Source organism: Carcharhinus amblyrhynchos, chromosome 1, assembly GCF_965287045.1.
Source record: "Carcharhinus amblyrhynchos chromosome 1, sCarAmb.v2.hapA, whole genome shotgun sequence".
In the NCBI taxonomy this organism is placed as follows: Eukaryota; Metazoa; Chordata; class Chondrichthyes; order Carcharhiniformes; family Carcharhinidae; genus Carcharhinus; species Carcharhinus amblyrhynchos.
Genome location: NC_137324.1, coordinates 47,458,256 through 48,387,964, shown reverse-complemented (window position 1 = coordinate 48,387,964; position 929,709 = coordinate 47,458,256). Strand labels below are relative to the sequence as shown.

Below are 929,709 nucleotides of genomic sequence, written 5' to 3'. Positions count from 1 at the left end.
GCATTTTTGCTTCTTTTCCCAAATACAATCCACCCCCCAAACCCTCGAGGTGGCAACCCTCTCCTTTGTTATATTGATTTTTAGTATCACTCTTTAATCTTTTACTTGATTTTTAATTTGGACCTGGTCTTTTCACTCATGTATGATAGCTTATTTGTCAAGTCTAATGTTAACAGGATCCAAACTGCATTGGGAGATTGAAACTAAGACACAGAGCTTTACTTTATCAAGAGAGTTTATTGGCTTTATTCAGTCTCAACTGCCCTCTCTCTTTCCCAGTGTCACAGGGGTTCCATATTTATATGGAAGTACGTAATTAAAAAATGCACTTCATTTGTGTATCTTAACAATATAAATTAACATTCCATTAAAAGATTCCATTTTCTTTCTTTAAACAATAACCTTACAACGCGCCCAAATCATTTCAAAATAAATCAAAGAGAAAAAAATGATTTTCTACATTTTGAATCAGCCACTAAGATACAAGGCTCCCTCTTTTGGGACCTCCAACAATTTCTTCAACCAAGCGTTCCATGTTGTAAAAAAACCCCTGATAATTGGTGATTTGCATTGGCAATGCTAACTAGACCAGCATTTATTCTTCATCTTCAACTTCCCATGAAAAAGTGGGGTTTGCTGCTTTTTCAAATCACTGCAGTCCATATGGTGTAGAAACACACACAGTACTGTTAGAAAGGGGGTTCCATGACTTTGACCAAGTGACAGTGAATGAACAGTATTATATTTCCTAGTTAGCATGGTGTGAGACTTGAAGGAAACTTGTAGTTGGTGGTGTTCTCATGCATCTGTTGGCCTTGCCTGTCTAGGTGGGGAGGTCAGGAGTTTGAAAGGTGCTTTCAGAGGCAGCATGGTGAGTTTCTGCAGTGTATCTTGTAGATGGTACACTTGGCTGGTCCTGTGCATTAGTGGTGGAAGAAATAAATATTTATTGTGGTGGATGGGGTACCAATCAAACAGGTCACCTTGTCTTGGATGGTATTGAGCTTCTTGAGTGTGGTTGGAGTTGCACTCATCCAGGCAAGTGGAGTATTTCATCACACTCTTGTCTTTTGCCTTGTAGATGGTGGACAGGCTTTGGGGAGTCAGGAGGTGAGAGACTCTGTACAGAATTCCAGGCCTCTGACCTGCACTCGTAGCCAGTGTTTATATGGATGGTCCAGTTGACGTTTTCATCAAAATTAATGCCCAGAATGTTGATAGTGAGGATTCAGTGATGGTCATGACATTGAATGTCAAGGGGACATGGTTAGATTCTCTTTTGTATTAGATATGACTCAAACCAGTGGAGAATTTTCCTCTGATACCCATTGACTTCAGTTTTGCTTGGGCTCCTTGATGCCACACTCGGTCAAGGGCAGTCAGTCTCACCTCACCTCTTGAATTCAGCTCTTTTATCCCTGGAGAATGATTATCCATATAGATTTAATGAACAAACTTTTCTCAGAATGCCCATATTGGACTTCCCACATAATGTTTGATAAGTAAAATCCCAAATCTATCACTTCTACAGAAGCCACTGTCTCTTTTAGTTGAGGTGCTCTTAGCTACCATTTTTATTTTCTTCAATTTCCATGGACAACACCTGTGTTTTCCCCTGGTTGTGGTATCTGCAACCAGGGGATACAGATTCAAAATAGGAATCAAGTCATTTAAGTCTGAGGGAAGGAGGAATTCCTTTAATCAGAAGATGGTGGAGCTTTAGGAGGTTCTGCCTTAAAGTGCTGTAGAGCTTCAATCACTGATTACATTCAAGATTGAAATCAATAGGTTCTCACATACTGAAAACACCAAGGAATGTGTGGATAAAGCATGAAAATGGCATTGAATTAGATCAGCCATAGAACCATAGTATCATAGAAGCCATAGAATCATAGAAAGAGGCCATATGGCCCATTGAGTCTGCACTGGCTCTCTGAAAGAGCAACTCATCCAGGCCCACCCTCCACCTTTTCCCCAAACCCTGCAAATATACCATGTTCAATCCATCTAGCCTACACAACTTTGGACATGAAGGGGCAATTTATGATGGCAAATCCACCTAACATGCACATCTTTGGACGTGATCTCATTGAATGCTGGAACAGGTTCTAATGGGTGAATAGTCTCCTCCTTTCTGATTATTTTGTGGTCTGATGTTATTCTTTCTCATCAAGAAAATGATTAAAGTAATGAAGATTAGCATTGCTAAAACTGACTGACCTTTATCTTCCAGACCACCCAAAGCTGGCTACATGAGTGCACATTTCTTGGAATGTAATTTTGTCATCGGCAGTCATGTTTTTATTTACTTACAAAACTTCCTGAATCATAGTACTCAGTTCCAATATGTCAGACTGGCCTCAAGTCTATTCTGGGTGCACAACTTGTTTAACTTCCAATCAAACTCCTTAATTGGCTTATTTCTTCATTGCATGCAGAATCCTCTTTTAGTAATTCCTTTTCCAAATTATTCTAAATGAGGCTGTTGATTTAAATGAAGTTGCTTAATGTCTAAATCGATATACTTAAAGTCCCCCAAAGGCTAACTTCCAATCCTGTTCTCTTTTCTTACTTTATCTATCACCCATTGCTCAAATTTTACAGAACTTCCAAACAATAAATTGTCATGTGAATGTACGTTTAAGAAATTTTTTTTAAAAAATCATGCAACTTACAGCTTCAGTGATGTCATTGGGTGGAGCACTGGTGCGGTAGCCAGGTGATGGGCTTTCAGTTTAGTTTGTGGCATTCAGGCAGTTGGGATTTTTCCTTCGGGCTTTCAGTTTGGTTTTGAAGCAGCCCCTTTTTTTTTCTCACTTTTTTTTGTTCTCCTTAAAGAAGCTCTGCTTTGGGAGATATATTTGATTACAACCTCTTCTGAGTTTCTTCACAAAGGATTTTCAGCACTTAAACCAGGAGGCAAGATTCCTGCAACAAGTTACCATTAACCTAAGATATATTTGGAGGGTTTTGTGTATTGGATGCTGGCTTTGGTTGGAACACGTTAGAGATATTTCCTTAAGGGTTATATGTTATTGGGGTTATGTTTCTTGTTTGTAATTGTTAAAACTTCTTGTTAAGTGTCTTAGTCTACATGTCAATAATATACTTCATTAAATTTTGTTTTTGACAAAAGCTCCTTGTGGGTCAGTTGAAACACACCTGAAGTGAAACCTCTCATGTTCATCCTAGCCAAATTCAATGTAAAACATTACAGAGACAAGCTTCCTTGAACACCAGTGGCGTCACAGGTGGACAGAGTGGTGAAGAAGGCATTTGGTATGCTTGGTTTCATCAGTCAGAATGTTGAATATAGGCATTAGGACATCTTGAAGTTGTACAAGACATTGGTAAGGCCATATTTGGAATACTGTGTGCAATTCTGGTCACCCTGTTCTAAAAAGGATATTATTAAACTAGAAATAGTGCAGAAAAGATTTACTAGGATGCTACCAGGACTTGATGGATTGAGTTAAAGAGAGGCTGAATAGACTGGGACTGTTTTCTCTGGAGTACAGGAAGCTGAGGGGTGACCTTATAGAAGCCTATAAAATAATAAGGGGGACAGATCAGCTAGATCTTTTCTCAAAGGTAGGGGAGTCTAAAACTAGAGGGCATAGGTTTAAGGGGAGAGATACAAAAGTGTCAGAAGGGCATTTTTTTTTCAGAGAATGGTGAGCCTCTGGAATGAGGTGCCAGAGGTAGTAGTAGAAGTGGGTTTGATTTTATCTTTTAAAAAACATTTATATAGTTACATGGGTATAATGGGTATAGAGGGATATGGGCCAATTGTGGGCAATTGGGATTAGTTTAGGGCCCTTAAAAAAAAAGACAGCATGGACAAGTTGGGCTGAAGGGCCTGTTTCCATGCTGTAAACCTCTATGACTCAATGACCTTGAAGTATTGACCTGACTTGTAACAAAATCATCAACAGGCAGCAGAAGTTTCTCCTTCTGATACCTCCTGAACATTGCTCGGCCTGCTTTCAGCTGAATGACTTGTTTTCCACAACTCAGACTGAACTGGGATATACCACACCCTTGATGCATCATTCAACCCATAAACACACTGCTTTAATTTCCACAGTTTCCCTTCCATACTACTTTAGGTGGTTTCAGAAACATTTCCCTTTGAAGTTTCGCACCCTGTGAAAATGTAACACTTATATCAAGTGATTAACATTCTTAGGAATATGTTGCTTAAAAAGAGCAAAAAAGTGGATTCTCCCACTTGTCCTGCTGTGGGGAATCCACTCTGACATATTGATTAGCAATTCCCTCTTTGAAGCCCTGAACCATCTAGCCTTATAAGTGCCATCAAGAAGTACCTTTCTCGGTGCATCAATCTATGTGGTGAGGCTGGCTGCCCTCTGCCTGGTATTGTAGTGTATACACCAAATTCATTCCAACATTGCTTATAACTGTACTTGGGCCTTTCCAGTCTTTCTGCCCTTGTTTGCCTATTCATAGTCCTTGTGGCTTAAAATGTATTTCTGGTGTCCATATGTGGTGTCATAAGGCCCACCTAATTTTCACTGAAAACTCAGCCTCGACAAAAGGGTGGCATGTGGCACAATGGTTAACACTGCTGCCTCACAACACCAGGGAACTGGGTTCAATTCAATCCTCAAGTGACGGTCTGTGTGGAGTTTGTATGTTCTCCTGTGATGGTATGGATTTCCTCCAGGGGTTCTATTCCCTCCCACAATTGAAAGATGTGAGGTTGGGTGGATTGGCCATGCTAAATTGCTCTTTAGTGTCCAAGGATGTGTAGTCCAGAGGGATTAGGCATGTAAAATGTATGAGGATATAGAATAGGGTGGGGAGAAGGCACGGTTGGATACTCTGTCAGAGAGTCAGTGCAGATTTAATGGGCTCTTCTGCACTGTTGGGATTCTATCGAATGCCCTTTTTTCAGCATGCAGGGAAATTTGATTGTCTAGAAAATTGTCATGCTTTCTGAGTCCAGTGGATAATCCCACATCACCAATGATATTTTTGGATATCCCCTTTAAACTAATTAATGGGGACTGTAGTCTCCAGTCCTCAGCCCCTAGCCATTTGAAATAAATTCATGGATTGCCCCAGGATGGATATCAGTTTGTAGCTCAGCTGATCAGCTAAGATTTTGTGAAGCATCTCAATTGTGAATGATTTCTTCACAAACCCCATTAGTAAAGGGACTTTGCACTGCTGTGTTAATTACCACGAAGTATGCATTTCTCTCATTTAAATTCAATATTGGTAAATTCCCACCCCCTTACACCATCCACATTCAGTTAGGAATTTAGCCAGTATTCCCAGTCCAGTTGCTGTCCATTTTTTCATTATCTTGTCCGTAATTATCTTTTTGCCTTTTCAATATATTACTGCTGACTCAATCTTCATGTCTATAAAGTGCAAGAGAAAAATATTGTAGTCTTTATCACCTAGCTTTAAGTCAATTACTGTGATTTAATTAAAGTTTCTTGTTAATGGGATTCTCATGACAAGCTGTGATGGTATCCTTTTTAACTTATATCATACTGACATTTCTCACCGATCTCTTCTGTAAGTTTAGTACATTCATCGTCCATTACTCCTGCTACCTTTAGTTGGATTTTTAACCCATGATGAGGTGGATGAACAATCTGCCGGTGCAGTTTTAAAGCAATTGCTTTTGTTTCCTTTAAACTCCTATCTTTGATATCATGAACACTTAACATAATTAGAAATGTTAGGCTTTGCTAAGGGGATACTATAATATCCTGATTGTGTGAACTGTAAAACTACAGGTTTCTCCCAAACAATTGCCTTATTATTTTCCATATCTATTTTCCTTTGAGCCTTTTTCATAGATGGCTTACTCAACAGTAAGAGTATTCTGCTAAATCCCAGTATCTGTGCTACCAAAATGGTTTACACCAACTATTTATTGTGACTTTGAACACCCATTAAAGTTATCCCCAAATCTTATGTAATCAAAAATTTCCTATTCCTTAACCTTTGTGAGGTGATGCCTTTTCGTTGATCAAATTTAGGCATGAATTATACTAAAAATGGCAGAACCCTTAGGAACATTAACATTAACATACAGAGGGATCTGGACATGCAGGTCCATGTTTCCTTAAAAGTCACAACAATGTGGCCAAGGTGATTAAAACTAAAAAGACTCACAACAGCAGGTTAAAGTCCAACAGGTTTATTTGGACACAAGCTTTCAGAGTACTGTCCCTTCATCAGGTGAGTGTTTGCAGTGGTCGTGATGATGTGGAGATGCCTGCATTGGACTAGGGTAGGCACAGTAAGAAGTCTCTCAACACCAGGTTAAAGTCCAACAGGTTTATTTGGTGGCACGGGCTTTCAGAGCACTGCCCCTCCATCAGGTGATGGCCTCAAAAAAGAACAATGAAAAATTATACCTGATACGTTGCACTTGGTTTCAGCCACTCTCCTCCAAAATAACTCAAATTACAACATTCTGTTTGTAATGATGTTAGTTTCCAAACTTCATCTTTAGGCGAACCTTTTTTTTGCCGTCAATATTTAACACATCTGAGCCGATTAGTGAAGTCGAAATTAAGACACAGATTTTCTCTTTCTCAAGAGCAATTATTGACTTTATTCAATCTCAACACTCCTCTCTCCTGCAGTGTCCCAGCTGACACCTATTTATATATTCTCAAAGTACTTAATTAAGCAATGCCATTCATCCATGTGTTTTAACTATACAACTAAAATACTATTAAAATCTCATACTATTCACTCAGCTTCAAAAATGCTCTCATAGTTCCTGTTCTTGGCTGCCTTAAGTCCATAACCTTTGATAAGGTTATTGGTGAACAAATATCCCTTCATTACTTTAATGTATTTTTCTATCTAATTTGTTAACATTCCATAGTCAACTTACTTCAACACCCAAACATTAATTTATCACTCTCAAAAGCTATCTTTTATTTTTATTCTTTCTGTTTTTCCTCATTTAGTTTTATTATCTCAAGTGCTATTTTGAATTTTTTACTTGGTATTACTTTTAATTTTGATGATGGGTTTTAAAGCATTACATTTTTCTTTTAACCTGCTTCATGTTTGTTTTGTCACTATCACATAAAAAAGCATTCCCTCAAAGTAGTCTGTGAGCTAAGAATTTGTATTAGAAGAATTTTTTTATTTATCTGAACTGAAGATTTATGGGGTTCCGTTGCCTGCAATAACCACCGCCCTTCCTCCCCCATCATATGTCACATCTGTACTACATAGCAAGAAATAATACTTTAAATTATGAATTCAGAAAGTTTATTAAACATTGAAAAGGTAACAAGTCAGAGATAAAAACAATGTCCATTAAAACCAATCAGCAGTAAGTGAGAGTAGAAAGCTTAACTTTAACAATTGAATAGATGTCCTTCTCTAAAGTTAGCATAACTGGGTCTTCATCTGATTGGCCATCAGTGACTAATAGGGTTCCACAGGGATCTGTGCTAAGATTCCAACTGTTCACATTATATAGTAATGATTTGGAAGAGGAATTGAATGTATCATCTGCTAATTTGGAGATAATGCAAAGTTAGTGGAAGGATGAGTGTGAGAAGAATGCAAAAATGCTTCAACATGATTTGGACAGGCTGCATGGATAAATGTATGTTATTCACTTTGGTAGCAATAATAGGAAGGCAGATTATTACTTGAATGAGTGTAAATTGAGAGAGGTGGATACTTAACAAGACCTTGGAGCCTTGTTGCTGAAAGTAAGTGCATAGGTACAGCAGGCAGTAAAAAATGCAAACGGTATGTTGACCTTCATAGCGAGAAGATTTGAGTATAGGAATAGGGATGTTTTGTTGCAATTGTATAGGGCATTGGTGAGGCCACACCTGGAGTAACGTGTGCAGCTTTAGTGTCTTTATCTGAGGAAGGATGTCCTTGCTATAGAGGGAGTACAGCAAAGCTTTAACAGGCCAATTCCTGGGATGTCAGGCCTGTCATATGATGAAAGACTAAGTTGATTGGGATTATATTCATTGGAGTTTAGAAGGATGAGGGGGGATGTCATAAACTTATAAAAGTCTAAAACAATTAGACGGGATAGGTTCAGAAAGAATGTTTCCAATGGTGGGGGAGCCCAGAACTAGGGGTCATAGTTTGAGGATAAGGAGTAAACTTTTAGAACTGAGGTGAGGAGAAATTCCTTCACGCAGAGGGTGGTGAATGTATGAAATTCACTGCCACAGAACAGTTGAGGCACGAACATTGTCTGATTTTAAGAATAAATTAGATATAGCTATTGGGGCTGAAGGAATCAAGGGATATGTGGGGAAGGGGACTAGGATATTGAATTTGATGATCAGCCATAATCAAAATGAATAGTGGAGCAGGCTCAAAGGGCCAAATGGCCTACTCCTGCTTCTAGTTTCTGTTTCTCAGACCGAGCCGCAAAGTGACAACATCAGAAACAGCTCTCAGCACCTCTCCATAAATATCACATTCTGCACATCTCTTTTCTGCCTTTCCCTCCTGTAAACATCTCTCTCTCTCCCCCTTGTTGCGAACCAAGACAGTTGCAGGCAACATCAAAGCAGCTAAGTGCTCTCAGTTCCTCATTTGTATAAACATTGTGGTTAGGATAATGGGGAGGGTTCTCCAATGCATTCAACTGTGCAAGTCAGATGGCACTGTGTGCTGTGCAAAACCCATTCAGCTGTCAGCCAAAGGCTGCACTGTGAAATTGGATGAAAGCCAATATTTTCGAATGAAAGCAAAGGATTTCAAAAGATTTCCAAGAATTTGTGCTTTTGAGGAGGCTCAAAAACTAGGTCTAGATGCATTGTTAAATAGGCTGAATGAGCAGCTTTAGAGAAAGGAATTCTGCCTTCCCCAAGTGAAAGTGAATTCACGGTTAGGAAGGGGAAAGGTTATGTGCTAGAGAGCACCCCAGTGGCTGTGCCCCTTAGCAATAAGTAGTCCTGTTTGAGTACTATTGGGGGGGGACAGCCTACCTGGTGGAAGCAGCAGTGGCCATACCTCCAGCGTGGAGTCCGGCCCTGTAGCTCAGAAGGGTAAGGAAAGGCTGAGGAAAGCAGTAGTGGTAGGGGACTCTGCAGTGTGGGGGTTGGACAGGCGATTTTGTGGAGGCAGTCGCGAAACTCAGATGGTGGTTTGCCTCCCTGGTGCCGGATCCGGGGTGTTTCTGATCGCATCCAAGATATCCTGACTCGGGAGGGAGAGGAGCCAGATGTCGTGATACATACTGGTACTGCTGACATAGGTAGGAAAAGGGAAGGGGTCATAAAAAGAGAATATAGGGAGTTGGGTAGAGAGCTGAGAAGAAGGAACGCAAAGGTCGTAACCTCAGGATTGCTGCTTGTGCCACGAGACAGTGAGAGTCGGAATGGAAAGAGGTGAAGGATAAATGTGTGGCTGAGGAATTGGCACAGGGGACAGGGATTCAGATTCCTGGATCATTGGGACCTCTTTTGGGCCAGGTGTGACCTATACAAAAAGGACGGGTTGCACTTGGATTCCAAGGGGACCAATATCCTGGTGGGGAGGTTTGCTAAGGCTACTAGGAAGAGTTTAAACTAGAATGATTCCCACCCCCCAACTAAAGTGAAGTGACTGGGAGAGAGGAGGTTAGCTCACAAATAGAGAGAGCTTGTCGACAGTGTGAGAGGGAGGATAGGCAGGTGATGGAGGAGGGGAGCGCTCAGACCGAAGGTTTGAGATGTCTATTTTAACACAAGGAGTGTTGTGAACAAAGTGGATGAGCTTAGAGCATGGATCGCTACTTGCAAATGTGACGTGGTGGCCATTACAGAGACTTGGATGACTCAGGGACAGGACTAAATACTTCAAGTGCCAGGTTTCAAATGTTTCAGAAGGGACAGGGAGGGAGGAAAAAAAGGTGAGGGAATGGCACTGTTGATCAGAGATAGTGTCAAGGTTGTAGCAAAGGTGGACGCCATGGAGGGATTGTCTATGGAGTCTCTGTGGGTGGAGGTTCGGAACAGGAAGGGGTCATTAACTTTACTGGGTGTTTTCTATAGGCTGCACAGTAGTAACAGGGAGGTTGAGGAGCAGGTAAGGAAATAGATCCTGGAAAGATGTAATAATGAGTTGTCATGATGGGAGATTTTAATTTCCCAAATATCGATTGGAATCTCCCTCAGGCAAGAGGTTTAGATGGGGAGGAATTTGTTAGGTGTGTTGTAGTGGTGAATTTCTTGTTTTCCGAGCAGTGATAGTAAAACTTTGTTTAAATTTGCTTTGCAAAAACAACTAGCTTTTATTATCACAAACCTGCATGCAGTGTATGGCAGAGTCTTGGAGACAGAGAGCAGTCCCTACAAACTGCTGATTCTATACCAAGACTGCACGCTACAAGAATCAGTTCCTTAGTTATACCTTTTTCTTATCAGTGTACACGTTCAATTAGTAATACAAGCATCATCAATTGTATTAGCATCCGGTGACCTCCGAGACCCCTCTGTTTCGTCAATAATATCATTATCTTGTACTTTTGGTAGAACAGAAGAAGGCCGAAGACTTTGTCATTTCTGACCTTATCTCACCTCACTCATCCAGCCCTAAGTTATGTGGAGTCAGCCTTGACTTGACTTTCTCTGATGTTCGTCATGTCTTAGGTTATTCAGAGTCAGTTTTACAGGGGTCTGGCAATTTGGAATAGCTTGGTCAGCTCTCCTTTTATACCAATTACTTGACCATTTTTCCCATCATGCCACTGCTTCATTTGTACACTATCACAGGTGTGTTCAGGAAGATTTCCTGACACAATATGTGGATAAGCCTACAAGAGGAGAGGCTGTACTTGATTTGGTACTGGGAAATGAACCTGGGCAGGTGACTGATCTCTCAGTGGGACAGCATTCTGGGGATAGTGATCATAGCTCTATCTCCTTTACATTGGCATTGGAGAGAAATAGGATCAGACAAACTAGGAAAGTGTTTAATTGGAGTAAGGGGAATTATGAGGATATCAGGCAGGAAATTAGAGGCATAAATTGGAAAGAGGTTTTCTCAGGGAAATGTACAGAAGAAATGTGGCAAATTTTCAAGGAATATTTGTCTGGACTTCTGTACAGCAACATTCCAATGAGACAGGGAAGTTATGGTAGGCTAAAGGAGCCGTGGTGCATGAAAGCTGTAATGAATTTAGTCAAGATGAAAAGCTTACAAAAGGTTCAGAGAGCTAGGTAATGCTAGAAATCTAGAAGAGCATACGGCTTGTAGGAAGGAACTTGAGAAGGAAATTAGGAGAGCCAGAAGGGATTTTGAGAGGACCTTGGCACGTAGGATTAAGGAAAACCCCAAGGCTTTCTACTAGTACGTGAAGAGCAAGAAGATAAGACATAAAAGAATAGGACCTATCAAGTGTGATGGTGGGAAGGTTTGTATAGAACCAGTGGAAATTGCAGAGGTACTCAATGAATACTTTACTTCAGTGTTCACAGTGGAAAAGGATCTTGGTGGCTGTAGTGCAGACTTGCAGTGGACTGAAAAGCTTGAGTATGTTGACATTAAGAAAGAGGATGTGTTGGAGCTCTTGAAAAGCATCAAGTTAGATAAGTCGCCGGGACCAGATGGGATGTACCCCAGGTTACTGTGGGAGGCGAGGGAGGAGATTGCTGAGCAATAATCTTTGCACCATCAATGAAGATGGGAGAGTTTCCAGAGGATTGCAGATGTGGTTCCATTATTCAAGAAAGGGAGAAGGGGTAGCCCAGGAAATTATAAACCAGTGAGTCTAACCTCAGTAGTTGGTAAGCTGATAGAGAAGATCCTGAGAGACAGGGTTTATGAACAGTTGGAGAAGTATGGTATGATCAAGAATAGTCAGCATAGCTCTGTCAAAGGCAGATCATGCCTTACGAGCCTGATTGAATATTTTGAGAATGCGTCTAAACACATTGACGAAGGAAGAGCAGTAGTTATGATTTATTTTGACTTCAGCAAGGCTTTTGATGAGGTGTCCCATGCAAGGCTTATTGAGAAAGTGAGGGGGCATGGGATCCAAGGGGCCATTGCTCTGTGGATTCAGAACTGGCTTGCCCACAGAGGCAAAGTGTGGTAGTCGATGGGTTTTTTTCTGCATGGAGGTCGATCACCAGTGGAGTGCCCCAGGGATCTGTTCTGGGACCCTTACTCTTTGTGAATTTTATAAATGACCTGGATGAGGGATGGGTTGGTAAGTTTGCTGATGACACAAAGGTTGGAGGTGTTATGGAAAGTGTGGAGGGATGTCAGAAGTTGCAGCAAAACATAGATAGGATGCAAGACTGGGTGGAGAAGTGGCAGATGGACTTCAACCCAGATAAGTGTATAGTGATTCATTCTGGCAGGTCAAATATGATGACAGATTATAATATTAAGGGTAAGACTCTTGGCAGTGTGGAAGATCAGAAGGATCTTGGGGTCCGGGTTCATAGGACTCTCAAATCAGCTTCACAGGTAGAGGCTGTGGTTAAGAAGGCTTATGGTTACTGACATTCATTAATCGAGGAATTGAGTTTAGGAGTCGGGAAATAATGCTGCAGCTGTATAAGACCCTGGTTAGACCCCACTTGGAGTACTGTGCTCAGTTCTGGTTGCCTCATTACAGAAAGGATGTGAAAGCTATTGAAAGGGTGCAGAGGAGATTTACAAGGATGTTGCCTGGATTGGGTGGCGTGCCTTATGAGGATAGGTTGAGAGAGCTCGGTCTTTTCTCCTTGGAGAGACGAGGAATGAGGGATGACCTGATAGAGGTGTATAAGATGATGAGAGGTATTGATTGAGTGGATTCTCGGATGCTATATTCCACGGCTGAAATGGTTGCCACAAGAAGACACAGGTTTAGGGTGCTGGGGCGTAGGTACAGAGGAGATGTCAGGGGTAAGTTTTTCACTTAGAGGGTGGTGGGTGCGTGGAATCGGCTGCTAGCAGTGGTGGTGGAGGCGGATTTGACACGGTCTTTTAAGAGACTTCTGGATAAGTACATGGAACTTAGTAAGATAGAGGGTTATAGGTATGCCTAGTAGGTAGGGATATGTTTGGTGCAACTTGTGGGCCAAAGGGCCTGTTTGTGCTGTAGTTTTTCTTTGCTTCACCTGTCAGTCAGACGACTTGAAAGGTGTCTTCTCACACCTGCAGCTTCTGAGGGAGGGAAAAGTGACTCCCTCCTGCAGAATGCAGCACGGCTGTTATTTGGAAGCCTGCCAGATATCCAGAGTGCGGAGATGCCGGTGTCGGACTTGGGTAAACACAGTAAGAAGTCTCACAACACCAGGTTCAAGTCCAACAGGTTTATTTGGTAGCAAAAGCCACTAGCTTTTGGAGCGCTGCCCCTTCGTCAGGTGAATGGGAGTTCTATTCACAAACACTGTTTGTGAATAGAAACACAATTCCCTGTTTGTAAGTAGACATTTTCCTTTGAAATATTTTCTTTTGATATCGAATGTCGGTTTCTTCCTTCTAAACTACACGACTGTCAACTTCAGCGTGATACTGAATGTTGCATTCGCCTTTCAAGCATTTGGAAGTTGGCAACAGTGATCTTGCAGCAAAGCTCAGCAGAATTTTTACCAGGATGCGATGTAGGCCAAAGTGTGAAAACCCTGTAAAAAGTAAATGTAATATATAATCCGATTCAAAGAGCAAAAGATGTTGCCAAACACACTTTTTCAAACACCTTACAGAGCCTCTGAGCTTTAATTCTTCAGTGCGCTAAACCATTTCAGAGAATTCTTGTCCTTTTTTTTGCTGAAGCTACTGGGTTAAATTTTACCACATCACTCGGATTCCAATTACTTTACCCCAATGCCTATTTTCCATAATGTTCATTTTCTACTTTCTGCTGTTTATATTATTAATACCTTGGGAGTTGTTCTAGTATAGTATTACTGTCACAGTTCACAAATGTGAAATCTGTTTTCTTTGCGGGGGTGGGGTAGGGTGGATGATTGCCTTGAGGCTGGGGGGGTAAATGAAAATTATGGTCGAGGGCTCGTGGGTCAGAGACCTCTGAGCTACTGGATCGAGGGAAGGAGGTTGGGGTCTCAGGGTTGGAAGATTGGGATGAGGATTGTGTGAAGTTAGTCAGGAAATTTCAAGTTAAGAAATGGTGGGAGGGAGAAAGAGGCTGGGAGATGGGGACCTGGAGGCTTTCAAAGGGCTGGGAAGGGCACAGGGTGATCGGGAACAATGACAATCAAGAGCATTCTTTACTGTGCGGCCAGAGAAGCACTCCTACTCCTCCTGGCTCCATATTCAATTAAGTAATATATCTTTTTGGTTGCAGATTTCTGTAGGGAACTGATCTCCCTCAAAGCAGTCTGCAATATTGCTGGCTGCCTTAGATCAAACCATTCTCCTAACGCAGGTCTTTGACCTCCTATCTGCATAAACCTGCTTCAGGCACAGGTAAAGAAAGTCGTCCTGTACATCTTTAGCTGATAGGATGAGTGGCCCAACAGAAGTCCCACGTGCTTCCGGTCAACATTTGGGAATTTAGAAAGTCACCTAGTGCCTGGAAAAATGGCAGTAATTTCTATTCCTAAAGGTGCTAATCCCAGTTCTTTGTACCTTATCTTCTATCTTCACTGTTAATCATTGTAATTATAGCCCCATATTTCTGTATCTTGAAGGGCCCTTGTTGTCTCCTTCCTATATAGGCAGTGCCCACCTCTCCCAGTGGTGCTGACAGCCGTCCATAAACTCAGATACTGCAATTGGCTGCCCTGTCTGTGCAGCATACCCACTATCCCAAATTGGACTGAGTCCTGGAGCCGCTATGTTAATTGGTTCACACCATGTGACAGAAAAAGGATTAAGTACTCTATATTCCTGTAACTCCTTCCAAAGTGAATCACTTCACACCTTTCCACATTAAACTCCATTTGCCATCTCTCAGCCCAGCTTTGCAGCTTATTTACGTCCCTCTGTGATCTGTAACATCCTTCCGCACTCTCCACAACTCCACCGACTTTAGTGTCATCCGCAAATTTACTAACCCATCCTGCTACGCCCTCATCTGGGTCATTTATAAAAATGACAAACAGCAGTGACCCCAAAATAAATCCTTGTGGTACACCAGTAGTAACTGAACTCCAGGATGAACATTTCCCATCAACCACCACCCTCTGTCTTCTTTGTTGCAATTTCCCTTTAAGGGGGTGCCCCTTTAACTTGGTGAGTTGACCTTTTGCTTAGATGTTAATTTGTTCACTTCATACTTTGGTAATTCATTTTAAATTAAAACAATATAACATTTGCTCCAGATTTTCCCTCTTCTCTGCTGGCTAATATTAATATGTGTGATGAAAACCTTGTCACGCAATGCAACTCAGATTGGGAACCGAGTAAAGGAGAAGGTGCACCAGCCCTTACAGTGTAAAATCGAGCTTAGTCATTGCAGGCTTAGTACAAATTGTAGTGATCAAATAATCATAGCAGCTTAGCAAGACACTATCAGGCACAACATAAAATTATCATAATTTTCATTTCAGATGTAAGATGAGCAATGATTTATGTATTATTGATCATTAATTTTCTAATTTTCATTTGAGAATTTTAATTCAGATTATTTAATTCAGTGCAAGATTTTTAGCAGCAAACAACCTACCAGAGATGCCTGCTGAAGGAGTCATTTTTTTAACAGAAAGGTACCAATCAGTGCTCCAGCCATCAAGAACATGCCAGTTGCAATTGTAGTTGTGGAGCCCTATTACAAACATACAAAAACAGACAGTTATACAACTAAACATGGAAAAAATATTTTTAAGTGCTTAGATTGCATTTAGATAAAATATATCAATATGTGCCTGATTGATGATTTGAAATCTTTGTTGCTTTCCTAATCTTTCTTGTCCACAACACTCAAACCTGCTCCACACAAATTAATATTAGGATTTACTACACAAGACTAAGTTTTATCCCTTAGTTGCTGGTAATAAAAAGCTCATAATGGGGCAATTACAGAATTTTAATAGTACATTTAAACTCATTTAACGTTTCCTTCAGATTATCTTTCCAGTTTTGAATTTAGTTACTTCAAAGGCTTGAGGGTGTTGTACTCTATTTTTTGTTACGTCTATGTCCTTTTCCTTATCACTGCATTCTTCCCTTTCCATCTCTTGCCAGAGTGGTACAAATGTGGGGTTTTATAAGATGGGTATGCTAATAGCACAAAATTAAATACTACATTTCTCAAAATTCTCTTTGTTTTGGAAAGGGACAAGTGACCTCTCGCTTGTCCTGTCCAGCAATAAGCCAATTAAGTAATGAAGTCTAGTTATATAGGAGCAGGGGGTGAGGGGCCGCAGGACAATTGCTATTGAATTCCACACCCTAGTGTTAACGCATGGCCTACAACTCACTTACAACCGCTCAGGAATGTCCCAGGAGAGATAGGGTACAGACAGCACAAAAGCTGAGACCGAAGGCTGGGGATCTGACTTGGTGTTGTAAACAGCATCCAGAAGATCTGCAGAAGTGAATGATTAGCTTTAAAATATATTGAAACGGTGTGGGGTGGCAGGGAGAGGTGAGGGAATGAGGGAGATTTGGTGGCTAGAGTGAGGGGGTTCGGAAGGTCACTTTTTTAAGAGTTAATAGCACAAAATTAAATACTGTACATTTCTCAAAATTCTCTCTTGAAATTAACTAGCATAAAAGTAGCATTAGCGAAAGCAATTTTTATTATGCCCTAAAGTCAACACAATTCTGAGGCCATGCATGTTATGTTGACTGGGCCTCATCAAAATAAATGTAAGAAACCAATATTGACTAAATATTACCTGTTTTGTTACCCACGAATGATCTGTGAATTAAGTCTCTTACATCACAAGGAGATTGTTTAAAGAAAAATAATACAAAGCTCTGCTCCATCCTAGGTTCACCCTAGATAGTCTGTTGGCAAAACACAAGGGGCTTAATTTGGATGGCTCATTTAAAATGCCGAATGGTCTCATCAAACCATAGAATCCTTACAGTGCAGAAGGAAGCCATTTGACCTATCAAACCTGGACTAACAACAACCCCACCCAGGCCCTATCCCAGTAACCCCACATATTTATCGTGCTAATCTCCTTACACTAAGGGGCAATTTAGTACAGCCAGTCAACCTAACCCACACATTTTTAGATTGTGGGAGGAAACCAGAGCACCCGGATGAAACCCACGAGGGAACATGCAAATTCCACACAGTCAGTCACCTGAGGCCAGAATTGAACCTTGGTCCCTGGCGCTGTGAGGCATAGTGTTAACCACTGTACCACCATGCCACCCTTCTGTGCGAGATCATTCTATGATTCTTACCCCATGCAACTTTAAGACTTATGACATAAAGGCAAACCAAGTTAAAAATGCTATGTCCCTGTTTCACCTTTCAATCTCTCAGCCTTTGGTTTTATTTGTGGTGAAAGACAGGGAAGTCCCAAAAACTACTTTGGTGACAATTATCTCCTTAAAAGGAAACTGGACGCAGTTATGTCAATCTGCATTGCAATTAGAACCACAGAACCCTACAGTGCAGGAAGCCACTGGGTCTGCACCAACCACAATCCCACAAACCGTATCCCCACATCCCCATGCATTCACCTTAGCTAGTCCCCCTAATGCAAAGGGACAATCTAGCATGGCCAATCACATCTTTCCACTGTGGGAGGAAGCCACAGCACCTGGAGGAATCCCATGCAGACACAGGGAGAACATGCAAACCCCACACAGACAGTAACCTAAGCTGGGAATCGAACCCAGGTCCCTGGAGCTGTGATGCAGCAATGCTAACCACTGTGCCACCATGCTGCCCCAATTCTTCAATGACACTATGACAAGACCAAACAAAAATGACACACACACACACTCACACACACACTGTCCTTCTGCCTTGGCAAACCAGTTTTCACTCAGGCCACCTCACTGTTTGAGGAAAGCTTTCACTTACCCACTTGGGCTGGGGGTGGATGTGGGCACAGGACTGTCTGAGCTGAGTAAGGCAATCCGTCACGCAGTCACACAGCAAAGGCATTTCGCCTTGGAGAGGCTTCTCAGGAACAACCTGCTGCAGGACAATGACCAGCAGAGCCAGGAAAGAAAAGGCTCGCCCAGAGTTTGCTCGCCCCTCTCCCAGGAGCTGCCCACAGACGGTGGAGAGGAGCCTGGTCGCATCCCTCGTACTTGTTGGGTGGAGCTGAGCCACCAGGTCTGCGAGCTGACGCCGCTGTTCCTCTGGCAGCAGCTGCCCCTGGAAAGCCTCACCCTCCTGCTGGTCTCCAGTACTGGCCGCTCTGCTGGCTTCGACCAGCTCCTGGGCCAGGTGGCCGCACTCCAGCCGCAGGTCACCCTCGCTCCCCTGGACTGGGATCCGCAAGAGCTCCTTCAGTGTCTTTTCGGCCAGAGAGGACACATCCATTCCGCGGAATTAACCCAGGATCCGAGTGTGCAGAAAGGTGGTAGGGTTAACTGGCTTCCCTCTGGATTGGCAGCTCTCTCCTGACACTGCACCCAACCTGCCTTTGAAAACCAATTTCATCCAAACGAGCGGCAAGTGAAAAAAATGTTCTAAAAAAAATCCCCCTGAATTCAGAGATTGCAATTGGCAGGGAAGTTCATCTAAAATTCCATTTGATGGTACCGCCTCCTAGCAGATTACACATTGGACTAAAGTCTACCTCCAATAGTCACTGCCCAACGCATGCAGCAATTTTAGTTCAAATTCCATGATAATCAGTGGGTGGGTTGGTTGCTTCATGAAGGAGGATGCAGGATCCTTGGCAGAGCCAACCAGGAGATATCCTCAAACATCTTGGAAAGATGATATGGACACTCCCAACACCCCGGCCATATAGGCAGCAATATTATTATATCTGAAGAAAGTGGCTGAGGGAGCATTAATTGTGTTTCCAACATGGTTATGTGATAAACTTTTTTTTAAAACCCAAAACAGTAACTACCATGGCCACATGTTAGGAACGGGATTTCAAATCCAAAGTGGGGAGGAAAGATTTGCAAATTCATTCACAGAAGTGTGGGCACATTTGTGTGTGGGCTGCAGCCCCAGTTGCTGGGTTCCTGGGCCTCACACGGATGAGGAAGCTGTGGGTCTGCATTCAGAATAAACACCCTGAGGTTGGTTTCGTTTCTTCAATTCAGTGAATGGAACCTGGGTCATGACGGAATGCTGGGGATTTCCAGTAGTTAGCTCACCTAAACGATCGGTGCTGGTTAGAGCAGCCGTTCTTCATACAGGGGAGATATGTGAGCATTATAGAATGGATAATAACACGGAGTGAGGCCATTATGCTTAGTCTATGCCTGCTGGCTCTATGCCAATTCAGCTAGTCAGGCATAGCTGGCAAACAGCATTAAAAAAATCACTCTAACCTTAAAGGTACAAAGCCAGTGCTCAGGAGTGGACCCCATAAACCCAAATCCATTCCTTGTTGGCTCCAAAAACCAAATTTGAAATCCAGTTGAATCCAATTAAGGTCCCCACAAGAGGGACAAACATGATCCAAGCTGACAAGATGAGGCATTGCATCCTATCTCGGCTTGACCTGATGTTTGATCTCAGCCAAAAGGTAGGGAAGCAGCATTTGTTGCCTATCCCTAATTGCTTTAGAAGTGAGTGGAGTCACATTAATGAACTAAATGGGTCTTTTTGACAATTGATTCATAGCCACTGAGACTAGCTCAAGATTTATTAACTGAATTTGAATTTCACCAGAGGCTACAGTGGGACTTGAACATATAATCAGAGCATTAGTCTGGTTTTCTGGGTTACTAGAAAAATGACATTACCACTATGACACATTCTTCCCAATAAATTATTTATTTTTGGGTGCTTACCAATTGATATTCCTCTTGTGTTTCTGTTCTCCCTCCATAGATGGTGTCAGACCTATTGAATTTCTCCAGCATTTTCCATTAATTTTCCTCTATTTTGGGTAGAGGAATGAAGGGAATTAGGACACAAATAAATGTGTGAATTAGGAGCAGGAGTAGAGGAGTAGGCTACTCAGCTCCTTGAGCCTGCTCCATCATTCAATAGGATATGGCTGATCTGATTGTAATCTCAATCCTGCATTCCTGCTTCCCCCTCCCCGCTCCGTCCTCAACAACCCCGTTCCCAACTCCATGACATTTCACTTCCTTGCTAATCAGGAATCTATCTAACTCTGCCTTAAAAATATTCAGATGCTCCTTCCACTGCTTTTGAGGAAGAAAGTTCCAAAAACTCACAACCCTGAGAGAAACAAAATCTCTTCATCTCTGTCTCAAATGTGCAGCCCTTTATTTTTAAAGAGTGACCCTTAGTTTTAGATTCTCTGACAAAAGGAAACACCTTCTCCACATCCACCCTGCCCTGTCAGTACCCCTCAGGCTCTTGTAGGTTTTGTTTAAGTCATCTCTTACTCTTCTGAAATCTAATGGATACAAAACTAATCTCCCCAAGCTTTCTTCATAAGACTGCCTGCTCATTCCTGGTGTTAGTCCAGTAAACCTTCTCAGAACTGCTTCTAGCACATTTACACCTTCCCTTAAATAAAGAAATTAATACTGTTCATAATACTTGAGATGTGATTTCACCAATGCCCTGTATAACTGAAGTATAACTTCATATTTTTATCATCAATTCTTGTCACAATAAATAATTACATTCTATTAACTTTTCTAATTACTTGCTATACCTACACGTTCAATCACAGGAAGTTGTGCCTCAGGTTAGCAAGGCCATAAAGCCAACCAAGCTCTTGCCTTTATTTCTAAAGGGATAGAATTGAAAAGTAGGGAAGATGTGCTACAGCTGTATTGACACTTGATTAAACCACACTTAGAGCACAGCCTGCAGTTCCTGTCACCGCATTTGAAAAAAGGGTACAGAGACAATTAATTAAAAGAAGTGCAGAAAAGATATAGGTTTACAGCATGGAAACAGACCCTTTGGCCCAACTTGGCCATCTGCCAGTTTTTAACCACTAAGCTCGTCCCAAGTGCCCGCAATTGGCCCATATCCCTCTATACCATCTTACAGATATAACTTTCTAAATGCTTTCTAAAAGACAAAATTGTACCTGCCTCTACTACTGCCCCTGGCAGCTCATTCCAGACAGAGTGAAAAAATTGCCCCTCTGGGCCCTTTTGATCTCTCTCTCTCTCTCACCTTAAATCTATGCCCTCTAGTTTTAGAATTCCTACCTTTGGAAAAGATATTGACTATCCACCTCATCTATGCCCCTCATTATTTTAAAGACCTCTGTAAGATCATCCCAAAGCCTCCTAAGATCCAGGGAAAAAAAAGACCAGTCTACCTAGCCTCTCCTTACAACTCAAACCATCAACTCCCGGTAGCATCCTACTGAATCTTTCTGCACTCTTTATAATTTAATAATGTCCTTTCTATAATAAGATGACCATAACTATAACAGTATTCCAAATGCGGCCTTATTCAAATTTGTGATACATGATTTTCCACTCACAAATTCATGCTGACTAACCCTAATCGATCCTTGCCTCTCTAAATTCCTGCAGATTCTTTTTGGGCTAGAATTCTTCCCACAGTCCAAAGATGTGCAAGTTAGGTGGATTGGCCATGTTAAAGTGCCCCTTAGTTCAAGGCAAGCTTTTTTACACAAAGGGTGGTGGGTGTCTGGAACTCGCTGCCGAGGGAGGTAGTGGAAGCAGATACAATAGTGAATTGCCCCTTAGTGTCTGGGGGACTAGCTAGGGTAAATAGGTGGGGTTATGGGGATGGGGCCTGGGTAGGATTGTGGTGGTGCACACTTGATGGGTTGAATGGCCTCCTTCTGCACTGCAGGGATTCTATGGATTCCCTTAGAATATCTTCTAACAACTTAGACGCTAAAGATGTTAGACTCACTGGTCTGTAGTTCTCATGCTTTTCCGTGCAGTCCTTCTTAAACAAAGGCACAAAATTTGCTGTCCTCCAATCTTCAGACACCTCACCTGTGGCTGTCGATGATTCAACTATCTCTGCCAGGGGACTTACAATTTCCTCCCTAGCCTCTCACATCCTGAGATACACTTCATCAGGTCCCGGGGTTTCGTCTACATCAATGCACTTTAAGACTTCCAGCGCTTCCTTCTCTGTAATACGTACACTCCTCAGTACATATTTATTTCTCCAAATTCCCGAACATCCATGCCTTTCTTAACAGTAAATGCCGATGAGAAACATTCATTTAGGATCTTACCCATCTCTTGTGGATAGTTTCATAGAATCCCAACAGTGCGGAAGGAGGCCATTCAGTCCAACTCTCTGACAGTATCCTACCAGGTCCTCATCCTGACCCTATCCTTACACTTCACACATTTACCATAGTTATTCTATCTAACCAACACAGCTTGGGGCACTAAGGGGCAATGTAGTATGACAAATTCACTAACCTGCACATCTTTGGGCTCTGGGAGGAAACCAGAGCACTGGTGGAAACCCACGCAAACACAGGGAGAATGTGCAAAATCCACACAGTTATCCAAGACCGGAATCAAACCTGGGTTCCTTACGCTATGAGGCAGCAGTGCTAACCACTGTGCCACCATGCCACTCTTCAAAGATGATACAGAAAATGTATGGATATAGATATTGGACAAGTTGACAAACTGAGGGTTAACTGTCTTTAAAATCATGAAAGGCCTTGATACAGAGATTAAGTTCCCTTTTGTGGGGCAGAGCATAACTAGAGGCTATCAATGTAAGAAAATCACCAAAAAACCCAATAGGGGATTCAAAAGAAAGCTCTTCATCCAAAGAGCGGTGAGAGTGTGGAATCCGCTTTCACAGGGACTGTAGTTGAAGTGAATAGCATAGCTGTTTTTAAGGGAAAACAAGGAAGAATTTGAGAGAGAAGGAATACATTGTTACAGTGATAGATTTAGATGAGAAAAGTTAGGAGGATGCTCAAGTGTTGTGCTTGTGTTGAATGGCCTGTTTCTGTGCCATACATCCTGTGCAACCCTGTGTAATTCCCCTTTGAAAGCCACAACTGAATCTGCCTCCTCCACATTTCAGACAGTACATTCCACATCCTGACCACTATGTAAAAAGTTTTTCCTCATTCAGTGTAATTCTATGGAATCGGTCTCAACTCTTGACAAAGGAAACAGCTTTTCCCTGTAAATGCTGTCCAGACCCCTCATTTGAACATCTCTAACAAATCTCTTCTCAACTTCCTCTTCTGCCAGGAGAACAAACCATTGTCCTTCAATTCAATCAAGAACTGAAGTCTCTCAACCCTGAAATCATTCTTGTCAATGCTTCCTGTGCCAGCACTAAAGCCATCATATTCTCAAGTGTGGTGCCCCAGAATTGGACTCCAATAATATTCCACATATGGCCAAGCAAATGTTTTATAAATGTTCATCATAATTTCCTTATGCATACACTCTATGTCTTTGGAAAGCCCAGGATCCTGTATGGCTTTTGAACCATTTTCTCAGCCTGCCCCATGATCTGTGCACATATGTCCTGACTAGCTAGGGTAAATAGGTTCTTGCACACCTCTTTTAAAATTGTATCCTTTATTTTATTTGCTTCATCTGTTCTCCCTACCAAAATTTATCACTTCACATTTCACTGCATTTGATTTCATCTGCTCTGGCTGTACACCTCAGAACTGAGTGCTGCTTGGAGAGTAAGATGCACTGAGGGGGGTCCTGCACTACCTGTAAGATCCTTCTTGATTACCTTGTCATTACAGATTCCCTCTCTGCCTTCACACACTTATGCTGTGGAGTGACCGCATCCAGAGACATGTGATCCACATAGCGCTAGGCCTTGCAAATACACAGCAGTGACATAAGCTGCAGCTCATGGTTTGAAACACGGAGCATAAGCTCCTCCAGTTGATGACACTTGCTGCACATGTAGTGGTCTAGGTCACTAGAAGCCTTCTTGAAATTCCCACATGACACAGGATGTGCACCCCATCGTCTGTATATTTAACTAACTAAACTTAACAGAAATAAACTAAATATTTGTTAAATACTTACATTATAAAAAAATCAGCTTCTCATCTCTCTACACCTTCCTTTGTTTCAATTGTCTTCCCATTCCTAATGATGTGCTAAGGCAATGTTTACCTATTTCCATAGTTAATCATTCCCAGAACAGATTGCTAATCTGTCACCAAGGGCTTAGAGCTTGAGGAATGCCACTCCACATCAAGTGTGACTGACCAGGAATCTCTCCCACTCTTACTGCCAACTGTTGATGTGTTTGGAAGGAGTTGTAGGTTGTTGCTCAACCTGTTTGGCTATATTATGAATGCACTTTCCATGGCCATCAAGTCCTGGGTGGGACTGAAACCCAGAGCTTCTGATTCAAAGGCAGGGACACTGACCACCTTGCTACAAGACTGCCACATTGTTTTGTGCTGGCACTATTTTTACCTTTTTCCCTGACACTCATGCTCATTGTGCTCTGCTGCTCCACCCAAAACTCCTTCAGCTCTGCTGCCTTTACCTGTTGTTCTCCAGTGCTCTTTTCGTCAAGATTGCTTTAGCCGTTTCCTGACTTCCTGCAGTCACTTTTACCAGTAGGTCATGAACTGCTTTCCCCCAGACTCTCTCTTCACAGGTAAAGATCTCTCAGCCATTTTATTAGCAAAGAAAAACAGCTCACAAAAACTGAGAACTCATGAATACTTTAAATTTCATACATGGGAGATCAGCATCACTGGTTACTGTTTCTGTCCTTGAGAAGATGGTGGCAAGCTGCCTCTTGAAATGCTGAGTCCAGGTGCTATGGGTTGACCCACAGTGCCTTTGGGGGTTTGTTGAGACTTTGTAGAGATTGATATAACTAAGTGGCTTACTAGGCCACTTCAGAAGGCAGTTGAAAGTAACCACATTACTGTGGCCCTGAAGTCACACATCGGCTGGACCAGGTAAGGACAGCAGATTTCCTTCCCTAAAGGACATTAGTGAAACAGATGTTGTTTTTGCGACAATCAACAATGGTTTCAGGGTCATCAGTATATTCTTATTTCCAGAATTTTTGCTGTGGCAGGATTCAAACCTGGGCCCCCCAGAACATTAGCTGAGTTTCTGGATTAACAGTCTATTGATAATACCACTAGGCCATTACCTCCCAAGGAAAAGAATGTCACATATGACCCTAACCTGCCAAAAAGGTCATTCAATGGGAGTTTTAAATATATATGGGTAGTATGAGCAACATACTCTAAATGGTGAAATAAACACAGAAAAGCCTGAAGAGAATATCTGAATGGGATTGATAAGACATTTCAGGTAATTTCTGGGGAATACAGTTATGTTCCTATTTCCCTCGCAACTTGTTTGTTTCATAGAACATAGAACACTACAGCACAAACACGTCCTTCGGCCCACAAGTTGCGCCGATCACATCTACACCTACCAAGCCATAAAACTATCTATAACCCCCAATCCCATTAGATCCCATATCCTCATCCAGAAGTCTTTTAAAAGACCCCAGTAAGTTCGCCTCTACCACCACCGATGGCAGCCGATTCCACTCACTCACCACACTCTGAGTGAAAAACTTTCCCCTAACATCTCCTCTGTACTTGCTTCCCAGCACCTTAAACCTGTGTACTCTCGTAGCGACCATTTCAGCCCTGGGAAATAGCCTCCGAGAATCCACCCTATCTATTCCTCTCAACATTTTATAAACCTCTATCAGGTCGCCTCTCAACCTTCGTCTCTCCAGGGAGAAGAGACCTAGTTCCCTCAACCTATCTTCATAAGGCACGCCTCCCAATCCAGGCAACATCCTTGTAAATCTCCTCTGCACCCTCTCAATAGCTTCCACATCCTTCCTGTAGTGAGGCGACCAGAACTGCGCACAGTACTCCAAGTGGGGTCTGACAAGAGTCCTATAAAGTTTCAGCATTACCTCCCGACTCCGAAACTTAATCCCTCGATTAATGAAGGCCAGTACACCATACGCCTTCCCGACCACATCCTCCACCTACGAGGCCAATTTAAGAGTCCTATGGACCCGGACCCCAAGATCCTTCTGCTCTTCAACTCAGCTAAGACTCCTACCCTTGATATTGTACTCCTGCATCCTGTTGGTCATGCCAAAATGGACTACTACACATTTATCCATGTTGAAGTCCATCTGCCACTTCTCCGCCCAGTCTTGCATCCTATCTATGTCACGCTGCAACTTCTGACATCCCTCCAGACTATCCACAACACCACCAACCTTTGTATCATCGGCGAACTTACTAACCCATCCCTCCGCTTCCTCATCTAGGTCATTTATGAAAATGACAAAGGGTCATAGAACAGATCCCTGGGGCACTCCACTGGTGACCGACCTCCATGCAGAAAAAGACCCATCCACAACCACTCTCTGCCTTCTGCAGGCAAGCCAGTTCTGGATCCACAAGGCCAAAGCCCCTTGGATCCCATGCCCTCTCACCTTCTCAAGAAGTCTTGCATGTGGCAAGTTTCATTCCAAATGATGCATTCTGGTTAATTTTATATTTCACCACTAAGGGAGTTTTTTTATTTATAAAAAGAGGAACAAAGTGCTTATTGAATTTTCAGTGCAATGGCTAGTTGATCATGTACCCACAAGACAGGAGTGACTTTTGCACATCTGATCTTCTACTAGCCAGATTTACAGAGGCACTCTATTCCATCAGTTACTGTGGTGATAGATTTTTACCCTATCTAATTTTCCAACTTTTTACTGAGACAGTGGGTCCAGATTTTGTCTTTGTTATTATTTATTGTATTCATTCACAGGACATGAGCATCCCTGACAAAACTAGCCCTGATTGCAATTGCTATTTGCCCTTGAGAAGGTAATGGCAGAAAAGTTAATGTCCATTGCTGTGCCTCCTCTGAAATTGAGAGCTAGTTTCAAAAAATGCGGAAACCCCAGACTTGCTGGCCTTATGAGGAAAGGCTGAGGGACTTGAGGTTATTTTCATTAGAAAGAGGAAGGTTACAAGGTGACCTAATTGAGGCATACAAGATGATCAGAGGGTTAGATAGGGTGGACAGTGAGAGCCTTTTTCCTCGAATGGTGATGGCTAACACGAGGGGACATAGCTTTAAATAAGGGGTGGTAATTATAGGACGGATGTCAGCGTTAGGTTCTTTACTCAGAGGGTAGTAAGGGCGTGGAATGCCCTGCCTGCAGCAGTTGTGGACTCGCCAACTTTAAGGGCGTTCAAATGGTCAGTGTATAGGCATATGGATAACATTGGAATATTTTAGGTTAGAGGGTCATTAGATTGGTTCCACTGGTCGGCGCAACGTCGAGGGCCGAAGGGCCTGTACTGCGCTGTAATGTTCTATGTTCTTGCTATAGACAATTCTGTACTTCTCCATAGGGGTGCTGTTAACGCCTGCTTCTTCCCAAACCCCCAAATCCCCACACTACAAGCAAGTAGGAAGGACTGAATTGACAAGTCTTGCCATTTTATACAATTAATTTAGATGTAAATCTCCTCAATGGGATGTAACTGGGTATTTAAAGCTGTACTAAGTTTTGAACAGCTTCAAATTCATCAAAATCTAGTTTTGTATTTGCGAAATGTCAGATTTTCCATAGTGACAAAAAATAAACCTATCTAAAAAAAGTTAGGTTCCTTTATGATATTTCAGCTCCTACCTTTATTACCTGGTTTGCTGTCTGTGAGAATATTTCAATGTGATTGCTTATCCTGATGCTTATCATCTATGTTGCCAGATGCCTGCAAACTTACTTGATTTAGCACCAGATTCAAACTGGCATTGGATAAAGGGAAACCCAAATCACAGAGATCAGGAACTTGTGTTAAGAACTTTCTTCAAATTTAGTGGTAAAAACTTTTGCTTAACTGTTATTTGGATCCTGCTTAGCGGGATCATTTGTGGGAACACAGGGTAGCTTTGTCACCCCAAACTATCTTGTATACTGTTGATGGAGAGCCATGGTCATTGCCTAGCAGCGGTGAATGACACTTGTGACTTACCAGCCCAAGCCTGAATATTGTTCAAGTCTTGTTCCATGCGGGCACAGATTGTTTCAGTATCTGAGCAGTTGTGAATGGTACTGAACATTGAACATCAGTGAATATCCCTGCTTTTGATCTTGTCATGGAGGAAGGTCATTGATGAAGCAGTAAAGATGGTTCAACCTAGGACACTACTCTGAGTAACTCCTGCAATGAGATCCAAGAGTTGGCATACAATAATTGGCCTCCACCAATCACAGTTGTTCCTTATGCTAGATATGAATCCAACCAGTTTTCCCCAGGTTTACCTTAATTACAATTTTGCGAGGATTCCTTGATCACACAAATGTTACTTAAATGACCAGTACAGCCCCGCTCCCCTCACCTCTAGAATTAGACTCTTTTGTCAATGTTTGGCCTCCCTCTATGTTTTAAACTACTGTCGTTCACTATGAACCAAACTGGAACTAAAATGTGAAAACATTACTTAAAATGAAATGTGTTTATCAGTCTAAAATGATAATAGTGCGACTGCAGTTCCCACACTGCTCCTAGAAGGCGCTTCACCTGATGGTAAAGGTTTTGTAGTTTACCTCGTTTTTTTGTCATTTTTATTCCATCCAAAAAACAAATTCAAACTGAATTCAATTCATGGCCCTCACTAGGGAGACAACCAAGATCCAAGCTGACAAAATGAGGCATTGCACCCCATCTTGGGCTTGATTTGATGCTTCATCTTAGCTAAAAAGCTGAGCTGGTTTTGAAAAATTGCCGCAGGGATGCCACAGTTAAACGTCATTGAGTATCCTGCTCATTAACTCTCCCATAGCCAGGGAGATCAACCTGCCTGATCATTGACTCTCCCCTACCAGGTAAGTACGGTAGTGAATCTCGGCAGTGACCTTCCTCTAATTGGCCAATTAGTGACCAGAGGATGGGCTCTCCATCCAATTAAAGATGGTGGGCTGACTCTCAAAGTTGGTGGACCAATAGGAGGCCCTCCCCAACTGAGGAAACAGCCTTGGTAAAATAGAGAGAGAGAAAGTCCCTCCAATTTGAGGGGCATGCTCTTCATTTTTTTCAACTTTTAAATTTAGAGATGCTGGGTCATTATTGTGGAGGGGAAACAGGACAGCGTTTGATCCTGTTGTGGTAAAGCAGGCAGAGTGGGCTGCAAAGTCTGTCTGGAGTGCTAGTCTTCAAGATTCAGGGCCAGGAGGCCGTCTCCATGCAGCGTGGCTAAAGCTCTATAACTTGAGGGTCCCAAAGGCCACCTAAAAAAACTCCAGTCAGCCTCTGAAAATTTAATGAGCCATTTACGTTCTATAGTAGACTACCTGCAACTTGTAGGGCAAGGTAGATCTGCCAATTCCCATTCTACCTCTGGGAAAATAGTTCAGGAGTGGGATGGTGATAGTAAACTGGCATGCAAATTGGCGGCATGGATTCTCGCACTCGTCCACCTCCATATTTGCCTTCCTCTGAGATGGGGAGTTGGGGGGAGGGGGTTAAATCCTGGCCAACTGTATCACTTATCATGTGTGTCCTTTACCAGTGCTTATTTTCACAAAGAATGTCACATGGAAAGAATGAGGTACAATTGTCTGCAATTTTACCAGGTATTTACCTGTCATCATTTAGACCATTGAGGACATCTTTCCTGATCTTTCCATTGGCCATCCACCAAAATCAAGGCAAAAGATTGGGAAACACTTGCAGAATGTCCATTCCAACTTTTTTGTTGCAAACTAATTCAACTGAATCACATAAACTGTGGGACAAAATAAAAAGGGCAGGCCCTTAAAGGGGAACCACCTTACACAAAAACAAATCGCAAGTAAAACTGAAACCGTCAAAGCAAAAGAATGTCCATTCTAAAATGTTTCTGAAACTGGGTGACGTAAGGATCTAAGTTATTGATTTGACTTTGATTTGCAGAAAAGTCCTAAAGCTTTCATCTTCTCAATTCAAAGGCCTGAGATTTTCATTATTAGAAGTGACTGGGATTATTCCTGATTTACTGGAGTACCCTGGAACTTTCAAGTTTAAGCAGGAGTTTATATAAAATTGACAAGTTTGATGGACAAGTGTTCCTTTTCTATCTCCATATTTGAATTCATGGCCACGATTCTCCTCACAGTGCTGAGTTGGTGGGAGGACTGTTCTAATTCCCGACTGTTCTGTCAGTTCAGCTTCTTACCTGAATCTCTGCACCCTGTGCATTGAAGAGGTCCCAGTCGGGAATCTCATTAAAAACTCAGAGGGGCAGGGCCAATTCGCACTGGAGTTTGACAATTCTGGAACTCTGCGTGTGCACAGTGGCCCCAATCTGTCAGACTCCCCATTTGCTGGCCAGCCCAATCACTGGCCAGCCTGGGACCTTGCAGTGCTGCCCCTCCAGCCCCCCCATTGCCTGATCATGGCCCCCACAGCAATTCCTGGGCCACCCCCAACCACTCCCCCATTCCGGGGCATCCTGATGGCCAGCCCCCACCCCTCAGCAGTGGTGAACCCCACCACCCCCCCTCACCCCAGCAGACGCCCCCCCCCCCCCCGGGGGGTCAGACCCCAACAGAGGCAGGCCCCCTTCCACTTAGCCTGCCCCAATCGCTGCCCTTCCTCGATCCCAGACCGATCGCCATGCACAGCGGCAGCAGGCACCCCCCCACACCCCACCTATCACTCCTAGGCCCCGCCCGCGGTAGGCCCTGCTCGATTCCTGATGGGCAGGACCAAGGTGCCCCCTGGACATGGACACTTTGCCCCATGGGCAGAACCAGGGGGCACAGGCTGGCACTGCCAGGGTGCCCATGCCCAGGTAGCACAACCACCCTGCCGCCCGATTGCCCCCACTTCATTCCAACGGGGTCTCCCGCTACTTCCCTGAACACGTGGAGCTGGTCTGAACCCCGCCAGAATGAAGTAATCCTGGCGAGGTGGGAGATTCAATCGGGATCCAAAAGGTCCTGATAATGAACACAGTAATACATAAATACATATTTAAAATACACGCAGAAAGGATTTAAATGACTTACCTGCCTATCCACTGGTTTCCAGCGTGATCTGACCAGTGACTGTTCCCCAGCTCTGGGAGATGTGCATGCACTCCCGGCACATGCACAAACCCCTGTTCAAGGCTGTAGATGCACATCGCCCACTGCGACCCGACAGAAAATTCAGGCGGCCCACATGTATCTCTGAATATTCTCAATAGCATAGAGCCAAGCCATTGTTCACAGAACCTGTACTTTCATATGAACGTGGTGTTCATACTGCAGCCACTAGATGGTGGAATAACAATATGTGAACATGACCTTCACTTACTCAGAGGTTCTCAACTTTCCAGTTTCTGAGATTCCTGTGTAAAAAAAAAGCATCTACCTAAAACACAATTATATCTTCTGTACCGAATTAATTATGTGGTTGGATATATTTATGTATTTCTGTTTTACTTTAATGTGAGACTTGTTACTGACGCTGAGCAGCAATTTTCAACTCTCAGGCAAACATTCAAACCGAATGTCACATGGCAACGCTCCTCGATTAAAGATTTTCTTTGTGGAGTGTTGTTTCATGTCACTGTGAGGCAGAGGTGGTTCTAGGAAACTACGTCAGATAGGCAACACGGTGACGCAGTGGTCAGTTTTGCTGCCTTACCGCTCTGGGGGCCCAGGTTCGATTCCAGCCTCGCGTCACTGTCTGTGCAGAATCTGCATGTTCTCCCCATGTCTGTGTGGGTTTGCTCCGGTTTTTCTCCTACAGTCCAAAGATGTGCGGGTTAAGTTGATTAGCCATGCTAAGTTTAGCATGGGATAGGGAAATTAGCTGTGGTAAAATGTGTGGGAACGTGGGGATAGGGTGGGGGAGAGGGCCTGGGTAAGGGACTCTGTCAGAGAGTTGCTGCAGACTTGATGGGCTGAATAGCCTCCTTCTGCACTCTAGGGATTCTGTGTCAGTATCTTCATCTTCCTTTGTTATGGCTGATTGGTCCCAGGATTTTTGATTGAATTCGTGTCTAGACATCAATATCTTTAATGGCATAAAAGGCTTTTTCATGTAGTTTTGATGCTTCAAAGCGCTTCACAGACTGAACTATGTTTCAGAAATTCTTTTCAGCCTAACAAAGGATCATCAACCTGAATTGTTAACTGTATTTCTGTCTACCTCAGAATAGGTCTGCCTGACCTGCTGAAATTATGTCCAGCATTGGAGATTTTAAAGTTTTAAAGTTATAGTTTGTTTATTAGTGCCACAAGTAAGGCATACATTAACACTGCAATGAAGTTACTGTGAAAATCCCCTAGTCGCCACACTCTGGTGTCTGTTTAGGTACACCTAGGGAGACTTTAGGATGGTCAGCTCATCTAACCAGCACGTCTTTTGGACTATGGGAGGACACCAGAGCACCCAGAGGAAACCCACGCAGACACGGAGAGAACATGCACACAGGCAGTGACCCAAGCCGGGAATCGAACACAGGTCCCTGGCACTGTGAAGCAGCAGTGCTAATCACTTGCTATAGTGAAGAGTATTTTGCTCCTATATTTCAATAAGAAAATTTTGCAAAGCTCCATGACGAAGAGTTCAGGTCTTCATTCAGTTAATGATGAAGGCTAATATACTTCTTTTTATTGGATGTTACAGACCATGCAACCAAAAGTCAAATGTGACTTTTTATGGCAGAGATATGCCTCTATTTCAGAGCCTTAATTTGGCAAATCGGTTAACCTGTGACCAAAATATTAGCCAGGGGTTTCCACTCCTGCTTTTTTCCAGCAGGTTTGATGATGGATGTGGAAAATCTTAAGAGGTCCAGGTCACATGTCAACCCAATGTAAAAGTGTTCCGTGATAGCCCTCGAGTCCCCACCAGTGAGGTAATGGGATTCCCAATATTCAACATCATTTTCATACATTAACATCTCATTATCAGGCCTCTATGCCTGAATCCCTGTAAGCAAGTCCATTCACATCAGTGTGTGGGCAGCCTGGTCTGAATCAAGGTGTGTACCTGGCTGGCAGACATCCCAGAGGAGCTCAGGTGAGTGCTTTGCTCAACAAGGAGAGGGGCATGTCTGGGCACTCCCCTGTGGCACTGCCCTCTGACACTGCCCCACAGCACTACCCAGACCACACCTAGCCGCCAAAAAAATGTGCGTGTCAGGTTGGGAGAATCGCCCCCAAGATGCGCCAAGTTTATCAAGTGTCAGTGGGAGAATGTTTAGACAGTGATCATTGTATCATAAGGTTTAGGCTGATGCTAGAAATGGACAGTGGGCAATCCAGAGTTAAGAATAATTAACTGCTGAAGAGCCAACTTCAATGGAGCTGGGACAGATCGAGTTAATGAAAGGTTAGTGGAGAAAATTGTAGTTGAACAATGGGCTGACTTCAAAAAAGAAATTGCCTGGGCAGAATCGAGCTCTGTTCCCTTAAAAAGGAAAGGTTGGGTCAGCACGTCCAGAGCTTCCTGGATGATAAAGGGGAGGCGATGGCCTAGTGGTATTATCGCCAGACTAATAATCCAGCAACTCAGCCAAGGTCCTGGGAACCTGGGTTCAAATCCCACTATAGTAGGTGGTGGAATTTGAATTCAATAAAAAAAATCTGCAATTAAGAATCTACTGATGACCATGAAACTATTTGTTGATTGTCCTTTAAGAAGGAAGGAAATCTGTTGTCTTTACCTGGACATTATGGAAGTTGTTTCCACTGGCAGGTGAAATTAGAACTAGGGGGCATAGCCTCACAATAAGGGGGAGCAGAGTTAGGACTGAGTTGAGGAGGAACTTCTTCACACAAAGGGTTGTGAATCTGTGGAATTCCCTGCCCAGTGAAGCAGTTGAGGCTACCTCATTGAATGTTTTAAGGCAAGAATAGATACATTTTTGAACAATAAAGGAATTAAGAGTTATGGTGAGCGGGAGGGTACGTGGAGCTGAATCTACAAAAAGATCAGCCGTGATCTTATTGAATGGCAGAGCAGGCTTGAAGGGCCAGATGGTCTACTCCTGCTCTTAGTTTTTATGTTCTTATGATATGAACACGTTGGAAAAGAGTGCAAAAGAAGTTTACAAGAATTAGGTGAGAAATTTCAGTTACAAGGATAAAAGTTTTAAAAATTCATTCACGGGACATGGGCATCACTGGTTGGCCAGCATTTATTGCTCATCCCTAGTTGCCCTTGCGGAGATGATGGTGAGATGCCTTCTTGAATCGCTGCAGTCCATGTTCTGTGGGTTGACCCATAATGCCATTAGGGAGGGAATTCCAGGATTTTGATCTAGTGACTGCGAAGGAACGGCAATATATTTCCGAGTCAGGATGGTGAGTGCCTTGGAGGGGAACTTTGCAGGTGGTGGTGTTCCTATTTATCTGCTGTCTTTGCCATTCTAGATGGAAGCGGTCATGGTTTTGGAAGCTGCTGTCTAAGGATCTTTGATGAATTGCTGCAGTGCATCTTGTAGACAGTACACACTGAACGTCTGTAGTGAAGGGAGTGGATGTTTATGGATGTGGTGCCAGTCAAGCGGGTTTCTTTGTCCTGGATGGTGTCAAGCTTCTTGGGTGTTGTTGGAGCTACACCCATCTGGGCAAGTGGGGAGTGTTCCATCACACTGCTGGCTTGTGCCTTGTGGATGGTGAATAGGCTTTGGGGAATCAGGAGGCGAATTACCCACCACAGTATTCCTAGCCTCTGACCTGCTCTTGTAGCCACTGTGTTTATGCAGTGAGTCCAGTTCAGTTGAATATTGTGCAATCATTGGCGAACGTCCCCACTTCTGGCCTTTGGAGGAAAGTTATTGATGAAGCAGCTGAAGATTGTTGAGCCTAGAACACAACCCTGAGGCACTCCTACGGAGATGTCCTGGGCTTCAGATGACTGATCCTCCACAACCACAGCCATCTTCCTCTCTGCCATCCTATGTGCCATACTTCCTATTACTCCAACCAGTGGAGAGTTTGCCCCCAATACCCATTGATTCCCGTTTCTCTAGGGCTCCTTGATGCCACACTTAGTCGAATGCGGCCTTGATGTCAAGGACTGTCACTCTCACCTCATCTCTGGAGTTGACCTCTTTTGTCCATGTTTGAACCGAGGCTGTAATGAGGTCAGGTGCTGAGTGACCCTGGCAAAACCCAAACTGGACATCACTGAGCAGGTTGTTGCTGAGCAGGTGCTACTTGATAGTACTGTTGATAAACCCATCCATCATTTTATTGATGATCGAGAGTAGACCGATTGGGCGGTAATTGGCCCAGTTGGATTTGTCCTGTTTTTTGTCTACAGGATGTACCTGGGCAATTTTCCGCATTGTTAGGTAGATGCCACTGTTGTAACTGTACTGGAAGAGCATGGCTAGGGGAGCAGCAAGTTCTGGAGTACAAACCTTCAGTACTATTGCCAGAGTGTTATCAAGGCCCATTGCCTTTGGAGCATCCAGTGCCTCCAACCATTTCTTGATATCACATAGAGTGACTCACATTTACTGGAGACTGGCATCTGAGATGCTGGAGACCACTGGAGGAAGCCGAGTTCGATCATCCACTCGGCACTTCTGGCTGAGGATTGCTGCAAATACCTCAGCCTTATTTTTTGCACTGATGTGCTGGGCTCCTCCATCATTGAGGATGGGGATATTTGTGGAGCCTCCTCTTTCCGTGAGTTGTTTAATTGTCCACCACATTCTCAACTGAATGTGGAAGGACTGCAGAACTTAGGTCTGATCCGTTAGTTGTGGGATCGCTTGCTGTTTTTGCCGTTTGGCGTGCAAGTAATCCTATTTGGTAACTTTACCAGGTTGACACCTCATTTTTAGGTATGCCTGGTGCTGCCCCTGGCATGTCCTCCTGCACTATCCACTGAACCTAAGTTGGTCCCTTGGTTTGATGGTAATGGTTGAGTGGGGGAAATGCCGGGCCATGCAGTTGCAGATTGTGCTGGAGTACAATTGCACTGCTGTTGATGGCCCACAGCACCTCATGGATGCCCAGTCTTGAGTTGCTAGATTAGTTTGAAGTTTGTCCCATTTAGCACGATGATAGTGCCACACAACAGGGTGGAGCTTATTCTCAATGTGAAGGCAGGACTTTGTCTCCACAAGGACTCTGCAGCGGTCACTCTTGCCGATACTGTCATGGACAGATGCATCTGCGGCCGACAGGTTGGTAAGGATAAGATCAAGTCTGTTATTTCCTCTTGTTGGTTTCTTCACCACCTGCTGCAAACTCAGTCTAGCCGTTATATCCTTTAGCAGCTGACCAACTCAATCAGTAGTGCTGCTGCCGAGCCACTCTTGGTTGTAGACATTGAAATCCCCCACCCAGAGTACATTTTGCACCCTTACCACCCTCAGTGCCTCCTCCAAGTGTTGTTCAACATGGAGGCGTACTGATTAATCAGCCAAACGATGATAGTACGTGACAACCAATAAGAGGGATTTGAGAGATTCAAGGGATTCTATAATTCTATGAAATGGGCAGCGCTGGCTGGGCCCACATTTGTTGCCCAACCCTAGTTACCCCTGGAGGGCAGTTGAGAACCAAACACATTGCTGTGGCTCTGAAGTGACGTGCAGGACAGATGAGTATGGACAGCAGACTTTCTTCCCTAAAGGACATTAGTGAACCAGATGGGTTTTTTCCCTACAATCGATAATGATTTCACAGTGATCGATAGATTCTTAATTCCAGATATTTTTTATTGAATTCAATTTCCACTCTCTGCCATGGTGGGATTCGAACCTGTGTCTCAGAACATTAGCTGAGTTTCTGGATTAATAGCCTAGCAATAATACAACTAGGCCATGGCATCTGGACATGATGTTGGGCAGGCGACCTCCTGCCTCCTCTGCCACACTATATGACATGATCCTCATAGCTACATAATTAATCAGAGGAACAGCACATGATTCCGGGAGCTCACCCACTCTGCTCTCTGACAAAAGTCATTCCGACTTCCTGTTCCCGCCACCGGACTTAGTCCTGAGTGGAAAGTTCAGCCACAACTGAGGCGATCTCTTCTGATGCCTCTAAGTGCTTGGAAGAGTTGTCAGCACATCGCACATTCTCTACTACTGCTTGATGCTTTTCCTCTTCACTTTGCTGGCCTCTGGTCAGATGTTCTCTGACAGCATGGGAATATTAAGTTCTCACAGTTTCTGCCCAACTTTCCCATGGCCACCTGTTCTGAACTCTTATCCGGTTGAAGACTCTGCCTTATTCATTGAGCTATCTGGAACCACTAGGGGAGAGATTTCCTGTGGCTCTGCAAGCCTAAAAGGGTCTGCTTTATTCCACTGCGTTCAGACAATCTTCTGGGAACAGAATTACACAACAGAAACCAAGATTTTGACTCGGATTTGACTGAAGAGCAGCATGCATTCGTTGGCCCACTTCAGGCAATCATGCTTACGAAGAAGAATTACATTTACTTACCCCTTTCTCAGACTGTCAAAGCATTTCAAAGTGCTTTACACAATGAAGTACTTTTAGATGGAATCATTTCTTTCATAAATATAAATCTTGTGCAGATGCAATCTTCCTGAGGGGGCAAGGGATCAGCACTTGGAATGGGACTATGTGTCCATTGTGTCACAATAGTTTGTCAGCATGGTGCTATTGGCTTTGCATTGTTGTTGTGTTTTGTTGATGCTATTCTCTTTCTTTTCTTATTCTGTCATGATTTTCAACCTCATCGGTCACTCTGCCCCATTGAACATTGGAATAGATTGCTCCATTTTGCTGTTGCCGATTACATTCACACAAGTCGGCTCCCGCAGCAATGTGTTTGGGATTTCAAATTTTCTCTGGGAGCCTTGACATAGAAGATATATATGTATATATTCTACCCAAACAAAACCTTTCATTATAAGCAAAACATTTGTTTGCTTGTTTTGTGACTTTTTTCTAAAGCAAGAAATTTCACAGCAATTACATTCTCTCTTAGCAAATAGCTTGGGGATTGATTGTTCCTTCAGAACTTTTCTTGCAATCTTGGGATTGGTAAGTTTCTCCAAAACCTTCAGAGGCTGAGCTCTACTCAGTGGGCGTAGGGGATTTTTTCAGAGGCTAGGTATTGACCTGAACTTAAGCTAATACAAAGACTCATGACGCAGCATCCTGGTGAAAGATGTTTCTTTATCAACCAATGTACGCTGCGAGAGAAAGGGATGGGCAATCCAACCTTTCTCTGAAGTTACATCACAGTAGCAATACAATTATACAACTTGCAAAAGGCATTTTACCTGCCCGGCTCATCATAAGCCAATCATCATTAATACAGGTCTGTCGTCATCAGTAAATGTCACATACCTTGGCCAATTACAGATGTTCTCTGACAGCATGAGAACATTAAGTTCTCACAGTTTCTGCCCAACTTTCCCACGGCCACCTGTTCTGAACTCTTATCTGGTTGAAGATTCTGCCTATTCATTGAGCTTTCTGAAACCACTAGCTTGTCCTTCTCAATGAATGTCTCCTTCACTGACTTGACTGGTACCCATGCTGGTAAGAGCTATTGTTATAAATAATGTGGTTCACTTTACTAGCCTATTTTCCCATGTGCCATTAGCCAAACTGTAAATACTTTTCAGAAATGCATGTTTGAATTCTCTAACTGTGGTTTTATGTATTTCAATGCAGACAATACCTCTGTAAAATATGTAGAAGGCAGTCTGTGATTCTTATCCTAAGTTAATCCATTCTGTTCTCATGGTCTTTAATAGTGTTTTAAACACCAGAGTATTTTGAAGTGCTGTAACATAAGAACATAAGAAATAGGAGCAGGAGTAGGCCATCCAGCCCTTCGAGCCTGCCCCGCCATTCAATAAGATCATGGCTGATCTGTCGTGGCTCAGTTCCACTTTCCCGCCCTCTCCCCATAACCCTTAATCCCCTCTCTTATCAAGAACCCATCAACCCGCTTCTTAAAAATATTTAGCGAGGCAGCCTCCACCACTTCAACGGGCAGAGAATTCCAGAGATTCACCACCCTTTGAGTGAAGAAGTTCCTCCTCAACTCCGTTCTAAACCGCCTCCCCTTTATCTTGAGGCTGTGCCCCCTAGTCCTACTGTCTTTTTTGAGCGGGAAGAGTCTCTCCACCTCTATCCTATCCATCCCATTCATCATCTTATACGTCTCAATGAGATCTCCCCTCATTCTTCTAAACTCTAACGAGTACAAGCCTAGTTTATTCAGCCTCTCCTCATAGCTCAACCCCCTCAACTCCGGTATCAGCCTAGTAAACCTCCTCTGCACTCCCTCCAAGGCCAAAATATCCTTGCGCAGGTGCGGCGCCCAAAACTGCACACAGTACTCCAGCTGCGGCCTCACCAATGCCCTATACAGCTGCAGCAAGACCTCCCTACTTTTATATTCAATCCCCCTCGCTATGAAGGCCAGCATCCCATTCACCTTCCTGACCACCTGCTGCACCTGCAAGCTGGGTTTTTGCGACTCATGCACAAGGACCCCGAGGTCCCTCTGCACCGTCGCCTGCTGCAGTTTTTCGCCACGTAAGTAATAGTCCTTCCTACCATTATTCCTACCAAAGTGGACCACCTCACACTTGCCAACATTAAATTCCATTTGCCATTTCCTGGCCCATTCGCCCAGCCTATCTAGATCCTTCTGCAGACTCTCCACACCCTCCGCACAATTTGCCTTTCCCCCAATCTTGGTGTCATCAGCAAATTTCGACACCCTACACTCGGTTCCCTCCTCCAGATCATCTATATAAATGGTAAATAGCTGAGGCCCCAGCACCGACCCCTGGGGCACCCCACTAGTCACCAACCGCCAATCCGAATAGCACCCATTGACCCCCACTCTCTGCCTCCTATTTGACAACCAATCCTCTATCCACGCTAACACCCTACCCCCAACTCCATGTCCCTCGACCTTCTGCAATAACCTCTTGTGAGGTACCTTGTCAAACGCCTTCTGAAAATCCAGAAAGACCACATCCACCGGCTCTCCTCTATCCACTGCCCTAGACACATCCTCATAGAACTCCAGTAAATTTGTCAGACACGACTTCCCTTTAACGAAACCGTGTTGCATCTGCCCTATCAAGCAATTCCCTTCAAGATGCCTCGCAATTTCCTCCTTAATGACGGATTCTAACATTTTACCTACCACAGACGTTAAACTAACCGGCCTATAATTCCCCGCCTTTTGCCTGGCACCCTTCTTAAACAATGGCGTAACATTAGCCGTTTTCCAATCTTCCGGCACTTCCCCGGAATCCAGCAACATCTGGAAAATAACCACCAAGGCATCCACTATAACCTCCGCCATTTCTTTCAGAACCCTCGGATGCATTCCATCCGGTCCTGGGGACTTGTCCACAATCGGCCCCTCCAGTCTGTCGAGCACCGCCTCTCTAGTAACAGTAATGTCATTAAGACCCTCCAGTCCTACCACCTTTCCATCGCTAACACCCGGCAAATTATTCATGTCCTCCTCCGTGAAGACAGAAACAAAAAAGTTATTCAAGACCTTAGCCATATCCCCATCCCCTACCACTAGGTCCCCTTTCTCATCCTCTAAAGGACCAACGTTCACCCTAGCCAGCCTCTTCCTTTTTATGTATTTATAAAAACTCTTGCTATCCTTTTTTATATTAAGTGCTAGCCCAGCTTCATAGCTTCTCCTACCCTCCTTTATCAACTTCTTTGTCAATCTTTGTTGACATTTAAACCTTTCCCAATCCTCTTCTCGCCCACTGCTCTTAGCTACTCTAAATTCCTCCGCTTTTAATTTAACACTTTCCTTCACCTCCTTCGTTATCCACGGCTTATTACCTCTCCTCCTACGGTCCTTTTTGACCATCGGAATAAATTTCTGCTGAGCACCAAGAAAGATCTCCTTAAAGATCCTCCACTGCTCCTCAGCAGACCTACCTTCCAACGCGCTCCCCCAGTCCACATTCGCCAATTCTTCTCTCATCCTACCATACTCCCCTCTATTCAAACAAAGGACGCGTGTCCGGGAACCCACTTTCTCCTCCTCCATCTGCAACAGAAACTCCACCATACAATGATCACTCTCTCCAAGAGGATCCTTCACCGCAAGGTCCCTAATTCTACCCGCCTCATTACATAGCACCAGATCCAAGATAGCTCGCTCCCTCGTTGGCTCCAACACACACTGTTCAAGGAAATTATCCCGGCAGCATTCCAAGAACTCCTCCTCGAGCCCACCTCGTCCAACATGGGTCGACCGATCAATATGCAGATTGAAATCCCCCATAACTACTGCCGTCCCATTCCTGCACGCCGCACTTATTTGCGCATTAACAGCCCGCCCCACCTCCAGATCATTACTCGGGGGCCTATAGACGACACCCACCAGCGTCTTCCTCCCTTTGCTGTTCCTAATCTCCACCCACAACGATTCCACTTTCTGCTCTTTGGCTCCGATATCATCCCTTGCTACCACCTTGATACTATCCTTAATCAGCACAGCTACGCCACCCCCTCTTTCCTCCTGCCTATCCTTCCTAAACACTTGATAGCCCTGTACATTCATCTCCCAGTCCCTGTCACCTTGCAGCCACGTCGCTGTAATGGCCACCAGATCGTATCCATTTGTGTCGATCTGCGCCACCAGCTCATCCACTTTATTCCGAATGCTTCGTGCATTCAGATAAAGCGCTTTCATCCCAGCCTTCACCTGGACCCTATTTGCCGTAACGCCACCAATTGGGACATCCTTGGCCTCTTCCCTTACCTGTACCCTATCCTTAACTTTAGACCTCGTAACGTCACCTACCCTCGCACCCTCCCCCCCCTAATTAGTTTAAAGCCCTGTCTACAGTCCTCTTTACTCGATTCGCCAGCACTCTGGTCCCAGCACGGTTCAGACCAACCCCATCCCGCCCGAACAAGTCCCACCTACCCCAATACTGGTGCCAATGCCCCATAAATTCGAACCCATTCCTCCCACACCAATCCCTGAGCCACCCATTCACTTCCTTTATCCTGTCAACCCTACGCCCGTCTGCACTCAGTTCAGGCAGTAGCCCAGAGACGACCACCTTGTCGGTTCTACTTTTTAATTCCATTCCCAGCTTTTCATACTCCCTCCCCAGATCCTCAGTCCGCACTTTGCCTACGTCGCCGGCACCCACATGTACTACAACGACCGGGTTCTCACCCTCCCACTCCAGATTCCTCTGCAGCCCAGCTGCGACATCCTGTACCCGAGCACCAGGCAGACAACACACCCTTCTGTGCACTTTGTCATTGTGACAAAGGACAGTGTCAATACCCTTCACCCCACTATCCCCAATCACTACTACGTTCCTTTTCCCCTTCTCTTTGCCTATGTCCTGCTGCATCACTGTACCGTGTGCAGTTTGCTCACCAACCTCACCTGCCTTGTCCTCTTCCAGAGTGGAAGCAAGAACCTCAAACCTGTTATGCAGATTAAGAGGCTGAGGCCTCCGCTCCTCACCCCCCTTCCTCCTCCCAGCAGCCCCCTTTTGTCCCTGACCCTTAGATTTAGCCAGTCTAGGGGGGGTGGATGTCACTTGCACCCCATTGACAATGTCACCCTCTCTCCCCCTGATGAGCCTCAGTGTCTGTAGCTCAGAGGCCAGCTCATCCACCTTGAGCTGGAGCTCTTCCAGCAACCTGCACTTACTGCAGACATGGTCACTGGGAAGGACCCTGGGGTCCACCAGTTCCCACATCATACAGAAACCACACATCACATGCCCGTCCATTATTCACTGTAATTTTTTATGGGGAAAAATTTTTTTCCTTGTTTCTTGCTGTAGTAGTTTTGAAAAAATTTTTTTTTTCCTTGTTTTTTCAAACAAACTCACCTGGCCTTTTTTCCCTCCAGCCCTTTTTGATATTAAGCCCTATTAGCTCACTCTGCTTCCCACTCACTCCGCTGCCCGCTGTCTACACCAGGCCTCCTTTTAAACCTGGCGCTGATTTAAAGCAGGCTGGTCCACAAATGCCTTTTAACCACTCCCTCAGAATTCTTAAAGCAGTAAATACAATAAATAAATGCTTTAAACAGTTCTACAAAGAGTAAAGTGCTTTAAACTTATTTTAAACAGGTTTTTAACAGGTAAAATCTTAGCTCTCTCTCTGCTCCAGCAAACAATGGAAGGCTTCACCGTGTGGCCCCTTGATAATTAAAGCAGGCTGGTCCACAAATGCCTTTTAACCACTCCCTCAGAATTCTTAAAGCAGTAAATACAATAAATAAATGCTTTAAACAGTTCTACAAAGAGTAAAGTGCTTTAAACTTATTTTAAACAGGTTTTTAACAGGTAAAATCTTAGCTCTCTCTCTGCTCCAGCAAACAATGGAAGGCTTCACTGTGTGGCCCCTTGATAACAGTGGGCCTTTTCAAAGTTGCTAATCTTCTGAATTATTTTCACCAAAGTGAGCTTTCCAAATTGAAACTGCAAATAAATTGTATTTTCATTATCACAGAATTGTTACAGCACAGAAAGTGGTCGTTTGGCCCATTGTGTCTGCACTGATTATCCAAATAAGCATTAAGGTTGGCACAGTGGTTAGCACTGGTGCCTCTAAGTGCCAGGAACTAAGATTCAATTCTAGCCTTGGGTGAATGTCTGCGTGTGTGCACCAGTTTCCACAGTTCAAACATGTGTAGATAAGGAAGATTGGCCATAATAAATCACCCCTTAATGTCCACAGCTGTGTAGGTTAGAGGATTAGCCATGGTAAATGTGTAGGTTTGTGTAGAAATATGTAGAACCTGCAAACTCCACACAGACAGTGACCCAAGCCAGGAATCGAACCCAGGTCCCTGGCACCATTAGGAGCAGCGCTAACCATTGTGCCACTATGCCCCCCATGAATGAATTTTAAAATGCCACCCAGACAGCCATTGTGTCATGACCTTCACTCACCCAAAAACTGTAGAGTAGAAGGCAGCAGTCTCTGAGCCTTCAGCATTGTTTCAGCAATGCATCCTTGGAGCTTTTCCTCAAGGAAAGGTGAGAGGTCCTCTTTCTGAGGGCGGGGAACAGGTGGTTCTGCTATCTGACCACAGCAGCCTGGGAGGAGGTCGCCATGATAGTCAGTGCTTGTGGAGTCCAAGCGAGAACAACTGCATTTCAGCAGTGGCTAAGTGAGAGTTGGGTGGGGGGGGGGAGCGGTGAGTCACCAAAATCTTCCTTCAGATATCCTTTCCTCTCCAGGAGTCACAGAGAGGTCCTCTGGCATCCAAACGTTTTTCAAGTTTACTTTTTGGTGTCACAAGTAGGCTTACATTAACACTGCAATGAAGTTACTGTGAAAATTCCCTAGTTACCACACTCCAGCACCTATTTGGGAATACTGAGAGAGAATTTAGCATGGCCAATGCACCTAACCTGCACGTTACGTGCTGACTACCAGCAGGTATGTTATGACCATTCACACCAGCGGGATTTTCCCATCCCGCTGCAGTGAATGGTGATTTGCCTGGATACCAAATTCTCCGACCCCATTGAAGCAGGAGTGTGGTGTGAATGGCCGGAAAGATCGTACCCCCAATTTCTAGTTCATGATTTCCAGTCTCCTGCGATGCAGAGCCTGTTTCTTGAAGAAAGTTGATGCTTTAAAGTTGACGGGTCTTGTAAAACAAAAGATTCCTAGCAGGCTGTTTTCTGCAGTCGAAGTTCCATTAAAGTATTAGTCACAAGTAAGGCTTACAGTAACACTGCAATGAAGTTACTGTGAAATTCCCCTAGTCACCACACTCTGGCATCTGTTCGGGTCAGTGCACCTGACCAGCACCTCTTTCAGACTATGGAAGGAAACCGAAATACCTGGAGGAAACCCACGCAGACACAGGGAGAATGTGCAAACTCCACACAGCCAGTGACCCAAGTCAGGAATCAAACCCGGGTTCCTGGTGCTATGAGGCAGCGGTGCTAACCATTATGCCACCATGCCAACTCCAGGCGGCTGGTTCTGAAGTGATCTTAAAGTTGGAATAGATTCGGGGAATCTTTATCCATGTTGGCATCTCCAACATGTAAGATATTGCTGTTAATTATTATAGATGCATAAATTACTTGCAGCTAGTTTGATGGCTTTAGTGGAATTGCCTGCAGACAGCTTATGCTGACTTTTAAAAGGCAGATAGAAAATATGACTGTCCGATCAGGTGCCTTTCGATAAGCCACATAAAGATGATGTTCATGTTATTTCGAAGTCTTGTGTTGTGATTTAATACCTTGAGGGTTTGAGACAGTCAGTCAGTGTTTTGGTTTGTAAGTGACTCATTCAGTTTGATATTACCTTTTTGGATTGGTTTGAGGAAAGGGCATTGATGCACATTTTTGCCAAGATGGCGCTGGAGCGAGATGACTTCTTGCAGCGTACCTTCTAATTCTGTCTTTTAACCTCGTTCCATGCTTCACTCTCTCATTTCCTTCTCCATGAACGGTATGTTTTATCTGTAGAGCATGCAGGAAACAACACTTTTCACTGTATGGTGACAATAAGAACATAAGAAATAGGAGCAGGAGTAGGCCATCTAGCCCTTCGAGCCTGCCCCGCCATTCAATAAGATCATGGCTGATCTGTTGTGGCTCAGTTCCACTTTCCCGCCCTCTCCCCATAACCCTTAATCCCCTCTCTTATCAAAAACCCATCAACCCGCTTCTTAAAAATATTTAGCGAGGCAGCCTCCACCACTTCAACGGGCAGAGAATTCCAGAGATTCACCACCCTTTGAGTGAAGAAGTTCCTCCTCAACTCCGTTCTAAACCGCCTCCCCTTTATCTTGAGGCTGTGCCCCCTAGTCCTACTGTCTTTTTTGAGCGGGAAGAGTCTCTCCACCTCTATCCTATCCATCCCATTCATCATCTTATACGTCTCAATGAGATCTCCCCTCATTCTTCTAAACTCTAGCGAGTATAAGCCTAGTTTATTCAGCCTCTCCTCATAGCTCAACCCCCTCAACTCCGGTATCAGCCTAGTAAACCTCCTCTGCACTCCCTCCAGGGCCAAAATATCCTTGCGCAGGTGCGGCGCCCAAAACTGCACACAGTACTCCAGCTGTGGCCTCACCAATGCCCTATACAGCTGCAGCAAGACCTCCCTACTTTTATATTCAATCCCCCTCGCTATGAAGGCCAGCATCCCATTCGCCTTCCTGACCACCTGCTGCACCTGCAAGCTGGGTTTATAAATCAAATCAAATCAAATCAGTCTGGAATATCCTTATTGTTTTCTCTTGTGATAGTGAAGTGGTTTCAATTAATAAAAGAAGTCAAGTGACCCTCAGGCTGCCATCTGTTCAGGCATTTGTGTCCAGTTTTACAATATAAAGAATTAGTCTGGTGCTCTGAATAGGACCTACCAGCACTGAACGTGACATCCCCATTTTCTGTCGTAGTACTTTGCTTATGGGAAAATCAGTCAGTCAACTCATATTCGGATGGCGCTCAGGAGTAGAGGAAACTGTAATGTTCTAGGTCTTGGAAAGCTCCAGGTCACTGCCACGTACCAAATCAAAATCATGCTTGAGAAGGAATCTGGAAATCCTCGAATATGATAGGGAAACAGAACTTGATGGCGAGCAGAAAGTTCAAGAGCTGTACTCAGTGAGAGAAAGTGAAAACAACAAGTGGCAGACAAGCAAGATAGGGCTGAAGGCATAATTCCAACACCCACAGTAGAAAATAAAGTCTGAGTTTCATACTTAGCTTTCATAACTGAGACAGCTGCAGCAGTATCCATTATCTTGGAAGGAGTGTGCAAAAAATCCCTAAGTCACGCTTCCTTATGTAAAACTGGTGTAGAACTGACTGGTTATTTCAATAACAGTATTTCAGTGTTAGGTGATGTTAGTGAAATATTATGATTCATCCTAGTACTTGCTGTACGCAGTAGTTGGCATGAACAAATTCTCCCTAATGGGAAGGACGTAGCTTAAGAAAATATAATGATACTGGGCCAGTTATTTACAATCAGGATGGGCCTAAAGGTAGGTCTGACATTAAGGAACTGCCAGGCGAGCACAAAGCGGTATTTGTGCAAGAACCAAATGATAAAATTAAGCATGACAAGGCTGAAGTTAAGACAAAGAATAGAAAAAGCACAAAGAACAGTACAGCATTGGAACGGGCTCTTCAGCCCACCAAGTCTGTGTCAACAGATGTCTCTCCAATATTTTTTCGCCTCTACATGGTCCATATTAGTCTATTTCCTGCCTATTCATGTATCTATCCAGATGCCTCTTGAACTATGTTATAGAATCTGCCTTCATCACCTCCTCCGGCAGTGCGGTTCGAGACATTCACCACCCTCGGTGTGAAAACTTTGCCCCTTACATCTCTTTTAAATTTTCCCCCGCTCAGTCTCAATTTATGACGTGGGAAATTGACCCTTCAACCCTGGGGAAAAGACTCTGACTAGCTATTCTATCTAAACATGTCATAATTTTGTAAAATTCTATCAGGTCCCCCCTCATTCTCCAATGAAAACATTCCAAGTTTGTTCAACCTTTCTTCTTAGTCCAAATTAGACTATATCCTGGTAAATCTCTTTCCACTGCATCAACATCCTTCAGGTAGTGTGGCAACCACAATTGTACACAATATTCCAAATGCGGCCTAACCAAACCTGGAGGAAACCCACACAGACATCGGGGAGAATATACAAACTTCACACAGACGGTGATCCAAGCAGGAAACCAAACCCAGGTTACTGGCACTGTGAAGCAGCAGTGCCAACATGATGCCACCGTGCCGCTGCACCTTCTTGACCACCTTGCTCACCTTCAGGGATCTGCGGATCTGCACATCTAGATCCCTCTGTATGCTAATGTTTCTAAGCATCGACCATTTACTGTACAGATAATGTGTGGCTGATATTTTGCAAGGCTAGATCAGAGCTTTATGCATAGTTAGAAGCAGTAAGAACTGACCAAATTAAATACAATTTGGTTAAACACAAGGGAACTGTGGATTCAAGTGCGTATACCTTTTTGTGAAGTGGAAAGTAAAGATTGAGTGAGATTTTCTGGAATTTCCTACTGGTGGGATCTTCTGGTCCCGCTGAAGCTGACTCCCTATGGCAGATTCCCCGGTTGCAGGATGGGCCAGCCACTGAAAGCATGGTAGACATTAGCGGGATCAGTAGATCTTGCTGAGAATCAATGGAGAGCCGTTTCTGCCATTGGAAAACATGCTAGGGAGGGGGCAGGACTGGAAAATCCCACCCACAAATTTGTTTGGGTCTATAGCTATAGTAAGTGGCTAAATATTGGGTCTATACCCTGTATTACAAAAGGCAAAATTACTGAGCTTTGAGAAGTTGGTTTGCAATTTATGGGTCATCAAAAATACTGGTGTCAGTTTCCATCAGAAGAATCTGAGATATTTTGAAGTAATATTGGAGTAAAATGCATTCTAATCCCACCATATCATTCAGCATCATATAGCAGAAAGAAGCGTACAGACTGTATCTTTACAGAAGCATTTGATCAGTGACAAAATAGGCTATTATTTTCATGTTTCTCTTCAACACAGGTTTGACAAATTTCCCTTGCAGAATATGTCACAGTCTGTAATAAGTTGTTCGCCTTATTGAATTAGTGTTTAAACATGATCCTAGGACATGTTTTAGTTTGCTTAAGCTTGATGCCAACAACAAAGTAATAAAAAAAAGACAAAATAAAGGTATGTCATGATATATCAAGCAAAAAGCTCAGACAGCTTAGTGCTGGTCAGAAAGTTATGGTGAAAAACCACTAAGCTGATTGGAGTTATTGATGAAGAAACTAAGTGCATTTTAACTATATTTATTATCACATGTAGGCTTATGTTAACACTGCAATGAAGTTACCGTGAAAATCCCCTAGTCGTCACACTCCAGCGACTGTTTGGGTACACTGATGGAGAATTTATCATGGGCAATGCACCTAACCAGCACATTGTTCAGACTGTGTGAGGAAATCAGAGCACCTGGAGGAAACCCATGCAGACATGGGGAGAATGTGCAAATTCCGCACAGTGACCCGAGCCAGGTATCAAACCTGGGTTCCTGGCACAGTGAGGCAGCAGTGCTAACCACTGTGCCACCATGCCGCATTTACGTATCTCGTGAAGCTTGGGGAGAGATACCACTTGAATCATGTAGATCATTTGCATGGAAAAGGAAATTTGACAAAAGGAGAGCATTACAAATCTCCTATCGGCCAAATTCCCCTTACAGACCAAAGAGAAAGTCAAAAAGAAAGTGCAAGTCACAAAATAACTGAAGGTTTAATGATATCCCAGAGTCCACTGATAGAGCAGTGAGTCAGCAATTTTGATTAAGACAAATAAATTAATGTCATAGTCCCATCGATTGAGTGGAGTTGGCAGTCAAAGTCGAAATTCAGGTTTGACACAGTCAGAGATGTTGAAAGAGAGTCAAGTTAATGGAAATGAAGCTATCCAGACAAAATGTGAACGAGGCAGAAAGTTAATTGAAAATAAATTGGAAGGAAGAAGAAAGTTGTTCTTTTCATTAATTTTTTTTAGATATTTTTATTAAATATATACTGGTATTAAGGAAAAACAAGGTTTTTAACATGTAAATTACTCTGGTAAGATCAACCACAGATATGTTTTGATTGTGCTGATGGTAGAATAAAGTTTGCAAACAAACAGGTTCAATTTTAGTATCTTTAACATTGGTTTAATCAGGTATATTTGGATAATTATAAACATGTACAAATTTACATTTTAATGTATAAGTTGGTTTTTAATGTGTGGTGTATTGTAAAGCTGCCACCTCTGCTAGCTACCATCTCCATTCCGTTGGGGAGTTGCCCAATGGTTGCACATTGATGGACTGAAAGCTCTCGCAGTTTCTGGGTATTCCTTAGTGAATATGTGTGTGCCCTAATTTTTACATGTACTGTTGATGCCACCAGTACTATCGGAGACATGAAGCTGAGTGTCCAATTATTCTTGCATCATCACAGGCAAAGTTGACAGAATTGGCAGCCCTTGTGAACAAGCCATCCTCTCATATGCAGTTGTGGGCAGAGAGATCCTTAAAATGATTCCAGCAAAGTATTAGGGAGATTACAAAATTGTTACTGTGCAGGAGAAGGCCAATCAGCCCTTCATGTCTGCATTAGCTCTCCAATGGTCATTATGACTACATGCAATTTTCCTGCCCTTTCCCTGTAACTTTGTGCATTGTTTCTATTCACGTAGTCATCCAACTGTTTCTTGAATGCCTTGATTGAACTTGCATCCACTACGCTTCTAGACAGTGCACTCTAGATCCAATTATCCAGTGGCAAAAACGTCAAGTTCAGCGGGAAATTAGACAGCCACTGCAATGCCTGTCTTACCAGAAGGCAACAGGCCAGTGGGCTGCAGATGTCTGGCATGAAACCCAAACTTCCTAAAATACTGGTGAACTAACATGTTGAGGAATCAAATACAAAAGTAAAAAAATGACAGATGCTGGAAATCTGAGGTAAAGTCAGGTATTGCTGGAAATGTGCAATAGGACAAGTGACTGATGAAGGATCATCTTGACTCGTAACATTGGCTCTATTCTCTCTCCACAGAGGCTGTCAGACCTGCTGAGATCTTCCAGCATTTTTGTTTAGGTCAGGTGACTGTGTGGAGTTTGCACATTTTGTCTGTGTCTACGTGGGCTTCCTCCAGGTGTTTCAGTTTCCTCCCAGTATTCAAAGATGTACAGGTTAGGTGTATTGGCCATGCTAAATTACCCTTTAGTGTCCCAAGATACATAGACTGGGGAGGGATCAGGGGGGTTACAGGCATAGGACTTGGGTGAGATGTTTCATCAGAAACTCATTGCAGACTCGATGAGCCGAATGATCTCCCTCTGCACTATAGAGATGATTCTATGATCTCTGGAAGGAGAACCTCTGTTTCACTGTTTTCTTCTTTCATGTCAGATTTTAGACATTCACAATATTTTGCTTTTGACATATTTCACTAGTATCCCAAGTGTACAGGCAGTGAGCTCCACCAACCCCTCACCCCCACCTCTCACGCGCAGATGGGTGGGAAGAATCTGAAAATAATGAAAATGCATTGTCATTTCCTTACAGATAAAGAGTCTTTTTTCATTGTCAAATAGGAGGCAGAGAGTGGGGGTCAACGGGTGCTATTCGGATTGGCGGATGGTGACTGGTGGAGTGCCCCAGGGGTCGGTGCTGGGGCCTCAGCTATTTACCATTTATATAGATGATCTGGAGGAGGGAACCGAGTGTAGGGTGTCGAAATTTGCTGATGACACCAAGATTGGGGGAACGGCAAATTGTGCGGAGGGTGTGGAGAGTCTGCAGAAGGATCTAGATAGGCTGGGCGAATGGGCCAGGAAATGGCAAATGGAATTTAATGTTGGCAAGTGTGAGGTGGTCCACTTTGGTAGGAATAATGGTAGGAAGGATTATTACTTACGTGGCGAAAAACTGCAGCAGGCGACGGTGCAGAGGGACCTAGGGGTCCTTGTGCATGAGTCGCAAAAACCCAGCCTGCAGGTGCAGCAGGTGGTCAGGAAGGCGAATGGGATGCTGGCCTTCATAGCGAGGGGGATTGAATATAAAAGTAGGGAGGTCTTGCTGCAGCTGTATAGGGCATTGGTGAGGCCACAGCTGGAGTACTGTGTGCAGTTTTGGGCGCCGCACCTGCGCAAAGATATTTTGGCCTTGGAGGGAGTGCAGAGGAGGTTTACTAGGCTGATACCGGAGTTGAGGGGGTTGAGCTATGAGGAGAGGCTGAATAAACTAGGCTTGTACTCGTTAGAGTTTAGAAGAATGAGGGGAGATCTCACTGAGACGTATAAGATGATGAATGGGATGGATAGGATAGAGGTGGAGAGACTCTTCCCGCTCAGAAAGGACAGTAGGACTAGGGGGCACAGCCTCAAGATAAAGGGGGGGCAGTTTAGAACGGAGTTGAGGAGGAACTTCTTCACTCAAAGGGTGGTGAATCTCTGGAATTCTCTGCCCGTTGAAGTGGTGGAGGCTGCCTCGCTAAATATTTTTAAGACGCGGGTTGATGGGTTTTTGATAAGAAAGGGGATTAAGGGTTATGGGGAGAGGGCGGGAAAGTGGAACTGAGCCACGACAGATCAGCCATGATCTTATTGAATGGCGGGGCAGGCTCGAAGGGCTAGATGGCCTACTCCTGCTCCTATTTCTTATGTTCTTATGTTCTTAATACTCCACTGAATATTCCATCATCTAAGATGTCTGTCTCAGTGGGTATGGGAGAGACAGAAGGAGATGGGGAAGAGAAACAGGAAAGGACACTTGCTGGTGTGGTTCCCCTGCATGGTGGGCCACAAGACTCAGACAAGAAGAATTTCCCTTTCAGGAGTTGCATCTTCTCTAAATCCATCCTCACCCACCTTCTCTGGCTCTGCCTTTTCTTTTATTCATTCGTGGGACATGGGCATCGCTGGCTGGCCAACATTTATTGCCCATCCCTAGTTGCCTGAGGGCAGTCGAGCATCAACCACATTGCTGTAGCTCCAGGGTCACATGTAGGCTGGATCAGATAAGGGTGGCAGATTTCCTTCCCTAAAGGACATTCGGGTTTTTCCAACAATCGACAATGGTTTTATAGTCATTAATAAATTCTTAATTCCAGATATGCTTTTATTGAATTCAAATTCCACCATCTGCTGTGGCAGGATTCGAACCCAGGTCCCCAGAACATTAGATGAGTTTCTGGATTAATAATCTAGCGCTAATACTACTAAGCCATCGTCTCTCCTTGTCGATCCAATGCAGTCTGTTCATCAAAACCCTGAACCTCATACTTACCCTATTTGTCAACAGTGATTATGGATAAGATATAGGCAGAGGCGAGCGGAGGTGGTGATGCTCTGTGTCTGTGATTCACTAAATTGAGAGAGGGGGACAGTGCAGAGACAAGATGGAGAAAGGGACAAAGTAGGGTAAAGAAAGAAAGGGAGACAGGTGAAAAGAGGGGATGAAGGAAGGGAGAGTGGGGAGAGAGATGAAGAAAGGGAGGGGGGCAAATGGCAAAAAGATATGAAAAGAGTGAAGAAGAGGTGGGGAAGATAGAGATCAGGAGAGGGAGGGACAAGGGAAAAATGAGAGCAAGATTGTGAGGAGGTACAAAATTACAACACTAATTTTGTATCAGTTGCAAGTCTTGACTTCGTGATTTAAGATTCTTCCAAATTGTTTTTGGAGACTTATAAGCCCCTATTTTACCATTTTGATTCTAAGCTGAGGAGGACACTGGGTTGCAGGGGAGTAGAATAGACAGTATTACAGTTGATAAGGAGGATGTGCTGGATATTCTTGAGGGATTGAAAATAGATAAGTCCCCTGGTCCGGATGGGATTTACCCTAGGATTCTCTGGGAGGCAAGAGAAGTGATTGCAGAGCCTCTGGCTCTGATCTTCAGGTCGTCGTTGGCCTCTGGTATAGTACCGGAAGATTGGAGGTTAGCGAATGTTGTCCCATTGTTTAAGAAGGGGAACAGAGACTTCCCCGGGAATTATAGACCGGCGAGTCTCACTTCTGTTGTGGGCAAGGTTTTAGAAAAAATTATTAGGGATAGGATTTATAGTTATTGGAGAGTAATGAATTGATTGGAGATAGTCAGCATGGTTTTGTAGCGGGTAGGTCATGCCTTACTAACCTTATTGAGTTTTTTGAGAAAGTGACCAAAGAGGTGGATGGGGGTAAGGCAGTTGACGTGGTATATATGGATTTTAGTAAGGTGTTTGATAAGGTTCACCATGGTAGGCTTCTGCAGAAAATGCAGATGTATGGGATTGAGGGTAATCTAGGAAATTGGATCAGGAATTGGCTAGCAGATAGGAGACAGAGGGTGGTGGTTGATGGTAAATATTCGTCATGGAGTTCGGTTACGAGGGGTGTGCCTCAGGGATCTGTTTTGGGGCCACTGCTGTTTGTAATTTTTATTAATGATCTGGATGAGGGTATAGTTGGGTGGATTAGTAAATTTGCTGATGACACCAAAGTCGGAGGTGTGGTAGATTGTGAGGAAGGGTGTCATAGTTTGCAGGAAGACTTGGACAGGTTGCAGAGCTGGGCCGAGAGGTGGCGGATGGAGTTTAATGCGGAGAAGTGTGAGGTAATTCACTTTGGTAGGAATAACAGATGTGTAGAGTATAGGGCTAACGGGAGGACTTTGAATAGTGTGGATGAACAGAGGGATCTAGGTGTATGTGTACATAGATCCCTGAAAGTTGGGAATCAAGTAGATAGGGTTGTTAAGAAGGCATACGGTGTCTTGGCATTTATTGGTAGGGGGATTGAATTTAGGAGTCACAGCGTCATGTTGCAACTGTACACAACTCTGATGTGGCCGCACTTGGAGTACTGTGTGCAGTTCTGGTCCCCACATTACAGGAAGGATGTGGAGGCTTTGGAGAGGGTGCAGAGGAGGTTTACCAGGATGTTGCCTGGTATGGAGGGGAGGTCCTATGAGGAGAGACTGAGGGATTTGGGGTTGTTTTCGCTGGAAAGAAGGCGGCTAAGAGGGGATCTTATTGAAACATATAAGGTGATTAGAGGTTTAGATAGGGTGGACAGTGATAGCCTTTTTCCTCGGATGGAGAAAGCTAGCACGAGGGGGCATGGCTTTAAATTAAGGGGGGGTAGTTATAGGATGGATGTCAGGGGTAGTTTCTTTACCCAGAGGGTGGTGAGGGATTGGAATGCCCTGCCTGCTGCGGTTGTAAATGCGCCTAGTTTGGGGGCATTTAAGAGATCCGTGGATTGGTTCATAGATGGTAAGGGTTTGGTTTAGGTTAGTGCGTCATTGTTTTTTAACTGGTCGGCGCAACATCATGGGCCGAAGGGCCTGTTCTGCGCTGTAATGTTCTATGGTCTATGTTCTAAGTGTTGGGTGGACTTGAAACTGAAAGTGTTTCAGATCTGGCTTTTAGACTTGTTCTGAAACGCCCCCATATCCGCTCTGCCTGCAAAAATATTAGTGATTCCAAATCATGCTGCACAAATGGGTTGGGCTTAACACACCCAAAATCCTGCAGCTCTGATTGGTGGCTCCAACTGCACATGCGCAAAAAAAGATAGAATTCTGTTCCCCTGCCACAACTTTCCCAAGCTGGAAAATGCCTCTTCCTGGCCCCCAGAGGCATTGCCCTACCCCCACAACATGACTGACCCCCTTATCCCCCACCCCACCACCCAGGCCAATAGTGAACCCCTCCCCCCTCAAATCCCACCACCCATAATGATTCACAGGTCCCTCCTCTCTTCCCCCCCTCACCCCCGCCGCACTGATCACGGGCAGAGTGGCAGCAGACACCCCTTTCACCGCTCCCCACCCCCCTCCCCCCCCCACCCTCACTGGTCTCAAGCAAACAGCCGTTGGACACTCAGCACTTATCTCCTCGCTGGTGAGGTGCCCGAATCGGACTTATGTGGGGCATATCTGTTACGCGCCGATTCTGGATGGGCAAATGCGATGGTACAGGGGGAAATGCCAGTAAAGTTAATTAATGGCCGTCATGCCCGTTTTGGGTGTAATCCCGATCATGGAACTTTTGGACCTTGGTAAAGGGAGAACTGGCACGGAGGTGAGCACAGATCATGCTACTTGCCTCACACCTGACTTTACCAAGTTTTCGCGCCCAAAAAAGGGCGCAATGTGATGGTAAAATTGGGCTTTAATGTATCGATGATAATCTCGATTGGTAATCTCACTGAGAGAAGTTATGCGATAGGCTTTGGAATAAATCCACTGTATGATTTGCTTCCTGATGCCTGAACCATATCTTAAGTACACATCAAGCGGACCATTTTCCACCACTGAAGCCAATGGGAAGGAAAGTTGAGTTGGGGATGTGGTGTTGAGGTGGGGTGCAGACCCCAATATCACCCATTGGTTGAAGTTAACCTTCTTGTCTATCACATCATCATTTTGTTAAAACGTTTAGGAGACATCAGACATTCTCCATCCCACATGCATCTCCCCACCCCATAGTGAGGAATAGTTAAAGTAATAAAGTATCAATTATAATCTATTACACAGTGCAGCTGAACAGAGAGGACTTGATGAAACTAATCCTCAAAATATAAAGTGTTTGCTTTCCTAGCATTAAAACTTGACAAGTATTACACACAAGAAACATAATTACTGCAAAGAATGAACTTATCCAGCCTTGCAATGATTTGATTCACCAGGGTGGAAGATTATATTAGAATCTCAGAGCAGCAAATCAGCTGAATTTCCAGCTGAGAAACTAAGAAAAAAAAGCCATAAAGAAAAAATGCAGAAATCACTGAATTTTGCCAAAGACCTAATTATATAAATTTTATCTTTGGATAATCTCTCTCTCCCCCATACATAAATAAATATGTATTTTTGGTTTGCATTCTGACTGCTTGGCCTAGCTCCAGTAGAATCTGCAAGCATTATAGTCCTAGCATCCTTTCCCTCTTTGTCACCATGTCATGCGGGTTTCATTCACATTTGTTTCGCTTTGGGTTACAATAAAGCTCTGGCAACAGGGATTGTGGTTCTGGTTGTTTTGTTTTAACTCCAGCTCATTCACTCTGTTCATGTTCTGAACCGTGGAGGGATAGCCAGATGCAACATGACTTGTGGTAATGGCAAGTTGCTGTGGTATTTGACCAGCCACACTTGGAGCATGGTGACACAGCAGTTAGCGCTGCTGCCTCACAATGCCAGGGACCTGGTTTCAATTCTGGCCTCGGGTCACTGTCTATGTGGAGTTTGCACATTCTCCCAGTGTCGGTGTAGGTTTCCCCTAGGTACACTGGTTTCCCTCCACACTCCAAAGAGAACATGTACCAAATGACTCAAGAACAGCTTTTTCCTTGCCGCCATCAGACTTTTGAAAGGACCTACCTCGCATTAAGCTGATCTTTCTCTACACCTTAACTACGACTGTAACACTACATTTTGCACTCTCTCCTTTCCTTCTCTATGAATAGTATGCTTTGTATAGCGCACAAGAAACAATAATTTTCACTGTATACTAATACGTGACAATAATAAATCAAATATGTGTGGGTTAGATTGATTGGCCATGTTAAATTGTCGCTTAGTGTCAGGAGTATTAGCACGGTAAATGTATGAGGTTACAGGGTGAAGATTATTGTCACTGCAGGATCAATGGACTGAATGGCCTCCTTCTGCACTGTAGGGGTTCTACGATCCTATAATTCTATGATTCTAAGTGATTCAATTTGTCACAGTTATAGCAGCACTTATTAAATGTAAAGCAGTCACTTTTTTTTAGTGGGTGCTGGCCGCTGCAGTTTGGGCACTTGTGTTCTATTCCACTTTACTCCTAAATTCTTTGGTGCCCCTCTCGGACTGTTCAGGTAGAATGCAGGTACTAATGAGAGATTCTAACATGAATTTTTTTTTCATCAGGAGCCGAAGGGCCTGTTCTGCGCTGTAGTGTTCTATGTTCTATGTTCTAACTGCTTGCTCATAGCATTGCTGCGCAGTCCATACATTCTGTGGTCTCTTAGGAGTTCATCAACAAGAGTACCAAGTATTCACTTTCTTGCCAGAATTTTCGATGTTGAGGTCTATGATTGGATCAACTCATTGGGTTTCTGGTTAGGTCTGTTAAAAATGTGTCTGTGCGTGAGTTTTTTTTATGAATACATATATTTGTTCAATTTTTTTTTAGTAGTACCTCAGGATCTTCTAGGTCCTCCTCCCCTTGGAAGATAAAGGATTCAGACTTTTCAATGAGCTTCAGCCCACAAAGTTCAATAGTGTGTATGCTTGTACTTTCTTTCATTTATCAAAAAGAGCAACATAGCAGTATACACAACTTTCTTTTTTGAACCTTTTCCAATTGTCAGCGATATTCTCATTGAATCTGGATGGGTTGATGTGCCAAAGCCATTGTGCCATCTCCTTAATAGCCCCTGTTGCAATTTTACTCAGATCAGGGGAGGACCACTGCAAGTGGGTAATCTGTCAGTTTTACTTACATGGGCTGGTCCTGTACAAGATTTGAGGGGGGGCGGTGGTGTGGTGGTGGCTGTGGGGAGGGGGATAACATTTGTCCATTGGAAACATTCTTCTCCAAAATCTCACTTTCCCCTTTACCCGATCCCAAGATCACACTTCCCCCTTTATCCCATCCCAAGATCACACTTTCCCCTTTACCCGATCCCAAGTTCACACTTCTCCCTTTGGGTGAAGTGGCTGAATTTTCTATCTCCATGCAAGAGCATTGAGGCTTGCTGCATTGCTTCTACTTCATTTCCTCGAACAGGGATTAAATCTGGCTGCTTTTTAAATTGCTGGCTTGTTTGGCTTTTTCTCAAAACCAATATGGAAACATTAAGGTAATGGAATAGCTTTAGAAAATTATCTCCATTAGGACAATTAAAGAAACGAGTGTCAAGCTAAAATATTGGAATGCCATGACAAAGATATAGCCACCCTGAAGACTCCTTCAGTGCTCACCCGTTGTCAGGCATGGTACTATACTGGTTCTGTGACTAGACTGGTAATTGAGTGCCCTAGACTACTGATCAGAGACTTGTGTTCAATCGCACTACAGTAGCTGGGGAATTTACATTCCATTAGGTAAGTATAAATAAAAAGCTAGTTTCAGAAAGTTGACAATGAAATACTGAATTATAAAAAGCCGCCTATTTCATTTATATCCTTTAGGGAAAGAAATCTACCATCCTTACCTGTGTCCTCTACATATGACTCCAGACTCACAGAAATATGATTGACTCTTAACTGCCCTCCGAAAAGGCCAAACATTCAATCGTTTGAAAATTCTAACAAAAGGTCGAAGAAGACTGCCGATGTGCCTACACCCCATAGACTGCAGCAATTCAAGACGTACCTCACCTCTAGCTTCTCGAGGGCAATTAGGGATAGGGAATAAATGTTGGCCTCACCAAAGACACTCACATTCCACAAACAAAGAAAAATAAGACTACCCAATGAGTAGCAAAGAGATTCTCCATCCCTATTGTATGATGTCAGTTAATGGAAGTGTTCAGAAAATCAATTTTGATTGAGTAAATGAATGGATGTGTGGGTATTAAACTGTGAATGTCATTCATACTACTGCACTAAAAAGAGATTGCTACTCTATATTTAACTAGTCTGAACGAAATTAGTATTGCAAATATATTTTCTCACCCAAAAGGCTCGGTTCTAATTATAGGTCATGTCAGAAGGCAATATTCTAAGACACATAAAGCTTAGAATCATTCACATTTACAGTACAGTATGAAGTCTTTTGGTACACCTTGTCAGTGCCGATCATAAAAACATTTTCTAGTCCTTAGTCCATAGCCTTGTAGATATTGGCATATCAAGTGCCTATTTATATACTTTGTAGATGCATGTGGGTTTCTGCCTCTACTACCCTTTCATGTAGTGAGTTCCATCCCACACCACCCATTAAACATTTAATGCCCAGTTATAACTGGCAGTCAAGTCAAAGAAGAGTCACTGGGCATTTCAATGTATTTTTTATGGAACCTCCTGTAAGGTTGAAGGAGTGCTGCCTCTGGTTCCATTAAACTAGCACCCCGCTCCCTGCCAAACCTAGCTCAGATTTCTCCATCCTTACAAACTTGCATTCTTTTGATTCAGATGCAGGCCAGATAATTTGATAGTGCAGAGGCCTCGAGCCAATGGACAGTCCCAAAGCATGCATTCGCTACACACAGAATAGTGGCCATTGAGGCGCAGCCCTTAATATGGACAAGTTCCACCAACTGTCTGTCCAAAGTCTATCACAGGAGGATAGCTAACATTAGGAATTTATGTGCTGAGAAGATGAGCAGTTGGAGCTGTAATTGATCCAAAATGGCCTTGCCCGTGGGCCCCAAAGGATATTTTCCTGTTCCTCATTTTATATAAATTCTTAATTAAAGATTGAACTATTGACAACCATCATTCAAATGGTGTGTTTTGAATAATTGTAGTATTGGAGGAGACGGTCATGGTAATGCCATTGGACTAGTAATCCAAAGGTCCAGGCAAATGATATTGTGGATATGAGTTCAAATCTCACCACAGCAGCTGGTGGAATTTAAATTCAAAAATTAACATCTGGAATTTAAAGCTAGTCTCAGTCATAAACCATCATCCATTGTCGATAGCCTTCTGATGCTCCTTTGGGCTAATCTACTTATGGCTTCAGACCCACAGTACGGTTAACTTTTAATAGCTCTAAAGTGGCTGAGCAAGCCACTCAGTTCAAGGGCAATTATGAATGGGCAGCAAATGCTCACTTTGCCAGTGATGCCAAAGTGACCTATAGTGCAAGTGGTTTGAAGAAGTAGTGACAGGAAGAAATGAGGGCTCCCAGTTTTCAGTCCAGGGGGCCCACAGGTTGGATCTGCACTTGGTTAGTCATTGAGCACGAATGGGTTACAGACAGGCCAGGGGAAAGGAACAATTTATTTGTCAGTTTCTCAGGGGGCAAGGCTACATTCCAATTCTCAGGTGAGATTGTTCAATGCATTGGCATTGAGATGTGTTTCACTGTCAAGGAGAACAAAGGAACCAACTCCACATGGCACAGAGATTCACGAAGCCCACCTTTTCCAGCTTGGTAACTGAAGTCACAGCTTCCACTGAAAGCAGGCAGAAACCACTCTACATGCAGCCTTTGATTGCAGGTTTCTGTGCTTTATGGACAGTAGGCTCTCACAGTCCAACAACCTGACCTCCAACAAGCAATGAGGTTGGTTGAGATGCTGCCCTATTGGTGAGCCAGTAGTTCTTTGGTGCACAAGCCAGCTGCCAGGATGACTCATACTCCCACCTCAGCCATTCCTGCAAGGCACTTGTGTTGCCTCTCAGCCACCCAGCCCAGACTACTGCCACCTTTGCCAAGGTAGTGCATTCCTAAGCCAGGATCTCCTGACCCAGGACAACCTGAAAGCATCTGCAATGTCCTCCTGTGAAAGTTAGCAACCTTCCAGCAGTCATCTACCAGCCAGTGGCATAGCTTGAGCACTGGGACGGGCAAAGATACCCACAAGAAACGCATGAAGGTGAGTAGTTCAGTTTTGTATGTGGTACTGGATATGTTGTTGGATAAAGTTGTTTGGGAAGTTATTTTGTTAGTTGCTTTTATTGCAGGATTTAAGTCAAGAGGACGCAATGATATGATGTATACAAACAAAATTGGAGTTTAGAAGAACGAGGGAGGCTCCTATAGAAACATATAAAATTATGAAGTGAATAGGTAAGATAGAAGGAGGAAGGTTGTTCCCATTGGTAGGTGAAATTAGAACTAGGGGGCATTGTCTCAAAATAAGGGGGAACAGATTTAGGACTGAGTTGAAGAGGACCTTCTTCACCCAAAGGGTTGTGATCTGTGGAATTCCCTGCCCAGTGAAGCAGTTGAGGCTAGCTTGTTGAATGTTTTTAAGGCAAAGATAAATAAATTTTTGAACAGTAAAGGAATTAAGAGTTATGGTGAGTGGACAGGGAAGTGGAGCTGAGTCCACAAAAAGATCAGCCATGTTCTTATTGACTGGTGGAGCAAGCTCCAGGGGCCAAATGGCCAACTCCAACTCCTAGTTGTTACGTTTTTATGTTCTAAAAGTAAGTCAAATGTACCTGATCTACATGTTGGATGGTTGGTCTTTTAAGTAATGTTAACATGCTGATTATGTAGCTGAATGGATGTTCAGCTGAAAATGTTTTGACTGTGATACCTTCCCCACCCCGCACTGCCACCCCCCCCCGCTCCCCCAGTGTGTTCCCTAGTGACAGAGGTGGTTTACTATTGCCCATGGGCAGTATTTTCAGGTCCCACTGAGATCTATGGTGTTTTGTATGGCTTGCCCATCTCGCCGCTGGGGACTTGCTGCTAGAGTTATGCCTGTGAGACCAGACGATCCTACCGGTGGGAAGGATCCCATGATGTCAGCAACTCCTAAGTGCAGCCCTGTGGAAATAGAATAAGTTGATGACAGTAATGTTGAACAGTCATACTTTAAGGCTATCTTAGAACACTTGCAACAAAATTACGATCCGTACAATTGTTGCTCATGCAGTATTGATTATGATACAACTCTCTATTGGAAAGCTCAGTAATTTGCATCACTGGCTAGGCCAGCAACAATTGCCCCTCTCTAATTGCTGTTGAACTGAGTGCCTCGGCCATTGCAGAGGGTTTTTAAGAATCAATGTATCTGAAGATCACAGACCAGGTAAGGATGGCAAATCGTCTGCCCTAAAGGACGTCAGAGAACCCAATGGGTTTTTACAACAATGGTTTTATAGTCACCATTAGACTTCTAATTCCAGATTTTTATTGAATTCAAATTTCCCCAGGTGCCATTGTTGGATTTGAACCCAAGTCCCAGCGCATCACAAAACATATCTGGATTAGGAGTCCAGTGACAACACCACTACACAACTGCCTGCTCAACTTTGATATTGCAGGGAATAGATGATAGAGCCATAGAGGTTTACAGCTTGAAAACAGACCCTTCAGCCCAACTTATCCATGTCACCCCTTTTTTAACCCCAAAACTAGTCCCAGTTGCCCACGTTTGGCCCATATTGCTCTATACCATGTAACTATCAACGTTGATGACAGTAATGTTGGCTCATATCTTATCCATGTAACTGTCTAAACATTTTTTAAAAGACACTACTACCTCTAGCAGCTTGTTCCAGACACTCACCACTCTCTGTACGAAAAATTGCTCCTCTGAACACTTTTGTATCTCTCCCTCTCACCTTAAACCTATGCCCTCTAGTTTTAGATTCCAATATCTTTAGGAAATGATATTGACTATCTAGCTGATCTATGCCCCTCATTATTTTATAGACCTCCATAAGATCACCCCTAAGCTTCCTACACTCCAGAAAGAAAAATCCCAGTCTATCCAGCCTCTCCTTACAACTCAGACCATCAAGTCCCGGTGGCATCCTAGTAAATCTTTTCTGCATTCTTTCTAGTTTAATAATATTCTTTCTATAATAGGGTGACCAGAACTGCACACAGTATTCCCAGTATGACCTTACTAATGTCTTGTACAACTTCCACAATATGTCCCAACTCCTGTATTCAATGTTCTGACCAATGAAATCAAGCATGCTGAATGCCTTCTTCATCATTCTGTCCACCTGTGACTCCACCTTCAAGGAGCTATGAATCTGTACCCCTAGATCTCTTTGATGGAGCTGAGTACAAGGGTTGTACTACCAAAGAAAACCCAGATGTTTACCAAAACGATGTGGAGAAATTCACAGCTTATCACTCACCCAAAGCTGCTTTGCTCGCGCTCTGAGTGTTTCATGTCAATCAATGTTGATGAGTATTAATTGGATCATCAGCAGTGTATGGTCTGAGGCATAGAGGAAGGGAAAGGGGAAAAAAATTTTCTTATTAAAACATTGATAAATTAATAATGCCATAAAAGATACATAGTAACTGTTAGCCTTTCTCTTCCTTTGTTCCTTTCTTCGTGGGAGGTTGGTCCCTTTAAGGGCAACACAGCAGAGGAAGAATCACCTCATCAGGGTGACCAATCAAGACTCAAGAGTGGGGAATCATCCCAGAGGGAGGAGTTCTCCTAGTCTAGAGGTATTTTAGAACATGCCACCAATGAGCAACTGTTCTCCATGAGTTGTCAATAAGTCCCTTGGTCTTCCACTAATGAAGCCTCCGAAAGTGTATCATTACACTTTGTGTGAACAACATGTTAAAAAAAAGCTGTGATCACTTTACTTCAACATTAGAGGTCAGTCCAGAGCTGTGTTAGTTATGTTTCAGTCCATTAAAATATCATTCATTATATCAACTGAGTTTTGGTTCAAGGAGGTTGCTAAGAGCTACAGAAAACATTTAAAATTTATTTATTAGTGTCACAAGTAGACTTACATTAACACTGCAGTGAAGTTACTGTGAAAATCCCCTAGTTGCCACACTCCAGCATCTGTTCAGGTACATTGAGGGAGAAGTTAGCATGACCAATACACCAAACCAGCATGTCTTTCAGACTGCGGGAGGAAAGCAGAGCACCTGGAGGAAACCCACCCAGACACGGGGAGAATGTGCAGGTCTACACTGAGAGTGACCCAAGCCAGGAATCAAACCCAGGTCTCTAGTACTGTGAGGCAGCAGTGCTAACCACTGTGCCACTGTGCCTTACTTTTAACAATAATGTGATCGATTTCATAAAAGCATCACATTTGACTTTTAAAACAAAAATCTGGGTAAAGGAAGGCATTGGTTTCCCAGACCCCATGAGCAATTCCCTCCCATCCCCCACCCCACCCACTCCAGGGCCCTGTATGAGAGTTTCAGATCCCTTACCCACTATATAGATGTGGGCCCAGGTGCCAATGTGCATGTGGAGCTCAGGTAGGAGTCAGAGTAGTTTGCACCAGGGCATTATCATAATGATGCTTAACAAGTCGTCATCACCTCCTGCCTGCCAAAAAACTCCCTAACACAGAGTCCCCAGGCTCACCTCTCTGGTGTGACAATATGCAGAATATAGAAGGAATTTGCGGAGGATGGGGGAATGAAACCCACAGACACGAGCCCCTAGCGAGTGAACCATCTGGTTCTCAGTGTCTCCCTTGCCACCCTCACATGCCTCATTTGGGCTGCCAGCCCTTCAGTGCCTGGTTGATGTTCCTCAGCTTGCTCTTCCTCATCTTCCTCCTTGTCCTCTTCCTCTTCCTCCTGCTGGTCATTGTCCCCAGCCACGGCCAGCTGATCAGCCTGCACGTCCTCCTCCTCCTCCAAGAGGCCACTTCTCTGTGGAGCCAGATTGTGCAAAGCACAGCGTGCTACCTCTATATGGGAAGAGATCACTGGGCTGTCTTGGAGGACCCCGCCAGAGCAGTCCAGGCACCAGAATTACATTTTGAGCAGCTCAATGCACCTCTCCACTATCATGTGGGTGGCCACATGGGCCTCATTATAGTGGGACTCTGCCTCAGACACAGGCCTCCGCACAGGCACCATCAATATGCCCAGAACAAGTAACCCATATCACCCAGGAGCCAACCTCATAACCTGGGCTCCTCCTCAGATGCCTCTGGGATGTCCAAGATCCTGACAATGAAGCTGTCATGCGCTCTACCTGGATGTCTGGTGCAGACGTGCATGATGGTCGTATGATGGTCATACACTAGCTGAACATTCAGAGACAAATCCCTTTCTATTTCCAAATCTTTGTGGATTCTGGTGGCCTGAGGGCAAGGTGTGTACAGTCGATGGTCCCTTGCTCTTAGGTATCCCCGCAATGGCTGCGAACCCTGCAGCCCAGGCTTCCTGCTGTGCCTGGTCCAAGTTGAAGTTGATGTACTGTCTAGCCCGGGCATACAGAGCTTCAGTGACTTGCTTCATACGGGTGTGCACGGCAGATTGTGAAATACAACAGACATCTCCACTCAAGGTCTGGAAAGAATCAGTTGCACAGATATTTAGAGTGGCCATCAATTTGACGGAGAAAGGTTTTGTAATGGGGCTCCCCAGGGATCTTTGCTTGTCCTGATATTTATTAATGATCTAGATCTTTGTGTCTAGGGTACAAATTCAATGTTTGTGGAGGATACAAAACTTGGTAATATTATAAACTGTAAAGAGAACAGTGTAAAACTTTAAAAGGGCATAAACAATATTGTTGGAGTGAGTAGATGAAGTTCAATGCAGAGAAGCGGGAGGTGATGCATTTTTTCAGGAAGAACATGGAGAGACAATATGAAATAGAGGGCAAACTTATTAAGGGGATGCAGAGGGACCTGGGGATATATATGCATATGTCATTAAAGGTTGCAAGACAAGCATTGTGAATAAGCATATAGTATTCTGGACTTTATTAATAGGAACATGGAGTTGGGACATCTTGCTGAAGTTGTACAAGACATTGGTCACACTTGGAAAATTGTGTACAATTCTGGTCACCCTATTATGGAAAGGGTATTATTAAGCTAGAAAGAGAGCAGAAAAGATTTACTAGGATGCTACCGAGACGTGATGGATTGAGTTATAAGGAGAGGCTGAATGGACTGGGACTTTTTTCTCTGGAGCGTAGGAGGCTGAGGAGTGACTTTATAGAGGTCTATAAAATAATGAGGGGCATAGACAAGGTAGATAGTCAATATCTTTTCCCAAAGATAGGGGAGTCTAAAACTGGACGGCATCGGTTTAAGGTGAGAGGCGAGAGATACAAAAGTGTCCAGAGGGGCATTTTTTTCACATAGAGGGTAGTGAGTGTCTGGAACAAGCTGCCAGAGGTAGTAATAGAGGCGGGTACAATTTTATCTTTTAAAAAGCATTTAGATAGTTACATGGGTACGAAGGGTATATTGGGATATTGGCCAAATGCAGGCAATTGGGACTAGTTTAGGTGTCTTTTTCAAAAAAAAAGGACAGCACAGACAAGTTGGGCCAAAGGGCCCGTTTCCGTGTCGTAAACCTCTATGACTCTAAGAGGATGAAAGATATGTTATACTTATACAAGACACTATTTTGACCTCAGCTGGAATATTGTGCACATGAGGAAGAATGTAAACACTTTGGAGAGATTGCTGAAGAGGTTCACAAGAATGGTCCCACTGATGAGAAACTTCAGTTATGAGAATGGATGGAATGGTTGGGACTGTTCTCCTTGGAAAGAAGTAGGCTAAGTGGAAATTAGATAGAGGTGTTCAAAATCATGATGCAATTGGACAGAGAAGATTGGGAGAAACTGCTCCTAACTGTAAAGGGATCAAGTAAAAGAGGGCACAAATTTAAAGAGATTTGCAATAGAAGTAAATGTGATGTAAGGGAATGCTTTGACATGTAGCAAGTGTTTCAGCTGTGCAATGCACTATCTGGAAGTATGATGGAAGCAGGTTCAATTGAGGCGTTCAAAAGGCATTAGATGATTATTTGAATAGGAACAATGTACAGAGGTACAAAGTAAAGACAGGAATGGCACGAAGTCAATATGCTTATTTAAAGTGCTGGTGCAGATGTGTTGGGCCAAATGGCTTTTTTTTGTGCCATAACAATTCTAAATGTGCCACCTTCTCTCAAGGGTCCATTCTCACTTTTAACTTTCTCGTTTCGTGTGCATAGACTTTGCAGTATTATTCATGCCTATGTCAGCTCGTTGAAAGAGCTTTACAATTAGTCCCACTCGGTTTCTCGATCCCTATAGCCCTTTAATTTTTATCCCTTCAAGTATTTATCCATTTGCCTTTTGAAAATTACTATTGAATTGGCTTCGAGGAAGTTTCAGGAAACTTCCAGATCATAACAATTTTCTGTGTGAAGAAAGCCTCCTCGTGTTGCCTATGGGTCTTTTGACAATTTCCTTTAATTCTATGTCCTCTGGTTACCGACAAACCTACAAAATACTTTCAAGTTCCTTTTGATGTTCTGGATGCTTTTCTCTCTCATACGTGCTCTCAGCTTTCCTTATCCTGTCCTGAACCTGTTATTTTCTTATAATTCATCTTTGCCACAGGCCCTTTTCTCCAATTTTGATTGATTTCTAACCTTTCTATTTATCCATGACACCCTGGACTTGCTCGTAGTTTACTTCCACGTAATGGAATTTGCATACCAGAGTTTTAAAAACTGCCCACCTTCACTCCACAGGTCTATGTGACAATTTCTCTTTCCACTTCACTTCAGCGAGCAAAACCCCTCATCTCTCCAAAACCTTCCCTCAATTAATCTGCCTTTTCCCACTCTGCCATGAGGAGAGGACACAGTGGCAATGATGCTCCAGCCCTGCGCATTCATGCAAAGACCACCATGGGGTTGCACAGGGCCAGAGAACTGTGGGGGAGGAGCCATAGCCAGGGACAACTACCTTTTGGATTCTCCAATACCCCACACCCCATGTAATCTGATTGATGCCCAGCAAAGACATATTTAGATCCAATTTTAAACTGGATTCTCTCTCCTCCCAGGATTCTCTGGCTCCTGGTAGCAGCAGGAACCCGACATGAATCATTTCTGATCTCCACAAATGGAGACCAGTGGTGATGGCCATGCTGGAAGTCTTGGAGGCCATTGAAGCCCCCTAGTGGTCATGTCATAGCTAGGCAAAGCCCTAACATTGCCCCCGCCACCGCCAAATCGCTTTCAGATTGGCACAGCCAGAATGCCAGATTGGCACTGTTAGGGTGCCAGGTTTGCACAGTCAGGGTTCCAGGTTGGCATAGCAAGGGGTAAGATTTGCAAGAGTGCTTGAAGGGTGTGCCTGAAGGAGGTGGGAGTTTTAGCAACATCACAGTGGTGTTTTGTTCATTTGGGGAGCTTGATGATGATTTCCTGTTGAGGACAACACTTACAAATGTTTTGGGAGAATTGTGCTCATATATTAGGTATACAAAACATAACAGTTCATTTATAACAAAGAAATGGAGCAGCCAATGGAGTGGTTACAGGCTAAGTAAATATCATTCGATTCTACAATTTACTGCAATACCTAGCTGCTTTGAGATGTACTGCACTTTCTTAGAGCCTTTTGTACACTGACTGGATTTAATGATATAATTTTTATTCTGATAATAAGCTGCAATAACTTAATCTTGAAATAACATAAATGCGTGCTCACTTCATACTTGGGTTTTCACTGACTGAAAAGTACACCTCCACTCTCATTACCATTGCAATTTTCTCAAGTGATTTTGTTCATTTGTGATTATATCAATTTTAGCTTTTATTCCTATATAATTTGAACTAATGCCTTGAGATTTCATTCGTTGACGCTCTCCGTCTCTCTGTACATTTGTAAATCAGCAACCTCTTGAGCAGAATTGATTTCACTGTAGGTGTTACAGCAGCAGAATATTGATGAATGATTTTAACTTCTTACATTGTTCCATACTGCTATAATTCTCTGTTCAGTTAGAAATGTTAGAACACACAATGCAGGAGAAGGAGAATGCCATCGAGGCCCTTGAATCAGCACCATCACTGAATAATATCATGGCTCCATTTCTGCATCAACTCCACTCTCCCATCTGAACCTCATATTCTTTGATTCAATTGACACTCAAGAATCTTTCAATCTCAGTCCTAAATGCACACAAAAAACGAGTATCCCCAACCAGTAAAATGTGGAAATGAAGGGTAACATTAAAACTGGTCTGAACTGGTACTGGATGTGTTAAAATTGGAATTCTGATAATTCTGGTGCCTGTATTACCGGAATTTAATTTTTTTTTTCCCTTGGGAACTCTCAAGATTCACAGCCCTCCAAGTGAAAAAGAAATTCTCCCCATCCCTCTGCTAAATGGCAATGTCTTGTCCAGAGGTTATACCCTCTCATTAAAGACTTCACTCAGGGAAAGCCACCTCTCCATATCTACCCTGTCAAGCACTGTAAACATTTTTAAGATTTTAATTAGATCACCTCTTATTCTTCTAATCTCTGTAGCACAATAGTCCACTCTCCTGAATCTAAGATCCATTTTACTCAACCTGGGCTCAAGTTGGCTGAAGCTTCTATCTCTGGCACTTCCATTCCTTTACACATCTATTCCTGGAGATCAACTGTATTCACCATATTGACCACTGACTCCTACAGCTACCTCCACTATGCTTCCTACCACCCCACATCCCGTAAGGACTCCATTCCATTTACCCAGTTTTACGACTCCACTGTTCTGACAATGCCATTTTCCATAACAGGTACAGAATCACTTGAAAGTGATGAAAATGGAGGTGTACCTTTTAGTCAGAGAAACATTTCGAATCTGTTCATTTTCCAGATATAACTGGGCACAACGATTTAAATTTGTAGCCTGACTGAATGAGTTATGGTGTGTCACTGTGAATACTTTCCATGCAGCTGAGTTGACTTCTGTTAGAGAAATCTATTCTATAAACACTGGCAAGAATCCCACTTTGCGTTGTTTCCCCCAGTACTCACACTGATTACTTTCCACGCTGATTTAGTGGTACTAGGGAGGGGATAGAGCTGGGGGTGGGGTATGTGAGAAGCTGGAATGGTATTGGTGGCAGGCGGGGAGGGTCCGATAAATTTGGTACACAATAATGAAAGCAAATGTTTGAGAGAAAGAGGACTGCACTGAACATAAACAACTCACTGTAGATGCTGGAAATCTGAAGCAAAAGAGAAAACATTGGAAATATTCAGGCAGTACCTGTGAAGAGAGAAACAGTTATCATTTCAGTTTGGCAACCTTTCATCTGAATGGAAGAAAGTTAGTGACCTAGCAGATTTTAAACAAGTATAGAAGCAGGTAAAGAAGAAAGGTAGGGAAAGAACAAAAGGGAAGGTGGGGTGGCATGATGGCACAATGGTTAGCACTGCTACCTTATAGCACTAGGGACTTAGGTTTGATTCCCAGTGTTGGGTCGCTGTCTGTGTGGAGTTTGCACATTCTCCCTGTGTCTGCATGGAAATGTTCCATTTTCCTTCCAGTCTAAAAGACATGCTGGTTAGGTACATTGATCCGAACAGGCACTAGAGTGTGGTGACTAGGGGAATTTCACAGTAACTTCATTCTAATGTTCATGTAAGCTTTACTTGTGACTAATAAATAAACTTTTACTTTAACTTTAAGTGAAAGGCAGAACAGATTAAATAACAAAGGGATAATGGTACAAGGCTAAAGAGGAAAGTGAGACAAATTAAGAATCACAGGTTGGAAGTGGATGAGGTGTAAATAGGAATAGTCAAATTATCAATAATCCTGTTGTGTAAAAACAATAATTAAAACTATGGGGGCAGAGGTTATAATCTGAAATTGTCAATGTCATGTCTTGAAAACTTCAAAGTGTGTTAGTTGACAATGATGTGCTGTTCCTTGAACTTCTTTGGGATACAGCAGGAGTCTGAGGTCAGAATTGGAGCAAGGTGGATAATTAAAATGACAGCCAATTGGAAACGAGTGGTCTTGTTTGTTTTCTGCATTCAGTCCCTGCCTGAGTAAGGGACACTGCATTGTGAACAGAAAAGGTTGGAAACTAAGTAGAAAGAAGTGCATTGTTTCATCTCAACTCAATATTTGGAGCCTTGGATGATGAGAAGGGAGGAGGCAAAAAGGCAAATAGAGGGAAAGACAGGGGGTATTGGGGACAAGGGGTAGGTGGGGGGGGGGGGTGATGACTAAGGAGTGGTACTGCAAGGGTAATGCCAAAGAAGGAGGAAAAGGAAGATGTATTAGATGGTGATATCACACTGAGTGTGGCAGAAATAGAAAGGATGATCCACTGAATTTAGAAGCTGGGTACCATAGAATCTATTCTGGAAGGGAAGGGAAAGGGCCAGAGCTGAGTTGCGGAAATTGGAACAGGCACAATCAAGGGCTCTGCCAACCATAGTGGAGGGAAATCCATGCTTAGGAAAAAGGAATGGAGAAAAAATAGCTGTGGAAAGCAAAGGAGGTGTCAGAGATAGACCATGTGAAGGTGAGAGAGATATAGTCATTGTCATAAATTGATGAAATTTTCCAGTTCAGAGTAACAGCAAGAAATTGCTCCCATTCTGTCATCATTGTACCAAAAAAGGAGTTGAAGGAGGTGTAACGATGCACATTGCAGACTTCTTGAGAAACATAAAAGATATCGATTAATGAAACAAAACTCAGCAGCTTCATAGTTATGGCCAGCTCCTGAAAGATGTCTCCCTTTTCTGAGAAGCTTTCCTCCTCTAGGATGATTCCACATTCTTGAGCCTCAATTGGCCATGTAGGCCATGTGATCCTTACTCTACCCTTAAAGGGACAAGTGCCACAAATCACCCCAGGAGTAGGAGTTAAACAATGGCAGTTCCACGTGGTCCATGAAAAGAAAGAAATTGCTAAAGTTTACACATGTTCCAACAGCCACAACCTTTGTGTAGAAGAATTCAGTGGAGTCCACGCTGCTCAATTTGAGAACAAGTGCAGTCATGTGGAAGGGGATGGTGGTAGGTAGTGACTGGCTGGGCCTTCATTCAGTGAAGAAGCAGAGAGCCCTCAGGCTGTTCTGTTGCGATGTGGTTGTGTAATGAAATTGGAGCGCCTGTTGAAAAGAAGATATTTAAGCCAGGAACACTGTAAACATTACTCACTTTAAATTCATTCCTTCTGAACGTGCAGCACTCTTATCTCAATTCCAAACCTAACATTGTCACTAAATATATTGACGAGGGATATGTGGTTGATTTTGCTGAAACCACCCCTACCAAGGGAAGACTGAAAGTCCACTCTGACACCTTCTCCTGTCATTCTCGCATCATTATCAATGTTAAGCCACCAATGTCACTCAGCAATCCTCAAGTTCCCTTATATGCCAAAAATGAGTCAGCCCTTTTAAGTTAGCGTAGCTGCGTGCCTTCCCAAAACAAAGTGAACGAGTCCACATACTCAAATAAACAGGCCTTATACAAGAAAGAAAAGTTAGAGGGGTCAATGATCATGATGTCAGCATCTAACCGTCATTTCTAGGATTGGCACTGACTTCATCTTCTTTGGAATTCTTCTTTATATGACATCCAAGCCTATAGACCCTCAACACTGCGCAGACTATTTCTACTTCTTCTTATAGATTCATAAATGTTTACAGTACAGAAGGAGGCCATTCAGCCCATCATGTGGCAAACAAAGATTTGACTCTACTAATCCTATTTCCCATATTTGGCCCCAGAGAATGGTAGCACAAGTGAATATCTAAATATTTCTTAAATGTTGAATTTCCTACTCACCCACCCTTTCAGGCAGTGAGTTCCTACCTTCCACCACTCTCTGAGTAAAAATGTTTCTCCTCAATTCCCGTTTAAGCTTTCTCTTGCCTTAAATCTATGCTCCCTGATTATTGATCCCTGAACTATTAGAAAAACTGCCTTCCTATACACCCTATCTATGCCTCTCATAATGTTATACAGCTCTACCATGTCCCCTCTCAGCATTTGCTGCTCTAAGGAAAACAACCCCAGCCTATCCAACCTTTATTCAAATCTCAGATCTTCCAACCCAGACAACATGCTGGTAAATCTCCTAGAATCTGTACATTACAGAAAGAGGCCATTTGGCCCATTGTGTCTGCATCGACTCTCTGATAGAGCATTTTACCCCGACCTCATCCCTGCAACTCCATGTATTTACCCCACTAATCCCCTAACTTACACATCTTGGGACATTAAGGGGAAAGTTAGAATGGCCAATCCATCTAACTTACGCATCTTTGGCCTGTGGGAGGAAACACAGTAAAAAGTCTGACAACACCAGGTTTTAGTCCAACCGATTTATTTGATAATAGACTCACAAGCTTTCGGGGTTAGCCCCTTCGTCAGGTGAATGGAGAGTTCTGGCCTCAGACAGAGCATATAACAGCACAGACAGTTTAGAGATTACTGATTAGAATGCGAATCCAAGGATTTATATGCTCTGTCTGAGGCCAGAACTCTCCATTCACCTGACGAAGGGGCTAACCCCGAAAGTTTGTGAGTCTATTATCAAATAAATCGGTTGGACTAAAACCTGGTGTTGTCAGACTTTTTACTGTGTTTACGCCAGTCCAACGCCAGCATACCCACCTCATGACTTCTGTGGGAGGAAGCCAGAGCACCCGGAGGAATCCCATGTAGTCACGAGGAAAACATGCAAACTCTACACAGTCACCTAAGGTTAGAATTGAACCCAGGTCCTAGGTGCTGTGAGGTGGCAGTGCTAACCATTATGCCACTGTATGGCCCTCTGCACCCTATCCAGTGCAATCACATCTTTCCTATAATGTTGTGATTAAAACTGCACACAGTACTTCAGTTACAGCTTAATCAGCATTTTACACAGCTCCAGTATGACATCCTGCTCTTATATTTCATGCCTTAGCTGAAATAAGCAAATATTTCATATGCCTCCTTAATCATTGAGAATTTTTTTGATAAGATTGCTCCTGCTGTGTGATTTCAAGAAGAAATTTGATATACTTCTTGGGGCCAAAAGGATCAAGGGATGTTGGGAGAAGGCGAGATCAGGGTATTTTGAATTAATGATTAGTCTTGATCAAAATGAATGGCGAGCAGGCTCAGATGGCTGAATGGCCTACTCCTATTTCCTGTTTCTATTTCCTAGAATGCTTCCAACTTCAATGGATAAAAGCCTAATCTGTCTAATCTTATAAAACAATCTACCCATTCCTGATATTAATATAATAAATCTTCTCTGAACTGCTTCAATGCATTTACACCCTTCCTTAATTAAGGAACCCAATATTGTACTCAATATTCCTGATGTAGTCTCACCAAAGCCTTGTATAACTGAAGTGTAATCTCCTTACTTCTGTATTCGATTCCTCTCACAATAAATGATAGCATTCTCTTAGCTTTCCCAATTACTTGCTGTTTCTGTGTAACATTTTCAATATGTGCACTTAAGAGACCCAGATCCCTCGTCATCTCTGACCTTTGCGATCACTCACCATTTAGATAATATGCTTCTTGTTTATTTTTCCTACAAAGATGAACTATTGCACATTTTTCCACATTATACACCATTTTCCAAGTCATTTGTCACTCATTAACTTAGCTATATTTTCTTCTAACTTCCTTGTGTCTTCTTACATCTTATTGTTCTATCCTTATGTCATCAGCAAATTTAGTAAACATATCCTCAGTCCCTTCAGCCAAATCATTTATATAAATTATAAAAGGTTGAGGCCCTAGCATTGTTCCCTGTGGCACACCACTTGTTACACCTTGACAACCTGAAAAATTCCTTTTATGCCCACTTTCTATTTTCTGTTAGCTAGTCAATCTTCTATTCATGCCAATATGTTATCCATTACCTCATGAGCTTTATTTTTATGCAATAACTTTTGATGTAGCTCATTATTCAATTGTGGGTGATTGTCCCTTTCAGGTCAACTCAGCAGAAGAAGTTCACCTGGCTTGGAGAACCAATTGGGATTGAGAATGGGTAATCACTCCAAGGAGTGGAGTCCTCTCATAGGCAGAAGGCATGTAGGGAGTAGGGCATGTGGGCTGTTGGCTTCTTTACAGGTTTTCTTATTAATAAATGCCTCCTGTGTTTCTAATGAAGTCTGTGAATGTGCATCATTTCATCTGGAGATGAGGATAACATTATGACACTGCCTCTGGCTTGACATCTGTGAGTATCCTATTTTAATCATAGTCTGAAAAATACGCTCAGCTGAATGATTCTCTTTGAGTTAGTGGACCAATTTGAGATGGTATGATATTGTCAGACCATGAGTAATGTAGAATCCAAGAAAATAGTCAGTTCCAAGCTGTGTGAGCAATGGAGAGGACATGACAATATATCGGGTAAGAATCCATAAGAAAAGTAAGTAGATATGTCCATCCACTCACACTGTGGACTAGGAAGGGACATCCATTGGAAAGCTCTGTGAAGATGGACACAGAGCTGACCTAAAATGGCCGGTGCAGTCAAAAGTTTAGAAAGGTAGAGAGAAAAATATCCAAGGAAGATGATTTTGTGAAGCAAGGCTTTGAGTTAAAAAAAAGGAAAGATGGAACTTAAGTTTAGAGGCAACAGAATTGCTGCCAAGTTTGTTCTTGAAGAAGTAGCGTACAATTGTAATTGCTACATTGGTGAACTTCAAACACAGAAGTTCTGCAGCGATCATTGAAAGAGATTTCCATCAGGACAAGTGAAGTTTTAAAAGTTTTTTAGTAAGTTCACAAAGACTAGGCAGGTTCACGCCAAAACCTCAAAAGCACAGTAAATATGCAGAGAGAAAACTGGCAGCAGCTGTAAGCTAAATAAAATAAAAATGACAGTCTTGAAGTGATAATGCATTCGAACAGGTAATGCATTTCGAGTGGCTGTGCATTTAAAGCAGCACTTAAAGCAAGAATAAACAAACTGCAATGGACAGAAAAATTGGAGAAGACTCCAGATGGAGATAAAAGCATTGAAATTGACAGCAGAATCAGCAATTCAAACAGAGAAAGAAGCTGAGATTGCATGCCAGCCAACATTGCTGAAATAGGTGAATGGAAAAGTACAAGAACCCAAATGATACAGTGATTGATGAAAACGATGTTGAATTGAAGTACTGGAAAGGGAAGGAACTTTACCACACAACCAAAATCCCAGAAATAGATTACTATGATCATTCTTTCATGCGTGACTACTCAAAATTATGGAAGAACTGCCAAGACATAAGACTTTGTTGTATTGTGATGCTATGTACCTCCATACATTATAATGTAAGGTATCTAGCAGAACAAGGATCAACGTTGAACTGGAGTGTGGCACCACCCACTAAGTGATGAATGTAATCACATGGTCAGAGAACAGTTTAGGACAGAATTCGGTGATTTTTTTTTCCCCAAGTACCCTGTTATAACGTCTTTAATCATAGCTTTTAACATTTTCTCTCTGACAGACGTTAAGCTGACAGCAGTTGAAAATTCTTGATTTCACTAAAAACCCAATATTGGCCATTAAAAATAAATCAACATCTGATTCAAGAGGGATATGGGCTAAATGCAGGCAATCGGGACTAGCTTAATTGTTAAAAAAGGGGGTGGCGTGGGCAAGTTGGGCCTAAGGACCTGTTTCCATGAAGTAAACCTCTATGACTCTAAGAATGGTTGACGATCCCTTTAAATCCTACAAATAGTCCTCTCCTGCTACCACATACATGCTCAGCAATTCAAGGTTAAGAGATGCCATTAATTGAAGTATTGAGATTGAAAATGACTGCTGTCAAATCAGCCTTACACAATCTGCCTATGCTGCATGCTTTTGGTTCACACTCCAAACACCCAACATAACACCCTCAGCAAAATGCCATCCAATGCAGCCAGCACCAGAACTGTGCACACATGCTATGGCTGTCATTTTGAACATAAAAATGGCACCCAAAACACTGAAAAAAAAGGTGCTACGGCATCAACATTTGTGACCCAGGTCTCTTTAGGGTACACAATTCATCTGAATTTAGTTTTGGCTCCTCTACAACTGCACATCTGGGTTATACCGCTACATTTTTATGGAAGTGCATGTTACAATCGCTTTGCACTAAAGCAAAACAGAACATGTGCTGCGTTTACTTGAGAATAGAGAAAGATAAAAAGGGTCCAAACTGTACGTTGCCTAATATTTTGCACGAAGCAGATGCGAGTCCTTGAGAATTGCTGGATGCAACTAAGTATTTTAAAACGTTAATAGCGCTGCCTAAAAAGAAAAGTTTGGGAAAAGGTTGAAGACAGACTTGTGCTTCTAACAGAGCAGCTGCCAATATTTCACTCAGTGAAGCATCTTAATAATCTCAGAGTGTGGAACTGCGTATGACTGGAAAGTGACAAGTTGTTGATTGAGTTAGGATGCTGTCAGCAAGTAGAAAATTAAAGTTGACTACATAAAAGAAAAATACTTCACTTGAAATTCCTGTCTTTTTTTTTCAAATTTTTGATTTGAAGGTGCAGAAACAAGGTAGCACTTCCATCTGATAGCAAGGGACAGACATTCCAAAGTTTTATGAACTTTCCCCAAGTCTTCCCCAAATTCAAACAACAGATTCATTGGCATTGCATATTTTCACATATATTGTGGTAAAGAATACTGAGTAGTTAAAATCCAATTTAGAATAATGAGATCATGTTAGAAATACAAAAGTGACAATACAGGAATTCATTATGACTAATACACCATTATTAGAATCAGGTACATGAAATTCGAGATTCAAATGCCCTCTGATAGAACAGGCCAAGTTAATCCTCTATGGAGTACTTGTGAATATTGATCTGTTGGCTAATTTTTCTCTTCCTGTCATCTCCCCAGTACCTTGGCATAGCCTAACCCCTCAAAGCACAGGATGAACAATACTAATGAATTGAATGGTATGCTGGACTGTGAGATTGCGATCGCAGCCTCACGCCTGAGTGGTTTACATCTGTAATTGCTTGCATACCTGGCACCATGGAGCCACAAATTGTAATGTGCAATGCCATGTAATAATTCAAATGCAGAATTCACATCATGTTCCTGCCTAACACAATCTGCTTTCACTGGAGATAGCTGCCTGGTCTGATATATCACTTAAATTTGCTCTCTAGAGAAAAGCCATCATATAAACTGTCAACAAACACCATTTAAATGAAGCCAGTTGGAGATATTCTAGCTATTTATGTATGTGCTAGAATGATCAATTTATTTTGTGCTTTAAAAAAGCAGGCATTATAAGAAACATGCAGATATTAGCCTGGGCATTCAATAGGAAAAAAAAGAACCAGTCAATATGTGAAGGGTTAGTGCACTGTCCTTTCATCTGCACAACATGAGCTTGAATCTTACCTTAAACCAACATTTCTTTGCCAAGGATCCACTCTGGAACATTGTTTCCAACTTCTCTGAACTGCTTCCAGTGCATTTATATCCTTCCTTCAATAAGGTAGCTGTAATGAAAGCTACAGGCTGGTTAGCTTAATGTCAGGAAAATGCATTACAGAAGAAATAGCAGGACACCTGGAAAAGAATGCTTCGATCAAGCAGACGCAGCATGGATTCATGAGGGAAAGTTGTGTTTGACGAATTTACTGGATTTCTATGCGGATGCAACCAGTGCGGTTGACAGAGGGGAACTGGTGGATGTGGTATTTTTAGATTTCCAGAAGGCGTTCGATAAGGTGCCTCACAAAAGGTTGCTGCAGAAGGTTAGGGTACACGAAGTTGGGGGTAAAGTGTTAGCATAAATTGAGGATTGGCTATCTAACAGGAAGCAGAGAGTTGGAATCAATGGGTGTTATTCTAGTTGGCAATTGGTGACTAGTGGAGTGCCGCAGGGATCGATGCTGGGGCCTCAACTGTTTACCATATACATAGACAATCTGGAGGAGGGGACCGAGTGTAGGGTAACAAAGTTTGCTGATGACACAAAGATGAGTGGGAAAGCAAATTGCATGGAGGACACAGAAAGTCTGCAGAGAGATTTGGATAGGCTGAGTGAGTGGGCGAGGATCTGGCAGATGGAGCTGACAGCGGGGAACTGATGGAATGGCCTCTGCTAGAGTCTACCAGCCCACTGCACTACAAAAGCAGTGCAGCAGGCTGGGAGAGTACCCCTCCCCTCCTCCCCCTTTATATTCACACTAATGGCAAAATCAAATAAAGTTGGGGTCTAGGCTAATTTCAGAATATACCTTGGAGTTTCTGACCTGGTCCCTAACAGTGAACAGTAAAATTCCTCCAAATGTAGTCTCACTGCTGCCTTGTACAACTGAAACATATTCGATTCTCCCCACAATGAATGAACATATTCTATTAGCTTTCCTAATTGCTCACTGTTGTGTATTTTTGGTGATTTCTTACTAGCAATCTTGCCACTGAACTGTGGCACTTCAAAAGATTGCTTGCGTAATGTCATTGGAGATGAAGTCACCAGCCATATCTACAGGTAACTGTGTAGTGTAACATCACAGCCAGTAGTGTTAACATCTCTTGAATAAAGCTTTTGTTTTTTGTTAAACTACCCAGCCTTTCAATATCACATTTGCTGTACCTGTACCTTTTGATTCATGCACTAGGACCCCCAGATCCTGCTGCACCTCAGCACCAATTAAATAACATGCTTCACTTTTTATTCTTTATGTCAAAATAAATCATTTCACATGTCCCCACGTTTTAGAACATAGAAAAACAGCACAAACAGGCCCTTCGGCCCACAAGTTGTGCTCAACATATCTCTACCTACTAGGCTTACATATAACCCTCTATCTAAGTCCCAGGTACTCATCCAAAAGTCTCTTAAAAGACCCTATCGACTCCGCCTCCACCACCACTGCCGGCAGCTGATTCCACACACCCACCACCCTCTGAGTGAAAAACTTACCCCTGACATCTCCTCTGTACCTACTCCCCAGCACCCTAAACCTGTGTCCTCTTGTGGCAGCCATTTCAGCCTTGGGAAACAGCTTCTGAGAATCCACTCGATCAATACCTCTCAACATCTCATAAACCTTTATCAGGTCACCTCTCATCCTTCATCTCTCTAGGGAGAAAAGACCGAGCTCTCTCAACCTATCCTCATAAGGCATGCCACCCAATCCAGGCAACATCCTTGTAAATCTCCTCTGCACCTTTTCAATGGCTTTCACATCCTTCCTGTAATGAGGCGACCAGAACTGAGCACAGTACTCCAAATGGGGTCTGACCAGGGTCTTATACAGCTGCAACATTATCTCCTGATTCCTAAACTCAGTTCCTCGATTGATGAAGGCCAGTACACCATACGTTTTGCTTCATTTGCCAGATCTTTGCCAATCTATTTTTTTTTAGAATTGAATATGTTTCAGTTGTGTAGGGCAGCAGTGAGACCATATTTGGAGGACTTTAATTGTTCACTGTTAGGGACCAGGTCAGAAACTCCAAGGTATATTATGAAATTAGCCTAGAGCCCAACTTTATTTGTTTTTGCCATTAGTGTGAATATAAAGGGGGAGGGAGTCTGTGGGGAAGGGGGGCGAGGGGAGGGGTATTCTCCCAGCCTGCTGCACTGCTGTCAGCTCCATGCTGGAAATTGGCATGGTGTTGCATAAATTATGTAAATCCTAATTTGCATGCAATTTAGATAGTATTACAGGCCCGGGACCACTAGCCTCTCCCTTTTTCATAACTTACTTTCCTAATTATCTTTGTGTCATTAGCAAATTTTGATAACAAGCTCTTCAATCTCCTCACCAAGTCATTTATATAAATTGAAAATAGTTGACTTTCCAGCACTGATCCCTGTGGCACACCACTCATTATGTCTTGTGAACCTGAAAAATACCCATTTTTGCCTACTTTCTGCTTCCTTTTAGCTAGTCAATCTTCCACCCATTCTGATAATCACCAAACCAGCCTCCCAACCATTGACTCTGTTGCCTCTGAAAAGCAACCAGCCTAATCAAGGATTCCATGCTCCCCAGGTATACAGTGAAACCCCAATTTTACACACCCCGATTTAGCACGATTTTGGATATAATGTGATGAATTATTGGACTCTTTTTTTTGCTCTTTCCGGGGAACTGAAAAGCTTTTGGTTACTGAAATCTTTCTAAGGTGAAAATAATCTTGGACAAGTTGCAGAGTTGGGCCGAGAGGTGGAGGATGGAGTTTAATGCAGAAAAGTGTGAGGTAATTCACTTTGGCAGGAATAACAGATGTGTAGAGTATAGGGCTAACGGTAGGACTCTGAATAGTGTTGATGAACAGAGGGATCTAGGTGTATGTGTACATAGATCCCTGAAAGTTGGGAATCAAGTAGATAAGGTTGTTAGGAAGGCATACGGTGTCTTGGCGTTTATTGGTGGGGGATTGAATTTAGGAGCCGCAACGTCATGTTGCACCTGTACAAAACTCTGGTGCGTCCGCACTTGGAGTATTGTGTGCAGTTCTGGTCCCCACATTATAGGAAGGATGTGGAGGCTTTGGAGAGGGTGTAGAGGAGGTTTACCAGGATGTTGCCTGGTATGGAGGGGAGGTCATATGAGGAGAGACTGAGGGATTTGAGGTTGTTTTCGTTAGAAAGAAGGCGGCTAAGAGGGGACCTTATTGAAACATACAAGATGATTAGAGGTTTAGATAGGGTGGACAGTGATAGCCTTTTTCCTCGGATGGAGAAAGCTAGTACGAGGGGGCATAGCTTTAAATTAAGGGGTGGTAGTTATAGGACGGATGTCAGAGATAGGTTCTTTACCCAGAGGGTGGTGAGGGATTGGAATGCCCTGCCTGCTGCAGTTGTAAATGCGCCTAGTTTGGGGGCGTTTAAGAGATCCGTGGATAGGTTTATGGATGAAAAGGGATTGGTTTAGGTTGGAGGGTCATTGTTTTTTAACTGGTCGGCGCAACATCGTGGGCCGAAGGGCCTGTTCTGCGCTGTAATGTTCTATGTTCTATGTTCTAATCTGCCTTAGAAGGAAATTGTGGACAAAAAACTCTTGCATCCCCCCTCGCCCAGTTCAAATAGAGGCTTAGAAAAAAATTACATTAGACAGTTGTTCAAAAGAGGAAGTACTTCATAGTTAATGGACAGTGAAAGTGTTTGTGAAAATAACCATCCCCATTGCCTGTTTTAAACTAGCCTGGACCTGCCAATCAAAAGGTTTGTAAAAGTTAATGAAGCGTGTAGTGATTGTATAAACAAATGGAGCTCTGACAGATGCTAAGATCATCCATAACATAACTATAGCACCCCAATTTAGCGTGACCCTGCTTTTCTCGCGATTACATTTTATGGACCCCAACCATCATGTTATAATGGGGCTGCACTGTACCCTCTTCTACCTCCTTCTGTCAGAAAAGAATACGAAAGTCTGAGATCACGTACCAACCGACTCAAGAATAGCTTCTTCCCTGCTGTCATCAGACTATTGAATGAATTTTCCTCATATTAAGTTGATCTTTCTCTACACCCTAGCTATGACTGTAACATTACATTCTGCACTCTATCCTTTCTTTCTCTATATATGGCATACTTTGTCTGTATAGCGCACAAGAAATAATACTTTTCACTGTATACTAGCACATGTGACAATAATAAATCAAATAAGGTAGGGAACACAATCAAGTAAGTAGGGAACCCTGGCTGACTTGGGATATTGAGCCCTGGTCAAAAAAAAGTAGACGCATGACATGCATAGGCAGCTGGGATCTACTAGATCCCTTGAAGAGTATTGAGATTGTTGAAGTAGAGTTAAGAGAGAAATCAGAAGGGCAAAAAGGGGACATGAGTTTGCTTTGGAAAATAAGGCAAAGGAGCTGCTCTTGGACGTTGCTTCGGGAGTTGCCTATTGCTTCATGTCATTAGTGTGCTTAAACTGGACCATCTCGAGGGCAACATGACAGCTCAGAGACTATCTCTGTTGCTGTGCGGACACATGGATTTGGGCCTGTGTCTGTGGGAGTTTGCACGTTCTCCCCGTGGTTGCGTGGGTTTCCTCCGGGTGCTCCGGCTTCCTCCCACATCCCAAAGATGTGCTTTTAGGCTGATTGATTGGGTACTAAATTGTCCCTAAATTGGACCTCCCTGATCCTCGCACATTAGGCGTAGACTAAAATCATGAATAGGTCACTGAGACAGTGGGATGGCGGCGCGGGCTCGTTGGGCCGAAGGGCCTGTTCCCGTGCTGTGTTGTTCTTTGTTCTTTGTTCTTGAGAATCCAAAGAGCTTCTACAAATACATAAAGGGCAAAAGAATAACTAGGGAGAGAGTAGGGCCTCTTAAGGATCAACAAGATCATCTATGTGCGGAGCAACAAGAGATGGGTGAGATCATAAATGAATAGTTCCCATCATTATTTACTGTTGAGAAAGGCATGAATGTTAGGGAACTTGGGGAAATAAACAGTGATGGCTTGAGGAGTGTACATTTTACAGAGAAAAAGGTGCTGTTAATCTGAAAGCACATCTAGGTAGATAAATCCTCAGGACCTGATGAAGTATGTCCCATGATATTGTGGGAGGCCAGGGAGGAAATTGCAGGTCCCCAGCAGAGATATTTGAATCATTGACAGCCACAAGTAAGGTGCCTGAAGATTGAAGGGTAGCAAATAATGTGCCTTTGTTTAAGAAATATAGAAACTAGAAGCAAGAGTATGCAATTTGGCCATTTGAGCCTGCTCTGCTCTTCATTTTGATCATGACTGACCGTCAAATTCGCTATTCTGATCCCCCTTCCTCCCATATCCCCGTTAATCACTTTAGTCCCAAGAGCTATATCTAATTTCTTCTTGAAATCAGACAACATACTGGCCTCAACTACATTTTGTGGTAGTGAATTCCATACATTCACCACCCTCTGGATGAAGAAATTTCTTCTCACCTCAGTTCTAAAATGTTTACCCCTGATCCTCAAACTGTGGACTCCCCCACCATTGGGAACGTTCTTTCTGAATCTACCCTGTCTAACCATGTTAAAATTGTATATGTTTCTATGAGATTCCCTCTCACTCCTCTAAACCCCAGTGGGTGTAACTCTAACCAGCTTAGTCTCTCCTCATATGACAGATCAGCCATCCCAGGAATCAGCCTGGTAAACCTTCGCTCTCCTTTCTCCATAGCAAGGATACCCTTCCTCAGATAAGGACACCCAAACTGCACACAGTACTCCAGGTGTGGCCTCACCAATGCTCTATACAATCGCAACAGAACATCCCTATCGCTATTCTCAAATCGTCTTGCTATGAAGGCCAAGAAACCATTTGCCTTCTTTACTGCCTGCTATTTCTGCGTGCATACTTTCAGCGAGTGATACACGAGGACTCCAAGGTCTGGTTGAATATCCACCTCCCTCAATTTACACACATTCAAGTAATAATCTGTCTTCCTATTATTGCTATCAAACTGGATAGCTTCACATTTATCCACATTATATTGCATCTACCATACAGATGCCCACACAATCAGCCTGTCCCAATCACACTGAAGTATCTCTGCATCTTCCTCACAACTCACCCTCCCACCCAACTTTGTATCATCTGCAAGTTTGGAGATAATACATTCAGTTCCCTCTTCCAACTCATTAATATGTAATGTGAACAGTTGGGGTCCTAGCACAGATCCCTGAGGAACCCCACTAGTCACTGACAACCAATCAGAAAAAGACTAATTTATGCCAACTGTTTGCTTCCTATCTACTAACCAGCTTTCTATCAACCTCAAAACATTATCTGCAATCCCAGGTGCTTTAACTTTACATAGTAATCTGTTTAGTGAGACCTTGTCGAAAGCCCTCAGAAAGTCTAAATAAACCACTTTCACTGGCTCTCCTTGGTCATTCTACTAGTTACATCCTCAACAAATTCCAAAAATAGATTCATCAAGCATGATTTCCCTTTTGTAAATCCATGCTGATTTTGTCTGATTATACCACTGCCTTCCAAATGCCGAGTCACAGAATCCTTGATAATAGACTGTAACAACTTTCCTAGTACTGACATTAGTCTCACTGGTCTATAGTTCCCTGTTTTCACTCTACCTCCCTTTTTGAATAGCGGGCTTACTTTAGCTACCCTCCAATCTGTGGGAATTATTTCAGAGTCCAAAGAATTTTGGAAAATAACTACCAATTGATATAGAAGGGCTGCAAAGAAAAGCCTGGGAACTATAGACCGATGAATCCAACATCTGTAGTGGATAAGTTGTTAAAAGGTATTCTGAGAGACAGGATCTACAGGTATTTAGAGAGGCAAGGACTGTTTTGGGACAGTCAGCTTGGCTTTGTGAGTGGAAAATCAAGTTTTTTCAAGGGGTAATCAAGATGATAGAACATAGAACATAGAACACTACAGCACAAACAGGGCCTTCGGCCCACTAGTTGCGCCAATCACTTCTATACCTACTAAGCCATAGACCTATCTATAACCTCCAATCCCATTAGATCCCATATACTCACCCAGAAGTCTTTTAAAAGACCCCAACGAGTTCACCTCCACCACCACCGACGGCAGCCGATTCCATTCACTCACCACCCTCTGAGTGAAAAACTTACCCCTAACATCTCCTCTGTACTTGCTTCCCTGCACCTTAAATCTGTGTCCTCTCATAGCGACCATTTCAGCCCTGGGAAGTAGCCTCTGAGAATCCACCCTATCTATTCCTCTCAACATCTTATAAAATGATAGCTGAGAGCTGTGCAGTTGATGTTGTCTACATACAGTTTAGCAAGGCCTTTGACAAGGTACGCATGATAGGTTGTTCTATAAGGTTAAATCTCATGGGATCTAGGCTGAGATAGGCAATTGGAACAGAAAATAGCTTGATGACAGAAGATAGAGGGCGGTTATGAGAGTTGTTTTTCAAACTGGAAGCCTGCGACCAGCGGTGTGCCTCAGGGATCAGTGCTGTCTCCAATGTCGTTTGTTATCTATATTAATGATTTGACTGAGAATAAATGAGGCATGGTTAGTAAGTTTGCAGATGACACCAAGATTGGAAAATGAAGAGGGTTATTTAGGATTGCAATGGAATCTTGATCAATTGGCCCAGTGGGCTGACAAATGGCAGATGGAGTTTAATTTAGATAAATGTGAGGTGATGCACTTTGGTAGATTGAATCAGGGCAGGACCTATTCAGTTAATGATAGGACATTGGGGAGAGTTAGAGAGTGAAGAGATCCAGGAGTAGCAGTTCAGAACTCCTTGAAAGTGGTAAAAATTGGGCAACATGGGCAGGTTGGGCCGAAGGGCCTGTTTCCATTCTGTAAACCTCTATGTTGCTACATGTAACCCTTATAAAATGAACTTCTATTTTCTGTAATAACTTTTACTAATACACAATAAGCAAAAGCAAGAGCAAGAAAGGGCTGCCTATGTTGTCAGATGAAGTTAGGTTTTGAAATACTGCAATACTGGCTAAAGATCCTTGGGGATGATGCAAAAGATATGCCCAAGTAGATAGTAGCTTATAAAATAGGCTGTGAGATCATCCATAAGCCTCCAATGCACCAGGGCCACTTGTGCATATTGTCTACCAGTAAGACAATATTCACCAGTGACCATGAACATTACAATGACCTTCCCTGTGTATGTGTTTGAACTTTTTCAGGCTGGTATTGGAGATATTTTCAGTTTTAATCAAGAGATACAACTTGATAATTTCAGAGACATTATTCAACAGAATCAGCAACTAAATTACTTTGCCAAATGGCCACCGAGGAGCTTTTATATCCCAGTGTACACATCACAAAGAATCATCAGTCCTGAACAATATTGAGTAGTGCCTTTTTTTCCAGCTTTCATAACTTCATGTTCAGCCAATTATTTGTACCACGCTAAATTGAAGATTAATGGAAAATGAAGGGAGGCTTCTGAGAGAGCAAGACTATCCATGCAAAGTTACGGTTCATGACAGCTTTGTGCCAATCATGGATAAAAATGGAACAAATTTTGAACAAACTATAGTGGCAGTGAAGATTGTACAAGAACGATACCAGCAATGTAGGGTTGTACCTAAAGGAAGGATCCACAGCTTGGCTTTCTTTTCTTTTGAAAGAGCGGCTGAGGGAAAAGCTTTAATATTTTGAACAACTTTGATAGAAGAGAAACAAGCAAGGGGGCAATTTTATCATCGCATTGTGCCCATTTTTGGCCGAGATACATTGGTAAAGTGGGGCCTAAAGCGATTTGCCTGGTTTTTGCAGCCAGCGCCATTTTATAAGCACCAGATTTCAGAGAGGCAGGTTAATTTCTTTAAATTTAATTAAATTTAACATCTGCTTAGTGAAGCTGATTCTCAATTGTCCGCCCCCACTGCCCCCCCCACCCCTTTACGACCTCGCTGAGAAAGATTCTTATTGGCAAGGAAAAGACATGCTCCCCATGAATGGGGAGCAGTCGCCTTGGTCTTACTGGTGCAATCAGAGGTTATTGAGGACTCCTGGAGAGGCCAAGGACAAGGGGAGGTTGCCCCTTGGGCAGTGTCAGACTTGCAGTGTCTCCCTGGACATGGGCAATGCCCACTGAACATCTGGGCAATGCTGACTGGGCAGTGCCGGGGGTAAGGCTAATGGGGAGGAGCTAAGTTGGGATGTGACCAATGGGGAGGGGCTAATGCCCACTCCGTGAGGGGGCCCACTCCGACTCTGCAGTGATCAGTGAAGGGAGGGAGGGTGAGGGGGCTCACTGCCACTCAGCAGCTATCAGTGGAGGGAGGGCAGCGGGGCTGCGATCGGTGGTGGAAGGGGGGTGGGTTGGAGATTCGTCTGGCCGGTGGGTGGGTCAGTGGGGGCTGTATCTTGGGCCATAGGCCCCCACAGTTGCAGGGGGGAATGCTTCAGGCTGCCTGCACTCTCTTTTCTGTCAGACCCTGGCTACTGCTAATGCGCATGTGCAGAATCAGAGTACTGCACATGCGCACTACTTTCCTCTGCAGGGTTTTGGATGCTTTAAGCCCCACCCACAGACTTCTGCAGTGAGCAAGAGGTTCACTCAGAATTTTGCAGGCAGAGTGCCTTAAAACACACCCAAAAGATCTGAAACTCTCCCAGTTTCAAGTCTACCCAGCACTTAGATAAAAAATGGTAAAATCACCCCACAAGTGTTTCCTTGTGTGGGAAAGAGCAAAACTGAAAGAAATTTGTCTAATTTGATTTAATTTATTATTGTCACACATATTAGTATACTGTGAAAAGTATTGTTTCTTATGCACTATACAGACAAAGCATACCGTACATAGAGAAGGAACAATAAGTAGTCTTACAACACCAGGGTAAAGTCAACCAGGCTTTTTATGGTATCATGAGCTTTTGGAACACTGCTTCATCAGGTGAGTCACTGTGAGTACTATGCCCATGCTGGCATCTCTACATCATAGAGAAAGAAAGAGAGTGTAGAATGTAGCGTTACAGTCATGGCTACAGTGTAGAGAAAGAGCAACTTAATGCAAGGTGGGTCCATTCAAAATGCTGATGGCGGCAGGGTTGAACTGTTTTTGAGTCGATTGGTACATGGTCTCAGACTCTTGTATCTTTTTCTCGACAGAAGAAGGTGGAAGAGAGTATGTCTTGGGTGCGTGGTGTCCTTGATTATGCTGGCTCTTTTCTGAGACAAGAAGTGTTGACAGAGTCAATGGATAGGAGGTTGGTTTGCAAATGGACTGGGCTTCATTCACTACCCTTTGTAGTTTCTTGAGGTCTTGAACAAAGCAGAAGCCATACCAAGCTGTGAATGCTTTCTATGGTACATCTGTAGAAGTTGGTGAGAATTGTAACAGACATGCCAAATTTCCTTTACCTCCTGAGAAAGCAGTGGCATTGGTGGGCTTTCTTTACTATAGCTTCAGCATGGAGATATAGAATAGGGAACTTCTTTACCCAGAAAAGGGTAAAAATGTGGAACCATGCTGTGACAGGGATTATGTGATTGCAAAAGAGCTGAAGAAACAGGAGCAGGGGAAGACCAGAGGGCCCAATGAGCCTGTTCCCTAATTGACTACCATCATGGGGAATCTTACACTTCAACTCCTTTCTCGCTTGCTTCTGTGAAGGTGTACTGCTGCAGGATTCTTAAGTTGAACAAATAAACTTTATTTACAAAGGTTCCTCTTTAGTTGAATGCTTTGAGCTAGTCCATCATAAACTCTTTCTAACTAGGGAATTTCTCCTGTGAGGGAGTTCCCCATGCTAGGTGTTAATTATTTGTAATTTTGGTCTCCTTGTCTGAAGAAGGACCTTCTTGATATTGAGACAGTCCAGATTGATTCCTGGAATGGCAGGACTGACATATAAAGAGAGGCTGGATTGACTGGACTTGTACTCAATGGAATTTAGAGAATGAGAGGGGATCTCATAGAAATCAATAAAATCCTGATGGGACTAGACATACTCGATGTGGGAAGAATGTTCCCAACGTTGGGAAAGTCCAGAACTAGGGGTCACTGTCTAAGAATAATTAAGCCATTCAGGACTGAGATGAGGAAAAACATCTTCGATCAGAGTGTTGTGAACCTGTGGAATTCCCTACTGCAGAAAGGTGTTGGGCCGGTTTATTAGATATGTTCGAGTGGAAGCTGGATGTGGCCCTTGCGGCTAAAGGGATCAAGGGGTATGGAGAGAGACTGCAAGTGAGAGACTGAAAGTGCATGATCAGCCATGATCATAGTGAATGGCGGAGCAGGCTCAAAAGGCTGAGTGGCCTATTCCTGCACCTATTTTCTATGTTTCCATGTAATTGGCTTTTCAGACCACGTATCCCTTACACAGGAAGGATGGTTTTAAAGTGATAACTTCTAATTTCCTCTGAGGGGCTAAAGTTTTGTTATCTCAGCTTTAAATATAGTCAGTGATGAGGCATCTATAATATAGTAGCATAGTGAATTCCCAAGGTTCACCACCATTTCAACGAAGAAATTTCTCTTTATCCCTAAGACCATATGATCACTGGTCTAATTGCTCAACTCTTTATCTTGAGGCTGTTCTCCCACGTTCTGGATTTTCCATCTGGGGAAGAAACTTCACATTGTCCACCTTGTCAAGCCCTATCAGAATCTTTTATGTTCTAATGAGATTAACGCTTATTCTTCTAAACCCCAGGGAATATAAGATCAATTTACCCCGTCACTCATCAAATCTTAACTCTCTCATCCCAGGAATCAATTCAGTGAGCTTTCACTGTCCTTTCGGGGTTGGGGGAAAACGGAATAGAAGGTTATGGAGATAGAGTGGAAGAATGGGAAGAGGCTTGATTGGGGCATAAGTGTTGACTTTATACTGAATGGCATGTTTTGATGCTGTATTTTCTATGCAATTGTAAGAGCAATCCTGGCACATCCAGAAATGATAGGAGGCATGCCATTGATATTATGAAACAGCATTTTAGATGCCTCTTCAAACTCTCATATATCTGGCTACTGTGCACAGTTCTGGCTTCAACATTACAAAAAAGATCTCCAGGCATTGGTGAAGACAGAAGAAAGATTGAAAAGTATTCTATAAGAACTGAAAGCTTACAACTTTTAGAAAAGATTGACAGGAGGGGGTTGTTTTCACTTGAAATGAAAAGACTAAAATTTTCTAGAATTAGAATTAGAAAACTAGAATTTCACAGTAACTTCATTGCAGTGTTAATTTAAGCCTTACTTGTGATGAATAAATAAATTATAAAACTCTAAACTTTTAAAAATGGGATCTAATCTCATAGCATTCTCTGTAATGATGGAGGTGTTAGAATTTTTGGAGGAAAGATGCCTCTGTCACTCAATGCTGAAACCAGCACACCTCCATCAAAAAGGCTCCATCTGTTATGTCCACACTGAGTAAGAGAGTGCAGAACAACAGCAACCTGACTGAGAACACCAAGCCGTGAGTCCACTAGCACCTTGCTCTCATCCCCACATGTCCATCCTTAGCCTGCTGCAGTGTTCCAGTGAAGCTCGATGCAATCTGGAGGAGCAATATCTCATCTTTCATCTTCAGCCCTCACGGCTCAACATTGAGCTCAGCAACTTCAGATTTTAATCTTTCTCTTTCTTTAAAAAAAACTCATACATGTATTGTCTCATTGCAAGCCTTCCTCCCTACTCCCCACCCGCCCCAACCCTCACATCAGGCCATCTGTCTTTTGTTCTAAAGGGTTGTTGCAGTTTCTACAGCTCTAACACATTCTTCTTCCCTTCTGTTCTGATGAAGAGTCAAAGGACTCCAAACACTAATTCTGCTATCTCGCCCAAGAGATGCTGGCAGATCTGCTGAGCTTTTCCAGCATCCTGGGTTAATGTGGGTCAGTGCATTCCTTTACAGTGGTGAGGTGAACTTGGCAACCAATGCTAGGCAGAAGAAGAGGCTTAAAAGTTGCCAGCTTTGCAGTCTCAGATCTATCCTCAGCATCACTTGGCATGACAAGGTCACCAACTCAGAGCGTACTTAATTTCATCAGCACACACTCATAGTGAAGTTAATGACGTTTGTACCAGCTCGGCCACAATGAGTAGTTGTGATGTATAGAATGCATTTATTCTATGATTATATGATTGCTATTATAGAATGTAAGTATACATTCATACACACCTATACATGGTAGATGGGTACAAATTAAACATACTCTTATGTCTAGTGTTATATAAGTAAGGTATCTAAGGTACAAAATACTGAAAATCTGAAATGAAATCTAGATGATAGACTAAAAAGTGGAAGATTGTATTTTCCTTTCATGATATTGTTTGAATTCAATGAAAAGCAGAAAGTGCTGTAAAAACTCAGCTAGTCTGGCAGCAGCTGTGGAGAGTGAAACAGAATTGATGTTTTGAGCACAATATGACTCTGCTTCAGAACAGATGGAATTAGTCAGTGTAAATATCTGCAGTAAGTATAATCTGAATGGAAGCATTGCTACTATGAATGAACAGAGGAATTTGAAAGCTTCACAAAATATTAAATTTAATTTTTACTTCAAGCAGTCAGGCTGAAAAAGCCATCTCTGCTTTAGGCCCAAAGTTTGTAACAGTCACAATCTAAAGTTTAAAGTTTATTTTTTAGTGTCATAAGTAGGCTTACATTAACACTGCAATGAAGTTACTGTGAAAATCCGCTAGTTGCAACACTCCAGTGTCTGTTCGTGTATACTGAGGCAAAATTTAACATGGCCAATGCAGCTAACAAGCAGGTTTTTTGGAGAAAACCGGAGCAGAGCCATGCAGATACAAGAGATCATGCAGATTCTGTACAATGATCAAAGCCAGGAATTAAACCCTGGAACCTGGCACTATGGGGCAGCAGAGCTAACCAATGTGCCAACATTTTGCCCAGCTAACCATGAATTAGAATGCATAGTGGTTGGGATTTTATAGCCTCACTTGCTCCAAAACCATAAAATCTCACCTGAAGTCAACTAACCTTCCCACGGTCTGTCCCTCTCCTGCTCCGATTCCCATGACAGGATGATAAAATTCCAATAAGTGTGTCTGACCATGACTCAGATTATGCTGTCTAAAACCAATGACTTGTGACACATTCAGGTCACCTTAGTGGCCAAAGATCTCAAAAATAGTTTTGGCTAATGGAGTAAAGCCAATGGATTAGATTACGATTTGGTGGAGAAGTTTGTGTATTAATTGTGAAGCAGCTGATAACAGGAGAATAAATCATTCATAAAGCCATCTAATTAGACCTTCAGAATCACATTATTCATGGACAGCAGACAGTGAAATAGTTTAGCCCATTCCCTTTGGGGAACAGATCAAATCTAACCTTGGCTATAATGAAATGCAGTCAGAAATTGATGGAAATATTCATGGGGTTTCACAGCATCTGCGGAAACAGGAAAGAACAAGCGTTTTCAGGTCAAAGAGTGTTCATCTAACCTAATGGGATCAAAGCCTCTTTTGTCTTCTCTTCCTAATGGGTCCCATTGCAATAATCTGGTTTTGTGAGAAGAGGCATGAAGCAAAATCTTACCAGTCTCGCTCAGTAATAGCTGGCAGGGGAAATGTAAAATGACTGTACAGCTGCAATAAGGAGTAAATTTTGAGAGTTGTGGCTGAGATACACTGTTGGGGCAGGGGAAAGGGAACTTCCTGCTGAGCCCCTACTTAATGTTTGTACTGAAATCCCACCCTGTGGGGTGAGCTTCACCCATTTGGAATGTATACTGGATAACCCTGATGTGCCCCCAGCAATTTTCCATTAAAAAATAGAAATCAGCAGAGGCACTAGGCACAATTTCAAAATTTGCATATGTTACAAAACCTAGAAATATTATGAAATTCAAAATAGAGGAAGAAGTTTATTTATTGGTGTCACAAGCAAGCTTACATTCACACGGCAATGAAGTTACTGTGAAAATCCCCTAATCACCACACTCTGGCGCCTGTTCAAGTACACTGAGGGTGAATTTAGCATGGCTAATGCACATAACCAACACATTTTTTGGACTGTGGGAGGAAAATGTGCAGATTCTGCACGGTGACCCAAGCTGAGAGTCAAACCCAGGTCTCAGGCACTTTCCTTGGAGAAGAGAAGGTTGAAAGAAGATTTAATACAGGTGCTCAAAATCTTGATAGGCCAGGACAGAGTAGATAGGCAGAAACTGTTCCCACCTGGAGACGATCAAGAACGAGCAGACACTGATTTAGGGTAATCAATAAAATAATCAAAAGCGATATAAGGAAAATAAATTCACTCAGCGAATGGCTAAGGTCTACAATGTCTTGGCTAACAGCATAGTGGGGGCCGGTTTAACTGAACCATTCAAAACGGAATTAGACTGTTATCTGAATAGGAAAAAATGTGCAGGCTTATTGGGAGAAGGCGGAGGAATAACACTAAATAAACTGCTTACTTGGAGAACCAGTGCAGATAGAATGGGCCAAATGGCCTCCTTCCACCCTGTAACAATTCCATGATTCTGTAGCTCTGTGAATCCCATGGAAATTTCCAATATATGTCCCTGTTGTAAAATTGGCTCAGAATGGCAAATCTCCATAGCCATGCAATGCTTCTCTTCTTCAGCAGTCCCTTTGGATCAAGAATATTTTACTTCCATTCCGTTTCAATGAATGGCTGCTAAGTCCAATACACAAGTTGCAGATTCTGCCCAGCGCTAGATGCTTTAGGAGTTGGAAAGATGAGGAGGCCATCGGGGTGGGGAGGAAGTGGGGCAGTAGACCTGGTGGCATGTCAGGACCGGTGGGGGGGGGCCTTGGTGGTGGGTGGCCTGGGGCTCCCGGTGGGGTGGAGTGGGTGGAGAGGGCTGGGTGATCAGGACTGTCGGGAGGGGAGATCGAGATAGGCCGAAGGGATGGGGGAGGGCCAGCGAGGCAGGCCAGATATGTCCGGGGGCTAAAAGGCTATGGGGGGGCAGTACTGCAGGGTCATGGGGCTGTTCAGCAGTCAAGTTGGCCGATGATCGGGAAGCTGGTAGTGCAGGGCTACTATGCATGTGCCAACCTCGGCACAGACAGATCGATGCATGCTCATTGGCCTGCTCAGCGCTATACTGCTGGCCTCTCCAGCAGGAATAGGCCCTACCACAGCTTTTTCACATGGTTCACACTATTGCATTCTGCAGTTGGGGGATTTATTTTGAAAATCCTGTTGGAAATAGTGGAACTTTTTTGGGGGATTCCCATCTCAGATTTTTATTGAATTCTGATTTCACCTTCTGTCATGGTGGAATTTAAACACAGGTCCCCAGAGCATTCCCCTGGCACTCTGAATCATTAGTCCAGCGACACTACCACTGCGCCACTACCTCCGCTGTACCATAAGCAAAGGCTTTGCAAAGAGTCAAAGTCCTTTGTGAGCTCAGAAAAGGTCATGTACACCGGTTGGTGCTGTTCCTTGCTATCTTCACCTGGATTAGCAGAAATTCACAATCGACTGAAAACAAGATATTAATTAATGGAGAAAACCCTAAGAATGTAAGCAAATATTTCTCCTGTGTAACCACTACAATATAGTTGTTACCTCTGAGAATAGAGAGATAGACTCCAGGGAGGAAAGCCACAATACAAATCAAGGCACCATGGTTCAGAGGGCTGCCTGGGTTGGGAGCTTCAGGAAGTTGAAGATTGGGTGCTGGGGGAGAGCAGAGTAGAAATACGGTAGGAATTGGGAACCCTACAATTAGGGGGATACTGGGCCTCATCTGCAATGAAGAATAAGAATTTTGTATTGCCCACCTGATGCCAGGATAAGGGCAGTCTCATGATGGCTAGAGAGAACTTTAAAAAGAGAGGGGGTAAACCCAGTCGTCATGGCCCCTGTTCAAACAAAAGGCATAGGTAAGCGCAAGCTGGTGGTTTGCTGTCATTTATTGCTGAAGTTTGAGCTGCAGGACATCTTACAAGTTGCTACTTATTATTTATCTGCTCAATCTGGTATCAATCATTCATTGAGGCAGATTTCCTAAATGGAGAACAAACAAGGTCACTGAACAAATTCCAAATGTGGTCATCAAACAAACTAAAACGTTACCTTCCAGTAACATAAAGTCTTAATATGGAAACATTTATTCACTTCACCGGAAAACAAAAGCATGATTCTATCGCAAAAATACTAGTCATTTCATGAATGATTTAGGATCTTATAAATTAATGTCGGCTTTGAGACTATTGCCATCTCCTTCTTAAAATGTTCAACGAATTTTACGGGTTTTTAAATTATTAACATGACCTTCTTTGCAGAAATGATGACCATAACAGAATAGCTGTAAATGTTAAGAAAGTATCATTTAGAACTATAAACATTAATCATTATTTCATGGACCATTGTAACATCAAAGACATTGTGTGGTGGGTACTTTAACTGTAACATATTTAACAGCGCGAAACAACGGTGAAGAAGAAACGGATTGTATTTGTATACTGCTTTTCACAGCCTCAAGAGCGTCTCAAGATTGTTCTGCAGACAATGAAATACTTTCAAAGTGCATTCAGCAGTCAAATTATTGCATGAAGAGTTAGGTGCAAGACTGCCTCCGCTGTAGCTGGAGGATTTTATGATCCTCAGAGAACTAATTCCCTGCAGTAGTAGTTTTTACCTCTTTGATGCAGGATTTACCCTCCCCCCAAGAGCAATAGGCCAATCAGAGGGCTAGCAGATCTTTACTCCTAGAGGAGCTGCTGGAAGTGCAGCAGTTTCTAGACCAAGTCGCCATTGATGTCACTCAGAGTCCAGGCAAGTCACTGGGACAAATCAGGCAAGGAACAGCAAGGGAGATGTTGATCAGGAGGGCAGGCTGGCTCTTCCAATGGGGGTTGACTTTGCCGTTGCAGGAAAGAGGGGAAGGTGGGTTCACTGTGGGTCACTGTGGCCCTTAGGGGTGGCCCAATTGGCAGGAGTTCCTCTTCCTCTGCCAGATCTTACAGGGCAGCTTCGCCAGTTATTCCCATACCAGCAGACACTTAAGTAGCCCTTAACAGGCCACTTAAGGTGCTCAATTGACTAAAAACAGATGGGGCAACCATCACTTACTCTACCACCAGCAAAATGCCAGTGGCAGTGGGAAGGCGATAGGAATAGCACATCTTTCTATCCCATTTGATACCTGAGTGGCCATAAAATCAGAAAGGCATGAAGGGCCAAATATTTGACAAATGGTCATCTGGAGATTTTCCAGCATTTTCTCTTTTGGTTTCAGATTCCAGCATCCATAGTAATTTGCTTTTAACATACCATTTGCCTTCTTTACTACCTGCTATACCCACATGCTCACCTTCCATGACTGGTATACAAGGACACCCAGCTCTCATTGCACATTCCCTTCTTTTAATCTGTCACCATTCAGATAATAATCTGCTATCCTCTTCTTTCTCCCAAAGTGGATAATCTCTCATTTATCCACATTATATTGCATCTGCCATGCATTTACCCACTCATTCAGCTTGTCCAAATCATGCTGAGCATTTTTGCATCCTCCTCACAGCTCACCCTCCCACCCAGGTTTGTGTTATCTGCAAATTTGGAGACGTATATTTAGATCCCTCATTTAAATCATTAACATATATTGTGAACAGCTGGGGTCCTAACACCGACTAGTGATATCCCACTTGTCAATGTCTGCCATTTAGAAAAGACCAGCACTTATTACCTATCCCTAATTGCCCTTGAAAATGTGGTGGTGAACTTCCTCCTTGAACTGCTGAAATCACTGTAGTTTAAGTCCACTCACAGTAGTGTTAGGGAGAGAGCTCCAAGATTTTGACCCAGCGACAGTGAAGGACCAGCGCTATATTTCAAAGTCAAGATGGTGAGTGGCCTGGAGAGGATCTTGTTGGTGATAGTGCTGCCCTTATTCTCCTAGATGATAGCAGTCATTGGTTTGGAAGGTGCTGCCTAAGGAGCCTTGGTGAGTTCCTGTAGTGCATCTTGCAGATGGTATACACTACTGCCACTGTACGTTGGAGGACGGAGTGAATGTTTACGCACGCTACTTTGTCCTAAGTTTTAAACTTCTTTCATTTTGTTGGAGTTCTGCTGCTCAGGCAAATAAAGAGTATTCCACACTCCTGATTTGTGCCTCGTAAAGTTGGACAGGGTTTGAGGGGTTAGGAGATGAAATACACACCTCAAGATTGCTATCCTCTGATCTGTTCTTGTAGCCACAGTATTTCTATGGCTGGACCAGTTCTGCTTCTGATCAATGGGAAGCCACAGGATATTAATAGAGGGAGATTCAGTGATGGTAATGCCATTGGATGTCAAAGGACACTGATTATATCAGTTCTTATTGGAGATGGTCATTGCCTGGCACTTCTGTGGTGCAAATGTTACATACCACTTGTCAACTCAAACATGGATATTGTCCAGTTCTTGCTGCATTTGGACATGGATTTCTTCAGTATCTGAGGTTTCATGAACATGGCTGAACATTGTGCAATTATCATCAAATATCCCCACTTCTGACTTTCTGATGGAAGGAAGGTCATTGATGAAGCAGCTGAAGTTGGGTCTTGGGCACTATCCTAAGGAACTCATACAAGTTAGAGATGCGGGTAGAGTTGCCGGGAAGAGGAATTTAAGATGTTGGTTGGGCCTATAGGAAATGAAACAACGTTTTGTTTTACATTCTGAAGAAAGAAAAATTTGCATTTATGCAGCACCTTTCGCATGATATCTCAAGATTTTTGCAACCCATGAAGCACTTTTGAAATGTAGTCACTGTTGTAATGTTGGGAATGCAACAGCCAGTTTACACCCTGAAAACTCTGGCAAACAACAATATAATGTTGACTGATGGCTAAATATCAGCAAGGACACTGGAAATAACTGCTCTTCTTTAAAATATAATCATGGGATCTTGTATATCCAAAGGAGGAGTAAATGGGATATTGTTTTAATACTTCATCAGAAAAACAGTACCTCTGGCATGCCAGCATTCCCTCAGTGCTGCACTAGAATTCAGGCCTTGATTCCTATGCTTGATTGCAAAATGAACCCACAGTCGATTAACTTAGAAGCAAAATTCTATCAACTGAGCCTGAGTGGTCAACAGTTTCAGTAAGGAAGACCAGGGTCCAATTGTACTTGATACAATTTAGCCTGAACTGGCAACAAAGGACTCAACTTATAGCGTGACAAATCTTCAGAGCTCAAATAATGAAGCAGTCTACATGTATGCACAGCAATCCAAGACAACATTCAGGTTTGGGTTGACAAGTGGGAAGTACATTCATGTCACACAATTGTCAGGCAATCTCCAATGAGATAGGCTAACCACCTCCCCTTATCAACAACAGTGTCATCAATTCCCCCACTATCAACACCAGAAGCTTAATTGGAACAGTTGCAAAATTTCTGTGACAATAAGAACAGGTCAGAGGCTAGGTATTCAACAGCAAGTAACTCAGTCCTTGACCTCCCAAAGCCTGTTTACCAGGAGTTCCAGGAGGATAAACTCAACTCCAACAACATTCAAGAAGCTCAATACCATTATAGACAAACCAGATGGAAACTCCATCCGCCACCTTTAACATTCACTCCCTTAATCACCGGTGCACCATGGTTGCAAGTTATCACCTGTAAGATGTGTGGCTTTTCTTGCCCATCTTTGACCTGATGCCATGAGACTTCATGTGCTCCAGAGTCAATGTTGAGGACTCCCATGGTAACTATCCTCTATATCCCATGACTCTATACTATCATACCACACCTCTGTTGGGTTTGACTTGCCGATGGGACAAGCCATACCAGGCATGTTGTTGGTGGTTCCCAGATCCCAGATCTTAGTGGAGGAAGAATTTGTAGGATTGACAGGAATGATTTTTCCGTTGTTGTTTCCAGTGTCTAGCACAATACTGGGTCATCTGTCCGGTTTATTCCTTATCGACTTTTCTGTTTGATACAACCAAGTGACTTGCTGGCCATTTCAGAGGGAATTTATGGGTGGGACAGTGGCACGGGGCAGCAGGATGGCACAGTGGTTAGCAGTTCAGCCTCACAGTGCCAGGGACTGGGGTTTGATTCCCGGTTTGGACCATTGTCTGTGCATAGTTTGCATGTTCTCACCATTTGTGTGGGTTTCCTCTGGGTGCTCCGCGTGACATTAATAAATAAACTTTTAAACCTCATTGCTGTGGATCTGGAGTCACATGCAGGCCAGACCAATAAGGACAGCAGATTTCCTTCCTTAGAGGGCACTAATGAGACAGATGTGTTTTTACAACAATTGAAAATGGTTTCATGGTCACCAATACTGAGACTAGTTCGTTATTAAATTCCAGATTTAATTAATTGAAGTCAATTTCCTCTTAAAGTTAGAGTAAAATGTATTTATTAGTCACAAGTAGGTTTACATTCACACTGCAATGAAGTTACTGTGAAAATCCTCTACTCGCCACACTCGGGCGTCTGTTTGGGTGCACTGATAAAATTTAGCATGGCCAATGCACCTAACCTGCGCATCTTTGTACTGTGGGAGGAAACCAGAGCGCCCAAAGGAAACGCACACCCGTGCTACCCACCCTGGTGGATTTTGAACCTGTTTCCCCAGAATATTAGCCTGAGGCTCTGGATTAATTAATCCATTGACGTTAGCACTACTACACAACAGCCTCTCCCATTGATGCCACTGCCTTTCTTTTTAAGAAATTGTCACTAGTTTTCCGGGAAGAGACAATTATTTGGCACTGCTATTCCCTCTACTCCACCACAATTGGATTTCCCAGTGAAGTTCACAACAATGATGTACAAATGTTACCACTTTAAAATTTGTTTTACAGCAACTTTCCATCAGTAACCTCTGCTGCAGGAAAAGATGATGCAGCACAATCTTAGGCTGGGATTTGCAAGTACCTTCTCGAAGCTCGATGGGATAAATACTCTGAGTGATGATGTTGACTTGTTTGTATTAATGTGGCAAGAAGAGTAAATCTCTTTTCTGCCCAAGTTTATCTGGTGCAGTTGATATGGGATGTGCGGGATTTTGACATTCTTAGAATGGCTGATATTGAACTCAGGACAGAAGAACATAAGAACATAAGACATGTATTCTGCTAAGCTGGGGCCCAGACCAGGCTGAATAGTTTTTGTTTTTGTTTTAAAAGACAAGACATCTTGCGTTGGGAGATGAGCACTCTCATTGTTCGTTGGAGTGAGTGGAGAGAAGGTTAAAGAGAGTAAAGGTAAGTGATTGACTTTGTAAAGTTTTCGCGGGCTTTTTAACAGAAATCCAGTTTTAAAAGTTAAACAGGAAGTGGGCCGTGGTGTCTTCTGGGAAGGGATTTTTACCACGCAAAGTATAAAAGGAGCATTGCAGTAGACAGTGGGCAGCGGAGTGAGAAGGGAGCAGAGTGTGAGCTGTAAGAGTTTTGGTGGAAAGGGCAAGGCAAGGCAAGGCAAGGCAAGGCAAGGCAAGGCAAGGCTAGGCTAAACTAAACTCTTTACTGGGTCTAGAATACACTAGGTGACTGAGATGAAGGGACATGTGATGTGTTGTTTCTGCATAATGTGGGAGCTGGTGTACCCCAAGGTCATTCCCAGTGAGCATGTCTGCAGTAAGTGCTGGTTGCTTGAAGAGCTCCAGCTCAAAGTAGACGAGCTGAACTCCGAGCTTCAGACACTGAAACAAATCAGGGAAGGTGAGTGTAACTTGGATAATGTGTTACAAGAGAAAGTCACACCCCCTAAACTGACAAACTCTGAGGGTCAGGAACAAGAGGGTGTAGCTGAGGGGAGTTGGGGGGGAGGAAAGAGGGGAGTGGGGGGGAGGAAGGAGGGGAGTGGGGGGGAGGAAGGAGGGGAGTTGGGGTGAGGAAGGAGGGGAGTGGGGGGGAGGAAGGAGGGGAGTGGGGAGGAGGAAGGCTGCAGACCCAGTCTAGCAGTTATATCCTTTAGGACCTGAACAGCTCTATCAGTAATGCAGCTGCTGAGCCCTGCTCTTGGTGATAGACATTGGAAAAGCACATTTTGTGCCCTTGCCACCCTCAGTGCTTCCTCCAAGTGCTGTTGAACATGGAGAAATACTGATTCATTAGCTGAAATTGGACGGTACATGGTAACCAGTAAGATGTTTCCTTGCCCATGTTTAACTGAAGCCACGAAACTTCATGGGGCCCGGATTTGATGTTAAGGACTCCCAGAGCAACTCCGTCCCAATTGTATACCACTGTGCTGCCACCTCTGCTGTGACTGTCCTGCCTTTGAGACAGGCATATCCAGGGATGGTATTGGTGGTGTCTGGGATGTTATCTGTAAGATATGATTTCGTGACAATGACTGAGTTTGGCTGTTGCTCGACTAGTCTGTGAGACAACTCTCCCAATTTTGGGACTAACCCTCAGATGTTCATAAGGAGGACTTCGCAGGGTCAAGACGGCTGTTTGTTTTGCTGTTGTCTGTTCTGGTGCATTGGTTGATGCCAGGTGTCCATCTGGTTTCATTTCTTTGTTGAGACTTTGTAGAGATTGATACAACTGAGTGGCTTGCTTGGCCATTTCAGAGGGCATTTGAGAATCAACCACATTGCTGTGACTCTAGAGTCATATGTAGGCCAGACCGCGTAAGGACAAATTCCCTTCTCTAAAGGACGTTAGTGAGCCAGATGGATTTTTCTGACAATCAACAATGGTTACATAGTCAGCTGTAGACTCTTAATTCCAGATATTATTTATTGAATTCAAATTCCACCATCTGTTGTGGCAGGGTTTGAACCCAGTCCCCAGAACATTGACTGTATTTCTGGATTAATAGTTGAGCAATATTACCACCAGGCCATTCACCTCCCCAATATTCTAAGTACAGTCTCATTAATGTTTTGTATAGTAGCAGCAAAACTACTTTTATATTCTATTCCTTTAGCTGTTTCGTGCATGAGGACAGCCAAATCCCTTTGCACTGAAGCATTCCAAAGTTTCTCTCCATTGAGATAATATTTTGCCTTTGTATTTTTCCTATCAAAATGGATAACCTCACACTTATCCATGTTAAACTCCATCTGCCAAATTTTGCTCCATTCACTTAACCTATCTATATCCATTTGTAAATTTCTTATTTCATTATCACAACTTAGTCTTCCACCTACTTCAGTGTAATGTGCATATTTGACTATGGTACCTATTATCCAAGTCATTAATATAAATTGTAAATTGTTAGGGTCTCAGGACTGACTGTTGGCCCTTCACTAGCTGCATCTTGCCAACAAGAAAAAGACCCATTTATCCCAACTCTTATTTTTGGTTAGCTAATCTTCGATCCAAATAATACATTACTCCTAATCTCACGTGAATTAACCATTTGTGTGGCACCTTATCAAATTTCTCTGGAAGTGCAGATATATTGCATCTACAGGATCCCTATTGTCCACCTTGCTTGCTGCATCTTCAAAGAACACAAGCAAATTAGTCAAACATGATTTACCCTTCATAAAATCATGCTGATTCTGATAGTTTGCATTCTTTGTTATTTCCTCCAGTCCGACAAACCTCTAATATATCTGCACTCTCCCTTTTGAGAATCCCTGATTTTAATAATTTTGCTATTAGTTGCTGCACCTTCAACTGCCAAGGAGCTAAAGCATTGGAATTCCCTGCTTAAAACCCTCCATTGCTCTTTCCTGAAAACCTGTCCATTTCTCCAAACTCTCAGTCAAAAATCCAAGCATCTCTTTATGTGACTTGGGTGTCAAATTTTACCTGATAATACTTTGGTAAATTGCTTTGGAATGTTTATCACATTAAAGGTGACACACAGATACAAGTTGTAGTTGTTTTGAATGGACAAGGGTATAACTCACATTCTTGCATTTTTAACTGTTAGCAGTGGGTTAGGAACAGTGGGAAGTGGTACAATATGAGAACTTGATACTATTGCATGAGACAAATTTTTTAAACAAATTTAAAGGATCCCTCAGGTTTAAGTTATTAATATGGCAGTCTGCTTAAAATATGATCAATCGCGATGTGGATTGTGGAACATGATTCATCATGTTCTGTTTCAATTTCATAAGAAGACCCATTCCTAATTTGTGTGGAGCTGCCACTGAGCCTGTGAAGGTTCATTAATAGTACAGTTGCCCCAAATGACTAAGAAGCATATCCATAACTAACTAGACTCTGAAGCTTCACTGATCTCTTGATCATTATATTACACAAAGTACCAGAGGAATTATTCTTGGGGCATAAGCATGGCAAACACACTTCTAGCTCATTCAAAAAAAAAACCTGTTCCCAAGGTCTTGCTACAAAATCTTCAGGTGGTGCAGATTTGTAACCTTTGGCTCGTAGTCTTTCATCCAAATAATTCTGACTTGTCCATTTGTTCTTAAAAGGGGAAATTTGTAGACTCAGAAAACACATCATAATCAGGACTGGAGCAGTGCAGAAGCAAATTTTTCCAATGGCAAAGACACCATTAGCAATATTAACATCAGAACAGGCCACAGACCAGAGGAAAGACTGAAGTAAAGCAACAATTCTCGAGGTGCCAAGCACAGTGGTAACATTGGTCACTCAATATGCCATTTCCCAGCCAATCAGTCTTCTTCACAATGGCACCAAGAAATGCCAATTTTTTTTAGTTGAGTGCCAGCCACAGCAAATAGCCTCAGCATGAGCCATGGATTGGGCCCAAAGCCAACAGATCTTTGGCTGGTTGTCAAATTTTCTGTCTCACCTATAACAATTCCTGTTCTGGGCAGGACTGGAAAATCCCACTGAATGGTTGCATTAATTATGCCAATCTCTATCTCAGGATATAGATTAATGATAGTGGGAACAACTGAGTGACTAACATTGGAAGTCAAGAATGGACCTGCAGCAGATAGGAATAACAGGAAGCCACTTACTGAGCTGGAGAATGTTGATACTAATGGATGATACAATTACCAAGGCATAACTCATCCCACTCCTAAAAGATAGAGGGAAAAATTCAAAACAGTAAGAAATAGCATAGGTAGGTGGACTAAAGATTGGCAAATGAAAATTAAAATTGGGGCAGCACAGTAGCAGCGCTTTGTAAGCTCCTGCTACCAAATAAACATGTTGGACTTTAACCTGGTGTTGTGAGACTTCTTACTGTGCCCACCCCAGTCCAACACATCATGACTATCACCGAGCTTGAGATCCTTTGACCTTAATTTTAAGTTCACACTTGTCTTCCAATGTACTTAAAACTTTTATTCATTTCATCAGGCGCAGTCTGAAAAAAAAGTAGACTGGAAAATATGGCTTAAATTATTCCTGTGATAAGTTAAACTTTCAACAGCATTTCAGCTGAATTGGTGTATTATCCACTGAAGTCAAATTAGGAACAGAATAGATCTTATGAGCGCACCTAACAATAGTTCAACTGCTAAATGCCTGTGCATTTATCAATGCATTCTTTTAATGATACCTTCTGAGGAAATCAAATTACTTCAGTTGTTTTACTAATCAATAGGGGAATTTGGAAATGAAAGAATGCAAATTTTTATCCAAGAGTAAAGCACTTAACAAGCAAACAGAAAACATGGGTAACAGTAAGGTTCTCTGGGCAAAATAGTCTCAACTAAACCATAGTCAGTTATATTTGAACAGTAACTTGCGAAGTCCAGGGCAGTATAACAGAAGGGTACTTCAAAGCTGCGCTGGGGAACTACCCCCAATTTGAATGACAAATGCCTGGGCAGGGCAAACTTCCAATGGCAATTGCCCGGTACCAGGGACATCTGAAAATGCAATTTAAATTGCAGACTTTGGATGGTTTCGAATGTGTTACATCAATAGTTACCCAGAAAACATTGAAGGAGTTAAAACCACTTCTACCTCCAGTGGAACTATTGTATAAACTCACACTGAACCCACATCAGACTATTCCCACAGTATAAAACCATCAGGGGACTCTTCAAACACAATTATGTTGCTCCCAAGGGACTCCCCAACATCTTGCTACATACCACCTCACAGGATTCCCCCTCAACTAAGGGACACTTGCCCTCCCACCCTTGGGAACTGCCCTACCATGGGAACTCACCTAGGCCCAATCTGACCTAACTTTCATTGTCGCTGACTTTTTGACCACCCACCCCTGCCCCACACCCCCGCCTTCAAGAGCCCAACACCCCCTGGGTGCCTGCTCCCCATGCATCCCCCCAACAATGCTAAATATACAACTTCCCTAATTCTAAGCACTTAACTGACAAACTGGTCTTGTCCCGAATTTGAAAGTGGATGGATCTTGAAACTTATCTGATTTATGGTAATCCAATACTGACTGACTCTTCGTGGAAATTCAGGCCCAATGTGTGGCAAAGTCGAAGAGGAGATAAGAAACTGGCTGAGGGACAGGAAGCAGTGGATAAAGTTAAAGTTTTTAAAGTTTGTTTATTAGACATAAGTAAGGCTCATATTAACACTGCAATGAAGTTACTGTGAAATTCCCTTAGTCTCTACAATGCAGCACCTGTTTGGGTCAACGTCCATAACCAGCACATCTTTCAGACTGTGGAAGGAAACCAGAGCACCTGAAGGAAACCCACACAGACACAGGAAGAACGTGCAAACTCCACACAGACAGTGACCCAAGCTGGGTCCCTGGCACTGAGAAGCAGCAGTGCTAATCACTATGCTACCGTGCTGTTGGAAGAAGTCCAGTGCAGCAGGGATCAGTGCTCCATCTCCAGTTTACTTCAATGTAAAGCTTTCAGAAGTTCAATGCAAACTCATAAATGATATAAAGCCAAGAAAGGTAAGCTGAAAAGCAAAAAATGTGCTGAAAAGCAAAAAGGAAATTGGCAGATCATATGAAATGGAATTTGATGCAAATAAATGTAAAGTTATCTATGAAAGGAGTTGAAGTTGATTCAGTTGGGGCTGGCAGTTTTCTGAAGTGTTGGTCTACTAATGTTGAATCAGCTCTGCGAGTGGATTCTTGCAAAGCTGCAGAGTGAAAACTGACCAGACTGCCCCTGGTTCAAAACATATGCATTTGTTTACAGTTCCAGTATAGAACTAATCCACAGATCACATTACTAGAAACATAAGCAGATTTGCAGAAGGATGGGAAATTAGACAGTAATGAGGCAGAAAGGGAGAAAAACACAAACCAATGTGCAGAAGAAGAATGAAAAATGTAAAATTAGCACTGACTAGTGTTGAGATAGGTTGGGAGAAAGATGCAGGATTAGTGAATTTGAAAAGAATTACACCGTATTCATGAATGCACTTTTCTTTCTGATCTGTACATGGTAAGAGAATGGGCATGAATGGGGGCGGCACGGTAGCACAGTGGTTAGCACTGCTACCTCACAGCACCAGGGACCCAGGTTTGATCACCGGCTTGGGTAACTGTCTGTGTGGAGTTTGCACATTCTCTCTGAGGATTTCCTCTGGGTGCTCCAGTTTCCTCCCACAATCTGAAAGACATGCTGGTTTGGTGCTGGCGACCAGTGGAATTTCACAGTAACTTCACTGCAGTGTTAATATAAGCCTTTACTTGTGACTAATAAATAAACTTTTGTTTTTAAGATGCGGTCTCACCAATGTCCTGCACAACTGCAACATAACTTCATGAATGCACTTTCCTTCCTGATCTGTACATGGTAAGAGAATGGGCATGAATGCTCAAAGGGGTTTGCAGGGCCACACAATCTATCCTCTAACAGATTGTTCAGATTGTTGGGACATTGCCTTGAGGAAATGGCAATGACAGAGTGGAGCATGGACCTGTTGTCCTATCTTTCAGAATTATGGTATTCATTCTTCCACCAGCTTTGCCAAGCCTGGAAAATACCTACCTGGGTAGTGAAAACAGTGTTGGAGTCATTGCAGCTGGAAGTGCCAAGAATTCTAGCTTAAAGACATTAATCCAGTTGTGCCTCAGTTCCATTTCAAGTGCTATTTTTGGACACACACACAGAAAGACACTTGTTATACATGGCTTCTGTGCCAAATTCCTAATTTGCCAGGGCCACTGAGGCCTGGGAATTTCAGAACTAACAGCTCAAGATCTAAACTGAGTTAACAGGTGACAATAGTTGTTTTGACAGATTTTCAGGGCAGCATTTATTACAAGTTTGAATTACTTGTTCTAACCTATCTGAAGATCAAACACATCTTTAATCAAAAGATCAGATTGGGTCACTTGCTTCATTCAATTAACCGAATACTTCTTTGAAGCTAAAGGATATGCCCTGTATAATTTAAAAGATCACACAATCTTATGAAATATTCATACCAACCATGATATTTAGCATTTTTATTGATTCACTTTTGTAAATTATAACATGTATGGGCCAAGTCTTCATGCCGGCAGGGTCTTCCGGTCCAGCTGGTGGCGCACCTTCTCCATGGGTTTCCCATTGGCGAGGGAAGCATTCAGCAGGAAACCCTGTTGAAAATGCCAGGGCCAGAAGCCCAGCTTCTGACCATTGGCAGGTCACCACCGCCGTGGCGAAACGTGAAGTGGGTTGCGCAGAAAATACTGCCCATGACGTTAGCGTGAGAGCTTCTATTTGAAGTGTTGGTTTGATACGTACTCATAGAAACTAGAAGGAGGAGTAGGCCATTCGGCCCTTTGCGCCTGCTCCGCCATTCATTTTGATCATGGCTAATCATGAATTCAATGTCCCGATTCCCCCCTTCCCCCCCCCATTATCCCTTGATCCCTTTAGCCCCAAGATAGAGAATAAAAATAGAATTTAAGAAGTGCGTTTAAAGCATCAATTCCTGATGTTGATTCCTGGTAGAATTGGCTCCCCCTTTCTGGGTAGAATTTAATGGTCAGCATGTGCAAAAGTCGCTGCAAATCCCATTCCCATCCAACTCCAGTTAAAACTTGTGATATTAGACTACGTGGCAGCCAGCGTAAAATCACACCCACACTGGGTGAGCGGGCTTCGGGGAATCAGGAGCATGGTGGGCACCATGTCCAATTGCGGTCCACCACAAACTTTAAAAGCAGAATCCGCAAACTACTGAATAATCCTTGTCAGCAGAATGGCAACTGCAGGAGGCCACGGCCGATGGGAGGGGAGTTCCCGTCCCTCATTACACTGATGACTGACTCTGAGGTCTGGTGGAGGCAGTAATGGAAAAGAGAGATTTCTTGATGCTGAGAGATGTAAGGAAGAGGCCACCCCATCTCACCAAAGTGATACCAGAGATGAGCAGCCACGACATAGTGTGGTGAAATCATAAAAGGTCCAACGACCCTCTACATGCAACGTGGGTGAATGGTTGGTGGGCATTGAGCTAAATGGAGCACTGAGGAGGTTGGCCAACTCTGGTGGTGTATGAGTGTGTGGGTTTCTGGTAGCCTCAGAGTACATGTTCCGGTGCGTCCCAAGGTTGGAGAGATGGACCAGCAGCCTCTAGTTCATTAAAGATTCAAGTGTCCACAGGGATGGTAAAGTTTGCAAGAGAGTGTTCTGAGTTGAGGAGGGCAACATAGTATGGTGTTGAAGGTGAAGGTTTCAGTACATGCTGGAGCTCTGTTCTGATTGCAAGAGAAACAAAACCTCAACAATCGGAGTGATCTGCCACTTACGGTGAGGTGCCAAACCCAGTGAGTCTCACTGGCCTGGAGCTGGGATCTCTGGAGCTATGGATAGGGTGGGCAATATGGCAAAGCATTAGGTCACGGAGAGACTGTTGCCTCTGAGAAAGATAAGAGCCCATTGGGTTGAAATATGGCAAATTCAGGCTGAAATTGATGAATGAGGGTTTCATTCATCAGAACAAATTCATTTACTCCCAGATCATTGAGAATCCTCAATGACCACTCGCAATGGGCAGTGTGAGCTGAGATGTTCATCTGTGTGATATGACCCATAAATCTTACCCTTTGTTTCCAACCCTCAGGTGAACTGGCCACCAGAGCCAGCAAAGAAGCCAATGCTCCTCCCTTAACACCTGACATTGAGGGATGCCCGTGAAGCACACCATTTCTCAGCACCTGCCCAGATACTGGCACACTGGTGGCTGTGACACTGTCAGATGAGTTATTAGGGCACAGAGATGATGTCACATTACACTTGCTGGGGGAGATGTGTGCCCAGTGTCCAATAATTGGAGGAGTGCTGGAGTCCAGGACAATGCTGAGTCTGAGGAAGATGATGAACTCTGGATAAAAGCAAATTACTGTAGATGCTGGAATCTGAAACAAAAACAAAAAATGCTGGAAAATCTTAGCAGGTCTGACAGCTTCTGTGGAGAGAGAATAGAGACAACGTTTTGAGTCTGGATGAGCATTGGATAAGCTGAGGCTTACAGTTCATCAGAGCTAAGAGCAAAGAAAATCATCAGAGATTTATACTGTGAGAGTTGGGGGGAGAGGGAGACGCTGCAATTGGACAAAGGGAATGTAAATGATGAAGGAGGCTAAGAAAAGTGCTGAAAGTGTCCATTAATTAATGAAAATGTGTGAATGCAGAACAGAGGTACAGATGGTTAGGGGACTGCCTGAGGAATATGGCAGTTGTCCTGAAGCGGGTATGGGAAAGAGGCAGAATGGAAAACGGGAATGGAGAAATGGAGTTCTGGATAGAGAAGGTGAACTCTGGAGTGATTCATCAGATGAAAATGTTGGATGTACAATAGGATGTGTGGAAAGATCCAGCAGAAATCCCTAAGGATCTGGGTGAGGTCTGTCATGACGGAGTTCTTACAGAAACACAAGCACTGCAGTGACCCTGAGCACATTAAGAGGTTGACAAACCTCATGGAGACGCAGTTCCAGGAACGCAATGAGATGTTATTGAGGTTATGCTGGGACCTGCAAGCCCTCAGACAGGCACTGGCCTGTATAGGAGAAGAAGATGCAAACTCATGTCACCCATGCGTGCCCATGCTTCATTGGTGAGCAGGGAGGTGAGGACTCACCTCAGAATGGTAGATAAGATGGCTGTCACCTCTGTGGACTCCTCCTATGGAGACCCAGATCTGGGCATCAGCTCCTCTGTCTCTTTGAGGTTTGTCCATCAATGTTTCCATGCAAACCCACCTGGGTGGTGCTTGCTCGGCCCCACTGACCAGAAGATGACTGCCAATGTCATCTTTGCCAACAAGGCAATGAGAACAGCAATCTGCCTCAAATGCCATTATCAGTGTCCTAGGTGTAATACCCTCAAACAGAAGATCAAGGCACATTCTCTGGGTTCTATTGCTTTATTTTCATTTAAAGAACAATGTTCACGATTTGATAGATTTGTTTTCCTGATTTTCATTTTGAAATTATCACCATAAATACCGAACCACACTTAAGTCGGCAATGTCCTGTATGCTGCATTGGTGTCAGACTCACCATTGCCTAATCAGAAGCGTAGGTGGCAAACTTTATTTGGAAGTGACACATGGACTGACCGAGTGTTATGTGTTTGGGATGATAGCGATGCCCTTTGGTGATGTGGCAAGGCAAGACATGCCAGTCTATCTGAGGAACCGCTGAATCAGGCCGTCCCCGGTGTGGCTGCCCTCTGAAGATTGCAGATTCCATCCTCTTCATCCTCGCCCTCTGTCTAGTATCAGGATCTGAGTCCCCGTCAGTCTCCATATCTCAGGCAGGTACTGCGGTATCAGTGTCCTCCTGTTCCAGAAAATCATCTGCTGGAAAGAGCGAGATTGTGAATAACGCAGCAGATAGTGGCAATGAACAACCCTCACTCGGGCGGGTACAGCAACACATCCCCGGGTCGGTCGAGGCATCTGAACCTTATCTTCAGCAACCCAATGGTCCTCTCCACCACCACCCTTGTAGATACATGGCAGTGGTTGTCTCTCTCCTCAGTGTCTGTCCTTAGACACCTGGAAGATGCCATCAGCCAACTTTCCAGTGGGTATCCCTTGTCACCAATCAATCATCCATTAATATGAGCTGGATCAGTAAAGTGGAAGTGATGAAGAACATGTGCATCGTGTGAGCTGCCTGGGTATCTTGGGCATACCTGTAGAATCTGGATCTTGTGGTCGCACATAATCTAAATGTTCATCGAGTGAAAGCCTTCCCTGTTCATAAAGGCTCCTGGCTGGCTGGCACCTTGATGGACACATGGGTACAATCTATAACGTCCTGTATGCGGAGGAAGGGGAGGACACCATGTAGTCACTCTGAATCCTCTTGCCCACTTAGCTGGGCTGACCTGGTCTGCCCTGACATGAATTATCCTGTCTACACACCTGAACAGGGCATCATTGACCAGCTTAACTTAGCTGTGTGCTGTTGACTATGATACTCCACAGAGATCAACCACAGTGCCCTGGAATGATTCAGAGGCATAAACATTTAGTGCCACCATTGCCTTCAGAGCCATGGGCATTGGATGCCCCCCTGTCCCACACACAGGAGACTATCTCCAGCCCAATCACCCGGCAGATGGTAGTCATGGATTCCCTTGGCAGCCGGAGCCTCCTGCACATTGGATCTCGATCATGTCCAGGTAGTTAGACTGCTGCCTGTACAGTCTTGTCTGCAGCATGGTGACATGATCTGCAGGGGGTGGCCTCCTTGCCTTCTCTGCAGGCCCTGATCATCCTTTTGATTTGATTTGATTTATTATTGTCACATGTATTAACATACAGTGAAAAGTATTGTTTCTTGCATACCATGCAGACAAAACATAACATTCATAGAGAAGGAAATGAGAGGGTACAGAATGTAATGTTACAGTCTTGGCTAGGATGCAGAGAAAGAGCAACTTAATGCAAGGTAGGTCCATTCAAAATCTGATGGCAGCAGGGAAGAAGCTGTTCTTGAGCCAGTTGGTATGTGACCTTAGACTTTGATATCTTTTTCCTGATGGAAGAACAAACTTTTGTTTCTTGAAGAAGTTGATGCGAAGGTTAGTTAATCCATTCTGAACTGTCTCATTGTTTATCTCATTGCATATTAAAGCATAGGATAAGCTGAGCCTTACAGTTCAGAGGTGACAACAGAATATTAAAATGAACCACTATAATCATGAATATCCAGCATTCTGAAATACAGAATGTTTTGGAAATCAGAATCAATGATTTTGATTTTAAATTAAGAACATAAGAAATAGGAGCAGGAGTAGGCCATCTAGCCCTTCGAGCCTGCCCCGCCATTCAATAAGATCATGGCTGATCTGTCGTGGCTCAGTTCCACTTTCCCACCCTCTCCCCATAACCCTTAATCCCCTCTCTTATCAAGAACCCATCAACCCGCTTCTTAAAAATATTTAGCGAGGCAGCCTCCACCACTTCAACGGGCAGAGAATTCCAGAGATTCACCACCCTTTGAGTGAAGAAGTTCCTCCTCAACTCCGTTCTAAACCGCCTCCCCTTTATCTTGAGGCTGTGCCCCCTAGTCCTACTGTCTTTTTTGAGCGGGAAGAGTCTCTCCACCTCTATCCTATCCATCCCATTCATCATCTTATACGTCTCAATGAGATCTCCCCTCATTCTTCTAAACTCTAACGAGTACAAGCCCAGTTTATTCAGCCTCTCCTCATAGCTCAATCCCCTCAACTCCGGTATCAGCCTAGTAAACCTCCTCTGCACTCCCTCCAGGGCTAAAATATCCTTGCGCAGGTGCGGCACCCAAAACTGCACACAGTACTCCAGCTGCGGCCTCACCAATGCCCTATACAGCTGCAGCAAGACCTCCCTACTTTTATATTCAATCCCCCTCGCTATGAAGGCCAGCATCCCATTCGCCTTCCTGACCACCTGCTGCACCTACAAGCTGGGTTTTTGCGACTCATGCACAAGGACCCCGAGGTCCCTCTGCACCGTCGCCTGCTGCAGTTTTTCGCCCCGTAAGTAATAGTCCTTCCTACCATTCTTCCTACCAAAGTGGACCACCTCACACTTGCCAACATTAAATTCCATTTGCCATTTCCTGGCCCATTCGCCCAGCCTATCTAGATCCTTCTGCAGACTCTCCACACCCTCCGCACAATTTGCCTTTCCCCCAATCTTGGTGTCATCAGCAAATTTCGACACCCTGCACTAGGTTCCCTCCTCCAGATCATCTATATAAATGGTAAATAGCTGAGGCCCCAGCACCGACCCCTGGGGCACCCCACTAGTCACCAATTATCTTTAGCTGTATGTCATCTGCTAAATGGAACTGAGAATTTTAATAATGAATTATGAACATTGTGGAACATTAGTTTTCAAAACATATGCCTTGCTACAGAACTATATTTTGTCAGCCTGTAAGTGTTGGCACCAGATATATTTTTAACATGTTTAAACTTGTCTCTGCCAATCTAAAGCAGGCACCAATCTACCTGTTTTGAACAGGTGAACACTTCTGTTAAACCAGCAAAGCAAGGTGATGAATGTGTGCAGCATCATCTGCTATTATCTGTAACATAGGTTTAAAAGCTTTCCTCTCAAAGATGATAAATATTGATTTGATTTATTATTGTCACATGTATTAGCACACAGCGAAAAATATTGTTTCTTGCACTCTATACAGATAAAGCATACTATTCATAGAGATGTAGAGAATGCAGAATGTAATGTTATAGCCATAGCTAGGGTGTGGAGAAAGATCAACTTAATTCAAAGTATGTCCATTCAAAAGTCTGGCAACAGCAGGCAAGACTCTTGACTCGGTTGGTACGAGGCCTCAGACTTTTGTATCTTTTTCCAGAAGGAAGAAGATGGAAGAAAAAATGATTGTGGTGTGTGGGGTCTTTAATTATGCTGGCTGCTTTGCCAAGACAGCAGGAAGTGGAGACAGAGTCAATGGATGGGAGGCTGGTTTGCGTGATGGATTGGGCTACATTCACGACCTTTTTTAGTTTATTGCAGTCTTGGGCAGAGCAGGAGCCATACCAAGCTGTGATACAACCAGAGAATGCTTTCTATGGTGCATCCGTAAAAGTTGGTGAGAGTCGTAGCTGACATGTCAGATTTCCTTAGTCTTTTGAGAAAGTAGAGGTGTTGGTAAGCTTTCTCAGCTATAGTGTTGGAATGGGGGGACCAGGACAGGGTGTTGGTGATCTGGACACCCAAAAACTTGAAGCTCTCGACCCTTTCTACTTCATCCCCATTGATGTAGCCAGGGACATGTTCTCCTTTACACTTTCTTTACGAAGGACATTGATGACAATCTCCTTCATTTTGTTGACATTGAGGGAGAGATTATTGTTATTGCACCAGATCACCCAATTCTCTATCTCATTCCTGTAGTCTGTCTCATCATTGTTTGAGATCCAACCCACTATGGTGGTGTCATCAGCAAACTTGATAATCAAGTTGGAGGGGAATTTGGCCAAACAGTCATGTGTGTATAAGGAGTATAGTAGGGGGCTGAGAACACAGCCTTGTGGGGCACTGGTGTTGAGGATAATCATGGAGGAAGTAGTCTTGCCTATCCTTACTGATTGTGTTCTGTGCATTAGGAAGTTCAGGATCCAGTCACAGAGGAAGGGGGTGGGTGAGGGGCAGACATGGGAACTGGGGTGTCAACATTGACTTTTTGCAGGGAGGAGTGCCAGCATTGACTGTTTGATGTTCAGGATGGGAGATGGGGGGATGGTGTTGCCGGCATTGATTGTTTGGAGGAGGCGGCACAATCATGGGATTGGGGTGCGTTGTGAATGCCTGCTCTGATAGCAGTAAGGGGAGGCAGATGTTGTCTCTGATTTTGGTTGCGGCGCTGGTAAATGCCAATTTTGATCATGGTGGGGTGTTGGTGGCATTGTGGTGAATGTTGGTTCTGATCGGAAGTTAGTGACAGATGATTGCAGGAGTGGTTGGCTCAAATTACGGGAAGATTGCATGCTTCCTGGTAGCCTATAGAACCACCCAGTTCCAGTTGAGCTCCAGATGGGTCTGTGCTTGAGAAGCTGGTTAAGCCTGGTAGTTCCAAATTTGTCAGGGGAGGGTGGAAACAAGGCTGAATTGTCAGACAAAGAACCATGATTCGTCAAAAAGAGCCTTTGAGGTAGACGATCCAGTTTTTGTAAAAAATTTTGGGAGTGGACAACCCCAATACGGTTATTGGGCCAAGAAAAATCTTAGAGACACACAGTGCTTGCCTGATCCAATTGAATCACCAAATGGTGTTGTTTGCACAGTAAAAAGTCTGACAACACCAGGTTTTAGTCCAACCTATTTATTTGATAATATACTCGCAAGCTTTCGGGGTAAAGCAGCTGATCAGCTAGTAGCAAGCCAGAGTGCTGCTCCCATTGAAGCTGGGGAATAGTGGAAAGTGATGTACTGGCACCAGGAGATAGTCTGAATGAAACAAGTCCATCCAAAACCACCTTTACAGTAAAACCTCAACCAGTGGAACTACATTGCTCTCAGAGACAATCCCCAGGCAGACTGAGTTTCAGATAAACTGTGTTAAAAGTGTTCATTATTGTTAATATTTTAAAAGTAAAGTGAAAATAAAGTTTATTTATTAGTCACAAGTAAGGCTCACATTAATACTGCAATGAAATTATTGTGAAATTCCCATAGTCATCACTTTCCTGTGCCTGTTCAGGTCAATGCACCTAACCAGCATGCCTTTCAGATGTGGGAGGAAACCCACGCAGACACAGGGAGAAAGTGCAAACTCCACACAGACAGTAACCCAAGCCAGGAATCGAACCTGGGTCCTTGGCGCCATGAGGCAGCAGTGATAACCACTGTGCCACCATGCTGCTGTTGTGCACCGTGTCGCCCTTTTGAAAATTGTATAAATTATCAATGTACTGTGAAGTGAAGGACTGAAAGGGGCAGGGGTGCAGTAGTTGGCCCCTTTAAGGAGCATAGATCGGAATGGGTATGTGACCCAATCTCCCAATAGGGAATGAGTATGAATCTCTTGGTGTAAAGCGTGAGCTTCTGCAGTCAGATTAACTCTGGGGTTGAAAATAAAGACATTGATTGTAACACCCTGTATATCACTGTAAATAGTAATAAACTAGTTAGCTAACCAGTGATTGCCAATTATTTCATTTACTACAACTTTCAAAAGAGAATTGGGCAATTGTCCGAGGAGAAAAAGTATTTACAGGAAAGAAACAGACAGCTGGCAGTTAAAAATAGCTATCAGAGTATGAAGTGGACAACAGGATCAAAAGAGATGTCACAGCTCTGGATTCATTGCTGCCACTTCATTGAACTGCTTTGTCAGTGGATGTAATCCTTCTCCGCTGTTTTAGAAATCTTATATCGCTCCTGGAAAAGGAAGGCTGGAAATCTGAATGATAATTAGCTGCTAGCAAAGAATGTAACTGCGGGGTTTGGCTTTGATAAAATAATTGCAGATAGCAGGAGGCTTCTGATCTTTCCAGCACTGATGTCCTTTCATAAAATCCTTTAGTTTCTGTGTTTCTAAAGCTGGCAGCTAATGTCAAAATAAAAAAAATTGAAACATTTGAAGAAAGATGACAAGGAAAAACATAATGGGCCTGATTCTCCCATCGCGACGTGCTAATGTTTCGGTGCTCAGGTTGGGAGATGCATGTGTCGGCCATTTTGTGGGATCCCCATGAGCAACTACGATCTATGCGCATCTCTCAACCAGAAGAAAATGGTGCCATTGGGACCATGCTGAAAACTGGTGTATCACTGATTTGCGTTACTTATTGACACTGTAATCTCCACCCACGTTAGCATCTCCCAATCTTTGGTGTGATGTCACTTTGGTGCAAATCAGAATAGGTTTATAAAAGTTTCAACCTGGGGTGACAGCTATGCTTATGCTCACGCATGCTGGACACCAACCTGGCTGTCTGTCACCATTCAGGTCAACCTAACACCCCCTGCCAGCTCCATGGCACACTCTTCAACACTGGTCAGCTGCCACACGTCAGGCACACCACCACCAGTCTGTGCCATCTTGCACTGGTTATGTATGCTTTTCCCCTGTGGGAACATAACGTGGATAGCAAGCATTAATATATCGAAATGCATAGTGTGCAATGTATGCCTGTGTCCTCGGGCATTGTGCTGGCAGTTTTGAGGAAAAGGGTCACCACTGAAGGGTGCTCGTTGAGGTGTGAGGGGAAGAGGTTTGATGCTGTTCCTGGAGGAAGGGGGCCTTGTTGCATGCTCTTCAGGTGTCTAAGCATAGTTTGAGATCTGTGCCAACCATGTGCAGGTTTTCAAGGGGGATGCTCACTCAGCATCCCACTCAGAAGGTGGTACGGTTTCTTTTTGCACTGCTGGCCAGAGCGCGGTGTCAGGCTCCTGATATTTGGCTCATTTGGCACCTCCTCCCATAATGCCTTGGCGACTGCACCACTTGTGTGACGGCCCTGATTGGGGAACATCCATACACATCAAGCAGGTGGTCCTGATCAGCCTCGGTGAAATCTTGGGGCTGGTTTCTTTGAAGACACCTTTGTGGTGTGACTGGCTATTTGTCTATTCTTACAGCTTATATACAGCTCTGGCTCCCCGGAGCGGAGAAGCTACGACATCTTCTCCGGAGTCTTCAACTATCATTGATGAAGACGAACATCTCACCAGGGCTACCCCCACACCCCCACTTCTTGCCTTCAAACAACCGCACAACCTCAAACAGACCATTGTTCGCAGCAAACTACCCAGCCTTCAGGAGAACAGTGACCACAATACCACACAACCCTGCCACAGCAACCTCTGCAAGACATGTCGGATCATCGACATGGATACCATCATCACACGTGAGAATACCATCCACCAGGTACACGGTAAATACTCTTGCAACTCGGCCAACATTGTCTACCTGATACGTTGCAAGAAAGGATGTCCCGAAGCATGGTACATTGGGGAGACCATGCAGACGCAACGACAATGGATGAATGAACATCGCTCGACAATCACCAGGCAAGACTGTTCCCTCCCTGTTGGCGAACACTTCAGTGGTCACGGGCATTCAGCCTCTGACCTTCGGGTAAGCATTCTCCAAGGCGGCCTTCATGACACACGACAGCGCAGAGTCGCTGAACAGAGACTGATAGCCAAGTTCTGAACACATGAGGACGGTCTCAACAGGGATCTTGGGTTCATGTCGCACTATCTGTAACCCCCGTGACTTGCCTGGGTTTGCAAAACCTCACTTACTGTACTGTCTGGAGACAATACACATCTCTTTAACCTGTGATCAGTGCTCCTTCCACTCACATTGTCAGCCACTTCAGGTCTTGAACAGCAGGTTAGGTGTAAGGATTCGCATTCTAATCAGTAATCTCTAAACTGTCTGTGCTTTATATGCTCTGTCTGAGGCCAGAACTCTCCATTCACCTGACGAAGGGGCTAACCCCGAAAGCTTGTGAGTCTATTATCAAATAAATCGGTTGGACTAAAATCTGGTGTTGTCAGACTTTTTACTGTTCTTAGGGGAGTGCAGGCGCAGTGACTTTGGTCAGTCAAGGGCCAGATGGCGGCAATTCCTTGTAACAGATTTGAAGGCTGGCTTTAATTGAGTGCCATGCATTCCTCGGGGTGCTGATTGGCTGCCATTCAATAAGCTGCTGTATCCGGGAATGGGGAGATTACTCAGGGCTCCTAATCAATAAACTCCTGTGTCCGGGGTGAGGGAGATGGATGTAATAATCAGGGCTCCTATTCAATAGAGGGATTGTTCGTAATCTGGGGGTGTGCATGGCAGCACAGCACAAGTTCTTTGCAGGGCAGAAGTGAGGTCAGTATGTTCAAGGGATAGAGGGATTGGGGTACCCATTTTATCTGGATCTGTGGGGGCAAGGGTGAGCATGCAGCCATGTCTGTATGGGGGGCTTGGTGGCCAGTGATGCCTGTAGGGGGGAGGGCAGTAATGTCTATAGGAGGATTGTGGGGGGCCAGCAATGTGGCTAGTGATGAGGCCAGCAATATCTGTGGGAGGGGGGGGAGGGTTTGTAGGGGCCAGCATTGAGACCAGCAATGCCTCTGGTGGGGGAGGGGGGGGCAGCGTTTGTGGGGGCCAGGGATGAGGCCGGCGATGGCTGTGGGGGTTGGAGGACAGTGATCTGGATGCTGGGAGGTCTTTTCAACGATCCCCAGAGACGCGCACATGCGCAGGTTCTTATCTCTCCAATTTCAGGCTCTTTGGCGTGAATAGACTCCACCCCTTGGGTCTTTAATGATATTCCTGATTGTGACCTCTACAGGGCACAAAGTGTCGGAGATTCAAGTCTGAAGTTGCACTGAAAAAACAATCATGATTTACACCATTTTTCCCACCATTTCAGAACTTAGAATTTTTTTGGGACAATCGCCTCCAGTGAAACTAGGAATGTTTCTGCAGCATGTTAGACAGCTCTCACTATGAAACTGAATAGGAACGCAGGGACCTATGAAGATATTCTCAGGGCAGGCCACCAAAGGCTTGGTCAAGGAAGTCCGTTTTTTAATGGACATCTTGAAGGAGAAAGTAGAGAGTTTAGAGTAACAAAGCTTTCAAGTTAGGATAATAGGTTATTTGGAATGCAATTTGGTGGGCCATTCACATGGTATGCTGATCCCTTTTTGATGTGATTTGATTTGCTTTATTGTTGTCACATGTATTAACATACAGTGAAAAGTATTGTTTCTTGCACACTATACAGATAAATCATACGAATCATACAGAAGGAAGAGACAGAGTGCAGAGTGTACAGTCATAGCTAGGGCATAGAGAAAGATCAACTTAATGCAAGGTAGGTCCATTCAAAAGTCTGACAGCAGCTGGGAAGAATATGTTCTTGAGTCAGTTGGTATGTAACCTCAGACTTTTGTATTCTTTTCCCAAAGGAAGAAGATGGAAGGGAGAATGAGCGGGATGCATGTGGTCCTTAATTATGCTGGCTGCTTTTCTGAGGCAGTGGGAAGTGTAGAGAGAGTCAATGGATGGAGTTACAGGGGAGGGAAGTACGACTGAAATAATCCTGGTGAGTTGTTGCAGACACGCCACAGCAACATTGTGGCAATGCTGACAGGGTGGATACTGAGTCCAGTATACTGACTGGATAAACAAATTGCTTTATTCTGAAAGTTTGAGAGAGAAATGGCTTTTGCCATAAGCCTGAGAGCAGGGATGTTGTAAGGTTTTGCTCAAATCAATATGTAATTACTGTGAAATAAAAAATGCTAGCAATACTCAGCAGGTCTAGCAGCAAGTGAGAACAGAGGGCTTGAGTTGTTGGGCCATAACTTACTCAGAGTGACGATCAGCATCAGATTACCATTGTGTACAGACTAAAATCCTTAAGCGCCTGTCTCAGCCAACATTGCTGACTCAGACCAGGTGAAATTCAAGCAGCGCAGCGCACTCCCGGCTCCAGCAGCAAAGTGTAAAAGGTGGGGCCAGTGGAGGGCAGAGGCCGGGTCAACTTGGGGGGAACGGGTGGGCTGAGGAGGCGAGGTTTGGTGGTTGGGTAGGGGAGTCAGAGTGTTGGGGAAGTTGGCGGGGTGGGGGAACGGCCAGTGGAGGCCAGATGGAGTCTGGCTGGGGAGTGGGCCAGGGTTTGGTGTGGTTATGGAGGAAAGTCAGAGTAGTAGGGGTAGTCGGGGGGGTGGTGGAAGGACCAGTGGAAGCCAGGTCAAGTCTGGTTGGGGGGATATGGTGGGGGAGTGGGTGATGTTTAGTGGTGGAGGGGGCAGAGTGGTGGGAGTGTTGGCAGGGTGGGGGAAGGGTCAGCGGAGGCCTGAGCAAGTTTGGTTGGGAGGTGTGCTGTTTGGGGGTGGGGGGGGTGATTGAAGTGGTGGGGGGGTGGCGGGATGGTGGAAGGGCCAGTGGATGTCGGATCAAGTCCGGTTGGGGAAGCTTTGGGACTTGGGCGGGCCAGGTCTATTTGGGTCTGGAGCGGGGGTTGGGTGTGGGGGGGGGCGGGGGGGGGGGGGGGGGTAGTGGTGTGTGTGTTGGGGGAGGTGGTGGGGGGTGTCAGGTCAAGGCGGGGGGTGGAAAATTCCATTTAGGTGGGGAATTCTGCCATGGGTTGGGTGCTTATTTGGGGGGGATTGTTTGGGAGACCCCTGGGGATCAGGATGTGGGAGGTATTTCTTGAAGAGCTCTGTCCAAATCTTTAAAATAGTCACACTGAAGTTAAAAGTGGTTTTATCTTTTCCCACTTTTTCAGAGTGATGACTATTTCTGTCAATTGACAAAGACTTTACAGCTAACCTACAAAGGCTACAGATTATTCTTTAAGACATAGTGATCTGAAACCAATTTTTCCCAACAAAAAGAACCTCTTGAAAATTGGGTCAAGGTAACACGGTCCATTACATGTACAGCTAATGTAGACACTCCCCTCCCAGCTGGATGGTTTCTTTTCCCCTGTTTTTTTTTAATCATTTCTAGGATATGGACATTGCTGGCTAAGCCAGCTTTCATTTGCCATCCTTAATTCCTTGGGAAGACGGTGGTGAGTTGCTTTCCTGAACCGCTGCAGTCCCTCTGATGTAGGTACACCCACAGTGACGTTAGATAGGGAGTTCCAGGATTTTGACCCAAATGACAGTGAAGGCACAGTGATATATTTCCAAGTCTGGATAATGAATGGGACCTCCAGATGGCGGTGTTCCCATGTGTCTTCTGCTCTTATCCTTCTAGTGGTCATGGATTTGAAATATGATCTCTAGAACATAGAACATAACAGCGCAGAACAGGCCCTTCGGCCCACGATGTTGTGCCAACCAGTTAAAAAGCAATGACCCTCTAACCTAAACCAATCCCTTTCCATCCATAAACCTATCCACGGATCTCTTAAACGCCCCCAAACTAGGTGCATTTACAACTGCAGCAGGCAGGGCATTCCAATCCCTCACCACCCTCTGGGTAAAGAACCTACCCCTGACATCTGTCCTATAACTACCGCTCCTTAATTTAAAGCTATGCCCCCTCGTGCTAGCTTTCTCCATCCGAGGAAAAAGCCTATCACTGTCCACCCTATCTAAACCTCTAATCATCTTATATGTTTCAATAAGGTCCCCTCTTAGCCGCCTTCTTTCTAACGAAAACAACCTCAAATCCCTCAGTCTCTCCTCATAGGACCTCCCCTCCATACCAGGCAACATCCTGGTAAACCTCCTCTGCACCCTCTCCAATGCCTCCACATCCTTCCTATAATGTGGGGACCAGAACTGCACACAATACTCCAAGTGCGGCCGCACCAGAGTTTTGTACAGTAAAATCTAAGGACTGTACTATCATTGGAGACAGCACAGCAAAGGAACACACGATAGCACAGTGGTTAGCACTGCTGCTTCACAGCCCCAGGGACGTAGGTTCAATTCCCATCTTGAGTCACTCTCTGTGTGAAGTTTGTGCGCTCTCCCTGAGTCTGTGCGGGCTTTCTCCGGGCGCTCCTGCTTCCTCCCACAGTCTGAAAGACACGCTAGTTAGGTGCATTGACCCAAACAAGGGGTGACTAGGGGAATTTCAGTAACTTCATTGCAGTGTTAATGCAAGCCTTATTTGTGACTAATAAATAAACTTTAACTTTAAAGATTCTCTTGGTTCATTCCTGTGATGAGATGGTTGTCCTATGATGAAAAGTTGAGTATTTGTGCCTGTAATAACAGAGAACAAGAACAAAGAAAATTACAGCACAGGAACATGGTGGGAGATTCTTTACTCAGAGAGTGATTGGGGTGTGGAATGGACTGCCTACTGTGATAGTGGAGTCGGACACTTTAGGAACTTCCAAGCGGTTATTGGATAGGTAGTGGGATAGCTTGATCTTGGGTTCGGACGTAGCTCGGCACAATATCAAGGGCCGAAGGGCCTGTACTGTGCTGTACTATTCTATGAACTGACCCTTTGGCCCTCCAAGCCTGCACCGACCCTGCTGCCCAACTGAACAAAAACCTCTTACCCTTCTGGGGACTATATCCCTCTATTCCCATCCTATTCATATATTTGTCAAGACACCCCTTAAAAATCTAGTTTCTGGTGTTCAGTAGAGTCAGAGTAATCTTATTCAAATATAGACATTTCTGAAGCAACTTGACACTGTAGAAACTAAGAGGACCCTTCATCTGATTGGGCAATCTAAAACACAGGGGCACATTCTCAAGACAAAGGGCTAATCATTTTGGATTGAGATGAGGACAATATTTCTTTCATTAAAAAAATTGCGAATTTTTAGAATTCTTTCCCCATGAGGTTTGTGGATTCTCCATTGCTGAATATATCCCAGGCTGATAGACAGATTTCTGGTCTCTGATAGACAGATTTCTGGTCTCTCAGGTATTCAATGAATATTGGGGATTAGCAGGAAAGTAGGGGTAAGGCCGATGATCAGTGATCATATTGAATATTGAATGGTGATGCAGGCTCAAGCAGCTGTATGATCTACTCCGGCTCCTATTTCTTATGTTCTTAATTCCAATTTTCTTTTGCCACGAAAGCAAGCAGCCTAAATATCTGCATAAAAGGATTAAAGGGAAAATAACCTTAGTAAAATGGTCTCTGCTTTTGTCAGAAATAGTAAAAGCAATCCAGGAATTCAAACCCCAGGAAAGCAAAGTCTAATCATGTGAGTGGAACCGGGCCAGCGAATGGCATTAAATCTAAGAAAGTGCTTTCCTTCACAAAATGACTATTTGCCAACAGCTTAAAGCAAAATAGCACATTAGAACATCTGGTGCCAAACCATTAAAGGAAGAGTTTCAAACCTCATATTAGCTGTCTTATCAATCATGAAAAGTCACATTCATTCAGAAGGAAATGATACTTCACATTATCTAGCTTCAACTGTTGGATATAAATGAAAGGGTGAGCATCAGCAATTTTACACGTCCCGTTTGGCTTGGTGTAATTGTGAAAAATAATATTGGCACAGCAGCATCTTATTCAATCAGATAAGATAACTATTTCCTATTTGCCAATAAATATTCAAATAGTTGAAAATTTATTGTGTAGCAGCTCTTGCGCTGGAGTAGCAAATTTACATTCATATAATCCTGTGCTACTTTTCTCAGAAGCATCTTAAAGCAGTGGACACACAATAAAATAATTTGAAGTTTCTCTGCTTCTGGTCCTTCTACTTTTGCTTTGGTTGCATCAGTATCATGGGTTGTACTCTGCCAACAATTTATAGGAGTAGCAAGTAACCTGCAAAGGTTTATTTATTTAATTTAATTTATTTATTTTATTATTTATTTATTAGTTCCACAAGCAGGCTTACATCAATGCTGCAGTGAAGTTACTGTGAAAAATCCTCTAGTCGCCACATTCCGGCGCCTGTTTGGGTACATGACCAATGCACCTAATCAGCACGTCTTTGGGATTGTGGGAGAAAACCAAGCACCCAGAGGTAACCCACGCAGATATGGGAAAGACATGTAAACTCTGCACAGACAGTGACCAAAGCCAGGAATCGAACCCGCGTTCCTGGTGCTGTGAGGTAATTCTGAGAATAGAAATCTTCAAATGGAAAAAAGTCAAAAGATGAAACTTGAAGATTCCCAGTGAAAGGATTGTGACTATTTCCTTTATCAGCTTATTAGTTGGTTGAACAGCTGGTTTGTGATGCCGAGTGACGCCAACAGCATGGGTTCAATTCCTCGACCGGCTGAGGTTATTCATGAAGGCTCCATCTTCTCAACTTTGCCCCTTGCCTGAGGTGTGGTGACCTTTAGGTTAAATTTGATTTGGTTTGGTTTGATTTATTATTGCCACATGTATTAGTATACAGTGAAAAGTATCGTTTCTTGTGCGCTATACAGACAAAGCATACCGTTCATAGAGAAGGAAAAGAGAGAGTGAAGAATGTACTGTTACAGTCATAGCTTTGGTGTAGAGAAAGATCAACTTAATGCAAGGTAGGTCCATTCAAAAGTCTGATGGCAGCAGGGAAGAAGTTGTTCTTGAGTTGGTTGGTACGCCTCTTCAGACTTTTGTATCTTTGACCCCATGGAAGAAGGTGGAAGAGAGAATGTCTGGGGTATGTGGGGTCCTTAATTAAGCTGGCTGCTTTTCCAGGGCAGCAGGAAGTGTAGGCGGAGACAATGGGTGGGAGGCTGGTTTGAATATGGATTGGGCTTCATTCATGACCCTTTGTAGTTTCTCACTATCTTGGACAGAACAGGAGCCATACTAAACTGGGATGCAGCCAGATAGAATATTTTCTATGGCGCATCTGCAAAAGTTGGTGAGAGTCATAGTGGATGTGCCAAATTTTCTTAATCTCCTGAGAAGGTAGAGGCGTTGGTGAGCTTTCTTAACTACAGTATCAGCATGAAGGGACCAGGACAAGTTGATGGTGATCTGGACACTTAAAAACCCGAAGCTCTCGACCATTTCTACTTTGTCTCCATTGATGTAGACAGGTGTAGTTCCTCCACTATGCTTCCTGAAGTCGATGACCATCTCCTTTGTTTTGATGACACTGGGAGCAATGAGCACAGGAGGGTGGGGATGTTCTCAACGGGTAGTTGGAGGGGGGGGGGGGGGGGGGGGGGGGTTACCCGATGTGACCCATTGTCCTCCTGTCTGAGGCCTAAACACAATTCATTTTCGAGCTTCCCGCTGCCCCTGAACACATCCCACTAGCCTCAAAATTGAGGCAATGTGGGACATGACCCTTCAGTAGTTGATAATTGGCAATTTGAGGGCCTCAACTGGGGCAAGGATGGATGGGTGTGTCGGCCTTGGCCTCACACAACCGAATATTAAATCGTGTTGAGGTCCCTGGTGGGAAGGCTGTCAGAGAAATTTTGTGTTTATCTTATCACTCTGCTCCTTGGAAGGTCATTGAGATGGAGCGAAGCAGACAGCAGATTTCCATGATAAGATCAGGGCCAGCATTCTTGCTGGTGATAGCATCCCAACAGATTGGTTTTTAAGACAATTAAGGGGATTTTACTCGGGTCCCATGGTGGATCTTTACACTGACGTGCACAGGAATATTTGGGATTGCCAGAAAGACATTTGAAAATGGCTTTCAGGAACCTGCTAACCACAGAACCTAAAGGATCATTAATCTGTGATGTTCTGCCCCCTCCGACATTACGGTCCTTGTAAAACGTGAAACTGTCCGATAGGTATAGTGAGCCTGAGATGTCCTCCTGAAATATGGTTTTCAAAACACTGAGTTCCTGTACCCAGCGGACCTTTGAAAATACCAACCTATATGTCAGGAAAACAAAACTGGTCATGCAGTAGTACTTACAGATATTTTTGAAGAGACAAGTATCCTCTTCCCCATTAATTATGAGGGAACATGATTTATGCAATGTGGCTCTTGTAATTTAGTTCAAATTGAACTGAGGTTTGCTTGTTCATCCTTAAAATCATTTGAAGCACCAAAAGCATCAATTTATTCATTATACACAATGTCACGATGAATAATAACATTTCTCACAATTTGATGGTAGCCGTGGTTTCTTTTTCAAATGGATTCTCTGATTGAATTCATTACTGGACTCAGGATGGGGTAATTTGGTGAAAGAGTGGAATCAGGAACTAAGTGGGTCTATGCTAAGAAGACATGCCTGCTTAAAAGTCTGATTTTATCCATTTTAAATCTAATCGCTGACTGCCATCATTTGAACTTGCCTCGAAGTTTTAAAACAGACAAGTTCACTTTCAGCGTTCACACCATTTGTAGTGCAGCTGAATAACTGAAGACGTGGAGTGTGCTTGTTTACAAGCAACAGCAGGCGTCAAAATGGTTCAGGCACCCAGAGTGGGGATGCACAGGTTTATGGACAGGAAATTGGAGTTGAAGGAAGTCCATAGAAACTGGTTGTTAAACCGCTGGGCAAGGGGCATTGGGGAGGTAAGGTGCCCACTTTTCTCTCCTGTCCCTTCAGTACTCTGCTGCCTAGCTCCACCAAAAGTTCCTGCACTTATGCAGCACCTTTCAGTACCTCTGCAAATGAGGTTGGCTGCAAAGTAAAGCAAGCTCCCACAATTAATAATTTGTGTGGGTTAGCATCGAGAGAGGAGGTGTTAGCAGTTTTAGCAGCTTTAAAAGTGGAGAAATCCTCAGATGAGTTTATACAAGGCTGCTATGTGAGGCAACTGAGGAAATAGAATCATAGGATTTCTGTAATACAGAAGAAGCCATTCAGTCTATTGAGTATGCACTGACTCTGACAGATATCTTAGCCAAGCCCTTTCCCCACATATTTTTCATGGCTAATCCATCTAATCTACACATCTTTGTGCACTAAGAGGCAATTTAGCATGCCAATGCACCCAACCTGTGCATCTTTGGACTGTGGGAAGAATCCCATGCAGTCACAGGGAGAATGTGTAAGCTCCACACAGGCAGTCAACCAAGACCAGAACCGAAGTTGGATTGCTGGAGCTGTGAGGCAGCAATGCTAATCAATGTGCCACCATGCTGCCCTAGACTCCCGCTCGAGATTTGAGTGTGAAATTCTTGACTGATGCAGGACAGAGGTAGTACTGCAATGTCAGTGGTGTACTTCAAAAGACACTTTAATCAATGTCCTGCCTGATTTATTGGGTGGCCCTCATGTGTGTTTGAACTCATTTATGAAGATGCAATCTTACGCTGACCACAGGTCCCTATCTTGATCACCTCAGCATTTAATATCTTAAGGGAAAAAATTACCCCTTTTCTGCATGCCATACTAATTATAAGGTAACTGCAGTATAACTTTGACACTAATACAAAACATCATCATAGAATCACTGAAAAATACAGTAAAGACTGAGGCCATTTGACCCATGAAGTCTGTACTGGCTCTTTTGAAGAGAAATCCAGTTAGTACCACTTCCATGCTCTTCTGCCATTTCCTATCCTTTGTTTTCTCAGTTTCCCTTTGAAGATCACTAGCAAACTCTCAAGGGAAAACTAAAATCTTTGCAGGAAAGGCACGTGCCGGTCAAGAGGAAGGATGGGAAGGGTAGGATTAGAGAGCCATGGGTACCTAGGGATATTGAGGACCTGGTCAGGAGGAAGAGGGAGGCGTACATTAGATCTAGGCATTTGAGGACAGAGATAGCGTTAGAAGAATACAGAGAATGTAGGAGAGAACTTAAAAGGGGCATCAGAAAGGCAAAAAGGGGCCACGAAATGGCTTTGGCGGGTAGGATTAAAGAAAATCCTAAGGCATTTTACTCCTATGTTAGAAATAAAAGGATGGTTAGAGGGAAGATTGGTCCTCTCAGGGACAGAGGAGGGGAACTATGCTTGGAGCCTGGGGGAATGGGGGAGATCCTGAATGAATACTTTGCGTCGGTATTCACGCAGGAGAGGGGCCAGATGTCTGGTGCTGTGCTTGAGGAGTTTGAGGATCCGTTGAGGGAAATAGTCATCACGAGGAAAGAGGTGTTGGGACTTTTAGACAGTATAAAGACGGATAAATCTCCGGGGCCTGATGGCATCTATCCCAGGCTGTTAAGGGAGGTGAGGGATGAAATTGCTGGGCCTCTGACGCAAATCTTTGTCTCTTCTTTGGACACAGGTGAGGTCCCAGAGGATTGGCGGATTGCAAATGTAGTATCGTTGTTTGAGAAGGGTCAGAGGGATAACCCAGGGAATTATAGGCCGGTGAGCTTGACTTCAGTTATAGGCAAGCTAATGGAGAGGATCCTCAAGGATAGGATGTAGGAACATCTGGAGCGCTGCAATCTGATCAGGGATACGCAGCATGGCTTCGTTACAGGGAGGTCGTGCCTTACGAATCTAGTGGAATTTTTTGAAGAGGTGAAGAGGTTTATAAGATTATGAAGGGGATAGATAGAGTAAATGGTGGTAAGCTTTTTCCGCTATTAGAAATGGATAGAACGAGGGGTCACGGGCTTAGGGTGAGGGGGGCTAGGTATAAGACAAATATTAGAGGGCAGTTTTTCACGCAAAGGGTAGTGGGGGTGTGGAATGCACTGCCGAGTAAGGTGGTGGAAGCAGGCACGCTAGGGTTGTTTAAGAGTCACTTAGACAGCCACATGAGCGGGCTACATATAGGGGGATATAGTAGGCCTTACTAAACATTGTAGGCTTGGGAATACGTTTTGCCTCAGGGATGTTAGTCTTTGCCTGTTTAATAATGAATTTTTTTGTCTCCACAGGCATTTAAGTCCAGCAAGGGGCATGCATGCGGCAGGTTGTAGTGGGCTGCACTTGGACGTTGCTTCGGGAGTTGCCTATTACTTCATGTCGTTAGTGTGCTTAAACTGGACCATCTCGAGGGCAACATGACAGCTCAGAGACTATCTCTGTTGCTGTGCGGACACATGGATTTGGGCCTGTGTCTGTGGGAGTTTGCACGTTCTCCCCGTGGTTGCGTGGGTTTCCTCCGGGTGCTCCGGTTTCCTCCCACATCCCCAAAGATGTGCTTTTAGGCTGATTGATTGGGTACTAAATTGTCCCTAAATTGGACCTCCCTGATCCTCGCACATTAGGCGTAGACTAAAATCATGAATAGGTCACTGAGACAGTGGGACGGCGGCGCGGGCTCGTTGGGCCGAAGGGCCTGTTTCCCGTGCTGTGTTGTTCTTTGTTCTTTGTTCTTTGTTCAAACGCATATGTCTCTTAGGCCACCTCAGTAACCTTGTGTAACAGTGCATTGCAAACTGTAAGGTGTTATCAATAGCCCCAGAACCAGCCTCAACAGAGCCAAATGCATAAAATTCATGGCCATGGCCATCTTCACAGATACTGATAATGCAAAGCTTCCTCTGCCTTGTGGTTACAGGTGGATTTTATGACCTCGCTCTAGCAAAATCGGAAATTAGATTGGCAGATTTCAGTGTCGATTTCCATGGTGAAGCACAGACACCTTAATCATCAGTTGTCACTGAGTTTAATGAATTATTTTCTGAACATATGTGGATATGGCTTCCTGCTGAAGGACATTCACTTTCTGCATCTCTGACTCCATCCAGCATTCTGTTCTGCTCTGCGTGAATGTGAATTTTAGTCCTATTCATGCCAATTCCAATGGAAGACCTATTAGTACACTCATGTCTGGAAGCTCCAAACGTCACCCATGCACAATGCAACGCCATCCATGCTCTTAAGACGAACCACAACGTATTCATCAAACCAGCAGACAAAGGAGGAGCCACTGTCATAATGAACAGGATGGATTACTGCAAAGAAGTGTACCGACAACTGAATAACAAGCAACGCTACAGACAGTTACCCGCAGGTCCGACCAAAGAACACACCTGTCAACTCAGCAACTTGATCGGCGGGGGGGGTGGGGGTGGACAGAGGGTTGCGATCAATCTGGGTAGTGGAGGTTGGATGGATGAGGGGGACAGTTACGTTGTGGGGGTGGGGTGATGTCTGTGGGGCCATCGCTCCTGCTTTTCACTCGCAGGCCGCTTTCTCCGCTTTCTGTGGCCCGGGAGCGATGTGACACCAGCGCGCTTTTCCAAATTTCTTTCTAACTGTAGTTAGAAACTGCAGTTCAGACCTCCGATCATTTCGGGCGCACTAAGCCCCACCCACAGCACGATCCAGACGTGCGATTTTTTTCCAGGCTGAGTGCGTACGGGGATGCCTGAGAACAGATTTCCAAGCCGGATCTGAATTGCACCCAGATTCAGCACTTAGAATGAAAATGGTAAAATCAGGCCCAAAGTGTCAAAAGAAAGGTTTGACCAAGACCAATTTCACCATTGATTCTTCTGTTGATAAAGACCAGAATATTTTACGCTCTCTTAACAAGTATCAAAGTCATGTACGCAAATATGCCCAGGATCCCCCTCTTCTAACATCACTTAGAAATGGTAACAACTTTGCCATTTAACCAGAATTGGCCTCTCTCCATTCTTCATTCCAAAATGGGTACCACATTTCATTTTTTGGTGTTGAATTTCATCCATTGTCTCTTCTCATTCGACCAGCTATTTATGCCTCCTTCAAGTCTATTACTGCCTCCTTGGTGTTTGTTATATTTGTAAATTGTGGCATCAATAAACATTGAAACTATGCCCTGCACCTTGAAGTTCAAGCCACTGAGGTACATCATAAACAGCTGTGGTCTTAGTATCAAATACTGGAGAAGATCACTGTATACCTCCTTTTCGTTCCAAAAACAGCCATTCTGTGCCTTCTCTCCTTTCATTCAATTTTGTATCCTTGCTTTACTGCCTCATTTATTCCATGGTTGTCAATTTTACTAACTGGCCTAATATCTTTTTACAGTCCATCTGCATGACATGAACTGCACTCTACCCTCTTACAAACCTCATGATAAAGAACGAATTATTGATTTGTGAAGATTTTTTATGCTTTGTATTTTTCTTACAGAGCTGAAAGATTTTAGAACCCAAGCTAGTCTGAATTTGTCACTTAACATTGTTGGCACATAGGTTCAAAGAACTCACTCATGTGTCAGCACAGATATTGGACTAGCATTGTTTTATCTCTGAGATTCCAGGCAAGGAGCTCTGGGTGATTCTCAAAGGATGAATGCTGAACACCCATTAACTAAGATGTGCTCTTCTACAAGCAGTGTCATGAAGATTGATCACAAAGACACTGCCATCTTGCCCATAGTCTAACTCTTTGGCTGCTGTTGATCAAGCATCTTGATTTACTGTTCCTCATCGAAACTGTCTGCTATGAGGGTTAAGAATGGAGAGTTTTAGTTTCAGTTTAAGGCGAATTGGATGTTGTGGCTGGAATTTTCCAGCTATTCCTGCCACTGGGATCTTCCGGTCTTACTGATGGTGAACCTCCTCCGCAGTTTTCCCAGCAGCTGGGAGGGAATAGCAGAGGTGCATTCAACAGAAAACCCTGATTTTAGGCATGGCATGCTGTTTCTATTCCCTGCTGACAGTTTTACATGGTATCTACAGCACAATCATATGCAATTGGGCTTTCCTTAACTATGTCAGTGTTTATGTCCCCCACAAGCCTCCTCCCACCTTTCTTCATCAGACTATCAGAGCAACCTTCAACTTCTTTTATTCTCACTTGTTTGTCAATTTGATTGAATGTATCTACGCTAGAATGATAGACTGGTTAAAGCACATAAGGAGGCCATTCAGCACATTCACCAGAAATCTACTGCCCCATCTGTCAGGGAATCAGAGCGGGCGAGGGGCGGATAGCGGAAATGTCCGTTGACATTGGGGGAATTTCCGATTTAACTAGAGCCAGGTCATAAAATCCTACCCATTGTCTCTGCCAATTCTCTGCAACAGCAACTCAGCTAGTTCCTTTCCACCACATTTTCCCTGTAAAATCTTTTCTTTTCAGATAATTATTCAGTTCCCTTTTCAAAGCTGCAGTTGAATCTGCCTCCACCACAAACTCAGGCACAGTTCGAGAACCAAACCACTTTCTGCATAAAGAGGTTTTTCCCCATGTCACCTCTGACTTTTTTGTTAATCCCATCTTCTGCCAATGGGAACAGCTTGTTCCCATTCAGACTCTCCACACAGCTTATGATTTTGAGCGTGTCTGACAAATCTCCTCTCCACCTTGTCTTCTCCAAGGAGGACAGCCTCGGCTTCGCCAATCTATCCACATAACTGAAGTCTAAAGTTTTAAAGTTTAGGCTTACATTAACACTGCAATGAAGTACTGTGAAAATCCCCTAGTCACCACACTCCGGTGCCTGTTCGGGTACACTGAGGGTGAATTTATCACCTAACCAGTGCATCTTTCGCACTGTGGGAGGAAATTGGTGCACTTGGAGAAAACCCATGCAGACATGGGAAGAATATGCAAACTCCATACCAACAGTGACCCAAGTTAGGAATCAAACCCAAGTTCCTGGCATTATGAAGAAGGATTGACAACCACTGTGCCACTGTGCCATCTCTCATCCTCAGAACAACTTTTCCAAACCTTTTCTGTACCTTTCTAAAACCTTCATATCTGACGCATTAAGGCTGAACCAAAGTTTTATGAAGGTTCAGCCTTCAAAAAAGCCTTACTTGCTTTTTTATTCTGTGCTCCATGGCAAAAAATGCAGGATTCATTATAGTTTATTAACAGCTTTCTCAGCCTACTATGCCGTCTTCAATGATTGATGCAGATATACACCCACGTCCCTCTGAACCTGCCTTTTCTTTAGAATTCTATCCTTGACTTTGTGTCAACTCTCCTTGTTCATTTGACCAAAATATATCATTGACACACCTCTCGACTCGAAGTCTATCAATACCTTCCTCACAATTCACAATCATCTTCAAATTTAGAAATTGTGCCCTGTAAACCCGGGTCTTTATGATTTGGATTTGATTTGATTTGATTATTATTGTCATATGTATTAGTATGCAGTGAGTAGTATTGTTTCTTGTGCACTACACAGACAAAACATATCGTTCATAGAGAAGGAAAGGAGAGAGTGCAGTTCCTTATGAGAATGTAGTTACAGTCATAGCTAGGGTGTAGAGAAAGATCAACTTTATCTAGGTCTCAGTTATGAATATAAATCAAATAAAACAGTGACCCCCTCTATATACCTTCCCCTGGTCCAAAGTAGATAAAGCCCTCTGTAATCCATGTTTTGAATCTGATTGAATTAAAAAAGTAAACTATTGCTTAATTAAATTCTAGCTAAAATTACTATTTCAAAATACCACATGGTTCCAAATTAAATTGCCAATGGCATTAATATTTTTATTTAAAAAGCATAATTTTACTGACGTTTGGGGACTCAAATGATTAACATAAGAAAATGATGTAATATTAGATTTAGAATTAATAAGGCCAACACAGATCTTTGAAGAGCTCCCTCACCTCAAAATTTCCCCCAACACCACACCTGAGAGCGGAGCTATGCTCCAAAGACATGTTTTTAGAAAAAATAAATAAGAAAGGAACTGGCCTAGAAGCTTGTAGACATTCAGCCTATTGACTTTAACTGGAGAACCAAATAGTTCTTCATAGGATTCCTACAGTACAGAAGGAGGCCATTCAGCCCATCAATCCTGCACTGACAACAATTTCACCTAGGCATTATTCCCATTTATCTAACCTACTAATCCCCTGACACTAAGGTGCAATTTAGCATGGCCAATCAATATAACCTACACATTTTTGGACTGTGGGAGGAAACTGGAACACCCATAGGAATGACATGCAGACACAGGGAAAACATGGATACTCCTCACAGACAGTGACCCAGGGCCAGAATCGAACCCATGTCCCTAGTGCTGTGAGGCAGCAGTGCTAATCACTTTGCCACCATGCCGCCTGCTGTAATGAGGGGATACGTCCAGCTGTGGAATGGGTACCAAGAAAGGTTTCTACAGCTGTCTGGTGCAACTGACTGTCAGCAACACCTATGGCAGGATTCAACTGACCCACTAGGTAGACGATGGCCTAGTGGGCCTAATGGCCAGACTATTAATCCAGAAAGTCAGGTAATGTTCTGAAGATCAGGATTCAAATCCAGCCACGGCAAATGGTGGAATTTGAATTCAATTTTTTTTAAAATCTGGAATTAAGAATCTACTAGAGGAACCATTGCCGATTGTCAGTAAAAAGCATTTGATACATCAATGTCCTTTAGGGGAGGAAATCTGCTGTCCTTATCTGTGCCCACATGTGCCATCAGAGCCACAGCAATGTGGTTGACTCTCAACTGCCTCTGAAATGACCTAGCAAGCCATTCAGTTGTATCAATCGTTCAACTATAGATGGGCAATAAGTTCTGACCAGCCAGCGATGACCATGTCCCACGAATGAATAAAAAGAAAGAAAATTAGCAAGAACTTTCGTCAATTAGAAACAAGTAAAAAATAATCATGATATTGTATAAACATTGCTGTTCAATGTCCTGTTCCAACCGAACAAACCTTCTTACAAACATACACCCTGGTTTAGGTTTAGCATGAAAATACATATGCTCACGTGATGCTGAATTTTTTAGCTCTGCAACACCTGTTGTGAATTAAACCTTTGATAGAGAATTGTAATTATGACCTCCCAGCTCTGGAGCTCCCAACACCACTTGAGGTAGAGATAGAGACATTGCTTGTCTCGTACTATTACCATTTATGACTCCTCAGATACTGAAGCAGTCCATGTTCAAATGCAACAAGATCCGGACAATATCCAGGCTTGGGCTGACAAGTGTCAAGTAACATATGCGTCACACAATTGCCAGGTAATGAGCATCACCAATAAGAGACACTCCCCACTTGCCTGGATGGGTGCAGTTCCAACAACACTCAAGAAGTGACACCATCCAGGACAAAGCAGCCCACTTGAGTGGCACCATATCGATAAATATTCACCCCTCCCACCACCGACACTCAGTGGCAGCAGTGCGTATCATCTACAAGACACATTGCAGCAATTCACCAAAGATCCTTAGACAGCATTTTCCAAACCCACGGTGTGAGAAGTAATGTAATTTTTAAGGCTGCAAGAGCTAACAGTAACGAGTTCAGCAACATACAGAAAGGGGGAGGCACATGACAGACAGTTGACTGAGTTCGGGACAGTGATGAGATTAAGCGCAGAATGGGAGATTGAGAGAGTGTTAATTGAAGGAATGACACAGTACAAGCCATTTACAGTGTTTAAAGCCAGATAAGGGGGAATAACACAATACAAGCCATTACAGTGTTTAAAGTTAACAAGGTTAACAGCCAAATAAGGGGGAATAACACAATGCAAGCCATTACAGTGATTAAAGTTAACAAGGTTAACTGCCAAATAAGGGGGAATAACACAATATGAGCCATCACAATGTGTAAAAAAAAACAGTATAAAATGTGCTGTAAATCTATGTAAGGTGTGCGCACCAGCCCACCCGATCTTGCAAGATTGTATTGTATAATAAACTGTGATCGAACGAGACAGCCCGTGGTCGTCTAAGTCTACAATCGGGATCGGGAGAAAAGGGGAATATATCGGGAGGGCTACCGGCTGGGGAATTTGCCCCTGGCGCTCCGAACTCGACTGGTGGAAACCTAACGGTGTCAACGAAACCAAGAGTTGTCTGGTGGCTGCCACGCTAGCGGGTATCTGGCGGAAACGGCCGGTAACGAAACTAACAATTTGGGGGCTCGTCCGGGATAGCTTATATACCCGGCCCTCTCGCTTGGACTAGGGAATTGATCTCAGTAATAACCAGACGCGTCACCGTGTATATTTACACAGAATTACTGAGTTCAGAACCCGACCACGAGCGAGACACAAAAAAAAACTTCTAATTGGGCTTAAACTAAAGATAAAGTAAGAACCACTGGCTGCTCTCGGGGTCTGATTCAGTGCCCCGGGTTTTTCAGCTCAAATTGTGTTTAGGTTTAACGGACGAAGGGACGTACAGGAATAAAGGTCAGACAACTCCGTGCACGGGGCAAGGTAAGAGAATTACACTCCAAGGACAAAATTACGGTTAGAGGTTGAGAGTGGTTTCTTCCTTGTTTGACCACATAATAGGACAGTTCTGTTTGAGGGTTTGGAAGCAACCCAAGAGGACGAGGTGACCTATTATGGGAGGAAAACCGTCTAAGACGAGAGACGGAAGGAGAAGTAAGGTAAAGGGGTCAAACGGCATACCGCCGGATAGTCCGTTGGGAATAAAATTAAGTAATTGGGAAGATTCTGAGAAAACCCGGGGCCTCAATCGGAAAGTAATGATTAAGTATTGTTGTTTTATTTGGACTAAGGAACCAATCCGACCACCGACCGTGTTCTGGCCAAAATACGGTTCGGACGAAGATTGGGTATGTCAACTGTTAAACTTGTGTGTAAATGGAAGGTCAAAGCCAAACCCTGAAGAGATAAAATATGCAGCTTGTTGGGAGGGATCCGGTCCCCTGAATACCTCTCCGCCGTTAAACGTGTTTGTCATGTCCCCCCATCAGGGTAGTCAGTCCCGTCGTGGTCAGTCCCGTCCGTGGGAAGTATTGGACGTTTTGCCACCCCCGCCGGCCCCTAGACCCCACTCGCCCCCACCCTACGACGGGTCCCGCGACAAACCCAAGGGAGCCACCACAGATGGACAAAGAGACACCCCCGACCCTTCCAGGGAAGACCCCGGGCCATCAGCATCTAAGACTTCCTCACTGTCGGAGTCAGAGTCCTCGGGACCGAGTACTAGAAGTAAAACTAGGGAACAAAAAGAGGCCAGGCAGCAGGTTGAGAACAAAAAACCCCAAGAAGTGGTTAAAATGAAACCCCTTCGAGAGGTCCCCTTTGGGGGGGGAGATACGGGATATGTGATAGTCCCTTTAAATACCGGGGATATCAGGCAATTCAGAAAAGAGCTGCCACTTTTATTAGAGGACCCCGAGGCGGTGGCAGCTCAACTTGACCAATTCCTGGGTCCTAACTTGTATTCATGGCAGGAGTTGGAGGCCATGATGAGAGTATTATTTAATTATGATGAGAGGAGTATGATCAGGAAGAAGGCTATGGAAATTTGGGACCGCGAACACCAACAGGGGGTCCAGGGCGAGGAGAAATATCCCCTCCAAGACCCAGATTGGGACCATAATACCCAGATTGGGAGAACTCATATGTCCGATCTCCGGAATTTGATAATTAGGGGAATACAGACCTGTGTCCCCAAACAACAGAATCTAAGTAAAGCTTTCGAGGTTTCCCAAGGTAAAGATGAGTCACCCAGTGCGTTCCTGGATAGACTTAGGGAATCGGTCCGGAAATACTCCAGCCTCGATCCAGATGGGGAAATAGGGCGAGGAATGTTGAAAGTCCACTTTGTCACCAAATCCTGGCCAGACATACAAAAGAAACTGCAGAAAATTGAGGACTGGAGTGGGAAAGATATTGGGGATCTGTTGCATGAAGCGCAGAGAGTGTTTGTTCAGAGGGACGTGGTAAGAGAGAAACAAAAAGCCAAGATGATGGTAGCCGCTGTAAGGGAAGTTTGCAAATCCACAGGAATGGTAGAAGAAGGACGAACGGAAGGTAGAGGACGGTCTAGAGGGGGTTGGCATAACGGAGGGAGGGAAAACCGCGGCCGGGGCCGTGGACGACCCTATGGAAACGGACGACTGCGACCGGCCGGGTGTTACCATTGCGGCCGATTGGGACATTTTAAAAGGGAATGCCCAGACTTAAGGGAGGAGCGAGAGGGGATCTATGAGATGGAGTACTCGGTAGACTAGGGAGACCGGGGGGCACTCGAAATAAGGGCCTACCAAGAACCCCTGGTAAACTTGAGGGTGGGCCAGAAAAGGGAGGAGGTAACGTTTTTAGTAGATACAGGCGCCGGGAGGTCTGCAATTCCCATTCATCCCGAAGGGAGTAATTACCAAACTCGTTCGCTTAACATTTCAGGGGTAAAAGGAGGGGTTTTCCGGGCCCGGCTTTTCACTCCTTTAGAAATTGAATGGGAGGGCGAGAGGGTCACGGCAGAACTCCTTCACCTGCCCCATCTATCTTACGGACTGATGGGCCGAGACTTAATAGTAAAATTTGGGATTCAAATTAGTGTGGGAGAGAATGAAGAATTGCTGATCTCTATGGCTTACCTAGATGAACAGCAAATGGAACAAATAAACCCCAAAGTGTGGACGGCCAAGGGTAATCGTGGAAAACTATCGGTGACCCCCATAAAAGTTACCCTAAAGGCAGGAAGCCCGGAGGTACGAGTCCGACAGTACCCGATCTCCTGGGAGGGGCGCCGGGGACTTAGCGGGGTGGTACGGGAGTTAATTTCAGATGGGTTGATAGAGCCCTGTATGTCCCAGTATAATTCCCCCATTCTGCCTGTCCGGAAACCTGATGGTAACTACAGGATGGTCCAGGACTTAAGAGAAATAAATAAAATTGTACAAGTCCGTCACCCGGTAGTCCCTAACCCCTACACCATCCTAGGGCGGATTCCGCCAGACCACAGCTGGTTCAGTGTGGTGGACTTAAAGGACGCCTTCTGGGCATGTCCCCTTGACCCAGATAGCCGAGACCTGTTCGCCTTTGAATGGGAAGACCCGGACACGGGAAGAAAACAACAATACCGGTGGACGGTTCTTCCACAAGGCTTTACGGAATCTCCGAACCTATTCGGGCAGATTTTGGAACAGGTCTTAGAGAGCCTAGTTTTACCCCCAGACTTAAAATTGATACAGTATGTAGATGATCTTTTACTTTCGGGGCCCTCCGACCGACAAGTTCAAACTGGGACCAATGCCCTGCTTAACTTTCTCGCGGAACAGGGGCTAAGAGTGAGTCAGAAAAAGTTACAGTATGCAGAACGGGAAGTTCGATATCTGGGGCATCTAATTAGCTGTGGCCAGCGTAAAATAAGTCCTGAAAGAATCAGGGGAATTGTAGGATTAGGACTCCCTAGAACGAAACGAGAACTCAGGAAATTTCTGGGTTTACTCGGATATTGCAGACTCTGGATAGATAATTATGCCCCCCTGACGAAGGATCTGTATTTACGCCTGGTTGAAGGGGCCCCGGATAAAATCTGGTGGGATAGGGAAGGGGAAGATTTGATTACCAGCCTGAAACAAAAACTAGTGACTGCCCCAGTCCTGAGTTTACCGGATTATAATAAGACCTTTTTATTGTTCACCAATGCAAAACAGGGCACAGCCTTCGGGGTACTGACCCAGGAATGGGGAGGACACAGGAAACCGGTGGCCTTCCTGTCAAAGATTCTGGATCCCGTATCCCGAGGGTGGCCCGAATGTGTCCAGGCGGTAGCAGCCACGGCAAAATTGGTAGAGGAGAGCAGAAAGCTGACCTTTGGGGCGCCACTCACGGTAGTTACCCCACACCAGGTGAGGACAATTTTAAACCAAAAAGCGGGCCGCTGGTTAACAGACTCGAGGATCTTGAAATATGAAGCGATATTACTAGATCGAGATGACCTGAAACTAGAACTTAGCACGTGTCAGAATCCAGCGGAATTCCTGGGAGGGGAGGCGGAGGGGACCCTTGAACATCTGTGTGTGGACATAGTAGAATTACAAAGTAAGGTGCGGGAGGATCTACGAGATCAACCCTTGCACACGGGACAGAGGTGGTACATTGATGGGTCCTCTAGGATGGTGGAGGGCAAGAGGCATAACGGGTATGCCATAGTTAACGAAGAGGGATGGAAGGTAGAGGAACGGGGGCGGTTGCCCCCTTCGTGGTCGGCACAGACCTGCGAGTTGTATGCTCTCCACCGCGCCCTGACCAGCCTGGAAGGATCAGTAGGGACTATATACACAGATTCAAAATACGCTTATGGGGTGGTACATACCTTTGGAAAGATCTGGAAAGAGCGAGGCATGATTAACAGCCGCGGCAAGGAGTTGGTACATGAGGAACTAGTTGTTAAGATTTTGGAAGATCTGTTAAAACCACGGGAGATAGCAGTAGTCCACATTAGAGGGCATCAAAAAGGGGTTGGCCCAGAAGCCACGGGGAATCGCTTAGCAGATGAACAGGCTAGAATAGCAGGGATGGAGGGGGACCTGGTCGACTGTTTGGCGTGGATACCACAGGTATCGGAGATACAAGAAGTGCCAGTGTTCACAGAAAAAGAGGAGGAAGAGCTCAGGGTGATCGGAGGGGAAAAGGGAGAGGAAGGGAGGTGGCTGCTACCAGATGGACGTCAGTTATTGAACCGATCCCTAACCAGGGAAGTTCTGACCCAGCTACACCAGGGGAGCCATTGGGGAACCCAGGCGTTGTGCGATGCCTTCCTGCGGCAATATGCCCACCCAGGGGTCCATACGGTGGCCCAACAGGTCACGCAGGACTGCCTGATATGCCGGAAGGTGAACAAAAGGGGGTTACGACAGACTAGGGGAGGGGGCCGGGCCCCTGCATACCGGCCCTTCGAGTATATCCAGATTGACTATACTGAACTTCCCCCGATCGGACGACTGAAATATCTCCTGGTAATGGTGGATCACTTAACGGGATGGGTGGAAGCCTTCCCCACCGCCACTGCGGTCGCGAGTCAGGTATCCAAGATCCTACTAGAACAGATTGTTCCGAGGTTTGGGATCCCCCGAGCGGTAGATTCCGACCAGGGAAGCCACTTTACTTCGACAGTGCTGCAGGGTGTAATGCGTGCGGTGGGGATAGACTGGGACTTCCACACTCCTTGGCATCCCCCTTCCTCAGGGAAAGTAGAGAGAATGAACCAGACCCTCAAAACACAACTCACAAAATTGACAGTGGAAACCGGCTTACCCTGGACAAAATGCTTGCCCCTTGCTCTACTCCGAATACGAACGCAACCACGTAGAGATTTAGGGATTTCCCCATATGAGATGATGTTCGGTCTTCCCTTTGTGGGACCTCGAGGTGAGCTGCCTATTTTTGAAACCAGGGATGTCTTTGTAAAAAAATATGTTGAAGCATTGGTATCTGCTCTCTCTCATTTGCGCCAACAGGGACTCATAGCCCAGACACCGCCCTTGGCTTTCGCGGTTCACTCGATCAAGCCCGGACACTGGGTTCTCATCAAGACCTGGAAACCGAAGACCCTAGACCCGGTCTGGGACGGCCCTTTCCTGGTGTTACTAACAACTGAAACAGCTGTCCGAACAGCAGAACGAGGCTGGACTCACTACACCCGAGCAAAGGGGCCCGTACCGGCACCGGACGAGAACATCCTCTCAACCCCGGACAGAAGCAATCCAGCAGAAGACAACTGAACGGACACTTTGGCCGGCACGAGAACTCAAAAATGTGGCTTGTACTCTTGCTGGTGTACACTGTAACTTTGGTGGGAGGGGGATGGAAAGGGGACGCGGTAGATAGGTGGTACGCTGAGGAAGGGAAAAATACTGGTCAGCAATACAGTCTTACTGTACAAAAAGCAACCCAGACACAGGTATTAGAGATAGATTTATGCCAGATGGTACCATGTGGGACAGCGGGGGAACTAAATGACCCTAAAAACAGCCTGGCGAGACAAAAGAAATATCAGGGAAAATCGATGGAGCTACTATTTCTGGGGACGGGATTGGGAGAGGATCAAGCTCTTGGGGTACGGGAAAGAATAACATTGGTGCCGAAAGCGATCTACCCGAGAGACTGTGGAATAGATCAGTGCAACCCCCTTTATCTGACCATAAAACAAACCAACTGGGTGGTCAAGAAAAATCTGCACACTGGGCTAGAGGGTCAGGTACTTGGAGTACGGGTTCAGGAGGAGCGGCTGTGCTGTGTAAGAATTACCCTCCAGGAGGCAACAGCCACAAACTCGTCCATACTCCGTGTAACTGCCCTGACTCCTGGAAACTCCGAAAAGGTTAAAGTGATACAGATAAAAGATTTAAGGGAGACCGTAGAGATAGAGACAGGGTTCAGGGAAATTAACGCATGGTTGGAGTGGGTTCGGTATACTGTCCAGAGTCTTGGAAAAGACAACTGTTATGCGTGTGCGGGTAGTAGACCGAGTCCGCAGGTGGTTCCACTCCCTAAACTAAAAGAAGGTGGAATTGAGTGTTTGGTGAAACTGTACCAACACCGAACCGCCTGGGAAGATCCCACATGTCAGTCTCTGGGCTTAACGTTCCCACCGGTCCAGCACAACCGGTATTCCCAGGCGCCCTCCTTTTCCGGGGCATCGGGTGTCCATCAAACCTGCATACAGAGGACGGGGAAAGAGTGGGATCAGAACGTTGGGAGCCTGACTCTGTGTCAGCAGGTCATCCAAGTAGACACTACTAAGGATGGTGGAAATTATTCCCAGATACAGGTCCCCCGGGCCGACCTTTGGTGGTACTGCGGGGGTGCAGAACTACGAGCCACCTTACCCCGGAAATGGACTGGGACGTGTGCCATAGTACAACTAGCCATACCATTCACCCTAGCCTTTGAACGAAAGGGAACAAAGGTTACTCCCCGGACAACCCGGAAGCGCCGCAATATCCCCACTTCGTTTGATGACAGGATTTACCTAGATTCCATCGGGGTACCCAGAGGGGTCCCGGACGAATATAAAGCCAGGAATCAAATAGCGGCAGGGTTCGAATCTCTGTTCTGGTGGGTCACTATCAACAAAAATGTAGATTGGATAAACTACATATATTATAACCAACAGAGGTTCATAAACTATACCCGGGATGCTATAAAAGGGATAACGGAACAGTTAGATGCTACGTCCCGAATGGCTTGGGAGAACCGACTAGCTCTGGATATGATTCTGGCCGAGAAAGGGGGAGTCTGTGTTATGATCGGGACTCAATGCTGTACTTTCATCCCCAACAATACCGCTCCCGACGGATCAATCACCCGGGCTCTGAGGGGCTTGACAACTCTAGCCGACGAGTTGGCAGAGCATTCGGGGGCAAACACCGACTGGACCGGGTGGCTGGACGAATGGTTCGGGAGATGGAAAGGGGTGGTAGTATCAATGTTAGTATCCTTCATGGTGGTATCAGGGATCCTGGCGGCCTTAGGATGCTGCGTTATTCCCTGCATTCGGGGATTAACGCAGAGACTGATAGAAACGGCTCTTATGAAACGGGATGTCACTGATGGAAGGGTGGTGGGAATCCACTTGGAAAGGGAGGAAAGAGAGACCCTCCTAGATAGGTCTCCCGATGATGAAGATTGGGACGAGCAAGTGGATAGTATGTTAGCCAAACTGGAACAACCTACTCGTACATATCTGAACTAGATCTGGAAAAAGGGATGCTAGTTTAAAAAAAAAATATATAAATAAAAAATTACAGACAGTAAAAAGAAAAGGGGGGATTGTGAGAAGTAATGTAATTTTTAAGGCTGCAAGAGCTAACAGTAACGAGTTCAGCAACATACAGAAAGGGGGAGGCACATGACAGACAGTTGACTGAGTTCGGGACAGTGATGAGATTAAGCGCAGAATGGGAGATTGAGAGAGTGTTAATTGAAGGAATGACACAGTACAAGCCATTTACAGTGTTTAAAGCCAGATAAGGGGGAATAACACAATACAAGCCATTACAGTGTTTAAAGTTAACAAGGTTAACAGCCAAATAAGGGGGAATAACACAATGCAAGCCATTACAGTGATTAAAGTTAACAAGGTTAACTGCCAAATAAGGGGGAATAACACAATATGAGCCATCACAATGTGTAAAAAAAAACAGTATAAAATGTGCTGTAAATCTATGTAAGGTGTGCGCACCAGCCCACCCGATCTTGCAAGATTGTATTGTATAATAAACTGTGATCGAACGAGACAGCCCGTGGTCGTCTAAGTCTACAATCGGGATCGGGAGAAAAGGGGAATATATCGGGAGGGCTACCGGCTGGGGAATTTGCCCCTGGCGCTCCGAACTCGACTGGTGGAAACCTAACGGTGTCAACGAAACCAAGAGTTGTCTGGTGGCTGCCACGCTAGCGGGTATCTGGCGGAAACGGCCGGTAACGAAACTAACAACGGCCATTTTGATTTGATTTGATTTATTATTGTCACGTGTATTAACATACAGTGAAAAGTATTATTTCTTGCACACTATACAGACAAAGCGCACCATTCATAGAGAAGGAAACGAGAGAGTGCAGAATGTAATGTTACAATCATAGCTAGGATGTAGAGAAAGATCAACTTAATGCAAGTTAAGTCCATTCAAAAGTCTGTTCTTGAATTGGTACATGACCTCAGACTTCTGTATCTTTTTCCCGACAGAAGAAGGTGGAAGAGAGAACGTTCGGTTGCCTGGGGACCTTAATTATGTTGGCTGCTTTGCCAAGGAAGCAGGAAGTGTAGACAGAGTCAGTGGATGGGAGGCTGGTTTGCATGATGGATTGGGTTACATTCACGACCTTTTGTAGTTCCTTGCAGTCTTGGCAGAGCAGGAGACATACTAAGCTGTGATACAATCGGAAAGAATGTTTTCTTTAGTGCATCTGTAAAAGTTGGTGAGAGTTGTAGCTGACATGCCAAATTTCCTTAGTCTTCTGAGAAAGTAGAGGCATTGGTGGGCTTTCTTAACTAGAGTGTTGGCATAGGGGGACTAGGACAGGTAGTTGGTGACCTGGACACCTAAAAATTTGAAGCTCTCAACCCTTTCTACTATTCCCATCAAGAAGGACAAGGGCAGAGATACATGGGCCAGAACTTTCCCATCCCACCCGCCATGGGAATTGCAGTGGGTAGGACACAGACTATGTAAAGGTCCATTGACTTTGGGTGGGATTTTCCACCTTTGGTGTGAGAGAGACAGAAAAATCATGCCCAAGGGAACACCATTACCTGTAAGTTGCCCTCCAAGCCACTCACCATTCTGGCTTGGAAAGATATCACTTTACTGGGAGATTCTTTACTCAGAGAGTGGTTGGGGTGTGGAATGGACTGCCTACTGTGATAGTGGAGTCAGACACTTTAGGAACTTCCAAGTGGTTATTGGATAGGTAGTGGGATAGCTTGATCTTGGGTTCGGACGTAGCTCGGCACAATATCAAGGGCCGAAGGGCCTGTACTGTGCTGTACTATTCTATGAACTGACCCTTTGGCCTTCCAAGCCTGCACCGACCCTGCTGCCCAACTGAACAAAAACCTCTTACCCTTCCGGGGACTATATCCCTCTATTCCCATCCTATTCATATATTTGTCAAGACACCCCCCCAACACTGCTGCACCCCAGGGAACTCCCACACCACCAATCCCTCACTAAGAACCACACCCCCAGGTATTCCCCAACCTTTATCCACTACCTGCATGGAACTTCCCCACCTCACCTCGATCTGACACCCCCCCATGTGACCTGTCACCAATTCCCCAAACCGACCCAACTCCATACTCCGACCCAAGCTAATCTGACCCTCCCACACCATCCCTCAGTGTCCAACCCCCCCAGTCCCCCAAATGCTATCCATTTACCTTCTCCCTGGTCTATTTTTTTCAATAGGATCTTCGAGATCAGCTACTTTAACTAGTGCAGTAGAAAAAGGGACCGTGTCTTCCTTCACTTCCTTTCTTTTGGATTCCGAAGCTGGGCCAAGGGGAGTACTGTGCAGTGTGGATCTCACTGAGTTTTAATGCCATATAATGGTTATGAATTTTTTTAAGGTACTTTGGCTCAAGTGCTTTATGAATCATTTAAAATGACACAGCGTGAAAATGCTCTAGTACATCCAAACAAACATTCTGATGGCACAATCAAAATAACTGCTAATATTGCGAGACTTGGCTTTTAGCACACGGAGAGCGTCAGAGAAAATAATCACACCAGATTACCAATGAGAAGGTCAATAAAGCATAAAAGTTTTGGATAGTGAAACAAGGCTAAAACCTCACACTGTATTTTTATTAGAAACGAAGAACAAAGAAAATTACAGCAGAAGAACAGGCCCTTCAGCCCGCCAAGCCTGCACCAGCCATGCTGCCCAACTGAAGTAAAACCCCCTACACTTCCTCTATTCCCATTCTATTCATGTATTTGTCAAGACGGTCCAGAAAAGTCACTATTGTAGTCACTTCCACAATCTCCCCCGGCAGTGAGTTCCAGGCACCCATCACCCTCTATGTAAAAAATTTGCCTCCTACATTTCCTTTAAGCCTTGCCCCTCACATCTTGAACCTGTGCCCCCTAGTAATTGACTCTTCCACCCTGGGAAAAAGCCTCTGACTCTCCACTCTGTCCATGCCCCTCAAAATCTTGTAGACTTTTATCAGATCTCCCTCAACTTCCGTCGTTCCATTGAGAATAAATTAAGTTTTTCTAACCTCTCCTCATAACTAATGCCCCCCATACAAGGCAACATCCTGGTAAATCTTTTCTGTACCCTCTCCAAAGCCTCCACATCCTTCTGGTAGTGTGGCGCACAGAATTGAACACTACATTCCAAGTGTGGCCGAACTAACGTCCTATGAAGCTGCAACATGACTTGCCAATTTTTAAACTCAATATCCAGGCCGATGAAGGCAAGCATACCGCATGCCCCCTTTGACTACCTTCTCCACCTGCATTGCCACTTTCAGTGACTTGTGTACCTATCCAATCAGATCCCTCTGCCTATCAATAATCTTGAGAGTTCTGCCATTTACAGTATATTTCCTATCTGTATTAGACCTTCCAAAATGCATTACCTCACATTTGTCCAGATTAAACTTCATCTGCCATCTCTCCGCCCAAATCTCCAACTGATCTATATCTTGCTGCATCCTCTGATGGTCCTCATCGCTATCTGCAAATCCACCAACCTTTGTGTTGTCTGCAAACTTACTAATCAAATCGATTACATTTTCCTCCAAATCATTTATGTATATTACAAACAGCAAAGGTCCCAGCACTGATCCCTGAGGAACACCACTTGTCACAGCCCTCCATTCAGAAATGCACCCTTCCACTGCTACCCTCTGTCTTCTATGACTGAGCCAGTTCTGTATCCATCTTGCCAGCTTACCTCTGATCCCATGCGACTTCATCTTCTGCACCCATCTGCCATGAGGGACCTTGTCAAAGGCTTCACTGAAGTCCATGTAGACAACATTAACTGCCCGACCCTCATCAATCATTGTCACTTCCTTGGAAAACTTGATCAAGTTAGTGAGACACGACCCTCATTCACAAAATCATATTGTCACTTGCTAATACATCCATTTATTTCCAAGTGGGAGTAAGTCCTGTCTTGAAGAATCCTCTCCACTGACATAAGGCTCAGGGGCCTGTAATTACCTGGATTATTCTTGCTACTCTTCTTAAACAAAGGAACAACATTGGTTATTCTCCAATCCTCTGGGACCTCCCCTGTAGCCAGTGAGGATACAAAGATTTCTCTCAAGGCCCCAACGATTTCCTCCCTTGCCTCTCTCAGTATTCAGTATATCCCATCAGGCCTGGGGACATGTCTACCTTAATGCTTTGCAAGAACCCCAATACTTCTCTTTTTTGATCTCAACATGACTCACACTATCTACACATCCTTTCCCAGACTCATCATCCACCAAGTTCTTCTCTTTGGTAAATAGTGACACGAAGTACTCATTTAATACTTTGCCCATTTCCATTGGCTCCACACATAGATTCCCTCCCCTGTCCTTGAATGGGCCAACCCTCTCCGTGGCTACCTTCTTGCTCTTTATATGTGTATAAAAAGCCTTGGGATTTTCCTTAATCCTGCTGGCCAATGATTTTTCGTGATCCCTTTTAGCCCCTCTTACTCCTTGCTTAAGTTCCTTCCTACTTTCCTTATATTCCACACTTGCTTTGTGTGTTCCCAGCCTCCTAGCTTTGACAAATGTTTCCCTTTTTCCTTTGGCAATTCTCTTACAATATTTTTTGTTATCCAAGGTTTCCAAAACTTGCCATACTTATCCTTCATCCTTATAGGAAGGAATATGTTGGTCCTGAATCCCTATCAACTTACACTTGAAAGCTTCCCACATGCTAGACGTTGATTTTTCCTCAACCATCTGCCCCCAATCTACCTTCTTCAGTTCCTGCCTGATATTGTTATAATTAGCTTTTCCCCAATTTAGCACCTTAACTTGCAGACTACACTTATCTTTATCTATTAGTGCCTTAAAGCTGACTGAATTGTGGTCACTGTTCCTGAACTGCTCCCCCTATTGAAACATAATCCACCGACAATGCAAAACACCTTAATTGTTAGGAATTGGTTCTGTAGACAAAAGTGTTTTTAACCTATTTTGAATGAAGAATAGTTTTTGATTATTTGATTAACATCCTGGGGTTACCACTGGCCAGAAACAGAACTGGAGTAGCCATCTAATTACAACAGCAAGTCAGAAGCTGGGAATCCAGCAGTGAGTGACTCTTAATTCCTGTCTCCCCAAAGCCTGCCCACCATTTACAAGACAAAACTAAGGAGTGTGATGGAACACTTCCACTTATTTGGTTGAGTGCAGTTCCAACAACCCTCAAGAAGCTCAACACCCATCCAGGACAAAGCAATGATTTGATCAATACAGCTTCCACAAACATTCAATCCAGCACCATTGACTCATATTGACAGCATTGTGCACATCTACAAGATGCATTGCAGAAACTCACCGATACTCCTACACAACCTTCCAAATCCATGCCCCCTAAGTCCTGTTCCAAGTCTTATGTCAATCAATCTGTCCTGTCTTTCCCCCTCCCACACATGGGTGGCATGGTAGCACAGTGGTTAGCACTGCTGCTTCACAGCTCCAGGGTCCTGGGTTCAATCCTTGGCTCAGGTCACTGTCTGTGTGGGTTTCCTCCCACAGTCCAAGGATGTACAGGTTAGGTTGATTAGCCATGCTTAAATTGCCCCTTAGTGTCCAGGGTAGTGGAGGTTAGAGGGATTGGTAGGTATAATTTGCAGGGATATGGGGTTAGGGCCTGGGTGGGATTGTGTTTGGAGCAGACTTGATGGTCCAAAGGGCCTCTTTCTGCACTGTATGATTCAAGACCTTCCTTTGTCCACTCATTGCTCAAAATGTAGTACATCTCTAACTTTTCCCAGAACTGATGAAATGTCATCAACTTTGTTAACTCTATTTCCCTTTCCACAGATACTGGCTCAACTCTTTAGCATTCGTTGTATAACTCAATGGCTTGTTAGGTTACTTCAAGTGGGTGGCTAAGAATCAAACACATTGGTGTGGGATTGGTTTCACGTGCAGCCCGGCCTGGTTTAGGACAGCAGATTTCCTTCCCTAAAAGTCCTTTGTGAACCAGTTAGGTTTTTATGATAATCCCAGAGGTTCACTGTCATTTTTAATAATGTAAAAAGTCTGACAACACCAGGTTTTAGTCCAACCTATTTATTTGATAATATTCTCACTAGCTTTCGAGGGGACAGCCTCTTCGTCAGGTGAACTCTCCATTCACCTGACGAAGAGGCTGTCCCCTCGAAAGCTAGTGAGAATATTATCAAATAAATAGGTTGGACTAAAACCTGGTGTTGTCAGACTTTTTACTGTGTTTACGCCAGTCCAACGCCGGCATACCCACATCATTTTTAATAATGCCAGCCTTGATTTTGTTTTACTTCTTCAGACTTTTAGAATTGAATTTGAAAGATCACTTTGTAATCCAGGCATCCAGATTATCAGGACAGGAATTTGGGAGAACATTTACCCTGGGACGTACAAAAAAATCCTTTTCACAGAAAAACACACCAGAGCTCCCTGAGCTTCCTTGTTAATTAAAGCAAAAACTTTAAAAAGTACTTTTTGAAGGTAAATTCCTGAAACCAAACATCACTTCAAACAAAGTTTCAGACTTTCTTCCTTTTTGATCTTCATCTTGAAAATCTGAACACATTATCAAATAGGAATTGGGAAACCCTTGGAGAGAAAGATTTTAATGCAAAAATAAAAGGCTGCAAATCTTTATAACAGTGAAGTCTTTGAAGTAAGGAAGAAAATACAAAAAAAACAGGAAGCAGTCATTCAATTTAATCTTCAGTTGGTTTTGATACATTATATATTGCTGTACCAAAAATGTATCAGTATTCCATATTCCAAGAGGAATATAATTCGTATTAACATCAGTTCTAGTATGCTTGAATTTGATTGGTGAACTGTTTCATGAATTATGTATTAAAACAACTGCTAATGATTGACTGATTCCCCAGTGAATCTTTGTTCACTGTGATTCTTGTCCCTCTTTCATTTGTAGCAATAGTTTGCTTTTCCACGCACATGAAAGGACAGATTTGTGCTCCTATAATATTTCTCACAGGCTCCATACTGGATCCAGCTGGCCATTCTTTTTGCATGAGGTTAGATTTTCACATCATGGCGAAGTTAAACTCCAGAGTGCCTAGCAACGAGAGCAAGAGCTGATTGGAGGAATAAGGGTTCAGCAAGATGAAAAGCAGATGATGATGAATCCTATTTCACAGATTACCTGGTTTCCGAAGTGTGGAAAAGAAAATCGGAGCTGGCGTAACATGGCTGCTGAGCTGATATGTTTGTGTGGCATGGATGTACGTTAGATATGTACAAATGTATGAAGCTTTGTATGCATTAAATATTCAGTTTTTACCTAATAACTGTATGGTCATACGTTTTACTGGAGATGATGCCAAAGACAAATTTGACTTTTGTTTGGACAATAATTTTTTATTCTATTCTATTCTCACTATTACCTCGGAATATCAAGGGTGGGGTGACAGCTGGGGTAGAGAAGGCAAGAGAGGGAGATCAGAATACCTGGGAGGAAGGGAAGAGTGTAGGGTGTGAGATAGTGGTGGGGGATGGGAAAGTCAAAGGGATTGACAGGCGGTTCTGTGGGCAAAAGCGGGACTCCAGGATGGTAGTCTGCCTCCCTGGAGCAGGGGTACAGGATGTTTCAGAAAGGGTAGAGGGAATTTTGAAGGGTGGAGGGACTGAGTCTGATGTGATAGTGCACGTAGGAGAGAAGGATGTAGGAACAAAGTGCAGGGGGGACATACGTAGGCAGTTCAGGGAGTTGGGGGCTAGGCTGAAATGTAGGGCCTCCAGGGTGGCGTTCTCTGGGCTGCTGCCGGTGCCTGGGGCTAGCAGGGCTAGAAATAATGAGATACTCCAACTAAATGCGTGGTTGAAGGATTGGTGTAGGGCAGAGGGTTTTAGATTCGTAGACCACTGGGAAGTCTTTATGAAAGAGGGGCAAATATACAAGAGGGATGGGGTACAGTTAACTGGGAAGGGCGTGCATATCTTAGCTGGAAGGTTAGCTGGAGTGTTTCGGCAGGGTTTAAACTAATATGGAGGGGGGGTGGGGAGGTGGACGGAACTGGGATTGGGGATAGGGTAAGCCCGGAGGGTAGGAAGAAGGATCGGATTGTTTCTGAGGGTCTTCGGTGCATGTGTTTCAATGCTAGGAGTGTGACTGGCAAAACAGATGAACTGAAGGCATTAATGTTCGAAAGGAAGTTGGAAGTGGTGGCGGTGACAGAGACTTGGTTAAAGGAAGGGCAGGACTGGCAGTTGAATGTTCCTGGGTATATGTGCTTCAGGCGTGATAGGGGTGGGTCGCTGAGAGGTGGGGGAGTGGCGTTGTTAGTTAAGGATTGCATCATAGCAGTGCAGAGGGAGGGAGGTATAGAGGATATAGGAATCGAGTCGCTATGGGTGGAGTTGAGGAATAGGAAGGGAGCTGTTACTATGTTGGGTGTGTACTACAGACCGCCCAACAGCCCGAGGGCTGTGGAAGAAGGGATAAGCAGGGACATTCTAGATAAGTGCAGGAAGAATAGGGTGGTGGTAGTGGGAGATTTTAATCTCCCCGGGGTAGATTGGAAGGTGCCGAGATCAGAGGGTGCTGACGGGGAGGAATTTGTACAGTGTGTAATGGAAGGATCCCTGGAGCAGTATGTGGATAGCCCGACCAGAGAGGGGGCTATACTGGACTTGGTTCTGGGGAATGAGCCTGGGCAGGTGGTTGACGTTGAAGTAGGAGAGCATGTGGCTAACAGTGACCACAACTCTGTCTGGTTTAAGATATTAATGGATAAAGATGAAGCCTGTCCTAAGGGGAGGGTGTTAAACTGGGGGAGGGCTAGATACAACCGGATTAGGCAGGATCTTAAAGATACGGACTGGGGTAAGCTGTTTGATGGCAGGTCGACGCTGGGTATGTGGGAGTCTCTCAAGGGAAAACTAAAATCTTTGCAGGAAAGACAGGTGCCAGTCAAGAGGAAGGATGGGAAGGGTCGGATTAGAGAGCCGTGGGTAACTAGGGATATTGAGGACCTGGTCAGGAGGAAGAGGGAGGCGTACATTAGATCTAGGCATTTGAGGACAGAGATAGCGTTAGAAGAATACAAAGAATGTAGGAGAGAACTTAAAAGGGGCATCAGAAAGGCAAAAAGGGGCCACGAAATGGCTTTGGCGGGTAGGATTAAGGAAAATCCTAAGGCATTTTTCTCCTATGTTAGAAACAAAAGGATGGTTAGAGGGGAGATTGGTCCTCTCAGGGACAGAGGAGGGGAACTATGCTTGGAGCCTGGGGGAATGGGGGAGATCTTGAATGAATACTTTGCGTCGGTATTCACGCAGGAGAGGGGCCTGATGTCTGGTGCTGTGCTTGAGGAGTTTGAGGATCCGTTGAGGGAAATGTCATCACAAGGGAAGAGGTGTTGGGACTTTTAGACAGTATAAAGACGGATAAATCTCCGGGGCCTGATGGCATCTATCCCAGGCTGCTAAGGGAGGTGAGGGATGAAATTGCTGGGCCTCTGACGCAAATCTTTGTCTCTTCTTTAGACACAGGTGAGGTCCCAGAGGATTGGCGGATTGCAAATGTAGTACCGTTGTTTAAAAAGGGTCAGAGGGATAACCCAGGGAATTATAGGCCGGTGAGCTTGACTTCAGTTATAGGCAAGCTAATGGAGAGGATCCTCAAGGATAGGATGTATGAACACCTGGAGCGCTGCAATCTGATCAGGGATACGCAGCATGGCTTCGTTACAGGGAGGTCATGCCTTACGAATCTAGTGGAATTTTTTGAAGAGGTGACAAAAACGGTTGACGAAGGACAAGCCGTTGATGTCGTCTATATGGATTTCAGTAAGGCGTTTGACAAGGTCCCTCATGGTAGGCTGATAGAAAAGGTGAAGGCTCATGGGATACAAGGCCAGGTATGTAGATGGGTGGAGAACTGGCTTGGGAGGAGGAGACAGCAGGTAGTAGTGGAAGGCTCCTTTCCCAATTGGAGGTCTGTCACCAGTGGTGTGCCGCAGGGCTCGGTACTAGGACCTCTTCTATTTGTAGTATATATTAATGACTTGGAAGAGGGGGTAGGTGGTGTGATCAGCAAATTTGCTGATGACACTAAGATGGTTGGATTGGCGGGTACTGAGGAGCAGTGCCTGGCAATGCAACAGGACATAGACAGGCTGGTAGATTGGGCAGATAGATGGCAAATGGAATTTAATCTGGAGAAATGCGAGGTGATGCACTTTGGCCAGAATAATGTGGAGGGGAGTTATACGATAAAAGGTAGAACTATCCGGAGTATAGATACGCAGAGAGACCTGGGGGTGCAAGTGCACAAGTCCCTGAAGGTGTCGGTGCAGGTGCAGAACGTGATGAGGAAAGCGTATGGTATGTTAGCCTTCATAGGAAGGGGTATAGAATATAAGAGTAGGAGTCTGATGTTGCAGTTGTATAGAACGTCGGTTAGGCCTCACTTGGAGTACTGCGTCCAGTTCTGGTCGCCGTACTACCGGAAGGATGTAGAGATCCTGGAGAGAGTGCAGAGGAGATTTACCAGGATGCTGCCTGGTATGGAAGGGCTGTCTTACGAGGAAAGATTGAACGAACTTGGGCTGTTTTCCCTTGAGAGACGTCGGCTGAGGGGGGATCTAATAGAGATTTATAAGATTATGAAGGGGATAGATAGAGTAAATGGTGGTAAGCTTTTTCCGCTATTAGAAATGGATAGAACGAGGGGTCACGGGCTTAGGGTGAGGGGGGCTAGGTATAAGACAAATATTAGAGGGCAGTTTTTCACGCAAAGGGTAGTGGGGGTGTGGAATGCACTGCCGAGTAAGGTGGTGGAAGCAGGCACACTAGGGTTGTTTAAGAGTCACTTAGACAGCCACATGAGCGGTCTACATATAGGGGGATATAGCAGGCCTTACTAAACATTGTAGGCTTGGGATTCCGTTTTTGCCTCAGGGATGTTACAGTCTTTGCCTGTTTAATAATGAATTTTTTGTCTCCACAGGCATTTAAGTCCACCTTGTTGACCAGCAAGGGGCATGCATGCGGCAGGTTGTAGTCGGCTGCTCTTGGATGTTGCTTCGGGAGTTGCCTATTGCTTCATGTCGTTAGTGTGCTTAAACTGGACCATCTCGAGGGCAACATGACAGCTCAGAGAGTATCTCTGTTGCTGTGCGGACACATGGATTTGGGCCTGTGTCTGTGGGAGTTTGCGCGTTCTCCCCGTGGTTGCGTGGGTTTCCTCCGGGTGCTCTGGTTTCCTCCCACATCCCAAAGATGCGCTTTTAGGCTGATTGATTGGATAACAAATTGTCCCTATATTGGACCTCCCTGATCCTCACACATTAGGCGTAGACTAAAATCATGAATGGGTCACTGAGACAATGGGACGGCGGCGCGGGCTCGTTGGGCCGAAGGGCCTGTTTCCCGTGCTGTGTTGTTCTTTGTTCTTTGTTCTTTGTTCTTTATTCTGTTCTATTCCATTCCAATCTTTTCTATTCTGTTCTATTTTATTCTATTCTAGTCTATTCCCACTTTCTTCTCATTGTCAAGACTGATTTTACCATGGTAATTTACTGATTACATACAATTTTCTGTGATCATTTCATTTATAGGGATGTTGCGCTTTAAACTATTCTTAAGACCTGAATTAACCCCTATCCCCAATGAGAAGGGGTTGTGCAGACAGTTCAAGTAGGAGCTGAGTGCTTACCTCCTCAATCCTTTTGCACTTCCCCCCAATATGAATTTAATTCCGACCTTTGGGAAGCATCTAAAGAGCTCCCAATGACAGGTGAGCCCTCGATAAAATCCAGCATTTGGATTTAATGAGATAAACAATAAAGAAAATTACAGCACAGGAACAGGCCTTTCAGCCCTCCAAGCCTGCATTGACCATGTTGCCCGACTAAACTAAAACCCCTACCCTTGCGGGGACCATAACGCTCAATTCCCATCCTATTCATGTACTTGTCAAGATGCCCCTTAAAAGTCACTATCATGTCTGCTTCTACTACCCCCCGGCAACGAGTTCCAGACACCCACTACTCTCGGTGTAAAACATCTGTCTCGTACAGCTCCTTTATACCTTGCCCCTCGCACCTTAAACCTGCACCCCCTAGTAATTGACTATTCCACTCTGGGAAAAAGCTTTTGACTATCCACTCTGTCCATGCCTGTCATAATCTTGTTGACTTCTATCAGATCACCCCTCAACATCCATCTTTCCAGTGAGAACAAATCAAGTTTCTCCAATCTCTCCTCATAGCTAATGCCCTCCATACCAGGCAACATCCTGGTAAATTTTTTCTGTACCCTCTCCAAAGCCTTCGCCATCCTCCTGGTAATGTGGCGACCAGAATTGAATATTATATTCCAAGTGTGGCCTAACTAAGGTTCTACAAATAATTCAGACTTCAATTTGGTTTTCATTCTGTGCCACAGTTTAGAAAGATATAATGACATAAAGGTGTCGGTGGTGGAGTTGGATCAGAAAAGAGGCCAAGAATGATGAATTTTTCAATAGAGTTAATGATTTTGTGTGAGCCACAATAAACCAAGTTTCCCCTCTCGACTTGCCTCAGATTTCCCCCAACATGTCCTGACCATGACCAGCTTTTGATTCTTCCACCCAATCATTTACCTTGGTGTCAGGGATTGCCATTATCACTGCTTTTGTGCAGTTGTGCCTTTGGGCCTCCGCTGGTGCAGAGTTTGCTGAGCCAGGTCCTGAAAATCACTGGTAGCTAAGTATGTTGGGGCTTGCAGGTATGCTTGGCTGCACAAGTCAAAGTTCCTCTTGCTCTCCAGCAAGTCTCACAGGAAAGAATGTGTCTGAAAATGAAATACTCCAATGTTGTGGTGATGTGGAAAGTTTCTGTGAGTGGGTGCCTCAGACTTAAGTGCTAGGGCTCCTGAATCTTGTTGCATTCATTTATGATCTAGAGATTGGCATAGGCAGCAGAGCAATTAGGGTAAACTTCAATTTGCCAACAGGGCATAGAACTGGCATTGCAGACTAGTCACCATTCTAGAAACTGTCCAATTTTCACATCCGCAATTTCAATGGAATTGAAGATCAAGCAGTTTCCAAAAGACCATAAGATATAAGAACAGAATTAGGCCATTCGGCCCATCGGGTCTGCTCTGCCACTCAATCTTGGCTGATATGATTCTCATCCCCATTCTCCTGCTTTATCCCCGTATCCCTTGATCCCCTTATTGATCGAGAATCTATCTATCTCTGTCTGAAAGACACTCAATGGCCTGGCCTCCACAGCCTTCTGTGACAATGAGTTCCATAGTTTCACCACCCTCTGGCTGAAGAAATTCCTCCCCATCTTAGTTTTATAGGAACGCCCCTTCACTCTGAGGTTGTGCCCTCGAGTTCTCATCTCTCCCACTAGTGGAAATGTCCTCTCCACTTCCACCCTATCCAGGCCTCTAAGTATCCTTAAGTTTCAATTAGATCCGCCCTCATCCTTCTAAACTCAATTGAGTTTGACCCAGCCTCCTCATCAATTACAGATGATCAGTCACGTTGCCAATTTTACCCTTCTGACTTTAATATAGACAAATGTAGTTAGAGACAACGTAAGTGCACATAACATGGTAAATAAGTTTGTTATCGGTGTAGGCTCAATGGGCCGAATAGACTGCACTGTAGGGATTCTATGATTCTATGAAAATTGTGGTGGTATAAGTAATTGGACGGGAGAAAGACTTAAGAGTGAATGTTGATCCATCCCTCAAGACTCAACCCTTGTTCCAAAGGCTGTATCCAAAGCAAGCATTCATTACAACAGTCAGGAACCATAATAGCAGAATCATCTGGGGTTCTTTTTGTCTCATCCACTTTAGAGTACACACTACAGTTTTGGCATCCCTGGATTAAGTGCAGGAAAAGACACAGTAAGGGTGAAGTGGCAAATAAATGCCAGAACAGACTGGGCTGAATTGCTGTCCTGTATATTTTACCAACTCCTGGTCTGAGATCATTGAGATATGGTGTGAAATGCTGGCTCGGTGCTCAGGGGAGAAATTGCAGCTTAGAATGGCTCGGGCCTAGTGTATTAAGTGTTAAGTACGTTGCCCCATTCACCACAAGCTCCACATCATCAGCTCTCCTCAGTTTGAAGTCCTTTTGGACCCGGGATCTTAACCTTCAACATATGTGACTGCAGCCATCATGAAATTCAAAAAGCCAAATGGAAGTCAGACACAGACTCCAGTAAAAACCCAATACAGAAAATTCATGGCTTTCATTTTCAGACAATCTTAAATTACACATACACAAACTAATGGCAGATGTGGATACTTTGTGCACAAATGTAACATCGAAAAGACTCCATTGTGTGAAGCCAGAGCAGACCACGAGATAAAAGAACAGCTCAATGTCTGATTCGCAAATTGGAAAGAGGCATTACAGTGCTGCGCTCCATTTAATATTTTTCTTCTTTCATTGGATGTGAGATCGCTGACAAAACTGGAAATGTTGCCTATCCCTAATTACTGATGAGAAGATAATGCCAAGCAAATGTCCATCTGGTATAGGTACACTCACAGTACCAATAGAATGGGAATTCCAGGATTTTCATCTAGAAACAATGAAGGTATGGCAGTTATAAGTTCCAAGCCAGGATGGAGTATGGCTTCAGGTGGAGCAATGTTCCCATATGTCTGCTGCCTTTGTCCATAAAGCTGGTAGAGTTTGCAGCTTTGGGAGGTGCTGTCAAAGAAAGATTCATGAAGGAAGTTCCACAGTGCTTTCTTTGGAATAGGCATCGCCTATATTATTTTTCAGGTCAGATACCACCTGCATATTCATCAAAAATGCATTTCTTTTCTTCATGTAGATTTTGCATTGATGTGAGCAACAGTAATGCCTAGGTGGGTGCTACCTGCCACAACCTTGTCTTTTTGGGAGCCCTGCTGCCTGGTGAAAGTTATGTGCCCACCCTGCTCAGGCCTCCAGAGGAACAGTGAAATATATGTTGCCCTTCGCAAATGGCAATTGCATGATAAATCTATTGGCTGTAAGCTTGGGCAGGGGAGGGTATCCAATCTTGGATTTGTGTGGGGTTGTGGTTTAATGGTGGGGAGGCTGCAGGAGATGGAGGGTAGCACTCCTGGTCTTCCTGGCTCATCGCAGTGAAATCACTTGCCTACTCCACAAGAATATACTTGTCTTGCTGCAGCTGTTGAATTGCCTAACCCAGTGAGCCATGATGAAACCTGCAAAGTTAATTAAATCTGAGGTTTCTACCCTCATTAACAGATTTCAAATGCTAACTCATTTCTTGGAAATGGATTGGCTATCCACTCTTTCTCCAACCTCAATAAATCCTGTGGCAGGTTTCCTGGTTTGCTCAGAAATTTCCCCATTTAAAACTTCTCTCCAATCCCATCCACTCACGCATCTTAAAATTTCTCTTTTAACGCCTATCTGAAAATGATTGTCTTCATTCTAAGCTGCAATTTTCTGACTATTGCTGAAATAAATCAATTCTGTTCCCATTCTCACTGGTATCACACTGCTGAGGTAAAAATCAACTAGAACAGTTGAACCTTTTTAAAAATTAATTTGCATGGAAAACTATTCAAAATGTGAATGGGTTTTGAACTAGTGCTTAGGAGTCTGCATTTCAACATTAACAAGGTGAATCATCTTCTGTGCCTAATGTCAAAGTATTGTGTATGCAAATGACCAGTCCAGATGTAGTCATTTTATGGGAAGGTACCTCAAACAAAGAGAAATCCGTGGCATTTCCTTCCCTTTCAACTGGCTTTCTGTTATTATCAAATAAAAAACATCACACAACTAAATTCCCTGAAGCGGGTGAAGTAGAACATTTAAATTGTGCTGGAATTTTTGAAAGTCAATAGGAAAAGATCCCAACAGTGAGCATTATTTAAATACTTACTCTCTCTGTTTCATGATAGTGAATCTCACTCAGCTTCCTTTATGCTTGAACACAAGGGGGCCAATAATGAGCCCTCAATGCAGCAGCACCATATATGAGTTATCCAGCAGATCCATGCAACCATTACATCTCCATTCCAATTAGTTGATCTCAAACCACTCTGTCAGCTTATTTAGATATATTTTAGTCTTACCAGGATACGTAATGTAGTGTGGAGCACCATGGGGGTCAGGAATTAGAATGCTCAGAGGCCAAAATTAATGAAGGGTGACTAGCTGCCTGCCCAGCAAGAATTGGTAAATTGCTCTGTCACATTTGTCTGGTGGTCATTTTGACTCTGCAGCTTCTCATTTGCTAATCGACAATAAAGGCTGTATTGAATCCCATTATCATTTGACACTCTCCCTCTTTATTATGGCTGATGTAGATTTAAAGCAACAAGAATAATTTTACAATTAGGTGGTTTAGCCAGATTTTTGTGTAAGGGTCGATGCAATAGTGGCAATATTACTGGCCTAGTGTCTCAGAGGTCCAGGCTAATGCTGTTTGGACACACATTCAAATCCCATCATGACAATGGATGGAACATTAATTGAATTGACTAAGCAACCTGGAATAAAAATCTGGTCTCAGTAATAAGGATCATGAAACTACTGGATTGTGGTGGAAACACATCTAGTTCACTAATGTCCGTTAGCAAAGGAAATCTGCCATTCTTATCTGGACTTGCCTACATATGATTCTGGGCACACAACAATGTGGTTGGCTTTCTTGCTTAATCATGCAAGCAGTTGAAAATGAAAAAATAAGAAGAGAACACCTGGCATCAACCTAGGCACCAGAAACAATAACAACATGCCTTGCCAGTTGATGCTGCAATGTTCTCCATATTACCATCGCGGGACACCAAATTGTGCCACAGATTAATCATGGTTAACCATTGTCATACTCACCAAATCACACCTTACAATCGGTAGCCCTCAGCTTTAACTCCAGACCCCATGGAATCTCGTGACCAACTTGGTCAAGAAACACTTGTGCTGATTCCTTCTCTCAGCTGGTGAATCAGTGCTCCTTCATATTGAACACTGCTTGCAAGACAATATAATGTAATCTCAGTAGGGGACTTCAGCAACTCTCACCAAAAGTCGATACTGAAAATTGTATCTGACAGACTGCACCTGTGGCAGGTGGTGAAAAATACAACAAAAGATTTTCTTTTTCAATTCATTCATGGGATGTGGGCATCGCTGGCTGGGCCAGCATTCGTTGCCCATCCTTATTGGCTTCGAACTGAGTAGCTTGCTAAGCTATTTTAGACAGCATTTAAGAGTTAACCACATTGCTCTGGATCTGGAGTCACTGATAGACCTCATCAGGTAAGATTGCAGGCTTCATTCCCCAAATGAGATTAGTGAATTAGATAAATTCATATGGCAATTGACAACAGCTTCATGGTCATCATTAGACTTTTAATTCCAGATTTTCATTTTTAATTGAATTAAATTTCACCATCAGCCATAGTGGGACTCAAATCCAGGACCCCAGAATACTATCCTAGGTCTCTGGATTACCTGGCCAGTGACAATACCACCATACTACCATATAGAAAAGAAAAGCCTATGCGACCTGGCCCTCATCAGTCTACCAATCAAAGTTGCATCTGTCCATGATAATATTGGTAGGAATGACCACTACACAATTTGGAGATAAAGCCCATTTTGACATTGAGGATACTGTCCATCTGTTGTGTGGCACTATCACCATGCTAAAAGGGATTGAGTCAGAACAGATATTGCAGGTCAAATTCAGCACCAATGAGCTGCAGAATTATATTGTAACCCCTGCTATATTCCTGACTTTGCCATTCAAGTCAGGGACCAACCAGACTTTCAGTGAGAAGTACAAGACAGCATGCAGTGAGTCACAATAAGCATACCTAAAAATGAAGTGCCAATCAGATGAAGTTAAAACACATAGAACAAAGAAAGAACAAAGAAAAGTACAGCACAGGAACGGGCCCTTCAGCCCTCCAAGCCTGTGTTGATGATGATGCCCCAGTTGAAAAAAAACCTTCTGCCCTTATTTGGTATGTATCCTCTATTTCCTCCTGATTCATATATCCATCCAGATGCCTCTTAAGTGTTGCTAATGGGCCTATTCTACCATATCCTCTGGCATGTTAATCAACAGAAGCCCCATGCCAAAGACACAATTCTTTGGTCCTACAACCAACAGATCACATTCAGGCTGTGCAGTCTGGTGAGTGGTGATGGACAATTAAATAGCTAACTAAAGGATTAGGTTTCATTAATTTCCCCATCCTCAATGTAAACAGTACAAAAGTGTAAAAAGGCAAGATTGAAGCATTTGCAACCATCCTCAGCCAGAAGTGTCAAATGAATGATTCATCTCTTCCTGAGGCCTCCAACGTCATAGAGACTAATGTTCAAGCAATTTGATTCACTCTGTGTCATATCAGCAAATGCTGTAGGTCATAGTATATTGAGAATTGCGTTGTTCTCTTTGTCCACATAAGACTCTCTTAATATACCGGCAGAGTCTAGAAGGAGAATAAAAGAATCTATACTTTAACATGGGCTGTTTTTCCTTTAATGATTATACTGTTTCTTGCATTTTGCAATGGCAATGAAGATGGTGAGAAATAGGTAACATTGTTTCAAGTATGAAACTTTTTGAAGGTGTTACCTAATTTCTGCAGATAATATTTTAAGTTAGAGATTTAAGAGTTAACAGGAAGTTGTTGCCCAGTGACAGGCAAACTAGGCTATTAAATGGGCTGCAAAATTGAAATCAAGTTCTGTACTAACTATGACCCCATGAATCAGACCAAATACATTTACTACCCACCAACTATTTTATCACGAGTTATAGAAATACTTAATAATTTATATATTAATAGAACTATCATCAACAACAAATGGTAAAAATAAAAGAAAAATCTACACTTTGGATGCAGAGGACGCACACGGCTCTCACAGTCAATGTCGTGTGCACCTCACTACACTTGCCCTTGCATTACATGCACATCCATATCAGTCGGAAGAAAATTGGAACTCAGTGGAATATGGCAACCTGCACATGGGCAACAGTCAACAAAATATCTCGCGACCACACTCAGAACCCAGATGGGTCATATGTGACCCCTGGTCTGCAAGTTGCCTCCCATTTCTGTAGCCTGTTAGACCCACAAGAGGCACTCCAGCTCAGGATTAGAAGAAGAAGGTTTATACTGTAGACACACCCATGAATCCTGCTAAAAAAACTATCCAAATGGGGAAAACAAATCTCAGATTATTACAGAGAGGCCTTTTCTATATAAGGAACCCGATCCTGGATCCATGAGTATGCAATGTGACTGCATTGCTAATCAAGATGATCTTGATTATGCCCAACATTTTTGAATGTGATTTGCAGTCATCATCTGTACGTCCACCATGGTGAAATGATTGCAGAATTTCGAAAGGACAAGGGCAAGTTTTGTAATCAAATTAACAAAGAAGAAAAGGTCTCACTCCTCCGCTCTGGAGGTGGTGAATTGGAAAGTATTATCGAGCAATTTACACCTACACAAATTGTAGAATCATCGAATGTTGCGCCACAGAAAGAGGGCAATTGGCTCTTTGTGCCTATGCTGGTAAAAAAACCAGCTACTTAGCCTAATCCCACTTTGCAGCATTTAGCCCATAGCTCTGCAGATTACAGCATGCTAGGTGCACATCCAGGTATCTTTTAAATGTGTTGGAGGTCTCTTCTCCTACTACCTTTTCAGATAGTGTTCTCCAGACCCTCACAACTCGGAATGAAAAAATATTTCCCTCATCTCCCTTCTAATCTTTCGATTAATCACTTTAAATCCATGTCCCTGACTTCTCTGCTTAAGTAAATAGGCTCTTCCTATCCATTCCATTCAGGCCTCAAAGCCCCTAGATTAAAACACAGCAAAAAATATATTAACAAGAACAAAATGAAACAATTGTTTTCTGATGCCCAAGGCTAATGAAGCAATTGATCAATATTGTACACAGCTGAGGCAACTAATAACCAAATGTGACTTCTATGATGTTAAATATGTTGAATGGGAAATCAAAATATAAATAATTGAAGGTTTTTTCATTAGTCAACTACCCTGCAAAGCACACTAGAAGGACAGAAAGCTGTCAGAGCTGCTGGAGGTAGAAAGCTTGCTATCAATTTCACAGTCCTTGTCGACTGCAATGAGGCATTGAACAGTAATTACCACACTTCAGATCCCACACCCGTGAACAGTGTTCATTGCTCACTGCACAGGAGCAGCAGTCTCAACTTCTGCTTCCATAGTGGTGTTGCTTACCCAAGCAAACAGAAGCCCAGATTTTCACTGCAGGGTCAGAAAGTGAAAGGTTGGGGCAATTCCTGGCTTCACAAACCCAATCCAGGAAAAAAATGCCCCAGAACTGATTTTCACTCTAGAAGGGGAGGTTTTGATAGGAATTATAGTTGACGATCCAGAAACTGTGTGGAGGCAGGTTGGATGAAAGCCCTGCCTCGGTTGTCAAAGCAATGAAAATAAGCAAAAAAAAAAGCAGCCCTCAAACTTCACCCCTCATCCACACACATACCCATCCATGCCAACCCAACTCATGCCTTTACCCTCTAACTTATGACTATCATACCCTCCATCCCAATATATTATCCTATTCCCACCAACTGTGGCCCCTCACCATTTATGCAAACTCATACCCCTCTTGTCACACAGCATGGCCCTTCATTGGTGTTAACAAATTGTTCCTAAATTAGACCTCTCTTAATCTGGCACACTTATAATTCTCTAAATTTGCACACCTTTATTGTGGAGTCCGAGAGGCGTAGGCAAAAGTCATAGGTAGAAGAAGGATTGGAATGAGGCACTCACTGAATGTTAAAATGGTGGCACAGGCTTGTTGGGCCAAAGGGACTGTTTCCTGTGCAGTGTTGTTCTTTGTTTTTTGTTCATATTCCCTATGCACATTAAGTGCTAACTCATTTCACTACATGCCACCACTCACTGAATCAGCATGGGAAGACTGCAGGACCCATGCTGAGGGTGAAACAAATTCCTTCAGTGTTTACAATATTGATGATTAGAAAAAGCACTGATTGATAAGAACCCTTTCTCTATATTTAACTTCCTTCAATTCCTTATTAAAAACAAGCATTGGAACTTAGAGTTCCATTTCAAATTCCAAGATGGCATGGCACTCTAAACTCAGTTTAGAGGTTCAGTTGTTGCATAGTGGAAGACATGCCCCAGTCTATATCAATGGGGATGAAGTAGAAATAGTTGAGAGCGTCAGGTTTTTAGGTGTCCAGATCACCAACAACCTGCCCTGGTCTCCCCATGCCAACACTATAGTTAAGAAAGCCCACTAACGATTCTACTTTCTCAGGAAACTGAGGAAATTTGGCATGTCTGCTAAACTTTCACCAACATCTACAGATGCACCATAGAAAGCATTCTTTTGGTTATATCACAGCTTGGTTTGGTTCCTGCTCTGTGCAAGACCGCAAGAAATTACAAAGAGTCATGAATGAAGCCCAGTTGATCACTCAATCCAACCTCTCATCCATTGACACTGTCTACATTTCCCACTGCCTTGGAAAAGCAGCCAGCATAATCAAGGACCCCACGCACCCTAGACATACACTCTTTCACCTTCTTATGTCGGGAAAAAGTCTGAGATCACGTACCAACTAACTCAAAAACAGCTTCTTCTCTGCTGCCATCAGACTTTTGAATGGAGCTATGCCATTGATTTTTCTCTACACCCTAGCTATGACTGTAACACTATATTCTGCACTGTCTTCTTTCCTTCCCCATGCAAGGTATGTTTTGTCTGTATAGTGCGCAAGAATCAATATTTTTCATTGTACACTAATACATTAGTAAAAATAAATTAAAATCATAATCAAAATAAAATAATCTCTCTAACAACACCACACTAAATGATGAAGCTGGCATCACTTAGTAAAAGTAAGTTCAGCATTTAGCAGGTCCACCCACTTAAGTTTATTTATTAGTCACAAGTAAGGCTTACATTAACACTGCAATGAAGTTATTGTGAAATTCCCCTAGTCAACACACTCCAGCACCTGTTTGGGTCAATGCACCTAACCAGCACGTCTTTCAGACTATGGAAGGAAACTGGAGCATCCTGAGGAAGCTCACGCAGATATAGGGAGAACGCGCAAACTCCACACAGACAGTGAACCAAGCCAGGAATCAAACCCGTGTCCCTGGTGTTGTGAGGCAGCAGTGCCAACCACTGTGACACCGTGCCACTCCTTTGAAAAGAGTGTGGTGTTACTGTCAAAAAAAAATTCAAGCTCTACCAGGCAATAGCTCTCACATCACTTCTCTATGGTTGGCCTTCACATAAAATAACAAAATGTACTCCAAATTTGCTGATTTCATATCAATCAACAACATCAAGTGGCATGACAAAATCCTTAAAACCTAGTTTTTTGCGAAATGCTGCAAGCCTGGTATTGAGAGCATACCATTAGAGATAAGCTTCTCTGAGTCCACCAGGTGATTTGCACGGAAGTTTCCCACTTAACAAAGGTGGTATGAGAACCCGTACCATAAAACTCAGAGACAAAGTATTTGCCCAATCATGAACAGAATTTATGTATTCCTTTTTACTGCCTGTGATCAACAAGGTAGTTATCGGGGTGCAGAATGGGGAGGCATTAGTGGAGAGGGGTGTTTTATTACCCTAAGGGTGAGATTTACAGCAAGTTTTGGGTGAGTTTAACACTAAAGATGGTTATTTATTTGCATACGCTTGTCTTGGAATTTAACAATGTGACATCACTTGCTTCCACACATCCTCACAGGCACAAAGATTTGGTGCAGACGGATTTAAAAACAATACAATTGCAACTTATCATCATTTCAGTCTCTTCTGTGCAGGCTGATAATTTCTGACATGGAGGTCATGTCTTAAAGTTGAAGTGAAAGTCTGGTAAAGTGAAACATCCTTAGTAAGCTGAGAGGTTTCTTGTAGTTAAGTGTCCAGGAGTTTGGTTCTCAGGTGAGCTTGAAGTTGGATGGTGTTGAAGAAGTCCTTTGAACACTTTCATGGTATTGCAGTTTACTACGTTGGCCAAAGGCAAAATACTGTGGATGCTGGAATCTGAAACAAAAATAGAAAACGTTGGAGAATCTCAGCAGGTCTGACAGAAGAGAATAGAGGGGATGCTTTGCGTCAGGATGACTTTTCATGAGAGTTGAGGAATTCTCTATCAGCAACCTCTTGCTGGTTTAAAAGCAGATGGAAAACACAGCTGTCTCATTCTGTGACCTTCTACAGTTTCAAAGTCCTTTTTCTAAACAAAGAGCCATATGCTGATTACGCATCCTATGTTGTGAATTTCACACCTTCGAGCCTGCTAAGGGCGAAATGTTTACCCCTAATCCTTATGTGATGTTAATTTGCAGATCCAATTGTAAATACTACAAATAAAGTCATTGTTGTGGGGTGAGTGAAGACATAGGCTTTGCATCATGCTTGGTTGTCCTGCAGTGACTTGACTCTGTCCTCAAATGTTGAGGGCTCTTGGATTTGGATCTCTCCAGGGTTGTTGTTATTTTCCAAGTAGTGGGGTCCAACTTACCGGCTCTGACATTTGCTTTCAGAACGTCCTTGCCATTTTTCAGTATGTTGTGGCTTTCAGCCAATACTTTATGTATCAATAAAAAGCTGAACAAAGGCAAGAAGGTATTCACCTGAGGGTCTTTTGACTTCTTTTCTAGATTGAAATCATTCCCTGTCTGAAGAGGAAACAGAAGTAAAACCATTCAGACTGATGAAAAAATATAGTTGAATCTATGCTTTTTATTGAGACTAATTCGAAAGGCTTTTATTTAGCATGTCCATTTCTGCCCGATTCCGGATTGGCGAATGCGGTGTTAAAGGGGGAAATGCTGGTAAAGTTGAGCGGGTAGTTCATTAATTCAATTTAAATGTATGCAAATACATTTAAATCGCCATTGCGTCCGTTTCGGGTGCAAATCAGATCGCGGCCATTCCCGGGCCTCAGTAAAGTGGCCATTTGCGCAGACATGGGCGCGGATCGTGTTAATGGCCTCATGCCAACTTTATCACGTTTTTGCACCCGTTTCGGGCCCATAGAGTCCCAAATCGTTCATCCTGATTGGAAAAAACTCTATCATAGTCAAGATAGTTAATAAGCTGAGTATCCTACCCATGGCGGTGAGGAGGCATGCATTGATTGTCTAAAAGATATCATAAAGTATTAATGATTAGCTGAAATATCAGGACAGTCAAGGATGTGGATAGGCTATATTGATGGAGGAGCTACAGACTAGCAAATAAGTTGTTGATGCTGAATTTATTAATAGAAAATGAAAAGCATAACTAAATGATGGATAGCAAAGATTCAAAAGGGTAAGGACAAGTTATAAATTGAAATGATTGATTATGATTCACAGGAAGATCAGTTTGAAAGTAGTGCAAAACTTTAGAAGACTGATGAATTTTTAACTTCTGGAGATTGGAGTCAGAAGATTCAGTGTAGCCAAATGCCAGCAACAAAGACGTCACAGCAAACCTAACATCAGGCACTTCCATTGGATTTTGATTTGGATTTGGGATAAAAGATACAATTGGTAAATTTGAACTGAGATGAATCATGGAGTTGAATTCAACTTCAATGGCGAACATTCCATCCCCTGCTTGTATCCCTCTCAAAGCTTTAGAGGGAGATCAAACATTTTATTTCAGTGAGAAACGATAAGATGAAGCCAAAGGAACTGGGGTTTCAAAGGAACAGGGTATTTATGTGATGTATGTTGTAGATGTATTCAGTTAAATTGAAAATGATATGTGACACATTGTCGTTGCTTCACTTCCAAGTAAGTTTCGTTCTCTGTAGCACATTCTATTGACGGTCTCTGTGTATTGTAAGTTCTTGAATCAAATTGATTTCATACATTGACAATGTTAATTTTATGTAAAATGATGCAGGGTTCAGCTTGTTACATCATGAACTTCTAATGTCCTTAAAAAGTAACCTGATTAATACTATGTATTACCCACATAACTTACAAATTATATAGAATCCATAGGCAGCCTGCAGTGCAGAATGAGGCCATTCGGCCCATCAAGTCTGCACCGATTCTCTTTGACAGAGTATCCTACCCAGCCCCTTTCCTCCAACCTATCCCCCAGCCATGGCTTATCCATCTAACCCATCTTGGGACACTAAGGGACAATTTAGCATGACCAATCCATCTAACCCACACAACTTTGGACAGTGGGAGGAAATCAGAACCTCCAGCAGAAACCCATGCAGACATGCAAATTCCGCACAGTCACCCAAGGTGGGAATTGAACCAGGGTCTCTGACACTGAGAGGCAGCAATGCTAACCACCACCATGCTGCCCATATGTTTTGATTTTGAATTATTTATCCTCATACAAAAGATCCAAAATTTAACAGAGTATACAAGAATTGACATTTGGTAAGTACACTTTTGAAAAGGGATATTGCTGCTGTAAAGGACATTTCATTAAATCATATTTTCTTTATTTGCTTATACATAAGTTATGTAGAAACCATAATACTGTTACTGTCTTTCACACTATGGTTGAAAACTCTCACTAAGACAATGCTGAGGACATCCCGGGGATTCATCTGCTTTGATGCACTTTAAGACTTCCATCACCTCCTTCTCTGTAATATATATACTCCTCAACACATCACTATTTATTTCCCCAAGTTCCCTAACACCCACGCTTTTCTCAACAGTAAACACTGATGAGAAATATTCATTTAGGATATCACCCATCTCTTGTGGATCCACACATTGATGACCTTTTGATCCTTAAGAGGCCCTACTCTCTCCCTTGTTACTCTTTTGCCCTTTATTTGTAGAAGGTCTTTGAATTCTCCTTTGCCTTTTCTGCCAAAACAATTTCATGTCCCCTTTTTGCCCTCCTAATTTCTCTCTTAGCTCTACTCCTACTTGGTGTAGGACTCTTATAATTTTGGTTTGCCCCATGCTGTAGCAGATAGCTTCTTGAATTATTTTAAGAGCTCATCCAACACATCAGGTTAATTGCTGGTTTCTTCTTTGCGGCTAATGTTTAACCATAGGATATTTTTAACTTATGTTCCCAATTGGAAAACCTAAGTCTTACTTCTGACAAGAAGTATTTGTGAGTGGCACTCTGCTTTTTAACTGTCTTGTTTGGTTATAATTATGAGTGGTCATGAGCTTGCATTTGAGCCTGGAGGAGAAGGAGCAGTAAAGGAGAGCAAGAGAAGAAAGATGACACTGAATAGGCTATATGTACAGCACTGATGAAGAGGCTGTATTGCAGGATCTGACACTTGCAGTACACATTCCTTAAAGGTCAGAACAGAGATGCGACTCCATGCGGTGAATCACCAGACAGTGGTAGGCTGCAATCTAGCTGAAAGGATAGTTTGTGTGCCACCTCAAAGGAACAGGCGGTCTCAGCTGAGTTCTACTACAAAGGATTCACATAAATATTTTAAGTAGGCAGCATGCAGCAGAATGCTGATGGGCCTCCACAGCAAGATGCTAGTACATTAGGTAGCTGCCATGCAGTGCCCTTAGAAAGCAAGGAGCATGGAGGAGCCTGGCTTCAGCTTGGGCAAAGGTATTACACAGAGCTTAACCCATCTACAGCTTGTGTGCCAACTCCCTGTTATGTTTCACACTGTAAAAAGTCTGACAACACCAGGTTTTAGTCCAACCTATTTATTTGATAATATACTCACAAGCTTTCGAGGGGACTGCCTCTTCGTCAGGTGAATGGAGAGTTCTGGCCTCAGACAGAGCATATAAAGCACAGACAGTTTAGAGATTACTGATTAGAATGCGAATCCTTACACCTAACCTGCTGTTCAAGACCTGAAGTGGCTGATAATGTGAGTGGAAGGAGCACTGATCACAGTTTAAGGAGATGTGTATGTTCCTTCCACTCACATTATCAGCCACTTCAGGTCTTGAACAGCAGGTTAGGTGTGTAAGGATTCGCATTCTAATCAGTAATCTCTAAACTGTCTGTACTTTATATGCTCTGTCTGAGGCCAGAACTCTCCATTCACCTGACGAAGAGGCAGTCCCCTCGAAAGCTTGTGAGTATATTATCAAATAAATAGGTTGGACTAAAACCTGGTGTTGTCAGACTTTTTACTGTGTTTACGCCAGTCCAACGCCGGCATACCCACATCATGTTTCACACCCAGAGACACTGCAGCTGCACTGAGTGGATACCAGATTGTTTATCCTCTCACTCCTGATGGAGGAAAGCTCCCTATCAAGAGCCTCACATTCATCACAAGACCACCAAAAACACACTATTATTTCCAGGCAGTTTTCTAAAGGCATTATTCTAAATGATTCTTAACAACAAGCTAGGTGCTGAGATCTTTAATTTACACTTTTGTTAGAGCTCCATTGTTCAAATTTGTGTGACATTTCTAGAGCATTATAGCAGATATAGAGGGCCCTATTTTACCATTTTGATTCTAAGTGCTGGGTGGACTTGAAACTGGGAGTGTTTCAGATCTGGCTTTTAGACCCGTTCTCAGGCACCCCCATATGCACGCTACCTGCAAAAATATAAGCAAGTCCGAATTGCACTGCACAAGCCTGTGGCTGGGGCTTAATGCGCCTGAAACTCTGCAGCTCCGATCAATGCCTCCAACAGCTCATGCGCAGAGAAAAATGACGGAATACGGTTCCCCTGCCATTATCCTCCCAGAGAATAATGCCTCCCCCAGCTCCCACAGACATTGCCCCACCCTCACAACATTACTTACCCCCTTATCCCCCACACACCCTACCATGCAGACCAATAGTGGGCCTCTCTCCCCCCACTGATCTCAGGCAGAGTGGCAGCAGAACTCCCTCCCTCCCCCTCCCTGATCTCAGACAGAGTGCAGTGAACCTCCCCCCTCACTGATTGCAGATAGAGTGGCAGCAGACCCCCCTTTCCCCCCCTTTGATCACAGGCAGAGTGGCAGTGGACCCTCCCCTTTCACTGATCACAGATCGAGTGGCAGCGGACCCCCCCTTTCCCCCCCACTGATCACAGACAGAGTGGCAGCAGACCCCCCTTTCCTCCCATTGATAAAAGGCAGAGTAGCAGCAGACACCCTTTCCCCGCAATGATCACAGGCAGAGTGGCAGCGGACCCCCCCTTTTCCCCCACCGATCACAGGCAAAGTGGCAGTGGACCCCCACTTTTCCCCCACTGATCACAGACAGAGTGGCAGTGGACCCCCCCTTTTCCCCCACTGATCACAGGCAGAGTGGCAGTGGAGCCCCCCCTTTTCCCCCATTGATCACAGGCAGAGTGGCAGTGGAGCCCCCCATTCCCCCACTGATCACAGGCAGAGTAGCAGTGGACCCCCACTTTTCCCCCACTGATCACAGGCAGAGTGGCAGTGGAGCCCCCCTTTTCCCCCACTGATTTCAGGCAAAGTGGCACTCCCCTTCCCCCACCAGTCTCAAACAGAGAACCATTGGACCCTCGACACTTACCTTCTCACTAACCCTCACTGATAAAGCACTGAAGTTGAACTTTTACAGAGCATGTCTGCTTTGTGCTGACTCCGAATGGGCAAATGTGGTGGTTAAAGGGAAAATGCTGGTAAAATTGGGCGTGCAGCCCATTAAATCAATTTAAATGCCTGTAAATGTATTTAAATAGCCATTGCACCTGTTTTGAGCGCATTCCCAATCATGGACATTTTTGGACCTTGGTAAAGGGGGAATCGGCTCAGAGGTGGGTGCGGGTCATACTTCTTGCCTCCCGCCTGACTTTACCAAGTTTTCACACCTGAAAACAGGCGCAACGCGATGGTAAAAATCAGACCCAGTCTGAGCTGAGGACACCCACATGAGCCTGGTACACTGTACCATGTCAGCTGTGGCTATAGGCTCAGCATGTCCCATTAGGATGGGGTTTGGCATCTGTGTTATGAATGGAGATGGTGATAAAGGTCTAAATTTTGCACTTTGTGCCTTCCTGCTCTTCCATGGACAGACACATTCCCAAATAACTAGATTTCAACAGTGAACAACATTATGTCTGGAATTTTTCAACCATTCTAACCGGCGGGATATTCCGGTCGTGCCAATGGCAAACTCCTGTCGCAGTTGTGGGGTGAGTGTATCGAATATGAAACCCTATTGACAGCAGTGGGAGCAGATGAATCCGCTACCAGCCAATAGCGGGTCACTTCTGATGCCATGAAACACACTACACAGCACGCAGAAAATCCTACCATATGTGTTTTAAAAACATCCCATGTTACTTCACAAAGGTAAATTGAAATTTGAATGCCAAGCCAGCTATGAGGAAACATGTCTCAGGTCTCGACTACCAACGATATTGCCTGGTATGGAGGACAATAGCTATGAGGAGAGGTTGGAGGAACTTGGTTTGTTCTCACTGGAGCGACGGAGGTTGAGGAGAGACCTGATAGAAGTCTACAAGAGGCATGGACAGAGTGGATAGTCAGAAGCTTTTTCCCAGGCTGGAAGAGTCAATTGCCTGGGGGGCAAGGTTTAAGGTGCAAGGGGCAAGGTTTAAAGGAGAAGTACGAGGCAGATTTTTTACACAGTGAGTAGTGGGTGCCGGGGGAAATAGTGGAAGTGGATACGGTAGTGACTTTTAAGAGGCATCTTGACAAGTACATGAATAGGATGGGAATGGAGGGATACGGTCCCTGGAAGGGTAGGGAGTTCTAGTCAAGTCAGACAGCATTGTCGGTGCAGGCTTGGAAGGGCCTGTTCCTGTGCTGTAATTTTCTGTAGTCTTTGTTCTTTGATGTTCACATAAAGTCTTGACTGATATACTCACCTAAGTTTGTGATATAAATATACATGGGTAAGTTGGGTATAGAGGGATATGGGCCAGATGCAGACAATTGCAACTAGCTTAGTGATAAAAATTGGGTGCCATGGACAGGTTTTTTTTCTTCTTTGTTCTAAACCTGGGTCCCTGGCACTGTGAAGTAGCAGTGCTAACTACTGTGCCACCGTAATACTGGTGAACTGGGGTACTATTCATGGCTCCAAATTCAGATGGCTTAGTGGTCAGGCAGATTAGCAATCTCAGATCTCAGTTTAGGATCTGAGGAGATTTTGGGAAGGGGTTGGATTTCCAATATTTGGGGAGCGTGAGGGAGAAAATGTGTTGGTGGGGACAAAGGTTAGTTTCAATATGGAGCCAACAGGATTACACTTGCTCTTCCTGTCTCGAAAATAAGGTAACTGGGTGGCAGTGGGTGTGGTGGTGAGTAGTGGATCTTTAAGAACTGCAAGTATAACTGCAGGCACAGGCTCAGAATAAATGGACAACGCTTTGGAACCGGGATGAGGAGGAATTCCTTTATCCAGAGAATGATAAATTTCTGGAGTTCATTGCCACAGAAGCTGTAAAGGCCAGGTCGTTGAGTGTAATTAAGACAGAGAAAGATAGGTTCTTGATTGGTAAGCGGATCAAAGGTTACAGAGAAAAGATTGTCCAGTTCAGTGTCTTAAGAACAAAGAACAAAAACAGCCCGGGAAACAGGCCCTTCGGCCCAACGAGCCCACGCCGCCATCTTAACACCAGTCCCCCCCTCCACCCATGACCCTTATCGAATGTTTTATGGCCATCCACATTGAGGGAAACTAATTTAGGGACGACTTATTACTGCCAATCAGCCTAATAGCACATCTTTGGGGTGTGGGAGGAAACCGGAGCACCCAGAGAAAACCCACGCAAGCACGGGGAGAATGCGTAAACTCCCACAGACACCGGCCCAAATCCATGTGTCTGCACAGCAATCAGCGATAGTCACTGCGCTGTCATCTTGCCCAGTATCTGGTCCAGTTTAAGCACACACTAACAACATGAAGCACTAGGCCAATCTCGATACAACCAAGAGCAGCCCAAGTACGACCCATCGTGTGTATGCCCCTCATTGGACAACAAGGCGGACCGACTTAAAACCTGTGAATGAAAAGAGAAAAAAACATTATTATTGTACCATATACATTTAGCTTACCAGGGACGCCCCAATGCTAATGACCCTTATTTAAAGGAGAGAATGGGATTGAGAAACTATCAGCCATGATTGAATGGTGGAAGAGACTCGATGGGCCAAATGGCCGAATTATGTTCCAATATTTTATTGTCCTATGCTGGATGGAAAAGAAAACTATCCATTGGATGCATGGTATTTTCATTCAGAGCTTAATTTCAAAGACATTTAGAACATGTATTAGACCTGTCATTTCATATGCACTGAGCCAACTGTTAGTTTTCATAATATGCCTCGAAGCCTACTGTGCAGTCCTAAACAATATGGCAGGCAGCACACTGATGGCACAGAATGAGCGCATGCATTCACTCTCAGTTTTGGTTCTTGGGCATCTATCTTATACCTAGAAAATGGATGCTGCCCCATCAGGCAAGACTCCTAGGCTCAGTTTGAACTTTGATGGAAACAGGTGTTTATAGGTGGAGGATCTTTCAGGAAGACTTGCAGTGCTTTTAAGCATGCATGAGGGAGACAATGAAAAACAACCTCATGCATTTTTTTCACAGTCATATTGCTTGTTTCTCTTTGAAATTGAAAATGTGGGGGTCCTACAAGTAACTAAAGAAGAAAGCACTAGATTATGAAGCATGGAGAAATAAGTAAGGGACCTATCCTTCGACAGATCTTCACTGCAATGCAGTGAGAATCAGCTTCTGCAATACGTGAGCTTGGAAGATTGTTGCACCCGATGTTAATGAAAACAAACTTAGCTAAAGGCTTATTCTTTTCAGAAATCATCCAGTCCATGTTCACTGAATAAACAAACTGAAATAGCTTCAGCATTACTGCTATCACAGTATATGGGATACACTGGCAAGGCTAGACTAATTTCCCAACCCCAATTGCTCCTGAAAATGTAATATTGGTGGGTCTTCTGTTTTAGAAATGTTCAATTCTTAATAGAAAAGGCTAGCTAGTGAAATAGGTCAGATTTTACTGTAATCCAACAACATCAATGTTCATTTCTATTACTGATGCCATGAATTCAATTCACACTACGCTATGATAGGAATGAAACTCATGATACTAGGTTGCTAGTACTGCACTTGCTTCCTCCATTAATAATAGCCATCATTTGTTGTGCTGCTGACTTCTGCACTTGGCCCCATAGAATGGGTACATTGAGTATATAGAATTGAATGAACAGATACTTGAATGGTGTCAGATTGAATCATTTTCCTCTGAACATGTTCTCAGAGTTGCCTGATCAAAATGCACATCAGAAATTCAAGTAGGTGCTTTGCACAATCCTCTGAACATTAAAGTTTAAATGTTTGAAAAATTGTGCTCAGCATGCACTAGAATTTCTGGCAACGCTGTTAACAGTCTGCTGGGTGTTTCATAGAGGCAGTGGTTGGCAGAGGAATGGTCGGGTGTCCTATAAATTGTGAGCCAGCTCTCCATGACCACTTGCAATCTGATTTTTCATTTTTGATCTGATTTATTTTTGTCACATGTATTAGCATACAAAATTCACCTCTAAACTCTAAACTCTGTTGACTGGGACTCAGTACCCAAATAGGCGCCAGAGTGTGGCGACTAGTGGATTTTCACAGTGACTTCATTGCAGTGTTAATACTACTTGTGACTAATAAAATAAACTTATAAAACAACCCCATAATAAAGTCTGTCTTGCTGATCATAAAACGGTTCCTTTTACTGCAAAAACAAGGAAGAAATAATAGCGAAGCCTCAAGGTCATGGAAATCAAGAAGCACTTTCAAAATTTAAAAAGTTTAAAGATTTATTAATAAAAAGCATACAAAATGAAAGTTATACAATTAAAGCAGCCTTACAGAGCAACCCCAAAAAATGCTTTGTCAAAAATACACAATTTGGCAACAGCCTCTTGTAGATTTATACCATAAAAATCCAGTAAACATCAACCAAACTGAGCAATCGTTAACATTTTAACAAAGGTACAACTTACAGGTTCTCAGACATTTCCAGTCTGGATGTTCCAAAGAAACAAATAGTTCCCTAAAGCAAAGGGTGAAATTTTCCCCAGTATCAGCAAAGGCCAATAGCAGGTAGGAAAAGCAACTTTGAAGCCATTGACACCCATAGTGGCTTTGTGGACTGTACCGTTTGGCACATGGTGCAAAAAAATGTGAAGGGGCAGGTCCCACAACATCATGCGGGCCGAGCGGTCTCAGTACGAAGCAGGCAGCAGAGAGAGCAGTTCTACACTATACTAACCTGTTTCCTCCACACTTAGAAAAAATAACTTGTATATTAAAATATAAAGTTGTACATGTAAAAATATTCCAGAAATAAAATGACTAACACTAACATCAATGATACATAACATTTAACATGTTGGATTATATATTTGTTTTTACTGTAACCACAACCAAAACACATATGACCGATACTTTGTATAAAAAAAATCCTTTACACAGTAGGTAACAACAACTTCATCATCATTTAACAATAATGAATGAAGAGGATAACTTGCTTTTTCTTTCAGTGACAAGTATCATTTTCATGGTTCGTGTTAACGTTTTAAAGGTATTCTTGTTCGTGGAAGATTAAAGTTTCACAATATAAAAAAAGGATGAAAGTAATTAATGCAGCTTGGAGTCAATTACACTTCACAAATTGGGGTCATGTTGATTTAAGCAGTAAAAGGTTAGGGGTAAAAACAACATGTGGGCATATTCAGTTGGAGAGCTGGAAACATGGTGATTGCACATTGTCTGAAAAGAAGTGCAGTCACAGAAATGTTTTATTTTGGGAGTTAGAACTAAATTCATTTAAAAGCATTCAGTAAACACTGAAAGGCTGCATTATCATGGAGATGAGTGAAGCTTAAGAGGTTTCTCTGGTTTCAATTTGCCTAACTGTTCTGTAGCAAGGAATTATACTGAAAGGAACTGCCTTGGCCACATCTGCCATTTAATTTGCATTGCACTGTGTTTGACAACAGTATGCCTGTTAATTTATACTTACCCTGTGTTAATTCTGAATGTTAGTATATACGTAGATTGCTTTAATTTTCTGACTTCATGAAGTTTGTTATGTTTGTTGGAAATGTTGCAATCCTGTGACTTTATTCTCCTATGGGTAACTGAGGTTTCAAGCTCTGGCTAATTTGAAAAAAAAATTCCTAACTGGATCATAACCATGATGTAGAATTGCTGGCATTGAACTGGAGTGGGCACAGTAAGAAATCTAAAGTTAAAATCCAACAGGTTTGTTTGGTAGCACGAGCTTTCAGAGTGTTGCCCGACTAAACCTGATGAAGGAGCAGCGCTCCAAAAGCTTGTGCTACCAAATAAACCTGTTGGACTTTAACCTGGCGTTGTGAGACTACTTACTGGATCATAACACTCCTTACATACTTTCAATTAGCTTATCTGGCTTCTTTCCCTTTTCTGTCTGGCTATCTCCTTCCATTTCCATTAGATAGACTTTCTGAATGCATCAAAACAAAACTTTGACTGTTACTACCAACTTGACTTAATGGTTGGAACTCTGTCATTGATTGCACTGCCTAAATCAAAGTTGCTGACTACCAGCAGGCTTTCAGTTTCTTTTTGACTTTCACTTTCTTCCCCTGGCTTACACTGCATCATACTGCTGACTTATGCCTTGCAGGTGGTGGACAGGCTTTTGAGAGTCAGGAGGTGGGTTACATACCATAGGATCCCAATCTTTGATCTGTTCTGGTAGCCACAGTATTTATTGACTTATCCAGTTCAGTTTGTGGTTAATGGGAACCTCCAGGATAATGGCGGAATTCAGCGATGGTATTGCCATTGCATGTCAAGATGTAAATTATCTGGCACTTGTGTGCCAGGAATGTTACTTCCACTTGTCAGCCCAAGCTGTCCAGGTCTTGTTGCATTTGGGCATGGGCTGTTTCAATATGTGAGGAGTCGCAAATGATACTGAGCATTATACAGTCATCAGCGAAGATCCCTACTTCTGATCTTATGATGAAAGGAAAATTATTGATGAAGCAACTACAGATGATTGGCCTAGCACAGTACCCTGACGGACTCCTGCAGCGATATCCTGGAGCTGAGATGATTGACCTCCAACCACCACAACCACCTTTCTTTGTGCCAGGTATGACTCCAACCAGCGGAAGCTTCTCCCCGATTCCTATTGATATCAGTGTTGCTAGGGCTCTTTGATGCCATATTCTGTCAAATGTCAAGAGCAAGCACTCTCACCTCACCTCTGGCATTCAACTCTTTTGTCCATGTTTGAACTAAGGCTGTAATGAGATCAGGAGCTAAGCAACCCTGGTGAAACCCAAACTGAGCATATATGAGCAGGTTATTGCTGAGTAGTACTGTTTAGGACCCCTTCCATCACTTTATAGATTGATGGGGAGGTAAGTAGCCAGATTAGATTTGTCATGTATGTTGGGTACAGGACATAGCTGGCCAATTTTCCACTTGGAGGGTAGATGCCAGTGTTGTAGCTGTACTGGAACAGCTTGGCTAAGGGAGTGGCAAGTTCTGGAGTACAAGTCTTCAGTACAGTTGAAAGAATATTGTCAGGGCCCATTTCTTTTGCAGTAGCAAGTGTCTTCAGATGTTTCATGATATCACACAGACTGAATCGGCTTGGTTGAAGACTGACATCTCTGATTCTGGGGACCTCTGGAGAAGTTCAAGATGAATCATCCACCTAGCATTTCTGGCTGAAGATTGTTGCAAACCTTCAGCCTTATCTTTTGCACTGATATGCTGGGCTCCTCCATCATTGAGGATAGGGATATTTGTGGAGTCTCCCCCAGTAAATTGTTTAATTGTCCACAATCATTCATGGCCGAATGTAGCAGAACTGCAGAGCTTAGATCTGATCCGTTGGTTGTGTGCTTGCTTAGGTCTGTTAATTACTTGCTGGTAATGTTGTTTGGCATGCAAGCAGTCTTATGTTGTAGCTTCATCAGGTTGACATCTCATTTTTAGGTATTCCAGGTGTTGCTCCTTGCATGCCCTACTGCGCCCTTCATTGAACCAGGCTTGATTTGCTGGTTTGGTGGTAATGGCAGAGTGAGGGATATGCAGGGCCATGAGGCTATAAATTGTGGTTGAGTACAATTCTGCTGCTACTGATGGCCCACAGTGCCTCTTGGATGCCCAGTTGTGAACTGCCAGATCTGTTTGAAGTCTATCCCATTTAACACGGTGTAGTGCCACACAACATAATAGAGGGTATCCTCAATGTAAGGATGGGACTTTGTCTCCACAAGGACTGTGAAATGGTCAGTCCTTCCGTACTATCATGGACAGATGCATCTGTGATAGGCGTACTGGTGAGGATAAGGTTTTTCCTTCTTGTTAGTTCCTTCACTACCTGCCGCAGTCCAAGTCTAGCGTTTATGTCCTTTATGGTGGCACTACTGAGCCACTTTTGGTGATGAACATTAAAGTCTCCTGCCCCAGAGCACATTCTGCACCCTTGCCACCTTCAGTGCTTTCTCCAGAAAGACAAGGGAATTAAGGGTTATGGGGAGAAAGCAGGAAAGTGGAACTGATCGACTTCAGATCAGCCATGATCTTATTGAATGGCGGGGCAGGCTCGAAGGGCTAGATGGCCTATTCCTGCTCCTATTTCTTATGTTCTTATGTCCAGTGGTGTTCAACATAGAGATGTACTAATTCAACAGCTGAGGGAGGAAGCACATGGTAATCAGCACAGCTTTCCTTGTCCATGTTTGCCCTGGTGCCATGAAATGTCCCAAGTGAGTGTGTGGGAGTATGAGTCTGCCTTCAGTTCAGTCTCAAGTTTCTCACCCACTTACCTCCACAAACTGTTGAATGCATCTTACCAGCAACAATTATCAGCTTGGTACAAACAGAAGAATCAGGTTTATCTCAATTAATAATTCACTTGATTATCATTGTTAGGCAGTGTACATAGAAATCATACATCTGGTTAGAAAATAAACATGCAGTTCATATCAAAACTAGGAAGACTACACACATTCAGTGGGTTTCCATGACATTCCCTGAGTAATCATAGAAGGCAAAATTTATAATTAAACTTTAAAGTTTGTTTATTAATGTACAAGTACATTAACACTGCAGTGAAGTTATTGTGAAAATCCCCTAGTCGTCACACTCCAGGTACACCGAAGGGGAATTTAGCATGGCCAATGCACCTAACCAGCACATCTTTCGGACTGTGGGAGGAAACCGATGCAGGCACAAGGAGAATGTGCAGACACTGCACAATAGCGACTCGAGCCAAAAATCAAACCTGGGTGCCGGGTACTGTGAGGCAGCAGTGCTAACCACTGTGTCATTGTGCCACCCAGAATGAGATAATACCTGAGAAAGGAGTGCAGAAGCTGACAGCACTTTCATCATCCCTCTCAATGCCGTCTCCATGTTCTTGATGTAAGGTGTTCACTTCTGTGTTGTTAATCTCTGGAGTTTCACTGCCCCTTGTTCAGGAATCTCCATTCTTATCCTGTTCCTTGTCTTTTTTGAGCTCTGCTGCCTCTTTCTTGTTGGTCTAACTGGCTTACTTATTTTGTGTCTTCCCCTCATTTGCCCCAGTCCAAGGTCCTAGATAGGATTATCTCATTGCTCCCTTGGTTAAATAACAGTTCATGCTTTACAAAATTTCCTTTTGTTTTACAGAACTAAGTAAGCTTAACCAGTTCCAACCAGTTTCAGGTTTCAGGTTACTCCAACTCCTGGTAGCCCTTTTTAGCCCCTGGCCAACAAAACCATGATGTAGAGATGCCGGCGTTGGACTGGGGTAAACACAGTGAGAAGTCTTACAACACCAGGTTACAGTCCAACAGGTTTATTTGGTAGTAAACCAAACCATTAACATACACACACTCATCCACCCATATATACTGATCCTCTCACACACTGGTCAGTTTTATTACTTACACTTTCTTTAACTTAACCATTTATTGCTCTTGCATTGCCTTGCTCCGAAATCATTTATTTTCTTAAAACCCAAACTTTTGTTTTTGAAATTCAGTTTTATTGTTCAGCCTCTCCAAAATATTCTCACCCGCTCCTTGATTGAGGATAATATGTAGCCTTGTGAAAAGGTTAAATAAGGTCTAGGCTACGTTGAACAGAAGCATGGAAATTACTGCCCATCTGGGAAATACTTCTGAGAAGACCTCCTTATACTCTGTACATTTCTTTCTGCAGTTTTATTCAATTTTAGGTGACATGGTGTTCGAGCGCATTTGCCTCTATTCTTATTCAGAAATACTTCAAACACTTCTGACATCGACCATCAGCTGATGCCAACATGTCTTTTCTCTATGTATTTATGAACGTCGCTGACAGGCCAGCATTTATTGCCCAACCCTAGTTGCGCTTGAACTGAGTGGCTTGCGAGGCCATTTCAGTGGGCAGTTAAGAAGGTGTTGTGGCTCTGGAGTCACATGTAGGCCAGAACACGTAAGGACGGCAGATTTCCTTCCCTAAAAGACATTAGTGAACCAGATGGGTTTTTCCTACAATCGATAATGGTTTCATGGTCTTCAGTAGATTCTTAATTCCAGATTTTTTTATTGAATTCAAATTCCACTACCTGCCCTGGTGGGATTCAAACCTGGGTTCCCCAGAACAATAGCTGAGTTTCTGGATTAATAGCCTAGTGGTAATACCACCAAGCCATTGAAGAGCAATTTCTCAAAACTCTAAAAGTTTTGATACAAATGGAATTAAGCATAGACTCAACATTTATCCAAACAGATCAATCTGCTTTTTGACTAACCTCAATAAAAGTACTCTTCATCATCTTAAATGCCCCTATTCTTTCAAATCTATTCAGCTCTCTCTCTCCTTCTACCTATGAATAAGGCACTGGTTTAGCCATGCAAAATGGCAAAATGATGTAGAGATATTGTCCAGTCTAGAGACAACACACATCTCTTTAACCTATGCTATTGCTATCTCCACTCACATTGTCTGCTTCTTTAAGACTCGAATAGCAGGTTAGCTGTAAAGACTGGCATTCTAATCAGTATTCTGTAAACTGTGTGTGACTTTATATACCCTTCTCTGATCAGAACCTTCCACACACCTGGCATAGGAACACCGTTTTCGAGAGCTTGTGGGATTACTATCAAATAAACTGGTTGGACTTTAACCTGGCATTGTGAGGCATCTTACTAAATGGCAAAATGTCAGCTGTACATTCCCCTTTATCTTGACTTGAGTCTTGCGATGCCTAATTTTCAGAATAACTTCAATGTAGTGCTAATGTAAGCCTAGTTGTGACTAATAGGTAAACTTTAATTTTATCATTTGGTTCTCCTTGCTCAAAATGCTCCATGAGCATTTCTTCAATATCAGACTTATTCTTGCTGATCCTTCCTGTAAATAGTTTGACCCAGTTATCAGCACTTTGACTGGAAATGGAGGTGGCTACCATTGGAACTCCAGCTTCTACCTTTCTGACTTTGAGACTGTGAAACTGACTGCTGTGGCCTGGATCCTTCAGGAATCCAGTGGACTTCCCCTACTGGCTCAGGAAAAATAACTCCCTTGTAATTAGCAACCATCTCTTTCCGGTATTTCCATATCAATTTACTGCCATTGCTCAAAAGCTTGCCTCAATGTTATTGTTCTTTAAGCCTCTTATGAACGTATCTCTTAAGGTAATTCCTAAGCTCACTCCATACCTACAGCCAAGAGAGATTCTTTAATGTGAGATTATAATCTGCAATAATCTCACTTGATATCTGTTGCCTTCCACAGAGTGCAAATCTCAGTGTATTCACATTCTTAGTCCTGCCAAGAGACTTCCAGGTATCTTGAGTGACTGTGAGGGGGTATGAGTCTGCCTTAGACTCAGTCTCAGTCTCTCTCATCACCATGAACCAACTCATACACATGCACAGGCTCACACTCACCCACCCACACATATTGATCTTCTCACACACTGGTCAATTGAATCTCATTACTTTCAGGAGTGTTCAAAGTACTGGGATCTCATTGGTTAGGCATCACTCAAAAGCACTTAGCCCCATCATTAGTGAGAAAAACACTGACTTCATCCTCAACTTCTATTTTATTCATTTTAATACAAATGTGCATTTTTATTCATAATTATAGCTACTACTTTGTTGGAGCTGAATTCTTCTATTGTCCCCAATTGGCCTTCAGTGCCTTTTTTCAGTTATATATTTTACTGACTCACTGCGCACCTGAATACAATTTGTATGCTGTTTTATTGTCTCCTTCTCGACTAATAGAAAAAAGCTGAAGTTCCAGCACGGAGATTGAACACAGAATCTTTCTTGCTGCTGCCTATTGTGCAGGCTAAATGAAATGGCTGCTGTCTGTGACACTGCATCATTTCCTGTGATAACATAAATATTTACATCAACTTACAGTTAAATGAGCATACTTTACATATGAGCCAGTACACTTACACAAAACATACAGAACAACCTTTCAAATTGTTCATGCTTCCTCATAATTCCCTTTAGGAGTTTCATATTTCTCAACAAGAGATATAATTCCTGTGGCGGGCGGGAAGGGAAAATTGCACCCTTCATCACCATCTGTTGTGCATTTCATTGGGTAAGACTGGCACCAGCTCAATGGCAGGCAGCCACTACTGAACTAACTTTATTCACAACTTCTCAACGAAATGGACAGCTCAACAATACTGTGACCTAGTTTCTTCTTAAATACAACAATGTTTTTTTTATTTACTCCAGATGATAGAGAGTACCATGTCCTCTGTACTTCCAAATATTTTTTTCCCTGAATCCCATAATGCATTTATTTAGCACCAGTCTTATATTTGTGGCTCCTGGTTTGGTCTCCCACTTGAGTGAATCCTTTTTTCCAGTCAACTCTGTCAAATCTTTTCATAATTTTAGAGGCCCCTAATAAGTCACTGCTTAGCTATCTATCTTCTAGAGAAAAGAGCCCAATCCATTCACTATCTATTGCTGTAAGGCTATGCTTTGTGGTGAAAACTTGATGCATTTATTGTGCTGAAACAACTGGTTGTGTTTTTAAAGATCAAGAACAGCATTTCAATCACTTAAAACGGTATTTAAAGATGACCAAACGTTAACATAGCTGTACCTACAAATTACAAAGCCATTTCAATAGAACCAGACTATTTAGAAGAACCCATCAGAGACAATCGCCTGAGAGAAAGGTAAAAGACTCATTTCCAGACCCAATCACAAGCATCCAGACAACCTGTATATTAAACTGTGTGTGGAACAGTCCATTATATGCAATCACATTGAGCAATGAACACTGGTTGAGAAGGAAACTCTTCTAACCATCTTCTAATGATGTCTAAACCATAAACCTGGAATCATCTTGCTATGATCATGTTTGGGTAATGGGCCTGCTGGCAAGAGGGGATCATGCACTGAACCAACTGATTCTCTTTTATGTTTTGAGAAACTGTTTTCCTCAAGGCCACAGTACAGAAGAAGAAAGATGCATGAGAAGCAGGGCACTGTGTGAATATTCTCTTTTATTCCCTCTCCATCTATCCTGCAAGCTTGAGCCTTGCCTGTTGCCTGACCAGCTATATATCCCAGGCAGCATTTAAAACCAATCCAGCAGCAACTGCTTCAGGATATCAATTCTTGATATTGTTCCATTATTCTGAATTTGGAAAGACATCTGAATTCAGCAAGTGTGTGTGTGTGTGTGTGTGTGTATTTGTGTATGTTGTTATGGTTCAGGTCAGAAACCCCAAAGTGTTGTATGGAACCTGCTGGATCATAAGTTTTGCATCTTGAATTTGGTTAGGATAAGCATGATATGTTTCACTTCAGATATGATTCAAATGTCCCACTAGGGAGCTTTTATCAAACAAAGCTTATTTAAGAATATAGTTAACATGTGTAGTAAGAATATTAGCAATAACTGTTATCAATTACAAACAAAACAACCATAATGATGTATAACACTTAACAAACATATCTAAGATGTTCCAATCATAAGAACATAAGAACATAAGAAATAGGAGCAGGAGTAGGCCATCTGGCCCTTCGAGCCTGCCCCGCCATTCAATAAGATCATGGCTGATCTGTCGTGGCTCAGTTCCACTTTCCGGCCCTCTCCCCATAACCCTTAATCCCCTCTCTTATCAAAAACCCATCAACCCGCTTCTTAAAAATATTTAGCGAGGCAGCCTCCACCACTTCAACGGGCAGAGAATTCCAGAGATTCACCACCCTTTGAGTGAAGAAGTTCCTCCTCAACTCCGTTCTAAACCGCCTCCCCTTTATCTTGAGGCTGTGCCCCCTAGTCCTACTGTCTTTTTTGAGCGGGAAGAGTCTCTCCACCTCTATCCTATCCATCCCATTCATCATCTTATACGTCTCAATGAGATCTCCCCTCATTCTTCTAAACTCTAATGAGTACAAGCCTAGTTTATTCAGCCTCTCCTCATAGCTCAACCCCCTCAACTCCGGTATCAGCCTAGTAAACCTCCTCTGCACTCCCTCCAAGGCCAAAATATCCTTGCGCAGGTGCGGCGCCCAAAACTGCACACAGTACTCCAGCTGCGGCCTCACCAATGCCCTATACAGCTGCAGCAAGACCTCCCTACTTTTATATTCAATCCCCCTCGCTATGAAGGCCAGCATCCCATTCGCCTTCCTGACCACCTGCTGCACCTGCAAGCTGGGTTTTTGCGACTCATGCACAAGGACCCCAAGGTCCCTCTGCACCGTCGCCTGCTGCAGTTTTTCGCCACGTAAGTAATAGTCCTTCCTACCATTCTTCCTACCAAAGTGGACCACCTCACACTTGCCAACATTAAATTCCATTTGCCATTTCCTGGCCCATTCGCCCAGCCTATCCAATCTAACCAATCCCATAAACGAAACACTTTGACAGGTTTAATGCAGCAAAGACTAATGCTTACATGAACTGTGTTCTCCTTATACACTCAGAATAGTTGAAGTCAGAATATCTTCCCAGAACATAGAAAATAGAAACCCTACAATGCAGAAAGAGTCTGCACCGACCACAATCCCACCCAGGCCCTATCCCATACCCCTACATATTTACCTGCTAATCCCCCTAACCTATGCATCTCAGGACACTAAGGGGCAATTTTTAGCATGGCTAATTAACCTAACCTGCACATCCTTGGACTGTGGGAGGAAACCAGAGCACCTGGAAGAAACTCACACAGACACGAGGAGAATGCGCAAACTCCACACGGACAGGGGTGAGACTGGGGTGAGACTCTGGTCAAGGCACCAACAGCAGACTTTCTACTCCAGGAATGCTTTCAGCTAACTAGCAGAACTTCCAAAACTCAGGGAGAGAGAGAAAGTCACTGCTTTCAGCCTGATGTCCACTCCCTTTTAAACTGAACATTGCTGCCAGCCAAAACAGAAAATGAAACGTAGAATTCTCTGGAAAGGAAAAAAAGTGACCAGAACGCATGACCTACTTCCTAAAACACAGGCCCATAAAACCAATTCCAGAGTAAAAATATACAAACCCCATTAAAACCACTGAAGGAACAATAAAAGGGCTTCTTTCGACAACTCAGCAGCAATGAGAGCTGAGAGCTACGGAGAACATAATTTTAAAAACTCTGAAAGGTACATTTATGTCACTGTGTGTGTATGTGTGTGTGTGTGTTATACAGTCACAGCACTGAAACAGGTAAACATTCACTGATTGGCAAGTGTACAATGTAATTAAACAAAAAAACCTGTTGTGGTCAAATGTGGAGTGGGAAAAGCGGGGAGCCATTCTACTCCCTTCCCACCTGCATGCTCCCTAGTAGCTTGTTGTGAAGACTCTGCAGTATGCTAAAAGTTTTCATTCATGTCATTGACCAAATGGGGAAAACAAAATGCTAATGGAAAATGTCAAACCTACCCATTCAGTACTGTAAAAAAAAGCAACTCAAAGTCAACTGCAAAAAAAAGCAAGAATCTGCAGGTGGCAGACCAGTGTAGAAAGCAAAGCTGCTAATCAATCAATATGTATGGGGGGAAGCAGAATGGTTAACATTGCAGATTTCAAAATGCAGTCAGCCATAGCCACTAACACGCAAAACTCAAATTCATTCTAGGATTAGTTGCAATTGGTGCATAACTTTTCAAAAGGTTTGTCACAAGGCTTTGCTTCTTAAAGGTTCTTTAAAGTAGTGGCTGAATTTATGAGCCATTTAACGTATTTACATAAATTCACCCACTGTCATAAGTAAGGAAACAGATAAAAGCAAAGTAGAAATTGTTGCAAACTCCATTCAACAAGGTACATTGTAGAATTATGTTCTTCTGAATAATTTAGTGCTGATTTACATATGCTCAGCAGGGGTTATCCTGATCAAGTGTAGAATACTGACAGCTGTTTAATAAAGACTAAGGGGATAGAAAGGCATAGGCAGCAGCAGACACCTACTGACCAGACATTAATTCTTGCAGTTCTAGGATCTTGCTTTAGGTACTTTCTTGAATAAAGCAGTATTGGTCACTGATGTAAAGAGCCAAAGGAGCTTACAACCAGGACTCTGCATTTACTGACCAATAGCTAAATATACTGAAACGTATAAGTTAAGAAGGGCTAAAAGAGGACATGAGAAGACTTTGGCTGATAGGATTAAGGAGAATCCTAAGGCGTTCTATAGGTATGTCAGGAACAGAAGGTTGGTCAGGGCAAGATTAGGGCCAGTTACAGACAGCAGAGGGAAGTTGTGTGTGGAACCGAAGGAGATTGGAGAAGCATTGAACCAATATTTCTCTTCGGTGTTCACGCAGGGGGACATGAATATAGCTGAGGAGGACACTGGGTTGCAGGGGTGTAAAATAGACAGTATTATGGTTGATAAGGGGGATGTGCTGGATATTCTTGAGGGGCTGAAAATAGATAAGTCCCCTGGTCCGGATGGGATCTACCCTAGGATTCTCTGGGAGGCTAGAGAGGTGATTGCAGAGCCTCTGGCTCTGATCTTCAGGTCGTCATTGGTCTCTGGTGTAGTCCCGGAGGATTGGAGGATAGCGAATGTTGTCCCATTGTTTAAGAAGGGGAACAGAGACTTTGCCGGGAATTATAGACCGGTGAGTCTTACTTCTGTTGTGGGCAAGGTTTTAGAAAAAATTATTAGGGATAGGATTTATAGTTATTTGGAGTGTAATGAATTGATTAGAAATAGTCAGCATGGTTTTGTAGCGGGTAGGTCGTGCTTTACTAACCTTATTGAGTTTTTTGAGAAGGTGACCAAAGAGGTGGATGGGGGCAAGGCAGTTGACGTGGTATATATGGATTTTAGTAAGGCGTTCGATAAGGTTCACCATGGTAGGCTTCTGCAGAAAATGCAGATGTATGGGATTGTGGGTAGTCTAAGAAGTTGGATCAGGAATTGGCTATCAGATAGGAGACAGAGGGTGGTGGTTGATGGTAAATATTCATCATGGAGTTCGGTTACGAGTGGTGTGCCTCAGGGATCTGTTTTGGGGCCACTGTTGTTTGTAATCTTTATTAATGATCTGGATGAGGGTATAGTTGGGTGGATTAGTAAATTTGCTGATGACACCAAAGTCGGAGGTGTGGTAGATTGTGAGGAAGGGTGTCATAGTCTGCAGGGAGACTTAGATAGGTTGCAGAGCTGGGCCGAGAGGTGGCGGATGGAATTTAATGCGGAGAAGTGTGAGGTAATTCACTTTGGTAGGAGCAACAGATGTGTCGAGTATAGGGCTAACGGGAGGACTTTGAATAGTGTGGATGAACAGAGGGATCTAGGTGTATGTGTACATAGATCCCTGAAAGTTGGGAATCAAGTAGATAAGGTTGTTAAGAAGGCGTATGGTGTCTTGGCGTTTATTGGTAGGGGGATTGAATTTAGGAGTCGCAGCGTCATGTTGCAACTGTACACTACTCTGGTGCGGCCGCACTTGGAGTACTGCGTGCAGTTCTGGTCCCCACATTACAAGAAGGATGTGGAGGCTTTGGAGAGGGTGCAGAGGAGGTTTACTAGGATGTTGCCTGGTATGGTGGGGAGGTCCTATGAGGAGAGACTGAAGGATTTAGGGTTGTTTTCGTTGGAAAGAAGGTGGCTAAGAGGGGATCTTATTGAAACATATGAGATGATTAGAGGTTTAGATAGGGTGGATAGTGATAGCCTTTTTCCTCGGATGGAGAAAGCTAGCACGAGGGGGCATGGCTTTAAATTAAGGGGGGGTAGCTACAGGACGGATGTCAGGGGAAGGTTCTTTACCCAGCGGGTGGTGAGGGATTGGAATGCCCTGCCTGCTGCAGTTGTAAATGCGCCTAGTTTGGGGGCGTTTAAGAGATATTTGGATAGGTTTATGGACGAAAAGGGATTGGTTTAGGTTAGTGGGTCATTGTTTTTGTAACTGGTCGGCACAACATCGTGGGCCGAAGGGCCTGTTCTGCGCTGTAATGTTCTATGTTCTATGTTCTATGTATCACAGCAGTCTAAGAAGAACAACATGCAAAGAACAAATTAGGGGGCAGGAGGTTTAGAGGGGGTGTTGAGGAAAAACCGTTTTACCCGAGTCTTGTGGGAGTTTGGAACACATTGCCTGAAAGGGTGGTGGAGGCAGAGACCCTCACAACATTTAAGAAGTATTTAGATGTGGATTTGTGATGTCAAGGCACACAAAGCTATGGACAAAGTGCTGGCAAATGAGATTAGAATATTTAGATGGTTTGTCTTTAACCAGTGCAGACACAAAGGGTCAAAGGATCTTTTTCTGTGCTGTAGACCTTTTATTTCATAGAACCCTTACAGTGCAGAAGGAGGCCATTCAGCCCATCGAGTCTGCACCGACCACAATCCCACCAGGACCTTTCCCCATAACCCCATGCATTTACCCCAGCTAGTTCCCCTGATACTAAGGGCAATTTAGCATGGCCAATCCACTTAACCAGCACATCTTTGGACCGTGGAAGGAAACTGGAGCATCTGGAGGAAACCAACGCAGACATGGGGCGAACTTGCAAACTCCATACATACAATGACCCAAACCGAGAATTGAACTCGGGTTCTTGGTGCTGTGAGGCAGCAGTGCAAACCACTATGCCATCGTGCCATCCATCTCTAATACTCTGTGCATTTAAAGAGCATCTTTGGTGGAATCAAATGTCTTAGAAGGAATCATTTACAAAAATATTATCAAACAAACCTTTGACACCAAGCTACATGAAGGGAAATTCAACTGATGACCAAAATCTTGAGCAAAGAGATTTCCTTATTGGATTATCTTAAAGGTGGAATGAATGAGAGAGAAGCTGAAAGATTTTGGGAGGGAATTTGAGAGTTTAGAATTGAAGCAGCTGAAGACATGGCTATCAGCAGTGGAATGGTTAAAATCAGATGGGCAAAGGCTCAAAATTGAAACAGCACAGGCATCTCACGAGATTGTGTGCCATGGGGACTACAGAGTTCAGAGGGGTAAGGCAGTGGTGGGATTTGAAAATAACAATGAGAATTTTTAAATCATGTTGCTGCTTGAACTGGAACCAAAGTAGGCCACAGTGTGAGCATAGAGTCATTTGATAAACAAATCAATATGAGATAAGATAAGGGCAGCAGAGTTTAGATCACTTCACTTTCATGGCAGAGGGAATGCCAGCCTGGAGTCCGTTGCAATAGACAAGTCTAGGAGTATCAAAATCACTGGGGGAATGTTATCATTTTTAACTAAGGCAGAAATAACAGGCATAGCCCATTAACACGTGTAGCCTCTTTTCTCACCATATTTTTATGCTTAGTTAAAAAAATGTTGGAGGCGGGTCTCACAACATCACACTGGTAGGGCTGGCTATGAATGAAACCACCCCACTACGAACTTCGGCCTTAAATGGATTGAGATATTTTAAAAATATAAAAGAAAAGGATCCCCACCATGGCACTGGTTAGCACTGCTGTCCCACAGCGCCAGGGACCTGGGTTCGATTCCTGCCTTAATTTGATTTGATTTATTATTATTGTTACATGCATTAGCATACAGTGAAAAGTATTGTTTCTTGTGCTACACAGGCAGAGATTACCATTCAAAGAAGGAAATGAGAGAGTGCAGAAAGTAGTGTTACAGTCATAGCTAGGGTGTAGAGAAAGATCAACTTAATGTAAGGTAGGTCCATTCAAAAGTCTGATGGCAGCAGGGAAGAAGCTGTTCTTGAACCGGTTGGTACATGACCTCAGACTTTGTATCTTTTTCACAATAAAGAAGGTGGAAGAGAGAATATCCGGGGTACATGGGGGTCTTTAATTATGCTGGCTGCTTTGCTGAGGCAGTGGGAAGCGTAAACAGAGTCAGTGGATTGGAGGCTGGTTTGAGAAATGGATTGGGCTACATTTACCACCTTCTGTAGTTTCCTGCAGTCTTGGGCAGAGTAGGAGCCATATCAAGCTGTGATACAGCCAGAAAGAATGCTTTCAATGGTCCATCTGTAAAAATTGGTGAGAGTCGTAGCTGCCATGCTAAATTTCCTTCATCTTCTGAGAAAGTAGAGGCATTGGTAGGCTTTTTAAGTATAATGTCGGTATGGGGGACCACCAGGACAGGTTTTTGGTGATCTGGGCACTTAAAAACTTGAAGCTTTTGACCCTTTCCACTTTGTCCCCATTGATATAGACAGGGGCATGTTCTCCCCTACATGTCTTGAAGCCAATGATAATCTCCTTTGTTTTGTTGATATTGAGGGAGAGATTATTGTCACTGCACCAGTTCACCAGATTCTCTACCTCATTCCCTGTTTGTGTGGAGTTTGCACATTCTCCCCGTGTCTGTGTGGATTTCCTCTGGGTGCTCTGGTTTCCTCCCACAGTCCAAAGATGTGCGGATTAGGTTGATTGGCCATGCTAATTTGCTCCTATTGTCAGGGGATGAGCTGGGGTAAATGCATGGGGTTATTGGAATAGGGCCTGGGTGGGATTGTGGTTGGTGCAGACTTGAAGGGCCATATGGCCTCCTTCTGCACTGCAGGAACTCTATGATTCAAGCATCCCCGCCTCCTACCACACCCCCATTTCCCACCCCACCCCCCTCCTATCCCCACCAAGTACATGTTCCTTCCACATGGACACAGGGAGCAGAAATGAATAAACTGAATGGATTGCAAAAACAGAGAAATGGACTAAGTTAAACTTGCACATACCAAGAATGAGGATCAGAAACCAAGCAACGCAGCTAAATCACCGGATACAGAGAAATTGGCTCTCTGTTGAATAAGAGGTTGGAAAAGCAATAGGTTAGAAATAAAGCTAAGTTGGAATAAATTCAGAAATATGTTGAAAACAGCATTTACTGCAGGGAATCCTTAACAAAAAGGGGCTACTTAAAAGTGTCAGCTCATCTAAGGGTATTTCAGATGAATATCAAGATAAAGGAGATGAGTTATTCAAAAAATGCTGTAGGAGATGGAGCTGGAAATGGCTCAGACCAAATTGCAACTGGTAGAGTCTGAAGGGGGAGGAGAAAGCAGATTCATTAAAGCATTGCTCAGGTCCAAGCAGAAGTTTGGTTGGTGCAGAAGCTGAGAGGAAAAGATTGGAAATGAAGCCATTCAGTTGAAGGAGCTGTGCTGGACAGAACGAGACGAAGCAACAATTCAGGCAGAGGAACAACCTGAGATTACATGCAGAAGAAGATAGCTGAATTGGTCACAATGATAGAAATGTTCAAGCATGATAGATAGATAACATACTAAATAGAAAAGGGAATTTATCGCATGACCTAGGTGTCAGAAACATTTGTATCATATATCTATCATACATATCACATGAGATGACATATATACCAAATAGCTTGGTGGTCCAAAACTTCTCGTTTTGCTTTCCATCCCTTAGGTAATTTTGTATCCATGCTGCCGTTGGCTGAAATTCTCTGGCCATTCGTTGCATTGTGAGCAGGGAATGCCAGCCTCATGCAAGGCTGGAGAATCCAGCCCACTGTTTCTTTATTCCATGGACTTTACTTTTGCAAGCAAGACTATTATGCAATAGTTTGGCAAACAAGTGTTGAAGGCCATTGGTTTATGAAAGAAATCCCTGCAGGTGGAATCGTAGTTCCTGTTCTTAAATTTTGTGTTAAATTATTCCATTATTTGTTCCCCCATGTCACACGTGGATGGCTGCTGCATTCAGAGGAACCGTAGATCTGGCAACATTCCCCTCCTTTGCACTCGCTCTAGCACAATTATGTCCTCCCTGTAATATGGTGACCAGAACTGCACAAAATATTCCAGTTGTAGCCTCACTAGCATTTTATACAATTCCAACATCTAGATCCTTACTTTTATATTCTATGCCTCTGCCAATGAAGGAGAGCATTCCATACGCCTTCTTTACAACATTGCTGCCTTTCAGAACTTGAGTACTTGTATACCAAGATCTCTCACTTCATCTACCCTTCTTAGTATATTCCCATTTATTATGTATTTCCTATTACTGTTTATCGCCCTGCATGCATTTCCTCACATTTCCCTATGCTTAAATCCATCTGCCACTTTACCGCCCATTCCACCATTCCATCCTCTACACTATTCACTATTCGGCAAATCTTTGTGTCATCAGCAAATTTATCAATCATGCCCACTACGTTCATGTCCAAATCATTAATATACAACACCTATGAGTATTTCCACAATAGTCAGAAGCATTGTCAGATATAGATCTCTTTAACCTGTTTCTTTTATTTAATAAACATTAATGAGAAACTCCAAAAATATCTGGAAAAAGCTCAATTGTATTTAAACGTTGAACAATTTGTTCCTGGAGGATACATAGACCCTCTGAAACAACTTAATTACAAAATGGAATTTTCTGGAAATTTTCTTTCCAACAATATAACATATAATAAACAATATTCAACACCACAAAATATTGAAAACCTAAGTCAAAGTTATAACTTTAATTATTGTCAAGACTTTGGCATGTTTTTATGAACTGAACTGAATATTTTTTCTTTGAGCCAGGAAGTTGTTACTTAGGAGAATCTAATATAAGCAGCTGTAATACTTTTGACTGACTTAATTGTGCTTTTGATGGAAATTTGTGGTTGCATTTTGTGGAAGCTATTCAATCTCAGGTGGGGGAACATCACAAGCTACTTTTTTTTAACAGATAAGCTCAGCCACTTGCAGACTAATGGGTGTTTAGCAAAAGAGGCTGAAGTTATCAAATGTGGATGTAAACAATAAACAGATGTACTGAAGGGCATCATGTCACCTTGATGCCAGATAGAAGTTTAGAAAAGTTTTAAGTATGCAAAAACATGGAGCCATGTCTGAAGTGCAAAGATAAGGGATGGGCACACAGGAAATGTTTGAAAAATGTTAATTCAGCTGGCCAAAATAGTCTAAAGTGTTTTGAAAACTGCAAAAATGGGACACAAAGCTGACATTGACATCAGAGTTCCCAAAAGAGAAAATGATGGGAAATCTAAGCAGGTCTGGTAGCATCTGTAAGGAGAGACATGAATCCATGATGACCCTTTGTCAAAGGTAAAAGGCATAGAAAGTGGGAGATATTTATACTCTAGGGTGAGGGAATGAAAATGAGTCATAGCCACAAAAACAAGGTTGAAAGGCTGCTAATGGCAGTTCATAGAGAGAATAAAAGGTGTGAATGGTCAAATGACAGAATCGCTGAAATCAGAGGGTAAACTGTGACAGATGAAGATGTGGGAGGGAGGGGGGTGGAAGAGAGATTAAATTGAGAAAAAGGGGGAAGGGGGAAGCAAAGGGGGAGCAGAGGTAAGAAAAGGGGGATAAAATAGGGGAAAAGAGTGGGGGGAAGAAATATAAAGAAAGACATAAAGAAATAAAAGGTAGAGAACAGTTAAAAATGAAATAAAATGAAAACAAAGGGGTTGAGGTGGGGTAGAGCTAATCATCTGAAATTGTTGAATTCGAAGTTGAGACAGGAAGGCTGTACCAGAAGATGAGATGCTGTTCCCCCAGTTTGCGTTGAGCTTCACTGGACCATTGAAGCAGGCCAAGGATGGACAAGCTGGCTTGGGATCAGGATTGTGTATTAAAATGGCAAGCAACAGGAAGGTCAGGGTCCTCATTGCGCATAGACCGGAGGTGCTCAGCAAAGCACCCAAACTACATTTGGTTTCTCTGATATAGAGGAGACCACATTGGGAACAGCAAATGCAATAGATCAAATTGAAAGAGGTGCAAGTGAAACACTGTTTAACCTGGAATGGTCAGTTGGTTTCAGATTCCATCATCTGCAGTAATTTGTTTTCATATATTGACGCCAGAGTTGCCTCCTTTCAAAAGAAAAACTAGGACAATGTTTAGTTTATATACTTTATTAGATAACCATTGGGTGGAGTTTTACCAGCCTACCCGCCACAGGAATCAGAACGGGCGAGGAGAGAAGCATGGTAAGGTTTATTGACTTTATGGTTTCAGGACGAACAAGGCCCTAAATTCCCACCCATTGTCTTTAATTCTCTAACCAACAGTTTGTAAGAAGTTAGTAATTTAAGAGACTTGGGTTTTTCAATTGCCTTGTAGTCATAAATGTACTTGAGAGCAGGAAAACAGGCTGCAGTGATGTTCACTGATAAAGATCTTGAAAGCATACGCAACATCCATTTGGGGTGGAAAACTACTGAAGGAGGATTAATCAGATAAAGATTGTCAAGGAGTCATGAATATCACAAATTGACCAAAGAATTGGATGTTCCGTTGGATAATTCTAACTTATGGTGGATTTTGATAGGATAGCATGATCTTGTCAATGACAAACCAACATTGCAAAGAAGGGTATAAACATTATTTTATAAATATGATTCAATGCTTAAGTTGGATAACTTGATCAGCTAATGAAGAATATGATTAGCAGGGTGATTGATCATTCACTGAACGATTAATCGTATGTATAATTTATTTTAATATAAGTGGACGAATGTGCATATTGTAACAGGTGTATTATAGAGTCATAGAGGTTTACAACATGGAAACAGGCCCTTCAGCCCAACTTTTCCATGTTGCTCCTTTTTTTTAAAACCCCTAAACTAATCCCAATTGCCTGCATTTGGCCCGTATCTCTCTATACCCATCATACCCATATAACTATCTAAATGCTTTTCAAAAGATAAAATTGTACCCACCTCAACTACTATCTCTGGCAGCTTGTTGCAGACACTCACCACCCTCTGTGTGAAAAAATTGCCCCTCGGGACCTTTTTGTATGTCTCCCCTCTCACCTTAAACCTATGCCCACTAGTTTTAGACACCCCTACCTTCGGGAAAAGATATTGACTATCTACCTTGTGTATGCCCCTCATTATTTTATAGACCTCTATAAGGTCACCTCTCAGCCTCCTATGCTCCAGAGGAAAATAGCCCCAATCTATTCAGCCTCTCCTTATAACTCAATCCATCAAGTCTCGGTAGCATTCTCGTAAATCTTTTCTGCACTCCTTCAAGTTTAATAATATCCTTTTTATAATAGGGTGACCAGAATTGCACACAATATTCCAAGTGTGGCCTTACCAATGTCTTGTACAACTTTAACAGGACGTCCCAACTCCTGTATTCAGTGTTCTGACCGATGAAACCAAGCATGCTGATGCCTTCTTCACCACTCTGCCCACCTGTGACTTCACTTTCAAGGAGCTATGAACACGTACCCTTAGATCTCTTTGTCCTGTAACTCTCCCCAGTGCCCTACCATTAACTGAGTAAGTCCTGCCCTGGTGCGATCTACTAAAATGCATTACCTCGCTTTTATCTAAATTAAACTCCATCTGCCATTCATCAGCCCACTAGCCCAATTGATCAAGATCCCGCTGCAATTGCAGATAACCTTCCTCATTGTGCACCATGCCACCATTATATTATTCAGGCATAGTATCACAAAATTGTTACAATGCAGAAAGCCAGTTGGCCCATCGTGTCTGCACCCGGTCTACAAATGAGCATCATGACTTAGCGGCATTCCCCTGTCATTTCCATGTACTCCTGCACATTGTTTCTATTCAAAGCATTTATGCTTAATCTGAGTGTTGTCTTGTTAGTTCTCGTAATTCTCATGTCCCAACAGTGGAGTGGCCTGTCAAGATGGTTATGCTTACATAAGTAGCCACAAAATAAATGGGTCATGACTGTGATGGTCCCAATTTTCCAGACAGGTAGTTTATCACTTCAACAAATGTAGCATCATAGAGACTATGAAAGCTGAATTTCTCTTTGTTCCTTCCAGGCACCATGCTTGACTACCATATCTAAATGAGTCCCTCGGCTAGCTGCTCCCCCGGGCCACTTCCCAATAAACTCAGGACTAGGGCATGATGGAAAGATACCAAGCTGATTAGATGTTTGCCTGGGTTCAGTCCATGCCAATAATCACATATTTCTGAACCAGGATATGATCTGCTCCTGAATGGCCCCACAGCCTGTTGTGTCCAATTGACACCATGCCTACTGTTGGAAAACCAGATATTGGGCTGGAGCTGCCACCAATGAATTCCAGACTTAACATACAGATCCTGTCTTCAGCCTTAAAGCTTGCACGGTGGTAACAGACTGATCGCAAAAAGTTTTGGTTGCAGACTGGAAGCTATCATTCCTGTGCGGTAATGGAAACCTCAAGGAAGATTTGCCTACTTGTAAAGCATTTTTCACAAGCATTTGATGACTCAAAGCACCTTTCAATGTTATGGTCAGGGGGAGGGATGATAACACTGAAAGGTGCTTTGAGTCATCAAAATGACTCAAAATGTCTTCTGCCTCACATTTCAGCTGTGAGGCAGAAGACATTTTTTTAATGCCCCAAAGTGCCGTTTATCTCAAGAACAGACCAATGACAGGATAAGTATTTTTTACTTAACACTCAAAATGCAAGGCAACAGTTTCAATTCACAGTCACACACATACAAGAAAAAGTGATTACAAAAAATGTTTTCATACGCTTACATACTAAAAGTCCAAAAACCTATTACGATACTTGTTCCATTCAATTCAAAAACTTCAAACAACCCAGGCCTGTGACTTTCTTTCAGATATTCTGAAGAAGTAAGGCTTTATAAAGGTGGATTTGTAGCATTTCTCTGTCTTCATTCCAGTCAAGATACAGTCGAATCCTTTCACTCTTTGACTGAAAGGAGTGAGAAGCAGGTCTACTTATGCACTGAAGTGAGAGATCGAGAGAAAAGAATCAAGCTGTAACATCACTGGAAAGCCACAAGTTGATTGGTTGGTGAGTATTGCTGCTACTTTCCCATTGTTTAAAGTTGCTCTTGAGAAGCAGCAGGAGTGGAATGGTGCTAAACAGCACAGACAGTCAGACTTCACTGAGTAACGGAACGCACTGATAACCAAGTGCGGCACAGGACTTTAAACAGCGGGGAGAATGAGAATACTTTTGATGGGTGGTAGGAAACAGTCAGATGAGAACAGAGTTTAAAACAGCATGGAGTAAGTGAAGTTTCATTTGGTGAGCTGTGGGAAACAGTGACAACTGAGCTGGGCTTAATACAACCTTCAGCATCCTGTTCTGAATACTGATGGAATTGATCGTTCATCTAGGGAGTGCACACACAGCCAAATCCATGGCAATAGATCTGGCTCAGCAGCATGAGAGTAGGGGGCAGGGATGAGGTGGTACAAGGAAAACTGGTGGGATGAAAGTATTGGACAGAAAGAATATCCTAGAGGGTTTAAGGACAGAATCTATATGGCTGGAGGTCAGGGTCAAAAAAGGTGCAATTACTTTATTCAATGTGGTTTATTGGCCGCCACATAATGGAAAAGATGTAGAGGATTAAATCTGCGAGGACATTGCAACAATTATAGTTTAATTATAATGGAGGACTTCAATTATCTGTTTATAGGAGTGAGTTTTCTCATTCTGCTTGTCATGGGAATCGTAGCAGGCGAGCGGTAGACGATAGAAAGGTCCATGAACCTTGGGCGGGATTTTCTGACTTTGGAGTGATCATGGCTGGAAAATCCTGCATATAGACTGGGGTGGAAGTAGTGTAAGTGTAAATGCTGGGGAGGGACAAGAGTTCCTAGGGTTTACTCATGAATTCGGAGACAGTGCTGAAAAGATTCATGAGAAACGGTTCCAGGGATGAGGAACTTCATTTATGAAGATAGATTGGAAAAGTTTTGACTGTTTTTCTTTGAGAATAGAAGCCTGAGGGAAGATTTGATAGAAGAATTCAAAATCATGAGGGGTTTGGAGAGAAACCATTCCCACTTGTGAAAGGATTGAGAACGAGAGGAGGCAGATTTAAAGTAATTAGTAAAAGAAGCAAAAGCAATTTGAGGAATACATTTTTTTATATAATGGTGGTGAAGCCTGAGCATGTAGTGGAGGTAGGTTCAATTGAGGCATTCTAAGGGAATTAGACTGTGATGTGTGAAGAAAGAGCATGAAGGATTATGTGGAGGAGAAGGTGAGGGAATGGCACTAAGTGAATTGCTTATTCGGAGAGTTGGCACAGACACAATGGACTGAATGCCCTCCTTATGCACTATAACAATTATGTGACTCTGTGAAAACCTGATCTGGCTTGTCAGCGATATAAATGAAAGCTAGTCTGAACTTCTAGTCTCCCAATAGATTTTAGGTAGGGCCCTATTCCTTTGTTTCCCTGGAACTCTTCTTCTTTCTTTCCATCTGCTGCTCCCCAAATCTGTTCTTTATCAGCAATGTGGGTGGGATTTTATGGCCTCGCTTATCCCGAAACCATAAAACCCAGCATGTGGTCAATGGACCTTCCTGTTGTATACCCCTCGCCTGCTCCAATTCCCACTGCAGATGGGGCGGTAAAATTCCAGCCTTCATTGCAGTTGGACAATCATTGTGTCAGCTCTCCATTGTCTTCCCGAATGGTCCCTGACAGTTTGGCCATTGATGCACGATGCTATTCAATGTTCATCCATTTACATATCTTTGTGACATATTGAGATTCTTCCCACAGCCACTATTTGAAATTTCACTCTGAAGCCAAGATGTCTGCATGTTCACTGTAAACAAGTTTCTGTAACTACTTGGAAAATGGCAGTCATTAAGCTACAGGAAAGGTTTGTTGTATTTTAATGTCTTCTCACTGAGAAGGTTGTTTGCATTTTATGAACTGCTGGATATCTTTCTGTGTCTTCTGTAATGCCACAGATATTAACAGAAAAGGAAAAAAAAGTCATGTGACCTTTCAACTCCATTTTGTTTCAATAACAGGGTGCCCATTCTCCATTTCGTTTTCAAACTAAAGTTTCAATTTTAAACAAGTCTCTGAGTCCATACTGTGAATGTGACTCATTGTGTTAACTACATAAAACTACACTAGAAGGATATGACAAGAACTTCTCTGCTTAAGCAAATTCTGGGCATAGATTTCTTCCCTCAGATGATATTCGAGCAGCACGATTTTGAAGTGTAGTTTTGTGTAGTTAACACAACGCCCAATTTCATACACAGTAAGCGCCAACAAATAGCAACGTAACCCAAATAATTTGATTTGCAATGTTGATTGATGGATAACTGGGGATAACTGTTCTTTTTCAGAATAATGCCATGGAATTCTTTACATACAGTGACACAAAAGGGGGCTCATTTAACAATTCATCCAAAACATGGTACCTCCTGCAGGTCCTCAAGCAGAGATAGTTAAATCACTGACGGCCATAAGTGAGGTGCCTGAAGATTGAAGGGTGGCAAATGTTGTGCCTTTGTTTAGGAAGGGTTGCTGTGAAAAGCCTGGGAACTACAGACTGGTGAGCCTAATGTCTGTAGTGGATGAGTTGTTAGATGGTATTTTGAGAGATCAGAACAAAAGGCATTTAGAGAGGCAAAGACTGATTAAGGATATTTAGCATGGCTTTGTGAGTGGAAAATCATGTCTCACAAATTTGATTGAGTTTTCTGAAGGGATGACCAAGAAGGTAGATGAGGGCAGTGCAGTCAACGTTGTCTGCATGAACGTTAGCAAGGCCATTGACAGGATAGTGCATCGTAGGTTTTTGCATATGGTTAAATCTCAGGGGATCCAGGGTGAAGTAGCCAATTGGATACAAAATTGGCTTGACTTGGTGATTTAACTGTTACGGTGGTTGTAGCTGTTTCTAGGAGGCATAACTATAAGGTTCATGGTGGGAGATATAGGAGGGATGTCCGAGGTAGATTCTTTACTCAGAGAGTGGTTGAGGTATGGAATACACTGCCTGCTGTGATAGTGGAGTCGGACACTTTAGGAACTTTCAAGCGGTTATTGGACAGACACATGGAGCACTCCAGAATGATAGGGAGTGGGATAGCTTGATCTTGGGTTTGGACATAGGTCGGCACAGCATTGAGGGCAGAAGGGCCTGTACTGTGCTGTGCTGTTCTATGTTCTATGACAGAAGATAGAGGTTGTAGAGAGTTGTTTTTCAAATTGGAGGCCTGTGACTAGTAGTGTGCCTCAGGGATCAATGCTGGGTCCACTGTTATTTGTCATTTATATTAATGATTTGGGTGAGAATTTAGGAGGCATGGTTGGTAAGTTTACAAATGATACAAGATTGGTGACATAGTGGATAGTGAAGATGGTGATCTAGGATTGCAATAGGGTTTTGATCAAGGGGAGATGGTGGCCTAGTGGTATTATCACTAGACTTTTAATCCAGAACATCAGCTAATGTTTTGGGGACCTGGGTTCAAACCCTGCCATGGCAGGTAGTGGAATGTGAATTCCATAAAAAATATCTGGAATTAAGAATCTACTAATGACCATGAAACCATTGTTGATTGTCAGGAAAACCCCATCTGGTTCAATAATGTCCTTTAGGGAAGGAAATCTGCTGTCCTTACCCAGTCTGGCCTACATGTGACTCCACAGCCACAGCAATGTGGTTGACTCTCAAGTGCCCTCAGCCAGCTTGGGGTGGGCAATAAATGCTGGCCAGCTAGCATTGCCCACGTTCCACTAATGAATAAAAAAATTAAAAACTGGGCCAGCAGGTCATGAATAGCAGATGAAGTTTAATTTAGATAAATGTGAGATGAATCATTTTGGTAGATTGAATCAGGGAATGAATCACTCAGTTAATGGTAGGGCATTGGGGAGAATTATAGAACAAAGATATCGAGTGGTACAGGTTCATAGCTCCTTGAAAGTGGAGTCACAGGTGACAGGGTGGTGAAAAAGGCATTTGGCATGTTTGGTTTCATCGGTCAGAAAATTGAATACAGGAGTTGGGAAGCCTTGTTGAAGTTGTATAAGACATTGGTAAGTCCACATTTGGAATACTGGTGTATAGTTCTGGTCAACCTATTATAGAAAGGATACTATTAAACAAGGAAGAGTGCAAAAAAAAATTACTAGGATGCTATCGGGACTTGACAGTTTGAGCCTTAAGGAGAGGCTGGATACACTTTTTTCTCTGGAGCATAGGAGGCTTAGGGGTGATCTTGTAGAGGCCTATAAAATAATGAGGGACATAGAGAAGGTATACATTCAACATCTTTTCCCAAAGGTATGGGAATCTAAAGCTTGAAGGGTAAGGTTTAAGATGAGAGGGGAGAAATACGAAAGGGTCTGGAAGGACAATTATTTCACACAAAAAGTGGTGTGTCTCTGGAAGAAGCGACCAGAGGTAGTATTAGAGCCAGGTACAATTTTGTCTTTTAAAAAGCATTTAGACTGTTATATGGGTAAGGAGGGTATAGAGAGATATAATCAAAATGTGGGCAATTGGGAATAGCCTAGTGATAAAAACTGGGCAGCATGGACAAGTTAGGCCAAAGGACCTGTTTCCATGTTGTAAACCTCAATGATTATGACTCTAGAGGGCCGTGGTCCCTCTACCCTTCTCTAGATTAACAGCTTTGATTTCTGTGCTCAAATTCTAGAGTGAGACTTGAACCCAGGTACCATTAACTCAGAATTGAGAAAGCATACAACTACACAGGGCAGAAGGCAGAGCTTCTATCAAGTTAACAGCCTAGACTGATTCCTCAATGCCCCCTGATGGAAGAGCTGATGTATGTCCCAGTATAGCTATCACCTGCTGCTTTGCTTTCTCTTCCCATGTATCCTGCTATCCCTTGATCCTATTTTACTTGTATGTTCTTAACTAATGGCCTCCTGGCATTCCCAATAGGCAAATTGGCAATGCCCAAGGGGCACTTTGGTACTGCCCGATGGGCATCGGACAGTGCCAAGGAGGGATCTACGAGGGAGAGTGGTCTAATGGGGTGTAGGGCCTATGGTGAGGAGATTGGTGGGGGTGGGGGGTGTCCTGCAGCCACTCTGCACTTAGGATCAGTGACAGAGGGAAAGTGGACAGTGATCAGACGGGCCATCGGGTTGGGAGGGCAGTCGGCTGGCTGGTGGCGTGGGGTGGGGGGGGGGGGGGGGGGTGAGTTCAGGGCTGTGGCTGGAGCAGGTCGGTCAGGGCTGCCAGTGGGAGGGAGGGGTTCATGAGATCGGGCCTACTGGTGGTTGAGGGCTGGGGCTGGCCAGTGATCGGAAGTCCGGCAATGCAGGGCTACTACACATATGTCAGTCTCAGCGCTGACAGATCGGTGCATGCGTAGTGGCCCACTCAGCAGTATGTTGCCAGCCTGTCCAACAGGAATAGGCTCTAGTCACTGATTTTTATCATGATTCATGTTAGTGCGCTCTAAAGGAGTGGGGAATTCATTTTGAAACTCCCACACAACAAAAGTGGGATTTATTCCAGTTTTATCAAATTTAGCACTATGAATTTTTTTTGGAGAATCCTGGCCAAAGACTTTGCATGGGATTTTATGGCTGTGCTCGCCCCAGGACTGGAAAATCCAACTGTTTGTTATTCACACTGGAAGTTAGACAATAGTTAAAGGAATAATACAGTGCTAGATTTATTGTCACCAAGGCAGAAGGATTAACAATCACTCCAGATTATGAAAGCCTGGTTCAGATAAACAAGTTTCCCAAAGCAGAAGCCAAAATTGGGAACAATTATTGCACATTTACTGGCTAAAAAATAACGGCCAGGGTATAACAATCACGTAATCAGATGGTTGGGTACTTTAGCAACAGATCTAAAAGCCACCACAAAGAGGGAAAAGATAATCAATGTGTTGGCAAGTTATCTTTCCGAGAAAGATCTTCAGTTGATACTGCTGAGTGGGCCACTGTGCATGCACCAATCTGTCAGCGCCGAGATTGATATATGTGTAGTAGTACTGCATTGCTGGCCAGCCCCAACTCTCAACCACCAGTAGGCCCGATCTCACGAACCCCTCCCTCCCACTGGCAGCCCTGACCCACCTGCTCCAGCCACAGCCCTGACCCCTGCATGTGTTATCAATGCCAAGGATTCCGAATGCTTCTCAGGTACTGTTTGTCCAAATGAATCTTTCGAACAAAGCTTTGAAAGCAGTTCTGTGTTTTGCTTCTACTTAGACTAACAACAATAAACTTGCACACAAAAGCCATTTGGAACCATGAGCAAAGATGCACACAGCAGTATATTTCAGAACTTTACATTTGATCAACACATCACAGCGCACAGCTAGCACTTCAAAGGACAGTGAACAGTAATGATAACAGTTTTATGGATGCAAAAGAGGATGGCACATAAATGCCACGGCTTTATATTTGATCGGCATACATTCACTGGATTATCTTGCTGCCTTGGTGATTAGTGCCGCAGCTTTGTAATCCCTTTCCAGCAGTTTATTTTATCACCTTGGTTTGTTTTTGTACGACAAGAATGCCACCCCTAATGGTTCATAGAGAGAAAATTGAGGGCTTATATCCATCTCACTGGCCTGAAAAAGAGATCCAATTTATGTGGCCTGAAACCTTCTTCAGATAAGTCACTGCCCAATCATCAGTTAAATAAAAATTGAGGTTAAAAATATATCCATTATTCTTAATGACAATTTTACAGTTCCTTATTTTAGGATCACATAATTCAAATTTGACCATGCCTGATCTAGTATCAGCTCTACATTGAAACACACCTGACATTGTTCAGCTTTATAGGAACTCACAACTCATCTTAAAGGGTGAAAAAACAATAAAACTCAAATGCACTGACACAAAGTAATAGAAGTAATCCATTCAGCCCTTTGTGTCTGTCCAACCATTCAATTGGAACATGACTAATCTTACCTCAAATCCATTATCCTTGGCTTCATAACACTGGATGCCCTTATCGAACAAAAATATATCAATCGCAGACTTGAATGCTCCAGCACCCACATTGTTTGAAGCAAAGAGTTCCAGATTTCTATGCTCTTTGCATGAGGAAAGTGCTTACTAATTTTGCTTCTAAACGACAATACTGGGGTCGGCACGGTGGCACAGTGGTTAGCGCTGCTGCCTCACAGCACCAGGGACCTGAGTTCGATTCGCAACTTGGGTCAATGTCTGCGCGGAGTCTGCATGTTCTCCCTGTGCCCACGTGAGTTTCCTCCAGATGCTCTGATTTCCTTCCACAGTCCGAAAGATGTGCTGGTTAGGTGCATTGGCCATGCTAAATTATCCCTCAGTGTAACCGAACAAATACCGGAGTGTGGCGACTAGGGAATTATCACAGTAAAATCACAGTAGTGTTACTGAAAGCCTACTTGGAGCTAATAAAAATACTTTAACTTCCAATGTTCAAATGATGACAACTTTGCCTTATAGCTAAAAAAAATAAGGTTAATGGAATGCTATAGAAACATAAGAACAAAAGAACTAGGAGCAGGAGTAGGCCTCGAGCCTGCTCCACCATTTAACAAAATCATGGCTGATCTTTATATGGACTCAGATCCACTTACCCACCCGCTCACCATAATCTTTAATTCCTTTACTGTTCAAAAAGGTATCTATCCTTGCCTTAAAAACATTCAGTGAAGTAGTCTCAATTGATTTGGTTTGATTTATATCGTCACATTATTAGTATACAGTGAAAACTATTGCTTCTTACAGACAAAGCATACCGTACATAGTGAAGGAAAGGAGAGAGTGCAGGGTGATGTTATAGCCTGAGCTATGGTGTAAAGAAACATAAACTTAATATGTAGGTCCATTCAAAATTCTGTTGGCAGCAAGGAAGAAGCTGTTCTTGACTGCTTCACTGGGCAGGGAATTCCAAATTCACAACTCTTTGGGTGAAGAAGGTCCTCCTCAACTCAATCCTACATCTGTTCCCCCTTACTTTGAGGCTATGCCCCCTAGTTCTGCTTTCACCCACCAATCCTTTAATATGAAAGGGCTGAAACAAAAAGTAAGGATGTTATACTTAAGTTATATAGGGCATTTGTGAGGTTGCATCCTGAATACAAAGTGCAGTTTTGGTCATCTTTTAAGGAAGGATTTAAATGCATTAGAGGCAGTTCAGTTGAAGTTTATCAGGTTGATAGCCGAAAGGAGCCGGTTGTCTTAAGAGGAGAGGTTGGACAAGCTGGACTTGTTTCTGTTGGAGTTTGACGTGTGACTTGATTGATGGATATAAGATCCTGGTCGCTCTAGACAATTTGGACATAGAAAGAATGTTTCTTCTTGTGGATGAGTCCAGAGTTAGGGCACATTATTTTAAAATTAGAGGTCACCCTTTTAGGACAGAGATGAGAAGCAATTTTTTTTTCTCAAAGGGTCATGCAACATTGGAATCATCTGCCCCTGAACAGCATGCAGGTGGAGTATTGAATATTATTATTAAGGAGGAGGTACATAGATTCTTATAGGCAAGGAAATTAAATGCTGTTGGGGGTAGATGGGAATGTGAAATTTGAAACATAAACGGATGAACTATGATCTTATTGAATAGCAGAGAACACTCAAGGGGCCAGAAGGCCTACTTCTGCTCCATTTCCCTTTGTACCCCAAGGCTCAACAGCTCATTACAGAATCATTGTAAAGCAAGGTCTGACACCAAATCACTTAAGGAAATATTGGGTCACGTGACTGAAAGCTTGGTGCAGGAGATAGATCTTATGGTGTATCTTAAAGATGGAACAGAAGGTAGCAAGGTGGAGAGCTATTACAAAGGAATTCCAGAGCTCAGGCTAAGCAAATGAAGGTTACAACAGTAGTGCAATTAAAATTAGCAATGCACAAGAGGCTAGAGTAGTAGTGTTAATACCTTGGAGGGTTATGGGACTGGTCAAGAGTGCAAAGCTGGGAGGAGTGAGACCATGGAGGGAGTCAAGGCTGAGAATTTTAAAATCATGATGTTACTTCTCAGGAGCCAATATGATTCAACAATTCCTCATTGTTGTGGAATAGCAAAAGTGAACATGTGAGTAAAGACACTAACAGCAGAGTTTACAGTGGGCAGTGTGTGGGAGATAGACCAGGAATGCATTGGAATAGTCAAATCTGAGGTAAGGACAGCATGAGTAAAAGATCCAGCAGCAGAGGAGCGGTGACAGGGGCAAAGCTGGTAATAGTGGTGACATGAAATAGGGTCAGAAATAATGGCGTCAGTCTTTCCAATATTTAAATGGAGGAAAATTCTGCTCCTCTATTACAGCATGAGTGATGGGAAATCTGATTCTGATTGCTTTTCACTGGCGTCTGCCAGAGGAGCGGGCTGGCTCAGATGGATTTCTGGTTGGGGAGGGGGGGGAGGCGGAGCATGGACTTAGAATAATCTCCACCACCACCCTGCTCCCCCACCCCCGACCCCACCTCCAACCGAGATCCATCTAAGCCCACCCCCTCCTCCGGCAGATGCCAGTGGAAGACCAAGAATGTGCTGCAGGCTGTCCAATGACTGCAGGTCAGAAGGATGATGGAGGGAGAGCAGCAATGGAGGTAAGTTGGGGGCGTGCTCTGCTGAGGGGGTCCTGCCTCCTGGGGAGGGGCCTGATTGCAGGGGGAGGAGGGGCTGCCTCCTGGGGAGGGGTCTGATTGCGGGGGGGCGGGGGCGGGCGACTGCCTCCCATGGCGGGGTCTGATCCGGGAGGGGGGGTGGTTTGCCGGGGTGACCTGCCTCCCAAGGGGGTCTGAGCTGGGGGGGGGGGGGGGGCGCTGCCTCCCAGGGGGGTCCGATCGTGGCTCATCCCCCTCCCCGACCCCTGTTTTCTCTTTTGCGCCCGGGTGCGTTGTTTCAGATCTTTTTCAAACTGTGCATGCGCAGTTCAGAGCTCCAATCGTTCTGGCAATGCTAAGCCCCACCCACAGCATGGACCGGATCTGAGCCAGCGAAAAGTGTATGGGCGTGGTGGAACGAGGATTCCGGGCTCGGATCCATTTTACATCCGGATCTGGCCCTTAGGCTCCGATTGGTAAAATCGGGCCCTTGAGTCTTCATGCAAAGGGAAGTAAATTTTCCAAATCAAAGATTTGATTATGTCATTTCTGTATGGCATCAACCAAACAAGCAGTGAGAATTGGGGTCATTATTTACTGCCTTTGTATAATTTTTCCACTGAGGCATTCTCTGAACACTTCCAAATGATGATGAATGTTCGCTCTCAGCCTTTGTCTGAAAGGATATGAAAAGCAATAAAGATACATTGTATGACAAGGATTTTATTGGAACTGTTTAACTATGTCAAAAGCTTTGTTTTTGATGATATGATTCAATTTCTCAGTTTGAATTTTGAGAGCTGGTACTGTGCTGAATAAGCCCCTTACTCATTGTCCTTTTCATTTCTGAGTCAAACATAATTCTATTTAACTTGTTGCCCTCCTCTCAAATAGGATATCAAAACTCCCAGAGTAATTAAACACACGAGAGTCCAGTAAAAATGTTAAACATTTCCAAGTCAAGAACTGCTTTGGAAGATTGCTTTTCCACTGCCAGTGCGACATAATAACACAATTTTTTTTAAATTTCAAAAATATACTTCATTCATAAAAAAAACTATCAAATAAACTATTGCAAAATAACATATCCAATAATTACAAACAGTGCAAAAATACTATACAACGCTTATTTTACACGACATTATATTCATTACATTTCAAATCTTAAAACTATATACATACATCAGATGTTACTGTATGCTGTTGTTTTTCAGTTTAGCACAGAGTTTAGCACACAGTACACAGGCCAAGGGTGTTCTACAGTTAGCGGGCTCTTGGTCTGCCTCGGCTGAAAGGCTTTACACTGTGGCCTTTCCTCATTGTGCCTTTGCGGCAGCTGCCCCAAGCTTGAGCACATCCCTCAGCACTAATCCTGGACCTTGAAATGTGCTGGTCTACAGCACTCGGTCGAGGACAAATCTTTCAACTGGAAGATCAGCAAGTTTCAGGTGGACCAAAGCGCATTCTTCATCGAGTTGATGACCCTCCAGCAGCAGTTGATATTGACATTACAACACAAATTGTGGAGAGTAAATGTAAAAAGACACCACTCAGCAGGCTGCCAGTGGAACAGATGAAGCACTCAATTTCTGAAGCTTCTTTATCTCTGTAGTTGGCAATTTTGTTCCGTGTCTACTAGTTGACTGCTGAGAATGCTTCATTGTCACATCCTTAAGAGATTTATGTAAAGATGCCAGTGTGCAGCCTCTTCAACTATACATTTGGGGCTGAACAGAAAAGCTTAAGGAATTGATCAGAGGAAGAAAATAAAGAACTGAACTAAAAATTCAATGTCAAGATACAAATAAACAACCAGAATTGATTTATTTTTCCCATTTATTTCCTTCCTTTTTTTTGAGAGACAGCAGTGCACAGTTTCTCAAACAATAAATCAAATTAAAACAATTCCCGTGGAAGAATGAATTGGTGTTGAACTGTTGTTCTTAGTAAAATCTGCAAAACACTTTGGGTGAGATTTTGCCGGAAATGGGAAAAGGCAGGTGGCGAACGGGGAAAGTGGCATTTAACCCGCCAACGACAGTGCCAGCCTTTCGCACTGTATTGTAAGCCACCAAGAGGAAAAGTGTGGAGGCCACGGGATTCATGTCAGATCGCTGGCGAGTGGCCTCTGACTCACCTGAGCGTGTTAATGATGAGGGTGCTACATTTTAGGACCACCTCAGTGTTCTTGAGACTTGGTTGATGTCAAGTAATGGCTGCAAGGCAAGCTTTCCCCATGTTCTCCAAGGCTTCTCTCACCAGACTGCTGCTGCACCGTGTGATTTTCTGTATCTGCCCACCAAGAAGGCGAGCAGCTTGCAGGGACATCGACGCAGCATGGGAGGTGATATCAAGGGCGGTCAGTGCAAACACATTGCTGAGGAGGACAGGCATCCATTGCTGGAAAAGGATGGATGAACTCTTCATTCTGTCTGAGTAAGTCATTTTCATCATCATCACAACTCACAGGAATCTCACTCTCTGCCAGCTCAGGGGACCCCATCACTCGTTCTCCCAAACACATCTTCATCTCCACCATCTGCCTTCATTACCCCGCTGGTGCCACTCACACATTCACACATGCCAGGCATCCTTTACATTTGCCTTGGCTTGCGTCCTGCCTACACTCTCTCCAACTGCCTCTACACAGGACAAGTTGACACACTACAATATTGAGAGGTCGCAGACACACAAATAAAATGAGGAGCAGTGGAGGAGTCTGGGTCTATACTCGATGGAGTCTAGAAGGATGAGTGGGGATCTAATTGACATTTACAGAACACTGAGAAGCCTAGATAGGGTGGATGTGGCGAGGATGTTTCCACGAGAGGGAGAGACTAAAACTCAAGGGCACAGCCTCAGAGTGAAGGGATGCTCCTTTAAAACTGAGACAAGGAGGAATTTCTTCAGCCAGGGGCTGGTGAACCTGTAGAACTCATTGTTACAGAAGGCTGTGGAGGCCAGGTCATTGAGTGTCTTTAAGCCAGAGGTAGATAGGTTCTTGATCAATAACGGAATCAAGGGTTACAGAGAGGAGGCAGGAGAATGGGGATGAGAATCACATCATAGATCATTATAGAACACTACAGTGCAGAAAGAGGCCCTTCGGCCCATCGAGTCTGCACCGAACACAATCCCACCCAGGCCCAACCCCCATATCATTACACATTATACCCACTAATCCCTCTAACCTATGCAACACTGGACACTAAGGGGCAATTTCTTAGCATGGCCAATCAACCTAACCTGCCCATCTTTGGACTGTGGGAGGAAACCAGGGTCCGCAAAGGAAACCCACGCAGACACAAGGAGAATGTGCAAACTCCACACAGACAGTGACCTGAGCCGGGAAATCGAACCCAGGACCCTGGAGCTGTGAAGCAGCAGTGCGAACCACTGTGCCACCGTGCCACCCGCATGCAGGCAGTTCCATGATGTTATCATGAAAAAATGGCCCATGGTGTCAAAAGAGCTGTGTGAGAGGAGTTAACTGTGCAAGATGGCATGGCCAGAAGTTTATCATCCCAGCTCTCTGCAGAAGTATTATATCCAGCAACTCCACCTGGGACACCTGGGGTGGAAGAAACAATGTAGGGCAAAGTAACTGGTCCTCAATGTACGGGGACGTAGAGAGGAAAGTGGCCATACGACACTCTCAAGCCTCATTAAACCAAAGAATCACTGCACTGCTGTGAGGTCGTAGACCTTTCATGGCCACACATGATGTGGAGATGCTGGCTTTGGACTGAAGTGGACACAGTAAGGAGTCTCACAACACCAGGTTAAAGTCCAACAGGTTTATTTGGAATCACGAGTGTCGTTAACATGTGAGTTCTCAACAGTGTGACTACAGGAATGGTGTATAAAAGCTGTTGAAGATTTTACAGTAAACCATTTAAGTGCAATTAGTACTTTCCAGGACCTCCAAGTTTGTGACCTTGTCCAGTAAAGAAATGTTGATGACATACCTGAGTGTACTGGTCACTTGAAGAACAAGTGCTCTGAAAGTTTGTGATTCTAAATAAACGTGTTGGACTTTAACCTGATGCTGTGAGACTTCTTACTACGGTCACACACTGCAGCAGACATATTTGAGTGGAATGGGAGCCAACATCTGGTCCTTGCTGATACACTCTCAGGGTGGTATGAAGTTGATTACTTGCCCAACATGAAGAGCACCACAAGAATTGGAAAGTTGTAGAAACATTTTGCTGCATATTTCATTCCACAAAGGCTAATGATGGACAACACCCGACAGTTTGTCTCCAGAGAGTTCAAGGATTTTGCTCTCTGCAATTTAGATATTAAGTGTCCTGTTTCAACATTGTTCTTTGCACGTGAGTATGGATTATCCCAACTAAATGGGGAAGTTGTAGAATGTGTTTTCATGGTGATATTGCGATGAGTGACCTGGAAATGATGTGTCATTAACATGTGAGTTCTCAACAGTGTGGCTACAGGCATGTTGTGTAAAAACTGCTGAAGATTTTACAGTAAACTGTTTAAAGGACCTTGGTCCTTTGTCATCATTCCTACACACCCCAGCAATTTGACATTGTTCATACGATGAACGTGGCTGAGCACAGATATCTTTGGCTTAGCAACAAATGTACACTGATGCAATTAGTACTTTCCAGGCTCGTGACCTTGTCCAGAAAAGAAATGCTGATGACATATCTGAGGTTGCGATGGTGGAAAGGATTCAGGTTTTCCTTTCTACCGACTGTATGTTGTTCCAGCCTCACAACTGTATAGGACTGTGTTGCCCTTGACAGACCTCATATATGGCTGAACACATCTCCCCAAATCTCAGAGTAGTTTCAGAGTTGGCAGATTTACAATGGACATGATCTTCTCAGTCCGTCAGCTGCAAGATAAATCATTGATCTCAGCAAAGCATTCGATGTTTAAGCAGCTGAAGAAAATTGGCTGCCCTCCGAAGCTGTTTAATGTGATCTCTTCTTTCCATGACAACCTAACGGGTAAGGTCAGCTATGACAATTATCATTGAACACTTTTTAGCTGAGGAGTATGTGGCATTCCTATTGTTTTTGTGCAAATGTACCACCTCACACTTATTTATATTGAAGTTAGTTTGCCAATTACACGCCCATTCTGCAAGTTTATTGATACCTTTCTGAATTGTGCCTTAAGCCTACTCTGTCTTAGTTTGGATGTCTTTTTGTTGTGGAGTCTGCCTGGGTTTATCTCATTGAAATGAATGTAATTCATTTGATATTTGATGAATGTCCATGTGGATAAGTTGAACATATGTTTTAGGAAACTGAAGACAGACTGAGTTCTCGTAGAAAATAAAGAAAGCAACAAAAAAACATAAACAAGGAGTTAGGAGGGCTAAAAGGGCTATGAAAAGTCCTTGACCAACAGAATTAAGGAAAATCCCAAAGCATTTTATATGAATATAAGGAGCAAGAGGGTAACTAGGGAAAAAGTAGGTTTATTCAAGAATAAAGGAGGGGATTTATATGTGGAACGGAAGGAACTGAGTGAGTTTCTTAATGAATATTTTGCATCATTATTCACAAAAGAGGTCATGGTGGATGGTGAAAATAGAGAGGGATGTGTTGATATAATAGGGCACGCTGATATAAAGAAGGAGGTGCTGAGTGTTTTGAAAAGCATGAAGGTAGACAAGTCCCTGGGACCTGATGGGATCCATCCCAGAATACTGAGGGAGGTGAGGCAGTGAACTGTTGGGGTCTTGTACAAAATCTTTGTATTCTCTTTGGTCGCAGGACAGGACCCAGAGGATTGGAGAATAGTTAATGTTTTTCCTTTGTTTAAGAAGGGCAATAGGGATAATCCAGGGAATTACAGACCAGTGGACCTTTTGTCAGTGAAATTATTGGAGAGGATTCTTTTGGACAGGATTAACTCACATTCGGAAAATGTGGACTTTTTCACGATAGGCAGCATGGCTTTGTGCTTGGGAGGTCGTGTACAAGTATGTGTACAAGTGTACACAGAACACTGAGAGATCTGTCAGTCTCCTGTCTGCCCGCCCCCACCCCCACCCTGGAAATCACCCCCCTACCCTCATTCTCGATTGCTGGCCTCCCCAGTCAATTGCCACTCCAATTGTAGAGAACACCGCCCACCCCTGCACCACCCCCCCCCCCCCCCCACCTCCCCTTACTACCAGTAGGTAGTGCCAGGATGCCAGACTGACACTGTCAGGATCCCAGGCTGGCACAGCCAGGCTGTCACTCCCTCCCCTGCACCCAACCACCCAGAATGGTAGTTGATGGTATTTGCAGTAAACCACCCTATTATGGTTGCCCCTATCTTCCAGACTCCCATAATTCCAAGCCAATCATTACAAGGATGGGAAAATACAGTTCCATATGCTTTTTCTCTGTTTTCTTTCTAATTTGCAGCAAATGCGCTAGAGGTCTCCAAAATTGTTAGCATTATTTAAAACAAAAATGGCTCTGCTCCAAAACAGTTCAAATCTAGTTCAAAGAGCAATCTCAGTGTCCTTTGCTCATTAATGCAGTGTTTCAAATATTTAAAATAATGGAACCTCTTGCCCTAAACAAGCTTCATTCTCTGTCTCACAGCCATTGCTTTGAACAGAACATTGAATATTATACAAACCTTGCACTCTGTTTATTATTTTAAAATATGGAAGAAGGTCATATGTTGTTCTTTGTGTTTATGGATGCAAGTAACACATGTCATAACAGCTCAAATTGTAGAGGGCTGTGGATTATGTTTAATTATGTTTTCTGCATTTCATTGCTAATTATGCAAATAACATATTATAAATTCTAACATGCCTCTATTCCTATTGTTGAGTAATTACCCTTGGAGAATTGCTGGTGAATTTAAAACACAGATTTTTCAGGATTCCTCTGGCCAAACATGATTTTTATGTTGCAGCGAAGCAGCACATTGGAAACGCATTGCAATTAGTTCAGCTACCTGAAGAACTTACTTCAAACAGAATGATGCCTCCTTAAATCTGACCTGTTAAAATTACATCTGCCTATCTCATTCAATTCTTTCCATGGCAATAATAAAGAAAGTCCATTAGAAGTGAATTTAATAAACAGTTACCATATGTCAAAATGCTCTATAATAGGAAAGATTCAAGTGCCTCATGTCTTTGAATGATATATAATTGGTAAGCTTATTCATGTATTTTGTCAGATTAACTTTCTGTTCTTCATCTGCTGCAATGTTCCAGCGATGCCCATTGTAAACTGGAAAAACAACACCTCATCTTCTGATTAGGCACGTGAGAGCCTTCTGAACTCAACACTGAATTCAACACCTGTAGACTGTGACCTTTCCCTCCCATCTTCATCCTCCCCCCCATCCTTTTGTCTTCTGTTAATCAGTTCCCCGGCTTGTCCCAACAAAACCCACCCCTCCCCCACATGGCCACTGTCCCATGCTGTTCAGTTTTGCTCCCATGGAGAACACTGACCTCTATATTCCAAATAATACATTCTGCCAGCCTACCTTTGCCACTATCAGCATTCTTCCATCCCTAAAGGCACCATTAACAGCCCCTTTGCCTCATGTCCATGACATCTTTGGCAATCTCTCCTTATTCAATCTATTACAGTCTTTCTATTCTGTCCACCCTCCTCTCCAAGGAAATAATTCAGTACTGGGTAACCTAGGCTAGTGATTGGGCTGCATGAGTGGCCCTCCTTCACCTCAGTGGGCTGCATGATTGAAATGAAGTTTGGTTACTAACCATGACCCCGTGAATAAGTTCAAATGCATTTAACATGCACTGAATATTTGACAACAAGTTGTAGAAAATGTTTAATTATTCATATATTAATAGAACTATCATCAACTTCAAATGGGAAAAAAATAGTTACGCTTTGATTAGACACAGTGGGAGCACATGGCTCTGATAGTCAATGCTGTGTGCAATCAGCCCACACCTTGCTTAGAATCATAGAATCCCTACAGTGCAGAAGAAGGCCATTCGATCCATTAAATCTCCACCAACCATCTGACAGAGCATCATACCCAGGCCCACATCCTTATCCATGTAACCCCACATATTTACCCACTAATCCTCTGATCTATTCATTTTGGGACAAAGAACAAAGAACAACACAGCACGGGAAACAGGCCCTTCGGCCCAACGAGCCCGCGCCGCCATTTTAACATTATGAGTGCTCTCCTCTACCTATGACCTTTGTCTACGCCTATTGGGAAAGAAGGGATAATTTGTTACACCAATCAGTCTAAGAGCACATTTTTGGGGTGTGGGACATTAAGGGGCAATTTAGCCTGGCCAATCCATCTAACTGCACATCCTAACTGCATACCCAGAGGAAGTCTACACAGAGGGAGAATATGTAAACTCCAGAATGTCACCCAAGGCTGGAATGAAACCCGGGTCCTTGGGGCTGTGAGGCAGCAATGCTAACACAATGCATTGTGCCACCTTGGCTTTACATGCATATCACTTCAGTCATACGGGCAAGAAAAAACTGCCCAGATGGAAATCAGCGGAAAGTACCCTGCGTGTGGTCAATGATCAACAAAATGTCTTGTGGGCTACACTCAGAATGCAAATGGACCACATGTGGCTCCCCAGCCGCAGATTGCCCACCACTTTTATAATTCCACATTTCTAACCTTTTTCAGATCTGGAGAAGGGTTATATAGACTTGAAACAGAAAATGTGTTTAGAACATAGAACACAGAACACTACAGCACAAACAGGCCCTTCGGCCCACGAGTTGCGCCAATCACATCAACACCTACCAATCTATAAACCTATCTATAACCCCCGATCCCATTAAACCCCATATACTCGTCCAGAAGTCTTTTAAAAGACCCCAGCAAGTTTGCCTCCACCACCACTGACGGCAGCCGATTCCATTCACTCACCACCCTCTGAGTGAAAAGCTTACCCCTAACATCACTTCTGTACTTTCCTCCCCGCACCTTAAATCTGTGTCCTCTCGTAGCGACCATTTCAACCCGGGGAAATAGCCTCTTTTCACAGGATTTCTCTTTCCACAGATGCTGCTGAGTTTATTTCAGCCAGTAAAGGCTCCATGAAATATGAATAAGAGAAAACTATGTTTAGTTATTTTTTTCACAAAGGATGTTTTTTTCGATGTACCATTCTCACATTATGTTGACATCAGCCAAGAAATTGTTGTCGGCTCAATGCTTTTACACCAGTGAGAGCAATGTCATAATAACCAGCAACTTTAGAATTTTGTATTTCCCATGAGATCCCTGGAGCTAACAAAATGGTAAAATCAATATTTTGATGATTGAGAGTTGATGCTGTGAACTTCTGTGTCAATTCATATTGAAGACAGAATAATTGCAACAAGGACACATTGCGGGTACATAAAAAGAACAGAAATAGGAACAAGACTAAATCATACCATCCCTCGATTCTGAACATCAATTACACTTTGCCACACTATCCTATTTCCCTTGATTCAACTAGTGCCTAATAAATGTGTCAACTTTTAGTTTTTAAGGGCTGGACTGACTGCAAATTACACAGCTCTCTGGGCAGAACATCAACGGTGCCCACCACACTGGGTGAAGACATTTCTTCTTATTTTAGTCCCTCATAGCAAACATCTTGGTTTGAATTTTTCCCAAATCCCGGTCTGCCACTGGGACTGAGAGTGGACATTAGGTTGTCTGGACTACAATGGGATTCTTGGGTAGGATATTAGTACCTGACTGGCTGCTGCCAGGGCCGCTGGCCAACCAAGGATATTGGCCTGCTTCCCAGAGTTGAGAGGACCAGCAGCTCTGCAAATTTGATAGCATCGTTAATAGAGGTCACCACTTCCGAGGCTGCAGGAAGAAGAGGGCACCTCTATTTTGAGTTGTTTCAGGATGTCAGGTAAGTTGTTTTATTTAATGTGCCAGGCAGGCCCTATAGATCCGAAGGTGAACTCTCCAGGGCAAAGTCATAGCCACAGGCCCATTGCCTCAGAAGGCCGCTCTGTGAACCAAGGTGCATTCATTAAGGAAGGCCCCCTCCCCACTCGCGCAGCCTCAGGAACTTGCTGAGAGGTCAAATGATTTACTTGGAAGTCACCGCATATGGAAACTAGACATTAACTGGGAAATAAATTAGGTCAATTGGTCATCTGCCTTTGGTCAGTGGGCAGATACGTCACTGCCTTTGTCACCAGTCAGAATATCCTGTGGAAGAGGTAAGACATTGGGGTCCTCTCATAGCACCTTCCACTCTCAATCTATGAGGCCTTCCAACAACTAGCCTTCTACAGAAGGGTGGTAAGATCTCGTCCCTAGTCTTGAGATCATGGGTGGAATTTGATAACCTTATGGAGGTCACTTTGGAGAGAAGAAGAGGGAGCTGTGTTATCATGCAGGAAGTTGTGTATGATGGACTCGTGCCACATCCTCACCCCTGTTCCAATTAATTCTAGGACAGGAAGGTTTTTTTAAATTAATTAGTGGGATGTGGGCATTGCTGGTTGGCCAGCGTTTATTACCCATCCCTAGTTGCCTTTGAGAAGGTGGTGGTGGGCTGCCTTCTTGAATCGCTGCAGTCCATGTTCTGTGGGTTGACTCACAATGCCATTAGGAGGGAATTCAAGGATTTTGACCCAGTGACTGTGAAGGAATGGCGATACATTTCCAAGTCAGGACGGTGAGTGGCTTGGAGGGGGACTTGCAGATGGTGTTGTTCCCATTTATCTGCTGTTCTTGTCCTTAGAGATGGAAGTGGTCATGGGTTTGGAAGGGGCTGTCCAAGGATCTTTGGTGAATTGCTGCAGTGCATCTTGTAGATAAGATACACTGCTGCTTCTGAGCGTTGGTGGTGGAGGGATTGAATGTTTGTCAATGTGGTGCTAACCAAGCAGGTTGCTTTGTCCTGGATGGTGTCAAGCTCCTTGAGTGTTGTTGAAGCTGTACCCATCCAGGCAAAGGGGGAGTATTCCATCAGACTCCTGACTTTGTGCCTTGTAGATGATGGATAGGCTTGGGGAGTCAGGAAGTGAGTTACTTGCTGCAACCTCCAACCTGCTATTGCACATGGCCATCCCCTGGTGTGAACTGAAGCTTTTAAGTGGCCAATTAATGCCTATGTAACAGCCTTATTCTGCCACTGCTGATATTCAACTCATGGTGAGCTTGTTGGGGACTTGCCATGCAAGGAGGTATACAAGCAAGTCTGATCTATGGGGAGGGTGGGGGAGGGGACATCAAGAAGGACTACCCCCCTGAGAGCCACTCATCCAGCCCTTTTCACCAGATCTATTTCCCCTCAGCAGCAACCTCTCCCCAGGTTCTGAAGCCCACTGTCACTTACCTTGGGATCCCATGATAAAGTCTGAAGGCCCAGATGTATTATTGGCAGCAGCCATTGCTCCTTTTAGCAGTGTCAGGAATGGAAAAAAAAACTACTATTCTCCAGTTGCCTGTCAGCTCTTTGGCTCTGGATTTCCACAAGACTGGGGAGGTGCAGCCATTAACATCCTTTCACTGGGCGTATAACTTGTGATCATTTTATGATTCGGTATTTTTGCATTTGTCCTCACCTAACAAAGGAGCAGCACTCTGAAAGCTTGTGATTCCAAATAAATCTGTTGGACTTTAATTTAGTGAAAAGGGCTGGGTGGGTGGCTCTCAGGGGGGGCCAATACTTTCTGATGCTCCCCACCCCACCCCGCCTCCCCATAGATCAAACTTGCTTGTATACCTCCTTGCATGGCAAGTCCCCAACAAGCTCACCACTAGTTGAATATCAGCAATGGTAGAACTACTCCCTTACTGTGTCCACCCCAGTCCAACGCTGGCATTTCCACATAATGGCATTTGTCCTGATCAGTGTAAGACAAAAGCTTCAGAAACATGCCTCCCTTTTCAGCAATGTTCAAGTTCTGTATGAATGAACTTGAGATGCAAGTTCATAATGTCGCCATGGCAATTTGGGATATGGTCCCAATAAATTAAGGCTATGAAGCTATTAGGTTGTTTCAAAATCCAAATGTTCACAAATGTCCTCTTAAGAAAGGAACCTGATGTCTTTACACAGTCTATAAAAGCAAATTACTGCGGATGCTGGAATCTGAAACCAAAAGAAAAATGCTGTAAAATCTCAGCAGGTCTGGCAGCATCTGTAAGGAGAGAAAAGAGCTGACATTTTGAGTCCAGGCAACCCTTTGTCAAACATTTTCCAGCATTTTCTCTTTTAGTTTCTTTACGCAGTGTGATCTGTATTTGCGAACAATGTTGTTGATCCTTAACTGCCCTCTACAATGGTCTAGCAAGTAGTTGTATGAAAGTGCTAGAAAAAAGTTCAATAAGACAATTGAACCCAACAAGATTTGTACTATAGTGGTGCACAGGCAGGAAGGAATGGCCTTAACATTAACTCCTGACCCCATGAAGAATCTGCTCCTCTGTCTAATTTAGTGACAACAGATTAGGGATATCATCTCCAGTTCATCCTTGCTCCTGGGCATTGTGACTCTTTTTTCCTAGAGGGCCACAGCACTTTCACGAGTCCCCCCTTTACGTAGCAGAACATTCCATCCACCCTGCCAACGTCATTGCCACCCCTTCCCCCACCAAAGTCACAGGTTTAGGTATCCATTACATTGCAGGATTTACCCCTTCAATACATGCCAGCCTCCAATCTTTAAGGGGTTAGGAAGATTTACCAGCAGTGATGATATTGTGTTATTAATATACCTTGTCCTAGTGTAGATTCCTTTAATGAGGCAGCTTGCCTGATTCTCCCAAAAATGCTGAATTGGTGAGAAGAGTGGTGTAAACCACGATTGTTTCTTCAACGGGAGTTCAGACTCCAATTTTTCCACTCTGTGCAATGCAGAAGTCACATTCATGAATATCATTAGAAGATTGCATGGGGGAGACAGGGGGTATTCATGCCAGAGTTTGACAGTTCAGGAACTCTGAGCATGTGCAGTGGTCCTGAACTGCCAGACTCCCGTTTGCTGGCCAGTTCAATTGCCATACTTTCCTGAACATTATCTCACCATATTTGTCTGTGCCTGGAAAATATTACCATTGTAATTAATCTCCAATGAAAGGCCAACATCCAAGCGGCTTAATTCTTTGATCTGCAATTTTAACTGCACCAGGCTGTGTGTTACTTTAAAGACAGTCCTTAAAACTGATGGTGTTCTTTTAGATTCTTCCAGTGTAATCTCTTCTGAACTTTTCCACATTCTCCTATGTTGTTTCTCTCAGCAGCACTTTCTTGTCATTCTTTTCAGTCTGAGCTCCATGTTCATGATCCAGAAGCTGCTGGGAATAATGTATTACTACAGCAGGGGTAAACTTATCTTTGTACAAGAGCGTTCACATATCTAACAGCAACCTGCATCTTAAATAGCCTTCATGACATGTTAAAATTACCTAAGATGCTTCTCTAACATACTAAACAGCGGAAATTTGGATTTTGCAGAAATTGGGTATTTCTGATATTTTAAATTTAATTCCAGGCAGAAATGATAGAACCTCTGGCAATAACAGAAATAATAAGTACACTATCAGTTATGCATAGCAACTGTGGACATTTTTTGCAGCACTATAATTGCTGTAATTCTGTAATTACTGTAATTATTAATTTTTAAATCACAGTTGGCTTCCCATTGCGATTTCTTTAGAGCCAGATAAAGCATGTAATACAGATAGAAACAAATGGAATTATTCAATGAATAAAATGATAAGACAAAATCTAAGTAATTGTTTTTGAGGTCATAGAATCATAAAAACCCTACAGTGCAGCCCATCAAGTCTGCACCGACCACAATTCCACACAGGCTATCCCCCCATATCCCCACATATTTTAGCCACTAATCCCTCTACCTATACATCTCAGGACACTAAGGGGCAATTTTAGCATGGCCAATCAACCTAACCCGCACATCTTTGGACTGTGGGAGGAAAGTGGAGCACCTGGAGGAAACCCAAGTAGACACAAGGAGAATGTGCAAACTCCACACAGATAGTGACCCAAGCCAGGAATCGAAACTAGGTCCATGGAGCTGTGAAGCAGCAGTGCTAACCAGAGTTCCCACAAAAGGCCACAGAATTGAAATGTAAACCTCTCCCTCCACGGGATGTCCGACCTGCCAAATTATCCAGCATTTTCGGTTGGTATGTTAAATTTCCAACACCTGCAGTATTTTGCTCTGATTATTTATTTAACAGTTTTGCACATCAAAAGCGATCACAAAGTCAGTATAACAATGGATTTGCTAATGATTATTGTACAGCATATAAATGATACATTATAACAAAAGTACAGAAGGTATTGTTTGAAATGAGCATTATTAATATTTTGTAGGGACATGATGTAAACACATTTTTCCATAAAATATTTGATTTCTTTTGCATTGGATTCATGTCCATGCTGTTCTGAAGGAAAAACTATCACAGCAGTGTGGTCGCAGACTAATGTACTGATAATACACTGTATGGATACTCAATAGAAAATCTGCACTTAAACGTACACATTTTGATCTTGTGTGCTACTACAGTCACCTCGTCAAATTGCTTGTGATAGAAGTGACATCTGCAACTGCTTTTTTCACCCCAGTGTCGTGCAGGTTACGTCTTCCAATCAGAACTTTAGTTCAGAAGTGTGAAAAAAACTGAATTGTACCGATTTTTAAAAAAATTCAAGTAGATGCGATTGAATCCATTGAATGACATTCCGTAATGGATGGAAAATTGTAGAAAATGCATGATTAAACTCCCTGCAAATGCTCTCAGCAGGGTGACTCTCCTTTGAGAATGCACGTTTTTGTAAAATCAATGATTTCAATGGAAGTTTAGACACATGAACTGATATGTTTTTTTTAAAGTTCTAGTGGCATCACTGTTAGCACCCACTATGCATTTAATGCACGGATTTGTGAGCCCTGTGTGGATATTGCATGGCAAGCTTATGGGACACCTTGATAAGCTGGCATCATGGTGATATCAATATGTTAAATGCAAGAGTAAATAGCCTTTAAAAGTCTTTTGCTATTTATTTTTATAGTAGGGTTTGTTCATTTTTACCAGCAAGCAAAATACACTCAAATCTAATATGCTGACCAGCAACACATTCATAAAAGTCAGATAAGCTAAGTTGTTTACAAATGTAGCACCATCATTCAACAGCACCACTTTGCACCTAGGTGACGGTGACTGCTTTTCCCAGAGACCAGTACAGACAACTAGTGACAGTCATTTTGTAGTGATGGTGAGTAAAGATGTAATTTATCAGATGCTCTCAGCATGCTCTGCTGATGGACAGGCACTGTGCAAGGGCAAACCCTCCAAAATTACCCACTAATGGTTGTTAAAATGACGTGCACCTTAAGGTATGAAATATTCTATACGCTAGTGATGTTTCCTGATTTCCTTTGCCAAATTTCTCAACGCCATATCTGAAAATTTATGTTGGATTGTTATTTGTGAGGCATCTTCCATTCTTGAGTAACCCCCTCACCTGAGTGAATTATTTGCATAGTGAGTGTCCTTTGGAACAAACATTCACCTTTTTAGTTGGCAGCTGGAGAGGGGAAGGCTGATTTCTTTCTCCGTCCTGAACTGAGAGCTAATTGCAACATGCCATCCTCTGCCCACAGCTGTCTGCTCAGTTAAATCCCCCTGTTTCCAAACATAACACAAAAAAGAGGGAAGTAGGAATAGCTGTAAAACTGCTGAGAGGCCCACAGGCAATAACCACAGAAAACTTAACTGGCCTTCCTTTTTTAAGAAAATGGATCATTATAACATTTCCAACTATCATTTAATCGTGCACAATATTCAGAACACAGCCAGTCTAGAACTAAACTGGATAACAATTGAGGGACAGTCTCTCTATATAATGAACATAAAAATTGCAGCACTTGTAATGTTGTTCCAAAGGACAGCGTGCTAAATGTTAATCAACCCTGTACTGCACCCCACCCCCGAAAGCTGGTGGGAACCAAATGGTTGTGGTATGGCAACCATTGCTAGGATTCTACTCTGAAGATCTGGATTCACTTCTAGAAAGTTTCACTGGCCTTGCATGCAGGGTCAAGGTCGGTGCAAGTATTTCAAAATGCCATATCCCACTAGTTTCACATGCTGCTCAGGGTACAACATCACCATCACTCACTTGCTAATTTTTGTTACATTTAATTATCTTAGCCTCCCCAAACCCTCTCAGCACTGCTGCAGACCTCACACCAACATCTTACAGCATGCACATACTTCCATCTATTCAACTACGACAACCACATTACACAAACACATTTCACAACACTCACTAATGCACTTCCCTCTGTCTAGAAAGACGAGGTGTCATAAAATCAGAAGCAGCAATGCCTCACCCTGTGGTGACAGGTATGACTGTTTGTCCTTTAAGCCCCAGAGAGGGGACAATACCTTCCAGTATTGCAAACTCTATTGCTATGGTTGTGATCAGTGATGGTGCTCGAACTACTGAACATGCCTGTACTCACCTAGCTGACACTTCTTCTCACATCCCCCTCCTCCCACTCTCTGCTGATTTGCAAGCGGCAGATGATGTGTGCATGCAGCTCTTGATTTCCCTCCCTCCCTCCTCTCACCTTTCTGCCTTTTTCCTTTCAGATACTTTAAGACGTGCCACCTGGCAGTGATAGAAGAGCAACAAATGGAAAAGCAAGAAGGTGCCCATCCCTGAGGGCATTTAAGAGTTAACCACGTTACTGTGGGGCTGGAGTCACATGTTGGCCAGACCAGGTAAGGGTGGCAGATTTCCTTCCCTAAAAGACATTAGTGAACCGGATGGGTTTTTACAACAGTTGAAAATGGTCATCATTAGACTTTTAATTCCAGATTTTTTTATTGAATTCAAATTTCACGATCTCCAATGATGGGATTTGAACCCAGGACTCCAGAACATTACTCTGGGTTGCTGGATTACTGGTTCAGCAACAATACCACTATGACAATACCATGATAGTGGACAGTAAGCTGGGAGATGTTGCAAAAATCTCCTGCTCCAGCCTTTATGGAGTGAAGTGCACAAAGTTCATGGACACGATCACCCTCACACTCAATTGCAATAGAGTTTTTGCCCTGCTCAGAGGCTTACATCCTGAGGGAAACACAGATGTCAAACGCATGGTGCCTCACTGAGGTCCAAGTAAGAGAGGCACTCCTTGAACAACTTGGGCAGATATAAGTTTTTGCTGAGAACCTTTTTTTCCTTTTGCCTCCTCCCTTTTCTGACTTCTCCTGCTCTGTGTGGCCTCCGTTTATTCTTCCTATCTTGTTACAGTCCAATGGGAATGGAAACAATGGCACTGGCATTTGGGATTTACTGGTTTGCGCAGAATTCCTAATATCAGGACAGGTAATTCAGCGCATGTCAAACAATTCCCTACTTCAGCAGCTTTGAAAAAACTCTAAGAAGACACTTCTATAATTTCAGCAGCAACCAGTGGAGAACAAACAGGAACTAACCTGAGAGTGGTTGATATCCGTATTCGATAGCACTGGTGAGGAGGCTGGGACCTTTCCCTGCTGTTGAATACACGCTCAGCCATATGTGACTACGGCAGGCCATTGGTTGGAGTACTGAGTTCCAAAATAGCAGCACTGGCTTCAAATTAGTGTTATTACCCAATTAACATCTCAGACTGCCAACACAGTTACTTCCCAGGTGAGATCATCTCAAGGCCTTGGAGAACAATGCAGGGTCAATACTAATTAGCAAGGCTCCACTGAGTCTAAAGAAGCCATTGTTCCTAGAAACTGGGAGATGGGACGGTAATCACACCACCGAAACCTATTTATTACACACATCGCTTTTGTATCACAAAACAGATAGACAAGGATAATCAGACGCAACCGATTAACCAGGACAATAGACCTGCCTAATGTGATCAAGTATTATCAATTTGAGCTATTCGTATCAATGATATCCTGTATTACAATACTCCGAGAACAGCGTAAGTAATGTGTACAGCCTTAGTATCTTCAGAATCAACCTAAATACAGTGGGTCTGGGCTGATTCTCCCTCATGGATGTAGAAATAAAACTGTTTTACTGAAGCCTGACACGGACTCAAAGACTCCTCGATAATTCCCTCCTACATGTATGTTGATTGATGTTATGATCCACTTACTCTGTATCCCTGTGGTTGATATTTATTACCTTTACATTTAACCTCACCAAAGTGGTACCCAGTCGAATTACAGAAGTATGTGTGAGTGCCACAGCCGCCATTCTGAACCACTAAGGCCAAACTTGGCATCATTAAAACGGTCACCACTCATCTGAAGTTTACGATGAAAGTGTCTTTAGTTTCAATAAATGTTGTATTTCCTATCTATTTCCTATCTACCTCTGTGTCTTGTGATGTGGAGGGTTTTATGATTGGCAACCAATTACTTAGATTGGCAAAGCAAAGCAAAGTGAAGCATGCAGGCAGTGCTCCCCATGCCTGACCTTGAGGGCTTGGACTCAGTAAATGATAGACATGCAAATTCAAATTGTACCTTAATTAAGTGCAGCAGCTGGAGAAGTGTTAACTGGGGAAATGTTATGGCTGCCAGATGTCTAGATGTGTATATGGCCACTTTAGATGTCTGCCACAGGGAGAAAGGTTAATTCTTGATTGAAGTGCAGCAATCGCGCCAGATGTCTGTGTGTTATCACTAGAAGGTGCTATTAAGAAAAATGAAGCAATCTGGGAGATTGTTTTCGTATCAAGTGCAGTGGTTTCAATGTGTAACTTCCAGTGCCCTAGTTTTTAAGGTTAAACCTGCCTATCTGAAAAGTAGCTTTCCTGCATGCTGACATTTCTGTAATTAAGATAATAGTCTCTTATAGGTGTTGAAGTGAAAAAGTTGTTTCCTTTGATGCAAATTAATAGAGCTTGCAACGATTAAAGAACTGACTAAATTGGAAAAGCAATGTGCATTCAGACTCCTTTTCTGATGAAACAAAATTGCACCTGGCAGTTCTGTCTGCATTAGTAATTATTTCCTTTTGTGAACCAAGCAATGACTTACTGCATTGATCAATGCAGGTTTAAATAGCACCTTATTGGAGGTAAGAGAATCATTCGAAATCTTGCTTGAAGGACGGTGGGAATCCTTCATTTGTAATACGAACTCCAATCTCGTTCATGAATCTGGAGCAGCTCTTTGGCTCAAACCTCGCCTAGTTCCTCTCCTCCACGTGGCGATGTTAATTTTCTGGCATGTATGGCAACACTGGACCCGTATGGTCGGCATTGAGCATCGACCCAGTTTCCTCAAAGTGAGGCAGAATTTTTTTGACATTCTGTCCTTATTACAGATGTTATCTGAAAAAAAAATTAGCAGTGTTACACCAAAATATCATGTCAACTCTGTCCCACTGCTCACCAGCCTGCAAGGACATGTATTTGGAAGGCTCGTTTTACATCAGCAGACCAAAATCAGACGCAGTATCTCTTTTGTACAGAAGCACAATTCTGACCAATATCTTATTCCAGGTCTGTTCGTAGGTTCATAGAATCATAGAATCCCTACAGTGCAGATGGAGGCCATTAGGTCTTTGAGCTTGCACCGACCACAATCCCATCCAGGCCCTATCCCCATAACCCTATGTATTTGCCCTAGCTCGTCCCCATGACACTAAGGGCAATTTAGCATGGCCAATCCACCAAACTCCCACATCTTTGAGCAGTGGGAATAAACCAAAACACCCGGAGGAATGACTTAATGACTGTATAATACTAAACCAAAGGTGGAACATGAAGCTGTCTCTGTGATTCCTGAAAAAGTGAGTTCATCATTTAAATTACATGACTCATGGCACTGTGAGCATTTGGATCAAGCACCAACACCTGCACTGGAAAGACAATGGGCGAGATTATCCGGTGCTGAAGTGAAAAAGTTGTTTCCTTTGATGCAAATTAATGGAGCTTGCAATGATTAAAGAACTGACTAAATTGGAAAAGCAATGTGCATTCATACTCTTTATCTGATGAAACAAAATTGCTCGCCCTGAAACCGGAAAATCCCGCCTGAGGTCAATGGACAGTTCCAAAGTTCACCCCTCGTATGCTCCAATTCCCATAGTGGGCAGGATGGTAAAATTCTGGCCAGTAACTATAACTAGTGGTTCTATTCTGTTATCTGGTGCTTTACCCTGAGGCCTGTTTTTTTTAATCATTCAGAATAACTGCGGGATTAATCATCAGTAGGATAGAGAAGGCAGAAGCATATGTTTCAATTTTATCTACTTGGCACTTAATTTGGGAGCTCCTGAGGGGCAAAAGTAAAGCTATTGAGCCCCGGCACATCCAGTAATAGTAATTACTGCCTTCCAGTTGAATGTCTGTTATGTTGATTAGTCATGATGTGGACTAGTAACATCAAAGACTTTTAAATCGAGGAAAGCACAGGTTTCAATTGCATTAGGACAATTCCTGACATCCCTTGTGCAATATTTTCTTCCTGGAAAGAAACCTTAGCCCTGTAAACATGAGGGTTGGGGGAGCTTCTACCTTGACATGTTAGTCCTTGTTGGGCTCTTCAAATCATCCATCAAACACAAGATACATTAACACAGTGGCTTGAGTTTTACACAGTGTTTGCAGGTACACGCCAGATCTGGAAGAGCGTAAAACTGCGCGAGATGTTGAGCAGTCTTGGATATTTCAGTAGGCAGGTGCACGCAAGAGACAGAAGTGCACCCGCCTACAATTAATAAACATGCTAAGGCAACTAAAAGTGCCTTTGATTAGGATTTTAGATAGCCTAATTCCATGGTCAGCACATAGGTAACACAGGCAGGTGGCCATCCCATCTTTTCATCTGTTTCATCCAAGGTCAGGATTATGGCAAGCTGGCACATTGGCTGTGTGAGTTCACAGAATCATAGAAACCTTACAGTACAGAAAGAGGCCATTTGGCCCATTGAGTCTGCACCAATCATAATCCCAGCCAGGCCCTACCCCCATATCACTACACATTTACCCGCTAATCCCTCTAACCTACGCGTCTCAGGATACTAAGGGGCAATTTTAGCATTACCAGTCAACCTAACCTGCACATCTTTGGACTGTGGGAGGAAACCGGAGCACCCGGAGGAAACCCACACAGACACGAGGAGAATGTGCAAACTCCACACAGACAGTGACCCAAGCAGGGAATCAAGCCCAGGTCTCTGGAGCTGTGAAGCAGCAATGCTAACCACTGTGCTACCATGCCGCCCATTGTGACGAGTTTAGGTGAGAGTTTGTTGTTGCTTTAGACTTGAGATTTTACACCTTCTCCTTTGTTAGCATTTTTGATGACTCTTTTCCTTGTTACTCTGTTGGAGCATTTCTGCCCCTTCCAGTCCTCAGTGCACGGGGCAGTGTCATCTGCATTTCCGCACTTAATTGAGGACTTGATTGAGGGCACCTCCTTCTCTGAGGAAGAGGGGGGCCAAATGGATAGGAGGCCAGGTGTTCACAGGCAGTGTCACAGAGAGAAACCCATGAGTGATGAGGCATGGGCACCGGGGGTACTGGGCCTGCAGGGAGAGCAAGGTAGATAGCACAGCAGAAGACGCCACTATCCTGCTGCCAGAATCTATAGACGATCAACAATCTCAACCTGAGATCCAGTACCTCAGGAAGCTTGACTCTTGAAGGACACCATGACTGTCCTAAATGATTGGGTTAGAGATTACCTCCAACTATGTGGGTGGGCACTCAATGCCAGTAGTTTCCAAGGTCACATGGCCTCAGTTTTTATGCATCCGGATCTTTCCAATGGTCAGTGGGGGGACCTTTGTGGAATCTCCCAATCAGTTGCCCATACTGCTTCAAGCCTGTAACAGATATTCTCTTCAGACAGGTTTTTTTTAATTCATTCATGGGACATGGGCATTGCTGGCTGGCCAGCATTCATTGCCCATCCCTTGTTAACCTTGGAGGGCAGTTGAGAATCAACCACATTGTTATGGCACTAGAGTCACATGTAGGCCTGACCAGGTAAGGACAGCAGATTTCTTTCCCTAAGGGACATTAGTGAATCAGATTTTTCTGAGAATTGACAATGGTTTCATGGTCATCAGTAGATTCTTAATTCCAGATTTTTAAAAAATTAAATTCAAATTCTAACATCTGCCAAGGCAGGATTTGAACCTGAGTCCTTAGAACATTAGCTGAGTTTCTGGATTAACAGTCCAGTAAAAATACCACTCGACCATTGCTTCCCCTGGTTTGCTCATTCATTCATTACAGGATGGACCAAGTCAGCTAGGCTGAACAAGCCAGAGGCTCCACAGCTATTGTAGGCTTCCCTTGCATCCTGGGTGCCATTGGCTGCGCTCATGTGGCTAGCAAGACTCCTAGAAGCACACCAGGTGTTTTTGTTAATAGGAAGGGTTGCCAGTCCATGAACATCCAAATTATATGCAGCCACAGCGCATGATATTTTCATGTCTGCGCAGGGTGCCAGGTAGCTCCCATGATGCATACATTCTGCGACTCTTCCAGGTGCCAAGAATGTCCATGGCTCTGGCTCAGCTGTAAGACTGGTTGTTGGGTGTCAAACAGTATCCATTGAACTCATGATATCACTCTGGCAGAGTGGACAGAGTTGGAAGAGAATTACAACCAGTGTCGTGCCTCTACAAGGTGACTGAGAGGAAATAGGGTTACTGAAGATGAGGTTCCACTGTCTGGAATGCTCCAGGAGAGCCCTGCAAAACCCTCCAGAGTGCGTGCCACTTATCATTGTTGTCTGCAGTGCTCTGCACAACCTGACACTGGCAAGAGGCAACCTCGCTCAAGGATGACAATACCAAGGCAAATCCAAACGCCTTAGACAAAGACTCTGCAAGTAGATCTGATATGGAGCCTGGGCCGGAACAAGGTGCAGTTGAGGAGCCAGATATGAGGAACCTTTAGGGAGGCTGGAACACCAGAAAGTCTTGATTCAACTCATCTGCCTGGGCTTGGTTTCCTTCAGAACCCAAGAGCACCACCACTTTCAAGACAATACAATGTCCCAATGTCACCTCACAAGTTCTGTAATAAAGTTTGCTGTCCCTGTCACCCTTCATAATGCATTGATGGGGCTTGTACTGATGGAAAACATGAAGAACAGTCACGGCATTGAACTAAGTGTTACAGCTGTTCACTCCGGTAGGATTTTTCCATCCCTCTACAATGAAAGTCTAAAGTGAAATTGTGCCAAATTCTCCAACTTTGCTGCAGCAGAAACATGGCATGAATGGCCGGTAAGATCATGCTCTAAGTCTTGAATTATCTTGAAACAGAGATGCAATCAAACAAAAAACAAGACATACAATTCAAAAGAGAAAATGCTAGAAAATCTCAGCAGGTCTGGCAGCATCTGTAAGGAGAGAAAAGAGCTGATGTTTCAAATCCAGATGACCCTTTGTCAAAACATATAATGGTTTACTTAAATAGTTTTTTTTAAATTGCTTTGCGGAAAACAACTAAAGTCATCTTTAAAAACCCCTTCCCTGTTCCCACTGCCTTAAACTTACACTTGTGAGTGATAAATCTTTGTACTCACAACCCTATCCACATTGTTGGCAGCAGCATTGGGGTCAGATTGCTGTCTCTGCTGTCGTGTCAGCCCTGATGACCTTGCTAATTGTTCTCTGGATGCCTGGGAAGGAGAATCCAGCACTTCCCAGTTGTCGCAGAAGATGGAACGGTGACTGACAGAGGGGCAGGGGAGCTACTGCCACTCATCCGGAGCCCCATGAGAGGGCAGGCAGCTCATTCGCCAACATGAGATCTATCTATACCTCCCTGATCAAAATTGATGGATGGATACCTGGCAAAGGGACTGGGTGCCACATCCATTTCTCATACTGGCACTAACCTCCCAATGTCGTTACCTGTGTGTGGGTTTGTAGGTCCAAGTGCAACCCCAGGAACCTTGATTCTGCTCCTGGAGCTACCTCTCCGTGAGATTTGCCAGTCTTTCAATGGAGAAGGCTTGGTGCTCAGTGATCATCCTCTACATGGACTCCATGACAAAGACCATGGCACACAGACATGCAAGGATCTTTGCCAGATCTCCCCGCACATCCTGCTGGACATCTAGCATCTACTGTCTGATGGAGGACTAGGGAGGCTGGTCATCTGTCTGAGACATGGTCTGGTCACCAGTATTTCTCTGAATGTTAGTGCCCTGGGCACTTGCCGTCTCCATCAGTTGCTCATGAGACTGTGATGTACCCTCACCACTGTGGACTACCAACTGAGCCTATGTGCTACTGCGCAGCAATGTACCAGTATCTGCACGGGTACTTGCTGCAGTGAGAGAGTGTGATACGGTGCATCTGTCATCAACTCCTGTTCTGGTATTAATGAAGGATCCTGGAGGTCTTGGCTGGCTCATCTGAGGGAGGAAAACAATTGATCAGTATTATCACACAGTCACTGCCCCTGTGAGACAGCTGGGTCTGAATGATATCAATGGCATCAAGGTGATTGCTGAATCACTGGGAACTCTTAGTCAAAAGTCCTTATGAGGGAGGTGATGACCCTTCATTCTTTTCAATTTCTGCCTGTCCTTCTTCTTTCCACTGGCCTTCCTCTGAAACATCGGCCTCTCTATGACCTGAGGACATTCCTCTGTGCGCACACTCGAGTTCTAGGGCACCTACTTCATTGCTGGTGAGAATTACAAGGGTCGCCATCCCACCACCAGTTAACGGAGCTCTCAGCATCATTGTGACTTTTCTTCTCCTGTAAGTGCAAAGGTCCATTCATGACTCAATTCTTCACCTGGAACATCATACCATACTCTCCCACCACCCACCTTTCCCCCTCCACCAACGTGAACCATATTCCTGATTTTTCCACACATCTGACCCTTGGACGAACGCAGGGTTTCTGATCTTATCTTTAACACTCACAGGCAGATATACTTTCTGTAACTCTGATTCCTATACCCCTGAGCACTGTTAAGGATGGGCTTCTCCACACTGGAACATGCCAACCTGGTACTCACCCCTTCCAAGTGCAGATCATTGAACCTTTTCCAGCACTGTATTCATATGCAGTGTGCAATGTCATGCCTGTTGACCGTGGAAGCAACCTCTGCCCAGGCCTTCTTGGTCTGGTAGGATGGCCACCCTGTGGCTTCAATAAGTCCCACCTGGCACTCACTGTCTCCAGGAGTGCATTAAGGCAGTCATAAAAAACAGGGAGCTGAGTGCCCATCTGAAATGTCTTCCCATCTGGCGTGGCCCCTGGGTGCTGCTGATACTATAGAATCCCTGCAGTGCAGAGAGAGGCCACCTGGCCCACCAAATCTGCACTGACAACAATCGCATCCAGGCCCCACCCCCATGACTCCATGTATTTACCCTGCAAATCCCTCTAAGAGACAATTCGGCATTGCCAATGCCCACACAATGGAGTGTGGGAGGAAACTGGAACACTCGGAGGAAACGCACTCATACATGGGGAGCGTGTGCAAATCCCACACTAGGCAGTCACCTGAGGCCGGAATTGAACCTGGGTCTATGGCACTGTGAGGCAGCAGAGCTAACCACTGTGCCGCCAGATTCCCTGTGCTTCCTCCAATGTTTTCTACAGTATGATGCGGTCAACTTTAAACTTCCTGCCGGGTTTACAGTGGACCCGGCACCCACCACGGTCCCGGCCCCACCGGCTTTACTGCACCAATCTGACTGTGTTTCATGTTGGCTGGTGCTTAACTGGCCAGCCAGTGTGGTATGTATTTTATCAGTCCTGGACAGAAATGGAAAACACAAACACTTCTGGTCACATCCGCCATGCGCACATGATGGGGGCGATTCTCCTATCATGACCCACAAATCTTCCGGCAGGTCAGGTCGGGAGATGCGTGTGTTGGCCATTTTGCGGGATTTGTTCATGTGCTCCTGACGCATGTGTGTCTACCACAGCCGGCGAACAGTTGCAGTCGGCACCGCTCTGGGAACCAGCGGGAAGAGAATAATTGATTTTAATCTGTTTTGAATGTATTTTAAATGCATTTTAAATGTGATTATCGGGCCCGGCACGGAATTTGTGCTGTATAAACAGTATTTCACTCCGGCAGGGTTTAAACTAGCTCCCAACGTTCGGGGAGCTAGCAGGAGACCTCGCCAGAGTGAAGGCGGAGTCAATCAGGGTCCCCCAGTTTGTTGGCCGATGGGGGAACGCAGTACCCCTGGGATGGGCACGCTGGCAGTGCCAGCCTGTGCCATTTGGCACTGCCCACCAGGCAGTGCCAAGGAGGCAGGGCCTGTTGTGGGTGGGGCCTAGGGGTGATCGGAGGGGGTGGGGGGGGTTTCCTGCTGCCACTCTGCAGACAGGATCGGTTGGGGTTGGAGGAAGGCCTGCGATCAGGGCGGGCTGGGTGGATAGGGAGGGGTGGTCTGCTCTGGAGGCGCGGCGGTGAGTGTCTGCCTCCCTTCAGGAGTGGTCTGCCTCCGGGGGGGTTTGGTCCGTGAGAGGAGGGTCAGCGGCCAGGGGTTTGCTGTGGTTGTGGAGGGGGGGGGGGAAGAGGTTATCTGCTGTTGGGGGGGATGAGTGGGCTGATTATCAGGGTGCTCCTGGATGAAGGGTGGTCAGTGCTGGCCCGTGAATTGTCGTGGGGCGGTGATCGGGCCATGGGAGGTGGCTGTGGGGGGCCTGGGCTGGCCAGCGATTGAACTGGTCAGCAAATGGGGAGTCTGACAGATCAGGGGCACTGTGCATGAGCAGAGTTTCAGAACTGTCAAGAGGCTAGCGCCAAAAGGCCCCAGCCCCCTAAGTTTTTAATAATAATCATGACTGTGAGCTCTGCAGTGCACAGAGTGGGCAGATTCAGGTCCGAAGTTGCATTGAATAAACAGTTGGGATCTAGAACAGTTTTCTTGCCAATTCAGCACTTTCAGGAGAATTGTCCCCGACGTGTGAAATTCAGGCCAGTGTCAACTACTTTCTTCCTTCCTCTGAGTTTTACATTGTTCACAAGTTTTCTCTTCACTGTTGACCCATTTTGAAAAGAATGAGCTAGAATTGTGTTGTTTGTGGTATTATCCTCATCCCTGTGTACAATAGAATTTCTTTTAGCTACAATCATATTTGGAGAGGCTTTTTTCTACCTTGACTAAACCATACGTTGCACAAAATTATGAGTCAGCTTTTAATAATAAACCACTGAGCCAGAATAAATCTGAATAAAAACAAAGTGTCCAGCATGTGTCATATTTCATTTGCATGATAAACGTGTGTGTAAAAAAAATGTTTAATGTTTCATGTTAGATTAAGGAAAAAAAATTGCATTTATCATATCCGCTGGCCATTCTAAAGCATTTCACCATTCATTAATTATTTTTTAAGAGTTATTTTTGGAAAATGCAGCAGCCATTTTGGCTATATCCAGGTTTCAAGGATGGGAAAGGAGATGAACGACCAGTTAATTATCCTGACAAGGGTTAGGTGGATTGGCCATGCTAAATTGCCCTGAAATAAGTGTCAGGGGGACTAGCTAGAGTAAATGCCTGGGGTTATGGGAATAGGGGCTGGGTGGGATTGTGGTTGGTGCAGACTCAATAGGCTGAATGGCCTCCTTCTGTACTGTCAGTTCTATGATTCCAAATTTTCAGCAGGATACAGGTCTTTTTCTTGTGAATAATGTCATGAAATCGTGTGCCTTGGCTTGAAAGGCAGGTTTGCTTTATACCTTACCTAAAGCATGGTACTTCAGAAACCATAGCACTGCTTTTAGGACTGCATTAAACTGTCAGCCGAGATGTTTAATCTGTCAAATTTCAGAGAGAGGCTTGAAGTCCTGGCCTTTGACAGATTAAACAGAAGAGGGGCTTTTTCCACATCCAGTTGTGGCCGATGCCTGCAAGCAAGATTGGCTAAACCTAAAAAAGTTTCGAGATATCGTGAGTATGTGCTGTATTTTTCTTCCCAGTTAGAAAATTCCTATAAATGGCCACATGCAACTCAGATTGGAGAAGACCCCTGCTGTTGGTATCTAAAGTCTACAGTCTCATTAGTGGTAGCCAGTCAGGCCTCCTGACTGCAGGATGTAGCCCCACTTGAAACTAAAATCTTATCTATTTGGAGGTGGGATGAATGTTGTTAACAGTCTTTTTTTTCCACTTAAGTAATAATAAATTTAAGCAAAATGTTCTTCTGACAATGTGGTGATCAGAACTGCATGCAATACTCCAAAGTGGCTTAACCAAGGCTTTATATAGCTGCAGTATGAGTTCCCAACTCCCGTACTCAATAACCCCGCTGAGGGAGGCATACATGCCATATTCTTTCTTAAATAACTTGCTCCCCTGTGTTGTCACTTTTAGGAAACTGCGGACCTGCATGCTCAGATCACTGTGTGTGTTAATGCTTCTAAGATATCTGCCATTTACAGTATAATTTATACCTAAATTTGGTCCTCTAAAATGCATCACCTTGCGTTTGACCAGATTAAACTGCATCTACCACATGTGGGACCTTGTCAAACGTCTTACTAAAATCCATACAAACTACATCCACAGCCTGTCCTTCATCAATTTTCCACAATAGCCACTGATGTGGCATTCTATCAAATGTCTTCTCGAAATCTAAGCACAGTACATTGACTGGTTTCCCTTTAGCCACAGCTTATGTTATGTCGTCAAAGAATTCCAATAAGTTGATTAAACATGATTTTCCTTACATAGAGCCATGTTGACACTGCCTGATTACCCTATTTTTTCTAAATGCTATGATATCTTTAATAATGGCTTCTAACATTTTCTATATAGCAGACGTTAAGCTAACTGGTCTAGAGTTTACTGTTTTTGGTCTCCTTCCTTTTTTGAATAAAAGTTACATTTGCATTTTTCAATCTTAACAGCACTTTCCCTAAATCTAGGGATTCCTAGAAAATTAAAACCAACAAAAAAAACTAGCCACTTCCATGACCTTAGGATGAAGTCCAGCAGGCCTTCAGGGCTTCTTAGTCTGCAGTTGCAACAATTTGCTCAGTACCACTTCCCTGATGATTGTGATTTTCCTGACTTCCTCCTTCCCTTCCATTTCCTGATTTATAGTGTTGCTGGTATCTTCTGCAGTAAAGACCAATGTAAAACACCAGTTCAATTCATCTGCCATCTCTTTATTTTCCAACATTAATTCCCCAGACTCACTTTCCGCAGGAACAATGTTTTGTTAATTCTTTTCTTTTATAAATGCCTATACTAAAAGCTTGATGTGTTTTAAATTCTGTCCAATTTTCTAACCTGCCAACAATCTTTTCACAATCAAACGCTTTTTTTTTAAAGTCTGATACTATGTTCAATGGATGATGAGTCCTCTGCTTGGAAATTTTCTTTTTTGTTGGAATGTATCTATTCTGTGCATTATGGAATTTCTTCCAAGATGTCTGCCAATGCATCTCCATTGAATTATCTCTTAACCTAATTTGTCAGTTTACTTAAGTTATTTTGGCTTTCATGCACTCGCAATTGCTTGTATTTAAGATTAAAATATTAGTTTGGACCTACTCTTTTCTCCACAAACTGAATATAAAATTAGATTATATTATGATCACTGTTTCCTTGGTGTGTCTTCATTATGAGGTAATCAATTAATCTCATCTCTCTGCATTTTCATTGGTTGTGGGCTCACTTAGCTCTGTCAATGCTGTCCTCCGGGTTTGACATGGAAGTAATCCTTCACCAGTTTGACATCATATTTTTGGGTAGGCCTGGTGCTGCTCCTGGCATGCCGTCCTGCAATCATTGAATCAGGGTTGATTCCTGCTTTAATGATAATGGTAGAATGGGGGCTATGCCAGGCCAGAAGGTTACAAATTGCTTCTTTAAATTTTATTTATTAGTGTCACAAGTAGGCTTACATTAACGCTGCAGTGAAGTTAATGTGAAAATCCCCTGGTCTCCACACTCTGGCACCTGTTTGGGTACACTGAGGGAGAATTTAGTATGACCAATGCTCCTAACCAACATGTCTTTCGGACTGTGGGAGGAAACCAGAGCACCCACAGGAAACGCATGCAAACACAGGCGGAACATGCAGACTCTGCACAGACAGTGACCCAAGCTGGGAATTGAAGTGGGGTCCTTGTTGCTGTCTGGCAGCAGGGCTAAGCACTCTGCCACTGTGCCGTCCATGTGCCACCGTGCTGCCCATGTGACCAATACGACTTAAAAAGAAATCCAAAACTTTATTCTTTTGCTATTTTTAAAAATAGATTTTCTGTTGAACCAGAAAAGGTAATTGCTACAAGTCAGATGACCAACAGCATTTACAAGGAACAAAGAAGTCTCCTCTCCTCATTGTGGAATTTCACAACCAGTTGTAATTACATTATAATCATAAAACGGGGAACACACAGGTCAAAATGCATTATGCATGCAGAGCAGTTAACAGACTCATCTCACATCTGGGGTTGTTCAGGTCCATTTAGAAGGGTGCCAGGCAAAAGGCGGGGAATTACAGGCCGGTTAGTTTAACGTCTGTGGTAGGTAAAATGTTAGAATCCGTCATTAAGGAGGAAATTGCGAGGCATCTTGAAGGGAATTGCTTGATAGGGCAGACGCAACACGGTTTCATTAAAGGGAAGTCGTGTCTGACAAATTTACTGGAGTTCTATGAGGATGTGTCTAGGGCGGTGGATAGAGGAGAGCCGGTGGATGTGGTCTTTCTGGATTTTCAGAAGGCGTTTGATAAGGTACCTCACAAGAGGTTACTGCAGAAGGTCAGAGGACATGGAGTTGGGGGTAGGGTGTTAGCGTGGATAGAGGATTGGTTGTCAAATAGGAGGCAGAGAGTGGGGGTCAATGGGTGCTATTCGGATTGGCGGTTGGTGACTAGTGGGGTGCCCCAGGGGTCGGTGCTGGGGCCTCAGCTATTTACCATTTATATAGATGATCTGGAGGAGGGAACCGAGTGTAGGGTGTCGAAATTTGCTGATGACACCAAGATTGGGGGAAAGGCAAATTGTGCGGAGGGTGTGGAGAGTCTGCAGAAGGATCTAGATAGGCTGGGCGAATGGGCCAGGAAATGGCAAATGGAATTTAATGTTGGCAAGTGTGAGGTGGTCCACTTTGGTAGGAAGAATGGTAGGAAGGACTATTACTTACGTGGCGAAAAACTGCAGCAGGCGACGGTGCAGAGGGACCTCGGGGTCCTTGTGCATGAGTCGCAAAAACCCAGCGTGCAGGTGCAGCAGGTGGTCAGGAAGGCGAATGGGATGCTGGCCTTCATAGCGAGGGGGATTGAATATAAAAGTAGGGAGGTCTTGCTGCAGCTGTATAGGGCATTGGTGAGGCCGCAGCTGGAGTACTGTGTGCAGTTTTGGGCGCCGCACCTGCGCAAGGATATTTTGGCCTTGGAGGGAGTGCAGAGGAGGTTTACTAGGCTGATACCGGAGTTGAGGGGGTTGAGCTATGAGGAGAGGCTGAATAAACTAGGCTTGTACTCGTTAGAGTTTAGAAGAATGAGGGGAGATCTCATTGAGACGTATAAGATGATGAATGGGATGGATAGGATAGAGGTGGAAAGACTCTTCCCGCTCAAAAAAGACAGTAGGACTAGGGGGCACAGCCTCAAGATAAAGGGGGGGCGGTTCAGAACGGAGTTGAGGAGGAACTTCTTCACTCAAAGGGTGGTGAATCTCTGGAATTCTCTGCCCGTTGAAGTGGTGGAGGCTGCCTCGCTAAATATTTTTAAGAAGCGGGTTGATGGGTTTTTGATAAGAGAAGGGATTAAGGGTTATGGGGAGAGGGCGGGAAAGTGGAACTGAGCCACGACAGATCAGCCATGATCTTATTGAATGGCGGGGCAGGCTCGAAGGGCCAGATGGCCTACTTCTGCTCCTATTTCTTATGTTCTTATGTTCTTATTTCAAAAGGGGACCCTTGAGGGGACATTGGCCATCATTTGCATCTTGATAAGTTACTTCTCTAGCACAGTCAAAGGGTCTGCCTCATGGAGGAGTACAGGTTATTCATCAGCTGAGAGAATGGTAGATCGTAATCAGGCAGAGGTTTACTTGCCCATTTTTGGTCTGAGGCCATGAAATTTCACGTGGTCTCCAGCGGATGTTGACAACTCCCAGGGAAATTCTCTCCTAACTGTATACCACTGTGCCACATCTGGCTGGTCAGTGGGACAGGACATGCTCAGGGGTGGCGACGGTGGTGTCTGGGACATGATTCCATGGGGATAATTATGTCAGGCAGTCGCTTGACTAGTCTGAGAGACAGCTCTGCTAATTTTGGCAAAATTCCCAGATGTTCATAAGGGGGGCTTTGCAGTGTCGACAAAGCTGGGTTTGACATTGTCGTTTCTGGTCCCTGGGTTGATGCTATGTCTTCCATCTGATTTCATTCCTTTTAGACTGTATAATGGTTTGATACAAGCGAGTGGCTTGTTTGGCCATTTTAGATGGCATTTAAGAATCACTGAGGGACAAGGGGTTCAAAGATTGTCGGAAATAGATGTGAATGTAGAACTTGAAACACAAACAGATCAGTCATGATCTTATCGAGTGGTTGAACAGATTCCAGGGGCCAAAAGTGGCATCCTTCTGCTTCTATTTTTCATATTCAAGTCACACATAGGCCACACAGGTAAGAACAAGAATAGAGAACATAAGAACATAAGAAATAGGAGCAGGAGTAGGCCATCTAGCCCTTCGAGCCTGCCCCGCCATTCAATAAGATAATGGCTGATCTGTCGTGGCTCAGTTCCACATTCCCGCCCTCTCCCCATAACCCTTAATCCCCTCTCTTATCAAAAACCCATCAACCCACGTCTTAAAAATATTTAGTGAGGTAGCCTCCACCACTTCAATGGGCAGAGAATTCCAGAGATTCCTTTGAGTGAAGAAGTTCTTCCTCAACTCCGTTCTAAACCGCCCCCCCCCCCTTTATCTTGAGGCTGTGCCCCCTAGTCCTACTATCCTTTCTGTGCGGGAAGAGTCTCTCCACCTCTATCCTATCCATCCCATTCATCATCTTATACGTCTCAATGAGATCTCCCCTCATTCTTCTAAACTCTAACGAGTACAAGCCTAGTTTATTCAGCCTCTCCTCATAGCTCAACCCCCTCAACTCCGGCATCAGCCTAGTAAACCTCCTCTGCACTCCCTCCAAGGCCAAAATATCCTTGCGTAAGTACGGCGCCAAAACTGCACACAGTACTCCAGCTGTGGCCTCACCAATGCCCTATACAGCCGCAGCAAGACCTCCCTACTTTTATGTTCAATCCCCCTCGCTATGAAGGCCAGCATCCCATTTGCCTTCCTGACCACCTGCTGCACCTGCAGGCTGGGTTTTTGCGACTCATGCACAAGGACCCCGAGGTCCCTCTGCACCGTCGCCTGCTGCAGTTTTTCACCACGTAAGTAATATTCCTTCCTGCCATTATTCCTACCAAAGTGGACCACCTCGCACTTGCCAACATTAAATTCCATTTACCAGTTCCTGGCCCATTCGCCCAGCCTATCTAGATCCTTCTGCAGACTCTCCACACCCTCTGCGCAATTTGCCGTTCCACCAATCTTGGTGTCATCAGCAAATTTCGACACCCTACACTCGGTTCCCTCCTCCAGATCATCTATATAAATGGTAAATAGCTTATAGTATCATAGTATCATTGGCTGGCTAGCATTTATTTCCTATTCCTAGTTGCCTCTGTTGGGCAATTGAGAGTCATCCACATTGCTGTGGCTCTGCAGTCACATGTACTATCATACGTAGGCTAGACCGAGTAAGGATGGCAGATTTCCTTCCCTAAAGAACAACAGTGAACCAGGTGGCTTTTCTCGACCATTGACCATCATTTTGTGATCATCAGTAAATTCTTAATTCCAGTTTTTTTTATAATTTAAATTCCACTATCTGCTGTGGCAGGATTTGAAACATGTGTTCCTCAAGCATTAGCTAAATTTCTAGATTAATAATCTAGTAATAAAAGCACTAGGCCAATGCCTCCCCTGAAAGGTTGACTGTTGCTAAGACTAGGGTTGGAGCTGTGTGGGGTCAGAGAATCATGGGGGGGCAGGGGTGGCCACGTATATTTAGGGCCAGCAAGATACCCTTTTTGAGATTCTCCCCTCCACCCTTCACCCGGATGTAATATGGTTCCCACCCTCTCATAAGAACATAAGAAATAGGAGCAGGAGTAGGCCATCTAGCCCTTTGAGCCTGCCCCACCATTCAATAAGATCATGGCTGATCTGAAGTGGCTCAGTTCCACTTTCCCGCCTTCACCCCATAACCCTTAATCCCCTCTCCTACTTAGTCAATTTAAAACTGGTTACCCCTGCTCCCAGTAGACTTTGACTCTTGGGGGCAGTAGGAACCTGGCATGAATCACCATTGGTCTTCATAAATAGACACCAGCTGTGATGACCACTCCAGGGGCTCGGAGTGAAGCCACCCTGCCCCTCCACATCCTGGTAGTTGGGGAAGTGAGTGAATGATGCCTCTTGGCACTGCCAACCTGACATTGCCAGGGTGCCAATGCCTGGGTGCCAGGATGGCAGTGGCAAAAGGGCCTGAAGGGGCTTCTGAAGGGAGGGGTCCATGGAGACGACTTTTGGCCACGCCACAGAAGGATGTTGCTCACTTGAGGGAAAGAGCTGCTGGTACCAGCAAGTAAGACGGGGCAGGGGTAGCCTAATGCCAGAGAGTGTGGGTGGGAGGGTCTTAGCTGGCCAGTGAGGAGGGGCTGATGCCAGAGAGTGGCGGGGGTAGTGGGCGGGATGGGCGGTGGGATAGCATTGTGGGATTGACTGGAGAACAGGGGCTCCATTTAGAAATGGCACCCCAATCTCCAAAACAATTCTAAGTGTGGGAGAATCCAGTGAGAATGGATTTTTGTGATTCCTCTACCAAAGTTACAGTTGACAAGTGGGAGACCATTAATCCCCACCCCCCACACACTCCAATCCCACCCCCCACCCCGCAACCTTGTCTCCCCCCAACAATGCTCTGTGACATAAACTTTTCTGGTAAATTTCTACTTTGAATTGGAATAATCTGTAAACTCTTATATTTTACTGATGCTGCATTTATTATTCAACATTGAAATTTACCAAAGGGAGAAATCAATTTTGCTGGAAGAATTATGTATATAAATTGAAATTTAAGTCAACATCTCTTGGGCCACTTATATTCAAAACATTTCCTGTTATATAAATTAGCCAGAAATTTACAAGACAGTAATTGGTTGTTATCTCTTTCAGATTAGCAGGAAGAGAAATGGTGTAAACTCTCCCATCATTCAAATCCAGTGAGGTGACAGCAACAATGTGCAGCTGGGGAACTCACTCAGTGCGTTATCAAAATGAACACATTTGCAAAATGTCACCCACATTCAGTTCAAAGAATAATCAAACCAATATACTTGCCTGTTACCCATTAGAGTGTGCGACGACACAAAACACAGCAGCAATAAATAACACATGCTGTTACCACGGTTCCCATTAAAGGCAGCTCAGATAAACAGCACTTAATTTCAATGTTCTCATGGGAATAACTTAAATCATTTTTTTCTTTAACAAGGAAGTAACTCCATGGAAAAAATACCATTAGCAACATTCATTGAGGCCCACTGTACTATCACTGATAGGTAATTATCCATAGTGCTTCTCTGAATAGGTTTCCCAAATGGCTAAGCTAATTATTCAATGAATAGCTGAAGCATTTCTTTGGGTTTCTGCGCTCCTTCCCCTGTCTTAAAGCAGCCCACCGCAAGGTCAAGTTGGCTCTGTTCCAGTCACAAATTAATGATTTTTGTTTACCTGATTGTGCAATTTCATGAGAAATTTTTTGCTGAAACTTTAGCCGACTTTAACTTTGGCAAAACTGGTGCAGTGATGGGTGCATTATGGGTGCATTTGTCAATAGTGCCACCCGGTGGAAACTCAAGATCCTGACTGTTTACAGGAGAAACCAGACACAATATACTCAAGAGGGTATCAAGAGCAGACCTGAAATTTGTACAGCCCTACAGCACTTAGAACCCCCACCCCCTCACTCTCAGTTACAGCTTTAGAAGTTGGTGCTGGAAACTACCAACCTCGTCCGCGGCTGGGATTCTCCGATGCCGCTGCAGTGAATGGAGTTTTGGCTGAGCCGCCGAATTCTCCGTTCTTGCTGGCAGTGGAGGGTGGGGGGAAGGTGGGGGGGGTGGGTGCGCGGTGGTGGTTAGTGAGTGAGATTGGAGAATCCCACCCTGAGGTTTAGAGATAAATTAATCACTTTCCCGGGGCCTACTGCTCTATCTATTAATCAATGTATTCGGAGGATTCTGGAGTAGGAGCAGGTCATCCAGTCTATTGAGGCTGCTTTGCCATTCAATGCAATCAAAACTCATCACTGATCACCAAAAATCTGTCTCTCTCAGCTTTAATGATATTTGCTGATTAGCCCAATCTTAAGTTTCCGTGATACGCAACAAGCAATGAAAGGATTGGGTTAGTCATTAGCCTGGAGGATAGTTGGGATGTGCCCTTTTTTGGCATCAAACTTGCATGATCAGCAAATGGTGCGGACCCTGTTTATAAAGTTGCCAATAAGGCCAATCTTATAGTCCATGGACCGTGGGAATCCCAATGCTTATAGGGAAGTTTGGGTTAGGTTGATTGCCCATGATAAGTTGACCCTAGGGGGATTAGCAGGGTAAATGTGTGAGGTTATGGGAATAGGACCTGGATGGGATTGTGGTCAGTACAGACTCGATGAACCAAGTGGCCTCCTTCTCTAGTGTAGGGATTCTAAACTGCTCTATCAAGGTAGGTTTGCAGTATAGAGTAGGGAAGAATTCATTGGCAAATTTATCAACTAGCACGTCCAGGAAAGAGCTCATTAAGACTACTCCATTTCAAAGTTGAATTTGAGTATGAGGTGAAGCCCATTAAGGCGTGCAAGGAATTTCTTACATGCAGCTGCAGATTTATCATCTATGTTTCAGAAATACGCTATGGGTAGGAAGTTGGTCTTTTTTTTATTCCTACGTGGGACATGGGCATTGTTGGCTGGTCAGCATTTATTGCCCATCCTGATTGCCCTTGGAGAGTCAATCACATTGCTGTAGCTCTGGAGTCACATGTAGGCCAGGTTAGGCAAGGATGGTAGACTTCCTTCCCTAAAGGACATTAGTGAACCACATGGATTTTTCTGACAATTGACAATGGTTTCACGTTCATTAGTACATTCTTAATTCCAGATTTTTTTTTATTGAACTCAAATTCCACCAGCTACCATGGCAGGATTTGAACCCGGGTCCCCAGAACATTAGCTGACTTTCTGGATTAATAGTTAAGTGATAAGAGCACTTGGCCATCGCTTCCTCCATTGAACCCGGCAGTTCAAAGACACAGTCCGGAATTGTACCACCTTGCCCAAGTGAGGTCATAAAATCCTACCTACAGAGTCAAATAATTCTTAGGTGATCTCTCTTCATGATGTGTGTGAAGTAAAGATTTCTGCTTAACTCATTTCAACAATGAGTCATTTCAACAATAGTTGGTACATTGCCCACTGCAGCTGGAAACATTTTTCACACTGTGTTGCTCATTTTCTTACTTACGTTTAAAAAGACGCAAACCACTGTGTCCTTGCTATTCATGTACATGTGTTGGAGATAATGTGTGCTGTTCAGTAGTAAGATTTGCTCCCATTACTCATGTTGCTGTTTTCATTCTACATCTTGGGCCAACCAGTGAAAAACTATGCAGCAAAAATCCCTGAGTTCGCCTGTCAGATAGTTCAATAGCTGATTTAAAACTGGGAAAAGAAAGTCAACAGTAGAAATCGATCTTACAGAATGAAGTAACCTAGTAATCAGTCAGAGAATTAACTGTCCTTCTGCTTTGAAGAGAAAGCACTATAATAAATGGACTGGTGGCCACTTTGTTCCCCAGACATATCTGTTGCAGCAGCATTGGGAGGGTCAGTGTTAGGGAAGCAACATCAACTAGCCAGCAAGAATTGTGGATAATCCAAATCAGAAAATACTAGAAATACTCAACAGGTCAGGCAGCATTTGTGGAGGGATGCAAAGTTAATGGGTGGAATTTTATGGCCATCTCATGGCAGGAGTGGGGCCAGAAGAAGTGGCAACCTATTCAACAGCCCACTGACTTCAGGAAGATCCCTTTGGTGGTAAAGGCTATAAAATTTCACGCAACATTTCAGCTCGATGACTGTTCATCAGAACTAAATCTTGAATATGGCTGAATCACATACAGATGTGACTCAGATGTGATGTATACCTCAATAGAACTTCAGACCAGCGGGACATCAGCAAGTTCTTAAGTCAAGCAATACTCCTGGGAATCACTTAAAAGTAGTAAATTAGGTGCCATGTCAACATCAAAGCACAAGCACCAAATGGCAATGATCAGACATCAATTACGAGTAAGTCAATTTATTAACTAAAGCCATGAAATTACGGATGGTACACTAACTATTCAAGATCAAGGTGTAATGATATTACTGCAGGTTTTGAGAGTGTTTTGTTGGTCATTCATGCATGATTATTACTGATTGGATTTAGTCCTGTTTACCCATCATCACAGTGCTCTCTGACCTACACTGGTTCCCTATTAATCAATGGTTTGATTTTAAAATTTTCATCCTTGTTTTCAAATCCCTCCCTGGCCTCATCCTTCCCTCCCTGGCTCTGTAATCTCCTCCAGCCCCACAACCCTCGAAGATAGTTTAAGTTATCACTTACAAACATAAGAACATAAGAACATAAGAAATAGGAGCAGGAGTAGGCCATCTAGCCCTTCGAGCCTGCCCCGCCATTCAATAAGATCATGGCTGATCTGTCGTGGCTCAGTTCCACATTCCCGCCCTCTCCCCATAACCCTTAATCCCCTCGCTTATCAAAAACCCATCAACCCGTGTCTTAAAAATATTTAGCGAGGCAGCCTCCACCACTTCAACGGGCAGAGAATTCCAGAGATTCACCACCCTTTGAGTGAAGAAGTTCCTCCTCAACTCCGTTCTAAACCGCCCCCCCTTTATCTTGAGGCTGTGCCCCCTAGTCCTACTATCCTTTCTGAGCGGGAAGAACCTCTCCACCTCTATCCTATCCATCCCATTCATCATCTTATATGTCTCAATGAGATCTCCCCTCATTCTTCTAAACTCTAACGAGTACAAGCCTAGTTTATTCAGCCTCTCCTCATAGCTCAACCCCCTCAACTCTGGCATCAGCCTAGTAAACCTCCTCTGCACTCCCTCCAAGGCCAAAATATCCTTGCGTAAGTACGGCGCCCAAAACTGCACACGGTACTCCAGCTGCGGCCTCACCAATGCCCTATACAGCTGCAGCAAGACCTCCCTACTTTTATATTCAATCCCCCTCGCTATGAAGGCCAGCATCCCATTTGCCTTCCTGACCACCTGCTGCACCTGCAAGCTGGGTTTTTGCGACATGGTTAATTAATGATAGTCACTATAAATTGTGAAGGGAAGTTCAATTCTGACTAATTTGAGTTATTTTTTCAGGAAGCAATCAGGGAGATTGAGGAACGCCGCACTTTGACGTAGGCTATAAACATGGATCTGAGAATATTAGTGATGAACGAAACAGGAAGATATCAATGAACTGGTCAGGTGGACAGAAAGAGCAGGATACTCTGATCTCATCCTTTCCCAGCCTGTTGCCAGTGAGAATGAAGAATTTGGCGCTCAGCCAAAACTCCATTTACTGCAGAGGCACCCAGAGAATCCCTGCCATGGATAAGATTGGAGGTGTTTTGGCGTAAGTGGCAAATAGAATTCAATCTGGAGAAATGTGAGGGTGACAAGACATGGAAATAGACTATAAATGGTAGCTTCTTTTTACATTAATTTATATGAGATGTGGGCGTCACTGGCTAAGCCAGCATTTATTGCCCATCCCTAACTGTCCTCCATTTCAGAGAGCATTTGAAAGTCATCCACATTACTATGGTTCTGGAGTCACATGTAGGCCAGACCAGATCTGGACAGCAGGTTTCATTCCCTAAAGGACATTAGTGAACCAAATGGGTTTTTACAACAATTGAGAATGGTTTCATGGTCATCATAAGACTTTCAATGCCAGACTTGTTTTTACTGTATTGCCTTGATTTGATTCAAACCCAGATCTCATGGAATGAATGAGGTGATATTACCCCTGGCCTCTGGATTACTCATCCAGTGATAATTCCACTGGATCACTGCCTGCCCTCAGAAAGTCAACAGCGGAAATGGATCTTACAGAATGAAGTTTGATTTTATTTGTTATTGTCACATGTATTAGCATACAGTGAAAAGTATTGTTTCTTGCGCACTATTCAGATAAAGCATACCGTTCGTAGAGAAGGAAACAAGAGAGTGCTGTTTGTACTGTTTACAGTCATAGCTAGGATGTAGAGAAAGATCAACTTAATGCAAAGTAGGTCCATTCAGAAGTCTGATGGCAGCAGGGAAGAAGCTGTGGTGGAGTCAGTTGGTACGAGACCTCAGACTTTTGCATCATTTTCCTGACGGAAGAAGGCGGAAGAGAGAATGTCCGGGGTATAAGAACATAAGAAATAGGAGCAGGAGTAGGCCATCTAGCCCCTCGAGCCTGCCCCGCCATTCAATAAGATCATGGCTGATCTGTCGTGGCTCAGTTCCACATTCCCGCCCTCTCCCCATAACCCTTAATCCCCTCGCTTATCAAAAACACATCAACCCATGTCTTAAAAATATTTAGCGAGGCAGCCTCCACCACTTCAACGGGCAGAGAATTCCAGAGATTCACCACCCTTTGAGTGAAGAAGTTCTTCCTCAACTCCGTTCTAAACCGCCCCCGCTTTATCTTGAGACTGTGCCTCCTAGTCCTACTGTCCTTTCTGAGTGGGAAGAGTCTCTCCGCCTCTATCCTATCCATCCCATTCATCATCTTATATGTCTCAATGAGATCTCCCCTCATTCTTCTAAACTCAAGTACAAGCCTAGTTTATTCAGCCTCTCCTCATAGCTCAACCCCCTCAACTCTGGCATCAGCCTAGTAAACCTCCTCTGCACTCCCTCCAAGGCCAAAATATCCTTGCGTAAGTACGGCGCCCAAAACTGCACACAGTACTCCAGCTGCGGCCTCACCAATGCCCTATACAGCCGCAGCAAGACTTCCCTACTTTTATATTCAATCCCCCTCGCTATGAAGGCCAGCATCCCATTCGCCTTCCTGACCACCTGCTGCACCTGCAAGCTGGGTTTTTGCAACTCATGCACAAGGACCCCGAGGTCCCTCTGCACCGTCGCCTGCTGCAGTTTTTCGCCACGTAAGTAATAATCCTTCCTACCATTATTCCTACCAAAGTGGACCACCTCGCACTTGCCAACATTAAATTCCATTTGCCAGTTCCTGGCCCATTCGCCCAGCCTATCTAGATCCTTCTGTAGACTCTCCACACCCTCCACACAATTTGCCGTTCCACCAATCTTGGTGCCATCAGCAAATTTCGACACCCTACACTCGGTTCCCTCCTCCAGATCATCTATATAAATGGTAAATAGCTGAGGCCCCAGCACCGACCCCTGGGGCACTCCACTAGTCACCAACCGCCAATCCGAATAGCACCCATTGACCCCCACTCTCTGCCTCCTATTTGACAACCAGTCCTCTATCCACACTAACACCCTACCCCCAACTCCATGCCCCCTTACCTTCTGCAATAACCTCTTGTGAGGTACCTTGTCAAACGCCCTGTGAAAATCAAGGAAGACCACATCCACCGGCTCTCCTTTATCCACCGCCCTAGACACATCCTCATAGAACTCCAGTAAATTTGTCAGACACGACTTCCCTTTAATGAAACCGTGCTGCGTCTGCTCTATCAAGCAATTCCCCTCAAGATGCCTCGCTATTTCCTCCTTGATGACGGATTCTAACATTTAACTACAACAGACGTTAAACTAACCGGCCTATAATTCCCTGCCTTTTGCCTGCCACCCTTCTTAAACAACGGCATAACATTAGCTGTTTTCCAATCTTCCGGCACTTCCCCGGAATCCAGCGACATCTGGAAAATAACCACCAAGGCATCCACTGTCACCTCCGCCATTTCTTTCAGAACCCTCGGATGTATTCCATCCGGTCCTGGGGACTTGTCCACAATCAGCCCCTCCAGTCTGTCGAGCACCGCCTCTCTAGTAACAGTAATGTCATTGAGACCCTCCAGTCCTACCGCCTTTCCATCTCTAACACCCGGCAAATTATTCACGTCCTCCTCCGTGAAGACCGAAACAAAAAAGTTATTCAAGACCTCAGCCATATCCCCATCCCCTTCCACTAAATCCCCCTTCTCATCCTCTAAGGGTCCAACATTCACCCGAGCCAGCCTCTTCCTTTTTATATATTTATAAAAACTCTCGCTATCCTTTTTTATATTAAGCGCTAGCCCAGCTTCATAGTTTCTCCTACCCTTCTTTATCAACTTCTTTGTCAATCTTTGTTGACATTTAAACCTCTCCCAATCCTCTTCTTGCCCACTACTCTTAGCTACTCTAAACGCCTCCGCTTTTAATTTAACACTTTCCTTCACCTCCTTCATTATCCATGGCTTATTACCTCTCCTCCTACGGTCCTTTTTGACCATCGGAATAAATTTCTGCTGAGCACCAAGAAAGATCTCCTTAAAGATCCTCCACTGCTCCTCAGCAGACCTACCTTCCAACGTGCTCCCCCAGTCCACATTCGCCAATTCTTCTCTCATCCTACCGTACTCCCCTCTGTTCAAACAAAGGACGCGTGTCCGGGAACCCACTTTCTCCTCCTCCATCTGCACCAGAAACTCCACCATATAATGATCACTCTCCCCAAGAGGATCCTTCACCGCAAGGTCCCTAATTCTACCTGCCTCATTACACAACACCAGATCCAAGATAGCTCGCTCCCTCATCGGCTCCAACACACACTGTTCAAGGAAACTATCCTGGCAGCATTCCAAGAACTCCTTCTTGAGCCCACCGCGTCCAACATGGGTCGACCAATCAATATGCAGATTGAAATCCCCCATAATTACGGCCGTCCCATTCCTGCACGCCGCACTTATTTGCGCGTTAACAGCCCGCCCCACCTCCAGATCATTATTCGGGGGCCTATAGACGACACCCACCAGCGTCTTCCTCCCTTTGCTGTTCCTAATCTCCACCCACAACGATTCCACTTTCTGCTCTTTGGCTCCAATATCATCCCTTGCTACCACCCTGATGCTACCCTTAATCAGCAGAGCTACGCCCCCCCTCCTTTTTCCTCCTGCCTATCCTTCCTAAACACTTGATACCCCTGGACATTCAGCTCCCAGTCCCTGTCACCTTGCAGCCACGTCTCTGTAATGGCCACCGGATCATATCCATTCGTGCTGATCTGCGCCACCAGCTCATTCACTTTATTCCAAATGCTTCGTGCATTCAGATAAAGCGCCTTCATCCCAGCCTTCACCTGGACCCTATTTGCCGGAACGCCACCTACAATACTCACGCCCCCTACTCCCTTTATTATTGGGACATCCTCGGCCTCTACCCTTACCTGTACCCTCTCCTTAACTTTAGGCCTCATAATGTCACCTACCCTTGCACCATCCCCCCCCTAATTAGTTTAAAGCCCTGTCCACAGTCCTCTTTACACGATTCGCCAGGACTCTGGTCCCAGCATGGTTCAGACCAACCCCATCCCGCCCGAACAGGTCCCACCTACCCCAATACTGATGCCAGTGCCCCATAATGTGGGATCCTTAATTATGCTGGCTGCTTTGCCGAGGTAGCAGGAAGTGTAGACATGGTAAGTAACCCGGTTTGTAATTGGAGAATTAACAGAGAGATTCTGGAGTGCATAGAATCCTGGAAGTTATAGGACAGGTGGTTAAGAAAGCATACTTGATACTGTCATTTATTTGCTAAGCCACAGAATATAAAAACAGGGGTTTATATTGCTGCTGCTTGTAGCTACTGTTACCAGGAAATGTGCTGGCATAGTATATCACACTTGTCTGTCTTCGTTCATCCTCAGACATCCACTCTGTGATGTCTGTCATCCAATACACCTAACAACCTCCCTTCCTGCGGCTCTTTGCTTTTCCCTCAAAAATTTCAAACTGCTGAAGTGCTGATTTTCTTTTCTCAATGTCACTTCTTAAGAGTTCTTTTTGCTCTTGCAATTTCAAGCATTTGTGTTATGGTTTCCACGTGGAACTTTTAGCATCTGAGCATCCACATTTCAAAGTAATTTAATCTGTTCATGGATCTTCACTTATTGTCCATGGGTAGAATTTTCTATTTTGGTACTGAGTTCCGTGGCAGGGCTGAGATGGACAGAATTTCCCACAGCAGAAAGTGAAAATACACATCTTGGGACACGAAGGGGCAATTGAGCATAACCAATCAACCTAACCCACACCCTTTGGACTGTGGGAGGAAACCGGAGTACCCGGAGGAAACCCACACAGACACAAGGAGAATGTGCAAACTCCACACAGACAGTGACCCGAACCGGGAATCGAACCCAAGTCTCTGGAGCTGTGAAGCAGCAGTGCTAACCACTGTGCTACTGTGCCGCAGGGTTAAGTTGTGGGGATGTTGGGGGACGGTGGGGTGGGTGGTTGGGGGGGGGGGGGCAGGGGGGAGGTTGGGGGGTAGAGTTTCCCACAGCAGAGACCACTAAGAATACACATCTTGCAACACAAAGGGGCAATTGAGCATGACCTATCAACCTAACCCGCATACCTTTGGACTGTGGAAGCACCCTGAGGAAACTCATGCAGACATAGGAGAATGTGCAAACTCCACACAGTTAGTCATTCAAGACTGGAATTGAACCTGGGTCCCTGGTGCTGTGAGGCATAGAGTGCTGAGCACCATGCCGCAACTGCAGTTGAAGATGATTGGGTCTTGGACACCATGTTATTCCTATACTGTTTCCCTGCTCCCTCTTTATCTTCCCATAAATAACAGGGCCCTGCTGCTAGCTTTTTCTAAAACTGTCAACAAAGTTTGCTATTTAAACAAAATGTTGCCCATACTCCTTGAAGAATTTTGTACAACTTATTTGACCTTGCATGTTTTAAAAATATGCTACTGGAAAAACAGAGGGCTTGAAAAGTAAAAGCGCATATTTTGATTTGTGCACTCTCCCAGATCACTCAATGGGAACAATTTTGAATGCCCTCATCTGACATTAATTGGGTAGTAATTGCCTCATATGGGGCCAGGAGACTTCCCTTCCCCAGGATCTGATGGGTTCCATTTTAAAAGGGCCAAATCACTTGCGTAAAAAGCACGCACTTTTCGTAACTAGCTGGCTTCAATATAGAATCAGGAAGTAGGATATCAATTGCCATTTTGATAGGATTTGTTCAGAGCCTGTGCTAGTCTGAGACTGCAGACAATTCCACAGGAAGAGAAGGAGATAAATGCTTATTATCCTTATGGGCCTGTGAGGATTCGGAAACCACCTGCGGGGCCCACAAAATATAATGCGGGGTGCAAACTGTCTTGAGAACTCCATGTCCGTTTCTCTAAATTTCCATACACCACGAGTAAGGAGAGTGTTCAAGTGGATTAGTTTGGTGTGGAATAGCTCTCTGTATTTCGCAGTGTGCCAAATTTCTGTACAAACCTCTCCAGCGTTGTTGACTATTTTACAACTACATTTCTGGACCATTTAATAAACACAGTTCCTTGCAGAGCTTTCATAATTAATATGAAGTCTGTTGATAACTTCTTAATTTACAAACAAAACTGATACAAAAAAGTACTCCGCTTAACAGCTATTTAAAGAAATGAAATAAGTGGAACAAACAGAATCACCATTGAGCTTGTCTTTGAAAATGTTCCACTATAGTCAAAAACAGCAACACAATTATGTGGAATGCATCATGCATCCTTAGGACAATACTGTAATTAACTGAACACAACTGTACACATAATCACTCAATTTTACATTGAAAATTAACCTTTGTTTTCAGGAGTATGTTTGCTCAAAATCCTAATTCCTTATCTTCCTGAAGAATGAGTGGAAGATGAAATCAATGCACTTGTAAAATAAATTGGTAATTGCATTAATTTAAATATAACTATTTACTGTTTTGCATTCATTTCAGCTTTGAGAGTGTTAATATAGATCTTTGGGTAATACCAATGTTCATTTCTTGAGTTTGACTTTCTTGTCACTATATTATTGTGGATAATTAAAATAAAACATTTTTCTCACTCATTTTCCTCCCTTTCTCTCCAGGAGGTGAAAACTCAAGAAGGACAATGGATTCATGGACACAGCTCGCACACCAGCTATTCAATGAAGTCACTGGAAAAAAATTCAGGCTAATTAAAATTACCGGTCTATCACGAAGACAAAATCACAAATCACTTGGAGAAACACATTAATCAAACACAATCAGCACAAGATTCTGAAAGGCATACCATCCTTCACCAACCTCCTTGGATTCTTTAAAGAACTGATCCACACAACAGATCAAAGAATTACAGCGCCTGGGGTTCATATAGTTTAGTAAAAGTTTTTTGATTAGGGAACCACAGAAGAGAGTTATGGCGTAGACTATGGCCTCACTGAATTTGAATGAGGCCAAATGACTGGGAGGATGTTTGCAGAGCAGGAAACAGGGACAGCAGTAACAGGAGGTTTTCCACACTGGTGAGATGTTTCATAATATTATTTGTATTCATTCAATGTACATGTAAATATTATGTACTTGACATAGTACTTCTGGTATACTACCTCTTGGTATACGACCTTACATAGTACTTCTGGCTTAATACAGCAGCAAAACACGATATGTAATGTTTCTGCTCAGGAAACTGCCTTTTGCAGACATGTTGTACAGTGTGTCAGGAGATGTCCCAAATTATGACAGTTCGTCTGCCCAATATTTCACCAGAGGCATTGATCCAGCTAAAAAAAGAAATTCTGCCCACTATAACCCCTTTCGTTTTGGTGAACTTCTAATTCCCTCCCATATTGACCGACTTTGGTGCAATAGTTTATGGCTGAGAAGTTCAGATTCTAACCACAAAGAGAACCTACTTAGTACATTTTATCATGAATCTGTGCCCTCTTGTATGCACCTTCGTATTGCAAACAAGTCTGCTAATATCATGTGTCATGTCCTATAAGGGTGTGCCATTGTTTGCTGGAGCGGGCGGAGTGAAGGAGCACTGAGTAAGGTAAGCGATTACCTTTTAAAATCATTTTCGCAGGCTTTTTCGCGTTTACTGCTTTAAAACTACAAAGGAAATGGCTCGCGGGGATTTGTGGGTAAGGAGTTTTTCAAACCGCGCTAGGTTTAAAAGGAGGCCTGCTGTAGACAGCGGGCTGCGTTGGAGCGGGAAGCGCAGTGAGAGGGAAGCTGAGTGAGCTGTTAGGGTTTAGGATCAAAGGGCTGGGCAGAAAAGGGCCAGGTAAGTTTGACTTGTAAACTGTGTTCAGTAGTACTAAAGGGGAATAATGGAGGGGCATGTGATGTGCTGTTTCTGTATGATGTGGGAGCTGGTGAACCCCAGGGTTCCTCTCAGTGACCATGTCTGCAGTAAGTGCTGGTTGCTGGAGGAGCTCCAGCTCAAAGTAGATGAGCTGGCCTCTGAGTTTCAGACACTGAAGCTCATCAGGGGGAGGGAGGGTGCTATTGATAATGGGGTGCAAGAGACATCCACCCCCCCTGGACTGGCTCACTCTAAGGGTCAGGAACAAGAGGGGGCTGCTGGGGGGAGGAAGGAGGGTGGGGACCGGAGGAAGGAGGGTGGGGAGAGGAGGAAGGGGGGTGGGGACAGGAGGAAGGGGGGTGGGGAGAGGAGGAAGGAGGGTGGGGCCCAAATGCCTCAGCCTCTCAATCTGCATAACAGGTTTGAGGTTCTTGCTTCCAGTGTGGACAAGAACAAGGGCTGTGAGGTTGATGAGCAAACTGCACACAATACAGTGACGCAGACACAGGACATAGACAAAGAGAAGGTAAAAAGGAATGTAGTGGTAATTGGAGATAGTGTGGTTAAGGGAATAGACATTGTCTTTTGTCACAATGATAAAGAGCACAGAAGGGTGTGTTGTCTGCCTGGTGCTCGGGTCCAGGATGTCGCATCTGGGCTGCAGAGGAACCTGGAGTGGAAGGGTGAGAATCCGGTCGTTGTGGTACATGTGGGTGCCAACGACATAGGCAAAATGCGAACTGAGGATCTGGAGAGGGAGTATGAAAAGATGGGAATGGAATTAAAAAGCAGAACCGACAAGGTGGTTATCTCTGGATTACCACCTGAACCGTGTGCAGATGGGCGTAGGGTAGATAGGATTAAAGAGGTGAATGGGTGGCTCAGGGATTGGTGTGGGAGGAATGGGTTTGAATTTATGGGGCATTGGCACCAGTATTGGAGTAGGTGGGACCTGTTCAGGTGGGATGGTGTTGGTCTGAACCGTGCTGGGACCAGAGTCCTGGCGAATCGCGTAAATAGGACTGTAGATAGGGCTTTAAACTAATTAGGGAGGGGGGGCGGTGAGGGTGCAAGGGTAGGTGAAATTTGCTGATGACACCAAAGTTGGAGGTGTGGTAATTAGTGAGGAAAGGTGTCTTAGTTTACAGGGGGACTTGGACAAGTTACAGAGCTGGGCCGAGAGGTGGTGGATGGAGTTTAATGTGGAAAAGTGTGAGGTAATTCACTTTGGCAGGAATAACAGATGTGTGGAGTATAGGGCTAACGGTAGGACTCTGAATAGTGTGGATGAACAGAGGGATCTAGGTGTATGTGTACATAGATCCCTGAAAGTTGGGAATCAAGTAGATAGGGTTGTTAGGAAGGCATACGGTGTCTTGGCATTTATTGGTAGGGGGATTGAATTTAGGAGCCACAGCATCATGTTGCAACTGTACAAGACTCTGGTGCGGCCGCACTTGGAGTATTGTGTGCAGTTCTGGTCCCCACATTATAGGAAGGATGTGGAGGCTTTGGAGAGGGTGCAGAGGAGGTTTACCAGGATGTTGCCTGGTATGGAGGGGAGGTCCTATGAGGAGAGACTGAGGGATTTGAGGTTGTTTTCGTTAGAAAGAAGGTGGCTAAGAGGGGACCTTATTGAAACATATAAGATGATTAGAGGTTTAGATAGGGTGGACAGTGATAGCCTTTTTCCTCGGATGGAGAAAGCTAGCATGAGGGGGCATGGCTTTAAATTAAGGGGTGGTAGTTATAGGATGGATGTCAGGGGTAGGTTCTTTACCCAGAGGGTGGTGAGGGATTGGAATGCCCTGCCTGCTGCAGTTGTAAATGCGCCTAGTTTGGGGGCGTTTAAGAGATCTGTGGATAGGTTTATGGATGGAAAGGGATTGGTTTAGGTTAGAGGGTCATTGCTTTTTAACTGGTTGGCACAACATCGTGGGCCGAAGGGCCTGTTCTGCGCTGTAATGTTCTATGTTCTATGTTCTTAAGTAAAGCAGAGGGTACAGGTACGGGAAGAGGCCAAGGATGTCCCAATAATAAAGGGAATAGGGGGCGTGAGTAAGGTTGGTAGCGTTCCGGCAAATAGGGTACAGGTGAAGGCTGGGATGAAGACACCTTATCTGAATGCACGAAGCACTCGGAACAAAGTGAATGAGCTGGTGGCGCAGATCAGCACAAATGGATATGATCTGGTGGCCATTACAGAGATGTGGTTACAAGGTGACAAGAACTGGGAGCTGAATGTCCAGGGGTATCAAAGGTTTAGGAAGGATAGACAGGAGGAAAAGGGGGGGGTGGTAGCTCTGCTGATTAAGGATAGTATCAGGGTGGTAATAAGGGAAGATATAGAAGCCAAAGAGCAGAACGTGGAATCGTTGTGGGTGGAGATTAGGAACAGCAAGGGGAGGAAGATGCTGGTGGGTGTCGTCTATAGGCCCCCAAATAATGATCTGGAGGTGGGGCGGGCTATTAACACGCAAATAAATGCGGCGTGCAGGAATGGAGCGGCGATAATTATGGGGGATTTCAATCTACATATTGATTGGTCGACCCATGTTGGAAGCGGTGGGCTTGAGGAAGAGTTCTTGGAATGCTGCCGGGATAGTTTCCTTGAACAGTGCGTGTTGGAGCCAACGAGGGAGTGAGCTATCTTAGATCTGGTGTTATGTAATGAGGCAGGTAGAATTAGGGACCTTGTGGTGAAGGATCCTCTTGGGAAGAGTGATCATTGTATGGTGGAGTTTCTGATGCAGATGGAGGAGGAGAAAGTGGGTTCCCGGACCTGAGTCCTTTGTTTGAACAGAGGGGAGTACGATAAGATGAGAGAGGAATTGGCAAATGTTGACTGGGGGAGCAGATTGGAACGTAGGTCTGCTGAGGAACAGTAGAACATAGAACATTACAGCGCAGAACAGGCCCTTCGGCCCACGATGTTGCGCCGACCAGTTTTTTTAAAAAAAACACTGACCCACAAATCTAAACCAATCCCTTTTCGTCCATAAACCTATCCATAGATCTCTTAAACGCCCCCAAACTAGGCGCATTTACAACCGCAGCAGGCAGGGCATTCCAATCCCTCACCACCCTCTGGGTAAAGAACCTACCCCTGACATCCGTCCTATAACTACCACCCCTTAATTTAAAGCCATGCCCCCTCGTGCTAGCTTTCTCCATCCGAGGAGGATGGAGGATCTTTAAGGAGATCTTTCTTGGAGCTCAGCAGAAATTTATTCCGATGGTTAAAAAGGATCGTAGGAGGAGAGATAATCAGTCGTGGATAATGAAGGAGGTAAAGGAGAGTATTAAATTAAAAGCTGATGCGTTTAGAGTGGCTAAGAGTAGTGGGCGAGAAGAGGATTGGGAGAGTTTTAAATATCAACAAAGAATGACAAAGAAGTTGATAAAGAAAGGAAGGATAAACTATGAAGCTGGGCTAGTGCTCAATATAAAAAAGGACGGTAAGAGTTTTTATAAATATATAAAAAGGAGAAGGCTGGCTGGGATGAATGTTGGACCCTTAGAGGATGGGAGGGGGGATTTAGTGGTGGGGGATGAGGAAATGGCTGAGGCCTCGAATAACTTTTTTGCTTCGGTCTTCACGGAGGAGGGCATGAATAGTTTGCCGGGTGTTAACGATGGAAAGATGGTAGGCGTGGAGGGCCTGAATGACATTATTGTTGCTAGAGAGGCAGTGCTCGACAGACTGGAGGGACTGACTGTGGACAAGTCCCCAGGACCGGATGGAATGCATCCAACGGTTCTGAAAGAAGTGGCGGAGGTGATAGTGGATGCCTTGGTGATTATTTTCCAAACATCGCTGGATTCTGGGGAAGTGCCGGAAGATTGGAAAACGGCTAATGTTATGCCGTTATTTAAAAAGGGTAGCAGGCAAAAGGCAGGGAATTATAGCCGGTTAGTTTAACGTCTGTTGTAGGAAAAATGCTTGAATCCGTAATTAAGGAGAAAATAGCGAGGCATCTTGAGGAGAATTGTTTGATAGAGCAGATGCAGCACGGTTTCGTTAAGGGGAAGTCGTTTCTGATGAATTTATTGGAATCCTATGAGGATGTGTTTAGTGCGGTGGATAGAGGGGAACCGGTGGATGTGGTGTTTCTCGATTTTCAGAAGGAGCTTGATAAGGTGCCGCACAAGGAGTTGTTACAGAAGGTTAGGGGGCATGGAGTTGGGGGTAGGGTGTTAGCGTGGATAGGGGATTGGCTGTCAAATAGGAGGCAGAGAGTGGGGGTCAATGGGTGCTATTCGGATTGGTGGTTGGTGACTAGTGGAGTGCCCCAGGGATTGGTGCTGGGGCCTCAGCTATTTACCATTTATATAGATGATCTGGAGGAGGGAACCGAGTGTAAGGTGTCGAAATTTGCGGATGACACCAAGATTGGTGGAACGGCAAATTGTGCGGAGGGTGTGGAAAGTCTGCAGAGGGATCTAGATAGGCTGAGCGAATGGGCGAGGAACTGGCAGATGGAATATAATGTTGGCAAGTGTGAGGTTGTCCACTTTGGTAGGAATAATGATAGGAAGGACTACTACTTACATGGCGAAAAGCTGCAGCATGCTACGGTGCAGAGGGACCGGGGGGTCCTTGTGCATGAGTCGCAAAAACCCAGCCTGCAGGTGCAGCAGGTGGTCAGGAAGGCGAATGGGATGCTGGCCTTCATAGCGAGGGGGATTGAATATAAAAGTAGGGAGGTCTTGCTGCAACTGTACAGGGCACTGGTGAGGCCGCAGCTGGAGTACTGTGTGCAGTTTTGGTCGCCGCACTTGCGCAAGAATATTTTGGCCTTGGAGGGAGTGCAGAGGAGGTTCACTAGGCTGATACCAGAGATGAGGGGGTTGAGCTATGAGGAGAGGCTGAATAAACTAGGCTTGTACTCATTAGAGTTTAGAAGAATGAGGGGAGATCTCATTGAGACGTACAAGATGATGAAAGGGATGGATAGGATAGAGGTGGAGAGGTTCTTCCCGCTCAGAAAAGACAGCAGGACTAGAAGGCACAGCCTCAAGATAAAGGGGGGGCAGTTTAGAACGGAGTTGAGGAGGAACTTCTTCATTCAAGGGGTGGTGAATCTCTGGAATTCTCTGCCCGTTGAAGTGGTGGAGGCTGCCTCACTAAATATTTTTAAGACGCGGGTAGATAGGTTTTTGGTAGGCTAGGGGATTAAGAGTTATGGGGAGAAGGCGGGAAAGTGGAACTGAGCCACTTCAGATCAGCCATGATCTTATTGAATGGCGGGGCAGTAGATGGCCTACTCCTGCTCCTATTTCTTATGTTCTTATGTCCGATTATAAACTATCAGTCAATATTATTAAACAGGTTAATATGGCTGCCACAAATCATGAGACTTTTGACATTTGTATTACAGGCAGTACGAAGTCTCCAGTAAAAATCTAATTAAAAATGGACATGGGGAGGATACCTCGTGACCATATGTGGAATTTACACAGCTGTTTGTTTAAAGATGGGCCAACACCTAAAGACTATGGAGTTTCCAGACTGTCTTTCTCCATGTTTTATACTGGATAAAAGGGAAAATGGACACTCAACGGCCGCTATCAACTTCCAATTGTATCACATTGGCGTCCTCCATCCAAACTAGACAATTTTGGCCTCAGATGTGTGAACCTGCAGTCACGTAATCAAAGCTAGTTTCATAGAATGCATCTTTATTCCCCCATGACCCAGCAGATCCAACAGAACTACCAATCACCAGGCACTATGAGAACCCAATTCTGAAACCAGCTACCAGTCCTCAAGCAGTCAAAATACTTAACCTGTTCCAATTTATCATTCACTTGAGAACCAACCACCTGGATATTTGACGACAAAAAAACCTCACAACTTGTTGCGAACCCTTTGCTTTACAAGATCTACATGTCAACTTTAAAATTTAAAAATCCATTTAAGAAACCACGGGTGTGCCATGTGGGAGACAGGAAGTCGTAAATCAGGGACTGCAGTAACTAATCTGTAAAAGTGAATTATCTCTATCTTATTTATGAGTCACAAGTAGACTTACATTCACAGTGCAATGAGGTTACTGTGAAATTCCCCCAGTCGCCATACATTCCAGTGCCTGTTCGGCTACACTGATGGAGAATTTAGCATGGCCAAAGCACCTAACCAGCATGTCTTTCGGACTGTAGGAGGAAACCGGAGCACCTGGAGGAAACACACGCAAACACAGGTGGAATGTGCATACTCTGCACAGACAGTGACCCAAGTCGGGAATCGAACCGGGGTCCCTGTTGCTGTGAGGCGGCAGTGCTAACCAATCTGCCACTGTGCCTCCCATTCTTCAAACGTATTTCCTATAAAGGCAGTCAGAATTAAAAGTTCAAGCAGTTAGTAAATAGTAAATATGGGAGATAGATAGATAGTCTACAATGCAGAAAGAAGCCATTTGGCCTATCGAGTCTGCACCGACCACAATCCCACCCAGCTCCTACCCCTATATCCCTACACATTTACCTGCTAATCCCTCTAACCAATGCATCACAGGACTCAGGTCCTGAGAATTGAACCCAGGTCCCTGGAGCTGTGAAGCAGCAGTGCTAACCATTGTGCTACCGTGCTGCAGGGTTAAGTTGTGGGGTTGTTGAAGGACTTGGGGCGGGGGGTGGAGGTTGGGGGTTAGAGCTTCCCACAGCAGAGACCACTAAAAATACACATCTTGGGACACAAAGGGGCAATTAAGCATGACCAATCAACCTCACCCGCACACCTTTGGGCTATGGGAACACCCTGAGGAAATTCACGCAGACATGGGCAGAATGCGCAAACTCCACATAGCCAGTCACCCAAGGCTGGAATTGAACTTAGGTCCCTGGCGCTGTGAGGCATTGAGTGCTGAGCACCATGCCGCCACTACAGTTGAAGATGATTGGGCCTTGGACACCATGTTACTCCTACACCGTCTCCCTGCTCCCTCTTTACCTTCCCAGAAATAACAGCGCCCTGCTGCTAGTTTTTGTAAGCTCCCCAGTTAATTTTTTTTTACAAAAGTGTCATCAAAGTTTGCTATTTAAACAAAATGTTGCCCATACTTCTTGAAGAATTTTGTACAACTTATTTGACCTTGCACGATTTAAAAATACTGGAAAAACAAAGGGCTTGAAAAGTAAAAGCACATATTTTGATTTGTGCACTCTCCCAGATCACTCAATGGGGTCAATTCTGAATGCCCTCATCTGACATTAATTGGGTAGTAATTGCCTCATATGGGGCCAGAAGACTTCCCTTCCCCAGGATCTGATGGGTTCCATTTTAAAAGGGCCAAATCACTTGTGTAAAAAGCACGCACTTTTAGTAACTAGCTGGCTTCAATATAGAAATCAGGAAGTAGGATATCAATTGCCATTTTGATAGGATTTGTTCAGAGCCTGTGCTAGTCTGAGACTGCAGACAATTCCACGGGAAGAGAAGGAGATAAATGCTTATTATCCTTATGGGCCTGTGAGGATTCGGAAACCACTTGCGGGGCCCATAAAATATAATGTGGGGTGCAAACTGTCTTGAGAACTCCATGTCCGTTTCTCTAAATTTCCATACACCACAAGTAAGGAGAGTGTTCAAGTGGATTAGTTTGGTGTGGAATAGCTCTCTGTATTTCGCAGTGTGCCAAATTTCCACACAAACCACCCCAGCATTGTTGACTATTTTACAACTACATTTCTGGACCATTTAATAAACATAGTTCCTTGCAGAGCTTTCATAATTAATATGAAGTCTGTTGATAACTTCTTAATTTACAAACAAAACTGATACAAAAAAGTACTCTGCTTAACAGCTATTTGAAGAAACAAAATAAGTGGAACAAACAGAATCACCATTGAGCTTGTCTTTAAAAATGTTCCACAATAATCAAAAACAGCAACACAATTATGTGGAATGCATCATGCGTCCTTAGGACAATACTGTAATTAACTGAACACAACTGTACACATAATCACTCAATTTTACATAGAAAATTAACCTTTGTTTTCAGGAGTATGTTTGCTCAAAATCCTAATTCCTTATCTTCCTGAAGAATGAGTGGAAGATGAATCGATGCACTTGTAAAATAAATTGGTAATTGCATTAATTTAAATATAATTATTACTGTTTTGCATTCATTTCAGCTTTGAGAGTGTTAATGCAGATCTTTGGGTAATATCGGCGTTCATTTTATTGAATTTGACTTTCTTGTCACTATATTATTGTGGATAATTAAAATAAAACATTTTTCTCACTCATTTTCCTCCCTTTCTCTCCAGGAGGTGAAAACTCAAGAAGGACAATGGATTCATGGACACAGCTCGCACAGCAGCTATTCAGTGAAGTCATTGGAAAAAAATTCAGGCTAATTAAAATTACTGGTCTATCACTAAGACAAAATCACAAATCACTTGGAGAAACACATTAATCAAGCATAATCAGCACAAGATTCTGAAAGGCATACCATCCTTCACCAACCTCCTTGGATTCTTTAAAGAAGTGACCCACAACAGACCAAAGAATTACAGCGCCTGGAGTTTATATAGATTTGTAAAAGTTTTTTGATTAGGGAATCACAGAAGAGAGTTATGGCGTAGACTATGGCCTCACTGAATTTGAATGCGGCCAAGTGGCTGGGAGGATGTTTGCAGAGCAGGAAACAAGGACAGCAGTAACAGGAGGTTTTCCACACTGGTGAGATGTTTCATAATATTATTTGTATTCATTCAATGTACATGTAAATATTGTGAGCTTGATATAGCACTTCTGGTATACTACCTCACACACTACTTCTGGCTTAATACAGCAGCAAAACACGATATGTAATATAATGAATTAATTAATAATTAATACAATAAATTATTGAGAAAGTAAGGGTGTATTGAGAAAGTAAAGGGGCATGGGATCCAAGGGGATATTGCTTTGTGGATCCAGAACTGGCTTGCCCACAGAAGGCAAAGAGTGGTTGTAGATGGGCCTTTTTCTGCATGGAGGTCAGTCACCAGTGGAGTGCCCCAGGGATCTGTTCTGGGACCCTTACTCTTTGTGATTTTTATAAATGACCTGGATGAGGGAGTGGAGGGATGGGATGGTAACTTTGCTGATGACACAAAGGTTGGAGGTGTTGTGGATTGTGTGGAGAGATGTTAGAAGTTGCAACGAGACATTGACAGGATGCAAGACTGGGCAGAGAAGTTGCAGGTGGACTTCAACCTAGATACGTGTGTGGTGATTCATTTTGGCAGGTCAAATAGGATGACAGATTATAATATGAAGGGTAAGACACTTGGCAGTGTGGAAGATCAGAAGGATCTTGGGGCCCGGGTTCATAGGATGCTCAAAGCAGCTTCGCAGGTAGAGGCTGTGGTTAAGAAGGCGTATGGTGTATTGGCATTCATCAATCGAGGAATTGAGTTTAGGAGTCGGGAGATAATGCTGCAGCTGTATAAGACCCTGGTTAGACCCCACTTGGAGTACTGTGCTCAGTTCTGGTCGCCTCATTATAGGAAGGATGTGGAAGCCATAGAAAGGGTGCAGAGGAGATTTACAAGGATGTTGCCTGGATTGGGTGGCTTGCTGTATGAGGATAGGTTGAAAGAGCTCGGTCTTTTCTCCTTGGAGAGACGAAGGATGAGGGGTGACTTGATAGAGGTGTATGAGATGATGAGAGGTATTGATCGAGTGGCTTCTCAGAGGCTTTTTCCCAGGGCTGAAATGGTTGCCACAAGAGGGCACAGGTTTATGGTGCTGGGGAGTAGGTACAGAGGCGATGTCAGGGGTAAGTTTTTCACTCAGAGGGTGATGGGTGCGTGGAATTGGCTGCCGGCAGTGGTGGTGGAGGCAGATTCGATAGGGTTTTTTAAGAGACTTTTGGATAAGTACATAGAACTTCGTAAGATAGAGGGTTATAGGTAAGCCTTGTAGGTAGGGGCATGTGTGGCGCAACTTGTGGGCCAAAGGCCCTGTTTGTGCTGTAGTTTCTCTATGCTTCTATTTCTGTTCAGGAAACTGCCATTTGCAGAATGTTGTACAGTCTGTCAGGAGATGTCCCAAATTATGATAGTTTGTCTGGCTAATATTTCACCAGAGGCATTGATACACTTAAAAAAAAAATTCTGCCCTCTATAACTCCTTTCGTTTTGGTGAATTCCCTCTCAAATTGACAGACTTTGGCGCAATAGTTTATGGGTGAGAATTTCAGATTCTAACCACAAAGAGAACCTACTTAGTACATTTTACCATGAATCTGTGCCCTCTTGTATGCATCTCATTTCTTATTGCAAAGACGTCTGCTAATATCATCTTCGTGTCCTGTAAGGGTGTGTCCTATTATAAACTATAGGTCAATATTATTAAACAGGTTAATATGGCTGCCACTAATCATGAGACTTTTGACATTTGTATGACAAATAGTACCAAGTCTCCAGTAAATAACTAATTACAAATGGACATGGGGAGGATACCTCATGACCATATATGGAATTCACACATTTGTTTGTTTAAAGACGGGCCAACACCTAAAGACTATGGAGTTTCCAGACTGTCTTTCTCCATGTTTTATACTGGATAAAAGGGAAAATGGACACTCAACGGCCGCTATCAACTTCCAATTGTATCACTTTGGACTCCCCCATCCAAACTAGACAATGTTGGCCTCAGATGTGTGAACCTAGTGGTCATGTAATCAAAGCTGGTTTCATAGAATGCATCTTTATTCCCCCATGACCCAGCAGATCCAACAGAACTACCAATCACCAGGCACTATGAGAACCCAATTCTGAAACCAGCTACCTGTCCTCAAGCAGTCAAAATACTTAACCTGTTCCAATTTATCATTCACTTGAGAACCAACCACCTGGATATTTGACTACAAAAAAAACCTCACAACTTGTTGCGAACCCTTTGCTTTACAAGATCTACACGTCAACTTTAAAATTTTAAAATCCATTCAAGAAACCACGGGTGTGCCATGTGGGAGACAGGAAATCGTAACTCAGAGACTGCAGTAACTAATCTGTAAAAGTGAATTATCTCTATCTTATTTATTAGTCACAAGTAGACTTACATTACAATGCAATGAAGTTACTGTGAAAATCCCCCAGTCGTCATACTCTGCTACCTGTTCGGTACACTGAGGAAGAATTTAGCATGGCCAATGCACCTAACCAACATGTCTTTCGGACTGTGGAAGGAAACCCATGCAAACACAGGTGGAATGTGCAGACTCTGCACAGACAATGACCCAATCCGGGAATCAAACCGGGATCCCTGTCGCTGTGAGGCAACAATGCTAACCCACTCTGTCACTGTGCTGCCCATTCTCCAAATGTTTTTCCTATAAAGGCAGTCAGAATTAAAAGTTCCAGCAATTAATAAATATGGGTGCAGAGTTAAGTTGTGGGTTTGTTGGGGTACAGGGTGGGGGGGGCAGGTGGCGGGGGGTAGTGGTGGGTAGTGGTTCTCTTTTGCTTTTGACAGACTTGGACATGTGTGGAGGTTGGGGAAAGTAGTGGTTGGAAACCTGGAAGTCACATTTTCCCAGCAATGCGTGTAGTTTGAACTCTGCCATGTATATGTGATGTCAATAACGGGTTTTCAACCCAGAGCTCAGCCTTGGCTTTGTTTCCAACATTGGATGAAGATTGTTGGAGCCTTAGTAGTGGGGTTCTTACTAACCCTGGGAGGAGTACGTTATCTGGCCCCTCGAGTCTGCTCTGTCGTTCAGTTAGATCTGGTTGACCTTTTCATGGACTCAGCTCCACCTACCCGCCCACTCACCATAACCTGTAATTCCTTTACTGTTCAAAAATTTATCTATCAATGTCTATAGTGCGGGGTGAGGGAGCAGCATTGCAGGTTTTAGGGGATGAAGATTGATTAATGGGTTTTGGAGGAGATTAGGAGATGGTTTAGAATGATTGGGGTGAGTCTGATCATGGGCAGTTATCATCTCCCTCCTGAATTCTATAATCCTTGCATGAAGGAAGGCAGTATCTAAAATGCTGCATAAAAAATGAGGCACATGGCTTCATTCTTATATTTAGATTTTCAACCTGACTGCTGTGAGCAGATTGGCTGGCCACCCCCATGCCAGCCCTCGTTTGCTAATAAGGGAAGTGGGTGGGTTGTAGTGTTGGTGGGGTCACACTGCAGATTTCTTTCCACATCTTAATCTTCCACTTGATCCAAACTGAAAGTGGCAATGCAAGTGGAGAAGGTAGTCAAGAAAGCGTACAGCATGCTTGCCTTTATTGGTTCGGACACTGAGTATAAAAATTGGGAAGTCATGTTGCAGCTATCCAGAACCTTAGTTAGGCCTCATTTAAAATATTTTGCACAATTCTGGTCACCGCACAACCAGAAGGATGTGGATACTTTGGAGCGGGTACAGAAGAAGTTTACCAGGATGTTGCCTGGTCTGGATGGTATGAGCTATGAAGAGAGGTTGAATAAATTTGGTTTGTTCTCACTGGAACGATGGTGGTTCAGGGGTGACCCTGATAGGGGTCTACAAGATTATGAGTGGCATGGACAGAATGGATAAACAAATGCTCTTTCCCAGGGTAGAAAAGTCAAGTATTAGGGGACGTAGGTTTAAGGTGTGTGTGGAAAAGTTTAGAGGACATATGCGAGACAAGTTTTTTACACAGAGGGCGGTGAATGTCTAGAACGCGTTGCCAGGGGAGGTAGTGAGAGCAGGTATGATAGTGGCATTTAAAGGACAACTAGATGAATACATGAATAGGATGGGAATAGAAAGATATGGACTCTGTAAACACATACAGTTTTAGTTTAGGCAGGCATCATGATCGGCGCAGGCTTGGAGGGCCAAAGGGCCTGTTCCTCTGCTGTACTTTTCTTTGTTCTTTGTCCTTTGTTCAAACCCACCATTTTGAGGTGGGCAAAAACCTTTCCATATATCTAGTGTGTTCCGACTAAACATTTAGCTTTGAAATGGGATTGGATAACTAAGCATTTGCCAGTGTAGCTTTTGGAAATCTCTAACGTGTCACAAAGTTTGGTCAAGCTACTCTTAATTGGCACTGCTGAAATATCTTTAATGTCATGTCAACTGATTCAGTCTGAAACATGAATTGTGCTTGATCAATAATGCATTAATAGTGAAATGTATGAGTTCAAATTAAAATCCTAAAGAGGTTTTTACTGATGGTGGCTTATATGTTGCTTTCAGCATCTGAACATGAATGAAATTCTGAGCTTGATCAAAGCTGTTGCAGTCCAATGAAAAACTAATGAGAATATACATAACCATAGGATGATGTCTGTGATGGGAAATCTTGAAAAGCAGCAGAACAGGAAAACTTAGTTTCAGATGCACAAGTGGATAAACAAGAGCAAGCTCAAACATCTTCAATTGCTTCATCCATGACCTTCCCTCCAACATAAGGGGATGTTCATGGATGATTGTGCTGGCATATGTCTTTAAGGGATCCCAATATACCATCACTAGAAGGGAAATATGTTGTGTAATCCAGTCTCAGTATCACTTTTACTTTGAGCACACACACACACACACACACACACACACACACACACACACACACACACACACACACACACACACACACACACCTCTGTTGTCTTCAAGCTTTATACCTAAGTATAACTGCTCCCATGTGCCTTGTCTCTATAAATGAACCACATAATGTATGATACAAATACTGTATGAGTGATTGGTGCCTTGTGGCTTGTACAGTAAATAAGCCCAAGATATTATATCGTTATAATAACACAGTAGATTGCACAATATTCAGCACCATTCATGACTCCTCAGATACTAAGAGTCCGTGTCCATATGCAGTAAGACCTGGACAATATGCAGGCTTGGGCTGAGAAGTGGCAGGTAACACTGGCATTACATAAGTGAAAGGCAATAACTATCTCCAACAAAACAGAATCTAACTGTGATATTCGGTGGCATTACCATTGCTGAATCCCCCACTAGGGATTCTCATAGAGCAGAAATTGAAGTCAGCTAGCCATCTGAATACTGTGGCTATAAGAGCAGGTCAGAGGTTTGGAATTCTGTGGAGAATAATGCACGGTTTCCTCCCATGGTCTGAAAGACGTGCTGGTTAGGTGCATTGACCATGCTAAATTTTCCTTCGATGCACCTGAACCAGCACTGGAGTATTTTTCACAGTAAGTTCATTGCAGTGTTAATGTAAGCCCACTTGTGACACTAATAAATAAACTTAAAGAAGAACAAGTCAGAGGTGTGATGGAATGTTTTGCACATGCCAGGATGAGTCCAGCTCCAACAACTCGTAACAAAGCAACCCTCCCCAACACCCTACTCAGTTAGTTAGAGCATTGCGGAGAGTTATAGAACAAAATTATCTAAGGGTGCAGGCACATAGCTCCTTGAAAGTGGAGTCACAGGTGGATAGGGTAATGAAGAAGGCATTCAGCATACTTGGTTTCTTTGGTCAGAACAATGAATACAAGAATTGGGATGTCTTGTTGATATTGTACAAGACATTGGTAAGGCCACACTTGGAATACTGTGTCCAGTTCTGGTCACTCTATTATAGAAAGGATGTTATTAAACTAGAAAGAGTGCAGAAAAGATTTACTAGGATGCTACTGGGACTTGATGGGTTTGAGTTATAAGAAGAGGCTGGATAGACTGCGACTTTTTTTTCTGGAGCATAGGAGGCTGAGGGATGATCTTATAGAGGTCTATAAAATAATGAGGGGCATAGATCAGCGAGATAGTCAATATCTTTTCCCAAAGATAGGGAGTCTAAAACTAGAGGGCATAGGTTTAAGGTCAGAGGGGAGAGATATAAAAGGGTCCACAGGAGCAATTTTTTCAAGCAGAGGAAAAGTGCTGGCAGAGGTAGTAGTAGAGGCAGTTACAATTTTATCTTTTAAAAAGCATTTAGGTAGTTACATGGGTAAGATGGTATAGAGAGATATGGGTCAAATGTGGGCAATTGGGACTAGCTAAGCGGTAAATAAAAGGGTGGCATGGACAAATTGGGCCAAAGGGCCTGTTTCCGTGCTGTAAATCTCAACGATTCTATCCACAAACATTATCTCCCACTCCCACCCCCACTGATCATAGTGACAGCTGTGCGTATCTTCCACAAGATACACTGCAGGAGTTCACCAAGGCTCCTTAGGCAGTAACTCCCAAATCTCATGACCATCTAGAAGGTCAAAAGCATAGACACATGGGAACATTCCCACCTGCAGATTCCCCTCCAAATCACTCACCATTCTGACTTAGAAATATGTTGCCAGTCTTTCATTGTCACTGGATCAAAATCCTGGAATTCTCTGCCTAACAACACTGTGAGCGTACCCGCACCGCAGGGATTGCAGTGATTCAAGAAAGCAGCTCACCAGCATCAGGCAAATTAGAGGGTGATTTTCCCAAAAATATGGAATTGGCGAGAAAACTGGTGTAAATCATGACTGTGCGCAATGACAGCAGATCCACACAGTCTATGTCTGAACCTCGGCACCCCAGCCTGGGGCAGCCTCCCCCACCCCGGAACACCGGCACTCAGTGCATCCCTGACCACACTCTGTGGCAAGACAATGCCACTGCATAGTGCCTTGAAGGAGAAGGCTGAGCAGGACTTCTTCAAGGACCCTCACCCAGAGAGCTCTGAGAATATAGAAGCCCCCACTCCCCATCCACTCCCCCCTCCACCCTATATATCACAGGTCCACGGGCCAGCACCAGAAGATGTCTGTAGCATCCTCTGCTCACAGTACTTACCTCCTCAAGCTTCAAGGCTGCCACACCAGATTGAGACTTTCATATACCTACTCTGATTCATACCATGACATCACATCAAAGAGGTGGGAGATGCTGACATGGACTGAAATTGCTGTGTCGATCCCGATAATGGCATGCTAAATTATGGTAAGTGATGCAAATCAGCAGCATCCCGGTTTACAGCGCGGTCCCAAAGGTGCCATTTTCTCCGATTGGGAGATGCGGACGGATCGTAAATGCTCGTGGGGAACCTGTGAAATGGCTGACACACGCATCTCTCGATCCGACCTGTTAAAAAACGTGTGCGTGGCTATGGGAGAAACGCCCCCTAGGAATGGGCAATAAATGCCAGTGATGCCTACATCACATGAATAAATCATATGAGTCACAAAAATATGAATTATCAAGAAGACAGTCCATCATCTGTGATTAACCTGATTTCAAATAAAAATAATTTTGAACCATTTCGCACCAGTTTCTCAATAAATTCGGATATTTTAATACAACTGATAAATTCTTATAATTTGTGCTATTGTCACTGTGACAACAGAAAAACAAATTTAATTTGAGGGGTGCACATGGATGGTCACAAGCAGTGGAAATATTTCATGCTCTTTAGTTTAATCTGGGTCCTGGCCAATTTTGTGGAGGGCAAGTGATTACAATGCTTTGTAAACCAACAATAAAAATCACAGAAATGGAATTTGTGCTCGCTATAACCTGTGTTCAAGTTGCCTTAATTTGTTTTAAGATGGTTTGGCCAATTTCCAGAAAATTGGGCTGGTAAAAACCATTGCAAGCAAATTGAAATTCAAAGCCATGAAGTGGTGCACTTATATATCAGGGCATCCATTTTCTGGTGACCTTATGCTCTTCAATGCTGTCAGCTTTAAATGAGAGCAATGGCTTGGAATGTGAATTCAGATGCGTTAAAACTGTAGTTTGTTGATAAGATGTGACAATTGACGAAAGAGCTATTTCAATCCAACAGCAGATTTAATTACAGGTGCATTTTTGCTCCAACATGGTGAGTGCTGCATTCTTAGACAGTTTGATGGAAATTAAAGACTCCAATGCTCACCCTACAGAAAATCATTTTTCTGAAAACAACAAGTCTGCTAGTAGATACAATTCTCAAGTCAGAGTGTCAAATTATAAAATTTAAAATATAACAATTTTGTTAAAATATAACAATTATGTTCTTATGTTCTTATTTATTTTGTGCTCAAAGTTTAAAACTGTGGAATCAGCCAGCAAACTCATCCATGTCCCATTTCTCCAGCTCCTTTACTCCTTGTTAATCATCCATTGCCATACCGTCACTAATACTATGTAATTCCTCTCGAATGAAAGATTTGAGCTGGCATACAGAGTGTAGCAGAAAGTGATTGAGGTGATTATCGTGAATGAGGTGTCTGTCTCTTTCAGACAGTAGGGCAGAAGTGGATCAGCTGACTTGAGCATTCAATGGAAATTGAGAGTGAGTGATGACTTTTCTTGAAGAAAATTTGAATCATAGAATCCCTACAGTGCTTCCTTCTGGAAGCCATTCGGCCCATCGAGTCTGCACTGACCACAATCACATCCAGGTCCCATTCCCGTAACTGCACATATTCACCTTACCAAACCCCTGACACTAGGGTCAATTTAGCATGGCCAATCAACCTAATCCACACAGCTTTGTACCGCAGGTCAGGACTTGAAGATCACACTCTGTGAAACTGTGGCATCTTCTTCAGACCATGGCTCATGGCTCAGTCTTCTGGCTGCATCTGTCAGCTGCTCCTGTATTTGACATTTTTGGCAGGCAGCAGAAAAAGATTCACGGGGACATGCAGTCATGTTAACTGATAGTCAACTGAGTGAACCGAGAACTGCTCTTTATCTAATTCGTGCCCCTCAACATGTGGCTGCAGTCTTGAACAATATTTGACAATATTTTTAAAAATTGAACCTGAGTAGATGTTCTGAATTTATACAGGTTTTAGGTCCATTATGGTTCCAATGGAATTGTAAATGAACTCAACTTGAAAACTCTTGTGTAAATAGATCTCCAGACCACCAGTGGGTGCAAATCTTTTAGTGCAAATGTAGTGCAGCTCACTACAAAGTAAAACTCCTGATATCCAAAGAATCACAGGATTCCTACAGTGCAGATTAAGGCTCCCCCCCCACACCGGCTGGTGGCATGATCAGATCCATGCCCAGAAAAGACACTGAATATGATATCCATACTTTTAAATAAATAATAGCATCATTAAAGTGCTTGACACTGTCGCGTCCACCCTTGAAGCATCCCTCCTCTCTCCCCCACCCCGAAAATCACAACTAGATTTTGCAAATAAAAACCAATCGTGATTATCATGTCGAGGGTGCAGATATGTCTGTAGCCCCTGGGGATTGAGAGACATGCCAGGGCATCGTTCCTGGAAGGAAATACCAAGGGGCATTACCAGAGGGCACTTCCAGGGGGCTCCAGGGGTGGGAGGGTACCCTGCTCCATTGGGAGTGTTCCCTTCTGTGGAGAGGAGGGGGATGTATAGATTGGAGGTGGGTCCCTATGTCCACATCGGTGGTGGAGGGGGTTCAGCTTATTCACCAATGGGTCCTGCTGTCCGTGTGGGGGATGGGGGAGGGGGGATGCCATTTAATTGAGTTTTAAGAAGTCCAGGGGTGAGATTTTTTGACCTCTCTCGCCCCAAACCGGAAAATCCTGTCTAAGGTCAATGGACTTTTCTATGGTCCGCTGCCCTGCCCGCTCCAATTCCCGTGGCAGGTGGAATGGAAAATGTCACTCCCAATCTCAGCTGTTTTAGGCTCCACCCCTCCAGCTGGCTGTGGGAACTGTGCCATCCTTTTGAAATTGAACACAGTATGGTTAGATCTGGCGAGAAAAACTGACTGTTAATCCTGTGATGTTCACACAGGTTTTCTTGCCTGTTCCAGCCCCCTGCCAACTTTGGGAAGATTGCACCCATCTCTTCATTTAGAATTCATAATGTAGGGTTTTGCATATGAAGAAATTAAAGCCATCACATTTCATGTGAATGGTCTTAATGCACTTGCTCAACGTTCCAATATATAAATAAAGAAACCAAGAGTAGGCTATTGGCGCTTTAAGCCTGCTTCGCCATTTAATAAGATCATGTCTGATTTAATTGTGGCTTTGGCTCTACTTTCCTGTCCGTCACCTTTAACTGCCTTGCCGATCAAGATGTTATCCAATTCATGTTTAGAAATATTCAGTGACTGCCTCCTCTCCTCAGGAAGAGAATTCCAAGGACTAATGAGCTGCTGAGAATAAAAAAATCTTCTGATCTCTTTCTTAAATGGGAAACCAGTTATTTTAGTTTCGCCCATGAGGGGAAACATGCTCACAGCATCCACCTTATCAATTTCCTTCAGAAAGCCCAACAAGTTTGCTCTCAACAAATCAGTGCTCAATTTCCATTTTCCCAAGGGACTGTTAATTTTGGCTCAAATGGTCATTTCTGGAAGTTTCCCACTACTGAGGTTAAACTGACTTACCTTTACACTCTTTTTTCAACAAGAGTGTGTTTGCATTTCTCCAGTCCTCTGGCACCACCCCGAACAAAGACTGGAAAATTATGGCCAGTGCCTCTGCAATTTCTATTCTCACTTCCCTCAGTATCCTTGGATGGATCTCATCTGGTTCTGGCTTCTTTGGAAAAAGAATCAGGCCTCACTGAGGCCATTTCCACGATAAAAACAAATGTAAGGATTTAAAGGAGCCTTGCAGCTGTTACCACTCAGTCAGAGCTCCAATGCTGCTACTACAATATTGTTTCATTACCCCACTGGGGGTCCTGACCTACAGTTTGGAAGGTCTTGTTCTATATTCACTTCGGCTTTCAGTTGTAGTGTCATCATAGAAACCTAGAAATCATAGAAACCCTAGAGTACAGAAAGAGGCCATTCGGCCCATCGAGTCTGCATCAACCACAATCCTACCTGGACCCTATCCCCATATCCCTACATATTTACCCACTAATCCCTCTAACCTACACATCTCAGGACACTAAGGGGCAATTTTAGCATGGTCAATCAACCTAACCCGCACATCTTTGGACTGTGGGAGGAAACCGGAGTACCCAGAGGAAACCCACGCAGACACGAGGAGAATGTGCAAACTCCACAAAGACAGTGACCCAAGCCAGGAATCTAATCCAGGTCCCTGGAGCTGTGAAGCAGCAGTGCTAACCACTGTGCTACCGTGCCACTCACCAGATATTTGTTCTAAAGACACTTTTTCTTCTTCTTCTTAGTTTCTATCTCTTTTGTCAGCCATGAAACTTTGGATATATTATTTATATGATAGAATACTATTCCATAAATGGTTCCCTACTGATCTATTTGGCCCCATCTCCTTCCCAGAAACAGGTCTAGCACTACCTTTCTCAATGGTCTAGAAAAATAATGATGTAGAATTTTTTCCTGAATGCACTTTAGGGTCCCTGGTCTCTCTTTGTTCTTTATATGATTTCTTTCTCGATCTATATTCAGATAATGGAAGTTTCTCATAACTACTCAATAATTCTTAGAACTCTCTGTAATGTGCTTGTAAATAGAACAAAAGAAAAAAGAAGTACAGCACAGGACCAGGCCCTTTGTGCTGACCATGCTGTCCTAATTAAACTACAAACAAGAATCTTCTGGCCCTTATTCTGTCCATTTCCCTCTATTCCTACCTATTCATGCACCATCCAGATGCCTCTTAAATGTTGCCAATGTGCCTGCTTCCACCACCTCCTCTGGCAGCATGTTCCAGGCACCCACCACTCTTTATGTGAAAAACCTCTCCCCCACATCTCCCTTAAATTTTCCCCCTCTTACCTTGAACTTGTGGCCCCTTGTAATTGACATTTTCACCCTGAGAAAAAGCCTCTAACTATATGTTCCTTTATATTCTTCCCACAAGTTAATGATCTATAGGCTATGAGCAATGTGATTGCAAGTTTTTTGTGCCTGAGGTTCAAGCAAATTGATGCTGTCCTTAAATTCTCTAGAACATTCTTTCTGTCCAGCACTGCAATGTTATCCTTAACACTGCTAAGCATCCTTTTTATTCTTCCTTTCCTATCTTCTCTGAATTCCTTATATTCAGCTCTATTTCATGCCCAGACCTGCTAGTCTATGCGCCACGTCTCTGTTCTTGCCACAGCATCATAATGTGCCCATGGCAATCTGCCAACACACAATGCCAGTTAGCCAGCTTACCAGAAAGCATGTCTTTCACTGACTGAAGCATTTTCTTACCGTTATTGTTCATGCACCTCTGGAAGTTACACCTCTGTATCACATCTGGGGATAGGTCATGTTCACAAATGCTGCTGTCTTCCTCAGTCTTATTTGTTTCCAAGTTCATACATTGTACCACTCGCTGTTGTAAACCTCCTCCGCAGGATACAGAGCACTAAATGATTACAATAAACATATTTTTATATAGAACAGTGTCAGCAAAACTTCCATCTTCATTAATATAACTGCAAGTAAACAACAGAGGCTAATAATCTTAAGACTTATGTCACAAATCCCTGTTGCAATGGAACATATCAACAATATAATCACTTGTTGCAGGTTCAAATCGGTTACAAGGTTGAAAAAGTGCATGAAGCCTTGTTGTTTTCAAATAATAATGCTTTTGGATTTAAGATTTGGATTTTGTCCTCCAAAATTCTTTCACACCATCCAAGCACCCAATGTAGGCAGTAATGCCAAGTTAACGGGAACAAGTATATGTCTCTTTTTGCTGCATATCTGCAATGGAACTTCAGTGTCAACAGCCAATGACTGTTATTACAACATCAGATATCAACTCATGCCTCTGGACTTGGGCCCAATGCTAATGACCTGCACTATAAATTCAGGAGGCTTCAAAAATGTGTTGGGGGGGGCATACTTTATGTGCCAGCAAATTTGTTTCATTGCAAGGGACTTAAAAGTTTTTATTTGATGTTTTCAAAATTAATATTCCCATTGAAGACCAATTTGTTTGTTTTATTAAGAGTGTTTCGCCACATACTTATTCCCTCGGATTACAGGATTTTCCCAAAGTTTCTACCACTAGGGGATTATTTTCCCCAATTCCTTTTCTGCAAATCCTTTTCTGCCTCGAGCATAAGCCTGTGGTTTGACAGCTATAATAAACATTCAAATGAATTCAAACTGTGGACTCAGACTGAATTTTAAATCCCAGAAGCGACAGATCTTGAAAATCTAAAGTTTCAATGCAAATTAGAAGTGATGTTTGTTTACAGGCGACACAAATATCTTGCCCATTGATGTTTTACCAGGGAATTTGCTCTCCAAATGAAGGTACATTGCACGTTTTTATGACAATTGATGAAAAATGTATATTCAGTGGTAATTACTGACTGTTTTACAAAATAGTGGCACGGATATCAGGAGAAATTTTACCAGGAATTAACTGAATGGATTTGATTTGAACTAGGCTTGTGACATTAATTTTCTTGTCAAAATAACTTAATTTGTTTGTTCCTGGGAATTTACTGTTTACAGTCACGCAAAAGCTGAATTTTCAAGACCAATCTTTAGGCTGAAAGTCTTGGAGTGACTTTTACAGGTGATTGACTTCTACATGAGTGTATACTTCAGATATCCCAGACAGTTGAAGAGGATCAAGTAATATGCACAGTTAAATTAGTAGGGTTGCAGAAACTGGCGGTTAAACTAATAAACAGGCCAATTATACACCACAGTGGCACAGTGGTTAGCACTGTTGCCTCACAGTGCCAGGGAACCTGGTTTGATCCCCAGCTTAGGTGACAGTGTGGTTTGCACATTCTCTCCATGGCAACATGGGTCTCCACCGGTTGCTCCAGTTTCCTCCCACAACCCAAAAGACCTGCTGGTTAGGTGCATTGGTTGTGCCAAATTCTCCCTCAGTCTACCCAAACTGGCACCGGAGTGTGGCGACTCAGGGATTTTCACAGTGACTTCATTGCAGTGTTAACGTAAGCCTACTTGTGACACCAATAAATAGAAAACAATATACCTATAGTTTATCTGACCTTGCAAAGTCCATTATCAATATGCATCCAACTGGGACAAAACATTTTAAAAATGCAAACAGAAAGATGATAAAATGTGTCACTGTGCTTTTAACTATTCAATTACTGAGATTCCCTCTTCAATTCTGATGTTGAATTAATAGTGTTGCCTTAAGTTGCTACAGAAATTCAGGTTCTAGATTTGACTTGCCTCACTCCAGGTACCAGCTACCCATTGAGTACACGGCTGAACATTGCAAGGCATGGTGAAATGAGGCTGAACCTTCACGTTGCACTGCTTGTCTTCCATACAGCGGACCAGTCGTTTCTGAATCCCATCGCCACACGTTTGTGAACACTAAAGGAAAATGCAAGCAAGAGATATTCAAGAAAACAAGATCAAATTACGTCATTTTATTAGTGTTTCTTTTCAAGTGCAATAATTTGATCAAAGGTGAGCACCGCACCCCCCCCAGCCCACCCCCCCACCACTCTTCAATCACCTCACTCCAAGCAGACAAATGCCAGTCGGCGCAGGCCTTTTGATTGCAGTGAAGGTTCGTGATTGGTTTGGCTCCAAGGAACTGGCAGTGGAAAGGCCGTAATGGTCTTTTTTCACGGCTGTCCATACAGTAAATGTCGCGGATTTTAACACCCCCGCCACAGTTTTCTGAGCACTGTGAACAGAGGGGAAAGAATAATCAGTAGATATCGTTCATCAGTCTTGAAGACAAAGATGGATTCACTTTCCTTATTTGTGCTACAAGAAACCAGTCACATCTAAGGACCAAGATGATACTGACTTTTAATTCAGTGGCAGCAATTGGTATATAAGGATGGATGTGTTTTATTGCTTTTTGACTTGAATGTGAATCTCAAGGGCATACAGGGGATGGGCAACAAATACTGACCTTTCAATGCTCAGCCCATGAATGATTAAAAAAAAACTTCCTCCATTTTGTTGATTATCAGTACCTTTTTATATTTCTTTATTTGGTCTCATATTTCCACAGTGGGTTGAATTGCAAGAGGTTGATTAAGTAATATTTCTTAGATTGAGCTGCTTAATGCCACTTTTACAACAATTGAACGCGATGTATGTGGGAAGCTATGTGTTGTGCAAATCTACATCATCACCTCTAATTGGTAATTCTGAAGCCTTTAACAGGCTGAAAGAAAACACATTAACTCAAGGAGGGGGTACTGTCCCAGCCCATTGTGCTGCCCGAGCTGTTGGGCATACAATGAAGATTCGAATGAAGGCCTTGTAGAGGATTTTGTTTTATTCATTCGTGGGCCATGGGCATCGCTGGCTGGCCAGCATTTATTGCCCATCCCTACCTGGCTGAGGGAAGTTAAGAATCCACCCTCTTGCTGGGCCTCTGAATTCACAGTAGGCCAGACCAGGTAAGGATGGCAGATTTCCTTTTCTAAAGGACATTACTGAATGAGATAGGTTTTTCTGACAATTGACAATGACTTTATGGTCATCAGGAGATTCTTAATTTCAGATATTTTTTATTGAATTTGAATTCCATCATTTGCTGTGGCAGGATTCAAATGGGTTGGGGTGGAGGTGGTGGACATTGAAAACTGCTGCCTTTACAATTGGCACTTGCTGCTTACCTTGCTCCAGTTGCCTATTTTCCAGATGGCACATGGGCGTACAAAACATCTCCGAGCAGGGGCTGGTTTCTTCATTGTTTCACAGTCTGAGTCTTCTTTAGTGCTACACTCGATTTGTCTCCACATAGCACCAACTCCACATGTGGTGGAACACTGCATTGGACAAAGTTAGGGGAAAAAAATGAAGCACACAAAGTCATCACAACTGAAAACAGACACAGCAATCTGCTAATGTGCCATTAGCAGCAACACATGTAATTAATATGTTTGATATATCCAAACATGTAAAATTAATCTGCAGATACTCAAGGAATAAATATTCCTGTCTGTGCTCCAGGCACATTCCAGGATTCTATATCACATTTCCAGGAAGCAATGTTAATGGAAACATTGGCTGGAATTCACCGAACTTGCCCACATCTCGGGTTCTCACTACAGTAAGTGGAGTTTTGGCTGAATGCCAAGTTTTCCATTCTCGCTGGCAGTGGTGGTACGACGAATGAGATCAGAGAATCCCGCCTTTAATTGCAGATTTACAATGCACGGTTTTGCAAAATGCACCTCAGCTTTTCACTCAAACGATTACCCCTTAATTTTAAGCTTTCTAGATGACTCGGAGGCTCTGGAAGTGATTAGTTAATTCATACAATAACAGGCCAGAGGCTGGGAATTCTGCAGCAAGTAACTCATCTCCTAACTTCCCAAAGCCTGTTCACTATCTACAAAGCACAAGTCAGCAGTATAATGGAACGCTCTCCACTTGCCTGAATGAATGCAGCTCCAACAACACTCAGCCAACTTGACTGGCACCTTATCCACCACCTTCAACGTTCACTATCTCTGCCACCAATGCACAGTATCATCAGCGTGTACCATCTACAAGATGCATTGCAACAACTTTCCAATTCTCCTTCACTGACCTTGGATCCCTGTCACCTAGAAGGGCGAGGGCAACAGATGCATGGGAACACCACCACCAACAAGTTCCTCTCCAAATCACAAACCATCCTGATTTGTAAATATCTTAATATTCCTTCACTGTTTCTGGGTCAACATCCTGGAATTCCCTTGAGTGTTATGGGTTTATCTGCATCAGATGGACTGCAACAGTTCAAGGAGACAATTTGTCTCTATCTTCTCAAGGGTAATTGGGAATGGGTAATAGTTACTTGTTTTGCCAGCAACCCTCACATGTCATGAAAGAATGAAAAAAATACAGACCCAGAGTAGTAACTGAATTGGCGGTCTGTGATGGGTTTGCTGATAGCAGATGTGTTTCTTGTTTAGGAAATAAAAAGACTCACTGTGATCCCTACTGCTGATTGCTCTCCAGTGATAGCCAAGTTTTAGCTAGTGGCACTCTCACTCTTGAGTTAGAAGGTTATGGTTTCAATTCCACTCTGGGAACGTCACACAAAATCTGCATTGACACTCAAATGCAGGACTGAGAGAGCTGCATTATCGTAGGTGCAGTATTTTGGATGTGATGTTAACTCAAGGTCCTGTCTTCCCTCTCAAATTAATGTAAAGGACACCCTGATGCTACTTTGTAAAGCAGGTGAGATATCATTGGTGACTTACTAAATATTTATTCCTCAACCCTCTGTGGTGAAACATTATCTGATCAATATATAAATTGGCTGCCTTGTTTTGTAAATTACAACAATGGTTGCACTTTAAAATAAAGCACTTCTTTAGCTATAACGTGCTTTGAGATATCCTGAATGACTCCCTTCACTAACCTGTGGGGAAGAGAAGAGTTATTGTGTTTGAATCTGATCCTGTCATTGCCATCATCCACACATTCATCGGCGCTGACCTCTGAAAGAAGACTGACATGCATTTTTATATTGCCTATAAACAGGACATCCCAAAGCGTTTTATAGTTAAACCTTAGGTGTAGGGTTCAGAGATGAGAGTGTGACTAGATTGAAGGCACCATGAAACTACCAGAGTGGAAAGGTAGGCCAGAGAGACTCTGTTAAGAGTCATCAACAAACCATTACAAAAAATACCAACGTTCCTAAATCTTAATAGTAATTCCTGTCCTCACTCCAATGAGAGAGCAAAGTAAGTCGACTTTCTTCAGTATTGCCACCATTTGTCTTCATCTTCATTTATTAACATTAAATGATATTTCTGAGTGTAGTTCTGCTGGCACTATCTAAATTTTTGTATGTTTTGTACTTCTATTCCCTAATACTTAACTCATACTCTCCTTATGTTCTTAGGTTCCTTCTGCAAGCATCCTCACATTTAAAAATGTATCTGCAAAATCATTTAACACGTGATCAGAGGATCTGAAATGAGCCCTCAGACACTCTGCTAATCGACTCCATGAACCTTTTAGATTGAGATTGACTTCTGAGACTCTGCAAAGGCTCTCACTATTGGGACATTTACCTTTAATTTTTCCCATCTCCTAAAATGTTAGTATTCATACAATTTTCTCTCGCATTATTGGTTTGTTGTGGATATATACCAGAAGTTATGACAGCTAGCTGGGAGAGTAAAAATGATCCAAGTGGCCCACTTTTTAATTGTTCTCTGCTGAACATGCAAAACAATTCTGGTGTTTCCCTGACTCAGGCAGCACAGTTCAGGGTGACATCCAGCTGTGCCAATGGGGGACTCCAAGTACCTTGCCTTGCAACATAACGGTAACAAATTCTACAGTTGTTGGATTGACCAGCTCAGTCTTTGACTATTTAGGCCTTCAATTAGGCTTTCTAGAATTTCATGAAGGATCTGGTAATATTGGGAAATTGAGGGAATTGGCTTTTTTTTCTTTTTCGAATGTTGTGAGTTGATTTATTTAGAATAATTATTTTAGAACACTATGGACTGTCTCAGCTGCTGTGTGGAATTTGTCACAGCTGTCAAGATGTGAGCAGAGTTTTCAGAGCAGGTTTTTGGATGTGGCTAGGTCTGACACCTCTCCAGAAGCTGTAAATGAATAATGTCACAGAGAATTATTTATGGTTATTTTCTTTTGGTGGACTTGGCTGTAATGGGTCTAGGTGGCAAGTAAAACCATTCCTGGAGAAACTCCAGCTACAAATAGATGGAGAAAAGTGGAACATGTTTCAGAACCTTCACACGGGTTAATGCTAAAACTTCTAACAGTAATAATCTATTCTAACAGTAATAATGTATACATTAACTGTAACCAGATCCAGATAAAGGAATTTTGTTACTTATGTGAAAACATACCTCACTCCAGTTTCCAGCCTTCCAGAAACCATTGTCCAAACTATCTTCAGATTCAAAATCATCATAGTCTGTAGCGTTGACGAAAGTATTTGGGCTATTTGTAGTTGGAGCTCTCTTCCAAGGTACTTTGGTGGTAAATTGTGTTTGGGAGAATGACAAAGTACTTCCAATTGTTTTTGAGAATTTCACCCATTGCGAGCGTGTGATACCAACTAAGTGAGAAGTAGTGAGCTCAGGATTGTCCTGCGGGCTGTTTTCATCATTAAAATCTAGATCAGGTGCTACGATGTCACTGCTGTTAGGAAAACGCTGTGGATGCAGCATCCTGAGAAGTTTCATTCTTAGCCGCTCCATTGTTGCTTTGACTTTTGGATCGATTTTTAACCTTGGGGGACCAGGCTTTCTACTTCCAGAACCTGGAAAAGGTGTTTTGACATTTGGCTTAACTATTTGCGTACTACCAGGCTTCACTGTAGTCACACGGGTTGCTTGTGGATTATCATGCAAAGTTGATTCTTCAGCATTGATGGGGGCTGCAGTAGTCTTTGCATCCTCATATTCATCTGTTATGAGAGTAAGTTGAGGTGTTTTTGTAAATGGAAAATGATCAGCAACGTCTAGTGTGCTAAGAGGATCATATTCTGAGATATTGTCAGTTTCACCAGTGGTACTATGTGTCCAATTTATACTTTGACTTGCAGGTGTAATGTTTTCAGCTTCAAGGACCCTCTTCCCGTCAGTGGTATCATTTTCATCAGTCAGATTCCGGTGAATAGCAATAAGGTTGGAATCATCATGTCCATCATGTGACTCATTGCTTTGCTGTTTTGGGACTGGCTTGTCTTGCAAATGGGTCTGTTCGTTTGTAGTGGTACCCATTGTAGTTACAGGGCTTGCGCTAATGGTTGGCTGCACCGTGGTGTTGACAGGAGGAGGCTGCTCAGTCGTCACAGGAAGTTGTTTGGGTTTAGGTTTAACTTTTGCACCCGAGTGGTTCGGGCCGTACTTGGGCCCCAGCTTACTTGGGAGATCTTTGGTATAAGTCTTGCCACCTTTGGGCTTTCGAGGGGGGAACAGGATTTTCTTTTTGAGAGGACAGTTCCGTAAGCCACACAAACTTTTTGTGTTTGGCTTTTTGGACACATTGCAGAGCTGTTTATTATTCTTGGTGCACATCACTGTCCTTGTGCGGAAGCCGCCTCCACATGTAACTGAGCACTGAAAAATAAATAGCAAAGATCAGAAGGGATCACACGGTGCAGTTTAAATGTATCTCAACAACGGATTTGCTTCCATTGAGAATAAATAATCACTTCATGAACGTTTTTAACACTAAGATTTGAATGAAAGGAAAATTATCTTCTTTGCTATGTTATTATCACGGACCCTTTTCTTCATTCTTTCACTCAGTTCTTGACTGTGGACAGTTTTGTTTTGTCACCAATGTTTCTCAGAATTCCTAAATTGATAAAACTAGATTGTTTGCAAGTAACAGAATATAAAGAAAGCATGGCTTTTAAGCGCATTACAATGGAAGCTAAAATAGCTTCTATGTCTCAATGTGCAGTATAGGTAAGAGTTCTTTAAGGTCACATTTCCCTTACTAAGTAAGGTATCATTGAATTGAATCGTCTGCAGCCACAGGTGAGGAGCCTGAAGACTGGACGTTAGCAAATGTTGTGTCTTTGTTTAAGTAGGGCTGCAGGGAAAAGCTTGGGAACTATAGGCTGGTGAGTCTAACATCTGTACTGGGTAGGTTGCTAGAAGCTATTCTGAGAGAAACAGCACGGTGGCAAAGTGGTTAGCACTGCTGCCTCACTGGTTTGGGTCACTGTCTGTGTGGAGTTTGCACGTTCTCCCTGTGTCTGCATAGGTTTCTTCTGGGTATTCTGGTTTTCTCCCACAGTCCCAAATGTGCAGGCTAGGTGACTTGGCCAGGCTAAATTCTCCGTCAGTGTACCCAAACAGGTGCTAGAGTGTGGTGACTCGGGGATTTTCACAGAAACTTCATTGCAGTGTGAATGTGAGCCTACTTATGACTAATAAATAAACTTAACAGACATTTAGAGAGACAAGGACTGATTAGGGACAGTCAACAAGGCTTTGTGAGTGGAAAATCATGTCTTATGAATTTGATTGAGGTTTTTGAAGGGGTAACCAAGAAGGTAGATGACGACCAAAGCAGTTGATGTTGTCTAAATGGACTTTAGCAAGGCCTTTGATAAGGTACGGTTTGCAGAAGGTTAAATCTCACGAGATCCAGGGTAAGGTAGCCAATTGGATAAAAAATTGGTGGTTGTAGAGAGTTGTTTTCCAATACAGTTCGCCTAATGCCACAACAGGTCCATGCCATCTCCCTGGCTCTGCATTCAACCTTGGAACACCTAGATAATAAAGACACCTATGTCAGACTTCTTTTTACTGACTACCGTTCAGCCTTCAACGCCATTATTCCCATGAAATTCATCTCCCAACTCCATAGCCTGGGCCTTGGCTCCTCCCTCTGCAACTGGATCCTGAATTTCCTAACCCACAGACCACAATCAGTAAGGACAGGCAACAACACCTCCTCCACGATCATCCTCAACACCGGTGCCCCACAAGGCTGTGTTCTCAGCCCCCTACTATACTCCTTATACACCTACAACTGTGTGGCCAAATTCCCCTCCAATATGATTTTCAAGTTTGTTGCTGACACCACGATAGTGGATCAGATCTCAAACAATGATGAGACAGATTACAGGAATGAGAGAGAATCTGATGAACTGGTGCGGCGACAATAATCTCTCCCTCAATATGAACAAAACAAAGGAGATTATCATCGACTTCAGGAAGCATAGAGCAGAACATGCCCCTATTTATGTCAATGGGGCTAAAGTAGAAAAGGTCAAGAGCTTCAAGTTTTCAGGTGTCCAGATCACAAACAATCTCTCCTGGTCCCCCCATTCCGACACTATAGTTATGAAAGCCCACCAAAGCCTCTATTTTCTCAGAGGACTAAGAAATCAGGTATGACTCTCATCAATATTTACAGATGCACCATAGAAAGCATTCTTTCTGGTTGTATCACAGCTTGGTATGGCTCCTGCTCTGTCCAAGACTGCAAGAAACTACAAAAGGTCATGAATGAAGCTCAATCCATCATGCAAACCAGCCTCCCATCCACTGACTCTGTCTATACTTGCCGCTGCCTTGACAAAGCAACCAGCAAAACTAAGGACCCTACACAACCCAGACCTTCTCTCTTCACCTTCTTCCATCGGTAAAAAGAACTAACTGACTCAAGAACAGCTTTTTCCCTGTTGCCATCAAACGTCTGAATGGATCTGCCTCCCATTAAGTTGATCTTTCTCTATACCCTATCTATAGCTGTAATATTACATTCTACACTCTCTTGTTTCCTTCTCTATGAAAGCTATGCTTTATCCTTATAGTGCGCAAGAAAAAATATGAGAAAGCTAGTTCACAATAAGGCTTACGTTAACATTGCAATGAAGTTACTGTAAAATTCTCCTCGTTGCCACACTCCGATGCCTGTTAGGGTCAATGCACCTAACCAGCACATCTTTCAGAATGTGGGACGAAATCGGAGTACCCGGAGGAAACCCACGCAGTCATGGGGGGAACGTGCAAACTCCACACAGTGACCCAAACTGGGTCGCTGGCACTGTGAGGCAGCATTGCTAGCCACTGTGCCACCATGCCACCCTGGAAGAGAAAAGACTTGTAAAACTACAGAGAAATGGCAAGGAGCAAGACTGGCTAAGTAGCTCCAACATTAGTGGCCTCCTTCTGTAATTCCATGTTTAGCCTCACACTCCTGCTTTTTCATCTATAATCCTGCAAGTTCCTCACCCTCAAACAACGGCTCATCTTTACAAAAATAATTCGCAAGCAGTGCACACTCTGACTACTCTCTGAATGATAAACATTTCTCCTCACCTTTCTTCTACTTTCTTTGATAATGATTTTAAATCTATGCCCTCTTGTTATCGATCCACTTGGAGCAATATACTTCGCTTGTCAAAACAGATTCCCTGCTGAGCTAATGCTTTATTGGTCTGGGCTCTCAGCCAAGAATGTGTAACGAGGACAGGTGAAAACCCAGAAGGCTAGACATTCCAGCATTTACACTGAAGACTTGTGCCCCAGAACTAGCCAGGGTGTTCCAGTTCAGATACAACAGCGGACTCTACAGACAACATGGAAAATTGCCCAGATATGTCCTGTCCACTCAAAGCAAGACATATGCAACTCAACTAAACAAAAATAACAATTTTGAGGTGGGGTGGGCTATAAACAAGCAAATAACTAATGCGTGCAGAAACGGAATGGCGATAATTATGGGGGATTTTAATCTGCATATTGATTGGATGACCCAAGTCGGACGCGCTGTGCTTGAGGAAGACTTCTTGGAACGCTGTCGGGATAGTTTCCTTGAACAGTGTGTAACGGAACCTACGAGGGAGCGAGTTATCTTAGATCTGGTACTGTGTAACGAGGCAGGTAGAATTAGGGATATTCTTGTGAGGGATCCTCTTGGGATGAGTGATCATAGTATGGTTGAATTTCTGATGCAGAAGGAGAGTGAGAAAGTAGGGCCCCAAGCCAGTGTCCGCTGTTTGAACAGAGGGGAGTATGATAAGATGAGGGCGGAATTGGCGAATGTAGACTGGGGGCACAGATTGGTTGTTAGGACAGCTGAGGAACAGTGGAGGATTTTTAAGGAGATCTTTTTCAGCAGAATTATATTCTGGTGATAAAGAAGGGCTGTAAGAAAAGGGATAACCAGCCGTGGTCATCGAAGGAAATAAAGGAGAGTATTAAATTAAAAGCTGAGGTGTACACAGCAGCTAAAAATAATGGGGAATTAGAAGATTGGGAAAGATTTAAAAAACAACAAAGAATGACTAAGAAAGCGATAAAGGAAAGATAGACTATGAAGCTAAATTAGCTCTAAATATAAAAAAATTATAGTAAAAGTTTTTACAAATATATAAAGAAGAAGAGACTGGCTAGAGTGAATTGGAGGACAAGAGGAGGAATTTAGGGGTGGGTAATGAGGAAATGGTTGAGACTTTAAATAAGGTTTTTGTGTCAGTCTTCACGGAGAAGGACACAAACAGCTTACTGAATATTAAAGATAGAGGGATGGTAGGAGATGAGGTCCTTAACGCAATTACTGTCACTGGAGAGGCAGCGCTTGGTAGACTAACGGGACTGAAGGTAGACAAGTCCCCAGGACCAGTTGGAATGCATCCCAGGGTTCTGAAAGAAATGGCAGAAGTAATAGCAGATGCCTTAGTAATTATTTATCAAAATTCGCTGGACTCTGGGGAAGTGCCGGAAGATTAGAAAACAGCTAATGTTACTCCACTGTTTAAAAAAGATAGCAGACAAAAGGCAGGGAATTATAGGCCGGTTAGTTTAATGTCCATAGTTGGAAAAATGCTAGAATCCATCATTAAAGAAGAAATAGCAAGACACCTGGAAAAGAACGGTTCGATCAAACAGATGCAGCACGGATTCGTGAAGGGGAAGTCGTGGTTCAACGCATTTACTGGATTTCTATGAAGATGTGACTAGTGCGGTAGACAGAGGGGAACCGGTGGATGTGGTGTTTTTAGATTTCCACAAGGTGTTCGATAAGATGCCTCACAAAAGGTTGCTGCAGAAGGTTAGGGTACACAGAGTTGGGGGTTAAGTGTTGGCGTGGATTGAGGATTGGTTATCTAACATGAAGCAGAGAGTTGGAATCAATGGATGCTTTTCTGGTTGGCAGTTGGTGACTAGTGGCGTGCCGCAGGGATCGGTGCTGGGGCCTCAACTGTTTACCATTTACATAGACGATCTGGAGGAGGGGGCTGAGTGTAGGATAACAAAATTTGCTGATAACACGAAAATGAGTGGAAAAGCAAATTGCGTGGAGGGCGCAGAAAGTCTGCAGAGAGATCTGGATAGGCTGAGTGAATGGGCGAGGACCTGGCAGATGGAGTATAATGTGAGCAAATGTGAGGTTATCCACTTTGATAGAAATAACAGTAGGAGGGATTAGTATTTCAAGGGTGAAAAGCTGCAACATGCTACAGTGCAGAGGGACCTGGGGGTCCTTGTGCACGAATCGCAAAAACACAGTCTGCAGGTGCAGCAGGTGATCAAGAAGGTAAATGGAATGTTGGCCTTTATAGCGAGGGGGATAGAATATAAAAGTAGGGAGGTCTTGCTGCAACTGTACAAGGCACTGGTGAGGCCACAACTGGAGTACTGTGTGCAGTTTTGGTCCCCTTATTTGTGAAATGATATATTGGCCTTGGAGGGAGTACAGAGAAGGTTCACCAGGCTGATACCGGAGATGAGGGGGTTAGCTTATGAAGAGAGATTGACTAGACTGGGCCTGTACTCGTTAGAGTTTAGAAGGCTGAGGGGGGATCTTATGGAGACTTACAAGATAATGAAGGGGCTAGATAGGGTAGGGGTAGAGAGATTCTTTCCGCTTAGAAAGGAAAACAGGACTAGAGGGCACAGCCTCAAAATAAGGCGAGGGGGCGGGGGTGCAGTTTAAAACGGAGTTGAGGAGGAGCTTCTTCACTCAAAGGGTGGTGAATCTCTGGAATTCTCTGCCCGTTGAAGTGGTGGAGGCTACCTCATTGAATATATTTAAGTCACGGATAGATAGGTTTCTGATAGATAAGGGAATTAAAGGTTATGGGGAGAAAGCGGGAAAGTGGAACTGATCCACTTCAGATCAGCCATGATCTTATTGAATGGCGGGGCAGGCTCGAAGGGCTAGATGGCCTACTCCTGCTCCTATTTCTTATGTTCTTACGTTCTTATCTAATTACCACCTCATCAGCCTACTGTGGATCGTCAGTAAAGTGATGGAAGATGTAGCTGTCAGAGCTATCAGGTGGAATTTATTCACTCATGACTTGCTCACTGACGCTCAGTTTGTATTCTGCCAGGGCCACTCAGCTCCTGATCCTATTACAGTCTTGTTCTAACATGGTTAAAAGAACTGAATTCGAAAGCTCAGGTGGTGCAAGAGTCTCTATCCTTAACGTTAAAGCAGCATTACACCAAGTACGGCATCAAGGAGCCCTAGCAGAACAAAAGTTAATGAGGATTGGAGATCCACTGATCGAGTCATTCCTAAGATAATGGAAGATGTTTGTGGTTGTTGGAGGTCTCAGTCCTAGTACGTTCCTCGGGGTGGTGTCATCATCTTTGGCTGCTTCATCAATGACCTTCCCTCTAACCAAAGTCAGAAGTGGGGATGCACAATCTTCTGTACCATTTATAACTCCTCAGGTATAGTAACAGTCCATGTCCAGTACAGCAAGACTTGGACAACTTTCAGGCTTGGGCTGATAAGTGCTAAGTAACATTGCCGCTCAGGTATCCAGGAATGATCATTCTCAACAAATGAATCTAACCATCCCCCCTTGATATTCAACTGCATTGTCATCACTGAACACTCCACCATCAATATCCTCGTGGTTACCACTGACCAGAAACTTAATTGGATCAGCCATTTAAATATTATGGCAACAAGTGTCAAGAATGTAAAGTATGTTTGGGTGAGGGTCCAGAATTCCATTATAGCATTGTAACTTCTGTGCCCCAAGAAAAACATTAATTGATAGTTTTGACTCTCTGATCTTTTGTGTCAATTGCACAATATTTATTTACATAGATTAAAGTGATTTTAAATGCTTACAGTTTTTGCTGATGGCACTTTAAAGAGTCTGCATGATTGATCCTTGTATTGGGCAGTACTAAAGGAGTTTTGTTTAATTAGTGGAAGGATATCAGTGAAAGAAAAATTTCAAGCTTTCTTTATAATGCATTCACATTTACACAGAGGTAGCATGGTGCCACAGTGAATAGCATTGCTCCCTCACCATGCCAGCGACCCAGATCTGTGTGGACTTTACACATTTTCCACATGTATGCATAGGTTTCCCATGTGCAAACTAGGTGAATTAGTCATAATAAATTTTACCTCATTGTCTAACAATGTGTAGCTTAGGCGGATTAGCCATGGTAAATGTGTAGGGTTACAGTGATAGGGTGGGGCAGTAGGCCTGGGTAAATGGTCATTTGGAACATTGGTGTAGATTCAATGAACTGAGTGGCCTCCTTCCGAACTGCAGGGATTCCATAGATTCTGTTGTCACTGTAGGATTCATTGGTTCCATGCAGTGCGTAGTGGGTGAATTGACATGGAAATGCCATAACTTACATGGAGGGCATGGATGGAGCATGGGGATTGAGGGTGAGAAGATGTAAGGGATAAGGGCTGTGGAACTTCACTTTTTTTATGACTTGGATGGCGTCTTACAGCACTGAGGTAGGCAATTTACAGAATACACCTCAGTACCCAGCAGCTCTTATGGCTGTCCCCAAACTTTTCCCAGGCTGGGTTGGTTACAAGTCACTGTCTGTGAGGCGTTTGCGTTTTCTCTCTGTGTCTGTGTGGGATTTCTCTGGGTGCTCTGGTCTCCTCTCACAGTCCAAAGATGTGTGGGTTAGGTTGATCGGCCATGCTAAATTGCCCCTTAATATCAGGGGGAGGGGTTGTGGGAATGGGGCCTGGGTGGAATTGTCATAGGTGCAGATTCAATGGACTGAATGGTCTCCTTCATTTCCATTATTTCAAAGGGATCGATTCCATCCACACACCTTGGAAGGAAGTGTTAGCAAAGATAGAATTTTCATTCCATAGGGATGGGTAGCTAGGGATAAAGATGTGGTCGAATCCATCCCTTTGAAACAGTGGAAATGAAGGAGGCCATTTGGTCCATCAAATCTGCACCTATGACAATTCTATCCAAAGTAGGGTACTGGCTTGCTAATTCAATGCTGCGACTGCTACAGTCCATTTCAATGAAGAGCAGAAGAATCCCTGTGTTGGTTTGATATTTCTCTGGAAGGCTCCATTACTGAGCAAGAAGCATTCCTGGTACATCAGGGCACTGCTAATGCAACTGCCTTGACCAGGCAGGAATCCCCTCACAGTGCAAGTCAACATTTTCAACTGGTTTTGAAGAAACTCAGTGCAAGAGAACAGGCAGCTTGGGGAGCTGAGGAAGTTAAATGGATTTCCCAGCTTTTAAGTTTATTATTGTCACAAGTGAGGCTTACATTTGCACTGCAATGAAGTTACTGTGAAAATCCCCTAGTCACCACACTCCAGCACCTGTTCAGGTACACTGAGGGAGAGTTTAGCATGGCCAATACACCTAACCAGTACGTCTTTTGGACTGTGGGAGGAAACTGAAGCAGCCAGAAGAAACCCCACAGAGACACAGGGAGAACATACAGACTCCAGAAAGGCAGTGACCCAAGCTGAGAGTCAAACGTGAGTCACTGGCGCTGTGGCTTTGTACATTGTAAAGCCAAAGGGCTGTATAATCTGCCCACTGTCCACAATTGTTATTCCAACACAAGAGGAATCCCCCATAAATTTACAATTTAAAAAAAGTCATTACATGATTTTGATGTTTATTGGTTGCAATAAAAAGAGAGATGTTTCCTCAAAAGGCAACAACCCAAACTTTAAATTAAAAGCAGCTGACTGTTAACTCTTCCAATCAAGCTACCTTGTAATTTATAAACTAAAAACTGCGGCCTAACAGTAGGATTTTCAAAGGGGTGCTCTCAATCTCACTGTTGCCACGGCAGAAATACCAGAGAAAAGATGTTAGCTTGCCATTTCAAAACTTCTATTATCTTGCCTTCTCAAAATAGCTTGCAGTGTTCAAAGTTAATCCGTCTTCTAGCTCATAGCTGCATTAACAATTGTACACAAAAAATGTATGCATACTGTGTAATTGCTTAATTATATATTATGTATACCAATGCAATACATCTGCGTATGGTGTAATACTTTTTCTTCTGCGTCAGAATTACCGATTCAAGACCCTGCGTGTGGGTTGAGCTTATAAGCTATATTGATATTCCCCAGGCAACAAACTCTTGCATCACAGTATCACATCAAAAGGTCTCTGAGTTCTACATTCTTAGAAGTTCTGTCAGTAAGATGGAATACATAATCAAGACTTAAGGTGCTTTTTTGGTTGGTTTAAGTGGACACTGAAGATCCCACATTGAAGACTAACTGACAGTTGTCTTCACTGACTACTTCTCTGTCAGTTCCACTATTTATGGAACATTCCTGATGCATAATGACTGCTTCATTATTCAGCACAACAGCTGTATGCTAACGGCAACTCCTTGAGTGAAACACTTTGAGATATTATTTAAAAGTCTATATCAAGAAAGAAAACAATTCCACTGCCATTTGACTCAATTCTATATTGAAGAGAAGGTACATACAATGGGCTGAATTTTCTGGCCCATCCCACTGACAGGATCTTCCAGTTCTGCCGAAGACAGCCCTCTGATGGGACAGATGAGCCACACAAAACACCATCGACATCGGCGGTTCCGGAAAATCCCGCCAGTGGCCAACAGTGAGTCGCCTCTGCATTGCACGCAAGAAACAATCCTTTTTACTGTATCCCAATACATTAACTACAATATTAAATCAAATCAAAAACAGGAAAAATTCCGCAAGGCGGCTTGGAAATTCCCACCCATGGAATATATATCAGAAATGGTGTGCCTTACTTCACTCCAATTACCCACGGTCCAGTTTGAGGGACAAGGCGTATCTCTTTTGCAAGTCATTTGGGTCCTTGGCTTGAGAAGTTGATTGCACTCTGAACTAGGAAGGGCTTGCTCATCTGTTCCCACCGTTCGAACACAGAGAACTGTACGTTTCTTAATACCAGTGTCACCACATGTTGTTGAACATTTCTGCCATTCACCAGTCCACCACCTGGAAAGGAAAAAAGGTATCAAAGCCAGAATTTGATGGAACAAATCTTTATGAGACAATCGTACATCTATTTCATCAGTGCTAAGAGAAAGCTTATTCTTTATTAATTCTGTATGGATTCAGAATTTGTAAAATTTACAAGAGCTTGAAACATCACTTTTTGTTCACGGCCTGTTCATTCAGATTCTTCCAACCAGATAAAACAATTTAAAATATATTTATTTAGCAGGGGAAATGCTTGGAACATTTAACTTTTTACTGCAATTGTGTGTTAAGAACTTGGTTGATGTTAGACATGAGGGTATTTCAAAACACAGAAAGGTAACTTGGAATGCAGGTTCTTAAGAGTGTGTTTCTTTCAATTTGATATAATGCAAGGAAAGATATGCAAACCAGTGAGGGAAAAACAGTGCTTTGTTATAGCCATTCAGAGAAAAGAATGATTATTAACATGTAAAAACACACAAGAAAGGTCACAATACAAAATTAAGGTGCACTTAACTACAATAATGGCCACGCACACACATATGAATTGACTCTGATGCCATCTATTTAAGTCCCTGAATTCTGAGAAATGTCCCTATCCCAAAACAGTCATCCCAAACAGTATAACACCAAATCCAGCAAACTGTTACCATCCACAAATGATCTTGAAGTTTCGGAAAACCTTTCTTCAGTTCAGTGTAGTTTTTCTCAGAGGTTTTCCAATCATCAGCTTCTAGTCTAGAGTTCTGCTATCTGAGAGAGTTTCTCTTTACAGCTGGGTGTGACTCACCAACTGCTTCCATTTTTCTCTCCTTTCTATCCCTCTGCCAGTACAAAGCCACCTGGCTACTGATGTATCATATTTCCTTTTTGATCTCTTTCTATCTAAATGATTCACCTCAGAGAGGTTGGACTTAAACCTGGTGTTGTGAGACTTCTTACTGTGTTCACCTCAGAAGCCACGTTTTTAGCACATGGGTGTGAACTGTATTCTAATGTTTCTACTATGAATTCATCTCTTCTGCAGTTTTAACATATATGTTTCTGTACACTATTAGTCCCCATTTCAGTTAAATAAATATTTGCTTCCTCTGCTATTTCACATGTCCAAAACCACTGCAGACAGCTGCAGTCTAATAAATTCTTCTTTCATCCCCTCCTTCAAACATTATTTTATTCATACTTCTTTCAATCTTCATATTATGCAATTCTTAAATCTTTACTTTATTCAAGGTTCTTGACATGTAGCAGGATAATATCGATCAGAAATGATCAGACACACAAGGATGGGTTTAATCTTGCCTCTTGACTTGAAGGCAAGGGGGTCATTAAATCCAGAGGGGTAACCACTTTATTCCCTCAGCCTTTCTCCCATCATCATTAAAGCAGTGGACTAATTGAGGCCCTCAAGTGGACAATTAATTAAAGGCTTCATCCAGCCACTGCTGGATATTAACCGACAGTGAGAGAGGCCCATGCCAGGCCCACAGGCTGGAGTGAAAGGGGAGGTTTGTCTATGTTGGGAGGTGTTGGGGATGGTTGTGGGGTGAGTGTTGGGATTTAGATGGATTTTGGGGGATGGCGGGTTCCTCCTTCATATTTCTATCAACTTATATCTAATCTTGTAACCATGCCACGGTTCAGGATGAGAGACTTCCTATTTAAATGCAGTTTCACGTAACAACTAATCTCTGTCATGCTGTATATTTTCACAGCTAAAGTTCTCAGGCAGGAAGCTTCGTTCAGTATAATAATTGAGACCTGATCCAAATGTAAATGTCTCCTGAATACTTTTGCATACGATTAGCTCCAACCTTTGATTTAATGCTTTAATTATTTCTCATTCAATCCATGACCCATTTGCAAACGCCTGCAGCTGACCTTTTTAATTTAATCTCCTCCTCCCTTTTTCCCCATTACAACCTCTATGGTTTCTACTCTTATCATTTGATTAAGCCAAATGAATAATGTAAATGTATATGGCATGTTCTGCAGATATGGTCAGAGAGCTCTATGGTACAGTCCAGGCATCAGGGTATGTATAATGAATTGATGCTGCTGTGGAGCCTCATGGATCGGGAAGCACACATTAGCTTTTTGGCCTTTAGTAGGCCCGTGTAGAATGTTCAGCCTTAGAAAATGAATAACTTGAGGCATTTCTCCAGGAGCTGCTGTTTGTCTTTGCTGGAGTTACAGCCAGAGACCAGGAGGCCCACTGCAAAATTCCAGAGACGTTTTAATCAATTTCCTGCATTGACTTTATGCTGTTGTTAACTCTTCTAATGAACCACATTTGTGGTTTGCAATCCCTAGTCTCACAGTGGGATAGAATTTATACAGCGGTCCACTCAATCTCAGTCGAAGTACCAGAGGAGTTAGCTTTTTATTAATGGCTGTTACCATCCCTCCTAAAAGACCCATTCTCATTCCCTCTGCCCTAAAAAAACACCACAACCCCATCTCCAGCTTCCCTTTCCTCTTCAGAGTGTTTAAAAGTTTCTCCGCCACCTAATTTCCCTATTGGTCTTTCACGTAATCCCATCTGTTAGTGGGTCTTTCAAAGCTATGAGTCACCTCCTGTCTTACATTAACCACTATACCCTGATCCCTTTCATTTTTCAGAACTCCCTGCTGTCTTTCACACTGCCAATTACACCACCCTTCCCTTATGCTGCTCCTCCATTGTTCTACTCAGTGAATTTATCCTTGTTTGCGTCAACTGTTACCTATCCATATTCCTGGACCTCTGAAGTCAACTAACTAAGTTTAGACCCCAGCCTCACCCTCCTATTCTCATAGGCAGAATGTTCATAGGTGGCATCTCCAACCAAGGGAAAAAAACAGTTCTGGCCAGAATTCTTATTTCCCAGTTTTACTAGAGTTCCAATTTAAAGTATACAAGACCAGTCCAAACCAGCGTTCTTATTTCCCCATTTTACTGCTTTTCCTTCTGGCAGGGCAATATTTGATGCTTGACTGAAAAGCGCAGTGTCAGCTATTTACAGGAAGTCCTGCTGATTAAGTGCCAATCAAACAAATAACTAGAAAACAGTGGACCTTCCCCAGGAAAAGGCCGCCATGCAAGAGTTACCAGCCCCAATAAAAGGGTTGCAGGTCTTCACTGCTCAGTGGCGGCACCGGTGGTAGTAGCTGCTACCAGTACTACATCCAGCCGAGGTTCTGGATTGAGAATGGATCCAGGCACAGGTGAATGATGGTGGGAGGTGGGCCATGGGGTGGAAGCCATACGGTCGGGATCACAAGGGAGGGTTGTCACAGCAAGGAAAGGCGTGTGGCTCTCAGTGGGTCTCCTTCTAAATGTAGGATTGCATAATTGAGTAACAAGTGTCCTCGGATGAGGGTACCCCTCTCAGAAATCCACAAGCAATCCAGCAAGGCTTTGATTTGTGGGCTTCCCACAAGGTGAGTTCCATAGAACATAGAACATTACAGCACAGTACAGGCCCTTCGGCCCTCGATTTTGCGCCGACCAGTGGAAGCAATCCAATGACCCTCTAACCTAAACTATTCCAATGTTATCCATATGCCTATCCACAGACCATTTGAACGCCCTTAAAGTTGGCGAGTCCATAACTGCTGCAGGCAGGGCATTCCACGCCCTTACTACCCTCTGAGTAAAGAACCTACCTTTGACATCCGTCCTATAATTACCACCCCTTAATTTAAAGCTTTGTCCCCTTGTGTTAGCCATCACCATCCAAGGTAAAAGGCTCTCACTGTCCACCCTATCCAATCCTTTGATCATCTTGTATGCCTCAATCAGGTCACCTCGTAACCTTCTTCTCTCCAATGAAAATAACCTCAAGTCCCTCAGCCTTTCCTCATAAGACCTTCCCACCATACCAGGCAACATCCTGGTAAACCTCCTCTGCACCCTTTCCAATGCCTCCACATCCTTCTTATAATGCGGCAACCAGAACTGTACACAATACTCCAAGTGCGGCCGCACCAGAGTTTTATACAGTTGTAACATGACCTCACGGCTCCGAAATTCAATCCCTCTACCAATAAAAGCTAAGACACTGTACGCCTTCTTAACAACCTTCCATGGGTGCCACTTGGTGATTACCAGCAGCAGTGCAATGCGGCCTTTAAGTGGCCATTGCCAACTGAAGGATCTCAATTTGTGTTGTCATGAAAAGGCTCTGTCCTGCCACTCACTCGCCCACTCTACCAAACCTGCCATCAGGAAAGACATCAAAATTTGCCCATAGGATTAGTATCCATGGCCACCTGAAGAGTCAGCAAGGAACACATCCTCAACGACACTGCCTGCCCCATGGCTATTTAACACTTCATTGAGAGACAGCAGCTCTCAAATCTGTGTAGCGCCAGAAGTTGCAGTGGTCAGGACCGGGACGGCAATCAGTCCCTGCAGCCTAAGTCCCATGATTCCAGGAAAAGGTATGTTTTGAGAGTTTTAAGGTAGGTTAGAGTAGGGGAGGCACTGGAGGTTAGGCAGAAGGGGACTGGTGAAGCTTTGTTACACTCCCTCAAGAGCAAGACCATCCTTCCTCAGAAAAGGAGACCAAAACTGCACACAGTGATCTAGGTGTGTCCTCACCAAGGCCATGTATAATTGCAGTGTTGGGGTGTTGGCAGAGAGGGTGGAGGGTAAAAGGTGGGAAGGTTCATTGACCAAGGCCTCAACTGTCCAACAATAAAGTTGAGGAGAGGCTCGGGACAGTGGGAATCCAGCAGGAAGCTAATCCAACAAACTTTAGGCTCACTGTGCCCTTCCACCACTGCATCCCACTGCAACCCCCCTCCTCATCCAAGCCCTGTGCCTAGAAACCCACCAACTGGGGAGCCTAATAATCTGCCCCATATCTATGCTGATGCCCTGATCACCACCTCTCTCAATTTAGTGTTCCCAGAACCTGCCCATTTTTCTGCTCTCCCTGTGCTCTTTACCCTAGTCAATGTTTGAACAGCCATATTTGCCACATAAAATGTTATGTACTGATAAACTTTTGATAAAGCAAAATACCAATATATGTATCCATGAATTTTGTTACTGTTTTAATTCAATTAATTTAAATTGATTCAAGGTTGGATTAGAAGTTTTCTGTTCGACAAGCGAGTCAAGCATTAATAGGGAGGGCAGACAGGAAAGTGGAGAGGCCGTAACCACATCCGCCATGATCTTTTGGAGGAGGCTCTAATGTCCAAATGGCCTATTCCTGCTCCGCTGTTCCTATATTCCCAAAAGTTAACTCAAATTTCTCCCTCCTCAGATGTTGCCAGACTTGCTGAGTATTTCCAGAATTTTCTGCTTTTATTTCTTCTGATTTTGGTTCAACTGTCCGATGTACTGATTTGTAGTTGAAGATAGCCAAGCAAGGAAAGGCAAGATTATTTAAAATCAGTAAATGGAAAAGTTTTCAATTAAATAACATAGCAATAAAGAAACTGAGTGCCATATTTAGGAGCAACTGTTAACAAGAATTTGTTAGCTAAACTGAAAAGCAAAAATCAGAAATTAAATATATTTGTTAACACCTGTTGACACAAGAAAGAATTTTAGTCAGGAACATAAAGGGTATTATTGGCACTGGAGGGGATGCAGAGGAGATTCACCAGATTGATTCTGCACTTGAGAGGATTAGCATATGAGGAGGGACTATACTCATTGGAATTTAGAAGAATGAGGAGGATATTTTATAGAAACATATAAAATTATGAAGGGAATAGACAAGATAGAAGCAGGGGAAATTGTTTCCACTGGCGGGTGAAATAAGAAGGAGCAGATTTAGGACTGAGTTGAGGAGGAACTTCTTCACCGAAAGGGTTGTGAATCTATGAAAGTCTATGTCCAGTGAAGCAGTTGAGGCTACCTTTTTGAATGTTTTTAAGGCAAAGATAAACAGATTTTTGAACAGTAAAGGAATTTAGGGTTATGGTGAGCAGGCAGATAAGTGGAGCTGAGTCCACAAAAAAGATCAACCACGATGAATGGGATGGATAGGATAGAGGTGGAGAGACTCTTCCCGCTCAAAAAAGACAGTAGGACTAGGGGGCACAGCCTCAAGATAAAGGGGAGGCGGTTTAGAACGGAGTTGAGGAGGAACTTCTTCACTCAAAGGGTGGTGAATCTCTGGAATTCTCTGCCCGTTGAAGTGGTGGAGGCTGCCTCGCTAAATATTTTTAAGAAGCAGGTTGATGGGTTCTTGATAAGAGAGGGGATTAAGGGTTATGGGGAGAGGGCGGGAAAGTGGAACTGAGCCACGACAGATCAGCCATGATCTTATTGAATGGCGGGGCAGGCTCGAAGGGCTAGATGGCCTACTCCTGCTCCTATTTCTTATGTTCTTATGTTCTTATGATCTTACTGAATGGTGGAGCAGACTCGAAGAGCCAGATGCCTACACCTTCTCCTAGTTCTTATGCTCTTTTTAGTTGGAATTTTTCTCCCTGTGCCAGAAAGGATGGGAATTGGAGGCTCCCCGACTTTCCAGCTATAATTACTGTCGGGTTTCTCAGGGGCAGGTTAATTTGAATATTTAACAAGCTCCAAAATTGTTGCTGCGTATATTGGAGAACCTGCTGTTTGGGATGGGCAAGGTCCTAAATTGTTCATTGCTGCAGGAGCTTTTAGAGGGACACTGAAAAGAAAACCTGCAATCATGTGCACATTGCGCTGTCTGTACATCCAGCAGTTTAACAATGGTGGTACTATCAATACAATGGATGACATTAATTCTATTGTTAAAGCCGCATCAAAATACGAGGAGATACTTTTGGCATTTGATGGATGCAAGGTTGAAAGATGGAAATCAGCACAAAAACAATTTGTTAGCCAAATCAGGGTTCCTGATGATTATTTTGCCTTAAATTCACCACTAAACCATTGAATACACAGCGGAAAATTATAGTATTTCATGTTTGTGGTACATTTTAAGGCTTAACAAATGAGTCTTGTATATTTGTATAAATGTGAGGTTATTCACTTTGAAAGCAAAAACAAGAAAGCAGATCACTACCTGAATGGCTGTAAATTGGGAGGGGGGAATGTGCAGCAGGACCTGGGTGTCCTTGTGCACCAGTCACTGAAGGTAAGCATGCAGGTGCACCGGGTGGTAAAGAAGGCAAGTGGCATGTTGGCCTTTATTGCGAGAGGTTTCGAGTACAGGACGAGGGATGTGCTACTGCAATTATACAGGACCTTGGTGAGGCCACACCTAGAGTGCTGTGTGCAGTTTTGGTCTCCTTTTCTGAGGAAGGATGGTCTTGCTCTTGAGACAGTGCAGCGAAGCTTTACCAGGCTCATTCAAGGGATGGTGGGACAGACATATGAGGAGAGATTGACTAGGTTAAGATGGTCTTCACTGGAGTTCAGACAAATAATGGGGGGATCTCATAAAGACTTATAAAATTCTAACAGGACTAGACAGGGTAGATGCAGGGAGGATGTTCCCAATGGTGGGGGAGTCCAGAACCAGAGGTCACAGTCTGAGAATTCAGGGTACACCATTTAGGATGGAGGTGAGGAGACATTTCCTCCCCCAAAAAGTGGTGAGCCTGTGGAATTCATTACCACAGGAAGTAGTTGATGCCAAAACATTGAATGTATTCAAGAGGTGGCTGGATATAGCACTTGGGATGAATGATTTCAAAGATTATGGGGATAAAGCAGGGTTAAGCCATTGAGTTGAATGATCAGCCATGATTTTAATGAATGGAGGAGCAGGGTCGAAGGGCCAAATGATGCCATTTTTTATGTTTTTATGTCTGTGGAGGGTATACAGTTAGATGTTCTGCATGTTCTGCACGTATAAGATGATGAATGGGATGGATAGGATAGAGGTGGAGAGACTCTTCCCGCTCAGAAAGGATAATAGGACTAGGGGGCACAGCCTCAAGATAAAGGGGGGGCGGTTTAGAACAGAGTTGAGGAGGAACTTCTTCACTCAAAGGGTGGTGAATCTCTGGAATTCTCTGCCCGTTGAAGTGGTGGAGGCTGCCTCGCTAAATATTTTTAAGACGCGGGTTGATGGGTTTTTGATAAGAGAGGGGATTAAGGGTTATGGGGAGAGGGCGGGAATGTGGAACTGAGCCATGACAGATCAGCCATGATCTTATTGAATGGCAGGGCAGGCTCGAAGGGCTAGATGGCCTACTCCTGCTCCTATTTCTTATGTTCTTATGTTCTTATGTGCAATTAGCAAGGAAATATAATATTACCTGGCAGGGCAATCCTGTTCATTGCATTTCTGTTGCCTGTCATCAGGTCGTGTTCTTGCATCACAAAACCTGTCTTCAACTACTCTGGGGGTTTTCTCCACACATCGAACGATCTGGCGCTGAACTCCTGAGGTAGCAATAATAAAATTGGTATTAAAAGCAGTATGTATCAGCTGCATGATGCACTGCAGCAACTCAACAATGCTCCTTTGACAGCACCTTTCAAACACACAGCCTCTTCCGGCCAAAAGGACAGGGGAAGCAGACTCATGGGAACACCACCGCCTGCAAGTTCCCCTCCAAGCCACACAGCATCTTAACTTGGAACTATATTGCTGTTCCTCCACCCTCTCTGTCAATTTTCCTTGATATCAACACTGTTGATGTATGTGCACTCCATGGACTGCATGGTTCAAGTAGGTGGCTCATCCTCCTCTCAAGGGTTATCTTTATACCAATTTTTGAAGAAGGGTGTGAGATTTGCAATTCTCCAGTCCTCTGGCAACATATCTGAGTTTAAGGAAGACTGAAAGATTATGGCCACTCGCACTTCTCTCAATATCCTTGGATGTATCTCATCTAGTCCCTTGTCAGTTTAAGTATAGATGACATATCCAATACTTCCTCCTTTTACGTTTTAAATCTATTGGCAACTGAATTTTTTTCCAAGGCCTGAGGATAGTATCTTCTTCCTCTGCAAAGACTAAAAAGTATGTATTTCGTACATACGCTCTGACCTCTGCCTTCCTGTGCAAATCCACTTATTGCTACCTTAGAGGTCCTACTCTTCCTTTCATTGAAAGGTACATCTCCAGGAATTGATCATGACTGTATCCCTCACTCTAGTCTGACAAAATTGCAGTGTAACAACAGAATATGAAAAATAAATTCTTAATATTTGGGTGACACGGTGGCATAGTGATGAGCGCTGCTGCCTCACAGTGTCAGGGACTTCAATTCCGGCCTCGAGTGACTGTCTGTGTGGAGTCTGCATATTCTCCCCATACCTGTGTGGGTTTCCTCTGGATGCTCCGGTTTCCCCCCACAGTCCAAAAACGTGCAGGTTAAGTTGACTGGGCATGTTAAATTGTCCCTTGGTTCTAGCAGGGTAAACATGTGGGATTACTGGAATATGGCCAGGTGGGATTGTTGTTGGTGCAGGTTTGATGGGCTGAATGGCCTCCTTTTGCACTGTTGGGATTCTATGGATTCTAAAATGTATTTCAAAGATCAGAAGGATAGAACAAATAGTGAGTTTTGCATTCCACTAATCTGCCCACGCTTGGATGAAAGACATGAAAATGGCTTTATTTATTGATGAGATGTAGATGTCAGTAATATTTATTGCCTATCCCTCATTTCTCTTGAGAAGGCAATAGTGCATCAATTACTGGGGAGATGAAAGTTTAGTGGTAACAATGCTGGATTAATAATTTAGAGATTCAGGCTGATGCTTTGGGGATGAGTTCAAATCCCGCAATGATAACTGGCAAAATTTGAATTCAGTTAATAAAATATGGAACTGAAAGATTGCTTTGGTAATTGTGACCATAGAACTATCATCAATCGTCACTAAACCCATCTGATTCACTAATGTGTTTTCGGTAAGGAAATCTGCCATCCTTACCCACAGGTAACCTACAAGTGACTGCAGACCCACAGCAATGTGGTTGACACTTAACTGTCCTTTGAGCCTAACTAGATCATTTTGTTCTATAACTCTCCCTAATGCCCAACCATTAACTGAGTTGGGTGTTGGGGAGGGTTGCTTTGTTACGAATTGTTGGAGCTAGACTCATCCTGGCATGTGCAGAGTATTCGATCACACCCCTGACTTGTGCCTTCTTTAAGATTAAGTTTATTTATGAATGTCACAAGTAGGTTTACCTTAACACTATAATGAAGTTACTACGAAAATCCCCTAGTCACCACACTTCAGTGCCTGTTTGGGTACATTGAGGAAGAATTTAGCATGGCCAATGCACCTATTTCAAACAGTGGGAGGAAACCAGAGCATCCGGAGGAAACCCATGCAGACACGGGGAGAACGTGCAAACAGCATACAAACAGTGACCCAAATTGCGAATCAAACCCCGATCCCTGGCGCTGGGGCAGCAGTGCTAATCACTGTGCCACAGGTGCTTTAAAGTCCTACATTCACCTGTTTCACAGACTCTGCCTCCACTTTTTAAATGCTGGTGGGCCTCTGATAGCAACCACCTCCCACTGCCCCCTCAACGTCAGGGGCCTATCCTCTATCCTGCTGATGCATAAGAACATAAGAAATAGGAGCAGGGGTAGACCATCTAGCCCCTCGAGCCTGCCCCGCCATTCAATAAGATCATGGCTGATTCTGAAATGATCTGCAGGTGAGGGACGAAGAAAGTGCTTCAAGATAGAGGCACCCACTCAGGACTTCTAAAGCCTTTGAGAATATAATAGCCACAGCTGCCAGAACGTCAACGTTGAGGAGGAAGACTTGGGTGACCCAGAATATTTTAAGTCAGGAATGTGAGTGCTGTCTGGGCATTGATTGGCCAAACCTGCAAAATTCTATTGAGTGTGTCACGTCCATACCATGTGGGGCCGAGACCTGGACATAGAAATGATCCCGATATCCGGAACCCAACTTCAAAACTCAAATCCTGCCTGTTTCTCACACAGATATTACTAGACCTACTGAGTATTTCCAGTATTTTGGGCTGGGATTTTTCCAGACCTGGTTAACATGGGTGTAGATCTCGTGAGGGGACCGTAACAAGATTTGCGGCAGGGAGATCTCAGAATGAGATCTTTCCCGTAACCTGCTGTCAATGTGATCAGTCTCATGTCCCGCGAGGGTGTGATTCAGATTACCATCAATTTAAATACATTTAAATATGCCTAAACAGCTTAACGTCGTACCTTTTGGGGACATCAGACATTGCCCTCCTCTGTCGGAATCACCACTACTCTGCAGCAGGCAAGGTGACCATGCCAGTGGTTCAGAGGCCAGTGTAGCCCCCGGGTGGTCAGGAACATGGCGAGCCAGTGTCCTGCACCCCCCCCCCCCCCCCCACCCTCCCACCCTCCCACCCCGGCAATGCCAGTCTAGCAGGTTAGAACAAAGAACAAAGAACAAAAACAGCCCGGGAAACAGGCCCTTCGGCCCAAAGAGCCCGCGCTGCCATTTTAACACCACCAGTCCCCCCCTCCACCCATGACCCTTATCTATTGTTTTATAGCCATCCACATTGAGGGAAACTAAATTAGGGACAATTTATTACTGCCAATCAGCCTAATAGCACATCTTTGGGGTGTGGGAGGAAACCGGAGTACCTGGAGAAAACCCACGCAAGCACGGGGAGAATGCGCAAACTCCCACAGACACTGGCCCAAATCCATGTGTCTGCACAGCAATCAGTGATAGTCACTGAGCTGTAGTCTTGCCCAGCATCTGGTCTAGTTTAAGCACACACTAACGACATGAAGCACTAGGCCAATCTCGAACAACTAAGAGCAGCCCTAGTACGACCCATCGCGTGTATGCCCTCGTTGGACAACAAGACGGACCGACTTAAAACCTGTGAATGGAAAGAGGAAAAACATTAGCACTGCAGGGAGCAGTCCAAGTTGACATCACAAAGGGGATAAGGCTAAAAGGCAGGGCCAATGCATAGTGCCAAGGGGCTGGGTGATGATTGGGGGATGGGGGGGGAGATTGCCGGCAATAACAGATGGGACAGGGAGGGGGGTTCTGATGTCCATTGGTGGTGGCGGTGGGGGGGGAGGTGGTGATATATTATAATGTTGAGATCGGGGCACTTTTATAAACAGCATCCTGATCCCTGTGGAGCTCGCCTTGCCAGTGTCTTTGGGCCCCGTCCCTCAAGAATGACGCACAAAACACTCCCCTCTAATTTTTCTTTAGACCAAGTGTCGGAAGATCTGGACAGAAAACCTGGCTGTTGTTTTCAGGAGAAACACGCTGGTTCACAGTTGAAACCTAACACTTTGGGACAGATTTTCCGGCCCTGTCGCTGCAAGAATTGTAGTGAACCGGATAGAAAATTTGATGGATCATTTCAAGGTTTGTTGACCTTGGGGGAATTTCTGATCTTGAGGTGCGCGTGGCTGGGAAATCCCACCTTCTGTCACTTTAGGAAAATTCCACCATCAGTTTCTGTTCCAATTTACAAAAGTAAAAAAAAAGTTTATTTATTAGTCACAAATAGTTTACATTAACACTGCAATGAAGTTCCTGTGAAAATCCCTTAGTTGCCACATTCAGAGAGAATTTAGCATGGCCAGTGCAACTAACCTGCACATCTTTGGCCTGTGGGAGGAAACCGGAGCACCCGGAGGAAATCCATGCAGACATGGGGAGGATGTGCAAACTCCATACAGATAGTGACGCAAGCTGGAAATTGAACCCGGGTCCCTGGCGCTGTGTGGTAGTGTAGCATGGCAGCTAACCTTCCGACCCACCTTCAAACCTGAAAATTCAAACTCTCACAAAGAAAAAGATTTATTCTAAGGACTGTCCACAAATCACAGAATACTACAGTGCAGAAGAGTTCCTTCGGCCCATTGAGTGTACATTGATGCATGAAAGGTCATGACCTGCCCACCTAATCCCACTAACCAGCACTTGGCCCATAGCCTGGCACGTCCATAGAAGGTATTTCAGAGAGTCAGAGCCATTATGACCTAGAAGAAAGCCATTGGTCAACGTTATCACATTTTTGTTAAGATACTCAGAGACTGACATGTGGGTTGAAATGTGCATTGTCAACTTAAAAGCACTTAGTTTGACATATGAGCACCAAATGATTCAGAATGATATATACTGTGATAGAATTGGAAACACCAAGTCTAATAGTGATCTTATTATCCACTCAGAGCTTAGTGAAAAGTAGCTTCCAAACATCGTATTTCTATCAGATCTTGCAATGAATGCTCATTTTACTTGTTGAGTTGTGAGCCAAAGAATATTAATGTGGCATCTCCCACACTCCTTCATATGCCTTTTTAGTCCAGAAGTGCAAAATTTGAGCTCAGTGTATCAGAAACTACCACAGTAAAAAGATGAAAAGGGATTTGGCTGATATGAGTCATTGGCATGATTTGTGACTATCCAAACATGGAATGTTTAAGCTAAACTGGGAGTGGTGTGGATGCAAGCATATGGAAATAGCAAAAAGGTGCTGGATTGTATTAAGGAAGTCACATTCTATGTGACCTAGAACTTGCTGCCTGTGAGGGTGCCAGAAGCTGAGATGTTTGATGATTTGAAAAGGAAATTGGGAGTAATAAACTTACAGGGCTTCGAGGATTGAGTAGGAAAATGTTACTGACTGGATTGCCCTGCAGAGAGCCAGCGCAGGCTCAGTGGGCTGAATAGCCTTCCTCCAAGTCATAATGCCTTTGACTCTCTGAAATACCTTCTATGGACATGCCAGGCTATGGGCCGAGCGCTGGTTAGTGGGATTAGGTGGGCAGGTCACGACCTTTCATGCGTCAGTGCACACTCAATGGGCTGAAGGATCTCTTCTGCACTGTAATATTCTGTGATTCTGCGGACAGTCCTTGGAATAAATCTTTTTCTTTGCGAGAGTTTGAATCTTCAGGTTTAAGAGTGAGTCAGAAAGTTAGCTGCCATGCTACAATACCATTGCATGTTATACAAGCTTCAACTGATTTATAAATGCCATAATTCAAATTATATATTTGCAAAATAGAGAACGCCAAGTCCCACAATGTTTAATAATGTAATTAAACTCCAAGTTTAAAGTTACTCTGGAAACTACAGCGTACTGCCAATAATTATATTAAATCATGCCAAATAAGGGAATGGATTAAGTCAGGCCATGGGAAGGGAAGTGAAGCCAAGATGTGTGTTCTGAAATCACAGAACATTAACACTATCATAAATGCACCCACAGCATGCTATGAAGCAGACTACCTTTTCCAGTCTACATGGTTTCTAAACTGATTGAGTTTCTGAACACATAAAACAAAGTTTAATAATAATCTTCTATCGTATGTAGGATAAGTGGTGAATAAAATAAATTGGTCAAGTGGTTAAACTGATATGGCCAATCTGGTTTGATGATGCTGAAAATTGCGTGTCCAACTCAAGTCTTTGATATGAAAAATGGCTGAAATCTGGGGAAGATCATGTCTATCGATCTATTTATGGGAACATACATGCAGGAGTAGGCCTTTTAGCCCATTGATCCTACTCTGCCATTCAATATGTTCATGACTGATTGTCCAATTCAATGCCTTTCCCCCACACAATCCTTGTTTATGTCATTGGCATTTAGAAATTTGTCAATCTCTGCTTCACTCATTGAGCTTCCAAAGCTCTTTTGGGTAGAGAATTCCAAAGATTTGCAACCCCCTGAGTAAAAAGTGTTCTCCTCATCTTGGTCCTGCACATTGAACCGCCTATGCTGTCACAGAATTACCTGTTCTTTACTTTAAATCTGCTGTACAAGTTGGGTGTTCCTCCTTATCAGTACCTGCAGTACCTGTTAATCCTGTGATCTGTGGTTGAAATGTATGTCACCAGCTTTGGCTCAGCTGTCCCGTTCATATATTTGAGTGAGAGGATTGTGTGTATAAGCCCCACTTTAACATCTAAGCACCTCACTGCAGCTCCAAGGGAATGATTTGCTGTTTGGCATGTCGGCATGTGGTGATGCTGGCATTGGACTCGGGTAAGCACAGTAAGAAGTCTCACAACATCAGGTTAAAGTCCAACAGGTTTATTTGTAAGCACAAAATTTCAGAGCACTGCCCCTTCATCCGATGAGTGGGAGTTGTGTTTACAAACAGGGCATATATAGACACAAACTCAATTTACAAGATAACTCAATTTACAAGATATCTTGTAAATTGAGTTTGTCTATATATGCCATGTTTGTGAACACAACTGCCACTCACCTGATGAAGGGGCAGTGCTCCGAAAACTTGTGCCACCAAATAAACCTGTTGGACTTTAACCTGGTTTGGGGTGTCCCCAGGACAAAATTCCAAACTTCTGTAGCACTTCTTCCTGAGTTGGGTTTGCGGAGTCAAAAATTCTCCTGACACAGCACTTCCAGTACGGGAATGAAAATTCTGGCCTAAAAGTCTAATGAAATGATGGCCTTCATTTCCAGAGGGAGAGGGGGTGGTGAAATTCAAAAATGAGGATCCAATGTTTCAGTTTTTCAAAGTCTTGTTCAGAGTCAAACTGGAAACCAATGTTGAATATTATGCATTGAACCTTTTAAAGTTATACTGGTGTGGGAAAGGAATTGCCAGAATCGGGTCTTAATGGAATTCACTGCCAATTCACGTTAGACTTGCTTTGTATTTCTTTGAGCTCAGAAGAATGTCTAAACTTATAAAGGGATTTGAAAAGATGCATACAGAGAAATTATTCTTGCTGGTAGAGCACAGAGCAAGAGGCATCATTTCAAAAGCAGAGCTGGGCCATTTTGAATCAAATTTTAGGATCATAGAAACATAGGAAATAGGAGTAGTAAGCAGGCCATTTGGTCCCTCAAGCCATTTAACTAGATCATGGCTGATCTTCTACCTTAATGCCATTTCCATGCACTATCCCCATTATGTTGATAACTTTAATACTTAGAAATCTACCATCTGCCTTCTTGAAAAATCAATGACTGAGCTCCACAGCTCCCTGGGTACAGAATTCCAAATATTTGCTAGCCTCCGAGTGATTCCCACTCCAAGCTACAAACTATCCTGATATTAAACTATGTACGGCTGTTCCTTCATTGCTGCTGGGGCAAAATCCTGGAACTCCCTCCAAATAGCACTGTGGGTATTCCTGTACAACACAGACTGCAGTAGCTCAAGAAGGCAGCTACCAGTATCACCTTCTCAAAGGACAATTAGGGATGGGCATTGTGCCCTAGCCAATGACACCCACGTTGCATGACTAAATAAATAAAATGAAGGATGGTGTGAGGGAAATACAATTGTTACAACAAGCTTCATAAGCTTCATAACATTCATAACAAGCTTCATAACATTCAGAGAAATAATGTGTTGAAGAGTGCTCGGTTATGTAAGGAAGAAATACTGTTTTCCAATTCATACCAAGGCACCATTTGTAGCTACATTACCTGTTCCACATGGAGCACTACAATCAGTCCAAGCTCCAAATTTCCAGAAGAACTCTGGCTGCCCTATTGTGTTCTCTTTCTCTGTGTCTTTCTTGATGGTATACTCATATCGTATTCCAGGGTTTGTTTCTTGGAACAACAGCTGTAAGTTACAGATTTATTGTTAAAAGAATTGTAAGCCAAGCATTTCGGAAAGAAAGCAATCATCCCTATCAACAGCTAGTCTGCTGGTGTATGGATATGCTCCAGAATCATTTCTGAACTAGACCGGACTCAGTTCTATTCAGGATTATCTGAAGTAGAAAATTCAGTTTGACTGAGACGTAGAGTCATCGAGATATACAGCATGGAAACAAGCCCTTCGCCTCAACTCGTTCATGCTGACCGGGTTTCCTAAACTGAACTTGTCCCATTTGCCTCCATTTTGCCTGTTAAACCTTTCCTGTCCATGTATCTATCCAAATGTCTTTTAAATGTTGTAACTGTACCCACCTTTACACCTCCTCTGGCATCTCATTCCATACACGCACCACCCTCTGTGTGAAAAAATTGCCTCTCAGATCCCTTTTAAATCTTTCCCTCATCAGGGCATAAACCTATGCCCTCTAGTTTTGGACTCCCCTACCCTAGGGAAAAGACCTTGGCTATTCACCTAGTCTACGCCCCTTGTGATTTTATAAATCTCTATCAGGCCATCCTGCACTCTCCTACGCTTCAGAGAAAAATGTCCCAGCCTATCCAGCTTCTCTTTGTAATTCAAAACTTCTAGTCCCGATATAACATCCTTCTTATAGCAGGGTGACCAGAATTGTCAAAGTACTCCAAGTGTAGCTTTACCAATATCTTGTACTGCTCCTTAATATTCAAATTTCCATGAAACATAATGCAAATTCAAAGCTAAATTCTGATTCTATTCCCTCTCCCCTCTAATTACTGCACTGATTTTCATTACTTGCTTTTTCTCACTGAAGACGGCTATGCATACTGCAGTGTAGAGCCAGTTGACAACTGCTCCATAGTACCTTGTATTTGTATAGTACTACAAATGTGCAACAGTGCAAGCCTGGCTGACAATCTTAAATTGTTTGTCAGCATAATTCTGAGTGCACTAAGGATTATTTAACGAATGTTGTCTAACTGCAGAATCACATTTAATGTTGGACAATGTGTTTTGAGTTTTGCATGCACAGTCTGGTTGGGGATGGTGTGTACCTTGCCCATTGTGAACAGCGACTGGAACGTGCTGTTTAATCCAATCCTCCAATCTTTGGGACATACGTCATGCATACCTAGCATTTCACAGCCTCTGAAATTCCTATATCACATTACTCATTTGTGTGATAGACAGAATGTCTTTTGGCTTGAGGCAGCATCCTGTTAGTGGTGAATAACATTCGTGGTGCTATTGCATAGGCACGGTGTGAAACAGTTACCTTCACCTGTTGCCCCAAGTTTTGGGATACCTTACCCTTCCAGAGTGATTTAAGATAGTAAAATAGGGCCCATAGAGCTTTAAAATTATACAGAGCAGTAGGAGGCCATTTGGCCCATTTTGATTCTAAGTGCTGGGTGGACTTGAAACTGAGAATGTTTCAGATCCGACTTTTAGGTCTGTTCTCAGGTGACCCCCCATGCGCACTCTGCCTGCAGAAATATCAGCGAGTCCAAATTGTGCTTCAGAAGCCAGGGCGGGGCTTAATACATCTAAAATCCTGCAGCTCCGATTGGTGCCTCCAATTGCACATGCGCAGAAAATAAAGATAGAATGCTGCCCCCCTGCCACATCCCTCCGAGGCCAAATAATGCCTCCCCGTGGCCCCCACAGAGTTTGTACCAACTACAATCCCAGCTAGTCACTACCCCCATAACCTTATACATTTACCGCAGCTAGTCCCCCTGACACTAAAGGGCAATTTAGCATGGTCCACCTAACCTGCACATCTTTGGACTGTGGGAGGAAACCCAATATACACAGGGAGAATGTGCAAACACCACGCAGTCACTCAAGCTGGGTTTTGAACCTAGAGTCTCCGGCATTGTGAGGCAGCACTGCTAACCACTGTGCCATCCAAAATATTGAATTCAATATTTTTTAATCTGCCATGACTGGATTTGAACCTGGGCCCCGGAACATTAACTGATTTTCTGGATTAATAATCTAGCGATAATACCACTAGGCCATCACCTCCCCATTTAAGGGCAATTGCCCTCAGAAGAAGTTAAAAGCCAACCACGTTGCTATGGGTCTGGAGTCACATGGAGACCAGATCAGGTAATGGTAACAGATTTACTTCCCTGAACGACATTAGTGAACCAAATGAATTTAATGACATTTGATGACAGTTTCCTGATCATTGTTACTGAGATTACATAAGAACATAAGAACATAAGAAATAGGAGCAGGAGTAGGCCATCTAGCCCTTCGAGCCTGCCCCGCCATTCAATAAGATCATGGCTGATCTGTCGTGGCTCAGTTCCACATTCCCACCCTCTCCCCATAACCCTTAATCCCCTCTCTTATCAAAAACCCATCAACCTGCGTCTTAAAAATATTTAGTGAGGTAGCCTCCACCACTTCAACGGGCAGAGAATTCCAGAGATTCACCACCCTTTGAGCGAAGAAGTTCCTCCTCAACTCCGTTCTAAACCGTCCCCCCTTTATCTTGAGGCTGTGCCCCCTAGTCCTACTATCCTTTCTGAGCGGGAAGAGTCTCTCCACCTCTATCCTATCCATCCCATTCATCATCTTATACGTCTCAATGAGATCTCCCCTCATTCTTCTAAACTCTAACGAGTACAAGCCTAGTTTATTCAGCCTCTCCTCATAGCTCAACCCCCTCAACTCCGGTATCAGCCTAGTAAACCTCCTCTGCACTCCCTCCAAGGCCAAAATATCCTTGCGTAAGTACAGCACCCAAAACTGCACACAGTACTCCAGCTGCGGCCTCACCACTGCCCTATACAGCCGCAGCAAGACCTCCCTACTTTTATATTCAATCCCCCTCGCTATGAAGGCCAGCATCCCATTTGCCTTCCTGACCACCTGCTGTACCTGCAAGCTGGGTTTTTGCGACTCATGCACAAGGACCCCAAGGTCCCTCTGCACCGTCGCCTGCTGCAGTTTTTCGCCACGTAAGTAATAATCCTTCCTACCAGCTTTGCATTCCAAAATTATTGATTAATTGAATTTAAATTCCACCAGCTTCCACAGTGGGATTTAAACAGAGTACTAGCCCAGGCCTCCAGATTACTCATCCAGTGAATATAACAGCTCTGTCACCATTTCCTACTACATGTGCGGGTTAGGTGGATTGGCCATGCTAAATTGCCCCTTTGTGTCAGGGAGCTAGTTAGGGTAAAAGCACAGAGTTATAGGGATAGGGCCTGGGCAGGATTTTGATCAGTGCAGACTCGATGGGCCAAATGGCATTCTTCTGCACTGTAGGATTCTACATCTGGAGTTAAGAATCTACTGATGACCATGAAACCACTGTCAATTTTTTGAAAAACTCATCTGGTTCAGTAATGTCTTTCAGGGAAGAAAATCCACCATCCTTGCTGGGCTGGCCTACATGTGAATCCAGAGCCACAACAATGTAGTTGACTTTCAACTGCCCTCGGGCAACTACGGATGGGCAATAAATGCTGGCCAGCCAGCGATGCCCCATGGTCCACAAATGGATAAAAAAAACTAATTGGCCACTTAGTGCTTCAATTGGTTCACAGGTGTGCAGGCAGGTATGGTTGCTGCAGGGACAGGCATGAGTAGTTGAGTTGGCTCAACTACTCCTTCCTGCCTCTGAACCTGCTGGCAGGACAGTGTTAAATCCAGCCCAGTATGTTATTTCCATCTGCAATGCCAATTCACTTTGCAATATTTATGGACCAAAAATATAAACTCTTCTGAAGAAATAGCTTACGAATGCTAAATTCTCCCTCACTGTACCCAAACAGATGTGGCGACAAGACGATTTTCACAGTAACTTTATTGCAGTGTTAATGTAAGCCTACTTGAGGCATTAATAAATAAACTTTAGACTTAAGATTCAAAATTTGTTTAAAAAGATGCCTTACTTCTGAACTTTTAGGATTATCTGTCGATTAAAACGTTTCCAATCATTGTGACACTTTTACAACAACTTTCGGTAGTCATGAGAGTGATCCGGGAAATGAAAGGCTTGACCTATGAGGAATGGTTGAGGTCTCTGGACCTGTACTTGAAGGAGTTGAGAAGGATGAAGGGGCATCTCATTAAAACTTACAAGATACTGAAAGGCCTGGATGTGGGGAAGGCAAACGTGGGGAAGATGTTTCCATCAGTAAGAGGTACTAGGATCCGAGGGCACAGCCTCAGTGTATAGGGGTGACCCCTTAGAACCGAGATGAGAAGGAATTCCTTCAGCCAGAGGGTGGTAAATCTATGGAATTCATTGCCACAGAAGGCTGTGGAGGCCAGGCCATTGAGCGTCTTTAAGAAAGAGATAGATAGGTTCCTGAATGGGAAAGGGATCAAAGGTTACAGGGAAAAGATGGGAGAATGGGGTTGAGAAACATATTAGCCATGATTGAATGGCAGAGCAGACTCAATGGGCTGAATAGCTTAATTCTCTTCGCATATCTTATGGTAAGTAAATCTACTGAAACTCACAAACTTTAAGAAATACATGCCAAAAATATTTTCTGGTTTCAATGGCAAGACAATTCTAGAGACAAATTCACTTCAGTGAGTTTTAACTGAAACCTCAGGGTACATTTTTAAACATAAAGAGTGACATTTCAGCAGAGGTGCTAAATGGCTGAAATGGATTGGCTGTCTGCCTGTTGCACACTCTGCCTGATTATCCATCCTGCTCTGTGAAAAGGAAAATCTAGCAGAGCATGTAATAGATGTCTGCTGATTTATACCCCTGCAAAATTCAACACTCAGTGTGCTATACATATCACCCAATTAGGGCTGTGAATTACACTAATATTTTGGATGAATTTTACTAGCCAGAAAACACACACAAGCAATGTTTAGAAACTGACACGGTGGGGGGGAAATTAACATTTTTTTTGTGATATGATAATCATCACAGTCCCAGTGACCATAGGCCTCTGTCCCCTTTGAGACAGAGAGAAAGCATTGACTGTGGTGATTTAAGCAGATGACCCCCACACCTCAGCCAAAGTCTAAGATTGAGAAGGATAATTTCAGCTGGTAAGAGATTTGAACACAAGCTGTAGGTGTCAGTCTGCATCATATATCAGTCATGCAGCAGACTGAGCTAATCGTCCTCTTCAATTGTTTACATATATGAAGGACATAAGGTTGCGGCTGCCATTGAGAGCTTGGTAAAACGAGTTTTGCCAGATTTGAGCTCAGCCCTGGATTCCGTGGCCATGCGCACGGACAAGAAAGGGTTACCTGTCTCCAGGTGCCCCTTCTCCTCAAGGGGTTAAGGAAGGGCCCTCAAGAACCCACAGGGAGATGAGCATCAGCCGTACATCGGGGGGGCCTCAACTCAGCACACTCCAATACTCTGAAGGCTGTCCATCCATTCAGAATCCCCTCTGTCTGTGGCGTCCATCCACTCCAGCTAAGCAGGCTCTGCTGCAAATATCAGGGCTACACCAGGACATAGCTCTGTGGCTCTGGAGTCACATGTAGGCCAGACCAGGTAAGTTTGGCAAATTTTCTTCCCTGAAGGACATTAGTAATCTCAATAAGTTTTTCCGGCAATCGACAATGGTTTCACGATCATCAGCAGATTCTTGATTCCGGATATCTTTTTCTATTGAATTCAAATTCCACCATCTGCAGTGGCAGGATTCGAACGTGGGATCTCCCAGAAGATTTTGAGTTTCTGGATTAATTGCCCAGCGATAATACCAGTGAGCCATCGCCTCGCCTGATATTGACATCTTAGACATGGAACTGTTCTCTATCTCATAGATGTGAGTGGTGAGAGCTGACTGACGCACACCATTGTCTTTTAGATGAGATTCAGCCTGATATGATTTCCCGCTGGCATGAGGCAAGATTGGAAGACCACATATGATGCTGGTGGAAACCTAATTTAGTGAGCTTTATGAGATGGTAATGAATGCAAATGGCATTCACACCACAGTCAGCAGGACACACTGACCTGCCATGAACTTGCTACTGGTTGACTTAGGCTTGGGTGGCATGGTAGCACAATGGTTAGCATTGCTGCTTCAGCAGTTTAACCCGGGTTTGATTCCCAGCTTGGGTCACTATCTGTGTGGAGTTTGCACACTCTCGCCACGTCTGCGTGGGTTTCCTTCAGGTGCTCCAGTTTCCTCCCACAGTCTGAAATTTCCCTAGTCACCACAGTACAGCGCTTGTGAACAGGTGTTGGACTGTGGCGACTAGGGAAATTTCACAGTGACTTCATTGCAGTGTTAATGTAAGCCTTACTTATGACTAATAAGTAAACTTTAAAACAAAGGTTTCTGATTTTTTGGCTCTTGCTAGATTCTCCACTCCTGCCCACATGAAACCAACTGCGCACAGGATGGGAAAATTCCACCCATTGTATCTTGTCCACCTTAAATCGAGACTTTGTGCTTATTATGAAGCATTGCATTTCATTACAGGGTCCCACGAATCTTCCCATGACCTTTAAAAGTACTTATATTCTCCCTTTAAAAGTACTTATATTCTCCCTCCAAACATATCTGCTGCAGATAATACTAATTTTACCTTTTGAATAATAACAAAGAAACTGAACAATTTTGGTTTCTGAAACATGAATTACCTGAATCCAGACAGGTTCTTTCGTAGGTCCTGGAGCTGTCAGATTTTCCAAGTTTCCATTTCGTTCATACTTAAATGTTGTTCCTGCTGCTTTGTAGTCTCCATTCCACTGGATAATAAACCCACCATTGAGGAAGTATTTCTCAGGGTCTTCACTTCGCAAAGCCAAGAAGTTCCCTGCTTCAGCTATCTCTTCCACCCGGATATCTCGAGCTCCTTTGGGAATCAGGCCCACATCTACATAGCCTGTAAGCAGAATAGAATCAATAGTTTGTTAGCCTTCATGCACATTGGTAACAGAGTCCTCCAGTCAACTGCTGCATTTATGAGCAGCTCAGACCAATTAATTTCTCATAACAATTTGCTCCAACATGGCGGACTTGCTTTCAGCCATTTATAGCCCTGAGATCTGAAATACCTTTGCTAAACATCTTTGCCTCTCTCTCCTCCTTTGGGAAGCTCCTTAAACTCACAGCTCCTGATCATAAGATTTGAGTGTAAAAATCCAGGCTAACACTCTAGTGCAATACTGAGGGAGTGCTACACCATCAGATGAGATGCTGAAAGGAAGTCATGTCTTCTCTCTTAGGTGGATGTAGCAGATCTCATGATCCCATTTCAAGGGAAGACATTGCTATCCTGGCCAATATTTATCCTGTTGTAGAAGGACCTGGTACCTAAAGAATTAACTTCAGTTTGACAGTACTACCTACTCGATGATGTGAGAAAGCAGATGACCCATAGCTGAGGCAGTCCAGAGATAGGTAGCAACGTGTAAGGAGTCCATACCTTTATCCTCCATTGTAAATTCTTACCTAGTACTATTAAGAAATACTTCATTGTAACTTCAACAAGACTGCTTCACTGTTTCCAAACAGTGCATCATCACTGGCAGTGACAGAACAAATCACAATCAACATCATGAAAACAGATTATCTGGTTCTTTACATGTTCCTTTTGAGGGAGTTTGCTATGTGCAAATTGGCAGTTGTATTTCACACATTATAACAATGATTTCACTTCAAAGGCATTTAATTGGCTGTAAAATACTCTGGGACACCCTGAGGTCATAAAATGTATCGTATAGTAAGTCATGCATTTTAATATCTCCTTCTTTAGTTTGGTGTAGGGTTTTGTCTGATTACGCCGCATCTTGAGATACCTCACTACAGTAAAGGTGGTGAGTAAGTGTTGTACATGTACACATTTTAGCATATGGCGTCTGACAACTATACAAATGGGATTCACATATATTAAAAAAAAATCATACTTTTAGTGCATTTGAGAATACAGGCTGATTTCAGGTTGCCTGCTCTCATCCACAAACTTCACAGTATCGCTACTTCATCTGCATCTAAGTTTGTCTCCAATGGTTACCAGAGAATAGAATCTCTACAGTGCATAAGAGGCCCTTTGGCCCATCGGGTCTGCACCAACACATGAAAGGCCCTGACCAGCCTACTTAATCCCACTTACCAGCACCTGGCTGATAGCCTTGAATGTTATGACGTGCCAAGTACTCATCCAGGTACTTTTTAAAGGATGTGAGGCATCCTGCATCCACTCTCCCAGGCAGTGCATTCCAGATTGTCACCACCTTCTGAATAAACATGTTTTCCCTCAAATCCCCCCTAAACCTCCCATCTCTCACTTTTAACTTGTGTCCCCCTGTAACTGACTTTTCAACTAAGGGGACAGCTGCTCCCTATCTACCTGTCCATGCCCCTCATAACCTTGAACACCACAATCGGTCACCCCTCAGTCTTCACTGCTCCAATGAAAACAGCCCAAGCCTGTCTAACTCTCTTCATAATTTAAATGTTCATTCCCAGGCAGCATCCTGGTAAGTCTCCTCTGCACCCACTCCAGTGCGTTCATGTCTTTTTTATAATATGGCGACCAGTACTGCACACAGTACTCCAGCTGTGGCCTCACCAAAGTTCTATACAACTCCATCATGACCCCTCTCTGCTTTTGATATCTATACCCCGATTGACAAAGGCGAGTGTGCCTTTTTCATCACCCTATTAACCTGCCTTTCTGCCTTCAGGGATCTACGGACAAACATGCTAAGCTCCCTTTCTTCTTCAGGATTTTCCAATGTCAGATTTTTCATAGTATACTTCCTTGTCAAATTACTTCGAGAGTGCATCACCTCACACTTTTCAGGGTTGAATTCCATCTGCCACTCATCCGTCCATTTGATCCTACCCCCCCATATATTCTGTGTCATTTATATAAATGAAAATAGTAGCATGGATCCCTGTGAAACACCACTGATCACTGGCCTCCCGAAACTAAAGCAGCCACCTGTCACCACCCTCTGTCTCCTACCGCTAAGCCAATTATGTATCTACCCTGTCAGATCACCCTGAATCCCAGGTGCATTAGCCTTCTTAATAAGTCTCTCATGTGGGACTTTGTCAAGGGCTTTGCTGAAATCCATGTAAGCTACATCAACTGCACTACTCTTGTCCACACACTTGGTTACATCCTTAAAAGATTCAATCAAATTTGTTAGGCATGACCTCCCTCTGACAAAACCATGTTGATTATCTCTGACCAAACTTTGCCTCCTCAAATGGAGGTAGATTCTCTCCTTCAGAGTTCCCAACCACAGACGTGAGACTCACTGGTCTATAGTTCCCTGGCTTGTCTCTAAAACCTTTCTTAAATAGTGGGACCACATTAGCTGTTCTCCAAACCTCTGGCACTTTCTTGGTGGCCGGGGAGAAATTAAAAACTTGGGTCAGAGTTCCTGCAATTTCCTCCCTTGCCTCCCACAACAGCCTGAGACACAATTCATCCGGACCTGGAGATGTGCCCACTTATAAGCCCGCCAATACTTGTCGCACCTTAGCTGCTGGCCAATCTGATTGGCTGGAAATTCATCCGTTCCTTCAGCAACAGCACTGAAGTGGGCACAAATGGAAGTTCAGGAGGATGTCAGAGCCCAAGTCCAGGCACCAGAGGCCCAAGTAAGTTCAAGGGCACTCTGGGAGGGAAGGGAAGAAATGGGCTGCGGGGATGGGAGCATGACTGGGAATTCAGGTGACAGGTTGGGGGCAGGGACAGGGTGGTAATGAGGGGAGAGATAGGGAGGTGTGGAGGCCCCCCCAGACCGTGAGTGGTGGGTCCCCAATTTCAGAAGGGGGTTTCAGCTGGAAGCACCCCATCCTCACCTTCCTGCTCAAGATGTAACTCTGATCTTTTCTGAGCTTCACTCATGGAAGTTCATTCCTCCCGCCAGCCAAAAAATTGAGACTGGGCAAGGAACGCCCCGTTCGCCACTTAAAGGCTTCAATTGGGGCAAATACAGACTTTCCGCCCGAGGCTTTGCCCACCCCAGGGAAAATCACTGTGGGGTCGCAGCGGACAGGAGCCTGGAGGGAATACCATTCCTTCAATTTCACACTGTTCCATGCCCAACCATCCCGCCACTCCTCGCACTCCAACCCTACCTAAAAACCCACTGATGGTGGAGCATAAAGTTCTGGCCAACTACTTCACTCCTCTGCAAAGCACCATGCAACATTGCTGTTCCCAACCAACAGTGAATTAGAAACATTTAATCCAAGTCAATGGTCTGTCAGTGCGTTATTTGTCCCTTTGAATCAGTGGAAGTCTAGAACTACGAGGCATAGGGATTGTTGCCACTTAAAGCAGAGGTGAGAAGGAACCTCTTCTTCGAGGGAGTCATGAATCTTTAAAGTTCTCTACCCCAGAGAGTTCTGGCTGTGGAAGCTGGGTCACTGAATGTACTCAAAGATTATGGAATTATAAGGAGCCAAGGGTTATGAACAAGACAGGGAAGTGTAGTGGAGGTAATGCTGAGATCAGCCATGATCTGAATAGCAGAGCAGACTTGTGGGGTTATATGGCCTCGAAACTTTCCTCGAAACTCACCTCCCTCCCCTTCTCTGTCTGATCTTTGATCACCTGCCTGTACACCATGCCCTGATGTCTTAAGTTCTTTTTTTTCCTTTAAGTCAAGATCATGAGTATACAGCAGTATCCTCTTCACTTTCAAATGAGTATTTGAATAGAGAAAGCCTTAGTTTATGAGCTGGGATATACTAGAAACCTGCAGTGCTAATTGTACAACTACCCCTTTTCAAATATCTTGAACAATAAGATGTGGGGTGAATTTTCCTGTTCCGTCTGTCACAGGAATTGTAGCAGACGAGGATGGACCATTGAAAGGTTCATTGACCTTGGGTGGGATTTTCTGGTTTTGGGACTAGCCTGGCTGGAAGATCCCACCCTTTATTTTTCGAAGCGGGTGGGCAAAGCCTCTGATGCACTTGCCCCAATTGAAACCTTTAAGTGGCCAATGGGGCGAGTTCTTGCCCAGCCTCAATTTTTTGGCTGGCAGGAGGAACAAAGTTCCATGACTGAAATTAAAAATCTTTGCGGGTTCAAGCCAATATTACTGGTTTTCACTTGGAATCTGTTTCAACTGAGAGATGTTTACCTGCATTTGCATTATTTCTGTTCTTTTTTTGTTTCTTGTCAAATATTTAGGACATTGCTGTTTTTCGTTTAGTCATGAAATGTGTAATTTTGAAAACTTTGCTTACATTTTATCTATCAGTAGACAGATCAAGCTAGGTGGATGGGCCATGCTAAATTGCCCCTCAGTGTCCCAAGACGAGTAGGTTAGAGGGGTAAATATGTGAGATTACAGAGATAAGGATCTGTCAGAGAATCAGTGCATATCTGATGATCCAAATGGCCTCTGTCTGCACTGTAGGGATTGTATGATTAATTTGGGTGTCTTTATGTGCGGACACATGTTGATTCTCACCACAGGAAACTGATTAGTTCTAACGGACTGGAAACTGGATCGTTGCTTCCTGTTAAAAAAAGGATCAGGAAAACAAAGGAAAGATGTAATGGGAATGTGAAAGCATGTCTGATGGCACCAGAGGATCTTAGAAACACTCTGGACAGCTTGACAGGTACACTGAGTAGCTAGAAGATGAGTGTGGAAGCTGGGCAGCATGCTGGGTACTAAGGTTGGACACAGATGCATATGCAGCAGCACGAAGCAATATCAGGGCATGGTGTACAGGCAGGTGATCAAAGATCAGACAGAGAAGGGGAGGGAGGTGAGTTTCGAGGAAAGTTAATTAGAGGCATGAGTCAAGAAAAGGAAAAATAATCATGGGACTATCAATATCTACTTTACTTCCCAGGGATTAAATCAGTGTTGAAATTTCCTTTCTGTTAAAGTGGAACTAGGTCCATGCTTCAAAGTCTGGCTTTCTTTGTGCACGAGCCAGTCTTTTAGCCATCCCAAGGTACTGAACATGGTGAAATGGATCACCAAGACTTTGGGTGGACATCACAGACACATTGGGTGAGAATTTACAGCTGCCCACCCCAAAATTGGAAAATCCTGCCCAAGATCAATGGACATTTGCATCGTGTCCCCCCTCCTCCCCCGCCCCGTCCCTACGATTCCCGTAGTGGGCGGGATGGGAAAATTCCTCATTGTTGTGCTAAGATCTCAACTGCTGTCAAAACTGGACAAGTCAGATCCCAGTGAAACTTAGCTTGATAGATCCTAACTCCTTTTAAGAGATCTGAACAGATCCACAGGAGTCTGCTAATGGACACCCTAACAGAAGGAGTAAAATATTTATTAAAATGAAAATGCAAGTGCTTACTTTGATGAGTTTTGCATTTTACAACTGTTTGTTTACAATTCTGTTTTACAGTTTGCTTGTTTTTTTCAATCATGGCTGTGGGTCGCTGACTAGATGTTGAACAGTCTTCTTGGCCCGCTGCAGTCCATGTGGTGTAGGTATACCCAGAGTGCTATTTGGGAGGACTTTGACTCAGCGACAGTGAAGCAATGGTATATAGCTCTAAATCAGGATAATCTGTGGCTTGGAGGGGAGCTTGCAAGTGGTGGCATTCCCATTTATCTGCTGCTCTTGTCCTTCTAGGTGGTAGAGGTTGCAAGTTTGGAAGGTGCAGTCAAAACAGGTTTGCTGAGTGCCTGCAGTTCATCTTGTAGTGAGCGTGGTGGAGGCGGGTTGCCTTTAAGAAGTACCTGGATGAGCATTTGGCATGTCATAACATTTGGCTATGGGCCAAATGCTGGCAGATGGGATTAGACGGGAGTTCCTAATGTGTTGATGCAAACGCGATGGACCAAAGGGCCTCTTCTGCACTCTATGATTCTATGATAAATACTGCTGCCATTGTGTATTCATGGTGGAGGGAGTGACTGTTGAAGGTGGTGGATGGGATTCCAATCAAGCAGATTGTTTTGTCCTGGATGTTCTTGGAGCTGCACTCATCCAGGCAAGTGGAGAGTATTCATCACACTTATCACTTGAAGGTTGGGCCTAGTACATTGCCCTGAGGTATCCTTGCAGTGATCATAGAATAATAGAATCCCCACAGTACAGAAGGAGACTAATTGGCCCATCGAGTCTTCACTGACTGCAATCCCACCCAGGCTCTATCACCATAATTCCACATATTTACCCTGCTAATCCCATGACACTAACGGCAATTTAGCATGGCCAATTAACCTAACCTGCACATCTTTGGACTGTGGGAGGAAACCCACGCAGACACGGAGAGAATGTGCAAATTCCACGCAGGCAGTGACCCAAGGGTGGAAGTGAACCCTGGTCCCTGGTGCTACGAGGCAGCAGTACTCATCACTGTGCCACCATGCTGCCTGTGATGTTCTGGGACTGAGATGATTGACCTGCAACAACCACAACCATCTTCATTCACGCCAACCAGTGGGAGGTTTTCCCTTGATTCCCATTATGGAACGTAAAGGAAACATTCCTGTTCCTCCTGGCCCACAAGCAATGCTGAAAAGGCTCTTAATGGAGGATCCAACTCTTCTTGCTTCTTTTATCTGTTTCAGGTTGAGAAATCTGGCTAGCTTTGGGTAAAAATAGAAATTCTGTTAAATTGGAGATATGCAGCCTCATAAAAAGATTTCAATGATTGGCCTCTGTCCTGAGGGAGATTGGTCACTCACTTCTGTTTGTGGCTGGGTCAAAGTGGGCTTGCATAGCTGTTTCTGATTTTCGACCCAACCCACCAGTTCTGGGAGTTTTAAATTATCGCTGAATGCTTTGCTCCTCATACGAACACTAAAAGATAAATGTTATGACAGCCCAGACCACCGTGCATTAAGACAGTATGTACACTACCTATATTTTCCAATATCCATTCGCTATATTTAAGGCCCTTGCAGAAGCAGGAGATTGCACACATTTGCTCTCTCAAGTCAAAAAATTAACTGATCATTTTCAACTGTACGAAATATTGACTAAAGGATAAAATATGTGAGTCATGGAGAAACAAATGGTTGATCCTGAAATGTCAATATCCACTGATTCCTTTTAGAACATAGAACATAGAACATTACAGCGCAGAACAGGCCCTTCGGCCCACGATGTTGCACCGACCAGTTAAAAAACAATGACCCACTAACCTAAACCAATCCCTTTTTGTCCATAAACCTATCCATGGATCTCTTAAACGCCCCCAAACTAGGCGCATTTACAACTGCAGCAGGCAGGGCATTCCAATCCCTCACCACCCTCTGCGTAAAGAACCTACTCCTGACATCCGTCCTATAACTACCCCCCCTTAATTTAAAGCCATGCCCCCTCGTGCTAGCTTTCTCCATCCGAGGAAAAAGGCTATCACTATCCACCCTATCTAAACCTCTAATCATCTTATATGTTTCAATAAGATCCCCTCTTAGCCGCCTTCTTTCTAGCGAAAACAACCCCAAATCCCTCAGTCTCTCCTCATAGGACCTCCCCTCCATACCAGGCAACATCCTGGTAAACCTCCTCTGCACCCTCTCCAAAGCCTCCACATCCTTCCTGTAATGTGGGGACCAGAACTGCACACAGTACTCCAAGTGCGGCCGCACCAGAGTTGTGTACAGTCGCAACATGACGCTGCGACTCCTAAATTCAATCCCCCTACCAATAAACGCCAAGACACCGTATGCCTTCTTAACAACCTTATCTACTTGATTCCCAACTTTCAGGGATCTATGTACACATACACCTAGATCCCTCTGTTCATCCACACTATTCAGAGTCCTCCCGTTAGCCCTATACTCGACACATCTGTTATTCCTACCAAAGTGAATTACCTCACACTTCTCCGCATTAAACTCCATCCGCCACCTCTCGGCCCAGCTCTGCAACCTGTCTAAGTCTCCCTGCAAACTATAACACCCTTCCTCACTATCTACCACACCTCCGACTTTGGTGTCATCAGCAAATTTACTAATCCACCCAACTATACCCTCATCCAGATCATTAATAAAAATTACAAACAGCAGTGGCCCCAAAACAGATCCCTGAGGCACACCACTCGTAACCAAACTCCATGACGAATATTTACCATCAACCACCACCCTCTGTCTCCTATCTGCTAGCCAATTCCTGATCCAATTTCCTAGATTACCCTCAATCCCATACATCTGCATTTTCTGCAGAAACCTACCATGGTGAACCTTATCAAACGCCTTACTAAAATCCATATATACGTCAACTGCCTTACCCCCATCCACCTCTTTGGTCACTTTCTCAAAAAACTCAATAAGGTTAGTAAGGCACGACCTACCCGCTACAAAACCATGCTGACTATCTCCAATCAATTCATTACTCTCCAAATAACTATAAATCCTATCCCTAATAATTTTTTCTAAAACCTATCTCTAATAATTTTTTAAGTGGAAACATATCAGATAGTGTATACCTTTCCAGCAGATCCATGTCAATTATTTTCAGCTTCATAATGAGTTCAAGATGTACTGCTATATCCATTATTAGAGCTAATGTTAGGAATGGCCAATGTTTAGAGAGACCCTAGTCATTGACTGCATGTACCTATGGAAAGCAGTAAAAATGCTCACTGCCATTCTTATATATTAAAAGTGTCTCAATAAAAGAAAACCTTCTAGAGCTGGGTGAAGGTTATAACATAGTGAGGATCAGTTAAAGTTTCACTGCTATTTTTTATTATTATAGTATTACATGATTTAATTGACGAGGGAACCAAAATCACAAGACATCAAAATTCTCCCATTTCCACTTTATCACGAAGGCATCCAAGTATCAATGATTTTGATACCAAACACTGGGTAGGACACTGTTCTTGTGAGAGTATCTTCACAACCTGTTTTTCTTTTTCCCTTTGGGAAATAGTGGACGGAGTGGTGGAAGGACTTCTGAGCTGATTATCAGCCCGTTGAACCAGACTGAATGCGACTTCTGTGGCCAACAAGTTTTGGCATTGGACTCAAACCCGGGGCTTTTGATTCAGTGGTAGCGTGTTACTACTACGTCACAAGGCCTCCAAGTCAGGGCACCGGTGACAGCTTTCCAATCAGCCAGTTAGCGCTATCGATGTCCCAGCATGTTCAGGGACAGCAGACAAGTACATAGTTCAAGTTTAAAAGTCACAATTAATGTGGTACAAAACATTAATGCAAAGGAGATATAATACAAAAGAAGTAAAAAAGAATGTCTGAAAGCTTACAGAGTGCGATGTGAATATAAATATTGGTGTAATAAGGTAGGAAACAATTATTAATTCATTCTAACGGCAATTGTTACTGCCTAATGAGATGACTGTGAAATACAGTGGCTTTGTCATTTCAAAGACATGCTTGTAATTTTGGAAGATATTCAATGATCTGACACGGGCCGCAGGGACAAATAACACTTCAGCTAAAGACCAGGTGAGAACCTCAGGAATAAATCGCTTCTTCCTGTCCTGAATAATGGATTAATGTAGAGCATATATTGTTCCAAAGTCCAGTCTGTAACCTAGGGGGTTGCCCAGTAATTTAAAATTTGGGTTTGCCCTCTTAGGACAGAGATGAGGAGAATTTATTTTCTCAGAAAGTTGTCCAACTTTGGGACTCTCTGCCTCAGAAAATGGTGAAGGTGGGTCATTTAACATTTTTAAGACTGAGGTAGGTAGATTCTTGTTAAGCAGGAGAATCAAATGTAATCAGCGTTGAATGGAATTGTGGAATTCGAAACATATGATCTTGATGAATGACAGAGCAAGCTCGAGGGACCACAGGGCCTACGTCTGCTCCAATGTCATATGCTTGCATGTTCCTCGTATGGACATCACCATCTCATCATCCCACACCTCTCCAATCATGTAAACAAAAGAGGGCAACATAAAAGCTGACTGTAAAAGTTTCTATAGATATGCAAGGAGAAAAAGATGAACAAAAACAAACGTAAGCACCTTACGGTCAGAAATGGGAGAATTCATAACAGGGAATAAAGAAATGGCTGAGGAATTAAATTTATATTTTGCTTCAGTCTTCACAAAGGAGTACATGAATAATGTACCAGGAGTGCTGAGAGAAACATGTTTTAGTGAGGACCTGAAGAAATCAACATTAATAGAGAAATGATTTTGGCAAAATTGATGGGATTGAAGATGGATAAATTTCCAGGTCCTGATAATCTTCATCCCAGAGTACTTTTAGTGGAGAAGTGGCCCTGTAAATAGTAAATCCATTGGTGGTTATTTTCCAAAATTCTTTGGACTCTGGAATAGTTCCAACTGATTGGAGGGTAGCTAAAGTAAGCCTGCTATTCAAAAAGGGAGATATAGAGAAAACAGGGAATTATTGAACAGTGAGCCTAATGTCAGTACTGGGGAAGTTATTACAGTTTATTATCAAGGATTTCATAACTCAGCATTTGGAAGGCAGTGGTTCAATCAGACAAAGTCAGCATGGATTTACAAAAGGGAATTCATGCTTCACGAACCTCTTGGAATTTTTTCAGGATGTAAGAGTTGACCAGGGAGAAACAGTGGGTGTGGGTTATTTAGACTTTCAGATGGCCTTCAACAAGGTCTCACATAACAGACTACTATGTAAAGTTAAATCACATGAGATTGCAGGTAATGTCTTGAGATAGACAGAAAGCTGGTTAGCAGAAAGGAAGCAAAGAGTTGGCATAAATGGGTGTTTTTCTGATTGGCAGGAAGTGACTAATGGGTGTTCCTCAGAGATCTGTGCTAAGACCCCAAATGTTGACATTATATATTGTTGATTTGGAAGAGGGAACTGAATGTATTATCTCCAAATTTGCAGATGATACAAAGTTGGTGGGAGGGTGAATTGTGAGGAAGATGCAGAGATGCTTCAATGTGATTTGGACAGGCTGAGTGTGTGGCCGTCTGCGTGGTAGATGCAACATAATATGGATAAGTGTGAGGTTATCCATTTTAGTAGCAATAATAGGAAGATAGATTATTACTTGAATGTATTTAAATTAAGAAAGGTGGATATTCAACAGGTCCTTGTAGACCTTGTGCATCAGTTGCTGAAGGTAAGGTATAGCAGGCAGTGAGGAAGGCAAATGGTATGTTAGCCTCCATAGTGAAAACATTAAGTAGAGGGATAGGGATGTTTTGATGTAATTATTTAGTGCAGGTTTGATATCCTTATTTGAGGAAGGATGTGTTGCTATAGAGGGAGTACAGTGTAAATTTATCAGGCTGATTCCTGGAATGGCAGGTCTGTCACATAGGAGAGACTAAGTCTGTTAGGATTATATTAATTGCAGTTCAGAAGAATGTGAGGCGATCTCATAGAAACTATGTGTGGTGTCATGGTTGTTGTTCCCTCATCTTCGACATCAACCACATCTTCTTTGGAGCCTTCAACATGTCGTCGATGAAGACGAACATCTCGTCAGGGCCATCCCCACACCGCCACTACTTGCTTTCAAACAACCGTGCAACCTCAAACAGACCATTATCCGCAGCAAACTACCCAGCCTTCAGAAGAAGTGACCATGACACCACATAATCCTGCCATTGCAACCTCTGTAAGATGAGCTGGATCATCCACACGGATGCCATCATCACACATGAGAACACCATCCATCAGGTACATAATACATACTCATGCAACTCGGCCAACGTTGTCTCCTTGATATGCTACAGGAAAGGATGTCCCAAGGCATGGTACATTGGTGAGATCATGCAGACACTACGACAACGGAAAAACAGACACCGCTCGACAATCACCAGACACGGGGTTGTCCTTCTAGTCGGGGAACACTTGAGCAGTCAAGGGCATTCAGCCTCCGGTCTTCGGGTAAGCGTTCTCCAATATGGCCTTCAAGGCACACAGCAACGCAAAATCGCTGAGCAGAAACTGATAGCCAAGATCCACACACGAGGATGGCCTCAACTGGGATTCTTGGTTCATGTCACACTATGTGTAACCCCCACCATTTGGTCTCGGCTTGCAAAATCTCATTAACTGTCCTGGCTGGAGACAATTCACACCTCTTTAACCTGTGATTAACCCTCTCTCCACTCATATTGTCTGTACCTGTAAAGACTTGATTACCTGTAAAGACTCGCATTCCAACCATTATCTTACAACTGAGTCTTTGTCTATATATGCCTTGTTGGGAACCCAACTCTCCACTCACCTGATGAAGGAGCAGTTCTTCGAAAGCTTGTGATACCAAATAAACCTGTTGGACTTTAACCTGGTGTTGTGAGACTTCTTACTGTGCCCACCCCAGTCTAACGCCACATCATGACTCCTTTCCCTATCACGTACATTGAAAGTAATTGTACCCAGCTGGAAGCCTCATTTTACCATCTTCCAAGGTCATATGCCATGTCATACCAACTGACAACTCTCTTCAGATGAACCTGAATTTGAAGATAAAGGCCAAAATTCTTCCATTTTGCCTGCAGCAAGGTTGTAGCGGGTGAGACAGAAAATCTGGTGGACGATTCAATGGTGTGTTGAGCTCAAGCAGGAGTTTCTGGTCTTAGGTCATGCATGGCTGGAGAATACCAACCAAGAAATCCAGATCTTTTTCTTTATATATCGAAATTGGAGGTAAAGCAAGGTTCTAGGCAAACACAGGGTGAAATTCTCTGCCGGTGGAATATTTTAAGTGATTGGAGCAATTTCAATTGGGTGGTGATGGGGCTATTTCAAGGTCAAACCCCTGCAATCAATCGGAAGGCCATCTGCTGTGGAATGTCACCAGAATCAATGGGAGTGGCAATGTTGTTAAGGTGTGAGACTTAGGGTTCCTCAAAATGGAGGTGCCCTCAAAAGTATGCAAAGGATTCCCAAAATAAACAGGCCTGAAGTCAGTAAGGCCATCAAGTTGGAGGTGCACTATTTCACCCAAACAGCCCCGTCACTGGGACATGGAACCTCCAGCTCCATTGACCCTCAGACCCATTGTGTGGAAGCAAATTCTACGGAGTTGCTGGACTTTGCCCTCTGCGGGGATCCACTCTGATGCTGGCAATATCCTGATGGCACAGTAACTCCCACCATCACCACCCACCTTAACCCCACCACCACATGACTGCCTATCTGCCACCAATGGGGCAAGTTGCTGCTGCGCTGTTTCTGTACAGGACTCCACCATCTCTTCCCTCATTTAGCCTGAACCTGGGAGGTACTACTTTGGAGAGCAAAGTCCTGGACAGAAATCATGGAATTTGGGGTATATAATATTGTTCCTGTTTCAATGTGTCATTTGCATGCCTGCACTTCTTACTGGCCAAGTTCCTTGATTTCTCACATCTGAGCTCATTTTTGATATAGTTCACACAAGGTGAAAAGTTAGTGCACACTTGAGCCATTCTGAGTTTTTATACCCTTTTCACAGCCACTGGCCACCACCAATGCACCAAGTAGCATATTTAACAGATAAACTGCTCACACCAATCTATACTGCCTTAAAGGCATTAGCGTATCAACAAATGTTATGCTGAAAACTGCTGATTGCTGCTAAGGGAGAGAGATTTAACTTATTGAGTGAAGCAGCTAAGAGCAGGAGAAATCCATTAAATTCCGTTTAAACCACAAACACAAATGAATTCTAATTGCTTGTACGCTATCTTATAATCTTCCTCTCTGTGACACTTAGCAGCACAATCTGTGGCTGAATTGCAAGTTTCCGTTGAATAATATTAAATTAACATAACCTAACTAAAATCTGAAGATAAAGAAAACAAAATTTCTTGTTTCATCTGATCCTTCCAGAATTGGTGATTATAAAAGTAAAATTAATTCTCTCCACATGCTTCATTCTGATAGCACGCTCTACCACATCTTTAATCTAAAATCATTCAAATATGAAATGGTTTCAGTGAGTAGATTTTGAAATAAAGTCGCAGCTAAACCAATAAATTACACAACAAAATACATTCCCAAATTTAACGAGAGGTCAATTTAGAAGAATGAGGCATAATAAAATTGAGGTAGGCAAGATGATAAATGGTATGGATAAAATAGACGTGGAACGGATGCTTGTTCTTGTGGGGCATTCTAGAATGAGCGGTCATAGTCTTAGGATAAGGGGAAGCAAATTTAAAATGGAGGTGAGGATGAACTATTTCTCCCAAAGGATTGTGAATCTGGGGAATTCGCTACCCCAATGTGCAGTGGATGCTGGGAGAGCGAATAAATTTAAGGAGGAGTGAAACAGATTTTTAAATTGGTAATGAATTGAAGGGTTACAGGTGAAGGCAGGAAAATGGGGATGAGGAGCACATCAGGCATGATTGAATGGCAGAGCAGACTCGGTGGGCCAAATGGCCTAATTCTGCTCCTATGTCTTATGAGCTTATGAAGGTAAAGTGAGAAGGCGAATCCATCAGGTCTGCAAGATCCTCAGGCGGAGGAAAATGATAACTAACTCTTCAATTTCTGCTTCAAAAACTTGTGGGGTGAGAAGGTGATGATGGAAATGAGTGGGGGTGTGTGGGTTGAAGTTTCTAATGGGGAACCTGGAAAGCTGAGTTTTCCCATATGCTTATTCATTCATGGGATGTGGGCGGTGCTGGCTGGGCAAGCATTTGATGCCCATCCCTGAGGGCATTTGAGAGTCAACCACATTGCTATGGATCTTACCTGGCCAGACCAGGTAAGAACATTACTGAACCAGATGGATACTTACAACAATCAACAATGGCTTTTGATTTGAGTTGATTTGATTTATTATTGTCACATGTATTAGTATAAAGTGAAAAGTATTGTTTCCTGTGCGCTATAAAACATAGAACATAGAACAGTAATGCACAGTACAGGCCCTTCGGCCCTCAATGTTGCGCCAAGCTATGTCCAATCCCAAGATCAAGCTATCCCTTCCATGTGCCTATCCAATAACCGCTTGAAAGTTCCTATAGTATCCGACTCCACGATCACAGCAGGCAGTCTATTCCACACCCCAACCGCTCTCTGAGTAAAGAATCTACCCCGAACATAGCTCCTATATCTCCCACCATGAACCTTATAGTTATGCCCTCTAGCAACAGCTACATCCACCCGAAGAAATAGTCTCTGCATGTCCACTCTATCAATCCCTCTCATCATCTTATAAACCTCTATTAAGTCGCCTCTCATCCTCCTCCGCTCCAAAGAGAAAAGCCCCAGCTCCCTCAGCCTTTCCTCATATGACCTACCCTCCAAACCAGGCAGCATCCTGGTAAATCTCCTCTGCACACTCTCCAATGTTTCCACATCCTTCTTATAATGAGGTGACCAGAACTGAACACAATATTCCAAATGTGGCCTCATTAACGTCTGGTATGGTTGCAATGTAACCCCACAGCTCTTAAACTCAAACCCCCTGTTAATAAACGCTAACACACCATAAGCCTTCTTTACAGCTCTATCCACCTGAGTGACAACCTTCAGAGGTCTGTAGATATGAACCCCAAGATCTGTCTGCTCCTCCACATTCCTTAGAACCCTGCTGTTGACTCTGTAATCTGCATTCAAGTTTGTCCTACCAAAATGAATCACCTTGCACTATATAGACAAAGCATTCTGTTCATACAGAAGGAAACAAGACAGTGCAGAATGTAGTGTTACATTCATAGCTAGGGTGTAGAGAAAGATCAACTTCATGCAAAGTAAGACCATTCAAAAGTCTGTTGAAGGCAGGGAAGAAGCTCTTTTTAAGTCGGCTGATGCTCTGACTTTTGTGGTTTGCACGGATTGGGCTACAATCATGACATTTTGTAGTTTCTTGCAATCTTGTGCAGAGCAGGAGCCATACCAAGTTGTGATACAACTAGAAAGAATGCTTTCTATGGTGCATCTGGAAAAGTTGTTGAGAGTCATAGATGACATGACGAATTTCTTTAGTCTTCTGAGTAAATAGAGGTGTTGGTGGGCTTTCTCAACTATAATGTCGGCAGGGGGTACCAGGCCACGTTGCTGGTGACCTGAACACCTAAAAGCTTGAAGCTCTCAACCATCTCTACTTCATCCCTGTTGATGTACACAGAGGCATGTTCTCATAACACTTCCTAAAGTTGATGACAATCTCCTTAGTTTTGTTGACAATGAGGGAGAGATTATTGTTGCTGTATGAGTTCACCAGATTCTCTATTTCATTCTTGTCCTTTGTGGTCATCATTAGACTTTTAATTCCAGGTTTTTACTGAGTTCAAATTTCATCAATTGCCACAATGGGATTCAAACTCAGGTTCCCACAGCACTACCCTGGCCCTCTGGATTGCTAGTCCAGTGACAGTACCAATGCGCCACAGCCTCCCCTCGATCCCCATATGCTGTGGAATTTTAACCCATAACGCATGTCTTTTCTCCTTGATTTATTCCATTGCAGGAACTCAGCATGATTGATGTAGGCACAGATTCCATTAGGGCTCGCTGGAGCCTGCAACAGGCTGCAAGTGCAACCGGGTAAGAACCTGACCCCAGCTGGGGATTTGAGTTGAAGGGCAGGATCTGATGTCAGGCAGCAGAGTGGTTTAAGGAGAAACACTGCTTGTCTGTAAACAATGGCAAAAGGCAGAACAGGCAATGTTGCTCCTGTTCCAATCTGTCATTTGCACACTTGTGCTTGTTAATGGGCAGGTGTATCTTCTGTCTTTCCTCACATCCGGGCCAGTTTATGATACAGTTCACACAGTTACAGGTGAGCCATTCCTCATTCCTGCAGTTCTTTTAAAATGGAGAGGCCATTACCAATGCACCATCCTAAAATTCAGCAATTGGGAACCAATATTGTGCACCTGACCTGCTCTTGTAAAAAGAATGTTGAATGGACTTAATTATTTCCTTAACAGTTAAGGTACTCAGATCTACATTGTATTAAGATATATCAACAAATGTTACAGTGAAAAAGCTGGAATTATTTCGGGCTGCTGATGGAGGCAGCAGGGGGCAGGGGTGGAGCTTTAATTTGTTTTGAGTGAACCAACTAAAAGGAGGACAAAATGGTATTTTTCTTCAAACTACAAACACAAGTGTAATCTTATTGCCCCCAGGCTTTCTTTTGCTTAAGGCACATACTTTCTCCCCAGTTCCTTCCAGCTTGCTCAGTTTCCTGAGGCCAGGGAACCCAGCTGGCCATTCTTAAACTCATCTCATTAGAAGATTTAAGTTGTCAGTTTGCCTCTTGGGCAAGGGTTGACTGCCTATCTATTCCCCTCCCCCCCCCCAACCAATATTTTCCCTGACTGTGAGGTGACCCGGTCAAAGGAAACTGAAATGGTACTGCAGACAGAAGATCTGGTTATCTGAAACCTCTTTCAGAAGTCTAGAAGGCCCAGAGGAGATAATAAACAGACATTCCTATCTTCCTTGGCAGCGTCCTAGAAAGCTGACCCACCATTAGAAACATGGGCTCAGTCTATCCCACACAAGCTGACGCAGAGTAGTCTCTGAATGCTTCTACATTAAAAATGAGATGCTGATGAAGAAATGGAGAGCCCCCTCACAGGCTGGCAATGAGGAATGGACAGTGATCCACCAGGTATTGGTGCTACCGAAGTACCATGGGAAAATCTAGCGGCCAGCCCACTAAATTTTGATGTTGGGCATGTTGGTCTCCGCAAAACCAAGCCCTCACCACCCAGAATTTCTACTGGCCACGCCCCATAGGGATGAAGTAAGGTTATGCAGAACCTGCCTCAAGTGCTAGCTTGTGGAAAAATGTGACCTGCACCTATGATTCCTGTGCTGGCTTTAGGGGAACTAGTCAGTGAGGTGATAGTGAACTGTGTGGAGCCCCTGTCCAAAGCAAAAGGGGACACAGGTATATCTTGATCATACTGGTTTTGGGTCATACCCTTTGGACTCTGAAATGCTCCGACTGCCTTCCAAAACCTGTTGAACGAGGTAGTGGCGGCCTTGTCCAATTGCGCAATATACATAGACGACCTCCTCGTGTACTATGACACCTGGGAAAGCCACATTGAACAACTGGAAGCCCACTTCTGGGGAGCTGACCTTGTGATCAATCTCCCAGAGTGAGCTTGCTAAAGATTAAGTGACCTGCCTTGGACTTGTAGTGGGCCAAGGACAGTTATTGTCGAGGGCTGCCAAGATCCAAGCTGTAGCCCAGTTCCCCATTCTCATCACAAAACAGAATCTTGAGGTTCTTTGGAATATGTGGGTTGTACTGAAGTTTGTCTTCAACTTTAACATAATGCGTGTGTGTGTGTGTACACGCCCATGGTTTTAGAAGTTTTTCCTTCCTTTTTATAGTGAAATGAGAACAAATCTCATTTCATTCCACCAGAAAGGGAAGTATTGTGATGATGGAGAAAAAAACGTGGAATTATGCACAGCAACAAAATGCTCACAAACCCCGAAGATGGTTGAGAATGTAGTTTGCCACTGGCATAAATGTCTCTGAAGGACAATGGGACTCCTCCCTCTGCTTCCAGGCAAGGTACTCCGAAACTATAAAATCCCTTAATGTTGAAGGAAGCTATTCAGCCCATTGAATCTGCACCAATTCTCTGAAAGACCATCTTAGACAACCCAACCTCCTCACCACCATCCCCCTGCAACCTTTCCCCTCCCAACTTCACCATCCCTACAATCCCAAGCATTTACAATGGCAAATCCACTTAATCTGCACATCTTTGGACACTAAGGGGAAATTTAGCATAGCCAATCCACCTAATCTGCACACCTTTGGATACTAAGCAGCAATTTACCATGGCAAATCCACTTAACCTGCACACCTTTAGAACATAGAACATTACAGCGCAGAACAGGCTCTTCGGCCCACGATGTTGCGCCGACCAATTAAAAAGCAATGACCCTCTAACCTAAACCAATCCCTTTCCATCCATAAACCTATCCACGGATCTCTTAAATGCCCCCAAACTAGGCGCATTTACAACTGCAGCAGGTAGGGCATTCCAATCCCTCACCACCCTCTGGGTAAAGAACCTACCTCTGACATCCATCCTATAACTACCACCCCTTAATTTAAAGCTATGCCCCCTCGTGCTAGCTTTCTCCATCCAAGGAAAAAGGCTATCACTGTCCACCCTATCTAAACCTCTAATCATCTTATATGTTTCACCTTCAGACACTAAAGGGCACTTTAGCATGGCCAATCCACCTAACCCGTACAAAAGCATCCAAAGACTAATTACCATCCCCAGTAAAGAGTAGGAAACATAATGGCTATCTCATTTAAAACACCCTGGGTCTAATTAACCAACTAGTGGATTCCAGGTTCAGTGGGACACACAAGAAGAGGGTAAAAATGGCTTGCCTAGCTGCCTGCCTGTGTGTCCCTGTGCTGTAAGAAAAAACAACAGGACATTTTCCACACTGAAGGTGCATGATACAATACCAGAAACAGTGCCCCTGTGAAAGAAAATAGTGATCCATTACAGGAAAATCTAAGAACTCTCTCTCTGACTGTGGAAGTCAAACAGCCAGTAGGAAAAAAGGATCACAGCTAGGGAAAAATGAACTGAAAAATCTTGACCAAATCACAATACACCTGAATCGAAGCATCAACTATTCGATGCAGAAAACAATGATAATGGAATCAATTCGTAATGGCTGCAGCAAGTCAAAGACTGTTCTGTATACTTTTATTTATATATAATTACTACTGGACTCAATTCTCACTTCTAATCTGTATGAATGCATATGTCTTTTCATTTCTCCTGACCTTCTTAATAGTTAGTATCTTGACTCAAGAAAGCCTGGACAAATTGACTATTAGGTCTGGAAAAGGTATCTAAGGGAAAGGAAACCTTGTTGCCACCAGCAAAGGATGGATTGAATAAAAACACAGAGCCAGTCATTTCTCCTCATCCAAGTTTGTAACAATTTGGGGATCCCAGTCAGATAGTGGCCAATCAAGGGGTCTTGTCCAGATTAACAACTTTTGGGGAACTCATCTGGGACTGGTCATAACAAAAGCCTAATTAATGTTATTGAGGGTTATAGGTAAGCCTAGTAGGTAGGGATATCATCAGCGCAACTTGTGGGCCGAAGGGCCTCTTTGTGCTGTAGTTTTTCTGTGATCTATGTTCTATGTTATGCCAGGAATCTCATGTCAGCTCCTTCTCACTTCAATTTAAACTCCCAGTTCCAGGAGACTGATGTGGTGCCTCTTCTGCGAATAAGTGGGCCAGGCCACTAGCTTCCACCATGCCAAGCTGCATTAGATCCAGCCCGATGTGACTTGTGACGTTCATCAAGCATCAGTACTTGGGCACGATCTTGCCTGCCATTAATGCCCTGGTGCCACTTCCAGTGAGGACAGAGAATTTGGTGCTCAGCCAAAACTCCGTTCACTGCAGCGGGACCAGAAAATCCCATTGGCGTGAACAGATAGAAAATTCTGCCCCTTGTGTCTCAGCTTCACACTGGGTTTATCAAATGAATTGGACAAAGAAATAGAAGCCAGGTATGGAAGCATTTTGGTGACATTAAGCAAGGTGGCAGAGTGAATTGTGATAATAGAGATGGGAACAGAAAGCTGTAAAGGGATAATAATAGATTAAGCGGTGGGCAAATGGAGTTCAAGTGGACTGGTCCCATAACAAATTTTGATTAAAAAAAACTAATGCAATATTGACGTTTGAGAATACAACTGGGTGAAATGATGTTACTGCTGGACAAAACTCTGGTGTATTAAAGTCTGGGCACTACTTCTCAGGAAGGATTCAGTGACCTCAGAGGATGTACCACACAAATTCACCAGAATGAAATGGGAACCAAAAGGGTTAAATCAACAAGGCAACATAGACTAGGTTTGTATAGATGATTAACGGGGTGACCTAATTGAAGAGTTCAAAATGAGGAAAGGATTTGATAGGATATAATAGGAAGAAACTATTTCCACTGGTCAAAGAGTCCAAAACAAGGTTATTATAACCATAGCCACTAGAATAAGTTAATATGGGGATACTATCACAAAGGACTTCTTCACACAAAGCGAAGTGAAAACCTGAATCTATCTTTCCGTTAAAAAGTTGTTGAGGCTACTAATTCAAAACTGTATTCTGTAATTTTTAGATTTTTGTAAGGCAAGGATCTTAAAGGTCACCGAATCAAAACAAGTAGATGCAATTAGGACAGAGATCAGTCAGCAGTAGGTGAAAAGGCTTGGAGGGGGACAGTTGCACACATTAAGCGTATTTCTCTATTGCCATGTTTTTTTAAAATGTTGCTATGTCTGTAGGGAAAAGGGAACCAGCACTCAGTAGGATTTGGAGTATTGCCTAGAGGAACAGTCAGTCGGAAATATTCATCAAAAAGAATTGCTTGACTGGATGAAGTAACCATACTGGGAATAAAAAATTCTCAGTACAGATATTTAGATATATTCTGCCAACACATACATGAGAAGAAAATTTAAGCACATTCATGAAACATTTGCAGTTCTTTTAAAGCCACTGTAGTTGACACAATAGCTCAAAATTCACTGAAGAAGGGCCTCTCATGGAATGGCCTATTTGACTTTTATCTTCATCCTTCAGCTCAAAAGTCTTTTGTATTATAAAAAAGCAAGCTGGTAGCAAGGCATATAGGACCTCAACAAATGTGTTTTAAGCTTTAAGAAAGATACTGAGGAACAACTGAGAAGGAAATAGGAATCTCTGGTGAAACATGCCATACTATACCAATCCTGAGAAATGGGTGCACTCTTAAAGGGCAAGGTCTTTAATTTCCCTGAGAAGGTGTGAAATGAATGGTTTGCTAGGTTACTTCAGAGTACAATTAAGAGTTAGTACAAAGAGTACAAAGGGGCGGCAAGGTGGCACAGTACTGAGCGTTGCTGCTTCAGAGCACCTGGGACCCAGATTCAGTTTCCAGCTTGGGTCATTGTCTGTGTGGAGTTTGCACGTTCTCCCTGCGTCTGCGTGGGTTTCCTTCAAGTCCTCCGGTTTCCTCTCACATTCTGAAAGATGCGCTGGTTAGGTGCATTGTCTTGAACAGGTGCCAGAGTGTGGCGACCAGGGGAATTTCACAGTAACTTCATTGCAGTGTGGATGTCAGCCTTGGTTGTGACTAATAAATAAACTTTAACAGTATAGCAAAGGAACAGGTGCTTCAGCCTATCAAGTCTGTGCCAATCCAGATGCTTCTCTAATCTAATATTTTCTTGCTTCTATGTGGTCCATCTCCCTTTATTCCCTGCTCTATTCGCTGCCTTTTCATGTATCAATCCGGATGCATCTTCAACGCTGTTATACAATCTGCTTCCACCCCCTCTAGCAGTGTGTTCCAGGCTGTCACCACCCTTTGTGTGAAAAACTTGCCCCTAACATCTCTGTTAAACTTTCCCCCTCTCCTTTTCAACCTATGCCCCCGAGTAATTGGCCCTTCAACCCTAGGAAAAAGACGCTGACGATTCACTCAATCCAAGCCTTTCATAATCCTGTAAACTTCTATCAGGTCCCCCATCATCCTCTGACGTTCCAGTGAAAACAATCCAAGTTATAAGAACATAAGAAACAGGAGCAGGAGTAGGCCATCTAGCCCCTCGAGCCTGCCCCTCCATTCAATAAGATCATGGCTGACCTGATAGTGGTTCAGTTCCACTTACCTGCCTGCTCCCCATAACCCTTAATTCCCTTATTGGTTAGAAATCTATCTACGTGTGACTTAAATATATTTAATGAGGTAGCCTCCACTGCTTCAATGGGCAGAGAATTCCAAAGATTCACCACCCTCTGGGAGAAGAAGCTCCTCCTCAACTCTGTTCTAAATTGACTCCCTCTTATTTTGAGGCCCTCTAGTTCTTGTTTCCTTTCTAAGTGGAAAGAATCTCTCTGCCTCTACCCTGTCTAGCCTCTTCATTATCTTATATGTCTCTATAAGATCTCCCCTCAGCCTTGGAAACTCCAAGTACAGGCCCAATTTACTCAATCTCTCCTCATAAGCTAACCCCCTCATCTCCTGAATCAACCTGGTGAACCTTCTCTGTACTCCCTCCAAGGCCAACATATCCTTTTGCAAATAAGGGGACCAAAATTGCACACAGTACTCTAGTTGCGGTCTCACCAGTACCTTGTACAATTGCAGCAAGACCTCGCTGCTTTTATATTCCATCCCCCTCGCGATAAAGGCCAACATTCCATTTGCCTTCTTGATTACCTGTGCAACTGCAAACTGAGTTTTTGAGATTATGCACAAGGACCCCCCAGATCCCTCTGCACAGTAGCATGTTGTAATTTTTCACCATTTAAATAATAGTCCATTTTACTATTATTCCTTCCAAAGTGGATAACCTCACACTTGCTAAAGTTATACTCCATTTGCCAGATCCTTGCCCACTCACTCAGCCTATCCAAATCTCTCTGCAGACTTTCCACATCCTCCATGCAGTTTGCTTTCCCACTCATCTTTGTGTCATCTGCAAACTCTGTTACCCTACACTCGGTCCCCTCCTCCAGATCATCTATGTATATGGTAAACAGTTGAGGCCCCAGCACCGATCCCTGCGGCACGCCACTAGTCACCAACTGCCAACTGGAAAAGCACCCATTTATTCCAACTCTCTGCTTCCTGTTAGATAGCCAATCCCCAATCCACGCTAACACTTTACCCCCAATTCCGTGTACCTTAATCTTACGCAGCAACCTTTTGTGAGGCACCTTGTGAGGCAAAAGGCGGGGAATTACAGGCCGGTTAGTTTAACGTCTGTGGTAGGTAAAATGTTAGAATCCGTCATTAAGGAGGAAATTGCGAGGCATCTTGAAGGGAATTGCTTGATAGGGCAGACGCAACACGGTTTCATTAAAGGGAAGTCGTGTCTGACAAATTTACTGGAGTTCTATGAGGATGTGTCTAGGGCGGTGGATAGAGGAGAGCCGGTGGATGTGGTCTTTCTGGATTTTCAGAAGGCGTTTGATAAGGTACCTCACAAGAGGTTACTGCAGAAGGTCAGAGGACATGGAGTTGGGGGTAGGGTGTTAGCGTGGATAGAGGATTGGTTGTCAAATAGGAGGCAGAGAGTGGGGGTCAATGGGTGCTATTTGGATTGGCGGTTGGTGACTAGTGGGGTGCCCCAGGGGTCGGTGCTGGGGCCTCAGCTATTTACCATTTATATAGATGATCTGGAGGAGGGAACCGAGTGTAGGGTGTCGAAATTTGCTGATGACACCAAGATTGGGGGAAAGGCAAATTGTGCGGAGGGTGTGGAGAGTCTGCAGAAGGATCTAGATAGGCTGGGCGAATGGGCCAGGAAATGGCAAATGGAATTTAATGTTGGCAAGTGTGAGGTGGTCCACTTTGGTAGGAAGAATGGTAGGAAGGACTATTACTTACGTGGCGAAAAACTGCAGCAGGCGACGGTGCAGAGGGACCTCGGGGTCCTTGTGCATGAGTCGCAAAAACCCAGCCTGCAGGTGCAGCAGGTGGTCAGGAAGGCGAATGGGATGCTGGCCTTCATAGCGAGGGGGATTGAATATAAAAGTAGGGAGGTCTTGCTGCAGCTGTATAGGGCATTGGTGAGGCCGCAGCTGGAGTACTGTGTGCAGTTTTGGGCGCCGCACCTGCGCAAGGATATTTTGGCCTTGGAGGGAGTGCAGAGGAGGTTTACTAGGCTGATACCGGAGTTGAGGGGGTTGAGCTATGAGGAGAGGCTGAATAAACTAGGCTTGTACTCGTTAGAGTTTAGAAGAATGAGGGGAGATCTCATTGAGACGTATAAGATGATGAATGGGATGGATAGGATAGAGGTGGAAAGACTCTTCCCGCTCAAAAAAGACAGTAGGACTAGGGGGCACAGCCTCAAGATAAAGGGGGGGCGGTTCAGAACGGAGTTGAGGAGGAACTTCTTCACTCAAAGGGTGGTGAATCTCTGGAATTCTCTGCCCGTTGAAGTGGTGGAGGCTGCCTCGCTAAATATTTTTAAGAAGCGGGTTGATGGGTTTTTGATAAGAGAGGGGATTAAGGGTTATGGGGAGAGGGCGGGAAAGTGGAACTGAGCCACGACAGATCAGCCATGATCTTATTGAATGGCGGGGCAGGCTCGAAGGGCCAGATGGCCTACTCCTGCTCCTATTTCTTATGTTCTTATGTTCTTATGTTATCGAACACCTTTTGGAAATCTAAAAACACCACATCCACCGGTTCCCCTCTGTCAACCGCACTCATTACATCTTCATAAAAATCTAGTAAATTTGTCAAACACGACTTTCCCTTCACGAATCCATGCTGCGTCTGCTTGATCAAACCATTCTTTTCCAGGTATCCTGCCATTTCTTCTTTAGTGATGGATTCCAGCATTTTCCCAACTACGGACGTTAAGCTAACCGGCCTGTAGTTACCCACCTTTTGTCTACCTCCTTTCTTACATTAGCTGTTTTCCAATCAGCTGGCACCTCTCCAGAGTCCAGTGAATTTTGATGAATTACAACTAATGGATCTGCTGTTAATTCTGCCGTTTCTTTTAGTACCCTGGGATGCATTCCATCTGTCCCATTAGCCTACCAAGCACTACCTCTTTAGTAATAGTAATCGTTTTAAGGTCCTCACCCCCTACAGTCCCATGACCGTCAATTATCGGTAAGCTATGTGTGTCCTTTACCTTGAAGACCGACACAAAAACTTGTTTAAGGCCTCAGCCATTTCCTCGTTAAGGTTTCCAAGTTTGTTCAACCTTTCTTCATAGTCTATATCTTCCAAACCAGGCAACGTCCTGGTAGATCTTCTGCACCCTTTCCAATGCATCAACATCTTTCCGTGATGTGTCGACCAGAATTGTACACAATACTCCAAGTGTGACCTAACCAGAATCTTATATACAGCTGCAACATGATTTTCCAATTTCTATACTCAGTGCCCCAACTAATGAAGGCCAGCATGCATTATGCCTTCCTGACCATCTTGTCCACTTGAGTTGTCATCTTCAGGGAACTGTGGATCTGCACACCCAGATCTCTTTATATGCTAATATTTCTCAGGGCTCTACCATTTACTGTACAGCTTCCTTCTGCAGTAGAACTTCTGAATTGCATCACCTCACATTTGTTTGGGTTAAATTCCATCTGCCATCCTTCGGCCTAGGTCTCCAGCTGATTTATATCCTGCTGTATCCTCTGACAATCCTCCTCACTATCCGCTACTGCCCCAATTTCTGTATCATCTGAAAATTTACTAATCGGACTACCTACATTTTCCTCCAAATCATTTATATATATTACAAACAATGAGTGTGTGCGCGTGTGGACACAAGTGTGTGTGTGTGTGTGTGGACACGAGTGTGCATGTGTGTGTGTGTGGACACGAGTGTGCGTGTGTGTGTGGACACGAGTGTGCGTGTGTGTGTGGACACGAGTGTGCGTGTGTATGGATGCGCACGTGTGTATATGGGTGGCTGGATGCAAGTGCACATGTGTGGACCCAGTACTGATGCACCAGTACTGATCCTTGTGGAACACTGCATGTTACTACACACCCCTGTTAGAAAAGTATTCTCGCACTGGTTCTCCCCGCTTTCTATGCCCAAGTCAGTTTTGTATCCATCTTACCAGTTCACCTCAGGTCCCATACGCATTTACCTTCTGTATCAACTTGCCATGAGGAATCTTAGTAAAGGCTTTACTAAAGTCCACGTATGCAACATCCACTGCCCCACCCTGGTCAATTTTTCTTGTCACTTGCTCAAAAAACTCAAGCATGTTTGTAAGACATGACCTCTCTTTCACAACACCATCTGCCTATCACGAAGAAGCATATTTTCTTCCAGTTGTGAGTAAACCCTGTCCTGAAGAATCTTCTCCAATAATTTCCCCATCACTGATGGAAGGCTCACAAGCTTGTAATTTCCCAGATTGTCTCTTCTGCCCTTCTTAACCAGAGAAACAATGTTAGCTACTCTCCAATCCTCTGGTACCTCGCCCGTGGCTAAAGAGGATGCAAAGATTTTGGCCAAGGTCTCCTTTCTTCCCTCACTTCTCTCAGAATTGTGGGATAGACCTACCTGGCCCCGGGGACTTGTCCACCTTAATGCTTTTGAAAACTTAAAATATTTCCTTCCTTCTTAGCTCAACATGCTCTAGAATGTTAACATCCTCCTTTCTACAGTCACCATCCACCACATTCTTCTCCTTTGTGAAAACTGATGCAAAGTACTTGTTAAGGACCTCACCCACTTTATCTAGTTCCACACACACATTCCCTCCACTGTCACTGAGTGGACCCACCCTTTCCTTAGCTACTCTCTTCCACCTCTTCCACATAAAAAGCCCTGGGATTCTCCTTAATTCTGCCTGCCAAGGACATCTCATGGCCCCTTTTTGCCCTCTTAAGTCCCTGTTTAAGCTCTTTCCTGCTATCTTTGTATTCCTCAAGTGTCAGTAATAGAGGTTTACAGCATGGAAACAGGCCCTTTGACCCAACTTGTCCATGCCGCCCTTCTTTTTAAACCCCTAAACTAGTCCCAATTGCCTGTATTTGGCCCATATCCCTCTATACCCATCTTTCCCATGGAACCGTCTAAACACTTTTTAAAAGAAAAAATTGTGCCCCCCTCTACTACTACCTCTGGCAGCTTCTTCCAGACATTCACCACCCTCTATATGAAAAAATTGCTCCTCTGGACACTTTTGCATATCTCCCCTCCCACCTTAAGCCTATGCCCTTTAGTTTTAGATTCTCCTATCTTTGGGAAAAGATATTGACTATCTAGCTGATCTATGCCCCCCATTATTTTATAGATCTCTGTAAGATCACCCTTCAACCTCCTACGCTCCAGAGAAAAAAGTCCCAGTCTATCCAGCCTCTCCTTATAACTCAAACCATCAAGTCCCCGTAGCATCCTAGTAAATCTTTTCTGCACTCTTTCTAGTTTAATAATATCCTTTCTATAATTCAGTGACCAGAATAGTATTCCAAGAACGGCCTTAGCAATGTTTTGTACAACTTCAACAAGACGTCCCAACTCCTGTATTCAATGTTCTGACCAAGTGTTTTATCAGTTTTCAATTTCCTGATAAATATGGATACCTCCTTCTTGTTTATCATTAAACTCACAATCTCTCTTGTCATCCAAGGTTCTCAAATCTTGCCATTTTTATCCCTCATTTTTACAGGGACACACTTGTCCTGAATTGTGGATTTACCCTCAAACAGCCTTCCCTGGCTTTTATACTGTTTTAGTTAGCCTTCCCCCAGTTTAGTACTTTCTTGGACTACTTCTATCCTTCTCTACAAATATCTTGACATTTATACAATTAAGACCCAAAATGGTCCCCCGCTGAGACATCAATCACCTATCCGGGCTCGTTTCTCAGAACCAGGTCTTAGATAAGCCCTTCCTAAATTGAACTATCTACAGATTACCTCAAGAAGCACTCTTGGATACGCTGAACAAACCTGTGCCCCGTCTAAGCCCCCAGCACTAAAGCAATCACAGTCTATGTTCAGGAACTAAAAATTGCCCATTAAAACAATCCTGTTGTTTTTACATCTTCCCATAATCTGGTGACATATCAGTTCCTCCACTTCACACTGGTTGTTGGGAGATCTGTAGTACAACCCCAACGGTGTGATTGCACCATACCTGTTCCTGAGTTCTACCTACAATGCCTCACTGCATGATCCCACCAAGGTGTCCTCCCTCTGAAGAGCTATGACAATCTCCTCATCAGTAAAGGAACACTTCCACCTCTTTTGTCACCCTCCCTATCTTGCCTGAAACATTTAAATCCTGCCCCTCTTTCATCCAAGTCTCCATAATTGCTACAGCATCATAATTTCATGTGGTAATCTATGCTCTAAGTTCATCTGTTTTACCAGTCATACTCCTTGCATTAAATCAAACTCACCTCAGATGATCTGTCCTGTCACGTTTTGTACACTCTTCTCGTGTTATTTCTCTTAGTCTTACTGAAGCCATTCATTGAATTCTCCACAGTCTCCGTACTGTGGCCCTTTATGATTTTTGTCTTTGGTTTCTCTGCCTTCCACTTTTCCCCTTACTGCCTTTTGTTTCTGTCTCCACTTTACTTCTGACTTCCTGCATTGGTTTCCATGCCCCGCTACATCAATTTAAAAATTTAAATCCTCCCGAACAGCATTCCCCTAGGACATTGGTTCCAGTCCTGCCCAGGTGCCCTGATTCATATAGGTTCCACCTCTCCCAGAACCATTTCCAATACCCCATCAATTTGAATCCCTCCCTCTTGCGCCATTCCTCAAGCCACATATTCATCTTAATTATCCTGACATTTTTATTCTGACTAGCACGTAGCACTGGTAGCAATCTTGAGATTAGTACCTTTGAGGTCCTAATTTTTAGTTTAACTCCTAACTCCTAAATTCTGCTTGAAGGACCTCATCTCATTTTTTAAAATCTGTATTGTTGGTGCCTATATGTACCACAATACTTGGCTATACACCCTCCCCCTCCAGATGCCCTGCAGCTGCTCCGAGACATCCTTGACCTTTGCATCAGGGAGGCAATATACCATCCTGGAGTCTCATTTCCGTCTGCAGAAATGCCTGTCTATTTTCCTTACAACTGAATCCCATATCACTATAGCTCTGCTACTCTTTTTCCTGCCCTCCTGTGCATCAGAGCCAGCCATGGTGTCGTGAGTCTGGCCACTATAATCTTCCCCTGGCGAGCCATCTCCTAAGTGCCCAAAATGGTATATCCAATTTGGAGGGACGTGATCACAGGGGATCCCTGCACTGCCTTCCTACTTTTCCTCTGTCTGGTGGTCACCCATTCCCTATCTCCCTCAGTAATCTCCCTCAGCTAATCACCTTAGTGTAGGGTAGAGTCATTAATAGGGCAGACTGAACAAGGGTGGCCAGATTCTTTCCCTAAAGGACATCAGTAAACTCGTTGAACTTTTATTAGTTGGCTGCTTCAAGCTCATTTTTACCAATTCCAGACATTTATTTGTGGATATGTAATTTGAATTAATGTTTAGGTCTGAGCTCATTTTTATCTGGATTTATTGCTGAAACTTTTAAATAACTAATCCAGTAACATAATCTCTACATGACTGTACTTATGTAACTACATCATTGCTTCGCCTAATTGCTTTAACCTATATCTCAGCAATACTTAGGGCATCAATTTTCCATTTCATCCATTTTGAGTACCAGTTATCATTTGTTTCTTGCTTTTAGCTGTTGCACTGTTCCTTCACCTTCCAATTAAATGTTTGCCCCTTGCTTTCATTCTGAAAGGCTTGCCAATCAAATGACTTCTTGCTCAGTTTCAATCTCCTGTGGCTGCAAGGATCTCTCTCTCAGTTTATTAATTCACTTTTTCCACAGCGCTTCTAACCTTGACAAGGTTAGAGGAGCATTTTACTGGCAGCAGATGAACCAATAATGAAGATAAAAGCTACAGCACTTCAAAAGCAATTAATTACTGAGTTAAATACTTTAGGATACTTCAAGGTCATTAAGTGCAATGTAAAGAAAGAAGTAGCACGACCTCAAGAAAATGCTAATTTTCTTTAAGCAGGCCAATCTTTCTTCTGCTGAAATCATTGTTGTTGGGAACTTCACTGTTAATTTTCAAATTGACTTCTTGCCCTGCTTGCCACAGGAATCGGAGTGGGCAAGGGGTGAAGCATCAAAGTCCAAAGTCAAAGTATATTTATTAGTCATAAGTAGGCTTACATTCACACTGTGATGAAGTTACTGTAAAAATCCTCTAGTCGCCACACTCCGGCACCTGTTTGGGCACACTGAGGGAGAGTTTAACATGCCCAATTCACCTAACCTGCATTTCTTTGGATTGTGGGAAGAAACTGGAGTGCCTAAAGGAAACCCACATTCACACAGCGAAAATGTGCAAACTCCACACAGACAGCGACCCAAGCCGGGAATCAAACCCAGATCCCTGGCACAGTGAGGCAGCAGGGCTAATCACTGTGCCACCCCCATGGAAAGCTCCACTGACCTCGGATGGGGTTTTACGATTTCAGAATGAGCGAGGCCATAAAATTCCACCCCTCTTCTTCTTTATTCACCAACCTAGTACTAATGACAAGGTCTTTGTTATACCAAATGATAAATTAGTATTTGTCAGTCAGACTGTGAACTGGCTATTCTAGTAATTTACGAATTATTAAACATTTTTCCTATGTCTCACCCTGGAGGACTGACTACATAGACAGCTTAACTAATCATTGGAGCATCCAATGATTTTAGAAGGTTGCTTTGAAACTGTTGTGTGGCCTGTTTAAGGGAATGTTCATACGATTCTGCCGTGACCTTACAGGAGTCTCCAGAGGCTGCCGGCAGTTCTAATCTCGACCCTGCAGTGTGCACATCAGATAAATAAACCTGTCTGCTAAAACCCTGCTGTGCATCCTCAATATATTGCTTATTTCACACCCAGCCTCAGCACGATATGAGTAAGTGAGCACATGCGTGGCAGATGCAGTATAATGTGGATAAATGTGAGGTTATCCACTTCAGTAACAAAAATAAAAAGACGGATTATTACTTGATTGTAAATTGAGAGAGGCAGATACTCAGCAAGCGAGATCCTGGAGTCCTCGTGTATCAGTCGCTGAAAATAAGCATGCAAGTACAGCAGGCAGTAAAAAAAGGGAAATGGTACGTTGGCTTTCAAAGTCACAGATTTTGAATAGAGGAATAAAAATATTTTCCTGCAGTTGTATTGGGCTTTGATGAAGCCTTTATATGCAGCAAAGGTTTACCAGGTTGATTCCTGGGTTGGCAGGACTGTCAAATGAAGAGATGCTAGATTGGTTAGGATTATACTCATTGTAGTTTAGAAGCATTCGAGGGGATCTCATAGAAACATAAAGTTCCAACATGATTAAACAGGGTAGATTCATAAATAATGTTCCTGATGGTGGGGGTGTGCAGAACTAGGGGTCATGGTTTGAGGATAAGGGATAAACCTTTTAGAACTGATGTGAGAAGAGTTTATTCACACAGAGAGTGGTGAATGTGTGGCATCCACTAGAAGAGAAAGTAATTGAGGTCAAAATGTGTGATTTCAAGAAATTAGATATAGCTCTTCGGGCTAAAGGGATCAATTCTGAAGTGACTTTGGAGATTTCATTGTGTGAAGGGTATTATATACTCATTGTGGTTCATGTTGTTGTTGATTTCTGTTATATCCTGCTGGAGGTACAATAACCAGCATGATTGAGGAGGGAACTTGTGGAAGAGACGGTGGGGGGGATTGGGGTATTGTATTTAATGATCAATCATGATCATAATGAATGGAGAAGGTTTGAAGGGCTGAGTTGCCGACTCCAGTTTCTATTTTCTATGTATGTTAATATATTTGGCAAACTGGAATAAATTGTCAGTGACAACTAGCCATAGTTTGCGTTGCACAAATTTGAAGATTACCTCAGAAGGGAGTGGAATCTAACATATCAAATCAGTGCTCTATGAGCCAGCTGCAATGGGTTAGTGGAACAATTTGTGCTATCCCTAAAACACTCAATGAAAGCTTCTTGAGACCAAGGTTTGTTAATCCTACATCACAGTAGCTTCTTGGCATTCTACAGGAATACTAAACATAAGACCACACAGAGTTCACCCGCACTGTTACTCACGAGGAGGAAGCTGAGAATGACATTTGATCTTTAAACATTCCATGAGACATCGGTGATAGCAAATTTATGAGTGCCCAGGAGACAAGTGAGTGCCAAATGATGCTTGTTTCACCAAGGGGAATGCATGTTGGCACATAGCAATACTACCCAGGAGAACTGGATCCCTACAATTGTCTTGGCTCGGACTGGTCCTGTATTGTACATGGTCCAAACTGAGGATGAACTGGTTATAAGACGCCATGCTGACCAGTTGTTGGCTGCCCACAATGGCTTGCCAGAACCTCGAGATGAACCATCCTCTCTAGCCCTGGATGCAGGGCTTGCTAATACTGGTACAATCATCAAGTCAGAAATGACTGGCAGCTCTTATCACTGTGGCCACTTTCCCTACTGTGACAGTAACAAGACCACTCCAGGGAAACAAAATTTACATGCTTAAGAACCTGTGTAGGGTTAGACACCTTTCCGTGCCTGAGTGACGAATAGAACGAGCAAGGGCTTGACAGCCTCCTGATTGCCTCTCCTATTGAGTGCTGCCTAGCTTAATATGTACAGGGTAATAATGATGCTATATTTACAAACATCCATAATTTGTCATTGGACTCTAGAAGTAAAGGTGGAGGTAGATTGTGTATTTAGCAAATTACTGTGTTGTGGCACGGCCCCTTTAAGGGAACAATTAAGCGATTATGCTGTGACCTCATCAGGGTCACCACAGGCTGTTGGCAGTTCTGATCTCAACCCTGTAGGGTGCACATCAAATAAATAAACAATAAATGCTGGAATGTGAAACATAAATAAATCTGTCTGCTAAAACCCCAGTGTGTACCTCCTCAATCGTACTGGTTATTGTACCTCCAGCTCCAGCAGAGTATAACAGAAATCAACAACAACATGAACCACAATGAGTATATAATATCCTTCACACAATGAAATCTCCAAAGGCATTTCACAAGAGCAATGTAAAACAAAATATGACATTGAGCCACATGAGGATATGTTGGTTGGAAGATCAAAAGCTGTTGTTATGTATCTATATTTATTTCTACTGGTTCATTGGAGCAATGTTATATTAAAGTGTGCATCAGAAATGACGTAACAGACCCAGTCCGGGGGAGAGGTGGAGCCCAAAAAAGCAGCCATGGAAGAGGTCACACACCATTAGAAAGCTCCATTTGTTTCTAACCCAAGTTGGTCCCTTATATCATGTCTCCAATACACAACAGCTTGATCAATGCAATAGCTTTGAAAGAGTGTCTTAAAAGCGGAAATTGAGGCGGAGGTGCAGAGAGGCATAGAGAACCTATACCAAAGCTGAGGCCTAGGCAACCGAAGGCACAGTCACCAATGATGTTGCAATTAAAATTGGGGGAGTACAAGAGGTAAGATTTAGGAGAGCACAGTTATCTCAGGAAGCAGTGCAGAGGGAGGCGTGTGAAGATGGAGAGATTTGGAGGGAGATAAGCTGGGAGGGATGTGGGGAAGCCAGGGAAGGATTTGAAAATAAAGCTTGGAATTATGAACTCAGGATGTTGCTTGTTTGAGAACCGTGAAGCAGAAGGGTGATAAGGGAGCAGAAACTGATGCAAATTAAGACATGGACAGCTCAGCTTTGGATTACCTCAAGTTATGGAGAGAAGAATATGGCAGACCAGCCTGGATTAAAGGTAATGAAAACATGAGGGAGGATTTCAGCAGCAGATCAGCTGAGAAAGAGAGGAAGACCAGCTATTTTAAGGAGGTAGAAATGAGCAGCCTCAGTGATGTGCAAATATAAAGTCTAAAGCGCAAATATGAGATCAAGATTGTGAATGGTCCGGTTTAATTTCAGACAGTTGCCAGGGAGAAAGGAGGAATCAGTGATGAGGAGAGTAGTTTAGAACAGGGGACAAAAATAATGGTTTCAATTTTTTGAATAATTAGTTGGAGGAAATTCCTGTTCATCCAGTACTAAGTGTCAGATAAACAAACAGATAATTTAAAACAGTCGAACACAGTAGCTGGGATTTTTTGACCTTGCCCACCTTTGAAATCTTTAGTCCCACTGATTTAATCAACAGACCTCTGATTGGTGGGCCCTGCTGTAAATCCCATCCCACTTCCTCAGGTTTCCCAATACTTAATTGCAGGAAAGTAGGAATTTTTTTTTGTTTATATCCAATTCAATCCAAAATCCAATTCAAAGTCTCAGCAAGTGTAACATTCTAGATCCAAGCTGACAAGACAGGCATTTCACTTCCTGTCTTGGGTTTGATCGACATGATCCAAGCTGATTGGAGCAGGCATTGCACTTCTTCCAAGGCTTGATCTCATTTACATCTCAGCCAAAAGGCTTAGATGCTGCTTTAAAAAATTGCTTCAAATGAAGCCTCAGTGTAACCTCGTGACTTCAACTAAGTGCAGGACAGCAAAACTACACTTGATTTTAGAAAGTAGGAAAATTATGCTACATGAAAAGAGCAGAAGCATGAATTGACTGTTTACTGTTAGTTCCAGCACACAGCCCTTCCCCTTCCAGCATCACATTCTACCCCACCGACATCTTGTCTCTGTAGACTCTCACTGATTTAGCACCAAAGAATGAGCCAAGTTACTAGATTTACCACCATCCCCCAATCAGCAAGCAACACTAATCCAAATGCAACTCCAAATGTGAAAGCAGGTCTCTAATAGCATGCTAATGAGGCCCGACCAGGGATATCGCCAATTAGCATTCTTCCCCAACTGTTCATCTGATATCAACAAATATGAAAATCAATGTCATTATATCCCCTCCCAATAAAATCTTTTGAACATGCCTGCTTCATGCTGAATACTCAAGTTAAAACAGTCTGTAAACCAGTCAAATCAGCAATAAAATTTTATGGGCAATAAAAGTTAGGCAACCAGGATGATGATCAAAATTCTTTGCTGCCTATATTCACGCCTTCTATCTGCCTCAGCTATATTCTTAAAACTGAAAAGGGAGGTTTCTTGTCTCATTTTTTCCTCCACTTAGTCAGTATTGATGTTGGTCTGATTCAATCATGGTGGCCTGAATTTCTATGGAAAGGTTGTGTAGTTGGATGAATCGGGTTTTGGAGACTCTGGTTCTGCGCTCGGAGTTTAGAAGTATGAGGTGCAATCTCATTGAAACTTATAGAATACTAAAAGGATTGGAGAGAATGGACTATAGAATGGACTTGGGGATGATGTTTCCATTAGTAGGAAAGACTAGAATCCAAGGGCACAGCCTCAGAGTAAAGGGATGACCCTTTAGAACTGAGATAAGGAAGAATTTTTTCAGCCAGAGGGTGAATTTATGGAATTCATTGCCACGGAGGACTGCAGAGGCCAAGTTACTGAATGTATTTAAGACAGAGAAAAATAAGTTCTTGATTGGTAAGGAGATCAAAGGTTACAGGAAAAAGGCAGGAGAATAAGATTCAGAAACGGATCAGCCATGATTGAACATAAGAACATAAGAAATAGGAGCAGGAGTAGGCCATCTAGCCCTTCGAGCCTGCCCCGCCATTCAATAAGATCATGGCTGATCTGAAGTGGCTCAGTTCCACTTTCCCGCCCTCTCCCCATAACCCTTAATCCCCTTGCCTACCAAAAACCTATCTACCCGCGTCTTAAATATATTTAGCGAGGCAGCCTCCACCACTTCAATGGGCAGAGAATTCCAGAGATTCACCACCCTTTGAGTGAAGAAGTTCCTCCTCAACTCCGTTCTAAACCACCCCCCCCTTTATCTTGAGGCTGTGCCCCCTAGTCCTACTGTCCTTTCTGAGCGGGAAGAGCCTCTCCACCTCTATCCTATCCATCCCATTCATCATCTTATATGTCTCAATGAGATCTCCCCTCATTCTTCTAAACTCTAACGAGTACAAGCCTAGTTTATTCAGCCTCTCCTCATAGCTCAGCCCCCTCAACTCCGTTATCAGCCTATTTAACCTCCTCTGCACTCCCTCCAAGGCCAAAATATCCTTGCGTAAGTGCGGCGACCAAAACTGCACACAGTACTCCAGCTGCGGCCTCACCAATGCCCTATACAGCTGCAGCAAGACCTCCCTACTTTTATATTCAATCCCCCTCGCTATGAAGGCCAGCATCCCATTCGCCTTCCTGACCACCTGCTGCACCTGCAGGCTGGGTTTTTGCGACTTATGCACAAGGACCCCGAGGTCCCTCTGCACCGTCGCCTGCTGCAGTTTTTCGCCCTGTAAGTAATAGTCCTTCCTACCATTATTCATTCAGGCCCTCCACTCCTACCATCTTTCCATCGTTAACACCCGGCAAACTATTCGCGTCCTCCTCCGTGAAGACCGAAGCAAAAAAATTATTCAAGGCCTCAGCCATTTCCCCATCCCCCACCACTAAATCCCCCCTCTCATCCTCTAAGGGTCCAACATTCACCCTAGCCAGCCTCCTCCTTTTTATATATTTATAAAAACTCTTACTATCCTTTTTTATATTTAGCGCTAGCCTAGATTCATAGTCTATCCTTACTTTCTTTATTAACTTCTTCGTCATCCTTTGTTGATATTTAAACCTCTCCCAATCCTCTTCTTGCCCACTACTTTTAGCCACTCTAAACGCATCAGCTTTTAATTTAATACTCTCCTTTATCTCCTTCGTTATCCACGGCTGATTATCTCTTCTCCTATGATCCTTCTTTACCATCGGAATAAATTCCTGCTGAGCACCGAGAAAGATCTCCTTAAAGATCCTCCACTGTTCCTCAGCAGACCTACCAACCAATCTGTGCCCCCAATCTACATTCGCCAATTCCTCTCTCATCCTATCATACTCCCCTCTGTTCAAACAAAGGACACACTTGACCTCTTCCCGTACCTGTACCCTATGCTTTACTTTAGACCCTGTAATTTCACCTACCCTTGCACCCTCTCCCCCCCAATTAGTTTAAAGCCCTATCTACAGTCCTAGTTTTACGATTTGCCAGGACTCTGGTTCCAGCACGGTTCAGACCAACACCATCCCACCTGCCCCAATACTGGTGCCAATGCCCCATAAATTCAAGCCCATTCCTCCCACACCAATCCCTGAGCCACCCATTCACCTCTTTAATCCTATCTACCCTATGCCCATCTGCACGCGGTTCAGGTAGAAATCCAGAGATAACCACCTTGTCAGTTCTGCTTTTTAATTCCATTCCCATCTTTTCATACTCCCTCTCCAGACCCTCAGTTCGCATTTTGCCTATGTCGTTGGCACCAACATGCATCACAACAACCGGGTTCTCACCCTCCCACTCCAGGTTCCTCTGCAGCCCAGATGCGACATCCTGGACCCGAGCACCAGGCAGACAACAAATCCTTCTGTGCTCTTTATCATTGTGACAAAAGACAATGTCTGTACCCTTAACCACACTATCCCCAATTACCACTACATTCCTTTTTACCTTCTCTTTGTCTATGTCCTGTGTCTGCATCACTGTATTGTGTGCAGTTTGCTCATCAACCTCACAGCCCTTGTTCTTGTCCACACTGGAAGCAACAACCTCAAACCTGTTATGCAGGTTGAGAGGCTGAGGCATTTGGGCCCCACCCTCCTTCCTCCTCTCCCCACCCCCCTTCCTCCTCTCCCCTCCCTCCTTCCTCCTCTCCCCACCCTCCTTCCTCCCCCCAGCAGCCCCCTCTTGTTCCTGACCCTTAGAGTGAACCAGTCCAGGGGGTGTGGATGTCTCTTGCACCCCATTATCAATGGCATCCTCCCTCCCCCTGATGAGCCTCAGTGTCTGAAGCTCAGAGGCCAGCTCATCTACTTTGAGCTGGAGCTCCTCCAGCAACTAGCACTTACTGCAGACATGGTCACTGGGAAGGACCCTGGGGTCCACCAGCTCCCACATCATACAGAAACAGCACATCACATGCCCCTCCATTATTGCCCCTTAGTAATTACTAAACATAGTTTACAAGTCAAACTTACCTGGCCCTTTTCTGCCCAGCCCTTTGATCCTAAGCCCTTGCAGCTCACTCAGCTTCCCTCTCACTCCGCTGCCTGCTCCGACGCTGCCCGCTGTCTAAGCAAACTCGATGGGCTGAATGGCCTAATTCTACTCAATATCTTATGGCCTATGGAATTCCCCCACATGAAGTTGACTCCAGAGGGTGAATCGTTCGTTATTGATTGGCTCCTGCCCCGAAGTCAGTCTGATTGCCAGAGTTCACTTCCAGTGAGGCAGGGAGGACCCTGGAGCAGGCTGCAGGTGGGATTCACAGTCCTCCTCCCACAATGCCCCAAGGAAATGAATACTGATTTCAGAAGAGGAATGTTTGTGCTCCCAGTGGGTTCCATTCCCTTATCCCAGTGAGTGATTTGACTCACTCACTGGGATAAGTTTGGAGGAATTGTGCGTTCCCAATCCAGGGATTTATTATATGGGGAGGACAATCTCTGATGAGAAGGAGCTTTGGGATCGGGTTGGAGGAAGTGCTCCTGATAACACACATGAAGCTGAAAAGGTACTTAGCTTCTTCCCAAAGTGGCTTTCATCTCACGTCAGCAGGCCAAATTCCCCAGGCTTATGAATATGGCTGCCCACTGCAAAACCTGTGAAGCAGATTAAATCAAAGGCTGCCAGCCTCATTGGGATATATAAATTGCCAATCCACCTCCCCATTGACTGCCCTGTTTCTGTAAATCCTGGAAGTGATGGGTTGGTGTTCAGTTGGGATCGGAATTCAGATTTTCAACATTTTCACATCTGGCCTGAACCCAACCCACCTGCTTGTGTGCTAAGATTCAGCCCAATGAGACTCATTTAAAAAATCTGCCTGTCACTGGCTTCTTAGTCATTCTGAGCCAAGTCTATCTCTGCTCAGACCTCTTGGAAATCCAAACAGAGCTTACTAAAGAGAACATATTGACGAGGAACACCAGCTGCAGTCGCCCTTCCCTTAAAGCAGCTGCTACTTTTTGACTCCTTATCAAAAATGTCTCTGGTAATTTCTGTGAATCTTTCTTTCCACCTTCTTCTGTGCCTCACAATGCAATTTGATTGTTTCTTTGCCTTTTGGCTAAATTCATAGAAACATAGAAGATAGAAGCAGGAGGAGGCCAATTGGCCCTTCGAGTTTGCTCCGCCATTCATTACGATCATGACCGATCATCCAACTCAATAGCATAATCCTGCTTTCTCTGCATAACCATTAATCCCATTCACCCCAACTGCCACATCCATTCACCTCTTAAATACATTCAATGTTTTGGCATCAACTACTTCCTGTGGTAATGAATTCCACAGACCACCACTCTTTGGGTGAAGAAATGTCTCCTCACCTCCGTCCTAAATGGTCTGCTCTAAATCCTCAGACTATGACCCCTGATTCCCCCATCATTGGGAACATCGTCCCTGCATGTACCCTATCTAGTCCTGCTGGAATTTCATAAGTTTCTATGAGATCCTCCCTTCATTCATCTGAACTCCAGATCAAGCACCACATCAAGCCCAAGATGCAATGCCTTCTATTGTCAGCTTGGATCTTGTTTGTCTCTTTTGTGGGGATCTTGAATTGGATTCAACAAGATTTTGAAGTTGGTTTTTGGAGCAAGCAAGGAATGGATTCAGATCCATCTGTCCATTCTGACCATTGACGCTATAACTTTAAGGATGGAGTAAAACATTTAAAAGAGAAGTGTGCAATGGGATCTATGTGAAAAACCTGAACATGACTGCACTTTGTCTGACAGCCATTATGAAATGTTTGCAATGTTTTTTCAGATATTTTACGAATATATTTTTGCAAACAAATGTTGGTACAGTACCAGCTTTTCTAGGCTGTTGCAAAAGTTGTCTCATAATTTCTGTGTATTGTCTTTGACACCACACTTCCATACGAATGAGTTTTCCATGTGAAAAGATTATTTACAACTTTATTTCACCCCCAGATCTTCATTCTAGCAACATTGCTAAGATGCATTGGTAAGAAAGCTGTATTTCAAATGGTCCCTTCACTGCAGCAGGGTGGCAAGATTCCACTAAGTGTGCCTGTGCCTGATCTTTGAATGAGTTAATCAATTCCCTTTACATGTAACATGTTAAATGTTTCATTTTTAAAATCCATAATCAATTCTCACTTTCCATTGGAGATGCTTTCACCAAACATTTAGGCAGTGTAATTCCAGATCAATTGCAACTTGCGCCATGGAACAAATTCTCACCTAATTTCTGTTTTCTTTTGCCAATTATTTTAAATCTGTTTCCTGCTGACGCTTCCATCAGTGGGTAAGGTTTCTCCTTACGTGCTCAATCTTCCCTAATTGCCTTTGAATTACTTACTTGACTATTTCAAAGGGCAGTTAAGAGTCAACCACATTGCTGTGGGTCTGCTGTCACATGGAGGTAAGGAACATGAGTGAAGTAATTGTTTCTTTACACTGTCTCTTGCCAATGCAAGGTGGCCAAATAAGATGGCCGCTGATAACATCTGCACATGTGCACTGCAATCCAATAATGTCATTCACCTGGAAAGCGTTTTTGTAGCAATATTTTTTCAATAACCCTATCATGTTCCTGAGATGTATATTGGTAGAATACTTATTAAAATATAGTTAGAAGCTGCAAATTGAGAATTGTTTTCTTTCTGAATGTTACAACTTTATTGTTACAGAATCCCTATAGTGCAGAAGGAGGCTATTCAGCCCATTGAGTCTGCACTGACCACAATATGCTAATACATGTGACAATAATAAATCAGATCAAATCACACCCAGGCCCTACTCCCGTAACCTCACATATTTACCCTGCTAAGCCCCCTGACACTAAGGAACATTTTAGCATGGCCAGTCAACCTAAACCACACATCATTGGATGGTGGGAGGAAATCAGAGGAAACCCACACAGACATGGGAGAATGTGTAAACTCCACACAGACAGTGACCCGAGGCCAGAATTGAACCCAGGTCCCTGGTGCTGTGAGGCAGCAGTGCTAACCACTGTACCACCGTGCCGCCCTAAGGCCTTTTTGAGGCCCTGATAATTAATGACTCACGAACTTTGCAGGCATAGTTCAACATCTGAAATCCTCATTATGGATTATCATAAGCAACTCATTAAATGTTTACTGCACTGGTTATAAGAATCTTTTAGATGCCCAAAGATATGAGTGTTGTTAACCAGGCAAAAATTTTTTTTGTTAAAGTGCATTAAAAATCTTCATTTTGTCAGAGAACAGACTTCCACCAAGATTGGGGGAAAGGCAAATTGTGCGGAGGGTGTGGAGAGTCTGCAGAAGGATCTAGATAGGCTGGGCGAATGGGCCAGGAAATGGCAAATGGAATTTAATGTTGGCAAGTGTGAGGTGATCCACTTTGGTAGGAAGAATGGTAGGAAGGACTATTACTTACGTGGCGAAAAACTGCAGCAGGCGACGGTGCAGAGGGACCTCGGGGTCCTTGTGCAGGAGTCGCAAAAACCCAGCTTGCAGGTGCAGCAGGTGGTCAGGAAGGCGAATGGGATGCTGGCCTTCATAGCGAGGGGGATTGAATATAAAAGTAGGGAGGTCTTGCTGCAGCTGTATAGGGCATTGGTGAGGCCGCAGCTGGAGTACTGTGTGCAGTTTTGGGCGCCGCACCTGCGCAAGGATATTTTAGCCCTGGAGGGAGTGCAGAGGAGGTTTACTAGGCTGATACCGGAGTTGAGGGGATTGAGCTATGAGGAGAGGCTGAATAAACTGGGCTTGTACTCGTTAGAGTTTAGAAGAATGAGGGGAGATCTCATTGAGACGTATAAGATGATGAATGGGATGGATAGGATAGAGGTGGAGAGACTCTTCCCGCTCAAAAAAGACAGTAGGACTAGGGGGCACAGCCTCAAGATAAAGGGGAGGCGGTTTAGAACGGAGTTGAGGAGGAACTTCTTCACTCAAAGGGTGGTGAATCTCTGGAATTCTCTGCCCGTTGAAGTGGTGGAGGCTGCCTCGCTAAATATTTTTAAGAAGCGGGTTGATGGGTTCTTGATAAGAGAGGGGATTAAGGGTTATGGGGAGAGGGCGGGAAAGTGGAACTGAGCCACGACAGATCAGCCATGATCTTATTGAATGGCGGGGCAGGCTCGAAGGGCTAGATGGCCTACTCCTGCTCCTATTTCTTATGTTCTTATGTTCTTATGTTCCTTGACTTTTTTTGGTGAGATTCTTTTCCTATTTTGTAAAACAGTGCCCTGCTGCTCCAATAGCTACTTGATAAGCACGTCTGCTCCTGGCTGCTGTCACTCGCAATGACAAAATGGGGTCAAAACACTAGTGCTGCGCTTGCACGATGTTGGCACCGAAGGTAGCTGAGCTTTTACAATGGATTCCTGGCTGCCATTACTAAGATTAGCACTAGTTATTCATATCAGATTTATTTCATTGAACGTAAGCTGTCCCAGTTACTATCATAGAGTCAAAGGGCAGGATTTTACAACCTCGCTAGGGCAAAATCGCAAAATCCCATCCCATGGAGGCCAGGATTCTGGGGCAAGTGAGATGGTAGGTTTTTGGCTGTGGAGTCATAGAAAGCAGAAAAGGCACAGCTTGGTATGGCTCCTGCTCTGGCCAAAACCACAAGAAACTACAAAGGATCATGAACAAAGCCCAGTCCATCACGCAAACCAGCCTCCCCTCCATTGATTCTGTCTACACTTCCTGTTGCCTCGGAAAAGCCGCCAGCAAGATCAAGGACCCCGTGGACCCCTGGCATTCTCTCTTCCACCTCCTTCCATTGGGAAAAAGGTACAAAAGTCTGAGGTCACGTACCAACTGACTCAAGAACAGCTTCTTCCCTGCTGCTGTCAGACTTTTGAATGGATCTACCTCACAGTAAGTTGATCTTTCTCTACACCCCAGGTACGATTGTAACACTACTTTTTGCAGTCTCTCTTCTCCTTCTCCCTTAAATGTTCTATGAATGGTATGCTTGGTCTGTATAGCGCGCAATAAACACTACTTTTCACTGTATACCAATACATGTGACAATAATAAATAAAACTAGATCAAAAAAGGCCCTTTGGTCTATCAAGTTTGCACCAACTATAACTAGCACTAAAGGTGTGCTAATCCCATTTTTCAGCATTTGCCCCATATCCTTGAGTGTTATGACATTTCAAGAGCTCATCCAAATACCTTTTAATGGTTGTAAACTTTCCAGCCTCCATTACCTTCCTAGGCAGTGCATTCCAGATTCCCACCAACCTCTGAATAAAAACGGTTTTTTCCAAATCCCTTCTGAATCTCCTGTTCCTTACCCTCCAACTATGCTCCCTTCTAATTGACCTCCTTCCAACCAAGGGGACTAGTTGCTTCCTATTCACCCTGCTCATACCCCTCATAACTTTATACACCTAAATCATGACCCCCTCATGGGTTCAAATACCCCACAATAGGATTCAAACCCATGATCCTGAATTTTAGTTTGGGCTTGCTGGCTAACTAGTTCAATGGCATTACCACTACATCAAAATCTTGATCAGGTGGAAAAAGAATCTAAACACGCTGAAGCACAGTTTTCTTTTGACAATAGCGGACATAGAATTGCTGAAAAGGAAAATTTGCGTTAACGGTACAAGGTTTATTTTGTAGAAGGAACGTGGAATAATTCCCCATCCACAATTTAGACTACTCTCACCTCTTTCTAGACAAAACATTATTGAAAGTGTGCATGTATTTTAAGTTATGAAAATGATACTTTTTAGTAGCAGAGTCAGTAGAACTTTAGGTTAAACCACAAAAACAGTGTATTGATATTCTACATTGAAATAGTTGATAGAGGAATGTCAAATGAATGTGTCAAACAGGCCTTTGCTATTATCATCAAAGGTAATATTGTGCTTCTACTGATCTTCTGTACTGAAATAAAAAGAATAAAATGAAATGGGCCAGGAAATGGCAAATGGAATTTAATGTTGGCAAGTGTGAGGTGGTCCACTTTGGTAGGAAGAATGGTAGGAAGGACTATTACTTACGGGGCGAAAAACTGCAGCAGGCGACGGTGCAGAGGGACCTCGGGGTCCTTGTGCATGAGTCGCAAAAACCCAGCTTGCAGGTGCAGCAGGTGGTCAGGAAGGCGAATGGGATGCTGGCCTTCATAGCGAGGGGGACTGAATATAAAAGTAGGGAGGTCTTGCTGCAGCTGTATAGGGCATTGGTGAGGCCGCAGCTGGAGTACTGTGTGCAGTTTTGGGCGCCGCACCTGCGCAAGGATATTTTGGCCTTGGAGGGAGTGCAGAGGAGGTTTACTAGGCTGATACCGGAGTTGAGGGGGTTGAGCTATGAGGAGAGGCTGAATAAACTAGGCTTGTACTCGTTAGAGTTTAGAAGAATGAGGGGAGATCTCATTGAGACGTATAAGATGATGAATGGGATGGATAGGATAGAGGTGGAGAGACTCTTCCCACTCAAAAAAGACAGTAGGACTAGGGGGCACAGCCTCAAGATAAAGGGGAGGCGGTTTAGAACGGAGTTGAGGAGGAACTTCTTCACTCAAAGGGTGGTGAATCTCTGGAATTCTCTGCCCGTTGAAGTGGTGGAGGCTGCCTCGCTAAATATTTTTAAGAAGCTGGTTGATGGGTTCTTGATAAGAGAGGGGATTAAGGGTTATGGGGAGAGGGCGGGAAAGTGGAACTGAGCCACGACAGATCAGCCATGATCTTATTGAATGGCGGGGCAGGCTTGAAGGGCTGGATGGCCTACTCCTGCTCCTATTTCTTATGTTCTTATGTTCTTAAAGTGCATAAAGAAGTGATTTGTAGAGCTGACATCCTGCGTTCAGAGCTTTGCAATCTATTATGATTATTAAGGCCATCAGGAGCCAACGTTCTCAGTCGTGGAACGTGGCTGGTGTTGCAATTCATCTATTAACAAGTCAACATTCTCCAACATATAACAGAATTGGTCCTGACTTTGTGCAATGGTATAGGAGTGATGAGAGCAGCCGTTTAACATCTCTTTCAAATGAAGCCAAACAATGAATAATTGGGACAGATGTTTAATAGGCTGCCACTCTTTTTTTAAATCTAGGTTCCAGCAATTCGCAACCGCAACAATAGAAGTGCTCAAGTAAAAGCAGTTGATGCACTGACACCAGAAAACAACAGCCGATTTCCAGAAAGCAATTAAATGAATAATTATCTCAATTAAAGTAAACCACTGCATTGAACAGCAACAAGGGTTTACTCTTCCTGGAAAAAGGAGAGTTTTTAAAAACTTCGTTTTACTATTGTCCGTGCATAACACTTTTAGGAAAAAGTGAACAATACTGGAAGTATGCAGGTATTTTAAATTATGAAAATGATACTTTTTAGTAAAAGTAATTTGAACTTGTACTCCTCAGAAACCATCAACTTAGATTAAAATGTTTTTGATTCACATTTGTGAGTACCCAACTGTAGGAGAAAGTTCTGACGAACTTCAGTCCTGTCCCACAAGCTCTGCCAAATGGGTGACATGGTAGCAAAGTGGTTAGCACTGTTGCCTCACAGGGGCAGAGACCTGTGTTGAATTCCAGCCTCAGACAACTGTCAGTGTAGAGTTTGCATGTTCTCCCCGTGTCTGCGTTGGTTTCCTTCGGGCACTCCGGTTTCCTCCCACACTCCAAAGGTGTTAAGGTTAGGTGGATTGGCCATGCTAACTTGCCCCTTAGTGTCTCAAGATGTGTAGGTTGATGGGGTAAATATGTAGGATTACAGGGAAACGGCCTACATAAGAACCAGGAGCAGGAGAAGGCCATCTGGCCCGTCAAGCCTGCTTCACCATTCAATAGGGTCATGGTTGATCTTTTTGTGATTCAACTCCACTTACCTGCCCGCTCACCATAACCCTTAATTCCTACCGTTCAAAAATTTATCTATCCTTGGCTTAAAAACATTCAATGAGGTAGCCTCAACTCCTTCACTGAGCAGGGAATTTCACAGATTCACAACCCTTCGTGTGAAGAAGTTCCTCCTCAACTCAGTCCTAAATCTGTTCCCCTTATTTTGAGGCTATGCCCCCTAGTTCTAGTTTCACTTGCCAGTGGAAACAACTTCCCTGCTTCTATCTTATCTATTCCCTTCATAATCTTATATGTTTCAATAACATCTCCCCTCATTCTTCTGAATTCCAATGAGTATAGCCCCACTCAGTCTCTCCTCATAAGCCAACTCTCTTAACTCCACAATCAACCGAATGAATCTCCTCTCACCCTCACCAGTGCCAGTATATCCTTTCTCAAGTGAGGAGACCAAAACCGTAAACAGTACTCCAGGTTGGCCTCACCAGCACCTTATACAGCTGCAACACTGTCTCACTGTTTTTAAACTTCATCCCTCTAGCAATAAAGGACAAAATTCCATTTGCCTTCTTAATTACCTGCTGAACCTGCAAACCAACCCCTTGAGTTTCCTGCACAAGGACACCTAGGTCCCTCTGTATAGCAGCATGCTGCAATTTTTTACCATTTAAATAATAGTCCATTTTGTTGTTATTCCTACCAAAATGGATGACCTCACATTTACCAACACTGTACTCCATCTGCTAAACCCTCACCCACTCTCTTAGACTATCTATATCCCTTTGCAGACTTTCAGCATCCGCTGCACACTTTGCTGTAACGCTCATCTTAGTGTCACCTGCGAATTTTGACACACTACACTTGGTCCCCAACTCCAAATCATCTATGTAAATCGTAAACAATTGCGGTCCCAACATTGATCCACGGGGTACACCACTAGTCACTGATTGCCAACCTGAAAAACACCCATTTACCCCCACTCTTTGCTTTCTCTTAGTTAACCAATCTTCCATTCATGCTAATAAATTGCCCGTAACACTGTGTACCTTTACCTTATGTAGCAGTCTTTGGTGCAGCATCTTGTCAAAAGCCTTCTGGAAATCCAGATACAACACATCCACAGGTTCCCCACTGTCTACTGCACATGTAATGTTCTCAAAGAATTCTACCAAATTAGTCAAACATGACTTTCCCTTCATGAACCCATGCTGCGTCTTACCAATGGGACAATTTATATCCAGATGTCTCACTATTTCTTCCTTGATGATAGATACAAGCATTTTCCCTACTACAGAAGTTAAGCTAACTGGCCTATAGTTACCCGCCTTTTGTCTACCTCCTTTTTTAAACAGTGGCATCACATTTGCTATTTTCCAATCTGTGGGAACCACCCTAGAGTCCACCAAATTTTGGTAAATTATCACTAGTGCATTTGCTTTTTCTCCCACTGTCTCTTTTTGTACCCTGGGATGCATTCCATCAGGGCCAGGAGACTTGTCTACCTTTAGCCGCATTAACTTTCCCAATATGCTTCTTTCATGCTAATGATAGTTTCTAGGTTCTCACCTGCCATAGCCTTCCTGTCATCAATTTTTGGCATGTTATTTGCGTCTCCCACTGTGAAGACTAACACAAAATACCTGTTCACTGCCTCAGGCATTTTCTCATTTCCAGTTATTACATCCCCCTTCTCATCCCCTAAAGGAGCTACTCTTCGCCACTCTTTTTCGTTTTATATATTTGTAGAAACCTTTGCTATCTGTTTTTATATTCTGAGTGAGTTTACTCTCATAATCCATTCAACTTTCCTTTATAGCTTTTGTTGTGGCTTTCTGCTGACGTTTAAATATTTCCCAATCCTCTAGGTTCCCACTAATCTTTGCCACTTTGAATGTATTTTCTTTCAATTTGATCCACTTCTTTATTTCCTTAGATATCTATGGCTGATTATCTCTTCTCCTACAGTCCTTCCTTATCACTGGTCTATACTTTTGCAGAGCACTGTGAAAGATCGCACTGGAAGTCCTTCTCTGTTCCCCAATTATCCCACCATAAAGTTTTTGCTCCCAGTCAACCTGGTTAAGAGACAGTTGGTGCAAGCTCAATGGGCTGAATGGCCTCCTTCTGCACTGTAGGGATTCTAAGTCACCTGCAGTCCAACTTTGCAATTGGTCTGATTTGTGCATATCAATCACCAATTCAAGTGAACGTCTTCACACACACACACACACACACACACACACACACACACACACACACACACACACACACACACACACACCCTCCCCAACAAATCCTCCTGCTTTCCCCTGTGAACTGTTGTTAAACTAACCGGCCACCAGCTTTAAAATTTGACATTTGACATATTATTCTGACAGAATACAGCTGTGATGCACCCTGTTTATTGCAGAGCAGTAACAACTGATTGAGCAGCCTGCTCAAGCAAGATAACTGGGATGTAGCTGCACTCTACATGATTATCTGTCCCTTTGAGGACAAAAGCATATTACTGCAACTTTTGGAAATCTGAAACAAAGACAAAAAATGCTAAAAACACACAGCAACCTCTGACAGAATAGATCAGATGAAAGGTCACAGACCTGAAAAGTTAACTTTGTTTTGGTCTGCATAGCAGCAACCAGACTTCATAGAATCATAGAATCCCTACAATGTAGGAGAGCCCATTCAGCCCATCGAGTCTTCACCGACTTTCTGATAGAGTACCTTACCCAGGCCCTATCCTTGTAACCCACACATTTTACCGAGGCTCAACCATCTAACCGACACATCTTGGAACACTATAGGGCAATTTAGCATGGCCAACCCATACATCTTTAGACTGTGGGAGGAAACTGGAGCACTTGGAGGAAACCCAAGCAGACACCAGGAGAATGTGAAAATTCCACAGTCACCCAAGGCTGGAATTGAATGCAGGTGCCTGGAACTGTGAGGCAGTGGTGCTAACCACTGTACATTTTCTGGGTTTTTTTTCCCATCGTTTGGAAGTGCTGATAAATTTTCAGAAAGCATCATCTGATTTGGAAACATTAGGATCGTAATGAGGGTGGCAATAATGATGGTTGGTGGTGTTACTGCAGGACATCCAATGAAAGCAAATTGCCTTTTCTATAATGAAGGGCATCCATCAACAAATTTTTATAAATATATAAAAAGGAAGAGGCTGGCTAGGGTGAACGTTGGTCCCTTAGAGGATGAGAAGGGGGACTTAGTGGTAGGGGATGGGGATATGGCTGAGTCTTGAATAACTTTTTTGTTTCTGTCTTCACGGAGGAGGACGTGAATAATTTGCTGGATGTTAGAGATAGAAAGGTGGTAGGACTGGAGGGTCTCGATGACATTACTGTTACTAGAGAGGCGGTGCTCGACAGACTGGAGGGACTGATTGTGGACAAGTCCCCAGGACCGGATGGAATGCATCCGAGGGTTCTGAAAGAAATGACGGAGGTGATAGTGGATGCCTTGGTGGTTATTCTCCAGCCGTCGCTGGATTCCGGGGAAGTGCCGGAAGATTGGAAAATGGCTAATGTTACGCCATTGTTTAAGAAGGGTGGCAGGCAAAAGGCAGGGAATTATAGGCCGGTTAGTTTAACGTCTGTTGTTGTTAAAATGTTAGAATCCGTCATCAAGGAGGAAATAGCGAGGCATCTTGAGGGGAATTGCTTGATAGAGCAGACGCAGCACGGTTTCGTTAAAGGGAAGTCGTGTCTGACAAATTTACTGGAGTTCTATGAGGATGTGTCTAGGGCGGTGGATAGAGGAGAGCCGGTGGATGTGGTGTTTTTTGATTTTCGGAAGGCGTTTGACAAGGTACCTCACAAGAGGTTATTGCAGAAGGTCAGGGGACATGGAGTTGGGGGTAGGGTGTTAGCGTGGATAGAGGATTGGTTGTCAAATAGGAGGCAGAAAGTGGGGGTCAATGGGTGCTATTCAGATTGGCGGTTGGTGACCAGTGGAGTGCCCCAGGGGTCGGTGCTGGGGCCTCAGCTATTTACCATTTATATAGATGATCTGGAGGAGGGAACCGAGTGTATGGTGTCGAAATTTGCTGATGACACCAAGATTGGTGGAACGGCAAATTGTGCAGAGGGTGCGGAGAGTCTACAGAAGGATCTAGATAGGCTGGGCGAATGGGCCAGGAACTGGCAAATGGAATTTAATGTTGGCAAGTGCGAGGTGGTCCGCTTTGGTAGGAATAATGGTAGGAAGGATTACTTACGTGGCGAAAAACTGCAGCAGGCGACGGTGCAGAGGGGCCTTGGGGTCCTTGTGCATGAGTCGCAAAAACCCAGCTTGCAGGTACAGCAGGTGGTCAGGAAGGCGAATGGGATGCTGGCCTTCATAGCGAGGGAGATTGAATATAAAACTAGGGAGGTCTTGCTGCGGCTGTATAGAGCATTGGTGAGGCCGCAGCTGGAGTACTGTGTGCAGTTTTGGGCGCCGTACTTACGCAAGGATATTTTGGCCTTGGAGGGAGTGCAGAGGAGGTTTACTAGGCTGATGCCGGAGTTGAGGGGGTTGAGCTGTGAGGAGAGGCTGAATAAACTAGGCTTGTAATTGTTAGAGTTTAGAAGAATGAGGGGAGATCTCATTGAGACGTATAAGATGATGAATGGGATGGATAGGATAGAGGTGGAAAGACTCTTCTCGCTCAGAAAGGACAGTAGGACTAGGGGGCACAGCCTCAAGATAAAGGGGGGATGGTTTAGAACGGAGTTGAGGAAGAACTTCTTCACTCAAAGGGTGGTGAATCTCTGGAATTCTCTGCCCGTTGAAGTGGTGGAGGCTGCCTCGCTAAATATTTTTAAGACGCGGGTTGATGGGTTTTTGATAAGAGAGGGGATTAAGGGTTATGGGGAGAGGGCAGGAATGTGGAACTGAGCCATGACAGATCAGCCATGATGTTACTGAATGGCGGGGCAGGCTCGAAGGGCTAGATGGCCTACTCCTGCTCCTACTTCTTGTGTTCTTATGTTCTAAATGCAGGGTGCATGGAGGAAGATTGCTAAGTGAGTGAACATAATCGTGCAGGTTTGCTATACCTGTAAACAGCCGAGGAAAAGGTTAGTGGCATCAGAGTCGGTGCCAAGATTTCAAACCATAGACAAGGGCTCAACGTTGATATATAGATCCTGCACCATCATGAATATCAGTCACAAATTATGTAAAGACCAGGCAGAAGCAGCATGGCAGATTTGCAGTGGATGATGATAATGACAACCTCAGGACCTCCTAAACTGCTTGACAGCCCATGAAACACTTTTGAAGTGTAGTCACTGTGGTGAAGTAGGCAATAATGTCATGGGCATATTACAGTTTTGCCACCAGTAACAAGTGCTGACAGGCCAAGCATCATCTAAGTTAATGTGTAAAGATCAGGCACACAGTAAGTTGTCAGGACACAGATGACTCAGGAACTTGTCAAAATTCTCATAGTTGTTTTTTGCTATGAAACCAAGACTTGGTTTGCGGATAAAAATCTTACCTAATCCTTCACTCTCTTCAAACATCTTCTTAACCGTCTGACAGGAAGAGCCATTTCCATGGCACACCCCACACTGATCTTCAACTGCATTGGATTCTATCTCATAATCACACCCAACAGTCTGGAAGAAATACAAACAATTTAATAAATTTCCTTCTGTTTCCACATCAAATCGTTGATCAAACTGCCTCATATATCCCAATATTATTACTCATTCTCTCAGAAAAATTTGAGGCTTTTTCTAAACATTACACAATAAACCCTTAAGATTATCTATTGAAGGTAAATCCATAAGTATATTGAGTTTATTATTTTACTTTTTGCTATCTGCAAGGTTATATTAAAATACATTCTGGGGTTTAATTCTTAATAAGTGCAATTAGAAAATTATTGACAATTACCACAGATTACAACTTTCCAGCTCCCAGGTCGGGTGTGCAGAGAGGTCCATGAACCCAACCTTTAAAAATGGTGCTAGATGTTGGATTTTTTTCCCCTGTTTATTTTTGCTGCCATTTGGAAATGTGGATAAGTGTGAAGTTACGCTCTTGGTAGGAGGACTGGAGGCATAGACTATTTTCTAAATGGGAAAATACTTAGGAAATAAGAAACACAAAGGGACTTAAGTCATTGTTCAAGATTCTCTTCAGGTTCACGTGCAGGTTCAGTTGGCAGTTAGGAAGGTAAATGTAATGTTAGCATTCATGTCGAGAGAACTAGAATACAAGAGCAGGAATGTACTTCTGAGGCTGTGTAAGGCTCTGGTCAACCCCATTTGGAGTATTGTGAGCAGTTTTGAGCCCCATTCTAACGAAGGATGTGCTGGCCTTGGAAAAAGTGCAGAGGAGATTCACAAGAATGATCCCTGGAATGAAAAGCTTGTCATATGAGGAATGGTTGAGGACTCTGGGTCAGTACTCAATGGAGTTTAGAAGGATAAAGGGGATCTAATTAAAACTTACAGGATACTGCGAGGCCTGGATAGAGTGGATGTGGAGAGGATGTTTCCACTAGTAGGAAAAGCTCGAACCAGAGGGCACAAAATCAGGCTAAAGGGATGATCCTTCAAAATACAGATGAGGAGGAATTTCTTCAGCAAGCGAGTGATGAATCTGTGGAACTCTTTGCTGCTCAAGGCTGTGGAGGCCAAGTCATTGAGTCAGGTCTTTAAGACAGGGATAGATAGGTTCTTAATTAATAAGGGGATCAGGGGTTATGGGGAAAAGGCAGGCGAATGGGGATGAGAAAAATATCAGCCATGATTGAATGGCAGAGCAGACTCGATTGGTTGAGTGGCCTAATTCTGCTCCTATGCCTTATGGTCTTATTTCTTCTTGTTTGTTGTGCACTATCTGATTATAAAGATAGCAGAAACATTTACTATTGACAAAATGGGCTAAATTATAGGTGCACAAATGGGTGGCACTTCAGCTGGTACCACAGGTGGTTGTGGAATTTAACAGATGCAGATGTTTGTTTAAAGAGGATTACTGCTATTTGAGTGGTGCAGAGACCAGTGTGGTGGGTGGTATGAGTGATACTTAGTTTCTGCTCATTTTCATATCCATGCATTTGTTCTGTTACTGAAGGGCTGATTTCGTTCTGAGACCGAGGCCCAGAGTCCCAGGTTTCCCCCTATGCTAACTTATGCCCCCCATCCACCCTTATGGCCTCACACGTGCCCTATGTCAACCCAATCCATCACTCGTTGATCTTACCTCTGCATGTCAACTCACCTAGCATCCTGTGACAGTTCCTTCAAAGCTGGCCAATTCTTCGACAACTTGACAGTTCCCATGGATTTGTGCATAAAAAGTGAATAATCTTAATCACTTTTCACAATCACACAGGGCACTGCACGTGTTGCAAATGAACACCAGGGCCACATTCAAAGTGGACCTTACCTCTCCCTGTTTATCCAAGCAAAGCCATCAAGTTCAGTCCTCCTCTTACCTGGTCTAATCTCCACACCCCCAAGTTTCAAACTCTTGGTCATAGAGGTTTACAGCATGGAAACAGACCCTTCGGTCCAACTTGTCCATGCCACTCTTTTTTTTAAAATCCTAGTTGCCTGCATTTGGCTCATATCCCTCTATACTTACCTTATCCATGTGACTATCTAAATGCTTTCTAAAAGACAAAATTGTACCTGCCTCTACTACTACCTCTGGCAGCTTGTTCCAGACACTCACCACCCTGTGTGTGAAAAAATTGCTCCTCTGGACACTTTTTTATCTCTCCCCTCTCACCTTAAACTTATGCCCTCCAGTTATCCCCTACGTTTGGGAAAAGATATTCACTATCCAGCTGATCTGTGCCCCTCATTATTTTATAGACCTTAATAAGATCACCTCTCAGCCTCCTACGCTCCAGAGAAAAAAGTCCCAGTCTATCCAGCCTCTCCTTATAACTCAAACCATCAAGTCCTGGTAGTATCCTAGTAAATCTTTTCTGCACTCGTTCTAGTTTAATAATATCCTTTCTATAATAGGGTAACCAGAACTGCACACAGTATTCCAAGTGTGGCCTTAGCAATGTCTTGTACAACTTCAAGAAGACATTTCAACTCCTGCATTCAATGTTCTGACCAATGAGACATCTGAACTCCTGTATTCAATGTTCTGACCAGTGGTCTACCAAGGTTCCACTTCAGTGGATACAGCTGGTAATTTTAAATGGCCAGCTGTCTCCGTAAACCATGCATGTGCAAACCCCAGCCTGACTCCAGTCAGGCCCAGGCTGAGAATTTCTGGCCAATTCCTAGATTTTTGCCATGATCCTCGCTGTCCTGCAAAAAAAATTGGGCTTGAATTTTTATCTCTTTGCACATTGAGGTCTGAATAGACTAGCAATTCCTGTAATTTTACCTACAGTGCCTTAAAATCACTTAGAGCGGTATTTTTCTGCTGTTCCGACACTTCTTTCTCCCAAACTACTTACTGGAGATACTTAATGCCACCAGCATGTTGGCATGTTCACTAATGCACTCACCATTACTGAACTATCTCCTGCTGTGTGCATGGCAAAAAAAAACACTGGCCTATTCTCTCAGTTTGTTTCATGCCATATGGGAATTAAGTTAAGCCTGAATAATTTACATGTTCCCCATTAGTTGCTGGTTGAAAAGCAGAAAGCAAGACTTTTTTTAAAAAATCTACTTGGATCCATGCATCAAAACGTATTAGAAAGCCTTCAGTTTGATTTCACTCTGCAATGTGCCCAGGGGGACCCTCAGTTCCTGGAAGGGAAGCAAGGGAAAAAGAGGTCTGGCATCCATCTTGCTGGGTGTGCATCTATTTTACGTTAATCACAGATGCCCTCAGGAAATGCAATATGTTTATACCAGCACCAAACATAAGCAGACATAAAAAGCTCACCCACATCCTGCTACTACATTTGAAATGAGAGTAAGTGCCTATGTGAAGGAACAGAGAAAAAGAATGAACCTCAGGCTTCACGTCAAGCCCTGCTCGTATTGGAGATTTGAATGCAGGCCATGCGTAACATGAGCACATTATTTTGCCAATGTAGGAATATACACGTGGCAGCACGGTGCTGCAGTGGTTAACACTGCTATCTCACAGCGCCAGGCACCTGGGTTCTGTTTCTGGCTTGGGTCACTGTACGGAGTCTGCACTTTCTCCCTGTGTTTGCATGGGTTTCCTGCAGCTGCTCTGGTTTTTGCCCTCATGGTTAGATGCATTGTCCATGCTAAATTCTCATTCAGTGTACCCAAACAGATGTTTCAGTGTGGCAGCTAGGGGATTTTCACAGTAACTTCACTGCAGTGTCAATATAAGCCTTCTTGTGACACATAAATAAATAGAATTAATTCAGGACTGGAGGGATTAAGTTTTTTTAAGTATTTCTTTCGCTTTTTGTTTCTTTCGTATTTTGTTCTTGTTGCAATGTTTCGATAGTAGCCAGAATGCCAAGCAAACAATAGGCATTCTCCAATCTTGGTCCCTCCAACAGTTAATTATGCTGTTGTTTAATTGCTATTATTATGTAGGCAGACCTGGAAACAATTTTATATGGAAAGATCGCATAATAACTATGAGGTGAATAAACAGCTGACATTTATTTTACAACTATGTATTAATGTTAGAGAAATAAATCTAAATCAAGGGCCTGATTTTACTATTTTCATTCTAAATGCTGAATCTGGGTGTAATGCGGATCCAATTGAAAATCTGCTTTCAGGCACCCCCATATGCACTTAGCCTGAAAAAAAAATTGCCAGTCCCATTCACGCTATGGGAGGGGCTTAGCATGGCTGAAACGATTGGAGCTCGGAACTGCGCGTGCACAGTTAGAAAAGAACTTGAAAAAGCGTGCCCATGTCAGATCGCTCCCGGGCTGCAGAAAGTAAAGAAAGCGGCCCGGGAGTGAAGAGCGGGAGCGATAGCCTCCATAGACATCACTGTCCTCCTTATCCATGCAACACCCTCCGCTACCCAGACTGATTGTTACCCTTGTCCCCCGTCCCTACTGACCGCCTGCAGAGTGGCTGCGGACCCCCCATCAGAGATCAATCTGAACCCCCCTCCCCACCAATCAGCTATTGTGTCTCCCCTCCCACTAGAGATACATTTTACCTGCCTTCCTCCCCCCTCCCCCCCTCCAAGACAATGATCTGGCCTCAATCATCTCCCCACCCCCTCCCCCCCAGAGAATGGTCTGAACTCACTCACCCCCTCCCCAGAGGAACATCTGACCCACCTCCTCCTCCCTCTCCTCCAAACAACGATCAGCCCTCCCCCCTCAACACCAGACAACGATCGGCCCTCCCATCCCCAGACAACGATTCACCCTGCCCCACCTACCAGAGATACATCTGACCCACCTCCCTCTCCACCCCCACCACTGATCTGAGTCAGGGAGCTGTTGGAAGCTCTGAACGCACTCTTCAGCAGCTGGAGCGCCTGATTCAGACTTTTATTCAGCAGGTTCATTTTGGCGTGATGCTGGATCGGCGAACGCGGAGGTAACGGGGGAAATGCTGATAAAGTTGGGCAGGCAGTTCATTAAATCAATTGGAATGCATGCAAATGCATTTAAATCGCAGTTGCGCCCATTTCAGGCGTGAATCGGATCGCCGCCATTTCCGGGTTTCGATAAAGTGGCCATCCTCGGGCATAGATTGCGTTAATGGCCTCACACCTGACTTTTTGTGCCCGAAAGTGGGCATGACGCAATGATAAAATAGGGCCCCAAGAATCAGAATGATATTATCATTGCGAGATGAGCAGTTTGTTTCTACATCATTTGCATGAGCTGAAAACACAAAAACTAGCTAGTCAAGAGGTTTAGTCTCAGGGGCAATTTTGCTAAAATCCATAATCAAGCTGACCTTTCAATTAATGGCATAATACTGAGCGCAAGCTAGGTTTAAAACAGGATTACAGAGGTTTGTTCATATTCAGCCTGTCTCAATGGGTGGATAATTCAAACAGATGACATTTTGTTGGCTGCACCAGCCAATAAAACAAAACAAACACTAAATCAATAAAAAGAAAGAGCGATTTGCATATATATGGCACATTTCAGGACCATCAGATGTCTCTAAGTACTTGCCAACCACTGAAGCACTTTTGGAGTGGCATCATCTCTATAATGTAGGGGATACAGCAGCCAATTTGCACAAAGCAAACTCCCACACACGGCAATGTGAAAATGACCAGATGATCTGTATTTTGAGGCATATCAAACAGGCCCTGATAGAGACTTGCATTGGATTACATTATCTACTACAAGATAACCCATCAAGAAAAGAAAACAAGCTTCAAGTATAAGTCTAAAAACTCAACCCTCCCCACAGACTAATGGAATAGATTTGGCAAAATCATTTAACATGTTGTTGATCACATCCTTGAGTTACGTGGGAATGGAGTCCTTTCAATTGTATTCTTTGGTGAATTTTTGACTTGCCAATTTTGGCAATTGGATCTGGTTTCGCCCTCTAACATGTCAGAAGTTTTTGTATTAAAAACATATCCAAGGTCTCAAAAAAGAAATAAATAAGTTTACTTTAACAGCATTTACAGGGCTAATGTAATGTGTCCATGCTGTCTGAGCAATTAATGTGCCCAGCATAAAACTGGACACATTAAATTAATATATATATATCTAAACAGCTTCTACAAGCAAAGCCTGATGGAATGCGGACAAGGTCACCACAAGTCCAAAGCCAACAGGTATCAACCCACACCTGTCTTGCATATTGATGCTTAAACTTAACAATGGGGGAGCCATTATGACCTGAAACCATCAAGAGATACTCAGCCATAACAATTGTAAAAAAAAAGTTTGTATATTTCTCAGTTTCAGCCGACTCCCTGCTATTAACTATATCTTGGAAGGAGATATGTTTATCTAGTGTTAACTGGCCTAACCTCACTAGGTGCTGTTACCGCTCCCCTTTGACCTCATTGGTCGAAAGCCAGAGAACATTTCAGAAGGGCTCAGAGAGGGCGATAAAAATGGACATCTTTTAAACTTTATTTGTTATTGTCACAAGTAGGCTTACATTAACACTGTAATGAAGTTGCTGTGAAAATCTCCCAGTCGCCACACTCTGGTGCCTGTTTGGGTATACTGAGGAAGAATCTAGCATGACCAATCCACCTAACCAGCATGTCTTTCTCACTGTGGGACGAAACCAAAACATCGGAAGAAACCCATGTAGAAATGGGGAAAACGTTTCCACAGCCTCTGCACAGACAGCTGGGAATTGAACACGGATCCCTGGTGCTGTGACACAGCAGTGCTAACCAATGTGCCACCGTGCCACCCAGCCAAAACTCAACCAGCCTATTGCAATCCGTGGTGATGCAAGAGGGTGTGTGAGATCCACCTTCGAACTGAGAAAACCCTGAGTTCATCTGTCAGTGAATTGAGTCCAACAGCTCAGTCAATTTCACCAGAATGGGTAGTAAATGTGCTTTTCAGGCAGTCAGCTAAGCTTGGGGAAAAGTTAACTTAACCTTAATGAGTAAGAGTTGTTTCTTTAACTTGCAAGTGTTTTAATAAAGCTAAGTTCGAGCCGTGATCCTTTGTCACAAATAAGAGCGTCAGGGCAAACTGGTCCAAGTGTCTGAATACAGCATCTGACAGACAACAGTAATGAAGGTTGAAGTTGACAAGGGAATGGATGATGATTTTAGCAGCAAATGGGCCGGGGTGGGCTTTAATGTGATCTTTTTATGTAAAGAGGATATGGAATCTTTTTGTACAAAGAGGATACGGGGTCAAATATGTCACTGAAATTGTTCACAGTCTGATTCAGTAGGGAGGCGGGGAGTGAAATTGTTGCTGAATGTACAGAGTTTGCAGGGACGGCCACTTTAAACAAAGTTAATTTTCAATTCACCATGTTCACAAAATGAAAAGCTTGTGCTACATTCATATGTATCATCAATGATTTGTAGTATAAGTGCAATGCTGATACATTATAACTGGATTTCAGCTGTGATGTGGAGATGCTGGCATTGGACTCACAATACCTGCAGGTTTTATTTGGATTCATGAGTTTTCAGAGCACTGCTCCTTCATCAAGTGAATGGATTTTAACTTCAGGTGGGAATGGGGGAGGCAAGGGTTAAGGCTGGCAACAAAGATATTAAGAGGACAGCTAGCATAGGGGGGGAAGAAACAATTCCACAGTTTTGGAATTCGAGGATTATGGAGACATCGTCAAAAGTTTAGAGCCAGACATTTCAGGATTGAGATGAGGAAACACTTCTGCACGCAAAGGGTGGTAGGTGTTTAGAACTCTCTTCCACAGATGGCAATTGACATCAGATAAATTGTCCATTTATCTGATTAATTGAGGTTTATAGATTCTTGTTAACCAAAGCTTTTGAGGAATACGGGACAAAGGCAGCTATTTGTTCACAGATCAGTACTGGGCGGCACAGTGATTAGCACTGTTGCTTCACAGCTCCAGGAACCTGGGTTTGATTCCTGGCTTGGGTCACTGTCTGTATGGAGTTTGCATATTCTCCTCATGTCTGCGTGGGTTTCCTCTGGGTGCTCTGGTTTCCTCCCACAGTCCAAAGATGTGTGGATTAGGTTGATTGGCCATGCTAAAATTGCCCACTTGTGTCCTGAGGTGTGTAGGTTAGAGGGATTAGCAGGGATATGGGGGTAGGGCCTGGGTGGGATTGTGGTCGGTGCAGACTTGATGGGCTGAATGGCCTCTTTCTGTATTGTAGGGTTTCTATGATTCTTTCTATGATTCTATGAATGGTGGCAGGACGGGCTTAAGGGACTAAATTACACACTCTGATTCTATACGTTTCACACAAACCTCAGTAGCCAGATAGTCATCAAGGTTCAGAAACCTAGTTGATTTTACTTTAAGGCCAGGAATATTTGACAAATTTCAGCATATCTACCACCACTCTAGTTGCAATGAGCCAACACATTATGTAGCACACATTTCTATTTTTCTCCAATTCTGATGAAGGATCACCACTGAACTAAATTTCACTGTTTTTCTCCAGAAATGCACCTTGATGTTCTGATTATTTCCACCAACCTCTGGCTTTAATACAGCATGGATTGAACGCTAGATCTTCCCAGTTTGTAAGCATAGCACCTGTCCTGGCCTCATGCCAATCCAAAGTGATTGATGAAAAATGTATACTTTTTTCCAGTGTAATCACTGTTACGTATGTGGCTCATTTTCACACAGTGTGTACTTCGTGTATTTACCCACTGAACCATGAAGAGTATGACATACTCCCGAACAGGCGCTGGAGTGTGGCGACTGGGGAATTTTCACAGTAACTTCATTGCAGTGTGAACGTAAGCTGACTTGTAACTAATAAATAAACTTTATATGACTTTTTTTACCTTCAGCAGGGCTGCAGTCAAAAAAAAAAATTGTCTCGTCTTTATTAACACAAGCTCCTTCAGTTTTACAGGCACAAATTAAATCAGTATGTTTGGGTCTATGATTTATCCATAATAAGCTCCAGAGACATAATACGTGTTTAACAATACTTTGGAAAGTACATTCCAGCTGTGGTACAGATTGCATCTCTTCAGTTTTATTATTTGTCACGTCACAATATTGCAAAAATATTCCAGTTCTTTAAATCACATACTTCGGGGCTGGATTTTACATAGGCGGCAGAGTCCCACTACTGAAGGCTGGGGGCAGGAGGTTTCTTTAAGAAACAGGTCCTGTCATTAGCAGCTGCTGGCTATCCTATGAAGGATAGTATCTGGACATCCTGAGCTACCAGTGTACGAGACGGCAAGCAGGTCAGCAGCCTCAGCAGAAGACTGTCCAAAAAGGAGGCCCTCCACGCCATCCTGACATCCGCTGGAATGCTTCCCTATTTCACTGGGCCATTTCTCCACATTGTAGGAGGCTTCCCAGCAGCTGGCAAGATGCAGTTTGGAGAATTAATCATAGAACCATAGAAAGCTTACACTGCAGAAGGCCCACAGTGGTTGACTGACTCTCTGAAAGAACATCTTGCCCAGGCCCACCCACAGCATCATAACCTTGTGCACTTGCACATTTTGGAATGTGGGAGGAAATCCATGCAGACATGGAGAATTTGCAAACTCCACACACACAGTCACCCACGGCCAGAATTGAACCCAGGTCCCTGTGAGGCAGCAGTGCTTTAAATTCGAGTTGTTCTCCTCAGAGGAAAGGAAGCTAAATCATAGAATCCCTACAGTGCAGAAGGAGACCAGTCAGCTCATCGAATCTACACCGACCACAATCCCGCCCAGGCACTATCTCCAAACCCCATGTATTTACCCCATGAATCTCCCTAACATTAAGGGGCAATTTTAGAATCAACCTAACCTGCACATCTTTGGAGTATGGGAGGAAACCGAAGCACCCCAAGGAAACTCACGCAGACATGGGGAGAATGTTCAAACTCCATACAATCACCTGAGGCTGGAATTGAACCTGGGTCCCTGGTGCTCTGAGGCAGCAGTGCTCACCACTGTGCCATCATGCTGCCCTATTGGGAGAAAATATTTGATCGAGTTGTTCAAAATCATAAACAGTCAGGACAGAGTGGATTGAGGAAATTTAATCCTGGCTCAAAATTTACTTTACTTTTAGGAAACACGGAAAAACGGATTCACAGGATCACTAATTAGTTTTAACAAGAAGAAAAAATATTTATTAAACATGAGAAATTTGATTATGATACAGCATGCCTTTAATCTTTTCCCCTTACCTTCACAAATATACAGCGGTTTTAAGGTTAACACAGGTTATAAATTATACATAAGGCTATAATGGTCTCAGTAACATACAGTCCCTTTAAGCACATAGACTGACGGTAAGACACGTATGCCACTCTAAGCCCAAGTAAATGTCTGTGGATTTCTCCTTAAAATCCTCCCAGTCCAAAAGACGTACTGGATAGGTGCATTGGCCATGCTAAATTCTCTCTCAGCGTACCCAAACAGGTGCCGGAGTGTGGTGACTAGGGGATTTTCACTGTAGCTTCATTGCAGTGTTAATGTAAGTCTACTTGTGACAATAATAAAAAGAAAATGACACCTATTCTTCGAGCTACCTTGTCTTACTGAACTTAGGCTTCCACATGAGTAATTCAAATACAGCTTTCAAAGACACTTTCAAGTTTTCTTTTAAACATTGCTTCCTCTATCAAAGTTTCACTTTCAGGTTTTACACCTCCCTGTTCAAGATTGATTTTGCCTTAAAGTCTTTTACACAAACTTCAAGATTTGGCTACCGATTTTTATGATGATTCCAAATAATGTCTCCCAAAATGTATTACATTTTCCCAAACATAAAAATCACTTTACATATCTTTCTGGTGTCTCAGCCCTCTTCTCAGCTGTGCCTGTCTTCACTGAACAGTTCCCTGTCCTAGTACCTTTAACCTCAGGCTTTTTGGAAACTTCCCTCCATTACTCTAGTTTCCTTATCAAGTTGGACTTTAATTCCTTGCAATTATTTTCTTAACTTTTACTCATAGTATGACTTTTCTTACAGCAAAGCTTAGAGTCATGTTTTCTCTCTCTAGCCTTCTAAACTAACTGCCAATGAATACAGCTAAAACTAAATTCAAGAAAGTTCTACTTTAAAAGCAACAACCTCATGCTTCTGCCGTCTTTTATTTACTCTTCATTCTGCAACCTCTCTGGCATAATAGAAACACAATTTGAATTGAAACCAAAACTCCCACATAGTTACAATCACCTTTGTCCAGAATGATTTCAAATACAGGGTTACCCTTTCTTACACAAAATTAAGCCCACTTAACTATTTAACTTTACAAATATAAATCGCTTAAAATGACCTTTGTTTACCTGACAGGAGAAACTGTTCCTGTTAACAGAAGAGACAAATAAAAAGAGGATACTGAGATTTGGCAAAGAACTGTTTTATTATGATAAATTACTAGTGTTAGGAATGTACTGTCTGAGGAACAGTGGTGGAGGCAGATTCAATTATTGCTTTCAAAATAAAATTAAACAGTAGGTTGAAGGGCTACATGGAAAGGGCGAACAAGAGATACTAGCTATGTTGCTCTTGCAGACAGGTGTCATGGACACAATGGGCTGAATGGATTCTTCCAGTGTTGTAACCTTATACCATTTCTGATTAGTTCTGTTGTGAGAAATTGGAGCTGAGTATGGGGGTGGATTCTTCTTCTTCTTTCACATCTCTGACTGGAAGCTGTCTGCATATGTCCCCCAGCTAATTTGGGATGTGCCTCAAAGAGGACTAACAACAATGAAATTCTCTGGATTTGTGATGGGGGCACAGCATTAAGTTATACCCTCTGGTCAGTTCGTTGAAGGTTATGTGGTAGTGATCCCCAATGAAACAATGATGCTGCCAGAATCTCTTTGTCTAAATGCACATCGGCCAGTTGCTAAGTTGGTGCCAGAATTGCAGGATGCGTGTGTGTGTGTATGTGTGTGGGGCAGAAGGGTTGTGGGTAGCTTCACTGTGCAGTGCGATGAGAATAAAAAGTAAGACTGTTAACGGCTGATCTCATGCAGTTCAGCATTCATAAAATTCAGTCTTCGTTTATACATTAGCCCATCTCCTACTAGCATGCCCTTGCTTTTCCAAAGCTGTGTAGCAAAGGGAGGAAAGTCTTAGTACCACTTCATTAGATGATTTAAAGCTAACAACATAATCTTTCAGCTTAAAACAAAAAGACGTCTGCTCATGTGAAAGGAGATCATGAACACTCGTACCAGTCACTGGGCAGCTGCTTCATTACTGCATGAAAAACTGGAAGGCTATTTGCAAAGTGTGGAAGGAAACTTCAATTGTGGCTGTAAGACAAATATTTGCCCAAATAAAATACATAACTTATATTAAGAGTGCTCCATTGTTTTATTATTAATATTTGTTTTTTGTTCATCAGTACAAACTTGCTAAAATAAATTGATTTCCTCTTATCTGTTTATCTACCTATCCATCCTTTATTGATTATCATCTGCCAATATGACAACACAATTGAGCAATATCTCATTTAATCAGTTCCTGTCACACGCAACAGAATAAAACCCAATACTCCAGATGCATTTCACAATAGCACTTATGATAGAATTATGAGAATTGGTTGCAGCAAGCTGTTATACATCACTGTACACCCGACTTGTGATGCCAAGTATCTCAAGGGCAATTGAACAGAGTGATTTCCATAAACCATAGTTGTACATTTTGTGAGTAAATAAGAGAGTTTAATGTAATAACAAATTGACAAGTTCAAACAACAGTCAGACGTAAATGATCGCTACATCATGTTCAAAGCTTGTATCGATTGTCAAACTCTCTCAACGTAACATTTTTATGGATCATCAGATTGTAAGGTCCATTTGGCCCATTAAGTCTGTGCCAGCTCTTTGGAAGAACAATGCATTTCATCCCACTAACCTGCACTTTCCCCCTTCTAGCTGCAAATTTTCTCTATCAAGCATTTATCCAGTTCTTGGACCTTTGGAGGTTACTACAGAATCCATGATCACCAGCCTACCAGACAGTGCATTCCAAATTAAAACAAAATACAGCAGGTGCTGGAAATCTGAAATAAGAACAGAAAATACTGGAAAAGCTCAGCAGGTTTGGCAGCATCTGTGAAGAGAGAAGCGTATGACACTCCTTCTGGACAGTGCTGAAGAAGTGTCATATGAGAGTCATTTTTATCCCCAAATTTGCAGGTGACACTAAGCTAGGTGGCAGTGTGTGCTGTGAGGAGGATGATCAGAGGCTGCAGGGTGGCTTGGACAGGGTTTGATTTGATTTAATTTGATTTGATTTATTATTGTCACATGTATGAGTACACAGTGAAAAGTATTGTTTCTTGTGCGTTATATAGACAAGGCATACTGTTCATCGAGAAGGAAACGAGAGAGTGTTGTATGTAGTGTTACAGTCATAGCTAGGTGTAGAGAAAGATCAACTTAATGGAAAGTAAATCCATTCAAAAGTCTGATGGCAGCAGGGAAGAAGCTGTTCGCCAGTCAGTTGGCACATGTCCTCAGACTTTTGTATCTTTTACCCGATGGAAGAAGGTGGAAGAGAGAATATCTGGGGTGTATCAGGTGAATGGGCAAATAATTGTCAAATGCATTAGAATCAAGATAAATGTAAGCTTTTTCCACTTTGGTGGAAGGAAAATTACTATCTGAATGGTGGCAGTTTTGGAAAAGAGAAAGTGCAATGTGACATGAGGGTCATGGTGGGCCAGTCATTGAAGGTTGGCATGCAGATACAGCAAGTGTTGAAGAAAGTCAATGGCAAGCTGGCCTTCATAGCAAGAGGATTTGAGTGTAGGAGTAAGGATATCTTGCTGCAAATATACAGGGCTTTGGTGAGGCCACACCTTGAATATTGTGTGCAGTTTCGGTCTCCTAGTCTGAGGAAGGACATTCTTGCTACTGAGGGAGTCCAGCGAAGATTCACCAGACAGATTTCTGGAATGACAGGACTGACGTACGAAGAGAGACTGGATTTGTACTCACTGGAATTCAGAAGAATGAGAGGGGATTTCATAGAAATATATAAAATCCTGATGGGACTGGACATGCTAGAAGTGGGAAGAATGTTCCTGATGTTGGGAAAGTCCAGAACTAGGGGTCACAGTCTAAGAATAAGGGTCAGCCATTGAGGACTGAAATGAGGAAGAACTTCTCATTCAGAAAGTTGTGAACCTCTCTCTCACTGTGTCTCTCTCTCTCGGTGTAGCTCTCACTCTCTTGGTGTGTGTATCTCTCTCAGTTGGCTCTCACTTTCCTCGGTGTGCGTCTCTCCCTCTCTCTCTATGTGTCTCTCTCAGGGATCAGTGCTGGGTCCACTGTTATTTGTCATTTATATGAATGATTTGGATGAGAATTTAGGAGGCATGGTTAGTAAGTTTGCAGATCACACCAAGTTTGATGGCATAGGGGACAATGAAGAAGGTTATCTAGAATTGCAACGGGATCTTGAACAATTGGGCCAGTGGGTTAATGAATGGCAGATGGAGTTTAATTTAGATATATGCGAGGTGGTGCATTTTGGTAGATTGAATCGGGGCAGGACTAACTCAGTTAATGGTAGGTTGTTGAGGAATGTTATAGAACAAAGAGATCTAGGAGTATAGGTTCATAGCACCTTGAAAATAGAGTCACAGGTGGACAGGGTGGTGAAGAAGGCAGTTGACATTCTTGGTTTCAGAACATTGGATTCAGGAGTTGGGACATCTTGTTGAAATTGTACAAGACGTTGGTAAGGCCACACTTGGACTACTGTGTACAGTTCTGGTCACTGTATTATGGAAAGGATATTATTAAACTAGAAAGACTGCAGAAAAGATTTACTAGGATGCTCGGGGGACTTTTTGGTTTGAGTTATAAGGAATTGGGACCTTTTTCCCTGCAGCATAGGAGGCTTAGGGGCCTATAAAATAATGAGGGGCGTAGGCCTATAAAATAAAGAGGGGCATAGGTCAACTAAATTGTCAATATCTTTTCCCAAAGGTAGGGGAGTCTAAAAATAGAGGGCATAGGTTTAAGGTGAAAGGGGGGAGATACAAAAGGATCGAGAGGGGCAAATTTTTCACAGGGTGGTGAGTCTTTGGAACAAGCTGCCAGAAGTTGTGGTAAACATGGGTACAATTGTGTGTTTTAAAGAGCATTTAGACAGTTACATGGATGAGATGGGTATAGAGGGATATGGGTCAAACGTGGGCAATTGGGAATAGCATAGTAGTAAAACTGAACAGCATGGACGCATTGGGCCGAAGGACCTGCTTCCATGCTGTAAACTTCTTTGACTCTAAACAGAAGTCTGTCTGCTCAGCCTGACTGCACATTGAGAGAAATAAACATATTTTACATTGTGGGTGGTGGCAGTCTCCAGTGATCTGCAGAAATAAAACGATGGTTTGAATGCTGAGAAGCATAGACACACACACACACAAATGACATACATGTACACACACATAGAAGACACACATACACACACAGATAGAAGACACAGAGAGGGAAGCTGACACACATGCTTGCATACACACAAACAGACGACATACACATATAAGGAAACACGTGAGCATAGCCAAGCCCTCAACCTAGGTCCTCCTCAAAGTAATTGCGATTTTGCGAAAAATGCTGGGATGAGAGAGGCAGGGGAAGGCTGATGTGGTGATCTGAGGGCAGGTTGGAGGGGGAATAGTGACTGCATTTACTCTTAGGGTGTGGTGGATGTGTGATGGTTGCAGCCCCCTCACTGCACCAGCAGGGTGAAGCGGGCTTCAATCAAGGCATCCCTCACTGCCCTTCCCTGCCAGACACCTGCCATCGCCATCCACTCTCCTTCCTTTGGCTCCTCATACGGTGGGACATACACCTCACCCCCTTGCCCTCCTCCTCCTGCTCTAGCTAGTCTCCCCGCTGCTGGGCGATGTTGTGCAGAATGTAACAAACTATGATTATGCATGAAGCGTGCTCAGGGTCATACTAGAGGGCCTCCCCAGTGCGGTCCAAGCAGCGGATCTCGAGCCTTCGCACAGATGTCATCAGCCATGATCTTAGCAGGTAACCCTTGTTGCCCAGTAACCATCCTGGGAGCCCACTTGTAGGTGCTGGCAAGATCACACGTTCCATGGTGCCATGTGTTTGACCCAATTAGGGTTGTGTGAGATTCCCATCATGACAAATGCTGGCACAGATTATGCAGGTCAGTGTGCAGCCGTGGGCACCGCGTACCCTTGAACCATTGCCATGTGTGCAACTGCAGCACCCGTTAGAGGCCTGTGTTGCTGGTTTGTGTCACATGGCAGGACAGGCTATAAATCATCACCAGAAGTGTGTCCAGTGACAGCAGATTCCCTGCAGTCCATGTCTGACCTTCAGCAGCTGCTTCATCTGGTTAGGCTTCAATCAGCACATGGTGGTCTGCTCCTCCCCCCCCAACCTACCTCGGCAAGACAACGGCATTGCAAAATGCTCTGGAGGGGAAGGCTGAGCAGGACTCTTCAGGGACCCTCCTCCACAGAGCTCTGAAGAAACAGTTACCCCCTGCTCCCATCCAGATATCACTGGTCCACAGGATAGCACCGGAAGACAGCCAGGATGAAGCCCACCAAGCATCTCCATGGCCTGCCTGCAATATCCCCACACTCCGCTCGCGTCAGGTCCACAGCATTTACCTCCTCACACCAGTTCAAGGCTGCCACACCAGGTTGAGACCTTTATAAATCTATTCTGATTCACGCCAAAGACGTGGGAGTCACTAATGTGGGTGGAGATTGCTGCGCCGATCCCAGTAATGGCTAAAGTATGGTAACTGATGCAGATCAGCGGTAGGCCGGTTTTTCAGCGCAGTCCCAATGGCACCATTTTTTTTCCGGTTGGCAGATGCCTGTAGGTTGCAGATGCTTGGGGATCCGGCAAAATCACCGACATGCACTTCCCAAACCGACGCGCCAAGAAGTTAGCAATGAGAGTATCGCCCCCAGAATATACTTACTTAGGGAAACACACGCACATACACGGGGAAGTGGATACACAAACAACAGGGAAACACACACACAAACACAGAGGGAAACACACACACATATACGGAAATGGACGCACGAACACATAGTGAAGCACATACACAAACACACAGAGAAAGACTTGATGTGGAGATACCAGCTTGGACTGGGGTGGGCACAGCAAGAAGTCTTACAACACCAGCTTAAGCTCCAACAGGCTTATTTGGTATTATGAGCTTTCAGAGAGCTGCTTTTTCATGAGGTGAGTGGAGCGCTGCTCCTTCATCCACTCACCTGAATTGTGAGACTTCTTACAGGGAAAGACAGACACAGAAACATGTTAATGCTGAGGTCAGTTACAAGCCCATTTCGGAAAGAGATCTCTTAACAGTTGTTAGGTCTCTCACTTGAATAGACAATGCGCTTGGCACATTCTAGCTGCGTTGAATCATTACACGCATAACATATGCCATATTTGAGCCCCCAGCTCCTGCTGATAGTCAAATAAGCAATAGTCAAACAAGTTTCTGGATGGAGATCTCCTTTGAATAAAACCCAATGATTTTCAACTTTCTCAGGCAATAATTCTTCCTGGAGTATGATTCTACAATTATTCAAATAGCCATTTTAATGTGTTGTCCTGTACAATATGTGTTAGGAAATCACTTAACCATGAAACCCTACACAAATGCCACACAGTTAGTCTTTACAACAGGAGTTAACAGAGAATTAAGCAGGGATAGAAATTATCATAGACTCATCCCTGGAGCATAAACTCTGATGTCAATTTGTAGAACCTCTCCTGCAGATGAGAGCACATGTGAGACCTTTTGATTAGTTTGAGTCAGTTGTTCTCCACATCTGCTCAAGCATGAAGGGAAGGTTAAATAAAGTGTTGATTCTGTGAAAGGAAATTGAAAATGTGCAGACCTTGATAGTATATTTGCAAAGAAGCCAGACAATACATTCCTTGTCCCATCAAAATGAAACAAACAAAAATTAAGTTATTCAGGAATGAAGAATTTAAACAGTCGTGACTGCCATTGAAAAAGATTCCAATCAATGATGAATGAAAGCTATTGTGACCTAATTAAGATGGGCACAGAATGCTTATTCATTTTTGGACACAAGACCATTGGGTTTTTTCAAAAATATTGGACAAAGGTAAAGCATTCAAATTGAGATTAACCTCAAAATTTTTTTTTTTGAACGCGTCTTCTCCAGAGACTTGTCATCTGTTGTGCTATTTAAATTGTAATGTGCCCAAGTGCATGAATACTTTATTCAACAATCCTACCAGTTATTGTCATTAACTATCCATCTCCCAATCACCAATTTAAAAATGACACCCAATTTTAAATTATTAACTATCCATAGAAGGCAGTCAGCTTTATATTAGTGCAATGTTTGACTGATCTGTTTTTTTCATCCAGATTGGTATTTTATTCTATGGAATGTTGCTAGACTTCATTACACAGCTTACTGAAATAGAAAACCAGTGTTATGCAGTTATACAGAAAGTTTGACCTATAAATTGGTTTGTGCAAACAGGAATTGCAACACTCATGGCATATCGAACAGGCTTGGGGTGCATCCCAATGTTGAGACTCAGGCCATGTTCACACACAACATACTGCTGTAGAATTTCAATTTTGTTTCCATGTGTTCCTGGCAACAGCTCTCAGGTGGGGTGCAGGAAAAGCAATTTTTAACTAAATTTAATTAGGGAAGCTGGGCTTTGCAGGTTAAGCCAGTATTTATTGCCGATCACAAATTGCCCTTGAGCAGGTGGTGGGGAGCTGCCTTCTTGAACTGCTGAAGTCCCAAGGTGTAGATTGACCCACAGAGCTGTTCAGGTCAGAGTTCCAGAATTTTGACCCAGTGGCAGTAAAGGAATGGTGATAAATTTCCAATCCAAGACAGTGAGTGACTTGGAGCACAACTTTCGGGTGAAGGTATTCACAGGCATCTGCCCCCTTATACACCTAGACATGGCTGTCGTAGGTTTCGAAGATGCTGCCTAAGGAGCCTTGATGAGTTCCTGCAGTGCATCTTGCAGATGGTACACACAGCTGCCAATGTGCACTGACAGTGGGGGGAGTGAATGTTTGTGGACGGGTAAACAACTCAGAAGAGAAGGAAGCTCCACAAATATCCCCATCCTCAATGAAAAAGGAGCCCAGCATGTCCGATAAGACTGAAGCATTCGCAAAACGGGCTGCTTTGTCCTGAATGGATATGTAAGATGTAATATGTATGGACATATAAGATGATTAGAGGTTTAGATAGGGTGGACAGTGATAGTCTTTTTCCTCGGATGGAGAAAGCTAGCATGAGGGGGCATAGCTTTAAATTAAGGGGTGGTAGTTATAGGACGGATGTCAGAGGTAGGTTCTTCACCCAGAGGGTGGTGAGGGATTGGAATGCCCTGCCTGCTGCAGTTGTAAATGCGCCTAGTTTGGGGGTGTTTAAGAGATCCGTGGATAGGTTTATGGATAGAAAGGGATTGGTTTAGGTTAGAGGGTCATTGCTTTTTAATTGGTCGGCGCAACATCGTGGGCCGAAGGGCCTGTTCTGCGCTGTAATGTTCTATGTTCTATGTCATGAGGCCACAGTGTTTATATGGTTAATCAAGTTAAGTTTCTGGGTAATGATAACTGCCCAGGATATTGATAGTGGAGGTAATATAATTGAATGTTTAGGGGCAATGGTTAGATTCTCTCTTGTTGGAAGTGGTAATTGCCTGACATTTGTGTTGTGTGATGTTACTTGCAACTTCTCAGTACAATCCTGGATATTGTCGAGATCTTGCTGCTTTTGGGAATGGACTGCTTCAGCATGTGAAGAGTTGCGAATGGTGTTGAACATTGTGCAGTCATCAGCAAACATCCCCCCTTCTGACTCGATGATATGAGGAAGGTTATTGATGAAGCAGCTGATGATTGTTAGGCCTCAGACACTATCCTGTGGAACTCCTACGGTGATACCCTGGAGGTGAGATGATTGACCCTCTGCAATCACAACCATTCTTCTTTGTGCAGAGAGTTTTTCCCTGATCCCTGAGTTTTGCTAAGGCTCCATCATGCCATGATGCTGACTGCCTTGATATCAAGGGCAGTCATTCTGTGGTTCAGCTCTTTTGCCCATGTTTGAACCAAGGCTGTAATGAGGTCAGGAACTGGGCATCTCTGAGCAGGCTGTTGCTGAGCAAGTGCTGCTGATAGCACAATTGATGACCCCTTCCATCACTTTATTGATGATCAAGAGTAGACTGATGGGGCAATAATTAGCCTGGTTGGATTTGTCATTTTTTTGTGTGTACAGGGCATATCTGGCAATTTTCCACATTATCGGATAAATGCCAGTGTTGTAGCTGTACGTGAGCAACTTGGCTTGAGATGTGGCTAGTTTCAGTACTAATTTCAGAAGATTTTTAGTCTTTGCAGTACATTGTCCTCAGCCATTTCTTGATATCAGGTGGAGTGACTCAAATTGGCTGAAGACTGACATCTATACTGGGGACCACTGGAGGAGGCCAAGATGGATCACCCACTCGGCATTTTTGGCTGAAGATTGTTGCGAATGCTTCAGCCTTATCGGCCGTTCTGGGCTTCTTTTTCATTGAGGATGGGGATATTTGTGGAGCTTCCTTCTCTTCTGAGTTGTTTACTTGTCCATCATCATTCACAGCTGGATGTGGCAGGTTCTCAGCGCTTACATTTGATCTGTTTGTTTGGAATTGTTTAGTTTTCTCTCTTATTTGCTGCTTATGCTATTTGGCAGGCAAGTAGTCCTATGTTGTGAGATCAAAAGGAGAAAGTATTGGGGTTCTTGAGACATTAAGGTAGACAAGTCCCCAGAGCCTGATGGGATATACCCCAAAATACAGAGGGAGGCAAAGGAGGAAATTGCTGTGGCCTTGAGAGAAATCTTTGTATCCTCATTGGTGACAGTGGAGGTCCCAGAGGATTGGAGAATAGCCAACGTTGTTCCTTTGTTTAAGAAGGGTAGCAAGAATGATCCAGGTAATTACAGGCCGGTGAGCCTTACATCAGTGGTAGGGAAATTATTGGAGAGGATTCTTTGAGGCAGGATTTACTCCCACTTGGAAATAAGTGGACGTATTAGTGAGAGGCAATATGGTTTTGTAAAGGGGAGGTCATGTCTCACGAACTTGATTGAGTTTTTCGAGGAAGTGATGAAGATGATTGATGAGGGTGGTGCAGTAGATGTTGTCTACATGAATTTCAGTAAGGCCTTTGAGAAGGATCCTTATGGCAGACTGATGCAGAAGGTGAAGTCGCATGGGATCAGAAGTGAGCTGGCAAGGTTGATACAAAACTGGCTTAGTCAAAGAAGACACAGGGTAGCAGTGGAAGGGTGCATTTCTGAATGGAGAGCTGTGACAAATGGCATTCCTCAAATATCAGTTCTGGGACCATTGCTGTTCTTAATATATATAAATGATTTGGAGGAAAATGTAACTGGTTTGATTAGTGAGTTTGCAGATGACACAAAGATTGGTGGATTTGTGGATAGTGACGAGGCCCATCAGAGGATACAGCAGATATAGGTCAGTTTGGAAGGTCTAACACAGATAGGAAATATACAGTAAATGGCAGAACCCTTAAGAGTATTGATAGGCAGAGGGATCAGTTCAAAATGGTAGTGCCACACAACACAATGGAGGTATGCTCAATGGGACTTTGTCTCCACAAGTTCTGTGTGGTTGTCACTCCTACCGATATTGTCATGGACAGATGCATTGCAGCAGGCAGGTTGGTGAAGATGAGGTCAAGTATGTTTTTTTCACTTGTAGGTTCCCTCACCACCTGCTGCAGACTCAGTCTAGTAGCTTTGTCCTTTAGGACCTGACCAACTCAGTCTGTGCTGGTATTTTTTTTAACCATTTGTTGGGCATGGGCATCACTAGTTGGCCAGCATTTATTACCTATCTCCAGTTGCCCAGGAGAAGGTGCTTGAATTATTGCAATCCATGTGATTGTCCTTGGAGGGGTCTCACCGATCACCCAGGTGGCTGCAAAGGAGGAATACCCACCTGGAACCCAAGGAGCAATATCTTGCTGGATTCAAACGTGTCCACGGCCTCCGCCCACCACAGGAAGAATTGCAGTGGGGCAGGAAGAGGTCTTTAAGTGGCTATTCATTGGCTTGTGGTTGGATGGGCTTCTCCCAAAACACAAAGAACCACACTGATGTCAGACACAGACAGAGAACTTTCCTAATTTTGTTACCAGTCTCTATGTACCAGTTAAGTGCTGTTATTCTTCATATTGTTCTTTGAGCAATGCCTGGCAGCCAGTAATTGGAGTTGCCTAGGCAATGGCCTAGATTTCTGTCATCCATTCAACTTTGTACTGCTTTAGCTATTTTATCACCCTGCATTTCTTCTGATTTCACAGCTTGCAGCAAAATCTTTTCACTGTTGTCTGTTGGATTGTTGAAATATTCTTTCCATCCCATCCTGTTTTCTTATGGTAATTCCTTAAATTTCCATCTGTCTTAACTCTCCAACCATCATTCTGTAATTTCCTATGTCTCCTGCAAATGATTACTAAGTGACTTACATTTGTACTAATAACTGAAGTAATTCCAATGGGCTAATGATTTTTGGCAACATTAATTTGTGATCCAGTTTTCATCTCATTTCACTTATTAGTGAATGGTAAAAGGTCATGTCAAGTTAAAATAAGAAACCAGGAGGATTTAGAATATCTCCCATATTAATGAAGAAACCTTCAATGTCACACTGCAAGAAAGGAATTACACAAGTGAGGCTAACTGAAGATGAATTAGCCAATGAAAAGGTTCAATTAATATCTCAATACCAGGAATAGATGAATGTTTTCAATTTATTTACAAAGACAAAGAACAGATTCTTCGACCCTCCAAACGTGCACTGACCACGCTGTCCAACTGAAATAAAACCCCCTACCCTTCCAGAAACCATATCCCTCTATTCCCATTCTATTCATGTATTTGTCAAGATGTCCCTTAAAACTCACTATTGTATCTCCTTCCACTACCTCCCCCGACAACGAGTTCCAGGCACCCACCACCCTCTGTGTAAAACACTTGCCTCATATTTCCTTTAAACTGTGCCCCGTAGTATTTGACATTTCCACCCTGGGAAAAAGCTTCTGACTATCCGCTCTGTCCATGCCTCTCATAATCTTGCAGACATCTTTCAGATCACCCCTCAGCCTCCAATGCTCCAGTGAGGACAAACCAAGTTTCTCCAACCCCTCATAGCTAATGCCCTCCTTACCAGGCAACATCCTGGTAAATCTTATCTGTACCCTCTCCAAAGTCTCCATATTCTTCTGGTAGAATGGCAACCAAATTGAACACTATATTCCAAATACAGCCTACCTAAGGTTCTATAAAGCTGCAGTATGACTTGCCAATTTTTAAACTCAGTGCTCTGGCCAATGAAGGCAAGCATGCCATATGCCTTCTTGACTACCTTCTCCACCTGCATTGCCACTTCCAACAACCTGTGTACCTGTACACCCAGATCCCTCTGCCTATCAATACTCTTAGGGGTCTGCCATTTACTGTATATTTCCCATCTGTATTAGACCTTCCAAAATACATTACCTCACATTTGTCTGGATTAAACTCCATCTGCCATCTCTCCACCGAAGTCTCCAGCCGATCCATATCCTGCTGTATCCTCTGATCATCCTCATCGCTATCCGCAAATCCACCAAGCTTTGTGTCATCTGCAAACTTACTAATCAAACCAGTTACATTTTCTTCCAAACCATTTATATATATTACAAAAAGCAAAGGATCCAGCACTGATGCCCGAAGAACACCACTTGTCACAGCCTTCCATTCAGACACGCACTTTCTCACCGCTACCCTCTGTCTTCTAAGGCCGAGCCAGTTCAATATCCATCTTGCCAGCTCACCTCTGATCCCATGTGACTTCACCTTCTGCACCAGTTGCCATGAGGGACCTTGTCAAAGGTCTTACCGAAATCCATGTAGACAACATCCACTGCCCTACCCTCATCAATCATCTTTGTCACTTCTTCGAAAAACTTGATCAAGTTAGTGAGACATGGCCTTCCCTACACAAAACCATGTTGGCTTATTTCCAAGTGAGAGTAAAGACTGTCTTGAAGAATCCTCTCCAATAATTTTCCTACACTGATGTAAAGCTCACTGGCCTGTAGTTACCTGTAGTATCCTTGCTACCCTTCTTAAACAAATGAATACTCTGGGACTTCCCCTGTAGCCAACGAGGATATAAAGATTTCTCTCGAGCCCTAGAAATTTCCTCCCTTGCCTCTCTCAGTATTCTGAGATTTATCCCCTCAGGCTCTCGGGACTTGTTATCTTTCTCAAAAATCCCAATACCTCCTCCCTTTTGATCTCAACATGATCCAAACTATCTATAACGCCCTTCCCCAAACTCATCATCCACCAAATCCATCTCTTTGGTGAATACTGATGCAAAGTACTCATTTAATACCTCACCCTTTCCTCTGGCTCCATGCATAGATTCCCTCTGTCCTTGAGTGGGCCAACCCTCTCCCTGGCTACCCTCATGCTCTTTATACATACATAAAAAGCCTTGGGATTTTCCTTAATCCTGATGGCCAATGACTTTTCATGATTGCTTTTAGCCCTCTTTACCCCTTGCTTAAATTTCTTGCTACTTTCCTTATGTTCCACACTTGTTTTGTGTGTTCCCAGCCTCCTAGTCTTGATAAATGCTTCTTTCTTCTCTTTGACTAGGCTCACAACATCTCTAGTTATCCAAGGTTCCTGAAACTTGCTGTCCTTATCCTTCATCCTTACAGGAATATGCTTGTCCTGAATTCCTATCAGCTTGAAAGCCTCCACATGCCAGATGTTGATTTGCCCTCACACATCTGCCCCCAATCTACATTCTTCAGTTCCTGCTTAATATTGTTGTAATTTGCCTTCCCCCAGTTTAGCACATTCACTTGAGGACTACACTTATCTTCGTCCATTAGGGCTTTAAAACTTACCGAATTGTGGTCACTGTTCATGAACTGCTCCGCTACTGAAATGTCAACCACCTGGCCAGGATCATTCCCCAATACTAGATCCAGTATGGCCTCTTCCCCAGTTGGACTATCTACGTACTGCTTCAAGAAGCCCTCCTGGATGCTCCTTACAAACTCTGCCCCATCCATGCCCTTAGCACTAAATGAATCCCAGTCAATACAAGGGAAGTTGAAATCTCCCACCACAACAACTTTTACAGTTTGCCAATATCTGCCTACATTTCTGTTCCTTTATCTCCCATTGGCTGTTGGCAGGCATATAGTAAACTCCCAACATTGAGACTACACCATTCCTATTCCTGAGCTCTACATATTGCCTCCCGCTGTATGAACCCTCCAAGATGTCCTCCTGCAATACTGCTGTGATATTCTTAACCAGTAGTGCAATTCCACCACCCCTTTTACATCCCTCTCTATCCCACCTGAAACATCTGTATCCTGGAAAGTTAAGCTGCCAATCTTGTCCTTCCCTTAGCCAAGTTTCTGTAATAACAACAACAACAACAACAACATCATCGCTACAAGTACTAATCCAGGCTCTAAGTTCATTTCCCTTACCTGTTACACTTCTTGCATTGAAACAAATGCACTTCAGTCCACCAGACCATCTTTTAATCAGCAACCTCACTCTGCCTGCTGTTTGAGTTTTACTGACCCTACTCTCTGGTTCCCCTTCAGTTAATTCACCTTTGCTTTGGTTCCCACCCCGCCCCGCCAAACTAGTTTAAATCCTCCCATGTGACACTAGCAAACCTCCCAGCCAGAATATTTATGCCCCTTGAGTTTAGATGCAATCTGTTCTTCTTGTACAGGTCCCACCTGCCTCGGAAGAAATCCCAATGGTCCAGATATCTGAAATCCTCTCTGCCACACCAGCTGTTTAGCCACATGTTGAGCTGTACTATCTTCCTATTTCTAGTTGCACTGGCACATGGCACAGGGAGTAATCCAGAGAGTAACTCTAGCGGTCCCGTTTTTTAACTTTCTACCTAATTTCCTAAACTACTGTTGCAGGACCTCATTACACTTGCTACTTATGTCATTAGTATCATTATGTACCACGACCTCTGGCTGTTCACCCTCTCCCTTCAGAATGCTTTCTGCCCGTTGAGAGACATCCTGGACCCTGGCACCAGGGAGGCAACATAACATCCTGGAGTCTCTTTCATGTTCACAGAAGCACCTAACTATAGAGCCCCCTATAACTATTGCTCTCAGTCCCTTCTTGCTTAACAACAGAGCCAGCCATGGTGCCACTGCTTCGGCTGCTGCTGCTGTTATCCCCTGATGGGCCAGTCCCCTCAACAGTATCCAAAACGGTCTACTTGTTAGAGAGGGAGATGATTACAGGGGATTCCTGCACTGACTGCCTGCCCCCTCTAGCAGTTATCCATCTATCTGCCTGCACCTTAGGTGTGACCACATCTCTAAAGCTCCTATCTATGACGCTTTATGCCACCTTCATGCTCTTAACTGCATCCAACTGCTGCTTCAACCTATCCATGTGGTCTGTAAGGAGCTGCAGTTGGGTGCATTTCCTGCAGATGCAGTCTTTGATTTGATTTATTACTGTCACATGTATTAACGTACAGTGAAAAGTATTGTTTCTTGTGTGCTATACAGACAATACGTACCGTTCATAGAAAAGAAAACGTGAGGGTGCGGAATGTAGTGTTACAGTCATAGCTAGACTGTAGAGAAAGATCGACTTAATGCAAGTTAAGTCCATTCAAAAGTCTGACAGCAGCACGGAAGAAGCTGTTCTTGAGTCGATTGGTATGTGACCTCAGACTTTTGTATCTTTTTCCCGAAGGAAGGAGGTGGAAGAGAGAATGTCCGGGTGCATGGCGTCCTTAATTATGCTGCCTGCTTTGCCAATACAGCGGGAAGTGTAGACAGACTCAACAGATGGTTTGCGTGATGGATTGGGCTACATTCATGACCTTTTGTAGTTCCTAGCAGTCTTGGACAGAACAGGAGCCATACCAAGCTGTGATACAACTGGAAGAATGCTTTCTATGGTGCATCTGTAAAAGTTGGTGAGAATCAATTAAGTTATTCAAGAAAATTGATTAAACTCTTACCTTCACTTTTACCTCCTCACAGTGCTCTTTTTTTGGTTTACATCTAATAGTTACAGTTATGATACATCAATACTGAATTTGTACTTTTTGCTTTGAATGTTGCAGTAATGCTGTCTTTTCCTGAGTCACTTTCTGATTTGACATGAAGATAAAAAGGATATTAAGAGAGGACTGTGCAGACAGTGAAGCCTGCTTGTCCTGTATGCAAGTACAGTTTACATCCTGATTGACTTAACCGCCTTAGGGAAGTGAATAAGAGACAGAGCATCCAAAGAAAGTGATGTTTCATAGTTTAGTAGGCATTATTAGCAATTTAATCTAATTCTACAATTTATTTTAACTGACAGCCATGCATTGATCTCGCTAGCCATGGGAGAATGCAAAGATCATCATGACCTTCCAGCCAACCTGCGTATTAATGTATGTAGCTTCCAGTATACACAAATACTTCACATGATGAACTCGACTGATAACATTAAATTGTCAGCATAATTTTTAGAGCACTAAGGATTATCGAGCAAATGTCATCCAATCACAGAATCACATTGCATGTTAGACATTGTGTTTTGAGTTTTGTAAGTATGGACTGGTTGGGTACAGTCTGTACCTTGCTCAATTGAACAGTGGAAGGAATATGGTACTTGATACCTGTCTCTAGGACGTGCAGCCTACATACCTAACATCACACTGGTTCACTCGTCAGGGTAACACTTTGAATAATCAGAGTCAAACTATCTGGCTTAAATTTCAAACAATGCTTGGATATTAACCGACAATCACCATCAACTGGAGCGTTCACCATGACAACACCTCTACCAAACAGAGTCCACTTGTCAACAAATCTGCTCCATCTTCTCATACATTTAATTTATTGATTTTTTTTTATATTGTGTTTTGATGAATATCCTGATGAACGCAAGACAAAAAGCTTTGATAAAAAAAGTCTTTTTTTCAAACAATACATCTAATTCCTTTTGAAAGTTACTAGTGAATCTGCTTCCACCACACTTTCAGGCAATGAACTCCAAATCATAACAACTTGCTCCAAGAAAAAAAGCTCTTCTCATTTTCCCTCCTGGATTTTTGGCCAACTATCTTAATTCAGTGTTTTTGTATTCAGTCGTGGGATATGGGTGTCACTGGCTGGCTAGCATTTATTGCCCATTCCTAGTTGTCATTGGAGGGCAATTGAGAATGAACCACATTGCTGTGGCTCTGGAGTCATTGTAGGCCAGACCAGGTTAGGATGACAGATTTCCTTCGCTAAAGGATATTAGTGAACTAGATGGGTTTTTCCAACAATCAACAATGGCTTCATGGGCATCAATAGATTCCTAATTCCAGATATTTTTTATTGAATTCAAATTCCACCATCTGCCATGTTGGGATTCAAACTCAGGTCCCCAGAACATTAGCTGAGTTTTTGGATTAATAGTCAATACTACTAGGCCATTGCCTTCCTGCAGTGTCCCCTTGTTACAGGCCTTCTTAGCAGGCAAACGGTTTATTCTTAGTTAATCAACCAAAACCTTTCATAATTTTGAAAGCAAAATCTTAAACTTGTTAAGTTGCAAGTTATTTGGTCACTAAACTCATCCTTAGTGAGATTAAAGCAGCAGGTGAGGCAAAATTTCCCCCATCCATTGGGGACAGCCTATTATCTCACTGCTGCCCAGTGCTCCTGGGACTATTGAGCATCAGATTAGTTGGCAACTCTTTTGAAAATGGACATTCTGTCCCTGAGGGTAGAAATCCTGCTTCCAGAGTATCAACAGCCAACTGACAGTTAGAATTTAGAATTTCTACAGTGAAGAAGGTGGTTATTCAGCCCACCGACCACAATCCCAGCCAGGCCCTATCCCCATAACCCCACATATTAACCCCACTAATCCCCTGATACCAGGGTCAATTTAGCATGGCCAATGGACCTAACATTTTTGGATCATGAAAGGAAACTGGAGCACTTGGAGGCAATCCATGCAGACACAGCGAGAATGTGCAAACTCCACGCAGACAGTGACCCATACTGGAAATCGAACCCAGGTCCCTGGTGCTGTGAGGCAGCAGTACTAACCACTGTGCCACATGTCACCCCTTAAATGACAGAAGGGTAGCTGTTCATCCATGGGCAGACTCTCCAGATGTTTTTTACCCCTGGGACAAAGGTGTAAAATTTGTGTCACCCAGCTGCAAAAAGCTAACACTGAACCAAACTTCAAAGTGACATCTGACTGGTTCACTGCAGTTCAAAAGAAACCTAAATCATCAGTTTGACAAAATATTCTTACATGGGAAAGGAATGTGTTTGACTCAGTAGCACAAAATATTTAATATTTTAAATTATTAGTATTTTGATTGACATCATGCTGGTGAAGTAAATGATTTTAAAGTTTACTAAAACCATAAATATATTTTGGTTTCAATGATTTTGCAGAGACAATAGCAAGACCCAGTATTCAGTATTATACTACTTAGCCGTGGCTTCACTCTGTTCAAGGTCCTGCCATTGATATGCTTTTTTTTAAACCAAATGACTATTTGTCCTTGAAATCTTTTCAAACGCCAGCTTGTCACATCTAGAATTTTGTGCTGGATGGTACATCAAAGTCTTGGAAGAAGCTTGCTTGCAGTCATTACCCTCAAAACCATATTAGTTAATCAACCAAAACCTTTCATAATTTTGAAAGCAAAATCTTAAACTTGTTAAGTTGCAAGTTATTTGGTCACTAAACTCATCCTAAACACAAATGTAATTTTTAAAAGTGTGCCTAGTGAAATCAATACAAAGGTAAAACTCCTTAATTACATGAGGTTTAGGAAATGTAGCCCCAGTAGATAGGAAGAAGTGCTAAATAGCAAAGGACACCTCAGTTCCTTATTTCAAGAGTATAGACAAATTTTGAAGACTGTTAGCACACACAGGATAGAGTGATATAGAATACCTTTGGGAGTTACCTCCAGCAAACAATGCGCCACCTCCTTCCAGTGTGAAACACATGATTGGGAAGCTGGAGACTCAGCAATTGGCTACATTTACTCCACACCATGAAGTACATAGCAGCACAGAAAGACACAGCAGAAAGAGGTCTGAAAACTGCCCAACTAGTAGTTTATATATGTTTATATGCAAATATTTATGCAACCGCTTTTGTGATCAACATTACAATCAACCACGGGTTGTAAGTGCTTTTCTTCACGAGATATATCTTATGGAGTTAAATATTGTTTGTGGAATGGTCAACAAAGTAATGCCATTGAGTTTCTTGTTCCAATTCAAACTCAACCCAATCTATGAAATGTCAAATGAATAAACAGGTTGACCAGACGTCATGAACCATGATGTGGCAATTAATTTTATTTCTATGAAAATCAATGTTCCAACATTTATATAGTAGATTTTGCTGGAAACCTAAGCAGCAAGCAGGTTTCAAGAGTTTCTAAACTCACCACAGTCAAAAATCCATGCAGTAAAGTTAAAAATCACAAGTTTTTGCAAGCCATTCGTCAGTTACACACAATAATTGGTTTCCTGGGGACTATTAAACCATATTTATCTGTTTTTGTTCATGTGCTTTGCTGGGCATGTTAATACCTTTGGCAATCAAAAGCAAGTCTAAGGACCTTCCTCTGATCTTTCAGTCCCACATGACTTTAATAACAAGTTTTCAGCCCTTTCAAAAAAAAGCAAATGGAGAGATCCAAGATTGCTTCATTTTCTAAAGTAGAAATAAGATAAAATATATCAAGAAGTAGAGACTGCTGCATTCTTTTTAACAGAATATCAAATCTTAGAATCGTGCAACACAGAAAGAGGCCACTTGCCCCACTGGGACAAGTCCCACTCCCCTCAGCCGATGCATATCTTTCATTTTTAGCTGTTGATGCAATTCCCATTTGAATGTACAAATAAAAGAGGCAAATATGTATGATGTTGTACATTTACAGCAAGATCCCATTATTGAGAACATGTTGTATAAAAGAGATGAAGTTTATCAACATTTCATTTCTTAGAGTCAAAGCAATTTCTGTCCTTTTTAAACAGAAAACAGAGAAATCAAAGTGAAAATTGAAGACTGCATTGAATCCACATAATGTGAGCATCGTTGTCTGGGTCAACGTATATTGCTCATCCCTAATTGCACTCCATTTCAGAAGACACTTCAGTCAACCAGAGTGCTATGGGTCACATGTAGGCCTGACCAGGTAAGGACGGCAGATTTCCTTTCCTAAAGACATTAGTGAACCTGAAACATCTTTTAAAGCAATCAACAATGGTTCCATGGCCATAACTTGACCTTTATTTCCAGATTTTTATTGAATTCAAATTTCACCATCTGCCTTGGCGGGATTTGAACCTGAGACCCTAGACCTTGTGCTGGGTCTCTGGACTACTAATCCAGTGACAATACCATTGCACCATTGCTTCCCCATACTCCACAATACACCAAGGAGTGGAGATTGATACTAAACTTTAAATCCTGAAGACAGAAGAAACTGGAAAAGGACTGAGGAAGGATGACACTCCCATGGTTTTGAGCTGGGATAGAACAAGAGAATGTATCCAGATCTTCCATTTCCTGCCCACCGATCAATCAAATGTGTAGCAGAGAGGATAAATCAATGACATCTAAAATCCCTTTGTGAATGCTCCCTAGCAAATGGAACGGGGTCATAGTGACTTGGATGAGAAGAAATTGATAACAGGGCATGAGAGAGAGAGGACATTGTGGAAAGGGGCAGATCATGCATTCAGGCCCAAGTGAGAAAAAGGTACACATGGCTTAAAAAGTAGAGGTCAGATAAAGAGAAACTGTGATTAGCAGGGGAGGCCAAAGATTTCCTTGAGGGGCTGCTGGAAGTGGCATCTTGTGGGAGAGAGTGGAGTCAAAGTGTAGGAGCTGCCAACTTCCTTTTGCTGCCGTTTTTCCAGCCCCTGGCAAACCTGTGAGTCGCACTGAATTTCAAATCAGGCTCGCAATTGCATGTGATTTAAATGTATTCACGAATGGGTCATTTCCACAGGTAGGTGCACATATTCACTGCTGTAAAACAGGTGGCGGCCCCTTGTGTAGTGTTGGGGACATGTGCTCCTTGTTCCACCCCACATACCTGAGCCTGTTCAATTCAATTGTGTAGGTTTCATATTGAGAACATCGTTTCTCCAGGCTACAATATGCAAATTTGTGTCTCACCCAGTTCTTCACATACATTGATCCAAGCTCGACTTAATGTCAAAGCCTAACTCTGAATTCAGATAACAAAGTATCAACTCAAACCTAGACAGCAGAATGCTTTTTTTTATACAGAGCACAGAATGAGATAATTATACAACACAGAAAGAGGCTATGTGTCTCATCATGTCTATTCCAGCTCTCTGAACAGTTACCAATGAATTCCACTCACACAACAAAACCAGAAAGTGCCAGAAAATCTCAGCAGTTTTGACAACATCTGTGGAGAGAGTATAGAGCCAACATTTCAAGTATGGATGCCCCTCTGTTAAGCCTCTCAGTGGCAGTCCAGTAATAAAAGATGATGCAAAATCAGCTTCTTTGCAAACTTACTTTATTCCCTTTCGCAACTGCACATACATACACCCAACACCAAGTGTCACCTATAACCCCTTTATATATTCCGGTGAGTACTAATAAACAATTAACATACAAATTAGGTCTAAAGCGGAAGGCTGCAGTTAACACATTCCTAAGCTTTCCATACCCAAAACATTAACTTTGTTTTCTCTCCACAGATGCTGTCAGACCTGCTGAGATTTTCCAGCATTTATTATTTTTGTTTTTGATTCCAGCATGTGCAATAATTTGCATTGATCTTAAAGAATTCTACTCCCAACTTTAGCTCCAGAGTCCTACATTTTTCTGTTTTATGTGTAGATTCAATTCCCATTTGAAAGTCAGCATAAGCACTCTGAGAGGAACTTATATTCACTGTTATGTGTCCTATTACTTGCAATACATTGCATACATGAGGGGAGGTTTACAAAAACTGCATGTGCTAGTGTAAGAAATGAATGTGGAATATGTTACCATTTTTGCTGTATCTGGACTTTGTGTCGAAGTGATTCATCCATTGACTTCAATAACACAATAATCTAATGCCCAAGGTCAAAATTGCTCTTAAAGGGACTGCTCATTTTCAGATATTTAACTCATTTTCAACTTTAAACCTCAAGCATGGACTTTTCCAATTGTTCATTGTCAAATGTTGTAACTACGATAAGTGCAAAGGGAACAGTGCAGTGTACCCGAACCCATCTCTAAAGTATAGCTAGATTAAAAAAACCTGAACGTGTAACCATTTTTATAGATGCCTTATATTCCTGTGACATCTACATTTTTAGCAGAAAATGCAGTGATGCATCATGCTTTGAAATGTGCAGCTGACATGGAAAGGGTTAATTACCATGAGTTTATCACTTCACGCTGCTGAGGAGGTAGATAAAAGCTTGACTTTATACAAAGGGAACATACCCAACTCTACCTTACATATGCCATTGATGCAGATATCCCTGCTGTTTGCAGCCTCAGTGCATGATGTTCCGTCAATCACTGCGTCAAGCATCTTCTCAGAGAACTGTCCATCAATGGGTCGGCAGTGCAGTTCACAGGGATTCGCTTAAAGAATGACAGCGAGTTAGAACACTTGGGTTATAATTCAGCTCAAAACATGCAATTCAATTCCTGACCAAAACTTTTGCAAACAACAAATGACAAGCGAGTAAAGTATTGACATAATTGATTTCCCTCTCGTTACCCTCAATGTCTGACAATATTCATCTTTTCTAGTTTTGCTTCCATCAAACTGAGATTACATTCTACTTGGCTGATGGTACGGATAATCACTACACTTCAAATCCTTTGACGGTATCACTGTGTAAGGAAATGCTTAAAATTAATGATGAAAAATTGTTTTCAACCAGTGAAATTTGTGCCTTAATTCCTGATGTATATTTGGAATGGTGAGACGTGATGCTGTAGCCATGGACTCATGGCATGGCTTGTCCACAATTTCCCACTGTAGTTTGTAACAGTAACCTGAGCAGAAATGGTAAGAACAATCATGAGTAGTTTTGGGGGTGGAATTCTCCTGTCCCACCTGCCACGGAAATCATAGTGAGCGGGACAGGACCACGCAAAGGTCCATTGATTTCGGGCAGGATTTTCTGGTCTTGGGGTGAGCATGGCCAGAAAATCCCAATCCCAGAGTTTCCATCAGTTTCCCACAAAGTTACAGTGGGTGACCATGCAAGTTCCTTGACAGATAGTGACAACAAAATCTAATTGTCCATATTTATCTCATAGTGGAACAACATATCTGTCCACCAAGCACCAAGCAAATCTAAAAGGCAACTTTTATAAAAGTCCCACATGGATTGGGTATTAATTTTCAAATTTTTGTTTCAGTTTTGCTCATTCTGCACAATAATATCCACAGTATGATCTGAAAAAGAGCAACATTTAACAATTTAATAAACATAAAGTAACATATATACTCATGTAAAAATCAAATTTTGAGATGAATATTTAGACAACAAGTTAAGGGATCGACTTTTTAAAGAGGTAATGTTTGAGGGGCTTATTCTCTAGTAATACACATCCATTCGGCACACGTAACAGGATTCTCATAAGAATGTGTAAGGTCACTGGAGAACCAGTAACCAGAACAGCTTCTTATTGTCTCTCCCATTCACCACATGCTGGAAGAGAAAATGGCAGCATTGACAGAGCCTGCGGGTTCAATGCTGCTCAAGGGGCCTGTGGAAGGAAGAAAATAGAAGGGTTGTGCAACTGGGGAACATAACACCAATGATTTCCAGCCGTTGATTTGTTTTTTCACTTGTCAGAATTGGGCGCTGGCTACCTCAACATTTATCGGCCATCCCTAATTGCCCTTCAGGAGGGAGTGCTGAGCTGCCTTCTTGAATCACCACAGTTTGAGTTGTAGGTGCACCCACAGTGCTGTTAGGGAGGGGTTCCAGAATTTTGACCCTGTGACAGTGAAGAAATAGCGATATATTCCCAAGTCAGGATGGTGAGATACTTGGGGAAGGGACATTCTCCCAAAAGTGCTGAATTGGCACGAAAACCAGTGTAAATGACGACTGTTTTTTTCAGTGCAACTTCAGACCCGAATCTCCCCACTCTGTGCAATGCAGAGGTCACAATCGTAAATATCATTAAACACTTGAGGGGAGAGGGGGCAGGGCCTATTCACACTAAACAGCCTGAAATCAACAAGATGAGAGAGGGAACCCACTCATGCGCACATTTCTGGGGGATTGTTGAAAAGACCCCCTGGAATCCAGATCACTGCCCTTCAACCACCATAAACATCGCTGGCCTCATTGCTGCCCCCTTCCCCCATACAAACATCACTGCCTCCTCCCATACAGACATCGCTGGCCCCCGCTCTCCTCTCACACACAGACATGGCTGCCTGTTCACCCCATGCCCCCATGGATCTGGAAACTGTGGGCACGCCTCCTTGGTCACAGCAGCTTATTGAATGGCAGCCAATCAGCACCCCAAGAGATGCATGACACTCATTTGAAAGTAGTCTTCAAAATTTCTCACAAGGAATTGTTGCCAATGGGCCCTTGACTGGCCAAAGTCACCACACCTGCACTCCCCTAATAAGAAATCTCACAACACCAGGTTAAAGTATGACAGGTTTATTTGGTATCAAAAGCCACTAGCTTTCAGAGCGCTGCTCCTTTGTCAGGTAAGTGGAAGCTCTGTTCATAATCAGGGCATATAAAGACACAATCTCAATTTACAAAATAATGGTTGGAATGCAAGTCTTTATAGGTAATCAAGTCTTAAAAAGGTAGAGACAACATGTATGGAGAAAGCATTAAGCACAGGTTAAAGGGATGTGTATTGTCTCCAGACAGGACAATTAGTGAGATTTTGCAAGCCCAGGCAAGTCATGGGGTTTACAGATAGTGTGACATGAACCCAAGATCCTTGTTGAGGCTGTCCTCATGCGTGCGGAACTTGGCTATCAGTCTCTGATCAGCAACTCTGCGTTGTTATGTGTCGTGAAGGCCGTCTTGGAGAATGCTTAACTGAAGATCAGAAACAGACTGCTGAAGTGTTCACCAACAGGAAGAGAACACTCTTTCCTGGTGATTGTCGAGCAGTGTTCATTCATCTGTTGTTGTAGTGTCTGCATGATCTCCCCAATGTATCATGCCTCGGGACATCCTTTCCTGCAGTGTCTCAGGTAGACAATGCTGGCCGAGTTGCAAGTGTATGTACCGTGTACCTGGTTGATGGTGTTCTCACATGTGATGATGGCATCTGTGTCGATGATCTGGCACATCTTGCAGAGGTTGCTGTGGTAGGGTTGTGTGGTGTCGTGGTCACTGTTCTCCTGATGGCTGGGTAGTTTGCTGCAGAGAATGGTCTGCTTGAGGTTGTGTGGTTGTTTGAAGATTTGAATCTCAGTAATTGTCCTGTCTGGTGACAGTCTGACAAATTTACTGGAGTTCTATGAGGATGTGTCTAGGGCAGTGGATAGAGGAGAGCCGGTGGATGTGGTCTTTCTGGATTTTCAGAAGGCGTTTGACAAGGTACCTCACAAGAGGTTATTGCAGAAGGTCAGGGGACATGGAGTTGGGGGTAGGGTGTTAGCGTGGATAGAGGATTGGTTGTCAAATAGGAGGCAGAGAGTGGGGGTCAATGGGTGCTATTCGGATTGGCGGTTGGTGACTAGTGGGGTGCCCCAGGGGTCGGTGCTGGGGCCTCAGCTATTTACCATTTATATGGATGATCTGGAGGAGGGAACCGAGTGCAGGGTGTCGAAATTTGCTGATGACACCAAGATTGGGGGAAAGGCAAATTGTGCGGAGGGTGTGGAGAGTCTGCAGAAGGATCTAGATAGGCTGGGCGAATGGGCCAGGAAATGGCAAATGGAATTTAATGTGGGCAAGTGTGAGGTGGTCCACTTTGGTAGGAAGAATGGTAGGAAGGACTATTACTTACGTGGCGAAAAACTGCAGCAGGCGACGGTGCAGAGGGACCTCGGGGTCCTTGTGCATGAGTCGCAAAAACCCAGCTTGCAGGTGCAGCAGGTGGTCAGGAAGGCAAATGGGATGCTGGCCTTCATAGCGAGGGGGATTGAATATAAAAGTAGGGAGGTCTTGCTGCAGCTGTATAGGGCATTGGTGAGGCCGCAGCTGGAGTACTGTGTGCAGTTTTGGGCGCTGCACCTGCGCAAGGATATTTTGGTCCTGGAGGGAGTGCAGAGGAGGTTTACTAGGCTGATACCGGAGTTGAGGGGATTGAGCTATGAGGAGAGGCTGAATAAACTAGGCTTGTACTCGTTAGAGTTTAGAAGAATGAGGGGAGATCTCATTGAGACGTATAAGATGATGAATGGGATGGATAGGATAGAGGTGGAGAGACTCTTCCCGCTCAAAAAAGACAGTAGGACTAGGGGGCACAGCCTCAAGATAAAGGGGAGGCGGTTTAGAACGGAGTTGAGGAGGAACTTCTTCACTCAAAGGGTGGTGAATCTCTGGAATTCTCTGCCCGTTGAAGTGGTGGAGGCCGCCTCGCTAAATATTTTTAAGAAGCGGGTTGATGGGTTCTTGATAAGAGAGGGGATTAAGGGTTATGGGGAGAGGGCGGGAAAGTGGAACTGAGCCACAACAGATCAGCCATGATCTTATTGAATGGCGGGGCAGGCTCGAAGGGCTAGATGGCCTACTCCTGCTCCTATTTCTTATGTTCTTATGTTCTTATATACATCTCTTTAACGTGCTTAACGCTCTCTCCGCTCACATTGTAGCTTTAAGACTTGATTACCTGTAAAGACTCGTATTCCAACCATTATTTTGTAAATTGAGATTGTGTCTTTATATGCCCTGTTTGTGAAAAGAACTCCCACTTACCTGATGAAGGGGCAGCACTCCAAAAGCTAGTGGCTTTTGCTACCAAATAAATCTGTTGGACTTTAACCTGGTGTTGTGAGACTTCTTACTATTTTTATCCCAGTCCAAAGCCGGCATCTCCACATCATGACTCCCCTAATAAGCCACAGCTGTATATAAGCTGCAGGAATGGACACATAGCAAGTCACGCTACAAAAATACCTTCGAAGAAAGCAACACTGGGATTCACTGAGGCCGACCAGGAGTGTCTGCTTGATGCCGTGGATGAGAGGCGTGAGCGGATCTTTCCAGCCAGGGCCCTAGCCCAAGGGGTGCAATCGCCACAGCACTGTGGGAGGAGGTGGCAGAAGCTGTGAATGCCAAGAGCCTGACACCGCGCTCTGGACAGCATTGTCGGAAAAAACTGAACGATCTTCTTTCATCAGCAAGGTTCAGTAAGCATCACACTTGGAACCTCACAAATGTTTGGCATGGATCTGAAACCCTACTTAGATGTCTGATGGGCATGCAACAAGGTGACCTTCCACCAGGAACAAAATCCAACCCATCCCCTCACCCCTCAACAAGCACCCTTTTCCCTGAAACCACCAGTACAACGCCCAAGACGCAGTGGGTGGTGTTCCCAGGAATCTGCTGCTTTTGTCCTTCTAGATGATAATGATCATGGGGTTGGAAGGTGCTGCAGAAGGAACCTTGTGGAGTTCCAGCAGTATAACTTGTAGATGATCCACATTGCTGACACTGTCCATCAGTGGCAGAGGGAGTGAAAGTTATGGAAGTATTCCATCACACTCCTGACTTCTGCCTTATGGGTGGTGGACAGGCTTTGGAGGGGTCAGGAGATGAGTTACTTGTCACAAGATTCCTAGCCTCTGACCTGCTCTGATAGTCACAGTATTTAGAATAAAATCACAGAATCCCTACAGTGCAGAATGAGGTCATTCAGCCCATCAAATCTGCACTGACAACAATCATTTAACCCCACATATTTTACCCTGCTTGTCCCCTGACACTAAAGAGCAATTTAGCATGGCCAATTAATCTAGCTCACATATCTTTGGAGTGTGAGTGTAAACGGAGCACCTGGAGAAAACCCATGGAGACAGGGGAGAATGATATTTATATAGCTAGTCCAGTTCAATTTCTGTCAATGGTAACCCCAGGACATTGACAGTGGAAAAGTAAGCGATGGTAATGCCATTGAATGTCATGGGGCAATTGTCAGATCCTGTCTTTTGGAGATTGTCATTGTCTCCACTTGTATGGTATGAATGTTACTTGCCACTTGTCAGCCCAAGCCTGGATATTATCTAAGTCTGGCTGGCATTTGGACATAAACTGTTTCAGTATCTGAGGAGTTGCGAATGATACTGAAAACTGCGCAGTCATCAGCAAAGATTCCCACTTCTGACCTTACAATGGAGGGAAAATTGATGAAGCAGCTAAAGATGGTTGTGCCGAGAACACTGGAAGAAAATTGCACCGATTCTCAATAAAATTGGTAAGCTGAGGGCAACAACTAAGGGCCTGGCCTACTTTATTTATTTAGATAAAAACGAATTATTGCGGATGCTGGAATCTGAAACAAAACCAGAAAATGCTGAAAAGTCTCAGCAAGTCCGACAGCATCTGTGGAGAGAGAATACGACCAACGTTTCCAGTTTGGATAACCTTTGGTCAGAGTTGATGAAAGGCCATCCAGGCTCAAAATGTTGGCTCTAATCTCTCTTCACAGATGTTGTCAGACCTGCTGACATTTTCCAGTTTTGTTTAATTTATTTGAAGTTCAGTCTGGAAGTAGCTCCCTGTATCCTCTTTCTATGTGCACTGTTTATTATTCAACACAAATCTGTCAGTTGCTTTCCCTGGTGTATGTCACCAGGGTGTTTCAGAGCAATTTACAATTAATTGTGTGTCTTTTGAAACATAGGTACTGTTGTCGTACAGGCAAATGTGGCAACTAATTTGTACACAGTATGACCCTGCAAACAGCAGAAAGATCAGTGATCAGATAATCTGTTTTGATGGCTTTGGCTGAGGGTTAAATGTTAACTGGGAAATCAAGAGAATTCCCCGCTTCTCTTGGGAAATTCAACTCAGATTCAATTTGATCATTTTACACTCTAAAATCAGAGGTAGTGCAGAAGTGCAGCAGACATGCAGCAGGAGCAATCATTGGAAGTGTGGTGTACCCTAGAACCATGTGTTCCACTGAAAAAAAAGGACTGCTTGGTATGCAGGCTATCCTACAAACCAGCGGGCTCCAAACTTTTCAGTACGAGGGCCACATCGTACATCTTACACATTTCCACAGGCCAAAGAAATGAATTCATTTTATAAATGAATGAATAAAATTTAAATGCTGCAGGCCGGATGTGGCCTGCAGGCTGTAATTTGGAGACCCCTGCTACAGACGATGGCTCGGTGAGCCGTAGAGGAATTGGTGATCATTACTGGGGATATCTGCTGCCTGTAGATAGGGAAGATATGATATAGTTTTGGGCATATGAAGCTCTCATGATGGGGAGGGGTGGTGAGCAGAGAATTGCGGGGAGCTTCATCTCTGTTTGTTACTGTGCACACAGTCTCCAGATGGGGTGGGTAGAGATCCAAGTGGAGTATGGATGCTTTGCAGGTGAGGGGTCATGGGGGAAACTCTGAATGTCCACCATGGCATTGACGGGATCCCAGTATTAGTGGGGGAGGCTGGACAATTGCGGGATAATTCTACCTGCACATTGTGAGGATCCAGCTAAATCGGAGGCATGTGGACAGTGAGGTGGAGCAGCACCATCCTGAAGTTCCAGAACAAAGGTGTCATGCAAAGGCAAAAGTAAAATTGGTTCTGTTTGGGAGGGGTCAGCTGGACTATGGAGCTCCTTCCAATGACACAAATTCACTTGTTGGTGCTGCTACAGTCGCAGGATCCAGGTCAGTTACAAAGGAGAGGTACATCATGGACCAAGGAGAAACTAAAATCTTATCATTTCCTTCAGTGCTATTAAGCACACAGATAGCACTCAATAGCCTCACCTCAAAGCCTTAATACTGGCAGAGTACAATATAGGAATGCAGCCTTGGAGAGTAAAGGCAATAGTGAAGGGAGCACAGGTACATTTTGTCTGGTATCTGATCAATAGAAGGCAGGCATGGGCAAACAATGAATGCCATTCATCACTGGACAAATAGATTCCACTTATTGCTAACAAAAAGCCACAAATCGTGGTATTCCACTTCAAAGAATGGAGAGCTGCCTTGGTTTGGTCATTTCTTTCACATCTCATCACCTTCCTCCCCTGCCCAGAGGGCTCAAGATGTCACAACTCTGGAGTGGACTTCTGCTCATGTCTCTATGTGTGTCAGAACCTCAGGGGTAAGGCTGCATCAGGCACAGTGCAATGAAGACATTTACAGCTGTGGAACCACACACCTCACATAGATCTCACAATCACAGGCCAATCATTAATTCCTGATCTCACATCACTGTCCTTCTCCTATGGACTTTAAATTGACAGAATAAGTGCATTAGCAGGCCACCACTTCCATTACCCTAGGATTGCCATGACCCCAAATCGTCAGGCACTCCCAGATGCCAGGAATCCTTGCAGGACCAAAACATCTGCAGGGACGGTTGCTAGGGGATAAGTGCTAAACACACAAAACGGCGGCTGATGATTCTGGTACATCACCCTCAAACTCGTGCTGCTCATAATTCCACACATTCCTTCACAGGACTTCTAAAGATGTGCTTCTGGTGCCTGGACCACTCAGGTGGCTGCAATATACTTTTCAAATCAAGGTGTCAAGGTCCTGGTGGTTGAAGGAAGGTGCCTTTGGCTTGTGGCTGAATGCCATATTGTTAAGTCTCCTGGCCACAGGGGGGCTGGAGAGAATGATAGGAGTGGGCCGGACTGGCCTATATGGACTGGGTCCTTCGAATCTGGGTGGAAAATTCAACCCACCAGGTAATTTAGGGCAATACATATTCGTACGAAATGAATGAGGTTCCAAGTGCAAAATTCACGCAAGTTCACGCCATTCCAGACATCAGGTATAGCGCCACCGGAACTGCCCCCCACCACAATTGGACCAAAAAAAATGGAGAATTCTACCCAAGATTCCTAATTTCCCTTATAATCACTTCCATTCAGTGCAATTTGATTAACATTATACGCAACAGCAAATTGGGTGGGTGGCAATGGGAAGAAATAAAAAGGAAATTCAGAAACTCCTGAATAATTTAAATGAATGGTATGAGTGGGCTGAGCGATGGTTTATAGTAGTTGTTATGATGGTACACTCTGAGAATTGCTGACGAGACGTGCAATGAATGAATGAAAAGCTTGATATTCAAGGGGTGTCTGAGGGCTCTCGGTCTGTATGCGATGGAGTTTAGAAGGATGAGGGGGGATCTCCCTGAAACTTACAGAGCAATGAAAGGCCTGGATTGAGTGGATGTGGGGAAGATGTTTCCATTAGTAGGAGAGACCAGAACTTGAGGGCACAGCCGCAGAATAAATGGGCGACCCTTTAGAACCGAGGAGAAGCAGAATTTCTTCAGCCAGAGGGTGGTGAATCTTTGGATTTCATTGCCACAGAAGGCTGTGGACGCCAGGTCATTGAATGCATTTAAGACAGAGATAAATAGTTCCTTAATTGACAAAGGGATCAAGGGTTACTAGGGAGAAGCAGGTAAACAGGGTTGACAATCATATTAGCCATGATTGAATGGCAGAGCAGATTTGATGGGCTGAATGGCTTAATTCTGCTCCTATGTCTTATGGTCTTGTGCAGAAAAAGTTTGTTGTCTCGCATTGATCAGGACACACGCAGTCCTATTGTTCAGACTCCAGGCTTTAGTCCTTCAGAAAGGGTTTGAAGGGAGAAATAATTTATACCGCATGAGAAAAGAGCGATAACTAGTTGGCAAGTGGACTCTGATTGGTTGAGGTATTATCATGGGGGATGCACCTGGGAACTGTTTTCCCCCATGTTTTTGTTTACTTCAGAAATGCTGTAATTGCTGGACATGTTCCTTTTGCCTGCAGAGGACAGGCCGTAGAATATGAATAAAACTACCCATCTGCAAGTATAAGTGAGTCACAGTGCAAGTCCAATTTACAACCGTAACATGGTGTACTACAATTTAAGATTATCAGCCATTCAAGGGAGTGCCATCCAAATTTGGAGAAAGTGCTAAAATAGGAGGCATAGTAAATAATTGTATTTGTTGATCTCACCCAGTAGGACATAGTCATAAAGAGCTAAAAGGGTCAGATTCCACCACAGGCTGTGAATTCCAGGCAAGGACGATGGCAGAGTCACTAAATTGGCATCAACCTGCCTGAATTAAAGCTTAGAAAAATCAGCCACATTTCCTGATTTCTCATCATTATCCCTTATCTAGCTGATGCTATCTCCCTGGTCCCACACTCAACCCTGGAACTCCCAGATAACAATGTCACCTATGTCAGACTCCTATTTAGCAGTTACAGCTCAGCCTTCAACACCATTATTTCTATGAAACTCATCTCCAAGCTCTGTGGCCTGGGCCTCGGCTTCTCCTGCTACAACTGGTTCCTGAATTTCTAACCCACAGTCCACAATCAGTAAGGATAGGCAACAACACCTCCTCCATGATCATCCTCAACATCGGTGCCCCACTAGGCTGTGTTCTCAGCTTCCTACTGTACTCTTTACACATCTATGATTGTAAGGCTAAATTTCCCTTCAACTCGATTTTCAAATTTGCTGATGACACCACCGTACTGGATCGGATCTCAAACAATGACAAGACAGAGTACAGGAAGGAGATAGAGAATCTGGTGAACTGGTGCAGCAACAATAATCTCTCCCTCAATGTCAACAAAGCAAAGGAGATAGTCATCGACTTCAGGAAGCATGGAGGAGAACATACTCTTGTCTACATGATCGGGAACGAAGTAGAAATGGTCGAGAACTTCAAGTTTTTAGGTGTCCAGATCACCTACAAACTATCCTGGTCCCCCCATGCCAACACTATAATTAAGAAAGCCCATGAATGCCTCTACTTTCTCAGAACACTAAGGGAATTTGGCATGTCAGCTATGACTCTTGCCAACTTTTACAGATGCACCATTGAAAGCATTTTTTCTGGTTGTATCACTTGTTGTACTCCTTCTACCTCCTGCAACATTGTCACACCAGAGTGATGGACCTGGGTACTCCGTGTTAGGGAGTCTTTTTTGGCAGGCAGAAGAGTGATGATGACTTGCTAAGCACCATTAGGATGATGCCCTAGTGCAAACTAGTCTGACTCCTACCTGAGCCCCATGTACGCGCTGGCAGAATAAGGGATCTGAAACCCCCATACGGGGCCCTGGGGTGAGTGAGGTGGAGTGGAGTACAGGAGAGAATCACTGGTAGGGTCTGGGCAAATGGCTTTCTTTTCTCAGTGACAAGGCATTGAAAGACCTCCCCAACTGACATCAGCATGAAGCACCCCTCCCGCGATCATCAATGGAAGGGGATTCCGATTCGAGACAAACCTGAGACAAATTAGTTACAGGTCGGTGGTGAAAAAACATTTCATTGCAATAATGGTGTTTAAATGAGACATTCTAACATAAAAACATGTGAACAACGTTCAGGTGCTTAAATGTCTTTCTAAGTAGTGCAGCCCTTCACCCGTGCCATCGCAGTGCAACTTCCTAACATTACATGGCCTTCCACTTCATTAAGTAACTCCCCAGAATGTACATCGGAGGTGGAGGGGGCCAGCTGATTACCGTGCCCCGCGATCTGTGATGCGCGTGGAGGGTGTTCTCTGGAGGCCCTGGACCTTGAGGGCCCTGGCCTGCTTTCGGGTATCTGGGATGTTTCCATGACACCCTCTTCAACCCACTGCTCCTGAGATGCCCTGGTGTCAGGAAAGGGAGGGTCACAAGGTGTAGCCACAGCCACAGTCTCTTGGCTGTAAGGCCCTGGCATGGGCTTGAGCCTTTCTTCCTCCATTGGAATTTCTCTGGGCCCCAGGATCACTCCAGGGATGGCAGTGCTTCTGCTGTGAGCTCCAGAAGCTCTGGCATCACCTGGCACTGCCAATGGTGGACCACTTGCATCCTACCCATGATGGTCGAGCCCTCTGCGATTGCCACTTGACTTGGGGGCCACTTCTCATTGGCTGCAGAAGTACCTCTGAGACTGGGCCATGCTCTGCAGCCCCACAGCAATGACTTGGCCATGTTCTCAAGGGCTGCTGCAGTAGCCTGCTGAATCTCAGCACTGTCACGCTGGGTCTCCTGCAAGCTCTCCAGCCTCTCAGCCTTGGGCCACAGAACCTCAAGAATCCTGTTCAGTCCCTCAGCTGTGCCCTCTGGGACTCTGCTGTGGCCTGCTGTGACTCAGCCGCTGCTTGGAGCCTGCCAGTCATGGTGAGGTTCCCCTGCCCCAGACTTTCCACTGCAGACACCACCCTTGCAGTGTTGGCCTGGGAAGCATGCAATAGCTGGTCCGCCTGAAAGTTTTGGGATTCCTCCCAACAGCCTTGCAGTTGGTCCAGTGTGGCTGTCAGCCCCTCCTGCATTCCCTGCTTCTGTCACTGCATCTCCAGCAGCTGAGGGTGAAGTGATCTCAGAAGACCAGCATGCAGCCTGGGGCCAGTTGAGTCCTCGCCTCCAGCAGGCCCCCGCTTGCCAGAGGCCTTGGGCATTCCCTCCTCCATCCGATGTACATTATCAGATGTGTTGTGCTCATCAGAGAGTGACCCAGAAGCCTCACCACTAACTGGACCCACTGATGTGTCAGTATCTGGGATGGTGAGTTGTAAGGTGCCAAAACGGTGCCACCCTCGCAGGTCCTTTCACCATATCCTCCCAGGACTCATCCGAAATGTCTGGACCAGGATGGGTGGGAGCTGCAGTATAGGCCTAGAGTCCAGAAAGCCCCCAGGATGGGGAGGGGGGTATCTACATCTGTCCCTGCAACACAGGACACAAGGTTAAGTGCAAAGGAGGGAGAATAACCTGGAATGCCAAACACCCGATTCACATTTTTCCACTGAACACAAGACAAAGCACCAAAAAAAATTATATCACAGCAACAGACCCTTCGGCCCTCCAAGCCTGTAGTGACCATGTTGCTCATCTGAATTATTACCCCCTACCCTTCCAGGGGCCATATGCCTCTATACCCATCCCATTCACATCGCTGTAAAGGTTATTATCATATCTGCATCCACGAACTCTCCCTGGCAGCGAGTTCCAGGCTCTACATTCTCTGTGCAAATAAACATGCCTCGTACATCTCCTTTAAACCTTGCCCCTCACACCTAAACCTTGTGCCCCTGAGGAGTTGCCTCAGAGTGAGTGGAGGATGACAGATGCTCAGTCTTGATGGCAGCCCGACCATGCTGTCGCTGACAGCCCGCATCTCCCCTTCCCTTGACAGCTCCAGCGACCGCTCCTCGAAGGGTGTGAGGGCCTACAGGTCTGGCTCACCACCTCCTGTCTCCACCCTGTCATGGGTGTTATGGTCAGTCTTCTCCTATGCAGACAGAAGGAGCCATGGCTCCTACAGGTATCAGGTGGTAGCCCTCAGGTGGCAAGCACAGTGGGGCTCTGGGGGGGATAGGAAGGAGGTGCTTGGGGATGGAAGGATCTGGGAGAGATGCAAGATGGGATTCAGCACTCACCCTTGCTGCCTGCGTGAGGGCGTTGACTTTTTTCCAGTTCGGGGGCCAATGCCCTGGCACTGACTGAGGCAGCGACTGCCTCCCAGGCCGCATTTCCAAAAATACCCCGGGTCTGTGTCCTCCTGGGGGGAAGAGGGTGTCCCACTTGCCTCTGCTGCATCCAGTAGCCTTCCCTGGTTGCCCTCAGAAAATTGGGGGGGCTGATGGTGTGCACATTTTATGCAGGAACGCCTGCCTGCCTGTCCATTCTTGAGTTTTTAATGGAGCTGCCCCTCGTTAGGGCAGAACAGCTGCAGGCAGTTTGACAGAACATTCCAGCAAGTTCCATTCAATTTGCTTGTCAGCAGTGGGGAAAGGCACGTGAGCACTTGCAGGTGTGCTGATTGGGGCAGGGGGCGGGGCTGCCACTCTGCCTGAGATCATTCAGGGGGAAGGGGGAGGGGCTCGTGATCGGTCTGGGTGACGGGGGAAGAGGGAAGGAAACAAGGGGGTCAGAAAAATAACACTTTATGAAGTTGTAACAAATTGACAGCACGTTCACCCTTTGTCAGGCTGGAATGCTTTTAGCCAGTTGAGCAACCAAGTCTAAACAACCTTTTCCAACCTTGTGCACTACACAGTTTCTCTTTTTATAAAGGGTATCTTATTTTAGCTTCCACATTTACTGAAGAATGATGGGGCGATTCTCCCATTGCGACCTGCCAATTATCTGGCAGAATGGGTCAGAAGAATCGCGTGTCAGCCTTTTCGTGGGATTGCTGCATGAGTTCCTGATGCATGCACGTCTCCCAGAGCCAGAGAACAGGAGCAATCGGGATCGTGCTGGAAACTGGCAGGAAGAGAGACAAGTGATTTTAATCTGTTATAAATGTATTTTAACTGTATTTTAAATGTCATTATCAGGCCCGGCATGGAATTCGCCGAACCCGATAGCATCTCCCACCCCGCCAGGAGTATTTCACTTTGGCGTTGTTTAGACTAGCTCCCTACTTTTGGGGAAGTAGTGGGAGACCCCACCGGAGTGAAAAGGAGGTAACTGGGGCCCCCACAGGGGATTAGACGGCAGGGTGTGGTGCTCCCTGGGCATGGGCACCCTGGCAGTGCCAGCCTGTGTCCCCAGCATTGCCCAAAGGGCAAAGTGTCCATGCCCGGGGGCACCTTGACACTGCCCAGCTAAAAATGGAGGTTGCAGGAGGTTTTTAAAAATTCTTTGATGGGATGTGAGCATCACTGCCAAGGCCAGCATTTGTTGCCCATTCAAATCGCCCTTGAACTGAATGGCTTATTGGCCATTTCAGAGGGCAGCTGTGAGTCAAACACATTGTTGTGGCTTTGGAGTCACATGTACATACAAGCAGCTAAGGACAGCAATGTCCTTATTAAAAGACAAATGGCTTCCAACATCAATCAATGATAGTTTCGTTGGTGACACTAGTATCCAGATTGTCACAGACATGGAAACGTGTTGGAGCTTCCTAAATAGCAGCATGACCCAGAGCCAGAGGTCCTGCCCCATTTCTAATCCATCTAATCTTTGCTATTGTGAAAGGGATCAGGGCATGATTCACACATCAGGGCAACCCAACTCAGCATGTCATTTGAACTTAATGCTGAATTCAGACAGGTCCTATTTTGGCTGTTGCAAGGGCCGTAACCCATAGGTTTGGAATAGACATAAACACTCCTGAAGGGCAGATAAGTTTGTATATAATGTGAAGTTATTTAAATACCAGGCTCTTTAAAAATGAAAAAGAGGCTTCAAGTGCCCAGGGTTAACAAAAACTTGGTTCCAGCAGTTTCAATAGCTGTTTGTTGTCATTTCCTAAACAGCTCATTCTGAGTCCATGGCTGATTTTCATAAGATGAAATTATTTCAGCAGAGAATTCTAAATTTACAATTCCATTGACATCTTAAGGAGGCCATGAGAGGATTAGTTGTCTTTTGATGTGGGATGTGAATAAAACTTTTGTTGTTTTTATAAGAGATTACCTACTTGAGAATGAAAATGTTTGAATGCGCTTTCAATAATGAAAGCTATTTTTAATATAGTGAAAGTGATATTGGATTTTTAAAATTTCATCTCAACATGGCTCCTGAGGTCTGCCGATTGTGGATACTGCATACATTGGCGAGGAGGATATAAGGGACCACGGTGTGTGGGTGTGTGTTAGGTGGAGTTTCTCTCTAGAGAATGTTGTCTCTCTCATAAGCTTATTTACAACTATAGCAATAAGATGTTTGGAAGAATTGTGATGGACTCTTGTCTATGATGGGTAATTACTCAAAATAATTATTTCTATTGTTTGTAAAATATTTTCTTGCACATGGATGTCACTGGCAAAGGTGCTTTTGATAATTTTTGGTGGTGGCTAATCCAAGGTGGAATAAATCCGACCCTTTTAACCAGTCTGGCCGAGCTCTCAGCCACTTCCGTGGCCATATTCTGGGGCAAAGGGACCAGGATCCATCTTACACCCCCACTAGAGCAAAAATAACGCAATGGGGTCCATAAAGGTAGGGCTGACAAGTCAGAAAATTTCTCAACTTGAGCTACCAGCCTTCATAGCAAACATCCAAGACTTTCTTTCAGTTCCAATTTTACTAATTGAATTCAAATTTCACCAGTTGCCATAATGGGATTTGATCCAAAATCCCTAGATCATTAGCCAGGTTCTCTGGGTCACCACTCCAATAACATTATCACTACAATATCATATCACCTTAACTGGGATCTTCATCAAGGTTCTTTTACCCCAAGAGGGTATTATGACAAAGTAAAATACTACAGATGTTGGAATTCTGAAATAAAATCAGAAAATCCTGGAAATAATCAGCAAGTTACACATTGACCCTGCTTCTCTCTCCACTGATGCTGCCTGACCTGCTAATTATTTTTCATAGAATCATAGAATCCCTTCAGCTCAGAAAAAGGCCATTCACCCATCGGGCCTGCATCAATAACAATCCCACCCATGCCCTATCCCTGCAATCTCACATTAATTCCTCTGACACTGTGGGGCAATTTAGCATGGCCAATACACCTAATCTTCACATTTTTGGACTGTGAGAGGAAACTAGAGCATCCAAAGAAAATCCATGCAGATAGGGGCAGAATGTGCAAACTCCACATAGACAGTGATCCAAGGCTGGAATGGTCCTTGGCGTGGGATGCAGCAGTGCTAATCATTGTGCTGCCTCAGCTGTACATCAGTGAATATTAGGAATGTGGTAACAGAGATCAGTGCACACTGCAGCAAATGTCATCTATAATGTAACAAATACACAGTCATTCTAACACTTGGACCTTTACACCTAAATTCTTGATATGTGTTATAGCATTCAAAGTTCTATCATAAGAGCGAGAATTCAAATAGTACAGCCTTTAGTCTCCACCAGGTTTGGACTACTTGGCAAAATATTTTATCCAAATGAACTACATACCAATTGGGTGGACCGGAATCCAAGAGTAGAGCTCATTTTTGTAAAGAACTGTATCAAACTCGCTGCACTGCATCTGACGGAATGTAGGTATCTCCTGCGGACATGGTTTGACACTACAAATACGATATCGCTTACGTTTTCCAGTACAGTACGTTCCGCCAAACCTAGGACTAGGCAAAAGAAAATGGCAATAGTACAACAGAAACATTTCCAATAGCAGTTCGATGGACAATGAAATGCAAAATTACATTCCACAATTCTATCATTTGACTTCTAACATTATCTCGCTGTCACCGTAGAAAGTGCACTGGGTTGAAAATCACTCTTCAAAGTAGCTAACCAGAAATATGAAGACACGCTTATCAACTTTCTAACTTCCATCAGCCCACACATGAAGTATTCACACCAACTCTCTGCTCATTAAAATTAAAATTGCATTGCAGACCATGTTATCCACTGCCTTTAATGAAGAAAGAATTGACAGTTACGCAGCATCTTTAACATTCTCATGATGTCCCAAGTGTTTAATAGCCAAAGGAATATCATGTCTGGAGTTGAGATTCTATCATAATGTTAATAATTAAGGGCTGCTAGTTTACACGTTATGTGGAGATGCCGGCATTGGACTGGAGTAAACACAGTCAGAAGTCTCACAACACCAGATTAAAGTCCAAAAGCCAAGTGGCTTTTGCTACCAAATAAACCTGCTGGATTTTAACCTGGTGTTATAAGAGTTCTTACTAAATCTACACATTAAACTGGAACATGTAAATGATCTGCCAGTCCCGGTTGAGGGGTAAAGAGCACACTCTTTCCTCTTCTTCAAAGACTGCGGGGCTGGGGGTGGGTGTTTATATTTAACTGATCAACAAAGAGGTTCTCAGTTTCTTTTTATTCCTTCATAGGATGTGGCATTGCTGGCAAACTATCTGTAATGATCTCAATGAGGCCCATGAGGTGGGCGTCTTGGAGCATGAGCGCCCAGATTCAGATAATGATTGCCTGCTCACATTTTGATTTGATGCCTTAAGTTTCCTTTCTACTTTTTCCTTTGTTTCAGGCAGTTCCCCTCCTTTTGGGAGCTGCCCATTTTAATTTGTCCCTTCGTTAATTTGGTTTATTCGGTTGACCAAAAAGTTTGTAAATAAAAGGGAACCCTGGTGAAGGGACACTGGCCTCTGATGAGTCATTTAATTATTCACCCCCATCTGCCCTTAAAAAGACGGTGATGAACTGTCTTCTAGAACTGCTGAAGTCCATGTGCGGATCATGCTGGGCTGTGAGGTTACAAATAGTGACTGAATAAATTCGGCTCCTGCTGCAAGGCCACTCTGTCCTAACAAAATCATCATTACCTTGCCCTCTATGGTGCGATTGTGCCGCTGGTGCGGGATGATGGTAGAGTCAGGGACATTGATTGTAAGGCAGCTCTTGGTGATTATGGCTGTGTCAGACTGGCTGGAACAATGTGTAAGACAATTTTCCCAATCTTCGCTTAAACTGATCCCACAGTCTGAGCGAAGAGCTATATTTGAGATGAGGGAGACAGAGTGGGAGGATGGAATAACTTGCATTTATATAGCAGTTCAGGCCAATGCAAGATGCTTTACAGCCAATGAAGTACCTCTGATGTAACTTTAACCTTTTTTTGGTGGAAGGAAAGAAAGAAAGAATTTCAGACCTGCACTGCTTCAAAAAATAGTGTGCTGCTGGGATCACCAGATCAAAAAATTTACATTTACATCTCCGATCCAATTTAGGGGGACTCATCTCCCAAATTTTCACCTGTTAATGAAATGCTGTTTGTAAAATTGCAGTGAAATCATAATCTCCTTCGGAACTACACTCATCAAAAGGCAGCTGCTGGCTAACCAACATGAGCTGTTAAAATATTAAGAACATTTATCTACACAATGTCAGCTCTGATGTTTAACACTCTGTGCATCCATGAATATTTATTGAAAATTAACAGAAGTCCTGTGCTGATGATCACAAGCATGGAGAGAGCAATTCAACATATTCTGCAGTGCAGTATTGTCATTATAAATACATACATAAATAACTATGCTCACTGACCCCCTATAGAGTGGCTCATAAGGAGTTAGATGACATGCTGTTTAAGTTTTTTTCACATCCAAAGTAGTAACTGCATCAGGGAGTTACACTGATTTATTAATCAAATTGGGCTTTTATTCCAGACGATTGTAAATGTGTACATAATATCTCCAGATTAGGATTCTATTAAATTTACATTGAATCATAAGAACATAAGAAGTAGGAGCAGGAGTAGGCCATCTAGCCCTTCGAGCCTGCCCCGCCATTAAACAAGATCATGGCTGATCTGAAGTGGATCAGTTCCACTTCCCCGCTTTCTCCCCATAACCCTTAATTCCCTGGTCTACCAGAAACCTATCCACCCGTGACTTAAATATATTCAGCGAGGTAGCCTCCACCACTTCAATGGGCAGAGAATTCCAGAGACTCACCACCCTTTGAGTGAAGAAGTTCCTCCTCAACTCCGATCTAAACTGCCCCTCCCCTTTATTTCAAGGCTGTGCCCTCTAGTTCTGCTATCCTTTCTAAGTGGGAAGAATCTCTCTACCTCTACCATATCTAACCCCTTCATTATCTTATATGTCTCTATAAGATCCCCCTTCAGTCTTCTAAACTCCAACGAGTACAGACCCAGTCTATTCGATCTCTCCTCATAGGCTAACCCCCTCATCTCTGGTATCAGCCTGGTGAACCTTCTCTGCACTCCCTCCAAGGCCAATATATCCTTTCACAAATGCGGCGACCAAAACTGCACACAGTACTCCAGTTGCGGCCTCACCAGTGCCTTGTACAGTTGCAGCAAGACCTCCCTGCTTTTATATTCTATCTTCCTTGCTATAAAGGCCAACATTCCATTCGCCTTCTTGATCACCTCCTGCACCTGCAGACTGGGTTTTTGCGATTTGTGCACAAGGACCCCCAGGCACCTCTGCACCGTAGCATGCTGCAGCTTTTCACCCTTTAAATAATAATCCCTCCTACTATTATTTCTACCAAAGTGAATAACCTCACATTTGCTAACATTATAATCCATCTGCCAGGTCCTCACCTACTCACTCAGCCTATCTAGATCTCTCTGCAGATTTTCTGCGCCTTCCATGCAATTTGCTTTTCCACTCATCTTCGTGTCATCAGCAAATTTCGTTACACTACACTCAGCCCCCCCTCCAGATCGTCTGTGTATATGGTAAACAGTTGAGGCCCCAGTACCTATCCCTGCGGCACTCCACTAGTCACCAACTGCTAACCAGAATAGCACCCATTGATTCCAACTCTCTGCTTCCTATTAGACAACCAATCCTCTATCCACGCTAACACCTTACCCCCAGGATGTTGTTAATCAGTGATGATAATGCCATTGAATTCCAAGGGAGGGATGGTTAAACCTCTCTTGCTGGGTATGGTCATTGCTTGGCAAATGTGTAGCACAAATGTTCCTTTGCCATTTATCAGCCCAAGCTTAGTACTGTCTAGAACTTGATCGAGATGGGCATGGACTGCTTCAATATCTGAGGGGGCAGATGGCTACATTATTGGCAGGGTTCTCCTCACCCACATCAATCGCATTCCACCCCCCAACCCACCCCCACCCACCCCCCCCCACCCTTGCTCCCATGCCTCACCATTGCAACCTCAGCCCCAGTAACACTGATAAGTGCTGAACAATGAATAGTTGGTGGCCTCTGATTGGCAACCAGCTCTGGTTAGGTGGGGCTCCTGTTCCCTGGGAATGCCATCCGCTGCCCAGTTAAATGCCTGATTGGCACTTCATGCAGCAAACCTTCCCAAAAAGAGGCATTATGGATTGTCGTGAGACCCCTCACCTATATTAAATTCTGCTCATTGTTCTGCGCCCCCTAGTAGGAGACTTGATCACTGGACACTGGAGGTGGGTTTGGCCTTTTGATGTCACCTCTTGTCCCCTTCCTCTTCCTCCCTCTTCCAGAAGATTCTCCTCTGCAGTTCATTCTCCCTTTCATTTTTTAGCCCAAGGGGTGTGAACATGTGCAGAGGAAGTGCAGAAGTTAGGGCAAAGCCTTTCAGCTTGTGGCATATCATTCCCTGTGGACCATAGCAACGTCAAACAACTCAACAAAGCATCAAATACTCCTACAGTCACAAGAGCCAACAGAAATCAATCAGCATCTTAGCTGCATTGTGTATATCATTACAGCTCGTCACCAAGGCAACTGTTCTGAAAAACAAGGGCAGTTGGCCCCTGGAAGCACCAGGGGGAAGCTTTTGGCTTCTTTCATGGCGTGTTTGCTGTTCAGGGAGGTTTAATCAAACAGGAGGATGGCATGTAAGCATTCTGCTTCTGTCTGAATTAAGTCTGCGATGGGAAGGCCCCATGGTTGGGCTTCCTGACCTCTCATTAACTGAGGCCCTTAAGTGGCCAATTAATGGTCAGTTATGCGCCTCATCTCACTGCCGCTGGCTTTAATCCTTGTTCAAAGACATTCAGTGCCTGATCGAGGGACTCGGCATTAGTGGTGGAGTCTTGGTGGAGAACTACTCTCCCTGCCTTTGCTGTCAACCCCCTCTCACGTGACCCTCAGGGTGTGAAGCCCCTTCCACCAAGGCTAATCTTTGGCTTGTATCGCTCCTTATCCTGGACTGCTGGTGGTTGTTGCAATAATGCCTTGGTGACCCTGGTGGATAAAAAAGCTGCCCGCCTTCTTTTGCCAGACTTTCCTCCCCTCTGGTACTTGATGTCAGACTAATGTCTTTTCCCCGTTGCACATAGCGACAGGGTGGGGCTACTATTTACAAATTTTACAGTTAAAGCTTGTTTCGATATTTTATGTTCAGCATCTGCAACATGCCAATGAGACCTGAAGCCTAATTTCTGGTGAGCCTCAGGCTTCCGGCTTCTGAGGCTCACCCCCAGCTGACCTTCAGGTCAAGAAATAGGCTAAAACAAATTTACAGCCCTTTGTATATTTTTTCTTTTTTTTAATTTAAACTTTATTTTTTATTCTCAGAAACTGATCAAGTGAAATACTCACACTGGATTGCTGCAATGCCTCTCCGCTGCTTGAACTCCTGCTCCACATGTGCGCGTACAATGTGACCAGGAACTCCAGGTGTTCCACCCTCCATTCACAGCTTCTGGACGGTTACCAACTGTCACACACTCGCCATTAAAACACCACTGAAACAAAAAGCAATTTGCACTGTTAGCACAAAGACAGGCAAATAATTGTGTTGCATTAACTCACAGAACTGGAGAGAGCACTGAACTAGATCCTGACATTGGGTTGTTGGAAACTGTATCTTGATATAAATCTAGTTAAGAATGGGGAGTAGATTTAGGTATATATGACACTGATTTGGCAGATTCCAATGGAAATAAAAATTGGGAGAGATATAAAACAGGTCAATGACTTGCTATCATTACTACCTAACCCAATTTTTTACAATCACACCAACTGAAGATTTTGCCCCTAAATTGAAATGTTTCCAAGACGAAAGGATTTTATATCCAACATAACGGTTTTGATAGATTGTTGTTAAATTCAAATGAAGATGTTATGGTCCATGTCGGTGCGAGAGACATGTTCAAACAGAGTCTGCCTCAAAATATGTCGACTGTGATGTGTTTTTTGGTTGTGTGCTTGTCTGTGCAACAGGAACTGTGAAGGATCACCAGACATGAAAGCAAACGATGCAAGTCCTGCGGTTTCACATTTTTCGATTCCTTTCAAGTCGTTGTGTGGAAGTGTGCACAAGATAGTTTCCTTTAACTAAGTCAATAACTCTTATGTAAGTCATTGACAATGAATTTGCATATAGGCTAGGAAAATCAGACGACAAAGGTTGCGTAGATGAAAAATTCATAGAACACTTTTAGGATAGTTTTTGACAACACCACATTCTGGCATCAACCAGAGAGCTGGCTATACCATACCTGGTATTGTTCAATGAGATCAGATTAATTAATAACCTCACTGTGAAACTCCCCTAGGCACTGTGGTCATAATACGATTGAATTTTATATTCAGTTTGAGTGGGAGAAGAGTGGGTCCAACATTAGTATTTTAAACTTAAATAAGGGCATATTATCTAATGGTGAGAGATTGCAGAGCTCTGAGATGCAGAAGGATCCACAGCGTGAATTGTACACATGGTGTGGGCACACGGAGGGCAGGACCCAAAGCTGCCCCATTTCCCAGTACCACCAGAGATTGACTGATGAGCGCTATACTATATTGCTGGCCATTTAAGAGACAGCTAGTGTTACATCCAGAGGGCAGTGAACTGGGAGTGTGGTGGACACCTGATACAATGGTGGCCCACAGCAAAATTCAGAAGTGGCTGCCAGAAGCCGCTGCAGACAAAGGAGGCAGAGGGAGGTCTGCATCATTTTTTAAAAATTTATTCATGGGATGTGAGCATCATTGGCTGGCCAGCATTTATTACCATCTCTAGTGCCTGAGGGCAGTTGAGAGTCAATCACATGTTCTGGAGTCACATGTTGGCCAGACCAGTTAAGGACGGCAGATTTCCTTCCCTAAAGGATGGACACTAGACAATGCTCACTCACTCTTACCAAGTGCAGAAGATAAAGAACAAAGAACAGTGCAGCACAGGAACAGGACTTTCGGCTTTCCAATCCCACGCCAATCATGTTGTCTTACCTAGACCAATCGCTTATATCCTTCCATTCCCCATCTATTCAGGTATCTATCCAGTTAAGTCTTAAATGTTGTCACCATATTTGCCTCAACCACCTCACTTGGCAGTGCATTCCAGGCCTCCACCACCCTTTGTGTAAAAAATCTTCCCCTGCACATCTCCACTGAATCTTTCCCCGCTTATCTTGAACTTGTGCCCCTTTGTAATTGTCATTTCTGCCCTGGGAAAAATCTTCTGGCTGTTCATCCTATCAGTACTCCTCATAATTTTATAACTTCTATCAGGTTGCCCCTTAGCCTCTGTCTTTCCAGGGAGAATAATCCCAGTTTATTCAATCTCTCCTCATGTCTAATACCCTCCATATCAGGCAACAACCTGGCAAACTTTCTCTGCGCTCTCGCCAAAGCCTCCACATCCTTCTGGTAGGGTGGTGACCAGAATTAGACACAGCATTCCAAATGTGGCCTAACCAACATTTTATACAGCTGTAACATAATTTGCCAACTTTTATACACGATGCCCGTCTGATGAAGGCAAGTGTGCCATATGCTTTCTTCACCACCTTCTCCACTGTGCTGCCACTTTTAAGGATCTGAGGACCTGTACTCCCAGATCTCTCTGTGTGTCTATGCTCTTGATGGTTCTCCCATTTATTTTATAGCTCCCACGGGAATTGGGTCTACCAAAATGCATCACTCCAGCTGTGTTGACCTCATTGCTTCCACAAAGGTGCGCAGACACTCGTCCAGGAAACAGGGTCTTGCCAGATGGGTTATTTCCAACAATGGATAATGGTTTTATGGTCATCAGCAGATTCTTAATTCCAGATTTTTTTCTTAATTCAAATTCCACCAACTACCAAGGTGGGATTCGAACCCGAGTTCCCGGAACGTTAGCTGAGTTTCTGGATTAATAATTTAGTATAATACCAATTGGCCACCAGCTCCCCTATCATGGTCTTGACAGGAAGACACAGCAGGTGGGAAGGAACTTCAGGTTGGCTGCAAGACTCTGTTTCTGGGACGAGTGTCTGCACACCTTTGTGGAGACAATGAGGTGAGTGCAACTGAGCTCGGTGGGCATGACCTAATGCGATGCACATGGATTCAGTGCAGGAAAATGTTCAATGATCTTCGGCATCTGGTAAGAGTGAGTGGGCATTGTCCAGTATGGGGGAACTGAGGAAGGGTGCCCATCAATTGTTGTAATCAAACATGTGGGAATCAAGGAGTCTCAGAGCACAACTCTACCCGTGTGTGTTAAGGCTGGAGAGAAGATCTGCAGTCCTGGATCCATCAAAGGAATAGGTGTGCAAAGAGGTTGGAAATGTCCACAAGCCTTGTAGGGGTGAAATGGGATGGGGACAGCATGGCAAAGTGCTAGAGGTGTAGGGTTGAGTACTCGTTGGAGCTCTGCACTTACTTCCAGGCACTTATTTGCCATCAAACAACAGCACAACCTCAAACAAACCACTGTCCACAGCAAACCGCCCAGCCTTCAGGAGAACAGTGGTCACAACACCACATCAACCTGCGTGACAACTTCTGCAAGGTGTGCTGGATCATTGACATGGATCTCACCATCACATGTCAGAACACCATCGACCAGGTACACTGTATATATTCATTCTCTACCTGATACGCTGCAGGAAAGGTTGGCTTGAGGCATGGTACATCAGCGAGACCATGCAGACGCTATGACAACAGGTGAATGGACACCGTGTGACAATCGCCAGGCAAGAGTGCTCCCTTGCAGACGGGAACACTTCAGCAGTCAAGGGCATTCAGCCTCTAATCTTCGGGTAAGCGTTCTCCAAAGGAGCCTTCAAGATACGTGACACCGCAGAATCTCCGAGCAGAAACATGTGCACGGCCTCAACCAGGATCTTGGGTTCATGTCACATTATCTGTAACCTCCCACCATTTGGCCTGGGCTTGCAAAATCTTACCAACTGTCCTGGCTTGAGACAATTCACACACATCTTTTTAACCTGTAATTATCCTCTCTCCACTCACATTGTCTGTATCTGTAAAGACTCGCATTGCAACCATTATCTTGCAACTGTGTCTTTGCCTATATAAGCCGTGTTTGTGAACCCAATTCTCTACTCACGTGATAAAGGAACAGCACTCCAAAAGCTTGTGATTCCAAATCAACCGGTTTCATACTGTATTTACAGGAGAAACATAGCCATAACAACGGCCAGAGGTAGTGAACTTGGCAATCTTTACCAGCTATGGGGGAGCACGGAGAGCCTCAGATCGTGGGGAAGCTGGAGTCTTGAGGGAAGGTAAGAGCCCAGTGGGCTGAAGTGAGACAGGCTGAAATGAAAAGAATGTATGGGTGTCTCATTCCCCATAAGGAGTTCAGTGATGCATCAATCACTCAGCCACTTGCACTGGGCAGTATATCATGGTCATTGACCCTCTGTGATATGACTAATAGTTCTGACCTGATAGTTTCCATCCCTCAGATTAGCCATCCACTAGAGCCAGCCAGGAGGCTGACGACCCTCCCTTGACACATGAGCAAGTGATAATGGAGGAAGATGCACCCATGGCACATCCTCTTTCAGCACTACGGACCAGCACGGATGCAGGCACATCGGTGGGCAATAGTGCGTCAGTTCAGTTGGCTGTGCCTTCACTGATAAGAGCACATCATACTCGCTTGAGCAGATGGCGGAGGTTGGGAAGTGCCAGGGATGCTGGCAGTCAGAGGAGTGCTGGAGACCAGGACCATGCTGAGTCCAAGGCAGCTGATGAGCAGCTGGGATTGTCAATCAGGCAACGGTTGCTTGCCCAGTTTGTGAGACAGCTCTCCCAGTTGTGGCACAATCCCTCAGATGTTAATCCGGGGAGTTTGTGAGGTCAACAGAGTTTGCTGATGTCATTTCCAGTGCTTTAGTCCATACTGGGTGATTCACCTGGTTTCATCCTTATTTTAGACTCTGGAGCGGTTTGATACAACTGAGTAGTCTGCTGGGTCATTTCCAAGGGCTTTTAAGAGTCAACCACATTGCTGCTGATCTGGAGTCACATGTAGGCCAGGTTCAGGTAAGGACGGCAGATTTACTTCCCAAAAGGACATCAGTGAACCAGATAAGTTTTTATTACAATCAACAATGATTATGTGGTCAACTTTTGACCAACCTTTAATTTCAGGTTTATAAATTGAATTTAAATTCTAAAGCTACAATGGTGGGATTTGAACTCCTGTCCTCATTAGACTGGGCCTCTGGATCATTGGTCCCGATGTAAAGGATTGGCAAAAAGGTTCCAGAATGTGTTCCTAAGATAGCTGAAGGATCAGAAATTGCGCAAAGGAAATTAGAGTTAAAAGCGTGTCAGGACACAGAAGACTTTACAAAGTTGAGAGGTGATTTGTAAATAAAGTTAAGGATCTTGATTTCAAACTGTTCAGAGATAGCAAGCAAACAGAGATTGAGTGACAAAAGGAATGATGGGGCAAAGGTACATAACGCAGGTTAAAATGGGTGAGGTAAGATGAGCTAGAGTTTATAAGAGCTGGAACTCTGAAAGACCACACTTAAAAGACAAGCTCCAAATTTATTCATTCATGGGACATGTTTGTCACTGGCTGGCCAGCATTTATTGCCCAACCCTAGCTGCCCTTGAGAAGGCGGTGGTGAGTCGCCTTCTTGAATCACTGCAGTCCATGTTCTGTGGGTTGACCCACAATGCTGTTAGGGAGGGAATTTCAGGATTTTGACCTAGCAACTGCAAAGAAACGGTGATATATTTTCAAGCCAGGATGGCGTGGAGGGGAACTTGCTGCCCTTGTCCCTCGAGATGGAAGTAGTCATGGGTTTGAAAGGTGTTGTTTAAGGATCTTTGGTGAATTGCTGCAGTGCATCTTGTAGATAGCACACACTGCTGCTACTGGGCGCTGTTGGTAGAGGAAGTGGATGTTTGTGGATGTGATGCCAATCAAGCAGGCTGCTTTCCAAATAGAAAGTGGAAACTCAAAGCAAGAAAAAAAGCAGGTAATTAAACTAGGTCTTTAAATTGAATCATTAAACTATGCTTTAAAGCATTTCTAAGATAGGATTAGGAAATATTCAGTAGATATAGAGTAAAAAGTTAAATATATAATGTAAAATGTATTAAAAATGAGAGTGTGAGAATTAAAAGGAAAAAGAATAAATCTAAGAGTGATCAGAAGAAAAGCATTGTAACTTTAAGTTAAATTATGTTTCCGGTACGTTTTAGTTATTGCTGTAATTTTGGATTATTACTGCAATATCTGCTTCCGGTATTTGGCAATTTCATTGCCGTGATCTGTGAAATGAAAACACAGAGGGAGTAAGCCGAGGTAGACAGGAGGTCCCCTGGACCTATCCACAGTCTAAGGGTCTGCACGCAGAAATTTATCTTATTTTATTTTAAATCAAATTGAGTGATTGTTGCAACTGAGTGTTTGGTCTGTGACTTTCCATTACACTGCAATGAATTTCAGAAAGGGCAAGTACAAAGAAATTCTTCACTTGGATCCAGATTTAATAAGAACAGACTGAGGAGAAATAAAAGTTATGTGGAGCTGCTGCTTTAACAGCAACCTTACGCTCATTCTAACTTCACCCCCAAGTGAGTTGGGGGTGACATCAAGTCAGAATTTGAGCACAGATGGCATTTAGCAGCAATAGGAACAATGAAGTCATTGGGAAGCAGGGGAAAAGAATCGCCATTGGATGAAGTTACACCCAGCACAAAAAAAGATGGTCATGGTTGTTGGAGATGAATCATCTCAGATCCAAGACATCACTGCAGGGATTCATCAAGGTAGTGACCTAGGCCCAACCATATTCAGCTGCTTCATCAATGAGCTTCCCTCCATCATATATTAATTTGAAGTTCCTCAGATAATGAAGAAGACCCTACCTAAATATTTGAAGATCTGGGCAACACTCAGGCTTGAGCTGATAAATGGCAAGTAACATTTGTAGGATAGAATCATAGAAAATAGGAGCAGAAGACCATTTGGTCCTTTGAGCCTATTTCAAAGAACGAAGAAAATGACAGCACAGGAACAGGCCCTTCAGCCCTCCAAGCTACACCGACCATGCTGCCCGACTTAATTAAAACCTCCTACCCTTCCGTGAAACATACCCCTCTATTCCCATCCTATTCATGTATTTGGCAAGATGCGCCTTAAAAGTCACCATCATATCCGCTTCCACTACCTCCCCGGCAACGAGTTCCAGGCATCCATCACCCTCTTGAATTTCATCATTCATTACAATTATGGCTGATGATCCAACTCAATAAATTGATTGTGCCTTTCCTCCAAAGCCTTTGATCCCTTTTGCCCCAAGAGCAATACATAACTCCTTCTTGAAAACATACAATATTTTGGCCCTGCTTCCTGGGTAGCAAATTCCACAGGCTTAAACTCTCTGGGTGAAAACCTCATCTCAGTCATAGAAACATAGAAGATCGGAGGGGAGGAGGACATTCGGCCCTTTGAGCCTGCTCCATCATTCACCACATTCATGGCTGATCATGCAATTCAATAACCTCATCCTGCTTTCTCCCCATAACCTCTGATTCCATTTGCCCCAAGCGCTATATCTAGCCACCTCTTGAATACATTCAATGTTTTGGCCACAACTATTCCCTGTGATAGGCAATACATTCCAGAGGCTCAACACTTTTTGAGTGAAGAAATGACTCCTCATCTCCATCCTAAATTGTCTATCCCGAATCCTCAGACTGTGACCCCGAGTTCTGGACATCCTCATTATCGGGAACATCCTTCCTGCATCTACCATATTTGGCCTTGTTAGAATTTTATATGTTTCCAAGAGATCTCCCTTCACTCTTCTGACCTCCACTGAACATCCTCTCAACCAGCTCAATCTCTCTTTGTACATCAGTCCCACCATCCCAGGAATCAGTCTGGTAAACCTTTGCTGCACTCCCTCAAGAGCAAGAACATCCTTCCTCAGGTAAGGAGAAGAAAACTGCCCACAATATTCCAAGTGTGGCCTCAGGATGTTGGTTTTACATGCTGTTTTACTTAACTGAAAACTAATGACTTATTCATAGGTTCATACATAGCACATCGGTGGTATGGACACTTCACAAGTTCATGTACCAAGTTATGTTTATTTCAAAATATTTAAAATCTAATTTAAGACATGACTAGAAATTTGTAAAGATTACTTTTTGGGTAATACAAGTTAGAAAAGAACTGCCCAGTTAGTATTGATTTTTCAGCAGAAATATTTTCTGGAGCTCTTGAAAGTATTGAAGGCCTTGTAGCAATCGGTGGTGTTTTAAAGCAGTCAGCAGCCAAACCCAGGCATTATTTTTTTATTGCATCCAACATCTTGAAGTATTTAAGACTGAGTAGGGAGTTGTCAAGAGTATAATTTAGAAGCTTATATATAACTGATATTGCAGAGCTTGTACTAAATGTTTTCTCAACTGTAATGGCATCTTTCCAAAGCTAAATTGAAACATCCGCTGAGTTTTAATATCTGAAGAGCAGCCAAAACAATTCAAACCACAGTATAGACATATAAGGGCCAATTTTCCAAGCTCACAATCCCAGTCCTGCTTCCCTCATTGGCTCATTAATTTTAAATGGAGGAGAAATCACAGGAAATGCATCCATAATTTCTCAAAATGCACAGATTCAATCGTACTGGCTGTGACAACCTCTTTGGGAATAACATGAGGAAAATAGAGCATGATTACTCTGATTCTTTGCTACAATATGTTCTGGACCCAGGCTACCTTGCCAGTGCAAGGGCAGCATTGAAAGATGTCGTGAGAACTTTCAACACCGTGGAATTCTAAATCCTGAGCACCACCTAGTAATTCATGCTAGAATTGGACGTGCAAGGATAAAGGTTGGGTGAAGATAGTTCCACTGTATACTGTTCTCCATCATTGGCCCTCTGCTATAGAGGGCTTATTTGTAGATGATAGGTGGGATTAGCTCTCATTTCCCCCACCCCCCTCACACAGTCTAATATCATTTCACAAATGAAAAATGGCTTCTCGAATGAGGAACCAGAGTGTGGCTGGTATCTCGGTTTTCTACCTCAACATGGGTCAGTGGCTTCAAGAGAAGAAGGGATAATGATGAGAAAGGGGATATTTTTGAGCTACGGAGGAAGAAGCCCGTATGTGATCATATGGCAGCAAGGGGCTTGGATTATAATATCATAAGAAATAGGAGGAGGTGTAGGCCACTCAGCCCTTCGTGCCTTCCCCGCCAACCAATAAAATAATAGTTAATCGCTTTGTAGCCTTAACACCACATTCCTGTCCGCCACTTTCATGAGCCGGATTCCCTTGTAGATCAATGATCAAGACAGTCCGGTGGTACAGTGGTTAGCACTGCTGCCTCACAGTGCCAGGGATCCAGGTTCAGTTCCCAGCTTTAGTCACTGTCAGTGCAGCGTCTGCACTTCCTGTGTCTGAGTGGGTTTACTCCGAATGTTCCAGTTTCTCCCACAGTCTGAAAGACGTGCTGGTTAGATGCATTGGCCATGCTAAATTCTCCCTCAGTGTACCCAAACAGGCACTTGAGTGTGACGACTAGGGGATTTTCACAGTAACTTCATCGCAGCGTTAATGTAAGCCTACTTGTGACACTGATAATTAAACTTTAAACTCAAAGCAGGTTGTGCCATGAGGGGTCAAACATGTAGCAGCCAGGTATTGCTTTTTTATAAGACCCTTACAAATGTGAGCCTGGTGTAATTGTTGTTGGCATGTACAGATGGAGCTATGTCTTTCATTGTACACCACGGTCCCATAATAAAAAGCTATAGGCTGCAATGAGATTTGTATGTGATGATTTTATTGAGCTACAGGGCTTCTTACGCACATATTCTAAAGCACGTGTATATTTTCACTCTGGAGCTCTGGGCCTGATAAAATCAAGAAAATAAGAGATTCATTCTGAGGAACTGACAGCGATAAGAATGTGACATGTGGTGCACGTGTTGTCAATTTCCATACGCGAGTGTGTGTGTGTGTGTGTGTGTGTGTGTGTGTGTGTGTGTGTGTGTGTGTGTGTGTGTGTGTGTGTGTAAACTCAAAAGGAAATTAATAAAGCAAGAGAATGAAAGGATTGCTCCACAGAGGGTCGGCAAGAATTTGATGGGCCGAATAGCCATGTAGGTTCAAGAACATGTGCTTCGTGTGGCTTCTGAACTCTGCAGTCAACACCTGCGTGACTTTGGCTGGGACTGTTTGCTTTTTCACAGGGTTCAGGTTTGTATTGCAGTTGATGGAGTTCAGTGTGAAGTATGGGTTCAGAGGTGGGCTGGTTAAAAAGGTTGCCTACATTTTCCAACACAGCAACCCAGCTCTCAACATTATTAAAAGCTCCCCCCACCCATTATCTCCTCAAATCCCCCATGCCACTTTCATGTCTCCACGTATATCCAGTACACAAATGTGCAGTCCTCAGGACACATAGAACATAGAACCCTACAGTGCAGAAACAGGCCCTTTGGCCCATCGAGTCTGCAACAACCACAATCCCACCCAGGCCCTATCCCCATATCCCTACACATTTACCCGCTAATCCCTCTAACCTACACTTCCCAGGACACTAAGGGGCAATTTTTAGCATGGCCAATCAATCTAACCTGCACATCTTTGGACTGTGGGAGGAAACCGGAGCACCCGGAGGAAACCCACACAGACACGAGGAGAATGTGCATACTCCACACAGACAGTGACCTGTGCCAGGAATCGAACCCAGGTCCCTGGAGGTATGAAGCAGTAGTGCTAACCACTGTGCTACCGTGCTGCCCGAGGGTGGTAACACATGAATAGCAACGGGAATTATTTTAAATATCAGTGTAAGAAAACATGTGACAACGTAACAAAACTCTCATTCGAAGGTATATCACTGACAGACTGGGAAAAAGCTTTTCAAGAAAAAAATGAATCTTTAGTGACCTTAAGTTGTGTAAACAAACAAACGTACTCGGAAACCACATCAAAAACTGAGTATGTTATTTTCTATGATCCATTATGTATTATCTATATTACAATCTATGAAAATCACGATAAGAGCTTGAAATAAGAGCTTCCATCCATTGATTCTGACTACACTTCCTGCTACCTCAGCACAGCGGCCAGCATAATTCAGGACCCCATGCACTCCAGCCACTCTCTTTTCCACCTTCTTCAGTCGGGAAAAAGATACAAAAGTCTGAGGTCATGTACCAACCGACTCCAGAACAGCTTCTTCCCTGCTGCTGTCAGACTTCTGAATGGATCTACCTTGCATTAAGTTGATTTTTCTCTACACCCTAGCTATGACTGTAACACTACATTCAGCACTCTCTCATTTCTTCTCTATGAACAGTATGCTCTGTCTGTACTGCACACAAGAAACAATGCTTTTCACTGTCTGTTAATACGTGACAATAATAAATCAAATCGAAATTGTAATAATTGCAATGAATCCTCACCATTTCAAAGCAGATTTTCCTGTCAACCATCAGCTGGGGGGAAGGGTTCTCTCCCAACACCACCCCCAACCCCCAGATCTATATTTAGAGACCTTGCCAGAATCTGGACAGCGGATGAGAAATTTCTTCACCCAAGGGTGGTGAATGTGTGGAATTCACTACCACAGGATGTAGCTGAGGCCAAAACATTGTCTGATTTCAAGAAGAAATTAGATATAGCTCTAGGGGCTAAAGAGATCAAGTGATATAGAGGAAAGGAGGATCAGGATATTGAATTCCATGATCAATTGTGATCCAAAAGAAAGGTGGAGTAGGTTTGAAGGGCCAAATAGGCTAGTCCTGCTTTTAGTTTCTATAATGAAGGAAACCAGAGCAAGGACATTAGGACACTTACGGTGAAAGTTAATGAAAGACAATTAAAGAGGAAAAGTAATTGATCTGTGCGTTCAAAACATATTTTAAGATAACGACGCCTATGTCTAGACTTAATGATTCCAATGTACTCTTACTTTTCATGCCCTGATAATCTGTCAACGGAAGCTTTGTTGTTCATGTCTTAACTCACACTATGTTCATTCAAACATGTCTCCTGTGCTGACTGGCTTACATTGGCTTCCAGTTGAGCAACACCTTGATTTTAAATTTGACAACCCTCACTTTCAAATGTTTTCATTGACTTTCTCCTCCCTATCTCGCTAATCCCACCCAGTTGAACAAGTTGCTGAGATATCTGCACTCCTCCAATCAGATGCTCGGCACTTATCTCCTCCCTAACTGGAGTGCCAGAATCAGACTTACATGGAGCATGTCTGTTTCGCACCGATTCTGGATGGGCGAACGCGGTGGTAAAGGGAGAAGTGCCGGAATGTTGGGCGTGCAGCCCATTAAGTCAATTTAAATGCTTCGTGTTTCAGGCACGGTCCAGATCACGGCCAGTTTCGGGCCTTGGTAAAGGGGGAACCGGTGCGGAAGCGGGCACAGATCGTGCTATTCACATCATGCCTGACTTTATCAAGTTTTTGCACCCGAAAACAGACGCAACCTGCTTGAGCAGCGCTGATTTTGGTCACTACTAATGGCAGGGTGCTTCTTCCTTGCTGCCATCAGGTTTTGAATGAATTTACCATATATTAAGCTGATCTTTCTCTCTACCTGAGCTATGTCTGTAGCACTATATTATGTATCCACTCCTTTTTCTTACCCTTACATAGTCTATGAATGATATGTTGCGTCTGAATAGCTAGCAAGAAACAATACTTTTCACTGTGTACCAATACATGTGACAATATTAAATTAAACCAAATCCAGTAACCAAAGACGTTGCTCTTTATTTCCTCTTTAAACTTCTCACCCTGTCTTTCCTTTTCTAAGATGTTTCTTCAAACCCAACTCTTTGACCAAGCTTTGACCAACTGTCCTAATAATTCTTTATGGAGCTCGATATCAAATCATGCTTGATAACTGCCTAGGGATACTTAACTAAGGTAAAGACACTATGTAAATCTAGAGTGTCATTGTCCTTACAGACTAAAGATGAGATATTTGAATGATATTCAAACACAAAATGATTAAGCAAAGTAATTACAGGAATATACATTGTTATGGATTTTAACGTGGGTTTTTGTACTGCTTGCCAAAAAGTAACTTTAAACAATGACATCCACTTATGTGAATCAGAAAGATCTTTCAATATTTAGTCTGGATTTCTATTAATCTTGAAGTTACAACAGGCTGTGTAATTTAGTGATTGTTTCAACAGCCAAGGAAAATCTTTGAAGTTGTTGGCAGGCTCAGTATTAAATATAAACACAAAATTCAATTCCTATTTCACCAAAGAGCCATTGCCAACTCCTTTACCCTCATCAGTGCTGCAGTGATTCTTCTTCTGCTTAGGAAAACCCTCAGAGTGGGGGATGACTTGCTTCCACACTAAAAACGAGTTATCAAAGAGATCACTGTGGATATGCACCTACTACAAACTGGGTTATGGTTGCCACTAATGTTTTTTTTTAACCATAGCTAACAGTGAAAATAAATAGAAAGCATTTTCCAAATCATTTTTCTGATTAGTGAGCGTGCCCACCAAAAAATTCATCCTACTAATTTAAGGTTAAATTCAAGTAAATTCAGTGGCCATATTTCACAAGATCAGACAATCTTCATTGTGCGGAAGGAAGCCATTCAGCCCATCAATTCTGCACTGGCTCCCTGAAAGAGCACTCTATCTCATCCCATTCCCCTGCCTTATCTTGATTTGATTTGGATTATTATTGTCACATGTATTGGAAAACATTGTTTCTCGCACGATACAGACAAAACAGACCATTCATAGAGTACATAGGGGAGAAGGAAAGGATAGGGTGCAGAATGCATTGTTAGGGAGTTGAGAAGAGTTTAAGTTATAAAAGCAAAGAATGAGAGTAAATGATGGAATTAGAGGGTACTCTGATGACAGCCTGCAAGAAGTTGCCACACTCTGGCGCCATCTTGAATGTCTGCATAACCTTGCTTATTCTGTCTTTTGGGATAGAGTCCAATTCATTTTCAAACACCTCAATCTACCTGCCTCCACCATCCTCTCAAGAAGCTCATTCTAGACTCCAACCACCCTCAGATGAAAATGTTTTCCTCACATCAATTTACTCCTTTTGTCAACTGTTTTGAATTTGTGCTCATTCTTGATGTTCTTGGGTGGGAACACTTCTCTACTTACACTGTTCATGCACCTCAAGATCTATCAAATCTCCTCACGGCCTTTGTTTCTTCAAGGAAAAACAGACCCAACCTCTCTAATCTATCCACATAGCTACAGTTCTTCATCTCTGAAATTATTCTTGCGAATCCTCTCTGTACTATCTCCAATGTCTTCACAACCTCCTTTAAGTATAGATGATTTTTCTGGGTGAGGTCAAACTAGACCGTTATGCAATTTTAAGATGGTTGCCTCACTCCTGTACTAAATGCACCCTATTTTACCATTTTGAATCTATGTGCTGGGTGGACTTGAAACTGAGAATGTTTCAGATCTGACTTTTAGACCCACTCTCCAGTGCCCCCATACCCACTCTGCCTGAAAAAGTATCAACAATTCCGAATCACGCTACACAAGCCTATGGGTGGGGCTTAATGTGCCCGAACTCCCGCAGCTCTGATTGGCACCTCCAAATAAACCTGCATAGAGAGAAAAAAATGATAGAATGCGGCTCCCCTGCCACATCATGCCTGGGCCGGATAATGCCTCTCCCTGACCCCCACAGTTACTGCCCCACCCCCACAACATTACTGACTCCTTTATCCTCCCCCCACCAGACCCAGACCCATCGTGGGCCCCTCTCCCCCAGCGATCACAAGCAGGGAGCCGTTGGACCCACCTCCCCCACCTACCGATCTCAAGCAGAGAGCTGTCGGATGCTCGGCACTTACCTCCCCACTAACTGGAGCCCCAGAATCAGACTTATATGGAGCATGTCTGTTTCGTGCCAATTCTGGATGGGCAAACGCGTTGGTAAAGGGAGAAGGGCCAGTAATGTTGGGCATGCAGCCCACTAAGTCGATTTAAATGCATGCAAATACATTTAAATGGCCATCGTACCTCTTTCGGGCGTGGTCCCAATCGTGGCCAGTTTCGGGCTTTGGTACAGGGGGAACCGGTGCGGAGGCGGGCACAGATTGTGCTATTTGCCTCATGCCTGGCTTTATCACGTTTTTGCACCCAAAAACGGGGGTATCCTGACAGTTAAATTGGGCCCAATGTCTATTAATAAAACCTAAGGTATTATATACGTTATTAACTGTTCCCTCAACCTGCCCTGCCATCTTCGATGACTTATGTACATATATACTGAGGCTCTTCTGTTCCTGCACTCCTTTAGAGTTTCTCCATTTATTTTGTACTGTTTCTCCATATTCTTCTTGCCAAATGAAATACTTCTTCACTTGTCTGCCCAATTCATCAACATGTCCCTTTGAAGTTCAAGACTATCCTGATCACAGTTGACAGAGTTTTCAATCTTGGCATCATTTACAGAGTTTGAAACCATGTCTCTAACACCACAGTCTAGGACAGTGATATATTTCAGGAAGAACAACACTGACTCCTGTGGGAATCCACCACAAGCCTTCCTCTAATCTGAATAACATCCGTTTATCACTGCTCTCTGTTTCTTGTCATTTAGCCAATTTCTTATCCAAGTACCTACTTTACCTTTCATTCCATGAGGTAGAATTTTGTGTGGCATTTTATCAAACGCCTTCTGAAAATTCAGAAAAGCCACAGCAACAGTATTGTCCTTATCAAACTTCTTTGTTACCTCCTCAAAAACTCCAGCAAGTTAGTTAAACATGATTTTTCCTTAATGAATCCATGCTGACTTTCCATAATTATCTTGTACTTTTCTTAGTGACTATTGATTTAGTCCTGAACTATAGTTTCCAGAAGTAAACCCACCAATGAAATCAAACTGGTCTGTAATTGAAACCACAACTTAAATTGCACTCTATGAATTCAATTTTAATAATAGTGCTAACAACACAAGCACAATAATAAGCTGGGCAATACACTATGTTGTGTATAGCTGCAGTTCATTCTTTGCTTTTATACAATTCCAACAGTCCAAAAGGCCTTTATAAATGCTCTGTAGATTTTCTTTTGGAGAAGCATCTGTAGCCTCAATTCCCCTCAACCTGCCTGCCTGCCCCCCACCCCCCACCCTCCCCCCTCCAGTGAACGGTGGACCAGCCCCAAATCAGGGGTGACTTGTAATGAGACAAGCTTGTGGAAGTGTGTGCGTGGGATGGCTAGACTACAAGTGGGCGAACACTATTTCTTCAATACCTTCAGCACCCACTTTGATGGCTACTGTTAGGTTTACAATGCCAGGAAGGTGTAAGAGAAATAAACGCTTAAAAATGTGTTTGCCTTTCATATTCTCTCACTTAAACTTTGTTTATTTTTACAGATAGCCAGTATGGCTGGAGTGATAAAATGGCTGCATCTTACACATGGTAACAGTTCTGAAAATCTTTGGACGTTTTAACAATGGACAAAGGCTAACTCACCAAACTCCTGGAATGGGATACTCCTTTCATTTTTAGAATTTCATAGAAACCCTAAAGTACAGAAAGAGGCCATTTGGCCTATCAAGTCTGTACCGACCACAATCCCACCCAGGCCCTACCCCTTTTACCCTACATGTTACCCACTCATCCCTCTAACCTACACGTCTCAGGACAGTAAGGGGCAATTTTAAGCATGGCCAATCAACGTAACCCGCATATCTTTGGACTGTAGGAGGAAACCAGAGCACCCAGAGGAAACCCACACAGACATGAGGAGAATGTGCAAACTCCACACAGACAGTGACCCAAGCAGGGAATTGAACCCAGGTCCCTGGAGCTGTGAAGCAGCAGTGCAACCTGGGGACATTTCACAACATTAACATATAAATGCAAATTGTTGTCGTGTTATGGTGACTTTATTACTTATTGATCGCTGAATTACTGTAATTTTATATATAGTTCTATATATTGAATGTTGAATCACAGAAACTTACCAACAGCTTCTAGAAGAGCAGGGGCACTTGGACAGCAACTTCCTGATTTCCATATTCAACTAAATGTGGTTGCAGGAGTTGGCACTGATCTACTCTTTAATAATGATTGATTGGTGATAGACTCACTATCTTTAAACCACAAAATCCTTATTGCAAGAGCTGGGTTGTGCGAGGACAATGCATCAGTAACTCAGCATACTCTAATCTAACAATTGTTTCCAACCCCCTTATCAATTTTTTTACAGATTCATTTGGCATGCATCTTGCTCTTTTACCCTGTTACATCCCACAATGCCCTATAGCAATCTAAAGTCATTGAATCCTTTTCTCTCTTTGCATACAAATTGGAAGCGGGTAGGAAGTTGGAGTCAATAAGGGGAAAGGAAAGGAGTGGGCAAAGGCACTTATGCTGGGAGGGAGAATAGTCTAAAAGCAAAATACTTCAGATGCTGGAAGTCTGAAATAAAAATAGAAAATGGAAAAGTCAACAGGTCTTGTATTTCTGGAGAAACAGAGTTAACATTTTAAGTTTGTATGACTCAGAGCTGAAGAGGTAGAAAAGAGAATGGGTGGAGCAGGTGGAATAAAATAGATCGAGCATAGGTGGGAGCTTGGCAGAGATTTGACAAAGATTTCATGGGCTCATGGCAAAGAGAGTGGTAGTGACAGTGTTAAAGACTAAGGCAGATACTAACAGCGGCAAAACTAAAATAATACCAAAAGAGAAAAAGCTGGAAAATCTCAGTAGGTCTGGCAGCATCTGTAAGGAGAGGAAAGAGCAGAAGTTTTGAGTCCAGATGCCCCTTTGTCAAAGCTGGTAGTGGCATATAGGTCAGATAGCAAAATGCATTAATTGCAGAACAAGAGTTAGCAACCTCTAAAAGGAAAATGTAAGAAAAAGTTCCAGACTAACCCCGTGGGGAGGGGGGAATAATGGAGGGTAAGTTCATAATCTGAAGTTGTTAAACTCAATGTCACATCCAGAAGGCTGCAAAATGCCTGATCCAAAGATGAGGTGCTGTTCCTCCAGTTTGTGTTGGGTTTCACCACAAGGAGAATGGTTTGTTAGTCAGGTCCTGAGGCTGGAAGTGAGTAGGGATCTTAGGCATTGACCAACAAAATGGTACAAAATGAATTGGTGAGCAATTCTTGTTGCGAGACAAGAGAGAAACACAAGTGAACTTCATTGACACGTCCCCAAGGATCACATTAACTTCAGACTTTGAAAGTTTCACTCGTTTTGCTTTTAAACAACAGCATTTCATTCTATAAACATTCCAGCCAAGCCAACACAAAGGACTAACAGACAAGATTGTCTGCACCAGCCAGCTTTGCACAAAGGCAGAAATATTTGTGACCCCTCATCTCTAATATTGTGCTAATGGTTCCACAGTTACCTGCTCCAAATACAAGGGCCCTTAAAGTCATTAGCTGACTAGCTCGACCCAAAACCACATGACTGAGAGTTGAAGGCCGGTGTTTTACTGGCCCGCTCACCACAGGACTCGGAGAGGGCAAAGGGCGGAACATGGAAAGGTCTGTTGATCTCCGGCAGAATTTTACGGTTTCGGGATGAGAGAGGCTGTAAAATTCCACCTGACATGGTTGAATTATTTTAGTTACTCAGCTTTAAATTCTCTCTTCAGTTGCAATTTAACCTCAGAAGAGAAAACTGGACTCCAGGCTCAAGAACAGCTTCTTCCCTACTGCCGCCAGACTTTTGAAATGACCTACCTTGCATTAAGTTGATCTTTCTCTACACCCCAGCTATGACTGTAACACTATATTCTGCACTCTCTCGTGTCCTTCTCTATAAATGGTAAGCTTTGTCTATATAGCACATAAGAAACAATATTTTTCACTATGCTAATGCACACGACAATAATAATAAATCAAATCAAAATCAGACATGCGCACATTACCACCATCCCATCTACCATATCACTGGATGATTAACACACATTCATAGTCATGAACATACAAGGTAGAAAGTAAGAGAAAGATAGTAAAGCTTTTTTTAAAGTTTATTTATTAGTCACAAGTAGGTTACATTAATACTGCAATTAAGTTGTTGTGAAAATCCCCAAGTCGCCAGACTCTAATGCCAGTTCAGGTACACTGAGGGAGAATTTAGCATGGCCAATCCACCTAACCAGCATGTCTTTTGGACTGTGGGAGGAAACTGGAGCACACGGAAGAAACCTACGCTGACACGGGGAAAATGTGCAGACTCCGCACAGACAGTGACCCAAGCCGGGAATCGAACCCGGGTCTCTGGCACTGTGAGGCAGCAGTGCTAACCACTGTGCCATCCAAAACATTGGGTGGGGCTCATCTGGGAAAGAAAGGGGAGGAATGTACAAATTCTGAGTTACTTTTAAAAAAAATCAAAACAGAATTGTCATTAATTCACATGAGTTTAGTAAGTCAGTGCCAAATGACAGTTTTCTCAAGGGGCTTTGTCTGTCAGAATTCCTGGTCTTGGTTCGAGAAATTTGGTTCAGAAGGTTGAGGATGCAGCAAAGTATTTCTGTATTCTGGGAATTAGTTCACTCCATGGGTGAAGCATCGGTTTCTTTCTGGAGATGTGACTTTGAGAGAGTTGGAGGTCAGAGACAGGCTGATTTGATTTGAATTATTATTGTCATGTGCATTGGTATACAATGATCTCAAAGGCCTGAATTGCCTACTCCCTCTCCTAAATCCTATGTTCCTATATACATGATGCCATGATGAGAAATTGATATTGGAGGGACCTGAGAGAGGATTTATTCTGCAGAATGGTTGAGACCATTCATCCATTTCCTGTACATTGTGACTGGTGTGGCTGCCAACTGTACTGACCTCCTGGGCACCAACCTCATAGTCCAGAGAAGTGAGGTGAAATCAATTCAATTCATGAAGCCATCCCTTGAGTAGAGAATATGTCAATGTGCTTGGACTCCTCAAATCAAGGCCTTGGAAGCATGGTGATTGAGTCGGGGTGCAGAGGTCATCTTGAGCCTGCTAACCTTTTGCTGCTGGGTTCTGGATATCCTGCACAGTCTCCTGTCAGCAATTGGGCTGGAGGGAATGATATGACTGTGCTGGCCTGGAGTTTCAATATGGCGCCAGGACCTTCGAAACCGCCAGCTGGGGGTGGGTGGATGAATCAACTTCCGACCCGCCAGGAGATTTGGGGGAGATACTCACTCATGCATAATTAATGAGGTTTCGAGTGTGGAATCAGGTGCGAGTTCCCTCCATTCTGGTCAGCAGGAATGGCGCCATAAGACTGTTCCCCACCACATTTAGGACAAAAAGGTGGAGAATTTTGCCCAATATGTCTGCAAGTGGAGATCATTGCAAAATATATTCTGTCATGCCTAGCTAGATGGAAGTGTGCTAGCCAACTTCGTTTCACTGCTAGAATATTGCAGGACAATAGATACAATAAATTCAGTGTTTACATCTATTCCTAAATTCAAAAGTATTAGAAATACTTAAAAGTAGAAAAAAGAAAACTATTTTCTGTTATAATTGAATTCTCTAAATATATTCCGTCAACATAAAACTGTGATTGGTAAAGCCACTCTTACGTGAAAGGCACCTCAAGAAAATTAAAATGCAAGTCAAAACACAGAGAAGATGTATTTGGGACTGTACATCAGAAAAATCACTGTAACAATTAGACTTAACCTGATCTGTGCTCCCTACTGGGAACATGCAGTTTCTTCTGATACTGTTTCAAAGGGCACATATGTTGAAAATAGTGAGGGTAAGGGCCAGTAATCATGACCACAAATAATGAAACAGAATCAGGCTATTGTTTAAGCCAGCAGCTCCATCAGACCTGGCAGTGGCAAGAACACATTAGCACTATCACGACTGCAACCAGGAAGCAGAAGAAGGGAATCCCAGAAACAGGTAAAGTCGGGGGTCTTTGGCAGGGAAGGTTTAGCTATTGTATTATCGACACAAATAAGCTGGGTAACAAACTGCACTGTTCTTGTGTATTGATTTAAATATGGTGGGGGCTGCCGACTTTGGCGCCCACCAATCCCCTTGTATTATGTAGATGAGCCTGGGGTGGGCTTGGGTGGGCTTTCCTTTTCTCTTCTTCCCCCTACCCTACCAAGTTTCTTGGCTGAAAGAAATGTGTTCATTTCATGTTGAATCTGTTATGATGAACACGACATTGAAGTACATTGTTGTAGCCAATTAGAATTGAGACTCTTTACACACCTTCTTTTCTCCACATTTGGTCCCATCTGCTGCAGCATCCAGCTTAGAGCGGCACGAGCCATTCACTGAGCACCAGAGAGTCTGGCAAACATTCTGTCAATAGCAAATAGACAAAGGAATCAGTCATTGCATTCAGTAAATGTCACACCTTACATGGACCACATCGAGTGCAAAAGGACATTGGGCTCATTTTTCAAAGGACACAGATGTAAAAAAATACTAAAAGCAACACTGGATATTTTTCAGCACAGTAAGTTGTTCATGATCTGGAATGCACTTCCAGGAAGGATACTGAAGCAGATTTAATAGTAAACTTCAAAGGGGAATTGGGTAAATATTTGAGGTGAAAAGATTACAAGGCTATGGGGCCACAGCAATGGCATGGGATTGATTGGAAAGCTCTTTCAAAGAGCTGGCAGGGGGCAAAGGAGCAAATAGATTCCTTCTATTCTTTATCATTCTATGATTCTATGTACCTGAAAGTGAATTGTTGGTTGTGTCATGCCACAGGCTATATTGAACTCTGTCAATACTTTCATAAACTGGGCACAAATGGGCTAGAAGTGGATGCTGCAAATCATGAGACATTTGGCCTTTGAGCTGCAGACAGTACCATGTCACAAGCAAATAGCTAATTAAATATGGTCATTTACAACCATTCGGGAGATCCACACTTCTCTTTGTTTAAGGATGGACCAGCATAAGGGCACCTTCCAGACTTATGTAATTCAATGTCCTTCACTGTAAACCACTCAAAATGGGTATTATCAGTTTGAATGGGGCATTCAGGAACAAAGACAATGACTGCTTCAAATCATCAGTGGTGTTAAATCCACCACAAATTGTGGAATCAACATAAGCGCCATCCCTAATTTGGAAAAGGACTTAAGGTTGTGAAAAGTCATACAATGAAGCAGTTGTGTTTTTGTCTACTTTTAAAAATCAGCTAAGAGCTATTTACAAACAGTTCCACCAAAGCCAGTGATTCAATAGTTCAGTGATCAGAAAGCCAGATCACAAACAAATGGTGTATCGCCAAACAGCCAAGCTAATTAAAAGCAAGACCTTGGAAGTGGGAGATCCCAATAGAGAGAAGGACCTTCCAAACCGTCAAGTTCATCTGAAAAGCAACCTCCTAGAAATTTGACTACAAAAAACCTCACAGCTTGCTGAGAAACCTTCACTTTATATGACCCTTGCTTCAACCTCAAAGAACTAAAACAGCTGAGAGAGTACAGTCCTGCCTTGTGGAAGACCAGAGATATTGGCGGGAATTCTCCAGCCATTCACACCAGTGACATTCTCCGGTCCTGCCGATGGCACACCCCATCGTGGGTTTCCTGGCTGTGTGAGGTGGCTTTAGTTGTGGTGACAGTGGTGGGACCAGAGGAGCCCGTTGCCAGCGAATGGCCCGCTGCCTCCCGCCAACAAGTAAAATGCTGATGGGACGCCGGAGAATCTTGCCCCGTAAATCATTGATGAATAAGCTGTAGAAATAAATTATCTTCAATTGTATCTGATTTTTGTTTGTGTGATTAAATGTGTGAGAACGAGTGTGTCTGATGTTGGATTTAATTTGTGGTAAATGCGTGAGAATACATAATCTTGTTTATTTTAAAACTCATAAAAGTTTGCTGTTGAATTATTTAATTGGAACATGTTGTCAAAGGGATAAGTAAACACGTACATCCTTTCAATTAAAGAAAAAATATACCTTGCCAAAAGAACAGATTGGAGTAAAGCAATAGAAATGTTGGAAGCGATACAGAAATGGAATGTGGCACGTTGAGTTACCTCACATCAGGCTTGTTATATGGATGATAAAAACAAACTCCTATCTTGGCTTGAAATTTAAAATGTACTAAGTGCCTTTAATGTAGCAACATTTTGTAAGGTGATTCGTAGAAGTGTGAAAAAAATAAAGCTACCCAGTCAAAGTCTGAGACATTTGGATTATAAAGAAAAAGCTTAGTCAATGACGCTGCTTTTAGGAACAATTTGGAGGAGGAGAAAGAGGTAGAAAAACTGAATTCTAAAATTAAAGGTAGAAATGTCATTGTAATCCTGAAAAGTAAACTGTATTTACTTAAGTATGGTGCTCATCTTCACACTTTATGTGTTATGTCAATATAAATAATGTTAATGAGGTTATAATTTATTCATTGCCTACTGCCTCACAGGTTAACAATAAAAGCTATAAAGGGCATGGAATAACTCTTCATCTCTCAATTCAAGATATCAGCATGTAGTTTTACTTCAATTCTTTTCAAAGCAAAAGGGAATTACCGCAGCAAAACTCAATTATGTAAACAAGTAGCCAACCTTTAAAAATTTAAAAACAAAATAAATATTAAAGAAGTGTTGTTGAAGGAAAGAAGAACTGATTAACATCTTTGAGTTTGCAGCTATTTGGTATACAGGAAGATTGATGGATTACTGTCATCAAAATTATGTTGTGCAACATTGATACGATGATGATATTGCAACATGAATTTCAACATCATTACTGCATTTTTAAACTAAAGTGATTTGACAGGAGTCCTTTGAGAAGATCCACTGATTTTACTTCAGGCTTGTGGACAATTTTCCTCAGCCTGTTTGCAAATAGTGTCCCAAAAGCAGGTGTGACAAAGAGAATTTAGCAGCATAAACCCTTTCACCCAGTCTGCTCCCAAACATCATTGCACCTAAACGTCTGGTCTGGTTTGTCTGGCAGCTGCAACTGATTACGCCTAAAGAGGGTGCAACAATACAATTCCATGCAAAGGACTATCACAAGCCTTTGCACACAGACTTCCAAATTTCCTCTCATGCTTTGGAGCATATTGCCCCCACATGACCTCGTACTATTGAATTCTGAGCTCCGGTAACACACACTTTAAAGAACAGGCTGGCATTATCAAGATCTTCATTTTTTTTTGTCATTTTGAATGTAAAGTGGATATGCTGTTTCCTAATTTGTTATTGTTACTCTTTTACCCCTAGTGTTGGAGCCCATCTCAGTACTGGGTCACTTCCTCTTCCATTCACAGCATCCCTCACACCAACTCTTCGTGATGCATAGGACTGGATTTTACAAACCCCCTCCACCCACCACCACCGTCAGCCCTCCCCCCCCCACCCCTCCCCCCACCACCTCCATCCCCCCAGCCTTAATCCACAGGCCTTTCTCCAACTAAAAGGTCACAGAATCAAAGAAAACTACAGAGCAGAAAAGATCCTTCAGCCCATCGAGTCCGCACCAACACATGGAATGTCCTGACCTGCTCACCTAACCCACTTGCCAGCACTTGGCCCACAGCTCGAATGTTATAGTGTGCAAAGTACTCATCCAGGTACTTTTAAAGGATGTGAGGCGTCCCGCCTCCACCACCCTCCCAGGCAGTGCATTCCAGACTGTCCCCACACTCTCAGTAAAAATATTTTTCCTCAAATCCCCCAAGCCTTCCATCCCTCACTTATAACTTAGACCCCCTCATAACTGACCCTTCAACTAAGGGAAACAGCTGCTCCCTATCCACCCTGTCCATGCCTCTCATGTTCTCGAACACCTCAATCAGTTCGTCCCTTAGTCTTCTCTAACAACCCAAGCCTATCCAATTTCTCTTCATAAATTAAATGTTCATTCTCAAACAGCATCCTGGTAAATTTCCTTTCCACTCCCTCCTGTGCATTCACATCCTTCCTATAATGTGGCATCAGAACTGCAGACAGTATTCCAGCTGTGGCTGCACCAAAGTTTTATATAACTCCATCACGACCTTTGTGCTTTTATAATCTATACCCTGATTGATAAAGGCGAGTGTGCCATATGCCTCTTTCACCACCCTATTAACCTGCCTTTCCACCTTCAGTGATCTATGGGTAAACACACCAAGGCCCCTTCGTTCTTCAGAACTTCCCAGTGTCACTCCTTTCCTAGTACGTTTCCTTGTCAAATTACTCTTTCCAAGATGCATCACCTCACACTTTTCAGGGTTAAATTCCATCTGCCACTTATCCACCCATCTGACCATCTCACTTATATCTTCCTGTAACCCAAGACACTCAACCTCACTGTTAGCCACCCGGCCAATCTTTGCGATATCAGCAAACTTACTGATCTTAACCCCCATAGTCATCTATGACATTTATATAAATGACGAACAATAGGGGCCAACAAGAATCCCTGTGGCACAGTACTGGTCACTGGCTTCCAGTCACTAAAGCAGCCATCTGTCGCCACCCTCTGTCTCCTACCGCTAATTATGAATTCACCTTATGAGATCACCCCATATCCCATGTGCATTAGTTTCCTTAAAAAAATCAACTGCACTACCCTCATCCACACACTTGGTTACATGCCCAAAAAATTCAATCAAATTTGTTAGGCATGACCTCCCTCTGATAAAATCATGCTGACTATCCCTGATCAAATCTTATCTCTCCATTTGGAGATAGATTCTTTCTTTCAGAATCTTCTCCAGTAGTTTCCCAACCACAGACATGAGACTCACTAGTCTGTAGCTCCCCGACTTGTCTCGACAAACTTTCTTAAATATTGGGATTACATGAGCTGTTCTCCATCCTCTGGCACCTCTCTGATGGCCAAGGAGAAATTAAAAATTTGGGTCAGAGCCACTGCAATTTCCTCCCTTGCCTCCCATAACAGCCTGGGACACAATTCATCCAGACCTGGAGGTCTTTCCGCTTTTAAGCCCACCAATACCTTGTCGCTCCCGATGATAATTTTCTCTCGAGCCTCACAATCTCTCTCTCTCTTCCTGAGTTCCATAACTACCCCCTCATTGTCATGGGTGAAGACAGATGTAAAATATTCATTTAACATCGCACCAATGTCATCTGCCTCCACACATGGATTTTTTGCCTTGATCCCGAATGGGCCCTACTCTCTCCCTGGTTATTCTCTTCCCATTGATATACTTATAGAATATCTTAGGATTTGCCCTACTTATACCTACTTATAATGGAACTCTCCATTCACCTAGCTTTCGAGGTTTCCCTCTTCTTCAGGTGAATGGAACTCTCCATTCACCTGAAGAAGAGGGAAACCTCGAAAGCTAGTGAGTTTACTATCAAATAAATCGTTTGGACTTAAACCTGGTGTTGTCAGACTTTTTATTGTGTTTACCCCAGTCCAACACTGGCAATATCCACATCATGACTACTTTTACCAGCCAGAGCTTTCTCATATCCCCTCTTTGCTCTCTGAATTAATTTCTTAAGCTCCATCATGCACTTTCTGTTCTCCACTAATGTCTCTGAAGATTTACTCCCCTTATACTTGTCAAAAGCCTCTCATTTCCTTCTTGTTGTATCCTGAATGTCTGTAGTCATCCATGGCTCTCCCGGTTTGTTACACCTTCCTATTACCCTAGAGAGAACATGTTGAACCTGTACTCTCCCCATTTTATTTTTGAACACCGCCCCCCCCACTGCACTTCAGTAGATTTCCCCACAAGTAACTCATTCTAGTCTACCTTGGCCAGATCCTGCCTCATTTTGTTAAAATCTACTCTCCTTCAATCCAAAACCTTTTTCTGCAACTTGTCAATTTCATTGTCCATAACAAATTTAAACTGAACCATGGAACCATGCTTCAGTCCAGGGTATCAATGGGCAGGGTGACAGACAGCAGTCAGGGGCCAGGATTGAGAGATTGATTTGGTTTGATTTATTATTGTCACATGTATTAACATACAGTGAAAAATATTGTTTCTTGCATGCTATTCAGACCATACCGTTCATAGAGAAGGGAAGGACACAGCACAGAATGTAGTGTTACAGTCATAGAACAAAGAACAAAAAAAATTACAGCATGCGAACTGACCCTTCGGCTCTCCAAGTCTGCACCAACCATGCTGCCCGACTTAACAAAAACCCCCTACACTTCGGGGACCATATCCCTCCATTCCCATCCTATTCATGTACATGTCAAGGTGTCCCTTAAAAGTCATTACTGTATCCGCTTCCACTACCTCCCCAGGCAGCGAGTTCCTGGCAGCCATTACTCTCTGTGTAAAAAATCTGCCTTGTGCATCTCCTTTCAACGTTGTCCCTCGTGCCTTGAACCTATGCCCCCTTGTGATTGATTCTTCTACCCTGGGGATAAACTTCTGACTATCCACTCTGTCCATGCCTCTCATAATCTTGTAAACTTCTATCAGGTCGCCCCTCAACCTCTGTCACTCCAGTGAGAACAAACCAAGTTTCTCCAACCTCTCCACATAGCTAATGCCCTCCATACCCAGCAACATCCAGTTAAATCTTTTCTGTCCCCTCTCCAAAGCCTCCACATCCTTCTGGTAGTGTGGCAACCAGAACTGAACACTATATTCCAAGTATGGCCTAACTAAGGTCCTATAAAGCTGCAACGTGACTTGCCAATTTTTAAACTCAATACCCCAGCTGATGAAGGCAAGCATGCCGTATGCCTTCTTGACTACCTTCTCCACCTGCATTGCCACTTTCAATGATTTGTGTACCTGTACACCCAGACCCCTTTGCTTATCAATACCCTTAAGGGTTTTGCCATTTATTGTATTAGACCTTCCAAAATGCATTACCTCACATTTGTCCAGATTAAACTCCATCTGCCATCTCTCCTTCCAAGTCTCCAACTGATCTATACCCTGCTGTATCCTCTGATGGTCAACATCATTACCCGCAAATCCACCAACCTTTGTGTCGTCCGCAAACTTAATAATCAATCCAATTACATTTTCCTCCAAATCATTTATATCTATTACAAACAGCAAAGGTCCCAGCACTGATCCCTGAGGAACACCATTTGTCACAACCCTCCATTCAGGAATGCACCCTTCCACTGTTATCCTCTGTCTTCTTTGACCGAGCCAGTTTTGTATCTATCTTGCCAGCTCATCTCTGATCCCATGCAACTTCACCTTGCGCACCAGTCTGCCATGAGGGACCTTGTCAAAGACTTTACTGAAGACCATGTAGACAAGATCCAATGCCCTACCCTCATCAATCATCTTCATCACTTCCTCGAAAAACTCAATCAAGATTGTGAGACACGACCTCCCTTTCACAAAACCATATTGTCTCTCACTAATGTGTCCACTTATTTCCAAGTGGGAATAAATCTTGTCTCGAAGAATCCTCTCCAATAATTTTCCTACCACTGATGTAAGGCTCACTGGCCTGTAATTACCTGAATTATCCTTGCTACCCTTCTTAAACAAAGGAACAACATTGGCTTTTCTCCAATCCTCTGGGACCTCCCAGTAGCCAGTGAGGATACAAAGATTTCCCTCAAGGCCCCAGCAATTTCTCCCTTGCCTCTCTCAGAATTCATTGGTATATCCCATCAGGCCCTGGGGACTTAGCTACCTTAATGTTTCTCAAGGACCCCAATACCTCTTACTTTTTTATCTCAACATGACTCAAACCATCTACACATCCTTTCCCAAACTCATCATCCACCAAGTCCTTCTCTTTGGTGAATACTGGCACAAAGTACTCATTTAATACCTCACCTTATAGCTAGAATGTAGAGAAAGATCAACTTAATGCAAGGTAGGTCCATTCAAAAGTCTGATGCAGCAGGGAAGAAGCTGTTCTTGAGTTGGTTGGTACGTGACTTTGGACTTTTGTATCTTTTTCCCAAAGGAAGAAAGTAGAAGAGAGAATGTCTGGGTATGTGGGGTCCTTCAAGAGAGAAGAGTAAAAGGGGTACGACTTGGGGAGTAGGTGCTTCTGGTGAGAGCATGTGAGAAATACGTGGTCACAAGGACTTAAACTAGCAAGTTGAGGGGAAGGGAAGAGTAAAACTATAGGAAGTATAATGGATAATGGAAAGCAAAGCAGCAGGTTAGCACGTGGGGAGAAGGTTTCAGCTACATTGAAAATTAGGAAAAAAGTTAAAAGGAAGAACTCAGGAAATGTTATTAATGGAGGTATTAGAATTCAAAAAGAAGGTACAAAAACTAGCATAACGGTTCTTTGTCTGAATGCTCACAGCATTCAAAACGAGATAAATGAATTGATGGCACAAATCATCATGAATGAGTATGATCTGGTGGCCATTTCTGAGACATGGTTGCAGGATGGTCACGACTGGGAGTTAAATATTCAGGGGTGTCAGACTGTTCAGAAGTTCAGACAGGAGGTATGGGAGGTGGTATAGCTCTGATATTTAGGGATGATATCAGGGCGGCAGTGAGAGATGATACAGGTTCTATGGAGAAAAAGGTTGAACCCTTTTGGGTACAAATTAGAAATAGTAAGACGAAAAAGTCAAGGATAGACAGAGCTGTAGGCCACCAAATAACATCATGGTGGGGGCAAGAAATAAATAAAGAAATAACTCTTGCATGCAAAACTGGTACAACAATTATTATGGGGGATTTAAATCTACATATCAATTGGTCAAACCAAGTCAGTCAAGGTAGTCTTGAGAAGGAGTTTATAGAATGTATCCACAACAGTTTCCTTGAACGGTATGTAAAGCAACCTACGAGGAAGCAAGCTATCCTAGACCTGGTCCTGTACAGGCTAGTCAGACTTTTTACAGACTAGGAGTAGCCAGGAATGTACTGGGAGTGCTGCATTTTGCTCTTTGAAATCCAGTGAATTGTGTATTTGGAGGCAAACATGGCAAAAACAATCAAAGGTCCCCTATCAGTTTTGTCAATTAAAAAGCTTCACCTAACCTGCTCCTGCGCAAACTAACAATAGTTTCCTGATCACCGTAAATAGATCTGTCCGACTGTCCCACTGCATTCTCCCTACCACCATCTCACACTACCATGCCTCCCTCCAACAACACCTTCCAGGACTGCTCACTTGCAATAGAAAGAAAAGCTCATTCGAAAATTAGCAACATCATTTTCTCAGATCCAAGCTTGTTTTACTGCCCCCTCCACTTAATCCTTGACACCACACACCACACCTTATTATCCCCAGTTCCCTTCATGGCAGACAGCACACGCACCCAGGTTCTTGTTTGTGGTGCTGCTATCATCCCAGTCATGAGATTGTGTAAGTGGGACCCCTAATGGGGTGGTAAGACTTTTAAACCATTAGACACTGAGGCACTGACAGAACTAGCAGCATTCAATTATATGACTTTTAAAATGAGTTTTCGAATTAACAAGGAGCAATTTGAGATGCAGTAATTACTTCAAATGAGTGATTATGATTCAGCATATGCTGAATGTATTACTATTGATTTTAAGCAACATTGTTCGCTTTGGTCAAAAGCAATTTACTGCCAGGCCTCACAATAAAAAGACATTAGGATGAAGCCATATTTCGAGAGAATAATTGAATTTTGGAAATATGCAAGATTCATCAGTTAAAGTTACGGATGGAAGAATATTTGGAACACCTAATCATAATTCATGAACATGGTTTATTAACTGTCTGGACAAAATGGACTGGTGTCCTGGTGTGGTGTCACGCATCTGGTTAGTCAGTGACCTTTAAGGGAACCTGTGAGAATATTCATTTGAACTCTGGGCTGAGCATCTTAGACTTAGGTAACCAGGGAGTGAGGTTAACCAAGACAGGAGTTTCCAGATTTCACAGACTAATAAAGCACTGTTATGCTGAAGAATGGAGTGTGACTGGCTAAAGTATTCAAAAGGTATTATTATTGATTTGTATATCCTCAAAATGATTGATCTAAGATTACAGAAAGGCGGGAACGATTGATAAGAAAAAAACTATAATTGATCTGTTTTCATTGTATATGTTGGAGAGATTTTGCTGCTCTATGTCAGAGCTACTTGACCCTTTGATGAATGCCTGGTGGCTGCTGGTTTAAATAAAGTTACGTGTTTATACAGAGATACTTGCCTCATGAGTCTTGTATTGTCTAAACTCTAGGTAGCACCAGTCATCTTGGTTACCCCACCAACAGATAGCAATATAAAGACATAGAAGGGATTATCTCATTTCACTACAGCAAAGCACAGCAATGAAAGTCACTGGCCAAAACTTTCCGGCTGTTCAGACCAGCAGGATCTTCCGGGCCCACTCTGGCCATGAGTTTCCTGGTGTTGATGAATTCAAGGGGGGCCTTGACAACGAAGGGACCTGAGGATCTCCCAGCTGGAAAATAGCGGGCTACCCCCACTGCTGCAAAACACATGGAGGGTTGTGTGGAATATCCTGTCCAACATTTTTGATAACAATAATTCAACAATTACTGATATTTTTGGTGCTATAAATATATAGTGTTCCTTACCTCAGAAAATTCAGACAAATTGCTCTTACTTTGAGTAATTTCCATTGCAAGAGCAGAAATATATCTTTAAAGCCAGGCCTCAACATGGATCCAAGTCTCCCTGACTTCATGGTTGCTTTCAACATGTCCGTGTGCATCATGTGCATGCTGGCATGCACTACCTTCTTCATTTTAAGTAGGTCTAAGAGGAGGTTCAGGCACAGAGCTCTGGATCCTGGACAATTCTGACCATCGCCAGAAATTTTAAAGACTGGGAAACATTGCAATAGTGTATTATTTTCTTCCAATATTTCATGCAGATAATATGGGCAAGAAAACATTAATGCTTAAAAGTTGTTTCTTGGATGATTCGCTTCCTCACCACAAACCTCAATTTTGGCTTGCTTTGCGGAGGCAAATATAATTGCTTCTTCAATTCCTTCCTACTGTTGCATCAATGTACTTCCCTAGTCACTTATTTCACGACTCACCATTATTCATGGATGAAGAGGTTCTGCATGACTGATTTTCAGTTTCCTACCTTGCTAGTTTTTAACTTAAACATGCCTTGGCATTAGACCCTTCAACGTAGTCAATTTTATCAAAACCTTCCAGAATTTTGAACACCAAATAAGATTATTTCACATCTTGTTTTTTTTTCTCAAAAGTAAGCCAAACATTCTTGAATATTCCCCTTCAATTTTTGATGCCCATATGATTTCATTGCGACAAAGAAGTTTGCTGGATTCAATACTGAATTTAACAACTTCCCACTGTAACCTCTGCCTCCATTTTGTTTCCATCATTTTGAATGTTTCAGTATTATCTTTGTCTTTCTTTCGTTTGTGTGCTCCAGACATAGCCTTCATTGGTCTGGGTGGGATTTTCCAATCTGCTGCAATTCTACCTGAAATCAACTGACATTTTGCAGGTCCATCAAATTTTTCAGTTCTGCCCATGAGCAGTAAACCTCATGCGTTATTTCTTTCCTTAACCCTTTGGCCCTGTACAACTAATTCTTTTTGTCATTTGGTCTCTCCTGTTGCAGATTTTCCCTTTTGTTCATTGCCCAGCCCCTTCCCATTCACCTGCTTAAAATCTATTAAATTTGTATCTTTTCCTACATCTGATAAAAGGTCAACAAGTTGACATGTTAATTCTGTTTTCCAGCATTACTCTTCTTTATTTCACATTTCCAGCGTAACAGTATTCTTATCGTTAGATCTCATACAAAGATGAGACGGAGTATAGGGAAGACAGAGAATTTGGTGAACTGGTGCGATGATAGTAATCTCTCTCTCAATGTCAATAAAATGAAGGAGATAGTCATCGACTTCAGGAAGCAGCGGAGGACATGCCCCTATCTACACCAATGGGGGAATGAAATGGAAATGGCCAATAGCTTCCAGTTTCTAGATGTCCAGATCACCAACACCTGTCCTAGGGTCTCTATGCCAACGCTATTGTTAAGAAAGCCCACGAATGCCTCTACTTTCCCAAGAGACTGAGGAAAATTGGCATTTCCGCTTCGGTTCTTAACAACCTTTACAGGTGCACCACAGAAAGCATTCTTTCTGGTTGTGTCACATGCTCTGTCTGAGACCACAAGAAACTACAAAGGGTTGTGAACAAAGCCCAGTCCATCATGCAAACAAGCATCCCATCACTGACTCTGTCTGCACTTCCCACTGCATCAGAAAAGAGTCAAGAACCCCATGCACCCCGAACATACGCTCTTCCACCATCTTCCATCAGGAAAAAGATACAGAAGTCTGAGGTCACGTACCAACTGACGTCTTCTCTGCTGTCGTCAAGATTTAGAATGGACCTACCTTATATTGAGTTAATCTTTCTCTACACCCTAGTATGACTGCATCACTCTATTCTGCACCCTCTACTTTCTTTCTCTATATATGATATGTTTTGTCTGCACACAAGAAACAATACTTTTCATTGTATACTAATACATGTGACAATAATAGATCAAATCAAATCAAAGATTTGAGAATTCTGTCGTACTGTTATACTGTTATGCTGCCCTGTGTTGGATTTATGTAAATAAAGTTAGTTGATAATTGCAAACTGCATTTGAACAATCATAGGAATTGTTACATACTTTAAGTTCATCCCCAACTTAGCTAATAGACCAAAGCAAATGTATCTACAGCTCAAAGATGTGACAAACTGATAAATAGTCTCTGGAATGTAAGAAAACATCTGAAGAGATGCAAAGTACTGGCTCTAGCTAGTAATACTACCCTGACCCCTCTTATACCAGGACACGATTGCTACATAGGTTTGGAGTGGTTATATCTCACATAATGGGCAGCATAGTGGCACAGTGGTTAGCACTGCTACCTCACAGCGCTAGAGACCCAAGTTCAATTCTGGCCTTGGGTCACTGTCTGTGTGGAGTTTGTGCATTCTCCCCGTGTCTGCGCGGGTTTCCTCCGGGTGCTCCAGTTTCTTCCCACAGTCCAAAGATGTGTGGGTTCGGTTGATTGACCCTAGGCTAAATTGTCCCTTAGTGTCAGGGGAATAGTGGGATAAATACATGGGATAATGGGGATAGGGCTGATTGGGATTGTTGCTGGTGCAGACTTGATGGGCTGAATGGCCTCGTTCTGCACCGTAGGGATTTTATGATTCTATATGGGAAACATATGCCTTTTGTGTAAAAGTTAGTTACCCATACAAAGTCAGAGCAAAATCACTCACAAAATGAGAAAGAGGTATTAGAAAAGACAAAGTATTGGGATGGTCAAAGATGCATTTTGAAAAGCGAAAAAGTATTTATCATCATTCAAAATTAACCATGAAAATAAAGCTGAGGACCCTGGAATGCTGCATCTCACCAATTTTGACATACAGAAATGCCAAGAAATAGATATACAAAGGAAATCTCTGACCTCATCCGCGGCTGGGATTCTCTGATGTCGCTGCAGTGAATGGAGTTTTAGCAAATTCTTCTTTCTCACTGGCAGCAGGGCCAGGGCAGGAGGTAAGAAAATCCTGTCCATAATTTTAAGTCATTTATATTTCTGCTCATATGCTTTAGGAATAATGTATAGATTTAGCTTTAAGCAAAATTTAAACTGCTGCAGTTGTGTGTTAAGCAGATTACAATTTTAGTTGCATTTTACAATATGCTTGCATTTTAACAAGTGTTTTACAAACAATTCTAAAGCAAAAACGGGGAATAAAAATTGAGTTGTTGTCTCGTAACAAAGGGTACAAAGTGACTGCAAAAACAGGTTGAGTTCAGTTAAAAGAAATTAACCTAGAAGTAATCCACTAAAACAGGGATATGAAGAGATAGACTGCAAACTAAACAGAAAGGTCCTAAAACAATGGAGAGGGACAGAAGCAAGTTTCAAGAAGAGCTCCTAGTCAAAGGAATAAGAAATCCGGGAAAAAAAATTCTGTAAATTGAAGTTACGAGTAAGGAACAGAGAGAGACTCCAAAAGGGCAAATCGGCAGAAAGCAGGCAGGGAGTGAAATAGGTTTGTGGGAAGCCAGAGATCCAAGATTTGAGAAGGTTGGTGAGTCCTTATTACAGGTCTGTGAAGCAGTGATGTTCTGTTGGTAGCTGGGTATCTGACAGATTGCATGGAAGCTTGAATGCACATGGTAATCTGTCAGAAAAACCTGAAGGTGAGTTTGGAACCCTGGAGGTGGATTCTTGATGAAGCATTGTTTTGTGAAGGAGAAGCTGCGCCTCACTAACTTGATCAAGTTTTTTGAGGAAGTGATGAATAGAAGAGGGAGCAGCAGTGGATGTTGTATGTATGAGCTTTAGTAAAGCTTTTGACAAGGTACCTCATGGTAGACTGGTATAAAAGGTGCAGTCACACGGGATCAGAAGAGATAGAAAGATGGATATAGAGCTGGTCTGGGCATAGAAGACAGAAGAAGCAGGAGAGGGATGCATACCTGAATGGTAGACGAGGGGTGTTCCACAGGGATCAGTTCAGGGACTTTTGTTGTTCGTGGTATATATACATGATTTGAAGGAAAATGTAGCTGGTCTGATTAGTAAGTTGGCAGATGACACAAAAATCAGTGGAGTTGCGGATAATGAAGCAGATTGTCAGAGGATACAGAAAGAGATAGATCGGTTAGAGACTTGGGAGAAATGGCAGATGGAGTTTAATCTAGACAAATGTGAGGTAATGTATTTTGGAAGGTCCAATGCATGTAGGAATTATGTAGTAATTGATAAAACCCTTAGGCGCATTGACAGGCAGAGAGATCTGGGCATACATGTCCACCAATCACTGAAATTGGCAATGTAGGTGGATAAGGTAGTCAAGAAGGCACACAGCATACTTGCCTTCATCAGTCGAGACACAGTATAAAAATTGGTAGGTCATGCTGCAGATATACAGAACCTTAGTTAGGCCTCATTCGGAATACTGTGTTCAATTCTAGTTCCCATACAACCAGAAGGATGTGGTCGCTTTGCAGAGGGTACAGAATAGATTTACCAGGGTGCTGCCTGGTCTGGAGGGTATTAGCTATGAGGAAAGGTTGGATAAACTCAGTTTGTTCTCACTGGAATGACAGAGTTTGAGAGGCAACCTGATAGAGGTTTACAAAATTATGAGTGCGTGGACAGAGTAGATATTCAGATACTCTAACCTAGGGTAGAGAAGTCAAGTTCTGGAGGACATAGATTTAAGCTGCAAGGGGAAAAGTTTAGAGGAGATGTGTGAGGCAAATCTTTTTACACAGAGAGTGGTGAATGTCTGGAATGCACTGCCCGGAGAGGTGGTGGGAACAGGTGCGATAGCGGCATTTAAGGGACAACTAGCTGAATACATGAATAGGACGGTAAATGCACACAGTTTTAGTTTAAGCAGGCATCGTGATTGGCACAGGCCTGAAGGACCAAACGGCCTATTCCTGTGCTGTACTATTCTTTATTTGACTCTGTTCAGTCATCACCTTCCACGTATCTAAACAAAAAAAATGACAGTTAGGATGTATTAAGTATCAAGTTCCACCATGCAATCTGACCTGTCTTGTAGTAACATCGGCTGGGATCATAACAGAAGTGAGTACTGAATTATCAGGGAAGCAATGTGGAGAAGGAAGAATTACGATGCAGAATTGTCATTTTTAAAGTAAATAATAAAGAACTCACCACCAATGAAGAGGTGCCAGTAAAAACTGAGAGCAAATTAACTTTGCTGACAAGGACCAAGAAAAGACAGTTGGAATTTCTTGGGCATGTAAGAAGAAACCATGACTTAGAAAGTCTAAATTAACGTCGCCATAGTCCAGGATGACCACTGGTTCCCCCTTGACAGGAAGAGCTGACTGGTTGTGATTCGACTTAAGAGTCACAACACCTGAGGTGAGGAGCAATGTTCATGAATAATCTCAGCTGGAAGTGGAATTGAATCTGTGCTGCTGGCATCACAAACCAGCCTTCCAGACAACTGAGCTAAACAATTGACACTGTTGGGAAAGATCGATGGTAGAAGGGATTGAAGTCAATAAAGAATTATTTTTTTTAAAGAGCCTCACAAACTGGATGAATGTGTCACCAACAAAGTTGATCTTCACCTCCAGGAAAAGATTAACACAGAGGTCTATGGATGCCAATGACCTCCCAAGGCATGGTGCCTGGAGATAGAGAAATTCCATAAATAGTTGTACGATAGAAGTTCACTTTGCTAACTGACCATCAAGTGCTTAGGATCATATCTGGTTCAAAGAAGGGAGCACCATTAGTGCAACACAGATTCAAAGATGGGTGTTGACTTTGATTGTTCATCAGTAAAATGTTAAATATTGTAAGTCAATAGATCATGGAAATGAAGATTTCTCACGAAGAATGATTCATTTCTAGTCACTGAGGTACCTGTGAATTACTTTACATGCACGAATGACAAATGTCTGCCAGAGGAAATACTGAAGAAACACTGAGTGCTCAGTGAAGTGCTCAATGAATGAATGGCCTGAAGAATGTGATGATGAGAAATGGCAGCAATATTTCACATGTAGACTCACAGAGTCATAGAGATTCACGGCATGGAAACAGGCTCTTCGGTCCAACTTGTCCATGCCACCCTTTTTTTAAACCCTAAAGTTAGTCCCAATTGCCCGCCTTTAGCCCATATCCCTGTCTACCCTTCTTACCCATGGAACTGTCTAAATGCGTTTTAAAAGACAAAAGTGTACCCGCAGCTACTACTACCTCTGGCAGCTTGTTCCAGACACTCACCACCCTCTGTGTGAAAAAATTGCCTCTCTGGACACTTTTGTACCTCTCCCCTCTCACTTTAACCTACCCGCTCTGGTTTTAGACTCCCCTACCTTTGGGAAAAAATATTGACTACCTAGCTGATCTATGCCCCTCATTATTTTATAGATCTCTGCAAGATCACCTGTCACCCCATGCTCCAGAGGAAAAAATCCCAGTCTATCCAGTCTTTCCTTATACCTCAAACCATCAAGTCATGGTGGTATCCTAATAAACTTTTTCTGCACTCTTCCTAGTTTAATAATATCCTTTCTATAATAGGGTGACCAGGACTGTACACGGTATTCCAAATGTGGCCTTACCAATGTCTTGTACGATTTCAACAACATGTCCCAACTCCAGTATTCAATGTTCTGACCAGTGAAACCAAGCATGCTGAATGCCTGCTTCACCACTCTGTCCACCTGTGACTTCACTTTCAAGGAGCTATGCACACGTACCCCTAGATCTCTTTGTTCTGTAGCTCTCCTCAATGCCCTATCATTAACTGAGTAGGTCCTGCCTTGGCTCAACCTACCAAAATGCATTAAACTCCAGAAAATAAACTGTCGAAATTAACTGAGTGTAAATCAAAGCTGTCTCCTATGGAGTTTAATAATAAGTTTATTCTGCCAAGAATTAGAGAGAGATTGTCATAGGAAAGCAGTAGCAAGAAGCTATTTTTGGCATCTGAAGGTAGACAGAGATATGGAAGAGTTGACAAAAGGTTGTGAAGTGTGTCTCAGAATGAGGAATGATCTAAACACGGATCCTTTCATAGTCAAACACAAGAAAATAGTGTGGATAAGTAAATGTCAATATCTTTGAAGTGGAACAGAAAAACTAGTTTGTTTTGCTAAATAACAAGTGGCTAACTGTTTGACTCTATACCCAATACCAGAAGTGTCAAAACTTGTGAGGTTGTGTGGTTCACAATTTGTGTGTTGCCAGATATATTGCAGTTCCATATTGTTGATGTCAGATGAGTTTGAAATATTTCTGAGCAGAAATGGAGTCAAACACACTCTGGTGCCACCATAACAACCAAGACTGAATAATGCTGCAGAACGCAGTTTGCAGAAGTATTTGCTAGGCAGTGATGTCCATGGTCCTCTTTGACGCAGGCCGGACAATTTTCTTTTCTCTTACAATCCAGCAGATTATTCGTCTTATAAGTTAGTGTTCAAACAAACTCATAGGATAAGGTTTCCTTGGCTTAGGCCCAAAGCAGAAGAAAAGCAAGACAAAGTGAAGGTGAGTCACAATACACAAAATTTACATCTGTGCTGATCCAAAGGTCATTGTGAAATATCACTGACTTAGTAAGGAGAAGAATGTGATTGCAGTTGTGAAGTGACTAGGTGCATTTAGATTGGACAAGAGAGTTCATTAGCATTGTTTCGATTATTTGTTTGAAATGGTACATCTGACAAAGTGAGGGTAGAAGAAGCTTCCTGCAGTTCTATAGGAAGGCCAGAAAGACAGTGTCACAAGGAGTCTGAAAGTTTGTCAGTATCACAGAATGTATCACTCGAGTAAAGTGAGCCAGGGTCTTTCATTATGACAAATAAAATCAATGTCATAGTTCAATTATTAAACGAGGATAGTAATTAAAGTTCAGGTCTGACAGGTTAGAGGTGTTGAGAGTGTAGAGTTAAGCTCATGAAATGTAAAGAGACACTCAGACAGAAAGTCAGATATGTTAATTGGAAGGAAGAAAAAAATAAGTTCCTCTTTTCTTTACTTACTGTCAAATTATGATACTTTTGTTAAACACATACTGTTAAAGAAAACAACTTTATTTTACATTCTTGAAGTGCTAGTCGTATGATTTTTCATTGTGATTATAGTAATTTCTGTTCCTGCAACAGCATTGAAATCATCCAAATCAAAGTTATAAAGGGCATTCCCTATGTTTCATGTTTAAGGACGGCAGCCTTCATCAGTGTCTCCCGATCTCTGCTGTCCACCTCCCTCATGAACACCTCTATCAAATCTCCTCTTAGAATTCTTCTCTTCAATGAGAACAGTCCCAATCTCTCCAATCTATCGTCATGACTAAAGTTTCTCTATGCTAGATTTGCTCGATTTCTTGACCAGTCCTTTGGTGATTCCCACTACAGCATCAGCCTTGCCATTTGACTGACGATAGTGCAGAGATGATGGATGATGATAAATTTCTCAATCCTTTATGAATAAGTTAAATTCTTCACTTATGAACCAAGGGCTGTTGTCACTCATCACAACATCTGGAACGCAATACTGACAGAAATGTGCTCTCAATCGCTATGCAACTTCGATCGCAGGCAGTTGGTCCAACTCCCAGCAGTCAGAATAGTGTCTACAGGGGCAAGATAGTTAGTTCTTGCTGCTTGTCTCTCAGCATAATGTACCTCCTGGTCTTCTCTGCTACACATATGGTCTCGCTAATGTTTCAGAACTTCTGCATTTTGATATAAGTCTATCAACTTCATTAACATAATTTCCTCATCCTTCAGTGGATTTGCTGTCACTGATGGTTCTTGCACATTTAAGACTAATTTACCTTTAATCAGATCATCTTTTATATGCCAAATTCATTGACTTTCCATTCTGGTATGTAATTCATCACAATTCTATCCCTTTTCAGTTTTGTAGAAGGGTCAATGGACTTGAAACATTAACTGTGTTTTTCTCTCTCCACAGATGCTGTCAAACCTGCTGAGTTTATCCAACATTTCAGCTTTACAACATCCACAGAATTTTATCATATTTGATTATAATACTAACAACATGGGGGTGTTTTAAAAGTGTTTAAATTGTCATAATAATGACCATTGATGCTTACTCTACGAGAAAAAGGACTGTCTGGTCACCTAGATGGTTTCTATATGGTCTAGATGGTCAGTATATATCTGTTATATGCAATAAGCTGTGCATGATGAAGTATTCCCTTGCAGTTACTAGACATGTATCTCTGTTTCAACATCACTAAACATTGGCTTTTTGATGTCCATATTACCTTCATGAAATACTTAAACAAAATAATACACTATTACAATAGCCTGAAAAATAGAAAGCTGTGTTTTCAGGAAGCAATGTAGGTACCTCAAGCTAAAAACAATTTAAGTGCATTTCATTTTGCAAACATGATAAGATTTGGAACAAAGAGTCAGTTATATATGAGCAAAATAGCTAGGTCATAAAATGAGACTGTAAACCACATATTAAAGTGAGAATGAAGTCCATGAGACTTAATGCTGCACATTCCCATCTCAGTGAGGCTCCATATTAAATCAAATGCACAGACACAGTAACCAGTGTATGCTCCCAGACTAGGAAATAGGATTTCATTACAAAATGAATGATAGTTTTTGAAAATCATAACAAGATGACCTGCTGAAGAAGCACGATGCAACTGTAAGTAACCTGTCTAAACAGAGTTGATGAATGTTATGTCTTCAGCTTCCCATAAGGTCAAAATAATCAGTACTTTTAGACTCAAAATGTTGGCGTTTCATGGACTGTATTTTTTTTTTACAGCTCTCCATGTGACAGGCAGATACATTGTCGCTTGGCACTGGACTGCAGTACAACAGTAAATGTGGCACCGTGGGTGCTTATTGGCATCATCATTAATCCCTAACACTTTACAAATAATAAAAACATAATCTCCCTCTACTGAAAAAAAGACTGTACATCATTATTCCAATCATTAAACTTTTTATATTATATGTAACATAGAACTGCAAAAGGTCATAAATGTAGCCCAATCCATCAAGCACATCAGCCTACCATCTTTGACTCTGTCTACACTTCCCGCTGCCTCGGCAAAGCAGCCAGCATAATTAGGGACCTTACGCACCCCAGACATTCTCTCTTCCACCTTCTTCCATCAGGAAAATGTTTGAGGTCATGTACCAACTGACTCAAGAACAGCTTTTTCCCTGCTGCAGTCAAACTTTTGAATGGACCTACCTTGCATTAAATTGATCTTTCTCTATACCTTACCTATGACTTACTTTATAAGCAATTACCTCCGAGTATCGGCCTCATTGTTCCTGTGGAGCAGCACTGAGAGGCAGCGATTTTTGGGCATGTGTGGAGGTCGCGAGAGAGGTAAATTTTCCTGTTTAAATTTTTAACTTTTTATTTCTAGTTAAAGTCACGAGTAGCGGTGGTTTTTATTTCTTTTTTTTAAATTAGTTAGAAACCAGAAGTCGTCACTAGGACGCTTACCGGTATTTGTAGTTTTTTTTCCGGGTCTCTGACCCTATAAATTGGCACAGAGAGGATACCCGATCCTCTACACTGGTAGAGAATCCCACCCTCCCCCCTCCTCTAACCTAATTATAAGTGTGTGGGAAGTTTTTTTTTCTGCTGGAAATTGTTTCAGGGATGGCAGTTCAGGCAGTAAGCTGCACCTCCTGCGGTATGTATGTGGTGAGGGACACCAGTAGTGTTTCTGCTGATTTTACCTGCAGGAGGTGTGTACAATTGCAGCTTCTGGAGGAGCGTGTTAAGGAGCTGGAGTTGGAATTGGAGGAACTCCGGATAATTCAGGAGGCTGAGGCGGACATCGATAGGAGTTACAAGGAGATAGTCACTCCTAGAAATGAGTCTTGGGTAACTGCTAGGAAGAGGGGGAAGAAGCAATTGGGGGGGCAATCCCCTGGGGCTGTTCCCCTCCAAAATAGGTTTTCTGTCCTGGAGGTTACAGTTGAGGAGGAATCAACTGGAGATAGCCAAAGGGAGCAGGTCTCTGGAGGTGAGCCTGTTGTGAAGGCTCAGGTGGTTAGGGGATGTAAAAGATTGGGCCTGGTGATTGGGGACTCCACAGTTAGTGGGACGGATAGGAGAGTCAGAAGTAATGGTAGGGACTCAGGGCTGGTGTGTTGCCTCCCAGGGGCTGGGGTCCGGGATGTTTCAGAGAGGGTGCTCAGGATTCTTAAGGGAGAGTCATAGTTCATGTGGGGACGCATGACATAGGGAGGTTAAGGGAACGGGATATTAAGCAGAAATTTACGGAGTTGGGGTGGAAACTTAAGGCCAAGTCAGACAGAGTGGTTATCTCGGGACTCTTGCCTGTGCCACGGGATAGTTTAGAGCGTAACAGAGAGAGGGAAAGTTTGAACTCATGGCTGAGGGGATGGTGCAGGAGGGAGGGGTTCAGGTTCTTGAGCAATTGGGGCTCATTCTGGGGAAGGTGGGACCTCTACAGGAGTGATGGTCTACACCTGAATTAGAGGGGAACCAATATCTTGGGGGGAAAATTTGCAAAGGCTATGCAGGGAGGTTTAAACTGATTCAGAGGGGGGGTGGGATCCTGAGTAGCAGGGATGAAAGTGAGGGGGGCATAGATGGGGACTGCATTGCACGGCATCGTGGGGGTGGAGCGGGGCAGGGTTTGAAATGCGTATACTTTAATGCGAGGAGTATTCGCAATAAAGTGGATGAACTTGCAGCGTGGATCAGTACCTGGAACTTTGATGTTGTGGCCATTTCAAAGACATGGATAGAGCAGGGACAGGAATGGTTGATGCAGGTTCCGGGGTTCAAATGCTTTAGTCGGAGTAGAGAAGGAGGTAGAAGGGGGGGAGGGGTAGCATTATTAGTCAAGGATTGTATCACAGTGACAGAGAGGAAGTTTGATGAGGACTTGTCTGTTGAGGTAGTATGGGCTGAGATTAGAAATAGGAGAGGAGAGGTCACCCTGTTGGGAGTCTTTTATAGACCTCCTAAAAGTTCTAGAGAGGTTGAGGAAAGGATTGCGGAGACGATCCTGGATAGGAGTGAAAGTAATAGGGTAATTGTTATGGGGGACTTTAACTTTACTAATATTGATTGGAATAGCTATAGCTCTTGCTCATTAGAGGGGTCAGTTTTTGCACAAAGTGTGCAGGAAGGATTTTTGACTCAGTATGTAGATAGGCCAACTAGAGGTGAGGCTACATTGGATTTGGTGCTGGGAAATGAGCCAGACCAGGTGTTAGACTTGGAAGTTGGTGTGCATTTTGGTGATAGTTACCACAATTCGGTTACGTTCACCTTAGTGATGGAAAGGGATAGGCATGAACCTCAGGTCAGTAGTTTTAGCTGGGGGAAGGGTAATTATGAGGCTATTAGGAGAGAATTAGGAAGCATTGGTTGGACTAGGAGACTACAGGGTCTGGGAACGTCCGAAATGTGGAGTTTTTTTCAAGGAGCAGCTACTGCGAGTCCTTAATTTGTATGTCCCTGTCAGGCAAGGAGGAAATGGGCAAGCAAGGGAACCGTGGTGCACTAAAAAAGTTGATTCGCTGGTTAAAAGGAAAAAGGAGGCTTATGTCCGGATGAGACTTGAGGGCTCAGGTAGTGCACTAGAAAGCTTTAGATTGGCTAGGAGGGAGCTAAAGAGTGAGTTAAGAAGGGCTAAAAGATGACATGAGAAGACTTTGGCTGATAGGATTAAGGAGAATCCTAAGGCGTTCTATAGGTATGTTAAGAACAGAAGATTGGTTAGGGCAAGATTAGGGCCAGTTAGAGACAGCAGTGGGAAGTTATGTGTGGAACCGGAAGAGACTGGGGAGGCATTGAACCAATATTTCTCTTCGGTATTCACGCAGGGGGACATAAATGTAGCTGTGGAGAACACTGGGTTACAGGGTTGTAAACTGGACAGTATTGCAGTTGATAAGGAGGATGTGCTAGATATTCTTGAGGGTTTGAAAATAGATAAGTCCCCTGGGCCAGTCGGGATTTACCCTAGGATTCTCTGGGAGGCAAGAGAGGCGATTGTAGAGCCTCTGGCTCTGATCTTCAGGCCGTCGTTGGTCACAGGTATAGTGCCAGAAGATTGGAGGATAGCGAATGTTATCCCATTGTTTAAGAAGGGGAACAGAGACTTCCCTGGGAATTATAGACCGGTGAGTCTTACTTCTGTTGTGGGCAAGGTTTTAGAAAAAATTATTAGGGATAGGATTTATAGTTATTTAGAGAGTAATGAATTGATTGGAGATAGTCAGCATGGTTTTGTGGCGGGTAGGTCGTGCCTTACTAACCTTATTGAGTTTTTTGAGAAAGTGACCAAAGAGGTGGATGGGGGTAAGGCAGTTGACGTGGTATATATGGACTTTAGTAAGGCGTTTGATAAGGTTCACCATGGAAGGCTTCTGCAGAAATTGCAGATGTATGGGATTGAGGGTGATTTAGGTAATTGGATCAGGAATTGGCTAGCAGATAGGAGACAGAGGGTGGTGGTCGATGGTAAGTATTCGTCATGGAGTTCGGTTACAAGTGGTGTGCCTCAGGGATCTGGTTTGGGGCCACTGCTGTTTGTAATTTTTATAAATGATCTGGATGAGGGTATAGTTGGGTGGATTAGTAAATTTGCTGATGACACCAAAGTCGGAGGTGTGGTAGATAGTGAGGAAGGGTGTCATAGTTTACAGAGAGACTTGGACAAGTTGCAGAACTGGGCCGAGAGGTGGCGGATGGAGTTTAATGCGGAAAAGTGTGAGGTAATTCACTTTGGCAGGAATAACAGATGTGTAGAGCATAGGGCTAACGGTAGGACTCTGAATAGTGTGGATGAACAGAGGGATCTAGGTGTATGTGTACATAGATCCCTGAAAGTTGGGAATCATGTAGATAAGGTTGTTAGGAAGGCATACGGTGTCTTGGCGTTTATTGGTAGGGGGATTGAATTTAGGAGCCACAGCGTCATGTTGTAACTGTACAAAACTCTGGTGCGGCCGCACTTGGAGTATTGTGTGCAGTTCTGGTCCCCACATTATAGGAAGGATGTGGAGGCTTTGGAGAGGGTGCAGAGGAGGTTTACCAGGATGTTGCCTGGTATGGAGGGGAGGTCCTATGAGGAGAGACTGAGGGATTTGGGGTTGTTTTCGTTAGAAAGAAGGCGGCTAAGAGGGGACCTTATTGAAACATATAAGATGATTAGAGGTTTAGATAGGGTGGACAGTGATAGCCTTTTTCCTCGGATGGAGAAAGCTAGCACGAGGGGGCATAGCTTTAAATTAAGGGGTGGTAGTTATAGGACGGATGTCAGAGGTAGGTTCTTTACCCAGAGGGTGGTGAGGGATTGGAATTCCCTGCCTGCTGCAGTTGTAAATGCGCCTAGTTTGGGGGCGTTTAAGAGATCCGTGGATAGGTTTATGGATGGAAAGGGATTGGTTTAGGTTAGAGGGTCATTGCTTTTTAATTGGTCGGCGCAACATCGTGGGCCGAAGGGCCTGTTCTGCGCTGTAGTGTTCTATGTTCTATGACTGTAACACTATATTCTGCACTCTCTCCTTTCCTTCTCTATGAAGCTTTGTCTGTATATTGCACAAGAAACAATACTTTTCACAATATACTTATACATGTGTCAATAGTAAATCAAATCAAATTAAAAACACGAAAAATTAACTTTTATAATTAAACCTTTAAACCCTGTTTTAGTTTGCTTTCTTTTCTTGACATATTAAACACGGTATCACTTATGCAGTAGGATATTGTACCTCCATTCACCGCTCTCAGTACTGATTTGGCATGGTGCTGAGATGGTATGTGTGTTGTTCCTTGGCTTTGAAGGAGTCCTGCTTGGTGTTCCTAATGTTGCTATTTGCTGGTGATGTTGTTGACATTGCTCCATTTATGTCTCATTGGTTAGTGGTGTTGCTAATGATCTTTCCTACTTTTCCAACTCAGGTGTATGTCAAACATGGACTCTGTTTAGTACAGGAATAGAATCATAGAAACCCTACAGTACAGAAAGAGGCCATTTGGCGCATCGAGTCTGCACCAACCACAATCCCACCTAGGCCCTACCCCCATATTCCTACACACTTTACACCCATTACTCCCTCTAACCTACGCATCTCAGGACACTAAGGGCAATTTTTTTAGCATGGCCAATCAAACTAACCCGCACATCTTTGGACTGTGGGAGGAAACCGGAGCACCCGGAGGAAACCCAGGCAGACATGAGGAGAATGTACAAATTCCATGCAGACGGTGACCCAAGCCGGGAATTGAACCCAGGTCCCTGGAGCTGTGACACGTCAGTGCTAACCATTGTGCTACTGTGCCGCTCCAACTATGGGATCATAATTCAAGGCTAAAAGATAAATCTTTCAGAACAGAGATGAGGAGAAATTTCTTCACCCAGAGGGTGGTGAAAACAGGCAATACATTAACACAGAATGTAGTTAAGGCAAAATATTGTCTGATTTCAAGAATAAATTAGAAATAGCTCTTGGGGCTAAAGGGATCAAAGGATATGGAGGGAAGGCGGGGGGATCAGGCTATTGATTTTGACGGTCAGCCATGATCAAAATAAATGGTGGAGCAGAACGGAATTCTCCGTTGGCCTCAGGCGGGATCTTATGAGCCTTGCCCCAGTGAGGTCGTAAAAACAGGCCAAAATGCAGGAGCATCATCGTGGATATTTCTGATAGCTCTCCTTGTGACTGGTGAATTGATACGGTTATTTGGAACCAAATTGCATTGGAGCAGTAAATGCGGCACACTGGATGTACATTTACATAACAATTAGTTCCTAAAGAATAATATAACAATATTATGGTGAGACTTTTTGTGCCTGTTTGTGGGGTGCTTGGGGTGTGTCCTTGGAGTTTCAAAATGGTATCCAGCCATCCCTACCTCCCTCCAGCCATCGGGTATCCCAAGCCCTGGGAAGCCAAGCCGACAAAAGTTAAATCTAAAAGTCTTAAAATTTAAAGCACGTGACTTGTCACTGAGCTTTGAGGGACGCAGAGATGCTTTGGCGTGATTTCGACAGGCTGTGTGTGTGGGCATGTGCATGGCAGATGCAGTATAATGTAGATAAATGTGAGGTTATCCACTTTGGTGGCAATAACAGGAAGACAGATTAGTACTTGAATGGGTGTTAATTGAGAGAGGGGGATACTCATCGAGACCTTGTAGTCCTCATGCACCAGTTGTTGGAAGTAAGTATGCAGACACAGCAGGCAGTAAAGAAGGCAAATGATATGTTGGCCTTCATAGCGACAGGATTTGAGTGTTGGGATAGGGATGTTTTGCTGTGATTGTATAGGGTGTTGGTGAGGCCATACCTAGAATATTGTGTGCAGTCTTGGTGTCCTTATCTGAGGAACGATATCCTTGCTATAGTGGGAGCACAGCAATGGTTTACCAGGCTGATTCCTGGGATGGCAGGTCTGCCATATGAGGAGAGACTAAAGCAGTTAGCATTATATTCACTGGAGTTTAGAAGAGTGAGAGGGAATCTCATTGAAACTTATGAAATTCTAACAGGGTTAGACAGGTAGATTCAGAAAGAATGTTCTCAGTGGTGAGGGAGTCCAGAACTAGGGGTCATAGTTTGAGGATGAGGGGTGAACCTTTTAGAACTGAGGTGAGGAGAAATTTCTTCACCCAGAGGATGGTGAATGTGTGGAATTCACTATCACAGAATGTAGTTGAGGCCAAAACGTTGCCTGATTTCGAGAATCACAGGATGTACAGTGCAGAAGAGGCCCTTCAGCCCATCAGGTCTGCACTGATGAATGAAAGGCCCTGAATTGTCCATCTAATCCCAGTTGCCAGCACTTGGCCCATAGCCTTGAATGTTAAAATCAATGTCAGAAGAGAGATTTGAACCCACACCTCCAGCAGATACTGTGACCTGAATGTAGTGCCTTAGACCTCTCGGCCATCCTGATTCCCTTTAGAAGAATAAATTATATATAACTCTTAGGGCTAAAGGGATCAAGGGGAATGGGGAAAGAGGGGGGGGGGGGGCGTGGAATCAGGATATTGAATTCAATGATCAACCATGATCAAGATGAATGGCGGAGCAGGGGCTGAGTGGCCTACTCCTGCTTCTAGCTTCTATGTTTCCATCACAACTCTCCCCAAATTCTTGCACCCTGAACATTCCCAAATTTAATTGCTCCAACATTGGTAGATGTGCCTTCAACTTTTGTTTTAAACTCCCATGGGATGTCGGCATCAGTGGCTGGGCCAACATTTCTTTTGCACGTCCCACATTACCCTTGAAGGTGGTGGTGAGCTGCTTTCTTGAACCTATGCAGTCCCAGTGGTTTCTGCATACCCACAGTGCTGTTAGGGAGGGAGTTCCAGGATTTTGATCCAGTGACGATGAAGGAATGGTGATACACTTCCAAGTCGAGATGGTGTCTGACTTGAAAGGAAACTTGCCAAGGCCCTAATCTCTGGAATTCCCTCCTTATACTTCTCCCCCTGTCTACCTTGCTTTCCTCTCTTAAGGCGTTCCATAAAATCCACCCCTTTGAGCAAACCTTTGGCCATCTGCGTGGTTCAGTGTCATGTAAAAATAATTTTCATTGCACTTCCAGCGAAGGACCAGAGTAACCACTAAGGATTACCCACCTTGTGCTCTACCACTGGTCAACACAATTGGAGAACAGCTTGGTATTATCTGAGAACAGAAAACCTTTTTAAATGAGAGACTTTAATCAACCCAGATTTTGTCAGAATTGGGACGTGTAATGCATGACTGGTTCATGACTCACTGTATATGGGAAAAGCAGCAGAGCTCATCTTGACATGACATTCAAAGTTGCAGCTGTCTGGAAGATAACAATGTGCCTGGAGGACAATGAGCATAGAATGCACAAATTTCACAATGAATAGGATTCAATTGTTGCCAAAAACTACTGGCAGCATTTCACAAAATGACAGATGAAGCACCTTGGAAAGAACATGAATAATAGCTGCATACCCAAGATCAGGAAGCACAAAAGTGGCTCGGAATTGACTGATAAAGAAATTAAGTGGGGAAATAACCAGGAAAAAATAATAAGTGGAAATCTTGCAGGGTTGAAAGAGAAAGGGCTCGCCAAGACGAATATAGGATTGTGCAGAAACAAATTACATAGAAACATAGAACAGTACAGCACAGTACAGGCCCTTCAGCCCTCAATGTTGTGCCGAGCCATTTCCAAACCCAAGATCAAGCCATCCCACTCCCCATCACTCCATGTGCCTATCCAATAACCGCTTGAAAGTTCCTAAAGTGTCCGACTCCACTATCACAGCAGGCAGTCCATTCCACACCCCAACCATTCTCTGAATAAAGAATCTACCTCGGCCATCCCTCCTATATCTCCGACCATGAACCTTATAGTTATGCCCTCTAGTAACAGTTACATTCACCCAAAGAAATACTCTCTGCAGGTCCACTCTATCTATCCCCCTCATCATCTTACAAACCTACATTAAGTCGCCTCTCATCTTCCTCCACTCTAAAGAGAAAAGCCCCAGCTCCCTCAACCTTTTCTCATAAGACCTACCCTCCAAACCAGGCAGCATCCTGGTTAATCTCCTCTGCACTCTCTCCAATGCTTCCACATCCTTCTTATAGTGAGGTGACCAGAACAGAACACAATATTCCAAATGTGGTCTCACCAATGTTCAGTACATTTGCAGCATAACCCCATGGCTCTTAAACTCAAGCCCCCTGTAAATAAACACTAACACACTATAAGACTTCTTCACGGCTCTATCCACTTGAGTAGCAACCTTCAGAGATCTGTGGATATGAACCCCAAGATCTCTCTGTTCCTCCACGTTCCTCAGAACCCTGCCGTTGACCCTGTAATCTGCATTCAAATTTGTCCTACCAAAATGAATCACCTCTCACTTATCAGGGTTAAACTCCATCTGCCACTTTTCAGTTCAGCTATGCATCCTATCAATGTCTCTTTGCAGCCTGCAAGAGCCCTTCAACTTATCCACTACTTCACCAATCTTGGTGTCATCAGCAAAATTACTAACCCAACCTACAACCCTTCTTCCAAGTCACTGATAAAAATCAAGGTCATTGATTAAAATTAAAAGGTGATCAGTGTGAATAAGAGAAACCTAGACTATGCACCCCAGCAACTCAACACCCTCTGAAGGGAAAACTGAGGAGAAAACAAAAAGAAATTGTAAAATTGAGAGATTGGTACATCTTAGTAAAAATATCTCTGTAGCATTCACTTGTCACTTTTTCAATTTTTATGACATGATAAAATAATTTGAGCTTTGCTTTCTTGGTCTGTGGCATTTTTCAAATCCTCAACTAGTGTAGATCAAGGGTGGTTCTCTCACAACCACAACCCAGTAAGAATGCTTGTTTCGATGCCTCTGCTGGTTTAATGTGTGCATGAAGGCAATTGGTTCCCAATTCTCCTGCAAAGTTTGTCAGTCATCTGGCAAATGTACTTTAGAAGAAAGAACAAAGAAAATTACAGCACAGGAACAGGCCCTTTGGCCCTCCAAACCTGCACCGACCATGCTGCCCAACTGAACTAAAACCCCTTACCTTCCAGGGACTGCATCCTTCTATTCCCATCCTATTCATGTATTTGTCCAGACGTCCCCTCCTAAAAGTCACTATTGTATCTGCTTCCATTACCATCCCTGGCAGAGGGTGGGCACCCACCATCCTCTGTGTAAAAAACTTGCCTCGTACATCATTTAGGCAGGAATTTGTGGTTTTTAAGTGTGGATATGCTCTGAGGTTGCTTATCTCACTGGGATTATAGTCTTAGGGCTGCTACTTTTCAGTAATTATATAAATTGCATGGATGTAGCATTGTGGAACTGGTGTGCAAGTTTGCTGATGACATTAAGCTTAATGCAAGTGTCAGGATAGCTCTGGAGAAAGAGATTTTACAAGTGGATCCAGCTGCTCCAGAGGAATTGACCAAAATCAGACTATAAACATAAATTCAGTGCAATGCACCTGGAAAGGGCCAATATCTAATGTGCTTATGCATTACGTAATACCGAACTAAAATCAATTGCATGTGAAAGGGATGTTGCTGCCATTGTTTCAGAGCTTTCTAATTCAGGAAGTGGTGGCTCAAATAAGCAGAGTTATTCAATTATATAGAGAATAGAATAGAATTATAGAATGCCTACAGTGCAGAATTAGGCCATTCAGCCCATTAAGTCTGCATCAACAACAATCCCACCTAGGCCCGATCCCTATAACCCTACATATTTACACTACTAATCCTCCTGACATCGTCTTGCACTAAGGAATAGTGTTGGACTTTAACCTGGTGTTGGGAGACTTCTTATTGTGTCCACCCCAGTTCAATACTGGCATCTCCACATCATGGCGATCACTGACACCCCAAACTGCTGGCTCAAAATGGAGAGGACCTCCAATAAGATTGCGCATATCCCCACAGGCATCAAAGTCGTGATTCTCCCATTGCAACCTGTAACTATTCTGGCGAGTCATGGTGGGAGGTGCGCATCTACTGCCTTGAACAGAGATTTGCGCATGTGCCGGGAATGCATGTGCATCTCCCAGAGCAGGCAAATATTGCCAGTCAGACCACGCTGCAAACCAGTGGGAAGGCAGGTAAGCAATTTAAATCTTTCTTGCATGTATTTAAAATATGTGTTCATTATCAGGAACTGATTGAATCTCCCACACCACCAGGAGTAGTTCATTCTGGCAGTGTTCAGACTTGCTTCCCACTGTCGGGGAACAAGCGGGAGACTCACTGAAATGAAGGGGGGGGCAATCGGGACTCCCCAGGGGGTCGGGCAGTGGGGAGGGTGGTACCCCCTAGTGTGGGTACCCTGGCACTGCCAGTCTGTGCCCTGGCACTGCCCAGGTGGCAAAGTGCCCTTGCCCAGGCAGCGCCTTGGCACTGCCCATAAGCATCGGGTAGTGCCGAGGAGGTGGGGCCTAGGGACGGTTGGTGGGGATGGGGGTCCCGCTGCTACTGTGCATGGGGATCAGTCCAGGATGGAGGGAGGGCAGTGACTGGGGTGGGGTGGGGGAGTGGGGCTGGGGGGGGATCACCACTGCTGGGAAGGGTGGGCTGTACATCGGGGTGCTCTGGGACCGGTTTGTCAGGGCTGGCCCGGGAATTGCGGTGATCAAGCCGTGGGGTGGGCTGAAGCGGCAGCACTGTGGGGGTACCAGGCTGGCTAGCAATTGAGCTGGCCAGCAAACGGAGAATCTGACAGACTGGGGCCACTGCGCATGAGCAGAGTTCCAGAACTGTCAGACACCAGCGTAAATAGGCCCTGCCTGCTCTCCCCCCACCACCACCCCCCACAACACCGCCCCCCCCCGGATTTTTACATGAGATTCTGAACTGGGACCTCTGCAGTGCACAGGTACGGAGATTCAGGTGAGAAGCTGAACTGACAGAATAGTCGGGATTTAGAACAATTCTCCCACCAATTCAGCACTTTTGGGAGAATTGTGGCCCAAGTTGCTACAAAGATGCAAAAAAGCAGACAAGATCCGCAAAGGTCTACTTGCATTCCAACCATTACCTTGTAATTGAGTCTGTGTCTACACATGCTGTGTTTGTGAACCCAACTCTGCACTCACCCGATGAAGGAGCAGTGCTCCGAAAGCTTGGGCTACCAAACAAACCTGTTGGACTTTAACCTGGTGTTGTGAGACTTCTTACTAAGGAGTAATTTAGCATGGCCAAACAACCTAACTCGCACATTTTTGGGAGGAAACTGGAGCACCCAGAGGAAACCCATGCAGATACAAGGAGAAGTCGTGCAAACTCCATACAATCACCCAAGCCGGGAACTGAACCTGTGTCTCTGGCGCTGTGAGACAGCAGCGCTAACCACTGCACCAGAACAGAACATTAAAAAAAATTGTCAATTATGTACGTTATGTTTCTAGTCCAATGAGGAAGGAGGAATTACTGGATCAGTTGCTGTGGAATGAGATAGGTCAAGTGGATCAACTGTCATTTGAGAAACATTTAGGGAACAGTGTCTATCGTAACATGACGTTTAGATCAGCTGTGGAAAAGAACAAGAAGTAACCAATAGTTAAAATACTTAATGGAGGAGGGACAATTTCAGTAGATTGAGAATGGATCTGTCCCATACATACAAATTAACATAAAAATTAGGAGCAAAAGTCAGTCAACCAGTACTTCAAGCCTCTTCTGCCACTGGATAAGGCCACGGCTGATCTGACAGTGGCCTCAACTCCACTTTCTTGTCTACCTCCTATAACCTTTGACTCACCTGTCAGTCAAGAATCCATCTAACTCAGTCTTAAAAATATGATTCATCCCATCTTCATCACTCACTGGGAAAGATATTTTCTCAGACTGACAGCCTTCTGAGAGCAAAACATTCCTAATCTCCATCTTAAATCTGAGATCCTTGATTTTTAAACTGTATCCCCTCATTCTAGTTTCTCTTATAAGGGGAAACATCACCTCAGCATGCACTCTGTCAGGTCCCCTCAGGGTCTTATATGTTTAAGAAGATCATCTCTCAAACTCCAGTGGATAACAAGCTGTTCGAGCTTTCCTCATGAGATAACTCCTTCATTCCAGGAATCAATCGAACAAATCTGTCTCTGAATTGCTTCAAGTGCAAGAAAATCCTTTCTAAAGTCAGGGAATCAAAATTGCAAAGGATTGTCTGTCCCATATACATGACAATCAATAATTGGCAGGCAAATGTTTAAAGGAACAATGAGTTGTCATGAAAGAGATGGTTTGGGTACAACCCCACATGAGGACAGATAGAGAAATCAAGGCCAGAATTCACTGAATCACAAGGGATGGAGCACTAAAAACAGTGTTTATAATAGATATCAGTTTGATAACACCATTGAGAACCAAGCTGAACAGAAAATGTTAGAAGGGAAGCAAAACAAAAATAAGGCAGACAAAGAGACAATATGAGAAGAGACTGGCAATTCACATAAAAAGGAATCCAAAGGTCTTCTGTAGTCATATAAATAGTAAAACTGTATTAACATGAGGGTTAGGGCAGGCTAGAGACAGAAAAGGAGATCTGTATGTGGAGGCAGAGTGCATGATTGCCATAACAAATAGATTAATTTGCACAAGTCACAAGGGAGGTAAGTGTAGAAATTATGGAGGTGCTGCAATAATCTTCCAATTCTCCAGAATTAAAGGGTGGTGCTGGAGGGCAGGAATGCAAATATTTCACTCTTGTCCAAAAATATTAGGATAAACGTGGCAACTCCAGGCCAGTCAGTTTAACCTCTGTAATGGGAAAGCTATTAGAAATTATAATCTAGGACAAAATAAGCACTTAATTACATGAGTGTGCAATAATTATGGAAAGCCAGGGTGTTTGGTTAAAAGCAAAGTGCGTTTAATTGCAACAAAAACAGAAAATGCTGGAAAATCTCAGCAGGTCTGACAGCATCTGTGGAGAGAGAGTAGAACCAATGTTTTGAATCTAGATGACCCTTCATCAGAGCTCTTATTCAGGAAGGCGAATGGGATGCTGGCCTTCATAGCGAGGGGGATTGAATATAAAAGTAGGGAGGTCTTGCTGCAGCTGTATAGGGCATTGGTGAGGCCGCAGCTGGAGTACTGTGTGCAGTTTTGGGCGCCGCACCTGCGCAAGGATATTTTGGCCTTGGAGGGAGTGCAGAGGAGGTTTACTAGGCTGATACCGGAGTTGAGGGGGTTGAGCTATGAGGAGAGGCTGAATAAACTAGGCTTGTACTCGTTAGAGTTTAGAAGAATGAGGGGAGATCTCATTGAGACGTATAAGATGATGAATGGGATGGATAGGATAGAGGTGGAAAGACTCTTCCCGCTCAAAAAAGACAGTAGGACTAGGGGGCACAGCCTCAAGATAAAGGGGGGGCGGTTCAGAACGGAGTTGAGGAGGAACTTCTTCACTCAAAGGGTGGTGAATCTCTGGAATTCTCTGCCCGTTGAAGTGGTGGAGGCTGCCTCGCTAAATATTTTTAAGAAGCGGGTTGATGGGTTTTTGATAAGAGAGGGGATTAAGGGTTATGGGGAGAGGGCGGGAAAGTGGAACTGAGCCACGACAGATCAGCCATGATCTTATTGAATGGCGGGGCAGGCTCGAAGGGCCAGATGGCCTACTTCTGCTCCTATTTCTTATGTTCTTATGTTCTTAAAAAGGGTTGATGAGGGTAGTGTGATCAACATGCTGTCCACTGAGAAGTGAAAATATAAACAATGGGGATGGTTTTGAGCCTGAATTCTGTCTGTGGGAATGGCAGCACACGCTCAGATATGGAATGCACGATCCACACTGGCGATTTCCCAAGTTCCGGTCTTGGTTTGGAAGTTCCGTTGGCTGATGGCAGGATCATCTGCTCCTATCATTGTCAACAGAATTTCCCACTGAATGCACCCTATAACTAGTATATGCCCTTACTAGCAGTGTAGTGTGAGACATGCCGCTGGACCCCGAGAAGTTAATTTTAGTATAGTAGCACGTCATTAGTGAGGAATCTCTCCAGATCTTCACAACCCCCTCCCCCTCACCACCCCCCCAACAATATTTAGTAGGCACTTTGGAGAGAAACACATGGTTTTCTCACCGAAAACAATGCTCTGCCACTCTTTGGTAAGATTCTTCCCAAAAGGTTCAATTCTAAAGTGGGTGAAGGAACTGAGAGTTGGTGGTGAATGTGCAAAAATCATTGAATGTGTTAGGCCACATTGAACAAGTGGCTAAAAGAACAAGTGGGACTTTTAAATACAGACGCAGGGCACAATTTTCCATGCCGCCTGGCACAACGGCCCGCCATTGGCTGGCGGCAGGATCTTCTGCCCCTATCGTTGTCATCAGAGCTCCCCACTGAATGCACCCTGTAAGAACATAAGAAATAGGAGCAGGAGTAGGCCATCTAGCCCTTCGAGCCTGCCCCGCCATTCAATAAGATCATGGCTGATCTGAAGTGGATCAGTTCCACTTTCCCGCTTTCTCCCCATAACCCTTAATTCCCCTGTCAATCAGAAACCTATCTACCCGTGACTTAAATATATTTAGCGAGGTAGCCTCCGCCACTTCAATGGGTAGAGAATTCCAGAGATTCACCACCCTTTGAGTGAAGAAGTTCCTCCTCAACTCCGATCTAAATTGCCCCCCTCTTATCTTGAGGCTGTGCCCTCTAGTCCTGCTATCCTTTCTAAGCGGGAAGAATCTCTCTACCTCTACCCTATCCATCCCCTTCATTATCTTATACGTCTCTATAAGATCTCCCCTCATCCTTCTAAACTCCAACGAGTACAGACCCAGTCTATTCAGTCTCTCTTCATAGTCCAACCCCCTCATCTCCGGTATCAGCCTAGTGAACCTCCTCTGTACTCCCTCCAAGACCAATATATCCTTCTGCAAGCGTGGCGACCAAAACTGCACACAGTACTCCAGCTGCAGCCTCACCAGTACCCCGTACAGTTGCAGCGAGACCTCCCTGCTTTTATATTCTATCCCCCTCACTATAAAGGCCAACATTCTATTCGCCTTGCGATTCGTGCACAAGGACCCCCAGGTCCCTCTGCACTGTAGCATGCTGCAGCCTTTCGCTGGTACGTGCCATCGGCAGGACCAGGAGATCCCACTGGCATTAACAGCGGAAGATTCCAGCCGTACAGTACAAAATCAAACAAGCTATGATTAAATATTCAGCATCATCTGGAGCATTTTGTCCAATTCTGGACACCACATTTTGGGAAAGAAATAAAGGCTTTTGAGAGGGTGCAGAAAAGATTTACAAGAAAATGCATCCTAGAATAAGGAACATTGGTTAAGGTGATTGATAGAAAAAAATGAATGTGCTGGAGGCAGATTCAATCACTGTATTCAACTGGAAATTGAATATCTGAAAAACATGCAGGGCTCCAGGGAAAAGGCAGGGGAGTGGGACTAGCTGAATTGCTCTTGTGGAGTGCTGATCCCATCTCTTTCCATGCGGTATCCATTCAGTGATTCCATATAAGACTCTGGTTAGGCTGTAAATATTCAAAATGTGATTCATTGCCCTTGAACTGAGTGGCTTGCTGAGCCATTTCAGAGGGCATTTAAGAGTCAAACCACATTGCTGTGAATATGAAATCACATGTAGGCCAGACCAGGTAAGAACGGCACATTTCCTTCCTTAAAGGGTATAAGTAAACCAGATGAGTTTTTATGACAATCGACAATTGTTTCATGGTCACCATTAGGCATCAGGCCCACTGGCATTCAGTTAATGAATTATGAGGGGTGGGGGGAATAATGGTTTTGAACAGTGGTACCAAACAGCTGTGATTTCCTTGTACTATTCCTTAAATTATGCTTTGATTCCGAAGAGCATTTCCCTGATATAATGCTTGACGAACCTGTGCTGCTTCCTTTGTTTGATGCTGACTACTCTTAGGTTTTACTATGCCTTTCTCCCGAGACTAGATCATCTGACACAGTTAAACTATACATCACCGTTTTCCTGTAAAGTACACTGACTGTCTTCAGAAATTAAAAATAGCAATTTATTTAAGGCTGGTTGATTGATCTCTTCAATCAGCCAGCCTCTCTTCAGCTTTTTTCAATCCATTCTTGATGCAGTATTGAATAACTACTGAGCAAGTTAATGGTGATTTGCTCTTAAAATGCACCTCATTTATATTTAAGCACATTTCAATTTAACCATAGATAAAACCGCTTTGCATTTAATCAACAGCAGTGAAAATTCAAGATGCTCACTGTGAATGTGATTTCCCTTTGAGAGACAATTCAAGCTCCCACCTACCTCCTCCAATGCTCACATAGTTTTGTCACTCTGGGTGGGTTAAATTCACCCCCAGAAATAGACAAAGGGATTGCAATGCCCAAATAGGCCAATACACACTGAATGCAAAACAGACAGCACAGAACCTATTTTAAATTATTTCAGCTTCCGGCCACTGCTAACTGTGCTGTGGCTAATACCAGTTAAAGTTAAAATGCATGTTTTAAAGAAAAGAAAATCAAAATACTACATATTGTGGACACCTGAAAAATATTCAGCAAGCAGGAAGTGCCTGTGCAAAGAAACAAGGGTTAACTTTTCCAGTGTTGGGAAAACAAAGGTAGTTTTAAGTCAATTTTATTTGTTTTGGTAAACATTAGAAATGAAGTATAGCTTTATGCGGGTTTATGTAATGTTTCAGTGCCTGGAAAGGTAAACCTACTGTTAGATTCTTGCTGGATAAAGGTGCTTGTATGTGTAAGGGTTGGCCATTTCCATCTGCGCTTCCAGTGTGCTTAGAGAGGGTCTTGACCTGAATATTAAACAAAACACAGAAATTTGTGACCGTTGTTTAGCAACTGGGGGCCTTTTAAGGTAGGAAGTTTTTGTTGAATTTGGTTTTAGCTGGATAGGTTGTAGTTGAAGGTCAAGATTGAGGAATGAACATCCCTCAACTCTGCCTGGAGAAACTAAACAGAACAAGGGAGCTGCAAAGAGGCAGACTTCCTAAAGAACCAGATAAATTACAAATAACCAAGGAATGGGGACAGAAAGAATGTTATAAGACTGAAGTTAACTGAATAGAGGCCAAAGTATTGTTCAGGAGAGTTCAAGCAAGAAACAGACAAACTGTTGCAAGTGAAAGACAATTAAGTGGAAAAGCAGACTTCAGATGTAAATCAGATGTTTGATGCCATCTTCATAGAGCGTGGGAACCCAATTTTATCATCGCATTGCGCCCATTTTCAGATGTGAAAATTTGGTAAAGTCGGATATGAGGCGAGTAGCGCGATCCATGCCGGTTTCCCCTTTACCAAGGCCCGAGAATGGCCGGAATTGGGACCATGCCCATTTGAACACATTTAAATTGACTTAATGGGCTGCATCCCAACCTTACCAGCACTTCTCCCTTTACCCCAACATTCACCCATCCAGATTCAGCACTTAACAGGCATGCTCTACAAAAGTCCGATTCATGCGCTCCAGCTTCTGAGGAATAAAGTGCTGAATGTCTGACGACTCTCTGCTGTCACTCTGCCTCTGATCAGTGAGGGGGAAGGGGGTGGTGGGTCCGCTGCCACTCTGCCTGTGATCGGTGGGTGGGGGAGGGGAGGGCCGCGATCGGTCGGGGGGGTGGGAGGGTGGGGGAAATTAGGGGGTCAGTAATGGTGTGAGGGTGGGGCAATGTCTGTGGGGGCCAAGGGGGGGCATTATCCAGCCCAGGAAAGTGGTAGCAGGGGAGCCGCATTCAATCCTTTTTTTCTGCGCATGCGCAGTTGGAGGCGCTGATCGGAACTGCAGTGTTTTGAGTGCGTTAAGCCCCGCCCACAGGCTTCTGCAGCGCAATTCTGAATCGCTGATATTTTTAAACGTGGACAAACCGAAGGTGTTAGAAACACAGAAAAACTACAGTACAATACAGGCCCTTCGGCCTACAAAGTTGTGCCGAACATGTCCCTGCCTTGTGCGTACGGGGGTGACTGAGTACGGCTCTAAAAATCGGATCCAAAACACTCCCAGTTTCAAGTCTGCCCAGCACTTTGAATCAAAATGGTAAAATGGGACCCTGGAAACCAGTGGTTACAGCAATTGTGAACAATTTGTGCAACAATCAAAAAAAGGAAATCCTGAAGGGAAAATGGAAAAACCTAGATGCTGGATTCTGCACTAAAAGTGGAATGGAAGCATTGTTTACAAAAGTCATTTGCAAAACATGGTCTGGGTTTTAGAATGCAAACCATTGGTGGAAAGCATTGTTCTGAAAGAAGGTTTTAAAGTGTGTTTTTATTTTGGAGTGGAGTTTTCAAATGTTCATGTGACAATCATCTAGGAGGATTCATCCGGCCCAGGAAAGTGGTAGCAGGGGAGCTGCATTCAATCCTTTTTTTCTGCACATGTGCATTTGGAGGCGCCGATCGGAGCTGCAGTATTTTGGATGAAACATCCACAAAAACCCTAATGGCGGGGTGATGGGAATCTGAACAGGGAGACAGAGGAGAGAAAAATGAGGATAAAAAGAAACGACAGAAAAGTAAGAAGCACACAAGTGGAAGGCAGATCAATCAAGGACAAGAAAGCAATGGGGCCAGAATGCAAGATAAAGCAAAGATGACAAAGTTAAACAAAAATGTAAGTGCCTTGTGTCTTGATGCACAGAGCATTCACAATAAGATGCATTAACAGAGCAAATAGATATAAACTGTTCTGACATAGTTGCAGTTACAGAGAACTGGCTGTAGGGTTAGCAAGGATGGGTGTGAATTGGAAAGAATCAATTGATGATAGGCAATCATTCATATTTAAACAAGTGCATGAACTACAACAATTGATCGTTCCTCTCTGGTGCAAAAATAAAAGAGGAAAGGTGGTTCAACACTGGCTTGTAAAATAAACTACGAACAATGGTAAACCCAAAGAGAAGGTATATGACATTGAAAAGAGAAAGCAGCATGAGGATTGGGAATGTTTTAGAATTTAGCAAAAGATGAAAAAATTGATTGTCAGGGGAGAACAGAATGAGAGTAAAATTACAGGCAAGATAGAACCTGAGCGTCTATAAAGATGTGAAGAGAAAAAGATTAGCGAAGACAAATGTCCCTTACAGTCAGAAGCCCAGGGAAATAATGACAGGTTACAAAGAAATGATAGAAGAATTGAACACATACTTTGATTCTGTCTTCACAAAGGAGGGCACAAAGAACCTTGTTGAAATGTTAAGGAACCAAAGGTTTAATGAAAAAGAAATCAGCATTTAGAAGAACATGGTGCTGGGGAGATTAATGGGATTAAAGCTGACAAATCACCAGGGCCTGGTAATCCGGATCCCAGAATACTAAAGGAAGTGGCCCTGGAAATATTGGTGGTCACCTTTCAAAATGCTATAGAGTCTGAAGTGGTTCCTGCAGATTGAATGGTGGCAAATGTAACTCCATTATTTAAAAAGGAAGGAGAGAATAAAGGAGAATTACAGATTAGTTAGCCTGATCAGTAGCGGGGGTGCGCTAGTCTATTAAAAAAGACATGATGACAGAACATAAAAGCAAAATACTGTGGATGCTGGAATCTGGAACAAAAACAGAAAATGTTGGAGAGTCTCAGCAGGTCTGACAGCATCTGTGGGGAGAGAGTAGAGACAATGTTTCGAATCAGGCTGATCCTTCATCAGAACTAAGACCATTCGTGCTGGGAAACTCAGGTTCACTATCCCTCACACGCAACACCTCACCCCCGACCTACAGCACTTTCCCATGCAATCATAGAAGGTGCAACACCTACCCCTTCTCTTCCTCCCAGCTCACCATCCCAAGTCCTAAACATCCCTTCCAGGTGAAGCACTGCCTCACATACACCTCCTTTACTCTGGTCTATTGCAGTCACTGCTCCCAATGCGGTCTACTCCACACCAGAGAAACCAAATGCTGGGTGAACTCTTTGCTGAACACATCTTTGAGGATGTGACTAAACACATTGATGAAGGAAGAGCAGTAGATGTAGTATATATAGACTTCAGCAAGGCATTTGATAAGGTGCCCCATATGCAAGGCTTATTGAGAAAGTGAGGGGCCATGGGATCCAAGGGGACATAGCTCTGTGGATCCAGAACTGGCTTGCCCACAGAAGGCAAAGAGTGGTTATAGATGGGCCATATTCTGCATGGAGGTCGGTCATGGAGGTTCTGCAGTGGAGTGCTCCAGGAATCTGTTCTGGGACCCTTTATCTTTGTGATTTTTATAAATGACCTGGATGAGGAAGTGGAGGGATGGGTTGGTGAATTTGCTGATGACACAAAGGTTGGAGGTGTAAACAGTGTGGAGGGATGTCAAAAGTTGCAGCGAGATATTGATAAGATGCAAGACCGGATGGAGAAGCAGCAGATGGAGTTCAACCCAGATAAGTGTGAAGTGGTTCATTTTGGCAGGTCAAATAGGATGGCAGAATATAATATTAATGGTAGGACTCTTGGCAGCGTGGAAGATCAGAAGGGTCTTGGTGTCCGAGTTCATAGAACGCTCAAAGCAACTGCGCAGGTTGAAGCTGTGGTTAAGAAGGTGTATGGTGTACTGGCCTTCATCAATTGAGGAACTGAGTTCAGGAGTCAGGAGATAATGCTGCAGCTATATAAGACCCTGGTCAGACCCCACTTGGAGTACTGTGCTCAGTTCTGGTCGCCTAATTACAGGAAGGATGTGAAAGCCATTGAAAGGGTGCAGAGGAGATTTACAAGGATGTTGCCTGGATTGGGTGGCGTGCCTTATGAGGATATTTTGAGAGAGCTCGGTCTTTTCTCCCTGGAGAGACGAAGGATGAGAGGTGACCTGATAGAGGTGTATAAAACGTTGAGAGGTATTGATCGAGTGGATAGTCAGAGGCTTTTTCCCAGGGCTGAAATGGTTGCCACAAGAGGACACAAGTTTAAGGTGCTGGGGGGTAAGTACAGAGCAGATGTCAGGGGTAAGTTTTTCACTCAAAGAGTGGTGGGTGCATGAAATGGGCTGCCGGCAACGGTGGTGCAGGAGGATTTGATAGGGTCTTTTAACAGTCTTTTAGATAAGTGCATGGAACTTAATAAGATAGAGAGTTATAAGTAAGTCTTGTAATCTCTAAAGTAGGGACATGTTCGGCACAACTTTGTAGGCCAAAGGGCCTGTATTGTACTGTAGTTTTTCTATATTTCTATGTTTCTAACACCTTCAGTTTGTCCACAAGCAGGACAAAGCCTTTCTGACGCTTCCCACTTCAACACACCACCCTACTCTCAAAGAACAAAGAACAAAGAAATTATAGCACAGGAACAGGCCCTTCAGCCCTCCAAGCCTGCATGGACCATGCTGCCTGAATTAACTAAAACCCCTTACCCTTCCAGGGACCATATCCCTCCATTCCCATCCTACTTATGTATTTGTCAAGAAGTCACTACAGTGTCCGCTTCCATACCTCCCCTGGCAACAAGTTCCAGACATCCACTACTCTGTGTAAAAAACCTGCCTTGTACATCTCCTTTAAACCTTGCACCTCGCACCTTAAACTGATGTCCCCTAGTAACTGACTCTTCCACCCTGGGGAAAAGCTTCTGACTATCCACTCTGTCCATGCCTCTAATAATCTTGTTGACTTCAATGAGGTTTCCTCTCAACCTCCATTGCTCCAGTGAGAACAAACCAAGTTTCTCCAACCTCTCCCCATAGCTAGTGCCCTCCATGCCAGACAACATCCTGGTAAATCTTTTCTATACCCTCTCCAAAGCCTCCGCATCATTCTAGTTGTATGGCGACCAGAATTGAACTCTATAATCCAAGCACAGCTTAACTAAGGTTCTATAAAGCTGAAACATGACTTGCTAATTTTTAAACTCAATACCCCGGCCGATGAAGGCAAGCACGCCATATACCTTCTTGATTACCTTCTCCACCTGCATTGCCACTTTCAGTGACTTGTCTACCTATACACCCAGATCCCTTTGCCTATCAATACTCCTAAGGGTTCTGCCATTTACTGTATATTTCCTATCTGTATTAGACCTTCCAAAATGCATTAGCTCACATTAATCCGGATTAAACTCCATCTGCCATCTCTCCGCCCAAGTCTCCAACTTATCTATATCTTGCTCTATCCTCTGACGGTCCTCATTGCCATCCGCAAATCCACCAACCTTTGTGTCGTCCGCAAACTTATTAATCAATCCAGTTACATTTCCCCCAAGTCATTTATATATATTACAAACAGCAAAGATCCCAGCACTGATCCCTGAGGAACACCACTGGTCACAGCCCTCCATTCAGAAACGCAACCTTCCACTGCTACCCCTTTTTCTTTGGCCAAGCCAGTTTTGTATGCACCTTGCCATCTCACCTCTGATCCCACGCGACTTCACTTTCTGCACCAGTCTGCCATGAGGGATGTTGTCAAAGGCCTTATTGAAGTCCATGTAGACAACATCCACTGCCCTCCCCGCATCAATCATCTTCTTCACTTCCTCAAAAAACTCAATCAAGTTTGAGAGACACGACCTCCCCTTCACGAATATTGCCTCGCACTAATACGTCCACTTATTTCCAAGTGGGAGTCAATCCTGTCTCGAAGAATCCTCTCCAATAACTTTCCTACCACTGATGCAAGGCTCACTGGCCTGTAATTACCTGGATCATTCTTGCTACCCTTCTTAAACAAAGGAACAATATTGGTTATTCTCCAATCCTCTGGGACCTCCACTGTCACCAATGAGGATACAAAGATTTCTCTCAAGGCCCCAGCAATTTCCTCCCTTGCCTCTCTCAGTATTCTGGGGTATATCCTATCAGGCCCTGGGGATTTGTCTACCTTAACGTTTCTCAAGAACCTCAATACCTCCTCCTTTTTGATCTCAACATGACTCAAACTATCTACAGATCCTTTCCCAAACTCATCACCCACCAAGTCCTTCTCTTTGGTGAATACTAACGCAAAGTATTCATTTAATTCCTTGCTCATTTCCTCTCGCTTCACGCATAGTTTCCCTCCCTTGTCCTTGAGTGGGCTAATCCTTTCCCTAGCTTTCCTCTTGCTCTTTGCGTATGTATAAAAAGCCTTGGGATTTTCTTTAATCCTGCTGGCCAATGCTTTTTCATGACCCCTTTTAGCTCTCCTTACTCCTTGCTTAAGCTTCTTTCTACTTTCCTTGTATTCCACACTTGCTTCGTGTGTTCCAAGCCTCCTAGCTTTGACAAATGCTTCCTTTTTGTCTTTGACTAGGCTCACAATATCTCTCACTATCCAAGGTTCCCAAAACTTCCCACACTTCATCCTTACAGGAATGTGCCGATCCTGAATCCCTATCAACTTACATTTGAAAGCCTCCAACATGCCAGATGTTGATTTGCCCTCAACCATCTGCCTCCAAACTACATTCTTCAGTTCCTGCTTAATATTGTTGTAATTAGCCTTCCCCCAGTCTCCTACCCACAGTCCATCCTTGGCCTCCTGCAATGTTCTAGTGAACCCCAACACAAACTGGAGGAACAGCACTTCATCGTCTGATTGGGCACTTTACAGCCTTCTGGACTGAACATTGAGTTCAACAACTTCAGAGCACTATCTCTTTCCTCCACCTTCACCCCATTTCCATTTATTTTATTTCATTTCTTCTTTTCATCTCATTCATCCATTTTTATCATCCTTGAGGGCAGCATGGTGGCACAGTGGTTAGCTGTTCGATTCCCAACTTGGGTCACTGTCTGTGTGGAGTTTGCGTATTTTCCCTGTGTTTGTGTGGGTTTCCTCCGGGTGCTCCAGTTTCCTCCCACAGCCTGAAAGATGTGCTGGTTAGGTGCAATGACCCAGTCAGGTGCTGGAGTGTAGTGGCAAGGGGAATTTCACAGTAACTTCACTGCAGTATTATTGTAAGTCTTACTTGTGACTAGTGAGTAAACTTTAACTTCTCTCTCGCTTCCATTGCTCTACTTCTCCATTCCATTGTTCCGTCTTGCCTCCTCCGCAACCACCCCCCCCCCCAATCCCTTCTCTTCAGGGCAACTGCCACATTATTCAGGCAGTTTCTGTATCATTTGTCCCTCTGTTCTGCCATTCAGACATTCTGATCACTTAATAGACACTTTTAGCACCTTTCTGAGCCTTCTTGTCATTTACATTCCCTTTGTCCAATTATAGCTCCCCCCCATAGTATAAACGCTTTTCTGACTTTCTTTGCTCTTAGTTCTGACAAAGGGTCATCCAGAATCAAAGCATTGGTTCTATTCTCTCTTCACAGATGCTGTTAGACCTGCTGAGATTTTCCAGCATTTTCTATAATAACAGAACATTTGGAAAGTGTTAACGGGATTGGAGAAAGACAGCATGTGTTTATGAAAGACAAATCCTGCTTACCTAATCTATTGGAGTTTTTGAGGATCTAAGTCACAGAATAGGTAAGGGAGAACCAGTGGATGTTGTATATTTGGACTTCAGAAGCCTTTTAATAAAGTCCCTCATAAGACATAAGACATTAAAAAATTAAAGCACATGAAGTCGGGGGTAGTATATTGGCATGGATAGAGAACTGGTTGACATACAGGAAATAGAGAATGGGAATAAATGGGCCTTTTTTCAAGTGGCAGGTAGTGACTAGTGTGGTACCATAGGGATCAGTGCTTGGCCTCTAACCGTTCATAATATAAATGACTTAGATGAGGGAACCAAAAGTAACATTTCCAACTTTACGGAAGACACAAAAGTTGGTGGTATTGTGAGCTGCGAGGAGGATGCAGAGAACCTTCAAAGTGATTTAGACAAGTTGGGTGAGTGGGCAAACACATGGCAGATGCAGTACAACCTGTCTTAATATGGAGTTATACACTTTGCTGTGAAATCAGAGATTGTAACAATGACTGAAGAGACAGGAATGAGTAGAGCTTGAAGGTGTGTTGATCTGAGGGGTGCTGGGCAGGAGAATGCTGGGAAAGTCAGAGCATGGAGCTTCATTCTTGAGTGTGTATGTCACTCACTTTCTGGATTCTCTCAATGCACCGTTTCCATATTGGAGGGCGCTAACTCCTCATTTTTGCTTTCTTCAGTCACGTCCATCCATACCATTTTGAGGTGTCAGGAAGTTGCCTTTTTCCTCTCACCTCTAGTCTCTCAGATACCACCACAGGAGCTCTTGTTGATTGAGAGACCCAGGGCGCAGACTTCCTAGGTCACCTCTCCAGCTATATGGTTACTACAGCCTCAAAAAGTCGCATCGAGTTGACCGGTGTCTTCTTCTGACCAATATTACCATCTCAGGTTGGTCAGGAAACCAGAAGATGGGATACTGAATTCACAGTTCACTTACGGGGTCAGAACAAAGCCCATTGAGGAATTCAACAGGTTCCTGAGCTGCTACAAGTTCAGCTGTATTAGCAGGGACTGGAATTTTAGAATTTGGTCGAGATGGGCTCAAGGATATTAGTGAAAATTTAGGTTTTTCGGTAATTAGCCCCATAATCCATGAAGGACCTCAAGCATCTCCCTCCATTAGAGAGGCAATTGGTTATTTATACTTAAGAGGCATCACTCTGAAAGCATGGGGCAAGATAAGGAGCTAGGCCTCCTTGAACTACCACAAACAGTGCGGAGATTGAATTTGTGTTGCTTGTATCATTCTGTGTCAGGATTTGACCGACTGAGCTAACCAGCTCTCATACTGAATACAATTAGCAATTCATTGCTCATTCCCTTTTCACAGCCACAGTTTACTGATACTCAGAGGATGTGTGTGGTTTTCAGATAAGATCCAACATCAAAAATATAAGTCAAGAATCTCGAAGAGTACAGCCACTTTTTAAACACTGGCCTTTCCTGCTGACAGACTATCCAGGAATCACAGTGCTTCAGCTCATTGTTAAACTAATGAAAATGAATCACATCCAAGTAAAATCATTAGGCTCTCTACAATGAGAGCACACTGAGGCTCCAATTACTGCAAGAGGGGATACATTTGTGATACGTTACACAAGTCTTGATTTCAAATTTGACATTTTGGGAATGTCCCAAAGGAAAGAAGCAATCTGAACTCACCCATACTTGCTATCCTGGCCTGAAGTTTGTTGATTGGCAGCAGATGGGACTTCCATCCATCACCAGAAGGAAGCCCTACCTTAGAGAGAGGCCAGACAATCAGACTGGCAGGCAGCTTTCCGGGCCCTCCAGGAACAGCGCTGGAGTGGCCAGAAAAGGCATAGCAGCATAGCGTCTCGAATAAGGTGCCAGGAAATGGGGGTTCAGATAGGGGGTCCTGGAGAGGGGAGGGCACATAGGAAGGAGGTACCTGGAGGATGGGGGTCGGACAGGTCCAGAAAGGGGGGTTCACAAAGAGAAGAGGGGAGAGGGAGGTTCAGAGTTGACCGGGCCTCATGGCAGCATGTCAACCATCAGAGATGGCATCTGATAGAGGTGACCACCCTCCCCCCCACCCGTCCCCCCACCCCAAAGGTTTTCAAATTTCAGCCCCCAATCTTTCGCCTTCCTGCTAGCCTAAGAATTGAAGCTGGACAGTAATAGGCCCTTAAGAGGCCATTTAGTGGTGGCTTCAGGGCCCTAATTAGGACAAGGATGGGTTCCCCCTCCCAACGGTCTCTGCCCCATTGTAATATTCCTTCCAAGTCAGAGTGGGCGGGATCTTGGATGAAATCTCATTCATCCAATTTCCTTCTCCCAGCTCCCCTCTCCTTGCCTTCCCCCAACACCTCCACAACTGTTGAGGCTGGGAGTGAAGGGCGGTGGTGAGGAATGTAAAATTCTGGCCCCGATATCTTGGGAGGCAATGCTATCCTTTCCTTTGTTATTTGACATAATAAGACTTAATAAGAAATAATAAGGATGTAAGGACTTCAACAAGATCCATGAATTTAGTCCCATGGAGTATAAGCTTCCCATATTCGCAGCCAGGTGGCCGTGGACAGGAAGCATGCAGTGACCGAGAATACTGTTAACACCTTCCATGTCCGCTGGGCACCACAGGGACTGCAGTGCATTATAAATCCCTTTAATCAATTTTGATTTGATGTTTTAAGTTTCCTTTTCACTTTGTCTTTTGTTCCCCTCCTTTTGGGGGCTGCTCTTTTGATTTGTCCCCTTGTTAATTTGAGTTAATTTATTTGGTTGGAATGAAAAGAGATCCCCACATCGCAGCCAGTGGCCCTGGAAAGGGAGCATGCAGTGTCCATGGGACAGTTGACATCTTCCACGCCTGCTGGGCACCGCAGGGGCTGGGGTGCATTACTGACCCTGCTAACCACATTATGATTTGATGTTTTAAGTTTTCTTTGTGATTTGATCTTGGTTCGAGCTGTTCCCCCTCCTTTTGGGGGACTGCCCCTTTTAACTTGTCCCTCAGTTAATTTGAGTTAGTTTATTTGTTTTGTGTTCAAAAGTGATACTTGAAGCACTCTTAGGAGTGGAGATAACTTTGTAAATAAAGGGAATCTGATGAAGGGACATTGGCCTCTGAGAGTTATTCAAAGGGACGAAGTGGAGAATGCTTAAAATTGACCTCAACATTGATTCTGCTCAACATGAGCAGTGCTTCTTCAAGCAACTGCTTCTTTTCCAGGTGGAAACATATAAGGATAAATGTATTTATTACTGGAGACTGTGTCACTGTGGATGTGGCATGGCATTGCAGCCATGTGTAAGTTGTCTTAATGGACCTGTTGGTCTTTTGCTGCCTGCCTTGCAGTATGTTATTGAAATTTTTGTCAATTACTTGGCTTGGGGCTTGTTTTCTTGGGTATCCCTTACTCTGGAACTAAATATTTGTTTCAGGAAAAGTTTAGTCAGAAGACCAGAGCGATTCCATTCCTTTCAGTAGGTCACACAGACATGGGGAAGAGTGTAAGCTCACTTGGAAATACCTGGTTCCAGAAAAATATTGTCGTTATCAATTTATAGCTGTAGACAATTTTCTGATTAACAAAATGATCTCCACCTTCATACCAATTGTTTTGGTTTCCCTCACACCAACAAGAACTATTAAAATTTCTACATATCAATGCATGTGAAGGTATTGCGGTGTGAGATTTCGCAAAGGTGTAATTAATTGTCTATCTTAGTTCATTAATGGGAGGAGACAGAACTTCTAGTTCCCTAAAATGCACTATTTTGAGTCACTATCAAGTGAAATAAATTATTGAAAGGGTTAATAATCACTCAAGTTTAAGCTGCTATGGAAAAAAGCTTTTCTCATAAAAAATCTTCACAAATAAGCACCAATATCATCGGTCTGAGAAAATTCATTAAAGCAGACATCTGTAACTGAAAAAAGGAATGATATACAGACACAAGCTGGAACAATGATAACTTGTAACAATGATGTATTAGGACTTCACGCTGTTTGGATAATATGATGAAGCAAGCATAAGATGACTGTGATTCGTTTTAATATCTGAATCATGTAACCTTATTCATAGAATATGACTGGTAATATGCTAAGTACTTGTAATTTAATTTGAAACTATAATTGCTTGTGTATTTCTGAGTCCTGCATTCTGGCTAGTTAGAGACCGTGACCTGTGACTTTTCAGGGTCCGAGCTATGTAGCTTGATTAAAATTGCTGTTTAAGAGACCTCCATGACCTGGTCTGGTTACTTGAAGGGGAAAGTTGTCATCAATTAAAAGGTTGATATCAAAGCCCGCAATAATTATCTTCAGACCTGGATTCAGAATTTGTACATTGATGATAGGTTTCAGTATAAAGCAATAAAAATGTCCACTTAAAATGTTCTACTCTTATTTTACTTACAAACAACCTAGATAGTAACTTACATCCATTTCCTCACAGAAGGTTGAGTTGGGCCCATACTGAAGCTGACACTGATGATGGACATCATACAGTACACCTGGAGCAATGGTGGGAACCACTAATTCCTGTTTAGTTGGCGGATCATTGAGACAGAATCCCCAGCCTCGACTGTAGGTAGAAAAACAAAACAAAGCTTATACATATAAATGTATGAATGAGGAGCAGGAGTAGGCCACTGGCCCCTTAAGCCTGCTCTGCCAATAAATAAGATCATGGCTAATCTAATGGTAACCTCAACTCCACATTTCCACCTACCCCCGATAACCATTCACTCCCTTGCTTATCAAGAAGCTTTCGAACTCTGCCTTAAAAATATTCAAAGACTCTGCCTCCACCATCACCTTTTGAGGAAAAGAATTACAAAGAGTCACGACTCTGCGAAAAAGATTTTCCTCGTCTGGACCTTATATGGGTGACCCTCTAGTTTCAAATTCTCCCACAAGACTATATACCAAGGGTCATCTTAATAGGTAGAAAATCATATTGTCACATGCTTGAATTCCCAACATGTATTCCCAGCAAAACAGCTCTTAGCCAAGGGTGCAGATTAATCGAATTCTCCCTCTAACATTTACCACTGTCGATTCTTACTGTCTCACATCCATTCTATAGTAGTAGTAGATCACAATTCAGTTCCAGTGAATTTAATAAATTGCACTATTATTCTTTCTAACCCAAGCACAAAACTTAAAGGAAGATGATAAAAGAAATTGAATGGTTACTAGATATCCTATTTAGATGGATAGTGTCAATTGTTCATCCCAAGCTACTATTCTGTCAGATAGGTTTATTGAATGCTGTAATAAATGATGGTGCTCTGCTCTCAGATGATTTTGGTGAAGTTCTTTTAGGAAAACATGACAGTCTGATTTATTAACTCTTATTTACTTTAGTAGATTTGATTGAATATCACTAATACTTATCCACATTATATATTTCTGAGGCTGTCAAAATCTTGGTGGCAATTTTGACTTTTTGCAATGGTGTAAAATAGGTGACGGGTGATCTCAAAAATATGAATCCCCTAACTACGTGTCCGTTTTTTCTGCACTTTAATTTTGTTAATGTCTTGTACTTTGAGCACTGGCCATACAGTAATTCACACAGAGGTGAAGATTGTTTTAAGTTTTAAAGTTTATTAGTCACAAGTAGGTTTACCTTAACACTGCAATGCAGTTACTAGTTGCCACACTCTGGTGCCTGTTTGGGTACATGGAGGGGGAATTTTCAATGACCAATGCTAACCAGCATGTCTTTCAGACTGTGGAAGGAAATCAAAACACCTGAAGGAAACCCACGCAGACACTGGGAGAAAGTGCAGACCCTGCACAGACAATGACCCAAGCTGGGAATCAAACTCTGGTCCCTGACACTGCGAGGCAGCAGTGCTAGCCACCGTGCCATCCTTCTTTAGAAGTGACCTTCTTTACGCTGTCTCAACAATGATCCTAAGTGGAAACCTTCGAGTAGCACCCCTTACTTTGCCCAATGTGGCACAACTTCTACATTGCACAGCAACTGTCTAATGGCAGCATTAAGTCAGATTGCCAAATGAATGCGAAATTTAGCAATGATTATGAGGTGAAGATTTGTGTCTAAAGCACTGAAATTTTGGGTTTGCCATCTTTTCCTTTTTATTGTTAGTCTAATTCTGAATCCAGCTAAATTACTATGCAATTTGTGCACTTTTAAGTTTTTTTTAAACCTTTAGATGTGGAATTATACCAAAGCCTTCTCAAAGCCATTGAGAATGTAACACTCATTCACTAATTTAATTATCACTTCAAAGAGCTCTGATATGTGACACTTGAGCTATTTTCTTCACTTCACCTTATCAATGATTTTCAAAAGAATGAATAAATCAAGGTTAAACCAACTGATTGATCATTTATTGACTCCAGTCTCAAGGTTTGCTTATGTTATCATTGCATTCATTGATCTATTTCTTCATCTAGTTCTGCGAGGATTCAACAGTGCAACTCATAAAATTCTGACTTCCTATGGATAATTGAATACCTTGAATTTCTATGAAGCATATATACAAGTCCAGTACAGGCACTGTGAGTGACCAAATACGTAATCTTCACACACAGAAACTGGTACAAAAATATCATTTGCCATAACTCTCACTTCCTGATTTCTCAATTTATTGTGATGTTTGTATCCAATTATTCATCAAAGTTGAAGCCAATCTTTAACACCGTCTGCATCCTAGAAAAGTTAATCTCCCTTGAGGCTATTAAATATTTCTCACCAATACACACAGACCCCAGCCTTTGCTCTGGTTAATCCAACAGTGTAAGATTCTGTTCAGCACAATCTTGTCTACAATCTTACAAAAACAGAGGGTCATCAGAGTTTATTTCAACATTTTCACTGCAATTTGAGATTTCATTGCACACATGAGTGTATTTAAGGAAACTTCAATTTAGTGGAAATGAGGACCATGGTGTTCAATAGGCTTTCAACTTTTTAAAAAAATCAGTCATGGGATGTGAGTGTCTATTGTTGATCCCTAATTGCCCTTGAGAAGATGGTCTTGAACCATTGCAGTCCTATGTGGATCATAGTTTTCACCACAGTTTCTCTGTGACAACTCAGTGATTTGGCTTATTTCAGAGGTCTCACCCTCCGCAGTGACTGTTCCAGTCCTTGATTGGCACTCTGGAGGTCACCAGCTGGGGCCCACTCCACATATCTCTGTACAGTGCAGCAACATGCTATGCATCACAAGTGGGCAGTTCCTGCAACCACTCTCTACTTCCCAGAAGGTTGGCTACTCTCTCAATGGACAAAACTCATGAATTCAAAGTCCTGAGCCATGCTGGTGCAGATGAACTGGATGGATGCTTCATTCTCAGCCCACGACTCCACCGTATCTCAGGGAACTCTGATATGTGGGTACCCATCTCACATTGCTGCTCAATGTAGAGCAGAAATGCTTATGACTCTTGAGGCTTTGAATCTGTGCCCAGCTGAGTAAGACTATCACAGCTGATGTATTCTTCAATGACTGCCACCCTATTTAAATGCTCACAAAGACCCAAAGTGAGTGTATCTGAGCAACTGGAGGGTGCACTTGTAAGATGTGATTGTGCTTGCTGTCATGTCTTTGCAGGTATAGGAATCTGTCTTCCTCCTTGACATCTGAACCTGTGAAAGATACAATAGGAGGTCACGAGAACTAGCTTGAGAGATTAGAAATCTCTGTACTGCTGGGGCTTCCCAATGCAGCTGAGTCTTCGGGACACTGTTAGATATGATGGGATGCACTGCAATCCCTTCATCACACATCTCTTTAATGGTGATGCTTTCCTTGGCTTGCTATTCAGCTATGTCCCAATTGTCATTAGACTTACTTCACATTAGGTTGACCTTTCTCTACATCCTAGCTATGACTGCAACACTGCATTCTGCACACTCTCATTTCCTTCTTGATGAACAGTATGCGTTGTCAGTATAGTACGAGAGCAATACTTTTCACTGTATGTTAATATATGTGACAATAATAAATCAAATCAAATCCAAATCAAATCAAAGCTATTCGATCCACCTACTCCACCATTCAATGAGATCATGACTGATCCGATACGATGATACTCAACTCCACTTTCCTGCCTAATCCCCATATTTCCTGATTTCCTTCTGAATTAAAAATCTGTCTATTTAATGACCCAGCCTCGACACAGCCCTCTTTGGGAAGAAATTCCTCCCCATTTTTGTCTTACATAGGCACCCCCTTACTCAGAGGTCATGCCCTCTGGTCCTAGGCTTTTACAGAAGAGGTAACCGCTCAGCTTCTACCCTGTCAAGCCTCCTGAGAATTCTATCTGTCCAATAAGGTCGCATCTCATTCTTCTAAACTGCATTGAACACAGGCCCAACATACTCAACATCTCCTCAGAAGAAAATCCGCCCATACCTGGGGCCAACTGAGTGAATGTTTTCTTTGAATTGCCTCCAATGTCAATATATCTTTCCTTAGGTAAGGGAATCAAAACTGTTCACAGTATTCCAGATGTAGTCTTACTAGCGCCTTGTATATATTTAGCAAGGCTTCCTTTTTTTATACTTTATTCCCTCTGAAATAAAGGCAAACACTCCATTTGCCTTCCCCTTTATTACCTGTTGAACTTGCATGCTAGCTTTTGTGAATTATACTGGAGGACACTCAAATCTCTCTGTCCTGCTGCTTTCTGCAGTCTTTCTCCATTTAAAAAATATTCAGCTCCTTCATTTTTCCTACCAAAGTACATAACTTCACATTTTCATTATATTCCATCAAAGTAGTAGGTTACATTGTTCAGAATGGTGTCAGGCATTTGAGTGTTGTTGGAGCTGCAGCAAACAAGTGGAGAATATTCCACCACACTCCCAACTTGTGCCACACAGATGCTGGACAGTCCCATCTTCACACTGAGGATACCTTCCATCGTGTTGTGTGGCACTACCACCTTGCTAGCAGGGATAGATTTTGAACAGATCTGGCAATTCAAAATTGGGCATTCATGATGTGCTGTGGGCTATCAGTAGCAGCAGAAATATATACTACCATAACCGATAATCCGATGGTCTGGTTTACAATACAAAGATTGCCTGGGTGGTTAACAGTGAGGTGGAGTGTCATGGGCTACAAGAAGATATAGATGGAATGGTCAAATGGGTAGATAAGTTGCAAATGGAATTTAACCCTGAAAGGTATGAGGTAACGCACTTTGGAAGGAGTAATTTGACATGGGAGTATTCAGTGAATGTTAGGACACTAGAAAGTTCTGCGGAAGAAAGATACCTTGGCATGTTTGTCCACAAATCTCTGAAGGCAGAAGGGCATGTTGGTAGGGTGGTGAAAAAAAGTATATGGGACACTTGCCTTTATCTATCGAGGCATAGATCCAAAAGCAGTGAAGTCATATCAGAATTGCATAGAACTTTGATGAGGCCACAGCTAGACTGCTGTTTGCAGTTCTGGTCACCTCATTATCGGAAGGATATGATTGCACTGGAGAGGGTGCAGAGGAGATTTACCAGGATGCTGCCTGGGGAGGAACATTTAAGTTATGAAGAGAGGTTAGATAGGCTTGGGTTGTTTTTGCTGGAGCAGAGAAGACTGCGGGGCAACCTGGTCGAGGTGTACAAGTTTATGAGGGATATGGACAGAATGGATAAGAGCAGCTGTTCCTCTTAGTTGAAGGATCAGTCTTGACGGACACAGATTCAAGGTGAGGTGCAGGAGGTTTAGGGCAGATGTGAAGAAAAATATTTTTACCCAGGGGGTGCTGACAGTCTGGAATGCACTGCCTGGGAGGGTGGTAGAGGCGAATTGCCTAACATCCTTTAAAAAGTAACTGGATGAACATTTGGCACATTAAAATATTTAGGGCTATGGACCAAATATTGGTCGGTAGGATTCGACAGGAATTCAGGTGTTTCTAATGCATCGGTCAGACTCAATGGGCCGAAAGGCCTCTTCTGCATTGTATGATTCTATGGTTCTGGTTTATCCCCCATTTCATTATTACCATCAAGCTGGGGGACCAACCCTGCTCAATGAAAGGTGAAGGAGGAGCAACACCAGGCATACCTAAAACCTGATGGAGCGATCACACAGGACTACTTCCATGCCAAACAGTGGAAGACGCATGTGATAGACAGAGCTAAGCAATTCTACAACCAACTGATCAATAACTGAATAATCACTGAATTCCCCCCACTATCAACATCCTGGAGGTTACCATTGACCAGAAACTGAACTGGACCAGCCATATAAATGTGGTTACATCAGCGGGTCAGAGACTGGAAATTCTGCAGAGAGTAACTCACCTCCTGACTGCCACCAATCCCCCCCCAACTACCTCTTGCCCCTGAAAGCCTATCAACCATCTACAAGGCACAATACTCTCTATTTGACTGGATGAGTGCAACCACAAAACAATCAAAAAGCTTGACAGACATCATCCAGGGTTAAGCAGCCCACTTGATTGACATGAATGCACAGTAGAAGCAAGTTGCATCATCTGCAAGATGCATTGCAGCAACTCACCAAGACTCATTCAACAGTGTCCCCCAAACCCACGACTTCTACCACCTAGACAGACAAGTGCAACAGATGCACGGGAACACTCCAGGCCCGATTTTACCATTTTCATTCTAAATGCCGAATCTGGGCGTAATGCAGATTTGACTTGGAAATCTGCTTTCAGGTGCTCCCATACGCACTCAGTCATCTCCTATCCCATTCGCAGTTAGAAAAACATTTGAAAAGCACACTCATGTCAGATCGCTCCCAAGCCGCAGAAAGCTGAGAAAGTGGCCTGGGAGCGAAAAGTGGGAGTGATAGCCCCTACAGACATCACTGTTCCCCCTATCCACCCCACCCCCCCAACTACCCACATACATAATTGCCTTCCTTATCCCCCCCCACTATCCACACACATCACTGTCCCCCTTATCCAACCTCTCCCCCACTACCCAGACCAATCACCACCTCTCACTCCCTCTCCCCACCGATCGCCTGCAGAGTGGCAGCGGACCCTCCAGCCCCCCCCCACCAGAGATCCATCTACCCCGCCCCTCAACAGTGATCCATCTGCCCCCCCCCGAGCAGAGATCCATCTGTGCTTCCCCCCCCCACCAAAGATCCATCTGTCCCCCCCACCAGAGATCCATCTGCCCCCCTCACCAGTGCGCGATGAGCAATCGGGCCTCCCCCGTGCCCACCTGCCCCCATCCCCCACCGAGATACATCCTACCTGCCTCCCTCCCCTCCCCCCACCAGACAACAACTTGGTCTCACCCCCTGCCCCCCAGCCAACCCAGACAATGATGTGGCCTCAGTCCCTCCCCCCCAGAAAATGATCTGGCCTCACTCCCCCCCCACACCCTCAGACAATGATCTAGCTGCACCCCCCCCCACCCCCAAAGACAACGATCTGGCCTCACCCCCCCAGACAAGGATCTGGCCTCACCCCGCCCCCCCGACAATGAACTGACGTACTCCCCCCACCTCCCTGCCGCAGGGAATGCACTGGCCTCACTCCCCCTCCCCTCCAGAGGAACATCTGACCCACCTCCTCCTCCCTCCCCCCAAACCTGACAACGATCTGGCCTCTCTCCACTCCTCCCCCTCAACCAGAGAATGATCTGACCTGTCTCCACCCTCACCCCCACCACTGATCTGAGTCAGAGAGCTGTTGGAAACTCTGAAAGCACTCTTCGGAAGCTGGAGCGTCTGATTCAGACCTTTATTTAGCAGATCCATTTTGGCGCAGTACCGGATTGGCGAACGCAGTGTTAAAGGGAGAAATGCTGATAAAGTTGGGCGGGCAGTTCATTAATTCAATTTAAACGCGTGCAAATGCATTTAAATTGCCGTTGCGCCCATTTTTGGGCGTGAAGTGGATCGCTACCATTCCTGGGATGCGGTAAACTGGCAATCTGCATGGGCGTGGGCACAGATTGCGATTATGGCCTCTCACCCCACTTTACCCACGTTTTCACGCTGGGAGGCAATGGTATAATAAGGTCCTCCAAGTTCCCTTCCAATCAACTCACCATCCTGATATGGGACTAAATCACCGTTCCTTCACTGCTGCTGGATTAAAATCCTGGAACACCTTTTCTAATAGCACAGTAGGTCTTCCAATAACACATGGACTGCAGCAGTTCATGAAGGCACCTTACCACCACCTTCTCAAGGGGCATTAAGAATAGCCAATAAATGCTGACCCAGACAGCAACGTCCACAAGCCATGAACAAATTTGAAAGAAGCCTGCTCAGGTCCATCAGTTGTCTCCTTTCTGTTTATTAGTCACCCTTCACCAAGGCCTCACACCCCCAAGGCTGTGAGAGATCCTGGTACAGAGAAACTCATTTAGTTTTGTTTGCCAAACTGCTTTTGTCAAAGCTTGTTAGAGATTGTAAAAAGGGTGCAGGTTACTTTAAGAGTTGGTCACATGATTTGGCAGTGATGTCATTAGGGTGTGATCAGTCTGTTGTTGTACTTTGTATTCTGCAGTACAGCAAGAGCTCTTCAATAAAACTTGCTTTGTGTTTATTTGAATCCACATGTGCAAACTATGTTCTTTTCTTTGTGTTAAAACTCACAAGCCCTAACATTGTTAGAAAATTACAAAGATGAAACATTTCTTTAAAATATTTATACTTATTGTGATGGCTGTAACAATATCTTGTTCCCTGTAGACAGCCAGTTGCCTTTAAAATGTCAGGCCTGTAAATAAATGCTAGTCACAGTATTCCGTCTGACGATTTTCCACAACTACCATCTCCATGGAACAGTGCTCACCACTAACTATTCAATTGGCTTGGCACCGTTCTGAGAAGTCGGCAATCATTAAGAGCTTTGCACTCTGGTCCTACCACTTTAAAACCAGAAGTGAAAATAATATTCTTATTTATTCCACACAATTTGAGGAAACTCTGAACGTTTGCACTGTTTCATCAGCAATTATTTCTTTCTCTCATTTGTGCTCCATGCAATCTTCTAATGTCACAACCCACCAGAACAATTTTCTTCATGAAAGATGAGGCAATTTGCAAACTCAAGTGAAAATGAAAATTACTCTGTTCAAATTATAAAATGAACCTACCTCGTATTAAGCTGAGCTTTCTTTACATCCCCACTATGACTGTAACACTACACTCTGCACCCTCTCCTTTCCTTCCCTAAGTACAGTACGTCCTGTCTCTATAGCATGCAAGAAACAATACTTTTCACTGCATACAAATATGTGACAATAATAAATCAAATCAAATAAAATGGCATATGTTAAATAAATTACTCACTCCAAAAAACGGGTGATGTAGTCTTTGCTACAGCGAGACCATATGAGAGGAGATTGATCGTACTGCAACTGGCGAGACATGATGAAGTGATGCTTCTCCATGGGTTCACAGTCATTACCCTGTCCATCATGCTGGATGCCAAAGCTGCAGAAATGATAATAATCACGGTATTTCATCAGCAACATCACCAGTAAGTAGTGCACTTATTTCTGCAACACTGGAAAGTTTATGTAACATTTTAAGAATAAATACTACAGAGTTAAATTCCTGTGAATTTTCCAGAGATCATAAGCTGTGACCTCTGGACACGAGACAGTTTCACAGTTAGAAAGTCTCAATTAAAATGCAATTGCGAAACATGTCCGGTATGTTCGAGGAGTTGAGCAGACAGTTCTGGAGCAGCCACAGAGTTTACTGCTCGTGTAGGGGAGCAAACAAGGAATGTTATGGTAATAGAGAACACAATAGTGTTATAGAGGTTTACAGCATGGAAACAGGCCCTTCAGCCCAACTTTTTCATGCCACCCTTCTTTTTAACCCCTAAGCTAGTCCCAGTTGCCTGCATTTGGTCCATATCCTTCTATACCTATCATATTCACGTAACTGTCTAAACACTTTTTAAAAGACAAAATTGTACCAGCCTTTACTACTACCTCTGGCAATTCGTTCCAGACACTCACCACCCTCTGTGTGAAAAAATTGTCCCTCTGGACACTTTTGCATCTCTCCCTTCTCACCTTAAACCTGTGCCCTCTAGTTTTAGACTCCCCTACCTTTGGGAAAAGATATAGATTATCTAGCTGATCTATGCCCCTCATTATTTTATAGACCTCTATAAGTTCACCCCTCAGCCTTCTACGTTCCAGAGAAAAAAGTCCCAGTCTATCCAGCCTCTCTTCATAACTCAAACCATCAGGTAGCATCCTCTGCGCTCTTTCTAGTTTAATAAATCCTTTCTATAAAAGGGTGACCAGAACTGAACACAGTATTCCAAGTGTGGCCTTACCAATGTCTTGTCCAACTTCAACAAGATGTCCCAACTCTCCTGGAGAGGGATTGACACTGGTCTTTGCAGCAAAGAGCGTGAGTCCTAGAGGCCATATTGCCCTCCTAGTCCTAAGATTCAGGACATCTGCTCGGGACTGGAAAAGAACTTACTGTGGGAGAGAGTGGATCCAGTTGCCGTGACCCACACAGGCACCAAATGACAGAGGCAGGTCAAGGAACGAGGTTCTGCACAGTAAGTAAGAGGAACTAGGCTCCAAATAAGAAGCAGAAACTCTATCCTAGCCACAAGCAAATTGTAATTGTAAAAGTCAGGGTTGGGTATTCAATGCATGGCTCTGATGCAAGAGAAGTGGGTTCCAGTTCCTGAGGCACTGGAGAAAGTGGGAACTGTACCATTGGAATGGTCTACAACTGAACCATGCTATCCAGCACAATCAAGGACATGTTCTATTCCACCTTCTTCTGTTGGGAAAAAGATACATGATCTGAGGTTATGTACCAACCGGCTCAAGAACAGCTTCTTCCCTGCTGCCATCATACTTTTGAATGGACCAACGTTAAATTAGGTTGATCTTTCTCCACACCTTAGCTATGTCTGTAACACTACCTTCTGCACTCTTTCGTTTCCTTTACTATGAACAATATGCTTTGTCTATATAGCCACATAAGAAACAATGCTTTTCACTGAATACCAATACATGTGGCAACAAATCAAATCAAATCAAAAAACAATGTTCTGGTGAGCCATGTCACAAAGAGAATAGAGAGGGATTGAAACTAAACAATGTGGGGTGAGGGATTAAGTTTGGGGAGATGTAACAAAACAAGTGGTAGAATCAAGGCAGGAAAGCGTAATATGGGAAATGAGGGTCAGAGAACAGCAGGAATGGACAGAGAGAAAAAAAGCCTAAGCACCCTCAACAGTCAAGACTAGATATTATCACAAGAACCCTTCTGTTCAAGAAGGGAGAGTGGCAGAAAACAATTAGTTGAACATTTGTCATGGGGGCAATTTTAGAAGGTTTTGGAATTGATCATCAAGGAGTTAAAGCTCAACACTTTGAAAAACTCAAGCTAATCAAGCAGAGTCAGCATGGTCTTGTGAAAGGGAAATCATGTTTAACCAATTTACTGAAGTTCTTTGAAGGGCAACATGTGCCATGGATAAAGGGGAATCTGTAGATATTCTGTACTTCAATTTCCAAAAGCTATTTGACAAGGTTACAGTGGAGCATAAAGGCTCATGGTGTAGTGGGTAACATGTCAGCATAGATAGAAGATTGGCTGGCTGGCAAAAATGATTTTCCTGATTGGCAGGATGTGATAAGTAGAGCCCACAGGCAACTGTGCTGGGGTCTCAACCTTTTATAACTTATATCAATGACTTAGATGAGGGGAGAGAAATCATGGTGGCAAATTTTGCATCTGACACTAAGATAGTAGGAAAGTATGTTGTGAAGAAGACATAAGGAGATTGCAAATGGATATAGATAGGTTGAGTGAGTGAGAAAAAAATCTGACAGATGAAGTATAATGTGGGAAAATAGAACGTTATTGGATGGAATTCTCCCAAAAAAATTTGAAGTGTTGAATTCACAGGAAAATTGGAGTAATTCACGTCGGCTTTTTCAGTGGGAGTTCACACTAGAATCTCCCACACCCCGTGCATTGCAGAGGCCACCAGTGAGAATATCACTAGATTTCAGGGAGTGGGGCCTATTTCCACCCAGGAGGCTGAAACCAGTGAGTCTCTACGCATGCGCAGTGGCCCTGAATGGTCAACTTCCCATTTGTTGGCCAGCTCAATTGCTGTTAACAGGGAGGGATTCAATGATGGTTACACCACTGAATGTCAAGGGACAGTGGTTATAGTGTCTCTTATTGGTCATGGTCAGAGTCTGGCATTTGTGTGGCAGGAACGTTACTTGTCACTTATCAGCCCAAGCCTGCATACTGTCCAGATCTTGTTGCATTTGAACATGGGCTGCCTCAGTATCCATCGCAAATGGTGCTGAACACTGTGCAATCATTGGCGAACATCCCCACTTATGATGGAGGGAAGATCATTGATGAAGCAGCTAAAGATTGCTGGGCCGAGGACACTATCCTGAGGGTAAAGCTATCCTTTATTACTAGAACTGAAGATAAACATAAGGATATTGTGCTTCAGTTATACAGGTTTGAAACCACATCTGGAGTTTAGTCTCCTTATCTTAAGGAAGGACGTAAATGTGTTGGAGGCAGTTCAGAGAGTGTTTACTAGATTGATACCTAAAATGAACAGGTTGTTTTACGAGGAAAGACTGGATAGACTGGGCTTGTTTCCACTGAAGTTAAGAAGAGTAAGGAGTGATGGGATTTCGATATATAAGATACTGCACGGTCTTGACAAGGTGGATGTGGAAAAGATGCTTCCCCTTGTGGGTATGGCTCTTGTTCTACCCAAGATGGCAAGAAATTACAAAGAGCTGTGAATGAAGCCCAATCCATCACACAAACCAACCTCCCTTTCATTGACTCTGACTACACTTCGCGCTGCCTTGGCAAAGCAACCAGCATAATTAAGGACCTGAGGCACCCCGAACATATTCTCTTCCAACTTCCATCAGGAAAAAGATACAAAAGTTTGAGGTCATGTACCAAAAATTCAAGAATAGCTTCTTCCCTGCTGCCATCAGACTTTTGGATGGACCTACCTCACACTAAGTTGTTCTTTCTCTACATCTTATCTGTGACTGTAGCACTATGTTCTGCACTCTCTCCTTTCCTTCTCTGTGAACAGTATGCCTTGTCTGTGTAGTGCGCAAGACACAGCACTTTTCATTGTATACTAATATATGTGACAGTAATAAATCAAATCAAATCAAATCAAGAATTCAGGGGCACTATTTTACAATTGAGAATCATCCTTTTGGGACAGAGATGAGGAAACTTTTTTGTCTCACAGGGTTGTGTGACTTTGGAACACTCTGCCTCAGAAGACTGTGGAGGAGGGGTGACTGAAAATCATTAAGGTGGAGGTAGACAGTTTAATCAAATGATACTCGGGGTAAATGAGAATGTGGAATTTGAATACAAACAGAACAGCCAGGATCTTATTGAATGATGGAGCAGGCTCAAGGGGCCAAATGACCTACTTCTACTCTTATTTCATACGATTGTATGTCAAAGGAATTTAAAATATGTGTGATTTGACTACATAATGATGAATTTGTTTGCCTGTATTAATTCAGATTAAGAGAGGGATGTTGAACAGCAGGAGAACAGATTACTTGCCCACCCCAGCTCAGGGGGGTATCTTTCGGGGCCCACCCCAGCTCAAGGAGTAGTATAAAGACCTGACAGAACCTAAGAAATAACTAGAAAATATTGTAAGGTAAGCCGCAGGAAGAGAAGGAATAAATGCAGAATTAGTGTTTTCTTGGACAAGTGAGCAGACTGCCCAAGGTGACAGAATCCACACAGTAATGGATTGTATGTAAGTGCTCAATAATCATTTCAGAACTCTTTACTATTGAAAGGTGTATACACTATAATCTTCACACAGGTTTCAAAAAAAAATTGTGAATATGTAAGATACAGCCAGCAACGCCCATGTGCTGCCTGAGAAGTCATTTGATTTGATCATTAATTTTTAGTTTAGTGGGTCAAGTTTACTTAAAATTAAAATTATCTATTAAAATCTGTTTTCCAATTAAACACTTGCAAAGCCCAAACAACAATCCAACTAATGTTAACCCACAAAAGGGGAACATAGTTAACAGGGTTTCTGTACTTTTCAAATGCTTTTCTCCACTCCTGTAAATGCTGTCTCTCACTGGAGCACAGTTTCAAAGGTACAGATTGATATGCTTCATGTGTGACTGTTGTAAAATTATTTATACATTGAAATAATTTCAGTCGCGTATGTTTCTGTCCTCAATTTGCAATAGTGAATTACCTGCCAATCTCATTGATTTTAATCCTTCCCAACCTAGGACCACCGAGGTCAAATAGAGTATCCCAGACACTGCAGCAATAGAGAACAGCTAACGCAAAACACAGGCCCAGCTTTCTGTCCCCAGCTCAGCTGCGCAGTCACATTTCCTGGACTGGCAAGCCTAATTGGATTTTTAGTTCAGTTGGTGGGTTGAAATCGGAGTCAGGATGTGTAGTTTGGAACTAATGTGTTGACTGCCAAGTGCGAGGTGGGCTGGGTGGAAGTCCTGCCTCTGTGCAGTGGGATTGCGTTTATATATAATCAAAATAAATTTCAAAAAGCCCTCCAGCCCTCAACGCACCTCTCCATCACAACCCCCCGACACTTTTTATGCCCTACCCATGAGAACCTGTGCTAACCCATGCACTCTACCCGCCCCCATGGCCGCTCATACCCCCTATGCCAACCCATGCCCTGCACGCACCCCATGGCCCAACATGCCCCCCAATGCCAATTCTTATTCCTCTACCCATCCCCACGGCCTCTCATTCAATCTGTGCTGACTAATTCCAATTCATCACAACTCATGCGAAGTTTACTCCTTTCATGCCAACATCCCTAGTATCATTGTATGCTTTAATGGCAACTTTGACAGCTGAACAGTTCCAATGAGTGTGTGCGTAGAAAGTGCAGAATCATATTCACTTTTAACAATCCAAAAGGGTAATTAACCTCTCTCAAAGGTGTCCCAAGACCCTATCCAAAGGGGAGGGTTACCTTACCCCTACAAAGGAGTCTCAAGCTAGCCAAAGGAATCCCCCAAGTTCAGACATGCTTTCATCTGGTCTAAGCTGCACTCACTGGATTCTACACTCCTGACCTCCCACTTGAGTGGAGGCATTTGGTGATTTAATGCCTCTATAAACTGTACATACATGAACCCTGCCCAATTCCAGGCCCACCCTGCAAAAATGGGAAATATTAGGCTCAAGTCAGCACCTTAATGTTTCAACCATTTCCAGTACATGGTTTTCCCAAGCTGTGTGTTTGAAATGAATGACTCTGCTTATAAAAGATGATATGAGATACCTGTGACCAATCTCATGGGCGATGGTAAATGCCACTGGCAAGCCAGAATCCTCATTGATGTTGCAACTTCGAAGTGGTTGACACATTCCTGAAACATGAGACAGGCCTAATGTCTCACAGGGGCGATTCATTCCAGCACAAAGATCGATCCTGTGATTGAAAGGCACTTAGATCATTTAGAAATGATGATACATGCTGTCCAGAGTCTCCTGGATTGGCATATATTGAAATATATGCCATTACTTATGCCACTTTCTACACCAAAATTGCATAAAAATTTCATGCCAATTAATAAAATCAAAACAATGCAATCTAGCTTAAATCACCTCAGATAGTAACCGAAGGAAGGATCTATGCCGTATTCATCTTTAAATCCCTCTTCGGCAATGAAAATTCATGTTAAATCCTCCAAACCATTATTGACAAACAGAAGGCAGAACAATTTCAATAAATTGCAAAAGCATTTCAATCTTAACGTAATACTTCCTGCTGCTACAAAAAGCATTCAAAGCATACAAAGTATAATGCATTGGTCACTGAAGAAAAACATGTCTGCAAAAAATTTACTGTAAAACCCTTTAAGGAGGGGGTTTCTGTTCTACCTCAATTGCATACATTTCTTTCTGAAAGAGTAACTCACATTTAAGTAAAGCATAGTGTGGCTGGTTGGGGGGTGGTGGGGGGATGCTTTTTAACATCGAGATACGCTGAGAACTGAGGCCCTGATAAGACACAGGAAACACCAAAGTCTGCAGTGAAGTGGAATTTTACTATCTTTTGTTACTAATAGTTCCCTTGCCCATAGTGAGCCTGATTGAAAAGCTATGGTCAGACAGGCCACGGGAGTCAGCCCTGAGCAAAAGATGGTTGAGTCCCAAAGGGTGTGAAGGGGGAGGGGGGAGGTGCATCCCAAAGAGAGGAGGTTGAGAGGGGGAAGGGGGATAGGAGGGAGCACTCCTGCTCCTCCTGACCCACACAGAGGGCAGTGAAGACACTTATCCCCTCCTCGCCTCGCTGCAGCTGCCAGGTGGTCAGAAGCCTGGAAACTCTGGCCAGACATTGCAAAGACTGCAATCCATATTAGCTTATCGAAAATGCCAATCATGGGAACATGATGGCTGCTCACTCCTTGCTCTGTCTGAATAAAACCCAGAAATGGATGGACTGGAGTCAGCTTCTATGGTTTGCCCTTTTAAACACCACCCACACCCAATACCACTCCTCAGGATATTAACTGTTTGGGGTGTAGTGGTATTGTCACTGGACTAGTAATCCAGAGACCAGGGTAATGCTCTGGTTGTCCAGGTTTGAATCCCACCATGGCAGATGGTGAAACTTGAATTAAATAAAAATCCAAAATTAAAAGTCTAATGATAATGATGGATCAAGGGTGAACTAGCTAGATGGAATCAGAAAAACTGCAGCAGGCGACGGTGCAGAGGGACCTCGGGGTCCTTGTGCATGAGTCGCAAAAACCCAGCTTGCAGGTGCAGCAGGTGGTCAGGAAGGCGAATGGGATGCTGGCCTTCATAGCGAGGGGGATTGAATATAAAAGTAGGGAGGTCTTGCTGCAGCTGTATAGGGCATTGGTGAAGCCGCAGCTGGAGTACTGTGTGCATTTTTGGGCGCCGTACCTGCGCAAGGATATTTTGGCCCTGGAGGGAGTGCAGAGGAGGTTTACTAGGCTGATACCGGAGTTGAGGGGATTGAGCTATGAGGAGAGGCTGAATAAACTAGGCTTGTACTCGTTAGAGTTTAGAAGAATGAGGGGAGATCTCATTGAGACGTATAAGATGATGAATGGGATGGATAGGATAGAGGTGGAGAGACTCTTCCCGCTCAAAAAAGACAGTAGGACTAGGGGGCACAGCCTCAAGATAAAGGGGAGGCGGTTTAGAACGGAGTTGAGGAGGAACTTCTTCACTCAAAGGGTGGTGAATCTCTGGAATTCTCTGCCCGTTGAAGTGGTGGAGGCTGCCTCGCTAAATATTTTTAAGAAGCGGGTTGATGGGTTCTTGATAAGAGAGGGGATTAAGGGTTATGGGGAGAGGGCGGGAAAGTGGAACTGAGCCACAACAGATCAGCCATGATCTTATTGAATGGCGGGGCAGGCTCGAAGGGCTAGATGGCCTACTCCTGCTCCTATTTCTTATGTTCTTATGTAGAACTGGCTTGGCCATAGAAGTCATGATGTGGAGATGCCGGCGTTGGACTGGAGTAAACACAGTAAGAAGTTTGATAACACTAGGTTTAAGTCCAACTGATTTATTTTTGGACTTAAACCTGGTGTTGTCAGACTTCTTACTGTATTGGCCATAGAAGATAGAGGGTAGTGGTGCAAGGATTTTTTTCTGAATGGAGGTCTCTAACTACTGGTGTTCCACAGGGATCAGTGCTGGGGCCTCTGCTGATTGAAATATCTATAAATGACTGATAATCAAGTTTGCAGATGATACAAAGATTGCTAGAGTTGTGGAGTGATGAAGATTGTCAGAGAATACAGCAGGATATAGGGAGGCTGGAAAATTGGGCAGTGAAATGGCAGATGGAATTTAATCCGGACAAATGCAGGGCGATGCATTTTGGGAGAGCCAATTCCATCTATAAAATGGAAGCTATAAATGGAGCTATAAATAAATGTCAGAGCCATCAGGCACACAGACACATAGAGAAGTCTGGGAATACTGGTCCATTGATCCTTAAAAGTGGCAGCAAAGGTAGAAAAGGTAGTGAAGAAAGCATATGGCCTCCTTGCCTTCATCAGCCAAGTCATCGAGTATAAGAGTTGGCAAATTATATTACAATTATCTAAAACACTGATTAGGCCACATTTGGAATACTATGCCCAATTGTGGTCGCCATTCTCCCAGAAGGATGTGGAGCCTTTGCAGGGAGTACAGAAAAGGTTTACCAGGATGGTGACTGGTATGGAGAGTATTAGCCATGAGGAGAGACTGAATAAACTGTGATTGTTCTCCCTGGAAGGACGGAGGCTGAGGGGCAACCTGATAGAAGTTCATAAAATTATGAGGGGAATAGATAAGATGAACAGTTGGAAGTTTTTTCCCTTGGCAGAAAAGACAAATGACAAAGGGACACAAGTTCAAGAAAATAGAGGAAAGGTTCAGTAAAGATGTGTGGAGGAAGTTTTTTTACACAGGGGGTAGTGGGGGCCTGGAAGGCACTACCAAGTGAGCTGGTTTAGGCAGATATGTTAGCGACATTTAAGACTTACCTAGATAGACACATGAATAGTCGGGTACAGTGGGATACAGGCGGTTGGTCTAGATAGGACGTGATCGGCGCAGGTTTAGTGGGCCGTAGGGCCTGTTCCTGTGCTGTTCTGTCTTTGTTCTTTGATAGCTATGTAACTATTATTGATTGTCATGAAAACCATCTGGTTCATTCTTGTGCTTTAGGGGAGGAAATCTGCTGCCTATTCCTGGTCTGGCCTACATGTGACTCCAGACCTACAGCAATATGCCTGACTGTTAAGTACTCTCAGGGATGGACAATAAATGTTGGCCTAGCCAGCAACACCCACATCCCATGAATAAATGAAACAAAACCCCCCACAGTGATCTGTTCTGTACATAAACTGTTTTACCAGCAGAAGTGAAATATAAGCCTGACAACAGTAAAGATTGCAGCTCTTCAATGTATTATGCGTTACTGTCAAATGTGCTTCAAATAAGAAATCAGTGATCCTTCTGGTATGAGCATCAATGTTAACAGCATCAGACTTCAGTCTTCCAAATTTCATACTGTTGGATTTTTTTTCACAGTCTTATTGCTTTACTATTAATTAATATTAAAATCATTTGAAATCATGTTCATATCCTAGCCAATGACCTGAGTGCGCCATTCATCATTGTGTAAGTCTTTGCAGCTTTTTACAATGTGTTTACAGAGTATTAAACACACAGGCTCTGAATTTCCTTGGTGATTATGCTAGACCACTACTCTAGCTCCAGAGGGTGGATGGTTAAGCTTGCCAGAAAGCAACAGATTTTGCAATCTCCTTTATTGGGGGCCAAGCCTTAGATCATGCCTTCCATTGGCATGGGCATCTGCGGCACAGAGTGGCAGCTCTCGGGAGTGGGAGCGCTCTATACAAATTCATCCAGTACTTGACATAGTGCTGAGGACATTATACCCTGAAAGAGGAGAAGCAGGAGTCTCCTGCTGGATGTAAATGAGCCACATCACATCAAGGAAGTTCAGGCCAGGACAGTTCTTTGGATGCCAAAGAATGGACTTAGAGGACTAAAGGGATGGACTTCTTAGGCAGCTGCAGGATGGGGTCACCCTCAGCATCCATCCATTTACCAGCAGTCAGATGCTGGAGATTTCCGATGTCCACGCTGTGCCTCCCACCACGGCACATGCTGAAATTAGGAAAGGCGATGGCAAAGACAATGTGGAGTGGTGGGTCTCATGTGACAGGGCACTCCAGCTTATGGGAAGGCAAAGACCTAATGGCATTATCACTGGCACATTAATCCAGAAATTCAGCTCATGTTCTGGGAACCTGGCTTCGAAACCCGCCACAGCAGTTGGTGGAATTTGAGTTCAATAAAAAAAAATCTGGAATTTAAGAATTTACTGGTGACCATGAAACCATTGTCGATTGTTGGGAAAAAAAAACATCTGGTTCACTAATGTCCTTACCTGGTCTGGTCTACATGTGACTCAAGACCCACAGCAATGTGGTTGACTCTCAATTGCCCTCGGGCAACTAGGGACGGGCAACAAATGCTGGCCAGCCAGCAACGCCCATGTCCCAAACAAATCTTAAAAAAAATTGAATTCAACAAAAATCTGGAATTAAAAGTCTAATGATAACCTTGACAATATTGTTGATTGTCATAAAAACTCATCTGGTTCATTAATGTCCTTCAGGGAAGGAAATCTGCCATCTTTACCTGGTCTGGTCTATATATGACTCCAGGCCCAGTGCAAGGTGGTTGACTCTGAAATGCCCTCAGGGAATAAGCCATCTGGCTCCTTGAACCTGCTCCGCCACTCAATAAGATCATGGCTGATCTTACTGTGGAATCAATTCCACTTACCCACCTGCTCACCACAAATTGTAATTCCTTTACTGTTTAAAAATGTATCTGTCCTTGCCTTAAAAACATTCAATGAGGTAGCCTCAACTGCTTCACTGGGCAGGGAATTTCATAGATTCACAACCCTTTGGATGAAGAAGTCCATTTTCAACTCAGTCCTAAATCTGCTTCCCCTTATTTTGAGGCTATGTCCCCTTGTTCCAGTTTCACTCGCCAGTGGAAACATCCTCCCTGCTTCTATCTTGTCTATTCTCTTCATAATTTTATAAGTTTCTAAGATCTCCCCTCATTCTTCTAAATTCCAATGAGTATAGTACCAGTCTACTCAATCTCTCCTCATACCCAACCTTCTCAACTCTGGAATCAATCTACTGAATCTCCTCTGCGGCCCTTCTAGTGCCAGTATATCCTTTCTCAAGTAAGGAGACCAAAACTGTACACAGTACTCCAGGTATGGCCTCACGAGTACCTTATACAGCTGCAACATAACCTCACCATTTTTAAACACTTTCCCTCTAGTAATGAAGAACATAATTCCATTGGCCTTCTGAATTACCCGCTGCACTTGCAAACCAACTCCTTGTATTTATGCACAAGGACACCTTCTGCTCAGCAGCATTCTATAATTTTTAACCATTTAAATAATCGTCCATTTTGCTGTTATTCCTATGAAAATGGATGACCTCACATTTATCAACATTACATTCCATCTGTTAGGTCCTTGCCCATTTAGTTAAACTATTTGAAATACTCATCCCAGATATATTCGGGTGAAGACCATCCTAACATCCTGTTCCAATACTGATACCAATGCCTCATGAAATGGAAGGTCTCTTTCCGCACCACTCCTTTAGCCACACGTTTACTTCCCTAATTTTCTCATCCAATTTGGCTCCTAGTGCCTGAAAATCCCCACATAAGTCCTCTTTCCAATTGTTATTTGTTGCAACATGGACCACAACAACTGAATCCTCTCCCTCCCACTTTCATATCCATTCAAGCCGGTCAGAGATATCTCTCACCCTGGCACTGGGCAGGCAACATACTGTACAGGACTCTCGATCCTGCTTACAAAGGATGCTATTAACCCCCTTAATTATGGAATCCCCTCCAACTACTATTTGTCTTTTTGCTTGCCTTCTTGAATGGCCACCTGTACCACAGTGCAGGGCAGCATGACAGCACAGCGGTTAGCACAGCTCCAGGGACCTGGGTTCAATTCCCGGCTTGGGTCACTGTCTGTGTGCAGTTTGCACATTCTCCTTGTGTCTGTGTGGGTTTTCTCCATGTGCCCCGGTTTCCTCCCACAGTCCAAAGAGGTGCAGGTTAAGTTGATTGGCCATACTAAAATTGCCCTTTAGTGTCCTGAGATGCGTAGGTTAGACAGATTAGCGGGTAAATATGTAGGGATATGGGGGTAGAGCCTGGGTGGGATTGTGGTCGGTGCAGACTCGAGGGGCCAAATGGCCTCTTTCTGCACTGTAGGGTTTCTATGATTTTCTATGATTCTAAATGTAAATAGCCCAGCCAGTAACGCCTACATCCCATGAACGAATAAAAAAAACTTCCACAGTTATCAGGTCAATATAAACTGTTTTACCAGCAAGAATGAAATATAAAACTGACAACAATAAAGATTGCAGCCCATCAGGTCTTACATGTATTCATATAATGTGCTTCAAATCCTGTTGTTATCAATGGTGGAGAGAACGCCACAGGTAAATTCCCACTGTTGTGCCAGGATCCTGATCTATGGAATGTTTAGGACTATTAACTGTCTCAGTCTGAAAGTAGTTAACATGATGGAATCTGTTTTGAAGGCTGTGTCTTTGAAGGCAATGTTCTGGCCACCTGGTACATCATTCGAGTCATGATACCACCAAAATAAAGCTATTGTTCCTTGAAAAACGCCCTTGCTGTGCTTCCCATGATTTTCTAAAAATTCAGCCAATTGCTTCTGGTTCTCAATTTTCACTGAAATGAAACTTACCGAGTCAATAAGACAGCTACATCATGATGATTTGGAGTGGAGTCACTTTTAGGGTTCACATTCTTTTGCCACTTGCAGAAACTGGAAAGGGTGTGGTCAGCATGATGAATGATTTTTAGTTCTTTCTGTAAAGGGTTGGAACAAAATTGTTCAAACAAAGCACTGGTAAAAACACCACTGAACATCAAAGATGTGCTGTTTAGGTGGATTGGGCATGCTAAATTTTCCCTCAGTGTACCTGAACAGGTGCTGGCGTGTGGCAACCAGGGGATTTTCACAGTAGCTTCACTGCAGGTTTAATGTAAGTCTACTTGTGACTAATAAATAAACCTTTTAAATTTTTGATTTACTGCATACTAAAATACATGAAATGAACACATTCAGACTGGACCGTACCCATATTTCAGTATAATCCGCCTACTTGTGGGCTGCATTTCCTGACATCCAAAATTTGGAACATTATTATAATACTCTAGATTGGCGTTATCAGGCTCACACATCAGAATCATACTCCCACAGTGTATTAATATTATATTGGGTGGCACGGTAGCACAGTGATTAACACTGCTGCTTCACAGCTCCAGGGACCTGGGTTCGATTCCCAGCTTGGGTCACTTTCTGTGTGGAGTTTGCACATTCTTCTCGTGTCTGCGTGGGTTTCCTCCGGGTGCTCCGGTTTCGTCCCACAGTCCAAAGATGGGCGGGTTAGGTTGATTGGCCATGCTTAAATTGTCCCTTAGTGTCCTGAGATGCGTCGGTTAGAGGGATTAGCAGGTAAATATGTAGGGATATGGGGGTAGGGCCTGGGTGGGATTGTGGTCAGTGCAGACTCGATGGGCCAAATGGCCTCCTTCTGCACTGTAGGGTTTCTATGTTTCAATTTCTATGATTAAACTTCCACACCATTGTGAAATCGTAACAGCTCAAAGTATGACTGATTTCAAAAGGCATGCACCTGGTGAGGGGATCTCTGAGGTCAGCTCGGAGATGAGTGCATTTAATCTGGCAGGATACACATGGGGCGGATACGTGTCTTCTGCCGGGAGGCGGGCACTATCACAGACAAGTTTGCAAAGCAGCTTTCTCGAGCTGCCTTGTGGAGGTGGGGGTTGGACAGACGAAAGTGAGAGAGAGGGAAGCCTGGGCATGGGCTTCTTGGGAGAGCTGCAGAGAGGGAAAGGCAGCTTGGGGCACAGGATTCAATGCAATTAGCGTGTGGGTGTGGGGTGCGGCAAATCAGCACAGACTGAAGCTTCCACACCATCACAAAGAGACTGGTGCACATGGAGGCAGAGTGAAGACAAGGGAAAGGCAAATGGAAAAAAAGTCAAAAATGCAGCTGAGGCCATTCAGCTTGAGCTCAATTGACATGCTTGTAGTTAGACTAGTCACACAGTGCCCATTCAAGTAGCACTTGCTTGTGAGAGTGCCAATGACAGCTGTTCAGCATTTTATCCTTGGTGCACGGATTTCCAAATTCAGTGACTGCTATGACAGTACCATTGCCACATTAGGCTGGACGAGTTACAATAACCCTTCAGGGCCATGGCACATGTCCTGAGTATAATGCTCCTAATCTTCACTCTTCGCTGACAACTGCGCCACGTGAGCCAAGCTGAGTGTAAGGCCTTGGAGTGATGCTTTGGACTGAGGTGAGAGCTTAGGTTGCAGAGGAGTGGCCAAAGCTGTCACCACTCACCGGTGCTGAGCAAGGGTGACATAGGGTCTTGCCTGACCAGCGTGCTACCTGAAGACTGAGCATCAGCATTGTGGCCAGAACATGAGTCATGGGTTTCGAGAGGTAGCTGCAGATGATGAATGGACAAACAGTGGTTCTTAGCAGACACATGCTAACCGTCAAGTCTCTCTCTCTTTGATGCTGCAGTGAGGAGACCATCAGGAGCATGAAGCAAGGTGATCCTGTTGTCTGTCTTCTTGTCTCACAGGCAGGAGTAAAGAAGCTGTCAATGGCAGTGCTTGGTTCACCAAAGGCAGGAGCAAAACCATCAAGTAGAAGGGGTGGCAGAGCCTGCTCCACACGAAGAGCATGAACTCCAGAGACCTGTCGCTTACAGGTGCCTCACTGGACCCAGGGTCTACAGATGGCACTTGTCATACCTGCAAATGTCTGAGAACCAGTGTTGTCAATGAGTGTGCATATCCAGGGAATGAGTTGGTTACATCTGCCACCTACTGCAGGATTCAGCCCAAGGGGGCTTGGAGGACATCCCCTGATGGTGTTGCTGAAAGTTACTTGCCAGTGGCTCCTTCCAGGCTCCAAGGGTGACTTCTGCAGCAATCTTAGGTACAGTTAGTTGACTCTTAACACAACAGCACCTGACACCATGCATCCAATGCAACGTCTTTAATTACTTGCACACAAGGAGAACTTTCCCCCTCCCTCCATCAAAATGGCTGCAGTAGTTCAGCCATTACAGAGAAACAACTCAGCAGTTATAGTCAATTACAGCAAATCAGGATCAAGAGATTTTTCACATCTTTTATTGACATACATATTTGCCAATTAAATCCTGGGTTTTCGCCTTTTCTCATTCGATGAACAACTGACTTCTGCTAATCCTTCATTTGCATAGCATATCCCCATATCTCGCCTTTGGGATTTGTTATGGAAAAAATCTGGTCTTGTTCACCCTCTGGTAAAGGTCAAAAAGCAGAATGTTTTGAGGCCTAGTAAAGGAAAAGATTAAAGCAAAGTAGACTGGCTCCCTTGAAGGTCTGCAAATAGTAACATTCTCACAAGCTGTTACAGAAAAGGCATGCTTTTTTTTCTAATATGAGCATTTTAACTTCCACAGAACATTGAACAAAGAACAAAGAACAAAGAACAACCCAGCACGGGAAACAGGCCCTTCGGCCCAACAAGCCCGCGCCGCCGCATCACCCTACACCTATTCTACCCTGCGTGTCTACGAATAGAACCCCTGACTTAGCCAGATTCCTTTCCCATCTGACTGATGGCAGTGCATAGTCTCTGTGATGAGGGCCCTGTCATGGGGGCACAGCTTCTGTCCACAGTCCCTACATTACAGGAGGATGATGATGACTTTTAGTGGGGGCAATACATAGATCCTCACAGAGCTTCAGTGAATGTCTGACTCCTGTCTAGCTGATAGCAGCCTCCTTGCTCTCAATGATCAGGATCATGCCATGATGATGCAACGGGGCAAGGTTAACCTCTCCCAATTCTATGATATCCTTTGTGAGCCGAACCCTGGAGGACCACAGTGTCCCCAGAGACAGAAGTTGATGGGATGGAGGACAAGCTACAACTTAAAGTTGCTGAGAGCAATATGGGGAGAATGACCAAACTCTATGATGCCAGGACGCTCTGACAGAAATTAATTCCCATCGAGATGCAGGCATGACTGATGTACTCAAGGAACTCTACCCGTGTGCTGGGAAATTATAACAAAGCACAGGGAAGAAGCCCTGGACTGAGAACCCTGCCTTCTTCTTGTTGATTTACAGAAGTGAACATTATGTACAAGTGATGTAACACCTGTGCCCACACTGTGCAGCTATAACTTTTTAATCTTCCTTATCCTGTCGCTACATCCCCAATATCCACAGCAGAGGGGAAGGCAGTCTGCTGACTGCTGTACCCTGATGTCTGTGACGAATTTGGCAGCATCTTCTGGAGGGCTGAGACCTGGGGGATCCTGGCTGCTTTTGGGTCCTGGCCTGTGGAGCAGAAGCTGGGATTCGGATGGTCAGGACACGGTGAATGACCCTGGACTGAGCCTCCATGTGGATGCCCGAGGGCCCCTGGCTGTCTCCCTGAGAGAAGTGCAGTTGTTGTGAGGTTGAGAAACCTTGGTCTCTCTGCCATTGATGCTAGCAAGTAACCCTACCTGCGAACGCAGCTCCTGAAGCTGTGCAGGAAAGACGGACCAAGGTTTCCATGGTGATGCCACACTACCAGTGTAGGCCCATTGCATTAATATTGAAGCAGTCACCTCAATCTGAAGACAGACACATTCCATCATCGAGCCTTGCGCTCAGAGGAGCATACCAGATACACTTTCTGATTTTTCCAATCTTGCCTTTGGAGGTTCAGTAACTTGGGCATTATTGAGTTCAGAGGCACGTCATCTGACTCAAACTCAAATTCCTGACCTCCAACAATCCTCTTGGGTACTCCTGTCTCCAACTGCTATGGATCAGACAGTACAATGTGCTCACCATATTGTGACCCCAAGGCTGCTCTAGAACCAGGTCCCACCAAGGTCCGTGTGTCTGCACTCATGGAGAGTGTGGCTGAGTGCTGTGACTGTTCTTCTATTTTGCAGTCTGTGAGTTCATGGTCTGTGTTGCTCACAGTTCTGCGGACACCCTTCTTGTTTCCCAGATGTGCCTGCGAAAGGAGAGGTCATTAGTGCATGACTTGGGCCTGAGAAACAGGAGACATGATTCTTGGCATGGATATCTGATGGATATTGCAGTGCTGGATCCTTACTGTTTGAGCACAGCCAACCTTGCCACCAGCACAGGAACGGCCAGTTGAATAACCTTCACCTCAAAGTCCATGAGGACCTTCAGTTCTGACATCCACCCACCTGTCTGGGATTAATCCTCTTGTTGTATGCCAGCTTATTTTACATGAAGACAGATAGGGAGCCTGTAAGCAGGACGCATGCCAGAGTAGAAGGTAAGGATGCCTCGCAGGTGTCAACAGTGAGTGGGACCAGAGAGGTGATGAATACACAACCCACAGGGAGATGAAGATGCAAGTGGCAGAGTGATGGGTGATGTTCCTTCAGCTGGAACTGGATGAGATCCCTGTAGATGTGTGATGAATCTCTGAGTGTGCAAGTTGTGAGTGATGAGAAGAGTGACTTATCCCAGCAGAACAGAGGAGATCATTTATCCTTTTGCAAAAGAGAATGGTGTCCTCATCTGCAGGGTCTTGCTTGATGGTCTTCACCCAGGGGGTGGGTACAGGACATCACAGGTGACCTCCGCTGGATCCATTAGTATGAGAAATTCTCTTCCCACAGAAAGATAGAGGCTGGGTCATTGAACTTGTTCAAGGCAGAGTGAAGCAGGTTTCGGATGGATATTGGAGTCAAGGTCATGGGGACAGGTGGGAAAGTGGAGTTGAGATCATAACCAGATCAGCCATGATTTCACTGACTCACAGAGTAGGCTTGAAAGGCTGAATGGCCAACTCCTGTTCCTAATTCCTAAGTCCATATGTTCCTCAAATGGTGAATGTCTTGACAACATTCAAAACGCTCCAGCAGCTCAACTGAATTGAATGAAATGTTTTCTTGTCCTGTTGACAACATCTGGCAGGCACTACATTTATTTCGCTCAATATATGCTCAGGATCACAAGCGGGATCAATGTTCCACGCTCAGTCTCGAATTCCTGATTGCAAGAAGCTGATGGGAATGTATTTTCTGTACAAATATACATGGGCAAGAGCACTGAAATGTATTAGCCCTAAAACTTACAAATATTATCAATCTGAAAATCAATCAAATAATTCCAAACACAGGAAGTCCATCCACATCCGAAAAAGAGGAAAAAAAAATTCAACAATTCAGGCAGAAATTCTTTGCCTGAACTGGGTTTGACACACAAAAAAACTGGCAGTCTGGTGGCAAAAGTCATTACACCATAAAGTGAGTCTAGATTTTTTTTCTTTCAGATCAGGTGTATTCTTTCTGTTTGAATAGACAATTTCATTTCAGCTATTTCTGCCACCAGCTGATTGTCACTTATTTCAATAGTGATTTTTAACAATTGGATGTGGTTATCTGAGGGCTGCTGCAGCCATGGGACTAGAGAGATGTGGAGGATAAGAGAGATGGATTTTCAAAATGCAGTAAAAGTGCATTCAGTTGGAGTTCAGAGGTTTCCATAGTCAAGAAATTTGCTTCAAGGCTGGAACATTTAAAAGCTTTAACCACCGAATAAGTTCCAGTACAGAAACCTGTCTCCATCTTGATATTTGTTACATGACTCTTTCACCTCGAGTTAATCAAGTAATCAGACCTGAAGATTTGAACTGAATTCATTCATTTACTACTCTTGTAAGGAGTAAACTTTACTAATGAAGTAATAACTTCTAATAGATTAGTTTTTCTCCAACCGAAATAAATATTTAATATGGCTCTCTGAGCTAGAATTGCACTATATATGGGCATATCATTTTAATTGGAAATGCTCAATGACTAAAGCATAGCAAATATGAACATGTTAATGAAGTGGAAGCAATGACTTAGACTAAAAAACTATGCAGACACTATTTCATCATTGCTGTATTTACATTACCACTGATTTACCATTGATAGCTAATAATCTTCCTCTTGGCTTCAGATCACAAAAAACTGATTTTGACTGGAGAAACAGCTGGAAGTTAACTTGTAGTCTGTGTTAATTTAATTCAAGCCGTACTCGTGGAGGTATAAATGTATTTGCTGTGTCAATCTATTGCTACGTTTTCCAAACTTGGGTTGGTCCAAACATTGGGCTGAGTTCTCCACTTCCAAGGTCAAATGCTGTGGTGGGCAGCTCCGATGGCATCTTTCCCGATTGTGGGCAAACGGGCATTTTATGAGTGACTTAGTTCGGAGATCCTACAAGATGGTGGATGAATCTCTGCAAATTAGATCGGGGGTGGTATGGTGCGGTTCAGAGTTCTTCACTGATGCTGTGGAGATATGGGTTCTGATCTGGTTGATCTTAAATTCAATTGATTATTTTTTCCAAAAATTCTGGAAATGAAACTAACAATTCTCAATTATTATTAAAAACTCACCTGGTTCATTAATGTCCTTCAAGGAAGGAAATCTGCTGTCCTTACTGAGTCTGGCCAACATGTGACTCCAGAACTATAGCAATGTGGTCGAAACTTGCTTTGTTGTCTTATTCTGCATTAAGTCACTCCACCCTCATTATATAAAGGCTAAAGTCAACATAGGCCCACGTGACCATATACTGCTCTCCCCTTTGAGGGAGAGGGCTTACTGGTGGTGATTTAACCTGAGAGTCACCACACTTCAGGCAAGGGGCAAGGTTGAGAAGGTCCATAAATAACCTCAGCCCGTATGGAAATTGAACCCACGCTGTTGGCAAGGCTCTGCATAGTCTCACACATATTGGAGTACTTACTATGCTTTCCATAAATACTTATGACTCACACAAAGTCCAAGATCAGAACCTAACCCTGCGAAATGACCTAGGAAGCAATTCAGATCAAGGGTAATTAGGGATGTGTAACAAATATTGGCCTTGCCAGAATTGTCTATATCAAATGAAAATAATATTAAAAATGTAGCTGATCAGAACAAAAATATGAGTTGATTTGGCTGTTGTTAAAATGACTGCAGTGTTACTTTTGTCCTAGAAAGTGCAAAAACCTGCTAAGTACTGATTTTCAATACATTGCTGCTTAAATTAATTTATTTCAAAGGAAGGTACTCATGAATAATTGTTTTGTTTAATGCTTGCTTTTATCATGTACTGACAGCAATAACAATAGATTGCATTATTCAGTTTCTTTACTTTGCCATATTTGCATCCTATTTTGTGAATTGCATTTTGCTGATGGGTTATCCAGTTAATTATGGGCAATTATACCAACTACAGCACCATTCATAATATAGTCCAGGATTACTCGTTGATACATGTCTTGGTTGCCTGTCTATTTCATGTATTTCTGAGGCTTAATTTAAGTCCTGCCAGGTTATGCAATGTTGTCTCAACTAGATTTCAGTGTTATTTCATCTCCTTTGCTTGTTCTGAAGCAGAAGGAGTCCAGGGAGTACTTTTAAGAGGCATTAAAATTGAATTATTTAATAGAATTATTGATCCACTTTTCCCTCTCCCTTACAAAAGCATTTGGTTTCACCTGATTCATAGCTAAGATCAGGAGTTCACTGTATAGAGACTCCATGGTGTTACATGCTCCAGCATTACAAAGGGCAGCATCTCAGCTAGATATTGATTGAAATTGTACCTTCAATAAAACATCCTGAATCAAATATCTTGACAAAGATGGCTTAAAATTAAAGAAGGGTATTTCACATTCAGATTTTTGAGTTTAGTAGCTGCCTGCCTATGCTATACAAATACTGTGATGTGGAGATGCCAGCATTGGACTGGGGTGACCACTGTCTCACCTGAGGAAGGAGAAGTGCTCTGAAAGCTCATGATCCAAATAAACCTGTTGGACTTTAACCTGGTGTTGTGAGACTTCTTACTATATATTGATTATGTAGAGAAACCTGACAATGTTGATAAAGAAATGCCTGGTGATGTTCAAAATTGTAATAGAAATTGCATTAATTTTGCTTTAATACACAATTTGATGCCTCATGTAAAAAATTAACATGGAGACATTTAGAAAAATGTTAATAATACCTCTTCTTCCTCAAGTAAAATGAGCCGCACCAATACGATGTGGATTGCGTTGCCAATACTGGGGTCATGGAATAAGCTTGCAACCTGTGCCAATATCAGAAGGGAGAAATTAATTGGTCCTTCAAACCAGAAAACTTTTTATCATAGATTGAAACAAATTTGACATTGGAAAACCATTATTCAATCATGGTTTTTCGTGAATTAACTCTACTGAATGCGTAAATGAAGCATCTCTGCAATGCAAAGGCAGAGGTTTGTAAAAATGTCACACATTGAGATCTGTAAAATCTTATTAAAGATGAATATACCGCAACAGCACCAATTTGATTTATAGAAGACAATTAATAAAGTATAGCATCACAAGGGGCTTCACAGAAGCATTATCAAAAAAACACACAGAAAGAGACTTGGAGTGAAAATTAAAATCTTTGTTAAAGAAGTAGGCATTAGGAAAAATATTGAAGGAGGAAAGAGAAGCAGGAAGCAGTGAGTTTTTGAGGATCCGCTTCAAAATGGAGGCATTGTGTAAAAGGGATCCAAAAATGTCAGCAAGTACATCAGTGATCAGTAGCTGAAAATTAGGATATGGGCAGCAGATTTTTGGATACCGTCGCGTTTACAGAACGTAGAAGTGGAAGAGCAGGCAGAAGTGCATTGGGATAATCAGGTCTGGGGGTAAGAAAGACATGGACAAGGGTTTCAGTAATAGGATGAGTTGTGACTAGGAGCATGTTGCAAAGGTAAAAATGGACAGTGATGGCATCACTTTGTGGTCAGAAAGTCACCTCAGGATCAAATACAATGAAAAGACTGCAAATCTCATTTCAACCTCAGATGGTTGCCAGAGCTATCTTAGCAAAGCATTTAACTTTTGCAAGATATAACTGTAGGCAAATTAAGTTGCATGCAAAACATTTTATATTTTATTGAGGGGCAGCACAGTGGCACAGTGGTTCGCACTGCTGCCTCATGGCAAGAGGTTCCTGGGTTCAATTCCGGCCTTGGTTGACTGTGTGGAGTTTAAATATTCTCCCAGCGTCAGCATAGGTTTCCTCTGGGTGGTCTGGTTTCTTTCCACAGTCCAAAATTGTCCCTTCATGTCCCAAAATTTGTAGGTTAGGGGATTAGCAGAGTAAATACTTGGAGTTACAGGGATGGGGTGTGTGTGGGATTGTTTTCGGTGCAGACTCGATAGGCCAAATGGCCTCCTGCTGCACTGTAGAAATTCTTTGATTTCACACATATCAATTAGATTGAAACTTAAGTCACAGTATGGAATTGGTTGTTATCATGTATGTCATAGGCTCCCATTAATACTGAATATTATCTGTTCCCATGAAGGTACCTCACTATGTCAGATGATGTCTTTTTGGGTTGTACTGCTGCAATGCAAATGAATAATGTAATAAAGTAAAACACGGTCTATCTTGTAGGATTCCAATTTGAGTGAGAAATGTGGCTACACATTCCAAATGAGTTGTGTATGTTCTTGACACTAGTTGATTCCTGGGATGAGAGATTACATTATGAAGAGCGATTTAGGAGAAAGGAACAATACTTTCTCAAATTTGGCAGAATGAGAAGGTGATGTCATTGAAACATGTTAGATTCTTAGGGGGCTTGACAGGGTAGTGGCTGTTTCTCCTGGCTGGTGAGTCTAGAACTCAGAGACAAATCTCAGAATAAAGGCTCAGCCATTTAGCACGAAGAAGAAGTTTTGTTACTGAATCGTTGGAGTTCTCAGTACCAGAGGACAGTTGTTCACAGTTGTTCAAGACTCAGGTTGTTTTCTTTTAATATATTGTAAACAAATCAAGGAATATAGGAATAAGATTAAGGTTGGAACTAAGGTTGAAAGTCAGCCATGATCATGCTGTATGACAAAACAGCCCCAAATGGCCAAAGGGCCGTATTTCTACTTCTTATGTTCTTTCAAATGTTCTTGTTTATGTTCTTTGAATTCTGTGGGAGCTGAATAGTTGTACAAGTGAATTCTAATCCAATTGCCTCTAGTTTATCAATGATGACGGTATCCTGGATTAAGTAATGTCTTTATAATGTGGCTTCGGAAGACATATGAGGTACCATTTTACTATGGTTACCAGATGATTCTCCAGTGTTCAGCCAACATAATATCACCAGAAGATCAGACATTGTAAATAAAGATCATCTAGGGCTGAGTAATGGGATCATGCATTTATAGCCTCCATTACATCAATAATATTAAACACACAATGCAGGAGGGCAAAAAGAGACTCATCGTTAGAACGAGGGATACAGGAATCTATACTCACCCATTCTGACACAGTTAACAGAATTTACTGAAAAATAGCGTGAAAGGCTAAGTATCGAAAGTCTTTTGAAAGTTGAAGAGGTGCAGAGGCAATGAGATCTGGGGTTTTCTGTGCAAGAGAGACAAGGTATCCTCTGGCTGTTTGTCACCAGTGGTGAATGGCAGAATGGAAGGATGAAAGGAGACCAGGTCAAAAGATCAACTGAGGGGAGTACAGAGGGAGGTGGGGTATGTGGGGATTAGGGTGGGGTGAATTTGGGTGCTCACACTGGAACTGCCTTCAGAGATGAGCAGAAAAAAGGCAAAGGGAGCAATTCAAAATAAAGATGATGATTTTAAGTTCAAGCATTTGGAGGACAAAGGCCAATTTTGGTTAGTACAGTCAAGGTAATGGCTGCGTTGGTTGAATATTTGGCTGGCCTTATGCAAATTAAGTTTCTAAAGTGCAGAACAAAGAACAAAGAAAAGTACAACACAGGAATTGGCCCTTTGGCCCTCCAAGTCTGCGCTGAGCATGATGCCTGCCTAAACTAAAAGAGTATGAACTTACGGAGTCTGTATCTTTCCAGTCCCATCCTATTCTTGTATTCGTTTAGATGCCCCTTACATGCCACTCTTGTACCTGCTCCCACCACCTCCCCAGGCAGCATGTTCCAGACATTCACCATCCTCGCACATCTCCTCTAAACTTTTCCCAATGCAACTTAAGCCTATGTTCCCTCATATTTGACTTTTCTCCCCTAGGAAAGAGCATCTGACTATCCACACTGTCCATGCCATTCATAATCTTGTAAACCTCTATCAGGTCGCCCATCAATCTTTGTCATTCCAGTAAGAACAAAATGAATTCATCCAACCTCTCCTCATAGCTAATACTCTCCAGGCCAAGAAACATCCTGATAAACCTCTACTGTACCCTCTCCAAAGCATCCACTTCCTTCTGGTACTGTGGCGACCAGTTTTGTATACAATATCCTAAATGAAGTCTAACTAAGGCTCTGTACAGCTGCAGCATGATCTGCCAATTTTTATACTCAGTGCCAAGGACTGAAGGTAAGCATGCCAAATGCCTTCTTGACCACTTTATCCACTTGTGTTGCCACTTTCAGTGATCGGTGGACATGACCATCCAGATCTCGCTGCCTGTCAATATTCCTGTGGGTCCTACCACTTACTGTATAATTCCTACATGCACTGGACCTTCCAAAATGCATTATCCTCTGACAATCCTCTTTATTATCTGCAACTCCACCAATTTTTGTGTCATCTGTCTCCTCTAGCTCCTGAGAGGTTGCCACCAGTAGGGCTTACAACTGCTCCCCACCAATGGGACAGAGACAAATGAGGGCCTCCCTCCCAGGGGGTGGAGGTTGGGTTGCCCCTTGAGATGTGCCAGGCTGGTACTAATCATCAGGCACACTGGCAATGCAGAATGGGGACCCTGGCACTGCCCAGCAGAGACCGGACCATTGGACAGGGTTGGGACTGGCCATTGCGAGGGGCCGGTGTGAGTTGGTGATCAGGAGGGTGGGGTGGAGGGAGTGCAGCTGTGTGTGCTTGTGGAGCATCTCCATGTATTTCGGGGGAGATGAGCTGCTGAAGTTTGATTCAGGATCACCAGGCTGATTGATCTCTGAGGATACCAGGTTTGAACCGGGGGACACTAGGCTTGATTTGGAGACACTGGGGTTCCACTCGCTGAATATTCAGCTGGTTTGCGATCATACCGAATTCTGTGGGCGTGTGCTCAATTCCCAGGGCGTGCACACAACTCCTACACTCTGAGCCACTCTCAGATCCCAGACATGTTTCAAGGTCCACCAAGGCTGCAGGTTTGGCTCCTCAGAGACAAGGGCTACCCAATGAGGAGGTGGCTAATCACCTCTGTGCAGAAGGCCACAGAGTGTAGCTGACACAAGATACAACGAGACTCATGCTGCATCTCACATCTTGGCATGGGTTTTCTCTGGGTGCTCCGGTTTCCTCCCACATTCTGAAAGACATGCTGGCTGGTTAGGTGCATTGACCTGAACAGGCACCAGAGTGTGGGGACTAGGGGAATTCCACAGTAACTTCATTGCAGTGTTAATTTAAGTCTACTTCTGACTAATAAATAAAATAAATAAATAAACTTTAAACTTAGTGGAGCAGACCATAGGGATGCTGAAGCTGAGTTTCCGGTGTCTGGACTAGTCTGCTCGAGCCCTGTGATACAATTCACAGAGGGTGACACTTCACTGTCATCTGCTACACCCTGCACAATCTGATGCTGCACAGGGGGCAGGAACTGTCTGAGGAGGACATGGAGGAGTGGCACATTTCCTCTGATGATGAGGATGTCGATAGGGAGGAGGCTGAGAAGGTCATTGAGAAAGAGGATGTCGGCAATGGCGGTGTCCAGACAAGACAGATGTGCTCAGGATGCTCTCATTGATGCTAGATTAACGGAGGCTGATGGGGAGATTTAGTGAGAACATCTCATTTTCTTCACATGGCTCTGTGAGCATTGCTTTCCCATCTGACTGATGGCAGTGCACAGTCTCTGTGATGAGGCTGCTGTCATGGAGACACAGCAAATGCCATAGTCCTACGTAGCAGGAGATTGAATTTGACTTACAGTGGGGACAGTGCATAGATCCTCGCAGAGCTTCTGTGAATGTCTGACTCCTGTCTGGCTGATGGCAGCTAGCTTGCTCTCAATGACTCTCAATGATAGCACGGTGACACAGCGGTTAGCGCTGCTGCCTCACAGCACCAGGAACTTGGGCTCGATTCCTGGCTTAAGTCACTGTCTGTATGGAGTTTGCACATTATCTCCACGTTTGCATGGTTTCCTCCAGATGCTGCGGTTTCCTCCCACAACCCAAAGATTAGGTGGATTGGCCCTTAGTGTCTGGGAGAATAGCTAGGATAAATGCACGGGGTTATGGGGAGAGGACCTGGTGGGATTGTGGTCAGTGCAGACTCAATGGGCCGAAAGGGCTCCTTCTGCACTGTAGGATTCTATGATTCTATGACTAGGGTCATATCATGGTGAGGCAGCAGAGAAAGTTTCACTTCTCTGGGTCTTATAGCATCCTTCATAAGCAATACCCTTGTTGTTGTGTCACCAGAGGCTGAGGCAGGTGGGATGGGCAGGCAGCCACAGCTCAAAAGCTGTTGTGAGCACACGTGGACAATGACTGGAATGAGGGATGCTTGCCCTGTACATTATGAGAGACATCCTCATTCCCAATAAGATACAGGCATGACTGATGTGTTTGGTCACTATAAAGGGACACCACCAATGTGCTGGGGACATTGAATAAAGCATTTGGAGAAAACTCTGGACTGAGGATCCTGCCTTTATCATGTGCATTGATCAGGTTTTGAGGTTGGAATTTCAGGAATGCAGCTCATTAGAACAAGGAGTCATATAAAGGGTGCAATGAGTGGGAGTTTATTTACAGGTGTAAACATTACATACAAACGCTTAGCACGCTGTGCAACTAAAGTTTCTTAACATTTCTAGCCTTTATGTTTTGGTGCATTTTGAACATCCATAGCGGAGGTGAAGGCAGCCTACTGACTGCTGCACCCTGATGTTTGTGATGACTTTGGCAGGCATCATCTAGAGGTCTGAGACCTGGGAGGGGAGGGGTGGGGTGTGGTTTGGTGGTGGTGCAGCTTGACATTGGCATTGCCACACAACAGGATCCCCAAAGTCAAACTGGGGCCCCCCAAGTCTGTGGAACTGGAGTTGAAGCTGTGGAACTGGAGTTGAAGTGGTCACAGGAAGAGGAGATTCGGATGGGCTGGACACACTCCGGGAGCCAACAGGCCCTCGGTTTTGCACCAACTGAATCTTATTCCAACGGGTGCCCAAGGGTTCCTGGCTTCTTGCTTGGGAAGAAGGGACAACTGGAGTGAGCTCAAGAAGCCCTGTTGTCCTCTGGCATTACCAGCAAGTTCCTTCCAAATGTCGAGCATGTCCTGCAGTAGTACAGGATAAAAATCTTGCACCGAGGTCTCCATGTTGACTGCACCCTAGCTGTGTAGGCCTTGTTGCATTGCAGTGTCAGCGCAACCACCACAGATTCCTCAATGCAGCCTTTCAGTCTGAGAAGTGTACCAGACATACCTTCCTAATTTTCCCAAATGAGCTTCTGGAGCTCCAGAAACTGAGGCATGATTGAGTCCAGATGTTGGGTCATCTGACTGGGACTCAGCAGATTTCTGGCCTCCAGCAATCTTCCGAGTGCTGACACCCTGGGGCATCCCTGCCTCCACCTGCTGAGGATCTGAGAGTGTGATATGCTCTGTGCTGGTGGAGGGTGTTGGTGAGCGCTGTAACGGTTTTTCAGTGTCGGGCTATATTATTCCTCCACTGCTACCAGGGCTGGAGTCATGGACCTGACTGCTGGACTCCCTTGGCCACATCCCAGATGTGCCTGCGAAAGTGCATGGCAGGGGCCTGAGAAACAGTGTGTTGTCTGAAGGTGTTACAGTTCTGGATCCTCACTTGGGGTGGGATTTTTTCAACCTGTTTTGTGGCAGTGGAGGCAGCTCACCATTGGCCAACAGTGGGATCTTTTAGTCCCGCCCCTATCAAAGGGGTTTCCCGTTGTTTGCACCCTCTGCCATCCTGCTGGCGGGAACATCTGGAAAACCCAGTCCTCAGTTCATTGCCCTTACCTCACCATCAGTCTAGAAGCCATCAATGTCCTCCTCAAACAGTTGGATGGCTCTCTTCCCAAAATCTGTGAGGACCTTCAGCTCACTCACCCTCCACCTGCCTGGCATCTATCCTTCTTGTTGTGTGCCAGCTTGCCCTACACAAAGACAGATGGGGAGAGTTTGAGCAGGTGGTGTGCCAGGGCAGGTAATAAGGATGCATGGCATGTGTGGATGGTGAGTGGGACCAGTGAGATGTTGAAGACACGAACCACACAGGAGATGTACGTCCTCTTCTGAACACCACTGCCACCACCTCCCATACTGGATTGGTGATCTTGCTGGCAGGCCTTCACCAATAGCATTGGTATATCGCATCACCATGGGCTTCCACTGTGTCCAGCAAGTACTCCATTGCTTTTTAGTTTTTGTGGCCATGACTTCCCATCGGCAAGTATGCTAGCTGGGTGCGGGAGCAGCCCTACAATGTGTTACCCTAATCATTAAAGCACTGAGGTGACCGGGGGGGGAGATGACGAAGGGCATTATCTGGCGTGGAAGTCCATCATTGCCATTAGGGGCAAAATGCTGCTTTTCACTGCTCCCGCGCCACACCCCCCACCCCACCCTCCATCAGTCATTGCCAATTTCTGAGAAAATCCAGTCCCTCATCTCTTTTTCACAACTTATACTCTTCTACCCATCTTTCTCCTAACAGCACGTTTAGCAATCATGCATTCAGTCCCTTCATACATGTCATCAATATTGATAATTAAGTTATCAACTGAGACAACTGCGAACTCAAACAGGCTATACATGGATAGGCATAATTCTTTTATAACAGTAGATAGAGTGTGAAAAAAAAATTATCATCTCAAATAATAATGAAAATGAAATAAAGCAGCAAATTTGTCAGAGCTCTTGTAAAATATCCAATTTTTGACAAACTTTCATCCCATCAATCTTTCCAGCATGTAACATTAATTCACAAATAATTATCATTAATTGTTTTAAAATCTGGTTCACTAATATCCTTGATCCACTAATATTCTATGTGCTTACTTAGTCTGGCCTACATGTGGTTTTGATTCGTACCTGCCCTCTGAACTGACACAGCAAACCACTTCATCCAAAGGAAATTAGAGATGGACAACAAATGTTGGCCTTGCAATGATGCCCATACCTCATGAAAGAATAAAGGGGGATAAAAAAAAACTACTTTACTCTCCAATCCAGTTCCCTTTCTCACTTAATCATCTTTGGGTTAGAATTTCAAACCCATTACATGTGTGTCTTTAGAATGTGGGCGGTGTTGAAAGGGCTGCAACTATTGCACGCAAACCATCACCCACCATGTCCCCAGACTGATTCAGTTGCAATACGTCAGAATTTTCCATCTATTGTTATTGCATGAGCAACTTTGCAAAGACTGTAGTGGTTGTACGAGGTGACGCAATATCATTCAGGCAGGATGTGGACAGATAAACAATAACTTTAACCTTCGACAATAAACACAACCAAGTGACAAGAGCACGTTTTTAAAGATAGGAACATTGAGTTTGAATAAGTTGAATATCGAGCCAAAGAGGCTGAAGGACCTTCACCTTCCAACCTCATTTGTTTTGAGAGGCAGCTTTAGCAATAGTGGAAGGGAAAGTAACTCCATTTATGATCAATGAAGCGAAAGAGATCAATAGATGAAATAGGATTAAATCATCAACAAAAGAGAGCTTGGTTTGTTTGATATGTGGAATACATCATAAGGAAGGAACAGAGTGACAAATGTGTATAGGGACTCTGTGAGTTAATATAAAAGTGGTAAGATGGGTCATCAATAACAGAGTAGAACTGGAAAGTATAAGCATGTTTTAGACAGTGAAAAAATGCTGAAAGTATAAAACAGATCAGTATCTTTACATTGATCCAGAACAGCCAGAAGTTTCCCACTGAATGTTGGGATAGACAGAAATGCTGTTTAGCCCATCAAGGGGCTATTATATCAGGTGAAGATGGGACTACTGAAATAATCATAAATCCTGCTACCCAGCTCTGAATATCCCAACAGATTTGGCCTTTTAATAATGGGAGAGCCAACTGCCAACACTTTGAAAATGTTTTTTGAGGAGGGTTGGCCAACTTATACCTGAATGGCTTGCCAGCTTTCTTCTTTCTCTTCACTTCGACTGATGTGAGCACCAGAAATATTGAAATATAAGTTGTGTAACAAGGTTAGGTGCCTGGAGAGCATCAGGATGGTTCTGAGCATTTTCCGATTGATGGATCATTGCCTGTGTTGAGATCAGTATGTCGACATATTTGGTTTTTGTCAGAAAAGGATATAAAATGTAACGACTCTTACCATATTTATTATGGTAAAGATGTATGACTGCACATTTTCACTGCCGTGATATTCTATCATTTTGGTGTCAGCAACTACTAAAGTTTCAACCCATCGTTCTTTGCTGATCGATCGCTGGGAGATTCTGCGGCCTTTTCTATGAGTCTCCTCCCATCTCTCTCTTTGTCTTTCTTGCTGCAGGATACTATTCACAGAATCTGTACCAGAAAAAGCAACACATGCATTAGCAATATGCTGCTCCTTTCACACATTTATATTAATGATTTGGAACAATGACTGCACTTCAAAACTAATTTAGTGGATCTAATGAACTTTACAACACTCTGCGATTGCGTGAGGTACTGTATAAGATTTTGTTTCCCCTCCTTCCTTTCTTACTTTAACTCAATTCCCAACAGAAAGCAAAGAAGGAGAAATGTTCCCTCTTACCCCTGTTAAAAACTATTGAATAAGTACTTGTCATTTGCTCATCACATGGAAGAAGAAATGTCAGAGCCCTCTTTAAAATGCTGCTGTGGATTGGAAAATGGGGATAATCAGAATACTTCTAAGTCAGAAGAATAAAACTTACCTTGCAATTTCATTGGGTTGAAGAATCAACCCTGCATTCTTTTCTCTGAAACATTATCTTTCCTCCAATCCTAGTGGAACTAATTGACATTCTCAGGAGACAATGGCACTGAGGAGTTTAAGGGTTATTTACAGGCTGACAAGAATCTCCCTGTGTTTGCCATTATTGGTTTACAGAACTTTGTATCCAGTTTCTGGGTGAATAGAGTTTATTAATTTATTAGTCGCAAGTAAGGCTTACATTAACACTGCAATGAAGTTACTGTGAAATTCCCCGAGTCGCCACATTCCAGCAACTGTTCAGATCAAAGCACCAAACCAACACATCTTTCAGACTGTGGGAGGAAACCGGAGCACCCAGAGGAAACCCACATAAACACGGGGAGAATGTGCAAACTCCACACAGTGACCCAAGCCGGGATTCAAACCTGGGTCCCTGGCGCTGTGAAGGAGCAGCGCCAACCACTGTGCTACCGCCAGTCTCTGGGTGGCCCTAATTCTAGTATTCATATCAGCTTCTTCTGCATCATCACTTTATATTATTGACTCAGGTCTGATTTTAAAGCATTGCATATAAGGCAGAAAAAGTATTTGATGTATGTGAGGTTCAATTTCTGTGGGAGTTCTCTAGATTCATCCTTGACAGAAGAGCCATGAATATTTTGGAACAAACAGTATCAGCAAGTTTAGTAACACTCCTAACTTAGTTGCAACTTCAACTGTAACTGTTTCAACACCATTCATGAAAGACATGTCACCCATTTTTCTCTTCTATGTTAGTTACAATATAGAGTTAACTTTTCCAGTCCCACCCACTGTGGGACTGGTTGTGCGTGGGACAGACAATTTGACGGACGACGTAAAGGTCCATCGATCTCAGGCAGAAACTTCTGGTCTCTGGTGGGCACAACCAGAAAATCCCGTTCATTTTTACTGACTTTCAATGCTATCTGCTATTGTTCTGTACAGTCCTTCATATTTTGTCCAACTCATTCTGTAATTTTTTGATACTGTTTCCTCTTCGCCAAGGGGAAACTGATGAAAGCTTTTAACCCAAGCATGAGAGGTTTCTGGTATTTGTGTTCAGCAGTAGATAGAGGAGTGGCTGAATTAGTCAATGCTGTCACTGGTAGCTTGAAAGTTTTGTGTTTGAGAAAAATGAATCAAAATTTCCCTCATCTTAATATCAGGAAGACTGCAATTATTATTCTCAGCTGTGGTTGTTATTCTGTTTCCTTACCACTGACCCTGTTTCCTTCTCTGGTCTGCTCAGATAGAAGCAATGGTGTAAAAACTGTTTAACCAAACATGAAGCTTGACATCTTACATCCTGTCACTAACATTACATATTTCCAGCTCCAAAATCTCTTTCTCTCATCTCAGGCTCTCTGCCAAATGCCTTATCCATCTTTTATTAGTTTAAAATTTGAACTATTGGGCAACACATTGGCACAGTGATTAGCACTGCTGCTTCACAGCGCCAGGAACCCGGGTTCAATCCCAGCCTTGGAGCCTCGTGTCTCCATGAATTTCCTCCCAGGTACTCTAGTTTAAGAACATAAGAAATAGGAGCAGGAGTAGGCCGTCTAGCCCCTCGACCCTGCCCCACCATTCAATAAGATCATGGCTGATCTGAAGTGGATCAATTCCACTTACCCGCCTGCTCCCCATAACCTTTAATTCCCTTGTCTATCAGAAATCTATCTACCCGTGACTTAAACATATTCAGTGAGGTAGCCTCCATTGCTTCAATGAGCAGAGAATTCCAGAGATTCACTACCCTCTGAGAGGAGTTCCTCCTCAACTCTGTTCTAAACTGACTCCCCCTTATTTTGAGGCTGTGTCCTCTAGTTCTTGTTTCCTTTCTAAGTGGAAAGAATCTCTCTACCTCTACCCTATCTAGCCCCTTCATTATCTTATATGTCTCTATAAGATCACCCCTCAGCCTTCCAAACTCCAACGAGTACAGGCCCAGTCTATTTAATCTCTACTCATAAGCTAACCCCCTCAACTCCGGTATCAGCCTGGTGAACCTTCTCTGCACTCCCTCCAAGGCCAATATATCCTTTCGCAAATAAGGGGACCAAAATTGCGCACAGTACTCTAGTTGCGGCCTCACCAGTACCTTGTAAAACCGCAGCAAGACCTCCCTGCTTTTATATTCTATCTCCCTCGCTATAAAGGCCAACATTCCATTCGCCTTCTTGATCACCTACTGCACCTGCTAACTGAGTTTTTGCGATTCATGCACAAGGACCCCCAGGTCCCTCTGCACAGTAGCATGTTGCAATTTTTCACCATTTAAAAGCAGTCATTTTACTATTATTCCTTCCAAAGTGGATAACCTCACATTTACCAACGTTATACTCCATCTGCCAGATCCTCACCCACTCACTCAGCCTATCCAAATCTTTCTACAGGCTTTCCACATCTTCCATGCAATTTGCTTTCCCACTCATCTTTGTGTCATCAGCACTCGGTCCCCTCCCACAGTCCAAAGATGTGCGGATTAGGTTAATTGGCTATGCTAAGATGCCCTTTAGTGTCAGGGGGACTAACTGGGTAAATACATGGCGTTATGGGGATAGGGCCACAGTAGGATTGTGGTTGATCTGGCTATAAGGGCCAAATAGCCTCCTTCTGCACTTAAGAATTCTATGATTCTATGATTTCCCCAATGAACATCAAACTGGTCTTCGATCTTCCACAAATCTCCAACTTGCCCAGAACTCCTTTGCCTATATTTGGTCGCACATCAAGTCCTATTAGCCCCTCCTTGTGCCCTCAATGACCACCATTATGTTCCTCAATGTATCATATTTAAAATCCTTATCTTCCTCATCATCAAAGTTTCCCACAGTCTCATTTTATCCTATCTTTGAACCTGGTCCCCAACTTCTGCCGCAGCTCCTCCCACTTATTTTGGTTGAGGTTGTTAACATCACCACCATATAGATAGAAGTATTCCAGATTAAGCTCAAGATGGAGGCATAACCCCAGCCAGCAAGAGTGCTGTAAGATAAGGTAAAATGGTTCAAATGTGCAAAAACAGCTGCAAATACCATTGGTGAATACTGTGGTTAGAATTACTGCAAACAAAAAACTGAACCTTGAATGAAGCACTAAAGTTTCAATCTCACATTTAAGAATCAAACTCTTACAGACCAGAGCAGAAAGCAACAACCTGTGTTGTTACCAATAACCAACACTTAAAGAGTTAACTGGGGCACAAAAGTATGGTTGCATTACTGGATGGGCAATCCATGGATTTTGACTTACAATTCAAAGAATGTTAGTTCAAGTTCCACCAAAATTCTGGACATAGAAGCTGGTATCAGTAAAAGTGACCATGAATCTGTCAGATCATCAGAAAAATCCAATTGGTTCACTAATATCTTTTTGGAAAGACAATTTGTCATCCTTAATCTGTGTGGATGTGACTCCAGCCCCACATCAAAAGTTTAAAGTTTCTTTTTTAGTGTCACAAGTAGGCTTACATTAACACTGTAATGAAGTTACTGTGAAAAGTCTCCTAGTCACCACACTCTGGCACTTGTTTGGGTACACTGAGGGGAATTTAGCATGGTCAATGCACCCAACCAGCATATTTTACACTGTGGGGGGAAACCGGAGCACCTGGAGGAAACCCATGCAGACACAGGGAGAATGTGCAGACCGTGACCTAAGCCAGAAATTGAACCTGGGTTCCTGGCACTGTGAGGCGGCAGTGCTAATCACTGTCCCACTGTGCCGCCCCCAAATGGCTCTCTGAAGGTGTCTAGCAAACTGTTCAGTTACATAGAACTGCTCAATTGGACAACTAATGATGGGGAATAAACGTCAACCTTGCCAATCACATTCACATCTCAAGAATACATTACAAAAACACATTGGTGAGAAAGATAATTGATTTTGGTATGAGTCCAATTTAAACAGGTTTTCTTTTGGGATCTTTCCAAGCATGCCTATAGCATGATTCAGCAAGCAATGCTCCCAGGATTCAAGATTATGCTCTGCGGGTACCATCACTGAATTAGCTCCAGTAGCTAGGAGATGACGATCACCTCAAGAAACAACTGCTCTTGGCTACATACTTGGAAGCTTAATTTGCATAAGGGAGCTGCAGACAATCTTTAGGCCTCTGTTTCATAAGTGAAGGGTGTATTGCCCATTTCAGACATAGGCCTTTTTTCTGTTTTCGCCAATACGGTGCACAGCCTTTTCTGATGTGTAACGAGTGCAGTTCTCTCCTTTGTCATTTTAGAACATAAAACATTACAACGCAGTACAGGCCCTTCGGCCCTCGATGTTGTGCCAACCAGTGGAACCAATCTAATGACCCTCTAACCTAAACTATTCCAATGTTATCCATATGCCTATCCACTGACCATTTGAATGCCCTTAAAGTTGGCAAGTCTACAAATGCTGCAGGCAGGGCATTCCGCGCCCTTACTACCCTCTGAGTAAAGAACTTACCTCTGACATCCGTCCTATAATTACCACCCCTTAATTTAAAGCTATGTCCCCTCATGTTAGCTGTCACCATGCAAGGAAAAAGGCTCTCACTATCCACCCTATCTAACCCTCTGATCATCTTGTATGCCTCAATTAGGTCACCTCTCAACCTTCTTCTCTCTAACGAAAACAACCTCAAGTCCCTCAGCCTTTCCTCATAAGACCTTCCCACCATACCAGGCAACATCCTGGTAAACCTCCTCTACACCCTTTCCAATGCCTCCACATCCTTATAATGTGGCGACCAGAACTGTACGCAATACTCCAAGTGCGGCTGCACCAGAGTTTTGTACAGTTGCAACATAACCCCACGGCTCCGAAATTCAATCCCTCTACCAATAAAAGCTAACACACCGTATGCCTTCTTAACAACCTTATCAACCTGGGTGCCAACTTTCGGGGATTTTAGAAGATTAGGCACCTGTTTTTGGTTGATATAAACAATCACATTTCTCAACCCAAATATACTGATAGATTTCTGTTGCACTTCCATTGAAGTCATGCTAGCAGTAAGTGGAAGCCATGGTGTTTCTATTTTACCATAAATAATAACAATCCAGGAAGGTCACAAGTGAATCCATCTCCATGTTGGAGGTATCAGAGGCTGGACTCTGTGTGAACGTTTGATGTTTGTTGTTATACAAAAAAATGTAATTTCCTCTATCCATTCCTCTGCTAGTCATAGTGCACAAAAGTTTCCATCTCCTTATATTGACATAATGCTGTGAAAATTGTTTCATTATGATTTGATTGCTAATGAGTTTCATTTCCTCTTGCTGGAAAAAGCTAATGTCTGAAGATTTCATCGTAAAAGACAGAGAAATAAAGTTCAAATTTTAAATAATATCAAATATAGTATTAAGAATGCTAGAACAGTCAAGGATAATAAAAAGTCATGCAGCTGGTCAAAATTCATCCCACAGGCTAGAATCAAATGTGTTTTAAATGACCTTAATGCCTTAATGTATTTATCTCTACATGTCTGCAGATTATTGCCAGCATTCATTATACTTTGGAGAATAATATTTTTATATTTTCCATTCACACTTCAATATTTATGGTCTGTAGTCCCAGCAGTCTGATTTCTTCAAAGTAATAGTTACTTTATGTATATTAGTGCTTTTTTGTTGCACATGGGATTCCTTGAACGCAAGAAGACTATCTTTCCCTCTGCTTTCATAATTACAAAATAGTAGGATGCACAATAAGCTCACATTGTGTCAGGAAACAGAGGTAATTTTAAACATTTGTGGATGTTAGAAATAAGGCTCAGCTTCAAGTCAGTTTAACTTTGTGTTTCTGGTTTGGAAAGGGTTAATGACTTCAATTTGGTTTAGAGGCATACATGGTAATAAGGGTTTACAATGTGAAAGCAAACAGGGCTTAAAGGGAAACTAGGTAGTTGCTTTGTAACAAGGGGACACCCTGGAACGGAAAGAACCTTCAAGCTAGTTGTAAGCTGTTACCAGGAGAAGCCAAACGTGACCAGGAAGTTGCAAAAAGTAGGCTTCCCAAAAGAATAAAAGAGAGTCCTGAAACCCAGGGAACCGATACAAAAATACACCTTAGGAAGACAGTGAAGTTAAAGGAACAATCTGTTCAGGAGAATCCAAATAAAAAGCAGAGAACGTGTTCTGAGTTAAAGAGACAGCTACAAGAACCAGATTTAATGTTGGCTAAGTGAGAAGTCAGGCAGCGGAGGTAAATCAAAAGACTGGTGACCCCTAAGTTCAGCCCGCAAAGCAGTAGTGTTTTATTGACATAGCTGGGTATATGGGAGACTGTGTGGAGTATCGAATGCATATAGCGAGCTAAGAAGAATACTAAAAGGAGAGATTGAAATTCAGGAAGAGGATCCTTGGTGATGAGAGAACGTATTGTTTGGGATAAGATTCCAAGTTTTTTTTGGGAGCAAAGTTCAGAAACACTCATGTGGAAGTCAGTGTTCCAGTGAGACCAGTTGGCTCACAGCGTAACAAGCATCTGGGGGGAGTTAATGAGAAATCCGCAAACTGCAACTTGGCTTCAGAAAGTGGTGGGTCGGACTATAATTGGCCTGTTGGTTTACATGGACTGAGTACTTGCGGAGAACATTAGAATATAAGATCTGTTTTATAACTTGTTGTCCTTACAAATCTGTGTACATTTATAAAGATATAGATAGGGTGAAGGAGTAATAGCTAATTTCATTTTGTTTTTAAAGAAAGGTTTTGTTTTTTGGTTAAAAGTTAATCAGCAGTCAATGCAACTCTGTTCATCAAGGTCCCTAAACAAAAAGTTACAATCCGTCAAGCTGGGGTTCTACTCTGGGATCTAAATGTCCAGTTGTAACATTAGCTGGCATTGTAATAATTGTCACATATAAGGCATTCCTCAGTTTTCATTAGAAATTTACATTGCATTGTAATGGATTTACACACAAACTACAAGGATAACGGTTTAGTTGCTCATCAAAATGCAAACACTAGCATAATTAGTTCATTTTCTTTCAGGAGTTATCAGTACATTACTGACAAAATCCAGACTGAAATGGAACCTGTTCAACTGAAGCAGGGGTGGCACAGTGGTGAGCATCGCTGCCTCAAAGCACCAGGGACCCAGGTTCAATTCTGGCCTTGGGTGACTCTGTGTGTGGAGAGTATACATTCTCCCCGAGTCTGTGTGGGTTTCTTCTGGGTGCTCCAGTTTCCTCCCACAGTCCAAAGATGCGCAGGTTTAGTTGGCTGGCCATGCTAAATTAACCCTAGTGTCAAGGGGACTAGCAGGGTAAATATGTGGGATTACGGGGATAGCACCTAGCTGGGATTGTGGTCGATGCAGACTTGATGGGCTGAATGGCCTCCTTCTGCACTGTTGGGATTCTACGAGGTAATCCACATTCTGGAACCACTGTGCGATAAGCTTTCAGTTTTCTCATTGATTTTGTTCCCTCATATGATATAAAAACTAAACATTGTGTGTGCTGGAAATCCAATAAAAACAAAGAAATGCTCGGAGTGCTCAGCAAGTCAATGGAGAAAAACAAAGTTAATGTTTCAGATCAATAACCATTCATTGCACCAGAAGGAAGATGGAAATGTGGGGAGAGAAATTCTTCCTGCAATTCAGTCCATCCCTTTCCCCCGCTCTATCACGTGGTCCTGCAAGTTGATTTCCTTCAGCTATTCAAAGTGGACAAGATTCCCTTCTCTCGGCATTTTCTCAGTGGGGGGAGGTGGTGTGCCGTTCGCTGGCGGTGGAATCTTCTTATCCTGCCTCTGCCAACGGGAATTCCCACTGAAGCCACTACCGAGAAGCTCCACTATCTCGCAACGTCCAGTCAGAAACCAACAGTTCACCACAACTCGCTGTCCTCGGTCCTTAATTTAAATATTTATTCAAGTTGACCTTGAGCTACAGTTTTGTTACCTAGCATTTTCAGAATCGCAAGTGCAGGAGAGGTCCTTGGAATGAATGATTTCAAGTGGAGTGGAAGGAGCACTAAGCACAGGTTAAAGAGATGTGTATTGTACCCAAGTTCACTATCTGTAACCCCCATGACTTCCCTGGGTTTGCAAAATCTCACTTGCTGTACTGTCTGGAGACAATACACATCTCTTTAACCTGTGCTCAGTGCTCCTTCCACTCACATTGTTGGCCACTTGAAGACTTGAATAGCAGGTTAGGTGTAAAGATTCGCATTCTAATCAGTAATCTGTAAACTGTCTGTGCTGTTGTATGCACTGTCTGAGGCCAGAACTCTCCATTCACCTGACAAAGAGGGGAACCTCGAAAGCTTGTGAGTTTACTATCAAATAAATCGGTTGGACTTAAACCTGGTGTTATCAGGCTTCTTACTGTGGAAGGAAACCAGAGCACCGGAGAAAACCCACATACACATGGGAAGAAAGTGCAAACTCCACATAGACAGTGACTCAAGGCTGGAATTGAACCTGGATCCCTGGCACTGTGAGGCAGCAATGCTAACCACTGTGCCACCGAATTTTCCTTCCATTAGTCTGTTTACGAGCTAATTGGGTTATTTTACCGGCATGCTAAACAGAATACTTAAAACCACGAGTTACATAAGAACATAAGAACATAAGAAATAAGAGCAGGAGTAGGCCATCCATCCCTTCGAGCCTGCCCCACCATTCAATAAGATCATGGCTGACTTGTTGTGGCTCAGTTCCACATTCCCGCCCTCTCCCCATAATCCTTAATCCCCTCGCTTATCAAAAACCCATCAACCCGCGTCTTAAAAATATTTAGCGAGGCAGCTTCCACCACTTCAACGGGCAGAGAATTCCAGAGATTCACCACCCTTTGAGTGAAGTAGTTCCTCCTCAACTCCGTTCTAAACCGCCCCCCCTTTATCTTGAGGCTGTGCCCCCTAGTCCTACTGTCCTTTCTGAGTGGGAAGAGTCTCTCCACCTCTATCCTATCCATCCCATTCATCATCTTATATGTCTCAATGAGATCTCCCCTCATTCTTCTAAACTCTAACGAGTACAAGCCTAGTTTATTCAGCCTCTCCTCATAGGTCAACCCCCTCAACTCCGGCATCAGCCTAGTAAACCTCCTCTGTACTCCCTCCAACGCCAAAATATCCTTGCGTAAGTACGGCGACCAAAGCTGCACACAGTACTCCAGCTGCGGCCTCACCAATGCCCTATACAGCCGCAGCAAGACCTCCCTACTTTTATATTCAATCCTCCTCGCTATGAAGTTGCTGGAAACTCACCCTTGATTCTGCCCCACAAAGATCCAAATGTTAAGTATGATAATGGACCCTTTCACAATGAGTGAATGAATGAATGGAGGTGACCCCTCCCTCCCCTCACCCCGGAAATGATCCGGCTGCCCAATCAGCAGGCAGTGTGCACGCTCTGGGTGGTTTGAACTGGTCTGAGGGAGAACTAATGGCTGCGGGTTGTGTGGGGAGGAGGGAGGCGCTGCTTGACAACCTGGCCCACTTCATTGAGGTGCTGGCCGTGGCGCGGAGCCTGTGGAATGGCCACTGGGACGAGGCACAGGCTTTCCAGTGGGCCCGGTGCCTGGAGCAGCTGAACTGGTGCCTGGAAGGGGCGGAGGCAGGCACACAGCAAACCTTCTGGCCGCATCTGCTGAGCCCAGCCCCCGACTCTGGCTCCCACCCGTTATCGCAGTACCACCTCCTGCATTTCGAAGAACAGTGTTTGGCCCATCATCCCTCTTACTCGTGGAACTGACTCAATGCTTTATAAAAGACAAAATTGTACCTGCCTCAACTACTACCTTCCAGACACTCACCATCCTCTGTGTAATTTACCAGCACTTGGCACAAAGCCTTAGAAACATTGAAACTAGAAGCAGGAGTAGGCCGTTTGGCCTTCGAGCTTGCTCCACCATTCATGTTGATTATGGCTGATCATCGAATTCAATCTCCTGATCCCCCTCCCTCCCTCCCATATTCCTTAATCCCTTTAGCCCCAAGAGTTACATCTAATTTAAGTATTATGATGTGCCTGGTGCTCATCCAGGTACTTTTGAAAGGATGTGAGTCAGCACGCCTCCACCACCCTTCCAGGCAGTGCATTCCAAGCCGTCACCACCCTCCAAGTAAAAAAAGGATTTTCCTCATATTCCCCCCCAAAAACTCCTACCCATCACATTAAACTTGCGTCCCCTTGTGACTGATCCTCAACTGAAGGTGTCCATGCCCTTCATAATCTTGTGCATCTCAAACCAATCACCCCTCAGTATTCTCTGCTCCAATGAAAACAACCCAAGCCTATCCAATCTCCCCTCATAATGTAAATGTTCCACCCCAGGCACCATCTCCTCTGTACCATTCCCCCCCACCCACACCCACCCTCTCCCCACCTCCTGCACCCCGCACAGTTCAATCACATCGTTCCTGGAATATGACAATCAGAACTGCCCACAGTACTCCAGCTGTGGACTCACCAATGTTCCTTACAACACTAACATGACCCCCCAGTCTTTTTTTAATTTTTGGGTGGCAAAGTGATTAGCACTGCTGCCTCACAGCACCAGGGATCCGGTTCAAATCCCGTCTTGGGTCACTCTCTGTGTGTCTGTTCACTTTCCCCGTGTCGGCATGGGTTTTCTCCGGGTGCTGCGGTTTCCTCCCACAGTCCGAAAGATGAGCTGATTAGGTGCATTGCCATCATCATCTGTCTCCTACAACTGAGCCAATTTTGAATCCACTTCATCAAATTACCCTGCATCCCATGTGCAGTTACCTTCTTTACAAGTCTCCCATGTGGGACCTTGTCAAAGGCTTTGCTGAAATCCACATTAACTACAATGACTGCACATCAACCCAGTTAGTCACCTCCTCAAAGAATTCAGTGTACCTGAACAGGCATCCAAGTGTGGCGACTAGAGGATTTTCACAGTAATTTCATTGCAGTGTTAATGTAAGCCTATTTATAACACTAATAAATAAATAAACTATGATGACATTGAAATAGTGTAAGTTAGATGGGCTTTAGATTGTTTTTTCACAGGTCGGTGCAACATCGAGGACCGAAGGGCCTGTACTGCATTGTAATGTTCTATGTTCTATGCCTTGATTGATAAGGGCAAGTGTCACATATGTCTTTTTCACCACCATACTAACATGCCCTTTCGTCTTCAGTAATCAATGGACAAACACATCAAGCTCTCATTGTTCCACAGAGCCTCCTCATGATTAATGAATGTTTCTTTGTCAGGATTAAATTCCGTCTAACAGTTATCTGCCCTTTTGACCATCCTATCTATATCTTCTTGTAGTCCAGAACACTCAACCTGGCTGTTAACCACTCGGCCTATCTTTGTGTCATCCTACCCTCCCCACTCCCTCTTCCCACCCACCCCATCTTCTCCGCCCCCCTCCTCACAACACCCCCACATAGACATCTATATAGTTTATATACATGACAAATAAAAGGGGACCCAGATCCCTGTGGTACACAACTGAACCTCCACTTTGAGCAAGAAGTCAGCAAAAGCATGCCCTCCACCCTGCTAGCCATGGATGAACCTCTATCTGAGGTCGCCACTGGAGACACCAGAGCAGCTTTCTCAAAGGTCAACCCATGGACAGTGACTGGCCCAGATGGAGCACCTGGACAAGCACTCAAATCCTGTGCAGATCAGCTGGCGGGGGTATTCGCAGACATCTCCAACCTCCCTTTACAACAATCTGAGGTCCCTATCTACTTCACAAAGACAACCATCATCCCGATATCAAATAAATGCCAGGCAGTGTGCCTAATGACTACCATCCAGTGGTTCTGACATCCATATTATGAAGTGCTTCGAAAGGTTAGTCATGCCACAAATCAATTCCGGCCTCCCGGATTGCCTGAATCCACGACAGTTCACCTGCCACCGCAACACGTCCACAACAGACGCCATCGTCCTGGCCTTGCACTAAACCATGGAACACGTAGAAAACAAAGACACCTATGTATTGACTACAGCTAAAACTTCCGATGAAACTCATCCCCAAACCCATGACCTGGGGCTTGGCTCCTCCCTCTGCAATTGGATTTCCTAACCCACAGACCACAATCAGTAAGAACAGGCAACAACACCTCCCCTACGATTATCCTTAACACCGTCTGTGCCCTCAGCTCCCTACAATACTCTTCATACACCTATAACTGTGAGATCAAATTTCCCTCCAACTCAATTTTCAAGTTAGCTGATGATAGTGCCATAGTGGGATGGATCTCAAACAATGATGAGACAAAGTACAGGAATGAGATAGAGAATCTGGTGAACTGGTGCTGCGACAATAATCTCCCTCAATGTTAACAAAATGAAGGAGATTGTCATCAACTTCAGGAAAAATAATGGAGGATATGCACCTGTCTACATCAATGGAGATGAAGTAGAAATGATTGAGAGCTTCAAGTTTTTTATGTGCCTAGGTTACCAACCTGTCCTGGTACCTCCATGCAGACACTATAGTCAAGAAAGCCCATCAATGCCTCTACTTTCTCAGAAGTCTAAGGAAATGTGGCATGTCCACTTCGACTCTCACCAACCTTTACAGGTGCACCATAGAAAGCATTCTTCCTGGTTGTATCACAGCTTGGTGTGGCTCCTGCTCTGCCCAAGGCAGAAAAAACCTACAAAGAGTTGTGACCGAAGCCCATTCCACTCAAAGCAGCCTCCCACCCACTGACACTGTCTATACTTCTTGCTGCCTCGGAAAAGCAGCCAGCATAATTAAGGGCCTATTGGTATTGGTACACAGTGAATACTTTCGCCTGTAAACCAGTAGGTGACAATAATAAATCAAATCAAATCAAACATCCTGTCTATATGTATCTTGTCTCACCCTGTTAAAACTTCATGTTTCTTTTGATTTGATTTAAAGAAGTGTCTCAAACCAGGACAGTTAGTAAGATTTGGCAAGCGTAGGCCAAATGAAAGAGATAGACATCAACTTCAAGCCTCCTTCTCCACTCACTTGATGAAGAAGCAGGGCTCCGAAACTTTGTGATTACAAATAAATATGTTGTACTTGAACCTGGTGTGGTGAAACTTATTACTCAATCTGTAGCCATTCAGATAATAGTCTGCCATCCAGTTTTTGCTACCAAAGTGGATAACCTCACACTCATCCACATTATACTGTATCTACCATGCATTTGCCCACTCATTCAGCTTGGATAAATCACACCGAAGGATCTTCGCATCCTCCTCAAAGCTCTACCTCCCACACAGCTTTGTGTCATCTGCAATTTTGGAGATATTACATTCAGTTCCCTCATCTAAATTATTAATATGTATTGTGAATAGCGAGGGTTCCAGCAACAATCCCTGGTCCCTGCCTGCTATTTGGGAAAAAAGAACTATTCCTACTCTTTGCTTCTTGTCTGTCAACCAGTTTTCTATCCATCTCAATACACTGCTTTTGCCAATCCCTAGTTGCCCTTGAGCAATGATGAGTTGCCTTCTTGAACCACAGCAGTCCCTGAGCTGTAGATACACCCACAGTGCAGAAATGAGGGGGAGGCAGGTTCAAATATGACTTTCAAAAGGATGCTGGAATAACAATTGCAGGACCATAGGAGTGAGATGAGCTGAATTGCTCCTGTAGAAAGCTGGTACAGCCATTATAGTCTGAACGGCTTCCTTCTGTGCAGTCAGCATTCTATGATTTGTCCAAATTGATCAAAGTATTTTTGAATAACATTGAGTACTTTATCAAACTGTGGTTCAGGTATGCAATGCACTGCCTGGACGTGTGATAGAGGTAGATTGAATCGAGGCATTCAAGGGGACATGAGAAACAATGTGCAGGGGTCCGGGGACAAGGTAGGGTAATGGCACGATGACATGATGCTCATTTGGAGAGCAGACACAATGGGCAGAATGGCCTCCTTCTGCACCGTAACAATTCTGTGATCCTCTATAGCTTCTGCTAGCTCAAATTAATGAGATATATTTTCAACTGAAATACTGGGACAAATTGCTTGATCTCAGGCTCCCAATGGGGAGCCATACCCAAATTTAATTGGGGTTAAATTTAGGATTGCAATACTTAAGTGCTAAATCTTTGATTTAATTTTGATCTTTGCTTCCTGCTGGCAACATAGAATTGGTCAATTTACTTCTAAGAGAAAGGAATTTAATGTAAAAGACAAGGGATTTTAGAAAGATGGACAGCAGCAGCCACTCCCATATGTACCTACTCTTTCAATAGCCAGGCTACTCTAGAAGAATGGAAATTTAGTCAGGATGGGTTGTATCCAATTCTGCCCTCCTAGTTGTTTATGTATGACGATTGCTTGACAATTTGTTGGGACAGCTCTCCTCACTTGGGCATCAGTACAGATGTTGATGAGAATGTTTTTTGGGTGACTAGGTCACATCTGACTCATTGCTTGTGATGGTTCAGCAATAATTGTTTAGTAGACCATTTCAGAGGGCACTCAGAGACAACCGAACGTGTAAGAGCAAGAGGTCTCTTCACTAAACAACATTGGTGAACCACTGAATATGATTATTTCTAATGATGACTGCCCATAATTTTTGATCTGGTTTGATTTATTATTGCCACATGTATTGGCATACAGTGAAAAATATTGTTTTTTGCATGCTATACAGACTGTATTCCGTTCATAGAGAAGGAAATGAGAGAGTGCAGAATGTAGTGTTACAGTCATGGCTAGGGTGTAGGGAAAGATCAACTTAATGCAAAGTAAATTCATTCAAAAGTCTGATGGCAGCAGGGAAAAAGCTGTTCTTGTGTTGGTTGGTACGTGATTTCAGACTGTTTTATCTTTTACCTGAAGGAAGAAGGCAGCAGAGAGTATGTCCAGGACATGTGTGGTTCTTAATTATGCAGGCTGCTTTGCTGAGGCAGCAGGAAGTGTAGACAGAGTCAATGGATGGGAGGCTGGTTTGTGTGATGAATAGGGCTACATTCACGACCTCTTGTAGTTTCTGCTGGTTTTGGGCAGAGCAGGAGCCATACCAAGCTGTGATACAATGAGAAAGAATGCTTTCTATCGTACATCTGTAAAAGTTGGTGAGTCATAGCTGATGTACCATATTTCCTTAGTCTTCTGAAAAAGTAAAGACATTGGTGGGCTTTCTTAACTATAATTTAACAGATGTACTGAAATCAGTACACATGAATTTGCCTGATCAGTATCCTTGCTGCAGTACTCAATATTTGCCACTGATATCTAGGGTTTGTAAGATTAACAGGATGCACAGAAGCAACACACCAAGTTGTACACTCCACTCATACAGCCTCTGCAATTTCTACCAGCAAGAAAAGCAAGAGCAGGAAAGCCATGGGAATAACATTGCTTCCAAGTCACACACCATTTTGACTTGGATACTCAAAGAACAAAGAAAAGTACAGGACAGAAACAGGCCCTTTGGCCCTCCAAGCCTGCGCCGAGCATAATGCCTGGCTAAAATAAAACCATATGCACTTCCATATCCTTTCATTCCCACTGTATTCCTGTATTCATCTAGTTGCCCCTTAAATGCCGCTCTCGTACCTTCTCCCACCACCTCCCCGGGCAGTGTGTTCCAGACATTTGCAACCGTCTGTGTAAAAAACTTGCCTCACACATACCCTCTGAACTTTCCCCGTACACCTTAAACTTACGTTCCCGAGTACTTGACTTTTCTACTTTAGGAAAGTGCATCTGACTCGCCACTCTGTCCATGCCATTCATAATCCTGGTCACCCCTCAACCTCTGTCGTTCCAGTGAGAACAAACTGAGTTTATCCAACCTTTCCTCATAGCTGATGCCCTCCAGACTAGGCAACATTCTGTTAAACCTCCTCTGTACTCTCTCCAAAGCATCCACAATGTTCTGGTAGTGTGGCAACCAGAATTGTACACAATGTTCGAAATCAAACCTAACTAAGGCTCTGTACAGCTGCAGCATGACCTGCCAATTTTTTATACTCATCACCACTCTTCACTTCTTGTCCATTGGATCCATTTTCTAACCTAATGCGAATGTGCAAACATCTTGTTGCAAGGACTGCAGCAGATAAGGCAGAAATTGGGTTTCAAACTCTGGTTGAAAATAATGGGCAGAATTCTCTGCCCTGTGAGGTCCCTGCCAGCGTGGAGTTGCATCAATGGGAATTCCCATTCACAGCAGCGGGAATAAAGAATCCCGCTGCTAGGAAACAACACGCCATCTTGTGATAGATGCAGGCTTGATGGACAGAAGGGCCTTTTCCTGTGCTGTACTGTTCTTTGTTCTTTCTCTGTTCAAGAATTGTTCCATGCAGACGAGGACAAATGATCACTCAGTACAATAGACAACCACAGATAGATACCACAACAGACATCCCACCTTGGGCGGTTAACTCAAACTTCCTTGACACACAAGATTTTAAATCAGGATGTGGCTGATGCATTCCAGGTATCATTCCTTTCAATACAATATTTATCAATTAACTCAATTGGTCAAGAACACTGAATACAGGTGTTGAAGTTGTACAAGATATTAGTACGGCCACACTTGGAATACTGTGTATAGTTCTGGTCCATCTATTGTAGATATTATTAAACTAGAAAGAGTGCAGCAAAGATTTACTAGGATACACCCGGGGCTTGATGTTTTGAATTATAAAGAGTGTTTGGATAAACTGGGGCTTTTTTCTCTGGAGCATAAAAGGCTGAGGTGATCTTATAGAGGCATTTAAAATAATTAGGGGCCTAGACCAGTAGATAATCAATATTTTTTCCCAAAGTTAGGGGAGTCTAAACTAGAGGGCATAGGTTTAAGGTGAGAGGGAAGAGATACGAAATGTCCAGAGGGGCAATTGTTTCACACAGAGGGTGGTGAGTATCTGGAACAAACTGCCCAAGGCAGTAGTAGAGGCGGGTACAATTTTGTCTTTTCAAAAGCAATTAAACAGTTATGTGGGTAAGATGAGTATAGAGGGCTGTGGGCCAAATACAGGCAATTGGGATGAGCTTAGGGGTTTAAAAAAAAGAGGGCAGCATGGACAAGTTGGGCCGAAGGGCCTGTTTCCATAGATGCATTGACCCAAACAGGCGCTGGACTGTGGTGGCTAGGGGAGTTTCACAGGACCTTCACTGCAGTGTTAACGTAAGCCTTGCTTGTGACTCATTAATAAACTTTAAATTTTGATTTTAAACCTCTGTGACTGTATGACCTCCCGCCGGTGGAAATACGTGGCTGGTAAGCCAGAGAATCTCACTCAATATTTTTTGGCTCTATCACAAAAGGCTGGCACATAGGTGCAGCCAGTAATTAGGAAAGCTAATAGAATTTTGTCATTTACCGTGAAGGGAGGGTATGCTTCAGCGGTATAGCGATGAGGAATTTCCTCAGCAGCTGCTCATGTTCCGCCACCTTAACTATTGGAACACGATTCCCATTGTACTGCTGAAATAGTTGTAACAGCAGAGTGGGAGCAACTACAAGGAAATCGCCACCCAACATATCCTTTGCAGCCTTGATAAAAATCCATGCCTTTGCCTACAGAGATTGTAAAGATAATTTTGTTTCTGACCGATCATCTCTGTCTGACACGTGGGTTTCTGGAATAAATGGCTGTCGTTGAAAAGTATTCCGAGTGCTAAAATAAAAAAAACATATTTCTTGTATTGACAGCTCTGTCTGTTTTGTACTGGCTCATGTAAATAAAGTAACTGGCCCTTGTAATTGCATAAGCTTGAAATCTATTTCTACTTGGGAACACAATTCCTTACTTACTTTTTGAGACAATTTTTATCATAATGTCTGCAAAAATAATTTAAAGTGTATGCTTCTGAATGGTTTGTTTTGATTAAGCCTTCAGTTCTGAATCCAGGCTCCTGGTACTGTATCTGGACAGTTATATAATTCATCGCTACTCCTGATAATCGCAGCTGTTCTGCTTGTTTTTCTGAAATGTAGTGGGCAGCAAGGTGACACAGTGGTTAACATTGCTGCCTCGCAGCGTCAGGGACACGGGTTCAATTCCAGCCTCGGATAACTGTCTGTGCGGAGTTTGCACGTTCTCCTTGTCCGCATAGGTTTCCTCCCACAGTCCACAGATGTGCAGGCGAGATGGTAATTGGAAATAAGCTGATAAAGTTTAAGCGCTGCACTTTCTGCTGCGCTGGACAAAAGGTTAATATAGTCTATGCTGGCAACGCAGAAATGTCCCACGAGTATAAACAATACACATTGACATTTCTCAATCTCAGCAGCTGAATTTGTTTTCTTGGAATTGATGTATGTCCCAACATTAATTAAACTGAAGCCTCATCTGTTCTATAAAAGAGGTCCAAAAACCAAACTGAAATTCAAAAAAAAGTGAAGGGGAATCCTCCTTAGCATCCAAACCAATCTTCAGTTTCCATTCCTGAAGGCTGGCCCTTGGTAATTATTCAGCTAACCACAGCAAATTGTTGTGATTTTATTATTGTAAGGGCAGAAGGGTGAGCATCAAGTCTATCTCAGCTGAAATGGGGACTGAACCCTGTGCAGTGGACATTAATTTGATGCACACACTAGCCACCTAGCCAATTGAGCTAACTGTACACCATCCATTCCCCCACCGCAATCAATATTTATCCCTTAATCAACATGATTAAAACAGATATCGGTTCTTTTGAGAATCACAGAAACTTGCACCAAAGTAGGACATTCAGTCTGCCACAGCTATGCTGGCTGTTTGAAACATCAGTCATACTTCAGCCCACATCCTTGCTTTATGTCCTGAATTGTGAAGTTTCCCACCCTCAAATACATATCCAACTCCCTTTTAAAATGATTTATGGAATGAGCTCCCACCACTTCTGCAGGTAGACCATGCCCCACCCTGACACCTTGACGATGAAAAATGTTCTCCCACAACTTTCTTCCAGATCTTTTGCTAATGAAATTAAGTTACGAACATTTTTTCCCCATCTTCATTCACAGGGATGTTGGGCATCACTGGCAAAGGTCAGTATTTCCTATTCATTCACAATTTCTCTTGAGAAGATGGTGCTAAGCTGACTTCTTAAACAACTTCAGCCCATGGGCTGCAGCCACACCAGTGCTGCTGTGGAGGGTTTTCCAAGTTTTTGACAGTGGTGGTGGAGAGTTTGAATGTTTAAAATTGCGGAAGGAGTGACCATCAAGCAACGCGATGCATGGTGCAGAGCTCCATGACTGTAGTTGGAGCTGAATGCATGGAGGCACATGGGAATGGGGTGGGTATTAGATCACAACTCCTGATTTGTGATATGTCAATGACAGGCATGTTTTGAGGAGTCAGGAGTTACTCTGACCTGTCCTTAAGAACATATGAAATAGGAGCAGGAGTAGGCCATTCCACCCTTCAAGGCTGCCCAGCCGTTCAATGAGATCATGGCTAATCTTCTACTTCAACACAAACAAGATCAGAAAATGCTGGAAAATCTCAGCAGATCTGATAGCATCTGTGGAGAGAGAATAGAGCCAACGTTTCAAGTCTAGATGACCCTTTGTCAGAGCTGAAATCAAAGAAAATGAAATGAGATTTATATTTTGGGTGGGGGGAAGGGGGTGCTTTGACATGACAAAGGAGGGGGGAGGGCTGTAACATGACAACGGAAATGTAAATGCTGATGATGGAGGCTGAGAAAGCTGCTAAAAGTGTCCATTAGGTGATCAGAACATGAGTGGCAGAACAGAGGTTCAGATGTTTATGGACTACCTAAGGAATGTGGCAACTGCCCTGATGTGGAGATGGGGGTTTTGGATGGAGAGCAAGATTGGAGAAGTGGAAAAACGGAAGTAAGAATGAAAGGTGATAGAAATGGATGAATGAGATGAAAAGAAGAAATGAAATAAATAGAGATGGACTGAAGGTGGAGGGGAGAGTTCATACTCTAAAGCTGTTGAACTCAAGGCTCAATCCAGAAGCTACAAAGTGCCCAATCGGAAGATGAGGTGCTGTTCCTCCTTTTGCATTGGGGTTCACTAGAACATTGCAAAAGCCCAAGGATGGACATGTGGGTAGGAGAGAGCAGGATGGTGTGTTGAAGTGACAAACAACAGGAAGGTCTGAGTTCTGCTTGTAGACAGACCGAAGGTGTTCTGCAAAGCAATCACCCGATCTGGGTGATTGGTCTCTCTGATGTAGAGTGCATTGCGAGCAGTGAATGCAATAGACCAGCGCTGCTTCACCTGAAAGGGCTGCTTAGGACTTGGGAGGGTGAGCAGGGAGGAAGTAAAGGGGCAGGTGTTGCACTTTCTACAATTGCATGGGAAGGTGCCATGGGCAGTGGGTGAACTCTGGGTGTAATGGAGGAATGGACCAGGGTGTCATGGAGAGAACAGTCCCTGCGGAATGCTGACAAGGGGAAATGAGGGGAAGATGTGTTGATTAGTGGCATCATGCTGGAGTTGGCGCAAATGGCAGAGAATGATCCTTTGAACATGGAACTTGGAAGGATGAAAAGCAGGACCCTATTCTGGTTCTGGAAGGGAGGGAAGGGGGTATGAGCAGTGGCTGGGAGATAGGTCGGACACGACTGAGAGCCCTATCAGTGGAGAACCAGCAATGCCCCCCCCCCCCCCCCACCACCCCATCACGGAGCTCTCAGGGGCTCCCCTTGAGTGATTAAAGCTGGCATCCCACTGCTGCGATCGGATCCAGCATCTCTCCCAGTATCTCCAAACAGTCATCGCTGGCATCCCTGCATCCCACTGCGGTCAGAGCTGGCATCTCCCCGCCATACCCCCCACCCCCCAAACATCACTGGCACTGGGCCCAACCCGCCACCTCCCCAAACAGCCACTGCCAGCATCACCAGCATCCATGTTCACTCTCCCCCCCACCACAAATAAATGAGTTCACCCACCTCCCTCCCTCTAGGGTCTGCCCCAGCTCTGCCCCGGCACAGGCTGGCACTGCTAGGTTGGCACTTTCAGATTTGCATTGTGCCAACATGTGTGGGGGCAGAGCCAAGGTGCTGCCTGCCATGGCCCTCTCCCCCAGGGGAGATGCTCATCATTCCCCCCTTGGGGGATCCCCATGACAGATTCACACCGGGGTGAACCTATTATAAACTTCCCCTACATGACATCACATTGCCAATGTACGAAAATACACTTGGGGGAATATGTGGCGAGGTGGTCTTTAATCATATTAAAATTTACTACAATGTATTTCACCGGCTAGTGGTGGGGAAAATCAGAAATCACAAACTCGTTGGCCAGATTCCTGATTTGATCTGACTTATTATTGTCATGTGTATTAATATACAGTGAAAAGTATTGTTTCTTGCGTGCTATACATAGCATTCCGCTCATAGGGATGGAAACGAGACAATGCAGAATGTAGTGTAGTTACAGCTAGGATTCAGAGAAAGAGCAAGTTAATGTGAGAGAGGTCCATTCAAAAGTCTGGTGGCAGCAGGGAAGAAGCTGTTCTTCAGACGATTGGTGTGTGATCTCAGAGTTCTGTATCTTTTTCGTGATGGGAGAAGGTGGAAAAGAGTGTGTGCGGGGTACAAGGGGTCCTTGATTATGTTGGCTGCTTTTCCGAGGCAGCGGAAAGTGTAGACAGGTTCAGTGGTTGGGAGGCTGGTTTGAGTGATGAACTGGGCTTCGTTCACGACCCTTTTGTATTTTGGTGCAGTCTTGGACAGAACAGGAGCCATACAAAGCTGTGATACAGAAAGAATGCTTTCTATAGTGCATCTGTAGAAGCTGGTGATTTCCTGCTTTCCACAGATATTGAGCCCTGCCACATTCCCATGGACGGAGAGCGTAGGCTTAAGATCATTCCCACTATTTTCCACTCAACCCCATGTGTTCCAATTTTACCTGGGACTTTATCAAAACAATTCAGGAACCTAAATATATCACATCCTCTGGGTTGCTTCTTATCTATTCTGCTGGTTATAGCATCAAAAAACTCTTACAGGTTTGTTAAATGTGATTTCCCTTTCAAAAGTTCATGTTGATTTTGCTGAATCCCATCATTATTTTCTCTGTCATGCTATCATAACCTTGATTTTGGATTCCAGATTTTCTCTACCTCTGATGTTAGGCTAATAGGTGTCTCTTCTATGTTTTATCTCTCCCTCCTTTCTTACATATTGGGGGCACATTTGCTATCTTCCAATTAGCAAGAACTATTTCAGACACTATAGCATTTTGAAAGATGACTAGCAATGCATCTACTGTCTCCACAGTCATCTGTTGAAATGTAGATGATCATGTCCAGGGTATTTATCTACTTTAAATATCACTAATTTCTCTCGTACTTTTTATTTACTGATATTAAAACCCTGCACTTCCTCATTTACATTAGTCCTTTGGTTCTCCATTATTTCTGGGAGTATTTTCCTCTGTGAATACAGGCAAAAGACTAGAGCTTTCTGGCCGTACATGCCGGCAGGACCTTCCAAGCCTACCAACGGTATACCCCTGCCACATGTTTGGCAGCAGCTAGGGGTGCATTCAGCGGGAAACCCCGTTGACAATGGCAGGACCAGTTGATCCTGCCATCAGCAAATGGTGAGTCGCCTCAGCTGCTGCAAAACACGTGGCAAGTTACGTGCAGAATCCCATCCAAAGTATTTGTTTAGTTTCTCTGCAATTTCCTTTTTCCCTCTTATAAGTTCTCATGATTCCACTTGTAATGGACCCACATTCGTTTTCCCAGTGTTTTCATTTTTACATACCTATAAATAAACGAGGGGCAAGCACACGGTGGGTCGTGCGTGGGCTGCTCTTGGAGGTTTTGAGAGTGGCCTAGTACTTCGTGTCGCTGTGTGTGCTTAATCCTGGACCAGCAGATGGGCACCACAACAGCTCAGTGACTATCACTGCTAGCTGTGCAGATACATGGATTTGGGTCTGTGTCTGTGGGAGTTTGCGCATTCTCCCTGTGGTTGCGTGGGTTTCCTCCGCATGCTCCAGTTTCCTCCCACACCCCAAAGATGTGCTCTTAGGCTGATTGGTGTACCAAACTGACCCTACACTATTCTCCCCTGGATCTGGCTACATTAGGGGTACCATTCACATACACATGGGGCAGGGTAGGTGTAGGAAAATGCTTTGTTGAAAAGGTGGCGCGGGCTCGTTGGGCCGAAGGGCCTGTTTCCCGTGCTGGGTTGTTCTTTGTTCTTTGTATAAGCTTTTATATTCTGCCATCGTTTCTGACAAGCTTGCATTTACAGTCTCTTTTCCCTTTCTTAATCATTTCCTTAGTCCTCCTTTGCAGAGTTCTAAAATGCTGCCAACCTCAGGCTTACTATTCTTCTGGCTATTGGTTAATCTTTTCTGTACCCTCTCCAAAGCCTCCACATCCTTCTGGTAGTGTGGCGACCAGAATTGAATACTATATTCTAAGTGTGACCTAACTAAGGTTCTATAAAGCTACAACGTGACTTGCCAATTTTTAAACTCAATGCCCCAGCCAATGAAGGCAAGCATGCCGTATGCCTTCTTGACTACCTTCTCCACCTGCATTGCCACTTTCAGTGACCTGTGTATCTGTACACACAGATCCCTTTGCCTATCAATACTCTTAAGGGTTCTGCCATTTACTGTATATTTCCTAACTGTATTAGACCTTCCAAAATGCATTACCTCACATTTGTCCAGATCAAACTCCATTTGCCATCTCTCCACCCAAGTCTCCAATTGATCTATATCCTGCTGTATCTCCTGATGGTCCTCATCGCTATCCGCAAATCCATCAACCTTTGTGTCATCCACAAACTTACTAATCAAACCAGTTACATTTTCCTCCAAATCATTTATATATATTACAAACAGTAAAGGTCTCTGCACTGATCCCTGAGGAACACCACTTGTCACAGCCCTCCATTCAGAAATGCACCCTTCCACTGCTACCCTCTGTCTTCTTCAACCAAACCAGTTTTGTATCCACCTTGCCAGCTCACCTCTGATCCCATGAACAAATACAAGTCTTGATTTACTTTGTTAGCTACAATTGGAACACTTTCCTGGCTGTGATTTTGTACATTGAAATAATGTATTTTTGTTGTAAACAATATATTAGTTCTCTGCTGTCTACTTTCATACCTGTTAATGTAGTTTCCTAATCCACCATTGCCAATTTGCCCCTCATATTTTCATTTTTTTTACATAGGCTGAAGAACATAGTTTCTGATTGAATTACATCACTTTCCAATTTAACATGAAATGTTTTCATATTATGGTCATTCTTCCCTTGATTTGATTTGATTTATTATTGTTGCATGTATTAGCATGTAGTGAAAAGTATTGTTTCTTGCGCACTCTACAGGCAAAACATACCGTTAATAGAGAAGGAAATGAGAGAGTGCAGAATGTAGTGTAGTCCTTTACAACAAGATTATTAATTAATCCTTTTTCATTGCACTATACTAGATCTGAAATAGCCCATTCCTTAATTCCCTCAGTGTACTGCTCTAGAAATCCATCTTTCATGCATCCCAAGAATTTGTCCTCCACAACATTCTATATGTCGGTTGAAACCCGCCATGATTACTCCTTATTACATGTTGTAGATGGGTAAATGGGAACCCCTGTTTTATAAGACTATTAAGACAAGGTAGATTAGGGACCACAGTGAGCATTAGACAAAGAAGGTATCACAATATGCCTCACTCATGTGTTACTTGTCTGTATAAGCACATATATAATAATTTTTTGAACTATTATGTATTTAAACTGTTTTTGTATTTTCTGGTGAACTTTAGCCAATAAGCAGTTTACCCATTGGCATAATGGGAAATAGGTTTAAGCAGACAGACTGTATTCTTTTGAAATAAAGAAGTATAAAGTATACACCCTGTTATCAGAGTTGTTATCAAGTACCAAGGTGTCTGAAATGAATGGAAGGATTCAGTTTCTAATTGTAGTGAATAGCTTCAATGTAGCCTTTTCTGATAAAAGGGCAGGGAAACAGACAGGGAAGATAACTCCCTTATTTTTCTCAGGACTGCCGGTGTTAGGAACAACCCTGCGACCGACCAGATTTGTGTAGGTGAAGATACCAGGCAATTGTTGGAGGGGGGAGATTATGGGTTTGGTTGACCAATGACTTCCTAATTCTACTAGGGGATAGAATGCTAAAGGCCAAAGTAAATGAAGTGTATTCATGTAGTTGGATCATCCAGTTTGGATGACAGGTGGGGAGGGAGAATCATATCTTCAGAAATGTATAACTGTCGTGTTCATGTAATGTAACGCCAGAGGCTAGAATCCTCTGACCATCATCCTCCCAATACATGTCGGTTAAATTAAACGTCCTTCACTGCATACTGTCTTTCACAAGCCTTTGTGTTTGCTGCGTTGGGCTGGATACAAGACTTCCTGGGGGGGGGGGGGGGGGGTTACCCTGAGAAATTCCCCTTCCAGATGTGTCAAATCTTATTTACCCAACACCAGTGTGCACAGGGCTCAGGTAATGATTCAGACATCATTACTATTATGATGGCCACAGAGGAATTATCAATTGATCTCCCCATGGGTCTCATAGAACATGATCACCCCAACTAGACGAGTGGAGGTTCGCTCAATATGGGAGCAGTGGCAGGGGGTTTAAAACAAGCTGGCTCCAATCAGACTGGCAGTCGAAAGACTTTGGGTTGAACTGTGCACTGTAGCTGCTGAGAGGCACTTTAGAGTACATTGTAAATAAAGGGCGATGGTGATGGAAGATTGGCCTCAGTAAGACTATGGCAAGAGCAGAAAATCTGGTGACATTTTGATTCCCCGAAAGCAGTTTGAGATGCAAAGATTAAGTCAGCCGTGTGTTTGTCACATGAATTTGAAAAAATACATTTATGTTATCTCTCCTCTCTCAATAAGTCTAATGCCAATGGAAATGGAGTTGGGCAGGGAAGTTTTAGCCGAGATGAAGACCAGGAGAACATAAGAACATAAGAAATAGGAGCAGGAGTAGGCCATCTAGCCCTTCGAGCCTGCCCCGCCATTCAATAAGATCATGGCTGATCTGAAGTGGCTCAGTTCCACTTTCCCGCCCTCTCCCCATAACCCTAAATCCCCTTGCCTACCAAAAACCTATCTACCCGCGTCTTAAATATATTTAGCGAGGCAGCCTCCACCACTTCAACGGGCAGAGAATTCCAGAGATTCACCACCCTTTGAGTGAAGAAGTTCCTCCTCAACTCCGTTCTAAACCGCCCCCCCTTTATCTTGAGGCTGTGCCCCCTAGTCCTACTGTCCTTTCTGAGCGGGAAGAGTCTCTCCACCTCTATCCTATCCATCCCATTCATCATCTTATACGTCTCAATGAGATCTTCCCTCATTCTTCTAAACTCTAACGAGTACAAGCCTAGTTTATTCAGCCTCTCCTCATAGCTCAACCCCCTCAGCTCAGTATCAGCCTAGTAAACCTCCTCTGCACTCCCTCCAAGGCCAAAATATCCTTGCGTAAGTACGGCGCCCAAAACTGCACACAGTACTCCAGCTGCGGCCTCACCAATGCCCTATACAGCTGCAGCAAGACCTCCCTACTTTTATATTCAATCCCCCTCGCTGTGAAGGCCAGCATCCCATTCGCCTTCCTGATCACCTGCTGCACCTGCAAGCTGGGTTTTTGCAACTCATGCACAAGGACCCCCAGGTCCCTCTGCACCGTCGCCTGCTGCAAGCCCATCTATAGCTGAAACATTGTCAGCTGAGAGTGCGATTCACCACTGAAAGCCTTCCTCTGCCGTGGAATTGAATGTGTCTCTTGGTGCACTGCCAGCACTTTCAATTTCAATTCTAATCGTATGGGGAAAAAGGAAAAAAATTAAGTGATGCACACTTCTGGTTTCACCTTCAGGAATGGTGCGCCACTGCTAAGATTGAGCCAATAATCTTGGTTTCTCTTCATACATGCTTCCTGAACTGCTGTGTATTCCCTGCATTTTCCTTTTTTATTTCAGATTTCCAACATGTGTAACATTTTTGCTGGTAGAACCCTGGTCTCGAGAGTCAGAAGGTTTTTGGGCTCAAGTCCCATCGCAGAGACTTGAGCATAAAGTAGTAGGTTGAAACCCCTGACACTCCAGTGCTGCACCGAGGAAGTGCTGCACTTTTGGTGAAACTATCTTTGAGGACGACACATAAATCTGAAGCCCCTTCTGCTCTCTCAGGTAATTGTACATCCTAACGTATTAATTAGGCCACACAACCCTTCCAGGTTGTTCTGCCATTCTGTAAAATCATGGCTGATCTGATTGTAACTTTGGCTTCAAATTTCCGCCTTCCCTCGATAACATTTCATCCCCTTAGTAACAAATAATCTATCTCGCTCTGCCTCAAAAATACTCAAACACTCCGCTTCCACTGTCTTCTAAGGAAGAGAGTGACAGAGAGTCATAAGCCTTTGAGAGAATTCTCCTCAAATAAGCAATACCTTAGTTTTAACGAGTTACAAAACAGGCCATAATATTGTTTTGATGAAGAGCAGGAGAGTTATTCCCAATGTCCTGGATAATATTTATCCTTCAATCAAATCACACAAAAATACTGTGGTCATTATCTGCTTTGGGAGTTAGCTATATGCAAATTAGCTGTTGCAATTCCTAAACCATGACAGTGACTACAGTTCAAAAAGTATTTCATTCACTATAAAGCACTTTTGGATATTCTGAGGTTGTGAAAGGCATTATATAAATCTAAGTCTGGCTTTCTTGCTATCTTTCTGTCATAAACATACAAGGCAGAATCTTATCAGCGAGGCAGAGCAGCTTTGGAGGTGGGGATGTAGTTTTAGAAAATGTCCCACCTCGGTGGCTCCAAGCAATGTTGACGTAGGTGGGGTCTGACCTGCAAAAGGCAACCACCCAATAACCGCAAGTCGTGAGTTATCAGCAATTAGGGTCCCACTGAGGGCAAATGGCTGATGCCATCGAGATCACACTCGCCATGGAAGGGCCTCCCACTCAGGTTTAGCAAGTGACTGGCTGCAGCCTCCAAGCAGCAGTCCAAAGGTCCAATGAAACCTCTAACCCCTCCCACATTGGAGCCATTAGTGCCACAGGGTCACAACTATGGTTGCATGGTACCCTGTGGACAGTGGAGGACACACAGCTATGGTCACAACTTATTTTAACAGCATTTTATTGCAATCTTTATAAGGCATCTCTACATTGAGGTGTCCTCTCAGTCTCCAACTTCAAGTGGTGCCCACATTCCCCAGTGGGACTGCCACAAAAATAACCTTTGCCATCCCATTGGCCCCCTGTACTAACTGGTCCAGATTGCCAACAGTGGCTTCTTAATTGACCTTCTTGGGTAAGATCGCTTTGGTGGACAAACTGCAAAAACCCATGGGTTTGGGATCCAAGAATGTTCCCAAGCTGAGAAACTACCTTTGATCATCCCATCTCTCCAGCATTCACATTTTCACACCCTCCAAATCTAACTCTGACAGTAAGAAGTCACAACAAGCACACTTTAACTTCCAACTGAAACGGCTACAAAGTTTACAGAGCAATCCCATAACACGGCGAAAGATGGAGTGTGGACGTCCCTCACTTTTTTCAGCCTAGGTTTCCAAGGAAATTCTGAAAACATCCCAAATGATATTACACTGTAATTGCCATTTTGGATGAGGTGGAACATTGATTAGTCCCCATACTAAAGTGGCACGGGGTTTGTATCTGAAAGGAGTGCAGGTGATTGTGAGGAGGAAGGGCCTCGGGTATGCTGTTAAAGACTATTGTGGACCAGGACAATCACTCCTGTTGAACATTAGTTGAGCTATGTAACACGTTGTACAAATGAGCAGAGTCTGCATGCTACATGCTTCAGTATTCGCTCAAAGCTTGCAATCGGGATTCTACAATTGAAGTAGGAGTTCACAATGCATCCAAAGCTCACCTAATCTATTCCCAGCACAGCTTGCAATTTATTTCTAAATCATTCGACAAATCTCTCTGCAAGTCTTATGTGCACAATGCTTATTAATTGCACCCAAAAGTGAAACTAGGCCTTCAAATTCCACTCCCACAGCTTAATTTAAAATAATTACCTAGCTTAACTGGGGATTTGCACCGAGTCCTGACTGATGTTCTGAAAATTTCTTCTCTGCTAACTGCATTGCTCCACTACAAAGCCAGTACTATAGCAAGTTCATGGGAAAGGATTTATTTGAATATTTTTGTGATTACTTAAATGCAATATGAAGCAATTATCACTGTGCTTAGACCTACTTACTGGTATAACTGTTACCCGTTCATTTTTCTTACTGTTAGAACTCTGGGATTAACTCATTTTAATGAAAATATTAAAATGGTAATGTAGGCACAAGAAAAAAAAGTGTAAATTAGCCTGTGTGCAATAAGCTCCACATGTAAAGTGATGTGTTATATCCGAAATGTGTTTGCAGGTTTGTTATTAAGTTGCCCGGGCATCAACTTGATAATGCCACTTTCTTCGAACATGTCCTTCAAAAAATGGTATTTGGAGGTAGAAAACTACATGAGAGGAAGTGTTCTTTTTGCTAAACCATAAAGAATAATGTTTTGTGATTGACATAATAATATTTAGTTTTCAAATGCTGCCAGAAAAGACTGCCAAATTCCAGTTGTAAGTGAAATTATCCTTCCATCACATGTGAGATGAGAATCTTAAGCATGGAAAAAGTACTCTAAAAGAAAGAAAAATAACAATGGATCACCTCGATACCAGTCTACCCTGAAACTTTGATAGGACAGTCATGCATTGTAGCAGGAACAGAACACGACCTTGTTGGAACTTGGAATCAGGGTATTTAATTAAAATAGGCAGATTCTTACTTCAGTTTGGGCATATCTTAGATGCCATCCTCAAAAGATGGTTGAAACAAACTGTGAGATCTGGTAACCACAAACAAGTATAAGTGTGAGACTTCTAAAAATTAGCTCTCTCCATGCTGATTAACTCTAATCTTCTGCAGTATCTCATGGGGAGTCATAGGCTGGAATCATTTGCATTGTTCCATGGATTGTTCTGTTTCCTTAACATCAGCCACTGATAAAACAGATCAAAATTGTGTGCACTCCTAGCCTTAGCAAGACATTGACTATTGACTCATTTTTAGGCAAATCCCATTAGTTACTAAACCCATTTAACTACTTGCACTTTTAAAAAATTCATTCGCAGGATGTGGATGTCTCTGGCTAAATCAGACTTCATTGTCCATCCCCTATTGTCTTTGAGAAGGTGGTGATGAGTTGACTTAAACCGCTGCAGTCTATGTGTTGTAGATACACACACAGTGCTGTTAGGAAGCGATTTCCAGAATTTCAGCCAGCAACAATGAAGGAATGATGATACAGTCCAAAGTTATGATGGTGTGTGGATGAAAGGGAAGCTGGTGGTGTTACTTGACATCCACTGTCTTGGTTGATCCACAGTAAGAAGTCTCACAATACCAGGTTAAAATCCAACAGGTTTATTTGGAGCAAATGCCACGAGTTTCCAGAACTGGCTGTTCCTTCGGCAGGTGGGTGAGAGTTCTGATCACAAACAGGGCTATAAAGACACAGACTCAATTTACATGAATAATGATTGGAATGTGAATCTTTACAGCTAATCAAGTCTTAAAGATACAGACAATACGAGTGGAGAGAACATTAAGCACAGGTTAAAAAGATGTGTATTGTTCCCAGACAGGAAAGTTAGTGAGATTTTGCAAGTCCAGGTTTGTGGGGGTCACAAATAGTGTGACATGAACCCAAGTTGAGGCATGTGTGCGGAACTTAGTTATCAGTCTCTGCTCAGTGACTGCACTATCGTGTGTCGTGAAGGCCGCCTTGGAAGACGCTTATCCGAAAATCAGAAGCCGAATGCCCACGACCGTTGAAGTGTTCCTCAACAGGAAGAAAACAGTCTTGCCTGGTGATTGTCAGGCGGTGTTCGTTCATCCATTGTTGTAGCGTCTGCATGGACTCCCCAACGTACTATGCCTTGGGACGTCCTTTCCGGCAGTGTTCCTGTTCATCCTGTTCATCCAGGCAGCAGAGGGTTTGGAATATCAATATGAGATGGTCACCAAGCAAATGGTTAATGGAATGGAGCAGAGCAGACTCAATGGGCCAAGTGGCCTAATTCTGCTCCAATGTTTTATGGTCTTGTGGAGTGCTATTAACTGAGCCAGAATCAATGTAACATGTTAAATTAACAAAGAACCTCTTCCAGTTTGATAATTTAACAGTTGAATGATTCCTTATCATTTTGAGGCTTACTTTTGGAAATATCCTGAAAATAATTAACCTATTAATCAGTGAAAAGGTAATGTCACCATAGTTTAAGATGGCCATAGGGTACTCTCCCGTTTGAGGGGGACAGCTGACTGGAGGTGATTTAACCAAAGGATTATCACACCTCAGGTGTGGTAATATTCTCCGGGCATCTTCCTTGCCTTTAGAAATCTGCACTGGTCACGCTGGCGATTGATTTATCAATACTGAACAGCTCCAATATCTTTAATACTATTTGGCACAGTGCACATCCAAATAAATTAATCATTATAGGTCTGTGCATCTGAGTTCTATTGATAGTGAAGTAGTTTACTGTCAGGTGAGAGGCAAGTTTGAGAAGGCAGGTTTTCATGAATAATCTCAGCCTGTAATAGCAATTGAACCCATGCTGTTGCATCGTTCTGCTTTTTAAACCAGCCAACTATGCTAACCAACTCCCTAATTAACTAGCACAGAATACAGAGCATGCATTACTCTAAATTTCTGCATGATAGATTTGATTCTTATTGCAATGATGCAGTGAAAATATTTCAGTAAAATTCAGGCACCCCATATTTCCTACCATTTCTTCAACCTCTCCAGTTCTTTTCCACTTTTGACTTGGAAATTCGATTGAGTTCAACCAATTTCTTAGCAGACATGATGTTTCAATTCTTTCAATTAATGTTCGTATGTGCGCACTTCAATAGTTTCAGGGAGTATTGTGAATGCACTGCGACCCATCATCAAGCGATAGCTTGGCTCAGTTGTAGCATTCCTACCTTTCAGTCAGAAGGTAATGGGTTCAAGCTGCAGGATATGACAGGGCTTGTATCCACAAGCTGATCTGACGATTTATTGCGACACTGAGGGAGTTATTAAATTAAATGAGGTGTATCCTTCCGATGAAACATTAAACTCCAGCTTCATCTAACTGTGCAGATGGATAGGCCAGATCCTAGTTGACCTCATCTCATTACTATTTATGGGACATATGTGTAGCTTATTGATGTGTTTGTTAATTAGCAATGAAACGCTTTGATATGAGAAATGCATCATTTGAAATTAAACTGTTTTGTAGAGTTACTTCATTGCTTTTGAGAAGAATATTCTACAGGTGACTTCCTTGCCTCTAGAAATCTGCACTAGTTACGCCGGTGATTGATTTATCAATACTGAACAGCTCCAAAATCTTTAATACTGTGCACGTCCAAATAAATTAATCATTGTAGGTCTATGCATCTGAGTTCTATTAATAGTTAAGTAGTTTACTGTCAGTTACTCTATCTATGCGAGAAGCTTAGATTTATATCTCATCCATTCAGAAGAAGATCAGAACTAAGAGCAGCTTGTAGCTTCTGGATTTTGTTGCACCATTCAGTATGACTATGGCTAATCTTTGCTTTCTGGCCCACTATTGCATCTGCTCCCCTGATCCCTCAGTTCCTGAGAGACCAGGGTATGAATTCCTTCACTGTTACTGTGTCAAAATCCTGGAAGCACCTTCACTGTATGTATGCCATCTGTATTTCAGCAGTTTAGAAAAGTGGCCCATTATCATTTTCTCAAGGATAAGCAGGGATGGATGCAATAAATGTTCATGATGACCTTGCCAGTGATGCTCACATCCCAAGGGTATATTTTTAAAAGCTTGAACCCTTTCCACATCGACTTTCTACAATATGCAATTCTTATTACTCCTGCAGTTCATAGAAATTACAGCATGGAAGAAGCCTACTTGACTAACCACACCTGTATTAATGCTAGTTTTTCTACTGGCATTGTTCACCCTAGTGTCATGTCCTGGTTCTTTCTTACACAATTTGCTTACTTCAAGTCCTCAATGACTGGCACTAAAAATCATGCATCTTCACATTCTTTAAATAAAGAACCTGCTTTTCTCTTGCATTGGTACAATTGTAGCAGATTTTCATAGAACAGTACAGCACAGAAACAGGCCCTTCAGCTAATGATGTTGTGCCAAACACAACACTAAATTAAACTAATCCTTTCCACCTGACCTTAGTCCATATCTATTTCTTGCATATTCATGTGCTTATCTAAAAGCTCCTTAAACTCCCCTGCTGTATCTGCCTCCACCACCATTCCTGGCAGTGTTTTCCAGACATTTACCGCCCTCTGTGTAAAAAATTGCCGCTCATATCTCCTTAAGTACATGCCCCCTAGTATGAGACATTTCAACTTTGGGGAAAGATTCTGACTGTCAATGTATATGCCTCTCATAATGTTATAGACTTCCATCAAGGCTCTCCGTAGTCTTGGCTGCTCCTGACAAAATAACCTTAGTATGTCCATCTCTCTTTATAGCTCATACCTCCTAATCCAGGCAGCATCCCGGCAAACCTCCTCTGCACGCTTTCCAAAACCTCCACATCCTTCCTGTAATGTGGTGACCAGAACCGAACGTAATACTCCAAGTGCGGCCTAACCAAAGTTTTTTAAAGCTGCAACATGACAGCTTGACTCTTGTACTCACTGTCCTGACCAAAAAATGCAAGCATGCCATACGCCTTCTTTGCCATCCTATCTACTTGTGTGGCTACTTTCAGGGAGTTGTGGACATGAACCCCAAGATCCCTCTATACATCAATGCTGTTCAGGACTCTGCTATTAACTATATTATTACCCTTAACCTTTTCTCCGACGGGGTGAATCTGCTGTATTGCTGCCAGTGCACAAGAGTGTAGAGAAAGCCAGGTTTTTTTGAAAGAACGTAATGAAGCCTGATTTTCAATTGCCTGTGATTGGCAAATTTCCCTTGGCCAGATAATCTGCATATACATTAGCAGCCAACTGCTGGGCAGCTGCCAATAATTGGATTTAAAGCTACCATTAAAGGCCCATTGCACCACAAAGCTATGATCGTATTATAAATGCCCGAAGTATGCTTAAGGGGCCATATGGTCTAGTCCTAATCCTATTCCTATCTTCTTATGTTCTTAAAAGGGAAAATAGCAGCAATCACAACATTGGAGAGAAGCTGAAGAGCCATGGCAACCAGAAGACTCGCATGAAAGAGAGCTTCTAATTTAAGTGAAACAGAGATGGATATATTACAGAAAGCTTCAAGGGATAAATGTTTCTTCATGCTGCTGCGAACCAGCATGTTTAAGCACTTAGAGATGCATCTTGCAGCTTGTTCCTCCGAGAATAGTAGCTGTCAGAGACATCAACTGTCTTCAATCTGTTCCAACCTCTGCCTATGTCCTCAGGCACTCAAGTCGTACCTACAAGAATTTCACATTTAAGAAAGGCAAGAACTCTGAAAGAGAGTTGCCAGTCGCATCTGTAAAGCTGCAATCTATTTATTTCATTCAAATCATCAAATCTGGACAGTGCAGGAGGCCATACAACCCACTAAATCCTCACCATCTCACCAAAAGACCATCTTACCAAGGCCAACCCCCACCCTATCTCCGTAACCGCATATATTTAACTCACTAATCCCTTTAACCTACGCACTTGGGCCACTGAGAAATGATTTAGCATGGTCAATCCACCTAACCTCCACATCTTTGAGGACTATGAGAGGAAACCAGAGTAAACCCATGAAGAGACAGGGAGAACATGCAAACTGGAATAGAACCCAGATCCCTGGCACTGTGAGGTTGCAGTGTTAACCATTGTGCTACTGTGCCACCCCTCTGATCTTCAAAAAAATGAGTTAGCTTAAAGGACTGCTTTGTAATGAAGGCTTCATGGAAATTTTCAGCTGAGCTAGAATTAATACGTAGATTCCGTTTCCTATCTTCAAGAATCTGCAGTTTGCTGAGAGTGTAGAATTATTTTCTGTTAATATATGCAACATAGTGTCACCTCCATTGTTAATGAATTCTAATCCACAGCCTTGTGCACTTTTGAGAAGTCTCCCATTCTTGAAGAAGCCCAAAGCCCACTCATGATGACAGCCTGTGTCCATTCAGGGCAACCAGCAGCTTCTGCTCTGGAGGGTCAAGTACTTTCTCCAGTTCAACTCCATGAACTTTCAAGCTGAAACCAATTGCAAGATCTAGAGCACTACAACACTATAATAGGGCACATTCATAGTCATAGTCATAGAGTCCATACAGTACAGAAGGAGGCCATTCGGAGTATCGAGTCTGTATCAACCACAATCCCACCCAATCCCTATTCCTATAGCCCCACACATTTATCCTGCTAATCCTTCTGACACTAATGGTCAATTTATCATGGCCAATCAACCTAACCTGCACATTTTGGGCTGTGGGAGGAAACCAGAGTACCTGGAGGAAACCCACGCAAACACGGGGAGAATGTGCAAACTCCACACAGACAGTGATCCGAGGCCGGAATTGAACCTGGGTCCCTGGCGCTGTGGGCCAGCCGTGCTAACCACTGTGCCATCGTGCCACTATTCCGCCTCATATTCTGATGTTTCATTCAACCTTTTGAATTGTGGAGCACAAATCTCTTCATGACAAGATTGGCTGACTGAGATTGCTGTGCCTGTGAGGAGAGATTTTGCAAATGTTTATCAAAATGAAAAAGAGCAAGGTTGATGCTGAAAATCAGAAATTCTTAAAATGCACTGGGATCAAGAGATTAGATCGCAACAGAGAATTATCACATGAATGAGTACTTTGGAGTGGGTTCAATTAGGAAATTAAATTTGGAAAAACTCCTGCCAGGAAGCTAGCTCAAGCTTGCCATTTCCAGGTTTTATACAGGTGGAATAGGCAGTGGAACAGTTAACCCTTCTCAGGTGACCGGTTCACAGTCTCAATACTTCCATGAGAGTGTAAGCCCCTCATTTAACCTGCTCTGCAGCAATAATCTCAAGCTCTATGGTTCAGTTCTTAGTACTATTTTATCAATGGACATTTTTTAATATCATGATCCTCTGGCAGCAGTTTTGCCAAAAGCAGTCTGCTAATTGACCACTCAGAGATTTCTCAATATGGAAGCACCCTCAAAGAGGTGAGTAAAAAAATTAAAACTCAGAAGAACCAATCAGACGGTCCATTAGGAATTGATGGGTAGAGGCAACGTGCCACAGGCTCCAGAGCGGCATGGTGGCACAGTGGTTAGGACTGCTGCCTGACAGTGCCAGGGACCTGGGTTCAATTCTAATGTTGGGGAATTGTCTGTGTGGACTTTGCACATTCTGCCAGTGCTCCCATTGTCCAAAAATGTGCAGGTTAGGTGGATTGGCCATGCTAAATTCCTCCTTAGTGTTCCAAGATGTGTTGGTTAGGGGAATTAGTGGGGTAAATATGCAGGGTTACAGAAAGGGCCGAGTGGGATCCTCTGTCAGAGGTTCGGTGCAGACTTGATGGGCCAAATGGCCTCTTTCTGCATGTAGGAATTTTATGGTTCCGACTGCTGAAAGGCCATCTCTATAAAACTGGTGGCCTCCCATGTGATGGTGAGGCCTTTTTGCTGTGGCAGAGATTCAACCCTAATATGGTCCTTAAATATTCAAATTCGCTGCCCGCTATTTGTCGGCCTCTACCCACCTCCCAGCCCACCTTAGGGTGATGAAAATCTGTCCTAAATATGAGCATCATGAATTTTATTTCCAGTTGGACAGAATCTTCTGAAATACCGTACTTATCCTTTTATGAGACTGCCATAATAGATCTGCATGACTACAAATCCCAAAACTGAAAGCTAAAAAATATAGATATTTTGAAATACATAATTCTATTTCCTCTGACATTGCAGCAATTTGTTTTGAGAGTTACACCCAAGGTATGAATAGATAAACAGGTTTATGAATACAGTTAGTCCTCAATTCACAGTCAATCATCGCATGAGAAAGTGGAAACATCAATCAACAATGTCTCATTGTAATTTATTCTCAGAGTGATGCTTTTGAAATGTGACTGTGAGCAGACCTGGGCAGCACGGTAGCACAGTGGTTAACACTGCTGCTTCACAGCTCTTGGGAGCCAGGTTCAATTCCGGCCTTGGGTGACTGTGCGTGTGGAATTTGCATTCTTGCCATATCTGCATGGTTTTCCTCTGAGTGCTCTGGTTTCCATTTTTACCCTACTAATCCCCCTAACCTACACATCTTGGGACACATAGGGACAATTTAGCCCCTTAGTATCTCAAATTATGTAGGTTAGATGGATTAGTCATGGTAAATATGTCGGGTTACAGGGATAAGGTGGTGCGAGGGCCTGGGTAACACACTTTGATTCAGAGGGGCAGTGCAGACTCAATGGGTCAAATGGCCTCTTCTGCACTGTCAGGATTCTATGATCAGCTGGTCTTTTCCTGCCAGTTTATACACTTGCATGATATGGGAATGACTAACAAGGCTGATTACTGCCTATCTCTGGCTGCAAATCAGGTGGTGACGGTGAACCCTCCTCTTGGACCTGTTTACCTATTCATACCTTGGTAATCATAACTCACCAAACAAACTGCTTCAATGTTGGAGGAATTAGAATTACGTATTTCAAAACATCTAGTTATATTTTTTTAACTTTTCAACTTTGGATTTTTGTGCTGAAGACTCATCAGGAATTTATTTTTATTTTCATTCATGGGATGTGGTTGGGCCAGCATTTGTTGTCCATCCCTAACTGCCCTTGAACTGAATGGTTTCTTTGACCATTTCGGAAGACTTTAAGTGTCAACTACATTGTTGTGGATCCGCAGTCATGTGTGGGACAGACCAGGTAATATCCCTAAAGGGCTTCAGTGAGCCACCTGGGTTTTTATGACAGTTGACAATTTTTTAATACTAGATTTTTATTCAATTCAATTCAAACTTCACCATTTGGCATGCTGGGATTTGAACCCAGGTCCCCTAAGCATCATGAGCCAAGAGCTATCATCCACAGGTGAATAATGGCAGAAGGGAGGGGTGGCAGTTCTCAGTGATTTGATCCGGTTTGATTTATTATTGTCATAGGTATTAGTATACAGTGAAAAGTATTGTTTCTTGCTGGCTTTACAGACAGAGCATTCCATTCATTGAGAAGGAAAGGAGAGAGTGCAGAATGTTGTGCTACAGTCTTGGCTAAGATGCAAAGAAAGATCAACTTAATGCGAGGTGGTCCATTGTTAGAGAGTTTAAAAGATTTAGAATGAAGTTTTAGTAGCATAGAACGAGAGTAAAATATAGGATTAGAAGGTATGCTGGGCACAGCTTGCAAGAAGTCGACTCACAAAAACCACCCTTCCTGATGCCAACTCCCTCAATAAGACACTAATGAGCCTTTGAATGGGGACGCCCCTCTCAGAAGCCGCAAAGCATTCCTACATGGATTTACTTGTCACGCTTCCCAAATGGCAATATTCCCACCTGTCAATGGGTTAATATTAGCAGCAGCAGGTGGGGTCCTTAAGTAGGGATGACTTTGGCCTTGCAACCATAGATCATGTGGAGGAGGGAAGATGACAGTCGTCCACCCACCACCCACCTAATTAAATGTCTCCCACTGCCAGTCATGGAACCCTTAATGGAACAGCATTAAATTCAACCCATTGTTGAAGATTTTTGAGGTCTTTCTGAGATGGCAATAAAACATTGTCTTTTTTTCAGATTTGATGATAATCATTCTCACTGACATTGGAATATAAACTTAATGCAAGGTTCTGTTGTGACTGAGTACATTGCCTAAATTGAGAAATGTGCCGTTTATATCCAATGACTAGAAATTTGTTTTACTTTTTTAAAAACTTTTTTTAAGAGTTAAAAGGTGCAATTTATATCGAATTGTGTCAAGGAAAGCTTGTCATTCTATTTACAGATCCAGGTTCAGATTCTGCCAATGGCCAGAAGCCTAATGGGAATGTAAAAAACAGTGAAAGCAAAATTAAAGGCATGTATCATAACAAGAGGAGATTTTGCTGAGGCAGTGGGCAGCACCCCTGCCTCTGAATCAGAAGCTCTGCATTCAAGTTCCACTCAAAACGCAGCCAAACAGATTGAGTGCCAAATTGTAAATCTTTCCTTTAACACACACCAAAGGCATGTCGTAAAGGTCAGCCATATGATGAAAAGAAATCCAGCCTCTATTATCCACAGCTTCAAGCTGCAGCATGCATTTAAAAATGTACATTGTGTCATAAAGGGAAGGCGATGGCTTAGTGATATTATTGCTGGACTCTTAATCCAGAAACTCAGCGAATGTTCTGGGGACCCAGGTTTGAATTACATAAGAACATAAGAAATAGGAGCAGGAGTAGGCCATCTAGCCGCCACAGCAGTTGATGGAATTTGAATTTAATAAAAATATCTGGAATTAAGAATTTACTAATGACCATGAAACCATTGTCGATTGCCAGAAAAACCTATTTAGTTCACTACTGTCCTTTAGGGCAGGAAATCTGCCATCCTCACCTTGTCTGGCCTACATGTAACTCCAGAGCCACAGCAATGTGGTGGACTCTCAACTGCCCTCCAAGGAAACAAGGAATGGGCAATAAATGCTGGTCAGCCAGCAACACCCATGGATGAATAAAAAAAAATGTGGCAGTCGGTCAAAAGCCACCAGCTATTTCAAAAGGTATTTCACAGCATGTGTATCCCAGTAATGAGATAAGCAGTTGTAGACAGGCCAGAAGATTACATCACCTTGCTAATAGGAAACACTTTGGATGGGTAATTGCAACATTCATGGAAGACGTTGATGTTAATCTTTTAGAACTACAGAAGTGGAGGGGACAGAGAGCAAATACACAGAGAGAACCATCAAGGGGAAACAATAGCGAAACAACTGGCAACCATTTTCATCCTATAGAATCCTATAAAACAGTGCAGAAGGAGACCATTTGGTCCATATCAACTGCAATCCCACCCAGGCCCTATCCCCAAAACTCCACACATTTACCCTAGCTAGGTCCCTTACACTAAGGGGCAAGTTAGCATGGCTAATCCACCTACCCTGCAGATCTTTTGGACATATAATTTTGTGGAAGCAGGGGGGCAGTTTCCATCTAGCAGCTGTGAGGCCATTTCCAGCTAGGAGCCTCTAAGCCAGCACTAGCCAGTAGATCAGAAGCAAGAGCATAGAAAACTTTGTGAAGGCAACTTAAACCATGAGGAGAATTTTCCCATCCCACCCACCACGGGAATTGTAGCGGGTAGCTGGGGGGGGGCGGGGTGGGGAGCGTGGAGCAGACCGCCCGAAGGTCTGTTGACCTTGGTTGGGATTTTCCGGTTTTGAGATGAGTGCAGCCAGAAAACCCTGCCCCACATCTTCGCTGAATTAAGAACAGATGCTTCCCGGAAATAACTACTTAATTGTGTGCAGTGTCCTAACACTAAGCTGGCCTTTACTTATCAATCTATTGAACTGGATGTTGTTTGGGAAGAGGGAAGTCCTGACAGAGTTCAGATCTCATAAATGTACTTTGGATCAAAGTGTAATTTCTGCAAAACTGTGTGGGTATGTTCAGTAGTTCCTATATGCGACTGCCTTAGATCAGTATAGTCCTGTTTGTGTATGTGTGTCTTTTTCTAAAGTAATAAATAATCTTTAATAAGTTTTATACTACAACTGGACTGATTATTGCTCCCACTGGGTCTTGCACGTGGCTCCTCACACTATTCCCGCAAACAAAACTATACATCACTCCAAACTGGTGTGCCAGATTGGAACACCCTTGCAGATAACTTTAGCTGTGTTCATGCCACAGCAACTCAAGCTCTTTGGGGAGATGGTTGGTTGAGCTGGCCTGATGGTTGGTGTGGGTAAGGTTGGCACATACAGCAGGGACTTGAATCACTATTCCCACTTCAATGGATCTGGGACCACAACATGCTGGAAAATCTCAGCCGGTCTGACAATATCGGTAGAGAGACAATAAAGCCAACCTTTCAAGTCTGGGTGACCCTTGGTCAGAGAGAAAGTTAGATGTGCACGCATACACCATTAATGTTTTTTTTGACCATCTTACAAAAACTAAATCTTTTACATCTTCCTGCATGGCAGGCAAAAACGTTGTTAGGTTGGCAAGAAAGCAACCAGGTAACACATCAAATAAGTCAGCACAGTAGCACGGTGGTTAGCATCGCTGCTTCACAGCTCCAGGGACTTGGGTTCGACTCCCAGCTTGGGTCACTGTCTGTGTGTGGAGTTTGCAAATTCTCCCTGAATTTGCATAGGTTTCCTCCAGGTGCTCCGGTTTCCTCCCACAGTCCAAAGAAGTGCAGGTTAGGTTGATTGGCCGTGCTAAAATTGCCCCTTAATGTTCTGAGATGTGTAGGTTAGAGGGATTAGCAGGTAAGTATGTAGGGATATGGGGTAGGGAATGGGTGGGATTGTGGTCGGTGCAGACTTGATGAGCCAAATGGCCTATTTCTGCACTGTAGGGTTTCTATTTCTATTTCCAAAGATGTGCGGGTTTGGCTGACTGCCCATGCTAAATTGCCCCTTAGTGTCAGAGGGATTAGCAGGGAAAATATATGGGGTTTTGGGGATAGGGCCTGGGTGGGACTGTTGTCAATGCAGGTTCAATGGATCGAATGGCCTCCTTCTGCACTGCAGGGATTCTATAGTTCTATGAAGTCTGGTATCACACAGGATAGTGAGGGGCACAGGGAGTGGAAATTAGTCATCAGTGGGTCTGGGATCTGTCTCCCTACCCTACCCATGGTGGAGCTCATGATGCGTGGGTGCTGCCTGCCTTCGCACAAAGAACTGAAGATGATCACAATAAGGCAACAAAATTTTTTTAACGAGGTATACAAACTCAATAGCAGTGTTGTGCCAGCGCTAAGAAAATAAGTTGGAAAACGACAGGGAAAGTAAATCCAAGGGGCAGGTTAAAAGGTGGAATAAGTCCGCAATTGATTCATTGTTTGAAGGCTGCTGAAATCAATGTGCTTTGAGCATGAGGCAGGCACAAGGAGAGTTACCTGTTGTCCCTAAGGTACTCTGTATGAACTGCTGCAAGGAAGTACGCTGACCTGTGGCAAATGTCATTGATACAAAGTCAGTCACCCACAGGAACACTATGAATCTAAATCCTCCAAAGTTTTTCTGCCTACTCCAAAGTGCCTAGCAACCTTGGCACTGGACCTACGTGGGCAGGAGCAGCAAATCATGCAAATGAGGCAGAAGTGTCATAAAATGGACCACGTGCCAAAATGCATGCTCAGCTGTCAGGCGAGCTCGATCGGAAAATCTCAGCTCATGCCAGTGTTTTTGTATGCATGCACTAACATTTCTGGCACGAAGGACAACGCTACAGATTGAAAAATACAGGCGTTGGACTTTTCTTTGAAGATCAGTCAGAAAGTTACTGAGGGGTGAACCAGGCAATAGTTTGTTCCACCTTTCCATGCATCACTGAAGCAGCCAAACTACCCAATCCCCTGGGCCAGCTCCGACAGTACTTATCTCACTTCCTCGCAGACTCTCAAAGCAGGAGACCGTCCCTGGATTATCACAAGATAATGCAACCTTCTACTTTTTATTCAAATTCTACAACCAACTGAACGTAGCAGTGCTCAATTAAAATCGCTCAGAAGCATTTCTTTTCCAGTTGTTAATTTTTTGAACATGCATTTAACATCCACCTATAAATAATAGGCAGGCAACTGCACACTACACTGTCACTAATTTGTGACATTAACATTTATTTTATGTGGGCCTGCTAGATGTCAGATTGCAAAGATCCATTCGAATTATGAGGGGTGGAGGCAAGAACTGTTTCTACTGACAGGACAGTTGGTAACTGGCAAAATGAGATTAAAGATAATTGGTATAAAAAAAAGGAGGGAGGATGAGAATTATTTTCCCACAGTGAGTTGATATGATCTGCAATGAACTGCCTTAAAGGGTGGTGGAAACTGGTTGATTGCACTGACATGAGTAGGAAATGGTTAGAAGGTAGGAGACAGAGAGTATGACTGGTGGGTATGTATTGAAATTTGCAGGACAAGTGGTGTCCCGCAGAAAGCTGAACTGAGGCACTGAAGATGTTCAAAACACCCATCAGGTCAGGCAGCATCTGTGGAGAGAGGTTCTAAATCAATAACTTAATTTCTTTCCACAGATCATGGAATCATAGAATCCCTACAATGCAGAAGAAGGCCATTCGGCTCATTAGTTCTGCACCGACTCTCCAAAGAGCATTTTGCCAAGTCCACTCCCCACCCTATCCCTGTAACCCCATGCATTTCCCATAGTTAATCCCCCTAATCTACACATCTTTGGATATAAGAACATAAGAAATAGGAGCAGGAGTAGGCCATCTAGCCCTTCGAGCCTGCCCCGCCATTCAATAAGATCATGGCTGATCTGAAGTGGCTCAGTTCCACATTCCCGCTTTCTCCCCATAACCCTTAATCCCCTTGTCTGTCAGAAACCTATCTACCCATGACTTAAATATATTCAGCAAGGTAGCCTCCACCACTTCAACGGGCAGAGAATTCCAGGGATTCACCACCCTTTAAGTGAAGAAGTTCCTTCTCAACTCCGTTCTAAACTGCTCCCCCCTTATCTTGAGGCTGTGCCCTCTAGTCCTACTATCCTTTCTAAGCGGGAAGAATCTCTCTACCTCTACCCTATCTATCCCCTTCATTATCTTATACGTCTCTATAAGACCCCCCCCTCATCCTTCTAAACTCCAACGAGTACAGACCCAGTCTACTCATTCTGTCTTCATAGGCTAACCCCCTCATCTCCGGTATCAGCCTAGTGAACCGTCTCTGCACTCCCTCCAAGGCCAATATATCCTTCCTCAAGTGCGGCGACCAAAGCTGCACACAGTACTCCAGCTGCAGCCTCACCAGTGCCCTGCACAGTTGCAGCAAGACTTCCCTACTTTCACATTCTATGAAGGGGCAATTTAGCTTGGCCAATCCACCTAACCTGTGCACCTTTAGAATGTGGGAGAAAACTGGAGGAAACCCATGGAAAATGTGCAAACTCCACACAGACTGTCATGCAAGGCTGGAAATGGACCTGAGTCCCTGCGCTAACCACTGTACCACCATACTGCCTGACCTGCTGAGTAGTTTATTACCTATTTCCAGCATCTGCAATGTTTTTTTTTTACCTGTACTGAGGTTCTCAGCTTTCCTGTTTGGTAACTAAAATTTGACAGGAGATATACCTGCTGTGTTTTTAATGTTATCGTAGTTTCATTTCATAAAGCTGTTGGATATACATCAGGTGCTAGGAGCACTTACATTCTCAGTGATGGCACCTTGGCCCCGCTAATCGGTAGTGGGGAAAATTCTCAAATCCATTATCAAGGACTTTATTTTGAAAGCAATGGCAGGATAAGACAGAGTCAGCATGGATTTATGAAGGGGAAATCATACTTGATGAATCTGTTGGAAATCTTTGAAGATGTAACCAGTAGAGTTGACAAGGGGAAGCTAGTCAATGTGGTACATTTGGACTCAGAAAACATTTGACAAAGTCCCACAAAAGATGATTGCGCAAGATTAAAGCACATGGGATTGGAGGAAGTGTATTGAGATGGATCGAAAACTGGTCGGCAGAGAGGAAACAAAGAGTAGGAATTAATGGGTCCTTTTCAAATTGGCAGGCAGTAACTAATGGGGTGCCACAGGGATCGGTGTTGGGGCCCCAGCTATTCGCAATGTATTTCAATGATTTGGACAAAGGGACAAAATGTAACATCTCAAAGTTTGCAGATGATACCAAGTTGGGTATGAGGGTGAACTGTGACGAGGATGCAGAGATCATCCAACATGATTTGGACAGGTTAGATGAGTGGCCAACTCAATGGCAGATGCAGTATAGTTTGGATAAATGTGAGGTTATTCACTTTGGAAGCAAAAACAAGAAGGTAAATTACTACCTGAATGGCTGTAAATCGGGAGAGGAGAGTATGCAGCAGAACCTGGGTGTCCTTGTGCACCAGTCACTGAAGGTAAGCATGCAGGTGCAGCAGGCGGTAAAGAAGGCAAATGGCATGTTGGCCTTCATTGCGAGAGGTTTCGAGTACAGGAGCAAGGATGTATTGTTGCAATTATACAGGGCATTAGTGAGGACACAGCTAGAGCACTGTGTGCAGTTTTGGTCTCCTTTTCTGAGGAAGGATGTTCTTGCTGTCAAGAGAGCACAGCAAATGTTTACCAGGCTGATTTTGGGAATGACAGGACTGGTGTATGAGGAGAGATTGACTAGTTCAGGATTGTTTTCGCTGGAGTTCAAACGAATGAGGGGGGTGTGGGGGTGGTGTCTCATAGAGGCTTTTAATTCTAATGGGGTTAGACAGGGTGGATGCAAGGAGGATGTTCCTGATGATGGGGGAGTCCAGAACCATTTTTGGGCGGAGGTGAGGAGCCTGTGGAATTCATTACCACCGGAAGTAGTTGATGCAAAAACTTGAATGTATTGAAGAGGTGGCCGGATATAATACTTGAGGCAAATGGGATCAAAGGTTATGGGGAGAAGGCAGGATTAGGCTATTCGGTTAGACGATCAGCCATGATCCTAATGAATGGCAGCGCAGACTTTAAGGGCCAAATAAGAACATAAGAAATAGGAGCAGGAGTAGGCCATCTAGCCCTTCGAGCCTGCCCCGCCATTCAATAAGATCATGGCTGATCTGTCGTGGCTCAGTTCCACTTTCCCGCTTTCTCCATATAACCCTTAATCCCCTCGCTTATCAAAAACCTATCCACCCGCGTCTTAAATATATTTAACGAGGCAGCCTCCACCAATCCAACGGGCAGAGAATTCCAGAGATTCACCACCCTTTGAGTGAAGAAGTTCCTCCTCAACTCCGTTCTAAACTGCACCCCCCTTATCTTGAGGCTGTGCCCTCTAGTCCTACTGTCCTTTCTGAGCGGGAAGAGCCTCTCCACTTCTATCCTATCCATCCCATTCATCATCTTACATGTCTCAATGAGATCTCCCCTCATTCTTCTAAATTCTAACGAGTACAAACCTAGTTTATTCAGCCTCTCCTCATAGCTCAACCCCCTCAACTCTGGTACCAGCCTAATAAACCTCCTCTGCACTCCCTCCAAGGCCAAAATATCCTTGCGTAAGTGCGGCGACCAAAACTGCACACAGTACTCCAGCTGCGGCCTCACCAGTGCCCTGTACAGTTGCAGCAAGACCTCTCTACTTTTATATTCAATCCCCCTCGCTATGAAGGCCAGCATCCCATTCGCCTTCCTGACCACCTGCTGCACCTGCAGGCTGGGTTTTTGCGACTCATGCACAAGGACCCCGAGGTCCCAAGGATGGACTCCTCATGCCCCTGCCTTCTATGTGTCTATGTTCAATGTTTCTATAATCACTGGAAGCTAGGAGAGAGCGCACGGGGAAGGATTTCAGTGACTGGTCCAATTCCTACAAGCAGGCTAGTTGCACAACCTGAGAACTAACAAGTTTTCTTTGAGGTTTTGGATGCCAAGCATGGCTTTGGTGTCAGCTGTGACTCATTTGATAGATCTCTTCGCTCCAAGTCACATAGTTGTGGGTTCAAGTCCCACTTCGGAAACTGAGCAGAACAATGTGAGCGCCTAGTCAAGCTATAGGGGAAGCAGTGGCGACGTGGTATTGTCATTAGACTGGTAATTCAGATACCCAGGGTAATGCGCGGGGGACCCGGGTTTAAATCCTACCATGGCAGACAGTGACACGTGAACTCAGTAAAAACCTGGAATTAAAAGTCTAATGGAACAAAGGGAGAAGAAACAACTGTACAGCACAGGAACAGACCCTTCAGCCATCAAGCCCACGCCAACACATAATGCCTTTCTCAACTGAAGGCCTTTTGTCTCTCTGTTGTTCATATCCTTCTATTCCCTGCCTATTCATGTGTCCGACAAGATGCCTTTGAAACACTGCTATTGTATCTGCTTCTACCACTCGTCTGGCACCGCATTCCAGGCACTTACCACCCTCTCTGTAAAAAAAACTTGCCACTCACATCCACTTTAAACTTTCCTCCTTTTTCCTTAAACCTATGTCCCCTCGTAATCGACATTTCTACCCTGCGATAAATACTCTGACTATCCATTCGATCCATGCTTCTCATAATTTTGTAAACTTCCATTAGGTTGCCCCTCAACCTCTGATGTTCAAGTAAGAACAAACCAAATTCGTCTATTTGCTCATCATAGCTAATACTCTCTATACCAGGCAACATCCTGGTAAACCTTTTCTGTACCCTCTCCAAAGTCTCCACATCTCTCTGATAGTGTGGCAACCAAAACTGTACACAATATTCCAAAGGTGGCCTAACTAAACTTTTATACATCTGCGACATGACTTGCCAATTTTTATACCCCAAGCCCTGTCTGATGAATGCAGGCATGTCACATGCCTTCTTCACCACCTCATCCACTTGTGTTGCCACTTTCAGGGAACTGTGTACTATACACCTGGATTCCTTTTCATGTTAATGCTTCTCAGGCTATTTACAGTATACTTCCCTCTTGCATTAGACCTGATGGTAACCATGAAACCATTGTCAATTGTCATAAAGATCTACCGGATGAGTCACAGCTGACACAAGAGCCATCTAGTTTCCTTCAAGGAAGGAAATCTGCCATTCTTACCTGAGCTGGCCTAAGAGTGACTCCAGATCCACAGCAATGTGGTCGATACTAAAAGGTCTACACGGATAAGCAATAAATGCTGGCCCAGCCAGTGACGCCCACATCCCATGAATGAATAAAAAAAAGTACTGAGGGTACACTATCCTGTCAGAGATGCCATCTTCTAAATGTCCTAACAGGTGAATTTTGTTATATTATTTTGCAACTTCATAGGGACGGTATCGCCCCAATTGCTCGGCACAATTTGCAAATCCTTCTGTGAAAATGGTTTCCCTTCTCTCTGCTCCCAAAACTGCTGTCCTTGAGGATACATTCAGAAATGTTGGGGTGATATTTGCTGACAATGGAAACACAAAGGGTGGGACTCTCTGGCTGCATTCACCCCAAAACCAAGAAGGGCTAAAAGAGGACATGAGAAGACTTTGGCTGATAGGATTAAGGAGAATCCTAAGGCGTTCTATAGGTATGTTAAGAACAGAAGATTGGTTAGGGCAAGATTAGGGCCAGTTAGAGACAGCAGTGGGAAGTTATGTGTGGAACCGGAAGAGATTGGAGAGGCATTGAACCAATATTTCTCTTCGGTATTCACGCAGGGGGACATAAATGTAGCTGTGGAGAACACTGGGTTACAGGGTTGTAAACTGGACAGTATTGCAGTTGATAAGGAGGATGTGCTAGATATTCTTGAGGGTTTGAAAATAGATAAGTCCCCTGGGCCAGACGGGATTTACCCTAGGATTCTCTGGGAGGCAAGAGAGGCGATTGCAGAGCCTCTGGCTCTGATCTTCAGGCCGTCGTTGGTCACAGGTATAGTGCCAGAAGATTGGAGGATAGCGAATGTTGTCCCATTGTTTAAGAAGGGGAACAGAGACTTCCCCGGGAATTATAGACCGGTGAGTCTTACTTCTGTTGTGGGCAAGGTTTTAGAAAAAATTATTAGGGATAGGATTTATAGTTATTTAGAGAGTAATGAATTGATTGGAGAGAGTCAGCATGGTTTTGTAGCGGGTAGGTCGTGCCTTACTAACCTTATTGAGTTTTTTGAGAAAGTGACCAAAGAGGTGGATGGGGGTAAGGCAGTTGACGTGGTATATATGGACTTTAGTAAGGCGTTTGATAAGGTTCACCATGGAAGGCTTCTGCAGAAATTGCAGATGTATGGGATTGAGGATGATTTAGGTAATTGGATCAGGAATTGGCTAGCAGATAGGAGACAGAGGGTGGTGGTTGATGGTAAGTATCCGTCATGGAGTTCAGTTACAAGTGGTGTGCCTCAGGGGTCTGTTTTGGGGCCACTGCTGTTTGTAATTTTTATAAATGATCTGGATGAGGGTATAGTTGGGTGGATTAGTAAATTTGTTGATGACACCAAAGTCGGAGGTGTGGTAGATAGTGAGGAAGGGTGTCATAGTTTACAGAGAGACTTAGACAAGTTGCAGAGCTGGGCCGAGAGGTGGCGGATGGAGTTTAATGCGGAAAGTGTGAGGTAATTCACTTTGGCAGGAATAACAGATGTGTAGAGTATAGGGCTAACGGGAGGACTCTGAATAGTGTGGATGAACAGAGGGATCTAGGTGTATGTGTACATAGATCCCTGAAAGTTGGGAATCAAGTAGATAAGGTTGTTAAGAAGGCATACGGTGTCTTGGCGTTTATTGGTAGGGGGATTGAATTTAGGAGCCGCAGCGTCATGTTGCAACTGTACAAGACTCTGGTGCGGCCGCACTTGGAGTATTGTGTGCAGTTCTGGTCCCCACATTATAAGAAGGATGTGGAGGCTTTGGAGAGGGTGCAGAGGAGGTTTACCAGGATGTTGCCTGGTATGGAGGGGAGGTCTTATGAGGAGAGACTGAGGGATTTGAGGTTGTTTTCGTTAGAAAGAAGGCGGCTAAGAGGGGACCTTATTGAAACATATAAGATGATTAGAGGTTTAGATAGGGTGGACAGTGATAGCCTTTTTCCTCGGATGGAGAAAGCTAGCATGAGGGGGCATAGCTTTAAATTAAGGGGTGGTAGTTATAGGACGGATGTCAGAGGTAGGTTCTTTACCCGGGGGTGGTGAGGGATTGGAATGCCCTGCCTGCTGCAGTTGTAAATGCACCTAGTTTGGGGGCGTTTAAGAGATCCGTGGATAGGTTTATGGATGGAAAGGGATTGGTTTAGATTAGAGGGTCATTGCTTTTCAATTGGTCGGCGCAACATCGTGGGCCGAAGGGCCTGTTCTGCGCTGTAATGTTCTACGTCCTAAAACCAGAAATTTCTGCTCATGACTATCGGATCTTTCCATGGGCCGGTTTCTCCCACCCCCCCACCACAAGTCCCGTGCTGGGGGAATGTGAAAATTCTCCTCAAAGTCTGCAGGCAGTTTCGGATGCATCATTCAATGCACCCCAAAATGAAAGTTCAGTAGCAACGTTCAAAGACTTTTCAAACCTTCAGAGTCAGCAAAAGAAAACCGTGCCTCCATTAAGTATTCAGGTTCATGTGCATTCCAGCTGAGATCTAGACAAATGATAACGCCAAAGGCAGTGAAAGCAGAGTCTTTGCACATTTTTAAGACAGAGCTGGATAGATTCTTGGTCAATAAGAAGCTGAAAGGTTATCGGGGGTAGGCAGGAATGTGGGGTTGAGATTACAATCAGATCAGCTGTGATCTTATTGAAGGATGGAGCGGGCAGGAGAGGCCAAGTGGCCTACTCCTGCTCCGACTGGTTGCTGCCTGCCCAGAATGATAAATTCAAACTTTCACTCAGATTAAAATACTCTGGCCCTTGGTCTCCTTGTAAAAGACACGTCAGCTCATTGTCAATTTAAGCACTTGAACACATCCAATGGGATTTCATTCCCTTTGTCTTCATTTTTGTTCACTTACATTCCAAGGAAAATTCACTTTGGCCAAGACAGTGAATAAAAATTCTTTTAAAAATTTACTTCAAATATAAATTCCACAGAAGATTTACTTCAGCCTCACATCTTCAGAAAAGAATTGGTCCCCGGAAGGGTAGGGGGTTTTAGTTAAGTCAGTGCAAGCTTGGAGGGCCAAAGGATCTGTTCCTGTGCTGTAATGTTCTTTGTTCTTTGAAACAGTATGTGGCATCTCAGAAAATTTCAGAACTTAAGTTTATTTTATTAGTGTCACAAATAGGCTTACCATTAACAACGCAATGAAGTTACTGTGAGAATCCCCTAGTTTCCACATTTTGGTGCCTGTTCAGGTACATTGAGGGAGAATATAGCATGGCCAATGCACCTAACCAGCATGTCTTTCAGGCTGTGGGAGGAAACCAGAATACCTAGAGAAAACCCACGCAGACATGGGGAGAACATGCAGAGTGTGCATAGACAGTGACCCGCACCGGGAATCCAACCTGGCGCTGTGAGGCAGCAGTGCTAACCGCTGTTTGATATGCCCACATTTGGCGTATCCTATTTGGGATATTGGCCGGAATTTGCCCACCGCTACCAGCAAGATGGAAGAATTTGGTGGTCAGCCAATCCTCTGTTCACTGCAGTGGGACTGAAGAACTCCAGCTGCGAGGAGGTCAGAGAACCCAGCCCTTTGTGCCTGAAATTCACAATCCATCATCAGCTACAAGTATTTTTTTCCCAAAGGAACATCATTGCGATCTTGACATGTACCAAGCTCTCCAGGTTTTGCCCAACATTTTCTTTGCCTCTGTGTTCTTCATGTCACTTCTCTGTCAATGTCAGTCCCCAGTAATCACACTGCTTCCTGCTCTTCAGAAAATCCTAGGTGGATTTTAAACTCCTGGTCTCACACTAGTACTGCCTCTAAAGTAATGGAATCAGTTTCAGTAATGCTCATTCAATTTAACTGGAAATGCAGGGGCACGAGTCTTCCAAAAAAATATTCTAAGAGCAGAATTGGCAGGAAAACTGGTGTAATTCATGACTGTTTCTTCACTGGGAGTTCAGACTCGAATCTCCCACACTCTGTGCAATGCAGAGGTCACAATCTTGAATATCATGAAAACTTTGGGGTGTGGAGCCTATTCGCGCCAGAATCTGATGGTTCTGGAATTCGGCACATGCGCAGTGGCACTGACCTGTCAGCCTGCACTTTGCTGGCAGGCTGAACCCTCCTCCCATCCTGGAGCACTGCAATCTCCAGCCCCGCACTGCCCCAGCAGTGATGATCCCACCCACCTCCTCTACCCCGGCAGACACTCCCTTGACAGGAGGCAGAACACCAACCCCCCCTCAACGAGAGGCAGACCCCCTCCCCCCCACACCCCCAGCACGGAAAGCAGACTGCTCCCCCCACGGGAGGCAGACCGCCCCCCACAAGAGGCAGACACCCCCAGCCAACCGCCTACCACAGGAGGCAGACTCCATACCCACAGGAAGTAGTTCCACCCCCCACAGAACACCAACCCCGTCAGACCGCCCCAACTACTGGTCTCCCTCCTGCTCTAGCCAATCCCAATGAAGAGTGGCAACAGGACCCCTCTACCCCCATCGATTGCCCCTACGCTCTGCCCCATTGGCTTGGCCCCAACTGACCCTGCTCCTGGGCACCACTCCATAATCCCTGCCCCCTTGGCGCTGCCCGATGCCTGGTAAAATGACTTATCTGGTCTTCCAGCCAGTTTCCAATATGGTCCTGACTACATCTGCTTTCTGGTGGTGGGAGACGCACATGTGTCAGGAACACAAGTGCAAATCCTGCGAATTGGCACATGCATACATCTCCCATTCCGACACACCAAAATATTAGCGGGTGGGAATCGGAAAATTGCCCCCATAGCTTCTACAGAATAGACTGATGTGGCTATCAATTTGATAACAGATAACAGGAGCAAACTGTACTTAATATAACACCTTCAACTTAATAAAACATCACAAATTGCCTCACAACAGCATTACTGAACATAATAGAAACATAGAGAAACTACAGCATAAAACAGGCCCTTCGGCCCACAAGTTGCGCCAATCACAACACTACCTACTAGGCTTACCTATAACCCTCAATCCTATTAAGTCCTATGTACTCATCCAGAAGTCTCTTAAAAGACCCTATCAAATCCACCTCCACCACCACTGCCGGCAGCTGATTCCACGCACCCAACACCCTCTGCGTGAAAAACTTACCCCTGACATCTCCTCTGTACCTACTCCCCAGCACCCTAAACCTGTGTCCTCTTGTGGCAACCATTTCAGCCCTGGGAAAAAGCCTCTGAGAAGCCACTTGATCAATAGCTCTCATCATCTTATACACCTCTATCAAGTCACCCCTCATCCTTCGTCTCTCCAAGGAGAAAAGATCGAGCTCACTCAGCCTATTCTCATAAGGCATGCCACCCAATCCAGGCAACATCCTTGTAAATCTCCTCTGCACCCTTTCTATGGCTTCCACATGCTTTCTGTAATGAGGCGGCCAGAACTGAGCACAGTACTCCAAGTGGGGTCTGACCAGGATCCTATATAGCTGCAACATTATCTCCCGACTCCTAAGCTCAGTTCCTCAATTGATGAATGTCAGTACACCATACGCCGTCTTAACCACAGCCTCTACCTGCAAAGCTGCTTTGAGCATCCTGTGAACCCGGACTCCAAGATCCTTCTGATCTTCCACACTGCCAAGAGTCTTACCCTTAATATTATAATCTGTCATCCTATTTGACTTGCCAAACTGAATCACCACATATTTATCTGGGTTGAACTCCATCTGCCACTTCTCTGCCCAGTCTTGCATCCTATCAACGTCTCGCTGCAGCTTCTGACATCCCTCCACACTATCCACAACACCACCAATCTTCGTGTCATCAGCAAACTTACCAACCCATCCCTCATCCAGGTCATTTATAAAAATCACAAAGAGGAAGGGTCCCAGAACAGATCCCTGGGGCACTCCACTGGTGACCAACCTCCATGCAGAAAAAAACCCATCTACAACCACTCTGTCTTCTGTGGGCAAGCCAATTCTGGATCCACAAAGCAATGTCCCCTTGGATCCCATGCCCCCTCACTTTCTCAATAAGCCTTGCATGGGGCATCTTTTCAAACACCTTGGTGAAGTCCATATATACTACATCTACTCCTCTTCCTTTACCAATGTGTTTAGACACATCCTCAAAAAATTCAATCAGGCTCATAAGGCATGATCTGCCTCTGGCAAAGCCTTGCTAACTATTCTTGATCATACTATGTCTCTCCAAATGTTCACAAATCCTGCCTCTCAGGATCTTCTCCATCAACGGACCAACCACTGAGGTTAGACTCACTGGTCTATAATTTCCAGCGCTCTCTCTACTCCCTTTCTTGAATAAAGGAACCACAGCTGCAATCCTCCAATCCTCCGGAAACTCTCCCACCTCCATTGATCATGCAAAGATCAGCAATCTCCTCCCTCGCCTCCCACAGTAGTCTGGAGTACATCCCATCCAGTCCCCGCGGCTTATCTAACTTGATGCTTTTCAATGCTCCAACACATCCCCTTTCTTAATAACTACATGCTCAAGCTTTTCACTCTGCTGCAAGCCTGCACTACAACCACCAAGATCCTTTTCCACTGTGAATACTGAAGTAAAGTATTCATTGAGTACCTCTGCAATTTCTACTGGTTCCATACAAACTTTCCCACCGTCAATAGGTCCTATTCCTTCACGTCTTATCCTCTTGCTCTTCACATACTTGTAGAATGCCTTGGGGTCTTCCTTAATCTTGCCTGAAAGGCCTTCTCATGACCCCTTCTGGCTCTCCTAATTTCCTTCTTAAGTTCCTTCCTACTAGCCGTATACTCTTCTGAGTATGACACCAAACCACATAAGGACACATTGACATAGATGATCTAAAGCTTGGCCAAAAATTTAATTTTTATGAAGTGTCTTAAAGGACGAAAGAGGGGCAGAAAGATTTAGGAAGGGATTTCTACAGCTTAGACCTCGACAGCTGAAGATATGGCTATCACTGACGGAACAATGAGACTTACGAAGCCATATTACAGTCAAAGCTCAAGAGCAACACAGCACAGCAGAAGAGCCAGCTGTGCTCACAAGCCACATTTTGGCCACTGATCCACCAAAGTAGTTACTTGAAGCCCATTGACATGTTTGTATTACTGATCCTTCTTTTGTTTTAATTGCAGCCTGGAACATTTGTTCAATGAAACAGAGCTAACATGAGGTGAAGCAGCCAAGACAGCACTGGATTCATGCCATCATTACCGCAAACTAATGGCTGGAATGCTCCAGCAGTTTGCTGGTGGCGGATTCTCCGGTCTTGCTGGCAGCGCATCCCCGGCACGGGTTTCCCGGCAGTGTGGGGTGGTTACAATAGGGAATCCCATTGACAGCGGCGGGCTCTTCACATCATGGCATGCTGTCTCTCGCTGCTAAGTAACCCAACTTGGGAGAGGCCGGAGAATTCTGGCCAATGACAATCCCAATATTTATTTCAAATCCCATTTAAAAAACATTTTTTAATGGTAGTGGTGCAGGAAAATAGTGAATCCTTTTCGTCAAGGAATTGATTGTCATTACAAACAGAAAAGTAGAAAGAAGGAAAGTAGCTGCTGAAGTGACAGGTGAAACATGAAGACGGACAACAACTACAGACCAATTAGATTTAAAAGCCTATTAATGCCAAGACCCACTGCTGTTATCAGGTCTCATCACTTTAATTTGTCTGGATGTATTAATGGAGCTATCTTGTCTGGATAAAACTTGGATAAAGCTTCAAACCTCAAACTTTGACAATATCATTTGTGAATGTGACTGTAGGTGAGTAAAACATAGGTAAAGTTAAAGCTTATTTATTAGTCATCAAGTAAAGCTTAAATTAACAATGCAATGAAGGTACGGTGAAATTGCCTCAGTCGCCATGCCCTGGCACCTGTTCGGGTCAATGCATCTAACCAGAACGTCTTTCAGATTGTGGGAGGAAACTGGAGCATCTGGCGGAAACCTACACAGGCACGGGGGAGAACGTGCAAACACCACATGGCAGTGACCAACCAGGAATTGAACCTGGGTCCTTGGCACCGTGAGGCAGCAGTGCTAACCACTGTGCCACTATGCCGCCCCAAAGTCCTAGATGGCCACTGGATGTTCTCCCCTTTGAGAGACAGAGAGAGAAAGCTGACTAGTGCTGATTTAACCTGAGGATCACCACATCTCAGGCAAGGGCTAAGGTTGAGAATGAATAACCTCAGCCAGTATGGGAACTGATCCCGCGTTGTTGGTCACTCTGCATCACGAACCAGCTGTCTGGCCAACTGAGCTATATCAACCCCCACTCCATCCATGTAACGCATCTGTGTGCACACAAAGTTCCAGAAATTCGGAAGCACCTAAGGGCCCAAAGATACAATCCTTGGATGGATGGAGGGGGCCTGAGAGGACTGGAGACTTTGATTTCATTAACATGAAATCGATGTAACAGGACAGCACTGCCAACCAAGAACTATGGATGAATGAGTCGCAGTTGGTATCATATCATTAACACTACAATGAAGTGATTGTGAAAATCCCCTAGTTGCCACACTCCGGACCCTGGTAGTATGATAGGGGTGTGAGTGAGGTAGCAGGAAAGAGAAGGGGGTACTGGGGTACAGTACAGGTATAACAGCCATCGGTCTTGTTTAAGCTGAAGTAGGAGTAGCAGCAAACCCAGCTTCACTTTCAGGCAAGTTACTTAATGTTCTGGCTGAGTTCCCTGAGCACAGTCTGTATTGGTGCTGACTAGGGTAAACCAGTACTGCAGCAGGAACTTCAAGCAAGTGTCAAGCCCCCTTTTTTGCAGATGCAAAGGGGCCTTGAGTCAGCTTCAGACAGGGGTAAAGAAAGCCTCTGTTCTCAGTGAATATAGCAGACAGCACACCTCAATTATCGATCGTTTGCCTGTTTCCTGCCATTTAGAATTGGCCAAAGCAATCAAAAAGAAATGCTTCTATATCTGCTCACAGAGGCAGCATTTGGCCAGAGTACAAATGGAGAGGCCCTCAGGGGAATGCAGGCGATAGGAAAAGGAATAATATTGCTGTTGTTCCATGGGGACTCGGGTCAAATAACTGAATGCATCTAACTCACCACAAAAGGAATGTGGGCATTTATATAGCACCTTTCCTTTTCACTGGACACCCCAAAGTGTCACCCCATAGCCAATTAAGTACTTTTGAAGTGCAGTCAAATGTGACTGCCTATTTGTGCACAAACAACAATGCAATAATAAATACCAGATGGTCAATTTTTATCATGTTGGCTGAGGGATGAATATTGATCTGGGCACCTTGGATTACTCCTCTGCTCTTCCTCAAAATAGTGCCATGGAATATTCCCACGAGAGGGCAGACAGTGCCTCAATTTAACATCACATCCAAAAGACAGCACCACAGTAACAGAGCTGGGCAGGGAAATCACAGGCAATGGTGCGTCTCCTATTTCGAAGCACAGTAACTCCACCACCCCCACCTCCCCCCTCCCCCTGTCCCACATTCCCTATATGCTCCCCTTCCCTACACCCACGAATCCTTCAGGCGCCCAGCATTGGAAACCATAGTAACCGTGGGTTGGTTTCATATAGCTTCAGAAAACTTTCTTGGCTTTTGTGCTTTTTGCATCAAGTTATAAAGCCCATTGACAGCTAAGATTTCAATACAATGCATTTTACAATTACGGCTTTGTCGAGGCAATTATACTCAATTTGGTCATTCACATTATGCAACCAGCTCCATTCTTTGAACCTGGCCCAATAAAATATCCAGCTAGCAACATCCAAAATTCCTTAACTTCAGAAGTGCCGTCCCACGCACATCCTGTTGGCACACGACTTTTAATTTCACTTCCAAATTTAAAACTCTTCCAGTCAATTAGCACCAACCAAATGACCTGCAATAATGTGATATTCTTATCCATGCAAGTAAATTTAGTTCACATAAAAATTACAGTTTACTTTCAGTGATAAGTATTTTCTCATATTACATTAAAACTAACTACACTTACAAATGCCCAGCATGCAGCATATGGTAGGAAAGCAAAGCAATGAGGCGCTGAAAATCAGAAATGTCAACAGAAAATGCTACAGATCCTCAGCGGGCCAGGCAGAATCTATGGAATGAGAGATGGGGCAGAATCTTCCTGTCCACCTGTTACGGGAATCGTAGCGGGCGGGGGAGGGGAGGCAGGAGCAGAAACATGCAAAGGGCCGGTGACCTCGGGCGGGACTTTCCGGTGTTGGAGGGAATACGGCCGGAAAATCCTGCCCATAGAGCGAGCGCTTCAGATCCACCATCTGTACTATTTCTGATGGAGGGTCACTGACCACTGTTTCTCTCTACACAGACGCCAGTCGATGTACTGATGCATTCCTAACACTTCATGTTTCTAATGGATCAAAATTAAAGAACCCCTTTTGTCAGCAACCAAACTCTCATGAGCCTCTCATTCACCTTTAGCAAGAAGCCCAGCAGCAGCAGCCTGAGATCTGCTTTGGTACAACATTAAACATTCATTTGGAAAGAAATTAAAGTAAGAAAACAAAAACAACTTGCTAAGCAAAACAAAATTGATAATTTTAAAAAAGAATAATGAATAAAATCGACAATTTACAAAACTGTCAAGCCGCAGAATTAACTAATAAAACTGCCTTTTCACTTGAGAAGCAGAGTTAAACATCACCAGGGAAGGAGGAAGGAACCTGAACCAAGCTAAGAAGTTTGGTTTGATGAACGCCGACCTCATGCTTGCCTCAGGTAACGCACACTCCAAGCCGGCCTTGAAGGAGTTCATACAAAAGTAGGAGTCAAAAGCCTTTTAGTTATGATCAAATAATCAGGACCAGGTCAGAAACATCCATGTCAGTGCAGACTCAATGGGCCAAAGGGCCTTTTCTACACTGTAAGATTCTATGATTCTATAAAGTTTATTTATTAGTCACAAGTAGGCTTACATTCATACTGCAATGAAGTTACTGTGAAAATCCATTGGTTGTCACAGTCCTGAGCCCGTTCGGGTATACTAAGGGAGAATTTTAGCATAGCCAATTCAACTTTTGGACTGTGGGAGGAAACCTGAACACCTAGAGGAAACCCACACTGATATAGAGAGAATGTACAAACTCCACACAGACAGTGACCCAAGCCAGGAATCGAACCTGAGTCCCTGAAACTGTGAGGCAGTAGTGCTAACCGCTGTGCCACCATGCCACCCCAGTGCCAACATGCTGCCACTTGAGGGAAGTGGAGATAAAAATTGTGGAGGCACTGCCCATAATCTTCCAATCCTTCTGAGATACAGGGTGGTGCCAGAGGACTGGAGAATTGTAAATGTTACATCCTACCCCAATATAATCTGGAGCAACCTCATCTTCCAATAAGTCACTTTATAGCTTTCTGGATTTAACACTAAATTCAACAACTCCAGAGTGTGAACTCTCTCTCCTCCACCATCAGTCCATTCCCAACATTTTTTTTCATTTCTTCCATTGATTAATTTTTCAATCCTCCCCCTTCTTTAAAATCCTGCTTTCCATCTTTTTTTCCTTACTATCATCTGCCCTTCCCCAGACCACTAGGGCCATTTGTTACCTGTCTCAGGTTGTCTTTTGACATCGCTTACCTTTGTTCTGCCATTTACACATTCTGATCACTTAACATGCCACTATACTATCAGCACCTTTCTTAGCCATGATCACCACCATTTACATTCCCTTTGCCAGTTGTCTATGCCATCTTTGTCAATCTTTCCTCTGCCTTTGCCTGTTGCAGCCCTCTGTCCAGTGTCCCACAACAGTATAAATCTCATCCTATTTCCAACTGCCTTCAACTCTGATGAAGAGTCATCCAGACTCGAAACATTTACTTTGTTCTTTCTCTACAGATGCTGTAAGACCTGTTAAGATTTTTCAGCATTTTCTATTTTTGTTCATTCAGATCCAGCACATGCAGTAACTTGCCTTTGTTTTATTATAGCAGATAGCCACGTGATTAATAACAAAGAAGAAAGCCTTAGACCCCAAAAAGGTATCAATGGAATAATCAATTATTGGTAAATGGAGGTCCATGCAGATTTTATTTATTTAGTTTTTCACAAATACATTTACACTGCAATTAAGTTACCGTGAAAATTCCCTAGTCGCCACACTCCAGCCACACTCACGTTCACTGAGGAAGAATTTAGTATGGCCAATGCATCTAGTCAGCATGTCTTTCAGACTGTGGGAGGAAATCCATGCAGACACGGGGAGAAGGTGTGGACTCCCCACGGACAGTGACCCAAGCCAGGCATCAAACCCGGGTACCTGGTGCTGTGAGGCAGCAGAGCTAACCACTGTGCCATCATGCCACCCCAAGATAGATGAGATGCAATGCATTTGATGAAGGCTTACAGCACTACTGCCTCACGGCGCCAAGGACTTGAGTTCAATTCCTGGCTTGGGTCAATGTCTGTGTGGAGTTAGCACGTTCTTTCCATGTCTCCAGGTGATCCAGTTTCCTCCCACAGTCTGAAAGACGTGCTGATTAGCTGCATTGATCCGAACAGGTGCCAGGGCACGGCAACTAAGAGAATTTCACAGTAACTTTATAGCAATGTTAACGTAAGCCTTACTTGTGACTAATAAATAAACTTCAGCAAGATGAGGAAATACAAAATGAATGCTGAATGTGTAGGAGAACCAAAGGAATTTGGAGTAAATGTCCATAGGTAGATATGGTGGTCAAGAAAGCATACAGAATACTTACATTCACTGCCCGAGAAAGGAAGTATAAAAGTGAGGAAGATATCCAAGAACTGTAAAAAAAACTGGTTAGGCCACAGCTGGAATGTTGTTTTCAGTTCTGGTCCTGCATGAGAAAAAGATGTGATTGCAAGAGTGAAGGCGCAGAGGAGATTTATGGACACCTAGCCTGAATTGGAGAATTTTACTTGTGAGGAAATACTGGAAAGGCTAGGATTCCCTTTTTTTGAAAAAAAGGAGGCTGAAGAGATATCTAATAGAAGTGTAAAAAGGTATGCTGGGTCTAGATAGAGTGATTAGAAAGACCGTATTTTGGAGGCCTTGTGTAATGGTGTCCCTCAAGCTATATATAACCAAATGTCACTCCATAATGGAGGGAGATGCCTATAGTCTCTTGAGGACTGTGGCTAATTACCTTATTCCCCGAGGTTGAAGGGTCCACAACCAGGAGCATGGATTTAGGGTGAGAGGCAAGAGGTTCAAAGAGAATTTAAGAGGTTAAACCTTTTAGGACTGAGGAGAAATTTCTTCACCCAGAGAGTGGTGAATCTGTGGAATTCACTACAACAGAAAGTACCTGAGGCCAAAACATTGTGTGATTTCAAGAAGAAATTACATATTGCTTTTGGGGTTATAGAGATCACGGATATGATGGAATATTGAATTTGATGGTCAACATGATCAGAATAAATGTTGGAACAGGTTCGAAGGGATGAGTGGCTACTCCTGTTTCTAATTTCAATGTTTCTCACTGAGAGGGTGTTAGTGGTCTGGAATTCATTATCTGTAGGAATAGTAGAGGCAAAAATCCTCATAACATTGAAAGAGGATTTGGATGTGCAACTGAACTGCCATAACCTACAGGACTAAAGACCAAGAGCCAGAATATGGTATTCAGCTGGATGATCCTTGCTGGCCAGCTTCCACATGATGGACCAAATAGCTTCCTTGTATGACTTCAATTTCTATTTTTAGGATTCTATGATTCAACGGCATGACTCCCATGCAGATCAGGCTTCGTCTTCTGTTCTGCTAAATTACACCTTTGTGGTACCCCTATTTTGCCAATAAAATGGACACAAGAATATTGAATTTGCATCCATAAAACAGCTGAGGTCATATGCGGAAACGTTTCTGTTATTTCAAAAGGCTTTATGAGTAAAATCACTTACCCTCTTCAATATTGAATGAGTGCTTTCAAGATATAGCCATCATTGAAAGTAAAAAGTCCTTGACTTCTTCTCTCATCGAAATTGAAAACGGTCAGTAAATAATTGGAATAGGCAACATTGAAGCTTTCAGTGTACTCTAGAAAATTAAACTGTTGAGTTCAATTCTTTCAAATCTAATTCTTCAAATCATTTCCACCTATTATTAAATGTTCTCAATGTCAGCCTTGGCGCAGTATTTTGCTGTTTCTTCAGTAGGTTATATGTTCAAGCAGTACTCCAGGCGATGAACACAATCTTTGGTCTAGGAATGCGAGGGTGATGCGAGGTTAATGCACTGAAGTGGAGGTAGATAGGAACCCAACCTACCCAATTTTACAGCTCTCTGCCTTCCTGCCCACTCCCGTAGACTTAAAACTGCAGTATAAACATTGCATAAACTCAGATTTCATTACATTAATCCAAGCATAAATCTATGAGAAAATGGGGCAGGAAACTGACAAAACTGGGTGCAATATTCATTTTATACCTGGCTAATTTATGCTCTCTACTGAAGGCAAATAATATTGGGCATGGTGTAAAAATCAGCATTTCACCTTATTCCGCAGCAAATTTGGTTTAAGTTGCCCCCAAAGACTTATGTTTGCGCTTTGACTCAGGGCTAGTACCTCAGAAATAGTATCCTTCTCTGTGCATTTTGTTTCTCCTAATCTCCACACCAGAAAATGTAGAATCACAGTAATGAATCTCTGCTGGAGTTAGACCAACACACCATTACTTCTCCCATTTCTCAAATTAACTGCAGCACATCCAGTTTTATCTACTGTTAATTGGGCAACAAGATTAAATATCACGTGGATACAGCTGGGAAAAGTTAAACTCATGCTCTGATTTGTGTTCTGCTAAATAGACTTGCAGCTTTTGCCTGTTGGCTGATAAGCAGAGAGATACAGCAGATTCCACTATCTTGCCTTTCTCAAACCCAGCTAAATAAAAAATCGTGAAAGTTAAACATGATGTAGGAGGGGAACATTTACAGGAATCTATCATCAGAGCCAAAAGACTGAGTACTTAGACATATCAGGAAAATCATGTCTAACTAAGCTGGTCCAATTTTTTTGAAGAGGCCACAGGTATGACAGATAGAGAAATGTATTTGGATGCTGTCTGCATGACCTTTTGGATGAAAATAAATAAGGTTCCGTACAGGGGATTATCAAAAAATGAAAATACACTGATTTGGAGATAACCATATGTCATGGATTGGTAATTGGTGAGGAGTTAGGAAGCAGAGAGGGAGGATAAAAGCTACATTATCTGATTTGCCAATGTGACAAGCAGAAATCCTTCAGAGTTTTCCTCAGAGCCTTCAATTTTCATCATCCACGGAGGAGCAAAATGATTTGTTTCCAGGTACACCTATCTTTAACAACAAGTCTACAGATACAAAAATCTTGAAAAGGGAAATGAAATATTGGCCTTTATCTCAATAGGAATTGAAATACAAAAGTGAAAATGTTTTGGCATCAATTATACAGAGTCTCATCCAGAATCCATCTCAAGCAATTTTGATACCAAACCTCAGGCAATATATAAGCTTTGGGATGAAAGGTTCAGTGTAGCTTCATTATGAATGATACCAGTGCTTAAAGGATTAAAGTATGAGGCCAGGTTGCAGTAACTTGGATTGAACTCACTCGTATTGAGAACATGACAAAATAATCTAAACATTTAAATGGGTGGAACTTTCAGGCTTTATGAGGGATATACAGGTAAATTATTTCCTTGGTTGGGAATTCAGAAAAGGGGGCATAATCTTTAAATTGGGGCCAGGTTACTTAGGAATTAAATAAGGAAGCACTTTAAAATAAATGTCTAGATTTTCACGTTCGTCTCCTGGAAATACGATTCAGGCTATTGCCTGACTTTGGAAACCTGAACTCATCACCTCAGTCCATACATGTCATATTTGCATCTTGTGGAGATATGTACAGGCAAAATTTGGGTTTCTCAATTCGAGGCAACATCAGATGAGTGCAGGTGGCAAAGTGGACTGGTTAGAAGGCCTGCTCAGTATCAGTCCAACTCTTGCCATGGCTCTTATGCCTCGCTCGTCTATTGTCCATTCATAACTCTCCTGCCCCCTAACTTTCTTCTGCTTCTTCACAACCCCTGTGCCACTCATCCAATATCCACCATGTACAAGAATCAGGAGCCCTGCATCTGCAAAGGGAAGTCTTTGAAGTGAAAATAAAATAAGCAAACCTTTAACAATCTAATTGAGCTGCCATTCTAAATCCCCCTCAAGTGGTCATTCAGTTGTAAGAACCAATTCATTAACCTAATCAAATACAGATAATCCTTTAACAGCTTCTTAAAACTATCAATAAACTATAACAATAAAACAAAGGGTTTAGCTGTCAAAACAAAACATTACAACAAAATCAAACAATGGAGCCTATGAAACTGGAAAATCAGGTGGTTAAGGTTTTTTTTCTCTAAGCTGCACCAGATGCCTGTCAACTAAGCAGTTCATAAACTGATAACTGTCTTTTTCCTTTAAGTGAAAGCTCTCTTGGCTACAAAGAAGAATGATTCTTATTGGCTGTATCTTAATGACAATAACAATGTCAAAAAACAGGTTACACGGAAGCCATTGAAAAATCATAGAGATTTTGTTTAGCATAATGGGACAGCATTTGTACAGTGCCAGCCTTTGATAAATTGTGGTAATTTGAACATTTTAATTATGTGGATCAAAAGCTGTGATTTGTATGTAACGGGCAGCTCTGTATGAATGGCCTTGTGCAGCTGTACCATGCCTGGTTCGGCAGTAGCACGTCACACTGCAGCCTGGGCACAGCCAGAACTGGCTAGACCACAGAAAGCACTATGGTGACCTTGCTCTCATCTGTTAGAACTGCTCAGTATTCCAGCATCATCCTAGGGAGTAACAGCAATGTGCATCATCTACAAGATGCACTGCAGGATCTCACCAAGGCTCTTCAGGCAGCATCCTCCAAATCCCTGACTGCTACTCTCTTGAAGTGCAAGGGCAGCAGGTACATGGGAACACCTGCACCTGCAAGTTTCCTTCCAAGCTCTACATCATCCTGACTTGGAAATCTATCACCTGTCGTTCCTTCACTGTTGATAAGTCAAAGTTCTGGAACTCCCTCCCTAACAACACTGTAGATGTAGCTATATAACAGCGGCTGCAGAGGTTCAAGAAGACAGCTCACCAACTCCTTCTGAAGGGCAAATAGGGATGGGCAATAAATTCTAGTCTAGCCAGCAATGCCCGCATCCCATGAGCAAGTCTCTCAACACGTAAATAACATATTGTTTTCTATTTTTCCTGCAGCATGGGCAATCTTACATTTTCTCACAATTCACTCCATTTGCCAAATTTCTGACCATCACCTCTGCGTTTGCTGAGCGATATTGGTTCTTAATGAAGCAATGCTGCGTTTTAAACATTCTAATCCTTATCTTCAATTCCCTCCATGGCTCAACCTTGTTATCTTTGGTAATGTTCTCCAGCCCCAAAATCCTCTTGAGATATTTGTGCTGATGTATTTCATCATCCATGGTTTTAACCATGCCTCCTGAATCCTCAGCTCTGGAGTTCCTCTCCATCTCTCTTTCCTTCTTTAAGCTGTCCCTTAGAATCCACCTCGAGGGGGCATGGCTTTAAACTAAGGGGGGGTAGTTATAGGACAGATGTCAGGGGTAGGTTCTTTACCCAGAGGGTGGTGAGGGATTGGAATGCCCTGCCTGCTGCAGTTGTAAATGCGCCTAGTTTGGGGGCGTTTAAGAGGTCTGTGGATAGGTTTATGGACGAAAAGGGATTGGTTTAGGTTAGTGGGTCATTGTTGTTGTTTTTTTTTAACTGGTCGGCGCAACATCGTGGGCCGAAGGGCCTGTTCTGCGCTGTAATGTTCTATGTTCTATGTTCTTTTACTGACCTTTGCCACCTGCCCTCATATCTCCTCATGTGAATCAGAATCCATTTTCTTTTTGCTTTATAGAATCATAGATTCTCTACAGCGCTGAAGGAGGCCATTCGGCCCTCGATTCTGCACCAACAACAATTCTACCTCAGCCCTATTGCTGTAACCCCACATATTTAACCCACTAATCCCTCTAACCTACTCATCCCGTGACACTAAGGGCCCTATTTTACCATTTTGATTCTAAGTGCTGGGCAGACTTGAAATTGGGAAGTTTCAGATCTGACTTTTAGACCCATTTTCAGGCGCCTCCATACATACTTTGCCTGAAAAAATATCAGCAATTTCAAATCGCGCTGCACAAGCCTATGGTAGGGCTTAAAGCACCCAAAATCCTGCAGCTCTGAACAGTGCCACCAACTGCACATGCGCAGAAAAAAAAGATAGAACGCTGCTCCCCTGCCACATCACTCCTGGCCCGGATAATACCTCTCCCTGACCCCCCCAGACACTGCCCCACCCCCACAACATTGGTGACCCCCTTCTCCCCCCACCACTTCCGCCACCCAAACCAATCGCGGGCCCCCTCCCCCATTCCGCCTCACTGATCTCAGACAAAGCGGCAGTGGATCCCCCTCCCATCAATCTCAAACAGAGAGCTGTCAGATGCTCGGCACTTAACACCGCACTAACTGCAGCATCCAAATTGGACTTTTGTAGAGCATGTCTGTTTCGCACCGATTCTGGATGGGCGAATGTGGTGGTAAAGGGGAAGTGCTGGTAAAGTTGGATGTGCAGCAAATTAAGTCAATTCAAATGCACGCGTGGAGATGGGCGCAGATGGCGCTACTCGCCTCACGCTCGGCTTTGCCAAGTTTTCACGCCCGAAAACAGGCACAATACAATGGTAAAACCAGGCCCGAAGGGACAATTTAGCATGGCCAATGCACCTGCCCTGCACAGCTTTGCACTGTATGATGTTTCTGTGAAGTGCCTTGGGTCATTTATTGCATTAAAGGTATGATACAAATATACAAGTTATCATTGTTGCTGGAACAACAGGTGTCACCATGAAGAACAATAGAGCAGATAAAGGAGAAAGTTGTTCTGAGATACCTCCAGGGGACATGGAACAATTCCTCCGCGAAGGATAAGCATCATGTTGAAGATGAACAATTGTTTCTGGTTAAGGAGACAACAGGAGGGATGGTTTCAACAGTTGCAGCTGTCAGGTGGATATGTGACTATTACCTCCAACTGCTCATAAACTCGCTGTACCTCATTTGGAAGTAGGAAGCACAGTATCAAATACAAAACTGTCAATGTTCTGCAACTGCCGGGGCCACAAAGCAAATTTTTTAATTCAAAAAGTTAAAACTAAAGAACTTTATTGGCTGACAAGTGGAAGCCACATTTCCACTTTGTAATCTGGCCAAGTATATGTTAGCATTTCAAAAATATTAACTTAATTCATTTGTTTCCGCTGTGCAGTCCAATGCTCTGTTTAATAGATGTATGAAGATGAAATTTTTAATGCATTTGTGGGTGACGTACTAAAGGAACCTGCACCTGGTGTGGCTGCAGCCCTCAGAAAGAAGACAGCGAGGTAAACCTCGAAGGAAGAGAATGAATAATCTTGGAATTCTAAGTGGTAACAGTTTGAGCGAGTCGAGCTGCCTAAGTGAGGTATCAATGGACTATAAGGAAAGGACTGATGAAGACAGCACTGTTCGATGTACGAAGGTGTTAAAATCTGTGCCAAAGGTAAGTTCATGTATTTAAGCTACATCATAAAAAGAATTAAAGAGGGTTGAATTTTTGTGAAGTGTCTTCAGATTGCCCAGTGTTCCTTCGATGGAAGATCTGCAGAAGCAGTTGCAAAATGGCAGGAGTTTTTTTCCAATTCATTTATGGAATTATGTGCATCGCTTACTGGGCCAGCATTTATTGGCCATCCCACACTGTCTTGCTAGGCCATTTCAGAGGGTTATTTAAGAGTCAATTATGTTGCTGTGGGTCTGGAGTCACACGTAAGCCAGACCAGGTAAGGACAACAGATTTCCTTTCCTAACGGACATTAGTGAATCAGATGGGTTTTTATGACAATTGATAATAGTTTCATGGTCATCATTAGATCTTTAATTCCAGATTTTTATTGAATTCAAATTTCACCATCCATTGTTGTAAAATTCAAACCTGGGACCCCAGAGAATTACTCTGGATCACTGGATTAATAGTCCAGTGACAATACCACTACACCATTGCCTCCCATGTGCATGCAAATACAACCCAATTGTACATAGTTTCCTATTATCCATCACCACTGACAAACCTGCTTAGATACACAATCAGCAGGGCAGCAGATCTTGGTTATCTCTCCCAAATAAGCATTTGAAACCTCAAAACACACTCATAGACTATTCCATCAAGACAGGATCACAATTCTGACTCTATCCTTGCATGATGTTCACAACAATTCAACTTCAAGCAAGGAATCAGTGGATTGCAATCAACACCATTCATCTGAAACTGAACCAGACTAGCCATATAAATATTATGGCTACAAGAGTAGGTCAGAGGCTGGGAATTCTGCAGTGAGTAACTCAACTCCTGACTCTCCATATCTGTCCACCGTCTTAAAGACACAAGTCAGGAATATGATGGAATACTCTGAACTTACCTGGATCAGTGCAGCTCCAACAACACTCAAGTAGCTCAACACCAGCCAGGACAAACCAACTTGTTTGACTGGGTATACATGCAACACATGGACTTCAGGGGTTTGGGAAGGCAACTCCCTGCCACTTTGTCAAAGATAATTAGGGAAGTGAACTAACTACTGGCCTGTCCAGCAGCATCCACATCCCACAAACAAATAAAAAAGAAAGCTGGTACATTTCTCTGGAGGAGAGATAGTCAATTGTAATATCCCTATCCAGGTGATAAAATGAATGCAGAATGGCTCTGTGCCACTCTTAAAGTATACTATTCAGTAAAGTCACTGACAGCACATACCTGAAGCAGAATCTCCCCAGAGAACAGTATGATTTGCCAATCCACCCTCCCATCACGCAAGGCCCCACTTTGGAAGTGTAGACTCACTGCATTTGCCATCAGTATACACTCAATGGAAAAGCAATGGACGTTATGGTGACCAGATATGGAACAACAAAAGCAAATAAACTGTAACAACACTGTGACCTGTTTGTCATTTCCCAAGCTCTGTAGAGTTCAGCTCATAGTCTCATGCATAGAAACATATATAAAAAACAGAAGTAGGAGTAGGCCATTTGCTCTTCGAGCCTGTTTCGCCATTCATTATGATCATAACTGATCATCAAATTCAATATCCTGAGCCTGCCTTCCTTTCATAATCCCTTGATCCCTTTAGCCACAAGTCAGTGAACACTCACCAGGAAATGGGGATTCACAAAAAATAAATGAGCCAGTGATTAGTTCACATAATTGTCAATTGTAATTCCCCATTGGCGTAAAACTATTACAGGCACTTTGATGATGACATTATTTTGAAAACTACCCATTGTTTGATGCAGCCGCAGTTTACATAAAAAGCTTTGTCTCGAAAAAAGCCATTCTTTAAGAATTTCAATTGCAATTTTCACCACTTTCATACAGATTTCCTGGTAATATTGCGAGGGCTGGAACAGAAAGCACATCATATACAGCCGCACAAAATCAATAAAAATAAATAAACTGCTTTATTTTATTGCACAGCCTTTCCTTGAGGCCTGTGGGCAAACTGGACTGCAATATTGCTGAGCAACCGCTGAACAGAGCAATCATGAAACAATACTAAAAGATAAATGTCAGCTTAAATGGAAAATACAACAGTTCATCTCTTCTTACCAAGGTAACAGAATTATCTTCTTAATCTGCTACAATCCAGGAGATATGTTTCAATTCGCATTCGTTGGGGCAGTGCAGTGGCACAGTGGTTAGCACTGCTGCCTCACAACAACAGGGACCAGGGTTAAGTTCCCGGCTTAGGTCTGTATGGAGTCTGCACATTCTCCACATGCCTGCTTGGATTTCCTCCAGTTGCTCTGGTTTCCTCCTACAGTCCAAAAGAGTGCTGGTTCGGTGCATTAGCCATGCTGAATTCTCCCTCTGTGTACCCAAACAGGCATGATGTGGAGATTCCGGCGTTAGACTGGGGCAAACACAGTAAAAAGTTTGACAATGCCAGGTTTAAGTCCAACCAATTTATTTGATAGTAAACTCACAAGCTTTCGAGGTTTCCCTCTTCATCAGGTGTAGAACTCTCCATCCACCTGATGAAGAGGGAAACCTCAAAAGCTTGTAAGTTTACTATCAAATAAATCGGTGGGACTTAAACCTGATGTTGTCAGACTTCTTACTGTGTTTACCCAAACAGGCACCAGAGTGTGGTGACAAGGGGATTTTCACAGTAATTTCATTCCAGCGTTGATATAAGCCTACGTGTGACTTAATAAATGAACTTTGTTGCTGGCGGGGATTACAGAAAAGATCCACAAGAGTGGTTCCAAGGGTGGCACAGTGGCATAGTTATTAGCACTGCTACCTCACAGCTGCACGGACCTGGGTTCGATTCCCGGCTTGGGTCACCGTCTGTGTGGAGATTGCACATTCTCCGCATGTTTGCTTGGGTTTCCTCATGTGCTCCGGTTTCCTTCCACAGTCCAAAGATGTGTGGGTTAAGTTGATTGGACATGCTAAATTAACTCTTAGTGTCCCGGAATGTGATAGGTTACAGGGATTAGCAGGGTAGCTAATGCAGGGATAGGACCTGGGTGGGATTGGTGTCAGTGCAGACTCAATGGGCCAAATGGCCTTCTTGTGCACTGTAGGGATTCTATGATGAGGAATTACCATTACAGAGGTTGACTGAAGGAGTTAAAATTGTTTTTCTTGAACAGAAGATTGAGAGGAGATTTGACTGCATTATTCAACATCATGAGGGACTGGCCAGAGTAGATTGGGGAAACTATTCCCACTGGCGAAGGATGTGAATGACATTTCAGTTATTTGGCAAAAGAAACAACAGCAAGAACCTTTTCACGTAGGGAGTGGTTGAATGCACTGCCTGAGAGTATGGTCAAAGCAAGTTCAATAGAGACATTCAGGAAGGGTAAGGCCATTAGGCCATAAGATACAGGAGCAGAATTATGTCACTTGGCCCATCGAGTCTGCTCCGCCATTCAATCATGGCTGATATTTTCCTCATCCCCATTCCTCTACCTCTTCTCCATAACCCCTGACCCCCTTATTAATCAAGAGTCTATCTATCTCTGTCTTAAAGACATTCAATGATCTGGCCTCCACAGCTTTCTGCGGCAAAGAGTTTCACAGCTTCACCACTCTTGTCCCTTTAGTCTGAGGTTGTGCCCTCTGGTTCTAATTTTTCATTCTAATAGAAACATCCTCTCCACATCCACTCTATCCAGGTCTCGCAGTATCCTGTAAGTTTCAATAAGATCCCCCCTCATCCTTCTAAACTTCAACGAGTACAAACACAGAGTCCTCGATCGTTCCTCAAACAATAAGCTTTTCACTCCAGGGATCATTCTTGTGGATCTCCTCTGGATCCTTTCCAAGGCCTATCATTTGGAAAGGGAGAATGTGCAGGGTGAAGGAGAGAAGGCAGGGAAGTTGTAATTTGTGAATATCTCTTTCAGACAGTCAGCACAGCCTCTTTTTATGCTGTAACTATTCTGTGATTCAGTGGAGCAACCAAATGGTGTTTAACTTTTCTTTCCTTGCTGTTTACCTCATTATGTTTAATTAGATGGTGAGGTGGAGGAGCTTTATCAGGGTTAATAGGAATGTGTTGACCACAACTTGGCCAGAATTTTCCAGCTGTGTATGCTGGCAAGATCTTCTGGTCCTGCCCATGCCGTGGCCCTGTCATAAATTTTCCAGCAGCATTGGGTGGATTCAACCAATGGGAAATCTCATTAGCAGCGGCAGGATCAGGAGATCCCACCTCCAGTGGATAACGCGCTGCCTTCTGCCGGGAAAAAGACACAAGGAGGCCAGAAAGTCCCACCCATTTATAATTTGATGCTTTAAATGTTGGACTTGATTTGATTTATTATTGTCACATGTATTAACAAACAGTGAGAAGTATTCTTTCTTGCATGCTATACAGACAAAGCATACCATTCATGGAGAAGGAAAGGAGAGAGTGCAAAATGTAGTGTTACAGTCATTGCTAGGGTGTAGAGAAAGGTCAACTGAATGTGAGATAGATCCTTTCAAGAGTCTGATGGCACCAGGTAAAAAGCTGTTGTTTAGTCGGTTGGTACATGCCCTCAGACCTTTGCATCTTTTTCCTGACGGACTGGAAGCTCGTGTATGTTTGCATTATTAAATATTTTTTTTGGACCTTCTGGTGCATCATAATTTAAAAATAGATAATGGTAAAATAATTCAAATATTCAATAATATTTTCCAGAAGTGTGCAAAGATGATTGCAGCAATGTGAAATGCCAGGCCAGGCACACCTGACGATTTAGAAATTAGTCTGGCTTAGCTGCCTTGCAAGTTGAAGGGATTTAACATTAAGAAATCACCTGAGCCAAATAATGCATAACCTGTAGCTCTGAAGGAGACTGAGGAGAAAATGTGTAGAACACTGGCTATCATTCACAAAGAAGTCATTAAGGATAGGTAACAACACCTCCTCCATGATCACCCTCAACACCGGTGTCCCACCGGGCTGTGTCCTCAGACAGCAACTATACTCCTTATACATCTACGACTGTGTTGCCAAATTCCCCTCCAATTCGATTTTCAAGTTTGTTGATGACACCACCTAGTGATAGGCTGGTAACATGTTTCAGGAAGAAATAATTGCCATGGGAACAGATAGATATGTTCCTCATCTAAAAAAAAATTCTGAAATGTGATCTCAAGAGGTATTATAGTGAAAATAAATGGAGTGACGCGATGGTACAGTGGTTAACAGTGCTGCCTCGCAGCTCCAGGCCCAGCTTTTCAATTCAATTCCCGGTTTACTGTCTGTGTGGAGTTTGCACTTTCTCCCTGTACCTATGTGGGTTTCCTCCAGATGCTTCAGTTTCCTCCCACAGTCTGAAAAATGTGCTGGTTGGGTGGATTGGCCAAGCTAAATTCTCCCTCGGTGTACCAGAAGAGGTGCCGGAATGTGGCGACGAGGGGCTTTTCACAGCAACTTCACTGCAGTGTGAATGTCGCTTACTTGTGACTAATAAATAAACTTTAACTTTACTTTTAAAATTCCATATTGTTTTCAATTACCAAATAGATAATATATATTTCTCAGTATTCATTAATGATTTCCGGTACTGAATACAAGTAGATTAGGATCTGATTGCAAATACATCAGAGATTTACGTAATTCATTTTCATAAGTAGCAAAATATTACAATCTAATACCTATGATATCAACGTTGCTTCATCATTAAACAGTTGCACTGTTAACTTAACCGGCAATAATGCAGGCAATAATCTGATAGGAATTGAGCTGTAGCAGGAACAGATGCAGCTAGAAATGCTTGGCTAATCAGAAAGAAGAATAGAGTAACATTTCAGGTGGCACTCTTCATTAACAAGCACAAAACGCAAAAGAATTAATACATTTCTGTTATGGTCAAACGATTCCACCTGAAGAGATAAAATTTGGATTATAAGATAAAACCGGTTGAAACAGTTTGAAAAACTGCAACATCTTATCGCGAAATAAATTGGAATCAGTGATCAGACTGCAAAAATGTTGACATTTATTTCAGAATGTGATCTCCAAGGTGCACCAATCTGACTGCACCAAATAAAAAGACAGCAATGAGAAATTAACTAACACGAATGCCAGAGGATGTACATCAACACACTCCACGGACGACTGGTTGAGAAACCTTGGCAAGATCATTCATTAATGGGCCTGACACCTGCTCTGCTCAGAGAAGTCAAATTTGCCAGAGGATTTCTGAGACAGATCCTTGGCTCGAAATTGGATTACAAAAGGGACAACATCTATTTTTGGCAGCTGGTCAGGAGTGTGAGCAAGCAGCTCGCCCCTCTCCTGAGATGGATTTTTTTTCAGGCATCCTCAGTGCCACAAGACATTGGACCCCAAAATTGTGTCTCATTGTGCCCACTTATGTTCCTGAGATGTGCCCAACAATTCCCAATTTCTAACCCAGTTTTGACTAAACTTAACACACAATGAGAAAAAAGTACTTTTGATGGACTTTGGCTAAGAATGAAAAATTGCATAGAAGTGTAGCACTTCTTATTCAAAAAGATTATTTTGAACTGATAATTTTAATACATTCTCCAGTGCTACTGATTATCAGGTCACACTGACGGGGTGAGAAGACTTCAATCACAGCTCTGGAAGTTGACCTATTTTAACTCCCAGGCTTTGTTTACTACTCTTGAGTTGGCCAAAAAACCATTCTGCCCAAAGGCAATCAGGACAGTTGCCCCGAGGATTGGATTACTCTTTTGCACCCAAGAAGAGGACAGGGTTCTCTGAAACAGGAGAAGCTAAAATGTCAAAACTAAAGTAAAGTTCCACAGAGACTTGAAATCTAAATTTTATAAAGTGCTGAAAATACTCAGCAGGTCAGTGAGCATCCGTGGAAAGACAAGCACTTGACATTTTGAGTCAAAATTGACTTCTTCAGAACTGCCCAAGTCCTATGTATTTCTAAAGGGGAAGCACACTAACCTTCTTGCCCTCTCAAAGAAAATAGCACTTATTTTTCATGATCTCTTACCACACACTGCCACCAGGTGCTCCAGTTTCCTCCCACAGTCCAAAGATATTCAGGTAAGATGGATTGGCCATGCTCAATTGCCCCTTAGCATCCTCAGATACATAGGTTAGGTGGAATAACCATGGGAAAAACGTGAGATAGGGCTGGGAAGAGGGCCTAGGTAACACGCCTGTCAGAGAGTCGGTGTAGATTCGATGGGTCAAATTATTTCTTTTGCACTGCAGGGATTCTATGGTTTGCATTCTGTCAAAGGAAAATAGTCATGAAACTACTTCATCTTAACCTTTTCCCAAGATATTAAAGTCTGATAAGAAATTATATTGAAGAAAATGAATAATTGCTCGTGATTTTAAGACTTAAATCTAACATTAAGTTCCAAACAGCAGCTATAAAATGCTCAAGATGTATTCTCTGAACTGCATGATTAAATTACCACCATGTATTTGTTCCAAACTAACCACTACTCACAATAGAGGGCCCTATTTTACCATTTTGATTCTAAATGCTGGGCAGACTTGAAACTGGGAGTGTTTCAGATCCGACTTTTAGACCCGCTCTCAGGTGCCTCCATACGCACTCTGCCTGCAAAAGTATCAGTGATTCCAAATTGTGCTGCACAAGCCTGTGGGTAGGGCTTAATGTACCCTAAATCCTGCAGCTCTGATCGGTGCCTCCAAACACACATGCGCAGACAAACAATGATAGAATACTGCTCCCCTGTCACATTGCTCCCAGGCTGGAAACTGCCTCTCCCTGGCCCCCACAGATATTGCCCCACCCTCACAACATTACTGATGGCCATATCCCCCCACCACCCAGCCCAATCGCAGGTCCCTCCCCACAACCCCCACCCCCCCCCTCTCCCCACACTACTTCCCCCCTACCAATCTCAGACAGAGTGACAGTAGACACCCCCTTCCCCTCACTGATCTCAGGCAAAGTGGCGGTAGACCTCCCCCCCCCCACCTCCACCCTCCACCAATCTCAAGCACAGAGCCATCAGATGGGCACTTACCTCCTCACTAACTGGAGCACCCAAATCAGACTTCTATGAAGCATGTCTATTTTGCGCCGAATCTGGATCGGCAACTGCAGTGGTAAAGAGGGAAGTGCCAGTAAAGTTGAATGGGCAACCTATTAAGTCCATTTAAATGCATTTAAATGGCCATTGCACCCGTTTTGGGTATGGTCTTGATTGCGGCCATTTTTAGGTCTCGATAAAGAGGGAACCGGCGCGGAGGCAGGTACAGATCGCGCTATTCACCTCACACCCAAGTTTTCGCACCCGAAAACAGATGAAATGTGATGGTAAAATTGGGCCTATAATCTACAAAGAAGGATTAATAAATATTGCTTAAATCGGTTATCTGAACATTGAGATTAAATTTGAATATTGTCGTCACTGCTTGATCTGTTATTGTTTATAACCTTCAATTTTGGGTGGTGGTTTTATTTTATTTTTAGCCTGTTTTTATCCCATCAGCAACTGTCATTCAACATTTGGCAAATTTCAGTTTTTTTTTGTTTTCCTGCTGTTCTCACTTCTCTCCTAAAGGCTATGAATCACTGTGTTTGGTATCATGCCCAACTCGCCATTTATTTATATGTGATACTTAGAAACAAAGAAAAACATAGAAGATAGCAGCAGGAGGAGGCCATTTGGCCCTTTGAGCCTGCTCCACCATTCATTACGATCATGGCTGATCACCCAACTCAATAGCCTAATCCTGCTTTTCCCCGTAACCTTTGATCCCATTCGCCCCAAATGCTATATCCAGCCGCCTCTTGAATACATTCACTGTTTTGGCATCAACTACTTCCTGTGGTAATGAATTCCACAGGTTCATCACTCATTGGGTGAAGAAATGTCTTCCTACCTCTGTCCTGAATGGTCTATCCTGAATCCTCAGACTGTGACCCCTGGTTCTGGCCTCCCCCACCATCAGGAACATCCTCCCTGCATCTGTCCAGTCTAAACCTGTTAGAATTTTATAAGTGTCTACGAGATCCCCCCCCTCATTCGCCTAAACTCCAGCGAAAACAATCCTAACATAGTAAATCTCTCCTCATACATCAGTCCCGCCATCCTGGAATCAGCCTGGTAAACCTTTGTTACACTCCCTCAAGAACAAGACCATCCTTCCTCAGAAAAGGAGACCAAAACTGCACACAGTATTCTAGGTGTGCCCTCACCAAGGCCCTGTATAATTGCAACAACATTTTCCTGCTCCTGTACTCAAAACCTCTCACAATGAAGGCCAACATGCCATTTACCTTCTTTACTGCCTGCTGCACCTGCATGCTTACCTTCAGTGACTGATGCACAAGGACACCCAGGTCCTGCTGCACATTCCCCTCTCCCAATTTACAGCCATTCAGGTAGTAATCTGCCTTCTTGTTTTTGCTTCCAAAGCGAATAACCTCACATTTATCCAAATTATGCTGCATCTGCCATTGATTAGCCCATACACGCAACCTGTCCAGGTCATTCTGAAAGATTTCTGCATCTTCATCAAGTTCACCCTCCCACCCAACTTGGTATCATTTGCAAACTTTTAGATGTTACATTTTGTTCCCTCATCCAAATCACGAATTTGTATAGTGAATAACTGGAGTCCCAGCACCGATCCCTGTGGTACTCCATTAGTTATTGACTGCATATTTGAAAAGCACCCATTAATTCCTACTCTTTGTTTCCTCTCTGCCATCCAATTTTCTATCCATCTCAATACACTTCCCCCAATCCCACACGCTTTAATCTTTCATGATAATTTCTTGTGCAAGATTTTGTCAAATGCTTTCTGAATGTTCTCCCTTGTCAATTCTACTATTTACATCTTCAAAGAATTCCAACAGATTTATCAAACATGACTTTCCCCTTCATAAATCCACGCTGACTCTGTCTGATCCTGCCACTGCTTTCTAAATGGTCTGCCATAAAGTCTTTTATAATGGATTCGAGAATTTTCCCCACTATCGATATTAACCTTACTGGTCTATAATTCCCTGTTTTCTCTCTACCTCTTTTTTTGAATATTGGAGTGACATTCGCTACCCTCCAATTTGCAGGAACTGTTCCAGAGTATATAGAATCCTGGAAGGTGACCACCAATGCATCCACTGTTTCCACAGCCACTTCTTTGGGATGTAGATTATCAGGCCCTAGGGATTTATCCACCTTCAATCCCATCACTTTTCCTAGTACAATTTCTCTACTAATATTGATCTTCCTCAGTTCTTTCCTCTCACTAAATCTTGCAGTCTCCAACATCCCTGGCATTTGATTTGTGTCGTCTTTTCTGAAGACGGAACTGAAGTATATATTCAGTTGCTCAGCCATTTCTTCGTCCCATATTCTACATTCCCCCATTTCTATCTGAAGGCTACGTTTGTCTTCACCAACCGCTTTCCCTTCGTGTAACTATAGAAACTCTAAGTGTCAGTCTTTATGTTCCCTGCAAGCTGACTTTTGTACTGTATTTTCCCCTTCTGAATCAATCCCTTGGTCCTTCTTTGCTCCCAATCCTAAAACCTATTATTTTTCTTGGCCAAATTGATTGGTCGACCCATGTTGGACGAGGTGGGCTCGAGGAGGAGTTCTTGGAATGCTGCCGGGATAATTTCCTTGAACAGTGTGTGTTGGAGCCGACGAGGGAGCGAGCTATCTTGGATCTGGTGCTATGTAATGAGGCGGGTAGAATTAGGGACCTTGCGGTGAAGGATCCTCTTGGAGAGAGTGATCATTGTATGGTGGAGTTTCTGGTGCAGATGGAGGAGGAGAAAGTGGGTTCCCGGACACGCGTCCTTTGTTTGAATAGAGGGGAGTATGGTAGGATGAGAGAAGAATTGGCAAATGTGGACTGGGGGAGTGCGTTGGAAGGTAGGTCTGCTGAGGAGCAGTGGAGGATCTTTAAGGAGATCTTTCTTGGTGCTCAGCAGAAATTTATTCCGATGGTCAAAAAGGACAGTAGGAAGAGAGGTAATAAGCCGTGGATAACGAAGGAGGTGAAGGAAAGTGTTAAATTAAAAGCGGAGGAATTTAGAGTAGCTAAGAGCAGTGGGCGAGAAGAGGATTGGGAAAGGTTTAAATGTCAACAAAGATTGACAAAGAAGTTGATAAAGGAGGGTAGGAGAAGCTATGAGGCTGGGCTAGCACTTAATATAAAAAAGGATAGCAAGAGTTTTTATAAATATATAAAAAGGAAGAGGCTGGCTAGGGTGAACGTTGGTCCTTTAGAGGATGAGAAAGGGGAGCTAGTGGTAGGGGATGGGGATATGGCTAAGGTATTGAATAACTTTTTTGTTTCTGTCTTCACGGAGGAGGACGTGAATAATTTGCCGGGTGTTAGCGATGGAAAGGTGGTAGGAATGGAGGGTCTTAATGACATTACTGTTACTAGAGAGGTGGTGCTCGACAGACTGGAGGGGCTGATTGTGGACAAGTCCCCAGGACCGGATGGAATGCATCCGAGGGTTCTGAAAGAAATGGCGGAGGCTATAGTGGATGCCTTGGTGGTTATTTTCCAGACGTCGCTGGATTCCGGGGAAGTGCCGGAAGATTGGAAAACGGCTAATGTTACGCCGTTGTTTAAGAAGGGTGCCAGGCAAAAGGCGGGGAATTATAGGCCGGTTAGTTTAACGTCTGTGGTAGGTAAAATGTTAGAATCCGTCATTAAGGAGGAAATTGCGAGGCATCTTGAAGGGAATTGCTTGATAGGGCGGACACAACACGGTTTCATTAAAGGGAAGTCGTGTCTGACAAATTTACTGGAGTTCTATGAGGATGTGTCTAGGGCAGTGGATAGAGGAGAGCCGGTGGATGTGGTCTTTCTGGATTTTCAGAAGGCGTTTGACAAGGTACCTCACAAGAGGTTATTGCAGAAGGTCAGGGGACATGGAGTTGGGGGTAGGGTGTTAGCGTGGATAGAGGATTGGTTGTCAAATAGGAGGCAGAGAGTGGGGGTCAATGGGTGCTATTCAGATTGGCGGTTGGTGACTAGTGGGGTGCCCCAGGGGTCGGTGCTGGGGCCTCAGCTATTTACCATTTATATAGATGATCTGGAGGAGGGAACCGAGTGCAGGGTGTCGAAATTTGCTGATGACACCAAGATTGGGGGAAAGGCAAATTGTGCGAAGGGTGTGGAGAGTCTGCAGAAGGATCTAGATAGGCTGGGCGAATGGGCCAGGAAATGGCAAATGGAATTTAATGTTGGCAAGTGTGAGGTGGTCCACTTTGGTAGGAAGAATGGTAGGAAGGACTATTACTTACGTGGCGAAAAACTGCAGCAGGCGACGGTGCAGAGGGACCTCGGGGTCCTTGTGCAGGAGTCGCAAAAACCCAGCTTGCAGGTGCAGCAGGTGGTCAGGAAGGCGAATGGGATGCTGGCCTTCATAGCGAGGGGGATTGAATATAAAAGTAGGGAGGTCTTGCTGCAGCTGTATAGGGCATTGGTGAGGCCGCAGCTGGAGTACTGTGTGCAGTTTTGGGCGCCGCACCTGCGCAAGGATATTTTGGCCCTGGAGGGAGTGCAGAGGAGGTTTACTAGGCTGATACCGGAGTTGAGGGGATTGAGCTATGAGGAGAGGCTGAATAAACTAGGCTTGTACTCGCTAGAGTTTAGAAGAATGAGGGGAGATCTCATTGAGACGTATAAGATGATGAATGGGATGGATAGGATAGAGGTGGAGAGACTCTTCCCGCTCAAAAAAGACAGTAGGACTAGGGGGCACAGCCTCAAGATAAAGGGGAGGCGGTTTAGAACGGAGTTGAGGAGGAACTTCTTCACTCAAAGGGTGGTGAATCTCTGGAATTCTCTGCCCGTTGAAGTGGTGGAGGCTGCCTCGCTAAATATTTTTAAGAAGCGGGTTGATGGGTTCTTGATAAGAGAGGGGATTAAGGGTTATGGGGAGAGGGCGGGAAAGTGGAACTGAGCCACAACAGATCAGCCATGATCTTATTGAATGGCGGGGCAGGCTCGAAGGGCTAGATGGCCTACTCCTGCTCCTATTTCTTATGTTCTTATGTTCTTATGTTCAATCTGTATGCTTCTTCCTTGGATCAGACAGTCTCTCTAATTTCCTTTGTAAGCTGTGGATTGACCCTCTTACCCATTTTGCTTTTATGCCACCGTCTTCACAGTATCTGTTTAACTATGGGGATGGTATTGTTTGGAGCAGTGTGTATTGTACCTAATGTTGTTTGGATCTATTTCTCCTTGGCCTCTTATTTCACATCCAAAGCACGCCCTATGTTGACATCAACTGAGTTACATTGCACACCAAGCTCTACCACCATTCTCAACTCCTCCACCATGGCTAAATTAACAGATTGCTTGCTGACATTCAATAATAGATGCACAAAAATTCGCCCTACAAACTCCAATACCTTGCTGCTGATTATGTCCATCTCCCTAGAATCTGTCTGAGGCATAACTTTGGTGTTATAACTGATGAGAAGATGAGTTTCTAACCACATTTCCTCACCAACACTCGGACTGTCAATTTCCACCTCCATAACATTAAAGAACAAAGAACAGTACAGCACAGGAACAGGCCCTCTGGCCCTCCAAGCCTGCGCCTGACTTTAATTCTGTTTCAGCTTGTCTATTGCTGAATACCTTGTCCATGCCTTTGTTACCTCTAAATGTGCCTATTCCAGCCCACTCCTGCTTGGTCTCCCACATTCTGCCTTCTGTAAGCTTGAAGTCATCCTCACAAAGAATACAATCAAATTTGTTTGGCATGTCCTCCCTGTGACAAAACAATGCTGACTATCCCTGATCAAACCTTGCCTCTCCAAACGGAGATAGCTTCTCTACTTCAGAAACTTCTCCAAAAGTTTCCCAACCACAGACATGAGACTCACTCGTCTGTATTTTCCTAGCTTGTCTCTACAACCTTTCTTAAATAGTGGGATCACATTAGCTGTTCTCCATTCTCTGGCACTCCCCAGTGACCAAGGAGGAATTAAAAATTTGGGTCAGGGCCTCTGCAATTTCCTCTCTTGCCTCCCACAGCAGCCTGGGACACAATTAATCCGGACCTGGAGATCTGTGCACTTTTAAGCCCACCAATACTATGTCACTCCCTATGATAATTTTCTCTAGAGCCTCACAGTATCTCTCTCCTGAGTTCCATAACTACCTCCTCATTTTCATTGGTGAGAACGCAGTATGAATATACATAAAAGAGTGATGTTACGAGCTCAACTGATAATCTTAAATTGGTTATTAGTGTAGCTATTGGCACACTCAGAATTGTTCACCAAGTGTTTCCTGCGCTTGGAAAACCCAAAACAATCTCTCAAAATTATCACGGCACAAAGGGAGGCCACTTGGCCCAGCGTTTTGCACTGGCTCTCCAAATGAACTTCATAAATTAATACCATTCCCCTGCCTTTTCCCCGGTCCCAAACACATTGTTTGTATTCAAGTAATCTTCTAAAGTCCTCTTGAATTCTTTGATTGAACCTGTCTCAATCAATGTCAGTAAAACAAAAGAGATAATCTTCTATAACAGGAAGCATTATGGAGACATGCCCCGTCTATATCAACTGGGATGAAGTGGCTATGGTCGAGAGTTTCAAGTTTCTAGGTATCCAGATCACCAACAACTTGTCCTGGTCTCTCTATGTGGACACTATAGTGAAGAAAGCCTACCAAAGCCGCTAGTTCCTCAGAATGCTAAGGAAACTCAGCATACCGGCTACAACTCTCACAAATGTTTACAGATGCATCATATCCTTTCCAGAGATATTACAGTTTTGTGAGGATCTTATTCTAACCAAGACTGCAAAAAACTACAAAGGGTTGTGCATATAGTCCAGTCCCTTATACAAACCATCTTGGGAATAGAGGGATACAAACGGATGGTCTAGTTAGGAACACATGATCAGGGCAGGCTTGGAGGGCCGAAGGGCCTGTTCCTGTACTGTACTGTTCTTTGCTCTTTGTTCATCTCCCCATCCATTGACATTGTCTACATTTCCCACTGCCTTGGAAAAGGAGCCAGCATAATCAAGGACCCCCCACACCCGGACAGTCTCTCTTCCACCTTCTTCAATCAACAAAAATATACAAAATTCTGAGATCACGTAACAACCAATTCAAGAACGGATTCTTCCCTGCTGCCATCAGACTTTGAATGGACGTACCTTCTATTAAGTTGATCTTTCTCTGCACCCTAGCTATGACTTCTGCACTTTCTCCTTTCCTTCTCCCCTATGTACACTCTAAACGATATCCTTTCTATGCGTAGTGCACAAGCAACAATACTTTTTACTGTATACCTATTACATCTGACAATAATAAATCAAATCAAATCAAAACAGCTTTTTGTCTACAGGAAATACCTGAGCAATTTCCAAATTACTGTTTAGATGCCAGAGTTGTCACTGTACTGTAATAGTTTGACTAGGAGTGCAGCCAGTTCTGGACTAAAGTCTTCACTAATGTTGTTGGAATCAAGATCCACACCCTTTACAGCATCTAGTACCTTCAGCCATTTCTTGACATCGTGCGGACTGAATTGAACTGGCTGAAAATCGGCATCTACGATTATGATGGACCATCCACTCATTAGTTCGGGCTGAAAATAGCTGCAAATCCTTCAGCCTTGTCTTCTGCACTCATGAAGCCCCTTCCTCCCTCTGTTAGTTGTTTAATTCTCCACCACTGTGCGACTGGATGTGGCAAGACTGCAGAGTTTAGATGGGATCTGATGGTTGTGGAGTCACTTAACTCAATTTATCACATGCTGCTTCCTTCATTTGGCATTCAAGTGGTCCTGTGTTGTACCACCACCAGTTTGGCATCTCATTTTTAGCTGCGCCAGGTGTTGCTCCTGGGATGCCCTCTTGCACTTTTTGTTAAACTGGGATTGATCCCTGGCTTTGTAATAATAATGTTCATGAAGTTACAGTGGTTGAATAAAATTCTTCTGCTGCAGATGGCTTAGAGCATTTCATGGATTCCCAGTGTTGACTTGCTGGATATATTTGAAATGTAACTTATACAGTTAAATTAGATATCAAATGCAAACTTGACTAGATTTTATAAAGGGATCAACACCATAAACTTCCTCAATTAACAAATTCCTGGTATTAAGCACTCACTTCGATCATCTCCAGCTGCTATCTTTGAGCACCTTGCCAAGATGCCACATCGGGCTAAATGTTTCAACACTTAATGAGTTTTCTGAAGGGGTTTGCAGAATTCAGCAGTGAAATTATATTCTGGGATGAACATTTTATTTTACCATGCAAGGACCTCAGCCCCCTGCAGCCTCGGGAGTGAATGGGCACGAGTGTAATGTTTCTGTCAAAAGCTTGATGCAATGGACTTCCATTCCAGTTTATTCAACTCAAGCTAACAGCTGAATAATGAGCATGAGACCAGGCAAAGCTCACTTTCAACTGTTTCAAAATGTATAACAGCTGTATGAAATTAGACACTGCTGTACATAACACTAAAACAGAATAATCTTCACAGGCCGAGGGAGTGTGAAGCAGGACAGGCAAAACTGTGACTATTTTTTCCCGATGGGAAAGAAACGATCTGGACTAGTATTTTTACTTCCCAGTTTTAAGTGGTGTCCCATTTTAAGGTACACACGTCCAGTTGGGGCCCATATTCTTATTTTCTCAATTAGACTGTTTTTTCCTTCTGGGTAGTCATGTTAACATAAAGAAAACTGAAATAAAAATAGAAAATGCTGGATAAATTCAGCAGACCTAAAAGCATCTACGGAGAAACAAAGTTTCAAATCCATAAGATCCCTCTACAGAACCGAAGAGGGATAGAAATGTGATGAATTATATGGTTGGAGAGGTGATGTGGTGGTGGCGGGGGGGGGATTTCTTTGGTTTGGTCAGGGGGGTTGCTAAATATAAGGTCAGAGATAAGTCGGAGCTAAGTAGAGATTGACAAAGATGTCATGGAGACAAGACAAAGGGAATGTTTATGGTGGCCTCAGAAAGTGAAGAAAACTTAACTGACCAACTCACTGCTACAGGGTAAATAGTCTGAAAATAGTATTGCTGGTGTGTTATACAATAAAATTACCCCATTGAATTTTTGCAGAGGAACCGTTCTTATTCACTTGGGAATTGTGAAGGCAGAAATCCACTTTAGGAGCCAAGAGAAACAACACTCAGTGTGCTGGCTAATCAAAAGAAATCATTAAATGAGAGTAGTATTTATAAGTTTCCAAAATTAGCTAGGAGAATCCTAATGAGTTATTTTTCTCACACGCTTGAGCTTAGTGTAATGTCCAATTGTTTCATAAGAACATAAGAAATAGGAGCAGGAGTGGGCCATCTAGCCCTTCGAGCCTGCCCCGCCATTCAATAAGATCATGGCTGATCTGTCGTGGCTCAGTTCCACTTTCCCGCTCTCTCCCCATAACCCTTAATCCCCTTTCTTATCAAAAACCCATCAACCCGCGTCTTAAAAATATTTAGCGAGGCAGCCTCCACCACTTCAACGGGCAGAGAATTCCAGAGATTCACCACCCTTTGAGTGAAGAAGTTCCTCCTCAACTCCGTTCTAAACCGCCCCCCCTTTATCTTGAGGCTGTGCCCCCTAGTCCTACTGTCTTTTTTGAGCGGGAAGAGTCTCTCCACCTCTATCCTATCCATCCCATTCATCATCTTATACGTCTCAATGAGATCTCCCCTCATTCTTCTAAACTCTAACGAGTACAAGCCTAGTTTATTCAGCCTCTCCTCATAGCTCAACCCCCTCAACTCCGGTATCAGCCTAGTAAACCTCCTCTGCACTCCCTCCAAGGCCAAAATATCTTTGCGCAGGTGCAGCGCCCAAAACTGCACACAGTACTCCAGCTGCGGCCTCACCAATGCCCTATACAGCTGCAGCAAGACCTCCCTACTTTTATATTCAATCCCCCTCGCTATGAAGGCCAGCATCCCATTCGCCTTCCTGACCACCTGCTGCACCTGCAAGCTGGGTTTTTGCGACTCATGCACAAGGACCCCGAGGTCCCTCTGCACAGTCGCCTGCTGCAGTTTTTCGCCACGTAAGTAATAGTCCTTCCTACCATTATTCCTACCAAAGTGGACCACCTCACACTTGCCAACATTAAATTCCATTTGCCAGTTCCTGGCCCATTCGCCCAGCCTATCTAGATCCTTCTGCAGACTCTCCACACCCTCCGCACAATTTGCCGTTCCCCCAATCTTGGTGTCATCAGCAAATTTCGACACCCTACACTCGGTTCCCTCCTCCAGATCATCTATATAAATGGTAAAAAGCTGAGGCCCCAGCACCAACCCCTGGGGCACTCCACTAGTCACCATCCGCCAATCCGAATAGCACCCGTTGACCCCCACTCTCTGCCTCCTATTTGACAACCAATCCTCTATCCACGCTAACACCCTACCCCCAACTCCATGTCCCTCGACCTTCTGCAATAACCTCTTGTGAGGTACTTTGTCAAACGCCTTCTGAAAATCCAGAAAGACCACATCCACCGGCTCTCCTCTATCCACTGCCCTAGACACATCCTCATAGAACTCCAGTAAATTTGTCAGACACGACTTCCCTTTAATGAAACCGTGCTGCGTCTGCTCTATCAAGCAATTCCCTTCAAGATGCCTCACAACTTCCTCCTTAATGACGGATTCTAACATTTTACCTACCACAGACGTTAAACTAACCGGCCTATAATTCCCCGCCTAGGTCAGTTGGTTGTCTGGAATGGTGAAGCTGCCAGTGCCATTAAAAGCTGACTTGGTGAGAAGCGAGGTGGAGGCAAATACAGTTTTAACAATGCAAACATGCTGCTCCATCATTTCCCTAAGCTTGAAGATTCTTGCCATCAATAATAACACAAAGCTACAGTTATTCAGTGGTTATAGCCGTGAGCGACACTGCTGCCTCACAGCGCCAGGGTCCCAGGTTCAATTCTGGCCTCAGGTCACTGTCTGTGTGGAGTTTGCACATTCTCCCCTTGTCGACGTGGGTTTCCTCTGGGTGCTCCGGTTTCCTCCCACAGTCTAAAGGTGTGCGGGTTAGGTTGAACGGCCATGCTAAATTGACCCTAGTGTCCAGGGGATTAGCAGGGTAAATGTGTGGGGTTGCAGTAATAGAGCCTGGGTGGGATACAGACTTGACGGGTTGAATGGCCTCCTTCTGTACTATACAGATTCTATGATTCTAAACTACCGTTATGTTTGCTTCATTAATTTCTGCCAAGATTCTTTTTGTCCACAACAGGGCTTTTATAAAATTACTATTCTTTAATTCATATGGGTGTCAATGGGATGGCCAGAATTTATTGCCCAATTCTTCATGCCCTTAATCTACTGACTTGATAGGTCATCGCAAAGACTAATTATGAGGTAAATACTTGGCTGTGGATCTGGAGTCACAGACAGACCAGATCAGGTAAAGATGGAAAATTTCCTGATCTAGTCAGTAGAGAAAGCAAAGGTACAGCATTGGCAAAGTGGCCCAGTCACTTGCTCTGAAATTCCCAGTCACCTATTGCATGTATCTTCGAGGCAAATGTAGAGTTAGGGTCTGCACATGGTGAGTCACCAAGTGTATTTCAGCAGTAAGTCAAAACAAAAGGAAAATTCATGTATCAGCTACTTTGAGGGCCAAGTCATAGACAGATTCTGCTACAGAGGACTCAGACGAGGACCGTGATCAGCCAGTATTCAGGAGAACACAACAAGGATTGACACTGAAATATTGGCCAACCTTCCAATCTCCTGTTGCTTTCAAGGACCACGGTGATATCTGACTCCAAGGTCAGTTTGGCACAGTGGCACAATGGCACAATGGTTAGTACTGCTGCCTCACAGCACCAGGGACCCGGGTTCTTTCCAGCCTTGGGTAACTGACTTTGTGTGGAGTTTCTCCCCATGTCTGTGTGGGTTTCCTCCGGGTGCTGTGTTTCCTCCCACCATCCAAAGAACTGCAGGATTGGCCATGCTAAATTGTCCCTTCGTGTCCCAAGATGTGTCAGTTAGGTTGATTAGCCATGGTAAATGTGCAGGGTTAAGAGGATGGGTGGGCCTGGGTAAGATGTTCTATTGCAGACTCAATTGGCTTCCTTCTACACTGTCAGGGCTCTATGGTTCTATGACAGACAGCATTATCCAGAACTTTCTCTCCATAGTCGTGCCGTGGTGCAGATCCCTAGACACTGCAACTGCTGCCCCATACCTGATATGGCCTGCGTATGGATAGGTCACCTGACAGGTGCCCATCACCCTGCCAAATCCAGCAACTCACCGCAATATGTTCAGAAACACCCCACAGCAACACCAGAGATTTTGCAGCAACTGAAATTAAGCTAAATTACCTTGTTCCATTTCAACATGATAGCAGCACCATTTCTGTCACACAGGGAATGACCCTGCAAACACACTTTTCAGCATGGGTGGTTTGGGGGCGTGGGGGACTGTGCCGGAGGCAGCTGGAGATGATGCACGCCCCACTCAGAAGGACTCCAGCTTCCATAATGCTGCCTCCCGTGGTGCTGTGGATCCAAATTTCATGCCCAAGGTCACCTTTGCTGATAATAACTACTTAACTCCAGATTTATCAATGGAATTGAAATTGCTTCGCTGGGGGAATGGGAACTCATATCGCGGAATCATTATTCCAGCAGCATAACAATTGCAGTAATATATTTCCTATGAGATTGCCGCTGACATCAGGAATACCAGCTGCTAACAAAAACTGAGCTTGAGTTACCGCTAAAAAGGATACATCAAAATCTAGGGACTGTTTAGCATCAAAGCGAATATGTACATACCACCTATAATAGTTACAAAACTCAGCAACTGCCAAACCCCTCTCGAAATTGCAGCATTAATCTTTGGAAATCAAATAATGAGCCTGGAACTTCCGAGTGTCTGCAAGAGTGGTGGAGCAAAATTGGTCTGTCATTAGCCCTGTCCTGAATCCCAGGAAGACAGGGAGAAAGTCATTTCAGTGTTCAGGACTGATGACATGCCTCAGTTGGTGCACCACTGGTGCCACCACGACTGAGGAAATGGAAGCCACAACAGCCACACAGTGTCCAGTACAGGCTGAAGTTAAGCAAGGAGATTTTTTTAGTCCCTTTGGAAACAGAATGAGAGTATTATATACTCCCTCCAGGGCCAAGTCACTTTTGATTGTTCTGTTTCTCAGAGCTTTCTTAAAGAATAAAACAGTCAAGGTGGGATTCCATTCCCCTCGCACCCCCTCCCCCCACCCACTTCAACGGTGGAAGTGGCTCACCATTGGCTGCTGGCAGAATATTCAGGTCCTGCCAACGTCCATGGCATTTTGCAAAGCCTACCTATTCCATCACCAGCCTGTGGGTACGTGCGGTATGAGAGGAGCCTGTGGGTGTGTGCAGTGTAACAGGAGGCCTATGGGTGTGAGGAGTGTGAGAGGGGGCCTGTGGGTACGTGCAGTATGAGAGGAGGCCTGTGGGTATACGCAGTGTGACAAGAGACCTGTGGGTATATGCAGTACGAGAGGAGGCCTGTAGTGGTATGAGTGGAGGTCTGTGGGTATGTCTGCATCAGGGCACAAACTTTCTTCAATATTTCTTCACTGAAGAATAGTATTCTTGAACACAATTCTGATAAAATATCTCAACGCTGATGAAGTCATACACCATGACATAATCTTTTAACCTAGGGCATGGAAAAGCCAGCTGGATTGTGCTAAATGAACAAAGAGATCCTTTGCACAGACTGAATGAAAATGAATCAGCCAGTAGTAAAATAAACACATGTGTGCAGGAAAGTTGGATCTCAATGATCCAGACTCCAAAATGCCAGAGTGCAAGGACCAATGGCAAGACATGTCCTGCCCCACCATTCCATTTCAGCACACCCATGCTGCAGTGGATTGAACACTTTTCCTCCTTCACCCTTCAGCAGACATGGGACACTACACGGAGTGGGAGGGGGTAGACCCAGCAAAGAGCCAAAGGGAATGAGCAGCCTCCGCATTACATACATGCATGAGCTTTCCCCTTGCATGTGGATGTGCTCTGCACTCTGAAGCAAGCCGGTCCACAACCTCTGCCCAATTCACACCAGTGATGACAAGGCACACAGCAGTGAGCTACCTTACATGGGGGTGAATAGGAAATGAACCAAACTCCAATGCTCCATCCTCAGCCTCATTCCCGGCACCAGCCTAGATAAGAGCAGGGAGGGAGAGGCAGAGAAAAGCTTCACAGCGTTCACTTTTGCTCTCCGTCTGCTCAGGTGGATACACCTCAGTGGATATTATTGATAGTTCAGGAGAGGGTCACAGATTATGGTGGTCACTGCATGGACATGTGACGACAGGTGAGGGGTGCAATATCAGAGCTCCTGGCTTCCTTGGTAAGAGGCATCCATGAGGTCCCAGTCCAATGCTGAGCCTTTGTAATTGTACCAGCCTCTACCACCTCCTCTGGCTTCTCTTTCCACATACACACCACCCTCTGAGTGAAGAAGTTGCCCTTCAGGTCCCTTTTAAATCTTTCCCCTCTCACCTTAAAACTATGCCCTTTCGTTTTGGATGACTCTACCCTGGGGAAAAGACTTTGGCTATTCACCTTATCCATGCCTCCCATGATTTTATAAACTTCTATAAGGTCACTCCACATCCTCCTACTCTCCACTAGGGAGCTAGTCACCTTGCACTGCTGGCCTGTATGACCTTTCTCAGCTAACACAGAAGCTGGGCACCCAATTAAAACAAAAGTCAAAATTGTGGCACTGCTGGCAATGCTGGGGATTTTGCTTCATAATGTAAATAATCGAAAGTCCACAGCACTGAAAATTTGAGCACGCTGAAGGGCGGCTTCAATACATAATACATAATTCAATAATGCTGCCTCACAGCGTCAGGGACCTGGGTTCGATTCCCAGCTTGGGTCACTGTCTGTGTGGAGTTTGCACATTCTCCCCGTGTGTACATCTACGTGGTTTCCTCCAGGTACTCCGGTTTCCTCCAGCAGTCCACAGATGTGCTGGTTAGGTGAATCGCCCGTGATAAATTCTCCCTCAAAGTACCCAAACAGGCACAGGAGTGTGGGAGCTTGGGGATTTTCACAGTAACTTCATTACAGTGCTATTGTAAGCCTGCTTGTGACTAATAAGTAAACTTTATTTTTTTTACTTTTTACATTCTGCATCATAAATGGAGGACAGCAGGTGCTAACTGCACATTCCCAGCACCTCATACTTTTTTTATTGAATTCAAAGGTTGCCAACTTTCTTTCCAAACAGCACATTTAATCATCACTCATCAGAGGTGGATGAAACCAAAAGAGGATTAGGCATCAGGCAGGCAATGATTCACTTTGTAAGCAAGAGTATGAAGAACAACATGTCAGAACATTGCATACTCATTCCTTAAATTATTTTTTTCCAAAGGAGCTAGTCAGTTGTTTTTAACTTCAGTAAGCCTCTTGAATTAAAGCTGATGGCATGTTGTGAAAAGCAATGTCCTGCTGAAAAATTATTACTAAGATTTACTGTTTCATATTTTCAATGCAATCTATTTTTGTTACTCTGCAGACAGTCAAACACTAAAGTTAGTACAATTTATCAGACTAACGTAGTTAACCCTTGCAATTGATGTTACTGCATACTGCTCCACTGCACCATATGGAATGATGGGTTAGACCAAGACAATGAGGTCACTTTGCATGATGCTGATATTTTCATGTTTGTTAAACTATATATTTTTTGTTTGAATGCAAGGTGAATTGTATTTGAAAGAAAAACATGCATTTTTAGAAACAGAACAAACCCTTAAGTTCCACTAAACAAATCTTTTGTACTCTACTGCGGATGAGGTAGGATCCCTGGGACAGCACGATAACACAGTAAAAAGTCTGACAACACCAGGTTTTAGTCCAACCTATTTATTTGCCTAGGTTTATCCAACCTATTCACCTGACGAAGAGGGTGTCCCTCGAAAGCTTGTGAGTATATTATCAAATAAATAGGTTGGACTAAAACCTGGTGTTGTCAGACTTTTTACTGTGTTTACGCCAGTCCAACGCCGGCATACCCACATCACAGCACGATAACACAGTGGTTAGCACTGCTGTTTCACAGTGCCAGAAACCTGAGTTCGATTCCTGGCTTGGGTCACTGTCTGTGTGGAGTTTGCATGTTCTCCTCGTGTCTGAGTGGGTTTCCTCTGGGTGCTCCAGTTTCCTCCCACATTCTGAAAGACGTGCTGGTTAGGTGCATTGACCCAAAGAGGCACCAGACTGTGGTGACTAGGAAAATTTCACAGTAACTTCATTGCAGTGTTCATGTAAGCCTTACTTGTGACTAATAAATTAACTTTATTTTACTTTTTTGCAATGGAGCCGGCTAGGTCAGGAGTGCCAGGTGCACACTTCAGGCCCGAACCAACCCGCACCTTTGAGAGGCACTCCTGAAAAGCAAAAAAGCCTGAGAATGGGGTCAAGAATCTCAGAATCACAAACCACCTGTCATTTCGAAAGTGCCCTCAGTCTTCTCGATTTGGCAAAAGCCTGGGCCAGAATCTTACAGTTGCTGTCCAGATCTGGATCAGTTTGTGACCAAGTTATATCTGAAATGTCAGGTGCAGTGAGCTTTGTGGTCACATTCAGGCTCAGCACAGAAGGAAGGGGGCAGACTGATCTGTTTATATTGGTGGGCACTTATATTACTTCTTTTTCAAATACATTTTTTCATGGTGTTAGTTTATCTGAAGTAAGACAGTGAGCAGTATGGAAAAGTATACAGTTCGCCAACCAGGAAAGGCTCTAAACACAAGTGCAATGATCAGCATTGCTGAAATATTATATTTAAACACAAGCATAATGGTGAAATTTATTTGCAGAATTGGGTAGAATTATTCGGGCTGCCTTTGTTCTCTCTGACCCCAGGGGGGTTGGTACACAGGGCTTTTTATCTTCAACCATTTTCCTGGGTAAGGGACCACTTTATATGCAGAGCATGTCCTTGTCAGCAAGCAGGAGCCTGTAGCCATTGCAAAGATGCATCCTTTAACCTGGCCTCTGCTTCTTCTAAAAGCTCTGCGGATAGAAGCTACTTTCATCTGCCACATTTCTTTGAAGAAAGAAAGTGGATCAACGTTATCAAACAAAATTGCAATCCAAAAATGTGTTTTCACTTCAGAGCTATCCATAGGAATTATCAGGCAGTCTCGAAACCTAGTTTTAACACATGCTTGAGTCTGACCTTGCATAATTCTGAAATATGATAGCAGAGATAAATAAGATCAGAAAAAAATGTAATTTCAGATGGCGATGTAGCAAAAGCATTATATTCTAATTGCCAAGCTTTGGCGAGTGGCATCTCAAAGAGACCTGTGTTAGGGGTCTCAAACATTCATTGCATTTATTAGGGATTCAAATGATGTCTCCACCTAAACTTGTTGATTACACAAAGGTAGGCAATATTGTAAACAATGTATAAAGGAGCATAGCAGATGAACATGCGTTTGCAAGCAAGGATCCACTCTGCATACACAGTGGCTCCATACCCAGGGAAGTGGTCCACAATCAAGACCCTTGGTACCCTCTCTCCTGGGGTCAGAGAGAGAAAAGACAGCCATAGAATTCTACCAAGCTCTGCCAATAAATTTCATCCATTATGCTAGCTTTTTACATGAGAGAATCAAGTAGGCCATGCAGCCCCTCGAGCTTGCTCCCCCATTTCAATAGGATCATAGCTGATCCGATTGAGGCCTCAATTTTACTTTCCTCTCTATTCTCTACATTCCTTGACTTCCTTGCCAATCAAGAATCTATCTAATTCAGTCTTAAAAATATGCAAATAGCCTTCCTCAACCACACTCTCAAGAAGAGGGGCAGCTCAGTGACCTGTGTAGTTAGCACTGCCAGGGATCTGGGTTTGATTCCTGGCTTGGGTCACTGTCTGCGTGGAGTTTGCACAGTCTCCCCATGTCTGCACAGGTTTCCTTCCACATTCTGAAAGGCATGCTGGTTAGGTGCATTGACCGGAACAGGTGCCGGAATGTGGCGACTAGGGGAACCAAATCCAGGTCCCTGGCGCTGTGAGGCAGCAGTGCTAATGATTGTGCCACCATGCCACCCACATGTTATATACCATCTGCCAAATTTTTGCTTACTTACTTAACCTATCTATGTGCCTTTGCAGATTCCTAATGCACTCTTTATAATTTACTTTCCTGACTAACGTAAGCAAATTTAGTAATTATATATTTGGTCTCTTCATTCAAATCATTGATATGGATATAGTTGCAGCCCCAGCACTGATCATTATAGTACTTTAATCGTTTCATCTTGCCAACCCAAAAATGACTAATTTTTCCCTGCTCTCTACTTCCTGTTGACTAATCAAAAATTTATCCATGCAATTCTACTATGAGCTCTTATCATCCAACTTAGGGAAAATGTTGGAATCTTTCTGGGCACCTTGTCAAAGTGACACTACATCCATAGGTTCCCCTTTATCCATATTGCTAGTTAATTCCTTAAAAGAATTCTCATATGCTATTATATTCATATTCAAACATAATTTCCCTTTCATAAAACTATGTTGAGTCTGTCCGATTACATTAAGATTTTCAAAGTGCCCTGCTCTAACCTTTTTAGTAATAGATTCCAACATTTTCCTTAAGTCAGATGATAAGCTAACTGGTATGTGGTTGCTTTCTGATCTCTCTCCTTGCTTAAATTCTTAAACTCTCTTTGTTCATTTCCAATCTGATTCTTCCTTCCAGAATTTGAGGAATTTTGGCAAATTAAAACCAATGTAACTAATATCTCAACAACCACTTCTTTAAAGAGCCCAGGATGAAGTCCATCAGGACAGGGGCTTGACAGCTTTTAGTTTCAATAATTTTCTCAGTACCCTTTTTCTGGAGATTTTAATTGTTTCAACTTTCTCTCTCCTTTTTACAGCTTCATTCACTAATATTTTTGAGATGTTATTTGTGTCTTCTAAAGCGAAGACAGACACAGTGGGCCCGACATTACCATCCTGATTCTAAGTGCTGTACAGACTTGAAACTGAGAGTGTTTCAGATCAAACTTTTACACTTGTTCTCAGGCGCCTCCATACGCACTCTGCCTGAGAAAATATCAGCAATTCTGAATTGTGCTGCAGAAGACTGTGGGTTAGGGGAACGGGGATTTTGAATGCGGATTACAGGGTCAACTACAGGGTTCTAAGGAATGAGGAACAGAGAGATCTTGGGGTTCATATCCACAGATCTCTGAAGGTTGCCACTCAAGTGGATAGAGGCATGAAGAAGGCTCATAGTGTGTTAACGTTTATTAACAGGGGGTTTGAGTTTAAGTGCCGTGGGATAATGCTGCAACTATACTGGACATTGGTGAGACCACATTTGGAATATTGTGTGCAGTTCTGGTCACCTCACTATAAGGAGGATGTGGAAGCATTGGAGTGAATGCAGAAGAGATTTACCAGGATGCTGCCTGGTTTGGAGGGTAGGTGTTATGAGGAAAGGTTGAGGGAGCTGAGGCTTTTTTCTTTGGAGAGGAGGAGGATGAGAGGCGACTTAATAGACATTTATAAGATGAGAGGGGGATAGATAGAGTGGGCCTGCAGAGACTATTTTCTCGGGTGGATGTAGCTTTTACTAGGGGGCATAACTATAAGGTTCATGGTGGCAGATATAGGAGAGATGATTCTTTACTCAGAGAGTGGTTGGGGTGAGGAATGCACTGCCTGCTGTGATAGTGGAGTCGGACACTTTAGGAACTTTCAAGCGGTTATTGGATAGACACGTGGAACACACCAGAACGATAGGGAGTGGGATAGCTTGATCTTGGGTTTGACATAGCTCGGCACAACATTGAGGGCCGAAGGGCCTGTACTGTGCTGTACTTTTCTATGTTTCTATGTTTAATGCACCTGAAACCCTGCAGCTCCAACGGGCGCCTCCAACTGCGCATGCGCAAAGAAAATTGATAGAATGCTGCTCCCCTGCCACATTCCTCCCGGGCTGGATAATGCCTCCCCTTGGCCCCCCCCACCGCAGACATTGCCCCACCACAACAACATTACTGACCCCTTATCCCCCCAGCCCCCTGCCACCCAGACAGATCACGGACCCCTCCCCCTATTCCCCCCAACCAATTTTAGGCAGTGTAGCAATGGGCTCCCCCCCACACCCCTTGCTCCCCACTGATCACAGGCAGAGTGGAAGCAGACCTCTGTTCCCCACCACCGATCTCAAGCAGAGAGCCATCAGACACTCGGCACTTACTTCCTCACTAACAGTCACTAACTGCAGCGCCCGAATCATACTTACGTGGAGCATGCCCGTTTTGCACCAATTCCAGATGGGCGTATCCGGTGCTAAACGGGTGCCAGGAAAGTTGGGCGTGCAGCCCATTAAGTCAATTTAAATGCATGCAAATGTATTTAAATGGCCATCTTGTCTGGTCCCAATCATGGCCATTTGTGGGCCTTGGTAAAGGGGGAAACCAGGATGGATGTGGGTGCGGATCGCGCTACTCGCCTCATGCCCAAATTCCTCACGTTTTTGTGCCCAAAAATGATAAAATAGGGCCCAAAGGATGGGATTTTCTGACCCGCTCGCTCCAAGGCTGGAAAATCCCACCAGAGGTCAATGGACCTCTGCATGCACTGTGTCCCACCGATGACAGTCCCTGTGGCAGGTAGGGTGGGAAAATTCTGCCCTAAAGGTCCTTAATGGGCCTGTTGGCTGCAGACGCAAAACCCGGACTGGTTGCTAAATATCATGGGTGCCCAAAAATGGGATTTGTTTCAGTAATCTTTCTGGACTTTGACTGATCACATGATCAGGTTCATGCCCAGGAAGGGCACAAACCTGATTAACATGAATTTGAATCCATTAGTATCTAATTTGCAGGGTCAACATCACATCTTCAGCCCTCATTGAACCTCTCCATCCACCAGGCATGATGCCACCCCAGTGCAAGTCATGATTGGTTTTCAGAAACAAAAGAACGGTCGTGATGACCACGCTGGAGGTGTACAGGTAAGTATAGCCCCCAGACTGTGAGGGACATGGCCAGCAGTGCCAGTCTGACAGCACCAACTTAATTTCTAATTTCAGAGGGCCAACCACATTGGTATTGATCTGGAATCACATATAGACCAGACCAGTTAAGAAACGCAGATATCCTAACCTAGAGGACATTAACAAACTAGCTGCTTCTTCTTTTTCATGACAATCGGCCATAGTTTCATGGTCACCATTAGACTTTAATTCCAGATTTTTACTGAATTCAAATTTCACCATTTGCCATGGTGGGATTCAAACTGGACCCCCACAGGGTATCGCTCTGGGTCTCTGGATTACTAGTCCACTTCGTGGATTACAATACCACCGCATCACTACCTGTCCATGAGGTCATCCACTTGGGATCTAAAAAGGATGAATCAGAGGACTGTCTAAACACTGAGAAGTTTAGAGTAAACGGAGGAGATTTTCAGCCTGTATTCACCATCAGAGAGAACAACGACATAAGCTGAAAATTCAGAGGGAATAGGGCAACATAAATTTTAATGTAATGAACAGGCCCCACTCCCCCTCCATATATTCCCCCTTTGCCATATTTCCAAACCTTGCTGATGTGATGTCACATCAGCGAGGTTTACAACAAGTTCATCCAACCTGGCAATGCCAAACTGTGCCAGGGGACAGACCCAAGGGAGAGCCTTAATGGGGGAGGGGGCGTTGGTGCATGTAACGGGGAGGGAAGGAGAGAGGGAGATGCTAGAAATGAATGTTGGCGGGGGGGGCAATGCCATTCTTCTGGTTGTTGACCCCTCCGTTACTACAAAGTGGCACTGTGGTGCAATGGTTCGCACTGCTGCCTGACAGCACCAGGGATTCGGGTTCAATTGTTGGCTGGGGTCACTGTGCGGAGTCTGCACGTTCTCCCCAAGTCTGCATGCGTTTCCTCCGGGTGCTCCAGCTTCCTCCCACAATCTGAAAGACACGCTGACTAGGTGCATTTTCCATGCTAAGTTTTGAAGATACAAAAGGGAATCATATTGGATAGGTAGAGAGAAACTTTTTCTATTAACTGGGGAATCTTGGACAGGCTTAAAATTTAGAGACAAGCCTGTCAGGAGAGCAAAGGGCATACAAATTTGTCAATCTCCTCCACATGGCAGTTGATATGCAGTCAACTTTAAAACTGACATTTCTGTGAACCAAAGGAAATGAAGGGATACAGGGTAAAAGCAGGTAATACAGAGTTAGGTCACATATTTACCATTAGTTCAATCGGAACAGGCTCAAGGGATAAATTATTTATTCCTGTTTCAATCCTCCTTTGAAATCTATCTACACGCCTTTTACTTTGTCATGTATCTCGAGTTACACTAAATTATGGAGGCAGTAAGTAGTACCAAGTGCTCCCCTGAGAAAACAGCGGTATGATGGCACGGTTAGGCAGGGGTATATCTACTTGCTGCCTTGGCTACAGTTAGTGCTACAGTCTGGGCAAATAAAACGAGCAAATGTGCACCTTCGGTCCAATGTTTAAACCTCAGGCCAAAAAAGAAAACACCGGAAAATCTTAGCTGATCTGGCAGCATCTGTAAGGAGAGAAAACAGCTGACGTTTCGAGTCTAGATGACCCTTTGTCAAAGCTAAAAGGCATAGAAAGTGGGAGATACTTATATTGCAGGGGGAGGGAATGAAAGATGAGTCACAGAAACCAGGAGAAAAAACTGCTAATAGCTGTCCACAGAGAGAACAAAAAGTATGAATGGCCAAACGGCAGAGGATTTGTAAACTGTGACAGATGAAGGCGTTGGGGGGAGTGGGGGAGGGGGAAATGGGACAGAGGTGTAGAGAATGTAGAAAAGGGGAAGCGGGGGGGGGGAGAAAAGGTCAGGGAAGTGGGATGGAGTAGGGGGAAGGAAAGAGTGGGGAGGGGGGTAAGAAAAATGAAGAAAGGCCATAAAGGAAAAGGTAGAGAACAGTAAAAAATTAAACAAAATAGAATGAAAACAAAGCAGTCGAAGTGGGGTAGACCAAATCATCTGAAGTTGTTGAATTCAATGTTGAGACTAGAAGGCTGTAAGGTGCCTAACCGGAAGATGAGATGCTGTTCCTTTAATTTGCGTTGAGCTTCACTGGAACATTGCAACAAGCCAAGGACAAACATGTGGGCATGGGACCTCAGCTCCTCTTTCAGGCAACTTAATAACAGGGGTACTCAGCAGGTTCCCTACACCTTCAACTATAATTATGGAATTTTAGTTTACTTCCTGGAGTTGTTAACTTGATGAAACCATGGACATGAGTTATTAATCATACCTTGTATTCCACAAGACCCTCCTCCCATAGGAGTCAAATCAATTGGCTTCCTCTGAGAGTGCTGGACAGCATGCCTCTTATATATGATGTGTGATTCTTCTTCTTCTTTCCTTGGGTAGCCATGAACAGGTTCGATAAAGTAATCTTCGCTGTGCAACCGGAACAAACCATGCTGCAGAAAGGGAGAGATAGAATTTAAATTTAAGTTATTGCGTTTCTGTGATTTCACGATGCAAAATCCCCTATACAGCTCCACCAACTCACGAAATATTAGAGGGAGAAAGTTGTATTGTCATATTATCCCAATGTGATATAGAAACCATATTTTGTGCACATATAAAGTTTATGTATTAGTCACAAGGCTTACGTCAATACTGCAATGAAGTTACTGTGAAATTCCCCATATGTATAGTTACATATTCAGAGTGTCACTCACTACTACACCACTTCTTGTGCATCAAACTAACAATGTATCGGTCCGTAAAGCCTGGTGCATTCTATGAAATGCACACAAAGAAATCAGAGTCTAAAAGTGGGATTATTTTGAACTCCTAGGAACCACGAGATATAACATGGTGGCAGCAGGAAAAACTAAAACCTATACATTTTAAACGAATTCACTGCTGAACTCGAAAAATCAATGCCACAGAGAGAAAAACCGAGAGAATCATATGAAAATGAAGTGGAGCCAGTAAGGGGAAATGATGGCCTTGTGGTATTGTCACTAGACAATTAATCCAGAAACTCAGCTAATAGTCTGGAGACTCAGGTTCGAATCCCGCCATGACAGATGGTGGAATTTGAAATCAATAAAAAATATCTGCAATTAAGAATCTGATGATGACTGCGAAACCATTGTCAATTATCGGAAAACCCATCTGGTTCACGGATGTCCTTTAGGGAAGGAAATTTTCTGTCCTTACCTAGTCTGGTCTACATGTGACTCCAAAGCCACAGCAGTCTGATCAACTCTCAACTGCCTTCCAAGGGCAACTAGGGATGGGCAATAAATGCTGGCCAGCCAGTGATGCCCATGTCTCAAAAATTAATTCAAAAAAGTGTAAATTTAAGAAACAGATCTCAAGCAGGTCAACCAGCACGTTTGGGACTCTGTACACCTTGATGTACCAAAAGATCTGATTAGAAAAGACAAGCTCACCATGTCGCAGGCTTTATGGAGCCAAGAGTAGACAGACGAAAACATTGACTACCCAAAATTTCAAGTTTAAGTTTTAATTTTAAGTTAAAGTTTATTTATGAGTCACAAGCAAGGCTTACATTAACACTATAATGAAGTTACTGTGAAAATCCCCCAGCCACCACACTCCACTGCCTGGTCGGGTACACTGAGGGAGGATTTAGCATGGCCAATGCACCCAACCAGCACATCTTTCCGACTGTGGGAGGAAACTGGAGTATGCGGAGAAAACCCGCAGGGAGAACGTGCAGGCTCCACACAGACAGTGACAAACCTGGGTCCCTGGCACTGTGAGACAGCACTGCCAAAGTACAGGAGCACAGAGTAACATTATCATGCTCAAACTATAGGACCACAGAATTCCCACAGTGCTGAAGAGGCTGTGGGAACAACAGCCCCACCACAATCCCACACCACACATTTACCCTGCTAATCCCTGACATTAAGGACAATGCCAATCCACCTAACTCAAACATCTTTGGACTGTGGGAGGAAACTGCTGCATCCAGAAGAAACCCACGCAGATGTGGGAAGAATATGCAAACTCCACACAGACAGTGACAAAAAGCTGGAATTGAATCCAGATCCCTGGTGTTGCAGTGCTAACCACCGTGCCACCCACGAAGATAGTGAAAGTCTTTCCTGGAAATGTGAAGGAAAATGATTACTCAAGGAAAGATGCTCTGAAACCGAGCCACACTATTCTAATGACATCTGGGAGAACTGAGAATTGACAGCTATGATGGCCCAAATCTGAGGGACACATGAAGGAAGAGACATTAACTACACGTTCATTCTCATGAAAACAGAAAATTCTGCTATTCTGGGGCTAAAGTTGTGAAGAACTGCAGCTGAACTCAGTAAAGCAGGAGATGAAGAAGGCATCACAGAGGGTTGAATATAATATGTCCATTGGAAAACACCCTCCATTCAGGAGAAATAAAGTGGTTGTTAGAGACACAGAGTCTAGTTTGAATAAGTTCCATCCTAATGAGGGTATGCAGAGGCAAATGTTGTGGTCTGATACTGAAATTCTCAAGAGGTCATGAAGAGCTCTTGATTAAAAAGAGAAGAGAGCTAATTCAGCAACTTCAGATAAAGAAGTTTTCCTGCAACTTACAGCACTCCAAGGCGAAATGTTAGAGCTAGAGCATAAAGTCGCTGATCTGAAGGCACAAAATGGTGAGCAGGACGTAACATGGCAAGCTGTAAAGCAGCATACGAGAGAGAAAACTGCATGTGGTATAGTTAGCCAGGGTGACATTCCAGAAGCAGATTCTGAACCTCAGGTTAAATTTCACCAGTACATGCTTCAAATAGACAGGCACCAAAAGAGTGAACCGCAGACACAGCGGAACACTCCATCACAGTCACAGAATGATTTACTGGAGCAGAGAAGAAGTACTGCCAAGTTAAAGACCGCCTGCAGTGTCCTGCTTTAGCCCAGAGGAAGAGGCACAACATTTCACGACAAAAGCAATACCATGAATAAAATTCTGGTGAAAAATGAACAAATTTTCCATATCTCTCAAGATATTCAATTTAGTTATAAAAATAGATTGTTAATTATTGTGGTCTATACATGGGCTAGGATTTTTCGGCCCCTGCCGCCTGTGGATTCTCCCAGTTCTGCCAAAGGCAACCCTTCCCCCACCCCCTCCTGTGGCAGGCTCTGCAGGGGCTCAGCTGGCCATTGAGTTCAGATGGACCAAGAGATCCCACCAGCAACCAACGGCAAGCTACCTCCGCTACCGAATTCCCTCCGTGGGATGTGTGTGTGTGTGTGTGTGTGTGCACGCGGGGAGGGGGGGGGGAGCCTGGAGAAGCCTGGCCATAATATATGTAAAAATATTTATGGTTGGAACAATCATGTAGTGGAGGAATACATTTTTAAAAGAACGAGGAATGTCAATTCTTATATTATTCTAACGTGACCCTGGACCCTGGACCCTAAGTGGATTCACTGTCCCCCTAATTTCACTGTGGCATGTTTTGCAGTGGTGGAGGCAGACCGGCAATGGCCAGTAGGATATCCCATTGCCCACATCCTCCACCATCAGGGAACATGGTTGGGGGTGGGGGGGTTTGGGGGAGGGGGGGGTGGCGTCGGTGGGACAGGAAGATCCCATCTTCAGGAACAGCCAGAAAAGCCCACTGTATATGTTAATGCATATGGACACCTAAGTATCCAGAGAACCACAATACGCACTGCTGCACTACAGTCTGCACACACAGTACGTAGTGAGATTTGTGAAAGATATTCAAAGAAAGCTTCAGCATTTGTATCTAACATGGTGATCATGTCCAACCTTTGGGAACCACTGTACACGCCAAATGATAAAAGATAGCAGCATTGTGTACAAGAAACAGCAAAGCTCCTGGGTAGCCAAACAGATAGGGTATTGTCTGAAACTGCACATACCTGAAGGACCCTAATTCTATCCTTGGTGTGTACAGAATTACCAATTTGAACATGAGAACTGATCTGAACAAGAGAAAGGTCAGCCAATCCTGATGTATGGTTTATCTGAGTAGACATGGATTGAAGGCAGGAATAAACTCAGCTCTGACATGCTGTAATTAAATAACTTGCTAAATCATCTTAGATGCAAAATGTCAACATTCAACCCATATTTTATTTGCTAGCATTTCACAAAAAAATAAACATTTTCGGGGGGCGGGGGGTGAGAGGTTGTCAAAAATGAGTTAATCGGATCTATTAGCAGGTAGGATTTGAGGCTGGTTGAAGCAATGCTTTCTCTCATTGTTCCTTCTGCAGAAACGTTAACAGAAAAAGCTTGACGTGAGCTGATTGTTTCTGACAAAGACAGAGACATGTGTTTCAGTTACTGTCTGTCTCAAAGCAGTTGTACGGAACAAATAAACTGGCAAAACATTTCCCCTCTAGTGAACTTTCTGGTACATTCCCAACTGTTGCTCTCTATGTAGGTTTAAATTCATCAAAACCAAAATAGAATCACAAAATAGTTGCAGCAAAGATGGAGGCCATTCGGCTCATTGTGTCTGTGCTGACTCTCTGCAACGCAACTAATCCCACTACTCCACCCTTTCCCACAATTCTTTTCTTCAGCTGCTTACTCAATTCCCTCTTGGAAGCCATGACTGAATCTATCTCCAACACATTCTGAGGCAGTGCGTTCCAGATCTTAAAAGGTGCCCGGACATGGACCTTAAATAAGGGTGAAGGCAGGCTGTGGGAGAGAGAGATCAGGGGGGTGGGGTGGACTGGAGCGTAGTGTAGTCATAGGGATAATGAGACCCATTGGGGACTGGGGTGGGAGAAGGGGTGGGTGGGGAAGGTCCAATAGGGGAATCATCAGTCTGGTTTTCCTTATTAATCCATATTTACCCAGGTGTCAATTTTCTCCCAGTTTATAGTTTCCAAAGGATTCATCACTGCCACCACGTGGCCTATAGATGTCAGGAATATCCTTTCACCTTTTCTGAACTTAAGTTTAATATTTGCAATTCTCCAGTCCTCCCCATCCCCCTATCTAAGGAGGGTTTGAAATTGTGGCCTGCGCCTCCTCAACATTTACCCTTAATTCCCTCAGCATCCTAGCGTGCATCTCATCCGGTCTGGGTGACATATCAATCTTCAACACAGCCAGCTTTCTTACCACTCTACCAATTTTTAATCAATGCACTTTCTCAACTGCCTCTGCGTTCACTCTGATTTTGACAGTATTTTTTCCCTTGTCAAAAGAGAGATGCGAAATGTGCCCCTGCCCCAGCCATGCCCCTCTCTCCAAATGTAAATCTTCATTTGATTTGATTTTGATTTGATTTATTATTGTTAGATATATTAGCATACAATGAAAAGGATTGTCTTTTGCACACCATACAAAGCAAACAGTTCATAGAGAAGGAAACGAGAGAGTGCAGAATGTAGTGTTATATTCAGAGCTAGGGTGTAGAGAAAGATCAACTTAATGCAAGATAGGTCCATTCAAAAGTTGATGGCAACAGGGAAGGAGCATCAGTTGGTACGTGACCTCAGACTTTTGTATTTTTTTCCCAATGGAAGAATGTGGAAGAGAGTATGTCTGATGTGCATGGGGTCCTTAACTATGTTGGCTGCTTTGCTGAGGCAGCAGGAAACGTAGACAGAGTCAATGGATGGGAGGCTGGTTTGCGTGATGGATTGGGCTACATTCACAGTCTTTTGTAGTTCCCTGCAGTCTTGGGCAGAGCAGGAGCCACACCGAGCTGTGAAACAACCACAAAGAATGCACAACCAGGTGCATCTATAAAAGTGCATTTTCTTCCCCCAGTAGTTCCACTCCTCTTTTTACTACCTTTTATATGCTTATATGCCTATAGAAGAGTTGAGGATTTCCTTTCCCAGCCTCTTTTCATACCCACCACTTCTTTCATTACTTTCTTCACTTCCTCACTCAGCTTTCTACAATCAGCACAGTTCTCGCTTATATTGTTAATTTTGACCTGTGTTACATTCACCTTTTTATCGTCTTCATATCACTCTCCCACTTTTGTCAGCTAGATGTTTCTAGCACTGCTTACCCTAGCTTTCTTGAGTGAATGCACCTCAACTATACATGAACCTCAAGCCAGCCTTTTGTTGTGCTATAGTTTTGCTTGCTAACATTTGATTCCAGTTTACCTGGGTCAGATCCTTTCTCACCTGGCTGAAACTGGCCCATCCTCAATTGATTATTGGATTTCACCTTTCCCATAGTTAAACCTAAACCTTGTGATGTTATTAAACCCTGTCCTCTAGCTATTCCCCCATTTGACAACTGATCCACAAGGTCATTCCCCAGATTCCAGCGCGAGAGAGTGTGTGCGCGAGAGTGTGTGTGCGATTTTCTAATAATCTGATGCTGCCGTCTACCAATCAAGTGGTAACACTAGGGCACAGCTGATGCTCCAGTAATGCCAAAAATGCCATGGGCATCTGCCCACATTATGTGATTGAGCCCATCCAACGATAATGGCTGGGTGCAAGTTTTGCCCCGCTGCATTTCAGGCAGATGATCAGAGATCCCCAAATGTCTGCCCTATACTTTTTAAAGTGAGAAAAGAGCCTTCTTGGATAAATAGCCAGGATAAGATCACGGATCCTGTATTTTAAAAATATTAACTTGTTATAAAGCGCATCATTTACAGGCTCTTTCCTCTTGTGGAGCAATCTCAAACAGGAGTTCACAGGTATGGATTGAAAGGTGACAGATTTAAAACTGTGATGAGGAGGGACTACTTCTCGCAGAGAGCGGTGAATTTATGGAACTCAATGGTTTTAAGAGGGAGATAGACATATTTCTAATAAAAACAGGGATAAGGGGAACAGGTAAGGAGGTGGATTTGAGATCAGAGCGAGATCAGCCAAGATCTGATTAAATGGTGGAATAGGCTCGAAGAGCTGAATTTGCCAGCTTCTGCTCCTAATTCCTATGTTCTTATGTAGGCTATGAGCGGATTTTCAGAGTAACATTTAGAAAGTCCAACTGAAGAGAAATTTTGTATGGCAGTGAAGGAAAAGTTGATTATGACCTCCTACATGTTGCATCATCAACACTTTGTGACAAGTGCCATTTTGTAGCTTTCCCGTGGCTAGACATTGGAAGAAAATAACAGGAACCTCACGAGGTGAGAATGTTAATACAACAAGGTCAGAGCTGGTGGATAAAGCGCTTTTGTCATAGATTTACTATTCCCTTGTCAAATCACCCCACATATCCTTAAGGTATTGACTCTTGCTGGATTGCTGTTCCTGGCTGCCTGCCTAATACTTCACAGTGTAGCCATTTGTCACAAAAATGAGTATCAAGAGGCTATTTGATCATCACGATGAAAACCTAATCCTAATCTCAAACGACATTCAAAAAGTGTTCAGCAGAAATCTTCTGATAGCGATCATGAGTGAGAACTTGAGCTGGATTTCCTCTCCCTAACCCCCTGGGCAATTTACGACTTCTTGTTCCTATATCATGTAGCCAGCCTCTGCAGAAGAAAACATTCTTAATTTATTGGCACAGCGAGAAGGCATTACAACAAAAGCTCTTTTCAGAACATCAGCATGATATTTCAGTTTTACTTTTTATTTCTATACAAAACAAAATATTTGAAACAGCCACTGTCATCAGCAATATAACACCAGCATGGCATGGCCCATCAGTTCAAATTCTTTTCAAAGAGGCAAGATAATAGCCCTGTGTAAATGCATTACTAAGTGTGTGCGACTGAGCTACACAGAAGGGAGCAGTCAAATACCTCACTTCAGAACATGAAACAAAATCAAGGCTAGCATTATAGGCATACTGCATTTTCAAATGATGCCATTTTTCCGCTCAATGTTAAAATAGGCTCTTTCCTGGCTGTTCCAATGGATGATAAAGATCCCATGATATTGCTCAAAGAACATGAAATTCTCCTAGAGTCTTGGTCAACGAACCTTTGTCAAACACCAGCAACAACAAGCCAGTTAGGCTTTGGTCTTGTTAGGGCTGAAAGAGGTACCTGCTGACTAATTCCACCACCCCCCCCCACCTCACCACTTCCCTCTGTCTCTCTCACCGCCTCCCACCCTTCTCCAATCCTAGCATTTTTAGGCTCACATGAAATTGAAATATATTGTGAATTAAAAAATAATCAGGGATGGTTACAATGGAAAGATCCATGATGCAATACTTGATACCATTTCTCTCCAAAGTCTCCCATGAGAGAATTTTCAAGGAGTTGCACAATAAGCGCAGGCCATGGTCAGGGAACATGATGGCCTTGTGGCATTATTACTAGACCACTAATCCAGAAACTCAGCAAATGCTCTGAGGGTCTGGGTTCAAATCCTGCCATAGAAAATGGTGGAATTTGAATTCAATAAAAAAAATCTGGAATTAAGATTCTACTGATGACCATTGTCAATTGCCAGAAAAATCCATCTGGTTCACTAATGTCCTTTAGGGAAATAAATCTGCCATCTTTACCTGGTCTGGCCTACATGTGACTCCAGAACCACAGCAACGTGGTTGACTCTCAGCTGCCTTAGGGCAACTAGGGTTTAGGCAACAAATGTTGGCCAGCCAGCCAGCAATGCCCATTTCCAACGAATTAATTTTTTTTAAAATTTGAATGCAAGTAGGTAACAAACTTTTTGGGTAATATATTTTTATTTAGTTCCATCTAAGCTTACAAGCTCTCTTCCAATATAATAGATGGCATTGAAAAGTAGATTTGGCTTGTACAAAGTAACTTCCGTGACATACCTTACAATCTGCTCTTTAACATCCAATGAAAGATTCCCTTCTCCCACCCCTTCTGCTCCTCCTATCGTAAATTTTGGCTGGAGATTTTCAGCTGTTTACATTGGCGGGATCTTCTGGTCCCACTGATGGCATGCTCCCACCCTGGAATTCCTGGCAAAGTTGGGTGTGGTCCATGTGAAGGCCCATCAGAAGATCCCATCACTGGCAAACGGCATGCTGGTTCTCACTGTGAGAAGCAGATCACAGGGAAGCCAGGAATTCCCTCACTGGTCTCCGGAGGAGCAACAGAAGTGGGAGAGAGGGAGTGAATCTCTCAGTCGAGGAGCTGGAGCAGGGAGCATCAGAGGGGCAGAATCTATGATTGGAGGGGTAACTCCTCACAGATTCTAATGCTCACTCTTCTTCTAGTCAAAATACATAGGAGCAGGGAGGATAGGGGAGATCTTTCTTGCAATATTTTAAATTTTCAACCCATGTGTTTGGTTCTATGCCAGCTAATTACGAGCTAATTCGTACACTGCCCTATACATTTTGAACCCTGGTTGATAGAGAGGGTGAAAACAAGCTTTAGATGCACAAATGAAATAAACCGGTTTGAAAGCCCAGTTTTTGTTACCCAATTTTTGTTCTAACGGCTGATGGCTATAGTATAAAATTGTCTGAAGTTGCTAAAACACACAGTTGCAAGTTTAACACAGGCGTTTACTAGGAGCAATCTTTGTACAGCAGAACACGAGACCACTGGCAGGATAGAGTGATCACAGAGTATGGAAACATAGACTTTAGAGCAGAAATAGACCACTCGGCCCCTCAAACCTGCTCCGTCAATCAATAAATTCATGATTGATCTGGTGTGGTTTCAACGCCACTTTCCTGTCTGCAGTGCATAACCCTTGACTCTGTGGCTATCAAAAAAGTCTATCTAGCTCTGCACTGAATAAATTCAATAACTCAGCCTCCACTGATCTCTGGGGAAGAGAAGTCTATATACTGAAAACCACCAGAGGGAAAAAAAATCTTCTCGTTTCAATCTTAAAAATGAGATCTCTTATTCCTAAACCATGTCCCCCAATTCTGGTCTTCCCATATAGAGGGAACATGGTCTCCGTATCAACCCTGTCAAGTCTCTCAAGGATCTTGTGTGTTTCAATTAGGGCCAGAATTCTGTAACCTTGCCACTGGCTTTGATTCTCTGTCCCACTGCAGGGACTGGAGATTTGATTGAGCGTCAAATTCTCTGTTCTCTCATTCTTCAGAACATCAATGGGCACAGGCCCAACCTGTCCCACCTTTCCCAAATCACTTTAGCCAGACCTATCTGCATCTAATCTTCGTGGAACTGTACAGTTTTCTCTTCAGTTTAATACTTCCTTAGCTAGGTGGCAGATTTTGTTCCCGAAAGGACATTAATTAGTGAATGAGATGAGTGTTGATAACAATTGGCAATGGTTTAATGGTCACCATTAGACTTCCAATTCCAGATTTCTATTGGATTCAAATCCCACCATTTGCAGTGGTGGATTTCAAACCCAACTCCCCAGAGCATTACCCTGGCTCTCTGGATTGCTAGTTCAATGACAATACCTCTACGCCACCACCTGACAACACAGGGCATCTCGCACAGGAAAAAACATAAAAGAAATGAGGTAAGCCTAACTGCAAGCACAGGGGGGAGAAAATGAAAACTTAATTGCAAGTGATTCAGTGCTGCAATTTATGAATAGTTTATTTTCTGGTATAAATAAAGTGAGTAAAGCAGTGATTAGTCTTCTGGAGGCCAAGGTGGTACTGTGATTATGGACTTTCAAAAGACATTTGATTGAGTACCACTAATAGACTTGTGAGTAAAATTGACTAAAGGGATAGGGACAATTTAAATACAGAATTGGCTGCTCGACAGAAAGAAGTCTCACAACACCAGGTTAAAGTCCAACAGGTTTATTTGGCAGCACTAGCTTTCAGAGCCTCAAGCTCCTTCTTCAGGTGAGTGAGGACTTGTGTTCACAAACAGGGCATATAAAGACACAAACTCAATTTACAAGATAATGGTTGGAATGCGAGTCATTACAGATAATCAAGTCTCAAAGGTACAGACAATGTGAGTGAAGAGGGTCAAGCACAGGTTAAAGAGCTGTATATTGTCTCCAGCCAGGACAGTTAATGAGATTTTGCAAGCCCGGGCAAGTTGTGGGGGTTACAGTTAGTGTGACATGAATCAATGATCCTGGTTGAGGCCGTCCTCATGTGTGAGGAAGTTAGCTATCAGTTTCTGCTCAGCGACTCTGCGTTGTGTGTCATGAAGGCCTTCTTGGAGAACACTTACCCGAAGATCAGAGGCTGAATGCCCGTGACTGCTGAAGTGTTCCCTGACTGGAAGGGAACACTCCTGCCTGGTGATTGTTGAGCGGTGTTCGGTCATTCGTTGTCGTAGCGTCTGCATAGTGTCCCCAATATACCATACCTCGGGACATCTTTTCCTGCAGTGATAGACAACGTTACTGAGTTGCAAGAGTATGTACTGTGTACTTGGTGGATGGTGTTCTCATGTGAGATGATGGCATCCGTGTCAATGAATCCCCAGCACGTCTTGCAGAGGTTGTTGTGGCAGGGTTGTATGATGTTGTGGTCACTGTTCTGCTGAAGAATGGGTAATTTGCTGTGGACAATGGTCTGTTTGAGGTTGTGCAGTTGTCTGAAGGCAAGAAGTTTGAGGTTGTGCAATTGTTTGAAGGCAAGAAGTGGTGGTCTTGGCAAGATGTTCATCTTCATCAATGACATGGTGAAGGCTCCGGAGAAGATGTCATAGCTTCTCCGCTCCGGGGAAGCACTAGATGATGAAGGGTATTCTTTCCACCATGTCCCGTGTTTGTCTTCTGAGGAGTTTGGTGCGGTTTTTCGCTGTGGCACGTCGAGACTGTCGATCGATGAGCTGAACACCATTTCCTATTCTTATGTGGGCATCTTTCAGCATCTGTAGGTATCTGTTGTGATCCTCCTCGTCTGAGCAGATCCTGTGTATATGGAGGGCTTATTAGTAGGAGATGGCTTCTTTAACGTGTTAGGGCGGAAGCTGGAGAAGTGGAGCATCATGAGGTTATCCATGGGCTTGCAGTACAATGAAGTGCTGAGGTGACCGTCCTTGATGGAGATGCATGTGTCCAAGAATGCAACCAATTCTGGAGAGTAGTCCAGGGTGAATCTGATGGTAGGATGGAACTTGTTGATGTCATCATATAGTTGTTTCAATGATGGTTCGCCATGAGTCCAAAGGAAGAAAATGTCATCAATGTATCTAATGTATAGTATCGGTTGAAGGTCCTGTGTGGTGAAGAGATCTTACAAGACCTCTTGTAAGAAATGAGACTTCTTACTGTGCTTACCCCAGTCCAACGCCAGCATCTCCACATCATGCTAGACAGAAAGCAGACAGTAATGCTGAATAGTTGGCAGGACCAGTTAAGAGTCAACAACATAAACTAGACCAGGCAAGGATGGCAGACTTCCCTCCCTAAAGTTCATTAGTGAACCAAATATGTTTTTACAATGGTTCCATGGTCATTGTTAACTTTTAACTCCAGATTTTTATTGAACTCAAATTTCACCATCTGCATGGTGGGATGTGAACCGAGGACCCCAGAGCGATACCCTGGGTCTCTGGATTACCATTCCAGTGTAATATTACTATTCCACCATCTCCCACATCAACAGACCAATGGGATGGACAGACACATGGTAGATGAAATGTAACACAGTAATGTGTAAAGTACAAATGAGACAAAATAGAAATTAAATGGTCTAATTTTTAAAGGAACAGAGAGATGTACTTCACATATACAAATCTTTGACGTTTGTCAAGTTGACAAAATTAAAACAGCAGAAAGGATTATTAACTTTATTAACAGAGACATAAAAGTACAAGACAAATAAGTTATGGTAAACCTTGATAAATCATTGGTACGGCACCAGCTAGTAGACAGTCATCGGCTTCAGAAAGCGTCCTGGAGGATATGCCCCATCCACATTAATGGGGACAAAGTGGAAATAGTTGAGTGCTTCAAGTTTTTAGGTGTTCTGATGATCCACAACCTGCTCTGGTCCCTCCACGCTGACGCTATAGTTAAGAAACCCGACCCCGTCTCTATTTTTTCAGGAGCTTAAGGAGATTTGGCATGTCCACTACTTTCTCACCAACTTTTACAAATGCACCATGGAAAGCAATCATTGTGGGTTGTATCACAGCTTGGTATGACTGCTGCTCTATCCAAAACCACAAGAAACTGCAAAGGGTTGTGAAAGAAGCCCAGTCCATCACTCAGGACAGCCTCCCACTGACACTGTTTGCACCGGCACGATCAAGGGCCCTACCCATCCTGAACTCTCTTCCAACTTCTTCCATCGGGAAAAAGATATAAAAGTCTGAGGTCACGTACCAACAGACTCAAAAACAGCTTTTTCCCTGCTGCCATCAGATTTTTAAATGGATCTACCTCATAATAAGCTGATCTTTCTCTACACCCTAGCTATGTCTGTAACACTACTATAATTTATAATTTAATACCGTAATACAGATAGAGCATACCGTACATAGAAAAGGAAATGAGAATTCTCATTTCCTTCTCTATGTACAGTATGCTCTATCTGTATAGCACACAAGAAACAATGCTTTTCACTGTATATTCATACATGTGACAATATTATATCAAATCAAATTAACAAGCTTCTTGATTGACAGCTTGAGGCAGGAGCTTTGTTTTTGTTTCTCTTCATGGTTGAACACATCTCAAGTATTTGTTTTTGTTCTTATCCACAATACTGATGTGTTCCTTTTCCTTACTGAATTCAAATTGGGGTTTCCTTGCCATTGAGATACTGCAGCCAGAAATTAAATTATAGACCATAACATTCAAGAGAATGTACCTGCAAAAACTTGTATATCATCTGGTGGGGAAACACAAATGCTCAAATGGAACATGTTCATCTCTGAGATAGGAACGTTCCTGCTCTTCTTTGAAGAGGATTTAAAACAGTTAAATTTATCAAGAAAGACTTCACACCTTGTGTGGAAGTGCCAATCTGTACTCCATCTGCAAGGTTTGGTGTGGGGCCAACACACAAGTCTGAGTACTATCACAAGAAAAAGTCTGACAACACCAGGTTTTAGTCCAACCTATTTATTTGATAGTATACTCACTAGCTTTCGGGGTTACCCCCTTCGTCAGGTGAATTTATCACAAGTGCATCCTAACGCTCAGGACAAATTCTCATCATTTTTACAATATGTTATTGGAATGACAAAAGACAGCACCTAGTGGAGATTCTAAAGTCTAGCCCCACTGCAATTTTTTTTGTTAAAACAGCTATTTGTGCCAGTCTTTTGCCGCACTCACAAAGTGACCCCTGACCTCACTCCAGCCTGCCCACACCAACCTGACCTGGCCCGACCTATAAACTGGGGAAGAAGAGATGGTTGGGGGATGGTGGTGGGCCTAAAGACAATCTGCCCCTTGGCCTCTGTCAATCATTCACTACCAGAAAGTACACACCGAGGGTCCTGGAATGTCTCACTTGCTGATTGTCTTATCTCTCGACCTGAAGAGAAACTGACTGGCTTTGTTTTTGCGACCGTTCTGCTGATAACATAACTGGAACAGAACACAATGTGAGGCTGACTTCTGGATTACCAATAACTTTCGTCACCGCCTGGCTTCCAGTTGTGCTTTGACTTTTAAACTAATTTGTTAATGACATTCTGATAAAGCAGCTAACCCCTGAAATGAGAGGTAATTCAAAGTGCCAGCTATCATCTACATCAAGCAATTTAGTTCATTAGCTTTCAAACTCACTCCTGAGGTAATTAAAGTGATTAGAGATGTAACACTACAAGAATATCAGTTTAGAACATCAGCCAGGGTTTTCCAGCCTCTTTGTATGTATACTTAATCTTTTAGCCTCTAAAAAGGATTCAAAGATAGGTTTAGTCCTCATTGTGGTAGTTTACAGCCCTAGCTGTTTACAGCCAATTGCGCCTGCCTGTGTAATTCTCTATATTCAATTTCCTCTGCAGTATTATGTTACGGCTCTAAATTCTATCCTGTCCATCGCATCATTTTGCTATTAAAAGAAAGAGATTAAGATGTTATACATTTTAACAGGTTGCCTTTCATCACATTGACCCCAATTCGGTGACTAAGCTGCCCGAACACCTACAAGGATTAAGAAAATGGAGCTTGTTGGGATTTGGTTCACATAGTTTCAAAACTAATCCCACCATGAAAATTGGCACAAGATAACCTATCATCAATCCATTAACCTCACTGACGTATCATGGACTTCACCACACTGCACACCTGCATCCCAAAAAGCAAGTGGTCCAATTTAGCTGCAATGCGTTGCTGCAATGCATCTGGTAGAGAGCACACAATATAGCCAAGATACATCAGTGGGATTGGGTCTCGTAACAGCCGGCAGACTAGGGAATGTGTCTATGTTTACAGCAGGACTTCACTCTTCTTCTCTGATTCAAACCTAGCAGCCATTGAATGGCTGTTGAACAGGAAGGCCTGTGCTAGAAGACTACAGCTGGGATCAAGAGAAAATGGAGGGATGCATCATTACAAGGAAAGGAAGCCATTTATGGTGGGCCAGCTTGGAGGGGCCTGGGTAGTAGGGATAGATATCTGCTCTCTGACCCACAAGAGGTGCTAGAAAAGCATTTCCCTGCCGGAACCGGAAGTTTTTGCCTCCCTTTGACAATAGGATTTCCCAGACTATAAGAAATCCCTGACTGCAGCTGTTGAATGTAAAAGGCTTGCATTAACGCAATGTGGAGTATCCAGAAACCTAGTGGTTACCACTAGATAAGCAGCCCAACTCCCAAGCTGAAATCCTGTTTGTGAAATTAAATCTGGAAACACATGGGTTAACACTAGGAAAAATAATACTGGAAGCTGTTGAACATTTAATTAACTCACTGGCAAGATTGCAATTATGTCAGCCCTGGATCAGTAACAGCACTCTCACCTGGAAGTTCTATGGTTATGCATTCAAATCCCATTTCAGAATTCTGAGCACATGGTCTAGGCTGACACTCCACTGCAGTACAGAAGGAGTGCTGTACTGTTGGAGGTGTCATCTTTCAGGTGAGAGATAAAAGGTCCCACAGCACTGAAGGCGGCTGGGGGCCAAATAAATGTGACCAAAATTTATCCCTCCACCAACATGAGCTGTACAGATTAGCTGGTTATATTCAAATTGCTTTATCTGGATTTTTGTTGTGCTTAGTTTTGACGGCCACATTTCCAACATGACAACCCTCACAAATACTTCACTAGCTGTAAAGCACTTCAGGAAATGCTGACATTGTGTCAGGTGCTAAACAAATTCAAGTTTCTCTTTCTTAATCTTTTCATCTCAAAAGACAGGTGGTGTTTCGCTTACATTTTAATTTGCTGCAATCTGTGTGGTGAAGGTGTTCCTAAAATGTCATGCTCCACAATTTTGATCCAATGACATAAAAGTCAAATTAATATATGTGCAAGTCAGGATTGGGGGTATGACTTGAAGTGGGACTTGGAGGCAATGTTTTTTTTGTATCTGCTTCCCAGGAGCCTCGAGGTGGGGAGGGTTGTGGTGTTTGAAAGGTACCAGCGAAACAGCTAGGCGCATTTCTGTACTGCATTCTGTAGATAGTGCAGTCCACAACCAGCTGGTAGAGTAGCCTGTGCAAATACTCATTACCAAGTGCTTAAAAAAAACTTCCGAATTTAACTGCATTTCATGGGTTCCATGATGAGAGGAGTGGGGATTGGCAGGGCTGAATAAATGGAAGGGAAGAAATGTACTTGTCTCACTGAGAATAAAGGCTGTTGATCATAGGGCATGTTCTGAGAGTGAGTTTTCACTGCTTTGGAGATCATTCCAATATTTTGGAGATCAAGTCTATTATTTTGGACACTACTGCAGTTGATGGACTTACCTTCAACTTGTGGGTTCAGGTAGGTGGGGTCACTGTGCAATAGTAAGTTAGAAGGGGTTTTAATTTCACTAACCTTTTCTGCGTAACTACTTACATAACCCAGTCATAACAACATGACTTTTATGATATAAATCACATTTCCAAACGGTTCCCAGTGTAGGGCAATTACCCAGGGAAAGTTTGATCTTCCAGGCAATTGCCAAACTGTGAGCCTCTGAGAGGGGTTCCCCAGCACATTTTGGGGGTAACCACAAATAAGAACATACGAATTTGGAATAGTATAGATAATTCAACCCCTCGAGTCTGCTGTGCCATTCAATATGATCATGTCTGATCTCATGTGAACTTCATCTCCACCTTCCTGACCCTTCCCATAACCCTTCACTTGGCTACTAATTTAAAACTTATCTATCTTCTCCTTAAATTTGTTTAGTGTTCCAGTGTCCATGCAATGTGACATCCTAGAACTTGGAAGTTACTGTCCATTGTCTCAAAGGTTTTGCACCAGGTATTCATTGATATTGGCAACTTCCTGAGTATAGACCTCTTGCTAATTGGATCAGATCGAAATGCATTGCCAGACTATCAAAGTCAACACAGCTCCTAACTTCTTTGTCTCTGGCTCCTTCCAAAGATCTGCCAGTGATATCTGTAGAACTATAACTGCATGAGAAACATAGAAGAGCAGGAGGAAGACATTTGGCCCTTCGAGCCTGGTCCACCATTATCACAATCATGGCTGATCATCGTTCTCAACAGCCTGCTTTTTCCTCCATAACCTTTGATCCCATTCCTGCCAAGTACTATACCCAGCTGCTCCTTGAATACATTCAATGTTTTGGCATCAACTACTTCCTGTGGTAATGAATTCCACAGGCTCACCACTATGAGTGCAGAAATATCTCCTCACCTCCATCCTAGATGGTCTACCCTGAATTCTCAGACTGTCACCCCGGTTCTGGACTCCCCCCAATATCGGGAATACCGTTCCTGCATCTATCCTATCTATTCCTGTTAGAATTTTATAAGTCTCAACGAGATCCCCCCTTATTCATCTCACTCCAGCAAAAACAATCCTAACCCAGTCAATCTCTCCTCAGACATCAGTCCCGCCATCCCTGGAATCAGCCTGGTAAACCTTTGCTGCACTCCCTCAAGGGTAAGAATATCCTTCCTCAGAAAAGGAGGCCAAAACTGTACACAATACTCTAGGTGTGGCATCACCAAGGCCCTGTATAATTGTAACAATGCATCCCTGCTCCTGTACTCAAAACTTCTCGCAATGAAGGCCAACATGCTATTTGCCTTCTTTTTCGCCTACTGCACCTGCATGTTTATTCCTCAGATTACCAATGCCATTTTTGGCACGGACATGACTTAAGTACTGTTCCTCAGCTAATGAGTCAGGTTTTATCGCTCTAGCCCAAAGATAAATAACCGTTCAATGCTGATTTCTTCCCCATAATAATTAAGAGGATTTCAAGTTGAAAACTGCTGCAAAACAGATTAACATTCCATCACTTTCCAACAAGCCCTTACCAAAGAGAAACAGCTTGTTGCCACAAGTTTGTGTCCATCAACAAAGCTGGGTTTGTGGGTGTCAAAATTCCACAGGAGGAATTTTGTGGATGGGTCTGGGCTAAGACACAACTTCTGGCTGCTCCATGGATGAAGTCTAACCCCATCACAATTGCCAATAATCCCAATTGGGATTATTGCATTTTGAATCAGGGACCAATACCATTAATGGCTCCAGCCAGCCTGCCAAGAAATCATTTTGATCGTAGACAAAAGCTACAGAATTTCTCAGTGATATTCATTATCGTATCTTCCCACATTTTCTCACCTTAATTTCTGAAGGCAACTTGTTTGACATGCCTCCAGACTGTCCATTCCTCCTGTCTAAGACCTGTAGGTGGAGAAAACTCTCCCGCTATCGAGGGTGTCAGAACCACACCTGATACTCTTTTTGCACATCACATACTTTTCTCTGAGGGTCAATGTGAAGTTGTGAGAAATTAACTTTGACTTGCCCCTTTCTCCCTAGCTCTGCAAAACTGCAATCTGTTATAATAGTGGTTGACGTTGGATCAAGAATTGAACTTTGGGATATGGTACCACATCAGACTATTGCATTTCTCTTCTTGTCTTCCCAAGTTCTCTGCCTGAAGGCACAACCTTGGCAATTATTTGCCAAACCACAAAATGCCATGATTTTTATTATTGGTAAGGCAAGGAGGCAGACCCTGAATTTACCTCCCTCAGAATGGGTTCTAACTCCGTGCTTTTAGCACTAATCTGTTCCTGTGTTAGTCGTCACACCAGCTGAGCTAACTGTCATGCCCCTAACCCCATGGTGCATTTATGTGATAATAATATGTAACACTGTTACTTTCCTTCTGCCATACATTCTAAAGGACTACATAATATCTAAAATATCATTGATCTATTTCAAGTCATTTAAAAGTGTTTTAATAATGGAAATCACGAACTTGCACTCACGTCTATTCTCCATCATAAAACAATGCCATCTCTTCACACGTTCCTACATAGATTTGTGTCTGTTCTGTGAAACAGTGATCTGTAGGCTATATCGAACATGCAGTTTAAAATTTAACACTTAGCGAGTTATATTCCAAGATGGTTAAATACAGATCTGAGTGAATTCTTTAATGCAGATCTTCCTCCTAGTAAGGAAATCCAGAACATTGGGACATAATCTTATTACCCCAATTAAACCACTTAGAAGTAAATCTAGGAACACTTTCTCCACGTGAAGTATCATAGCACAGCTTCAAGAAGGTTACAGATGCAGAATCAATTAACTAATAATCAGATATTAAGGGATCTGAAGAGTGGACAGGGAAGGGATTAAAGCATTAGAAATGCCTTGGTTAAGAAAATGGCAGAGAAGACTGAATGGGTCAAATTGCCTGATCTGTGTAACATGCAGATTTTCACCAATACTGTGCTCCAAGACTTCATTCTTCCACATCTTTACAGCTGAATCAAGGGCAGGGACATACTTTTCCAAGTGCTTCTAAAAGCTTTTCAGTAAAGGTGAACAGATTACTATGGGGGCTATAATTTAGAGAACAGTTTTAGATATCTGGTCATTGTACAGCCAGCTGAGAATCTTTGTCAAAAAATAAGAAGGGGTGAAATTCAAGTTCCAGAGCTCTTACTAGACCACATCTGGAGTACTGCATTCAGTATCAGGCACTGCACCTCAGGAAGGAAATATCGGTCTTAGCTATTTTGATTTGATTTATTATTGTCACATATATTAGTATACAGTGAAAAGTATTACTTCTTGCATGCTATACAGACAAAACATAACTGTTCATAGAGAAGGAAAGGAGAGATTGCAGAATGTAGCGTTACAGTCATAGCTAGGGTGTAAAGAAAGATCAACTTAGTGCGAGGTAGGTCCATTCAAAAGTCTGATGGCAGCCGGGAAGAAGCTGTTCTTCAGTCTTCTGCATGGGTTTCCTCCGGGTACTCTGGTTTCCTCCCACAGTCTGAAAGACATGCTGGTTGGGTGCATTGACCCAAACAAGCACCAGAGTGGGGGGACTAGGGGAATTTCACAGTAATTTCACTGCAGTTTTAATGTAAGCCTTACTTGTGACTAATAAATAAATTTTAAAAGTATGCTGTTCAAAATGTTTAAAGATGTTAATTATGGTGGATAGAAGTTTTTTCCTCTGGCGGGTCTATATTTTACAGAGTTTGGTAGGAGGTGGTAATCTCATTGAAAAACACAAGGTTCTCATAGAGTCATAGAGGTTTACAGCATGGAAACAGGCCCTTTGGCTTGTCCATGCCGCCCTTTTTTTTGGAAACCCCTAAGTTAGTCCCAATTGCCCACCTTTGGCCCATATCCCTCTAAACCCATCATACCCATTTAACATGATCTGGAGGACCTCGACAGGTCATTGTGTGTTTGTTTCCTCTGGCAGAATCTAGAACATGAGGGCACAACCTCAGGATAAGGGGACAGATTTAGTACAGGGATCGGGAGAGATTTGTTCACTCAAAGAATTATGAATCTTTGGAAATCTCTATCCTGGAAGATGTGGATGTTCCATCATTGAATAAGGTTAAGGCTGAGAAAGACATGTTTTGATCCAGTGCACTTTCATACATGTAGGCTCCAGCATAAAAATATTATGGCCCTGATAATCTTCAACTTGATGCCCAATGAAAAACTTCAGTTTGTCTAGATTTGGTAGCATGAGTCATTTATAGGGATCAACCATAAAAGCCTAGAGCAGATGCAAATAATACCCATCTATCACTTCTCAGCCTTTTGGCGAAGATCAGGTGTTGGTCGGGTCAAGCCCAAAATGGGGCGCGATGCCTTATTTGTCAGTTTGGGGTCTTGCTTGTGTTTCTTGTGGGGACCGTGAATTGGATTCAATTTGAATTTGGTTTTTGGAGATGGACTGAAGTCCGCCTGGTCCACTGTGCATTAACTTTGTAACTTTAAGAATGGAGTAAAACATTTAAAACAAAACATCCATTAGCAAATGCTAATGTTCACCTAACTACTTACAATTTGCTAATCCTCTTGACTGCCTAAACAGCAGTGGAAAAAACAACTGTGCTGTTGTTTTGTGAACCTGAGGGAGATTACATAATGGCTGAAAAAAGATCTTTTAGCGAATTTCTAAGCTGACTACAACTTATTTAGATAACAGATAGGCAAAGGAACATTCTCACTGTGAGAATGCGCATATCTCCAGGTGGTGATTCTAAAGTTGGGAAAAATTACCTCGATTAAGTGCAAAAATAATTAAATATTTTGATATGAAAGGTATTCAAAAGAAGATTTGACACTTTGAACTGTCACTAAACATTCTAACCTTTGTTTGCTGTTTGGCTGAAGTTGCACTGTTTTAAATTCAAAATGGTCTCAACTTTCAAGTAATGTAAGAATGTAGATTTCCTAAAGGCCAAAACTGAGGCAGGTTTGAATAAGCAGATTGGGCTAAGTTGCAGCCAAAGCTCTGACTAGGTCCTGTTTCAACTTTCCAATTATAAAAAGGTTTGCATGTGTTTTAACCAAAACTGAAGCTAGATTTCCGAGATTTTCACACAGAAGTTGTTGAAGTAGCTATGCGAGAATTAAGACAGAATGAGTGGGTTTTAAACCTGAGTCCAATAGTTAATGAGACCATCTCTCGTCAAAAGGTTGACTTTCTAAACTGCACTTGCTTTCTGCAGTGATCACCAAAGCAAACACACTTTTAGTAATAGCCTTAAAATTCAGATGAGAAGTTAGTTAAAAATCTGCCAAGAAAGTGTTAAACAAACTTGAATAGTGCATGAAAATTAATTGTAATAGGCCCACTTAGTTACTTTAGCATTAGTATTTCAGTGGCATTTACTAAGTACAGAAGTGTTGAACATACAATACTTTGTCCACAAAGTAACGTGCAACTGGCAATGACTGATGATATTGCCGAGTGGCACAAACCTGCAATGTAGTGTTGGCATTTTTTTTAAACCACTGTCACAGTATACTGATCAGATAGCAAGAAGTTACCAGGCTCTGTCCCTAGCCTGCAAAAGTAGACATTAGCAACAGTGGCATTAAAATAGACCATGGGACCTCGAGATGAGGGAAGTTCATTTTCACACAAGCGAAGTTCATCCTCACTATGATATCTGCCCCCATTTCAAATAAATTGCTAACAGTCTGACTTTGCTAATGTAAAAATTATGGGCGCAATTCTCCTGAAAAATTTCTAAGTGCTGTCCCCAGCAGGAAAACTGGTGAGATTCCCACTGAGAGGGTCAGTACGATTCGCTTCACAACCACACTTAGAAAGTTTTTTGGAGCCTGGGGAGATTCTCACTGAATTCTTCAAAATTTTGTTTGGAGTGGAGACCTAAAGACTCTGGGAAGACTGGCTCCTCGGAGATTGAGGCGCCATTTTTAAAGGGTTGGCATTACCCAAACATTTCCTTGGGAACTTCCATGGCCTCTGAGCCTCCCAGCATAGCCATTACAACTGGTTTTCCATTTTTGGAAATCAATAATGTGTGATGCCGAATTCCTGTTGCCCCCAAGAGTTGGAGGATTCCAGGAGCAGGGAGAATCCGGCTTAAAGAAGATGTAGCAACTCGAATTCCCCATTCTCACTGGCAGTGGTCGCAGGTCTGCGAGACAGCTCAGCCAGAATTGGTGCTTAACTAACTCTCTGTTTAGTGCAGCAGGACTGGAGAATCCCAGATGCAGGCGAAGTTGGAGAATTCCAGCCAGCATATTTAAATGATGACTTAAATCTGCTAATCCAGTCCCTGCCCAGGAACTCGATTATGTCAATGCTCAGAGGTTGAAGAAAATCCCAAAAAGGGCTCTACATCTCGCTAAACATGCCATGGCCCCTCTCCCATGATTCCCCAGCCCCACATGGCCTTTGCGCGATCTGCACATGAGCACACAGGGAGGAAAACTGTCCCCAAAGACTAATAGTCACTTGGCAAAATACCACAGTCCTGTAAAGTTGCATCGGAACTGGAATCAACATATTTAACAAAATATGTGTAGGAAATTGTGGAATCTAATAATACGCAGCAGCAACTACAGGAAATAAACTATTACATTTTTTTGCGTCTAACATTCCCTTCTTAAAATTTCGTATTAATACAAAAATGCTCACCTGAAACTTCAGACGCATTCAGAATTTATAAGCATGAACTCATTTGGTGAAGAGAAATCAAGGTGGCTAAAAATTAGAAACATGGATTTTGTATTATTCTGTACATAATTAGCATTACTATGTTACCACCATGAGATGATATATAGCTAAACGAACATCACGAAAGGTCGTGCAGAACATCTTCCATGTAAGTATAAGCAGAGGTTTCAAAATCCCTTTGTAGGCTACATAGAGCTTATTTATATTTCCTTTTCAGCAAACATTTGTAAACTGAAAGCACGCCAGGTACAGCCTTTCTCAGTGATGAGTTTGGTGTTTGTGGGAGGACATTTAATCAGGTGGGAGTGTGGTTTGTGGGGATCCTGCTACCTTCTCCCATGGTCACCAATTGAAGCCTTTATATATGTCATTAATGCCCACTTAAGGCCTCATCCCGTCGCTGTTGATATTAATCCAGCGGCAGGCAGGGGCTCGTCAGAGGAGGTGCAAGATAAGCGAACCCTGGCGTGTTTCCATCTGAGTTCTCAGGGAGTCTATAAGCACTGAGAGCCCTTTCTCCCGTGACCCCCCACTCCTGCCGAAACTCACCTCTGGTCTGGGATACAGCATAGATCCTAGGCCTTGATTGGATGTCATATCAAAAGCAGCGACCACCTCACTGGATGCACTGCTGTTCAGTAGAGCTAATAGAGCTGCCAGTCCCTGATTAGCCAATGGCTTTGACAGATGGGATCTCATTTCCCTGGTCCTTAACCTTGGCAGAAGGCCCAGTGTTGGCCGAATAGGTGCCTGAGTGGAACAAGTTACTGCAGGTCTTCCATAAAAGGCACTCTCAACGGTTCTCCATTCGACAGGTATTTTATCTCCACATGAATTAATTGTGTCAGGTAATTGAATGATCAGTTTCTAGTGATCAGAGACAAACTATGAGCTTATCCATACAAACTATGAGCTTATCCATATTTCTAATGTTGAAAAGACTGCAATGTGCAATAGTTTGATTTGATTTCCATCAGTGCACAGTGATGATTTGATTTTATTTCACAAAAAAATTGTAATATTCACAAAGTGAATTCTATTTCTCAAGAACATAAGAAACAGAAGCAGGAGTGGGCAACCAGGCCCTTCAAGCTAGCCCTGCCATTCAACATGATCATGGCTGAACTATACCTAGCCTCAGTTACTTTTGTGTGCCATTTGCCGATTACGCTCTATTCCTTGATCTATCAAATATTTATCCACCTCCGCCTTATATACTTCCAATGTGGGATAGAGAATTAAGAACATAAGAAATAGGAGCAGGAGTAGGCCATCTAGCCCTTCGAGCCTGCCCCGCCATTCAAGAAGATCATGGCTGATCTGAAGTGGATCAGTTCCACTTTCCCGCTTTCTCCCCATAACCCTTAATTCCCTTGTCTGTCAAAAACCTATCTACCCGTGACTTAAATATATTCAGCGAGGTAGCCTCCACCACTTCAATGGGTGGAGAATTCCAGAGATTCACCACCCTTTGAGTGAAGAAGTTCCTCCTCAACTCCGTTCCAAACTGCTCCCCCCTTATCTTGAGGCTGTGCCCTCTAGTCCTGCTGTCCTTTCTAGGCGGGAAGAATCTCTCTACCTCTGCCCTATCCATCCCTTTCATTATCTTATACGTCTCTATAAGATCCCCCCTCATCCTTCTAAACTCCAATGAGTACAGACCCAGTCTATTTAGTCTCTCTTCATAGTCCAACCCCCTCATCTCCGGTATCAGCCTAGTGAACCTCCTCTGCACTCCCTCCAAGGCCAAAATATCCTTGCGCAAGTGCGGCGACCAAAACTGCACACAGTACTCCAGCTGTGGCCTCACCAGTGCCCTATACAGTTGCAGCAAGACCTCCCTGCTTTTATATTCTATCCCCCTTGCTATAAAGGCCAGCATTCGATTCGCCTTCTTGGTCACCTGCTGCACCTGCAGACTGGGTTTTTGCGACTCATGCACAAGGACCCCCAGGTCCCTCTGCACCGTAGCATGCTGCAGCTTTTCGCCCTTTAAATAGTAATCCCTCCTACTATTATTTCTGCCAAAGTAGATAACCTCACACTTGCTAACATTGTACTCCATCTGCCAGTTCCTCGCCCACTCGCTCAGCCTATCCAGATCCTTCTGCAGACTTTCCACACCCTCCGCACAATTTGCTTTTCCACTCATCTTTGTGTCATCAGCAAAGTTCGTCACCCTACACTCAGCCCCCTCCTCCAGATCATCTATATAACTGGTAAATAGCTGAGGCCCCAGCACCGATCCCTGCGGCACTCCACCAGTCACCAACCGCCAACCAGAATAGCACCCATTGATACCAACTCTCTGCCTCCTATTAGACAACCAATCCTCTATCCACGCTAACACCTTACCCCCAACTCCATGCACCCTAACCTTCTGAAGCAACCTTTTATGAGGCACCTTATCAAACGCCTTTTGAAAATCAAGAAACACCACATCCACTGGTTCTTCTCTGTCTACCGCACTAGTCACATCCTCATAGAAATCCAATAAATTCATTAAACACGACTTCCCCTTAACGAATCCATGCTGTGTCTGCTCTATCAAACCATTCTTTTCTAGGTGCCTCGCTATTTCTTCTTTGATAACGGATTCAAGCACTTTTTCCAACTACAGACGTTAAACTAACCAGCCTATAATTCCCTGCCTTTTGCCTGCTACCTTTTTTAAACAGCGGCGTAACATTTGCCGTTTTCCAATCTTTCGGCACTTCCCCGGAATCCAGCGAAGTTTGGTAAATAATCACTAAGGCATCCACCATCACCTCTGCCATTTCCTTCAGAACCCTGGGATGCATTCCATCTGGTCCTGGGGACTTGTCCACCATCAGTCCCGTTAGTCTATCAAGCACTACCTCTCTAGTAACAGTAATTGCATTCAGGCCCTCAACTCCTACCATCCTTCTTTCTTTAATATCCGGCAAACTATTTGCGTCCTCCTCCGTGAAGACCGAGGCAAAAAACTTATTTAAGGCCTCCGCCATTTCCTCATCTCCCACCACTAAATCCCCCCTCTCATCCTCTAAGGGTCCAACATTCACTCTAGCCAGCCTCCTCCTCTTTATATAAAACTCTTACTGTCCTTTTTTATATTTAGTGCTAGTTTAGCTTCATAGTCTATCCTTCCTTTCTTTATCAATTTCTTAATCATTCTTTGTTGATTTTTAAACCTCTCCCAATCTTCTACTCGCCACTCTGAACGCATCAGCTTTTAATTTAATACTCTCCTTTATTTCCTTCGATAACCACAGCTGGTTCCAGAGATTCATCTCCACCTCAGTTTAAATGACTGTTCCTCTTTCTTGTAGTTATATCCCGTTGTTCAAGATTCTCCCACTATTGAAACTATCTCACTATCTTCCCTGTCAAGCCCTCACAGGATTTTAAATGTTTAAATAAGGTCACCCCTCACTCTTCGAAACTCCAAGGAATACAGATCATTTCAGTTCATGTATGAGGATGGAATCCCAAAAAGGAACAACCATTCTTAGCTCCCTAGTATTATGCGAACAGTAACATATCTGTCTTGTAATGGGGACTCTGGAGAAATTGTAGTGCAATTTAATTTCATTCCTTCTACTGTAAAAACTTTATTATCCAACACACACACACACACACACACACACACACACACACACACACACACACACACACACACACACACACACACACACACACAGGGAATAGGTGGTGCAGGTTAATCAAAAATGTCAGTTAACAGAGTTCTTTTTACCAGTGGGGTACAGGGCAGTTCTTATAGCATGAAAGAATATGTAAGTACTGAGGAAGAGTACATAGCTACAAGATAAAGGAAAAGTCATTTAAAGTGAGGTGGAGATGAATCTCTGGAACAGTAATCTTGCTACTTCTAATTTTCAGCAGTATATTACACATTAAAATATTTTATTGCATTGAATGGTGGATCAGGCTTGAGGGGCCAAACAGCCTACTCTTGTCACAGCACAGTGGTTAGCACTGCAGCCTCACAGCGCCACAGACCCATTTTCAATTCCCGGCTCAGGTCATTGCCTGTGTGGAGTTTGCACATGTCCCCTGTATCTGTGTGGGTTTCCTCCAAGTGCTCTGCTTTCCTCTCACAATCCAAAGGTGCTCTGCTTGGGTGCATTGGTCATACTAATTTCTCCCTTATTGTATCCAAACAGGCGCTGGAGTTTGGCGACCAGGGGATTGTCATAGTAACCCTTCATTGTAGTGTCAGAGAAAGCCTATTTGTGGCTAATAAATCAACTTTAAAACTTCACTAATTATTTTTCATGGTCTTATGGTATTAAAGTACAAAAAATTAAAGCACATAAATAAAAGTACATAATAATACAGCATACTGGTTCCGAATATCTTCATAATTGCTTCCAGTTAGTGAAGTGATGTTTCATATTAGGGGAACATCAGGAATTCCAGTTGGTAGAATGTCAGATAACACAAATTGTGCTCTATTTCTATTCCAAAAGACATCACACAGTGACTGATTCTGCCTGTGACAAGTCAGACAGGCCTTAATGGATAAGTAACATTGAGCAAATCCTATCTGTTCAATCACTGCTCTACTTAAATTTCCTTCTGAAGTATTTTATTAAGATCTTCCAATCTATTCTAATTAATTTACCATTTAATCACATCACAACATGTGGAGACACTCAGAGTTTGAAACATATTCATCATTTCCGTCGGGTACTCCCGGGGATTTCAGGATATCAGCAGGGACCAGTACATCAAAGCAATCTGCACTTGTCAACAGCCAAGTAAATTGAATATCCCCAAGGTCTGATATCAATAGTTGATCTATCATACTTTACTGATCATTTTTATTCCCCCATTCTATGACGCAGTCTAACAAAAGCACAAATGTAGGGAGCTTATATAATGCTTAATGTGTCCTCCAATCTGGTTAGGATGCGGAGAATTTACTGGAACACATTGATACTACACCACTCTGACTGGCCCAGCTGCAGCAGTAACGCTGCAATGTAAATATTAAGCATGAGAAACTATCAGCTGATTTTCACAAGAGAACAAGAAGCCAGCGTAGTGGCAAAATGATTAACACTGCCGCCTCATAGCAACAGGGACCCGGGTTCAATTCCAGCCGCGGGTCACTATCTGCATGGAGTTTGCACATCCTTCGTGCGTCTGCATGGGTTTTTCTTTGCGTGCTCCAGTTTCCTCCCACAGTCCAAAGATGTGCGGCTTAGGTTGATGGAGAATTTATCATGACCATTCAGTGTTAGGGGGAATAGGAGGCTAAATATATCGGGTTATGGGCCTGGGTAGGATTGTTGTCAGTGCAGACTCAATGGGCCAAATGGCCTCTTTCTGCATTGTAGATTCTATGATTCTATGAACTAGCAAAAAAACATAAATGACGACAACAGAGAACCACAGAATGTTGCAATAAAATTAGAAAATGCTGGAAATACGCAACAAGTTTCATAGCATCTGTGGAGAGAGAGAGAGAGAAAGAGCTAATACTTCAGAACTGTTAGAACTGATGAAAAGTCATTAAGCTCAAATGTTAACTCTATTTCACTCTCCACGGATACTGTCGGACCTGCTGAGTATTGCTGCCGTTTTCTGATTTTATTTCAGTTTTCCAGCATCCACAGTACTTTGCTTTTGAAAACTAAAGAATTTTGCATTGCAGAAAGAGGCTAGTAATGTCTGCACTGACAATTTGCAACACTAAGCAACAGGAAACAAACATCAGCACCATTCTTTCTCCTCACGGCCTCATCCACCTGCTGACGCTTCAAATCAACCACGAGAAGGAGGAGACTCCGGGCAGGACTGGGAGGGGACTCTGAGGAGACTGGGTGAAGATTCGAGTTAGGATTGGGAGAAGATTTGAAGCAGGATTTGGAGTGGGATTGAGAGCGGGATTGGGAGGAGGTTCTAAACGGGGTATTGCCACTGTTGCTTGATTCACAGCAAATTGATCATTGATTTGCCAGTGAGCTTAGGAACCGAGTGTGAACAACTGGAATAAAAGCAATAAAAATACAAAATAATAATGGGGAACATTTGGGTCGTTGATGAGCATTATCTTATTTTGTATTCTCTAAATAAGGTTCCCACGTCCAGGTTAAGCATTTGTGTAGGAAGCGGCATCAGTTGTAGAAGCTGATTCTCTGGGTTCACCTGCTGACATCAGTGTGGTGCATCCATAAGGCTGAGAGCTACATGGATTGGTGCCCGGTTACTTAACTGTCTGCAGGGAGAGAGGAAAGGGGTGACTCCTAGACAGGGAGAAAGAACAAGGCAGGTAGTGCAGGAGTCCCCTGAGTGCACTCCACTCTCCAACCTGTATCCAGTTCTGAATACTGATAAGAATGGTCATAGAAGTATAGAATCCTTACAGTGTGGAAGGAGGCCATTCGGCCCATCGAGTCTGCACTGACCACAAGCCCACCCAGGCCCTATCCTCAATGTATTTACCCTGCTAGTCCCCCTGATATTAAGGGCAATTTAGCATGGCTAATCAACCTAACTCGCTCATTTTTGGACTGTGGGAGGAAACAGGAGCACCCAGAGGAAACCCATGCAAATGTGGAGAGAAGTGCAAACACCACCCAGACAGTGACCCAATCTGGGAATCAAACCCAGGTCCCTGGGGCTGTGAAGCAGCAGTGCTAACCACTGTGCCATAATGCCATGGTCATCTGGGGAATGCAGCCAAAGAGCCAAGTCCATGGCAACGTGAGTGATTCACCTTTACTGTCTGGAGCACCACTGGGACACATGATCTGATGGTTAGCACAACGTATAGACATGGCATGTTGCCTTCCAGGTGCCAATGTCAAAGATGTCACTGAAAGAGCCCGAGGAGGGAGTGTGAGCAGCCAGTTGTGGTCCACATCTGTACCGGTGACACCAGTGGAAACAGGGTTGTGATCCTGCCATCCGAATTTCAAGAGCTAGGTAGAAACCTAACAAGCAAGACCTCAAAAGTATTAATCGCCACATTACAAACCGTGCCACGTCCAATTGAATACAAAACTCAGAAGAAAAGACAGATGAATGCATGATTTGAAAGATAGTGCAGGATGGAGGGCTTTAGATTCTTGTAACATTGGGACTGGCTCTGGGGGAGATGGAAACTGTGCAGGCTGGAAGGATTGCATCTGAACAGAGCCGGGACAGAGCTGCTTGCTAAAGGGGAGGCTTTAACCTAACTCAGCAGGACTGTTGGAATGAGGAGATAATATCGGAATGGAATATAAAGGTGCTGGGAGAGATAAGTAGCACCAGAGTGGTGAATAGTAAGTTAATAGTTGGTCAATAAAGGAGAAAGTAATAGGGTCTCAAATAGGTTATCGGGCATGAATGTGAATACACAGAGTATGATAAACAAGATTGGGGAGTTACAGGCACAGAGTGTAATGTGGAAATATGGTGTCTGACGATAAGAGAGATCTGACTCAAAGAATGGCAGGACTCAGCATTAGATGTTCTGGATTTAAGGTGTTCAAGGAAGATAGGAAAGGAAGTAAAAGGGGGAGGAGTGGCAGTATCGGTTAAGGACAGCATTGCAGTGCTGGAGAAAAAGAATGTCCCAGAGGGTTCAAGGACAGAATCAATTTGGCTAGGGCAAAGGAAAAAAAATGTGCAATTCCATTACTCGGTGTAATCTATGGACCAGCAACTAGTGGGAAGAGTATGGAGGAATAAACTTGCAAAAAAAAATTACAGAGCAGTGCTGTATTAATTCCACTAAAGACCCTTCAATAATAATACACGAAAGAGCAGCTTACAGCAGGCAAATCAATGCCGGGGGAACTGCAGGATCCTGGTCCTGGTTGATTTTAACCTCTCACTGCCTACTTTGCAATGGGTGAGTTTCCGCTTGACCAATAAGGGAGGTTGTACTCCACAAAGCCCATGGGGAGTCCTACTGATGATTTCCCCTTGCCTTCCACGGCCATCATGACAGGTACAAAAAGTACTTACAATGGGGAACGCTGATTATTCAAATATCATTTGGGATAGTAGTAATGTAAAGGGCAGCAAGGAGTAAATGTTCCTAGGGTGCTTTCAGGGAAATTTTCTGCAACAACATGTTTCCAGCCCAACAAAGGAGGAGGAATTGCTCAAACCGAATCTTGGAAATGAGATGGTCCAAGAAGATCATGTGTCAGTAACAGAGCATTCAGGGGACAGTGATCATTGTGTCATAAAGTTCAGCTGACTATGGAAGAGGACAAAGAACAATCCAGAGTGAGGAAAATTAACTCAACCATGAGAGGTGTTACAGTTCTTGGCTTGGGTCACTGTCTATGCGGAGTCTGCAGGTTCTCCCCATGTCTGCGTGGGTTTCCTCTGGGTGCTCCAGCTTCCTCCCACAATCCGAAAGAAGTGCTGGTTGGGTGCATTGGCTAAATTCTCCCTCGGTGTACCCAAACAGGCACCTGAGTGTGGCAACTAGGGCATTTTCACAGTAACTTCATTGCAGCGTTAATGTAAGCCTACTTGTGACACTCATAAATAAATAAATAAAAATGTTTATTCTCTGCACGTTATTCGAATCATTTTGCTTTTACTAACTCATGGCACGAACTCTCTTTCATGTTTTCCCACCAGTCCTGAATCATGGAGAAGTCATGGTTTGCCCTCACCAAATCAGGATCAAAATTATCCCAATTTACATTTCAATTGACTGAGATCTCCAACTAAAATAATCATTGCTTTTTCACCTAACTTTATTTTAATCTTTTCACCCAGCAAAACAGACAGAACGCTTGTCTTGATTTGTAATAATTTTTGATCTTCACAAAGATGTCAAACAAGAATAAACTACTGTGTAAACTTTCTGTGTCTCACAATCTGCTGCTGTAATCTCTCAGTTGTCTGACACTTAAGGCTGCACCATCTCATTTCTTGTCTACCATTGATTCAAAACTCTCTCTATCCAAATCAATTGTATTCATTACCTTCTTCTCAGTTATACTTTGATACTACTGTAAAATGTCACACTTTGCAGTTATGTGTATTTTCTGTAGTATTTTATTTGATTGTCAAGTGCAATAATACGCCTATGTGCACTTCACACCGCAGTGCATTTAACCAGCATATCACTGTTTGTCTTCTAGCACCAGTGTGTGAATATTACCTACCCAAAAGAAGCAGTGGTTGTTAACCTTAACTGTGCTGTCAAATCATGGCTCCCACTAGACTAAAGCAAAAGATCCTCTGTATTGATCCCATGCCCAGCTCCATGCATGTAGTGACTGAAGATGTGACCCTTTACCAGGTGGGTTCAAGTTACAAGCTGTGATAACCTTGCCTCCTTTGACTGAGCTTCATTCAAATTTAAAACCAGTCTTTAAACCAGATTAAAATCAAAAGCTGTGGGAAAGAAAGACCTCAGTAAAAGAAATTCCCAAATGAGTTAAGCAGTTCTGTTAAGTGTTCTAAAATGTTGTTGCTTTACCTTCATTGTGCCAGCAAGGAACTGCAAATTGTGTACAGTAGTCATCTAAATTCATGCAGGGTGGCACAGTGATTAGCACTGCTGCCTGACAGCTCTAGGGACCTGGGTTCAATTCCCAGCTTGAGTCACTGTCTGTGTGGAGTTTGCATGTTCTCTCAGTGTCTGTGTGGGTTTCTTCCAGGTGCTCCAGTTTCCTCCTCCAGTCCAAAGATATGCATGTTAAATTAAGGGGCAATTCAGCATTGCCAATCAGTGTCCTGGGATGTGTAGGTTAGAGGGATTAACAGGGTAAATATGTGGGCTTTCAAGGATAGGGTGGGATTGATGTCAGTGCAGATTCAATGGGCCAAATGGCCTCCTTCTGCACCGTAGGGATTCTATGATGATCAATGAATAAAGGTTTTTTTTCTGTTATTCACATATGAGATGTGGGCATGACTGACAAAGCCAGCATCTATCGATTATCCCCAAATGCCCTTGAAAAGAGATATTTTTAAAGCAATGCAGTCTGTGTGAAGAAGGTAGGAAGTTCCAGGATTTGGATCAGCAACAATGCTTCAGAATGCTTCATGACTTGGAGAGAAAACTAAACGTGGTGATTCCCATGCCTTTCTAACTGGTGACGTTTGCGGGTTTGAGAGGTGCTGTTGAAAAAGCCTTGGAAATTTGATGCAGGCAATCTTGTACATGGTACAAAACGCAACACTGGTGACAGAGGAAATTAATGCTTCAGGTGGTGGATGGCGTGCCAATCAAGCGAGCTACTTGATGCTGAATAAGTAGAATTGAATATGATTGATGAGACTAACAGGTTTATGAATTGATTGAATTTAAATTCTCCCAGCTGTGATGAGTATTAAGCCAGGCCTCTGGATTATTGATCCAGTAACAAGATCACTATTCCTTTGTCTTGGTAGGAGGTTGTGTTTAGGTTTGAGACAGTATCACAGAAAGAGAATACACAGTAGTCTGACAATAAGCTTATCAAATGTACATGCATATTTCACAGAGCGCTGCATGTTGCTGTCATAGTCTATTCAACAGTTGAGGAAAAAGGATGCCCTGATGCAGAGGATTCAGTCATTTGAATCGTTTTGAGGGGGAAACAGAGAAACTGGGAGAATGGAATGTAGATCTTACAGGAAGCAGGATATGAGGAAGCGTAGTCAAGGTAACTACTGGTGCCAGCGGCCTTCTAATGAATTTTATCTGACAGACTATCTCAGAAGTGGAGATGGAGAAGTCAAAGGAGGGACGGGAAGGGTCAGAGATGGGCCAGCTGAATGAGAGAGGAGGTGAAAACTGGAAGCAAAGTTGACAAAGATTTTGAGTTCTGGAAAGAGCAGGAAACAGCACCGATACAATCATCAATGTACTGGGAAAAGAGTAAGCAGGACCAGAAGTAACGTTCCACATTTCCAACAAAGACAGGCATAGCTTGGAGCCAGAAGGATACTCACAGCCAGGTTTATACTATAGACATTACCACTTTCTAGCCTTTGATGCCACGAAATTGAGGGAGGCTATGAATCCAGAAACCCAGCTAATGGTCTGTGGACCCAGGTTCAAATCCCGCCGTGGTAGATGGTGGAATTTGAATTCAATGAAAGATATCTGGAATTAAGAATCTAATGATGACCACGAAACCATTGCCCGATTGTGAGAAAAACCCATTTGGTTCACTAATGTCCTTTACAGAAGGAAATCTGGCCTCTGGCCATCGAACAGATAGGTGTGGCTGGGTCACTGACATTCCTGGCTGGGTCACTGACAGGTGAAGTTTGCACGTTCTCCACATGTCTGCGTGGGTTTCCTCCAGGTGCTCCAGTTTCCTCCCGCCCATTTGAAAAACATGCTGGTTAGGTGCATTGACCCAAACAGGCACCAAGGTATCACAAGTAGGGGATTTTCACAATAACTTTATTGCAGTGTTAAGTAAGCCTTACTTATGATAAATAAATAAACTCTTAACTTTATAGAAAGGATGTGATTGCACTGGAGGGGGTGCAGAGTAGGTTCACCAAGATGCTGCCTGGGATGGAACATTTAAGTTATGATGAAAGGTTGGGTAGGCTTGGATTGTTTTCGTTGAAGAGAGAAGACTAAGACCAACATGATCGAGGTGACAAGGTTATGAGGGACATGGACAGAATGGAAAAGGAGCAGACATTCCCCTTAGTCGAATGGTCAGTCATGAGGATAAATAGGTTTAAGGTGAGGGGCAGGAGGTTTGCGGGGGATGAGGGGAAAAACTTTTTTACCCAGAGGGAGGTGATAGTCTGGAATGCGTTGCCTGGGAGAGTGCTAGAGGTGAGTTGCCTCACATCCTTTAAAAACTACCTGGATGAGCACTTGGCATGCCATAGCATTAAGACTATGGGCTAAGTGCTAGCAGATGGGATGAGATGGGGGTTCAGGTGTTTTTCATGTGTCAGTGCGATCTCGTTGGGCCAAAGGGCCTCTTCTGTGCTTTTTGATTCTATTACCTTTTTTCCGCTGAGCTCTGGGGATTTGTGCTGTCACAACAATAAGGAAGGTTGTCAAGGGGTGGGTAGATCTTCAATTGGAATTTTCTGTTCCCAGCCTCAGGCTCATGGCAATTATCAGCTTCTCGGTTTTGCATTCTATCACCTTACTCACACACACACTGACTTCAGTGCTGCAACATAACATAATAATATTACCCTGGTATAAGTTCCACCTCAAAGGGCGGCTTATGGCTATTAAGCTAAAATATGAGCTGATAATGTGTCAGGTATCCTATCCTCCTCCACATCATCACACTAATATGACAATGGCATTCTGACAATGCAATCTATGATATTTTTAACATCAATCTGTGACAGCAAGACCTGCAACATACTACAGCTTCATAGGGCAAATGGCTGCTGAGGGGGAAAGTAGCATCAACACCTTGGCCGGAATTTTACCAGCATGCCAGCCCCGATTCCGGAGGCAGGCTCGGCTTGAAGAACGGCATTCTCCATTGGCCTTGGGCGGGATCATGTGAAACTTGTGCAGACGTGCCGGTAAAATTCTGCCCTTTGTATAGACAAAATATGATAAATGAGGATTGTTTCCTTCCTAGAGAACATAAAACACAGAGCCTGCAATTACAAACGCATTCAAAACAATGAACTTGGTATATTTTGTTCAGTATGCCTGGATGAAAATCAGGATTTTAAATGGTGTGCCTCTTCAGTTTTTCTTTTCTCTTTTATTCCCCTCTTCCACCAGAGGAGACAACTCAGCGAGTCCCACCCCACTCCTGCCTGATGTGAATTTGAATTGTAGCAGCAGTGGACCCATTTTATCTTTCTAGGCCAAGAACATGGAACCCCATCATAGCAACACGCTGACTGAAATCAGAGAAGCCCTAGCTTGGCTCCCCAGCTCATTCTGAATTCTCTGATTTCATAAACTGTACGGTTGAGTTCCATATTGGGTAGTGCATTTAACTTGCCGGGGAAGAGGAACGCGTGTTCCCTTATTATTATACCTGCAGGTTTGTTTTAAGAACATATTTCTCTGCAATGCGTGCAGGATGAATATTGAAAATGTGATTTTGACACCGTATTTTGTTATCCCATTTAAAACGAACATCTAATTTAGTAAATTGTTTGGAATGAAAAGAGATTATGCAATTCGGGCAATTAACAAACATGAATGCTATGCTGAGCCAGCTAATCCTGCATGGACAATTCCCCTATACATGTTTCTGTCTCAACAAGCACACACTCTGCTGAAATGTGTGAGCTAAGCTATGGTACGTGCTCTTCTGCAGTTGAGATCCACTACAATGAAATGCAAAAGCAGTGGTAGGTATTTCTCATACTCGGTCAACCCACATTCATTACTGGGTTTAGAACCTGACTAGAGTCCTGAAAATGTCAGATACACTTGTCTTCTTCATTATGAAACATTTGCCAAAGTGTCCCAAATAACAGGTGGCAACATGAGACCAGACATATGCTCACATGAAGTGGCCCATTCCAAATATTGCCTAATATCAGATTTATGGGGAAGCGGTGGCGTAGTGGCATTGTCACTGGACTGGCAGTCCAGACAAGGTAATGCTCCGATAATCCAGGTTCAAATCCCACCATGGCAGATGGTGAAATCTGAATTCAATAAAAATCGGAGGGGAGGGGGTAATTTTCCACCGCAGGGATCGTAGCGGGTGGGGGCAGACCATACAAAGGTTCATTGATCTCGGATGGGATTCTCCGGTTTTGGGGCGAGCACGGCCAGAGATTCTCGCCCCTGGAATTAAAAGTCTAATGATGACCATGAAACCATTCCCGATTATCATAAAAGCTCAACTGGTTCATTAGTCCCCTTTTAGGGAAGATAATATTTCACCCTTGCCTGATCTAGTCTACACGTGATTCCAGACCCAAGACAATGGGATTGTTGATAAATGTCGGCCCAGCCACTGATGCCCATATCCCGTGAATGGATAGAAAAAAAAATAAGTAAATTGGGAGAAGAAGCAAACCAGCTCCCGTTCACAGTACAAATGCTGGGATTTTTGAAAGAAAGAATCATCTTTTAATCCACCTCCATCTCCAGCACAGATTTATTTATACTAAAAGCAAAATACTGCAGACGCTAAAAATTTGAACTTAGAACAGATAATGCTGGAAAAGCTCAGCAGGACTGGCAGCATCTGTGGAGAGAAGAGATTAACGTTGAGTCCATGGATGGAACTTTCCAGCTCTCCACACCAGCAGAATCTTCTGGTCTGCTGAAGGTGCACACCAGCCACTTGCATTCAGTGAGAAATCTCATTGACAACAATGGGACCAGAAGAAACACAAGGCATGGTGTGCGGGGAATCCTGCCCTGTATGATTCCTCTTAAGAGTATAAGAGTTACAGAAACATGATGTATTAGTTTCTGGATAAGAAGGGAAACAGTACTTTTTTTGTCCCATTGCAAAACATCCCACCCCATCCTCCCTCCCACTGGGCCATCTGTCACTTGTTCTTTAGTTTTGATTTTACTGAGACTTCACCTTTTGTTCTCCTATTGATACATCTGCTATCCTACCTTTATGCCCACAGCACCTTCCATACCCTTCACACCACCATTACCATTTCCTGTTTCCCCTCTTATCCAATATACATCACGTTTCTGCAACTCTTTTGCTCTTACCCATCTTTGACCTTCTATTTTGCTTCAGCTACTCCACCTGCTCTGATACAGTATATTATCCATCACATTTCACAATCTCTTTAACTCTGAAGATTCACATGGTCTCAGAATGTTAATTCTGCTTCTGTCTCCACAGATGCTGCCAGAGCTGCTGAGATTTTGCAGCATTTTTATTATGGATTTGTTTATCCCCATCTCCCTATCAGTGAAATTCATGCCAGTAGAGATTCATGCAACATGCTGTCAAGGGCAAAGATTTTAACTGATTTGCTTAAGCTCTCTGACACATGGCAGCCAAGTAAATGAAAGACTGATTCACTTTAAACGAGAATTGATGCACTCAATGTTCAAACGGTCTACAAATACTGACTGACTGTAAATGCTTATTGCTGATAAGAGGCAACTTTGGCACTTTGGCAAGGTACCGAAACACTGAATTATTTTAAGGAGTGTACACCAACAAGGATACAATGCCTCAGTTGTTTAGTTGGACCTAACTGCACATGAAGGGAGTTTTACCTTCGCCTGCTGTCTGTCCTGAGCAAGGGTTGGAATTCTGGGGTATTATCCAGCTTTAAATCCATCTAGCTTTACAGTGGCATTGCTGCCTCGCAGCACCAAGGACCTGGGTTCGATTCCAGCCTCGGATGACTGTGTGTGTGGGTTTTGCACATTGTCCCCATGTCTGCATGGGTTTCCTCCGGGTGCACCAGCTTCCACCCAGACTCCAAAGATGTGTAGATTAGATGGATTGGCCGTGGTAAAATGTGAGGCTTACAGGGTATGGCAGGGGAAAGTCCTGGGTAAGACGCTTAGAGAGTCAACGGAGACCCGATGGGCTGAATGGCCATTTCTGCTCTGTATTTATTCTACGATTCTATGAAATCGTGGTTCTCCTCAGTTCTGAAGAAGTCACATTAGGATCAAATCATTTAACTTTTGCTCCCTCACACTTGCTGAGTATTTTTGCCACTTTCTGTTTTAATCACGGGTCTTCTTAATTTATGTTTACATTTACAAGTCTGTAACAGACTTGTTTTGTCTTTAGATCATATCTGTAACAAATGTGGATATAATTAGCTGATTCACATCCGCTACCAAGGAAAGTTGATGGATTCCTTTAGTCCAGCTACCAGTCTGGCTTCTACCTTTTGACTTATGGGTGGTCCTAACAAAAGTTATACTCTGGCCTGCATGACAGAATGTGCAGACAAAATATCTCAAATGCTTCATAGGAGCATCAAACAAATTTTGACACCAAGAAACAAAACAGGAGAATGGTTAAAGAAGCCATTTTTAAGGAGCACTTAGAAAGGAAAAAGAGATAAATGAACAGAAAGACACCAGGAGAAAACTTTAAGGCTTACAGCTCAAGCACCTGAAGGTACGGCCACCAATGATGGAGCAATTAAAATCAGGAATCAACAGGAAAATGATGGTAGATATCTTGCAACATTGTGGGGCTGGAGGAGGTTATAGAGCAAGGGAGAAGCAAGGCCATGGAGGGAATTGGAAAGAAAAATGAGGACTTTAAAATAAAGGTGTTGCTAGGCCAGCAGAGATGATAGATTTACAGAACTTGATGTGAGTTAGGATATAGGCGGCAATGTTTCTGATGACCTCACGTTTATGGATACTGGAAGATGGGAGGGCTAATCAGTGGTCATCAGTAACACAGAAACAGAGAAGATAGAGGCAGGAGTAAGCCTCCCAGCCCTCTGAGCCAGCTCACCATTCAGTTTGATCATAGCTCATCATCGAACTCAATAGCCTGATCTCGTCTTCCCCCAAAACCCTTTGATCCCTTTCTCCTCAAGAACTCATGTCTAACTCATTGAAATCATCTCGGCCGGAATTCGCCAGCATTTCAGGCCAGCAAGATTCTCTGGTTGCTCCGGCTGCACATCCCTGCCGGGTTTCCCGTCTCCGCGGGGTGACTGTCAATGGGAATTCCCATCAACAGCGGCTGGACCAGAGCATCCTGCCACTGGCAAACAACGCACCACCTCCCACCAGCGGGAAACAAGTGACTGGGCTGCCCGACAATCTCACCCACAGCTGTGGTGGGTAAATTGTTGGAAGGTATTTTGAAAGACAGGATCTGCAGGCATTCAGCGATGCAAGTACGATTAGGGACAGTCAGCTTTGTGAGTGGAAAATCACGTCTCACAAATTTGATTGAGTTTTTTGAAGGGTAACCAAGAAGGTAGAAGAGGGAAGTGCAGTTGATGTTGTCTACATGGAATTTAGCAAGGCCTTTGACAAGGTATCTGATGGTAGGTTGTTGCATAAGGTTAAATCTCACAGGATCCGGGGTGAGGTATCTAAATGGATACAAAATTGGCTTCTGTGGGTGGTTGGAGAGGGTTGTTTTTCAAACTGGAGGCCTCTGACCAGCGGTGTACCTCAGGGATCAGTAGTGGATCAATGTTATTTGTCATTTAGATTAATGATTTGGATGTGAATATAGGAGGCATGGTTAGTAAGTTTGCAGATGACACTAAGATTGGTGGCACAGTGAACAGAGAAGAAAGCTATCTCCAATTGCAATGGGAAATTGCTCAATTGGGCCACTGGGCTGATGAATGGCAGATAGAGTTTAATTTAGACAAATGCGAGGTGATGCATTTTGGTAGACTGAACCAGGGCAGGACTTAATATTAATCAGGGCATTGGGGAGAGTTACAGAACAAAGAGATCTAGGGGTACGTGTTCATAGCTCCTTGAAAGCAGAGTTACAGGTGGACAGAGTGGTGAAGAAGGCATTCGGCATGCTTGGTTTCATTGGTCAGAACACTGAATACAGGAGGTGGAATGTCTTATTGAAGTTGTACAAGACATTGGTAAGGCCACACTTCAAATACTGTGTACAGTTCTGGGGGTCACCCTATTATAGAAAGGATATGATTAAACTAAAAAGAGTGCAGAAAAGATTTACTAGGATGCTACAGGGACTTAATGGATTGAGTTATAAGGAGAAGCTGGATGGACTGGGACTTTTTTCTCTGGAGTGTAGGAGACTGAGGGGTGATCTTATAGAGGTCTATAAAATAATGAGGGGCAGAGATCAGCTAGATAGTCAATATCTTTTCTCAAAAGGTAGGGGAGTCTAAAACTAGAGGGCATAGGTTTAAGGTGAGAGGGGATAGTTACAAAAGGGTCCAGAGGCGCAATTTTTTCACACAGAGGGTGGCGAGTGTCTGGAACAAGCTGCCAGAAGGTGGTAGTAGAGGCGGATACAATTTTATCTTTTAAAAAGCATTTAGTTAGTTACATGGGTACGATTGGTATAGAGGGATATGGGCCAAATGCGAGCAATTGGGGTTAGCTTAGGGTTTCAAAAAAAAAGGACGGCATGGACAAGTTGGGCCGAAGGGCCTGTTTCCATGCTGTAAACCTCTATTACTCTACAATGTTTTAGGCTCAACTATTTCCTGTAGTGGTGAATTCCACAGGCTTACCATTTTCTGGGTGAATAAATTTCTCCTCATCTCAATCCTAAAAGGTTTTGGACTCCCCCGCCATTGGGAACATTCTTTCTGCAACCACCCTGTCTCATCCGGTTAGAATTTTATAGGTATCTATGAGATCCCCCTCACTCTTCTGAACTTCACTGAATATAATCCTAACCGACTCAGTCTTTTCTCATACATCAGTCCCACCATCCCAGAAATCAGTCTGGTGAATCTTTGCTGCATTCCCTCGAGAGCAAGAAGGCCTGAGGCCACATCTGGAATATTATGTGGTGTGTTGGTCTCCTCGTCTGAGGAGGAATGTTCTTTATCTCGAGGGAATGCAGCAAAGATTCACCAGACTGATTTCTGGGATGGTGGGACTGACGTATGAGAAAAGATTGAGTCGGTTAGGATTATATTCAGTGAAGTTCAGAAGAGTGAGGGGGATCTCACAGATACCTATAAAATTCTAACCGGATGAGACAGGGTGGTTGCAGAAAGGATGTTCCCAATGGCGGGGGAGTCCAAAACCTTTTAGGATTGAGATGAGGAGAAATTTATTCACCCAGAAAATGGTAAGCCTGTGGAATTCACCACTACAGGAAATAGTTGAGCCTAAAACATTGTAGAGTAATAGAGGTTTACAGCATGGAAACAGGCCCTTCGGCCCAACTTGTCCATGCCGTCCTTTTTTGAAACCCTAAGCTAATCCCAATTGCTGGCATTTGGCCTATATCCCTCTATACCAATCGTACCCATGTAACTAACTAAATGCTTTTTAAAAGATAAAATTGTACCTGCCTCTACTACCACCTTCTGGCAGCTTGTTCCAGACACTCGCCACCCTCTGTGTGAAAAAATTGCACCTCTGGACCCTTTTGTAACTATCCCCTCTCACCTTAAACCTGTGCCCTCTAGTTTTAGACTCCCCTACCTTTGAGAAAAGATATTGACTATCTAGCTGATCTCTGCCCCTCATTATTTTATAGACCTCTATAAGATCACCCCTCAGTCTCCTACACTCCAGAGAAAAAAGTCCCAGTCCATCCAGCCTCTCCTTATAACTCAATCCATTAAGTCCCCGTAGCATCCTAATAAATCTTTTCTGCAATCTTTTTAGTTTAATCATATCCTTTCTATAATCCCATCTCACCTTAGGGATGCAGCAAGACATCCCTATTCCTGTACTAGAATCTTCACATTATGAAGGCCAATGTACAATTTGCCTTCCTTACCACCTGTTGCACTTGCATGTTTACCTTCAGCGACTGGTGTACGAGGAGACCTAGACCTCATTGCATATTCCCTTCTCTCAATTTATAGCCATTCAGATAATAATCAGCCTTCCTGTTTTTGCTATGAAACTGGATAACCTCACATTTATCCACATCATATTGCATCTGCCATGCATTTCCCACTCACTCAGCTTGTCCAAATCACACTGAAGCATCTCTGCGGAATAATGGTAGGAAGGACTGTTACTTACATGACGAAAAACTGCAGCATGCGACGGTGCAGAGGGACCTCGGGGTCCTTGTGCATGAGTCGCAAAAACCCAGCTTGCAGGTGCAGCAGGTGGTCAGGAAGGCAAATGGGATGCTGGCCTTCATAGCGAGGGGGATTGAATATAAAAGTAGGGAGGTCTTGCTGCAGCTGTATAGGGCATTGGTGAGGCCGCAGCTGGAGTACTGTGTGCAGTTTTGGTCGCCGCACTTACGCAAGGATATAATGGCCTTGGAGGGAGTGCAGAGGAGGTTTACTAGGCTGATTCCGGAGTTCAGGGGGTTGAACTATGAGGAGAGGCTGAATAAACTAGGCTTGTACTCGTTAGAGTTTAGAAGAATGAGGGGAGATCTCATTGAGACGTATAAGATGATGAATGGGATGGATAGGATAGAGGTGGAGAGGCTCTTCCCGCTCAGAAAGGACGGTAGGACTAGAGGGCACAGCCTCAAGATAAAGGTGGGGCGGTTTAGAACGGAGTTGAGGAGGAACTTCTTCACTCAAAGGGTGGTGAATCTCTGGAATTCTCTGCCCGTTGAGGTGGTGGAGGCTGCCTCGCTCAATATTTTTATGACGCGGGTTGATGGGTTTTTGATAGGCAAGGGGATTAAGGGTTATGGGGAGAGGGCGGGAAAGTGGAACTGAGCCACGACAGATCAGCCATGATCTTATTGAATGGCGGGGCAGGCTCGAAGGGCTAGATGGCCTACTCCTGCTCCTATTTCTTATGTTCTTATGTTCTTACATTTCACCACACCCTCCTACCCAGCTTTGACTCATCTGTAAATTTGGAAATATTGTATTTAGTTCCCTCATAAGGATGGCAAAGCACCAGGGGCCTGGGTTCGATTCCTGGTTTGGGTCATTGTCTGTGTGGAGTCTGCATGTTCTCCCTGTGTCTGCACGGGTTTCCTCTGGATGCTCCGGTTTTCTCCCACAGTCTGAAAGGCATGCTGGTCAGGTGCATTGGCTATGCTAAATTCTCCCTCAGTGTACCTGAACAGGTGCCAGAGTGTGGCAACTAGGGAATTTTCACAATAACTTCATTGTAGTGTTAATATAAGCCGACTTGTGACACTAATAAATAAACTTTAAACTCATCTAAATCATTAATATACATTGTGAATAGCTGGGGTCACAGCACTGATCCCTGTGGTACCCCAGTAGTCACGGTCTGCCATTCGGGAAAAAGACCTGTTTATTCCTACTCTTTCTTTCCTGTCTGCCAACCAGTTTCCTCCCATCTCAATACATTACCCCCACTACCATATGCTTTAATTACATTCTTATATGGGACTTTGTCAAAAGCCTTCTGAAAGTCCAAATAACCACAACCACTAGGTCTCATTCATCAACTCTAATAGTTACATCCTCGAAGAATCCCAATCAATTTGAATGTTTGTCATTGCCTATGTAGCATTATCCTTTTAAGCAACATTTCCCAATCTGGGATAGCCAACTCGTGCCTCATATCATCATAGTTTACAGGACCCTAGTCTCAGTCTCAACTATGTCACTCTCCACCATGATGAAATATTTTATCATATTATGATTTCTCATCCCCAAAGTTTCTTCCACATCTAGGTTGCCAACAATTCCTTTCTCAATACCCAGTCTAAGATAGCCTGTTCTCTAGTTGGTTCCTCAAAGTATTCATCCAGAAAACCATCCTGTGTGTACTCCAGGAATTCCTCTTCTACGGCATTGTAACTCGTTTGATTTGCCCAATCTATATGAATATTAAAATTACCCATAATTACAAATGATCCTCTGTCGCACACATCGCTGTTTTTCAGTTTGTCATTCCCAATATCAGTACAACAGTTTGAGGTTCTCTATACAAGTCTCATTAACTTATTTGGCCTTTAGTACTTCTCAGCTCTACCCATACAGATTCCATTGGGTGGATTTTTCTGCCATCACTTTTTCCTTATTTCACTTTCTCTCTTATGTTCTTGTTTTTGATCCCTTCCCATCCTCTGATTCCTTGCATAGTTCCCCATCCCCCTGCCAAGCTAGCTTAAATCCTCCCAAACCACTATAGCACATGCACCCCTGGGACAGGTTACGTGGATTGGCCATGCTAAATTTTCTAGGATGTGTAGATTAAGGGGATAAATGCATGAGATTACAGGGATGGGATGGATAAGGTGCTCTGTTGAAGAGTCGGTGCAGACCTGATGGGCTGAATGGTTTATTTCTACAATGCCGTGACTCTATGATTCTAAGACATCAGTCCCGGTCCTGCCCAGATGTAATCTAATTTGTACCGATTTGTCTAATTTGTACCGATGCCATCTCCCCCAGAATGGGTTTCAGTGTCCTAGGAATCTGAAACTTTTCCCCTCACATCATCTCTTCAGCCAAGTACGCATCCGATATATCCGGCTATTTCTACTCTGACTAGCAAGGGGCACTGGTAGTAATCCTGAGATCACTGCCTCTGAGGTCCTACATTTCAAGTTACTTCCTAACTCCCTATATTCTGCTTTTAATAGCACATCCCTATTTTTATAGAGTCACAGAATCCCTACATTCAGCCCACTGAGTCTGCACCAACTCTGGGAACAGCAAATTAGTCAGAGCCCCAGCAGCGCCCAATCCCACATTTACAATGGCTAATCCACTGAACATCCAAATCTTTTATACTAGTTGGCACTGAATTTCCAGAAAAGCACCTTACCCAGACTGACCCCCTCACCCTTGCCCTGCCCATCTGGCATGGCTAACCCAAGTAATCTTTGGACAGTGGGGGGAAAACCTGGAGTAAACCACACAGGTAGAGAGTATGCGAACTCCATACAGGCAAGACTGGAATCGAACCTAAGTCCCTAGCGCTGTGAGGCAACAGTGCTAACCACTTTGCTATCGTGCCAGCCTATGTCATTTGTACCAAAGTGTACCACATCTGCTGGCTTTCACCCTCCTCCTTCAGAATGTTTTGCAGCTGCTCCAAGACATCCCTGGTCCTTGCATCAAGAAGGCAACATATCATCCTGGAGTCTTGTTTGTGACCACAGAAACGGCTATCTATTCCTCTTACAATTAAATCTCCTATAATTATTGCATTCCCACACTTAAACTCCTCCCTTGTGCAACAGAGCCAATTGTTCCAATTCAATGCAGCTTTGCTTTGAAAATGTAAATACCCATTAAATAATGCAGTTGTAAGCTTTTACTTTACACAATTGCCAAATTGTCAACAAAAAGAACATCACTGTGTGAGTGGAAATGACTTCTGATTCAATAGAGTACAATATGTAATGGATAAAGGGATTTCCACTATGAATGTTTGGCTGACTTCCAGCCGACTAATAGGTTCTGATCGGCACAGATTATCACAGCTGCTAACATTATGGGTAATGTATTAGAAGGGGAAGAGGATTGGTTAACAAAAAGCAAAGAGTGGGGGTAAATGGATGTTTTCTGGTTGGTGAACAATGACTAGAGGTGAGCCTCAGGGATCAGTGTTGGGACCGCAATTGTTTATGATTTACATAGGTAATTTAGTGTTGGGGATCAAATGTAGTGTTTCAAAATTCGCAGATCACACAAAGATGAGTGGCAGAGCAAAGTGTGCAGAAGATATTGAAAATCTGCAATGGGATATAGATAGTTTAAGTGAGTGGGCGAGGGTCTGGCAGATGGAGTACAATGTTGGTAAATGTGAGGTCATACAATTTGGTAGGAATAACAGCAAAATGGAGTGTTACTTAAATGGTAAAAAATTGCAGCATGCTGCTGTGAAGAGGGATCTGCGTGTCCTTGTGCATGAATCACAAAAAGTTGGTTTGCAGGTGCTGCAGGCAATTAAGAAGGCCAATGGAAATTTGTCCTTCATTGCTCGAGGGATGGAGTTTACAAACAGCAAAGATATGTTGCAGCTGTATAAAATGCTGGTGAGGCCACACCTAGAGTACTGTGTACTGTTTTGGTCTCCTTACTCAAGAAAGGATACACTGGCACTGGAGGAAGCGCATATGAGATTCACTAGGTTGATTCCAGAGTTGAGAGGGCTGGCTTATGAGGAGAGATTGAGTAGACTGGGATGATACTCATTGGAATTCAGAAGAATGAGGGGAGATCTTATAGAAACATATAAGATTATGAAGGGAATAGATAAGATAGAAACAGGGAGGCTGTTTCCACTGGCAGGTGAAACTAGAACAAGGGGGCATGACCTCTAAATAAGGGGGAGCAGATTTAGGACTGAGTAGAGGAGGAACTTCTTCACACAAAGGGTTGTGAATCTGTGGAATTCCCTGCCCAGTGAAGCAGTTGAAGCTACCTCATTTAATGTTTTTAAGGCAAGGATAGATAAATTTTTGAACAGTGAAGGAATTAAGGGTTATGGTGGAGGTGTTCATTGCCTGGCAGCTGTGTGGCATGAATGTCACTTGTCAAATATCAGCCCAAGGCTGAATATTGTCCAGGTCTTGTAGCACTTGCAAATGGACTGCAGTCTCTGAGCATTTGCAATTGGTGCTGAACATTGTATAATCAGAAGAAAATATCACTACTTTCGATTTAAAACGCAGAATTCTTCCGGAAAAATTGTTAGTGGTAGTACAGCCCTGCAAAAGTGGGATGATCTGTGTGATTCCTTAACAGTGACTGAGCATAAAGCCCTTTTTTCATCCTATGCCATAATGATTTATGCAAGTGCTAACAGAACCTCATCGGTCACATCCAGGGATAGAAATGATGGACCCTGGTGGTTGTCCTTTTTCAGACCCCTTACCCCTTCCCACCATCCCCATTTTAACCCTCCTCCTCAATCATGCACGTTTTTTTTTCCTCCCTTTCAAGGTTTACCAATTAATTGACAAAATAATCACAGAAAGGCCCTAGCAAAATGACAATGTACATAATTTGGCATTTATATGGGATATGGGAGGAAGGGGGAAATCAGGATATTGAATTCGATGATTAGCCATGATCAAGTTGAATGGCGGAGCTGGCTCGAAGGGCTAAATGGCCTACTCCTGCTTCTAGTTTCTATGTTTCTACCTGGTTACAAAAATTGTCCGATATATATGTAGCATGGCTCATTAATATTAAGAGCAGTATTTGATAATATTGCCTATATTATACCAGTGACTACAACTAGTGGAAAAATGTCATTATTAAATCAGAAACTCCTGTAGTCAAAAAGAACTATGACCACGATATCCTGAGAGAAATCATTTCTAGAAGCACATGTAGAACTTTGGGTTTCTATAGAGGTCTGCTATGGTACAAGCCCTTTGATGCTATTTCTCTGGGGGTTCAATAGATTTTTTTTACCAGTTTCAATGGACAATTGGCATAATCCTGCCTCCGGTGAAGTTTTAGTCCCACAGCATGAACACCTTCTGCTGGATTTTCAGCAGGATGGTGCAGAATAGAGTGAACCCAGGATGGAGCAGAGACTTTTTAAAACTTTTATCAAGCACTTTCCTTGCGACATAAGAGATTCTATTCCCAGACTTTGAAAGAGTGATAAAATGAGTGGTAGTTTTACGCCCAGCTTTTAGGTTCTTGCATTCATTTTGATGAGGCCCAAAATTCTCAAGCCTCTGGTACAGTAAGACAGCATGTCATCAGGATTGTGCATACTTCATGCAAATGAAAAGTTAGGCTACTTTTGAAAAGTTGGTTTTGATCAAAAGAGAATTTTGAGAAGAGTAACAGTATTTCATTTTGTGGTACTAAACTTTAAAAGATTCCCCCTTTGCCCTTCCCAAACCCATCCCCTTACAGCTTCTAATTGGTTGCAAAACTATTCCAAAGCTTTCGCTTACCATTTTCCGACCAGATTTTCAACAGAAAGCAAAAAGTTACTGATTTGATTTGATTTATTCTATTATTGTCACATATATTAGCATACAGTGAAAAGTATTGGTTCTTGTGTGCTATATAAACAAAACATACAATTCATAGAGAAGGAAATGACAGAATGCAGAATGTAATTATACAGTTATAGGTAGGGTGCACAGAAAGATCAACTTAACGCAAGGTAAGTCCGATCAAAAGTCTGACAGCATCAGGGAAGAAGCTGTTCTTGAATCGGTGACCTTGGACTTTTGTACCTTTTTCCCAAAGGAAGAAGGCGGAAGAGGGAATGTCTGGGCTGCGTGGGGTCCTTAATTATGCTGGCTGCTTTACCAAGGCAGCAGGAAGTGTAGACTGAGTCAATTGATGGGAGGCTGATTTGAGTGAAGGATTGGGCTACATTCACGACCTTTTGTAGTTCCTTGCGGTCTTGAACAGTGCAGGAGCCATATCAAGCTGTGACACAACAAGAAAGAATGCTTTCTATGGTACACATATAAAAGTTGGTGAGAGTCGTAGCTGACATGCCAAATTTTCTTAGTCTTCTGAGAAAGTCGAGGCATTAGTGAGCTAGCTTAATGATAATATCGGCATGAGGGGGACCAGGACAGATTGCTGGTGATCTGGACACCTAAAAGCTTGAAGCTCGTGACCCTTTCTACTTCATCCCCATTGATGTTGACAGGGGCATATTCTCCTTTACACTTCCTGAAGTTGATGACAATTTCCTTTGTTTTATTGACATTGAGGGAGAGATTAATGTTGCTGTACCAGTTCACCAGATTCTCGCTTTCACCCCTGTACTCTGTCTCATCATTGTTCGGGAACCAACCCACTTCGGTGGTATCGTCGCAAACTTGACAATCGAATTGGAGGGGAATTTGGCCACACAGTCATTGATGTATAAGGATTATAGTAGGGGGCTGAGAACACAACCTTGTAGGGCATCAGTGTTGAGGATGTTTGTGGGGGAGCTGTTGGTGCCTATCCTTACTGATTGTCATCTGTGTGTTAGGAAGTTCAGGATCCAGTTGCAGAGGGAGGTGTCAAGGCCCAGGTCACAGAGTGGGGAGATGAGCTTTGTGGGAATAATAGCGTTGAAGGCTGAGCTTTAGTCAATAAATCGGAGTCTGGCATATCTAGATGTTATCTAAGCGCTCCAGGATTGAGTGCAGGGCCAGGGAGATGGCGTCTGCTGTGGACCTGTTGCAGTGATAAGGAAGCTGTAGTGGATCCAGATAGTCTGGGAGGCTGGAACTGATTCGTGCCATTACTAATCTTTCGAAGCACTTCATAGTAATGGATGTCAGAGCCACCAGCAGATAGGCATTAAGGCATGCTGTTTGGTTTTTCTTAGGTACCAGGTTGATGGTTGTCTTCTTGAAGCAGATAGGGAGTTCAGTTTGTTGTAAAGAGAGATTGAAGATGTCTGCGAATACGCCCACCAGCTGATCTGTGCAGGATCTGAGTGCTCATCCGGGTGCCCCATCCAGGCCAGTCGCTTTCCATGAGTTGGCCCTCAAGAAAGCTACTCTGCAATGGTGACCCTAGATATAGGTTCATCAGGGCTTCCAGGGTACGCTCTCGTTGGCCTCTTGCCCCAAACGTAGAATGCATTGAATTCGTGAGGAGGAATTGCTGCAACTAACCTTTAGGCAACTTCACAGTTTTTTGGCAGACTTTTTTTAAAAAAAAAATCGGAACCACAAAGCTGCCCAAAGGTTTGCAAGCAACAGCAATTCTTAGTGAAAGTAAAATGAAAAACGGGCTTAAAAAAAATTTGGAATGTTCTTTTAAAGCCAGTTTCTCAGGTTCGAAGCTCAGGTTGCTCAGTCCATGCAAGGGCGAGAACGCAGTTTAGCACAAGCCCAGGCTTACCTCGCCCCACCCTCCCCATCCCCTGCACCAGTACCTTGGAGCTTGTGCACTCCCTTCTTCAGGGTCATGGTCACATCTCACTTTTTAAGAATAAAATTACAGTACCTGGTGAGCTTTAACCTCAAATGTTGTTGTTCTTCAGAATGATGAAAATCAAAAGAACAGCAGCGGAATGCATTTGCTAGTGCACTAACTCTAGATGCTAGCAAGATCAATGAAACAAACATCATCCCTTTGATTCTCTTCCCAATTTTGCATGTTAAAAGAATACATTTGGACAGGTGCCTGACTTAATGCATTTGAATATTTCAGAATCAGCAACTTTTAAGTTACGCAACTTTTTTTCACTTTAAGAGTTTTGGAGTTTGGTGTAAGCTTTTAAAGCACTTTGGAAGGCATAATGATTCTAATTCACAAATCCAATCATCATTTGAATTGACGACTACATGCACATTGAATTTATTATACCACCGTGTTCAGCATTAAATAAGCTCCATATGCCACAGATAATTAGAAAAAGTTAATTACAACAGAAAATGTGAAAACCTTTTGACCCAGATGCCACTAAAACTGCAATTATCAGGATTTAAGGATCACAAGGGTTTTCTTTTGCCAATGTCACTCACTATCTAATTGGTGGGGGGTGTAAGAAAAATCAAACAACACCCTTTAAACATAGCACCATCTAAACTTGCTGAACCTGTCTCATTGTCTAAGACACATGCTACAATATTTTCTTTTACTCATTCACAGTGAAGGCTGCACTTACTGTCCATCACTTACTCCCCCGAGTAGGTGGCAATGAGCTGTCACCTTGACGAACGAGGACAACCGCATTGCAGTGGATTTGGACTCACATGTTGGCCAACTCAGATCAGGACAGCAGGCTTCTTTTCCTGAAGGACATTTGTGGAACAGATGGGTTTTAACAACTACCCAATGGTTATACGGTCCCACTAATGACACTAACTCTTTATTCCAGATGTATTTAATTAACTGAATTACCCAGCTGTTGTGGTGGGATTTGAACCTGGGTCTCTGGATCATTAATTCTGGCTTATGGATTACAAGATCTCCATAGTAACTTCTGAGCTACTATGTACAGAAGCCCATGCCTAAATTTCACAGGCACCGGAGCTATGTTTAAGGCAGTACGTGTGGCCACCCAAGAGAACTGCAGGCAATATCAAAACAAGCTCTCTGCTCATTTCCGAATGGGATGAGTAAATGCATTGTTTAAGCTCCAAATTCATCCTTAAGCCTCATTTTAATTTTGCCATGAATCAGGAGTATTTCCAGATCTTGAGCAGTTTCTTAAAAATTCCCCAAGACTTTCAAAAGGTTGGATTATATTACGGAATCTGGCATAAGACTGCTTTGCTGGGTTTAACAAAACAACTGTGGCTATTGCCAGCCTGCCCCCAATGCATGACAAAATTGCTAAAGACCTGCCAGGTGAGCTACATGGGAGTGCCTGGTGCTTGCATCATTTATTAAAATGAGGCCCAAGGGTGAATGAGGAGGCACAATCACTGGACTGTTAACTGGAGTATTGTGTGCAGTTTTGGTCCCCTTATTAGCGAAAGGATATATTGGCCTTGGAGGGAGTACACAGAAGGTTCACCAGGCTGATACCGGAGATGAGGGGGTTAGCTTATGAGGAGAGGTTAAATAGACTGGGTCTGTACTCATTGGAGTTTAGAAGGCTGAGGGGGGATCTTATAGAGACTTACAAGATAATGAAGGGGCTAGATTGTGTAGAGGTAGGGAGATTCTTTCCGCTTAGAAAGGAAAACAGAACTAGAGGGCATAGCCTCAAAATAAGGGGGAGGGCAGTTTAGAACAGAGTTGAGGAGGAACTTCTTCACTCAAAGGGTGGTGAATCTCTGGAATTCTCTGCCCATTGAAGTGGTGGAAGCTACCTCATTGAATGTATTTAAGTCACGGGTAGATAGATTTCTGATAGACAAGGGAGTTAAAGGTTATGGGGAGAAAGTGCGAAAGTGGAACTGATCCACTTCAGATCAGCCATGATCTTATTGAATGGCAGGGCAGGCTTGAAGGGCTAGATGGCGTACTCCTGCTCCTATTTCTTATGTTCTTACGTTCTTATATTCTATCTGTACAGGACATTGAAGCAGCCAAAGCAAAGATGGTCCAAACCATCTCAGCTTCTATAGGCCAATGTTCCTCAAGCTGGTACCCATCATGCTGAGCAGATGAGCACCCTCCCACATATCTTAGAGTCATTGTAAACATCTCATTTCACAAAAGTGGCAAGGATCGCAGGCGAGCCTACCACTGAACTCAATGTTGGGTACAAAATAACAATCAAAATCCTAGCCAACAACATAGACGCTATGGGGGGGGGGGGGGGCAGGGAGAGGAGAGGGAATTTCCCTGTCTCAGGGGTGAGCCAATGCAAAAGTCTGTTGACCTCGGGCTGGATTTTCCAGTTTTGGGACGAGCATAGCCAGAACATCCTGCCCAACTGTCTACCCCTGACACAGAGGCTGGAGAAGTTACACATGAATGATCAAAGCTGATGCCACAGTTCAAAAATCAACAAGTTTGGCCAGCTTTCAGAATACATTCCAGAACTGAGAATGTACCTCAGTATCCCAAGATATATCCAGTCTCTCACATAGGATATTCCAACACGCGTTTGCATGATTAGCAATTATTTTCAAATACTGTGTGATAAGAATGACTCCTTCACTCACCTGTCAATAAAAAATTAAAAAAAGTTTCCCACCAGCCCCATGCCCAGGGAGTCAAAACAATATTTCATCTTGTGGAAAGCAAGCATAATAAAAGTGAAAACACTTCCACAGTCCTTAATCTACGTTTAGATGTTGCCATTTGAGGTGCCTGTCCAGGACTGCTGGTAGATTCCCATAAGTAGACAAGGAATCATGAACTAACACTGGCAGAAATGTATTCAACCACAATCATGGCCCAGCATGACCTCTACTCTACCATTATTAAGCCAGGACATCAATCCTGGTTCAATGCTTCTACCAAAAACTGAAGTGAAAATCCGGTAAAGCAACACCATAGGATTTCATGCCAAACAGTAGAAACATTAGCGTGCTATCGATAGAGCTTAGCAATCCAACAACCAACAGATCCAATCTAACCTCTGCAGTGCTGCTACATTCTGTTATGAGCAGTGATGGACAATTAAACAACCAACAGGAGGCTCCACAAATATCCCCATTCTCAATGATAGAGGAGACCAGTGCAAAAGACAAGGCTGAAGCATTTGCAACCATCAGAGGCGTCAGTATTACAGCTGCCAGTTGTCACTCACTCGGCATGTTATGAACAAAGAGCTGATGACACTGGTTACTGAAAAAGCTATGGCCCAGGCAATAGTGCTAAAAGTTTGTGTCCAGAAATAGCTGCAGCCCTAGCCAAGCTGTTCCAGTATAACTCCAACACTGGCATCTACTGGGAAAGTAGAAAGTTGCCCAGGTATGTCCTGTACACAGAAAGCAGGAAAAATCCAGCTCACCCAATTATCCACCCCTTTACAAGCATACAAACATTCAAATTAGGAGCAGTAGGCCACTTGACCCGTCGAGCCTGTCCCAGCATTCAATAAGATCACGGTTGATCTGATTGCAAGGGGTCGGTGCTGGGGCCTCAGCTTTTTACCATTTATATAGATGATCTGGAGGAGGGAACCGAGTGTAGGGTGTCGAAATTTGCTGATGACACCAAGATTGGAGGAACGGCAAATTGTGCGGAGGGTGTGGAGTGTCTGCAGAAGGATCTAGATAGGCTGGGCGAATGGGCCAGGAAATGGCAAATGGAATTTAATGTTGGCAAGTGTGAGGTGGTCCACTTTGGTAGGAAGAATGGTAGGAAGGACTATTACTTACGGGGCGAAAAACTGCAGCAGGCGGCGGTGCAGAGGGACCTCGGGGTCCTTGTGCATGAGTCGCAAAAACCCAGCTTGCAGGTGCAGCAGGTGGTCAGGAAGGCGAATGGGATGCTGGCCTTCATAGCGAGGGGGATTGAATATAAAAGTAGGGAGGTCTTGCTGCAACTGTATAGGGCATTGGTGAGGCCGCAGCTGGAGTACTGTGTGCAGTTTTGGGCGCCGCACCTGCGCAAAGATATTTTGGCCTTGGAGGGAGTGCAGAGGAGGTTTACTAGGCTGATACCGGAGTTGAGGGGGTTGAGCTATGAGAAGAGGCTGAATAAACTAGGCTTGTACTCGTTAGAGTTTAGAAGAATGAGGGGAGATCTCATTGAGACGTATAAGATGATGAATGGGATGGATAGGATAGAGGTGGAGAGACTCTTCCCGCTCAAAAAAGACAGTAGGACTAGGGGGCACAGCCTCAAGATAAAGGGGGGGTGGTTTAGAACGGAGTTGAGGAGGAACTTCTTCACTCAAAGGGTGGTGAATCTCTGGAATTCTCTGCCCGTTGAAGTGGTGGAGGCTGCCTCGCTAAATATTTTTAAGACGCGGGTTGATGGGTTTTTGATAAGAGAGGGGATTAAGGGTTATGGGGAGAGGGCGGGAAGGTGGAACAGAGCCGCGACAGATCAGCCATGATCTTATTGAATGGTGGGGCAGGCTCGAAGGGCTAGATGGCCTACTCCTGCTCCTATTTCTTATGTTCTTATGTTCTTATGTTCAACCCCACATTTCCGCCTATCTCTGATAACCTATCAGCCCTTGTTAATCAAGAATCTATCTAGCTCTGCCTTAAAAATATTCAGAGACGCTGCTTTCACTGTCTTTTGAGGAAGAGTGTTCCAGATACTCACAACCCTCTGAAAGGAAACATTTCTCCTAACCTCTGTCTTAAATGAGCAATCCCTTTTTCCTGTTATTTTGCAGGCTTCCCAGGAGTGAAAGAACAGAATAAAAATGTGGCAATCGCCCTTTACAGCCAAGAAAAGGAATCACAAATGACTTATTTTGTTGCCCACTCAATGCCAAGATCAGAGATATCTTATGGCAGCTGAAGGGAAGGTGGAATGCAAGGGGATCAATCTAATTGTCATTGTCCATACTGGACCAAGCAGCAATAGGTACAAACATAGGAGGTTCAAAACCAAAAGCAGATTCTCAAGATTAATAATCTCTGAACAATTGTCCTAGCACATGCAACTTGTCATAAGGGCAGACAGGGTCAGAAGAATTAACACATGGCTAAAGGGCTGGTGTGGGAAAGAGGGGTTCCTTTCCACAGCACCAGTGCTAGAAGAGGAAAGAGCTACATTGATGGGAAGGATTCCACCTGAACCATGGAACCTGTGTCCTGACAGAAATGATAAAAAGAGATGTGGTAAACAAATAAGTTGGGTTGAAGGGATTCACAATACACGCAAGCAGCCTGAATATAAACTGAACAGGGCAAGCATATATAGGAAAGAATAAATTACAAGATATTGATCATAGAGTCTTACAGTGCAGAAGGAAGCCAAATGACCCATTGAAACTGCACCGGCCTCAAACCTCCCCAGGCCCTATCCTCACACATTTACGCGAGCTAAGCCCCCTGACATTAAGGGGCAATTTAGCAGGGCCAATCCACCTAACCTGCATATCTTTCAGACAGTGGGAGGAAACCAGAGCACCCAGAGGAAACCCATGCAGACATCATGCAGATACAGGGAGAACATGCAGACTCCGCACAGACAGTCAGTGACCCAAGCCAGGAATTGAACTCCGGTCCATGGGGCTGTGAGGCAGCACTGCTAACCACTGTGCCATTGTGCCACCTCAGACAGTAATGGAATAGTAAGGAGTTTAAAAGATTTGTTAGCCATGAAGTGAGAGAAAGTCCTATTAAATACGAGTTAGAATATCTGAATAGCAATGCACATACTATCCAAGATAAGGACAGGGAGGATATAGAGAGGTTTACAAAGATGATGCCTAAGAAGCATGGTTATACCTATCAGGAAAGGATTTGGGGAGGTCGAATAGAGGTCTTCAAAATAGGTATTGTTAGTGTGGCTAGAGAGAGAATGTTTTCTCTTGGAGAACAGCGTAATTAGAGGCCATTGGAATAATTATCAGGAAATCCAATCAGAAAGTCAGGAAAAAAAATTGTTACCCAAAGAGTGGCTAGAATGGGGAATTCGCTCCTACAGGGAGTGGCTGAAACAAATAGAAGAAAAGCATTTAAAGAGAAGCTAGACAAGCTTGTTAATGGGGAGAAGGATACAGGGTTACAATTGCAGCAACAGAGGTGACCTAGTATTGGCCAGCGGCTGAATCTCCTGGTTTGAAAGACATGCTGGTTAGGCACATTGACCTGAACAGGCACCGGAATGTGGTAATCAGGGGAATTTCACAGTAACTTCACTGCAGTGTTACTGTAAGCCTTCCGTGTGACGAATAAATGAACTTTTACTTTTTTCCTGCCACTGTCATTGCTTTTCCCACTGTTGATTTGATTTGACTTATTATTGCCACATGTTTAGTATGCAGTGAAAAGTATTCTTTCTTGCGCACTATACAGGCAGAGCATACCGTTCATAGAGAAGAAAACAAGAGAGTGCAGAATGTAGTGTTACAGTTATAGCTGGGCTGTAGAAAAAGATCAACTTCACGTGAGGTAGGTCCATTCAAAAATCTGATGGCAACAGAGAAGAAGCTGTTCCTGAGTAGGTTGGTACATGACCTCAGGCTTTTGTATCTTTTTCCCCAACAGAAGGAGGTGGAAGAGAGAATGTCTGGGGTGTATGGGGTCCTTAATTATGCTGGCTGGTTTGCCGAGGCAGCGGGAAGTGTAGACAGAGTCGATGGACGGGTGGTTGGTTTGTGTGATGGATTGGACTACATTCACGACCTTTTGTAGTTTCTTGCGGTCACGGGTCGAGCAGGAACCATACCAAGCTGTAATACAATGAGAAAGAATGCTTTCTATGGTGCATCTGTAAAAGTTGGTGAGAGTCATAGCTGACACGCCAAATTTCCTTAGTCTTCTGAGAAAGTGGAGGCGTTGTGGGCTTTCTTAACTGTAGTGGGGTGGGGGGGGTGACCAGGACAGGTTATTAGTGATCTCAACACCTAGAAACTTGAAGATCTTGACCATTTCTACTTCATCCCCCTTGATGTAGACAGGGGCATGTTCTCTGCAATACATACTGACGTCAATGACAATCTCCTTTTTTTTTGATATTGAGGAAGAGATTACTGTCGTCGCACCAGTTCACCAGATTCTCTATCTCACTCCTGTACTCTGTCTCATCATTGCAACCCAACCAACACCGGTATCTTCAGCAATCTTGAAAATCAAGTTGAAGGGGAATTTGGCCACACAATCATAGGTGTATAAGGAGTACAGTAGGGGGCTGAGAACACAGCGGTGGGGCACCGGTGTTGAGGATGATCGTGGAGGAGGTGTTGTTGTCTGTCCTTACTGATTGTGGTCTGTGGGTAGGAAGTTCAGGATCCAGTCACACAGAGAGGAGACTGGCCCAGGCCACAGAGTTTGGAGGTGAGTTTTGTGGGAATAGTGATATTGCAGGCTGAACTGTAGTCAATAAATTGGAGTCTAACGTAGGTGTCCTTGTTACCTAGGTGTTCCAGGTTTGAGTGCAGGGCCAGGGAGGTGACATCTGCTGTGGACCTGTTGTGGCAGTAGACAAACTGTAGTGGATCCAGGCAATCCAGGATTCATGCCATAACTAACCTTCTGCCACTGGAGAATCAACATCAAAAGGTTGGTGTTTGCGGGATTGGAAGATCCAGCTGGTGGGAACATCCAGAAAACTTCAGCCTATGATTTGAAAAGGGAAAGGTAGGAGACTCAAGTGGTGCATAATGGGAACACTACTCATTACCTTCATAGCGAGGGGGATTGAATATAAAAGTAGGGAGGTCTTGCTGCAACTGTATAGGGCATTGGTGAGGCCGCAGCTGGAGTACTGTGTGCATTTTTGGGCGCCGCACCTGCGCAAAGATATTTTGGCCTTGGAGGGAGTGCAGAGGAGGTTTACTAGGCTGATACCGGAGTTGAGGGGGTTGAGCTATGAGGAGAGGCTGAATAAACTAGGCTTGTACTCGTTAGAGTTCAGAAGAATGAGGGGAGATCTCATTGAGACATATAAGATGATGAATGGGATGGACAGGATAGAGGTGGAGAGACTCTTCCCGCTCAGAAAGGATAGTAGGACTAGGGGGCATAGCCTCAAGATAAAGGGGGGGTGGTTTAGAACAGAGTTGAGGAGGAACTTCTTCACTCAAAGGGTGGTGAATCTCTGGAATTCTCTGCCCGTTGAAGTGGTGGAGGCTACCTCGCTAAATACTTTTAAGACGCGGGTTGATGGGTTTTTGATAAGAGAGGGGATTAAGGGTTATGGGGAGAGGGCGGGAAAGTGGAACTGAGCCACGACAGATCAGCCATGATCTTATTGAATGGCGGGGCAGGCTCGAAGGGCTAGATGGCCTACTCCTGCTCCTATTTCTTATGTTCTTATGTACTTCACTTGAGTTTTAAAAAGAACTCATTCTGTCTTGTAGTTTCAGGAGGTTTTAAATCTCCATGACAACAAAGTTCAGTTGTGAAACTACTATACTGAAACAAAATCAGACAAAGTTCTCAAGTTTCATGAAAACTACAGCAACAAACAAATTTAGCAACAAACAGAGCTAGCGATTTACTGTTTAATGCAGGTTAGATTACCCACAGGTCAGCATGGAAGAGCATGTATCTTCTCTTTCAGCGTCGATCTTTGATCATCAGAACTCCTTTCTGTTGATTAAAGGCAGCCACACAATCCAGGTTTAGATTAAATGTACCCTACATAATCCAGATATTAAGTGTACCGTGCACAATCCAGATATTGATTAAGGACATCCTGCACATTCCAGCAATTGATTAGGTGTACCTTGCGATTATCTACCCTTCTCCTTCTTAACCCCATTTCCCACCATCACATAATTTCTTCCAATATCTCACCTTCTTCTTTGAGCAAGATATAGACCAGTTGGTGACTTGGGGTGAAAAACAGCAAATGGAATTTAATCAGGACAAGTGTGAGATAATGCATTTTGGAAGGTCCAATACACATAGGAGTTGTACAGTAAATGGTAGAACCCTTAGGAGATAGCATTCATGTCAAGAGGGCTAGAACACAAGAGCAGGGATGTACTTCTTAGATTGTATAAGGCTCTGGTCAGACCCCATTTGGAATATTGTGAACAGTTTTGGGCCCCATATCTAAGGAAGGATGTGCTGACCTTGGAAAGGGTTCAGTGGAGGTTCACAAGAATGATCCCTGGAATGAAGAGCTTGTCGTGAGGAACGGTTGAGGGCTCTGAGTCTGTACTTGTTGGAGTTTAGAAGGGTGAGGGAGGATCTTATTGAAACTTAAAGGATATTGCAAGGCCTGGATAGAGCGGACATGGAAAGGATGTTTTTCTTGTAGAACAAACTAGAACCAGAGGGCACAACCACAGGCTAAAGGGACCATCCTTTAGAACAGAGATGAGGAGGAATTTCTTCAGCCAGAGAGTGGTGAATCTATGGAATTCTTTGCTGCAGAAGGCTGTGGTGGCCAGGTCATTGAGTGTCTTTAAGACAGAGGTAGATAGGTTATTGATTAATAAGGGGGTCAGGGGTTATGGGGAAAAGGCAGGAGAATGGGAATGAGAAAAATATCATGATTGAATGGCAGAGCACACTCGATGGGCCGAGTGGCCGAATTCTGTCCTATGTCTTATGGTCTTGTAGTATTGATAGGCAGAAAGATCTGGGCATACATGCCCACCAATCACTGAAAATGGCAACGCAGGTGGATAAGGTAGTCAAGAAAGCATATGGCATGCTTGTATTCATCGGTCAAGGTACTGAATATAAAAATTGGCAGGTCATGCTGCAGCTGTACAGAATCTCTGTTAGGCTTCATTTATACTATTGTGTACAATTCTTGTTGCCACACTACCAAAAGAACGTGGATGCTCTGGAGAAGAAACAGAAGAGACCAGAATGTTGGTCTGGAGGGTATTAGCTATGAGGAGAGGTTGGATAAACTCAGTTTGTTTTCACTGGAATGACAGAGGTTGAGAGGTGACCTGATAGAGGTCTGCAAGATTATGAGAGGCATGGGAATATCCATTAAACTGCCATCTCTCCAATTCACACCTTCCACTTTGAGCCTTTCCATTTTGTAGCAGTTTGCATGTACATGCCAAGCCAACTCTAGTCCATTAGTGCTCTCCTTCCTCCTTGCATCTTTACTGTGATAAAATCAGGATGCAGCATAAAATACCCCATCCTGCCTCACTCTTCCCGAGCTAATGTCACTTTTGTAACATCCACATAACCTATGAAATGAACACCATTGTTTGAAGGATTTGAAAAGCCTTACCCAACATGTTAATTCTCTAGTTTTACTGGACTCTGGTTCAGGCAGCTTGGTTAGAATACAAAGGGACAGTTGCGGTTTCAATCTCATATATGTTGACACGAAAGTTTGTTAAGTGATTATGAATAGGGACTCACATCTGTAAAAGATGATTACTTTCATAACTTTGCTGTTACAAATGGATGCCCTTCATTGAATTTCTTATTAGCAGTGTAAAATAATACACCTCAGATGGTGCCGTACATTCGATTCTCACCCTCGAGTGAAGTGAAGCTGAAAAAAATCATAAGCCACTCCATCTGCTGTTCTACATAAATGTCCAAATGTAAAAGGTGAAACAGCAAATCTCCAGGCAGCTTCCTATTTACTGACAAGCTGGTCAGCCAGTACCTTGTATTATATTTCACAATTTTCACATATTTTAGCTGGCTGATGTTAATTCCGGATTACTTAATGGAAATAAGCTACCTTCTATCACCTAGCAATACAAGTCAACTGGGAAGTGAAATTCTGTCATGTTTGTTCCTTTTAGTCAAGTTGTTGTGCAGGGTAGAAGCAGAATCTAAGCAGAACTTTATCTGGGCACACAAAACACCTTCAATAAGATAGCTGAAGTCATGGCACAAATAGAGAATAATGGGGTGGCATGATGGTACAGTGGTTGGCACTGCTGCCCTACCGTGCCAGAGACCCGGGATCAATTCCCAGCTTAGATCACTGTCTGTATGGAGTTTGCACATTCTCCTCCGGGTGTTCTGTGGGTTTCCTCCGGGTGCTCCGGTTTCCTCCCACAGTCCAAAGGTGTGCAGGTTAAATGGATTGGCCATGCTAAATTCTCCCTCAATGAACCGAATAGGCACCAGAATGTGGGGATTCTCACAGTAACTTTATTGCAGCGTTAACGTAAGCCTACTTGTGTCACTCATAAATAGACTTAAAAATATAGACATGGTTACAAGATGATCAAGATTATGACAAAAATATTCCAGAGTGCATCATAATTCAAAAAGACAGACAAAATGGCAAACAAGATGCTTTAGCCCTGATGGTAAAGGATGACTGGGCATGGTGACAAAGCCTCACAGCACCAGGGACCTGGTTCGATTTCTGGCTTGGGTCACTGTCTGTGTGAAGTCTGCACGTTCTCTCAGTGTCTGTGTTGATTTCCTCCGGGTGCTCTCGTTTCCTCCCCCAGTCCGAAGATGTGCATGTTAGATTGACTGGCAATGCTAAATTGCCCCTTAGTGTCCAAAGATAGAGTCATAGAGATGAGCAAGTTAGGTTGATTGGCCATGCTGAATTGCCCCTTAGTGTTCCAGGATGTGTAGGTTAGAGGGATTAACAGGATACAAGGATAGGATGGGATTGTTGTCGGCACAGACTCGATGGGCCAAATGGCCTCCTTCTGTGCCGTAGGGATTCTAGGGCAATCTATGAAAAAATGTTTTTTTCTGTTATTCACATGTGGGATGTGAGCATCGATGGCAAGGCCAGTATCTATTGGTTATCGCTAAGTGCCCTTGAAAAGAGGTATTTTTAAAGCAATGCAGTCTGTGTGAAGAAGGTAGGAAGTCCCAGGATTTGGATCAGCAACAATGAAGTAGCCTGGCTCCAAATCAGAATGCTTTGTGACTTGGTGGTGATTCCCATACCTTTCTAACTGGTGACGTTTGCGGGTTTGGGAGGTGCTGTTGAAAAAGCCTTGGAAATTTGATGCAGGCAATCTTGTACATGGTACAAAACACAACACTGGTGACAGAGGAAATTAATGCTTCAGGTGGTGGATGGCGTGCCAATCAAGCGAGCTACTTGATGCTGAATAAGTAGAATTGAACATGATTGATGAGACTAACAGGTTTATGAATTGATTGAATTTAAATTCTCCCAGCTGTGATGAGTATTAAGCCAGGCCTCTGGATTATTGATCCAGTAACAAGATCACTATTCCTTTGTCTTGGTAGGAGGTTGTGTTTAGGTTTGAGACAGTATCACAGAAAGAGAATACACAGTACTCTGACAATAAGCTTATCAAATGTACATGCATATTTCACAGAGCGCTGCATGTTGCTGTCATAGTCTATTCAACAGTTGAGGAAAAAGGATGCCCTGATGCAGAGGATTCAGTCATCTGAATCGTTTTGAGGGGGAAACAGAGAAACTGGGAGAATGGAATGTAGATCTTACAGGAAGCAGGATATGAGGAAGTGTAGTCAAGGTAACTACTGGTGCCAGCGGCCTTCTAATGAATTTTATCTGACAGACTATCTCAGAAGTGGAGATGGAGAAGTCAAAGGAGGGACAGGAAGGGTCAGAGATGGGCCAGCTGAATGAGAGAGGAGGTGAAAACTGGAAGCAAAGTTGACAAAGATTTTAAGTTCTGGAAAGAGCAGGAAACAGCACCGATACAATCATCAATGTACTAGGAAAAGAGTAAGCAGGACCAGAAGTAACGTTCCACATTTCCAACAAAGACCGGCATAGCTCGAACCCTGACAGCTCACAGCCAGGTTTATACTACAGCCACTACCACTTTGTGGCCTTTGGTGCCATGAAATTGAGGGAGGCTATGAATCCAGAAACTGAGCTAATGTTCTTTGGACCTCGGTTCAAATCCCGCCACGGTAGGTGGTGGAATTTGAATTCAATAAAAAACATCTGGAATTAAGAATCTAATGAGCGGCACGGTAGCACAGTGGTTAGCGCTGCTGCTTCACAGCTCCAGGGGCCTGGGTTCAATTCCCGGCTTGGGTCGCTGTCTGTGTAGAGTTTGCACATTCTCCTCATGTCTGCATGGGTTTCCTCCAGGTGCTCCAGTTTCCTCCCACAGTCCAAAGATGTATGGGTTAGGTTGATTGGCCATGCTTAAATTGCCCCTTCGTGTCCTGAGTTGTGTAGGTTAGAGGGATTAGTGGGTAAAGTATGTAGGGATATGGGGGTAGGGCTTGGGTGGGATTGTGGTCAGTGATGACTCGATGGGCTGAATGGCCTCTTTCTGTACTGTAAGGATTCTATGGATAATGATGACCACGAAATCATTGCCGATTGTTGGATAGTATTAGATTAAAAGAAGAGGCTTCGAATATTGCAATAAAAGTCTGAGAATTGGAAGTGTTTTAGAAACCAGTAAAGGGTAACCAAAAATTTCTGAAAAGTAAGATTTTTAAGTGTATACAATCAACTCATGTCATTCGCCTGGGTTCTGTTCTAGTGAAATCTTGCAATGGGTGAAATCATGAATAAACTTCTACATGAGCAGAAATAGTGCAGTTGCAGTGTCTTATGTGACAAAGACGTGGAAAAGGTGACAGTTTAACAATGTAACATGAGAGCTTAAATCCCGGATGAGTGAAGTTCTGGAGTGGTGGACATACACATTCAATAGGACGGCATGGGTGGTTAGCACTGCTGCCTCACAGTACCAGGGGCTAGGATTCGATTTAGCCTTGGCTGACCGTCTGTGTGGTCTTTGCATGTTCTCCAAGTATATGCGTGGGGTTTCCTCTGGGCTCTCTCATTCCCTTCCCCAATCCAAAAATGTGCAAATTAGGCGGCTTGGCCACACTAAATTTCCCCTTGGTGTCCAAAGTTGTTTCGATTAGATGGGTTAGCTATAGTAAATATGTGGAGTTATGGGGACAGGGCCGAGGGTGGGCCTGCGCGGGATGTACTTTCGGAAAGTTGATGCAGACCTGATGGGCCGAATGGCCTCCTTCCACATTGTAGGGATTCTATGATTCACACAGGTAAATAAATTTGCAATAAAGGGGTTGCAAATGATGGGAGTTGACTGTAAAAGGGAAGAGAATAGCTGAAGTAAATAAAAACAGAAAACTATAGCTGCTGCAAATCTATAATGAAAACTCAAAATCCTAAACAAACTCAGCAGCATCTGGCTCTGAAGAGGAGCCAGACGCATCTGAAACATTAACTCTGTTAACTCCACAGATATTGCAAGACCTGCTGAGTTGATTCAGCATTTTCTGTTTTTATTATAGCTAATGTCAATGTTGGTTCCTTGGAAGCAGAGACAGGAGAAATTATGTAAGGAAATGGCAGAGGTGTTGAACAAATATAAAAAACTCTGTCATCAGAGCAGAAGACACAAGTTCCTTACTAGAAATAGATGACAATCTGGGGTTAAAAGGAGTGAGAAAATTAATATCAGTAGAGATAATGAACTAGAAAAGCTTAAAAGACAAAAATCTGACATATCCCCAGGACCCCAGGCCTGCACCCTAGGGTTCTAAACAGGATAGCTGCAGAGAGGGGTGGATGAGCTATGGTTTTCACTCCTGCAAAATCTAGCCGCGAACGGCACCACACAATTAAACAATTAACAGGAAGAGGAGGCTGCATGAACATCCCCACCATAGCTGGGCATGGATTTCCTGACACCCAGTACACCTGTCTGATTCTCTTGTCCCTCCACCATCATGTCTACTCCAGTGGGTTTAAATAAGTTCCGCCCTGGTTTGATAAGCATGGCAGAATGATGAGGAAAGCCCACACTTACAGAGAGAAGAAAAAGTGTAACTATTTTGTGATGACAGGTAGATATACATATATAAGGTGGGGCAGCACGGTGGCACATTGGTTAGCACTGATGCCTCACAGCGCCAGGGACTCGGGTTCGATTCCCCGTTTGGGTCACTGTGTGGAGTTTGCACATTCTCCCCACGTCTGTTGGGTTTCTACCGGGTGCTCCGGTTTCCTCCCACAGTCCGGAAGATGTGCTGCCGAGGTGGATTGACCCGAACAGGTGCCGGAGTGTGGCGACTAGGGGAATTTCACAGTAACTTCATTGCAGCTTTACTTCTGGCAGAACCAAGTGATTTAATGAGCTGAAATGCTCCTTGCAGCAGAAGGATGATGAAGACCAGATGGCAGAGAGAAGTCAACTGGCCAGTGACATCAAAAGGCTAAACAACATTATGTGGAGGCCCAAAAAGAAAAGAGTGTGTGTGTGCAAACAGCACAATGGTGTTGCCTCTAGTCTGGCCTGATAGATGACAAAGAGACATCACGCTACTTGCATTCCATACAGGCCTGCTCATCTCTCTAAGAACCGATCCAAAGCACCAGCTATAGCAGGAGGTTGTGGTCATGCCTAACACTATTTACAATATCTGCAGCATCTTAAAACAAGCACAAGAAATTGCATGTACCATGAATCATGAACAGAGTACCAGTGAGATTACTCATGCCACAATGGGCCCGATTTTACCATTTTGATTCTGAGTGCCAAATCTGGATGTGGTACAGATCCGACCTTGAAATCTGCTTTGCAGCACGCCCAAACGCTTTTTGCGGCTCCAGTCCGATCCGCGCTGTGGGTGGGGCTTAGCGCTGTCCAAATTGTCGGAGCGCTGAACCGCGCGTGCGCAGTTCAAAAAACATTTGAAAAGGTGCGCCTGGGCAGGAAAGGGAAAAAAGAAGAGAGAGCGACTGTCTGACACAGATCATCCTCTGGGAGGGGGAGGGGAGTGACGGGTCAAAGCATCCTGGGGGGGGGAGTTGCGAGAGGGCTGGCTGATCGTTGTCTGGTGGTGAAGGGGAGGCCCGATCACTCACTGATTGGGGTGGGGGGGCGGTCTGTGGGGTTGGGGGGGGGGACAGGGGGGTCCTCTGCCACTCTGTGGGTGACCCCTCCTCCCCACCGGAGGAATGAATCCCTCCTCCCGAAGTGGACGTGCCCCGCCGCCCCCCCCCCCCCCCCCCCCCCCAACCCCCACCAATCAGAGGATGATCCGGGTCTGAGAGCCATTGCAGGCTCTGAAACCGCTTCGGCAGTTCCACTGCAAAATAAAAATCGACTTTGGATATTTATTTTGCAGGTCACTTACACTGCGGATCTGGAATGGACCAGAAGAAGGTAAAATGGGATTTGGTGGGAGAGTTGGTCACGTGGTTCATTAAATCCATTTAAATACATGCTAATACATTTAAATCGTCGGGCCGCCCAATTCAGTGTCGGTAAAGTCACAATTTGCTCGGATTCAGGTGCAGATCGCATTAAAGGGCTGACGCCCAAATTTACCACGATTTCGCACCCGAAAATGGGCGCAAATTGTTGGTAAAATCAGGCTCAATGTAGAGCTTGTCAGCCTATTCTTTGTTTACTGCTCACCTTTTCAAGCATTTGCAAATCCTTGCGGTTCTTTTGCTGCATCTCATGCATTCTCACGTCTCAGCAGAAAACTGTCCAAGTGCGTCAAGTACACCACTCAATGAAAGTATTTCCCACATTCACAGAATCCCTGCAGTGCAGAAGGAGGCCATTTGGTCCATCGAGGCTGTGTTGAATTTCTGATGTAGAGACACCAGCGTTGGAATGAGGTAAACACAGTAAGAAGTCTCACAATACCGGGTTTAAGTCCAAATAAACTGGTTGGACTTAAACCTGTGTTGTGAGGCTTCTTATTGGATTTCTGATACAGCATCTTAATCAGGCCCTCTTCCCTGTCCTATCCCGGTAACACCATATATTTACTATGGCTAATCTATCTGGCCTACACATCATGGGACATTATGGGGCAATTTTACTATGGCCAATCCACCTTATCTGTGCATTTTTGGACTTCCCATCAAAGGAGAGTAGCAAACAAAATTGACCCACATCTAATTGGAGGTTAAGATACTGGTGTGGATTGTTAATTGACAGACAACAAAGAATAGGAATATGTTCATTTTCAGGTTGGCAGGCTGAAGCTAGTGAAATGCCACAAGGATTAGCGCCTGGGCCCCAGCTATTTACAATCCATATTAATGATGTTGACGTGGGAATGAAATGTAATACTTCCAAGTTTTCTGATGACACATAACCAGATGGGAATGTGAATTGTAAGGAGATTGCAGAGAAGCTTCAAGGGGATTTAGGCAGGCTAAATGAATGGGCAAGAACATGACAGATGGAATATAATGTTGAAAAATGTGAACTTATCTACATTGGTAGGAAAAATAGAAATGCAGAATATTTCTTCAATGGTGTGAGATTGGAAAGTTTTCGTGCCCAGAGGGATTTGGATGTCCTGGGTGTCTTTGTTCATATGTCAGTGAATGTCAGCATGTAAGTGCAGCAAACAATTAGGAAGTCAAATGGCATGTGTAGAGTAATGGTGTAACATGCTGAGCATGTGCAAAAATAGCTATGTCACAGTGATATCATACAGACAGAGTAGCACGTCTGAGGGAACAGAAGAAAGAAGTTGGAAAAGCTTCAAATTGTACACAGCAATGGTTCAACTCACCAGATAAAACATGTTGAATCCAATCCAAGCCACACCAGACATCACTGAGTAACGACAGCAACCCAGTGACTGGTAGGACAAGCAGCACAGGAAATGAGAGCCCCAGATAGGCTGAACAATGGAAAAATGAGCTAAAACATTTCATCCGCTACCACAAAGCCTCAGGTCTTGCAACAAAAAGAGAACAAAGATCAAGTTAGCACTGTATTATGTGTTGTTGGGAGTGTAGCAGATGAAGTACTCACCCGACTGCCTTCTATGAACTATGTCATCTCGCCTTTTGACTAAGATCAAGTGCGGTATCAACATGCTGTGCTTGGTTAAAGTCATTAGGTTACATTTTAGCTTCATTTGAAGCAATTTTTTAAAGCAGCATGTCAGCCTTTTGGCTAAGATGCAAATAAGGTCAAGCCTTGGAAGAGGAGCTATGCCTACTCCAATCAGCTTGGATCATGTAGATCAAGTCCAAGACAGGAGGTGAGAGCCCTGTCTTGTCAGCTTGGATCGGGAATGTCCCAACTTGTTGAGACTCTGAATTGGACTTGATTTGATTGAATTGGATTAAAAACAAAAAAAAGAACTATGTCATCAGAGACTTTGCATATAGCACAGTCTTTGTAATAATATTGTTATTGAGGGGGTGATTTGATTTGTTTCTTCAATTGAGGTTGTAGAGTAAATATTGATCATACGATATGCCTCATTTTATTTTGTTGCAGTTCAGTCATGAAATATCGACCCAAGTTTTCTCAGACTTTCTACTGCTGTGCCACAGTAACATTGCTGGAGGTACACAGAAAAGCTTATGGCAGTGCAGCAGCAGGAAGCCCAAGAAAATTCAGGGTGACAACATATAAAGATGCTATAGAAATAAACTGACCTTAAGTGAAAAATTGGCGGCCAATTCTTTATCCAAAATAATTTCAGAAATTCAGGAAAACTAAAGTTTATTTAAAATTTTTAAAGCTTATTTATTACTGTCACAAGTTGGCTCACATTAATATTGCGATGAAGTTACTGTGAATATCCCGAGGCGCCACACTCCAGCACCTTTTCAGGCACACTGAGGGAGAATGGTCAATGCACCAAACCAACACGTCATTCGGACTGTGGGAGGAAACCCATGCAGACACAGTGAGAATGTACAGACTCCACGCAGACCGTTGCCCAAGCCGGGAATCAAACCTGGGGCCCTGGCGCTGTGTGGTAGCAGTGCTAATCACTGTGCCACCATGCCACCCACTACATAAACGGAATAACAAAAAATAAATACAATTTTTAAAAAACTGGAAATACTTTCAAAATACCTTCCAATTGGTGTTTATCATAGAATCTAGAATCCTGCATTGCAGAGGCAGCCATTGGGCCCATCGAGTCTTTACTGACCACAATCCCACCCAGGCACTATTCCCATAACGGCATGCATTTACCCTAGCTAATCCCCTAACACTAAGGGACAATTGAGTGTGGCCAATCCACCATACCTGCACATCTTTGGACTGTGGGAGGGAACTGCACCATCCAGAAGAAACCCACGCAGACAAGGGGAGAACGTGCAAACTCCACACAGACAGTGACCTGAGGCCCGAAGCAAACTCTCTCACGAGCCAGCTGTACAGCAGACACTGATGGGCTTTGCATGCCTCAACCCAATTGCTTTTCTACCTTGAAACCTGGAAGAAATTGGCTGTCGAGGCATACATTTTCGTGTCATTTTTAATTTCTCCAACTTTGATCACCCTCCTAAAAATACTAGCAATTGCAGTCAGACACAACTTGCAAGTTGCACCATTGAAAGCATCCTTTCTGAATGTATCACAGCTTGGTATGGCTCCTGCTCCACAAAACTACAAAGGGCGTGAATGAAGCCCGGTCCGTCACGCAAACACGCCACACATCTGTTGACTTTCTACACTTCCTGCTGCCTTGGAAAAGCAGCCAGCATAATCAAGGACCTCACACACCCTGAAAATACTCTCTTCCACCTTCTTCCGTGATGGTCCCTGGCGCTGTGAAGCAGCAGTGCTAACCACTGTGCCACCGTGCTGCCCGGTTTAACACCTTTTGCACTCAAAGGGCAGCCTTGCATTTGTGTGACGCCTCCCATGGCCATTGCATGTCTCAAAGTGCTTCACCACCAATGAAGTACTTTTAAAGAAGAGTCACCGTTGTATTGTTGGATGGTTCCACTGTACCCATTCCCAAATGAGCAAACAAAATGAGCAAAGTTGGCACAAATTGAGCAGAGTTAGGCTTAATCTTCATTTAAATATTGTTACATTAAATCCAATTTGTGCAGAAAATTGGCACCAGCAATTCAGCCCAGTAGTAATTGCAAATCAGAAATAAATTGGTGCAGCACTCCCTATTTGTACAATTGTGTTCCCAACGCACAGGCTTAACAAGCCACAGTCCTGCGTGTTACAGCAAGGCAGTTTAGCCTGTGTGAAAATTCACATTTGGAATGTTAAAAGCACAGTAGAATTCCACTCACATTTGCAAAGTTACAGCTAGTTATCAGCACAGAAGACAGTTGCTTTTGAACCACATCATTCTATTAATATTAGAAGAGTACTTACATGTGTGGTTTTCTCTTTTTTCCCTTCACTTATATATTCTATCCCACAAAACATTTGAAAAAGATGACAATTATTTCACATGCTGTAGGTATAAAAAATTCAAAATAACCCGTGGCAGACAAGGATTATTGCATGGATTGAAATAATCCATGTAAAAGCTAATTGCTTTGCAGTTTAATACCTTTCTTCAGATCAGTCTTTACACGAGATTACTTTTGACAATACAGCAATAGTTGTTTTTCTTCTTGTCCTTCTCAGTGGTGTGAATTATCTACTCTATTTTATCTCACAAGCCAGTTGTACAGCAGACACTGATGGGTTTTGATTACCTCAACCAAATTTCTTTTCTACCTTGAAGCATGGAAGAAACTGGCTGTCGAGGCATACATTTTCATGTCATTTTTAGTTTCTCCAACTTTGATCACCCTCTTAAAAATACAAGCAATTGCTGTCAGACACAACTTGCAAGTTGCACTATCGAAAGCATCCTTTCTGAATGTATCACAGTTTGGCATGGCTCCTGCTCTACAAAACTACAAAGAGTCGTGAATGAAGCCCAGTCCATCACATCTGTTGACACTGTCTACACTTCCCCCTGCCTTGGAAAAGCAGCCAGCATAATCAAGCACCTCACACACCTCGACATACTCTCTTCCATTTTCTTTAGTCGGGGAAAAAATACAAAAAACTGAAGTCACGTACCAACCAACTCCAGAACAGCTCCTCGCATTAAGTTGATCTTTCTCTACACCCTAACTATGATGTAACACTACATTCTGCACTCTCTTGTTTCCTTCTCTATGAACGGTATGCTTTGTCTGTATAGCACGCAAGAAACAATGCTTTTCACTGTATACTAATAGATATGACAATAATAAATCAAATCAAAATCAAAAGCTTGTATACTTGTGAGGATTGCATATTTGGTAGCCAATTCCCAACAAGGACTGATTTTCAAGCTGATGACAAAATTAAGCAATGACAAAAAAAAGTTGCATTTAGGTGTCTTTGTAATAACTCATCTGTTTTATAGGTATATTTTGCATACATCCATTTGTGATGTAATGTGATCCTAAACACCTTTCAGAGACATTTTTCTGGATCTGGCACATCTCCCAATCAGCTCCTCTCGCCCTCAGATAGAGAAAGTCTGAAGTCAAAGACACGTAACTGGGTCTACTTAGTCTGATCAGTCTCCACGCAAAGTTAAAAAGCCAGTGAAGATTATTACCTCCTTCCTTTACTGTTAATTAGCTTTTAGCCAGATTGTAATTTTCCCCGATAACATTAAAGGTTTGGGAGAAGCTCTTTAGTTATTCCACCACCAGAGTTCTTGATACAGAAGACTAAGTGAGACAATTTAAAAGATAAAATGCACAAAACTCATTGTTGAGCAAATATGCAATTCAGTATTGATATGAAAAGTGGAAAACTTGAAATGATTTAAATCCCCAAAAATAAAAGAAAGGTATTTCTTATTTCTAACAGAGAATTTGGGTTTTAAACTACAAGTCTCAAAGCAATGATATTTCAAAATATCCATCAAATATTAAAGCAAGGTTAGCCAGTTTAATCTTAGAGTGGGTGAGACCCATTGGGTGGGACTGATGAGTGGGGTGGTCTGCATGTTTTCTATGGCTGGCAAGATGGCTTCACATGCCCTATTGTTGCCCTGAATTCATTGCCATAGAAGGCTGTGGAGGCCATTGAGTATATTTAAGACAGAGATGGATAGGTTCTTGATTGGTGAGGGGATCAAAGGTCTAAAGAAAAGGTAGAAGAATGGGGTTGAGAAACTTATCAGCCATGATTGATTGGCAGAGCAGATCAATGGTCCGAATGGCCTAATTCTGCTCCTGCATCTTATGGTCTTCTGGTTTAATCAAAATCTGATTAATCATGCCTCAGCGAGCTGCTTACTAAATCAATCGGAAAGACAGGCACGGATTCATCCACCTGCCACTACTTCACTGGTTTGAAGTTCCTGATGCAATTTTGTAGCAGCACCCAAACACACCTTCACTTTCTGCAGGCCTGCTCTACGGCGATAAGGAAATGTCCTCTCAAAGAAACAAGCCCCATGCCCCAAAGTTCAGCCACTACTCCCTCATGATTCTCCTTCCAGACCATCTGAGAACACCAACATGTCCTCTTCCCGAGGACTAACAGCATGAGGACGAACAAGCCAACCTCAGCAGCCAAGGAGGGAGTTGCCGGTGAGGTCAGTGTTCATACCACTCAGGAAAGAAACACCCTGCAGTGCAGAAAGGGCATGAATGGTCTCATCCACTCCACCAGGGCAAGTTGACCTTCTACCAACTCTAGTCTCACATGAGTATCAGGCAATCCAAGGGCTATAGTCCATAGTCCACAGGGATCTCATACATCATTGACAGAATGGACATCTGCACTGAATGTCTCACATACACACTAAAACCATCACCATCTCACATATCATCTTGCACAACAATATCTTCTGGCCTTATTGAGTAGGGCACAGTACACACCAAGCCATGTATGCTTTCCAACTTCTCTTCTATCCATTCTCATCACATCTCATTCCATCTTTCGTCATGCAGGCAAAACCTGCCCATGACAAGAGGATGGACCCTTGTGTTTCTAGAGCTGATCTCCTTCAAGGAGTCATAGATAGATATTTCCATAAGTCATAAGAGACCACACCTGTTTTTATTGTGCATATTTGGTGAAAGGATCACCTACTATAAATCTTTTAGCATATTTTCACATACATGCATGTTTTCTCCTTTGGGAAAATGGTGGAAAGTTTCCCAAGCTGATTATGAGCCTGTTAAACTGGAGTATGAATGCTCCTTCCATGGCCAACACTCCTGGCACTGGACTTGAACTCATAACCTCTGGGTACAGAGGTAGGGACACCACCTACTACAATGAAGGTACCTAATCAGTTAAATGAACTGCTGCTTTGACCTGTTCTTGGAAAATTGAACGTTAGGTAACACAAGATTGTTTTGGCAGGTAAGGCAAAGGAGAATCCAAGGAGCATCTACAAATACATAAAGGCCAAAAGAGTAACTAGGGAGAGTGTAGGGCCCTTTAAGGATCACCAAGATCAGCTATGTGCAGATCCACAAGAGATGGGTGAGATCCTAATATTTCTTATCAGTATTTACTGTTGAGAAAAACATAGATGTTAGGGAACTTGGGGAAATAAACACAGATGTCTTGAGGAGTGTACATATTACAGAAAATGAGGTGCTGAAAGTCTTAAAACGCATCGAGGTAGATTAAATCCCCAGGACTTGATGAAGTGTATCCCAGGACATTGTGGGAGACTAGGGGGGGAAATTGCAGGTCCCCTAACAGAGATATCTGAATCATCAATAGTCACAGGTAAGGTGCCTGAAGATTGGAGGGTGGCAAATGTTGTGCCTTTATTCACAAAGGGCTGCAGGGAAAAGCCTGGAACTACAGGCTGGTAAGCCTCACATCTGTGGTGGGTAAGCTGTTGGAAGGTATTTTGAGAGAAACAATCTACAGGCATTTAGAGACACAAGGACTGATTAGGGACAGTCAGCATGGCTTTCTGAGTGGAAAGTCATGTCTCACAAATTTGATTGAGTTTTTTGAAGGGGTAACCAAGAAGGTAGATGAGGGCAGTGCAGTTGATGTTGTCTACGTGGACTTTAGCAAGGCCTTTGACAAGGTACCACATGATAGGTTGTTACATAAGGTTAAATCTTACGGGATCCAGGGTGAGGTAGTTAAAAGGATACAAAATTGGCTTGATGACAGAAGACAGAGGTAGTTGTAGAAGGTTGTTTTTCAAACTGGAGGCCTGTGACCAGCGGTATACATCAAGGATCAGTGCTGGGTCCATGGTTATTTGTCATTTATATTAATGATTTGGGTGAGAAAATAGGAGTCTTGGTTAGTAAGTTTGCAACTGACACCAAGATTGGTGGCATAGTAGACAGTGAAGAATGTTATCTTGGATTGCAACAAGATCTTGATTGACTGGGCCAGTAGGCTGACGAATGGCAGATAGAGTTTAATTTAGATAAATGCAAGATGATGCATTTTGGTAGACTGAACCAGGCAGGACTTAATGGTAGGGTGTTGGGGAGATTACAGAACAAAGAGATCTAGGGGCACAAGTTCCTTGAAAGCAGAGTCACAAATAGACAGAGTGGTGAAGAAGGCATTCGGCATGCTTGGTTTCATTGGTCAGAACACTGAATACAGGAATTGGGATGTCTAGTTGGAATTGTACAAAACATTAGTAAGGTCACACTTGGAAAACTGTGTACAGTTCTGGTCACCCTATTGTAGAAAGGATAGTATTAAACTGGAAAGTGCAGAAGAGATTTACTAGGATGCTACTGGAACTTATAGGGTTTGAGTTACAAGGAAAAGCTGGATAGACTGGGACTTTTTTCTCTGGAGCTGAGGAGTGATCTTATCAAGGTCTGTAAAATAATGGGGTGCATAGATCAGCTAGATAATCAACATCTTTTCCCAAAGGAAGGGGAGTCTAAAACTTGAGGGCATAGGTTTAAGGTGAGAGGGGAGAGATACAAAAGTGTCCAGAGGCGCAATTTTTTCACACAGAGGATGGTGAGTGGCTGGAACAAGCTACCAGAAGCTGTAATAGAGATGGGTACAATTTTGTCTTTTAAAAAGCATTTTGACAGTTAAATGGGTAAGATGGGTGTAGAGAGATATGGGCCAAATGTGGGAAACTGGGATGAGCTTAGGGGTTAAAAAAAGGGTGGCATGGACAAGTTGGGCTGAAGGGCCTGCTTCCATGCTGTAAACCTCCATGTTGGCCAATTTTTGCTCAGTCAAAGTTCACTTCAAGAGAGATGATATGAGTTGGAGCCTAATATTCTTCTATCTAACTGTGGTTTTACCCATCAGGGCTTGCATTATCTCTTTCCCTGATACTGTCAAAGAGAGCCACAGAATACCATTCTTCAGGTGTGTGTCTATTTTCTTATTAGGGAATTCACATAGTTGTGAAGGGAGTCAATCATATTAGGTTTGCAAGCTAGTTCTGACTCTTGTTAAAAATGTTTCTCTGCGAGTGATTTTTTAACCAAATATCACTGTATTTACCATATTGTTTAATCCTTATTTCTTCACACAATGAGTGAGATTTTACAACTTCACTTGACCCAAGATCAGAAAATCCCACCCGAGGTCAACCAACATTTCCATTGTTCGCCCCTTGGCCTCTCCGATTCCGTGGTGAAAGAATTCCGGTGATTGAGCCCAATGCCTCCTGGACAGTGCCAAGGTGTCCCTTGGGCTGTGCCAGCCTGACACCCTGGCACTGCCCAAGGGGCATGAACCTCCTTACCCCTGACAGCCCAGGGGCCTCAATGGCCTCTCTTCTCTCCAGTGGGGTCGGGCCGCCTGTTCCCTGTTCGTGGGGAGCAAGAGTAAATCCAGCTGGAGTGACCTACATGAGCAGCTCAGCAGGCTGGGAGAATAAATACAAAGGTCTGAGGTCACATACCAACTGACACAAGAACAACTTCTCCCCTGTATTACGTTGATCTTTCTCTAGCTATAACTGTAAAACTACGTTCTGCACTCTCTTGTTTCCTTCTCTATGAACAGTATGCTTTGTCTGTATAGTGCACACAAAACAATACTTTTCACTGTATGCTAATACATTTGACAATAATAAATCAAATCAACTCTAATTTCTTCTTAAATCAGGTAACATTTTGGCCTCAACTACTTCTGTAGTAGTGAATTCCACATATTCACTACTCGATGGGTAAAGAAATTTCTCCTTACCTGTCCTAAAAGGTTCACCCCTTATCCTCAAACTATGATCCCTAGTTCTTGACTCCCCCACCATTGGGAACATTCTTTCTGAACCTAGCCTATATAACCCTGTTATATAAGTTTTTATGAAATCCCCTCTCGCTCTTCTAAACTCCAGTGAACATAATGTTAACCGATTTAGTCTCTCCTCATCTGACGGACCTGCCTTCACTGTACTCTCTCTATAGCAAAGACGTCCTTCCTCAGATAAGGACACCAAAACTGCACACAATACCCCAGGTGTGGCCACAGCAAGGCCCTATACATTTTGCAGCAAAACATCCCTATCCCTGTACTCAAACTCTCTCACTATGAAGGCCAACATACCACTTGCCCTCTTTACCTGTGCACTTACTTTCAGCAACTGATGCATGACGACACCAAAGTCTCGCTGAGTATGCACCTCTTTCAATTTACACCCATTCAAGTAATAATCTGTCTTCCTATTATTGCTACCAAAGTGAATAACAGGAAAAGGAATCTAAGGACAGGTCAAGGAGAATGATGTGCAATCAGTAAGATTGTTCAAGAAGAACGACTGGAAGATATTGAAGTGTTTAGTTCAAAGAAGTTAATGGAGTTACCGCAAATAGCTGTAAAGGTAAAGCAAATATATCCAACAGCTTATTCAGAAGCAGAATCACAGTATATTCCAGAATGTTATTATCTCAAGAATAATGTATTGAGGTGAAAGTGGAGACTTCCTCCTGTTTAAGCAGATATGTGGATAGAAGTATATCAAGTCCTTTACCACTTGGGTATAGCAAGGAACTTCTGTGAGTAGCTCATGAGGTTCCATTAGGGGAAAGTCAGGCTAATATACAGAAACAGTTTTACTGGCCATCGGACATCTCACACATGACAAGTGATAGGAAAAAAGCAAGCTGTAATAAAACCTGCACCTTTAATTCCTGTTCCAGTATTTGAAGTATCTTTTGCTGGAGTTTTACTAGATTGTGTGAGATCCCTTCCTTAGACAAGGAGTGGACATTAGTTTTTGCTGATAACCATGGATGTGCCTACCAGATTCCCAGAGCCACACCATTAAGAAATATTACAGCAAAAAGCATTGTAGAGGAATTGACAAAATGAAGAAGTACGATCAGATAAGGGGTCAAATTTTTTGTCAAGGTTGTTTAGGAAATGGCCTAGAGATATAGCTCTTTAATTTGTCAGCATATCACCTAGAATCAGGAGGGGGCATTAGACAGATGACATCAGATTCTGAAGACAATGATGAGAACTTATAGCCAAAATCACCCACAAGACTGGGATATAGGAATTCCTTTCTTATCGTTTGCCATTAGAGATGCATGTCATGACTCAACAAAGTTCAGTCCTTTTGAATTGCTACATGATGACAAGATGGGACAAATTCAGGAGAGGTTAATAAGTAAGAATTCAGAAAACACACTCTTGGACTAAGTATCAAAATTCAGGGGAAGATTAAAGAACATGCGAATTGGTGAAAGAGTAAGTAAAATGATCACAACAGGTGAAGACAGAAACAGACAGGAAAGCAAAGGCTTGTAGTTCTGGAGCTGAGGAGGACGTATTTCTTTTGTTGCCAGTATTATATGCATCGTTAAAAGCTAGGTTTATCCAACCATTTCAAATTGAGAACAAACTCAGTGGAGTAAATTATCTAGTAAAAACTTCAGATAGGAAAAAAAAACCACAACAGTATGTCACATAAATATGCTCAAGAGGTATTTCAATAGGACCGATAACCAAACACAAGAAATAATGTTAGTAATAAATCAGGAAAAGGAAGACAAGTTAAAAGATTCTGAAAGTGGTTTTCCTCAAATTCAACTGGGTAATGAGAAAGTACTTAAAATTTTAAATGTACTTCTAAATTACCTTCCAGATACAAAATGAAGTGAATTAAGAACTCTATTGCAGTCGTATAAATGTACTGTGAGGCAAATTAGAACCGTAGAACCCCTACAGCGCAAAAGGATGCCATTCAGCCCATTGAGTCTGCACCAAATCTCCAAAAGAGTACCTTACTCAGACCGACCCCCTCACTCTGCCTCAAACCTTGCACTTTGAACTGTGAGGGGAAACCAGAGAAAACCCATGGAAACATGTTTCTGTGTAACATGGGGGAAATATGCAAACTTCACACAGTCACAGTCATCCAAGGCCAGAATTGAACCCAGGGCCTTGGCAGTGTGAGGCAGCAGTATTAACCACTGTGTCATCATGTCACAACAAATGTAGCCATGCACTATGTGAGAAATTTTGTTCCAATAACGCAACATCCTTATTAGGTTGAATCCAGTAAGGTTATCACAGTGCAAAAATAAATTGAATTTATGCTCTAAAATTATACTATTGAATTGAGTTCCAGTGCTTGGAGTTCACCTGCTGCGGTGCTACCAAAGCCAAATGGAACCCAGAGAAGCTAATTTGATAACGAAACTCGGCAATAATGTGTTTGCTAAAATACAAGTTACACATTTAAGCCATACTGCGGAACATGATCAGATGGCACACGAGATGCAAAAATAATGCCATTATAAAGTTCCCAGAGCCTGCGATAAAACAGAAGGTTCTACGATTTCTAGACACAAGTGGTTTCTACAGGAAGTTTTTGCCAAACTTAACAGCATGGTTGCACCATTAGTTGATCTCTTAAAAAAGGACAAGAAGTTTAACTAAACAGTGGAATGCTAAGATGCATTCAGAAATCTAAAACTGTGTTGGCAATAACGACAGATTTAACAACACCAAATTATGCCATGCTGATATTGGCATTGATGTTGTGTTATTACATGACCATGAGACAAGTATTGAAAATCCTGTCAGGTATTTTTCAAGAACATTAAGCAATCATCGACAGAAATACTCTACTGTCGAGAAGCAGACATGAGTTTGCTTTTGGCACTGTCACATTTTGAAGTTTGTGTTGCCAACAATGTATCGGAGACAATGGTCTATAGCGACCACAATCCACCGTGATTTTGTGAAAAGTCTGAGATCAAAATACTAGGCTTTTGATGGAGTCTGTCACTCCAATCATTTAACTTGAAAACTATCCATGTGGCTGGAAGAGAAGACATCATTGTTGACTTGTTATCAAGGATTTAATTTGTGAAGAAGATTGGACATTTGAAATTGGTGAGAAATGTCTGATATGGATGTTATTTCAGCTAAGCTGTGGGTATATATCTTCATTTTAATACATGCATTTTGCATTGTAATTCTATGGAAGAGCTATGGGCTGGGTGCAGGAAGGTGAGATTAGAAAGGGCATCTGGGTATCTTTGGGCTGGCATGGACAAGATGGACCAAAGTTAGAAATAGTAGGAAATGGTTAGTCTTTTTTAATTATGATGCTTCATTTCTAAAATGAGGGAGGTGTCAGGAAAATTGGTGATGGTGTGAAGATGAGGAAAGTCCATAAACTGGAATATTTTCTGCTGGTTATATGTTTTCAAAGCTACATTGAAAAATGTCAGCTGCTTAAGACAAGCATAGTTTAGTTATTGCTTAAGATATATTTATTTAAAGTCATCACAAAATGATTGGGACATCATTTTCTGTATTTTAAATCTTCCCTTGAGTTATGTCAAATTGCAAAATACAGTTGAGGGAGATTGTTTCAATTTCTGGGACGTGAAGTAACGCAGCATTTACCATCAGCTATTTTCTTAGCAGCATTTAAAGAAGGCTGGTATATTCACCTAGCTTTTGTTAAAGGGAGGGATCTTGGAAGCCAGTTCAGAGATTAAAAGTAATCTGGCTGGAAAACGAAAAAGCAGCCAAGTGTCACTTTGGACTGTTTCAAGGAAAATTATATCACCACTTTAGGGGAAAAGTAGATAATAGCCACTGGGAGATTATTCAGTTAGTTGGACTATTAACTATAGTTAACTCCAGATAACTAATAAAAGATACCAGGATCTTTTCTGCAGTTTTGAGTACAGGTTGACTACTGAGATAGTGTTTAGTCCATTAAAGTAAAATACTTTGGATGCTGGAAATCTGAAATACAAAGAGAAAATGTTGGGTAAACTTAGCAGGTCTGGCAGTATTTGCGGAGATAGGAATAGAGTTAACTTTGTCTCCATATGACCCTTCAACAGAACTACTCAGACTTCTATTCTGTGGAAGAGTCCTATTGATTCGAAACTTTAAATCCATTTCTCTGTCCACAAATGTTGTCAAACCTGTTATTTTCTGTTTTTATATTAGTGCTTAGTCCATGTTTATGTGTTACAGTAAAAGTCTTTAAACTTCAATAGCTTAGGCCATGAGCTTAGGGCCTAAGCTATGGTAGATATCACAGAGAGTGAAGGGACAAAAAAATTGAGGAGGTGCAATAGGACAGAACTGTGAACACTGTAGAGATTTGACAGTCGGAACACTGCTGGGTCAGCAGTCATAGTTGGGTCAGCTAGACGGGTGAATGGAACTTGGTGCAAGGCAATGAGTTTTGAGTGAGCTGAAGTGTACAAACAGGCAATGGGGATAGGAAGGTTGTCTAGGATAGCACTGAAGTCGTTGAGTTGGAGGTAAGAATTTCAGCAGCAAGAGAGTCAGGACAGGGAGCTGAGATGGGCAATACTGTGTTGATGAAAGTGAGCGGTTTCACTGGTGGCGCTGATGTGTCAAGGAAGCAAAGCAAGATCCCAGACATCTCAAAAGATAATTGGCCAAATGCTTTACAGTGCTGTTGATTAAAGAATAAATGTTGGACTGGATGCGTTGATAATTCCTCTGCTCTTCTGCAGTTAGTGTCTTGGAATTCTCTCTGGCCATCAAACGAACGTGGGCACGATTTTCCCACTCTACCTCCCCCTTTCACGCGCACCGCTTCCCCCCCCCCCCCCCCCCCCCACACCAACTATGCTAGTTGAGTAGCGTAGCAGGGCAGGAAATATCAGCGGGGAAGGGGAGGCAGGTGGTCAGGGCTGCCAATGTTGCTTTCACAAAATAAATAATTCAGCTTACAGACTTGCTCCAGTGGATCGCAGATTACTGACCAGTTGGCAACATTTCAGGGTATTTAAACTGCGCTGTTCTGAAGTACATGGGAACACTTTTTTATTGAGAACCATTCCCACCAAATCCATTAACAAATAATGATGGCAACCTCACCTTTAATACGACTAATCTAAAGATAAACCGTAAGATTTAAATTTCTGCCACCAACAACCAACCCATCTCCCCAACTCATTCTTGGGATGAAGGGGTTCCTTATGAAGAAAATTTGAACAGGTTATGCCTATATCCATTGGAGTTTAGAAGAATGCAAGTCAATCCTATTGACTTACATAAGATCCTGAGGGGACAGAATAGAATGGATATCGTGAGGTTGTCTCCTCCAGTGGGAGAAAGTAGAACTTGGGTACAGAGTTTAAGAATAAGCCATAAGGATGGGCTGGACAAACGAGGGATGTTTTCTCTGGATCAGTGAAGACTGAGGGGAACCTGATAGAAGCCTATAAAATTATGAGAGGCATAGATAGGGCTGACAGTCAAAATCTTTTTCCCAGAGTTGAAATGTCTAACACTTTGAGGGCATGCACTTAATGTGAGAGGGAGAAAGTTCAAAGGAGATGTGAAGGGCAGATTTTTTTTACACAGAGAATGGTAAGTGTCTGGAACACATTGCCAGGAGTGGTGGTGCAGGTAGATACAATAGGGATGTTTAAAGGACTTTTAGATAAGCACATGAATATGCAAGGAATATAGGGATATGGACCAAGGGCAGACAGAAGAGGTTGGTTAGTGGTTGGCATTGCTGCTAGACAGCAGCAAGGAGCTAGGTTCAATTCCCCACTTGGGTCAGTGTCTGTGCGGAATCTGCACATTCTTCCCATGTCTGCAGGGGTTTCCTCCAGAAGCTCCATTTTCCTCCCACGGTCTGAAAGACGTGCTGGTTCAGTGTATTGGCCATGCTGAATCCTCCCTAAATTCTCCCTTGGTGTGCCCAAACAGGTGCCAGACTATGGCGACTAGGCGATTTTCACACTGACTTCATTTCAGTGTTAATATAAGCCTACTTGAAATATCACACTACACTAAAGCCTACACTAATAAATAAACTTAAACTTTTAGTTTAACTTGGCGTCATGTATGACACAACATCATGGGCCGAAGGGCCTGTTCCTGTGCTGTACTGTTCTATTTTCTAATAAGACATCTGCTTTTTAAGACAGAGATGAAGAGAAAGGTTTCCTCCAAGAGGATAACGAGCATGTGGAATCCTTTTCCCAGGAAAGTAGCACACACAGGTCTTTAAATTTATTTAAGGCTGAGTTAGAGAAGCTTTTGTTAGACAATAGAGTCAAGGGTTACGAGGAGCTGACAGGAAAGTGCAGCTGAGACCACAACCAGATCAGCCATGATCTCATTGAACGATGGAGCAGGCTCAAAGAGCAGCAGGCCTACTCCTGCTTTCACATCCTACATTCCCACACACCTCTTCTTCCCTCTAAAACTTCATGGCCTGGAATTTAACTCACTATCTATGCTCCCGTCACAGTGAGTACCTGGGAACATCATATCAAATTCTCATCAGTTTGTGATGCCACTTTGGGTATGTGTCTATGTGTCCAAAGAGCTGATGTAATGAAATTATTTATAAGGAATAGAAGTTAAAGTCTATAGATTTAATTTCTAAACATTAGGCATGAAAAATAAATGATAAAGTCCAAAACAATTTCTAACTACAAGTTTCCTGATGAAAGCCTCAGCAATGCTATGAAACCATTTGGTAGCTGTCCAATCTTGGCTGTGGTTCAAAATGAATAAATGTAAACGCAAGTACAAGAACTTTCTTTTCTTTTAATTCACATGATTGGAAATAGGCTAACTGGAGGGTCCAAATAGAAAAGATCAAAGGTATCTTGCAATACAGATTAACAAATCATTTAAAGTAGCAACACAAGTTAACAAGATTGTGGAAAAAGCAATTAAATAACTGGATTCATAGAAGGATTGAATTGTAAAACAGAAATGTTAAGCAACATCAATAGAATATTGGATAAACTGTGCAGAGTTCTGGTCCATTGCAAAAAGGATATAACCATATGGGTAATGTGCAAAAAAATTTACAAGAATGACACCAGAATTGAGAGGTAATAATAATCAAAATGAGGGGTGATTGAATAGAGGTTTCTGAAAAAATCTGAAGGGTTTGATAGGGTAGATGTAAAGAAGATGTGTCTAGTTGTGAGGGAGTACAAAACCAGGAACCATAAATATAAGGTGGGTCCAATATTTTGTTTTATTCATTTGTGGGACATGGGCGTCACTGGCTGGCCAGCATTTACTGCCCATCCCTAGTTCCCCAAGGGCAGTTGGGAGTCAACCACATTGCTGTGGCTCTGGAGGCCAGACCAGGTTAGGACATCGAATTTCCTTCCCTGAAGGACATTGGTGAAACAGATGGGCTTTTCCGACAATCGACAATGGCTTCATGGTCATCATTAGATTCTTAATTCCAAATATTTTTTATTGAATTCAAATTCCACCATCTGCCATGGCAGGATTTGAACCCGGGTCCCCAGAACATTAGCTGACTTTCTGAATTAATAATCAAGCGTTAATAATCTGGTGATAATACCACTAGGCCATCACCTTCCCATGATAATAATAAAATACGGTGGGAAGATGCATGTGTGGAGGATTAACATGAGCACAGGTCAACTGGGCTAAATGACTTGTTCCTGTTTTATAAAGTCTTTGTAATCCTAAATAATAAAGTTGGTCATTTACTTATGTTTTATTTCCCTTGTTATTCTCAGACTCCTTCCTTTTCACCAGTTTCCAGTGCACTGCTTGCTGCTTGTATTAAGTTGACCTTTTGACACAGTACTCCAAAGTATTCCATGTCAAAATATTGCCTCTAGCTACACAGGATAGCACATAGCATGCTCTTGGATGCAGTGGTTCCATAGGCTCCCAGTAGAACTCAGCAATACAACTGTCCTTCTGTCGACTTGCATGGGAATTGCCCTGGCACAGGTCAAAAATACGAATTTTCCGCACAGATGCACAATATGTTGGTCACTTGTTAACACCAGTGCTTATAAAATCTCTCTTAGATCTCACAGCATCAGATTCCAAGTTACAGTGGAAGTGCTGGGCCTTACTGATCCTGGGTTAAAACAGACAATGCAATTACGACACTGCCCAGTAGGTGAGGGAGAGGTGCAGAATTCTCCATATGATTGTTCCACATGCACTCACACGCATGCATGCACAGCAGGGTAGATGTTGAGAGCCTAAAGCAGGTCACGGTCTCAGGATAAGGAGTCAGCCGTTTAGAACTGACATGAGGAGACAGGTCTTCACAGAGAGCTTGGTGAATCTTTGGAATTCTCTACCTCAAATGTACCATAGATGCTCAATCATTGAGTATAGTCAAGACTGGCAATGATCATTTTTTGGGTGTGAGGGGAATCAAAGAATACAGGAATACGGTTGGAAAGTTGAGCCATGATCTTATTGAACGGTGAAGCATGCTCAATGGGCCATATGGTCTACAGCTACTCCTATTTCTTCTCTGTCAACTTACATCCGTGGTCAGAGAGTTGACTACAACAATGATTACAACAACAATAATGGCAATATTATGTGTAAGAGCAATTGTGACAGAAAGTTAAGCATGCTGGGAATATATGTCAACTTATAATCAAAAGCAGATGCAGTCATAAAGCTGCTGCAGTGAGTTGTGACCTGGCCTGTGAGTTGTGACCTGACACTTTCTATGTTGACCAACTAAGGATAGTTGTTTAGGCAATGATAGACTTGTCAGAGCAATACCCATATATGGGTTAAGGCTATGTGACCTACACGCAATTTGAACTAGGCATTATGGAATTGTTTGCAAGTAACTCCTTTGGCCTGATTTAGTCTCTAGTTATACCATTGGCTGAGTGCCGGAGAATTCGCTGGAAGAATGTGAGAAGTTTAGGATAAAGAGATGTGCTTGAGCATTTGTCTTCAGTGAGAACTCAGAAACCAACCATTGCAAGTGTGCCCTGAAAGAACATCTTCAAAGACAAAGAACCACACAAAATAATCTACATCGGGAATGAACCTGGCCAGTTTGCTCAAGAAACCGGATAGCATTCATTTGAGTTACAGAATTAAAGTTCAGTTAAATAATTAACATTAAGAATTGAAGTATAAGAGAAATTAAGTAATTACAACAGTTGTGATGCTTTAAGTGTTAAATAAATAAAAGTTTATTTCAGAGAATTTGAGTCCAGCCCGTCAGAGTCATAAAGATGCGAAGCATGGAAACAGGCCCTTCAGCCCAACTTCTCCATGCCGCCTGGTTTTTACCATCAAGTTAGAATCATAGAATCCTACAGTGCAGAAAGAGGCCCTTCAGCCCATCGAGTCTGCACCAAACACAACCCCACCCAGGCCCTACCCCCATATCCTACATATTATACCCACTAATCCCTCTAACCTACTAAGGGGCAATTTTCTTAGCATGGCCAATCAACCTGACACGCACATCTTTGGACTGTGGGAGGAATCTGGAGTACCCGGAGGAAACCCACGTAGACACAAGGAGAATGTGCAAACTCCACACAGACAGTGACCCGAGCCGGGAATCGAACCCAGGACCCTGGAGCTGTGAAGCAGCAGTGCCAACCACTATGCTACCGTGCCACCCTTTTCTAATGTATTGTCCCTCCATTACTATGTCGTTAGTCCCAACTGCCCATGTTTTGCCCATATCTCTCTATAGTCATCTTACCCATGTAACTGTCTAAATGCTTTTTGAAAGACAAAATTGTAACCGCCTTTACTAATACTTCTGGCAGCTCATTCCAGACACTCACCACACTCTGTGTGAAAGTATTTCCTTCTGGACCCTTTTGTATCTCTCCCCTCTCACCTTAAACCTATGACCTCTAGTTTTAGACTTCCCTACCTTTGAGAAAAGATGTTGACTATCTATCTATCTATGCCCCTTATTATTTTACAGACATCTATAAGATCACATCTAAACCTCCTACTCTCCAGGGAAAAAAATTCCAGTCTATCCAGCCCCTCCTTACAACTCCAACCACCAAGTCCCTGTAGCATCCTAGTAAATCTCTTCTGCGCTCTTCCTTGTTTAATAATATCTTTTCTAGAATAGGGTGACCAGAACTGCACACAGTATTCCAACTGTGGTCTTACCAATGTCTTATACATCTTTAACAAGACGTCCAAACTCCTGTATTCAATGTTCTGACCAATGAAATCAAACATGCCAAATGCCTTCTTCACCACCCTGTCCACTCCATTCTCAAGGAGCTATGAACTCATCCCCTAAGATCTCTTTGTTCTGTAATTCTCCCCAGTGTCCTATTAACTGAGTAAGTTCTGCCCTGGTACGATCTAGCAAAATGCACCACCTCGCATTTATCTAATTAGGTTTTAATTGCATCCTTAGATTTGTAATACTAATTTCAAAGCCAAATAACACAATCCTTCCCATTAGTGTATCACCAAACACTATGAAATCTGTTGAATTAGATGCACAGACCTTAATTGCCTAAATAAATGTTAAAACTGCAAGACACACAGTATTCCAGAATGTTGAAATTGTGCAAAGCATAATTTAACTCCAAATTAACACTTTTTCTCCTTTTAGGCAAACTGGATTGATCTTCTAATACTTGACTGTACAAGTACATCTTTTGGAAATGTTTTCCAATTAAACACACCTACACAGCCCTGAATTATACATTTCAGTTCAGACGTAGGAATATCATTAAAACCTAACACTTACTGTTGAGGTGAAGGGTTTGTGTGGGGTGAGCTAGGGAGCACAATAAGTAAACTTAAGAGTGAAGGTCATCTTCGGTTCCTCAATAAGATGGACACAAAACATTGCAGTTTTGCCATAGAAAACTTTGACTTATGGCAAGCATGATACTTTTTGTTTAGCACTGTTGCCTCACAATGCCAGTGATCCAAGTTCAATTTTGGCCTCGGGTCTGTGTGGAGTTTGCAAATTCTCCCCGTGTCTGTGTAGGTTTCCTTTGGGTGCTCCGGTTTCCTCCCACAGTCCAAAGATGTGCAGGTTAGGTTGATTGACCATGCTAAATTAACCTTAGCGTCAGACGGGTTAGTAGGTAAATATGTGGGGTTATGGGAATAGGGCCTGGGTGGGACTGCGGTCGGTGCAGATTCGATGGGCCGAATGGCCTCCTTCTGCACCGTAGAGATTCTACGGATTCTATGTCATACAATCATCTAGTTTCTCCCATCCCCTCCAAAAGGAAGAGAAAAGCCAACATTTACAAATAGAGACTATGATTTGAAAGGAAGTTGGTTGCCCTGCATAATATCAATAAATACTTAAAGCCATTAAGAAAAAGCAACGAAATGCAACATGATATTACTTAAGTGGCAATCTGAATGGGGTGGTGGCGGGGCGGCGGTGCAGGGTGTGGTAGTTGGGGATGCAGATCACTCATTTTTAAATCAGTCACTCTTCATGGAATCCACCTCATTTTCATTTTCACTGATATGATTGAGATGAAAGTAGCTGCGACCCAGTGGCACTAAGTATGTCTGATTCAGAAACTCAGATTCAAAGTCCCATTTAGAAGCTTGAGCACAAAATCTATGCTGACATTCTAGTACAATACTAAGGGAGTGTTACACTGCCTGAGGTTTGATCATTCAGATAAGACTTTCAGCCAAGGCCCAATCTGTGCTCTTGGGTGGATGTGAAAGATATCAAGACACTAACTTGAAGATGAGCAGAAACTTGTCCCTAGTATCCTGGTCAATATTTATCACATAACAAATATTTCAACAATGAAACAACCTGGTCATTCTCACAATGCTATAGGAGCTTGCTGTGTGAAAACTGGTTACCATATTTCGACATGACAATAGCACTTCTTTGACTGTAAAGCATTTTGGGATACCCTAACTTTTTGCAAGAATCAATGTAAATACAAATATTTCTTTTACCTTTTCTATGAATGCCAATTGGGCTTTACAATGGATGGGTGACCCTTTCTTCCAGCTTGCTTTCCAGGCAGTGAAAGGGAAATTACTCCTGCAAAATCTCCACCCATTGTCCTAACCAGCCTAGATAGATTTGCAGTGTCTCAAGCATTCTCAATAATGTTGAAAATTTACAAATAACAGATGACATAAATGTTTGTTCTCAGTATGTAAATCATGCAGACACAATTGCATTTATTGCGCATTTCCAGTTGCCTTCTTTTTGTACCAATGGTATTATTGCGGTTATGCTTCTTCAATAATAGTGTTAGCAAGAAATCCCAGGATATTAGAGAACAGGAAAATTCGATGGCGAAATGAAGGAAATATTAACTGATGAATAATGGTCATACATAAGAACATAAGAAATAGGAGCAGGAGTAGGCCATCTAGCCCTTCGAGCCTGCCCCGCCATTCAATAAGATCATGGCTGATCTGTCGTGGCTCAGTTCCACATTCCCGCCCTCTCCCCATAACCCTTAATCCCTTCTCTTATCAAAAACCCATCAACCCGCGTCTTAAAAATATTTAGCGAGGTAGCCTCCACCACTTCAACGGGCAGAGAATTCCAGAGAATCACCACCCTTTGAGTGAAGAAGTTCCTCCTCAACTCCGTTCTAAACCGCACCCCCTTTATCTTGAGGCTGTGCCCCCTAGTCCTACTGTCCTTTCTGAGCGGGAAGAGTCTCTCCACCTCTATCCTATCCATCCCATTCATCATCTTATACGTCTCAATGAGATCTCCCCTCATTCTTCTAAACTCTAACGAGTACAAGCCTAGTTTATTCAGCCTCTCCTCATAGCTCAACCCCCTCAACTCCAGCATCAGCCTAGTAAACCTCCTCTGCACTCCCTCCAAGGCCAAAATATCCTTGTGTAAGTACGGCGCCCAAAACTGCACACGGTACTCCAGCTGCGGCCTCACCAATGCCCTATACAGCCGCAGCAAGACCTCCCTACAATCTGATGGTTAATAGCACCAACTGATTTGTATCCCATTCATGTCTTCAAAAGTAGGGAAAACATTTGAGCTATATATTTGCTGTCACTGTTTTGTCTTTATGTCTCTATTTTATGTACTTTTCTCAGTTTCATTGACTACCCAAGTAATTTGTAGTGAAGTCAAGAATAAAACAGAAAAGAGAAGTTAACTGCAAATCTCCAAAACTTGCTCATCGATTTACACCATTCTGCTATTTGTCTCAGGCACAGCATCTCAACCTTGACTTCCCCGTTATTTTAGAGAAGTTGCTTGGATTTGCACATTAATTGCCCATTAAATTCATTGCAGAATATGAGGATTAAGAATTAACATATGTATCCTGTTCACAATTCACCGATCTTTCAGTCCTCAAGGGAATGTTTCCTGCACAATCTCAATTATTCTTAAGACATATAAAAACATTGAAATTTTAAATATTTTTTCTTACATGTCTCTTTTTTTCACTCTTTGGGTAGCATGGTGACACTGTGGTTAGCACTGCTGCCTCATAGCGCCAGGGACCCAGGTTCAATTCTGACTTCAGGTCACAGTCTGTGTGGAGTTTGCAAATTCTCCCCATGTAAGTGTAAATTCCCACCCACACTCCAAAGATGCTAAATTGGCCAATCAAGGGGACAAGCTGGGTAAATATATGGAGTTAGAAGGATAGGGGGGACTATTGTCAGTGCAGAGTCAGTGGGCTGAATAGCCTCTCCCTGTACTGCAGAGATTCTATGATTCTGAAACCAATCTTTCTTCCCTATTCTGTACCTGATTTGACTTCAATTTACTCTTCTCTTTGCCATTAAGTCATTTAAGTCAGACTGTCACCATCCTACGAGTTTTTCCTCACATCTCCACTAAACCTCCTGCCCCTCAATTTGAACTTTGTCCCCTCATGACTGACCCTTCAACTAAGGAGAACATCTGCTACTTATCCACCCTGGCCATCCCGCTTATAATTCTGCTCCAACAAAAACAACCCATGCCCATTCAATCTCTCTCCTCAATCCTTGAATTTTATGAAGGAAATGCCCTCAGCATGCCATCGTCAGCTTAGATGTGCAACAAATTATGACATAAATTATCTTCAAACTGAATGATACAGGGAAAAATCCAACTAGTCTTGCATGCTGCAAAATGACCCACGGCAGCAAGATTTGGTCCAATACACGTCTCAGAACTCCTGTGAATCAAAATAAATTGAGGCATTGTGTGTGAGTGACTTGGGACATGTATTCACAGAAGCATACAGGTCAGGAGAGGCCTTCAGCTCATCAAATCTTCACCGACACATCAGAAACACCTATCTACCTAATCCCAATTACCAGTGCATGGCTCACAGCCCTGAATGTTATGATGTGCCAGGTACTTCTTAAAGGATGTGAGGCAACCCACCTCTACCACCCTCCCAGTCAATGTATTCCAGACCGTCACCACCCTCTGATTAAGACATTTTTCCTCACGTCTCCCCTAAACCTTCTGATCCTCACTTTGAACTTGTCCCTCTTGACTGACCCTTCAACTAAGGAGAACATCTGCTACTTATCCATCCTGTCCATCCCGCTTATAATTCTGCTCCAACAAAAACAATCCATGCCCATTCAATCTCTCTTCATAACTTCCATTCTAGGCGTTACCCTGGTAAACTTCCTGTGCGCCCCCTCCAGCGCAATCACATCCTTCCCAATAATGAGGGAACCAGAACTGCACAGTGTACTCCAGCTGTAGCCTCACAAAAGTTCTGTACAACTCCAACATGACTACGCTGCTTTTGTAATCTATGCCTTGTTTGATAAAGGCAAGTGTCCCATATGCCTTTTTTGCCATCCCACTAACATGTCCTTCTACCTGCAGAGCTTAATGGAAAAACACACCAGGGTTCCTTTGTTCCTAAGAACTTTCTAGTGTCATGGCGTTAATTTGACAAGGAAGTATTCAATGAAAGTTAAGTTTATTTCTTAGTCACAAGTAGTCACACGGCAATCAAGTTACTCCTTCCAAAGTTTACCGCCTCACGCTTTTCAGGGTTAAATTCCAATTACCACTTGTCTGCCCATTTGACTATCCCATCTATATCTTCCTGAGGACCAAGGCATTCAAACTTACTATTAGCTACCCAGTCAATCTGTGTGTCATCTGAAAAATTACTAATGCTACCCCCCCGCCCCCCACCAAACATAGTCATCATTGAGGACCCAGCACAGATCCCCGTGGATATGCTACTGGACACTGGCTTCCAGTCACTAAGAAGTCTCACAACACCAGGTTAAAGTCCAACAGGTTTATTTGGTAGCACAAGCCACGAGCTTTCAGAATCTCAGGCTCCTTCATCAGGTGAGTGTTCACAAACAGGTCATATACAGACACAAACTCAATTTACAAGACAAATGGTTGGAATGCGAGTCTTTTCAGATAATCAAGTCTTAAAGGTACAATGTGAGTGGAGAGAGGGCCAAACACAGGTTAAAGAGGTGTTTATTGTCTCCAACCAGTGAGATTTTGCAAGCCCAGGCAAGTGGTAGGGGTTACAAATAGTGAATTGATAATGTATTGTGAAGGCTGCCTTGGAGAATGCTTACTCGAAGATCAGAGGCTGAACGCCCGTGACTGCTGAAGTGTTCCCTGACTGGAAAGGAACATTCCTGCCTGGTGATTATCGAGCAGTGTTCATTCATTTGCTGTTGTAGCGGCTGCGTGGTCTCCCCAATGTACCATGCCTCGGCCTCTGATCTTCGGGTAATCATTCTCCAAGACGGCCTTCATGACATGCGACAATGCAGAATCGCTGAGCAGAAACTGAAAGCCAAGTTCCGCACACAAGGATGGCCTCAATCGGGATCTTGGGGTCATGTCACGCTGTCTGTAACCCCCACAACTTGCCTGGGCTTGCAAAATCTCACTAACTGCACTGTCGTGTGTCATAAAGGCTACTTTGGAGAACGCCTACCCGAAGATCAGAGGGCAAATGCCTGTGACTGCTTGAGTATTCCCCAACAGGAAGGGAACAGTCTTGCCTGGTGATTGTCAAGCGGTATTCATTCGTCCATTGTCATTGCGTCTGCATGGTCTCCCCAATGCATCAGTCCAAAGATGTGCAGGTTAGGCTTATTGGCCATGCTAAATTGACCCTCATGCCAGGGGGATTAGCAGGGTAAATATGTGAGGTTAAAGGAATAGGGTGGGATTGTGGCCTGTGCAGACTTGCTCAGTCGAATGGCATCCTTCCACATTGTGGGAATTCTATGGATTCCATGAAGATTTGTCCACTGTTAAGCCTGTCATCACCTCCAATATTTTGTCACTTTCTGTGCCAATTTTCTCAAGAACCTTGCAGTCTCTCTCCCTGAGTTCCATATCTTCATTCTCATTCTCTTGGGTAAAGACAGATTGTGCAAAGAGTCAACAGATGACAGACACATCATAGTCAATAATGCATCAATTTACAAAGCTCACAGTAAACAGCTGCAGTCGATTTGACCAGCACCACTGATATCAGTCCCAAGACAGACCAAACTAAATCCTAATCCAAACATGTTAAACATTGGAAAACTGTACACATTGTATATCTTATGAACTACTTGTGGTCTTGTTTTCCCCCACACCATCTGTCCCTTTGCAGACTGGCTGCTCCATCTGCTTTCACTTATGATCTGCCTGACTGTCGGTTCTTGTCAGAGCTAAGATGAAATGCTATTCCTCCCTTTATCTTGCTTACCAGTAGGGAAATGCTTTCGGAAGCAGGGCTATCCCAGCATCCACCAAGCAAGTGAAAGGTTTGCATCAAAACTACAACGCGGTGCAGTATGTTGGCACAATAGTGACAGCAATTGTCAAAAAGACAGCACTTGTGACTGCAGGCGTGGACAATCAGTAATGAATAAGAGCGATATGAAGCAGTAGGTGGGTAGGTATGTGGCATGATTTATACACACACACACACACACACACACACACACACACACACACACACACACACACACACACACACACACACACACACACACACACACAATTTTGAGATGGCCACTTACCTGTAAATGTGCTAACAAGCATTTTCTTTCCAATTTAAGTAAATGATTTGTATATTTCAATAAACCATAAAACGGTTATCCTATCATCACTGGAAATTTGAAAAAAATGAATTGATCAAAGATTCATTGTGTACCACATTCCAGCATTTAGCTAGGAAATTCATAAACAGAGTCAATGTAAGCTGCTAGGTCACTGCACTCAATATTTGTGTCTCCTTTCAGGCAGACATGTGTCACCTACTTGTTGTGATATAAAATGTCATTCTACTGTGATTCAATGAATGAGTTTCCAGTTCTTGCTGCCAGCTTTGTGGATACAATAGTACCAGCAAGAAGTGACACACTGAAACGTCTTGTTCTGTAAGCCCACTGAATGTTATTACGAGATGATATGATTATGTTTTATAGAAAAGTTTTTATACAATGAGTGTACCACCTACATCTTGAGCACCCAACTCCTTGCCAGGTCTTCTGGTACACAGAAAAAGATAAAAATACTTATTGTCAGAAACTAAATGCAGCTTAACATAATATTGAAACATTAAATTTATGGTCCTATTTTGCTTAAAACATGAATAGTATTTCAATTGGAAAGCTTGCATTATCCGGCAGAAGTCTGGCAGAGGTTTGTATTTGGAAGAACTGATTTTGTGAACAGCAGAACTTTAAGTGATAGTTTTCTTCTCGTATCTGAAAACCCAGTACTGTGCTCAAGATGTAATGTAACAACTGGAAAGGATTTGTATTTTCACAACTTTCCTCCATGATTAGAATTAGCTGTTGACCTTGCATTTCTGATTCCAAGCCAAAAAACCAGAGGCCCATTAAAAAGATGGCCAATCTCTGTTTGGTTATTAGATAATAAATGACAGCAATTTGGCTCAAGAGCATGAGATTGGCCTGGATTCGGCTGAAATGGTGGAACAATGAGACTATTATATATTTATTTCCTCCCAACATGACTCCACTTTCCAAGTAAAATCAATGAGGGTTGGTTATTGATGAACAACAGAAATATGCATGCAGTGCATATATTGTCAAAGCCATGAATGCCAAAGTTTTGTTAGGATCGCAATTATATTACATCTACTGATTTGACACAAATACATTTTTAAGCAATGCAATGGGCAACATCAAGTTAATTCATAGAATCCCTACAGTGTAGAAGGAAGCCATTTGGCTCATCAAGTCAGCACCAACTCACTGAGAGCATCTTACCCAAGCCCATCTCCCCTCGCCTTATTCCCATAACTCCACCATGCATTTACCCTGCAAATCCCCCAACCTTCATATTTTAAGAGACTCAGGAGAAATTTAGCATGACTAATCCACCTAACCTGCGTATCTTTGGACTGAGGAAGGAAACCGGAGTACCCAGAGGAAACCCACAAAGACAATCACCCAAGGCTGGAATCAAACCTTGGTCCCTATCGTGAGGCAGCGGTGCCCACATTCTCCACTTTGATTTTCATCATCCCTGTGTCTGCATGGGTTTCCTCCAGGTGCTCCAGTTTCCTACCACAGTCCAAAGATGTGCAGGTTAGGTTGATTAGGCATGTTAAATTACCCCTTAGTGTCAGGGCAATTAGCAAGGTAAACACGTGGGGTTACAGGGATAGGGCCTATTGTTGTCAGTGCAGGCTCGATGGGCTCCTTCTGCACTTTAGGAATTCTATGATTGTACCCAATGTGCCACTGTACTGCCCTCTTCCACACATTTTAAAGAGAAAGTGAAGCCTTAAGTATTTAAATACATAATACAAATACACTCCCCAGTGTTGTTGAGATGTCTAATATAGTACTAACTAATGGTTTGTTTTATTTTAAAATAAAACAAACTAGTTATCCCAGTCCCCTCTTTTCAAAGTGCTGATCACAGTCCCACGGACACCTCTGGAACTTAATCATCATGAAGCAGTTATGTGGCTATCTGCAGGACAGGTTTTAACTTTGTCCTCCCATCTCACAGGAAGCCCATGCATTCACATACCCAGCAGGAACTGAAAGATGCCAATTAGGAATGTCGGCTACAATGTACTAAAACTAACCAGGCTGAGATTAGCTCAGCACAGACCAGCATTAAACCTACCTGGCCTAAGTTACTCCTCATCACAATACTTTTCAAACAACAGAGGAATAGACTGGTTTGGTTTCAAAATATCAAAATGCTGTTGTTCAAAGAAATGACACTACTTTCTTTTCTTGCACTTCTGTGCATGGAAGTCACATTGCCAGGAAGCCAAATGTGCAGTAAAGCTCATATGAACACAAGCAGCCCTATTTTACCATTTTGATTCTAAGTGCTGGGCAAACTTGAAACTAGGAGTGTTTCAGACCCGACTTTTAGACCCGTTGTGAGGTGTCCCCATACGCACTCTGACTGCAAAAATATCAGTGAATCTGAATCACGCTGCACAAGCCTATGGGCGGGACTTAACACGCTCGACATTCTGCAGCTCCGATCGCGCCTCCAATTGTGCATGCACAGAAAAAAAATGATACATTACTGCTCTCCCGCCACATTCCTCCAGGGCTGGATTGTGCCTCCCGTGGCACCCATAGACACAGCCCCACCCTCGCAACATTACTGACCCCCTTAACCCCCCACTCCATGCGCCACCCAGACCGATCGCGGGTCCCTTCCCCCCTCAACTGATCTCAGGCAGCATCACAGCGGACCTCCCTTCCCCCCCCACCTCACTGATCTCAGGCAGAATGGCAGCAGACCCACCCCCCTTCCCCCTCAGTGTTCTCAGGCAGTGTAGCAGCAGACTCCCCCTCTCCCCTCACTGATCTCAGGCGGATTTTCAGTGGACACCCCTTCCCCGTCAATGACCTCAGGCAGAGTGGCAGCTGACCCCCCCCCCCTTCACCCCACTGATCTCAGGCAGAGTGGCAGCAGACCCCCCCTTCACCCCACTGATCTCAGGCAGAGTGGTAGCAGACCCACCTCCCTCCCACTCCCCCAACTGATCTCAAGCAGAGTGGCAGTGGACCCACCTTCCCCTCGTCACCGATCTCAAGCAGAGTGGCAGCAGACCGTCCCTCTCTCACCCTCCCAATCGATCTCAGGCAGAGCGGCAGCGAACTTCCCCCCCCCGCCTCCCCTCCCCAACTGGTCAAGCAGAGAACTGCCAGATACTTGGCACTTACCTCCTCACTAACTGAAATGCCTGAATCAGTTATATGGAGCATGCCTGTTTTGTGCTGATTGTGGATGGGCGAACATGGTGGTAAAGGGGGAAAGTGCCAATAAAGTTGGGCGTGCAGCCCCTTAAGTCAATTTAAATGCATGCAAACGCATTTAAATGGTCATCACACCCGTTTTGGGTGCGGTCCCAATTACGGCCATTTTCGGGCCGTGGCAAAGGGGGAACCAACGCGGAGACGGGCACAGATCACACTACTTGTCTCACGCCTGACTTTACGGAAACGGGCGCAACGTGATGGTAAAATCGGGCTCAAGGAGTCCATCAAATCAGAGTTCTACGCCATGGAAAGAGGACCTGCACTGGCGAAGATTGCAATCGTTCAGATAGAACAATGCTGGGAATCTGAAGCCAAAATCAGAAAATGTTGGAAACACTCTAATCCAAACGCAATTTTTTCTGTGGAGGGAGACGAGCAAGCCAATGTCTCAGGCATAACCCTTTGTTGGTCCAACTGGCTACTTCTCTCCACAACCGCTTTTCCTCCACATTTTCTGGTTATGTGGCAATCGTACATTGTGATATATACCATGCCTCAAAAGTATGAGGTAATACATTTTGGGAGGACTAACAAGGCAAGGGAATATAGAATGAATCATCTGTGCCAGCCGTCAAATATCTATCTATTCTAATCCCATTCTCAAGTACTTGGTCCACAGCCTTGTATACTAAGGGCATTTCAAGTATTCATCCAAATACTTCTTATATGTTGTGAGGGTTCCCACCTCTACCACTCTTTCAGGCAGTGAGTTCCAGTTTCTCAACACCCTCTGGGTGAGAAAGCTTTTCCTCACATCTCCTAGAAACTTCCTCCCTCTTAAATCTATGCCCCCTAATTATTCACCCCTCTGCTATGGGGAAAAGTTCTTTCCTATCCACTCTATCTATGCCACTTACAATTTCTCTCCTGGTAACTGAAATACTCCAGTCCCGGCAACATCATGTTACATCTTCGCCAGTGCATCACATCCTTCCTATAGTGTGGCAACCAGAACTGCACACAATACTCCCACTGTGGCCTAACCAATGTTTTATACAGTTTCATCATAACCTCCCTACTCTTATATTCAATGCCACAATTAATAAAGGCAAGAATCATACATCTTCTTAACTACCTTTTCTACCTGTCCTGCTGTCTCCAGAGGTCTATGGACATACACTCTAAAATCCCTCTGATCCTCTGTACTAACTAGGGTCCAATATTCATTCTATATTCCCTTGCCTTGTTAGTCCTCCCAAAATGTATTACCTCATACTTTTGAGGCATGGTATATATCACAATGTACGATTGCCACATAACCAGAAAATGCGGAGGAAAAGCGGCTGTGGAGAGAAGTAGCCAGTTGGGCCAGCGAAGGGTTATGCCTGAGACATTGGCTTGCTCATCTCCCTCCACAGAAAAAACTGAGTTTGGATTGCTGAGTGTTTCCAACATTTTCTGATTCTGGCTTCAGATTCCCAGCATTGTTCTGTCTGAATGATTGCAATCTCCAACGGCAAACTTTGACAGGTCTGCTCATTTCTGATGATGTGCAAGTTCATGTGACCGGGCAAACCTATAAATTGCTGGGAGGAGAGCTAATCAGCCTGCCACCAATAAGATTACAATCAGCTCAGTCCTCGCGTAATCTCAGCGTTGCTGCAGCATCCCCTCTGCAAGGTATCACTTACCAGTCCTCTGCAGGCACTGATGGCTGCAATGCCACTGCCCAGATCTTGATGCATTACTCTGCCTATGAAATGACACGTGTTCTCTGCGGGGGTCTGGATGATGGTGCCAGTTACATTTCCGTACCTTTTCTCCAGCACATAGCCCGGGGAAAGGAAGGGCTGGTTGACGGTCAGGTTGAAGAGCAATCGGTGCCCCTGGTAAATGATTTGGTAATACACGTGCTCCTCTCTTTTTCCGAGGTCCCTCCTTCCGACGTGGTTGACATGATGGGTGACATCCGGGGAGAGGAAGACTCCTCTTTCGTCCACTTTGACGGGATGAACTATTTCGTAACTTTGCAAACTCTTAACAAACTTCTCTGCAAAGGGAGGGGAGACAAATACACAAGGAATGAGCACAACACAGCTCTTTTGCAAGGACGCCGCTGAGTTACTCAGCTGGCCGGCAGTGTAGCGCGAACATTGAATTAGATGCAAATCACTTAAAGCAATCGGGGGTGGGGGGACCATTTACTAACCTTGTTTCTCGTCTGCAAAATGCAAAACCTCCGGCTGACCGCTTGCCAGGGAACTGAAGATCTTGAGCAGAAAAGGGACGGCCGGGATAAAACGCACTCCCCCTGCACGGAGCATAGTTCAATTAAAAGTTGCATCGACTTAAAGAAGGTGCTGGGAGCAGGCTGGGGGAGTGCGGGCTCAATGCACGGGCCCCGTCCATGGGGTCGACAACACAACCCAAAAGTGCAGACACAAGAGAGTGGAGATAGAGAGAGAGAGGGAGGGAGGGAGAAAGCAGGCGATGGCTAGAGGAGGAGTGATCGAAAACTTCAGCGTAATATTTCTTAAGGAAAAGAGGGAGGGTTCGATAACTGCCCATGGCAGTTTGCAACTTTCCAAAAAAAAAATCCTTGACTTCCCTCCTGTTCGCTTGAAAAAAAAGTGTGTGCAATTCTATACAGAAATGTGCAAGTTATCGCACGCAGTGTATGTATGGCAGCACAGAAATTCACCAAAGCCTGCCCCTTCCAACCCCCCACTTTCTGGCTGACAGCATTGAATGGGAATTCTGGTTTACAAAGTTACCCTGTTCATATATGTGTTTGACTCATTCAGAAAACAGACAGCCTAGATAATGAATGAACCCTCATAACATTGCTTTCCAGCGGTGCAACCAGAGAGGGGAGGGAGGGAAAAATGTGGGAATATTTGAAGGAATCGACACTTCCCCACAGAACGAAAATATCAGCTTTTACATGAACAGTTCTTTACCAAATGTTTAGACACCTAGCGTCAAGCGATCTGTCTCTAAGACATTAGCGATTAAGTTTTTATAAATGAAATAGCCGCCCTCCCCACCGTGCACCAACTAAAAGTCGATTGCAATCTCCTGTCAGAGGTGATTGATGCTGATTTAACAGCGGCAGCGCAAGTTTCAACGCACACTGCCCCAGACCGTGTAGCTCTTCCCCGTGGCTTCAACTGAGCGGGAGTCTGACCTCCAGGCGTACCTCAGGCAGCTGGAGAAATACTGTTTATGTCGGGGAATCAATTTTAGCCGCATGGTCACATCAGCTTTTTTTTCCCCCTGCGTGCTTATATTTGAGGGGGAATAGACAACAAGTAGGTCTGGCCTGGCTTTTGGCATTGCTGTGTGGGATTAGAAAGTATCACCCTGAGAATGTTCCCCAGGCGCAAACACTAAAGCAATATCAATGAATAAAGCATATATTGCCACTTCAACTCAAGCTCCTTTTCCATAACATCCTGACCCGTTTCTTATTACAAATTGAACTGCAATTTGTAAGGCGTTGAAACCTTTCCCCCCCAATTTGACCTTATGGTTATTTATTGTTCTGAGGGAGTCAATAGTTGTATCTGACTACGCACTGAACCATTCCAGTAAAATATAACCATGGCAGATACTGGGGGTAACTTCGGGATAGCCATTGTAACCCCCAAAATTGCCTTAAGGTGGCAAACTGGGGCAAATATTTAATTATGAAACTGCTGAAACATGGAGTTAAATGCGCACAGGCACACACATTGTCCTCCAAAGACTGATTGATGTCTTTGTTGCGGTTTTATGTTGGTATGGAAATCAGATGTGCACTTCAAAAGGGTCAATAATCATCTTAGCTTCCTTTAAAAGATGTCAGTGCTCCACAGTGCAAAGTGGAGTGGTCTGATAGTATTTTTTTGTGTGTGCCTCTAGTGTGTTAAATCCCATTCAAAACACGTCTGAGGCGCCACATTCATTGAATATCTTCGATAACTGTCAAAAGAAGAAGCGAGTCTGCACCCAGGATAGAACAATGTCGCAACGTGATATTAGACTTTCAAGTGATTGAACAAAGGTCCTTCAGAGGAGGTTGTACCGATAAGAAAAAAAAGGTTTAAAAGCCATTTAACACAAAACATTTGTAGGATATTGTTGGCCAGTGAATTGGTAAGAGGGTAATGTTAATCTGATTGGAAGATATCTATCCACTTTCCGTTGTTACAATAGAAATTGGTCATTAGAGTCGCCTAGCGGCAAGTGTGAGGAAGGCATTTAATTCGCGAGAGAAACTGTAGTCAGGACGTGGCAAAGCAAGCAAGGCAGCATCTCCTCAACTGCACGCCGGCACCGGGGACCTTCCACCCCCTGGAATATGAGACTCCTAAAGGAGAGCAGTGTAGATGGAGGAGTTTGAAAGATGTGTGGTTTTCCTTCTCCCTCACCCCCTTCCCCCGCCTATCTACTTGAGTCATTGGTGCTGAATGTTCCATAAACATTGCACTATATTACTGTGTCTCCTCAGTGAGAGGTTCTCAAGCTGTTTTAACATGCCAAAATTAATGCAACCCAGATGCCAGCAAAAACTAAACAGCAAGAAATCAGCTGAGTAACATTTAGTCCTAAATTGCCAAAGTTTGCATGTTATGGATCAACCCATCATTGAAATGTGAAAAATTGCTTTAAAGTACATTGTAAGAATTATTGTACGTCCTCAGCACTTCATCTGAGCTACTCCACCTCGCGGACCCCGGGCAGGAAACAGCGCATGCGCAGATTAAGAGGACAGAGATGGCTGATGGTGGAGCCCCGGTTGTTTTGCAGCACTAAAGTGATCGGGTTGGGCTCAGACAGGCGGCTGCTCAGCAGCAGAGGCATTACCACTGGGTTCATGGGTTGCAGCAGGGGTTTTTTGAAGGAGGTGGAGTGCTTCTGAACAAACAGTGAACATAATGTGTGACAATTACTAACTACTGATGTCTTAATGGGAATCAGTTAGCTCGGTTGGTTGGAAGGCTGGTTTGTGATGCAGATTGATGACAATAGCATGAGTCCAATTCCCATACTAGCTGAGGTCCTTCATGAAGACATTGCCTGAATGTGGTGATCCTCAGGTTAAAATTACCATAGTCATCTAGGACTATGGCAACTTCACCTAAACTTAACTGAGCTTTTAGCCAAGATCCATGTATTTCCAGATGGTGGAATTTGAATTCAACAAAAAAATCTGGAATTAAGAATCTATTGATGACCATAAAACATTTGTTGATTGTTGCAATTATGCAGGACTTTGGTGAGCCTATACTGGAGTATTGTATGCAGTTTTGGTCTCCTTTTCTGAGAAAGGATGTTCTGGCTCTCAAGGGAGTGCAGCAAAGGTTTACCAGACTAATTCCAGGATCGTTGCTATATGAGGAGAGATTGACTAGGTTAGGATTGTTTTTGCTGGAGTTCAGACAAGTGGGGGGGGTGTGAAATTTTATGGAGACTTATAAAATTCTAACAGGACTAGACAGAGTAGAAGCAGGGAGGATATTCCCAATGATGGGAGAGTCCAGAACCAGGGGTCACAGTCTGGGGATTCAAGGTTGACTATTTAGGACAGAGGTGAGGAGACATTTCTTCACCCAAAGAATGGTGAGTCTGTGGAATTCATTACCACAGTAAGTAGTTGATGCCAAAACATTGAATGTATTTAAGAGGTGACTAGATGTAGCACGTGGGGTGAATGAGATTAATGGTTATGTAGAGAAAGCAGGATTAGGCAATTGAGTTGGATGATCAGCTATGATCATAATGAATGGCGGAGCAGGCTCGAAGGGCAAAATGGCTTCCTCCTGCTCCTATCTTCTATGTTTCTATGATTCTATGTTGTAAAATCCATCTGGTTCACTAAATTCCTTTATGAATGAAAATCTGCCAACCTTACCTCATCTGGCCTACATATCATTCCAGAAGCACATCAAAGTAGTTGACTCTCAGCTGCCCTCTGAGGGCAACCAGGAAGGGGCAATAAATGCTGGCCTGCCAGTGACACCCATGTCCCATGGATAAACAAAATAAATGTTGGAATACAGAATAAAATTTCAATAATTGCTAACAAGATCGAACTTGGGGAAGTGTAAACTCTGAGAACGATACTACTCGACTGCAACATGGCATAGATAGGGTGGCAGAAAGGGCAGGCAAATGGCAGATGGAATTTACTACAGAGAACTGTGAAGTGATGCATTTTGGTAGCATGAAAGGTGATATAGCCAGACCTTTTAGCACAATTCTAAAGAGTATGCAGGGACAAAAGGACATGGGTGTGCATGGGCGCTGATGTTTGAAGATGGCAGGATACAGTCAAAGAGTTGTTAGTAAAGCATATGTGGAATTTGGGCATCATAAGTAAGTGTATTGATTTTAAAAATAAATTCATTCATGGGACATGGACGTCACTGGCTGGCCAGCATTTGTTGCCCATCTCTAGTTGCCCTTGAAAAGGTGCTAGTGAGCTGCCTTCTTGAATTGCTGTAGTCCATGTTCTGTGGGTTGACCCACAATGCTGTTAGGGAGGGAATTCCAGGATTTTGACCCAGCGACTATGAAAGAATGATGATATATTTCCAAGTCAGGATGATGACTTGGAGGGGACTTGCAAGTGGTGGTGTTCCCATTTATCTGCTACCCTTGTTCTTGATTACAAGAAAGGGAAACAATGCAGAACCTACGGCTCTGGTTAATTCATATTATGTCCAGTAATGCTGTGAAGCAGCAGTGCTAACCACTGTGCTACTGTGCTGCCCATCTTTGATTTACCTCTGGAGTCTGCTTCCCACTTTGAATCTAGTTGCTGCAGCTGCTACTTTAACTCAGAACACTTTGTCTATTTTTCCCTTCAATTCACTTCAACAGTACCTTGTTCAGCTTCTTACTTTCTGTTCTCTTAACTTCAGTCATCCTAAGACATTCCTTCTGTCACAATATCCCAATTAATATTGGGGAAGTTGAAACCTCCTACTATTATTGCCCTATTAATTTTAAATTACTCTGAAATTTGTCTACATTTGCCTTGAGGTGGCACAACAGCACAGTAGCTAGCACTGCACTGAATAAATCGGTTGGACTAAAACCTGGTGTTGTCAGACTTTTTACTGTGTTTACGCCAGTCCAACGCAGGCATTCCCACATCATGACTACTATCGTTTCACAGCACCAGGGATTGGGTTTGATTTCTGGTTGGACCACTGTCTGTGTAGAGTTCTCCCTGTGTCTGTGTGGGTTTCCTCCCACATTCTGAAAGATGTGCTGGTTAGGTGCATTGACCCGAACAGGTGCCAGACCGTGGCAGCTAGGGGAATTTCATAGTAACTTTATTGCATTGGTAATGTAAGCCTTGTGACTAATAAATAAACTTTAACATACCTGCTTTTCTATTTCTCCCTGACTGATTGGGGGCTGATAGTACACTCCCTGCAAAGTGATTGCCCCCTTTTTGATTTTAAGTTCTACCCATATCACAATTGAGGAGGCTGCTCAGATATCATCCCTCCTCATTGCAGTAATTGACTCCTCATCACTAATGTGGCACACTCATTTTTCTCAGCTGAATTGACTGGGTTTCTCTTCTATATTTGGCTGTGCATCACTCCACACTGTGACCCACCCTCCTGCCAAATTAAATCCCCCCATCAGCACTAGAAAACCTTACTGCAAGAACGATGGTTTCGTTCCCAGGTGGCAGATGCAACTTGTACAGGTTCCACCTTCGTCAGAAAAAGACCCAGCAATCCAGGAAACAAAAGCCTTCCCTCCTGCACTATCTCTTCAGCCATTCATCTGCTCTATCCTCCCATTCCTATATTCACTAGCACATGGCACTGGGAGCAATCCAGAGTTTACAGATTTTCAATCTGCTACCTATCACCCTGAATTCTTGCTGCAGAACCTCATCTCTCTTTCTCCCTATCTATTTGTATTTGAACTACGACCTCTGACCGTTCACCTTTGTAGCCAAACAAGCCACCTAAGATGGCGATGTACAGACCGTGGTGGGATAATTGCACAAGCACTGGAACAGACAGACTGAAGCCTCAAAAGAAATTGGATAGAGATAAACAGACTGTAGCTGCAGACATTGGAATACACAGAATATAGGCCATCTCAAGGACAAAGGACATTTTCTGGTCAAACTAGGTTGTTTACCAGACACAGGCATATTAACCCATTATTTGGGAAGGAGGTATGTAACCTACATGCCTCCAGCATATCTCCAAGCATGACTATTGGGTGCACACCCAGAGATCGTTATGGTAGCACCTGATTGGACTTCGTCGACCAGGGTGATCAAGCCCTGATCGATTGATTGACAATGGCCAAAAAGGATGCAAAACCAACGAGGTATAAAGGGTCCTGTACAACAGAAGAATCTCTCTCTCTCTCTCTCACCTCAACGAATGAACCACATGGTGACCATTATCAGCAACAACCAGCACGAGGACAGCCACCACACCAAACGAGGAAGGAAGGCCAGAGCCAGAGTGTCAGACCAGACTGAAGGACCAGAGTACACAGAAGAGACCAACATGCAGATAAAGGCCTATAGCTGCCTGGGTACTTGCCAGTCACGCAAAAGTTAAGTCAAGGTCTAGTATTGGACTTGAACTTTAGTATTCTGTCAGATAACTTAGTATTGATTGGATGGGTGATTAATAATTGTGTGTAAATAAATATTATTGTTTTAACAAGAAGTTTACTCGCAATTCTTTGTCCACTGTATAAGGTTTAAAACAGACTATGCGCAGGCACAGCACCCTCCACCTTCGGAATGCCCTGCAGCTGTTCAGTGACATGCTTGACCCTGATACAAGGGAGGCAACACACCATCTGGGAGTCACGTAGTGGCTGCAGAAATACCTATCTGCACTCTACCACATTTGCTTCTCCACTCTCAATTTCTCCCCCGCCCCACCCCTCTCTTGTGTTGCCGAGCAACCAACAGTGCCATGAGGAACCGTGACTCTCACCATTTCCTACGCGCATAAACAATTCTTGAGTGAGATGCACTCTGAGGCTTTCCTGACTACCTGCCTTCTCCCCCTTCTTCTGGCTGATGGCCACCCATTCCTTCTCTGACTGCACTTCATTAAGCTACGGGGTGACCACATCTAAGAATGTGCTTTCCACAAATCTCTCAGCCTTGCAGAGGCACTGCTGTGCCTCCAGCTGATGGTCAAGTTCTGAAAGCTGGCTCTCAAGCTGGCACTTCCTGCACATGTGGTCATCCAGACTGCAAAGAAGGTGTAAGAATTCCCATATACTACAGTCATGTAAAACATGGGAGTGAACTCCCCAATCATTCCATTAGCTTAAAAGACTCTTTCAAGACATTTATGCCAAGCCAAAAATTATTTAAATTATTTTTTAATAAAACCATAGAACAGTACAGCACAGTACAGGCCCTTCAGCCCTCAATGTAGTGCCGAGCTATGTCCAATCCCAAGATCAAGCTATCCCCTCCCTATAATTCTGGAGTGCTCCATGTGCCTATCCAATAACCACTTGAAAGTTCCTAAAGTGTCCAACTCCACTATCACAGCAGGCAGTCTATTCCACTCTCTTGAGTAAAGAATCTACCTCGGACATCGGTCCTATATCTCCCACCATGAACCTTATAGTTATGCCCCCTAGTAACAGCTACATCCACCCAAGGAATACTCACTGCACATCCACACTATCAACCCCTCTCATCATCTTATAAACCTCTATTAAGTCGCCTGTTATCCTCTTCTGCTCCAAAGAGAAAAGCCCCAGCTCCTTCAACCTTCCCTCATAAGACCTAAGCTCCAAACCAGGCAGCATCCTAGTAAATCTCCTCCGCACTCTCTCCAATGCTTCCACATCCTTCTTATAGTGAGGTGACCAGAAGTGAAGACAATATTCCAAATGTGGCCTCACCAACGTCCAATATACTTGCAGCATGACCCCAAGGCTCTTAAACTCAAACCCCCTGTTAATAAATGCAAACACACTATAAGCCTTCTTCACGGCTCTATCCACTTGAGCAGCAACCTTCGGAGATCTGTGGATATAAACCCCAAGATCTCTCTTTCCTCTACATTCCTTAGAACCCTGCCATTGACCCTGTAGTCTGCATTCAAGTTTGTCCTACCAAAATGAATCACCTCACACTTATCAGGGTTAAACTCCATCTGCCACTTTTCGGCTCAGGTCTGCATCCTATCAATGTCAATCATATCAAAACCAAAACACTTACCTTTGCTTAATGTAGTTTTAAAATGCAGAAAACAACTTATTCACTACCTAACAATCAGCTCTCACCTTTGTGTTAATGTCACTTTTCAAAAATTGATATCAGGCTTTTAAATTCTGGTGTTGCCAATTGTGTGATATCCAGAGCGCTCTATTCCACCCCACTACTCCCTCATAGTTCAGCTCTTGAGTGGTGCTTCCTCACAACGGCTAAAATATTCACCAAATCACTAACCTCTGCTCCTACAGCATGGCAAGACCACTTTCTGAAGATTAAAAAAATTTGAAAGCATAAAAAGTAAATGAGCAACTCTTCCCCTGTGCACCAAATTCCCACTTTGCTTCAAATTCCCAAATGTACTAACTCAGACTACGTATCTCTCCCAACTGCTTGTGTGCCTCTTACTGCTCATGCACTTGAAACAGCCCCTTATTAATAGTAACCTGAGAAGGGTCACTGTCTAATCAAGCTAGTACAGTAGTCAACACCTATTGAGACTCAACTGAGGCTTCAGGTGATTGACAGTTAACTGCTACTCAGCCAGCTGAGTCAGTTACAATTTTAATGAGGCTGCTTAACATAATTTCTTTTTAAAGATTTACCAGTTCAATTGCCACTTCGCTCCAAATTCACAAATGTACTCACTCAGACTGTGTTTCAGTCAGGATGTGCTCTCTCCCAACTGCTCATGTGCCTTTTAAAGATAAGCAAAACCAGCTCTAAAATACATCTCTCCATTTGTTTCTTTTTACATCATCTTCAAGCGTATCATATTTCCATGTGAGTTAGCAATATATGGGTACTATTTTCTAATCTGATGTATATTAGCCTTTGTCGTTAAGCTGGGGTAACAATACAAATTGAGTAGCTGTTCAATCTGCGCGCCTGCAAGTGCAGCTCTGAGCCCCGAGTGCTTTGCCACTTCAACTTGCTCTTGCACATCCAAAACCAACTTTTTGGCAGATTGGCATTGGCAGATAATCCACTCAGATGATCAACACAAATATTACCTGCAATAACTCATTTTACGCTCCGGAATTCAAAAACTTTCTGGATATGGTTCAATAATGTGGAGGCAGAGCAGTTGTTTCCATTTATGGGGAGGCTAAAGCCAGGGTTACAGCCAGGCAAAATATAAAGAGAAGAAAGTCATTCATAAATCAACAAGGAATTCAAGAAGTAGAGACATTTTTTTACTCAAAAAGGAAGGTTTGAATGTGCAGTGGTTGAGGTTCATAGCATAAATGTGTTAAAGCACATGCCAAATGCATATAACAAAAAGCAAGGGACTGTTGAAAATCATGACATGAAAAGGTAGCTCTGTTTCTCTTTCTACAGATGTTGCCTGACCTGCTGAGTATTTTCAGTATTTTGTTTTTCCTTCAGATTTCCAGTATCAGCTGTATTTTGCTTTATGAGTAGAAGGATATACTGACAATCTTGATGAAGTTGGGTGCGAGAATCAGCAAGGAGCTTAACACCAACAAATTTTATTTTTCTATATTATTTTTTCATTTAATTTATTATTGTCACATGTATTGGGATACAGTGAAAAATATTGCTTCTTGCATCTATACAGACAAAGCATACCATTCATAGAGTACATAGGGAAAAAGGAAAAGAGAGGATGCAGAACATAGTGTTACAGTCATAGATAGGATGTAGAGAAAGATCAGCTTAATATAAGATAGGTTTTTTCACTTCTATAAATTCTGTGTAATTCTATGAAGATAGCAATATGAATCTTGGAATCCTTCTCTCTGTGTAAACAATCTATTTCTTGCTGAATACCCCAATATTTGGTATTCATTTTATCCTTTTGTTTCTTTTGACTGAATTTACACATTCAATGGATGAGCTCTGTTTATAATCACACATTTTAAAAATTTGCTTTCAGTTAGAGTCATAGAGGTTTACAACATGGAAACAGGTCCTTTGGCCCAACTTGTCTATGTTGTCCTTTTCCTTTAACCACTAAGCTAATACCAATTGCCCGCATTTGGCCCATATTCTGCTATACCCGTCTTACCCATGCAACTGTATAAACGCTTTTTAAAAGATAAAATTGTACCTGCCTCTACTACTACCTCTGGCAGCTCGTTCCAGACACTCACCAGCCTCAGTTGTCACAATGAATGGGCTTGGTGGGGGCGGAATTGGGAAGGGACCAAAACGCCCAGGGTAGCAGCAGTCTGTACATTCTTTGTGGAGTCCAAAGTAGGACTCCTGCTCCACTTGTACGCCCAGCCCTAAGGAAAGTTTCAAACAAAGCAATCTTAAATTGGTCTCTACTGATCTCTCATCCCACTTTCACTGTGTCCAACTAGTAGGAAAGCTCCCAGGTTGCGTGCTCAGGCTAAAGGTAAAATTGAAGTCAGGATGATGTAATTGGACCCACCAATTTAAAGAAACACCAACTCGCTTGAGGATAAGGTTTGCCTTTGCGACCTGATCAGAAAAGTGGAGTGAAATGTAAGATGGTGGGAGCCAGGTGGTACATCACATAGTAAGTTACCCAATCAATTTCAACTTCTATAAAAAAATTCATTCACAGGGTGCATTCATCAGGATGCAGAGCCAGCATTTATTGTCCATCCCTAATTGCTCTTCAGTTGAATGGCTTGCTAACTATTTTAGAGGTCATTTAAGAGTCAGCACATAGGCCAGAGCAGATAAGGATGGCAGATTTCCCTCCCTAAAGAACATTAGTGAACCAGGTGGGTTTTTACAACAACTGGTTCCTTCATTTCAGATTTTTATTGAATTCAAATGTCACCAGCTGCCGTGGTGGGATTTGAATCCCATTACGATAGGTCTCTGGATTACTATTCAAGAGACAATACCTCTATGCCGCTGCTTTCCCAAGAGCCTCCCCAACCACAGGCAGGGATAAAAATTCTCTCTGATGTTATCTGCAAATAGCTGTAGCACAGTTCCTTCAGAAATACCTAAAACACTGTTTAATGCATCATTATTGAAAACATCAAAAATTATACTGCTTCATTCCTCTATTAAATGAATCTTCATCAATCTTAAGGTTAAAGATATTGTTCTGGTCTTCCTGCATTTGGACTTGGACTGCTTTAGAATCTAAGGAGTCATGAAAGGCGCTGATCATTGTGCAATCATCAGTGCGTGCAATCATCAGCGTGTGCAATCATCTGTGTGCAATCATCAGTGTGCAATCATCAGTGAACGTTCCTACTTCTGATCTTATGCTGGAAAGAAGATCATTGATGAAGCAGGTCAGGTGCTGAATGAGCCTGGCAGAACTCAAACTGAGCATCATTGAGCACATATTGCTTGATAGCACTGTTAACACCAAGGTGTTTTATAAAATCTGAAGGTATTTTATAAATATATTAAGGGCAAGTAGATAACCAGAGAAAAATCAATTCGGAACCAAAGTGACAATCTGTGTGCGGACCCAAAAGACATAGGTGAGATATTAAATGAGTATTTTACATCTGTGTTCACTATGGAGAAGCACAATGTGGGTATAGAAAGCAGGGAGGTGGATTATGATATAATTGAACAGATTAGCTTTGAGAGGGAGGAGGCTCTGACACTAATTTTCAAATCCTTTCTGGCTGTAGGAGAGGTGCCAGAGGTCTGGAGGACAGCTAATGTGGTACCATTATTCAAAAAGGGAAGTAAGTTAGAACTAGGTAATTACAGGCCAGTGAGTCTAGCATCAGCGTTAAGGGAATTATTGGAAACAATTCTGAGGGACAGGATTAATCTCAATTTGGAGAGGCAAGGGTTAATCAAGGATAGTCAGCTTGACTTTGTAAGGGGGAGGTCATGTCTAAAAAAATTGATTGAATTTTTCAAGAAGGTGACTAGGTGTGTAGATGAAGACTGTGCAGTTGACATCGTCTACATGAACTTCAGTAGGCTTTTGGCAAGGTGAGGGGGATTGAATATAAAAGTAGGGAGGTCTTGCTGCAGCTGTATAGGGCATTGGTGAGGCCGCAGCTGGAGTACTGTGTGCAGTTTTGGGCGCCGCACCTGCGCAAGGATATTTTGGCCTTGGAGGGAGTGCAGAGGAGGTTTACTAGGCTGATACCGGAGTTGAGGGGGTTGAGCTATGAGGAGAGGCTGAATAAACTAGGCTTGTACTCGTTAGAGTTTAGAAGAATGAGGGGAGATCTCATTGAGACGTATAAGATGATGAATGGGATGGATAGGATAGAGGTGGAAAGACTCTTCCCGCTCAAAAAAGACAGTAGGACTAGGGGGCACAGCCTCAAGATAAAGGGGGGGCGGTTCAGAACGGAGTTGAGGAGGAACTTCTTCACTCAAAGGGTGGTGAATCTCTGGAATTCTCTGCCCGTTGAAGTGGTGGAGGCTGCCTCGCTAAATATTTTTAAGAAGCGGGTTGATGGGTTTTTGATAAGAGAGGGGATTAAGGGTTATGGGGAGAGGGCGGGAAAGTGGAACTGAGCCACGACAGATCAGCCATGATCTTATTGAATGGCGGGGCAGGCTCGAAGGGCCAGATGGCCTACTCCTGCTCCTATTTCTTATGTTCTTATGTTCTTATGTTCTTAAGGTCCTACATGGGGGACTGATCAAGAAGGTAAGAGCCCATGGGATCCAGGGCAATTTGGCAAATTGGGTCCAAAATTGGCTTAGTAGCAGGAGGCAGAGGGTGATGGCCAAAGGTTGTTTTTATGACAGGAAGCCTGTGTCTAAAGGCTTGCTGATAGAAGCAGGGAAGTTGTTTCCACTGGCAGGTGAAACTAAAGCTAGAGGGCATGGCCTCAAAATAAGGGAGAGCAGGTTTAGGACTGAGTTGAGGAGGAACTTCTTTACCCAAAATGTTGTGAATCTGTGGAAGTCCTTGCCCAGGAAACAGTTGAAGCTACCCCGGTGAATGTTTTCAAGGCAAGGAAAGGTAAATTTTTGAATTGTAAAGAAATTAAGGGTTATAGTGAGAGGGCAGGTAAGTGGAGTTGAGTCCATGAAAAGATCAGCCATGAATGGCAGAGCAGGCAAGAGGAGCCAGATGACCTACTCTGGATCCTAGTTCTTATATTCTTATGTTCTTATGTCCACTGGTGTATCACAGGAAGTATCAAGGAAGGCTGGGTCCCTTGCTGTTGTATTGTACATTAATGATACCAGTGTGAAATTAGAAGATATGATCATTAAGTTTGGACAGGACACGAAAATTGGTGGTGTGGTAAATAGCAAGGAGGAAAGCTTTAGATTACAGGGCAATATAGACAGACTGGTAAGATGGACAGAATAGTGGCAAATGGAATCTAACCCTGAAAACTGTGAGATGATGCATTTTGTAGGGACTAACCAAGCAAAGGAATATACAATGAATGGTAGGATGCTAGGAAGTACAGGGGACCAGAGAGATCTTGCAGTGCATGTCTACAGATCCTGAAGACAGCAGGACAGATGGGTAATGTGATTTAGAAGGCATATGGGACACTTGCCTTTCTTAGTTGAGGCATAGAATATAAGAGCAGGGTGGTTATGATGGAGCTGTATAAAAAGTACGTTAAGGCACAGTTACTGTGACTAGTTCTGGTCATCCTATGGGAAGGATGTGATTCCAGTAGAGACCGTGCAGATGAGATTCACCTGGATATTGCCTGGGCTGGAATGTTCTAGTTATGAAGAGAGGCTGGTTCAGCTAGTGTTATTTTCCTTAGAGGAGAAAAAGCTGATGGGAGTGGGAGGGTAGAGAACAGGACTGAGGTGTACAAAATTATGAGGCACATAGATAGAGTAGATAGGAGAAAACTTTTTCTATAGTAGAGGGGTCAATAACAGGGGGCATTGACTTAGGATAAAGGATGGGAGATTTTCAAGAGATTTGAGGAAAAACTTTTTCTCTGAGAGGGTGATGGGAATCTGGAATGCACTGCCTGAAAGGGTGATAGTGGTGAGAACGCTCAACATTAAAAAAAATATAGATTTGCACTTGAAATGGCATAGCATACAAGGCTACAGACCAATTGCTGGATTATAGGATTAGAATAGATAGGTGTTCAATGGCCAGCACAGACACAATGGACCGAAGGGCCTCTTTCTGTGCTGTAAATCACTATGAATCTGGAACCCCTTCCATCACTTCACTGTTGATCAAGAATTGACTGATGGAGCAATAATTGTTGGATTTGTCCTGTTTCTTGTGTACAGGAAATATCTGGGCAATTTCCCATATTACCAGGTAAATGTCAGTTGTACTGAAACAGCTTGGCTAAATACTTGGACAGCCATGGAACACAGGTCTTCAGTATGATTGCTAGAATATTAACAGGGTCCATGGCCTTTGCAGTATCCAGCGCATTTTGGTAGATTGAACCAGGGCAGGACTTACTCAGTTAATGGTAGGGCGTTGGGGAGAGTTACAGACCAAAGAGATTGAGGGGTACAGGTTCAGAGCTCTTTCAAATTGGAGTCACAGTAGGACAGGGTAGGGAAGAAGACATTCAGCATACTTGGTTTCATTGGTCAGAGCATTAAATACAGGAGTTGGAACATCTAGTTGAAGTTGTACAAGACATTGGTAAGGCCACACCTGGAATACTATGTACAGTTCTGGTCGCCCTATTATAGAAAGCATACCATTAAACTAGAAAGAGTGCAGAAAAGATTTACTAGGATGCTACCGAGACTTGATGGTTTGAGTTATAAGGAGAGACTGGGATTTTTTCTCTGGAGTGTAGGGGGCTGAGGGGGCGATCTTATACAGGTCTATAAACTAATGAGGGCGTAGATCATCAAGATAGTCAATATCTTTTCCCAAAGGTAGGGGAGTGTAAAACTAGAGGGCATTGGTTAAGGTGAGAGGGGAGAGATATAAAAGTGTCCGGGGGGCAATTTTTTCACACAGAGGATGGTGACTGTCTGGAACAAGCTGCCAGAGGTAGTTGTAGAGGCGGGTACAATTTTGTGTTTTAAAAAGCATTTAGACAGTTATGCGGATAAGATGGGTTTCGAGGGATATGGGCCAAATTGGGACTAGTTTATGGGTTTAAAAAAGGGCGGCATGGACAAGTTGGGCCAAAGGGCCTCTTTCCATGCTGTAAACCTCTATGACTCTATGTCCAAAAAAAACATTCTTTCTGGTTATATCACAGCTTGGGATGGTTCCTGCTCTGTCCAAGACTCGAAAAAGTACAAAGGATCATGAACAAAGCCCAGTCCATCACGCAAACCAGCCTCCCATTCGTTGACTCTGTCTATATTTCCTGCTGCTTTGGAAAAGCAGCCAACATAAATCAAGGACCCGACGCACCCTGGACACTCTCTTCCACCTTTTTCAGTCAGGAAAAAAGATCCAAAAGCCTGTGGACACGTACCAACCAACTCAAGAACAGCTTCTTCCCTGCTGCCATCAGACTTTTGAATGGGCTTACCTTGTACTGAATTGATCTTTCTCTACACCCTAGCTATGACTGTGACACTACATTCTGCACTCTCTCATTTCCTTCTCTATGTATGGTATGCTTTGTCTGTATAGTGTGCAAGAAACAATATCTTTCACTGTATGTTAATACATGTGACTATAATAAATTAAATCAAATCAAATAAGCGATGTAAAAAGAATCTTAATGGAGGAGAGAGAGATGGAGACATTTAGGGAGCAAATTATAGAGCTTTGGACTTTCATCCAACTAATAGTCATGTTGTCCTGATGACTCACTGTAGCAGAATACACTTTGGAAAACATTTTTATCACACTGATAAGGCTTCAGGTACCTCTTTAATTCTCTAGTGTCTTTTTCCTTGCAGCTCTCCTTCCCAGAGTAGTTATTTTATTAGTTATGCCAAATAATTCAAACAAGCCAGCTTGGACATTTTTAATGAAATCATTTGTTATATCATTTGTCATGAAGCCCCTTTCTATTAGCAGTCAAACACCCACATGCACACTTTGCTAAAATTCATGGTCAATTTTCTTTGTGTCACCAAGCACCTTGACTAATTACTCATATCTCAGATGTGGTCATCAACTTCATACTGCCGTCATTTTAACAGGACAGAGTCTGTACCAAAACAGCAATGATCTGCCCTCTAATTACAGGTGGCCAAATTTCTAAAGAAATTAGGCTTCCTTTTACAAAAACTCACAAGCATCCTAGTCATTTCAAATATGGTGGCATAGTGGTTAGAACTGCTGCCTCACAGTGGCAGGGACCCAGGTTCAATTCCCAGCTTGGATAACTGTGTCTGCGTGGGGTTTACACATTCTCCCTGTGTCTGTGTATGTTTCCTCTGGATGCTCCAGTTTCCTCCCATCACCCCGAAAAACTGCAGGTTAGGTGGATTGGCTGCGCTAAATTGCCCCTTAGTGTCCCAAGATGTGTATATTGGGGGGGCTAGCTAGGTAAATGCACGGGGTTATGGGATGGGCCTGGGTAAGGTGCTCTTTTGGAGAGTCAGTGCAGACTCAATGGGCCAAATGGCTTCCTTTTGTACTGTAAGGATTCTATGATGATGCTTGGTCTATTTTTTGATATTACACCAACTATTAAACTTTCTCGTTGTTATTACAATTCACCTTTCTGGCTCCTGGCTTTTCTCAGTTAGATCCTCTTTTTGGTCAGTTCCATAAAGGAGATTTCCAGTCTAATTTCTCCATTTCTGGTGCAGCGTCTCCTCCAGTTGTTCCCTACAGCAGTCTGGCAGACAATGGAATGATGGTTTAAAAACTAATTTGCAGTGAAGGATCTGCCCTCACTTTGTATTCTGAAGTTATCCTTTTGGCTGATTCCTTCCTTCCCAGGTAAACCTTCATCCATACAGTCTTTCCTGTCAATATTACACAATTTAATTTCTGCCCTTGTTTGAATTCAATACTAACCTGCCTCCCCGATGAGATTTAACACAGTCAGTAGTTTTATTCCTGAAAATGTGCTGTCCACACTTCCTCCATTACTTCTAACAGAAGGCTGCATTTCTAAGTTTAGGAGATTAGAATGGCCCACTCAGATAAATTTGATGGTATATTGATTTTTCTATTAACTCTGAAATAATGCTGCAGCTCCAACATAATCTTTAAACACCATTATTGCATTACACAGGTTTAGGTATTTAGTGAAAGAAAATATATCAGGGTTATGGAAAATATGCAATGTAGATCTACCAGATTAATACCAATGCATAAGATCTTCCTCTACTACTATCCAGCCCAGGAAAATGTTGGTAAAGGGGTAAAACAAACTCAGGGATTAAAGCATTAAAGCTGTGCCTCCCAAACTTTTTCCAACCAAGTGTCCATTTCAAGACGTTAAAAAAATGCCGTGACCGCCAATCCCCTCTCCCCCTGCAGGAGGAGCTGTGAGAGAGAGCAGTGGGTGGTGGGCCAGGGGCTGGGGGTGTGAGGGAGGAAGACCTTTGAGGGTTTGTGTTGGGGAAGGAGAAAGACTTGTGGGGTAGCAGAGTGTTTATGATCCATGAGTTTTTTTAAAAAAACCTCAGTGGGTTTCTTGGAGTCAAAATCAGGCTTCAAGCATTGGTAAAAAGTACAGTAAGGATTTAAAAGGGCCTCAGTGCTGCTAATATTCCATTGGAGCTCCACAGCAGAGCTTGTGACCCAGAATCGTTTCTCATAACCCCACTGGGGGAAGCCCTGGATTAAAGGACACCATAACTTCACTACCATGTTCTCAAATTCAGTCACCCACCTTTTCTGAGCTTGCCACTGGTTACTGCTTTTGCACCCATTGGATGCATACAGGGGCCAGAAACTAAAAGCCATTAATTCATGGAATTGAGGCATCACTGGTAAGGCCAGAATTCATCATCTATCTCAACTGTCTTTGAGAAAGTGGCGGTGAGCTGTCCGCTTAATGCAACTGAATAAATTGCTAAGTCATTTCAGCAGCAGTTAAGAGTTGTGAACATTGCTATGGGTCTGGAGTCACATGTAGGCTAGGCTGGGAGTGCAGATTTCCTTCCGTAGGACATCAATGAATGAGATGGGTTTCTATGAAAATCTGGCCACCATTACTGATACTAGCTTTTCATTCCAAATTTATTTTGTTTATTAAATTTAAATTTGCATTTTATGAATGAGATTGAACACTTGTCTTCATATCATTTCTTTTATATCCAGTTACAGGATATGGGCATTGCTGGCTAGGTCATCATTTAATGTCTATCCCTAATTGTCCTTGAGAAAGTGGTGGTGAGCCACTTTCTCGAACTTCTGTAGTCCATGTAAGGTAGGAACACCCACAGCATTATAAGTTCAGGCCAGTAGAGTACTAGTTCAGTTACTGTACCGCTATGCTGCCAGACCTAATAGAAGAATAAAGTCATTCCTCTCTGGCATTCACTAAACTATATTTATAGACATCAGTCTATGCTGAAGTCCACCAATTTCCTGCTCATCAGGACTTTACAGATATATTCAATGCCCAGACACCTCTTCTGCTGCTGAACAGTGACCCCTACTGAAATACTGCCACATTTTTTATGGTTTCCTCTGAAATAATCCAGCAATAACAGTGCAAGTAATTGGGTTAGGGTCACTGCAGTGCAGTGGCCAGAAATACCAGTCCACTGGGAGGAGAAGAAGGTAGAGTAACCTAGCCATTATGGCACCGGACTTGCAACTTCATGAGTTCAAAACCATGCATGGTGAATTGTGTAATTGAATTTGATAAATTTGTCTAGCCTTCGAAGCTACTGAATTCCTATCCTTCAGGATAGGAACTCACTAATTCCTGCTAGTTGGGTTTAACCTATACAAAAGCAAAATATTATAGAAAATGGGAATCCAAAATAAAAATACAAAATGCTGGAAAAATTCAGGTCAGGCAACATCTGTGAAACTCCAATTCTTTCCAAATAGAGAAAACGCTGGAAAATCTCAGCAGGTCTGGCAGCATAGAGTCATAGTCATAGAGGTTTACAGCATGGAAACAGGCCCTTTGGCCCAATTTCTCCATGCTGCCTTTTTCTTTTAAAACCCCTAAGCTAGTCCCAATTGCCCGCATTTGGCCCATATCCCTCTATACCCATGTAACTATCGAAATGCTTTTTAAAAGACAAAATTGAACCCACCTCTACTACTACTTCTGACAGCTCATTTCAGACACTCACCAGTCTCTGTGCAAAAAAATTGCCTGTCTGGACACTTTTGTATCTCTCTCCTCTCACCTTAAACCTATGCCCTCTAGTTTTAGACTCCCCTTCTCTTGGGAAAAGATATTGACTGTCTAGCTGATCTATGCCCCTCATTATTTTATAGGCCTCTATAAGATCACCCCTCAGTCTCCTACGGTCCAATGAAAATCCAGTCCCTCCTTATAACTCAAACCATCAAGTCCCAGTGTCACCCTAGTAAGTCTTTTCTGCATCTTTCTAGTTTAATAATATCCTTATCTGAAACTAAAAGAGAAAACGCTGGAAAATATCAGCACTCTGGCAGCATCTGTAAGGAGAGAAAAAAGCTGATGTTTCGTCTCCAAGCTTTGACAAAGAGTTATCTGGACTCGAAACATTGGCTCTTTGGTCACCTTACAGATGCTGCCAGACCTGCTGAGATTTTCCAGCATTTTCCTTTTGGTTTCAGATTCCAACAATTTGTTTTTATCTTTCCAGACAGGTTGCCTGACCTGCTGAGTTTTCCCAACCTCTCTTGTTATTATTTTGGGTTTACATCAGTTCATAGAATCATAGAATCCCTACAGTACAGAGAGAGGTCATACATCCCTTTGAGTCTGTACCAAACACAATCCCACTCAGGCCCTCTTACTTTAACCCCTTCCATTTATCCTGTTAATCCCCGTGTCTAGCATCAATTTACCATGGCCAAGCAACTTAACCAGCACACCTTTGGATTGTGGGAGGAAACTGGAGCACAGAGAGAACCCATGCAGACACAGGGAGAAAGTGCAAACTCCACACAGACAGTGACCTGAGGAATTGAACCTTGGTCCCTGGTGCTGTGAGACAGCAGGGCTAACCACTGTGCCACCCAAATTGTCGTCTACATCCACATCATGTGGTTTTCTGCTGTCATCTGTCTCAAGAGCATTTTTATTTTGATTTGAGAAGACAGCGTTATGATTAAGAAGTACTGCAGTCTTCATTTAAAGCACTGTGTGCAAATGGAAGTAAAATAACTGTACAAATTTATAGAAGTGCTTGTTAGGGTCAACAGCAAAGGAATGTTTCTGCTGGTCACTGAATCAGAAGAGGCACCACAGAAGTCATAAGTGTGCTAGACAGAATATGCCATTTTAAATGGTTAATAATGAACTGGAAGATATTATGTTTTAATAGACCTAGCAATTAAAATACCCCGTCAATGTAGAGCAGCAATGAATAGAGCCAGAACCCTGGAATAGAAGAGTGTAGAAATAGCTTTCAAACTGTACAATGTTCTGGATCAGACTACGCACCAATAATACATTGAATTCTAAACACAGTAGAGATACTCAAGAATTTGAGAGGCACAAAGAAGAATGACAAGGCTGATCACAGTTGTATAACTATTGTTTATGGGGAAATCGGTGTTCAATTCCGGCTTCCGGTGACTGTGTGGTATTTGCCATCATCAACTGACCTCCTTCTACACTGTAGGGGTTCTATGAGTCCATAAAACAGTGGAGAAAAATGGCCTTTCCTGCTTTGAAATGAAAGATTCAGGAGGTCATCATACAGGGCACCGAAAATTGAAAATCGTATGAGGAAGGGAGAATTACTTTGAAACGGGAGAGAAATTCTTCAGTTAGGATCATTTAATTTTTATCATAGGAGCAAAGCAGGAGGTAGAAAATTAAGAACCCTGTTTTGCATCCCATCGATTTTCTCCTCCTTCAGGGAAAAGACAGGCATGGTGTTGAATGTATTAACAATTTGCCATTACCAGTTTTTAATCCAGCAATAAAAGTTCAAATTAACCCCAAAGGATTATCAACACATGAAACAGACTCCCAGTGGTGGAGAAGAAAAACTTGAAACACATTTAAGATCTAGCCAAAGACACAGAAGTTATGAAGGAGCATTCTGAATTAATGAACTGAATGCCCTCCCTTGTCCATAAGGACCTTGTATCATGTGATGAGAGGTATCAATATAAGAACAGTACTGAAAGCATTATTGGATCAGTGGTTTAGAAGGAATGTCTTTTTGCCTATGTTTATTGGGATGTGGACTGCTTTACAACAAATATTGCTAGCAAACTAATCACAAATTTTAAAGACTGAATTAGAAAAGTAAGTAGGATTTCAGGTCTATGAATGGGGTGGTGTGGGGAGGAAATGGGAGAGAGAGAAAGGGAGGGTGGGAGAGAAGGAAAAAAAGGAGCATCTTAATTTCTGTGTCAAAATGCATTAGCCCATGAGTTCCCCCAAAGATCAACTCCACCTCCAGTCTGGCACCAATGTTTCTGTAGGTAAATCCTGAGACCCCACAGACTGCAAAGTGCAGTGCAAAAGTGACGTTGTGGGGCGAGTCACAAATTCTCCCTTTCCCCATCCCTGCTTCTTCAGTGTCCTATGTAAGGAAATTGAAATCTGTTCAAAGCTTTGGTCAATGTGTAGCCTTCACTCCATGAGAATGTACAGCAGCTGTGTATATCTGGTCCTCACTTGTCTCCTGTATCCCGGTGAGTAATCATGTGGAGGATCTTCTCCCAAGCAAAGAGCCAGTTGCAACACTTCTCTTAAGCTGTCTAAGAGCTACAACAATGGTTTTTCAGTATGCAAGTATGTCGCGGCTGTGCCCATGGCCAGACTCCAAGCCCTGACTTTATTTTTTTTCTGTGAAAAGGCAGATTGCACAAAACTCTTTCCAACGAGACCTTCAGCACCTTCTCTTCACCACTCCTCCTGGACGAACCCCCTTCCTCCCTCCACAGAGTTTTAAGCTCACCATACAGGGTCAAATTATTGTTCCAACAGGTTGTTGCTATCAGAGTACCTGTTGTGCGAACTGCATTTCCCACCAGGCTAATGAGGGCGATTCTCCCAAAACAAAGCTACATGTCAAATTTGTGGGAAAACTGGAGTAAATCCTACTTTTTTTTCCCAGTGGGAGTTTCAAGATGAATCCCCCACATTCTGTGCACTACAGAATGAACTGCAGGAATCACTCTAAAAATCAGTGGACAGAGCCTACCCACCCCTAGACTCATCTCGCAGTTCCCAACCCCTCCCCAACCAGCAGCCGTCCGCCGCAGTATCAACCCCCATCCCTGCAATCCTGACCATCCCTCTGTGAACCCACCCCCCCACCCCCCACAGCAGACTGCTCCACCTCTCCCAACCCGATGGCCAGCCCCGATCGCTGGCCTCCCTCCCTTCCCTACTGATCCTTACTGTAGAGTGGTAGCGGGATTGCCCCTTCACTAATCCAACCAATCACCCTCCCAGGGGCCATACCCTCATCAAGCCCTGCCCCCATTAGGCCCCTCTCCCATTGGGCATTGGCACTTCTCTGGGCATTGGCACTCTGGGTACCTTGATTGGTCCTCTCCATTCAGCGGGGTTAAGTTGCTAGCTCCAAGTAAGTGGGGAGCTATAGTAAACCATGCTGGAGTGAAACACTCCTGGTGGGGGGAGATTCTGGCAGGCCGAGAGATTACATAATCCTGAGCCAGCTAATAGTATCTAAATAGCATTTAAATTAGAGGCTGCATTCAATAGGCAGCTCCGTGCCAACTCCTGGCATGGTGCTGATGGTGCTGGAAATCCGGCGCTGGGAGATGTGCTCAGGCTGAGACGCCCAGCATGGATCATGTGAATTGGGTGCTGCTAGAATTTTCTGGCCCACTACACTAAAAAATCAGCACTGTGGAATGGGAGAATCATCCCAAACATATCTTGATGTCCTAGAGGAGCCCAATTTGCATGAATGTATGCTTGACTCAACTGACCAACAGCAGTACTTGAACGTTCTGGTTAAGTCTGGAGCTGGAACAGAGTTTATCCACTCCATTTTAACTGCTTCACCATCTGAGTTCCAATAGGTGGATATTTCTCACTGTCAACCATGATTATACATTTACTAGTAATTCAGATTTTTAGTTTGTTTCTAATAAGAAAGACGAGCAAAATTAGGCCATTTGGTCCATCAAGTCCATATGTTCCCCACCTTCTGGCTGAAGAAATTCCTCCTCATCTCAGTTCTAAAGGGTTATCCCTTTACACTGAGGAGGTGCCATTGGATCCTAGTTTTGCCTACTACTGGAAACATTTTCTGCAAGTCCACGCTTTCCAGGCCTTTTAGTATTCTGTAAGTTTCAATGAGATCCCCCTTCATGCTTCTAAACTCCATTGAGGTGTAGACTATGTTGTAACTGTTTAACATAGAAACATAGAAGAGAGGAGCAGGAGAAGGCCATTTATTACAGCTATGACTATAACACTACATTCTGCAGTCTCTCCTTTCCTTCTCTGTGAACAGTATGCTTTGTCTATATAGCGCGCAAGAAACAATACTTTTCACTGAATACTAATACATGTGACAATGATAAATCAAATCAAAATTTGGCCCTTTGAGCCTGCTCCGCCATTCATTACGATCATGTCTGATTGTCCAACTCAATACCTAATCCTGCTTTTTCCTCGTAACCTTTGATCCCATTCACCCCAAGTGCAATATCCAAACATCTCTTAAATACATTCAATGTTTTGGCATCAACAACTTCCTGTGGTAATGAATGCCACAGACCCACCACTCTTTGGGTGAAGAAATGTCTCCTCACTCCCATCCTAAATGGTCTACCCTGATTCCCCAGACTGTGACCCCTGGTTCTGGACTCGCCACCATCGGGAATATCCTCCCTGCATCTACCCAATCTAGTGCTGTTAGAATTTTATAAGTCTCTATGAGATCACCCCTCATTCGTCTGAACTCAACCAAAAACAATCCTAAACTAGTCAACCTCTTCTCATACATCAGTCCTGCCATCCCCGGAATCAACCTGGTAAACCTTTGCTGTACTCCCTCCAGAACAAGAATATCCTCAGGAAAGGAGACCAAAGTAGGAATAATGGTAGGAAGGACTATTACTTACATGGCGAAAAACTGCAGCATGCGACGGTGCAGAGGGACCTTGGGGTCCTTGTGCATGAGTCGCAAAAACCCAGCCTGCAGGTGCAGCAGGTGGTTAGGAAGGCGAATGGGATGCTGGCCTTCATAGCGAGGGGGAATTAATATAAAAGTAGGGAGGTCTTGCTGCAACTGTACAGGGCACTGGAGAGGCCGCAGCTGGAGTACCGTATGCAGTTTTGGTCACCGCACTTATGCAAGGATATTTTGGCCTTGGAGGGAGTGCAGAGGAGGTTTACTAGGCTGATACCGGAGTTGAGGGGGTTGAACTATGAGGAAAAGCTGAATGAACTAGGCTTGTACTTGTTAGAGTTTAGAAGAATGAGGGGAGATCTCATTGAGACGTATAAGATGATGAATGGGATGGTTAGGATAGAGGTGGAGAGACCCTTCCCGCTCAGAAAGGACAGTAGGACTAGGGGGCACAGCCTCAAGATAAAGGGGGGGGGGGGCGGTTTAGAACGGAGTTGAGGAGGAATTTCTTCACTCAAAGGGTGGTGAATCTCTGGAATTCTCTGCCCGTTGAAGTGGTGGAGGCTGCCTCGCTAAATATTTTTAAGACGCGGGTTGATAGGTTTTTGATAGGCAAGGGGATTAAGGGTTATGGGGAGAGGGCAGGAAAGTGGAACTGAGCCACGACAGATCAGCCATGATCTTATTGAATGGCGGGGCAGGCTCAAAGGGCTGGATGGCTTACTCCTGCTCCTATTTCTTATGTTCTTATGTTCAAAACTGCACACAATACGCTAGGTGTGGCCTCACCAAGACTCCTGTATAATTGCAACAACGCATTCCTGCTCTTATGCTGTAATGTATGCTTTGATTTGCTGTACTCACGATGCACAAACTAATGCTTGGAGGAAAAGCCGTTGTTCATAGGCTAGTTTATGCAAGCTAGAATACTGTTTATTGGAGTCCCATTGACTCTGAAGAATGAATTTAGCTGCACTAATAATGGCAAGGCTGCTAGCATTCTTTTGTTTTGAATGGCCTGTGATAGCAAGTGTACATGCGGAACCTGCCAAAAATATAGCAGAAACCAATGTTCCATCTCCATGGCCCACTCCTTATATATTATTGGCCACTGTCAGTTTACTATGACATTGTGGGATGGTTGATTCAGCTGAGGTAAATGGGTGTGTTGCAGAATTGTTTGTCTCATTAAATTCATACAATCCTACAATGCAGATGGAAGCCATTCAGCCCCTCAAGTCTGTACCAAACACAATCCCACCCATGCTCGATCCTCATTTACCCTAGCTAGTCCCCCTGACACTAAGGGGCAACTCAGCATGGCCATGTTACTGGGACTCTTTGATTATTTATTAGTGTCTCAAGTAGGCTTATATAACACTGAAATGTGAAAATCCCCTCGTCGCCACACACCAGCACCTGTTCGGGTGCACTGAGGGAGGCCAATGCATCTTAACCAGCACGTCTTTCGCACTGTGGGAGGAAAATGGAGCACCTGGGGGGGAACCCACACAGGCATGGGGAGAATGTGCAGATTCCACACAGACAGTGATCCGAGCCCCGAGAATTGAACCCGGGAGTCTGGTGCTGTGAAGCAGCCCACTGTGCCCCCTACAGTGATGTAGAACAACACTGCCCCCTCTCCTGACACAAAGCTACAATTGAATTACACCATGCCCCTACCCGTGTTCTTTTCTAGATCTTCCCACCACTCTTCACTTCATTGATTTGCTTAATTCTTTTTCATGCAGGAAGACAAGTGAACCATTGCCCTCACTGAAGTTAATCTACGGCAACTATGATCATGTGCAAATCAGTCCCACTGGTCTGGGTACAAGCCAGATATTGGGCTTGCTGAACAGATTCCCTTTTCACAACTTAAGGATGAAGGCTAATCTCAAGGAGAATGCAGAGAGAGAAAGAAAATGTTTTAAGGACCTTCCTCATTGAAAAAGTGATGAATTGACAATTGGGAAGAAGCTTCCACAAGCAGTAAAGGGACTGACAGCAAAAACTCTTACAACAGAGAAATGACCAAAGTTGAAGGAGGAAGAGAGCATGAGAGTAGAACGCTGCCTTCATTAAGAACCCCTTTCCTCTGGGTAACTCATGCTCTCTCTACCTCAAAGATCTGTGTCTCCAGGATTGGCCAACTGGGTTAGCTGAAGACCTTCAAGTCATGATGCCTGGCAGATCTGATCCTCAGCTGCAGAGACTGCTGGCCACAAAACAATCATTTATGTCCAATCTCTCACCTTTCTTCCTGCCTGGCACTTTATGTTTGATTTTCATGTTCCAGGTTCAGTTAGAGGGTGGCACAGTGGTTAGCATTGCTGTCTCAGAGCAGCAAGGATCCTGGGCTCGATTCCGGCCTTGGGTCACTGTCTGTGTGCAGTTTGCACATTCTCCCCGTGTGTTTCCTCCAGGTGCTCCGGTTTCCCCCCACAGTCCAAAGATGTGCAGGTTAAGTGGATTGGCCACGCTAAATTGTCCCTTAGTGTCCAAAGGATTAGGAAGGGTAAATAGCCAGGGTGAGATATTCTTTCAGAGTCGGTGCAGACTCGATGGGCCAAATAGCCTGCACTATGGGGATTCTGTGGCTCCTTTTTGTCTTCCCGTGAAAGAGTGTCCCTTGTTTCAGCAAGTAAAAAGCTTAATTGACCTCAATTTAATCCAATGTGCTGCAGCGTGCGATTTTACAAAACGAGCAACTCCGCCACAGAAACCAGTTTCCAAAAGGAAAATCTTTCCAGAATTCTATAGAAAGCAACGTGTCCCACATCAAATAATAAAAGCTGATTTGAAAATACTTTAGAAAGCGATTATCCTGATCCTTGCCCACACAAAACAGACCCTAAATGAAAACAGCACCACAAATCCAGCAGAAAAGTCAATAATGACGAAGAGCCCAAAACAAACGCAGTAAAGCAAGGGGCTGAATTAAGAGGTTTAAAGAGGAATGAAATAGCTCTGATGAAAGGTCAGCGCAATTCGCCTCTCGGCAGATATTGCCGAATCGATTGAGTTTTCCAAGTTCATTTCATCTGCCCGGCGCTCACAATATCCTGCTTTTGCTCTCTGCTAATTAATTGTGTCCGTGAAGCCGGATTCCACAACAGACTCTGTAGAAAGTAAAGCAGCAACTGGCAGCATGGGCGGTGAAAACTTGAGGTTGAAATGATATCCATGTGTGTCGCTCTCACTATCGCCACATGTTAATCCACTCTAGTGACAAATTGTCATCCTGGATTTAGTGATGTCAGTTAAATAACCCACTCTCACTTTCAACCTATCTGTCCTTTCTCCAGCCATCCCCTGGACAGCTTGCTGTTCCAGTTTGCCGGCTTCTCTCACTGCCTTTTTCCCTCTGGGTGTCTCCCCACCACATTCCAGACCAGAGAATCTCTCCCAAGTTTCTCATCAATGGGAGGGGGGGGGGTGCGGGGAGGAGGGCTGGAAAGAGGCCGTGCATTTTATTGATGGAATCGAATGAATCATGTATAATCATGAATGAAACATGTATAGTACGATTTGAAAGTCCGCACCGTGGGGCTAATGCTGGCCACTTTTTAACGGCTAAACGGGAGTCAGTGTACACGCCTCAAAACAGCATCAGTATTGACACAGTCATAGCAGGAATCATTAGTTGGGACAAGGTCGACAAGATTTTAGGGAAAGCAAAGAAGAATCAGTACGAAACAGTGTGTGATTGTCATCAGGAAAGCGATTCTAAGGAATGTTTCCAGCGCGATATATTGTCTCGGACCCGGCCAGTTTTATGTGTCAGACTTCAGAATCGGGCGAGTCAATCTATCCCGGCGCATTCCCGCTTCCCTGTCCTTTGCAGGGATGCAAACGACATTTCAAATCGGGAACATCGGAGGGCAGTTTCACTCCTGGTCCTTCTTAAGTTAAGACAGCCCAGAATATAGAGACAGAGGAGCCACGGATGATGGTGTGAGTGTGAGTGATCGACTTGTCCATCCCTCGGCTAATTGAGGCCACTGGTAGCAAAGTGATGTTTGAGTTGGAGAGACGGTGTGACTATGGATCAGTCCCTCTGCACACACACACACACACACACTGGCTACAGCTTCAGCAAGGGAAGACTGAAGTTGTAAGGATGGATTTATTTTCCTCCTATTCATATAATAACGTGTAACCACTCACCCCTCCTCCCCCCCCAACGTGAGGAGGAGTAACCCAATCAGAGCTTGCAGCTCAGAGGAAGGGAGGGTGTACGCCAGCCCTGGAGCCCAGCCCCTCCTGTGCCTTGCCGGGGCAATGTGAGTAGGGGCTGAGATATAAAAGTGCCCCCTCGCTGCCTGCTTGGGGACTCTCCGTCCGGAGCCGGTTTCAATGGGAAGGGTGGAAAGGCGAGGCAAGTAGCGGCTCCTGATCGCCGGGGACGTGGAACATGGGATGGATGTCAGATTCCAGGCGGCCAACCACTCGGCTGCTCTGCAAGGAGCCATGGTAGACAGGGACAGGAAGGACACCCCACTGGAGAAACTTTCCATGTCCAACAGGACTAACCAGTCGCTGAAGTATTTGGAAGTGGATGAGCAGGGCATCATTGGAGACGGCTCTGCCGCTGTCCGGATCAGCATCTCCATTGTGTACTCGGTGGTGTGTGCTCTGGGGCTGCTCAGCAATGTGCTGGTGCTCTATCTCATGAAGAGCAGGCAAGGCTGGAAGAAATCCTCCATTAACCTGTTCGTCACCAGCTTGGCAGCCACGGATTTCCAGTTTGTCTTGACCCTGCCCTTCTGGGCGGTGGACACTGCTCTGGACTTTAGCTGGCCCTTCGGGAAGGTGATGTGCAAGATAGTCTCCTCGGTGACAGTGATGAACATGTACGCCAGCGTCTTCTTCCTGACAGCCATGAGCATTGCCAGGTACTGGTCAGTGGCCTCCGCGCTGAAGCCCAGGAAGAAATTTTCCGGTTGCTCCGCCAAGTGGATGAGCGTGTTGATCTGGCTCTCTGCCATCCTGGCCAGCATCCCCCACGCCGTCTTCTCCACCACCACCACCTACTCCAACGAGGAGTTCTGCCTGCTCAAGTTCCCAGACCAGAACGGTTCTGGCGAGTTCTGGCTGGGTCTCTACCAGATCCAGAAGGTGCTGCTGGGTTTCCTTATCCCCTTAGTCCTCATCACAGTCTGCTACCTGCTCCTCCTGCGTTACGTGACCAACAAGAAAGTCTGCAGCTCCAGCACCAACAGGAGGTCCAAGGTGACCAAATCCGTCACCATTGTGGTCCTCTCCTTCTTCCTCTGTTGGCTCCCCAACCAAGCGTTGACCTTCTGGGGCGTCCTGGTCAAACTCAACGCCCTCCAATTCACCTACGAGTACTACATCGCCCAGTCCTACATCTTCCCCATCACTGTGTGCCTGGCTCACACTAACAGCTGCCTGAACCCCATCCTGTACTGTCTGATGAGGAGGGAGTTCAGGAAGGCGCTGAAGGCTATGTTTTGGAGAATGACCTCCCCAACCATCATACACATGCGTCCCTTCACAGCCTCCACCAGACCAGAGCAGGAAGATCAGGGACGTGTCACCATCCCGGTGAACCCTGTCCAGCCAGAGATTTTGTACTGCCCCCCGGGCGTTGTCATGTGCAACGGGAGATATGACATGCTGCCCGCTAACTCTGCGGAACCCCGCTACTGAGAGGTCTCTTTCACGGGGACGCTGTGTTTTAATCTTCCTAGTGGATCGCCTGGTGCCAGTCTGCCCGGCTTTAACTCTTACATTCGGTTCAACTCTCCAATGCTTCTCACCGGTGCTGCTCGTGTTTCAATTGCTTGAACAGACAAAAGTGACCGTGGCTTAATCGTGATGCAGCTAAAATCGCAGGGAGTGAAACTTCCCGAAGTAAAAGTTGCCTTAACGGTTTAAAAAATAATGATAATCTGTTTTTTTAATTATCTACTCGGAATGAGCCGAGCAGCGGGATATCCGCGCATTCGCGATGAATTAACAGCAGAACTACCAGTCACTACAATAAACACTAATGATGTTTTGCTAGACTCTATAATACCAGCAATCAGATTGAGGACAAGTGCAGTTTCTTTAGTAAACAGCATCAAAGCCCACGAAATTAGATACTTGCGCTCTTGTTAACAAATAGTTTGCACGTTGAAAACATCGATTCCGCTTTCTTTAAACAAAATGTTTGTTTAGGTTTAAAAAAAACACGAAAGGTAATATTAGGAATTATAATTAAACAGATTCCAATTTTATGCTTGTTTTCATTCAATCTCAATAACAAATGGAACATAAATCACTTTGATTGGGCATATGGCTTAGAATAACAAAGTGTCATCGGGTGAAATAGCAGCGACAGTCTCACAGTTTTGCAAAACCCTGATATGCACAGGATCATTTTCCATTCTAATTGCAACCCGTGTCTCCCATTGCAATTTATCTTCGGTGCACCTGTCCTTTCTGTTCTGAGTCCGAGATACTTATTCCAGGCTGTCCCATCTTTTAAAATAACTTAAATAAAATACACTTTTTAAAAAATATGTAAATGTCCCCAAACCGTGGAGCTTCTGGCATAGAGATTGGGTTAAGGCGCGACATTCAATTTTATTGACCATAATATTTAGGATAACCGAATTGGGGTAACTTTGGGGCATACTGGACTGTAGATACTGTATACCAAAACTCACCTTCTGTGGACAACTCTGTCCATGAGGAGTTAACTTCTTTACTCTGAATTTGCATATAATGGTCCTTGATAAGACTTGCAGTCAACACAGCTAAGCGTTGGCTTTTTGCTGTTTCGAGGATTCCGGTACAACCCATAGGGACTAAGTTTGCGGTTTCTAATAATGACATACTTCTTGTACAGAACGTGCCGAAAGATTCAGGACGTTGTAACATACTTACTTTCATGTCTACCACTGCTGGCACTTATATTGTAAATTAAAATCGTGAAACAAAATCATTTTGGAAACATTAAGTGTAATATACCATGGTTTGTTAGTTGGAGGATTATAATGTCAAATACTTTGTTAACTTTGCATTGTTATACTACCTCGCTCAAATTGATGCAAAACAGTTTCAGATATGCATTGACACATAGTGGGTGGAATAATTCAAGAGTCAAATTGGCAATTTGACTGTGAAGGGCACGAGAATCTCCAGGATGCGCAGTCTGGGCTTCATATTGATTGGCGTAGGACTGCAGTCAAAAGTACGATTTCTCAGTTGAAGTTAGTGCTTCCTTTAATGTATTATCTATCAACATGGGACATCTTGCAAGCTGGATTTAGTGTGCCACTTTTATATTGCTATAAATAAGTTTGGGTGCATGTTGATTGTATTAGTGCCAACATAACTCCAAGGTCTGGACCCAGTCTGACATCAGAATGCAGTATGTCAAGCTATGTGAAAATAAGGTGCCCCTAGACATTCCCCCCACCCCATCCCCCAACCCCAGGTCAGGCTGCTCACAATCACCACCAGATGAACAATCAGTTCATAGCAAGCTGGAGTGAATTTGAATCCACCCACAGTCCAAAAGACCTGCTGGTTAGGTGAATTGGTCCTGCTAAATTCTCCCTCAGTGTACTCGAACAGACATCGGAGTGTGACGACTAGGGGATTTTCACAGTCTACTAATAAATAAAACACATTATTTCAATATAACCTCCTAGCCACTTAATAAACTACACTGGTTTCATGGGGGTGCAGAACAATAGCTATTCCCTTCTGCATCATTCAATTTTAAAATAAACATTGCTTGTGAATAAAAGATATTTAAAGTTTATTTATTAGTCACAAGTAGGCTTATATTCAGACTGTAATGAAGTTGCTGTGAAAATCCTCTAGTCGTCACACCCTGGCATCTGTTTGGGTACACTGAGGGGGGATTTAGCATGGCCAGTTCACCTAACCAGCACATCTTTGGGTTGTGGGAGGAAACAGGAGCAAACCCATGCAAACACAAGGAGAACATGCAAACTCCACACAGGCAGAACGTGCAAACTCGAACCCAGGTCCCTGGAGCTGTGAAGCAGCAGTGCTAACCACTGCACCACCATGCCTGCTTTAAAATACTGAATGAGAATTTGCCTCATGTGTAAATTGTAACTTCCAGCCACATTTTTTTCCATTCTTAATTTTCGTGATCCCGCAGTATAATTGCAGCTTAACACCAGTGCTTAAAAGAATAACAATAAGTTAGATTTAATTAACATCTTTTAGTAAAACTACACAAGGCACATTACAGAAGATTTCTAGCAGAAATTGACACAAAACCTTATAAAGGAGTTAGAAAATAGGAGCTGGAGGAGGTCATTTGGTCCTTTGAGTCTGACGTTAGCAAAGGCAACCAACTGCTTGGTCAAAAGTTAAGCTTAAGGAGTGTTGTAAAGGAGGAGAGAGGTGGAGAGATTTACTGAGGGAATTCCAGAGCTTAAGGCAGTTATGATCTCTGTGGAGAAACCATTAACCAAAGTAATAATACTTACAGAATGACCCTCAAATTCCATTTTTGGATTCCACTTCTTGTAGCCTTTACATTAATACAAATCAGAACCAATGCAAATTACACACGAATTAACAGGCAAACGATACTTCAAATAAAAATATCAATTTCTCTTTAAGTAGTCAGTACAACAGAAATATGTCTCATGCAATCACAAGCATTCATAAATGTGGCACTATGTGGCTATAAATTTCAATAACATGCTGTTCTTTATTAAACCAGCTTAGATCAGCATTTCTATCCGATAACAGCTTTCATTTTTGACTTTCATGGGTACAATTATCATCAGCAAGGTACAGTTATTCTACAAACCCCCTCTACCTCAGGTCATGACAGTCTTGACAATGTAACTTTCCAGAGTTCCCTTTCAACCAAGCAGCTAATAACACCCTGAATAGAATCATAGAATCCCTACAGTGCAGGGGAAAGGCATTCAGCCCATCAAGTTTGCATTAATTTACCCACAACCCATGCATTTATCCTGCTAACCTATATATCTTTGGTCACTAAGGGGCAGTTTAGCACAGCCAACCCACCTAACTTACACATCTTTGGACTATGTGAGGAAAGCAGAGCACCCAGAGGGAACTCATGAAGACTTGGGGAGAATGTGTAAACTCCACACAGTCACCCAAGGCCAGAATTGAACCCAGCATTATGAGGCAGCAACGCGAGCCACCATATCACCCTAGTCCAGTTTGGCCAATTATGGGAAAAGCCAGTTCCTCAGTTACCCACAATGCTTTATGTCCCAAATTGCATAGGTTGGGGGATTAGTCAGGTGAATATATAGCACGATGGGGATAGGGCCTGGGTCAGATGCTCTGTTACAAGTTAATGCAGACTTGATGGCCAAATGGCCTCCATCTGAGCTATGGGGGTTCAATGAAGTTACGGCTCCAACCAAAGTCAATGGACTTTTTTGCTGGCCTGCTGCATGTCCCTTGCCAAGACCAGCCACAGTGTAGCTGAAAAATCTCAGCCTGCATTCCTGAAAGTTTGTAGGCAATTAGGGAGGTGGGGTGGGGAAATAAGAATCCAGAAATGAGAACTTAACATTGGAGCTGTTGCTGGATTGAAAACCATTGTCGCTAAGTGAGCACAGGAGTGAATGGAACTAGGTGGGAGTTAGGAAATAGGCAGCAGAATTTTGGATGAGTTCTAGTTTACAGAAGGTAAAAGATAGGGAAACCAGTCCAGTGGGCATAAGAGACTGTCAGACTAACAGTAAGAAATCATTTCACTCTTGAAGAAATGTTTTTCTGTGCAGATCGAAAACAATCAGTTTAGTCATACGTAAGAATAAAGGTGTTTCTACCTTTAATGCAGACACAATACCAACAACTTTTTTTGATATTAAGGAAATGCAAAAGAGAACATTCAAACTGATGACATGTTTTTTAGCGTATCATAATTAATCTCAATACCCTTGGATGAAAACAAGAACACCCTTCACCAATTTCTCATCACTATCCTTTGATTCTTATTGAAAGTGTACTCATGGATATTATGTGAAGATAGGTGTCTTCATTTTCATTGCAGGTCAGAGACTGGGAATTCTGCAGAGAGTAACTCACCTCCTGAATCTGCAAAACTTGTGCACAATCTATGAGGCACAAGTCAAGAGTGGGAATGGAATGTTCTCCAATTGTCTGGATGGGTGCAGCTCCAGCAACACTCAAGCAGCTTGACACCATCGAGGACAAAGCAGCCCACTTGATCGGTGCCCCACCCACAAACATACACTCCATCCACCGCAGGGAACAGTAGCAGCAGTATGTACCATCTAAAAGATGCTCTGCAGGAACTCACTGAGGTCCTTAGGCAGCTACCATTGAGAAGGACAAGAGCAGCAGATGCAGCAAACACCACTAGATGCAAGTTCCCTCTAAGTCACACACAATCCTGTCTTTGATCTGTATAATTCTTCTTTCAATGCCGTGGGGTCAAATTCCCTTTCCAGCAGCACCATGGGTGTTCTTGCTATGTACAGTCTGCAGCAGTTCAAGAAGGCAGCACATCATCACCACCTCTAGCACAATTAGGGATGGGCAATAAATGTTGGCCTTGCCATTGACACACACATTCCATGGTGAATAAAATATTTTAAGTAGCCAGTCACATTCACTTTGCATATTAACATGAAAAATCACCACTTGCTCAACATGCTATCGGGTGGCAAATATCCATGGATCTATACTGCGGGTTCAAGAGAGGGGAGGAGATGTTTCTTTTGTACAAAACATTTTGGGACATACTGGCAGGTCAATGTTAATGTGTTTTTGAGAAATCCCTGGGATCGGTTGCAATGTGGGTTTATACCTATCAATATAAATGTAATATAACATATTGTGGTGTGTAAAACTGACAGTGCACCTAACCCTGAATATCAAGTTTGTAAAATTAACATCCCCTACAAGTGTCCTGGTGCTATCATAAACCAAAAAGTGAAAGAAAACTAATATATCATACTCCAGTAGTTTCTAGGCTTATAGCATAAACTTCACAGATAGATGTTGGTCTTCATTGTTTTTACTTTTTGTAACAATAAATGGATTAACATCTGAAGAGAGAGGAGTTAAACATTTAGTCAATACCATTTCCTGTTTTTGATCATCCTTTGTGTAGATGAAACATGTACAGAAAAATAAGATTTTATGAAAACCTTTTATCACCTTGCAAATCTTATGGCATTCAATCTTAAGAGTGACACTCCAATGATCTCCATGCATGATTCTTCCCAATTTATACTTAATCATCTGATGCGACTAGCATGCTGATGTATTGAATAGCTTATGCATTTATTGATACTGCCCTAGAAGCACTTAATCCATCAGTCATTTGTGAAGCCCAAGATAATAACAAATCTGTGGTGCCATTGAGACAGGAATCTATGCCACACTACAACTTGCTGACTGATTTAGATGTGGATTGTTCACATACCATTGTTTTATCAGCATAATCCAGGCCCAAGTTTACACTTGAAAGAAGTTGAGTTATCTCATCCTAATATACATATGGGTGCCCCTCTTAGAAGCTATAACATTGCACTCAGCCGTGTGAAATCCCAATATCTGTCATAGCAAATAAATTGTGTGGTCAGGGTTTGTTTGAGACATTTATTATAGTTTCATGTCAGACTCTCAGAAAACTACCCACTCTTCTGATATGTACAAGAAGTTTATGGTTATATGTAAAAGCCAAGTGTAATGTAAATTTATTTGCAATAAATGTTTCCCCATTATTATAGAATATCTGTGTTTTTGCATCAATAAGATCATTTTCAACATCAAATAATTTTCAGTCACAAAGTGTAGAGAGATAAAAATCAGGTGATTTCTGTCTTTTCTCAGCTCATACACATAGGTGTAGATCAGTAGCAGCATTCCTGTCTCTAACTCAGGAAGGTATGGGTTTAAGACTTTAATGTAAGCTGATAGTTAATTATTGCACTGAAGGAATGCTACGGTGTTGCAGGTAACTGTTTTTTGAATGAGAAATTAAAGCAAGGCTGTGACATTTCTTGCAGATAGACATAAAAGATTCCACAATACTATTTGAAGAAGAGTAGGACAGTATTTCCAGTGGTCTGACTAATATTTTCCTCAGCTAATACCACCAGAAAAAAAATGGTTACCTTTGACATTAATGTTTGTGGATCTTGTCGTAACTTAAGACACATATGCAAAACTAGGAACAGTAGTCAAATTCAAATGTGCTCCATCAGCTATGAAAAGATTTGATGCGTTCTAAGGACATGAAACATGCTGTATAAATGTATTTTATTTCTTTCCTGGATTTGTAAGAAGGTTGACAAAGAGCTTCACGAGTGTTGAATTTAGGTATTTTTTTATTCTGAGCCAGTCCAGAGACTGCAAAAAAGAACCAAGAAAAGATTAGTGTTATCATTTGAATCTTTTAAGATGTATATATATTAAAATATTGCTTGACATCCTAATCATGTCAAAAATATTTGTTTCTGTAAATTATTTAAGTTTAAATAAAATTGATCAGTTCTTTAGTCTCAACAAACTTGATATAGTCTGTCATACTTTTTCATCTTCCAATATACTGAATATGCATCAAGAACTACTATGCAAATTCCACCATATAATGCATCTTAATCCATTACAACTTTAGCATCTAGCAGCCATGATTCCAAACTTTGTTCTAACCATTTTGCTGCAAAATCAGTGAGGTGGTATAAGGCCAAGGCTGTGTTGTCTGTCATCTTATTTAAGGTATGTTAGCATTGATTCATTTTATTGCTGTGATTGCAGTTCCACAGGTCAGTCATTGTCTCTCTGGAAGAAGGCATCCTTGTAATGCCCTGTGACATAAACCAAAATAAAAACCCAACTATCTTCCTTGTTGGACCCATCAAAGTGACAGTATCAGTGCTAGTGCATGTTCTGCATGAGAATTATGACAATACATCCTCAGAATGAATCAACTTCCCAAGATAATTCATTGTGTGGGAGATTCAATGCCAGAAGTTGTAAAGGAAAAAGACCAAGTAGCAAGAAAATATATGAATTAATATTGGCAAGGTAAGAATGTTGCAACTTTTGAAGACTTCATATTTCATTGACATCTGAAATCATGTGAAAATTGCTGAATATTGTATGAGGTGTGGGTTGCTAATATTTAATTCTGTTGTGTGGTAGCTGTAAGTTTCAATCTTCCCATTGTTGATGATCAGCCAATCAATGTTTCCTCTTCTTTGGAATCATAATACCATAAGAAATAGGAGCAGACTTAGGCCATTCAGCCCCTTGAGCTACTTCGCCATTCAAAAGGATCATGGCTGATCCATCTTTTCTCATATCCACCTTTTTGTATTTTCTCCGTAACCTTTGATTCTCTTACTGATCCAAAATCTATGTATTTCACCTTTAAATATGCACAATGGCCAGAACTCTGCCACCTTGCCCACCACGGAATCACAGCAGGCAAGAGTTTGACAATGGAAATCTCGTTTGACCTCGGGTGGGAGTTTCTGGTCTCGCCTGAGCAAGGCCCTAAAATCCTGCCCGATGACTCTGCCCCCCACAGCTCTCTGAGGCAATGAATTCCAAAGATTCACAACCCCCTGAGGGAAGAAATTCCTCCTCATCTCAGTCTGAGCTTGGCATCCCTTTATTCTGAGACTATGCCCTCTGTTCCCTTCCCATGAGGAGAAACATCTTCTTAGCATTTATCCAGTCAAACCCATTAAGAATCCTATTCATTGAAATGAGATCACATCAAATTCTAATGAGTAAATATTGTCTCATACCTTGTACAGTTGCAGCAAAGCTTCCTACTCTTATACTCTAACCCCCCCGAAATAAGGGCTAACATTCTGTTTGCCTTCCTGATTACTTGCTGAGTGAGTTTTCTGTGTTTTACGCACAAGTCCCTTGGGGTTGCAGCTTTCTGCAATTTTTCTCCATTTAAATAGTACTGTCTTTTGCTCTCCCTTCCAAAGTGAACAACTTCATATTTTGTTGTAAACTGTTTGTATCCTTTTCACAACATGCCTTCCCACCTATTTTTGTATTATCTGCAAATTTGGCTACAATTTCACTTCCGTTCCTCCAAGCTTTAATATATATTGTGAACAGAACCCCATTTGTTACAAGTCATCAACCTGAAAAGGAACCTCTCATCTTCACTTGCTGTTTCCTGCCCATTAGCCAATTCTCCATGCCAATATACTACCTCCAACAACATGGGTGCTCATCTTATAACATAACCGTTTGTGAAGTACCTTGTCAAAATGCCTCCTGGAAGTCCAAATACAATACATCTACTGGTTCCCCTCTATCCACTCTGGTTGAGATTTCCTCAACAATCTCTGATAAATTAGGTAGACACGATTTCCCTTTCATGAAGTAATGTTGATGCTGCTTAATTACATTATGATTTTGCAAAGGTGTTGCTATTACATCTTTAGTAATTGATTCCAACATTTTTCCAATAACAGATGTTCAACTAATCTGCTATAGCTACCTGCTTTTTGCCTCCCTCCCTTTTTGAATAAGGGTGTCATGTTGGCAGTTTACTAATCCTCCAGAACCCAAGGAGTTTTGGAAAATTACAAACAATGCATCCATTATTTTTGTGACTACTTCTTTTATGATCCTAGAATGTAAACCATCAAGAGCAGGAGACTTATCTGCTTTTAGCCCCATTAGTTTTGAAGTATCTTCCACTGTAAAAACTGATGCAAAATATCTATTTAACTCCTCTGCCATACACTTGTTCCTCATTACTATCACCCCAGATTTATCTTCGAAGGACATGTATTCACTTTGACCTCTCTCTACCTCATTTAAAGAAGGTCTTATTGTCAGTTTTTATACTCCTCACTAGTTTACCCTTGTAGTTTATTTTCTCTTTATTATCTTTTTAGTCCTCTTTTACTGAATTCTGAATTTATTACAGCTTTCTGGGCTATCACTGACTTTTGCTTCCTTACAAGCTTTTTCTTTCATTTAATATTCTCCTTAATTTTCTTGGTTAGCCATAGTTGGTTTATCTCTCTCTTGGAGTTCCACTGGGTTAGCCATTATCGCTCTGGAAGAAGGCAGAGCCTTGGAATGCCCTGTGGCATTAACCAAAATGTGACTAAAATCCAACTATTTGCCTAATTGGACCCATCAAAGTGACGGTACCTGTGGTAGTGCATATTCTGTCTGAGAATTGTGACAGTACATCTTCAGAATGAATGTTTTAAGTTGTGGTATAGGATCATTTACATCCATTTTACTTCCAAAAAGGATTCATTGTGTGGGAGATTCAATGATCCATCTCTTAGAATTTTTCCTCTTTACTGGGAGTCATGAATTACCTCCTTAAATGCCTGCTACTGCTTGCTTACTGCCTTTCCTGTCACTCCATCTGCCCAGTCCACTTTAGCTAATTCTACCCTCATTTCATTATAATTCCTTTTATTTAATTTAAACACAGTTGTTTCCAATACAATTTTCTCAGTTTCAAACTGAATATTAAATTCTTCGTAATGATCACTACTACTTCTGAGGGAATCTTTTACTTTAAGCAAACTGGCAGTTTTTCAATGGACAAATCTGTTGACATCATCTTTGGGTCTCTCTCTCTCTCCCTTATGTTCTATGGTCTTTTCTGCTGCGATGGGGATAAACACAGCTCAGTGTAGTGCTCACACAATGGATTATTTCTGCAGAAAGGGAAACAAAAACTATAGAGACTGCAGACCTTAAAGATATAGTCCATGTGACAAACACTACCAATAGATTACTTGCATAAGAAAGTAGAATTTTAAGGATCAATTTAGCTCAGTTGGTAACTCACACTCGTAAACCATCCAGCTGCATTCCAGGACTAGTCAAGGATCACACATTTTTTTTAAACAGACTTATCAACTTATCCTGCTACCTGGAAATATAAGAACATAAGAACATAAGAAATAGGAGCAGGAGTAGGCCATCTGGCCCTTCGAGCCTGCCCCGCCATTCAATAAGATCATGGCTGATCTGTCGTGGCTCAGTTCCACTTTCCCGCCCTCTCCCCATAACCCTTAATCCCCTCTCTTATCAAAAACCCATCAACCCGCTTCTTAAAAATATTTAGCGAGGCAGCCTCCACCACTTCAACGGGCAGAGAATTCCAGAGATTCACCACCCTTTGAGTGAAGAAGTTCCTCCTCAACTCCGTTCTGAACTGCCCCCCCTTTATCTTGAGGCTGTGCCCCCTAGTCCTACTGTCTTTTTTGAGCGGGAAGAGTCTTTCCACCTCTATCCTATCCATCCCATTCATCATCTTATACGTCTCAATGAGATCTCCCCTCATTCTTCTAAACTCTAACGAGTACAAGCCTAGTTTATTCAGCCTCTCCTCATAGCTCAACCCCCTCAACTCCGGTATCAGCCTAGTAAACCTCCTCTGCACTCCCTCCAAGGCCAAAATATCCTTGCGCAGGTGCGGTGCCCAAAACTGCACACAGTACTCCAGCTGCGGCCTCACCAATGCCCTATACAGCTGCAGCAAGACCTCCCTACTTTTATATTCAATCCCCCTCGCTATGAAGGCCAGCATCCCATTCGCCTTCCTGACCACCTGCTGCACCTGCAGGCTGGGTTTTTGCGACTCATGCACAAGGACCCCGAGGTCCCTCTGCACCGTCGCCTGCTGCAGTTTTTCGCCACGTAAGTAATAGTCCTTCCTACCATTCTTCCTACCAAAGTGGACCACCTCACACTTGCCAACATTAAATTCCATTTGCCATTTCCTGGCCCATTCGCCCAGCCTATCTAGATCCTTCTGCAGACTCTCCACACCCTCCGCACAATTTGCCTTTCCCCCAATCTTGGTGTCATCAGCAAATTTCGACACCCTACACTCGGTTCCCTCCTCCAGATCATCTATATAAATGGTAAATAGCTGAGGCCCCAGCACCGACCCCTGGGGCACTCATATTGTGCACATAACTGGCTATTTCTTTTTTTACGTTAATATAAAGCTGAATTTTGGTTTTCTTATACTTTCCACTCTTGTCCACCACAACACCCACTATGAACCTGGATTGGAAAATCCTGATCTATGAAACATTCCTGGGTATTGCGCTGTTGTTCTTAAAACAGAGATTATACTGATTCCTTATGCCAACTCTGTTAGACTGCCTTTGCTACGCTCATAATGTACATTGCCTCCACAAAACATCTGAAAACCTAGCTTACTTGTTGCTGATACAAGTGGACAAAACAGCTGTTCATTTTGCCACCAGGCAGATTCTGAAGCTATAAATGTTAGTGCTTTCAACCAGCCTCAGTCTTGACAGGTTACATTAAAGTCGAATTTGCCCACCTTATCAGATGCAGTAATTCAGTGAAGGGCAATTTTTAAACTTCGAGCTGCCCTTGCATGATGAACGAACGCTCTGTGAGGAAATAGCAGCTGCTTAATAGCATTCCCCATGTTAGCAGATTTTATATTAGCCTATCACAAATGTTCAAATAGGGGGATGAATCAGACCAATTACTTTGCACCACTAATAGCGCGACCTGCCATGCACAAGATACTGGCTTAATTTTCCTCCATAACAATTACTATATTTCAAGGGAATTCATTTTATTTGAAAGATTTTGAGAGGCTTTAGGACTGGGATAAGACACTAAATAAAGGTAAACATGTTTTTCCCTTTAAGTCTTTTATTATCTTGACTTAATTTCTTGGAATTTGCATGATTCCAGTCAAGTATAATAATTTTGTGAATCCATAGCTTTTCTTGTATGAATATATATACATTAAGTGTGATAGAATCCCTACAATACAGAAGCAGGCCATTTGGCCCATCAAGTCTGCACTGACTCTCTGACAGAGCATTGAATCCAGATCCTGTGCTGTAACCCCACGTATTTACCCTACTAATCCTCTCTAACCAACACATCTTGGGGCACAAAGGGGCAATTTTAGCATAGCCAATCAACCTAACCTGAACATCTTGGGAGGATACCGGAGCACTCAGAGGAAACCTGAGCAGACACAGGGAGAACATCCAAACCCTACATTGACAGTCACCCAACTTGAACTGAACCCGGGTCCCTGGGGCTGTGAGGTAGCAGTGTTCACCACTGAGCCAGGTTGTCCTTTGTCCGGCTACTCATCTTGGTTTGGTTTAGCTCAGTGGCTGGATGTCTGGTCAGTGATGCAATGTGATACCAACACCACAGGTTCAATTCCTATACTGACTGAGGTTATTCATAAAGGCCTGCCTTCTCAACTTTGTCTCAAGATGCGATAAAGTTGAGAAGGCTGGATAAATTGCCAACAATCCTCAGGATAAATTGCCAACAATCAGCTCTCCCCCTCAAAGGAGAGAGCAGCCTATGGTCATCTGGGGCTATGGCAAATTTACCTTTTTACCTTTCTTTGTTCTGCATTAACACATTCTGATCTCTTAATGTACCAATATCAGCACCCATTTTAGCAATGATCACCATCATTTACATTTCTTTTGTCCTATTACCCTGGACGTCTTTGTTAATCTCTCCATAGTCTTCATCTATCACTGGTCCTCTTTTCAGCCCCTAAGAAGAGGTAATCCAGGCCCCCTCCGCCCACCACCTCTGTCTCCCCACCTCCCCTTCAACACCACCCACCCCCCTCCCTCGTCTCCCACCTCCCTTCAGCATCAGTATAGATCACATCTCATTTTATTTCCAGTTTCTTTTAGGTTGGACAAAACATCATCCAGACTTGAAATGTTAAATGTTAGCGCTGTCCTCTCTTCACAGATGCTGTCAGACCTGCTGAGATTTTCCAACATTTTTAGTTTTTGTTTCCGATTCCGGCATCTGCAGCAATTTCCTTTTACCCGTGCTATACAAAAAGGGCAGCACAGTGGTACAGGGGTTAGCACTACTGCCTCACAGCACCAGGGACTCGGGTTCAATTCTGACCTCGGGTCACTGCCTGTGTGGAGTTTGCACATTCTCCCCAAGCCTGCATGTGTTTTCTCCCACAGCCCAAAGATGTGTGGGTTAGGTGGAATGACCATGCTAAATTGCCCCTTAGCATCAGGGGGACTAGCTAGACTAAATACTTGGGGTTATGGGGATAGGGCCAGGATGGAATTGTGGTTGATGCACACTGGATGGACCAAATGGTCTCTTTCTGCACTGTAGGGATTCTATGGATCATATGTGTTCAATTAATGCTGCACTTTTAATATATCCAGAGAATAAGCACAGGAAACAGTACTATTAAATTCAAATAGAAGCAAGTCAGGCATTTGCTGGAAACCTTATTGTTAAGTCAATAGAGACTAATCTTTGAGAAGAGACAGACTGCAGAAGAGTCATTAATTATTTTTTGTCAGGTTTGTATAATGCATCAGTATTATATCCACAATGTGGCAATGTTGCGTTATATGTATCAATGCACCATTGAATTCAACATTAATAACCAGCAATGGAAGTTGTGCAAAGTGGCATTTTCAATGTGTTCTGATGCTCTTCTAAATGTCACCCGAACAGTTCACTGAAGGCTGCTTTTGTACTGCAAAATTGTTCAAGAACCAAACAGCACAAATACGCCTACTTACACTGTGTGGCTACAGATAAAAAGAATTGCAAGTGTTTTGGAGTTCTTACAAATTGGGATAATTTCAAGACATACCTCAATTGTATTGAAAGGAATATACAGACCATTGGTGCCTGCATCTTCACTTTGTCAATGTGAAAAGATGTCTAGTTACAGAACATAATGGGAAATCACTGCCTTGCGCCTTTGTATGCAACCGTCTTGTCATTTATGGGATGCATGTTGCTGGCTCAGCCTGTAGTCATTGCTCATTGCTACTTGTCCTTGGGAAGGTGGTGGTGAACAATTTCTTGAACTGCAACAATTCTTGTGGTTTGGGTACATCTGCAGTAGTTAGAGAAAGTGTTTAAGGTTTTTGACCAAGCAACTGTGAAGGAATGGTGATATACTTCCAAATTAGGATGGAAGACAATTCCCCTCTGGAGAGTGCAAGGCTCAGCGAGTGTGAGGCTCAGGGAGTATGAGGCTCGGGGCCCTCAAGGAATGTGAGGCTTGGGGCCCTCAGGGAGTGTGAGGCTTGGGACCCTCAGGGAGTGTGAGGCTTGGGGCTCTTGGGGTGTGTGAGGGTCCAGGCCCTCGGGGAGTGTGAAGCTCGAGGCCCTTGGGGACTGTAAGGCTCGGAGAGTGTGAAGCTCAGGGCCCTCGAGGAGTGTGAGGCTCCAGGCCGTCAGGGAGCCTGAGGATCGGGGCCCCCGGGGAAGGCTCGGGGCCCTCGGGGAGTGTGAAGCTTGGGATCCTTGGGGAGTATGAGCGCGGGGAGTTTGAGGCTCAGGGCCCTCGGGAAGTGTGAGGCTCGGAGCCTTTGGGGAGTGTGAGGCTTGGCACCCTCGGGGTGTGTGAAGCCCAGGACCCTCGTGGAGTGTGAGGCTCGGGGAGTTTGAGGCTCAGGGTCCTTGAGGAGTGTGAGGCTCAGGGCCCTTGGGGAGTGTGAGGCTTGGGACCTTTGGGGAATGTGAGGCTCGGGGTCCTTACCAAGTGAGCCACCAATTTATGCTATCGCACCTAGTCATAATCATTGAGCAGGGGAATTGAACTGAAAATGAGTTTATCTTCCTCACGCACATAAAAAAAAGGTACATGCTGCATCATTCTAACTGCAAAGCTGTGATCAAGACATTTTTGCAGTCTCATTATAAATGTCACATTGCTAAAATGTACATAGCCCAATGGGTGCAATTGTGCTGTGCAGTAACAGTAATACAGTGCAAGTATTGATTTTCACCAGGGCAAATTCAGATTACTTCATTCGAACAACTATATATTCAACAATATAATATACAAGAAAGCCACATGTATTGGTCTGGGTACAAATGTATTCATTCACAATAAAAACATATTAAGCATAACATTGATACTTTTAAAAATATTCTTTGACATTCAGTGTAATGAAGATTGGAAATCAGATAGAAGTGCTTAAACTGATCAAACAATTACGAGGTAGATAGAAGCAGATTTTGCAAGCATTTGCAAAGGAGGGGGTGAAAATTAAAGATTATATTTAGAACAAAGTGAGTAGTCTCACAATACCAGGTTAAAGTTCAACAGGTTTATTTGGTAGCACGAGCTTTTGGAGCGCTACGTCTTCATTCACCTGATGAAGGGGCAGCGCTCTGAAAGCTCGTGCTACCAAATAAATATGTTGGACTTTAACCTGGTATTGTGAGACTTCTTACTGTACCCACCCCAGTCCAACGCCGGCATCTTCACATCAGTTAGAACAAAAGACAGCAGTCACTTTATACAGAGAACTGTGGAATTCACTTCCAGGATTCGTGGTGGAGATCAAAACGATATCAAACGATTGGATAGGTGGACAAAAACAGAGTAAAAAGTTGTCAGGACAGGATGGGTCTGGTGCTTGCATGGAAGGTGAAAATGGATTGGTTGGGCTGAATGGTCTATTTGCATCTTCTAACTTCTGTGCATCATGTACCAGAGAAGATCATAGTCATTCCAACCTCTTAACTGTGTTCAGTGACTTTGACTGGTAGGAAACAGAACCATCTCAGCCAAATGTGGAATGGAATTTTCCCAATAAAATTCTAAGTGCCGAATTCACATAAAAGCTGGAGCAAAACCCTTGGTTTATTTCAGCAGGATTTTCAAAATGAATCTCTCACACTTTGTGTCCCAGAATGAATCTTATTAAAAATCAATATTCCCATTGGAGAGGCCGGCAGCATAGTGCTGAGTGGGCCACCGCGCATGTGCTGATCTGCCAAAGTGGATATCGGTGCATGTGCAGTGGCCCTGCACTGTTGACCTCCCGATCGCTGCCCAAATCATGACCCCACACTGCTGGCCATGCAAATCCCCCACCACCCGGTTGCTGGCCTGATGGGCACGTCCATCTAGCCTCAACTTCACTCACCCACTCCTCCCCCCCATGCAGTTCCAATCTCCTTATCCCCACCCACACTGGCAGCCTCAACCCTCCCCCACAGGCAGGGCCCCCCTGGCAGGCCAACCCACCCTCCCCAGACCCCAGTGCATGGCCCTGATCGCTGGCCTCCCTCCCTCTGTCACCAAGCCTGAATACAAAGTGGCAGCAAGACCACCCACTCCCACCGATCTCACTACCTGAGGCCCCGCCCCTTATGGCCCTCCCTCTAGCCCCCTCCTCATTGGCACCTTGGCCCTTGGGCAATGCCTGGAGGCCAGGCTGGCAAAGCCCAGGAGGCACCTCCCTTAGCCCTGGTCGTCTCCATGGCCTCCCTTTACTTTAGCTCTGGGCCACTAGCTCCCTGCTGGTCAGGAGCTGTTGTAAACCTCATTGGAGTGAAACAGTCCTGGTGGGGAAGAGATGCTAGTGGGCCCAGAGATTTCAGTTGTTGGCCCGCTGAAAGGATGCAAATTCCCATTAGCATAATTTATATAGCTCTGCGCCGATCTCTGGTGCAGAGTTGATGGCACCAGAAATGTGGCTCGAGTCTCTGGCCCGCTGTGCTGCTCTGGGAGAATCGCTCCCTAGATCTTCAGTTTCATACTAAGCTGATGTCTGGCAAGTGTTTGGTGGAGATATTGCAATTGCCCTGTGTCTCCTTGGTCAGAGAAGAAAAAAATCATCTTGGCCTCTACATAAGAACATAAGAAATAGGAGCAGGAGTAGGCCATCTAGCCCTTCGAGCCTGCCCTGCCATTCAATAAGATCATGGCTGATCTGAAGTGGATCAGTTCCACTTTCCCGCTTTCTCCCCATAACCCTTAATTCCCTTGTCTATCAGAAATCTATTTACCCATGACTTAAATATATTTAGTGAGGTAGCCTCCACCCCTTCAACGGGCAGAGAATTCCAGAGATTCACCACCCTCTGCCCATGACTTCTATCTAAAAGTTCCTAGTTCAAAGTATTCAACATGTTATGAATAGGTGGGAAAAGGATAGGACCACATCGTGACAATTTATATGGGAACACAGTTTAGCCAATACTTGCTGCTAAAGTTAAAATTTATTTATTAGTCACAAGTAAGGCTTACATTAGCACCCCAATTAAGTTCCTGTGAAATTCCTCTGGTTGCCATAGTCCAGCGTCTGTTCGGGTCAATGCACCTAACAGCATGTCTTTCAGAATGTGGGAGGAAGCCGGAGCACCCAGAGGAAACCTATACAGACATGGGGAAAATGTGCAGCTTCCACACAGACAGTGATCCAAGCCAGGAATTGAACCCACGACCATGGCGCTGTGAAGCAGCAGTGCAAATCACAGTGCCACCGTGCCTCCCCAGCCCACCAAGACTCATACGTGAATTGTGGCAACTTTGAGCCTTGCCAATATCATGGGACCAGCAAGGAATCAACTGTTCAGAGGAGTGGAGAACTTCCCAAGGGAAAGCACAAAGAAATAAAATCTGCTTCACAAGTTATCCGATGACAATGTAACTTACAAAAATCTCTTGATTTAAAAGTCCTTTCTTTTATTAAGTTGCTCAATATGTTAACCCATTCTCAAATCAAAATCCAATAAGAGTTATGGGCTATTAGTAGGTACATATATTGTGGGTTATATACAATAACACAGATTATCAGCTTTAGTGGTGCCAGGGTCATTTGCCAAGTGGCTAAGCTAAAGTCTGAGTATGAAAGTAATACATTGCTCATTAAAGAAAAATGACAGACTTGTTTTCATTATGGAGGGGGGTGAGGGGAGGGGGGTCGGTGCAGGGGAGAGAGAGTAAAGGAACTGTGTGTCATTTTGTACATCCATTGTAAGTTCTTACATCCTGTTATATTCTAAAAAAAAACAAGCTGGTTAAATATTTTGACTATATGCTTCTCTCAGCAAAATTCTACTGCAGTAATATTCATTTCTGAAATACAGCAAAGAATTATTGCAAATGGCTTTATTTCAATCTCTGGTCTTGAATGAGGTTCTCCTCATTCCTAGGGCAGCACAGTGGCACAGTGGTTAGCACTACTGCTGTACAACCCCAGGGTAGCATGTTTGATTCCTAGCTCGGGTCTGTTTGGAGTTTGCACGTTGTCCACATATCTGTGTAGGTTTCCTCCCACAGTGCAAAAGACTTGCTGGTTAGGTGCATTGCCCATGATAAATTCTCCCTCAGTGTTTTATTTTATTCATTCGTGGGACACTGGCCAACATTTACTCCCCATCCTTAATTGCTCTTTAGAAGGTGGTGGTGAGCTACCTTCTTGAATCATTGCAGTCCATGTGCTGTGGGTTGACCCACAATGGCATTCGGGAGGGAATTCCAGGATTTTGACCCAGTGACTGTGAAGGAATGGCGATATATTTCCAAGTCAGGATGGTAAGTGGCTTGGAGAGGAAATTGCATGTGGTGGTGTTCCCATGTACCTACTGCCCTTGTCCTTCTAAATGGAAGTGGTCATGGATTTGGAAGGTGCTGTCTAAGGATCTTTGGTGAATTGCTGCAGTGCATCTTGTGGATAGTACACACTGCTGCTATATGGTGGCAATCAAGTGGGCTGCTTTGTCCTGGATGGTGTCAAGCTTCTTGAGTGTTGTTGGAGCTGCACCCATCCAGGCATATGGAGACTATTCCATCACACTGCTGACTTGTGCCTTGTAGATGGTGGATAGGCTTTGGGGAATCTGGAGATGAGTTAGTCACCGCAGTATTCCTAGCCTCAGACCTGCTCTTGTAGCCACTGTGTTTATGTGGTGAGTCCAGTTGAGTTTCTGGTCAATGGTAACCCCAAGGATGTTGACAGTGGGGGATTCAGTGACAGTTATACCATGGAACGTCAAGGGGCGGTGTTGCTTATTGGTGATGGTCATTGCCTGGCATTTGTGTGATGCGAATGTTACTTGCCACTTGTCAGCCCAAGCCTGGATATTGTCCAGATCTTGTTGTATTTGAACATGGACTGCTTCAGTATCTGAGGAGCCATGAATGGTGCTGAACATTGTGCAATCATCAGTGAACATCCCCACTTCTGACCTTATGACAGAGGGAAGGTCATTTATGAAGCAGCTGAAGATTGTTGGGCCCAGGACACTACTCTGAGGGAATCCTGCAGAGATGTCCTGGAGCTGAGATAACTGACCCTTCACAACTACAACCATCTTCCTGTGTACTACTTACGATTCCAACCAGCAGAGCATTTGCCCCCATACCCATTGATTCCAGTTTTGTAAGGGCTTCTTGATGACACATTGAGTCAAATGCAGCCTTGATGTCAAGGGCTGGCCCACTCACCCTCACCTCTGGAATTCAGTTCTTTCGTCCATGTTTGAACCAAGGCTGTAATGAGGTCAGGAGCTGAGTGACCCTGGCGAAACCCAAACTGGGTGTCACTGAGCTGGTTATAGCTGAGCATGTGCTGCTTGATAGCACTGTCGATGACCCCTTCCATCACTTTACTGATGATCGAGAGAAGGCTGATTGGGCGGTAATTGGCTGGGTTGAATTTGTCCTGCTTTTAGTGTACAGGACAGACCTGGGCAATTTTCCACATTGCTGGGTAGATACTAGTGTTGTAACTGTACTGGAAGAGCTTGGCTAGGGGAGCAGCAAGTTCTGGAGCACATCTTCCGAACTATTGCCAGAATGTTATCAGGGCCCATTGCCTTTGCAGTATCTAGTGCCTCCAACCGTTTCTTGATATCACATGGAGTGAATTAAACTGGCTGGAGACTGGCATCTGAGATGCTGGGGACCACTGGACGAGGCAGAGATGGATCATCCATTTGGCACTTATGGCTGAAGATTGTTGTGAATACTTCAGCCTTATCTTATACACTGATGTGCTGGGCTCCTCCATCATTGAGGATGGAGATACTTGTGGAGCCTCCTCCTCTTCCAGTGAGTTGTTTAATTGTCCACACCATTCACGACTAGATGTGGAATGACTGCAGAGCTTAGATCTGATTTGTTGATTATGGGATCGCTTAGCTCTGTCTATCACTTGCTGTTTTTGCTGTTGGCATGCAAGTAATCCTATCTGGTAGCTTCACTAGGTTGACACCTCATTTTTACGTATGCATGTCCTCCTGCACACTCCATTGAACCTGGGTCAATCCCTTGTCTCAATGGTACGGTTGAGTGGGGGGATATACTGGGCCATGAGAATGCAGATTCTGCTGGAGTACAATTCCACTGCTGCTGATGGCCCTCAGTGCCTCATGGATGCCCAGCCTTGAGTTGCTAAATCGGTTCGAAGTCTGTTCCATTTAGCAGAGTGATAGTGTCACATAACACAATGGAGGCTATTCTCAATGTGAAGGTAGGACTTCATCTCCACAAGGACTGTGCAATGGTCACTCTTACTCATACTATCATGGACAGATGCATTTGCTGCCGGCAGATTGGTAAGGATGACACTTTGCACAGTTGACAGGGCTATTTATTTTGCCATTGTCTTTTCCGGTTCCTAGGTCGATACCTAAAGGAAATCACAACACAGAAACAGGCCTTTTGGCCTTCCAAGCCTGCACTGACCATGCTGCTTGTCTGAACGAAAACCGCTACCTTTCCAGGGACCATATCCCTCTATTCCCATCCTATTCATTTATTCATCAAAATGCCCCTTAAAAGTCACTATCTTGTCTGCTTCTACTAACCCCTCTGACAGCGGGTTTCAGGCACCCACCACCCTCTGTAAAAACTTGCCAAATACATCTCCTTTATATCTTGCCCCTCGCACCTTAAACCTGTACCCCTAGTGATTGACTCTTCCACCATGGGAAAAAGTTTCTGACTATCCACTCTGTTCATGCCCCTCATAATCTTGTAGACTTCCATCAGGTCACCCCTCAATCTCTATCACTCCAGTGAGAAAACAGACCATTCTGGCCAATGCCTGCTGAAACCATCCATAGGTCTGTCCAGTGAAAGTCAGAGAGATATAAGACACTTGGTTGAATCGGAAGGCAGATGAACTTCGATCACACACAGACTGCAAAGATTGGAAGGAACTCTATGATACTCTGAAATCAGTCTATGGGCCTCAGTCTACTGGTTCATCACCAACCATCAGTCTCTCCCTCAATGTCAACAAAATGATGGAGATGGATAAATGACTTCAGGAAGTATAGGGGAGCACATGCCCCTGCCTACATCAATGGGGATGAAAGGGAAAAAGTTGAAAGCTTCAAGTTTCTCGGTGTCCAGATCATCTTGATCTGGCCTAGTCCCTCCATGTCAAAGCTATAGTTACGAAAGCCCACCTACATCTCTACTTTCTCAGAAAAATAAGAAAATTTGGCATGCCAGCTACGACTCTACCAACTTCTACTGATGCGCTATAGAAAGGATTCTTTCTGGTTGCATCACAGCTTGGTATGACTCCTGCTCTGTCCAAGGTCACATTAAACTAAAAAGGGTCGTGAACGAAGCCCAGTCCATCACGCATCCACTGACACTGTCTACATCTCCCGCTGTCTTGGAAAAGCAACCAGCATAATCTAGGGCCCAATGCACCTAGGATATACTCTCTTCCATCTACTTCCTTCTGGAAAAGATAGAAAAGCCTGAGGACACAAGCCAACCAACTCCAGGATAGCTTCTTCCCTGCTGCCATCAGACTTTTGAATGGACCTACCTTATATTAAGTTGGTCCTTCTCAACACCCTAGCTATGACTGTAACACTACATTCTGTCCTTTCTCTATGTACAGGACGTTTTGACTGTATAGCGCTCAAGAAACAATACTTTTCACTGTATACTAATACATATGGCAATAATAAAACTTAAGTCAAATCAAATCAAATGACATGTAACAGAAAAAGCCCAAATTCTCCAAAGATAAGCACAACACTTTAGCCACATACTCAAATGGCCTTTGTCCATCAAACAGGAAGCAACTGACATACTGCCACAGGTTGCCATTAGTTGCTCCCTTGGTCACATTCCAACCCAGTTGCTAATGGCAAATGGAATCAATGTTTTGCCTGGTGGCAAAGCTCCAGCAGCTGATGCTATCCCAGCTGGGATCTGCAAAGCTGAAGGTCAATGCCTGCTCAAGAAGCTCACTGAATTCTTTCAACTTACGTGGGAGCAGGGAATCATCCTGCAAGATAGCAAAATTAAAATTAAATTCTGCCCAAAATTTCTATGAAGAGATTCCTGGCCAATCTCCAGCAAAAGAAATAAACCATTTATTAAAACAAAATGTGAGAGTTGTGGTATGAAACTCATTAACCATTATCTGCTTAAAATAAATGTATGCCCATTCTGAGGTTATAGGTTGTTGGGTCCATTCATTCATTTGAATAGACAAGGGGCCAGCACTGACACAAGTTTTAAAATGGCTTTCTTTTATTGAACAGAACTTAAAAATTTAATAGAACATAAGCAGAAAGATAAAAAAAACTTGGAGAATGGCTTTGAAGTACTGGACTGAACGGGATCTTGAAAACTGAACACAGTTCCAAACCATATTTCATCTGTTATCTCATTATTGGAAATGTTTTCTGCAGACTGTCTCTGATTCTAGAAAAGCAATTCTTACAGCTGCTGATATGCCGTTGTTTGCCTGAATTGTGTATCCTTCAGGAATGCAGTCAATTTTTAATAGCCTTTAGACTTCTGATTTTTAAAATGTAGTCAAGTTAACAGAGTTGTTTGCATAAGCAGAAACATCTTAAACTGAAGTCTTTGCATAGACTGAAAAAAACAGGATTAAGCACACGTAGGATATCTTATAGTTGGTCAAGAACTGACAGGCTTAAAACAAAGCTCTTGATAAAGGAGGTCAAATTCATAGTTATATTTGACTGCAATGATGTCCAACACATCTATTAATAATGCATTTACGGATGTCCATGTTACATTCTCTTTTAGTCTTCCTACTATCCATTCCTATCTCTCTGAGGTGGTCATGATGTGGAGATGCCGGCATTGGACTAGTGTAGGCACAGTAAGAAGTTTCACAATACCAGGTTAAAGTCCAACAGGTTTACTTGGCAGCACAAGCTTTCAGAGCGCTGCTCCTTTATCAGTGATGAAGGGTAAAGAAGCAGCACTCAAAAAGCTTGTACTACCAAAAAACCTGTTGGACTTTAACTTGTTGGACTTGTTGTGAGGCTTCTTACTGTCCCTAAGGGGCTGATAGGTGTTGGGCTATACCAGGCATTGTCCGGTACCTACTCTGTGGTGAATGAAACAGTAGAGTTGGTTCTGCAATTGGGTATTCCTGTTATGGAGGTGTGTGGGCAGGGAAATCATGGATTTAGAAAATGTCATTTTATGCACATTAATTTAAATGCATTAATTTAAATTAATATAAAGCTCTCCAAGTCCAATTTCCTGACCATAGAACATAGAATATTATAGAACATTGCTGTGCAATAAGGGCTTTTAGCCCTCAATGTTGCGCCGACCTGTGAAACCAATCTAAAGCCCATCTAACCCACACTATTCCAATATCATCCATATGTTTATCCAATGACCATTTAAATACCCTTAATGTTGGCGAGTCCACTACTGTTGCAGACAGGGCATTCCATGCCCTTACTACTCTCTGAGTAAAGAACCTATCTCTGACATCTGTCCTACATCTATCACCCTCAATTTAAAGCAACGTCCCCTCATGCTAGCCATCGCCATCTGAGGAAAAAGGTTCTCACTGTCTACCCTATCTAATCCTCTGATCACCTTATATGCCTCTATTAAGTCACCTCTTAATATTTTTCTCTCTAACAAAAACAACCTCAAGTCCTTTCCTCATAAGACCCTCCCACCATACCAGGCAACATCCTGGTAAATCTCCTCTGTACCCTTTCCAATGCTTCCACATCTTTCCTATAATGTGGCGACCAGAACTGTACGCAATATTCAAATGCGGCCACACCAGAGTTTTGTGCAGTTGCAACATGATCTCATGGCTCTGAAACTCAATCCCTCTACCAATAAAAATAACACACTGTATGCCTTCTTAACAACTCTATCAACCTGGGTGCCAACTTTCAGGGATCTATGCACATGGACACCGAGATCTCTCTGCTCATCCACATTACCAAGTATCTTACCATTAGCCCAGGACTCTGTATTCCTGTTATTCCTTCCAAAGTGAATTACTTCATACATTTCTGCATTAAACTCCATTTACCACCTCTCAACCCAGCTGTGCAGCTTATCTATGTCCCTCAGTAACCTGCAACATCCTTCCATACTGTACACAACTCTACCAACTTTAGTGTATCCGCAAATTTACTAACCCATCCTTCTATGCCCTCATCCAGGTCATTTATAAAAACGAAAAATGTCAGTGGCCCCAAAACAGATCCTTGTGGTACACCACTTGTAACTGAACTCCAGGATGAACATTTCCCATTAACCACTACCCTCTGTCTTCTTACAGCTGGCCAATTTCTGATCCAAACCACTAACTCACCCTCAATCCCATGCCTCCATATCTTCCACAATAGTTTATCTTGGAGAACCTTACCAAACGCTTTACTGAAATCCATATATACTACATCAACTGCTTTACCCTTATTCACCTCTTTGATCACCTTCTCAAAGAACTCAATAAGGTTTGTGAGGCACAATCTACCCTTTACAAAACCGTGTTGACTATCCCTAATCAAATTATTCCTATCTCTTATATTCCTTTCCAAAACTTTGCCCACAACAGAAGTAAAGCTCACTAGTCTATAATTTCAAGGATGGTCTCTACTCCCCTTCTTGAACAAAGGGACAACATTTGCTATCCTCCAGTCTTCTGGCACTATACCTGTAGTGAAAAGTCTGACAACACCAGGTTTTTGTTGTCAGACTTTTCACTGTGTTTACGCCAGTCCAACGCTGGCATACCCACATCATGACTATACCTGTAGCCAATGATGACATAAAGATCAAAGGCTCTGCAATCTCCTCCCTAGCCTCCCAGAGAATCCTAGGATAAATCCCATCTGGCCCAGGGGACTTATCTATTTTCATACTTTCCAGAATTGCTAACACCTCCTCCTTATGAACCTTAATCCCGTCTAGTCTAACAACCTGTATCTCAGTATTCTCCTCGACAACATTGTTTTTTTCCTGTATGAGTACTGATGAAAAATATTCATTTATTGCCTCTCCTGTCTCTTTGGACTCCATGCACATCTTCCCACTACTGTCCTTGACTGGCCCTAATCTTACCCTAGTCATTCTTTTATTCCTAACATACCTATAGAAAGCTTGAGGGTTTTCCTTGATCCATCTGCCAAAGATTTCTCATGTCCCCTCTTGGCTCTTCTTAGCTCTCTCTTTAGGTCCTTCCTGGCTAACTTGTAATCTCAAGCACTCTAACTGAGCCTACACATCTCAACTTGACATAAGTCTCCTTCTTCCTCTTTACAAGAGATTCAACTTCTTCAGTAAACCACGATTCCCTTGCTTGACCACTTCCTCCCTGCCTGACAGGTAGATACTTATTAAGAACACACAGTAGCTGTTCCTTGAACAAGCTCCACATTTCAATTGTGCCCATCCCCTGCAGTTTCCTTCCACATCCTATGCATCCTAAATCTTGCCTAATCACATCATAATTTCCTTTCCCCCAGCTATAATTCTTGCCCGGGGGTATATACCTATCCCTTTCTATTGCTAAGGTAAACATAATCAAATTGTGGTCACTGTCACCAAAGTGTTCACCTACCTCAAATCTAACACCTGGTCTGGTTCATACCCAGTACCAAATCCAATATGGCCTCGCCTCTTGTTGGCCTATCTACATATTGTGGCAGGAGACCCTCCTGTACACAGTGAACAAAAACTGACCCATCTAAATACTCAAACTATAGCTTTTCCAGTCAATATTTGTAAAGTTAAAGTCCATAACAACTACCCTGTTACTTTTGCTCCTATCCAGAATCACCTTTGCAGACCATTATTCCTTGATAGTGTCCAGAATACCCAACTGAAGTATCAGCCCTAGTGTTGCAGGTTACTTTACCAGTCTGTAAAAGTTCCCAGAAAGTGATCAGAATAATGAATCTAGGCAATTTTTCTCCTTTTCAAACAGGAAAGCCTTGATAATTGCAACATACCTACTGTTGGCCCAGATGAGATCAGCTAAGTCAGCACAGGTTTTTATTATTGTATTAATCTGTTTTTGGCTTGTACAGCTCAGTTTTATACTCACTAGAATCATAAAATTCCTACATTACAGAAGGAGGCCATTTGGCCCATTTAGCTTGCACCAACAACAATCCCACCTCAGTCCTGTCCCCATAATCCCACATATTTGCTCTGCTAGTTCCCACTAAGGGGCAATTTATCACGGCCAATCAACCTAACCTGCACGTCTTTGGACTGGAGGAGGAAACTGGAGCACCTGGAGGAAACCCATGGGAAGAATGTGCTGACTCCGCACAGTGACCCAAGCTAGGAATAGAACCTGGATTTCTGACACTGTGAGGCAGCGGTGTTAATCACTGTGCCACCATGCTGTGCCCGGATCTACCCTGGATCTCTGCCCATATGTACAAAGGCCTCACAGACATGTCAACTAAAAGTTGGCGTAAGTCCTGCAGAGACCCCAGGAAAGGATTCAAGTGAACAAAGGACTTAGGAACATGAGTAGGCTATTCGGCCCTTACAGCTTGCCCCACCATTTGATAAGATCGACCGTGATTGATCACCATCCTATATCAGAGATATGGCCTGCTGAAACATTGGGGGAAGTTGAATGTAGTGCACAGTTACCAATTCAGAACATTTAAAGAAGTTAGGGAAAATTGCTTACTATTCTTGTATTTTTTCTGATGACCTCACGGATCACATTGGACAAACAATCCAACAAAGCAACAGCCAAACAAGGAGATGGCAGATGAAGCGACCACAACAACCTTCACAGTGCCAGCCAAGTTCACTAACGCTCCAATACCCGCTCCAACCAGGATTTGTGCCAGCTGCACCATAGCAGTGAGTGCAGCACAGTCGATGCCTTTACCCCTGCCTTCATTCGAAGCCTTTCCACCATTTACTTTTTCAATCTGAAAACAGAGAAAGACCATAATGACAAACAAATTGGAGGGCTCAATTTGACATGAGCCTTATGCGTGTGTGTCATAATGCTATTTATCATCATTATTTACTTTTAAAGAGCTTTGACCTACAAGGAAAATAGTTGATTGACATCACAGCTTTTGTTCAGGGACAGCAAAAAAAACAAGAGACATGAATAACCTTTGCACAAAAATGACAACAAGTGAAGCAAACCTGCACTCTGTGACAATTGGCATCAGTGTATCTTATGTTTGTGAATAAATGAATAAAGAATTACACGTACATTGTATGTATAGCTCAACAGGTAGATCCATGCCGATATTTATACTCCATATGAGACTTCTTCCATCCTTCTTCATCTGAACCCACCAACATATTCCTTTCACCCTCATGTGTTAATTTAGCTACCTCTTAAGTGCACTGAATCTATTTTTCTCAACTACCTTGAGGTAATAATGTTCACACTTTAACTGTGGGTAAAGACGTTTCTCCTGAATTCCCTTTTGGTTTCATAAATAACTAACTTATATGCATGGCACCTAGTTCTGGTCTTGCCTGCAACAAGTGGAAGCATCTTCTCTCCAACCACCTCGTCAAACCCTTTCAGAACCTTAAAATTTTCTATCAAGTTACTCTTCACACCTTGTGCTAGAGAAGTGGTTCAGGATGTTCAGTCTTTCATGGGATAGCCATTCAGTCCTGGTATCAATCTATCACTTTTGCATCCTCTGCACTGCTTCTATATTCTTTTTCATAATATGGAGACCAGAACTGTTCAAAGCACTCTATGTTTTGTCTAATCAAGGTTTTGGACAAGTTTACTTGCTGCTTTTCATTTCTTTTTCTCTAGAAATGAAGCTCAGGATACAGAGGGAAATGAGAGAGGAAATCACAGAGGCACTGACCATAATTTTGCAATCTTCCTTAAACTCAGGGTGGCGCTAGGGGACTGGAGAATTGCAAATGTTACACATTTATTGAAAACAAAAGATAAAAGCAGCAACCCAAGGGCAGTCAGTTTAATATGATGGTGGCAAAACCTCTCGAAACAGTAATTCAGGATGAAAATAATAAATACAGATTAATTAAGGAGAGCCAACAAGTTATGTTCACCTTGCTGAAAATTTCTGAAGAGGTAACAGAGAGGGTTGATGAGGGTAATGATGTTGATGTGGTGAACAAGGACTTCCAAAAGGCATTTTGACACAGTGCGACACAACAGAGCAAAGTTATAGCTTGTGGGAAAAAGGGAAGAGGTTCCATAACATGGTTCCATAACACGGTTATGAAATTGGCCAAGTGACAGAGTAGTGGTTAATGGATGTCTTTAGGGCTGGAGTGGTGTTCCCAGGGGCTGGTGTTGGAGAGTTTGCTCTTCCTGATATATATAATTGAGCAAGACCTTGATGTACAAGGCATAATTTCAAAATTCACAGAGGATACAACACTTGGAAAAACAGCAAATTGTCAGGAAAACACTGTAGAACTCCAAAAAGACAGACAATTTGATGAAATGGGCAGACAGGGGTCAGATGAAGTGTAATACAGTGAAATGTGAAGTGATTCATTTTGGTAGGAAGAACATGGAGAGTTAATATAAATAAAAGATAATACTCTAAAAGGAGTGTGAGAGCAGAGGCATCTGAGCATATATATGCATCAGTGATTAAAGGTGGTAGAACAAGTTGACAGCACACAAAAAAAGGATACAGTACTCTTGGCTTTATTAATAGGGGCATAGAGTACAAGAAAGGGCGATTAAATTAAATTTGTGTAAGACACTGGTTTCGCTTCAACTAGAGTACTGCATCCAGTTTTCGGTGCTGTACTTTAGGACGGATGTGAAGGCATTGGAGAAAGTGCAGAAAAGATTAATGAGAATGGTTCCAGAGATGAAGAAATTTAGTTATGTATAATAGACTGGAGAAGTTAAGACTGTTTTCCCTGGAGGATGATTGGAAGAGGGTACAGGGTGATTGGCAAAAGTCATAAAAGAAAATTTAATGCAGCTAGATATTAAGTCCTTGGAATGCACTGCCTGAGAGTGATTTAACTGAAGCATTCAAAAGAGAATTAAACCATTATTTGAAAAGAAGGAATGTGCAGGGATACGGGAAGAAGGTGGGAGAAAGGTACAAAGGGTTTGTTTGGAAGGCCAGTGCACACAATGGCTGAATGGTCTCCTTCTGCAATGTTACAGTTCTGGGATTAAGTATTTTGTTTAGCTCTTATGAGCTTTACCAAACATTTTGTCATGAAAATCGTGCTCTTGTCAGAAAATATTAGAAGAAAGTTACAGGAGGACTTGAATGTACTGAAGCAGACACGGGACCACAGTCAGTAATTATCCCACTACAGTGCATATAGCACGTTAATTTCATGCTGTCTGCTCTTTTGCGCCAAGAATGCCTGCAGCTCCTAATGGGGAGAAATGGTGGTCGCCCTTTGTGAACTGAATGTGTTCCATCAAAGCTTTAAAACAGCTGAATCTGGTAGAGAGAATAAATCAAGATTTTCTGATAATACACTGGCAGCCTTAATGGAAGAGATGGCAATGAGGAAAGATGTTCTGTGCCCGCAGAGTGGCAGGAAACCGTCCTGACATATGCTGAGGAGACGGTAGGAACAGCTGTCAATGCCAAGATGATTCAACAGTACCCTTTTGAAGAAATTCAGTGTCAAGAAAGTAATACTGTTGGACATCAAGTGAAGAAAGACCTACTAGGGGGCACTGTTGGCTGTCTGCTCGAGATGCCAGACAGTATTAGTCCTTCCCCACAGTTCGGGATGAGTTTCAATGATACTTCAAGGATAGACATGCTAAATCAAAGAAATGTTGCCAATTCACATCCTGTACCACAATACAGCCTTCACTCCCTTCTTTACTGATCACACTGTTTGTCAGAATTGGCTGTTAAAGAAAATTATTTATCCAACGGTCAACCTCTGCAGCACTCAAGCACAGTCATCACTCAAAATCACTCAGTCAATTCACTTTGTCTGCACAAAAACTTCTAATATTCTCAAGGTCACTTCATTTAAAGAGATAATGCATACGTAGCTCTCACTGTGATGAAACATAAGAGCTCATTTGGGTGAAAGCAGTTACGTGACTTCAATGAGAAGGAAAAAGTAACCCATGTGGAAAGCAAAGAAAACCCTGCAGAAGAGGAGCCCCATCGCAGGCAACCCTGAAGTAAAGTCCTTGCAGGGTTTTCCCAACATTAGATAGGAACCTCACAGATTATCAAGTAAAAAAACATTTATGCCACTTCGCCAATGTTTCTGCGGATCTTTCCTTGAAGATATGGTCGATGATTAAGAGAAGGCCAGAGTCTGCAGAAACAGGAAGTGTTAGAGGCTATCTTTAAATAGCCTCTTTTAACCCTCAAAATGTGGTCAGAAACTCTCGTTGAGATCATTTCAGCTTTCAAAATTTAGGCAATTTCATAATGGTGTAATAATAGCCCCTAGGAAACATCAATGAAGAATTCTGTTTTTGTTGCTCAGTTACCAATGTTGTTTCCAACTTACACCAGGTGGCCTGTCAATCAAAGCAAACCCAGTTTTTTTTAAACTCTAAATGATATCTTACTTCTCTTTTTAATCAAGTTTAAAAATAAGGAGTTTTTACAAATTTCAGAATGTGACAATTACACAGATTATACATGCTCTTCAGGAGTGTATATCTAGTCCAATAATTCATGACTTTTACACTGTGGGTTAAGGTCCTTGGAATGAAAATGGGTTTGTCTGAATTAGATCCAATTCAGCTCTGTTGAATTTGGGTGCCCTTTCAGTGCAAATCATACCCCATCTGCATCCCCTGTTTTCAAAAGTGGATCTGTTGGAAACAGAACCAGGGCTTTCATATCCAGGTCCCACCTGTTTGCTGGAATCTTGCTGATTTGCGAAAATTGGTCTCTAGATTTTGCTGTTCATGAAAATGAAGATTGTCACATGGATATTTTGAGGACAAATGCATTCTATTAGCTGCTCCTTGAAACCCTGTCAAAATCTAAAACTGGACAGCTCTTTGTCTCTGGCACTTTGCTTAAAGAGAGTATCAGTGATTTGAAATGTTGTTGGAGTTGCGCTCATCCAGACAGGAGAGTATAACACTCCTAACTTCTATATAGTCGATGGTTGACAGGCTTTGGGAAATTAGAAGGAGAGTTACTTGTGACAACATTTTCAGTCTCTGATTTGTTCTTGTAGCCACAGTATTCACACAGCTGGTCCAGTTTAGTTTATTCAAAGTTAACTCCCAGGATGTTGCTAGTGGGAGATTCACCAATGGTAATGCCATTGAATGTAAAGGGGAGATGGTTAGATTCTCTTTTGTTGGAGAGGATTATTACTTGGCATTTGTGTGGCACGAATGTTGTTTGCTACTTTCAGCCCAACCCTGAGTCTTGTCCGGCTCCTATTATCACCATCGACAAAGCACAAGTCGGGAGTGTGATGGGCTACTCTACATTTGCCTGAATAAGTGCAGCTGCAACAGCACTCAAGAAGATGAAGAAGACCACTCAGTCCTTCATGCGTGCTGCGCCACTCAATAATATCATGGCTAATCTGATTTTCAATTCATTCCACATTTCTGCACATTCCATTAACTTTTCACCCTCTGGCCTATCAGAAATCTATTTACGTAAACATATTCAAAGATTCTGCTGCCACCCCCTGTTGTGGAAGAGGATTCCAAAAACTCTCAACCCTTTAAAAAAAATCCTCATCTCTGTCTTAAATGGTTAATCATCGTTTAAACAGTAACCACATCCATTTATTATGATACAATAGGTAGCAATTGCTGAGCTGAGCAGATTTTAGATGGAGACTTGATCAAGCTATCACAATGATTTGCAATTTGTATTTTGTTACAAGAATGTACATGCACTGAAGCAGAAGTAAATCTATTATCACTTTTGGAGATTTTAAATAGTAAATTAAAACATTTATTAACCAAAGAACAGAAAACTCAAAAGCACAAGATCAGTTACACAGTAAAATTTAGTCTTAAAACATTTCCTAAAAGATTTCTACATAGCTAGACTCAAAATAATCACTTTTTTTCAGGCAAAAATCCCTGTAGATCCTTAATCCAGAATGAAATCCAATAATATTACTGCAGGATAACCACTATTGCTACTGATGAGGTATTTCACAGGACTTCTCTCTCCTTCTTATTTTGACAATGGAAATCCAAGGCTTGAAACAAAATCTTGCTTTTGGGAACAACAAACATGTCTCTGGGGGTGGCTAGAGGCTGTTTGCTTCACAGGGTCTGTCCAAGAACAAGAAACCCTTCTGAATATCACATAGCCTCTTCACAAACACAATTTTCCATCTTTATTTGATTATGTCTCTTCTCTTTCACCTTTAAACTCATTGTTCTTAAATTCCTTTTGGAAGTTAGCTTTCCCAGAATATAAAAATTTTTATGGCCATTAGATTCAGGAAAAATAAACTTAATAAAATTGCTTTGTTCATTTATGATCTTTGTCAATTTTAACCTTTCCTTTGAAACTCATCAAGTAAACAGAAAAAAAAACTTATATATCTCTATTCAAATCCCTTACATGTTGTTTACTTATCCCATCTTAGCTTTGCTCATCTCCACTTCAAAATGCCTGCTTTTATACTTAACCTTTCAATGATTTAAACCTTGCAACCTGACTATTTGACAGTACATCTTAGTAACATTGGAAAAATTATTATAGTTTCACATTATTCACATCCACCCTATCAAGTTCCTCCAGGATTTTATATGTTTCAATCAAGTTGCCTCTTATTCTTCTGAACTCCAGCAGGTAAAAGCCTAGCCTGTCCAGCCTTTCCTCATAAGACAAACTATCCATTCCTGCAATTAGTCTAGCAAACCTTCTCTGAAACACTTCCGATGCACTTACATCCTTCCTTAAACAAGGAGACCACATTGTACACACTATTCTAGTTGTGGTCTCACCAGTACTTGTATAACTGAAGCAAAACCTCCCTACTCCTGTATTCAATTCCCCTTGCAATAAATGACAAGATTTTAATAACTTTCTTAATTACTTACTGTGCCTGTATATTAACTTTTTGCAATTCATGCTGCAGAACACCCAGGTTCTTATGTATTTCAGAGCTCTACAATCTCTTACCACTTAGATAATTTGCTTCTTTCTCATTCTTCTGGTCAAAATGGATAATTTCACATTTTCCCACATAGGACTGCATTTGCCAGATATTTGCCCATCTACCCAGCCTATCTATAGCCCTTTGTAGCTTTTTATATCCCCTGCACAGCTTACAATTCTTTGTGTCATCAGAAAAATTTAGCAACCATATCTTCAGTCCCTTAATTAAAATAATTTATATAAATTGTAAAGAGTTGAAATCACAGCACTGATGTGGCACCTATGGCACACTACTCATTACATCTTGCCACCCAGAAAATGAGCTATTTATGCCTGCCCTCTGTTTCCTGTTAGCTAGCCAAACTACTTTCCATGCCAATATATTGCCCTTTAAACCGTAAACTTTAACTTTCCACAACAACCTTATCAAATGCCTTCTGGAAATCTAAGTACAGTATATCCACTGGTTCCTCTTTATCCATAGCTCATGTCGTTTGTTCAAAAATAAATTGATTAAACATGATTTCCCTTCCACAAAACCATGTTGACTCTGCCTGATTATCTTCAATGTATCCAAGTGCCCTCCTATAACATCTTTCATAATGGCTTCTAAAATTTTCCCTATGACAGATGTTAAGTTAATTAACATTAACAGCGATAGTTTCTTGCTTTCTGTCTTCCTCCTTTTTCGAACAATGGAGTTACATTAGCTATTTTCCAATCTAATGGAATCTTTCCCAAATTTGATGAGTTCTAGAAAATTAAAACCAATGTGTCAACCATCTTCCTAGCCATTTCTTTTAAAATCCTGGAATGAAATCCATCAGGATCCAGGAACTTCTCAACTTGTAGTTCCAACAATTTGCTTAGTACCACTTTCCTGGTGATTGTAATTTTCTTGTAATTTTCCTCTCTCCCTTTCACTTGTTGAAGTACAGCTATATTTGGGATGTTACTTGAATCCTCTATGATGAAGACTGACGCAAAATACTTACCATTATCCTGTTTTCCATTATCAATTCCCGAGACTCACTTTCTATGGGACTAATGGAACTAACTTAGTTAGCTATTTTCTTTTTAAAATTAGCTGTAGAAACTTTTACTTTCTGGCTTTATGGGCTGAATTATAACATAATTTTTCAAAATGTTGGCTCGGGTGAGGAAACCAGTGTGAATCCTGTCAGTGCTGGCAATGGGAAATCTCATGGAAGGTTCAGTCTTTTGAAAAAAAACATTTACCCACATGAATCACACCTTGCTTGTGGTGCCCTGCCACTGATTTGTTTGCTCTGGGAAAAATTGACTTCTGCAATCAGTGAGATTTTCCATATAAAAGTCTCCCCAGCATTTGTTCCAGATCCAGCCAGGGTTTGGCTGCCTAAAAGCTTGTGCATAGTGTCAAGGATCTGCCTAGTGACAGCAGTAGCCAGCAAAGGGGACGATAAGATGTGACCTTTCCTAGCAATGAGATTAGCGGATATAATCAGATGTAAATAGCTATCATTGGAAATAGCTTACCTCGATAACTAAAAGATTAGTGAAGGTATATAAATGCTAATTTTGAGAGTCGCAGAGGGTGAGAGATGTTGATAGCACAACTATACAGAGGGAAAAAAAATCACAGAGGAACCAGGGTATAATTGCCAGCATCTGCAAAGCAGGCAGGCTTGTTTAACATCTCACAGCCAACAGCAGATTACCTCTGCTGTCTCATAGTGCCAGGGACGCGGGTTCAATTCCCGGTTTGGGGGACTGTCGGTGTGGAGTTTGTACATTCTCCCTATGTCAGCATGGGTTTCCTCCGGGTGCTCTGGTTTCCTCCCATAGTCCAAAGTGGCACCCACTAGGACAAAATTAGAGCACATGGGATTTGGGATAATTTGAATTGAGATCTGGCTCACAGACAATAAACCGAGAGTAGGAACAAAAGGTACGACAAGGATCAATGTTAGGACCACAGCTTTCACAATCTATGTAAATAATTCAGATGTGGTTATCAAATGCAATATATCCAAATTTGCCAATGATACAAAATTGCTTCAGAATGCAAATTGTGAGGTGGATGCAAGGATGTTTTAAGTGGAATTGGACAGGTTAAAAGAATGAACAAGAACATGCAGATTGAATACAATGAGAATAAGTGTGAAGATATCTACTTTGGTAGAAAAGAAGCAGAAATGCAGAGTATTTCTTAAAAGTTTAGACATTGGGAAGTGTTGATGTCCAAAGGGACCTACCTGTGTGTCCTTGTTCATGAGTTACTAAAATTTATCATGCAGCTATATCAATCAATAAGGAAATCCAATGGCATGTTGGCCTACATTGCAAGGGGATTTGTGTGCAGGAGTAAAGCTGTCTTGCTGCAATTGTATGTTTCCTTTGCCTCGTGAATCTAGAACTACGGAACACAGTCTCAGAATACGTAGTGGGCCATTTAAAATTGAGATGAGCTGGAATTCCTTCAGCCAGAGAGTGGTAATACATTGGAATTTTCTACTTTAGAGGGCTGTCAAGGCTCAGTCATTGGGCCCGATTTTGCATTGTGCCCATTTTCGGGCGCGAAAACTTGGTGAAGTTGGGTATGAGGTGAATAGCGCAATCAATGCCTACTCCGTGCCAGTTCCCCCTTTACCAAGGCCCAAAACTGGCCACGATCGGGACAGTTGCATGCATTTAAATTGATTTAATGGGCTGCATGCCAGGGCAGCAGCATTCTATCTTTTTATTTCTGAGCACGCACAGTTGGAGGCACTGATCAGAGCTGCAGGATTTTGGGCGTGTTAAGCCCCGCCCACAGGCTTCTGCAGCGCAATTCAGACTCATGATATTTTTGCAGGCAGAGTGCATATGGGGACGCCTCAGAACGGGTCAAAAGTCTGATCTGAAACACTCCAGGTTTCAAGTCCACCTCACACTTAGAATCAAAATAGTAACATAGGGCCCATTGAGTCTATTCAATAGAAAGATTTCAAGAGATATGATGAAAATGGCACTGAGGTAAAAGAACAACAAGGATCTGGTTGGATGGAAGTGTGGGCTTGATGGGCTGAATGACTAATCCTCCACACCTGATGGACTGCTTTCTTTTTCTTTCCCTGCTTGGTAGTGTCTAATCCCAAGGCTGACTTTTCCTGTGAGGTTTATACCGGCGATGCATTCTCTCTCTAGCTCAGGCTAGGTGAATCTTATAGTCTTTTTTAACTCCTCATGAATTCAATCTCTTCAATCTAAGCACAAACTTCCACTGCATGCTGTGTGATGACCAATAGTGTCAACACTTTCTCTGCTTCAGGCACAGAATTGGCTGTCTCTATTTTCTTGCCCTCTCTCTCATCCTCTCCCTCAGCCTCTCAGATTCTTGCAGAAAGACTTATGTCTGTCAGTTTTAATACTGGCTTACAAAACCCTTTCATTCAATCTGACAATGTCTTTCCGTGGACCTCTTGCTTCCCAACACTCATCTCCATGGCAATCATTTATGTCCAGGTAGAAATGCTAATTAGCTGGGCTCTGGACCCCCACTTCCATTCCAGATTGGAATTAAATAGGCAATTTGAAATTCAACTGCTTATAAAATCTGACATTGCTAACACCTCACTGTGAGAGTCAGAGACTAACAGTCTACCCACAGTGAGCACAGATGCTCTTGGCATTGTCTACTGGTTTCTTTTTACTTATTCGTGGGACATGGGCATCGCTGGCTGGTCAGCATTTGTTGCCCATCCCTAGTTGCTCTTGGAGGGCAGTTGAGAGTCAACCACATTGCTGTGGCTCTGGAGTCACATATAGGCCGGACCAAGTATGGACAGCAAATTTCCTTTACGAAAGGACATTTAATGAACTAAATGTTTTTTCCGACAATCAACAATGGTTTTGCAGTCATCAGTAGAGTCTTAATTTTTTTAAAAATTGAATTCAAATTCAACCCCAGTTCTCCAGAACATTAGCTGAGTTCCTGGATTATCAGTCCAGTGATAATATCACTAGATGTGAATATCTTTCACCTTCTTTCCAATAGATCAACCTGTGCTCCCTTAAACCTTGGAAAATGAAGCCACCCAGGCTTGTTGTCAGGCAGAATTCAGAGCAGATCACATGACCGCCTTTGTTTTTTTTTTACTTTAAATTAAACTAATGACCCAAACATAAAATTCTTATAGACTTTCTGTAGCAAAATCTCCAGAAGGCGGGGTTGGGGGGGGGGGTTGGGGGGGATGCGGGTGGGGAGCGTGCGGCACGGTAGCAAAGATTTTAGCACTGCTGCTTCACAACTCCAGGGACCTGGGTCCGATTCCCGGCCTTAGTCACTGTCTGTGTGGAGTTTGCACATTCTCCTCACGTCTGTGTAGGTTTTCTCCAGGTGCTCGGGTTTCCTCCTATAGTCCAAAGATGTGTGGGTTAGGCTGATTGGCCATGCTAAAATTGCCCCTTAGTGTCCTGAGATGCGTAGGTTAGAGGCATTAGCGGGTAAATATGTAGGGATATGGGGGTAGGGCCTGGATGGGATTGTGGTCGGTGCAGACTTGATGGGCTGAATGGCCTCTTTCTGCACTGTAGGGTTTCCAATGATTTCTACAATCTATGAAAAGGAGATGGTTGCTAATATAGCATTCACTTACTCTCGCACATTTCAGATCCACAGACTTACCTCTTCTTTCCTGTGGTACTCAGCTATCAAATTAAAGGGCACAGTGTAGAGCGTACTAGACATCACTCCAAAAGCTGTACAGAGGACCAGTGTGGACAGAACATTAGGAAAGAGGGCAATTAATCCAGTTCCAAGACCAAACAGGAAGTACCCAACAAAGTACGTTCCTTTCAACCCTATTTGTGGCAGAAGGACCTTCTGGAAATCTGAAACAGAATCAACGACAACAAAAAAAATCATTAAATTTTCACAGACACATCATGAACAATATTTACGAACTGCCAGAAATTAAAAAAAATGGAATTTCAGAACTAAAGGTCTCAGTCAGCGTTAAATAAAAATGTTTTAAAGTTTATTTATTAGTCACAAGTGGTCTTACATTAGCACTGCAATGAAGTTACTGTGAAAATACTCAAGTTGCCACACTCCAGCACCTGTTTAGGTACATGAGGGAGAATTTGACATGGCCATCTCACCTAACCAGCATGTATTTGGACTGTGGGAGGAAACTGAGCACCCAGATGAAACCCATGCAAATACAGGGAGAACATGCAAACTGCACACAGACAGTGACCCAATTTGGGAATTGAACCCAGGTCTCTGGTGCTGTGAGGCAGCAACGCTAACCACTGTGCCGCCTCACATAATCAGAATTCATCAGAAATTTGAGATTTGATTATGTGAGCCCATTTCTCTTTTTGACAATGTTGGACATGTTTTGCCTTTACACACTTTCTGTTTGTAAACTTGCACATGTTACAGAGTTACAGCAATGCTACAGAGAAAATACTACCAAATAGTGGTATGCATTTTTCATATAACTGAAATTAAAGCATATGATTTTGATTATGCACTTTGGGGATGCTATGGATGGGATTTTCAGCTGCGCTCACCCCAAGACCAGAAAATTCCACCTGAGGTCAATGGGCATTTGCATGGTCCAGTCCTGCCTTTTATGATTTCTTTGGCAGGAGAGACAGGAAAATTCCACCCTATGATTCCATGATATGATGTACTCAGCAATAAAACACAAGGCCAGTGATGCTCAAGCTAGCATTGAGGAAAATGGGTATAGGTCATCTGTATATGTGGCAAAAGAACTTGCTGGAAGACACTGGATAAAGTTAACAGGCTCAGCAGGGAGACTTGCAGGGTCAACCATTGCATAAGAAGATCACCCTGAGTTCAGGGCTGAGAGATGAAGTTCCATCAAAAGGAACCTGATCACGTCAGCTTAATACAGGTAGTATTTAAGTCCAAACTGAATCTTGTGATTCATTGTAACCACCAAATAGTCAGTACTCTAACAAATGAAGTAAATGTTTATCAAGTATTTAAACAGATAACAAGAAGGTTACCAATGATTTAAGCTAAGTAAAGAGTGTTCATCAAGTGTTTTAAACATTAATAGAATGACTTGTACGAAAGTTCTCGCACTATTGCCTCTTTGTCCATCACAATAGTTGAGACCTTAGTCTGAGGGTCAACAGTGTCTTAGTATTCTGTGTTCTGTAAAATAATTTAAAAGTGAATAATGATTGATGCTTTTACTTCCTGGTTTACTGACTGTGAAAATTCTTCAATTTAATAAGCTATTCAGCTTGCCTGAAGACATCTTTGTTGATGGACACCAGAGCACTCTTATAGGTGGGACTAGATTGAAAGTCATGTCTGAATAGAGGAAATCAATGTCACAGAGTTTGCTGAATGTTTGTGGGTGGGGACGATACAGTAGCACCGTGGTTAGCATTGCTGCCGCACAGCGCCAGGAACCTGGGTTCGATTCCCGGCTTGGATCACTGTCTGTATGGAGTTTGCACGTTCTCCCCATGTCTGTGTGGGTTTCTTCCAGGTGCTCTGGTTTCCTCCCACATTCTGAAAGACGTGCAGGTTAGGTGCATTGACCCGAACAGGCGCTGGACTGTGGCGACTTGGGGAATTTCACAGTAACTTCATTGCAGTGTTAATGCAATGACTAATAAACAAACTTTACTTTAGGATTCATTAAGATTGACAGCGAGTGCCATAATTTTAACACTAACTGCAAAGTTTGAGCCATTAAATATACTTTCGTATACTTTGCATTGGGCCTATTTCAGAGTTGGGACATTTGAATTTAAACAGAAAGTGATATGAACCATAGCCCTATTGTTCTCCTGGTCTGTAAGGACCTATTGCAAGACATATTTTCCAAAGCAACTAGATTCACATTCCTTCCATCAAATGGCAATAATCTTCTAAAACAAAATAAGTTAGCCAAATGCCATCTAGTGGCTGTGAAGTTAAATTTTTCATGTGCAACATATATTTCATGGCAGAACTAAAGATTTCAGATTGAAAGAAATACCAAATATGCATTTAAAAAACGCCAAAAGTGAATTAAAGATGCCTCAATGGTTCCCCAACTTCAGCTACTAATCCTCCTATAGTACAAAAAGCTCCTCACTACCATAACATCATTATAAAGGGGAGATATTGGCATAGTGGCAAGACACTGGACTCGTAATTCAGAGACCCAAGCGGAATGTTCTGCAGACGTGGCAGCTGGTGGAATTTAAACTAATTTAATAAAATCTGGAATTAAAATTCTAGATACTAAAGGCATCAAGGAGAGCATTGGCATTGAGGATCAGCCATAATCACATTGAATGGCAGTGCAGGCTCAATGGGCTAAACAGCCTACTCCTGCTTCTATGTTTCCATATGTCAATAAGAATGTATTCCATGATATAGGAAACCTCTTAACCATTCTTTCCAATAAAATTTTTGCAAAATCTCATCTAATTCATTTCCCTGTTTCCTAAAATCTGTTCAGTCCAATCACATCCTCTGTTATACAGCAATACAGGAGGGAAACTGACTCTTCAGCCCAACCGGTCCATGCTGACCATGGTGCTCTCCCAGCTAGTCCCAATTGCCCATATCCCCCTAACCATTTCCTATCCATGCTCTTTTCCAAATGCTTTTTAAATGCTGCTATTGTACCTGCCTCAACCACTTCTGCTGGCAGCGACATATCAGCACTTTCACAAAACAGTATGGTACTGTCAACTCTTAGAGTCATTGAGGTTTACAGCACAGAAAAGGCTCTTCAGCTCAACACGTCTGTGCAAGTCAAAAACAACCATATAACTATTTTAATCCCATTTTCTAGCACTTACCCTGGTCACTGACCCTCCACCAAGAGGAAGAGTTCCTTCCTGTCTGCTCCATGCCTCTCATAATTTTATATATCTCAATCAGTCTCCTCTGCTCCAAGGAAAACAACTCCAGTCTAGCTAATCTCTCTTCTTAACTAAAATTCTCCAGCACAGGCAACATCCTGGTAAATCTCCTCTGCACCCTTTCTAGTCTTATCACATCCCTCCTATAATCCAGAACTGCACACAATAATCTAGCTGTGGCCTAACCAATGTTTTACAGTTCCAGCAGTTCCAACATTTTATAAAATTCCAAGTCTTAAAGATGCCGACATTAAGACTTGAATAGCAGGTTAGTTGCATTCTAATCAGTAATCTGTAAACTGTCTGCGCTGTTATATGCTCTGTCTGAGGCCAGAACTCTCCATTCAATCAAGCCAGCTGCTTTGTCCTGATGGTGTCAAGCTTCTTGAGTGTTGTTGGGGCTGCACCCATCCAGGCAAGTGGGAAGTGTTCCATCACATTCCTGACGTGTGCAGCATAGATGGTGGATAGGCTCTGGGCAGTCAGGAGGTGAGTTACTCGCTGCAGTTTTCCTAGCCTCTGACCTTGTAGCCAATGTGTTTATGTGGTGACTCCTGCTGAATTTCTGGTCAATGGTAACCCCAAGGATGTTACAGTGGGGGAATTCAGTAATGGTTACACCATACTGTAACCACTACTGTATCCAGTTCTGATCAAGATACTAGAAAGAGTTTCAAATGCTTGAAGTTGTGCATAGAATAATAAGGTTCCTTTCTTGGTTGTTTTTTTTAAGTTAATTTGTTAATGTCAGAAGTAGACTTACATTAACACTGCAGTGAAACTATTGTGAAACTTCTCTAGTCGCCACACTCTGGTGCCTGTTTGGGTACACTGAAGGAGAACTTAGCATGGCCATGCACCTAACCAGCACATCTTTTGGACTGTGAGAGGAAACCGTAGCAGCTGGAGGAAACGCACTCAGAGATGGGGAGAACATGCAGACTCCGCACAGACAGTGGCCCAAACCAGGAATCAAACCTGGATCCTTGTTGCTGTGAGGCTGTCGTGCTAACCACTGTGTCACCGTGCCATCCCATTAACACATTGTCATTGTGTTCTGTTATGAGAAGAGTTTTGAGAGAGGAGGAGATTCTTTAGCCAGAGGGTGGTGACTCTGGAAGTCATTGCCACAGAAGGCTGTGGAGGCCCGGTCACTGAGTATTTTTAAGACAGAGAAAAAAGAGGTTCTTGATTGGTAACGGGATCAAAGGTTACAGGGAAAAGGTGGGAGGATGGTGTTGAGAAATTTATCAGCCATGATTGAATGGTGGAGCAGACTCAATGGGCTGAACGGCCTAATTCCACTCCTATATCTTATGGTCTTATGGCAGTATTGAGAATTTATCCTAAGAACAGTTCTAAATGCTGGAGCGACTGTTGAAAGCTCTGATCAACAGTATGCTTATAAATATCAATTGTAATCTAGTACTACTCCATTTCACTGTAATTTATAGCCCTACCCAATTCTACCCAATGGTTAAGTAACCGTTTTAGCCTGATTAATATCTGATTTATGTATGGTATTTCCTCATCCAGGAAGATTGAAGGCGTAATGGGAATATATATAAATTTGAAAATGCATCTCAGATAATTTGAATAATTGCTAGCCTTGTACACTTTGCAGAGGTGAAAGATATTTTTTAAACTAGTCCCTTCTCTTTGTATTTTTTCAAAAATTCTTCCGACTTCTATCAATCAAAAACTACAAGTCATGCAAAAATACTACAAAATAGCAGCATTACGACCTGTAAAGTCATCACACTGTCTTCACCAAACTCAATAGTAACACAGTGACAGCTTTATTCAGGAAGCAGGACAAAGTCAATCCAGCAAATTGTGCTAATAAGAACATAAGGACATAAGAGCTAGGAGAGGAGTAGGCCATCAGACCCCTCGAGCCTGCTCCGCCATTCAATAAGATCATGGCTGATCTTTTTGTGGACTCAGTTCCACTTACCCACCCACTCACCATAACCCTTAATTCCTTTACTGTTCAAAAATGTATCTATCTTTGCCTTAAAAACATTCAATGAGGTAGCCTCAACTGCTTTACTGGGCAGGGAATTCCACAGATTCACAACGTTTTGCATGAAAAAGTTCCTCCTCAACTCAGTCCTAAATCTGCTTCCCCTTATTTTAAGGCTATACCTCCTAGTTCTAGTTTCACAACTTTTATCTATTCCCTTCATAATCTTGTATGTTTCGATAAGATCTCCCCTCATTCTTTTGAATTCCAAAGAGCATAGCCCTAGTCTACTCAGTCTCTCCTCATAAGCCAACCCTCTCAACTCCAGAATCAACCTAGTGGATCTCCTCTGTACCCCCCTCCAGTGCCAGTATATCCTTTCTCAAGTAAGGAGGCCAAGACTGTACACAGGTGTGGCCTCACCAGCACCTTATACAGCTGCAACATAGCCTCACTGTTTTTAAACTCCATTCCTCTAGCAATGAAGGACAAAATTCCATTTTCCTTCTTAATTACCTGCTGCACCTGTAAACCAACTTCTTGAGATTCCTATACAAGGACACCCAGGTCTGCCTGTATAGCAGCATGCTGCAATTTTTTATCATTTAAATAATAGTCCATTTTGCTGTTATTCCTACCAAAATGGATGACCTCACATTTACCAACATTGTACTCCATCTGCCAGACCCTCGCCCACTCACTTAGACTATCTATATCCCTTTGCAGACTTTCAGCGTCCTCTGCACACTTTGCTCTGCCACTCATCTTCGTGTCATCTGAGAATTTTGACACACTTAACCTGGTCCCCAACTCCAAATTATCTATGTAAATCATAAACAATTGTGGTCCCAACGCTGATCATTGATGCATACCACGAGTCACTGATCGCCAACCAGAAAAATATGCATTTACCCTCACTCTTTGTTTTCTGTTAGTTAACCAATCCTCTATCCATGCTAATACATTACCCATAATACTGTGCATCTTTATCTGATGTAGCAGTCTTTGGCACGGCACCTTGTCAAATGCCTTCTGGCTATCCAGATATACCATATTCATGGGTTCTCCATTGTCTACTGCACATGTAATGTTCTCAAATAATTCCACCAAATTAGTCAAACATGACCTTCCCTTCATGAACCCATGCTGTGTCTTACCAACGGGACAATTTATATCCAGATGTCTTGATATTTCTTCCTTGATGATAGAATTAAGCATTTTCCCTACTACAGACGTTAAGCTACCCAGCCTATAGTTACCCGCCTTTTGTCTACCTCCTTTTTTAAACAGTGGCATCACATTTGTTGTTTTCCAATCTGTGGGAACTACCCCAGAGTCCAGCGAATTTTGGTAAATTACCACTAGTGCATTTGCTATTTCTCCTGCCATCTCTTTTAGTATCCTGGGATGCATTCCATCAGGACCAGGAGACTCTTCCCAAGGACTTTAGCCCCATTAACTTGCCCAACACTATGTCTTTCCTGATAATGATAGTTCCTAGGTCCTCACCTGCCATAGCCTTCTTGTCATCAATTTTTGGCATATTATTTGTGTCTTCCACTGTGAAGACCGATACAAAATACCTGTTCACTGCCTCAGCCATTTTCTCATTTCCAGTTATTATATCCCCTTCTCATGCTCTAAGGGAATAATGTTTACTTTAGCCACTCTTTTTTGTTTTATATATTTGTAGAAACTTTTCCTGTTTTTATACTCTGAGCTATCCATCTTACTTTTCTTTATTGCTTTTCTCATGGCTTTCTGCTGACCTTTAAAGATTTCTCAATCCTTTAGGTTCCCACTAATCTTTGCCACTTTGCATGCATTTTCATTCAATTTGATACTCTCCTTTATTTCCTTAGGTATCCATGGCTGATTATCTCTTTTTCTATAGTCCTTCCTTATCACTGGTATATACTTTTGCTGAGCACTGTGAAAGATTGCTTTGAAAGTCCTCCACTGTTCCTCAATTGTCTCACCATAAAGTTTTTGCTCCCAGTCTACCTTAGCCAACCCCTCCTCATCTCTTTGTAGTCTCCTTTGTTTAACACTGGTATTGGATTTTACCTTCTCACGCTCCGTCTGTATTTTAAATTCGACTGTACTGTGATCGCTTTTTCCAAGAGGATCCCTAACTGCTAGAACATTAATTATTCCCATCTCATTACACAGGACCAGATCTAGGATAGCTTGCTCCCTTGTAGGTTCCATTACATACTGTTCAAGGAAGCTATCACGGATACATTCTATGAACTCCTCCTCAAGGCTGTCTTGACCGACTTGGTTTGACCAATTGACATGTAGATTAAAATTCCCCATGATAATTGCTGGTAATTATTGCATCAGTCTGTTTTTGATCATCAGCACAAGGTTGTTGACAGTGCTGTCAATTGCCACAAATATCTGCTCACTGATTATCAGTTTCAGATCCTCCACCATTACCCAGTTCCTGATCTTATTACAGCCTCAATCCAAACACAGATAACAGAGGTGAGGTGAGTGCAACCACCCCGACATTAAGAAAGCCTTTGACAAAATGTGGCATCAAGGAACGCTAGCAAAACTAAAGCCAACGGGAGCGAGGAGGAAAAAGTTCTGCTGTTTGGAGTTACACCTCGCACAAAGCGAAATTGTTGTGATTATTGGAGGTCAATCATCTTCTCAGTTCCAGGACAACTCAGTATGAGAGCCTCTCAGGGCAATGTCCCAAGTACAACCATCTTCAGCTGCTTCATCAATAATTTTCCTTCCTTCCTAAGGTCAGAAGTGAGGATATTCATTGATGATTGTGCAATGTTCAGCACCATTTACAACTCTTTAGATACTGAAGCAACCTATGTAGACATGCAGCAAGACCCGAACAACTATTCAAGCTCAGGCAAGTAACATTTGTGCCATACAAATGCCAGGGACAATGACCATCTCTAACAAGAGTGAATCTAATCATTTCCTTTGACATTCCATGGCATCACCATTGCTGAATCCTTCGCTATCTACATCCTGGGGGCTATCATTAACCAAAAACTGAACTGAACTAGCTATATAAATATTATCCCTGCAACAGCAGCTCAAAAGTTAGGAATCATGCAGCAAGTAACTTGTTACCTAACAACCAAAGTCTGTCCACCATCTACAAGGCACAAGACAGAGTGTGACGGAATATTCTCCATTGAGTACTCCACCGAGTGCCCCACTGAATGCCCCACCGAGTGCCCCAACTAACTGCTCCACCGAGTGCTCCTGGCTCAGGGCAGCTCCAGAAACATTCAGGAAGATCAACACCTCCCACGACAAAGCAGCTCACTTGCTTGGCACCCCATCCTGTACCTTTAATATTCACTACCTCTATCACAGATGCAAAATGGTAACAGAGTGTACCATCTACACAATGCACTGGAACAATTCACACATCCCTTCTGGCAGCATCTTCCAATACCCATGACCTCTACCACCTAGAAGGACAAGGTCATCAAATGCATGGAAACACCACCACCTGTAACTTCCCCATCAAGCCACACCCCACTCTGATTTTGAACTACGTTGCCTTCCATTCATTGTCATTGGATCAAAATCCTGGAACTTCTTTCCTAACAGCACTAAGTGTTCCTACAACACATGGACAGCAGCAATTTAAGAAGGCAGCTCACCACCATCTTCTCATAGGTAAATAGCGATGAGCAATAAATGCTGGCTTAGTTAGCAAAGCCCACATCCCCTGAACATATAGTAGTGTGGCCCCTTAAGGAGGAGGGACATTTCCCGAGTGCAAATTGATCAGTCCAGATCCTATGTATTGCCATAGTGGGGAGTTGAACCAATCAGCAGAACAGTACATACCACAAGTCGAGGAGGGACTAGCAGTTGGAGCTAGGGAATCGCGTTGAGCAGCCGTAGTTTACTCTGACCTTGTTGTACATATTAGTCTTATTGATTGGTAAGAAAGCCTTTGTTGATTCAAGCCACATCAAGTCACCCATTAGCCCGCAAACAAATATAGAAAATTCAGGAGAAGGCTTTGACCTATTTAGTGCCCTTATCTGCAATGTTCTTTTGATGCATTTGTGTTAAATATCCCAAAAGCTTTTCTTCTTCAGTTCTGAATCCTTCAACAGCCTTTTAAAATTTAAATTTTATTTATTATTGCCAGAAGCAGGCTAACATTAAAGCAAATAGGATTGAGTAATGGGAAGAATTCACCGATTATCAGGATAAGCTTCTTGAATGTGGAACTGAGAAAATGGTAAGTAGTCATTACTGACAGGCTGGAAGGTCAATGTGGGGAATTGTGATAAGGGCAAATCACAAGATGAATATTTTCTGTGAAAATTCCTAGTTGCCACACTCCGAGACCTGCTTCTCAGGAAGAAGTTAACATGGCCAGTGCACCTAACCAGCATGCCTTTTGGACTGTGGGAGAAAACTGCAGCACCCGGAGGAAACCAACACAGACATGGGGAGAAAGTGAAGACTAGGCACCGACAGTGACCCTAACTGGGAATCGAACTGGTTCTCTGGTACTGTGAAGCAGCGTGCTGACCACTGTGCCATCCTGAGGCCCGATGAATTCCTTCATCTTGTGATTTGCCCTTATCACACTTCCCCATATTGACCTTCCAGTCTGTCAGTAATGACTATTTACCATTTTCTCAGTTCCACCTTCAAGAAGCTTATCCTCATATTCGGTGAATTCTTCTGATTATTCAATCCTATTTGCTTTCACAACTTTCAATGTTATCGGCCATGTTTTGATGCTTTCCTCCCATTCCCAGTGACCTTTCCTATCTATTACTCCAAGAAATCTTTGAGTGTTGGGTGCTTAGAAATACAGGTTTACGCTTGTTCACAGAAAATGGAGCTTTCAACAACATTTCTCTCTGAGCACTTGTAATGCCTCCTCTTGTCATATTAATAGTGATGTGGATGGTGTCTATGAAAATGTGTGTCCAAAACTTAAAATTACGGAGGCAGAGAAAATGCAATATCAGTACTGCAATTTAATAAGATACTAGTGCTGTAAATTCTATCAATTGAAATAATTAAATAGGACTTAAACAGAAAATACATTTCCATTAACTTTGCTTTAACTTTATGTTGTTAACTTTCTAGCTGTAACATAGCTTGGTATGGCTCCTGCTCTGCCCAAGACAGCAAAGAACTACAAAAGGTCATGAATGTAGCCCAATCCAACACCCAAACCAAGCTCCCATCCATTGACTCTGTCTACACTTCCCATTGCCTTGGCAAAGCAGCCAGCATCATTAAGGACCCCACACACCCTGGATATTCTCTTTTCCACAGGAAAAAGATACAAGAGTCTGAGGTCATGTACCAACCAACTCAAAAACAGCTTCTTCCCTGCTGCCATCAGACTTTTGAATGGACCTACCTTGCATTAAGTTGATCTTTCTCTACACCCTAGCTATGACTGTAACATTACATTCTGCACACTTGTTTTCTTCTCTGTGAATAGTATGTTTTGTCTGTACAGTATGCAAGAAATAATACTTTTCACTTTTTGCTAAATGCATGTGACAATAATAAATCAAATCAAATGTTAATAAATGACAGAATGATGGATATTGGATTGGAATTCCTTCAAATGACAGAGAATGCAAATCACCAATTATTAATCAAAATGAATGAAGATATGGCAGAATGTAACATATTGAGCCAAAAGAGTAAAAAAGAATGATTCTTATAAAATTGATAGAACAAAGAACAGGAACAGGCCCTTTGGCTCTCCAAGCTTGTGGCAATCACATTTACCTATCTAAACCAACCGCTTATATTCCTTTATTCCCCATTTGTTCATATGTCTATCAAGATATAGCTGATTTAACTGCCTCACGTGGCAGTGCATTCCAGCCTCCATTACCTTCTGTGTAAAAGAACTTACCCCATACATCTCCACTGAACCTTCGCCCCACTTATCTTGAACTTGTGCCCTCTTGTAATTGTCATTTCCGCCCTGGGAAAAGTTTCCAACTGTTCACCTTATCTGTCCCTCTCAAAAGTTTATTAACTTCTATCAGGTCATCCCTCAGGGTCCTTTTTCTTTCTGGGGAGAACAATCCCAGTTTATTCAATTCCTTCTCATAACTAATACCAGGCAACATCCAAGTAAATCTTTTCTGCACCCTCTCCAAAACCTTCATGTCTTTCTTGTAGTGTGATGACCAGAGTTGGATACAGTATTCCAAATGTGGCCTAACCAACATTTTATACAACTGTGACATAATTTGTCAACTTTTATACTCGATGTCCCATCTGATGAAGGCAAGCATGCCACATCCTTTCTTCACCACTATTTATGCCTGTGCTGCCACTTTTAAGGATCTTTGGACCTGCACTCCCAGATCTCTGTATGTGTCTATGCTCCAGATTGTTCTGCCACTTCTTTTATAACTCCCACCTAAGTTGGATCTACCAAAATGAATCACCTCACATTTATCTGGATTCAGTTCCATTTATCATTTCTCCACCCAGTTTTCCAGTCTACCTATATTCTGCTGTATTCTCTGACAATCTTCATCACTATCTGCAACTCCACCAATCTATCATCTGCAAACTTGCTAATCAGACCAGCAATGTTTTCTTCCAAGTTGTTTATATTACAAACAGCAGAGGTCCTAGCACTGATCCCTGTGGAACACCACTAGCTACAGAGCTCCATTCAGAAAAACATCCTTCCACTGCTACTCTCTGTCTTCAATGGCTGAACCAGTCTGAATGGTCTTGTTAGCGACAGACAGCATGGTTTTGTATGAGGGAGATAATGCCTCAGTAATTTGATTGAGTTTTTTGAGGAGGTGACAAAAATGATTGACAAGAGAAGGGCCTCGTATGTTGTCTACATGGACTTTGGTAAGGAATTTGACAAGATCCCTCATGACAGGCTGGTGCAAAAGATTAAATCTCACAGGATCGGGGTGAACTAGCTGGATGGATTCAGAACTCATTTAGCCATAGAAGACAGAAAGTAGCAGTGGAAGGAGCCTTGTTACCCTTCTTAAATAACAGGACAACATTGGCAACTAGTGAGGACTGGAGGATAGCTAATGAAGAAACAAAGAGGCCCAGCAATTTCATCTCTTGTCATCTCAGTAATCTGGGATAGGTGCCATCTGGCCCTGGGGGTTTGCCTACCTTAATGCTTTTTAATTCACCTAACACTTCCTCCTTCATAATGATGGCTTGTTCTAAAGGGTTTATATACCGTTCCATGATACCATCAATTAACGTGTCCCTCTCCTTTGTGAATACCAATGCAAAGAACTTATTAAGGATCTCACTCACTTCCTTTGGTTCTACACACAATTGTCCTCCTTTGTCCTTAAGTGGACCAACTCTTTCTCTAGCTACCCTCTTGTTCCTAATATATGTATAAAGCATTCAATTCACATTCACATTCAATCCCAGTTATGAATATTAATAGCTGCTAACCGATGGATTAACATATTTAGGTAAGAGCTCTCCTCAAACAGGAAAGAGTCGTAACAGTCATTCTCAATATCATTAAAATAAAGCGGAAGAGTGAAATATTCCATCTGAAAGACTTACATGAATAAACTGCTGAAAAAATGGCATTAATGCACAAACCCCAGCATCCGATTTCAACACCTCGCTCATATATGATATATGAAGTAGAGTTGTGATCTGCATAAGGATTCCCATGATATACCACCTGAAAAATTTAAGTAAAGGGATTCAGTCAAAATATTATAAAAACACAAACATGTGGTGCTGTTTCTCTTCATGAGCAAAATCAGAAATATGGAGAGCAATTTTTTTATTAAAGACTTAAAAGGCATGATTATTGGATTCAACAAGGATTAGTGTATGTAACTCATGCTCAAACTAACGACCATAGCTCTTGCCCTCATCTACTCAATTGCAGAGCATTGTGCACCGGTATAGCACAACTCATCCTGCACCAGCCTTGTAAATACCCCACTCAACACAACAATGCATTTCATTTCAGGTATCCTCGTGTCTGAGGGTGTGGGTGTGTGGGTGTATGGGTGTATGGGTGTGTGTGCGTGAGTGCATCTTGGAAAAGTGTCAGGATCTGACTGAAAACCGTTGGGTTTTAGCTCCAGATCTTTTGACACACTGGGCCCTATTTTGCCATTTTGATTCTAAGTGCTGGGCAGACTTGAAACTGGGAGTGTTTCAGACCCGACTTTTAGACCCATTCTGAGGCGCCCCTATTTGCACTCTGCATCAGCAATTCTACTGGTGCGGGATGAGTTGTGCTACACTGGTGCACAATCCTCTGCAGTTGAGTAGATGAAGGCAACAGCTATGGCCCCTCGTTTCAGTTATTTTCATTCATCCTATTTGGATCCCATAATCATGCTTTTTCATGTTTAATAAGATATCTGCCCTCAATATTTTTGATTATATTCAGGCAGAAGCCTATGGGCAGGGACTAATGTGCCTGAAATCCTGCAGCTTCTGTCAGTACTTCCAACCATGTACGTGCAGATAAAAATATGATAGACTTCTGCTCCCCTACCATATCCTTCCCGGGCCACATAATGCCTCTCCCTGGCCCTCACAGACATTGCCCCACCCCACAATGTTACTGACATCCTTATCCCCCAGCCCCCCGCCTCCCAGACTGATCACGGGCCCTTCCCCAACTCCCCCTCCCCGCCATGATCTCAGGCAGGGTGGCAGCAGACGCCCCTGCCCCAACACTGATCTCAGGCAGAGTGGCAGCGGGCCGTCTCTTAGCCCCCACCCCACCCCAACTGATCTCGAGCAGAGTGGCAGCAGCAGCAACCGCCCCCCCCCCAAAGTAGAGTGGCAACGGACCCACCTCCCCCACACTGATCTCAAGCAGAGAACCATCGGACGCTAGGCACCTTACTCCTCACTAACTGCAGCGCCCAGATCACACTTCTATGGAGTATATTTGTTTTGCGCTGACTCTGAATGTGGTGGTAAAGGGGGAAGTGCTGGTAAAATTGGGTGTGCAGCTGATTAAGTCAATTTAAATGCATGCAAATGCATTTAAATGGCCAAAGCGTCCATTTGGGGCGCTGTCCCGGTCACGGTCGTTTTCGGGCCTTGATAAAGGGGGAACCAGTGTGGAGGCAGGCATGGATCGCACTGCTTGCATCATGCCTGATTTTACCAAGTTTTCATGCCTGAAAAGTTTAAACGGAATATTAGGGGGGCTTCTTCACACAGAGTGGTGGGAGTGAGTCTCCCCTCAGCCTCTGTATTTTCAGTGAAAACAATCCTAGTTTATTCAACCTCTCCTCTTAGCTAACACCCTCGAGACCAAACAACACACTGGTGAACCTTCTTTACAATCTTCCAAATCCTTCCAACAGTGTGGTGACCAGAACTGCACGCAATGCTCCAGATGTGGCCTAACCAAGGTTTTATGTAGCTGCAAAACGATTTCCCAACTCTTCTACTCAAAGCCTGGGCTGATGAAGGCAGCATGCCATTTGCTTTCTTAATCACCTTGAGCATCTATATTGCTGCTTTTAGGGAAATGTGAACCTGCACACCCAGGTCCCTCTGTATGTTAATGTTCCTAAGGGTTCTGCCATTTACAGTATAATTCACACCTAAATTTGATCCTCCAAAATGCATCACCTTGCATTTGTCTGGATTAAACTCCATCTTCCATTTCTGTGCCCAAGTCTCCAATCTATCTAAATCCTGTTAAATCTTCTGACAATCCCCGGCACTATCAGCAACTCCACCAATCTTCGTGTCATTGGCAAACTTAATAATCAGACCCCCTACATTTTGCTCCTGATCATTCATATATACTATGAACGTTCTTCCTAACAACAGCATGGGTGTACCTGCACAACTTGGATAGTAGTAGTTCAAGAAGATGGCTCAAAACTACCTTCTCAAGGGCAATTAAGAATGGGCAATAAATGCAGGCTTTGCCAAGAAAGAATAAGAAGAACAATACAGTTTGTGAGACCTTGTTGTCTATAAAACGCTGCTGTTAATACATTGGTACTTTGAGCATCCTGAAGATGTGAAATGGCTCCAACTGAATGCATGTAGGCAAAGCAACTGCATACCTACACAGAATGACACATCCATAGGGATGAAAAATACAATTTGGTATTGATTTACTTTTTTGTTAACAAATGTTTATATTAAATATCAGACAAAAATGTCAGAAAGTAATTCAAAATAAAAGATCAGCCAATGCCACATTTTTTTACCTGCCCCGTGAAGTCAGTGAAGAACAGCATAGTTGAGAGAAATGCTGTCCATCCTATGAGGTGACTGACACACAAAAAACGGTAATGAGAAGGCATACTGAACAGAGCTTTAATCAGTGACTTCAGGGTTATATGTCTTAATACCTGAAAACAAATGTGAAAATATATTAGTATCGCTTAATTCTCTTTCATCAATAAACCAATGTTGTTAGTGTTAACTTTCAGAGATCCTTTACAAGATGTCGATACACAAGTTGCGGAGAGGTTCTACTGATGCTACTAAAAATCTAAAAATATTTTATGGAGTTGTAAGCCATTTGTGTATGAACAGAAAAATAATATCCTCCTATCTTTATAAGTACTTACCTGATCCATAGTGTACACAATTATTTTTGAGCTTATAGTTTCAATTGGGTTTTGCCTCAATACAATTTTGATCGATCAAACAAAAACTTTGTTGCAATAAAAATTATCCTGAGTTTTCAGTGTTATTTAAAAGGAATTATTTGTATTCTTTTTAACTACCCAAAAGTTAATTCTCTTTTCAATGTAGTATATAGTCTTCTCCTGCAAGTACAATGCTGTAACAGGGATTTAGAACCAGGAACTTCCATTGGATTGGTCCATGATTATGCTTGCCACAGTACTGCAATGGCTTGCCATTGCATTCCTGCCTTCAGCAGTATGGCTCACCCGGAAGCTCTCTCACTCTTACTGTCTGCCATTAAACATATTGGAAGGATGGACAGGCAGACAATTCACCTGTTCAGATGTAGGGATGCCACTACTGTGCCACAAAATGCTCCAGAAACTATAGCAGGAATTTTCCAGCCATTCACAGACATGCTGCCTCTGCAAGTGAGGACAAAGAATTTGGCACTCAGCCAAATCTCTGTTCACTGCAGTGGAACTGGAGCGTCTCATCGGCATGAACAGCTGAAAAGTTCCAGGTTTAATTGTTGGTGACACAATAGCACAGTGGTTAGCACAATTGCTTCACAGCACCAGGCATCCAGGTTCAATTCCTGGCTTGGCATTGTCTGTGTGGAGTTTGTACATTCTCCCCGTGTCTGTGTGGGTTTCCTCTGGGTGCTCTGGTTTCCTCCCACAGTCCAAAAGACGTTCTGGTTAGGTGCATTGACCTGAACAGGTGCTGGACTGTGGCGACTAGGGGAATTTCACAGTAACTTCATTGCACTGTTATGTAAGCCTTACTTGTGACTAATAAATAAGCTTTAACTTTACTTTTGGCCTTGGGTGAATATCTGTGTGGAACTTCTACATTCTCCCTGTGTCTGCGTGGGTTTCCTCGGGTTCTCCGGTTTCTTCCCACATTCGAAAGATGCACCGGGTAAGTGGATTGGCTGTGCTGAATTGCCCCTTAGTGTTCAATGATGTGTAGGTTAGTAGGATTTATATTGTGGGAAATGACATATGTATAGACAAGGGAGAACTAAGTCAATTGGGTCTTAGAACAAAGAACAAAGAAAATTACAGCACAGGGACAGGTCCTCCGGCCCTTCAAGCCTGCACTGACCATGCTGCCCGACTTAGCTAAAACATGCTACTCTTTCGGGGACCATATCCCTCTATTCCCATCCTATTCATGTATTTGTCAAGACACCCATTAAAAGTCACTAACCTATCCGTTTCCACTACCTCCCCCAGCAACGAGTTCCAGGCACCCACTACTCTCTGTGTAAAATATCTACCTCGTATGTCTCCTTTAAACCTTGCCCCTTGCACCTTAAACCTTGCCCCCTAGTAATTGACTTTTCCACCCTGGGAAAAAGCTTCTGACTATCCACTTTGTCCATGCCTCTCATAATTTTGTAGACTGCTATCAGGTGGCTCCTCAACCTCCATCACGCCAGTGAGAACCAACCAAGTTTCTCCAACCTCTCCTCATAGCTAATGCCCTCCATACCAGGCAACATCCTGGTAAATCTTTTCTGAATGCTCTCCAGAGCCTCCACATCCTCCTGGTAGTGTGGCGACCAGAATTGAACATTGTATTCCAAGTGCAGCCTAACTAAGGTTCTATAAAGCTGCAATATGTCTTGCCAATTTTTAAACTCAATGCCCCGGCCGATGAAGGCAAGCATACCTTCTTGACTACCTTCTCCTCCTGCATTGCCACTTTCAGTGACCTGTATACCTATATACCCAGATCTCTTTATCTATCAATACTCTTAAGGGTTCTGCCATTTACTGTATATTTCCTATCTGTATTAGACCTTCCAAAATGCATTACCTCACAATTGTCCAGATTAAACTGCACCTACCATCTCTCCGCCCAAGTCTCCAACTGATCTATATCCTGCTGTATCCTCTGATGGTTCTCACTGCTATCCGCAAATCCACCAATCTTTGTGTCGTCCACAAACTTACTAATCAAACCATTTATTTTCCTCCAAATCATATATATGTATTACAAACAGCAAAGGTCCCAACACTGATCCCTGAGGAACGTTACTTGCCACAGCCCTCCATTCAGAAACACACCCTTCCACTGCTATCCTGTGTCTTCTTTGATCAAATCAGTTTTGTATCCACCTTGCCAGTGCATCTCTGATCCCATGCAACATCACCTTCTCCACCAGCCTACCCTGAGGGACCTTGTCAAAGGTCTTACTGAAGTCTATGTAGACAACATCCACTGCCCTACCCTCATCAATCATCTTTGTCACTTCCTTGAAAAATTCAATCGGGTTCATGAGACGTGACCTCCCCTTCACAAAATTATGTTGCCTCTCACTAACATGTCCACTTATTTCCAAGTGAGAATAAATCCTGTCTCAAAGGAACCTCTCCAATAATTTCCCTACCACTGATGTAAGGCTCACAAGCCTGTAATTACCTGGATTAGCCTTGCTACTCTTCTTAAACAAAGAAACAACATTGGCTATTCTCCAATCCTCTGGGACCTCTCCTGTAGCCAGTGAGGATACTAAGATTTCTCTCAAGGTCCTAGCTATTTCCTCCCTTGCCTCTCTCAGTATTCTGGGGTTTATACCCTCAGGCCCTTGGGACTTGTTTATCTTTCCCAAAAACACCAATACCTCCTCCTTTTTGATCTTAACATGACTCAAACTATCTACACACCCTTTCCCAGAGTCATTATCCACCAAGTCCTTCTCTTTGGTAATACAGACGCAAAGTAATCATTTCATACCTGATCCATTTCCTCTGGCTCCACGCATAGATTCCCTCCCTTGTCCTTGAGTGAGCCAACACTCTCCTTGGCTACCTTCTTCCTCTTCATATATAATATATAAGCCTTGGGATTCTCCTTAATCTTGCTAGCCAAAGATTTATATAAAGGATATAAATTATCCTTTATATTAAAAGGAAGACCCCTTTTAACTCTCCTTACTTAAGTTTCTTTCTACTTTCCTTGTATTCCACACTTGCTTCGTATGTTCCCAACTTCCTAACTGTGACAAATGCTTCCTTTTTCTCTTTGAGTAGGCTCACAATATCTCTCGTTATCCAAGGTTTCCAAAACTTGCCTTACCTGTCCTTCATCCTTACATGACTGTGCTTGTCCTGAATCCCTATCAACTTACACTTGAAACCCTCCCAGATGCCAGATGTTGATTTGCCCTCAGACATCTTTTTTCAGTTCCTGTCTGCTATTGTTGTAATTAGCCTTCTCCTAATTTAGCACCTTAGCTTGAGGACTACACTTATCTTTGTCCATCAGTACCTTAAAGCTTACTGAATTGTGGTCACTGTTCCTGAACTGCTCCCCTACTGAAACATCAATAAACTGGCCGGGCTCATTCCCCAATACTAGGTCCAGTGTGGCCTCTTCCTTAGTTGGACTATTTACATAGTATATCAGGAAGCCCTCCTGATGCTCCTTACAAACTCTGCCCCATCAATGCCCCTAGCACTCTTGGAAAACAACCCAATATAAAGAGATATTTAAAGTGATTTAGAAGACTGTCCTTCTTTGGTCAAAAAAATCCTCCCTCCTTGTAGCACCAGCTAAGTCTAACTTTAAAACAAAATACACATTAAAGAATTTACCTCTTCCTCTGATGGTTTCATGCAGGTGATTTGCGAATTGTCGTCCAATTTTCCCATGACCGACAAAGAACTTGGTTTATAAAAATTTGGATTGCAGTGACCATCTGCGGGACTCTCAATGCTTCCATAACTATGAGCATTATTTTGCAACAAACAGAATTTTTGAAATTCCACGTTTTGTCCGAATGGAATTTCTGGAATGCTGCTCAGGTGTACTATGAGAAATATGGTGAAGTTAATTGCAGCAAAGACATAAATAACCTGATATTCAGATCCTAAAAAAGTTCCCAGAAAAGTGTTCTTCCAATCTATGGCACCAGTTAGGTAGCCTGCAGCACCTCCAAGACCTAAACAAGGAGAAGGCAGAGCCATTAACATTCATAGAATTTGAGCAATTTGTATCAAAGTAACTTACCGACAGTTTAACCCTACAGTGCCACCACCAGTACCTATTTTCAAATGTCAAAGAATGACAAGTTTCTTCCCCCGCTGGGACTGAAGAGTTGTGGCCTTCTGATTAGCCCTCCCAATCTCTGACCAGCGTTAACATGTATTGATAACATCCATAGTACTAAACATAACCTTTCATCATCAGCACCTCAATTTATTTTGTAACCATATATTCCAATAGAAGTTTATTAAGCGTACAGAATATTTACACCAAAGAAGTAGGACATTTGGCCCCAACAGGCCCATGCTGTGCTTATCCTCCCTGCCTCTTCCTACCTTTCTTCATCAAATCTCCTCAACGTGCCTTTACATTCCTTTCTTTATTATGTGCTTAGTTCAGCTTACCCTTAAATGTACCCATGTTGATCACCTCAACTACTACTTGTAACAACAAATTCCCCATTTTACTCTTAGGTAAAGAGTCTCACCTAAATTTACAATTGCATTTATTAGTGCAGTTATTCAATGGGATTTTTCAGGCAGACAGGACCTCAGTTTAACATTGCTTGGCAAAGGTAGCACTTCTAACAGTAAAGCATTCCCTCAGTACTGCACTGAAGTGTCAAATTTTAAATAACTTTTCTTTCCTGCCTTTTCTTATTGATTTTAACAAGACCAAACCTAGCTTACAATTGTTTCCTGACTACACCAGTGTTTGAACCAGTGGGAATATTTCATTTTCCCACATCAATTATTCAAGCGAGTGAGATTGAGGATGGTTTTATATTCTGAAATAACATCCACTAGGAAGTGGGTTGAGGCTAAGTGACCTTTTTTCAGGCAGGACAAACACAGTACTTGTGCTCAACTGATTGTCCTGTTTCATACAATGCAATAGCAACAACACTCAAAGGTGTTTCATTCATTGTATGGATGGATTCTGTGAAAAGTGCGATATAATGCAAGCCTTTCTTTTTTCTCCTTATAATTCATGTTGTTGATCACAGCCAAGTGTCCGCTAGTGATTTGTTGACAAGTGAACACAAAAGCATTTTCTCCCCATTTATCACCGGTAACCAAAAATTTTTTTTGTGTGCAAAAGCAAAATACTGCAGATGCTGGAAATCTGAAATAAAAACATAAATCGTTGGAAATACTCAGTTGGTCTGGCATCATCTGTGAAGAGGGAAGCAGAGAGAAGGGTTGATGATCTTGCCAAGTCTGAAAGTCTGGGGGGAGTGGGGTGGGTCAATTCTACAGGCTCACTAGCTGCTGGTGAGAATCATGATGGCTCAGACAATTGAGTGTGAGGAAAAAATCCCGTTTGCTGCCCATTGCGATTCTCCCAACCCACCCCAACAGCCCCAGTCAGGTTTCCACCTTAATAGCTGGCAGCAGCTCGATAATTATGCAAACATGCTGATTGCAATACATGCCTGAATGGTAGTGGTGGGGAGAGGGGTGGGGGACGGAGTGGGGGGGGGGGTGACTCATTATTTGAGTGGCTGGGGAGGTGGGGAGGGAGATGCCCCTCTTTGCTAAGGGGTTGGTGGTGCTCCCCTAGTCAGTGGGGCAGGAGAAAAATGTTAATATAATGCCCTTATTCAAAAAGGAAGGGAGGCAGAAAGTAGCAAACTATAGACCAGTTAATTTAGTGTCAGCTGTTGAGAAATTGTTATAATTTGTTACAAATGAAGTGATAACAGGGCGCCATGGTTTTATGAAGGGTAAGCCATATTTGACTAACTTGCCAGAATTCTTCGAAGATGCAGTAAATGGATAATGGGGATCCTGTAGATGTAGCATATCTTGACTTCAGGAAGGCGATTGATAAGGTGCCGCATAGAAGGTTAATATACAAGGTAAGATCACATGGGCTTAGAGGTAATTAAATAGCTTAGATAGAGGATTGGCTAATCAACAGAAAGCAGAGAGTCGGAATAAATGGGTCTTTTTCTGGTTGGCAAGATGTAACTAGTGGGATGCCAAAGGGTTTAGTTCTTGGGCTCCAACCATTTACAATCTATATTATTGACGTGGATGCAGGGATGGAAGATACTGTAGCTAAATCTGCAGTTGGCACTACAGCAGATGGGATAGAAAGTTTTTGATTTGATTTGATTTATTAATGTCATATGTATTAGGATATGGTGAAAAGTATTGTTTTTTGTGCCCAATACAGACAAAGCATACCATCATACACAAAGAAACGAGAGAGCGCAGAATGTAGTGTTACAGTCTTAGCTAGGGTGTAGAGAAAGACCAACTTAGCATGAGATAGGTCCATTCAAAGGTCTAAAGTCAGCTGGAAAGAAACTGTTCTTGAGTCGGTTGGTATGTGGCCTCAGGCTTTTGTATATTTTTTCCAATGGAATAAAGTGGAAGAGAGAATGTCTGGGGTGTGTGTGGTCCTTAATTCTGCTGGTTGCTTTGCCGAAACAGCAGGAAGTGTTGACACAGTCAATGGATGGGAGGTTGGTTTGTGTGATGGATTGGGCTACATTCACAACCTTTTGTAGTTTCTTGCAGCCTTGGGTAGAGCAGGAGCCATACTAAGCTGTGATACAACCAGAAAAAAACTTTCTATGGTGCATCTGTAAAGGTTGGCAAGAGTCATAGCTGACATGCCAAATTTCCTTAATCTACTGAGAAAGTAGAGGCGTTGGTGGGCTTTCTTAACAAAATGTCAGCATGGGCGGACCAGGACAGCTTGTTGGTGATCTGGACACCTATAAACTTGAAGCTCTCGACCCTTTCTACTTTGTCCCAATTGACGTACGCAGGGCATGGTCTTCACTATGCTTCCTGAAGTCGATGACAATCTCCTTCGTTTTGTAATGAGGAAATAAGAAATTTACAAATCAATGTAAGTTGGTTAGATGAGTGGGCCAAAATGTGGCAGGTGGAGTTTAACGTAGATAAGTGTGAGGTTATTCATTTTGGTCAGAAAAATGGAAAGGCAGCTTATTATCTAAATGGGGAAAAGACTTTGGGGTGCTTCAGTGCAAAGGGATCTGAATGCCCTTGTGCAGATTTGCAGAAAATTGGTATTCAGGTACAGCAGGTAATATGGAAAGCAATTGGAATTTTGCCATTTATAGCTAGAAGAAAAGAATATAAAAGGAAGTGTTGCTGCAACTATATAAGACATTGGTGAGACAGCACCTGGAATACTGGTCCCCTTATTTGAGGGAGGATGCAACGGCAACAGACGCAGTTCAGAAGAGGATCACTAGATTGATTTCAGAGACGAGGGATTTGTCTTAAGAAGAGAGATTGAGCAGTTAAGGCCTATGCTGCCTGGAGTTTTAGCAGAATGTGAGAGGATATAATTGAGGTATATAAGATGATAAAAGATATTGACAATGTAGATGTAGAGCAGATGCTTCCTTTTGCAGGACCATGTAGAACAAGAGGTTTAGAACAATTTAGGACAAGGGGGTAACAAATTTAAAACAGAGATGAGGAGAAACTACTTCTCTCAAAGGCTGGTGAATCTGTGGAATTCATTGCGCCAGAGTAAGGTGAATGTTGGGACATTGAGCAATTTTAAGGAGGAGTTGTACAGATTTTTAATTAGTAATGGGTTGAAGGGTTATGGAGAATGGGCAGGAAATGGAGTTGAGGTCTAGCTGATATCAACCACAATTGTACTGAATGATACTGCAAGCTTGAGGGGCTGAATTGCCTAGTCCTGCTCCGAGTTCTTATATTTTGTGAATGCCTCAATTGAATCTGCCTCTACTGCATTTCCAGGCAGTGCATCCCAGACCTGAATCATCCTTTGTGTAATTTGTCCCCCCACATTGCATTTACTACTTTTGCTAATCACTTGAAATCTGCGCTCTTGATCCTTTTACGAATGAGAATAATTTCTCCCTATCTACTCTTTCCAGTCTCCTCATGATTTTGAACATCAATCAGATCTCTCCTCAGCCTCTTGTCTCCATGGAAAACAGTCCCAATCTCTCCAATCTATCCTGGTGACTGAAGTTTCTCATCTGTGGATCCATTCTTCTAAACCTCTTCTGCACTCTATCCAATCACTCACATCTTTCCAATAGTGTGGTGCCCAGAACTGTACACAAAAGTCCATAAATTAACCTGTTGGGCCACATTATGAACATTCCTTCCCCAGCCATCAGACCCCGAAGTGGGACTTGAACCCAGAACTTTTGGTTCAGAAATAGGGAGCTTACTGCATAATAAGATTTCTTCCTGACAGACTTATGTACATAAGTATTTTAATTTTTCATCTTGATTAACATTTTATACTTTCTATGTCCATTTTTGGCACATCAATTATCACTAGACTATTAATCCAGGAACTCAGTTTATGTTTGGGGACCCGGATTCGAATCCCGTTCATGGTTGATGGTGGAATTTGAATTTAATAAAAAATATTTGGAATTAAGAATCTACTGATGACCCTGAAACCATTGTCCATTGTCAGAAAAACCCATCCAATTCATTAATGTCCTTTAGGGAAGGTCTGGCCTACATGTGACTCCAGAAACACAGCAATGTGATTGGCTCTCAACTGCTCGAGTAACCAGGGATGGGTAATAAATGCTGGCCAGTCATCAACACCCACGTCCCACAAATGACTGAAAAAAAATGAATAGGGCACCCGTGTTGCAAGTCATACGCTACATAAACTATGTGAGAAACCCCTATCTCCCCTGTAGGCTACACAGACTGTCTACAAATGATTTCAAACCAACAAGCCGAAGAGATTTTTTTATACCTGATAGTTTGCTACTTCTTGTATGTTTCTGGTTGACAAAATCACGAGTTGAGTCCTGCTGCAGTCAGAGTGAAACCCGTGATAACTGCACACGGCCAAGTGGCTTGAAAGGAATGCACTTACCAGTTAACAGTGCATGGAAGTGTAAGGCTTTCTCTTTATCCTGATGGGAGCAGACATCAAACAAATAAGCCTTGATTGGGCTGTCGATGAAGTCAGCTGAGAAGTCAAAGACGATCACGCCGAAAACAGTAATAAGGACGCCCCAAATGTGCCTTTGTTTTCTGTCCTTTATGGTAGCTGGAATACATTTACAATCAGATTACCAACCTGAAAGGTTCCTCAGGTGTTTTACGTTGGAGGTTATTTTAACATGCAAATTTTGCAGGACACATTTTTTATGTGCAGTATTATGAGAGAAGATTACAAGTTGTAACTGCGATAGTTTAGCATTTTCGTATTTTGAACTTACTTAGTATTCAGGCGAGACAGGTGTAAAAGCAGATCTCGTTAAGAACTTATGGCTAAGTTTTTTTAATTCTTGAACAAGTGGGTTCTGAGCATAATGTAAAAGATTGAGATTTTTTTAAAATGAGTTCGAATGATTGAAGTTTCTAAAAGTTCTGTGATTCACTGCTCTGATCTTACAGTCAGGGTCAATGCTACTTGCCTGTCACCACAGCGTCTCCGTTAAGAAAGAGTGTCATTCCCAGCACCATCAGGACCCCCAGGGTTAAGATGTAGGGTCTCCTCCTGCCCCATCTGGAGCGGCTGTAGTCGCTGGCGGAGCCGACCACGGGCTGGAGGATGAAGCCCAGGATAGGGCTGGTGAGCCAGACCAGGCTGTAGAGGCTGCTCGGGAGACCCACACTGAGCAGCACCGGGGTGGCGAAAGCTCCCTCGGCAGCGTAGCAGAACTCCCTGCCGAACATCACGGCGCTGTGCATGAGCAGCCTGAGCGTGGACCTCCGGGGAGGCTCCAGCTGCTCTCTCACCTCCACATCTGTCCTGCAGCTGCTCCACACCTGGCTTTGGGGCAGTTGGCTCACCTTGTCCTTTGGCAGCGCTGTTGAACGTGTCATAGCTACTTACTTTAAATGTTTCTTCGCCCCCGCCTCCCCGGAGTCTGGCAGGCGTTTCACTTCCCGGGAACAGCAGCAAAAATATTTATGGATCTCCCACTTTCTCGATGACGCAGGTCTGGGGTAGAAAAGTATTCACCATCCGAGTGGTCACCGCTTTGTTAAACTTGTGTGAGCGCTTGCCAAGTGAGCTCACGGTAATTTAAAGTTTTGTTTTAAAAGTTGAAGTTTATTTATTAATGTCACAAGTCGGTTTACATTAACACTGCAATGAAATTACCGTGAAAAACCTCTATTGTGCAACCCAAGTAAACTCAAAAATAATTATTGGGTGTTGTTTATTTTCTTTTAAAATTGTAACTATTTTTTTCCGACTATTCCTGCCTTTAAAATCCAACGAAGCTGATGTGGCAGTTCCTCTGGCCATGATGCCGGCATGTGGAGATGCCGGTGTTGGGCTGGGGCTAACACTGTAGGAAGTCTCACAACACCAGGTTAAAGTCCAACAGGTTTAGTTGGTAGCAAACGCCACTAGCTTTCGGGGCGTTTCCCCTTCGGCAGGTAAACCTGTTGGGTTTAAACCTGGTGTTGTGAGATTTCTTGCTATGATGCCTGCACACAATGCTTATGTGACATGGGGTGCATGGTGGCACATTACTGTCTTACAGTGCCAGGGACCTGGGTTTGATTCCTGGCTTGGGTCTCTGTCTGTTTGCACATTGTCCCTGTATCTGTGTGGGTTTCCCCGGGTGCTCCAGTTTCCTCCCCCAGCCCATAGACATGTGGGTTAGGTGGATTGGCTATGCTAAATTGACCTTAAAGTAAAGTTTATTTATTGGTCACAAGTAGGCATGCATTCACACTGCAATGAAGGTACTGTGAAAATAGTGTCAGGGGAACTAGCTAGGTTAAATGCATGGAGTTATGGGTTTAGGACCTGGCTAGGATTGTGATCAGTGACTTGGTGGGCTGAATGGTGTCCTTCTGCACAATGGGATTCTATAACACTATTTGTCATCTTTCAGTGTAAAATCATCATTTTTTGCCCAAGTTATGACCTGTAACCCTTGCCCTGAGAGGATATTTCCTTTAATTCTTTCACAGGATATGTGGCTAAGCGAGCATTCATTGCCCGTCCCTAATTGCCCTTGAAAGTGTGGGAAGATAAGGAATGAACTTATAGAGATTTATAAAATCATGAGTTGTATAGATAAGATGAATGGCCAAGATCTTTTCCCCAGGGTGGGGGAGTCCAAAATAAGAGGGTATAGATTTGATTTGATTTATTATTGTCACTTGTATTAGTATACAGTGAAAAGCTTTGTTTCATGAATGTGTTACAGATAAAGCATACGATACAGAGAAAAGCAAAGGAAAGATTGCAGAATGTAATGTTACAGACATAGCTAGAGTGTAGAGAAAGATCAACTTAATATGAGGGCAGGTCCATTTAAAGAATGGATGGCAACAGGGAATAAGCTGTTTTTGACTCGGTTGGTATGTGACTTCAGGTTTTTACATCTTTTTCCTGACGGAAAGAGTGTACTTCCCAGCACCATCAGGACCCCCAGGGCTAAGGTAGAGTCTCCTCCTGCCCCATCTGGAGCAGCTGTAGTCGCTGGTGGAGCTGACCATGCGCTGGAGGATGAAGGCCAGGAGCGGGCTGGTGAGCCAGACCAGGCTGTAGAGGCTGCTCGGGAGACCCATGCTGAGGGGTGGCAAAAGCTCCCTCGGCAACATAGCAGAACTCCCTCCCAAACATCACAGCATTGTGCATAAGCAAATGGAAGAGAAAGTCCAGGGCGCATGGGATCCTTGATTATGCTTGCTGTTTGTCTGAGACAGCAGGAAATGTAGACAGAGTCAGTGGATGGGAAGCTGATTTGCATAATGGTTTGGGCTTCAGTCATGACCCTTTGTGGTTTCTTTGGGTCTTGGACAGACCAGGAATCATACCAATCTGTGATACAACCAGAAAGAATGCTTTCTATGGCGCACCTGTAAAAGTTGTGAGTCATAGCAGATGTGCCAAATTTCCTTAGTCTCCTTTGGAAGGAGAAGTGTTGGTGGGCTTTGTGAACTATAGCATTGGTGTGGAAGGACCTGGACACATTATTGGTAATTTGGACACCTAGAAAGCTGAAGCTTTCGGCATATTTTCCACTATGCTTCCCGCAGTGGATGACTATTTCCTTTTTGTTGCCATTGAGGGAGAAATTACCGTCATCGCACTAGAGAATCTGGTGAACTATCTCTTTCCTGTATTCTGTCTCATCATTGTTTGAGATCCAACCCACTACAGTGGTATCATCAGCAAACTTGAAAATTGAGTTGGAGGGAAATTTGGCCATAGGTGTATAATGAGTATTGTAAGGGGCTGAGGACACAGCCTAGTGGAACACCAGTGCTGAGGATGTTCATGGAGGAGGTGTTGTTGCCTTAAGGTTTAAGGTGAGAGGGAAAAGATTTACAAGGGACCTAAAGGGTAACTTTTTCACATGGAAGGTGGTACATAATGAAATGAACTGCCAGAGGAGGTGATAGAGGTGGACACAATGACAACTTATAAAAATAGAAAAGGTCGAAAGCTTCACGTTTTAGTTATCCAGATCACTAACAATCTCTTCTGGTCCCTCCATGCCAACACTATAATTAAGAAAACCCGCCAACGCCTCTACTTTCTCAGAAGACTAAGGAAATTTGGCATGTCAGCTACAGCTCTCATCAACTTTTACAGATGCACCATAGAAAGCATTCTTTCTGGTCATATCACAGCTTGGCATGGCTCCTGCTCTGCCCAAGACCACAAGGAACTACAAAAGGTTGTGAATTTAGCCCAATCCATCTCACAAACCAGCCTCCCATCGATAGACTTTGCCTACACTTCCAGTTGCCTCGGCAAAGTAGTCAGTATAATTAAGGACCGTATGAACTCTAGACATTCTCTCTTCCACCTTGTTCCATTGGGTAAAAATACAAAAGTCTGAGGTCACGTACAAACCAATCCAAGAACAGCTTCTTTCCTACTGCCATCAGGTTTTTGAATGGACCTACCTTGCATTAAGTTGATCTTTCTCTACACCCTACCTATGGCTGTAACACTACATTCTGCACTCTCTTGTTTCCTTCTCTATGAATGTTGTGCTTTATCTATATAGCGCGCAAGAAACAGTACATTTCACTGTGTGTTAATACATGTGACAATGATAAATCAAATCAAATTGTAAAACATTTGGACTGGTATATGGATAAGAACGGTTTAGAAGGATATGGGCAAATGGGAGTAGTCCCATTTAGGAAACCTGGTTGGCATGGATGAGTTGGGCTAAAGGACTTTTTTCTGTGTTGTATATCTCTATGATTCTATGAGAAGGCGGGGGATGAACTGCTTTCTTGTACTGTTGCGGTACATTGACAATACTGTTAAGAAAGGAGCTCTATGATTTTGATCAACGACGACAAAGCAAAAGTGATATATTTCCAAGTCAGCATGGTGACTGGCTTGGAGGGGAACTTGCAGTTTTGATGTTCACATGTATCTGCTGTCCTTGCCTTTCTAAATGGTAGTGGTCACCAGTTTGGAAGGTGCTGTGAAAGAAGCCTTTGTAAGTTGCTTCAGTGACATCCATGGTAGATATAGCTGTCACTGTGCATCAGTGGTGGAGAGAGTGACTGTTGTAGGTGATGAATGGGTTGTTAATCACGTGGGCTTTTGTCCTGATGGTGTTGAGATTCTTGAGGGCTGTTGAAGCGACACTCATCCAGGCAAGTGGAAAATACTGCATCGCAATCCTGATTTGCAGCTTAGACAGATTTTAGGGACTAGGTTATTCTCCATATAATTCCCAGCCACTAACCTGTTAGGTAGCCACAGTATTTTTATGGCTGGTCAGATTCAGTCTGTGGTCAATGGTAACCCCCAGAATGTTGACAGTGGAGGATTCTGTGATGGTAATGACATTGATTGTCAAGGGAAGATAGTTGGATTGTCTCTTGGAGATGTTCTTTGTCTGGCACTTGTGTGGAGCAAATCTCTGCTGCTGTCAGACTTTTGAATGGACTTACCTTGCATTAAACTGATCTTTCTCTACACCCTGACTATGGCTGATACATTACATTTGCATTCTGTTGTTTCCTTCTTTATGAATGGTATGCTTTGTCTGTGTAGTGTGCAGAAACAATACTTTACAATGTATGTTAATACATGTGACAATAATAAATCAAATCAAATGTTACTTTCCACTTGAGCCTGAATATTATTGATGTCTTGCTGCATTTGGGCATGCTTTAACTGAGGACTTATGACTGGTGTTGAACGTTTTGCAGTGGTCAGCAAACATTCTCATTCCTGACCCTATGATGGAAGGAAAGTCATTGATGAAATAGCTGAAGATGGTTGGGCATAGGACACTACTTTGAGGGACTCCTTCAGTGATATTCTGGGACTAAAATGGCTGACTTCTAACAACCACAACCAATAACCATCATTTTCCTTTTGCCAGGAAGGACTTCAAGCAGTTTTGCTTGTGATTCTGAATGGCTTACTACTGTTCCTTGATATTACACTCAGTCAAATGCTGCCTTGATGTTAAGGGCAGTCACTCTCATCTCATTCCGAGAGGTCAGCTCTTTCTTCACGTATGGACTATGGCTGTAACAAGGCCAGAAGCTGAAGGCCCTCGTGGAACTCAAACTGAGCATCAGTGAGCAGGTTTTTTGCTGATGATTGAGATTGCTGATGATGGGGCATTGGCTTTGTCCTAATTTCTGTGAATAAGGCATAACTTGGTGGTTTTCTACATAGCTCTAGTACTGGCATGTACTCAGCAACGCTGGAACATCATGGCTCAGGGTGCAGCAAGTTCTGGAGTACAAGTCTTCAGTGCTATTGCTGGAATGTTGTCAGGGGCTATTGTCTTTGCAGTATTCAGTGCCTTCACCTGTTTCTTGATATCATGTGAAGTGAGAAAATTTTGGCTAAGTACTTGCACATATTTAAGACTTACAAATGTTTTGATCTCATTATTAAAATAGCAGGGGTGTACTGAACTTTATAAATTTATTTGCCGAGTTTTCAAATGAACTTTTGGTATTTATTTATCTGTGATGGTGAATGAAAGGAAACTACCATTTACGTAGCACCCTCCATGATTTCAGGACATCGCAAAAACAGTTTACAGCCATTGGAGTGTTTCTGACGTGTAGACATTCAAATTGTATAATGCAATGTAGTCAATTTTCACCCACAACCAGGAATGAGATAATAAGCAGAAAATCTGTCAAAGTGAAATAAAAACAAATGCTAGAAATAATCAGAGAGGTTGCGGGTTGATGAGCTTGCATCAGAATTCATCAGTTCTGGTCATCAACCTGAAACATTTGCCAAAATCTTGCTGACGTTCACCCCCACCGTGGGTTTCTTGGTGGTGAGGTGTGCTGCGTTCAGTGGGAATCCCCATTGGCAATGGTGGGACTGTAAGATGCTGCCACCAATGTGTCCTGTCGGTAAACACACCAAAGAGATGGAGAAAAGTCTCACCCAACAACTTTTTCTCCCCAGATGCTGCCTGACCTTTTGTTCCTGGGAAGCTCAGTTTTGGATTCATGGGATGTGAGCGTCACTGGCTGGGCCAGCATTTATTGCCCATGCCTATTTGCCCATGGACTTTTAAGAACCGAACACATTTCTCTAGATTTTGGGCCACATCAGGTAAGAATGGCAGATTTCCTTCCCTAAAAGATATAAATGAACCAGATGGGTTTGATTTTCATGAGCATCAATAGACTTTTAATACCAAATTTTTCTGCCTGTGGGATTTGAACCTGGGTTCCTAGACTGTTATCCTGGGGTTACTAGCCATGTGACAGTACCACGATGCCGCTGCCTCCCCTGCTGAGTATTTCCTGTGCTTTTTAAATATTTTTTATTCCAGCATCTACTGCATTTTGTTCTTATATTAATCTTTTTAAGAACCCACTTCTCCCACAGTTTTGAAGTCTTTCTAATCTTATTTGCCCTCTGCCAATTTGCATGTTACTCTGGTAATAATCCAGAGATTATTATCTTTGAGGTTCTGCTTTTTAACTTGGTGTCTAGCTCTTCATGCTGACTATACAGAACCTCTTTCCGAATTCCACAGATTGGTGGGATTTTCCATGTCCCTCTCTGTGGCTTTTATCATGGCAGTAGAGGCAGCCCACCATTCACTGTTGGCAGAACTGGCTGGAAAATTCTGGCCTGAATTGTTGGTCTTTACACAAACCGTAATAACTGGATCCTTTCCACCTTGAGATGTTCAAAACCCTGGCACTGTGTAGGCAACACAGCCGTGTGGACTGTCGCTGTTTACTGCTTGGTAGCACCCTTAACGACCCTTTCAATCACTTTACTGAAGATTGAGCGTAGGCTAATGGGGCGATAATTAGTCGGGTTGGATTTGTCCTGTTTCTTGTCCACAGTGCAAGCCAGGATAATTTTCCACATTAATGGAAAGATGCCAGTGTTGTAGTTGTACTGGAACAACTTAGTTATAGGTGTGACAAGTTTTTGATTTGATTTATTATTGTCACGTATTAACATAGAGTGAAAAATATTGTTTCTTGCATGCTATACAGACAAAGCTTCCTGTTCGTAGGGAAAGAAACAAGAGAGTGCAGAATACAGTGTTACTGTCATAGCTAGGGTGCAGGGAAAGATCAACATAATGCAAGTTGAGTCCATTCAAAAATCTGACAGCAGCAGGGAAGAAGCTGTTCTTGAGTCAATTGGTACGTGACATCAGACTTTTGTATTTTCTCCCAATGGAAGAAGGTGGAAGAGAGAATATGATGTGGATATACCGGCGTTGGACTGAGGTAATTACAGTAAAAAGTCTGACAACACCAGGTTTAAGTCCAACCGATTTATTTGATAGTAAACTCACAAGCTTTCGGGGTTTGTCCCTTCGTCAGGTGAATGGAGAGTTCTGGCCTCTGACAGAGCATATAAAGCACAGACGGTTTACAGATTACTGATTAGAATGTGAACCTTTACACCTAACCTGCTGTTCAAGTCCTAAAGTGGCCTACAATGTGAGTGGAAGGAGCACTGATCACAGGTTAAAGGGATGTGTATTGTCTCCAGACAGTATAGTAAGTGATGTTTTGCAAACCCAGGCAAGTCACGGGGGTTACAGATAGTGCGACATGAACCCAAGATCCCTGTTGAGTCCATCCTCATGTGTGCAGAACTTGGCTATCAGTTTCTGCTCAGCGACTCTGCGCTGTCGTGTGTCGTGAAGGCTGCCTTGGAGAATGCTTACCCAAAGGTCAGAGGCTGATGCCCATGACCACTGAAGTGTTGGCCAACAGGAAGGGAACAGTCTTGCCTGGTGATTGTCGAGCGGTGTTCATTCATCCATTGTCATAGCGGGTAAGCATTCTCCAAGGCGGCCTTCACGACACACGACAGCACAGAGTCGCTGAGCAGAGACTGATAGCCAAGTTCCGCACACATGAGGACGGTCTCAACAGGGATCTTGGGTTCATGTCGCACTATCTGTAACCCCCGTGACTTGCCTGGGTTTGCAAAACCTCACTTACTGTACTGTCTGGAGACAATACAATCTCTTTAACCGGTGATCAGTGCTCCTTCCACTCACATTGTCAGCCACTTAGGACTTGAACAGCAGGTTAGGTGTAAGGATTCGCATTCTAATCAGTAATCTGTAAACTGTCTGTGCTTCATATGCTCTGTCAGAGGCCAGAACTCTCCATTCACCTGACGAAGGGACAAACCCCGAAAGCTTGTGAGTTGACTATCAAATAAATCGGTTGGACTTAAACCTGGTGTTGTCAGACTTTTTACGAAGAGACAATATCCAGGGTGTGTGGGGTCCTAAATTATGTTCATTTGATGAAGTGCTCTGAAAGCTCATGCTAAACTTGTTGGACTTTAATCTGGTGTTGTGAGACTACTTACTGTGCCTACCCCAGTCCAATGCTGGCAACTCTACATCTTAATTATGCTGGCTGCTTTGCTGAGGCAGTGGGAGCATAGACAAAGTCAATGGATGGGAGGCTGGTTTGCTCGATGGATTGGGCTACATTCACGATCTTTAGTAGTTCCTTGCGATCTTGGGCAGAGCAGGAGCCAATCCTAGCTGTGATACAACCAGAAAGAATGCTTTCTATGGTGCATCTGCAAACATTGGTGAGAGCTGTAGCTGTTATGCCAAATTTCCTTAGCCTCCTGAGAAAGTAGAGGCGTAGGTGGACTTTCCTAACTATAGTGTCGGCATAGGGGGAACCAGGATAGGTTGTTTGTGATTTGGACACCCAAAAACTTGAAGTTCTTGACCCTTTCTACTTTGAATAAGATGTTCAAATGAGTCTATTTCTGCCTGTTATGGTTGTACAAATATCCCATTGAGCTACTCACAGAAAAGCAAGAATGATTCAATAGTAATGAGTAAGAGTAATCCTGAGACAGCAATGGAAGGGTGCCTTTCTGAATAGACAGCTATGACAAGTGGATTTCCTCAGGGATCAATGCTGGAACCTTTGCTGTTCGTAATATATATAAATGATTTGGAGGAACATGTACCTGGCTTGATTAATAAGTTTGCGGATGGCACAAAGGTTGGAGGATTTACAGATAGCGATGAAGACCATCAGCAGGATATAGATCGGTTGGAGACTTGGGCGGAGAGATGGCAGGTGGAGTTTTATCTAGACAAATGTGAGATAATGCATTTTGGGAGGTCTAATACAAGTAGGAAATATACAGTAAATGGCAGAACCCTTAAGAGTATTGATGGAGAGATCTGAGTGTACAGGTACACAGGTCACTGAAGGTGGCAACACAAATGGAGAAGGTAGCCAAGAAGGCATACGGCATACTTGCCTTCATCAGCCGGGGCACTGAGTTTAAAAATTGGCATATCATGTTGCGGCTTTATAGAACCTTAGTTAGGCCTCACTTGGAATATAGGCTAGAATTTTACTGTCATGCCAGCCTCGATTCCAGTGACAGGCTCGGCTCGGAGAACGGCATTCTTCATTGTCCTCGGGCAGGATTGTGCAAAACTTGGCAGACATGCTGGTAAAATTCCGCCCATAGTGTTCAATTCTGTTCACCATACTACTGGAAGGATGTGGGGGCTTTGGGAAGGGTAAAGATTTACTAGGATGCCGCCTAGTATATAGGGCATCAGCTATGAGGAGAGGTTGGAGAAACTTGGTTTGTTCTCACTGGAAACATGGAGGTTGAGCGACAACAGAAGTCTATAAGATTGAGGGGCATGGACAGAGTAGATAGTCAGAAGATTTTTCCCAGGGTGGAAGAGTCAATTAGTAGGGGGCATAGGTTTAAGGTGCGAGGGGCAAGGTTTATAGAAGATATTCAAGGCAAGTTTTTTACACAGAGGATGGTGGATGCCTGGAACTCACTGCTGGGGGAGGTAGTGGAAGCAGATATGATACTGACTTTTAATGGCATCTTGACAAATTCATGAATAGGATAGAAATGGAGGGATAAGGTCCTCAGAAGTGTAGGTGGACTGAGTTCAATCAGGCAGCATGGTCGGTGCAGGCTTGGAGAGCTGAAGGACCTGTTCCTGTGCTGTAATTTTCTTTGTTCCTTCCTCAGTCAAAATCTATACAAAGCAAATTTCTTAAGAAGACCCCACAAGTCTAATTTAGGCCCCTTCTGCCTATGATCTGCTTCACCCCCCAATTATAAGATCTCCTTATGCCTGAGCAACTGATTCTATCAGTTACCCAGTCTCTTCCTGCCTCTGGGATGTAAATGAGGTCCAATATTTAAAATTTGCCAAGACTCATTTCAGAATTTGCAGGTTGTTCTCTTAACTCCCATTGCTGTTAACCTGCTGAAAATTGGGCCTTATTATCAGATTGTTTTAAAGATTGTATGACAAGTCAATTGGCCAGCTCAATCAACCATTACTTTCGAAAAGAGCTGAATATCCATCTGTCCAGCAGTTGGCAGCCAGTAAATGGCATTGCATTCATGTATTTCAATACAGATACACTGGGATCTGATTTTCCCTTTAGCCTTGCAATGTGGCCTGGGGAAGGCTTGGCAGATCAATTGGTCTTTCCTTTGTCTTTTTTCCTTGCAACTTAATGGAAAAGCGAACCATGGAATCAAAGAACAAAGAAAATTACAGCACAGGACCAGGCCCTTCGGCCATTAAGCCTGCACTGACCATGTTGCCTGACTGAACTAAAACCTCCTGTCCTGGGGACCATATCCCTCTATTCCCATCCTTCTCATATATTTCTCAAGATGCCCCTTAAAAGTCACTACCAAATCCACTTCCACTATCTCACCCTGGCTACAAGTTCCAGGCACCCACTACTCTCCATGTAAAAAAAATCTGCCTCGTACATCTCCTTTAAACCTTGCCCCTCGCACCTTAAACCAATGCCTCGTGGTAATTGATTCTTCCACGCTGGGAAAAAGCTTCTGACTATCCATCCTGTCCATGCCTCTTATAATCTTGCAGACTCCTATCAGGTCTCCCCTCAATCTCTGTTGCTCCAGTGAGAACAAACCAAGTTTGTCCAACCTCTCCTCATAGCTACTGCCCTCCGTATCAGGCAACATCCTGATTAAATCTTTTCTGTACCCTCTCCAAAGCCTTCACACCCTTCTGGTAGTGTGGCAACCAGAATTGAACACTATATTCCAAGTGCGGCCTAATTAAGGTTCTATAAAGCTGCAACGTGACTTGCCAATTTTTAAATTTAAAATCCCGGCCGAGTGAGGCAAGCATGCCGTATGTCTTTTTGACTATCTTCTCCACCTGCATTGCCACTTTCAGTGATCTGTGTACCTGTATACCCAAGATCCCTTTGCCTATCAATACTCCTAAGGGTTCTGCAATTTACTGTATATTTCCTATATATATTAGGCCTTGCAAAATGCATTACCTCATATTTGTCTGGATTAAACTCCATCCGCCATCTCTCTGTGCAAGTCTCTGACTGATCTATACTCTGCTGTATCCTCTAATGGTCCTCATCGCTATCTGCAAATCCAACCTTTGTGTTGTTTGCAAATTTACTAATCAATCCAGTTACATTTTCCTCCAAATCATTTATATATTTTACAAACAGCAAAGCTCCTAGCACTGACCCTGAGGAACACCACTTGTCACAGCCCTCCATACAGAAATGCACTCTTCCACTGTTATCCTCTGTCTTCTTTGACCGAGCCAGTTTTGTAGCCACCTTGCTAGCTCATCTCTGCTTCCATGTGACTACCTTCGGCACCAGTCTGCCATGAGGGACCTTGTCAAAGGCCTTACTGAAGTCCACGTAGACAACATCCACTGTCCTACTCTCATCAATCATCTTCATCACTTCCTCGAAAAACTCAATCAAGTTCATGAGACACAATCTTCCCCTTCACAAAACTATGTTGCCTCTCATTGACACGTCCACTTATTTCCAAGTGAGAATAAATCCTATCTCAAAGAATCCTCCAATAATTTCCCTACCACTGATATAAGGCTCACTGGCCTGTAATTACCTAGATTATTCTTGCTACCCTTCTTAAACAAACATTGGCTATTCTCCAATCCTCTGGGACCTTCCCTGTAGTTGGTAGTCATGATGTGGAGATGCTGGCATTGGACTTGGGTAAACACAGTAAGAAGTCTCACACACCCGGTTAAAGTCCAACAGGTTTCTTTGGTAGCAAATGCCACTAGCTTTCGAGCGCTGCTCCGACATCAGGTGAGTGGGGAGTTCTGATCACAAACAGGGCATATAAAGGCACACACTCAGTTTACAGAATACTGATTAAAATGTGAGTCTTTACAGCTAATCAAGTCTTAAAGGTACAGACAATGTGAGTGGAGACAGCATTAAGCACAGGTTAAAGAGATGTGTATTGTCTCCAGACAGGACAGTTAGTGAGATGTTGCAAGTCCAGGCAAGTCATGGCAGTTACAAATAGTGTGACATGAACCCAAGATCCCAGATGAGGCCGTCCTCGTGTGCGGAACTTGACTATCAGTCTCTGCTCAGTGACCCTGCGCTGTTGTGTGCTGTGAAGGCTGCCTTGGAGAATGTTTACCTGAAGATCAGAGGCTGATCAGATCAGAGAGGAGTCACGGGCATTTGTCTTCTGATTTAATACCTTACTTATTTCCTCAGGCTCCACACATAGATTCCCTCCCTTGCCCTTGAATGGGCCGACCCTCTCCCTGGCTATTTCTTGCTCTTTTTATATGTATAAAAGATTCTCCTTAATCTTGGTGGCCAATGCTTTTTCATGAGCCCATTTAGCCCTTCTTACTCCTTGCTTAAGTTTCTTTCTACTTTCATTGTATTCCACACTTGCTTTGTGAGTTCCAAGCCTCCTAGCTTTGACAAATGCTTCCTTTTTCTCTTTGACTAGGCTCACAATATCTCTCATTATCCAAGGTTCCCAAAACTTGCCATACTTATCCTTCGTCCTTACAGGAATGTGTCAGTCCTGAATCCCTATCAGCTTGCATTTGAAAACCTCCCACATGCCAGATGTTGATTTACCCTGAAACATCTGCCCCCAATCTACATTCTTCAGTTCCTGCCTAATATTGTTGTAATTAGCCTTCCCCCAATTTAGCACCTTCACTTGAGGACTACACTTATCTTTATCCCTCAGTCCCTTAAAGCTTACTAAATTGTGATCATTGAATCATTGAAACAATCGTAGAAACAGTGTAGTTGCAATTATCTGGCAATTTGGCTGTCAGTAACTCAATTGACAGTATATTGCAGGTACTAATTTGTACAAAACACACAACATAGACCACAATGAATGATTTCTCAACATTACGGATCATCTTTTCTAATGCAAATACTTTTTATTTTGAAATGGTCTTGTCATGGTGAGAGAGATTTTAAAGGCTGGGTGATGAAATTTACCTTTTACCATAGTCACATCACCCTAGGTAAGGATCACATGTTTATAAATAAAAAAATATTGGAATAGTGTGTTAAAATTCACACTGCAATGAAGTTACTATGAAAATCCCCTTGTCACCCCATTCCAGCACTTGTTCAGCTACACTGAGGGAGAAATTAGCATGGCCAATGCACCTAACATGCACATCTTTTGGACTGTGGGAGGAAACCTGAGCACCTGGAGGAAACCCATGCAGACACGGAGAATGTGCAAACTCCTCACAGACAGTGACTCAAGCCGGGAATCAAACCTTGGTTGCTGGCACTGTGAGGCAGCAGTGTTAACCACTGTGCCACCATGCTGTCCATAATCAGAAACTACACGAAAGACGTGAAATAACGGGAAAGAACCTTGTGAAAGAACCACGTGAGCTGCTCATATTTGTGCTAGATGAGAGAGGAACAGCTGTGTGCAGAATCAAAATTCATTCACTCACAGTTGCATTTGGATATTTAAAAAGTTTTGTTACACATGTAAGTGCTACATATTTTCCGCTACTTGGAAGAGATCTATATTTGACAGAGTAAGGTTTCCTGAAATGGTTGTGGTTCCTCTTGGAGAAAGGCAAGTACCTATATGAGGATTGTAGTAATGTGCTTTTCTTGCTGGACTCTGGAATTCACCTAACCAACCAATCATCTCACTTGCAGTCGTGATCTTTTCATTCACCACAGTTAAATCAACCAGAGTATTGGAGAAATTAGAGAAAGAGTTAACATTTTGAGTGCAAAATGACTCTTCAGTTCCAAAGAAGAGTATTATTAGACTCAGGGTGTTAATCTGTTTCTCCCTCCATAGACACTGCTGGGTTTTTCCAGAATTTTCTGTTTATATTTGAGACCTCTAGCATCAGCAAACGTTTGCCTTAAGGATTGGAAATTGTTGAGTCAGGCAACTTGTAAAATGCCACATTGAAAGTTGAGGTGCTGTTGCTCCAACTTGCGTTGACTTTCATTAGAACAGTATTGGAGACTGAGAACAAAGAGATGAGAGTTGGGTTAGAACTGAGGATTAAAGTGACAGGCAACCAGAGCTCAGGGCTTGTGGGCTGAATGGAGGTAATTCCAAAGCAACCACCAATATGTGTTTGATCTCCCAGTGTAGATGGAGGAGATCACATCATGAGCAGCAAATATACTAAACCAACTTTAATTGTTGTTTCACCTGAAAGGAGTCTTTGGGAATCTGGATGATGAAATTGAGGGGAGGGGGGTGTAAACAGGCAGATGTTGGAAAGTTGCTGTGGAAAGGGATGTTGATATTAAAGTTTGAAGAGTAAATTCACCTAATGAAGGAGCATTGCTCCAAAAGCTCATGATTTCAAATAAACCTATTGGATTTTAACTTGGTGTTGTGAGACTTCTTACTGTGTCCACCCCAGTTCAACACTAGCATCTCCATATTAAGTATAAACTATGTTGTAGTGGAAGGAGTGCTCTCTTAAGATTGCTGACAGGAGAGAGCAAGGGTAGACGTGATGGCATTAGGCAGATCACAAATCGGTTGAATGTGAATTCTTATGAGGTGGAAGGACAATTAAAAAAATTAATAACAGTGCAAGTGGTAGTAGAAACTTTAATCACGTGACTTCCATCAAGAGCCTGTGTCTGTCCAAGGTGTCAAGCTGTTTTGAACAACTGGGAGGGAGGGCACTGGGAAGGAAGGTGACGGGTTCAGAGCAGAAATGTGGAAAATGAACAATGTTGAGGGTCTTGTCAACCATGGTGGAGCAGTGTCCTTGTTGAAGATAAAGGAAGACATCAGAACAGATATACTGGAGGCAGAGAAACTAAGAAAATTGAACTGATTCCTTTCAGGAAGTGCAAGGTAGCTGGCAATCAGAAGGCTTATAATAAGTGTGAACAGTCTATCCCCAGAAATGGAGATTGACAAGTGGAGAAAGAGCACGGAACACTCAAAGATGGAAAGTATGAAAACAATAGAAGGGGGGAAACAAGCTTGACAAAATTTTTCAACAGGAAATTGCACTGATACCACCATCAGTGAATTGGAGAAGAGGTGAGGAAGGGGACCTGAGTAGGACTGGAACAAAGCATGGTCTACAAAACCAGAATTTTACGTATGTTTATTAGCTGGGTGGACTTATGGAATCTTAATGCATCTTCTAACTTCCAGGAAAAAATGTGTGCCACTAGTGGTGTATTGTCCACATCACTTCTGCTACTTTATTTTCCCCATCCTCCTCCTCCTCATTAACAGCTGAAGAGTCTCTGCATTTTGATTCTCCAGCAGTTCCAAACCTTGCAGCGTATCTCAATGATTTGCAGACTGTCCCTGTGCATGCAGATGGATATCTGCAGATGTGTCCAAGCACCTAAAGTTCAGCATGCTAACAGCTTGTTTAATGACAGGACGTTAAAAGACATTTGTTGTATTGCTCCTGGGATTCATTCCTCAAGTTTCTGACAAAGGTGATCAGATAAGTTTTGCTCTGGGTGGACTGCTGTAGGATAAAAAACATCATGCACATATCTGCAAATTATCACGTTATGGTTACTCACCAGATGCCCATTGGAGTGGAAGGCCTTGTAGTTGTTAAACACGCCAGGTTGAGCTGGGGGTTTCCTAATTGTCACATGGGCAGTTGATGACACCCTGCCACCTTTGGGGATGCAGAACCCTGAGTACTTGCTCATTCTGATTGGCAAGTTCACATAATAGGAGGTCCTATCAATCTAGCCATCAGACACCTATTTAAGAGTATCTTTGGACTGCAGTCTATGACATCCTGCAAATGCCTCAAACAAGGCCTAGAAAGGCCACCAAATCCACTTCTCTGCGAGTGCTGTTCCAACAGGTTAAGAGTGTCATCCAGCACATGACGGATCATCTCTTTTTTTTATTCATTCATGGGACATGGGCATTGCTGGCTGGCCAGCATTTATTGTCCATCCCTAGTTGCTTTTGTTCAGAGGGCAGTTGAGAATCAACTATGTTGCTGTAGTTCTGAACCGTATGTAGGCCAGAATAGGTAAGGACGGAAGATTTCCGGCTGGAGTGCTGGTTGCAGTTTTGGGCGCCGCACCTGTGCAAAGATATTTTGGCCTTGGAGGGAGTGCAGAGGAGGTTTACTAGGCTGATACCGGAGTTGAGGGGGTTGAGCTATGAGGAGAGGCTGAATAAACTGGGCTTGTACTCGTTAGAATTTAGAAGAATGAGGGGAGATCTCATTGAGACGTATAAGATGATGAATGGGATGGATAGGATAGAGGTGGAGAGACTCTTCCCGCTCAAAAAAGACAGTAGGACTAGGGGGCACAGCCTCAAGATAAAAGGGGGGCGGTTTAGAACGGAGTTGAGGAGGAACTTCTTCACTCAAAGGGTGGTGAATCTCTGGAGTTCTCTGCCTGTTGAAGTGGTGGAGGCTGCCTCGCTAAATATTTTTAAGACGCGGGTTGATGGGTTTTTGATAAGAGAGGGGATTAAGGGTTATGGGGAGAAAGCGGGAAAGTGGAACTGAGCAGCGACAGATCAGCCATGATCTTATTGAATGGCGGGGCAGGCTCGAGGGGCTGGATGGCCTACTCCTGCTCCTATTTCTTATGTTCTTATGTTCTTAAAGGACATTAGTGAACCAGATGGGTTTTTAACAACAATCGACAATGGTTTTATGGTCATCAGTAGTTTCTTAATTCCAGATATTTGTATGGAATTCAAAATCCATCATCCACTGTGGCGGGATTCAAACCCAGGTCCCCAGAAAATTAGTTGAATTGCTAGGTTAATTGTCTAGTAATAATAGCACAAGGCCATCGCCTCCCTCAGCCACCTGAGACCCTGGAGTTCTAACATGTTGGGGAAATTTCTCCTCTACTTGTAAACTGTGTGTAGTGTATGACACGCTGTGGCCTGCAATTCTCTGCTGCTGCCTTCAGTAGGTTGCAGCTGATGCTGCTGTCACTGGTTATCTTTTCCTCATCTTAATTCCATCTTCAGACAGTCCAGCTGATTCTAATAGATTAGAGCGCCAAAATGCAGATTAGATGTAAAAACCTTCAGAATGTAGCTAGTGCCTCCAGTGTTCAATATGTGAAATGTAAAATCCAGCCCAAGTACTGTCAACCAAACTCATTCACACAAGTAAGTTTAAAAAAAGTTGTACCGTGCAACATTCCCCCCAAATTTTGTTCCCTGTGTGCAATAGCCTGTTGCAGTGCACAGATCCTTCAGGATTGATGCATGGCTGTGGCATGGAGCATTGCCTTTATGATGCATGCTAGCATAGGGCTGGTGTTTCCTTGCATGGTAAATTGCTGCTTGCTGTGCACCCACATAACTTATTGGCAATTTCCTTGGTATGGCTTTCACCCCTTCAGTTGCTGTTATATTTTCACTCTGCTTTCACTCAAAACTCAGGAAATCCATGGACCCAAGGTTAGTTTGGAAAATCCACTTCAGTATCACCAACTGAATAACTAATGTATGATGTGGAGATGCCCGCATTGGACTGGGGTGGGCACAGTAAAAGTGTCATAACAAGTTAAAGTCCAACAGGTTTATTTGGTATAACAAGCTCACCTACTGAAGGAGCAGCGTTCCGAATGCTCAAGATACTTGTTATCTTTAACCTGGTGTTGTGGAAAACTAATATATGGCTTTTGACAACCTATCTTTCCCAAGGGGATTGCTTTCTCGCAGCCTGATGCGCTTGAGTGAAATGCAGGAAATCAGTGGGTTGCAGTCAGTTTTCAATATGCGATTGATTTCACAGGTTTTAATCTTTCACTATTAGACAGCCAGATCCGTGTGCTCCTGTAGATATAAGTCCAGGCTTCACAGTCAAAATTTTGAGGTTGTGAGGCATGCAGGTTGATAAACCAGACTTCCAATTCTATTTTCCAATTGTCATTTCCAAGGCCTGTCAAATGTTGGTTCACAGGTAAAAAGTATATTAATAAGGAACCTTTCTCAGGTAGCACAGCAAAAGATGTTACATCATGGAAGTGGCTTTCTTGGAGGAGCATGCAAGCATGCTGAAATAATACTGTTACTTTGGTGTGGTTGATGCCACAGAACCTGTTACTTCCTGTGTGATTCTTTACCACAAAGATTGGTTGTCTGACTGCAGAGGAATGTTGTTTGGTACACATTGGTGCTGAATTCTAGACGGTTTCCCAGCTTTAAGCAGCAGCCAAGAAACGTCTTTTTAAGGTCCAGATGTAGCCCTGCAACAACTGCTGGCTGCCCATTTTTCTGCAAGCAGCAAAGCAAATTGAGGCTTAACTCCTTGCACATATTATAAAAACATAGAAAATAGGAGCAACAGATGTAATTCCACCTCTCAAACCTGCTCTATCATTGAATATGATCATGGTTGATCCTGTATTTTCAATATCCCACTCTCGCTTTCTTTCCATACTCCTTGATCTCTTTGGGTACAAGGGCCACATCCAGCTCCACCACCCCAACATCTTTCTGTGATAGAAAATTCCACAAGTTTACAACTCTTGAGTGAAGTTCTTCCTCATCTCAGTCCTGAATGGCTTACCCTTTATTCTTACACTTTGACCCCCCTATTTCTGGACTTCTCCAACATCGGGAACAATCTTCCCGCATCTAGCCTGTCCAGTCCCATCAAAAGTTTTTAAAAAGTCACAAACAGGGAAAAACCTCAGAACTATAGCAGGGAAAAGCCTGAGAACTACAGGCCAGTGAGCTGCACATCTGTGGTGGGTAGATTGTTGGAAGGTATTTGAGACAGGATCTACAGGCATTTAGAGACGCAAGGGCTGATTAGAGAAAGTCAGCATGGCTTTGTGAGTGGAAAATCCTGTCTCACAAATTTGATTGAGTTTTTTGAAGGGGTTAACCAAGAAGGTAGATGAGGGCAGTGCAGTTGATGTTGTCTACGTGGACTTCAGCAAGGCCTTTGACAAGGTACCGCATGGTAGATTGTTGTATAAGATTAAATCTCACAGGATCCAGGGTGAGGTATCTAAATGGATACAAAATTGGCTTCTTGACCGAAGCCAGAGGGTGATTGTAGAGAGTTGTTTTTCAAACTGGAGGCCTGTGACCAGCGGTGTACTTCAGGGATCAGTGTTGAGTCCACTGTTTTTGCAATTTATATTAATGATTTGGATGAGAATATAGGAGGCATGTTTAGTAAGTTCACAGATGACACTAAGATTGGTGGCACAGTGGATAGTGAAGAAAGTTATCTCTAATTGCAATAGGATCTTGATCAATTGGGCCAGTGGACTGACGAATGGCAGGTGGAGTTTAATTTAGATAAATGTGAGATGATGCATTTTGGTAGCTTGAACCAGGGCAGGGCTTACTCAATTAATGGTAGGTGCTGGAGAGAGTTACAGAACAAAGACATCTAGGACTCCTTGAAAATGGAGTCACAGGTGGACAGAGTGGTGAAGAAGGCATTCAGCATACTTGGTTTCATCGGTCAGAACATTGAATACAGGAGTTGGAATGTCTTGTTTAAGTTGTACAAGACATTAGTAAGGCCACACTTGGAATACTGTGTGCAATTCTGGTCACCCTATTATAGAAAGAATTTATAAAACTGGGAAGAGTGCAGAAAAGATTTACTAGGATGCTATCTTGACTTGATGGATTGAGTTATAAGAAGAGGCTGGATAGACTGGGACTTTTTTCTCTGGAGCGTAGGGGGCTGGGAGTGATTTTATAGAGATCTATAAAATAATGAGGGGCACAGATCAGCTAGATAGTCAATATCTTTCCCCAAAGGTAGCGGAGTCTAAAACTTAGAGGGCGTAGGTTTAAGATGAGAGGGGAGAGATACAAAAGTGTCGAGAAGGGCAGAGTGGTGAGTGTTTGGAACAAGCTGCCAGAGGTTGTAGAAGAAGTGGGAACAATTTTGTCTATTAAAAAGCATTTAGATAGTTACATGGGTATGATGGGTATAGAGGGATATGGCCAAATGCTGGCAATTGGGATTAGCTTAGGGGTTTCAAAAAAAAGGGCAGCATGGCCAAGTTGGGCCGAAGGGCCTGTTTCCATGCTGTAAATGTCTATGACTCTAAGGCTTACATTAACACTGCAATGAAGTTACTGTGAAATTCCCGTACTCACCACAGTCTGACACCTGTTTGGAACAATCCACCTAATCAGCATATCTTTCAGACTATGGGAGTAACACACAGACACGGGGAGAACGCAGGCAGTGACCCAAACCAGGAATTGAACCGGGTCCCTGCCGCTGTGAGACAGCAGTGCTAACCACTGTGCCACCCTGCCACCCAGGATTTTACAGTGGCAGTTCTTCCACTCACCACACTAATTTTCTCAGCACAGCAGAGCAGGACGATCTCACAGCTGGTCATCACAGGATTCGTGTGTGTGTTCCCTCTGTTAGCGCATCTCCCAGCACTGGACATCTACCATTGTCAGAACTGTGCTGGAAACCGTGGGAAGACAAGCTATTTTAATCTGTTTTTAATATAATTTAAATGTAATTAGTGGGCCCAGGTCAGAATTCTCTATTGGGACGTCCCTGCTGGAGTGAATGGAAGGCAATCAGGGCACCCCAGAGGGGTGCTGTGTCCTGGGCACGGGCATCTTGACACTGCCCATCTGACATATGGCAGTGTCAAGGGTGCGAGGGCTAAGGGGTGATTGGTGGGGGTGAGATGGGACCAGTTGCCACTCTGCATTTGGATCAATGGCATCCCTCCTGTCCCCATTGATCAGCACGGACTGGGGAAGGGACTGCCGGGAGGCATGAGAGTCAGCCAGGAGGAGGGGTCAGCCAAGGTGGGGTCTGCACAGCCTGCTGAGGAGTCGGCATTGCCTGTGGAACGGGTGTCAGGACTGCTTTGGGGGGAAACTGTGTTGGCAGGGGCTGGGTCAGGGTGAGCAGGAATGGGGGGGGGGGAGGGGAGTGGGGGGGCAGTGTCAGCTGAGGGGGTGGGGAGGGGTGAGTCTGTGTGCTGGAGGGTTGGGGTGGGTGGCATGGGCTGGAGATTGGGGTGGGCTGGGATTGCTGCAATTGGACCATGGCAGGATTCGGGGGGTCCCGGGCAGACTACTGATCAGGAGGCTGACAGTTCAGGACCACTACGCACGCACAGAGGCCCACTGATTTCAGTATCATATCTTCAAAATAAATTTTCAAAAGACATCTGGAATATAAAGAGAGGGAAGATAGGACAGTAAGATGGACTTTGGATTTTTCTTGCAAGACGAAGCACAGACATAACAGGATGTTTAGCATCCTTTGTGCTGCAAGCTTCTGACGAAGTTTGGAATTAATACAAGTTATCATGGAAACCAATTCAATCTGGCGTATTTTCATAAATACCCACCAACTGCAAATGCATGAATCTTTATAGACTAATCCTGTTAGCAAGCTTTACACTTATGTAGAACAAAATATAATTTTAGAATCTGTTCATGGCAGAAGTCTTACATTGCTTCCAAGTATTATCTTGCAGCTAAACATGTGAAATATATTGGAGGACTTGAAGCCTCGCACACAATAGATTTTTGTGGTAAATATTATCTATTGTAAGCTGAATGGTGATGCTTGAGCTACTACGGCTAACACGAGGGGACATAACTTTAAATTAAGGGGTGGTAATTATAGGACGGATGTCAGAGGTAGGTTCTTTACTCAGAGGGTAGTGAGGGCATGGAATGCCCTGCCTGCAGCAGTTGTGGACTCGCCAACTTTAAGGGCGTTCAAACAGTCAGTGGAAAGGCATATGGATAACATTGGAATAGTTTAGGTTAGAGGGTCGTTAGATTGGTTCTACTGGTCAGCGCAACATCGAGGGCCGAAGGGCATGTACTGCACTGTTATGTTCTAATATTGGACTCTATTTCAGTCAGGTTGGGAAGTTGGAGTCTGTAACCTAGTCCAGAGGAGAGGCAATGGCCATGGATTAAGGGAGGTACTGCTTCTCCTGACTCAACATTGATGTCAGCATTTTTAACATCATACCATGTTGTTTGCAGCCTAATCAGCAGTCTTAGATTGCAAGTAGATCTGGTGTGCCCAAGTGCATCTGTGCCAGCAGTGGGGGCTTCAAATAGTTCATAGATCTCTTTCTTGCAAGTATAACAGGTGGTACACCACTGCTGCTAATGATCATGCAATTGCAATAATGGAAGCTTTGAAGGATCTCAGGCACCGTTCAGGGAGTTGGGAGCCGGGTTGAAGTGTAGGGCCTCCAGGGTGGCGATCTCTGGACTGCTGCCAGTGCCCAGCAATAGCAGGGATAAGAATAATGAGATCCTGCAGCTGAATGCATGGCTGAGGGATTGGTGCAGGACAGAGGGTTTTAGTTTTGTTGACCATTGGGAAGTCTTTGCAAAGGAAGGGCACTTGTATAAGAGGGATAGGGACCAATTAAATGGGAAGGGGACACATATTTCAGCTGGGAGGTTGGCTGAAGTGTTTAGGTAGGGTTTAAACTAGTATGGAGGGGGGGGGGTGGGGAGGAAAGAGACAGCTCAGGCACTGGGAGTGAGTTGGAGGTCAGGGGAAGTCTAGTTGATAGGGAAATCCCCCAGGAGGAGGATCTGAGAGGGCCTGAGAGTCTTAGGTGCATCTGTTTTAATGCGAGGAGTGTGACGGGAAAGTCGGATGAACTTAGGGCCTTGATGTTCGCGAGGAATTTAGATGTGGCAGTGACAGAGACGTGGTTAAAGGAGGGGCAGGACGGGCAGCTAAATGTTCCAGGGTATAAGTGTTTTAGGTGTGATAGAGGAGGGTTGAAAAGAGGAGGGGGAGTGGTGCTCTTAGTTAGGGAGCAGATCACAGTGGTGCAGAGGGAGGATAACATGGAGGGGTTGGGAATTGAGTCTCTGTGGGTGGAGTTGAGGAATAGGAAGGGGGCCATTACTATGCTAGGAGTGTACTATAGGCCGCCCGATAGCCCGCGGGCAGTGGAAGAGGGTATATGTAGGGACATTTTGGATAAGTGTAGGAAGAACAGGGTTGTTGTAGGAGATTTTAATCTCCCTGGGGTGGATTGGAAGGTGCCTAGAGCTGGGGGGTCTGATGGGGAGGAATTCCTAAGATATGTATTGGAAGGATCCTTGCAACAGTATGTAGATAGCCCGACTAGAGAGGGGGCGATACTTGATTTAGTTCTGGGAAATGAGCCGGGTCAGGTGGTTGAGGTTGCGGTAGGCGAACATGTGGCTAATAGTGGCCACAACTCCGTCTACTTTAGGATACAAATGGAAAAAGATGAGAGCTGTCCTAAGGGGAGGGTGCTAAATTGGGGGAAGGCTAGATACGGCCAGATTAGGCAGGAGCTTAGGGATACAGACTGGGATAGGCTGTTGGAAGGCAAGACCATGTTAGGCATGTGGGAGTCTTTCAAGGGAAAACTGCAAAGAGTGCAGGAAAGGCATGTGCCGGTTAGGAGAAAGGATGGGAAAGGTAGGATTAGGGAACCGTGGATTACTAGAGATATAGAAGACCTGGTTAGGAAGAAACGAGAGGCGTATGTCAGGTCTAAGCAGCTGGGAACGGAGAGAGCGTTGGAGGAATACAGAGAGAGTAGGAGGGATCTCAAACGGGGAGTTAGGAGAGCAAAGAGGGGGCATGAGATGGCTTTGGCAGGTAGGGTTAAGGAGAATCCAAAGGCGTTTTACTCCTATCTTAAGAACAAAAGGGTGGCTAGGGGTAAAATCTGTCCTCTCAGGGACAAACGTGGGGAATTGTGCTTAGAGGCAGAGGGAATGGGGGAGATCCAGAATGAATACTTTGCGTCGGTATTCACGAAGGAGAGGGGCTTGATGTCTGGAACGGTCATTGAGGGAGCGGTAGACCGATTGAAAGATCTATTGATTACGAGGGAAGAAGTGTTAGGGCTTTTAGAGGGCATTAAGACCGATAAATCTCCGGGGCCTGATTACATTTATCCTAGGCTGCTTAAAGAGGTGAGGGATGAGATTGCTGGGCCTCTGACGCAAATCTTTGTCTCTTCTTTGGACACAGGTGAGGTCCCAGAGGACTGGAGGATAGCTAACGTGGTACCATTGTTTAAAAAGGGTAGGAGGGATAGCCCGGGTAACTATAGGCCGGTGAGCTTAACGTCAGTGGTAGGTAAGTTGATGGAGAGGATTCTTAGGGATAGGATGTATGCACATTTGGAGCGTTGCGATCTGATTAAGGATACGCAGCATGGCTTTGTCAAGGGGAAGTCTTGCCTTACGAATCTGGCAGAATTCTTTGAGGAGGTGACAAAAATGGTTGACGAAAGACGAGCCATTGATGTCGTCTATATGGATTTCAGTAAGGCGTTTGACAAAGTCCCTCATGGTAGGTTGGTACAGAAGATTAAAGCTCATGGGATATGTGGTCAGGTATCTAGATGGGTAGAGAACTGGCTTGCAAAGAGGAGTCAGAGAGTAGTAGTGGAGGGGTCTTTTTCTAGCTGGAGGTCTGTCACTAGTGGTGTGCCGCAGGGCTCGGTACTGGGACCTCTTCTCTTTGTAGTGTATATAACTGATTTGGAAGAGGGATTAGGTGGTGTGATCAGCAAATTTGCTGATGACACCAAGATGGCTGGATTGGCGGGCAGTGAGCAGCAGTGTCTGACAATACAGCGGGATATTGATAGGCTGGTTGATTGGGCAGATACGTGGCAAATGGAGTTTAACCCAGATAAATGTGAGGTGATGCATTTTGGCCGGAATAATGTAGGGGGAAGTTATATGATAAAGAGTAAGCCTGTAAGGAGTATAGAGTCGCAGTGAGAGCTGGGGGGTGCAAGTGCACAACTCTTTGAAGGTGGCAGTGCAAGTGGAGAGTGTGGTGAAGAAAGCCTATGGTACGTTAGCCTTTATAGGAAGGGGTATAGAATATAAGAGCTGGAGTCTAATGTTGCAGTTGTACAGAACGTTGGTTAGGCCGCATTTGGAGTACTGCGTACAGTTCTGGTCACCTTACTACCAGAAGGACGTGGAGACTCTGGAGAGAGTGCAGAGGAGGTTTACCAGGATGTTGCCTGGTATGGAAGGACTGGGGTATGAGGAAAGATTGAAGAAATTGGGGCTCTTTTCCCTTGAAAGACGCCGACTGAGGGGGGATCTAATAGAGGTATATAAGATTATGAAGGGTATAGATAGAGTAAACAGAGATAAGCTATTTCCTATAATAGAGTCACGTAGGACAAGGGGCCATGGACTTAAGGTGAGGGGTACAACACAGATATTAGAGGGAGGTTTTTCACACAGAGGGTAGTGGGGGTATGGAATGCTCTGCCAAGTAAGCTAGAGTCCTTTAAGAGTAACTTAGACAGGCACATGACTGAGTTGGAGATGGGTGGATATAGGAGAACCTTTAATTAAGGGTCATTAGCATTGGGGTGTCCCTAGAAATGTAAATGGGTATAGTATGATAATAATGTTTTTCTCTTTTCATTCACAGGCTTTAAGTCGGTCCACCTCGTGTCCAACGAGGGGCATGCACACGATGGGTCGTACTGGGGCTGCTCTTGGTTGTTCGAGATTGGCCTAGTGCTTCATGTCGTTAGTGTGTGCCTAAACTGGACAAGATACTGGGCAAGATGACAGCTCAGTGACTATCACTGATTGCTGTGCAGACACATGGATTTGGGCCGGTGTCTGTGGGAGTTTGCGCATTCTCCCCGTGCTTGCGTGGGTTTTCTCCGGGTGCTCCGCTTTCCTCCCACACACCAAAGATGTGCTGTTAGGCTGATTGGCAGGAATAAATTGTCCCTAAATCAGTTTTCCCTCAATCTGGATGGCCATAAAACATTAGATAGGGGTCATAGGTAGAGAGGTGGTGTTGAGATGGCAGCATGGGCTCGTTGGGCCGAAGGGCCTGTTTCCCAGGCTGATTTTGTTCTTTGTTCACCTGCAAAATTGGCTAAATGGACAAAAATCTAGGCTAACATTCAGAAATTAGAACATTGTTCTTTTAATTTCACCTTGCCCAATGTTGTACTTTTTAAAAACATACAATGAAGTTAATTTGTTTTGTGTGGTTGCTTATATTAAATAACATTTGGTCATTTTTTCAACTTGATAATGAGAAAAATTTAAAATATAATGGTAAATAATTTCATTGATACTAAGGCAAAAAATCTTATTGCCATAACATAATAAAGTGAGTAATTTAAACGTATGTTACAAATGAGATTTTGGTCCATTACATTCAATAACCCCATCAGACTGCAGTTCATTTATTTGCTCCTTGGTGAAACCATATTCAATCAACACAAGTTGTGTGTGCTCCCCTACTTCTGGGTCTCTTTCCAAGTTGATAATGGCAGGGGTCCGGGACAGAAGAGGAGCTGGCCTAGGACTGATTTGTCCTTTTGCATCAGTAATGAAAGATCCTTTTTTTTGGTTATGTGGATGATTGAAGGCTTCTTGGAAAGATAAAACAGGAGTAACACAAGCATCAATTCCATCAAAGATCTTAGTCCATTGCTCCTGGCTCTTTGTAGCAAATGCTTCTGTAAAAATTCTTTTCAACTCTGGCCAGTCAGACTGGCTCATCTGAGGAGGGAGTTTGGTGGAATCCAAGCCAAGACCTACAAAGATACACAGAAAGCAGCAGTTAGTCACATGTACGAGGACAGACCATCAAATCTAGATCAGAAACTAAAAAGGATCCTGACCTTTATCTCAGAATGAACTCACTTTGGTTCCTTTTAGAAGAAAGATGTGATTAATACCAGGAGAACTCCCTAACCTAAATAGTGATTTAGGGCCTTTGTTTAAATTTTGAAAAAACTTTGGCAGAAATATGAATGCAGTTTGGAAGTGCTGCTGCAAAATTCAGACTCTCTCAGCAGTACACTGAAGTCAGTTAAGAATGTTAAGAATATGCTCAAGTTCATAAGTCAAGCTTAATTCACAACATTTTGATAGGCAAGATGAGAAGGGCGATCTTGGCTGGAAAAGCCATTGCTTTGTACTGTTAAGTTGTTCTTAAGCCTTGGGTACAACAACCTAGTAACAATTAACTAATTGTAACTAAGGCTGGGGGTCATATGGAATCTCACATGAATGATCCAGATCTCAATGATATATGGAGGAGTTGCCCTAGTTTCTTCCAAACTAGGAAACACTACAGCAAGGGAGGCCATTCAGCTCACAGAGCCCATGTTAGTTCTCTGCAAAAGCAATTTAACGAGGCCCATTCCCTTGCTCTTTCATTGAACCTGTGCAATATTTTCTGTTGAAGTGCTTGTTTAGTTCCATTTTGAAGATCTCCACCATACTCTTCGGCAGCGTGTTCCAGATCAGAATCATACAGTATAAAAATGTTTTTCTCATGTTGCCTTTGGTTTTATTACCAGTTAAATTCTGGAATCTCTGATCTTTGAGCATTCTGCCATTGGGAATGGTTTCTGTCTATCTACTCTGTGTAGGTCCCTCATGATTTTGAGCATCTCCATGAAATCTGCCTTCAACCTTCTTTTCTCTAAGGAGAACAATCCTAGATTCTCTTCTCTATGGGGAACAATACCTTGAGATCCTAGCACTGAACTTTGGGGAACATTATTGTTTACCATTCTCCAGTTTGGAAAATTTGCTGCTTTCTATCCTTTGAACATTTTCTTTTCTCCAAGCTCTTCCTTAGTGAACACTACAAAGTATTTGCAACACAAGTATTGTCACCACACCATATTCCCACATGGTTTTGTGCTTGTAACTCATCAACATTATTCATCACATCATGAGTTTACAGACTTGTTTTTGTATCCCTCCTAGGCTTCTCAATCTGCTCTTATTACAGTACTATTTTTTCCTCTAGTGCTTCCCAAACCTTTCAACCGTTAATAGACTATAATCCTCTTCTTTGCTTAGTGCCCAACCTCATGCCAATTCAGTTTAAAAACTCAACTATGCTGGTAAAGCCAGTCACAAGCACAATTTGTCCTTTCTGAATAGGTACTTCCTGCCCCAGAACTTATCCTAATATCCCAAGAATCTGAAGCCCTCCCTCCCATATTAATTCTTAAGATATGCACTGATCCTCCTTAATGTAAAAAAAAAAGTCTTTTACGGATACTGAGCATCACTGGCAAGGCTACAATTTGCTGCTCAATTGTCCTTGGGAAGTCAGGCTGGTGAGCTGCTGACTTGAATTGCAGTCCATCTGGTGTAGGTTTCTATTCTCACCAGTGTGGGGTCCTGGGAATAATCCAGAAGTTACTTACTACCTTTGAAGTTCTACATTTCAACTTCCTCTTTGGTACCTGAAGATCTGATCATAATATTTCAACACCTGCTTTCTCTACGTTGTTGTACCCACTTGTATAACTTCTTCCTTCTGCAGAATCCCTGTAATATCTTCACTAGGCAACACACAATGCAGGACTCAAGATGATGATTACAATAAATCCATCTGCTCTCCGAACTGTGGAACTTCTTATAACAACTGCATTTCTACTCTGTTGTTTGTCCTGTGCAGTCTCTTACCTTGTTGCCTTAGTTGGATTGCACTCCTTCAGGATAACATAATTCCCAACAGTTTCAAAGGCAGGGTTCTAGTTTAAGAATGCCACACACTCCAAGGACTTTTGCAATTCCTGCCTCTTCCTACACTTCTGGATGGATACCTATTATCCTGAACTTCCATTGCCTGCACAGTGTCCACCTCTTGGAACACATGGTCCAGGAAATTGTCATCCTTCCTGATGTTCTCGACAGACTGGAGGGGCTGATTGTGGACAAGTCCCCAGGACCGGATGGAATGCATCCGAGGGTTCTGAAAGAAATGGCGGAGGTGATAGTGGATGCCTTGGTGGTTATTTTCCAGACGTCGCTGGATTCCGGGGAAGTGCCGGATGATTGGAAAACGGCTAATGTTACGCCGTTGTTTAAGAAGGGTGCCAGGAAAAAGGCGGGGAATTATAGGCCAGTTAGTTTAACGTCTGTGGTAGGTAAAATGTTAGAATCTGTCATTAAGGAGGAAATTGCGAGGCATCTTGAAGGGAATTGCTTGATAGAGCAGACGCAGCACGGTTTCATTAAAGGGAAGTCGTGTCTGACAAATTTACTGGAGTTCTATGAGGATGTGTCTAGGGCGGTGGATAGAGGAGAGCCAGTGGATGTGGTCTTTCTAGATTTTCAGAAGGCGTTTGACAAAGTACCTCACAAGAGGTTATTGCAGAAGGTCGAGGGACATGGAGTTGGGGGTAGGGTGTTAGCGTGGATAGAGGATTGGTTGTCAAATAGGAGGCAGAGAGTGGGGGTCAATGGGTGCTATTCGGATTGGCGGATGGTGACTAGTGGAGTGCCCCAGGGGTCGGTGCTGGGGCCTCAGCTTTTTACCATTTATATAGATGATCTGGAGGAGGGAACTGAGTGTAGGGTGTCGAAATTTGCTGATGACACCAAGATTGGGGGAACGGCAAATTGTGCGGAGGGTGTGGAGAGTCTGCAGAAGGATCTAGATAGGCTGGGCGAATGGGCCAGGAAATGGCAAATGGAATTTAATGTTGGCAAGTGTGAGGTGGTCCACTTTGGTAGGAAGAATGGTAGGAAGGACTATTACTTACGGGGCGAAAAACTGCAGCAGGCGACGGTGCAGAGGGACCTCGGGGTCCTTGTGCATGAGTCGCAAAAACCCAGCTTGCAGGTGCAGCAGGTGGTCAGGAAGGCGAATGGGATGCTGGCCTTCATAGCGAGGGGGACTGAATATAAAAGTAGGGAGGTCTTGCTGCAGCTGTATAGGGCATTGGTGAGGCCGCAGCTGGAGTAGTGTGTGCAGTTTTGGGTGCCGCACCTGCGCAAAGATATTTTGGCCTTGGAGGGAGTGCAGAGGAGGTTTACTTGGCTGATACCGGAGTTGAGGGGGTTGAGCTATGAGGAGAGGCTGAATAAACTGGGCTTGTACTCGTTAGAGTTTAGAAGAATGAGGGGAGATCTCATTGAGATGTATAAGATGATGAATGGGATGGATAGGATAGAGGTGGAGAGACTCTTCCCGCTCAAAAAAGACAGTAGGACTAGGGGGCACAGCCTCAAGATAAAAGGGGAGGCGGTTTAGAACGGAGTTGAGGAGGAACTTCTTCACTCAAAGGGTGGTGAATCTCTGGAATTCTCTGCCCGTTGAAGTGGTGGAGGCTGCCTCGCTAAATATTTTTAGGACGCGGGTTGATGGGTTTTTTATAAGAGAGGGGATTAAGGGTTATGGGGAGAAAGCGGGAAAGTGGAACTGAGCAGCGACAGATCAGCCATGATCTTATTGAATGGCGGGGCAGGCTCGAAGGGCTAGATGGCCTACTCCTGCTCCTATTTCTTATGTTCTGCTGTGGCTCCATTTGGCCCTCAAGCTCAGAAATCCAGAACTTGCGATCTTGGCATCATGGGAGTGCCTTTCGTACATGGACTTCAGCATTTCAAGAAAGTGGTTCATCAATACCTTCTCTCACATAATTATAGATAGGTAATAAATGCTGGCTATCCCAACAGTGCCCAAATGACAGGAAATAATTAGATAAAACACTTCATGTAGTGCTGCACTGCTTTGGTCTCACACTGGCATTACTGTAACAAATATCCCCACATGGCTCATGACAGATTCAAACTTAGTGTATACATCCCTTGTTAAATAGTAATTCTGTTAGTTACCACAACTAAGTAATAAAAATAGAAACTTCTGGAAAACTCAGGTGTGGCAGCAAATCTGTGCAGAGAATAGAGTTACTGTTTTGAGTCCATATAACATTACTCTGAAGGTTTCCAGCATCCGCAGTACTTTGCTTTTATTGAACACTACTGTGACCCAAAATAAAAACCGAAAGTGCTTGAAACGCTTAGCAAATCTGTAGCGAGAGAAAACGAGAGTTAACATTTCGAGTTTAACAGGACTCCTCTTCAGAACTAAGTATTGTGACCCTTCCTGCTAAAGAACGCAAACACATTCTATTTCTAGTAAATACACAGGACTTTGAAAATAAGGTCAGTTTTCCCAAGAACTGGCATCAGCTGCAAGATCATGTGGTTATCTGCTGAGATGGTATTCAGACATGTATACTTAAAGGGAAAAACAATCAAAATTTACACCAATATTAACTGAATTGTTGATTGCAATTTTTTCTTCCAAATTTATCCAAACTAATCTGGCCAGCTTCCCCAATAAATAACAGAAATTATGAAAAGGAAAATTGTTCAATAAAATCCACATAATTCAATTTTTAGATTAGTAGTGTTAACCAATGGTTAAAGAAGCTGCTTTGTCGAATCATGGAAACTTTCAGTACAGGAGGTAGCAAAAAAAGCCAGTACGTCTGTGCTAGCTATCCAAAATTATTGTACCTTTCAACTCTTCAAATCAGAGTATAGTGCAAAAAGGTTCTTCGGCCCATCGAGTCTACACCGACAATAACTACTACTAAAGTTGCACTAATCCCATTTTCCATCACTTGTCCCGTGTCGTTGAATGTTATGATGTTTCAAGTGCTCATCCAGATGCTTTTTAAAGGTTGATAGTAAAGACCGTAAACCTATCTTCCTAGGTAGTGCATTCAAGGTACTCACCACCCTCTGAGTGAAAAAGTGTTTTCTCAGATCCCCTCTGAAATTCCTGCCCCTTATTCTAAAACAATGCCCCTTCATGATTGATCCCCTCAACCAAGGGGATCAGCTGGTTTCTATTCACCACGTTCATATCTCTCAATCTTATACACTTCAATCATATCCCCCCTCAGCCTTCTCTGCTCAAAAGAAAATAATCCAAACCTATCCAGTCTCTCCTTATATCTCAATTGCTCCAGCCCAGGCAACACCCTGGCAAATCTCCTCTGTGCTGTTCTAGTGCAATCACATCCTTCCAATAGTGAGGTGACTAGAGCTACACACAGTACTCCAGCTGTGGCCTAACCAACGTTCTGTGCATGTTCAACGTTACCTCCTTATTCTTATACTCTGTGCCATGATTGATAAAAGTAAGTATCCCATATGCCTTCTTAACTATCTTGTTCACTTGCTCTGCTACTTTCAGGGATCTGTGAATAAATACCCCAAGATCCATCTGTTCCTCTGAGCTTCCTAGTGTCCTGCCAGTCATTAAATAATCGCTTGGCTTGTTACTTCTTCCAAAATGCATCGCCTTGCACTTATCAGGGTTAAATACCATCTGCACTGTTCTGCTCATCTGACTAACCCATCTATATCTTCCTCTAACCTACGGCCTTCTATTAACTATCCTATAAATCTTGGTGTTACCTGCAACTTGTTTATCATTCCCCCCACATCATCTTTTATGTATGTTACGTAAATAGCCCTGAGCATTTGGTTATGCCACTTTGAGTACATATTCAAGTACTTTTCAAATGCAGAAAAGGTTTGTCTCCAACACCCTTTCAAATAGTGGGTTTCAAATCCCTACTACATCCTGGGTAAAAAATATCCCCAAATCCTCTCAAACTCTTCTAACCTAATTTTGTACCAATTATGTTAAATTTATGATCAAACATTATTAACTTCTCGGTTAAGGAAACAGGTCGTTCCTATCAACACCATGTAGGTCCCTCATAGTTTTAAATGTTTCAATTAACCTTTCCTCAGCTTCATCTGTTTCAAGGAAAAAATACTCAGCTTACCCAAATCCTTTCTCATAGCTAAAATTCCCCATTTGAGGCAACATCCTTGTAAATCTCCTTTCTGCCCTACTGAATACAGTCACATCCTTCCTCTAGTGATCTGAGGACACGGGTCCAAATCCTACATTGGCAGCTGTGGAATTTAAATTTAATTAATGAACTTGGATGATCAAGCCAGTTTCAGTAATGTTGATGATGAAACTATCAATTGCTTTAAAAACCCATATGTTTCACTAATATTCTTTAAGGAAAGAAATCTGCTACCCTTACTTGGTCTGGCCCACATGTGACTCCACATGGGCAACAATGTGGTCAACTCTTACTGCCTTCTGAAATGGCCTAGCAAGCCACTCAGTTCAAAGTCAATTAAATATGAATAAGAAGTACTGGCCTTGTCAGCAACTCGTACATCCTGTGAAGAAGAAAGACTCGGTCAATCAAGGAAAATATTCTGTTGCCTTCCTGACCACCTTATCTACTTGTCCTGTTACCTTCAAGGATCTGTAGACATACACACCAAGATCCATCTGTTTCTCTACACTTTTCAGAATCTGACCATTTATTGTGCATTTTCTTGCCTCAATTGTCCTCCCCAAACTCATTGTCTCACATTGCTCCAGGTTGAATACTATTTGTCACTTGAACAGTCCATTGGCATCTCCCTGTTGTCTCCTGCTTCTTTCCTCATTATCTATACTACACTGTCCTTTTTTGTATCAACTGCAAACTTCTTTATCATTTCTTTATCAACAACTGCTGATCTAAATCATGATATATACCGCAAACAGGAAGAGAGCCAGAAGTGAGCCCTGCAGAACCCAACTGAGAGCAATCTTCCAGTCAAAAAAAACACATCAACCATAATATTTTGCTTCCTGCCAGAGTCAAAATTGGATCTAACTTGTCATTTTTAAATTTCTGACTGATTTGTCACGTGGGACCTTGGAAAAAGTGTTTTGGATTGTTATGTGGCTATGCACCCATGCAGTTTAAAAGGAACCCTGATGGTATCTGCTTTATGCAATTTTAGAGGACATTTCCATAACAGTACAATTTTGTCAGACCTGGATTTGTTAGCCATCTTCTGATGAAAATTTTCATTGATATTTGCAGGGCAGTAATATCAGTGATACAGTAACATTCATATTTTGTTCTCCCAATAATGATTCAAGATGGTTTATAACTGTTGAAGAGGCCAACCTTACAATTATAGAATCCTTACAGTGCAAAAGGAGGCCATTCAGCCGATCAAGCCTGTACCAACAACAATCGCACCGAGCCCCTACTGCCGTAACCCCACATATTTACCCTACTAATTCCCCTAACACCAAGAGGTGATTTATCATGGTCAATCAACCTAATCTGCACATTTGTGGACTGAGGGAGGAAACCGGAGCACCCAGAGAAAATCCATGCAGACACGGGGAGAATGTGTAGACTCCACACAAGACAGTGACCTGAGGCTGGAATTGAACCTGGGTCTCTGGCGCTGTGAGATGGCAGTGCTAACCACTGTGTCAACATGCTGCCCCTATTATTCCTATCATAAAGTAACCTGTGTCTTAAAAAGTTTAAAATGGAAGATTCTGGGGTTTAAAATACCTTATTCATTCAATTTATTCTGAAGTCATTATTCACAGAGGGATCTGAAGCTTAACTCCATGAAGTTCCATATTCCAAAATAATTTATGCAGTCGTGTTCATACTGCATAAATTATTTTGATCTCATATCTAAATAAAATAACTTCAGGACACCTCTGCACCTCCCACTGCCATAGCGTAGGAATTAAATGAGTTTTTCCATCCTCCATGTGAAGCATTGAAATTAATGGATATAACATTCCTATTATAAATTTTAAAGACTTTAGTTTGTCCAAGAAATGTAATTCAGTTTGAATTGATGTGATAAAATGACATAACTCTCTTTAGGCCTTATCCTCATTTTTTCAAAATGCTTTAAAATTCTGTGTCAAAAGATATTACCATAGACACGTTCACCAAAAAGCCATCATCAAGCACAGGATAGGAGGTAAACTGTCTGAGCATACTTTTACTATGATTGGCAAGCAGAGAGCAGGCCCCTGGCAAACATTAATGCTCATTTCTCTGAAATGAAAGCTGCTCCCTAGATGGCTTGTACAGCCACATATAAGGCAGCTGACAGGAATAATCCTCATATTAAAATTACATTTCTTGAACTCTGTCACCTTGTACCTCACATAACTCCAGAAGCAGCAGGAAATTTAAATGCGAGGCGTATTGACTTTTTCCATGCACTGCTTGAACCAACACAACTGAGAAGTAAGGGAATGGGAATAACAGAGAGGGAACCAGAGACTGAGGACTGATGGACTGGGAAAAGCAAGCAAGAATGCTGAGCAGAAGTTTGGAGTTTTGTGTGTGATGAGAACTTCTATAAAACCTGATGCTTTTTGCCTATGAATCACCTGCTTTGTTTTTCTTTTATTTAAAAGGATTTATTGCTGTAAATTATGAAGACTGGGGGATTGACTTCTATATAGGCTTTCTTACAGGTAGGTATATGCAGTACTATTTATTAGAATACAAAGGACAACCTGATAAGTCAGGCTCAGTTCCAAATTACCAAACTTAGATGGGCCCACATTTGTTCTCATCCAAGTAGAAATGTCCTTGACAGTTACTTCAGGTCCTCTTCTATTAGTGACATGAAGAAATGAATGGATTAGTGAATTGTATAACATGGTTTCAGTTGGTGCACTTCTGCGCTGCAGAGAAATATTCAAATTCTTAAGACAATTAAGACTATTGTGCTGGCACAGATTCAATATGGACTACTTTTGCACAGAGTAAACTCAGTCACATTGGAAGAACTTTCCCAATTACTGTCATGTCCTTTATATTGCAGTTTGCTGGTGATATTTGGAGTGTGTTTCAAATACATTAGCAGGAGGATAGGAGGAGGATGAGAGAAAAAACAAAGTGCACCAAGAATTGAGAGACATAGACAACACTCAAGTAAAAATTGAAAATAGCAGATAGAGGAAGATTCTAAATTAAGGCTGAACAACTAGAGGAATAGAATACAGAAGAAAGTTACTATGATGAAACTTTATAAAATACTGGTTCAGACTCAGCTGAAGTACTCTACCCAATTCCCATAATTTACGATAGATGTGAAAATATTAAAGAGGGTTCAAAAAATAGTCTGCAAGAATAGTTCCAGAGATGAGGCTAGAAAGTCATCCCCCTATATTTCCACTTCCCATAATTGTCGTGGATGTGACCCATGGAAGCACTCATAATGAAATTACTGCTATAATTACAGCTGATCATATCTACTTTAAGAGTTAATCTGCTTCAAACACAGATTTGAGACATCTACTGACTATAACTGATACTGGAACAGCAGAGATGCTATACAGGCAAAATTAACCTTTTGAGAATTGTAGTAGGTCCATTCAAAAAGATTGGCTTTAGATCCCATCCAGGCACCCCAGCGTCCAGCTATTTAAATAGGAACAAACATTTCAACAAAACCAACCTTCTTCATCCAGAAACGTCGAATGGATAATACATCCCAGCCTCCTCTTGACACCCCCACAATCATAGATGCCTGTCTTCAGACAATTCTATTCATTCCACGTGATATCAAGAAATGGCTGAAGGCACTAGATACAGCAACAACTATGGGGTACTGACAAGATTTCAGCTACAGTAGTAAAGATTTGTGCCCCAGAACTAGCCATACCTGGAGCCAGGCTGATCCAGTACAGCCACTGTGGGATCTGATTTACAGTATGGAAAATTGCCTCAGTGTGTTTTGTCTCCAAAAAGCAGGACATTCCAATCTGGCCCATTACTGGAAAGTGCGGTCAACAGTGCTGTCAAACAGCACTTAGACTGACTGGGTTATACCTGGGTCATTCAACTCCTGACCTCATGACAACCTTGATCCGAACATAGGCAAAAAAAAGCTGAATTCTAAAAGTAAGGTGAGGGTGACTGCCCTTGACATCAAGTCAGCATTTGTTCCAAATGTGACATCAAAAAACCCCAGCAAAAATGAGGTCAATGGGAACCAAGAGGAAAACTCTCCATTGGTTGGAGTCACATCTCGCACATGTGGGAGTACTGCATGGAATTATGATGTTACTGCAATTACGGAGTTCTTATAGACTGATTTTTGATCAGTAAAAGAATTAAGGGTAACGGTGAGTGGGCAGGTAAGTGGAGCCGAGTCCACGGAAAGATCAGCTACAATCTTATTGAATGGCAAAGCAGGTTTGAGGGGGCAAATGACCTCGTCCTAGTTCTTATGTTCTTACATGGGTAAAGGAGAGACAGGATTGGCAGTTTAACTTTCCTGGATATTGTTGTTTTAGACGGAATAGAAGGGGAAATAAAAGGGGTGGAGGAGTTGCATTGCTGGTTAGGGAGCACATCACAGCTTTGATTTGATTAATTATTGTCACATGCATTAGCATACAGTGAAAAATATTGTTTCGTGCGTGCTATACAAAGCATACCGTTCATAGAGAAGGAAAGGAGTGAGTGCAGAATGTAGTATTACAGTCATAGCTCGGGTGTCGAGAAAGAACAACTTAATGCAAGGTAAGTCCATTCAAAAGTCTGACAGCAGCAGAGAAAAAGCTGTTCTTGAGTTGGTTGGTACGTGACTTCAGAATTTTGTATCTTTTTCCGGACAGAAAAAGGTGGAAGAGAGAATGTCCAGGATGCATGGGGTACTTAATTATGTTGGCTGCTTTGCTGAGGCAGCAAGACGTGTAGACAGAATCAATGAATGGGAGACTGGTTTGTGGGAGCTGTGTTGAAAGAGGAGACAATGGAAGGATTTTGTAGAGGCAATTATGCTAATCCCAATTGCCCCACATTTGGCCCATATCCCTCTATACCCATCGTACCCATGTAATTATCTAAATACTTTTTAAAAGACAAAATTGTACCCACTTCTACTACGACCTCTGGCAGCTTATTCTTCACCCTCTATATGAAAAAAATTCCCCCTCTGGACACTTGTCTATCTCTCCCCTCCCACCTTAAATATGCCCCTCATTATTCTGTAGACCTCTATAAGGTCACCACTCAGCCTCCTACGCTCCAGAGAAAAAAGTCCCAGTCTATTCAACCTCTCCTTATAACTCAATCAATCAAATCCCAGTAACAAGGACTTAGGTGTCCTTGTTATCTAGGTGTTCCAGGGGAGTGCAGGGCATGGGAAATGGCGTCTGCTGTGGACCTGTTGCAGCGGTAGGCAAACTGTAGTGGGTCCAGGTAGTCCAAGAGGCTGGAACTGATTTGTGCCATGACTAGCCTTTTAAAACACTTCATAATGATGGATGTCAGAATCACTGATAGTCATTAAGGCATGCTGTTTGATTTTTAGAACATAGAACATTACAGCGCAGAACAGGCCCTTCAGCCCACGATGTTGCGCCGACCAGTTAAAAAACAATGACCCACTAACCTAAACCAATCCCTTTTCGTCCATAAACCTATCCACAGATCTCTTAAACGCCCCCAAACTAGGCGCATTTACAACCTCAGCAGGCAGGGCATTCCAATCCCTCACCACCCTCTGAGTAAAGAACCTACCCCTGACATCCGTCCTATAACTACCCCCCTTAATTTAAAGCCATGCCCCCTCGTGCTAGCTTTCTCCATCCGAGGAAAAAGGCTATCACTATCCACCCTATCTAAACCTCTAATCATCTTATATGTTTCAATAAGATCCCCTCTTAGCCGCCTTCTTTCCAGCGAAAACAACCCCAAATCCCTCAGTCTCTCCTCATAGGACCTCCCCTCCATACCAGGCAACATCCTGGTAAACCTCCTCTGCACCCTCTCCAAAGCCTCCACATCCTTCCTGTAATGTGGGGACCAGAACTGCACACAGTACTCCAAGTGCGGCCGCACCAGAGTTGTGTACAGTTGCAACATGACGCTGCGACTCCTAAATTCAATCCCCCTACCAATGAACACCAAGACACCGTATGCCTTCTTAACAACCCTATCTACTTGATTCCCAACTTTCAGGGATCTATGTACACATACACCTAGATCCCTCTGTTCATCCACACATTCTGAGGTATCAGGATGATGGTCATCTTTTTGAAGCAGATAAGGACCCCAGATTATTATAAAGAGAGGTTGGCGATGTCTGTGAATACCTCCACCAGCTGATCAGCGCAGGATCTGAGTGTATGTCCGGGTACCCTAACCAGGCCAGTTGCTTTCTGTGATTTGATCTTCAAGAAAGCTGCTTTAACATCTGCAATGGTGACCCCAGATACAGGTTCATCCAAGCTTCTGACTGAACCTGTACTTTAACCTTGAGTCCCTTTGTGTTTCTGATTTCCTAAGCATTTTCCCATTCCTCCTTCCAAAGTGCACAACTTTATTAAACCTAACCATAATTGCATCCAAATTAGACAGGAACTGGGTAATGCGGACTTGGTGTGGCTATTTGAGGGCAAATTCATGTCTGGCGTGTGGGAGGCTTTTAAAGGCCAGTTGATTGAAGTGCAAGACAGGCATGACCCAGCACATGTGAATGATAGAAATAGCAGGATTCAGGAACCATGAATGACAAGGGAAATTCCAAGCTGAGTCAAAAGAAAAAAGAAAGCATGTGATAGGTGTCAGAGGTGCCATTGCAGATGTCAGAGCAGCTTTCTCGAAGGTCAACCCACAGAAAGCGACTGGCCCGGATGAGCACTCAGATCCTGCATGGATCAGCTGACAGGGGTATTCGCAGACATCTTCAACTTCTCTTTACAACAATCTGAGGTCCCTATCCGCTTTAAGACGATAACCATCAGCCTGGTACCCAAGAAAAACCAAGCAGCGTGCCTTAATGATGATTGGCCGGTGGCTCTGGAATCCATCATTATGAAGTGCTTTGAAAGGCTAGTCATGGTATGAATCAATTCCAGTCTCCCGGACTACCTGGATCCACTACAGTTTGCCGCAATAGGTCCACAGCTGACGCCGTCTCCCTAGCCCTACACTCGATCCTGGAACACCTAGATAAAAAGACACCTATGTCAGACTCCTGTTTATTGACTACAGCTTAGCCTTCAACACCACTGTTCCACAAAATTCATCTCCAAACTCCATGGAACCTGAACTTCCTAACTCATAGGCCACAATCAGTAAGGATAGGCAACAACACCTCATCCACGAGCATCCAGGGCTGGATGGGATCTATCCCAGGCTACTGTGAGGGGCAAGAGAAGAAATAGCTAGGGCCTTAACAAATATCTTCACATCTTCTTTGACTACAGGGGAGGTTCCAGAAGACTGGAGAATAGTCAATGCTGTTCCCTTTAAGAAAGGAGGCAGGGATAATCTGGGAAATTATAGGCCAGTGAGCCTGATGTGGGGAAGATTTTGGAAAAGAAACTGAGGTACAGGATTTATGCATATTTGGAAGAAAATGGAATAGTTAGTGACAGGGAGCATGGTTTTGTCCGTGGAAGGTCATATCTCACCATTTGATTGAGTTTTTTTGAAGAGGTAACAGAGATAATTGATGAGGGAAGAGCTGTGGATGTAGTTTATATGGACTTTAATAAGGCATTTGACAAGGTCCCACACGGCAGACTGATACAAAAAATAAGACATGAGATTCTGGGTGGCTGGCTAGGTGGATACAGAACTGGCTTGTTATAGAAGACAGAGTAGTGATGGAAAGGTGTTGAGAAAATAGGGAGGCTGCAGAATGACTTGGACAGGTTAGGACAATGGGCAAAGAAATAGCAGATGGAATACAATGTGGGGAAATATGAGGTTATGCACTTTGGTAGGAAGAATAGAGGCACAGACTTATTTCTAAATGGGGAAAGGCTTCAGAAATCTGACGACTTGGGAGTTCAGGTTCAGGACTCTCTTAAGGTTAAAATGCATATTCAGTTGGCAGTTAGGAAGACAAATTCAATGCTAGCATTCATTTTTGGAGGGCTGGAATACAAGAGCAGGGATGTGCTGCTGAGACTTTAAAAGGCTCTGGTCAGATCCCATTTGGAATATTGAGAGTAGTTTTGGGGCCCATATCTAAGGAAGGATGTGCTGGCATTGGAGGAGGTCCAGGAGAGGTTCACAAGAATGATTACAGGAATAAAGGGTTTGTCATGTGAGGTGCAGTTGAGGAGTCTGGGTCTATACTCAACGAAGTTTAGAAGGGTGAGGGGGAATCTAATTGAAACCTGAGAGGCCTAGATAGAGTGGACTTGGAGAGGATGCTTCCATTAGTGGGATAGGCTACAACTCCAAGGCACAACCTCAGTGAAGGGACGCTCCTTTAAAACTGAGGTGAGGAGAATGGTGAATCTGTGGAACTCTCTGCCACAGAGAGCTGTGAATGCCAGCTTATACAGTGTCATTAAGGTTCTTGATCAATAAGGGGATCGAGGCTTATGGGGAGGAGGCAGGAGAATGGGGACAAGAACCATATCAGCCATAATTGAATGGCGGACTTGATGGGCCAAATGGCCTAGTTCTGCTCCCATATGCTATGGTCTTACCGTTTTTCAGAATGAAGATCTGTAGCTAGTGGTGTTCCACAGGGATCAAGGCTACGACCTCTGTTTATAATATATATAAATGTTCTGGAGGAAAATGTAGGGGGTCTGATTCATAAGTTTGCGGATGACATGAAGATTGGTGGAGTTGCTGATAGTGCCTGGGATTGTCAGAAGATACAACAGGATATAGATAGATTGGAGACTTGCGCACAGAAATGGAAGATGGAGTTTAATCCAGACAAATGCAACATGATGCATTTTGAAGGATCAAATTTAGGCGTGAATTATCCTGTAAATGGCAGAACCCTTAGGAATATTAACATACAGAGAGATCTGGGCGTGCAGGTCCGCAGTTCCCTTAAAGTGGCAACACAGGTGGCCAAGCTGATTAAGAAAGGATGTGGTTTACTTACCTTCATCAGCCAGGACATTGAGTACAAGAGTTGGGAAATCATGTTACGACTATATAAAATCTCAGGAGGCACATTAGCAACATTTAATAGATATCTGGATGGGAATATGAATACAAAAGGAATAAAAAGGATATTGACCCAGTAAGAGCAGATGACTTTTTATTAGTTTAGTTAGGGAATCATGATCGGCACTGGCTTGGAGTGCCGAAGGGCCTGTTCCTCTATTGTACTTTTCTTTGCTCTTCATTAAAGATGTTTGTGGTTGTTAGAAACCAATCATCTCAGCCACATATTGCTGCAGGAGCTGCTTCAACAATGACCATTCCTTCAACATAGGTCAGAAAATAGGGATGTTCACTGTGTTCAATTCCATTCATGACTTTTCAGATACTGATTCAGTCTACGTCTGCATCAAACAAGACCTGGACTAAATTCAAACTTGGGTTGTTAAGTGGCAAATAGCATTCACAACACAGAAATGTCTGACAATGTCCATCTCCAACAGGAGAGAATCTAGCCTTCTCCCCTTGACATTTAGTGAATCCCACAATCAACATGATGGGCTTGGGATGTCACCATTGACCATAAACTCAGCTGAGCCAGGTACATAAATAATGTGGCTACAAGAGCAGTTCAGAGATTGGAAAGTCTGCGGTGAGTAAGTCACCACCTGACTCCCCAACACCTGTCCACAACTTACAAGCATACCCTCCAACTACTTGGATGAGTGCAGCTCCATAACCCAAGAAGCTCAACAACCTCCTAGGCAAAGCAGTCTGTTTAGTACCCCAGCCATCAACTGAATGTTTTGCCCACCAAAGCAAAATGACAATTGTCTATCAACAAAGTCCTACATAAGAGATTAAGAGAGTAAAATTAAAGCAAATTGGATTGGAGGTAGTGTATTAAGATGGATAGATAACTGGTTGGCAGATAGGAGACAAAGTGGAGGAATAAACAGGTCTTTTTCCTAAATGGCAGGCAGTGACTAGTAGGGTACCGCAGGGATCAGTGTTGGGACACCAGCAATTGGTTATGTATACTAATGATTTAGATGAGGGAACTAAATATAATATAACCAAATTTGCACATGACAAAAAGCTGGGGTGAGCTGTGAGGCGTATGCAAAGATCTTTCAGTGTGATTTGGACAAGTTGAGCAAGTGGGCAAATGATTGACAAATGCAGCATAATTTGTATAAATTCCATAGGCTGACCACAGGTTAGGTTATTCACTGACCATAGGTTATTCACTTTGGAAGCAAAAGTGGGAAGGAAGATTACTATCTGAATGGCCATAAATTAGCAGAGGGGAATATGCAACGAGACCTGAGTGTCCTCATACACGAATTACTGAAGGTAAGCATGCAAGTGTAGCAGGCACTCAAGAGAATTTGAATGCAGGAGCAGGGATGTCTTGTTACAATTAAACAGGGCCTTGATGAGGCCACACCTGGAATATTATGTGCAGTTTTGGTCTCCTTATCTGAGGAAGGATGTTCTTGCTCTACAGGGAGTGCAGGGAAGGTTTACCAGACTGATTCCTGGGATGGCAGGACTGATATGAAGAGAAATTGATTCAGTTAGGATTGTATTGCTGAAGTTCAGAAGAATGAAGGGATCTCACGGAAACCTATAAAATTCCTACAGGACTAGACAGGCTGGTTGAAAGAAGAATGTTCTTGATGGTGGGGTGTCCAGAATCAGGGGAATAAGAGTCTAAGGAATAAGGGTAGACTAGGACAGAGTTCAGGAGAAGTATTTTCACTTAGAGACTGGTCAGCTTATGGAATTTGCTACCACAGAAAATAGTTGAGGCCAAAACATTGAATGTTTTCAAGACGCAGTTGAGGCAAAGGGGATCAAATGATATGGGGGAAGGCAGGATCAGGCTATTGAGGTGGATGATCAGCCATGATCATACTGAATGGCAGAGATGGTTGGAAGTGCCAAATGGCCTCCTCTGCTCCTATTTTCTATATTTTGATGCATCATTTCAAGATGCAAAAACTCACCAAGACTCCTTTGACAGCATCTATCACCTAGAAGGTTCATGTAAATATCATCACCTGCAAGTTCTTCTCCAAGTCATTCACCTTCCTTACTTGGAACTATAGCACTATTCCTTCCATGTTGATGCGTACAAATCCTGGAAGTTATTTAACTGTTGATGTACTGTAGTGCTTAAAGGTAATGGTTTATCATCATCTTCTCCAGGCAATTCGCGATGGGCACTGAATTTTGCTTTTGCCAGAAATATCTATATTCCAAGTACAATTCTTTTACAATATGCACATCATTCTTCAAAAACACACACATTCACCACTTCAAAGTGGAACCATTTCTGTTAGCCTACATCCTGCTGTTAACTAAAAATATGCCAAATAAATGTTTTACCACGTGTGCACCGTGGAAAAACAAGTACAGAAAGTTGATTTATTCACAACTTGAACAACTTGATTATTTTCCACACTGAACATTTAATGTTTTAAATGAATATAATTAAGCATAGACTGATGATTAGCTCCTATGAATAATCATTAATACTATTTACGAAACACTGTTTCTTTGCTAGCTGTAAATGTTGAAGTACTCTCAAATTACAAAATTAATTGCACTTGTGGGATTTTCACAAGTTCTTAAATTACATGCTTATTAACATGTTAAAACAGTTGAAACCATTGAAATATTGTAACATAATCCAGATTAAACATCTGAAATATTGAACTCTGACACTTGAAAATGAATAGCAGATTTGTTGAAGTCTCCAAATCTTCATTACAGAAGAACTGGTTAGTGGATGAGAAGTTTTGAACATTATCATTTTTGTTAACGATTTCCTTGATTTGAGTCATAAATCTTAGGATGTTTTAGTAAGCAACTAGGGAGATGTGCAGTTAGCAGACCCTACTATATACAATTTTGAGCAATTTTCCAATAATACCAACATGAAGAATGCTCAGGTTATATATTGTGGTGGTGCCATGATATGGTCTATTGAACACATACAAATTTTTACCATCATGGCATGACTGTTTAGTGTGGATGGATTTTGTATTTAACACTTGAACTGCATTTAAATAGCATCTCAAAGTGCCTCATAGTGTATCATAGAAATGCATACTGAGACAAAAATTGACTCTGAGCCGAAGAAGGAATAAAAAGAGAGTCTTGGTCAATGAAGTAAATTTTAACAACAAAAAGCAGAAAGCAGAAGATGATTAATATTGCATCCAAAACAAAACCCTCGGACAGCACATCACTTAAATATTGCACTGGAACATTAGCCTAAAGTTTTCTATTCATGTCTGCAGTGGGACTTGACAAGAGTTCTAATCAGGAGACTCTGCCATTTGACTTGCCTTAAAAGATTGGGTACACTTAGTGTATTACATTACAAGGCACAGGTTAAATTTCAATAATTTGAATTCAACAATGCAAGTTAATCCCAATATCTGATCAGCACACTCCAGCATGAGACTTCCAAGATTTCCACTTCTCGTCATGCAAGTAGCTTGTAAACTAAATTGTCAATTTGGTGCTGAAAGCTATATTTTTGTTATGAACGTAAGCCCCCAGTAACTTGCTTCAATCATTTGGATCTTTATAACCAATAGGTAAGAGTAGCTTTAATTGCATTAGTGTCAGAGGTCTTGAATCTAGTTGTCAAAAAAGATCACGTACTAACCCAAAGTGGCACCAGGGTCACCCTTTTGAGTTATGGAGAGAGAGATATTCAGAATCATAATGGACAGATGATCGTAAACTGACACATGATAAACCTTCAAAGCATCAGTGTTTAAGTCCAAAAGACAAATTAAACTTAAGAAGCAACTCCATTCCTTATGTATATAAATTACAGATTTTGTTAATGTTTTAGGGAGAGATATCTTGCATAAAAATTACAAAAAAGGATTGTTGCATTCCAGTAACCAAATTCAAAATTAGGATTTCAAAAGAACCTTGAAGGAGTGCAAACAAGTAGTTTTGACTGCAGAAAATTACTGGAATTTGTAAATTAAAATAAAAAATAAAAATATATTGCTATTGTGCTGTAATAGATGCTTAATTTCATAACATACTTCTTAGTGTCATAATTCCAAAATCTGACAATGTGACAAATCATGACAATGATAGAAAAAAAAGTTCAGTAACAATTGGTCTTTCAAAAATGATTATGAGAAACCAGGGCAGAAGCTAAATAGCTTGACAATAGGATAAATAATATCAATACTAATTATAGAAGATGTGCAAAGAGAACATTTTTTGGAACCTTTAAATATTTGATACATATTAACTAAATTAAATGAATTAATGAATTTAAGAGATGAAGATAATCCATAGGATTAGCACAGCTACCTCCTATATGGGTAAAATAATTGTACAGTAGCCACATCTTCTATGCAGTCTTGGATTTCCCATGCAGTGGGAAAGAAAGGACAGCTTTCAGGATAGAAATTAGATAAGTTAACATTAATGCAGTCTGCTCAGCTGAACTGAATCTGTCACTTCAATTAAGTTGAAAGGGCTTTAGGAAATTTAAAATCGAAACAAATTACATCATGAAGACTTAGAATCACCAGTCTGTTCATTTAATTTCAAATTCAAATGAAATGCAAGCATTTCCGTATGTATTAACATAGTTTATAGACCTTTTTAAAAGTAATAAACTTCCTGAGATGTTCTCAAGGGAAATTTCAAAACTGTTTCTTGACTTTGTGTTGTTGTCTTTGTGTGTCTGCCTTCCATATCTCTTTTTTTATTTTGCTTGCTCACTCTTCTCTGCTCCCTTCTCTTTTTGTCCCTATTGCTAAATTATTTGTTTTAGGTGAAAGATCACTAACAACAGGAGCAAACTGTATTTATATAGTACTTTCCCTAGAATAAAACATTCCAAGGTGCTTCACAGGATTATTACCGAACAAAATCAGGCACAGAGCAGAGGCCATCATACATAAATTAAGGAGTAAAGCATTTAAATTTTATTTGAATAAAATGCTACAAATGACCCAAAAAAGCACTACTGGAAGCAGAGGAGTACAATAGGGAGTACACGAGCCTTTTCATATGTAACTAATGTGTGAAGTGAAACACAATATCCTAAAGTGTGTATTCGCTATCCCACTTGGTATAAAGATCTAGAAAATATATTCTGCAATGTTCCTTTATGCAACTGAAAAAGCAACAGCATTTTCAATTACTGCCCATTTCTCGTCCTCTCATTTGTAACATGTCTGATTCATATTGATCCTTGATACAACTGTTTCTTGCCAATAGCGAAACATTGAGCTTCATTACCCCATACGAACAATGAAATAACAAAATCAGTAGGAAGCCTGATTAAGTACTTCTGAATTCTGCATGATCATAGATAAACATGAATGCGTACAAAACTTAACAATACACAGCAAATAAGCAAGAGCAGGAAAAAGAACAAGAACAAAAGGGGGATAAGAAAAGTGATAGGAAAAGTGATTGGCAGAAAAACCAAGGGCCACAGTCACAAATAATGGGAACAGGACAAGGCATTATCAAAAGACAAGCCTTAAGGCTTTGTGAGTTAATGAAGGAGCATCCACAATAAAGTGGATGAATTAATCACACAAATGTATATAAATGGTTATGATATAGTCAGGATTATAGAGGCGTGTCTTCAGGAAAACCAGAATGGGAATTGAATGTTTAGGGATATTTAGTATTCAGGAAGGACTGACGAAAAGGAAAAAAGGGTGATATGCATTTTTGGTTAAAGAAAAGATTAATGCAATAGTGAGGATGGGTATTGGATCTGATGGTGTTGAATCTGTCTGGGTCGAGCTGAGAAACATCAAGAGGTAAAAAATGTTAGTGAGGGTTTTATATAGACTCCCAAACTGTAATGGTGATATTCAGGATGGCACAAAAGAGAAAATTGGAGACACATGCAATAAAGAAACATCTGTAATTATGGGTGATTCTTGTCTGCATATATTTGATTTGATTTATTATTGTCACGTGTATTAGTATACAGTAAAAAGTATTGTTTCTTGTGTGCTATACAGATGGAGCATAATGTACATAGAGAAAGAAACGAGAAAGTGTAGAATGTAGCAAGAACATAATAAGAATATAAGAAATAGGAGGAAAAGGCCATCTAGCCCTTGGAGCCTGCTTCGCCATTCAATAAGATCATGGCTGATCTGAAGTGGATCAGTTCCACTATCCCACCTGCTCCCCATAACCCTTAATTCCCCTGTCTATCAGAAATCTATCTACCCATGACTTAAATATATTCAACGAGGTAGCCTTCACCACTTCAATGGGCAGAAAATTCCAGAGATTCACCACCCTTTGAGTGAAGAAATTCCTCCTCAACTCTGTTCTAAACTGCACCCCCCCGCCTTATTTTGAGGCTGTGCCCTCTAGTTCTGGTTTCCTTTCTAAGCAGAAAGAATCTCTCTACCTCTACCCTATCTAGCCCCTTCATTATCTTGTAAGTCTCTATAAGATCCCCCCCTCAGCCTTCTAAACTCCAATGAGTACAGGCTCAGTCTATTTAATTTCTCATAAGCTAACCCCCTCATGTCTGGTATCAGCCTGGTGAATCTTCTTTGTACTCCCTCCAAGGCCAATATATCCTTTCGCAAATAAGGGGACCAAAACTGCACACAGTACTCTAGTTGTGGCCTCACCAGTGCCTTGTACAGTTGCAGCAAGACCTCCCTGCTTTTATATTCCATCCCCCTCGTAATAAAGGCCAACATTCCATTTGCCTTCTTGATCACCTGCTGACTGAGTTTTTGCGATTCGCGCACAAGGACCCCCAGGGACCTCTGCACAGTAGCATGCTGCAACTTTTCACCATTTAAATAATATTCCTTCCTACTGTTATTTCTACCAAAGTGAATAACCTCACATTTGCTAACATTATACTCCATCTGCCAGGTCTTTGCCCACTCACTCAGTTTATCCAGATCTCTCTGCAGACTTTCTGCGTCCTCCACGCAATTCGCTTTTCCACTCATCTTTGTGTCATCAGCAAATTTTGTTACCCCACACTCAGCCCCCTCCTCCAGATCATCTATGTATATGGTAAACAGTTGAGGTCCCAGCACCGATCCCTGCGGCACGCCACTAGTCACCAACTACCAACCAGAGAAGCACCCATTTACTCCAACTCTCTGCTTCCTGTTAGATAGCCAATCCTCAATCCACGCTAACACTTTACCCCCAACTCCGTGTACCCTAACCTTCTGCAGCAATCTTTTGTGAGGCACCTTATCGAACGCCTTCTGGAAATCTAAAAACACCACATCCACCGGTTCCCCTCTGTCTACCGCACTAGTCACATCTTCATAAAAATCCAGTAAATTCGTTAAATACAACTTCCCCTTCACGAATCCGTGCTGCGTCTGTTTGATTGAACCATTCTTTTCTAGGTGTCCTGCTATTTCTTCTTTAATGAAGGATTCTAGCATTTTTCCAACTACGGACATTAAGCTAACCGGCCTGTAGTTACCCTTTTTTAAACAGCGGCGTAACAGTAGCTGTTTCCATCCTCTAGCTCTTCCCCAGAGCCCAGCGAATTTTGATAAATAATCACTAACGCATCTGCTATTACCTCTGCCATTTCCTTCAGAATCCTGGGATGCATTCCATCCAGTCCGGGGACTTGTCTACCTTCAGTCCCGTTAGTCTACTGAGCACTACCTCTCTAGAAACAGTAATTGTATTAAGAACCTCATCTCCTACCAACCCTCTATCTTTAATATTCGGTAAGCTATTTGTGTCCTCCTCCATGAAGACCGACAAAACCTTATTTAAAGTCTCAGCCATTTCCTCGTTTCCCACCATTAAATCCCCCCTCTCGTCCTCCAAGGGTCCAACATTCACTCTAGCCAGTCTCTTTATATATTTGTAAAAACTTTTACTATCATTTTTTATATTTAGAGCTAGTTTAGTTTCATACTCTGTCTTTCCTTTCTTTATCGCTTTCTTAGTCATTCTTTATTGTTTTTTAAAACTTACCCAATCTTCTAATGCCCCACTATTTTTGGCCGCTCTGTACGCATCGGTTTTTAATTTAATACTCTCCTTTATTTCCTTCGATATCCACGGCTGGTTATCCCTTTTCTGACAGTTCTTCTTTATCACCGGAATATATTTTTGCTGAGTACTGAAAAAGATCTCCTTAAAAATCCTCCAGTGTTCCTCAGCTGTCAGACCAACCAATCTGCGCCCCCAATCTACATTAGCCAATTCCACCCTCACTGTACTGACTGTATGCTATGACTGTAGTGTTACAGTCATAGCTAGGGTGTAGAGAAAGATCAACCTAGTGCAAGGTAGGTGCATTCAAAAGGCTGACGGCAGTAGGGAAGAAGCTGCTCTTGAGTCGGTTGGTGTGTGACCTCAGACTTCTGTATTTTTTTCCCAATGGAAGAATATCTGGGGTGCGTGGGGTCCTTAATTGTGTTGGCTGTTTTTCTGAGGCAGCAGGAAGTGTAGACAGGGTCAATGGATGGGAGGCGAGTTTGCATGATGGATTGGGCCCATTCACAACCTTTTGTAGTTTCTTGTGGTCTTGGACAGAGCAGGAGCCATATCAAACTGTGATACGGCTAGAAAGAATGCTTTCTACGGTGTATCTGTAAAAGTTGTAGCTGACATGCCAAATTTCCTTAGTCTTCTGAGAAAGCAGAGGCATTGGTGGGCTTTATTAGTGTGGAATGGGGGGACCAGGACAGGCAGTTGATGATCTGGACACCTAAAAACTTGAAGCTCTTGACCCTTTCCACTTCATCCCCATTAATATAGACAGGGGCATGTTCTCCTTTACTCTTCCTGAAGTCAATGACAATCTCCTCTGTTTCACCACATTCTCTATCTCATTCCTGTACTCTGTCTTGTCATACTACGCTTGTGTTGTCAGCAAACTTGAAAATCAAATTGGAGAGGAATTTGGTCACACAGTCATAGGTGTATAAGGAGTACAGTAAGGGGCTGTGTTGTTGAGGATTATCGTGGAGGTGTTGTTGCCTATCCTTACTGATCGTGGTCTGAGAGTTAGGGAGTTCAGGATCCAGTCACAGAAGGAGGAGCCAAGGCCCAGGATTGGACAAATCAAGTTAGTGATAATATCGTAGACAATGAATTCCTCAAATGTGTGTGGGATGGTTTTTTTGCAGGACCAATACATTGAGGAACCAACTAGACAACAGGTCAACATGGAATGAGGACTGTGCAATGAGAAAGGAGTAATTGGCAATCTGTTGTGAGACCCCCCTTTGGAATGAGTGACCATAACATAATAGAATTTTTCATCAAGGTGGAAAGTGATATTGTTAATTCTGAGACTAGGGTCCTGAATCTAAATAAAAGAAATTACGATGGTACGAGGCCTGGGTTGGCTTTGATAGATGGAAACGTTACTTAAAGGGATGGCAAAGATCGGCCATCCTATCCAGTTCATAGATGAACTGCAACAGTTGTTCATTCATTTGACACAAAAATAAAACAGGAAAGGTGGCCAAACCATCGCTTACAAGTGAAATTTGCAATAGTATTTGACTGAAGGAAGATGATTGGCCAGAAAAAACAGACATGAGGATTGGGAGAAGTTTAGAATTCAGCAAATGAGAACAAAGGGATTGGATAAGAAGGGGAAAATAGAATACGAGAATAAATCTGCAGGGCACATTAAAAACTGATTGTAAAAGTTTCTATAGGCATGTGAACAGGAGAAGATTGAAGACGACAAATAATTGCTTACAATTAGAAATAAGTGAATTTATAATGGGCAATGAAAAAATGGCTGACAAACTAAATACATATTTTGTGGACCTCAAAGATAGTGACCACCTTCCCAAAAGAGGACAAAAAGAACATACCAAAAATGTCAGAGAAAACAGGGTTTAGTGAGAGGGAGCAACTGAAGAACATCGGTATTAATAGGGAAATGGATGGTATTAAAGACTGATAAATCCACAGTCCAAAATAATTAACAATGTGGCTCCAAAATAACGGATACATTGATGGTCACCTTCCAAGATTCTATAGACTCTGGAACAGTTCCTAATATAATCCTATTACTTAAAAAAGGGAGTTAGAGAGAAACAGGGAATTATAGACCAATCAGCGTGACATCGGTAGTTGGGAAGATACTTTGAATCCATTATAAAACATTTAACAGCAGAGCATTTTGAAAACAATGGCAAGTTTGGACAGAGTCAGGAAGACTTTATGAAAGGGGAATCACGCTTGAAAATCTGGAATTCTTCATGCATGTTATTAGTAGAGTTGGTGAGCAGGGTGAGGGCGTTTCTGTGGGTGTGGGTTATTTGAACTTTAAGAAGACTTTCAACAAGATCCCACATAGGAGATTAGTATATACAATTGAACTACATGGGATTGGGGGTAGTATATTGAGATGGACAGAAAACTGACTGGCAGACAGGAAACAAAGAGTAGAAATGAATGGTCTCTTTCCAAGTGGCTGGCAGTGATTAGTAAGGTATTGCAGGATCAGTGCTAGGGCTCAAGCCATTCACAATGTACATTAACAATTTAGATGAGGGCACTAAATGTAATATCTTCAATCTGCGGAGACACAAAGCTGGGTGGAGGGTAAGATGTTTCAGTGTGATTTGAACAAATTCAGTGAGCAGGCAAATACATGCCAAATGCAGTATAATGCGGATAAATGATAGATTATCCACTTTTATAGCAAAAACAAGAAGGCAGATTATTATCTGAATGGCTATAGATTGAGAGCTAAATTTGCAAATGACCCTAAAATAGGTGGGATAATAAGAAACTTACAAGCGGATAGAGACAGATAGGTCAGGTAAGCAAGACAAGATGTGGCAGATGGAGTTTATCGTGGATAAGTGTGAAGTTATCCATTTTGATCGGGAAAATGGAAAGGCAAACTTATTATCTAAATGGAGAGAGACTTTGGGATGCTTCTGTGCAGAGGGATCTAGGTGTCCTTGAGTACAAGTCGCAGAAACTGGTACACTGCTAATGGACTCACTATGGACCTGGAAATTTGAGGGCTGGGAAACCAAGGTGTGGGGCCCAGGGAGCCTAAGATTGGGAAGTAAAGCCCAGGCAGCAGTGATGACAGAGCGCATTGCCAAGGGACAGAAGTGTTGGGGCACAGTGCCTGGGTGTCTGGAGTGAAGCCCAGGCGGGCCAGAGCATAGCACAGGTCACAGGTGAGGGATCCAAATGAGTGAGTGACTGGAGACTGTGTGAAAGAGTGTGAAGAGGAGAAGAGAGAGAATGTGAAGGTGGAAGAGCAAGAGTTTGAAGGGTTGGGGAGAGAGCGAGAGCGCAAAGGGGAGACAGTGACAGCGTGAAGGGGTGGGACGAGAGCAAGTGTGCAGAGGGAAGATGGAAAGTACGGAGGGAAGGTGGAGAGTGCGAGAGAGCAGGGCTGGAGGAGAGTGCAGGGCCAGAATGTGTCCATAGGTTTGGCTCACTCCCAGGTTCAGGGTTTTCACTCACCCTCAGTCACCCTCACGCAGGGAGTATGATGGTTTGTGTGGTGAGTAAGCATCCCGAAACTGGGAGTGAGCTAGAAACAAACACGCTAATCCTATTACATTCTCATACTCGTCTTTACTTATTGTTTATCTGCTCAGTAAGTTATTTCTGTTCACACCCCAATTTTTACTTTAAATTTGTGTTTAAATCTGTCAGACTTTACCTTCTCAAAATTTGTTCATTAATCCAGTGAATGAGAACAATTTTGAAGTATAGTCTGTCCCCTTTCCCCAAATGAGAAAAGGTTGGACATGCCTGATCTACAAGATGCACTTGCAGCAACTTGAAAAGGTTCATTCAACAACATCTTCCAAACTTGTAACCTTTACCACCCATAAGTACAAGAAAGGAGGTGCACAGGAACACCATCACCTACAAGTTTTTTTGCTCCAAGTCACACAACATCCTGACTTGGAATGATATCACAGGTCCTTCACTATCACAGGGTCAAGATTGTGGACCGCCTCCTTACAGCACTGCAGGTGTACCTACACCTCCATGGGATTGGGGGAAATGTATTGTGATGGATAGAAAATTGTTGGTAGAGAGGAAACAAAGAGTAGGAATTAATGGGTCCTTTTTGAAACTGGCAGGCAGTAACTAGTGGAGTGCCACAGGGATCGGTGCTGGGGCCCCAGCTAATCACAATCTGTATTAATGACTTGGATGAGGGAACAAAATGTAACATCTCAAAGTTTGCAGATGATACCAAGATGGGTGGGAGGGTGAACTGTGACGAGGAGGCGGAGATCCTTCAGAATGATCTGGACAGGTTGGGTGAATGGGCAAATCAATGGCAGATGCAGTAGAATTTGCATAAGTGTGAGGTTATTCACTCTGGAAGTAAAAACAAGAAGACAGATTACTACCTGAATGGCTGTAAATTCGGAGAGGGGAGTGTGCAACAGGACCTGGGTGTCCTTGTGCACCAGTCACTGAAGGTAAGCATGCAAGTGCAGCAGGCGGTAAAGGAGGCAAATGGCATGTTGGCCTTCATTGCGCGAGGTTGAGTACAGGAACAGGGATGTGTTGTTGCAATTATATAGGGCCTTGGTGAGGCCACACCTAGAATATTGTGTGCAATTTTGGTCTCCTTTTCTGAGGAAGAATGTTCTCGCTCTCAAGGGAGTGCAGTGAAGGTTTACCAGGCTGGCTCCGGGGATGGCGGGACTGATGTATGAGGACCAATTGACTAGGTTAGGATTGTTTTCACTCAACGAGTGAGGAGGGATCTCATAGACACTTATAAAAGTCTAACAGGACTAGATAGGGTAGATATAGGAAGGATGTTCCCAATGGTAGGGAAGTCCAGAAGCAGGGGTCACAGTCTGAGAATTCAGGGTAGACTGTTCAGGATGGAGGTGAGGAGACATTTCTTCACCCAAAGAGTGGTGAGCCTCTGGAATTCATTACCACAGGAAGTAGTTGATGCTAAAACATTGAATTTGTTGAAGAGGCGGCTGAATATAGCACTTGGGGTGAATGGGATCAAAGATTATGGGAAAAAAGCAGGATTAGGCTATTGAGTTGGATGATCTGCCATGATCGTGATGAATGGTGGAGCTTGCTCGATGGGCCAAATACCCTCCTCCTGCTTCTATGTTTCTATGTTACACCAAATAGGCTGCAGCAGTTCAAGTTGGCTCATCACCAACTCAGCAGCAATTATGGACAATAAATGCTAGCCTTGCCAACGACAAGTGGAAATGGTTAGACTCCCTCTTGTTGAAGATGGTCATTTCCTGGCATATACATGGCACAAATTTTACTTGCCATTTATCATCCTAAGGCAGAATATTGTCCAAGTCTTGCTACACATGGACACAGGCTGTTTCAGCATCTGAGGAATTGTGAACTGTGCAATCAACAAACATCTCACTTCTAACCTTATTTAACGACAAAGATTGTGGCAAGTTATCAAAAGTCCTAACATACAGAACAGTGTTGTCACCACGCCACTGTACTACAGTGAGATTGTGAATGGGCAGTACATCAGAGCAGAAGAGAAATTTCATCAGCAATTTCAAATCCAGTGAGAGGCCCATTCAGGCAGGTTAGGTGCATTGACTTGAACAGGCAACAGAGTGTGGCAACTAGGGAAATTTCACAATAACTTCATTGTGATGTTAATGTAAGCCTTACTTTTGACTAATAAATAAACTTTTTAAAAAAAACTTTTAAAAAGAACTGCAGGGCTGATCTGTCACTTGTTGAATTGCCAGAAGGGTAAATCGCATGCTGCTTCTTTTCTTTATCATGCATGTATTCCTGTAATGCAGTTTCACCAGGTTGACATTGCTAGGTGTGCCTGATGCTGCTCTAGCGTGCTGTCCTGCACTCTTCATTGAACCAGGGTTGCTCCCCTGGTAATGATGGAGTGGGAGATCAGCTGGGTCATGAAGATTGTGGTCTTCTTCTAAAACTGGATGACAGAGGGTATAAGTCAATATGGCTGGAACCTAGGTTGAAGCAAAGAAATTTTGACTGACTCAAGTTGGAGCACAGAGGATATCAAACGCTTGAAAAGCAGAGTGGGGCAACAGGGATCAAGAGAACTTGAATCAAAGAAACTTAAAATTTATAATGAGCTGCTCATTTTTTCCAAAATGGAGAAAACTGTTCACTTACAGTTCCGCGAAGATGCAACAGGCAAGAAAAAACAAAATATTTTCAGGTGGAAGCAACATGCAGCAGTGGAGAGGGGAAGATCTAGAGTGCCACCCAGTGGTGGGAAATATGTTTTTGTAGAACTATGTAGAATTCACAGCTTTGAACCAATCATTTGCTGGTTGGAATGCTTCGCATGGGTCTCCTAAGACTATTTAATTTACTGTAAATTGAGGCTCAGGCAATAATCTGGGCACATGGGTTTGAATCCCACCATGGAAGCTGACGGAATTCAAATTCAGTTAGTGGTCTGGTATTAAAAAATCTTAGTAATAGTGCCTTTGAAATATTTGTCAATTGTCTTGTTTACTAAAGTCCCTTTTGGAAGGGGATCTGTCGTCATTACCTCTTCTGACCTATATGCTACTGCAGACCCACAATAATGTGGTTGACTTAAATGTGGGCAGCATGGTGGCACAGTGATCAGCACTGCTGCCTCACAGCACCAGGGACCTGAGTCCGATTCTCAGCTTGGGTCACTGTCTATGTAGAGTTTGCACGTTCTCCCTGTGTCTGTTAAAATTTTCTGTGGGGCTCCAGTTCCTCCCACAGTCCAAAAGATACGCTGACTCGGTGTACTGACCATGCTAAATTCTCCTTCAATGTACTAGAGGATTTTCAATGCGACTAGTGGATTTTCACAGTAATTTCATTGCAGTGTTAATGTAAGCCTACTTGTAATGAATAAATAAACTTTAAATGCTCTCCAAAATGCCAAAGTAAGCCACTCAATTGCTTCAAACCTGCTACATTATCTACCAAAGGGAATGAAAATAAACAGATCATATACAAAGAACATACAAATAACAAAGAACAATACAGCGCAAGAACAGGCTCTTCGGCCCTCCAAGCCTGCACCGATCATGTGTTCCTAACTAGACCATCTGTTTCTATCCCTCTATTCCCAGTCTGCTCATGTGGCTATCTAGGTAAGTCTTAAATGATCCTAGCATGTCTGCCTCAACCACCTTGCTTGGTGGTGCATTCCAGGCCCCACCACCCTCTGTGTAAAAAATGTCTCCTGCATATCTGTATTGAACCTTGCAACCCCCCTTACCTTGAACTTGTGACTCCTTACGTTTGCCATTTCTGACCTGGGAAAAAGCTTCCAACTGTTCACCGTATCTATACCCTTTATAATTTTATAAACTTCTATTAGGTCACCCCTCAACCTCCGTCTTTCCAGGGAGAACAATCCTAGTTTACTCAATCTCACCTCATAGCTAATACCCTCCATACCAGGCAACATCCTGGTAAACTTTTTCTGTACTCTCTCCAAAGCCTCCACGTCCTTCTGGCACTGTGGCGACCAGAAGTGGAAGCAGGATTCCAAATGTGGCCTAACCAATGTTCTATATAACTGCAACATCATATGCCAGCTTTTATACTCTATGCCCCGTCCAATAAAGGCAAGCATGCCATATGTCTTCATCACTTTTTCCACCTGTGCTGCAATCTTTAAGGATCTGTGGACTTGCACACCCAGATCCCTCTGTGTGTTTATACTCTTGATGGTTCTGCCAATTATTGTATAGCTCCCCCCACTGCATTAGATCTATCAAAATGCATCATTTCGCATTTATCTGGATTAAATTCCATCTGCCATTTCTCTGCCCAATTTTCCAGCCTATCTATATCCTGCTGTAATCTCTGAATGTTCATCACTATCCGCAACTCCAGCAATCTTTGTGTTGTCCGTGAACTTACTAATCAGACCAGCTACATCTCATTCCAAATCATTTATATATATATATAAATGATTATCACACAAACAGCAGAGGTCCCAGTACACAGCCCTGCAGAATACCACTAGTCACAGACCTCCAGTCACAAAAAGTCCCCTCCACCATAATAGTGACCAAGGTACCAGAAACAACAACAGAAAACCCAATCCTGATGCCCTTGCCACCATCTGGAAACTTGTGTCAAAACCGAGAGCGCTGTACCACAGGCTAGTCAAACAGCAGACTGATAAATGCAAACTCATGTAATCATACCTAACAGACAATATCTCAGACACCACCCTGGGTATGCCCTGTCCGACTGGCCGGACAAGCCCACAATAGGTGACGAAACAGTGGCATACAGTTACCTGGGAGCTCTCAGCATTGACTTCATGCCCCATGAAGCATCTCATGGCATCTAAAACTAAACATAGCCCTGCTGATTAATACTTACTGCAACCACGTCCAAAGTCATACACCCACCATCAACCCCCTCCCGCTTGGTTGATGAATCAGTACTCCTCCATGTTGAACACTGCTTGGTAGAAGCTGCGAGTGGGTCTGGGTGGGCATTTCAATGCCCAACACGAGGACTGCCTCAGTAGCAACCCTAGTGACTGAACTGACTGAGTCCTTTCAGGCATAACCTGTTAGACTGACTCTGTGGCAGTGTTGAGGAAATCAGCAAGAGGCAAAAAACCTATTTGACTTCATCCTCACCAAAGATACATCTGTTCATGTTATTATTGGTAGGACTAATCATCGCATAGTCCCATCTTCACATTAAGGATGTTGCCCATTGATTTGTGTGACCCTACAATCATGCTAAATGGGATAGATTCTGAACAGATTTAGCAACTCAAAACTTGGTATCCATGAGATGAACCATTAGCAACAGCAGAATTTTATGGAACACAATCTGTAACCTCACAACCTGAATATCCTCCAAGCTACAACGGCCATGCATCTGGGGGGGAGTCAACCCTGGGTCAAGGATGAGTGCACGATTGCATGCCGGGAGAAGAAACAGGCATACCTAAAAATGGAGTGTCATCCTTGTGAAACAAGGACGCAAGACTATTTGCCTGCGAAACTGTGAAAACAGCATACGATAGGTAGAATGATCCCACAACCAATGGGTCTTCTCAATTCTGCAGCCCTTCCATATCCAGTTGTGATTGGTGGTGGACAATTAAGCAACTTATTGGAGGAGGAGGCTCCACAAATATCCCATCCTCAATGATAGTGGAGAGTTCAAAAGACAAGGTTGAATCATTTGCAGCCACCTTCAGCCAGAACTACTGAGTGGATGATCAATATTGGCTTCTTCCTGAGATCACCAGCTAAATGTAGCTTGGGGATATTCAGAATTGTCAGGTTACAGTTTGTGTTACATACAATTCTGCTGTTGCTAATGACTCATAGCACTTCATGGATGCTATGAAATCCTTGGTAATGGACTCCAGCGACTTCCCCAGTATTGATGTTAAGGCTCACTAGTCTATAGCTCCCTGTTTTCTCCCTACCTCCCCTTTTGAGCAGCTGGCTTACATTAGATCCCCCCAATATGTAGGAACCAGTCCAGAGTCCAAAGAATTTTGGAAAGTAACCACCAATGGATCTACTATTTCCAGGGCCACTTTGTTAAGTACTCTGGGATGAAGATTATCAGGACCTGGAGATTTATCCATCTTAAATCTCATCAATTTCCCCAAAACCATTTCTCTATTAATGTTGATTTCCTTCAGCTCGTCACTAAAACTTGTTTCTCTCAGAACTTCTGGTACATTATGTGTGTCTTCTTTTGTGAAGACTGAAGCAAAGAATGAATTTAATTCCTCAGCCATTTCTTTGTACCCCATTATGAATTCTCCCATTTCTGACTGTAAGGAGCCTACACTCGTTTTTGTTAATCTTTCCCTCTTTACATATCTATAGAAACTTTTACAATTAGTTTTTATGTTCCCCACTAGCTTACTTTCATACTCTAATTTCTCCTCCTTAATCAATCCCTTTTAAACTGTTCCCAATACTTGGGCCTAGTGCTTTTTCTTGCCAATTTGTATGCTACTTCCTTGAATCTGATACTTCCTCTAATTTCTCTTGTAAGTCATGGTTTGGCCCCAATTCCTTTACCACTCTTGCGTTAAACAAGAATAAACAACTTCTGGAGATCAGCTATTCATTCTTTAAATGCCAGCCATTGCCTGTCCACTGTCTTTCCATTCAGTAATGTATCACAGTCCATCATGGCCAATCATGCCTTATACCATCACAGTTACCTTTATTGAAATTCAGGACGCTGGTCTCAAAATCAACTACATCATTATCCACCTTGACAAAAAATTCGAACATATTATGGTTGCTCATCCCCAGGGGTTCTCTCACAACTAGACAGCCAACTAATCCCTTCTCATTGTGCGACACCCAGTCCAAGACAGCCTGCTCCCTTGTTGGTTTCTCAATGTATTGCTCCAAAAAAATCATCCCATATGCACTCCAGAAATTTCTCCTCTATTGGACTGTGACTAATTTGACTCTGTCACTCCATGTGCAGGTTAAAGACACCCATTTTCACAGATATATACCATTCCAACCAACATTCTTAGCAATGGCTTAAGGCTTTTTGGTATTTGTGCGATGCACTTGAGACACACAAGAAATATTAAGGCTATAGAAAAGGGGAACGCAAAATATTATTTTATATTAAACTGTGGGAGTCAAACAAGGAACAAAGATGTAAGTTAATGGAATACTGTCAGGATTGATAACAGGATTTCTTTACTTCACATCAAAAGTAAGACTGATAATCAGATAAAGTAGTCATGGCAAAACGAAACACACTTGCCTTCAATCAGCTGGTCATAAAACTTTGGCTCCAAAGCACCAACGGCCATATACTTTCCATCAGAAGTCTTGTAGGTTTCATAAAATGGTGCACCAGTGTCCAGCAGATTTTCACCTCTTTGCCTATTCCAAAGGCCTAATTGTTGTGATTTCCAAAGCCAAGAGCTACAGTAAGCTGCTCCTTCAACCTAACAAATACCAGTCAGATTTTAAAAGTAAAACTGAAATATGGCAATGAAATGTACTTACTTTCAGGTTCATGGATATAAGAAGTTTCACTGGATCTTTCTATTTTATATATTTTTAAAAATTTTATCAAATAACCTTCTCAAATTGGTGACAACAGGTAAGTATTAAAAAAAATGCAAACAAATTTAGTTTCAAAAAATCTAGGAATTCAACTCAAAACTTATAAATCAACCAACTGATAATTCCAGCAAATTTCATAGATGACATTTTTATACAACACAAATGATTTCCTCTTCTCTATCAGTTTAAATATTTACAAACCAAATTGGGTACGCAAGCAGGATTCAAATCATTGGCCCCGTGACTTAGACTGAAGTAGGAGAGACCTGAGCTGTAGGATTCTTAGAAGCAGATTACAGAGGGAACCATTTATCCAAAATTCCTTATAGGCTAGGTGGAGTGTTCCGAGGCCTCACAAGGAAGCCACCATCTTCTGCCAATCCCAATAAAAGACACAGCCTGCAGCTTTCCAACCACTGGTCTAGCCCAGACTCGAGTGTCGCATGGAACATTGTTTTTATTCCATCACATTCCCGACTTGTACCTTGTGGACAGTCTTTAGGGAGTCAGGAGTTAATCGTCTCTGAATTACAAACCTCTGAACTGTTCTAGTAGTTATAACTCAGATCGTATCATTAAATCAACAGATCCTGAGAAGATTGTGCTATTACGTTTTGTCAATTTGAGTACACACTCAATAGATCTACCCCTTGTCTCTTACATCCTAATTAACTCTCTATCTAAACTAATAGATTTCCTCCAATTCCATAAATTCCCATTTTTATTCAGCAGGGGATTGGGGGGCGGGGCGGAGGGGAGGGGGGAGTAGGGAGAACCAGAGCAGTATGCCAGCAGTAGAAATAACTGAGAGATAGCTACAGACGAAGGCCAGTAAGGTTAAGAGGAAGTGCAGTCGGGGAGTAGTTGTTGAACACAGTGGGACTGGTGGTCTAAAGTGCATTTATTTCAACACAAGGAGTATAACAGGTAAGACAGATGAACTTAGAGCTTGGATTAGTACCGTTGCTGCTATCACAGAGACTTGGTTGAAAGACGGACAGGATTGGCAGCTGAACATTCCAGATTTGGATGCTTCAGACAGGTTAGGGAAGGGTATAAAAGGGATGGGGATGTTGCAATACTGGTTGAGGAGAATATAATGTGGAGATGCCAGCACTGGACTAGGATAAGCACCGTAAGAAGTCTCACAACACCAGGTTAAAGTCCAACGGGTTTATTTGGTAGCACAAGCCACAAGCTTTCGGAGTGCTGCTCCTTCATCAGGTGAGTGGGAGTTCTGTTTACAAACAGGACATATAAAGACACAAACTCAATTTACAAAATAATGGTTGGAATGCGAGTCTTTACAGGTAATTGAGTCTTAAAGGTACAGACAATGTGAGAGGAGAGAGGGTTAAGCATAGGTTAAAGAGATGTGTATTGTCTCCAGCCTGGACAGTTAGTGAGATTTTGCAAGCCCAGGCAAATCATGGAGGTTACAGATAGCGTGGCATGACCCCAAGATCCCGATTGAGGCCATCCTCACATGTGCGGAACTTGGCTATCAGTTCCTGCTCAGCGATTCTGCGTTATCTTGTGTTGTAAAGGCTGGTGTGGAGAACACTTACCCGAAGATCAATCGAGTTTGTGTCTTTATATGTCCTGTTTGTGAACTGAACTCCCATTCACCTGATGAAGGAGCAGTGCTCCAAAAGCTAGTGGCTTGTGCTACCAAATAAACCTGTTGGATTTTAACCTGATGTTGTGAGACTTCTTACTCTGAGGAGAATATCTCAGCTATACTGAGGGAGGACACCTCAGAGGGTTCAGGCAGCAAGGCAAAATGGGTACAGCTCAGGAACAGAAAGGGTGCACTCACAATATTGCGGGATTAATTACAGGCCTCCCAACAGCCAGCAGAAGATAGAGGGGCAGATATGCAGGCAGATTTTGGAAAGATGCAAAAACAACAGGGTTGTTGTGGTGGATGATTTTAACTTTCCTAGGATGGAAAAGTCAAGTACTAGGGGACATAAGAACATAAGAAATAGGAGGAGTAGGCCATCTAGCCCTTCGAGCCTGCCCCGCCATTCAATAAGATCATGGCTGATCTGAAGTGGATCAGTTCCATTTTCCCCCTTTCTCCCCATAACCCTAAATTCCCTTGTCTATCAGAAATCTATCTACTTGTGACTTAAGTATATTCAGCGAGGTAGCCTCTACCACTTCAATGGGCAGAGAATTCCAGAGATTCACCACCCTTTGAGTGAAGAAGTTCCTCCTCAACTCTGTTCTAAACTGCCCATCCCCCCCCCCCCCATTTTGAGGCTGTGCCCTCTAGTTCTGCCATCCTTTCTAAACAGGAAGAATCTCTCTACCTCTATCCTATCTAGCCCCTTCATTATCTTGTATGTCTCTATAACATCCCCCCTCAGTCTTCTAAACTCTAACGAGTACAGACCCAGTCTATTCATTCAATCTCTCTTCAAAGCTAACCCCCTCATCTCCGGTATCAGCCTGGTGAACCTTCTCTGTACTCGCTCCAAGGCCAATATATCCTTTTGCAAATAGCTTTAAGGTGCATGGGAAAAAGTTTAGAGGACATGTGCGAGGCAAGTTTATTTTTTACACAGCAGATGGTGAATGTCTGGAACGCACTGCCCAAGGAGGTTGTGGGAGCAGGTGCGATAGCAGTATTTAAGGGCCAACTAGACGAATGAATGAATAGAATGGGAATGGAAGGATACGGACTCCATAAGTGCACAGAGTTTTAGTTTAGGCAGGCAACATGATCAGCGCAGGCTTGGAGGGCTGAAGGACTTGTTCCTGTGCTGTACTTTTCTTTGTTCTTCTTTGTTCTCCAATGGAGAACATGGTTGAATACCTTTTGAAAGTCCATATAAATGACATCTATAATGTTAATTACCTCAAAGAATTCAAGTCACTTTTACCCTTTACTGCTCCATACTGACTGTCCCTCATGATCAACTCATATTTGGTCAAAAACTCCAAACACTTTTTCTCCTAACCAAATTTTCTTCAAGTAGCATTAAACTACTAGACCTACAATTTTGATGTTTGTCCGTCTTAATTGTTGAGAAATATTGGCAAGTTTTCCACTCAAGGAAACAATTCTAAATTGTGTGTTTTGGAAGATTACAGCCAAGACATCAACAATTTGCCCACCTCTTTCTTTTAACAACTAGGATTAGAAACCATCAGATCCTGGAGATTAGGCTATCTTTAATAACATTAATTTCACTAGCATTATTTTTATTTTTGCTTTATTTATATTGAAACTAGTTTGTTCCGCCTCTTGATTTACTTTTAGATTGATATCTCCAATTTTATATCAAATATGTTTCACATAGCCCATATCTGTTTTCCCTAGATCTGTAAAAAACATTAATAGTTGTTGCATGCCAAGTTATTCTCACCTGACGAAGGGGCAGCACTCCGAAAGCCACTAGCTTTCGCTACCAAATAAACCTGTTGGACTTTAACCTGATATTGTGAGACTTCTAACTGTGTTTACCCCAGTCCAACGCTGGCATCTCCGTATCAGCGGTAATAGCCCAGGGTTTTGCAATTGCCAGAAATATTCCACAAATAGGAGGGTTCATCCTCTCCGATCAGATTACATAGAAACGTAGAACAGTACAGACCCTTCGACTCTCAAATGTTGTGCCAAGCTATGTCCAAACCCAAGATTAAGACATCCCACTCCCTATCATTCTGGTGTGCTCCATGTCCGCTTGGAAGTTCCTGAAGTGTCCAACTTCACTATCACATCAGGCAGTGTATTCCACACCCCAACCACTCTGAGTGAAGAACCTACTTCTGACATCCCTCCTATATCTCCCACTATGAACCTTATAGTTATGCCCCTTAGTAACAGCAGGTTCTCCTGTGCTCTTCCTGACTCCCCACTGGTATCAGGGTAGAGGTTTTACGGTTATTTTAGTTAAAGACTCAGCTCACCATGTTTGCATCAATGACCTGTCCTTTTCCAGATCGTGTTCTCTCATACAGAGCCAGGATTATACCCATGGCACACATAACTCCACCTCCAGCAAAATCAGCCGCAACGTTTAATGGAGCATAGGGATTCTCGCCTTTTCTGCCAAATTTTGACAGTAGACCTAAGTTCCAAATAAATGTTGTTAGTAAACTGCATAGCAATAACACCATAGCATAAATGTTCTAAGAGAAACAGATCTCTTCGAGTTCTCTACCAAAGGCAGGTAGGGCAGGGAGGCAGGTTCCAAATTCACCCCAGCCAGAATGAGGATGAAACCCTGGCTGTTGACACCAATCCGATCCACACCAACTGTTCAGTCAACCAGCCCTCAAAAGAGTCAGAGTTGCTATGACAATATACACTTTTCAAATGCATATTTGTAGCCTGGAGCTATGGAGTCTGATGGCAGAGGCTCCAATTTCTCTCCATCACATGGCTGACCAAGAACGTCTCACTACCGTTTGCCTACCACCGCAATAGGACCACAACAAGCACCATCTCCCTGGCCCTGCACTCAACCCTGGAACACCTAGATGACAAAGACACCTATGTCAGACTCCTATTTATTGACTACAGCTCAGCCTTCAACCCCATTATTCCTACAAAACTCATTTCCAAACTCCGTGGCCTGGGATTTGGCTCCTCCCTCTGCAACTGGATCCTGAACTTCCTAACCCACAGACCACAATCGGTAACGACAGGCAACAACATCTCCTCCACAATAATCCTCCAACACCGGTGTCCCACAAGTCTGTGTCGTCAGTCTCCTACTATACTCCATACACACCTGTGACTGTGTGGCCAAACTCCCCTCCAACTTGATTTTCAAAATCCGACCCACCAAAATGGGTCGGATCTCAAACAATGACGAAAATTTGGTGAACTGGTGCAGCAACAATAATCTCTCCATCAATGTCAACAAAACAAGGAGATAGTCATCAACTTCAGGAAGCATAATGGAGGATATGCCCCTGCCTATATCAATGGGGATGAAGTAGAAATGGTTGAGAGCTTCAAGTTTTTAGGTGTCTAGCTCACCAACAACCTACACTGGACCCCATGCCGACACTGTAGTTAAGAAAGCCCACCAACGCTTTTATTTTCTCAGAAGACTACGGTGATTTGGCATGTCCGCTACAACTCTCACCAAAGTTTACAAATACACCATAGAAAGCATTCTTTCTGGTTGTATCACAGCTCGATATGGCTCCTGCTCTGTCCAAGACCGCAAGAAACTAAAGAGGACAATGAATAAATCCCAGTCCATCACTCAAACCAGCCTTCCATCCATTGACGCTGCCTACACCTACTGCTGCCTCGGAACAGTAGCCAACATAATTAAGGACCGCATACACCACCGACGTTCTCTCTTCCACCTTCTTCCGTCATGAAAAATATACAAAAGTCTGTGGTCATGTACCAACTGACTGAAGAACAGCTTCTTCCCTGCTGCCATCAGACTTTTGAATGGACCTACCTTGCATTAAGTTGATCTTTCTCTACATGCTGGCTATGATTGCAACACTACATCCTGCACTCTCGTTTCCTTCTCTATGGACAGTACACTTTGTCTATATAGCGTGCAAAAAAACAACACTTTTCAGTGTATACCAATACATGTGACCATAATAAAGCAAATCAAATCCTCTGGACCCCAGGAATGACTGATAAACCTGCAATGATAAAGACATTTTAGAGTGACCTGAAGCAATCCTTTCAAGGACTGATGGGTAGGTCTCTTATCACCAAGTAATCAATCAGCAGAACACGCAGTTTGCATACTCCTCTCCTTGGTCTCTCAAAATTGCATTGGGGTCCCATTATCATTACATGCCTCCCAGTGTTTGTAAGCGAATGAGGTTGTCACTCATTTCCAGCAGATTATAAACCACCATTTAAAATGCCAGCGGTAAGGGGGTAGTAACTATTGTGGTGCGACATCATGCTGCCTGTCTGCTTGTGGCTAGCAGAGGGGATGTGAATTGGCTCCAATATTCATTAATCTATATTATCTAGATAAGTAGCATTGCATTTTACACTTGCTGGCAATGGTGTAATAAAAATAACTTTAAAAAGTATCTCTGCACAAAAGCGCCATAGCATTACTTAAAATATTATCCAGCTAGTAGGGTGGCAACAGTACAGTCAAATGAAGGGGAAAGCGAACTAATGATGTTGCTACATTGTATCCCACTGAAGGGGGCTTCAGAATAATCTGCTGGGAAGTGTTTTACACTGGGGTTACGCTAAATAATACATGAGCTAACATTCAAGAAACAATTCAAAAATTACATTGAATGGTAGCACAAACTAATGCTGCAAGTATGCCTCACTGCTACAACTTGCACATTATTCAATTGGATTGATTAGTCATATAAATATTGTAGCCATGCCAAAAATTCAGCGTTACAAAAAAAGTAACTTAAAAATTTCAAAAATGGAAAGGGTTCAGTAAAATGAAAACTTATACCGATCTATCAGAATAACATTTTAATTGAATCTCTCCCTTTCTGTTCAAAATTTAATAACTCTTGTGAAAATAGTTCATTTAAACAATTCAAATGATTTTTTTCTCCTGAACTAGATTGCAATAAATAGATTCCAATTACCTGACACAGCAATGTAGTTGATATCATGCCCGGCATTTCTGGAATATAACCCACTTTGTCCAAACCCAGTCAACCTGGCATAGATAAGCTTTGGATTCTGTCCAAGTACATCATCAGGACCAAGACCCAGGTTCTCCATGACACCTGTAAAGGGACACATGTTTCACTGACTTGGAACAGCGAGCCATATAAAATTAACTCTTCCATGAACACAATTACAACATTGATAAAAGTAGGCCAAGTCAGGAGTGTGATGGAATACTCTTGCTCTGTGCAGCACCAACAACACTCAAGAAACTTAACACCATCCAGGAGATAGCAGCCCTTTTGATTAGCATTCCTTCCAAAAACATTCATGTCTTCCCCCCCCCCTTCTTCACTGACAGACAGTGGCAGCAGTCTGTACCATCTACAAGATACACTGCAGGAACTCACCAAGGTTCCTTCAGCAGCACCGCCAAACCCATAGCTGCTAGCATCTGGAAGGACAAGGGCAGCAGACACACAGGAACACCACTCACTGATTCGCAAGTTCCCTTCCAAGTCATTTACCATCTTGACATGGAAATATCATCATTTCTTCGCTGTTGCTGGGTCAAAATCCTGGAATTCCTTGCCTAACAGCACTACGGGTGTATCTACACCTCAGGGATCGAAGCAGTTCAAGAAAGCAGCTCACCACTAGTTTGCCAAGGGCTATTAAGGATGGGAAATGAATGCTGACCTAGCCACTGACACCCACATCCTATAAATACGTAAACCAAAACAAAGTACCACAATTTACTCCACAGAAAGCATCTGATGCCTACTGACATCCCAGAGCAGGGGATTTTTTAAATTAATTGATGGTTTCACTTGAATGTAGTTTAATATTAAGTTTGCTAAACAGCAGTTTTGATTCCTATTTATTAGAATTAGCAAAGAAAATGCTGTTTAAGTTAGAATGTCTTTTCAGCTTGAACGCTCACTAATTTCAAACTTTTAATCTGCAAAAAACAAGAAAGCTTTTAGAAAAGCTAAAGAAACAAAAATGACAAAACTAAGGGTTACATGTCAGTGGCTAGGCCAAAACACTTGCATGTTGGGATTGTGATCGGGTAGAACAGAGACTGGAAGATACCTGACTGGATGAAGTTTTGTGCGATTTAGCTTTTGAGATTCAGCATTTGTACACTCGTCAGAGATTTGAGCTAAGGCTGTGATGATTAGGTATGTAATACCCCCTACCCAAGATTAATGTCATCCTCAACAGTTCCTTGGAAACTGTTGTTGAAACCTTGCATATGTAAAGTCTCAAAGTTTTACAGCACAGAACGAGGCCTTCAGTCTAATGTGCCTGCATTGACCTTACAGCACTTATATTTAAAGAAAAAAATCAGACAATTATGAAGTCAGTTTTGAACTATGGAACAAACAGTCCGAAGAAACTTTAAATTTATTCTAAAATCTAGCAACTGCATTTAAACAGCCTAAATGTACCTGTATTTCTAATTACCTGACACTGAAAAAGGTGGAATCAAAATTCTTTCCCTGTTATCCCAATGTAGGGAAGATGTCTGCATAGGTGACGACTTTTAAATTAGATCAACATATGGTTAGATTTCACTTGCTGTGATGAAGTAATAGTGTTGATAATTAGTGTCTGATTTCCAAAGAATGAAATTTTCAGTCTTATCAAGGTTGCAGAAAAAAAATTAAACTACAACCTACTCAGTAACTGGCTGATATTTCATAGGGAGGGTCAGAGCCAAGAACACAAGGACCTCTGCACTTGCCTTTACATACTCAACTACAGAATACTGCACCCACTGGTATCAATCTGCCCTCTTAAATCTATCAATGAATAACTCACCATTATGCATCATCACAAATAGGCTTCGATCAACTCACCTCTCCTGTCTCCCAGTCCTGACCAACATTGCCACCAAACTGCAGTCTCTCACACCACCAGCACTCCCTCCCCCACCCCGCGCCACCAGGTCCCACAATCCCCTCCTCAACAGGAAATTGCAACAGGTAAGTTACTGGAAAACATCTACTTCAAATCAATCCTACCTTATTCAGTGACATCCTCAACGCACCAGCAATATGCTTTCCTCACACCACCCCATATATTTAGCCCTACCACACCAAGGACCTATGTAAGTGCATTTGGAGGAGAAAATATCCACCAAAATTGATTGTAAACTCTCTGCTCATCTATCCAGCTTTGATTTCCCACAATGACATTGAGCCCGTTTAAACCATTTGCAGACAGCCATGCCCTCTATGCAGTCACCCAACATTAGAGGGGTCACCCAGACATCCTGGCTGCAGCTATGATGCAGTCCAAACTAACATTCTCACTATCAAGGCGTGTCCATGAACTAATCTTGAAGGCAAGTTTAAAGAAGCTCATCTAATGAATGACAAGCTCAATGGCTATGCACACCCTAAAAATAAAATAAACCAATGATGAAACACGAGGATAAAGCCATCGTTACAAAGCTAAACAGATGTCTGCATCAGTTTTACATTTCTGAAGATAGTACCGTAGTCCTTGTATTTCAGGACAAACGTGCAACTAAAATTGCTTAAGTAAACAGTGATATGATTGTCCTTTAAGGCTAAGGGTGGTTTATGACCTGATATTATTTACTGCAGAATGCTCATTAAAATGGGGGAGGTTGTATGTGAACCTCTGGCATATATATTTAATAGATCATTTACAAAATAAAATTTTAAAACACTGTAAAGAGGAATGGTAGCTTATGACCTTTGTAGGGGTGTGAACTCTGCATCACATCTGGAGTCCAAGTGATGAATAGTAATTAAAATAGAAAAAAAAAGAGTGAGAGCGGGTGTGCTATGATCCTCCTACAGCAATGGTTCCAAAGCCTTTATAGGTCATATGATACCTCCATACCGTAAAAATATTTTGAGGCATAGCTCCTATATTCTCTGAACTGCCCTTGAACAAAATACTTTTTTGAGGCAATTTTCAGCCTGCATTCTCCCAAGCATTTTTCACTTAAGGTTTGCTCCTTGCAGCACATTCTCTAATTGGAAACTGTTTCTTCTTTTATTAATTTGATTGGCTCCTGTTTCACACACTGTCTTCCTTCCTTACTAGGAACTTCATTCTAATCTTATCCCCATCCTCTCTCCTGTTTTTTTTTAACCTCTCTGTCTTTCTCACTTCTAGAAGTTTTGTGCCCTTTTTGAGATTTTTCTGAGGATGCATGGGGCATTTTCAGTTCCAAGCCCTGTTGGTCATACTCATGGGTGTGACCAACGTAAAAAGTCTAAACTGCACACATGTGGCTCTTTCCCGGCCTGAGCTTCATCAGGTCTTGGAGATACTGACCACAGACCTGAAGACACAGGTTAGTTTTCATTTGATTACATGAATTTTTAATCATTTTGAATTTTTCTTCTGTGGCACATTTGGCAGGTCTTCACAGCAGATCAGCGTGCCGTGGCACACCAGTTAGGAACTACTGTTCTAAAGAGTAACAACTTTAAACAAATAAATTTGAACTACCAGTTGGTAGGTGAAAGGATGATAATATTTCAAGTGTTAAGACTTATTATAATAATTAGACTAATTATTGACTAAACCCTATTTTTGTAGGGAACTCATACTTTAACTATAAAATTGAACTTTTCCCTTTTACTTCCAATACAACTGGAAAACCCACTTCAGAGGTATACTTCACACTGTTCCTTAACTAGTTTTTTGATTTTCCTGGAACTAGTCCCAAGTTCTCAAGGGCTTACTTCCATTCTCTTCCTTTCCCAACAGCTAATTTTAAACACACAAACTATCTTTCACACTGAAGATTTGTTCCTGGAGAATTGCCCTCCAATGCAAACTAGGTCAAATTTTGAGGCTGTTTCAAACCCATATCAGTTTGTTTTTTCCAATCCAAACACGAGCTCCCACCCGCACTCTTGTGCAGTGAATCATAGAGATATTTGATTTTTGCTCTCTTTCTCCTTCCCCAGATCTTGGCAGACTAACTTGTTTGGGAGCTTCAACGACATTCTTCGGAAAGCCTAAACCCTGATCTCTCAATGGCTTCCCTCTCAAAGCCCATCTCCATGGCAGGTTCACAACTGCACCATGGAAATGCAATGTAAGTATATTAATAACATGTCTGTCTCTCCTCAGTGGAAGATTTGAATGCCTCAATATCTGCTATGGCAATGGTTACGTGCACAGTGGGTGCCAGATGCTTTTCAGGATCGAAGCAACATCCTCCACTTCTGTTCTGCTTGTCGTAGATAAGACAAAATTAAATCAGGTTCTAGCATTTTCTTGTTTGAATTGGGACATTGAATTTTAATTCTTTTACTCTTTTCTGAAATGGGCACAATATTGATTTGGCTAAATTTCTAGGGGCAAAGTTGTACTTTAATTTCATAGGCCTGGACTTGGGACTTTTGTCATCTTCCTTTTCATGTGTTCACCTGGACCTTGCTATGTGCGAAGTTCTCTGAAGCTGATATTTTTCACGGCGTTCAAAATCTGAGGAAATGGCATTTCAATTGCCTGACATTTTCAGAAAGCTGTCAACCATAAAATTACATGAAATGGGCTGCTGCGCCAGTCAGCAATCTCGATCACCTTCAAGTGAAATTTGATGGATTTTTCTTCATATTAAGCAACACCTGCAATACACCAACAGTGCAGCATTCATTTTGAATAATTATATTTGTGCGGATGAAAGGATAATTATAGAAATATTCTAATACCAAAGCATTTGAGTGTAAAATCGATCATGATTTTTATTCAGAAAACAAGCTCAGTCAATGAAAAATAAGGCACAAAACCTGCGGCTAGCTAATTACAAATCCAGACCAGAGAAGCTATTAGGTTGCATTATGGCTCAAGATCATTATCAAACAGACCCAGAATTATCAAGAACCTGAAATCTCTACGAGAGGCAACAAGCATAAGGAAACAAAATTGATGGGATTGGGGATTGTTAGATCATCCAACAGCTCTACCACATCTCAACTCTTATTTAATTGGTATGTCAGAAAATATTGTAATGCTACTTTGACCCAGGATCATCAAAGAAAATCAAACGTATGATATAAATTGCATGACAATTGAAATTCAGGACCACGACAGAAATTATAGTTCATTCACAGTGCTGACAGTCATAAGACTCTGAGATTCTTCTGCTGTGTTGTGCATGTATTAAAATCTGTTCCATTATAAACTAACTTGTGAATAAGTGAAATAAAACTTGTAATTAAAAAGTTAATTGGAGTCCTTCACATCACACCAAAGGAACAATGTTTCAGTGAATATATGGACTCATCAAAAATACCAAATACTCGAAACATTGCTGAGGATAGACACTCTGCAATTATTTACTTTGAACCTGGCTCCAGTGCTGGTTTCTGATCAGCTTTTAAGGGGTTATACTTCAGACTGTATTTGAAATTAAGAATTTTTTAGCTAAAGTATATATTTATAAATAGAGTTACATTGGGATCTAAGAATGCACCACAGAATGTAAAACTTAGAAATTATTATTATAGAAATTATAGAATCACCAGTACAACTTGTTTGCATCTTACCTCTCCGAAAAGGTTCAATGACGACATCAGATTGATTACAAAGCTGCTTCAAAACCTCTACTCCCCCTGGTTTCTTCAGATTCAAGGCCACTGAGCGTTTGCCTCGGCCTAACACATCAGCTGTACCTGTGCCTGTTCGATCTATGCGCACGACTTTAGCGCCAAAATCAGCCAAAATCATTCCACACAAGGGAGCTGGTGCCAGACCAGCAAGCTCAATTACACGAATTCCTGCTAAAGCCATTCTGTTTCACCTGTAAAAGGAAGACAGTTCTATGTTAATTAAACAATACTTAATTAAATTAAACAATTATATAAATATAGCTCAAAAAATGGGGTATGAAAGGCAAAGCATCCACAATATTCTTTGTTGAATCTTAAATGCAGTCCCTTTTAACTTGATACTTACCAGATGCCTGTAAAGGCAGGGTTCAGGAATGCGTGTTAACCTGGTGGTGATGAGGTGGGAGGGTGGTGGCAGATCTTAAAGGCGGAGGGACAAATGGCAAAGTTAGAAAGGTAGAAGTTCTTGTTGAACTTAATGGCAGTGCCTCATAGAAACACAGAAAATAGGAGCAGGAAGAGGCTATTCAGCCAATTGAGTCTGCTCAGCCATTCATTAGATGTGTGGGTTAAGTTGATTGGCTACACTCAATTGCCCCTAAGTGTCAGGGGGACTGGTTGGGGAAATATGTGGGGTTACAGGGATAGGGTCTGGGTGGGATTGTTGTCGATACAGGCTTGATGGGCAGAAGGCCTCCTTCTGCACTACAGGGATTCTATGGCTGATATGCCAATTCAATAGCCTGATCCCACCTTCTCCCTATATCCTTTGACCCTCTCGCCTCAAGTGATATATCTGTTTCTTTAAAATATTCAATATTTTGGGCCAAATTACTTTTTGTGGTAATGAATTATATAGGCTGATGACTCTCTGGGTGAAGAAATTCTTCCACATCTCTGTCCTAAACCAGCTACCCTGTATTGTTGGATTGTGATCTCTGGACACCCAACCATCAGGAACATCTTTGTTCCATCTCCCTTGTCTAGTCCTGTTAACATTTTAGATGAGATTCCCCCCACCCTCCCGCATCCTCATCATTCTTCTGAACTCCAACACAATCTTTCCTCATACGTCAGTCCTGCCATCCCAGGAATGAGTCTGGTAAATTTTCTCTGCAGTCCCTCTAGAACAAGCGTATCTTTCCTCAGATAAGGAGGCCTAAACTGCATACAATATTCCAGATGTGGCCTCACCAAGGCCCTGTATAACTGCAGCAATACATCCCTGCTCCTGTATTTGAATCCCCTCCCTACGAAGGCCTTTTTTACTGCCTGCTGCACCTACGTGCTTACTTTCAGTGAACAGCGTACGAGGACACCCAGATCTCATTGCACACGCTCTTCTCCTAATTGCCTTCCCAATTTTACTACCAAAGTGGATAGCTTCATTTTTATCCAAATTATACTGCATTTGCCAATCTTTGCCCACTCACTCAAGTTGTCCAAATCACACAGAAAGATCTATGACTCATGGTAAATATTCTTCTTCCATTTTCTGGCTTGCAGGCTCCCTTGAGGGGACTGGGGTACAAGACCAGGAATGTCCTGAAGGAGACAGTAGCATAGTGGTAATGTCACTTGTCCCAGGATACTGCTTTGGCGACCAAGCTTTGAATCCCACAATAGCAGATAATGAAACTTGAATTCAATAAAAATCTGGCATTAAAAGTCTAACGGTGACCATTAAAACAATAATCGTAAAGACTCATCTGGTTCACTGATGCCCTTTGGGGGACCATTCTTACTTGGTGTGACCTACATATGACATAACACCCACAGCAATGTCACTTAAATACCCTCTTAAATGGCCATGCAAGCTTAAGGATGTTTAGGATAGGCAAAAAATGCTGGCTCAGATAGCGATGCCCACATTTCATGAACTAATATAAAAAAATAAAAGCAGCAACCTGAAGCTGGCAGTTTTTTCAGTTTCATTCCAGCCCTGGAACACCCAAACCCTAGCCAGAAGCTGCAAAATTGTTAATGTGGGCAACATGGTGGCTTACAATGGTTGGTACTACAGTCTCACAGCGCCAGCGACCCATGTTTAATTCTGGCCTTGGGTGACTGACTGTGTGGAGATTGCACATTCTCCCAGTGGGATTCCTCTGGGTGCTCTCATTTCCTCCCACAGTCCAAAAATGTGCAAGTTAGGTGGACTGACCATGGTAAATGCACAGTTACGGGAAGAGGATGAGGAGTGCACCTTGGTAAGATGCTTTTTCGGAAGGTCGATGTAGTTTTGAGGGCTGAATGGCCTACTCCTGTACTGTAGAGATTCTAAGGTTCTAACTTGGCTCCCCAGCTCAATTAGAGCCCAATTTAAATATAATAATGCAATGCCTAGGCTCTCCAAGCGGGACATGTGCCATCTAAACTGCTACCAACCGCGGGAATAAAGGTTTAATCTTTAACACCCTCCCCAAAAGCAGGTGAGGGTAAACACTGAGGCCTCATTAACAGTACTTGCTGAATGTTACCAGCATTGTTTTGCCTCAGAATTTTAGCAGCTGTGATTTTATATTTTTCATCCTTTGTTTTTAAACAGTGAACAACCAATATTGGATATCTTAACTATTCTATTTGTACAATGTATGGTAAATGTCTAAGTAGGCAAAAGTCTAATACCACAAATTAGGGAGTATCAAAAATCATGCACTCAAATAATCATAGAAAGTTAATGGCACAAAAAGAGGCCTCTTGACCTACTGTGTCTGCACCAGCTGACAAATATCCTAAATTCCTCTTTTCAGCATTGGTCCATAGCCCTGCTGGTTACAGCACTTCAGGTGGACATTCAGACACCTTTAAAATGAGTTAAGGGTTTCTGCCTCTTGTATACTTTCAGATAGTGACTTCCTGATCTCACTATCCTTTTGGTTAAAAAAAAGTATCCTCACACCTCTCAAATTACTTTAAACCTCTGCCCCCTAATCACTGACCTCTGCTAATGTGAATAACCCCTTCCCTCTCTATTCTAATCAAAACACAAACAGTTTTATATATCTCAATCAAATCTCCCTTCAGCCTCCTCTGTTCCAAGAAGAACAGTTTTTAAAGCTTATTTATTAGTGTCACAAGTAGGCTTACATGAACACTGCAATGAAGTTACTGTGAAAATTCCCTAGTTGCCACACTCCAGCGCCTGTTCAGGTATACTGAGGGAGAATTCTGCATGGCCGATGGACCTAACCAGCACACCTTTTGGACTGTGGGAGGAAACCCACAAAGAACGGGCAGAACGTGCAGATTCCACACAGTGACCCAAGCTGGGAATCAAACCCAGATCCCTGGTGCTGTGAGGCAGCAGTGCTAACCACTTTGGCACTGTGCTGTCTTAGCCAAGTTTAACAACGTCAGTCTATCCAATTTTTCCTCATAGCTGCACTTTTCTGACTTCAATTTTCACGTTTGATTTTGCTCTTGAATCTACTGTCTGGTATCCATCTCCCTGCCAAATGAGAAACTCTTCCCATCAAAACTAGCAAAATGTCCCACAAGGAACTCAGTCCCACCTCTGTTCAGGTGCAACTTGTCCAGCCTGTACAGGTCTCATCTTCCCCTGAGCAGGTTTCAATGTTCCAAAAATCTAAAACCCTCCCTTCTGCACCAACTTTCCAGCCACACATTCATGTCTAATCCTCTTACCCCTGTGATCACTTGTAAATGGCTATTGGAGTAATCTAGAAAATACTACTTTGAGCTTCTGCTTGCTAATTTTCCCCAAATCCTGCCTGCAGGATCACAGTTCTCTTTTTACTCATGTTAGTACTGGTATGGACCACAACAGCTGGCTATTCACCCTCCCTCCTCAGGATGCTCTGCAGCCGCTTAGTGAGATCCTTGACCTTGGCACAAAGGAGACAACACACCAGCCTGGAGTCACATTTGCTGCTGCAGAAATACCTGTGTATTCCTCTAATGACTGAGTCACTTATCACTATGGCTTTTCCTTGTACCCCTTGTATAGCTGAACCACCCTGGTGCCGTTGATTTGCTATGGCTACACTCCCAAATGAACTATCATTCTCATCAGTATTCAGAATTGAATATTGGTTGGAGAATGGGATGCACTCAGTAGACAATTGGTGGTCACCCAATGCCTCTCTTATTTGCATACTTTTAATTGAAAGAGTGACCACATTTATAAACATGCTATCCATATAGCTCTTAACCTCACAGATACACCATAGTGATGCCAGCTGCTGCTCAAGTTCTGAAACCCAGAGATTAAACTGCTACAACTGGTAACATTTCCTGCACCAATGATTACCCAGGATATGAAAACTATCTTGGGTTCCCACATTGCACAGGACATGCATCATCAGCATTCGAGTAGCCCTGCCATTCCTTTAATTTATCTTGCTACTACTAAAGAAACCTTATCAATACACAAAGTTCATCTATTTATTTTGTAAATTTGTTATTACACTGTTAAAATAATATAGTAGAAATTTGCATTTTCCTAATTTAGAGGCAAGGAAAGAAAAACTCAATTACAGGAGGCTGATAAACAAAAAGGCATAAGATGGATTACCTGAACCAAATTCCCAGTTTTTCACTCAACTTCTCATCCAACATACATCTCATTCAGCATGGTCTCGTGTCTATGCACCTCTTTATGCGTGCAGGTTTAAAATTGATTTGCTTTTCTGGAGAATTTCTGATGTAGTGGTGATCATCTATTGCTGATTGACAAATAACTGCCACTTCCAGCATTCCTTGTTGAACGAGGCTATTAATCTCACATTGTTTAAAAGTAGAAACCTAACTCTTAATTCACGTTGAAAGTTAAGAAAAGTTCCATCAGAACTTACCACCTGTACTAGATCCCGAACTTGTCACTCAATCCACATTTCACTCAGTATAATCTCGGGTCTGTTCACACCTTCTGCATGTGAGTTTGACACCTCTGCTTATATATAGAGACTCTGGTGACTAGTTAGGTAGCACAGCTTTCTGCTACAGTGATTATTGTCAAATATTTTCAAAAAGATTGAAGCTCAAAAGTTAATCTTAACTGAAAGATTAAGGCTTTACATTAGTAAATATGACACCCAAAATGTTACATCATCTGTTCTTTGCAGAGATGCTGTTTGACCAACTAAGTTTTCCATCATTTTGAGTTCTTCTGTCTCAGGCTTTGGAGATTGAATTTTGCTGTGTCTGTATTCACAATAATTTTGAGTGATCAGGAAGTCCTACACAGAGGTTTGTCCCTTAAATCAGAGGCTGAGTGGAAAATTCAGCTCCTTGTTAATGTTTGTCCACTACAGGCAGCAACTTGTACTGAATTAAAGTTCATTGCCCTTCTGGTAATTTATTCAGAGTTAATTAGTAAGGGGAACAAAGTACTCTGAACCTATTCATAAATGGTATTAAGTAATGTTTTAGGGTCAGTGTCAACTTCTCTGTTTTTGACTCTGGCCCTTACTGACTCCCACCTGGTTTTGCTGTTGTTCTAGGGAGTTAAGTTCAAATTCTGCTGTGGGCAGGTATTTGTACAATAGTTTTGTAAGAAATTCCAATTCATCTTCCACTCTTTGAAGTATGGGAATTCAGATTGGCAATCAGAGGGGATTGGGGGTGGGGGGGCAACTGTGGAGAGAAAATTCTGAAACTGATACCTGCAAAAAAATGTGCAACAATGTAAAGAAAACAACTTGCAATTTCTCCACATAAAATGAGGGAAAATCACCTCAAATCTTGCTATAATCATTCATTTTCCTTTAAAATGCAACTATACCCATAATTTCACTGCATTTTCATTAGAACATGAGAAATAGGAGCAGGAATAGACCATTCAGCCCTTTAAATCCACTCCAGTATTCAATGTGATCATATTTGGCCTTTCATTTCAATACCATTTTCCTGCACTATTCCCATCAGATTTATGTTTTTAAATATGTAGGAATCGATCGTATGTCTTGACTGAGTCTTCATAGCCCATAGAATTCCCAAGATTCAGACCCTCTGGTGATGAAGAAATTCTTCCTCATCTCAGTACAAAATATCCTGCCCCTTATTGAGCTGAGCCTTCAGGTCCATGCCCCTTGCCCCTCACTCTTCACCATAGAAATCATTCTTTCTGGCTGTATCAAAGCTTGGTACAGCTTCTGCTCTATCCAAGACTGCAAGAAACTATAAAACGTCGTGAATGTAGCCCAATCCATCATGCAAACCAGCCTCCCATCCACTGATTCTGTTTACACTTCCCGCTGCCTTGGCAAAGCAGCCAGCATGATCAAGGGCCCCACTTACCCTGGACATTCTCTCTTCCACCTTCTTCTGTCAGGTAAAAGATACAAAAGTCTGAGATCTCATACCAACCAACTCAAGAACAGCTTCTTCCCTGCTGCCATCAGACTTTTGAATGAACATACCTTACATTGAGTTGATCTTTCTCTACACCCTAGCTTTGACTGTAACACTACATTCTGTACTCTCTCGTTTCCTTCTCTATGAACAGTATGCTGTCTGTATAGCGCAAGAAACAATAATTTTCACTGTATGCTAATACATGTAAAAATAATAAATCAATTCAAATCAATCAAATCCCCCACAGCCAGGGCAAATATCCTTCCTGCACCTACCCTGTCAAGCCTTATAAGAAATTTAGATGTTCGAATCAGAATGAAAATGACCCATTTCTTTCTGCTGTCTGCTTTCAGTCTGTTAACCAACTCTAAATCCATGCTAGTATATTCCCCCCAATCCTATGCACTCTAATCCTGTTTACTAGCAAACCTCTTTTGCAGGGCCTTATCAAAAGTTTTCTGAAAATTGAAATATACTACATCTACTGGTTCTTTTTGATCTATTTTGTTAGTTGGGTCCTAAAAATTTCCTGATTGCTTTGTGAAACATGATTTCCCTTTCATAAATCCAGGCTGACACTGCCTAATTCTACCATTAATTTCTAAGTGTCCTGTTATCACAACCTTTTATTATAGGTTCCAACTCAGGAGGCAGATTGTGTATTGTTATTGTCATTGGGTTAATATCCAGAAAACCAGGTTAGAATTCCACCACGGAAAATAGTAAAATTTGATTTCAATTAAAGTCAGAAATTAAAAGTCTAATGATGTCCAACTGTTATAAAAATAAATGTCCTTTAGGGAAGGAAAATCTGCTATCCTTACTTGGTCTGGTCAACAGGTGACTCCAAATTAATTCTTAAATTGATTCATAAATTTCTCTCAGTTCAAGGGCAGTTAAATCAATACAGGCTGCTCCAACCAGTAATGCCCACATCCCATAAAACGGAAAAGAATCCCTATGTCTGATATTAAGCTAGTTGGTCTGTAATTCCATGTTTTCTCCCTTCTTCCTTTCTTACATAGTAGGGTTACATTTGCCACCTTCCAATTGGCAAAAACCATTCCAGAGACTATAGGATTTTGAAAGATGACCAGCAATATTAGCATACAGAGGGATATAGGTGTGCAGATCCACAGTTCCCTGAAGATGACAAGCCAGTTGGACAAGGTAGTCAAGAACGCATATGGAATGCTGGCCTTCATCGGTCGGGACATTGTGTATAGGAATTGGAAAATCATGTTCCAGCTGTATAAGACTTTAGTTAGGCCGCATTTGGAGTATTGTGTACAATCCTGGTTGCCGCAGTACTGAAACGACATTGATGGATTGGAAAGGGTGCAAAAGAGATTTACCAGGATGTTGCCTGGTTTAAAGGATATGGACTATGAAGAAGGTCGATTAATGGATTTTCATTGGAACATCAATGGATGGTGGAGACCTAATAGAGGTTTACAAGATTATGACAGGCTTGGATAGAGTGGATGGTCAGCCTTTTTCCCAGGTTCAAAAGGTCAATTACTCAGGGGCACAGGTTGAGTGTGACAGAGGGCAAGTTTAAAAGAGTTGCAAGGGGCAAGTTTTTCATGCAGAGGGTGGTGAATGCCTGGAATGTGCAGACACAGGAGGTGATGGAAGCAGATTCTATAACAATGTTCAAGAGGCATAGATACATAAATAGGCAGAGAATAGAGGGAAATGGACCACATTGAGGCAAAAAAAATTAGATTAAAGAGGCATTTGTGTCGGCACAGACTTGGTGGGTTATGCCGTACTGTTCTCTGTTCAATTCATCTACTAGCTCTACAGCCCTTTCAACATCTAAGATTTAGATAATCAGATCCCAGGGAAATATCTAATTTAAGTCCCATAATTTCACTAATACTTTTTAACTAATATTAATATTTCTTATTTACAAGAGTCCTTTAATTCTCCGTCATTTCTGGGAGGATTTTAGCATTTTCCTCTGTGCAGGTAAAAACAAAGTATTTATGTAGTTTATTTGCCATTTCCTTATTGCCCATTATACATTTTCCTGACTCCACTTGTAATGGACTCACATTTGTTTTTGCTAATCTTTTCCATTTTACATATCCGTAAAAGTTTTTACAGTCTATTTTTATGTTTCTCAATCTGTTAAATCAAGTTTGCAGGCTGAGATAGAGTGGAGGGCTGACATGCCTTTTTTCAGTTTTGAAGCAGTAGCATGCCCATATTTTGGAAGCAACTAATCAAGGGTGTACTGAATATATCAAATAAAATTAAGGGTTTTTGTCCGAAAGCCCAAGATGGCATCATACATCAAGGTAATATTAGCATTTTTATAACATTTTTCATGATCTCTGGCGTTCTGAAGTTTTGAACATACAATTAAGTATTTTTTAAAATGTAGTCACTGCTCAAATATTAAATTGCTGAAGGATTTTGATCATTTTTTTAAACCAGCACAAAAAGGTGAATTGACAGAGATCTATAAAATAATTGAAGGGCAAGTTAGGCTCATGATTGATAGATTATTCTATAAAGTATGATATATCCACTTCTACAAATTACAGCCAACAGAGATCAAGATGCAAACAAGAAAGCTCATGCAGTTTGGTTTTCCATGCACCTCCTTCAATTGATTGGATGGTCCCAGGGAGGCCCACAGGTATGGACATGATATCTTATGTGACAATGTAAACTAGAAGAACTGTAACAGCAGAAATAATATTTGGAAGTCTTATCAATAAGAGCATAACTCAACAGTATATTACAAAATAAAAGTCGATGAATTCTATATAAAAATCCAGTTACTGCTTGGATAGTCAAATAATACATATATTCCTCTTGTACCCATATATCCCAAAGGTCCTACTGTCGGTAGAATCAGTCAAATAGGAATACTGTATCGCTATGGGGAACAAAAATGAAATATTTTTCTTGCAATTACTATAGATTAGGCACAGCTCCTCATTTACATACCCTTCCCTAAAATTGCTGCTACAAGCAGGAGTTGAATCAAGCCTTAGACATGGTGATTGTACTTTGAATTTAACATTTTTAAAGATGAAATTTAAAAAAACAAAAAGTATCTTCCCTTATAGATGGTTCAATCCCATACCTTCTTTACTTAGATTCCAATGTCTAAACACTGTTCCTTTTAAAATGTCTGGGGTAATTTTAAATGGTCTGGTTTCTTCAATTTGCAAGTTTTAAATAAAAGATCACAGTGGCCTGAACAACGAGGATAGTGTTAAACTTCAGAGGACATAGAACATAACAGCGCAGTATAGGCCCTTCGGCCCTCGAAGTTGTGCCAACCAGTGAAACCAATCTAATGACCCTCTAACCTAAACTATTCCAATATTATCCATATATCTATCCAATAACCATTTGAATGCCCTTAAAGTTGGCGAGTCCACTACTGCTGCAGGCAGGGCATTCCACGCCCTTGCTACCCTGAGTAAAGAACTTACCTCTGACATCTGTCTTATATTTATCACCCCTCAATTTAAAGCTATGTCCCCTCATGTTAGCCACCACCATCCGAGGAAAAAGGCTCTCACTGTCCACCCTATCTAATTCTCTGATCATCTTGTATGCCTTAAGTAAGTCACCTCTTACTCTTCTTCTCTAACGAAAACAACAAGTCCCTCAGCCTTTCCTCATAAGACCTTTCCACCATACCAGGCAACATCCTGATAAATCTCTGCACCCTTTCCAATGCTTCCACATCCTTCTTATAATGCGGCGATCAGAACTGTATGCAATACTCCAAGTGCGGCCGCACCAAAGTTTGTACAGCTGCAACATGATCTCACGGCTCTGAAACTCAATTCGTCTACCAATAAAAGCTAACACACCATACATAGACAGGTTGCAGGAATGGACAGACAAAATGTTAGAATCTGTCATTAAGGAGGAAATTGCGAGGCATCTTGAAGGGAATTGCTTGATAGAGCAAACGCAGCACGGTTTCATTAAAGGGAAGTCGTGTCTGACAAATTTACTGGAGTTCTATGAGGATGTGTCTAGGGCGGTGGATAGAGGAGAGCCGGTGGATGTGGTCTTTCTAGATTTTCAGAAGGCGTTTGACAAAGTACCTCACAAGAGGTTATTGCAGAAGGTCGAGGGACATGGAGTTGGGGGTAGGGTGTTAGCGTGGATAGAGGATTGGTTGTCAAATAGGAGGCAGAGAGTGGGGGTCAACGGGTGCTATTCGGATTGGCAGATGGTGACTAGTGGAGTGCCCCAGGGGTCGGTGCTGGGGCCTCAGCTTTTTACCATTTATATAGATGATCTGGAGGAGGGAACCGAGTGTAGGGTGTCGAAATTTGCTGATGACACCAAGATTGGGGGAACGGCAAATTGTGCGGAGGGTGTGGAGAGTCTGCAGAAGGATCTAGATAGGCTGGGCGAATGGGCCAGGAAATGGCAAATGGAATTTAATGTCGGCAAGTGTGAGGTGGTCCACTTTGGTAGGAAGAATGGTAGGAAGGACTATTACTTACGGGGCGAAAAACTGCAGCAGGCGACGGTGCAGAGGGACCTCGGGATTCTTGTGCATGAGTCGCAAAAACCCAGCTTGCAGGTGCAGCAGGTGGTCAGGAAGGTGAATGGGATGCTGGCCTTCATAGCGAGGGGGATTGAATATAAAAGTAGGGAGGTCTTGCTGCAGCTGTATAGGGCATTGGTGAGGCCGCAGCTGGAGTACTGTGTGCAGTTTTGGGCGCCGCACCTGCGCAAAGATATTTTGGCCTTGGAGGGAGTGCAGAGGAGGTTTACTAGGCTGATACCGGAGTTGAGGGGGTTGAGCTATGAGGAGAGGCTGAATAAACTGGGCTTGTACTCGTTAGAGTTTAGAAGAATGAGGGGAGATCTCATTGAGACGTATAAGATGATGAATGGGATGGATAGGATAGAGGTGGAGAGACTCTTCCCACTCAGAAAGGACAGTAGGACTAGGGGGCACAGCCTCAAGATAAAAGGGGGGCGGTTTAGAACGGAGTTGAGGAGGAACTTCTTCACTCAAAGGGTGGTGAATCTCTGGAATTCTCTGCCCGTTGAAGTGGTGGAGGCTGCCTCGCTAAATATTTTTAAGACGCGGGTTGATGGGTTTTTGATAAGAGAGGGGATTAAGGGTTATGGGGAGAAAGCGGGAAAGTGGAACTGAGCAGCGACAGATCAGCCATGATCTTATTGAATGGCGGGGCAGGCTCGAAGGGCTAGATGGCCTACTCCTGCTCCTATTTCTTATGTTCTTATGTGAAGTGATTCATTTTGTGCATGAAAAAAGAGGGGAGGCAGTATAAAATAAAGGGTACAATTCTAAAAGGGATGAAGTAGATGCACCTGGGGCACCATATACGCACAAATCATTGAACGAGGTAGGCCAGGTTGAGAGAGCACGTGCAACTCTGGGCATAATAAAAAAGTGCAAAAGCAAGGAGTTGTGATAAACCTGTGCATAAGTGATGTAATGTCCTATGCTTTTAAAAAAATGTGGGTTAAAAAAATGTGGTTTGCACATGTACATTCAATAAAAGCAACAGATTTATATCAGAGCTTTACTTGTACAAAGTAAAAAAATGAAAACAAACAGGGAAGGACCTGTGAAACTTGCCAAGGATATCACCATCAAATCATGTCATCAACTCCTAAAGGAATCATACAACTACTTAAATATATAATAGCCCTCCCCTTTTATTTCTGTGGTCATAACAGCAAATTACGCCAATGTTACACACAGGATTGAAAACACTCCAGACACTACAATGCACCATTAATCACTATATACAGTTAATAAAAAAGTTGATCAGGAGGACATTTATTTCTCTTTGATTGTATATATATTCAAGAATTTGGCTGTTCTTGATGCTAGAAGTATGATTTGGAACATTAGTAGACACTTCTCTTGGAACTAATTTTGTATCATTCTCATGTGATATAGTAGCAGAGACCCAATCAGGCGACTCAGATTCAACTTCGTCTTCTGTCATAATATTCACAATTCTAGGGACCAAAGAACTTGGTACTTCTGGAGAAGATTCTAAGAAATGATTTTAAGATGACACCAATTGGCCAGCATGACTAGTTCATCTTCGATTTGAACTGTGTAAGAAATGGGATCTATTTTTGCTAAAACTATGCGCAGCACTCATTTTTCACTCATGGCATAATTATACACGAACACTCGATTTTCTTCTTAAATTAGCATTATCTTGCCTTCACTCCTTGCCTGGCAATTTGATGTTGCTGTTGATACTTTGGTATCTCTGAAGCTCCTGGAGGTAATAACAAATCAAAGAACAAAGAGGAATACAGCACAGGAACAGGCTCTGCTGCCTTTCAAGCCACCACCGATCACGATGCCTGCCTAAACTAAAACCATATGCATTTATGGAGTCCCTATCCTTCCATTCCCATCCTATTTATGTAATTGTCTAGTTACCCCTTAAGTGACACTACTGTACTTGCTCCCACCTCCCTTGGCAGTAAGATCCAGACAGTCATCACACGTGTAAAAACTTGCCTCGCACCTCTTAACTTTTTCTCACGCACCTTAAATCTATGTCCACTATTACTTGACTTTTCTACCTTAGGAAAGGGCATCTGACTATTCACTCTGTCCGTGCCATCATAATCTCGTAGACTTTTATCAGATCACCCCCTCAACCTCCGTTGTTCCAATGAAAACAAACTGAGTTTATTCAGCCTCTCCTCATAGCTAATACCCTCCAGACCTGGCAAACTTCCGCAGTATCCTCTCCAAAGCATCCACATCCTTCTGATAGTGTTTTGACCAGAATTGTACACAATATTCTAAATAAAGCCTAACTAAGATTCTATTCAGTTGTAGTTCTCAAAATTCTCTTCAAAAGTAGTAATGCATGCCCAGGAGCATGGTTGAGGCAGATTCAATCATGGTTTTCAAAGAGGAATTGGGTTGTGAAAAAATATGGGGGAGCCAGGGTGAAGAGGCTGGAGAGTGGCTCCAGATGAATTGTTCTTGCAAAGAACTGGCACAAACACGATGGGCTGAACAGCCTTATGTACTGTAACTATTCGATGATTCTTTGGGGATTTTCGACAGAGTTAATTTTAAAAGGCAGATGCCATAAGATACAAGATATCAGAACAGAATCGGGCCTTTCAATCATGGCTGAGAAGTTTCTCAACCCCATTTCTCCCATCTTTTCCCTGCAACCTTTGTTCCCGTTAGTGGCTTATTCTCTCTTTCAGATACTGACAACTGATAGTATAATCTTTTGTGTAAATTTGGCTGTATTTAAGCTTCAAATATAAATTTACCTATAATTTGTATTTCCTCATGGAGTTTAGCAGCCCATTGGTCAATTTTTGTACCTACTACGCATTTTTAAATAGCTTACTTATCTGAAAAGCATTCAGTTTATCCCTAACGATTTCCATTTGAGCTATACTCCTACTTGCCATTATAGTATCAAAGAGTATCATAGAATCTCTACAGTGAAGGAGGAGGCCATTCGGCCTATCGAGTCTGCACTGAAGACAATCCCACCCAGACCCTATCCCTGTAACCCCACCCAGAGAAATCCCACATAGACGCAGGGACAACATGCAAATTCCACACCAGGTAGTCACCTGAACTAGAACTGAACCCGGGTCCCTAGTGCTGAGAGGTAGCAGTACTAACCACAAATGCCAACATGCTGCTGCTTACTGGCTAACACTAAGTTGAACTCCATTTGACATTGTTCAAGCTGAATATGTTAATTATTCATTCATAGTGCTCTGCCAAAGACAGGTCTTTGGCCTATTATCTGCTGATGCTTCATCCTGAGCCATTTTCTTCGCAGTTGTTGTCAATGGTGGTTTCCACCTTCACATCAGGACAAGGAGACAGGTCCCAGGTCCACCTCATCTGGAACATCCTACCTCAGTTAGGAATTGAACCTGCATTGTTTCTATTATTTTGAACCACAAACTAGCCATCTGGCCAAGTGAGCTAAATAACCCCCAGTGCAATCTGCTAATATCTTTTGGGAATTTTCTATTTCTTTCTTCACATTGCCTACAGCAATCACAAATTAAATCTCGTATCACATACTTAATATACTTTTTAACTTCTAAGTCTAGACACGCATACATAGATAGAGAATCTTGTATCCTACTGCTGATCCCCAGGGTACACCGCCTGTCACTTCCTAATAATATAAAAACGTAATTTTGTCCTAACTCTCAGCTAGTTAATGTTGTAAATGAATGCAGTTCCACTCTTCTTCTTTCCAAATCATTTAGTATTGCTGTCCATCTAATCAGTTATATTGTCTATGACTGCTTACACTAGACATCTGTGTATAAAATTCTGCTGAGATTTAACTCTTCCCTTTCATTAGGTGCTTCCTGCCCAGAATTAGTCACCATGTCATGAACCTGAAGCCCTCCTTCTTGCATTATACCTCCTTTGTACACCATTGTCTTCTAGTCTTCTTGACACAAGGCCAATAGTTACTTGGAATAGTAAAAACTGGCAACATTAGGCTCACGCTATACCTGATTTCCTAATCATTTGTTCACATTGTGTTAGCAATTGACATATATCATCAATTACTATGTCCCAAAGCACCTTTATCATATTTAAAAAACTTTACAGTACCCAATTTCAACGATTTGCCATCTAATTACAGTACTTTTACAATTCAATTATTTACTTTACAACCCTAACACTATACTTAAACTCTCACAGCCTGATCAATTTTTGTGGTTGAAAACTGCTCAGTTTTACCTTTGCTTATAACCTCATTTCATCTTCCAGCGAAACATGTTTTGTAACTTCTTTAAATCCATTTTATGATAATCTTATCAATAATGTAACCTCACTGATATCTATGCAAAACCATTCTGCTATTTTAACTGATCCTATGACCGAGAGGACTGAAGATAAATTGTGCATAATAATTGGTTTGAGATAATCACCATACCCAAGAAGGAAGCTGAAATGTTACTCTAAGTCAGAACTTCAAAGTTCCCTCAGCACAACCCAAGCAAGATGTGTCAGTTGCACTGATTATGCCCCTTGCTGAAACTGACTGGTGAAAATAAGGTGCATGTCTTTCACTAGATAGAACCGTTGACCATCCCTTTTGCCATGTCCTGTAATTTCACTGACTCAGTAATAATACTTTAGCTTAATTATTAGTGTCATAAGTAAGCTTACGTTAACACTGCAATAAAGTTATTGTGAAAATTGCCTAGTCGCCATACTCTGGTGCCTGTTTGGGCCAATGCACCTACCCAGCATGTCTTTTAGACCGGAAAGAACTTGGAACACCTGGAGGAAAACCACGCAGACACAGGGAGAACGTGCAGACTCTGCACTGAGTGACCCAAACTAGGAAATGAACCTGGGTGCCTGGCACTGTGAGGCGGCACTGCTTACCACTGCGCCACCATGCTGCCCCTAATATTGAATAAATAGACATGAAAAAAAGAGGAAATCTTAAATGGAATCAAAAAATGTTAATATATGTAACTTAGCACTTGATTAAAAAGAAGAGATGATAGAAAGTTATAGTTGAGGACTCCTAATCAGAGCTGACAAAAGCTGAAATACTAGCCCCTTAATAAGGCTGACCAAACCAAGATAGTAGGGGAGAATAACAGATAAAAGTAAAGATACTATTTCAAAGAAAACAGCCTTGTAGCCATTGGTAGTGGAAGTCAGGCATCACTAGTATTCCTTTGGGAAACTGAAATTGCAGGACTTGAGAATACTACATACAAACATATAAAATAAGAGCAGAAGTAGGCCATTTGGCCCCTTAAGTCTGCTGTACTATTCAAATAGAGCATGGCTATCCTGTTTGCACTGAATTCCACATTCCACCTAGCTGACGGCCTTTGATAATCCTGGCCAACACGAATCTATCTCTACCTTAAAATTATTCAACGACTGCCCTCTGAGGCAGAGTCAAAAGTCGCACAATGTCTTGGGAGAAAAAAATTCTCCTCATCTCTGTCCTCGAAGGCGACCCCTTTAAAACAGTGTCCCCTAACTCTGGACTTACTCACAAGAGGGGACATCATCTACCTTGTCAGTACCAATCAGAATCCTGTACACTTTAATCAAGTCAGCCCTTACTCCCCTAAACTCCAATGGAAATAGGCCCAGTTTTTCCAACCTATTCTGATAAGGCAACCCACTAATTCTAGCTATCAATCTAGTAAATCTGCTCTGAACCGATTCCAATACATTTCATCCTTCCTTAAATAACGAAACCACAACTGCACACAATTTGAGATGTGCTCTCAGGAATGCCCTATATAACCACAAAGTAACATCCTTACTTTTATGTTAACTCCCCTCATAATAAAAGATTGTACTCCATTTGCCTTTTTAATTACATGATATGCCTGCACCAACTTTTGTGATACATATACGAGAACACCTAGATCCTGTGCATCCCAGAATTCTACAAGGGTTCTCCATTTAAGTAATACTCTTCTTTTTCATACTTCCTGCCAAAGTGACAAACTTTATATTTTTCCACATTGTACTCAATCTGCCAGATTTTTGTCCACTCACTCAATCTAACTATATCCACCTGCAAACTCCATATGCCTTTTTCACCACATACATTCCTATCTATCTTTGTGTCGTCTGCAAATTTAGCTTGACATGACATAGTCATGTCTTCATGCCCCTCACCTGAGCCATCGATGAAAATTGCAAAATGTTGCAGCGTCAGAACAGACAGCTGTGGGACTCCACTCATCATATCCTGCCAATCATACAAAGATCTATTTATGCACACAGACTGTTTTCTTTCAGGCAGCCAATCTTCAATTTGAACTAACATATTACTTGCTATACTTTGCAATAAACTTTATCGTGCTTTTTGGAAATCCAATACGTCTACAGGCTCCCCTCTATCCACTGTATGTATTACACCTTCAAAGAACTCAAATAAATCGGTTAAACATGACTTTATTTTCATAAAGCCATGCTGACTCCTTCCAACTACCTTGAGCTTGTATAAGTGGCCAAATATAACTTATTTTATGATTGATTCCGACAAATTCTCCACAATGAACATCAAGCTAACTGGCCTATAATAATAAAAGTGGCCTTTAGTTTCTTGATTTCTGCCTCCCTCCCTTTCACTTCAGGAATAATTCCGCTGACAAAGTAGGAACCTTAGTAAAACAAACTTTATTTAATAACACAATCTAACTACAAGTCTAGCAAATAAAACAACTTAAGTATTACCCATTGAACAATATTTAAACATGAAAAGAAACAACTCTAATTTCAAACTTGTCTCTGATTTAGTTCCAAATAAGCAACATTCTTCTTACAGACTCAAAAAACACTATATAGTTAGCAACCATAAATATACTTGCTATGAATGTAAATTCATGAAGCTTTAAAAGAGATTTTGTGAGGAGAGCAGCTTGCAGACCTCTGTCTTTAACCAGACCCCCATCTAGAACTGAAAGCTGTTTTCTCTGCTACATATCTAGTTCCTCCCATTAATGTCAATACATACCACAAAATCCTGTATACTTAAATACACCTTCAATTCCTTTAATCAAAAACCCCAGGGACCCGTTTTCTGTAAACAAAGGTCCATTACCTCTCTCCTGAGTAAACCTTACATGGCTGAAATGATTAACAATTCTGCCTATATTATTGCCTCCAAACCAACTGCCTATAGAAAAAGAAATTGAACATTAGAACAGTCCCTTTAAACAGAAACAAAATAGCAACTACCATCATCACAATAGCAGGAATATACTTATTCTGGGCATTCTGAAATATCCCCTTAAATGTCTGCCACTGTTTCTGCACTGAACTATCCTTTAGCATATATCCTAGCGCGCTTCACCTATCTCAGCTTTCATGTTCACACAGCTGCCCTTATTTAACTTTAAAATACTAATCTTCGGCCATTCTTCCTCCTTTCAAGCTGTATGTAACATTCAATCATATTTTGGTCACTGCTACTTAGGGGTGCCTTTACTTTAGGCCATTAATTAACCCTGTCACATTAAACAATACTAAGTCTGCATGGTTCTGCTCTCTGCTTGGTTCCAGAATATGCTATTCTAAGAAACCATCTTGAAAACATTCTAAGATCTCTTCATTCAGGCTGTCAATCTGATTTGACCAGTTCATATGTAGATTAAAGTCATAAGAAATAGGAGCAGGAGTAGGCCATCTAGCCCTTCGAGCCTGCCCCGCCATTCAATAAGATCATGGCTGATCTGAAGTAGCTCAGTTCCACTTTCCCGCCTTCTCCCCATAACCCTTAATCCCCTTGCCTACCAAAAACCTATCTACCCGCGTCTTAAATATATTTAGCGAGGCAGCCTCCACCACTTCAACGGGCAGAGAATTCCAGAGATTCACCACCCTTTGAGTGAAGAAGTTCCTCCTCAACTCCGTTCTAAACTGCGCCCCCCCCCCCCCTTATCTTGAGGCTGTGCCCTCTAGTCCTACTGTCCTTTCTGAGCAGGAAGAACCTCTCCACCTCTACCCTATCCATCCCATTCATCATCTTGTACGTCTCAATGAGATCTCCCCTCATCCTTCTAAACTCCGAGTACAAACCTAGTTTATTCAGCCTCTCCTCATAGCTCAACCCCCTCAACTCTGGTATCAGCCTAGTGAACCTCCTCCTTTTGAATATAAAACTTCCTCCTTTTGAATATAGAAGTAGGGAGGTCTTGCTGCAGCTGTATAGGGCGCTGGTGAGGCCGCAGCTGGAGTACCGTGTGCAGTTTTGGTCGCCGCACTTACGCAAGGATATTTTGGCCTTGGAGGGAGTGCAGAGGAGGTTTACTAGGCTGATTCCGGAGTTGAGGGGGTTGAACTATGAGGAGAGGCTGAATAAACTGGGCTTGTACTCGTTGGAGTTTAGAAGAATGAGGGGAGATCTCATTGAGACATATAAGATGTTGAATGGGATGGATGGGATAGAGATGGAGAGGCTCTTCCCGCTCAGAAAGGACAGTAGGACTAGAGGGCACAGCCTCAGGATAAAGGGAGGATGGTTTAGAACGGAGTTGAGGAGGAACTTCTTCACTCAAAGGGTGGTGAATCTCTGGAATTCTCTGCCCATTGAGGTGGTGGAGGCTGCCTCGCTCAATATTTTTAAGACGCAGGTTGATAGGTGTTTGATAGGCAAGGGGATTAAGGGTTATGGGGAGAGGGCGGGAATGTGGAACTGAGCCACTTCAGATCAGCCATGATCTTATTGAATGGCGGGGCAGGCTCGAGGGGCTAGATGGCCTACTCCTGCTCCTATTTCTTATGTTCTTATGTTCCTCTGCACTCCCTCCAAGGTCAAAATATCCTTGTGCAAGTGTGGCGACCAAAACTGCACACAGTACTCCAGCTGCAGCCTCACCAGTGCCCTGTACAGTTGCAGCAAGACCTCCCTACTTTTATATTCAAAAGTCATCCATGATTATTGTCATTCCTCTCTTACATGCACCCAATATTTATTCTCCTGTACACCACTCCCACAACTAATTTCTTTCCCCTACTATTCCTCATTTCCACCCAAATCTCCTCCTCCATCCATATTCTGATTGCTTGAACCAAGGTCATCTTTACCTATTGTACCAATGCCATTCTTGATCAAATGTTACCCCTCCACATTTACCTAATTTACTATTATTCTTAAATGTCATATATCGCTCAATATTCAGAAATCAATAACTGTCCTCCTGCAACCAGGTCTCCGTAATGTTTATGAGATCACACTAATACATTCTATCAATTTGTTTACTTTGTCATGACTGCTCTGCACATTTAGATGTAAAACTATTAGTTTAGTCTTTTTGCTATCCTTCTAGCATCTAGTCTTGATTTTCTGTGCATTGTTGATCAATTGTTTATAACAAAACACAGAATGTAGAAGGCACATTAGACAATGTAATACTAAACCATGGAGTGCTTTGTACCCAATTTCATGACTGTAGTTTGGTTGCAATGGCACTATGGTTTTGGAAAAGATATGGCAAAAGGCTATCTGATTAATAACTGATATCAAACACAATATATATAAAGGAGTCTATAAGTGTTGATTTTTATTTACCATGGCAACTTTTTAAAATTTATTTAATAGTCACAAGTAAGCTTACATTCGCACTGCATAAAGTTACTGTGAAAATTCCCAAGTTGCCACACTCCGGTGCCTGTTTGGGTACACGGAGGGAGAATTTGACATGGCCAATGCACCTAACCAGCAAGTCTTTCAGACTGTGGGGGAAAACTGGAACACCCAGAGGAAACCCATGCAGACACGAGGAGAGTGTGCAGACTCTGCACAGAGAGTGACCTAAGTCGGGTCCCTGGTACTGTGTGGCAGCAGTGCTAACCACTATGCTACCGTGCCATCCAGTGATTCAGTGATAGTATTTGCTGGAATATTGTATGCAATTTTGGTCTCCTTTTCTGAGGAAAGATACCCTTGCTCTCAACGAGTGTAGCCAAGGTTTATCAGGCTGATTCCAGGGATGGCGGGACTGATGTACAAGGAGAAACTGACTAGGTTAAAATTGTTTTCACCGGACTTCAGATGAATGAGTGGAAATCCCACAGAGACTTATAAAATTTTAATAGGACCATACAGGGTAGATGCAGGGCGGATATTCCTAATGGTGGGGGAGTCCAGAGCTAGGGGTCACAGTTTGAGGATTCGGGGTAGACCATTTAGGACAGAGATGAGATGTTTCTTCACCAAAGAGTGGTGAGCCTGTGGGATTCATTACCACAGGAAGTAGTTGATGCCAATACATTGAATGTATTCAAGAGGCAACTAGATATATCACTTGGTGGAGGATAGGAGAATGGGATCAAATGATATGGGGAGAAAGAAGGATTAAGCTATTGAGTTGGATGATCAGCCATGATTGTGATGAATGGTGATGAATGGTGGGTCAGGCTTAAAGGGCCAAATGGCCTTTTCCTACTCCTACCTTCTATGTTTAATTCAAAAAGATGTGCATTCAACTCTGAGTCCAGGACATCCACACCAAAAGTATTCAGATGTTTCACTATGGAATGTATTATCTGGGGGCTTTTAATCTGATGTAATAAAGGACAAGATATGCAAGAGCCTATGATAAAGGGTGTAATCACAAGACACTTAGAAAATATCAACAGGAACAGATGTCTGACAAACGTACTGTAATTCTTACAGGACATAACTAACAGAATAGACAAGTTGAAGTGGTGTATTTGGATTTTCAGGAAGCTTTTGATAAAGTCATATATAAGAGGTTGGCATGCAAAATCAAAGCACATGGCATTGGGGGTAATATATTGGCATGGATTGAGAATTGGTTAACAGACAGGAAATGAACAGCAGGAAAGTGTTAATGAGTGGGCTCCTATATGGATCAATAGTTGGGCTCCAGCTATTCACAATATACATCATACATATCAATGATTTGGATGAGGGAACCAAATATAGTACAACATGAATAAATGTGAAGTTATCCAGTTCAGAAGGAAAAACAGATGGTTGAGTATTATTTAAATGATAATATATGAGAAATGTTTACCTACAAAGGGACCTTGTTGTCCTTCTACACCAGTCACTGAAAGCAAGTATGCAGGTACAACAAGCAGTTCAGAAGGCAAATGGTATGTTGGCCTTCATTGTACAGGGCACTGGTGAGACGACATCTGGAGCACTGAGTACAGTATTGGTCTCCTTGTTTAAGGAGAGATGTAAATCCATTAGGAGTAGTTCAGAGAAGGTTTGCTAGACTAACACCAGGAATAGGCAGATTTTCTTAACAGGAAAGTGGTTAGGATTGTATATTAGGATTTAGAATCGTATTAGATGACATGATTAAAACCTTTAAGATCCTGAGAGGTATTGACAGGATGAACGTGCAGCAGATATTTCCTCTTGTTGGAAGATCAAGAAGTATGGGTCACTCATAAAACAAGAGATGATGAGAATTGTTTTTCTTTATGAGGATCGTAAGTCTCTGGAACTCTCTTCCACAAAGGACAATAGAATCAGAATCTTTGAATATTTTTAAGATAGAGATAGATAGATTCTTGATTAACAAGGTGCCGAAAGGTTATTGGGAGGTAGGCAGGAACATGGAGTTAAAGCTAAACTCAGAACTTTGATCTTATTGAATGACAGAGTAAGCTCAAGGTGCCAAGTGGCCTGCTCCAAGTTCTGTTTGTATTGCAAGAGCACACCTGGAGTATTGTATATTGTTTTGGCCTCCTTACCTAAGAAAGGATATACTTTCATAAATGGAGTGTCGCAATATTTCACCAGGCTGATTCTTGGGATGGTAGTGTTGTCATACAAGGAGAGAGTGGGTTGACTGGGCCGATATTCACTGGAGTTTGAAGAATGAAAGGGAATCTCATTGAAACCTTGAATTCTGGACAGATAATGTTTCCTCTGGCTGGTTTACAGTCTCAGGATATAGGGTAGGCCACTTAGGACTGAGATGTGGAGAAATTCAGAGGGTGCTGAATTCTCTACTAATGGAGGCTGTGGGTCAAGTCACTGAATCTATTTGAAAAATAAATAGATTTCTAAACTGTAAAGGCATCAAAGACTCCGGAGAAAGAGGTGGAAAATGGCATTGAAATAAAGGATAAGCCATGATCACACTGAATGGCAGAGCAGGCTCAAAACGACCTACTCCTACTCCTAATTTCTATGTTTCTAGATGAATGATTAAAAAAGGAGCTGTTGCGTAATCATGTTTGATACTACAATTCAAAAAGCCCACCAATGCCTTTCCTTTCTCAGGAAAGTAAGGAAGTTTGGCATGTCTCACCAACTTTTACAGATGCATCATAAAAAGCATTCTTTCTGGTGGTATCACAACTTGTATGGTTCCTGCTTTGTCCAAGACCACAAGAAATAACAAAGGATCATGAATGAAACCCAATCCATCACGCAAACCAGTCTCCCACCTATTGACTCTGTCCACATGTCCCATTGCCTTGGAAAATCAGCCAACATAATCAAGGACCACATGCACCCCAGATATACTCTTTTCCATCTTCTTCTGTCAGCAAAATGATACAAAAGTTTGAGTCACGTACCAACCGACTCAAGAACAGCTTCTTCCCTGTGGCCATCGCACTTTTGAATGGACCTACCTCACATAAAGCTGATCTTTCTCTACACCATAGTTATGACTATAACACTACATTCTGCATCCTCTCTTTTCCTTCTCTATGTGTGGTATGCTCTGTCTGTATAGCACGCAAGAAACAATACTTTTCACTGTATACTAACATATGTGACAATAATAAATCAAATCAAATCAGGCCCTGAGGACTAATCTACCTTTAATGCTCTTCAGGAAATCCAACATCACTTCTTCCGTGTTCTCAATGTCCTGGCACATTAGTATACTCCACATTAATGTCACTATCGTCTATATCCTTCTCCTTGGTGAACACTGACGCCAAGTACTCATTTAGGATTAGTTTTGCAACTGGTAAGTGATATCTTAAGTTTGTGATTACAGAATTAAGGGGTAGGTGAATAGCTCACCTTTGAATCTGAAAACACACAGTGTTAGATCAGAGAAAGACTGGGGAGCACACATAATAATTTGTATATTTTGTGTTGGGTGAAAAACCTCCTGCACGTGGATCAACGCAGCTACATTAACGGGGACATTGTCTACAGTTATGAAGGGGTTCACTGGGTCCAGGTTAATGCAGTAAAAAGTCTGACAACACCAGGTTTTAGTCCAACCTATTTATTTGATAATATACTCACTAGCTTTCGGGGTTACCCCCTTCGTCAGGTGAATGGAGAGTTCTGGCCTCAGACAGAGCATATAAAGCACAGACAGTTTAGAGATTACTGATTAAATTGCGAATCCTTACACCTAACCTGCTGTTCAAGACCTGAAGTGGCTGATAATGTGAGTGGAAGGAGCACTGATCACAGTTTAAAGAGATGTGTATTGTCTCCAGACAGTACAGTAAGTGAGGTTTTGCAAACCCAGGCAAGTCATGGGGGTTACAGATAGTGCGACATGAACCCAAGATCCCTGTTGAGACCGTCCTCATGTGTGCGGACCATGCAGACGCTACGACAACGGATGAATGAACATCGCTCGACAGTCACCAGGCAAGACTGTTCCCTTCCTGTTGGCGAACACTTCAGTGGTCACGGGCATTCAGCCTCTGACCTTCGGGTAAGCATTCTCCAAGGCGGCCTTCACGACACACGACAGCGCAGAGTCGCTGAGCAGAGACTGATAGCCAAGTTCCGCACACATGAGGACGGTCTCAACCGGGATCTTGGGTTCATGTCGCACTATCTGTAACCCCCATGACTTGCCTGGGTTTGCAAAACCTCACTTACTGTACTGTCTGGAGACAATACACATCTCTTTAAACTGTGATCAGTGCTCCTTCCACTCACATTATCAGCCACTTCAGGTCTTGAACAGCAGGTTAGGTGTAAGGATTCGCATTTTAATCAGTAATCTCTAAACTGTCTGTGCTTTATATGCTCTGTCTGAGGCCAGAACTCTCCATTCACCTGACGAAGAGGGTAACCCCGAAAGCTAGTGAGTATATTATCAAATAAATAGGTTGGACTAAAACCTGGTGTTGTCAGACTTTTTACTGTGTTTACGCCAGTCCAACGCCGGCATACCCACATCCAGGTTAATGAGCAGTGGGGCCCGCACCACATTGCCGGTAATGGACGCAGACATCATATTAGCACCATCGCACCGGGAACATTAATTCACTCACCCTCCATTTACAGCTACCCGACTCCCAAGCACAGGCTCCCAAGAGACAGGGAGCGACTGACTAAAACTTCCTGATCGAGGAAGGCCCCGCACTCACATCAATCACCAGAGGCCCAGCAGCAGCTACCCTGCCGACGCGCGTGCGCGCCCACCCAACCCCTCTCGCCCCGCCCCATTTTTCCCTCGTGCCCCGCCCCCTCTCTTTCGGCTCCGCCCCCCTCTCACTCGCACAGTCGCCATAGAAACCCTACTGTGCAGAAGGAGGCCATTTGGCCCATCAAGTCTGCACCGACCACAATCCCACCCTAGTCCTGTAGCCCCCACAAAGTAACCTTGCTAAGGGACAATTTGGCATGGCCAATCAACCTAACCCGCATATCTTTGGACTATGGGAGGAAACTGGAGCAACCGGAGGAAACCCACGCAGACACAGGAAGAATGTGCAAACCCTACACAGACAGTGACCCGAGCGTGGAATCGAACCCCAGTCCCTGGCGCTCTAAGGCCGCAGTGCTAACCATTGTGCCAGGGTGCTGCACATTTTAGGTGAGAAAATTAAATGCCTGTGATATGATGGAATCAGGAAACATTAAACCACAGGAATTGGGAAGGAAGGCTGAATGGAGTGATACTGGAACCAATAAAGAAATTAAAGGTCATTCCCAAGGGGCACTGCTGCCTCACGGCACCAGGGACCTGAATTTAATTCCCAGCTTGTGAGGAGGTTTTCCCCATGAGTATGTGGGTTTCCTCCGGGTGCTCTGGTTTCCTCCCAGAGTCCAAAGATGGGCTGGTTAGGTGCATTGGTCATGCTAAATTCTCCCTCAGTGTACCCAAACAGTGGCAACTCAGGGATTTTCAAAGTAACTTCATTGTAATATTAACATAAGCCTACTTGTGACATTAATAAATAAATTTCGGTAGAACAGTTGCTATCTTAGATCAAAAAACAGAACACGTTTCAGACTGACATGCACAAAGAAAGCAGTATGTAACTAGCCCGACTAGGGAAGGGGCTATACTGGATTTAGTGTTGGGTAATGAGCCAGGGCAGGTGGTTGAGGTTGAGGTAGGCGAACATGTGGCTAACAGTGACCACAAGTCCATCTACTTTAGGATAAAAATGGAAAGGGATGAGTGCTGGCCAAATGGGAGGGTGCTGAACTGGGGGAAGGCGCACTATAGCCGGATTAGGAGGGAGCTGAAGGACACTGATTGGGAGGGACTGTTAGCTGGCAAGTCCACAGTTGGCAAGTGAGAGGCTTTTAAGGGCAAACTGAAAATGTTGCAGGAGAGGCATGTTCCGGTTAAGCGGAAGGGTGGGAAAGGTAGGATTAGAGAGCCGTGGATTACAGGGGGTATCGAAGACTTGGTAAGGAAGAAGAGGGAGGCGTATGTTAGGTCGAAACAACTGGGTACGGAGAGTGCGCTGGAGGAATATAGAGAGAGTAGGAGGGAGCTAAAAAGGGGAGTTAGAAGGGCGAAGAGAGGGCATGAAATGGCTTTGGCTGATAGGATTAAGGAAAATCCAAAGGCATTTTATTCCTATATTAGGAGCAAGAGAGTAGTTAGAGGGAAAATTGGCCCTCTTAGGGACAAAAGTGGGGAGTTATGTATTGAGTCAGAGGGAATGGGGGAGATCCTGAATGAATACTTTGCGTCGGTATTCACGAAGGAGGGGGGTTCGGTGTCGTGCAGTGTCTTGAAGGAGCTGTGGATCAGTGGCAGGAAATATCTATTACGAGGGAGGAAGTGCTCGGGCTTTTAGGTAGCGTAAGGACGGATAAAGCTCCGGGGCCTGATGGTATTTATCCCAGGCTGCTTAGGGAGGTGAAAGATGAAATTGCTGGGCCTCTGGCGCCAATCTTTGTCTCTTCGTTGGGCACAGGTGAGGTCCCAGAAGACTGGAGGGTAGCAAATGTGGTACCGCTGTTTAAAAAAGGTAGTAGGGATAACCCTGGAAATTATAGACCGGTGAGTTTGACATCGGTGGTAGGGAAATTAATGGAAAAAATACTTAGGGGTAGGATGTATGAGAATTTGGAGCGTTGCGATCTGATTAGGGATACGCAACATGGCTTTGTTAGAGGGAGGTCTTGCCTTACGAATCTGGTAGAATTCTTTGAGGAGGTGACAAAAACAGTTGACGATGGGAGAGCCGTTGATCTCACCTATATGGATTTCAGTAAGGCGTTTGACAAAGTCCCTCATGGTAGGCTGGTAGAAAAGGTTAAGGCGCATGGGATACAAGGACAGGTAGCTAGGTGGATTGAGAACTGGCTGGGCAATAGGAGACAGAGGGTAGTTGTTGAGGGGACCTTTTTGGGCTGGAGGCCAGTGACCAGTGGTGTGTCGCAGGGCTCAGTACTGGGACCTGTCCTCTTTGTAGTATACATAAACGACTTGGAAGAGAGCGTACGTGGTGTGATCAGCAAGTTTGCGGATGACACCAAGATGGCAGGGTTGGCGGATACTGAGGTGGAATGTCAGGTGATACAGCAGGATATAGATAGGTTGGTACATTGGGCAGATAGGTGGCAGATGGAATTTAATCCTGACAAATGCGAGGTGATGCATTTTGGAAGGAATAATGCAGAGAGGAGCTACGTGATAAAAGGTAGACCGATTAGGAGTATAGAAATACAGAGGGACCTGGGAGTGCAGGTTCACAAGTCTATGAAGGTTGCGACACAAGTGGAGAAGGTTGTGAGGAAAGCTTATGGAATGCTAGCCTTTATAGGAAGGGGTATAGAGTATAGGAACTGCCGTCTAATGCTTCAGTTGTACAGAACGTTGGTTAGACCGCATTTGGAGTACTGCGTCCAGTTCTGGTCACCTTACTACCGGAAGGACGTGGAGACTCTGGAGAGGGTGCAGAGGAGGTTTACCAGGATGTTGCCTGGCATAGAAGGACTGAGTTACGAGGAAAGGTTGGAGAAACTGGGACTTTTCTCCTTGGAAAGATGGAGATTGAGGGGGGACATGTTAGAGGTATATAAGATACTGAAGGGAATAGATAGAGTCAATAGTGAGAGGCTGCTCCCTAGACCGGGTACAATTACGAGAGGTCACGATCTAAGGGTGAGGGGGGAGAAGTATAATTTGGATGTGAGAGGAAGGTTCTTCACGCAGAGGGTCGTGGGGGTATGGAACGCGCTACCGAGTAGGGTGGTGGAGGCAGGAACGTTGGACTTGTTTAAGGTTTACTTAGACACATGAGCGGAACGAGGATGGAGGGTTATAGTAGGGGGTATTAAATAGGGTCAGAGCCTCGGGAGACACCGGAAATGCAGACTTATATGTTAACATTTTTGTCTTTTTATTCCGCAGGTGGAGATCCACCTTGTTGTCAAACAAGGGGCATGCACACGGTGAGTCTTGCGTGGGCTGCTCTTGGAGGTTCCGGGAGTGGCCTAGTACTTCGTGCCGGTGTGTGTGCTTGATCCTGGACCGGTAGACGGGCGCCGCAACAGCTCAGTGACTAGCACTGCTAGCTGTGCAGATACATGGATTTGGGCCTGTGTCTGTGGGAGTTTGCGCATTCTCCCTGTGGTTGCGTGGGTTTCCTCCGGGCGCTCCGGTTTCCTCCCACACCCCAAAGATGTGCTATTAGGCTGATTGGTTTACCAAATTGACACTATTCTCCCCTGAATCTGGCTAAGTTAGGGGTTCCACTTGCAGACACGCAGGGCAGGGTAGGTGTAGGAGGATGCGGCGGCGCGGGCTCGTTGGGGCCAAAGGGCCTGTTTCCCGTGCTGGGTTGTTCTTTGTTTCTTTGTTTTGTTTTGAAACAAAATGGGAGGCAGAAATTATGGTCTCCGATTCAGACCGTAATTTGTGCATTATTTTGCTTCCTTTTCCTTGTATGTCAGTCTCTGCCACTTTACCCATTATGACTACCTGTGGCTTTGCCACATCAACTCTATCATTTAATGCTTCCTGTCTTCCACTCCATCACAAACCTTTCATTTCACTTCTATAAATATATTTCTAGCATTTTTCAATTCTGATGAAAGGTCATAAACTGTTAACTTTGCTTTTCGCTAGCCAAATGCTGCCGACCTGCTGACTATTTCTAGGTTTTTAATTCAGATTTCCACCATCTGCACTATTTTGTTTTTGGATTTGGATCAGACTACTCTCTTACTGAAACAATGGGCTAGATTTTTGCTAAGGCAGAAGTTCAAGTCAGGACATTTCCCGATGCAGCAGACGTATCTCCTTTTAAAGGGCCCCCACCACATTTTCATACCTGTGAGGTGGTATGTTGGAGTAAAATCTGCTCTCCTTGGAGGCAGGCAAGTGCCAAGATGAGCACTTAACTATAGTTAAGAAAGCCCAACAACACTACTTTCTTAGAAGACTAAGGAAATTTGGTATGTCAGTACGACTCTCACCAACTTTTACAGATGCACGATAGAAAGCTTTCTTTCTGGTTGTAGCACAGCTTGGTATGGGTCTTGCTCTGCTGAAATCGCAAGGAACTACAAAAGGTTGTGAATGTGGCCAAATCATAATGCAAATCAGTCCCCCATCCATTGACTCTGTCTACACTACCCACTGCCTCAGCAAAGTCAGCCAGCATAATCAAGGACCCCACACATTCTCTCTTTCACCTTCTTCCATCAGGAAAAAGATACAAAAGTCTGAGGTCATGTACCAGCTGACTGAAGAACTGCTTCTTCCCTGCTGCTGTCAGTCTTTTGAATGGATTTACCATGCATTAAGTTGATCTTTCTCTACACCCCAGCTATGACTGTAACACTACATTCTGCATTTTCTTATTTCCTTCTCTATGAATGGTATGCTTTGTCTGTATAGCACGCAAGAGATAATGCTTTTCACTGTATGTTAATACAAGTGACAATAATAAATCAAATCAAATAAAAAATCAAGTGGGCTGGTTTAGAAGGCCCACCTCAGTTCACTGGGACTTTGTCCAAGTGGATTAACAGCTATTAAGCTTGCTGGTCATTATTCCTCACAGCCTCCCTCATGCCAGCTTCCACGATCTCCTGTATCCTTCGTCCTCACTCACTCAGTATGAGCTGCAGGACCAATGAGCAGATTTCTAAATGGATACTTTTTAAATGCTTTTCAAAACTTGCCATTATCACATGATTCACGAGCTCTATAATGCACAGTGGGTGACAGAGCATGGAGGCTGCAGGGGATACATGGACTGTGCATGGGTAAGACACTAATTATAACTTTCAAAAGCTGATAGAATCAAACTGTGGTTCACAACTCCTCTGAGGGAGCCCAGTTCCACAAAAATTGTGGAGGAAGTAAAATGCTTATGCCTAGAATGGGAACTTGCCAGGTTGGGAATGCAAATTACGGGCTTGCTACTCAAACTCTTACCTGCATCTGCAAAAATTACCGACACAGGGAATGGGGGCGGGAATCCTGCAATCAGTTCCCGTTGCCCCACCCTCCTCTCCCTTGTGACCCCCATCACATCCTGCTCCCAACTCCATCTCATACTCTGACCCCCCACTCCCCTCACTCCACCACCATCCGCATGCCCGCCCCCCCCCCACAGAGTCTGGGACATTGCAAGATATGATTCCATGATTATAACTATGTCAGGCTGTTGCTTAACTAGTTTGTGTGACAGCTCTTCTATTCAGCGCAAACCCCAGATCATTGAACCAGAGAGTCCTTACAATGCAGAAAGAGGCCATTTGGCCCATCATGGCAGCACCAACTCTGCAAAAAAGCATCTTACCCAGGCAAAACCACCCCCCCGTCCCCTCTGCACCTGTCCCATCCCTGCAACCCATACATTTGCCATAGCTAATTCACCTAACCTACACCTGCTATGCACTTGGGGCTCAAGGGATCGAGGGATATGGAGGAAAGGTGGGATCAGGATATTAAATTTTATGATTAGCCATGATCAAAATCAGAATGAATTTGGAGCAGGCTCGAAGAGAGCATGGCCTACTCCTGCTTCGAGTTTCTATATTTCTATCCTGAGAGACTAAGTGGCAATTTAGTATGGCCAATCTACCTACAATGGTTTGGATAATTCTCAATGTACTACGATGTACAATGTATACCATGTCCGGTCAGCCATAATTAATCACCTTTCGG

The 929,709-nt window shown here is 43.2% G+C and overlaps 5 protein-coding genes across 8 annotated transcripts; 1 reads left to right on the top strand and 4 right to left on the bottom strand.

The window, feature by feature from the left end:
* Positions 1-15,595: 15,595 nt before the first annotated feature.
* On the bottom strand, positions 15,596-18,543 carry LOC145349276 (uncharacterized). The gene is made up of 2 exons (XM_080197791.1): positions 17,918-18,543; positions 15,596-15,694 (listed from the first exon to the last, which is right to left on the bottom strand). The coding sequence occupies exons 1-2, from the start codon at positions 18,383-18,385 to the stop codon at positions 15,617-15,619; spliced, it is 546 nt and encodes a 181-aa protein (XP_080053917.1). The 5' UTR covers positions 18,386-18,543; the 3' UTR covers positions 15,596-15,616.
* Positions 18,544-222,432: 203,889 nt separating this feature from the next.
* LOC145362534 (A disintegrin and metalloproteinase with thrombospondin motifs 12-like) lies at positions 222,433-732,649 on the bottom strand. 2 transcript variants are annotated; one of them, XM_080218577.1, is made up of 24 exons: positions 732,389-732,649; positions 731,871-732,229; positions 633,618-633,789; positions 534,487-534,683; positions 525,182-525,265; positions 516,791-516,915; positions 509,729-509,878; positions 503,713-503,856; positions 494,873-495,017; positions 445,440-445,532; positions 424,568-424,713; positions 419,505-419,674; positions 402,975-403,108; positions 369,339-369,459; positions 317,232-317,476; positions 310,471-310,612; positions 302,348-302,474; positions 293,947-294,157; positions 283,315-284,532; positions 280,102-280,254; positions 278,979-279,152; positions 278,687-278,833; positions 276,722-276,878; positions 222,433-227,589 (listed from the first exon to the last, which is right to left on the bottom strand). In XM_080218577.1, exons 1-24 carry the CDS (start codon positions 732,501-732,503, stop codon positions 227,408-227,410), a joined length of 4,911 nt encoding a protein of 1,636 aa, XP_080074703.1. In that variant the 5' UTR covers positions 732,504-732,649; the 3' UTR covers positions 222,433-227,407. The 2 variants fall into 2 exon arrangements, with proteins under 2 accessions (XP_080074703.1, XP_080074722.1); XM_080218596.1 differs by lacking the exons at positions 222,433-227,589; positions 276,722-276,878; positions 278,687-278,833; positions 278,979-279,152 and adding an exon at positions 281,844-281,922 and having other exon boundaries at positions 280,112-280,254.
* Positions 732,650-760,770: 28,121 nt separating this feature from the next.
* Positions 760,771-763,511, top strand: rxfp3 (relaxin family peptide receptor 3). Its single transcript, XM_080197778.1, has one exon. The coding sequence runs from the start codon at positions 760,838-760,840 to the stop codon at positions 762,089-762,091; it is 1,254 nt and encodes a 417-aa protein (XP_080053904.1). The 5' UTR covers positions 760,771-760,837; the 3' UTR covers positions 762,092-763,511.
* Positions 763,512-788,089: 24,578 nt separating this feature from the next.
* On the bottom strand, positions 788,090-825,839 carry slc45a2 (solute carrier family 45 member 2). Its single transcript, XM_080197764.1, has 7 exons — positions 825,412-825,839; positions 824,865-825,041; positions 819,605-819,951; positions 815,570-815,713; positions 812,922-813,045; positions 800,172-800,377; positions 788,090-789,388 (listed from the first exon to the last, which is right to left on the bottom strand). The coding sequence occupies exons 1-7, from the start codon at positions 825,821-825,823 to the stop codon at positions 789,164-789,166; spliced, it is 1,635 nt and encodes a 544-aa protein (XP_080053890.1). The 5' UTR covers positions 825,824-825,839; the 3' UTR covers positions 788,090-789,163.
* A 25,826-nt stretch (positions 825,840-851,665) lies between these two features.
* Positions 851,666-923,747, bottom strand: amacr (alpha-methylacyl-CoA racemase). 3 transcript variants are annotated; one of them, XM_080197744.1, is made up of 6 exons: positions 923,612-923,747; positions 898,486-898,739; positions 892,912-893,055; positions 890,263-890,423; positions 886,034-886,220; positions 851,666-852,301 (listed from the first exon to the last, which is right to left on the bottom strand). In XM_080197744.1, exons 2-6 carry the CDS (start codon positions 898,727-898,729, stop codon positions 851,892-851,894), a joined length of 1,146 nt encoding a protein of 381 aa, XP_080053870.1. In that variant the 5' UTR covers positions 898,730-898,739; positions 923,612-923,747; the 3' UTR covers positions 851,666-851,891. The 3 variants fall into 3 exon arrangements, with proteins under 3 accessions (XP_080053870.1, XP_080053861.1, XP_080053877.1); XM_080197735.1 differs by lacking the exon at positions 923,612-923,747 and adding an exon at positions 903,366-903,450; XM_080197751.1 differs by lacking the exon at positions 923,612-923,747 and adding an exon at positions 903,086-903,105.
* Between the last annotated feature and the right edge of the window lie 5,962 nt (positions 923,748-929,709).

Coding starts and splice junctions, on each gene's coding strand:
- LOC145349276 (XM_080197791.1), bottom strand. CDS start 18,385: ATGGATGTGTCCTCTCTGGCCGAAAAGACACTGAAGGAGCTCTTGCGG. Junction 15,695..17,917: donor TCCACCCCCAGCCCAAGTGG/GTAAGTGAAAGC, acceptor TGTTTGTAATAG/GGCTCCACAACTACAATTGC.
- LOC145362534 (XM_080218577.1), bottom strand. CDS start 732,503: ATGCTCCGTGCAGGGGGAGTGCGTTTTATCCCGGCCGTCCCTTTTCTG. Junction 732,230..732,388: donor TTTTGCAGACGAGAAACAAG/GTTAGTAAATGG, acceptor CTCCCTTTGCAG/AGAAGTTTGTTAAGAGTTTG. Junction 525,266..534,486: donor TCTTTACCATAATAAATATG/GTAAGAGTCGTT, acceptor ATATTGGCACAG/GTTGCAAGCTTATTCCATGA.
- rxfp3 (XM_080197778.1), top strand. CDS start 760,838: ATGGATGTCAGATTCCAGGCGGCCAACCACTCGGCTGCTCTGCAAGGA.
- slc45a2 (XM_080197764.1), bottom strand. CDS start 825,823: ATGACACGTTCAACAGCGCTGCCAAAGGACAAGGTGAGCCAACTGCCC. Junction 800,378..812,921: donor TTTTTCAGCAGTTTATTCAT/GTAAGTCTTTCA, acceptor ATTCTGTTTCAG/ATTTCCAGAAGGTCCTTCTG. Junction 789,389..800,171: donor AGTACCACAGGAAAGAAGAG/GTAAGTCTGTGG, acceptor CTCTGTTTTCAG/ATTGAAAAAGTAAATGGTGG.
- amacr (XM_080197744.1), bottom strand. CDS start 898,729: ATGGCTTTAGCAGGAATTCGTGTAATTGAGCTTGCTGGTCTGGCACCA. Junction 886,221..890,262: donor AGGTCATTGATGCAAACATG/GTGAGCTGAGTC, acceptor GGTATTTGTTAG/GTTGAAGGAGCAGCTTACTG. Junction 852,302..886,033: donor TTATGACCAGCTGATTGAAG/GCAAGTGTGTTT, acceptor GTATCTTTGTAG/GTCTTGGCTTGGATTCCACC.